Raw genomic sequence first — 1,153,433 nt, 5'->3', positions numbered from 1 at the left:
TATACCAAACCTCCACACAATCCTGAGAAAGTGGAGGTGCTGACGTGCATTCTTCCTGATGGGATTACAGTTATGGGTTCATGAAGAATAAGCTCTATTTTGAATTGTGCACAGTAAACCTGTGTGTGGATGACACTTGGCATGGACCAGTGATGGCAATCAGCACTCACTGCAATTATGAGAGTGCTGTTATATCATTGAACCTCAGACCTGTGAGTGAAAATAATCCAGAGCTGTGATGATATTTATTTACCTATTCTAAAGTCTTAAACTTAACTCAAGACCTTAAGTTTTATTTAAGTGCCTACTGGCACTCTCATTTTAGGAAGATTATACTGTAAAAACCTATATTTCAAAATTTAATCTTCAGTCTCTTTTAAAAAAGGATAGTAGTCAAATATCACTATTGAGAGTTATCCCCTCCCCCACAAACCAAGGTGGAGGTACTTTCAACTAGCAAACAAATTCAACAGTAATTTTATTTAAAGGAAGTATGTATTTTATTTTGAAGAGTAAATTCGAACAGTGATTATAATTTCACAATGGATTTCTAAACATAATACAGTGTATAAACCAAAAAAATCATACTAATGAGTTGCAGGTAAATAAATCACCCATTGCAGGAAGAAGAATCTGAGATAATGTTTGTACCTTGCCTAAGGAATGTATTCTGTGTCTACTTCTCTGTTACTCCAAACAACCCTGTTTAATAGTCACTGTGTGAGAGTTGTGGATATTGCTCAGACTATCACACAACCTCCCCCCTCACATGCATCCACATCCACTACTTCAGTAAAGCAGCCAACATAATAAAACATTCTTTAACTTTCTTATTGGAAGGAAGATTCACGAGTGTGAAAACACACACCACCAGATTCAGGAACAATTTCTTTCCTGCTGTTGTCAGACTCCTGAATGAACCTAACACTCATAAAATAATGCTGCCTTTAATTTGTACCAGTTGATCTTCCTTTGTAATTCAGTACACTGCACTGTGTATGGGATATATAGCTTGCAAAACAACCTTTTTCACTATACCTTGGTACATGTGACAATAAACAAATTTGAATGTGGCTTACATACAATGTTTTGCAACTAAACTGGTCTTGATTCCATCGATCAGGTCAAGTGGTTAGGGTGTCTTAATTAGGTCAACAGGAACAATATTTATTATCTTGATCAAGTCAAGACAAAGATCAAGAGTTACTCTAGGAATATCAAACTATTTAAAGATAAGTTTCTTGAAACTGTTTCTTCTCCTGTGTTTAAAAATATTTGAAGCCAACAGTAAGGATCCTGGACTTATTACACATCACAACATCAATGAAAAACAAGGAAAAAAGTTGTCTCAGTTATTGGAGAGTCTGCTACAGTAACTATTCTGCTAACTGGTCCAAGATGGCGGCACTGCAGCAGCCTGCAGCGGCCTCTATGGATCTGGTGCTTCTGTAACTTTTTAAGTAAGCACTGTGCACAATTTTTGATTGGAAAGAATAGGCGGTAGAGAACTGTGAGACATTGTTGCAATATGGAAATCGCCAAACAATAACAAACCTTCAGGAAGAAGCTACGCAGCCTTGACTGCTGTGGGGACCGAGCCTCTGTTGTGGGGATGAAGCCTCAAGTCTTCGATGTGGCCAAGATGGGGACGTTGTGATGTGTTCTGTGGTGGGTGTATTGTGGTGTCTGGAGCAGATGTATCATGTTCCTGGTTCTGAGGTTCTGTAAGCTGTGTTGTCTTAGCTCCTGGGGCCCTTTGGCGGATGGTGAGGTTGGTTGAGGAGGTTGTTGGGTCTGTCTTCTGCCATTTTGGGCATTTTATTCATCATGCACCACGTCTGTGGAGGCTGACGGCATTGTGGGGGACCACACATGTCCTCATGCGAAGTTGTCTTCGTCTTCCTCCTCCTGCCATTGGCATAAGTGCCCAAGCTTTCGGGCTCCTATGGATTGTGAACTGTGTGGTGGTTTCTTCACTCAAGCTATCAGACTTTTTATATCCAGAGTCTATTATATTGTAACTTGTTTCAACTGTGCCTATTGTCTTGTTTTTTTAAATTAATTACTGTATTGTTTGCACTGTTTTATTCATTTCATGTAGCTTTGTGTAGGTTGTAGTCTAGTGTACTTTTTTTTGTTTTGTCTTGCATCATAATAGTGTAGTCTTGTGTTGTCTCGCGTTGTTTTTGTGTAATCTCCTGTTTTTTTATGTAGCACCTTGGTTTTTTTTTTGGAGGAATGTTGTCTCTTTTTTTTTTACTGTGCACTGCATTTGCAGTTTGTTTTAAAAGGGTACTTGAACAGTATGATGATGGAACAGCCTTTTCAGCACTTTGTAGGTGAGGCCTCCTTCTTTATATGGATTGGGTGTAGTGGTAGGTAGTGATATGTAGGGATACTGGGCCTGATTATTCCAAATCTAAAATTCCAATTCCAAGTGGCCATGGGTCCCACCTATGCCTACCTGTTTGTGGGCTTTGTGGAGCAATCTATGCTGTAAGCCTACACAGACAAGACCCCTCAACTCTTCCTCCAGTATATTGATGACTACATCGGGGCTACCTCACGCACCCATGATAAACTTGTCAACTTCATTCACTTCGTGGCCAACTTCCACCCCGATCTCAAACTCAGCTGGTGCATCTCTGACAACAGTTCTTCCCTTCCTGGAACTCTCTGTCATCATCTCAGGAGACAAGTTTTCCACTAACATATATTACAAACCCACTAAGTCTGACAACTACCTTGACTAAACCTCCTCACACCCTGTCCCCTGCAAGGATTCTATCCCCTTCTTTCAATTTCTCCATCTCCACCACATCTGTTCCCAAGATGAGGTCTTTCATTCCAAATCTTCTGAAATGTCTGCCTTCTTTCACAAACATGGCTTTCCCTCTACCACCATCAACTCAGCCCTCACCCGCATCTCCTCCATTTCCTGCTCATTTGCCCTGGAACCTTCTGCCCCAGATGCAATGAACATAGAATCCCCCTTATCCTCCTCTACCAACACCCCCCCCCCACCCCCACAGCACATCCAACACACTATTCTCCGGAATTTCCCTCACTTACAACCAAACACATCTTCCCCTCTTCTCCTCTCACTGCCTTCCGTAGGAACCATTCCCTCCATAACTCCTTCATGCACTCATCCCTCACAGCCAAACACCCCCCCCCCACCCCGCCACCAGCACCTTCCTTTGTGGCCGCAGGAGGTGCCACACTTGCGCCAAAACTTCCTCCAACACCATGATCTGGTGCCCCAAACAGGCCTTTTAAGTGAAGAAACACTTCACTTGTATATCCACAGGACTGATTTACTGCATTGGTGCTCCATTTGTGGCCTTCTCTACATTGAAGAGACTGGGCACAGATTGGCATTTCGTTTCACTGAGCATTTTTGCTCAATCCGCACCAGTGACAGAGACCTTCTAGTAGCCAACCATTTCAGTTTTGTGTCAAACTCACACTCACATGTCTGTCCATGGCCTTATGCACTGTGCCCTAAAACCACCCATAATTGGAGGAACACCTCCAAATGGGATTAACATAGACTTTTCTGATTTCTGCTAACCTGCTCTCCTCTTCCCCCTCTCCCTCCCCCTTCCCTTCCCCTTTCCAGTTCTTCTCTCTCTTTCCCTCTCCCTTCACCTAGCCATCCCTTCTCCCCTTGATCGCTGCTATCCCCTCCCTTCCTTCTCCACCTATCACCTCCTGCCTTTGCGACCACCGCTTCCCCCATCTACTATTTTGTTTGGATGCCTGCTGACATTTTTTTCCATATCTTGATGAAGGGCTCAAACCCGAAACATCGGTTATGTATTTTTACCTTTGCTATATTAAAGATATTGCTTGACCTGCTGAGTTTCTCCAGCTTTGTGTTTTTACTTATTCCAAATCTTCCTGGGTATTCACTTCTGTCACCAGACTGTCCAGTGTAGCAGCAGGAATGAGATACCTTCTCCCAAGAAAATCATAGTCTTTTGCTGATAATTTTATTCTAAGCTAACCCACAGCCTCCAGCAGGAGTTTCATTTGAGAATGTTGGATAATGAGCTCAAGCCATGATGGGACACCTTGCAAGAAAATTCATGCCTCACACATGCTTTGCAATCTCAGATGTGATTATATGCATAACTGCACAAGAGCTATGTGAATACTGCCACTTTGGCTATCCCATTCCTTGCCATTTTAACATACTCTAGAAGATCTGGTCAACTGTGTACAATACATGAAACTTGTATGTCAATGAACATACTTATTGTAGCTCTTCCTAGTGTTTCAGTGGCCCAATGAGGAACTGAAAGAAATCAGTATCTCTAAGGACATGGTCTTGGGGAAATTGATGGGATTGAAGGCAGATAAATCCCAAGGGCCTGATAATCTACATCCGAGGGTACTTAAGGAAGTGGCCATTCAGATAGCAGATGCTTTAAGAATTATTTTCCATAACTCGATAGACTCAGGATCAGTACCCATGGATTGGAGGGTAGCTAATGTTACCCCACTATTTAAAAAGGGGGGTAGAGAAAAAGTGGGGAATTATAGGCCGGTGAGCCTTACATCAGTAGTGGGCAAAATGATGGAATCCATTATTAAGGATGTAATAGCGGAGCATATGACTAGCAGAAAAGGGTTCGGACGGAGTCAACATGGATTTACAAAAGGTAAATCGTGCTTGACAAATGTATTGGAATTCTTTGAGATGGTGACAGGTAAAATAGATGGGGGAGAGCCAGTGGATGTGGTGTACCTGGACTTCCAAAAGACCTTCGATAAGGTCCCGCATAAACGACTGGCTTCCAAAATCAAGGCTCATGGGATTGGGGGCAAAGTATTGATGTGGATTGAAAACTGGCTGGCAGGTAGAAGACAGAGAGTTGGATAAATGGCTCATTTTCTGAGTGGCAGGCGGTGACCAGTGGGGTGCCACAGGGATCTGTACTGGGACCCCAGCTGTTCACAATTTATATTAATGATCTGGATGAGGGGATTGGATGTAAAATCTCCAAATTTGCAGATGACACTAAGCTAGGAGGGGTTGTGTGCACGGAAGAGGGGGTCAGGAAGCTTCAGTGTGATTTGGATAAATTGAGGGACTGGACAGATACATGGCAAATGTACTACAATGTGGATAAATGTGAGGTTATCCACTTTGGTAATACAAACCGGAGGGCAGATTACTATTTGAATGGCAATAGATTAAGAGATGGGGAAGTGCAGAGAGACCTAGGGGTACTTGTACACCAGTCTCTGAAGGCGAGCATGCAAGTACAGCAGGCGGTTAAAAAGGCAAATGGTATGTTGGCCTTCTTATCAAGAGGGTTTGAGTATAGGAACAAGGATACCTTACTGCAGCTGTACAGGGCCTTGGTGAGACCACACCTGGAGTATTGTGTGCAGTTTTGGTCACCTTATCTAAGGAAGGATGTTCTTGCAATGGAGGGAGTGCAGAGGCGATTCACCAGGCTGATACCTGGAATGGCAGGAATGACTTATGAGGAAAGATTGCGCAAATTGGGATTGTACTCGCTGGAGTTTGGAAGATTGAGAGGGGATCTCATAGAGACATATAAAATTCTGGCAGGACTGGACAGAATGGATGCAGATGGGATGTTTCCAATGATGGGAAAATCCAGAACTCGGGGCCATGGTTTGAGGATAATAGGCAAACCATTTAGGACCGAGATGAGGAGGAATTTCTTTACCCAGAGGGTGGTGAATCTGTGGAATTCATTGCCACAGAGGGCAGTAGAGGCAGGTTCATTAAATATATTTCAGAGGGAATTAGATATATTTCTTCAGTATAAGGGTATTAAAGGTTACGGAGAGAAGGTGGGGACAGGGTACTGAACTTTAAGATCAGCCATGATCTCGTTGAATGGCGGAGCAGGCTCGAAGGGTCGAATGACCTACTCCTGCTCCTATCTTCTATGTTTCTAAATACAGGAAGTTCAAGATTCCCACATTGAGTGCACAGCTTTTGCTTCAATGGATTTGGCTAAGGATCTCAGGCATCAGAATCCTTAGTTCACTAGCAGGCCTGCCAAGATTCATGAATGTGTTCAGCAGTAACTTTGCAAAGAACTTTGCACTGAGCTTGCATTTAAAAATCCATTGCTAAAGTGGGTTACTCCATAAGTGAGCTTGTAGAACCAATTGTAATGCACCATCTTACAATCATTTTCTAAGCTCCTGTTGCAATATGACCAGAAATCACCCGAAGTCTGTGTTTCAGTGGATATTCAGACTCCTGAAGACAAGCTTAGAATGCACCCAGCATAAATCTAGATACCTGTCTTCAGAGGGATTTGAACAATGTCACAACTTGCTAGAGACTATTAATATTGATGATATGGTACTCGAGAAAGTGGTTGTTTATATACGATATCTACTGTTAATCAGGATCAGGTCTCTTCTATAACACTTTCAAGCACTGGTACTAAACACAAAGACACCTATAAAATCTATTTAAGTAAACATCACCAAGGTGCCATAAACATCCCAAGTCTTCTTTCTGTCACAAATTGACCAATCTACATAATAGAGCATTGTGCAAATTTCATGAAACACATAAAAGTGAGGAAAGTCCAGCAGAATTAGCATCAGACAGCATCTGTGTCAGTCAATAGTTTGAGTTGGAATCAAGGGTTGTGAGTGAGACCTAGGAGCCAAATCTCTGACCTGCTGAGTTCCTCCATGCTTGTCTGCTAATTTTCCATCATCAGTATGATGTAAAAATAGGCAGAGGGAATTTCAGTGCCTTAGGTTCTGTGTTCTCAGAGCACAACAGTGGGCTACCACAATGTAAGGACGCATCTGTCAACATTCTATTATTGCATGAAAATGCTCTTTGGCCAGATTTAATTGCCAGTAAGTTATGACAATACATATCCCTTAATATTAAATCAATGGTGGACCATCACTTCCCATATTGTTGTGGAAAAGAAAAGAGATGAAGATATTAAGAACTGGCAGTTCAAAGCCATCAAGAATTGATCATTGATTCTGGGCTCAATAGTAGTCTTTTGAGAATATTCTGCCACTGTGAATACATTTCTCAGCACAAAATTACAGAATCATAGTGTAAAATGTTATTTTGCCCATTATGCATATGCTGGTTCTTTGAAAGAGGTTTCCATTTAGTCCCATCCCCTTGTTCTTTTTTGTATTTATTGAAATCCACTAATCACTAAAGTTGCTTCCCACCATGCTTTCAGGCAGTGTATTCCAGAACACATTAATTTGCTGTTTAAAAGAAAATATTACACCTTTCCTCCCCCCCCCCCTCATTTCTTTTCTTTTGCCAATTGCCTTATTATCAGGCATTCTAGAAATGGAATCAATATTTTTTGTTTATATATTTGCAATCTTCTCTTCCTGCCCCACCACTGCCAAGCCCCCTCCATCACCATACCAGATCTACCATTTTATTTTCTTGCAAGGTTGTTTATTACCTCAATATTTTCAAAATGCAACAATTGAATATTTTTGAAGTATACTCCATTGCTCTAACATTAACATCCAGCTTGCAAATGCCACACTGCAAGATCCAAGAACAAATAATGACACCCAGATCATCTATTTTTGAGATGCTGCCTTGGGGAAAACTGCCCTCCTTTTGACTCTCGCTGCTCCACAGAACATTGGGGTTTGTGTGGAGTCTGGCAGTAGAGCCAATATTTGCAGTGATTCAGCAACAGTTCACTAGGAAGAGGCTGCTCAGATCTGGGTCACAGGGCAACAGATAAAGGGCTAAATGGTGAAGGATTATTTTGTAAATTATCTTACTTTAATGGAATGTTTTAATTATTTGTGTTCTAATTAACTGTTAAAATAAATAATTTAACATTTTTAAAAGTAGTTAGCTTAATTTAAATAGTTTTTTTTAAAGTAACTGGTATTGAGCCATTTCTCTTACATAGATAACGTAACATATAACATAAATAACATAACAATTACAGCACAGAAACAGGCCATTAGGCCCTTCTAGTCTGCACCGAACCAAACACTCCTCTCTAGTCCCACCTACCTGCACAATGACCATAACCCTCCATCTTCTTCTCATCCAACGTTACCTAGGTACTCCCACTGATGTCCTAGTTCCTGTTACTGGTTTGAGTTGAGGGCAGCACGGTCTGCTCTATGGCACCCAGTTGTAGCTATCCTGCGCTACACTGGAGAGATCCTCATGGAGCCACATTGTGAAGTTCAAAAGACTTCCATACTCTCTGTCTTGGGGCAAAACCCACACTGCATCTGAAGCCATTCTTGCAGTCTCTGCACTAATACAATTCCTGCTCTTCACTTAATCAAGCTAAGTGCTAAGAGTTGGGATCTCTGTGAAAGGCTTCACCTTGAAACAAACAGCAAGGCCCAGGGTCTTATGAGCCCCTTCTTACCTTCAGAGAAATAGAAGGCTGCCTCATAAGTGAGAGGAGATAATTGTAATTTACATCAAAGAGGAAAGTACATGAGACTCACTGCCAGACCACTCAAAAAATGTCTGTCCCATTTTATAGAAGTTGTCTGTATTTTTTCCTGAAAGTTTGTAGATGTATATGCAAACATATAAACAGATTTCAAAACTTGTTACAATGTTACAGAGTTAATCAAATTTGATCTGAGCAGTCAATGCTAACTTGAAGAAATATTCTCAACAACACAATGATCAGGGGAGGGATGAAAGGGGGAGAAGTGACATTGCTAGTCAGGGAAAATATCTCAGCTATGCAAAGTCAGGACCATCAGGTGGGGTTGTCTACAGAGGCCATATGGATGGAATTAAGGAATAGGAAGGGTATGACTACACTGATAGGGTTCTATTATAGACCACTCAATAGTCATTGAGAATTGGAGGAGAAAATCTGTACAGATAGCAGACCGATGTAAGAAGCAGAAATTTGTAATAGTAGGAGATTTTAACTTTCCAAATATTGACTGGGAATCCCATACTGTAAAAGGCCTGGATGGCTTAGAGTTTGTCAAATGTGTTCAGGGAAGTTTTCTAAATCCCTATTAGGGAATGAGACAAGTCAGGAGACAGATGTTGGTGTAGGTGAACATTTTGGGTACAGTGACCATAATGTTATTAGCTTCAAGTTAATTATGGAAAAGGATAAGTCTGGTCCTCATGTTGAGATTCTAAATTAGAGGAAGGCTAATTTTGTGCAAATGAAAAGGGATCTAGGAAGGATGGACTGGGAGAAGATGTTTACTGGAAAGAGTGAGTTAAGTAAGTAGAAGGCCTTTAAAGGTGAAATTTTGAGAGTGCTGAATTTGCATATTCCTGTTAGGATTAAAAGCAAAGTTACCAGGCAAAGGGAATCCTGGTTTTCAAGGAATAATGGCGATCTGGTTAAGAAGAAGAGGGAGATATATAGGCAATAAGGAACTAATGAGATACTTGAAGAAATGCAAGAAAATATAGGAAATGAGGAAGGCAAAAAGAAGACATGATGTTGCTTTGGCAGATAATGTGAAGGTAAACCCAAAGGGTTTCTACAAGTATATTAAGAGTAAGGGACAAAATTGGTCCCCGAGAGGATCAGAGTGGTCAACTACGTGTGGAACCTCACGTAATGGGGGAGATCTTAAACAGATTTTTTGCATCAGTATTTACTCAGGAAATTGACATAGTGCATAAGGAAGGAAAGGAAACAAGCAGTAGTGGCATGGAGCATAGGGAGATTAAATAGGAGGAGGGGCTTGCTGTCTTACAGCAAATAAAGGTAGATTAATCCCCTGGGCCCAATATGATATTCCCTTGGACCTTGAGGGAGACAAGTGCAGAAATTGCAGAGGCCCTTGCAGATACATTCAAAATGTAATTAGCCACTGGTGAGTTTCCAGAGAATTGGAGGGTAGCTCAGGTTGTGCTGTTGTTTAAAAAAGGCTCCAAAACTAAACCAAGTAACTACAGGCCAGTGAGCCTGATGTCAGTGGTAGGTAAATTATTGGAAGGAGTTCTAAGAGAAGGATATATAGGTATTTGGACAGCCATGGGCTGATTAAGGATAATCAGCATGGTTTTGTGCATGGTAAGTCGTATTTAACGAATCTTGTAGTTTTTTGAGAAGGTTAGAAAGAAAGATTGTGGATGTTGTCTACATAGACTTTAGAAAAGCTTTTGACAAGATCCCACATAGGAGGTTAGTTCAGAAGTTTAAGACACTAGATGTCCATGGAGAAGTTGTAAACTGGATTCTAAATTGGCTGTGTGGGAGAGTGGTAGTGGATGGTTGCTTCTCATACTGGAAGCCTGTGATTAGGACCACTGTTGTTTGTTGTCTATGTCAATGATCTGGATGATAATATGATAAAATGGATCAGCAAATTTGCTGTTGACACAAAGTTAGGAGGTGTAGTGGTCAACGAGGAAGATTTTCAAAGCTTGCAGAGGAATCTGGGCCAACTGGGAGAATGGGTCAGTAAATGGCAGGTGGTGTTTAATGCAGACAAATGTGAGGTGTTACATTTTGGAAGAGCAAACTAAGATAGGCTATACACAGTAAATGGTAGGGAACTGAGGAGTACAGAGGAACAAAGAGATCTGGGAATACAGATACATTGTTTCCTGAAGGTGGCTTTTCAGGTGGACAAAGTTGTAAAGAAAGCTTTTGGTACCTTAGCCTTTATTAATCAAAGTATTGAGTATAGGAGTTGGGATGTTATGTTAAAGTTGTTTAAGACATTGGTGAGGCCAAATTTGGAATATTGTGTGCAGTTCTGGTCGCCTAACTATAGAAAGGATATCAATAAGATTGGAAGAGTGCTGAAAAGATTTACTAGGATGTTTCCAGTCTTCAGGAGTTGAGTTACAGGGAAATATTAAACAGGTTAGACTTTATTCGTTGGAGTGAAGAAGAATGAGGGGAGATATGATAGAGGTTTACAAGATAATGAGAGATATAAACAGAATAAATGCAAGTATGCTTTTTCCACTTAGATTGGGGAGATAAATATGAGAGGCCATGGTTTTAAGCTGAAAGGGGAAAGTGTTGGATATGACACCATTACGGGTACGCACTGATACGGGGAACTGATTTATCCTGAACAGTTTGTAGTAATCCTTGTAGTATGTAATTCGTAAAGCATTGAGTTAGTCTGCACTGATGTTGTGGCTGTAGTTATTTACGATGGGGGGGAGGCTTCAAACGTAAAAGTAGCAACGAAGATTCAAGAACTCACTCAACCATTAACCATTTATCAACTCTAACTACAGAATACAGCAAAAAGCTGGGAATCCTAAGAGATGGAGGAAGCAGTTCCTACAGCTCACTTCGACAAATTCAATGAAGACGAATACACTTGGGAAGTGTATGTAGAACATTTTGATAATCATTTTATTGTACATGATGTTACTGAAAATCCTCCAATGAATAAAAAAAAACCTGGCATTGTTTTTAACTGTAATGGGAGGAAGCACCTATGAGCTCTTAAGATCACTACCTAGTTCACACATGCCTTCAACGAAAGCATAGGCTGAAATCAGTCAAGTGATCAGTCAGCACCTTACCCCCAGAAATGACAGAAAGACATAAATTATACCGAAGTAAACAACAGCACAGGGAGTCTGTCCCATATTTCATGGCTGCGTTACATAAACTATCTAGATATTGTGCATTTGGACAATTCAGAGACAGTGCGTTAAGAGATCAATTAGTAATGGGTTTAGCTAAACAAACTACCTGAGAAAAACTAATTGCAACACGAAATCTGACACTTGAACTGGCGTTAGACATTGCTACTGCCACCAAAACAGTGGCAAGCAATGGAGATGTCTGCCAGAGGGATTTCGCTATCAATAAATCTTGGCACCGATTCTTCCCGCCAAGAACCTGCCTGCCAAAAATATTTTCGCTGCGGGAAGACGAATCACAGTCCCAATAATTGCTATTTCAAAAAAGCCAAATGCCACAAATGCAATGAGAAGGGGCATATCAAAGCAAGGTGCCCAATGATTAGACTAAAGAAAGATTACCAGCCAGGCTCCAGAAAAATACAGGAGAAAGTCCAGACACTGAGAACATAGACACCAATGAATCAGAGGAGGAACCAAACAAAAGTAAACATGTTATACAAGTAATCCACATCCGTGGACTGGGCAACAAAGAGCCAAATTTTTACATCCATGTCCACGTTAACAACAAACCAATATGGATGGAACTAGATACGGGTGCAGCGGTTTCCATAATGCCCAGAACAATGAAGGAGCATCTACTACCGCACGCAACGATGCTCCAAACAGACACCATCTTAAAAACTGTTACAGGAGAGGAAATACAAGTTTTTGGAAAGTGCAAGGTACACGGATCAATCTAGGTACAAGGTTCAATCTAGCCAGTTGCCCCATTATATTGTGGACACTGAGGGGCCAGCATTGCTTGGTCGTAATTGGTTAAGTAACTTTCAGCTGGATTGGCAAGAAATAGGGACTATAATCAGCCAAAAGAACAAAGAAAAGCGGGATGAACACCTTTAGCGAACCTCCAAACTGGCTCCAATTTTAAAATGTTATGGAAATGTTTGGGAAAAATTTGTTGGATACGAGCAAAACTACACATGAAACCCAAATCAGAACACAAATTTTGCAAACCCAGAGCCGTACCTTCTGCGATAAAGGAAAAAATTGAATTGGAACTTAATAGATTGCAGAAAGAAGGGATATCAGAAAAAATCCAGTACTCCGATTGGACAACCCCAATCGTACCAGTATGCAAGGCAAATGGAGAAATATGTATCTGCGGTGATTACAAAGTGACCATCAATCAAGCACTACAAATTCCGGAATACCCCATTCCAAAGGCCGAAGAACTATTCCAAACATTATCCAGGGGACAAAAATTCACTCAATTGAACCTGTCACAGGCCTACCAACAGGCAGAGTTAAGACTACAGCTCCTGGAAATATGTAACCATAAACACACATTTGGGATTATTTACATATACCCATATGGAACATCTGCAGCGTCAGCCACATTCCAAGCAATTATGGACAAGTTACTGCAAGGACTCAATGTAGGCTGCTACTTAGATGACATCATCATTACCGGCAGGGATGACACTGAGCATCTAACTAACCTAGATATAATTCTGAATCGACTACAACAGGCAAATGTCCGACTACGAAAAGACCAATGAGTGTTCATGGCACCGTCGGTGACCTATTTAGGTTTCACCATCAATAAGGAAGGGGTACAAATGGACAACAAGGGTACAGAAGCTGTACAGAATGCTACCTACCTGACCAACAAAACAGAACTACAATCATTTCTGGGTCTAGTATGCCATCATCGCTGACACATTCCAAACATGTCTGTTATGTAATCCCCTGAATGAAAAGAAGAATCAGAAATGGTACTGGAACACAGAAACCAAGTGAGCTATTGATGAATTAAAAAACAATTTTAACAAGCAATAACCATGTCTTAATTCATTACAATCTGGACAAAAACTAACACTGGCAGTAGCCACATCGGCCAGAGATTGGGTGCCATACTGTCACATAATACTGAAAAGGGACAGCAACCTATGGCATACATCTCCTGATCACTAACTGCTCAATTGGAAAGAGAAGGACTAGCCATCATCTTTGGGGTAAAAAGATTTCACCAATACCTGTATGGACGTAAGTTTACATTGGTGATAGACAACAAACCACTGAGTCTAATATTGGGATCAAAATAAGGAATACTGATGGTGGCGACAGCCTGAATTCAAAGGTGGGTGCATACGACTTTGATTTAAAACACAAACCAACGCTACAGAATAACCACGCAGATGCCCTCTCCCGCTGACCACTTCCAGATATGGAGCCGAATGAAACAATCGCTAAATGGACAACAGAAATAAATCAAAGCCAACTGAATTAATTTCCGATAACAGCAAAGGGGATGAGTAAGGAAATCCAGAAAGATATAATACTGTCTAGAGTATTCTATTTCATGAACAATGGCTGGCTAGAAGATCAGGAAATGTCAGAGGAAATGAAGCCCTATTACACCAGACGTGGCGAACTGTCCATTGAAGAAGGATGCTTACTAGGGGGAAGCCAGACCATCATTCCCAAGAAGTGGCAGAAAGATGTCTTGGCCGAACTACACAATAACCACCCAGGGATGGTGCGTATGAAAGCACTAGCCAGGATGCATGTCTGGTGGCCTTCCATAGGGGAAGATATCGAGCACAAAGTCACAAGGTGCAGTACTTGCAAAGGAGGCACAACCCAAAGCACTTCAAGCTGAAGCAAACCCATGGAAATGGCCATCACAGCCGTGGCATCGGCTCCACCTAGACTTTGTGGGGCCATTCATGCGAAAGAATTTCCTGATAGTAGTCATCATGCACTCAAATTGACCGATTGTGATCTTCATGAAAAAAAAATGACTGTGGGTCAGACCAATGAAAAACTCAGAGAGGTTTTTACGACATATGGATTACCCATTTAACTCACTTCCGATAACGGCCCGCAATTGGTATCAACAGAATTTAAAGCTTTCATGTGCAACGATAACATTCGCCACATACTATCTGCATCATATCATCCCAGTACAAACGGAGAAGCAGAACATTTCATATAAACTTTCAAGAAAGCCATGAAAATGAGACGAAATTCAGACTCATTATTGTCCCTTAAAATCGCTGATTTTCTGCTGAGATAATGGAACACACCACACTCAACCACCAAAAGAACACGGGCAGAGCTGAAGTTTGGGAAGAATCCAAGGACCAGACTAATGGCAATACATCCAAATATCAGCCTCAGACTGCAACAGACAGCTTCCGCAAAGAGAGACCCAAGATCGATTGAAGTGGGGGAACCAGTGTTGGCGCAAGACTCTTCCAGTCAGAGAAAAAAGAAACAAAAGAGATCCTTCCAGAGTTACTGAGTGTCTGTTGATTCATCTCAAGATCTGCAGCCACACAGCCTTCAATCCAAACCATCGGCAACCTAAGCTTCATATCCGAACCTCCAACATGCTTAGAAAACCTTCAGTTCCTCAGCAGGCTCTCGCATCTCAGTTTCGATTCTTGGATCCCTTCAGACAGTCTTGAGTCAGTCTCCAGCTGCCTGCAGCCTGGTGCAAGCCCTCTAACTGTAGTCACCAGTAGCCCAGAATCATCAACAGCCTGCCGCCTGTATCCTCCGCCTCAAAGAAGCTCACTACTCTGACAGCATGGTTATCATCCCACGAGTTATCTCCTCTGTTTCTCATGAGTGTGGTCTACTCATTTTCTGGTGCCTTGGACCAGTCTTTGAGTCTGCAACCCTTTGAGGCTGCTGCTCAAAACACCATCTTGGGCCCAGACCCCATGGTTGCAGGATTTTAAAGTAAACCACCATCAGGTCCTCTAACAGGCCATTTAAAGTCTGTATGGAGCCGTTGTTAGTTGAACAGGATGGTAGAACCCTGCAGAGGATGTTGTTTCTCCACTCCTTGCTGGTTACAATAGCTTCAGCAGCTTTTCCCACTGTTGCCATCAGGAAAGAGGTACAGGAGCCTGAAAACAAATTCCTAATGGTACAAACGCAGTTTCGTTCCCTCCACCATTAGATTTCTGAATGGACAATGAACTACAGACACTACCTCATTTCTTTTCTATCATAAAATTATTTATATCAAAAATTTAAACAAATTATAGCAATTTTCACACCTGTCATGCAACCACAAAACAATTAATTTTGTGACACATGTTAATGATATTAAATTCTAACTCAGATTCTGATTATCCTGTTGATTTCTTCTGTTAAAAATAAATCAACTGGCTGTGAATTTCAGACGTCTGACAGGAGGCCACTAACCATTAGAGCTGATAACAGAGGGTAAGTGCATGACACTAACAAGATTTTTTAAAATCTCCCTGTTATTTTGAACCATAAGTAAGCTAACTTCTTAAATGGGTAATGTTCCCTATTTAAAAAGAAGTCAAAGTTATTCAAATTGGATAAGCAATTATCTGCTGTTACTCACAAGTATTATTTAATGGTGCCAATTTAAGAAGAGTTTTGTGTCACAGCGTATCAGGAAGGGTCACCAAAGTACATTTATAGAATGAGCTGAAGGAAGGAAATGGAGGAAAATTCTTGAACAAAGAGAGGAAGGAAGTGATACAGAGGTGTTGGGGGTGTTCAGGAGCATAGGGCCCGAGAAAAGTGATGAGTTGTTAGGCCAAAATGACAAACACAGAGGCAAGGAGGAAAGTGTAACAGAACTTTAAAATTGACTTGTTTGATGCGTTTGCCAACCAGTTGAGAATGTAGGGCAATAGGAAATGCATCTTGGAATGGATGCCAGCATTTTATGGAAGATGGAGTCTGGGAGACCAGCCAGATAAACAAGGGAATGGTATTGAAAAAGATACAAATAGTATTTTAAGGGAAGTAAGGGAACGGAGGTAAACATGCCAAAGAGAAGGAAGTAAGTGTTTGTTCTGAGTTTGAGTTCAAGAAGGATGTGATTTTATGCAGTTTATTTCATCTGATTGAAATGATTTTGGAGCTAATAATGAGACTGTGAAGTTCATAAGAAATACCTTAAACAACAGTACAATTTTACCAAGGTTTAACCAGAGGGAATTTCACCTGATCAAAGAGTTGATGCAAGAAACAGCTAGATTTTTGTGGTTCTCAACCTTTTTCTTTCCACTCACATACCACTTTAAACATTCCTATGCCATAGGTGCTCAGTGATTAGTGATTAGTAAGGGTATGCTTAAAATGGTATGTGAGTGGAAAGAAAAAAGTTGAAAACCACTGTTTTAATTGTACCTAATTGACTTGTTATGTGCACAGTTTCATAACTCCAAATGAAACGGGTCAATGATAATTTTTCTTAAGCAAAATATTTTCAGTAACAATTGATCTAGAGCAGTGGTTCTCAACCTTCCCTTCCCACTCACATACCACCTTAAGCAATGCCTTACTAATCACAGAGCACCTATGGCATAGGGAATACTTAAAGTGGTATGTGAGTGGAAAGAAAAAGGTCGAGAACCACTGAGCTAGAGGCATAGTGTATAGGATGCCATCTGTGCTCTGTGGTTAGTAAAGGATTACTTAAGGTGGTATATGGGGGAGAAGGGAGATAGAGAACCATTGGCATAGAGGGAGTGAAGATATGGAAAGGTACAATTGATGAAATTAGCTTCATTTGGAAGAAGAGGTCATCAGCTTTGTATAATGTTACCGAGAGTACCTTGAAGATGAACAGATTGCCATAGATGTTTCTTTTGGATTACTGAGAGGTGATGGTGCAGGAATGAAAAGAGAAGATCATACTTGAGATATTTTGGGGATTATATTGGTAGAACCAACAGGACAAAACAAAGACAGCTCAATTCTGCAGAACTTTGGGGGATAGGATGATGTGATTAACCATGATTAGTGGCAGGTAATAAATTAGGACTAAACACATCAGATGGGGACATTTCCATTAATCATTAGATTAGAAATCAGGTAACATAGCTGCAAAGTAGTGTCCAAGCCAAATAATTTCCCCATCTCTACTCATGATGGTTAATTTAAAAAGGGAATTTAATAAAAACTCCACATATTTGCATATCACTAAATGTAGGATGTTGCTGTGCCAACAACTTGTGCCTTAAATGTAATGACTTAGAAATACCTCAAATAATTGTTTCTCCTCAAAAATGTACAGACGACAAAATATAAATGGAGTTATAAAATAAGCATTACGATAAATAGGAATAAGAAAATAATCTGTGACCAAATGTGAACAAGAGCCTCATCCAGCTCAACAGTAGAGCGAAAACTTGGCTTTCAGCCAAATGGCCCATTTTACCAGTATCAGTTCTGGGCCAGATACATCAACCAGTTTAATTAAATTCAAGAGTCCATACAAAACCTTTACCCATCATTAAATCTAATCATCCAACTAACAAATACCTGAAGATTCCCTTCTGGCTTTTGTATCAATTCTTTCACTGGCTGCCTGAAAATTAGCTTTGTCAATGTGTAGCTGAACTGCTCTGTCTGTGAAGAAGAAGGTTGACGTTACCTTGAATTCCCAATTCTCCAATTCATTTCAATTGGAGGCATTTTTCAGCTTACAGTTCAACGGGGACATCATGACTATTCTATATTTAAATGAGGTAAGTTCATTTCCTTGTCATTGAGCAGAGAGTAGCAGATGCATGAGTATGCAAATTTATCCAGACAGCCAGTTATCTTAAGTTCCATAAAGTGAAAGCCAAAATGCAGATGGGTATTTATCTTGTACACTTTCACTGAACTGCTTCCAATGTATTAAAATATTTTTAAAGAGACCAATACTGTACACAATACTCCAGATGTGATCTCACCAGTGCCTGCTGTGAGCTCCCTATACTTGTAAATAATACAGTTCAGGTCTATTCATTAGCATAGAGTGGCATGATTAGCATAATAGCACAATGTACAAGGTGATTAGCATAGCCTTTAGCACAAGGCCATTACAGTGCTTGAGCTCCAGGTTTGATACTGTGTTCTACCTGTGAAGGCGTGGGCTTCTTCCAGGTGCTCTGATTTCCACCCACATTCCAAAGATGTATGGGATTAGTAGGTTAATTGGTCACATGGGTATATTTGGGCAATGCGGGCTTATGGGCCAGAAGGGTCTGTTTCTATGCTGTATTTTTTAAGTAAATTAAATTCTAATATTCAATTGGTTTTGCTAATTAATTACAATAATCTTTTCAAATTAGCCTTTTGCAAATTATGTACTGTGGTACTCAGAAATCACTAACCTCACAATTTCAATAATATGATTTATCTTTCCTGCCAATTTCACATTTTCCCACATTATTCTCCATTTCCCAGATGTTGGCCCCCTTGAATTCTCCTCAAGTCTTCATCACAACTTAGTTTCCAAATTTAGCAAAAATGTTTTCAGAGCTTTGAAATATTTAAATTTCACATTAAAAAATAATGATTATGTGCTGTGCATATGGTTACTGTTAGTTGATAGTAAGAAGTTTAAACTTATACTCTCAGGAAAGAACTAGAGAAAATTCAGGCTGCTCTAAATGGTTAGAATGGGAGCTCGTCAGTTTGATATAAAATTGGCTTGGTTTGCTTTTCAGATTGGAGGCCTGTCACCAGTGGTGCACCAAAGGGATCAATGCTGGATCCAGTGTTTTTTTTCACCTGTGTTAATGATTTGGATGATAACATAGATGCCATGACTGGTAAGTTTTCAGATGACAACTGTATTGTGGACATTGAAGAAGGATATCTACGATTACTAAAGAATATAGATCAACTAAGAAAGTGGGCAAAGGAATTCCAGATGGATGTAATACCAGACAGGAGCAAAGTGATGCACTTTGAAAGTTAATCCAGAACATGATACACACATGGTTCAGCTATATAGTTTCCTGAAAATGGCAATCGAGGTAAGCAGAGGTAAGAGTGCAGAAACCTGCCTTAATGACTATCGACCAATAGCACTTACATCAACAGTGATGAAGAGTGTTTTGAAAGGCTGGTGATGAAGCATATCAACTCCTGATTGAGCAGTGACACCAATCCATTGCAGTTTGGCTATTGTAGAAACAAGTCTATGATGGATGCCATCTCACTGGCTCTAAACAAAGCCCTGGAACACCTGGACAGCAAAGATGCATAAGGCTCTTTATCGACTACAGTTCGATATTAAACACCATCATCCCTTCAAAACTGATCAGCAAATTCCAAGTCCCCATTGTGTAATTGGATCATAGATATCCTCACTTCCAGACCACAATCAGTGAAGATTGGTAAGAACTTCTCCTCCACAATCTTCATCAGTACCAGTGCATCACAGGGGTATGTTCTTAGTCCCCTGTTCTATTCAATTTATACCTATAACTGTGTAGCTTGGTATGACAATAAGACCATCTACAAATTTGCCCACGATACCATGATAGTGGGTTGTATAAAGGGGAATGAGTCAGCATAAAGGATGGAGATTGAAAACTTGGCTGAATGGTGCATCAACAACAACCTTGCACTCAATGTCACCAAAACTAAGGAGCTGATTGTTGACTTGGGAAAGGAAAGCAAGAAGTTTACAATCCAGCGATCATTGGGGGATCAAAGTTGGAGAGGGTGAGCATATTTAACTTCTTGAGACTCACTATCTTGGAAGATCTTTCCTGGACCCAACGCACCAATTGCATTGTGAAGAAAGCATGCCAGCACCTCTACTTCCTCAGGAGTTTGGAGAGGTTTGGCTATGACACCAGAAACCCTAGCAAATTTCTACAGAGGTGTGGTGGAAAGTGTGCTGACCAGCTGCATCAAGGTCTGGTATGGGAACACCAATACCCCTGCACGTAAAGCCTCCAAAAGGTAGTGAACACACAGGCAAAACTCACCCCACAATAGAGTACATCTACAGGGAACACTGCCATTGGACAGCAGCAGTAATTATCGAAGACTCACACCATCCTACACATACTCTGTTCTCACAGCTACCATTAATCAGAGACTTGTGCTCTTTATTGATTTTCTTTCTGTTCTCTCTATTCCAGAGTTTGTTCACATTCATTATCTGTTTACAATTCTTTTATTTGTTTACATGTTTATGCTGTGTACAGTTTATTTTTGCACTATCAATAAATGGTAATTCTGCTGTGCCTGCAGGAAAAAGGAATCTCGGTTGTATGTGGTGCCATGTATGTACTCTGACAATAAATCTGAATCTGCCATGTAGAAAGAGCTGTCAGAAGAGGAGGTGGAGGCAGGACGAGTAACAGTATTTATGAGGCATCTGGACAATTATTATCTAAAAAAAACATAGAAAGAAATCAAATTAATACAGTCAAGAGGATTAGAATAGATGGGCATAATGGTCAGCACAGTTGCTGTGGGCCAAAGGGTCTGTTTCCATGCTGTACAATTTCATGACTGATAGTCATATGTAAGTATAAAGCAGATAGCTAAAAATGAATTGTCTTTGATAGAGCATGAGTGCCTTTTTCAAAGACATTTGATTTTTCCATTGAAATCTTCTTTCAGTGTACTCCCGAAGAGCTTTTAGTTTTGCACCATGTCCTTGTGCCTCCTCCGTGGATGACTCCAGTGTTTCAAATGCCTCATCATCCATCATAATGTGACAAAGAGCATAATGTTTTCATCGTGCTCACCTTCATTCCACTGGGACAACAAGGTGATAAAGTTAGTAAAACATGCCACATCTTTTGCTTTATAATTAGTGATAACATAAAATTTTTAAAAGTTCTGTTGAGCCAACATACTTCATTGTAAAAGATTGAGAAGGTATTTACTGTTGCGATACTAAGGATGAAAAATTCTGTTATGTGAATAGACTAGCAAATTAATTCCCTTAAGTTGGTCAGCAAGTGCCAGACTGTTGTGCAGCACAGAATTACCAGTGTAACTCATTCTAAGAAGTTGAAAAACAGTGGTTATGTTCCTAATCATTGACAAGGAGAAGCAGATTTGGCCTAATCATTATTGTTGTTGAAATTAAGTCAACATGACAAAGGACGAGACATTGATGACTAATATTTATTCATACACCAGATGGGTAGAAAATCTCTATCTTCCTCCAATAGTCAAGGATATCGGAAGGGCACTGACTTCCACGTCTTTCAGCTCTATTTATTATTCAGGACCATTTCTTGTTTTCTCCCTGTGTTTCGTGTTCTCTCCTGCAACAGGAGACTTCACTCTTGTCAGTGAATGCAGCTATTGGAGAAACACATTAAAATCATACATACCAGGATTTGTAGCTGTGAAGAGTGCATAGAAAGAGGATGAGATACAAGGATATCAGTCGTCGTGTAATGGGATATTTTTGACAAGGCAGAATGAAAAGGTGATGTGATGTTCTCTGCAGGGTCAAGCTCAATATGTACTTTCCTGGTGCAATCTTTAAGTTATTTCTTGAGCTGAAGCTGGTGTTTGGGATAATAGTGCCGATAAATTATTTCTAAAGCTAGGAAGAACATCCCTCACTGGCTGCTCACTACCCAGTCTAGAATAAGGCAGCTTTATGGTGATCTGCAGACTATTAGCATCCAAGATTCAATTTCACACTTTTTTTCTCCTATTTCCAATATGAAGCAGCTTCAAGAATTATTTATGATTTATCTTTTAAATACGAGAGCTGAATCATCTTATGGAGGTCCTCATCATATACACTCCAATGCAAATGAGACCAAATTCAAAAGAAAAAGATTGAAAGTTAATTTCCTTAAAATCTAAGGACATACAGGTGAGGAGATCCCAGTGAGAAGAGTTAATATTATGGGCCAGGTTTTTTTTCTGTGTGGCATCCTGCACCATGATGTCAAGGTGAGGATGCAGGTTAAAATCATACACAATATAAAGAATCTGGGTTTGATCATTCTTCATAGTTTAATTTTTAGTTAAACTTCAAAACCTTGACCCGCTCCCCAGAAAAGGGATGGATTAATTTTCTTAAAATCAGGAATTATATTGCATAAAATTCAAACATCCCACGGTTTCTCATGACAATCAACTTCTGATATGCCTTCTGTGGGATCTCTCATTAAATGGGAACATTTGGAAATGTTTTTATTCATAAAGTTCACTCGAGAAAATATACATATTTAATGAATTCAAAGAGATTCTATTAAATGCAGAATTCAAACACGCTATCAACACTTTGAAATTTGTGAGAAATTATGAATGCATATCCTTTTAAAAGTGTTAATTCAATTCACATCTGATTGATTTACGGAAGGATTTGAATAATTAGAATGAATTGGCAGTTTATAGGAAATATCCAAACACTTCTATGATTGGTTATTGTTGTAATTAGAGGAATGGACAAAAACATTGCAAAGACTGAATCTCTCGGGAAGGAATTGGCTCCATCCATCATAGATCAACAATATAAATAAGATTTTGGTAGAGGGGATGGTGGACCAGAGCAAGCTCAACAGTTGAAATATACAAGTTCTGGGGAGACTGAAGCAACTTCAGGAAGTGTTGTGCTGAGTGACAGTGGCAATTCATGTCACTGAAAAATTGTGAATCATTTTCAAAGCTGGATCTAGAGGTTGGCTGAAAACTTTAGCCTGTAGGGAGCTAATATGATTTCTCGGTTTAGGTGGGGGTGGAGGGTGGTGGATTCAATGAAAAGGCTGTGGTGGCGCACATCCTCAATGCAAACCAGCCCCGCTTGTATCGCCACGTGGCATCGTCAGAGGTTTCTCTCTGACTCCAGTATCCCTTCCAGTGCGCACCCTGGGCAGCGATTATGATGTCACAATGCACCAAGTGACTGAGCTCATGCTGCCCTTAAAAGGGGCGCGCTGAATTTGAATAAAACCGGTCATTAACGACCCTCAACGTGGTGGTTGTGTTTCTTCCACTGCTCACACCGCCACAACGCAACATTTTATTTAATAATTAGGAGGCAGTCCTTTGAAGTAATGGAGTGCAGCAGTATAGAACCTGTGTGAAATACCAACCCAATAAGCGAGTTAGTGGACTGTTTGCAGAAGTTTTCTGAATCTGAGGAAAGTGTAATGAGGCTGTTAGGAGGAGCTACACAGAATCAAGGACAGGGTATAGAAAATAAAACACAACAGGACAGTACAGTACAGGCCCTTCGGCCCTCGACCTTGTGCCAACCCATATATTCCTTAAAATTATTAAAACTTCCCTACCCTGTAACCCCCTATTTTTCTTCCATCCCATGTGTCTGTCTAAGAGTATCTGAAATGCCCCTAATGTTTCATCCTTCACCACCATCCCTGGCAAGGCATTCCAGGCACCAACAACTCTCTGTGTAGAAGCACTTATCTCTAATATCTCCCTAAACTTACCTCCGTTTTCCTTGTACATGTGTCCTCTGGGGTTCGATATGCCTGCCGTGGGAAAAAGGCACTGACTGCCACCCTATCCATGCCTTTCAAATTCTTGCAGACCTCCACTAAGTCTCTTCTCATCCTTCTAGGCAATGTGGGGCCCTGATAGGGATTGAAACCTCCCATGTAAATGAAAAGCAGTAGGATATCAAGAAGGCAAATGGAATGTTGTCCTTTGTTATGAAAGGGATTGAATTTAGGAGCAGGGAGTTATGCTGCAACTGTACCAGGGTACCGGTGAGGCTGCACCTAAAGTGCTGTGTATAATTCTGGTCATACCTGAGGAAGAATGTACTAGCTTTAGAGGTGGAAATGAGGAGGTTCACCAGGATGATTCCAGAGATGAGGGGATTAGTCTATGAGGACATATTGAGTCATCTGGAATTGTACTTGCTGGAATTTAGAAGAATGAGAGGGGATCTTATCGAAACATATAAAATTATAAAAGGAATAGATAAGATAGAGGTAGGTGAGTTATTCCCATTGGTGGGAGAGACTAGCATTAGCCTCAAGATCTACATTAGTAAATTTAGGATGGACATGAGGAGCAGTTGATTGGGCAACTGAGTTCAACAGTTGAAGGAAATAAGGTCACTAAAAAAATGAGGGACTATGTAGCGGAGCGGGATGAATCAGAGTGGAAAGGCTTTGGCTCAAGAGGCTTTGGTGAACAAGGGCTGAGGTGGCAATGCAGGAGTTTTTAAAAAATATTTTATTTTGAATTTTTCAAGTTATACATGCATTCACATTCAGAATTCATATACAGTATTTTGATATATAATCATGCTACATCATAAGATAAAGGAACAGAAGCAGGCCACTGGGCCCCTCTATGCTCACATCTAGTTCCAATTTATGGTCTTTTCCCCATATCCATTGATGCCCTTAGTAATGAGATAATTATCAATTTCCAGTTTAAATTCCCGCAATGATCTGACCTCCACCGCTGTATGTGGCAGTGAGTTGCACAGATCCATGACCCTCTGACTAAAGAAGTTCTTCTTCATTTCTGTTTTAATTGGATAACTTCTAATTTTAAGACTATGACCCCTTGTCCTTGATTCACCCACCAAGGGAAACATCTTATCTACATTCCACTCTACCAAAACCTTTCAAAATTCAAAATGTGTCCATGAGATTCCCTCTCATTCTTCTATACTCCAATTAATACAATCCAAGAGCTGCCAAATGTTCCTCATATGTTAGCCCTTACATTTCAGGTATCATCCTAGTAAATCTCCTCTGCACCCTCTCCAACAACATCATGATGGCTTTTAAAACACAAATCTAATCTGCCCTCCCCCCTAACCTCACTTCCCCAAATAGAAAATAAAAAGAAATCCTCAAAAAGTGATGCAGAATTAAGAAATCACCCCCTTTCCCCCTCCCCCATTCGAGAAACAAAAAGGATTTGACAGGTAGGCACACGTAAAGGTAGGTTTTAGATATTACATTTTTTTTCCTTTAGTCATAATCAGTGGGAATGGCAGCCAAGACAGAGGAATGCTCCTCTTGCAGAATGAGGGCCATCAAGGAAGTCAATAGTATCCCTGATGACTTCATCTGCAAGATGTGCATCCAGTTGCAGCTCCTGACAAGCTGAGTTAAGGAATTGGATGAACTCCAGAACATTTGGGAGGCAGAGGGGGTGATACACAGGAGTTACAGGAATGTTATCATACCTAGGAGCCAGGAGAAGGGTTAGGAGGAGAGGAAAAGGGAACAGGCAGGTAGTGCATGGCACCCTTGCAGCCATTCCCCTCAATAACAAATATACTATTTTGGATGCTGTCGGGGGTGGCAACCTACCAGGGACAAGCTATGTTGATCAGGCCTCTGGCATGAGTCAGATTCTGTGGATAAGAAGGGAAAGGAGGAAAAGAAGTGAACTGTAGTGATAGGGGATTCCATAGTTAGGGGGTCAGATAAAAGATTTTCTGGAACAGATAGAGTATTCCAAATGACATGTTGCCTTCCTAGTGCCAGAGTCTGAGATAGCTCAAATTGAGTTCACGGCATTCTTAAGAGGGAGGGTGTGAAGTCAGATGCCGTAGTCCATGTAGGGACCAATGATGTAGGTAGGAAGGGTGAGGAGGTCCTGCAAGGCGAGTTCAGGAAGTTAGGCACAAGGTTAAAGGACAGCATCTCTAGGAATGTTATCTCAGAATTCCTACCTGTGTTGGGTGCTAGTGAGGTAAGAAATAGGAGGATAATACAGCTTAATACGTGGATAAATACGTGGTGCAGGAGGGAGGACTTCAGGTTTCTGGATCATTGGGCTCTCTTCCAGGGAAAGTGCAACCAGTTCCAAAGGGACGGTTTGCATCTAAACTGGAACCAGACTAATGTTCTTGCAGGAAGGTTTGCTACTGCTGCTCCACTGGGTTTAAACTAGATTTGCAGGGGGATGTATAGATAGAGGAGTGGAGGAGGGACAATTGCATGAATCGTTAGAAGTCAACATATTGTTGTTATGGAAATATTCTCAGGTGCATCTATTTTACTACAAAGATTATTCAAGGAAAGGCAGATGAGTTTAGAACTTGAATTGACGTGGAATTATGACATTGTGGCCATTAGTGAAACTTGGTTGTAGAAGGGGCAGATATAGCAGTTCAATGTTCCAGGCTTCCATTGCTTTAGACGTGATAAAATATGAAGGATGAAATGGGGGGAAGTGGCTTTGCTTGTCAAGAAAAATATCACAGCTGTGCTCAGCCAGGATAGATCAGAGGGCTCACCTTCTGAGGCTATATGGGTATAGATGAGGAATGGGAAAGATATGATTACATTCATGGGGTTGTATTATAGACCGCCCAATAGACAATGAGAATTGAAGGAGCAAATCTACAGAGAGATAGCAGATAGCTGCAGGAAACACAAGGTTGTGATAGTAGGAGATTTTAATTTTCCACATATTGACTGGGACTCCCAAAATGTAAAAGGGCTTGATTGTAGTTTGTCAAAATTATTCAGGAACAATTTCTAAATCAATATATAAAGGTATCAACTCGAGAGAGTGCAAACCTGGATCTCCTATTATGAAATGAGACAGGACAGGTGACAGAAGTATGTGTAGGGGACATTTTTTGGTCCAGTGATCATAATGCCATTAATTTCAAGTTAATCATGGAGAAGAATAGGTCTGGGCTTTAGGTTGAGATTCTAAATTGGAAAAAGGCTAACTTTGAGGAAATAAGAATGGTTCTAGAATGTGTGGATTGAGATGAGTTGTTTTCGAACAAGGATGTGTGAGGTAAGTGGAAGATCTTCAAAGGTGAAATTTTGAGAATACGGAGTTTTAATCCTGTCAAGATTAAAGGAAAGGTTAACAGGCTTATGGAACTTTAGTTTTTGAGGGGTTTTGGGAACTGGTGTGGAAAAAGAGAGAGATGCATAACAGTTATAGGCAGAATGGAGCATAGGAACATAGGAACAGGAGTAGGCCAAAAATGGCCCATCGAGCCTGCTCCGCCATTCAATACGATTATGGCTGATCTAATTTATGACCTAACTCCACCTACCTGCCTTCTCCCCATATCCCCTAATTCCTCTATCATGTAAAAATTTATCTAACTGAATTTTAAATATGTTTAATGAACCAGCCTCAACCACTTCCCTGGTTAGAGAATTCCAAACATTCACTACTCTCTGGGAAAAACTATTTTTCCTCATCTCTGTCCTAAATCTACTCCCCCGAATCTTGAGACTGTGTCCTCTGGTTTTAGTTTCCCCAGCCAGCTCAAAAAACCTTCCTACATCTATCCTATCCATACCCTTCATAATCCTATATGTTTCTATAAGATCTCCTCTCATTCTTCTGAACTCAAGTGAATACAATCCTAGACGATTTAATCTTTCATCATAAGTCAACCCCTTCATCCCAGGGATCAACCTAGTAAACCTCCTCTGGACCGTCTCCAAAGCCAGTATATCCTTCCTCAAATATGGAGACCAGAACTGGACACAGTACTTCAGGTGCAGTCTCACCAGTACCTTGTACAGTTGCAACATTACCTCCCTACTCTTGAATTCAATTCCTCTAGCGATGAAGGTCAAACATTCCATTTGCCTTCTTAATAACCTGCTGCACCTGCAAATGAGATACTTGAAACCTCAGGAAGTCTTAAAGAAGACATGAGGTTGCTTTAACAGACAATGTTAAGGAAAATATTAAAGGTTTCTAAGGATACCAGTATAGTAAGAGCAAAAGGATAGTAAAGGACAAAATTGGTCCCCTTAAAGATCAGAGTGGTCAGCTTTGTATGGAGCCAAAAGAGATGGGGGAAATCTTAAAATTATTTTTCATCTGTATTCACTCATGAAACTGGCACAGAATCGTGGAAGAAAGGAAAACAAACAGTGAGATTATGGAACCTATACAGATTAAAGATGAGCAAGTGCTTGCTGTCTAAAAGCAAATAAGGGTTGATAAATCCCCAGGGCCTAATAAGATATTCCGTCGGACCTTGAGGGAGGATAGTGTAGAAATTGTAGGTTGTCTAGCATAAGTATTTAAAATGCCCTTAGCCACAGGTGTGGTGCAGGATGATTGGAGGGTAGCTCACTTTTTTCATTATTTAAAAAAGGCTCCAGAAGTAACCCTGTAAATTATATGCCAATCAGCCTGATGTCTATACTGTAATAGATAAATTATTGGAAGGTGTTCTAGAGAAAGTCTTCCTCCCAACTAAATATTACATGATGGAATACAGACATTCTGAGTTGTATTCCCTTGGAGAAAATCAAGTACAATTTAAGGAGGAAATGTGACACATTTGTTCGGGTGTGGCAACTCTATCTGCAACACATTAGTACACAGATTTAATAATAACCCTTCTGAATAAAAGAAAGACAACAATCCATGCAAGTCATGGAATGACTGAGATAGATGAAGTAGGATGTGGCACAGATGACGTGTTCTTGTATTTTGTTCCTTATCTTTTTTTTTTAATTTTAGGTTACTTTGGATTTTTCTTTAGTTCCTTTAAGGGTCCATGACTTTACCCATAATCAGTTTTTTTTTTGTGTTTGTTTAATTTATATAATCTTCTTGTATTGTTTGTTTGGATTTGTTTAAGTCTTTGAAAATCAAAAATAAAATATTCCAAAACATATGTGTTCTAATTGATTGGATATACCATTATTTGGATAACCAGAAACTGATTAGAGATAGTCAACATGGCTTTGTGCATGGTAGGTCATGTTTAACCAACTAATAGAGTTTTCTGAGGAGATTACCAGGAAAGTTGATGGAGGAAAGGCTGTGGATGTTGTCTACATTGTCTTTGACAAGGTCTAACGTGGGAAGTTCCAACGTCAGGAAGGCTCAGATGCTAGAAATTTATGGTGGAGTAGTGAACTGGATTCGACAATGACTGGACAGGAGAAACCAGAGAGTGGTGGTGGATGATTGCTTCTCAGACTGGAGGCCAGTGACCAGTGGTGCCTCAGGGATTGGTGATGGGACCATTGTTGCTAATCATCTATATCAATGATCTGGATAATAATGTGGTAAACTGGATTAGCAAATTTGCTGATGACACTAAGATTAGAGGATTTGTGGATAGCAAAGATGATTTTCAAAGCTTGCAGATGGATCTGGACCAGCTGGAAAAATGGGCTGAAAAATGGCAGATCGATTTTAATGCAGACTAATGTGAGGTTTTACATTTTGGAAGGACAAACCAAGAAAGGACATACATGGTAAATGGTAGGGGACTGAGGGATGCAGTAGAACAGAGGGATCTGGAATACAGATACACAATTTCCTGAAATGGCGTCACTGGTGGATAGGGTTGTAAATAGCTCTTTTGTCATTTTGGCCTTCATAAATCAAAGTATTGGGATGTTATGGTAAAGATGTACAAGACATTGGTGAGGCCAAATTTGAAGTATTGTGTGCATTTTGGTCACCTTACTACAGGAAAGATATCAATAAGATAGAAAGAGTGCAGAGAAGATTTACTAGGATGTTGCCCAGTCATCAGGAACTGGCAAAGATTTAAAAAGTTAGGATTTAATTCCCTGGAGTGTAGAAGAATGAGGGGAGATTTGATAGATGTATTTAAAATTATGAGGGGCATGGACAGATTTAATGTAAAAAGGCTTTTTTTTCCCACAGAGGGTAGGCAAGGTACTAGGGAGAACTTGAGGGGGAACTTCTTCACATAGAGTGTTGGAGTGTGGAATGTGCTGCCAGCTGAGGTAATGAATGTGGGCTCAATTTTAACATTTGAGAATAATTTAGACAGGTAAATGTATGGGAAAGGTATGGAGGGGTATGGGCTGGGTGCAGGCAAAAAAAATTTCAGCACAGACTAGAAGGGCCAAAGCAGCCTTTTTCTGTGTTGTAATATTCTATGGTTCTTTGAGGAGGAATTGCTTTTTCCAGAGGGTGCCAAATCTATTGAATTTGCTGCCCATTGAAGTAAATATATTTAAGACTAGATTGGATAGATTTTTACAAAGTTGGGGAATTAAGGGATATGGGGAAAAGGCAGGAAGGTAGAGATTAGCCTATCATCAGATCAACTCTTTCTTTGGCTTGGCTTCGCGGACGAAGATTTATGGAGGGGGTAAAAAGTCCACGTCAGCTGCAGGCTCGTTTGTGGCTGACCAGTCCGATGCGGGACAGGCAGACACGATTGCAGCGGTTGCAAGGGAAAATTGGTTGGTTGGGGTTGGGTGTTGGGTTTTTCCTCCTTTGCCTTTTGTCAGTGAGGTGGGCTCTGCGGTCTTCTTCAAAGGAGGCTGCTGCCCGCCAAACTGTGAGGCGCCAAGATGCACGGTTTGAGGCGTTATCAGCCCACTGGCGGTGGTCAATGTGGCAGGCACCAAGAGATTTCTTTAGGCAGTCCTTGTACCTTTTCTTTGGTGCACCTCTGTCACGGTGGCCAGTGGAGAGCTCGCCATATATTACGATCTTGGGAAGGCGATGGTCCTCCATTCTGGAGACGTGACCCATCCAGCGCAGCTGAATCTTCAGCAGCGTGGACTCGATGCTGTCGACCTCTGCCATCTCGAGTACCTCGACGTTAGGGGTGTGAGCGCTCCAATGGATGTTGAGGATGGAGCGGAGACAACGCTGGTGGAAGCGTTCTAGGAGCCGTAGGTGGTGCCGGTAGAGGACCCATGATTCGGAGCCGAACAGGAGTGTGGGTATGACAACGGCTCTGTATACGCTTATCTTTGTGAGGTTTTTCAGTTGGTTGTTTTTCCAGACTCTTTTGTGTAGTCTTCCAAAGGCGCTATTTGCCTTGGCGAGTCTGTTGTCTATCTCATTGTCGATCCTTGCATCTGATGAAATGGTGCAGCCGAGATAGGTAAACTGGTTGACCGTTTTGAGTTTTGTGTGCCCGATGGAGATGTGGGGGGGCTGGTAGTCATGGTGGGGAGCTGGCTGATGGAGGACCTCAGTTTTCTTCAGGCTGACTTCCAGGCCAAACATTTTGGCAGTTTCCGCAAAGCAGGACGTCAAGCGCTGAAGAGCTGGCTCTGAATGGGCAACTAAAGCGGCATCATCTGCAAAGAGTAGTTCACGGACAAGTTTCTCTTGTGTCTTGGTGTGAGCTTGCAGGCGCCTCAGATTGAAGAGACTGCCATCCGTGCGGTACCGGATGTAAACAGCGTCTTCATTGTTGGGGTCTTTCATGGCTTGGTTCAGCATCATGCTGAAGAAGATTGAAAAGAGGGTTGGTGCGAGAACACAGCCTTGCTTCATGCCATGGCTACACACTCTACTGGTCTGGCAAGCCTTCGGATGAACGACGCCTATCTGGTGTAGGCTTCATGGTCAAGAGCTTCATTGCCTCCAAACTCGAAAACCTTCCGACAGGCCTCTCGGACCGAATCATGTCCATGCGACTCCCACTTCAAAACAAGCGTCACATCACCCTCATCAGTGTCTATGCTCCAACCCTCCAGGCGGAACCAGCAGAAAAGAACAAGTTCTACACCGACCTGCGCAACCTCATCCAACGTACCCCTACAGCCGACAAGGTTGTCATCCTGGGCGACTTCAACGCTCGTGTCGGCAAAGACTCAGAAACCTGGCCAGGAATCCTGGGCAAGCATGGCGTCGGCAAGTGCAACGACAATGGGCGCCTCCTGTTGGAGCTCTGCGCAGAACAGCGGCTTGTCATTACAAACACCCTTTTTCAGCAGAGGGACAGCCTTAAGACCACCTGGATGCATCCCCGATCCAAACACTGGCACCTCCTGGACTACATCCTGGTGCGAGAAAGTGACAAACAAGATGTGCTCCACACCAGGGTCATGCCTAGCGCGGAATGCCACACTGACCACCGGCTGGTTCGCTGCAAGCTCAACCTTCACTTCAAGCCAAAGCCCAGGAACAATAAAGCCCCCAGAAAGAGGTTCAATGTTGGAAAACTGCAGTCAGACGAAGCGAGAGGAAACTTCCAGGCAAACCTCAAAGCAAAGCTCGACGTTGCAACCCGCCTCACGGACCCGTCCCCTGAAACCCTCTGGGATCAGTTGAAGGCTACCATACTGCAATCCACTGAAGAGGTACTGGGCTTCTCCTCCAGGAAAAACAAGGACTGGTTTGACGAAAACAGCCAGGAAATCCAGGAGCTGCTGGCAAAGAAGCGAGCTGCCCACCAGGCTCACCTTACAAAGCCGTCCTGTCCAGAGAAGAAACAAGCCTTCCGTCGCGCATGCAGCCATCTTCAGCGCAAACTCCGGGAGATCCAAAATGAGTGGTGGACTAGCCTCGCCAAACGAACACAGCTCAGCGCGGACATTGGCGACTTCAGGGGTTTCTACGAGGCTCTAAAGGCTGTGTACGGCCCCTCACCCCAAGTCCAAAGCCCGCTGCGCAGCTCAGACGGCAAAGTCCTCCTCAGCGACAAGATCTCCATCCTCAACCGATGGTCAGAACACTTCCAATCTCTTTTCAGTACCAACCGCTCAGTCCAAGATTCCGCCCTGCTCCAGCTCCCTCAACAGCCCCTAAGGCTAGAGCTGGATGAGGTTCCCACCCTGGATGAGACATATAAGGCAATCGAACAACTGAAAAGTGGCAAAGCAGCAGGTATGGATGGAATCCCCCCAGAAGTCTGGAAGGCTGGCGGCAAAACTCTGCATGCCAAACTGCATGAGTCTTTCAAGCTTTGTTGGGACCAAGGTAAACTGCCTCAGGATCTTCGTGATGCCACCATCATCACCCTGTACAAAAACAAAGGCGAGAAATCAGACTGCTCAAACTACAGGGGAATCACGTTGCTCTCCATTGCAGGCAAAATCTTCGCTAGGATTCTACTAAATAGAATAATACCTAGTGTCGCTGAGAATATTCTCCCAGAATCACAGTGCGGCTTTCGCGCAAACAGAGGAACCACTGACATGGTCTTTGCCCTCAGACAGCTCCAAGAAAAGTGCAGAGAACAAAACAAAGGACTCTACATCACCTTTGTTGACCTCACCAAAGCCTTCGACACCGTGAGCAGGAAAGGGCTTTGGCAAATACTAGAGCGCATCGGATGTCCCCCAAAGTTCCTCAACATGATTATCCAACTGCACGAAAACCAACAAGGTCGGGTCAGATACAGCAATGAGCTCTCTGAACCCTTCTCAGATCAACTATGATCTCATTAAATAGCAGAGAAGGTTTGACAGGCTGGATGGTCTATTCCAGCTCCTATTTCATGTTTTTATGTTTGAATGATAGTCTGACTTGCAGAGAAATATTAACTTTATTCCCCTGTAAGACCAATCAACCTCACCCCCTTTCAACTGGTTGATGAAAAATGTGCCGTAAATAACTTTTCATGACTCTTTACTGAAATGATGCTGCCCATCAGTGAGGCTGACCTCACCACCAGAATGACTGAAATAACTGTCTGAATATGGCGTAGTCAGTGTTATAGTGTGCACAGCACTATTACAGCAATCCAGGTTTGAATCTGGCATTGGCTACAAGGAGTTTGTATGTTCTCCCAGTATCTATGTGGATTTCCTTCATCTGCTCCAGTCTTATAGAGTTAGTGTTAATTGGTCACATAGGTGTCTTTGGTTAATAAATTTAAATTAAAAATTAAAATAGAAAGCAGACTAACATGTATAGTTTGACCACTGTGGCTAACTAACATTACCTCTTCTGCTGGACAACCTCTCACTCGATGTCACCAAAACCAAGGAGCTGATTGTTGATTTTATGAAGAAAAAATCAGAGATGTACAATTCAGGGAATGCCTCTACTTCCTTAGGAATTTGAGGAGGTTTGGCATGATACTGGGAACCCTGGAAAATTTCTACAGACATGTGGTGGAAAGTGTGTCGACTGGCTGTATCACACTTTGGTATTGGACACCAATGCTCCTGCAAAAGGTAATGTACACAGTCCACGACATCACTGAAAGAACCCTCCCCACCATTAAGAACATCTACAGGGAACACTGCCATCTGAGAGCAGTAGCAATCATCAAGGATCCACTCAACATCTGTTCTCACTGCTACCATCAGCAAAGAGGTATAGATGCCACAAGATTCACACCATCAGGTTCAAGAATAACTGCTAACCCTCCACCATCATTAACCTCAATGACAAACTCAATCAGGGACTCATTTAAGGATTTTTACTTTCACATTTTATTGATTTTTCTCTCTCTCTGAGTTTGGCATTGTCAGTTTGTTTACATTTATTTATTCATTTACATGTGTATGTTGACATACACATTTTATTTTATTTTTGCACTGCCAGTAAGTGGTGATTCTGCCTCAACTTCAGGAAAAAGGATCTCAGGGTTGGATGTGATGTCATGCATGTAGTCTGACAATAAATCTGAATTACTGATGAAGTTACACACAGGAAAGTGATGAGAAAGGAGTGGCCAACTTGCACTGATGGATTAAGTTGCATGTGCACCAAAATAATGGGTACCTACTGCCTCACTATTTATGATTCCTTCCTCTTCCAGAAGTACTGCATAAGATACATTTTTAGGTGATTTCAATGTCGTTGGAGGGAGCAAAATCATCTCATTTATTGTGCAGGAGAACTGGTGAAATCAGAGTCTGTTACTATTAGCACTGCTGAAAGGCAAAATGCTGCTCTCAGGATGAGCTGATATCTATAATATAAATACTTGGCATGCAGACTACTTGCATCTTATGTGAGCGTGGCTGGCAAAACAGAATGGCACATTGTTTAATCTACTGTCACAATCTGTATGTCAGAAGGCATAGATGCCAGCTCAGGGTCAGTGTCAGAACAAGTTTAATCGGGGGGGCATTAGGGTAACTGTGGAGGGCACAATCTGATATTCAAAAACTCACTCAGTATGGGGGGTGTGGTGGAGCCTACCTACCTACCATGAACCTCTTCCATGTGCCCCCACCCTCTGACGTAACAGACAATCGCACTGCTTATTTTGCGTGGAGACTAGTGATGGTGCAGGTGGGGGGAGGAGGTGTCACAATAGCTCATTGGGGGGAGGGGAAATGCCTGTGATTTCCCCCTCCACCCCCCGCCCCCCCATTGGCGCAGGTCCTGTGCCAGCTTCCGTCCTCCTTTGTTTTCCTAATGGATGCAGCTTGGCAGCCTTTCGCCAAAGTGTCAGAAGGGCAGACTGCAGGAATCATTGAGCTAACCTCAGGACAGATTCTGTCACATGTACAGTCCCTCTTAGCTCTGAAGCTGGTTCAGTGTAGGTTTTTTGACAAACCATCTCTGAACTGCTTGAATCCAAATAGCACAGAGCTATTGATGATTCCTGGTCCTCACTGTGTTTTTGTGGACTGCTTGAGCTGATTCTTCATTACTATCTGAGCTTGTGGCAATTTCACTTTGAGAAAACCCAGCAGGAATCAGCAATGTTAAATGTGTAATTGTCAAAGGAAGGCTAAGAATTTATCGTTACTTGTCAAAATGAAATAATGTTATTGATTTCAATAATTATACTGAAAGATGGCAGCAGTCCTGAAAATTATAAGCACGAGTAAAGTATGGATATCCTCAAAGTCAACAGTAGATGATATTGGAAAAGATGATGGCAGTAGATAGCAACTGCTGAGGACTTTTCTTTCTGCTTTTATTATTGAAGTGCTCAGCTTGAGTACTACTACGACTATTAGCATGCATGGAATATTAATGTGCTGTGCATGTTATTCTTTTCAGAAAATATTCTTTGAAATAGACACTATTAATAATAATATTAATGCTAGTGTTTCCTGCATTAAATCCAAGATCAATTTACATAGGACAAATTTTATAGATTAGCAACACGAAAAAGCATGCCATTTCATCTCAATAATATTTTAACCCTTTGGACACCAGCCAATTTTAACCTTTCATAATATATACTCCGGATTGGGTCCATGGATAATCTACAGATTGAATACCAGTATGAACCAGCTGGTGGTTGGGTATAAAAAACAGTCCCAGTAAATGAGAACACGGAGTATATTCACTTGTGGCAGTCCCTGAAAACACGTACACTGAGTCCAAAGAGTTAAAGATTTCGGAGGCACTGAAAACAATATAAATAATACTGCATCATGTTGTGTGTACAGTTAAGTAGATTGTTGCCAATTAACAATTTTAAATGGCACATGTACTATGATTGGGATAAATTATAAAATGTATATTTGCAATCAATAGCACACCCAATAAACCCATTTGTCAATGATCTCCTTCCTTAGTAACTAACATGAAAATATCAACAACAAATACAGTAATAACCAATAATATTCACCAATGGTGAGTTTCCAGCTAATTTTGCACTATTCCGGATGTTCTCTCCTATTAAAGTGAACGACGGAAGAGCAAATTGGGAAAAGTTGTAAAATTGGCTGATAACACAGATACTTTGCTATTTCCACTTATTATTTGTATTAATGAAATGTATTTTAAATCATCATTAAACATTCATTGATTTTAATGTTGATGAATGAAAAACAATGTATCAATATTGTAATATATAAAAAAATGGATGGAGTAAATAGCTGGACAATGAGCATCTGAAAAGAAAAAGGATTCCATCGCTTGATCAAATTTTATAAGATATGCTAGATGGTTATTTCTTATCCATAAATTCAAATTGCATGCCTCCAACATGCAGCAATTTGGTTAAAATCTGTCCACAAAAAGAAATAAAGTGATGGAACTTAGGGCATCTTTGAGAACCACGATGAAAAAAAATTGTAAACACTGAATTTAAAAAAAACAAAGGTAATTGGTTTATTTGTCTCCTACATCGGTTTTTTTTTTATTTGAGAGAATTTAGATTTTAATCTGAATTTATAGTTACCAATAGATATGGACAGACTAAGGTGATGAAAAATGAATTTCAACACACGGAATCTGAGGAATATTATTCAGAATATTTTCTTAATTGTGGAACATCAATTGAATTTGGATGTTCATATTCACAGAAACTGTCACTAAAGTTAATGTGTGTGTACCAAATGTTATCTTAAACAGTATTCTAATCTTTGATTTTATCTCAAGGAGCTATGAAAATAAATATGAGGAAGTAATGTCATTGGTCGACAGCAGCCATTCTCAATCTTTTTTTAGCTATGATCCCCTAAGGACTGTACTCAAATTTTATGTATTCAGCCTGATTGCCCCTTCTATCCTCAGTAAGTATGAAAATTGAAGAGCTACTAACCAATCCAGGGTTGATACCTTTGAAAGTTTGATTACAAATGGTACATTTTTGTTTGAGAAAGGGGAAAAGGATAAAGGCCAATCAGATTAACTATAAAAATGGGGAAGGTATTTAGAAACACTATTCTAGAAATAATTAAGACAGTACTCTAGAAATAAATAAACTGCCACTTTGACTAACATGGACAAGTTTTTTGATAGAATAAAACAGAAGATGAAGGAATGCAGTGCCTTTGATACAAATTCTCTTCCTCTCATCAATGTGCCAAGATTTAATGCCATTCGCTAACTACCTCTGAAAAGGTAATTGTGAGCAAACACCTTGAACCACTGCAAACTGTGCTCCTACAGAGATCTTGGATCTCTGAATATTAGCTGTAACTTAGCTAATTGAAAAAGTTAACCAAATTTTACTTACCAGAATATATCATGGAACTAAAAGGTTTTGTTTCAATGTATGAGAAAGATGATATAGTTCTGGGCAATTTCTTACAGGAACTCTTAAGGATAATGGAATATTAATAGACAGCTTTGCAGCTTCAGAGCTGTTTCTGGTTTACACACAAAAGGGAATAGAAAAGAGAGACACAAAGAAAACTGCAGATGCTAGAATCTGGGGCAAAAACCAACTGCCGAAGGAACTCACCAGGTTGAGTATGATCTGTCAGGAGAAAGGATTTGTCAACCTAAATCAACAACAAACCCTTTCCCCACACAGATTCTGCTTGATCTGGTGAGTTCCACCAGCAGTTTGTTTTTTGCTGCAGGGAGATGCAAAGAATTAGCTCCAGCCACTTTTCACATGATGAAAATCTAGTTCAATGGGAAATTGACAGCCTTGGGGTATCAAATGAGAACAACATTGGGTGATGCATTTGAGGAAGGCAATATAGTCAATTACTGGTTAAAATGCCACATTTAATTACAGTTGATCTGACCATCCACTGGACTGCAGTTATTTTAAATATTTACTGTAGTTGGGATTTAGTGTCTGGGTTACTGTGTTCTGCATGTTTATTAATAATTATTAGTAACCATGAGTTATTATCGCGTAATTGCACTTCTTGTCCTTTCAGACATTCCCTGGTAACATTCCTGATAATATCATCACTTGCAACTTTCTCAGTAATGAAACGTTTTGGAAAACTTTATTCCAAGTTATCAAAGAAACAAGTTTAAATTCTGAACTTTGAGACAGGTAGTGTTACCCCTTCCTGTCTTACACTGAAAGGTAAAAGAGGGTAAGGATTTTGACTCGTTAACAGTGAGGGGAATAAAAATATTTGCCTGTGTGTACTTGGAGAAAAAATTGCAGATGGTAATTCTTGCACATTTAGCTTTAGCCTTCTTGGTGTCAGAGGTCAAAGGTTTGTGCTGTCAAAGTTCAGTGAGTTGCTATAATGCATTGCAAGGTTCACTAAGGGTGGATGAAATTAATTTGGTGTGCCAGGCTGAATCTCAGTCAAGCAGAAGGTAGTGTTAGGATGCTATTAAAAATGAAGATAGTAATATTAGCACAGACCATAAATGATGAATTCACAGAATTCTATTTTAGGCTTCATACCTCTGTGTCTATTAATGATAACAGATTAATGATGGGTTTTTAGACCGTTTAAATATTCCCATGCTTTCTACAAATAATAAATTAAGATTGGAAGAACCTATTTCACAAGATGAAATTATTTTTGCTATCTCTTCATGGGAGTCAGGTAAAACTCAGGATTGGTTGGGTATCCTGTAGAGTTTTTCAAATCCTTTTCTAAATTGCTTCTACCCCAATTAAGTTCTGTGTTAACTGATTCATTTAAACAGAGCAATCTTCCATTATCTTTTAATGAAGTTTATGTATCCCTCAGTGTGAAAAATGGAAAAGATCCAGTTGAATGGATCCTATAAGTCAATCTCTTCATTGAATGTTGTTATGCAGATTTTAGCTAAAGTTTTGGCTTGTAGGTTAGAGAACATTTTACCATCAGTTATTTTGAAAGAGCAGACTGGTTTTTATTAAAAGTCATTTTTCTTATTTTAATATACTTTTATTGGATATTTTGTATTCCCCTCCCACTGCAGTCCCAGAATGTGCTCTTTTGCATTTGACAGGGTGGAGTGGGGATATCTATTTTCAATTTTGGAAACATTTAATTTTGGATCATGATTTATTATATAAATTAAATTATGATTTTCATTTCTTACTGCTTCAATTCTTACTAACTTAAAACAATCAGAACCTTTCATTCTCCAATGGGGAACCCAGCAAGGCTGTCCTTCAAGTCCATTACTTTTTGTTTTGGCCTTAGAGCCTCTAGCAATTGCATTTTGTGAGCGCAGAGATACTTCAGGGATCATAAGGAAGGGAATTGATCAAAAAGTTTTCCTTTATGCAAATGACCTTTAGCTCAGCATATACTTCCTTATACTTCCTTAGTTTCTCAATTTAGTCAGTTTTCAGGGTATAAGTTAAATCTGCATAAGAGTGAACTTTTCCCTTTAATTTTTCCTATACTAATGTATTCTAATTTTCTTTCTAAGATTGTGAGAAATCAATTTACTTATCTGGGCATTACAATTACAAAGAATCATAAGTATCTTTATAGGGAAAATTTCTCTACTTTACTTAAGCATGTAAAATTGTCTTTAACAAAATGGTCTCTTTTACCTATCTCATTGATTGGTGGTCTTAATTCCATTAAAATTTTTGTACCTCTTGCACTTTACCAATTTTTATTCCTAAATCGTTCTTTGATTCACTCAATTCCTTTATATTTGTTTATTCTTACATATGGCAAGGAAAGCACCCCATTTATATTTAGCTCATCTTCAAAAGACTAAAAGGAATGGTGGTTTGGCGCTTCCTATTTCAGATTTTATTATTGGGCGTTCAATATACGTAACCTTATGTTCTTGTTACAATTTTATAATTGAGTTAAACATCCTGCTTGGGTAGAAATGCAATTAAATCCTGCCAAAATTTTTATATCTCTGTACTTCTTTCTTTTGTTTCATATAATCTAAATGACAATCTGGTTGTTAAAGAATATGCGAGCAGTTTAGAAGGTATTTTGGATTTCAGGGTTTTTCTCTTGCAAGCTCCATTATGTCCAATCATCTTTTTCAGCCTTCATTGCAGGATTCTGCTTTTAATGTTTGGTATAAAACGGGTATTAAATGATTTAAAGACCTTTTGATTGGTAACAGTTTTGCATCTTTTGAACAATTGATTGGAAAATTCAAGTTACCAAAATGTTCATTTTTTCAGGTATTTACAGATTGGGCAATTTCTGCTCCCCAATTTTCCTAAAGCTCCTAAGGTGAATATTCTTGATACATTTTTTTGGATTACAACCTTATGATAAAGAGTTAATATCTCTTATTATGACAAATTGGCAGGTCTAAGGCTCGCCTCTTTAATTCAAATCAAGAATGCCTGGGAGCAAGATTTGAACTTTTCGGTGTCCAATTAGGTATTGTATTCTATTTTCAATCTGATTAACATTACATCTCTGTGTGCTCGCGACTGTTTGATGCAATTCAAAGTGGTACATAGGGCCCACATGTCTAAACGCAAATGATCTAGTTTTTATAAATCCTCATTGTGATAAATACAAAATTGGTGATGTTTCTCTAATTCATATGTTCTGGATGTGCCGAAGTTTGGATAAATATTGGAGAGAAGTTTTTCAAACATGACCGATGATTCTCAATTTAAAATTAGAACAGAAGTTTTTAGTTGCTCTGTGTAATGGATTATAATATTGGGAGAATTTTGGTAAGATTAGTGAGTTACATACATACACACATTTTAAAATAGATCTTATTTGAAAGACTGAAGAATTCATATTCAATAACATTGCAGGTCATCTGGAGAATGCGATGCACATTTCACAAGTAGGTGCTAATTGAACTGACATCATAAAATAAAAGACCATTGTTTTGGAGGAGACAAACTGGCTACAAGTACCTTTCTGCAAAGTGCTCACAGAAAAGTCACACCTGGGTTTTGTTTATCTAAGACAACATCTTGACCAAGGAGAAGAACTCCTGTTGTTTGTTGAAGAAGGTGGGGTTTTGGCAAGTGAGAGAGTCACATGGGCTTTCTGGCAGTCTCAGTTTGAGAGAGAGAGAGAAACAAGTTAACAAGCTCTCTCAGCTAGTGTGTGTGACACTGATAAAAAAGAGATGAACAGTGCAAGCCAGGAAGAGCTGGTTGGAAACAAAGTTCCAAAGCAGTGGATGGCTGGAAGTGCTATCTGTCTAATGTTTCTCTTGGAATAAGTGGAACAGAAAGGAACTCTGTGATGGCCTGAAAGAAAGAGGTTACCATCTGGAAAACCTTGACGGGGCAAGTTTCATCAACGAGACATTGAGGTGACTAATGGTGGTACCTCAGTTGTAGAAATCCTGGAACAACAAATTTCTCTCTGCAAACCCTACAAGAATCTTACTGAGCGGTAAATATTTACCTTTTGAGCACCAAAGCCTGGTGAACTTTATACATGTTAAATTCTCTGCACAGTATAAGAATTGTCTGCAACCGGAGAACTTGGAAGGAGATGTGAGATTGAACTGTGAACCAAAGAACTTTTCTTAAATTTACATACACATTACATACACGTGCGCTTAGAATTAGAAGGGGTTAATTTGGGTTAATAAAGTATAGAGATAAGTTAAAATTTGATTTTGTTTTCATGTTTAAAGTTGATTAAAAATAACTTGTTTTAAAAACTACTTGTCTTGGTGAATGTCTATTGCTGCTGGGTTTTGGGGTCCTTTAGGTTCGTAACACTCTGTTTGGAACTCTTGGAGAAGATGAGGTTTTACTAACTCCAATTAATTGTCACATTTATCTTTTTTTGTTGCTGGCCTGACGTGGTAATTTGATTAAGTGCAAAGATAATACCCCACCTATTCTTGCCAATGGCTAAGGGACATAAGGTCCTGCTTAAATTTGGAAAAATTTAGATAGGCAATTAATAATTCAAACATTAGATTCCAAACGTTATAGGGCCCATTCATGGACTATTACCATAATCTCTAGGTTCATTGATAATATAGAATTTTAGCACTGTGTTGTCCCAGTTGAGAGTGAGCTACTTTGCTTCATCAACATTAACTTTCAATCTTGTTTAGGGTCAGAGGTTTGGAAAATTTAAATTTATTTATGTCCACTTTTTATTATTATGGCTGTGCTTTGGGAATTCATATGTATGATTATTCTTGCAGTACTTTTTTCTTTTTTTCTTCTGTAGCCCTCCCATAATTGTATTGTTGTGTTTGGGGAAAATTCCCTACCTATTACTAGTGGGCACATAGCCTCCCAGTCTAAAACTCATTTGGAAGTCACATCACCTGTCAGTACATGATGTACTCTTCGTTTCACTCAACGTTGGAAAGTTATAGGCAATGTTACAAACAAATTTCCAGTTAAGATTGGGCTCAGACCACTGGTCAGTGCACAACTTGCCATTGGCTGGTTCAAATCACTCAGCCTCCTTATTGGCTAAAGCCCTGTCTTCAGCACCAGCACAGAGGATGCTTGCTGTCATTGCCTTGTGGTAATAGCCATGGACACCACTCCATACCAGTTTGCTGTTGCAGGTGTCGCTTGGAAGGTTTGTGGGTAAAGTGCACACTACACTTAAGCTGAGCCATGGTATTGCTATAGCTCAAATTGCTAAAGATCAATACTTGGTCAATTGATCAAGGATCAAAGGTATGCGAATACCCTTGTGGATACAGTGGTACCAGATCCACCTCCCTTTATTCAGGTGTCCAGGACCGTCTGTATAACCCCTACTTATAGAGTGTGAATGACTGTATCGTCTGTGTAAGTTAATACTTGTGTACTGTCTAACACTCTTCCATTTGTTTTCTGTAAAGATCAGTTCCCACACACCCTTATAAATTGTGCGCATATGTTCCCATGCTTATAAATTCTGTGCATATACTCCCATGCTCCCTTATAAATTGTCTCATATTAATAATTGTTTTTAATAAAGTTATATTTGATTGCAAGTCCTTGTGTCCAGACTCGTCTCTCTTTGAACCCACCAAACCAGACACTCTCTCAACTAAACAATTGTACAAATTTATTACTGAAAATGAATAAAAATATTTTAAAATGCAAAAATTTGAGTTATTGGTGCTTCATTCATCCAGGAAGTGCAGATTATTCCATCTTATTTATTACTTGCATTTATATTGTTTGGAAAGACTTTATACAATGAGGAATACAGGGCAGAAATTTTTCATTTACTCTTGCAGTCACATTTTTATGTGGGCTATCCAGTTTATTTTCTTGTTGATGTTAATGCTTTTTGATGGCAGAAGAAATAGTGATGAGGCTGCTATTGAAGATTTGCAGAGTGGTTTGAGTTTCTTCTGCAAGAGGTGGTTTTTAATCACCACTATGTGCCTCAAATTTGATTTATTCATACATGCAGAATTGCAAAAGACATTAAACAGTAGGGAATGGGTTGGTGGAAAAATATATCTTTTATGGTAGATTTAAATGACTCGGACCTGGTGCAGTGAATCATATTAATTTTTCAGAATTGGGAATGACGGTGGCTGTTAGAATGAGTGAATCAGTGGCAAGTGAGATTTAATGCAGACAAAATGTGGTTATCCTGTTGGGATGAACAGCAGTGAGAATATAATTGATACAAAGGTATAATTAAAAAGGAGTGCAAGAATCAAGAAACACGGGTATGTTTGTGAGCAAATGATCGAAGGTAACAGGACTGACCAACAAAGCAATTAATATAGCAAATAAAATCCAACAATTTTGAAATGTACTGGGGGTGTAGGTTAATTGCGTATAAATTGGGCGGCAAGGACACGAGGGCAGAAATGGCCTGTTACTGCGCAGTATATCTAAATCCTTTCTTTTTAAAATTTTTTTTGATTTTAATAAAGAACGTACACAAACAAATTCAATAATAGTATGGACAGTTGCACAAACTAAATAAGGCATTCCATATAACACTAACTTACATGAATTGTAAATCATATCCATAATTCATATTCCAATATATACCTTCTTAGAAAAAACAATAATGCAAAAAAAAAGAAGAAAATAGTAAAGGAGGAAAAACTCAAACCCCTTACCTAACAGTGCTGCCAAATGCTATACAAGACTAGTATTAAAAGGAAGATGGAGGTTAACAAAAAAAAGAATGTGGAAAAGATACAAGTCAGACAATTTAATTACATTGAAGTAAAATGATAAAGTAAGAAAGAGAGTCATAAATGACCCCCAAAATTTCTGGAATCTTATATCTGAATTATTAAATGAATAATGAATCTTTTCCATATTCAAACAGGACATGATGTCACGCCACCACTGATCATGAGGAGAAGGGCAGCATCCTTTCATTTAAGTAAAATCGCACGCTTCATCAAAAGAGAGGCAAAAGAAATGGCGCGACTCTGAACCAGAGACAAAGAAGAATCATTCCCTCACATTGAACCAAAGAGGGCCACCAAAGCATTCTATATTTTAAAAAAATTGATAAAGTATGGAAAGCTTCTCTCCAGTATTTTTCTAGGCTAGGACAAGTCCAGAACTTATGAGTTAATGATGCTTCTCCACACTTACACCTGTCACATCAGGGAATCATATCAGAATAAAAGCAAATAATTTAGTTCTAAGTACCATTTGAACTGTAATAGACAATGTTGAGCACATAACAAAGAGCTATTAACCAACTTAAGAATTTTGTCCCAATCCACATCCAGTATAGTCAAATTTAAATCCTTTTCCCAAGCATTTTTGATTTTAACTAACGAAGTCTGATAAAAACATAACAATTTCTCATATATAACACAGGTATATATTGAACCTTTACAAGAGCCATTAAGTTAATTAAAAAAACAACTCATCTACAAAAAATGATTCAGACTGTCTTGGAAAATTAGGTTCTTGTGAATCAAGAAAATGTCAGTCTTGCAAAAATCTGGCAAAGAAATAAAAAGGTTTTCAAAAAACCCCAGATCATCAACATTGGCACTTAAATATTTGTGAAAACCACCATTTTATCATGTAATTTCTTCCAAGCAATAACAAAGTGACCGTTAGACTCTGAAACTACCTTATGTGAACCAAAAGGAATATTCTGATTAATCAGAATCAATACCTCTCTAGATTAAGAATGATATTGCTGCCCTTTCCACCATGACATCAGGTGTGGAAACATCATTACCATGCATATGTGTCTCCTGTAAAAATATAATCTCAGCTTTAAGTGAAGCCATTTTCCTTCATTTTACTGGATGATTTAAGATTCTCAAATTCCAACTCAAGAACTTATTAGGATTAGCCATGATCATTCAATTGTAGAAAATATGCACTAAAAGTAAATATAATTTCATATATCCCAATGCACATGCACAAAGCTGAGTTTGTGCAGCATGCACAATGACCTCTGGCCTGTATGTATACATTTTTAAAAAATAATCAGTGGAGGAACAGAGAATCAAAATCAGGAAGTTAGGAGAATTATACAAATGTAATTCATTGCAAACTGGAGTTCTGTGCATGGTCCCAGATGTCACACTATTAAAAGATGCAGAGAAGAAATTTTCTAAAGTAGTTCTGGAGTGGTTTCATGTCTGTGGTATTTTAGTTCTGTGGATGAAATGGAAAATCTGGAATTATTCTCATTTGATTGGAGAAGGATATGACAAGATGTAATAGAGGAGTTCAAAATCAGGTTGGGGTTAGTCAGTAAAAATCGTTCCAATTGGCTGAAATGTTGATAAGGAGAGCGGATTGATTCAAGATGATTGACAGATAAACTATAGGTTTTATGGGGAAACACTATTTATGCAATCAGTGGTTAGGATTTGTAATGTTTATGAAATGGGAGTGGCACGAGATTCAATGGTAGCCTTTGAAAGGAAATTGGTGGTCTATCTGATGCAGGAAAGAAACGATGAAGAGTATGAAAATGAGATGACTTAATGGTTCTCCAAAAGAGCTAATCACCTCTATTGGGATCCTTGCATGTTACAATGTTCCAAAATTCTGATATTCTTCATGTGAGAGTGGTCACCTTGATCCACTTCCTCTCCCCACAAAAAAAATGTCAATTCTTTGAGGAGTGAAAAAGCAGATAGAAAAATTGTAATCACATCAAAATCATGGAATAAATTCAATTAAATAAAAACTTAGACCCCCAGTTTGTGTTTTTGACTCTCCAATCCATTTACACTTCTGCACATTCCTCTCCTGGGATGCAGTAGTCTCTGTTTGTTGACTTTGAATATTTTTGAAATCTGAATGGATTTATTTCAAAAATGACAAATTTCTCAATTTTAGGAAGCAATTATTTTACCTCATTTGAGATAAATGCTCAGTCTCGCTCTTGTTCATCAATGTTCTGCAATAAATAATTCATCTATGCATTTCCTGTTAAGTCATTACTTGCTGAAATCATCTATCATATGAAAATTAACATTTGACCAACATCATGAATTTAAATAATCACTTGAAGCTTAAGCAAAGTCAGATATGTAGAAAGACTGCAGAAGTAATTTAAGTAAACGCAGAGATTATTTTACTTTATTGTAAAGAAGTTGCTCAGCACACTGGGTGGCGTGGTTAGTATAGCAGTTAACACACTATTACAATGCAAATGATCAGAGTTCAAATCCTGCACCATCTGTAATGAGTTTGTATGTTCTTCCCGTGTCTGCATCCGTTTCCTCCAGTTGCTCTGGTTTCCTCCCACCCTTGAAAAATATATGGGGTTTGTCAGTTAATTGGCGTAATTGGCAGCATGGGCTCGTGCCCTGAACGGGCCTGTTACTGTGCTGAATATCTCAATTTAAATTTTATCCCAACAGTTTGTAATTTATCTACATATTATTATTATATTTCTTCCATTTCCTACCTGTGAGATCATCATTTGGCCAAGAACCTTGAGGACAAGCCTGGCACGTGTATTCGTCAAACACAAACTCGTTTTCCTTACACAGGGTGCAGGTCCAGCAACAGCTCACTTCTCCTTTCCGGATCACCTATACAGAAGAATGAAAAATGAAAAATAATTGCAGTGTTCAATTTTTTTTGTGTTAACTACAGTCTTTTACAGAATTTCAGTAAAACTATATGGAGATTAGAGGTCACTGACACCTTTGTAGACGCACTAATGTGCAATATCACAAGGACTTTTAAAATTCTAACTTGCAGTTGTACTGATTGTAGAAAAGACATTTATGGCATTAACCAAGAATGCCTGCAGATGCTGTGATTGTAATTTACAGAAAAATACCAGAGAAACTCAGCAGGACACGCAGCGTTCTTTATGTTGCAAAGATAAAGATACATAGCCAATGTTTCAGGCCTGAACCTTTCTTCAAGATATGTGCAAAAAACAGGGAAATGCTTGAATAATAGTGGGGGAGGGACTGTGGAGGGAGCACAGACCCACAGGCAAGTTGTCATAGGAGAATATGGATGGGAGGGCACAAGAGAGAAAAAGCTGAGAAGTGATAGAAGGAGGGGATAGCTCTCTGAATGGAGTCAGAAGGGGCCAGAGGGATGGGGAAGAGAGGGAGACAGAAGAGTCCAGAGAACTCGAGGTTAATGCCATCTGGTTGGAGAGTCCCTAGACATAGGGTTGTAGGCGTCCCGTATATAAAGGAAATGCCCTGTTTTTAATGATTTTGTCCTGTGTCCTGGATTGAGTTTATCAGGACATCTTGCCTGTGGGCCTGTGCTCCTTTCCTGTTCCTTCCCCACCATTTTATTCTGGTTCCTCTGTTTTTTTACTCATACCTTGATGAAGGGCTCAGGCCCAAAATGTTGGTTATGATTCATTATCTTTGCTATATAAAGAATACTGTAACTTGCTGAGTTTCTCCAGCAAATATCTGTAAATATTTATGTATTTTTCTGCTGAGTTTTGCGCATCAGCAAACTGGTTGTATGATCATAGATTGAACGTATTATAATATAGTCCAAGTACAAGTCTATAAACTAAACATTCAGGCAATTTGACAGGGAAAAATAGAAATGATATTCCATACTTGCTGATTCAATGCCTGCCAAAACTGACATTAAAATTAAATGCTTTGATTATCTTTGACATTCAGAAAGTTTCAAAAGCATCCAGGAACTAAAATATTAAAAACACACAGAAATATGTAACATATTCTTTATAAAAGTACATCATTGCATAACATTCACATGAAAAAATGAAGAGTAATACCGATATATTGCCTGTTTCTCTTTCCACAGATTCAGCGGATCTGCTGAATTTTTCTAGCATTTTATTTTGATTGTGTAAAATGTATTTACTTTTCTTCCAGCCTCCATTTACCTATTGTACACACCAGGTTCAATCTGATGCATAATATAGCAGTAAAGTAGCAGAGCCACTACTTCATAGAGGTTTAATTCTGTGCTTTCGTAGTGTCTGCAGAATTCGCGTCTTCTTCCTGTGACTGTGTGGATTTCTTCCAAGTACTCGTTTCTATCTTCCCCACCCCCCCCCCCCCCCAACCACCTCCCAATCCCAGGCTATTTGGCCATTGTAAATTGCTCCTACTGTGCTGACAGAATCTGGGGAAGTTAATGAGAGTATTGGGAAACAAAAAAAAAGGGATAATGTGGCATAGTGGAAGTGGACATTAATAGTTGGAATAGACTCAGTGGCTGAAGACACTGCTTTTGCAATGTACTGTATATATAATCTGCAGGGCTACTCAGGTTATCCCAGAGGAATCGATGAGGAGTCCATCAGTGCAAAATTGGGACATCAGGCAGTGAGGGTAGAACTTAGAATTTATTACTTTTGCAGGGAAATTAGGCAGAAGTGTTGGTGCCTGTCTGGAACATCTGAATTATTATAAATTTTAACTGACGTAACATATTTGAAGCTTGTATGTAAATACAAACATGATTGCTGGTAAATAATTAATGCTAAAGACATATAATTTCATGGTATTAATATTACGTGAATTGCAAAATATATTTCATAATTTTAATGGATCTTGCTATTGCTAGAGGGAAAGGTCATGATAAAGAATTTGTTTTGACTACAGCAGAACCCTGAATATTAAGTATTCTTGGATTGTGAATAATTAACAATTTCACCCCAGTGGTAGAATTCTGGTGAATTAATAAATTAATATTCAGATCTGATTTTAAGAAGTATTTATGTTCTTGAGAGCCCCAAAGTGATAAATAAATAATTATTTTAAATTTCATCTACATTGATCTTGAATGTAGGTTCTTGTAATATATTCCACAAATTCATTTTCTAGCTTATTATAGAAAAAAAGGTTTATCTAGTTTATATGTAGGTTGAGGTTTCCCTTGCTTCTTTTCTTACCTCTTAATCCCTACCTTTAATTTTCTGATTGATGTCACAGCCAATGTTACAAACTATTATTTGGTGACCTGTATTTCAAATTTATTGTCAGAGTACATACATGGCATCACATACAACCCCAAGATTCTTTTTACTGTAGGCCAGGTGGAATTTATGATTACAGGTAACTGTAAACTGTACTCGGAAAGAAATGTAAATAAAAACTGTGTAAATACAGAAATAAATATTCAGTAATCAATAATAAGTAAGAATCCTTAAATGAGTCTCTCATTGAGTTTCTTATTAGGAGTCTGATGGTGGAGGGGTAGCAACTGTTCTTGATCCTGGCGGTTATGAGTTCTTTGGCACTTGTATCCCTTTCCTGATTGCAGCAGCAAGAACAGAGCGTGTCCTGGGTGGTGTAGATCCTTGATGAATGCTGCTGCTCTCTGACAGCAGTGTTCCATGCAGATGTTCTCAATGGTGGGGAGGGTTTTGCCTGCGATGTCCTGGGCTGTGTCCTCTACATTTTTTGGGGCTTTCCACTTAGAGATGTTGGTGACTCTATACCAGCTGGTCAACACACTTTCCACTACACATCTGTGGAAGTTTGGCAAGGTTTCCGATGTCAAACTGAACCTCCGCGACTTCAGAGGAAGTAGAGGCACTGACAATCCTTTATTGGTATGTTGGGTCTTCTGGAGATAGTGACTCCCAGGAATTAAATTTGCTCACCCTCTCCACTTCTTGGTGACATTGATTGAGAGTTTGTTGTTAGTGCAGTATTCAGCTAAGTTTCCAATCTCCCTCTTCTATTCTGACTCATTGCCCCTTTTTATACAGCCACTATGGTGGTAATATCAGTAAGTTTGTAAATGGTATTGTTGTACTGAGCCATTCAGTTACAGGTTTAAAGTGAGTAGAATCGGGGGCTAAGTACACAGCCTTGTGGCGTTCCAGTGCTGATGGAGATGTGGAGATGTTCTTGCCAATCTGCACTGATTGGGGTCTGGAGATGAGGAAATACAGGAGCCAATTGCATAGTGGTGTATTAACGCCCAGGTCTTGGAGTTTACTGATTAGCTTTGAGGGGATGATGGTGTTGAATGCCGAACTATAGTCAATAAAGAGCAGCCTGATGTATGTATCTTTGCTGTCCAGGTATTCTTGTGTTTTGTGTAGAATCAGTGAAATGGCATCTGCCGTAGACCTGTTGCCCTGAAGCTAAGTTGGTATGGATGTATGTTGATGATAATGCTTCAACATCAGCCTTTCAAAGCACTTCATCACTGATTGCCACTGGTCAATAGTCCAATTGTGCACCAAGCTGCCATGCTCCTGTCCACACCGCTTGTCCTCTAAACTGCGGTCTGCCTTTCAGATCTATGTCTACCTGCTATGCTGTCTCTTCATTCAACATCTCTTTATGTCTTGTTCACCACTTACTATTCCAATATTCCTTTCAGATCTGGTTTCCCCTCATGCTGTCCTCTTGCTTTCAGTCCTTGTCAATGTAGATCACACTCGCTGCTCCCGCTCGTCAGCTTCACATCCTCTCATCACCCGGTCCAGTAACAAACCACCCAGTCGCCCTGCTTCATCTGACGGTCCCATTTCTGTTGCGTATTCTGGGGTTAGTTGCCCTATCACTCTGCTCAGCCCTGTTCTGATTCACACTACAAGGACTGTTTGATCCTTTAAACTCTCTAAATAGGAAAAATGGAATCTCAGTTTAAAATCTGTTCCTTCAGTAGTGGTTATAGCTTCACACCTTCATCTTGCAGCTTACATAACAAGTGCGACAATACCGTACTGAGTAAAAATCTTGATCACACTCCAACCTCGTGTTAAGAAATTAACCCTGAGCCATCTGATTTTGGGAAGACCATGTATCAAGCTGGTTCAGTTTGCCATATGCATACAAATTCATGAGTACCACTCCATTTGCAGATCTGAATTTGTATAGGACATACAGGTATAAAACTGGCACCAAAAAGGAGTGCAAACAAAACTCAAATGAATGGAATAGTGAAAAGGAAATCTAACAGAGCACAGCAAAATACAAAAAGCCTCAAGGATGGAAGCGAACAAATTTGTGGCCTTTGAAAAGTGGACATTGAAGTGATGGGCAAAAATTCAGAGCCACTGGAGTTGTGCATGGCTTATATCTAAAAACAAATAATGGTTTTCATCAAGAATATAATGCAAAACTCCAAGAAAGACCTTGAAGCACATCGACTAATTTTCTATTTGAAGACTGTAAAAGGTAAAAATGTTAAAAGTAACCATGTGCAGAGGAAATTAATGATCAAATGAAATCAGGAAATGTTGGAGATAGCAAAACAGATCAGGCCACATCTGTGGAAAGACAAACGTATTTAGTTTGGGTGAAAGGCGAGAGAGAGGCGAAGGACCAGCGAGGAACAAGCAACAGGACCAGTAAGCAAAAGGGCATGCTTACCTGTCTCGGGCCTAGTTCAGGCGAGAGGCGAAGGACCAGCAAGGAGGAGGGTGATAAGCATGTGACAGGACCAGTAAACAAAAGGGCACTCTTACCTGTTTCGGGCCTAGTTTGGGTAAGGGACGAGAGGCAAAGGACCAGTAAGGAGCGAGCAACAGAACCAGTAAGTAAAAGGGCACGCTTACTAGTCTCGGGCCTAATTTGGGTGAGAGGTGAAGGAAAAGCGAGGAGGAGAATCAAGGAATGAGTGACAGGGCAACAGGATTAATTGGTAGGTGCCAATAAAAGGAGGGGAAGGTCAAGGAGTGGCCCAGCGAGTGGCATAGAGAAGGAGTGGAGCACTGAGGCTTTGGCACGGAGAGGCTGAGACTCAGGTGAAAGGGGTAATTTTTTTTCCCATTTAGTATAATCACTGGGGTTTGTTTCAGGCATGGCAATTGAGCTCCAACCAGTGTCATGCTCCTCCTGTACCATATGGGAACTCAGGGAGACTGACAGCACCCTCTGAGGACTATACGTGCAGGATGTGTGTCCAGCTGCAGCTCCTCATAGACCGCATGACAGCCCTGGAGCTGCGCGTGGACTCACTTTGGGGCATTTGGATGCGGAGGTGGTGGATAGCACATTTAGTGAGTTGGCCACACTGTAACTTAAGAGAATACAGAAAAATAGGGACCAGGTGACCATCAGCAAGTGCAGTATCAGGAAGGTACTGCAGGAGCCTCCTGCAGTTATCACCCTCCAAAAGAGATATACTGCTTTGGACATTATTGGGGGAGATGGCCCATCAGAAGGCAGCAGTAGCCAGGATCATGGCACTATGAGTTGCTCTGCTGTGCAAGAGGGAGGGAAAAGAATGGAAGAGCAATAGTTAAAGGGGATTCTATAGTAAGGGGAACAGGCAGGAGCTTCTATGGCTGTAGACAGGACTCTCAGATAGTGTGTTGCCTCCTGGATGCAAGGGTTAGGGATGTCTCAGAGTGATTGCAGGACTTTCTGAAAAGGGAGGATGAACAGCCGATTGTTGTGGTCCAATATTGGTATCAACAATATAGGAAGAAAGGGAAATGAGGTCCCTCAAGGTGAAATTAGGGAACTAAGAGATAAATTAAGGAGCAGGACCTCAAAAGTAATAATCTCAGGATTATTACCAATGCCACGAGATAGCCTGGGTAGAAATAGCATGATGGTTAGAATTAATATGTGGCTTGAATGGTGGTGCAGGAGGGAGGGTTTCGATTCCTTGGGGCAGCTTCTGGGGCAAATGGGACCAGTACAAACTGAATGGTCTACATCTGGAGAGGGCTGGGATTAACGTCCCAGGGAGATTGTTTGCTCATGCTGTTGGGGAAGGTTTAAACTAATGGGGCAGGGGGATAGGAACCTACAAAGAAAGAATATGGAAGCTAGAGTTAGGAAAAATGAAAAGAAAAATAGAGGGTAGAAAAGTCAAAAGCAAAGGATGCAGAGGTCACGAGATTCTAAAAGGACAATGAGCATAAGGACACTTTATCTGAATGGCCATAGTATTAGAAACAAGGTTAGTGAACTTGAGGTGCAAATCAGTACTCAGGCATATGATTTAGGTGCTTTCATAGAAACATGGTTCCAAGGTGGGCATGATTGGGAATTAAATATTCAAGGGTATCAGGTAAAAACAAAAAGATAGACAGGAAGGTAAAAGAGTTAGGGTGGCGCAGATGGAGTACAATGTTAGTAAATGCAAGGTCATCCACTTAGGTAGGAAAAATAGAAGAGCAGATTATTATTTAAATGGTTAAAAACTGCAGCCTGCTGTTGCGCAGAAGGACTTGGGAGTGCTCATGCACGAATCACAAAAAGTTGGGTTGCACGTACAACAGGTTATTAAGAAGCCAAATGGGATGTTGTCCTTTATCGTTGAGAAATTAAAATCAAGAGCAGGGAGGTCATGCTGCAACTGTACAAGGTAATAGTGAGGCTACATCTGCAGTACTCAGTGTAGTTCTGGTCTCTGTACTTGAGGAAGGATATACTGGCCTTGGTGGTAGTCCAGAGGAGGTTCACCAGGTTGATCCTGGAGATAAGGGGGTTGGCCTACAAGGAGAGACTAAATTGCCTGGGATTATACTCATTCAAATTCAGAAGAATGAGAGATCTTATAGAAACATAAAATTATGAAAGGGATGGATAAGATAGAGGCAGGAAAATTATTTTCACTGGTAGGTGAGGCCAGATCTAGGGGACGCAGCCTCAAGATTCAGGGGATTAAATTTAAGACGCAGATGAGGAAAAACTGTTTTTCCCAGAGAGCAGTGAATTTGTGGAATTCTCTGCCCAGGGAAGCAGATGAGGTTGCTTCATTAAACGTATTTAAGATTCAGTTCGATAGATTTTTACATCAAAAAGGAATTGAGGGACACGGGGAAAAGGCGGGTAGGTGGAGTTGAGAAAATGATCAGATCAGCCATGATCTTATTGAATGGTGAAGCCGGCTGCAAGGCTGTAATTCCAGCTTTTCAGTCTCTGGTTCTGCCTTGTCAATGATTTCTAATAGTAGTTTTACTCTCAAACCTACATCTCACAGTTTGCATAACAGGCACATCGCCCACACACTGTGAGAAACTTACCAACACAGTAGCCTCTCTCTCGCGAAGTATCACACCACAGGCACAAGCAACAGCCAGCTGGCAGGAGGAAAGCATGGCTCCAGAGCTTTACTCTCATGAAGGAGACAGTGTTTGTCATATTGATAAGGTAATCATGGCATTTGTATTTTGAAGATGGTGGTGTCCTCATATTTATTTATTTTTTTCTCCACATTCTCACTCTGCCACTCTTTTCCACTTTACAAACTATAGATGTCACAACCCAAGTCTTTTGATTTTCCCTCCATCTGCTACACCCACTGCTCAGCAGAGTTCCTGTCTCTTGCCTTTGTAGAGGGTCCACAACTTCAAATTATTATTTTTTCACTTTCCCAGTTTTGATAGTCTTCAGCCCAAAAATGTAACTGTTTCTCTCTTCACTGATGCTGTGTGTATTTCCAGCATTTAACTTTTTTTATTTCAAGTTTCCAGTCTTTTAAAAAAATTTTCATTGACAAAGACTGTTCGAGATGTTTAATTTTTACCAATGCCATGTGCATTCATCATGTGCTACCTTAAATAAACAATACATGCCTCAATATATTCATGAAGGCATTTAAAATTTGTCAACAAGGATGGCAGATTTCCTTAAGTTATTGAAGAAAGTTGAAGATGCACATTTGGAAAATTTCAGGTCAACACAGCATGAAAACTGATAATTCTGTGGCTTTTTTCTGAAATCATTCAGATGGAACCTCATTTGTCTGAGGCCACCATCTGGTGAGAATGCCCATCACTGGATAATACCACATACCACGTTTAGCCTCGTTACGATTTTGGAATGGGACATGTGCAACCACACTTGATAAACTTACAGCATGCAACTCAAATGAAGCAAATGTTATCTTTAACTTTCTAGCTATCTGTGACATTCTTCTTCAAGGCTCCGATTTTACCCACACTCCAACACTTACATTAGCAGAAAATACAATACAGTCCATTCTAAATGCAAGTTATAGCACTCAAAATAGCAAAACATTGCTGGAAGTTTTGAATTATCAAAACAATTTACAACTTCTTTCCTCTAACAGTTAATGACCACAATCTTTACTGAGTATTTGAATCACTTTGTGAACAAACTCATTGAAAGTAGGTAGATGTCTCATCAATAATTGAACTATAAATTTGATTAAATCATTCTAAACCCTCAAAATACACCAATACACAAAATGGTGACTTTTTTAATGATCTTTCCAAATTAAAGATATCCACACGTGCTTGTACCTTTTCCAGTTTGGTGTTTGCTATAACTAACTGAATGTATGAGGCAGAACGTCAAACTAGAAGAAAATCAACACTCGTGCATATTCGTGCATTATCTCCATGGCTGATAGCAAAAGTCTTGAAGGCTATTCATTGTCACAATGAAGGACATTACTTTGGACTGGATTGGAATTTGGAATGATCCCCGTATTCTTAGTCCACATAGGAGGCAATAACATTAAGAACTAAGAGAAAAGTTTCGACTGAAATATTATTAGTACTTAACAATAGAATCACAAAAGTAATCTCCAGATTGTTACTTCAACCACACACATATTTGCAGAGAGTCAAAAAGATCAGAAAGATGAAATAAATGGCTCAAATTAAAGTAGCCTTCAATTCATTAGATACTGGCTCCTGTATTGGGAAGATTTCATGGGTTACACAAAATCAGCTTGTGTCCAGTCAATCAAAAAGTTATAGCTCCAGGTAGAGCCCCAGCTGAATGGACAGCTGGTGGTGGGAAGATTTAGCCTAAAAGTTGGGGTGCCAAGGATTGCAGATTTGATACAAGGGCAGCAGGAGCTTGATGTGTCCCATGATGAGCCTCTTGAAGCACTTCATGATGATAGACATGAGTGCAACAGGGTGGTAGTCCTTGAGGCAGGACACAGATGAAAATAATGAGGGACTAACTCTGGGCAAATTAAACTGGCAAAAATTAGACGAGGCATACTTGCTTGAATGCCTTCAAGGGACTTTTGTGGACCCAAATGGGAACAAGCTACTTTACTTCAGGTCACCTTTAATGAGCCAAGACTAATTCATTATCTCATATTAAAGGATCATCTAAGGAATAATGCTTATATTTAAATAAAGGGAGTTACATTGTTCTGAACGGAAAGCAGGCTAAAGTAGACTGGGAAATTGAATTAAAAAGCATGAAGATTACATATATTTAAAGAAATGCTTCACTTTTCATTCCTTTGAGTAATAAGGGCTCCACCGAATAAATGAACTGTCAGCTGTACTTAAAGTTAGGAAAGTATTATATTGAAAGACTTGGCTTATAAAGTTTGGCTTATAAAGTTGTGAACCTTATAGGTACATCTGGAAATTCAGAGAGGAAAGTAATGCAATTCTTAAAAGACAAAATAAAAAAATGAAAATAAAGCAATACAAAAATAATGATAGGAGCTTTACAAGTAAAATATTACAGCTGAAATAACACTGATTCCTCAAAAGATGAGACAGTAGAATTAATAATGGAGAATGAGGCACAACATGAAACAAATGAAGCAAAACTCCAATAAACCATGCTCAAATTCTGGTGATGCCAGACCAGGAGATATTCTGGACTATCAGCTGCTCATCAAATTAAAATGAAAACACAACATTAATTCACATTTTCTTGAATGTTACAAAGTAGAATGATAAAGGCTCCAGTAAACTAGGTAAGTTTAAAAGGAGTGTGGAAATAACCAGGTGAATTTCAAAGTAGCATGGGAAATGGGCCCTGGTAAATTTAAAAGGAAAACAAGAGCCAGTGCCCTGGTGAGTTGGAAGAAAACCAGGAAACTGGATGCCAAAGAATCAGAGGGGGTGTGAGAAACAGGGCCCTATTGAGTGGAAAGGGACCACTGGGACCTGGGAGTGTTGCCTAATGCAGATGCTAAACCGTCGGGATTTCCAAATAGTTGGACGGCAACTATTTGAAAAAATAAAAATGGTGCCTTACAGCGGCAACTCTGTGTGCAGTTCTGACATTCGCAGTTAGAATTACTAATTAGTGACAACATTTTCTCCTCACTGACAATCAACACAGTCACACTGCAAGGATGCATGCTTAGCCTACTGCTTTACTTGCTCCATACCCATAAACGTGTGGCTACGCACAATTCAAATGCCACCTACAAATTTGCAGATGTCACCTCAGTTATTAGCAGAATCACACATGACAATAAGGAAGCATACAGGATTGAGATTGATTGGCTAGTTGAGTGTGTCACAACAAACTCACACTCTACATTAGCAAAACTAAGGAAATGATTGTGGATGTGAGAGAACACAAACCAAGTCCTCATTGAAGTCAGCAGCAGAAAATGAAAACTTCAAATTCCTGAGTCTCATTATCTCTGAAGATTTATCCTCGGGCTTTCATGCTGATGTAATCATGAAGAAGGCTTTCCAGTGGTTATACTTCATTAGGATTTTGAGAAGATTTGGTATGTCATCAATAATGCTTTCAAATTTCTACAGGTGTATTGTGTCGAGCATTCTGACTGTCTTGTATGGAGGTGTCATTGCACAGGACAGGAAAAGGCTACAGTTGTGAACTCAGCAGGCACCATCATGGAGTCTCTTTTAAGGACATCTACAAAATGCAGTGCCTCAAGAAAGCAGCCTCTATCATTGAGGACCTTCACCACCCAAGCCATGCCCTCTTCTCATCAGCAAAGATTTCTGAAGATGAACACACTAAGTACAAAAATAGCTTCTTTCCCTCTGCCATCAGATTTTTGAATAGACAATGAACCAAGATGCCACCTCACTTTTTTCTCTCTTCTTTTGCACTCATTTATTTATTTTGAAATAGTGTATTTGTGGAAATGTAATTTATAGCAATTTTTTTGCACCTGTAATGTACAATAATAGTGCTGCTAAACAACAAATTTTGTGACACACCCTGATAAATTCTGAAATTGATTATGTTTTTTTGTGTATCTGAATTCACAGTTGGAAGGAATAAAGGCATACAAAAATAAATAAAAAATGTTGATGATAATATAAACAATAATAGAGTTCAATGAGTAGACAATAAAATGGTAAATGGTCGAGTATGAAATGAAGAAATGATAGGCTTTCCTCTTCTATTAGAAGAAAATGGTGAAGGTCTATTTTATGTAGGTATTCAGTCATCTGCACAACTCCGGGCCAAAAAACCCCAGAATGTCAGCAAATTGATATAGCAAGTTATTAAGAAGGGAAATGGAACACTGTTCTTCATTGCTGGGGGATGGAACATAAAAGTATGGAAGTCTTGCTACCTGTTGTAATGTGATTGACTGCATTTAGAGACAAGAGAGGAGTACAAACACACTTTTAATAGCTTACAATCAAAGGCCAGTAGGCACAATAGTCCTCAGGTGAATCTGAGGTAAGATGAGAAAACCAGGGTTTATATTGGGGTAGGTGAGGGTGGAGCGATCCATCTGAACAATACATAGACAGTGAATTTCAGTTCACTGCATTCACCCCTTCCTTCAGAATAGAACCTGTGGGTGAAAAACAGAGACCATTCATTCAAAAACACTAATACTTTACAAATATTTACAAGTCTGTCAGGTGGTCTGGTAATTCTGGTCGAGCACCGCAGTATTGGAGGACTTTGGGCTTCCCAAACTTCCTGGATCCCCTGTGGTCCAGGGTCAGTGGGTTTCGACGGCTCTGGCTCAGGTCGTGGAGTGGATTGGTCCATTTCCCTAGCAGCATCCTCCGGGACCCTGAGCGGGATACACTTGAGGCATTGGACCCTCAGTTCCGGCGGGTATCAGATCTCTGATCGAGACAGTGTCCTCTCTGCCGTAAGGGTATGCCATGTTGGCATACATTGAGATGGCGCGCAGCAGGTGCACCTTCTCGATTAGGGGGTCTGTCTTGCTCCTCCTCATGTGCTTTCTCAGCAGGACTGGCCCTGGTGCCTTCAGCCAAGCCAGGAGAATAGATCCAGACATGGATTTCCTCTGGAATGTAAACATAAGCTCGTGAGGAGTTGCATTGGTCGTCGTGCACAAGACTGACCTTATGGAGTGGAGTGCCATGGGTAGGACTTCTTGCCAGCGTGAATCTGGAAGGCCTTTGGACCGGAGAGCCAATGTCACGGCTTTCCATATGGTCGCGTTCTCTTTTTCAACTTGTCCATTCCCCCGGGGATTGTAGCTAGTCGCCCTGCTTGAGGCAATGCCCCTGACAAGCATTTACTGGTGTAAATAAATGATGAGCCCCAGTCCCTATGGATATAGCTGAGATACACAAACAGGACAAAAATAGAGTGCAAGGCCCTGATTAATGTGGTGGTGGTCCCATCTGGGCAGGGGATGGCAAATGGAAAACGTGAATACTCGTCGATAATGTTGAGAAAGTAGACATTTCCATTGGTGGAAAGGAGGGAACCCTTGAGTCGTTCGAAGGGGTGGGATGGCTTTATCAGGTGCACTTTGTCAGGGTGATAGAAATGCTTACACTCTGCGCAGACCTGGCAAGACCTGGTCATTTCCCTGATGTCCTCAATGGGGTAGAGCAGGTGATGAAATGAGTCATGCAGGTGATGCCTGGGTGGCAAAGCTCATTGTGCAGTGACTGCAACTGCCGATGCATGCAGAGACACAGCTTCCTCCTGACAGGGCATCTGGAAGTTCATTGAGAGTACCCGGCCAGTATGCTATGTTATAATTATAGGTGGAGAGTTCGATCCTCCACCTAGTGATCTTATCATTCTTTATTTTTCCCCTTTTTGCATTATTAAACGTGGTGAGCAGTGGCAAATTTTCTGCTGGCAAGGTAATGCCTCCAGTGCCTGATGGTCTCTACAATAGCTTAGGCCTCTTTCTCCAAAGATGGGTTCTGAAGCTTGTAGGATGCAGGAGAAAAAGGCAATTGGCCTGCCCGCCTAGTTAAGGGTAGCAGAGGCATCAGTTTCCACCTGGAAGGGTGAGTTTTCATCCACCTCATGCATGGTGATCTTTGCAATGTAGCACCAAAGGTAGTTAAAAGCTGCCAGGAATTCAGCTGACAATGGGAAAGAGGTGGACTTTAAGAGGGGGTGGACCTTATCTACGTAGTGAGGGACCCACTGGGCATCATAGAATCAGCAGCCCAGGCACCTCCTTAAGGCTTTCATGGTTCTCGGAATTGGGAGATCTAACAGGGGGCACATTCGATTTGGGTCTAGGCCAATTATGCCATTCTCTACCACATAGCCCAGGATCGGCAGATGTTTATTCCAGAATACACACTTACTGGAGTTGTACGTGAGATTCAGTACCTTGGCCGTGTGGAGAAACCTCTGGAGGTTGGCGTCAGGGTCTTCCATAGAAGGTTCACAAATGGTGACATTGTTGGGATAAGGGAAGGTGGCCTTCAATCCACAGTCGTTGACCATTTTTTCCATCTGTCTCTAGAAGACCGAGACCACATTGGTGATACCAAAAGGAACTCCGGAACTGATAGAGCCATCCATCTGCCTCAAATGCTGTGTAGGGGCAGTCCTCAGAACAGATTGGTAACTGCTGGTATGCAGCTTTTAGGTTGATGGTCGAATAGACCTGATACTGCACAATTTCATTTATCATATCCAAAATTTGAGGGAGGGGGTTTACGTCCAGGAGTGTGAAATGATTAATTGTTTGGCTATAGTCATTCACTAGCTTGGACTTTTATTCCCCTTTCACAACTACCACCTGGGCTCTCCAAGGGCTGTTGCTAGGCTCAATTATGTTCTCTTTGAGCAGCTGCTGCATCTTGGCTCTGATAAATTCCTGATCCCCACACTGTATCGCCTGATCTTTGTAGCTATTGGTTTTATTAAGGGTTATATTAGTATATTAGTATGGTTATGGATAAATATGTCTTTAAAAGAGATAGATTATGGGGGTTTAGTGTAGGTCACTTCACAGAGTAACATTTCACAAAAAACATCTCATTTAAAATGCAAGAACTTTACAGAAGCAGTGAACAATGCTGATTTATTGTGTATGGGCAATAAAGTCCAGCATCAGAAGTACTAATTAGATCTTTCAAAGATTGGGTTTGGAGCCCTGCAAGAAGTCATTTGTTTTTTTACAAGCAGAGAGAGGAGAAAACAAACAGGATTCTTCATTGAGAGAGAGAAGTGAGTTCTACAGTCGCAGCTGAGACTGCAGGCTTGTTGAAATACCCATTTTGAAGATGGATTGAGAGTTCTGAGTTCAGCCTCTTCAAAACCCTTGTAGTCTTTACAAGAGGAAATGGCTGGCTAGAATATTTCTCCTGAAATAAGGGAAATGAGAGGAACTCTGTGGTGACCTGGAAGAAGAGGTTATAATTTGGCATGACAAAATAGCCATCCTCCATCTTGATCCGATGACAGGCTAGGTGGCACAGACCTCGAAGCATGGCAAGATGGTCACTGTGGTTTCCCACGATGCTTCACTTCCAGTGGTGGGTCCTGCCATGAGATGCAGCAAGACGCTGGCAGCGAACGTCATGGAAAGGCAGAGGCCGATCCTTCAGGACTCTGGCATGGGTCGAGTGATCATTCGGGGGTTGGACATATGGTCGCCCTCTTTGGGTTCCCTTTAGCACAGCAGACCTTCGCCCAGTGCCCTCGCTTACGGCATTCTACGCACACAGAGTCCTTCACGGGGCATCAGGCATAGGGGTGCTGTGTCTGGCCACAGAAATAGCATCACCAGTGGCACATGGCCGCAGCAGTCAGTGCTGGGGCTGTGGGGGTTGCAGGTACCACATTGACTTGGTCCTCTGAAAGGGCACCACTTTTGCCCATGAGGTTGTCAGCTCCCAGTTGGGCTTCTTGAGCACTTTCGCCAGATCCAGAGTGCTGGCCAAGTTTTTCTTCCCCAACTCCAGCAGTCGCTGCCTCACATACCTTGACCTCACTCCTACCACGAGAGTGTCCCAGATTTTTTCCTCTTCTCTCATCTGGGCTCTGACCACATTGTAGTGACATTTTCTGGTCAGGGCCCACAGTTCAAGAATATAGTCATCCAGCGACTCTCCTGGACGCTGTTGATGTTGAGAGAGTCAGTGTCTCGCCAGCACATCATTCTGGATCCTCATGTAGCAGGACTTCAAGACTTCTATGGCCGGTTCATAGGTACCACAGTCTCTGATGACAGCAAACCCCTTGAGACGACTCGAGAGACAAGTGCTGATCTCTGGAGACGTCTTGTGTGGCCGTTAGAAAGGACTGGAATCACTCCTGCCAGTAGGCAAATTCCTCTGCGGCCTCAGTGGACAGAGGGCTGATCTGGAGCATGCCTGGCTTCAGCAGGGCTTCCATCTCATTTCAAAGATAAGCTATTAAAATTGTAGCATGACTGAATGCACTCAGAGACAAGTGTGAAATACAAACAAGCTTTTAATAGCTTACAGTCAATGGCTAGTAGACACTGAGCCAGCCATCTGAGCAATACATAAGGCGCTTTCAGTTGCTTGGATGCAGATAATGTGCCAGCAGATGCGGCTGAGGGAGTGCAGCTGGGATGTTCGGGTGGCTGTGGAGAAGATGCCTTTCTGTCGGCTGAAGAAGAGCCACGTCTAAGCAAATACCGACTCCTGTGGACTGTGGCTGTAGTCCCACTGCTGCTTTCAGGTATAACGGGGGATTCTCTGAGTCAGAGGATATACCTACAAGAGGAGGGTTAGGTAAGTGCTCCTCCTGGCCAGGTTCTCCACTTTCAGATAGCCACCCAACAGCCGCATTTACAGTGGGATATTCTGGCCACCTGAAAGCAGCTATAGACAGTGAATATCAGTACAGAGTATCGGTTAGATAACATCTGTAGAACATTATATAGATCTCATCTAATCATCCAAGGAATGATATACATTCCCCGGTCCCTTCTCTTCCATAGTCCCTGTTCCCCCCTCCCTCCCCAGTCCCTGTTCACTATCCCTCTCCAATCCCTGTTCCCTCTGGACCTCCCCTACCTCCCTCCCCAAACCTCCCTCCCTCCCTGGTCCCTTGCTCCCCCTAGCTCCCTCCCTGTCCCCCCTCCCTCCCTGGTCCCCAGACCCCCTTCTCTTCCCGGTCCATGGTTCCTCGCTCCCTCCCTGGTCCCCAGACCCCCTTCTCTTCCCGGTCCATGGTTCCTCGCTCTCTCCCTGGTCCCTAGTCCCCGTTCTCCCTCCCAGTTCCTCGGTCCCCACTCTCCCCTGCCCCCTTCTCCCCACTCTATCCTCCATCTCCAGTTCCCACTCTCCCCCCCCTGCCTTGTCCCCTTTTCACTTCCCTCCACACCCCCCTCCCCGCTCCCCACCCTTTCCATTTCTCTCCCGGTCCCCGTTCCATCCTTCCACGGTCTCCAGTATCACCACCCCAGCCCCTGCTCCCTTGTTTTCCCCCTCAACCCAGTTCCCTCTCCCCCCCCACCACACTTCCCCCTTGGAACTTCTGTTCAATGCTAAACCCTGGGTGGATGGTTCCAATTCCCGCAGTGACCCTCTGAACATTCGCAGGTAAGACTTTAATTTTTTTTTAAAATGGTGCTAGTATTTGGGTTTTACAGTGGTGCAAAGTAGTCTGGCACCGGCCCTGCCACTACAACACACAACCCAACACTTACATAAGCAGCAAATACTATACAGTCCAGACTAAATGCAAGTTGGATCACTGAAATTAACAAAACCTTTTCTGGTAGTTAGAATTATCAACACAGTCTACAACCTCTTTCCCACTAACAGTTCAACGACCACAATCTTTACTGAACAATTGAATCAGTTTGTGAATAAACTCATTGAAAGGAGGAAGATACCTCATGATTAATTACAATACAGGTAGTTCTGACTTACGACTGTAATTGGGACCGAAGGATCGGATATATCTTGAAATGCACATTGGAATTTTGCCCGCATGCATGGAGTACCGAAGTCTTAAAGCAAACTTTTAAATCAAATGTTGTATTTGACAAACTACAACAGGGATTCAGGGCACGAAGGAGCCAAAATATACATACTTAACTTGTTAGTCGGTGTCCACAGGCTGGGCGCAGCCATCTTGATTCCTGTGCACATGTGCGAGTCTTTGATTGGTGCATACATGGTGGGTTTGCATATTGGCATTCGGGTGGTGCATATACAAGAGATAAGCGCCCTGACAATATTGAATTTGCACCCTTAACTCTTGCCCATGTACCAACCGAACTCCAATGTACACATTTTGGCTCTTACAGCCCAGTGGTCAAGTACAACATTATCCATGTAAATTACTATTTTTTTCATATATTTAAAAAAACCTGGTTGTATGTGTGGATGGATGAAAGTCACGTAGGTCCTAAATTGGGGACTACCTATGTAAATGTGATGAAGTTAAGCTAAAGCCAACATTATTTTAATTGACCTGGATTAAAAATTCCACTCAGCACTAAAACTACCAGGATCAGCTTCACAAAATGACAGTGGCCATTGAATTTAGCTCAAACAAAAGTTCATTCAATTCAATTCACTGGCTTGAAACTTGACAATCAGCAAAATCAAATGCATAGCTTGAACTGATTGCCACTATGGTTGGTTACAAAGTTTCCATATGTAAAAAAAATAAGTATTGGAGTTGTTCCAGGCTTAACAGTAAGTCAAGGAGAAGCAGCAGCAGACTGGTGAGTCCACCTTGCTATTCATAATTTCACCTGGTCACAGATTGGTCACACCTGAAAACCCAAACATTCAAGAAAGATTCATCTAACTATATCCTGGTGTCCTTTAAATGCTGAAACATTAATCCATAACTTGAAGCACTTCCTGTGCACCTGACTTTCTGAGACACAAGAAATAGCTGGTATTTCACACTGATGTTGGAATTGTCAGCAATTGATCATTGCTGCACCTCCAATCTAATTAGAAACTGGGGGAGGGGGGGGGGGCAAAATAAACTCAATGGATAGTAATTAATTTAGCATATAATTCCTTTTAATTGAATCTCAACTACTTTATGCACTGAATGATTTTGTTATATTTCAAACTGCTCTTCCAATTGAATTAGCCAAGATGTTATTTACTCAGGCTGATTAAGAACTACAGAGACTTCAAAGCTTAAAGGCAGTTAAATGGAACATTTCCTCAAAATAGATGCTGGGACTGTGATGGGATATTGACACTGATTGGAATATAAGCAGCATGACAGTTTTATGTTGAGCATGCTGTTTGTTAGCTGGTAGCTCTAGTTAATGTTAATCGTGTTGTTCGGATGCATTAGCCGGGCATTGGTGCTGTAGGTGCTATTTTGATAAAAAGCTCAGACCCAAAATGTTGACTGACCTTTTCGACCCATGTCATCTGACTTGCTGAGATCCTCCAGTAACTCTTTGTCTGTTCAAGATTCTAGCATCTGCAACTTTTGTGTTCCTCCAATAATATGAGTCTGATTCTGACCTTGGATGCTGTCCATGAGGAGCTTTCCCTGTGATTGTGTAGGTTTCCCCCAAGTGATTGTGTAGGTTTCCCCCAAGTGTTCCGTTTCTGTCCATACCTCAAGGGTGTGTAGGTAGGGAATGGGATTGAAGGGATCGCTCTGAGAGCTGGCATATACTCGATGTGCTAAATCACCTACATTGTGAGGAAAATTGTCAATGTCAGCTGAGGGCCAACACGATGAGAGGACAACAACACTTAAATTAGGATAGTGATGCCGGAACTGTGCCTGCATTTTGGGTGCACCGGGACCACAGCATGGGTTGTGAATCATACATTTGGGAATCTTACCCAGGAAACAAAGTATAATTGTGCAATATGTAAGGTGACAGGACCTCAGATTTCATGATGTTGCGCCGGAAGTCTTAATGAATATGGTGCAAAGTAGAAGAAATGTGAAATATAGAGATGATTGAGTGTCTCCTGCAGATGTGTTCAAAAGACAGTGGGAGCAGAAAATATGGAAGGTTTTTGCCACACAGCTGTGGCCCTGCTTGTGTTGCAAGAAATTCATATGAATGTTCAAGGTCAGTGAATGTACCTTCAAATATTGAACCACTAGTTGCCCCATTAGCCTCTAACTGAGTGGTTCTCAACCTTTTTCTTTCTACTCACATGCCACTTTAATTATTCCCTATGCCATAGGTGTTCTGTGATTAGTAAGGGATTGCTTAAGGTGGTATATGGGTGGAAAGAAAAAGGTTGAAAATCACTGTTTTAATTGTACCTAATTCACTCATTATGTGCGTGGTTTCATAACTCCAAAGGAAATGGGCCAATGACAATTTTTCACATGCAAAATATTTCAGTAGCAATTGAGTCTAGAGCAGTGGTTCTCAACCTTCCCTTCCCATTCACAGACCACCTTAAATAATCCCTTCTAACCACAGAGTACCAATGGCAGAGGGATTGCTTAAAGTGGTACGTGAGTGGAAAGAAAAAGGTTAAGAACCACTAGTCTATCTCTACTAAATGACCATGACCACCTATCAATCTACATTTCTATCAACAATTCAATTGTCTCATCATTCTAACAGAATTATTATTGCATTGCTCCCATACTCATTTATCACAAGTGTATACTAATTCAGAGTTGCATCACCTTCATATATTGCACATTATTTCATACGCTGCCTACTATTTTACAGATTAAAGTAGCACAGAGACAGGCATGTAAACTGAGATGATACAGACATAGTTGCCTTACCCAGTGGACCAAATGATAGAGACTGTTATAGGGATGACCACTGTGGAGGCCTTGACATACAGGTAATCCTCGACTTCCAACGTATGTATGTCCAAGTACGTTTTGTATAGTGGAACCACTTTATAATGCGATAGTTTGGATGAAAAAAATTGCCATAAACCTGGGGTCGCACTAAATTGGGGTTTCAATAAATAGTTGTAGATAAAGTTCCCTCTCCCCAAGGCAGCCCGAGGTCCTCATTCCCAATGGCAGCCCAAGGACCCCGCTCCCCGTGGCAGCCTGAGGTCTGAGTCCAATGACTCATCGCATTATATTCGAATTTGCATTAAATTGGATTGTGTTAAATCGGGGTTCCAATTTATATGTTGAGATTCTTTATTATTTACTAGGTTCATATGTTCAGTATCTTTATTAAAGGTACTGTACTGTACATATGTTGACATTCTTCATTAAAGGTTCATTTATTAACCATATTTTAAAAATATTACTTTAAGGCCTCGTTAAGCCATGCACGGTGGGGTGAATCCGACTTGTGTCGAATCCGAGTTACGACCAATCCATCGGTCCCAATTACAGTCATAAGTTGGGGACTGCCTGTACAAGCTGCAGAAGGTGTGAATTTACCTGGGACTCCTAGACCCATACTTGCTTCATGGTCAGCTTCCAAGACCACCTGGAGATTTCTCCATTGAAAAACAGTAGCCTTTCCCCTGCACATTTCAGCACCCTGTTTGCTCTGATTATCAGTCATTCTCTGCAACAAGTTCATTCTCTGTTTTTAACCATGATTTATTTATTAAGGTTTTCACACTTTTCTTTAGTCCATCCATCCAGTTAATTAGATATTGTAACAATATTAATATTTGGGGAGAATTTATAAGATTTAGAGTAGGCCACACACATTCACACATTTTAAAACAGATCTTATTTGAAAGACTGAAGAATTCACATTGCAAGATCTCTCTGGAGAATGGTAAGCAACTTTCACAAGTAGGTGTTAATTGAACTGACATCATAAAATGCTTGACCATTGTCTTGCTGGAGTCATTGTCTATCAGTAGCTTTTCTGCAAAGTGCTCATAGAAAGGCCACGCCTGGATTTTGTTTAGTTTATCTAACAACAGATAGGAGCAGAAGAAAGAATTCCTGTTGTTTTGCTCAGGAGGGGGTTTTGCAAGACATGAGTCACATGCTCTCTTTGGAGTTTCAGTTGGAAGAGATAGAGAGTTGAGTTCACAGCTCAGTTAGTCAGTCAGTGTGTGGGACACTGACAAGTAACTGAAAAGTGCAATCCAGGGAAAACTGTTTGAAACTGATGAAAGCAAGTTCCAGAGCAGTAGATGGCTGGAAGTTCTATCTGTCTTGTGTTTCTCTTGAAATAGAGGAAGGAATGGAACTCTGTGGTAGCTTAAAGAAAAGGGGTTACCATCTAGAAGACTCTGATGGGGCAAGTTTCATCAGCGAGACCCTGAGGTGACTAGTGGTGGTAGCTCAGTTGTGGAAATCCTGGAACAACAAATATCTCTCTCTGCAAACCCTACAAGAACCTTCCTGAGCGGTAAACATTTACCTTTCAAGCACCAAAGCCTGGTGAAATATACCCATGGTATATGGGTATATTTACCCATATACCATCTTTATAGATGTTAAATTCTGTGCATAGTATGGTGATTGCCTGCAACCAGAGAACTTGGTAGAAGGAGAAGTGAGATTGAACTGTGAACCAAAGAACTTTTCTTGAATTTACACATACATTACATACACGTGCACTTAGAATTAGAAGGGGGTTAATTTGGGTTAATTAAATATAGTTAAGTTAAAGTTGGATTCCATTTTCATGTTTGAAGTTGATTAAAAATAACTTGTTTTAAAAACCACTTGTCTTGGTAAATGTCTATTGCTGCTCGTAACATTTTATACTCTTTATTGGGTGAAGATTCCTGAATAGTTTAAATTCTATGAATAAAAAACACTTACTAGATTACTTGGAACTATAAAACCTGATAAAGTTAGTACTCAGCAGGAGCAGATTAATTTCTAAATGTCCTTGGTTTACCTGGGAGAATGGGAGCCAACGTTTCTTTCAGTTTGATTGATTTTGTCCATTATAGAATAATACAGAATATTATTGACCTAAGGCATCATCCTGCTTGTTTCCGAAAACATTGAAACAAACTATGTTAACTTATGCTTGAAGAGAGATAAGTATAATCCTTAGCTTTCATTAGCCCCAGAGCATCTCCACTGAGATGGCTGGTCAATTTTTATTAAATAGATTTTATACCACACACCATCAAGAAAATAAAATCACAAGACACCACAGTAGTAATTCCAAAGTTGTTATGGAATAGCTGTAAGGCTGCAAAATTATAATACCACCCTTGTGGGGAACAGACAAAATGGAAGTAATGTTCTTTCTTTGGCTTGGCTTCGCGGACGAAGATTTATGGAGGGGTAATGTCCACGTCAGCTGCAGGCTCGTTTATGGCTGACAAGTACGATGCGGGACAGGCAGACACGGTTGCAGCGGTTGCAGGGGAAAATTGGTTGGTTGGGGTTGGGTGTTGGGTTTTTCCTCCTTTGTCTTTTGTCAGTGAGGTGGGCTCTGCGGTCTTCTTCAAAGGAGGTTGCTGCCCGCCGAACTGTGAGGACATGGAGGGGGAGGACATGGACATGTCCTCAGGCCTGCGCAAAGGAGCTTTCAGGTTGAGTGCAGTGTGCCCCACCTTTTACACCCATGGTTCGTGTGCCGTGGCCAAGCAAGCTGCGAAGTGGCAGCGAGGTCCTTGGGTTGTAGGTTTTATATTGGAGTAGAACTGGAGTCCTCACCCTGGATGAGACATATAAGGCAATCGAACAACTGAAAAGTGGCAAAGCAGCAGGTATGGATGGAATCCCCCCAGAGGTCTGGAAGGCTGGCGGCAAAACTCTGCATGCCAAACTGCATGAGTTTTTCAAGCTTTGTTGGGACCAAGGAAAACTGCCTCAGGATCTTTGTGATGCCACCATCATCACCCTGTACAAAAACAAAGGCGAGAAATCAGACTGCTCAAACTACAGGGGAATCACGCTGCTCTCCATTGCAGGCAAAATCTTCGCTAGGATTCTACTAAATAGAATAATACCTAGTGTCGCCGAGAATATTCTCCCAGAATCACAGTGCGGCTTTCGCGCAAACAGAGGAACTACTGACATGGTCTTTGCCCTCAGTCAGCTCCAAGAAAAGTGCAGAGAACAAAACAAAGGACTCTACATCACCTTTGTTGACCTCACCAAAGCCTTCGACACCGTGAGCAGGAAAGGGCTTTGGCAAATACTAGAGCGCATCGGATGTCCCCCACAGTTCCTCAACATGATTATCCAACTGCACGAAAACCAACAAGGTCGGGTCAGATACAGCAATGAGCTCTCTGAACCCTTCTCCATTAACAATGGCGTGAAGCAAGGCTGTGTTCTCGCACCAACCCTCTTTTCAATCTTCTTCAGCATGATGCTGAACCAAGCCATGAAAGACCCCAACAATGAAGACGCTGTTTACATCCGGTACCGCACGGATGGCAGTCTCTTCAATCTGAGGCGCCTGCAGGCTCACACCAAGACACAAGAGAAACTTGTCCGTGAACTACTCTTTGCAGACGATGCCGCTTTAGTTGCCCATTCAGAGCCAGCTCTTCAGCGCTTGACGTCCTGCTTTGCGGAAACTGCCAAAATGTTTGGCCTGGAAGTCAGCCTGAAGAAAACTGAGGTCCTCCATCAGCCAGCTCCCCACCATGACTACCAGCCCCCACACATCTCCATCGGGCACACAAAACTCAAAACGGTCAACCAGTTTACCTATCTCGGCTGCACCATTTCATCAGATGCAAGGATCGACAATGAGATAGACAACAGACTCACCAAGGCAAATAGCGCCTTTGGAAGACTACACAAAAGAGTCTGGAAAAACAACCAACTGAAAAACCTCACAAAGATAAGCGTATACAGAGCCGTTGTCATACCCACACTCCTGTTCGGCTCCGAATCATGGGTCCTCTACCGGCATCACCTACGGCTCCTAGAACGCTTCCACCAGCGTTGTCTCCGCTCCATCCTCAACATCCATTGGAGCGCTTTCATCCCTAACGTCGAAGTACTCGAGATGGCAGAGGTCGACAACATCGAGTCCACGCTGCTGAAGATCCAGCTGCGCTGGGTGGGTCACGTCTCCAGAATGGAGGACCATCGCCTTCCCAAGATCATGTTATATGGCGAGCTCTCCACTGGCCACCGTGACAGAGGTGCACCAAAGAAAAGGTACAAGGACTGCCTAAAGAAATCTCTTGGTGCCTGCCACATTGACCACCGCCAGTGGGCTGATATCGACTCAAACCGTGCATCTTGGCGCCTCACAGTTCGGCGGGCAGCAACCTCCTTTGAAGAAGACCGCAGAGCCCACCTCACTGACAAAAGGCAAAGGAGGAAAAACCCAACACCCAACCCAAACTAACCAATTTTCCCCTGCAGCCGCTGCAACCGTGTCTGCCTGTCCCGCATCGGACTTGTCAGCCACAAACGAGCCTGCAGCTGACGTGGACATTTACCCCCTCCATAAATCTTCGTCCGCGAAGCCAAGCCAAAGAGAGAGAACTGGAGTTAATGAGTAGTTGATTGGACGCAGTGAGCCAACGGGTCTGTTTCTGTACCATGTCTCTCTAACACCAAGGGCTGCTTTACTCATCTTGAAAGGGACAAATTGTGCTTAAAATACACTTTTGACCAAATGAAGATTAGAGCAGGCTTTTTCACAAATTTATTTGAATAAAAGTGAAAGTACGATTTTTCATGACTGGTTATAACATAGCATAATTAATTGTGATTCATTTATAATCAGAACAAGGCAGTGCATTGCAGCACAGACAAGCATGGAATTGCCAAGAAATTAGTTATTTAACTGTATCGGCTCTTGCTTCATTTTTTTAAATTGGCTTGAGTTAGTTGCTTTTTATACAGAAAATGTATAATCTGCTGTCAAATTGGGTGAGTTTTGCCATAAAGAATAGACTGTACAGGCCTCTCAGTGACTCTCCCCTGTGAATAATTAAATATCTTATGACACACAGGCCCACTCTAATGTGGAACCATGTTATTTCAATCATTTGGACATTGGTCCAAGCTTAGAAGTTCAGATGTGGCCAGATAGCATTTCTGTCCTAATATTTAAAAAAATATTGGCTTGCATTCCAGAGGGAGACAATCAGATCCTCCTAGGTGAATTAAATCCAGAATTTATAAAAGATGAAGTCCTCTGGAGAGACATGATGGGCAAGGTGGGTTCTGCTCAGTTGTCTTAACGCAAACACTCATGGCCCAATCCAGTAACAGTTAAATATGGAGATAAACATATCAAGGGCTGAGAGGCAAACAACAATTTGACCTCATCTCACAGCGAGCCATTTGGTCTAGACTCAGTGCTTCCACATTCTGACAAGTTAAAAGGCAAACAAAATGCCAAAGGTAGATAATGTCTCTGCTGATACTATAACCTTGAGATGTAATTTTTAGGAAGTGGAGGATAAGCTGGTGGCTCTAAAATTCCTGAGAACTGTAACCAAAAATTAGTTCAATCCAATTGCAGTAACTAGTAAGCGAGCTGACAGTAGCAAATGCCAGAGGACATCCGCATAAGGTGAGTAGAGGAAAGTTTAGGGGAGAAGTCAAGGCTACGTTTTCTTTATAGAGAGAAATGGGTGCCTGTAATGTATTGCCAGGGATGGTAGTAGAAGCTGATATAATAGGGAAATTTAAAAGATTTAGACAGGCACATGGATACAAGAAAAATAGAGGGTCATGATGTGAGGTAGGGAAGGTTTAGTTTGTTGAGTAGGTTTATGCTTTCAAATCAAGTTTATTGTCATCTAATTGTACAAGTACAACCTGATGAAACAACATTTTCCAGACCTCAGTGCAAAACATGCAGACATGCAACCAGACATTACACATAGACAGGCAAACAATACATATGCAGGACAAATATTTCATCTATACAAATAAATAAACATTGTTTTTTACAAATGAGAGTCTTGGATTAAGCAGTTTATTTGGTCGTTCAGCATTCTCATTACCCGTAGGAAGAAACTATTTCTCAGCCTGGTGCTACTGGTTCTGATGCTCCTGTATCTCTTCCCTGAAAGGATCAGCTGAAAGATACTGTGTGCACGGTGGAAAGGATCCTCAATGATTTTGCGTGCAATGTCTATATTTATATAGATCAGCACAGCATCGTAGGCTGAAAGGCCTGTACTGTGCTGCAATGTTCTCTTTCTTTGTTATAGAGGTGTTGTCTGGCACAGGGAAAGTCATAAAACTGATTTTCCTTAGATGTGATGACCTAATACCTAATAGGAGGCCTATAGTCAGTGTGGATTCTGTCCACGTGAAAACACAATTGACACGCACTTCACCACATATCACCTCCAAGATAAATCCATGGAAATTCATCTCCATCTACATGAAGGTATTAAAGCTGGGAATTTAGCGAATGGGTTCACAAATGATTCTATATCAGTTAAGTTTAGTGTCAAGCAAGTGTCTTGCTTGACAGATATCAAAGGAGAAGTTTACCATTTCTCTGCATGTACTAGTACAGCTTATGACCATCTGAAGATAGGAGTGCCATTAAACCGGCCATTCTCAATGGGGGCCATTTAAAAAAAATGTAATTGGTAGGAGAGAAGTGCGGAAGAAACCAACTAAACTTGACTCCTTCACAGGGAAGGGGGCCCATAAACATTGAGCAGAATCTTAAGGGAACCATTGCCAATGTTGAGAATGGCTGCATTAAACCTACAAAAAATAACTCATGGTTGACCAAGCCACACCCTCTTGTACACTTGTAATACATACTAGTTGTTGTAGGCTTTTCAATGCACAGGAAAGATGGCACTAATGATGTTTCCACAAAATCTTCCATGTTCACCAACAGATATTCAAACTGTGCCTTCACCAAGATAAATATCTCAAGCACTGAGCACTGATGAAGAACAGGACACAGCATTTGCATACCTAACCCTAGATTCCTGAAACAATACTCTTAGCACAGTAAATGATTTTCATGAGGAATGAAGAAATAATCCAAGCATGTTCCATTGATATGCAAATCCTTGACTTATTCATCAGAATGCCCTGGATCAAGACAATTTATAATGGGATGATATCATGACCCTTGAGAGCATTTGTCAGGCTCAGAGTCAATGGTGGAAAAAGTGCACCACCTCCTACTCTACCTGGCTGCTTGTCCACTCTCTCACTGCATTCTTTGCCCCACCAGTATCCGAGCCTGTGGATCCCACATTCTTGTTTGGTTATCTCTGAGCCCAAAGAACCAGAGTGGACGCATACATAAAGGATGCTTATGAAGTTTGTGGAAATAGTTCTGTTGGTCAGCATGCTGGAGAGCAAGATGAGCAACCAGGAATGTCAACTCAGTCTAAACAAGTTATATTAAAGAATAGGAGCACTGTTTAGAAGGTCTAAACATTGCTTGGTGAACCTCTTCTGCTGAATGACTATTTGTTCACCGACTTGGTGCATTGAGAAAATCATCTTTTTTCCATAGCAATTGAAAGTCAGAAAAATTGCAAATGCTGAAAATCTGAAATAAAAACAGAAAATGCTGGAAACACTAAGCACATTGGGCGGCACCAGCGAATCTTCCACCTGAAATGGGAGCTCTGCTTTTCTTTCCACCAAATTTGACAGACTTCCTGAGTGTTTTGAGTGATTCCCGCCTTTGCATCAAAACTTCCGTTGTCTCAATACAAAGTGAGATCATAAGATTCTAATATCTATACCTCTACAAAATATTTACCAGCTTACAATTTAAAGCAGTGTGTAATGTAGCCAAATAGCAAAAAAAACAGACTAGTACATGAAAATAATGTGACTGAGAATGCTGATTCTTGGAGTCACCAAATTACATTGCGCTGTGAATCACTTCAGGAATACAGCCAACTCACCTTTATTTCAGCTTTTGCGCATGGGTCACTGCAGACAGACCGAACAACAAGATCTCCACTGGCCCAAATTTTGGCATCATCCATTTTCAGCTCTCCATTGTCCCAACTTCCAATGTTGATATAGTCAAATAGCCCTTTTCTCAACTTTTTAAAATTCATGATTTCATACCTAAATGCAAGAACATTTTGTTAGATAATTGTATAGAATCTTGGAAGCAGGAAAGAGAAAAATCTGAAATGAATTAAAGCTTTGGGTGGTACTTGAGGAAGAAATACTGCAAGATTAGCTTCAAAACCATATCAAGGAGAAGATAGACACAATTGCAAAAAAAAAGATTGACCTCTTATTAATAGAGACAATTTATTAAACTTATCAAGCACATTCATTTCTGAAGCACGAGAAACAGGTAAACTACATTAACTTCTGCATTTCTTAAAGCATTTTATATCTGCTAATTATATTTAGCTCCTGTTGAGAAGCTTTCTCAACAATCGATTATTGCTCAGTGAACACAGAGCATAAGTGGGGCATCATTGTGTACTGAGTAAGGAATGGTTGACCACTCCCTCTCACATTTGAGCTGGGAAGAGGCAGCTCCCAAATTCAAGCACAAGACCAACTACTCCCAAAACCTGCCTCTCGTCTGCAGGCTGAGTTGACGTAAAAATTTGCAGGCATTCCACTTTGTTGCCCCCGCCCACCCCTCCATTTTTTCTGATCTCTGATAGTCAATCTTGGTGTTCCAGGAGTCCAGAACAGATGTGTGTGTATGTAAGACACTGTCAGGATGCATTGGTGTATTTGTGTGGGAGATACTCTCTGAATGCGTGTGTGAGATACTGTCAGTACGTATGTTGGGGGGGTGTGCATGAGGTACTGTCAGTATGTATGTTTGGGTGGGTGTGTGTGAATGTGTGTGTGTGTGTGTGAGAGAGAGAGAGATAGATAGATACCTTGAATATGTGTGTATGTGTGAGAAATACTCTGGGGGTGTGTGTGTTACTGTCAATCTGTGTTGGTGTTTGTATATGAGAGATACTGTCAGAGGGTATGTATGGGTGTGTGCATGATATTGTTAGTACATGTGTGTAAGATTTTGTCAGTGCATATGTGTGTGTGTGTGAGAGATACTGTGTGTGGGTGTATGTGCGCATTTGAGACTGTCATAGTATGTGTGTGTGATAGATTGAGCAGGGTACACTCAGCACTGTGGCTTAGCTACAACTTGCAGCAGAAGCCTCATATTTGGATCCCATTATTCTGAAAATAATCACACATTATTGATTGAGGCTTACGTAGTTCCATATTAGGAAGAGACTATGAGCAATGGTTTTGGGGTGTTTGTATAGGAACGGAGAGAACGAATTTCTACATGTTCACGACACGTTCTTGATCAGTACATTTACAGTTGTTTAACTATGACAGAGATAAGGTTGGATCTGGTGCTGGAGAATTAATATTGGTCAAAAAGGCCAAAATGTCTGTTGGAGAACACTTGGGTAAGAGCAATTCTTGCATGATAAGGTTTAGCATGTGGAAGGGCAAAGGACAACCAGATCGAATTTTGATTTAAACAGAGCAAACTTGAAGGGAATGAGAAAAGGATTTGTTGAGAGTAAAACTACTAAAAATTGAATGGTGAAACAATGGCGATCTTTTTGAAGGAAATACCTCAGACAGAGCCAAGGTAAAACATACAATAGGCAACGGTGAAGCCATCAAAGCCAAGACTTTAAGAGAAGCTCATGATAGAATAAAGAAAAGGGTGTTTAATGCACATCAGGTGAATTCTTTGACTACCAAGTTGAGAGTGAAGAGGAAGCAGAAAAAAAGAGCACTTAGCAGTGTGGAATACTGATTGACATGAAACAAAACTCAAAAAAATTCTTTTGGCATATAATTAGTACGTGGGTAGTAGAGGTGAGGTGGGACCAATTAGAAAAGAAATATATATGCTCAGAGGCATTGGCAAAAAAAATTGTACTTTGTTTCAAGGTTCAATGAGATAGATAATGGATGGGGTGAAAACTGAGAGGCAGAATTACGAAGTGAACTGAGAATGGAATGGAGAGCTTGTCATGTGAAGGTAACAGAGGGAATACAGCAAATATGGCACTCTGGTTTGAGAAAGCTTTTACAGACACTTCAAGCACAGGCTGTCTAGTTAAATGTTCTTAGTGAAAGTAGGAATAGTAATCATGGGAAACATAGCAGATACTTGGAAAGAGTTTGAATTAATTAATTAAGGAGTGTGATGGAATTTTAGTTACTGCATATTCTTGATTAACAAATAGAGGCATAATTCCAATTCCATCTACAAGTTTTCCGATAACACCAGTCATCGGCTGAATCACAAACAGCAATGAGGAAGTGTACAAGAAGGAGATAGATCAGCTCATTGAATGGTTTAACAGCAACAACCTTGCGCTCAACATCAGCAAAAACAAGGAGATGATTGTGGACTTCAGGAGGAAGTCAGGGGAACACGACCCAGATTTCATCGAGGGCTCAGTAGTGGAGAGGGTCAATAACTTCAAATTCCTGGTTATCAACATCTCTGAGGATCTGTCCTGGAGCCTCGATGTGGATGTAAACACAAAGAAGGCTCACCAGCGGCTATACTCCATGAGATGTCTGAGGCAGTTCGGTATGTCACAGAAGTCTCTTGTAAACTTCTACAGGTGTACTATGAAAGCATTCTGGGTGGTTGCATCACTCTCTGCTATAGAGGCACCAAATCTCAGGACAAGAATAATGTCCAGATGGTTGCTAACTCAGTGCATGACATCACAGGCACCAGATTTCACTCTATTGAGGATATCGACATGCGGCGGTGTCTTAAAAAAGGAGCCTCTATCTTCAAAAATTCCCACCACCCAGGCCATGCCCTCTTCACTCTGCTACCATCGGGAAAAAAGTACAGGAGCCTAAAGACGAGCACTCAGGGGCACAAGGTCAGCTTTTTCCCCACTGCCATCAGATTCTTGAATATTCAATGAACCAAAGACACGGCCTTACTTTTTGTGCACTCTTATTATTATATTTTTTTATATATAGTAATGTCGTAAGATGGTTATAATATGAATGTTTGCACTATGATTGCTGCTGTAAAACAACAAATTTAATGACTTCTCCAGATAGAGGTCAGTGCGCTAGATCAGAACAGAGCCACACTTGTCTGTGGGTTTGATGGTGAGGTTGAGATTAGTGCAAAGAAAGTGAGGACAAGATAGTCCGAGGAGGTGTGATTGGAATTGGTGAGGAACCATTGTCGTGAGCTCTCACCTTGGCCCTGGTGTCCTACAAAAAAAAAACATTCTCCACTTGCAAAAGAATGTAGACCACCAGATTGGGCAGGCAAGTAGCAGACAGAACTTGATGCAGAGAAGTGTGAGCTGATGCATTTTGAAAGAACGTAAGGAGATGGGCACTGTTCAAATCAGTATGCAGGAACAAAGTAATGTAGAAGTTCATGCTCAAGGATCTTTGAAAGTGACAGGGGATGTTGAGAGAGTGGTTGGCAGAGTATATGGGATCCTGGATCTAATAAATAGTCAGAATTGAGCACTAAAACAATGAGATTTTTTTTAACAAAGTTCTGGATAGGCTACGTTCAGAGTATTCCATCAGCTTTGGTCATCACTTTACTAGGAAGTATTTGAATGTCTGTAAGGTGCAGAGGAGATCTACCACAATAGTTCCAGTGGTGATGGACCTCAGCTCTTCTTCAGGATGGTGAAGCTGAAGTTGTTCTCCTTGGAGAAGAAGAAATGGAATGAATTTTGATGGATATGTACAAGATTATGGAAGGTAGAAAAGAAAAGAAAACATATTTCTGTGAGCTGGTAGCACAAGGGATCACAGATTCAATGTTTCAGGGAACCTGAGAAATAACTTTTTTTTGCAGTGAACAGGAACACATCTAAGGATGATAGAAGAAAAGAAAATTAATGCTTTCAAAATGAAATTCGATGAAAATTTGAGGTTAATATTAGGGTAGAGCTGTGGACAAGAGGGAGGAAAGTGACTGACTAGATTAGCTTCATTAATGGGGGATTGAGTTCAAGAGTCAAGAGGTTATATTGTAGCTCTACAAATCACTGATGAGACCACACTTAGAGTATTGTGTCAGTTCTGGTCATCTCAGTCTAGGAAGGATGGGGAAACTACGGAGAGGGTGCAGAGGAAATTTACGAGGATGTTGCCTTAATTGGAGAACAAGTCTTATAAGGCAAGGTTAGCAGAGCTGGGTCTTTTCTCCTTGGAGCAAAGAAGGATGAGAGGAGACTTAATAGAGGTCTACAAGATCCTGAGAGGTATAGAAAAGGTGGACAGCCAATACCTTTTTCCCAGGGCAGGAATATCAAACACCAGGGGACATTTCTGCAGTGAAGGGAGGAAAGATTAGAGGAGACATCAGAGTTATTTTTTTTAATAAATGCAAAGAGTTGTGGATGCCTGGAATGCCTTGCCAGGGATGGTGATGGAGGCTGAAGCATTAGGGGCATTTAAAAGACTCTTAGACAGGCACATGGATGAAAGAAAAATACAGAGTTATGAGGTAGAAAGGGTTAGTACATCTTTTTGGTAGGAATATATAGGTTGGCACAAAATCAAGGGCCAAAGGGTCTGTATTGTGCTGTAATAGTCTATGTTCTAATGTTCCACAGCAAGGCAGAATGGACTCAATGTTGAGTATATGACCATCTTCTGTTTTACTTTCTGTGATTCCCATGATTCTGATGTAGCCAGAAGTCAAAGCGATGAACATCCAATGAATGAATATTACAGCTCAATAAAAATGTTGTATTTCAAGGCCAATAAATCCATGTGTTTTAATCATTACACTTCAGCCTTAGAGCTTGGAGACTTTAGAAGTGAGGTAGATGTGCAAGGACTCAATAGTGAGAGTCTAATACTGCATATTGTATAAGAGTATCAAGTATTAATTACAGAAATTATTGACCTTAAGAAGTACATGGTGACTGATGAGATGACTTGTGATATATTTTTTTCGTATTGAGCTGGCAGATTTAAACAATCTGTTAATTGGTAGTAAGATGCTTGTGCAATAAACATCATTTAACAATCACAAATGATCTATTTGCATAGAAAACCTTAACAGTTGGATAATAGTATACCTTCCTGGTGAATCTCCATTCTCATCAAAAGAGATGATATCTCCAGATACCCCGGTAAAGTTAATTTTCATAAGGAATTCCAGTAGTATTCTCCCATCAACTGGTTTCATTGCTTCACACAGGCCATTAACTCCTGGACACAAGCTTTGCTGCATGTTATGTAAAGCATGGGCCATAGAATAAATCGCATTTATCACAAATCCCATTTTGGTGTCTTGGACATATTGTTCATGTAATGTTTCTGAACCTGAGGTCAAAGAGAATACAAAAAGAATACATATCACATATTGGACTTACAAATGGTTAATCATGAAACTGTAGTTCACCATAAAGTAAATTAACATTTTGAGCAAACAAACAAAATAATAGTAGCTTAATAATGTTTGGATAGTATTTAAAATACATATAATCATTGAAGCTGAGGCACATGTATTCCCGGGTGATTTCTGATTATGATATCCTCTCCTCTTACATATTACTTTGGTTCATTGTCTATGATCTCCATTCATATGCTGGGGTAAAACCAATTCATATATACTTCACCACATTATAGATGAGGATTCAGTTTACAATGCTGCAGTTGTATCTTATGTCCTTTTTGGATTCTTTGATACCTTTCTCCCTGTATCAGAGCCACAAAAGATGTTTGTGTTCAGTTTGTATAATTTTCATTTTCTTCTATATTTCTTTTTTTCCATGTTTTACCTGTACTTTGTGGATTGTTCTGATAACTCTCTTTATGAAGGCTATTTTTTTTTAAAAATGAAAATTGATGTTACAATCTATCATAAAAAAAAGAGAAAGTGCTTTGAAAGTTAAAAAAAAATGTATAAAAGATTATTTACTTTAATTTACAGAATTTATACAGGTTTAAAAAATATTTCATGCCTGATCAAAAATGACTTGATTCATAAAGATTCTTGATGAATACATTTGTAAAATGAACTTCACACATCATTTACCTCCATCTAGCCTCATCACTGAAAGTTGTTTCGATCTGCCTGGTCTGCTTTATTAAATCGAGGGCATCATTTATGTATGAACAGTTTCCCCACAATCTTCTTTTAAAAAAAAATTTAATCCAGATAATAGAATACGTTAGGACACTGTCAAAGTTGCAAGACCCAGGCATCACTGGCAATTTGAGCATTTAGCACTCATCCTCCATTACCCTTAAGATGACGTGCCTGTGCAGAGAGCAGTTGAGAGTTAACCACAAACCAGAACAAATAGGACAGAGTTCCTTCCCTAAAAGACATAAAGGAGACAAATCTTATTCTTACAATATTCTAATTGTTTCATAATCATAGGATCAGAAGATATAGAATAATTGTGGGTTAAGTTAAGAAATGACAAGGGTAAAAGGACACTGCTGTCAAACTGACCTTCAAACAGTTGCCAGGATGTGGACAACAAATTACAGCCGCAAATAGAAAAAGGGTGTGGCAGAAGGGCAATGTTATGGTAGTCATGGAGGATTTTAACAGGCAAGTAGATTGGGAAACCCAATCTAGGGATCTCAAGAGAGAGAATTTGAAGAATGCCTACAAGATGGCTTTTTAGAGCAGCATGTTGATGAGCCCATTAGGGGATCGGCTGAACTGGATTGGGTGCTGTGTAATGCATCAGAGATGATTAGAGATCTTAGGATAAAGGAACCATTATAAGGCAATGATCACAATATGGTCGAGTTCAATTTCAGATTTAACAAAGAGAAACCAATATCATATGTGTCGGTACTTCAGTAGAGTAATGGGAATTAGAGTGGCATGGGATTTGTGTTTCACTTTAATTGGCCAAAGTAGATTATATGGTAGTGCTAGTAAAGAAGGCAGAGCAGCAATGGATGGAGTTTCTGCAATAAATGAGAAAAATGATGAATAACTACTTAAAAAAAGGAAGTATTTGAATGGAAAAATGTCACTACTGTGAATGACTAAGGAAGTCAAAGGCAACGTAAAAGCAGGAGAGAAGACATACAAGGAAGAAAAAGATAGAGGATAGGGAAGATTTTAGAAATGCATAGGTCATAAGGCAAGAAAAGATGAAGTATAAAAGTAGGCTGGCAAATAATATTCAAGAAGATACAAACAAACTTCAAGTATATAAAGAGCAAAAGAGAAGTGAGAGTAGATATAAGACCACTCGAAAATGATGCTGAAGAAATAATAATTAGAGATAAGGAGATGGTAGTGGATCTAAAATAATATTTTGTATCAGTCTTCACTGCAAAATATTTAGCAGTGTGATGGATATCCAAGGGTATCAGGGAAGGGAAATGAGAGCAGTTACTATTTCAAGAGAAAAGATGTTCAGAAAACTAAATGGTGTAAAGGTAGATTAGTCTTTTTGACCAGATGGATTGCACTCTTGGGTACTGAAGGAAGTAACAGTAGAGACTATGGAGACATTGATAATAATCTTTCAGGAATCAGTACATTCTGGCATGGTTCCAGAGGACTGGAAAATAGCAAATATTACCCCACTATTCAAGAGGTGTGGGGGGGGGGGGTGGGGGAGGCAGCAGAAAGGAAGTTATAGACCAGTTAGCCTGACATCAGTAGTTGGGAAGATGTTGCAGTCGATTGTCAAGGGTGAAGCTACTGAGTACTTGGAGGCATATGACAAAACAGGCAAAAGCCAACATGGTTTCCTTGAGGGAAAATCTTGCTTGACAAACCTATTGGAATTCTTTGAAGATGTGACAAGCAGGCAGATAAAGGAGGTGCAGTGTATTTGGATTTTTCAGAAGCTCTTTGAAAAAGTGCTGCAAATGAGGCTACTTAACAAGAAGCCCATGGAATAGCAGGAAGCATACTAGCCTGGGTAGAACATTGACTGATTGGCAGGAAATAGAGAGTCAGAATACAGGGATCATATTCTGGTTGGCTGTCAGTTGCTAGTGGTGTTTTACAGGGGTTAGTGTTGGGGCTGCTTCCTTTTATGTTGTACATTAATGATTTAGATTTTGGAATGAATGGTTTGTGGCCAAGTTTGCAGATGATACAAAAGTAGGTGGGGGAGCAGATAGTGTTGAGGAAATAGGGAGGGTGCAGAAGGACTTAGATTAGGAGAATGGGCAGAGAAGAGGCAAATTAAATAAAATGTTGTAAAGTGTACCATCATGCACTTTGGTAGAAGAAATAAATGGCAGACTTTTTTTTAAAGATGAAAAAGTGAAAATTTGCAAATGACAAATGACCTGGGAGTCCTTGTGCGGGATAGCCTGAAGGAAAACTTGCAGGTTCAATGGGCAGTGAAGGCGGCAAATTCAGTGTTGGCATTCATTTCAAGAGGAATAAAATATGAGAGCAGTGATGTGATGTGGATCTATAAGACCTCAGTTGGAGTATTGTGAGCAGTTTAAGGCTCCTCATTTAAGAAAAGAGGGGGTTTGTCTTTAGAGGGGGTTCAGGTGAGGTTCACAAGGATGATTCCAGAAATGAAAGAGTCACAATTATGAGGAACATTTGATGGCTCTTGACATGTCTTCATTGGAATTTAGGAGAAGGAGAGGGGATCTCAATCATTTTGAATATTAAAAGGCATGTGCAGAGTAGATGTAGAAAGTTGGTTTCTCATGGTGTGAGTGTTTAGGACAAGAATGCACAACTTCAAGATTGAAGGGTGCCAACTTAGAACAGAAGCAAAAACAATGCTGGAGAAACTCAGCAGGTCAAACAGAGTACTTGATATAGTAAAGAAAAAGATTCATAACCAGCATTTTGTGTTTGAGCCCTTCATCAAGGTATGAGCAAAATGTAGGCAGGTGCCCGAGAAAAATGATGGGCAGGGGATGCAGGGCATGCATCCACAGACAGGAGATAATAGGTGGATGAGGGAGGGGGGCACACCAGCAGACAGGGGGAGGGGGATGGCTCTGCAAATGCAGAGAGAACCAAATGGAGAGCTGGAAGAAAGAAGACAGATGAATAGGGAAAAGAGGGTGAACGGAGAGTAGGCGAGCAGAAACTGGAGAAACCAATGTTAATGCCGACCAGTTGGAGAGTATCCAGACAGAAAATTAAGTGTTGCACCTCCAATTTACAGGTAGTCTTGGTTTGACAGATATGCCAGCACAGGAGTGGAGTGCAGAAATGAAGTGGTTGGCCACTGGGAGTTCCTGTGACTAATGCAGACAGAGCGGAGGTGATCGGCAAAGCGATCTCCCAGTCTGCAGCCAGTCACTCTGATGGAGAGAAAGCCACAGTGGGACCACCGGATGCAGTAAATTGCTCCCACAGATACACAATTGATGTGTTTCTTCACTTTGAAGGACCTTTTGGGGCTCTGAATGGTGGTGAGGGAAGAAATGTGGGCATGTGTGCCACTTCTTGTCTCCTGCTGTATCCTCCCTCTTTCATCTACCTCACACATGTCAAACTCTGGCCCACGATATAATTATATTTGGCCCGCAAGATCATATTAAATATATATTAGAGTTGGCCCGCTGGCCGCCGTGCAAGTATAGCACATGCACAGCAGCAAGTACCACCATAGTAGTTTATAGCACTTCCACAGCAGGCACAGCAGTACACCGATATAGTTAACGGGAAAGTTAATTAGATATTCACAGCGGTGCCGATACAACAGACCCGCCGCCTAGCTCCAACGGACCCGCCGCCTAGCTCCAACGGACCCGCCGCCTAGCTCCAACGGACCCGCCGCCTAGCTCCAACGGACCCGCCGCCTAGCTCCAACGGACCCGCCGCCTAGCTCCAACGGACCCGCCGCCTAGCTCCAACGGACCCGCCGCCTAGCTCCAACGTCTCCTTGAGCTTCATCTGTGGGTGGGTGCTGCTGGGCATCGGACTTTCCGCTGGGGTGGAGGTCGCGGATGAGTTCCACCGCTCTCACGGTATTCCCGGTGAGATGGCGAGACCAGCGGGGACTCCTTGGGTTGTTGGCGGCGGTTGCGGCAGGCGGAGGCGGGGGCGGAGGAGGGAGAGGGGGCGGGGGGGGATGCCGCTCGGGTTTGCTGGCTGGGCTGGGGAGGGCTCTCTGCAGACCTCCGCTCCCTGGCATGCTTCTCGGCAACGTGCGATCCTTAGCTTAAAGGCTAGAGAGAAATATTATTTATTGAATATTATATTTCTTATTTATTAATGCTTCTTATGGAAAGAGTTTAACCAAAACTATTATTAAACATTTATTTTAATAAGAAAAAGTTTAACATTACATATGTTGAGAGAAAACATGCAGATGTTGTTGAAAATTTTCAATAAATATTTAGTTTGGCCCTCAACTTAGTCCAAGTTTTTAATTTTGGCCCTCAGTGAATTTGAGTTTGACACCCCTGTTGCAATCAATACAAGTGGATGATACAGTTGATGAAGTTGCGACTTTAATCTGCTAAATTTAAAAACTAATAAAATCTGAAATAATTGCAGCAACTCAAATGAAACAAAGCAGAATATAAAAAAAAGAGCCCACAATTATTCAAAATGGAGAGAAAATACTTTAGTGTAAGTGGTTACTAATAATAACAAATGTTCCTTATTTAGGCTGTTTAGGGGGACAAGACAGGGATGTCCTCTTAGCCCCTTGTTATTTGATCTTACTTTAGAATCTCTGCTAGTAGTTTTTAGAGACACTCTTGAAGTTCAAGAGATTGTCAGGAATAGAGTAACTCAAAAGGATTCTTTGCATGTATATGACCTATTAGTTTATATTTCAGATCCCAAAAGATCTATCCCAGCAATGCTATCTGTGTTTTCTCAATTCAGCTCTTCTCTGGTTATAAATTAATCCTTCATAAAAATGAACTTTTTCCAACTAATATGCAGGTTAATCTACAATCAACCTCCATCAAAGATTGTCAGAGATAATTTCACATACTTAGGGATTAAAATTACTAAATGATTTAAAGATTTATATAAACTTAATTTTTCTCCTCTATTTGAGTATGTGAGATTGTCTTTTGCTAGATCGTCTCCTTTATCATTTTCTTTAATAGGTTGCATTAATACAGTCAAAATGATAATTTTACTTAAGTTTTTAATATCTATTTCAAGTGATTCCAGTTTTCATCCTGAAGTCTTTTTTTGATAATATTGACTCAAAAGTTTCTTCCTTTATTTGGAAGAACAAAATTCTAGAATAAGTAAATGACATTTACAAAATTTAAAAAAAGATGGCCCTACCTAACTTTAGATTTTATTACTTTGTTTTTTGATTAATGGTATGAATCAAAATAAGATGCTCAGATTTTTTTTTTGGTTAGTTTTTTTTAAATAGAGTCAGTTAGGTCAGTTTTATATATAATATTTTTGATGTCTTCATCCAGTGCAGTGAAGGGGGAAACTGTTTTAAGTTTTATCTTGATATATATATATATATATATATATATATATATAATATATATATATATATATATATATATATAATATATATATATATATATATATATATATATATACACACACACAGACACATATGTGATAGTGATAGTGTATTTTCAGTTTCGTTCCCTTTTCTTCTTCATTTTGTATTTATTATAAAAAAAATAAAAAAGATTGAAAAAAAGAAAAGAAAATTAGACTGCATTAGGCAAAGCTTTTACATTCCATCAGCAGTGCGGGCACACATTTTATTATTTCTCCTTTGCGGAATCTCAAATCGGCTGGATTAGCTATCAAATTTCCAATAAATGTATTACTCATTCTAGACCACTTCATGATGTTTGAATAGAATTTAAAAAGGGGTGAGGCAGCAGCTAGAATCTGATTGGAAGAAGAATCGAAGTGAGGGACTGTGTTTTGCGGAGTGGTCATCGAGGAAGCAGTCATCATCAGAATATTAAGGCTTTGGCAAGAACAGGAAAGAGGCGAGGGACAGTAGGAGTTTAAGTAAGAAAGGGCCACACATTTCAAGGAATGAAAAGATTCAGCAGGTAAGAACAGGTAAGGGCAGGTTTTATAAATCATATATTTTGTTCCTCTAGTCATAAACAGTGGGAATGGCAGCCAAGGCAGGGGAATGATCCCGCTGCAGAATGTGGGTCATCAGGGAAACCAGGAGTAGCCCTGACAAAGTCATCAGCAAGAAGTTCATCCAGCTGCAGTCCTGTCAAGCTGAGTTAAGGAATTAGGTCTGGACTTGGCTGAAATCTGGATCATTTGAGAGGCAGATGAGGTGATAGACAAAAATTACAGGGAGTCTAACACACCTAGGAGCACAAGGACGGTAGATGGGTGACAGTCAGGAGAGGGAAGGGAAAAGGTAGGCAATGCAGGGGATTCCCCTCCATAACAAGTATATCATTTTGGATATTGTTGCGGTGGGGGGAGCCTACCGAGGACAAGCCACAGTGATCAGGTGTCTGGCATGGAGTCTGGTCCTGTGACTAAGAAGGGAAGGAAGGAGGAGGTGAGCTGTAGTGGAAGGGGATTCCATAGTTAGGGGGATAGATGAGGTTCTGTGGAAGAGATGGAGTATCCAGGATGGTATGTTACCTCCCTGTTGCCAGGGTCAGAGATATCTCAGATCGAGTTTAAAGGAGGGAGAGTGAGTGGTCAGATGTTGTGGTCCATAGAGGGACCAATGACATGGGTAGGAAGGCTGAGAAGGTCCTGCATGGAGAGTTCAGGGAATTAGGCACTAGGTTGAAGGACAGGACCAAATGGGTTGTGATCTCAGGACTGCTACCTGTCCCACCTTCTAGTGAGGTTAGAAATAGGAGGATAATGCAGTTTAACATGTCGCTGAAGACATGGTGTAGGAGAGAGGGCTTCAGGTTTCTGGATCATAGGGCTCTCTTCCAGATAAGGTGGAACCTGTTCCGACGAGACAATTTGCATCCGAACTGGAGGGGGACTAATATTCTTGTGAGAAGGTTTGTTAGTGTTGCTCCGGTAGGTTTAAATTAGATTTGCAGGGGGATGGGAACCAGAGTGTTAGAACAGATAGAGTGGAGGTGGGAAAAGATGTGAAAATTGCATACACTGTTAGAAGTCAATAGGTTGTATATGGTGGAAATTTTCTAAGGTGCATCTATTTCAATGCAAGGAGTATTGTAGGAAAGGTAGATGAGCTAAGAGCATGGATTAGCATGTGGTATCATGACATTGTGGCCATTAGTGAGACATGGTTGCAGGAGGGGCAGGACTAGCAGCTCAATGTTCCGGGCTTCTTTTGGTTGAGACGTGATAGAACAGGGAGGGTGGGGGTGGGGGGGGTGATGAAAAGGGGAGGTGTGCCATTGCTGGTCAGGGAAAATATCAAAGCTGTGCTCAGGCAGGACAGACCAAAGGGCATGTCTACTGAGGCTATATGGGTGAAGCTGAGGAATGAGATATGACCATACTCATATGATAGATCACTCAGTCGTCAATTAGAATTGAAGGAGCAAATCTGTGGAGAGATAGCAGACAGCTACAGGAAACAAGGTTGTAATAGTTGGGGATTATAATTTTCCACATATTGACTGGGACTCCCATACTGTAAAAGGGCTGGATGGTTTGGAGTTTGTCAAATGTGTTCAGGAAAGTTTTCTAAATCAATATATAGAGGTACCAACTAGATAGAATGCAATACTGCATCTCCTTTTAGGGAATTTGATAGCACAGGAGACAGATCTATGTGTGGGAGAACATTTTGGGTCCAGTGATCATAATGCCATTAGTTTCAAGTTAATTATGGAGAAGAATAGGTCTAGGTCTCGGGTTGAGGTTCTAAATAGGAGAAAGGCCAATTCTGAGGAATGAGAAAGGATCTAGACTGCGTGGACTGGACAAGTTGTTTTCAGGCAAGGATGTGCTAGGTAAGTGAAAGGCCTTCAAAGGTGAAATTTTGAGAGAATAAAGTTCCTGTCAAGATAAAGGCAAGTTTCACAGGCATAGGGAACCTTGGTTATTGCGGGATATTAGGAATTTGGTTCGGAAGAAGAGAGGGGAGTATACCAGGTATAGGGAACATGGAGAAAATGAGGTGTATAAAAAAAATGCAAGAAAAACCTAAAAAAATAAATAAAAGAAGCCAAAAAAAATCAACACGAGGTTGCTTTGGCAGACGACATAAATGAAAGTATTAAGGATTTATACAGGTATATTAAGAGGAAAAGGATAAGAAGGGACAAAATTGTTCAGCTTGAAGATCAGAGTGGTCAGTTTGTATGGAACCAGAAGATATGAGGGAGATCTTAGCTTGAAAAAAAAATGAATATTCACTCAGGAAAGGGCACAGATTTGTGGGAAGTAAGGATAACAAGCAGTGAAGTTATGGAACCTATTCAGATTAAAGAGGAGGAAGTGATGGCTGTCTTAAAACAAATAAGGTTGGATAAATCCCCAGGGCCTGACAAGATGTTCCCTTCGACCTTGAGTGAGGCTAGTGTAGAAATTGCAGGGGCTCTGGCAGAAATATTTAAAATGTCCTTAGCCATGGGGTGGTGCCCGAGGATTGGAGGGTAGCTCACATTATTCTATTCCTTAAAAAAAGGCTCCAAAAGTAAACCAATAAATTATAGGCTCGTGAGTCTGATGTTAGAAGTAGGTAAAATATTGGAAGGTATTCTTAGAGATCCTATATACAACAATGAATAAGCAGAAACTGATTAAGAATAGTCAACATGACATTTTTTGTGTGGTAGGTCGCGTTTAACTAATCTTGTAGAGTTTTGAGGGGGTTACCAGGGATGATTATAAAGGAAAGGTTGTGGATCTTGTCTACATGAGCTTCAGTAAGGCCTTTGACAAGGTCGAACATGGGAGGCTAGTCAGGAAGGTTCAGAAGTTAGGTTTCATGGTGAAGTAGTGAACTGGATTCGACAATTGCTGAACAGGAGAAGCCATAGAATAGTGGCAGATGATTGCTTCTCAGACGGGAGGCCTGTAACTAGTGGTGTGCCTCAGGGATCAGTGCTGAGACTATTATTGTTTGTCATCTTTGTCAATGATGTGGTCGATAATGTGGTAAATTCGATCAGCAAGTTTGCAGATGACACTAAGATTGGAGGCATTGTTGGCAGCGAAGAAGGTTTTCAAAGCTTGAAGAGGGTTCTGGACCAGCTTGAAAAATTGGATGAAAAATGGCAGGAATTTAATGCAGACAAGTGTGAGGCGTTGCATTTTGGAAGGACAAACCAACAAAGGACATACATGATAAATGGTAGGGCACTGAGGAATGTAATTGAACAGAGGGATCTGGGAATACAGATAGATACATGATTCTCAGGCAGATAGGGTTGTAATGAGAGATTTTGGCATATTGGCCTTCATAAATCAAAGTATTGAGTATAGGAGTTGGGACGTTATGGTAAAATTTCTTAAGATATTGGTAAGGCCAAATTTGGAATATTGTGTCCAATCTGGCCACCTAACTACAGGAAAAATATCAATAAAAGAGAAAGAGTGAAGATTTACTAGGGTGTTGCCCAGACTTCAGGAACTGAGTTCGAGGGAAAGGTTAAACAGTTAGGGGTAGAAAAATGAGGGGAAATTTGATTAAGGTATTTAAAATTATGAGGGGATAGACAGTAAATGTAGATCAGCTTTTTCCCTTGAGGGTAGGTGAGATATAAATCAGAGGATAGGTTAAGAGTGAAGAGTTAGAGGGAGCATGAGGGGAAATTTCATAACGCAGAGAGTGGTGGGAGTGTGGAATGAGCTGCCAGCTGAGGTGGTGAATGCGGCCTCAATTTTAACAATTAAGAATTTGGACGGGTTCATGGATGGGAGACATATGGAGGGATATGGACTGGGGGCAGGTTGGTGGGATTAGGCAAAAAATAGGTCACCACAGACAAGAAGGGACATCTTTCTGTGCTGTAGTTCTAACCCATTTCCCTGATGTCTCCACACACCTAACATTCTTGAAAAATTCCATTAAGGATTTACTATGGCAAGCCATTCCCTGACCAGAAATTATTATTTCTGAATTTCTTATTCAGATTATTAAATAATGAGCAGAAACCAAGTTGAATTCTGTGTGGTCACTGTTTTCAGCAAGATTTCAATAGAGAATTTGCCATCCTATATCTGGCAAACATGAGTGCAGTGGAACTTTACCACTTGGCCACTTCTAGCAAGCCATCCAACTCCGTCAATGAGGAAAGAGAAGAGTAATCCTTTAAAAAGGATGCTATTACTTACTCAAAGTGCCCAAGTACTGGCTGGCTTGGTGATACTCATATTTGTTGCATTCCTGGTATGTTCAATAGCTGTGCATCACATAACACACAGAGCACAAGTGAGTGGAAACAGGTTGAGATGCAAAGACAGCAAGGAAACAACTGGCAATGGGTAAGGTCTGTTGAAAAAGACAAGTTTTCTGAATTTGTAGACAAGAGCATCTGCAATTTAGTATATGGGCAGTTGTGCACAGGGATGGAACCTTACTTTATTTCTTGTGATGAAAATATATACAACACGCAGAACCAACCTAGCCAGAGAGACAGGGGCAAAAACTTAGTTGACAGACAATTACTAAAGCTTACACATGTCACATTCTGACATTGTCCAATCACCATCTTCCCAAGATCCACAAAGTGCTTTAGATTCTGGGGGAGGAGAGGGGGTGCAGTTGTTACACTACATGAAGGATCTTGCTTTGGGAAAAATTAAAGTAGGCTTTAAGGTTTCAAACAAGGTTAATAATGGATATTTATATGAACAGAAAACTTTTGTACTAATTGATGCCATGCAGCATAATGAAGCCCTTGGCTTCATTGCCATAGAATTGAACAGCACAGAAAGAAGCTGAGGTCCACTGTGCTCATAGTGACCATCTGTACTTCTCTACACCAATCCCATTTACTAAAACTTGGTCTGTATGTTCTTTGCCTTGATGAATCAAGTGTTAGTCATCATCACCCTGTACAAAAACAAAGGTGAGAAATCAGACTGCTCAAACTACAGGGGAATCACGCTGCTCTCCATTGCAGGCAAAATCTTCGCTAGGATTCTCCTAAATAGAATAATACCTAGTGTCGCCGAGAATATTCTCCCAGAATCACAGTGCGGCTTTCGCGCAAACAGAGGAACCACTGACATGGTCTTTGCCCTCAGACAGCTCCAAGAAAAGTGCAGAGAACAAAACAAAGGACTCTACATCACCTTTGTTGACCTCACCAAAGCCTTCGACACCGTGAGCAGGAAAGGGCTTTGGCAAATACTAGAGCGCATCGGATGCCCCCCAAAGTTCCTCAACATGGTTATCCAACTGCACGAAAACCAACAAGGTCGGGTCAGATACAGCAATGAGCTCTCTGAACCCTTCTCTATTAACAATGGCGTGAAGCAAGGCTGTGTTCTCGCACCAACCCTCTTTTCAATCTTCTTCAGCATGATGCTGAACCAAGCCATGAAAGGCCTCACCAATGAAGACTCTGTTTACATCCGGTACCGCACGGATGGCAGTCTCTTCAATCTGAGGCGCCTGCAAGCTCACACCAAGACACAAGAGAAACTTGTCCGTGAACTACTCTTTGCAGACAATGCCGCTTTAGTTGCCCATTCAGAGCCAGCTCTTCAGCGCTTGACGTCCTGTTTTGCGGAAACTGCCAAAATGTTTGGCCTGGAAGTCAGCCTTAAGAAAACTGAGGTCCTCCATCAGCCAGCTCCCCACCATGACTACCAGCCCCCCCACATCTCCATCGGGCACACAAAACTCAAAACGGTCAACCAGTTTACCTATCTCGGCTGCACCATTTCATCAGATGCAAGGATCGACAACGAGATAGACAACAGACTCGCCAAGGCAAATAGCGCCTTTGGAAGACTACACAAAAGAGTCTGGAAAAACAACCAACTGAAAAACCTCACAAAGATAAGCGTATACAGAGCCGTTGTCATACCCACACTCCTGTTCGGCTCCGAATCATGGGTCCTCTACCGGCATCACCTACGGCTCCTAGAACGCTTCCACCAGCGTTGTCTCCGCTCCATCCTCAACATTCATTGGAGCGCTTTCATCCCTAACGTCGAAGTACTCGAGATGGCAGAGGTCGACAGCATCGAGTCCACGCTGCTGAAGATCCAGCTGCGCTGGGTGGGTCACGTCTCCAGAATGGAGGACCATCGCCTTCCCAAGATCGTGTTATATGACGAGCTCTCCACTGGCCACCGTGACAGAGGTGCACCAAAGAAAAGGTACAAGGACTGCCTAAAGAAATCTCTTGGTGCCTGCCACATTGACCACCGCCAGTGGGCTGATATCGCCTCAAACCGTGCATCTTGGCGCCTCACAGTTTGGCGGGCAGCAACCTCCTTTGAAGAAGACCGCAGAGCCCACCTCACTGACAAAAGGCAAAGGAGGAAAAACCCAACACCCAACCCCAACCAACCAATTTTCCCCTGCAACCGCTGCAACCGTGTCTGCCTGTCCTGCAACAGACTTGTCAGCCACAAACGAGCCTGCAGCTGACGTGGACATTTACCCCCTCCATAAATCTTCATCCGCGAAGCCAAGCCAAAGAAGAAGATTGTGAAAGCACCAGCCTCCATCAGGCCCTCAGGCAGCATGTTCCGGATTCCAGTTTCAGCTTCCCTCTGAACACCTTACCCCTCATCCTAAGCCTATGTTCTCTAGTTGTAGACACTTCCACTGTGGAAAAGTATTCTTTTATATTCCTATGTATGCCCATCATTTGTTTGTTTCTCTCTATCAGCACCCCCATTCATCTCCCAAAACCTTCTTTACTGCAAGGAAAACACTCCAAACCATATTTACCATATTAGAGGACCATTACATCGCGGGCAATGTCTTGGCAAACCTTTTCTCCATTTTCTCCAGTACAATCATATATTTTTTATGGTGTTGCAACTTGAACTGTACATTCCTTGAATTCTCCAATCACAATGTCCTACCACTTAGTGAACACAGATGAGAATCATTTATTTAAGACCACACCTTTGTTCTTTGACTCTATGTACAGATTGCTACCTCATTGCTATTAGCCCTATCTCTGGTTACCTTCAGGCTCTTAATATATTTTTAAAATACCAAACACACTGATATTTTGCGCTATTTTTCCTCTCCTATTTTTTTTTAAGTACTCCTCCAAATAATTTCTATGCTTTGTAAAGGCCTCCTCTTCAGTTTCTTTTTCTGTCACATGGTCTGTTTATTTCTTTTTTTATATATATTTTATTTAGTATAAAACCACTTAGTAAACATAATGCAAAAATTCAAACTAAATCCAAATACATGTGGTATTTTATAAAAAAGAAAAAAATAATAAAGAAATACTCAAGAAAGACAAACCTCCTATTAATTTCCCCCAACCCCCTACAAACTAAAAAAAAGAAAAAGAGGGACAAGAAAACCACGACAGGAGCACTTCACTTTCCAATAATTTTAAACATATAAATATTTATAGAGACCTACAAGAGAAAGGATATGTTCGAGATTTATTTAAATTTTAATACCAAGTTTGTAAATATGGGCTTCATATTTCACAAAATGTATGATATTTACCTCCTAAATTACAAGCATTATTCTCAAGTGCAATACAACTCAGAACTTCTTTGTGCCATCTGTCCTTTTCCAGATCAGTATCCTACTTCCAAGGTATAGCAATACATTTTCTAGCTATTGCTAAAGCAATTTAAACAAATTTTACTTGATACATATTCAGTTTTAATTTAGGTTTAATCCCTCTAACATCTCCCAGTAAAAATAACATTGGATCCTATGGGAATTTTACTCCGGCTATTCGTTCTAACAAATTACCCAAATCAAGCCTATCAGATTTAATTGTGGAACACTGCCAAGTCAAATGCAAAAAAAGTGCCAACTTCTTGTCCACCTGTTTATTTCTTTATGCACCCTTCAACATACCTTGACATCCGTGGCTCCTTTCTAATATTATTCTAATATTTCACTTTTTAATGACTTTTACATGTCAGTTGTGTAAATGTTTGCAAGCAGCTCCTTATAAACTACTTCTGCCAAATCCAGCCTCATAAAGTTAAAATTGGCCTTCCCTAAATTTAGGGAATTGATATTTGGAAAATTCTTATCCATTTTCATAACTACCTTAACATTTATAGACGTATGGTGACTATCTCCATAATACTCTTCCATTTGCCCTTCAATCATTCCTTAAGACTAGGACCATTATGCTTATTCTCAGGAAAAATATCACCCCGATGTACTTGGAAATTTCACCCCTCACTGCCCTTCATACTAAGGTGAGTCCAGTTAATACAGGGGAAGTGGAAATCCACTACTCCATGATGCTTTTACTCTTACATCTCTTTCTTCTTTTCCATTCAGTCACTTCTATTTCAACGTGCCAAACATTTTCGTCTGTGTTCAGTTCCACAGCAACATTCAGAAAACTTTCATCCCACTGGTTAATCTTTGCTAAGTGCTTTGCAAATGACATAAAACCTATTCCTCAATGGCTGCAATCCATTCAGGAATATTCATGTAGCCTTGCTTCTGATTGTGGTATTGTTTGGTTGCTGAATGTAGATTTCTCAGAAAGATGATTTCTCAGGTGTTTGTCCTTGTCCCCAACCCATGGACCTTTCAATTACCCTGCAATGACAGAGGTTGGGGGTGGGGAGTGGAGGTTGCAGGGAAGAAGATGAAAGACTGATGCAATACGATAATATCCCAGCAACTGTCAAGAAAAAAGCAACTAATCCATGTGATGCATAGCTGCAAATCACACACCTATTGCATGTTAATCAAATTCTTTGCAATTCAAGAAGTAGTGTAATCATGTGAAGGGGATTGCAAGGTGACGGGGACAAATGATTTCAGGTAAAAGACATCAATCACCTACTGACACCTAACAAAGACAAAAGCTACAGATACAGGAACTTTGAAAAAGAATTGAACCCACTGATCAAACAGCATCCATGAGCAGAAATGGTCAGTCAATGTTTTGGGCCCGAACCCTTTATCAAAGCTTCTGATATCTGCCGTGACAGCCAGCAAGCAGCTCTTAGTTAAGAAGCCTAAGGCTAAAAGCCCATAGAACTTGTGATTGATACAATGCTCAGTATAGGGGGGAAAAAATCCAGAAGGTTGTTAACTCAGCCTACATCATAGACATCTGTCTTCACTGTATTGTGGACAAGGTTGGTTGCAGGATTTTAGTTTTTAAACACCGTGAGCTCGAGGCCATTTAACACATGTACAGAGCTGCCAACACAAGGGCTGGATGGTTGAACCCTTCAGAGCAGCGCTGTGTCACCACTCTCCACTAACCCGGGTCCACACCAGTGGCAGCGCTGGTGTTGCAACAGCTCCGGCAGCTCCCCATCCAAACCATCTGTACAGAAAAAGTACAAAATGAAGCAGAAGCCATTTATTCTGAGACAGAAAAATATGCTTATTGGATTTAAATTTCCCATACAAAGAAGCAAGTGGGAAACCAGTCTGGTTGCAAGATTGTTAAGTGCAGTGGCTTGAAGTCTACAACGAGAAAAAGAGCCAATCAACCTGATGCAGTTAGTTCAAGCAAGGAGAGTCAGAAGCTGATCAGACTTGTATAGGATCTTGCCATGTGCAGCAACGTAAAGAAAAGGGGGTCCACTGAGCAGAAAGCGGAGCCTGGGAATTGAGTGTGGAGTGAAAGGAAAGGGGTAGCTGGGTGGAAGTAGGAGGAGGGGTAGACATGATGTGAAATGAGGGGAGAGGAATGCCATGAGGAGTAGAAGGAGGAGATATACTGGGTGTGGGGCGGGAGGCTGGGTACATTATGGGAGGGGACTTTGTACGAGAGTTTATCTAAATGCAGATGTCATGGTGAGACAAGATGAGGAGTGGAGGGAAGCAGAGCAATTGAGAGCAGAGAAGGAGCAAAAACAGAATACCTCGGTACTTAGAATACAGTTATATATTTAATTTTGTTTAGACATTTAGGGGAATATTTTGGATGTTCAGTGGGATTTTTGATTTTAAAATGATTTCCTCTCAGTCTATCTCCTCACTTTCATGGCGCCCTAGTAAACAGCCTGAGGTTAATTGCTTTACACTGTGGCCTCCGTTGGTCATGGTTGACCATGGGTACTGCGCCTCTGGTAGTCACTGGCTAGCTGAGCAGCGCCGACTGTGGCTGTTGAGGCCGATGCTGGAACGGCAGGCTCTGTCACTATTGCTGCATGTGTAGGGCACTGTTTACCTCTCTGCTCCTCAAATTGACTCAAGATCATTTATCACCTTTACTCTAGGTGTTGACAAAGAGTACCTCACCATTTATGGCGGTCATCTGCTGTATCCTCCAAGCACTCTAAGTTGATTTTTAAGCCTTTCATGTCAAGCTTGCAGAGGTCCTTGAAGCAAAGCTGGGGTCTACCAACATTCCTTATGTCATTTGCTAGTTCTCTGTGGAGGAAGTCTTTCAGTTGTCCACCATCCTTCACACAACAGATGTGGCCCAGCCAGCGCAGTCTGCATTCTTAAAAATCTTAAAAGCATGAACCTTGTGGGAAGTATAGTGCGGAAGAGGACCTCTGAATTTTGTCTCTCCAGGTGATGTTAAAGATGTGGCAAAGGCTGAAAATTATTGAGTTTTCTCTCTTACTTGGAGTAGATGGACCAAGTCTTGCTACCATTCAGGAGAGTGCTGATAATGCATGCATTGTACACAGCAGTCTTGGTCTTTGTTGGAGTTTCTGATTCTCCCAGACCTGCGGGGAGAGTCGAGCAAGGATCAATGCTGCTCTGCTGATACTCCTATTGATTTAATCATCAAGGGAAAGAGGGTCACTAATGGTTGACCCCAAATATGTGAACTTGTGGACCACTTCTAGATTGTAGTTGTCGATGAAAACGACTGGTATCTCCAACTACGTTCTGGGCCAGGACAATTGTTTTCTTTGGGCTGATGTTAAGTCCCAAGTCCTTGAATGTCTTGGAGAAGTGACCCATGAGAATCTGTAGTTGCTGCTTGGTGTGCGAGGTTATAGCAGGACCATCGGTAAAGAGCGTATCGCATACTAAGATCTTTCACACCTTTGTACTTGCTCTCAGGTGTGCAGGGTTGAACAGCCACCCAGTAGACCTGGTGTGCATGTGGATGCCTTCTGTTGACATCCCAAATGCATGCTTCAATTGCAGAGAAAAAAAGATGCCAAATAATGTCAGGGCCAACGCACATCCTTGTTTGACTCCATTATGACTAGTGAAGAGTTTTGATGAGCTGCCATCATACTGAACAGTAGCCCTCATGTCGTCATGGAATGACTTGATGATACTTTGGAGTTTTGGGGGACAGCTGATGTTGAGGAATCTGAAAGAGCCCATCCTTACTGACAAGGTCAAATGTCTTGCACAAGTCGATGAAAGTGACATAGAGGGGTTTCTATTGTTCCATGCACTTCTCCTGGAGTTGACGGAGGTCAACAGTTAACAGTTGATCTCCCTGCACGAAAACCATATTGAGACTTGGTAGACTTGTTCTGGCAGAGTTTGTAGATGTGCCAGAGTTACACGAGCAAAGACTTTGCCAATAATACTCAGGAGGGAGATACCCTGTAGCTGGTGCAGTCACTCCTATTACCCTTGTTCTTGTACAAAGTGACGATTTTAGAGTCGCGCATATTCTGTGGTACGTCTCCTTCCTTCGAGCAGAAATTGCTTTACTACTGGGAAATTAAATCTCTAGTTCTCCATTGCTAGTATGAAGCAAGGTTACTCTTGTCCTGGGATATGATGTGAATGTCAGCTGGAAGCAGTGGGAAACAGCTGGATTCTTTCCCTTTTATTTTATGGTTGATTATTAGATTTCCCTAGGATACTAGGTTTTGTACCATGCCTCTCTGTCACAGTAATGCAAAATTGGCAGATATTATCGTTAGTCAGTGTCTCAAGGTTAGAAGTGAGCTTTGTGTTTGCAAAGATTCAGCCAAGTGATGTTAGTGAATTGGATGATAGAGTCATAAAGCAGAGAAACAGGCCTTTTGGTCCAACAAGTCATGTTAACCAAAAGCCCATTTACACTAATCCTGCACATCTTATTGACTCCATACATCTCCCCACCCACCCCCCACCCCCAACCCCCAGATTCTCTCCCGCATCTACATTATGGTGCCCAACTAACTGATCAAAACATACATCATTGGTATGTAGGAGAAAACTCAAGCACCTGGATGTAACCCATATGGTATTAAGAAAAGTGAGTAAACTGCACACAGACAGCACCAGAAGTCAGGATTGAATCTGGGTCATTGGAATTGTAAGACCACAACTTTAATGAGCACTGTAATGTGCACTTGGTATATTAAAAAAAAAGACCTGGCCTTTGTTTTCCTTTGATCATCATTCTGCTCTACGTTGCTTCTGGTTCAGACAAATCATACCTCATCATTCCACAGACAGATCACAGCAGAGTAGAGGTCAAGGCTTATGTGATTTGCTCTTGCCCCTTATTGGGGCTGGTATGCACCTACCCCTCCCTCCTCACAACATCCACAACCCTCTCCCCAGGAGAATCTTTGATTTTGCAAAAAGTTTAACTATCAGTAACTCGTCATTAAATATTAAATTTAGCTCCCTGCACATTACACAGCACATTCTTCCTCCTCTTTATCCTCCTTCAAGCCAGGGTCCTTGACTGAGCCTGCCACCTCATTCCTTCCTAAGATCTTACTCCATCAATTAAACAACCAGATGCATTAAGAAGTCCATTGACCCAATAGCTCAGTGCTTTGCTGCCATTGGAGGCACAGCAAGAATCCAATGAACAGGAATTGGCAAGCAAATGGTGGCAAGATCACAAATTTAGCTACCAGTGATCAACTCTGTCAATCCAGTGTAAAAACACTTACAGCAAAAGATGGTGTTGGGTGGGTCACATAATCCACCCATCTGAGATGTTATTTAATTTAATAAAGAGAAACTTGTTGAATTTATTCTAACTTACTGAATGTTGCTTTTCACTTTGAAGTTTACAAGGTTCAGTCGCTGAGAATCCAGCATGAGGTAATAAATTGGATTAGACATTGACTTTGAAGGAAAAGCTAGAGAATAGGAGTAGATGGTTGCCTCTCAGACTGGATGACTAGTGATGTGTCTTTGGTGCTGCATCCATTGTTGTCTGTAATCTATATATCAATGCTCTTGATGATGATGTTAATTGGATCAGCAAGTCTGGAGATGACATTAAGACTGGGGGTGTTGTGGAGAGTGAGGAAGGCTGTCAAAACTTACAGCTGGATTTGAACCAGTCAGGAAAATGAGCTGCAAAGTGATAGATTGAATTTAATACAGATAATTTGAGGTGTTGCACTTTGGGAGGACAAATCATGGTAACACATTGTGGTGAACCTCTGCTAAGCTGCCTGTCTCCCCTCTGGCAAGCCTTGCTGTGCTAACATTGGCTGTGCATTATCTCTACTGTTAAGGACACTCCCCTTGGGTATAACTGTGTATGCACCCATTGTCTTTCATTATTGTATCATGTTTCTGCTAATAAAAACCATGATTATTGTTTGACCACATTGTCTTTGTTTACTTCATCAACTGGCACTTCAATTATATTAGCAGAAATGAATGCAGCACTCAAGCCAGAGCAGCTGATAATCGACCATTCTACCCTGAGGACTAGAGAAATTTTCAACCACTGGATTGCTTGTTTCGATTACTACATGGCTCAAAACAACATGGTCAATGAGGTGATACAGTGGGGCCACCTGAATTCCCTGTTGGGTGAGGTCCCTTTTGTCGTAACGCAAGGAGGTACCACTCTGTCTATAGCCCGGGAACGTCTGACTGCTTACTATGCAGTGCCACGGAACGTGGTGCTTGCTCGACACCAGTTGCTGACTAGACGCCAGAAACCCGGGGAAAGTGATGCTGCCTATGCACTAGCCCTCGACTCACTGGCAAATGAATGTGATGTCAGGGCAGACAATGTACAACAACACCACAATGCCTTGAAGCTGGATGCTTTTGTCAACGAATCTACTCCAGTTACATCTGACAGTGGCTGCTGGAGACAGAGCCCATAACCTATGATCAGGCAGTCACTCTAGCCAAAAGTGCTATGTGGTCCAGTGAAATGCTAGAAACCAAAGGGGAAACATCCAGGAGTGCTGGAACCCCAAAGGAAAGAAAAGGGCGAATCCCAGGCAAAATGCTACTTCTATGATAAGAGCTAGCACCCCAGACGGAAGTGCCCGGCTCGACTTGCTACCTGCAGCTATTGTCGGAAGCTCAGCCACTTTGCTAAAGTGTGTAAGACGAAAAGTACTCCCACTTTTAAGAAGAAGAGAAGGACCAAGAAAATGCGTCCTGGAGCTGCAAGAATAGAAGACAAGTGAAAAGGAGGAATCTTCAGACGAGCTGACTGAATTGGCTTCAAGTGATGGTGAGGTGAGATCAACTCAAAGTTCCCGTGATAGCTCAATTGACTGTAAAGCTTGGGGGATGTTACGGACTGGAATGGTCGACTATGAAGGGGGAGGTGAATGGTGAGACCCTCAATTGCCTAATAGACTCGGGGAGTACTGACAGCTACATCCATGAGAAAGTCACTAAAGCTTTAAATTTGTGGAGATATCCAGTGAACTGAAAGATATCGATGGCTTGAAGTGAACTTACAAAAACTGTACGGGACAAGTGTAAAGTTACTTTAAACTTGCAGGACATTGCCTTGCTGATGTTTGGCTTTTTGTGATGCCCGAGCTCTGCATTCTTGTGTTACTGGGGTTGGATATTCAATCTCAGATGAAAAGTGTAGTGTTAAATTTCGATGGGCCACTACCTACACTTATCATCCCCCATGCTAGTTACGGTGGTCTGTCCACATTAAAGATCAAAGCTCCCTCCCTTTTCAGTGATTTATCCCCTGAGTGTCGGCCCATCGCTATTAAGAGCCATTCTTACAGCAAGAAGGATCGTGAGTTTATCAAAGCTGAGACCCAGAGATTGATTAAAGAGGGAGTGATTGAACCCAGTAAGAGTCAGTGGCGAGCCCAGATGGTGGTTGTGAAAGAAACAACTGGCTATTGACTACAGCCAGACAATCAACCTGTTTGCCTACCCCCTGCCACGCATCAATGAAATGATTAATCAGATAGCGCAATACAAAGTGTACTATCGACCTCAAAGCAGCTTACCACCAAATCCCCATTAAAAAAAGAGAATGACCCTATACGGCCTTTGAGGCTTATGGGGGTTTATACCAGTTTAAAAGGGTACCTTTTGGAGTCACTAATGGTGTGTCAGTGTTTCAGAGGGAAATGGATAAGATTGTTAAAATGTATGAGCTACAGGGTACATTTCCCTATCTGGACAATGTTACTATCTGTAGGAAAACACAGAATGAGCATGACAACAACTTAAAGAAATTTTTAGCAACAGCTATAACTTAACCTTATATTTAAAGAGGGTAAATGTGTTTTCAACGCGACAGAGCTGCCCATTCTGGTCTACATTGTCCGCAAGGGCAAAATCCACCCCGATCCGGAAAGAATAGCTCCCCTTAAGAAGTTACCACCCCCAGACTCAGCAAAAGCCCTTAAAAGGTGTATGGGATTCTTTTCCTACTACTGCAAATGGGTATGTGACTACGCTACAAAAGCACGCCCTCTGTTTGACACTAAATCTTTTCCTCTCTCTGCTATGGCCTTGAAGGCTTTTGAGAGAATTAAAGCTAATATTGCCAAAGTTGCACTTTCGTCCGCTGATGAGGATGTACCATTCCAAGTGGAAACTGAAGCCTCAGATTTTGCTTTGGCAAGAACCCTTAATCAAAAGAGCAGACTGATGGCATTCTTCTCCCGCACGTTACGCGGACCTGAACTAAAACATCCTGCCATTGAAAAAGAACCCCCGCTATTATTGAAGATGTTCACTACTGGAGACGCTTTCTAGCCGGCAGAAAATTTACCTTGGTTACTGATCAAAAACCTGTAGCCTACATGTTCAGTACTAAACACAAAAGTAAAATAAAAAACGATAAGATGGCACGTTGGCGAATAGAACTCTCAATTTACAATTATGAGATCCAGTACAGACCGGGCAAGTTAAATGATCCCTTTGACACATTGTCACGACCTGCTGCCGGTGATCAGCTTGAGGGGCTAAAAGAGATTCATAGCAGACTGTGCCACTCAGGGGTCACGAGATTCTTCCACTACATGGGCTAACAACCTTCCTTACTCCCTAAAAGAAGTAAAAAATCTGACTAAAAGTTGTCCTGTTTGCGCAGAATTCAAACCACAGTACTTTAAAGCTCCAGAGGCCACTCTCATCAACGCAACCCGACCTTTTGAGGATTAGCTTAGATTTTAAAGGGCCATTACCTTCCAATAACAAAAATGTATATTTCCTTACAGTAATCAATGAATATTCAAGGTTTCCCTTTGAGATAACCTGCCCTGACATCTCATCAGCATCTGTCATTAAGGCACGACAGAATTTTCATCATTTTTGGTTTTCCCAATTACATTCATACAGATAGAGGCTCAGCATTCATGAGCGCTGAACTGCACCAAGCCCTGCTATGAAAGGGGATTGCCACCAGCCGTACCACGAGCTACAACCCACAGGACAAAGGGCAGGTCGAAAGGGCTAACACTACAGTCTGGAAAACTGTTAACCTTGCATTAAAGACAAATGGTTACCCTGTTACCCGGTGGCAGGAGGTGCTGCCTGAGGCACTATATTCTATTCAGTCTTTATTGTGTACTGCAACAAATCAAACAGCTCATGAATGTATGTTTGCTTTTCCTAGGAAATCAGGAACTGTGATGGACTGGCCAGCCTATTTATCTGAGCCTGGGACCGTGCTGCTGAAGAGACACGCTCGGACGCGTAAAATGGACCCTCTAATCCAACCAGTTCAGTTACTGCATACTAACCCCAACTATGCTCATGTTAAATTCCCAGACTGGAGCACTGACACTGAACCTCTAAGAGATCTTTCTCACACCCCTACTCAGAGTGATCCTGAGAGACTGGACTCACCTCCCCAGCCTGTGACCCCTAGTAAGCATTCAGATGGTCATGCTGATGCTCCACTGCCTCACGCTGTTGATTCTGGAGCAGGTCCAGAAGTCAGACCTTCCCACACTACAGACCCAGGACCTGTATCAGTTCCCAAGGTTGCAAAGCCTACAAGGCCTGCACCTGTTCCTCTGAGAAAATCAACTAGAATTCATTTTGATTGCTTTGCTAGATACTGGCGTATTTTTGGCTGTCAGAGAATTCTCAATGCTAGATATGGTATCCATGTATTTCTTGCTTAAGTTTTACCGAGCAGCTATCCTTTTGATTTTAACCCTTCTTCTGCCAGGGGGGTTGGGGGGAAACTGCTAAGCTGCCTGTCTCCCCTCTGGCAAGCCTTGCTGTACTAACATTGGCTGTGCATTATCTCTACCGTTAAAGACACTCCCCTTGGGTATAACTGTGTATGCACCCATTATCTTTCATTATTGTACCATAAGTTTCTGCTAATAAAAGCCATGAATATTGTTTGTCTTTGTCTACTTCATCAACTGGCACTTCACACATAAACTGTAAGGCACTGCTGAGTGAAGTAGGACAGAGTTCTGGAATACAGACGCATAATTTCTTGCAAGTGGGAACACAGGGAGAGTCTTAAAGAAAACTTTACACACATTGGTCTTCATAAATCAAAGTACTGAGTACAAGAGTTGGAATTATATGTTGACCTTGTACGAGACAATGGTGAGGCCAAATTTGAAATATTTTGTGTGCAGTTTTGGTTACCTATCTCCAGGAAAGGTATCAATAAGATTGAAAGAATGAAGAGAAAATTTACAAGGATGTTGCCAGGGCTTGAAAAGCTGAATGATAGGGAAAGAATGAATACGTTGGAATAGGTCTGGAGTGTCAGAAAATGAGGGGAGATTTGATAGAGGTATTATTATGAGCTCCCGTTATAGTAAAATGGGATTATCGATGTAAGGGATAGTATAGACAGGAGGGACCAAATGGTCACAGTTAACTTTAAACATTTCACACAAGCAAAACACAAGTCTCACCCCAGCAATAATTGAATACATTGGAAGAACTGAGGGAAGGCTTGTCGAAGTCTGTTCCAGAATTCTGTACATTTGCAAAGGCATTGTGATTTTGTAAGGGAGAACCATTCTGACGGCTGAAGAGAAAACAACTTTTTGAAGCAGCTATTGAGGCCAGCCATTTTGTGGAATTCAGAGCAAAGCATACTCTGTGAATGAGTGGGCCTTTTCAGTGGATTGACCTGTTCCAGGAGGGTTTTTTGGGAAGCAAAGTGTTCAATTTTGGTTGTGACTAACAGTGAAGGTCATTTGGAGAGACTGCTTCATTTTAAGTGTGACGAGGAATGAACGTACTTGGAGAGACTGGTCCCAGGGTCTTGGAAGCTTAATGGAGGCTGCCCTGTTCCAGTCTTGCCTACAAAAGGACCAGGAGTTTTATGACCACAGCTCCTGTGGATGGACATTTCTTCAAAGGCAATGCAAGAAAATTCCTGAGTCTGTAGCAGCCACAACTCCAGTCTTCCCATCAGTTCATCATTAATTCTGGACATCAAATTTCAAAGGCCTATGCTTCAACACTGAATTTGAAAGACTGAACTTTGAAGTAACTTTCTGGATTTCAGATTGGACTGTAATGGTTTGGGTATATCACACACACACTTGACACCTGGGCATAGCTGGGGATAAATTTAGTGCTAAGGATAGATTAAAAGTTAAGACTAGAGTTTCAAAGTTAGAAATAAAATAAGCATTTTAAAATTAAACAATGCCCGGTTCATTGTCTATTGCTGCCCGTTATGTGCGGTTCCTAACAGTATACAAAATTATAATGGGTATAGATAGGGTAAATGCAAGCAGGCTTTTACCCCTGAGGTTGTGTGAGCCAAGAACTAAAGAATATGGGTTAAAGGTGAAATATTTAAGGGGAATTTCTTCACTCAGAGGATGGTAAGAGTGTGGAATGGGCTGCCAGCAGAACTGGTGGATGCGGGTTTCATCTTGATATTTAAGAGAAGATTGGAAAGGTACATGGATGGGAGGGAAAGGGAGGGCTCTGGCCCAGGTAGAGATCAATTGAACTAGTAATGGGCTGATGGGCCTGTTTCTGTTCTGTAGTCTTCTATGGTTCTATGTAGGGTCTTGATGAGGCCACACATAGAATATTGTATACAGTTTTGGTCTTTTCATAAAAGGATATACTTACTGTCAAGAGAGTGCAACAAGAGTTCCCACATTGGTTTCTGGGATGATGGATTTGACAAAAGAGAGATTGAATAAAGTAGGACATACTCTCTAGAGTTCAGAAAAATGAGAGGATATCACTCAAAAGCAAATAAATTCTTACAGGGCATGACAGGCTAGATGTAAGGAGAATATTTTCCCTGGTCAAGAATTTAAAACTGCTGTTCACATTCTGAATAAGGCTTTTAGGATTGAAATGAAGAGAAATGTCTTTACTCTTGTGATCCTGAATGTTTGGCATTCTTAACATTGATAGTTGTAGAGACTCAGTGAGTTCATTCGAAACAGAAATGAATAGTTATGTGGATATTAAGGGAATCAGGGGATGTATGGATGGTGCAGGAAAATGGTGCTGAAGTAGACGATCAGCACTGAATGGCGAAACAGACCCAAAGGTCAGATCTCCTCTTCCTCTTTTTGTTCTTAAGATAGATTAGGGGTCTGCAGCCATCATTCTGCACTGGGTTCAACTTTTACACTGGCAAAACATTCCTTTACTGGGCGAATATATCAGTCACTGGAGTAAAATACGACAAGCACAGAGGTTCTAATTTTATATGGATGTGCTCTACACATTAAATTTTTGAGCTTCTGGGTGATGTTGTTTAGTGCTTTGTCTGAGTCAATTTCTAAACTTTCACCAGGGCTGCTCTATGTTTGTGCAGTGAATAAGAGAGAGAGGTGCCATTCCAGTTGATGTTTCACTTTGTATTCATCAGAGGTTGCAGAGGTAGAAGAACTTTACTTGGGACTTCTTTGAGGTTGGTTTAAGCTGATCAGAAGCATAAGGTTCAGTCGCCCTGGCTAACGGAACTGTGCTTGCTCCAATGGAAGGCTCTTGGTTGCAGTGCTAGTTACTTGTGTGGATAAAGACATGTGTGTTTGGATGGATTGGCTTTTCATTTCTCATGAAGGCTGCATTGTTCTAATTGAAGCTGTTTCTAGTCTACCAATGACTTTCCTTATCAGTAGGAAATCTGGTCCAATGGGTTTACAAGAATTATAAACAGTTTGAATTGTATTTTCCAATTCCAATCAATTGCTCCAGGTTGTCTGATCATTTAATACTGAGAGCAATTGAAAAGATTAAAATTTGAGGTTTGTCTAAAGAACAACGCATTCATTTATATTTTGCATGAATATATTTATCTCTATCACAAACAACAAAATTCTTTGGCAGTAACTGATTAATGAGATCCCCCTATCATTCAAGCTTTTGAGATGAGAGTCCTTTAGATACTACTGCTAATCTTTATGGGAGTAACTTCATGCCAGTTTTTTTTGAGTAGGTGAATGGTTTGCTAACTTGACTTAGATGGAAATGTGTGGTTAAAGTACATTAGGGTCTGCTGCTCACATGTTGAAAACTTGAGAGGAAGAGGCGGGCAGTGACCAGATAAAAGGGGGAGCCTCTGTTATCACATGGGTATGATAAATCTGAGTTCCATTATCACATGTCAGTAAACTGATTAAAATGAGGATTGGAATTGACAGGATTATGATATAAAGCAGGTTGAAAATAGTAGCAAAGTGAAAGGTTTTAGCAGTATCAGTATGTCAAATGTGTTAAGTCCTTCAAAAGGTAGTAGGCTGAAATGCTGTAGTGCTCTGGGATAGCAATTCCCATTTGGTTTGACTGAGGGAGTAATTCAGACCAAGAAGATATGGTTTTGAAAATGAAAAGCCTCTGCCCTATGTGTTGAGGAGAATGCACTGAGCTCATTCCACCTTGGTTTCTCACACACTCCACTCTACCACCACTTCCTGAGTATGTCCCACCCCAGCACCTTATATCCCACCTGAACTGATTGCTAGTAAGGAGGCCCAGAGATAATAAATCACACTGGGTGCACAGTTTGCTTTTAATTTTAAAAGAATTAGCACAATAACAGGCCCTTCTGCCCAAATACACCCATGTGACCAACCAACATACTCATCCCATACATCTTTGGAACAATGGGAAGAACAAACACTCAGAAGAAAACTACAAGGTTATGGGGAGAATGGAAAATAAAATAAACAAGATTAGTCAAATCTTAGAAGAATTATTCATTTAGTCTGAGGAATCAATTGATCTGAAGTTGTTGAATCCAACATTGAGCCCAGTAGCTGCAAAATCCCAGACAGAAGATGAAATGCTGCCCTTCAAATTTATGCGGAGCGTCATTGTAACAGGTGCATGAGACAAGAGATCAAGAAGTCAGTCTGTGGGAGGGATGGAAAAATAAAGCGAAGGCAACAGGCAGCTTGTGGTCACCCCTGTGGACTGAACATAGGTGGTCTTCAAAACAGTCACCCAATATTGCTGTCAATATTCATGAAGTGAAGTTAAATGCATTTCCACCATTTTATAGTTTAGGTTTCCATCATTTTCAGTTTTTATTTCATATTTATTTACCAAGTGAGATTTCATAACACCACTTTAAAGAGGGTGAATTGCCATGCCAGTCGAATCCCCAGTAATAAAAGGAAATACATGGCAGGGCAGGCAGCATCTGTGGAATGCATCAAAGCATTCATTCGAGAGATACTGAACCCATTTCAATTCCCCTACAGAAGGAAACATTCTATTGATGATGGATCGTTCTTGCACCATTTAATGAGATTTTCCATCTTTTCTCTGTAATCCAACTCATTGATGTTGCTGATGAGGCCAACTACTGTCGTGTCATCTGCAAACTTGATGACTCTGTTGGTGCGTGGATCTGGTGCTGCCGTCATGGATCAATCAGGTGAACAAGACCAGACTGAGCACACAGCCCCAAGGTGTAATGGGGCTTGGCATCGTGCTGCCAACCGGGACGGACTGTGGCCTTTCCTTTAGGAAGTCCAGAATCCAGTTACAGAGAGGAGTGTTGAGTTGCGATGAGGACAGCTTCATCATGAGCCTTTGGGGTACGATCTAATTAAATGCTGAGCTTGTCAATGATCAGCAGGCTGGCATTTGAGGCATTGTTCTCCAGTTGGTCAGGATGGAGTGGAGGGACAAGGCTATAGCATCATCAATAGAATGTTTCCTTCTGTAGGGGAATTGAAATGGGTTCAGTATCTCTCGAATGAATGCTTTGATGCATTCCATCACCAGACGCTCAAAGTATTTCATAATAGTGGAGGAAAGTGCCACTGGACCATAGTCATTGAGGCCTGTTACTGCTCCCTCTTTGTTACTGGGATAATGGTGGCTGCCTTGAAATCCACAGGGATGATGACTGCTGAAATTCTATTGAAAATGTCTGAAAGGACTTCCGTCAGTTGATCTGCACAGTCCTTCAGTACCTGACCGGGTACATTGTCTGCAGGGTTAGTGCTAAAATATATGTTAAAGGGGGGCTCATACAGTGGGGTGGGGGGGGGGGGGAGGTGCTAGCCGGAACATACCTATTGATGAGGGGGGGAGAAAGAGGGATGGTGTTGCTGGCACGGAGCTGTCCATCAACAAGAGGGGTGCAAGCCGGGACCCACCTGTTGACGGAGGTGGAATGGGGCGATGCTGGCAGGTACTTACCTGTTGACGGCAGGTAGCTGGAAACTACCTGTTATTAACACCATCTGTCTCTCTGACGTGGGGCACAAGGACACCCTTTTTATTGTGTCAAGCTACTAATGCTTGGCACATATTACTGACGCGGTTGGGGGCGGGTGGAGTTTCATTAGCGTGCATCAGCCGAGATGCTACTGATGTGGGAGGGAGTGGGGTGGATCTGATGGCCAGAGATGGCCTGTGACTGTATGGGGGGGTACAGCACCTCATTTTGGGGAGGGCACAGCACCTCATTTTGGAGAGGGCACAGAAACTCATTTTGGGGAGGGCACAGAAACTCATTTTGGGGAGGGCACAGCACCTCATTTTGGGGAGGGTACAGCACCTCATTTTGGGGAGGGCACAGCACCTCATTTTGGGGTGGCAATTCCCACGGATTCCCCCTCTTGGCGCCAACCCTGGTTGTATGGTCCCTGCCTTGGAGTCTTGTTTATAGCTTATTCCCACGATGACCCTTCTGCCACTCTATCAGAGATAATCCCATCCCCATGCTCCTTGAAGTTTAAAAGTATCTTTTAACTTTAAATATTACCTCTGTTCTCTTCCCACAGATACAGCCTAGCCTACTGAGCATTTCCAGCCTTTTCTGTTTTTATTTAGTACTAACAGGATACCTGGCATTGTCCGGGAAATAAAACACTCAGTTGTTGACTACATGGTTGAAACAAAATACCCAAAAAGTAAATCTACATAAAAATATTTTTTCAAACATAATATTTATATTCTTTGTAACAGAGAGAGACAGTTATTCAACTGGGTTTGACCACTTGTTTTTATTCTGAATGTACATTGATACACAGCACTGGTAACTAATTGAGATGTCCCTGGTGCAACTTCAATTTTTTGAACTTCATATGACCTTAAAGGTTAAATTCAATGTGGTCAAGACTTACAGCATTAAATGTTACCACAAATATGGTAAACAGTAATGCAAGTCTCTGCTAGTAAATACTTGTATAATAAAAAGTAATGCATGTCAGTGCAAGCTGGTCAAAAAACACTTTTAAATGACCTTAAAGGTTAAATTCAATGTGGTCATGACATTCAGCATCAAATGTTACCTCTACTGAACTCCTTGGACATTTCTAGGTGCTCCAAATTGATTTGCATGGAGTACAGACAAACAAACAGACATACATGCACAATATATACAAGATAAAATATTACCTCATTATGATAAAGATATTATCAAGGATATTTAATTAATTTGCATTAGCCAACAATTTATGACCTTGTCTATGACAGGTGACATACAGGATACTTAGGATATACTTTTTATTACATTTTATTTAAGAAATAATCTGTCAAACAATACAACCAGCGAGGACATTTTTACAATACAAACTAGAGAAATGAGATTTGCAACAGCTGAGCCTTTCCTTACCATCACAGGTCCTGTTGTAGTGAGAATTTTCCTGCTGTTGATTTTTCAACCTGCACTGAAACCTGTGTTGCCAAAATTCAATGAACCAGGGATTTTTAAAGTGGTTCTCAGGCCGCAGCTGAAGGTAGTAATCATCGAACCAGGTCACGTCAGGTGATTGGAGTTTGATTGTTATACCTCCAACAGCTTCACGCTGGTAGCCGTCTATCACATCGTATCTATCTGCCCAGCCATCACTGTAATGCACAAGAAATAAGTTAATGTTAAAGGGCATCAAAATGTCCATTCATAAAGATGCAAAAATAAATATTTGGCCTTTACAATATGTAGGAAGCATTAAGCCTTTGGTATTTGTTGTTACTTGTACTGAATAATCTGCAATGTGCAGTGCAGAACCAGCCCTTCAGCGTTAATTGGTGCAAGCTGTTGCTCAGCCTTCTCCCATTTGGTCTGCATTCATATTCATTCATCCTCTTTGTTCCTAATTATAACCACGGTACTCCTCAGCAAGTACTCCTTACAGCACCAAGTTCCACATCAAAAATACTCAATGGCTAAAGAGATTTGAGAGGATGTGGAAGGCACCCAAAGGGCCCTGGGCACTAAAGGCTTCCTCATCGTGTCAGAGGTATGGATCTCTGCTCAAGCTTCTGATAGTTTGGACTGAACTAAGTCTCGTGCGGCTGCAGAGGCTTTAGAAATGCTGGATGGAAATCCACAGACATTCGGTGACTCAGGGTGGTGGGGGGGGGACGACGACTCTCTTTCACTTGTATTTCTCTGAATGTATATGGGCACTGGGCAATATTAAAACTAATGGCAAATCTTTGTCTGTGCTATTGTGTAATGTAATATTACATTTCTGTTTTATTATATGACAATAAATAGCATCTGAGCTTTTTCCTCAATTTCCTCACAGATTTATTCAGTCATTGTTATAGTTATTGGCTCTGGAAATGTTTTCTCTCTGCTTAGCCATAACTTTACAATCCTCCATAAGGCCAGTTGTCAGCTGATGTCTGTTCAATTTATAATTCAGTTGTTTTCATTGGATTAAAAAGAAGCAGAAAAAACATTCTATGGATTGTAATGTCAAAAAGAAGTTTGTGAGAAATCTGGATTCAAAACAGAAAATCTTGAAGATGCACAACAAGTTAGCCTGGTAACAATTTTCAAGAAGGATCTTTTTAAATCTTCACCTATCACCACCACTGTGAATTTTTTCTACCCCTATCCCTGACACTAAAATACAAAAATAGTTTGAGATTCTGCATATTGGGGCCTATCAGGTAAATTTGATAATTGCATCCCAGGTGGGTAAAGCTATTACGAGAATCAGCAGGAATTTGGAAAAATGAAAGAAGCAAATACATCTATGGAAAAGCAGTTTGGCCTGTGGCTAAATGGTTGGCAATAAAATCAGAGTAAATATCAAAAAAGTTTTTTAAAAAACTACAAGTACTGCCTGACTTGGGACCGATGCGACTTACGTCCATCTGCACATACAGCCAATATTTTTTTAAAATATGAAGAAAAATATAACATTTACATGATTATGTTGTATTTTACAAACTATTACTGGGATACAGGGCCTGTAAGAGCCAAAATGTGCGTACTTACCTTGTTAGTCAGTGTCCCGGGGTCCGTAGACTGGGCACGGCCATCTTGACTCCTGTGCACATGCACAAGTCTTTGGTTGGTGCATGCATGGTGGGTTTGCATATTGGAGTTTGGTTAGCCAATGCATGAGAGTGAAGGGCAGGAATTAAATATCATTAGGGCACTTAACCCTCGCGCATGCACCTACTAAACTCTAATATGTGAACCCACCATGCATGTGCCAACCAAAGACTCACGTGTGCGCACAGAAATTAAGGTGGCCGCACCCAGCCTACAGACCCCAGGACGCTGACTAATAAGGTAATCATGGACCAGAATGCGGAAAGATTCTCCAAGATTGATCGACAAATTCAGGAAGCTTTAAGTTGTTATCGTCAAATCTACGATGAAAAAAGATTTGATTAAAAAGATTGCTTTAAGACTTTGGTATTCCACACGTGCAGTCAAAATTTCAACATGTCCATTTCGAGATACAACTGATCCTTTGGTCCCAATTATGAGTGTACGTCAGGGAGTATCTGTATATTAAAGATGCCTGATGCAATGATCCACGGTAATAACTCCAGAGAACAACAGTTATAGAAGAAGACCTCAAATCTCTGATTCAGACCCTGGACAGCTACATCTTGAGTAGATAATATCTGATTACAATTTGATGGGTTTTGGAGATTGTGAAGCTAGCTAAGGATTTTAGTTAAAGATAATGAGATTTTTCATAATATGTCGTGAAACCTTTGGGATGTTTGAACTAATCATGATTAATAAAAAAAACTACAATTAATAGGCCAAGCCATTATCTGGTGTGATTTGTAGTGTTCTGTAGTGGTGTGGTGGACAGAGGGAATTCACAGATACATTTGGAAGAGATCTGGCTACCAGAATGGGTGAATGATCAACATGAAATACACACCCAGATGGTGAACTGTTGGCGACTTGAGGGAGAGGAACCTACACAGGCTGCAGGCTGCGGGCAATTTAAGATCAAAGGACTCACAGCAGGCTGTGGGCTACTGGAAACTGGCTCAGGAGAACCGGACTCAGATTTGAGAGAATGCTGCGGACAGGAAGGCACCCAAAGGTCCCTGGGTGCTTAAGGCACCCTTATATTGTGTTGGAGATTTTGATCTGGGCTCAGGTAGCTGATGGTTTGAACTAAACAGTCATCTTCTGCAGGTGCAGAGGCTGAAGGAGTGCTCGAGGTGAATCCACAGACATTCAGTGATTCTGGGGGCTTTTGCTTCTCTTTCTCTGACCATTAGAGGTGCCGGGCAATGCTAATGGTGAATCTTTGTCAACTTTATGGCCTACTAAGGACAATTTTGTGTAATATTACATTTCTGTTTTATTACATGACAATAAATAGTATTTGATCTGCTATGAATGTAAAGTGGTGCCTGGGAGGGTGATCAGGATGTTGGAATCAAGAGAGGTCAGGGGTTGATGCCCGTGGAGATTACCACAGTGGATTGGGGCCTGGATTGGACTTGTAGTCAGATTTCTTTAGGCTTGAAACAGGAATGAGAACTTAGAGTCAGAAGTCTGTGGACTGGGGACAAAGGACTAAAGCCTAAAGTCAGAGAAGCTGAGCATCAGAGCTTGAGTACGAAGGCTGCGTCGCAAAAGCTTGTTGGAAAGATACTGGTAAGGAGCAAGGAACTACTGAGAACTTTAGGTTAGCAAGTAGTTAAAATGAACCACAGTCAGCTTCTGTGCTGGGAACTTGGGCTCCTTTTAAAAGCTTGTTGTTTTGAGAGTGCTGAATAACAGGCTACTTCAGAACGTCAGGATCTAATTTTCTTAACAACATTATTAAGGAGCATTGCAGCAACAATGATATTACATGCACATCCAGCATGATCACCATCTGCACAAGTCAGTTTCAATGTTTGGACAGAGACACAAGGGACTCCAGATTATGGAATTTACAACACAAACTGCTGGAGGAACTCAATGGTTGAAGCAACATTTGTGGGGGGGGGGGGGGGGGGTGGGGGGGAGAAAATGCTGAGGTTTCAGATCGGGATGAAACACAATAGAGAAAACCTACCGGGGACATCTACCACCTAAAATGACAGAAGGAGAAGGGAATGAAAAGAATTGACTCAGTGGAATTTCTTGTTTATTTTTATTGAGTGACAACATTGACAGGTTTAATATATCTTAGATTCTGAACTTTAAATGAATGGGAGGGGAGGTAGGGAGGGTGGGATGGGAAGAGGGAGGGGGGGGAGAAAACAACACTATATATTTGAAAAGGAAAATGTATGTATCTTGATCAATGTGGTTTATAGTGTGAAAAATAAAAAAATTAAAAAAAAAGAATGCATGGGAGATAGCCTATATAAACAGGCCACCTGAAAGTGCATATGAAAGGCTTGGTTTCAATCAGGATCATAATTGCCAACTAAGTGATAATGGCCACTGTCACTTTGTTTTAACACCCTCATTCAAAAATAAAGGAGATAGATTTTCAAAGGCTGTGAATTTAATCAGCCAACAACAATGACCCTATTTCCCATTATTTCTAAGACACAGAATAACAAGCACACACACACATAATGAATCACTAATGCTAGTAAGGGCACTTCCAGGAGAGTAAAGTTAATGGTAGACAACAGAAAGGTCGGCAACAATACTGCAGCTAAATGCCAAATATACTATTCTGTGGGAAGTCTAACTCAGAAAGAAATTTAAGCGCAAATCAGCTTGTATATTGATCCTTGTTCTTTTCATTCCCTCTCTTGGCTATTGAATACTGGAAATGTCCATTTTTGGTTTCCAAAGCAATAATCAAGTTAAAGACTAAGGGATTTTTTTTTCCCTGTTCTGCTTGGGTAGAAATAGGCTGAGAAGAAATACCCAAGAAATAGTTTGTCCCCTGAGAAGATCCACAAAAGGGAGAGGTGTCAGAAATGGTCCATGTGAATATGAGGACACAAAGGTGAAACAATTGTTGAGTTTCACACGAGTGCAGGAGGCAGTATCATTGCAATCTTCAATGTAGTGGAGAAACAATTGGCAGAGGTGGTGCAGAGTAGGTTTGGAACAAGGACTGCTCCATGTAGGCAGTGAAAAGACAGGCCTAGCTGGGGGACTACACCATCCTTTATGGAGTCCAGGATCTCAAAGAACCATTGGTTGCGAGAGTGGACCTGATAGAAAGGGAAAACAAATTACAGACTACAGTACATTTGAAAAAGTGAGGGCTGAAGCTGTGGCAAGTGAGAGAAGGAGCAGAAGGTTCCTATGATGGTGAAGAATCTAGGTGTCAGGATTCAGAGTGAAAGCCAGTGGGAGAAACAATAAATGGAGTGAAGGTATCTGAGATATTGGCTGGGACTAAATTGGGAGCCCTGAACCCAGAGCTAGAGACTGCACAGGAAAAGGTGTCAGTGAGCACAAGCTGAGGAAGGACACACAGCTGAGGTATTGAATCTCAGTGGGTAGAAAAATTATGTTGCTTGAAAAAGCTGAAAATGATTTTAAACAAATAATTAAAGCAGGCTGAATTATTTTATAAAAACATGAGAAAAACTTTGCAACTATCCTTTTCTCTCATGGGCATACCCTTTATTCAAATGAAAGAGCATGCTGTTTCTGCTTGAGATCTCATTTGGCTCAGGTAGACTTCTCAAAGTATCTGAGCAAAAAAGTAATTGCTGATAAACTTGACAGGTCAGAGAGCATCCATAGATACCAATGGTCAGTCAATATTTTGGGTTTTGGAACCTTTATTGAGACAAAAGTGAAAGAGGATTGATATTACTGCCCTGTTACACTAACCTACTGTGATGAAATGTGGTGGGGTGGGGGGGTAAAACACAGAATTCTGTTGACACCGTGGTTAAATGAAAACACACAAATGCTGGAGAAACTCAGCAGGTCAAACAGTGCCTTTATGTAGCAAAGGTAAAGATACATCATCAATGTTTTAGGCTTGAACTCTTCATCAAGGAACATGAGAGATGTCTGAACAAAAGGGGGAAGGGGGGAAGGGGTTGGTGATAGTGGGAGATGATAGTGTGGACTGCAGTTGGGGTTGGGGGTGGGGGGGTGGGGAAGGAGTCTAGGCTAAGTGGAGAGAGAAAGGAAGTAGGAACTGGAATGACTAGTTAAAGGGGGAGGGGGGGAAAAGGCAAACTGATTAGTGGAATGCAGTAAACTCAACGTTCAGGCCCTGGGTTTGGAGAGTGCCCAGACAAAAAATGAGGTGTTCTTCCTCCAATCTGTGGGTGGTCAGAGTGGGGTAGTGTGAAAGGCATGTGAGCTTGAGACGATGACTCAGAATTGAAATGGTTGGCTATGGGGAGGTCGCTTTTGTTGCGACAGAGAGGAGGTGCTGGGCGAAGCGATCTCCTAATCTCCGAACAGTCTCTGAGATGTAGAGAAGGCCACAGAGGGTGCACCGGATGCAGTAAATGAGGTATTTGGAGGTACACCTGAAAGGTCTTTGCAACACCTTTGGGACCTCGGACTGTAGTGAGGGAGGAGGTGTGAGTGGAGGTATTACACCTCCTACGACCACAGTGGAAGGTGCTGGGGGGGCAATGGGTGGGGAGGGAAGAGTGCACAAGGGAGTCACGGAGGGATGAAATACTTTGAGAGGCTGGTCATGGCCAGAATGAACACATATCTGAGCAAAGGTCTGGACCCACTGACGCCTTTCATCACAATTGATCCACAGCTGATACAATATCGCTGGCTCTCCACTTAGCTCTAGATCAGCTTAAAAATAGGAATTTATACATATGGCTGCTCTTCACTGACCACAGTTCAGTCTTCAATACCATTATCCCTTCAATGCTGGTCAAGAAATTACAAACTCTAGGCCTCTGTACCTCCCCCACCCCCCCCTCCACCCCCGCAACTGGATCCTTGACTTCTTCATCGGAAGATTACTGTCAGTATGAATTGGAACCGACGTCTCCTCCTCACTGATCATCAACACTGACGCACCTCAAGATGTGTGCTTAGCTCACTGCTCTACTCGTTATACACTCGTTGTGGCCAGGCCCAATTCCAATGACACCAAGGTTGTCAGCAGAATCATAAATAGATTCAGATTCATGAATAATCAATTAACCAAAGACATTGCCTTACTTTTCATGCACTGTTATTTTTTTATATATTGTTGTGAGATGGTTATAATATGGTGCTGCCACGAAATATCATGACTTATTCATGACAATAAATTCTGATTCTGAGCCTTGATAAAGAGTCCAGAATTGAAATGTTGACTGACCCTTTTTATCCATAGGTGATGTCTGACCAGCTGAGTTCCTCCAGCAGTTCTTTGTTAACTCAAGGTTCTAACATCTCCAGATTGTGTTTCCCCACATTTACTGTTGAAGAAGGCATGAAGTTGGTGCACCTACATAGGACGCCAAGTCAACTCCATCAATAAAGTGCAATGGAATATCGTTAACCTCTGAATTCATGCAGGAGTACCAGTCCTTTTGTCAGTAATGAGGGTCTGTGGATGGTGAATGTTCAGCAAGAAGCTGCCAGCTTTTTTCAGCTAGCATATATTGATTAATTTTTCAGGACTTGGCTGCTGCGTGTAAAACCAATAATTAGTGTCCATTCCCTTTGATAGTTAGCTTGCTGAGCCACTTCAGGGTGCATTTAGAGTCAATCACATTGCTCAGCCTGGAGTCACATACAAATCAGGCTGAGCAATGTTGACAAGGTTCCTGAATGAACATCAGTGGGTTTCCAAACCATCCAGTAATTTTATAATCATCAGTTCTATTAGTGGATTGTTTTTTTTCAAATTCCAGATAATTATCTGAATTTAAATTTCACAGATGTCAGAGTGTGTTCTGAACTCATGGTTGCATTTATTGTCAGGTGTCTGGATCAATAGTCTGGAAACTTCACTAGTGTACCACCAATTTACCCATAGTTCCAGCCCACATTTGGTTTGACATTGCTTTCAGTGTTGCCTCCTCTTGCTCCGGAAGTTCTTGGTAAAATTGTCTGTGAGCCTTTCAGTCCCATGTTTATAAATATGGTCAATACTGGTGACCCAAAGCAGACAATTGTGTGATACTTTAGCAGAGAGTTGAGGGCAACAAGACAACAATGTTCATGAAGATGCTTTGGCACTTGAATTTATAATTAAAGCCACAACTTCAGATAATTTGGATGGTAGCAGTGAGTTTCCAGGCACTTGTGGCCAGAAGCCAAGCTAATAGGCATTGATATCACAGGTGGCTGACCACTGGAGGATGAAGTTGCACATGGACTCAGATGAGGTCTTCAGTGGGTTGGCTAAAGAGAGAAGCTGAAGAGTAGGCACAATAATAGCTTGCCAGAAAGACTGTTCAGTGGGAAGGGGCATGTGGAGTCCATCCAATTGGTGGAGGCTGGAACTGATACCTTCCAGCCAATCCAGCCCCATCCATGCTTGATCTCTGAGCTTTCCTTGCAGCACGTGCTTTTTAAAAAAAAATACAAAGGTGGTGGGTGTATGGAACAAGGAGATGGCATAGGCAGGTACTACTGCAATGTTGAAGAAATATGGATACATGACGAGGATGGGTTCAGAGGGATATGGGTCAATTGTAGGTAAGTGGCACATCAAAGAGGTTCCAGAGTTTCACAGAGAATCAGCCATCTGCCCATCAGCTGATAACCAGTACTGCTGAGCCACATCCTGGAAAGGAACCATATAAAGCCTGCCTTGGAGGTTGTCAGTCTGTGAACAAGTTGTCACATGTAACAGAATGGGCAGGGATTTTACAATTGTAAAGGAAAGGGTAGGTTCGAGTTTGAAACAGGAACAGAGGACGATTGAGCACAAAGCATTAAGATAGCTTCTACATTTCTCCAGCAGAGGCTCAGTGGAATAAAAGGATGCCTCTCTTCCATAGAACCTTGAATCTATTCATACAAATACAGTATTATGCAGTTAATTAGAAAGCTTATCAGTACTTGTTAACAATAAAAAAATAACAAAGGAAAGGTGCCTGATAAAGATTTATATTTTTATATTTATTTCACAGGTCAGGCTGTAAATTGACTATTCAAACGTTAATTATATGAACAAAAGTCCTGCATTTTTAAATCTGTTATGTATTGTTTCAGCATATTGTAACATTCCTTGCTCTGAGGAGTTATTCAGGTTAAGGAGTTTAATTTTCAAATGAGAGTTTTCTCTGACTTATGGCAAGATATTTGGTAAGACTGATATTAAATTGTTCACTTCGAGTTGAATGGGAACAACTCAGCTTATTACAGATTCTGATTATTTTCTTTGCTCCCCATGAACTGCCCATCAACTCCACATGATGTTTCTTCTCTGAGATCAAGAACATACTGTGCTGGATCCACCACTCACATCAGGAAGCTTTGTAAAGGTGAAACACAATGGAAAGCAACAGAAAGAACAGGCAAGAGATGACAGCGATGAATGAAACCAAAATAGGCTGACAGAGACATGTAGAGATGGACCCAACTGGGTTAAAAGTAATGAGGAACCAGAAAATCATTTTTGACAGTGCAGTAGGAACCAGATAATGTATATTAACAAAGAAACATTGTGTCAGTGGTAATATACAGGATCTGCACACAAAAACACATCAACTGTTAGTCTAAGGAGTGTTGAGTTCTGAAAATGATCTGATAATTTTCACCAAAATTAATCACCCAGAAATTGGGATACTAAGCACCGATTTTTCAAGCACACTGTGGTTCCAAATCAATTGGCAGAAAAAATTGCGGTAGTCATATTATAAATGAACAAATGGGAATTTTTTTTGACATTGGAGGAAGATAAGGTTTTTATTTGAAGTTTACTGGCCCAAAAGCAAGCACTCAGGAAAAATCAGCATCAGTGACCAGCTGCAATTTAGTTGAACATGGAGGCAAGAGGGCAGTTCCTGACCCCACATTAAAGGAGAAGTGAAATTGGCAAGTAGGAGGAGACAGAACTTGCACAGAAGCCAAAATGGCAATAGGAGAATGTAGAATTGCAAAACAGAAAAAAAATTCAACCAATAGATTTGCCTGATATTACCAAGTTTAAAAGGGAAAGAAATTGAAGAGGGGAGAAATTTTGAGATGAAAATGAGTGAACAGATAGATTGGTAGAGGATGGTGATGAAGAGATCAAGGTGAGGGAAGCAGAGGCAACTGGAAGAGATATGAAAGTAGGTCTCCATATTTGTTTCCAGCCTGGCCTGATCTTAAGCATGCAAATGTTGGGATGATTTATTTACCATAATTTGTATGCACAATAAAAGAAATATAATTTTCAAATACCTGAGCCTAGCCACAATGTGAAAGAACATGCAAGAAGAGCAAGTCAAAGGCAGATGCCATCTTGCTGGTACACCACTCTGCATTTGACCATCTCTACATCAGATTGTTTCTTAATGACTAGAGCCTGATTTTTTAAAATCGCCATTATGCCATCTAAACCTAGGACTTTGCTCCATACTTTAGAACCTCGAAGTCTACTCCTTACTTTGCAACTGGATGCACGATCTACTTATCAGCAGATCCCAATCAGATTGAATGGCCAATATTACCTCCTCCTCAAGGGTATCACAATGCTGCATGCTTAGTCACCTGCTCTATTCTTTCCATACTCATGACAGTGTAGCTAAAATCTGTTCCAACGCAATCTATACATTAGCTGACAACACCCTTATTTGTGGCAGATAAATGGGTAATGATGAGTCAGATTACTTCATGGAGATTGAGAATCTGGTTGTGTGGTGCTAGAAGAATAATCCTGGTCTCAGCATCCATAAGGCCAAAGAACTTTAGAATGGGGAAGCCGAAAGACCATGCATCTGTCGTGGGATGCCAGTTGAGAGTTTTGGTACCCATATGTTCCATGTCATTCATATATTAGAGGACCTCTCCTGGAGGCAGCACATTGAGATAACCATGAAGACAGCATCTCTTTCTTTGGAGTTTCAGATTTCCCATATTGTCAAATACTATCAAATTTCTACAAATGCATGGCAGAAATTATAAAGACTAGCTGCAGAAAGCAGCAAACCTAACTATTCAAACAACCTCACAAAACATCCAGGCATTGATATCCGATCATCAAAGCTATCTCTCCAACATCATACTGGACATGCTCTCTTCTCTCTGCTACCTTCAGGCAGAAAGCACAGAAACTCAAACTCTGAAACTTCAAGATTCAAAAAGTTTTTTTCCACTACCCCCCCCCCCCCCCCCAAAACCTTTCAGGTTCTTAAATGGCACCATCTAATCAAAACGATAACACCATAAAAGACCACCAAAGATCTGCCTGCATTGATGACAACATATTTTTCACATTAATAAAGAGTCATATTTTGCTGGTAATGTATTAATATTCTTCTCTTCCTTTTGCATTTATTTTTTTTTACTTTGTGAAATCTCATGTGTTAAATCTATTTATTTCTTATTTTAAATTTAAACTTTCAGCAATGGTAACAGGCCCGTGTTGCCCAATTACACCCAATTAATTTACAGCCCCTAGTACGTCTTGAATGGTGGGAATAAAACGGCACTCCTGTGGAAAAGCATGCAGACACAGAGAGAGCATTCAAACTCCTTTGAACCCCAGTCGCTGGTGTTATAATAGCATTGGTCTAACCCTGCTGCCACGTATGTTGTTTGTATGTTTACATAACTGGGAAGCTGCAGGAGTCAGACTTTCATTGCATCAGTACATTATACTTCTGTACATGACAAAAAAAAGCATCTTTCATTCATACCTATTGTGGTTATTCATTGAGTCACCAAAGAATTTGGATTAATTTGTAGTCAGACTCAGAAATAAATTAGCCATAATATGTACAGCCTGGTGGTGTTAGACAGCCTCAAGGAAACAGAGCAGAAGAATATCTTTGTATTGTATCTGCTGCTCTCTAACTAGGAATCTGGTGGAAGATTGTTTGATCACCTGGGATTAAATCAGTCATATTCAGCCTTTTTTTTTGGTTATGGCCCTCTTCGGATTCTGTTCAAAATTTGTGGGCCCCCTTCCATATGAAGTAGTCAAGTTTAGTTGCTTTCTTCAGTACTTCTACTGACTGAATAAAAAAACATTTAAAAAAATTTATGATTTCAGTCCATGGCCTTCCTTAAGTATGCTGTGGCCCTGAGGAGAATAGTTGGTTTAAATAGTGGCAAACAGCCAGATATCCACTCAAGCTTTTGCTTTCATTTACAATATATTGAATACTTGTTTGTTGGCAAGTGGGATTTGTGGATACAGGCCAACATGTATGAGTGTGAAACAATACAAATAAATCATTAAAAGCAGAAATGCCAATATCTCATCATCTAGGTAGAATTTTATATCTTGGATTTGTGATGCAGAAGCAACAAGAGCCTAACAGTGTGAAATCTTTTCTATTGATCACCCCTGCAGACCCATAACCCTCACTTAACAATGAGCTGCAACCATTCTAAACAGGTCAATGAAATTAGTGTCAGGTTCAAAGCCAGAACCTGTAATTAATTTGAACAGCATTTCAGATGAAGATTAGATACAACTGTGCATTGTATAGATAATTCAGACCTAAATGATCCTTGCCTATTATTTAGTCACTGAATCAAAGTGCTGTTTTTAAAGAATAAGTCCATTTAATTTTCCAGTGGAGTAAAACAGCAGGTAGTTAATGCCGCAGAGATGTTGCACATCTTGATTTGATCAAACAAATTTTATATATAATTACATTTACAATCTTGCTGAATCCTCTAAGAGCCATTAAACAGAGCAAGTCCATTTGGAAGAAAGAGTCGCCATTAGCATAAAATTAAAATTTGAAAGTGTTAGAAATAGAAGTACCTTTAAAGAAATTGCTCGAGACAAAAATTGAGAACAAATAACATTTATTTTAACAACAATGCAAAGTTGGGTGCTTCCCCTTACCCTGGGAATACACACATACACTGGGGCTCACCCAACTTTTATACAGTTGATTTCAGTATAGGAATACCCTCCCCCTTACATTCTTCTGCCCCCTGGATGGGTTTGGCATAGGCAATCCTTCCTGCCTACGTGCAGTTTCAGTATACTTGGAGGACCAGGGGGTATCCTGTCGGTGTCCCTTCATGTTATTGTCCTTATTCACACCTTCCTGATTCTCGGGGCTACAGTCTCTTGATATGCAGAGTTGGCTCATCTTGTCTAGGGTTGGCTAATTTAATATGTATAAATCTGTGTAAGGTTAGCTAATTAGATATGTAGGACTTGGTACTTCTGTCCAGGGCTAGGAGACCCTTATCTGATCCAGACTACCTCAACTTCCTACATTCTATTGTTCCTTACCACTCCTTATCTTAGTCTTATGGTGGCTCTTGTCACAAAGAGTAGAAGATTCTTATGTTAATCGTGCTGACTCTGCTTTCCTGCATCCTAATCCCCAAGCTCATCCTGTTTGTACTGGTTACAGCCATTAACTGATGTATGAATTTTGGTTTCCTTCATGTTCATAATTTTAGATCAGTTTTCCCATCTCTCACAAAAGCATTTTAGGATTTCCAGTAAATTACTTTTGGGTTGTTTTCTGAGAGGGAACAGCAGCTGTCCCTACCAACTTCATTTATTTCCTGGCACTCAGGAGTTCTGAGGGTATGCTTAATTGCAGACATACGAATTATGTTTGCCTCATTTGAGAGTTATACCAGTAGATGGCATGCTGATATTCAGAGAGCATCAAATCTATTTCACGAAAATCCTTACGTAATGATTGCAGTGAGATTGACATGGTGCAATAATGTGAAATAGAATACTGTCTGGCAGTTCAACAAAATATTTCTAGTTCTCCTTGAAACAGGAACATGAGATGACCATTCAGTTCTCTGAGCTACTTCACCATTCAATACTATCATGGCTGATCATACATTTTCAGCACTTATTCCTGCTCTCTCTTCATACCCTCGGCCCCTTTATCCAATTGGGCCACATACAAACTTCCTTTGAATCTACTGTATCTAATAAACTAGGCTCTGCAACTTTCTGTGGCAGGGAGTTCATAACTCTCTGAGGGATGAAGATTCTCCTCATTATTAAGATTCAAAATTCCTTTATTGTCATGTAATAAAAAGGGCCATCTGCAGAAATTGTCAGTTACCTTTAAAGTCAGAGAAAGAGAATCAAAGGTGAGTTCCCCCCAGAGTCACTGAATATCTATGGATTCACCTCCAGTGCTCCCACAGTATCCAATACAAACCATCAGCAGCATGAGCTCCAGTTCGGAAGCTCCAACACAATTAGGAACTCTTCAGCACCCATCAGCATCCACTCGCATCCTTGTTCTAATACCTGGTACCATTTCAGCCACTCTCAAACCATTCTCCAGTAGTCCACAGACCTTTGTTTTTAGTCTCCAGCAGCCCGCAGCCTGTAGGGGTTCCTCACTTTGAGTCGCCAACAACCCATGTCCTGTGTGTTCCTCAGTCTTAGAGCCCCTCACTGGTCTGCCATCATGGTCACCATCCCATGGGTTGTCTCCCGTAGAGCAGCATCTTCAGTCCTTGCTCTCTGCAGCTCTGCACCAGCGGCATTGCTGCCATTACAACAGCTCTGCCAGTGCCACTACCTCAATCCTAAACAGCTGACCCCTTATCCTTGGATTGTGACTGCTTGTTCCAGACTTCATCAATATCAGAAACATTCTTCTTGCCAGTCCTGACAGAATTTTATCAGTCTCAATGAGATCTCTTCTTTTCTCAATTCCTGTGAGTATAAGCCTTGTCTGTTCAGTCTTTCTTCATGTGTCTATCCTGCCATCCCAGGTATCAGACTAGTGAGCCTTTGCTGCACTCCTTCAATAGCAAGGGTTAAAATTCCAAAACTGCACACAGTACTCAAGGTATGGCATCACAAAGGCATAATACCACTGCAGTAAGACCCCACCCTCACCCCCCCAAACTCACTTCTATATTTAACATACTCCCTACATCTTGTTTCAGTAACTCTGCTTCACCATGACTTGGACGCATTACTGGAAAGACAATACCTTTTTTTTTTGCAATCAACAAAAGTCCTCGTAATAACCAAATGAAAAATCAACACAAATGTGTCTACAATGTTGCATACTCTGGACTTGAATGACACCCAGCCTGAGAAGCAATTATTTACCTGTTTGAAAGCATTAAGATTCAATCACCTGCTATTGGAGTTTGTCGTAACATATAAGCTAGTAAACAATTGAACTTCCATAAACATTCAGCAACTTTCAAATGATTTGAAAGAGCAGATTGATTGAAAACACCACAGTGAGAGACATCTAGATTATTGATTAAACAACACATCACCACCCCATTATATTTAATACATATCAGCTAAAAATGAAGTGAACTTAAGTTCATCTTTTGACATGCCAAAAGGACTTTGTAATTCAGAGTACTTTCCAAAAAGTTTTCCTCAAAATGCTGGAAATTATTTCATAAGTTCAGTCTCAAAAAAACTTTCCATGGGTTGTAGGTCAATTGGGTGTAATTGGCCGGAACAGCCTCATGGGCTGAAAGGGTCTGTTACCGAGCCGCATGTCTAAATTTAATTTTAAAAAATAGGACCCCAAAGCTTGGTTTTCCAAGTAACGTAGACAATGGAGGCTCCTGCTCAAGATAAAAGAAAGCAAAAAATATATAAATTGTACAAGTGAACGCATGACATGATTTCTCAACCCAGGAATGGAAATATATTTTCCTGTTTTGTTTTTTTTTGGAAAAACAACAGTTTCATTGCAAAGTCCTTTTGGCATGTCAAAAGCTGAACGAATTTAAGTTCACTTCATTTTTATGCTTTGGATTTTTCTGGGACAACATTTGGATTTTATTATTTCTATTTCCACTGATTAGTAACAATTTACTTGAAGCCAAAGGAAAAAAAAAATCCATTATGAGGAAAACAGTGCAAGAAAGGTCATACATTTAGAAACAGATTGAAAGTGGCTCCATAAAATGATCTTCAAATTTGATAGGATTTTATGGATCTGTCAAGCAATCAATTGCTTCCCGTTATGAGCGAGGCATTTTGAGAAGATCAGCAGACACCTGAATCATATTGACTCCATTTGATAGTGTATGAATTGTACCTGCAGCTCATAGGAAATGCTTTCACAGGACTTCTGTCAGCAGCAGGACAATTGTGCCATCTGTTGCAACAATATTTACAATGAAGTTAGGACACTCCTAATAGTTATAATAATCAATCAATGCATTCTTCTGATTTAGTTCTCTTTAAGATTGTACAGTCCACAAATAGGCCTGAATCAAGCAAGTAAAGGAAATAATTAGTTAGCAGATTAACCCATTTCATTGAGAAGTTAGAAGAGCTGAACATTTCTCCCAAGAATTTGCATTTGAGCATTTGAGCGGTCACATAAACAACTGCATGCAGCCATCTGTCAGCAGATTTCTGTACCAAATGTCCATCGCTGCTTTTAAGTCCCTATTCATTGCTTTCCCTACATTCACGATAGCTGTTTTTTGGTGTGGCAAATTTTAAAGAGGGGCCTGGGATGCTTTACATTGTTGTTTTGTTCTGGGACTATTCTGGGATAAACCTGTCAAAAATTGATCAATAGTAGAATTATAGAGAGTTTGCAGAGCTGTGTTTATGCTTCTATGAGAAGATTATACCTCCAACTCTCAGGTCAGGCCTGAAATTTAAAAAGAACCCCAAAATCGGCAGATGCTGGAAATCAGAACTGTAATTAAAAATACCAGCAATACACAGGAGAGTAGGTAGCACTGCCATCAGGAAAGAAGTATAAATACCACAAGACACAAGGTTCAGGAACAATTGCTACCCCCCCCCCCCCCATCAGACTTCATAACAATAAACTCAATCAGAGAATTATTTAAGGACTCTTTCATTGCACATTATTATTGAATATTTATTTTCTGTATTGCAGTCAGTTTGTTTACATTTATTTCCTTCGTGTACGTATCTTTTCTTTATTTTTAATATTTTTTTATTTTTCGCACTGTGAACCATATGAACCAAAATATGTACAAACGTATCTCATTAAATTTACACAGTGGTCTTTTCTCCCCTATCCCCCCTTTCCCTCCCTCCCCTCTACCCACCCCCTCCAAAACCCATAAATATTCAACAAATACAATACAATAAAACCATAAAACAATATTTTCACACAAAGGAAAATGAAAAGAAGAATGTGTCATCTATTTATTACACACTGAATCTAGTTGTTTTGTCGTCTTATAATTTTCATTCTTATTTTAGGGGATGGAGGTCATAGACAAGCTCTCTTTGATATGTTCCATGTATGGTTCCCAAATTTGTTCAAACATTGTGACTTTATTTTTTAAATTATATGTTATTTTTTTCCAATGGAATACATTTATTCATTTCCACGTACCATTACTGTATACCCATGCTCTCTTCCATTTTCCAAGTTGACATTATACATTTTTTTTTGCTATCGCTAAGGCTATCATAATGAGTTTTTTTTGCACTTTACCCAATTTGAAGCCTAATTCTCTACTTCTTATGTTATTTAAAAGAAAAATATCTCTGGTTCTTTTGGTATGTTATTTTTTGTAATTTTATTTAGTATCAGATTTAATTCTTCCCAAAACGTATTCACTTTTGTACATGCCCAAGTTGCATGTAATGTTGATCCCATTTCCTTCTTACAGCGAAAACATCTATCTGATAATGTTGAATCCCATTTTTTTAATTTTTGAGGAGTAATATATACCCTGTGGAACCAATTATACTGTATCATCATAACCTTGTGTTTATTGTATTCTTCATCGTTCCAGAACATAACTTTTCCCATACTTCATTTTTTATCTTTATGTTTAGATCCTTTCTCCACTTCTGCTTAGGTTTATAGTTTATTTCATTTTCCTTATTTTTCAGCTTAATGTACATGTTGGTTATAAATCTTTTAATTATCATTGTGTCTGTAATCACGTATTTAAAGCTGCTTCCTTCAGGTAATCTCAAGCTGTTTCCCAATTTATCCTTTAAATAAGATTTCAATTGATGATATGCGAACATTGTACAATGAGTTATTCCATATTTATACTTCAACTGTTAAAATGTTAATAAATTATTTCCCAAAAAACAGTTTTCTATTCTTTTGATTCCTTTTCTCTCCCAATCTCTAAAGGAAAGGTTGTCTGTTGTAAAAGGGATTAGCGGATTTTGCATCAATAGTAATTTCAGTATTTGATCATTTGTTTTTTCCTTTCTAAGTGGATCTTCTTCCATGTATTAAGTAAATGATGCAGTACTGGTGTGTTTTTATATTGCACCAGCTTTTATCCCACTTATAAAGCATATGTTCCGGTACCTTTTCCCCTATTTTATCTAGTTCTATCTTAGTCCAGTCTGGTTTTTCCCTTGTCTGGTAAAAATCTGATAAATATCTCAATTGTGCAGCTCTATAATAATTTCTAAAATTTGGTAACTGTAAACTACCTTGATTATACCTCTCTGTTAATTTATCTAACGCTACCCTTGGATTCCTCCCTTTCCACAAAAATTTACTTATTATTCTCTTTAGTTCCTTAAAGAATTTTTCTGTTAAGGGAATTGGTAATGTTTGAAATAAGTATTGTATCCTTGGGAACACATTCATTTTAATGCAGTTTACCCTCCCTATCAACGTTAGCGGTAATTCTTTCCAATGTACTAAGTTTTCCTGCAATTTCTTTATTAGTGGCTGATAATTTAGTTTGAACAAGTGGCTTAAGTTATTATCTAACCTGATCCCTAGGTATCAGATTGCTTGTGCTTGCCATTTAAATGGTGATTCTTTTTTAAGTTCTGTGTAATCCGCATTACTCATTGGCATCACGTCACTTTTATTTGCAATCACCTTGTACCCCGATATTTCTTCGTATTCCTTCAATTTCTTATGTAATTCTTTTACTGATACCTCTGGTTCTGTTAGGATTACAATGAAGTAATCTGCAAATAAGCTGATTTTATACTCCTTCTCCTTTATTGTATACGTATCTTTCCTTGAGGATTTTTTTTCACTATCAATAAGTAGAAATTCTGCCTAGCCCCTCAGGAAAAAGAATCTCAGGGTTCTATTTAATGTACTCTGAGAATAAATCTGAACTTTGATCTTTGAGCTTTAAACTTTCAACAAACATATAGTTTTAATATTTCAAAATTTCCAGTACTCATCGTATCTTTCTTTTAGAGTGTTATATCATCAGTATAACATCAAGGAAAGTAGAAAAAGCTGAGACCAGTGAATAGAACCAGGGCCCTCCAATGTCTTGTGTTTGGGTCATTGCAAAGTTCTATTGCTCACAAGCCCAAAGGTATTAAAGGCAACAGAATAGACAATGCACATCTGCTCACAGATACTTTCCTCTACAAATGCAGAACATTTAGATAAAATTTAGCCAGTTGTGGGTTGCAGTTCTCACAGAAGGAGTTGATTGTGGTGAAGAAAAGTTGGGGATTGTCATGGAAGGTATAGAGCCAGATGTGGAGTGGGAGTTGAAGATGTGGCCTGGGTGTTTTGTGGGATGGGGTGATCACATATGAGGAAGGATTGAGGTTAATAATGAGTGGGGTGGGGTGGAGTGGGATGGGAAAATGTCACAATCAGTCCAAGGTAGAGGAAAGGATGAGGGATTATCACAGGATGGAAAAAAAATGTTGAGATGGGTAGATGGTAGCTCTCTGATAGGAGAGGGAAGGGAAGTGGGTGGGGAGCTGGAGGAAGGGAGACAGAGAGTCAGGGAAAGAGATGGACTCTGGTGAGGGCTTTAACAGAAACTGGAGAAGTTCATGTTAATGCTGTATACTTGGAAAATGCACAGATGGAATATTAGGTATTGTTCCTCCAAATTGTGGATATTTCAGTTTGATAGTGCCTGAGGCCATGCATAGACTTGTTGGTATGGGAATAGTGTATGGAATTAAAATGGTTGGCCACTGAGCGGTCTCTCTTATTGCAGCAGACAGAATGAAGGTACTCAATTAAACAATCTCCCAGTCTGTGACCAGTCTGTCTGATGTAGTAGAGGAAACCATAACAGGAGCATGGCATGCAATAGATAACCTTAAAGATGCAAAAGTGAAGTGCTGCTTAACTTGGAAGGACTGTTTGGAGTCCTGAATGGTGATGAGGGAAAAAGTGTGTGGGTGTAAATGTGGCATTTCCTGCAGTCACCGGGGTAAGTACAGAGGAGGTCATTAGTGGGAAGGGATGAGTGGACAAGAGAGTCCTGGGGTGGGGGGCGGGGGGAGGGAAGATGTATCTGGTGGAGAGATTACATTGGAGGTGGCAGAAAATTGTGGAGGATAGGTAATATATTGGATGTGGAGGATGGTGGGGTGGTAGATGAGGAATCCTAGGTGATGCATGAGCATCCAAAATTTAGTTTTAAACTCTCCACAGTTATTAGAAATCTTCAAAACAGATATAAAACTTGTCATTACAATATGTAATTGGAGAGGAAAAACCAATTATGCTGAAAATATGCAATGTCAAAAAAAAATCCTTGATTAAATTCAATAAACCAAATCCACAATATGTTGTTTATTCAATTAACTTGGGTGGTACAGTTAGTGTTGAACAGCACCATTACTGTAGTGGTCAGTGCAATGCTATTACGGTACAGGCAGTCCTCAGGTTACGAATGAGTTGCATTACCGGGACTATCCATAAGCAGAATTTGTGCAAGGCGGAATAGGTACTTACTCTTCTTATTTAGCGTTCATGAGGTAACATGATCTGCATGTGCGAATTGGGGCATGATGCACATGCACTGATTGGGGCACAATTATGTGCATGTGCGAATTGGGGAACAGCCCGTTCGTAAGTACGAGTTGTTCATAACTCACATGTTCATAATCCGGGGACTAGCTGGACAGTGCCAGAAATCTGTCTTCCAATAGCACTGCCTGTAAGAAATTTGTACATTCTACCTGTGACCACATGGATTTCCTCCAGGTATTGGACATTTCTTCTGACCTTCCATAAATATATGAGTTTGGAAGGATAATTAGTGTATTAGGATGGGACGGGCTCATGGGCCAGAAGGGCCTTTAACTGTGCTGTGTTTCTAATAAAAAGTGAAATTAAATGAAGAAATATACAAGGAATAGTAACATTGGGCAAAAAAAAGGTGGTTTATACAGTAGGTATATAAAAAGGACACAATTTAGAATCTAGGATAAATGAAAGGTTTGTACCAATTGGTTGGTGCCAATCATTCTAGGATTTCTGATGATCATTCTTATACACCAATGTTCTTTCTTTGGCTTGGCTTCGCGGACGAAGATTTATGGAGGGGGTAAAAGTCCACGTCAGCTGCAGGCTCGTTTGTGGCTGACAAGTCCGATGCGCGACAGGCAGACACAGTTGCAGCGGCTGCAGGGGAAAATTGGTTGGTTGGGGTTGGGTGTTGGGTTTTTCCTCCTTTGCCTTTTGTCAGTGAGGTGGGCTCTGCGGTCTTCTTCAAAGGAGGTTGCTGCCCGCCAAACTGTGAGGTGCCAAGATGCACGGTTTGAGGCGATATCAGCCCACTGGCGGTGGTCAATGTGGCAGGCACCAAGAGATTTCTTTAGGCAGTCCTTGTACCTTTTCTTTGGTGCACCTCTGTCATGGTGGCCAGTGGAGAGCTCGCCATATAACACGATCTTGGGAAGGCGATGGTCCTCCATTCTGGAGACGTGACCCACCCAGCGCAGCTGGATCTTCAGCAGCGTGGACTCGATGCTGTCGACCTCTGCCATCTCGAGTACTTCGACGTTAGGGATGAAAGCGCTCCAATGGATGTTGAGGATGGAGCGGAGACAACGCTGGTGGAAGCGTTCTAGGAGCCGTAGGTGATATCGGTAGAGGACCCATGATTCGGAGCCGAACAGGAGTGTGGGTATGACAACGGCTCTGTATACGCTTATCTTTGTGAGGTTTTTCAGTTGGTTGTTTTTCCAGACTCTTTTGTGTAGTCTTCCAAAGGCGCTATTTGCCTTGGCGAGTCTGTTGTCTATCTCATTGTCGATCCTTGCATCTGATGAAATGGTGCAGCCGAGATAGGTAAACTGGTTGACCGTTTTGAGTTTTGTGTGCCTGATGGAGATGTGGGGGGGCTGGTAGTCATGGTGGGGAGCTGGCTGATGGAGGACCTCAGTTTTCTTCAGGCTGACTTCCCGGCCAAACATTTTGGCAGTTTCCGCAAAACAGGACGTCAAGCGCTGAAGAGCTGGCTCTGAACGGGCAACTAAAGCGACATCGTCTGCAAAGAGTAGTTCACGGACAAGTTTCTCTTGTGTCTTGGTGTGAGCTTGCAGGCGCCTCAGATTGAAGAGACTGCCATCCGTGCGGTACTGGATAAGAAACCTGCATAGGAGAAGGCCACTCCGATATAAAACCTACGACCCAAGGACCTCGCTGCCACGTCCCAGCTTGCTCGGCCACGGCACACGAACCATGGGTGTAAAGGGTGGGACACCAATGTACAGATTGGTTAATGTACATTGTCACTGTTGAGGATTTGAGTGTACATAATGACAGAACAAATAACAACAACCAGAGCTGACTGTGGGCAAGGCAGTACGATTCACATCCAGGTGTTTTACCATTAAGTAGCAGATCTCTCGAGATGGCAGAGGTCGACAGCATTGAGTCCACGCTGCTGAAGATCCAGCTGCGCTGGATGGGTCACGTCTCCAGAATGGAGGACCATCGCCTTCCCAAGATCGTGTTATATGGCGAGCTCTCCACTGGCCACCGTGACAGAGGTGCACCAAAGAAAAGGTACAAGGACTGCCTAAAGAAATCTCTTGGTGCCTGCCACATTGACCACCGCCAGTGGGCTGATATCGCCTCAAACCGTGCATCTTGGCGCCTCACAGTTTGGCGGGCAGCAACCTCCTTTGAAGAAGACCGCAGAGCCTACCTCACTGACAAAAGGCAAAGGAGGAAAAACCCAACACCCATCCCCAACCAACCAATTTTCCCCTGCAACCGCTGCAATCGTGTCTGCCTGTCCCGCATCGGACTTGTCAGCCACAAACGAGTCTGCAGCTGACGTGGACTTTTTACCCCCTCCATAAATCTTCGTCCGCGAAGCCAAGCCAAAGAAGAAGAAGCAGATCAGGCAATTTTTCAGCTCATACAGGCAATGTATAGCACACAAGAACCAAAACTAATTGTCAAACACTATTTCTTCTGCACAAGTCATTGCTATAACTGCCAGACACATATTATCACACTGAATGTATTGAACGTAAATGCTGATTTCCCAATAGTGATAATAATTAAGAGTCAAAATTTCAATTTGGTAAGAAAAATCAACATGTAAAATTGATCATGGAATATTTAAATAAATTATTTTTTAAAATGCTACAATTTTTTTTGTTCTTGACTTGTAACTATCATACCTTTCTTCCTTCAGGACCACATGTTATTCAATGGTCAAGAAAGAGAACTCTGTACTATGTATCAGTCATGCTTTTGAGATAGAGCATCAGGAGACAGCTGAGAACATTCAGGCAATTTAGGGTTTCTATTTTTTTTTCCTGAATCTACCCTATCCTGTCCACTGAAAATGAGATGGTGATTCATCTGGATCCTTTCTGCTGATAAATTTAATTTAAAAAAACTCACTGACCATTAGGCAGGAAATTATGGTCATTGGAAATTATAGCAGAGGAATGACACTATATGCATCTGCAGTTGAAAACATTTTAATGGGACTTTGCATTTGTGGAATTATAACCAATGAACTTGAGACAGACGAACACAAGAAATTTGTCACCAATACCTCTGAAAGCCTTGTAAAATATAGTGGACACAGCCCAGTACATCTCAGTTAAAACTCTCCCCACTGATGAGAAAATCTACAAGAAATGTTGAGGTCGCAGAGCAGCAGCAATCATCATGGATTCACTCCACCCAGGACATGCTTTGTTCTCGCTGCTGCAGTTAGACGTTCCCACCTTCTTCAAAAGAGCATCAATTATACCAGTGTCCAAGAAAAGCAGAGGGAGCTGCCTCAATGACTATCAGCCAGTAGTGGAATTCTTTGAAAGGTTGGTCATGCCAGAATTAACACCAACTGAAGTAAAGATCTGGACCCACTCGTATCATAATAGCTCTACAGGAGATGCAATATCACTGGCTCTTCACTCAGCTCTGGATCACCTAGACTAAGGCAACACCTACATCAGGCTACTCTTCATCAATGACAGCTCAGCTTTCAATGCCATCATACCCTCAGAACTGGTCAATAAGCTCCGAACCCTGGACCTCTGCAATCCCTCTGCAACTGGGATTGACTTCCTTGACTTCCTCATTGGAAGACCACAGTATGAATTAGAAACAACGTCTCCTGCTCACTGATGATCAACACAGGTGCACCTCAAGGATATGTGCTGAGCCCACTGCTCTATTCGCTATACACCATGACAGACATCAAATTCTGCCTACAAATCTGCCGATGACAACACAGTCATTGGCAGAATCACAGATGGCAATGAGGAAGTGTACAGGAGGGAGATACATCAGCTGGATGGGTGGTGCCTCAACAACAAGCTTGCACTCAACGTTAGCAAAAAGTGATTGTGGTCTTTAGGAAGAGGAAATCAGGAGAAGTCTGAACTTGTCTTCATCGAGGGGTCAGCGATGGAAAGGGTTAAGAAGGTCAAATTCTTGGGTGTCAACATCTCTGAGGATATGTCCTGCGGCCTCCATGCTGATTCAGTCACAAAGAAGGCTTGATAGCAGTTTGCAAGGTGTTTAAGGAGATTTGGTATGTCACCAAAGACTCTCGCAAATTTCTACAGATATAACCTTGGAGAGCATTGTGACTGGTTGCACCACTATCTGGTATGGTGGTGCCAAGAATTGACCCAATTACCTTTTTTTTAAACAAGGCAACCACATTTGCCATTCTCCAATCCTCTGGTACTTCCCCTGTGGCCAAGGAAGACACAAAGATAATAACCAACGTCCCAAAAATCTCTTATTTCCTTTTCCATAGCAACCTGGGGTATATTTTACCTGTTCCTGGGAACTTATCAGTCCTAATATTTTTAAGAAGATCCAGCACTACTTCTTTCTTAATTTCAACATGGTCCAGCACAAAAACACGTTCTATTCTGACCTCACCTTGACGAAGATGCTTTTCTCTGTGAATACTGTAAGGTAAAACATCATGAGATGGGAATGTGTAAGGAGTTACCCTGTACAGGGCTGTAACAAGATGTGAATGCATCCTTGTACTTACAAGATAAGAGAGACATTGATGGATTGAGAGGCAGGAAGCTAGCAGGGAAAGGATAGCAACAGTTTTAGTCATTGGACAAGTAATGATATGATGATGTTCTAAGCACGTATCCAAGGGTATAAAAAATCACCATTTTGCTGATAACGGCAGAATGCATTCTCCGACTAACATGGTTAGTCGCAAGTGTTACAATCCGGTAATAAAGAACAAAGAACCCTGATTTCGACTCAGTCTGGTGTTTGTCTCACTCATTCATGAACAAAGCAGACCTAACAATACTGAAGCAAAGAATTCATTTTGGACCTCCCCAATATCCTCCACCTTCAAGCATATGTTGCCTCCTTTATCCTTAAGAGACCCTACTTTCACTCTCATTATCCTTCTGTTCCTCACATAACCATAGAATGAATGCCTTAGGACTTTTCTGAATCCTACTTGCTGAGGTCTTCTCATTACCCCTTCTAGCTCTCCCAAGTTCCATCTTAAGTTCCTTCCTGGTTACCATATAATTCTCATGAGCCCTGTCTGCTTTTTGCTTCCTAAATCTAATTTATGCTTCCTTCTTCCTCTTAACTAGTTGCCTCATCTCTTTTGTCAACCACAGTTCCTTTTCTTTCCATCTTTTCCCTGTCTCAGTGGGACAAACCTATCCAGAACCCCACACAAGTTGTCCCTAAATATCATCCACGTTACTCGCATGCTTTCTCCTGAAAACATCTATCCCAATTTACTCTCCCTAGTTCCTGCTTATTCCATTGTAATTAGCCCTTCCCCCAATTAAACATTTTATCATTTTGTTTGCTTTTATCCTTGCCCATAGTTATGCTAAAACTCAAAGAGTTGTGGTTACAATCACTGAAATGCTCCCCCACCAAGAGGTCTGCCACCTGACCAAGTTCATTACCCTGTATTAAATCCAGTATGGTCTCTCTCTAGTTGGCCAGTCCACATACAGAATTTGAACTTGAGCATGCCTCAAGCCTGCCCTGCCATTCAATGTGACTTTAGGGCTTAACCACAACTTCCCTGTTGTGGCAATCTCACATAATCCTCAATTTTGCAATCTTTGAAAGTGATTCTAACTCTTTTTTAAAAACATATAGTGATACTGCTCCACAACCCTCTGGAAAATTCCAGAAATTATCACTCTTCAGCACAAAATCCCAAACACCTAAGTTTTAAAAGGTTCCCCTTGTCTGGTCTCTTTTTTCCTTCATTCAAGACTCTTTCACTGGTGTAAAAATCTCAACATCTGCCTTGTGATATTCAATATGATCTTGTATATTTAAATAATATAACTTCTAATTCATTGAAATGTCAATTCATGCAGATTAAACTTTTTTTAGCTGTTTGTGATAGGACAATCCTGTCATCCCAGGAATTAGTTGATTGACTATTTTGGAATGCTTCCAATGTTAATGTATTCTTTCTTAGACAATGGAACCAAAACTATGCACAGAAATTCATGATTTCTAGAAATATTTCTTATTCATTTAATAAATTAACATGACATTTAGATTATTTTAATATTTTCATACATTGTGTTTCAGCGCCGCTGTGAAAAACTTCAAAACATATTTTGCAGAGAAAGCAGGAGTGAGATAGATCAGATAGTTGAACAATCTTGCACTCAGCATTAGCAAAACCAGGGAGCTGATTGTTGACTTCAGGATGGGGAATCAGGAAAACACAATCCAGTCCTCACTGAGAGGTCAGCAGACGTAAGGGTTAGGAATTCTAAGTTCTTAGATGTTAACATCTCTGAGGATCTGTTCTGGGGCTTCCATGTCGGTGCATTCACAAAAAAAGGCACACCAGTAGCTATACTTCGTTAGGAATTTGATAAAATTTGGTTTGTCACCAAAGACTGTTGCAAATTTCTATAGGTTAACTGTAAAGGCTACATATGGTTGTAAACTCAATCAGACCATCATGGGCACTAATCTCAACTCCATTAGGGACATCTTTATGAAGTGATGCCTCAAGAAAGCGGCCTTTATCATCAAGGACCCTTGCTACCCAGGGCATGCCTTTTTCTCACTGCTACCATCAGGAAGGAGGTACAGGAGCCTGAAGATGAACACTCAATGTTACAAAAACTGTTTCTTCCCCTCCACCATCAATCAACCTATAGACACTACCTCAATTTTTTTCTCTTTATGCATTAATAATTTATTTTTAAACATTGTTCTTCCAGAAGCATAATTTGGCATAAATAGTGGTTTGGGAGTGTCAGGGAAAATGGAGGAACAGCATATTTGCCTGGGAGGGCACTACATATGGGAATGGGTTTTGGATCGAGAGGTGGCAATGCAGTTGGCGAGGCTGTGGCATCTGTGGTCAATAGAGAACTATATTAATGAGGTGGGAGAACTCTGCCCCCTTGCTCCTCCTGAAAATAAAAAAAATCTTTATTTTTATTTTCCACCAACAATAATTTTATCATGTGACCACTGCATATTCATTCATCTTTGGAATGACCCCTGTTTTGCATTTTTACTTTCAATTTAATGTATTAATCATCTAATTAAATATTGTGACTCTTTACTCCCAAGGTGACTTAATTTTCTTCACTTACTCACTCTTTCCTCCCAGGCACTTGCCTCTATTTTGACAACACGTTCTGTAAATGTCACTTTGGTACCAATAATTCAGCTGAGCTTACTCCAGCCTCTTCATTCTGACAGCTCGGAGGCCTGTCGAGCTCTGTCTCGTTATGTAGCTCCACTCCTACGGGGAATGCCAAACTGCTTCAGTGGTTCCAGGCTTCAATCAGACATTTTGTGCACTGGAGGAATTAATCCCCAGCCTGCAGCACCAGACACTCTGTGGAGTACCAGCAGCATGTTGTACTCAGCTTCCAAGTCATAACATCTGTGGCTTAAAAATTCTAAAAGTATCCTTTGCCTTTGTCAACAGTTCTTTTTGCACCTTCTCCTCCACCATCATTGTCTATCTTAACCCCTCACTTCTACCCCTAATCCTTCCTCTATTCCTCTGCCCCCTTTTTTCCACACCCTTAAGCTCATCCCCAACCCTTGATCCTCTGTCGTGTGGAAGATCATGTGACCTATCCGCAGGAACCTGATTGGAAGCCACCACATCTGTCAATCAATCCATTGGAGTTTTCAAAAGACCACACTTGTCACCACTGACTCTGTAAATCACCTGGACTGGGCCCACTGACCAGCTCACTTATGAATATCATTCTATCATGCTCATCTAATTTTAGCGCTGTATCTGCATCGGTTCAAGGGGTGGCAGGTCCTGTTGCTGTGTCTTCCTCTACTTTATATCTAGTTACTGCTGTTAAGTTGCGTTCAATGCGATTGTTGTATGTTCTCTGTATGAGTGATTGTGATTCTCTGTGGTGAATTTCCCTCATGGGCAAATATTTTTGTTTATAATCAGTCTGTGTCTAGACACATTGATCTTCAAACACGTTGAACTTGTTCATCATATAACATTCTCTCACTCCTTCACCTGACCCCTCCCTTACCCTTCTGACCCCTCAAGCCTCCACTTTCCTCTTCCAATCCCTTCAACCCTCCATTGCGCTGAACCCCATTCAAATCCCTGCCAGATACTCATTATCCCCTCTGTCCTTTCCCTCTCTGGGATGGAACACTGACATCTGAATAAGCCTCACCTTCATTCCCCTTTTCCCATATCAGAAGTTCTATGCCCACTCTGCTGCCATCTCTGTCTTCATGCCCACATTAACCAAAATTCTTCATCTCCTGATGAGGACTCCTTCTCCCGCTTAAGCCTTCATCATCTTTTTGGATAGTTCATTCTGGCATTCTATCCACTTTGGATCTTTTCATTTCCAACTACCTTCAAGACATTACTCCACCTCCTATTCCAATCTCACACCTTCGGAACACACTTCCTCCATTCTCTCCACATCAATCCGAACCTCATTATCAAAGCCACAGACATGGGTGGTGCTGTTGTAGTCTGGCGCACTGACCTCTACATTGCTGAGGGCAGACGACAGCACTGATACCTCCTCCTATTTACCCTTTGAGCAATCCCACTATGAAATATTAGGCCACCATCTCCTGCATCATCATTGACCACATCATTTCCAGGAAGCTTCCTTCCACACCATCTAACATCATTGTTTCTCAACCCTGCACTACCCAGTTCTCCCTCCAAAGATCCGCAAACCCAGTTTTACAGGTAGACCTATTGTTTCCGTGTTGTCTAGCCCCATTGAACCGGATTAATCGTAGCTCAATTCCATTTTGTCTCCCTGGTCCAGCCACTTCCCACTGACATTTGGGATACCTCACATGCTCTCCATTACTTTGACAACTTTCAGTCCCTGGGCCGGACCATCTAACCTTCACCATGGTTGTCCAGTCTCTGAACATTTCCATTTCCCATAAAGAAGTCCTCAAGGTGAACAGACCTAACCAGTTACCTTCCACTTCCACCCTCCTCTGCTTGGTAGAACTTGTACTCACCCTCACTAACCTCTTTTGATTCAACCCACTTTATCCAACTCAAAAATGTAGCTATGGGTACTTGCATGGATCCTAACTATGCTTGTATTTTTATTGGATGTGTGGAGAAATCCATGCTATAAGCCTAGACAGGCAAGACTCCTCAACTATTTCCCTATTAAATTGACAACTACATTGGTGCTGCCTCCTGCATCCATGATGAGGTCGTCAACTTAACAATTTTGCTGCCAACTGCTACCCTGACCTCAGATTCACTTGATCCATCTTTCAGAGCTCCCTTTTCTTGATCTGTCTCCATTTCATGACTATCTGCAGACATTTTCTAGAAATACACCGACTCCCACAATTAGTTTGACCACACCTTGTCCCATCCTATCTCCTGTAAGGATTCTATTCCTTTCTCTATTTTTCACCAGTCTCCATCAAATCTGCTCTCATGATGAGGCTTTCCATTCCAGGCCATCAGAAATGTCATCCTTCAGAAAATGTGGCTTTCCCTCTACTGCCATTAATTCAGCACTCACCCACTTCTCTTCTATTTGTAGTTCTGAAACATTGATTACCTTGTGGTTTATATGGGTGCTACATAATCTGTTGAGTTTCTCCAGGACTTTTGTGCTCTGCAGTGTTCATGATGCCATTTTGAGTTGACTCAAAACTTTGAAATGGGACCATTTATCTTGTTCAGCAAGATAAATAGTAAAAAAAAACTATTATTGGCAGAAGCAATCTCCAATTAAATGAAAAACATACAAATGCTAATTTAGTGTTTATTCCTTTATGGAATATGGCCATTGGTGTATGGCTATCATTCATTGCCTTTCCTTAATTGCTGTGCACTCCTCTATTTTCTTCTAGCTGAAATTTGTAAGTTTTTAAAGATAATATATCAATCAAATAGGTTCCTTTGTCTTGGCATTGTTTGTTGATCATTGTTGGAATGTTGTTTACCTAGGCAAGAGAAGAGTAAATTATCTACGTGATATTTCCTCATTGATTGTAGAAAGTCAATGGGGAATTGGGAGGTGAGCCACTCATTGCAGAAACTAATTTCTAACCTGTTCTTGCAGCTACATTGCTGCAATGCTGGACAAGTCTATGATCAATGATAGCTCCAGCCTGGTGATAGTGGAGAAATTGACAAGAACATTGTCACAAAGTCAACAGAAATAGATTGGACTTCCTGCTGCTGGAGAATATAGTTCATGAGAATTATGTGGCGTGAATTTTAATTTGTTCCATCAGTCTAAGCCTGCAAAAGATCTTCTGAAAAGTGTGGTTAAGGTCATTTGCTTCCTAACACAACCTTGTAAAATATATAACTTAACTGGTGGAATATGCATGAATTTATTCCATTTTGTTTGGCTTCAGTTCTGCCAGGAGCATTGGTGCCTCATCTGCTGTCTTGATATAAAACGCTGTAATTCTCGCTCTGTAATTCATTTTTTTCATTAATCTTTGTTGAAACTAAAGCTAAGTGATTGGCATTGGTACAATTCAAATTTAGCAGAGAAGGACTCAAATTGAAGAGTTATCATCACTTGTTGCATCTGATGGGTCTAGTGGCCTTCATCTTGTGATCACTAATACATCTTTCTCATTGCATTATTAACAAATGAGAAAATTAAATTAGTGCAGTAATTGATTGGATTAGATATGACAAGCTTTTTGTATACATAATTAACCAATTAATATTTAAGCTTGTTGAGTAGATCCCAGTAATAAACTATTCTGGATCATCTTAAGTTTCAGGAAGAAGGGCATTTCCACTACTGGCTGAAGACCTTTACAAATGATTTAGATAAGTCACTCTCCTAGCATGGAACATGACGATACACCTTAAGCTACCTGATAATATCAGTTTTTTTCCCCACAATCATTCATGAATAGATAGGAGGAGACACTCAGCTTTTTCCAGATCCATTGGTTATGGATCATTTATCTCTGTCGGTAATGTGCAGTTCTCATTTGGAATACCATGTTTCTGCCATATTTTTTGCACCTCATACTTCACCTTTTATGCTCCTCCACATTCTTCACTGAATCCAAGGTTGTCATACGGTCTATGTCTAATGATAGAGTAAGGAATATATTGATCAAAGTGATTATAATGAAATTCAATTCTGTTCCCTTTGATGATCCACACCTTGCCGGTCTAGTTATGAACTATTAGATTCTTTTCTGAAAATTCCTTTTATGTCACAGTTGAAGGAATTTGAGCATTAAACAGAATTATATTTTATTGCAAGAATAAATGGGTTTTTATTGATTCTCCATGGAATATGTTCCATCAAAAATATGGTGGATTTCAAAATAATGGTAGAAAATTATTTCAGTGAAAACCCTGTTACATGGAATTCAAAAAACCAACAACCTCAAGCAACCAGCAAAAATACAGAAGTTCTCCATTAGTTCTTCATTCGCGGATCAAGCAGTCTCAAGCAACCAGAAAATTCAGTTATCCAGCATCTACCAGTCCTCGTAGATTCCGGATACAAGGGGTTTTAACTATATTATTTATAATAATGTTATTCAGAGCCTTATTTCATATTTTATTTTGATGTTACTGAATTACTTTATGAACCTATGGACATCTTGTATAATAACACAAACAACAAATCTTCAGCATTTATTATCATATATTCATCTCTTCCAATCTCATCTTCTGCTGCTGATATAGATATTAACATAGTACTAGAGATAAGTCTTTATATTTTTGAGGATTTACGTCACCTTTTGCACAAATGTTCAATTTACTTACATCCAATGTTTTTGAATATTTTAATATGAGATTTCACATCCAAAGTACAGAGTACCTATGGATAGATGTTAAAATTCTCAGATACACTACACTTAAAATCACCAATGCCTGAAGAGGGCGCACAAAATCAGTGAACTGGTGCGGACTCGAAAGGCCAACATGGCCTGTTTCCGCTCCGTAAATGGTTATATGGTTATGATTTGACAAATATCACTGGAATTCTTAATTTTATCTTGACAATTAACATTGTCTATGTTGTTTATTCCTGCCTGAGGTTACAAAAAGTGGAAATGCTCCAAATCTGGATAGTCAATGAAGCAGTTCACTTTAAAAACTATGAGGATGATTCCTCAGAGTGAATACAGCCTGAACGCACCAGGAATCATGGATTCGATCATTCAGCCATAGATTTGACAACCACATCCATAAAATATTGTTAAAATTTTAAATTAATTATCACAACTATACAATCATTTTTGATCTGCTAAAAAAAAATTCAAATCAATGTAACATCTAAAGCTGCAATATATTCAAAAGCTGGAAAAATGGTCTCATTCAACAGCAAGGCTTTAGGAATATGACACAAGTCCGTTATTACCTGACAGAATTGATTAATGATTGAAATGAGGGGCTTCATTAATCCTGACTCAAATGTATTATTCTGACACATGGCACTATATGCACAGAGAAGAATTATGAGATGATGCTTTGTTTCAATCTGTCATTGTACCAATTTAACTTGATTTTCTATCATTATTTTCAAAATAATTGAGAATAAGAAATCAAAAGTTTAATTGAATTCTTGCAGTCACTACCTCCAATAAAGATTTCCACGAGTGTAAACTTGACTCTGCATTATGAGCTTTCCATTCCTATTGCTCTCTATCCTCATCTTTTATTTGTGTAGAAGCAGATTTTTCTATTTTTGTGATTTGTTCAAAAACAATTATTCCTGCTTCTACTCGTTTTTCTTTCCTGTGAGAGTGCATGCTCACGTTTACGGAATTAAACTCGAGTTATCCAAATATATGTAAATGAAGCAATCATCTGGTCAATTTGATCAGAATCCTCCCATCTATGCTGAACTGTCTGAATCAGAACACAAGATGAACCACTTGTCTCCCAAGTACCCATTGCTTCCATTCTACAACAATATAGCAATAATTTCTGACAGGATCTTCATCTCAAAGGCTGAAGGGAATGTCACAGTTTGGATCCAGTGGCTCTGAATAGTTATGAAGGAAACAGAGCACTGATATTGGAGGGCATCTGCAGATGCTGTAAAACTGGAGAAACACAGAAAATGCTGGAGGAACTCAGGTCAGGCAGCATCAGTTAAAAGTAATAGACTGCTCATGTTTCTGCCTGAAAGCCCTTCATCAGGATTCCCGAAGAAGAGCCTCTGGTCCAAAATATTGACTATTTATTGCTTTCCACAGGTGCTGCCTGACCAGCTGAGTCCTTGCAGCACTTTGCGCGAGAGTAATACTATTGTCATTTGCAGATAATACATTATGTGGCAAGTAGTAAAAGAAGTTACTTTCAGCTGTACTCAATATTCAGATAAATTGGTTTTTATCTGAGACAAAAATGTTTTAATAGTAAGGTGATTATTTAATATTACATAACCTTAATCTTACAATTCAGTAAATTGCTCTACAGGCAACTGCACAGGAATATGGTACTGATGAAGAAGTTACATACCGTAACATCTCCGTTATGTGGAATTCAAGCAACCGGAAGCTTCAAGCAACAGGCAAAAATATGACAGAAAACAAAAAGGTTAAAATATACAAAAGTTTTAAATTAGCGGCCCCAGTGGTCAGTTTGCCAGTCGAAGCAACACACAATCTCAAGTAACTGGCAAATTCACTTATCCAGCAGCCAACAATCACCATAGGTGTCAGATACCAGGGTTTTTTTTTTAACTGTATTTAATTCCTTACTGATACCTTGTTTGCTCATCACTTTCATTTTGTTTGAATTCTTCAATATGCCTGATAGATTTTGTCCTGAAAAGCTGTAAAAAAAAAAAAAAGGATTTCCAGTCCTGATCATTGTCCAACAGATGCTGCTGGAAAGTACAAAGATCTTGAAGCCAAATGAGGACAGAAGTGACCCATGATGATAGCCTTCATTCCCAAATAACCAACTAACATTCACTAACTTGGTTCAGTCAAGCAGAATAACCATTCACATCTGAGGGATACTTATGACAGAGTATATAGAAATGTTTTTGGGAGATAAATTGGGGAAGGTTTGTTAAAGTAGGTCACATGCAAACACTTTAAAATAGATCTTATTTGAAATACTGGAGACATAGTGGCTTCTTACACCTTTTTGCAAGAGCTTTGAAGAATGCCCCAGAGATGTCACTAATGGATTATTGTTTATCAAGGCAACAGATGAAAGAGCAGACTGGAGCCGCTATTGTCTGGAGGAGAGTTTTGCTGTTGTAAGAGGGTCATGTGGTTTTGCAAGCAGAGAGAGTCAAACAGGCTTTCTCTCAGTCTGAGAGAAAGAGAGAGAGAGAGAGAGAGAGAGAGAGGAGAGAACTTCACAGTGTTACAACCAGCAAGAGGTTGCTGGGACTGAAACAAGACAAGCTGGTAAGTTTTTGGAAGACAGCCTGGTTGAAGCCATTGTGGTTCATGCAAGAGGAGAGGACTGGCTGTCACTTGGAATAAGAGAAACAAAAAGGAACTCTGCGGTGACCTGAATGAAAGAGGTTATCATCTGGAGAACCTTGATGGGGCAAGTTTCGTCAGCAAGACACTGAGGTAACTGATGGAAATACCTCAGTTGTGGATGTCCTGGAATAACACACATCTCACTCTGAAAAACAACAAGAACCTTGCTGAGCAGTAACCATTTACATTTTGAGCACTAAAGCCTGGTGAATTTTATACATGTTAAATTCTGTGCACAGTATAAGAATTGCCTGCAACCAGTGAACTTGGAGGAATGAGAAGTGAGATTGGTCTGTGAACCAAAGAATTTTCTGAACTTACACATACATTACATACATGTGCGCTGAGAATTAAAAGGGGGTTAAGTTAGGTAAAATAAGTTAATAGTGATAAGTTGAAGTGTAATTCTGTTTTCATGTTTAAAGATAATTAAAATAAACTTTTGTTTAAGTAACCATTTGTCTTGATGAATATCTATTGTTGCTGAGTTTTTGGGTCTTCTGGGCTCGTAACATATTTACCTGTGTTAGTGGAACAAGAGTCCATGTGAAAAAAAAGGCAATTTCAAGAAAAAAAGGGAACAAAATCAAAAACTAACAACAAGTAAAAATAATCATTTGCTTCATTAAGGTTTCTCAAAATGTATGTGATGTGTGTGCACCTTTTTAAGATGAATGAGAATATTGTTAATTTTTTTTTAGAAAAGAAGTGCACAGGTTCAGAACTATGGTATACATCCTTGAGTTAAACTCAAAAAAAACTTTTCTCACCTGTGGTCTATTTACGAAGAGTTCCAAAGCAATGAACTTATTTATGAAATTTGAGTAAAGAAATTAACAATATTCCATATTGGAAGATTCTGATGAAATTCACACTATTCACAAAAATAAATTTAAATATCATATAAACACAATCTGAGTATATAATGTAACAGAAAGAGAAAGCTGATAAGATACAATACTTTTTCATCCTTTAGTGCATGGTCAATAAAATTAATTTAATTTAATTTTAATTCAATTGTTTTATTGATTCATCATTAAGCAAATTAATTAATTAATGGTGGGTGAATAAAATTAATTAGAAATAGTTATTTACAAGAAAATCTAGTTGTGGAAAGCAAGAAGCTTTCAACATCCAGTACCTAGTTATTGCCAAAAGTCATATGAGGTTTGGAATCAAGTGATGGGGGAATGTTTTCATGAGAACCTGTGGAGAACCAGCCTCAGAGCTGAGAGGTGTATGAGGATGAAGCTGTTCTAAGGTCGACTGAATGATTCCTGCAGTCTGGCCATCTGACAGTTTGGTGAAAGGCTGCCAAGCTGCATCCATGAAGAACATGAACGAAGATGGCAGCTGGCATACAGACTGTGACAGTAAATGTAACAATGTGCCAGTTTAATTTTCCAGCTTTCCCAAACCCAAATTCCAAGTAGAATGTTCAGACTGTGTTTCAAATGTTATTGGAATTATTATTGACTGCATTAATATATATATTTCAGGGAGCAATTCCCTTAAAGCAGTAAGTTCTGAGATCACTGTCACTGTTGCAAAAAAAAACATTTCCATGGTATCTTAGGCAGGTAACTAAAAGTGCTTTATAGATAGTGTGGTCCTAATTTGGCCCCTGTGAAGTCCCACAAACATAAATATAGTATTGACAAGACCTTTTTTGTAATAAATCGATGTGGATTTTCAAGCACGTTAGATATTGCTGGAGTTCTAACTGTACTAGAGGCAGGGCTTGTTCTGCAGCATTGGGTGGTAGAGTTGGCGTAGTGGTTAGTGTGTCACCTTTACAGCACCAGTTCTACTCCTGCGCTAAGGAGTTTATACCTTCTCCCCATATCTGCATGGGTTTTTCATGGGGGCTCCAGTTTCCATCCATCATTTGAAACGTATGTGGTTGGAGGTTAATTGGCTGTAAATTGGGCAACACTGGCTCATGGGCCAAAATGGCCTGTTATCATGCTGCAAATCTAAATTTAGAAGTTTAATTTAATTTAAACATTTAATTGATTACACCTGGAATGTTGTTTGGTCCAAAATGTCTTGCTGTGTTTCTTGATGTTATATGGTGTGAAGCAAAATTCACCTTCTGCAGTGGGAATGCATGGGGAAGGGGGCACTACAGGAAGAAGGCAAGTTAGATTACACTGGACAACAATATCTTTTCTCCCCAAAAGGTTTGCCCAGCGGGGGGGGGGGGGGGGGGGGGGGGGGGGGGAGAATTTGGAGACACCTTAAATTAACTTTTATTTAATTTAGCATGTTTATTCACATAATGATGCTGACACATTGTGTTACTTCAATGGACCCAAAAATATTTTGCCGCTGATTTTTATTTGTACTCAGCATCTCATGCCATTCGTGTTAGTGTCCAACAATAGCTGGCCAGCATGGATGGATTTCAGTTGCCCTGAGTCACAATGTCCTGGTGAAATCTTTCACCATGTTCATCATTAACTACATTAAGATCAATAGGGAAGACGGCCAAAAGTGCAAATGCAGAAAATTAACAATATGTTGAGCTTCATAGTTTTGTATGTAGACTTAAAATATGACAAGAAATCACAAAAATAAGTTACATCTCCAAAACTGTATGTGATGGGAATATGTTAACGACTTTTGTGGTCAAATCCATAAAATACACCTAAAAGTATTCAGAAAGAAAATTCTTCAGTGACCAGTGTTGTCTTTCCAGAAACAGTGAGGGAGCATTCACTGTGTTGGGAATATTCCCCCATCAATTAGACTCTAGGCTGCTGAGGAGAAGAGAAGTTGGCAGATTTTGGATAGACTCAAAAATAACTTTGCTTCAGTGTTCATCAGGAAGAGGGACCTTGATGAAAGTGAGGCCAACATAAAACAGACTAATATGTTGCAGCATATTGAAAATAAGAAATACATAGTCAGAAGTCTGAAAAATATTCAGACAGATAAACCTTTGTAACCAGATCATATACCCCAGATTTCAAGAGATCAATGAGGCATTGATGATGCATTATTCCTAGTCAGAGGAACAATACCAAAGGATTGAAGGATAGCAAATTAGTTCTCTTGTTCAAGAAAGGTAATAGGGATAATCCTGGAATTATAGACCAATAAATCTTACATCATTAGTGAGCAAACTATTGGAGAGGAGACTTAAGGATTTATGAGCATTTAGAAAAACAGTGTTATCAGGAAGAGTCAGCATGGCTTTTTGAGGGGCAGGTCATATCTCATGAGCCAAAATGCATTTTTCAAGGAGCTTACAAAAGGAATTGATGAAAGTATGGCAGTGGATATGGTGTATATGAATATTAGTAATGTGTTTCACAAGATTCCCCATGGCAGCCTCATCCAAAAGTCACGAGGCATGGGATCCATGAAATCTCAGCTATGTGGATTTAGAATTGGCTTGCCTGTGGAAGTAGATGAAGCATATTCTGCCTGGAGGTCAGTGACTAGTTGTGTTCTGTAGGGATCTGTTCTGCGATTCCTGCTCTGAGATTTTTTATAAATGTCTTGAACAAGGAAGAAGAGGGATTGGTAGTAAGCTTGTAACTGACACAAAGCTTGGAAGTGTTGTGGATAATGTAGAAGATTGTCATAGATTACAAAGGGATAAAGACAAGATCTAGATTTGGGCAGATGGATTTCAATCAGGAAAAGTATGAAGTGAGCGATACACTCTGCAATATCGAATGAGAAGTCAGAATACCTGGTTAATAGCAGGATTCTCAAGTTTGGAGGAACAGAAGGATCTTGGGGGTCTAAGTTCATTGACCCTCATTGCTCTCCCAAGTTGATAGGGTGGATAAGAAATGGTGTGGTGTGCTATCCTTCATTATTTGAAGATTAAATTAAGTGCCAAGTAGTAATGTTGCAGTTCTATAAAACTCAGGTTAGACCACATTTGAGTATTGTGTTCAGTTCTGATCATTTCTTTATAGGAGGAATGTGAAAGCTATGATGGAGATGAAATTAATAAGATGCTGCCTGTATTGGAGGACATGCCTTATGAATAAAGGTTGAACGAACTAGGGCATTTCTCTGGAGCAATGGGCAATGTGGGCAATGCAATCACATTTTCATATATTGTTTTCAATGCAATCTTAATAGAATCAAAACTGACTATTCTAAAATTTATAAAATTATTATCTTGATACTTCCATATACTGATGATCTTCAGCAGAGGTTTCATAGCACATCAATCTTACTTATGATGCTGTTAGATGTTTAGTTATATTCAAGACAAATTAATATTATTCATGTGAGTTGTACTGAAAATAATAGATGCACAAAGTCCCAGCCATAGAGACATTTATGTTTGGAACAACTTCATCCAAGTTTGCCTTCTTCATTCACTAAAATATTTCTATCTCAACTTGTAGAATGTGAGGTAGAGGTCCACTGGAGGTCATTGTGGTGGATTGGAGTCGAGAATGCCAAGAGCCACCAATGACAAGTTAATTTCATTGACCAAATAAACTGGAGCAGCCTGAAGAAAAAGAGGCAGACTATTTCATCCTGTTTACTGCGAGTTTAATGACGGGAATGTGTTTGATAAAATATGGCTGATAGGGAGAGAATGCAAGAGGAATATTTGATGGTCAGAAATGGGCTATTTTGAATAAATTGGAAAATCCATTGCTTTTTAGAAAAGAGTATATGTGTTAATAGGTCATCTTATGTTTGGATAACCATGTTGAAAAGCCTCATCCCTACTTTAGTAAATGTATCAATCACAATCACTCTTCAACTTCCATTCTGAATGCCAGTAAATACTGACATTCAACTCCATACTTAAAAACTGTTCTTTGAGGTTCCTATTTGGTGCATAGGTCCATAGTTCATCATTCATTAATGTGCCAAAAAAGCTGGGCCACAGTCGCAGCCTTATCGCAGCTATTTATTTCATTTTTTAGTGTCTATCGCTGCAGGCTGTTTTGTTGAACTCAATTTCAGCTGCGCACATTTTAAGATTTGACTGGACTTGTTTCATGATAGCTTGAGGGTGAAAGCCATTAATCTGGTAATATACGGCTCATTTAATGTATCTATTATGGTTTTAGTTTTAATGTAATTAAAACACTGAAGCATGTAAAACATCACAGCTTCCATAAGACCATAAAATATAGGAGCATAAGCAGGCCATTCCACCCATCAAGTTTGGTCTGCCATTCCAAAATTAGCTGATCTATTCTCCCACTCAGCCCCACTCTCTTGCCTATTCCCCATAACCTTTGATACTCTGACTATTTCAATTCTTATCCACCCCTGCCTTAAATACACATAATAACTTGGTCTCCACAGCCACCCAGGGTAGCAAATTCCAGAGGTTTTGGCTAAAGAAATTCCTCCACATCGCTGGTACAAATGGGCGCTCTTCAATCCTGAAGTTGTCTCTCTTATTTTCAACTCGCCAACCATGGGGAACAACTTTTCCACAACTACTCTGTCCAGATCTTTCAACAATCAACATGCTTCCATGAGGTCCCTCCCTCATTCTTCTGAACTCCAAGGAGTACAGCCAAGAGCTGTCAAATGTTCCTCATATGCTAATCCCTTGATTACAGAACCATTCTTGTAAATCTTCTCCGAGCTTCTCCTATGCCAGCACATCCTTTCTTAAATAAAGAGCCCAAATCTGTACCCTATACTCCAAATGAGGCCTCATGGGTGTTTTGTAAAGCCTCAACATCACATTTCTGTTTTTATATCCTTTAGAGATGAAAGCCAGGATTGCATTTGCTTTCTTCACCACTGACTCAAACTGGACTGCCAAAACCCTTTACACCTTCAAATTTTAAATTTTTTCCCATCCAAATAATACCCTTTTATACCTTGTACAACGTGCATGACCATGCACTTTCAAACATTACATTTCATTGGCCACTTTTTGCCCATTCTCCTAATCTATCCAAGTCTCTCTGCAGCCTCTCCATTTACTCATCACTACCTGCACCCCCCCCACATATTTTTGTATCATCTGCTGCAAACTTACCCACAAAGCCATTTATTCTGCAATCCAAATCATTAACATACAATGATAAAGAAGTGGCCCCATCACCGAACCCAGTGAAACCCCACTGATAACTGGTAGCCAACCAGAATAGGATCCCTTTATTCCCACTCTGTTTCCTCAATATTCAATGCTCTGCCCATGCTAATATCTTTCCTGTAATTCCATGGACTCTCATCTTGAAAAGCAGCCTCATGTGCAGCACCTTGTCAAAAGCCTTTTGAAATTCTAAATATACAAGATTCATCTCCTCTGTCTACACGGCTTGTGATTTCAGCAACAAAAAAAAATCATTAGGCTTATATAAATTTGTCACATGCATTGCTGCTGCATTATTCTGGTAAAGGTCTTGCCAGAAACCATCAGGTCATTTTGGAGTACGTGCATATTAGATATAGTGTTCTGACTCTAAGTTTTTATTTAATTTAATAAAGCGAATTGAGTGAATGAGAGAAATTTACCAAGCTGTGGTGTCAGAAGATTTGCCTGATGAAGCTATACAATTTAGTTTTCCTACTCGAATATAAATACTGAATGGAAGGTGTGACTATCCTAATTGACATAATACTTGGATTTTCTGGTCAAGGAGTCAACAAACTACAAGGAAGCAGGCAAGAGGTGCTTCCTGGAGGTTGCTGTGGTTGAAAGGTGGAAAGGTATGAAATCATTGGAGTGGACCAGAAAGATAGCATGGCCACTTTGGAAATATTACAGAGGAGCCGATGGGTTTGAAAAGGTATATCACTGATTTCTCAATACTTAATGGTTGCAGGCCTGAAGTGATTGCTTACTTTTAAAAATCATCGTGATGTACCATATTCAGACCTTGGAGTTTTGAAGAGAGACTATTTTGTGGCAACAATATTGGCAAAGCTTGAAAAAAGAATTACAGGTAAGATGTACGGAAGGTGTATGGAACCTTGGTTTTCAAGAGATATTGAGACCCTGGTTAAGAAGAAGAAGAACGGGACCATTGCCTGAAGAGGGCGCACAAAATCAGTGAACCGGTGCGGACTCGAAAGGCCAACATGGCCTGTTTCCGCTCCGTAAATGGTTATATGGTTATATAGTTATGGTTGTCAGGTAAGATTTTTCCTGAAGGAAACCACAATGACTTTGGCCTGTTTTGTCATGCACCTCCAGGTACTCCTCAACCTCAACGTTTACAATGGACTCCAATAATTTCCAAACTACTGATGTTAAGCCAACGGATCGACAACTTCCTTTCTGCTGCCTCCTATTTTCAAACAGCAGAATGACCTTTTTCCAGCCCTCAAGAACTGTCCCAGAATCACTGATTCTTGGAAGATCATTACTAATGCCTTTACAATCTTAATTGCTATTTTTTTTCAGAACCTAAGGGTGCATTCCATCTGGTCTGGGAGTCTTAACTAACCTTAAACCATTCAGTTTCTAAAGCAACCTCTCTCTGGTGATTGTGACTGCACTCACCTCTCTTCACTGACAGCCTTGAAAGTCAGATAAATTGTTAATATCTTCCAAGGTGAAGACTGATGCAAAATACTGTACTCATTCAGTCCCTCTCCCATCTCCTATTACAATTTATCCAGCATCATTTTTATTGTTTCTATGTCTATTCTCACCTTTTTTTTAAAAAAACTTTATACATCAAAGTTTTTAGTATTATTTTTGATATTATTTCTAGCTTCCTTTCAAAGTTCATCTTTTCCCTTCTTAGTTGCCTTCTTTAAGCTTTTAAAAGCTTCCGAGTCCTTGACCTTCCCACTTATTTTTGCTTCCTTGTATGCCTTTACATTATTGCTTTTATTTTAGCTTTGACTTATCTTAGTAGCCACAGTTTTCCCACAAATATTTCTTCTTTTGGGAATATACTTGGCTTTCATTCAACTTATATTTATTTTGCTGCTTCAAACATGTGTAATGTTATTAAAAGGTTTATTTCTAAGATGTGGAAACATCATCAGTATGAAACATTTCTTGTGCCTCCAGCACAAGTGTATGCATGCAGTGATTATAGCATTATATTCTATTTGAGAAATTAAACTTACTCTATGAGCAAGAATGAAGAGTGGTTCACATCTATTATTTGAACCTGAGATTCTATTAAAATCCTGAGCTTGTTGCTTTCCATCTCCCACCATTTATAATTTAATTTAATTTAAGGCCTTAGTTATGGCCTTATTTTTCTGTTTCATATAATTTCTGACTGTGGATTATGTGTTGGAAAATACTTTTTTTTGTTGTATTATGATTTCAAAATTGATGAGAATTATTTTCATTCTTTTAATGGCCTGAAACGGGAAAGATGCTAACATTACATTGGAATCTAATATCTGTAATTATCATGGAACTACCCCCACCTCTCATCCCTGTTAGCTTTTTCCAGGTTTATGGGAAACGTACCTATTTTACACAACATTGCCTGATATCACAATATTTTTAAAAAAAAATTATAAACATCTACTGATTTTGCAGGCCCTGGACTTTTCTTTGGCCTACCAACCAACTCCAACTTCCACCCCTCTGCACTAACAACTTCCTACTGCTGTGTCCTCAGCTATCCTCTCCAATTTTCAATTCCTGCCCAAATAATTTTGGTGGCCAACATACCTCATCTAATGAGAACACCAGCTTCCATGATCGTTATGAATTTGACTAACTGGGAATGCAGGATCTCACTGTAACATCCCTTCCTAACATCACTGGCCGTATGTTCAGCCCCTTATAAAGCCCAGTGTAAGTTACTAACTGAAGATTGCCCCAAATATTTCTTGTTGCACCTGCATTAGATAATTGATAGAGTGGAGATCCTATTTCAACTCTACTTAATTTTCTTCACTTCATAAGCAGTTGCTGGTAAAGTCTTTCCTTGCAGCAGGGCATGCAAAGTTTATATTAATAATCCCAGATTAGATATTTAATGGTTACATTATATTATGTCTTTCCTAAGTTTATATTTAAAAAAATCAGAAATGTTAAAAATGTGAAGTTTAATTTTCATAAGATGTGGGGCCCATTCATGGATTACTATCACAGTTTCAAGAATTAGGGTGTTTGGATGTTCTAAGACACGCTGTCTGGTTTCTGGATGTCATCATTTGATTCATATGTATATTATTTAAATAGGTTAACCTTGTTTAGAGGGAAGGGTTTAATTACTTTTTTTTTCTTTTTATTTGATTTATATTAGATAAACGTGAGTTTAATTTAAAATTGTTAACATTGATTATATCACAGAAGATAATTTTTATAAGGAAATTTTATTTATAACTTATTTATAATTTATAAGTTATAAATTTGTTTATAACTTTATTTTAAAATAAAGTATTTTTATGTCTCAAGTTTTATTGTTTACTTTCCCCCTTACTGGGGGAATTCTTGTTTTCAATATTATCCTTGATATATTATGAAGAAAGTGTCAATTGTCAATTCAATCCAATTTTAGATTTAATGTTTCGGTTAAGATTAAGTTAGATAACGATTTAACGATTTAATGGACGCTGAGTTCTTCCAGAAGTTTTATGTTTTAACTGCATGCATTGAGTGCTCTATTTTAAATTTACTGAAAAATTTATACATGAAAGAAGCTAAAAGGACAGCACAACTGCCCAAAAATCAACCAAGAATATAGAGTCTGAATCATATTTACCTATATTTCCATTTCATGTAATTTCTCTCTTTTTTTCTTACCCAATCTGATCTTGAATATCAATGCATAGAAACATATTAACATAACACGAACAACAAAAAAAAAACTCTTGGGAAGCATCTAGACCTGGTTTTTATATCCCATTGAAGGTTAACCTGTATAATCAAATGTTTTATATTAGCAACTTTCCATAACTTCAATATCGTGTACCAAGGGAGGACAAGCTGATTGGACGTAGTGAGCTTTCACAAGACTTGCATAAGATAAATTGTCCATTGGCTGTAACCCAGCAACTGACCAGTGTGGATATCCTCCCTTCCTTGATGAAAGGCTCATGAAACATTGGTGATGTATTTTTATCTTTGCTGTATAAAGTACGTACGCTGTTTGACCTACTGAGCTTCTCTGGCATTGTGTTTTCACACTCCAACATTGCTCATATACTTTTAGGGGAGCTTTGGGGCCAGAATGCCCAAATCTCATACATATTACTTCATCGTTTTCTCCTGAAATATGTATCTATATTGAGCATTTACCTTCCTAAATATTTAACACTACCTATTTCCAAATGAAGAATAACTGCCCAGAAATTTATTCCCAGGGCCATATAATTGAATAAAGGCCATTGTATGGAACTCATTTGATATTCCTGCCATAGCCAGTGGCACTGAGCTTGCCAATTCTGAACCATCCGTCAATGGCCTAACATAGGCTTTCACAATTCATTAGCTTTTTCAAACAACTGAACAGCTTTTTCATTCCATAATTGCTTACCATGCTCTTTTCTATGAGCTTTTCTTTAGATCTCTATTAGCTATCTTCATTTCTTGAGCTCTTCCTCAAACTAAGCTTGATTTAGTTAACTACATTTCCCTTAATTTTCAGAAACATCTATTTACATCTAATTTGTCTTTGTAAATTGCCACTCAGCTAATGTGTATTTTTCCACTCTCATATTCTCTCCATCTATACCTTCCATAATTTTTTTCTTCTTGTATGTCCCACAGATGCTGGACCCATTTTAATTCACCTATAGAAGAAACCTTTCAATTTAGGATGCTACAGCCTTGTCCATCCACTCCACCTAGAGAACGATGCCTCAAAGGCCAGGCTGCTGTTCATCAACTTCACCTCAGCACTTAATACAATCATTCCCCAGATGCTGGTGGAGAAGATGTCCTTGTTAGGTCTCAAAACCCCTTTCTGTAACTAGATTCTGGACTTCCTAACGGAAAGTCTACAGTCTGTCTGAGTTGAAAACAGAACATTGAGCACCATCTCCCTGAGCACAGGTGCACCTTAGGGTCATGTGCTCTGCCTGCTCATGTTCAAGCTACTGGCCCATGATTGTAATAACAGGGTTATCAAGTTGGCAGATGACACAACAATAGTTGGCCTCATCAGCAGCAATAATAAGTTGCACTATAGAGAAGAGGTGGAAAATTTTGTGTTAGTGTGAGAATAACAACCCAAGTCTCAACTTGGACAAGATGAAGGAGATAATCATGGACTTCAGGAGGACCAGGAATGGTCATCTTCTGCTACACATTAATAACTCTGTAGTGGAGAGAGTAGAGAGAACCAAGTTCCTTGGAGTCCACTTAACAAGTAACCTAACCTGGACACATGTCTCCTCACTTGTCAGGAAGGTGCAAAAGTGACTGCACTTCCTAAGAAGATTGAAATGAACAAGGCTATTGGCCACCATCATGTCACCTTTCTACAGGAGCTCTTTTGAGAGTGTCCTGGCTGGCTTCATCACAGTGTCATTCTGTTGCTGTAGAGCAGTGGTTCCCAACCTTTTTCTTTCCACTCACATACCACCTTAAGCAATCCATTACTAATCACAGAGCACCTATGGCATAGGGAATACTTAAAGTGGTATGTGAGTGGAAAGAAAAAGGTTGGGATCCACTGCTGTGGAGAATTGTGTTGGAGGGCAATAAAAAGGGCCGTAAGAGTGGCAGAGAGGATCTCTGAAGTCTCCCTGCCCCCCCTCCCCCCCGCAATCAATGTGATCTACCAGAATTGTTGTCTGAAGAGGGTGCGCAAAAATTCTTGAGGACCACTCCCACCCCGCATTCTGCATCTTTCATCTACTTTCGTCAGGAAAGAGATACAGAGCCAGAACCACCAGAATGAGAAACAGCTTGTTTCCACAGTGTAAATTAACTGCTCTCGCTAACCCTCTGAGATTTTGTATAGCTTGTCTGTATGTGTGTTATATCTGGTTATGTGTTTGCATGTTTTATACCGAGGACTGGAGAATACTATTTGTCAGGTTGTACAATCGGATGATAAATAAACTTGAACTTGATCTTACAGCAGCTTCATCATGACTCAATTGGTCAATGTATGCGTTCCTAATCATTTCCTCATTTTGTTCTGAAATCTGGCTTGAATTTAAGATTCTCAACCGCTACACCTTTACTAGCTAACTAAAAATGTTTCGAGTCTGGCACAAAAAATGAGATTGCTTTGTTTCTGTTCCTTTTTATTCTATGTAATTGAAAATGTATGTATTGGAATGAAATGGAATAATGACATTCCCAGGATATTTTGTCACTTTATAAATTGGTCTACGAATTTCCCAGAGAATGCACTGGAGTTAAAAGATAATAATGAGACCTTTCATTGCACATTAGAAATTTCAATCCAAATCAAAATTTATTGTCATGAACATGAGTCACAAAATTCATTGGTTCCTAGTGAGTGTCATGCTTGTGTGAGTGATGCAGTTTCCATTGCTGACAGAAATAGGGAGGTTGTTTACACTTGTGGGTGAGACCAGAACAAGAGGACTTGGCCTCAAGATATGGGGAAGCAAGTATAACAAAGAGTTGAGGAGGAACTGCTTCTTCTAAAGCAGGGGTGTCAAACTCAAATTCACAGAGGACCAAAATTAAAAACTTGGACTAAGTCGTGGGCCAAATTAAATATTTATTGAAAATTTTCAACAACATCTGCATGTTTTCTCTTCTTTCAACATATGTAATGTTAAACTTTTTCTTATTAAAATAAATGTTTAATAATAGTTTTGGTTAAACTCTTTCCAGAAGAAGCATTAACAAATAGCCTTTAAGCTCCTTTTAAATGTATTTTTTTTCACAAGCCAACAAGTCAAAAAGATAACAACTTGCTTCAATGAAAATCCAATCTTTCAACTATGAACAGTCCAAAGTTAACCAAAGAAAATATTAATCCAAGCTTAGCTTGCTACACTGTGATTTACTCTGATGCACCTGGGTCTAAACCAGATACTTGGCATCTCTTCTTAGATGCAAGTTCATCAAACTCTGGGGTCAGAGTTTGCCTCCCACCTGTCCTGAAAGGTCCTGTTTTCTGTCTTTCGTTTGGCCATTTTTCGTAAGGGGTTTATTACACGTGAGTTGGGCGACAGGTCGCAGATGCTAATGAAAGTAAAGAGAGGAGATGGGGGCAATTAGCGGGCTGACGGGGGGGGGGGCGCCAACGCATTTGCAAAGCATTCTGGGATTTGTAGCATTAGCTGTGCATGCGCTATACTGGCGCAACAGCCAGCGGGCCAGCTCTAATACATATTTGATATGATCTTGCAGGACAAATATAATTATATCACGGGCCAAATTTGGCCCGCGGGCCTGAGTTTGACATGTGTGTTCTAGAGGGAAGTGAATCTGCAGAATTCTCTGTTTGATGAAGCAGTAGAGGCTGCCTCATTAAATGTATTATGATAGATAATTTTTTTTGAATAATAAGAGAATTAGAGGTTATCAAGAATGATCAGGTAAGTGGAGTCCACGGCCAATCAGTAGACTCGACAGGCCTGATTGCCTACTTCTGCTCCATAGGAGCATAGTTCTTATGCCATTACAAGTCATCTTATTCCTTGTGTAACATACTTTTTGAAACAATGCAGGAAACATTGGACCACAGTATCCCAGGATCCATCATTTTCATACTCCAGTACCAGACAGGGACCTCACTGAGATTACATCTTCTACCTTTTATCTCATATGTTATTCATATCTAGTTTGCAGCATACCCACCACCTGCAATCAGTTTCCCGCCTGACCTCCCTGTCACTGATCCTCTAGTTGGTACATAATTCCAACTCACCAATTCCCAAGGCCCCCGGTGGAGAATCTGGCCACCATTTCTTGAGCTCCCTGCATCTCTACTCAAGGTCTTCAACATCTCCCTTGGGCAACAATTGATGGCTCTCTCTTCTCACTCAACAAGCCATCCTTTGACTCAGCCATTGTCCCCAATGGCACATTTGCATCTCTAAAAAATTGTGGCATCCATCAAGTAGTGTTCAAGTCATGAACTCTGGATGTCCAGCAATCGAACGCTGATCAAAATTATTCTCATCTCACTGTGCATTTCAGAATTATAACACTGAATTTCCTGGATCTAGGTAGGGAAGAGATAGCTGGGGGTCTGGCAATGTTCCTTGTATCCTTCTTGGCCACAGGGTGGGTGTAGGAAGATTGGAGAATGGTAAATATGGACCCCTTGTATGAAAAAGGTAATATGGAGAATCCTGGGGATTATGGACAAGTGGGTCTTACATCAGTGGTGGGAAAACTATTGGAGAGGATTCTTAAGGACAGGATTTATAAGCATTTAGAGACGTAGTCTTCTCAAGGATAGTCAGCATGGTTTTGTGAGGGGAAAGTCATACTTTAAAAAAACTCAATTAGGCTCATGAAGTAAGTACCAAAAAGAATTTATGAAGGTAGGGCAGTAGATGTGGTGTATACAAATTTAATTAAGGCATTTGGCAAGGTCTGCCATGGGCGTACTTGTTCAGAAAATCATGAAGCATGGGATCCATGGAACCTTGGCTGGGTGGATTCAGTATTGGCTTGCCTGTAGAAAGTAGAGAGTAGTAGTGGACGGAAATTATTCTGCCTGGAAATCAGTGGCAAGTGGAATTCTGCAGAGATCTGTTTTGGGACCCCTGCTCTTTGTGATGTTTATAAATAACTTGGACAAAGCTGTAGACGGATAGTCAGTAAGTTTGTGGATGATACGAAGATGGGAGGAGTTGTAGATAATGCTGAAGGTTGCCATAAGTTACAAAAGAATATAGACAGGATGCAAAATTGGGTGGAAAAGAGGCAGATGGAGTTCAATCTGGTTAAGTGTGAGATGACGCATTTTGGCATGTTAAATTTGAAAGCAGAGTACACGTGTAATGGTAGGATTCATAAAAATCTGGCAGAACAGAGGAATCTTGGGATCCAGATCCATAATTCTCTCAAGGTTGATGCGCAAGTTGAAGGATAGTTGAGAAGGCACATGATATGTTAACTTTATTAGTTGTGGATTGAGTTCAAGAGTTGAGAGGTCATGTTGCAGCTCTATAAATCTCTGGTGAGACCACACTTAGAATATTGCTTTCTGTTCTAGGCACCACATTAGAGGAAGGATGTGTGAGATTTACAAGGATGTTGCCTGGATTGGAAAATATGTCTTATGAGGCAAGGTTAGCAGAGCTAGAGCTTTTCTCTCAGAGCATAAAGGATGAGAGGTGACATAATAGAGGTCTACAAGATTACGAGGCATAGATAAGGTTGCGAGCCAGGATCTTTTTCCCAGGTCAAAAGTAGCAAATGCCAGAGAACATCTGTACAAGGTGAAGAGAGGAAGGTTTAGGGGAGTCATCAGGGGTAGGATTTAAAAAAAAAATATAGGTATTTATATTTATATTTAAGTATATATAGGACAGCACAACATCATGGACTGAAGGGCGAGTACTGTGCTGTAATGTTCTATTATCTGTTCAAGACCATCAGAATAGTAGTACCAAGCTCAAATCCCAAGTTGTCCCACTATGGCAGGACATGCATACTATCACAGAGCACAAATCAAAGCTGAGCTGCACAGCAGGCAACAGCGAAACACTCCACAATGAGTTAAATATGTTCTATGCTCATTTTGAACAGGGCGTCAGTGGGAAGGTGACATCCACATCAATTATCACAAGCACTGTGCACCCACGGTCACTGCTGCTGTAGTCGGTGCATCAATCCAGTGGATGAACCTGTGGACAGCAGCTGGTACAGATAGAATCCTGGCATGCACATAATTCTCAGACATCTTGCATCTCCCCCAAAAACATCACAGTTCCCTCCTGTATCAAGAAAACTACCATCATATTCGTACTGAAAAAAAAAACACAATAACAACCCACAGTGACTAATGAACAGTGACTCTGGCTGTGGTGATACAACCACTACATTGGGCACACTCCTATCAGCCTACTACAGGGGGAAACCACTGTACCTGCAGGTAGGCAACCCAGGAGGATGGCCCCACCTGCCAGGTGTCAATCACCAGCCTGTATACAGACTCGAGCCAGCCCCTTCGGAGAACTAGACACGTGGTGTACAAGTTTAAGCTAATTAAAGCTTGTTGTACAGTCTGTGGATTTTCCTGCAGAATTAAGATCGTGTTATATGGCGAGCTCTCCACTGGCCACCGTGACAGAGGTGCACCAAAGAAAAGGTACAAGGACTGCCTAAAGAAATCTCTTGGTGCCTGCCACATTGACCACCACCAGTGGGCTGATATCGCCTCAATCCGTGCATCTTGGCGCCTCACAGTTTGGCGGGCAGCAACCTCCTTTGAAGAAGACCGCAGAGCCCACCTCACTGACAAAAGGCAAAGGAGGAAAAACCCAACACCCAACTCCAAACAACCAATTTTCCCCGGCAGCCGCTGCAACCGTGTCTACCTGTCACGCATCAGACTTTTCAGCCACAAACGAGCCTGCAGCTGACGTGGACTTTTACCCCCCTCCATAAATCTTCGTCCGCGAAGCCAAGCCAAAGAAAAAGAAGAAAAATATTCTCATAGCAGCACTCACACTGGCGTTCACCAACATGAAGCATTTTGAGATGCTAGTCATTGTTCCCATCAAATCCAGCCTCCCAGCCCACCTTGACTCACTTCAATTTGCCTATTGACCAAACAAATCCACAGTCAATGCAATCTCCCTAGCTCTCCAACCAGCCTTAGAACATGGATGTCATGAACATGTATGTTCAACCATTGTTCACAGACTACAGCTCTGCCTTCAATACAAGCGCCCCCAAGAAAACTCATTCCCAATTTTGAGACCTAGGCCTCAGAGACCCCTTCTGCAACTCATTTCATGACTTCCTAACAGACCTCAATTTAAATTCGTGGGAGAAACTTTCCTTGACCCATCATGAAGAAAGTACGTCAGCACTTCTACTTCCTCAGGAGTTTGTGGAGATTCGGTATGTCATCGGAAACCTTGGCAAATGTCTATAGTTGTGTAGTGTTCAGTGTTCTGACTGGCTGCATCATGGCCTGGTATGGCAGCACCAATACCTCTGAGCTGAAAGACCTGCAAAAATAGTTGACACAGCCCAGCACATCACAGGCAAAACTCTCTCCACAATCGAGAACATCTACATGGAACACTGTCATCACAGTACAGCAGAAATCAGCAAGGATCCACACCACATAGGACAGCTTCCCTTCTATTCTCTCTGCTGCCATTCTTCTTCTTTGGCTTGGCTTCGCGGACGAAGATTTATGGAGGGGGTAAAAAGTCCACGTCAGCTGCAGGCTCGTTTGTGGCTGACCAGTCCGATGCGGGACAGGCAGACACGATTGCAGCGGTTGCAAGGGAAAATTGGTTGGTTGGGGTTGGGTGTTGGGTTTTTCCTCCTTTGCCTTTTGTCAGTGAGGTGGGCTCTGCGGTCTTCTTCAAAGGAGGCTGCTGCCCGCCAAACTGTGAGGCGCCAAGATGCACGGTTTGAGGCGTTATCAGCCCACTGGCGGTGGTCAATGTGGCAGGCACCAAGAGATTTCTTTAGGCAGTCCTTGTACCTTTTCTTTGGTGCACCTCTGTCACGGTGGCCAGTGGAGAGCTCGCCATATAATACGATCTTGGGAAGGCGATGGTCCTCCATTCTGGAGACGTGACCCATCCAGCGCAGCTGGATCTTCAGCAGCGTGGACTCGATGCTGTCGACCTCTGCCATCTCGAGTACCTCGACGTTAGGGGTGTGAGCGCTCCAATGGATGTTGAGGATGGAGCGGAGACAACGCTGGTGGAAGCGTTCTAGGAGCCGTAGGTGGTGCCGGTAGAGGACCCATGATTCGGAGCCGAACAGGAGTGTGGGTATGACAACGGCTCTGTATACGCTTATCTTTGTGAGGTTTTTCAGTTGGTTGTTTTTCCAGACTCTTTTGTGTAGTCTTCCAAAGGCGCTATTTGCCTTGGCGAGTCTGTTGTCTATCTCATTGTCGATCCTTGCATCTGATGAAATGGTGCAGCCGAGATAGGTAAACTGGTTGACCGTTTTGAGTTTTGTGTGCCCGATGGAGATGTGGGGGGGCTGGTAGTCATGGTGGGGAGCTGGCTGATGGAGGACCTCAGTTTTCTTCAGGCTGACTTCCAGGCCAAACATTTTGGCAGTTTCCGCAAAGCAGGACGTCAAGCGCTGAAGAGCTGGCTCTGAATGGGCAACTAAAGCGGCATCATCTGCAAAGAGTAGTTCACGGACAAGTTTCTCTTGTGTCTTGGTGTGAGCTTGAAGGCGCCTCAGATTGAAGAGACTGCCATCCGTGCGGTACCGGATGTAAACAGCGTCTTCATTGTTGGGGTCTTTCATGGCTTGGTTCAGCATCATGCTGAAGAAGATTGAAAAGAGGGTTGGTGCGAGAACACAGCCTTGCTTCACGCCATTGTTAATGGAGAAGGGTTCAGAGCGCATCGGATGTCCCCCAAAGTTCCTCAACATGATTATCCAACTGCACGAAAACCAACAAGGTCGGGTCAGATACAGCAATGAGCTCTCTGCTGCCATTAAGAGGTACATATACCACAAGTCTTGTATCTCCAGTTTCAGGAATTGGTGCTACCCCTTTTCGATCAGACTTTGGAACCACAGAGTCATTCAGAGTCTCATCGAAGGACACTAACTTTGCTTATTATTTATTATTGAACATTCATTTTCTGTATTTGCAGTCAGCTTGTTACCATTTCTTTCTTTTGTTTAATTTTCTTTTTTTAAGAATACATTTCTTTCTTAAGTACAGTTTACAGTAACTGGTAATTAGAAAGTCTGCTTGGCCCACAGGGGAAAAAAAATCTTAGGGTTCTTTGTGATGTCATGTATGTACTCCGACAATGACTCTGAACTGAATAATTAATGAAGATGCATTACAATATCTCGCCCATGATCACACTGAACACCAATATGCACCCAGAATGTGCACTCAGTCCCTTATTGTCCTCCCTCTGCAGCCATGACTGTTACAGCTAAATGCCATTTAAACTCCATCTTCAAATTCACCAACAACTCCACAGGAGTGGGCCAATCAGAATACAGGACAGATGATGAAAATCTAGAAACATGGTGCCAAGACAATAAGACAAAAGAGATCATCATTGTCTTCAGGAGAGGGGACAGAGTCCACACACCTGTCCACATTAATGGTGCTGAAATGGTAAGAATAGATACAGTAGTTGCAAGTTCCGAGGAATACATTTCTCCAGTAACTTGACCTTGGATATGGATGTTGATATGACAGTCGAAAAAATATACCAACTCCTCTGCTTTCTTAGAAGACAAAGCAAGTTCTGCAGGTCCTCCCTAGCCCTGCAACACCCTTATAGTTGAACCATCAAAAGCATAATAGCTGGATGCTTCAATGAGGTGTGGGAGCTGCTCTGTTCAAAATCAGAAGTTACTGAAGCTTATGAATACATCTTGGAACATATTGCAAACTTACGTGCCCTCTACATCTTCTGATGACTAGCAAAGGCAGTCAACATATGAATGACCCATTGTTGAATTCATTGCCATGATGTTGCATCAATAGATAATTGCCCAGAACTTGTGGTCAACTATGAGACACACTACCTACGACAAAGCTTCAAACCTTACTCAATGTGCCAGCTGACTGGAATCTGCTGAGTGAAGCCAGTCTGGTCCTAGGTAATGAGAACCTGAGTAGAGATGTCTGCCGGCTGAGCAAGTAGTCAAGTAACTATTTATATTCATAGGCATTCAAAATGAATGAACAACTTTTCAATTAAAAATAATGGTTAGTTTCTTAAAAAATAAAAAAAAATTAGCATGTTAGATTACAGAAGATACTTTTAATTTAAATGTAATTAGTTCAAAGAATAAAATTCTGGAAATACTCTCACTTTAATTTCTTGACCTTTGTCCTCAATGAGACCTTGTGTCACCTATTAAGTAATTCTTAAATGGATTACAGCAGAAAAGAAATTAAATCAATTAAGTGTTAGGTCTTCATGATTGAAAAAAATTAGATGCTCTTCTAATGTAATGAACCTTAATTTTCTAAATTTATAGGGTCCTTAATTATTTTCAGAATGTACAAGATTATTGAATTCCATTTTATAGTTTGGTTGTCCTTTCTTTCATATGTAACTTCACAAGGGAAGGGTCATATTATTAGAATAGTTTTTGTTTTATAAACATTTTATTTTTGTCTCCTTCATAGGTTGTTAGCAGATAATATATGTTTACTTGTTGGATATAATATATTCTTATTATTATGTATTAGTGAATAATATAAAAAAATACAAAATATTGGAAAGAGAAATATGTCTAGCAGAAGTTTTGTTATTCTTCTCAATAATGGAGAATATCCACCATCCATCATTCCCATGCAGAAATCTTTGAGAATGTCAAAGTGCGATGGTAATTGGAAGAAAATCCAGAGAAAAACTGTCAACGAGCTTAAAGCTCATGTACTCGTACACAGAAATCACCAATTTCAGCCACTTGTGTGAGGAAATGTTGACATATAACTGCTGATATTCCCTACAAAATGCATGTAGAATAAAATAAGGTGTGCCATTTGCTTTGAATATTTTTCCTCTAATTTAACAACGTAGCAATGGAGAAGGTACATATGCCCAGAAATTCTTGTCTGTCGTAGGGAAGGGAGTAGAATTTAAAAGAATCTACCACATGGTCTGAATGGAAAGGATCAGACATTGGATGCAAGCTTCATTATCATCAAACCAGCAAACTACATCTCCAGGAATCTTTTAAGAGGAAAAATAAAACATGACAAGAAGGTCAAACACAACTTTCAGGTGAATCTGTTAAGAGGGAATAGGAATGGGAATGTGTCTGCAATTGGGAATGAATGCATGGGAGGGTTGTGCTAGGTGAAAGGAATAGGGAGGAGGGTTAACAGCATTTGAGTACCAAACACTTGTAGAATTAAATTAAGTACCAGAAGAAATGAACACTCAAGCCCATGACGATTCTTTTAAGTACGACTGGAGGACGGCCTTTCCTTCTGCTTTGTGCATATTTAAAAGCAAGCATCAGTTCTAAATATAAGCTCCATAATAGATGTTCTGGGAAGAAAGCAGCATTGCATGTTGCCTGACATCATGCGATTAGTTTCCATATGTTTGATGTGTTCAATTCGATATCACTGTGTCTTCTGCCATGCACTCTGGACATAATTTTGGGCCATTATGGACTCTAAAAGCATCTAGTCACCACTCAATTTCACCATTCCCGCACCTAATTTTATAGCTTGCAGTAATATTACAGGTTTCACATTTCTGGCTTCCAATAAACATTCACCTAATGACTTCAGATGCATACAAGGCTATTAAATGGATAGAAAATTAGTATGTAATTTTCCCATTTAGCACATTTAAAAAAAATTAATAAAATTAATTTCAAATGCATTTTATTTACATGTACATTACTCTTTGGTGAACACATAAGCACCACTGACTGGATAATGAATAATAAAGAATCCAAAGCCTGACAGAACAATATAAAGTTTTCAATTTTTTTTCTGGTCTTGCAGTGAAGTGTAAAATGCTTAAACAGCATCATGATAAATGGACAAAAAAATGTGAGGAAGCTTTTATATTCAAATACAGAGTCCTTTTGAAATGTGCACACAGGCATTTTCCTGTTCAATTTTGTCTTTTTTTTTTTAAATGATTTTTTTTTTTAAAGAAGTGTAAATCTAAGCCAGGAATGAATCGATTCACTGTTGTATGTCATATTTTACTTAAATGCAGATCAATCATATTTTCTAACACAAAATAACAGCTTATAAAGAATCCTAAAATATTAAATGATCACTATTCTAGAACAGAAAAGGATGGATATCTGTAGTGTTCCCAGTATATTTAAAGGAAACTTCATTCCCAGCAGCCCCATTATTAGATTCACTAATAAAATAAACCTTTGGAAAATTCAGTTTTCATATTGATATCTGAGGGTATACAGGTGTTGAGAATACAAATAAAAATGTAAATCATTATCACTTGGAGTTTAAAACTACCGAAAATATTGGATATTGCTTAGTTCCCATCTCTATGCTGTGTAAGCCCACGACCGCGTGACCAAGTTCAGCTCCAACTCAATCTGCCAATTCGCTGATGACACTACTATTGTTGGCAGAGAATTTGGAAATGATGAGTCAGAACAGAAGATGGAGATAATGAACCTGATTGGCAGGTGCAAGAACAGCAATTCCACATCATTAAGATCAAGGATCTTATTGCTTATTTCAAGAAGGAGAGGCTAAGGGAGGGACCACACACCTGTCTACACTGATGGGAATGAGGTGGAGAGCAACAAAATCTTCAAATTCCTGGGGAAGTCCACACATCAAAGGATCTTTCCTGGAGCCAGTGCTTTGAGGTAACCATGAAGAAGGCACATCAATGCTTCTATTTTCTGAAGAGATTTGGCATGTCTGATACTCTATCAAACATCTACAGGTCCACTGGAGAAAGTATATTGGCTAGATGCGTCAGAGCATGGTTTGGTCATTTGAGTGCCCAGCAACATCAAAGGCAGAAAAAGTTGGAAAACATAGTAGGTCCATCACAGGCTCTGACCTCATATCCTTTGAAGACACCAATGTAAAGCACTGCCTCAAGACGGCAGCAATATCATAAAGAACCCTCAACCTGGTCACAAACTCTTCACTGCAACCTTTGGGAAGAATCCAGAACCTCAAGGTTCAAGATTAGTCTTGTGAAAGAAAAATGGCTGGAGATGATTAAACTAGCACCATTCTGTGAAAGGTGATGGAATGTGAAATATGTAGATTAGAGCTGGAGAATAGACAGTACTAACTAGTGGGCCACTTTCTTATCAGAAGCCTCAAGGATAAAGGAGTCTGGTTCGGACTGGCACAGTGACCTAGGGTACCCCACAGTAACCATTGCGCTTGCTTAATGAAGACATGAATATTAACTTGATGAGGGAGGGACTGTGTGGTATCTGCAGGGGTGAGAGGGAAAAAGGGAAGGTTGTAAGTTATTGAAATTCCAATTGGAAAAGTCTAAAGGTAGGTGTGCTGATGTTGAGCACGGGCATGTACAAAAGAGTGATGATTCTGGACCTCCGGTGTGTCTTGGGACTAAGAGACACCCGGTTCTGCAGACCCAAAATAAAATCAAACTTGTTCTCCAAGACTTTATCTCCTGAGTAGTCCTTGTGAACACGTTGTATTTCACAGTCTCTTAAACCTCACCTTAGTACATTAATTGTTGACTGCTCCTACAGTATCAAAGGATATTTTTGCATGGTGATCATTGCGATTTAAAAAAAAAATTAAATTAAATTTAAATTTAGACATACAGCACAGTAACAGGCCATTTCGGCTCACAAACCTGTCCCACCCAATTACACCAAATTAACCTACAACCCCGGTACATTTCGAATGGTGGGAGGAAACCAGCACTCCTGGGGAAAACCCACGCAGACACAGGGAGAACATCCCATCTCCTTACAGAGAGCGCGGGATTCGAACCCCAGACCTGATGGCTAGTGCTGTAACGGTGTTGCACTAACTGCAACTATTATCTATCTATCTTGTTTTTATTGTCTCTTATTTCAAATAATTTACTCTTTATAATTTTTACTTTACAAGCACCTATTTTTGTAAAGTAATACAAGAATATACTTGTATTCTTAAGCAAGTAAGTATTTCATGATACAATGTGTATGACAATAAACTCGTTATCATTATCAAATATTTCTTCATGACATCAGAGGCCAGCTCACAGGAAATAGTTTTGTTTGATGGATGAACTTGCAGTCTCAGCTGTCCGAGAGCCAATACAGCACCACTTGTCCTCTAGACTCCAGAAGCAAAGTAAACAAGCTTAAATATTTAGCCTTCTTTCAGTCCTGAAAGTTTCCCCCTCTGTCCTCACTAGATAGAATACCCCTTTCAAATAATCAGCTCAGATCATTTATCAATGCAAATAAAGTTCAGGAACTTTGACTCCAGTAATAAAGCCTAATAATTAGAGCATCTTCTAATTGAGGCAAATAATTTTTTACTCTTATGAGATCTCTTTGGACCTTTTGATCTCATCCATAATATGAAAATTATCTTCTTTTCACATTACTTTAAATAGGCAAAGCCTCATTATGAGCATACATAAAAGACACATTGGCCATGATAATATTAACTAAGCTAATTCTGTGGTGGAGCCTGCCACAAATCTTTTAAACATAACTCATCTCATTAATGACCAACTCATCTTGTCAAAATAATCATTGAAATAGAGAATGCCTCACTAGCTTTTCTGTTTAATTTCCCTGGCAAAATTCAATAACTTTCTAAATTATGTGCCAGCTGATGACATGATGATTGTTAAATTGTTAAGGGTGCTATTTGACAAGATTTTCTTCACTATTTTCTACTCACTGCACTTGCAGAGTGAAGAAAACTGAGTGAAAACCACTTCCTCCACAGACTGCACCAATCAACATTCCACACCCTAGTCAGAGAAGCTAAGACAGAAAATATAAAAGAAACTAAAGGAATGGGAATTGTGAATGTGGCCTTCTGAGGTGAAACGGTTATGTTTAAGGTGTAAATACTGAGGCCTTGTTTGAGCAGCATCAGAGAGGAAGCTGAGCAGTGATTTCATAACATGATGTTAGATCTTTTATTTTGTTATCTTAATGGTTGAGAGTTGACAGTCAGGGCAGTTGTAGGCTCCTCCTGCAGAGCAGTGATTTCATAACATGATGTTAGATCTTTTATTTTATTATCTTAATGGTTGAGAGTTGACAGTCAGGGCAGTTGTAGGCTCCTCCTGCAGGAAGTGCAGTTTCCCATGTTGGCATTCTCCTCAGGAACAAGCATTGTGGTCCTGGATACTGTTGGGAGGGGAAGGTCTTTACAAGAAGAGCAGCAACTGCAGTGGCCCCATCTGTGGCAAAACAAATGGCTCTGATACGCAGGAGGGTAAGATAGAGATGAGGAGAGCTGCAGCAATAGGAGACTCGGTAGCTGGGGCATTGAAAGTGAACCTGCGGCTGCAAGCAGGTCTCCATGATGGTATGCTGCCTGTTGTGTGCTAGGATCAAGAAGATCCTCGAGTGGTTGCAGAATATTCTCCAGGAGGAAGAGAAACCAAAGGTTGTCGTACACATAGGTAGTAAAATAAGATACAACATAGGTAGTAAAAGGAATGAGATCCCACAGTTAATATAGGGAGTTAGGCAGAAGATTAAAAAGCAGGACCTTAAGGGTTTTAATCTCTGGATTACTCCCGATGCAATGTACCATTGAGAATATGAACAGAATAATCAGAGGGATGAATGCAAACTGGTGTAGGTGGGAGGGATTCAGGTTCTGAACCATTGGGATCTCTTCTGCCACAGACGTAACCTGCGCAAGAGGGATGCATTGCACCCGAACTGGCAGGGATATTTACGAGAGCTGTTCAGGAGGACTTAAACATTTTTGCTAGTGTGGTGGGACCCAAAGTAGTATTGTGGAAGATAACAAAGGTGAAGTAACTATGGAAATTAAAGCGAGCAAGTAGGCAGAGCAGGCAGAGACTGATGATGGTCTGATCAGTTAAAATGGACTTACTTTAATGCAAGAAGCCTGACAGCTAAGGCAGAATGACCACAAGGCATGGATAGGCATATGAGAATGTAATATTATCACAATTACAGAAACATGATTGAGGACTGGCAGCTCAGTGTTCCCAGGGTACAGATGTTACAGACATTGATAAAGATAGAGGTAAGAGTACAGAAAGATTTGTAATATGATTCAGGAGCATAATCATGATAATACTTCGAGAGGATATTTCTGGGAGCATGTCCATGAGGCTATTTTAATAGAATTAAAAACACAAAGGTGTTGATTACCTTGATGAAATTGTACCATAGATCCTCCACCAATTGTCTGTGGGAATTAGAGGAATAATGTGTGTAGGAATACTGTAATTGGATTGAAGGCGATTTATCTTCCCTCACATCAACTGGGCCTGCCATAGTGCCAAGGGGTTAGATGGGCCCAAATTAATTAAGGGTATCCAGAAAAGTTTTCTCAATAAGTAGATGGCCCGACTGGAGATTGCTTTTGGCAAGGTGCCGCATGATAGGGTGGCCTGGGAAGTTAGATCACATGCGCTTACAAAATGGTAACCAGTTGGATATAATATTGCCTTAGTGATAGGAGTCAGAGGGTGGGAATAGAGGTTCGTTTTTCAGATTTGAGGCTTGTAATCAATGGTGTGTCGTGGGGGATTGGAACTGCATCGCCCACTGTTTGTTATTAATGAGCAGGTTACAACTGGATCTAGATCATCTAAGAATGTGAGCAAAGGAATGGTGGATAAAATTGAACTCAGATAAGAGTGAAATGATGCATTTTGGGAAATCAGTGGGTCAGCAGTGGGTAACATAAAGAACTTAAAATTCTTGGGTGTCAACATCTTTGAAGATTTATCCTGGGGCCAACATGTCAATGCAATCATGAAGAAGGCTTGCCAATGGCTATATTTCACTAGGAGTATGAGCAGATTTGCTACGACACCAACGACTCTTGCAGATTTCTACAGCTAACGTGGAGAGCATTCTGACAGGTTGCATCACTGTCTGTATGGAGGTGCTAATATACTGAACAGGAAAAAGTTACAGAGGGTTTTAAACTAAGCCAGCATTATCATGGAGATTAGTCGTTACTCCATTAAGGAAAACTTTAAGAAGCAATGTGTCAAAGCAGCCTCTGTCACCAAGGACCCTCCTCACACAGAGCACATCCTTTTCTCACAGCTACCATCAGGAAGGAGGTACAGGAGCCTGAAGACAAACACTCAGCATTACAAAAACAGCTTCTTCCCCTCCGCCATCAGATTTCTGAATGGACAATGAACCTTTAGACGCTACCTCAGTGTTTTTTTTTCTCTATATTGCACTAATTGTTTATTTTTAAATACTGTATTTACGAAACCGTAATTTATAGCAATTTTGCACCTGTAATACACAATACTGCTGCTACAAAACAACAAATTTTGTGACCCATGTTCATGACAATAAACCTGATTCTGATTTGAAACAAGGGCAGGTCTTAAACAGTGAATGACAGACCAGGGTAGAACAGAGAGACTTAAGGGTCCAATTATATAATTAGCTAAAAGTGACAGCGTAAGTAGACAAGGTGGCAAAGAAACACTCGGTTATGCATGCCTTCATTGTACAGGGACATTGAATACAATTGTTCAGACATCATGTTGCAGCTGTATAAGGTGTCAGTGAGACCACATTTCCATGATGTGTGCAATTCTGGTCATCATACAATAGGAATGACATAATTAAGGTTGAGGGGGTGCACAGAAGATTCACAAGGATATTGTGAGGGCTTGATTTATGGAGAGATTGGATAGCCTGAGACTGTTTGTCCTAGAATGAAAAAGTCTGAGGGATGACAGAGGTTTATAAAATCTTGAGAGGCATAGACTGAGCCGATAGTCAGTTTCCTAGGATAGAGGAGTCTAAAACTAGAGGGTATAGGTTTAAGTTAAAAGAAATGATTTAAAGGGGAACTCGAAAACAAGTTCTTCTACATAGACCAGTGGTTCTCAACCTTTTTCTTTCCACTCACATATCACTTTAAGTATTCCTTATGCCATAGGTGCTCTGTGATTAGTAAGGGATTACAATGTGGTATGGAGAAGGGTTCAGAGAGCTCATTGCTGTATCTGACCCGACCTTGTTGGTTTTCGTGCAGTTGGATAACCATGTTGAGGAACTTTGGGGGGGCATCCGATGCGCTCTAGTATTTGCCAAAGCCCTTTCCTGCTCACGGTGTCGAAGGCTTTGGTGAGGTCAACAAAGGTGATGTAGAGTCCTTTGTTTTGTTCTCTGCACTTTTAACAATGGCGTGAAGCAAGGCTGTGTTCTCGCACCAACCCTCTTTTCAATCTTCTTCAGCATGATGCTGAACCAAGCCATGAAAGACCTCAACAATGAAGACGCTGTTTACATCCGGTACCGCACGGATGGCAGTCTCTTCAATCTGAGGCGCCTGCAAGCTCACACCAAGACACAAGAGAAACTTGTCCGTGAACTACTCTTTGCAGACGATGCTGCTTTAGTTGCCCAGTCAGAGCCAGCTCTTCAGCGCTTGACGTCCTGTTTTGCGGAAACTGCCAAAATTTTTGGCCTGGAAGTCAGCCTGAAGAAAACTGAGGTCCTCCATCAGCCAGCTCCCCACCATGACTACCAGCCCCCCCACATCTCCATCGGGCACACAAAACTCAAAACGGTCAACCAGTTTACCTATCTCAGCTGCTCCATTTCATCAGATGCAAGGATCGACAACGAGATAGACAACAGACTCGCCAAGGCAAATAGCGCCTTTGGAAGACTACACAAAAGAGTCTGGAAAAACAACCAACTGAAAAACCTCACAAAGATAAGCGTATACAGAGCCGTTGTCATACCCACACTCCTGTTCGGCTCCGAATCATGGGTCCTCTACCGGCATCACCTACGGCTCCTAGAACGCTTCCACCAGTGTTGTCTCCGCTCCATCCTCAAAATTCATTGGAGCAACTTCATCTCCAACATCGAAGTACTCGAGATGGCAGAGGCCGACAGCATCGAATCCACGCTGCTGAAGATCCAGCTGCGCTGGGTGGGTCACGTCTCCAGAATGGAGGACCATCGCCTTCCCAAGATCGTGTTATATGGTGAGCTCTCCACTGGCCACCGTGACAGAGGTGCACCAAAGAAGAGATACAAGGACTGCCTAAAGAAATCTCTTGGTGCCTGCCACATTGACCACCGCCAGTGGGCTGATATCGCCTCAAACCGTGCATCTTGGCGCCTCACAGTTCGGCGGGCAGCAACCTCCTTTGAAGAAGACCGCAGAGCCCACCTCACTGACAAAAGACAAAGGAGGAAAAACCCAACACCCAACCCCAACCAACCAATTTTCCCCTGCAACCGCTGCAACCGTGTCTGCCTGTCCCGCATCGGTCTTGTCAGCCACAATCGAGCCTGCAGCTGACGTGGACTTTTACCCCCTCCACAAATCTTCGTCCGCGAAGCCAAGCCAAAAAAGAAGACAATGTGGTATGTGGGTGGAAAGAAAAAGTTTGAAAACCACTGTTTTAATCGTATCTAATTGACTCATTATGTGCACGGTTTCATAACTCCAAAGGAAATGGGCCCGTGACAATTTTTCTCAAGCAAAATATTTCAGTAACAATTGATCTAGAGCAGTGGTTCTCAACCTTCCCTTCCCACTCACATACCACCTTAAGTAATCCCTTACTAATCACAGAGCACCTATGGTATAGGGAATACTTAAAGTGGTATGTGAGTGGAAAGAAAAAGGTTGAGAACCACTGACAGTTTTGTGTTTATGGATTGAGCCACCTAAAGAAGTGAAGAAGCAGGTATTAATAGAATTCTTAAAGCCATTTAGACAGGAACATGTATTAGAAAGATTTAGAGGAATGTGGACTAAACACAGGCAGATGAGACAAGCTCATGTGGACATGTTGGTTAGCATGGATGAATTGTCTGAAAGGACTTGTGCTGCACAACTCTTAACTCTATGACTCAGCCGTGTTGAAACCTAAAGCTACCAGGGCAGATACCACACAGATTAACAAAAACATTCATTGGTATTAAGCTTCTTTTTGTCATCCCATGGCTTTATGTGATGAACGATGACATTTTAATGACTATTTACTGAGATGGGAAAGAAAGGAGAAGCATTTGCAGTGTGTGGGAGGTGACAGCGTGGGCTTTCGAGTATTGAATGCTGGATGAAAACTGGAACATCAGTGCCTGAAGGAAACACTTCAGTGCCTTAGGTTTACAGCACAGTACACTCAACATCCAAGACTGGATTCAGCAGGTTTATCACAGGTGTCTTGTGAGGTGATTTTGTGTTAATATTTTGTATATAATTAGATACCCAAACTTAAGTGATGCTTGCGCAACAGATCAAAGCATTTTAACTCAAAATTAATTAAATAGTCAAAGAACCGCAGATACAAAAAAAAATTAAATAGAATTAGAAATTACTGGAAATACTCAGCAGGTTCATGTATTAAAACAAAAGCATCTGACTGACCTGATACTTCCATAATTTTCTGTTTTTATTTTCTCAAAAATGCTTTCCAATGAACTCTACAGCAGTTAATTACAATCTTCTAGATTAAATGAAAAGCTATTATGACACTGAGGTAATGCCCGGTCTGCTGCAGGAGGGAATACTTGGCTACCTGGTAACTTTGTGGTTCACGTTGGGTCCTGAGAGTTTTCTTAAAAACTGTAATTCTATTTCATGAAAATAGGTCATGTTAACCTTTTGATTAAATATGCTAGCATAATTTCTGGTAACATTTCATCCATCTCTGTTAATCTAGTCATCTGCAACACACTCTCATAGCCCCACTTACAAATCATCCCGATGCTCAGTTTTCTTACCCGCTCATTCAATCTGATGCCAAAACTGTCTGTGGTAAAACATTCCTGCAGCAAAGCAGGAATATTAACTAGCAAATTCAAAAGCTGAACTGACTCATAGTTAATAGCAATGGATTAAATTTCTTTGTCTGGTGTCACAGACAAGATAATTCAGCACAAACAGAAGGCCAAGACCTTAACACATAATATAACACTTGTTCCGAGCTAGTTAATGGATTATGTGTTCATGTGAGAAGTAAAGAAATGCATACAGGAAATAGTTATTCACATCCCTCTTTTGAGACCACAATTTCCAATATGCAGCACTGTGACCTTTCTGATATGACAATCTGATGAAATATATACCCCCACACACACACACACACACACACACACACACACATATACATACATATACATGTATACACATACATACACATACATATATAAATATACATATATATATATAAATATACACACACACACACACACACACACACACACACACGACGTCCTGTTTTGCGGAAACTGCCAAAATGTTTGGCCTGGAAGTCAGCCTGAAGAAAACTGAGGTCCTCCATCAGCCAGCTCCCCACCATGAACACCAGCCCCCCCACATCTCCATCGGGCACACAGAACTCAAAACGGTCAACCAGTTTACCTACCTCGGCTGCACCATTTCATCAGATGCAAGGATCGACAAAGAGATAGACAACAGACTCACCAAGGCAAATAGCACCTTTGGAAGACTACACAAAAGAGTCTGGAAAAACAACCACCTGAAGAAACACACAAAGATCAGCGTGTACAGAGCCGTTGTCATACCCACGCTCCTGTTTGGCTCCGAATCTTGGGTCCTCTACCGGCATCACCTACGGCTCCTAGAACGCTTCCACCAGCGTTGTCTCCGCTCCATCCTCAACATTCATTGGAGCAACTTCATCTCCAACATCGAAGTACTCGAGATGGCAGAGGCCGACAGCATCGAATCCACGCTGCTGAAGATCCAACTGCGCTGGGTAGGTCACGTCTCCAGAATGGAGGACCATCGCCTTCCCAAGATCGTGTTCTATGGCGAGCTCTCCACTGGCCACCGAGACAGAGGTGTACCAAAGAAGAGGTACAAGGACTGCTTAAAGAAATCTCTTGATGCCTGCCACATTGACCACCGCCATTGGGCTGATATCACCTCCAACCGTGCATCTTGGCGCCTCACATTTCAGCGGGCAGCAACCTCCTTTGAAGAAGACCGCAGAGCCCACCTCACTGACAAAAGACAAAGGAGGAACAACCCAACACCCAACCCCAACCAACCAATTTTCCCCTGCAACCGCTGCAACCGTGTCTGCCTGTCCCGCATTGGACTTGTCAGACACCAATGAGCCTGCAGCAGACGTGGACATACCCCTCCATAAATCTTCGTCCGTGAAGCCAAGCCAAAGAAGAATACATACATACAAACATGCATACACACGCATACACATACATACATTTACACACACATACATATACACATGTATACACACATACACACATACATATATACACACACACACACATATATATATATATATATACACACATACATACATATATATACACATACACACACATATATACGTACACACCCACGCATATATTTATATATACACTCCCATGCACGAATACACACACACAGACAGACACACAGACATGCGCACACGCGCAGGCGCGCAGCAGCGCAGGCCCAGAGGCGCAGACCCAGAGGCGCAGACCCAGAGGCGCAGACCCAGAGGCGCAGACCCAGAGGCGCAGACCCAGAGGCGCAGACCCAGAGGCGCAGACCCAGAGGCGCAGACCCAGAGGCGCAGACCCAGTGACGCAGACCCAGAGGCACAGACACACAGACACAGACACAGACACACAGACACACAGACAGACACACAGACAGACACACAGACAGACACACAGACAGACACAGAGACACAGAGACACAGACAGACACACAGACAGACACACAGACAGACACACAGACAGACACACAGACAGACACACACACAGGCACACACACAGGCACACACACAGGCACACACACAGGCACACACACAGGCACACACACAGGCACACACACAGGCACACACACAGGCACACACACAGGCACACACACAGGCACACACACAGGCACACACACAGGCACACACACAGGCACACACACATACATATATACATACATATATCTTCTTTGGCTTGGCTTCGCGGACGAAGATTTATGGAGGGGGTAAAAAGTCCACGTCAGCTGCAGGCTCGTTTGTGGCTGACAAGTCCGATGCGGGACAGGCAGACACGGTTGCAGCGGTTGCAGGGGAAAATTGGTTACATACATATATACATACGTATATACATACAGACACACGCAGACACAGGCACACACAGACACAGGCACACACAGACACAGGCACACACAGACACAGGCACACACAGACACAGGCACACACAGACACAGGCACACACAGACACAGGCACACACAGACACAGGCACACACAGACACAGGCACACACAGACACAGGCACACACAGACACAGGCACACACAGACACAGGCACACACAGACACAGGCAGACACAGACACAGGCAGACACAGACACAGGCAGACACAGACACAGGCAGACACAGACACAGGCAGACACAGACACAGGCAGACACAGACACAGGCAGACACTCCCATGCACGAATACACAGACACACGCAGACACAGACACATGCAGACACGCAGACACAGACACACGCAGACACAGACACACGCAGACACAGACACACGCAGACACAGACACACGCAGACACAGACACACGCAGACACAGACACACGCAGACACAGACACAGACACACATATACATACATATGGTGAAAAGGTAGAGATGTCCAAGTTCATAGAAGTAAATATCTCTAATAACCTGGTCTGGTTCAACCACACTGATGTTAGAATATGGAAAATAAACATGACAGCACTTGTCCTCGATGTTGTGCCAACACACACATCTACAACAAATAAAAAAATTAAACCCTTCCTACCTTCTAACCCTCTATTTTTTTTTCATCCATGTGCCTACCTAAGAGTCTCTTAAATGCCCCTAATGTTTCCGCCTCTACCACCATCCATGGCAAGGCATTCCAGACACATACACTATCTTTGTAAAACATTTACCTTTGATGACTCCTCCAAACTTTCCTCCCTCCACTTTGTAGAGATGTCCTCTGGTGTTTGCTATTTCTGCCCTGGGAAAAAGATGTTGGGTATTCACCTCATCAATGCCTCTCAGAATACTGTAGACCTCTATTAAGTCTCTTCCTTCTTCACTCCAAAGAGAAAAGTCCCAGCTCTTATAACCTTGCCTCACAAGACTTGTTTTCCAATCAAGGCACTCTCTCCATAGCTTCCACATCCTTCCTGTATGAGGTGACTAGAAGTGACTAGGTCTCACCAGAGATTTGAAGAGTTGCAACATTACCTCTTGACTCTTGTACTCAACCCCCCTATCAATGAGGCCTAGCATCCCATAGGCCTTTTTATCTATCCTATCAATTTATGCAGCAACCTTGAGAGATGTATACATTTAAATCCCCAAGGTCCCTCTGTTCCTCCACACTGTTAAGTATCCAACCATTAACACTGTGTTAGCCTTCTGGTTAGACCTTCCAAAATGCATCACCTCACACCTATCCAGACTGAACTCCATCTGCCACTTTTCCACCCAACTCTATATCCTTTCTATATACTTCTGTAACCTATAACAACCTTCAGCACTATCTACAACTCCTCCAAACTTTATATCATCTGCAAACTTACTGATCCATCCTTCTACATGTTCATCCAGGTCATTTATTACAATGAACAGATCCCTGCAGAACTCTACTCATCACTGACCTTCAGGCAGAATTCTCTCTGTTACAGCCAAAAAAGTGCACCAATGTTAGCAGAAGCCCAAGAAAATTTGGCGTGTCTCCAAGATCCCTAATCAACTTTTATTGATGCACCATGAAAAGTATAATGTCTACATAATCACAGTTTGGCATGGGAACTGATCTAACCAAGAGAGTAAGAATCTGCAAAGCTTTGAATGCAGCTCAGTTCATCATGCAAACCAACCTCCCACCATCTACACCTCTATACTTGCAAAAGCTGCCAACATCTTAAAATTCCCATCCAGTTTGGTCACACTCTCTTCTTCCCCTTCCATTGGGCAGAAGATAGATGAGTTTGAAAACATGAACCTCCAGATTCAAGGACATTTTCTTTCAACTGTTATCAGACTCTTAAATGATCTCTTGCTGGTAAAAGATGATGTTGCTCTAGCAATCTTATTTTAAAACTGTACTTTTCTCTGTATTTTGTTCTTTGTTTCTGTCATACTGCACCCTGCACTATTTGACATTGTAACACTAATTCCTGCACTTTTGTCTAAAAAAAATTAGTTGTAAATTTCCTACTCACTGCCGCATGTACTGTGTGGAACTCCAGACAAAAAGTACCAACTCTCTAGATGGCTGAGTCGAAGTGAATTAATACCACCCTGTGCCACAAGTCCCCAATCAGCTTTTCAAATCCATCTGCCTGAGTCACATGACTCCAATTGCCAGGTGCAGCTTTCAGATAAAATCCCTGTTGAAGTCTGCCACAGTTTACTTATTGATGCAAGTTTCTGCACAAGCTGATTTGTCTGGATAGAATGCAAAACAGAATGTATATTTCAGTACACACAATAAATACTTCAATTCTGACCTCTGGATTAAGAATGAAATAGAAAAAAAGAAAATCACAGGCTAGAAATTCTAATGCCACTAAAAATGCATGTTCAATTGAGACAATTCAGGTAGACCATGACAATTTTGCATATGGCACTAAAGCCAGTGAAAATCTAGCATGCACAAGGTCAAAGACAGTGTGCAACTTAGAACAGACCTCATACCTCTTGGTATAGAAGGCTTTCACTTAAAATTTCTACCATGGTGGAACTCGTGAAGAGTCATCTAGTTTTTGGATGGAGAATTGGTGGCTGGATGGTTATTTGAGTGAGACTTGCAATCACATTTGCCATTTAGATTGTAGATAAAGTTCACAATAGTGTATTGTATACAAGTAAACTAACCTGTCATTGTAATTTTAGCAGGCAGAGTATTTTATGTGATATGATTTTTATGCATTGTTTGTCAGCCACAAGTGTGGTTAGGAACTTACTTATATCGATAAAGCTTGTTTACTTAAATACATTCATTGTGATTTTTCTTTGAAAGCAACATCTTTAAGAGTTTTCATTAACTACAAATAGCACATAAAAATGAAAATGTAGAGAGAATTTCTGGGCTTTGGTTACACAAAACCTCTTATCAGATAGTATCTTTCTCTCTCAGTGGTGTGAGAAACATAATTTATCACAAAATTTTAACAACTCAAAGTAAAATGCTGCCAATGCTATAAAACTGAAAAATAAAAATTCAAAGCAGGAAATGCCCAGTGGGTCCTCGAGTAGAATGTGGTTAGTATTTCAAGCTTGCTCTACTGATTTATTGTAAGGCAGCATGGACAGTGCAGTGTGGTCAGCACAACACTACTACAATACCAGCGACTCGGGTTCGAATCCAGTGCTGCCTGTAAGGACTCTGTATGTCCTCCTTGTGTCCTGCAGGAGTTTCTTCCAGGTGCTCCCCATTCCTCCCACCCTCCAAAAATGTACGGTGTTTAATTGGTGTACGTGGGTGGCATCAGTTCATAGGCTATTATCATTATTTACTTACTTGAATGTTTGTCTGTTGCCATGCTTTATCTCTAAATTAAAAAATGAAAACATAAATTAAATGTGGCATTTTAGTCGACTTTGATGGAGGACAAACTATTATCATTATTTACTTACTTGAATGCTTGTCATTTTTGACAAGGTGTACTGGTTTTAACATTGAATGATCTGCTAAATGGCTGCAGTTACATTCAATCACCAGAGAAGGAGAGGCTCATGGCATGTGGCTCAATATTACTTGCTTATTCATGAGGCTGCTTTGATATAACAGTGAAAAAGTACTACAGCAGGCACAGCTGATAGGACACACTTAGCTCAATGAATTGCTAAAATTAAACATTGAACTTAATCATTATATGAAAAACATGCATGAATTAATACTGAGATGACCAAGTAGCTTTAGAATGAATCACCACAATTAAAATTTCAAGAATTTATGTATAAAGGACTCTCTACATAAACAGGTACAATCCTGAAGTTCCAGTAGACTTGGTAAACCTCTGCTTTATACTTGCAGATATCACCCACAAATATTTGAAAACTTCTCAGACTTCCCCAAAGGAGGTGCCACATTCTAAGACACCTCCTATCACTATTACATATTAATTATCCCCTGGTCAGTAATTTTTATAATGATACACTATAGATCAATTTTCCTAACCTGTTAACCTCTTGCAGCTCTCAGACACTGCTCTGACTGTCTGATACCATCTTCATGTGAATTGCCAAGTTCACTTGTCCCTGCTGTCTGACCTGCTGAGTTCGTCCAGCAATTCTTTGTTTGTCTATTTGTCATTGCTTAAAGAAAACAAACAACCTTTGACAAAGAACACATGACAAAATGACAGCAATAAAACGTTGCAATCCAGGCCAAAGATCTAGAAAAAATGGCTCCTGTAATTTTAAGTATTTTAAGTAATAAAATGTTCTCATATTAGTCAGTCACTTAAGCAACTAAAGTAATCCAATACAAAATAAAACACAATTAAAGGCTTTTAATGGCTCAAAATCTAAATTGATTTCTGCAATTCATGTTCATGTAATATCAGAACCTGGAAATTTCTGATTCTGATAGAGCAGCAAGTGGACCAGATTGTGTGGGAACTGGTGACTCCATCTGCAGTCAGTCAGATGCATAGAGCAGCACTAAGAAAGGATTCACAAGTAGCAAGAGCTGTGGCCTTGAGGCATCTAAAAAGCCCACTGAAGTGGAACAATAAACACATGCTGAGCTGTAATTCTACTTAGCTTTAATAAATTGGAAAGGACCAACTGCAACTTGGCATCAAATACCACTGAAGCTTAAAACAGTATTCTTGGAAAGAGGCTGGCAGTGAAGGAAGTCAGTACAGAATGCCTACTTATTTTCTATGAGATTGTATATATTATACGTGAATATCTGTAAAAGATTAAGCTTTTGGAAACCTTGTTCAAAACAGAACAAATGTGTTTTCTACAATTGCCCAGATTCTTAGCAACAAATAGGATGAGACCACTAGAAGCAAGACCATACACAAAGGAAAGACAGGTGTCAGTTATGCTTTGTGAAAGTATTTGCACTAATATTGGTGATAGAAATTCAAACAGTTTTTTCTCTTGTGCTATCTTCCCTTTCCACTTCTTTTGGATGTGCAGACTGATTCATCCTCTGAGACCTACTTTATCCCTCAGCGGTGAAAGCTTTGCTTATGGCCTCTGTAAATCCAGGCTTGATCCTGACCTCCTGCATTGTCTGCGCAGAGATTAGACATTCTTCTAGTGACTGCATGTGTTTCCTCCCAAATACAAAGACATGTGGATTTGCAGGTTAATTGCCCGGTGTAAGCAGACCCTGTTGGGTAAGGAAATGTACTGAATCTAGGGGAAGGAGTTGATGGGAATATACTATATGTAGCATAAAGTGGTTAGTGTAACTATGTATTGATGTTCTGATGGCCAAAGGAGCTGTTTCTGTGTTCCTTAACTCTTTGGTTCTATGATTTCATGGACAAGTCAGGGAAAATTTAAAAAAAGGAAAATTATCCACAAAGATGAGACAGGAGGAGAGAGTTAGAATCAAAGAGGAGGAGGTAGGAAGAGCTGCAGATGGTACTTGAAGAGAAAGACAACGGAAGGGAGTACTATTTTGAGTGAAAAGGCAACCAGAATATCAAAAAACAATATGGTGGAATCTTGCCAAAGAAACTTGTTGGGAAGTGGTTTCACAAAATAGTACTGTGGAAGGGAGGAAGGTTTAACAAGGTGAAATGACTCAACGAGGGTCAAGGGAGGGGAATGGGTATTCAGGACTAGGTTTAATTGATAAGAAAACACCTTGGCTAACAACACAAGTTGCTGAGATGGAAAAGAAGGTGTGAGAGATGGGAAAATTGACCTAAAATTATGAACATGGAAGAAACTAAAGTTCATCAGTAAAATGGCTGTAACCAGTTCAAACAGGATAAGCTTGGGGCTTAGGATGCAGGAAAGCAGAGTCAGCACGATTAACATAAGAATCTTCTATCCTTTGTGACAAGACCATAGGACTAAGATAAGGAATGGTAAGGTACAATAGAATGTAGGAAGTTGAGGTAGTCTGGATCAGATAAGGGTCTCCTAGCCCTGGACAGAAGTACCAAGTCATACATTTCTAATTAGCTAACCATACACAGATTTATACATATGAAATTAGCCAACCCTAGATAGAATGAGTCAACTTTGCATATTAAGAGACTGTAGCCCAGAGAATCAGGAAGGTGTGAATAAGGACAATGACATGAAGGGACACCGACAGGATACCCCCCCCCTGGTTCTCCAAGTATACTGAAATTGCACGTAGGCAGGCAGGATTGCCTAATGCCAAACCTCTCCAGCAGGAGGCAGAAGAATGTAAGGGGGAGGGTATTCCTACACTGAAATCAACTGTATAAAAGTTGGGTGAGCCCCAGTGTGTGTGTGTATTCCCAGGGTAAGGGGAAGCACCCAACTTTGCATTGTTGTAGTAATAAATGTTCTTTGTTCTCAATTTTTGTCTCGAGCAATTTCTTTAAAGGTACTTTAATTCCTAACAAAGGTATCCTTGAGAAAAGGTAGGATATCGATGCAATGAGAAGTTTCTGAATCAGTATGATATAAAATAATCCTTTCATATGTTGAGGGACTCAGAGGGTAGCGTGTAGTGGGATCACAAGCGAAGCAATGTTTAGGCTCAGTCCATCAATAGAAATCCACAAAATAAATGTTATTTTCCATAAACAAATATCTACTATTTGTAAAATGAAAGAATAAACTGTTAGGCATTATAATATAAAATAATCTGCATTTTTAATAGAACCCCATAATGGAGGAAGAATTTTGTACGCAGGTTGCAAATTTTAATCATACTTCTGATTACAGTAGCATTTACATTAATAAGTTTGTGACTCGAGGTGAACAGGAAGTTTGCTGCGATACCTCAGCTTGATGCCAGGGAGCTTTTAATCTCCACAGAGGCACGGTTAGTGTAGCAGTTAGCACGAAGCTGTTACAGCACCAGCGGCCGGTGTTTGAATCCCACGCTGTCTGTAAGGAGTCTGTACGTTTTCTCTGTATCTGCATGGGTTTCTTCTGTGTGAACTGGTTTCCTCCCAACATCTAACAAATGTATCGGGGTTGTAGGTTAATTGGGTATAATTGGACGGCATGGGCTTGTTGGCTGAAAGGGCCTGTTGACTTGCTGTAGGTCTAAATATATACCCTGGACCATTACCCCGTGCCACACATCCAAGATTTTGCGGCAAACCTGCACAGGACAACAGTATTCTCAAAAGTGGATCTAATGCGAGGATATCACCAGATCGCAGTGCATCCAGATGACATCCCTAAGAAGACCATTATCACTCCACTTGGGCTGTTTGAGTTTCATTCGGGCTCAAAAATGTGGCACAGACATTCCAGTAACTGATGGACGCAGTGAATCAAGACCTGGATGGCACTTTCGTCTACCTCAACGATATCCTCGTGGCAAGTAGAACCCGACAGAAACACCCTCAGCACCTCAGAAATCTCTGTAGTCATCTGCAGGAGTTCAGCCTCACCATCAACCTGGCCAAATACCAGTATGGCCTGAACTCCATCGACTTCCTGGGCCACTGGATTACAAAGGACAGGGCTACACCACTGCCTGACAAGGTGGAGGCCATCCGCAGCTTCCCGAAGCCCTATACAACCAAAGATCTGCAGGCGTTTGTGGGGATGATAAACTTTTATTGCAGGTTTATCCCACCAGCTGCTCGAGTGATGTGCCCTCTGTTCATCCTGATGTCTGGCAAGGAGAAGGACCTGAACTGGGACGATGAATCTGCACATGCATTTGTGGAAACCAAGGAAGTCCTGGCCAAAGCTGCACTCCTGACCCACTCCAGACCAGATGCACCTATGGCCCTCACAGTCGATGCCTCAGGAACAGTGATTGGTGGAGTCCTGGAGCAGCAGATTGAAGGAAGCTTGTACCCACTAGCTTTCTTCAGCAAACATCTGCAGCCCCTTGAACTAAAGTACAGCTTTCAATAGAGAGCTGCTGGCACTATACTTGACCATCTGCCACTTCTGGTACTTTCTTGAGGGAAGGGCTTTCACTGCGCACAAACCACTGACTTTCTTCCTGGCTAAAATCTCCAATCCCTGGTCAGCCCACCAACAGAGACACTTATCTTACATCTCAGAGTACACCACTGACATCCAGCACATCTTGGGAAAAGACAATGTGGTCATCGGTGCCATGTCAAGACACAGCATCCACTCCCTGGTCAACGGTCTGGACTTCGCAGCACTGGTAGAGGCACAGCAGCAGGACGACGAGATCCCGCAGTACAGGACCGCTGTCACAGGCCTTCGGCTTCAGGACGTTCCAGTACTACCACCCTCCTGTGCGACGTGGCCACTGGGCACGTTCGACCTATTGTCCCAGCGGCATGGAGGCAACGAATTTTTGACACCCATTCATCAGGACTACGGTCCGGCAAGTATGTGTGGCATGGATGGCAGAAACAAGTCCGGGGGTGGGTCAAACAGCCAAAGTGCAGAGACACACCAAGGTCCTCCCCCAGCCTTTCGAGCCAACGGAATGCAGGTTGGACCACATTCATGTGAACATAGTGGGACCCTTGCCAGTCTCTCAGGGTTTCCGCTACCTGTTCACAGTGGTCAACCGCTACACCCGGTGGCCAGAAGCAATCCCCCTGGTCAACACATCCACCAGATCCTGTGCCAAAGCTCTCCTCTTGTCTTGGATTGCAAGATTCGGACTGCCACGGCACATCACTTCTGACCGAGGCACACAGTTCACCTCCAGTTTGTGGACTGACATTGCCAACCTGTGGGACGCTCAGCTACACCATACGATGGCATACCACCCACAAGCGAACAACATGGTGGAGCATTTCCACAGGCACCTCAAGACTCAAGGGCCTCAACTGGTGGACGAGCTACCATGGGCACTACTGGGCATCCGAACAGTGCCGAAAGAATACCTCCACATATCCTCTGCTGAACTTGTTCACAGAGCCCCACTCACAGTTCCCGGGGATTTCGTTCCACAGGCCAGAGGACAGCAGGAGGAGATGACCACTTTCCTGGACAGGCTGCACAAAAAGCTAGGTAACCTGGCTCCGATCCCACCCTCCAGACACAGACAAGCCAAGTCCAACATCCCCAAAGAACTCAAGGACTGTGAGTATGTGTTTGTAAGCAGAGGACCTCACCGTTTACCACTGCAGAAGCCATACGAAGATCCCTTTCAAGTCATCCGGAACAACGTAGCCACCTTCAAGCTGGACATCGGTGGTAAACCAAAGGTCTTCACTACAGTTAGACTCAAGCCTGCCGACACAGACCCAGCAGAACCCGTGGAGACACCAATGCCTCGATACAGAGGCAGACCACAAAAGACTTTGGGGACTATACCTATGGACATCATAGACTGTAATGCCAGTTCTGGGGTCTGGGGGTCATGTGGAGATCTGGCCAGTACATCACGTGGCAGCAAACGCAGACAGAGATAGGTAAAGGCGACTCCCAGGACAACAAACCAGCAGGGGTAGAAGATGGCATTGGTCAAGCTGCCCAGCTAACTCAGCAGAAAAAGGCTGTGGAAGAAGGGCATTCATATGCATGGATGTTCCCACCCGCTATTGTTATTCATATGGCTGACTCGGTCAATCAGCAAAAACAGCGGGAACATGAACAGTATAAAAGCAGCCTTTCCAGCCTTAATAGAGGAGTAAGTTTAACCTGCTACACTGGGTGTGTGTGTGTTTCTTTGTAGCGGTTGGTTACATACACAAGAAGAAGCAATCCTCTACCTCAACAAAATCAGTAGAAAGAACTTCATAGCCAGTGGGATTTTTGAGTCAAGCAATGCATGGAAAATTATGATTCCAGGGTAAATATTTTAAATAGCTTTTATAAAATAATTATGCACAGGTAAGGAAGGCTCTCAGCAATCCCGCATGCTTAAGGTTCTGATGAATTTATTATAAGGATTAAGAGGGAAAAGGTACAGAGAAGATTAATGAGGAGGATACAGAGATTGTGAGGAAAGGTTGAATAGACTGGATCACTTTTCCCTGAGGAAGGATCTAATTGAGTCTCTAAACATAGTGGAAGTTTTTAAATAGAAGATCATAATGAATTTTTCAACTTTCAAGGAAGAACATTACAGGAATCCATCAGTACAAGACTGCTGCCAAGAAATTTAATAGGAAATTAGAGAAGATGTCCAGCCAGAGAGTGCAAGATTGTGGGACTCACCAATAAAGGGAAAGTGGAATGAAATACCTTTAAAATCAGGTAGGGCAAGTTTGTAGATTCATGTAGATATGCCATCCTCAAATTTCCCGATACACCAGAAATGTTAGATTCCTGGGTGTCAACATCTCTGAAGACCTATCATAGGGCCATCATGTTCATGCAATTATAGATCAGAGAACACAGAACATTACAGTACAGGCCCTTCAGCCCACAATGTTGTGCCAACTTGTATATACATATGAAAAAATATAAAAAACAACCCTCCCTACCTCAGAACTCTCCATTTTCTGTCATCTTTGCACCTGTCTAATAGTCTCTTAAATACCTCTATTGTTCTAGCCTCCACCTCCAACCCATGCAATGCATTCAAGGAATCCACAACTTACCCCCAAAAAGCTTACCCCCAATGTCTCCCCAAAACTTTTCTCCCTCGGTGTTTGCTACTTCTGCCCTGGGAAAATGGTGCTGACTGTCTACTTTATCTATGCCTCTCATAATCTTGTACATCTCTATTAAGTCACCTCTCATCCTTCTTCACTCCAAAGAGAAAAGCCTTAGCTCTGCTAATCTTGTTTCATTAGACATATTTTTCAATCCAGGCAACTTCCTGGTAAATCTTCTCTGGACCCTCTACATAGCTTCTACATCCTTCCTGTAATGAGGTGACTAGAACTGAAAACAATATTCTAAGTGCGGTCTCAATGCTAAATCCAAGGACCCTCACCACCCAGCTCATACCCTTTTCTCATTGTTACCATCAGGGAGGAGGTGCAAGAGCCAGAAGACACACACTCAACTTTACAAACACAGTTCACCTGCTGATGAGGACATCTTTGGAATTAGCAAACAGATAGTGGAGATAAATTGTGTCAATCAGCTGGAAAATAAGTGATCAAAACTAGGTCTTAGTGCAATGAAGTTTAGATGTTGTTTCACACAGCATCTTGGCAATAAAAATGCAGGAAAAGTGTGTTTAACAGTTTTAATTGAGACTTGATTTGTCTGTTGACTATAATTGAAGAGGCTGCGCCACATTTCTGTTACTATTGAATTAAACAAAACCCACCCTACAGGGAAAAAATACATTGGTTGAAGTTGGTCTGGAACCTTTAGGAAATGGTAAGTGTTCACATTTACAATTCAGCAACTTGCCAGGCCCATGAATATATTGAATAACAAATAGCAATAACTTCCAGCTTTGATCCAATTAACAAGAATTTACATCAGGTATTTTCAATCATAAATAGCAAACCCTGACCTTAGAAAATTCAGATAGCTTTCTAAAACTGCGCTTTCAAGATAAACCAGTTGTCTGCTCATTTTAAAAAAAAGCATGTTCTGAAATATTTGAACAACAGTGATACAAATATCCACCAGAAAAACAACCACTAAACTCTTAATGTTCTCAATTAATTTTTAAAAAACTGTTAATTACCTATAATTTAACTATATTGTGCAGCCGTTCTCTCTTCTGAAATGAAAGGAATCACTAAATTTGCGATACATTCAACTCAAAGTTTCTGAGCTGAACTGTATTAGAAATCTGGTGTCAATGCATAAAGGAATAAGAACAGTGAGGATCTTGTACACTATTTACAGGCATTCCAAACCTTCTGTCAGTCAGATAGGAAATGCTTGCAAGTCTGCATGGAGCTGACAACATTAGTTAGGAAACTGCAATATTGATTACATGGTCTGCTCAACAACATGACATTTTCTGCCACTGAAACTGTGTATAGAGTTGCTGAAAGACAAGTTGACACTTTCTAGAACATTGTCAAAACTTCTCGAACATTAAAACGACAATCATTCTACAAGTTCTCTCAGAACTTCACTTACAAGAGGTAAATACCTTGCTTTTACAGAGCATCTTAGTCACTGAGACAAAGTCAATATTTGGCCCTGTATGCCCAAGCAGAGCGTGGTAACCTATCTAAATGCCTAACAACCAGCAGCGCTCGTATCCACAGGGATGAAGTGTTTTCAGAGGCTGGAATTGAAGCTATCAGCTCCTTGTCTGAGCAGTAACATGGATCTGTTCCAATTTGCCTACCACAGCCACAGGTCTACAGCAGATGCCATTTCACTGGCTCTGCGCAAAATCCTAGAATACCTGGACAGCAAAGGTGCACCTATCAAGGTGCTCTTTTTTGACAACAGTTTGACATTCAACACCATAATCCCCTCAAAAATCATCTGCAAACTTCAAGACATGGGCCTCAATACCTGATCATGTAATTGTATCCTGGATTTCCTCACCTCCAGACCCCAATCAGTGCTGATTGACAAGAACATCTCCTCCAAAATCTCATCCGTTAAGGAGCACCACAGGGCTGCATACTTAGCCCCCTGCTTTACTTGCTTTATACCCATGACTGTGGCTCAGTACGACAACAACACTATTTACACATTTGCTACAGTTATGGGCTGCATAAAAAGGGGTGATGAGTCAGCATTCAGATATTGAAAATTTGGCTGAATGATGTACTAACAATGTTTCACTCAATGTCACCAAAACTAAGGAGCTGATTGTAGGCTTTAAAAAGGAAAACCAGATGTGTGTGATCCAGTGATCACAGTGAGATCAGAGTGGAGAGGATGAGCAAATTTAAATTCCTGGAGTCACCATTTCATAGAATCTTTCTAGGTCCCAAAATACTAATGTCATCGTGAAGCAGTCTCTACTCAGTTTGCGAAGGTTTGGTATGAAATCCTCAGCAAACTTCTACAGATGTGTAATGGAAACTGTGCTAACCAGCTGCATCATGGTCAGGTATAGGGGCCAATACTTCTGAGCAGAAAACCCTGCAATAGAGGACAAAGCCCAATACATCACTGGTGTCACTAGGGGGTGAGGGGGGGTGGGGTGCAGACCGCATCGGGTGACACCATCAGAGGGGTGACAACAAAATGACGGTCTACAAAATTTTTATTCAGTGTTTCAGACAGAATATTTTTTTTTTAAATATAAAAATAACCATGTAGTTCATTATAACAACAAAAACATTTTTTGTCGGCCCAGCTTAGATGTATCAATATACCTACAAGGCTAAAACTTGAAGCTAATTTACTTTTTGAACCTTCTAATGTGCTCCCGTCCAATCTGTCATTATTACCCAATTACAATGATGCTTCGAATCATGTCGTTTTGCCTGCACACACTACAAGCAAGCGCTATTGTTTTTGTTGCTGCTGATGTTTATATTGTCATTGCTTTTGTCAAATTTTCTTGTGTTATAGCTACAATATTGTGGTAATTAGTAATATATTTCATGTAACAATAAAGTTTAATGTTAAAATCAACATAATTTTGATGTAGTTCTTAAATGTTTTTATTTCAAATTCTATTGTTTACTTACCAAATTTTCACTTTAATCACATTAAACATATAGGCTGTGCAAACAATTTTGTGATTTAAAGATGTAATTTTAATTTTGATAGATGTTTATCTCACTACTATTGCCATTACATTCAGTGATGTATGGGAATTACAATTTACAAGTACCATTGGCACAAAAAACATTACTGAGGATTCTGTATGAAGCGGTCCAATGTGGTGGGGGGGGGGGTGTGGGGGGAAGAACATCAGAAGTTACTGCTGCACTGGGTGACACCAACCCTAATGACATCACTGCAGTGCATTACAGGCAAACCTCTCCCGACCATCGATAAAATCTACATGGAATGCTGTGGCTGGAGAGCATCAGGAACCATCAAGGATCCACACCACCCAGGACATGCACTTTTCTCCCTGCTGCCATGAGGAAAGTGGTATGGATGTCACAAGACTCTTACCACCAAGTTCAGAAACAATTGCTACCCTTCCACCATCGGCCTCCTCAATAACAAACTCAATCAGAGACTCATTTAAGGACTTTTACTTTGCTCTGAATATAGAAGTAATAATTTTTTTTTTCCTGTATTTGCATAGTTAATTTGTTTACAATCTTTGATGGCTTATATTTCTCACTTATTTTATACAAATCTTTTTCTTGAGTAGTTTACACTACCGATAAGAAGAAATTCTGCCTGGCTCGCAGGAAAAAGAATCCCAGGGTTGTATATGTTATGTAGGTACTCTGGCAACAAATTTGAACTTGAACTTGATTTGAACATGAATTTAGCCATGCACCCAGGTTAGACTATCAGCAGATTTATCTGTGGATTTCCCAACTTTCCACCTGCCATTCCCATCCTCACATTTGTTTTCATTGATCCCTTCAGCCTGCTGGGCAACAGATTTTGATTTTTTGATGTGTAGGACAATTGCAATTCTTTGTTTTATGGTTCAACTCAGCCAAGCAAATTCAACTATTATTCACCAAGGGTGTGAGCCTGACCAGAGTACATATCCTGAAGCTATTTAAAACTCTCCCTTTAGCTCATGCATTTGTAATGGTTGTAACATTTTTCAGAATGCATGAATATGAAATGGTTATTTGAAGTGTATTATCAACAGAAAAATATGAACAACCCAGTGTAAATGAAACAAACAGATCCATATGCCTTTGAGCCAAGTTTTTCTTCTGGTTTCTTTCCCATCAACGAACCTGATACATACTGCTTTTGATTTGCTGTTCCATTTTTGTTATATTCCTTTTGATGCTGTTGTCTCTTGGTTGCATTTGACTTTTTTTTATGAATAGGAGAATAGTGTCAACTTCTAACAAGCAAGTTATAAGAGGTTTGATACTATGATCCCTGTAATGATATATATATATGTATATAAGAGAATGGATTTCTTTTTTGTGGAAAAAAAACAAGAGAGCATTTGCTTTTAATTATCTTTAATGGTTCAAAAAAAGGTTAATTGTGTTTCTGAAAGCCTAATCTTTTCAACCTTTCCCTATAACTCAGCTCCTCAAGTCCTGGCAACATACTTATACATTTTCTCTGTACGCTTTCAAATATCAATAATTTTCCGGTAGGTAGGGGGCAAAACTTCACAGAATACTTCAAACTTGGTCACACCATTGTCTTGTGCAACTTCACCTTAACATCCCAACTTCTGTATTCAATATTTTGATTTACTAAGTTCAATGTGCCAAAAACTCTCTTTATAACCCAATCTTCCGACAAGACAGAATTATGCCGCTGAATTCCCAGATCCCTCTGTTCTACCACACACCTCAATGCCCTATTGCTTACCAAGCAATAGTGAACCCCTCCTGGTTTGTCAACACTTGTTTGCATTAAATTCCACCTGCTATTTTGCAGCTTATTTTTCCAGCTGGTTCAGATCCACTGCAAGCTTTGAAAGCCTTCCTGACTCTCCACTACACCCTCAATCTTAGTATCATCTGCAAATTTGCTCATCCTATTAACAACATTATCATTCAGATCCCTGATATAGATGACCAAACAACAATGGATCCAGCACCAATCCCTGAGGCACACCACAAGTCTCAGGCCTCCAGAAGGGCAATCCCCTACCATTACTCTCTGGCTTCTCCCACAAAACCAATATACAATTCAATTTACTACCTCATCTGGAATACTGAGCAACTGAACCTTCTTGACCAACCTCCCATGTGGGATCTTGTCAAAGACTTTACTAAAGTCCATGTAGATAACATCCACTGCCTTTATTTTATTAAATTTCTGGTAACCTCCTTGATTGGACGTTACACACAAAGCCACATTGACCATCATAACCAGTCCTTGTCTATCCAAGTACTTATATATTCAGTTTCTGAAGATACCTTCAAATAACCTTGCCAATATTAATGTCAGGCACATTGGCCAATAATTTCCAAAATTATTCTTAGACTCTTTTTAAAACAATGGAACAATATTAGATATCCTCCAATCATCTAGCACCTCAACCTTGAAATCAGTAGAATTCGATCCAGTTCTCATTGTGGGCTCAGTAGTGGAGTGGGTCAAAAACTTCAAATTCCTGAGGATCTGTCCTAGAGCCTCCATGTTGATGCAATCACGAAGAAGACTTGCCAGCGGCTATACCTTGTGAGGTGTTTGAGGAGATTCAGCACAACACCAAAGACTCTTGAAATCTATAGGTGTATCATGAAATGCATTCTAGCTGGTTGCATCACTATCTGGTTTGGAGGTACTAATGCTCAGGGCAAGAAAAAAACTCCAGAGGGTTGTTAAACTCAGCCTGGGACATCATGGGCACCAGACTTCACTCCATCGAGGACATATACAAGAGGCAGTGTCTTAAGAAAGCAGCCCCTATCCTCAAGGACTCTGATCACCCAGGGCATACCCTCTTCACACTGCTACCATCGGGAAAAGGCCTGAAGAAGAGCACTCAGTGGCATGTGGTGCCACAGATTCCTGAATAGCCAATGAATCAAAGACACTAGCCTTACTTTGACGTTTATTGTTGCAAGGTGGTTCATCTGAATGTTTGCAATGCAAAATCCTGCCGCAAAACAATGAATTTCATGACAGGTTCTTGACAATAAATTCTGATTCTTTAAATATCTCTGCTCAGGCCCTACAATTGGTGCATGAGCCTCCCTCAAGGTTTGAGGGAATATGCTGTCAGGCTCTTGGCACTTATCAAGATTCCAAGATTCCTTTATTATCATGTAATAATACAGAAAATGTAATATTGCACAAAATTTCCTTCTGCCTGCTGTTAGTCAAAGAGTCACTTTTAGCATTACCCGGCACCCTTTACATATGGGAGAACGAGTACAAAAAGAGTTCCTTCAGAGACACTGGGTGTCCCACAGTTTCTTCAACCACACATAACCCTATTTCATCAATCAGCAATCTGATCTCCAGTTCCAAAGCTCTGACACAATCAGGAAGCCTTCAGCACCCAAGGCCCTTCGGAAGCCCTTCTTGCATTCTTATTTGCCTTAGGTCCGCAAACACATTCTCCTCTGTAATCTCTGTTGTTTTGATTCACTTCTTTCTACTTAATGTCCATTTCCCAAGTAAATACAGATGCAAAAAATCCATTCAAAATCACCTCCATAATCTTTGGCACCAAAGGACAGATGACCACTGACCACTTGGATCTTCAAAATGATCAATTTTGTCCCTTGCTAGCCTTTTGTTCTCAATATTTCTGTAGAGGTCCAGTGAAAACAAATCAATAAGTAACTTGAAAGAAATGTTCTCTTAATTTATGGTTTAAAAATTTATGTATGGTCTGTGGACACTGATGAAAAGGTCAGCATTTATTCTCCACCTTAGCTGCTCTTGAGAATGCAGTGGTGAGCTCCTTTCTTGATCCATAACATTCTTCTGGTTATGGTATTTCCACTTTGTTGTTGAGAAGCTACAAGCTGTGTTAATGAAGAAAAGGGTAACATGTTTCCAAGCAATAGTGTTCCCATGTGCCCTTTGCCTTCATCGTGGTAGAAGTCATGGATTTTGGGGTGGGTTTTTGAAAAAGGCTCGGTGATTATTGAATGCATTTTGTAATTGATAGAGACATTGTTCTCTAGTGGAAGATGGAATGGGTGATGAAATGGGTGTTAATGGAACTATTTTTCTTTGATGATAAACTTCTTAAACTTTGTGGAAGAGAAGTATAGAGTGCTTTTCATAGTTCACTGACTTGGTGGTGAAGCAATGGAATGCCAGCTTCAGATTTGAACTTCTCAGTATCAATGAAGCAGATCCATTTGATGCTAACCCACAGGAAATTGGTGGTGGAATACTTTTAAATAGTAATAGCATTTACCATCAAGTACAAGGTCATGTTCAATTCCCAAATTATCTTCAAACTCAATTCTCAAAGTGACACTTTTTTTATTGGAGGCAATGGATGTCTAAATAAATATTATGTGCCACTAATACGTCCCTGCCTGCTTGTTTTCTCTGTCTTGCTGCAAGTGGCCAGGCGCATCTTCATTTTCTAAAGGGCATCAAATGGAACTGAACATTATGAAATTATCAGTAACCACCTGTATTTTTGTCACTATAAAGCGAGGAACGTCATCGTCATAGCTGAGCAAGTCTGAGCCCTGAGGAACTCCAGCGACAATGTTCTGGGCTGAAATTTTTGATTTTCAGCAACAATAATCATCCTCCTTTGAGTAAGTATGACTCCAACTAGTGAAATATTTTATTCTTGGTGTCTGTTGACCATTTTACCAGAGTCCCTGCATGTCACACCTGTGATCTTATTCCCTATTAGAAATGTTAATATAAGCAAATGGTGCAGAACACTGATGTGAATTATCAAGGTTGCTTTTTGGAATTTGTGAGCTGCATACAATGTGTTTATAGAAACATAGAAGATAGGAGCAGGAGTAGGTCATTCGACCTTTCGAGCCTGCTCCGCCATTCAATGAGATCATGGCTGATCTTAAAGTTCAGACCCCGTCCCCGCCTTCTCTTCGTAACCTTTAATACCCTTATACTGAAGAAATATATCTAATTCCCTCTTAAATATATTTAATGAACCTGCCTCTACTGCCCTCTGTGGCAATGAATTCCACAGATTCACCACCCTCTGGGTCAAGAAATTCCTCCTCATCTCGGTCCTAAATGGTTTGCCTATTATCCTCAAACCATGGCCCCAGGTTCTGGATTTTCCCATCATTGGAAACATCCCATCTGCATCCATTCTGTCCAGTCCTGCCAGAATTTTATATGTCTCTATGAGATCCCCTCTCAATCTTCTAAACTCCAGCGAGTACAATCCCAAATTGCGCAATCTTTCCTCATAAGTCATTCCTGCAATTCCAGGTATCAGCCTGGTGAATCGCCTCTGCACTCCCTCCATTGCAAGAACATCCTTCCTTAGATAAGGTGACCAAAACTGCACACAATACTCCAGGTGTGGTCTCACCAAGGCCCTGTACAGCTGCAGTAAAGTATCCTTGTTCCTATACTCAAACCCTCTTGATATGAAGGCCAACATACCATTTGCCTTTTTAACTGCCTGCTGTACCTGCATGCTCGCCTTCAGAGACTGGTGTACAAGTACCCCTAGGTCTCTCTGCACTTCCCCATCTCTTAATTATTGCCATTCAAATAGTAATCTGCCCTCCGGTTTGTATTACCAAAGTGGATAACCTCACATTTATCCACATTGTAGTGCATTTGCCATGTATCTGCCCAGTCCCTCAATTTATCCAAATCACACTGGAGCTTCCTGACCCCCTCTTCCGTGCACACAACCCCTCCTAGCTTAGTGTCATCTGCAAATTTGGAGATATTACATCCAATCCCCTCATCCAGATCATTAATGTAAATTGTGAACAGCTGGGATCCCAGTACAGATCCCTGTGGCACCCCACTGGTCACCGCATGCCACTCAGAAAACGAGCCATTTATCCCAACTCTCTGTCTTCTACCTGCCAGCCAGTTCACAATCCACATCAATACTTTGCCCCCAATCCCATGAGCCTTGATTTTGGAAGCCAGTCATTTATGCGGGACCTTATCGAAGGACATGAACAAGCTCAGACCCAGGGTATTAATATAGGTTCCATACAACAGGGTGTGTTGATGGGCCTGGAACAATGTAACCAAGTGAAGTTATTCTGAAGGTGTGTACTTCTGGGGATTATAAATGAATCACTTTTTAAGTTTGCAAGTTAGATTGATTGATTAATCTCTGGGCAATCTAATGCCAGACAGAGTCATTTTGGTCAGCAGTAACAGAATCAACGAAAGTCATGGAAGGAAGAGTATTTGTAGGTAGCATCTACACATTGTACATTGTTTTTTTTTCATTAAATTCTCACTCCCTTTATCACTGATGGTCCCTTCCCTAGAGATGACTTGTGGGGAAGACCTTTTACTGAAATACGAGATTATGAATTGAATGATATCCAAAAATAAAACACACACTGTTTCATGCCAGAATGCAGAAGTAGCTGCAACAGAAAGGACTGGAGTAATCATCTCATGCTGGAGAATGCTGCATCTATGGAAACTAAAGGGCAACCCTGATGTTTTGGGCCTTTGTCAAGGTATGAGGAAAAAAGGAGGCAGATGCCTGAAATAAAAAGGTCAGAGGAGTGGAGAGGTGAAGAGGAGGAAAGAAGAGGCAGGGGTAAGAGCACAGGCTATCAGGTAAGAGATCACATCAGGAGCATTAGATACATTAAATGACCCCTGCAGATTCACGAGTGAAGTTTGTGCATTGGAACACTATATTACAGGCATTTTTCTGGTTGGCCTGCCCCAATACTGTAACTCCTCCCCTTCCAAGATTCCTAATAAAGGTAGTACCGCCCAATCCCTTCCCTCGATACTGCCTTTAAATTGGGCAACAGCATGCAAGATATGCCTGTAAGTTTATAGCATTAAAGCCTATTAATCTCTACTTCCAGTCTGTCGTGCCTAATTGATAGAGCTACAATTTAATCGCTATACCTACCTGCCATGGACAAGGCTATTCGCATGGAGAAGCTGGACACTGACCCTAAGGATACAGAGGCATCCATAAAATTCGACCAGTGCCTTTATGAGGTGACTCGACATTCAGGAAGAAGTCAATAAGGGAGACCTGCTGTTTGAACAAGTCAGCCACTGCATTTTCCTAATGATCAGAGATTGAGAATTACTCAGTCGTTAAGGGGTTCCTGAAAAAGTAGTATCTGGCCCTGAAGAACATAATTTACGCCAGATACCTCCTGGGCAGTTGTCGACAAGCACCTGCTGAGTCCGTTCGGGCCTTATGGGAGCTGCGGCAAGCTTTTGGCTGCACTGGCATTATGGCAGCCGTCTATCAGGAGGATCTGATCAGGGACACCTGTGTAGTTAGATTCAGGTCTGATCATATCAGACAAAGGCTCAGAGAAGGCCGATCGGACCCTGTAGGGCATGGTCGATCTATCCAGGGCACTAGAGATGGACCAACAGAATGCAAAGGCTTACTTCATCAGCCACGTAGCCTTCACGTTAGAACACTGGCACCGTCATCTTGGGATGCAGGGTCCTAAACAGCAACCGCTATCAATAAGCACCCGAGGTACTATTACTGCGGCCAGACGAAGCACCCACGGAAGAACTGCCCTGTCAGAAGCACAACTTGCTCCAGCTGTGGAAGTAAAGGACACTATGCAAGGGTATGGAAGTCCAGACCTACCCCTTGCAGCACCACATACAAACAGCAGTTGTCGCCATCAGGGACCACATCATTTCCGGCTCTACTTCCAGTCGCAGAGAACAGTGCATCTGGAACCCGAGCAAGAGGCCCAGGTTGGCATCATTTCTGGTGACGACCACATGCAAACCATGGGGGCAGTCATCTTGGAGGTCACTGACGCAACTATACAGTGGCAGCAGGTCAGACAACGAACTGACACTGAAACCCATTGTTCTGGACCAGAGCAGCCCTCATCAATTAGCAAGGTGCACCATGAACATTGATGTAAACATCCACATTAGCTTGTTCGACATGGGAAGCACAAAAAGCTTCATACACCCACTCCCTCACAGTGACCCCAGTCCAATGTAAAATCATGTTGTCTCTAAGTCCCACTCAACCAAAATTCAAGGTAGATGTACAGCGACACTAACTATGGGTGGCACCAAGAATTTTAAATTGGTCGTTATGCCACATACTGGAGCTGGACTTCCAGTACCAACTTAAGTGTTCTGATGCAATATGAAAGGTTCCCCTCCCACTGTCTGTAATAACCAGGTTTTAAACCTTCTGCCCATTTTCCCGAACCCAGCCAATCAGTGGCCTGACCACCACCCACTGCTCACAACCTGCAGTCTGTCCAGCCTCTAGTTCCCACCACCACCCTCCCCCGCCATTTTTTGAAAGCCTCATTCCTGACTGTAAGCCTGTGACAATTAAGTAATGCAGCCCCAAGGACAGAGCCATTTATAAGGCTGAGGTAAACCAGCCCTTGGAGGCTGCAGGTCATGGTTGTGAAGAGCAGAGAGAAGCACAGGATGGTCATAGACTACAGCCAGACCATCAACCGGTTCTTTGTCTTGGACGCCTATCCCCTCCCTGGCATAGTCGACTTGGTGAACGTGATTGCCCAATACCAGATCTTCTCCACCATTAACCTCAAGTCGGCCTATCACCAGCTCCTGATCCACCTGGAGGACAGCCTTTCCACATCATTCAAGGCAGACAGCCACCTCTACCATTTCTTCAGGGTCCCCTTTAAAGTCACAATTGGATTTTTGGTTTTCCGGTGGGAGATGGATTGAATGGTGGACAACCATCAACTAAAGGCTACATTTCCCTACCTGGACGATGTGACCATCTGTGGCCATAACCTGCATGACCACAATGCTAACCTGTAGAAATTCCTCCAGAGAGCTAAAGCCCTAAATATCATGTATAACTAGAAGTAATGCGTGTTTTGCATTTCGCATCTGGCTATATAGGATGATTGGTGGAGAATGGAGTTTTTGGACCCAACCCTGAGTGTATGTGGCCCCTGCAGAGATCCCACTCCCCATCGCCCTAAGAAGGTGCCTGGGTTCTTTTCATTTTATACACAATGGGTCCCTAATTATGTGGACAAAGCCCATCCCCTGGTTAAAAAAATCTACCACCTTTCCCCCCATTGGCAGAAGCTCAAGTGGATTTCACTCACATCAAAGGCAACATTCCCAAGGTGGCGATGCTTGCTGGAGACAAATCCATCTCATCCTGGAGGGAGAGCGATGTGTCCGAACTTGCCCTGGTGGTCACACTGAACCAAGCAGGCAGGCTGGTGACATTTTTCTCACATACCCTCCAGAGCCTTGAATCCCAGCACTCAGAAAGAGGCCCAGGCCATAGAGGAAGCTGTGTGCTATTGGAGCCATTATATAAATGTCAAACTGTTCATCCTGCTGACTGACCAATGTACAGATGCATTTATGTTTAACAACAAACAGTGGGGGAAAAATAATGACAAGATCCTAAACTGTTCATCTACAACAATGGATTTGTACTGGACCAGGAAGCTCAACGAGCCTCTTGATGCCCTGTCTTGGGGTATCTGTACCAACGTGCAAGCAGATTGCTTCTAAGGCCCTCACAACCGCCTCTGCCACCCGAGGGTCACCAGGCTCTATCACTTTATGAGAGCCCACAACCTCCCATACCCAGTTGAGGATGTCAGGGAGCTAACCCATAGCTGCCTAGTCTGTACGGAGTGCAAGCCACACTTCTACCAGCCTGAGAAAGCTCGCCTGATCAAGGCCACTCGTCCCTTCAAACATCCAAGCATAGACTTCAAGGGCCCCTTCCATGAACTGGAATGTGCATTTTCTCAACATTGTTCCTGTTTGCCAACCCCTGCCCAGATATGACTACAGTCACTGTTATTAAGTCCCTGCATAACCTCTTCACATTCTTCAGATACCAAAGTTACATCTACAATGACCAGATTTCCTCATTCATGAGCGAGGAGTTGCACCAATACCTGTTAGCCAAGGGCAAAGCCACGAGCAGGACCACCAGCTATAACCCCAGAGGGAATAGCCAGGTGGAAAGGGAGAATGACATCATTTGGATGGCAGTCCTCCTGGCCCTCAAGTCAAAAGAGAATGAAAAATTATTCTCCTTCCCCAGGAGGTCAGTGTTGGGATCAACTCTACTGGTCTGACTGACGACCCCAGGGCTTTTGCTACTCCAAAGACATATCCAAATCCAAAAGCAGACCCCCGAGTTGAGAAGGTCCACCTCCTCCACGCAAACCCCCAGTATGTCTACATGCAGTAGCAGGATGGGCAGAGAGACACTGTCTCTGTCCGGGACCTGGCATATGCGGGAGACCACGCAACTGAGGCGCTCACTTAACCAACATGGTTGATCGACCATCACCCCCCCCACACCTTCCCCACAACTAAGAGAGACACAGTCAAGGATCCAACACCACCATCAGCACCAGTTGCACTGCCCCAAACCCAACCCACCACCCCACCCCAATCCAGCCCCAACTTATTAAGTTCAGCCATCTGAATTGAACTGCGTCACACAGAGCACTGTCCTGGAGCCTACAGTAACACCATAGCCAGCACTGTGATGGTCAGCTCAACAGACAAATCCACCGGGCAGGTTGAACCTGTAAAAAGACTCTGAATGGACTCTGACACTTCACCCCGTCAGACTTTGTTTCAAAAGGTGTGAACGTGATGGAACACTGTATTATAGTCATTGTACTGGTTGGCCTGCCCTGATATGGTAACTCCTCTCCCTCCAGGATTCCTATCTTTTGAAAATTTTATTTAAAGATTTTACAAAACGTAAAACATTAAAAAAATAACAGCAATAAAAAAAAAACCCTTACCCAACCTTCCCCCAACTTACCACCTAAACTATCCTATCCTACCTACCCCCCCAGAGCTAAATTTTTTTCAGGTATTTAATGGTGACTGTTTAGTGTGTCAACCCTTTACATATCATTTACTTAACATTCCCCCTCCAGGATTCCTAATAAAGGTTAGGTAGTACCGTCCAATCACTTCCCTCAGTACTGTCTTGGAATCAGGCCAACAGCATGCAAGATATGCCTATGTTTATAGCCATTAAAGCCTATTAATCTAGACTTCTGGTCTGTTGAGTATAATTGATCATGTTATAGTGTGGTTTCACTTTGAAGGACTATTTGGGCCCTAAATGGTGATGAAGGAGAAGTGGCCATAAGTGTAGTATTTCTTGCAGTTACAGGGATAGGTACCGAGGGAGTGATTAGATGGAAAGGACGAGTAGATGAAGTATTCCTGGAGGGAGCGGTTCCTGCAGAAAGAGGCGAGGGGAGAAGATGTGTCTGGTGGTGGTTTTATGTTATAGGTGGCAGACATTGCAGAGGATGCGTGTTAGAAGCGGAGGTTAGTCAGGTGACAGGAGCAGACAAGGGAAATCTTGTTCTTGTGGCATCTTGGGGCAGATGTGTGGGAAATTGAGGAGATATGTGTAAGGATTGAGTTGATGGCAGTAATCTGGTGGGTGGGTGCTTGGAACGAACCACCAGGAGTACTGGTGGAAACATATGCAACGAAAGCATTTAAGAGATTTCTAGAAAGACACCTGAATATGAAGGGAATGGAGAAGTATCTATCAAGTGCAAGCAGCAGAGTTTTAGTTTGTTTTGGACATCATGATGGGCTGAAAGGCCTGTTTCTGCATTGCACTGTTCTATGTCCCAGATTGTAAAACAAGACCTATGCATTTTCTGATTAGAGCTTTATTGCCATTGTTGAATCTTTGAGGTATGTGCAGGGAAGGTGAACAGATCTCAAATGTCCCATCCTTACGATAACCACACATAGACGGTATAAAAGCTTTTTTTTTCCCAGGTACATACCTGATTTTTGCTCATAACTTGACGAAGGGCTCAGACCTGGTTACCCTTTACTTCAGGTAGATACTGCATGACCTACTGAGTTGCTCCAGCACTTTTGTGCATTGCATTCAACCCAGCCTAGGCAGACTTTCTTGTTCAAGAGTAATCATCTCATACCTGCTGACCTCTCACTTTGGACAATTGACCGGTTTCAATCAATCTATGTAATTATTGTGTTTGTTTGGAATCAGAAATGCAACTTTATAAAAATAGTTTTCAATGAACAAATTAATTTGCATTATGCACACAAGTCCAAGGGATATCCACTAAAAGTCCTACAGGCAAACGTGACAGTCAAATGGTGCATCTCAGAGAACTAATTTTGTTTTAACCCCACTTTATAGAAAAACACTATTTTTGCAAGGCAGGTTGTTGGAAGTATGAACTCATTTGCAAAGTGCAATGTTAACATTGTTTCTGGCATTCCATGGTTTCTCTTCTCAATACTACAATTGAAGAGTAGCATAAAGCAGCACATTAATGAAACAGGATACAATGGAATAAAAATCAAATTGGCCACAGAAAAACAAGATAAAATTAAGAGAGCAAAAATATTTTTTAAACTTCATAAGAAACTATTTCACAATCATTTACTTCCAACTGGTGTGAAAATCAAGGTTGTCACTACAATAAATTGCATGACAAATAGAATGCTTACAACATGAATTACTACCCCTAAAAACGTCAGTGAGATTAGTTTGAATTCACAATGTAAATTAACATTTCACAATTTACTCTATATTTTATTGGGAAAGGTGATGGTGAAGTCGTTCAGTTGTTTGGCTTTTGCAAGGCCAATGGCAAAATATTTATCAGTTTGTGCTCGGGTGGTCATTCAAAAGGAGAATAGGGCCATCAGTTAAGATTTAAATGGCATTGCAAAAACAACAAATGCAAACACATTATATATATATATATATATAAATATACACACACAGTGACCCACTTACCAGCAAGGGAACCAGCTCTAGAAATGGTGAAGGTGTTGTGGAAAATTGACCAGCATCCAACACAGGTGTTTATTTGAGCTGATGACATCACTGTTGAAGTCACTTCCTGTCAATGTGACAGAAGCAGTGATGTATATAAGCCCAACATGCAAACCTGGAGGTATCAGTCTTGTACGAGACTACACAGTGCCTATGTTGACTTCCCTTTGTATATATAATCTAGACAATGCATACACTGATGTCTATAGTAATGCAGTATAGAATCCTTTGCTACATTGGTGACCTTGATGGTCCAAATGAAATTTGAACCCCAACATGGAACATTTTTCTTTGATGCATGCTGTGGTTCTGAAACTGCTAATGTTTTGGACTTCACAACCATGTTTATGGTTTGACCAAACAGAAGCTCAATTCTGTTGGGGCAGATAACATCTGATACCACTATGTAGTAAGTGCCCTGGATCAAGAATGGCATACTGAGATTCTGATATTCTACAGCAGCCTTCAGAAAAGGGCAAATATATAGTACTCAAGAGTCTGCTCATCCATACCTTTGGCAACTCATGATGTGAGTGAGTGGGCCTGTTTACTTCACTTGGATGGCTTGGGAGACAAGACCCCTTCTGTGCTCATGAATGAAATGGTGGCACTAGTGGAAGGGCATAAGCCCTGCTTCATGTTTGAGTAGTCTTTCTTGGTGCAGTTGCCAGAAGATATCCACATGCTGCTGGCCAATGAAGATTTCAGTGACCCACAGAGAGTCGCAGCCTGTGCTGACATTTTATGGCGGGCTAAGCAAGAAGGCGAGGCATCTATAGGACAGGTCACCAGATCCTGCTCATGTGCATATCCAACATTAGACTGGCAGCAGGGTTGATCAAATTCATCATCACACTGCCAGTCGGCCAGGAGACAATGGAACAAAGATAGCACCCATTGATGTTTCTACCATCAACGATGGGACACAGAAGCTTGCCGCTGCCGACCTCCCTGTACATTTCAGGGAAAACGCTGCAGCCGGTTGAAGCTAATTGCTAAGGCAGCTGGACATTGAGATAGCCTTTTATATGTCTGGGATAGATGTTCTAGCGGGCTTTTCTTGGTGGATATAGGGGCTGAGATCAGTGCACTTCTCCCTTCAGGGCATGACACATAACAGAAAATCCGGGCCATCACTGCAGTACCATCCAGACATATGGCATGCGTAGGATCTCACTTCAGTTTGGTGATACTAAGTTCATGTGGACGTTCATATTGGCCATGGTCACACAACCACTACTGGGAGCTGTTATTCTCAGCACGTGGCCTGCTGGTTGATCTAGATTTGAGGGACAAAGGCTTATTCATACCAACACTTTCCAGACTTTGCTCTAGGTGAGGCCAAGCTGCCAGTTCAGCATTTAGACTCTGTTATTTTTTGGAGAATTAATTTGCCAGGTTTTTTGCGGAATTCCCCGCAATAATCATGCCACAATTCATCTCAACGATGCTGTAACATGGGGTGCAGCACCACATACCAACCAAAGGGCCACCGCTGCACATCCAAGCTCACAAGCTCCCTCTAGATAAACTTCATTTAGCCAAAGAGGAGATTGAAAGGATGGAGGACATGGGTATTGAACAATGGTCCGATAGCTCCTGGGCCTTCCCGCTCAGTGTGGCAACTAAAGCTGCAGGCAGATGGAGACCCTGCAGTGATTACCACAGGTTGAACAAGTTTATCACACCGGATCACATTTACAGGTCTTTATGTCCAACCTGCAGGGAGACTGCATTTTTTCCAAGTTGGATCTGGTCCGGAGATATCATCAGATCCCGGTCAACCTAGGTGACATTCCAAACACGGCTATTATTACACCCTTTAGCCTTTCTGAGTTCAGAAGGATGTCATTTGGGCTCAACAATGCCATGCAGATTATCCAACATTTAATGGACAAAATGGGATATGATCTCGAATTTACCTTCATATACCTAGACGACATATTTATTGCTAGCCGCAGTTGTCAGGAACATCTGTCCCACCTGCGCAAGCTTTTCACTCATTTGAATGAGTTTGGGGTGACTATCAATCCAGCCAAGTGTCAATTCAGGTTAGCGACCATTGACGTTCTGGGCTGTAGATTCAACAAACACAGAGCAAAGCCACTACTGGCAAAGGCAATCTGGGCATTCACTAAGCCCAGCACAGTTAAAGGTCTCCAGGAGTTCATTGAAATGGTGAACTTTTATTGCTGGTTTCTACCATCATACACCCCCTCTTCATCCTGATGTCAGACAAGGCAAGGGATATCACTTGAGATGAAAGATCATTGGCAGGTATTCGAGAATACCAAGGAAGCACTAGCTAATGCTGAATTGTTGGTCCACCCAAGAAAGGATGTCCTGACAGCCCTGATAGTGGATGCATCCAGTAGAAGGGATGCTTGAACAGTGCATGGATAGGCAGTGGAAACCATTGGCTTTCTTTTGCAAGCACCTAAAACCACCAGAACTCAAATTCAGTACTTTTGATCAAGAATTGTTGGCTCTGTACTTACTATCAGACATTTCAGGTACTTTCTAGAAGGCATTTCACAGCTTTTATGGACCATTTTCTTACCTTTGCCTTTATTAAGGAATCAGATCCATGGTCGGCTCATCAACAGAGACATTTATCATACATTTCTGAGTTCACGATGGCCATCGAACACATCTCAGGGAAGGCCAATGTAGTGGCAGATGCACTGTCTCGCCCAGCCATACAATTCGTGGTGGACTACGTTGTGCTTGCGAAAGTGCAACAGGTAGATGAAAAGATTCTGCGTTATGGAACAGGAGACTTGAACCCGGAGCTGGAAGAAATTCCAGTAGGCCTGGGGGAGCACAAAATCCTGAGTGACGTTTCTACAGGTCGTCCTCACCCAATCGTTCCAGTGGCCTGAAGGACACAGAACACGGGTTGGCACACCCATTGATCAGAGCGACTGTCCAGATAGTAGCCAACAGATTTGTGTGGCATGGCCTTCGATAACAGGTCAGCAGTTGGGTGAAGACATGCACTTATTGCCAGTCATCAAAAGTACAGCCACACATGAAAGCCCCACTACGATCTTTTGAGCCAATGTGTTAGCAGTTTGACCATGTACACATGGACAATGTCACGTGGATCCCATTTTATTTTCATGATAGTGGATGAGGCCTTGCGATGGCCAGAGGTGGTTCCGCTGGCAGACATGACTACCGACACCTGCGCCAGGACCCTCATTTCGGCCTGGATAATACGTTTTGGTCTGACAGGGGGGCCCAATTCACTTCAAGCCTATAGTCAGCAATGGACATCCTGCTTGGAACAAAGTTGCCCCACACAAACACATTCCACCCACAATTCAACTGACTTGTAGAAAGGTTTGACAGGCATTTGAAATTGACCCTTATGGCTCGTCTGCAGGGACCTAATTGGGTTGATGAATTGCCGTGGTTATTGGGCATACAAATGGCACTAAGGATGATATACATGGCTCATCGGCAGAGCTGGTCTATGACATGCCCTTGTTGGTTCTAGGAGAACTTGTATCAAACTCATTAGGACAGGAGGAGATGCCCGCAGCAGTCCTAAGCAAGCTTCGCGAGAAGCTCAGATTTTAGTGCCCATACAGACATCTCATCAAGATCAAGCCAGGTCCTACATATCCCAGCACTTGCAGGACTACAAGTATGTTTTTGTACAGAAAGGAGTACACCGAGCATCTGTATGAGGGTTCCTTCAAGGTACTAAGATGCAATGTTTCGACGAACATTTTGGACATTGGAGATAAAGAGGAAGCTTTTGCAATTGACCACCTCAAACCTGCCCATCTGGATCTGAACGAACCAGTCATGGTTCAGGCACCTTGGCAGGGAGGAAGGCCGACCAAACAAAAAGAAATTCAGTCTTTGAGGGTCCGCAGCGGGATTTCCGGTTCTTGGGGGGGGGGGAGGGGGGGTGTGGTGTCATGTGGCGACCCACTTACCAGCATCCGAACCGGCTCTAGAAATGGTGGACGTGCTGTGGAAAATGTGGGAAATTGACCTGCATCCAAAACAGGTTTTTATCTGAGCTGATGACATCACTGGGGATGTCACTTCTTGTCCATGTGACAGAAGCAGTGATGTATTTTAGCCCAGCATGCAAGCCTGGAGCTGTCAGTCTAGCACTAGACGCCACAGCATGCACATCGACTTACCCCTTTATATATCAAATCGACAATGTGCACAGCGATTTCACAATGTGTACACCAACGTCTATAGTCCACATATAGTAATATATGGTAACATATGACTTATGATAGATCTGTTCCTTACCATATGTAATCACGATGAATGATGTGAACATTCCGTTATTTTTCTTTTTCTTTTTTTTTCTGTATATAAATTTTTTTATTTTTCACACCATAAATCACAATAGCCATGATATACACTTTTTCTTTTCCACACATTTACAGTGATTTTTTCTCCCCCCCCCCTCCCTCCTCCCAAGCCACCCCCCCCACCACCCCCCTCTCATCCATTTTAGGTATACAATCTAGGTTGCATTAATTCAGTCAGACAATGTTGTCATTCAACAAAAATACACCAGAAATTCTACTGAGTCCATTCTTTTCTTTTCTTCTCCTTCCATCAACTTAGGTAATGTTTGTTCCCGGTAGGTTTTCGCTATTGTATTTAATGTAAGGCTCCCATACTTGTTCGAATATTTCAATATTATTTCTTAAACTATATGTTATTTTTTCTAATGGAATACATTTATTCATTTCTATATACCATTGTTGTATTTTCAAATTATCTTCCAATTTCCAGGTTGACATAATACATTTTTTTGCTACGGCTAGGGCTATCTTGACAAATCTTTTTTGTGCATCTTCCAAGTCAATTCCAAATTCTTTATTTTTTATGTTACTTAGGAGAAAGATCTCTGGATTCTTTGGTATATTGTTTTCTGTTATTTTATTTAATATCTGATTGAGATCATCCCAAAATTTTTCTACTCTCTCACATGTCCAGATTGCATGAATTGTTGTTCCCCTTTCTTTTTTACATCGAAAACATCTATCAGATACTGTTGGGTCCCATTTATTTAACTTTTGCGGTGTAATGTATAGTCTGTGTAACCAATTATATTGTATCATACGCAGCCTCGTATTTATTGTATTTCTCATCGTTCCAGAACATAATTTCTCCCATGTTTCCTTTTTTATCTTTATATTTAAATCTTGTTCCCATTTTTGTTTAGTTTTACCATTTGTTTCCTCATTCTCCTTTTCTTGCAGTTTGATATACATATTTGTTATAAATCTTTTGATTAACATTGTATCTGTAATCACATATTCAAGGTTACTTCCCTCTGGTAAACTCAAATTGCTTCCTAATTTATCTTTCAAGTAGGATCTCAGTTGGTAATATGCCAGCGCTGTATCTCCAGTTATATTGTACTTATCTCTCATTTGTTCAAAGGATAAGAATCTACTTCCTGAAAAACAATTTTCTATTCTTTTAATCCCTTTTTTTTCCCATTTTCTAAAGGAAAGGTTGTCTATTGTAAAAGGGAGTAGCTTATTTTGCGTCAATATTAGTTTTGGTATTTGATCATTTATTTTATTTCTTTCTACATGAATCTTCTTCCATATATGGAGGAGATGGTGTAATACTGGAGAAGTTCTATGTTGTACCAATTTTTCGTCCCATTTATATAATATGTGTTCAGGTATCTTTTCCCCTATTTTATCTAATTCTAGTCTCGTCCCGTCTGGTTTTTCCCTTGTTTGATAAAAATCTGATAGGTACCTTAATTGTGCGGCTCTATAATAATTTTTGAAGTTTGGCAATTGTAAGCCTCCTTGTTTATACCATTCTGTTAATTTATCTAGTGCTATCCTCGGTTTCCCCCCTCTCCATAAAAATCTCCTTATTATTTTCTTTAACTCTTTGAAGAATTTTTCTGTCAGTTGTATTGGCAATGCCTGAAATAAGTATAGTATCCTTGGAAAAATGTTCATTTTAATACAGTTTATCCTTCCTATCAGTGTTAGTGGTAGCTCTTTCCAATGCTCTAAATCGTCCTGTAATTTTTTCATTAGTGGATTGTAATTGAGTTTATATAATTGGCCTAGATTTTTGTTTATTTGCACACCTAGGTATCTTATTGCCTGCATTTGCCATCTGAATGGGGATTCCTCCTTAAATTTTGAGAAATCCGCGTTATTCATAGGCATTGCTTCACTTTTATTTACGTTTATCTTGTATCCCGACACTTCTCCATATTCCTTCAATTTCTTATATAGTTCTTTTATTGATAGTTCTGGTTCTGTTAAGTACACTATCACATCATCCGCAAATAGACTGATTTTATATTCCCTGTCTTTTATTTTTATTCCTTTTATATTATTATCTATTCTTATCGATTCTGCTAGTAGTTCTATAGCTAGCGCAAACAATAATGGTGATAGTGGGCATCCCTGCCGCGTTGACCTGCTTAAGTTAAATTGCTTTGATACATGTCCATTTACTGTCACTTTCGCTAACGGTCCCTCATATAATGCTTTAATCCAATTAATATACTTCTCCGGTAAACTGAATTTTTGCAATACTTTGAACAAGTAATTCCATTCTACTCTGTCGAAGGCCTTCTCTGCGTCTAAAGCAACTGCTACTGCCGGTGCTTTATTTCTTTCTACTGCATGAATTAAGTTAATAAATTTACAAATATTGTCTGTTGTGCGTCTTTTTTTGATAAATCCAGTTTGGTCTAAATTTACCATTTTCGGTACCTGTTCTGCTAATCTGTTTGCTAATAGTTTAGCTATTATCTTATAATCTGTGTTTAGCAGCGATATTGGTCTATATGACGCTGGTGAGAGTGGATCTTTCCCTTGTTTTAGTATCACTGTAATTATTGCTGTTTTACATGAATCTGGTAAGTTTTGTGTCTCATCAATCTGGTTGATTACATCCAGGAGGGGCGGTATTATTAGATCTTTAAATGTTTTGTAGAATTCTATTGGGAGTCCATCCTCTCCTGGTGTCTTATTATTTGGTAAATTTTTTATTATCTCTTGTATTTCTACTGTTCCAAATGGTTCTGTTAATTTATTTTGTTCCTCTATTTGTAGTTTTGGTAGTTCAATTTTAGTCAAAAATTCATCTATTTTCCCTTCTTTCCCTTCGTTTTCAGTTCGGTATAATTGTTCATAGAATTCTCTGAAGTTTTCCTTAATTTCTTTTGGATTATATGTAATTTGTTTGTCTTTTTTCCTTGTTGCCAATACCATTTTCTTAGTTTGCTCTGTCTTAAGCTGCCATGCTAGGATTTTGTGTGTTTTTTCACCTAGTTCATAATATTTCTGTTTTGTCTTCATTATATTCTTCTCCACCTTATATGTTTGTAATGTTTCATATTTTATTTTTTTATCCGCCAATTCTCTTCTTTTGGTTGTATCTTCCTTTATTGCTAATTTTTTTTCTATGTTTATTATTTCCCTTTCCAACTGCTCTGTTTCCTAATTATAGTCCTTCTTCATCTTGGTTGCATAACTTATTATTTGTCCTCTAATGAATGCTTTCATTGCGTCCCATAGTATAAACTTATCTTCCACTGATTCCGTATTTACTTCAAAGTACATTTTTAATTGTTTTTCAATAAATTCTCTAAAATCCTGTCTTTTAAGTAGCATGGGGTTTAATCTCCATCTATACATTCTTGGAGGGATGTCCTCTAGCTTTACTGTCAGTATTAAGGGTGAATGGTCCGATAGCATTCTCGCTTTATATTCTGTTTTTCTTACTCTATCCTGCATACTAGCTGATAACAAAAATAGGTCTATTCTTGAGTATGTTTTATGTCTAGTCGAGTAGTATGAGTATTCCTTTTCTTTTGGGTTTTGTTTCCTCCATATGTCCACAAGTTTCATTTCTTGCATTGATTTAATTATAAATTTGGTTACTTTGTTCTTCCTGTTAATTTTTTTCCCCGTTTTATCCATATTTGGATCCAAATTCAGATTGAAATCCCCTCCTATTAGTATGTTCCCTTGCGTATTAGCTACCTTCAAAAAGATATCTTGCATAAACTTTTGATCTTCCTCGTTAGGTGAATATATATTAAGTAGATTCCAAAGCTCCGAATATATCTGACATTTTATCATAACATATCTCCCTGCTGGATCTATTATTTCCTCTTCTATTTTAAATGGCACATTTTTGCTAATTAATATAGCCACTCCTCTTGCTTTTGAATTATACGATGCTGCTGTTACATGTCCTACCCAATCTCTCTTTAATTTCTTGTGCTCCAATTCAGTTAAGTGTGTTTCTTGGACAAATGCTATATCTATTTTTTCCTTTTTCAGTAAATTTAGTAGTTTCTTCCTTTTAATTTGGTTATGTATTCCATTAATATTTAGAGTCATATAGTTCAGCGTAGCCATTTTATATTTTGTTTATCTTCTCTTTCCGTTTTTCCATCATTACCTTTAACATTCCTTTATTTTTCAAGTAGTTTCCAGTTTGTTATATAATAAACACATGTACTATCACATGGTGAATGCATTTTGACAGAAACAAGGCCAAATGTAATCTTATGATTCCCATTGTATTCATAGATAGAGCCCACATAGATATACTTAAAGACTCTATTTAAAAACTGTGCTATAGCAGCCCATGCCTCAGGTCAACACAGGAAAAGGCTGTCAAACACAGCGACCAGCAAAGCATAGTGCGGGCTGAAACACCCATTTTCATAGACAATCGGCAGAGCGGTGAAACTGGCCAATCACTGCCAGTGCTCAATCGGATCCCGAGCATCCGAGGTAATCAATCGGCAGCCAGCCTGCTCAAGCCATGCCCAGGTGAGCTGATTATAAAAGGTAGAGTTGCCACTAAATAAACAGTGTCAAATACATTCTACTGGTCTGTGTGTGTCTTTCTTCTTCTACGGATTCATGCTACAGCCTTGGGGCTATAACTGAGAGCTATATACTAGCTGTAGCCATAGCAACCTCACTACATTGGTGACCCAAACTGGTCCAAACGACACTTTGGACCCAAAGGTGGAAGAGCAATCTGCGATCAACGCCATAGCATTGAAGCTGCCCGGCTTCTTGACATCACAGGTGTGGTTCCAGCAAGCCAGGGTGCAGTTCACCATTCAATGGATCTCCGTAAATGACACATGCTACTACCATATAGTCAGCACCTTCGATCAGGACACCGCAGCCCGCATCATCAACTTCATCCAGCAGCCCCTCGAAAAAGGAAGGTATGTGGCCATCAAAGAGCTGTTCACCCACATTTTCGGGCCCTCAACTCGACTGATGCATAGCGATGGTTTTGGAGACAGGACCCCTTCCACCCTCATGAGTGACATGCTCACTCTCAATGATGGCCACACCTCCTGGACACTGCTCCAGCAGATCTTCCTGGAGAGGCTGCCCGAGGATATTTGACTGCCCATCGCGGAGGAAGATTTCAATAACCCCAGGAAGGTGGCTGTCTGAGCAGACTTGCTATGGGCAGCAAAGAGGGACACCTGCACTTTGCTCGAGCAGGTGACAGCACTGCATCATCAGCGCCCGGCCAGGAAGACCATCGACCAACTGTCTGACCACCCGAATGCCCCACCCCACCAGTAAGCAATACTGTTTATATCACTGACAGTGAAGTTCCGAGGCCTGTCAATGCCACTCACCTTGCACATTCCAGGGAAAGGTACAGGCCAGCCGTTGTTAATGGAAAAATGGCCAGCCAACTGCATAGCCTGCTACACATTCAAGACTCCCTTTTGGGCTGATGTTTCTTGGTGGACACTGGGGCCCAATGCAGCATCATTCCCCCAACCAGCCTGGAGGCCTGCTGTGGCAAAATGGGCCAGGAGCTCCAAGGGGAAAATGGTTACAATATCCGAACATTAGGCACCCATACCATTCCCCTACGCTTCAGGGACAGACAATTCACTTGGAAGTTTACGATGGCAGCCGTGCAACAACCATTACTGGGTGCAGATTTCCTGCGGGCTAACTTACTCCTGGTGGATATCAAGGAGCCCCAGCTGGTGCACGCCTGGACATTTCAGTCACTATCGATCAGGGGCATCGAACTCACCAACCCCCATCTGCACTCAGTGAGTACTGCCGACAACGAATTCGCTCGGGTCCTAGCAGAATTCCCCTCCATCACCACACCTCACTTCCATTCGGCAGAACCCAAACATGGGGTGAAGCACCAAATTGTTACAGAGGGCCTTCCCCTTCATGCCAGGGCATGGCATCTCCCCCGAGAAACTCAACCTAGCCAGGGATGAGTTCAAAGAGATGGAGGAACTTGGCATTGTGTAGCTCTCTGATAATCCTTGGGCCTCCCCTCTCCACATGGTCCCCAAGGCAGCGGGTAGTTGGAGGCCATGCGGAGACTTCCGCCGTATCAACGAGGCCACCATACTGGACAGATATCCTGTGCCCCATATCCAAGACTTCACCACAAACCTGGAAGGGGCACGGATATTCTCAAAGTGGACCTTATCAGGGGCTATCACTAGATCTCGGTATACCCCAAAGACATCCCAAAACCTGTCATCATAACCCCCTTTGGATTGTTTGAATTTCTCCACATGCCCTTCAGGTTAAAATACATGGCTCAGACTTTACAGAGGCTGATGGATGCAGTGGGCCGGGATCTGCATTTTGCCTTCATCTACCTTGATGACATTTTAATTGCCAGCCACACCCGCACCAAGCCCACCGCCCCTGAAAACAATTATTCTCCAGGCTGAGTGATTTCAGCCTAACCATCAGCTTGGCCAAGTGCCAGTTTGGTCGCGAGACTATTGACTTCCTGGGCCATTGTACTGACCAACATGGAGCCAGACCGTTACCACTAAGATGAATGCTATTTGCTCTTTCCCCATGCCATCAACAGCGAAGGGAGTGCAAGAGTTTGCAGGTATGGTCAACTTTTATCGCCATTTCATACCTGCAGTGGCCTACATCATGAGCCCACTCTTTCCCCGCATCGCAGGACCCAAGAAAAACATATAATGGACTCATGAGACGACTGAGTCTTTCCAGGTCACCAAAACCGCCCTACCCAATGCCACCCTTCTCGAGCACCTGTGGACAGATGCCCTGACTGCTTTCATGACAAACTTAGCGGTCGGGGGTGTACTTGAGCAACTGGTAAATAGACAATGGCAACTGCTGGGCTTTTTCAGTAAATACCTCAGGACACCAGAGCTCAAGAACAGTGCCTTTGATAGAGAACTGTTAGGCTCATACCTGGCAATTCAGCACTTTAATTACTTCCTGGAGGGCAGGATGTTCATAATTTAAACAGACCACAAACCCCTTACCTTCGTCTTTAGAAGTGTGTCAGATCCAGGCAACAGCAGCACCTGTCCTACATATCTGAAGTTACAACGGACATTGTACACATAGTTGCAAATCCAACGTGGTGGCCAACACCCTATCCCATCCGGGTATCTTGGCGGTGGACAACCATACCCCTGGTATCGACTACGTGGCCCTTGCTGATTCACAGCAAGCAGACCCTGACATTCCAGTGTACCAGAAAGCGCTCACTGGCTTACAACTGGAGGACATCCAGATTGCGCCCGGCAATCACACGCTACTCTGTGACATCTCAATGGGTAAACCTCGCCCTGTCATTCTGGCTGCATGGAAGAGGCAGATTTTCAACACGGTCCACAACTTGGCTCACCCCTCCATCAGGATTGCCATCAAAATGGTGGCAAACAATTATGTTTGGCATGGCCTTCACAAAGAGGTCGCCCTGTTTGCCAGGACTTGTACTCAATGCCAGACATCTAAAATCCAGACTCATATCAAAGCTCCACCACAGACATTTGAGCCAGCATGTCACCATTTCAGCCACCTGCACATTGACATTGTGGGGACCCCACCCATATCTAGAGGCGCGCATTACCTTCTCACAAATTTCTACCAGATGACCAGAGGTGGTGTCAATATCAGAAGCTTCCACAGAAGCATGACATCTTAATTCACTTCCAGTCTGTGGACTGCCTTAGCCCACACGCTGGGGACACAACTCCACCACATTATAGCATATCACCCACAGGCCAACTAGTTGGTGAAGAGGTTCCACAGATATCTTAAGGCAGCCTTAATGGCATGGGGCTTACTGGGCCGACAAACTCCCTTGAGTCCTGTTAGGCATCTGCACCGCACCCAAGGAGGACCTCGAGGCATCTTCTGCCAAGATGGTCTATGGTGCACCCCTAGTTATACTGGGAAAATACAGACTTAGGGAAGCCCCCATTGACCACATTGTCCTGACCATGTGAACGCCTAGGCATGCTGGTCCCTGCTAAACTTAGACCCCACGGCTAACCTTGCACTTGCATCCCAAAAATCTTTACTGATTGTACATATGTGTTTGTTCGGCGTGGGGCTCACCAGCCACCTCTACAGCAGCCTTACGAGGGGCTGAACCATGTCCTCAGATACAATGGCTCCACTTTGGTGGCAAGGAAGAGACTTTCACACTCGACCAGTTGAAGCTGGCCTACTTGGACTTTGACCAACCCATCACTTCCCCAGCCCCACGGCGCAGAGATCAGCTTCCTAAATACAGTGCCCAATTGCCAGTTCTGGGAGGGGAGGGACTGGCCTGTGTAGCAGCCCATGCCTCGGGCTGACACAGGAAATGGCCATCGAATGAGGCGAGCAGCAAAGCATCGTGCGAGCTGAAACGCCCATTTCCATAGACCACCGGCAGAGTGGTGAAACTGGCCAATCACTGCCAGTGGATCACAGGGGTCCCAATCAGGGCCTGGGCATTCGAGGTAACCAATTGGCAGCCTGCCCGCTCAAGTCACACCCCAGTGGTGATGCGGCGAAGCTGACTATGAAAGGCAGAGCTGCTACTGAATAAATTCAATGTTGAATACACTCTACTGGTGTGTGTGTCTTTCTTCTGCAGATTCGAGCTACAGCCTTAGGGCTAAAACTGAAAGCTATAACCTAGCTATAGCCATAGCAACCTCATTACAGTTCATTCTATTCCATATTTTACATTTTAGGTATTATGTATAAGTAACTTCAATGCTAAGGACATTTGAAAGGAAGACGATCATTTACATTCGCTGTAAAAGGATAAGCTATGATGATCTGGAAAATGTAAATCGGTGACAGTATTATGACTGGTAATAGAATATATGCACAGTGTGACAAATTTAAATAGGCAATTTCCATTATAAACAGTCAAACAGAAATTTGTAATGGTGAAGCTTGATAGGAAATATCCAGTCAAATGTAAGATTTTAGATATACTGATTGCACTTCAGAGGGGTTGATCATGAGTTTGTAGGTAAGTCATGTTGACATTGGCATAACTACCAGCATGGGTGTAATTAAACAAACTAAAGAACTTGTTTCAAATTGCTGAAATGAAAATGAATGCTTCAGGGCTGATTACAACTTCATGCTTGAATAAAACAGAATGTGGGTGGGATTAAAATAGAGGTTTCAACTTGTCTGAATTGCAAATACTGGTGTCTGATGACAATGTTCAAGGCCTAAAGCCTGTTTAACATTCAATAACCTTTTCTGCTCTTGAAACCAGCCTTGCATAGAAAATTGAGGCTTCCTGGTGTGTTCCTTTGAATACCAAAGTGAAACCTTCCACATCCATGTATTTCCATCCTATTCCATGATTTAGCGTGAACATGCCACCATTTGGTGATACAGATGATTACAGTCCTACACAACGTGGTCAAATCCGAAACTCTTCAGGGCAGCCAAAGATGGGAAATGATTATAGCTTCCATTCTTCAAACAGTGAAACTATCTGTGTACAAAACAAGGAATGCTGAAGAATTAGAACAGAGTTTTAAAATTTTACTGGTTCTCTACATATTTTAGTGTTGTTGGACCTTTTATTTGTCGGAGAAGAAGCCTCATGTTACTTTCCAGCCACTCCAAATGATTGAGTGTGAGGTACTTCAACCATAACTTTCAGAAGAGGCTTCAAGGGATTACCTTTCTTGATTCTCTGTCCATATCATACATCCATGTTTCCATATAATAGAGAACAGCCATTCTCAACCTTTTTTTTGTCTATGACCCCCTTAGACTCTTCTGAAAGTTTGTGGACCCCCTTCCCTGTGAAGCTGTCAAGTTTAGTTGGTTTCGTATGTAACTTCTCTCCTGCTGACTACACAAAAAAAAACTTTTTAAAAACTTCATGATTTCAGTTTGTGGACCTCCTTAAATGTTCTGTGCCTCCCAATAGGTTGCATGGCTCCTGTTGACAATGGCTGATATCGAACATAGAAATCTAATGCATTGGTTGACTCTCTGCTCCACAATGTTGTGCCAATTTAATAACCTAATACCCTCATCATCCCCATCATTCCCTCCAAATTGATCATCAAACTCCAAGAACTGAGACTCAACACCTCACTGTGTAATTGGATCATGGATTTCCTCCCCTCCAGACCACAATCAGTGAGGATTGGAAAGAACAGCTCCACGATCTCCATCAGTCCTGGAGCACCACAGGGCTGCATTCCTGTTCTACTCATTTTACATCTATGACTGTGTGGTTAAGAAAAATAATAACAACACCATCTACCATCTGCCACTGTAGTGGGTTGTATAAAGAAAGAGGATGAGTCAGTATACAAGAGGGAGATTGAAAACATGGCTGAATCGTGCACCAACCACAACCTTGTACTCAATGTCACCAAAATTAAGGAGTCGATTGATGACTTCAGGAAGGGAAAGCCAGAGGTCTACAATCCAGTGATCATTGGGGGATGAGAGGTGGAGAGGGCGAGCAAATATAAGTTCTTGGGAATCACTATCTTGGAGAATCTTTCCTGGACTGAACATATTAATGGCATTGGCACATCAGTGCCTCTACTTCCTCAGGAATTTAGGAAGGTTTGGCATGACATCAGAAATCCTGTCAAATTTCTACAGATGTATGGTGTACTGACCAGATGCATCACAGGCTGCTATGAGGATACCAATACTCCTGAGCATAAAGCCCTGCAAAAGGTAATGGACCAGGATATCACAGGCAAAACCCTCCCTATTATTGAGAACATCTACAAGGAATGCTGTCGTTGGAGAGCAGCAGCAATCATCTAGGATTCACACCAACCAGTATATGCTCTGTTCTCACTGCTATCATCAGGAAAGAGGTCTAGGTGCCACAAGACTCACATCACCAGGTTCACCCCCTCCACCATCAGACTCCTCAACATCAATCTTAAACAGGGACTCATTTAAGGACTCTTTCTTGTGCACTTTATTTTTTTAATTCTCTGTGTTGCACAGTCAGTTTGTTTGTATTAGTTATCTATTTACTGTTCTTTGTTTGTTAACATGTATGTGCGGTATAGAGAGTTTTATTTTGCATGACCAATAAGTGGTAATTCTGCCTCACCCACAGAAAAATGAATCTCAGGGTGGTATGTAATGTCATGTATGACTGTGATGGTAAATCTCAAATATAATCTAACAACTGCCGAGATTTTTCCTCCTGCATAAACTCAATTTTTTTTAAATCAGTTGCACGTACTTATTTAATAGCATCTTAAAATATCCTACCATACCTGCATCCACAACCAATATCCTACCATACCTGCATCCACAACCAATATCCTACCATACTTGCATCCACAACCAATATCCTATCATACCTGCATCCACAACCATTAAAATATCCTACCATATCTCCATCCACAACCATTAAAATATCCTACCATACCAGCATCCACAACCAATATCCTACCATACCTGCATCCACAACCAATATCCTACCATATCTGCATCCACAACCAATATCCTACCATATCTGCATCCACAACCAATATCCTACCATATCTGCATCCACAACCAATATCCTACCATACCTGCATCCACAACCAATATCCTACCATACCCTCATCCACAACCAATATCCTACCATACTTGCATCCACAACCAATATCCTATCATACCTGTATCCACAACCATTAAAATATCCTACCATATCTCCATACACAACCATTAAAATATCCTACCATACCAGCATCCACAACCAATATCCTACCATACCTGCATCCACAACCAATATCCTACCATATCTGCATCCACAACCAATATCCTACCATATCTGCATCCACAACCAATATCCTACCATATCTGCATCCACAACCAATATCTTACCATATCTGCATCCACAATCAATATCCTACCATACCTGCATCCACAACCAATATCCTACCATACCCTCATCCACAACCAATATCCTACCATACCTGCATCCACAACCATTGCCAGCAGCAAATTCTATGCAGCCACCACCCTGTGTGACAAACTTGCCTCTTATTTCCACCTGGTATTTACTCCCAAGCACCTTTAAACTTATGCCCACTCATGTTAGCCATTTCACCTCTGGGGAAAAAAAGCCTCTATCCACACGATCTCTGCTTCTCATCATCTTGTACACCCCTATCAGGTCACCCCTCACCTTCAGTAGCTGCGAGGAGAAAAGACCAAGTTCACTCAACCTATCCTCCTAAGCCATGCTCTCTAATCCAGGCAACATTCTTGTAAATCTCCTCTGCACCTTCTCTATGGCATCCAATCTTACCTATGTTGAGGTGACTAGAACTGAACACAATATTCCAAGAAGGTTCTTAGAAAGCTTCAACATTACTAAGCTTTTCACAGTATTTCTGTACATGTGAAAATAAACTAAACTTTCAATCTTTTAATTGATTTTAATATAAAATATGCAATAAACAATTCTTGGATAGAATAAGGATACATAATTGAAAAGATTACAATATACAGCAATCAGTAAATAACAATAGTACTCAATAAAGAGAAAAGAATTCACTTTATAGAAAAAACTAATACTAATCTAAAAGACAAATAAACAAAAAACTAGAAAGCCTTGGATCAGCATTCATCAAACATAAGAAGCCTGGCCCTCATCCAAAAGACAAACTTAATGGTATCAGGAAGGGACTATAAATCAGAGAAAATGTTAGAAATTATATCATATGAAAATATTGTGTGAATGGGTGCCAAGTTTCTTCAAATTTAACAGAGGAATCAAATGTAGCACTTCTAATTTTCTCTAAATTCAAACAGGCTATGGCTTGAGGAAACAATTGAACTGGAGTAGGTGGAGTGAGATCCTTCCATTTAAGAAGAATTGCTCTCCTAGCCATGAGACACTTTCAGGTGGCCAAAATACCCCTATGTAAAGCCACATATTCTACCCCTATGCGGCTGTCGGGAGGCCACCTGAAAGAGCAGGAGGCACCACTGTGCGCACTTTTCAACCTTCCTCCAAGAGGGATAATCGCTGGAGCACTGAAGTCCTCCAGGTACCTGAATGCAACCACCTCAAAGTGGCTGCTAATAGGATGACAATCAGATGGCAAGCACCTGAAAGTCCCCCTTCCTGCCTCCCCTGCCCCCTGGTGCGGAATGTCAGGGCAGGGGAAACCAGCACGGGATGTCAGGGCTGGAGTGGCTGGCGCAGGATGTCAGGGCTGGGGTGGCCAGTGCGGGATGTCAGGGCTGGAGTGGCTGGTGCAAGATGTCAGGGCTGGGGTGGCCGGTGCGGGATGTCAGGGCTGGGGTGGCCAGTGTGGGACATCAGGGCTGGGGTGGGCAGTGCGGGACTACAGGGCTGGGGCAGTCAGCGCAGGACTACAGAGCTGGGGTGGCCAGCACAAGACTTCATGGCTGGGGTGGCCGGTGCAGAACATCAGGGCTGGAGCAGCCGGCATGGATGCCCGACCCCTGACGTCCTGCACCGGCCACCCCAGCCCTGTAGTCCTGCACTGGCAACCCCAGTTCCGGCATCCCGAAGGGACAGGAGCTGGAGTGTGCTCCGAGGCTCCTCCTATGCAGCAGTCCCTTTCAGGTGGCCAGCGCTGCGCTGAACGACCATTCCACAGATCTGAATCCACTTCTGCAGGCGCATTCCTGGTGGAGAATGTACCTGAAAGGGGCTATAGATGTTACTTGAACTGCTGAATTTCTCGAGAACTTTTGTGTATTAGTTTGATGTGGAATTGTTTCAAATACGTTGGTACAACATCATGGGGAGAAGAGCCTGCAATGTGCTACACTATTCTATTTTAAATGTTTCTACCACACCATGCTGATCATACAGTAATTACGATGAATTTGCATTGGCAAACCAATTGGAAAAGTAAATAATGCAACTGAAAATGGTAAAAAAATTAACCAAAATTGTAACAATGTGCTTTCAAATACAGTATAGAGGAAGTAAGCTTACAGTAAGATTTATTGAAAAGGCATAGTTGAGCAAATGTGTTCCCCGTATTTTCCAAAACCATCTTGCAGTGAATTTCACATATTGGATAATTTTGATGTGATTACAAATATTTCTCAATTTCCCCCAAAGAAGTTAAGAGAACATTCTGATCATCCCAAAATTATGGCATTTGTTCTGTTAAAGCTAAGAGGTCCTGAAGAAATGCAATGGAAATTAACAATTATATGCACGTAAATAAAACCTTGGGCAAGGAGGCAATATCAGATCCTATACAATGCCCAAACAAATGATCACTCATTCTACAAATAAACAAAGTAAATCAATCTGTTAGCTAAGTGAGTGTTACATAACCTCACTCTAGAAGGCCAAATGCTCAACATTTACAAATTCTATCTCAGTTGATAATATTTATTCCTAATATCTCAAGCATTTAACACAACATATTATCTTTTTTTAAATCTGTCTCCTCATTTGTCCTTCTGTATCTAATTTGCAATTGATCTCACCATCTCTGATTCACTGTCTTTCTTGGTTGTTTCATCCCAGATTTCTTTGTTTGGAAGTTTCGGATGGATTAGTGAGGACTTAGATCCTCCATTTCCTTCCATTTGAAGCAACTTAACTGACAATTTGTTATGTTTGGTGTTATTTTTACCAATTAAACATTAAATTTAAGTAATTGGAAGATAAAATGACAGATGGGAAACAATTTTACAGTACAGTCATTCCATTGCTAAGAAAAAAACAGCACTGAGTAGTGATGTGACAGAGAAGTTATGACTGAGAGAATGGGAGGCTGATGAAAGGGTAGCATAAAGGGAGCAACAGGCTGTCAGAAGGGCAGTTCTGAGCAGCTGGAGTGATGTTGGAGTGATAGCAGAGAGACTAGTACTGAGAAAGCAGCCTGCCAATGGACTGGTAGCACGAAGAGAGAGCAGCTGAGCTGATGGAGGGTGGTGCCAAGTGTGCAGTCAGATAAGCAGAAGAGTAATACTGAGAATGAGTCTGGTCTGCTGGAGGGGTATCACCAGGGAACCATCAGTTTAACAGAGAATGGAAGGTCCGAGGGTAGAGCTGGGGAATGGTTGTGCTGACTCAAGATTAAGCAGTGTATTTGAATAAGTGACACCTGTCATGTCTAGGATGTGCCAGTGTATTTACTACTTCAGATTGTTTAATATCTGAATTAAGATTAAGGCTTTCAACAGAACACATAATTTTTAATTTGGAATTTACCAATGGTGCCTGCTGCAAAGCAGCCTAGTCAAAATATAATTTCTTCTCAGGGAACAGAAGGAAGGAGGTCATTGGGAATAACGGAGGCTGTTTTATTGGGGGATATCAGCCCTGGTTCAGCCAATTTTCATGAATGCACTATGAAATTAGAAAGCAGCAGAAGTCTTGACTTGGTAACGGTAAGCATTGCAACACAAAGGTTTTGGTAGTTTTGGAACCTTTGAAGAATAGCAATCACAGGATTAACGTTTGATGTGGTATTGTTAAATTTTTGAATTAAAATTTTTAAATTTAGACATAAAGCAATGGTAACAAACATTCTTGGCCCACAAGCTCATGCCACCCAATTAGACCCAATTGACCTTTAACCCCAGTATGTTTTGAATGGTGTGAGGAAACTGGAGCCCCCAGGGATAACCCACGCAGACACAGGCAGAATGTACAAACTCCTTCTATATCCTTCAGAAATGAGATGGCTGAAGATACATTCCTGACCTAGAATGTAGCAGGCAGCAATGAAGAATTATGTCATTAGAGCAGTTGCCCTGATTCTGATAGATATCAATGAAACCAAAAGAAAGTAATCCCAGAGGACAGGGAGATATATTTGAGGGGAATGGCATGGAGAGATTGAGATGGAGAAGAATAAATCCTTATCATAATTACAATGTAATGTAGTTGAGAATACCGTGGTAATAGTGAAAAGAGTGGAAGGAATTGGAGATTTTAAACAATGAGCATATAACCTTGAAAAATGTCACTGATTTATATGAAAATTTAATGAAAAACAAATAGATGACCATGAATCCAGCAAGGAAAATAATCTGGAACAAACAGTCAGATGTCTAAAGACTTATCATTCTTTGCACATTGTGAAGTAATTCTGCATCACATACCTAGAATTCAAAAACCCATTGATATGATTCAGTGTGAAATGTTATTATTTCATTTTAATGCAGTGGAAATTGAAAGTTAAAGGAAGAAAAATGTCTGATTTATTTGGTGCCTTATTTCATTCTCAGGATGTCCTCCTAATGATTCACTTGTTTTGAATCGCTGAAATTACAAGCGTATCAGTAAACACAATAGTCAATTTATGCAGAGGAAGGTTACAAAACAAATTATTTTTGGTTGGCATCACACTAGGAACAATAAACTGTCCATCAAATAGTGCCACATGATTCTTTACTGAGCTGCAAACCATTGCATAGAAGGCTTTGGGCCAAATGGAGTAATATTGGATTAGTTGAGATGGATAGTTGACGGCCAGCTAGGACACGGTGTACTGTGGTGTAACTTTGAATGAACCACACTGGAGCTGTCGATGTACTATGTGTGTATTCAACCCAAGCAAGCACACAAAGAAGATCCATTGATAGAACTCATCTGAACTCAAATTATATCCAATTTTTATACTCTTTAAGTAGAAAGGTACTATCAATCCACAGTCACATGGGTAAAAACACTGCCTCACCTCGATGAAGCAGGTGACAATTCTGGAAGAGTTACTTCAATGGATGCTCATCATTCTCTGACCTCTGATCTCGATTTCCTTGAGAATGTCCTGCAGGCCAGAATCTTTCAGCTTGTGTGTTAAGTCCTGCTGCCTTGTTTGGGTGCTTTAGAATCTCTCATGTAATAAATGTTTTTCTTTTTCAATATTTTTTATTGAAATTCCACATTGAAAAATACAGAATACATATTAAAAGTTAAAAAAAAACTACATTACATTTAGAACATACCATTTCATCCAAGGTACCCCGCATTCTCAAACAAATTATATCATAGTAATACTGTATTATTTTATTATAAAAAGAAAATCTAAGCCCACTACCAAAAACAAAGCTGTTGGCAAAGAGAGGAAAAAAACTCCTTATCAGAGTAATAAATGACCTGGTTAGTCAACAACTTTGCATTAATATCAAATCATAGATTTTGAACGTAATTCAAAAAGAGTCCCCACAATTTTTAAACAATTTATATACGTCTTTGAAAAAAATGGCAGAAGAAGACTGAGGAAAATGCTGTTAGGTGAGCTATTACTATTTTACTTTTCTGACATTTACCAATAAATTTCAGATCTAGTTAACACTAAAAACTTAATCCTGTTATGTTGAAGTTATTCAAGTCATTGGTAAGAACACACTTAGAATATTGTGTGCACTTCTGGTCGCCCAGCAGCAGGAAAGCTATAATAAGGTTGAAAGAGTGCAGAGAACATTTACTGAGATGTTGCTGGATCTTCAGGAGTTGAGTTACTGGGAAAGATTAAACAGGTTAGGACTATACTCCTTGGAAAGAAGAAGGATGAGGGGAGGTTTGATAGAGGTTTAAAAGATTATGAGGGGTATAGACAGGGTAGATGTGAGTAGGATGTTTCCATTTAGATTGAGGGAGATAAATACGAAAGGTCAGAGCTTTAGGCTGAAAGTGGAACATTAGGGGAAAGTTTTTCACTCAGAGAGTGATAGGAGTGTGGAATGAGCTGCCATCTGCTGTAGTGATTGCAGATTCAGTCTTGAGTTTTAAAAATAAATTGGATAAATACACGGATGGGAGGGGTCAGGAGGGTTATCGAAAGAGAGCAGGTCAATGGGACTAGCTAGTTTTATTGGTCGGCACAGACCGGAAGGGTTAAGTGGCCTGTTTTTCTGTACTGTAATGTCAAACATTAAAAAAAAATTGCTGTCATATTAATCATAGGATAAAATACTCCATTTGCCATGATTCAAATGCTTACTCACTTTTCATTATAATTTTCATATTATTTGCATAAATTTATGATCCTGTACTTTCCTTTGTCTAAATACCATCACTAATTACTTTCCTCTATTTCCCACTTGTTCTCCACTTGACATTTTAAATCCCTTGGTTTTCTATTCCACATAATTTCTATTTATATTTTTAGATATTTGATAATTCACTTGCATTAGTAGCAAAGTAATCTTTGTTTTTGGTAACTAAAATGTAATATATTTTGCTCTCGTACAATGAAAAATGGGAGATACACTTATGTATTAATTATTTTGTTGAACTAATTAGGAGATAAGTTGAAAAGATCTGGCAGTGATCATAAATCTCCTCCGGTTCAAGTACACAAGAGCTATAAACAAAGCAAACAGAATTCCAAATATTTAATTCATAAATGTGAAGTTACCTTGCTGGACTAGTTCTGGGCACTGGTAATACTACATTTATTTATGCACTTTGAACAACTGAAATGATTCTTGCAAGTGATAATAAAATGAGCAGCAGATTGATCCCTAAAAGTAGATAACAAAATAGGAAAAAAAGTGAATCTTTAGATTTGAAAAGAATTAAATTGCTGCCTAGAATGCAGTAGAAAAATATCTCATCACTATTTCAAAAAAATGAAATTTGCATACATTTAAACAAGTGCAAATTCATAACAGATAAATAGAAGTAGTGAAAAATACCAGGATTTTTCTATTTTGAATTAATTCTATTTTCAGATTAGTGTTATTCACACAGCCTACATAATTGGACAACCCATGCTTCCCTTCAAAAGGTGGAAATGAGTTGCCTTCTTGTACTGCTGTACTGTAGTCGATGAGGTAAAACTTGCCGGGTTTGTTACATAGGGATCTCCAGGATGTGGACCAGCAACAATGAAGAGACAAAAATATATTTATTCATTTGGTGAAAAAATAGTATAATACACATGTCGTGCACAGAGCAGGTGTTTATTAGTGCAAAATGATGCAGTTTGTGAAGCCAACCAAAGACAAAATGTATTTGTCCCAAGATCCCTGAAGGTGACAGCACAGGTAGATCATGTAGTAAAGAAGGCAGACAAGATGCTAACCTTCATGAATTGGGGCCCAGAACATAAAAGAAAGGAAGCTATTGTACAGTTTTATTATACATTGGTGAGGCAACATCTAGAACATAGAGAGGAATTTTGGTCACTACTGTAAAGAAAATACACATTTGCTCTGGATTCATGAGGATATTACTAGGGATGGGGTGACAGATATTTGTGCCTACGTTGAGCGTTTCCAGTGACTTGAATCATTCATCTAACAAGCTCCATGACTACATATCAAGCTGACAAGAAAGTATTATTTTGCAACAGGGTATTGTTAACTAAAAGGATCTTAGAGTGCCCCAGTTGTGAAGTGGCACTGAATAGGCTGGGTCCGTTTCTGTTGAAACAAGAAAGGTTAAAGTGAGGGGGGGGGGGGGAACGGACAATGGAGGCATAAAATAGGGTAGACAATTGATTGGTCTTCCTCACAGCACAGGTGACTGTAACTAGAGATCATTGGTTTAAAGTAAGGCAGAGATTTAAGAACATTTTTTCTTCACCCAGGAGGAGTTTGTAATGCATTATCTGTGAGACAGATGGAGGTAGAGACTCTCACAACAATTAATAAATGTCTTGCACATGAAATGCCAAGCTCTAGAAGGTTACAGATCAAGAACTGGAATATGTGTTAATATCACAAGTTAGAGGAGCAGAAGTAAGCCCATTGGCCCATCGAGTCTGCTCTGCCATTTTAATCATGAACTGATCCATCCACCCACTCAGCCCCATTCCCCGGTTTTCTCCCCTTGACCCTTGATGTCCTGATTAATCAAATACCTGTCAATCTCTGCTTTAAATACACCCAACGACCTCACTTCCATCGCTGCCTGTGGCAATGATTTCCACAGACTCATGACAGTCTGACTAAAGAAAGTTTTCACTCTCTGTGTTAAATTGATGCCCTTTTATCGTGAAGTCATGCCCCCTTGTTTTAGAAACACCTACCATGGGAAACATCTAGGCCACCTACTCTGTGCAGGCTTTTCAGCTTTCAAAATGCTTCTATGAGGTACCTCCTCATCCTTCTGTATTCCAACAAGAACAGTCCAAGAGCCAACAATTGTTCCTCATATATTAACCCTTAAATTCCTGGTATTATTCTAGTAAATCTTCTCTCAATGCCAGCATGTCTTTTCTCAAACACAATACCCAGAACTGTACACAGTACTCCATGAGGTCTCACCAGTGCTTTATAGATTTTTAACATTACATCCCTGCTCTTGTACGTTATCCCTCTATAAATAAATCCCAACATAGATGGTTCTTGATGATCAATATGAACATGATGGGACAAAGGATTTGTTTCTGTGCTGTTTCACTCTATGATTCAATGCTGAAATCTAATCTACTGCAATGAAATTAAATTCTGTTCCAATCTAGTATCCACAGAGCAGATTCAGTTGAATGGTCAATGGTGATATATCCAAGGGAAATTAAAAATGATAATTCCTTTAACTATTGCACATTTTCTTGTTGGAAATGATCAGGTGCACGGAGCACCTGTTATTTTCCATTTCTCAAGCCAATTTGGATGTAGCCCTAGTTTTGCTATCTGCTGACATGAAGTATTTTGTTATATGAGGAATTTCAATTGGAGTTAAACACTACAATTATCTATAGACTACCGGGCTTCTGACCTTATGATGGGAAGGTCATTTCTGAAGCAACTAAAGGTGTTTGGGATTTAACAATAGGTGTGGAAATGAAAAGTCTGTCTCATTTAAGAAGGGAATATAATGATTTTCTAAGGTAAAAAAAAGACTGATATGGCAAAGAACTTTATTTATCTGTCTTACCTTTCATTGTGAATGTTGTTTGATTACACTCTTTGAAAGTCCCTTTTTCCTGTCCCAATTTAAATCAATGTTAATATGATGAGTTTCACTATATCAGTTCATATTTTATAATTTATATAGTCTTGCCACAAGCATAACCATGTGCAGAAAAATCTGCTTTATAATTCTCATTGTTCTATTTATTCATTTAGTCTGGGCTTTCTGGAAATTGCTTATAGTCCCCAAGAAGGTAATCCTTCTCATGTTGGACTGGGAGTTCTAGAAAGTAGACCCAGCAAAGTGAACAGTCCAAGAGCCAACAATTGTTCCTCATATAACAGTGAGGTGTTCTATGTTTGGGGTAAAGGTTGGGATGCACTTTTGAAGTAGCCTGAATAGGTAAGTGGTCTGATTTGGTGATAATTTGTCAGATTGGCTTTGTCCTGCTTTTGATTATCTGGATATAACAGTTTCTCAATTATAAATACATCGCTATTACTTCACTAAGAGGGCTGTAACAGTTCAAGGAGGTGAGTCTCAACTGCTTTTAGAAGAGCAATTAAGCATGAGTAATAAATGCTGGCCTTCACAGTATTAACCACATCCTGAAAAAAACAATGTTCAGGTAACATCCTTTCTGCTGGGATAGCTTAGGAAACTTTAAATTATATAAACCTCTATTATTCAACTCTGAAACATCGAACACAATGTTCACAATTTCCATTAAAAAAGCTGAAGCAATGCTATTAATACTCTCTCTCTCTCTCTCATGGATGCTGTCTGACAAACTCAGTCCCTTTAGCTTTTCTGTGTTCACTCAAGTTTCCTGCCCCTGCTTTTTTTCATTTCCACTGTTCTACTTTACTGCAAATTCTCAAGGCATGTCTTCTTTGAAGTTTTCTTCCCCCCTCTGAATGGAGTTCTGTGAAGTTCTGCGAAGCTCTCTCACACTGCTCCCCTCTTACACTTTCAAATGCTCTTATCAGCCTCTCCCCACTTCTTTCCCCCTTTAATCTACTTGATAGCTCACCTCCTCACTTCAGTGCCAATAAAGGGTTTGGATAGGGTTGACACCAGAATGAGTATTAGAGGGGGGCATTTGGATAACCAGTGGGGTCGGGAGGGGCACAATCCAATGATCGTAAACTCGCTCAGCGGAATAGGTGTGGGTGGATGCTGGTACCTACCTGCTGATGATCTTTATTGTCCTCCATCCCTCCAACGAAAGCACTGCTTTTAATGTTGAGAGAGTCACTAGCGTGTGTCAAGCTAGATGCTAGTGACGCTTGATGCACACTAGTGACAAGGACAGGGGCAGGTCTGATGGCAAGCAATGTTTGCTAGCATATGTGGGTACAACACCTCACTTGGGGGGGGGGGGGGTGGGGTTCAAAGCTTGCATCGACCCTGGGTTTGGACCTGAAACGCTGAATGACAATTTCTATCCATGGCTTCTGCTTGACCTGCTGAGACCTTCCAGCTTTCCTTTGTTCACTCTTCATAATGTATACCTTATTTAATCTTTTAAAAGCGTGTTTGTAATCAGAATATAACAAATCCACAGAGTTGCAGCTTCTCGTGTACTATAAAAACAAACAGATTTCTTTTTCATTGTCATCAGCTCTAGTATGCAGAATATAATAAATTCCTGTTGGATCATGACTACAAGAGTTGTTTACACAAGGCGATTTAATATATTCTTTTTAAAATATTTTTATAGATATTTTAAAGTATAACCAATTATACAAAGAAATTATTCCGTGGTTTTCAAGGAATATTGGAAACTTGGTTCGAAGAAAAAGGGAGGCGTACATTAGATATAAGAAGCATGGAGTTAAGGAGATGTTTGAAAGATACATTGAATGTAAGAGGAATCTTAAGAGAGGAATTAGGAAAGCTAAAAGAAGGTACGAGAAAACTGTGGCAAGCAGGGTGAAAACTAATCCAAAAGAGTTCTACAAATATGTTAATGGTAAGAGGAAAGCTAGAGACAAAATTGGTCCCTTAGAAAATCAGAGTGGAAAACTGTGTGTGGAGCCTAGAGAAATGGGGGAGATATTGAACAGTTTCTTTTCTTTGGTATTCACTAAGGAGAAGGATATTGGGAGATGTGGGATAAAAAAAGCAAATTGGGTAAATATGGGGAATATAGAGATTACAAAAGGTGTAGTTTTAAGGCTTTTGAAGAATATAAAGGTGGATAAGTCTCTGGGACCAGACGGGATCTTCCCCAGGACATTGAGAGAAGTGAAGGAGGAAATAGCAGAGGCTCTGGTGGTAATTTTCCAAATGTCATTAGATATGGGGATAGTGCCGGAGGATTGGCGCATTGCGCATGTGGTTCCGTTATTTAAAAAGGGTTCAAGGAGGAAGCCTGGCAACTATCGGCCTGTAAGTTTGACGTCTGTGGTAGGTAAATTAATGGAGAAAATTCTTAGAGATAGTACTTATAAACATCTGGATAGACAGGGTCTGATCAGGAGCACTCAACATGGATTTGTGGGAGGAAGGTCATGTTTGACCAATCTGATTGAATTTTTTAAAGAGGTGACTAGGAATGTGGATGAGAGTAGCGCAGTGGATGTTGTTTATATGGACTTCAGTAAGGCCTTCGATAAGGTACCACATGGAAGGTTAATTAGGAAGGTGCAGTCTTTAGGTATAAATTTTGAGATAGTCAAATGGATTGAACATTGGCTGAAAGGGAGAGGCCAGAGAGTGGTAGTGGATAATTGTCTGTCAGGTTGGAGGCCGGTGACCAGTGGTGTGCCTCAAGGATCTGTATTGGGCCCATTGTTGTTCGTTATATACATTAATGATCTAGATGATGGGGTGGTGAATTGGATTAGTAAATATGCAGACGATACTAAGATAGGTGGAATAGTGGATAATGAAGAAGGTTTTCAAGGATTGCAGAGGGATTTGGGCTGCTTAGAAAAGTGGGCTGAAAAATGGCAGATGGAATTTAATGCTGATAAGTGTGAGGTGCTTCATTTTGGTAAGAAGAATCAGAATAGGACATATGTGGTAAATGGGAGAGCATTGAGGAATACAGAAGAGCAGAAAGATTTAGGAGTAACGGTACATCGTTCCCTGAAGGTAGAAACTCACGTGAATAGGGTGGTGAAGAAGGCTTTTAGTATGCTGGCCTTTATCAATCATTGCATGGAATATAGGAGTTGGGAGGTGATGTTGAGATTGTATAAGACGTTGGTGCGGCCTAATTTGGAGTTCTGTGTGCAGTTCTGGTCGCCTAATTATAGGAAGGATATAAACAGAGTGGAGAGAGTGCAGAGAAGGTTTACCAGAATGTTGCCTGGGTTTAAGCATCTGGAGTATGGGGAGAGATTGGACAGATTGGGTCTTTATTCTTTGAAGCGTAGAAGGTTGAGAGGGGATTTGATAGAAGTATTTAAGATTATGAAAGGGATAGACAGAATGGATGTGGATAGACTATTTCCGTTAAGAGGAAGAAAGATTAAAACAAGAGGACATGAGTTAAGAATTAAGGGGCAGAGGTTTAGAGGTAACATGAGGGGGAACTTCTTTACTCAGAGAGTGGTAGCTGTGTGGAATCATCTTCCGGGAGAAATAGTGGCGGCGGAGTCAATTGTATTATTTAAGAAAAGGTTGGACTGGTATATGGATGAGAAGAAGATGGAGGGTTATGGGCATTGTGCAGGGAGGTGGGACTAGAAAGGGGTGTTTGGTTCGGTGCGGACTAGAAGGGCCTAATGGCCTGTTTCCGTGCTGTAATTGTTATGTTATGTTATAAATTTAAACCTACTATTTGAACAGATAGGTTCCAAATCTGGAAAAAGATAGAATATTTACCTCTTAGATTATACATAATTTTTTTTCTAATGGAATACAACATTGAATTTCCGTTTGCTATCTTCCAAATATAAAAAAAAATCAGATTTCCAAGTAATAGCAATATATTTTCTCACTATTACCAGAGCTAATTTAACAAATTTTAATTGAGAATCTGATAAATCTAATTTAGGAATTATATTTCTAAAATTTCCTATCAACAATAATTCAGGATTTAACAGAAAAACAATACTAGTTACTTATTGCAAAAAAAGCGAATAGAAATCCAAAATAGTTTAAATTTTCAACAGGATACAAGTTGAATGTAAAAAAGTTCCAATCTCATCACCACATCTAAAACATCAATCAGAAGTATCTGATTTCGATTTATTCAGTTTTTGATGTGTAAAATATAATTGATGTAAAAAATTATACTGAAACAACCTACATCTTACATTAATTGCATAAATCATAATATCTTTACACAAATTTTTACATGTCTGTTCATCTATTGATATATGTAAGACTTGTTCCAATCTTTCCTTTGACTTATATAAACCTAATTTATGCATTTTCTCCTGTGAAATATTAAGAAATAAATTTCTTAATAATTCCATCAGTAACCAATTTTTCTAAATCCGTACAATTCATTGATATAATTTGTGGTCCTAATTTATCTCTCAAATAGGCTCTTAGTTGAAAAGAAACAAAAAAGAGCATTACGAGGAATATCATATCAAATGATCAAATGTCATCAATCGACCACTTTCATAACAGTCCCCTATTTTACAAATTCCTTTAAAATACCACATATTTTAAAATGGATTATCTTTCGAGAAAGTTATGAGGGTTAACTAATGGCATCTTTGGTGACAAGGAGCCTCCATCATTTTCTTAATTAATTTCATTCCAAATGTTTCAATAATGGAGCATCTCTGTCAGCAGTCATCAATCTTGGTTCCCATCTAGATACAAACTCTTCAACTTTTTCTTCTCCAATTTTATTTAACTCAATTTCCACCCAAGCATATTTAATTTTCCCAAATAAAGAAGCAAGAAACCTCAATTGTGCCGCCTTATAATAATTCTTAAAATTAGGAAGTTCTAATCCACTTTGTTCATACTTCCATATTGCTTTTTCCATCAATACTCTTGCTACTTTACCTTTCCAAAGAAATTTCCTAACTTGTTTAAGAATTTTTGGGGAATAAAAATTGGTAAAATTTGAAATAAATATTGGATTCTCAGAAAAATATTTATTCTAATACAATTAACTCTTCCAATTAAAGTTATAGGTAAATTTTCTCATCTTTTCAAATCTTCAGTTATTTTCTTAAGCAATTGAACATAGTTTAATTTATTTACATTTTTCAAATCATTATCTATACATGTCCCCAAATACTTAATCCCATCCTTAGTCCATCTAAATTGAATATCTCTTTGACATTGTAAATAATCACCTTGTACTAATGGCATAACTTCACTTTTATCCCAATAATTTTATAACCAGGAATTCTTCCATACTCTATCAATTGATCATGATGTTGTAAGGTAAAATACAACAATAATTCAGGATTTAACAGAAAAACAATACTAGTTACTTATTGCAAAAAAAGCGAATAGAAATCCAAAATAGTTTAAATTTTGAACAGGATACAAGTTGAATGTAAAAAAGTTCCAATCTCATCACCACATCTAAAACAGCAATCAGAAGTATCTGATTTCGATGGGACCGGAGAAGGAGTCACCCAGTACTAAGGAGTAACAGAATGCAGATGTGACCTTGTACACTCAAGATAAGCTTGGCACTAACAAGCTGATGAGCAGCAGATTAACAGTGAAGGGTAGCAACAGCTTATTCATTGGACAGTGTAATGGAATGATAATTTACTAAGTATGTGTCCTGAGGTATAAAAAAACACCACTTGCTGATATCAGGAGAATGCGCCTTCTCCAACTAACACTGTTAGTTGTAAGTGTTACAATCCGGTAATAAAGAACCTTGATTTCGACTCAGTCTGGTGTCTGACTCACTCATTCTTGAACAAAGCAGACCTAACAATGTCTAGGTAACAATAATTGTAGTTAACTCAAATATACTAAAACATCATCTGCAAATAAACTAATCTTATGTTCCATTTAGTTTACCCTGAAACCTTTTAATTGCTCATCTGTATGAATCATTTGCGTAGGAGGGTCTATAGCCAATAAAAACAGAGCTGAAGATATAGGACATCCTTACCTTCTTGATCTTGTTAAATTAAATGATTGAGATATCTGTCCATTAGAGCTTTAGGGCTCTTATAGACTGCTTTGATCCAATTTATAAAAGTAAATCCAAAACTAAATTTACTTAAAACTTTAAAGAAAAAAACTCATTCCAATCTATCAAAGACCTTTTCTGCATCTAATGCTACTGTTACACTTAAGTCTCCTCTTTTTTGTGCTAAATGAATTACACTTAATAGTCTAGCTTCATTTTCAAAAGATTGCCTATTTTTAACAAACCTATTTTAATCTGTATTTATTAATTCAGGTAAAAATATTAATTCTACTTGCTAATATATTTGCTATAATTTTATAATCAGCATTCAACAATGTCATTGGTCTATACAAAACTGCTTTTAATAGATCTCAATTCTTTATAGGAATAACTAAGATTATGCTGTCGAAAAAGTGTCTGGAAAAATCACACACATTAGAAGCTTGTTCTATTACTTGCATAAACAAAGGAATTATAAAATCTTTAAATTCTTTATAAAATTCCACAGGAAAATCATCTTCTCCTGGAGATTTATTATTTTGTAAACAATTAAGTGCTTCTATAACTTCTCATTCAGTAAATGACTATCAAGCTCATGTTTATCTAATTCAGTTAAACTAGGTAATACTATTAGTGATGAATAATTATCTATATTAACATAAACTTGTAATGATTCAGAAGTATATAATTGTTCATAAAATTACCTAAAAAGTTTCATTTCTTTTTTTAATTTTTAAAAATTTTTTACACTATGAACCATATTAATGAAAATACATACACACATTTCCCTCTTGAATATATATTTCTCCCCTTTTTTCCCCCTCCCCATCCCCCTCCAAACCCATTAAATGATCAACATATACAATGCAATAAACCCAATAAACAATGTCATCACACAATAAAAATAAATAAGAAAATTGTGTCATCTACTTTTACACACTGGATTAGTTCATTTTGTCTTCTTCTCATTCTATAATTTTAGGGGGTGGAGGTCCACAGTAGGCCTCTCTGTTGTGTTCCATGTATGGTTCCCAAATTTGTTCAAATAATGTGACTTTATTTTTTAAATTATATGTTATTTTTTTCCAATGGAATACATTAATTCATTTCTATGTACCATTGCTGTACTCTCAGGCTTTCTTCTGATTTCCAAGTTGACATTATACATTTTTTTGCTACAGCTAAGGCTATCATAATAAATCTTTTTTGTGCTTCATCCAGTTTGAGTCCTAATTCTTTACTTCTTATATTACTTAGAAGAAAGATCTCTGGACTTTTTTGGTATGTTGCTTTTAGTGATTTTATTTAATATCTGATTTAGATCTTCCCAAAATTTTTTCACTTTCTCACATGCCCAAATTGCATGTGCTGTTGTTCCCAATTCCTTCTTACAGCGAAAACATTTATCTGATACTGTTGGATCCCATTTATTTAACTTTTTGGGTGTGATCTATAGCCTGTATAACCAGTTATATTGTATCATGCGTAACCTCGTATTTATTATATCTCTCATAGTTCCGGAGCATAGCTTTTCCCATATTTCATTTTTTATCTTTATGTTTAGACCTTGACCTTAAACCTTTTATTTGGGTTTATAGCTTATTTCATCATTTTCTTTGTCTTGCAGCTTGATGTACATGCTTGTTATAAATCTTTTAATTATCATTGTGTCTGTAATCACATATTCAAAGCTGCTTCCTTCTGGTAATCTCAGTCTGCTTCCCAATTTGTCTTTTAAGTATGTTTTCAGTTGGTGGTATGCAAACATTGTACCATGAGTTATTCCATATTTGTACTTTATTTGTTCAAATGATAATAAATTATTTCCCAAAAAACAATTTTCTATTCTTTTAATTCCTTTTCTTTCCCATTCTCTAAAGCAGAAGTATTATGAGCAAGGAGAAAAAACGCACAAAATACTAGCTTGGCAGCTTAAAACAGAACAAGCTAAAAGAACGGTATTGGCAACAATGAAAAAGGACAAACAAATTACATATAGCTGATAATAAGTGTTATATATGATAATGTAGCAGAACCAGGAGTTGGAAGTGATGAGGTATGGATGAGAGATGGTATTATTATCATAATAATTAATTGGTGAAATGGCAATTTTTAAAAGTATTAATATTAACAGGATTAAAAATTGGATTAAAAGAAAAAAATTAGTTATTTATGAAAAAGATGCAAGTGAATATTGTTTTTTTTATTACCAGAAATACATTTAACTGAAGTTGAACATCAAAAATTGAAAAGAGATCATTAAAATTGAAATTAAATAAATACCAAAAAAATGTTAAAATAGCCCTAGTCATAGCTAGAAAATTTGTGGAAATATCTTGGAAATCAGATGTGTATTTCGGAATGGATAGATGGCAATACTGAAATAGGTAGTTGTATATCACTTGAAAAGATTACATAATTATAATTTACGTAACAAATTTGAAAACTTTCAAAAAATTTGAGAATCATGTTTACAAATTGTAGGAATTAAGTTTTAACCACTCAACCTGAATCTTCCAACTTCTAAAATTAAGAAAATTAAAATATGTTCAATTTTATTTGATAGCTTTAGTAAGTTTTTATAAATATTATCCTGATGTTTTCTTTCTTCTTCTTTTCTTTTTTTCCTTTTTTTCTATTGGGTTGTTGGGGGGAGGGGGAAGATGGGAGGGGATTTTTAAAAAAACTCTCTATAAGTATTAATTTCTCACTATTTTTGGATAAAGGATTTATGTTTTTTAATGCTTATGTGAAATTAAATAAAATTTTCAAAAAAAGAGCAGCAACAAGCTAAAAAAACATTTTAAATCCTTACACTTCTGTTGAAGTATAGCTCATTATTTTAAAAGAATAATTACTTTTTTTCTCAGACAATAAAAAAATTATACAAAAGAATACATCAAAGTGAAAATGAAAAAGTCTACAGTAAAGAAATACAAGTGCATGCCTAATAAATTCATGTCTCCTTCCCACTATCAGCAGAAAAGAAAAAAATGTACGCTGACATGTTAAATTCATCAAAACTGCTAAACAGCAAGCATTCAAAATAATACCATATCATTAATAATGAAAGAAAACCCCCAAAGAATATAAAGATCCACTTATTACTTTTCAACATCAATAAAATAAGTATCTAAAACCTATACTTGAATGATATGAAATTTTCTGCAGTTAAAATAGACTGTGCACGTATACATTATTTTAATGTTGGCTCTGCTCTTCCCACGATCATACAATAAGTGAAGCGTACAACCATATTTTCTCCATGGTCAATTAATAAACTACACACACTGTATTACTTGCACTATTAATAAATGAATAACCAAAATGGGTCATTATTCTCAACATTAATGAAGTAAGATTAATATATTCCAATTAAATCTTTACTGTCAACAGGAAACAAATTAAGCTAAAATTAAAAAATAAAGAGAACACAAAATTATTAAACCATTTATCAAACAAAATATTACCCCTTCAATTAACCAAAAAAGAGAATGGCCAAACTTCCCCATTCAAAACAAAAAAAAACTTCAGAATCAAAACTTTGCATGCCTCTTCCATTGATTTCAGAAATTCCTAGTGACCATCTTCGAAAGTGATGACCAAATTTGAGTGGTGTCCTGAAGTTGGATTGGGAGCTATGGACCAATGAGCTCTGTCAAGCTCGGGTTTAGTGGAAAAAAAAACTCCCTTCCAAAAACCTCCATGACTAAATTTGAAAAGAAGTCAGTCAACTGGCCATTTTCCATGTCCTCTTTTAAGCCCAATATCCATATATTTGATGCCTGCTTCTATTCTCCAAATCAACCACTTTCAAAGTTAATGAGATTCATGAGATTCTTAACAGACATTTCAGAACAAAGTTTCTAGATTGTCAACACATTCATTAACTGACTCCAAACCAATCTCCACAGCTCCCAAGCGATCGTCAATTGCTGATATCATCTGTAAGACTTTTTCAAGAGCAGATTTTGTTTCCCATCGAGTTTCTTTTACCCATTGTGGTTATTTCCTTTGTATGTTTGTTCAACGTGTCAGAACTGGAATATGCGTCAAGGTGGCTGTCTCTTCCACCTTTTTGCCATTTTTGCTGTTTTACCATTTTTTGCAGCAGGCCATGTCGAAATACAGCAATATTAATTAGTGAAGGGGCAAAATATAAAGCACTTTGGTTAAAAGTTAAAGGTGTATGAATGGGAAGAGTTTTAAAATGAACAGGAGGTCCTGTTTACTGCTGTTATGCCATCCAGTAGCCACCTGGAAGTCCAATTTAAGATATTCAGCACATTTTCTTAAACAACAAATGAACCAAAAGAGCAGGAAAACAGCATTTCCAAAGCACTTGAACAATTCAATTTCCAATTCTATTGGAAAGAGTACAGAGTTCTATTTGCCTATAATTTATCACCTTAACAACCAAATAATTCTTGAGCAAAAGTATTAAAATATTACCTCTGAAAACTCATAAATCGCTCACAATATCAAGCAAAATAATTTATGCTGACATGACGCTATGTGATTAATTCACATACACTTTAATCAGTGCAACATAGCAAACACTCCACAGATTCCTCTGATTTCAATAAACAGCCAACACTAACTGCATTTTAGCAAGTATTGGCACATACTTGAGGCAGTGCAAGCCAACCTAGTGATAATTGAAACTAAACAATGATGTGCTCCATGATGTGCAATCACTGTTACAACTCAATTTACAGGTGCTAGAAATTTGTTGGAAGACCTGAATGAAAACATGTCAAGTGATCACTCAGATTTTCCAGTACCTCTGGAAATTTGGAATTAAGTTGATGAGGATGTGTGAGATCATCAATCCATAGGTATTCAGGGAAACTTTGGGTACATTGTGTCAGGAGAAAAATTCAGAAGAATGTGAAAAGTTAAGCCTCATAAATATGGGCCCATCACACACTATCAATCTTTGGCTTGGCTTCGCGGTCGAAGATTTATGGAGGGGGTAAAAAGTCCACGTCAGCTGCAGGCTCGTTTGTGGCTGACAAGTCCGATGCGGGACAGGCAGACACGATTGCAGCGGTTGCAAGGGAAAATTGGTTGGTTGGGGTTGGGTGTTGGGTTTTTCCTCCTTTGCCTTTTGTCAGTGAGGTGGGCTCTGCGGTCTTCTTCAAAGGAGGTTGCTGCCCGCCAAACTGTGAGGCACCAAGATGCACGGTTTGAGGCGTTATCAGCCCACTGGCGGTGGTCAATGTGGCAGGCACCAAGAGATTTCTTTAGGCAGTCCTTGTACCTTTTCTTTGGTGCACATCTGTCACGGTGGCCAGTGGAGAGCTCGCCATATAACACGATCTTGGGAAGGCGATGGTCCTCCATTCTGGAGACGTGACTCATCCAGCGCAGCTGGATCTTCAGCAGCGTGGACTCGATGCTGTCGACCTCTGCCATCTCGAGTACTTCGACGTTAGGGGTGTAAGCGCTCCAATGGATGTTGAGGATGGAGCGGAGACAACGCTGGTGGAAGCGTTCTAGGAGCCGTAGGTGGTGCCGGTAGAGGACCCATGATTCGGAGCCGAACAGGAGTGTGGGTATGACAACGGCTCTGTATACGCTTATCTTTGTGAGGTTTTTCAGTTGGTTGTTTTTCCAGAATCTTTTGTGTAGTCTTCCAAAGGCGCTATTTGCCTTGGCGAGTCTGTTGTCTATCTCATTGTCGATCCTTGCATCTGATGAAATGGTGCAGCCGAGATAGGTAAACTGGTTGACCGTTTTGAGTTTTGTGTGCCCGATGGAGATGTGGGGGGGCTGGTAGTCATGGTGGGGAGCTGGCTGATGGAGGACCTCAGTTTTCTTCAGGCTGACTTCCAGGCCAAACATTTTGGCAGTTTACGCAAAGCAGGACGTCAAGCGCTGAAGAGCTGGCTCTGAATGGGCAACTATCAATACTGTGAATCTTTCAACAAATTCCATTTCCCATCCGCTGCAAATACTGCTTAATGTAATCACTCACCCATCATTTAAGGGCTGGGACACAGCATTTAAATGTTCCAACACAAAAATCACAAAATCACGATGTCTCTAAAACGTTTATCCCGTTTTTCATGCACAGACAACTGCTCAAACATGGCAAACACATCACATGCACCACATAGTAACTGCAGAAGATTAGGGTTCAAGCACAGTTGTATCAGCTGCATCAGTTCACTGTCCAGCAGAGCAGAACGCCAGCTATTATATAAACAGCTGTCACAGAATTTGTAACCAGTAGCAGAGCTGAGAGATGCTAATACTTAATGTGCTCCCATCCCCATGTGTACTTCCTCAGATTTATATGATACTGACTCTGTACATTGTACGGGTAATTTCAAGGTCACTCCCTTACACAGCCATCAAATCCTGCCTGATATGCCATCACTGATGATGGGGAAATTTATAGCAGCTTGTTAACCTACCAGTTAGCACATCCTTGAGATATAGGACAAAATCAGAGCACTCAGTGGAAACTTACAGTTACAGGGGATTGTGCAATTACCACCTGGACAGCACCAAGTCAGGATTAAACTGAGGTCATCAGAGCTGTGCAGCAGCAGAGCTAATTGCTGTGCCATTCTTAACTGCCTACTACTGATTACCAATGATGTCCCACAATCTACTACCCCTGTTCCCACACTGAGCTGGAAGTTACAATGTATGGGTCGAGATTTGCACAAGCTTGTCCTCCATCTGCAATTTTTTCCACTAGATGAGAGCAGTGGCACAGAGAAAGGAATGTGGCAGCAAAGCACTGAGGGAATGCACACAGTGATGAGTTAATTGTATATTTCTGTCAGTTTTTTGTAGTGTGAGTCGATGTTGAAATGTGGTATTAATATTATGTTATTCTGTCTTTCAGATCAAGATGACAGTGGAGTGGTCAGAAGTGGAAGGAAGGAAAAGTGGTGAATGCATTGGAAAAAAGATGTGGAATTCTGTTAACTGAAATCTCAACCTAAATGGGGATGGGTGATTTTTGTTTTGGCCAAAACAGAACACAAAACAACTGTGTGGAAGTAAATAACCACTGCTCTAGACCCAATTGTTAGTGAAATATTTTGCTTCAGAGAAAATGTCATTGACCTATTTCCTTTGGAGTTATGAAACCATGCATATAACGAGTCAATTCGGTATGATTAGAACAGTAGTTTTCAAACCTTTTTCTTCCCATTCATATACAACCTTAAGCAATCCCTTACTAATCACAGAGCACTTATGGCATAGGGAATACCTAAGGTAGAATGTGAGTTTTTAAAAAAGTTGCCCACCTCTGCTCTAAATCTTTCCTATCCATGCATTTGTCCAAATGTTTCAAGTTCAAATTCAAGATTATTATAATCCAAATGCACAAGTACCATCGACCATACAACGTTCTCTGGTCCTCAGGGCAAAACTTGAAGACACACCAAAAATACCATGCAGAAAAAATATACATATATAAAAATAAATAAATAAATACATTTTGATTAGTAAAGGTTAGAGTCTCAGATGGTTAGTTCAAGCAGTTCCTTTGTTCTTCAGCAGTCTCACTGCCCATGGGAAGAAGCTGTTTTTCAGCCTGGTGGTGGTAGCTCTGATACCCCTATATCTTTCCTGACAGGAGTAGCTGAAAGATGTTGTGTGCAGGGTGGGAGGGGTCCTCAGTGATTTTGCATGCCCTCTTCAGACAACAATCCTGGTAGATTGTGACAAGTGAGGAGATGTGATGTGTCCAGAATAGGTCATTTCTTAAATGGATTCTGAGGAACTTGGTGCTCTCTACTCTGTCCACTACTGAGTTCTTGATGTGTATTGGAGGGTGGTCTTTCCTGGTCCTCTTGAAGATAATGATCATTTCCTCCTTTAAATATTGTAATTGTTTCCTTCTCAATTCAAAATGCACAAGTCAAAAAAGTGTCTGAATTATTTAGGTACTGTAATTTAAAATGTATATGAGCCCTTCATTTTTATTGAATATGTAATCCACATAAATGTTGCACATGATTTTGAAAAAAAATCAACAATTCATCTAATAATTCTAAAATTGCAACAACACATACTTTAGAGGCTGTTTGATATATTTTTCTACGTATTGCTTGTAACTAGCTATGTTACAGGTAAAGAAGAGAATAGGGCAAAGAAAATTTTGTTTTCTTACAAACCTACATTGTTTCTATTGTCAGATTGCTCCTGGCATTCAACTCACATACATGATTGAAATCCACTGAGGTTGCCATGGAGATCCAAGAACTTTCCAATAACCATTTTACTCCTCACAACTACTTCATGGCACTTCTTTCATTTATCAATGTCACCCTGTTTTTCTTATAAAACATTCCAGTACAGACACTGAAATGTCTTCAAAGTTAGATGAACTCTGGTTAGAAATGATTCTCCTGAAAGAAATTGCTAGTGATTGAGATGTTTCTTTTAAGTAATAAAGAAACTTGGCTTCTTTTATTTTAACAATATTTAACTCACATCTCACAACCGTGAGCCATTTTTACTATTTAACCCAAGGTGCAGCATCTTTGACTCCCTACAGTGGTCAGCACTCTATCACCACAACCACTTTCCTTAGGATGTTCAGTCTAGCAACATTACACACTTATACAGTATTCATTTCAATTTAAAGATAAACATCAGCAGCATAAACTTTTTGTGTGCTTTTTTTTAAGAGATGCAGCCTGTTGGATGCTTTGATAGTGCATGTGAATCTTCTCAACACAGGTGTGAGTGTCGGCTCCGTCGGTCCACTACTATCTAGCACTGGTGGTGTTTCTTCTGTTGCTGTGCAGGCTGGATCTTCTGCATTTGTCTGTTCATGCAGTGACACTCATGTCTTCAGCAGAGTCTTTCGATTCCTCCTCAATATTTGACCATCCTGTGTTCTGACAGTGTAGGATCTTGGATTTACTTCCTCCAAAACAGTGGCTTTTATGTCCCAGGTATTGGAATCTCTGAGTCTCTGTTGTGCCAGTGGCCCTAAGCTTCTTGCTGACTTTCCATAGTTCGTGTTTTGTCTCCTTTGCAGATGCTTTTGTTTCCATTTGCATTTCTGCTCTTGTTTGGGTTTGCAGAGCCAGGAAATGTGGTGCGTAGTCTACATCCCATCAGGAGCTCAGCGGATGGCAGACCGTGTTCAAGTGGTGAAGCTCGGTAACTCAACAGAGTTAAATAAGGATTGGAACCACTGTTTTGTACTTTCTTGAACAACTGTTTAATTATGTGAATTCCTTTCTCTGCTTTACTGTTTGACTGTGGATGCAGAGGATATAAATCATGCCCTTCTACAAAGTTTTGAAATTCTCTACAGCTGTAGCATAGTCCATTGTCACTGTAGATGATATGAGGAATTGCATGTCTTGCAAAGATTGATTTCATATAATTGATCACGCAGGCAGCAGACATGTTAGGAAGCAGCACAATCTCAGGATAGTTCGATAGATAGTCAATAACCAGCAAGTAATTCTTTCCATCCAGGTGGAACAGATCAGTCCCAACTTTCTGCCATGGCTCCTCTGGTAAGTCAGTTATTATCATGGGTTCCTTTGGCTGTTTTGCATGATTTTTCCGACAGGCCTCACAGTTTGAAACCATCCTGCCAATGCCAGCATTTATCCCTGGCCAATGAACAGCAGTTCTGGCATCTCTTGCATTTTCTCATTCTAAGGTTCTAATTTTCAGCATCTCTTGTTGCAGTGATTGAGGAATGATAATTCTGCTCCGTCTGAATAGAAGCCCATTGACAACAGTCAGCTCTGCTGAGATGTTGTAGCATGCCTGACATTCACCTCTAGGCCATCCTTCATTCAGATTCTTGATGCAGAACTATGTCCTTTTCTTTTTCAGCTGTGATCTGCTTGGATTTCATGTCAGATATGGGAAGAGATTCAGTGATCAAATTCACATGGAGATTCACATCAGTACTGTGAAACTCTCATTTCGTGCTTCACTTTTCATTGTTGCCCTGGATAATGCATCAGCTTACACAACAAGTTTCCCTGGTGTGTACAGAAATTCAAAATCATAACACTGTAACTTCATCATCAGTCTTTGGATTCCCGGTGACATATCACTGAGATTTTTCTTGATTATTGCTATTAATGGTTTATGGTCTGTCTCTGCCATGAATGTTGGTAGACCATAACATGCAGTGAACTGGAATTCACTGTCTGTGTATTGTTCTGATGGCTGACTCCTCCCTTGGCTCCACCCTCACCTATGCCAATATAAAACCTGGATTTCCCACCTTACCTCAGATTCACCTGAGGACTATTGTATCTACTGGCCATTGATTGTAAGCTATTAAAAGGGTGTTTGTACTCCTCGCTTGTTTCTGAGTGCAATCAGTCATGTTACAATTTTAATAACTTAACTTTGAAGCAGGAGTGAAGCCCTGTTGAAGCCAGGCATGCTCCAGATGGACCCTCTGTCCCCGGAGACTCCGGAGGAATTCACCTACTGGCTAGAGCACTTCCAGACCTACCTGATGGCCACACAAGACGCCTTCAACTCCGATAGTCTCTGGAGATCTGCCCTTCTCTCTCAAGTCAGCCCCAAGGGGTTCGCTGTCATCAGAGATTGTGCTACTTACAAGTCTGCCATAGAAGGCTTGAAGGCCCGCTACATGAGGGCCCAGAACGACGTGCTGGAATGTATCCAATTTAGTGAAAAACTTTGCCAGACAACTCACGTCATTTCATCTCTGGTTGGAGTCAGATAATATTTCTTCTTTATATTGGCATTCAAGTCTTTTGGGTCTATACACATGTATAGATCTTCTTTTTGACACACACCATTGAATCTCCCATTCTGTGGGCTCCTCCACTTTCTTTATGGCCCCTAGTGCCATCATTCAGTCAAGCTGTTGCTTTGAGCTTGTCTTTTAGTGGCAATGGAACCCGCTTTGGGCATGCACTACTGGTTGAGTGTCCTCCTTTAACTGGATCTTATAGATGAAAGGTAGAACTCTAAATCCCTTGAAGACATCTGGAAGATGATCCAGTATTTCCTCTACGCTATTCTGTGCATTGCTGCTGTTAATGCAATACATTCTCTTGACTAGGTTTACGTTTTCACGTGCTCTGTCACCAATCATGTCCATTTGGGACCACTGAAAACACGATGTGCTCCCCTTTATCTTTAACTTTCATCTTTAGTTGACATGTACCTTTCTTGTCAATGCACTGTCCATTGTAGGCCTTAAGCTGAACAGAATATGGATGGATGAATGGCTTTATCTTCATTCTCCTGATGTCACGCTTACAGATCAAATTGGCCTTTGCCCCTATGTCAACCTTGAAAGGAACATCTGCTCTATTTCCATGCAATGACACAGTCCACTTGTCCTGCTCAACTCTGTTCATGCTTGACTGTTCAGGGTCTGTTGGTTTGAAATCTTCCTGCACCACCATGCCTTACGAAGAATGCTTCACTGAGGGCAGTTTCTTCTATAGTGCACACACTTTCACTTCTGTTTTGTTTCCCTTTGGAAAAACATTGCTTTGCATATATTGTTTTGGTGCATGCTGAGTGCCACATCAATTACAATTGAATGTCTCTCCATTTTTTTGTTGCTTCCTATATCTTGTTCTCTGTTTATGTATGTGTCCAGAAACTGTGGCTATGTCTTCTTTTCACTGACTCTCACTGAATTTTTTTGCATGCTGCTGAGTTAATTCACTGGCGTGAGATATCTTCACAGCTCCAGCTAAAGTAAGCTCTGTCTCTTGTAACAACCTCTCTCTCACTTTCTTATCAATTTGATCATGGATCGTTGAATCTTGAGACAATCCAAAATTGCATGTTTTGCTTTTAGTTTCAAGTTCATTAAGAAAGTAATGAAACTCTGCCCGTAGTTGCTTGCACACACGCGAAACATGTATCTCTCAAATATTTCATTTTTCTTTGGTGAGCATTGTTCATCAAACATTGCAATAACCTTGTGGAACTTAACCTGGTCATCTGTCTCGGCAAAAATAGATGTGTTGATCACCTCTAGTGCTTGAAGTCCTGCCACGGAAAGTAACAGTGCAATCTTCTGTGCATCTGGTTTGCTATCGAGTCCAAAGGCTTGCAGATACAGTGTGAATTGTTGTTTGAAAAACCGCCACTCATGGTCAATGTTCCCAGTCCAATTATTAGCATCAGGTTCTTCACACCCTCCATGTTTCCTGCTGGTATTGACTGATACACATTCTTGGTACCATTTCATGTTTTTTTTAAGTACTAAAGAAACTTGGGTTCTTTTATATTAACAATATTTTATTAATGACTCACTTCTGCATGGTGCAGCCATTTTTTGTACCTAATCTAAGGTGCAGCATTCATCTCCAACTCCCTTTAGTGGTCAGGAGTACCATTAGCCCTCTATCACCACAGTGATGGCTATTTACTACTTGTGTACTACACTTTAAATTTCTAATCACCTGCTAAAATCTCATCACATCTCATTTCATTCCAAGATAAACTGCATTCAACTTCAGTCTGAAAGTTTATAAATTATATTGATGTTGATTTTTGATGGAAAAAATTGTAGTAAAATATATTTATCATATTATTCAAAAGTACTATTCAAAGACTAAGCTGCAAGTTTTTTTTAAGAGAACTGGAGAATATACCAGTCTTTCATCTCTGAAATATCATTTCAAATTCAATTAAGACTGGCAGAATATCCCAAATCTCCCATGTATCCAAAATATCAATTACTCTACAAAAAGAGATCAAAAGTATTTAAATCTGCTCTATTGTGCGCTGCTTTAGCTAATTTATTGCATCCGCTATTATGTAATAAAGTCAGCAGGCCGGGCAGCATTTGTGGAAAGAAATCTCGAGTTAAAATGTCAGGTCAAAGATATTAACTTGGTTTCTCTTTCCTGACCTGCTGTGTGCTTCTGACATTTTGTTTTTTTTTAAAGATTTCCAGCATCTGTAGTTTATTTTGAGCCACCAGTCTGATAGCTCCAGTTGCGCTTGAAAAACAAATCAATAGTCTTACTCCAGAATGCCATGAAATGATTCCCACTGAGAAGTACAATATAACCATTTACGGAGCGGAAACAGGCCATGTTGGCCTTTCGAGTCCGCACCGGTTCACTGATTTTGTGCGACCTCTTCAGGCATTGGTGCCGGTAGATCTTCATTCAATAACGATGCAGGTGGAATCTTATTGAAATTGAAAGCAAGATTGTTGTCCTGGCACCACACAACCAGATTCTTGATCTCCATCCTGCTTTCTGACTCATAGTCATTAACTTGGATCTCAGAATACCAGCACTGAGCTCTAAGTTGATGTTTGCCCTCTGAAAATCCTATTCTCAGCTTGTACATGAAGAATTAGATACACAGGAACAGCCTATGGATCAATACTCTAGAACAGTTCACCTTGTTAGAGGGATAAGGCAAAGCAGGTGAAGGAAAAGGAATCTGTAAGTACACTTTCCATAAATAGCCCTCTTCAGATTTTTAATTTATTTTATTTAATTTTCAAATAGAAAATTGTTTTCACAACTGCTTGACTAAAATACCAATCATGTTTACCACATTGGCTATAATCGAAGATGATGAATCACTTACAAATGGGCCAGTATTTGTCGTGAGTTGAGCTAGAATTAAAATTAAAATACAATGCTGAAGAAACTCAGCAGGTCAAACACTTTGCAGAGCAAAGTAAACATTGGCATAACCAATGTTTCTGGCTTGAGCCCTTCATCAAGGTATGAGCAAAATGCAGGCAGGTGCCCGAACAAAATGGTGGGGTGGGGGGGTAGCAGGGGGAGGAACACAGTCCCACAGGCTTGAGGGAATAGATAAGGGAGGAGGGGCACACCTGCAAACAGGGAGAAGGGGAATGGCTCTGTGAAAGGAGAGGGAAGGGGGTGGAGAGCTGGAAGAAAGAAGACAAGAGGGTTAGGGAAGAGAGGGAGATTGGGAAGAAGGCTATCAGAAACTGGAGAGGTCAATGTTAATGCCATTTCATTCCAGATGGAATATTAGATGTTGCTCCTCCAATTTACAGGTGACCTTGGTTTAACTTTGGTTATGTATCTTTATCTTTGCGATATAAAGATACTATTTGACCTACTGAGTTTCTCCAGCATTGTGTTTTTACTTCAAAAATAATTCATGTTTTACTTTTAAGCTAGAATTAAGTCAGCTCATGGCCATATCTACCCTGGCCTAATGCTGGTAAATGCATAAGATGATTTCCCCTCTTCATAATATTAGTAACCAGGCCTCCATCAATGTATTGCTGAGATTTCACTCCAGGACTTACAGCCCTTGACAGGAAGCACACAACTTTAAGAGTTTTATCGAGGAAGGTGGACAACCAATATTTCTCCTGGTGTAAGTGTCCAACTAAGGTGTCACTGTCTCAAAATAAAAGGATGACCATTCAAAAGGGATGTCCTCTACATTTTTATTCAGAAGGTAGTTAATCTTCAGGATTTATTGTCCATGAGGTTTCGTTGCAATGCATATTCAAGTCAGAAATCAATAGATTTTTAAATATTAGAATCAAGAGATACGAGGTTCATGCTGGAAAGTGGAGGTACAGGATTAGTCATGTCCATATTTAATGGTGGAGGAGGCATGAAAAGCTGAATGGCCTCCTACTCCTGTTTTTTTATTTGGTTTTATGTCTCACTATTTTTTTTTAAACTTTATTTAAGATTTTACAACATGAATAACATAGAGGATTACATTAAAAAAATTAAGAATAAAATTATAAAATTACAATACAGTATCAGTAATCTAAATAAACTATACATAACATAACATAACAATTACAGCACGGAAACAGGCCATTAGGCCCTTCTAGTCCGCACCGAACCAAACACCCCTTTCTAGTCCCACCTCCCTGCACAATGCCCATAACCCTCCATCTTCTTCTCATCCATATACCTGTCCAACCTTTTCTTAAATAATACAATTGACTCCGCCGCCACTATTTCTCCCGGAAGCTCATTCCACACGGCTACCACTCTCTGAGTAAAGAAGTTCCCCCTCATGTTACCTCTAAACCTCTGCCCCTTAATTCTTAACTCATGTCCTCTTGTTTTAATCTTTCCTCCTCTTAACGGAAATAGTCTCTCCACATCCACTCTGTCTATCCCTTTCATAATCTTAAATACTTCTATCAAATCCCCTCTCAACCTTTTACGCTCCAAAGAATAAAGACCTAATCTGTCCAATCTCTCCCTATATTCTAGATGCTTAAACCCAGGTAACATTCTGGTAAACCTTCTCTGCACTCTCTCCACTCTGTTTATATCCTTCCTATAATTAGGCGACCAGAACTGCACACAGAACTCCAAATTAGGCCGCACCAACGTCTTATACAATCTCAACATCACCTCCCAACTCCTATATTCCATGCAATGATTGATAAAGGCCAGCATACTAAAAGCCTTCTTCACCACCCTATTCACGTGAGTTTCTACCTTCAGGGAACGATGTACCGTTACTCCTAAATCTTTCTGCTCTTCTGTATTCATCAATGCTCTCCCATTTACCACGTATGTCCTATTCTGATTCTTCTTACCAAAATGAAGCACCTCACACTTATCAGCATTAAATTCCATCTGCCATTTTTCAGCCCACTTTTCTAAGCAGCCCAAATCCCTCTGCAATCCTTGAAAACCTTCTTCATTATCCACTATTCCACCTATCTTAGTATCGTCTGCATATTTACTAATCCAATTCACCACCCCATCATCTAGATCATTAATGTAAATAACGAACAACAATGGGCCCAAAACAGATCCTTGAGGCACACTACTGGTCACCAGCCTCCAACCTGACAGACAATTATCCACTACCACTCTCTGGCCTCTCCCTTTCAGCCAATGTTCAATCCATTTGACTATCTCAAAATTTATACCTAAAGACTGCACCTTCCTAACTAACCTTCCATGTGGTACCTTATCGAAGGCCTTACTGAAGTCCATATAGACAACATCCACTGCGCTACCCTCATCCACATTCCTAGTCACCTCTTCAAAAAATTCAATCAGATTGGTCAAACATGACCTTCCTCCCACAAATCCATGTTGAGTGCTCCTGATCAGACCCTGTCTATCCAGATGTTTATAAGTACTATCTCTAAGAATTTTCTCCATTAATTTACCTATCACAGACGTCAAACTTACAGGCTGATAGTTGCCAGGCTTCCTCCTTGAACCCTTTTTAAATAACGGAACCACATGCGCAATGCGCCAATCCTCCGGCACTATCCCCATATCTAATGACATTTGGAAAATTACCACCAGAGCCTCTGCTATTTCCTCCTTCACTTCTCTCAATGTACTGGGGAAGATCCCGTCTGGTCCCGGAGACTTATCCACCTTTATATTCTTCAAAAGCCTTAAAACTACACCTTTTGTAATCTCTATATTCCCCATATTTACCCAATTTGCTTTTTTTATCTCACATCTCCCAATATCCTTCTCCTTAGTGAATACCGAAGAAAAGAAACTGTTCAATATCTCCCCCATTTCTCTAGGCTCCACACACAGTTTTCCGCTCTGATTTTCTAAGGGACCAATTTTGTCTCTAGCTTTCCTCTTACCATTAACATATTTGTAGAACTCTTTTGGATTAGTTTTCACCCTGCTTGCCATAGTTTCCTCGTACCTTCTTTTAGCTTTCCTAATTCCTCTCTTAAGATTCCTCTTACATTCAATGTATCTTTCAAACATCTCCTTAACTCCATGCTTCTTATATCTAATGTATGCCTCCCTTTTTCTTCGAACCAAGTTTCCAATATTCCTTGAAAACCACGGCTCTCTCAAACCTTTTGCCCCTCCTTTTAACCTAACAGGAACATAAAGCTTTTGCACTCTCAAAATCTGATCTTTAAAAGACTTCCATCTCTCTACTACATCCTGCCCATAAAACAAATTGTCCCAATGCACACCCTACAAGTCCTTTCGCATCTCCTCAAATCTAGCTTTTCCCCAATCAAAAGCCTCAACCCTTGGCCCTGACTTCTCTCTTTCCATAATGACATTGAAGCTGATGGCATTATGATCACTGGACCTGAAGTGCTCGCCAACACTAACCTCCGTCACTTGACCCATCCCATTCGCCAAAAGTAGATCTAACACTGCTCCTTCTCTGGTCGGCACCTCTACATATTGTTGTAAAAAACTATCTTGCACACATTTCACAAACTCTAACCCATCCAGTCCTTTCACAGAATGTGTTTCCCAATCTATATGTGGAAAATTAAAATCTCCCATAATTACAACCCTGTGCTTATCACAAATATCTACTATCTCCCTACAGATTTGCTCCTCTAGGTCTCGGTCCCCTCCGGGTGGTCTATAATACACCCCTACAAGTGTAACCTCTCCTTTCCTACTCCTCAGTTCCACCCAAATAGCCTCCGTGGATGTGCCCTCTAATCTATCCTTCCTAGGCACCGCTGTAATATTTTCCCTGACAAGCAATGCAACCCCACCTCCTCTTGCCCCTCTGACTCTATCACACCTAAAACAACGAAACCCAGGGATATTCAGTTGCCAATCACATCCCTCCTGCAACCATGTCTCACTAATCGCTACCACATCATACTTCCAAGTATCAATCCACACCTTCAGCTCATCCATCTTTTTTTACAATACTCCTGGCATTAAAATATATGAATTTCAGACATTTCCCAATTTTTAATCCCTGTTTTCCCTCATCTTTAATAACAACATTATTTCCTTTTCATGCCAATTGCCCTTCATCTTCTTCCAGAGCATTTCCCTTCTCTATCACCTGCCCATCCATATTCAAATACTTACTACAAACTTTCTTTGTTTGCATTCTAACCTTCTCCTTACTGCTCTGTACTATTTTGTTCCCTCTCCCCAACCATTCTAGTTTAAAGGATCCTGAGTAGCCCTAGCAAATATGTCTCATATTTGTCTCACTAGAAGAGAAAATTTACTGTTCAAAAAATAATAAAATGGAAATAGATTAACTTCTCCCTGCAGTTGGTTAAAATTTGGTATTCACTAGCAGAAAAGGGCAGAAACTTGGGAAATCACGTCTTTATTTCCACTGGACCAAGAGGAATTTTAATACATCTGGGTTTGTACCTGATGCACCTGCAACCTAGATCCCAGTGTAGCTTTCCCAGGAAGTCTTGACATTAGCCGAAGTGTATTTGGAGATACAAAATCTCATGAAGTGCAGTCACTCAGTCTGAAGAAGAAATGAACAATCAAGTGGTTGATTCACCAATGATGACCTGTCTGAAGCACAGATTTTAAACCAAAGGAGCAGATATTAAAGGGGAATAGGAGTTGAAATTTGGGTGAGAGTCAGACATGGTACCTCTTCGAGTATAACTCATTAACTCTGGTATTTTGTGGGAAATCACCATTTACCTGATCACAAAGCTTAGACTTGCACAAAAGCTATCATATTTCACTTGCAGGTTCCAATTGGTATACACACAGACATCTTCGGGAACTTGTGGGTGGCAATCTGAGCCCTGAATGTCTCAGACTGTGCACTCTTGTAAAGTTCCCAGGAGGGGTGAAAGTGTTAGACAGGCAATGGACATCCAACTGCGTCTAGTTCATCTCTCCTATTTACTTTGCCAGGCTTTGACAATCTGCTGAAGCCATTAGACATCATCACCAAAGAAAGTGTTATCTCCAACAGGGCCTGAAGTCTCCTAAGACATTTTGCCTATCTAGGGGAGATGGAACTGTGTGAGCTCTTACCTCATTGGTACAGACAGATAATCTGCATTAGTTGAGTATTTTTTCTTGTTCTTAGCAGAAAGAAACAAGCTCACATTTAATCATAAAAATGAACAAATCTTTCATGATTGACAAATGAAATGCTTCTCCCTTTGGTTAATATTTGATCCAATGAAAATAACAATCCATTTTTCAGAAATATTGTTTTATACTGATTTTCAATTATCAGTGTTGGAAGTAAATGGGTAAACTGAAGATCTGAATCGAAAATTGGAGAGTAATTTGCTGAAAGGATTTTTTTTTTTAAGTGCATATCTATTGTTTAGCCAGCATCAACAAAGCAAATGATCAGAGTTTCACAAAGAGGTGTAATTTCACAATGGCGTTAGCCAAAGAATTTTCAACAGTTTAGTGAAGCTGATATGTCTTCATGTTAAGAATATGCAAAGATGCTTGGCAGATGACAATTCCAATAATCATAAAGTGGAAAATCATTCACATCTGCCTGTTCTCTGATTCTGAGCTATTTTTTATGTTTGACAATATTGACACTTGCAAGTTCTTGTTGTTAAAATGCACAACAGCATGGAACAATTTTCCAAACACACAGTGGCAGCAGGGAATCTTGGCTGCTGACAGCAAACTCATAAAATCACGTATTTGCAATTTTCCTCCATGAGCGAGGAATAGGGAAATACTGTTGCAAATGAACTCTCAGTCAATAATCTCACTGATTCAAGTTCTGGTCTTGTTTTTGATATATTCTAAATATAGTGTGAACCAATTTATACGAATAAGACACTGGAGCAATTTATGTTTAAGGATTTGCTAAATTACATGTGATGTGTTACTTTAATCCAGATAGAGATCTTGCTTATAGAGCAGCTAGGAACAATGAGCAAATTTGCAAATACAAAGCCCCATCTTCTCACTGACAACATTGCATACTGCTCTCTTTCTTTGGCTTGGCTTCGCGGACGAAGATTTATGGAGGGGGTAAAAGTCCACGTCAGCTGCAGGCTCGTTTGTGGCTGACCAGTCCGATGTGGGACAGGCAGACACGGTTGCAGCGGCTGCAGGGGAAAATTGGTTGGTTGGGGTTGGGTGTTGGGCTTTTCCTCCTTTGCCTTTTGTCAGTGAGGTGGGCTCTGCGGTCTTCTTCAAAGGAGGTTGCTGCCCGCCAAATTGTGAGGCGCCAAGATGCACGGTTTGAGGCGATATCAGCCCACTGGCGGTGGTCAATGTGGCAGGCACCAAGAGATTTCTTTAGGCAGTCCTTGTACCTTTTCTTTGGTGCACCTCTGTCACAGTGGCCAGTGGAGAGCTCGCCATATAACACGATCTTGGGAAGGCGATAATCCTCCATTCTGGAGACGTGACCCACCCAGCGCAGCTGGATCTTCAGCAGCGTGGACTCGATGCTGTCGACCTCTGCCATCCCGAGTACTTCGACGTTAGGGATGAAAGCGCTCCAATGGATGTTGAGGATGGAGCGGAGACAACGCTGGTGGAAGCGTTCTAGGAGCCGTAGGTGATGCCGGTAGAGGACCCATGATTCGGAGCCGAACAGGAGTGTGGGTATGACAACGGCTCTGTATATGTTTATCTTTGTGAGGTTTTTCAGTTGGTTGTTTTTCCAGACTCTTTTGTGTAGTCTTCCAAAGGCGCTATTTGCCTTGGCGAGTCTGTTGTCTATCACTGCTACCACTGTGTTAAATGCAATAGATGTAGAATAGACATAGGAACTCAAAAGTGGGTATCCATGGAATTAATCAGAGTGTAACTGCAGTCTGCCGTATGCTTCACATTTCTGACTTCCTATTAAAGTTAAAGTTGTGCAACTGTGTAAAAAAGGGATGATAGTTAAGCTATGTTATGAAATTATTCAATTTTCTTCACTAAGAATTAAGCTAGCAACAATAAACTGCCCAGCTAACCATTTTCCAATCATATTGGATTACATTCCATCATGTTTAAAACCTATCTGAAGGCTGGAGGGCACCTCACTTTCTGCACTCTGTCTTTTTCCTCTGATTCTAAAACCTATGCACCACTATTGATGTCTTTCAATCAGCTTCCTCATCAATGAAAACTCCACACTATTTGGGGGCTGCAGGCCTACAAGACTTCCTTCCAAACAGTGAGCCTTCCATAAGCAGATAATCAGCTCTGGCCCCTTCTCTACTCCCTCTTTTGATAAGCAACTGCAGATGCTGGAATCTGGAGTGAATGATGCTTGACCTATGGAGCTCCTGGGAAGTCTACAGCCCAATGCTATGAATATAGATTTTATTTCAGATACTGAGACCCTCTCTTTCCTTCTGCACCATCTCTGCTCTTCCCTTTTCCCCCTTTTTTTGTTCTCCTTCCCAAACATCCCCACCCATTTTCATCCCCCTCCTCTTTGGTTCCATCTCCCTTCAAACCACCACCACCCCCCCAACTACTCCCTCCATTCTACTGCTCTCTCTTCTTCTCCACCCCTTTTTGATTCCACCTGGTCTCACTTTCTGCCATCTTTATTCTTTATTCATCAGATTCCAGCACCATCAGCCATCATCTTCCAAGCACTCACTCCACACTATACGACTTATATTCTTCCACCTGACAGCTTTGTTTTACTCGCCTCTCTCTCCATCTGCTACTCCTCCGCCTCTGTCCATCATGTTTGACCTCTGTTTGGTTGGCTGATCCCAGGTGGATCCCCAGCCTCAATCACTCCACTCTGACCTCTTTACACTGTTTCTGCATTAACCTTCCTCTGCCCTGATGATGAATTTTTGCTCAAAACACTGTCCATTTTTTTTCCCCCATGGATTTTGCTTTCCCACTGAGTTCCTCCAGCATATTCAAATTCCAACATTTGTCCTCAAGCATTTTGTTTTTGTTCTTTTCTATGAAGGATAGATTGATTTGGGGCTGCCCTGAATTTAAATCCTATATAATTTTCATCAATCATATTTTATTTTTTTAATAGGCTGTTTCAGAATTATAGGTCTTGGAACACAGAGGCCAGGCTCTCTAGCCGAGCATGTGCTAATTTCCAAGCAGTCATTTTCAAGAGAATCCTACTTTATTCTCCTAACATTCCTACCAACTGCCATCCTTCACACCCTCTCTCACAATTCTACTAAACATCCAATAGAGGCAATTTATAGTGACCCATTATCCTATATTTGCCATATCTTTGGGATTTGGAGAACTGGGGAAGAGATAGAAAAATATAAGAGATGGTAAACTGGGAAGAATTTCAGCAAAGAGGGTGGCAAATTAAGATAGAATGACTTGGGAAAGACAGGACGGACCATACTAGGGGATAGACAAGCAAAGGTAGAGATGATTGGTGAATGGAAATTATATGCGATAGAATGGGGGGTTGAAAGGAGAAGGAGGGCCATTATTCATCAGGGAAAGTATCACAGCTGTGCTCAGGCAGAACAAACCAGAGGCCTCATCTACTGAGGCTATATGAGTACAGCTAAAGAATGGGAAATGTATGATTACACTCATGGGGTTGTATTATAGATCACCCAATAGTCAAGGAGAATTGAAGAAGCAAATCTGTAGAGAGAGACCAGACAGCTGCAGGAAACATAAAGTTGTGATAGTAGGAGATTTTAACTTCCCAATTTTGACTGGGACTCCTATACTCTAAAATAGCTGGATGACTTGGAGTTTGTCAAATGTATTCAGCAGTTTCCTAAATCAATATATAGAGATACCAAGTAGAGAGAGTGCAATGCCAAATCTCCTATTAGGGAATGAGACAAGACAGGCAACAGAAGTTAAGTGTAGGGGAACATTTTGGGTCTAGTAATCATAATGCCATTAGTTTCAAGTTAATCATGGAGAAGAATAGGTCTTGGCCTCGGGTTGAGATTCTAATTTGGAAAAAGGTCAATTTTGTGGGAGTAAAAAAGGATCTAGAATGTGTGGAATGAGATATGTTGTTTTCAGGCAAGGATGTGCGATGTAAGTGTAAGAGCTTCAAAGGTGAAATTTTGAGAGTACAGAGTTTGTATATTCTTGTCAACATCAAAGGCAAAGTTAGCAGGCATAGGGAACCTTGATTTTCAAGGGATAATGGGGATCTAGTTCAGAAGAAGAGAAGTGTATAGCAGGTCTAGGCAACACAGAGCAAACTAATTACTTGAGGAGTATAAAAAGTGGAAGAAAAGCCTCAAGAGGGAAATCAAGGTGGCTAAAAGATGACACGAGGCGGCTTTGGCCGACAATGTGGAGGAAAATCCTAAGGGTTTCCACAGGTATATGAAGAACAGAAGGATAGTAAGGGACAAAATTGGTCCCCTTGAAGATCAGAGAGGTCAACTATGTGCAGAGCCAAAAGAGATGAGTGGATGGTGGAGATCTTAAATTGATATTTTCATCAATATTCCATTGGGAAACTGGCACAGAGGCAAAGGAAGTAAGGAAAACAAACAATGAGGTAATGGAACTTAGACATATTAAAGAGGAAGGGGGTAGTGCTTGCTGTCTTAAAGCAAATAAGGTTGTTTAAATCCCCAGGGCTGGACAAGATATTCCCTTGGACCTTAAAGGAGGCTAGTTTATAAATTGCAAGGACACTGGCAGGATTGGAGGGTAGCCCAAGTTGTTCCATTGTTTAAAAAAGGCTCCAAAAGTTACACTGAAAATGATTGGCAGGTGAACCTAATGGCAGTAGTAGATAAATTACTGGAAGTTCTAAGAGATCGGATATACAAGTATTTGGATAGCCATGGACTGATTAGGTATAATCCATATTTAACCAAACTTATAGAGTTTTTCAAGAAGATTACCAGGAAAGTGGATGAAAGAAAGGTTATAGATGTTGTCCACTTGGACTTTAGTAAACTCTTTGACAAGGTTTCATATGGGAGGTTAGTCAGTAAGGTTCAGATACTTGGTATTCCTGGTGAAGTAGTGAACTGGATTCAACAATGGCTGGACGGGAGAAACCAGAGAGTAGACTAGAGGCCTGTGACTAATGGTGTGCCTCAGGGATCAATGCTGGGACCATTACTTTTTGTCACCTATATCAATGATCTGGATGATATTGTGGTAAATTGAATCAGCAAGTTTGCAGTTGACACTAAGATTGGAGGCATTGTAGATAGTGAACAAAATTTTCAAAGCTTGCAGAGAGATCTGGACCATCTGAAAAAATGATCTGAATAATGGCAGATGGAATTTAATGCAGACAAGTGTGAGGTGTTGCATTTTGGAAGGACAAACCAAGAAAGGACAAACACGGTAAATGGTGGGGCATTGAGGAGTGTGGTAGAAAAAGGGATCTGGGAATACAGATACATAATTCCCTGAAAGTGGTATCACAGGTGGAGAGGATGATTGAGTTTTCGATATATTGGCCTTCATAAATCAAAATATTGAGTATAGGAATTGGGATGTATTGGTAAAGTTATAATAAGACATTTGTGAGGCCACCTTTGGATTATTGTGCACAGTTTTGGTCACCTAACACAGGAAAGATAACAATAAGATAAAGAGTGCTGGGAAGATTTACTAGGATACTTCCCAGATTTCAGGAACTGGGTTATAGGGAAAGGTCAAACAGGTTAGGAGTTTTTCCCTGGACCATAGAAGAATGAAGGGAGATTTGATAGACACATTTAAATTTATGAGGGGGGTAGTCAGAGTAAATATAGGTGGGCTTTTTCCATTGCAGGTAGGTGAAATACAAACCAGAGGACATGGATTAAGTGTGAAAGGGGAAAGGTTTAGTGGGAACTTAAGAGGAATCTTCTTCACAAAGAGAGTGATGGGAGTGTCGAAAAAGTTGAAGTGGTGAATGTAGGCTTCACTTTAACATTTAAGAAGAATTTGGACAGGTGTATGTATAGGAGAGGTATGGAGGACTATCGTAAAACACAATGCTGGAGAAACTCAGCAGGTCAAACAGTGTTTTTATGTAACAAAGATAAAAATACATAACCAATATTTCAGGTTTGAGCCCTTCATCACGGTATGGAAAAATGTCAGCAGGCGTCTGAATACAAATGTAAGGGGACCATAGAGGGAGGAGCATGGTAGCAAAGACAGGATGTAATAGTTGGAGAAGGGAGTGAGGGCACAGCAGCAAGCAAAGGGGAGGAGGGATGGCTAGGTGAATAGCGAGGAAAGGGGGTGGAGAGCTGAGGGAAAGAAGACAAGGGGAAGGGAAGGGAAGCTGGGAAGGGAGAGCAGGTTTGCAGAAGCCATAAAAATCAATGTTAATGCCCAGATGGAAAATCAGGTATTGTTCTGCCAATGAGGCCATGGATAGACATGTGAGTATGGGCATAGGACGCAGAACTGAAATGGTTGGCCACTGGGAGGTCCATGTGCAGACGGAACAAAGGTGCACAGTGAAGCGATTTCCAGTTAAATGAATTTACCCAGGCAGTTCATCCAGCAAAATCCAACCTAGTGTCATTCAATTTACTGGAAATCAGATGTTTGAATCCTTTAACACAGAAACCCAGGTATGCCGCATATTCAAACAGAAACAACATGAGTAAATTTGATTTTGATTAGCAGTAAATCAGCTGGTATGGATTCTGTTGCTCGTTGGACATTTCTGATGCTTGATCTTCCATTGAAACACTGTGATTGGTAATCAAGAAGCATGCTTGATTGATTGATTGATCTGACATCATTCATTATATTACTACCAAACTGAAACCTAGCTTTAAATCCTCCATTAAACAGTTCCTTTTTTTTTGCCAGACACAGACATATTAGCCAATACAAATGTAGCTGACAGAAAAAACATTTTCACATGAGGCCTTGGAAAACAGGATCAGACTGTAGATGATGGGATACATCCAGCTGTAATGTGTTCAATAATTTTCATGCAAGACCAATAGACCTCCGAGATAGAAAAGAATATTGCTGTCTGACATTCAACCAAATACTGAGACATAATTGTTTAAATATTTCCAGATTCTAGAAGTAAAATTTTAGCAATACTATTATTGTTAAATTGATACAATAAAAAAAATGTTGAATTAAGCTATTAATTCCTCATTGTATGTTGTGGCAGTATGAATTTGATTTCTCTACAGTTTCAGATCTGAACACAGTCCATGTAGTCAACATTCATATCTACCACTGAACCCCAGATTAGACACTGGCAGATCCAATAAATTAAAAGTGTCATTTCTGAGGCCAAACACCATTACTGGCACCAAACAGCCTTCAGAAACAAATTAGTTCAAAACAGTTCAATAAAAACCAATACCTTTGAATATCAATTGGATTTTCCAAATTTGCAAAGGCTGATTGAAAGCAAGTATCTTGTCTCTTTAGTCTGTTTGGATCATTGATCATCTTCCATGAATAACACCTTTTACCAGCACAATTTAATGCACTATTCTTGAAGGTTAGAAGTCATTGGATGATGCCGTTTTCTCATTAGCAATGAGGGATGTTAAAATCAAAAGATTTGGAAGCATTAAGGAGTTAATTATGCAAATAGATAAAACAAAATTTTTCTTTTGGTTGAACCCAGAAGCAGTTGTTGTAATCTTAAAGTTAAAGGTGGACCATTTAGGTCTTAAATTAAAATGAAGGTGACAGAATCTAAAACAAAGCAAAAAATATTTGAAATAATTGTCAATGTTATTTGAAATTTTATCCAATATGAATACAGTATTAAGCAAAGTAAATACCTAATATTGGATTTTTCATCTGATTTTCCAGACATCAATAGTTTCTGAAACTTAAAATGCACTTGTATCTTTGCTAGAACTTTAGTTACCTGGTTTCAGTGCAAAATTTGGATGCAATGCAGATCATTCAAACAAAGTACAGTTAAAAAATCAATCAGAAATTAGATTGATAGCCTGCAAGCAAATCAACAGCCCGTTGAACTTGCATTCATTTGACTGAATGTTAATTTTCTGTGATGTTTATTTGCATAAAATGTTGGACTTGCTTGCAAAAGAGAATTTTCAGCTTCTTCTGTGAGCATTTGAACATGGTGACTCAATTGACAATGTTGAGACACAGCCAACTTCAAAAGTGGAATATTATCATGTTATTTTACAAATGTTGTGTGTGATTTGCAATCTGCTGTCATGTAAGGTTGTCTTGCTGTCATTGAGCATGACCCGTTTTGCACTATCCACTGGTGCTCAACGTTGATGCTATTGATGTCAACAAACATTTGCACAAGAGAAAGTGAGCTTTGCTGATTAAAAATGCTCTGTCTGAGATGGAACTTAAATGGAACATCACAAATTTGGATGAAGTGTATTTTTTAAAATATAGCCTGGGTTACATAACAAGGAGAGAGGAAAGGGAAGATGGAGTGGGCACTGGAGGAACGGCCCCTGCAGAGGAACAGAGTGAGCAGAATATGTTGGATTGGGTTCTCCTTGTTCGGGCAAGGACACACCACAGCAAAGTGCTGCCAACGTTGGGTGTGCGGTAGGAGAGTTGGACAAAGCTGACGGTCCTCATCAGGTAGTGGCTGTAGAGGTCAGGAAGCAAAGTCTGCACCAGGAGAGCTCTGATGAAGCATGATCTGCCCCACAGGTGGGGGTGTCTGTCCAGGCACTCTGGCAGGGGGAGAACAAGATGATAGAGATGAGAGGTCAGAGGGGTTCCCAATTAGGACTTCATCCAGGCACCAAGCTATGACAGAGCTGGAAGAATCAGTGAGGTTCCTGTCAAGGGCCACAGGCAAGCCCTTGCCCCAACAGATGGTGAGTCAGCACAAGACACCCAGAGGTTAGACCGCACCATACCTCAGCCTTTGCTCTCCATCCCACCAGTGATTGGGAAAAGTAAAGCGGAGGGTAGGACGGGGAGGAGCAGAGATGTGTACCCCCTGGCCTCACCCTGTGGCAAGCGGCAGCTTTACATCAGGTCACTTCCTACGTCATGCACTTGGCTGTGGATGCTGCAAATGATGCAGGTATTTGCAAAGACCAGTGGCAGCACCATTCCCAAAGAGAACACATCAAAAAGAAGAGCACATTTCATCCATCTGGCTCATCAATCCTGTTCCCACATTCAGTGAAATCACAACTGATCTGGTCATGGACCCAGCTCCACCTTTCCCCCATAAACCCTTAATTCCCTTACAATACAAACATCTATCTTACTGTATCTTAAATATGTTTAATGAGTCAGCCTCAACTGCTTCCTTGGGCAAAGATTTCCACAGAAAATCAGTCAAGATTTTTAAATTATTTGGTATGTATATATTTAATTTTTGATTATTGAAACTAACACAAATTAGCAGTTTAAAAATTACATACTGTGGCAGTGAACATCCTCATGGCGAACCGGCCCCGCTTGTATCGCCACGTGGCGGGGCAGCCATGGGGAAATGGCATCGTCAGAGGTTTCTCTCTGACTCCAGCATCCCTTCCAGCGCGCACCCTGGGCAGCGATTATGACGTCACAATGCACCAGGTGACTGAGATCATGCTGCCCTTAATGGGGCGTGCTGAATTTAAATAAAAACGTATTAACAACCCTCAACATGGTGGCTCTGTTTCTTCCACTGCTCACACCAGCACAGTGGTAACCCCGATGAGCCCAGATGTTTTTTTTTGGACTCAAAACACCATGGACTCAGCAGAGGTTAAGGCTGTCTCCATCAAGCTTCCCCCCTTTTGGACCCACCGACTGAGAACATGGTTCTGGCAGGCGGAAGCACAATTTCAACTCTGGAACATCTCCTCAGACGCCATGATGTTCTATCATGTCGTGAGCACTCTAGCCCAAGATACGGCAACGAGGTTGGACGACATCATCCACCACCCCCCGCCCTCAAAGACCTGCTGCTTGGAACTTTTGGGCTAACTCCCCAGCAATGGGCTTCCAGGCTCCTTCACCTAGATGGGCTTGAGGACCGTAATCTGTCGGCGCTGATGAACAAAATGCTGGCTCTGGCAGAAGACCACAAGCCTTGTTTTCTCTTCCGCCAGATATTCCTGGAACAGATGCCGGACGGCATCCAGCTGTTCCTCACAGATGAAGACTTCTCGAACCCGAGGAGAACAGCAGCCCGTGCATATGCCATCTGGCGCACGAAGAGGGAGAACAAGGCAGCCCTCAACCAGGTGGCATGACCAGGAGCCAGCCAACTGCAAGCCACTCCCAAGACAAAGCCAGAGGAGGGCCAGTCAACCTGGTGTTTCTACCACCAGCACTGGGAAGTCCCGCCAGCCCTGTGTGTTTCAGGGAAATGACCAGGCCAGCTGCCAGTGATGGCTGCGAAGGCTGGCCACACAAACAGCCTCCTTCATGTGGTGGACAGATCCACCAGCCGCCGATTCCTGGTGGACACAGGGGCTGAGCTCAGAGTCCTTCCCCCCACAGCATTAAAGATTCGTACCCGATCTCGAGGTCCAACCCTGCGGCCGGCCAATGGCTCCACCATCCGAACCTACGGCACCTGGAGGGCACAGATCCAGATCAGGAAGTAGAAGTTCCACTGGAGGTTTGTCCTAGCCTCCGTGGGCTCCACACTATTAGGGGCCGACTTAGTCAGAGCTCACGGCCTACTGGTTGACATGAAGGCCAAAAGGTTGGTCAATGCCCGAATGTTCCACTCCACCTGACTGGACACAGCAGGAGCCCACAGGCCCGAAATCACCACCGTAGCCACCGCCAGGGACGAGTTTGATGAGATCTCCACGAATTCCCTACCATCTTAGAGCCATGGTTCAACGCCACCCTGCCTCAGCCTGGCGTCTTCCACCACATCACCACACAGGGGCCCCGCTGCATGCTAGACCTAGACGACTGCTCCCCGAGAAGCTCCAGCAGGCAAAGGAGGAGTTTTCCAGGTTCCAAGAACTGGGAATCATCCGGCGCTCGGACAGCACCTGGGCATCGCTGCTCCATATGGTCCCGAAATTGTCTGGGGTCTGGAGACGGTGCAGGGACTACCGTCAGTTGAATAATGCAACCACCCCCGACAGGTACCCGGTGCCCCACATACAGGACTTCTCTGCCAACCTCCACAGCACATGGGTCTTCTTCAAAGTGGACCTCGTGCGGGGATACCATCAGATCCTGGTGCATCCAGACAACATGGGTAATACGACCATTATCACTCCTTTCAGCCTCTTCAAGTTCCTGCATATCCCCTTCGATCTAAAGAATGTGGCCCAAACATTCCAGCACCTCATGGATGTGGTTGGAAAAGACCTGGACTTTACCTAGATGATATTCTCAATGCCAGTTGCAACCGTGACGAACACAAAGCCCACCTCCAAACACTCTTTGCCCGGCTGGCAGACTTCAGCCTCACAGTCAATGCAGGCAAGTGCCATTTCGGCAAGGAGTCCCTCCAGTTCCTGGGGCACACCATTTCGTCGGCTGGGGCCGCACTAGTGCCAGAGAAGGTAGTGGCTGTTCATCTATTCCCAAAACCCTCCACCCTGAAAGGCCTCCAAGAGTTCGCAGGGAATGTGAACTTTTACCATCGTTTCATCCCCGGAGCCACGTGCACCATGCACCCATGGTTTGCACTCATGGCCACCAAAGAAAATTCTTCATCGTGGTTAGAGGAGGCCGACAGGGCTTTCATCATGACAAAGGAGGCTCTAGCCGGCACCACTCTGCTGGTGCACCTGTGGCTGGAGGCGCACACGGTGCTCTCCATGGACGCCTCAGCTACGGCAGTGGGGGGGGGGGGGGTTCTGGAACAGTGGCTTGATGGACAATGGCACCCATTGGCCTTTTTCAGCAAGCAGCTGCACCCGCCAGAGCTCAAATTCAGTGCCTTTGACCGGGAGCTCCTGGCACTCTATTTGGCCATCCACCATTTCCACTACTTCCTCAAGGGCAGGGCGTTCACAGCCTTCAAGGATCACAAGCCCCTCACTCAAGCACTGGTGATGGCCAAGGGTCCGTGGTCCACCAGACAGCAGCGCCACCTCGCGTACGTGTCTGAGTTCATGACCGACATCCAACACAGGGCCGGCAAGGACAATGTAGTGGCAGATGCGCTCTCCCGTTCAGCCATCAACACTCTCCCGCCTGGCCTGGATTAAGAGCAACTGGCTCAGACACAAAGCGACAATGCGGAGATGCAGGCTTTGCGGAATGCTATCTTGGGCCTCAAACTCAAGGATGTCCGGGTGCCCAGCGTGCAGGACACATTGCTCTGCGATGTCTCAACAGGCATGCCATCCTCAGTGGTCCCGCCGCACTGGAGGGCAAAGGTCTTCAGTCTGATCCACGAACTCGCTCACCCAGTGGTAAAAACAACCGTGCAGATGGTTGCAGAGCAGTTTGTGTGGCACAGGCTGAAGAAGGAGGTGGCAAAACTGGCCAGGACTGTACCAGGTGTCAGACCTCCAAGCTCCAGCGACACAGCGAGCCCCGATCCGGTTCACAGATTTCAACTTATCCACGTTGATGTCGTCAGGCCCCTGCTGTTGTCCAAGGAGGCTTATTACCTCCTCATGGTGGTGGATCGGGCCACAAGGTGGTTGGAGGCCATCCCAATTAAGGAGGCCTCTGCAGAGATGTGCGCCAGGACTCTCGTTAGCCAATGGATTGCCCATTTCGGAGTCCAGGCTCATATCACTAGCGACAGAGGGGTGCAGTTCATGACAGCACTGTGGGGGGGTCAAGCTCCACCACAACTCAGCATACCACCCTCAATCCAACGGGTTGGTGGAGAGGTTCCACAGGCACCTAAAGGTGCTTATGGCCAGGTTCTCCGGACCAAACTGGGCGGATGAACTACCCTGGGTCTTCCTCAGGATTAGGACGGCACCCAAGAAGGATCTGCAGGCTTCAGCAGTAGAGATGGTCTATGACGCACTGCTTTCCCTGATGGGTGAGCTTTTCGGCCCAGACTCTGACACCAATGCCACCGACAAAAACCTGCAGGAGGACCTACGTAGGCGACTGGCCTCCTTAGCTCCCCACCCCGGCACCCAGCCGTTTCATCTCCCCAAAGAGCTCGACTTGGCCCAGTTCTTTTTCATGTGGAGGGGACCACAAGGTGCACCGCTACAGTGACCGTACGAGAGGCCATAAAAAGTCTTGCACCGGTCCGGCAGAACCTTCACCCTGGACATTGTGGGGAGAGAGGAACTTTTTACGGTGGACCACCTGGACTTATCACAGCCAGTGCAGACAGTCGTGCCCAAGCGCCGGGGCTGGCCGCCAAAGTGACAGGACGTGTAGCCAGTTCTGGGGTGGGGGTTGTGTGGCGGCGCACATCCTCACGGCAAACCGGTGGCCATGGGGAAATGGCTTGGTCAGAGGTTTCTCTCTGACTCCAGTATCCCTTCCAGCGTGCACCCTGGGCAGCGATTATGATGTCACAATGCACCAGGTGACTGAGCTCATGCTGCCCTTTAAGGGGTGTGCTGAATAAAAACTTAATAACGACCGTCAAGGTAGTGGCTGTTTCTTCCACTGCTCACACCACCACAAAACTATATTATTATTATTTCTTAAAAATTATATATAATTTTGTAACAAAATAGGCATGTAAAAGTAAAAACTTGCATGTAATATTTTTTCATGTCTTGCTGTTCTCAAACTTCTAAAATGTATCGTATGTGGCTCTTACATTAAGCAAGTTTGGCCACCCTATTATTTCTTCAATCTCAGTAATAATCACTTATCCTAAACCTCTTACAGAAACAAAACAGTATGGATGGTGGAAATTGTAAATTAAAAAGTTAGTGGAAATATTCAGGTAATTTAAGGCTACATTTCTGGTGAGAGAAACTGGTAACGTTTCAGGTCAATGCTTTGCAATCTGTTGGCAATCTCCAAGTTCATGGTATTCAATATCCTGTTATTTTATTACACGACTCCTGTGAAGCATTTTATATAATTGCTTCTGGAAGCCAAAAAAAAATGTCTCCTGTAATCCTTTCAAGCAGACAACTGGATCTAAATAAGTTCTATTGTAATTGTCAAATATAATTTGGCTTTCACAAATTTATGCTGGCTTTCTTTGATTACATCTTACACACTAAACGATCACTCATCTGATTTGAATGGTTGATTCCATCAGTTTTCCTGCAACTGACAATAACTACTTGGTCCGTAATTACCAAATTCACCTTTCTATCTCAATTCGCATAGAAGTGGTGTTTGAAAAATTATTTCACAGACTCTGGGTTTTATTAACTGCCAGCCGTCGGTGCAAGTGATCAGAAACCTTAAGCTGTCATGAAATCAGAGAAAAAAACCTTTTGCTTTCCACGATTGCATCAACATTCTCATATGGCCATCATATGTAATAATTACAATAAAATATTAACTTGATCTTTCCTACAATCTACACAACTAGATTCCTCAGTCAGGCTTGAACTACACTTTAATTATTTGTTGATATTTAAAATGCTTATAATAAACAAACCATCAGTTATAATCTGCTAACTTGTTCATAGATTTCCTACCACATTTTCACTTTTTACATTTTCATGATTATTGCTACTCTTGACTTTACAATGCGGTTCCTTTTTATTTCCATTTTAATTTCACATTTCTCTGTGAAACTCAATCCTTTGATGAATCCTAATCCGCCTTGGAGTAAATATTACTCAGAAATGTAATGTTAGTCATTAGTGCAAATGTGCTACGTCAGAGACAATGTCGGTGCTATTCTGCGAGTGAAATTTACTGTCGTTCCCTTGACTTCAAACTTGAGGCATCTTAATGTACATGTATACTTATTTTCTACGTGCTCCTGGTACATACAGTAAAAGAGATGCCAAGTATTAAAAGTATCTCTGGCAAAAGTTTTCCTGATTTGCTTTGGTTTTTTGTTATTCTGGAGCCCAACCAGCAGCCTATTTAGCCCATTTTCTATTTGCTACCATCTTAGGTTCTTCTTCATCAAGTGACGAATGATCTTGGGGTGAGACACATTGGCCAAGAACAATAATATGACCATTTGCTCTTCCAGATTCTAACCAAATTGGGCAGGGGAAATTGGACAAATATCCTGCATATTTCTGTCTCATGCGCTCTTTCCTCCCCATCCCCTCACCCACATCTCTGATGGTGCACTTGCTCATGTTTACATTTCAGAGGGTAAATAGCTGGTATCACCAGTTCAGGATAAGAGAGGTTGGACAGAGCTCAGTAGGGCATTGGCTATCAGTGTCAGGATGATGGACAGATGCCAGACAAAGGGGAGACAAAGAGAGAGGGGCTAGAGAAACAAATGTGTCAGGCAGAGGGACATGAGTTATACAGGATGGGGCAGGGGTGAGATTGGGGGGTGATGCTGAACAAAGGCTGCCAATTCTGGAATCTGATAAGAAGTCATATAATGTGAGACCAGATGAAACCTAAAGGGGATGGAATGAGAATAGATAAGAGGCTGGGGACAGGACTGTGGTGGGGTGGGGAAGAGCAGGGGAGGAGAGGGAAAAGCAGGAAGAACAGAAGTAGCTCAAAAAAAAGAGAAGGGACTCAATACCTGAAATTGGAAAACTCCATGTTCATACCATTGGGCTATAGTTCTTATGAATAATGACAAAATTAATGACTAAATACTGATTGTACTCCCTAACTGAATTAACTCACCTTTCTGTAGATTAGATCCAATTGGCCACTTTTTTGATCAATTGACCAGACTACATATTCATCCTTAGTGTCAACAGCATGGCTAGTCTTGCCAACATCTTTGACATTGCTTCCACACATACGATTTCAAGATGTAAATTCAATCAAGCTTGAATGTTTCTCTTACCTGCCAATCAGTTGGAACTCTCCCACAGATTCAAGGCGCCTCATAGATATCAGTAGCCCTCTTATTGTCATGCCCTCACAGAAGCAAGCCACAACTCGGGCCTTCGGTAGTTGACTTCGCAGTTTCCTCAAAAGCTTATCAAAGCTCTGTTCCCCAGCATTGCTGTAGATTTTGTAGGACTGAGCAATGCAGATTCCCTCTTTAGCTGCCATCTCTTTAAAGGCTTCCATGCCACTTTCTCCATAATTACCTACAAGGTAAGCATTAGATGTCACTATGTATTGACAATTAATCTTAGTTATATAACAAAAACTGCTGCATCTTATTCAAGATAAGTTAATATCTTATTACATATTGATTCTGTCAGCTGTAATGCATAACCAATTATTTGTTTCTGTTGTGTCAGAAGTTCACTTTCAAAACACCATTAGTTTAAATGGGTTCATTTTTATCTTTAGAGTATTCAAAATAAGGTTGATACAGAGATTGGAGGAAGAGGTTTAATGTCAAGAAGAACACCTTTATTTCAAAATAGACTTATTCAATTTTCTATGGGGAAATCAATTTTTCAAGACTTGGCAAATTATGGTATTAAGAAAATTAATTATTATTTTGAAGCCAGGAAATTTATTACTTTCAGTAGAATGAAGGAAAAGGTCATTCCTGGAAAATACTCAGTTTTGTTATTATTAAATTATGAGATTTCTACATGAAACCTTTGGTCAAGATTTAGTATTACAGCAGAAAGGGATGTAGAGTTATTGTTATGTACTGGAGATATAAAGAAATTTATTTCAAATATGTATAAATTACTACAAAAGTAAGCTCAGAAGGAAGAGGTTCATAAATCAGGACATAGATGGGAAGTAGATTTAAATGAGCAAATAGATGAATATAAATGGATTGAGATATGTAGAGAAAGTATGAAAAGTACAATAAATGTGAGATATAGGCTAGTTCAGTATAATTTTATTCATCAGTTATATTTAACACCACAAAAGTTATATAAAATGAATCATACTTATTTAGATTAATGTTTTAGATGTGGACAAGAAGTTGGTGCATTTCTGCATTCAACTTGGCAGTGTTCCACAGTTATACCTTTTTGGTTCGAAATAGGTAATTTATTAGCTCTAATGCTATTTTTACTGGGATATATTAAAGGTGCTAAACCTAAATTAAAATTGAATATCTATCAAGTGAAATGTGTTCAAACTGCTTTGGCAATAGCGAGAAAATGTATCATTATAACTTGGAAGTTGGATATTTACTTGGGAATGGATAGTTGGCATGCAGAATTTAGGAGTTGCATACCACTTGAGAAAATTACATAATTTAAGAGATAAATACTATATATTTTGGAAAATATGATGCTCATATTTACAAAGTGTGGGTATTAATATTTAAAAGAATCTCAAACACTCCCTTTCTCTCTCTCTCTCTACACACACACATACACACACACACACACACATTTTAGAAGATATCAAAAAGTGAAGTACTCCTGTTGTGGTTCTCTTGTCCTGTTCTTTTTATCTTTTCTTGTGTTTGGAGAGGGTTGGAGAGAGGAGGAAGAGGGGAGGGGTAGCAAGAGGTTCCTTCTGTGTTATTTTATTTTATTTCTTTTTTTTCCTATACATATATATACCACATGTATTTAGATTGAATTTGAATTATTGTAAAATTTTTGTTTTGTGGTTTAAATCTTAAATAAAGTATATAAAAAGAGAGTATTCAAAATGTCATTAATTTTACTTCAATAAATAACCCTTTTCATTATGTCACTTAATGTTCATTAATATTTTATTAGCATCCCTATTTCTCTGAATATTTATTTATTTGCATCATCATTTATCAACATTTTATTCAGCAGTTCTATAGATATTTAAGAAAAATATTACAAATAAGTGCAAACATATTAACTATTTGAATAAGAGTACAAATCAGGCTTAAAAATTCAACTCCATTGAGAAACATTTGCAAGTAAAATGTCCGAGAAAGTCATGGCAGTTTCTTTCAGGGCCCATTCCCATCTTATTGTTAAGTTGCCAATTGAAAATATGATTTCATTGTTCCACACTAACATGCTATTTTGCACAATACTACACATGAGCAAAAATTAATTTCTGGAGTCCCCACCTCATGATGAATCTGATTGGAGTCAATGCCTGCACACCTTAAAGAGAAAGTGGTCATTTGCTTCAAAAGCTGTTGAGACTATGTATTTAAAATATTTGTGAGAAATATTGTCACCTGTTCAGTGATTCCATTTATTCAAATGGGGAGGAAAGGCTGCAGGATGGAGAGGTAACTCTCAGAAAAAAAGAGTATTTTAAATTCGCTTGTTTTAAAGCATTTTCAGTTTTTTTAAACAATTAGATTTAAATGTCGATGTTCTTGGTTGCTTTAATGTTTGTCAGAACCAGAAACATTGATTGTCTGGAACCATTCTGTAGAAAAGCACCGATGGGCATGCAAATCATTTGTTTGGACCTTTGCCAGTGTTATTTAAGATATTGCTGCCCTAGTTTTATCAGGTGATGAAAGTGAAGGGTTGATCTTTAGCTTGCTGATGATCACCTGAATAACCTGAAATTGACTTTTTGGGTGACGTGCATTGCGCCCCGATTGAATGAGTGGTGAATACTCAGGGAAAATGATGGAGATTGTATTCAGTGTTTTAGTTTAACCTCACTGTGTTTTGAAATCATTCTTCAGCTCTGTTGATATTCGTTTTATGAGCAATTGCATTGTTTTCAAAACATTTTTGAGATCTTTTCTTCCACAAAACCATAGCTTTCAATTGCCAGTTAAGACAAATTAATCCATCTGGTCAATTTCTGGTCATTGTTGATCTCCAAGGAGTTAGAAGTGGAGTACTGGGTGATGGTTTTGGAGTCATAGATCAAGCAGGTGCCATTTTCTTTTACATTGTTCATTAGAGTGGTTAATGGGATACCATGTCTCTTAAGACTCCATTGATGGGCCTATCTTTTCCTCCAATTCTGAGATCTTGACCCTCCTGAATGGGTGGTCATTGCCTAGCCAAGTGTCCAGTAATTGGATGCTGCCAATGGTGTTACAACTAAGGCTGCCTTTGAAGAGGAATTTCAGTTGCTAAATGCTGGAGAAAGAACTCTTGGTTAATTACTCTTGGAGGCTTCTTTACCGGCCTATATTCACTGGTAGAGATGTGCAGTAAGCTTTCACAATGTCACTGGAGTATCCCTGTAGAAAATTAACCCAGCAACAAATGTATTGTGCTTCTAATTTCACTTTGGCTCCAATATCCCTGTACAAAACCTTGTATTCCAAATTATGTTGGGATGATGAAGATATAATGATCATACAAATTATAATGTCAGCAGATGCATAGTCAATACTGGGAAAACATCAGGTGCACTTGCATGAACAACATATATCTGTGCCTATTTGAGTTTCACTGTGAAATGATGTCTTGCCTGATAAACTCTGGTTTAAATCAACAGTGGACATATGGTGCCCAAAAAGCATGTACTCACAGTCCAATTTTTAGGCTTTACTATTTATATTATGAAATGAAAGGACTTTTGGATTAAACAGAATAAATACCACAAACACTCCATTATCCTGCACACTTTGAAAATTCATAGGTTTGTCCAGAATTATTTAAATAAAAAAATTAAATGTCTCAAACAACAGAAGGAATATTAATGCAAAGTTGTTCGACAAAGTATCTTCAATCAATTGCAAACAAAAATGTGGTGCCAAAGAAATTCTAAGAGACCAAGCATGGATTGAATGTGAAAGAAACTAACAAATTTAGTTAACATTTTATAACAGAACTTACAGAGTACGTAAAGAAGTCACGCATAGTAGTTATTTTCCTTGATTTCAAAAAGACATTTTTATCAGGTTCTTAGAAGTGACTAGTCACACTCATGAGAAGACAAGTAATTAGAAACTCGCTTTTAACCTAGACAGAGAATTGTTTATAAGATGAGAGCAGAAGATAGAAATAATGGCATGAAATTTCTTTTAGTTCATTTTTTATGATGTGAAAGACCAACACTTATTGCCCATCCTAATTCCCCCTGAGAAAATGATGGTGATCTATCCCTTTGAACTGCTGCACCCTTGCAGTGTTGTTGAGTGGGGTGTTTCAGGATTTGGGCTCAATAACATCAACAGACTGGTGATGTATTTCCAAATCAGCATGATGGGTAACATGGAGGAGAATTTGCAGATGATGGTTCCCAGGTGCCTGACATTCTTGATCTTCAGAGTTGTGGATACCAGAGGTTTGGGAGATGCTCTTAAAATAGCCTAAACCATACCTCAACCTCTTCTTTTAACCCTGGAATCAAACTAACGTGTACTCCCTCCAAAGCAAGCATACACTTCCTTAAGTGTGAAAGCCAAAACTGTAAATAACACATACCCACTCGCCAGAGTCCTGTAATTAAAGTTTCCCTACTTTTTAACCTCAATGAAGGCCATCATTCCATTAGCCCTAATTATTTGATGAGCTTGGATACTCATCTTTTGTGTTTCATATATCTGTGTAACAGAGTTAAAAAATGCACATTATTAATTCTTATTCCCAACTCATATTTGTAAATTTTATTTATCATTTAATGAATTTATATCTATGAATTTTATCTCAATTAGTTATTTTTTATTTAATGTTATTTTGTTTATGTTTCCTGATGAAATTACTTTGCTGTGCAACACCTCTTCTGTATCTCCAAAGATTGTGTAGCCCTCCCCTCCTATTCCTCATAGTGCACTGCTAAGGATAAGATTTTGGAAAATACTACTGTACCATTTTACAGGTTTCTTTGGAAAATGAACTATGTTGTCAGTCTTAATGCATATTGTTCATTGTTAATATTATTATGATGTACAGCTGGTTTTGTATTGTTTTGACTGTTAACATAAGGTTTGTGGCTATTTTCATATAACTTATTTTTGGCACCACTGTATTCTGGCAGGTCATGTAATCAATGTAGCGGTGCAAAGAGTGTAAATTTTGTTATTTTGCATGCTGAGGAGGAGAGGTGCAGGAAGAAAGACCAGAAGGCAATTGATGTGTTATATTGTGAACATTTCCTTTGTTAAATGTTATAATTTTCATTGTCTCTGTTTAGTCACTTAGCCTCATGCATTTTTTAACTTTCCCACTGGGTTCCACTGTTTTCGCTTTTTCATATATAGCTTTTCATGGTTTGAAAAGATTTGTTGTTGTAACTTAGTTGAAGTGTTTTCCTGTCAATCTTAATATCTCTCAGCTAATGTTGTGTAAACTGAGTTGAGTACATGCTGATATGTTAAAATAAAGTATCTGTGTGTATTTTGAGAAATTGTCACTCTGCACTGCTGACAAAGCAGAGGTGTGTGAAGAAAGACCAGAAGGCAATTGATGTGTTATAGTATCTTCTGCAGGGAGCAAATAATTGCTGGAAAACAATTCCTTTAGTCATCCCTTTTTCTCTGCCTGATCCAAGTCCATTACATCTGGGCTATACCCAGTTCCTTTGTACTCTCACTCAATCTGTGCAGTAATTTGTTTACAGTTCTTCCTTCTAAATTTTCTTACATTATAATTCCATCTGGCAAGTGGGATCCATATGCTGCATCATGAAGCCCTTTCCTGAATGATCTGATCTGCTTTGGCAGCTAAACTATGATTTAAAAAAAAAGAATGAAAATAATTTTAAAATGTGAAAACTTAAAAATGTAATGAAAGGACATTTAATACTAAAAAGTAATTGATAACATTAAAATAAAGTAAAATAAGTATTTATGACATTTTACCATCTTAGCAATATCATTCTAACAATTAGACAGGCAACAGTGTTGATTGCTTGATGTATTAACATTAAGTCCTCTAGCTCATCATTGACTTCTGGCAATAACCACACATACTCAGTAGATGAACACATGCTGAACTCTAAATGGCAAGAGGCTAGAATTTCTCTTCAGAAGCAGCAGAGACCATTCAACATGCTACAGGCCGTTAAAAATTAAATGTGTGGGTAAAACCAAAAAAAGGGTGCTTCGTGTAGATATGTGAAATCATTCAGATCAAAGGAATCTTTTAAATATATTTCTGAAGATATTCAGCAGTATCTTTTTGTTTTGTTGGTTTGACCAGCGTTCATCAGGCTCAATGCTTGAAACACACGCAGCACATGTTCTGTTCATGTGTACCTAAAATTACAGATCTAGTTCTATGTATATTATTGCCACAATTTGTACAAGTAGCCAGAGCCTTGCATTTGTGAAGACAGGCATTACCCTAGATCAGTGGTTCCCAACCTTTTTCTTTCCACTCACATACCACTTTAAGTATTCCCTATGCCATAGGTGCTCTGTGATTAGTAAGGGATTGCTTAAGGTGATATGTGGGTGGAAAGAAAAAGGTTGAAAACCACTGTTTTAATTGTACCTAATTGACTTGTTATGTGCGTGGTTTCACAACTCCAAAGGAAATGGGCCAATGACAATTTGTCTGAAGCAAAATATTTCAGTAACAATTGGGTCTAGAGCAGTGATTCTCAATTTTCCCTTCCCACTCACATACCACCTTAAGCAATCCCTTACTAATCACAAAGCACCAATAGCATTGGGATTACTTAAAGTGGTTTGTGAGTAGGAAGAAAAAGGTTGGGAACCACTGCCCTAGATGATGGTGAGGAAAGAGGATTTTATAAATAACAAGAAATCCAAATCAGTGGAGGAGCCAAGATATATTTGGGTCCAAATATCTAGGTCCAAATTGCAATAAAATGGGGAGTCACAAAGATAACCAACAATTTACCTTGATCTAACCATATTGATGGTACCACCAAGAAAGTACACACATGCCTCTACTTCCTCAGAAGCTTATGGAAATTTGGCCCCTATTATATCCCATTCCAATTTTCATAGATGCAGGATAGAAAGTACCCTGAACAGATGCATCACAACATGATATAGGAACTTGTCTCCAAGAAAATCAGAAATTGCAAAGAGTTGTGAACATATCTCAGGCCATTAAACTAGCCTCCTCTCCCACTGACTCTCTCCATACTTCCCACTGCCTTGGGAAGGCAGCCAACACATTCAAAGACCCATCCCATCCCAATCACTCTCTCTTCTTCTCCCTTCGATCAGATAGAAGATGCATGAATTTGAAAGAATCCACTGCTAAATTTAATGATAGTTTCTTTACCACTGACACGAGACTCTTGAAGAGTCCTTTCATTAGGAAAAGATTATCTCAGGAATTCACACATTTTTGTGGACCTTGTAATGTTTTTACTGAACTATACTGTGCACTTCTATTTTCTTATTGCACTTTCTGTTGTACTGAAGTATGGATTAACTTACCTGGATAGCACAAAAAACAAAATTTTGCATTATACAATAAATAAGAAATTCAATACTATTCAACTAAAAGCCAATGGATTGTTGCTATTTACCTTGAGGATACTACTCTATAAAAAATCTAACATTTGGTTTATATAATTTTAGACTAAATGGCAGGGGATCTTCAGAGCATTAATGCACAGAGACTTTATGTGCAAGTCTATAGCTCCTTGAAATTGGAGATATGGGAAGATAGGGCAGTGATAAAGGCATTATTATGGTTGCCTTCATGGGCTGAGGCATTGAATGTAAGAGTTAAGATGTCATGTTGCAGTTGTACAACACTGGTTGGAGTACACAGAGTAATATGTACAGTTCTGTTGTGACAGAGAGAATGCAAAAGAATTTCACCAGGATAGTGGCAGGAATGAAAGGTTCTAATTATAAAGATAGATTGAATAGGCTGGATTTATTCTTACTGACACATAGGAGGCTGATGGGTGAAGTTATGGAGGTTTATAAGATTATGAGCGGTATAGATAGTCAGAATCATTTTTTCCCTGGAGCAGGATGTCCAAAAGTAGAGGGCACAGGTTCAAAGTGAGGAGGGATAAAATTCAAGGAGATTGATGAGGTGAGATTCAGAGAGAGTGTGGAGAATATCTAGAATGAGATGTCAGAATAGGTGGTGAAAATGGATACAATTACAATGTTTAAGAGGCATTTGGTCAGGTTCTAGGATAGGAAAATTATAGAGGGATATGGGCCTTATGTAGCCAAATAGGATTAGTGCAGATCATGGTTTTCAACCTTTTTCTTTGCACTCACATACCACTTTAATTAATCCCAATGTTATTGGTGCTCTGTGATTTGTAAGGGATTACTTAAGGTGGGAAGGGAAGGTTGAGAATCACTGCTCAAGACCCAATTGTTACTGAAATACTTTGCTTGAAAAAAATTATAATTGGCCTATTTCTTTTGGAATTATGAAACCATACACATAACGAGTCAATTAGGTACGATTAATACAGTGGTTTTCAAACTTTTTCTTTCTACCCACTTGCCACCTTAAGTAATCCATTACTAATCACAGAGCACTTATGGTATAGGGAATGCTTAAAGTGGTATCTGAATGGAAAGAAGCTTGAAAACCACTGCTGTAGAACGTCTTCATGAACAAGGTAGACCTGAATCTTCAAAGAAGTGATGTAATTGAAATAAAGAAGCTGTCAGTAGAGATAAGAAAATTTGTTGTTGGAATCTGGTGTAGACAATATAATCTTAAATTGGAACTGTCCTAGTCAGATTGGTTATCTGAAATGTTCTTCACTCAAAGCAAGTGAACATCTGAAAGACTCCAATTTAAATAAATGGAAGCAAGATGAGTTGAAAGATTTGAAATTGAGTTTGATAACACTTTGTTAATAGTGGCTGTTCAAGAATCATGGAATCAACGTGGATAGCGATAATTCAGATAAAATCTGATTGAAATTGTGTGGGTCTATTTTTACTCCTATGTTCTGAAAGTGGAGGTTAAAAAGACAAAACATTGGAATGTTCAGCAATGAAAATTCATTGGAAGAGGTGTATTATCCCATGTAACTTTACCGTGGTTTAATTGAAACTGAGTTCTTTCAAAGGTCAAACTTCTGATTGCTTTTACCTACTAGGTATGTTAATCCAAATTTTAATTGCCATTTAATCTAGGAGTCAGTTAATTTTGTTTATAGGATCACAATTAAGCAGCTGCAGGCATTGTAGTCATTTTATATTTCCCAACAGCTTTAAACCAAATTCGTTATGACTATGAATAATTTGTTGCCTGTCATTTGCTGGCATAAATTCGGTAATTGCAATTGGGACAGTTGAATCCTTTTTAACTCTTTTGCCAATGTCATCATGAGTAACACCTGCAAGTAACAAATGGGCAACTACTTACATTAAGTTAATAGGCTCTGCACTACATTGATTTAGAGCTGCAAATTCAAAGTACAAGTACATTGAACACGTAGTATGCATGGTCCAAACATTTGTACATGATGGTGAATTACTAAGCCGAGAAATTAAAATAAGCATTGCAGAAAACCACTGATAATTAAGGCACTGTTTCATTTTTTGTTTTCCTGACAGAGTTAAGGAGAGGTAGAACATAACTATTTGCCATCTGCCTATTATCCACTCACAGAAAACTATCTTTATTATGCCATGTAAAGCATCATGTTGTTCATGAAGTCAAAGAATCATAGATATTTACGGAACACCAATGGAATCTGTTTGCCCCTTTGTACTCATGCCAACATATACTATTTGGGTTAATCCCATTTCTTAGCTCAATGTGTAGCCTAATAGATTATGACTCTCCAAATGTGCATCCAGTCACTTTTTAAATGTGATCAGCTGTTCTGGCCTCACAATTTTTCAGCTCCAAATATTTTTCCTCAACCTCCTTCGAACACTTCCATCAAATAACTGAAATGTATGGCCCCTGTTTATTGACCTCTCTGTTGAGTGCTGTTTTGTCTGTTATCACTGCCTTTGTCACCTTAAAAGTGTGACAGTAAAAATTACAATAGACTATGCCAGTAAACTTCATCCATATATAAAAAGGTTTCACAAATTTACTTGCAAATGTTTCACAGCAGAAATTGAACTGCTTCCTTGGAGAAATACATTTCAATGCAAATTACAATGTGTATGAACTGCCAGGTTTCAGATTGCACCACCCTTAGAATGGTGAAGTGTACTTTTATCATGGTCATTTCAGATCTTTGAGTGCATTCCCAAGTCATGTGAATAATAATTTAGATGATAAGATGTCAATTAAGAGACCTCAATTAGCTTCTAAAGCAGGGGTGGGCAACTTTTACCAGGCCTGGGCCAGATGGTGTGTCAGTGGTTGAATGGCAGGCCGCACTGATGCTACCATAAATGAAATAAATAAATGGTATTAATACGATGATGAATTTCAAGTCAGGGAAGGCATCTCTAAATCTGCAAATGCACCAAAAATCACGAGTTAGTCATTAAAATGACACAATAATAAAAAACATAAAAATCAAAGAGAAGAAAAATCAGTTACAATGAAAACAAAATACCTAACCCCAAAACAGACAGCAATGAGAAGGGGAATGTCACACAAAGGGATGGGGAGCCTCATGCACAGAGAGGGGCCTCTTACACAGAGAGAAGGGTGTGTCACAAAGAGAGGATGAGTCACACAGAGAGAGAGAGAGAGAGAGAGAGAGAGAAAGAGAGAGAAAGAGAGAGAGAGAGTGAGGGGGGAGTTATGCACAGATAGGCGGAGAGGGAGGGGGGAATCTTGGCAAAGTGTGGGGGAATCTCAGGCAGAGGCACAGGGGGAGATGCGGGGGTGGAGTCTCCAGCATGGGGGGGTGGTCTTCAGTGCAGAGAGGGGGTCTCCAGCATAGAGTGTGAGGGGGGGGGGTAGTCTCGTGCAGAGGGCACAAGGCAGTTTCCAGCTCGGGGAATTTCCAGTGCAGAGGGTGGGAGGGGGTGCATCCACAGAAGAGGATGGGAGGTATCTCCAATACACAGAGAATGGGCGAGCCGTGTGCCGAAGGTGGGAGCCGTGCATCAAGAGAAGGGGAGTCGCACACAGGGCGGGGGGGGGGAGCCACACACTGGAACGGATAAAATAATCGGCCTGCGGGCTGTAGGTTGTCCACTCCTGTTCTAATGCTTTATGTACCTGAAGAACTTGTTGCTTCAAAAGCATTTTGGTACCAGATTGACAGTTTCTTAGTCTCCCCAGAGTGGAGAAATATTCGGGCCCTGATCATTCAAACTAAAGTGTGTTCTCACTCAAAGTTTAATGAACAGCATTTAGACTTGTCACCTTGATTGCAAGCATATTTTGGCTTTTAATTGATTTACTCTCAAACAGATCTTGTAAGCCACCAATTAGCTCCAACAAAGTAAATTTAACAGCTAAACATTCCATTTTTAAGGGCAGTGGAAACAAACAATGATTTTTCTCAGAAAATGCAGCATTATCTCTCTGGAAGATGAAGTGACTGAGGAATAATGCCATATAAATTATATGCACAAAATCATACCATCACTTCTGAACAATGCTATGTTAATCATTTTTTATTTGTGGGAAATATATGAATTTTTAGTTAGATGTAACAGAAGAGAGTAAAAATGGGCTGTTGGAAAAAAAACTACTGATAGCCAGAAGACAGGACAGACTACAGATGCAAGCATCCAGAACAAAAACAGAATGATGGAAGAACTCAGCATACAAAGCAGCATCTGTACAGGTTGAAACCCAGCATCAGGACTGAAAGGCAACAAGGAAGATCACCAGTATGTAGCAGGATTTGGAGGGGTGTGGGGTGAGAAGGAGGTGATATTGAAGCTGGTCAGTGAAATATAGAAAGAAATATGGAGGGAATGAAAGGCAGATATAATTGGGTTCAGGAACAAATTTAGGACAGAGGTTGTTAGAGGATAAGTGAAGCCAGATGTGGAGGTGATGATAGGCAGATGGAGCCTGGTAAGGGAGGGGTGATGGGAAGGATGAACAAAGGATGAACACATTAGGTGCACAGGTTTGTGAGAGGAGAACACCTGGGGTGTGGGAAAATACAATATCCCTTCCATTGTGTTGTAAACTAATTTAGAAGAATCTGAGATCTTGCTCTTCCAATTTGTATTTGGCCTCTGTCGCTTTTGATGAGACAAAGGACAGAAAGTTTAGTATTGGAGTGGGAAGGAGAGTTAAAGTGACATAAACCTGGATGCTTGTGGACACAACATAGCTACATCAGAACATGCTTGGTTTCCCCAATCTAGAGGAGGCCACATAACAAATAATGAATGCAAGTAGACAGAGATACAGGTGAATCCCTACCGCACTTTGAAGGTTGTTTAGGTTCCAGGATGGTGCAGAGTGGTGTAATGAAAAGATGTTCTTGGACATGTATACTTCTTAGGTAATGATTTAAATGAGAATTATTTAGAATAATCACAAAAGTGTATTCTTTGTGAGAAATCTAGATAAACCATCCTGTCAATCCCATTTTCCGGCTATTCATCATTGTAGATTGTGGCAATTCAATGTAAATAGAAATAAAGCAACATAGATAATGCAATTGGCAATATGAGGGATCAGTGCTATGTAGTCTGTTGTTTGTTATTGATATATATCAGTGGTTCTCAACCTTTTTCTTTCCACTCACATTCCACTTTAAGTAATCCGTATGCCATTAGTGCTCTGATTATTAAGGGATTGCTTAAGGTGGTACGAGTGGGAGGGAAGGTTGAGAATAACTGCTCTAGACCCAATTGTTACAAGATCATAAGATCACAAGATAAAGGAACAAAAGCAGGCCACTAGGCCCATCGAGTCTGTTCTGTGACTCCACACTAAGCTGAACTATGCTCACACCTTGTCCCAATTTCCAGCCTTTTCCTCATATCCCTTGATACCCTTAATAATTAGATACTTATCAATTTCTTGTTTAAATTCTTCCAATGATCTGGCCTCCATCGCTGTATGCGGCAGTGAGTTCCACAGATACACGACTTTCTGATTAAAGAAGATCTTCCTCATCTCTGTTTTAAAAGGATAACATAATTTTAAGACTGTGACCCTAGTCCTTGATTCACCCACCAAGGCAAACATCTTATCTACATCCACTCTGTCAAAACCTTTCAAAATTTGAAATATCTCTATGAGTTCCCCTCTCATTCTTCTATACTCCAATGAATACAATCCAAGAGCTGACAAACGTTCCTCATACGTTAGCCCTTGTATTCCAGGAATCATCCTAGTAAATCTCCTCTACACCCTCTCCAACAACATCATATCCTTTCTAAGATAGGATGCCCAGAACTACACACAGTACTCCAAATAAGCTCTCACCAGTGCCCACTAGAGCCTCAACAACACCTCTTTACTCTTATACACTATTCCTCTTGAAATGAATGCCAACATAGCATTCACTTTCTTCACTACCAGTCCCATTGGTCATTAATTTTAGGTTTCTCTGCACGAGTACACCCAGGTCCCTTGACACTTCTGAGGTTTGAATTTTCTCCCCATCCAAATAGTACTCAGCCAGTTTATTTCCACTGCCAAAATGTTGAACCACTGTCTATATCATTCTACAACTTTACGATTTCTTCAACATTTCCTGCTCTGCCACCCATCTTAGTGTCATCTGCAAATCTGACCACAAAACCATTCATTTTACAATCCAAATTGTTAATATAAATTGTATTCAGCAGTGGTCCCAAGACCAACCCCTGTGGAACACCGCTTGTTACAGGCAGCCATTCTGAAAGGGGTCCCTTAATTTCAACCCTTTGCTTCCTGCCTATCTGCCAATTTTCTATCCAGTCTAATAGTGTCCATGTAATTCCATGTGCCCTCATCTTATTAAGCAGCCTAACATGCGACACATTATCAAAAGCCTTTTGAAAATCCAAATATACAACATCCACAGCCTCTCCTTTGTCTATCCTACTTGAGATTTCTTTAAAAATAAACTCTAATAGATTAGTCAGGCAGGATCTACCCTTTAAAACACCATGCTGACTTGGACCTATCCTGTCATGCATCTTCAGGTATTTCATAATTTCATCCCTGAGGATCAACTCTGATATCTTCGCAACCACCGATGACAGTCCAATAGGCCTATAGTTTTTTTTCTTCTGTCTCCCATCTTTCTTAAACAGTCAAACCATATTTGCGACCTTCTAATCCCCTGCAATCATGCCAGAGTCTACTGAATTCTGGAAGATCATCGCCAATGGGTCCACAATCTCCAAACCAATACTTTCAGAACCCACATTGTCACCTCATCCGGTTCGGGACATTTATCAATCTTTAATCCATTTAGTTTCCCTAGCACAATTTCTCTAATAATCTTAACTGTATCTAACTCTATTCCCTAAAGCCTCTGTCCATCAGGGTTACTAATGTCTACCATAGTGAAGAATGATGTAAAATATTGATTCAGTTCTTCTGCCATCTTTTTATAACCCATGGTAATGTCACCAGCATCATTTTCTATTGGTCCTTTGTCAACATGTGTCTCTCTTTTATTCTTTATATATTTTTAAAAATCAGATTTTTTTTATATTGTTTGCTAATCTCCTTTTTTTAACTCATCTTTTCTTTCCTAATGACTTTGTCTATTTCTGTAACTTTCTAAAGGATTCCCAATCCTCTGATTTCCCATTAAATCTAACTTCCTTCTATGCCCTCCCCTTTGCTTTTATCTTAGTCTTCATCTCTTTTGTTAGCCATATTGGTACCACTTTCCTTTGACTAATTTCCTTTTCCTTGGAACATATCTATACTGCATCCTTTTTATTATTTGCAAAAATATCTTGCAATCCTGCTCTGTTTCTCTGACTAGTTTGCTTTTCCATTCGACTTGAGCCAGTTCCTTTCTCATACCACTGTAAGTTCCTTTATTCCACTGAAAAATTGATACATCCAATAATATTTTTTCTTTTTCAAATTTGAACTTAAATTCAACTATGTTATGATCACTGCTTCCTAGAGGTTCTATGACCTTTAACTCCCTAATGACCTCAGGTTCATTGCACATGACCCAAACCAGATTTGCAGATCCCCTGTTGGGCTTTTCAACAAGCTGTTCAAAAAAGCCATCTCTTAGGTTTTCTACAAACTCTCTCTTCTGGAATTTGAATATTTGCTTGAGAAAAATTGTCATTGGCCCATTTCCTTTGGAGTTATGAAACCGAGCACATAACGAGTTAATTAGGTACGATTAAAACAGTGGCTTTAATCCCTTACTAATCACAAAGCACCTATAGCATAGGGATTACTTAAAGTGGTATATGAGTGGAAAGAAAAGGGTTGAGAACCACTAATATATATATAAACAACTTGAATGTAAATGTAGATGGCATAATTAAACTAGAAAGCATAGGTTAAAGATGAGAGAAGAAAGATTTAAAGCAGGCTGTGGGGGCACGTTTTTCACAAAATGTGTGATGGATATGTGGAATAAGATGCCAGAGGAAGTGGTAATGGAACAATTGGACAGATTAATGGATAAGAAAGGTTTCAATGCAGGCAAATAGGACAACATGGACAAATAGAGTTTAGGGTCTCATTTCTATAACTTCATGACTATCATCTATAGTTTTAAACACACAGTATCTACACTGATATAAGCAGTTTTAATTTATGTAACCCAATGAACTAATTTCCAAACAAAATGTAGAATGCTTGGCTAATGAACAACAGGAATTGTAATGATTAGTCAGTGAACAAGAGAAAGAAAACAGAGGGCCTTGATAAGGATCGGGAGATCCTGGGTGATAGCCTGTGCTTGCATGGACATGAAGGCCCTCGTAGGCTAACCCCCTTATTTCTGGAATTAACCTGGTGTGAACCTCCTCTGTACCATCTCATACAGAAATACGCCATGAAGGAGGACCTATATGCCAGGTAATGGGAATATGTGCAAGAGATTAACCTTCCAGCTGTCTATACAAATAAGATTTGCCATTCATTTGAGCAAAATAGAAATATGTTTCATGTCCTCTTAAGCTCTTCCAGGGCAGCTGCCCACTAGAGACCTCCCCTCCACCATTTTGTTCAGGCACCTGCCAACATTTTGCTCATACCTTATTGAAGGGCTCAATCCCGAAACGTTGGCTATGTATCTTTATCTTTGGTATATGAAGTACAGTGTTTTACCTGTTGAGTTTCTCCAGCCTTATGCTTTTACTTCAATCACAGTGTCTGCAGATGTTTGTATTTTATTGCCCACTACTAAAAACATGTTGATTATTAGAGCAGGGACTCATTCATAGGTGTGTTATGATTAGGGCAGGTGATCCTCCGACGAATGGACATCTATGTTGTGTCTACAATGTTACAGAAAATCTACAAAGTATTAGAATGTGCTCCTTGTTACATTGTGACAGTTCAGCGAAGGTCATGGATTTTATACTGGAGCTCATTAGAAGCTCATTGCTGTCATTACAAGCATACCTGATGTCAGGAAAACATTGGAACTATTAAGGTGAATAAAGCACAAAAATATGCAGTCCATTTTCCCAATGGGTGTTGCTTCAGTTGGGCATAATCACTTAGCTGATTTACTCCAGGGCAAGTTGATTTATATGCAACTTGAGCACAAAAACCTGGCGTAAACCCATCCAACGTCAGAGTATTCATTTGAACACATCTAAAAATCACTCCCAACTAATGCCCTGAGAATCTTATAATTTGAGGAAAAGATAGTTGATCAAATAATTATTATGTGGCATTCTTTCCATTATGCATTTCCAAAATGCATTCTGTTAGATTGCATGGAATCATATTTTCTACATTCAATTAAGATGCGTATCTTTAAATATATACACTTGGAATATTGAACAGAACAGCAGAGCAAAAGAACCTTTGCCCACCATATCTGTACTGATCAACTTAGAAAGATAAATGCCACTGGTTATTCATGGAAATTTAAAGTTGACCATTTCGGGGGAAATGTAAACACTCACGCACACTTACCCATGTCCACAGATGCTTCATGATTCTTGAGACCACATGCTCCCATTCCTCCTCAATGACATAAAATGCCTGCAAAAATCTCTGCCCTGCTAAAATTTGGCAACTACAATATTCAACAATATTAAAAAACTAAATATATTCCAGGCAACTTTAATTGTATTTGAATTTAGTATAACATTTTGATAGCTTGCAAAATCTGATTTTGTCACAGTTAATGCAATGTATAATAGCATGAAATAGGCCCAGTTTGTTATTAAAAATGCATGCAGGTCATTTTCTAGCAGTTAACCTCATGAATTTGTAAATTTAATTCTTTTCCTGGCATAGTGAAAGCGAGAAACAATTTAGCAACGGCAGAGAATTCTTATAGACTGTAACTAATAGCTTCCCATAAGTCAGAGCACTTGGTTACAATTCAAATAGAAGAGTGGCATTTCATTATATTAAAAAAAACACTACATGGTTTCAGATATTCTCTTAGTTAGATGGGATGGTAATTTAACAATCTGACATTTCTGCATTACATACCAAATGGAATCGCATACCTTTGTTCCATAAAATATTTATTTAAAAGTAGGTGAGTAAAAAGATTTTTTTAATATCCTGCCAAAATTCTGATTTTTACATGGGTTGCATGGAATTTAAGTTACAAGCCATCATGATGCTCTTGAATTATTTTAGGCCATGTTAGTGCCAGATACACACAGCAGATGGCTCAACAGCTCATGCAATGTAGACAAATGCAAATAAAAGAATTCTTAGAATCACAAAAGATCGGTTTGGAAGTGCAACAGACCGGCCTTCGTTGCTAGAGGGATTGAATTTAGGAACAAGGAGGTGGTGCTCTAACTGTAACTAGTGAGTCAGAATTTGAAATACTGCATACAGTACTGGTCTCCTTACTTGAGGAAGAGTGTACTGGCTTTGGAGTGTATCAGAGGAGGTTCACCAGGTTGATTCCAGAGATGAGCGGTTAGCCTATGAGGAAAGATTGAGTCATCGGGGACTGTACTCACTGGACTTTAGAAGAACGAGAGGGACTATTATAGAAACATATAAAATTCTGAAAGCATAGTTAAGATAGAGGTGGGTAAGTTGTTCCCATTGGTGGAGAGACTAGTATTAGGGGATTTAAGATGGAGATGCAGAGAAACTGCTTTTCCCAGATGATGGTGAATCTGTGAAATTCACTGCTCATTGAAGCAATAGAGGTGATCTCAGTAAAAATATTTAAGGCAAGGTTGGATAGATTTTTACATTGTAGGAAAATTATGGGATGGGGAAAAGGCAGGTAGGTGGAGAAAATCTTATCATCTGATAAGCCATAATCTCTTGAATGGCAGAGTAAGCTCGATGGGCCAGATGGCCTACTCCTGCTCCTATTTAAATTTAGACATCCAGTATACAGGGCGATTTTGGCCCACAGGTTTAGTGCTGACTAATTTACACACATGGTTTTGAATGGTGGGAGGAAACTGGAGCCCCCAGAGAAAATCCACACAGTCCTGGGGGGAACATACAAACTCCTTACAGTCAGTATCAAACTTGGTCCTGCTCACTGGCACTGTAAAGGTGTTGCACTAACCACAACACCAACTATACATTTCTTGTTGTTATGATCTTGGAATGAAACATAGAATGTAGCTCAAGAACAGACCTTTCAGCCCTATGATGTCCCTGATGCCAAATTAAACTAATTCCTGTGAATTCCTGTTTTGTATTTTATAGATGGCACATTCTGAAACTATTCTAACAAGTGGGCAAAGGCAACAGGCATCTTTTACCACAAACCTACTCTTTCGCCATCACTACTATAGAGAAAAGTTTTTTTTATTCCAGTAACCAATCCATTAAGTTAGCTTTTCTCAAGCTGTGGTCCATGAACCACCCGCCCCCCCCCCCCCACCCCGGGTGGTCCATGGTTTATTAGAAGTGGTTCACAAAAACACACTGAAGACAAAAATTTGTCATCATGCCTATCCCTCATAGTGGAGGATGTTGGCTTTCATTCCATTGATCCACAGAGCAAAGACGCCTGTATGTGTATTTGTTTAAGTGTACTTAATGTTGCACTCCAAGAAGCACGTGATACTTCACAAATCAACCAACTAATTCCAATGGCATAGAAACCATGACGACTGGAGCTGATGGATTTGTTGCAGCCTTCGTCTGCCTTGACAGCCGTTGACTTCAGAGTAACTTTGACCTCCTGTTCCACCAATGAGGACTTGGTTGGATTGTTGTCAGGGATCTCACACTTGACCTTACCACCATGCGTAAACCTCTCAGGAGCATAGTCCAGATGGCATCACTCTCAGGGTCTCAAGACTACACAAGCCTCCACCACAACAAGGTGACAATCCAGGGAGAAGAGACAGATATCACTGATACAATAAACAAGTAATATATAAAATGAAGTTGTAAATTTGACAACAAACAAATGAAAATTCTTGAAAAACTTTCCCACCATAACAAAACAGTCTAGAAAGGAGCTCAAGCGTGCCTCCCCCCATCACCAATCCCCACCCAACAGTCAGCATTTTGTCTTTGCCATGTCACCATGGACCATCTATAATAGGGGTAGCCACACTGTGGCCCGTGAGCCACATGCAGGTCTTTGACATAAAATATGCAGTGAGCAGAAATATGCTGGCTAAGACAGGAATCGTAAGACACAATGCTTACAATAGTAGTTTTAGTAGTAGCAGCTTGCAATTGTGTAATTGGGGCATGTGGCTGTGTTGCAGGCAGTTCCCGACTGTGGACTGTCACCTAGGCCCAGGCCGCCCACCCATCTGAGGTCCCAACGCCTAAAACGCAGATTTTCCACCTGGTCCTGCCCACCTATACAAGCTCCCGACGCCATGGCCATCCTCCCATCTGAGCTTCCTACACCCAGAACTTGAACTTACCATGCGGTTCACCTCCCATCCTTCTGAGTTCCTGACACCCCAAATGTAGGCTCTCGCCTAGGCCCCAGCCACCCACTCATTCAAGTTCCCGATACCCCAGCTGCCCTCACACTCTATTCGGTAATGAAGTTTGTGAAGTCAAAGCACAGTGCAATCCTTACAAATCAATGTGTGACAGAGATAATTCTTCACAACTGGATTTTCAATGACTCACAGCCAAGATGGAGGCTCACAATAATCAGTCAAGATTTTGAAAATATTTGCTTAATTTATATGTACTTTCTGATTATGGAAACTAATACAAATTAGTCGTTTTAAAACTACATACATGAATAGATATTATTACATACATGTATTTTGAAATATTAATAGAAGTTTTGTACAAAATGTGAACGTAAATGTAAAACTGTATATGTAATATTTTTTCATGTCTTGCGGCTCTCAAATATCTGAAGTTTATCGCATGTGGATCTTACATTAAGCAAGTTTGGCCAGCCTTGATCTATAATTGACCCACACACCTACAGACCTTAACTTGATGAAGGACTCAAGCATGAAACATGGGTTATCTTTGCTACATAAAGTAGTGTGTGACCTGCTGAGTTTCGTCAGCATTTTTTACTTCAATCACTGTGTTTGCAGAGGAGTCACGTGATGGAGTAGTGGCCGGACGGTGAACCCCAGCCCTCTCCAGAAAAGTCGGGAAAAACAAGAGAAAATACAAAGGCACAGAAATACAAGTTAAAGAAAAGTGAGTATAAAGGTGTAAGGAAGATGGAGACAAAAGGAGAAAAATCAAAATCAACGGAAAGAAGAGAGGAAGAGAAGACAACGGAGGAAAAAGGTGAAGGCCTTACCTGTCCGAAGAGGCCCGCTGTGGAGAGAGGAGCCCACTACCTCAGGTCGGTAGAAAAAGAACTACAACAATGGCTCACAGAGCCGAGTAAAAGTGCGCAACCGCGCATGCGCGACTCCTCGCGCATGCGCGATGCGCATGAAAAAAAACACACCGACGGGAGGGGGGACCAGCTGGGGAGTCGATCTCCACAGCCGGCAACGACAGCTGCAGAACACCTGCAGCAAGAAGAAACCACAGAAGACAATGGAAACAAGAAAGAAGAGGAGGAAAGGGCATCAAAGAAATAACAGATGGCCAACCCAGAGGAAGAAGAAGAGGAAGAATACAGTGAAATAGATAAAGGGAAAGGCAAGGTAAAGGATATATTTGCTCTTGTTAGAGGATACATGGAGTCATTTAAAGAATGGCAAACACAGGAATTCAATGATTTAAGAAGAAGAATAAACAACACAGAAAAGAAAATAAATAAAATGGATATGACCTTAACAGAAATGGGGAAAAAAATGGACAAGATGGAAGAACGGGCAATAGCAGCAGAAATGGAGGTAGAAGACTTAAAAAAGAAATTGGAGGAATCTAATAAAAAAACTAAAGAGACACAAGAACTACTAGCCCAAAAAATAGATATAATGGAAAATTATAACAGAAGAAATAACATAAAGATAGTGGGCCTTAAGGAAGATGAAGAAGGCAAGAATATGAGGGAGTTTATAAAAGAATGGATCCCTAAGGCCCTAGGATGTCCAGAACTACAGCAAGAAATGGAAATAGAAAGGGCACATAGAGCATTGGCCCCTAAACCACAACCACAACAAAAACCAAGATCTATTGTAGTAAAATTCCTAAGATATACTACAAGAGAAAAGGTACTGGAGAAGACAATGGAAAAAGTAAGAGAGGGCAACAAACCACTGGAGTATAAAGGGCAAAAAATCTTCATTTATCCAGATATAAGCTTTGAACTCCTAAAGAAGAGAAAAGAGTTCAATACAGCAAAAGCGATTTTATGGAAGAAAGGATATAAATTTACACTGAAGCATCCTGCGGTATTGAAAATATTTATTCCAGGACAACAAAACAGACTGTTCTCGGATCCAGAAGAAGCACGAAAATTTGCAGAACAATTACAAAAATAGACTGAGGGATGAAGACGGGTAATGAGAGTAAAAATGATCACGATTGATATGTATGTGGGTAAAGACAAAAATAGACTGAGGGATGAAGACGGGTAATGAGGGTAAAAATGACCACGATTGATATGTATGCGGGTAAAGAGGTATAAGAGTGAATAGAGACAATGGGCATACGTGAAAGTATCTGTAATTAGAGGAAAACATAGATAGTATAGACAAGAATTAATAAGGGAAGGTAATGGAATAGAGAGAATAAGGAGGGAATTAAAAGAGTGACCTTTGTGACATATGAAAAGTGAAATCTTTTCTGGGGGGGCTGGGTGGGGGAAAGGAGCGGTCACTGCAAAATCAGTTGACGCTTGCGAGTGGATTCGCAAATCCAAATGGGGAGGGGAGATGTGGTTGTCCGACAAGGGATGAAGGACAACTCAGGAGGGGAAGGGGAGATTGGGGATAAAGAAGATAGAAATAGGAGAATAAGGAAAATGTTGGATGTTGTAGGAATGTTGTCTGGTAAAGAGTTGAAAATAAGAAAACAGAAATGGAAAAGGAGGAAAGGTAATGATGGAAAAACGGAAAGAGAAGATAAACAAAATATAAAATGGCTACGCTGAACTATATGACTTTAAATATTAATGGAATACATAACCAAATTAAAAGGAAGAAACTACTAAATTTACTGAAAAAGGAAAAAATAGATATAGCATTTGTCCAAGAAACACACTTAACTGAATTGGAGCACAAGAAATTAAAGAGAGATTGGGTAGGACATGTAACAGCAGCATCATATAATTCAAAAGCAAGAGGAGTGGCTATATTAATTAGCAAAAATGTGCCATTTAAAATAGAAGAGGAAATAATAGATCCAGCAGGGAGATATGTTATGATAAAATGTCAGATATATTCGGAGCTTTGGAATCTACTTAATATATATTCACCTAACGAGGAAGATCAAAAGTTTATGCAAGATATCTTTTTGAAGGTAGCTAATACGCAAGGGAACATACTAATAGGAGGGGATTTCAATCTGAATTTGGATCCAAATATGGATAAAACGGGGAAAAAAATTAACAGGAAGAACAAAGTAACCAAATTTATAATTAAATCAATGCAAGAAATGAAACTTGTGGACATATGGAGGAAACAAAACCCAAAAGAAAAGGAATACTCATACTACTCGACTAGACATAAAACATACTCAAGAATAGACCTATTTTTGTTATCAGCTAGTATGCAGGATAGAGTAAGAAAAACAGAATATAAAGCGAGAATGCTATCGGACCATTCACCCTTAATACTGACAGTAAAGCTAGAGGACATCCCTCCAAGAATGTATAGATGGAGATTAAACCCCATGCTACTTAAAAGACAGGATTTTAGAGAATTTATTGAAAAACAATTAAAAATGTACTTTGAAGTAAATACGGAATCAGTGGAAGATAAGTTTATACTATGGGACGCAATGAAAGCATTCATTAGAGGACAAATAATAAGTTATGCAACCAAGATGAAGAAGGACTATAATCAGGAAACAGAGCAGTTGGAAAGGGAAATAATAAACATAGAAAAAAAATTAGCAATAAAGGAAGATACAACCAAAAGAAGAGAATTGGCGGATAAAAAAATAAAATATGAAACATTACAAACATATAAGGTGGAGAAGAATATAATGAAGACAAAACAGAAATATTATGAACTAGGTGAAAAAACACACAAAATCTTAGCATGGCAGCTTAAGACAGAGCAAACTAAGAAAATGGTATTGGCAACAAGGAAAAAAGACAAACAAATTACATATAATCCAAAAGAAATTAAGGAAAACTTCAGAGAATTCTATGAACAATTATACCGAACTGAAAACGAAGGGAAAGAAGGGAAAATAGATGAATTTTTGACTAAAATTTAACTACCAAAACTACAAATAGAGGAACAAAATAAATTAACAGAACCATTTGGAACAGTAGAAATACAAGAGATAATAAAAAATTTACCAAATAATAAGACACCAGGAGAGGATGGACTCCCAATAGAATTCTACAAAACATTTAAAGATCTAATAATACCGCCCCTCCTGGATGTAATCAACCAGATTGATGAGACACAAAACTTACCAGATTCATGTAAAACAGCAATAATTACAGTGATACTAAAACAAGGGAAAGATCCACTCTCACCAGCGTCATATAGACCAATATCGCTGCTAAACACAGATTATAAGATAATAGCTAAACTATTAGCAAACAGATTAGCAGAACAGGTACCGAAAATGGTAAATTTAGACCAAACTGGATTTATCAAAAAAAGACGCACAACAGACAATATTTGTAAATTTATTAACTTAATTCATGCAGTAGAAGGAAATAAAGCACCGGCAGTAGCAGTTGCTTTAGACGCAGAGAAGGCCTTCGACAGAGTAGAATGGAATTACTTGTTCAAAGTATTGCAAAAATTCAGTTTACCGGAGAAGTATATTAATTGGATTAAAGCATTATATGAGGGACCGTTAGCGAAAGTGACAGTAAATGGACATGTATCAAAGCAATTTAACTTAAGCAGGTCAACGCGGCAGGGATGCCCACTATCACCATTATTGTTTGCGCTAGCTATAGAACCACTAGCAGAATCGATAAGAATAGATAATAATATAAAAGGAATAAAAATAAAAGACAGGGAATATAAAATCAGTCTATTTGCGGATGATGTGATAGTGTACTTAACAGAACCAGAACTATCAATAAAAGAACTATATAAGAAATTGAAGGAATATGGAGAAGTGTCGGGATACAAGATAAGCGTAAATAAAAGTGAAGCAATGCCTAGGAATAACGCAGATTTCTCAAAATTTAAGGAGGAATCCCCATTCAGATGGCAAATGCAGGCAATAAGATACCTAGGTGTGCAAATAAACAAAAATCTAGGCCAATTATATAAAATCAATTACAATCCACTAATTAAAAAATTACAGGACGATTTAGAGCATTGGAAAGAGCTACCACTAACACTGATAGGAAGGATAAACTGTATTAAAATGAACATTTTTCCAAGGATACTATACTTATTTCAGGCATTGCCAATACAACTGACAGAAAAATTCTTCAAAGAGTTAAAGAAAATAATAAGGAGATTTTTATGGAGAGGGGGGAAACCGAGGATAGCACTAGATAAATTAACAGAATGGTATAAACAAGGAGGCTTACAATTGCCAAACTTCAAAAATTATTATAGAGCCGCACAATTAAGGTACCTATCAGATTTTTATCAAACAAGGGAAAAACCAGACTGGACGAGACTAGAATTAGATAAAATAGGGGAAAAAATACCTGAACACATATTATATAAATGGGACGAAAAATTGGTACAACATAGAACTTCTCCAGTATTACACCATCTCCTCAATATATGGAAGAAGATTCATGTAGAAAGAAATAAAACAAATTATCAAATACCAAAACTAATATTGACGCAAAATAAGCTACTCCCTTTTACAATAGACATCCTTTCCTTTAGAAAATGGGGAAAAAAAGGGATTAAAAGAATAGAAAATTGTTTTTCAGGAAGTAGATTCTTATCCTTTGAACAAATGAGAGATAAGTACAATATAACTGGAGATACAGCGATGGCATATTACCAACTGAGATCCTACTTGAAAGATAAATTAGGAAGCAATTTGAGTTTACCAGAGGGAAGTAACCTTGAATAGGTGATTACAGATACAATGTTAATCAAAAGATTTATAACAAATATGTATATCAAACTGCAAGAAAAGGAGAATGAGGAAACAAATGGTAAAACTAAACAAAAATGGGAACAAGATTTAAATATAAAGATAAAAAAGGAAACATGGGAGAAATTATGTTCTGGAACGATGAGAAATACAATAAATACGAGGCTGCGTATGATACAATATAATTGGTTACACAGACTATACATTACACCGCAAAAGTTAAATAAATGGGACCCAACAGTATCTGATAGATGTTTTCGATGTAAAAAAGAAAGGGGAACAACAATTCATGCAATCTGCACATGTGAGAGAGTAGAAAAATTTTGGGATGATCTCAATCAGATATTAAATAAAATAACAGAAAACAATATACCAAAGAATCCAGAGATCTTTCTCCTAAGTAACATAAAAAATAAAGAATTTGGAATTGACTTGGAAGATGCACAAAAAAGATTTGTCAAGATAGCCCTAGCCGTAGCAAAAAAATGTATTATGTCAACCTGGAAATTGGAAGATAATTTGAAAATACAACAATGGTATATAGAAATGAATAAATGTATTCCATTAGAAAAAATAACATATAGTTTAAGAAATAATATTGAAATATTCGAACAAGTATGGGAGCCTTACATTAAATACAATAGCGAAAACCTACCGGGAACAAACATTACCTAAGTTGATGGAAGGAGAAGAAAAGAAAAGAATGGACTCAGTAGAATTTCTGGTGTATTTTTGTTGAATGACAACATTGTCTGACTGAATTAATGCAACCTAGATTGTATACCTAAAATGGATGGGGGGCGGGGAGGGGTGGGGGGGTGGCTTGGGAGGAGGGAGTGGGGGGGGGAGAAAAAGTCACTGTAAATGTGTGAAAAAGAAAAAGTGTATATCATGGCTATTGTGATTTATGGTGTGAAAAATAAAAAATTTTAAAAAAAATCACTGTGTTTGCAGACTTCAGTGTTTTAGAGCTGAGGAATATTGTTGAAGATGATTAGTACATCTAGTAACTAAGTGTGTTTGTATAGGTAGCAAATATTAAATGGTTCACATATTGAAATTAGGATTTTAATATTGAATCTGATAATTGAACTGCTACAAGAAAAAGACAAAATTCAAGCTGGCACCTTTTATAATGAGTGATCACAATTACTGGGCTAGTGGAAAAACACTGAGCATGTGCATCATCTTTCAGAACAGGGAGGCAAAAATCGGAAGTCTAGTCACAGCACCATTCTCTTGCACAGTTCCTAGAGCAGGTAATAGGGAAGCATGGTCTGTCAAGCTGGAGATTAGACATGTCACCTGACTTCATAGGCATGAAAAGATGTGAGTCATGGGGTGAGAAATTAAATAATTTATCAGCTCCAATAAAGTGTCATAAGGCAATGTATTCCATAATGTTCTGTTCCATCATTTCAATATCATGTATTTTTTTCCTAAATAACTCAAACATTAAGGTATGGTAAACTAAGCTGACATCTAATAATCAAAGATAGGTTGAACATCAATCACATTTCTGAGATAGACAATTATTGAATCCAAAACTCAAATTACTCAAGAGATTGTAGAGGAGGGTTAAGGGTTACAATGGAAGCAGTCAACTACTGTCTGAAAGTCATAATTTGCAGCCAACATTACAAAGAAAACAGCTTCAGGATTCTTGCAACATGACAAAAGCACATAACAACACTTGTAGGTAAAATAGGATCTGAGGCTGTTTGTGGACTTTTTCATTTCAAGTCGGCCTAAATAAGTCTTAAATAACTTCCATCTAGTCAAGATATGAAATTGATAATTAAAATTTAATGAGTGGGTTATTAATTTATTTCAGTTGCCTGGTATATGTAATAGATAGAATAATGGATTAATCAAATACAAAAATATTCCTTTCGCACCTAATGGCCACACCCAAAAAAAAGTATATTTCACCTTTATTTTATAAGATTGGGAAATGCATTGTGCTGTTGAGTAATAGCAGGGAAGTCCTCTGAGCAAAAGAACAATTTGTTGGAGGAACTCAATATCAGTGGAAAACAAAGGAATTGTTGAAATTTTTGGTTAAAACCTTTCACCAAGATGCACTCTCTCACCCTCTCTATCTGTCCATCATCCTTCACCCATTCCTGGTTTACCAATCCCCTTGTGGCCCCTGGCTCACCTCTCCCACATTCTCCTCCTTATACTGGCCATCTCTCCTCTCCGACATCACGCACAATGCAAGTTTTGATCCAAAACATTAACAATTCCTTCTTCTCCATTCTTGTTGCTCAACTCTCTAGGTTTCTCTGCAGATTGCTTTTTTTGCTGCAGGTTCTGGGATTTGGAGGCTCTGGTGTCCTCTGTGCAAGTTGCTCTGGTGGATGAACAAATTGGAATAAAGACTGGAGCTGATACTTGCATTGTTTTTTGAATCGACAAATTGTTTCACAAAATCAGTTTAACTGTGCATAATTAAATACAATTAGCAAAGATAGATTTGTTTCTCAATTTCAATCGTTGGTTAAAAGGAAATCGTCATAAATAGACGAAAAAAGATGCTCACAGCTTAAGAAGGAAACACTTGAATTTTGAATTGCACAGCAAAGTTTGTACTCAACCCTATAAAACGTGGGTGTATAAACTGTTGCATACATTTTTATGTCACTTTACCTCATTTGCATAATGTTTTCAGTTCAGAGGACTTGGACTACTTTGTTGCAGCTCCTCAGTTCTCACAACGATAGCAGAATCACAGCTTTCAAAACATTTTATTTTAATAATTTGTCACAGGGCTAATTTACATTTCTAGCTCCATGACTCATTGGAGCTTTAAATAAGCACACTTTAATATATTTTTGATCTTCAGCTTCATTATTCCTATTTCAGTTATGAATTCTAAAAAGACAGGAAATAGCAAAATTAAAGGTACATGTGGAGTTTTCCCAAGTAATTATTAATCCTTCAGTTATTCAACTGAAATTAGTGATGCAGCCAGTTTTATTTGAAAGGGGTCTACCACCATACATCCAAAGCACCTTCTTGTTTCATGTGAAGAACCCTTACTCTTAAGTAAAAACCTTGTGCATTATATACCTTTTCATAGATTGATAGATACATACAACAGACTCGCCAAGGCAAATAGCGCCTTTGGAAGGCTACACAAAAGAGTCTGGAAAAACAACCAACTGAAAAACCTCACAAAGATTAGCGTATACAGAGCCGTTGTCATACCCACACTCCTGTTCGGCTCCGAATCATGGGTCCTTTACTGGCATCACCTACGGCTCCTAGAACCTTCCACCAGCATTGTCTCTGCTCCATCCTCAACATTCATTGGAGCGACTTCATCTCCAACATCGAAGTACTCGAGATGGCAGAGGCCGACAGCATCGAATCCACACTGCTGAAGATCAAACTGCGCTGGGTAGGTCACGTCTTCAGAATGGAGGACCATCGCCTTCCCAAGATCGTGTTATATGGCGAGCTCTCCACTGGCCACCATGACAGAGGTGAGCTGGTTTGCTTGTGGGTAAGTGGGTTGCCACAGTATCAGAAATTATTTCTGAATTCTTTACACATATTTCAGAAACATATCTGAAGACAATGGCAATAAGAAAACCTTGCTTTACAGTGCAAAAAATATATTAGTGTCTGTGATAGTACAGACCTATCACCAATGTATATAGTTACAGTATCTAGAGTGTAATGACTGTGCTTACAGCGATTGGCTGAGAGCTTAGCCACGCCTACTGTCTGGGCCTTAAATGGTTGTGTCCCTAGCCAGGTCGGATCATTCCGGACTGGTCGGCCACCTGTGAAGAGCTCCTGTCTTTTGCTAATAAAAGCCTTGGTTTGGATCAACAGGTCTTTGGTTCTTTCGATGAGCTCTACAGTGTCAGATACAATATTAATCAGTCTTCTATCTGTGCAAGTGTCTTTAATCACCAATCACTTTCATCCACAAGCGGCCTCTGGATGTTCCATTGTTGGTTTCACTTTTCTCACCCTAGCTTGAGTTTTCATAGACCAAAGCATTGGAAATACCAATTATGTTTTAAGTTTGACTGACAAAACAGCCATGGTGCCCTCTAACACTCATTGATGTAAATTCTGCGGGTATGAATTACATCAAACAGATTTGATATATTTAGGAAGTAAAGTTGGTGCTCCATACATATTGTGTAACTACATGACTAACTCAGTATTATTTTGTGTGTGCTAAAGCACACTGATTTTTTCTGACATTTTTGCTACCATATTAAACAATATATGCAATTATTGAAATTAGGACTCATCGTGTTGAATTCTATTTCAATCAATTTTCATGGACTTCAGAGTTCTAGGATTTGACGACATACACATCAATATCCTTTACATAAATATTTCTGGAGTCATAGAGTTGCACAGCATAGAAACAGACTCTTCAGCCTTCAACATTGATTTCATATCCCTCAGTGCCTTTCTCATTAAAGGGGCATCTGGACAGATACTTGAATGTTGTAATTTACTGTTTCTACCTCCATGCTATCACTGGTAAGTCATTCCAGATACCAGCTAAACTTTGTGTGATATATTTACCCTTCAGGCCCCATTTTAACCTCCTTCCTCTCACCTTAAACCAATGCCTTTGAGTTTTAGACATCCTTACCATGGGATATAGACACTGGCTCTCTCTCCTATCTAAGCTTCTCATAATTTTATATACCTTTAGCATGTCCCTTCTCTGACTGGTTCAGTCCATGGAAAATACTCCCAGCCTGTCTAAAATCTCATTAAAACTCAAGCCCTTTACTACAGGCAACATCCTCGTAGATCATTTCTGTATCCTTTCTTCCTCAAATCAGAAGGAGCCACAACATTTCAAGTGCAGCCTAAGTGAGGTTCTCTACTATGTCATCAGATTTACCAATTCTTATATACAATTCCTTGGCTGAAGACAGAATCTATACACACAAACAGCGACTGCTATCAAGAAGAGTGCACTTTTATGCCATTAACAGTCCATCTTATAACTGTCCATCATATTGAAACTAACAATGGAATCAAGCTTACTGCTCCCTCTCGATAGTTTGCAGAAAATATAGCAAGTGCCCTGTCCACAAGCAGTCTTTAGGAAGCAGTTCTCCTCCACCCTCATGTGCATATGACAGTATTAAATGCACTGCAGTTACTTTCCTAGAAACATCAACAACAACTCCAAAACCTGTAATGTTTACCACAAGCAAAAATCAAGCAGGCAGGAGAAACGTTTACAAAGACTCCATTTCTCAAAAAGAATACTCCCAGAGGTCTGTTATATGCTTCCACCATACATTTCTTCTCCTCTGGGTCTATCCAGTCTGTTGCTTGGAGCATTAGCAATATGTCACAAGTGCACTGATACATGAGGGAGGACCTGGAAGTTCCTTACTGAATAGGAGCTGAATGTGATTCCTTCTCCCTGGGAAGAGGATATCTGATTTTGAACATTGTAGGCTGCCCTCTGGCAGAAGAATACATTGACTGGATGGCACTGCATGAGAACTGATAGATGAACAGGAAATAGAAAGAATTTTATTCTGTAAACATCCAGCTTGACTGTGACCATTTATCTAAAACCTGTCAACATTTAGTCATTTCAAGCACCAAGCCAAATTTAAGAAAGGAGAGGCATTTACCAAGACAAACTCCTTGAATCAGCATGGGACCTAATCAGTCAGACTTAAAAATTACAGAATTCAGCATGTATAACACATGGGGCATCAGAAAAAAAAACTGTAGACTTGTCCAACTCACAGGAAGTTCCCAGCTGCAAATTACATTTTCTTTTTCATTGCACAATGTAAATAACCCTAACATGTGATCTAATCAGCAACTTCAGAGGTTTTTTTTCATATTTTAGAACATGGGAATAATCAATAAGGCCATGATCCTGTTCCCACCTCTTACTGTCCTTGGGAAGGCAAAAATGAAGTGACATTTTGAACCCCTGCTGGTACTCACACAATGATGCTCAGTCAGGAATTTGTAGTTTTAGACCTTGTGAAGTTGAAGGAACATCATATTGAAACTAACAGTGAAATCAAGATGGTGTGTGACTTAGAGGGGAACTGATGGTGTTTGATAGCCTCCAGGGTTTCTCAAGGGTTTGAGAATTGCGGTCAGTGCATCTCATCAAACAGCTGCAGTGAAGTTAATGAATGGTACATACTGCAGCCAAATGAATTGTAGTGGAGAAAATGAAATGTTTAATGTGATCAATCAACACTATCCTAAACATGTTGAACTTGTTGAGTGATGTTAGAGCTGGGCCTTTCCCAGTGGGAAGGGTTTGGGATAGTGTTCTTCAAACTTTTTTCAACTAGACCAGCTGAAGTATTCTTTGATTTACTGTGGATCACCAATAACTAATCCAGAGATAATCAGTGTGGTGGGGGGAGGAGGCAGTGGGGGTGAGATGGGGTGGGAGCTTCAGCCCCTTCCGAGATTCACCAACATGATTTTTGTTCTGTTGTGGTGGGAAAATCTTTTGAGAATTTTGGTATTTTAGTCATTAAATTTGCAAGCATTACGAGCTGTTTATGTCAGTGATGCAAGTCTTTGTTGTGTCACTGTGGACCACATATAACAAACCCATGGTCCACCAGTGGTCTGCAGATGACAGATTGAAAAATACTGGTTTAGGATATTTAGAGATGATTCACTTGATACTCAGCCTTTCACCTGCAATTGTAGACACACTATTGATATGACTGGCCCAAAGAGTTTCTGGTCAATAGTGATCTCACAGATATTAGTGGTTGAGGACTCAGCAAAGGTAATATAACCAAATTCAAGTTGAGATAATTAGACTCTCTCTTTGTCAATCAACTCTGTAGACCAATTCTTACTGATCATTTATCAGCCCAGGACAGAACATTGTCTATGAACATTGTCAGTGTGGTGTAAGTTAGAAAATAAATTGGTCCATGGCACTGCTCCATTTTACACCATGCATTTAATGTGAGTAAAGGCTAATCAGTGGTTCCAGGGCCACATGGTTCAAAACTGGGCATTTTAGGTCAGAATGCATTTCTTCAGAGACACATTTCTGTGCATTGCAAAGAATGTTGTCATGGACAATGTGTCTCTTTGCAAGAATCTTTAGACATTTATGTAATGGGAAAATGAAGGATAATCTCAGGGTAATGTAGAGTAATATTCCAGTACTTTCATGGGAGAAAATGTGGACAAGGTTCCTGTTGTTAACCATGATTTATTTTATTGAATTACAAATTTTTGAGGAGTAATTCAGTCAAAGCCTGTATAAGGCTCTGATCCTAAAGTTCACATTTTTAAAATCACACGTAATTTTGTCTACAGAATGCTTATTTCTGCTCTATTTCTTTTTTTGTCCCATTGACCCTTGTTCAGAAACTTTCAGCTCTGATGACATCACTGCCTTCTGCACAAAGAATAATATCTCCTCCCCCCCAGAATATCCAATGGGTATTATGAACTTCATTAATGTTGAGCCCTAATAAAATTATTCAATAAAGCATAGTTCATCCACCTATTTCCAACAGTCGGTCGTGGCTATCCCTTGAGGTCATGGATGATGGATTTGTTCCATTTTCCACCAAGTAAAGATGTCTGTGCATGTATTTTTTGAAAATTTACTTTATGTTGCACTTTAAGAAGCACTCAATACCTCATAAATAAATCTACTAATTCCAATAGCATAGAAATCATGACTATTGTAGATGATGGATTTGTTGCAACCTTCATCTGCCATTGAGCTTGAAGTAACTTTGTCTGCCTATTCCATCGTTGAGGTCTTAGTTGGATTGTTGTTTGTCAGGGACCTCACCCTCAATCTTACCGCCATGGGTGACCCTACCAGGAGCATAGCTCCAGATGGCATCACTCTTAGGATCTCAGAACCATACAAGCTTCTCCACCATGACAAGGTGACAATCCACGGAGAGTCTCCAACAGTAATGCACACCTTAATATACTTAATAATCTTAAACCCATTTGCAGGTCTTGAGGAGGCACATGGAAAATAACTGTTGAGATCTTCTAAAACTGGAAGTGCATTGCCAGTTATGCATTATAATTGGAACTCAACAATGTTCTATATCTATAGTACTGTAAGGAGGAAGAAATTTTAAATTGATCCAGCTTAATTTCCACAGCACTTAAATATTTTAAGAACTACTTTTTTGGAAGGTAAGAACCAATCATAGATCTGAAGTTAACCAATAACTCCATTATATATATATATATATTGCTCAGAACCTATTAAGGTATTTCTAGAACATATTCAATAAGGTTAGGATGGTTAGAAATGTCATTTTTTTTGTCATGAAATTACATTTTCTATAATATAAATAGTGAAATTTATTTGGCTGATCATTTAACTGTACTTTTTCTCACTGAATTTACATTATTTCTTAATTTTATAATCATCCTAAGGGGCTTCCAGGAAAAAACCTTTCAATTTCTCAAAATTTCTTTTTTTTTGTTACCTCAGTTTTAGAACACAACAAATCAGTTCTGATCCAAGCAACATTTCTTAGCAGTTAAGTTGGAATGTTTCTTAAGGAGATGCAAAATTCATTGAGCTAAGATATGAAAAAAATAATCAATGTACAAAATGCTTTTGCCGCAAGAGGATTAATTTGCAATATTGTCAGTAAAAGAAAGTTATGAGGAAAAGACCATTTGGGCTTAAACAAAATCAACACAGGATCAAAACCTCATTTTTGAAAGATATCCAGTACCGCACTGTAAAAACATGGAAATTTAACAATTCAGAATAAGGTTTTACATGTTTATAAACTCTGTGTATTACTGGTGCTCAACTTCACTGTTGTGACTTTGTGTCATATTATTAATCTAAACGGGTACAAGGGGAAATGATGGAAGTTCATTTGTAGACAAATGAAGAGCAAGGAGATGCAGCTGTTATCATGGTTAAATTGACTTGATTCTCTTGCCATTTTCTCTACTTTACCGACAACAATGATTCATGCTAGGATCTTATTCCTCAGCTACAAGAATATTTCCATCACTTGCCTGTGGCTCTTGTATGAAAGTATCAACAGTTTATTCTGCCAGTATGTAGGGATTATCACAGCTTGGAACACCCTAATTAGGGGTGAGGCTACACTGAGCAGTTCACTTCATTCTAGATTTGGAAAAAAAAACAATTTGACACTGGACAACAACACGAGCTGGTACTAGGCATGGAAGAGAGGTGAGCCCAATTGCCTTTATTAATGTAAAGAAACAGTCCTTTGACCCACTGAGCCTGCACCAAACATGAGGCACCCATTTTCCATTAATCCTGCAATTATCCATTCTTTCTCCCCACATTCCCATCAACTCCCATAGATAATATCAGCCATGAATTTTAGAAGCAATTTATAATGATCAATTAAGCTATGAGCCCACATACTTTTGGGATGGGGGGGACAAGTAGAACACCTGAGAAAACATGCAGAGTGCACTCAGTCTTAACCAAAGGTCAGGTTAGAACATAGGTCATTGAACTTGAGTCTTCTCTGATACTATTGCCAATGTTCTGGGGAGTAATTGATGAGACCTACTCTGTCTTCATTATGGTGCTTATGATCAATAATAACCTGGAGGTTGTAATATATTAAAAAGGAAAGGATGAATGAGGACAGCAGCAGAAATCTTGTGTTGACATGACTGGCGTGATGAAACCAACTGGTTTTAATGGGTTTTATATAACATTTTATCATATGGAATATCAAATATGTAGTCTTCACTTTCATTTTGAAAAGCATGATAAAATTGTGTGTGACATCTTTCTGAAATATCTAATCAATCTAGTTAGTGTTCTATAATGACAAAACAAGGGAAATGGACAAAGAAATTGAGAAAAGACCAGACAATGTAAGTGCCACAATAGGAAGAAGACAAGGAGTGTTCCAAACTGAATGCAGAGAAGACTAAAAATCAAACAAAAATGACAATAGGAAACAAGGGTACCTACTACTATCAGTGCAAGGCGACTCATTTTTTTATTTGGCTTGGCTTCGCGGATGAAGATTTATGGAAGGGTACGTCCACGTCTGCTGCAGGCTCGTTGGTGACTGACAAGTCCAATGCGGGACAGGCAGGCATGGTTGCAGCGGTTGCAAGGGAAAATTGGTTGGTTTAGGTTGGGTGTTGGGTTTTTCCTCCTTTGTCTTTTGTCAGTGAGGAGGGCTCTACGGTCTTCTTCAAAGGAGGTTGCTGCCCACCGAACTGTGAGGCGCCAAGATGCACTGTTGGAGGTGATATCAGCCCACTGGCGATGGTCAATGTGGCAGGCACCAAGAGATTTCTTTAAGCAGTCCTTGTACCTCTTCTTTGGTGCACCTCTGTCTCGGTGGCCAGTGGAGAGCTCGCCATATAACACGATCTTGGGAAGGCGATGGTCCTCCATTCTGGAGACGTGACCCACCCAGCGCAGTTGGGTCTTCAGCAGCATGGATTTGATGCTTGCAGACTCTGCCAGCTCGAGTACTTCGATGTTGGTGATGAAGTCATTCCAATGAATGTTGAGGATGGAGCAGAGACAGCGCTGATGGAAGCATTCTAGGAGCCGTAGGTGATGCCGGTAGAGGACCCATGATTTGGAGCCGAACAGGAGCGTGGGTATGACAATGGCTCTGTACACGCTGATCTTTGTGTGTTTCTTCAGGTGGTTGTTTTTCCAGACTCTTTTGTGTAGTTTTCCAAAGGCGCTCTTTGCCTTGGCGAGTCTGTTGTCTATCTCTTTGTCGATCCTTGCATCAGATGAAATGGTGCAGCCAAGGTACGTAAACTGGTTGACCGTTTTGAGTTTTGTGTGCCCGATGGAGATGAGGGGGGGCTGGTGGTCATGGGGGGAGCTGGCTGATGGAGGACCTCAGTTTTCTTCATGTTGACTTTTAGGCCAAACATTTTGGCAGTTTCCGCAAAACAGGATGTCATGCGCTGGAGAGCTGGCTCTGAATGGGCAACTAAAGTGGCATCGTCTGCAAAGAGTAGTTCACGGACAAGTTGCTCTTGTGTCTTGGTGTGAGCTTGCAGGAGCCTCAGATTGAAGAGACTGCCATCCGAGCGGTACCAGATGTAAACACCGTCTTCATTGTTGAGGTCTTTATTGGCTTGTTTCAGCATCATGCTGAAGAAGATAGTAAAGAGGGTTGGTGCGAGGACGCAGCCTTGCTTCATGCCGTTGTCAATGGAGAAGGGTTTGGAGAGCTCATCGCTGTATCTGACCCGACCTTGTTGGTTTTCGTGCAGTTGGATAACCATGTTGAGGAACTTGAGGGGGCATCCGAGGCGGTCTAGTATTTGCCAAAGCCCTTTCCTGCTCACAGTGTCAAAGGCTTTGGTGAGGTCAACAAAGGTGATGTAGAGTCCTTTGTTTTGTTCTCTGCACTTTTCTTGGAGCTGTCTGAGGGCAAAGACCATGTCAGTAGTTCCTCTGTTTGCGCGAAAGCCACACTGGGATTTTAGACTAATACCTAGTGTCGCCGGAAATGTCCTCCCAGAATCGCAAGGCGACTCAAACGATTGCAGAAAATCAGAGCTGATACTTCAGGATCATTCAAAGATAATGCTGCACTATTACTGGTACAGGCAGAAAACACAATTTCTTCTGGGTGGCACTTTCAAGAGCAAGTGCTCGTTCTTTCCCAGTATTTTTATCCTTTTGTCATGGATTAAAAAAACACTTGACCACATGTGAATGTAAAAGGTCACATGCAAAATAATGTAGAAGAGCAGGAATTTTCACCAGTTGCCTTGTTACGAGCCCAGGACTCCAAAGCCCAGAAGCAATAGAAATTCACCAAGACAATGGTTTCTTGACAAAAAAAAATTCTTTTAAACATAATATCAAGATCAAATTTTAACTTATTACTATTAACTTAATCCCCTTCCAATGCTAAGCACTATTATATGTAATGTGTATATGTTCAATAAATTTCTTTGTTTCACAGTCCAATCATTCAGTTCTCACTTCTCCTGATTCAACAATATCAGGCAATTCTTATACTGTGCACAGAATTTAACATTTATGAATCTTCACCAGACTTTGATGCTTAAAGTTAAATGGTTACTGCTCAGTAAGGTTCTTGTTAGTTTCAGAGAGCTATATGTTGCTCATTGGACACACAATCACTGATTCCCTCCGATCAGTCATTTCACTGTCTTGCCAAAGAAACCTGCCCCATCATGGGTTTTCCAAATGATAACCTCTTCTTCCAGGTTTCTCTTATTTCAGGAGTAAATCCTGCCAGCCATTTCCTCTTGTAAGGACTACAAGGGTTTTCAACAGGCTGAACTGAGAACTCACAACCCATATTCAAAATGGGGTCTTTCAACAAGCCTGCCAGCTGGCCATTTTTCAGCCTCACTGATACTGTAGAACTGACTTCTCTCTATTTTTCAGAGAAAAATCCTGTTTGTTTTTCCTCTCTCTGCTTGTAAAAGCCAAAAACCTCTCCCAAAGCTCCAAATCCAATCTTTGAAAGATCTTATCAGTACTTCTGAGGCTGGACTTTATTGCCCATACACAATAGATCAGTATACTTCATTGCTTCTGCAAAATCAACCGATGCCTCAATGTCTCACTTCAGCAAAGCTCTTGCATTTTAAATGAGATATCTTTTGTGAAGAGTTACTCTGTGAAGTGACCTACACTAAACCCCCATAACCTCTCTCTTTTAAAGACATATTTATTCATAACCATAATAATATAACCTGTAACACTCTCAACCAACAATGCTAAAACAAATTTTCTGATGGTTAACACATTGTTCTTTGTGGAGTCTTGCTGGGCACACGTTGACTACCACTGCAGCATTTAGTAGAGTTTGGAAGTTCTTAATTTGCTCTAGAATTGTGGGACATCTGCCATTTTACAAAGCACAATATAAATGGAAATCATTCTTTTAATTTGCTTTTCATCTGCTCAAAAAATTCTAGTGGTGTGGGTTGGTGGGTTAATTGTTCACTGTAAATTGCATCAAGTGTGCAGGCGAGTAGTAGGGTAGCATCTGCTTATGGCAGCGCTGCCAAAATGAGAAACGTCCACACAGCATGAGGTGAACCAGCAACTCAACTTTATTTTTGAATTCCTCACGCTGCTCGAGGAGACCACCCACTTCCTGTGTGGCCTTAGGAAATGACATCAGTGCATCACGGTGTCACTCCCCGTTCAGCAGCATGCAACACAGAAGCAGCGCTGTCCCCCGGGCAACACATGTCACCAACTGCGAGCTTCTCCTTGGAAGGGAAGGGGGGCCCCATGCCATCTTGTGTCAGGTGACTGGGGCGGCATTTCAGCCCATCTAACCATGCAGTCGCTCAGCTTGCTACAGTAGCATCTAGGGGAGTTAATGGAAATGCAGGGTAAAAACAAAATTTATGAATGCAAATTTATTAGTGGACACGGACTTACTGAGCTGATGGGCCAGTTTTCATGCTTTATAACTCTATGAATTAATGACTGAAATTGTTTAAATTTTACTTACAGCTTTGAAACCAAAAGTAAGTAATTAAGTTTTCAGGATTTTGAAAGATGTGTACAGCAATGGATCAAACAGGGAGCTGCAGTGAACCATCACAGAAAGAACCAGATGTTGGTTCACATGTTCTCTCAGATGGATATGATCTTAGAGATGACTATAGGTAACAAGTGGATGATCGCATTTTAGGATACCCAGATATGGATGTGTCCTTGCCGGCATCACCCATGCCACAAAGACAATTGATCAAAAAGTTTGTTTTCTTATTTTTATGTCAGTAACATAGCAGACAATTGTAGCTTGTACACCATTGGATAATTTTGCAAAGTAGCAATATTGATCTGGGATGACCTGAACTGTATATTTGAGACAATGGGATTTACTGACTTGAATTTGGAGTTTCCTTTTTTGATACAATGTTGAAATGTCATCCAGATGCCCCTTAAGACATTGAAACTCCTCCAGAGTTTCTGCATAACCTCCCTAATGTAACCTGCAAGCAGCACCATCAATTAACATTATCAAATATAATTTATTTGTGACATGAAAGGATTTGGGTCTCACAATTTTATAACAGGTTGTCTGAAAGATGGAGAAATTAAACCCCTGCAGAGCAAGGCTACAGCAAGGTAAGCAACAGATTTTCCTCTGGGTTGAAAACTATCCAGTAATTAATTTACATCACCCTGTTCAGAATGGTAAGTACTTTCAATTTACCTTCACCCCTCTATCACAGTTATCACAGAATATTAAATTAAATTGCAGTTAAATTATATCCTCAAAGCAGTAAAACATTCAATAGTGCTCCACAGGAATGTCTCAAAAATAAAACTGAGACTGTGGTGGTTCACAATTGCGGAGATCGGGCCGGCACATTGCGCGGCAGCAAACGCGGACAGAGATCGCAAAAGCGACTCCCAGGACAACAAACCGGCGGAGTTAGAAGCTGGGGCAGAATCTGACCAACAGCCCTAAAATGGCATTGGTCAAGCTGCCCAGCTAACTCAGCAGAAACAGGCTGGGGATGAAGGACATTCATATGCATGGACGTTCCCACCCGCTATTGTTATTCATACGGATGACTCAGTCAATCAGCAAAAACGGCGGGAACTTGAACAGCATAAAAGCAGCCTTTCCAGCCCTAATAAACAAGTGAGCTTAACCTGCCACACTCTGTGTGTGTGTGTGTGTGTGTGTGTGTGTGTGTGTGTGTGTGTGTGTTGTAGCGGTCGGCTACAAGACCAAAAGCATACTCGGTGATATTGGAACAGATGACCCGGAACTTGGTCAGAGAAATTAAGCTAAGTTGAGGATAAGAGGATCGGGGAAGGAATTCCAAAGTTTAGGGGATTATTTATTGAACACGTGGCGATCAACAGTGGAGAGTGAATTGGGGTGGGGGTGGGAGGTAAAAGAGGAAGGATGAGTGAGGTAACAGATAGAATTGAAAACAAATCTCAGCCCTGTTGTGTTACTGGGGAAAACATATCATTCACAAAATTTACCAGAAATGGAAAAGCAAAAAGCTCCAGATGCTGGCAGTAGTTATGAAGAGAAATAGAGGAAAAGAGTTCTTAAAAAATAGAGCATAGTAGAGTTGGATAACAGGGAATTTGTGTAAACAAGGGTTCAATGATAGAATTTTGGTTCATCTTAACTTTATGGAAATTGAAACGTAAGCCCCTTACAATGCAGAAGATTAAACAGGAATAGAGACATCCTTCAGGATACTTGAATCTTGTTGCCAATATAAACTAAATGTAAAAACAGCTCTGATTTACTCTGCTTTCAAAATGTTATTCCACAAGATATGGAGCACCATTACACAAAATGTTTAAGTATCACTGACCCAAGGATGATTTCTAGACAGGAATTAGAAAACCAACAATGCTGATGCAGGAAATCTGAAATAAAAGCAGAAAATCTTGGAAACAGGTCAGCCAACATCTGTGGAAAGAGAAACAGAATTAACAGTTCCATATTCCGGAGGGGTGGGAAGAATAGGACTAGTGCATCAGGTAAAGATCAAAATGTGGAGGATAAATTAAAAGTGATTTTAAACAGGATTAGAAGAGTTTTTTTTAAAGAGACTTGTTGACATCTTGAAGTTTCTGCCAAAGGAGATGGTTCAGTTGAATTCAATTATTACATTCTGTGATGCACTGTCATGACAGTAAGTATACACAAGATTCAAAGACTGAACAACAGGCTTTATTCAGCTTAAAGTCCCTGCTGTGGCTAGCTGTGCTCTGCTCCCAAGTGACTGACCTCGAGAGGGGTTGGATGTGGTTTATATCCCGAGCGGATGATTGGCAGTCAGCCGGGTGGGGTTTGGTCCATTCAGGTCGACTGATTGACAGCTGTACAGGTGTTGTCTGTCCTCCAGTGAACTTCCTGCAGGTACAGTGCAGTAGGCTAGTGGTGTATCAAAAATCATTTTAACACATATGACACAGAAGAATTCAGACCTAATGAGGGAAAATGGAATTAGTGTAGATGGGCAAAACAATTGGCATGGATTTGATTGGCCAGGTTCTGCACTACACAATGTGTCTAACTTAGTGACTCATTTTGATCAAAGGTTATTAGCTGGACACATTAACTCTCCTCTCTTCATTGCTACTGCTTCATCTGAGTATCTTCAACATAAAACATTTTTTTAATATATTTCCAAGATCTACAGTTTTTGGTTTTCCTTACCGTTGAATTTCAAGATTATATGCTTTTGTCAGTAGCATAGTTGGCCTGAGGTTTTAATTCAAGGTGATTCCTTTGACCTCTGTTGAATTCTTGTGACCACAGGTGCCAACATCCCTAACAATTGGGGTACAATGTAATAAAATTCCCCTGGATAAATATATAGTGAGCAAACAGATATGGTGTTACCTAAGGGGCTAATTGTGTGGGTGTGGACACATATGCATTCAGGACTTATAAGAATACACTTAGAGGATTGTAGACATTGCAAGCCTACCATGTCTGCAACAAAATTTCCAACCTGGTTTCCTCGTTTCCTCCAACATCATAAATTTATTTGGGTACAAATTAGCAGGAAACTGAGATTTACGGTTTTAATCAGTTGTGATGAGACTTGCATTTTTATCATTGCAGTTGACTGTAGCTTGTATTTATTTCTTCTTGCAGAAATTTTTGTCCAGCAATTTTTCCTCAAATAGAAGCACAAAATCATTGCATCTCCCCTTTGGACTCTGCGTCTGAAATTCATTCCACTGATGTCAACAGAATTAATTTTGAATTAATGCACAGTGCACCGACACAATCATATCACACATTTCATACTATAACCTGGGTGAATTTCTCACCACATGAATAGGTAAGTAATTGTTTATTTCTGTGGAATTTAGTGCATTCTGGATTATGAGACAGCTACATTCTAAGATGTCACTCAGCAATTCCATCCATGTGTCATCTTGTTAATATTTCACAAGAATTATCTGCTATTGTTCCCACTCAATTTGGAATGTGTCCAATCGGATTGGTTGGAGAGTGTGTCAAAAGCAATCAAGCAGATGTTAGTTCCACTGCTGGCTGCACATGAATTGGAGGCAGATCTTTTTTCAATGTAGCCGAGAACCACAGTTAAAGATGCACACATTTAGTATTTTTTGCCCATAAGAGAAATTTGGCCCAGCAACTAACAGATTTTCTGCTAAAGTACAGCTTTGAAGTTCTGGTTCATTATATTAAAGGCATATTCACAGATGTGCTGAGTTGTTGGCTCATGTGGAGATTTATTTCCTTCAGTACTCAAAGAAGCACTATTTGAGATTAGATTGTGTCCCCTGATGCAAAGGTATTAACTTGTTTTATTTGAATATTTTTGTTATTGTACTTGCACAAGGATTAAAAATAAAGAATGAGGATGAAGTGGTCATTATTTGATTGTTCCCCCTGACTTCCTCAAACCTTGCCTCCTCCCCTTGGATCTTTCCAACCCTCTACCTCCTGATTCACCCCATTATCCTCCCACAGAAACCCTCCACTGCATTGGTCCCCATTGCAACCTCAGCCTAATCTTTACCATCCCCTCTGACCTTCACCTATCAGAGATAGAACATTCTGTCCTTCAGTAAAGGTCTTACCTACATCCCCCTTCACCTGCACTTCAACGATTCCGCACATGCCATAGAGTAGGTGTCAGAACAAATCTAATCGGGGGGTATTAGGGTAATCATGGGGGGGGATGCACAAACTGCCATTCATGTTAAGATGGGGGACACAATAACTCATTTGGGGGGCATGGCCTGCAAAAGCCCCCCCTGATGCCAAGCCTGATATGCCATGATGTCGAACTCTTCTTCCGTCGACTCTATCTCTATGCCCACTTTTACAACCAGGATTCTCCACCCCCCAACTACAGATCCCTTCTCCCACCTTAAACCTTCTTCCTCTTCCTGGATATCTTATTTCAACCTTTCTCCCTCTCTCGACCTTTATATTTCCAACTGTTGCTGAGACATGAACCATTTCAACTTCACCACTCCCTTCACTTATTCTAATCTAATCCCTTCAGAACATTCTGCCCTCTAACTCTCTTCACACCAATTTCAACCTTATTTATCAGAACCACACACAGATGACAACTCTCAGACACCTCCTCTGAACTCTTCAAAAGGACCCCACCAAAACTCATCAAACCACCATCTCACACACTATCTCTGAAGTCATCATTTGCAGTAATCAATCTTCCACATCCTCCAACCTTATATTTCCCAATCTCTCACTGCCTGTTTTTACCTCCTACCCAAGATCCACAAACCCAACTGTCCTGGTAGACCTAGACCCACTGTTTCCACATGTTCCTGCCCCATCAAACTGTTGTGCCCTTAACTTGACTTTGCTTTATTCCCTCCAGTTCAGTGCTTCCCCATAATACTTATCCATGATATCTTAACATGTCCTCCACCACCTCATCTTCAACCAATTACTATACACCTCCATCCTCATACCAAAGGTCTCAAAGCCATTTGTTTCTTCCTCAAAAACAGACACAACCAATCCCCCTCCTCCAGCTAGAAGAACGTCTTCACCCTCAATAACTTCTCCTTTGACTCATTCCACCTGTTCCATCAAAGGGGTAGCCGTGGCTACTCATATGAGTCCCAGCTATGCCAGCCATTTTGTTGGCTAGGTGGATAAATCCATGCCAAAAGCCTACACAGGAGAGGCTCCTTCACTCTTCCTCTGCTACATCAACGACCACATTGGTGCTGCCTCGTGCTCCCATGATGAGCTCATCAACTTTATCCACTTTGCTGCTAAATTCCACCCTGACCTCAAATTCACTTGGCCCATCTCTAGCAACACTTTTCCCTTTCCAAATGAATCTGTCTTCATCATGGAAGCCAAACACTCAACAGACATTTTCTACAAACCTACCAAAGCTACCTCGAATTTATCCCTTTACATCTTGTCCCCTGTAAGGATCCCATTCCTTTCCCGCAATTTCTCCCTCTGTGTCACATCTGCTCCCAGGACAAGGTCTTCCATGCAAGATTATCAGTGATGTACTTCTTCATCAAAAAACGTGGCTTCCTCTCTACACATATGCACGCACGCACGCAACTTGCATAACTCTGCCATTTCTGCCATCTATTAAGTGATCCCACCTCCAGGCACATCTTCCCTTCTCCAACTTCTGCAGGAAACACTCTCTCCATGACTCCCTTATCCACTCCTCCCTTCCAACCAATTGCTCCCTTGGCACCTATCCCTGTGATCACAAGAAATGCTACATGCATCCGCCCTCCTCCCTCACCACCAAATGACCCAAAAAGTCCTTCCAAGTTAAACAACACTTCACTTATAAATCTGCCCGGTGCTCCTGCTGTGGTCTCTTCCACAGCAGAGAGACTAGTCACAAACTGGAAGATCACTTTGTTGAGCACATTCACTCTGTCCACTGCAAAAGTGGAATCTCCCAGTGGCAACCCATTTCAATTCCCTGCTCCATTCCCATGCCAACATGTCTGCCCATGGTCTCATTAACTGCCAGACTGAGACCACCTGCAAATTGGAGGGAAAATACCTCATTCCTTCTGGGCTCCTTTCAACCAGATGGCATTAATATCAACCTTTCTAGTTTCCATTAGCTCCACCCCATGCCTGCCTCTCCCTTCCCCAGCCTTTTTTCTCCATTCGATTAGTTCTGTCTCTCTCTTTTTTTCCATTTCCTCGTCCTCTGCATTCACAGAGCAACCATGTTTCCCCGATCCATTCTCACTCTTCCTCTCCTGTCCAATTATCACCTTTTGCCTGTCGGCCTATGCTCCTCTCACTGACCTTTCTTTCCTTCACCCCACCCTTTTTATTCAGGCACGTGCCTGTTTATTGGTCATACTTTGAAGAAGGGTTCATGCCCGAAACATTGGTCATATATCTTTACCCCTTATAGATGCTGCAACCAGCATTTTTGTGTTTCTTATTATTTAATTATACCAATACTTACACATTTAGGGACATATCTCCTGTAACATGAATATACTCTTAGTTCAAATGGGAGCTTTAGTCTGCCTATAATCCATGGGGAAATGGACAATAATGCACAACTTTAATGTCCAATAAGAATATAATGCATTATAAACCAACCCTTTCTCCCCACTGAATTCAGCTTGTCTGCTACATTCAATGAAGCATATTATTATACGCTTCAGATTCAAGAAATTTTCAGTGCACTAAAGTGTGTGTGTTTTTCTCCAATGTCCAATTAGGGGACATGTCAACAATCAATAAACTCGTTACATTTATTTTAAAACTTCTTCTAGTGCTTTTTTTTCCTATGTTGGTATGTTAAAACACCTCCAGTGCAGTTGATAACAACAGCTCATTTCTGTGATCGCCGTTATCCCATTGTTGCCAACAGGACCAATGGACAATTGGTCGGAACCTAAAAGGCCCTTTGCTATGCCAGCTCTATGGTTTAGACAAAAGGCTGATGTTGAGAGAGGGGATATGATGGGGGAGTAGAATGAAGGTAAGTGAACACTAATCTAGTATATATTGTGTCCACCAATAATTCACTCCACTCCGCTGTTTCGAGAATTCATTCTTCTTAAGTGATCCCAATCCATAAAGGGTCAGAAATCACTGTAGAAATTATCCAGAGCAGATACAAACTAATGATCTCCTGCATGAACAAAACACAACCCAATCAGCCTGAAACCTTCAAACATCAAATAAAAAAATATTTTGGTGAGGGCACTTTGATGATATTCATTGACTACAGGTTAACCTTCAATACCTCAGTGCTAGTTAAGAAGCTACAAACTCTAAATCTCTATATCCCACTTCTGCAACTGGATCCTTGACTTTCTCATCGGAAGACGACTGTCATTACAAATTAGAAGCAACATATCCTCCTCACTGATTATCAACACAGGGACACCCCAAGGATACGTGCTTAGCCCACTGCTCTGCTCATTATGAACCCATGACTGTGTGGCCAGCACAATTGTAATGCTATTTACAAGTTTGCTGATGTAAACATGCAGTCCAATTTAATTATGGTGGATCTCCCGCCAGAACTAGGCAACGTAAAGTATGTGCAAAACAATTTCTACGTCAGAAAAAAATCAAAGTAAATGAGTTTAATTTCTCGGTTTATAACTTTTCAACCAATATCATAATGCACTTAGGTTTCTTCCACCTTAACTCCTTTCCCTGGTTTTTCACCATATCCTTTGATTCTACATTGACATTTTTTAAAAATTTCTAGGCAAGAAAAAAACTAATGCAATTGGGAAAGTTTGAAATAGTTTCAGGACTTAATAAGCATTGAAATGTTAGATGCCTGTTGTCATGGCTGAAGTGGCATAGTGATTCCTTACCAGAGACTAGATCCCTGACGGGGAGACAAAGGTTCAAGAAGCTTGCAGTAGTTCGGTATTAGACAGATCATCCTGCATCTGAAAGGAAACCTTTCTGTCCCATGCAAGAATTAAGTGGGTCACCAATTTTCTCATGAAATCATGAAATCAACATGAATCATGGAGACAACCCAGGAATCTTCAAAACTGTCACCACTTCTAAGAAGGAGTAATTAGTACACTAATATGCTGAGGGAGTTTTGTAAAGACTGTAGATGAAGATTCCACGGAAGGACTCAACTCTCTCTGTTGTCTCTCTGGTGCCAAGTGATACACTCCCTGGGCATCAATAGCAAAGACAAGATTGAGCCTGAGCAAGTCTCTCACTGGCACTTCTGTGATACTAAAGAGCTGTTTTAAAGTAACTATATAGACACAATGCTCCATAATATCCTTTGAATACAAGACCTTTATAAAACTGCATCTGGAATTGTTTAAACAGAGGATATATTTAGAATGGAAAAAGAGCAATTACGTTTTATGACTGAAGTACGAAACAATTTCTTCACCAGAGAATAATATCAGGAATGCTCTACCAACAAAGGCTACAAAGGCTTAGTACCTGAGCAGATTAAATGGAGATCAATAGCCTTTTGAACATTAAGGAATCAAGAGATGCAAGGTTAAAATAGGAAAATGAGACTATCCTACTGAATGATTGTTAGGAAAGGCCAAAAACCTATTTATTTTTTTAATGGTCACCCCAACCCTCCCAACAAGCAAAGGCTACTCTTGTTAGTTAAGATATGTACATGAACTCAAGGGATTCCAGATAAAACTGACAGCAGAATTACAGTGATTTTTGAGAATGAACAAAGAAAATGTTTCAGATTTAGTGGAGTGGGAATTATTTGCCTCTAGGATTTAAGTGTGAACAACTAGTTTTTAAAAAGAAATTCACAACATTTTTGTGCTTTACAGAATATCCTAAAATGTTGCTTTTCAAGCTTATTGGTCAGAATTTATGAACAGACAATGAGCTGATACTGGGTTTTGTTATCTAATCTCTTTTTTATATTTAAATTCATTTTATGTATCGGTTGCCTGGTCCATTGAATATCTCCGACTCCCAGATACTATTGTTGCAATATTGAGGTTTGTTGTCCTTCTGTTTACATGTCTCCTTGCTGGAATATAATGTTAGTAGAACTAAGTTTGAATCCCACCTCAGTAACTAAGGTATTAAATTCAACTGATTAAATCAAACAGTAAATAAAAAATATTGCCAATAATGGTACCAACAAAGCTACTACATTGTTAACTTGAGGGACCATCCTCACTTGATATTCACTTTATATCCCTCCAATCACACAACCAATTGGTAAACTCTTAACTGCTCTTGAAGTAACCTAACTAACCTTTCCATTCAAGGTATAATTAAGGATGTAAAATAACATGTGGCATAGCCAGTAACCTCCAACATTAAAAAAAAATTAACAAATGGATAATTATACGGAATTCAAGTAATCGGCAACCTCAAGCAACTGGCAAAAAATTCTCAAGAAACCGGAAAATTCACTTATCCAGCTTCTATTAATCCCCATAGGTGCCGAATACCAGGGGGTTTTATTTTAGCATTTTGCCTAGACGGTTCATTATTCCTCTATCCTGATTTAGTTATGTTGGAAATCAAGAACATGTCCACAAAACATACATTTGAATTAATTACAAGTTCTAATTTTTTTTATTGGACCTTTGGCAGAATGCAGAATTTTGAAAATACACGAGGTCAAAACATATCCTAATTTTGGCAAATGACCAAATCTAAAGGAGCACTCAGCAGAAAAACATTAGATCTGATCCAGATTTCACCCACTAGCTAGCAAGGTTCAACAATTTGTGATAGACCATTATTTGTGTCACATCCTCATGGAATCAGACCTAGTGCCAAGTGCAGCAGCTTGGGTAGCTAAACCTCCCTTTGGACACTCATTCAGCATGTTGCAACTGCTGTCACGTCCCCAATGCCAGTGCTTACCTGTGGCTATCTGACTGATTAAAATCAAAACCAAGTTAATTCAAAATAACTTGTACTATTTATTGAAGCTCATCCTTCATTCCTTAATCTCGTGCATTGTTCTTGTCCTAATGCCCGGTTAAAACTCACAACAAAATCTATTGCAATAACTAATGATGAAGGAAAAAACAATTTTTAAGTTAGAACACAAGCATTTGGTCATTATGCATTGATTCCTTGAGCAAATGAGAAATTGGAAGGACTCAGCAGGTCAAGTAGCATCCATGGAGAGAAATGGACAGTCAAGTTTTCAGGTCTGGACCCTTTCTCAAGATGACACTAAGGCTGTCCCACTGCATGAACTGCAATCAGGGCTCCCAACACCCCACAAAATTACGAGAAAGGATCTCAACCTGAAAGTTGACTGTTCATTTCTCCATAGATACAGATTGGACTACTGATTCCCTCCAGCTTTTCAGTGGAAAAAAAATCTGACTAACTACCCTATCTATATCTTTCAAAATGCTATAAACCATAAGGTCACTCCTCATCTGATTGAGCACCAGTGAACGATCCTAGCCAATGCAATCTCTCCTTGTAACTAAAGCCCTGTACAGATGATAAAAATCACCAATGAAGTGAGAAATCATTTATTTCCATTTTAATCTGATTGATCAAAGCATCTACTGGACTCATTTTTCCCAATAATTTTCCTTGCATTTTTAGTGTCTCTTATCAAATTACAGGTACTTTAAGCATCATGCTGCTGTCTGCCATGCTGATAACCCCACACATTACGCACAACACAGGACTCCACAAAGGCAGTGGATTACATTTGGAGTGGCCATATTCACTGAGCCCTGCGTTGTTTTTCCTCTCACCTCTGTCACAGGCTGTCCTCTCTCTTTCATCTCCACTTGTGCTCCAGGCTATCATTCCTTTCAGGTCTGCTTAAACGCCAAGCTGCTGCCTACCTTTCAGGTCCAATTCTTGGAATTAAAAAACTTATTATTCAAGTAATCCATGATATTATGACTGAATACCCTGTCTATTTTTACTTTCATGACTTATAACTGGTATTAAATTCCATTAATGTATAGTTTGTCAAGATGCCCATCACCTCCTCACTTCTGTGAGAGGTGCTGGACAAAGTGGTGACTCTCTGTCTTCCTTACAGTAGACAAAGTTAAAGAATTTCATGTATGTTACATTCTAAATGTAGCATTACGAGACAATAACAGAACCTTTACCTCATTAATTCTCTATTCTGTGCAGCATTAGATTGAGAGGAGCACAGGGAACAAATATGCAGTAGTTTAGCGCCATTAAAGTTCCTGAAAATAGATAGGACCAAGTGGAACCTACAGCTTCTGTGGGAACATCAGCGACAAAATGTCTATTAATGCAATGGAAAGTATTCAACGTGCCCAGCAGCACATTACAGGAAAAGAAAAGACAAACATTTCCCACAACAGGCCAAGTTAATGTTACAATATCAGGAAATGAAAATGTCTCTTTTGCTTTCAAGACATCACTTTTCCAAATGCATGTGAGGATTTAATTTAATAAAAATGAAGGTTGATTACAATCCCCTGACAACACTGAAGAGACTGAGTTTGCAGTAGATGCTGATTTCAGAAATGTGTCCTGCATATCCTTTCCTTGGCTGTAGACTGACGCTGATCCTTTTCGTCAATCTGTTTTGCATGCAGTGGAAATAATTTCAAAGCCTAAAGAGGAAATAGTGACTTGATGGAGATTGCTTCCCTTTATCTGAAAGAAATTGCAGGAAATTTTCTACAATCTCCATAGAAAAATATAGCCCACAGCCATCCATAATATTGCGACCAAAACATCACGGGGTCCTTGGGACACCAGTCATATCCACAGAGATAGTCACTAAAGCTTCACTGGAAACAGAGAAGATAATTGAGAATGACCTAATGAGACAGGACTGCCAAGATCTGGGAAAGTTCAATTCGACACATGCTCAAACCTTGATGGGAATCTGGTGGCTCTCTGTCTGCAGAAAGGAAATTATTTGCTTCTTTAATATCCTTTCACTTCTAATACTGCTTTCATTTTCATTGGATTCAGACATAAGCAAAGCTTGCTACAAGGTCCAGGCTGGTCTTCCAAGACAGCTGAACAGAGTAATTTCTTTGACTGAGATTATTGGACAAGTACCGAGATACACTGACATTCAGAGAACAGTTCTGAACACCAATAGAGTCAACATTAAAAGAAACAGTGTACCATTATATCATTGCTTTTCTGGCAATGTACTGCACTGAGAAGCCAATGCAAACCTATTGTCTCTCCATTGCTGAACTGGAAACTTGGGTACTGGGAACCTGGTACAAACTCCTGCCCTCTCTATTTTGTATTGCTACACCAGTAATCTGGCATAAATCCAGCAATGACTCACTCTAAAGGCTTTATGTGAAGAGGGTGCATGTGAGAGTTGGTATAAGGTAGGCTGCAGTGAGTGGCATGGTGTCCTTATGTTGAGATGTGGCTCTCAAGGCTGCAACCAGGCAAGCACAGTGAGCAAGGATCAGGTACAGACTGGCAGTGGCTGCTCCATACGTTGGTCAATCACTCAAACGGAACCACCCTCTCATCAGCTTTTCGATGTGATGGAACCTGCTTCCTTCTCCTATCTTTATTTGACTGCACAGCTATTCCCAGCTAGAGATTTTGCTTTGGTAACAAGCACAAGAGTAAACAGGACTTTGTATCATGAGCATGAGGAGGTGAAGGAAGAGATGGTTGAAGCAAAGCATATAATGTGATTTCAGAGCAATAGCCCAGGTGGGGCCCTGAATTCTACATCTCAACACTAAGTGACAAGACCACCTGGCCTGTCCTGACCAGAAACAGTCCTCATAGACTCTCCACACCAATGTACTTCTTGGAGAAAAGGGAGGTGCCAGTGGAGAGCAGAGATGTTCTCTGGTTACCATCACCCAAATGTAGGGAGGTCAGAGTCTGACCAAATTCCTGTTTAGCAGTTGGGACAATAGGGTTCTCAGCCTGGAACTCGGAGCATTGCCCCACATCAGAGGGAACTGCGCCAACTCCAATCTAACCTGCAGCAACTCTTCCTTCAGCAGTGGAGTGGAAATAGGATGTAAGATAGGAGAGCCAGCAAGCTGAGCTATTTACTTTGAAGCCCTCTAAGATTATCTTCTGATCCAGAGTCCACATAGTGGAGTAGAATGACATGCGATCATGCTTCTTCTTCCCAAAGGTTTGGAGGGGAAACTCTGTGATGCACATCCTCAATCATTTTCTCACAGACAGACATACAGAGGATCAGTAGTTAATACACAAATGTGATAGATAAACCCAGCAGGTCCCGAGGTCAAGAGGCCATTGGTGGACATGGTGGGAGGGCAGGAGAGAAAAGTTGAGAATGGGCTGGGGAGGTTGGGGTACCTCTGTGAATGCAGACCTTGGGTAAAGGAGTTAGAGGGATGGGGAAAGACAGAGAGAGCAAAAGAGACAAAATTATAGGGAAAGAGAGGGAGTGGGGAAGTGGGGTTAATGGCAACCAGAGACTGCCATCTGGTTGGAAGGTGGCCAGATGAAATATGAAGTGTTTGTGGGTAGTGTCATTTGGAGGGTGCATGAGACCATGGCCAGTGGACAGAGTGAAAGTGATCGATGAAGTGATCTCCCAGTCGGTTTTCAGTCTCTCCAATGTGGAAGAGGGCACATTTGGAACATCAGAGGCAGTCGATGACCCCTGCCGTTTCACAAGTGAACCTGCTTCACTTAGAAGGACTGTTTGGGGCCCTGCATAGTGGTTACAATGTTTATTTCAGTTTGGCAGTACGTGAGACCTTATCAGTAGATCCTTTAAGCCAATCTATATTACACCAAGGCCACAGACAGAATAGCCCTCCAGAACATCTTGCCCTCTATCACAGAGGTCTTAGAAAACATCAAGTCAGAGAGTCTGGACCATCTAATTAGGCTGAGGGAACTGGCATATTCCATCCATTCTTTTGGGTCAAATAAAACTCCTGAAAGAGACAGCTTACTGGCTGAGTTGGACACAGCTCTGTGGGACTGAGTGGGACCAGGCCTACTGGAAGTATAAAACGCTATGCTCCTAATAAGCAGCATGTCAGACTCCACGAGGAAGGGTATCATTGCCCTTCATCTTAAAATAGAAGGGGAAGAAGGATGATATCAGGATTTAGAAACCCATGCCATTGCTAAATGTTGTCTACAAAATTCTGTCAAAAGCCATCGCCAATCAAGTAAAGTTTGCCTGGGGCACCTGATCCACCCAGGCCTAACCTGCCTGTTTCTGGGAAGAAAATCTGATAGCCTCGTGCTGCTTAGAAATATGAGCATGGCAGGTGGTTGGACATCTGCCTGGTCAGCTTAAACCAGGAGAAGGGTTTCAACCAGATATCACATACATACATGATGGTCGTGGCCTCAAAAATGAGCATAGAGAGGGAATTATAAATTGGATTAAACTGCTCTACAGGGATCCATAGCGCAGTCCAAATGAATGAGTGGGAAATGGGGAGCTTCCCCATTATCTGGAGTCAGGCAGGGTTACTTCCTCTCTCCAGTCTTATTTGTCTGCCGCATATATCCCTTTGCTGAATCCATCAGGAATGTCATTGCCAGGCAGTGGAGGCATTCAGGTCAAACCTTCCTTGTACATGGACGAGGTCATCCTCTTCTGTTCACATGATCGGACCTCAGACTGATCAGCATATGTGGCCATTCTGAGTGTCAAAATAAATTGGAATAGTGAGGCAATGCTGTTTGGTAACCGGTCTGGCTGGTTTACCCTCCTCTTCATAGTCAGATCTGACTATTTGAAGGTGTTAGAGATCTGGTTTGGAAGGGCCAAGACGTGCAACAAAAATTGGTCAGAATGGATCGCAAAGGACCATAAAATGGGTCTGTGCACACAACGTTCCATCTCAATAACAGGTTTGAGGAGCTCTTGGTACTCCGCCACCTCTCCATGCTGGCAGTCACCAGATCAGTGTTCTGATACATGTGGGGATCCAAAATGGAAAGGGTCTGAGTTGGCAGACAATGGGGGCAATGGGATACCCAACTAATCCTGATGGCCACATTTGTGTGTGGCTGCATCAGGCTGTGCATAGAACCAAAGTATGAGGGCACCAAGTGCCACCATGTACTGAGGTTCTACCTGCAAAGATGTCGCAAAGGATGGACCTGGCCCCAGTGACATGCAATGACCCAGTCAGCTGGACTTTGCCACACCAGCCATCCTTTGTGGAAAAGTTTTTCCAGACAAACACATTTGTCCATAAGGTAATGGTCAGCACGAAACATCCTGCAGATACTCCAAGATAAGTATTCAATGGATACAGTTGGGTTTCCTTGTTAGTTTTTTTTTTCCTTTCCTTATTAGTCTTTTTCTTGATATTGGCCATGGACAAAATAATATGTCCTCTTAAATGTGCTTTCATTGTATCTCAAAAAATCAAGTTGGACATTATTGGGGAGTAGCAAAAAAAAAGTGCATTTGTTGCTCCATAAAATCTAAAAATTCTCTGTCAGCAAGAAGAATAGTATTAAAATTCCATTGCTTTTTTTTAAATAAGGGAATTATCATATAAATTCAAAGACAAAAATATTGGGGCAAGATCACAAATTACTATTCCTTGACACTCACATGATTTAGTCAGGGAGATTAAATTGATTATCAATTAAAAAGTAATCAATTGGAATATAGCAATGATAGACATTAGATAAAAAGGAATATTCTCTGTAATTAGGGTTTCAAAAGTGCAGACATCTGTAATACCAAAATTGGATAAAAAGGAATGCATAATACCAACAGATTGAAAGGGACACAATTCTAGAAGAGGAATGGTCTAAGGTTTGAATGGGATAATTACGCAGCACAGAGTTATGGCACATCTTAAACAATTAAAACAGGTTTTTTTTTCAAGAAATCTGACAAGGACAGGTTCATGTTTAGATGGAACGGACAGTATTTTCATTCATGTTCTAAGGCTAAAATAAGAGGACTTTTGATATTAATAAATCAAAACATCCCATTTGTTCTTTATAATAGTAATTTAGATAAACAAGAACATTTTATTATTTTATCAAACAAATTATTTAACAAACTAGTAGTTCTGGTTCATGTTTGTACCCCAAATATAGATGTTTCAGCTTTTCTTTTGAATTATTTTTTCAAAATTACCAGATTTAAATCAATATTCATTGATTTTAGGAGGCAGGATATTATTGACATGGCCTTTAGTAATGGATTTGACAAAGTCCCATGCGGGAGATCAAGAAGGTCAGTATCTGGGAGATGCTTGGTATCCAGAATGAAGTAATAAATTAGATTAGACATTGGCTCTGAAGGAGAATCCAGAGGGTGGCAGAAGATGATTTCCTCTCTGACTGTAGGCCCATGACTAATGTTGTGTCTCAGGTTCAGTGTTGGGTCAATTATTTTTACAATGTTTTTACCAAATTTTAGTGATGTGGAGACTCTGATTTGAAAGGGAAGTTCAAAGAGATTTACTTCAAATGGGAACCCCAAACAATGGGTTCATAAGTCCAGGCAGAGATAGGAATCAGACTTAAATATAAGAAAAGGAAACCTGGTCTGAACTATGTCAGGATTATATGACTAATACAATAACTGTAAGATATAGATTAGTACAATATTTTTTTTTCCATCAATTATATCTAAAATGACAAAAAATAAATAAATTAAATTCAGACCTATCAGACTGATGTTTTAGATGTGGTAAAGAGGTAGGAACTTTTTTACATTCACCCTGGTTATGTTCTAATGTGAGACCTTTTAGATTTGATCTAGGAAATTTCTTAAAGTAGGTCACAGGAATTAAATTTCCACAACCCAGAATTATTCTTACTCGGTAATATTACAGGGTAAGACTTATATTGAAACTATCTAAATATCAAATATAATTTATTAAAATTGCATTGGTAGTGGCTATAAAATGCATAGCAGTTTCATGGAAGTCTGATTGACATCTAGGTATGACATGTTGGAACGCAGATACAAAGCTGTATTCGCCTTGAGAAAATCACCCATAACTTAAGAAATAAGTACATGTTTTTACATTTGGATCCATATTTACAATTTTCAGATGGAAATTTATAATTGTGTTCTGCCTAACCATCAAGACAAGCATTACCTTCTCCAAAGAAAATTAAACAGAACATCAATTTATGGTTCATGGAAGGTGCAACATTTTTCAGTAATCCCTTCTGCTTCCTTTCACTTCTTTTATTTTTCTTTATCCTTTTCTTCTTTTCTTGCTTTTTCTATTCTTAGGGCTTTTTTCTTGGGTGGGGTGGGGGGGGAGCTTGGAGGATTGAGGCATAACCATCATAAAGCAAATACTAGATTTACATTTGTACGTAATTTTTAATTTTGTAACTGACTGCATGTATGGTCAAAAATTTTAAATAAACTATTATTTAAAAAATTATTGTTTGTCACCTACGTCAGTGATCTCAGATGGTTGGCATGTAAACCAGTTCCCCCACCAGGCTTGCCTGGTGCAGAGGGAGGCTAGATATCCTGCAGGATGAAAACAAGACCTCTCAAAAGGTGGACAAACCCTCTCTTAGGGTCAACAGCTCTCTAGCAAACACGTTCAGTGAAGTGGAGAAAAACCATCCTTGTATTGAAGCTTGGTCTGGCCATTTACTGCAACTGAACTTCCACAGCCATCTTGGACCTCACTGTGCCACTGGATCTGGGAGAAGATGTCAAGAGGGTAATTCTGGACCTGTGTAAACCCCTACTCATCTGAAATCCATTCATGCACATGCTGTTCCTGATATCAAACCCCACAAAATGACTGATAGGAACCATCATCATACTATGGATGGATAGCCAGAAGACAATGATCTGGATGAGAATGTGGTAAATTGGATCAGCAAATTTGCAGAAGACTAAGATTTTGAGGTTAGTGCTCCGCAAGGAAGGCTCTCAAAGCTTGCAGTGGGATTTGAACAAACTGGAAAAAAAGGCTATAAAATGGCAGATGGAATTTAATTTGGACAAGTTTAAGTTAGGAAGGTAAATCAGCGTAGGCTATACAGGGTAAATGGTAGGCCATGGAGAGTGTGATAGAGCAGAAGGATTTGGGGAATACATAGACATACTTCCTCAAAATTGGCAACACATTTGTCTTCATAAATCAAACTACTGAATATAGGAGTTGGAATGTCATGTTGAAGTTGCATAAGACATTGATGAGCCCAAATTTGGAGTATTGAGTGCAGTTTTGGTCACCTAAGTACAGGAAAGATATCAATAAGATTGAAAGAGTGCAGAGAAAATTTACAAGGATGCTGCCAGGTCTTGAGGAGCTGTGTTACAGGGAAGGGTTGAATACATTAGGATTTTATTCCCTGGAGCATCGGAGATTTGATGGAGGTATACAAAATTATGAGGGGTATAGACAGAGTAAATGCAAGCAGGCTTCTCTCAACTGAGATTGGGTGAGACAAAAGCAGACATGGGTTAAAGGTGAAAGGTGAAAAGTTTGTTTAAAGTAAACACTAAGGGGAACCTCTTCACACAGAGGATCGTGAGAGTGTGGAACCAACTGCCAGTGGAGGTGGAGAATACAGGTTCAATTTTAATATATAAGAGAAATTTGGATAGATACCTAGATGGGAGGGATATGGAAGCCAAGGGAACAGGTGTAGGTCAATGTTACTAATGAAAAAATATTTCACTGTGGATCACATTGCCCGTAGGATCTTTTTCTGTACTGTTTTTTTTAAAAAAAGTAGCACTGCTGGACCAAAGGGGATTGGGGAGCAGGTCAGAGTATTCCCCTGAAGGATTCTCCTGCCCAGCCTGACTGGTGATTGCTCAGTACAGACTTTAAAAAGCCTGCTAAAGGATCCAACAGTGGTTTTATTTAAAACCCTGAGACCACAGAGTCAAGGTCCAAGATGTCAGTGCCTATGCACGGGAGCAGCCACGAGGGTTTGCAGACTCCAGGGGAGCAGCAGACTGGTGCAGGACACCAGTAACGGGGAGAGCACACCCAATGTGTCAGAGAACACCAAGGATGATGTCCATGATGGCATAGCAGCAAGGGGATCTGTGGCCGAAGGACACACAGACGATGAGTTATTGGTGACTTGCCATCCAGGAATCTGCAAGCTGTGGGCTGCTTGCAACTTGAGGTCAAAGGACTCACAGCAGGCCACAGGCTGCTGGAGACTGGCTCATGAGAACCAGCAATCAGGACTAGGATTCAAGAGGATGATGAGGGCAAGAAGGGCTCCTGAAGTGCTGAAGGCTTCCTCATCATGATGGAGGTTTGGATCTGGGCTCAGGCTCCCGATGGTTTGAACTGGACTGGAGTGGCGTGGAGTGGGAGGAGAATCCATCGACTGAGAGTATTCTCTTTTGCTTCTCTTTCTCTGACTCTAAGGGGTGGCAGGCAATGCAAATTGCAAATATTTATCTTATGGCAGACTAAAGAAAATTTCATGTATTATGACATTTCCGTTTCTTTCCTGTTAAGATATTTTTATTGAAGTTTGCAATAATACAAAAATTAAACAATGCAATTGAAATACAAATTATAAGAAAGAAAAAAAAACACTCCTATTAATTTAAAACTCCTGCCACTATACAAGGTTGGAAAAAAAGCAAGTGATGACAACCTGGAAACAGACAGCACAGCATCAAAGCTTGTTATAATCCTAAAACTTTAGATTGTAGTAATGGTCCATAAAAGGGCCCCATGTCTTTCAGAAAATAGTATTTGAATCTTTAATGATATATCTAATTTTTTTCTAAACTTAAACAAGACATAATATCATTTAACCATTGTGTGTATGTAGGTGGAGTTTCATCTTTTCATTTAATCAAAATTGCACATTCGGTTATCGATGAAGTAAAAGATAAAATTCTGTTTTGATTTAAAGTCATCATCTTGGAATGATCCAAAAAGAGCAATTAAAGGGCAAGGTTCCAATTTAGCCTTAAGAATCACTGATAATGTTTCTAAACTAGGGTAAGTCCAAAACATGTAAATTAAAGAAGCCTCAGCATTTTCACATTTGTCACATAGAGGATTTATATCAGAATAAAAACAAAATAATTTAACTTTAGACACGTGTACTCTATGGACCACTTTAAATTGCAATAAACAATGTTATGCACAAAGGAGGTCATATTAATAAAATTACCAATGTAGTCCAGACCTCATCGGAGAATTAAAGATTCAAATCCTGTTCCCAGTCTCTTTTGATCTTAACTTATGAGGCTATTTTGAAAATCAAGCAAATTGTTACAAATTAGGGATATTGAACCTTTATGAAAAAGTTGTAAATCAAAAAGAAAATCAAGAATATCTGCCTTGACATTTCTGTTTTATTAGATAACAGTACTGTAAAAAGTCTGATCTGATCTACTGTTCTATGGTTCCATAGGAATGATTTATTGAAAAGAACAACAGAAATAGAAGGACTTTGGTGAGATATGGACAATGTGGTGCAGTGAGAGAGGGAGATAAGACACAAATCTTGAGCAACTTTCTGTTGGTTCCACCTTTACTTACTGAGGGTGAGCACATTCAGTGTGCCTTTCTTGGTCTGATCACTGCCCTGTTTACCTGGGTTGCTCGAGCTGGGTCAGTCATGCAACCTGGTGCTGGAGCAGTTCGTGCCGCTGCTCATAGCTCCAGAGACCTGGGTTTGATTCTGATCTAAGATGTTTTCTACATGGCATTTGCACATTCTCCCTGTGATAACATAGGTTTCCGCTGGATGCTCCCCTTTCCTCCCACGTGCCAAAGATGTGCTGGTTGTCAGATGAATTATCTGCTGGCGTAGGGCCTGTTCCCACTCTGGATGATTCTATGGCAAGAAAGTTGTGGTAAATCAGAATTTTCACAAAGAGCAAGCAAGTGATAGTACAAAAAATTCAATGTTTAGGTTTTATTTTTAGAGAATAAAAGGAGTGTTGTTGAGTGATATCCCTGTATTTTGTGTATGAGTTAGGGGGAACTATTGTTTATCTTCTCAAGTGAATGTAAAGGAGCCCTTAGTACTACTCAACGCATAGATAACATAAGAAATATGAGGAGAGGCAGGCCTTTTGAGTTTGCTTCCCTGTGGCTGCACTGATCATTGCTATCAGCTCCACTCTTTTCTTCTGGGATGAAACCTAGCCCCACTCCAGGTTAATAACCGTGGACAATGCTGGAGAGTCGTTGGTAAGGTGCATGCAGACAAAAGGTTAGGAGCTGAAGTATTGTGTGTCTAGAAATTACTGTCTCCAGTTTAGTTTAGATAAGAATTGTGCCTGCTAGAGATATCAATTGGTGACAAATAATGGATGTTGTAACTTGATTGTATAGCTTTCTATCTGTGAGTGTGTCATTTCATCTGGCGAGTGTCTGTACGTGTGTATCTTTTTCCCCTGTTACAATTCCCTAGCACGTGTCAAAAAAAAAAACTACTGTTCAACCAGGCCTTGTTCAGATTCATTTCCTGTGGGACCCATCAAACCGGTTTCACACACAACACCTGGCTAATCCACATAGCCCATGACAATCACATAGCCCAAAAACTTATTAAAGCTATGAAAAGACTGAATAACTCAGAGTAGAAATCTCTCCTGTTCACTCCATACCCAGGAATAACTCCCCCAGTTCTAGACTCTGTCATCAAGGGAAGTAACTTCCCATCATCTACACCATCAACTACCATTAAAAACTTGTAGATGCTTGAGACCATCCCTCATTCTGAAAACTTCAGAGGATAAAGGCCCATCTAGAATAGATTGTCGGTACATAATTATTGCTGCTTTTGTGGGTCCTCACAGAATGCTACACTATTTGCTCTGTTTCTAGCATTTTCGTACAATTAGAAAATTATTATATGGTTATAGCTCTGGAGGAGGCCATGAGGACCTTTGTGTTTCTGCTGGCTTTCTACTAGAACAGCTCCAAGTTTCACTGCACAGGCCCTTTCTCCAACAGTTAGCACAATTACTTTACAGTGCCAGCGATCAGGACCAGACCAGGGTTCGAATCCCTAACTGTCTGTAAGGAGTTTGTATGTTCTCCCCATGTCTGTGTGGGTTTTCTCCCGGGGCTCCACTTTCCTACCTCTGTTCAAAAATGTATTGGAGGTGTAGGTTAATTGGCGGTAAATTGGGTGGCACAGACTTGTGGCCCAAAATGGCCTGTTACCATGCTGTATGTATGCCAAAAAAATTATTCCTTATCAAATATTTATCTAATTCTCCCTTGAAGGCCACAACAGAACTTGCCTCCACCATATGTACAGACATTGTATTCCAGGTTCCAAACTCATGCTACATAAAAAAAAGCTTTCCACCCATAAGTCTTCGGTGATTTTATACCTGGAACTTTTAGTCCTCAGCCCCTCCAGGAGCAGCCTCCCACTCTTGAGACCACCTTCAGCCTTCTCATCGCGAGAAAATAAAACTATGTTCCAGTGTCTCTAATCTATCCATCTAACTATTGCACCTCTTCTTAGAGCCAGTCTTTTTAACCTTTCTTAGATGCTTTGTAATGCCTTCACATCCTACTGAAATTGAACATAATACTTCGGATGAGGCAAGTCCAATAGTAATGAATAATCTTCCTGCTTTTAGATTTTCTGCCTCCATGATCCCCAAAATTATATAAATAGTGTTAACCCTTTCCCTTCATGCCCTTCCACTTCCGATAAGCTGTACAATACATACAGTCACATCCCTCTTGTTCCATTTTTAGAAGAGTATCATTAATTCTATATTGCTTCTGCTTATTCTTTCTTTCAAAATTTATCACCTACCATTTCTTGGCATTGTAACAGTGACCGCAAGTCACATGTATTTTGTTGATTATGAAATATTTTGTGAGATCATGTGATTTTGAAATCCACTGCAAAAGAGCAAATATCTCTTATCCTTTCTATCACATGCAAAGATTATGACGCATATTTTGTACTATTTGGAATGTTCTCATTACATTTAATAACCTCTGAGCCTGATCTTTTGATACACACCTGGATTCTTTGGAGATTAGAAGAATCTGGATGATCTTATTAAAACATATAACATCCTAACTGGACTTGACAGAAATATGTGCCAAGATGTCTCTACTTGTGGGGAATCTATAATGAAAGGATATCGTTACAAGATTAGAGGGTGGTCATTTAAAGATGAGGTGCTCAGAAACTTCTTTTTGTGGAAGATCACAAGATAAATGAACAGAAGGAAGCCATTCCGCCCATCGAGTCTGTTCTGCAAATCACTGGAATTCTATTAGATTGTGGAAGTTATATTACTGGAGGGAAAATATTGGTGAATTATGGGCTATGGGGGACTGACATAGAAGAGGAGGCAAGAGGCTGATCTACCATAATTAAATTGATTTGATGGGCAGCATAGGGGGATGGACAGGCATCTGATTCCCACACTTAAGTTCTCAGTTAATCTTGTGCATTCCTTAGAAATGAGGGTCAACATTTAGAATGAGTCTCAGAGAAAAGATTACTCCACTCTCCTGTGACTTTTGCAATAAATATACACCAAAAATTGGATAGAATTCCAGATATATATCTGGGAACACTGAATGAACATTTTGACAGTTGGAATCTATTCCAAAAAGTCTAAAGCACAAAGCATAACTATCAGAAACTTGGTAATAAACTGGAACTGGACTGCCAGTTTTAAAATTATCTGGAAACTGGAGAATTATGATGTAAAAGTGATTTCTATGTGGAACAATGAGTGGTTTATTCTGTTATTTATCATTGACCATCCTGTCTTTAGTTGATATTGATAAAGTTGGTGAGTATTAGGGAGTTATTCCTCAAATGATAGGTATTTAAAATTCATTAGAATATTGATTGGCAAGAAAAAAATTAATATCGAGCTCATTTTTGGAAATTTGAGAAAGGAGGCTTTTGTCAAGTCAATGGTAGAATTCAGGAGGGTAATTATTTATTTCTTACTCATTTAATTGAAGCATTGCAAGTGTGATGAGTTTTAAAATATGGTGGCACTCTCGGAGCTGCTATAATGGCACTGATGCCACTGTTGTGAACCTGCGGAGAGAGGTGTATGGACACACAGTGCTCACCTGCAGGGTCCTACTGCCCAGCCATTACATCTTTATTCTACCACCAATTTTTAAAAAAATATTTATCTGCTCTATTTTATTGAGAGTTAACAATCTATTTCATCAGTATGCCTGTCCTTTATGTGTCTTCCCATACTCCCAGGTCAGTTTCTCTTACACATCAAATATGAATCTATTGGCATTTATATTAAATATATGCATCAAAATCCTTATTGCTGGATTTACTTTGCTACTGACAATAGTACACTTAGAATTAAAAGGAGACCATACAAAAAAAAAACCCAGATAGATAATATCTCTTAACTTTCTTCTGTAATATTTCTAAGCGTAACCTCTTTCCAAAAGGTAATTTCTTCAGAAGTGTGTCAGAGTTCGGTTGCACATTGACACCAGTGGCAGAGCTCTTGTTTCTGCAACAGATGGTCCTGAAAATGAATCCCACACAGAGCTGCCTGTCAGTTCAGCTTGCCTGTCTAAGTGTGACAGCAGGATAAGCCACACTGTTAATTGCAGTATCTTTCTAGGCACTGTATCCTAATCAAAGAGAAGGCTGTCATATCAAGTATGGCCAATGAAAATGTCCATCTCCTACAATCACACTTTGGTGTTGATGGTAGTGAGAGAATCATCCCAGTTTTAACTCATCCATCATTGCCAACTTGATAGAAGGAAGGTCTACAGTTGTGAGTACTCTCCCAAGAAAGAGTTGGGTGGTGGGGGAAGCTGGGGGATGGGAAAGAATAAAACTGAAAGTGTGTGTGGTGGGTGGGGGGGGGGGGGGGAAGCACATTATCATTTATGTTACCGCCGCAGAAATTTTCAATGTGCCAACCCCCCAAAAAAATAGAATTTGTTGCTTCAAGATTAGATCCCCACCTATTGGTATGTGTTGGTTGGGTGAAATGCCTCTTACTTCAGGTAGCTTGGAATATGGCAGACAGAGTAAAAATAAATCCAAAGGGTTTCTATAAGTACATTAAAAGTAAAAGATTAGTGAGGGATAAAATTGGACCCCTTGTAGATAGTGAGGGTAGGCTGAGTGAGAAGTCAGAGGAAATGGGGGAAATTTTGAATGATTTCTTTGCCTCAGTATTCACTAGGGAAAAAAAAATATTGAACCAGTTGAGGTAAAGAAAAATAGTCGGGAGGTAATGAAGCATATAAGGATAACCGAGGAGGTAGTGATGGCTGTGTTGAAAAAGATAAAGGTGGATAAATCTCTGGGACCGGACAAAATATTCCCAAGAACACTCAGGGAGGCTAGTGGACAGATAGTGGGGCCATTAACAGAGATATTTAGGATGTCACTGGCCACGGCGGTAGTGCCAAAGGATTAGACGGTGGCACATGTGGTTCCGCTGTTTAAGAAAGGGTCTAAATGTAAACCTGGGAATTATAGGCCCATGAGTCTGACGTCTGTGGTGGGCAGGTTGATGGAAAGTGTTCTGAGGGATGGTATTTACAAATATTTGGAGGTACAGGGATTGCTAGGGAGTAATCAGCATGGTTTTGTCAGGGGTAGATCATGCTTGACAAACCTGATTGAGTTTTTCAAGGGGGGGTTACAAAAAAGGTTGATGAAGGAAAAGCTGTGGATGTTGTCTATTTAGACTTTAGTAAAGCTTTTGACAAAGTTCCCCACAGGAGGTTAGGAAAAAAGGTGGAGGCATTAGGTATAAATGAGGAGGTAGTGAAATGGATTCAGCAATGGTTGGATGGGAGGTGTCAGAGACTAGTGGTAAAAAATTGTTTGTCTAATTGGAGGCCGGTGACTAGTGGAGTTCCTCAGGGATCAGTCCTCGGTCCACTATTATTTGTTATATATATTAACATCTGGAAGTAGGGGTGGAGAATTGGATAAGCAAGATTGCGGATGATAGAAAGATTGGTGGTGTTGTGGACAGTGAGGAAGATTATCATAGATTAAAAGGTGATTTAGGAAGGCTGGAGGTGTGGGCTGAGAAATGGCTGATGGAACTTAATACAGATAAGTGTGAGGTGTTACATTTTGGAAAGGCAAATCTAAATAGGTCATATGCATTAAATGGTAGGCTATTGAGATGTGCAGAGCAACAAAGGGATTTAGGAGTTGTGGTAAATAGTACCCTCAAGGCTGATACTCAGGTAGATGGTGTGGTGAAGAAGGCATTTGGAATGTTGGCCTTCATAAATCGGAGTATTGAATTCAAGAGTAGGGAGGTTATGATGAAATTGTACAAGGCATTGGTGAGGCCAAATTTGGAGTTCTGTGTACAGTTTTGGTCACCAAATTATAGGAAAGATATAAACAAAATAGAGAGAGTGCAGAGAAGGTTCATGAGAATGTTGACAGGATTTCAAGGTTTGAGTTACAGGGAAAGGTTGTGCAGACTGGGGCTTTTTTCTCGAGCGAAGATTGAGAGGGGACTTGATAGAGGTGTTTAAGATTTTAAAAGGGACAGACAGAGTAAACATGGAAAGGCTTTTTCAATTAAGAGTGAGGGAGATTCAAACTAGAGAGCATGGTTTAAGATTGAAGGGGGAAAATTATAAGGGGAACATGAGGGGAAATTTCTTTACGCAAAGGGTGGTACGGATGTGGAATGAGCTTCCAACAGACGTGGTCGAGGCGGGATCATTGGTTACATTTAAGGAAAGACTGGATAGTTACATGGATAGGAGAGGACTGGAGGGGCATGGACCGGGTGCTGGACAGTGGGACTAGGAGGGTGGGGATTTGTTACGGCATGGACTAGTAGGGCCGAACTGGCCTGTTCTGTGCTGTAAGTGGTTATATGGTTATATTTTTACACTCAAAATGCAATCTGTATTTTATAATGCAGCTATTTAGAAATGACATCCTTGAAAATGTAATAGGATAATGAGATGTATTCCTATATACAAATAAATAAATATTATTTTGTTAATTTGGGAGTCTTGGATGGTTATGGTGAGCTGTTCCTTTGGTTGTTCAGCATTCTCACTGCCCGTGAGAAGAGCTGTTTCTCAGGCTGGTGGTGCTGGTTTGATACTCCTATGTCTCTTTCCCAACAGGAGCAGCTGAAAGATGCTACATGCTAGGTGGAACGGGTTCTCAATGATTTTGCGCACCCTCTTTAGAAAACAATCCCAGTAGATTGTAAGGTCTTGCGTATTGACCTCCATTTCATTTCTCTGCAGCAACTGGTTTTGAAGGTCTCATCTTGAGAATGGACATGGGAGAAAGGGATGCCATCCTTACAGTAGGAGCAAATGAAGTCAGGGTAGCAGTGGGAGTCAATGGATTTGTAGTAAATGTCCCATATAGCTTCTCTCTTGAGATAAAGACATAGAGAGATCAAGAAAGGGGAGAGAAATGGTCAAAATGAATTGAAGAGTGGAATGGGAGAAGTAGCAAAGTTGATAAAACTGATGAGTTCTGCTTGGGCATGGGAAGCAGCCCCAATGTAGTCATCAATATGATGGAAGACAAGTAAGGGGCTGGTGCCAGGGTAGGTTCATAATAAAAAAGACTGTTCCACATAGCCAACAAAAAAGTAGGCATAGCTGGCACCCATGTGAATCCCCATGGCTATACCTTTGATTTGGAGGAAATGAGAGGTATATGACTAGTGTTTCTATGAAGTGCAATGGCTCAATTTATCTTGTGAAATCAGCATCTTATTTCTCTTAAACAGTACAAAATCATTGGTGCTAAATTCTTGGATGGTGATAATTAAACTATTAGCACCAAAATTATCCATGGCACAGATACAGAGCTTTCAAATGGCCTGCTCTTTACAGTCTGATTACTAATATTCTTACTGGCAATTATTTTCATTGCTAAGTTATTTTTAATATTTTACATATCAGCAAAAATTATTGCATTTGCAAATTAGTATGCAATGTGAGTGTATAATGTAAAGTATACATGTCTGGATATTACAAATACACCCACACTACCCAGTATCCAGAGTGACTCAGTGACAGCAGTACAATCACTCAGTAGGGAGGAAATCACTTTAAAAGGAGTCTGTATTTATAACTCACGTAATAATTAATATGTAGATAATAATGAATACCTGGCAGAAATTGCACATCTATTCGAAATGCTCAAATGATGAGGTATGAACTATTTTTACCATCTTATGCATCTCAGGAATTTTTACATCTCATCATTATCCTTGGTAAACTTTAGCTCATCCAAAATAATGTTGCTCATTCTCAACACTCACTCACGAGAATTCTCAACACTATTCACTAATTAAACTCATTTCTGCTTAAAATTCTCATTCTTCTATTCACTCCCTTCATGTCCTCATCATGCTTTCATTCAGATTCTAGAACATAACCATCTCCTAATCATGTACAATATCTACTACTGCCATCACAGCCATCCTTCATGTTTCATTCACTCCACTATTTGTGGTTATTCCTTCAAACTGCCTAACTCTTGAAATTTCACCTTGAAACTCTTCCACTACTGCTTCTGTCTTCCTTCAAGACTCTTTTACAACTTTTCTTATTGACCAAATTCTAGCATACTGCCAGAGCATCATCTTCGCATTTTTAGTTGGATGCATGCATGAGAAGTATTTGGAGAAGGCTGCTGTATATCAAAACTGCTGCTTTTTAACCACACACAAATAATCCAATTCTATATGAATGCTAGTGGCTCACCCATATTAATTGTCTGGTCACTTAACTTACTACAACAACAACTTTACAGAACCTTATTTGGAACTCACCAGGAATATTGCTTGAAAGTCTGGCATTGGAACTAGATAACATAAATAGTCTATAATAAACCTGGACTAAAATCATACAAGGGCTTATATGGTTGCACAAATTAAATTGTACATACTTAAGTTTAATAAACTGAGGACTGATCAAACTGAGAAATATTAAATGATAACATTCAATGGAGCAGATCCAGAGAAATTATTTCCTCATTGGAAGATTTGAAACTGCAAACTTTGAATTGAAATTGCAAAATTTGAAACTTAGAGTAATCAGAAAGCAGTTTTTCATCTGAAATCACTCACATCAAAGGTTGAGTCCATTTATTTTTAATTCTGATTTCAACAGATTTTTATTGGGTAACTTTAGAAACGAATATGGAACTAAATTATAGCAAATGGAATTGAAGTACAGATTATCCATGATCTAATTAGAAGGCAGAACAGGCTCAATAGTATTTGTTTGTTGCATTTGCTACAAATACATGATACCAAAAAGATAATCAATTCCATATTGTCTATAAATAGAGGGTTTAAATAAAATGTATGGAATTACTATGTGATCACATCAATGCCCTACATTTCTGAAGCATAAACTCCCTACATTTACAGTAACATCCAGTAATCTTTCCTAACTACTTACCATGCCTCCATATCAGCTTTTTGCAATTCATGCACTAGAACTCCCAGATCATGGTGCATATCAAAGCTCTACAATCTCTCACTCTTTTTAATGTTCCCCATCGCATTTTACCATTTGATAATCTTTCCCCATTCATTCAACCTAGAGCTGCCTATGATCTCTTCACAGCCTGCTTTTCCACCTAGTTTTTTTGTCATTATCAAATTTCATAAGTAGACTTTCCTTCATCATCTCCATCCATATTAAAATGCCCCAGCATTTATCACTGAAGCACATCACTCATTACATCTTGCCAAACAAATAAAGACCATTTTAATCTTACTCTATCATTGCTGTTACCCAGTCATTTTTCCAACCATGGCAATTTGTTGTTCTTTAATAATAAGCTTCTATTTTCATCAATGTATTTTGTTATGGTATTTCAAAATAATGTCTTCTAGAAATGCAGCAACAATACTCCAATGCAATTTAGGTATTTATCATTACTTATTCTGTTTTTTAACTGCTCAGCCAAGGAATCATTCACCACCAACCCCCCCTCCCCGCACCCCCCCCCCCCCCCATCCCCACATTTGCCTTGATCAGCTCTGTAATTTTGCAAGTTTCAATGATTTGTCGTCTCATTCTTCTAACCTCTGGAGAATATAGACCTCATCCATTCAATTTCTCTGCAAACAGCACACCTGCCATTCCTGAAACCAATCCTTTGCTTCACTCCTTCTAAAGCAAATATACTGCATTGTGTTGGATAATTGTGCTTCAGCATTCACTGATGTACTAATAATTATCTTTCATGTTTAAGTTTCGACATTTTTGCTCCAGTGTGATCCAGTGAGATACTTTCAACAGCATATAATGGATTAGAATGTAGATTCATATGACAAATACAAGAAAATCTTGGCATATGCCTAACTGTAACCTTATTTTATATAAGGTTTAGCAGCTTTGCTGAACGTCATTTAGTATATAGGGAATATACTGCAATTAATTATCAATCCCATGGGAGACATCTTGAGCAATTCAGAAATATCAGTCGGCCTAAATATGGATTATCCTTACTTTATGTGACAAAATAAGAATCATAAAAAATGGACAAAATAAATTATTTCCCTGGGGGAGAAAAATCTCCTGGAGCACTATCAGGTCCTGTGATGCATTCACTGTGCAGTGATCTTAAAACAGTCCACATATATAGATATATGGAGGCAAGTGAATCCATTTATCCCCTCCCCAGCTTCTCTCCCCCTCCTTTTCATTTCCTCCTCGATAAACTTGATGTCATTCCTTCTTTAAACTTGATAAAAGGTCCTGACCCAAAATATTGAATGACCATTTCTACCCATGGATCCATTGTGTTCTTCCAGATTCTAATTGTTTGCTCAAGATTCCACAGCATCTGTGTTTTTTGTGCTTCTCAACCAATGTGGATGTTGAGTGAGAGAATTGGGTTCAGATGGGGTGCCCTCCTGTGGCCAGATTGTCCGATGGCACTTGCAGCCCACAGAATGGCTGCAGGAGTGAATTCCTAAAATCATATTTGTAGCCATGAATGGAAAAGACAAATCAGCAAAATAAAATTAAATGCCTTAATAACCCAAGAGATGACAGTTGTAAAGCTCAATGATATTGAACAAGCACTTTTAAAAAGTAATTAGTCAGTTAAATAATATTCTAGGACAGATTTAAAGTAAGAATTTAATGCAATCCGTAGTACGGATCAATTTTACAATGTAACTTGAACAATAACTGAAGGATCCAAATGAAGCATGATGACATTTTTCATTCATATTGCCCCTCAGAGCTTCACAAAGGCAAAATCAGCTAAAAATTGATACTAAAACAGAGAGGAAAGAAAGACATTGGGTTTTAGTCTTTGCCCACTTCTCTAAATATCAGAAGGTTGAGAGAAGTTATACACCTTGATGTGACTTGGGAAAGCTTCCAACCTACTAAAGGTCACATACTTTTCTACCCCTTCTTCTGTCAGCTTAAAAGACACAACCCAACAGTTTCAAGGGAAGTTTCTTTCCAGGTCATCAGACTCTTAAAAGGACCTATCATTGGTAAAATATGACATACTTGTTCTTTGTATCCTGTACTTATATCTTTGTAACACTCTATCCTGCACCCTTGTTCTATATACCCATCACTTTTGTTTTACCACCTATGCTTATGAATGGGTTGATTTGCCTGGATGGCACACAAAACAAAACATTTGTTGTATCTCAATAAATGTGAGAATAAACAATTAAATTAAATTCAAGTTTTAGAGCATTCCTACACACATATTCCTGCAGCCTGGGATGTGCCAGTCAGCAGCATTCTCTTATGGACATCTCACTGAAGTGGAAAATAGACCAAGTGCATCTTTCACTGAAATGATGATCATCCAGCAGCATTTGATGTTTGTCTCACTGAGTACAGCCCTTAAAGCAGAGAACCCTCTGTTAAGCAGCCACCTAGGTGGAATTTCATTCAACAAAATGTACTTCTGATATTATCAGCCTGGATTATATCTGTGGAATGGGGCTTGAACCCACACCCATTTGAGTTTGAGGTGGGAGTGGGATAAATTGAGCCACAGCTGACACAAGATAATAGAAGGGTGCTTGATGGAAGTGGGATAGGTTACAAAGTGACTGGAAAAACTGTAAGAAAATACGAAGCTGAGGACAGATGAAATTGTTCATCAAGTGATCAGATGATTCACAAAAAGCCAAAGTGATGAATTTATAATACTGTTTTAACATAGACATAGGCTTCAATAGAATTAAATGCAATAAAGAGAATATTACATGGAAGCTCTAGCAGACCAGAAACCAATATAAGTAACTAAGGGCAAGAGTAAAAATGTGAGAGGGATTTGGTGCAAGGTTGCTTACAAGCAAGAGAGTTAACTGTTACCTGATGTTTATGGGAGACAGGATACTGATATTTCAGGGGTTAAGTATCCAGGTGACAAAGTTAACCCATGGTGGTGATTTCATAGCAGGTGGATTGAGGAAGAGTAAAGGAGTGTGATGTTAGTTGGGGTATTTCTCAGGGAGTGGATACTAACACTTCAATCAGTGGAAGAATCAAGGAAGGAAATGGTGTTGGAATGGCCTTTACATGGAGCATGTGAACCAGAATAAGGAGTGAAGAAAACTGAGTAAAGTCTAAGAGATGTACAACCAGCAGAAGGTGGGAGGAGAATACAGTGAATGATGAAATTAGAGTCAGCCACTGCATTAAATTACAAATGTAAAACTTAAATCAGTGTTTTCATACTTCTCCCTACACCCAGTAACTAAAGTCAATGAGTGTCCAGATTGCCTCAAGCTAGCTCACCACATTCTAGACAAACCTATGAATAGTTTCAAGGAGTGTGGAAACAGGCCATTTGGCCCAACTTATCCATAGCAAGCAATGGACATTAATCCCATCACCAGGCACTTGGCCCACAGCTGTCTATGCGTGAGCAATAGAAGTGCTCATCTGGATACTTCTTAAATGCTGTTAGTGACCCAGCTTCAACCACTTTCTCAAGCAGTGTATTGGATGGGTGAAGATTATCCCCCTAACATCTCTCTAAATATCTTTCCCCTTACCCTAAACCTATGTACTCTAGTTTTATTTAATATTGAGAACATTTCCTACAGCTTACCCTATCTATACTGAACATTTTATTTACATCAATTATGTTTCCACTCTCTGTTCTCCCTCTCTTCCCTATTCCTGTCTTATTTTCCTCCAGCTCTCCACCTCCTTACCTTTCCATTCACAGAGTCATGCCCTCTCCCCCTATTTACTGGTGTGCCCTTCTTCCCTTATTCACCTAATAGATTCAGATTTGAGATTTATTGTCAGAGTACATACATGACATCACATACAACCCTGAGATTTTTTTTGCAGGCAAGTTAGAATTACCATTTATTGGTAGTGCAAAAAAATCTGTACACAACGTATACACAGAAACAAATAAAGAACTCTAAACAACTGACTGTGCAATACAGAGAGAGAAAAAAACTAAACAAAAAGTGCAAAAGACTCCTTAAATGAGTCCCTGACTGAGTTTGTTGTTGAGGAGTCTGATGGTGGAGGGGTAGCAGCTGTTCCTGAACCTGGTGGCATGAGTCTTGTGGCACCTCTACCTCTTTCCTGATGGCAGCAGAAAGAACAGAGCAACTGATGGATGGTGTGGGTCCTTTTTTTAATTTTAAAAACCCCTTCCATTTAGCAAGGTTAGAAATAAAACCTAACATGTGGATATCAAGTGACAACTACGTAGAAACAGACAAAACAGCATCAAAGTTTAGATCAGTCTTAAAACTTTAGATTATGGTATTGGTCCATAAAAGGGCCCATGTCTTTAAGAAATTAGTATTTGAATCTTTTTTGACATTTTTATCTAAACTTAAACAGGACATAACATATCTTTCCATTTGATCAATATTGCATGTCTGGCTAACAGTGAAGTAAAAGATAAAATTTGGTTTTGAGATGAAGTCAATAAAACATCATCATCATCCAAGCAGAACAATTAAAGGGCAAAGTTCCCATTTAACCTTGAGAATCACTGATAATGTGTGAAAAATATCTTTCCAAATTTTTTCTAGACTAGGGCAAAACGTGAACCGAGGAACTATCTGCAATTTTACATTTGTCACATAGAGGATTTATATCAGAATAAAAATGAACTAATTTATCTTTAGACAAATTACTCTATGGACCACTTTAAATTGCAATAAATAATGTTGTGCACAAAGGGAGGTCATATTAATCAAATTACAAATGGAATCTCAAACCTTATCAGAAAATAAAAGATACAAATCCTGTTCCCAATCACTCTTGATCTTAACTAATGATGTTGATCTTAAATCAAGCAAATTATTATAAATTATTGTGAGAAAGTTGAAAATCCAAAAGTTAATCAAAAATATTCACCTCAGGAATTTGCAGAACATTGTGAATCTGAGATTGAACAATATGTCTAACATGTAAATAACTAACAAAAATGTGTATTTGGTAAATTCAATTTTACCACTAATTGTTCAAAAGAAGCAAAATTATTATGAATAAAAATATTTTTGAAATATTTAACACTCAATCTGTGCCAATCATTAAAAACTGTGTCTTGCAAAGGAGGTTTAAAAAAAAGTGATTAGATATAATGGGACAAGGGAGAAATTCCAAAATCCTAAAACCCTTCTAAATTGTGTCCATATTCTCAAACTATGTTTAATTATCATTATTAGTTAGCTTCTACAAAGGAATGTTCAGTAGAACATTTACAGCTATTTACATTGGGTAAAATTCCTAACAAAGTATTCTTTCTGAAATTCAATTCATTTCTATTCATGAAGGGTGGATCCTTGATGATTGATGCTGCTCTCCAATGGCAGCTTTCCCCGTAGATATTCTCAATAGTGGGGAGGGTTTTGCCTGTGATGACCTGGGCTGTGTCCATAACATTTTGCAGGGTTTTACACTCAGGGGTATAAGGTGTTCCAATACCAGACTGTGATCCCACACATCTGTAGAAATTTGCCAAGGGTTTCTGGGATGAAGGTTTGATTTCATAAAAGTTGGCAATAAAATTGATTTATTTTAAATATCACCTGTCATACATAAAGCCATTTGATTGCTTGGGATTGACAGCCCATTATACTGTTGCCCATTCACTTGTGTATTCATCCCATCATAAAAACATGCTGATAGTACAGCTGTTACTTTACTTGACTAGTAATCCCAAGGCTTGGACTGATTATTAAACACAGTATAGAAGGAGACCATTTAACCAATCAGATCCACAGCATTTAAAAACAGAGCTCCTTAGATTATTCTCACACCCAAACCCATGGCCCATTGTCTTAGAAGGTTACAACTTTTCAAAGGCGCTCATTCAAGTCTTGTTTAGCTGAATCAAATCCCACCATGATCAAAAAGAATGTAAATAAAAATTTTATACAAATAAATGAGACATATGTGGGAAAGCAGACTTCTGGTGTATTACATGCTCTTGTTAATGATAAATAAGCTTCCATGCAGGTCATTATATATCCTTTAGCAGAATAAGAAGGGTTGCATGACTGTTCTTTACTGCTACAGCATACGTAATTATAGCATGAATACAAGAAGGTCTGTCTGTTGAGCTGCTACTATTTATCTTCCAGCTTTGAAGTTTGAACTATTCATCACCAGTATGTTTCAGTAGAACATTTACAGCTATTTACATTGGGTAATTCATCCAGATTAATTGGATGTACAAACAAATTCAGCAATGTGGCTTATTTTAATCTTTAAGAAATGCATACTTTATCAAACATCATCACATGTAACATTTTCAGGATACATTTCTCAAAGAGGTAATTCGTGATTTTAAATATAACAGTCAGAATATTTTTTTCTATATATAGCACAGTAACAGGTCCTTCCAGTCCGCAAGCCTATTCCCCCCAAATATACCAATTAACCTACTATCTCTGTACATTTTTGAATAGTGGAAAGAAACTGGAGTACCTGGAAGAAACTTATGCAGATATGGGGAGAACATACAAACTCCTTAGAGATAGCGCCTGATTTGTTAAAATATTGTTAAAGCATTCAGATTAAATTCCATTCAATAAAATTGCTCAAATTGAAAGACCAAGGAACTCATAACCTCTGTATAATACTTGATCTGGTCTGTGCTTCACTCTGCAGCCATATTATTCTTTTGCAGCCATTCAGACCCCAGGATCCTGACAGCATTGTTCCTCCGTCACTGAGTGAGGAAAAACAGACAAGCCATGGACCATGCTCTTGCATTTTGACTGCTTGTTCTATGAGAGTTTTCTCCTATTTCCAAATTATGATCAAGCACATTTGCAAACAGTTGGAAAAATATGCAGCATTTGACCCACAATAACTGTGCTGAACTTGATGCCAGCATATAACCCATATCCTTCTATTCCCTGCATATTTATGTGTCTTTCAGCCTCTCTCAGAACTGCCTCCTGACAGTCCTTCCAGGTACCTATCACTGCGTAAAAAAAACTTGCCTTGCACATTGTTTATAAATTATTCCCCTCCTTCACCCTTATCTTGAATATATGCCTTCTAATAGGTGACATTTTTACCCTGGGTAAATTATTCTGAATGTCTACTCCATCTATGCTTGTACAAACTTGGGTTGTTTTCTCTGGAGCATGGAGGCTAGGAGGTAAAAACACAAACTACTGGAGAAGCTCAGCAGGTCAAACAGTGTACTTTATGTGGTAAAGGTAAAGATACATCACCGGCATTTCAGGCTTGAGCCCTTCATCAAAGTATGAGAAAATGCTAGCAGGTTCCCAAACAAAAGAATAGGTGAGGGTAAGGGGGAAAGGGGGTTGGCAAAGGCAGGAGATGATAGGTGGAAAAAGGAGGGAGGGGACAGCAGCAATAAGAGGGAGGAAGGATATCTGGGAGGGTGGAAAAACTGTAAAGAGAGGAAAGGGAGAGGGGAAAGAAAAAGCGAGCAGGTTTAGTGGAAAGCTATAAAATCAATGTTAATGCCATCTGGCTGGAGAGTGCCCAGATGGAAAATAAGGTGTTGTTCCTCCCATTTGTGGTTGGTCTGAGTGGGATAGTACACAAGGCTATGACTAGACATGTGAGCGCAGGAACATGACTCGGAATTGAAATGATTTGCTGCTAGGAGGTCGCTGTTATTGCGAACAGAGAGGAGGTGCTCAGTGAAATCTGTGACCAGTCTCTCTGATGTAGAGAATGCCACACTATCAAGTTACCGCTCACCATGCCCCGGAGAAAATAGCCCAAGTTTACGCAAACCTTTCCTTAAAGTTTATACCGATTAATCCAAGAAGCATCTACGTAAATTTCTTCTGTACCATTTCTAAAGTCTCCATATCATTTCTGTACTGGGTCAACAGACTTGCAGACAATATTCCATGTGAGGCCTAACCATAGCTTTGCTGTTTTTATAATCCCTATTTTTATATTCATCATCTCAGCTGATACAGACAAGAATGATATTTGCCTTCTTTACTACCCTAATTACTTGCATGCCTCTTTCACAGAGCTATAGACAACCCCTCAATCTCTCTGATTAAAAAGAAACACCCAAATTTAACTTTTAGAATGAAGGTCACTGATTCCATTCAATTAATGGAGCAATACTTGGTAAAACTGAAAGCCTCATATGAAATATGAAATGTATCCAGCCCCGTGGCTCAGCTCAATAGTGACCAAAGCATTGGAGTGAAAAGTCAGAGATTAAAACATATAAAATCCTGACTTTTACTGTCCATTGAATTCTCAACCTACAATCAGTCCATTCCAGCATTCACCTTACAACTGCACAAAACAGAATAAAAGTATGTTTTTATTGTTTATAATGGCCAATATAGCACGTTAAGTATTATTTTGTACTGTATATTTGCTTGTTTCTTTTTTTCATGGTTTTAAGATAGTAAATAAAAAATAACTGCAATAAATATTTAATATATAGAAATGAGCATGATGAGCAAATAGAGTTTTACTTCTGAATAATTTGATAAAATAAGTCAGACTACTTCAATTGACTATTTGAGCATATTCTCTTGGCCTCAACAGCACTGTCCTGCTCTCTGTCTATCTCCACTTTGAGGACATTCAATAACTCCGATTCCAAAGTTGCCTGAGGTGAGAATTCTGAAGAGCCCTGATACTCTGATGTAAGAAATTCCCTGTATTCTCTCTGAAATGAACAATCCCCTCATTCTAAGTGCCTCACTAAGTGAAACATCTTCTCAGCATCCTCTCTGTTAATGTCCCTCAGAATCTTGCATGTTTCAATTAGATCTTTCCTCATTCTTCTCAATCCCAATAAATGTTCTGCCAAGTCCTACTAAATAAAATCTTCGTCCCAATACAGTCATCAGTATCATGAATATTCTCTGCATAATCCCAATGCAAGAATATTATTCCTTAAATTTGGAAACTAAAATGTACTTGAAGTGTTTTCTTACCCCCTTACTGCAAAGTTGCATGCAATCTTTGCCATTTGTTCTCCATGGTCTTTATAATAAAGGACAACATTTTCTTTCCTAATAACTTTCTGTTCTTGCATCCTGTGTTTCATCCACTAGGAACCTCCAGGCTGGAAGCCTTACTTGGTTTAAGCATTTTGATTTCAGTAAAAAATTATTTGTATTCATTCATCCATTGTGTCACATGCTCCAAAAGTTCTGGATTGATCAATAACTGTTGATTGCAGTCTTTTTTTGAATGGGTGAATTGTGTTTCTCATAATTGTGCATCTCCTCAGTCATTTATAAAGACAAAAGCATTAAACATTTTGTAGTGCAATGCAATCTGTTGGATGAACTCACTAGATCAAGATGCATCATCTAGGGGGAAAAATAATGGACCACTTCACACTATGGAAACATAGCATAATTCCTCATCACTGCTGGGTTAATATTCTGGAATTATGCACTGGATGCAACTTCTCACCTTAGACTGCACCTTAAGAAAGCATCTCAATGCCCATTCTAAAGGTAGTACATATAACAGTGTTCCTAATGAAGCCTCATCTTCTAAATGAAAATAAGTAAAAGGTTATCAGAATCCTATGCTGATGCAATTCATCACTTGCCTATTGGAGACAGCTTGGAGTCAATGCATAGTTACAGAAAAGAAAAGATTTATTTACAAGACTCTCCTCTATGATGAAGAGATACACCCACTGGGAAACAGACTCATAAGTACAAAACCCAGAACCACCAGGCTGAGGAACGGCTTCATCCCACAGGCTGTGAGACTGCTAAACTGCTAAAACAACTCCCTATGTCTCTACTATTTATTAATAATATTTATTTTTAATATATGTATATAAGGCATGAATATAGGTTCTGTGTATCTGTGTATATCTACAGCTTGTATGTGCGTTTGCACTGTTTTTGCACTTTGGACCAGACAATGCTGTTTTGTCAGGTGAGACAATCTGATGATAAATAAATTTGAACTCAAACTTAAGGTTTTCTAACTCTGAGTGCAGACTATAGATGACACTTTCCAAGCATTTGTATTTCCCAATTTCAAATCGTCATCTTCACAGAAATGTAGGTGACAATATTCTGAATTACTATCTTATTAATTTAATAAATCAAACTTCATAGTTGCAGCTGTAATTTGTTGATATAATAAATAAACATTTTGCATAACTTCATATTGAGTTTTCATAACAATGAGTAATAAAGAATACTGTATAATGATAACAATATTCATCTTTAAACAGATTTAAACCAAAATAAGATGATTAAAATGAAATAAGATAAATTCAAAGAAAGTATCTCGAGCTCATGCATCTTTTATGGTTCTTCAAAGAATGAGATACAAACACCCCATCCACTCAGATATTATGATATATGACGTTATAGTAACTATGGTAAAACTACAAACAACATTTCCTTAAAGAGATAGGCACAAAATTAACAAAAATCAAAAACACAAGGCTTTAACCTTTACATTCTTGCCCATAATCATTATAATTACTATTACAGATACAAAAGTAAATATGGTAAGTAGACAGATTTTAGTAATAGGTTTATTTAAGTAACTAGTCTTAGCTTTAATCCACACTTGCTGAACAAAATCTTTTTTGACTGGAATTGTATCCATGATTCTCCCCAGCAACAAAGAATTTCTTGGGGTGCAGAATCATCTATGATAATTTCAATAACCCCGCATATAAAATTATATTTAGCGTTAGACCATTTTTGTCTTTCTTGTAATAATGAAAGATATTCTTTAACCCATCTTTTCCAAATCCACAATAAACTGTATTTGTCTCCAACTGTGTCTTGCAAAAATATTTTCCTTCTGAAATTGACCCGGAGACATTAAAGGTTTAGATTTAAGAAGTAAGAGATGATTCGGTGTAGGTCCCTTGATGTCATTTGAGTCGGCATCAATTTTTGTTATTGGATGACTATTTAAAATAGCTCTGATTTCACACAATATTGTCTGAAGATTGTCATCATTCAATATTTGACAATTCAAAATGGAATTAAGAATTTTCTTGATTGATCTAATCATTCTTTCCCACACACCTTCACGCTATGATCCTGTGGATGGTCAAATATCCAAGTAATTTCCTTTTGAAGTAATGTATCACGAATTTGATGTTGATTCCAAATTTGAACTGAATTTCGTATTTCTAGTTGAATAGATCTATTATCCAAATGTAATTCTTTTTATTGACCACATCTGACGATAAAATGTTGAAGAAATGTCGAATAAAAGAGTCTGTATCAAGTGATGATGCTACTTCAATATGAATTGCTCTCATAGTCAAACAAGTAAAAATATCTCTGTATCGTTCTTCAACACTTCTTCCTCATTTTACTGTAAAGAACCAAAATAATCAACTCCCACGTATGTAATTGGGGGTTCATCAGGTGAAACTGTGTCCTGCGGCAAACTTGTCATTTGTTGTTGTCCAGGATTAGCATTCACACATTGACAATTAACACATTTTGATCATTGTTGAAGCACTGATATTTTTGGGGTAATTCTGACAACATGTGATTACAACCACCATGACCTGATTTTTCATGTATATGTTGAAGAATCAATTCACAAATATGAAATTATTAGCTCATATAATTAGATGTTTCATTTCTTCAGGCATTATTGCTTTTTACAATCTTCCTACTACTCTCAATACATCATTTACAAGAATAGGATTTAGCTTTTGTAACATTCAGACTCTTCTTCAATTTTGAAATCTCATTATCAAATGTCTTTTTCTGACAAAAATGAATTCTCTCCAATTCAGCATTCGCCAATTCATCCACTGTTAGATAACAGCTCTTTCGAGACATCAGATTCTCCTTCTTGATACGATGTAAAAATAGCTTTTAATCTAAGAATCCAGGCTACAGCCTTTTTCAAATGAAACCATGAAGAATAATAGCAAATTAATTGAATAATCAGATTATTCTCATTAGATATTTGAATAGTATTCACATTAGTGTTTTGTTTTCAGGATCCTCCATTGAAAATTCTTTCAACTCTTCTGGATTTTAAGGCCAATCTTCTTGAGATTGCAAAAGAAATTGAAGACTGAACACGCAAGTTTTGGCTCTTTTCAGAAACAATTGAACTTTTCATCCTCGTGAAGACATGTCAGCTGGATTATCCACTGGTTTAACATATCTCCATTGATTAGCATGTGAAAACTCTCGATTTCATTAATTCTATTAGTCACAATGTTAAAAAAACGTATGGTTTTGTTATTAATATATTTCAACACTGATGTACTATCAGATCAAAACATAGAATCTGCTAACTTCATCTGTAATTCTCTTCTAGACATAGTGTGCATTTTGCTCACCATAGTAGCGGCAATTAATTACATTCGCGGTATGGTGACTGGTTTTAAATGGAGCCACTCTGGCTTTTCCCATTACAAATCTGCAATGTACTCATTCTGGTTTATTTTGCAGTAGTAAGTAACTGACAGTACCATAACCACCTTCGCTTGTGTCAGCACAATGGTGCAACTGAGCAAATGTGGCAACTCCAAAGTCTATAGGTTTAAAACATCTGTTGACTTCAAAACTTTCTAACATTTCAAGACTCTCAATCCAATTCATCCAATTTTGTACGATGGAATCTGGTATTATTTCATCCCATCCGAATTTCTTCTGCATAATTCTTACTCAATTTTCTTGGGTATTAATACTACTGGTGCTAATATTCCCAAATGATCATATATTGAGTTTACAATCGAAAGAATACCTCTTCTTGTCAAAGGTCATTCTTTCAAAACTATTTTGAATTTGAAAACATCAGATTTAACACACCATTGCATTTCTAGAATTATTTCGACAGGAAGAACGTCACAATCCAAGTCAAGATGCTTTATCCCCTTTGCTCTTTCTCTCTCATGAATAACAGCCAACATATCTCGACTGTTGCTAATCCTTTTCATTTTAACTCATGATAAAGATTTATTGCTTCTTTTTTTCTGAAACCACTGAAGCCAGACAATCATCAACATAGATATTACTTCTATCACAAAAAGCAACATACCAAAAAATCCAGAGATCTTTCTTCTAAGTAATATAAGAAGTAAAGAATTAGGCCTCAAACTCAATCAAGCAAAAAAAAAAGATTTATTATGATAGCCTTAGCTGTAGCAAAAAAATGTATAATGTCAACCTGGAAATTAGAAGAGAGCCTGAGAGTACAGCAATGGTACATAGAAATGAATAAATGTATTCCATTGGAAAAAGTAAAATATAATTTAAAAAATAAAGTAACATTATTCAAACAAATTTGGGAACCGTACATGGAACACAACAGAGAGGGCCTACTGTGGACCTCTACCCCCTAAAATGATAGAATGAGAAGACGAAATGAACTGACCCAGTGTGTAAAAGTAGATGACACAATTTTCTTGTTTATTTTCATTGTGTGATGACATTGTTTAATGGGTTTATTGTATTGTATATGTTGAAGATTTAATGGATTTGGAGGGGGTGGGAAGGAGGGAGGGAAGGGAGGGGGGAAAAAGGGGAGAAAATGACACTGTGTATATTCAAGAGGGAAATGTTTTGTGTATTTTGGTTAATATGGTTCATAGTGTGAAAAATAATTTAAAAAAACATAGATATTATTTCTGATGATGCTTATAGCTTGAGAACTAAGTTGCTCTTCGTGATCTTCAACACATTTCCTGAGAGCAAAATTTGCACAACTTGGTGATGAAGTTGCTCCAAATAACTGAACTGTTATTCTATGTGCAATCATATCTTTACTGTAATCAATCCAACAACCTGTAGACCTGAAACTATATTAGTTTCAATGTTCTTTTCATCATTCATTGTCTTCAACAAGATTTGTGATCTTTTACCATGAAGATTAAGTTTATTCATCAATTCAACAGTACAAAATAATGTGGTACTTCCTGGATCAAGAAATGCAATGATCTTCAGTATGAAGCTCCCTTTTTTTAGCTTTAACCTGGACAGGAACTATAGTAAGAGCTTAATCACTGGCCCCAGTAAGACTGTTTGTCTGAACCGAAGCTGAAGCATCCTCTCTGACTGTCACGTTAGTCTTGGATTCAGATTGTTTGACTTCCTTCTCAACTTTACTTTGTTGAGTGTGCAGTAACTTGGGATGCTTTAAATTGCATATGAAACAACTGAGTTGCTTATTACAAGTTTTGCTGATGTCTCCTCTACACAAGCAACTGAAACATATTATGGAATTTTTCCAATTGTGAACATTTTTCTGAAATGTGCTTATCTTTGCAATACAAACAGCTTTCCTGATCTTCCTTTTATTTTGTTTCCTTGTTCTTTCTTGTGCTTGTATCTGACACACGGTGGCCAGTGGAGAGCTCGCCATATAACACGATCTTGGGAAGGCGATGGTCCTCCATTCTGGAGACGTGACCTACCCAGCACAGTTGGATCTTCAGCAGCCCAAGATCGTGTTATATGGCGAGCTCTCCACTGGCCACTGTGACTGAGGTGCACCAAAGAAGAGGTACAAGGACTACCTAAAGAAATCTCTTGGTGCCTGCCACATTGACCACCACCAGTGGGCTGATATCGCCTCAAACCGTGCATCTTGGCGCCTCACAGTTCGGCGGGCAGCAACCTCCTTTGAAGAAGACCGCAGAGCCCACCTCACTGACAGAAGACAAAGGAGGAAAAACCCAACACCCAACCCCAACCAACCAATTTTCCCCTGCAACCGCTGCAACCGTGTCTGCCTGTCCCGCATCGGACTTGTCAGCCACAAACAAGCCTGCAGCTGACGTGGACATTCTACCCCTCCATAAATCTTCATCTGCAAAGCCAAGCCAAAGAAAGATCTGACACAGCAGTAACAAAGGTACTTCCCTTTGATTTCTGTTGAGACAATGACTTTGACTTCTTTACATCTTTAGCAACTATTGAAGTATCCTTAATATTTCCAAATACTGATATGGTGTAAACATTCACATGCCATTCCAAAAAATTTACAACATCCACAAGAGACATCCCTTTCAGGAAAAATCTTAAGCTCTGCAACTTTGGTTCTCCATAAGTCCCTCAGCTTATAAGGTAATTTATTGAAAATAATCAACAAATTAGCAAGCAAATTAAGCTCTTGCAAATATACATTACATCCCATTGCATTACCACATCCTCAGGAAGAGTGCTAATGCTCGTAAAGCCTTTGCATCCTCTGATTTTATTGCTAACCAAGAAAGAATCTTGTCTATATGGGCCTTTGTAATCTTATGCTCATTGGCATAATAATGACACAATAATTCTTTTGCCCTCTTGATACCTTGGTCTGGATCCATATATTGGCAACTTTTGACTAATTATTTCATCTGTGCTCCAGTATACTGCTCCAGGTAATACAGACAATCTTTGGCGTTTTTAGTATTACTTTCAATGTGATGTTCAAAGGATTTCATGAACGTCAGATATTGTAATGGATCTCCATTAAAAACTGGAATTTCTTTCTAAGGTAAACCACATTAACCTTGTTGCTACACTAACATAGCAGAAATTTCATTGTGTTTTGATATGAGTGATAATATATTTCCTTGTCCACCATGGCTTGCAACTGGTTGTCTTGTGGTGAAAGGAGCAAACAGAATTTGAACTGGTGCCATCGGTGTAGGACCTTGATTTGTAACTGATGGCATTGATGGAGATCCTTGTCTTGTCACTGGTTCTTCAGCAACATGAAGAGTCATCAATTGTTGAGTATGATCAACTCACATGGTTGAACCTGGTTGAAATGCTCACCTTTCGGGAAGATTCATAAATTGTGGACTCGGAAAAGATAATATGTCGCTAGCCCTTTCCACAGGGTTAGTCATTGATATTTGAGCGCGAGCAGTGCCACCCATGGCTCCTTGCTCAAGCATACTCAAATCTTGTGGCTGCAGTACCCATTGATCTACTGGAATGATAGGTGCGAGCCCTTTAAGTATTTCACTTTGAGTGACAGATCTTGCCTGAGATAATGCATTTACACTGATCAACTTCATAGCATATTGCTCCTCTAGATCTAGTTTTTTTTTAAATTTTCTATCTTCAATTATCTTTTTCTTTCTTCTTGCTGAGTCTTCATTTCAGCTTCCTGCCTTAGTTGGTGATTCTTCATTTCAGCTTGTTTATCTTCTAGAGCACGTCGATCTCCAACCACTCAAGTTGTGTCTCAATAGTAGCCAAGTCTGCTTGTGTCTTAGCAATGCATAGCTGATATGCTTGAAGCACGTGAAGCTGTACTTACAATGGGGCTTTGCAATGTACATTCATCTGTTTCAGTTCCACTAAGCTCTAAGTCAGTGAATGAGGTCTGCAGTGCCTTATCAGAGTCTTGGTAGTTGAAGTCGCCTCTTCAATGGTGGCTGGTTCAACTCACGATCAACAGTTCTTTGAGGGAGCTGTTTGCCCGAGTTCTTTAGCCTCACGAGACTGCTTTTTCTCCATTTTAGATTCTTCACATTGCAGCCTGTCTTTTCCTGGCTTCCTGGTTCCTCGGAACTGAAAACAAATTTGTATCTTTCCTGGTCCCTTTAAGAGGATTTCTCTGGCTGAATTGTCTGTGTGTATTGCTTCACAAACTGGCTTTGTTATCAGTTGTTTTCACAATTTTTCAAAACATTTTCTGGGCTTCCTGCCACACTCTGCAAACCAGAGCTCTATGTTCTTTTCCAAGGTTACAGGTGTCTTTCAAGGCTTCAGCTCAATTTAAACTGCACAATCAGACAGACATGTTCTCAAAGAGGCTTCTAGAATCTTCTCACAGACAACTAAACTTCTTTAAGGCTTAAATGCTTAATAAATTGAGTTCTTTCAGATATATTTCACAATCCTAACTTTTCTTTGAATAAGAATATAGATGACACTTTCCAAGTTCATGTATTTCCCAATTTCAAAACATGTCATCTTCACAGAAACTTAAGTGATGATATTCCAAAATAATATTTTATTAATTTAATAAATGAAACTTTGTAGTTGCAGCTGTAAGTAGTTTTAATTTGTTGATAAAATGAAAAAATACTTTGCATAACTTCGCATTAAGATTTTCATAACGATGAGTAACAAAGCTTACTGAATAATGATAATGATATTCAACTTTAAACAGATATAAACTAAAATAAGATGATTAAGATGAAATAAGATAAATTCAAAGTACCTCGAGCTCACATATCTTTCATGGTTCTTCGAAGAATGAGATACAAACTCCATTTCTGCTCAGATATTCCAGCTTATGACATCATTCTAACTATGATAACACTACAAACAACAGTTCCTTAAAGGGATAGGCACAAAATTAACAAAAATCAAAAACACAAGGTTTTAACCTTTACACAGACAATGTTACAGGGCAAGCACACCACATTATTCTCCCATCCAATTGGATTAAAGATAGCACAGAGACAAAACATCTTGTGCATTTAAAGATACAATACATCTATTTCATTCACTTAATTCAGGGAATAGCCAAGTTTACCACAGCAGTTTTCCTAACGCTGAATGAAAGAGAATTACAAAGGAAACCTACAGGTTATCTTTCAATGAATAGACAAATTATTTATCAAAATGAAAGGAAAGGATACATACCTACCAAACACATGATGGCAGATGGCACAACCCTGAACCATTACTTTATAAGTGATGTTATTACAACAATTTTCTACATCCTTAATTCCCAGCACATGGATCAGGCAGGGGAAGAAAATGTGTGAATTTCATGACATGACCCAAGTAAACCAGTAGATTTCTCCAATCAAAGAAAGGGGATAATCACCTGGCAAACACTCTTGGATTTTCTGGAATGTCCTAGAATTGGTGATGTTTCTCCTACTTAAAGTCATGAGAGAAATATCTGTTGATATAAAAATGGTTAATCCAAGCCTCTGAGATGGAGATCCAATTGTGGGAATCTACCAAGACAGCCTTCATCAATTAAGTACCTCCCAGGAACGTGCCCCAGCACAATAGCTCAACCAAACTCTGGCACATTGCAGTGACTTATGGTGCTACATTGTATACTCGAAAAGATCATGTGAAACAAAATTCTCATCCAAATATATGATGCATATGATAGAAAGCATTCCATGAAGGTTTTGATGAGAGATTATAAGGTGTTCAGGGCAAAATCAGAAAGTAAACCATAAAGGTAATTATTTCCGGATTATCACCTGAGCCACTGGTGAATAGGGCAAAGGACAAATAGGATGAAAGCTAAATGCTAAATGCATGCCTCAAATGGTGTGTGACAGAAATATATTCCAGTTCATGGGACACTGACATCAAGACTGGAAAAAGGAAAGTTTTTCCATGGGAATCGGCTTTACCTGAATAGTGCTAGGAAATCAAAGGTTAACTTTCTTTATGTGAATGCCTGTGAGGATGAGATTTAGTAGGTTTTTACCTTTTGTTTTCCTCACTATCTGCTGCAGACCTAATCAAGCAGCAATGTCTTTTCACACTTACCCAGCTGCTACAGAGCCATTCTGCATGAAGGATGTTGAAGTTAGCCCACTACAAGCACAGCCTGAACCTTTGCTGATCTCAGTCCTTCCTTCCTGTGGTGTTCTACATGGAGTGGTATGGATTCGTCAGCAAGGGAGGAGAGAAGGAATGTTAGGTGGTAATCAGCAGAAGGTTTCCTTGCACAAGAGTGGCACTTTCAGTACTAATTCCCTATAGTTCAAGTTGCTGGAAGTGTGGGCTGATGATGGCACAGTGAACGTGACAGGGAATCTTGCTGAGCAACAGAATAAACTACTGATGAGAGTAACAGAGTAAGAAATAAAAACAGGAGTGACAGAAAGAGAGTACAATGGATAAATTCTTCGTTAAATACAGTGCTGAAAGAGAAATGAGGTGAAAGAAAGCTAACAAAAGGAGATTAAAAATACCAAAGAAAACAGAAAAGAGAAATTAAAATTTGAATGTAACTTTTTTTAAACTGTTCCAAAAATAATTCAGTGTCTGAGAAAATTATTCACAATGACTATAATGTTCAGTTACTTCACGAGTAAGGCTGATTAAATATTTAAAATTATCAACATCATTATAAGATTTATATGATATTCAATACTGTTCCTAACTTACTGCACCAAGTGTATTTGAAATAGTTATGCAAAGCCAATAAGTTCATTAAATTCATGGGGAGGATATGTACAGGGTGCCATTTTCAGGAAGTTATGGTAACGAGCACATAGCAGCCAGCAACATGTAACTATTTGTAATTTAATTGTCTTTAAAATACTATTTGTGTCAAATATTCCATTTGGTATTTGTGAGTCTTTATCACCCTATTCATAAACAATGCATTCTATTCCAAATGTGTATTTTTCACAGATTCATTTCAGACAACTAATTCATCATTTTGTTGCTGGTAAGTTGCTAACATTAAACACTATTTAATTACTAATGCCAACAAGCAAAGGGTGGATTTGAGTTCAACAAGTCTACACTGTTTTAATACTTGTTCTCTCCTTCTTCAAACTCTCTTCATCCTTTTATTCCTTTCTTCCTCATGTTTGGAGAACTTACCTAAATGTTTTATCAAGCAGAATATTGCTTCTCATACTTGCAGTAAATGTTTCTTTTCTACTTTATGATGAGAAAAGTTGCTCTTCGATTCTTACAGGATTTGTTGTTGGCTATTTTATATAACCATATAACAATTACAGCATGGAAACAGGCCAATTTGGCCCTTCTAGTCCGCACTGATCCAAGTACCCTCCTCTAATCCCACTTACCAGCACTCTGCCCATATCCCTCCATCGCCCTCCCATCCATATACTTATCCAAATCTTTCTTAAATGACAAAATTGACCCTGCCTCCACCACCTTTCCTGGAAGTCCATTCCACACAGTAACCACTCTCTGAGTAAAGGTTCCCCCTCATGTTACTACTAAACCTTTGCCCGTCAACTCTCAACCCATGACCTCTTGTATCCATCTCTCTTACTCTCAATGGGAAAAGCCTTTCCACATCAACTCTATCTTTCCCTCTCATTATCTTAAACACCTCTATCAAATCCCCTCTCAGCTTCTACGTTCCAAGGAATTAAGACCTAATTTGCTCAATCTTTCCTTGTACTCCAGATGCTGAAACTCAGGCAACATTTTTTTATAAATCTTCTCTGCACTCTCTCTATCTTGTTAATATCCTTCCTATGAATCGGTGACCAGAACTGCATACAGTACTCTAAATTTGGCCTCACCAATGCCTTGTACAGTTGCATCATTACTTCCCAACTCCTATATTCTATCCACTGAATATTTTGAATAACTAATTCTGATCACTGTCAGAAAACATGTTCTATACATATGTTCTGGACTTGCCCTAGTTCAGAAAATTTTTGGAAAAGTTATTTCTAAATTTTATCAGTTATTCTTAGGGTCAAATTAGAACTGTGCCTCTTATTTGCTCTATATGGTCTGTCTCAAGAAGAGGAAATTCTACTGACTTCATCTCAGAAGCGAATTTTAGCTTTTACCTGGTTGATAGCTAGATGAGCAATTTTGATGAAAGGGAAAGACAGCACTCCACCTACTCATACTCAATGGATACAGGAGGTTATGTTTTTCCTAAATTTAGAAAAAAAACAGACATAATGTCAAAGATGTAAAGGTGAATTTTTACAAGATGTGGGGCCCATTCATGGAGTATGACCATAGTTTGGATGCTCCTGGACAGCACTGTCTGGTCTCTGGATGTTGTCCTTCCTATATACTTTAGATGTGAAACTTTGCCTTGTTTAGAGGGAAGGGGTTGATTATTTGGGATTTTTTTCCTTTTTTTTGTCTTTTTTAATATTTTGGTATAATGGGTTTGATTAGGAAGGGTGCACACAATTTATACTGTGTATGATCAAGGTTTTATTGGAAATGTACAAATTATTTGTCTTTTCTTATATTGGATCTAAATGTGTGTATTTTTTATTAAACTCAATAAAGATATTTTGAAAAGAAAATATCTTCTATTTATCTGCTTTATTGATGATAAGAAAGGGAAAGGGATCCAAAACTTAATTAGTTTCTCATGATTAGTACAAGTACAGTTTTGGAATACTTTTTGTGAGTGAATTTTTTGCTTAGTTTCCATGGCCTTATAATGCTCAAACTAAAACATTCCCAGTACTCCAAATGTGGTCCAACCAAGACATTCATAGATGTTTAATATAATTGTACTACTTTTAAAATTTATCATTCTTGAAATGAAGCACATTTTTAATTTGATTTTTTGTGGCCATGTTAATCTATATTCATAGTGTGACAGAGTATATAGAGTATATAGATATGTTTTTGGGAGATAAATTGGGAAAGGCTTGTTAGAGCAGGTCACATACAAACATTTTAAAACAGATCTTATTTGAAATAATGGAGCTCTGCCCCATGCTAGACATATCGGCTCCACAGCTTTTGCAAGAGCTTTGAAGAGTGCTCAAGAGACTTCACTACTTGATTGTTGTTTACAAAAGGCAACAGATGAAAGAGTATGTCAGAGTTGCTGCTGTCTGGAAGAAAGCTTGCTGTTCTAAGAGGGTTATGTGGTTTGGCAAGCAGAGGGAGTCAAACAGGCTTTTTCTCTAAGTGAGTGAAAGAAAGAGAGAGAAGAGACACAGAGATCAATTCTGCAATGTTACAGCCAGCAGACAGCAGCTGGAACTGGAACAGAACAAGCTCACAAGCTTGTAGAATGCCCCATATTGGAAGATGGCCTGGTCAAAGCCCTTGTAGTTCATGCAAGAGGAGAGGACTGGCTGTCTAATGTTTCACTTGGAATAAGAGAAACAAAAAGGAACTCTGTGGTGACCTGAAAGAAAGAGGTTATCATCTGGAGAATCCTGATGGGGCAAGTTTTGTCAGCATGACATTGAAGTGTCTAATGGAAGTACATCAGTTGTGGATGTCCTGGAACAACAAATCTCTCTCTGAAAGCTGACAACAACTTTCCTGAGCGGTAACCATTTACCTTTCAAACACCAAAGCCTGGTGAACTTTATAAATGTTAAATTCTGTGCACAGTATAAAAATTGCCTGCAACCAGAGAACTTGGAGGAATGAGAAGTGAGAATGGACTGTGAACCAAAGAACTTTTCTAAATTACACATACATTACATACTTGGAATTAGAAGGGGGTTAAGTAAGTTAATAGAGATAAGTGTGATTCTGTTTTTATGTTTAAAGATAATTAAAACCAACTTTTGTTTAAGTAACCATTGGCAAATGTCTAATGCTGCTGTGTTTTGGGGTCATCTGGGCTTGTAACAATAGTCATAAGTAGTGGAAACAGCTGCTTTGAGTCAACTCATCCTTGCTGACCAAAGTGACTTGCTGAGCCAATTTTATGTGCCTGCATTTGACCCAGAAACCTCTAAACCTTATTGTGGTTTCCTGTCCACACACCTGTCTCAATGTCTTTTTAAACATTGTAATTGGACTTGCCTCTACCACTTACTTTATTTGCTTTATTTTGACAAACAGATCCTTCTGGCCCACAAGCCCATCCCATCTAAAACCCCAAATAACCTACAAACTCCATATATTTTGAAGTTGGGATGAAACTGGAGCACCTGGAGGAAACCCATGCAGACATGGGGAGAATATACAAACTGTACACTAACCATGCCATCCCTCTGACAGCTCATTCCATATACCCACCACTTTCTATGTGAAATATTTGCCTCAGGTATTCTTCATTTTTTTCTTTCCAAACTTAAACTCCCTCTACCTTTAGACTGCTCTATTCTTGGGAAAAAAAAAGACTACTGCCATTTTCTCATTACATTACATACCTCTATAAGGCCATACTTGTGACCCAAGGAAAAGAAAGCCCCAGTCTGTCCAGTCTCTCTTTATGACATAAACACTCTGACCCAGCAAAATCCTTGTGGATCTTTACTGTGCCCTCTCTAATTTATCTTACTTTAGTGATCTACACACATGTTTCCTTTGTTCCTCTATCCCATTTAAGCAAATCTCTTTAAGGAGTTTATAATAGTTTCAAAGGTTATTGTGCTGTAACCTAATTAATACATTTTCAGTTAGATGACACTGTTCATCATGGGGAAATATATCAAGATCGGATATACCTTAGATTCCTGTTGCTATGGAAACAGTCCTGTTTATATTCTGGGACAGACTGCAATAATAAGCGATTGCAAACCTTGACTGTGTATTATTATTGAGATTTGTCAGCCCAGGATAACTAATTTTTCTCTGATATTTTGTGTTATTTTTCTGGCAAACCATAAGTTGTCATTGGTTTTAGCACCATGACCGGGGAAAATCTGCACACCTCAGCAAATGAAAATCCTGCTACTGGCATTTAATGAGTAAACTAACCTACTCCACCAGTGTATTACTGCATAAAAACATAATGCATCATCCAAAGAGCTACAGTGGTATAAATTTGTTATTGGTCACCAGCTCTAAATGGTAGTAACACTAGGTACTACCCTCCTGACATTGGATAAATTTCTATCACATGATCTCTTTAGCAGATCTGAAGTGTAACCAGGACAGACTGTCAAAATTGATTGTGAGACCTAGTTCCATTAAATCTCTGGCAGATTTATAAGATCAAGCATTTCAGACAATTGCTTCTTGCATCTGCCCTTTTCAGTCGTAGTGCACAGAACTTGTTAAATTCCCATTGCATAACCTCCAATCCAATCCCTGCAGATGTGGGTTTTGGGATATTTTGACTGATTGGCTTATTGCTGTCTGGATATCCCCAACTGATGTCACATTGCCCACAGTATAATGAGGACAACACCAGTCATTAGATAAGTAAACAGAAGCATCCCTAAACCATTTATCGTCTTTGGGGATTTCATTCTGTTCACCCACTGACACTATAATAAACAGTCCAATTGTGTGCACTTTGTGTCAGTGTTATACCCTGATCCTGAGAAACATATCTCCAAACAAAATTCCATTTCATTGGTATTGGTGTTGTAAAAGTAGATGGGTCTCATGTTGGGGGAATTCACTGATTGGGCTTTAAACCTTACAGGGGCAGGATTAACATGCTCTGAATATGATACTTAGGCCAAGTACCAAGAGCAAAACCTATGTGATACCCTTTATATCATAATTCTCTACCTGATTTTAATTTTCAGTATGAGTTAAATTTAAAGTAAGTGTAAATATTCAAGATATTAAAATATTTTCTCCAGAGTAAATAACCAATTCGCTAACACTGGCTGTATTTGATACAGATACTGATTTTATTGATCAGGTTATAACTAAAGAAGAGATTGACAGTGGTTCACATCATTGGTGCAGTTTCCTACATTCAAGTGATTTTAATTCAATTTAATTCATGGTCACAGCAAATGTACATTAACAATTATTAAAGTGAAAATGCACATGGAGCACACATTTTTAAGTAAATCATTAAATAAAATAGGTAAATAAAAAGCCAGACAGAAACAGAGCTTCTGAGTAATAAAATTATTTGTAGATTTGTTTTGCATAAATCACAATAAGCTTATGCTAATTCACTTGCATCAAAAGCCCTTCTTCAGTCACCATGGTAACAGTGATAATAGAAAGCATCATGATACCCAGGCTGTCTAAAAAGAATATTCTGTTAATATATCCAGTATTTGAGAGAACTTTCCTTCCAAAATTAGAGTCCATGTAATTGGTAGTAGTTCAAGTAGTAGACAACATTGAGTATTTCATTCTTGCCCTCTGACATTATTGCTTTCCTTTTGTCCTCATTAGCTTTAAATATGTTACTTCATTGAAGAAAGATGGTACACATTTGTCAATGTGAATGATAAAATCATTACTTCAACATCACTTGAATTAATGTGTAGTTCTTCATGCATGCATCGTTGATCACTTCCCTTTCAATCTTTGCTTTGAATGGTATGACTGACCACAGGATTTTCTTTTAGCCATTTTTGTTCAATTACTCACATAAAGGAGCAAGTGAGAAGTATGTAATTAATGAAAAAGATGCCCCTTTTCACTGAGGGCCATTTTAAACACAAGTACTTCCTGATGGTTGACAGCACAACCTTCCCGAGGTACAGATGAAACATCATACAGGATATAAAGCCATAATAATTTTCACTGAGGCATTTACAAAATGAAAATGTCAAATATGTGGACTTTGTGTGTGTGTGTGTGTGTGTGTGTGTGTGTGTGTGTGTGTGTGTGTGTGTGTGTGTGTGTATTTCTATCATCATATCTGTCACATATTTATTTATTATGATATGGACTAGAGTGGAATGATTCTGGATTATATTTAAAGTTTGAGGTGATATGACTAATGACTGCTTCTCTCTGAATTCTTCTGCAAATTTCAAATCTTACTTTTTGGTGATTGGACGAAATAAGATTGTGCAGTTGAGATGTTGATATAGGTTCTACCAAAGTGAAATGGAAATTTGTGCAGATCCCAAACAAAAATTTGCAGCCTTTCTTGAAGATATGGCAAATGATGACAAAAATGTAACCAACATCAGTAACCTAAATCTGGATTAATCATCAATCAAATTGCAGATTCACTTAAAATGCTTGGTGTTTACTTTCACTCACTATGTCAAGTAGGAACTACACAATTTATTTGTAATTTCATTTTCACATTCAACCTTCCCTTGCACTTTCCACTGCCATTACCTTTCAATGTTTTTGTCAGTTGGAACATGCTCTCAAATACAAACCACCGTTTCAAAGTGCCCCTAAACATACAATACACATGCCTTAAAGGTACACGTATGTAGGTTTGCAATGTCTCCTTCCAGCGGAATAAGGTCCAAAAATGAGTAAGAGGGAATATATGAGAGATGATCCATCACTGATTGTGCAGTTCTACTTAAGAAAAATGCACTCTGGCAGGATGAAGGGTGGGAATGGGGGCTAGAGAGAGGAAGATATAGGTGACAGGCAAGGAGGGAAGGTGGGGGAGGGAAGAGCTGGAGGAAAGGGAACAGAGAGCACAGCGAATGTATGGTGGGGGAGAGAGATAAGAAAAATCGAGGGGGGAGGCGCGGTTACTGGAAAATTGAGTTTGCTATTGATGCCATATGGTTGGAGATTGCCAAGACAAGACTGTTGCTCCACCAATGTACATGTGGCCTCACCCTGGCTGTACATGAGGCCATAGACAGACAGGTCAATGTAAGAATGGGAACAGGAATTGAGTGGCCATCCACTGGGACATCCTTGCTCTTGCAGTAGACAGAGTACACTCCCACCTTCCCCACATCCTTTTATTCAGTCATGTCTTGACATTCCTGGTAAAGGGTTTTCAGCCCAAAATGTGAGCTCTCTATCACTTTGTGCAGATGTGGCCTGACCTGCTGAGTTTTTCCCACACTTTGTGCATTGATCTTTTATTCCCAAGATGTTATGAAATGTTTGAATTTCAAGTTTCATTACATTTACTTTCATCCTGTTTCCCTTAGTTTTTTCACAATAGTCTACATTATTACCATTATCCCACTGTATCTATGGAAGTTTTAAGTAGAATATAAACAGAGTATAATGTGTGCTGGAGTATAGTTATTAATATTGAATTATCAAATTTTCAGATGATAGCTTTTGTGTGTAGGTTACTAACAGTTTTGACACTAAAAAATCCACTACCATTGACAACTGAAGCAAAGACCTATATAAATCATCAATTACAATAACTGCTGACCCTTTTCTGAACTTCAACAGTTGAATCTGTTCTTGCAAGATAGATGCGATTTATTGGCATAGCAGCCACTTGTTGAGTTCGTGATCAACAAAATGACCCATCCTTGGAACTATATCACATCCCTGAGCAATTGTACATTTTCCTTGACTGGTTCATTGAAAGCAGGCCAAATCATTACAGCTAGCTAGTTTATTAGAAGAATTTACAGTGGAGGGAAGTAAATTTTGAAACAATGGGGAAACATGGGCAATGGGAAATGGCTACAGAAGGGAAATTAGGCCAATGTAGATCTCCCATGTCAAATGGCAGGCATATTAAGAAGTCAAATGCCTACTCTTATTCCTATATTCTTGATAAGGTTTAACATCAATGTCCATAATGGTCAACAGGATGATAATGTTATTATCCTACAATATAAATCCTGCATTATGAGTCCATCACAAACTCAGGGTAAATTTTGTTACCTCTCAAGAATGGTCAGTTTCTATGCAGCGTTTCCATTTTTAGGACTGAATTGCTGTCATGCACAATGATAGAGCAAGCTTGAGTGCAGCGTTAATTTTGGGCCCTGCTTTCAATCCCACAATTTTAACATGTTGTTTTGGGGTTTGGTTGTGGACTTTGGTCGACAATCTTTACAATGTACAGAGCTGATGCTAAATCAAAACTCATGGCTGAAATAATCTGTGTTAACGCTCTGGGTTTGAACATAATTTGCTATGAAAGATTTCCCAGAATTGTCAGTCATAATATGACGGCAAGAATTATCCTGGCATTGATAGATCGAGAGTGATGATGATTGAAAGTTTATTCACTTATCACACTGACAAGTGCACCCGTATCAGCAAATTTACTGATTGGCAAGATGCAAATATTTACCTTTATTCATGGCTTTGTTGTGTGCAGCAGGTAATGAAATCCATATTCAAGGCCATCATAATTGATGTTTAACTTTGCATTCATTTTAGTAGTATGCTTTGCTTTTAGAGACAATGTGTAAATACTTGTAGTCTTCTGATTTCCAGCCTCAAAACATGGGGTGGGGGTGGAAAGAGATCCTTATGGTATCATTGCATTTTACTTGGAAGAATGGAGACACAAGAGGCTGGAAGCAAAAAATACAATTCAAGAGCACAGAATACAAGAAAAAATTTTGGAGGAGATGCACATGAATCTCTTCCTCACCTGCAAGAGTGGTTTAAGGAAAGCCTCAACCTGAGAAATAGCTCCCACTCCATTGTTGTCGGTGGATCCTTCATTCACATTTTGATTCCCAGATCTGTACTTTCCCAGAAACAGACTCTCTGAAATGTACTGCTTTTTTTCAGAAAACGTGACTACCATACTTGAAGGAGTCAACACTCTCATTTCCTGGACACCTACTTTCACTTGCCCCAGAGAGAACAGAGAGATGAGTTCCTTTGGTCCGCATCTCTCTACCTTACTGGCTTCCGCATCCAGTGCATAATTTCCATCATTTGAAATGGGATTCCACTGCCAGTCACATCTTCCCTTCGACATCCCTTTCTGTTTTCTTACAGGGATCATGACTCCCTGGTTCACTCATCCCTCCCTACATCCTCTGGCACTTTCCCCTGCAGTTGGAGGAGGTGCCAAACTTAGTCCTATACTTCCTATCTCACCACTATTCAAGGATCTAAAACATCCCTTCCAAATAAGGGTGGAGCGACTTCAATTCAATAAGTAGTCGCTTGAAGGCGAAGTGAGACACTTTATTTGAGACGCGTTTCAATTATTTCCAATACACCTCGATGTATTTTAATCCTTTAACACATAAACTTTAAACCATCTTCTTTAACATTGAAATATCCTTCTGAATGTTTAATAATATCAGCATTGATCTCCGTGAAAACGTGAAATCAGTCAACAAGAATTATGAGCGTTTCACTCACCCTTCTCAATGTCACCACATTGTATAATACTTTCTCCCTCCGAATTCGCACCATACAGTACTGCGCATGCTCCAGCCGGCACTCTACTACTCAAACACACCGCGCATGCTCCAGCCTGCACTCTGCCAGACTGACGCACCGTGCATGCTCCTGGAACTCGCTCAAATGCACAAGAACAAAGATGGCCGTGCCCAGCCAAACGAAATCCAATGAAATAAAGTAAGTACGCAAATTGCTATTTGCTACTCAAATCTCATCTATTGCATTTGATGTTTGCAATGTAGCCTGTTTTATGCTGGCACGACCAAGCATAGACATGCTGTGCTGTGTCCATGATGACTATCTTGAGACTATCTGGTTAAATGTCATCTCAAGCCACTCTTGCCATTTGCACATTAACCTGTCTTTCAGCCTTCTCCATTGCCCACCCTCTTCCCACCACTGAGAATATCTACATGGAATGCTGCCATTGGAGAGCAACAGCAATCATTGTTACTCAGAGGTCTGTCCTCGCTGCCACCAGCAAGAAAGAGGTAAAGGTGCCACAAGACTTGTACCACCAGGCTTCAGGAACAGTTGCTATCCATCCACCATCAGACCACTAAACAACAGACTCAAAGACTCATTTAAGCTCTCTTTGCACATTTTTTTTCTGTATTGCATAGTTTGTTTACATTTCTTTCTTTTGTATATGCATCTTTTTTCTTGAGTATAATTTAGTTACCAATAAGCAGAAATTCTGCCTGCTTGGTGGGGAAAAGATCTCAGGGTTGTATGTGATGTCATTTATGTACTCTGACAATAAATTTGAACTTTTAAACTGATTAACCTACATTAATAGGGTTACCGTCAGAGATTACAATGTCCCAGAACTTGTATCAGCTGTAATTGTTGCAAACCTGGCCATATCAGTAAGAAAAGGATCCATGTAGCACACATTATCATTTTAAAACAATGCATTGATCAGAGGAATTGAGAATAAAATGGGAATCACCTCATCCATTCAAGTGAAGCAGAAATCTTAAAGGAGAGGCAATCCTCTAATCACTTAATGCTGATTGTGGGCTAATCTGATTGGACTGTAAGGAGAGGAACGAGTAATTTAAAAGATAACTATTCCCATTAATTAAAAATCAAGAATAAGAACCTTCAAATACAAGTGATTTAGAACAGATGAAAAATATTCGTGGGGGGGATAAAAGGGCACATTTAAAATAAGCTGTTGGTTCACGACCTGTGAACTTTGTTCCTTGGCATAAACCAATAATAAACCTATATAAATGCATTTTTTTTTATAAACTTGGTTTAACAAGCTTCATCTTTTATAATTACTTCATTTTGTACTTGTTGCACTTGCTTGAAATGCAGAACCAATTTGCTTTGTTTTCACTTTAAATTTCTAAAATAGCACAGAGCTATTATAGCCCCAATGATCCAGGTTCAAATTCAGATCTGTCTGTAAGGAGTTTGTATATTCCCTCCATGTCTGCAATGGTTTCCTCCAGTTTCCTTCTAAAAAAAACTTATGGGGATTGCAGGTTAATTGGTATATTGGAGGGGTACGAGCTCATGAGCTGGAAGGCTCTGCGACCATGCTGTATGTCTAAATTTGATTTGAAATCCTGACAACAAGAATTATTATTTAAATCAAAATGTACTTCTCCTTTGGATTACCATTTCAAGCAAGCAGAAATAATTGCTTTAAATTTCACTAATGAGTGGGTTTCTGTGTGATGAATCTTATGCTCAACATTACAAAATGGATTCAGCATTAAATGATTTATAAACATATTTCTCTTTGGGATTTTCATGAATTCTATTTTATTTATTTCATCCTCTCATTGTATTAGCTAAAGTTGTTTGTTAGGTCAACTACTCTAATGACAAGTGAGAAAGAACCATCTCCCTTAATCTGTAGTTACATTTTCATTCCAGGTTATCTCTTCTGGGTGTCAGATTAATCTGTCAATCTCAGACATGTTAAATATCCAAGTCTAATTCATGTCCAGTTGTTCTACATAACTGCCAAATCTGTGGCAATAAACTGAAAATAATATATATGTATGTGTACACATAGTATATGAATTTGAAAGTGCATCCATTAATCACATGAATAATACTTCATATAAGTAGCATAATAGTTAACTACTTATTAGTTTCTTCTTCCAATAAAAAAGCATATGCACACACACGTGCACATGAACGAAAATTGGAGAAGCGATACTAATTCTGTGAACCAGTTCAGCTTTTCTCTGACTTGATAACACATTGACCATTACAATTTTTTTTTCTATTTCTGAAAGATTTCCACTGCAATTAAATACTTTAATTAACCATTACTATCAGAATCAAAGTTATATTCTATAATAAGGAATCCTCATATAAATATTTCAAATTTCTTCTACTACATCAACTGGAGAAGGGTTATAATTGCACCCATTGCTGACTTGATCTAAATCTGCCCACCCTTTGGCAGCCAAAAGCAAAGATGAATGCTGAGAACTTTCAAGGCATTCGTCAGACCACATTTTAAGAATTCAGAGCAGTTTTGGTCTCTATATCTAAGGTAAAAATGTGCTGGCATTGGAGAGGAGGTTCATGAGAATGATTGCTCAAGATAAGTGGATTAATATGAAGAGTGTTTGATGAGCCTGCACTTGCTGGAGTTTAGTAGGATGAATTTCATTGAAATATACAGACTATTTAAAGGGCTGGACAGAATGAACATGAAGAGATGTTTCCAGTATTGGGAGAGTCCAGGACCAAAGGGCACAACTTCAGAATATAAGGATGTCTCTTTAGAACAGACATGAGGCGACGTTACTTCAACCAGAGAGAAGTGAATCTGTGGCATTTGTTGCCACGTGGTAATGGAGGCCAAGTCATATGGTACATATAAAGTGGAAATGGACAGATTGTTGATTAGTAGGGACATCAAAGGTAATGGGGAGAAGGCAGGAGAATGTTGAAAGGAAAAGTATCTTATCCATGATTTGAATGATGGAGCAGAGTCAATGAGCTGAATAGCCAAATTCTATTCCTGCTGGAAGCTAAAATAATTTAAGAATGTCACTGTAACTTTTTATTTAAGCTGTACAACCACACAAAATACCAACCTTTACCAATATTCTGAGACGATAAAAAAATTTGCCTGTGATTACATTAAAAACGAGATCCATTCTAGTTTTCAGAAGATACTCAGACATTTGCATCTTTGTTTATTTCTAACCAAGGGATATGCCAAATAATGAATAAAGGGCTAACAACAATAAACCATATATTAGATACTGTCTAATTTAGGTCTCTCTACTTTTTGTATAAAATCATCTTGACCTGGTTTTCTTTGTATCTAAGCCAGATACATTATTTATTGGCAAAGTTACATGCTAAGTCAGTTCATCATTAGAATTGCTAATCAGTTTACCAGTTATCTGACCATTATTTAATGAGATATATCAGCTTATGCCAACTGCACACCAGGCCCAGGTCCTTTGATTAGTTAGAAAGGAATGGAATTCACATGTATTTGATGGCAGAAGCTATTGATAAGTCTGGGCAGCACACTAAAATATATCACACAACTACTAATCAATAGAGATATATCCAATAACTTTGAGTAGGGAATATTTTCCAAATTCAATAATTGCTTGTATTTCAATGGGGACCAAAGAATAATCTAATTTGTTCAACTGATTTCTTTCCCAGTCCATCTACCATAAAGTTCCTCTCAAGTACAATAACGCAGTAGGAAAGAGTGATGATGTAATGGAGGGGGGCATTATACTGACTGCTTGCTATTGGCTATGGCTGTGGAGATACTCCACTCTACTGGTATAACAGTTGGAGATGCTTTCCCACTGGCCAGTTTAGTGGTGGTTATAGTCTGTTAATAAAAGCCCAGTATTTGTATAACACTTGTCTGGTCCATGTCTATGGCATATCAGAAAGCATATGGGATAGCAATATGGCACATCAGGTAGTACTGTTGTATTGCAGCACCAGTGATCTGGGTTCAGTCCTGATCTTTTTGTTGCCTATATGAGATTACACAGTCTCCCAGTAACAATATAGGTTTCCTGCCACTGTACAGTAGCTTTCCACATCCCAAAGATGCTAGTAGGTTAAGTTCCTGGTGTAAATTAATCCTGATGTTGGTAGGTCAATTAAGGTGGAGTTGACAGCCATGTGAGACCACAGGTTACAGGTGAATAAGTGGGAGAATGGGATCACTGTGATACTCTATTAGCTAACAAATACTTGATAGGTCGAATGGCCCTCTTTTATGTCATCAGAGATTATGAAAATAAAGATGTGGAAGGATTATACTGAATGGAGATACTGAAAGGAATAGATGAAAAACTTAATAAATCCTGCACTGGCTCCAACTAGTTCTATGTATTGAAAAAACTGGAGAACCTTTAATCATTTGTTCCATATCTCCTCTTCCTTTAGCAGGAGCTTGGTGTGGAAGATTGAATATCTGCTGCTGATTTTCTTACTCCATAATTCTGAGATTGATTGCCAAGCACCTGGAATAGTAAGCTACTCAGTGCTGGAGGCCAAAGAGTAACTCAGGGCTTTGTGCATTCACCAGCTAACTTCGGCTAAACTCAATTCATCATGAGATAATGCTGCAAATTAACCTAGTCCATCAATGCTGGGAACAACTACCACTGAAGTGATTGGGAGAGGGAGGGGGTGGAATCGTAAAAGTCAACACCTCCATGGTATTCCTGCATCTCCAGCTCTCAGGCAATGGCCATCCGGACTTTCACTCTCCAAAACTAGGAACCTCAGTCAGCTTAGTCTAGAAGTTTCCCTGATGGGTTTGGCTGCATCAATAACTAAATATCCCTGCTCTGACTTGATAGTTTTAACAAGTTAGCTTGTCATCAAATAAGGCAGCCATTGAACAGAAATATGCCTAGAGAAATTGTCAATTTACATATACGGCAGCTGAAAATGGGGTGAAGCCTGTCACTCCATTCATGGAGCCCAGCAGCAAAATGCAGGGGGATCTGCATGTCGAATGTATCCTTCCTGCAAGCTGCTGCAGGAAATACACCACCACTTATTTTAATTGGAAAGGAATTGCAACAAAGGAAAAACAGTTCAGTTATTTTCTTATTTGAGATTACTTAAATGCTTTCATTGCTTTTATGTTTCCAAATATTTCATTTTTAAGATTTTATTTTGCATTTCCTAAATCAAATCAAAATAATTTCAGTATAATTAATTTGAAATAGTTTTTAGATATTTGTGAGTTGCAAAGATTTTGACAAGCATCCACAAATTAAAGTTCTGACTTCAGCTAGAGTGTTAACTGTTAAGAGTCAATTTCAGACATTCACTTGCCAAGACCAATTTGTCTTCTCAGGATTTTCCACTTTAATAAAAAGAAAAATCTCAAGAAGCTGAATTCTAAATGTATCTTCCAACAAGGAAATATCTACAAATGAAAACAAATTCATGAAGTATCCATTACAGTTACCCTCCAAGGAGTTAAATGTGCTTTTTTTTTTAAACTGATTCTTCAGTTTAAAGTTAAGATGTCGTCCACAAATAATTTTACAATATGTTTTCAAATGTGTTAACAGGAATTGTTTTAAGGAATCTGACCAATTATTACATCAGTAATTGAACAGTGTTCAATTCCATAGATTATCAATGCCGATGATTTATAATACAACAGTATAACTGATCAATGTCTCTTTATTTTAGAAGAACTACTCCTTAGTTTTTGTAGGGACCTGCTTACAAATACTTGGGTGACAGTTTCAATGTGCTACCCCCTCAGAACATGTTTTAGTAAACCTTATACTACAGGCTGTGATTTTCTATCCATTAACTTTCAGTTAAGGGTTAGAATCAAGTCAACTCAAGTTTATTGTCATCTAATTGTACAAGTAAAACCCAATGAAACAGTGTTCTCTGGTCCTCAGTGCAAAACATGCAGACACACAGCCAGATATAACACACATACAGACAAATAATAGATATGCAGGGCAAGTATTTTATAAAAATAAATAAATATTGCTTTGTGCAAATGAGAGTCTTGGTTAGTGTCAGCAAATCCTTTGGTCATTCAGCATTCTCACTGCCCATGGAAAGAAGCTGCTTCTCAGCCTGGTGGTGCTGGCCCTGATACTCCTATATTTATCTCTTGAAGGGAGCAGCTGAAAGATGAGTTGTGCAGGGTGGAAGGAGTCCTCAATGATTTTACGCACCCTCTTCAGACAATGATCTGGTAGGTCGTGTCAATGGGGGTGGGGGGGGGGGGTTGTTTCTAGTTATCCTTCATTACCTCTCTTATGGTCCTGTGGATTGACCTCCAATCCATTTCTCTGCTCCACTGTACCACACTGTAATGCAGCTGGCCAGGACACTCTCGATAGGGCTCCCATAAAAGATTGATGTAATGGTGGCCGGTAGTCTTGCCGGCTTCAGTCTTCTCAGGAAGTGCAGATACTGTTGCACCTTCCTGACAAGTGAGGAAAATGTTGAGTGTCCACGTTAGATCTCTAGTTACATGAACTCCAAGGAACTTGATTCTCTCCATTCTCTCTGCTACACAGAATTGTTGATGTGCAGTGGAGTGGTCATTCCTAGTCCTCCTGTTCGTCTTGACAACATTGAGACTCAGGATGCTACTCTCAAACCATTTCACGAGATTTTCCACCTCTTCGCTATTGTGAGACTCATCATTATTGCTGATGAGGCCAACTACTGTTGCATCATTTGCAAACTCAATTATACCCTTGAAACTGGATCCAGTCATGGGTCAGTAGCATAAACAGGAGTGGGCTGAGCACATGGACCTGAGGTGCTTCAATGTTCAGAGTGACAATGCTCAATATTCTGATACCAACCCAGACTGTGGCTTTTCTGTTAGAATGTCCAGGATCCAATTATAGAGAAGGGTGTCGAGTCCCAGCGAGGACAGCTTATCCACCAGTATCTGGGGAATGATCGTATTAAACAGCGAGCTGTAGTCAATGAACAGCAGCCTGGTTTATGAGGCCTTGTTCTCCAGGCGGGCCAGGATGGAGTGAAGCGACAAGTCTATAGCATCATCTGTGGAACGGTTTCTTCTATAGGTGAATTGAAATGGATCCAGTGGTTTCTGGGAGTGTGCTTTATGTGTTTCATCACCAGATGTTCAGAGCATTTCATCAAGGTGGAGGTGTGTAATCTTATGGTTTATATTTCTGGAATGCAGCAAGGAGTAGCACTATAGAATTTGTAGCTTACTATATCCCATAAGTGACAAAACAGGTGCAAACTTTCATGGCCTCTGAGAAAGGTATTCACCAAAGGAAATCACAATTAAAGCTGCAATGTGTTAGATTCCAGGAAATTCTCATTCTACCTTGGATGATGGATAGACTTTGAAATAGCATTTCACTGTATTTTTTTGATCTACTTTAATGGCCATACAAAATGGTTGGCAGTTTTTGTTTGCCAGAGCAAATAGGTACGTCTATTTGAAATTAGCTGTGTATCAAAAGGCAGGTGCATTGTATATAGATTTCACATAGGTATTTATAGATGAGTGTTCATCAATTTTCAGTTATTAATTTTTCATGAAATATTTATTTGAAATGAGACTCAATGTTCTAAAATGAATTATTTTAGGCTATGAATGTATTGTGATAGTACAGATCTATCACCAATGTATATAGTTACAGTATCTAGACTGTGCTTACAGCGATTGGCTGAGAGCTTAGCCACGCCTACTGTCTGGGCCTTAAAGGGTTGTGTCCCTAGCCAGGTCGGATCATTCCGGACTGGTCGGCCACCTGTGAAGAGCTCCTGTCTTTTGCTAATAAAAGCCTTGGTTTGGATCAAGTCTTTGATTCTTTTGACGAGCTCTACATGTATCTTTTTTATTCTCAGTGTAGTAAAGTTTAGAGACCTTCTAATCCATTAAAGATGTTCATTTCAAGGAATGCTTTATTTTGCTCGTGATAGCAAGTGGTCAAAAATCCATAGATTCACTAGCTCGGAAGTGTTGATACATTACCTCTCATCAAAATGTTCATCTTCTACGCTACAGCAACTAGTTTAGCTTAATGTGATCAATAAGTGATCTAGATCTGCTAGATCAACAGCAAGTCCACTCTGATTCAGCATAGTAGGAGATATTTTTCACCTCCAAGAATCAGACAAATAGATCGAGCAGAGTCTTGTCTGAGCCCACCCTTGGTGTCAGTCCAGCCAGCAAAGGTTGAGTGAGAATTGGAAGAGGATGAAGATGATGAATATTGGGTCTAGCCCCTGAAAAGAAGGGTGATGAAGATCTTTTTACCAGTCATGGCAGTTCTGTAGCAGATTATGGGAGGCCATGGGAGAAGCACTTTTGTGCTTCCAGAAATTATAAGGAGCCTTCATCTCCTTTCCTCAGTGTCAAATTTATCTGCAGAACTCAGATCATCTATCAGCATTTATGTTGATGGTTAAAATATATTTATGATCCACATGATGCAACAGTCTTTTGGCTATCGGTGAGGCCTCAACCTCAACCTTGGAGTAGTAATATTTAATTCCTTAGGATTATGATCCATTAAAGCACATCCATTGAAATGCACAGAACACCAGTGACACCCTCAGTTTACAGACTTGAGCATCCTCCACCTCCCATTACCATTAAGATTGGAGGGTTAAAATTGAGATACAAATATTTAATATTTTGGTGAATTTTCCCACATTATTTTAAATTGCACCTTTTCTAGAAAAATGCACTTTACTTGCAACATTGATTTGTCACTCATGTCACATTGCACCAATGTAATTCAATGCAATAACTGATACTGTACTTACATAGCAATGAAATAGATTAAAGCTACTGTTTCTCCCAATACAATGGCTGCCACACTAGAATTTAATTATGAGATTTAATTCGCCCTAACGTATATGTAAAAGCAATTCAATAGTTTATAATAACAGATTCAATACACTGGAATAGAAAATGGTTAACAATGTTTTTGTGTGCAAAATGGGCATACTGGAATGGATCTGTGTTAATAACAGTTTAGGTGAATGTTAAGTTATATTTCTTATAAAAAATATCTTAGTAATATAAACTATAGAGTTACAATATTGTATTTGTATTCTTAGTAAATTAGTTGTGGGTCACACAAAGGTCAGCATGTTGACAGATACACCATTGAAATCAGAAAAAATGTTCATTTTCAGAGTCGACGTGTATTGGAAAGACAGAGCTAATGGATTTGAAGTGGGTCTTAATTATTCAATAACAATGGAGTGTTTGCTTTATTAAAAACTGAAGTATCCAAGTAGTCGATAAGAACTGCTGAAAGACGCCATCTGTTTTTAAACTAAACTACTTGAGGCCTCTTGAACAAGAGAAATGAAACTCTGAGCCATGTGAATGATATACTTGACCCTTTGAATCAGAATGAGGTAATCTTTCAGAGTTGTGACGTCTACAAGCCAGAGGTATGAAGATCACATGGTTTATAAGAAATTGGCATTGGCAACTGTGTAAAATTCCAATAACTGATCACATTTTCCAGGAATCAAGTCCAACTTCATTGGTGACATCATTTCATATGAGTCTAAGGGTATATTCAAAGGCTCAAGCCCAGAAGCAGAAGAAACCAGAAGGAAAAGAAGATTGACAGAATTCTCTGGAGAAGGAGAGGGTGTTGCTCTAAGTGGCTTAAAAGTAAGCCAGACCACTTCTGGCCAACTCTTTTTGTTATTATGTAGAGCTCGTCAAAAGAACCAAAGACTTGTGATCCAAACCAAGGCTTTTATTAGCAAAACACAGGAGCTCTTCACAGGTGGCCGACCAGTCTGGAATGATCCGACCTGGCTAGGGACACAACCCTTTAAGGCCCAGACAGTAGGCGTGGCTAAGCTCTCAGCCAATCGCTGTAAGCACAGTCATTACACTCTAGATACTGTAACTATATACATTGGTGATAGGTCTGTACTATCACATATTAGAAGGCAGCCTCAAGTTGGAAAGAAGCTCCAGAACTCTTAAAAAGCTAAGAGGGAGTTGAAGATCACCAGTGTGAAAGTTTAAGTAGAAATCTGTGCTTGGGAAAATAGCTCAACAAGATTTGAGCGTTTCAACAATCTAAGGATGAATCAGTGTTAACAAGCACTGCATTACTGCTTTAAGCAACAATTTAAAAGAATTTGATATTTCATAATCACATCTGAACTACAATTTAATAGATCTTCAAGTTCAAAATCACTAAAATATTGAGCCTTTAAATTAACTTTTCAGACTCAAGTTTAAACTGACATAGTTTGGACTTTAATACACACACATTTATACAATTACATTCATGTATAGTGGGGGTTTAAGCTTAGAGTTAAGTAAGTTTAGAGTTATGAGAACTGTTATGTGACTAATAATTTAAAAAACTATTATTTTGAATTTACCACTGTCTAGCGAATCTTCTACTGTGTTTCCTGTGTTAGCATTAATGGGGGTCAGTTACTTCATAACAGTACTAAATTACAAATCTATAAAGACGGCCCCTTATTCACTGGGGAAAAAAACAAGTCCTGTCAGCAATATCCATGGACATTGTTGGTAGCTCAGCTAAACATGCATGTATATTTTGTGCATTAGTGTTCCTTGTTAAAGGACCATTGATTTGCTATCTAGTTGAGAAAGATCATTGCATGTTGGTACAACTTGCACAAGTGTAGAAGGAAAGCATGGGCAAATAATTCATTGTTTGTCAGAGGTACAACTAAGAACCCAGACCAAATATGTGCTGATCAAAAATAAACAGTGCAAGAAGAGGTCAAGCAGCCTCTGTGAAGCCAATGGTGTATGTCAACATTTCAGGTCATCAACAAACAACATTTTCACATTACCCATTATAATATATAAGCCATTCAAGAATGCATAACCTGATCTTCATAATAATTAATAAAATTTATTTCATGCTTAATTTTTCGATGTCTTTGATGGCAAGGAATTGTTCACTCTCTTTGGTGGGTTACAGTTCAGGAGGTGAAAAGATTATTGTTTAAACTATTGTTTTTGACATGGCCTCTCAATCTTGTGCTTTCACTACACACCTCTAACAATCTGATTTTGAACATTTTGGTGAGTATTCTGTCATTTCACTAAACAGTTCAACAATATCAAGAAAAACCTCCATTATATGTGATGGAGGATCTCAGACTTGAAGGTTAACTTGGTTTCTCTTTCCACAAATGCTGTACGACTTGCTGAGTGTTTCCTGCATTTTGCACGTGAGCACAAAAGATGAAATGCAAATGGTCAAAAAATGTTTTTCTTCCTGCCCCCTCTCCTCCCCAACTTGGCAGGGTGCTGAAAATAATCCTTATTTTACTCTACAGTACTTGGTTGATAATACTGTGGTAGCACTGGCTATTGCTGGCAGGTAACGAACAAAATCAATGATCTTTAGTGCCATGGTTTTTCCTCCAGAAACAGTCTTCATAATGATGTCCAATCTGCTTCACAACCAATTAATAACTGAAAAAGGGAAGCTGGGAAAACTTTGCTTTATCATTATAAATCAAATAGTTTGCATTTGATTTTCTTACTTTTTCCTATTATTAAATTGTCGTTGCTCCATTTGAGGAGTAAATTATTCTCAAATAAACATAACAGTAGACAGGAGACATCTGCTCCCTCTAACAATACTAATGTTTGCCTAGGCAACCCTGCAGATGTACCCAACTTCCACGTCTTAGAATTTGTACAGCATTTGATGCTTTTGCTTATCCAGTCCATATGTGATATTAAGTTTGCATTGGTGTATGGGAAAACAGTGGTGTACCTCTATTCAGCAGACTATATTGACAAATTTGGGGCAATTTCTCTTGTTTCACTTGGTGTTCTTATTAATGTGGCAAACATTTTACATTACCGCTACTGTAATAAAAATTCTGCACAATGAAAAATATCAGAGAAGTCCTCTTTGAAATGATTTTTCTTGCAATTTACACAGAATTCAATAATTCACCTTTCTCACAAAAGAAAAAGCCTAAGTGATGTAATTGCAATTCGAGAAATCTTTTGATGGCTATAAAGATTCTGCAATTTTTTCATGAAAATTGAGACATTCCGTGAAGAAAAAAAGGAAGATTCTAGTGTTGTGCATAGATTCTAAAATTATGAATTCTTCTTTGGCTTGGTTTCACGGACGAAGATTTATGGAGGGGTATGTCCACGTCTGCTGCAGGCTCGTTGGTGACTGACAAGTCCAATGCGGGACAGGCAGGCACGGTTGCAGCGGTTGCAAGGGAAAATTGGTTGGTTTGGGTTGGGTGTTGGGTTTTTCCTCCTTTGTCTTTTGTCAGTGAGGAGGGCTCTACGGTCTTCTTCAAAGGAGGTTGCTGCCCACCGAACTGTGAGGCGCCAAGATGCACGGTTGGAGGTGATATCAGCCCACTGGCGATGGTCAATGTGGCAGGCACCAAGAGATTTCTTTAAGCAGTCCTTGTACCTCTTCTTTGGTGCACCTCTGTCTCGGTGGCCAGTGGAGAGCTCGCCATAGAACACGATCTTGGGAAGGCCATGGTCCTCCATTCTGGAGACGTGACCCACCCAGCGCAGTTGGGTCTTCAGCAGCATGTATTCGATGCTTGCGGACTCTGCCATCTCGAGGACTTCGATGTTGGTGATGAAGTCATTCCAATGAATGTTGAGGATGGAGTGGAGACAGCGCTGATGGAAGCGTTCTAGGAGCCGTAGGTGATGCCAGTAGAGGACCCATGATTCAGAGGCGAACAGGAGCGTGGGTATGACAATGGCTCTGTACATGCTGATCTTTGTGTGTTTCTTCAGGTGGTTGTTTTTCCAGACTCTTTTGTGTAGTCTTCCAAAGGCGTTATTTGCCTTGGCAAGTCTGTTGTCTATCTCTTTGTCGATCCTTGCATCAGATGAAATGGTGCAGCCGAGTTAGGTAAACTGGTTGATCGTTTTGAGTTCAGTGTGCCCGATGGAGATGTGGGGGGGGGGGGGGGGGGGTGGGCTGGTGGTCATGGTGGGGAGCTGGCTGATGGAGAACCTCAGTTTTCTTCAGACTGACTTCCAGGCCAAACATTTTGGCAATTTCCGCAAAACAGGACGTCATGCGCTGGAGAACTGGCTCTGAATGGGCAATTAAAGTGGCATTGTCTGCAAAGAGTAGTTCACAGACAAGTTTCTCTTGTGCCTTGGTGTGAGCTTGCAGGCGCCTCAGATTGAAGAGACTGCCATCCTTGCGGTACCAGATGTAAACACAGTCTTCATTGTTGATGTCTTTATTGGCTTGTTTCAGCATCATGCTGAAGAAGATAGTAAAGAGGGTTGGTGCGAGGACGCAGCCTTGCTTCACGCCGTTGTCAATGGAGAAGGGTTCGGAGAGCTCATTGCTGTATCTGACCCAACCTTGTTGGTTTTCATGCAGTTGGATAACCATGTTGAGGAACATGGGGGGGGCATCCGAGGCGCTCTAGTATTTGTCAAAGCCCATTCCTGCTCACGGTGTCAAAGGCTTTGGTGAGGTCAACAAAGGTGATGTAGAGTCCTTTGTTTTGTTCTCTGCACTTTTCTTGGAGCTGTCTGAGGGCAAAGACCATGTCAGTAGTTCCTCTGTTTGCAGGAAAGCCACACTGTGATTCGGGGAGGACATTTTCGGCGACACTAGGTATTAGTCTATTAAGGAGAATCCTAGCGAAGATTTTGCCTGCAATGGAGAGCAGCGTGATTACCCTGTAGTTTGAACAGTCTGATTTCTTGCCTTTGTTTTTGTACAGGGTGATGATGATGGCATCACGAAGGTCCTGAGGCAGCTTTCCTTGGTCCCAGTAGAGCATGAAAAACTCATGCAGTTTGGTATGCAAAGCTTTGCCGCCAGCCTTCCAGACCTCTGGGGGGAATCCATCCATACCTGCTGCTTTGCCACTTTTCAGTTGTTCAATTGCCTTATATGTCTCTTCCCGGGTAAGGACCTCATCCAGCTCTAGCCTCAAATGTTTAAAAACATTTGGACAGGTGCAAGGATAGGAAAGGTTTAGAGGGATATAGGCCAAATGTTGGTAAATAGAATTGGAGAAAGAGAGCAGGAAACAAAGTGGGATGAACTTCTTTACTCTCATTTCTTGCCTCCCCCTCCCCTTATTTCACCCCACATTATCTACCTCTCTCCTCCTTCCTGAATCTGTATTCATCCATTTTCCCCCATTGGTAACTCTTTGTTTCTCTCCCTTGCATCCTCTCCTCACCCCAGCCCTCACTTTCCATTCTTTTGTCCTGTCCCCCCTCCCCCATAAAACCCCATTTTCTCAAATCTCTCAATAGCTCTCTCTTATGCTCAATGATTCTTCCTCTTTTACTATGATCCTAACCGTCGAATCAAGAGACAGCAGAAGTGGGTCTTATCTGGAATTCTAAAATTCAACAGGGAAGGTAGGTGAAAAGAGTTGTCCATGAAGAACGTAGGAATAAGGAAGGAGAAATGAGCCTGACATTCACTATGTATTGGAATATGGGAGCATCAGGACTGGACCAGTGCCAAAAAGACCAGACCAAATAATAGGACCCAAGGGCCTTGGTCAGAAATCAGGGAGTCCTTGGTATCAGATGACATTGGAAACCCCTCGAGGACCAAGCCTCACACTGGACAAGTAGTGGCAATGTAAATTCAGAGTCAGGGTCCAACTGCTGTTGTCATCCAATAATTGGAAAGGTTCAACAGTAGATGAACAGTTGCAGAAACATGTATCCAGTATACAACTCACACCTCCTTCTGGACTCTTTGAAAAATTACAAGATTGATATGCATCAAACTTTACACTGCATTTAAGTATTTTAAAATAGTGTTGTTTATTTTAACTTCAAGGATGATAGGATTGTCAGGGCTGACCAGTAGAAAGCAGAACGAAAATTTGTTTGAAGGATTGCTAGTTGGAAATAGCAAGGTCATTAATTCTGGACTCTGTTATGAGCCCAGAAAACTCCAAAAAGCAGCAGCAACAGAAATTCACCAAGACAATGTTACTTTAAAAAGTTTATAATTTTCTTTAAATATTTAACTTACTCCTTTTAATTTATCCTAGCCCAACTTAACCCCCCCCCCTTCTAATTCTAAGTGCACATGTATGTAATGTTCAAGTAAGTTCTTTGTTTCACTGTTCAGTCATACACTTTTCACTTCGCCAAGTTCACCAGTACAGGCAATTTTCCGTACTGTGCACAGAATGTAACATTTATTATCTTCACCAGGCTCTGGTGCTTTAACTTGTATTGTTTCCACAAAAGAAGGTCTTTGTTGGTTTCAGAGAGATATTCGCTGTTCACTGGACACATACACAAACTGATCTCCTTCAATCAGCAACTGAAGTGTCTTGCCAAAAAAAATTTTCCCCCTTGCGGGTTTTTCCAAAAGGAAACCTCTTCTTCCAGGCTACCACAACGAGTTCTTTTTTCCCCTACTTCAGGAGAAACATAATAACCAGTCAAAGCCTCTTGTAATGGACTACAAGGGTTTAGAATAGGCTGAATTTGAACTCAAACCCCATCTTGAAATGGGGTCTTGCAGCAGATCTACAAAACTTGTGGTCTTCAACACCAACTGTTGCAGAAAACTATCTCTCTCTCCTCTCCCCCCCCCCCCCCACACCAAAGATTGGCATGTTTTTTTCTCTGTTTGCAAAACCACATGACCCCCTCCTAGAACAGCAGACTTCAACCAGAAATTTGGTTGGCACCAGTTTAGTAATAAAAAGATAAATTCATTTCTGAGCCTGGACATCTGCTCAAACATGCTGTTCCTTTAAAGATAATAGTCATTTCAATTCTACAACATCAATCCAATTAACACCTAATTGAGAAGTCTTCACTGACAATCTTCATAGTTTCTGTAAAGTCAACGGCAGACATGAAGGCTCCACCTCCACTGTTTTTTGCATTCCAAATGAGATGTTTGTTTGTGAAGTGTGACCTAAACTAAAGCACTGCAATCTATACCTTTTTAAGATAAATATTTATCATAATTTTATTAACCCATTCTGTAACAAATCATGCTAGAAACTTAAGGGGTGGGGGTTTATTGGGGGAACAGTATGCATTGATCGTGTCCAAAGAATTACCATCAGATTTTAATTAAATATGGTGGATCTATTCAAATTGTTCACTCCAATGCAGGGATTCCAAATCAGAGAAAGTATTTGAAATAATAATTTAGAAGGAATATCACAGGAATTTATTCATTTAAAAGTTAACATTCAGGGCAAAGACAATCGAACCCCATCTGGTGATTATGATAGTTAATGATATTGGCTCATTTAAGAAATTAGGGAATATGATGAGAAGATGAGATTAATCTAATAAAAAAGTGTTCAACATTATTTTGATTTCTATATATTCTCACTACTATAGAATACAGATAAAATTATAATAATGCTTTGAGGTTAAACTGGCATTGGGTTAATTTTTTGGTTAATGCTTTCAAAGGCCAATTTGTATTAAATCATTTTAATTTGACCTAAATATACATTACTTATTATGTACAAAAGATACTTTACATCACAATATAATGCAAATTATATCCTACCTCTGAAAGATCAAATTGACAACATAATTCATTATATATTATACTTTACATAATTATAAGGAATTCTACTCATCATCTGCATTAAAATCAGTGCACCTACATCTCAATTTAATGTTATTCTGCGTGTGGGCTGGAATATCAGGAACATTCTGACTCCCTGAAAATAAACCCTTAAATTAAAGTCTAAATAAAACTTTAATTACAACCTCTCTTGTTTATGCCATCCCTCAGTAGAATGAACTCAAGTACAATTACTGTGGAAAGGCAACATAGTTGACAAAGCAACATCCTGAACATATTACTTTTTCTTGAATCAGCTAGTCAGCAGAGGCCTGTAGTTGGCAATCAGGACAAGATTTGTATTCAAAAGTATTATTATAAAGTGTCCAACAGGCAGACAAAAGACTGCATATCAGCATCAGTCTCCCCTTTAATTAAGTGGCAAAGAAGCTGTGATGTACCCTGCAATAATTCAGATGTAATATTTAAGTGGTGAGATTATCTGAATTAGGTCTCACGGTAACAAAACCATTGGTGTCACATACAAGTTCAAAGCCTTTGCTATTGTTTGAATTGCCAGACTCAATAAAAAGTGCCTCAGAAGTTTCCTCTGCTAACACTTCCCTAATCATGAATTGTGCATGTTTATAGATAATGCTTGTGATATGTTAAACTGAATGGAGTTTCAAGAATTGAACAAGACAATGTCATCCCATCTTATTTTAAAATATAGTACGAAAGAATATTGTGGTGGTACACCATCGGCCTACTGCAGGGGGCGACCTCTGTATCTGCAGGAGTGTACTGCCGGCTTACTACAGGGGACAACCTCTGTACCTACAGGAGAGTAAAGGGGACAAGACGACACCTGGCTGGCTGTCAATCAATCAACCTGAACGGATCAAGCCCCACCCGGGTCGGGTGTCAATCACCCTCCGAGATACAAGCCTGCGCCAGCCTCCGAAGTCTCTCAGAGTTCCTGCAGCTACAGCCAGCCTAGCTCTGTGGAAGTCTTTGTGGATTAAAGCCTGTTGTACAGTCTTTACCTTGTGTGTGTCTGATTCCGTCTAACAGCACACCACAAATATGTACTGCAAATGATCACACACACTACATGGCAGATCAGGAGCATCATGGAATGCTTTCAGCATGGCCATGCAAGATTAATTCTAACAACAGTCAAAAGGTCACCACCATCAAGACAAGTGACTTACTGGTTTGGCACTTCAATACCATACTCCTTCTGCTACCAAAGCACAATGGCTGCTCTGCATACCATTTATGAAATGAACTGCAGTTTCTTGCTAGTTTCTCCAACAAACTCAAACAACAAGTGAACAAAGAAAGGCGGTAGGTTTCCCTCCAAACTTAACATCATCCCACATATACTACTGATCCTTCATTTTTGCTATGTCTAAATGTCAACGCAGGAGCACTGGGTCTGCAAACATAAATAAAGGTGGGTAATAAACATTGGCCTTTGCGGTGATGCCCAGATCCTGAATGATTAAAAAAAGTCCTTACTTTGTAAAGCTGGAAAATCTAAATGCTTGTTCATATGCATAGAGTAATAATTTTTGAATGAACATTTTGTAATATTTAACCCCAAGCTTGTCAATAGCTAATTCAAATGCATTTTCAGATCGTTTATTAAGTCATAGGTTAAGTAATGTGTCTTACTTGCAGCACAAATTTGCAGTCTCCTATACATTAGAGACAGTTCTGAATTGTCAGATTGTATGGTGATGAACTGTAATAACAGAATTGAGTTTGCTTCATTTGAAAACTTCCATGAGAAATTTTCAAGTCACACAGCCACACTGCCATACATCAGACATGGCCATGATACTTCTTATAAATAAAATTAATGCATTGCTCTGAATTATTTAAGAGAAATGTGAGTAAAAATTTACAATGTGTTTTGCCAGTAAATTCTGATCATCTTAAATCTTGTCATTATTAGAGATGATGCAAAAATTACACATTTTCTCAGTTAAATGGCATTACTGTAAATCTAATTTTCATGTATCATCCTCTTTTCTCGAGTGGAAGAGCAGGAATGCAGGCTATAGCTCCTCCAAATATGTCAATGCTGTCATTTGCATCATTCAGCCAAACATCATCTTACCCAGGTTAAGCCATAAATTTTAATAATAAAAAGCAAAAGGGTCTCCAACCTAAAACATTCTCTCTGAGCAAAGCCTAACGGCTGAGTTTTTCCTTAGTAACATTTGCTCTCTGCCTTTGGAACCCAGATGAAATATATGTTATAAATTGGGCTGTTTGTGTTTCCATTATTGAAGGAGCTCTTAAAAATTATTACTTTTCATGGCTTTGACAAATGAGATAGCTCTATCAAAAGATTCCATTGGCATTGTAACTGTGCGGTTTTGTCACTTCACTCTGAAAGAAGTGGAAAGAATTGTCTAGTTAGACACAATAAGATCTAAACAGAAAATGTCAGCACCAGGATATTAGCTGAGGCTGGGATAGAATTCTATCAATTTTATTTATGGGTTGTCTACTAAAAAGTTTAAAAGTCCATAAAATGCTGAAAATATTCTGCAGCTCATATAGTGTCTGTGAAGAGAGAAGAGATGACATTTCAAATTGTTTGAACTTCATCAACTTAAATCTTTAAGTGACTATATCAAATAATTTCTGTTCTTGTTGCAGATTTTTTGCTTAAGATCATTAAAAATCCAGTTTAATCCTGTACCAGTATCCAAATGCTTACATTTCCTTTCCAGCCTAAAAAAAATTAACAAAATTATCAATGTCAGGAATGGGCCATTCTTTGCCTCTTTCTTCATACTTCGGATTATAGAGAGAACACTTGCTCAACTCAGTCTGTGATTTTCATGTTTTCTTCATTTATATATCATCCTGCCAGGCACAATGACACCAGCAGAGGTATCCATGTGTTCGCAGGAATCAATCTCCCACCACATAACTTTGAGAACTTTTGTATTATTTCAAGGCTTTATGCTATACTGGTAATGATAAGCTTTGAGAATTTTGCGTAGTAGAATTTATAACCCATCAGTTTATTTTTTTATTGCTGTTGATTCCTTCAAAATCACATATCTGGCTGGCAAGTAAACCAATTTCTAGGTAAGTTTATGACCTCAAAGAAATAAGATGTAGGGATGAAATGGAAATGCAGATTTATTCAGCCACTGGAAACACACTAGGCTACAAAGACTTCCAACTCAAAAGATAATGTGATGGAGAAATAATAGCTGGTCTCACCAGGCAAGAGGAATGTCACTGTGGGCCCTGTTTTTCCATTATAGAATGGGAAGCAGCAAATACCAGAAAAGAGAAGCACTGTGGTTGTGGCTCCCAAGTGACATTGAAAATGTGTGACGATGTGAAGTTATTCTTCCTTTACTCAACATGATTTGAATAGGTTTATTTTCAAATTCTGAAAATGAAAGCCTATTTTTAATGATGGCCTGATTAATAAGAATCTTAACCATATTTATATTCCAGTTATGCCATAAACAACCATTTGCACTTAAAAATCTTTAAAAAATTAACTCAACATGTCAAATGTCCAAGGAAAATGGTTTGTGATTTTGAATGATGAGTAAAAAATGAATTGTAATGCACATTTGTTTATTTGTTTATCATCATTTAAAAAAATACCAAAACTGTTAGATCATGTAAAATAAAGGCAGAAAATAGTGGAAATAATTTTCAGGTCCAGCCATATATGTAAAGATAAAAGTAAATGTATTGTTTCAGGAAAATACCTTTCATCAAGAGAAATGCCTAATGAAAGATTTTTGATCTGAAATGTGGTGTTGGTTTTGCTGCAGTTGCTGCCTGATCTGCTATGTTTTCAATACACAAAAATATAGCATCTGCAGTATTTTAGTTGTGGGCAAATAAACCAAGCTGGACTACAATTGCAAAAAATAAAAAAATAAAATTCCTCTATCCATCAAAATTTCTACAAAATCAAAAGAATTTTCATCCAATGTAATTAAACTTTGATTATTTGACATTAATGTTTCCTTCATGCATTTTACAAAATTTTAATCTTTGTTCAAAATGTTTCTCTCTTCCAACAAAATGACACATCTTTAAATAATTATTAATAGAAATACATTGAATGATAAAATGCATAGAAAGGAGGTATGGAATGTCTGAGTCATCTCTATTTTCTGCATTTGATTTTGATAAACCAAAATATTCTAAACCTGAAGATATGGTGGGGATGAGACTTGTGTCTGTTATATTACAAGCAGTGTTTAATGCATTTGCATGCTCTAAATTATTTTTCTGGGGTGTGGATACTGCTCACTAGGCCAACCTTAGTTTATAACTTCTTTGTCCTCTTTAGAAAGTCGCAATGAGGCATGATTTCGAATGGCAACAGTTAGTCTGTTATCCCCTTGTTATTTATTCATTCATTTTACCACACTCAATGAAATGTAGCCTTGATGAGAATATTAACTCTCATCTCAATTCTAGAACTCATCCATTTAGACCAAGACTATGGTGAGGTCCCAAAATGAGGTACATTCCCTGTCTTTTATTTAACATTGTTTTTAATTCACTTAATTTAAATTAGTGTACACCTTGTGTTAAATTATTGCAAAGGGATAGAGGAGTTGTTCCAATACAAAGGATCATTTCAAAGTCTACTGATCAAAATGAAACAATCAGATATTGCCAAAATAATTTCAATTCAATAAATGAAATGTGGAATGAAAATTCTACATTATTGGTGATTTTTTTGTACCATATAGAATTATGGCTCTTTCGTCTATTTTTAAAAGTCCTGCAAAAATTTATCAAACAAAAATCTGCAATTATCATCAAAACACCAAAGATAACGAGGGTCTGACTCTCATCTTGCCCAACTTTAATCGTCATGGTAGAAGCTGAAACTCTGAAACCTTTTTGTATTTTAATATAATGAGGCACAAAATCTCCTGCAATATTTGTTTACAATATAATGCTGCTGCATTTCATTAAAAAATCTGCATTTTTAGCATCCAAATCTATTTACTCCTTGAGCAACAAATCAATTAAAATTACCAGCGCGTGCACAGATTTTTAAAGCAACATGATTTTTAAAGCTTTCCTCTGGGTCTCCAGTTACAACCAGTTCTGATGAAGGGGCATGCATCAAATGTTAATCTCTCACTCTGCTCAACCGATGCTGCGGCTGAAATACCAAGTGATTCTGACATCTTCTGTTTCAGTTTGGAATTATATCCATGCGCAGAGTGGGAAAATGGCTTTCAATTTTTGTTTTCTCTGAACTTTCATTTTATAGAACTCAGCCTTTACATTTGACAAAATCCTTGACAAATAAAATCCTCCATTATAATTCAATGCAGCTGACTTGTGATTTTAAAAAATCTAAATAGATAAAGAGTGCAAATATATGATCTTTCCAGCAAGTATTACAACTACACGTCTGAAGTTTTTGTCCCTTTCCTTCGTGAGTCGCCTTCTCGTTTAAAAAAAACGATGTTAGTCGTATCCTATGATATGGATCAGATCATTCCATTTTACTTTTGATTTAATATTTAAATAATCAATCATTGTGCTGTAATAATTATAGACTGGTGGTACAACTTCAAGTGCTGTAGTTACACACAGTTCCGTTTTTAGTACTCCTTCGAGGCACGACATCCTTCTTTTGGCAGACACACCCACGAGGATAAATTGTATTTGAAATTTAAATAATAGAAAGTCTAAGGCTCATTTCTTGTATGACATCATTATATGTCATACATTTAGGTCTATTTGGAGAAATATTAAACAATAGCCAACTAGACATAAATGCTGAACATTATCTATTCAAAAACGACTTAATTTAGTTTGGGGTTGAATACAGCTTATTATTAAGCAGACAGACTGTGCTGTATTGTTTTTGTTCACAATGGCATAATCTTAATAGATCATTTAAACCTGCTTAATAATTGAAATATTCAAGACTGCTTAACAGAAAACTTCAGGAATTATTTATTTCATTTAAATACCTTCTGTGTGGATCGCAGAGATGTAGGTCCAGTTATATCTCTTCACAATGTCAACCATGGCACGAGCTTGGCGAGCATCAGATGACACCACCCTGACAAAATATTTATACAATGTTTTATCGCTTAAGTCCATACTCGTGGCAGAGTATGCAATCTGAGGTATGTTGAAGAGTTGCAGGAGGTTCTGCACCTGAATGGCCACGGAGCTGGAACCTGGCCCAATAACTCCAACGATAGGTTTTTTGGCTCGGAAGGGCACGGTTGTTCCATCGACGCAACGTACGATTCCCTCTTCCTCATCATTGGAGATAAGAGAATCTCTAATAAACTCGATACTTTGCTCTAGAGCCACAGCGGAATGCCAACACGAATCCCTAATTTCACATCCCAATGTTATGTTTGGCAGCAACATTTGATCGGCGTTGATGCGATCAAGGGTGTGGAGCATGGCCTCGACCCTTTGGATGCCATATTGCTCCCTTATAGCGCCGCATTTCCTCTCGTGGACTTTGTCTGCAGGGGGCTGGTGGTGAATGGAGAATAAAGCCCCAATAATGATGTCTCCTGGTTGATGGGCAACCACCCTTCGCTCTCCCGACTGGGCAGAAACGCTAAAGTCGAAGTTCCTGAAAACATCTTCCACTGTCAGTAAAACCATCAACCGCAGTAGGAAAACCATCTTTGACATTCAGGAATGCATTGTGGTGGAAGGCGAAAATACTGGAATCTGAAAGCTTCAGTCAGGAGAGAATGTGCTCCACCATTTAGAGATGAACCAAGAGCTTGCAGCCTTCACTTTTATGGGCCATAAGTCATCACTTGCTGACGGATTCCAGCAATATCACGGCCTCGACGCCTAAGATTAAAGAGAAGAAAATAATATTCAGAATCTCAGAGAGTTCCTGCCTCTGAGAACCCCCAAAGTCACACTGACAAAAACGTCGTTAATGTTTAATCATTACCAAACCCAGAGAGATTTCCTGTCATTGAGCTTTGAGAATAATTCATATCATTAATGCCAGGTCTGTACGGCAGGATGATCATTTCAAATTAATCTCTGCTTTTGCATTGCAGATTTGAACTGAAAGTTCATGTGTGTTCAAATTTCGGTAGGAAGCGCATTTCCCTCAGTGAAAAGACAATTGTAACGATGAAGAGTAACTTAACCACGTCGCGCGGTGCAAATTCGTAGAGAAAACATTACCACTTCAAAGTGCTCTTTTACCCATTGATTGCTTCATTTTCTCAATAACTCCCTATTAACTTTCTTATTTTCCATTCTATTGAGGGGTTTCTTTTACAATTTTCGGATAGCATTCTTTCAATAAACATTTCGTTTTTAATGTTATTTTACCATAAATAGATCCTCGCGACTCTAACATTCACCTGTGAGAGTAAATGAACCAGTTAAGCAATTCAAGCGAAGCAAAATTATCAAGGAGCTTCTGCTTGAGCAGCTAATTTTGGTCCAAGCATTCAGCTGTTCAATCTTCGTAATTCAAATCATATTCCATTTTGCCTTAATTTCTGTGTTTAGGTCATTACAACTAAATCCATCTTTCTTTCAAACACTAACACTGATCATCAAACACAGGCTTTGCAGTTATTCCAGAATTAGATTCGAATGTATCACGAATGCACGTATCCATTACGTTTCATATATATATTGCTTATATCTTTGAAAGCCCTTACGTAAATTCTGATTCCGGTCCATCCAGGTCAAAATTCATTGATGAAATGTGACACTGCTATTCTTAAGGTGTTAGTAATTCCTTGTTTTTCTGCCGTGCCTCACGGCTGCTTCCTCAAATGAGCCCATGTCCCTTTACTGCAATGGAGAATATGATCCAATTTGACCGACCACACATGTGGTCCAACACTTAAACCCCGAGAACCTCCGAAGAATCTGGTTGTTATTGTAGATGGGCATTGCCCTCCCCCCCAACGCTAAATGCCTGAAGAGGTGTGATGATCTCAGGGGCACTCTCCGTTTTACCTTTGGCATGGATGTGACGCGTGCCATTAATCACCGAATCCCAACTCAAACCCCTGTTTCACCTGTGCTTTGGCTGAGCACCCGCTCCATGCCTGGCTGCACCTTTCCGCCCGCTGACTTCAGGAGTAATGCCCAATCTCGTGCTCTCGCCCAAATGCTGCTTTGCTCCAAAGAACCCAGAACCGTAAAACACTCCGAGCTGTCACGGGGGAAGAGAGAAATCAGAGGGGTGGGGATGAGGGAGAGACGTCCATTTCAAGTCTTGAAGGAACTATTCTTTTGAAAATACCGATAAAGCTGGGCAGATAATTGCGTCGAGCGCTTGGACATTTCCCATTATACAATTCGATCAAAGAAGCCAGGAGTTGCACATTTTGAGTTCAATGCAATGCACTATTTAATATTTACAAGCGATTTTCCTTCCGGGAGTTGGGTTGCTGTAAAATGCACAGTACGTGATATTTACCCAAAGTATCGACGTCCTGGCCTGTGATGGCATCTCCTAATGTCTATCTAGATCTGCTTCGATAAATAAGGCATTCTGGCAGTGGTGTCCCCCGCCGGGAAGCTTTCGGTGTCAGCTGGCAGCACTCGGTTAAAAAATACACACGAGCAGCTTGGCAGCCGGGCTGGTCTTTGAAGCAGTTGACATTCAGAATCGAGATAGAGAGGTGGCACGGCGCTGAATGCCTCCCGGACCATTGCAAATTCATGCCGGAACAAATCACCGCGATACAGCGCGACCGCTTGTGTCCATCCCTGGATTCACCTTTCCCACGTTGCAGTGGTATTTGCACTCAATGACATCAAGAGGAGGGGGGAGGGGAGGGGTTAACATGTGCTTCTTTTCCGCTTCATGCACCATCCAGTTGAGAAATCAGGTTCGTGAAATTGGTGGATGCGTCAACCACCCGGTTAACCCGTCTGAATGGAACCGAAGCATTGAAAAAACGGGATTCAAATCCTGGGATTAGGTGGAAATGGCATTAGACTTGCATGGAAAATAACTTTGCTTTTAATTAGATTTCCCTTTCACTATCGATGAAAAGATGCAATTTGAATAAGGAAGAAACTCGCATTTATTTTTTATGAATTTTGATTGGTAATTAAATATACTCCTGGAGGGTTTGCTGGTCCCGCCAAAATTAAGCCGATGTCGGCATCTATCGGTAGCAAGTCATATTGCATCCTCCTGGAGACAGCGCGAACGTGAAGATTGGATGGGGGGTGGGGGAATTTGGAGGTGCCATGGAATTTTTCATTGCAACTAGAGGTCACACTAAACTGGACACCCCCAAAAGGAAGATGTTTGTTCTAAGTAGGCCAACAATCTCAATCAAGTTCCAAAGTATAATTGTGATAGACCTCCAAAATCCTTTGGCCTCAAATTTCCAATCCAGCAATATAATGATCAAAAGTGCCAGACAGCAGCAGGTCCACAAGCCATCCAGTGCTCAACAAGTTCCAAAACTAAGTGGCTACAGATCTATGGAGGAACCAGACAAGGAACTTCAAACGATTCGAAAGCAACAAATTGATAGCTTGTTTATGGTAACAGCAGGTTGCATTGAAATTTCCTTTCTGATTTAGCATTGCAATCGGGTTCGTTTCCTTAAACAAAGCTGGTGAGCCATCTCCATCGTGCTGTGTTAATCAATCCTCTCAATCCAAGCGTTTGTCAGGTAATCGTTTAACGTAAAGACAGATCATTCAATAGTTAATCTGAAGTTATTGTCCCTGTTTGCTAAATATATATCTCCACGTGTAATATCTACGGGACATTTATTTACGAATTAAAAGCGTAAGAAAGGTACAGCTGAAACACAGGGCACAATCTTCTCCTCTGGTGTTCCTTCTTTTATTTCTGCAAAATTGATACAGTAAACTGATATAACAAATCATGACACCGAAGTCTCGCTAAGGTTCTGAGTAACACTTTTCGCCCTCCATAGATTCCCAGTGCATAGACGTCGGAACACAAGAAATGAGCATGGATAGAACCCATGGAATGGACACGAATGACCCGTGATTATTGACGGGCTGTTTTAATGCTTTAACATATGTCATTGCAGTTTGCACCTGCCTTTTTTGCGATGAGCGAAATAAACATTCATAAAAACGGGAAAGCGTCCGATTTTTTTAAACTTTCGTTCGGATCTTCACTGAATAAAAGCAGGAGAAGTGTTCCCAGACATTGCGTTATAATATTGAAAATTTGGTTTAACTCTGTATTTGATTACCTCTCGCTAAAACTAATCTTTGAGGTTAGATTAAAACTAATCTCCCTGAAAGCTAATCAACCAAAGGTGCTTGCCAATCTGGAATCCGAAGTTTGCCTCTGGTTAATAGAACGACGTACCTCAATATATTTCTATTTGCCAAAGCAAATATTGATCTTTCAGATATATTCCATGTTGTGTTTTTTTATATATAGGATTGATTGAATAGGCCCCATATTAGAACTTAATACCTGGCTGTGGGGTCGTATCGTCAGCCCTTTGTGTTCGTGAATCAGTGAAGAGTATTTGTGAAAAATGACACTTGTAGATATTTTGTAAACGCGTGGATTTGACCTTAGACCATTTCTAGTTACATTTTTTTTAAAGTAAGATTTAATTAATTTATATTTAGCATTGTTAACAATTAGGGCATGCATTTCTTTCCCTTCCGAATGAATAATTAACTACCAGCAAATTCTCTTGCTGGATTATTGCATTGGTAAATAAATACTAGTTTGCAGGTGTACAAGAAACTTGTCTTATTTGACCATTAAATGATCCAAGGTGCCTTTTATTCAATAGTAAGGAAGTAAGAGCAAAAAATATTATCAGACTACAAATGCTTAATTAAAATCCAGTTTCAAGTTTTCCGTATCATTACTAGTCATTACTGCTGTAATTCGCTGTGTAGTAAAATAAGAACAGCTCTTGCTCGTCCCCTAACGTAGTACTGATACCACAAAATGCACAACACGCATTCAGGGACACAAGTTTACATAAAATATACGCATGTAAAAATACACAGTCAGAAATCGGTGCAATTGCGTACGTGACAGCGAAAAAAAAAGTTGCATTTACATAGAGCATTTGACATAGCAAAACACTTCAGGTTGTTTTACAGAAAAGTTCTCAAAGGATGCCGCGTAAGGAGGTATCGTGTCTAATCTTTTAAAATTATGTCACAGAAGTAGGTTTATGTCTATAAAAGGCAACACAGAGAAGAAAGGAGGGAACTTTTATAATTTAACGCAGTTAAAATCATGGCTAACATTGGTGGAGCAAGGATGAAAAGGGAGAAACGTCTTTAAAACGGCTCCACAAGAGGGCTATTCAACTTCAAGCCACATAACGTTGTAAGAAGTGGTTTCCCATCTCTGGACTGATGGGTGAATGGGACATGGTTGATGCAAAAATACAGATACCAGAGTTTCGTAGTTCAAACACGGTTAGCGCAACGCTATTACAGGGCCAGGGACGCGGGTTCGGATCGAGCGCTCTCTGTAAGGATTTTGAAAGTTCTCCCCATGTTTGTGTGAGTTTCCTCTGGATGGTCCAGTTTCCTCCAACCCTTAAAAACATACGGGGATTATAAATTAATTGCGGCACAAATGGATCGAATGAGCTGAGTTAATAGAAACATACTGGAAGAAAGTTATTTTTACCTTTGGAAATAAACAGTAATCAAGTCGAGTAGTAGAACGAACGTGGAGGGTGATGGCTTCCGCAGAGAGAAGGGCACAGATGTTGGTGTGGACCAAATATTTAGCCGGTAGCACAACAGAAAATCTCATAGCAAAGCCGGTTGAATCTTATAGTGTCTAGGGGTGAGGTGATATCGATGTATGGTTGCTACTTGCCAGAGCATTAAAATGAGCTTTGATCTTCTCAGAGGATTAGATACCGAAGCATCGGCATAAAGAATCGGGGGCAGCAGAATGTCCGAGAGAGGGGCTGGTGGGCGAGAATTGTGCATCTTCGGTCTGCATGTGAAAGTTGACGGGTTTTCAGGTGATTTCCCTGGACCTCATGGTCTTGGCAGAATGTGACTGGGGGGAGATAGGAAGCCCCTGGGGATCGAGGATGTCATGCTTCCATTCCACTCCATGGTTTCTCAGTTGACTGATGAGGCCAATGTGGGACCCACCGAAACCGAGGAGGCAACTGCCTGATTAGGGAGGCTGGTAACTGGTGTGGAAGCGCCGCGTTCTGCCATTTATCCTGGCCTTCTGTGTGCTCCCAATGAATAGATTCTACGTTTTCGAGATCCTCCTCCATGCGCTTTGGTTTCGAACGGCCTTAGGTGAAGGATTCTTAGCACATGTACGAATGTTATCCATTCCCACGGAGGCTTTGAGAACATGGTTGCATTCTATTCTTTACCGCCTGATCAATTTCGTGCATGGCTGAAGCTCCGAATAAGTGCGTCTGTTTCGGAATTGGGTGAGAAGCCACGCGAACGACTTAAGAGCTTGTAATCAGGGTGAATGGGGAGGGCAATGGGTGATCTTAAAAAATGGACATTTCATTGTGCGATGGTTGCGAAGCCAGTTCACTGATTGAGTTATAGGAAAGATTAGCACTGATTTAGGAAGCAAGTGACCGTTCGCGCTGGAGCAGAAAACACACACACACACACACACACACACACACATCAGTACGAACAAGGAAAAGGCTCAACCTTAGTGCAGGAATACGGTCATCAACGAGGGACTGTGAAAAAATTACTGCAGCACGAGAAGGGCGATGGGTCTCGTACACGATATTTGGGCAAGCGCACGGCAGAAGCGGTCCGGAGACAAACCCAGAGAGATAGGCGGGGGTCAGCGAGCAATCAGCGGTAGGGAGCCTGACTCACAGAGAGCCCGCAGTGGATGGGGACTCGTTACAACCCTGAAGCAAGTCGCAAAACCGGTGGGGGGTTGAGTGCGATAATAGCAGGAACGTTCCTTAAAAACAGGGTGAGCACCGAAGCGGGGTTTCTACCATCTTCGGATGGTACTGTCACAGTTGCCGTTAGAATAAAGTGTAGGGTGCTGAACAGAGAATATCCTGGAAACGATAAGCAAGATCTACAGCATCAGCGGAGAAGGGGAAATCTTTCTATTGCAGTGGAACCATGTTTCCTCCAACTACCGATGCCAGCTAATCTGCTGTGTTTTCCCGGTCATTCCCAAGAATGAGTTGTTACCCAACATTTTCCAAATTCTGGACAAACGATGGAGAGTGTCTACAACGCCAACAGCCCGAGTACAGGCTTCCCGCAGATCTATCGCCTTGGAGACTGCATTAATACTCAATCCTGATTCATTTAGACATATTTCTCCATTGGATTGGGAATATAAATATGTGGCTAATTTAACAATATTCAATCGTTGGAAGGGCTGTGCTTACGACACAGATAATAAACATTCATTGATCGGCTGCATTTTCGGATGACCAAGTGAACCTAACATTTGGTAATGAAATGGTTCTTTCTGATCTTTACCCTTCCAAAGTGGTTAGATAACAAAATGAGTGAAATAAAACAAATCTCCCAGGACTGCGAGTCCCGGTCTGGCGGAGGTTTGTTCGGTGGATTGTACCTTGAAATAATTTTGTCCATTCAACAACCTGCTGTTAGCTCTTTTCAAAAGTCCACTGGGGTATTTCAAAAGGAGGGCGCGATGCCTTGCAGCCACCCAACGTTGTGGGGTTGAGTCTCGCCGATTGCGGATTCCGGGTGGATCTTTTATTTTCAAAATGAATTTCATGCACCGTACCTTTGAAATTAATATCCCGCCGACCCAGTTACTTTAACACTTTAACAAAAAACCGAACAAGTTGTGAACATAACATTCAACTACATCAAAAGGAACAACATACCGATGTCCGAAAAGTGATCCTTCAGGAAGTGTCTGGCTGATCCAGTAGACTGTGTGAGGACTGCTCGCTCCCGGACGATCCAGTCCTTACCATGGCAACCCATAAATGCAACAAAGACCCGACTCAAATTATCCAATTTCGAGCAAATGTTTTAATGCTGCTTTATTTTAAACATTATATACGCGTGAATTCGATTAACCAGGTTTATTCGGTATAGAAAGGGAAAATACATTGCGCGGGATTCCATCACATGCAGGAATGTGGGTCTTCCTCTGTGGTTGACAGACCGCTGTTGCTTTCCTTGAGCAGGTTGTATCGTGAGGATTGCCTCGGCTGAGTTGGGAAGACATTGTTCGGGCTGTCCGTGTGAAATGGAATCGATTGGTAGAGAGGGAGAGAAGGGTGGGTTCATGGTGGTGGGGGGGGGGGGGGTGGGGGAGCTTGACAAGAGGTAAGGTAGGCACTTGGAATGTTTTAATGTTATGATTCAGCCACCAGGTGAGAAGCGAAACAATAACAGGAGTGCCGGCGGCCGTGGACATTTGATTCAATTTGAAGACGGTTGGGAAGCGATGGACAGGTCACTGTTTCTGCATCCTGCCCAAAGGATTTGTGGCTCGGATGACAGAGATATTCTCAGCAACTGCCATTATTGCATGTCCAACTGACAGCCTTTCGAGTGGCACCACTTGCGCATATAAACATGGAAAACGTCGATTCCAGTCATTCTCTAATAGAGAGGTCAACTTGCTGTTCTCGCCTTCAAGATCCACACAGATTAATTAGCGATGTGGACTGTGACTTTATAAAACATATTTAACCATAAATATTAATTTTTAAATCAGATTGCAATTACCCACAATAAAAATCATATTTAAAGTTCAACAACCTCTCTGGTCCTGAAAATCTAATGTTCTACTGAGAAAATGTAATATTTCTCAGAAGAATATTTAAAATACTCTTTAATCATTTTACAATAATATTCGTTGCATTTGAAAGTTATACTGCACTTATATAATAATCGATGAATGTGCAAACATTTGGTTTACTTTTCAGAAAGAAAAACATGATATATGCTTTCCACTTTGATGACGATATTTCAATCTGAATGGCTACTTCGCTTGTTTGATCGTCATAATGGAACCCTAACTATTCAGGACAGATCGCTCTTTTTAAGAACAACCTCTTTGAGAACTCTATCTTCATTGCAGAATACAAAATTCAAGGTAGCTGAATGACAAGCCCGCATGTGCTATTGCTATAATAACTAACACTTCATATTCAGTGACTCTTGTGAAACTGATTTGGAGGGGGTGATTTTTGATTAATATCTACACATCAAGAGAAGGTGTAAGAACATAAATGACAAGTTTATAGACTGATGGACCCTATTAAACTGAGTACTATTTGTTGCTACTTCAAAGTTTATCCTCAAGGTCAGGAAGCATCCATTAAAATTTAAAAGGGCCTTTGGACCATTCCCGTTGGATGAGTTCCAATAAATTTCTCCGACCTGTTCACCTTTTCCCATAATAATCATTTAAATTTATAATCCTTCATCACACATTTCCCCAAACAGGGGAAGTTATTATTTCCTGTTCAGTTTTCATAATTAAAATAATTTAATTGATGTTTCTTTTCTCTGCTTTAGTAAAAATAATCCCAAAAACTGAGCTGTTCTTCATGTGAATGGATGCATGTAGCAGGAGGCTCTAATTATAAATGGGACAGACTCAGACCAGATCTGGCAGGTACATATTGGGCATTCATGAGATGCTGTGGACCATAAGCAGCAGCAAAAGTGTTCACTAATCATGATGGATAGCGTCATGACCTGGCATGTCCTTTTCACCATTAATATTATGGTGAAACAGAAATTTTCCTCAGGAAAAACTTAGGAGTTTGTGGAGATTCTTTATGACATCAGAATCACTGGTAAATTTCAACAGATGTGCGGTGGAAAGTCTGCTGACCTGCTGCATCACAGTCTGCTATGGGGGCATCAACACCCCTGGGTGTAAAGTCTCGAAATAGACAGTGATCACAGCCCAGGACCAAACCCTCCCCGTCATCAAGAACATCTCCAGGGAATGCTGTCACTGGAGAGCAGCAGCAATCATCAAGGATCCATGCAACCCAGCACACCCTCTGTTCTCATTGCTACAATCAGGAAAAAGGTATAGATGCCACAGGGTACACACCATCAGGTTCAGGAACAGCTGCTACCCCTCCACCATCAGACTCCTCAACAATAAACTCAATCAGGGACTCATTGAAGGACTTACTTTTGTAATTTTTGATTTTTTTCTCTTTGTATTGCACAATCAGTTTATTTACATTTCTTATTGGTTCACATGTGCATTGAGTACAGTTTTATTTTGCACTACCAATAAGTGATAATTCTGCCTCACCCACAGTAAAAAAAATCTCAGGGTGGTACGTGATGTCATGTATGTACTCTGACAATAAATCTGAAATTGCAATTATAACCTGAAATCGGAAGGCAGATTATCAATGAGGAGGGAGGCATGTCAGGTGCAGCATCAAACTGACTTAAAAATGATAATGTGCCCAACTGGAAAACTGCAGTTAAGTAGCATATGCATGCTAAACATCCAGAATAGCAATCTATTCCCAAAATCACTCTGATCAAAGATCTGCAATTCCTCTACTTCAAGAACTGAATGATGAAGAAGGGGCTAATTAGAGGAGAAATGACAGGGCCCAGTATGTGATGTGGAAGAAGAAGTTTAAAAGCACAGTTATGTCCAGACAAAAGAGATGATTAGATAGTCCATCTTGGCTTTTTTCTTGAAATCTTGGCCAACACCTAAATCAGTCTCTACCTAAATTGAATTATACAAGAAAGTCTGCAAATGCTGAGGTCGAATGCAATACACAAACATGCTGGAGAAACTCAGAAGTCATGCAGGATCCAAAGGAAGTAAAGGGAAACTAATATTACCCTGGCCTGAAATTATTTTTTTTACCCTTTATTCCCTTTGGATGTTGCTATGAATTGCACGTAACAAGCAGCAATAGTCAATGAACCATTTTAATTTTAGTGTGTGTGTGTGTGTGTGTGTGTGTGTGTGTGTGTGTGTGTGTGTGTGTGTGTGTGTGTGTGTGTGTGTGTGTGTGTGTGTGTGTGTGTGTGTGTGTGAGAGAGAGAGAGATACCAAAACCATTACAGTCCAGGCCAAAATCTAGAAAGTTACTTCAAAGTTCACTCTTCTAAATTTAGTGTTGAAGCATAGGCCTTTGAAATTTGATGCCCAGAATTAATGATGAACTGGTGGGAGACTGGAGTTGTGGCTGCTACAGACTCAGGAATTCTCCTTGTGGTGCCTTTACAGAAATGTCTATCCACACGAGCTGAAGTCATAGCACTCCTGGTCCTTTTGAAGGAGTCTTGAACTTGCCAGCCTCCACGAAGCTTCCAAGACCCTGGTACTGATCTCTCCAAGTGACCTTCACTGTTAGACACAATCAAAATGAAGCACAGGTCAATCCACTGAAAAAGCTCAGTCAAAGAGATGCTTTGCTCTGAATTCCACAAAATGGCTGGCCACAAGAACAGATTCAATATTTTCTCTTCAGCCGTCAGAATGGTCCTCCCCTGCAAAATCACAATGTCTTTACAGATGTGAATCTGGAACAGACTGTGACAAGCCTTTCTTCAGATATTCCAGTGTATCAAATTGTTGCAAGGCTTTGACTTGTGTTGTGTTGGTGCTTGTGTGAAATGTTAAATGTAAACTATGACCATTTAGTTCCTCCTTTCTATACTATCCCTTACAGTGATAATACCATTTTACTAAAACAGGAGCTCGTAATAATGTTACGTGACCTGCTGAGTTTCTCCAGCATATTTGTGCATTCCATCAAATTGATTTAGACTACAGTATAAGAAAGACAAAGCAACAAATGTAGCAAAGGCTGTGGGATTAGATAACATCCTAGCTTTTGTACTGAATATTGTGGCATCTAGAACATGCAGCTCCTCTGTTCAAGCTGTTCCACTATAGCCATAATTTTGGAATCTATGAACAGTTTGAAAATGTGGTGCTCACAAAGAGGACAAATCCAATCTGGCCAATTACTGTTCAATCAGCCTCTTCTTATGCATTGAAAGTAATAGATGTTCCATATGATCATAACACAGGCAGTATTAAATTACCTCTAACCGACTGCCTGATGCCCAGTTTTGGTTTTACTTAGACCATTTGTTTCTAACTGGAACAAATCTGATGGTTAAAGTGACTACCCTTTAAGTATGGCATCTAGGAGCTTTAAGTAATTGAAGTTAATGGGTATAGTGAAAATGGTTGAAATTATGATTCTAATAAAAGGGTTATGATTATGGGAAAATAATAATCCCAACTTGCTGATGTTAGTTTCTCAGAGCTGTGTCCTAGGCTCAGCCATCTTCAGCTTCTTCATTAATATTCTTCTTTTCATCACAAGGTCAAAAGTGTGAATGCAATAATTAGCAAGCACAATGTTCAATTCAATTCACAACTTCATGTTTATTATCATCCGATTGTACCAGTGCAACCTAAAAAACATCGTTCTCTGGTCACAGTGCAAATGTACATACAGACATAACACATACAGACAACATATATGTATGTGTGTGTGTATTATAATATTAAAATAAATATTAATAAATAGGAAAGTATCACAGAGTTGTTTTAGCAGTTCAACAGTCATTCAACAGTCTTACTGCCTATGGGAAGAGACTGTTCCTCAGCCTGGAGGATCTGATTCTAATACTTCTGCATCTCTTTCCCAATGGGAGTAGATGGAAGATACTGAATGTGGGGTGTTAGAGGTGCTCGCTGATTATGCAAGTCCTATTTAAACATTAATCACAGTAAATGGGAGAGGAGGGAGACCCCAGTGATCCTCTCTGCTGCCTTTATTGTCCAGTGGATTGACCTCTGACCTGATGCTCTGCAGCATATTAGAAGCTGACCTCAGCATCCCTGATGTCCCAAAGCCTTTCTACCATCTACAATAGACAAATTATTAACAAGTGGAGAATACTCTTTACTTACTTGGATGAGTGCAGCTCCAAAATTTCTCTCAAAGCTCAATACCATCCAAGACTATGCAGTCTGCTTGATTGCCACCTATACCCTGAATAATTAATGCCTTCATCATTATTGTGCACAGAAACTGAAAAATGCACTTACCAAGACTGTGATTTTGCCAGCCAAGAAGGACAGGGGTAGCAGTAGCACAACAACTTCATCTGCAAATTCCCCTTTAGTTAAATGTCAGGCTGGATTTAGAAAAAATTAACACTGGCTCTTCACCACCACTGGGTACAAATCCTGGAATTTAGTCCCTAGTTTTACTGTAGGAGTACCTATATCAAAAAGACAGCAACAATTCAAAGAAATAGTTCACAGCCATCTTCTCAAGAGCAATTCCTCAGGGTGGTCATGCAGGTTGATAGGTCAGTTAAGAAGGTCTATGGGATGTTGGAGTTCATTAATAGGGGATTGAGTTCAAGAGTGGAGAGGTCATGTTGCAACTCTACAAATCCTTGGTAAGACCACACTTAGAGTATTATGTTCAGTTCTGGTTGTCTCATTATAGGAAGGATGTGGAAGCTATGGAGAGGGTACAGAGGAGATATACCAAAATGTTGTCTGAATTGGAAAATAAGTCATGAGACAAGGTTAGCAAGCTTGAGACTTTTTTCTTTGGAGTGTAGAAGAATGAGAGGAGATTTAATGGAGGTCTACAAGATTATGACAGGCAGAGATAGGGTGAATAGCCAGCACCTTTTTCCCCAGGCAGGAATAGCAAAGACCAGAGGACATGAACAAAGTGAAGGGAGGGAGGGTAGTTTTTTTAAAAAAACACAGAGAGTTGTGGGTGCCTGGAAAACCTGGCCTGGGATGGTGATGGAGGCTGAAACATTAGGGGCATTTAAGAGACTCTTAGACAGGCACATGGATGGAAGAAAAATAGAGGGTTGCAGTGTAGGGAGGGTTTAGTACTTTTTTTAAGCAATACAGGTATATGGATTGGCACAACATCGAGGACTGAAGAGCCTGTTCTGTGTTGCAGTGTTCTATGTTCTATGTACAATAAATAAATGGTGTTGCCAGCAACACCTAGATTCAAAATACAAGTTTAAAAAATCTGTAACTCAGTACTAAGTTTGAAAATGTAAGGGTTTTATTTTATTTTTGTCCATATAATTGACAGGAATCAATGTTTGTATTTATAGATTCTATGGATTGTAGTAGCTTAATTAATAGGTTATTCTGTCATTATGATTGCATGTTAAATTGTGTGGATGTGAATGGAAGACTAGCTTTGTATGTTGACCAACAGGTAAACATACCATTCCTGTGTCGTGTGCTTGAGTGAAAATATAGACTTGCAATTAGAAATGAAAACAAAGCAGTTCCACAAATACTTCTGAAATAGCTTTGTTTTGTTCAATTTCTCTTAGAACTAATGGTTTGTTTCTTTAAATTCTGAATAAATACATAAGAAAATATTACAATGGCATGAAATTATGAAACGTCTTTAATCCTTTGAATTCAAAAACTTTTAGATTCTTCATAATGAATAATTATGAGTTTTAATACACAAAGAAATCAATAGCCAAGATTAGAATAGAATGGCAAAGTTGATTTGCAAACTGTCCTTTGTCTCCTTGGACTTAGATTTCTGCAAACAAATCATTCTCCCCTTCTTTAAATTAACAAGAATTTTTAATTTGAAAGGAAGAAAGATAAACTACTTTTGGAGTAAGGTTACCAAAAAGGAAATTCTTCTTACAAGGCAAAATCTGTCGGATCTTCCTCTTGAAGTCACAGAAAGAGGTGTTAAATTTATGATGCAGTGACATTGGGGACTGTGAAGGAAGTGAGTAGCCAATGCTTTCTGCATCTAAATGTCTTGGAGTTTCAAAGTAGATAATGGTGAATGGAGCACTTTGCAGAATAACAAATATGCAGAAAGAAGATAAAGCGCACATTGGCCCTCAACAATGCAGCTAATGTTCTATGTCCCACTCAGACATAGGGCCCAGGAGAGAGTTCTCCCCAATCCCACCCACTCCATCTGTACTATCAAAAGAATGATCATTTATCAGAACTTTTGTTGGAAGAATTGTTCATTCACATTGAGTCACAAGAAAACCAAGTTGTTTCCTGAGATATGTACCTTTGTTATTATTCCACTCAGAGTGTGGCATGAATAAGAGATTATATTTGAGGTCATGCAAAGCAAGGCAAAATGCTGGAAGAGGCCAAAGGAAAAGGGAAGAAGACCCCTTACCCGCAATCCTATATGCACCTAGTGATAAGGATTCTGTGAATTGATTCCATTTCAGTAAGTGCATGACATCAGAAATCGGGTGCCTGTTGTGCTCTCAACTGCAGACACATTGCAGAGTCAGGAATGGATTGCCAGTGACAGCTGAACTCACAGTGGTCATTAACATTTAAACCTTTTGCTCTTTTCATGGTTTCTAAAGTTTCTAGTCCACTGTGCCAAAAGGAAAGGTGACAGATTCTCTCTGTATAGAACAGAAGTCATTTTTTTAATATATTTTTTGAGAATTTTCAATTGACATGCAGTCAAAATGAAGAATAATCAAAGTATAAAACATCAGTATCCAGAATATGAACAAAATAAAACAAGTATCGATCCCTGTGTCAATATTAAAGAAAGTGAGAAAGGAAGTCAACTGTTATGAGCCCAGAGGACCCCAAAACCCAGCAGCAATAGATATTCACCAAGACAAATGGTTACTTAAACAAAAGTTGCTTTTAATTATCTTTAAGCATGAAAACAGGATCAAACTTTATCTTTTTACTATTAACTTACTTAACTTAACTTAACCCCCTTATAATTCTAAGCAAACGTGTATGTAATGTGTATATAAGTTCAGAAAAATTATTTAATTCACAGTCCAATCTCACTTTTCCACATTCACTGGTTGCAGGCAATTCTTATACTGTGCACAGAATTTAACATTTCTGAAGCTCACCAGGCTTTGGTGCTTGATAGAGAGAGATTGATCGTTCATTTGTAATCAGCCACATCAGTGTCTTGCTGAAGAAACTTGCCTCATCAGAGTTTTCCAGATGATAATCTCTTTCTTTCAGGTCACCACAGAGTTCCTTTTTGTTTCCCTTATTTCGAGTGAAACATCAGGCAGCCAGTCCTCTCCTCCTGTATGGGCTACAAGGGCTTTGACCAGGCTGAACTAAGGACTCACAACCTGTCTTCAAAATGGGATTTTTCCACAAGCTTGTCAGCTTGTCCTGTTCCAGTCCCAGCTGTTTCTGCTGAACTGAATTCTCTCTCTCACACACACACACACACACACACACACACACACACACACACACACACACACACACACACACACACACACACACACACACACACACACACACACACACACACACACACACACACACACACACACACACACTCTCTCTCCCAAAGAAAAGCCTGTTTATCTCTCTCTCTCTGCTTGCAAAAGCACATGACCCTCTTAGAACAGCAACCTGTACTCACACAACCTGTGGCTCCAGACCGAATCTTCCGAGTTCTTTCAACTGTTGCTTTTCAAAAGAACAGTCCATCAGTGAAGTCCTTTGGGCACTCTTCAAAGTTTTTACAAAGGTATTTTGAGCTGGACCTGTCTGGCTTGAGCAGAGCTCCAGCATTTTAAATGAGATTTATTGTGAAGTGTTTGTATGTGACCTATACTAAAAAACCTGCCACAATTTATCTTTCAAAAACATATCTATATACAATATAAAACAAAACAAAATCTGTCACACAACATTTGATTCAATTATTATAAAGAAAGGAAAAAATCCATTAATACTACAAAAATGTAAATTCAATGTCCATGTCAAACTAAAGGGAAAAATGATTAAAAAATAATAATAGAGAGAAAGAAGAACAAAATAAGAGACCCCCCCCCCACCCCCAAGAAAGAAGAAGAAAAGTAGTAAGAAAAGAGAAAGAATAAGAAAAGGAGAAAGTTACAGTGGCCATTTCACTGACCAACTGACGCAGTGGGAAGCCAGAGTACCTCACAAGAATTTCCAGAATTATGAGAAGAATGTGCAACTCCTCATAAGTAAGACCAAAGGACAATTTCAAAACTAGGACACTAGTGCTAGGAAGTAACAATACTGTGTGTTGTGTCATGCCTTAAGTCAACTCAATGAGTTAGGTACCATCAATCAAGGCAGACTGGCCCACCTTCTGTACCTGTAGGTCCTCCTCATAAGATACCTAATTAAGGCTGAGAGCCCTAGTCTCCTCCCTCATACCTGCCTTGGATGTGAGCCAGCAGCATGTAGAAGCATGCCAAGGTTTTCTGATTAATAAAGCTTTTGACTACTTGCTTTGTGTCTGTAGGTGGTCATTGATCGTGCCACAAAAAGAAAAAAAAAGAAAAAGACTATTGGATTGTACTAAGGTAGGCTGTGGAACATCGAAGACTTAATCATCAAGTATTTAAAACAATTGAAAAAAAAAACAGAATTAACCTACAACACCGATCTTATGTATAAATGGGCACTATATTTTTAAATATTTGTTATACCTATTTCTCAAATTATATGTAATTTTTTCAGTGGGATGGACTTTTGTATTTCCAAATGTAGTCTATCTACACCTAGATAAGAGTCCAACTTCTTGGTAACTGCAATGAATTTTCTTGGCACCGTCAATACTATTTTCATAAACTTTCTCTGAGTTGGTAAAAGTTCCAATTTAGGATTGGTCCCTTCAAGATTCCCTAATAAAAATAGGTTGGGATTTTGTGGGTATGATATACTGGTAACTTGTTCTAATAATTCCCGTACTTTCACCTGTTATGAGAACAGAGGACCCCAAAACCCAGCAGCAATAGATATTCACCAAGACAAATGGTTACTTAAACAAAAGTTGCTTTTAATGATCTTTAAACATGAAAACAGAATCACACTTTAACTTATCACTTTTGACTTAACTAACCCAACTTAACCCCTTTCTAATTCTTAAGCACATATGTATGTGCAAGTTCAGAAAAGTTCTTTGGTTCACAGTCCAATCTCACTTCTCATATCTCCAAGTTCACTGGTTGTAGGCAATTCTAATACTGTGCAAAAAATTTAACATTTATAAAATTCACCAGGCTTTGGTGCTTGAAAGTTAAATGGTTACCACTCAGGAAGGTTCTTGTCAGTTTTCAGAGAGAGATTTGTTGTTCGCCAGACATCCACAACTGATTCCTTTTTAATCAGCCACTTCAGTGTCTTGCCAAAGAAACTTTCCTCCTCAGGGTTCTCCAAATGATAACCTCTTTCTTTCAGGTCACCACAGAGTTCCTTTTTTTTCTCTTATTTCAAGAGAAACATTAGACAGCCAGTCTTCTCCTCTTGCATGAACCACAAGGGCTTTGACCAGGCTAAACTAAGCACTCACAACCAGAGCGCAGATTACTATTTGAATGGCAATAGATTAAGAAACTGGAGGGCAGACTACTATTTGAATGGCAATAGATTAAGAGATGGGGAAGTGCAGAGAGACCTAGGGGTACTTGTATACCAGTCTCTGAAGGTGAGTATGCAGGTACAGCAGGCGGTTAAAAAGGCAAATGGTATGTTGGCCTTCATATCAAGAGGGTTTGAGTATAGGAACAAGGATACCTTACTGCAGCTGTACAGGGCCTTGGTGAGACCACACCTGGAGTATTGTGTGCAGTTTTCATCACCTTATCTAAGGAAGGATGTTCTTGCAATGGAGGGAGTGCAGAGGCGATTCACCAGGCTGATACCTGGAATGGCAGGAATGACTTATGAGGAAAGATTGCGCAAATTGGGATTGTACTCCCTGGAGTTTAGAAGATTGAGAGGGGATCTCATAGAGACCTATAAAATTCTGGCAGGACTGGACAGAATGGATGCAGATGGGATGTTTCCAATGATGGGAAAATCCAGAACCTGGGGCCATGGTTTGAGGATAATAGGCAAACCATTTAGGACCAAGGTGAGGAGGAATTTCTTTACCCAGAGGGTGGTGAATCTGTGGAATTCATTGCCACAGAGGGCAGTAGAGGCAGGTTCATTAAATATATTTAAGAGGGAATTAGATATATTTCTTCAGTATAAGGGTATTAAAAGTTATGGAGAGAAGGCGGGGATGGTACTGAATTTTAAGATCAGCGATGATCTCATTGAATGGTGGAGCAGGCTCGAAGGGTCGAATGACCTAATCCTGCTCCTATCTTCCATGTTTCTATGTCTTCCCAATGGGGTTTTCCACAAGCTTGCCAGCTTGTCCTGTTCCAGTCCCAGCTGCTGCTGGTGACTGTAAAACTGCAGAACTGATCTCTGTCTCTCTCTCAGACAGAAACCCTGTTTTATTCTCTCTGATTGCAAAACCACATGATCCTCTTGGAACAGCAAGTTCCACTCTAGACAGTCTGTGGCTCTGAAAAGTTCTTTCGTCTGTTGCCTTTTTGTAAACAACAATCCATTACTGAAGTCTCTTGGGCACTCTCCAAAGCTTTTGCAAAGGCTCTTGGCCCAAACATGTCTAACATGAGATCTGTTTTGAAGTGTTTGTATGTGACCGACACTAAAAAACCTGCCCCAAATTTATCTCCCCAAAACTTATCTATATACAATACAAACACAACATAATCTGTCACACACACAAAAAGGTCTCACTTTTGGGCACACCTATGTAGAATGCAAAAAGGTACCTTCTTCTATACTACATCTAAAACACTTATTTGGTAAGTCAGGTTTTATTTTATGCAACTTGCACAGCATGATATATAATTGATGCAAAAAGTTATGTTGTACCAATCTGTATCGCACATTAATTGTATTAGACATACAATCTCTACACAAATCCATTCATATTTGTTCATCAATTCTGATATTCTAATCCTGTTCCCACTTCTGTTTAGTTTTATAAAGTCTTGGTTTACAGGTTGCTCTCTGTAATAAGAGATATATCACAGAAATGAATTTCAGTATTGGTCCTCATCGAACAAGAGTTTCCACTTCACTACATGGTAGCAACAATCTCTTAAGAACCGCTTTATTTGTAAGTAACAAAAAAGTATGTTTCTATATTTGTCCCTCATTTGAATAAAGGACATTAACTGACCCTGTTCATAACAATTTTCAATAAGTCTAACTCCTTTATCGGACCACATTTTCAAGAATTTATTATCTTATGAGAAAGGTATCAAACTATTCTTGAAAAGAGAGGTATATGGTGAAATACCTCCCTTTGTCCCAATTTCCCCATCTACCTTGCCCCAAATATCTATTAAGTGTTTTAGTAAAGGCATATCTTTACTTCCTGTCATCAATCATGTATTCCATTTGTAAAGAAAGGTCACAGCTGATATTTCTCCAACTCTATATTAATCCATGTCGGTATAGTCTCATCTTCAAAAAAAATCCAATAAAATGCATCTGGGCTGCTTAATAATAATTACAGAAATTTGGAAGTTACAATCCCCTCAACTCATATTTCCATAATAATTTCTGCATCGATACTCTAGATATTTTACACTTCCATACAAATATCCAAATCCACTTATTAAGTTTCTTAAGAAACCTCTGAGATATTAAAATAAGTAGCAGTTGAAAGAGATATTGAATTCTAGGAAAAATATTCATCTTTATATAGTTGACTCTTCCTATTAAAGTAATAGGTAATCATTTCTTTAAATTCTCTTCAACTTTATAAAGTAAAGGTAAATAATTAATTTATATAAATTCTTCAAATTGTTATTTGTTCTAATTCCCAAATATTTAATCCAATTTTTATGCCATTTAAATTGAGCATTTCATTGACCTTTTGTAAATGGCAAAACTACACTATTATCCCAATTTAGCTTATAGCCTGAAACTTGTCCAAGGCTACAACAAGAATTAAATCTTTTGATTTTTCTAAATTAATAATACTTAATAATCTCTCTACATTATCAGCAGCTCATCTCTTTTTAACAAAACCCGTCTGATCAGCATTGATTAACTTCAGTAATAATCCATTTAACCTATTAGCCAAAACTTTTGTAACAATTTTATAATCTGCATTCAATAAAAATATTGGTCTATATGAAGCAGGCTTTAAAGGATCTCTCTTTTTTGGTATTACTGTAATTATCTCAGTAGAAAAGGATTCAGGCAAAGTATGGGTTACTGAGGCTTGATGAATCATGTTCATAAATAAAGGGAGTAATAGGCCCTTAAAATTCCTTGTAGAATTCAGCTTGGAAGGAGTCTTCTCCTGGATCTTTATTACTTTGGAATATATTCATTGATTCTTTAATTTCTAACTGGTCAATGGGGAATTCAGCTCACACTGTTTTTCCACAGATAACAAAGGCAAATGTATTTGAGATGAATTTTGTCATCAGCCTTTAAAGACTGTATAGTTTTGAGTAAAAGTCCAAACTTGTCATTTATATATTGAGGTTTATAACTAATATTGTTAGAATCTTTTTGGATAGCATTTATAGTTCTGGAGCATAAAAATCTGATCGTTTTAAAAGTAAACTATTTAACTATCAATGAGTTGGTTTCCTTTTATCAGGCATTTCAATCTGCAACACTGATGATGAGTGATCAGACAAAAGTCAAGATTTATAATCCACCTGAAATACACAACCTTGAAGTTGTGCTGAAAGTAAGAAAAAATCTATTCCGCAATATGAGTCATGTCAGTTTGAATAAAAAGAATAGTCTCTATCTGCAGGATGTAACCTTCGCCATATATCTATTAGGTTCAAGACTTTCATTAAGGTCAAGGTTATCTTGGTTGCTCTACTTCTATTGGTTCCTCTTGAAAATCTATCTAATAGCAGATCTAAACAAAAATTAAAATCTCCACCTACCACTACATTCTCATGGGCATTTGCCAAATTTAGGAAAGTTTCCTGTATAAACATCATCTTTATTAGGCACATAAATATTCAAAGGGCCGCAAAGATATTAGTCACCTTCCAGTTCAGGTGCAAATCATACTGTCGGAATAAATATATAAAACTACCTGCTGAATCTGTCTCAATATGTTGAGCATCTATTGGAAGATTTTTGTTACACAAAATTGCTACTGTCTGAAAACAACTTTTCCCAATCCATGCATTCTAAATCCTTCCTCATTTCCTCAAAATTAGCCTTTCTCCAATTTAGAATCTCAACCCAAGGCCCAGATCTATCCTTCTACATAATTAACTTGAAACTAATGGCATAGTGATCACTGGACACAAAATGTTCCCCTACACATACTTCTGTCATCTGTCTTGTCTCATTACCTAATAGGAGATCCAGTATGTATTGTATTCTCTCTAGTTGGTACCTCCAAATATTGATTTAGAAAACTTTCCTGAACACTTTTAACAAACTCCAAGCCATCCAGCCCAGTCTCAGCCAATATGAGGAAATTTAAAATCCCCTAGTATCACAACCTTCTGTTTCTTGCAGTGTCTGCCATCTCTCAGCAGATTTTCTCCAACAATTCTTGTTGACTATTGGGCATTCTATAAATCAACCCAGTGACTATACCTTTCCTATTCCTCAGCTTCACCTATATAACCTCAGTAGACAAGCCCTCTGGTCTGTCCTGCCTGAGCGCATCTGTGTTATTTTCCTTGATGAGGAATCTGCTCTTCCTTGCACCCCCCCCCCCATTCTGTCATGTCTAAAGCAACAGAAACCCAGAACATTGAGTTGCCAGTCCGTCCCTCCTGCAACCAAGTTTCACTCATGGCCACAATGTCATAATTCCATGAGCCAATCCATGCTCTAAGCTCATCTGCCTCTTGTACAATACTCTTTGCATTGAAATAAATGCACTTTAGAAAATTTCCATCATGTACAACCTATTGACTTCTAACAGTGCATGCAATGTTCACATAATCTTTTCCCTCCTCCACGCGTCTATCTGATCTGGCACTCTTGTTCCCATCCCCCTGAAAATCTAGTTTAAACCCATCACAGGAGCACTAGCAAACCTTCCTGCAAAGATATTAGTCATCTTCCAGTTCAGGTACAAACCATACTGCTGGAAAAGGTCGCACCTTCCCTGGAAGAGCGCCCAAAGGTCCAGAAACCTTCCCTCCTGCAACATGTCTTTAGTCATGTGTTAAGCTGTATTATCCTCCTATTTCTAACCTTACTAGCTTGTGGCACAGGTAGCAATACTGAGATCACAACCCTGGAGAACCTGTCTTTCAACCCTGTGCCTAACTCCTTGAACTCTCTTTGCAAGACCTCCTCATTCTCCCACATCATTGGTCCCTACATGGACCACAACATCTGACTGCACACTCTCCCTCCTGAGTGTGCCATGAACTCGATCTGAGAATATCGCAGACCCCGGCACTAGGGAGGTCACATACCATCTGGAATATTTGATCTCTTTCACAGAACCTCTTATCTGTCCTCATAACTATGGAGACCCCATTACTACAGCTCATCCCTTCCATTATTAGCAACAGGGCAAGACTCAATGCCAGAGACCTGATTGTATTGGCTTGTCCCGCGTATCTAAATGGTATTCTTATTATTGAGGGGAACAGCCACAGGGATGCCCTGTACTGCTTGCCTGTTCTCTTTCTCTCTCCTCCTACCTCCTAGGTGTGATTGTGTCCCTGTAACTCCTGCCTCCTGAATGATTCAGAGTTCATCTAACTCCAGCTCCAATTCCACTTTCTAATTAATGATCTCTGCTCATTATGAAGGTCTTAGTTACACTATTTTCCATAAAAAAATAACTGAAGTCAATCAGCCATGGTATTTTCTGTCAATGCAGTAATCCCAGAGTTTTAATTAACTGTATCACAACCCCAAGTCCTTCTTGGCAATTTCCTGCTGGGGAACCTGGCTGTAATCCTTAGTGGCCCTCAAAAGTAGATAACTTCTGTCTCAGTAAATCCTCAGGAACTCCTGGTAAGTCCCCTGGGCCTGATGGGCTGCATCCCAGGGTGCTTAGAGAGGTTGCTCTGGAAATTGTGGAAGCACTGGTCGACATTTTCCAAAGTTCTTTAGAATCGGGGGAAGTGCCTGGAGACTGGAGAGTTGCTAATGTTGTACCACTTTTTAAGAAGGGAGGGAGAGATAATACAGGAAATTATAGACCGGTCAGCCTGACATCAGTGGTGGGGAAGATATTGGAATCCATCATTAAAGTAGAAATAGCAGAACACTTAGGAAGGAATAATAGTATCGGTGCTGGTCCGTTTCTCAGTTTGACAAATAGATCTGATCTTTACTTTGGCCAAAGTAGCTGGAGCCAGTAGCCCCTTTTACACTTGCATCTCTCTAAATCAACCATTCAGTGTCCTGGAATAGGAATTATGATTTTGACGTTCACTCTTGACCAGGACCAGCATGTGTTCACTGTTCTTCCTTCTACAGTGATATCATGATGTATCAAGTGATGGTAGACCTGCCCTAAGTCATGATTAATGTATTATGATCATATTTTTTTAATTATAACATAATTGAGCTTTATGCACAGGATGGTGTGAGCCCTTCAGCTCCTGTTATGCTGACATATAAACCTTTATAAGTGCTAGTAATAAATAGAAATAGAGCACAATTTTTAAACAACATGGGAAATTTGGTAGCATTATCGTGCACAATTTATAGACTGTGAAAAAGTTGGTAGTGCTATTGGGCACAATTTATAAAGACCACGGGAAAAAGCAATGGCAGACCTGACTTCCCAGCATCCCGTGTGGCAGAGAAACTCCTCCATAAGTTCTCCATGCATCCAATAATGCACAGAGACCTTTCTCTGCCACACGGCATGCTGGCAGGGCAAGTCCGCCATCGCTTTTCCCCATGCTATTTATAAATTGTGTGCAATAGCACTACCAACTTTCCCACGCTGTTTAAAAATTGTCTGCTATTGCTCTTATTGCTATTTATTTTCTCTCTCTCTCTCTCTCTTTCTCTCTCTCTCTCTCTCCTGCTGCGATTTTCCCATGGCAAAGTTCATACCTTCATTTTAATCTTTTCTTCCTTCACGTTCCTGCACTCACACTAAAACTTGGGCCATTTCTGTCGTCGAACTCAACTACCCATTCTACACTTGCCTTATTGCAATGCTGGCATCTGTAGGGGTAAAGGCAGTCTATCCCTGATGTGAGATGTTGTCATCTCATGCTGATGTTGAGTCAATTTTCATTCCACACTAGTCCCTTTTTACTCAATTGACTATTATTTCTTGGGACCACTTGCAAGTGTGAAAGGAGATACAGATGGAAATTGAAAGCTTCATTCCATGCCATTTTTTACAGATTCTGTCCTCTGAAAAGACTTTTGCTTCCTGTTGATTCCAATTGAATTAGAAAAAAATTATCCTTATATCATACTACTGGTGTCAGTGCTGGGCAATTGTTCAGCAAAAGGAGGTATAAGGCACTCCTTCTATCCAATAGCCTATAGGTCACCCTTGGGCAAGGTGTAGTACCTGCTTAACCTATCAATCAGAGTCAAATGAAGTCATGGATTAGAGGTGGTGGATGGCTTTTAGAAGCAGATTCTAAAAATTGGAATTTATGGTTGTAAAACTAAAAACGCTGGGCAGATGAATCTGCTGATCAATGGCCAGGATTACCCATCCAGTATGGACACTGCAACTGAAAACCACTTCAGTATTTTTCCCTTGTATAATTATGAACTCAACACCGACTATGGTCTCAACTCAAAGATGAACACTTCACCGAAGGAGAACAGGGGAGGCAAGAACTACAATTCAGAGGGTCAGAGATCCTGACGGATGGAGAGACATGATCACCCACACTGAACAGCAAGGCAACCGAATGATATCATTCCATTTGAAGTAATCTGAAATCCCATAAATTTGTACACTATCAGATGGCCTGAAAAATGCTTAAATCGATTTTCTCTAACTTCAGTGAGAAGGAGCCAACTGTTGGCTCTCACAACGAAGGGTGGTTGGCACTAAATTAGAACTTTTCATCTAAGCTATCAATACAAACTCTTTATGCACCAATTGGGAAGCTAAGTGCAATTCTGAGTATAAAAATGAGAATACAACATGACTTAAAACTACATATACATTGTTGTGAAGTGGTAACATTAAAATTGAACATACATTCATTTATTTTGATCACAATCTAGATTTTTTTTTTACAGTCTTGTTATTTATAGCAGTATAATTTTCTCTTCAGTAAAGAATCCAGTTGGCTTTATTCCACTTTACTTTCTAACCCCAGATGGTACATTCATTCAGAGACGGTGTTGCCTGGGTGACACCAAATGATGTCACTTGAAAATATGCACATTTAAAAATAACTGATAGAAAAGAATCAATCTGTACGGAGCAACAAAAAAAAACAAATGTATTTACGTGTATTTTCAATAAACTCGTAATCGTCCTGTAAAAATAGTGATTTGAATTTCGATAATTCTAAATAAAGGATCTCCCAAAATAAGGGATCAGCTGGTTCCTAGAGACAAGAACAATTGGAACAGAGAGCTTTATCTTAAAAATACATGTGCCAAATGTAACTTTGGGTCAGGGTAAATGGCTACATTCATAAGAATATCTATTTACACTGAAGCACATTTTTGGTGTGTAAACAAGATTGCAGCTGTGCAGAATTTTATTGGTTTTGAATTTATGTATGGAGAAACAGCTGTAAATCTTTAAAATAAAATATATGTCTTTTGATTGTGTAAAATAGCTGCATTTTTATGAGAGAAAACAGGTAAGTTTGTTTTTACAGTAATCATTTAGTTAGCATAATTTATAAAAGATTGTGAACGGAGATGGATTTTCTGTTCTGTGCCTAGTATTCAAAATTACCTTACAAAATACTTCAAACTCTGTTAATTAAATTATCAGTTTGAGAAGAAATGAAAAGGGGATTTTCCAGGGCAAGAAGGAATGTTGTAAAGAAATAATACCATCTCAAATAAAAAATTAAGTATTTGTTAAGAGTTTGCATAATAGGTGTATTAAAGTCAGCCTAATAACATGCTACAATTGGTATAAAAACACAGAAATGCAAGAGGAACTCAGTTGGTCTTACAGGATCCATAGGAGCTAAAGATGTTTTTTTTTAATAAACAACATTTCGGCCCTGAGCCCTTCTTCAAAGTATAAGCAAAAAGCAGGCAGGTGCCTGAATAAAAAAGGGTTGGGGAGAAGGGAAGGAAGGGGAGGGGGAGGACCACAGGCCAACAAACAAGAGGTGATAATTGAACATGGACAGAACAGGGGAGGAAAGGTGAGAATTGATCAGGGGAAGGGGTGCCAGTGAATGCAGAGCTGGGGGAAAGGAGACTGAGGGAAAGGAAAATAGAGAGAGAGACAGAGCTGGGGGAAAGAAGAAATAAGGATGGGGGATGGGAGTGGGAGTGCTAACGGAAGCTGGGGAAGTTGATATTAATGACATCTGCTTGGAGTGTACTAGGTATCATTTCTCCACTGTGCGGGTGATCTCAATTTGGCATTGAATGAGACCATGGTCCGATATGTCAGCAAGAATGGGGCAGATAATTGAAGATTTCTGCTGTTGTGGCAGATGCTGAATGAAGCGATCTCTCATCTCTCTGATGTAGTGGAGACCATAACAGATTCAGTGGATGACTCTACAGATTCACAAGTGAAATGTTGCTTCTCTTGGAAGGATAATTTGGGGCCACAAATGGTGGTGAGGGAGGAGGTGTGTAGCACTTCCTGCAGATACAGGGATAAGTGCCAAAGGATAATTGGTAGAAAAGACGAGTGGACGAGGGAGTCACAGAGGTAATAGTCCGCTTATGGCTGCTGACAATCATAGGTGCCTGCCATCTTGGGCCAGACCCCGTTGTCCCAGGATTTTAAAATAAACCACTGTCTGCTCTTTTAACAGGCCATTTAAAGCCTCAACAGAGCTAATGGCAGTTGGACTAGGTGGTTAGACCCCACAGTGGAGAACTAGACTTCACTCCCCACTCGCTATGGTTCAGCACCAGAACTGAACTGCTGTTACAGCAGCTCCAACAGTGCCATCCATTTTTTTTCTCAGATCTCGGATGATCTCGCATGAAAAATCTTATCCTGGGATGAGATGTGATGGAGACAGGAATTACAAGAAAGGAATGGAATCTTTACAGGAGATAGGGTGTGAAGAGTGTAGTTGACATAGCTGTGGGAGTCAGTGGGTTTGTAGAAAATGTCTGTTGAGAGGTTTGTCTCTCGAGATGGAGACAGGGGGATCAATAAAGTGAACAGTGTTGTAAGAGATAGACGGGGTGAAAGATGGCAGCAAAGTGAATGAAGTCGACAAGCTCATCCTGGGTGCATGAGGCAGCACCCAAGTAGTTGTCAATGAAGCAGAGGAAGAATTGAGGAGCCTTAACTTTGTTGGATTGTAGCATTGTCTGCTCCACTTAGCCAACAAAAGAAGAAAGTAGGATGAATGAAAATGAAGGGATCCTTTTCTCCAGCTCTGCACACACAGAGCCACCTCCCCCTTACCTTTCTTCCCTTCTCCCTTAGTGTTTTTATTCAGGCACTGCCTGCTTTTTGCTTATATGGTGAAGAAGGCCTCAGTCCCAAAACATTGGTTACTTGTGTACCTCCAATGCAATATGCGAGACATGCTGAGTTCCTCCAACATTTTTGTGTTTTTACAATAATCACCATGGCTGCAGACTTTCGGGTTTCACATTACAATTGCTAGGTCTGTACCAATTATTTTTAATACATTTAATTCACACTGAAGAGGATTTAAAGATGTCAGACATTATTTTCTCTTGATAAGATTGTTTGTGCTTCTAATAAATCCAACTAAAATATCATGATCTTCCATTTCATAATTCATTGCAGATTTTTTCAAGGAATGAGAGGAATACATCTTTTATCCATGCTTGATTCCTTTCATTTGAAAAAAATGAGTCATTTTGGAAGTCATTCAAGAGGTCATTGCATTGTTATGAATCTGGAGTTACATGTGGGATGGTGGTGAAATTATTTGTATTTTTCACATTTTAGGACCTGGGTGTTACTGAGTCAGCATTTATTGCCTTCAAGAAGGTGGCGGTGTGCACCTTCTTGGACCATTTTAGTCTTCATGTGAAGGAACCCTAGTATATTAAAATTGCTGTCTTAAGGATAATAATTTCGGGGCTTTAAACCAGCAACAATGGTAATATATTTCCAGATCAACACAATGTGTGTGTTAGGGGAACATACAGGAGGTGACATTTCAAAGTACATGAAGCCCTTGTCCTTCTTCATGGTAAAGATTTGTAGGTTTGGGAGATTTCATTGAAGCAGCCTATGCTAGCAACTGCAAAGCTTTTTGAAGAACATACACTCTGCAGCCATGGTGATGGATTGAATGAATATTTAGGCTGATGGATAGAGTTCTGATTAAGTGGATATTCCATCAGACTACTGACTTGTGCCTTACAATAGCCAGTTCTTGAAGCCATAGAATTTGTGTGTCTGGTTAGTTGAGGTTCTGGTTAATGATGTCACCCTCCCTCTCCCCACATTGACGGTGGAGGACTCTGTGTTGATAATCCCTCTGCATGTCAAAGATAGATGGTTAAACATATTCTCTTTCAAGAAAGTGCTTGAAGGTACTTGATGCTTCTATGGGTGACATTAATTTCCACTATTCAACAATGCCCAAATATTGTGTGGGACTTGCTCCCTTGATAGGGACTGCTTCATTGGTTGAGGAATTACAAATAATGGTGAATATTACCACTGTATATTTCTACATCTGACCTTGATGAAGCAGTGGAAGAAGGGAGATCAAGGTACCCACTTATTTCAAACAGGTCCCAATTGTATTGGTGCTCAAGGAATACTTAAATACTGCCTAAATACTACCAACCAGTGCCACTGACATCCACAGTGATGCAGTGTTTTGAGAGTCTGGTGTTGAAGCATTCCTGTCTGAACAATGACATGGATCCATTACAGTCTGCCTACTGTAGCAAGAGTTCGAGGGTAGATGGTATCCACTGGCTCTACACAAAGCCCTGGAACACCTAAACAGCAAAGATGCATACATCGGGATTTTTTTTTTAATCAATCACAGTTCGGCATTCAGCATCATCAACCCCTGAAAACTGATCAGCAAACTTCAAAACCTGTGGCTCATAACCCGACTGTATAATGATATCTTGGATTTCCTCACCTTCAGACTACCTTGAGTGAGAAGAGATAAGAACATCTCCTTCACAATCTCCCTCAGTACCAAAGCCCCACAGGGCTGTGTTCTTAGCCCCTTGCTCTACTTACTTTGCATCTATGACTGAGTGGCTCAGAATGACAATAAAACTATCTATAACTCTGATGACAATGCAGCACTAGTGAGTTGTATAAAGGGGACAATGAGCCAGCATACAGGAGGGAAATTGAAAATTTGGCTGAATGGTGTACTAACAATGACCTCGCACTCAATGCCACTGAAACCAAGGAGCTGATTGTAGACTTCAGTAGGGGAAAACCAGAGGAGCACAATCCAGTGATCATTGGGGGAAATCAGAGGTGGAGAGGGAGAAGAAATTTAAATTCCCGGGAGTCACTATTTCAGAGGAGCTTTCCTAGACACAGCACACGAATGGCCTCAAAGAAAGCATGACAGTATCTCTACTTTCTCAGGAGTTTGTGGAGGTTCGGTATGACATCGAAAACCTTGGTAAACATCTACAGATGTGTAGTGGAAAGTATTCTGACCAACTGCATCATGGCCTGGTCTGGTGGCACTAATACCTCTGGGTAGAAAACCCTGAAAAAGGCAAAATTCTCCCCACCTTCAAGAAAATTTACATGGAAGAGCAGCAGCAAATGTCAAAGATCCAGATCACCCAGGATATGCTACCATGAGAAAAAAAGTACATGTTCCACAGGACTTCTCTGCCGGATTCAGAAACAGTTGCTATGCCTCCACCATTAGACTCCTAAGCAACAAACTCAATCAGATACTCACTTAAGGATTATTTCTTTGCACATTATTTATCACTCAATATTTCTTTTCTGTATTGCACAGTTTGTTTCTTTACACTTCCTTCTTGTTTAGATTTCTCTCTTTTGTGTTCGTATCTTTTCTTAAGTACTTTTCTTTGTACTACCGATAAGTAGAAATTCTGTCTAGCCCACAGGAAAATGAATCTCAGGGTTATATGTGATGTCAAATATGTACACTGAAAATATAACTGAACTTCAAACTTTGAAAAAGGGTACTACCCCAGATAAACTAGTGTAGTCTTGTCTTTGGCTGAGATTATTGATTTCTGACAATCACAGTCATTTTCCTTTTGTGAGGCACCTTAAGCTCTAATTTAAATAATATCAAGTATTTTGTTCTAGATGGACCTGAAATGCTAAGGAGATCAGCATGTAGGAGTGATAACTATTGCTATCAAACATTTCTTTGCAGTTTTAGTATTAAAAGCAGAATAGACATATCAGGGCAAGTTCATCTGGTATTCTAATCAGAGATTGTCCATCAATGCACTTATAGGCAAGCTTTCAGTTTGTGATTATATTATAAAGAAGAAATAACCATGTAATTGGCTCTTGAAGTTGGCTTTGACAAGTAAGAGAAGATTAAATGAAAATCAATCTGGACACCTACAGCAAGTAACAACAACTGTTAAAAGTTAAAATAATCGAAAGAAAAATGAAATTTTCCAAAGTTAAAGGAGACTGCATTTTAAGGTGAAAAGATGGTTTTAAAATAGAATACATGCTATATGAAGATTATAACTTATGAATATACCTTTGCAGTTTTTCTACCTTTAATAAAATTACCATGTATTTCAGCACATATGTCAAGTCATAAAACCCTAAAAAAATTTTTTTTGCGGGGGGGGTGTCAATTTAATTGAGACTTTAAATTTACCAAAACAAAATTGACGTCAACTCAATGTATAAGTCAAAGCTAGAAGCACCTCCCCACTGTAGTGCCACCATTTCCCAACACCTCCCCACCGTTGGGCACCGCATTAACTGCTCCTACCTGAGACCCTGAGGTCACCTTCACTGTTCCTGCCTGGTAGGCCGACTTTTTTTTAAAACTTACTTAAGTTACAGCTTTGTTACTTGCAATTGAGGTGTTTTAAAAATTTTGGGTTGTTCTTGGGACACCTGGACAGCCTGAAAAATGGGAGTTGACATATGCTGGATATAGCGTAAAGCCCTTAAATGAGGCTGAAAAATTGGTGGCCAACTTATATGCCGGTCAATTTATACACCAAAATATACAGTACATTTCCTGAACTATTGCTTTATACATGCTAGCTACAAATGCATATATATTTTAATGATTTTATCTGCTCTGCAATCTTTTACCATTGCCATCACTATTTTAAAGGACTGGAAATTCCAAATGGATTGAGACATTTTCAGATAAATGAAGTAAGATAATTTTTTAGGTTGACGCAAAACAAATAAGAGCAGGGTAAACTTAAGTGGGGCAACATAGCAAAACAAAAGGCAGGATATTTTTTAATTTCAAGGCCACTCCAGTTGTGTATGATTTTGCAGGAGAATTTCACCATGTAGGAAATACACACCTGATTTTGCCAGTGACTGTTATCTCTAAAATGGCAGATTTAAAACTCATTTTACAATGATCAGCAAATTGAAATGGTATTTGCTTTTTTTTCCCCAGTTTTTTCCGCTGATGTTGGGGAGTAACAAGAAATCATGGTTCTATGATCATACTTTAAACCTTTACGCCTTAGCTGAGATTGCTTTTTAGCTGTTTGTGCTACAATTCTCCCCACCTTCCCATTTTTCTGACATTGTGCCTCCAATTCTTATGGAAGCTGTTGTGTCCGACTAATGCACAAGGATTTTCAGACTAGGTATCAATGGGCAGAGCTAACTAAACAAGTCAATGCCATTCATTAGCTTTGGCTACCCAATAACTGATGGATGGAAGATAGTCAAACAGAACTAGTGCAGAGGTTTGTGATAGAGAAAAAACACCTTAGCTACTGCCAGGACATTGGATGTGATTCACTATCTATGGTCACAAAGTAGCTGGATCCTTAGGGATTAGAATTCTTTCCATTCAGGGGTATGGCTGAGTTGACATTATTTGTCATTTACATATAGTCAATGCTATCAATACTATGGGAAAGACTGAAATCCTAGCAAAGCTCTGCTGTATCTCTAATAGCTAGTTAGTGGGAAGGGTAAGTGTATCAGTGACCTTCAATTTGGAGCAATAGATACATTACAGATACAGATTCTTACCCAAAAAGACCCTGACACATAAGAGTGCATTGATCAGCTTGATAGACCTTGGCAAAATAAAGCTCTGCACTAGGTTTCCAAATGTGAGTACAGGTAAGTGAGACTGTATTCATGGATTTATTCATACATTGCTCTGTGATAAGATTCAATCACAAAATGTGGATAGAGAAGGTCTTCTGGTGTATTCAGGGCCAGTGCCACACTATTTTGCATCCTCGGCTGGGCTGAGCACGGTGGGGGGGGGATGGAGATGTTGACTGTACTAAGCAGTGTGTGCAATACCTGATGTGACATTCGACGTGCACCGTACCACTTCCATCTTACCTGATTACCGTGCATGCTTATAGCATGTTAGACAGAACCAAGTCATTCATGACACAGAAGTTCCAGAGCTATTAGAATCTCCCTTCAACAGGGCCCCTCTGTGCCCAATGGCTGCCTAGTTGGCCTAATGGTAGCGCTGGCCATAGGTGTATCTTAGATCTATTTCCAGCAGCTTACATTCCATTACATTCATTCTACCTTTTCGGTTGCCCTGCAAGGAAAATGCCTTTCTCTACACCCGACACAACTGATAAACCACTGGTACCAAACTCTTGCAGTGTTGCAGGAACAGTTAATAGAATTCAATCAGCAGCGAACCTGTAAGAACTACAGAATCCTTTAAAATAGAATGGTTGAGGAAAGAGTTAGTCCTATCAACTGCTGAATGTGTGCTCATCTATGCAAGGTTAGACAGTTACGATGGCTGAAGTCTGAAGCTGTATGATGATAATGTTGGCATCAAATCAATATTACAATTACTTATTACATTATCCACCTGCACTGAACATTTCTGGTGGACTTGTACAAGAGGGCATTAATGCCCTGGCCAGCCTAGGATCCCATGCAATTTTCATAACAGATGTGTCACTACACAGCTTTTTTGAACTTACTGCACTTGTAATATCCAAATACTAGGCAAATTATCCAAGGATTTTCTTGCATCTGTTTCAACTTTTAACTTTATTGCAAACAAATACCACATGTTAAAATGAAATTACTTAATCAGAATATTTAAATAATGCAGTGGAAAGAATGTTTGAAACTAGTATGTCTTTTCAACAGCATTGTGTCCTTTGACCCAATAAAACGCTGAACCGACGTTCTATTACCTAACTGTATCCTGTTCTGTGTGATTGCACCAATCAAAATATCACTATAAAGTTCAGAATTTTAATTGAACCAGGTATTAAACTTTTAAGTATTCAAAACTAACAGCATGCACTGACATTGCATTGTAAAATTGATAGCAACTTTTATTCTTCCACACATGCTTATTTCAATACAGAAATGTCTCCTGTTAATTTTTTTTTATTAAATAGTGTTTCAGCACTCACCTACAGTTCTTCAGGATGTCTCACTCCAATTTAAGCTGAATGAGGTCAGGATAAGTTTTTAAATTGCTTAATAATCTACTATTATTAGAGTAGATTTATCCCCTTCTTCCTTTATCTAGTATAAACTAGCTGGCAGAAGTTTGAAAATATTACCTGGTTATCTGTGACTTAATCATTATGCCATGGTGGTCAGTACCAGTTAGAAAAGGCTGCCAAGGCAACTAGACACACTCAAGTAGAAGTCTCCACATAATATCATTACATACTTATTGTTCTTTTAACTTCAACCCATAATTGATTTGTATAAAATTTTTATATAAGTAAATATTTACAAGAAAACTAATTATTGGATGGATTTCTCAACTTACACCAAGCTTGTGACCATTTACTTGCAATATTCAAGTACACAAGAGTCATTGTGTTATAAATTCCAGCAAGAAGCATAACATTAAGTTCCTACATTGAATTCCTGGGTTTGTTGACCTGCTAGGAAATGCAATCCATAACAATGAATCATGAGAACATTAGATGATGGAAAGTTTATCAAAGTTACACTAAAACCCCTGGTATCTGGTATTCAAGCAACAAGCAGCCTCAAGCAACTGGCAAAAATTGATCAAGGAAAATAAATAAAATAACATTAAAATAAATAGGAATAAAATAATAGTTCAAAAATATGTGTTAAAATTGTAAAAGTAAATGCTCTCAGAAATAACACATAAACCATTAGTGAAGATGGGAGCAAATATTCAGCCAGTGGAGTGCCTTGTGGTTCTTTGCTCATGGCAACTGTTTGAGTAAAGATGTGTGAAACAGTAATGGCATTGTCCAGGATGAAGAACTGGTTGATACGGCTCGCTTTTGGGGTGACTTTATTAAAGTGTTTCTTTTTCCTGGCTTAGTACGAGTTACTGGCATCAGAAGATTTATCTGTAAACTTGGGGGAGAAGGTATTACTTATCTATTCTTTCTTTCCAATATTTTAATTTTTTAATATATATATATTTTTTAAAAAACAATAATATATATATAAATAACAATAATATATATCCAATAAAATAAATATATATTAACAAATAGCTCTAAACAATTTATGAAAGAGAAAAAATGTATATAAAACAAAAACTATTCTAATAATCTAACCCTTCCCTTGTGACATGATTAAACATATGTTCCATTAATGGATGAAAGAAAGGGCAACCAAACTCTGTAAATAATTAAGGAAAGGACCCCACAAATTTAAAAAAAAAGTTTAAATTGGTAGAGCATCAATTTTTTTTCCAGAGTCAAACATGCCATCACATCATATAACCATTGAGTATTTGTGGGAGGGACACCATCCTTCCATCTCATAAGTATAGCTCTTCTGGCAATAAGAAGAGCAAAGGCAAATGGCATTGTAGCCTGGACAAATTTAAATCAGATGACCTACTTAATCCAAATAGGGCAAGAAAAAGATTAGGTGCCAAATTAATATTAAGAACTAAAGGCAAGGTACAGAAGATACTTTCCCAATAACTAGAAAGCGAGGAACATGACCAAAACATATGAAATAATCTACATTATTCAGTCTTGCATCTATCATATATCGATGAGAAATTAGAATAAAATTTAGCCAATTGAGCATTGTAAAAGATCGATGTACTACTTTAAATTGCAATTATGAATGTCAGGTGCATAGAGAAAATGAATTAACCAATTTCGAGATGGATTCCCATGTAGCATCAGAAAATTCCTGTAGAAAATCTTGTTCCCACCGTTTCTTAGTCTTGTCCAGGGAATTATCACTAAACACCAGTAATAGCTCAGAGAGAACTAATACAGGTTTTTAAAATTTGATTTAAGATTATAAAGCTTTTCTATCATCTTTAATTTCAAACCTTGAGGACATTTTAATACCAAGGAGTTTAAAAATCTCCTAATATGAAAATATGAAAGAAATGTAGTTATTTTGAATTTAGAAGTTAATTGTTCAAAAGAGGTTGAATTTTTGTTAATAAAGAGATCTTGAAAAGATTGAATACCAAATTCTGACCATTGACAAAAAACAAAATCTTGTTCTGCGGGTGAAAAAGAAGGAATTAGCTAAAAGAGGGATGATTAAGAAAAGTCTATGGCATCTAAAATGTTTTCTAAATTGAAAAGAATTCCTCAATGTATGTTTAACAACAAAATTGTCAGTTAATTTAGAAGCAGAAAAGGATAATGGTGCTCCAACTATTGAAATGAGGGAATATTTCTTGGTAGAATCAATTTCCAAATGAATCCAACTAGAAAATCCTGTCTTTATGATGAATCCGAAAATTAATATATCTGCCCAATAATATAATCTAAAATTAGACAAACCCAATACCATTTTTTAAGGATTTTGAAGGGAAGCTTTATTAAGATGAGGACATTTATTTCTCCAGACAAAGGAAGAGATAATAGAATTGAATGAATCAAAAAAAGATTTTGAGAACAAAAACAGGTATAGCCTGAAAAATATATAGGAACTTAAGGTAGGATATTCACCTTAATATTATTAAGGTGTCTAATTAAGGACATTGAAAGAGGAGACCACTGAACTAAGGATTTCTTAACATGGTTCATTAAAGTAAGAAACTTCTATTTAAACAAATAAATGAAATTCTTAGTAATAGTAACATATAAATAATCAAATTGATTCTTAACAATTTTAAAAAGAATGGTAAAATCTAGAGAGCTAGAGGAGTTTAAGACAGACAACTCACTTTTTTGGAGATTTAATTTATATCCAGAAAACTGGCCAAATTGATGAAGAAGTGATAAAACAGCTGGAATCAAATGATCTAGGTCCTTTGCATAAAGAGAGAATTATCTATTCTATAATGTAATTGGTAGTCTTTTGAGCTGCTCCATGGAGGGGGAGGAACATGCAGATGCAGCGACGGTTAAATGTTTTCAAAGTATGTGAACGAAAATAAACAAAAGCTTTAAGGTTTATACATTCACACAAGTGAAGTTTGTTCAGTACAAGTATAGTATTTTTGTATTTTGTCTTTTAAACTGTTTATTCTTAATCCAGGTGTATTAGTTTGGCATTGTAAGTCTCAAGCATCTGGAAAATACACTTATCCTGTGTCTACCAATCCCCATATATGGCAGATACCAGGGATTTTACTGTACATTGAACATAACACCATTGTCTTGTGTGGAATAACAAAAGATATTACTAAGATTCATTAAATACCCATAAGGGTCTGGCAAAAAAATACATATGATCACCGCTGGAAAAAATGATATAATCAGGCTTGTTTTTCATTCAGGTTATTAAAAAAAAAAGAGACAGACAAGGAAAAAAAGTTATTTTTCAAATAATGGAATTTCAAATGATATTATCACAGACAAGGTGCCTCCATATAATTTGAGGCAATTATCATTGACTGCAAACATTGTGGTCCATTACAACCAGTCTTCCAAATTAATCAATCATCCACCGTCAAGTAGGTACATAATATTGCAAAAGTTCCAACACTACAAGAAAAATCATGCAAACAGGACTGACCAATACTTTCTATTTTTATAATCTACACCTGATGAGACTCTGGATGGTTCACCAGAATGATTTTGCAGGCACTTCTCAATCAGATCAACTTTCAAGACCAAATAGTGTATAGTATAAACAAACTAAACTCAAGAAAAGTTTTGAAATTAATTTACAGTTAGTCTTGAAAGAGGTGATGAGGAGAATTTATTGGAATGTTAACACAAAATTTAAAAAGATACCCCACATGATCATTGGTTCCTACAAGATAAATGACGAAGGTAGGATATTATTCTGGGGGGAATCAGAGCTGCCTGCAGATAAAACATTATTTATTTGAGTACAGTTTACACTATAAACTTAATTAAAAACACGAACAACTCTGATGCATATTTCCCTTATAAAAGTTTGGTTAAAATGAAATTTAGTGAAGAGTAGTTAGGAAAATCTTCTGTATGTATGTCTTTTCCTTCTTGAACTTAAAGTTTAAATCTTTACAACTATTGACAATGATCTTTTTTACTTTATGTGAATATTGTTGTTTCAGACCTTTATTTCTTATTTGGATTTAACCTTAAATCAAGTCAAATTATTCCCCCAGCCCACTCTTCCACTGACCTGCTCCCAGGAATGATTAATTTCCATTTCAATGGAGATCCAGGCCCATATAGTTGCAAAGAAGAAGTAGGTAGTCAGGAAAAATTAACCAGTTGTCCTAATTCTCTAAACTTGTTGATGGCCTCCTTAGTCAAGCACACGATCAGCTCCATGACCAAAGCACTAGATCCATCCAGTCACTTCATCTGGTGTCCAAGTATCAAGGGCATTCAACTGAAACACAGCTACAAACTGATAAGTGGCCTCTTCTCTGAATGTCCATGGAATGAAGTCTTCACCTAACCGCCAAGCTGTAGATCACCAGTCCTTTAATCTTCTGAAAAGCTTGTTGCAACTCACAGGAAACCATGTCTCCAACTGAAGAAATAAGGGCCAGTGATCTTTTGTCACCAGTTTGGTGTTAGTCTGCTTTGCAGTTTAACTAACAAAACAGCTAAAATTTGTGAGTTACTTTTGAAAGAATATGAAAATATTAGTATGATTGGAAAATATGGTATCAGGAGCTGGTATCATCTTTCATCATGCTAATTTGATTGGAATGGAAATTTGATTGAGTAGAATTTATATTTAAATAGTTTATATTGTAAACTTGGTTTACATTTATTGTTAAAATACAGCATATAAAAAGTCCACAGGTAGGTACTTAAACGATTATATGAGAATGTCCAACTTCTGCTTAACAAGCCTTTGAGACACTTTACCCAATTTAAAAACTGTCCCCATATATTTGTGGGAGAGTTTTGTAAGGACAAATGAACAAGGTGTGCCTTTCCGATGTTCTGCATCTGGTGCCTTCACCATTGCAGAACATTTCATCCAGTTTTATACTTTGTGTTTCTCAAATCACTGGTTTTTTAAGACATCTGAACACCACGTTATTCCAGAAGACAGTTAAGAATCAACATTGATATGGGTCACTTTCAAACCACAACTGTGTTCATCTCCAACTTCAACTCTGTGATTCTAGGAAATTCAGTCTGATCTCCATTAGGTTTCCTGATCCAAATTTTCTAAAATGGAGAAGCAGAAAATAAATAGCAGGAATTTCTGAGGGCCCATAGCTGGGGTACCCATCCAAAGAGAGAGGCAGGAGGTTGTCTGAATTGTCTCTTCTAGAAATGAAAATCCATGGATATTGAGGCAATTATCAAAAAGATCATGAACTCATGCAATATGCCACAGTACTCTGCACACCATACATGCACATGCACACAAATGCACAGTTAATTTCAGAAAGCACATGCATAATTGGCCCTGTGAGCTACTCGGCGTCTATCATCCACATTCTCAATTCTGTGATGTTTCTTTTATTGTAATAAAGAAACTTGGGTTCTTTTAAAACGACTATACTTATTAGCTAAGACACACACAGGCAAGACCTCCTGGAAGCATTCAGCTTGAATCTACCCAAGATTCCACAGCTCATCTCCCAACTCCCCCAGTGGTCAGGATTAGTACAAACACTCATCTCAAGGAAAGGGGATGTACCTATAGAGTTTAATCTAACAACATGATTCATTTAAAACAACATTCATTTCAATTTAATGTTCAACACAAACTTAAGCACAAACATCAGCAGCTTAAACTTGTAAAATGTGCAGTTCATTTTCTTTTAGAGATTCAGTCTGTCAGGTGCTTTGTAAATGTGTGTGGATTTTCTTAACACAGATCTTGTGTCGGCTCTGCTGGTCCACTTTTGTCTAGCACTGGTGGTGTTTCCTCTGTGGCCGTGCAGGCTGGATCTTCTGCATTTGTCTGTTCCTGCAGTGCGTCTTGTATTTTCAACAGGCTATTTCGATTCCTTCTCAGTATTTGACCATCCTATGTTCTGACAGTGTAGGACCTTGGATTTACTTCCTGTAGAACATTGGCCTTTTTGTCCCAAGTGTTGGAATCTCTGAGTCTCACTGTGTCATGGTGTGCCAGTGGCCCTGAGCCTCTTGCTGAATTGTCATAGTTTGCTTTTTGTCTCCTTTACAGATGCTTTTGTTTTAGTTCAACATCTTTGGCATCTCTGTTCTTGTTTCAGTCTGCAAAGTAGGGAAGAGTGATGCATAGTCTACATCCCATCAGAAGCTCAGCAGGTGCTATGCCATCTTTAAGTGGCAAAGCTCTTTAAATCAAAAAAGCAAGATAGGATTGGAACTACTTTCTTGTGCTTTCCTGAGGATTGTTTAAGTATGTGAACTCCTTTCTCTGCTTTACCGTTTGACTGTGGATGAAGAAGACTTGAAGTCACATGTCAAAAATCATACTCTTCTGCAATGTTCTAGAATTCTCTACAGCTGTAAACAATTTGATGAATTGATCACTGTTGCAACTCACAGGTCTTGCAAAGATTGATTTCATATATTTATCACACAACCAGCATACATATTAGGAAGCAGGGCAATCTCAGGATAGTTCAATAGACAATCAATAACCAGCAAGTAATTAGTTTCATCCAAGTGGAACAAATCAGTCCAAACTTTCTTCCATGATTCTGCTGGTAAGACAGTTATTATCATGGGTTCCTTTGCCTGGTTTGAGTGATGTTTCAAACAGATCTCCCAGCTAGAAACCATCCTGTCAATGTCAGCATTCATTCCTGGCCAATAAAAAGCAGTTCTGGCCATCCTCTTGCATTTTTCCTTTCCATTTCAGCATGTCTTATTGCAGTGATTGAGGAATAATAATGCTGTTCTATCTAAGTAGAAGCCTATTGACAACACTCAGCTGTGATGTTGTAGTATGCCTTACATTCATCTCTAGGTCATTCTTTATTCAGATTCTTGACCTTCTGTAAGATGGTGTCCTTTTCTGTTTCAGCTGCGATCTGCTTGGATTTCATTTCAGATATGGGAAGAGATTCAGTGATCAGATTCATGTGAAGATTCACATTGGTCTCTGTGGAACTCTCATTGTGTACTTCACTCTGCATCATTGCCCTGGATAATGCATCAGCTAACAAAATAGGTTTCCTTAATGTGTACAGCCTCTTGACTAGTTTTAAGTTTTCACATGCTTTGTCACCCAGCAATAATTTGTGTCCATCTGGGACTATTATGAACCCAAAGCCATGCTCTTTAACTTTCACCTTGTGGACATGTACCTTTTGTGATGATGCTCTGTCCATTGTAGGCTTTGAGCTGTACAGGATTTGCAAGGACATATGGTGTTATCTTCACTGCCCTGATATCCTGCTCACAGATCAAATTGACCTTTTCCCCATGTCCAGCTTGAAAGGAACATTTGTTCCATTTATATGTATTGACACTCTCAACTTATCCTGCTTGACTCAGTTCATGTTTGTCTATTCAGTGTCTAGAATACTTCTTCACTGCTATGCCCACGAAAGTATCACCGAGGGCAGTATCTTCTGTACAGCATCATCTATAGTGTGCACAGTTTTACTACCCATTAGAAAAACATCTTGAATCTACCCGATATGCTCATGTCCCGACCCTCCCAGTGTGAGGATTAGCACTGGCACCCACACTAGCACTCTGTCAGTACAAATTCAATATTGACATTTTATCTCTTCCATTTCAACATTCAAACCTCGGGAGAGACGATAACTAAAATTTCATCAGTGTTCTTCATCTCCTCCATTTAGACCAGGGCAGTACAGTCAGAGTTTTAGTGGGGGAAAGAAGGATTGTGTGGTGGCACTTGGGTTTATAGTAGGTCGTTTAGCTCGAGGAGACAATCCTTCATTAGTTTTTATGCTGCTGAATCATCATAGAGGTGTATTTGGTACAGTCCACTGATAAAACTTTCTTCAGTTTAATCTTTCTAAGCTATCTGAAGAGCCTGTCTGCTTTCTTTTCCCTGAAATAGGATGACAAGATCTACCTATTCACTTGAATGGATATAACTCTGGTCCATTCACTTATCTCATCAGTGATCAACAATATTCCCATAAAATAAAAAAGATCATTGTCAATAGTTGCAAAGATTTAAACTTTAAGTTATCATTATCAACCACTAAAATGTGATTTTCTGCAGTGAACTTATGTGAGGACATAAAGATTTATTTGTTCATTGCTCAAATGTGTGGAAGTTCTAACAAATGGAAGAGACACTGGAGCTACATCCATCCATACTCTTCCCATGATCCTCCTGGATCGTCTCCATACTGCTCTTGCAATTCACTCTTTGATGGGAATGCTGTAGCTTTCACAATATAGTTCAAACAACATCCCTCCCCTTGCAAATTTAACATTTCGCTGGCAATTATAATGAGCGTTCATGCCATCTGCTTATCATGGGGAGTATGCCTTTAATAGTAAAAGCTTTTTTCCTAAATTGATGCACATTAAAGTTATGTTTATCAGAAAACATACAGATCCTGGTTTACTAAATCCTTTTGCACTACTCCAGACTTCATTTTGCCTGGCTGTGCAATATTTTTTACAATGATTCAAATCAGTATAATCATTTATTACAGAAATAGTTTAACAGGGCAAATGAAGAGTTCAATTCGATTTTCCTCATCAAGCCAAAAGTGGAAATTACAAGTGATTGAATCGTCTGGGATTGTACTTGCTGGAATTTAGAAAAATGAGAGGGGATCTTATAGAAACATAAAATTATGAAAGGCATAGTAAGATAGAGGTAGGTAAATTGCTTCCATTGGTGGGGAAAACAAGAACTAGAGGACATTGCCTCAAGATTCAGGGTAGTAGATTTAGGATAGAGATGAAGAGGAACTGCTTTTTTTACCCCCAGAGGGTGGCAAATCTGTGGAATTCATTACCTCAGTAACTATATTTAAGACAAGGTTGAATAATTATTTTTACATAGAGGGGGAAACAAGGGATATGGGGAAAAGGCAGGAGGGTGGAGACAAGCCTATCATCAGATCAGCCATGATCTCATTGAATGGCAGAGAAGATATGACAGGTGGGTGGCCTACTCCTGCTTCTATTTCTGATAGAAGTATTTATTTATTTAAAAATCCAATTGTTTGTGATAGAGATAAATGCATCATCAGTGAAGGCATCTTCAATGTCAGCACTTGAAGCTCCGTTCTGGCAATCCAAGGTAACCCAAGCTATAATTCTGTGTAGCACATTCAGAATATCACTGTATCTTTACGCATTGTGGGCCTTTGCATGCACATTAGCTGCTATACTTCCCTATGTCAGAACAAAGAAGAGACATCAACGTCTTTACTGTCACATGTCAATTTATGAATTGTGAAGGGGAATGGGAAATGAAAAAGCTCATCAAATTTCAACAAAATCTTTATCAAGTCCTTATGAGGGACGATTTCAGCATCAAAACATGGAAATCTTTTCCACAATTACCATAAAACTCCAACATGGTAAAAACTGATCTGTAATCTGAATTATTTAACAGACTGTGAAATTGGCAATGTGCTTTCCTAACGGGTTTTGCCTGAAATTAGAAACATTGTTATGACAGGAAGGGTAATGGAAGCAATTAGATAAATGCAAGGAACTTCTGTCTCGGATCATCACTGACCTATTCTTTTAAAGTTATTGATTGAGTAATATTGCCTTTCTTTGATTTGGGGTTTGGAATCATTCATATTCCCTTAAAATATTGAGACAGACAAATGTGTTCCCCAATGCACTCTATTGCCAATAAATACTTATGAGATGTAGAGTATCTTAAAATGTAAAAAAAACCCAACCAGATAGGTTCATTAAGCTCCCTTAAATAAAATAAATGATTGAGGCGACGTACATGTTTGCAGCGGCGAACTGGCCCCACTTGTCACGTGCTGTCGGCGGGACCGTCTCTTCTGGTCCATACTGGAGGGGCGCATGCGTCATCGTGTCACAAGTGCTGGGATGTTGGGGGAGAGACCAGTCGGGTTTAAATGCTGCAGCACGGAATTCAAAATAAAGCAGTTTGTGATACTCAAGTTCCCAGCCTGTTGTCTCAGTCTCTTCACTGCGCTCACTCACGACCCGCTACACTGTTGCATTGAAGCTGCCAACTTTCTGGATGAACAGGCCCTGCACTTGCTTTGGCCAAGCAGAGACCCAGTTCCAGATCAAACAGATATCCTCCGATTCGACGAGATACTTCTACGTCGTCAGCTCACTTGATCAGGAAGCTGCCTCACAAGTCAATGACCTCATCTAGGAGCTGCCAGAGGAAGGTAAATACATGGCTCTGAAAAACCTCCTTATTAGCACACACTACCTCTCACGACATGAAAGAGCAGCAGGCTCCGACACTTGGACGGCCTAGGTGATAGGACCCCTCTGCCCTCATGGACAAGATGCTCATGTTCCTTGAACAGCTGCCCAAAGACATCAGACTCCTATTGGCCGACGCAAACTTCAGTGACCCGCGCAAGGTTACGGGGTGTTCTCTACCGTTCCAAGCATAAGAAAATAGACTTGATCAGCTGTGTTACACGGCCACCAACAAGGACAACACCCAGATCCAGTCCACCATGTGAGCAGGCCCTGCCCCATCAGAAAGCAGAAAAGTCCGACCCTAAATGGTGTTTCTACCACTAATGCAGGTACCACCAGACATGTTTTTTCCTGGGAAACGATGGGGCCAGCCACCGTTAGTGGCTGCGGCGGCTGGCCAACTGAACAGCAGCTCAGGCCGTAGGTTCCTCATGGACTTGGGAGCAGAGATAAGGGTCATACCCCCATGGCGCTTGAGATGTGCACGAGACCCCATGAACCATCCCTGCACACTGCCAATAACACCACCATCAGAACCTTTGGAAAAAGGTGAATTCCTGTACATTTTGGTGACACCACATTCCAATGGTCCTTCATACTTGCTTCAGTGGACAAACCTGTTGGGCACAGATTTCCTGCGGGCGCACTCCCTACTTCAAACCTGTTGGGCACAGATTTCCTGTGGGCGCACTTCCTACTTATCGACCTCCATGGCAGATGACTAGTCTATGCTGAGACTTCCACACTGTGCCCCTTAGCATGTCCAATGAGCTGTCCACCCAGCTCGCTTCTGTGTAAACCCAACACGTCTAGTATAGCCATCTTGCAGAATTTCCCTCCATTCTGCACCCCCAGTTCATGGCAGCCATGCTGAAGCATGGCATCCAACATCACACCACTACCACTGGATTCACAGGCCCACCGCCTGGCCCCGGACAAACTCAACCTAGCCAAGGAAGAGTTTAGATGCATGGAGGAGCTCGGCATTGTCTGTCATTGTGATAGTCCATGGGCCTCACCACTCCATTTGGTGCCAAAGACCAATGGCAGCTGGAGACCCTGTGGCGATTACAGACACGTGAATGATGCAACAATGCTAGATACCCAGTTCCCCATATCCAGGATTTCACAGGGAACTTCCATGGTGCAGAGTTTTTCTCTGAAGTTGACCTAACCCAAAGATACCACCAGATTCTTGTGCACTGGGATGATGTCGAAAAGACAGCTATCATCACCCCATTCGGCCTCTTCAAGATCCTTCGCATGCCATTTGGTTTAAAAAATGTGGTACAGACAGGGATGTGGTTGGCAGAGCCCTGCCTTTTCATCTAACTTGACAACATTCTGGTAGCCAGCAACATGCCTGAGGAGCACATGACTCCTGCATCAGCTGTTCATTCGCCTCACACAGTTCAGCCTCATCATTAACCCAGGCAAGTGCCAGTTTTGCCTTACACAAATAGACTTTCTAGGCCACAGGATAACCAAAGACAGTACCATCCCGCTAGTCAACAAAGTGGATGCCACTCAACAATTCGCCAGGCCGACAACACTGAAGGGCCTGCAGGAGTTCATGGGCATGGTCATTTATTTTTTAAACAACAGATTCATCCATGCTGCAGCCAAGATTATGTGCCCTCTCTTTGGTCAACTGTCCGCCTTGATGAAGGAGCTTGCATGGACAGAAGAAGCCCAGAACGCTTTCCAACGGACCAAAGAAGCCTTGGCCCAAACAATGATGCTCGTCCACCCACAAATGGATGTACTGATGGCCCTCACATTTGACCCATCCAACACAGCAGTGGGCACTGACCTGGAACAGTTCGCTGATGATTCATGGAGACCCCTCGCCTTTTTCAGTCGCCACCTGAGGCTGCCCAAACTGAAATACAGCACATTTGGCAGGGAACTACTCTCCCTCTACCTGGCCATCCACTTCTTCTGCTACTTCCTGGGTGTCCATTCACTGTCTACATGGATCACAAGTCACTCACTTTTGCCTTCTCAAATTCCTCCGACCCATGGTTTGCCCAGCAGAAGAGGTATTTATCCTATGTCTCTGAATTTACCACCGCTATCCAAAATCTATCAGGAAAGCACAACATTGTTGCTGACTCAGTCTCCAAGCCAACGGTCAATGCAATGTCGCAGGGCATCAACTGTCATGATCTGGCTCGTACACAACAAGAAAACCCCAAGACACACAGCTTCACTGCAATCATGGGGCTGCAGCTTCAAGATGTCCCACTTGACACTAATGGTACTAAACTCCTCTGTGACGTCTCCATGGGCCAACCCCAACCGCTGGTTCCCGTCCAATGGAGAACTGTTTTCAACATAATCCATGGTTTGTCACACCCCTCTATCCACTCAATGGTGCAACTAGTATCTGAAAGATTTGTTTGGCACAGCCTGCGCAAACAGGCGAATTCCTGCACAGATGCCAGGCGGCCAAGGTCCAGCGGCACACCAGGCACCAACTCCAGCAGTTTGACGCCCCAACCTGCAGGCTCCAGCACATCCACCTCGACATAGTTTCATCCTTGCTAGTCTCCTGGGGGTCATGCTACCCAGTGGTGGACAGGTTCACTTGTTGGCCAAAGGCCATACCCATTCCAGATGCCTCCACAGAAATGTGTGCCAGAGCTTTCCTCATCACCTGGGTCTCCCATTTTGGTGTCCCATAAGACATTACTACTGACTTGGGGGGCAGTTCAGCTCTGCCCTCTGGACAGAACTCTCTAAACTCCTGGACACCCAGCTGCATTGCACCACAGCTTACCACCCCCCCCCCCCCAAGCCAATGAGTTAGTTGAACGTTGCCATCACCATCTCAAAACAACGCTGATGGGATGTCTCAAAAAATCCAACTGGATGGACGAACTTCTCAGGGTTCTCCTGGGAATATGCACGGCACCAAAGGATGACATCAGAGCCTCCTCTACCCATATAGTTTATGGAGAAACCATTGCAGTCCCTGGCCAATTTCTCCTGCCAGCAAACAAACAAGACACCGACACTGCCGTTGTCCTCGACGAGAGGAGAGACGAGAGGTTGCGTGACAAACTGGGCTCCATTGCATCGCACCCGCCATCATGACATGGTCAGCTGCCCTACAACTATGCCCTTGGCTTATCTTCCTGTGAGTATGTGTTCGTGCGAAGGGGCACACACAGGACTCCCCTTCAGTAATCTTATGAGGGTCCATACAGATGCTGCACAGGAATGCTTCCACATCCACTCTTGACATTGGAGGTAAGAAAGAGTTATTCAGCTCATCTGGACTTGTCCCAGCCAGTACAGTGCATAGAGGTCGGCTGCCTCACCCTCGACGTATCCCAAGATCATCGATGCCAGTTCTGGGGGTGGTGGTTGAGTGGTGATGCACGTGTTTGCAGCAGAAAACCAGCCCCACTCACCACATACAGTCAGCGGGGCAGCTGTGGTAAGGATGGTGTTGTGGGACCATCTCTTTCAGACCAGAAGATGCATACGTGCTTGCATCATTGTGTCATAAATGCTGGGACATTGTGCGCGGGACCAGAGACGGGCTTAAAGGCTGCAGCGTAGAATTCAAAATAAAGCAGTTGTGATAATTGAGCTCACAGCCTGTTATCTCAGTCTCTTCACTGTGCTCGCGCACAACCCGCTATGTGATCAGATTTTCTTATTTTGTTTGCAATATGCAAAAATGCTGGAGAATCTTAGCAGGTCATGAAGCATCTACAGGTCTGAGTGCTTCATCAAGGCATGAACAAAAAGCAGGCAGATACTCAAATAAAAAGTTGGGGGAGGGGAGAAGATGACAGAGGAAGGGGCAGTGAAAGAAGTTCAAGGTAATAGGTTGGAGAGTGCCCAGCTGAAATAAAACCAGCTTCAGTTTCCATTAAACCTCTCACCCATCTATCCTCCATCTCCTGTCCTCCAACTCCCCACCCCCTTCCCTCCCCATCACCTCACAGCTTTATTTACTTCCACCCTCCCACCCATATTTCACCTATGACCTCTTACCTGTCCTCCTATCCCCTTCCTCCCTCCCCCTACCTTTTTATTCAGTGCCTATTTACTTTTGACTCCCACCTAGACGAATGGCTCAGGCCCAAAGTATTGGTTACCCTTTACTTCCTATAGATGCCGTGTGGCCTGCTGAGTTTCTCAGGAACTTTTGGGTATTGCACTAATACCATAAGATATAGGAGCAGAATTTCTCTCAAATATTTTCTTCAGCCTTCTCCCCATAACCTTTGACACTTTTACAAAACAAAAGGTCCTCAACTTCTGCTTTAAATATACCCAGATGACTTGGCCTCCACAGCCATCTGTGGCAATAAATTCTACAGATTCACTGGCCTCTAGCTGCAGAAATTTCTATTGATTCTAGAAGAACCTTTCTGCTCTTCTTTATGTAATATAATGATATCTTCACAGACATATTCAAAAGCTCTCATCTCTGAAAGTCAGAGCCTCTGACACTGTAGTGTTCCAACTGGCCTGCTCTGAAGTGTCTAAAATAATTAAGTGCACTGTTAAAGGTAAACACCTCTTCAGTTCTGTAATATTGATAGCAGAGATTTTGTACAGGATAAGAAATTATTCTCATTGTACTCAACTTTAAAATTCAGCTCCATTGAAGTCCATATACACCCACCATCATATTTACTGCATGGTCATATTAGTCTTTCCTCCCACTGATATTCTTATACAAGTGTCGGTTACCCTGGAAAAAAATATCTATTTGCATCCTTACTCTTAAAGGTACAAAATTGACTGTTTTTAATAGGTATGTGATGTAAATATATAATAGGGAAAGTCACTGGCAAGGTTATATTTATTGTCCCTAACTAATTCCACAGATTAAGTAGAGCTACAACTTTTCATGAACTGCTGCAGCTTATCATCAGAGAGCACATACTTTTGACGCATGACCAGGGCAGGAAAGGACAACAGGTTTCCGTCTTTCAAATTATCGGTAAACGCCTCAACTTGTTACACCACAGAAATGCTGGAGGAACTCTGGAGGTCTCGCAGCACCCATAGCAGGAAAAGATGTATTACCACCATTTCAGGCCTGAGCCCTTCCTCAAGGAGTGTTAGAGGAGGAGAAATTCTTCAGTGTAGGTAGCCCTTCAAGATATTTCGCAATGGAGCAAATGAATGGAGTAAAAACATGAAAGTCTGCAGACAATGTGATTGTAGTAAAAAGCACAAATGCGAAAGGAACTCAGCAGGTCTCACAGAATCCATAGGAGGTAAAGATACATTTCTAACTTTTTGGGCCTGAGTCCTTCATCTTTTGTGTTTCACTCCTGACTTGTTACATCATAGTCACTTTAAAAAAAAATTATTTACTGTTTAACCGAATAAATTGAAATTTAAGAAAGGATTTAAACCATTAAACACCAGCGATGGAATTTTAATTTAGATGCTGTGACTTATTTTTCTTTTATGTTAATTATGTTGCACATTGTATAATTGTATTGTTCAATTGTTTATACTTTAAAAATCAATAAAAATATTTTATTAATTTTGGACCATCCTTTTGGATTATCTGTCCAGTAACATTACCATTGTGTGACCATCAGATTGTTCAACATAAAACGAACTGCTGGTAAAATTCAACAGGTCAGGCAGTCTCTTGTGTTTTTATACCTATGGTCACATACCTATGGTCAGTTATTAGAGGATTAGCTGCATGACCAACGCCACCATTACATTTCCAGTAACCAAAATGATAAATTTCACCTGTGGGGAATTGTAATTTTTTTTTAAAGTAAAATGGTAAAGTTTTTATTTCAACATTCAATGAGCCTTTTGTTGTGATTTTCATAATCTTTAATAAACTTAAACAAGTGAAAAAACAAACCTGTGTCCAAACCTTCAGCTCTAGGAGCCTGCTACTTCCTTGCCATTAATTCTTGTTTACTTCAAGACCAAACTCCCCATCCCACAGATTGAATATCAGTCCCAATCCATCTCTTCTCTCAGTATATCTGCTTTACTCACTGAGTGGGAGTTTGCCTCAGCAAAAACCTTGGTGCTCTCCCCCTAAACACATTTTACAATTATTCTGGAATTATTCCAGAATGCATTTACTGAAAAGTGGCAGTAGCAAATGATTAATATAAAGTATTTACTTTTTCAAGTTTGTGATTAGTGATACAAGAATTATGTATGCATGTCTTCAATTATTTCTTCTCTAATCTTTTATCCATGAGCAAATCAAAGAGAGATGCATTAATATTTATTTTCCACAGCGAATTTATAAATATTTGCATTATTTTAAACCACAGAAAAACAAAATGGTACATTAGGCTTGAGTAAAATGGGTGCAATTGTCCTTTTCTAATATTTTTTTGCTTCTTTGTCTGCAAAACTCAAGTATAAAAACCCACTTTTGTTTGACATGTGTCAAATATTATATTCAATGTGCATTCACACATCTGTGATGCAAATCAGACAGTTGAGTGAGAGCGCGACACGTGGGTATGTGGGGTGTCTCTATCTAATGACAAAAATATTCAGAAAAAAGCAGGTTGTGATTTCATGCCCCATACATCACTCTTTTAGAATTCCCATTCTCAAAACTGCCTCTGTTCATTTCACACCCTCTCTTGACACAAACAAACACTCCTTTAGCGACGGGAAGGATCTCTTGGAAAAATTTAAAGGATAATTGAATACTTGCCTTGTGGTTGCAGGTTGATTTTTAGTGACTCTTGCAACAATTTCACAAATGTTTTGTGCTTTCTCTTTTTTTTAAATTTTATTTAATCAACATATATAATAACAGACAATAATAAATCACCATATTACAATGTAAACAAATATATGCTGAAAATATACATTAAAAACCCTCCCTCCCCCTAAACCTAATGTAATCCCATAATTAACACATAATATCATTACTACATGTTAATTAATTCTGATTGCATCAGATGACATTCAAGGATCCCAGAATTATCATAAAGTTATTATTCATTCAGGGAAAACTTCATTGGTCAGGAGAATTTTTTTAAAAAACTATAATTTTAACCTCATAATTCTAGCATACAGACTCCAAATTTGCAGAAATAAAGAATATTTACCCCTCAAATTATAGGTATTTTTTTCTAAAGGAATACAACTTTGAATCTCAGCATGCCATCTTTCTAAGGTTAATTAAACATCAAATTTCCATGTTACAGCAATACTTTCGAGTTTGGTAAAATTGCTAAAATTGGCAAAATATGGCGCATTAGATGCCAAAACATTTTGGCCGAAATTCAAAATTTTGAACCAGGTATGGTCGCATGGAATAGGCCAACTGGGAGGAAAAGGAATAAGAAGGCTCTCAGCAGGAAGCCACATCACAAAACATGAACAATCCCCTCAACAACCTCAGTGGAGATAATGTGAGAGCGAAATCTGTGCTTCAATAAAATATCCTCACGGAAACCTGTCACAATTGAAATGAGAGAAAAGTAAATACAGTATTGTTAGGCTATTAAAGTCACTGTGCCAATAAGTTTGTTTCAGACTACAACTGGATGCCTTTGCAATATCTAATGGTCTATGACACACTGTTGTTTAAGCAATGTCATTGATGCAGTCAATTTGGAGACCAAAAGGTGGAGAGAACACATGGCATTGGGAGATTAGCAGCTTTTTCCCATAGGGGAGGTCTTCTCCACATCATATCTACAGCACTTTGTGGAACCCTGGTGTTGATTTTGAACGTGGCACAATGGTAGAGTTGCAGTCTCACAGCTCCAACCCAGATTAGATTGTGAACTCAGGTGCTCTGTGTGTGGATTTTCAAGCCCCTATGCTAATCATAACTTTAATGTCAGCAGTTTGAACATGCACAGCAAAATGAAGTTGGATAAGCCCAGATGAATTTTCATGGAGCACCCAAATGATTGATCTGCTTGATTTACTGTGGAAGCGGAGACATTTAAACATTACTTGGCTCTGCAGGTGTCACTGTAAAGCTAGCTACCACTACCAATCTGGAAAACTCCAAGTGCTCTGCAAAGCCTCGTACAAGGTTGGAGAAGGACTCTCATTTCCAAACTTCATCAGGATACACCAAGTCTTTCATTGCACAAACACATCACTTTCCTTCTATAGGCACCATCACAGAAATTCTCTCTAAATCCACTAATGCTGCAGTTGTGTGCAAACTCTGTCCAGGCTCATGTCAAAACCTTTTTAGCTGTTCAAGCTGCAAGCAGCACACACCCAATACTGATCAAACTACAGCTGTAATCTAATCCCTACATTTTGTTCTGCCAATATTTGTGTTAACTGTGAGTGTTAAATTTGATAGAAATGTCTTCTATCTTGCTCTTCTGATAAGACTGTAGCAAGAAAAACGGCATGTCAGAAATGATTTGTAAATCAGAAGAGAGTCTGAGATGACAGAGATATAGTTCAATGTGGCATTATGTTTAGTGCAACTGCCGTGGGTCAAAGGAAAAGTTCCTGGGATGTACTAATCAACTATGAAGATGTCATTTAAATTTTCTACTGTTGAAAATCTCTAATGACCATTCTAATCATGGCAAGCAGTCTCCATAGGGTTGAATGGATGCAACCACAGATGCCCTCTGCCAGTGAAATCCTACTGCTTGTAACGAGGTTTGTGAAACTAAGGGAAGCGTGTTAGTAAGTTGAACATAAGTGATAAGCCTGACATGAAGACTGTATGAATTTGCAGTAGACTAAGGTACGCGGAAGCAGTGAAGCCAATGAATGGGTGGTGCACATTCTATAGTAGTGTATAGAATAGATAACCAATGAATTTAGTGATACAGCTGTTAGGATACAAATTATCATTGATACTCCCTTTGGCCTCTCTATCATTCCCCCATTCTCTGTAACTCAAAACAAAAGGGTTTGCTCCCCTTCCCAATGCTAGTGAAGTTTTGAAATATTAATTCTGTTTCCTGTTCCAATGACAAGACCCAACTTACTAAACACATTACAGCAATTACTCTTTTTAATATCAGTGTTCCAGCATCCGTATTTTTTTTTGAATTGCACCTGTCCTCATATGTGGATTGGACTAATCCATCTTGAGGTCAAGTGAACATTTTGTGGGATGGCATGGTGGTCCATGGATTTAATTCCCAATATTAACCTTGCTGGCTAACTGCTCCCAATGCCTTTTAAGCTTGTGCCAGGAGCATCTCCTGCTGATAGAGAACAATGCTTCAACCTGGCACTTTCCAATGCAGTGTGGGAAATTTGCACAGCAAGATCCCTCCCATCCTTAAATGTTTACTAGGTTAGAATAAAGATCAGAATGCCTTTTAGACCATACTCCCATTACAAAGTTCAGGCCACTTGCAAAATATCTCCTGACATCAGAAGCACAATTAATTGTACATCAAAGTACCTCAGCTTGTTTAGGGAGGCTATCCCAATTAGCATCCTCGTCTTTCATGAATTGGCATGCCCTACATAATGAGCGCCACATAGATTGTTTAAAAATTTTGATTGAAGTTCTTCCTTGGGTGCATATTGTGCCATAATATGTTCCCCCTATGTTCTGTGTCTGATCTTTAATTATGCCTCTAGACAGCAGTCATTTAATTAATGGACGAGGAAGGTCAAGAGGAAAATATTTCCTGTGCAGCATTCCTCAATTTCATTATTTCAAAATCAGTGACAACTTATCTCTTACCAATTGGAATCTGACTTAGTTAGCTACCATTAAAATAAATATTCACTTTGGGCTGTGCTTAACCTTACATATTTAATTGGATCCAGATACAATTAAAACAAAGTAATCTCCCAACAGAAATAGGTTGTCATTATTTTTGAACAAGTGAGATAGTGGAATCCACTATGCCGAAAATTATTTCCACTGGAGTAACCTCCTGTTTTAATAAATTTAATTTTGGAAACGTCTGAGTGGTACAGGAAGACACTGTGGATTCATTGGCTTCCATCAACTTCCACTTTGAGGTGAAATGAACTGACAGCACAAAGAAGTGAGTGATAAGGGTTTTGTTTTAGATGTTTACACATGAAAAAAGACAATTTATTTAGCCAATAAACTCCAAATTTAAAAGATAAAATGCAATTACTTGGATTAACTGTGTAATTTGAATCTCAACAAAGTCAAACTCAAATTAACTCAGGTTTTCACTATGATTCACTATAAAACCCTCAGTTCACCTCTTATTGGCATCAGCCTCTGTTCACTGAAGCCTTATGAGCCTAAACCTCTTAGCCCCACCCATTCACTGGGCCACTCCACTTGAGCCATCCCTCTTTTTATTGGCTGGAACTAATTAGCCAATAGAGAGATCTAAAGTTCATCTTCTTTAGTCTTAATACTCCTTGCTTTGAAATATACACATTTCAAACCCTCCAAATGACTACGTTCAAGCTTCCGCCCCTGACTGTTCACCCTCATAAACTACTATTTGTTACAATGCCCAAAAAAACCTTACCTGTTACTCAGCCCCTGTGAGCCAAAACCTTCCATTTGAGGTTCCCTTCTTTTTATTGGCTACAGCAAATTGGCCAATGGAGAAATTTAAACAAGTACTTCTCCTGTTGATTTTCTTTTTAAATGCTCCACCTCTTGTTCACACACCTGCTCACGAGATTTAAGTGATCACCTACTTCTCACAATGCACCACCTCTTGTTCACAGTCTTGTTCTTGGAGTCCCCAATAAGATTTAAATAAGCACATCTCTCCTGTTGCTTTTTAACTGTCCCTGGTAGGTCAATTCCCCCAACTCTTGTTCACAGTACCACTCTCACAATCCCCAAGAAGATTTAAATGTGCACTTACGTTTTCTGGCTCCTTTTTAACGACAGTACTTCTCTCATTCACAGCCGCTGATGAGATTTAAAAGCAGCAGGGTGACTACCAGACTACCCCTTGAAAGAGTTGACAATTTTTGGAAAAGACAACTACAACAGAACTGTGGGAGCTCCCTGTACAGACAAATCAAATGTTCAGCAACCCCATTAGGACTGAAATTACAGATTGTAAAATAATGCACTAATAGATCAACATATCACAGGCCATCCTTTAAATATTGATAAGCGGCCTGTCATGGCTTCTCCTGTTTTATTCTGCCAAATGCAGTGTAATTAGAGTTTTCAGTTATAGCTTCTTAATGTAATGGCATTTTCAAATAAAGCATGCATTACAATCCATCTCTGATCTTCTGTAAATGGTTGGTTGCAGGAGCAATTTCACCATTAAAATGAAATCTTGGTCACCTTTGCATTTAATTCTGTGGGAATATTTGAAACCCTTTGGAGATCTTAGTTGATAGGAAAGCACCTGAAAACTTGAGTGTTACATGACTTCATGTAACCTCAATGATGAGACTTAAACCTTCTGGTAATGCCTTAACAATTTTTGAAACACTCACAGATAGAAACAATTAAAGGTAAAATTAGATAGATTAACATTTGAGTCAATAGTTGTCACCTTATTAAATCTATTACCTCAGAGGAGAAGGTAGCTAGGTGACAATCAGGAGAGGGAAAGGGTACAGGCAGTCAGTGCGGTGCACCCCTGTGGCTATTCCCTCAATAACAAGTATACCATTTTGGATACTGATGGGGGAGATGACCTACCAGGGACAAGCAATGGCAGTCAGGTTTCTGGCACAGAAGGGAAGGGAGGAAAAGAGATGAGCTGTAGTGATAGGATATTTCATAGTTAGGGAACAGATAAGAGGTTCTGTGGAAGAGATTGAGAATTCCAGATGTTATGTTGCTTCCCTGTGCCAGGGTCCTAGATATGATATCTCAGATTGAGTTTATGACATTCTCAGGAGGGAGGGTAAGCAGCTGGATGTCATGGTCCATGTAGGGACTAATGGTGTGATTTGGAAGGGTGATGAGGTCCTGTAAAGAGATTGCAGGGAGTTAGGAGGTAGGTTGATGGACAGGACCTCCAGGGTTGTGCTTTCAGGATTGCTACACATGCCACATGCTAGTGAGATTAGAAATAGGATGATAATGTTGTCTACATGGACTTTAGTAAGGCCTTTGACAAGGTCCCACATGGGCAGTTAGTCAGAAATGTTTAGACGCTCAGTATTCATGATGAGGTAGTAAAATGGATTCGACATTGGCTATACGGGGAAAGCCAGAGAGTGCTAGTGGATTATTGTTTCTCAGACTGGAGGCTATATCTAGTGGTGTGCCTCAGGGATTGGTCCTGGGACCATTGTCATTTGTCATCTATATCAATGATCTGCATGATAATGTGGTAAATTGGGTTAGCAATTTTGCAGAATACACAAAGATTGGAAGTATTGTGGACAGTGGGGAAGGCTTCAAAATTTGCAGAGGAATCTGGACCAGCTCGAAAAATGGGCTGAAAAAAATGCAAATTAAATTATATGCAGACAAGTATGAGGTGTTGCATTGTGGAAGGACAAACCAAGGTAGGATATACACTGTAAACAGTAGGGCACCAAGGAGTGCAGTAGAACAGATGGACCTGGGAATACAGATTAATAATTCCATGAAAGTGGTGTCTCAGGTAAATGGATTTGTAAAGAGAGCTTTTGGTATAATGGCCTTCATAAATCATTAAATATAGGAATTGGGAGGTTATGGTAAAACTGTATAAGACATTGGTGAGGCCAAATTTGGAGTATTGTGTGCAGTTTTCATACAGGAAAGATATCAATAAGATAGAATATTTAATAGGATGTTGCCCAGTCTTCAAGAAAGATTAGGGAAAGACAGGGAAAGATTAGAACTTTATTTCCTGGAGTGTAGAAGAATTAGGGAAGATTTGATAGAGGTATACAAAATTATGAGGGATACAGAGTATATGCAAGTAGGCTCTTTCTACTGAGGTTGGGTGAAAGGGGAAAAGTTTATGGGGATATTATGGGGAAGTTCACTCAGAGTAGTGGGTATGTTGAACAAGCTGCCAGCTAAAGTGATGAATGAAGGCTCAGTTTTCACATTTAAGATGAATTTGAACAGGTACTAAGATGGGTCAGATATGGAGGACTCTGGACAAGGTGCAGGTTAGTGAGACAAGGTAGAATAATAGTTCAACAAAGGGTTATTTTCTGTGCTGTAATGTTCTATGCTTCACTAATATCCTTCCCTACATAATTTAATGGAAATCTGTCTATTTAAAACTGTGGATGGAAAAGTGTCATCTTAAGAATTCTTACATGATCATTAACAATTTCTACACCTCTGAATCCAAGTGGAATAGTTTTAATGGATCTATTTTCCTACTTAACCAGTGACATAGAACAAATAAATTAATGTTGCATGATACTTTGTGCATAATATGGAATGGCCCTTAAAATAAAAGCATAAATTGACTGCCAGACAATTAGTCTCAATGTTCTAAACTCATTTACCAACTCTATCAAGTCTCATTAGTGTTTCGAACAAATTTGCCTTATTGCCATCCACATAATGAGCTGCACTACATAGTCAAAAATAAAAGTCGTAATAATACAATTCAGATGATTGAAAAATGATAATTTCTTCATCTGATCCTTGCAATTTCTTCCTTAATAATCTCTTCAATTTGGACTGGAGTGAGAGATGGTCTTCCTATCTGACAATAAATCTCACACATGCCTGACTAATTCGATTCGGAGACAGCTTTCTCTCTGACTCCATTGCTTGGGAGAAATAACCTTCAGCATCACCCCAGAGGAAAAAAAAATCAAGAACATTGCTCCAAAATAGTACACAATGACAAATTTTATTTTCTTTAACAAGACGAAACATCAAATGCAACAAAAAAAATTATTGAAAATGCATGCATTTAGCAAGTTTCCCAGTCCACACAACAAGAGGAGCTGTTCTGTTCAAATTAGGCAACCTAACTAAAGTAGAGTATATGCAAGTAGGCTCTTTCTACTGAGGTTGGGTGAAAGGGCAGAATTCTTGCACTGTTCCAAAACTGATTTCTTCCCTTAGTAAGGAGTACATTTTAAATATTGTTCAACAATATTATATTCTATATTGTCAGTGGTGAATTTGCAGCAGTAATTGGGTGGGTGAGGAAGGGAAATGACATGGCAATCTATTGTATTCAATCTTGTCAATTTTAGTGCCATTGGATGGTGAAACCGCTCACCTAAATTTTTTAGCAGGTTTCTATAAATATTTCTGTGACTGTAGGTTTCATTTCTCATCATTCTGTTTTAATTGTCATGAAGTCTTAATCCCATTGGATTGAAACCTAATATTAAGATGATCTACAAATAACGTATAAAAGTATGTTTTTGTTGTTGATACTTAATAGTTTAAAATTAAAGTTTCACTATCTCAGTTAATATTAATGACTTATTTCAGATTTCAGATTTATTGTCAGAGTACAAAGATGTGTTATGAACTAATAAAACCTTATTAGTACTAACAAACTAATGGAAAATTCACCAGACAATGGTAAATTCAAAATAATAGTTTTTATTAAACTATTAATAACGTAACATTTCTTATTTGTCTCTAAACTTAAGTCTAAATTTAACCGCACTATGTGCAAATATAAATGTGTGTGTGTAAAATTCCAAACTATTTCAGTTTAGTATGTAAAGTTTCTTTTAAAGTCCAGTTTCAAACTTGCCTGAACTTCAGGATCTTTTTAAATTGTGGTTCAGAGTAATGAAGCACTTTTAAACTTTATATCTTCAGATCTCTTTAAACTCAAGTCTCTTGATGAACTGTCTTTCAGCGAGATATTCTTCATGAGTGTTTTCACAAGTGTCCCCTTTCTTGTTAGGGTCGTGGAACTGTGATCTTCCCGATGAATTATTCTTAATCAGGAGTGACCATCTTCTGGGCACATATGCCCCTCTTTACTCAAATGAGCAGCCAGAAGTGGTCTTACTTATTTAAAAGTGGCATATGTTGGTAATGAAAAAATAACTATACACAGCATAAACATTTAAACAAGCAAAGAACTGTAAACAGATAACAAATGTAAACATCTGACTGTGCAATACAGAGAACAAAAAGAAAATCAATAAAGTGCACAATAAGAGACCAAAAATGAGTCTCTGATTCAGTTTGTTATTGAGGAATCTGATGGTGGAGAGATTGTAGCTGTTTCTGAACCTAGTGCTGTGAGTCTTGTTGCACCTATACCTCTTTCCTGATGTTAACAAGAACAAAACTTATGCTGGGTGGTGATGATTGCTGCTGGACAGCAGCGTTTCCTGTAGATGTATTCAATAGTGGGGAGGGTTTTGCCTATGATGTCCTGGGCTGCGTCCATTACCTTTTGGAGGGCTTTACACTCAGGAGTCTTGGTGTTCCCATACCAGACTGCTATGCAGCCAGTCAGCATACTTTCTACCACACATCTGTAGAAATTGGTTAGGGTTTCTGGTGTCATACCAAACCCACCGCAAACTCAATAGGAAGTAATATAACCTTTAACTTCACTTTAGTAGTTGATTTTAGAAGATCTGGTGCAGCAGATAATCAATGCCAGAGAGAAATTAGCTAATTACTTTCTTTCTTGTGAGTCCCTCCATCTTATTCCTGGAGAAAGGTTCACACAATTCTTATGCTGGAGACTGAATGTGGATTCTGGACCGACACAAAGAAGACAGTCGTGTAACTGTTCACACAACACTGTCCAGCTGTAAGACATAACAAGGTCATTAAGCTATGCATGAAAAAGACAATTAATTAATTAATTCTAAGCTGTATAATGACCATGATGGACAGTGTGATTGTATATCTATCCTAGTCATTCTACACCCTCTCCCCCCATTAAACACTTGTTATCTTATTCACAAGGATAAAAATATGGAGTAACGGGATGTAGGTGGAGGTAGGAAGACAATCATTGATGTATAATGGAAACATAATGTCCTGCAGGTGTATGAATCCAAAGCAAAACTGTAGCAACTGAGTGAGTCAGGCAGCATCTGTGTAGGGAAATAAACAATTGATGTTTCAGGTTGAATCAATATAATAATGATACATGCAATGTTGTGATTTGAAACAGGGATGTGATATGGCTGGTGGTCATAACATGCTTCTTAGTTCTGGACTTGAGTCATGCTTTAACTAGTTACTCAACTGATGCTTCCACCAACCTTAACATTGGAGGCGTTAGACATGTGTCCCATTAGCTTCAGAATCATGTGACTCAGGACTCATAAATTCTCACCTGAATGTAAGGATCTTCATCAGTCTCCATAAATGTGGTCTGGCTGATAGTTTATAGACTATTCCTAACATCATGCAAGTATTGAGAAACTTTATCATAAACATCACTGGATTATCTGCCCATTTCCTAAGTCCCTGCAATCATTAATGAAGAACCAGACCAGACAGTGTCCCCTCCATAAAGTTCACTGCTTGTGGAAAGAAGCTGTTTCCAAGTCTGGCTGTCAATATTGTTATGCTACTGTTGCTCTTCCTTGAATGTCGTGTCTCAAAGATACTGCTGTCGGGGTGGATTCTCTGAGCCTAGTTCGACAAGAGGTGAAATTTGAGAACAGACCTTAAATCGGATTTCAGTCCTTGAGCCTCAGAGCAGGCCATTGTTTGACAAGATAGTTATAAGAACATAAGAACAAGATAAATAGGATCAGGAATAGGCCATGTGGTCCGTCAAGCCTGCTCCACCATTCAATGAGATCATGGCTTATCTCTACCTACCTGCCTTTTCCCCATATCCCTTCATTCCCTTACTATGTAAAAATCTATCCAACCTTGTCTTAATCATATTTACTGAGATAGCCTCGACTGCTTCTATGGGCAGAAAATTCCAGAGATTCACCATCCTCTGGGAAAAGCAGTTCCTCTTCATCTCCATTCTAAATCTAAAACCCTGAAACTTGAGGCTATGTCCCCTAGATCTAGTCTTCCCCACCAATGGAAACATCTTACCAACCTCTATCTTATCTATGCCTTTCATAATTTTATACAAATATTTTTACTAAATTTTTACAAATTTTATACAAAATTATGAACAGACTAGCAGCCTTCTAATGAATAGAGATAAAGCAGAATGATCATTTGTGGAAAAATTTGACCTTTTCTCTTGGCGCAGCATGTATAAAGTGACATAATTCTGCACAGAATCAGGATCCAGGAATGCAGTTGGATCTGGTCCTCTGCCAGAAACAAGCAGCCATGAAGTGGGATCCACCATAAGCCCTTTGGAGCACTGAAGTCAACCTAATTCATGATGCATGATGCTGACTGTAACAGGGCAAGCAGTTAAAAAAAAGAGAAAAAAAACATATTGTAGTCTTGTGCAGATGAAGTTGGAAGATGTCGAAGGTAAATCCCTTGCTTCAGTAAAGTCACAATAATAGCCTGGATCTTGAACTTGGAGCATAAGCAAACACATTTTGCCGCTCGACTACTGAGGTTTGGGTAACTTTGGTTGTGGAATGCAGATTGGCTGTCTCCTAATCATATGAGAATTAAATCCACTTCCATTTGGATCTACAACATAGCAAGAAACTATTAGGGCAGAGATGCAACCTTGTTTGACACTGGTCTTCACCAGTGTAGAATTGTGGGTTAGCATCACGGTGGCATGCCATTGTGGAGCAAGTGTAAGTTGGAAACAAACCTTTGTGGACAGCTGAATTTGAGATGGGTGTTCCACTTTGATGGAGTTGGATACTTTGGTGAAGTATAAAAAAGAATAAGGAATCACGATTTAAATTGCAAAACCAGACCAGGCACCAAATTTATGATCTACTGGAAAACAGTTATCCTGCCCTCATAAATGTTTCCAATAACTGAACTATTTGCATCTCAAGATGATGGAATAGTACCACAAAGACCTCCAGGTTCACTTGTTGAACGAGTGAATCAAGATCAGTATCATCTCCCATGTCAACATCCCCAGTCTTGAGGTCCTAGTAGCACTCTGTCAGGCAAAATAGATGGGAATGTTGTCCACATGTCCAGCAATAAACTCACAGAATAGACAGTCTTTTCCAAGCTTTGTCCTAAAAAGAGATAACCAAAGGATAGAGGAAAAAATCCAAAGATGTAGTCAAAGAAATATGATGAGCCCACTAACTCCTAGGAATCTCTAGCCCACAACCATTAAAATCAGAGAAAGGGTATTTGAGAAGCTTGAACCATGCATTAGGAGCACAAAGAGGCATTAGCAGTAGAACACTGCATGAGCTCACCGCTATCCACCCAATCAGACATGACATGCCCCATCTATGGAAGAATCATCAGCCCCATTGGCCATATCTGAATTCATAAAACAGGACTAGAAGTCACTCATATTCAATTCCAAGTAAGTGTCTGAGATGAAGAAGTTGCATATATCTTCCATGACTGTTCAAAATGAGCCTTCAACATGAAAAGAACCATAATAACATTACTGAAGACATCAGTTCTTCAAAGGCCTACAATAACTACTATACTTTTCACTCTTCCTAATACCTCCTTTAAAATGGGATCCATTTAAGTTTGTTTGTTTAGATATATTTCTTCAGTATAAGGGTATTAAAGGTTATGGAGAGAAGGCAGGGACGGGGTACTGAACTTTAAGATTCTAAGTTTCTATGTTTATAACTTAGTTGTATGTTAAGATTTGTTTTGGGTCGAAGCACTGGATTAATGTTTAATTATGTGGCTACTTATTTCAAATGAAGAGATAGTGTGCACAAATCCACTACACATTCAGAGATATTGCATAGAACATAGAACATTACAGCACAGTACAGGCCTTTCGGCCCTTGATGTGCCAACCTACATAACCATATAACTGTTTACGGTGTGGAAACAGGCCATGTCGGCCCTTCAAGTCCACGCCGGTTCACTTGAACAACTCCACTAGCTTCCCCCTCCTGCTCTCCGCCCATAACTCTCCAACCCCTCACATCCATGTACACAACCAACCTTCTCTTAAATGACAGAAGGGACCTATTCCTATTAAAAATACTAAGCCCTTCCTACTTCATAACCCTCTATTTTTCTTTCATCCATATGCCTTTCTATGAGTCTCTTAAATCCCCTTAATGTTTCAACCTTGACCACCTCCCCTGGCAAGACATTCCAGGCACCCTCTACTTTCTGTGTAAAAAACAAATCCTGATATCTTCACTAATTTCCCTCCCTACACCTTGTAGAGATGTCATCTGGTGTTTCCTATTCCTGTCCAGGGAGAAAGACACTGGCTGTTCACCTTATCTATGCCTCCCAGAATCTTGTAGACCTCTATTGAGCCTCCTCTCACCTTTCTTTGCTCCAAAGAGAAAAGTCCTAGCTCTGATAACTTTGCCTCAAAAGACTATTTTCTAATCCAGGCAACATCTTGGTAAATCTTCTCTGCACCCTCTCCATAGGTTCCACATTCTTCCTAAAATGAGGTGACCAAAACTGAACACAATACTCTAAGTGTGGTCTTACCAGAGATTTGTAGATTTGTAACATTACCTCACATCTCTTGAACTCAAACCCCCATTAATGAAGCCCAGCATCCCATAGACCTTCTTAACTATCCTATCAGCTGTGTGGCAACCTTGAGAAATGTATGGATTTGTACCCCAAAGTCCCTCTGTTCCTCTAATTGTTAAGTATCCAACCATTAATCCTGTATTCAGTCTTCTGGTTTGACCTTCCAAAATGTATCATCTCATACCTAACCAGATTGAACTCCATCTGCCACTCTTCTACCCTACTCTGCATCCTGCCTATATCCTGTTGTAACTATGATAACTTTCAGCTCTATCCACAACTCCTCCAACCTTTGTATCATCCGCAAACACTGACCCATCCTTCCGCCTCTTCATCTAGGTCATTTTTTAAAAAATTACAAAGAGCAGGGGACCCAGAACAGATCCCTGTGGAACTCAACTAGTCACTGACCTCCAGACTGAATACTTTCTGTCCACTAACCTTGCCTCAAAAGACTATTTTCTAATCCAGGCAGCATCTTGGTACATCTTCTCTCCACCCTCTCCATAGGTTCCACATTCTTCCTAAAATGAGGTGACCAAAACTGAACACAATACTCTAAGTGTGGTCTTACCAGAGATTTGTAGATTTGTAACATGACCTCACATCTCTTGAACTCAAATCCCCATTAATGAAGCCCAGCATCCCATAGACCTTCTTAACTATCCTATCGGCTGTGTGGCAACCTTGAGAAATGTATGGATTTGTACCCCAAATTCTCTGCTTTTTACATGCAAGTGCATTTTTAATCCACACAGCCAAGGTTCCATGGATCCATGCCTCATGACTTTCTGAATGAATTTTTCATGGGGAATCTTGCCAAATGCCTTACTAGCATCCATATAGACCACATCTACTGCCATATCCTCATCGATTTCTTTGTTACCTCCTCAAAAAACTCAACTTAGCTCATGAGGCATGACCTTCCCTTCACAAAGCCATGCTGAATCGACTGTACTTCTCCATGTGCTCATAGATCCTATACTTAAGAATCCTCTCCAGTAATTTGCACACCACTGACATAAAATTCACCGGTCTAAAAAATTCTCAGCATTTTCCCCAATTACCTTTTTATAAACAAGGGAACCACATTTGTCATTCTCCAATCCTCTGGCCAAGGAGGTCTCAAAGCTCATTGCCAATGCCCCAACTATCTCTTCCCTCCCTTCTCACATCAACCTGAAGTATATCACATCTGGCCCCGAGGCCTTATCAATCTTTTTAAGAAGATCCAACACTTCCTCTTCCTTAAGCTCAACAATGTCCAGTACACAAGCCTGTTCTATTCCAACCTCATGCCGATCAATATCCTTTTTGTTGGTATCTACTGAAGCAAAGTATTCATCTAGGACCTCCCAACCACCTCCAACTCCAGGAACCTGTTGCCTCCTTTAGCATTTAGAGGCTCCACCTTCATTTTTGTCATCCTTCTGTTCTTCACATGCGTATAGAATGCCTTGTGGTTCTTAATCCTACTTGCTAAGGCCTTCCTATGCCCCCTTTAAGCTCTCCTGATTCCTTTAATTTCTTTCCTGGCTGCCATATAATTCTTATGAGCCCTTCCTGTTTCCACCTTCCTATATCTAATGTATCCTTCCTGCTTCTTCTTAACTAGCTGCCTCACCTGCTTTGTCAACTATGGTTTTCTTTTCCTACAACCTTTATCTGATTGGGGAAAACCTATTCCTGAACCCAACGCAAGTGGACCCTAAGTAATGTGGTCCTCTACATTACTTCTGTGCCTTCTCCCGTGAACATCTGTTTCCAACTTACTCTTCCTAGTTCCTTGCTCATCCCATCATGATTATCCCTACCCAAATTAAACACTTTCCAATTTTGTCTGCTTGTATCCTTGTCCATAGCTATGCTAAAGCTCAGAGAGTTGTGGTCACTCTCACCAAAATGCTCCCCCACTAAGAAGTCTGTCACCTGACCAGGTTCATTACCCAGTACCGATCCAGTATGGCCTCTACTATAGTCATCTGGTCCACATACTGTGTCAGGAATCCTTCCTGGACACACCTGAAAAATTCTGCCCCATCTATCCCTCTTGTGGTAAGGAGGGTGACAGTCAATATTAGAGAAGTTGAAGTCTCCTATAACAACAACCCTGTAATTTCTAATGCAATTTCTAATGCTTTACTGAGGAAATTCACTCTTAGGTATGTCTGGATTGTTCAAATTTCTGGAACACTTCTAATATTTTGCTTGAAACCTATCTATCTTTCTTTTGCTTCACAGGTTTTAGTGCATTTTTTTTATTTTCAATGTGTGTTTCTATTTAGCTTTACTTCACAATATGGTCATACTGAGCATGATGGTGCTGCTGGGGCTACTGTAACAGCGGAGCTGCCACTGATGTGGATCTGGAGAGAGTGGGAAGTGAAGAATCAGTGCTGCTCCAAAAGGTTCAACCACCCATTCCTAATGCTGGCGTCTCCATACAGGCTTTCAAAGGCCTGTTGAAGAAGTTGACGGTGATTTTAAACTAAAATCCTGCAACAATGGATCTGTGCCCAAGACGCCAATACTTGTGTTTGGCAGTAGCTATGAGGGATTGCAGAGTCCCGGGGAGCAGCAGACCAGTGCAGGGCACCAGAAACAAGGAGAGCATATTTCCCCCTCCCCACCCCACTGAGAATGAGAAGCAGAGGAGATGCCCCTTCAGGAAGGTGACCTCAGTGGTGGACCAGTGAGGGGCTCAGTGGCTGATGGACCCTCTCAGGCTGTGGGTGATGTGAGGTCAGAAGACCTGCATGGGCTTAGGGCTGCTGAAGAATGGCCCATGGAAACCATTTATAGGAGCAAGGATTCAAGAGGGTGTTAAGGGCAAGAAGGGAATCCTGAAGGGCCTTAGGCTTCCTGATCCTCAGAAGTTTGGATCTGGAGCTCAGGTTCCCTATGGATTGAACAAGAGTCTGTTACAATATGTATGTTTGCTCTATGATCCTGCCGCAAAACACTAAATTTCATGACTTGTTCATGACAATAAATCCTGATTTTGATTCTGATTCTGTTTCAAGTGCAACACAGGGAAACATTGAAAGATCATTACCTTTTCATTCTTAAAGGCCTCATAATCTCTTTGTACAAGCAATTATGGTGAATTTCCATCACAACATTTTAAAAATTACCTCAAATGCCTCTACCTAGCATTTTAAAACTGAAATGTAATGCATCACACTCTGACTGCATGAGCTCTGAAAGCAAATCCATGAATCTCTCTGAAGGGACTCTCTTTTGCTTCTCTTTCTCTCTTACTGTAAGGCAGGGGTGTCAAACTCAAATTCACAGAGGGCCAAAATTAAAAACTTGGACTAAGTCATAAACTAAATATTTATTGAAAATTTTCAATAACATCTTCATGTTTTCTCTTCCTTCAACATATGCAATGTTAAACTTTTTCTTATTAAAATAAATGTTTAATAATAGTTTTGGTTAAACTCTTTCCAGAAGAAGCATTAACAAATGAGAAATAAAATATTCAATAAATAATATTTCTCTATAGCCTTTAAGCTCCTTTTAAATGTATTTTTTTTCACAAGCCAACAAGTCAAAAAATTAACAACTTGCTTCAATGAAAATCCAATCTTTCAACTATGAACAGTCCAAAGTTAACCAAAGAAAATATTAATCCAAGCTTAGCTTGCTACACTGTGATTTACTCTGATGCACCTGGGTGTAAACCAGATACTTGGCATCTCTTCTTCGATGCAAGTTCATCAAACTCTGGGGTCAGAGTTTGCCTCCCACCTGTCTTGAAAGGTCCTGTTTTCTGTCTATCGTTTGGCCATTTTTCATAAGGGGTTTATGACACGTGAGTTGGGCGACAGGTCACAGATGCTAATGAAAGTAAAGAGAGGAGGTGGGGGCGATTAGCGGGCTGACGGGGCGGCACCAACGCGTTTGCAAAGCATTCTGGGATTTGTAGTATTAGCTGTGCATGCGCTATACTGGCGCGGCGGCCAGCGGGCCAGCTCTAATACATTTTGATATGATCTTGCGGGCCAAATATAATTATATCACGGGCCAAATTTGGCCCGTGGGCCTGAGTTTGACATGTGTGCTGTGCTGTAAGGGGTGCTGGGTGACACTAATGGTGATTCTGTCTGCCTTACTGCAGGCAGAGGGCAGTTATTACTGTTCCAAGTGGCATTGACATGATGGAGAACTTGTTACTGTTTCCAATGAGCCTCAGTGATAATCCCATATTATTTCATCGATAAAGGGGAGACAACACAATACCTCCCCTGCATTCACCAGTCATCAAACAACTTCCTGATTCAGTTCTGTCTCCTTCATTTTTGTCATGAGCTAGCTTCTTACTGTAACTGAACTTGAACTCAAGGCTTCTTCCATTTCATTAAGCTGTCAAGCAGTGACACTGAACTCTGTCAGCCTCTAGATATCAATTCTGTTTATTTTAATGGAGTGTAATGTTTCACTGCATATCTCTCCATTCTGTCTGCTGTCATTTATACAGATTATTGATTATGTATTACACTCTTCCAAGCAATTGTGGCATTTTCATTTAACAAAATCATTCTTGTTAAGTGCTCTTTAGGGAAATGTGATGCATTACATTTCAGTTTTAAAATGCTAGGTAGAGGCATATGAGGTAATTTTTAAAATGTTGTGATGGAAATTCACCATAATTGCTTGTACAAAGAGATTATGAGGCCTTTAAGAATGAAAAGGTAACGATCTTTCAATGTTTCCCTGTGTTGCACTTGAATAAGAGGGAGAAAAAAAAGCTGGCAAGGAAAATAAAAGCAATTTTCATTTTGAAGACTTAAAGATTATTAATGCTATCAAAGAAACAAGAACAAAATAGGAGCAGGAGTGTGCCTCTAGGTTGTTAACACTGCTCCATCATCCAATAAGACCATAGATTAACTTTTCCCTCAGTGCCACTTCCCTGAACTAAACCCCTAACTCTCTGATAATCATAATATATCAGACTCAGTCCCTTATAAACCAGTGATTGAACCTCTGACATCTCTTGGTTAGTGAATTCCAAAGATTCTTCATCTTCCAGGTGAAGGTGATTCTTCTCATCTCTATCCTGATTGACTAATCCCTTATTTTGAGACTGTAGCCCCAAAGCCTAGACATCCCTGTTCAATTATGAAGAGAACCCATCCCTGATCTATATCTTATGCTCTGATGTTCCTTTGATAGAAATATCATAACTTTACCTGTCAACCCCCATAGCTTTATGTATTTTAATTTCATCACCAAACATTCTTCTAAATTATTGAGAGTAGGTCTGGTCTGCTTTAGATCTCCTCTTTGGACCACTCCCACCACTGATACCCCATTCCTGCATTCCCACCTAATGCAGGAGTCAATTGACTCCATCTCACTCCATTTCACTCCATCTCTCACAAGGACATATTTGGGATATGGGTAGGGAGACCTGACCTGTCCATAACATTTCACCTTCAGGCTCAAAAGGACCCTGCAAAATTCTTGCTGAATCCTCTTGCAATAAGGCCTACATGCAATTTGCCTGTTTAAAGGTATTATTTGTAACTATATGTCACACTTAATGATTCATGTACAGGACAGCCAGATCCATTTCCCCAAACACCAATAAAATATAATTTCTAATAATGGTCTGAAAAATTATCTGTGGCACACAAATTCTGAAGACATTAGGTATAGGGTGGCATAGCCTAGGGATGGTATGGTTAACATTGCAGTTAGTGCAATGCCATTACAGCACCAGTGATTCAGGTTCAAATCTGCAGCTATCTGTAAGGAGTTTGTACCTTCTCCCCATGACCTGCATGGGTTATCTCTGAGCACTGTTCCATCTAAGCTGTGCATGTCGTGCATGCACACACGTTTTGCAGCCAGTGCACAAAATAAATTATTGGGCGCACAAAAGTTCAGTTACCTAAAATAACGTAAAATAAAATAAACCTACATAACTGTGCTATGTGTGAGAATTTTCACTTTAGGTATTTGGATAATTTGTCAATTAGCTTTGTAATTGAAGGAGTTTTGATTTAACCATTTCCAGCATCGTTAATAATAATAACAAACTATGAATTGGTGGGTGTTATTGTTATTAATTTATTTAGACATTGCATCACATAAATACAAGAAATACTCATTGATGTTTTATTTAATGGAACAACAAACTGAACAAAATAGTTCAAAGTATAGAATAAAATCTTATCTAAATACATCACTTCGAAGAATGCAATCACACCTATATTATATCAGAACCAGCCCATATAGTTTTATTAGCCATGAGCCAAAATGATCTTGAAACAATTTCAAGTTTACATTTGCACAAGCATTCAGTGCATACATACTTTGGTCACAGGAAAAAAAAATTGCATTACGTAAGACTTCTGTGCATAATGACTCCTAAAATTCAGAGGGAACGTTGCCTCTGAGTGCTTCAGTTTCTTTCTATACCTAATATGTACTGGATTAATTCGTCACAAGGGTGTATTTGTGCAGCAGTGGCTCATACAGCAGAAGGATTTCTATCTAATGAGTATAATCCACAGGCCAGCACTTTATATCTGATGGACGTTAGTTTTTGAGAATGATTGCACTGGACTATTTTCTGTCCAAGGTGGAAATATTAATTTTAATTCTGCCATCTCAAACACGCCCAATTTACAAAGAAACTGTGTGCTCCTCCACATACATTTCCATGACGACCACACATTAATTTTCTACTATCCATATTATAATCTCCCCCACATTATTATAATTTTGATACTGCATTCGCAGGTTTAAAAGATTTTTTTATTATAATATTTGTCCAACAGGTTACAATAACTGTTATAATATCTCATTTGTAATTGCAACTTTTTAAAAAAAATAATTTATTTGTACATATCACAATGAAAGGCAACACTTATAAAAGCTCCAGTTGCCTAAGGAGCTTCCTTCAACTATGACAGATTTTCTGGTAAAGTTACGGCAACGGTATTGTTCTGTAGAAAATTTCAGATTAGGGACCTGGCAATCATGGAGGAATCATGAGATCATGGAATAGTTGTGTGGTGGAACCACTGTTAATATGCTTGTATGTGTATGGCTAGCCCACCCCTTGCTGAATGTACCCATGGGGCCTTCCCCTTGATTCCTCTAATAAATGCAACAATGCCATAACTACGCCCCCAGAACAAGGTCAGGTCTTGGGCAGCAACACGGTAATAAAAGCCGACCAGTTATGTAACTTCTAGTCTTTGGAGTTATTGAGAGCGCATCAATTTTATTACCATATTTTTTTTTGGAATGGACAGGTTGCTGAGACCAGAGAGGCTGGAAATCGCCCCCCGATCACCAGAAGCATCTGACAGTTTGAACTATGGCTACACTGCTTCAGTATGTTTCTGCAGGCCTCCACAGCGATCGTCCAATCCGATACCAATAAATTGCACTGACTGCTTTCATGGGCGGGCACTGTGTTTACCCAATGGTCAGAGACTGCAATACATTCACTGAAGCAATGGACATTCTGAAAGGCCAGTACCTATCCCAGGTGAATGAAGTCTATGCCAGGCACATCCTCTCTTTGGCTTGGCTTCGCGGACGAAGATTTATGGAGGGGGTAAAAGTCCACGTCAGCTGCAGGCTCGATTGTGGCTGACAAGTCCGATGCGGGACAGGCAGACACGGTTGCAGCGGTTGCAGGGGAAAATTGGTTGGTTGGGGTTGGGTGTTGGGTTTTTCCTCCTTTGTCTTTTGTCAGTGAGGTGGGCTCTGCGGTCTTCTTCAAAGGAGGTTGCTGCCCGCCGAACTGTGAGGCGCCAAGATGCACGGTTTGAGGCGATATCAGCCCACTGGTGGTGGTCAATGTGGCAGGCACCAAGAGATTTCTTTAGGCAGTCCTTGTACCTCTTCTTTGGTGCACCTCGGTCACGGTGGCCAGTGGAGAGCTCGCCATATAACACGATCTTGGGAAGGCGATGGTCCTCCATTCTGGAGACGTGACCAACCCAGCGCAGCTGGATCTTCAGCAGCGTGGACTCGATGCTGTCGGCCTCTGCCATCTCGAGTACTTCGATGTTAGGGATGAAGTCGCTCCAATGAATTTTGAGGATGGAGCGGAGACAACGCTGGTGGAAGAGTTCTAGGAGCCGTAGGTGATGCCGGTAGAGGACCCATGATTCGGAGCCGAACAGGAGTGTGGGTATGACAACGGCTCTGTATACGCTTATCTTTGTGAGGTTTTTTAGTTGGTTGTTTTTCCAGACTCTTTTGTGTAGTCTTCCAAAGGCGCTATTTGCCTTGGAGAGTCTGTTGTCTATCTCGTTGTCGATCCTTGCATCTGATGAAATGGTGCAGCCAAGATAGGTAAACTGGTTGACCGTTTTGAGTTTTGTGTGCCCGATGGAGATGTGGGGGGGCTGGTAGTCATGGTGGGGAGCTGGCTGATGGAGGACCTCCGTTTTCTTCAGGCTGACTTCCAGGCCAAACATTTTGGCAGTTTCCGCAAAACAGGGCGTCAAGCGCTGAAGAGCTGGCTCTGAATGGGCAACTAAAGCGGCATCGTCAGCAAAGAGTAGTTCACGGACAAGTTTCTCTTGTGTCTTGGTGTGAGCTTGCAGGCGCCTCAGATTGAAGAGACTGCCATTCGTGCGGTACCGGATGTAAACAGCATCTTCATTTTTGAGGTCTTTCATGGCTTGGTTCAGCATCATGCTAAAGAAGAGGGTTGGTGCGTAAACAGCAACCAGAGGAGTTGATTGAAGATTACCTTCAGGTCATGTAAGACCTCAGACGGACCAGCGGCTGCAAGACTAAATCAGCAGAAGAGTGCACGGAGGAGCTGATCCGAGATGCTTGTGTTGCAGGCATCAGATCAGATTACATTCACCAGCAACTGCTAAAGCAGGGTGAGCTGAAGCTGCAGAAAGCCATCGAACTAATTAAAACTCAAGAAGTAGCCCTCTCCAACATGGACCAATTACAGGACCACCACATGAGGAATGCGGGCACCGCCATCTTGGAATGTGGGATCACAGAGCAGCCCATGTCCTGACCTGACTACGGCCACTTCCGCCAGCGAACAACTGGAGTGCTACTTCTGCAGCCAGCAGAAGCACCCCAGGCAGCACTGCTCCGTGAAGGCATGGTCTGTTCCGGCTGTGGGAAGAAGGAACACTACGTGAAGGTGTGCAAATCCAAGCAGCTTTCTAACCCAAGCAGCGACACATGTGGGCAGAGGAGGCCCCTGCCGCCACTTCTGACAAACAACAACAGCACAACATATGCCCCATGGACGCGGCCATCTTACCAGACCATGAGCCAGTGCAGCGGACCAGACAGCGATGCTACTCTGGCTTCATTCACGCTCGACCAAAGCAGCCCTCATCAGCTCGCCAGACCAATAATGGACATAGAAGAAGTAAATGGGCACAAGATGAGCTACCTGATTGATAGCAGGAGAACGGAGAGCTTCATCCACCCCAACACGGTGCAGCATTACTCTCCCGAGATGAGACCAGTGAGCTACACAGTCTCCATGGCTTCTAAATCCCACTCGGCAGAGATGCGCGGCAGCTGCGTAGTGACGCTCACCGTGTGTGGTGCAGAGTACAAAAATTTTAAACTCCTCATGATGCCACAGCTCAGTGTGCCTGTATTACTGGGGTTGGACTTTCAGTGCCACCTTAAGACTGTCACCATGGAATATGGTGGGCTCCATTCCCCCCCCCCTCACAGTCTGCAACCAACAGTTTTTAAACTGTCTACCCTCCCCTCCGAATCCATCCAACCAGCAACCCGCTAACTGCCCACCGCACATGAACTGTGGGCTCTCCACCCTCCAGATATACCCCCCGAACTCTGTTCGCCAACCTCACCCCTGACAATAAGCCCATCACCACCAAGAACAGTCAACACAGTGCTGGGGACAGGGACTTTATCAAAGAGGTGAGATGGCTCCTGACCGAGGGGACATTGAAACCAGTACCAGCCCCTGGAGATTCAGGAAGTGGTAGTTAAGAGTGAGGAAAAACACTGAAAAGTTATCGACTACAGTCAGACCATTAACAGGTTCATGCAACTGGACACGTACCCCCTCCCCTGCATAGCCAACACAAATCACCCAATATCAAGTATTTTCCACCATTGACTTCAAGTTGGCATACCACCAGTTCCCTATCCATCCAGAGGACTGCCAATACACCATGTTTGAGGTGAATGGCCACCTTTACCACTTTCTGAGGGTCCCCTTCGGGGTCACAAATGGAGCTTCTGTCTTCCAAAGAGAGATGGACTGAACAGTGAACAAGCACAGGCAACTGCTCTCATTTCCCTACCTCATCATTGTCACTATATTCAGCCATGATCTGCAGGACCATGATGGCAACCTCTGGAAATTCTTCCAGACAGCCAAAAACCTTAACCTCACCTACAACAGTGTGTATTCCTCACATATACTCAGCTGCATTGTGGAGAATGGAGTTATTGGCTCTGATCCCAACTGCTTGCACCCCCTGTTGGAGCTCCACTTCCCTGCAACCTCAAGGCCCTTAAAAGGTGTCTGGGGTTTTTCTCCTATTATGCCCAATGGGTCCCCAACTATGCAGATAAGTCCCACCCCCTTGTAAAAGCCAACCTCCTTTCTCCTGTCATCAGAGGCCTTTGAGGCCTTCAGCCACATCGAAGGCAATATTACCAAGGCCGCCATGCATGCTGTGGATGAATCCATTCCATTCCAGGTGGAGAGTGATGTGTCTGACTTTGCCCTGGCAGCTACACTTAACCACACAGACAGACACGTAGCATTTTCCTCCTGCACCCTCCAAGGCCCCAAGATCTGGCATTCCTCCATTGAGAAGGAGGCCAAGATCATCATTGAGGTGGTACAGCACTGGAGGCACTATCTTGCCAGTGAACGATTTACCCTGCTGACTGACCAATGTGCAGTCGCTTTCCTGTTCAATAACAAGCAGCGGGGTAAAATCAAGAATGATATGATTCTGAGGTAGAGAATTAAACTCTTCAACTTCAACTATGATATCTTGTACCGGAGAGGAAAGCTCAACGAGCTTTCGGATGCCTCGTCTCAAGGGACTTGCGCTAGTGTGCAAATAGACCATTTACAAGCCATCCACAATGACGTCAGCCACCCCGGGGTCACCAAGTTCTTTCATTTTATCAAAGCCTGAAACCTCCCCTACTCAGTTGAGGAGATCAGGACGATGACCAGAAACTGCCAGGTCTGTGCGGAGTGCAAACCACACTTCTACCAGCCGGGCAGGTTGCACCTGATTAAGGCCACCCACCACTTTGGATGCTTGAGCATGGATTTTAAGGGGCCATTGCCCTCTTTGAACCACAATGTGTCCTTCCTCAACATTAATGATGAGTATTCACATTTCCCCCTTGCCATTCCCTGCCTGGACTTGACCACTGCCACCATCAATAAAGCCTAGTACAACCTCTTCGCTCTGTTAGGATGAGCTGCACCAATATCTGCTGGACAGAGGTATTACCATGAACAGAACCACCAGCTACACCCCCTGAGGGAACGGCCAGGTGGAAAAGGAGAACACCACCATCTGGAAGGCTCTTCTCCTAGGCCTGAGGTCAAAAGGCGTGTCTGTCTCCCACTGGCAAGAGGTCCTCCCTGAAGTGCTCCATGCAATCAGACCCCTCCTGTGCACCATCACCAATGCCACCCCATATGAAAGGTTGTTTCCCTTCCCACAAAAGTCCATGTCAGGGACCAGGCTGCTTTCATAGTTGATGTCCCCACGACCCGGAAGCATGCACCTCCTCCATGCCAGCCCCCAATACACCTATGTGGTGTATCCAGACAGGCGTGAGGACACTGTGTCCATCCCAAATCTGGCCAGCATGGGAGTCCCTAGGACTTTGGCCGAACAACCAGTACATGCATCACCCCATGACATACCATGTCATCGTACCCCAGCTCCTGCCCCAACTGTCTCAGTTCAGTCACCAGACACCCCACCCCACCAACAATGACCAGACCATCCAGGAGTCAACAGTTAAACCACAGCTGGAGCTACAACAGTCACAATGGCAGACAAGACCACCAGACAGACTGAATTTGTGTTGGACGTGCAACCCACTTCACCCCACCGGACTTCTTTTAAAAGAGGGGATGAATGTGGTGGAACAACTGTTAATACTGTTTGTATGTGTATGGCTTGTCCGCCCCTTGCTGATTGTATCCGTGGCTCCTCCCTCTTGATTCCCGTAATAAAGAAGGCAACACCATAACCCCTCCCCCAGAACAAGCTCAGGTCTCAGGTCAGCAACATGTTTATGGTGATAAAAGTCTATCAGTCAGGTAACTTCTAGTCACTGGAGTTATTGATAGCATATCAAATTTTATTCAAAAAGTGAGGCCATTTGACCCAAAAAGTCCATTCCAGCTCCATGTAAGAGCTGGTCCCACTTCCCTACCCTTTCATTTCAGATCTGAATTTTTATTCTGATCACATAGCTACCAGCTGCTTTTAGAATGTTATAATGGAAGCCACTACTCTGCCAGAGCACTCCACAACCTGACCATGTAATGCATAAATATGTTTTCCTCATATTACTTTCTCCAATCACTTTAATCCTATGGCTTCTGGTTCTTATCATTATGACCAATAGGAACAGGTCATCTAAATCTGTTTTGCAAACACATTTAATCATTTTAAAAACCTCTATCATATTCCCTCTGTAAACTGCTCTATTTTCCCCAGTTAAACAGGAAGGTCTGCAGAAGCTGGAGTTGACTGCAATATACAAACACCTCACTCTGGCAGGGCCTGGTATGCACCTTTTTCAAACAGGTCTCAATTGCACCTGCACCCAATGAGAGTGTGGTTACCTGCTTAAATGACTAGTGACTATTGGCACTACATCCACAGTAAATAAGTGCTTTGAGAGGCTGATGTTGAAAACGGTCATCTCCTATGAGAGTGGTGAGTGGTGATATGGATCTGCTCCCATTTGCATACCACAGCAAAGGCCCTTCAACAGCAAAGATTCATACATTAAGATGATCCTCATTGACTCGTTCAGCTTTCAACACTATAATCCCCTCAAAACTGTCAAATACTCCACTGTGTAATTGGATCATGGATTTCCTCACCTCCAGACCACAATCAGTGAAGATTGGAAAGAACATCACTTCCACAATTTCCATCAGTACCAGAGCACCACAGGACCTCATTCTTTGCTCCCTGCTCTACTCACTTTACACCTATGATTGTGTGGCTCGATACAACAATAACATCATCTACAAATCTGCTGACAATCCACAGTAGTTGGTTGTATAAAAGAGGGTTGTGAGTCAGCATGCAGGAAGGTAAACTTGACTAAATTAGGTACTAACAACAACCCCACATTTAATGTCATCAAAATCAAGGAGCTAATTGTGGACTTTAGGAGGGGAAAAATGAAGATTTATGATCCAGAAACATTGGGGGATCAGAGGTGGGAAGGATGAGCAAATTTAAATTCTTGGGAACCACTATTTCAGTGGAACTTTCCTGGTCTCAGGACATGAAAGTCATCGTGAAGGAAGCACATTCTCAAGAGTTTGCGGAGGTTTGGTATGACAGCAAATGTCTTGACTAACGTCCACAGATGTGTTGTGGAATGTGTGCTGAGCAGTTGCATCACGACCCAGTGTGGAGCCACTATGACTTCTCAGTGGGAATCCCTGCAAAAAAGGGACTGGACACAGCTCAGTACATCATAGGCAAAACTGTGCCAACCATTGAGAAAATCTATGTAGAAACCTGCTGTCGGAGAGCAGCAGCAAACACCACCTCAAGGATCCACAGCTGCTGCCATCAGGAAAGAGGTAGAGGTGCCAGAAGACTCGTACCACCAGGTTCAGGAACAGCTGCTACCCCTCCACCATCAGACTCCTCAACAACAAACTCACTCAGAGCCTCATTTAAGGACTCTTGCTTTGCATATTTTTTATTGTTGAATATTTATTTTCTGTAGTGAACAATCAGCTTGTTTGCACTTCATTCTGTCTACATTTCTCTCTTTTGTGTATGTGTCTATATCTTGAGTACAATTTACACTATCGGCAAGTAGAAATTCTGCCTGTCCCATAAGAAATAAACCTGAGTTGAATATGATATCATGTATGAACTCTGTCAATAAATCGAACCTTTGGACTTTGAACTTGAACAAATGTGCTGGAGTAACTCAGCAGGTCACACAACACCCAAAGGAAGTAAAGTGTAACCAATGTTTCCGGCCTGAGCCTTTTGCCAGGTATTTTTCCCAGCTTCTCTATTTGATCCACATAAATAAAGCCTCACATTGTTCTTGTATATTTTTGCTGCATCCACTCTAAAATCTTTCCATCTTGCCTAGAATTGCACATTCTACTCCAGATGTGGCCCAGCCATTATTTTATAACTGTTTCTCATGACTGCTTTGCCCAGGATTTCATGTCATTTTCCAATAAATTACCACCCATCTCTTTTTTCTTGCACTCATTTTAGAATTTTACTCTTTGGTTTTATATTGCCCCTTTTCATTGTCCCTTCAAAAATTTTCACTGCATTTTTTGTGCTTTGCAAAACAAAAGAGACAGTTGTCGACTTCAAGAGGCTCTGCTGATCGTTGACATCTCCATCATTTGAGGTCGTCAAAAGTATAAAGTTCCTAGGAACTTGATGGAGTACTTGGTGGAGTACCTCACATGGTCCCTTAACACCAGCTCCACATCCAAGAAAGCCCAGCAGCCCCTCTACTTCCTCTGAAGGTTGAGGAAAATTCATCTCCCACCTTCCATTCCACAGAGGATGTATCAAGAGCATCTTGTGCAACTGCATCACCACCTGGTATGGAAGCTGTATCTCCTCGGACCACAAGACCCTGCAGAGGATAGTGAAATCAACGGAAAAGATCCTTGGGGGCTCTCTTTCTACCATAAAGGACATCCACAAAACTCAATGCAGAGAAAGACAATTAACATTATGAAGGACTCCACATACCCCTCAAGTAAATTGTTCTCTCTTCTGCCATCTGATAGGAGGTACTGCAGCACTTGGATCCTCACGTCCAGATTGGGCAACAGCTTTTCCTCCCAAATCATCAGACTCCTGAACTCCCAGAACATTTGGGGATAGGGTACAGTGGACTGTTACTGTCTTAATATTTTAATGCGTTGATCTTTTATTCTAACATATTTATGTAAATACGCCCTGTGGTCTTGGAGAAATGCTATTTCATCTTTACCGTGCGAACATGCTCTGAATGATAAAGGTGACTTGATTTGACTTGACAAATCTGTCTGCTTTCTGTCTGTTCCAACAGCCCATTTGTATCTTCTCAAAATCTTTTGTACTCCTCAAAATTGTGTTATCTACAGATTTGGAAGTTTTCTTCTAATGACAAGTCAATGTCCCTTGGTATAAAATCCATTTGCCTGTGCACTAAGCCCAGCCATGATACACACCTCTTGGGATATGATAACTGTTCCAGCACAACACACTCAGAGTAAAATCATTTGCTGCTTAAAAGGGCAAGAGATTTTTTTTCTAAATTGGGATAATTATTGAAATAATTTCAAATATGTTATGTAATGGTGAACAAGTGTATTTGGAGTGGATTTGCTGAACAAAGCAAATCGATGTGATAGGGCAAAGGCGCCATCTACTGACAGATAACAAACAAATGACATTTAAAGTTAAAAGATGAACAATTTGGATTAATTTACCAAACTTAACTTCAGAAATTGATAAAATTAGCTACAAAGACTACCATCTTTTGACTTTACCCCTCAGTCAGTAATTTGATTGGTTCATTTAATGAACAATCAAATTTTATACATTGAATTCATTTGTAATTCACAAAATTTACATAAAATATTTGTTATAAACCAACAACTTTCATTTATATGGCAACTATAATATATCAGATAAAGATTAAAATGCTTGACGGGTGAATGATCATGTGTAGCCATTAGTGCAATGCTGTTACAGTGCCAGTGACCGGGGTTCAAATCCGGCGCTGAATGTAAGGAGTTTGTACATTCTCCCATGTCTGGATGGTTTTCCTCCAGGCCATCTAGTTTCCTCCCACTTTTCAAGACATATAGGGGTTGTTGGTTAATTGGGGTGGCATGGGCTCGTGGACCAAAAGGGCCTGTTATCATGCTGCATGTCTGTCTAAATTTAAATTAATTCAACCAAGTAGATATTTGGGTAGATGGCCTAAAACTTGGTCAATGGGTTAGATTAAAGGGAGAATTTTGAGAAGGGAAGGAAGTTAGAGACATTCAGAGGACTAAAGGAGAGACTAGATCACTTGACGGGAGAAATGTTAATGGACTCGTGATTAAAGTCAGCCATAAGACAGAAATTAAAATTAAAGTAGAAATCTTGGATGCTTGTGGGGCTAAGAAAAAATGCAGGGAAAGGAAGGGAACAGGATTATGGAGAAATTTAACATACACCAGGAAGTGGATAGATTCTGTTCCTGTTGCAGGATCTCAACCTGAAATGTCAACCATCCCTTTTCCTCCATATAACTGCCTGACCCACTTGGGTTCTTCCAACATTTTATTTTTGTTTCAGATTCCATTATATGCAGTATCGAGTCTCCAGTATCTGTGGTATCCTGTATCTCTGAAGACATAAATGTTTACCAATATTTCTAAAACTCATGGATCCTGGTGACAATCTGTGCCATTGTACTTATTTACCTCTATATCATCATTTTAATTTGCATTGTTAAGGTCTGTATGTCTCTCTTAAATCAACATCTTTATCAATTGTCTCATTTGGAACTTGTATTAAATAGAGTAGAATTGAATTGTTTACTGTATGCCATGATACAGTGAAAAGCTTTGTTTTGTGAGCTGCTCCATCGGTTCTCAAAACTAAAATAAATTGCACAGAATAGTAGACAGTAAGTCAAAACGTTCAGGGTGCAGTGTTCGAGTTAGGATTAAAGGTCATGCCATAAAATCTATTGGTTTACAAATTCTATTCAACAGCACTAAATCTACGTGGGGCATGCAAATAAAATTCTATGAATTCAAGTTCAAGTTTATTGTCACATGTACCAAGGTGCAGTGAGTAAGTTTCTTTTGTGAGAAGCCAGCAGGACATCCCATACATTGTATGGCAAGGAAGTCACAGAACAAAACTGCAGAGAGATCAGTTGTTAAAGAGCAAAGGCACCATCATTTTATCAGCGCGAAGATCTTTCTGATAGAAACTGTTCTTGCATCTGGTGGTGCGTGATCTCACACATGCAAATCTTCTTCCAAATGGAAGGGAGATGACGAGAGTAAGGCCGGGATGAGATGAATTTTTCAATATGCTAGATGTTTTTTTCAAAGCAGTGGGAAGCATAGTTACTTTCAATAGTAAATGCGGGTGACATGCCAAATTTCCTTGGCCTTCTGAGAAAGCGGAGGCACTGGTGCATTTCCTTGGTCATCACTTTGATGTGGATGGAGCAGGACAGTTCACTGGAGATGTCTATTCCTAAGAACCAGAAGTTGTCTGCCCAGCACTGTTTATGTAGTACAAGGAGTGATTATGTTTGTTGAATAAAGATTGGACATGCTATAGGAATTTTTCATTGTCCTTCTGGATCCTTGCACATCCGCTACAGAGGTACCTGCATATGTGTGACTTTCACCTCAACATGTCTACTGACCATGGCTGTGGGCACTCATAGAGAGATAGGCATTCACAGTACATGCTAGCAAATCATTGGATGCTGAATTTTAGGAGTTTCCCATTGATAGGTACCCAAGGATAGGACATCATTTTCTGTCACATGATCACCTTCTTATTTATGTCAAAACTGACCAGTTCTGTGTATGGTCATGTCTCTCTCTTTCTTCAGAAATGCCACGTGACCTGCTGAATATTTACAACATTCTCTTGATTTCAGACTTCCAGCCACTGCTACATTATGCTTTTCACAGTTCCATCCATGTTTACTATTTGCTTTATCCTCTCTACTGGTATTCACAACTCTTTGAGATAGATCAGCGTGATTAACAAGTGTTCACCACCTTTTAGACAGTGCCTATTACATTTATGTCACAATCAAGAACATTCCTGGCCTTCTCTCCAAATCCCCCCTTCATCACAACTTAAAACACAGTTGTTTCCTCACTTTTCCAGTTCCATTGAAGAGTTAATTCTGTAATTCTGTAATTTTCCACTAATGCTAAAAATCTCTAACACATTCTGCTTTTAGTTCAGGTTACCAGCATCTGCAGTTTTTTTTTAATTTGTTATGTGCCTTTAAGGTTGTTTGATAAAGCACTTACTTCAGCAAGTTCAGTCTGATAGCATTGAAGGAAAGCACTGTCACAATGAAAACTATTTGAGAGATATTTTAAAGTCATCAGGATGAATACAGTGTGCAATGTAATGGCTGGTGAGTAAAGCTACCTGTCATGCCCTGTCATCTGCCTCTCACCTCTGTCTACAGCCTCAGTCCTGATACAGGGTCTCAACTTTAAACATCAACTATCCCTTTATCTCCACAGATGCTGCCTCGTCTACTGAATTCCTCCAGTGGTTTATTTCTTTGCTCCAGGTGCCAGCATTTGCAGTCTTGTGTGTTTCCCGTGCAACCAATATTAGCAAACTTTGAAGAAAGGCCATCTTGATTGTGGAAGAATGGATGGCACAACTCAAGGCAGAATGTTCCATTTTAAAGTTGAAACTTTAAAATGAAAAGAATTGGCTACATATTTGAAGATCACACAAACTGCTGGAGAAGCACAGCATATCCAACAGTGTCTTTATGTAGCAAAGGTAAAGGTAAATAACTGACATTTCGGGCTTGAGCCCTTCATCAAAGTATGAGAAAATGCCGGCAAGATTCTGAACTAAAGAATGATGAGGGAAAGGGGTGGCAAAGGCAGGAGGTGATAGCTGGAGAAACAAGGGAGGGGACAGCAGCAATGAGGAGGAGGAGGAGGGATGGATGGTGGGTAGAGGTACTGGAAAGACAGGAAAAGGGGGAGGGGAAAGAAAAGGTGAGTAGGTTTAGTGAAGGCAGCAAAGTCAGTTAATGCCATGTGGCTGGTGAGTGCCCAGATGGAAAATAAGGTGTTGTTCCTCCAATCTGCGGGTGGTCAAAGTGGGCTTGTACACAAGGCCATGGACAGACATGTAAACGTGGGAGTGTGACCCAGAATTGAAATAGTTGGCCACTAGGAGGTCGCTGTGGTTGCAAACAGAGTGGAGATGCAGAGTGAAGAGATCTCCCAGTCTGCAGCTGGTCTCTCTGATGTAAAGAATGCCACAAAGGGTGCACCTGATGCAGTAAATAAGTCCTTTTTGGGACCCCAGACCATGGTGAGGGAAGAGGGATGGGTGCAAATGTAGCATCTCCAACAGGTACAGGGGAAGGTGCAGGGAGGTGCGATGGGTGGGGAGGGAACTACAGAGGGAGCGGTCCATGAAGAAGGCTGAGAGAGGAGAAAAAGGAAAAATGTGTCTGGTGGTGGGATCCTGTAATAAGTGCTGGAAATTCCAGTGGATAATATGTAAGATCCAATAAACTGATCCCCACTCTGACCCTTGCTTGATTTTTACTATCCCCTCTGACATTCCCCTCTCTGTGACTGAGCGCTGGGTCCTCAGTTGAGGTCTCTCCTTCATCCTCCTCCACCCACACCTTAATGAGTTCTGCTCACGCCTCGATACTGAACTCTTCTTCTGTCGCCTCCACCTCCAGGCTCACTTCCATGGCCTTGACTCTCCACCCCCCTGCATCAAGGCTTCTGCCTCTTCCTGGACACCCTGTATTGACCAGCTGCCTGCTCTGGACCTTTTTATTTCCAACTATAACCGAGACATAATCCGTCTCAACTTTCCCACCCACCTCTCATATTCCAACCTCACCTCCTCAGAAAGCTCTGCCCTCCACTCTCTCTGCAACAATCCTAACCTCACCATCAAACCCGCAGACATGGGTGGTACTATTGTGGTCTGGCACACTGACCTCTACCTTGCCGAGGCCAGTTGACAGCTCTCAGACACCTCCTCCTATCATCCCCTCCAACAGGAACCCACCACCACTCATCAAGCCACCATCTCCAACACCATCTCCAACCTCATCATCTCTGGTCACCTCCCCTCCACAGCCATCAACCTCATTCTCTCCCAACCCACACAGCCCATTTCTACATTCTACCCAAGATACACAAACCCAACCATTCAGGTAGACCCATTGTTTCTGCCTGCTCCTGCCCCACCGAACTAGTTTCAACTTATGTTGACATTATCTTTTCTCCCCTGGTCCAATACCTTCCCACCTATATTTGCAAACTTCACATGCCTTCCATCTTCTTAATGATTTCAGTTTCCCGAACTGAACTGCCTGATCTTCACAACAGTCCAATACCCTTATATCTCTATCACCCACAAAGAAAGTCTGAAAGCACTGCTTCTTCCTGGACCAAAGACCTGACCAGTCACGCACTACCATCACCCTCCTCTGCCTGACAGAACGCCCTCACTCTAAACTTATGCCATAAGCTCATCCCACTTCCTCCAAATCAAAGGTGTAGTCATGGGTACTCACATGGGTCCCAGCTATGCCTGCCTGTTTGTGGGCTTTGTGGAGCAATCCATGCTACAAGCTTACATAGGGAAGACTCCTTCCTCTGGTATATTGACGACTATATCGGGGATGCTTCATGCACCCACAAAGAGCCTGTCAACTTCATCCACTTCATGGTCAACTTCTACCCTGATCTCAAACTCATCTGGTCTATTTCCAATAACACTCTCCCCTTCCTGGATCTCTCTCTCTCTCCATCTCGGGGAAACAAGCTGTCCACCAACATATACTACAAACCCTCCAACTCCCACAACTCTTTGGCTTGGCTTCGCGGACGAAGATTTATGGAGGGGTAAAGTCCACGTCAGCTGCAGGCTTGTGTGTGGAAGAGACATATAAGGCAATTGAACAACTGAAAAGTGGCAAAGCAGCAGGTATGGATGGAATCCCCCCCAGAGGTCTGGAAGGCTGGCGGCAAAACTCTGCATGCAAACTGCTTGAGTTTTTCAAGCTCTGCTGGGACCAAGGAAAGCTGCCTCAGGACCTTCGTGATGCCATCATCATCACCCTGTACAAAAACAAAGGCGAGAAATCAGACTGCTCAAACTACAGGGGTATCACGCTGTTCTCCATTGCAAGCAAAATCTTTGCTAGGATTCTCCTAAATAGAATAATACCTAGTGTCGCCGAAAATGTTCTCCCAGAATCACAGTGCAGCTTTCGCGCAAACAGAAGAACTACTGACATGGTCTTTGCCCTCAGACAGCTCCAAGAAAAGTGCAGAGGACAAAACAAAGGACTCTACATCACCTTTGTTGACCTCACCAAAGCCTTTGACACCGTGAGCAGGAAAGGGCTTTGGCAAATACTAGAGCACCTCAGATGCCCCCTCAAGTTCCTCAACATGGTTATCCAACTGCATGAAAACCAACAAGGTCGGGTCAGATACAGCAATCATCTCCAACATCGAAGTACTCGAGATGGCAGAGGCCGACAGCATCGAATCCACGCTGCTGAAGATCAAACTGCGCTGGGTAGGTCACGTCTCCAGAATGGAGGACCATTGCCTTCCAAAGATCTTGTTATATGGTGAGCTCTCCACTGGCCACCGAGACAGAGAAGAGGTACAAGGACTGCCTAAAGAAAGCTCTTGGTGCCTGCCACATTGACCACCGCCAGTGGGCTGATCTCGTCTCAAACTGTGCATCTTGGCGCCTCACAGTTCGGCGGGCAGCAACCTCCTTTGAAGAAGACCGCACTGTCAAAAGACAAAGGAGGAAAAACCCAACACCCAACCCCAACCAACCAATTTTCCCTTGCAACCGCTGCAACCGTGTCTGCCTGTCCCACATTGTGGCTGGACTACAACTCATCACATCCTGCCCCCTGCAAGGATTCCATCCACTTCTCTCAATTTATCCATCTCTGTTACATCTGTTCCTAAAATGAGGTCTTCCAGTCCAGATCTTCCGAAATGTCTGCCTTCCACCAAAGTGGCTTCTCCTCCACCACCATCAACTCAGTCCTCACCTGCATCTGCTCCATCTCCCACTCATCTGCCCTAGCCCCCTCTGCCCCCTGATGCAACAAACATAGAATCCCCCTCATCCTCACCTACCACTCCCACCAGCCTCCGCATCCAACACATCGTCTGCCAGAATGTCCAGCACTTTCTACAGGATCCCACCACCAGACACATTTTTCCTTCTCCCCCCCTCTCACCCTTCTGCATGAACCACTTCCTCTGCAGTTCCCTTGTGCACTCATCTCTCCTCACCCATCGAACCCCAGCTCCTTCCCCTGTGGCCGCAGGAGATGCCACACTTGCGTCCACACCTCCTCCCTCACCACGGTCTGGGGTCCCAAACAGTCCTTTCAAGTGAAGCAACACTTCAATTGTACATCCAGAGGAATTATTTACTGCATCTGGTGCTCCCTTTGTGTCGTTCTCTACATTGGATAGATCGGTCACAGATTGGGAGATCATTTCGCTCAGCACCTCCACTCTGTTCACAACCATAGCAATGTCCCAGTGGCCAACAATTTCTATTCCAATTCACACTCCCACACTCATATGTCTGTCCATGGTCTTATGTACTATCCTACCCTGACCACCCTCCGATTGGAGGAAGAACACTTTATTTTCCATTTAAGCATCCTCCAGTCAGATGGCATGAACATTGACTTTACTGCCTACCACAAACCTGCTTGCCTTTTCTTTCCCCTCCTCCTTTTCCTGTATTTCCAGTTCCTCTACCCACCCTGTCATCCACCCTCCCCCTCATTGCTGCTGTCCTTTCCCTCCTTTCTCCACCTATCATCTCTTGCTTTTGCCACTCCCCTACCCCCCCCCCACCCCCCACCCCCCACCCCCTCCCCCCCATCCCACTATTCTGTTCGGCTGCTTTCCGGCATTTTCTCATACTTTGTTGAAACGTCGGTTATGTATCCTTACCTTTACTATAATAAAGGGCACTATTTAACCTGCTGAGCTTCTCCAGCACTGTGTGTGTTTTTACTTCAACCACGGTGTCTACAGAATTTTGTGATTTACCATATATTTGAAGAAAGCTGCAAAGCTATAATGGGACAATGTGTATATTTGTATCAGGTGAGAAGTAAAACGAGAAGCTTGAAATCCCAGGAGATGCACAAAAGACTGCAGAAGCTGGAGTCTGGAGTAGAAAACAATTTGGTGGAGGAACTCAGCAGGTGGGAGAAAAAGAATGGGTTCATCTTGAGGAAGAGACCAAGCCCGAAACCTTGATCTTTATTTTTCTCCCTAAGTTCTTCCACTAGATTGTAGATTGCATGTCCAGAACAGTCCCTATGTCATAAAGATTGCAAATAACTGGATAGACAAGATCAAAATGCTGTTTGTGAATCACAAGTTGAGTGATTTGGATACATGATTAGTGATGGTCCCAAAGCAGACAAAATTATATAATTACATGGAGATTAGACATTCACACTGAATCAGGTCATTGTGGCCTACTAGTATTCACTACTCACTTCACAAGACTTATATGTGAAGTTGGCAGGAAGAAAGGTCCTCACATATTGGATCCTATCCAAGCTTATGAGCAATTAAACCTTCTGATAAATGATCTTAGACATGAAACATGAAATCTGTTCCTCTTCCTACCCCTTCCTTCCCAATTTCAGGAACCTCATCTGGATCTTATTTTTCTCCTAATGCTGGCCATTTCGGGCTCATGATTTTAATCACTCTATCCCTGGTGTCTGAACTTTCAACATTGTCAGCCCAAGAGCTGAAATTTTCTCCATTATACTTTCTGCCTCCCATTCTTTTCCCATAATATGCATCATAAAACATCTTGATCAAACTTTTGGACACCAAAGGGTCACATCAAATCAAATTATATGTTTGAATCATAGAAACTGATTTATAATTGTGTATTTTTTTTAGATATTGCTACAGAATAACATCATTGTTAGGAATAAAACATCTCGTAGAGCAAAATTAATTTGAATAGGGTTGTCAACTTAATACAATAAGTGAAGGTGAGCGATTGTACTTCAAGTCATTTTGATTAATATTGATTTATTTATGTTAAGGTGATTTGAGATGAATTTAATAATTTTAAAAATATTGTAAACATTTTTAATTATTTATTTTCCTTCCAACAATTTCTAAGCATTTGTGATCATTGGAGACATTTGGAACCATTAGCTACCACAGCCAGTCAGAGGAGTCAGAGTGGAGCCTTGCTTCCCCTGGCCCTGTCAGCATGTGCCTGCTTCTACAGCTTTGACTCCCATCTCAATGAATCCTTGTGGAATTAACAGTCTTACAAAATCAAAGCTATGACGCTTTTTACATTGGCACTTTGTAATCTTCTGAACGTAACAACTTTTAAATCTCTACTCCTGAGGGGTATGGGAACCAGAGTGATAGGGAAAAGGGTAGGGAAGATAAAGTAATGGCCAGGAAAAGTAAAATAGGAAAAGTAATGTTGGGAAGAGAAAGTAAAAAATCAGATGGTGCAGTGAGTTTTCGGGTCAATGAGAGTGTTAAGAAAATTACAAAGAAAAATAGTGGGCAGAAAAATCAAAAGAAAAGGTTACAGAAGTCACTAGATATTAAAAGGACAAAGAGCATAAGGGCACTTTATCTGAATGCCCGCAGTATTAGAAATAAGGTTAGTGAACTTGAGGCGCAAATCAGTACCTATGCCTATGATTTGGTAGCCATCACGGAAACATGGCTACAAGGTGACCCTAAATGGAAATTAAACTTTCAAGGGTATCAGGTGGTGCAAAGAGGTAGACAGGATGGTAAGGGAGGTGGAGTTGCACTCTTAATCAAAGATGAACTCCAGGCAGTAGTGAGGAATGATATAAGATCTAAAGAGCATAATTTGGGTAGAGATAAAGAATAGCAAAGGGAAAAAATTATTGGTGGGTGTTATCTATCATCCACCAAATAACAATAGTTTAGTGGCACCGGAAATAAATAGAGAGATAAGTGAGGAATGTAATGAAACGGCAGTAGTCATGGGGGACTTTAACTTCCACATAGATTGGGAAAATCAAGTTGGTCGTGGGAGTCTGGAAGAGGATTTCATAGAATGCATCCACGATAGCTTTCTTGAGCAGCATGTTAAGGAACCCACAAGAGAAAATGCTCTCCTGGATCTAGTGTTGTACAATGAGATAAGTAGAGTAAATGATGTAATAGTCAGAGACCATCTGGGAAATAGCGATCATAGTATGATTGAATTTCTCATTCTGATGAAAGGGGAAATAGTTAGATCTAAAACTAATATATTATGCTTAAACAGGGGTGACTACCATAGGATGAGGGAGGAATTGGGCAGAGTGGACTGGATGCACAGGCTAATTGATGAAACAGTTGAGGAACAGTGGAAGATTTTCAAAGAAATATTTTGTAATGCTCAACAAAAATATATTCCGGTCAGGAAAAAGGGCAGCAAGGGAGGAAAAAAATCAACCGTGGTTAACAAAGAAAATAAAGGAGAGTATAAAATCTTCCAGTAGGAAACTGGAAGATTGGGAAAACTTTAAGAGACAACAAGGGGTTACAAAGCGGTTAATAAGAAATTAGAAAAAGGATTATGAAAGTAAATTGGCACAAAATATAAAAACAGAAAGCAAAAAATTTTATAAATATATAAAACGGAAGAGGGTGGCCAGAGTTAACATAGGACCCTTGGAGGATGAGAAAGGAAAACTGGTAGCAAAAAAATGAGGAAATGGCCAAGGCATTAAACAAATATTTTGTGTCAGTCTTCACGGTGAAAGACACGTCCAGCATGCCCATGTGCGGAGTTAAGGATGCGAATGTTGGGGAGGGCCTTGATAAAATAGTTATTACAAAGGAAGTAGTGATGGAGAAACTAATGGGATTAAAGCCAGACAAATCACCTGGTCCTGATGATATGCATCCAAGGGTTCTGAAGGAAATGGCAGAAGTTATAGTTGATGCATTGGTGGTCATATACCAAAATTCCTTGGATTCTGGGCAGGTCCTGGCAGACTGAAGACAGCAAATGTCACGCCACTTTTTAAGAAGGGATGTAGGGAGAAGACTGGAAATTATCGGCCAATTAGCTTGACATCTGTAGTTGGAAAAATGCTTGAAGCCGTCATTAAAGATGAAATAGTGAAACTTTTGGAATGTAAGGGTTCAGTCAGGCAGATGCAGCATGGTTTTAGAAAGGTAGAAAGGGAAGATCTTGTTTGACAAACTTGTTAGGATTCTTTGAGGATATAATGGGTGCAGTGGATAGAGGGGAACAGGTTGATGTTGTATATTTGGATTTCCAGAAAGCGTTTGATAAGGTGCCGCACAAGAGACGTATCAGTAAGTTACAGGAAAGTGGAGTCCGTGGAAGTATATTGGCCTGGATTGAAAATTGGTTGTCTGACAGGAGGCAGAGAGTCGGGATAAATGTGAGTTTTTCAGGTTGGCAGAGAGTGGTAAGTGGGGTGCCGCAGGGGTCAGTGTTAGGCCCACATCTGTTCATCATTTACATTGATGACTTGGAGGAGGGGACAAAATGTGGTGTAGCCAAGTTTGCGGATGACACCAAATTGAGTGGAAGAGCAAATTGTAATGAGGATGTGGAGAGTCTGCAGAGGGATATAGTTAAGCTGGATGAGTGGGCAAAGGTCTGGCAGATGGAGTACAATGTTAGTAAGTGTGAGGTTATCCACTTTGGCAAGAAAAATAAAAGAGCTGAATATTATTTAAAGGGTGAAAAACTACAGCATGCTGTTGTGCAGAGGGACTTGGGAGTGCTTGTGCATGAATCGCAAAAGGTTAGGTTGCAGGTGCAGCAGGTTATTAAGAAGGCAAATGGAATGTTGGCCTTCATTGCTAGAAGAATTGAATTCAGGAAGAGGGAGGTAATGTTGCAACTGTATAAGGTACTGGTGAGACCGCACCTGGAGTACTGTGTCCAGTTCTGGTCTCCATATTTGAGGAAGGATATACTGGCTTTGGAGACGGTCCAGAGGAGGTTTACTAGGTTGATCCTTGGGATGAAGGGGTTGACTTATGATGAAAGATTAAATCATCAAGGATTGTATTCGCTCGAGTTCAGAAGAATGAGAGGAGATCTTATAGAAACATATAGGATTATGAAGGGTATGGATAGGATAGATGTAGGAAGGTTTTTTGAGCTGGCCGGGGAAACTAAAATGAGAGGATACAGTCTCAAGATTCAGGGGAGTATATTTAGGACAGAGATGAGGAAAAATAGTTTTTCCCAGAGAGTAGTGAATGTTTGGAATTCTCTAACCAGGGAAGTTGTTGAGGCTGCCTCATTAAACATATTTAAAATTCGGTTAGTTAAATTTTTACATGATAGAGGAATTAGCGGATATGGGGAGAAGGCAGGTAGGTGGAGTTAGGTCATAAATTAGATCAGCCATGATCGTATAGAATGGCGGAGCAGGCTCGATGGGCCATTTTTGGCCTACTCCTGTTCCTACTTCCTATGTTCCTATGTTCCCAATTTACTAGAAAAGAGGAATAATTCAAAATTAACTTCCAGTCATCAATATTCTACATTAAGGTCCAGATAAATAATCTTTTGATGTTAACCATTGCTTTTACTTCCGTCATTTCTGCTTCATCATGTCCAATCCCACAGAAGCATTGCATGTCTTGCTTTGAATCTAATTTTAATCTGTGATGTTCTGAAAACTGAAAACTCAATAATATAAATAATTCTTTTTCAAGATTTTTATTGGTTTCATCAAGTGAATTTTACATAGAAACATGATAATAAAATAAAGTATTAACAAATCACATATAATAATAAAAATGGTATTAAGACCTATAATACATAGGAAAGAAAAATACACACTACTAATTGTTAACCCCCCTCCCTTCGGAGGCAAATGGCTAAACATAAATAGTCCATGACCTAATAAAAAGAGGGGAAGTACTCAATGGGGTTAAAAAAAATCAAAAGTAAACTAACTTTTCAGATTTTAAAAATAATTAAGAAATGAACCCCATAAGGAGTCAAATTTAAGATTAACTTCAGTAGTGGAGTGTGATAGTACAGATTCTATCACCAATGTGTATATGTACAGATTGTAGTGTAGGATGAACTGTGATTGGCTGAGAGTGTAGCCACACCTACTGGCAGGTCTTAAAGGATTGCTCCTAGTCAGACCAGGTCATTCTGGACTGGTTGACCTACTTGTGATATGCTCCAGTCTTTTAGTTAATAAAATTGTAGATCGCGTCAGAAGAACCAAAGACTTGTTGATCCAACCTAAGGCTTTTATTAACTAAAAGACTAGAGCATATCACAAGTAGGTCAACAAGTCTTTGGTTCTTTCGACATGCTCTACATGGAGTATTTCATTTTTTCTGAAGTCAGACATGCCATCATATCAGACACCCACTGAGTATGAGTAGGATGGACAACATCTTTCCATCTCATTAATATGGCCCTTTTAACAATAAAGGAGGAAAAAGCAATGACATTGGATTGTGAAGTATTCATTATCAGACCTGTTGGCCCACTTATTCCAAAAAGAGCAAGAAAAGGATTTGGAGTCAAAGTAATGTTAAGAATTAAAGACAAGGTATGAAATACACCTTCCCAAAAATTGGAAAGAGAGGGACATAACCAGAACATATGATACAGTGTACCTTCTTCAGTTATACATTTAATATATTATAAATAATTAAATAATCCTCAACTGCTTTAAAACATGCAATACCTAGTTATCAGTAGTAATTTTATTTTAATTTGATTTTTCCATTTGCATCAATTGCAAACATATATTTCTTCATCTTGAATAATACATTATAATAAAAATGATGCAAAATTTAATTTTATCCCCATCCCTCCCCCTCCTCAAAAGAAAGAAAATAAGAAAGCACACCTGAATAATTTTACATCATTCATTATTTATATTTTCTAATATATTAATTCTATCTTGAACATATTAATTGGGAGGAGCAGGTAGAGCGGACAATATGGATGGACTTTTATCAACAAAATCTATATATGGTTTCCAAATCATATTTTAAAAATTCTGGTTGGTTCCTTAAATTATAAGTATTTTTTTCTAATAATATACAATCTTGTATTTCCACATGTCATGTATCCATCCCTACAGACTTCCACGTTACTGCCATACATTTCTTAGCCACGACTATTCTACACTCAGAAGCTAAATTGAAGCTAGACAAATATCAACAAAAGTTTCTGAGTGTGGTAGTAATTATTTCTTATAAATTAAAATTAGATCTTCATTTAATCCATTGTGAAAGCTTAACATGAAATGAAGCTTAATTTTAAATTGCTAACCTTTAGATTCTCTCTCCCCCTCTCTCCCCCTCTCTCCCCCTCTCTCCCCCTCTCTCCCCCTCTCTCCCCCTCTCTCCCCCTCTCTCCCCCTCTCTCCCCCTCTCTCCCCCTCCCTCTCTTCTCTCTCCCCCTCCCTCTCTTCTCTCTCACATATTGAGTAATTTATCCGTGCATCACTGGTGAAGATGCACCAAATAGGAAGGAGCCATTTATCTTAAACCTTTATTCCTTTATTCACTGTCCTCACATGGTTTCACCTATCACCTCTGACCCCCCCCCCACTTAACTTCTTCCGGTCACCTCTTTACACTGGCTTCTCCAAGTAGTGAATGAAAATAATATTCTTTGTCTAATGTTTATGCTAAAGACTCTTTCATATGAAGTAAAGTGCTTCCATTTACCTGATATGATTTGAGGCTGCCTCATTAAACACATTTAAAATTCGGTTAGTTAAATTTTTACATGATAGAGGAATTAGGGGATATGGGGAGAAGGCAGGTAGGTGGAGTTAGGTCATAAATTAGATCAGCCATGATCGTATAGAATGGCGGAGCAGGCTTGATGGGCTATTTTTGGCCTACTCCTGTTCCTACTTCCTATGTTCCTATGTTCCCAATTTACTAGAAAAGAGGAATAATTCAAAATTAACTTCCAGTCATCAATATTCTACATTAAGGTCCCCTGACCCTTCCTCCTTTCTCTCCTCTCCTCCCCCCCTTTCACTCCATCTTATTCAGGCACTTGCCTGTTTTTGCTTGTACTTGATGAAGGGCCCAGGTCAGAAACATATCTCAACCAAAGCCTTTAAAAAGAGAACTCATAAAAGTTTGCTTCCTACCTTTTAAATCAAGCACACAAAGCATTTATTAATTAAGCCAGTTTTGATTTTTAAAACACTTAAGCTCTCTCTTTCTCCCTATATCATAAAATGATCCTAGTCTTGGTATTTCAATAAGAAAGAATTCATTGAAAAATTAGACTCTCCGTAATTTCTTTGTTTCAAATATTTTGAGAATCAAATAAGAACAATGCTACTTTCTGAGGTCATTTTAAGATGATGGAAAGCTCATTGGATAGGCAGAGACAAAGTGTTGTGGTGGGAGTGGAGGTTTGAGAACAATAGACTTGATGTGGGGGAGGGGCTGAAGAACCTAATGAGGGAGGGATAAAGAGGGTCACCCAATCTTTATAATACAAAACTAATTTGAATGGTTTTAGGGTGACTCCAATGCAATGTTCTGGCCAATAGTTTGAGGTGATAAGCAGCAACAGTGGGGCCAAAGCAGAAAGATGGGGGCTAGCATTGGAGAATGATCTGTGAACTCAGTAAGGAAAGAGTAGGTGGAGGTCATGAGTTGATTGTTGAGAATGGATGGCATTGTGGTTACATGCAGGGGGGTGGTGGAATTGTGGATGCAAGACTGAGTAATTGCAAACATGATAAGAGAAAGGGAGAAGAATGACTGATTGAGACCTTGCGCTAAACACAACTGAATTGGAGAAACCCAATAGGCCACGTAGCATCCATTGGAAGCAAAAAGTAACCAATGTTTCCGACCTGGGCCCTTCATCAAGTACAAGCAAAAACAGGCAAGTGCCTGAATAAGATGGAGTGAAAGGGGGTGGAGGAGACGAGAGAAAGGAAGAAGGGTCAGGGGAAGCTAATAGGTAAGAAGTCATAGGTGGATATAGGTAGAGGGTAGAAGAGAAAAAACCTGAGAAGTGATAGAGAGTGGGTTGAGGGTAGTTCCCTGATCAAAGAAGGAAGGGAAATTTGTTACCTTCGTTCTATCTGCTGCAACAGCAAGGACCTCCCAGTGGCCAATCATTTCAATTCCACACTCTGTTGCCACATCAACATGGTTGTCCTTGACCTCATGGACTGTAAAACTGAGGCTATCCCTATAACCAGATGGCATTAACCCTCCCTCCCGACCCCGAATCTCTCCCTTTCCTTATCCCTGTCTCCTTTCCTCTTGTTCCCCTTTCCCTTACCTTCTTTCTCCTCTTGGAGAACTGCCCTCTATTCTCTCTGCCTATCACTTCTCAGCTTTTTTGTCTCCAGCTGTGGAATAAAAGGACACTATGCAAGGATATGTAGTTCCAGACCTTTCCCTTGCAATGCCGCGTGCGAACAGCAACTGTCGCCATCTTGGACCACATCACTTCTGCTTCCACTTTTGGCCATGGAAAACAGTACGGCGGAGGCCTGAGCATGACAGACAGGGTCAACGTCACTTCCGGTTTCATTTCCAGCAGCGATCAAGTATGAACTATGGGGTCAGCCATCTTCAAGGCGGACATCTTGGAAGTCGCCAATGCACACTTACAGTAGCAGTGAGTCACAATGAACGGACACTGGTGTCTATTGTTCTGGACCAGAACAGCCACATCAATTAGTAAGGTCCACCATGGGTATTGAGATAAATGGCTGCATTACAATTTGCTTGTTTGACAAGGGGAACACAGAAACCTTCATACACCCTGGTACTGCAGAGCACTACTCTCAGTCCAGTGTAAAATCTTGATAGCTTCCAAGTACCATCCGTCCAAAATCTGAGGGAGTTATACAGTAATGTTAACCGTGGGTGTCACCAAGTACAAGAATTTTAAATTGCTCGTTATGCTACAACTCTGTGCACCAGTCATACTAGGGCTGGGCTTCCAGTGCCAACTTAAAAGTATTCTGATGGAATATGACCTGCCCCACCCATCCCTCATGGTCTGTAATAACCAATTATTGAAACACCCACTTGTCTCCTCAAACACAGCCAACCAGTGACCTGAACACTGCCCACTGCTGACAACCTGTGATCTGTCCACCCTCCAGGTCCTACTGTCTCCCTGTTCGAAAACCTCATTCCTGACTGTAGACCTGTATCAACTAAGAGCAAGTGATACAGTCCCAGATATAGAGCCTTTATCAAGTTTGAGGTTAAGTGACTCTTGGAAGAGGGCATCACGGAGCACAACACTAGCCCTTGGAGAGCGCAGGTAGTGATGGTAGAGTGGAGAGAAGCATAGGATGGTCATAGTCTACAGCCAAACCATCAACTGGCTCACTCTCTTGGATGCCTACCTCCTCCCCCATATAGTCAACATGGTGAACAAGATTGCCCAATACTGGGTCTTTTCTACTATTGACAAGCCCACCCCTGGTAAAAACTACTTTTCCCCTGTCGGCAGAAATGCAAGTGACTTTCACTCACATCAAAGGTGACATTGTCAAGGCAGTGATGCATGCCATAGATGAATCCATCTCATTCCAGGTGGAGAGCGACTTCATCCTGCCTGACACGTTGAACTAGGCGGACAGGCCGGTGCCATTTTTCTCCCGTACCCTCCAGGGTCCTGAACTCCAGCACTCAGCCACTGAGAAAGAAGCCCAGGCCATAGTGGAATCTGTGCACCACTGGAGGCATTATATAACTGGCAAATCATTCATCCTGCTGAATGACCAATGTGCAGTTGCTTTTATGTTTAACAACAAACAGCTGGGAAAAATTAAGAATGACAAGATCCTGAGGTGGAGAATTGAACCAGCCCGGGAACCTCAATGAGCCTCCCATATGTCCTGTCCCAAGCAAACACACAAGCACATTGCCTCCAAGCCCTTTATCACAGACTCTGCCACCCCAGGGTCACCAGTTTCTATCACTTTGTGAGAGCCCGAAACCTCCTGTACTCAGTTGAGGACATCAGGGAGCTGACCAGCAGCTGCCCGGTCTGTGCAGAGTGCAAGCCGCACTTCTACTGGTTGGAGAAAGCTCACCTGATTAAGGCCACCCGCCCCTCCAAACATCTGAGTATGGACTTCAAGGGCCCCCTCTCCTCCACTAATTAGAACGTGTATTTTCTCAACAGTGCAGACAAATACTCACAATTCCCATTCACCATCCCCTGCCCAGATATGACCACGGCCACTGTCAATAAGTCCCTACGTAACCTGTTCATGCTCTTCGGATACCCAAGTTAAATCCATAGTGACCGGGAGTCCTCATTTATGAGCGAAGGGTTGCGCCAATACCTGCTGGCCAAGGCAGAGTCGCAAGCAGGACCACCAGCTATAACCCCCCAAGGGATTGTCCAGATGGAAAGGGAGAATGGCACCATTGGAGGGCAGTCCTCCTGACCCTCAAGTCAAAAGATATGCCTGTCTCCCAGTGGCAAGAGTTCCTACTAGAGGCACTCCATGCCACCAGACCCCTCCTCTGTACAGCGACAAATGCAACCTTATATGAAAATAATTCTCCTTACCCAGGAGGTCAGGAACTATGTTACTGCACTGGCTGACAATCCCAGGGCCTGTGCTACTCTGGAGATACACCAGAACCCACAAAGCAGACCCACTGGTTAAGAAGGTCCACCTCCTCCATGTAAACCCCCAGTATACCTACGTGCAGTGCTAGGATGGGCGGAGAGATACTGTCTCTGTCGTGACCTGGAATATGCAGGAGCACACACAACTGAGGCATTCGCTGAACCAACCATGGTTGATCAACCAGCACCCCCTCACTTCCCCATGACTACCAGAGACACGGTCAAGGATCAAACCCCACCATTGGCACCAGCTTCTCTCTGCTATCCCCAACCCATAACCCCCCGCCCCCACTGAACCAGCCCCAACTGATTCTATTCAGCCATCTGAATCGCAGCCTGCCACACAGAGCCCTGCCCTGGAACCTACAGCAACATTACAGCCAGCACTGTGATGGTCAGTTCAACAGATGAAACCACGGGACTGGCTAGAGGGTTTCTGACACTTCACCCTGCTAGACTTTGTTTCAAAAGAAGGGATGAATGCGGTGGAACATTGTATTACACTCATTGTGCTGATTGGCCCTCCCTGATACTGTATCACCCAATCCCCTCACTCAGTACTGCCCTGGAATCAGGTCCACAGCATGTAAGATATGACTGTAAGTTTATAGTGATTAAAGCTTATTAATCTTGAGTTCTTATCTGTCAGGTCTATTTGATAGCGCTACATTGTGTGCACTGAATATCTAAAGTTTTCCCATGCCTATGTCCTTGGCTTAGATGCCTTTAAATCTTTACGGTCCATGTATCTGTCTAAATGTGTTTTAATTGATTTAATTTTACCAGCCTCCACCAGTACTTCTTCTAATCTTCCCTCCTCACCTTAAATCTTTCTATACTGATGACACACACAGTCATCTTTGAAAGCAAATTACCTCCATTCCCTGGGGTTATTCTAGTTCTACATTTTTCCTATGTGCCCCCATTGTCTTTTATTGGGAGACTAGAACTCACAGACACAGCCTGATTTGGGGACTGAGATGAGAAGGAACTGCTTTTCCCAGAGCTCAGTCACTGTGGAATTCTCTTTCCAAGGAAGTGATAGATGCTGCCTCATTAAATGCTTTTAAGGCACAGATAGGTTTTGCATTGCAGGGAATAGCAGGGTTATGGGGGGATGGCAGGTAGGTGCAGCTGAGCCAAGGTCAAATCAGCTATAATCTTATTGAAAGGCGGAGCAGGCTTAACAGGCCAGATAGACTACTCCTGCCCTACTCCTTAATTTCTTTTTCAGGCAAGGTCGCTGCCAAAATGTACTGTGCTCTCCACCAGATTCCTTATCATACCTTCACCCCTCCATCTTATCTCCTTGTTCTCTTTATAATTATGTTAAACACCAGAACTTCATCAAGCTACTCAACCCCAGCATATCCATCTCCACCTGTGCATTAGATTTGCTTTGCTCATATCCTTGGCTCAAATCCCCCCAAAATTAGGCTGCTGAACCCAGAGAAACCTGCAGGACAGAGGGGAGGAGAGGGGAATATGTTTTTGGGGGTGAGATCAGGTAGCAGGTGGCAGAATACATTGGACGCAGAATTCAGACATTTAGTTTGTCCTCCTGACTTGCACCAGGCCAAAGTCTTCAATATTTTGGATTGAACATGGCATACTCAATTCTACATTAAATTAGTCAATTTCACAGCTATCATCTTTATCCTGCAAAGAAAGGCTAAAGTTTGGAGCAACTGGAACATTGTCTAGTCACTTGCATTAAGTGGTAAGGTGGAAGGTGAGGACAAGGGGAATCCTGTCCTCGTTGCGCATAGAGACAAAGGATATCAGGGCAGATGCCTGGGTAATGGAGTATGCTGGTGGTAGAGGGGATCTCCCAATGTCCTCTCATTCAATTCCCCACCCTATGCCAACATGTAGGACTAAGACCGGCAGCAAATTTGACCAGATGCTCTGGTTAATTTTGTTTTTTTAAAATATTTTATTTATAAATTTTAAACCACAATAATAGTTACATTACATTCAATTCTAAAAATTATTTCAAAAAATAATACTTGCTTATCATCCCACCCCACCAACCCACCCTCCCACCTCTCTACCACCTCCCCCAAGAAAAAGAAGAAAAAAAACAGAGAATGCCAAGAAAATAAAACATTTATACAATAAAGTCTAAGAGGTGAGGTCTTCAGAGAGCCCCTATAAAACACACAAACCAAAATTTTGTAACTATGGGTGCCATATTTTCCAAAAGAACATAATATTTATCTCGCAGATTATAAGTAATCTTCTCTAATGGTATACGACAGCACAGTTCTGCATGCCATCTTTCCATATTTAAATCTGGATCAGACTTCCATGATTTTCCTATACATTTCCCAGAAACTGCTACGGAAATTCAGTTTGATACATATTTAATTTTGTTTGGCCTTATAACCTTAAAATTACTCAATAAATAATAACATCGGATCCTGTGGGACTTTGACCAGCCTGGTTCATTTTGGACCCGGTCTTGGAATACCCAAAGAGTTTTGTCCGCTCTTTGCTCCGCTCATCGGTTTCCTTGATGAACTCTGAGATAAAGACAGGGCTTTCTATTTGAAACAACTGCGAATTTTCATCCAAGTGGCGATAAAGGAGAGGTATTTAGGGCGTTGAATAATGAGAATGGTTGTGTGATGCTGCGTTAAACTTCAAATGCTCCTTGTGGAGCTGAAGCCCTGAGGGGGGATTAAAGAAACTCGTGCTTTCTGCGGGATTCCTGCACAGGGGCTTGTGATGCAGGACGGGCTTTGCGTTTCACGGTCCGGTGAATGTCAACCATCCAGTTCGCCCTCCTGACTTGCACATTCTCCAAGGTGTTGGATTGAACACGAGATTTGCTCGGGTTTCCACTGAATTAGTCAACTTCCCGGCCGTAACCTTTATTCTGCACAGGGCGAAGCGCCTGGGAACATTGAGAAGCCGCTGGCAGGGCGTCTGCCAGCTCTGGGCTATTTGGAGTGGACCGTGAATTTAACCAGCTCCTTCCTGGGTGGGTTCCTCTGAGGAGTGGGCTGCAAATGATTCCAGTCCGTTCGCTGCAGCCATGAGTAAATGGGAGCTGCAGTGATTTAGAGAAACATCCCTGATCCATCCCGAAGTAGCCCCAGGATTACAAAAACAGCGGAACGAATGGGTGTAAGATTAATTTTTGTGAATTTTTAGCGGTAATTTTTTTAAAAAGGCATTATAACACCACCCCCCCCCCCCCCCCCCAGTAGATCTGTGGTTGGGATTGACGCATTCAGGGAAGAAAAGGTTCTTTTCATCCATCGAGGACATGTGATGTGAAGTTGAGATAAAAGTCTGAGTATTTGAATCTCTCGCCCTTGAATCGGGGCAGGATGGGACCACCCCAGGACGTGGTCCTTCTGTCCCTTTGCCTTCTGAGCCTCTACCGAGTCTCCTTGCAGCAGTTCCCTCGAGCCTGCACCTCTGCGGACGCCCTCCGAAAGAAAGAATGCTGCCCCGTTTGGGACGGGGATGGGTCCCGGTGTGGGGAGCTTTCGGGGAGAGGGTCGTGTGAAGATGTGATCGTGATCTCCGTTCCACATGGAACTCGGTTCCCCTTCTCGGGCGTGGATGACCGTGAAAATTGGCCCAGGGTGTTTTACAACAGGACTTGCCGATGCGACAGCAACTTCATGGGCGTCCATTGCGGAGAGTGCCGATTTGGCTTTGGCGGTGCAAGTTGTGCAGAGCCACGCGTCTCCATCAGGAAGAACATATTCGACCTAACTCCGGCTGAGAAGAACCAGTTTTTTGCCTATCTCAATCTAGCTAAATATACCATTAGTCAAACCTATCAGATTGCCACAGGAACATATGCTCAAATGAATAATGGTTCAAACCCCATGTTCAGAGATGTGAGTGTCTATGATCTGTTTGTCTGGATGCACTACTATACATCCAGAGATGCTCTGCTGGGTGAACCTGGTGTTTGGCCAGATATTGACTTTGCCCATGAAGGCCCCGGGTTCCTGACCTGGCACAGAGCCTACATTCTACTCTGGGAGAATGAACTCAGGAAGACAGTGAACAATTACAACTTTACCATCCCATACTGGGACTGGCGAGATTCGGAAACCTGCACGGTCTGCATTGATGAGCTTATGGGAGGCCGCCATTATGCAAACCCCAATCTTCTCAGCTTGGCTTCCATCTTCTCTACTTGGCAGGTATTGCTCAACTAAATCTTTGACGTGCACATTTATTCAGTGGGAGGCTGCTCCAAAAGGTACACATGCATAGGATGGAGGTGAATTGATAGTTTGGGTTCAGAATTGGCTGGCCCAGAGAAGACATAAGGCAGTGGCAGAAGGTGTTATTCTGGCTGGAAGTCTATGACCAGTGGTGTAGCCCAGGAATTGGTGTTGAGACCCCTATTGTGACTTGTTGAAAAAGGAAATGGGTGGGTTGTACTATGGACATCTTAGAGGACTAACAAAAAAAAAACTATATATAAGTTACAGATATTTGCAGAAAAATGGCCGTTGAAATTTAATCTGAAGTGTTTCACTATAAGGACCATATACAAGTCATGGCAAGACTCTTCAAAGCATTATTGATGTTAACTTGGGTGGCAGGCCCATAGCTCCTTGAAAGTGGCTTTGCAAGTAAATAGGTTGATAAAGAAGGCACTTAGCATTCTTGGCTACATTGTGCGGGAATTGAGTATGAAAATAAGGAAGCCATGTCCCTGCTACATAAAACTTGGAGCATTGTGTGGAATTTGAGTTGCCAAGATTCAAGGGCATGAATTATGGGGAGCAGTTGGACAAACTTGAGTTGTTTTCTCTGGAGAGTCTGATGGAAGGCCTGATAGAAGTTTATAAAATTATGACAGTTGTAATATATTTGCAAGATTTAAAAATAAACTATTATATACCAGAAGACATGGTTTAAAATGAGAGTATGAAAGTTTAAAGGAGATATGCAGAGCAAGTTTCTTTTTACACCGAGAGTGATGGCTGTCTGGAGCTGCTGTCAGGAGTAGTGGTGGAAGCAGATCCAATAGTAGTGTTTGAGGCTTTGAGATGAGTGCATAAATATCTAGGAACAAGGGATATGTATCATGTACAAGCAGCAGGGTTTTAGTTTAATTTTGGCATCATGTTTTAGTATAGACATTGTAAGCTGAATGGCCTGTCCCTATGCTGTACTCTTCTGTGTTGTATAACGTTGACAGGTAAAATGCAATCATTTCTGCTTAGTTGCAATGAAGCATTGATGTACAATATGTATTGTCTTGGTTCTTTCCAATTTGAGTAAAGTTTAAATTGAGCACAATTTTGAGTTCTGCCAGAGTTTGACACGTAATTTTTCTCATTGGGTCTTATAATTCAATGAATGGAGGTTAGTTCAGAATTCAAAAGAGCAGACATCTTAATATGAAATAAGGCATATTTCGTATTCCAGCTTGCATTGATCTGCCCTATAACAAGAAAATACAATTTTTCTGTGCTTCTTGATTTTATTTTTACTGTTTTGTTCATAAAAATGCCATTGGAAACAATTATTATTCCATTCCAATGAGGCCTTAATGATATTGAAGCCAAATTTTCCACAGTAATCATTTGAATAGTAAATATAATTTTAAAGATGTGACATTATCTGGGCTGCATAGGTTCAAACAGATTCAGGCAGTAGGAAAACTTGAATTTATTTAAAAGTTCTGGAAACAATAAATTTTCCTGAAGATTTCAGTTTGTTCTAAAATCCTGAAGTCCTTTGGTGACTTGCCTTCCTGAAAATATACAAGTCCTGCCCCATGTCAATACCCATGACAATTGAAAGGATCTGAAGTGATTTAGCAATGCAGAGCAAGTATGAATACAATAACTCCTAGCTTTTCCAGTGATTCCCAAGGCCAGGAATAAACACCTGTCTTACTTGATTAATTTGGCTGCATGCAACAGTAAAAAACCAAATTGGAGTTATGGCTTCATCAGACTTCTTTTAGTTTTGAATGCAAAAAGTATGCAAAGCTTTCCTGGTGCAGTGACATTACCTTACTTCGAGACAGAATGGAGATATTTTTGACCAAAGCATATTCCTCATTGTGGATTTTCACCATTGTGAATAAGTTGAAAGATTCCTTTTATTGTCATAAAATAAGAGTAAAAATGTAATATACATACTATACTTCAACTTTTGCATGCTACAAGGCAAATAAAGTGTCACCATGAGCATTGCCCAGCGTCCTTAAGGAAAAAAAGAAACAAAAGAGAGGCACTGAGTGTCCATGGATTTGCCTGCAGTGCTCCCGCAGCCTCTGCAGCTGCAGACTCCAGTTCAAATCATCAGTATCCTGACCTCTAGGTCCAACCCTTTGATACAATCAGGAATCCATCAACACCCAAGGCCATTCAGGAGCCTTTTTGCCTTTGGCACTCTTGCGAATCTTAGCTTCGATACCAGGTTCCCATGGACCAGTCTTCAGCAGCCTACTGTGAGTTCTTTGACCACGAGTCGCCCACAAACTATGCAGGTCCTTCAGCCACTGAGCCCCTTGCTGGTCTTCTGTGGTGGTCACTGTCCTATAGTCTCCTGAAACTCTCCTTCTCAATGGGAGTGGGGTGTTCTCTGCCAGACTGCAGCTCCCCCAGAGTCTGAAACCCCTCATGTCCAGCACAGGCATCGCCATCTTGGGCACAGACCCTATGATTTAAATTTTTTTTTTAAAAACACCATCAACCCCTTTAACAGGAGTTAAAGTTACCAGAAGGAAGCAATTTTGAATATGTGATTACTGACACAATGATAATTTAAAATTTTATAACAAACATGTACATCAAACTGCAAGAAAAGGAGAACGAGGAAATAAACTGTAAACCTAAAAATTAGAACAAGACATAAACATAAAGATAAAGAATGAAACATGGGAAAAGCAATGCTCCGGAACTATGAGAAATACAATAAACACGAGGTTATGCATGATACAATATAAATGGTTACACAGGCTATACATCACACCCCAAAAGTTAAATAAATGGGACCCAACAGTATCAGACAGATGTTTTCGCTGTAAAAAGGAAACGGGAACAACAATACATGCAATTTGGGCATGTGAGAAAGTGAAAAAATTTTGGGAAGATCTAAACCAGATATTAAATAAAATCACAAAAAGCAACATACCAAAAGACACAGAGATCTTCCTTCTAAATAATATAAGAAATAAAGAATTTGGACTCGATTTGAATGGAGCACAAAAAAGATTTATTATGATAGCCCTAGCTGTAGCAAAAAAATGTATTATGTCAACCTGGAATTAGAAGACAACTTGAGAATACAACAATGAAACATAGAAATAAGAAAAAATAATGTATAATTTAAGAAATAACATCACAATATTCGAATAAATATGGGAACCATACATGAAACACAATAGAGAAATCCTACCATGAACCTCCACCACCTAAAATGACAGAAGGAGAAGACAATGAAATGAACTGACTCAGTATATAAAAGTAAAAGACAAAAATTTCTTGTTTATTTTTATTAAGTGATAACATTGTTTAACAGGTTTAATGTATCTTATAGATTGAACTTTGAATAAATGGGAAGGGGGTGAGAGAGGGAGGGAAGGGAGGGGGAAAAAGGGTAGAAAATGACACTGTATAAGAGAAAAATGTCTATGTATTTTGGTCAGTATGGTTTATAGTGTGAAAAATAAAAAAAAATTAAAAAAAAACTCCTTTAACAGGCTGCTTAAAGCCTATACATTGCCGAGGCATTAGGACCGGGTAGTCGGAAATTGCAGAGAAGCTGTGTCTCTGCTCCCTACTCTGCTGGGTCTGCACCAGCAGCACCACTGCTGTTACAGCAGGATCTGGAAGACCCATCATTTTTTCATGAAGTGAAATAAGTGATGGTTGAGATGGAATATATAAGTCAAGGAAATAGGTCAAGTGCCAAAGGAAATATCAAAAAAAGGATATATGCTTTAAATTTCAGCATTGCTCACTTCAGGGGTATTTTTGAACTTCACAACTTGGATAAAAACTGAACTAATTATCAGTATAATTCAATGGGCTTGACTCAAACAGGATAGACAGCTGATACATTTTGCCATCTGACCCAAGTATAGATTTTTTCAAAATTGGTTGTAATTTGTAAGAGAATGCACTTTTTATAAACACATGAAGATTTGATCATCATGTGCATATTTATATATGCTTAAAGTCTTGAGATATAATGTTTTCAGAAAGAGGACAATTTAAGAGTAGTATTTGTTGCTGGGAAAGCATTTCCAAAGCATGCAAAAATTGCTCACTTTAATTTCCACAGTTAACTCAGAAATTTGACACCTGCCTGAAGATAGTATCACTAAAGGCTCCAGATGCTGAAAATTCACAAAACAGCAGGGATACTTAGCAGCATCTCAGAAAAAAGATATGGAGAAAATGCTTCATGTAGCTAATCTGTATGTCCTAATGGAAGGTAGCTGGCTGGACACCTCTCTCTCCACAGATGCTGTCTGTTCTCATCAGCATTTCTAGTACTTTCTGCTTTTATTTGTGCTGTTATTGCATTTTTGTTGGATCTTGTTGAGGCGAGGAGTAAGGTGAAGAGATGCCTTGGAGGGGAGCTGGAGGTGGAATGCCTGTCACTAATAGAATTTAGAAAGAATTTGGGGAGAAGTTTTTTTCTGATTGATAATTCATGCTTTGAGTAAAAAGTGCTTTATTAATGTGACAAAAATACGGTAGATTTAGTAAATGTTGGACTTAGAATGACAGTGTGGCATGCAACAATGTGTATACATCATATTTCCATCTGACCTATGAAAAAAATTACAGGGGACAGGCCCAAGAACTAACAATTAAATGACAAATCAAATATCAAAATAAATACCAAATTTAAAATAATTTAAAAAACAGTTGGAAAAGAAATACACAGTCTTGTAATTAAATCTGTATTTGCACGTTTTGCTGATCAGGCCCTTTAATCAAGTGGATCAACTGCCAAAATCTATAAATTTTGAACTACAATTTCCTCATGGCCAAAGGCATGGGTCACTGTTATTGACCACAATTTCCAGAATGCATCTAAGATTGTAAAAGCTATGAAATTCAAAATTGATTGCCTCGTCACTCATAAATTGATAATGAATGGTGCTTTAAGAGGAACTCAGAATTTCAAGCTGGTCATTGGTAAAAGGAAATTTATTGGGGTATAATTTGATGATTTAGAAATCACACCCACGAAATCCAACATTCACAAGCTCAAATCATTGCCATTCACTGTACCCCTGAAACTATTAAATTCATAATTCTCATGACATCTTATGATTTTATGTACAGATAGAAAGTTATGCTTCTGATGAATACTTCTGGATCACTTCTTGTACTCAATACTTTTCCGGACCCAACTATGGTAAGCCACTCTTACACTGGGATTGTCTACAGACGGCTGGACACACCTCCTGAGACTGATCCTACACATAACCCCTTTGCACGCTCCACATTCACCCTGCCATGATCAGTCGATGAGGTTGGTTGCTGCTCCAGTCTATGGTCAATAAAAGCCTATCAGTTTCACAATCTCAATCTTTGTGGTAATTGACGGTGCATCACCAACCCTTTCCTCTGTTCCTCAACTTCTCTCCAATCATCACTCACAATCTTCAAGGCTTCTAGTTCCTACATTGAGTTTTGCCAGGAACTTCTTCGTTTTCAGTCCAATCTATCACTCTCAGTAGAGCCATGTTGAAGGTCACAAGCACAAACCCAGAACTCCCATGAGAAGTACTGTGGGAGATTATCAATGTCAGGGAAATTATTTTAGCAACACATACTGTATGTAGGACACAGACATACCATGAAAATTAGTGAGTTCAAAATTATCATTCTATTTTTCTCAATAAAAATAAGGGTGAGCTACAGGCTATTCCCTGCTCTTATTGATGATTTCATTGCAGTTAATCATCAAGACTTTTGAAGAAAAAGAAAGCTGAGCTCATATAAACACAAAATAATGGCTGACAGCAAAACATTGGCAGTTTTGTCAATCACATAGAGGATTACAGCGATTATGGACCCAGACGCACTGAGAGAGTTTGCAATCTACTTTCTTTGCAACATACGCCCAGAACCTATTGCAAACCCAATATGTCCTTAGCAAGATGCACATCTGTGTCAAAGAGTACACAGTTGAAGGGATTTCCCCACATAATCTGTTTAGCTCATGTCAGTTATTTAATGCTATCGTAAATATATCCAAATGAGATTTTAAAAAGTAAAATATTCATTCTTCATCCTTGACATTATTCTGGTAAGAGAAACCATGTTCTACTTTTTGATCCAGGTGGTTTGCACCAAACTAGAAGATTACAACCGCCGTGGAGTTCTCTGTGATGGCTCTCCTGAAGGTCCCATTCTGCGAAATCCAGGGAACCAAGATCGCAATCGAACTCCAAAGCTCCCAAGCTCATTAGAAGTGGAATTTTGTTTAAGTCTGACTGAATATGAAACTCCGCCCTTTGATAAGTTTGCCAATTACAGCTTCCGAAATACCTTGGAAGGTTTTATTTTTTCTCCTTGTATTTTAATTTCCTGTGTGTGTTGAAAGGTTTGATTATCAAACTGTTACAAATTATCAAAATTATTTTGATATATTTAGTAAAGTTATTTGCTTAGGATCTTTTGAAATCCTTTTCTAAAGGTAAGGAAACTCAGTGGTACATCTAAGCCCCAAAAAGACCAATAAAAAAAGTTAAATGCAGGATATTAGTTTCAAACTGAAAACTTGAACAGATTCTACACCACAATAGCTACTATTCTTCAAAGAAACCCCCTCCTTACGTGGTATCTAATGTACGGTTAAAAGGGTCATTCTCTCAACGTCCATAATCATAAAAGCCATCAGAGATTGAGTGTTCCTCCTGTAGATTCTTTCTTTTATTAGTCCTCATATTGTAGTGAAGTACTACTCACTGAGCTACAAATGTAAGCGATGTACATGAGGTAGAGCTGAGTTCAAAACTGATTTATTCAGGTGTTTTATCTGCGCTTTTATACATTTGTGTTCCCGTCACTTGGGCCAGACATGACATCATCGGACTGGACAAAAACCCATCCCGTGTGCAAGCTTTTTCCCCACACTTGTAGCAGTGCGTTTGCCATTTTGGGAGCCGGTTCGCTTGCTGGTAAGTGGGTTGCCACATGACCCCACTCCCACCCCACGACCCCACTCCCACCCCACCCCCCCACCCCCCTACAACTGGCAATCCTGCTCCAGGCATCCAAAATTTGTGTCTCTGTTTAGTCGGTGTGCCCCTGCACCATGATGCCTGAACCTCGATAGGCTGGTCCAAATCCAGATGGGCTAGTTTGAGTCGGTCAAGGATAAAGGCTTCCTCTCTTCCTCTTATGTCTAAAATGCACGTTGATCCATTGTGCCTTGCTACTTTGAAAGGTCCCTCGTACAGCTGCTGCAAAGGTGCCCAGCACACTCCCCTCTGCGGTCTCACAGGCTACGTAGGTCCTAGTCTGACCATGTTGCCACATTGGCAAGGGTGCCAAAGTGCCAAGCCTCTTGTGGAGTTTCCCCTAGGACTACTGCGGGTGCCTCCTCCTGGGCCTGGTACCACAAGGGGCACACCGTAGACCAGTTCTGCCGATGAGGTGTTTAAATCATCGTTGGATGCCGTGCGAATTCTCAGCAGGACCCAAGGCAGCTCATCCACCCAGTTAGGTCCTTTCAGTTGTGCCATAAGGGCCGACCTTGTATGCCTGTGGAACCTTTCCACCAGCCTGTTGGACTGCAGGTGGCAGTGGTGTGGTGCAGCTGGGTTCCCAGTAGGCTGGCCAATGTCGACCATAGGCTTGAGGTGAACTGGGGGCCCCAGTTAGATGTGATGTGTCCTGGTAGTCTAAAACATTGCCACCCAGGTAGCGATCAGGTGCAGGTTTCTGTAGTTGTGTCCACGAGTGGAACTGCCTCTGGCGATCTTGAGAATCAATCCACCATGGTGAGCAGGAACCAGGCTCTACGTGACACCGGAAGAGGCTCCACAATGTGGGGCCTTTGTGTGCTGCTGGACCTTAGACATCTGACAATGTGTGCATGTCTTCGCCCAATTACTGACCTACTTCTGAAGACCATGCCACACAAACCTGCTGGCTACCATCCGGACAATTGTCCAGACTAACGGATGTGCTAGCCTGTGCATTGCGTCAAATACCTACCGCCTCCAGACCATAAGAACGATTGGACAAGGTCGACCTGTAGATATGTTGCACAGGAGCTTCGGGTCCCCTGGGCCAGCCAGGATGTCTTCCAGTTGTAGTCCCGAGACTGCCATCCTGTAATGTGGGACTTCATCATCCAATTATTGTGCCTCTGTGAGTGCATCATAGTCCACCTTGGGATAAGGGCTGCTCAGACTGGATGGCTGGACGGGATAGTGCATCTTCTATGACATTGACCTTCCCCAAGATGTGCTCAATGGCTGTCGTGAATTCCGAAATATACAACAGATGTCTCTGTTGTCGAGCTAACCAGAGGTTTGACACTTTAGAGATGGCAAATGTTAGCGGCTTGTGGTCCGTAAAGGCTGTGAAATGCCTGTCTTGTTGGAAGTATCTGAAATGCTGGATAGCGAGGTATAGTGCCAACAACTCCTGATCAAACGTGCTGTACTTGAGTTCAGGAGGCCTCAGGTGCCTCCTGAAGAAAGCTAACAGCTTCCAATGTCCTTCTATGTGTGGTTCCAGCACTCCCTCTACTGCTGTACTGGATGCCTCCTCTATTAGGGCTGTCAAGACCTCCATTCTTGGGTGGACCAGCAGTGTGGCATTAGCCAAGGCATCTTTAGCATTTTCAAATGCAGCTGATTATTCCTTATCCCAAGTGACATTTTTTGCATTGCTTGACATCAGGGCAAACAGGGGGCACATGAAGTGAATCACTGAGGGTAGAAATTGGCAATAAAGGTTTATCATCCCAACAAACTCTTGAAGGACCTTAACTGTGTTGGGTTTAGTGATTGCTGTATTTCCTCAACCTTCACAGGCAGTGGCATTGCTCTGTGCCGGTCAATTCTATGGCCCAGGAAGTCAATTGCTCCTAACCAGAACTGGCCAAGTTGATGGTCAGACTGAACTCACTTATGTGAGTGAAGAGCTTGCACAGGTGGGACAAATGTTCCTTGCGACTGCGGCTACTAATAAGTATGTTGTCCAGGTACGTAAAGGTAAAGTCCAGATCACATCCAACCTTGTCCAATAATCTGAAATGTCTGTGCTGCGTTTATGAGCCCAAAAGGATCCTCCGGAACTCAAAAAACTGAAGTGGGTAATAAGGGCCGTCTTGGGAATGTCATCCGGGTGGACTGGGATCTGATTATGTCCCCTGACCAGGTCCACCTTTATGAAAATACAAACTCCATGCAAATTAGATGGGTAGTGATCTGGTGTGGTAACCTCATTCAACTGGCAGTAATCACCACAGGGTCTCCATCCACCTGCTGCTTGGGGTACCATATGTAGCGGAGAGGCCCAGGAGCTATTGGATTGCTGCGCAATTCCCATTTTAAACTCCTCCTTGGCTAGATGGAGCTTGTCTGGAGGGAGCCTACGTGCTTGGGCATGCAGCGGTAGTTCTTTGGTTGGTATGTGGTGCTGCACCCCATGCTTTTGCATCGCTGAGGTGCATTGCAGTGTTACCATCAAGGGAAATTCTGCCAACATCCTGCCAAACTTGTTCTCCAAGAGCGTAACAGAGTCTAGGTGTTGGCCTGGTAATCTGTCCGTCCCTAGGGAGAAAGTCTGAAATGTTTTGCCTTCATCCTTAAATTAACCAGTAAGCTGTGTGCCCAGAGGAAATCAGCACCCAGCAGTAGCTGCACGACCGTAGCCAACATGAAAGTCCATGAAGCCGATTGGTGCTGAACATGGGACTGAGCGAGTGCCGTGTGTCCAAATATTGCTGTCATTTTCCACCCTCAATGTCAGTCCGAGCTTTCTGTTGTGGGTATCGTGCCTTGACGGGGGAAGCACTTTGATTTTAGCTCCCGTATCCACCAAGAATTGTTGACCGGAATGCCTATCCCAAACATACAAGAGGTTGTCTTGATGGCCAACCCCCACAGCCATTAGTGACGCTTGGCCCTGGCATTTCCCTGGAACGCACAGGGAGGGCAACAGTAGTGAGCATCTGCGCCCCATCTTTGGTGATAGAAACACCATTGGACATTATCTGCATCCCGTTGTCATTTGGACAACTGCCAGTCTGTTGCCAGGTTTGATCAGGTCTGCTGTTGTGTGCGGGGTCTGGTGATTCTTCCCACTGATGTCCTGCTTTCCTGCTTAGCTCACCACAGTCGTTTAGCACAGGCTGCGATCCTCCGTGGCCCACTGAAATCCTCGTCAGCCAGTAACATGTGGATGTCCTCCGATAGTTGCTCCAAAAAAGGTCTGCCAAAACATCAGGCAGGGCGTATGTCCTTCCACTAGTGCTAGTATGCCGTTCATTAGCACGGAAGGGGTTCTATCTCCTAAGCCGTCCAAGTGGAGCAAGTGGGCCATTCGCTCATGCTGTGAGAGGCCAAAAGTGCAGATCAAACGTTCCTTGAGTGCCCTATACTTGCCCTCCTCTGGGGGCTGTGGAGGAAATCAGAGACCCGGCCTGCTCTCACCTGATCCAAGTCACTCACCATATAGTAGTACCTTGTGGAATCCAATGTTATCTGCAGCAACTGAAATTGGGCTTCCGTCTGATCAAACCACACCCGTGGTTGTGAAGTCCAAAATGTTGGCAGTTTTAGTGAAACTGCGCGTAGCAAGGAAAGTTCCCCATCCTCGGGTCCAATTATCGTTCAGACCTTCGGAGTCACCAATGTAGCAAAGTACTACTCACTGAGCTATGAAAAGAAACAATGTACATGTTGTAGCGTTGAGTTCAAAACTGATTTATTCATGCCTTTTACCTGTGCTTTTATACATTTCTATTCCCATCACTCGGGCCGGAAGTGATGTCATCAGATAGGACAAAAACCCATCCTGTGTGCAGGATCTTTCCCATGCTTGTAGCAGTGCATCTGCCACTCTGGAAGCCTGTTCGTTTGATAGTAAGTGGGTCGCCACAATATTATAATAGTGATATATTTAACAAAAAAAGAAACTTTTTAAATTTTAACCAATGTTCTTAAGTTAGGATGCACAGTGTAAAGGTACAAGAAGCTAGATTTTTATGAATTGTTATTGAACACTAAGATAAATAATTATAATGCATTTTGTAGATGATGCACATTGCAGCCACTGTACCTTGGTGATTGAGGAGGGAATAAATGTTTAGTGCCATTGAAGGGATGCCAATTACATATCTGTATGGTGCCAAGCTTCTAAGTGGCAAGAGGAGAGCTTTCCATTACACTCCTGCCTTGTGTTTTGTAGATGATGAAATGATTTGTAGAATTGGACATCCGGCCCGTCGAGTCAGCTCCACCATTCAATAAGATCATGGCTGATCTGATCATTGACTCAACTCCCCCCCCCCCCGCCCCCTCCACCTGCCTTTTCCCCATACCTCTTATTCCTTTTTAATGTTAAAATCTATCTAACTGAACCTTAAATATGTTTAATGAAGTAGCCTCAACTGCTTCCCTTGGCAGAGAATTCCACAGATTCACTACTCTCTGGGAAAAACAGTTTTTCCTCATCTCCATCTAAATCTACTCCCCTGAATCTGTCTGCCAATCAGAAAACACCCATTTATCCCAACTCTCGGCCTTCTGTCAGTTAACCAATCCTCAATCCATGTCCCCTAGTTCTGGTCTCACCTACCAGTGAAAATAATTTTCCTGCCTCTATCTTATCTATCCCTTACAGAATTTTATACGTTTCTATAAGATCTCATCTCATTCTTCTGAATTAGAGTGAGTATAATCCCAGGTAATTTAGTTTCTCCTCGTAGGTCAACCCCCTCTTCTCCAGGATCAATCTGGTGAACTTCCTCTGGACTGCCACCAAGGCCAGTATATCCTTCCTCAAGTGTGGAGTCGAGAACTGCACACAGTACTCCAGGTGCAGCCTTACCATTACCTTGTACAGTTGCTCTTGTATTCAATTCCTACAGCAATGAAGGCCACATTCAATTTGGTTTCTTAATAACCTGTTGTACCTGCAACCCAATTTTTTATGATTCATGCACAAGCACTTCCAAGGTCTTCTACATGACAGCATGCTGCAATTTTTCACCATTTAAATAATAATCTGCTCTAATATTTTTCCTGCCTAAGTGGATGATCTCACCTTTACTAACATTGTACTCCTTCTGCCAGATGCTTGCCCACTCACCTAACTTAACTATATCCTTCTGCAGCCTCTCCACATCCTCTGTACAATTTGCTTTTCCACTCAATTTAGTATCATCCTCAAACTTGGCTCCACTACACTCCGTCCCCTCTTACAAATAATCAATGTAACTGGTGAACAGCTGTGGGCCCAGCACCGACCCCTGTAGCACCCGACCTACCACTGTCTGCCAATCAGAAAACACCCATTTATCCCAACTCTCGGCCTTCTGTCAGTTAACCAATCCTCAATCCATGTCAACATACTTCCCCCGACTCCATTCATCTGTATCTTATTGATGTCTCTTGTGCAGCACCTTATCAAACACCTTCTGGAAATCAAAATATACAACATCAACCTCTTCTCCTTTATCTACCGCACCCATTATATCCTTAAAGAACACCAGCAAGTTTGTCAAATAAGACATGCCCTTTCTAATCCATGCTGCATCTGCCTTATGGAACCCCTTTGTTCTAAATGTCTCACTATTTCATCCTTAATGACAGTTTCAAGCATTTTCCTGACTACAGACGTTAAGCTAACTGGCCAATAGTTACCCGTCTTCTGCCTACATCCCTTTTTAAAAAGTGGTGTGACATTTGCTGTCTTCCAATCAGCTGAGACCTGCCCAGAATCCAGAGAATTTTGGTAAATGACTACCAACGCAGCGACTATAACTCCCACCATTTCCCTCAGTACCCTAGGATGCATTCCTTAAGGACTGAGGGGATTTGTCCACCTTCAGTCACATTAGTTTACTCATCACTATCTCTTTTATTACAATTATTTTATCGAGGCCCTCACCTCCCTTCACATCACTGTCACCACTCTTTGGCATGCTGGACTTGTCTTCCACTGTGAAGACTGACATAAAATATCTGTTCAATGCCTCGGCCATTTCCTCATTATTCAATATCAATCTCCCTTTCTCATCTTCCAAGACACCTATGTTGACTCCAGCCACCCTCTTCCATTTTATACATTTATAAAATTTTTGCTTTTTTTATTTTTTGTGCTAATTTACCTTCATAATCCTCTTCCTTTTCCTTATTTCTCATTCAGCTGTCCTTTATTACCTTTCAAAGTTTCCCCAATCCTTCAGTTTCCCACTACTCTTGGCTACTCTGTACACTTGAGCTTTTAATTTTATGTTTTCCTTTATTTTCTTAGTTAACTAAGGCTAACTCTTCCTTCTCTTACTGCCCTTATTTTTAACGGGAATATATTTTTGAGCACTGTGAAAAATCTTTTTGAAAGTCTTCCACCGTTCCTCAACTCTTCTGCCAACTAACCTGTGCTCCCAGTGCATGCTGATCAATTCCTCCCTCATCCTGTTGTACTTTCCCCTGTACAAGCATAATACACTATTGCACTCTCCATCTGTAGGAGAAATTCAGTCATACTATGATCACTTTTGCACAATACTAGATCTAAAATATCATTGTCCCTTGTTGGTTCCTTAACGTGCTGCTCAAGAAAGCTATCACAGAAGCATTCTATGAAGTTATCCTCTCGACTGTCTCGACCAACTTGATTATCCCAATCTACGTGGAAGTTAAAGTCCCCCACGACAATTGCTGTTCCGTTCGTGCATGTCTCAGTTATCTCTCAGTTAATGGCCTGTACCACTGTACTATTGTTATTTGGTGGGTGATAGACAACTCCCACCAGTGATTATTTTTTTCCTTTACTATTCTTAATCTCTACCCAGATGGACACAACATTCTGCTCCTTAGATTTTATATTGTCTCTCACCATTGCCCTGATCTCATCCTTAATTAAGAGCACCACCTCACTACCTTGACTTATCTTTCTGTAATACCTGATATCAAGCACCACCTCACTACCTTTACTTATCTTTCTGTATTACCTGATATCCTTGAATATTTAATTCCCAATCCTGCCTACCTTGCCACAAAATCATTTGCCTGGGTATTGATTTGCACCTCATATTCACTAAACTTGTTTATAATACTACAGCCATTCAGCTAAAGTGTCCTTATGCTCATTGTCTTTTTAGAATCAATCCTTTGCTTTTGACTTTTCTGCCCTCTATTTTTTTTCTCTCTCTTTCCTAACTCTAGCTTTGGTCTCTGTACCACCATCCTCATTCTTTCTTTGTAGGTTCCCATCCCCCCTGCCCCATTAGTTTAAACCTTCCCCAACAGCACTATTAAACAATCTCCCTGGGACATTGATCCTGGCCTTGCCCAGATGTAGACTGTTCAGTGTGTACTGGTCCCATCTGCCCCAGAACCGGTTCCAAAGCCCCAAGAAACTGAATCCCTCCCTCCTGCACCACCATTCAAGCCACATATTCATTCTAACTATCCTGCTAGTTCTACTCTGACTAGCTCGTGGCACCGAAAATAATCCTGAGATTATTATTATTGAGGCCCTACTCCTTAATTTATCTCTTAGCTCCCTAAATTCAGCTTGGTAATAGATGGTGCAAATGTTATTGCCATTTATCAACCCATCTTAAAAGTTATCTCAGTCTTGCAACATGTGCTGGTTCATTTGCTGAGAAGCTCTACTTGGAATCAAACATTGTGCAATCATCAATGGACTTCCTCATCAATGACGATGATGTGAGTGGAGATCATTGGACCTAATGCACTGTCCTGAAGGATACCCCCTAGTGTTGCCCTGGGACTGGCATGATCGATCTCCTGCAACCACAATCATTTTCCTTTGTGAAAATAATGCCTCCAAACTCTGAAGCATTTTCCGTTTAATGCCCATTGATTTAGGTGTCTACCAAGGCTCCTTGATGCTACTCTCTTGGTCAATTACTACCTTGATTTCAAGGACTAATGCACTTATCGCATCTTTGAAATTTAGTTCTGTTGGCCATATTTGAACCAAGTTTATGAGCTGAGTGGCCCTGGAAAAATTCAATTTGAACATCAGTGAGTTAGTGCCACTTGACAGTCATGGAACCATAGAACAACACAGCACCGAAACAAGCCCCTTTGGCCATTCTAGTCCGTGACAAACCATTTTTTTTTTAGCCTAGTCCCACTAATCTGCACCCAATCCATACCTCTCTCATCCATGTACCTGTCTAAAAATTCTTCTTAAATATTAAAATTGAGCCAAGATCCACCACTTCAGCTGGCAGCTCGCTCCACTCTCCCACCGCTCTCTGTGTGAAGAAGTTCCCCCTCATGTTTCCTCTAAACTTTTCCCCTTTCACTCTTTACCCATGTCCTCTGGTTTTTATCTCACCTACCCTCAGTGGAAAAATCCTATCTACGTTTACTCTTTGTATCTCACTCATAATTTTAAATATCTCTCTCAAATCTCCCCTCATTCTTCTACCTGTTTAAGTTTAACCTGTTTAATCTTTCCCTGTAACTCAGATCCCATGTCATCTTCTGTCTCTCTATTGGTGATTGAGAACAGATTATGGGACAGTAATTTGCCAGATTACGCTAGACTTTTTCATGAACAGGATATAGCCAAGCATTTTTCCACCTTGTCAGTACTGTGGTTGTGCTTGAAGTTTAGGTAAAGCTCTAAGTCATTATGGAACATAGATCTTCAGTCCTACATCAACAGTGTTGTCTGTTCCCAAAGTTAGTGTTTCACTTACTTCTTCAGCCCAGATGGAATGAAATAAATTGGGTAAATTCTGGCTCTGTGATGGTGAGGAACTGAGGAAGAAACCAGGTTGGATTATCAGCAGTTTTGCCTGAACATGATTGCAAATGGTCCAGGTGTCTAGTAACATTATATCTGTTCACTTACCACCTTCCTGAACTAATTTCATAATCCCTGAATCACTTAATATCTTAAATCTTTCATGGTCTTTAGCACTCCCATACTGACCCTGCATATGGCTTCAGATGTGAATTTTCAGGGAATATTCCTCTTCTCTTAGCCATTTAATTGTCCCTGGTCATTCAGAATTTGAGCTTCAACATGTATCTCCCTGCATCACTTAGCTCTGTCTCCTATAAGGTGTCTTTGCTCTTTAGCACTCACGTAGTCTTATGTTGCTGCATCATCAGCTTGGCCTCTTATCTTTAGATAAAATTTGGTGCTGTCCTGACAAACCCATCCTGCATTCCTCATGGTTGGCTCTCTGACTTGATACTGATGATGGAGTGAGGGATAAGCAGGGTTGATAGGTTTTTGGGGCAATTGAGAATGAGCAATCTCTGGGCTATTTTTCATGACCAAGGTCAGACATTGCCAACTACATGGACATTGCATTGTACTACATTTTAGTTATACTTACCCCAGCATCACTCTAAGGTTTTAGGTTTGTTCAGGAGATTTACTTTAAAATATGACCAACTAAGCTACTAAATGTTGTACATGTTCAGCTATAATGGTGCAAGGAAAGGAATAAAACAGTTAAAAATGTAGTCTTGAAATCATTAGTTTCATTGTTGTCTGGTATTAAGTAAACAAGAGCTGAGCTGGATCCAGCTGTTAGATGAAACAAGACTAATGGTCCACTGAGTAAGTGTAGATGAACATTTCAATGCACATCAATGCACAAAGAGATTTTCCTTCCTTATGAAGAATATAGTCGAACTAGGCAGATGCTCTTGACCAGAGAACATTCTACCATGGAGCTTACAGTTCTGGCAGAAGACTAAGTAAAGTATTCAAGGAAACTGCACTCATTTGTTTCTCCTGTAAAATTTCAAAAACAAATCACGTAGAATAGGTTTCCAGTTAGTGCAATCAGCCATACAATGCAAAGGTAGAAATAAATGAACTTTTAATTGAGAATTCCTACACTTAAGAACATTGACCCATTAGCTTGCCTTAACTTATATGGCCCCACCCCATCCTTGCAGGTAACAGAGACTGTTGAAAGTAAGTACTGTAGTACTTTGGGCTTTCATTTGGAACTTTTGTTCTTTGGTTAGGAGGTTTTAAATATATGGAGAAGTCAACAGCAAATCTTCTATCAGCTTCCATGAACACAAGGAATCTTGCTTCCTTCATGTGTAATATAATTTGGCATTCAGAAAGTGTTGTAATCGACTATCATTTCTTGGTTAGCCCACAGAGTTAACAGAAGAAATATTGATTATATTCTATAGCCTGTAATGTCCAGTAGTCTAGTGAACTTTATCACACAGGGAAAAAATTGTAAAAGTTAAGTTGAATGGCAAGGAGCTCCTCATAGCACCCAGCAAGACTAAACTGTCAAAGAGGTGAGGGGGAATCGATCATTTCTTCAAAGATTACAGCTAGTCTTTATAAACATTGGTTTAGCTTCTCTGCACATGGTAGGACTGTACAATATTCTGTTTGTCTACAACTAAAATGGTAAACTGGTTCTACAATCAGGTAAGAACTGATCTTGGGTCTCAGAGTACTGATGAACACAAACAAGTGGACTCAGATGTTATTATTTTTCTTATTTATTCCTTGCAAACTCCTTTCCCTCAATCAATTAAGGAAAATGACCTTACAGCCAATAATAAGAACTAATGCATTAAATGAAATGTTCCAAAAAAACAGAACAAATTATTTTCTTTAAAAATTTCACTCCTTCTTCAGAAAGGGTGGTTTCGAGGAGAAAAAAATTGAGTTCTTACCAATTTATTATCTGGTCCAGCATGTATTCAAGGTTACTTTGCTATTCTCCAAAGTGTTGAAAGTTAATTAATACAAATGATCATTTCAAACCAATGTGACTTCTTCATGAACAGGTTTTGCCAATCCAAATGATGGTATAGCCAATGCATCTCAGAGTGGCTTGCATAATGCCCTACACATATACATGAATGGTTCGATGTCCCAAGTCGGTGGTTCAGCAAACGACCCGATCTTTTTACTTCATCATGCTTTTATTGACAGGTGAGTGTAATTGAGGGTAAGCTCCATTTTCTCCTGTTTCCTTGTTGATTCATTTGAAGTTGCATTAGAAAAGCCTTTGTTAGTCTTTGGTTATTCAACTTTCCATTGCTCCAACTCTCTATCAATTTGCTCAATCACACTCTCACTACTCCAACAAACTTTAATGTTCATTTTCTCATTACTTTTCCAAATTGTTGTCCACAATATAAACCTGCACTTTGGGCACCAAAAAGGATCTGGGGCATGATCTCAGGGTGATTGTTAGCTGATCATAGGATTACTTAAAGTAACACATAGAATGTTCAGGTGTGACTTAAAGTACTTTAAGCTCATTTATCAAGCTGCTACATGTTTGAAAATGTAGGTGTTCGAAGGCTGTGTCCAAATCATTGTCATACTTGTTCAATGAAGCTTTACACTAAATATCTGGAGAAAAAAAGGCTTTCACCAAGCTTCGCTCCCTGCACGTCATCCAAAAAATGAAAATCCACAACAAGACTCAGTAAAATATAAGCCACTATCCTTAAACTGGGAGCCACTTCCCACCAAAAGCAAAAATCAAGGATGATTGTACAGTGTGCAGGTACAACTCTATTTGTCCAAAGAAAAGAATGACTATCTGGTCCATAAAGCCCATGGTCTACCATGATCACAGGTGGCTGTGATCTAACTCTCTGACACACCGCTAAGGTATGAAATACCTCAAGCATAGGCTTCAGAGCACCGGGCAGGTACTAACACTGCCTTCTTCACAAATCTTCTAAATCCACTGGAAGAATAAGTGGATCAAAGAAAATTTCCATTCACAGGCCAAGATCATCATCATTAAGACCAGTGGACATGTCGCATCATTAGCATGTTTGATATCTGATACTCAAAATATTCCTTGGCTCCATTTTCCGTCATAGCAAGAAATTTCAGGACAAAGAAAATGTGCAGTGATGTTATTTAAGCCTGCTTTAAAAATGGTGTAGCATCCCTGATCAAAATGAAGGAAGGGCATTTGAGATCGCACTGAGATCCTTGGATACCTTCATCTGGAACATCTGGAAGATTGTTTTTCTGAGTAAAGGGTAGTGGTTGATACCAGAGCCATTGCTTGCCTTAAATGGAGATAAACTATTCTTATTAGTGGACCCAGAAGACACTGAATGAAGATAATGAGTAAAAAAAAATAAAAGTGAGTGTTTAAAACATGGCCAAAAAGCTTTGTTTTGTTCATTTAGGAGGGAATAAGCTCTTGAAACAAAGATATAAAACTCTGGAGAGCATGGTTGGTATTGGCGTTAAGATTGCTTTTGGATAAAATCAACATTTCTATCCTTCTCTTCTATAACCTCTCTGTAATACTGCAATTGTTTAACTTGGCTGGAGTGTACTTCAGAAGAACTTTACCATCTTTTATGCATTTTGGATGCTTTAAGATTCGAAAGGATCCATAATCCTGCACAAAAAGTTAGGCATTAAATACCATAGCAGAGCTATCCCTGGAGAATTTAGCAACAGTTACCATGCCTTTAAAATTGCTGCAAAGTGGTATTAAATCCTTTGCTAACCTCAAGATGTAAGGTAGACTGAAGGTTGACCCTAGCCAGCCTTTTGTGGAAAGTAAATGCTATTACATAATGTCTGCACTCCAGTTTGCTGAGGGCAGATAGAAGATTTCAGAATGGCTCACAATGAAAATTCCTCTATAATTCAGCACACGTTAATTGATGGTTGTGGGAATGGCCATAAAGTATTTGTCTGGTTTGTACTTCCCTCATAGGATATACCCATTGAATAACATTAACGTTTCGTATGATTTCATTTGTGCTGAAAAATAACTTTCTAAAATTAACAGCATGTTGGACAGATTATCGAACCTTGGACACATACAACCAGCCTATGAAATAAATAAACAAATGGACAAATAAATAAATAAATAAATAAATAAATAGATGGATAAATTGATAAATTGATAGATAAGACAATCTGCACTCAACTGGGGAAATTTCCCCTCTCCTTATAGCTAAATGACTGACGTAATTGTGAGCGCCTGGTTACTACTTCTAGGCCAGCCATTTTCAACTTCTTTCGGCTATGCCCCTCCTCAGGGAGCTGCTCAAATAAGCCCCCTTCTCTGTGAAGCAGTCAAGTTTTGGTTTCTGCCAGTACTTCCTACCAAGTACTTTAAAAATATTTATATTACATGAGGGGAGAAGAAAAAGAAGAAAACCAGGTTTTTACTTAAATGTGCTATGGCCTCCAGTAGGGGGGGGGGGGGGTGGGGTGGGTGTGTGTGTGTGGGGGGTAGAGCTCTCATTGAGAAAGGATGTTCTACATTATCCACCCACTATTCTCACAGTATCTAAACTCTGTCAATTTCTCACTAATAGAAAGACAGTGAATGACAGATTGCTACTTATTTCTTCTGTGGATTATCAGACAATGCTTTGTATTGGTACAATCACTTTCTTCAAAGAGAAAGTAACATCGGTTGAGTCTGAGAGAAGTTGCAGCCATGTTTTCGTGGGAGCTGCAGATCACAGTATGTTTGAGATTGTAAAGACAATTTGCTTAGGTCACACCATCTAGAAATTAATTGGCTTTCTATGGTATCTCTGTAATTTGTAAATTCTTACTGTAGCATAGCCAAGAGATTTGTAAATAGCATTTGATCCCTTGTACAAACCCGATTATCTTACACATAAAAGTCTAAATTTAAAAAATGAAAATGTTGGAAATCTGACAGGAAGACAAAAATTGATAGAAAATCTCAGCAAGTCAGGCACCATCCGTGGAAAGAGAAACAGTTAATTTTCTCATTTTATTTCAGTATTTTTCCACAATCATTTACCTTCCATCAGTTTTTTTCAATGCTTGTGATGAACCAGGGAGAGACTCCCTTTATGCTCATTCAGACCCTCTGATGCCTTGAAAAAATTAAATAAATTTAAGGTTAGTTGGGTGTAAATGGGGCGCCATGGACTCGTGGGCTGAAATGGCCTCTTACCGTGGTGTATATATACTTGAATTGGAAACCAACCAATACTGTAGCAGCCAAAGAATAGCTCAATGATAATTTAATTCCCAGGGTACCAAGTTGAAATTTTCACTGTGAATTGTAATTGTAGCTAAAAGCATGATGTTTCATACTAAGTTTTCACACTGAAAATAGTCACTATCTTGTGTGGACCATTATTGTGCTAAATGTGTTGGGAGTCAAAAAGATCTGGCACCACCAAACAAGGCATCTGTGAACCAATAACAGTTGCAAAAACATATCACATTCACCTTGTGGCCTGATATAAGTGATCTGCTTCATGACTGCTGACAAGCCAGATTCAACATTAAGCTAGATTTAATGCAAAGTGCAATAGGGCACACCTGAATCAGCTCCAGGCTGACATGGGCCATCAGGTAATATGGCAATACAGAAACATGTACATACGTGCTGAACAGCACAAATGCCCCGTAATAGAATTTAAAAATCTCAAAATTAATGGGATCAGGTCGATACTTTCAGTCCTGCTAGATTTAAACTGCTCCAAGCAGAAAAGATTTCAAGTATGCCTCCATGCCCAAACATGACTGGGTAAAACAAGGCTGATGCATTTTGCAATTGTATCTAGCCTAAAATGATGCCTCATGACTTCCTGCTGAACTCTCCACCATTGCAGAATCCAGTCTCCAGCCAACTTATTTCACTCATTGTTATGTATGGTAATGGCATGTCAGTTTTCATGAGTGCAGTTAATGGATAAATGAACAAAGGATTTATTGTTATATACTTAAGTGCAATGGACATATTCAATGAGTTTTACTTATTGCAGCTTCCCAGGTACATAAAACATACTGAGAGAAACATGAAAGTCTGCAGACACTGTGATTGTAAAAACACTCAGAAATGCTGGAGGAGCTCAGCCGGTCTTGCAGCGTCCTTAGGAAGTAACGATATATTACCAGCGTTTCAGTGATGTTGGTGATTTATCATTACTTCCTAAGGATGCTGCATGACTGGCTGAGTTCCTCCAGCATTTCTATTTTTTTGTTACATAAAACATACCAGAAGAAGAGAAAAAATAATTTTAAATAACATAATGACAAACATAAATATTGATATTGCATGCTATGATTGCCCATTTAGGGGATAGGATTTGTGCATGTTCGGAAAGTCATGTTCAGATTAGGGACAATTAGCATGGCTTCCAATTTGATTGAGGTTTTTGTGGAGTTGATGAAGATGGTTGATGAGGGCAGTGGCTGTTGTCTTCTTTGACTATTAAGGTGATTGACAAGGTTCTTCATGATGGGCTGAATCAGAAGGTGCAGATGCATGGGCTCCATGGCAAGTTGATAATCTGGGTATGAAATTGGCTGGCTCATACAAGACAGAGGGTAATGGTGTAAGGCTGCTATTTGGGCCGGAGGTCTGTGACCAGTGGTGTTCTACAGGAATTGGTGTTGGCACCCCTGTTTGTGATATAGAGAAATTACTTGGATGAAAAAGATTAGGTTTAAAATGATGATACAAAGATTGGTGGAGCTGTGGACAGTCTAGAAGGCTATCAAAAATACAACAGATTGCAGATATTGGCAGTAAGATGGCAGATGTAGTTTAATCCAGCCAGGTGTGAGGTGTTGTATTTTGCTAGGTCAAATATAAAGGATATGGCAGGGCTTTTAGAAGTGTCGATATGCAGAGGGATCTGGGGGTTCAGGACCATAGTCCATGAAAGTGATTACGAAAGTAGATAGAGTGGTAAAGGTATATAGCATGCTTGGCTTCACTGAGCGGGGCACCGAGTATAAAACCTAAGGAGGTGATGACGTAGGTATAAACTGGGTAGGATGCACTCAATACTTTGTGTGATTCCAGATGCTCTATTAGTAAAAGGCTTTGGAAAGGGTACAGAAGAGGTTTACCAGGATGTTGACTGGTTTAGGGGATATGCGTTATGGCGAGAGATTGAACAAACTTAGGATGTTTTTTCTGGAGCTTAGGAGGCAGAGAGAGACCTGATAGACGTTTCTGAAATTCTGAGGCACATTGATAAGGTGGACAGTCAGAATCTTTTCCCCAAGGTAAAAGCAACACACACTAGAGGAGGGGGAGAAATTTATGGGAGATGGGCAGAGCAAATATTTTACACAGAGAGTGGTAACAGTGCCCTCCATAATGTTTGGGATAGATACTTTTTTTCCTCTATTTGCTCCTGTGCTCTATAGTTTTCAATTTGTAATCAAGCAATTCACATGTAATTTCAAGAGCAAATTCCAAATTTTATTCAAGGTTATTTGTATACATTTTGACCAAGTATAAAATTACAGCACTTTTTATACATTGTCCCCATGTTTCAGGGCACCATGATCTCTGGGATGTTTGGCTTCACAGCTGTTTGTGAGTACTCAGGCAGTTTAATTGATTCATTGGTCTAGGTATAAGAGAGCTAGGCTTGCTTATAAGCTTTTAATCACTTTTAGGGTCTGCAGATGCCATTTTTCAACATGAGGACCAGAATTATGACAATGAAACTCAAAGAAGCCATTAGGAGGCTGAAAAACAAGAATAAAACAGGAAAAATACTTTTCCCAAACCTTTAGAATGATCAAAATCAACAGTTTAGGACATCAAAGTGTGTGCTGGTTAACTCGGTAAGCCCAAAGTGACTGGTATTCCAAGGAAGACCTCCACTGCTGATGAGAGATGAATTTTCATCATAATGAAGAAAAATCCCCAAACTTATGTCCAACTGATCAGAAGCACTCTTCAGGGGGAAGGTGTAGATGTTTCAATGACTACTGTCCACAGAAGACTTCATGAACAGAAATTCAGAAGCAACACTACAAAATGCAAACCTCTAGCTAGCCGCAGAAAGGATGGTCAGATGATATATGCCAAGAAATATTTAAGAGATTGCATAATTCTTGTGGAAAGATGAGACCAAGATTAACCTGTATCAGAGTGATGGCAAGAGCAAAGTGTCGAGGTGTAAAGGAACTGCCCAAGATTCAAAACATACCACCTTTGCCATGGTTGGTATCTTGCATTGTAGTCTCTGTATTTCTGTTCATGAAGTCATTGGCATGTATCTGCCTGACATAGGTTTGGGGATTTTTCTTTATTATGATGAGAATTCTTCTGTTACTAGCAGTGGAGGTCTTCCTTGGAATACCAGACCCTTTGTGATTACTGAGCTCACCAGTCCACTCTCTCTTCTTAATGATGTTCCAAACAGTTGATTTTGGTATTCCTAAGCTTTGTACAATGTCTTTTCCTATTTTATTCTTGCTTTACTGCCTCATAATGGCTTCTTTCACTTTCACTGGCACAACTCTGGTCGTCATATTGAAAAATAGCAACTGCAGACTCCAAAGGTGATCAAAAGCTTCAAAGCAAGCCAATAAAGCAATTAAACATACCTGAATACACACAAACACCTGTGAAGCCAAATGTCCCAAACATTATGGTGTCCTGAAATGAGGGGACTCTGTATAAAGTGCTGTAATTTCAACATGATCAAACCAATATGTACATAGATAACTTTGAATAAAATGTGGAATGTGCACTTTAATTACATGTGAATTGTTTGATTACAAATTTAAAACTCTGGAGCACAAGGGCAAATAAAGGAAAAGAATGTATTTGTCCCAAACATGGAGAGCGCTGTAGATGACTGTAACAGGCTGCCAAGGTGAGTTGTGGAAGCAGATACAATAGTAGCATTCAGGAGGCTTCTAATATGAAGGGATTGGAGAGTTATCTTCAGCAGGGTTTTAATTTCCTTTGGACATTATGTCGGCACAGACGTGGACTGAAGTGCCTAAAGGGAATAAGGGAAACAAAATTTCATTAAATGTAGTCCCAAAAATACCAATGAGATAGATGGGCAGAATACCTGTTTTAACAGCATTATATTAGACACAAGAAAATTACCCAGCTCATCTTCAGGGAGAGAGATTCGATCATTCCCAAAACATTCTCCAGGATGGAAGAATGACCTCCGTGTAACATCCAAATCAGAACAACTCTGACAAAACTGCTTTAGTTGAGTCTCCAGCACAGGATTTGAATTTATCATCTAATTACATCATAGCAAGTGATTTGAAATGACTATGATTATAATCCAAGTAATCTTTAGCTTTCAGGATCCTAACAGTTTTCTCCTACCAACTGCAGCATATATGAGCAATGGTTACGGAGACACCAGCCTCTTCAGATGACTTTCCCGGCAGCTAATACACCAATCGGCCACAGCCGTGACTATTACATGGTGCCTTTCATTCCTGCCTACAGAAATATAGAATTCTTTGTTTCAGCAAGAGAACTTGGATATGATTATGAGTATTTGGTTCAGTCCGGTAAGGAGCATTTCTTTTAGGTATTTTTCAGCAATACTCAAGCATTTTTTAGTGTGAAGGAAAATTCCAAACTGTGCAGTTGTCCACTGGAAGGAAAGGCAAAACATTATTTAAAGTTGAATAAATACTGGCTCCCTATGAGATTGGCATGTCTCCATGCAGGAAATACAGAAAGATAGAGCCGTTTCAATAGGTTAATTTAAAAATGTTTACCTTTATTGTATTGTATATGTTGAACATTTAGTGGGTAGGGAAGGAGGGAGGGAAGGGAGGTGGGGGGGAGAAAATGACCCTGTGTATATTCAAGAGGGAAATGTTTGTGTGAAAAATAAAAAACTTTAAAAAAAAAAAAAAAGTTGACCCACAACACAAATTCCTACAGTGTGTAGAATGGGAATTTAATTCATGAACTATTTATGAATAAAATCTGGAAAGTCTTGCACTAAAAAAAAAATGCTTACCTTTATGACAACATCTTACATCTGGTCTAATTTCCCAATGGGTATGGGTCTAACAGCAAATGGAGACAAGCTCTTCAAAACAATGGAGTAGTTTAACATTAACTGTTCTGTTTCTAGATGGTAGCTTGCGTAGATCAATTGAATGTTGCTTTGTGCACAATGCAATCTGAAAGTTTGAGGAAGGACTAACTCCATCACAAAGCTGAGGTCCAATAATCAAACAGGTGTTATTAACCAGTTTCTGAATGCAGATTATATACCTTTGCCATTTCACATATGACTTTACTACATCAATGCAATTCACCTCTGACTGGTGCACATCCTTTCTGTACTGTGAAAGGCAGCTTTGACAATGTCCTCAAGATTCTAATATATGTGAGGGTGTTATGTCTCCTGGCAGAAAATAGTTTCACTAAAGGTGAGCAGAAGTAAAGTCTGCTCTGCCCTTTCTTTCTTAAGCAGCCACATTAACCCAAGAACACAACCAAACCACCAAAATATGTTTTTAAAACATTTATTTCTGGAATAAGTATTTGAGTTGTATTCCACAATGCATGTGATTTCTTCTTCACTCTTCTTAACGCTGGAGCACCCATCTTTTGGCTTAGGGACTGCATTGGTTGAGGAAATTGGCCAGAAATGCTCAATGTAACACATTAATTAATTGCACACTGTAAGTCCTGCCACTTAAATAGCGTTAACAAGCCTCAGAAACCAATTTCGACTCAGTCATGGACCGTTCATGAGATATATTCTCTTGGCACATTGTAAGTAGTCCACAACAAATTCTCTCTCCTTGAATCTATATATTTAATGCATCCATATCAATGTAGTTACTGAATGTTTTTCAAGTAAATAGATTTAAAAAAAATTCAATAAAAAATTCCTTTCACAATGTACAATATGTGATACTCAATTAAGGGAAGAGGAAGTAAATGCTTCCATTGTAATTTCAGGGTTTTCTAAAGCTCTTTATGTAGTTGAAACATTAAACATTCAGAGTTAGTGCATCAACCAATTTGTTCAAGATTTAGATATATTCTCAATACCACATGAGATGCAATTTTTCCACTCCTTCCTCAAACAATTCAGGACTCCTAAAGTAACATGAAACTGCCAAAACATTCAAGATTTAGATAACATATTAAAAGAGCAAAATAACAAGTTCATTAATGTGTTCTGAGTATTCAGTGCATTGTTATTCATTTGCTGCTACTGAATAATTAATCTGCCTATGTTCCTGAGATCAGAACACAATGAGAATATCAGTGCTGCTTTATCTTTGATATTTATTGATTTATTTTTACTTTTCATATTTCAGTTCCACCTTCAATTTCAGAAATTGTGTCCTTCTATCTGCAAGAAGCCTGGCACATCTGGCCATGGCTGTTAAGTGCAGGAGTAGTTGGCTGTTTGGTGACTGCACTGACGAGCTGCATTCTTATTCAGAGTTGTAAGAAGAAAGAGATCTCTACCTTCGAAGAGAGACAACCTCTGCTCAATGAAGAGTACCAGGGTGTGACCTACCAAACATCGATCTGAATTGTATGTTCAACCAAAAAAAGTAATGGCACTAATAAAAATGCAAATTATTTGTGAAATTATTATTGTACTCTATCTGACACAATAACATTGTTTTATTATCATACACAGACAAGCCAGCCACTAATTCTATCAAAGTTAAATTCTAGATACAGGCTTGGCTAAATATTGAGACTATTCTGAAACCACTAGGGATGACACTATCGTGTACCTCCTGCTACTGACCTTATTCCCTCCATGATTCATGTTTATTATTCATAGAAAATAAAGTATCATATTGTAGATGCCATAGATCCAGTTAAGTAAAAAGACAATGTTGTAGTTTGCAATGAAAATATAGTATTAGCATCATTTATATGAATTTGTGAGTTTTCTGAATGTATAAATTAGCAAATAATATCATAACATGTTTATATTTTGGCTTTTAATTTGAGGGTTACTGTGGAGTAATATCATTCATTATTAATCTGATTTTTTTTACATAAAATTAGTTAGTGTTCTCTCAGAATTAGTCACAACATGCAAAAGAAATCATTGCTGCATTTGTTGATTTTCTTAAAGAATTCACATTTTATCTGTTTCAGAAAAGAAAACAAGTACTAATTAGATTTTAGTTTTTAAACTCTTTTTAATGCAATTTTAAGTACTTAATAACCTTTCGTTTTTAAAAAAAATCAAATGTCTAAATGGAGAAATTGCAAGAATCTAATATGTACATAATAAAGACTGAAAAGGTCAATCGAAAATCCTTTACTAAAATCTAATTAAGTTGTTTTAGTTTACTGATATTACATGCCATTTAATTGAATAGGTAAACAAATGTGCTACATTTCCTTTAAACCATATGTTAAAGGAGGAGTCACGTGATGGAGTAGTGGCCGGTCAGGGAATTCCAGCCCTCTCCGGAAAAGTTGAAAAAAAACGCACAAAACACAAAATTACAAGAGTAAAAATTAAAACAAAGTAAAAATAAAGGTGAGAAGAAAATGGCAGCGAAGAGAGAAAAATCAAAAACAACGGGAAGAAGAGAAGATGAAAGAACGTCGGAAGAAGAAGGTGAAGGCCTTACCTGTCCGAGGAGGCCCGCCGCGGAGAGAGAAGCCCGCTCCCTAAGGTCAGTGGAAGTCCCGAGCTCGGGACTACAAAAATGGCTCGCAGAGCCGAGTAAAAATGCGCAACTGCGCATGCGCGATTTGCATGAAAAAAAACACACTGACGGGAGGGGGGAACAGCTGCGGAGTCGATCTCCACAGCTGAGAGTGACAGCTGCAACACAGCAACAGGAGCAGAACATAGAAAATAACGACAACAAGAAAGAAGAGAGCAAAAAGAAAACAAGGAAACAACAGATGGCCAACCCAGAGGAAGAAGAAGAAGAACATAGAGAAATGGAAGAAGAAGAGAAAGGCAGGACAATGGATATATCTTTTTTTAAAGAATATATGGAATCAGTGAAAGAATGGCAATTACAAGAATTTAATGAGATAAAAAGAAGAATTAAGAGTGCAGAAGAAAAATGAATAAAATATAAATGGTCATATCAGAGATAGGAAAAAGAGTGGATAATGTGGAAGAACGAGAAATAATCATAGAAATGGAAGTAGAGGACTTAAAAGAGAAATTAGAAGAATCTAATAAAAAAGTTAAAGAGGCACATGAGCTGTTAGAAGAAATAATATAAAGATAGTGGGCCTTAAGGAAGATGAAGAAGGCAAGAATATGAGAGAATTTATAAAAGATTGGATCCCCAGGGTCCTAGGAAGACCAGAATTACAGGAAGAAATGGAAATAGAGAGGGCACATAGAACATTAGCCCCAAAACCACAACCGCAGCAAAAACCAAGATCCATTTTAGTAAAATTCTTAAGATATACAACAAGAGAAAATATATTGGAGAAAGCGATGAAGAAAATAAGAGAAGACAAAAAGCCACTGGAATACAAAGGTCAAAAATTTTTTTTCTATCCAGACATAAGTTTTGAACTCCTGAAGAAGAGGAAGGAGTTCAATACAGCAAAAACGATCTTATGGAAAAAAGGATATAAATTTATGTTCAAGTACCCAGCGGTACTTAAAATAGTTATTCCAGGGCAACAAAACAGACTATTCTTGGATCCAGAGGAAGCATGAAAATTTGCAGAACAACTACAAAACAAGCAGAGAGATGAAGACATGTAATGAGAGTAAAAATAACCACGAACTATATGTATGTGTGTATATGGGTATATATATATATATATATATATATATATATATATATTTTTTTATATATATAGATGTGTATGTATATATGTGTATACATGAGTGTATCCGTATTTAGAGGAAAATATATAGAGTATAGATAAGAATTAATAAGGGAATGAAAGGGAATAGAGGGAATAAGGAGGGAATTAAAAGAGTGACCTTTGTTATATATGAAAATTGATATCTTTTCCGGGGGGGGGGGGCTGGGTGGGGAGGAGTTACGGTCACTGCAAAATCAGTTGGCGCTTGCGAGTGAATTTGCAAATCCAAATGGAGAGGGGAGATGTGGTTGCCCAACAAGGGATAAAGGGCAACTCAGGAGGGGGAGGGGAGAATGGGGTTAAAGAAGTTTTAAATAGGAGAATAAGGAAAATGTTTGATGTTTTAGAAATATTGTCTTATAAAGTGTTCAAAACAAGAAAGCAGAAATGGATAAGAAGGAAAGGTGATGATGAGGAAACGGAAAGGGAAGATAAACAAAGTATGAAATGGCTACGTTGAACTATATGACTTTAAATATTAACGGAATACATAACCAAATCAAAAGGAAGAAACTGCTAAATTTACTGAAAAAAGAAAAAAATGATATAGCATTTGTGCAAGAAACACATTTAACTAAAATGGAGCACAAGAAATTAAAGAGAGATTGGGTAGGACATGTAACAGCAGCATCGTATAATTCAAAAGCAAGAGGAGTAGCTATATTAATCAGTAAAAATGTACCAATTAAAATAGAAGAGGAAATATTAGATCCAGCAGGGAGATATGTAATGATAAAATGTCAGATATATTCAGAGTTTTGGAATCTACTCAATGTATATTCACCTAACGAAGAAGATCAAAAGTTTATTGAAGATAATTTTTTGAAAATAGCAGATACGCAAGGGAACATATTAATAGGAGGGGATTTCAACCTTAATTTGGATTCAAATATGGATAAAACTGGGAAAAAAATTAACAGAAAGAACAAAGTAACCAAATTTATAATTAAATCGATGCAAGAAATGCAACTTTTGGATATATGGAGGAAACAACACCCAAAGGAAAAGGAATATTCATATTATTCGGGTAGACATAAAACATACTCAAGAATAGACCTATTTCTGTTATCAGCTCATATGCAAGATAGAGTAAGAAAAACAGAATATAAAGCTAGAATATTATCGGACCATTCACCCTTGATATTGACAATAGAGTTAGAGGACATCCCTCCAAGAATGTATAGATGGAGATTAAACTCCATGCTACTTAAAAGGCAAGATTTTAGAGAATTCATTGAAAGACAAATTAAAATGTACTTTGAAATAAATACAGAATCAGTGAAAGATAAGTTTATACTATGAGATGCAATGAAAGCGCTCATCAGAGGGCAAATAATAAGTTATGTAACCAAGATGAAGAAGGACTACAATCAGGAAATAGAGCAGTTGGAAAGGGAAATAGTAAATATAGAAAAAGAATTAGCAATGAAGGAAGATACAACTAAAAGAAGAGAATTGGCAGATAAAAAAATAAAATATGAAACACTACAAACATATAAGGTGGAGAAGAACATAATGAAGACAAAACAGATATTATGAACTAGGGGAAAAAACGCACAAAATTCTAGCATGGCAGCTTAAGACAGAACAAGCTAAGAAAATGGTATTGGCATCAAGGAAAAAAGACAAACAAATTCCATATAATCCAACGGAGATTAATGAAAACTTTAGAGAATTCTATGAACAATTATACCAAACTGAAATCGAAGGGAAAGAAGGCAAAATAGATGAATTTTTAACTAAAATTGAACTACCAAAATTACAAATAGAGGAACAAAATAAATAAACAGAACCATTTGAAATAGTAGAAATACAAGAGATAATAAAAAAACTACCAAATAATAAAACACCAGGAGAGGATGGATTCCCAATAGTATTCTATAAAACATTTAAAGATTTATTAATTCCTCCCCTCCTGGAAGTAATCAACCAGATTGATAAAACACAAAGCTTACCAGATTCATGCAAAACAGCAATAATTACAGTAATACCAAAGCAAGGGAAAGATCCACTCGCACCAGCGTCATATAGACCAATATCATTACTTAACACAGATTATAAGATAATAGCTAAACTATTAGCAAACAGATTAGTAGATTATGTACCTAAAATGGTACATCGAGACCAAACGGGATTTATTAAAAAAAGATGGACAACAGACAATATTTGTAAATTTATTAACTTAATTCATGCAGTAGAAGGGAGTAAAGCGCCAACAGTAGCAGTTGCTTTAGACGCAGAGAAGGCCTTTGACAGAGTAGAATGGAATTATTTATTCAAAGTATTGCAAAAATTCAGTTTACCAGAGAAGTATATTAATTGGATTAAAGCATTATATAAGGGGCCATTGGCGAAAGTGACAGTAAATGGATATATATCAAAGCAATTTAATTTAAGCAGATCAACAAGGCAGGGATGCCCACTATCACCCTTATAGTTCACGTTAGCTATAGAACCACTAGCAGAATTGATAAGAACAGAAAATAATATAAAAGGGATAAAAGACAAGGAATATAAAATCAGTTTATTTGCGGATGATGTTATAGTATACTTAACAGAACCAGAACTATCAATAAAAGAATTATATAAGAAATTGAAGGAATATGGAGAAGTGTCGGGTTACAAGATTAATGTAAATAAAAGGGAAGCAATGCCAATGAATAATGTGGATTTCTCAAAATTTAAGAAGGAATCACTATTCAGATGGCAAATGCAAGCAATAAGATACCTAGGTATACAAATAAATAAAAATCTCGGCCATCTATATAAACTCAATTATTATCCATTAATGAAAAAATTACAGGGCGATCCAGAGCATTGGAAAGATTTACCACTAACACTAATAGGAAGGATAAACTGTATTAAAATGAACATTTTCCCAAGGATACTATAGCTATTTCAGGCATTGCCAATACACTTGACAGAGAAATTCTTCAAGGAGTTAAAGAAAATAATAAGGAAATTTTTATGGAAAGGGGGGAAACCGAGGATAGCACTAGATAAATTAACAGAATAGTATAAACAAGGAGGCTTACAACTGCCAAACTTTAAAAATTATTATAGAGCCGCACAATTAAGATACCTATCAGATTTTTATCAAACAAGGGAAAAGCCAGATTGGACTAGATTAGAATTAGATACAATAGGGGAAAAGATACCCGAACACATTATATAAATGGGATGAAAAATTGGTACAACGTAGGAGTTCTCCAGTATTACATCATCTGCTCAATATTTGGAAGAAGATTCATGTAGAAAGGAATAAAACAAATTACCAATTACCAAAACTAATAATGACACAAAATCAGTTACTCCCTTTTACAATAGATAACCTTTCCTTTAGAGAATGGGAGAAAAAAGGGATCAAAAGAATAGAAAATTGTTTTTCAGGAAATAGATTATTATCCTTTGAACAAATGAAGGATAAATATAATATAACTCAAGACACAGTGTTGGCATATTACCAACTGAGATCCTACTTGAAGGACAAATTAGGAAGCATGTCTGAGGTTACCAGAGGGAAGTAACTTTGAATATGTGATTACAGATACAATGATAATCAAAAGATTTACAACAAATATGTATATTAAACTGCAAGAAAGGGAGAATGAGGAAACAAATGGTAAAACTAAACAAAAATGGGAACAAGATTTAAATATAAAGATAAAGATGGAAACATGGGAGAAGTTATGCTCTGGAATGATGAGAAATACAATAAATACGAGGTTACGTATGATACAATATAAGTGGATACACAGGCTATACATTACACCTCAAAAGTTAAATAAATGGGACCCAACAGTATCTGACAGATGTTTTCATTGTAAAAAAGAAATGGGAACAACAATTCATGCAATCTGGACATGTGAGAAAGTAGAAAAATTTTGGGAAGATCTAAACCAGATATTAAATAAAATTACAGAAAACAATATACCAAAAAATTCAGAGATCTTCCTCCTAAGTAACATAAAAAACAAAGAATTTGGACTTGATTTGGATGGTGCACAAAAAAGACTTGTTAAGATAGCTCTAGCCGTAGCAAAAAAAAAATGTATTATGTCAACATGGAAATTAGAAGATCATTTGAGAATACAACAATGGTATATAGAAATGAATAAATGTATTCCATTAGAAAAAATAACATATAATTTAAGAAATAATATTGAAATATTTGAACAAATATGGGAGCCATACATGAAACACAATAGAGAAAACCTACCGGGGACATCTACCACCTAAATTAACGAAAGGAGAAGGAAATGAAAAGAATTTACTCAGTGGAATTTCTTGTTTATTTTTATTGAATGACAACATTGTTTGACTGGTTTAATGTATCTTAGATTTTGTACTTTAAATGAATGGGGGGGGTAGGGAGGGTGGGATGGGAGGAGGGAGGGGGGGAAGAAAATGACATTGTAAATATTTGAAAAGGAAAATGTATGTATCTTGGTCAATGTGGTTTATGGTGTGAAAAATAAAAAAAATAATAATAAAATTTAAAAAAAAACATATGTTAAAAGAAACCAATGGGTAAGTGAAATTTCCAAGATAGCTATTTCCAGTTCTTGGTAGGGAGCTGATCATTCTGTGCAGGAATGAGCATTCCTAGTTAATCTCTTTAAAATGTAATGATAGTTATGAGATTCTATTTTATCTATTCCAAGAGAGTCCAAATAAATAATTATTTAGAACTGAATTTCCTTTACCTGTACTCCAAGCTGGTGACTCTTTTAGCATGTAAGTGGAAGCAATGGATAGGGTGTTGAGATTTGCCAGGATATTGCCTGTGTTGGAAAATATGTCTTATGAGGCAAGGTTAGCAGAGCTAGGGCTTTTCTCTTTGAAGCAAATAAGAGGTGACTTAATAGAGGTTTACAAGATTAATATGAGAGGCATAGATCAGGCAGACAGTCAGCACCTTTCACTCAGGAAAGGAGTAGCAAACACCAGGGGAAACCTGTGCAAAGTGAAGGGGAGGAAAGTTTAGGGAAGACATCAGGGTAAGTATTACACAGTGAGTTGTGGGTGGCTGGAATGCATTGTCAGGGGTGGTGGTGGAGACCAGTAGCATTTAAAAATCTCTTAGACAGGTACAGGGGTGGTGGTAAAGACTAGGGGCATTTAAAAACTCTTAAACAGGTACAGGGGTGGTGGTGGAGACTAGGGGCATTTAAAAAACTCAGACAGGTACAGGGGTGGTGGTGGAGACTAGGGGCATTTAAAAACCTCTTAGACAGGTACAGGGGTGATGGTGGAGACTAGGGGCATTTAAAAAAACTTAGCCAGGTACAGGGTTGGTGGTAGAGACTAGGGGCATTTAAAAAAAACTCTTAGACAGGTACAGGGGTGGTGGTGGAGACTAGGGGCATTTAAAAAACTCGGGTATAGGGGTGGTGGTGGACATTAGGGGCATTTAAAAAGACAGGTACAGGGGTAGTGGTGAAGACTAGGGGCATTTAAAAAACTTTTAGACAGGTACAGGGATGACAGAAAAATAGAAGGTTATGAGGTAGGGAGGGTTTCATTTTTTTTTTGATAGGCATAGATTTGTTGGACATCCTTGTGGGCCTAAGGATCTTCATTGTGCTGTCCTGTTCAATGTTCTATATTAAATTTTGCAGATGAAAAAAATGCTATGACCTGCTTCCAAAATAACAGGGATGCTAACAACGTTTATCTCTATTTGTGCATTTCTTTATTTTTTATTTTTCACATTATGAACCATATCAATCAAAATGCATACAAACATTTCCCTCTTAAATATACACAGTGGCATTTTTTCCACTTTTCCCCCCCCTCCCTTCCCTCCCTCCTTCCCACCCCCCTCCAAACCCATTAAACATTCAACATATACAATACAATAAACCCATTAAACAATGTCATCACACAATGAAAATAAACAAGAAAATTGTGTCATTGACTTTTACACACTGGGTGAGTTCATTTCGTCTTCTCATTCTATCATTTTAGGGGGTAGACGTCTGCAGTAGGCCCTCTCTGTTGTGTTCCATGTATGGTTCCCAAATTTGTTCAAATAATGTGACTTTATTTTTTCCAATGGAATACATTTATTCATTTTATGCACCATTGCTGTACTCTCAGGCTCTCTTCTGATTTCCAAGTTGACATTATACATTTTTTTTGCTACAGCTAAGGCTATCATAATAAATCGTTTTTGCACTTCATCCAGTTTGAGGCCTAATTCTTTACTTCCTATATTACTTAGAAGAAAGATCTCTGGATTTTTTGGTATGTTGCTTTTTGTGATTTTATTTAATACCTGATTTAGATCTTCCCAAAACTTTTTCACTTTCTCACATGCCCAAATTGCATGTATTGTTGTTCCCGTTTCCTTCTTACAATGAAAACATCTATCTGATAATGTGGGATCCCATTTATTTAACTTTTGGGGCAGGATATATAACCTGTGTAACCAATTATATTGTATCATGCGTAATCTCATGTTTATTATATTCTTCATAGTTCCAGAACATAACTTTTCCCATATTTCAATTTTATCTTTATGTTTAAATCTTTTTCCCACTTTTGTTTGGGTTTAAAGCTTATTTCATCATTTTCCTTCTCTTGCAGCTTGATGTACATGTTTGTTATAAATCTTTTTTATTATCGTTGTTTCTGTAATCACATATTCAGAGCTGCTTCCTTCTGGTAATCTCAGTCTGCTTCCCAATTTGTCCTGTAAGTAGGTTTTCAGTTGGTGGTATGCAAACATTGTACCGTGAGTTATTCCATATTTGTACTTCAATTGTCAAATGATAATAAATTATTTCTCAAAAATCAATTTTCTATTCTTTTAATCCCTTTTCTCTCCCATTCTCCAAAAGAAAGGTTATCTATTGTGAAAGGGATTAGTTGATTTTGCGTCAATAATAATTTTGGTAGTTGGTAATTTGTTTTCTACATGAATCTTTTTCCATATATTGAGTAAATGATGCAGTACTGGTGAACTTTTATATTGCACCAGTTTTTCATCCCACTTATAAAGTATATGTTCTGGTACCTTCTCCCCTATTTTATCTAGCTCTATCTTGGTCCAATCTGGTTTTTCCCTTGTCTGATAAAAATCTGATAGATACCTTAATTGTGCTGCTCTATAATAATTTTTAGAGTTTGGTAGCTGCAAACCACCTTGTTTGTACCACTCTGTTAATTTATCTAGCGCTATCCTCGGTCCCCCTCCCCCCCCTTTCCATAAGAATTTCCTTATTATTCTCTTTAGTTCATTGAAGAATTTCTCTGTTAAGGGAATTGGTAATGATTGAAATAGGTATCCTTGGGAAGACATTCATTTTAATGTAATTTACCCTCCCCCTCAGTGTTAGTGGCAATTCTTTCCAATGTTCTAAGTCATCCTGTAATTTCTTCATTAATGGCTGATAATTTAATTTGTATAGGTGGCCTAAATTATTATCTAATCTAATTCCTAGGTATTGGATTGCTTGTGTTTGCCATTTAAATGGTGATTCTTTTTTAAAATCTGTGCAATCCGCATTATTCATTGGCATCACTTCACTTTTATTTGCGTTGATCTTGTACCCCGATATTTCTCCATATTCCTTCAATTTATTATGTAGTTCTTTTATTGATATTTCTGGTTCTGTTAAGTATACTATGATGTCATCTGCAAATAAACTGATTTTCTTTTAATTTTTCTTTTAATCCCTTTTATTTTATTTTCTGTTCTTATTAGTTCTGCCAATGGTTCTATTGCTAAAGCGAACAGTGAGGGGGATAGTGGACATCCCTGCCTAGTTGACCTACTTAATTTAAATTGGTTCGATACATATCCATTTAATGTCACCTTCACCGATGGTCCCTTATATAATGCTTTAATCCAATTAATATATTTTTTTCTGGTAGGTTGAACCTCTGTAATATTTGAATAAATAATTCCATTCTATCCTGTCAAAGGCTTTTTATGCATCTAAAGCAACAGCCACTGTTGGTATTATTTGTGCATTTCTTCAGGCAAGGAGAGAACATTCAGTTAACTACAGAAATAGAGGAGAAATAATCTGCATTTAACTTCATGAAAGCAGCATTGTGCCAGCTGGCATACCATTAGCAAACACGAAATCCATGAAGTTGCTGTATTCACACAGTGGGTACAATATAAATACTGGGGATAATTATAATTTGCCTATTTCAGTCTAACTTCTCTATCAGTATATCAAAGCTGAGTTAATGCTGAACTAATCTGCTGAAGAAAATTAATTATAACAGATGATTCTATCAAGTTTTAACTGTGTAAATTTGAATTTTTGTTCTTTTATGATAATCTCTTTCATGTTAACCTATTTTTTTGTCTAAATTTTTCTTTACTCATTTCACTTACTCTAATTTACAATTCTTTCTTGGTCCTTCCAATTTTATTTCACAATTAGCTAATACGAGTTGCTTGCTTCTCAATTTCTTCAGTTCCAGAAGTCCAATTATCCTTACAGTGCCGACATCACCAATCTTTCATGTGTGTGCTCAGAAGTGGAATGTCCTCAGCCCTTCAGTTCTTTAAGGAGAACTCTATTATTTTCATGCATCTGATCCAAGGATGAAGTGCCAGAAAGCTGGAGAGTGACTTGTGTTGTGCCTTTATTGAAGAAAGGCTGTGAGCAAAAGCTTGGGTCGTGCACAATAATGTTATTGAAGTGGATTCTGAGAGACAGGATATCTCAGCACTTGGAAAGACGAGGACTAATTTGGGAATTCAGAATAGGCTTTGTGTGGGAAATTGTGCAAAGTGAATTTAATTGAACTTTGAAGAGGGGATTAAGAAGATTGATAAGAGCAGGACATTGAACATCGTTTATGTAGACTTTAGCAAAGCATTTGACAAAGTTCTACAATGTACGCTTGTCTAAAATAAATGTAATTTTAAGCAAGTGACCTAATTGGTTACAAAAAATGACATGCTGATATGCATCAGGGGTGATGGAAGAGGGTTGTTTTCAATTGAATGCCTTTAAAAAGTGATGTGCTGCAGGGACTGGTGCTTGGGTCCACTTTTGTTTATCATTCACATTGATAAGCTGGATGAGGATGTGTTGTGGCAAGTAACTTTGCAGATGACACGAAAATTGGTGATGACATTGTGGAATTTTGACAGGATATGTACAAGATCTTGATCAACTGACTCAGTGGGCCAAGCAATGGCATTTGGAGTTTAATTCAGGTGTCAGTGGTTGTAATTTGGTATGTCAAACTAGGCACAAGCGAGTGTAATAGAGACCTAGGGGTATAGATACATGGATTCCTAAAAGTGGCCACACAGTATTTGCCTATACTTCCCTTCATCGATCAGCACATTGAGTACAAAAGTTGGGATGTCATAGTACTGCTGTACAGGGAATTGTAAAGCCACATGTAGAATACAGGGTGCTATTATAGTCACTTGCTATAGATAAGGTGACATTAAACTGGAAAGTGTGCAAAAAAAATTCACAAGGACATTTCCAAGACTAGGGCTTGAGTTACAAGGAGAGGCTGGACAGACTAGAACTCTTTTCCATGAAACATAGGAGAATGAGGTGAATAAGTGGTCTTTTCCCCAGGATAGGAGAATCAAAAACTAGAGGGAAATAGTTTAATATGAAGGGGAAAAGATTTAAAAAGGATGTGAGAATTTTTTGTCTCAGTGGTGCATATACGAAATGAGTTACCAAAAGTGGTTGAGGTGGGTGCATTTAAGGTATTAAAAAAAATATTTGGATTGATAAATGGATAGGAGAGGGTTAGAAGGATATGGGGCAAGCACAGGAAAATGTGACCAGCTCAGATGGGCAACTTGGACAGTGTGGATGAATGGGGCCAAGAAGCCTGCTTCAAAGCTTTACATCTGTAAGACTCTTTAACAGATCAATTGCAAAACAAAACCTATTTCCAATCTCACTTTAAAAAAAAAAATAGATGATTGGTGGTGGGGGAAAGGGTGCAAATAATTCTTTTAATATTCAGACAGTATAGTTCCAGAATAACATCAATGAATTTGTGGGGCAGCTAGTAAACCTGCAGCTTTACAGCACCAGCCACTTGGATTCATTCAGAGCTGTATGTATGGACTTAACACATTCACCCTGGAAGTTTCCTCCAACCCCCCACCCCCCCCCCCCCCAAAAAAAAAGTGCAGTATGATCAGTTCATTGCCCAAAGTGTGATGCTGAGTGGAAGACTCTGGGAGCAATTAATGAGAATAAAAATGAGTTTAATGTAGGATTAGTGTAAATGAATGGTTGATGATCATTGCAGGGCTGCATGGGTCAACGGGCTCATTTCCATTTAATATAAAAGGAATACAGATAAACAATGGGTGAATGACAGCAAAATGAATCCAAGGTAGCAGATATTGTCAGTGAAGATCAATTACATTTAATCTTTTTTGTTTGTTGTATACTCAGGAGAAATAATTTTTGCACAGCAAGTTGTTCAAAATACAACTGCTAATATCTTGGTGAGGGAAACTGGGCCCAAGGGATCAGAGGGACGTGGGCAACAAATAATCAGACTGAAAGTTGTGAAATACTTGTATGCGTCGTAAGACAGCACGATTAGCGTAGCAGTCAATGCTATGCAGTTCAAACCCCGTGTCTGCGTGTTTTTTCCCCAAGGGCTCCAGTTTCCTCCCACTGTTCAAAACATACGAGGGGCTGTAGGTCAATCGGGAAGCACAGGCTCGTATTACTGTGCTGTATGTCTAAATTTAAACAAGAAATGTCAACCATTCTTCTTCTCCCAGTGATGCTGCACTGAATTCCTCTTGCAAATTGTGTTTAGAGTCAAAAGCAAATCTGCCAGATAGGCAATTAACATTTAATTTGGGCTGGGACATGCAAGCATTATTTTGCATCTCCCCTCTTGAAAACTTGAGATACAAGGAGCTTGAGAGGGGACTGGATTGCAAATATATAAAATAAGGAGGTATATAGATTGAGGAGACAGCAGGAAACTTGATAAAGGCTGAAAGATTGAGGGAATCCGTAGGGGATGAACACTTGAATAGCTGAGAAAAAGGCAATGGAACAACTGCTGGAACGTGGAATATAGACGAGTCCCCATAGGGCATGATGGGCTGAAAGAGGCTTTTCCATGCTGTATGACACTGGTTTTATCTGCGAGGCTGACAGCTGCTCTGGAGCACCAGAAATTGCAGATGTTTGAATTTGGAGCAAAAACAAACTGCAGAAGAACTCACTCAGCAGGTCAACCAGTATCTATGGAGGCAAAGGATGTTTCAGATCGACACCCTGCAACAACACTAATGTCCTGATGCACAAACCTGAAATGTTGTCCATCCCTTACTTCCATAAATGTTGCTTCACCTGCTTTCTTCCAGCAATTAATTTTTTAGCTGCTTTACATAATTTCTGAATCTATTTAACAGCAGTGTTTACTCCTTGCCCAAAGTTGCTGATCCAAATCTGCATCAAAAATCAGGTGTTGTTAATTTCATGGTACTTTGGCAAAAAAAATGCATAATTTGAATAATTGCCCACAGAAAACCAAATTGTCTAGCTAATTTTGTGTTAAATGCTGTTAAATTATTGAAGCATTATATAAATGTTGAAATACTTTCATATTTGTCAAACATTCGGCTATATTGTATGCCGAAAAGACAAAAATGGCCCAAAATGTATTTTCAAAAGTAGTCTAATGCAAAATACAATAATTAACTTCAGAATAATACGTTATCTTCCAGTCCAGCTGTCTCAGAAACTCTTTTTTTGTTTTAAGGACAGGTAATTATTTTATGTTTTTTTGTATTGAAAAAAATTATATAATAAAGTAGCCACTATTAAAAATGGTATCGTATGGGCGGGAAGCTGAAATCCTTGACACACTTTAGTAATCTAGATATGCTGCTTTCCATATTAGCACCATAATGTAAACAATATATCAGATTCGATAATGAACATAAATAATGTACGGCTGAAAATTTCTAATAAAGCAGAAGTTAATTGCTTCGCCAATGTGCGTGGGTGTGTCCAGAGTAAGACACGATTGAAACTGAAATGACATAATATGCACCCTTGAGAAAAATGGCTGGTAGGAAAACTATTCAACATATTCAATTTATAGTAATCCTTACAATAATTAAAATACTACAAAATGTGGAATGGATAAATCCAACTTTCATAGTACAGTAACTTCACATGCCCTTACAATTAAATCTTAATGGTGCAAGTACCTCACAATTTTGAATAAAATTATGAAACGCATTTTTTCTAAAACAATAATTCACTATGAAAGAAACACCTATAATTTGAAATCCATTAAAAGAGCAATTGTTTATACTTGTGTTGTTGAGACGAGCAAAAAAAAAACCGCTTTTATAGTACAAAACAATCTTTTTTGCTTATAACTATATTTGAAATCTCTTGGTAAAGCTAGATGCAAAACCGCCATTCTTTTCTTGTTGCTGGATCAAAATGCCAGAAATCTAGAACTGTAAAGTTAATTCAAATGTGGATACAGCTGCTTAGGGAAGAGTACACTTCTACTTCAGGCTCAAGGCAATCAAGATATATGAAATTAGTAACAATTTTGCTACCATTACCCAATTTCCAAACACATTTTTAAGAGGGCATCTCTAAAGTAGTTGTCAAAATATTTTTTGAGAAATACTTAATACTATTCTCCTATTCCTTTTAGGGGGAAAAAACCATTCATTAAGGGCAATGTATTTTATTTTTGATTAGCAAAATGGAGTCAGCCTACTCTATCCATTCAAGAAGAAACTGCAAAAGAACTATTTTAGTAACTAATGGTATGGAAATATCTTATGTAAGCAATCACTTCAGTCTGCATACCATTTCAAGGACATTCCAGATTAAAAAGACTTTGTGAAAGTTTTTTAAAAAAAATATCGAAATCCTTACAAGTTGGAAATGCAAAATGAATATGCTCTTTAATTAGTAGTATACATAACTTTGAACATGATATTCCAAAAGGCATGCAAATTGGTCACACACTTTTATTTCTCGTGAAGTAAAATTGTTGCTTGCTGAACAATGACTGAATGGCTTCTGAAATGACTGGAAGCCACTATTAATATGATTTGTCTGTCATATTAAAATGCTTGATACCCAGTTTGCCCATTGTCATTATTAATCTTGTTACCATGCTTTGACCATGATTTCTGTGAAATTTTAAATCCAAAGTGGCACTGGAGTATCGACGTTTTTGGCAATACTAAACTTAAAACTCTGAGATGGAACTAGTCTAGTGAATGAAAGTAGAATGAGTTCTGCTCCAAAGTGACTCGTCATAGCACTGCCGCAAGACACTTTAAAAAGGTGCAGCATTGCAAGTGAAGTGTTCCATCCTCTCCTTCATCACTTGGTGGCCCCTTAATCAGCTGCCTTCAAACAGATGGTGAATAAAAGGAAATATTCTCAACATCTTCACCATTTTAAAAAGATATCTGCATTAAATTTATAAAGTGATTTCAACCTTAAATGCTGTTGAAATTCCAGCATTTTGATGAAAGATTCTCTTTGATGACTATTTTACAAGTTATTTTTAATGGGAGTTAAATAGAACTCCAGATAAATGTAAGCTATTACCAAGCAATTAACTTCTGTGGTATAAATCAATAACGTTAGTTTTATTTTGGATGGATTCTTTATATTTTATTTAAATTATTAGAATTCTCAGGTATTTCTACTTTCATTGGTCTCTTCCATTACATCTCCGGAGTTTGTTTATAGAAGAATTGATCTGTTTGGTAACTGATCTTTCTAAATTGGGATAAACTATAATATAGCATTATCAAAGGTGTAAAACTTGGTACACTTTATACATTTAAAAATACTAAGGAAACTCATTGATGTGTAATTAAAAATTTTCAGTGCGACAAAGGAACTGTTTTAAAAAGAGGTAGGCTTTAAGAAAAATCCTACAATCATGGGAGTGGAAAAAATTCTAGAAGAAAAATCTCTTCCATTTAAAAGCTACTGTAGACACGATGTTTAAAATTCACTGTTACTAGAGATTTGAGCTCAGTACCTCATCCTTCAAAATTATTTGTTTCATTCCTGTTCCTTGATTTCATGCACCAATAATCCAAAGCAAAAATGTACTTTAAAATTATATTTTAATGCTGCTGAAATTCCAGTGGGTGGCAGTATTCCAATGCATTTCTTGAGTACAGAGGTCCTATAATTCAATTTAAATCCTCAGAGCTGGAGAGAAAATAAAATTGTTACATGCACTGAAATGTTAATTTGAGTAAAACATGAAAATTAGATTCATTAACTACAGTAAACAAATTCAGAAAGTTATGCACTTTATTATTTTTTATGCATGATCGTACGCAGAACGGAGATTGGATTGAAGCATCTTCAGATTAAAATACTATGAATATGAAAGCTATAAATCCACTCCACAGCACAATTGACCCCGAGAATTTATAAACAGGATTCTACTGCTCTTTTCATATGTTAAAAATTGCATCTGGTTCTGAAAATAAACACTGATAGATCTCTCAGTTAAAATAACTGGATTTCCTCATTGCCAACTAAAGGAAATTTTTTAAAATTATTTCATTTTCAAGTTGTGAATAAATCTTGCAGTGCTTTTCAATTAGTGATCAAATTAGCTCCACCACGAGACTCAAAGGCCTTTCTGTTCAACTTTAAAATTTATCAGCCAGTTGAGGGTATTGGTAAAGAGAAGCTGGGGCAAAAACAACAGGAGGAAACTGTGCCTTTCAAAACACAGGGATGTAGCTAACCCTGCACAAAACTGAACATTTTCATTGACTTCAGGAGTGTATTAACCTGTTAATACAGAAAATAATAGTTTTGTTTCAAAGGTCTGGGCTATGTATTTTCTGCATTCAGTGTCCTGTAGTCCCTTCACAAAGGAGTATTGAATTGTATAATTACAATTTTTAATTGTTGGAAATTTTTACTACAGAAAAAAATTAGAACAATAGTTTCTCATTCAGATGATAAATTAATAGTCTTGTAATTTAGAGGCAATGGAAGGGACCAGGCTAGTAATGCAGAGGAAAGCTGGGTGTCTCGAACTTGCATATGGAGGCTCGGGACAAGATTTATCTGAAAAAAAAACAGGAGGGTCAGAGGATTGATGTTGGAGGTAAAAATGAAGTGTGAGAAAATAAGCCATTGCAGAAAATTCCCTAACTGACCAGACACACAAATCAGATCTATGCTGTCCCACCAAAAATGGTGAGTAATGAAGGAGAAACTATGGAGGTGGATGATGTAGTCAATTTATCAATGGTTGCAGATATGCCAGGGACAAATTGGATAATTTCCCACTAGAATTGTTACTTCAATTGATATTCTGATTAGTGGTAGAGTTGCAAAATAATTATACCAATTTTTTTTTTTCTGATGAAAATAGCATGCTGATCAAAAATAACAGAATTTGGACCAAAATGCAAACAGTACACAAAAATTGGTCTGGGACAGCTTAAATATAAATGCAAAGCTACAATCAAAATACTGCATGTTGAAAATCATGAAGGAACATAGACGTCACTTAATTCCGCACAGTCTGATTTCCTGTTTAGTCACTAGGACTAGACACACTAACATTTGTTGCAATAGCTTTTGTCTCTCCTCTAATGCCTTGTTTATTATAAGGGCTAAATTAGATTTTTTTTATATATTGTGAAAACATAATAAAATGAGTGAAGAATGCCCATTACAATTTTATCCTACTGATTTACAAACAGAAATGATTGTTCTGCAAAAATAAATGATGGTATTTAATTTTATGGCTATTGGCACAATATGAGATTCTGCCTACAGTTCATTTTGGATAATGTTTAATAGACAATAGGAGCTGGAGTAGGCCATTTGGCCCGTCGGGCCAGCACCGCCATTTTAGATCATGGCTGATCATTACCATCAGTACCCCTTTCCAGCCTTATCCCCATAACCCTTAACTCCGTTACCCACAAGAGTCTTATCTGAGATAAGAGTCAACCAGATAACTACTGGAAACTGAAAAATTAGCTGCTTATTCTCATCTTGTTTTTGGCATTGGTCTCCCTTACTTTGTAGCTGAAAAATTGTAACCAAACTACAAATAACATTTCTCAGAGGTTTGTTCCATAGATTCCTGTTACGGGTACATGAAGTATACATTGTAACACTATATGACTTTTAGTACAGGGGATGACATTAATTTGTATTACTATCACTCTGGGTAGGAGGACAAGAGCTGTAACCATCTTGCATCCTATAAATGTACATCGATCATCAGGTCTCCTATTAAAGACCATTGAATGGAAATTATGAGATGTCCTACTAGTCAAAGAATTGCGTGTTATAAACCACATAAATCCTTTAGTTCAGAATGTACTTGGATGACTTTCTCCTATAAATTTACTGTTGAAGCAAAGAAAATCTAAAATAAAAGGGGTAGGAAATGACAAGTGCTCAGTTTTGATTGCACAGTGCAGAAGGTCCTAGAAATTAAGTGGTTCCATTCCCTTGCAAAAAAGCAAGATATCTCCACAAAAGAGTTAAGGATTGTTAATGAAGTAGCACAGACAAAACATCATTAGATCTATTGATTTTTCCATTTATGTATTTAATTATTTATTTATGGGTCTCTATATTTACAGAAGCCTAATAGCCTGCATACGCCGGAGATTGTCTGATCGCGGAAGATAAGCAGGCTCAGGCCTGGTCAGTTCTTGGAGGGGAGACTGCCTAGGAACACCAGGGGCTGTAGGTTTCTGTGAGGGGCGCTGGACAAAGTGGGGGCTCTCTTTTGCCTTACAATATACAAAAGTTAAAGAATTTCATATATGTTGCATTCTAAACGTAGTGTTACGTGACAATAGCGGAACCTTTATCTTTTTACCTTTACCTCTTACAAAAAGTTTGTTACAAAACCTGCTTTAAGATTTATATCCAACCTGTTAATTAATCAGATGTACATAGAGTATGACAGGCTGACCTGGCCTTCTAGATATTTAGATTTTTGTAACTTTATGTATGGCAAAAAGCAGAGATAAAGTCTCTGAGATTTCACACTACCTGGCTCAGGGTTTAAGTATTTTAAAGTGCAGTACTATCAGATTATTTTGGCTCAACAACCATTTTACCTGTGGTGAATGCTTCTGGTGTCACTAACATCTATTATCTTTCATTGCTGATCATGCAATTAATGTAAATAAATTAAAGGAGCAAGGGTTATAACAACATTTATCATTGGCTTCATTCTTCAGTTTATTTAATAAAAAAATTATCCAACTTAACATTCATCCTTTAATTTAAACTAAAACAATGGCCTTGCACGAGTTATAGTGAGATGCTTCAATGACTGAAGGTGACCAGATTGAAATACAAATGTATTATGGTCAAGTTTATGTGGATTGTGTACTGAAAACACAAATATACAATGAATATGCTTTAATATCCAGAGGTTATAGTAAAAATGAGATATGGTCATGTGACTATGTCTATGTGACAGCTGCAGCTTGTAGGTAGATGTAACAAATGGGTATTTTGAAACCTCAGACTATTCTCCTTTTTCTGACCTCTCATAGCAGAGCTTTATATTTTCTACAGCATCAAATATATGATACTAAACAACTTCTGTCTCTGTAAATGTATACTCCCTTATGAGAATTAGATTTGGTTAAACTGCAAAGAAATGGCAAATTTATAAAAACAAGATATCCAAATTTACCCAAAATTTAAAAAAAAATTAGTTGATAGTGAATTGATGTTGACAACTCAATGCACAGGTTTTTACTTGTACAATAGCAATGGCTGAATTAGTTTGCATACAATTCACTCTTTGGTGTCTGGAGATTGTCTAAGGCCAATTTTGCTGACTACCTCAACAACAAAATAATTGCACTTCGGGTTTTTAAACAACAGAATATTTTTCTTAGTGGTTTTCAAGAGAATGATTCCTTGTTAAACTCAAACTTTGTTCCATGTGCACTGGTTTTGTTGCTGAGATTGTGAAGTTCTTTTGAGAGTTTGTTGGGCCCACAGCAAAAAACACCAACACATTTTCTGTCAGAGAGAGAGAGAGAGAAAAAATAGAGGTGTTATATTGAATATGCTTCCTTGTTCACCACTTGTTAATAAAATACAATTGTTGAATATTATTAAAAAGGCCATTTTACATTAATACCCATCTTTGGCTTGGCTTCGCGGACGAAGATTTATGGAGGGGGTAAAAAGTCCACGTCAGCTGCAGGCTCGTTTGTGGCTGACAAGTCCGATGCGGGACAGGCAGACACGATTGCAGCGGTTGCAGGGGAAAATTGGTTGGTTGGGGTTGGGTGTTGGGTTTTTCCTCCTTTGCCTTTTGTCAGTGAGGTGGGCTCTGCGGTCTTCTTCAAAGGAGGTTGCTGCCCGCCAAACTGTGAGGCGCCAAGATGCACGGTTTGAGGCGTTATCAGCCCACTGGCGGTGGTCAATGTGGCAGGCACCAAGAGATTTCTTTAGGCAGTCCTTGTACCTTTTCTTTGGTGCACCTCTATCACGGTGGCCAGTGGAGAGCTCGCCATATAACACGATCTTGGGAAGGCGATGGTCCTCCATTCTGGAGACGTGACCCATCCAGCGCAGCTGGATCTTCAGCAGCGTGGACTCGATGCTGTCGACCTCTGCCATCTCGAGTACTTCGACGTTAGGGATGTAAGCGCTCCAATGGATGTTGAGGATGGAGCGGAGACAATGCTGGTGGAAGCGTTCTAGGAGCCGCAGGTGGAGCCGGTAGAGGACCCATGATTCGGAGCCGAACAGGAGTGTGGGTATGACAACGGCTCTGTATACGCTTATCTTTGTGAGGTTTTTCAGTTGGTTGTTTTTCCAGACTCTTTTGTGTAGTCTTCCAAAGGCGCTATTTGCCTTGGCGAGTCTGTTGTCGATCTCATTGTCGATCCTTGCATCTGATGAAATGGTGCAGCCGAGATAGGTAAACTGGTTGACCGTTTTGAGTTTTGTGTGCCCGATGGAGATGTGGGGGGGGCTGGTAGTCATGGTGGGGAGCTGGCTGATGGAGGACCTCAGTTTTCTTCAGGCTGACTTCCAGGCCAAACATTTTGGCAGTTTCCGCAAAGCAGGACGTCAAGCGCTGAAGAGCTGGCTCTGAATGGGCAACTAAAGCGGCATCGTCTGCAAAGAGTAGTTCACGGACAAGTTTCTCTTGTGTCTTGGTGTGAGCTTGCAGGCGCCTCAGATTGAAGAGACTGCCATCCGTGCGGTACCGGATGTAAACAGCGTCTTCATTGTTGGGGTCTTTCATGGCTTGGTTCAGCATCATGCTGAAGAAGATTGAAAAGAGGGTTGGTGCGAGAACACAGCCTTGCTTCACGCCATTGTTAATGGAGAAGGGTTCAGAGAGCTCATTGCTGTATCTGACCCGACCTTGTTGGTTTTCGTGCAGTTGGATAATCATGTTGAGGAACTTTGGGGGACATCCGATGCGCTCTAGTATTTGCCAAAGCCCTTTCCTGCTCACGGTGTCAAAGGCTTTGGTGAGGTCAACAAAGGTGATGTAGAGTCCTTTGTTTTGTTCTCTGCACTTTTCTTGGAGCTGTCTGAGGGCAAAGACCATGTCAGTAGTTCCTCTGTTTGCGCGAAAGCCGCACTGTGATTCTGGGAGAATATTCTCGGCGACACTAGGTATTATTCTATTTAGTAGGATCCTAGCGAAGATTTTGCCTGCAATGGAGAGCAACGTGATTCCCCTGTAGTTTGAGCAGTCTGATTTCTCGCCTTTGTTTTTGTACAGGGTGATGATGGTGGCATCACGAAGATCCTGAGGCAGTTTACCTTGGTCCCAACAAAGCTTGAAAAACTCATGCAGTTTGGCATGCAGAGTTTTGCCGCCCGCCTTCCAGACTTCTGGGGGGATTGCATCCATACCTGCTGCTTTGCCACTTTTCAGTTGTTCGATTGCCTTATATGTCTCATCCAGGGTGGGAACCTCATCCAGCTCTAGCCTTAGGGGCTGTTGAGGGAGCTGGAGCAGGGCGGAATCTTGGACTGAGCGGTTGGCACTGAAAAGAGATTGGAAGTGTTCTGACCATCGGTTGAGGATGGAGATCTTGTCGCTGAGGAGGACTTTGCCATCTGAGCTGCGCAGCGGGCTTTGGACTTGGGGTGAGGGGCCGTACACAGCCTTTAGAGCCTCGTAGAAACCCCTGAAGTCGCCAATGTCCGCGCTGAGCTGGGTTCGTTTGGCGAGGCTAGTCCACCACTCATTTTGGATCTCCCGGAGTTTGCGCTGAAGATGGCTGCATGCGCGACGGAAGGCTTGTTTCTTCTCTGGACAGGACGGCTTTGTAAGGTGAGCCTGGTGGGCAGCTCGCTTCTTTGCCAGCAGCTCCTGGATTTCCTGGCTGTTTTCGTCAAACCAGTCCTTGTTTTTCCTGGAGGAGAAGCCCAGTACCTCTTCAGTGGATTGCAGTATGGTAGTCTTCAACTGATCCCAGAGGGTTTCAGGGTAATACCCATCACTTCAGTCAAAAAAGCATTCAACTAAGATGGTAGCTGATCCCATTCCTAAATGTTTAGATTGAACATTTGCTTAAAATCCATGGCAATCTGAAGAGGCATGTAGCTTTCCACAGATCACTGTTTATCGAAAATTAAAAGGGAGATGATTTGCTGTCTGCAGTTTTTCAAAAAGCAACAAAGAATGAACCTAACCCCCTCCTAATATACTTGCATAGATACTTGTGCTGTGGCCCATCCTCAAACCCACCTGTTTCTACTCTAAGTGGGTTAATACTGCTGTTAAAATAATACACATAAAAATAAAAGATGTGCAGTTATCTCATGCTATAATATAAAGGACAATGTATTTATTATGCTTATAAACTAGAAGTTTTATACCCTTCTCAATCCAAATTGTTGCACTTAGCTTTACCGTGGCAATTTAATAAATCATCAAAGTCATCATTTTCCGATACATAACATCCTAAAAGGGTTTCAACATGAACACGGAGGTCCACAGGAAGAATGAACATGAACCTGCTTATTCTTTTATCCAGTGAACAGGAGATGGAGCAAGAATGTGTGAGAATGGGACAGTTTTAGAAGGTGAGAACTTTGCTGGTAAGTTTCTTTTCCAGTGAAGGAAGTTAGAGAGAGTGTGACAGCAGGGCAGTTTAGTAAGGTAAAACGTACAAGCAGAGTGGCCATCATGGGAGTGGTCACTGTGTGAGTGGGCCAGGGATCGAGTGGTGAGTTGAGGCAAGAAGAAGTGGAGACTAAGGTAAGACACTGGTGAGATTTTCTTATTTATTCTTTGACCTTTTATTACTGCCAAAGTAAACTAGCCAGAATGACAACAGGGTTGGTGATGTGTTCATCATGTGAAATATGGGAATTCTGGGAGACTTGCCATCTCCCTGATAGCTACATCTACATGAGCGGCATCACATTTCAGCTCCTTACAGACCATGTTAGGGAACTGGAGCTGAGCTGGATGACCTTCAGTTCATACAGGAGAATGAGGAGTTCGCAGATAGGAACCACAGGGAAGCCATCGCACCGAAATTACAAGACGCAGGTAGGTGGGAGACTGTCAGTAGAGAAAAAGCAAAAGTAAGTAAGCAGGTACTGCAGGGCACCCCTGTGGCTGTACCCCTCAATAACAAGTATACCACTTTGGATACTGTTTGAAAGTTGGAGGGGGGTCGGGTCCAGGAAAACGACCTACAAGGGCAAAGCTGCAGTGACTGCGTCTATGACACTGAACCTGGCCCTGTGGCTCAGAAAGAAAGGAGGGAGAAAAGGAGACAGGTAGTGATAGGAGATTCAATTGTTAGAGCAGCAGACAGGAGAATTTATGAACAGGAAAGAGACACCTGGATGGTTTGTTGCCTCCCACGTCCAGGATCAGGGACGTCTCGAATTGGGTCCATGGCATCCTGAAAAGGAAGGGTGAGCAGCCAGAAATTGTTCATATTGGTACATCAAAAGGGGTAGGAAAAGGGATGAGGTCCTGAAGAAAGAACATAGGGAGCTAGATAGGAAGCTGAAAGACATGGCCTCAAGGCTAGTAATCTCAGGACTGCTGCCTGTGCAATGCACCAGTGAGTGCACGAATGGGATTACATGGCAGATGAATGCATGGCTGTATAATTAGTGCAGGAGGCAGGCTAGGTTTCTGAATCATTGGAATTTCTTCAGGGTAAGGTATAATTGTACAAAAAGCAAAGGATACACCTGAACTGGAAGGGGACCAATATTTTGGTATAGAAATTTGCTGGAGCTGTTATCGAACATTTACATTTGCTTGGCACGGGATTGGGAACTAGAATGACGGCAAAGAATAGAGTAAATAAAGGTGGAAAGGTTGATGCAATGTGTAGTGAAATTGTGAAGAATAACACACAGTAGAGGGAGGGTTTGAAATGTGCTTATTTCAAGGTGAGAAGCATTAGAAATAAAGGTGATAAATTTAGAGCATGGAGTTATGATGTTGTAGCCATTGCAGAGACTTGGCTAATGCAAGTACAGGATTGGAATTGTATGTTTTAAAAGAGATAGGAAGGGAGGAAATGGGGTTGAGGGAGGGTTGCTAGTATTACTAATCAGAAATGGTATCACAGCCATAGAAAGGGAGAATATTGTAGAGGGATTGTCTATAGGGTCAGTGTGGGTGGAACACAGAAACAGGAACATAGGCCTCCAAATATAGAATACAGAGGAGCAGTTAAGAAGGTTGCCTGTGTCATATTTTGGAATGCTGCAAAAATAACAGGATTGTTCTTCTGGGAGACTTCAACTTCCCAAATATTGACAGGCACTTGCTTACTGCAAGAGGGATAGATGGGCAGTATTTTTCAGGTGTGTCCAAGAAGGATTCGAGACACAATATGTGAAAAAGCCAACTAGTGGCGAGGCCACGCTGCATCTAGTACTGGGTAATAAACCTGGTCAAGTGACAGACCTCTCGATGGGGGAGCATTTCGGTGACAGTGATCAGAACTTCCTGACCTTTAGTATATCTATGTTCAAGAATAGGAGTAGTGTGTTTAATTGGTGAAAGCCTAATAAAAATATGATTCTGGGGAGAGTAAAATGCGAACAGATATTCTTGGGGAAACCACAGAAGTAATGTAGAGGATGTTACAGGGTAGGGCAAGGGAACCAAGGTTAGTTTAAAAAAAAGAGGCAGTTAGTTAAGAGGAAGAAGAATATATAGGGTTTAGGAAGCAAACATTGGGAAGATTCATGAAAATTATATGATAACCAGGAAGGACTAAGGGGAGCTGAAAGAGAGCATGAGAAGGCCTTGGCAAGTAGGATTAAGGAAAACCTTAGGCAACCTATGCAAATGATGAAAGATAAAGGAGGGAATATGTGTCTGGAGCCAGAGGAGGTATGGGAGGTCCTAAATGATTACTTTGCTTCTGTATTCACCAGAAAGAGGAGAATGTGAGGTCAGTATAGAGCATGCTTATGAACTGGAACAAGTTGAGGAAAGAGGAAATGCTGGATCTTCTTAGAAACATTCGGATTGACAAGTCCCCGAGACCGGATGAGAAAGACCATAGGTTACTAGAGGAAGCAAATTGCTGGGGCATTGCAATGACTTTTGGGTCCTCCCTGGCCACAGGGGAGGTACCAGAGGTTTGGAGAATGGCAAATTTAGTCCCCTTGTTTAAAAAAATGTAATAGAGAAAATCCTGGAAATTACAGTCCAGTCAATCTTATGTCAAACTAGTGGAATGGATTCCTAGGGATAGGATTTATGAGTATTTAGAGAAGCATAATTTTCTCAGGGATAGTCAGCGTGGCTTTGTGACGTGCAGATTGTGCCTCACAAGCCTAATGGAGTATTTTTTTAGGAAGTGACAAAAGAAATTGATGAAAGTTGGTCAGTAGATGTGTATATCGATTTCAGTAAAGGCATTTGAAGACGCATTCAGAAAGTCATGACATGGGATTCATGGAAACTTGTCTGTACGTATTCAGAATTTGCTTGCCTGAAGAAAGCCGAATGTGGTAGTAGATGGAATTTATTCTAACTGGAGGTCAGTGACTAGTGGAGTTCCTCCAGGATATGTTCTGAGACACCTGCTCTTTGTGATTTTTATGTACGACTTGGATGAAGAAGTGGAAGGATGAGTCAGTAAGTTTGCAGGTGAAACAAAGGCTGGAAGTGTTGTGGACAGTGCCAGACGTACCTGCTCACCACCATCTTAACAGTAGTTCTGATGGCAGGGTGAGCAAAGTTGTGGACTGATTTGAACACTCGCCTCTTCCGTGTGGCTGGAACAACAGGGCGAGATTTATCCGTTCAGGTGTCGCAGGGCAGTGTGCAATTGCCGGGGAAATCTGGACGTCCTTCAGGTGTAAGCCGATGTGTGCTATCCAGTACGCTAGAATGTCAGGGTCTGCTTGCTGCACCTTTCCAGGGCCATATACTCGATGCCAGGGGTAGGGTCATGTACTGCTGAGATAGTCAGCCAGGATAGAGCATCAGCCTCGTTGGATTTACCAGCTATATGGTCAATATCTGTAGTAAATTCAGAGATGTAGGTCAGGTGCCGCTGTTGCCTGGCTGACCTTGGGTCGGACACCTTACAGAAGGCGAATGTAAGGGGTATTTGGTTCGTGTAAATTTTGAATTTCCTGCCCTCCAGGAAGTATCGGAAGTTCAGAATTTCCAGGTATATGTCTAACAGTTCTCTGTCAAAGGCACTGTACTTGAGCTTTGGGCCTGAGGTGTTTACTGAAAAAGAATAGTGGTTGCCAATATCCATCAACAAGCTGCTCAAGTACACCCCTGACCGCTGTGCTGGAAGTGTCTGTGGTGAGAGTGGTCAGGGCGTCAGTCCGGGGGTGCATGAGGAGGGCAGCGTTGGCTAGGGTGTTCTTGGTGGCCTCTTGGGTCCATTGATGAAACCACACAATGGTCTAGTCAGCTCATCAATTGCCTCCCTCATCCCCCAAGGACACCACAATTCAAGACCCTGTTCCTCTACAATGTACCAAAAGGAGCTAAATATCAGTACCACGTAGTCTGAAATAAGATTCCAGAGGACAAACATAAGAATGCAGAAAATAAACATCCAGAAACTTAATATGTACTCACTGTCGATTGCATTTGGCTATTTCACCAAACAGAAGCTTCAAGCGAGGTTTTCCAATAATAAGCCTGGAATTCAGCACCTGATACTTTTCTCCATTTAAGTTCTGCATAATAAAATAGAAAGTACATAATAAAAATTGATCACTAAAGTCTCTCATTCATGCCTTCTCTGTAAATTCAGAACATGTTAAAATTCATCCTACTCTGTTATTGGAATAATGTACAATTTAATGTTCTCAGTATCAGTTTATTTTAACAGCATTTTGCGGCAGGTTCCAGGGAGAAACATTGTGTGTGAATTACACCTAAACCAATCATATTTAAGAATCTGTCTCATCAAGGATCAGAGAAAGATGGACTTTGATATGCACAAGTATCAAACTCCATCTGTGTGTCTCATTGGGCTGGATCTATTCGGAATTAACCAACAGCTTCAAGTCAGCATGTATTGCTCATATCTACTTACTCTGCAACGTGGCAGGAACGGCAACCTCCTTCTCCCAAGCAAGAGCGGCGACCTCAGCTTACCGGGCAGGAACGGTGACCTTCTTCTCCTGGCAGGAGGCTCCTGATCCCGCCGTTCCTGCTCCAGAGAACGAGGTCACTGCCCTGCCACGTAGGTCTGAGGTTCCTGCACCCACTGGGAGAATGAAGTCGCCGCTCCTGCCCAGTAGGCCGAGGTGTTTTTTAAAACTTTCTTACAGTAATTTACAGCTTTTTTACATGGTGATTGGGGTGTTTTAAAAAAAAAATTGGGTTATTGCTGGGAGACCCGGATCACTCAAAAATGGGGGTTGACTTATATGCCGGATGTACCATAAAACTATTAAAATGATGCTAAAAGGGGGAGAGCTGACCTATCTGCTGGTTGGCACATGTCTAAATACATGGTCATTTGTCTTTCTTCTTCTGATGCTGGAGAAATGGTGTGCATTTTCTTGGCTATTTTTAACTTCATATTTCCAACATAATGCCAACTTCACACTTCGCAAGTTAACCGAATGCTTCACCAAACTTAATCTTGGAACACACATACAGTAAAATGGAAATGAAATACCTCTGGTCATATTTAATTATTTTCAAATGAAGACAGACAGAAATCGATAGGCTTAGAAATTTAAATGGCTTCGTACATATGTAGCTACTCATGCAAATATGGGCATTTTATGAGATTCTTTAACTTTAAAAAAAAATCAATAACTCTCCCAAGATTGCTTTCAAGAGCTTGTGATCACAAGCACGATCTTCTCCTCAACTCTTACTCACTTTAAATCACCATCTGATTCATTTAGATCCTGATCTATGTCCTAACACTTCTGACCCACTACCCCTTTAGTGCTTCCTGTACAACAGAATTTTGCCTCAGCAGAACTTTTAAAAAAATTCTCAGGTGCCACACACATCAACTTGTCACACTTTTATGGGTTGTGAAAAATATCTGGGCCATAAGATCCTGTGGCATTAAAAAAGGAAATTCCTTTAAAGATCCTGATCATTAAATACAATTGGGTACTTCCTGATCCTGAACTGTTTGTGCAATATTGATCCTCAAGGTCGCCTACATATGTAATGGAGACTGCATATCAAATGCAACTACTACAGGTACCGGCATTTCATGCAGGCAGGGTCTGCACTGCACAATGAGCACAATAAAGTAGACATCAACTAGTGGGCTGAAACTAGTTTCTGTTACCGAGTCAAAGAGCTCTCCAGCTGATCAAGCAGCTCTGAGCTAATCCCATTTGTCTGCATTTGGCCCATTCTCAGCTTTTCTTATCCATGTACCTGTACAAATGTCTTTAAATATCATAAATGTACTTGCCTCTGCATTTTCTTCTCATAGCTCTTTCCATATGCATACTGTATGAAAAAAGTTGCCTCTCAAATTCCTTGTAAATCTTTCCTCTTGCACCATAAACCTATTCCCTCTAGTTTCAAATTACCCTACCCTGGATAAAAGACTATGACACTTCACCGTATGATTTTATAAACCTCTCTGAGGCCACCCTCAGCCACAGATGTTCCAGTGAAAAAATCCTAGCCAACCCAGTCACTCCTTATAACTCAATCCCCGTAAATATCCTTCTGAATCCTGATGAAAGGCCTAACTTCAAGTTGGTGGTTACTCAGGAGACAATAAAATGCAAGTTCTTCCAGTACACCATTTTTAGGTTTTCTTTGCTGGTGATAAAGGAACATAAAACTGGAATAGGTCCTAACTATTATAAGAATGTAAATAGAGGCTCCAATACTATCACATAATACTACATTTAGGATGTAACGTATATGAATTTTTTTAGCATTGGCTACCGTAACAAAGACAGAAAGTTGCCACTTTGTACAGCACCCCTCACAGAAATGAGGCCTCAGCGAGGAACGAACACGCAACCTCTGGCTTACAAGACATGCACTCTAACCACGGAGCTATCAGAGTACAAAAGGAAATTAGCAAGACCTTTATACCTGTGTATACAGCATAGAAACCTTTATACCTCTCTCCCAGAAAAGATCCTAATTGTTTATGTCTGAAACTTACCCTCCTGCACCAAATGCTCAACCACATGTAATGCACTCTTTATTTTATAATATTTAAATTTAGACATACAGCACAATAACAGGCCCTTCTGGCTCACGAGCCTGTGCTACCCAAATACTCCAAATATCCTACAACCTCTGTACATTTTGAAACCTGCACTCTATCCTCCTATACCCACTCTCAAAGTCAGCACAACTTCTTTCTATGTGGAAAGAAATAGGAGCAATATGCACACATTGCAAAAAGATAAAATTAATACTACAATTAAAAATAAGGACTTGGCAGCAAGATTGAATAATTAGTAAATTGAAGAATTTACGGTGGAAGCAGAAGCCAATATGCTAGACATCCTCAGGAATCTAATACCAAACCATGGATGCAGAATGACAAAAACTAGTGTAAGTAAAATAACAGTTGCGAGAACATGTTTATTTCCCCAAACTTGATTAAAAGCTCCCAAGCTTTTAAAATAAAGTGAGAACATGATGGATTTTTTTTCTTTTTAAAAATATTTTAATTGAGTTTAACGTAACCATCCATATTAAAAAAGCAATACAAAATAATAATGTATACATTCCATCCCTTAATATTAATCATGATTATCTATTAAATTAATTATAGATATAAATCAATTAAATACTATTACAACAAATCACAATAGAACTTAATAAGATAAAAAAATAAGGATAATTATAATTAAACCAACAAATCCACTTTTCTAAAAGAAAAAAAACTTAAACTAATCTACTCCCACCATCTAATCAAGGTTACAAGAAAAATAAAAAGATGGATCGTTGCAGCCTCTAGAACAGCCCTAGAGCACCCAAATCCTCTAAAACTATCAATAAAAGGACCCCATACCTTGTCAAACTGAAACTTTTCATCTTTTATACCTAATTTTTTTTTCTAGGCTTAAATATGAGTCGGTGGGAATACATCTATTTTTATTATAATTTTTAAAGTTCTTTTGATTTGCAAACCATGCTTTCAGATTGGAAAAAAAATGTCACTCTACTATTCAGGAGGTGGAAAAGCTAACATCTGTTACTTAAGTGTATAACTGAGGTGTAACAGAATGTCTTCAAATTGTTCAGCTGATGAGATCAAGTATGCATTTGCACGGGAATCTTTGGCTTGGCTTCGCAGACGAAGATTTATGGAGGGGTAATGTCCTTGTCAGCTGCAGGCTCGTTTGTGGCTGACAAGTCCGCTGCGGGACAGGCAGACACGGTTGCAAGGGAAAATTGGTTGGTTGGGGTTGGGTGTTGGGTTTTTCCTCCTTTGTGTTTTGACAGTGAGGTGGGCTCTGCGGTCTTCTTCAAAGGAGGTTGCTGCCCGCCGAACTGTGAGGTGCCAAGATGCACGGTTTGAGGCGATATCAGCCCACTGGCGATGGTCAATGTGACAGGCACCAAGAGCTTTCTTTAGGCAGTCCTTGTACCTCTTCTTTGGTGCACCTCTGTCTCGGTGGCCAGTGGAGAGCTCACCATATAACACGATCTTGGGAAGGCGATGGTCCTCCATTCTGGAGATGTGACCTACCCAGCGCAGTTTGATTTTCAGCAGCGTGGATTCGATGCTGTCGGCCTCTGCCATCTCGAGTACGTCGATGTTGGAGATGAAGTCACTCCAATGAATTTTGAGGATGGAGCGGAGACCACACTGGTGGAAGCGTTCTAGGAGCCGTAGGTGATGCCGGTAAAGGACCCATGATTCGGAGCCGAACAGGAGTGTGGGTATGACAACGGCTCTGTATACGCTAATCTTTGTGAGGTTTTTCAGTTGGTTGTCTTTTCAGACTCTTTTGTGTAGTCTTCCAAAGGCGCTATTTGCCTTGGTGAGTCTGTTGTCTATCTCGTTGTCGATCCTTGCATCCGATGAAATGGTGCAGCCGAGATAGGTAAACTGGTTGACCGTTTTGAGTTTTGTGTGCCCGATGGAGATGTGGGGGTGCTGGTAGTCATGGTGGGGAGCTGGCTGATGGAGGACCTCAGTTTTCTTCAGGCTGACTTCCAGGCCAAACATTTTGGCAGTTTCCGCAAAACAGGACATCAAGCTCTGAAGAGCTGGCTCTGAATGGGCAACTAAAGCGGCATCGTCTGCAAAGAGTAGTTCACGGACAAGTTGCTCTTGTGTCTTGGTGTGAGCTTGCAGGCGCCTCAGATTGAAGAGACTGCCATCCGTGCGGTACCGGATGTAAACAGCGTCTTCATTGTTGAGGTCTTTCATGGGTTGTTTCAGCATCATGCTGAAGAAGATTGAAAAGAGGGTTGGTGCGAGAACACAGCCTTGCTTCACGCCATTGTTAATGGAGAAGTGTTCAGAGAGCTCATTGCTGTATCTGACCCGACCTTGTTGGTTTTCATGCAGTTGGATAACCATGTTGAGGAACTTTGGGGGAATAAGGACATCATAAAAGACATTTAAAGCTCAAGGAATTGATGGCAAATCTCAATTGAATGAGGTTAAGTGGCAAGAACAAAATGGTATAATAAATAGGCACTCAATTTGTGCAGTGGCCCGAGAAGATCTCAACTGGTGACAAATACAAAACTACTGTGATGGTAAAAAGGAATAGAAAAACATAGAGATAAAGTTTGCCAAGTTGACAAAGTTGTAGAAAATGGATTTCAGAATAAGCATCTGTGAGTTAATCCATTTTATTCCCAGAAAGAGAATGCTTCATTAATGGGAAAATGAAATAGTCAAAACAACTCAAGATTTAGTGGCTGCTTAGATCATTAAAATATAATGGACTGGGATAGAAAATAATCAATGGAATCCTGGCCTTTATCTTGTGTTCCATCTGTACAAAGGTCAGTTAGTTCACATCATATGTGTTATGAGCAGAAAGGTTTTTGGAGATTATACAATGTATAATGGATAACATCTGTGTGGTGATAGGTTTCCTCCATTGTATTTAGTTATTGTTGGGTACTGTATATATGGAGCTGGCCCACTGATGACTCATACCCTATGACTCCTCCCCCGTAGTCCTGGGCCATAAAGGTCGAGCCACCTCTCCCTTCCCTCCATTCCTGTACCTGGATCTGGGCCAGCAAGGTTCTTCTGTATATTAAAGCCTATCGTTCCCTCAGCCTAATCTTGGTGATTTCTAACAGTGCACTACAATCTGAATTCCAGCAAAGAATTTAGGAGTAGAGATTTTAGAAACATGCATAGTATTCTGAGGATTTTAGAGTGAGGTCTTTCAGCAGCGAAGATGGGAAACTGCTCCAGTTCTGCCATTCATTATGTTTTTCTTGCCACGCCATTCTTTGAGATTTACATGAACAAATATCACTTCCATTTGAATTCCATCTGAGTAAAACTTCAATTCAGAATAACAGGTAAGTGAATGACCTCAGGTACTTAAAGCTGAACTGCACTTGATTTTCGAGGATTGGGGAAAGAGAGGCCACATAAATACAAAACTTTTGATCAACAATTAATGAGCTTCGTTTTTGGGCAATGGCTACCAAGGCACTCTAATGTGTGCAGAGTGAAAGACAGGCAGAATAACTTATGGGAGCTTTCTTTACTCCTAACCTGAGAACACTCATAGAATTGAAACTCTTTAGGACTACAGAATGCTACAGCACAGAAAACAGGCCATTCAGCCCTTCTAGTCTATGGCATCCACCACTCCAATAGTCCTATTGACCTGCATTATTAACAACATCATGTTGGAAATAAAACTCCAATGTAACTATGTATTACAATTACTCTCAATTGCATAATCTTTGAAGCAAGGGATTGGTTAAAAAATGACAATACTGTCAGAGTTGCTGCAACAACAGGACTACCACTGGTGAGGACTCATGGAGAGTGAGGAAACAAAGCGCTCCTCTGAAGGGTTCTATCGCCCAGTCCAACCACCAACGGCTCCTTACAGGCTTTAACTGAACTATTAAAGGAACCGACAGTGGTTTATTTTAAAATGATGGAACCACAGGATCTCTGCCCAAGATGTTTGGCAGCAGCCTCAAGGGATTGCAACTCTGGGGAAGTAGAGGACTCAAATTTGAGAAGGAGAAGCAGAAGAGTTGATACATGGGATGGTGACAATGGCAGTAGACCAGTGAGAGTCTTTGTGGCTGAAGAATACACAGGCGGCAGGCTGTTGGTGACTTCAGACGAGGAGCATACACAGGCTGCTGATGCCTGCAGTCAAAGGATTCATGCCAAGCTGTGAACTGCTGGAGATTGGCACGAGTGTGGCTGAAAGGATACCAGGTATTGAAACTGAGATGTGATAGGGAACTGAGGGCGCTGACAGCTTTCTGTTCGTGTTGGACGTCTGGATCTGGAGCTTGGTTGCCGAAGGTTTGGACTGGAGTCTGTAAATCCACGGACACTCGGTGACTCTGAGGAACTCTGTTTTGCTTCTCTTTCTCTGACTATAGGAGGCACCGGCAATTTCTTCTGATGGCAAATCTGACTGCCTTATGGCAGACTAAAGCAAATTTTGTGTAATTTTACAACTGTTTAATTAAATAACAATAAAGGAATCTTGGCACCTTGACTTATTTAACTTTGATCCTTTTTGGCATCGTGCAATGAGAACCATAAATTCTTATTAACAAACATAAATTGGCTGGAATTGAATTGGCTTCATAACGATAAAGATGTTTGATAAATTCCATTAAAATCAAGAATAACAAATTTTAATCGAGTTCCAAGAGAATTGAATGTTGGGAAATACTATGATGGGATTAACTAGAAAGGTATAGGCATGCAGAAGCTTACAATGCTAAATTACCTTCAACCCATCTGTTTGACTGAGGTACAGCTGGATGTTCAAGTAGTCTGGACGGTTCTCCTGCCATAGCTAGAAATTGAAAATTGGCGCAATCAAAATCAATTATGAAGCATTAATGAAGATTCCAGCAAATTGCCTTCTATTTAAGCAAATTGAGCTAAATAATCAATGTTCCTCATGACACATCTAGACACTGTTAAAATGACACACGATTCACACAGCTGTGCTGCCTAAAGTTGGTGGGAGCAATCAAATCCCTAAACCACCCCTTCAAAACCACTGGAGAATCTTCAATTGCCCACAGAGTACTTCCTGACATTAATAGACTGCAATCTCCATCTGTTCTGCTGATGGGTTGGTGGATCTTGGAGTGTGATTTCGTAGCTGATGGAGGAGGATTCATCCTCAAGGAACAGGAGCATTTTATTAAATTCCCCATCATTATCATACAATGAACCTAAACCCCTTCTATCCCATAGTCAGTGCACAAATTCAGTATTTTTAATTCTCTTTACCAACCAAATTTCCCATAATCTAAAACCCATGAGTTGAAATAAAAACTTCAGTTAAATTTTACTGAGCAATTTGATCACCATTCTTCCGTCTGCCTGGAGCTGCCTCCCTTAAAGATGCAATTATCCTTGACATTTAAAATTCTCCACTTAGCATTGTATCTAAAATGTTTTTTGGATGTTTATGTGGAGTCTTGATTTTCTACCAATGAACATGTAAAGAACTATATGTGTCAAATATTTTCCACTTTCTCTACGACTCTGCTCTTCCATAAACTAGTCTTAGGATCCTTAAAGCCAATTCTTCTGTCACAGCCAGATACTGATGACAATCATCTCAGATGAATTAATATCATAATCTCGGAAGAAATGGGCAGTGAGCAAAACCTTGTCAACATTCGCCATGAATACATTGAACAAGATTTGCATTTCAAATTGGATTAATTGCATGATGTAAAATTAGCACAAGCCACATTTTCCAATATTTCCCTTTGCTATAGACAGACAATTCAGGCTGTAGAGATATGCTGTCTCACAGAGCATTCCAGCCAGTCCCATTTCCCACTTATTTTTTCCAATGCCCATCAACTCCACCAAATTCTCCTACAACTAAGGTTTAAAGGAGTCAATGAACCCAACAACCAGAACATATTTGGGAAGAAACCGGAGGTCTCAGGGAAAACCTGTGAGGCCACAAGGAGAACTTTCAAACTCTACATAGACAGCACAAGAGGTCAGGATTGAAACTTGGTCACTGGAGTTATGTAGGAATAACACTAATTTTGCCACTCATAAATGGGGTATCTATTAAAAGAATGTCAGAACAAATGTCTTTTAAAATATTTGATGAACTGAAAAGAGGAAAAATAGAACAGTTAAATTGTGTTTTTAATATTTTCCCCTGAAAATATAAAACATGTAGAAATCCAATTAACAGTGGAGAATACATTTCTGTAACTACTGAAGCCTAATTCAAAACCTAGTTTTTTTACAGCAAACATTGAACAGGTAGTTTAGTTTGGTCCTGCTTTTTCAAATCATTAGCTTTCATTTTGTTTTAGTTTTAGGCATTTTGTGAAATCCAAACATTAAACAGGCCCGTTTCTAATCTTTCTCATTCAGGTAGGTCATCAACTTAAAATGTTCTCTCTTCTTCCCTCTCTACAGTCGCTGCCTGACCTGCTTAATATTTCTTTCATTGCCAGATAATACAGTATTTCAGATTTCCAGTATTGGCAGGTTTTTTCTTTCCAAAGTCTTCAATTAAGCATCAAGTGAAGTTTTTGTAACAACTCATGTTTTTAGACTATTAGTGGTTATTACCAATGCACAGTATAAGCAAACATATCAGTGGCTTAATTGCCATCTACTCTTACCTTCTCATATAAGATGCACAACAGATCTGCAAACCAGAGGAAAGACTGAATTTCCCTGCACACCCAAATGAAGTAAAGCCGCCTGAGTTTATATTGTTTCCAATCAATTCTGGAAAAAGGAACTAAATTAGTAAATGTTGTCACAGCAAAAACATTTTAAATAGTTTTGATCAGGGATGCCAAATAGCAATCTGTACACTCAAAGCACGAGCACAACTGTCTGACATTTCATTGACTCAAAGCACTGAAGATGCACATTCAGCTTAATGAGTTTTCTCTTTTCCTTTGGCAGAGCCAATTATTTGCACTTCTACATTGTATTCTCTTTTTAACATTACCACTGAATCAATCAACATTTAATTTGATGTGCTCTACATTAAAATAACATGGCACAACAACAAAAAAAAACAAAATAGACCAACTTCCTCTGCCAATTAAGTTTAAATTACAATTTGTATTTATTGTTTCCCCTTTTGAAGGTTTGTGGGTTTTTTTGTGGATGAACAGCAAGATTATTTAAACAAATGAACTGATGTGGCATAGCCAACAAAGATGTGATTATTCCCAATTGTGCTTAAAAATACTAGACACAAAATAAAGTTGAAACTAGCTTATTAGTTAACAACAAAGTACAGAAAAATTATACTTCATTTACAGCGCAGAAATTATTTCTTTTATATATATCTATAAATTTGGGCATGCAGCACAGTAACAGACCCTTCCAGCCCATAAGCCTGTAACCTACAACCCCTGGACATTTGTGAAAGGTGGAAAGAAACTGGACCACCCAGAGGAAACCCTTGCAGATACGGGGAGATCATACAAGCTCTCTACAGATGGTGCTGGATTCGAAGCCAGGTGTAAGTAATAGCATTGTGGTATCTGCTGCACTAACTATGCCACCCAAATGCAATTACTTATTTTTTTCTGCATCAAGATGAGAGATATTTGGTGAGGTTTATGACAGAATTGTACTTGTTTCTAGCTGCATCTTGTTTCACAACCTGATTATTTACCAATATGAAGGGGGAATCTTTGCCTAAGTGGTTGATAGTGCAGTATATTCCGTACTTTTTTCCAAATACCCTACACAATAAGCTCCAGTAATTTAAAAAACCTCCTTAAATCATAAAATGCAAAATAATTCAGTTAAAATAATGAACTTTTAGTAAGTCCAATAATTATAAAAATCTGAACAAAATCAGATTCTACCTTTAAAATTGTATCTTTCACAACAGATTGTTTTCTTATGTTGTCTGAATAATTATTAATATGATTATCCAATTAAAATTTGATAATCAATGGCTAATTAACTAAAATATTCCATATTAAAGTATTTGTTTATTTTAAATAATAAAGACTAATCACATGAAAATAAACTTCTGCTGGCTGAACTAAAGAGTAACAAATAATGCTTGACCACTTGGGATTCTACACAAATTTATTCTACATTAGCATAATGAACTCCCCAAAATGCTTTTCTATTTTGTACTTTTAACAGAAGTGGTCAACCACAAATATTATTGTGTTGAGTTATATTGAATAATTGAAGATGAAATGTTAATTGATGCTATCTAAAGATTTCAATTCCATTTGTAACAATGTTTTTTTACAAAGGTGACCTAATTATATTGCTATGTGTTAACGACAGAGAAAAGGATGAGGGCACTGATCCACCTTAGTTTTCGATCTGAACTAAAGAATAAAGTAATAAACTTGGAAACATTCAGCTGTTCCAACCACATGATAGGCTCCTTCAGCCAGGTATCTATGTGTAACTTTCACGCAAATAAATAGTTCTATTATGCACATCATGGGTTTCTGTGGAATTTAAATACTAATTTCTATCTCAGCAACTCATTTTTGAAGTGAGCTTCATGCCACCACATGTTAAAAGTTTATGTTGTCCTCCTTAAAGTATTTGTATTTAAGGTTGTCTCACTAAGGTTCTAGATCTCCAGCCATTGGAGACAATCTGCATCTATCAGCTCTGCTTCATCATAATTTTAAACACTTTGTTTTTATTGGCCATAATTTTCATTGTACAAAGTGAAAGCCCATCTTCTCTAATATTTTTATTTCAGAAGTGCTTTAGTGAGTCTGCCTTATGCCTTTTACAATCTCTCATTATCTCGTGGCTACACAGTAAGTTCTCGTTAAATGTTTTCATGTAGAGTCTTACACATCACTTTGAATTTATATCCTTTATTTCATGTGTTAAAACTCAGTGGTTAGTCAAAGCTATTTATTTCTGGTTATGTCACAGGACATTAATACAGGTTATTGTCAGGCAGATAAATTACTTTATCATAACATTCAACAAAAGTGGAAAATTCACTCTTTTTTTCAAATAACCAAATTTTTCTCAATTATCTTTTTAACATCTGTATCATTTATTCATATTAAAACAACTTGCAGTGGAGGCACCCATTTTTAAACCAAGCATTTCCCTCTAATAATTTCACTATTTTTCTGCCACATCTGATCTTTCATTCTTGATACTGGATAGTGAGCAAAAGCTGTTCATTCATGATGTTGCCTTTATAGCAGGGAAAAACATTAAACTAGCACACCACCTTATTGTCACATATGTGGTCATTCAACCCTGTTACACTCAAGTAAACAGATTTTTATTACTTATTTTTTGACCCTATGTATAGAATTCTACAGTGCAGAAGGTGGAAATTCAGCCCATCCTATCTCTGTTAGCTCTTTTAAACAGCTATTCGTTTAATTTCACATTCTTCATGGGTTTTCAAGTTTTTGCTATATTCAATTTCCTTCAAAAAAAAAAAAATTCTGTATCTGCTTCCAGCATCCAGGCAAAGAAATCCATGCTATCATAAACCCTGTACAAAAATGACTCTCCATTTCTGTACTAAATTTTTTTGGTCAAAATTTTATATCTGTGGCCATGAAATGCTAACATTGAAGGAAGAACTTGTATTCTATTTATCCAAAAGAATACTGATCATTAAAAGTTAGAATGAGGGAAATGCAAAATGTAAATAATCTTCTGGGCGGGGGGAGGGGGTTAGACTCATCCTGAAATCTGCCATGACAGAATGAAATATTAAGCCTTCTCTAATAGGCAAACAGGCTCAGCTTCACCAATAGGCAGTGCCCAATGCAGGATGGAATGAAGTTGACTTTACTCCCATCTCCATAACATGCCTTACACTTGACATTTTGAGCAAGACAATTGCTTTAATGCTAATTATTGGACTAGACAACTGAATTGTTCTAATATTGCAAGGTTAATTTGCATTACGCATCCTACATTTTGCTTAAAATTCCATCTGGGCCTTAAAGGTTTAACAATACTGGGCTATCAAGTCCACATGTAGAAGGAGGATTTGAAGTTAAGTAAAGCAGGCTGACAAGATTTACATGCTGAACGTCTGATAACAAAAAATGCAATCAAGTTATTGTTTAAACACTTCAAATGGTAAATGGAGAATTTTTGTTGACCCATTCCAACAGGACCTACACTTTATTTTATATTTAATTAGGCTGTATCTGAGCCTGCAGCTGACGTGGACTTTTACCCCCTCCATAAATCTTCGTCCGCGAAGCCAAGCCAAAGAATTAGGCTGTATCTGAGCGAGCACACATATTTTCATCCTACTTTATTACAACAGCAGCAAAAACTATAAAAACTGTATAAATATAGTGACAAGTTCTAGAATCAGTCAACTACATGTCACAAATTCCTATTTCTAATTGAAACATGAAACTGATACAGGTCACTGTATCATTTGATACCTGGGCTGGAGAATTCAAAAGCAGCAGATTTTTGGGTTACAATTTTTAAGATTATCAAACAACATTATCACAACTTGATCAATTTCTTAATAAAATTAGGATAGTTATCTCATAAACAAGTATGAACAGAAGAACACAAACTTAAATATACTTGGAAGCCACAATGAAGAAAGGTAAACGCAAACCCAACAAACATTTCAAAAAGAATATTTGCTCTTTACACATATTAAAATGATAATTCAATAGTTAATTTCCATTTCTTCACTAGGCAACTTGGTTAATACCAACTAAGTCCTTTATTACTCATGAATACATGAACAAAACTGTCAGACAGAAAGAAAATGCACGTACAATAATGTATTAAGTACTGAAGCAAAAGGGGTCACTCCAATACCACCGGCCACACAAAGGCTAACCTCATAGTTGAAGACTTCCTCTGAAGGACTCCCAAATGGACCATCAATATATAACCTGTTTAAAAAAAAAAGACAATTTTTCTCTGTCATAATTTTTATCTGCTATAAATATACCAGGGTGATGAAAGTTGCTTTAATTTTTAATCCAAATGAACTCTGTTAGGATGAGTGTATCCAAAAATTATTTCATTAAAAAAAAAGATGAAGTGTGGCCCGTCAGACTTCATGGTTCTATTTTATTTTCATAAAGAGCTTAAATGGTGTTAGCAGAATATCTGTCAACAAATGTTTCAAATTCATAAGCTGGTTTTCAACTCAATGAACATTAACTCATTTACCACTGCAGAATACATCAGAAAGAATTTAACTTTTTCAAATTTCATCAGTCTCTGTTGTTTCTGTTCTAAGGAAGACATCTTCCTTACCAGCACCAGGCATTCCTTTCTTTCTCTTCAAATAAGAATTCCTATACTTGCCATTTTGCAGACATTCAAGGTTTTTCTTATTTCCTATGCTTCCTGCTCCCATTCTCCTGCTTCCAGGACTAAAAAAAATGTTTCCCTCTTCTCTATTGAGCAGCCTTCACATTCAGTCCATTTGTAGCGCCTCCAGCATGATCCTGCCACCAAATATTTCCTCTTACTTTCTTTCCAGCATTCTGAGAGTGCCCTCTTTTATTCATTCTCTAACCACCCATGACTGTTTCTTACATTTCTACACCATGTGTTTGTCAGGTAAGGTACTTCTCACTTTCCGCTCTCCACTATCACAAACATTCTATCCAATGACGCAGTGATTAACTTGCACTTTTTTTTTTAGCTAATAATTGCAGCCAAAATGTACTAGAAAGACTGAAACAGACTGGGTTTTCACTTTGCAAAATACTTTTGTTTAATTCTAAAGTGTGACCCTAAGCTTTCAGTCACAATCAGTTTAATTCTCTGCCTCATTCCCAGTTTGGGTGCTGCTCTCAACTTCTTCCACTGTTCTGAGAAAGCTAAATGTAAACTCAAAGAACAACACTCTACATCTTTTAAGTAGAGTACAATCTTCAGAGTAATGAGTGCATGAATTTCAGTTAATGAATTTGCTTTCCAATTTACACTACCTCTAGGTCAAGGTTAATTTCTTGTTTCTTTACTTTTCTGTCATCCATATTGTGATTTAATCTTTACCACTTTCTATGCTATCACATACCTTCCAATGCATTCTTTCCTCCCTTCCCATGATCTTTGTAAAACTAATTTATTTCTGATTTATTCCACTTCTTTTGAAAGGTCTTTGACTTCAATGTTGATTTTGTTTCACTATTCACAGGTGTAGCCAGATTTGCTGTATAAATCCATTGGTTTTTTTTAAATTCTCAACTTCCTGTTTTATTTGAATTTTAAATTGTGTTTAAATGCCAAAAGATAGCACTATTGACACTTTCAGTCATGGTGGACAGATGAAATGAAAATGGGCCAAATTAGACCTGACATACTTTTTGTTGATGGCACACTGGGCAAGTTTTCTACAGCTCTAGGAAGAGAAGGATACACTAGAGGACCTAAGAGATGCTGCTCTCATGATAATCTTCAAGAAAGCAGACAAATCCAACGGTGTTAACTACGGAAGGTTATCTTGTTGCATGTCACAGGGAGTCAATCACCGCCTGCTGCTACTGGCATAAGAACTGCTACTCAATCACAATGTGGATTCCTTCCATCTAGAGCCACAACAGACATGAACTTCACCATGTGACAACTCCAATACAAGTGTAGAGACCAACATCAACCACTAGAAATGATGTTATTTCATTCTAATAACCAAGAAACTATAGAGAACCTGTAGAGCTATCAATCAACCACATTAGATTGAGAGTTATGATTAATAGGCTTTAATCACCTTAAGATCTCAAGACATCTCACATGTTGCTGACCCAGTTCTAAGGCAGGTACTGAGGGAGGAGTTTGGGTGTAACAGTCTTTATTGGGATTTGCAGGAGGGAGGAGTCACAGGCTCAGGGGGCGAGCCAGCTCACACAATACATACATACAGTGGTTACACCACAGTACCCTCCTAACATTCAGCTGCCATTTTATATTTGCTTTCTGAAAGTATGCAAGTCATGGCTTCAATTTAAGGGCCTTTTACAGAATCAATATCAGTGCAGACTGGTGTCATTCAAAACTTTGTTCTAATAGTTTTTTTCAATCTTTTTGCCACAATTCTGCATCTCCTCAACACTTCCACTGATGTGGTACTTATCTATAGAACTTATGTACAGCTGCTCAACCTACATCAACTTCATTCCAGCAGCAAGATTATCCAACTTCAGCAGCTGTGGTATGGAGAGAGCAGCTGTGGTATGGAGAGAGCAGCTGTGGTATGGAGAGAGCAGCTGTGGTATGGAGAGAGCAGCTGTGGTATGGAGAGAGCAGCTGTGGTATGGAGAGAGCAGCTGTGGTATGGAGAGAGCAGCTGTGGTATGGAGAGAGCAGCTGTGGTATGGAGAGAGCAGCTGTGGTATGGAGAGAGCACTTGAATTCAGAAAATTTCAAAGGCTATTTTTTTTCTCTCTGAAATCTGACAGGATGGGCCTTACATTCCAAATACAGCCCTCAATCAGCCAATCACAACCCTGAAACACTGACAATTCACAATGAATATTCACATTAAAACCCTGGGGAAAATGGACCACTTTCCACATCTCAGCATCCAGGTTATCGCAAAGGCTGGTAGCTGAAAAGCAAAACCTCAAAACCAGCACAAGCTCACACTCTACTGGGCAAAACAATCCCTCTTCCCTCTTTTATCAATCAGGCAATCATGGTCCAAGACTATTTAAAATGGAGAAGGAACTTTCACAATAGCATTGCAAACCTTGAATCCGTATATTGGGAGCCTATCAAGTTCCAGAATAAATGGCAGAAGAACATGCCACCTCATGAGGCACCCCTTATCTCATTTGTAATACTCTGGATTTCCCATACTGGCAACATTAGTTAGCTCTCAGCAGCAGAACGAGAGTGGAAAAAGTCATCATCAATTCCAGGAATCACCAAAAACACCAACTGGTGGAAAATGGTATCACTGGACTACTTGAAACTGCAACATCAACTTTCACTTTAAGGTGCAGCATTGACACTTTTAATACCCACTTCTACAGTCAGTAAAATAATTGTTATGATAGTGACTTGTGATTTAATAATACATTTCCACAATGATTTCTCATTTCTCCATGACACGTCACTTGTCAAAATTCATTCAGCCCTATTTAATGTTCAGCGAGCACAGGCTGAGGTGATAATTGCTCAGGAAACAAGCTGCAGGAAGAATAGACGAGGGACAAAAAAAATTGCTGACAGGAAAACACCACATATTTTCCTTTGTCTGCTTGGATTTGGACTGTGAACACTTCTATTCATTTCTTGATCACACTTCATGTTGTACAAAGTGGGTAGGTGTCATCTCATATTGAGTTACTAGAAGTAGAAAGAAGGGAGAGGAATGGAGAAGATAAAAATAGAGAGAGTTTTCTGGCATGACACATTGCCTCATTAATAAATGGGCTGGCAATTTTAAGAAGCAATAACTTTTTGAGACGTGGCTTATCATTTAAAGTGTCTCTCCTATATCCCCAAGTTTTTTTTTCCTCATTTCATCTTCCCCACGAAATCCATTTCTTTTTCTGCCCTCTAAGTGTTGGAATTGTTAACAGTTTATTTTCCCTGGAACGCCCAAAGTTACAACCTGCCATCTTCAGTTTGTAAAGGATCATTGCCACCATCATTGCAATTACTGATCCCCAGTCACCTTTTCCCCTCACAAACTTGAGATTTAAAAAACATTAAATTTGGACATACACCACGGCAACCAGCCCTTTTGGCCCATGAGCCCATGCTGCTCAATTACGGTACATACAATCGACTTACACACCCAGTATGATCTTGAACAGTGGGAGGAAACTGGATTTCGTGGAACACTATGTTTGAATCTATTTAATTATGTTTCAGTTCTCTACTGCAGCATGAAAGTAATTATGCTGAGATTCAGAGTAACCATGGAAAAAGCATACTACTCCTCTTTGTCATCTCAAATTGTCTGCAAATGTTGACATTGTTGGCCACGCCTGTAACTTCCCCCTCCTGCTGTCCTGCTGGCAGTGGCAGGATTTGTCTAGTTCCAATTCAGTCACTTCATTCCTACAACAATTTTCCTTCTCCTTTCTCAGCCACAGCATATAGTGGTGACAGCACCCATAATCTCTCTTTACCTGTCCCCAATATCTAAGCTGTTTGTTTTTATAATAGCAGATAAAGATAGGTTTCCCAATATTAAGACAATTTTTAATCTGTAGTTATGTTTTCCATCCATTTCTTTGACAACTAACTGTGGTAAGATAGTTTAAAACCTTGGTGGTCATCCCTTCCTGCACTCAGACTCCCTAGTGTTTTTTTTAAAAACATAAACTTGGTGGGATTTTACCATTAGGAAGAGCCTCCCGACAACCGGGCAGTGGTCGCTCATACAGGAATGACCAAAACTGAAAATCTCCATTTCTGTCTGCAGTTTAAATAGCAGTGCATCATCGCAAGAGTGTATTCATTATTGCCTTGGTTATGGAATGCCTGCAGTTCAGTATAGACTGCAGGCATTCTGGGAAAATGACTAGGGCTCTAGGAGGTAAAATGTTGGAACAGGAATGGAACCCTCATTCCTTCTCAGAGCTTTTTACGCAGCATGGGAAAATGGGAATAATTTCCTAGAAAGCAGCAGCTGTGTGAAAAAACATACTCTTTTAGATTCTGGAAGTAGCTTAGCATCCATTGAGGATATCAAAATTACTTTTGTTATCTTAAGGTTTGTCTATCCAAATTCAGACAGTTTGCCTGTTCTGTACTCTAGTACTTGAGATCATTTAGAATACTTTTGGCCATATCCTGAGTCCTCACTCATACCTTGTCCCAATTACCTATTATGTTTATGCTTGGTCATGTACAAGGGTTTCCAGTGAAACATTGTCTAAAAATTTCCCAAAGCTTTCAGATTCTTTCATGGTTTCAACTTTTAGAACTTGTCCAGCCCAAAAACTCATCAAGACACTGCACTTCTACAATTTTGACTTCTTCAGCATTTAATTATTCCACCAGTAATGACTAGGTTTTCAAACTGACAGGACCTTAAAGCATTTTAAAAAAACCTCACTTACCCTGATCTCTCTATGCATTGTTAATTTGCAAATATTTCTTTGAATTGTGTTACTCAGACAAAAGTACAAATTTTTTGTGCATGGCATAAGCTGTTTTCTACAGTTGATTTAGACACAACTTGGCAGATCATGTTGAGATAGGGGCAAATAACGGACATAAATTGGATGGGATTGGGTGAAAAAACTGAGGGTAATCTGTTGCATAGATTATCCACATATTAGCATGTGATCCAGTTTTGATGATGAGTGATGGCAAAAACATCTGCTAATTTGGAGTAAGTATACTAAAAGTAGCCCCTCATGATACTATTTAGAATATGATAGTTTCCTGAAATTTATATATTCAGTGATCCATAAACAATGGAGAGAACCCCTCTTGCTGTGTGTTTCAATCTTTTTTCTGTTTTTGTTTCAGATTCTCAAAATTTTCTCTCATTTGAAATGTGCCCTGAGGGATGTTTGGATGTGCATTTTATGAGATGCATTTAATAGGCAGAGAATGATGGAAAGGTCACTTAGCATCTGTGAAAACAATTTAGGTAATTCCTTCCCTGGATTTCAAAGCACTTCAGAGAGAGACAACTGCTAAAATCTATGAGCTCAGCACAAATAATGAATATAGGAGCTCTCTGTGCTGTATATCAGAGGCAAATTTACTTCACAGCTTTTGAAATAATAAAGCATGGAAAAAATGCAGTTCAAACAGGAAACTGGAAAATATACTGTATTAAGAAACATTTTTACTGTACAATAATTATATTCATGCAAAGGTGATTTTGGAAATCTAATATTAGTGCCCTTGTAGGTGACATTGTCAGCATTATGTTCTTTCACAGGAGATGTTAAACTATATAGCTATATGTTCTTCAAATGAAAGAGTACATGAAGGACGTTTTCTTCACACAACTACCAAAATCAAAACCTGATCCGAATCTGATCTATGCCCAATCTGAACCCAAACCGTGTTCCAGTACTTCTAATATTTTCCATGCTCAGCTCAGTCATTATTGAAAATATAATCATCTCAAACATGCTATTCATGCATATCATCCTGGCTTTGGTTGAGTACTCAGTTGGTCCGGCAGTGTAAAGTGCAGGCCAACCCAAACCTGAATGTTTTAAATATACAAATTACTTGTGAGTACCACATTGCTATTTGTGGAGGCTTATTCTACATAATCTGCATTTCCTTAATTATAAAAATAATCAAAAACTCATCCTCAAACTTTATGACCTTGGTCCCTGCATCACATCACCCACCTTCCTGTCTCACTGAATGCAATCAGTAAAGATTGGAAACACACCTCCTCCATGATCAGTTTTGGCAGCCCACAAGGATTTTATTCAGCCCCTTACTTTACTCCCTCTACACCCAAGACTGCATAGCTAAATGTTGCTTCAGCTCCATCCTTAAGTTTGCTGATCACACACCATGCAGGAGCCAGATATTAAATAATGATGACGTGGAATACAGGATGGAAAATGAGTGTCTAATACCATGGTACCAGCATAAGAACCTTGCACTCAGTCATCAAGACAAAGAAGCTAATCGTAGACAAGGGAGGGGAGAGTAGAGCCCCCTCCCCTGTGCACATCCATAGCTCTGAAGACATTAAATTCAAGATTCTTTTATTATCATGTAACATTACAAAACATGTATCATTACATAAAATTGCTTTCTGCCTGCCATAAGACAGATAAAGAGCTGCCATTAGTGTTGCCTGATGCCCCTTAGCTTCAATTTCTTGTGAATAAACATCTCCAGTGACCTGACCTGAACCAACCAATTGGGAAAGCACCACAGCTCCTCTACTTCCTTCGAAGGCTGAGGAAGTTTGGGCTTGTTCACCATGTCCCTTAACAAATTCTACAGGTGAATTATTAAAAGCTTCCTAGCTAGATGAATCACAATGTGGTAATGGGAGCTTCCCTGCCCAAGATTGGAAGAAACTGAAGAAGATGGTGAATCAGTGAAGAACACAACCTCCTCCCCGCCCCCCACCCGCCCCACCTTCCCTCCATTAACTCTACTTACACATGCTGCCTTAGGGGATTCAGGTCATTGAGTCTGCTCTGCTATTTAAATCATGGCTGGTGTATTTTTCTTTTCAACCTTTTCTTTTGCCTTTTCTGCATAATCTTTGATGCCCTTATTAATAGAGAACCCATTAATCTCTGCTTTAAATACTCAATGAACTGACATTTACAGCCATATGTGACAACAAATTAAACAGATACAAAGCTCTGACAAAACCTCCTAATCTCTGTTCTAAACAGGCACACTTTTATTGAGACTGTGTCTTCTAGTCGCAGACTCCCCCTCAACTGAAAACATCTTCCCCACTCTATCTAGACCTTTCGATATTTGGTAGGCTTCAATGAGGTCACCCCCTCAGCCTTCTAAATTCCAGTGAGTACAAGCCCGGAGCCACCAAACACTCTTCAGATGTTTACCTTCTCATCCCTGAGATCATTCTCGTAAAATTCCTCTGGGCCCTCTCCAATGCTAGCACCTCCTTCCTTTCACATGGGGCCCAAAACTGCTCAGAATACTCCAAATGTAGTCTGACCAACTCCTTGAAAAACCTCAGCATTACATCTTTGCCTTTATATTCTTGTCCTCTCAAAATGAATGGTAACATTGCATTTGCCTTCCTCACTACTGATTCAACTAGTAAGTTAACTTTTAGGAAATTTTGCACAAGGTCTCCCAAGTCCCTTTGGATCTCCACTTTCTGAATTCCCTCCCCAGTTATAAAATTGTCTACTTCTTTATTCCTTCTATGATATTGCATGGCCATGCATTTCATAAAATTATATTCCATCTGCCACTTCTTTATCCATTCTTCCAACATATCCAAATCCCTCTTCAGAGTCCCTGCTTCTTCAACACTATCCCTTCATCACCTTCATATTGGACACAAAGACAACAATTCTGTTGTCTAAATCATTTTTAAACAGCATGAAACATTAGTGGGCCAACACAGACCCCTGTGGAACATCATTAGTCACTGGCAGCCACCCAGAAAAGGCTCCCTCTAGATTACAGATCATATCACAGAAGAACATGATCACATCAGAGAAGTATAAAATATCTTATACAAAGGGGATTTTACGTGAATTATTTATATAAATTTTGCATTTATTAATTTTTGGACATTGTACGAGTTATGATTTAATTGTTTAATTATCATTATAGAGGTTGATGCCTGGATAAGTTATGTAATAATTATGGTTCTGCTTCTAATTTACAATTGATATGTGATATGTATATGATGTGATTTATGTTATCGTTAGTAACCTTGTGTTGTTTTTCCAGACCCTTTTGTGTAGTCTTCCAAAGGCGCTATTTGCCTTGGCGAGTCTGTTGTCTAAATCTTTGTCGATCCTTGCATCAGATGAAATGGTGCAGCCGAGGTAGGTAAACTGGTTGACCGTTTTGAGTTCTGTGTGCCCGATGGAGATGTGGGGGGGGCTGGTTGTCATGGTGGGGAGCTGGCTGATGGAGGACCTCAGTTTTCTTCAGGCCGACTTCCAGGCCAAACATTTTGGCAGGTTCCGCAAAACAGGACGTCATGCGCTGGAGAGCTGGCTCTGAATGGGCAACTAAAGTGGTATCATCTGCAAAGAGTAGTTCACGGACAAGTTGCTTTTGTATCTTGGTGTGCGCTTGCAGGCGCCTCAGATTGAAGAGACTGCCATCCGTGCGGTACTGGATGTAAACAGCGTCTTCATTGTTGAGGTCTTTCATGGCTTGTTTCAGCATCATGCTGAAGAAGATAGTCCTTTACCGGCATCACCTATGGCTCCTAGAACGCTTCCATCAGCACTGTCTCCGCTCCATCCTTAACATTCATTGGAATAACTTCATCACCAACATCGAAGTACTCAAGCTGGCAGAGTCCACAAGCATAGAATCCATGCTGCTGAAGACCCAACTGCGCTGGGTGGGTCACGTCACCAGAATGGAGGACCATCGCCTTCCCAAGATCGTGTTCTATGGCGAGCTCTCCACTGGCCACCGAGACAGAGGTGCACCAAAGAAGAGGTACAAGGACTGCTTAAAGAAATCTCTTGGTGCCTGCCACATTGACCATCGCCAGTGGGCTGATATCACCTCCAACCGTGCATCTTGACGCCTCACAGTTCGGCGGGCATCAAATTCCTTTGAAGAAGACCGCAGAGCCCACCTCACTGACAAAAGACGAAGGAGGAAAAACCCAACACCCAACCCCAACCAACCAATTTTCCCTTGCATCCGTGCCTGCCTGTCCGCATCGGACTTGTAAGTCACCAACGAGCCTGCAGCAGATGTGGACATACCCCTCCATAAATGTTCATCTGCGAAGCCAAGCCAAAGAGAGAGAGAGTAACCTTGTGGAAAGGGTTTTTGTTAAACTCAAAAAAAATTTTTAAAAAGAAAAAATACTCCCTTTGCCCCGACTCTTTGCCTTTGGCTAGTCAGCCAATCTTTTATTCCTGTCAGTTCATTACCTTTTCTGTCATACCATTGGTTCTCATCTTTTTTTTAAAGAGGCCTCATATGCAGCTCCTTTTCAAAAATCTTCTGAAAATCTAAGCTTCATCCATTGACTTTCTGTCTGTACTGCTCATTACTTCCTTTAAAAACAGATATGTCAGGTAAGATCTCCCCTGAAGGAAACCAAACTAACTACAGTCTATTTTATCTTGTGCTTTCAAGTGCTCCAAAGCCTCATCCTTAACAATGGACTCGATAATATTGCTTACCACAGAAGTTAGGGTAACAGACCTATAATTTCCCATCTTGTGCCTCTCTCCCTTCTTAAAGAATGGAGTGACATTTGCAATTTTCCTGTCCTCTGGAACCATTCCGGACTCTAGTGATTCCTGAACAATCACTACAAATGCTCTTACAAACTCTTCAGCTACTCCATTCACAATCTCTTTAGCTACCCATTCAGAACCTTGGGATGTCGTCCAGGTGACTTCCTTTAGCTTCCCAAGCACCTTCTCCTTCTTAACAGCGAGTACACTCATCTCTGCATCCTGACTCTTTCGAATTTCTGGCACAACACCAGAGTTTTCTAATAATGAAGACCGACACAAAAGACCTATTCAATTCATTCTTTGTTCCCCGTTAACACTTCTCCAGCATAATTTCCCATGGCTATTCTTGCCTCTCATTTATTCTTTATATCTTTATTCTAAAAGACCTTGGGGATCCTCTTTTATGGGCCACCTTACTTTTATATTTAATCTTTTCACCCCTTATTGCTTTTTTTGTTACCTTCTGTTTTTTAAAAGCTACCCAATCCTCCAGCTTCCTGCCAATTTCTGCAATAACGTATGCCCTTTCTTTTGTTTTTATGCTGTCTTTCCTTCGTCAGCCACCATTTTCACACATTCTCTTTACAATGCTTCTAAATAATTCTGCATATTTTTAATTTTTTCCCAGAAATTCCTCCCATTGCTGATCGACCATCTTCCCTGACAGGATCCCCTTCCAATCAACTCTCACATCTCTGTAATTACCTTTAATCCACAGAAATTCCTAAACACCTGATTTTACCTTATCCCTCCAAACAGAGTCAATTTTATATTGGGATCATTGATTGCCAATGGTTCTTTTATATTAAGGTCCCGAATCAAGCCTAGTTTATGCACTGTTAACGACACTGATTTACCCCAGCTTACAAACAAATAAAGAATACTCTCACTCGTTGTCATGATAATGAATATGTATGAGATGTACCGGAAGTCACGTGGTATGAGAGAGAGATAAGAGCACAAGCAGGAGAACAAAGGAAACCGGAGAAAATAAAGCCACTGAGAAGTTTACTTGATAAAACTTGTGTTTAATGTTTTATTAACTTCACATTTCGGGCCACAAATGTGACACTCGTTTCTTTCAGCATACCATGGAGTCAACTCTCTTTATTTCCTGCAGACACAACATTGCTTTCTTTAACTCTCCAAACACCAACCAGCCAAACCCCTCTGACCTTCTCATTGGCTCACCGCCACACGGGTGATCCTGATGCTCTCACTCTCCTCCTCTTGCATCCAAAATCCATCACCCACATGATGACCCTTAACACACCTGTGCGTCACTTCACTTATGTCTCAGCGGCGACCATCACCGCTTCTGATGTGATGGGCTCAACCACAAACTGCTCTAAAAAGCCATCTTGTAGGCATTCTAAAAATTTCTTCTCTTGGGATCCAGGCCCAAAACGATATTCCCAGTCTACCTGCATATTGAAGATCCCCATGACCACTGTAACATTGCCTTTTTTACATCCCTTCTCCATCCCCTGCTGCAATTTGCACCTTACATCCTGGCTGCTATTTGGATGTAGGGTGCAAATTGCAACAGGAGTTTGTAACCTCTATGTAACTCCCATCAGATTCTCAATGCAACCCACAAGGATTCCACATCTTCTGATCCTCTGCCCCTTCCTGTTAAGGGGGATTTGATTTTATTTTTAACCAAAAGAGCCACCCCACCCCTTCTGCCAACCTTCCTGCCTTTGATATAGGATGTGTATCCTTGGATGTTTAGCTACTAACTGTGATCCTCCTTCAACCACATCTCTGTTATGTGGTTGAAGGCATTACAATATTGATGTCATCCTGCCCTTTATATGAACTCATTGCCTTTTCACTGTAACACTATACACTGTAATGTGTTCTTGCTCTTCTACTCTGTACTGTTATGTGAATGTTAGAGTTGAACCACTGCACGAGTATTGAGACAATAAATTTCAACTTGAAAATATTTCATTGGCTGTACAGTCCTTGACATTGCAATGTAATACATAAAGAGATAGAAATGAAACTATATAAATGCAAATACTTTGGATTTGTAAAGATTCTTTCTTAATTGAAAATCCAACTAACAAGCTTCAGAACATAATTAAAATAAGGCGGGCTGGTTTTTGTGAGGAAATGCAATCAATTCTACATGTGCTTGCTGAAGCTACGTTCATTTGTGCAAGTACAAGTTACTGTCAGCTGTTCAGGGTGGCACGGTTGGCAAAGCAGTTAGTGCAACAACTTTACAGCGCCAAAAATTGGGATTGGACCCAGGTTTGAATCCACGCTACCTGTAAGGAGTCTGTATGTTCTGCGTGGGTTTTCACTGGGAGCTCTGGTTTCCTCCCACCCTTCAAAAATGTACTGGGATGTAGGTTAATGGGCTGTAAATTGGGCAGCACGGATTCCTAGGGCCGAAATTGCCTGTTACAGTGCTGTATGTCTAAATTTTTTTTAAAGTGTTTAAACATCATGAGTATTTTTCCAGCCACATTGTGCCAATGGACTTGCCATTGTCCAGCACCTCTTCATTCCATTTTATATCTTTCACATGTTCATTTTCTCCAATTCTATCACAGCTTTTCATCCTGTCTGCATAGTATCAGGTCCAAAATTAGAGGAATCAAATATAGTATAATCCCCACTATCTGAAGTTCAAGTAACTGGCAGCCTCAAACAACTGCCAAAAAAAATGGAATAGATTTAAAAAAATACAGGTTTAAAATTAGCGTGCCCTAGCAGTCAGTTTGCCAATCATGCAACATGCAATCTCAAGCAACTGGCAAATTCACTTATCCGGCATCTACCAATCTCCACAAGTGCTGGTTACTTGGGGTTTTACTGTACTATTACTGAAATTGCATGTATATTATTAAAAAGCATTAGAAAGTAGATCATCTTTGGTGTTGAAAGTAGCAGTGACATTTACTCAGACTTACTTTGGGTAATTTCTCTGTTGCAGTATGGGCAGGATCTCTGTATCCCTGTTTGTTTCACATAGCAGCAGCTCCCTAAATCTTTCTGCAAAAACAAAGGTTTTTAAAAAATCCAAAATATTTCATCACATCTGTTATGTTATTGGTCAGTGCTGATCTAATTTATTGCAATGCAATACATAGCCATTACAGTTTTTACTCCATACTGCCAAGTATATAAAGTCCACCATGGCATTCCATTTATCTTTATAAGTTTTGGTAATTTTAGGTACTTTTCATCTTCAATCCTTGGCCTCTTGTTGAAAGAGCATTAATAAAATATCTGGGGTTCTTTTTCATTTAAAAAAAGTGAATTAAGATTCTGTCCAGTCCATTTTGAATTAAAAATTTGTTTATTCCCTAATCAGAAAGCAATATTAAATAGCTCAAATATAGGTTCCACCGGGTTTGTTGCCTGATCAGAAAGTTCAACTTGTACATCCATTAATAGTGGTAGCCTAAAAAAACTGGAGATTCAAAACCCTCCTAAGTTAATAGGTGAGATTTGAAGACAGTTGAATGCCAATGCAAAAGATTTTTCACAGAACATTCAAAAATGAAGCTTCCAAGGATATGGACCTGCTGTGGGTCCACTTAGGTGGAATAATCTTCTGCAAACTTGCATGATAACCTTACATATTGCCAACATATACTGAAGCTAGTTTGGAAAAGTACACAGAAGGCTAATGGAAATCAGATGAACAGTTGATGGACTCGCAGCAACTATCTATCCTGGTTAAGATTGCATGTTATGTGTTCCAGTTCTGTGGTTACCGTCCCATCATTCTGTTTGGAATGTATGGATGAATGCAAAAAGCTTACCAATAAATATTTAAGTGGGTAATTTCAGATGTCAAGAAGTACAATCACACAGGTATTGAGCATTGAAAGTGCAAATATATAACTGCAGGAGTTTACATTTTAAAGAAGAAATCATGAATAAAATTATGCAGAATTCACACAATCCATGCATTACAGATGTTCATTGCTAGTGTTTATAAACAATTTCAGCCCCCCTCATCCTATTTCATGCAGCCCTCTCCATGTCCTTCCAAAAATTATGTTTTATTTCATTTTGAAAAAATATGTTTTAAAAGAAAGTAAACATTTGAAACAATAAGCGGAAATTTAACACCCACTATACACAGTGAATTAAAAATCAAAAAAGTGCCCATGCTGAAAATCTGAGATAAAAGTATTCAGGAAGTCAGGCAGCATCTATGGAAAGAAAAACAGTTAACATTTCAGCTCCAAGACCCTTCATCCAAACTGGAAATAGTGAAATACATTGTATTTTCAGTGACAGAAATGATAGGGAGATAATGATAATACCTCTGACAGGATGAGATTAAAGTTAAAATTAGATTTTTTTTGTTTTGCTCATCAGAAGGTCAGATTATATCAATGGAAAGAAGACAACAGAGTCAAATTCATGGAAGAATGATTGGCAAAATGGCTATTTCTAATAAAGATAGGAAAAAAGAGCTGTTATTCATCAAGATGTGTTGGGCCTAGATGTACCGTAAATATTCATGTATAATGGGACCTGTGTATAATGCAACTGCCCCTCCCATTTTTGAGGGGAAAAGGGGGAAAACTTTTACCCCTGTGTATAATGTGACCCCCCCCCCCCCCACTTTTATTGGCCCAAAATCATCATGGAACTACCACTTTGTCCGGTTGTTTCGAATGGTGTCGTCATTACCGCACTGCATTGTGGGAGAAAAGTGGTGTTGTGCTGAATGAAATTACAAAATTATCATAACCAACTTAATAAATTCATTGTTCAAAATATATACAGAAATAAAAAGAAAAACATTATTTAAGATCCATCAAAATCAAACTCATCGTCATCAGATGCTTCTCTGTTGATCTTCTCATCTGTGTCCCAGCCTGTTGTGTCTGTTATTTCATATTCAGATTCTTGTTTCGAGTCTGAAGTAGTGGTGGTACTTGCATCGGCCCCTAAAACATCATCTTCAGTCCCATCCATTTTGTTGCTGATTCCTGTCTTTAAAAAACTCAGAGAGACCATGTTACTTGGAAGTGAATCCCAGGCCTGCTTCACCCATGAAACAACAGTGGATAGGTCTGGTTTCTTGAGATTTCCCCCTACTGTTTTCTCCACTTGGTCTGAGGCCATCCAGGAAATCCAATCTTTTCTAACATGGTCCTTAAATGACTTATTAAACACGACATCATGGGGTTGCAGTACACTTGTCAAGCCATCAGGAATAACAGCTTGGTGTGTCTTGAATCGCTTGAGTTGCTTCTTTACTGGTTCTGCCAGATGGTCTTGAAACTGGCCCCACACTAACATTGACGGTTTCTTTAAAAGAGATCCAGGTCTTCTATTCCAAACCTTCTCCAACCACAGTTTGATGCCCTTTTCATCCATCTACCCTTTGGGATGGCAGTGTACAAGAACGCCTGGTGGGGACTTTTTTCCTTTTGCAATGGTCTTATGCTTAAAGATCACCATTGGCAGTAACTTGGACCCATCAGCTAAACAGCACAAAACTACGGTGAAATGGATCCCTTCATGACGTGTCGTCCTTACAGAAACCGTCTTACTACCCACTTTGTCAATAGTTCTATTACCAGGCATATCAAAACACAAGGGAATTTTATCCTTATAGCCAATATTATTCATATCAAAGTCATGCTCCATCCTTGGCTTATCACAAAATCGTGAAAACTAATTATCTTGTCATCTAAGTCACTGAGATGCTTCTGTGTTATCTTGGTTCTCTGTCGTGTGGCCAGGGCGGGCCTCTTCATAAACCTCTGACACCAACCATTTCACACCTTGAATGTGCCACTCACTCCATATTTGCTATCTTTCTGCAGTTTCCTAGCTTGAAGCTGGATATGGAAACAGCCATCCTTTCTCCGCCTTTCTACCCAGTCAACCAGTGTCTTCTCCAGATCTGGATACAGAGCCTGCTTTCCCCTACGAGCACGTTTGGTCATGGGCAACTGGGCTATCTCTGATTTCTGCTTCCTCCAAAGCCTGATGTTACTCTCAGCAACGCCATATTCTCTGGAGGCTGCACAGTTGTTTTTGCTTTCTGCAAACTTGATCACTTTCAGTTTAAATGATGCATCATAAGCACTGCGTTTTCTCTTCGTTCCAGGAGAACACATCATCGATAAAAATTAGAGCAACAGCAAAATATGTATTTCATGTGACCACCTGAGTCACGCTGCCGTCTCTCCACCCACCAGCCCGCCTGATTCGCGATGTCGTCTCTCACAACCACCCTCACCTGTCCGACCTGCCACCTGCCTGCACTGCCGCCAGAGTCGCGCTGCTGACAACCGCTCACCCGCGTTGCCAACCACCACTCATCCTGCGAGTCGCGCTGCCGACTACCGCTCGCCCACCTGAGCCACCCTGTGAGTTGCAGAAATTTAAAAAATTCTACTCCCGTGTATAATGCGACCCCTCCCCCCCTTTTCTGAGGGTAATTGTTTTGCATTATACACAAATATTTACGGTAATCGTGTACGAGATGACAGACATTGAGGAATTGTGCTGCTTTAATTCCCCATCCTACTCTAACTTAACTGTTATGTCCACCTGCTTTCTGCAACTTGAAGTGTAGTTTATTTTTCATTTTTCCATTCTGATGAAAGAATGATGAATTGAAATGTTGACTCTCTCTACCAACATGAGTGCTGCTTGACCCAGTGAGCATTTGAATTTTCACCATCTGCAATTTTTTTGCTTTAAGATACAATGAAGGTTGCACAAAGCCATACAAAAGTCTCAGGAAGTAGGCAGAGGGCAGAAAACTACTGTGAACAAATGTATTTACATGGAACTCTCTTCAGTTTGGATGCTAGTTTGAATTCTTGATGTTCATCAATACTTGGAAAACAGAAACTTTAAAATACAAAAAAACAAGAAAAAGGCAACATTTTAACTAGCTACAAGATAAGATTAGCAGTGTGATTTAAAGTTATGTAATTTGGCTAGTAAAACACTAAAGAAACATTACCATGAGAGAGTTTACTCAAAGTTTTGGATTTACCTGTCCAATCTCCCAGAACACGGAAGTGGATACCAAATGTTCTTCTGTTTTCTGCAGGGCTCTAGGAAACATGGAAATCTTTGTATAATGAAACATCCTGCATGATTTCATTTTATTGCCTATAAACTAGTTAACATAGTGGAAAATTATCAATGAGATATTTTAGGTGTCAACTAGATTTCTATAATTGATAAGAACATCAGCCTATGAAGAAAACTATCCATCACTGGGTTCCACTCTTGGTGACAAAGCCGAGTGTTGACAGCAGCTGAAAAGAGAGCAACTATTCTAAATTCTGTTCTCTCGCCTTGTATCAAAATTACAATTTAGGACATGAAAATATTCATTTACATTTGCCAGCAACTTTCACAAATTGCTAGCTATGAATCAGCTTGATTCAATCCAAGCTTATTTCAAACATGAAAGATCACTGCACACATGCCTACAAATAAATTTATATTACAGTATTTCGTTAAGAACTAAGAAATTACATTGTAGTTTTGAAATAACAGCTTAAAAATAGACATGAAAGAATGGATTCAAAATTTATTTTTTTAACTCCTGGTTAACAGATCTAGCAACATTTAAATTCTCATATTGTTTATATTGTATGCAAATAGCTGTGATAATCCCAACTCTAAAACTGTGTGCTTCACAGCACTTTGTGATAACTTGAACAGTTAAAACCATCTGCAAACATTTAAAAGAAAATTAATTCACAGAAAATAAAAATTCTTGGGCAAAGACCAGAGTTTCCCAAGGGATGCAGTCACCGAGGAAATCTGAAAATATATGTATTTCCTCAGATATGTTGTTCATTGAATAACCACATTGGAGATGTCAATTATTTTCTGCTAAAGTAATTTCACAGCTTAGTTTTATAATAATTTGTGATTCATGTTGATTCAAACAGCTGACAAATAAATTAATTGATTTATTACCCAAAGTTCTACAAGATTAAACTTAGCAGTTCCCTGGCCAAGGAAATAAAGCACTAACTTGTGAGTGATGTAGACTTGTTTCATTTTGGGATTTTACCCCTGTGCAAAATAGATATATTGTCTCATAACAGTTGCCTAATTTAAAGTAACTATTCTATGCAAAAATTTTCATTTAATGCTTTCAATTAGTCTATGTTAATCAATAACCAACTGATATTTCTCTGAAGCTGAATTCATTCTTGATCATAATTTTTTAAAAAATATTTTATTACAGGAAATAACTAAATAATAAGTTCCTCTGAGTTGAATGCAGGGAACAAAAAAAAATGAATACATTTCTGCTATTTTTTTTTGATTAAAATTTTAAATTAAACAGCAAAAATCAAGAACTCTCCAGTAATTGTGCCCCTGTCCATGTGGTGAAGATGACTATGTTCAGTTGGCGATGTCATGAAGAACACTGCAACCTGATTCATATTACCAGAAATATCAAAAAGTGACAAACTGTATGAGCAGGATGAAGGAAGTTCCCTTGATTGGAAACAATGTTGCCTGGCAGAGGTCCATCACATCCCATTTTTCATAGTAAAATGTGCTCTCAAGAGGATAGTAAACAGAATGCTGCAGAGATTAGGGCAAGTTCGGTCTTCCTTTAAAATGATACGCCTATTAAATGAATCCTCATATGGACCTGATGGCTAAACAAAATTGTGCGATTGCACAGAAAAGTGATATCCTCACAATGTCTGATTACACCTCACAGCAAAACATTTATATCTGATCTCCATTCCAGTCCATTTCCCATCCATCGTATAAAAATAGGGTAATCAAAAAACCTAATCAGTGAAGGTGATTTATTTGAATTTTTTTTCTTGCTGAAACAAAAATCTTAAGAAAACAACTGCTTCTAGAAATCTGAAGTATAAACATTAAATGCTGCAAATACTTTGCCAGCAATGCATCTCCCCCATCTTGGAGATAGAGATGGAGTTAACTCTTCTCACATATGATGCTACATTACAAGTAGGAACATCTAGAAATGAAACACATCTTTAGAAAATGGCAAGGATGGAATAAGGAAGTGAGAAGAGGAAAAAAAATGGAATATCAATGGCAAATGGAATGCAGGAAAGACTGAACAATTTCAACTCAAGTTCATTGTCACATATTCCAAGGTGCCGTAAGAAAGTTTGTTTGTCAGACAGGCAGTCCAGCTGTTAATCTCAGACATATTGCAGCAAATAAAATAAATATTACAGAGGAAGATATCAGTTGGTACAGAGGAACAGTCGCCCAATTTTACATATGGAAGTTTAATTCACAAGGCTGATAATGGCAGGAAAGAAACTTGAATTTTATTCCCAACAGAAGGAGGAAGACAACGTGGCCATGGTACAATGAATTTTTTGATATATTGGCTGCTTTTCCAAGGCAGCAGGAAATATAGCAGGAGTTGATGGGGGTTTGAAGGGTTTGCATGATCATTTGAGCCATGTTCACTTCCCTCTGTTTCTTGCAATCTTGGGCAGAGAAGTTCCTGTACCATGTAGTGATTCATACTGACAGGATACATCAATTTTAGGTAACCACACCTCTATCTGGTTCCCCAGCTTCCACTTCTCTTTATACCACCCCACGCCCCCCCCCCCCCCCAGATATACTTGATATCACTTCTTCCCACTTTAATTTTAATAAAGGGTTTGACCCAAAATATTGATGGACCGCTTCGAAGGTTACTGCACTGCCTGACCTGCTAAGTCCCTCCTGCTTTTCATTGTTTACTGCCACATCATTGATATTCTCACTGTAAAATTTTCTGCACGAATTCTAATGTTTTGTACTCATCTTGCTAAAATATTGCAGAGCTATGTGAAAAAGAAAAGGCAAAATTCCTCTGCGTAAAGCCAGTACACAGCCTGTGGACTGAATGATCGTCTTCTGTGCTGCATTGATTCAATTACATAAAGCATCTGCCAGCATGCAAACTCTACTTTTCCTATTAAAAAAAAAATTTGTATAAAATAAATATTCAAAAGAAAGATCGCTGTGCTATTAACAATGGAATTCTGGAAATGGTACCAGAAGGAATGATAGTGCAGGAAAATGGAGCCTTTGTGCTGAGTGCTTTTGAGATGCAACTTCCTGGCTTCAATTTTACTTCTCATGATTCTGCTTAAAACTCATTACATCTTGACTTTTTCAATTTCTGTAGGAACATTGTTTTGTTTTTCTTTCTACAAATGCTGCCTAACCAAGGATTTGATATTTTTTCTTTTTATTTCAGACTGCCTGTGTCCTCAGCCATGATCGTATTGAATGGCGGAGCAGGCTCGATGGGCCATTTTTGGCCTACTCCTGTTCCTACTTCCTATGTTCCTATGTTCAACATTTGGCTATTTTTGTTACCTAAATTGTTTGGTGAACAGTTGCACAATTCCAAGTCAAGACTTACGCCAATAAAAATAATCTAGTTCATATCAGCTTTGTTACTAAACAAAGAGCAACAAATGAACAATTTAGTTATAAAGATGTCATTGAGGAACTGATGCTCTTCCTATGTTCAAGCTCTTTAAGTAAATTATTGTTCACTGTAAAAATGATTGCAAGATAAAATATCTGGAAAAACTTCCAATCACTTGCAGGATGACGAAATACTGTATTTCAAAATATAATAAAATCCCTGTTATACAGAATTCAAGCAGTCGGCAAAAATATCATGGAAAATAAATCGGTAAAAAATATGGAGGTTTAAAATTGGCAACCCTAGAACTCAGTTCACCAATTACGCAACATGCAATCTCAAGTCACCAGAATATTCACTTATCCAGCATCTACCAATCCCTATAGGTGCCAGATACCAGGGGTTTTACTGTATTCCTGTTAATGAAGATATATATTTTTTTAAATTTAGATCGTAGTCATTTGATAAAAAGGAGACATTACCAGTCAGCAATTCTTCATTAGCATTTTATAACTAATTTCTTAATGTGAGCAAATACTGTATAGTTTGAAAGCAAATGTACATTCAAGTTCAAAAACACTGAAAATGAGAAATTGGATTCAAAATATGCTACCAATTTAATTGATGAGAATGACATAATTAAAATAAAATGATCTAGAATTTATTGTCAAACAATGAAGGTAGTAAGGCTGCATCAATAATTTTATGCTGGACTGCTTCAGCACTCTATATGAGAGAAGATTATGATCAAACAAAATAAAAACTTCCTGTACAAGATGGACTGTTCCACTTTTTTGCTTTGTGTAAATGGCATCTCACTTCCTGGCTCATCACTGAAATGCATTGAACAAATGGATGATGGTCAAGAAGATGTCACTTACATGGGAGGTTTGAGTACAGTCACACCATTTGGCAGAAATGAAAAATAAATAGGAGCATAAGCAAAACCAGGCTTCATCAGCAACTTGAGGTTATACAACAAGATGTGAGAACTATTCACATCCTACAGAGAGAGAGAATCGAGATATTTTTGGAGCAAATAATAATTGTGTGGTAGAAACAGGGCAGAAAAAGCAATGCATTAAAAGCTGCAGTCAGGAAAGGGAATAAAGTTATCCTACTTATCAAAATTAACTCCAAAAAGTGTACCACAGTTCATTGCCTTACTATACTTGGGGAGAGCTAAAGCAATATTTGAAGCTTCAACATTCAAAGGATCATTTTATTGTTACATAATAATAAATTAAAAATGTAACATTCAACTTTTGTCTGCCTTAAGGCAAACAAAGAATCACCATGAGCATTGCCTTGCTCCCCTATCAAAATGAGAAAGAGAAGCAAGAGAGAAACTTCAGAAACAGAGTGTCTATGGATTTACCTCTAGTGTTCCGCAGCCTCTGCAGTTAACAGACCATTCGCCAAAACCTGTGTGAGTCCTTTGACGGCAAGCCACCAACAGCCTGCTGCCTGTGTGAGTTCTTAAGCCGCTGAGCCCCTCACTGGTCTGCTCCTTTATTTCGCACTTGCTAACAGGAGCATGGGGAGGGACAGTGTTTTCCTAGTTTCTGGTGCCCAGCATCACTCCCCCAGAGTCTGCATACCCTCGTGATTCGCTGCCCAGCACATCATGGGCATAGACCCCTTGGTGGCAGAATTTAATGAAAAAACACCATTGGCTCCTTTATCAGGCTGTTTAAAGCCTGTATAGAGCTGTCAGCATTCAGACCTGGCGGTAGAACCCTGCATAGCAGCTGTGTCTCCACTCCTTACTCTCTCAGGTCCATACCAGCAGCAGCACTGCCCTTGCAGTAGTTTCAATCGTGCCACCAATTTTAAAAAAATGTTCTTTGTAAAGATAACTCAGAAGTTGGAAGAATGCTCTAGACCCATCTACTTAAGCAAATGGAGAGCTACAAATTCAAAGGACAGAATAAAAAGCTGAAAGAGCAATTATATCATAGTACTCAGACAGCTATCAATGTTCGATCAGGAACTTTTGAATTATGCACTTAAAGAGATCACGTATGCATAAGAGACAAAAGAATTCAATCAAAGTTGTTAGACACAATAGGTGCTAAATTACAATTTTCATAATGGAAACCAAGAATGCCACCTTCTTGAGCCACCTAAAATATAACAGCAGCCTACAGCCAAAGGGCTAATAATAACAGAAGGGGATCCAAAAGGGTTCAGTTATAGTATAGAGGAGGGGTGGCCAAACCACAGCTCACAAGCCACATGTGGTTCTTTGACCTTTAATATACAGCTCGCTGCCGGTCTCCACCCCCCTCGTCCGCCTGATTCGCGCTGCTGGTCTCCCCCCCCGGCCCGCCTGACTCGCGTTGCCGGTCTCCCCACTTCACCCGCCCGACTCGTGCTGCCGGTCTCCCCCCCTCGCCCACCCAACTCACGCTGCTGGTCTCTCTCCCTCGCCTGCCTGACTCGCATCTTTAATAGCCTGATATTTGTAGCATTGTATTTTAGTCAAAAAAATATGATTATAAGACTAATTTTGTAAGGTGGAAATCTGATTAAAATATCTCATTTTTTTAGTTTACTTTTTTTTTAACATATTTGTGTCTTTGTGATTACTGAAAATAATACAAATTACCAGTTTAAAAACTGCATGCATGAATAAATATTGCATTTAATATGCATTTCTTAAAATTTATATAAATTTTTTTGTTTCAAAATGTGTAGGTAACAATAGAAATGTATGTGTGAATTTTGTTCTCGTCCTGCGGCTCTCAAGCATCTGAGCTTTACCGTTTGTGGCTCTTACATCAAGTAAGTTTGGCCACGCCTGGTATAGAGCAATAGTTTCAAGGAAGAGTACAGCAATTTCATCTAAGTGAGAAAATTTGAGTCATCTGACCGATAAGCAGGTACAAAACTTAGAATCGATGAAGTTGTTCAAATCTTAAATCTTTTGAAACCATCTCAGAAATGACCACATGGATCAATTAGGTTAGAGACATATCCAAAGAAATGAAGTCACATGTGATAATCATACCATTCCTCACATTAATACTGCTTAAGGTTACAGAACAGCAATGAATCAAGAGATTCTTGGTTCCTCAGCTCCAACTAAGAAAACATCAGAAACAAGTACACACACGAGGAAGTTAAGCCAAATAAGGAACCCAGTCAGCAACAGGATTTGTAAAAGCAGTGTAGAATTATCGAAAGTATTTAGATGGAAAGAAACATGGTGTGCTTATATGAAATTAAGTAAATGATGTGGTCAATGGTCATATGATGTCATGTTGCATATGTATAATGGAAACACCAGAACATAAAAATTCAGACATTCCTGAGTCCTGTTCAAGATTATTATATGAAGAATAGACAAGAATTCCAGTGGCATTTCAGGTCCATCTCAGGATATATTTGTATCACCACTCTCAATCAATTCACCTTTCAATCAATGTCATTCATACAATCTAATGGAGTTGTTTCTTCTTTGTTTTTAAAAACTGAAGAGCTCGCTCGGTTTGAATTTATAACTAATGTAGTATTCAACATCTTATTTGGCACCTATTATTCTCATTTGTGTTTTGTCAAATCTGTACCTCATAAGCATTATTGAAAGATGGCATTTAGTATTACATAGTTTCTGTCCAGACCAGTGGTTCTCAACTTTTTTCTTTCCACCCACATACCATTTGAAGTATTCCCTATGCCATAGGTGCTCTGTGATTAGTAAGGGCTTGCTTAAGGTAGTATGTAGGTGGAAAAAAAAGTTTGAAGACCACTGTTTTAATCGTACCTAATTGACTTCTGATGTGCACGGTTTCATAACTCCAAAGAAAATGGGCCAATGACAATTTTCCTCAAACAAAATATTTCAGTAACAATTGGGTCTAGAGCAATGGTTCTCAACCTTCCCTTCCAAAGTAAAATGGTCAGTTGATTTCCTCTCAAACAAAATACAAATAATTCAAAATTAATGTGTGCAAAATGTCACATTCTGTATTTAAATATTTTGGATATAGCTCTGTACCTCAGCATGTAATTTATAAATTAGTAAAATCCAATACAAGTTGTTACCACATGCAATGAACTAAACCACAATTTGTTTCCATCTTCTACATGACAGTGCCCTTGGAGGATGCAGTGGAGGTCAGCTGAGCTTGTAGCTGATATGCAGCAACATGGCTGGAAGGCAAGTGTCTGACCAGTAGAAATAAGATGCAGAAGGTTTGGGAGTTGGGAGTGTGAGGAAAGATGCACTGACAAACAGTCAAAGATCTCTCCAGAGCTGCTGAAAAGGGTAGTCAGAAGCTTTGGATGAGGAGAAAGGATTCTAACTGGGCCCCCAAGTCAGTGAGTGACATCTAGGGGGTAAGCCCAGGATTCCAGGATTCACTGCTGAACCATCCAGAGGTGCCGTGGGCCTAACAAAAAAAAGCATTGAGGAAGGAGCAAACCCAGTTGATAACCCAGAAGATCCCACCACTCACTTGGTGACAGAGTCTAGGCACCAAGTCTCAGGAGAGCAATAAGGGTTATTAACATCTAGTCCTACCTGACATTTCAGTGGGGTGAGTTACAAAGATAACATTATAGGTGACCAGATGGAGGGCTCTGCAGATAGGAGTGATTGTTGAGAAGGTGGGAAAAGGGGAAGTTATATGTTTCATCTCATTAAGATCAACATTTTGTGGCAGTATGGGGTGAATTTCAAGGGCTCAAGGAATCAAGGATCATTGTTTATCCATTTACAGTTATGAGCCCAAGCTGATCAAATATTCAAGATGAACAGGTTAGAAGGAATGGTCATTATCTGGTGGAGAGAGAGAGAGAGAGAAAAAAATGCAGATAAGCAATGAAACCAGTTTAGGTTCCAATATTTGTTGTCCGGGTGTGGCCAATGTCTTAATTAATGGTGCTGCACTGTGATTGATGGCTTTTGATGGTTATTTAAAGGATAAATCATAACAAATGATTCAGAATCCATCTCAAGTGGATTCACATGGTTGAACTTCTGAAGTGATACAATTTGATCAAAGTCAGAAGGGAACAGTCTCCTACCTGTCTCCAATATTTCGTCATGACACAAGCAGGACACCCCAAATATTAGAGAGAAAGTAAAATCAGGATTTTGGAAATGAGAATAGCATGCTTTTATTTTACTTAATTTTATTTTGGATGTAAAGAATACAATTTCCTGAATAAATATAGCAACTGTTATTTTCTACATTTTGTATAATGAGCCACGCCCTCTTCCTCCAAAAGCATCTCTCACTATTGCATTTCATTCAAACTGATGTTGTTTTCTTTTCTCGTGGTCTCTTTCATTCCTTTATTATTTGTCATGCCATCTTGCTTTCTGGCAGAGATCACTTGTCTGTCACTAAGTCCAACCGATACCAATATTTTAAGTGATGAAGGCCAGTAATGTACGTACTTAGAAGTTGTTCTTGCTGCGACAACAAGTACTCATCAAATGTTAAGTACTAAATATCCTTTGCAGGCCCTTCCTTGTGCATCAGCGTATGTTGACAAAAGATGAATAGTTATTAATTTACTCTGATTCCCACTTGTGATACAGAGATCAAACCTCTTTGTAGCTTGTGGGTTGCAAGTGAGCCACAGAAGCACCAAGAAAATGGCAAATAGAGGCAATTTTCTTTATAAAAGATGAACTTCTGTAGATTAGACTAAAGGATATGAGAAAAATAGGCATTGCTAATAGGATGCACATAGTTAAATGATTTGTTTAAATATCCATTGTAATGTTACAAGTGTAGTGTTGCAATACTTTTGTTGATTTGATAAGGCTGCAGCTCCACCCAGATGAAACAGATTACTTAAATAATGCTTGCACCGACACAGTTAGCCCAACACTATTGCAGCATTAGCGACCTGGGTTCGAATATGGTACTGTCTATAAGGAGTTTGTATGTTCTCCCCGTTTTTGTGTGTGTTTCCTCTGGGGATTTCAGTTTCCTCCTACCCTTCAAAACGTACTGGGGAGGGAGATTTGGGAAGCACTGGCTCAAGAGCTGGAAGGGACTGTATATCTAAATTGAAAAATTAAATTTAAAAAATGGATTGTAGAATGGCAATGCTTTAAATACATTCTGCAGAGTAGAAGCAAAGAAGGATGAAGTCCCTTCTCCCATACCAATTAAATCTTCTTTTTCTTTCTGATAACCATGGAAATCCAGCACTTCCAGTTAGAGTTGGCAAGTGCATTGCATGACTGCCACCTGATGCTCCCAATCAAAGCTCCCCTGCTGAAAATAATCCCAAGTGTGATCATGTTAAAGGCAGTAGGCAAATCAGATTTTTTTTAGACATACAGCACGGTTGCATGCTCTTGAGCATGTGCCCCTCCCCCCCCAATAACCTATACATTTTGAAGTGTGGGAGGAAACCGGAGCACCCAGAAGAAACTCCTTATAGACAACATCAGATTCAAACCTGGGTAACTGGCATTGTAATAGTGTTATAAGAACTGCAATGCGAACCATCTATTCAAGACTTCCTCATCATCTGTTCCCTTCTGACTTCAATCAAATTGTATCACTTCAGAAGTTCAACCATGCAAATCCACTTGAGATGGATTCTGAATCATTTATCATGATTTATCCTTTAAATAACCATCAAAAGCCATCACTCACAGTGCAGCACCATTAATTAAGACATTGGCCACACCCAGGATGACATGGACTTGTTCAACATCGCCTGGACAACAAATATTGGAACCTAAACTGGTTATGGATGTAGAGTTTTATTGCTTACATTTTTTTCTCTCTCTCTCCACCAGATAATGATCATTCCTTCTAACCTGTTCATCTTATCTTGAATATTTGATCAGCTTGGGCTCATAACTGGTAAATGCAGCAGAATCCATGGTCATTGTTCTTACATCATTGGAATTATAAATCCTTGCATTCACTCGAGTGAATAAAAATTTGTCATATCAGATTATAAATTACCAGGAAAAAATATTGAACTTTAAAACCAATTAATTATTGTGATGATCACATTCAGTCGATAGAAACTTCATTGTCCTCTTTAAAATGAAGATATGTTGCGTATTGCCTCTCGTTTAAAGTTACCCATCATTTCATGCAACGTCACCTAAGAAAATTTCCTTGAATATATCCTGAATCAAAGACATGAAATAATACTTCCCATTACTACATTTATAAGAACAATATGGATTTTTAAAGTCCCAGGTCAGACAATAAAGTATTTGAAGTGTAGATATTACTGTGGGGAATGCAACAATCAATTTGAGAAAAGGAAGCTGCCATAAACAGAAGGAATGAACAAATAATCTGTGCTTTGTAATGTTGACTGAAGAAAAATATGCATCATATTGACAATAACTCACAAGATTTGTTTAAAAGATACAATTTCATGGAATGTTTTACATATATTCATGGTTAGTATTGCAATCAAAATTATATATTCCCCCAGAAGTGCTCTGTTCTTTCAGCTCTAGTTCTGCACTGGGACTTAAACTTACAGCATTCTGACTCAGAGCCCAAAGTACCAACAACTGGCTGACGTTAATCAACCATTTGAAATATACATGGAGAAATATTGGACAGGACAGGCACCATTTGTGGAGAATAAGCAGGTCAACATACTTGGTCAATGATCTTTCATCAGAACTTTAAAGGAAACCATAGGCTTCATTTTTACAGACATCCACAGGTTGGAAAATATATAAAAATATATAAAAACTATGGCATCAAAAGCAGACAAGACTGCTATGAAAATGGAGACAGAGTGGTTCTGCCATTCTTGGGAATGAACTTATGTACATATGTTAGAGTTTTGAATTTAATAATATTATTGGAACTCACTCCTATGTATGGGTGTTGTGGTATACTCAAGATAACTGTGTCTATTCTGTTCCTAGGAGTATGAATACTGTAATGCCCATATCACATTCATGAGTGGTCCATCTGCACAGATGCATTAATGTATTGGTACACATGGCAGTAAACACCGTAATTACAACAAGAAAGATAGATGTAAATTGTGTTTCTCGAGTGCTTTATTTTATCCTCCCACTTACAAAAGGGACACAACATCGTGGCAATGGTAGTTATTGTCAAAAACCATACCATCCTTATAAACACTAGAAAGCCACTCGAAAAATTTTTAAAAATCATGCCCAGATTCCAAGAACTGAGTTACGTGAAAAGGTTAAGCAGGTTAGGACTTTATTTCCCAGAGTGTAGAAGAATGAGGGGAGATTTGATAGAGGTATTTAAAATTAAGAGGGGGATACACAGAATAAGTGTAGATGGGCTTTTACAATGAGGGTTGGTGAGATATAAACTAGACTACATGAGTTAAGAGTGAAAGGAGAAAAGCTTAGGGGGGAACTTCTTCACATAGAGTGGTGGGAATGAGCTGGCAGCTGAGGGGGCATGAATGTGGGCTCAATTTTAATATTTAAGAAGAATTTGGGCAGGTAGATGGATGGCAGAGGTATGGAGGGCTACAGACTGGATGCAGGTCAGTGGGACTAGGCAAAAGAAAGTGGTCCAGCATAGACTAGAAGGGCCAAAAGGGCCTGTTTCTATGCTGTAATGTTCTATGGTTCTATCACATGATCATCAGCACGGACAAAAATAGCTACTGCTGAGGCAGCAACGTTGCAACCGGTAATGGACTGGAAAGCCGATGACGTCGTAGAAACCTTCAAGAAATTGTGGCAGAAATTTCAAAAGCTTCCTCAAAGGGGTCACGCAGGAGAAAAAGGTTAGTTATATCCTTCTCTGGATGGGGGAACGAGGACTAGACCGATTCAACAGCTGGGAACTCGCCGAGACAGAAGAGAATGATCTGGAGAATATATCTGAGAAATTCTCCCCTCAACTGGAATCTAGATCTAACCACAGAATCAAATGATATGGATTCCAGAGCCTAAAGCAAAAACCCAATGAGACAGTGGATAATTTCCTCACTAGGCTGAAGATACAAAATACCACAAAATACAAATTTTAGGAAATCGACCAACTGATCTGGGGAAGCGCCTATCCCAATGTACAAAAAGCTCTTATAGGGAAGGATAGCTTAAAGATGGCAGATGCAATACACACAGCTAGGGCCTTCGAGGCCACCAGGAGGCAAATCCAGTCCCTATCTGTACAGGACAACACACAACAAAGAGATGAAAGGATCGATGCTATAAAACAGAGATCAAGAAAGCCACAAACCCCTCAAGACCTGCAGGAGCTGCGGCAGACTACACCCCTTTGATGACCACAAGAAATGCCCTGCATTTGCAGGACCTGTGGGAAAGCCAATCTCTGAGAAAAAATGTGCAGATCTGGTATGAATTAAAAAGAATGCCAGTGAAGAGAGGATACAAGCAGAAAATACATTATGTAGATGGAAGTGATAATGGTGACTCCGATGCATAGAGCTAGACATAGAAACAATACACCTTCACAAGATGTAAAAGAGGGAAAACCGAAGGAGAAATGAATTACACAACTGTGACTCAAGTGAAGAGAATTAATCAGAAACAGTCCTACAACTTTCAACCTGAAGGTAAACAACGTCCTTCCATTCAGATGTTCCCTGAAAACATAAGAAACGGATACCCGAAGGAAGGCGTACTAGAGGCTGCAAATGTCACACTCACAGCCTAAGGTGGACTCATGATCAAACAGCCAGGAAAAAACAAAATCAGAGGCTGTCATAAAGGAAAGAACATCACGTGTACATTCTTTGTGGCAAATGCTAATGGACCAGCAATTCTAGGTCTGAAAAGCTGTCAGGAATTACAGTTATAATCGCTGTAAACCATGAGATCCATGAGAAGAAATTGTCAAAGAGAATCAACAGGGACACCCCACTTGAGCACCACCCTCGATCACAAACAATGTTGAGCTCATGAACATGTATTTTGAATGCTTTGATGATACAGTCGGGTGCTTTAGAAACTCTGTAGCCCCAGACTGTAAACCAGTAGACCATGCTCCAAGGAAAGTACCGATAGAGCTTAAAAATAACTAGAACAAGAACTGAAGGAAATGGAAGACAAGCAATTGATAGCAAAAGTAATGAAGCCGAATGACTGGGTAAATTCCATAGTGGTAAAGGAAAAACTGAATGGCCACCTGAGGATATGCCTGGACCTGAAAGTCTTAAATAAAGCCATCAAGAGAGGTCACTACCCAACACCAACACTGGAAGATATCACTCCAGAACTAGCAGGGTCCAAATTCCTCAGCAAATTAGATGCTAAGAATGGATACTGGAACGTGAAGCTGGACGACAAATCAATATTGCACACAACGTTCAATTCTCCATTTGGTCATTACAAGTTCCTGCAACTATGTTTTGGCCTCAAGGTTAGCCAGGACATGTTTCAACAAAAGATTATCACCTACAGGAGATGCAAGGGCACTATTGACATTGCAGATGACATCCAGGTCTATGGCAGAGATGAGAAAACTCATGATTTTCACCTACACAAAGCCATAGAGAAAACCAGAGGAGCTGGCATCAAACTCAATGCAGACAAATGCATTATCAAGGAGTGCCAATTCTTCAGAATGGTGTACACACCTGACAGGGTCAAGCCAAGCCCAGAGAAGGTCACAGACATTGCCAAGATGGAATACCCAAAGGACAAAAAGAGCTAAGCAGTATCCTTGGTTTGCTCCAGTACATGAACTCCTTCATTCCAAATGTCAGACTACACAGCCAACCCCAGAGAGCTGCTAAAAGATGATGTGGAGTTTCAGTGGTCACCATCACACCAGAGAAGTTTTGACCAGCTCAAAGTCATCGTGTGCAGAGGACTGAGCTATTATGGCAGGAAAAAAAAAGCCCATCACACTACAAGTAGACTCTTCTACCAGAAGCCTTGGTGCAGCATTAGTACAAGAAGGAAAACGAATAGCTTTCACCTCAAAAGCCCTGACAACAGCAGAGACCAGATATGCCAATAGTGAGAGGGACCTGTTGGCAGTCGTGTATGGATGTGCAAAATTCCACAAATTAATCTATGGGAGACAGCTTGGTGTGGAGAGTGATCATTGCCCGTTGGAAGCAAGGCACTAGCTAGACTGTAGAGGCTATTCCTCCAACTCCAATGCTACGACTTCACCTTGCAGTACAAACCAGGAAAGGAAATGATGCTTGCCAATGCCTTGTCATGCCTTTCCTCAAATGAGGATGAAAGATATATCACCTTGTCAGTGTGACCAGCAGGAAACTAAGCCAGATCAAGGAAGAAACCACTAAGGATGATGTGCTGCAGCTGCTATCCTAACTGGTGGTACAGGGATGGCCAGAGAGGATAAAACAGGGGCAGCCTGCAATACGTCAGTATTGGCCTGTCAGAGATGACATATCGCTGGAGAACAGTGTTGGGCTGGCAGGGTCATGGCTGATCATATCCGAGCCAATGCAAAAAGAAATTCTCCAAAAAATACGTCAAGGCCACTTGGGAATGGAGAAACGCAAACTTAGAGCAAACTCAGCAGTGTACTGGACAAGCATCTACAAAGACATAGAAAAGATAGTGGCTGCTTGTCAAATATGCCAGAATTACAGGAACACATAACAGAAGGAAATAATTCCTGCTGAAATACTCGCCAGACACAGAGGGAGGAGACTTGTTTTCTAAGAACCAAGAGTGGTATCTTATTGTGGCCTGTTACTACTCTAAGTTCCCATTCATCAGGAGAGTGAAGAACCCGAGAGTATCAACCATCACTTCACTGGTACGAGCAATCTTTGCAGAACCTGAGCAAGTGATATGTGATAATGGAACCCAATTCACATCACCTGAATTCAGAGAGCTGGCTGCAGAATGTGGGTTCACTATCACAACGTCACCCCCAAAGGCCATGGGTTCATCGAGAGACATGTGCAGTCAGCAAACACACACTCACCAAGAGTCGAGAGACGAAGGAGGACCCTTACCTTGCACTTCTGTCCCGACGGGCAACACCCTTGAGGGCCAACATGAAATCCCCAGCAGAGATTTTAAATGGTAGGAAATAGGAAACATCCTGCCAAGCAAAATCCATCCTCCAGATGATCAGGAGGAAACTAGAGGAAAGGTGTCAGTACTACAACAGACATTCACAAGCCTTACCAGAGCTCGAGAGGACAGCATGTGCATATTCAAGAAAACCTGATGCCCACCGAAGGTTGTCAGTAAAGTTGAGACGCCAAGGTCTTACATCATCGAGACAAAATCTGGCAGACAGCTGAATCAGAACAAGGTCCACATCCGTTTAACACCAGATTTGGCAAAGTAGAGAGCTGCAACACCAGCAACTTCTGCAACATCAACAACTGGCATGGCATTACATGGCGAAACTTCAACCACTAGCATCACAATGTCAACACAGCAGGCAGCAGGTGAAATGGAGCAAGCAACACCAGTATTGCAAAGTTCAACAATCTTAACAAAATCGACAAAGTGGAGAAGCAACATCCTGCCACCAGTGCGATTTTGCTGAAAATATGTGAAATTAGGACATTTTATTTTTATAGTTAAAATGTTGAATTCACATTTTAAATAAAGAGATAAAGAAGCACTAACTTTTTTTGAGAAGGAGGAATGTTATATACTCAAGATACCTGTGACTATTTTGTTGCTAGGAGCATGAATACTGTAATGGCCGTATCACACTCATGAGTGGTGCAGGTTCACAGATGTATTAATGCACTATTGTTATGCACAGCAGTAAACATAGCGTAATTTCAACAAGAAATTTAGCTGTATAATCGCATCTCCTGAGTGCTTTATTTTGTCCTCCCACTTACAAAAGGGATATGACTGGTGTCCATAAATTGGCATTCATAACCCAGGGACGGCTACTATGTCAGATGTTTTATTAGAAGAAAAAGCCATTTAATTAAATTCAGGTGCTCCAAAAACATTTCATATTAGCAGCACTATTTTCCAGTTCAATCACACAGCAATGTTGAAACTGGTGTCAGCTTAAGGAAGAAAATATTAATATAAATCAGAACACTATTCAAACTGCTGTCAACCTTTCACCAGCCAGGTACTCTAAATTCAAAATATTTGGTTTGGATGATCTGAACAATGCACATTTTTAACATTTCAAAGCAAGGAATTTTCTTCAGAAGTCTCACTTTAAAAGTAATACAGGAATGATTGAACTTACCATTGTGAGAGTAAACGGATGGCTTTCAAATGCTGACACACTTGGACAGTGCAGAACAATGTACTAAATGAAATGTGAGGAGAGAAAGAGTTAGTGAAACCAAAATAATTATTTCATTTTTATTAGCAACACAAGAAAAAAGTTTGAGTTTTCTTTCTTAAATATCAATTTCAACTCTGGCAATTCACTGTGTATTAAGACTCGAACATAATAGGTTCCCCGGTGAAGACTTAAAATACTTGACTCTCACCACCTTGAGTCAGAGTACAGAATAGAAACAGGCCCTGCAGCCCAACTTGTCCATGCCAATAAAACCTTTACCTCCATTCAGCTCATTTCCCTCTAAATCTTTCCCACTCTACACCTGTCTGTAGCGTGTTGTGCGCGAGCGCAGCAAAAAGACTTGAGGCAACAAGCTGTGAGCTCATTTAGCACACTGATTTAATTTGAAGTTCGCTCTGCAGCCTTTAAGGCTGTCTTCAGCCCACCCCTCTCATTCTGGAACTTGCGTCACTCTGACGTATGCGCATGTGCGCTCTTCCAGTCCAGACTAGAAGAGAAGGACCCACGAAGCCATCTTTGCTGCAGCTGCCCTGCTGACTGCGCATGAAAGTGGGGCCGTTTCACCGCTACAACTATGTGCATCACCACACAACCCCCACCCAAGAACCGGCACCAATGCTCTCACAATGCATTGAGGGTGAGACTTGCAGCCTCAGCGGCCAGCCCCTATGTTCCGGTGGGGGGACCTTTACTGGTTCTGACAAGTCCAGATGGGCCAGTTTCAGGTGGTCCAGTGTGAACAGTTCTTCCTTGCCCCCGATGTCAAGTGTAAAGGTGAATGCATTCCTTTGGAGAACCTTGCAGGGACCCTCATAGGGACTCTGGAGAAGTGTCCTGTGTCAATCCCTTCGAATGAACACATAGGTACAGAAGGTCAAGTCTGCAGGGCAGTTGAAAGGTGGCTGACAGTGTAATAATTGTGGCAGTGGTGTGAGCGAGCCTAATTTTTCTCTCAGTCTTTCCAATACAATGGTGGTGTTGGCGGCTTGACCTGGTAGTGAAGAATGGAACTGGCTCAGGACTGCAAGGGTCTCACCATAAACTAGCTTAGCTGAGGAGGCTTTAAGGTTGTCCTTAGGTGCTGTGTGTATCCCAAAGAGGATCCAGGGTAGTTCGTCTACCCAGCTTGGCCTCTCGAGCCGTCCCATCAGTGCTGATCTCAGGTGGCGATGGAAAGTTCGTCTAGCCCATTGGATGGAGGGTGGTAGGCTGTGGTGCGGTGTAGCTGGGTTCCCAGAAGATTGGAGAGCTCGTTCCACAGGGCAGAGGAGAATTGGGTTTCCCGGTCAGTCATTATGTGTGCTGGGACACGAAAATGGGAGACCCAGGCGGAGAGGAAAACCCTGGCTCACGAGTCGATGGTGGTGTCCGGGATCGGGATGGCCTCTGTCCATCAAGTGAACCTGTCCATCATTGTAAGCAAGTAGCACGACCCTCGGGAGACTGGCAAGGGGCCAACTATGTCGAGGTGGATACCATCCGAACAACAGTGCAGATGGAAGGGTGGGACAAGCCACGTATTGTGTCGAAAACTCTTCTCTGCCATTGGGTGGGGACTAGTAGTCAGCGGTGGCCCGTAGAGACATCGCAGAGGATAGTTGCGCCATTGGTGTCCACTGGGAGGTCCTGGAGCTGCAGACCCATGACTTCCATCCTGAAGTTCTGTGACTCAGGAATATCCTGCTGGGCTCAAATCAGGTCGTGATAGTCGATGCCTTGTGACAAGGCATGACCGTTGGCCTGGGTAGTGCATCAGCAACAATGTTCTGTTTGCTCGAGAGGTGACGGGTGGAGGTGGTGAATTTGGAGATGTAGGATAAGAGCTGCTGCTGGTGGTTGGACCATGGGTCGGAGAACTTAGAGAAAGTGAATGTCAGCGGCATGTGGTCTGTGAGGACCATAAATGGCTGCCCCTCTGAGAAGTAGTGGAAATGGCAGACAGCCAGGCAGAGCACCAGCTGCTCTGTTGAACATGCTGATCTTCAGTTCAGGCAGTCGCATGTGGCAGCTGAAGAAAGTGAGAGGCCTCCATGTGTTGCCCATGAACTGTTCCAGGACACCGCCTACCGCTGTATTGGTCGCATTGACTGTGAGGGCCATCAGTGCGTCCATGCATGGGTGGACTAGCATTATTGTGTTAGCCAGGGCCTCCCTGGTCTTTACAAAGGAGGCCTGCACCTCGTCTGTCCATGGGAGTTCCTTTGTGGAGCCCAACATTAAAGTGAAGAGTGGGTGCATGATGTTGGCGGCTGCGGGCATGAACCTGTTGTAAAAATTCACCATGCCCAAGAATTCTTGCAGTTCCTTCAGAGTCAATGGTTTGGTGACTTGCTGTAAAGCCTCCACCTTGTTGGACAGAGGAGTGGCGCCATCTTTGGTAATTTTGTGGCCCAAAAAGTTGATCTTCTCAAAGCCAAACTGGCACTTCACTGGGTTAATGGTGAGGCCGAACTCAGAAAGTCAGTTAAAAAGCTGGCGAAGATCTGAAATGTGCTCTTCAGGAGTCTTGCTTGCTATCAGGATATCATCGAGGTAGATTGAAAGAAAAGGCAAATCTCTGCTGACTGCATCCATGAGGCGCTGGAATGTATGGGCTGCATTCTTAAAGCCAAAGGGTAAGCAGAGAAACTGAAAAAGGCCAAAAGGGGTACAATGACGGTCTTCTAGACATCGTGACAGGTGAACAAGGATCCTCGGATCAGGTTGACCTTAGAGAAAAGCTGTGCACCATGGAGGTTTGCTGCAAAATCCTGGATATGGGGAAATTGGGTAGCAGATGGGCACCATAGTCATTGAGATATCTGTAGTCCCCACAGGGTCTCCAGCTGGTGTAATTCTTCCTTGGTGGAGTTCGTCAAAGGCCAGATAATGGGCTTGAGAGTGTAACGGCAGTGTGATGATGGACTCTGTGCTTTGCCAAGGCAGGGGTGAACTGGGGGCACAGGATGGATGGATAGCTTCTGAGGAGCCGGCTGTATTGGCTGTGTGGCGTCTCCACCAAAGCGAGCTGGGTGACCAGCTCATTGGACGTGCTGAGGGGTACTATCTGGAAAGTCTCTACGTGGACTAGTCATTTTCCTTGGAAGTCCACCGGTGGAGAGTGTGCACGCAGGAAATAGAAGTCAGTGTGAATGACCAATTGAAAGTGACCTCGCCAAAACGCAGAGGAATGTGTTTTTTGCCAAAAGTTTTAATGGTGGTTTTGTTGGCTGCACGCAGGTTGGGACCATGAGGTCTCGTGCGTGTCTCGAGCGACGTTGGGGAATGATGCTTATCTCTTCCCCACATCCACGAGGAACCTGCAGCCCAAGACCCTGTCCCAGACGTGGAGTAGGCTGTTCGGTCGGCCATTAACAGCGACTGGCCATGTTGCTTCCTGGAAATGAGCACAGCTGGTGGCACCTGCGTGCTCTTTGACCCACTGCTGATGGTAGAAGAACCATTTTGGCTCGGGCCTTTCAGGTCTTGGGCGGGAGGTGGGGTGGTGCTGCTCATGTGCTGGACTGGCCTTGGGTGGTGCTGGGGGTGGTGGCCTTGTAATGCAGTTTTCTGTGTCTATGGGCTCGCCCTTGGAATAGGAGAGAACATCTGCTCTTGCCACAACTCTATGCAAGTTGCTGAAATCTGCACCAGCCAGTAGAAGCCTAATGTCTTCAAGCATTTGCTTGAGGAATGCCTGCTTGAACATGAGGCAGGGCATATGCCCCACTGCCAGGGTGAGCATCTTATCCATGAGTGCAGATGGAGTCCTGTCCCTTTGGGCATCCAAATGGAGGAGCTTGACAGCCCCCTCTCATATTAAATTTAGTTTTCGATTTGCCTACCCTGAGAAAAAAATTATGACCATCTTATCTGTGTTCCTCATGAACCACTTTTTACAAACCTCTATAAGGCTAACCTTCAATGCTCCACAGAAAAAATTCCCAGCCATTTCAGCCTTTCCTTATAACTCTAGTTCTCCAGTCCTGGTAAATATCCTTCTGAATCCAGCTGAAAGGCCCAACTTTGCTACTCCAAGTTCTTCCAGAACACTACTTTAAGGATTTCTTTGCTGGTGATAAAGGAAAATAAAACTGGAATGGATCCTTCCAATTTTTATATATTATTATGAAATGCATCAAAGTCATATTGTTGTATTAATGGCACTTTATAAATATAAAATCATGTTCTTTTCTTTCTCTTTTATGACATTCATACATTTTATTGTTTAAATCTCGCTTTATCCTGTTTTCTCCAAAAATCATTTTTATTTTCTCATTTTTATACAACTTAAATTATCCCCCAAGATCTCATATTCTTTTCATCTTTGCCTTTTTATTCCAAGGCAAATCAGAAAATTAGAAATGCCATGAGTTTGACTTCTATGTTCTTAATGTGAGAGAATGGCTTTTTCTCATATATCTTATTGCTGTGACAAAGCCAGTTTCTACATTTACTCTTCAAACAGCATGTCTCCCCTTGCTAATGTCATTCAATCCCTGCTTCCTTCCTCATAGTTGAGCAGCTCTGACATTCATCATTCTTAATTGCTTAAAAGGGTTGGTCATTGTCCATATTAATTCCAGTCAGTCAGACCACCTTCATCCATTACTATTTGCCTTTTTTTTTTCTTTGGCTTGGCTTCGCGGACGAAGATTTATGGAGGGGGTAAAAAAGTCCACGTCAGCTGCAGGCTCGTTTGTGGCTGACCAGTCCGATGCGGGACAGGCAGACACGATTGCAGCGGTTGCAAGGGAAAATTGGTTGGTTGGGGTTGGGTGTTGGGTTTTTCCTCCTTTGCCTTTTGTCAGTGAGGTGGGCTCTGCGGTCTTCTTCAAAGGAGGCTGCTGCCCGCCAAACTGTGAGGCGCCAAGATGCACGGTTTGAGGCGTTATCAGCCCACTGGCGGTGGTCAATGTGGCAGGCACCAAGAGATTTCTTTAGGCAGTCCTTGTACCTTTTCTTTGGTGCACCTCTGTCACGGTGGCCAGTGGAGAGCTCGCCATATAATACGATCTTGGGAAGGCGATGGTCCTCCATTCTGGAGACGTGACCCATCCAGCGCAGCTGGATCTTCAGCAGCGTGGACTCGATGCTGTCGACCTTTGCCATCTCGAGTACCTCGACGTTAGGGGTGTGAGCGCTCCAATGGATGTTGAGGATGGAGCGGAGACAACGCTGGTGGAAGCGTTCTAGGAGCCGTAGGTGGTGCCGGTAGAGGACCCATGATTCGGAGCCGAACAGGAGTGTGGGTATGACAACGGCTCTGTATACGCTTATCTTTGTGAGGTTTTTCAGTTGGTTGTTTTTCCAGACTCTTTTGTGTAGTCTTCCAAAGGCGCTATTTGCCTTGGCGAGTCTGTTGTCTATCTCATTGTCGATCCTTGCATCTGATGAAATGGTACAGCCGAGATAGGTAAACTGGTTGACCGTTTTGAGTTTTGTGTGCCCGATGGAGATGTGGGGGGGCTGGTAGTCATGGTGGGGAGCTGGCTGATGGAGGACCTCAGTTTTCTTCAGGCTGACTTCCAGGCCAAACATTTTGGCAGTTTCCGCAAAGCAGGACGTCAAGCGCTGAAGAGCTGGCTCTGAATGGGCAACTAAAGCGGCATCATCTGCAAAGAGTAGTTCACGGACAAGTTTCTCTTGTGTCTTGGTGTGAGCTTGCAGGCGCCTCAGATTGAAGAGACTGCCATCCGTGCGGTACCGGATGTAAACAGCGTCTTCATTGTTGGGGTCTTTCATGGCTTGGTTCAGCATCATGCTGAAGAAGATTGAAAAGAGGGTTGGTGCGAGAACACAGCCTTGCTTCACGCCATTGTTAATGGAGAAGGGTTCAGAGAGCTCATTGCTGTATCTGACCCGACCTTGTTGGTTTTCGTGCAGTTGGATAATCATGTTGAGGAACTTTGGGGGACATCCGATGCGCTCTAGTATTTGCCAAAGCCCTTTCCTGCTCACGGTGTCGAAGGCTTTGGTGAGGTCAACAAAGGTGATGTAGAGTCCTTTGTTTTGTTCTCTGCACTTTTCTTGGAGCTGTCTGAGGGCAAAGACCATGTCAGTGGTTCCTCTGTTTGCGCGAAAGCCGCACTGTGATTCTGGGAGAATATTCTCGGCGACACTAGGTATTATTCTATTTAGTAGAATCCTAGCGAAGATTTTGCCTGCAATGGAGAGCAACGTGATTCCCCTGTAGTTTGAGCAGTCTGATTTCTCACCTTTGTTTTTGTACAGGGTGATGATGGTGCCATCACGAAGATCCTGAGGCAGTTTACCTTGGTCCCAACAAAGCTTGAAAAACTCATGCAGTTTGGCATGCAGAGTTTTGCCGCCAGCCTTCCAGACTTCTGGGGGGATTCCATCCATACCTGCTGCTTTGCCACTTTTTAGTTGTTCGATTGCCTTATATGTCTCATCCAGGGTGGGAACCTCATCCAGCTCTAGCCTTAGGGGCTGTTGAGGGAGCTGGAGCAGGGCGGAATCTTGGACTGAGCGGTTGGTACTGAAAAGAGATTGGAAGTGTTCTGACCATCGGTTGAGGATGGAGATCTTGTCGCTGAGGAGGACTTTGCCGTCTCAGCTGCGCAGCGGGCTTTGGACTTGGGGTGAGGGGCCGTACACAGCCTTTAGAGCCTCGTAGAAACCCCTGAAGTCGCCAATGTCTGCGCTGAGCTGTGTTCGTTTGGCGAGGCTAGTCCACCACTCATTTTGGATCTCCCGGAGTTTGCGCTGAAGATGGCTGCATGCGCGACGGAAGGCTTGTTTTTTCTCTGGACAGGACGGCTTTGTAAGGTGAGCCTGGTGGGCAGCTCGCTTCTTTGCCAGCAGCTCCTGGATTTCCTGACTGTTTTCGTCAAACCAGTCCTTGTTTTTCCTGGAGGAGAAGCCCAGTACCTCTTCAGTGGATTGCAGTATGGTAGTCTTCAACTGATCCCAGAGGGTTTCAGGGGACGGGTCCGTGAGGCGGGTTGCAACGTCGAGCTTTGCTTTGAGGTTTGCCTGGAAGTTTCCTCTCGCTTCGTCTGACTGCAGTTTTCCAACATTGAACCTCTTTCTGGGGGCTTTATTGTTCCTGGGCTTTGGCTTGAAGTGAAGGTTGAGCTTGCAGCGAACCAGCCGGTGGTCAGTGTGGCATTCCGCGCTAGGCATGACCCTGGTGTGGAGCACATCTTGTCTGTCACTTTCTCGCACCAGGATGTAGTCCAGGAGGTGCCAGTGTTTGGATCGGGGATGCATCCAGGTGGTCTTAAGGCTGTCCCTCTGCTGAAAAAGGGTGTTTGTAATGACAAGCCGCTGTTCTGCGCAGAGCTCCAACAGGAGGCGCCCATTGTCGTTGCACTTGCCGACGCCATGCTTGCCCAGGATTCCTGGCCAGGTTTCTGAGTCTTTGTCGACACGAGCGTTGAAGTCGCCCAGGATGACAACCTTGTCGGCTGTAGGGGTACGTTGGATGAGGTTGCGCAGGTCGGTGTAGAACTTGTTCTTTTCTGCTGGTTCCGCCTGGAGGGTTGGAGCATAGACACTGATGAGGGTGATGTGACGCTTGTTTTGAAGTGGGAGTCGCATGGACATGATTCGGTCCGAGAGGCCTGTCGGAAGGTTTTCGAGTGTGTGTAGCCCGCGCCGCGTTCTTGGAGGCTGCCTACATCTGCCAGGCGGACTTCACTGAGAGCGGCTATGTCGATGTCAAGTCTGAGGAGTTCATGTGCAATGAGGGCAGACCGACGTTCAGGTCGGTGGCCCCAGTCCAGGCACAGGGAGAGCAGCAGCGGCCCCGGCCCCGGTCCGGGCGAAGGGTAGACGGCGGCGGCCCCGACACGGGCAGGAGCAAGGGGGAGACGGCGGCCCCAGTCCGGGCACAGGGAGAGCAGCAGCGGCCCCGGCCCCGGTCCGGGCGAAGGGTAGACGGCGGCGGCCCCGATACGGGCAGGAGCAAGGGGGAGACGGCGGCCCCGGCCTCGGTCGAGTGAGGCAGGCGGAGGCCCCGGTCCGGACAGGGAGTGGGAGGCGGCGGCCCCAGTCCAGGCACAGGGAGAGCAGCAGCGGCCCCGGCCCCGGTCCGGGCGAAGGGTAGACGGCGGCGGCCCAGATACGGGCAGGAGCAAGGGGGAGACGGCGGCCCCGGCCTCGGTCGAGTGAGGCAGGCGGAGGCCCCGGTCCGGGCAGGGAGTGGGAGGCGGTGGCCCCAGTCCAGGCACAGGGTGAACTGCGGCGGCCTCGGCCCCGGTCCGGGCAGTATGGACCGACCTAGGAGGGGAGGCAGACCCCTCCAGCCCGGGTAAGAAACCTGCATAGGAGAAGGCCACTCCGATATAAAACCTACGACCCAAGGACCTCGCTGCCACGTCCCAGCTTGCTTGGCCACGGCACACGAACCATGGGTGTAAAGGGTGGGGCCAGTACTGCGCGCACTGCACTCCACCTAAAAGCTCCTTTGCGCAGGCCCGAGGACAGGTCCACGTCCTCCCCCTCAACGTCCTCCCCCTCCACGTCCTCCCCCTCAAAAGATGCTCACAAACTCAAGCTAGCATGCTGGAACATCAGAACCATGCTAGACAAGACTGACTATTTGCCTACTGTTACAGTAAGTCCATGGTAGATCCCATCTGCCTGGTTCTACAGTCTTTTCTGGAACACATGGAGAACAAGGACATCTATATCAGACTCCCATTTATTGACTACAGTTCTGCCTTTAACAGTGCAAATAAACTTATTTCTAAACTCCAAGATGTAGGTATCAGCACCTCCTCTGGATGCTCAACTTCCTGACCTGAAGACCACAAGCAGTGAGTATTGGTGACAACACCTCCTCCATAATAATCTTGTACATCAGTGCCCCGCAGAACTGGGTACTCAGACCCTTACTATGCTCTCTATACACTCATGATTGTGGCCAAATATACTCTAATTCCATCAACAAGATTGCAAATGGCTCCACCGTCAAATTAATACAAGATGGAGCATTGGAAGGGAATAGAGAGACTAGTGGTATGACATCATGATAATAACCTCTCCCTCGATGTCAGCAGAATGAAGGATCCAAACATTGACATCAGGAAACAGAGAGGAGGGTACGTCCCTGTATATATCATCAAGGGTGGAAATGTTTGCAAATATCACCAAGAACCTATTCTGGTCCAACCATGTCAATGTTACAATTAAGAAAGTGCACCAAAGTCCCCAAGTTCTCTTGTTATGAGCCCAAAGGACCCCAAAACCCAGCAGCAATAGGCATTTACCAAGACAAGTAGTTACTTAAACAAAAATTATTTTTAATTAAACAGAATCAAACTTTAACTTAACTTAACTAAACCCAAATTAACCCCCTTCTAATTCTAAATGCACGTGTATGTAATATGTGTATAAATGTAAGAAAAGTTCTTTGGTTCACAGTTCAACCTCAATTCTCATTCTTCCAAGTTCTCTGGTTGCAGGCAATTCTTATACTGTGCACAGAATTTAACATTTATAAAGTTTACCAGGCTTTGGTGCTTGAAAGGTAAATGTTTACTGCTCAGGAAGGTTCTTGTAGGGTTTGCTGCAGAGAGAGATTTGATGTTCCAGGATTTCTATAACCGAGGAACCACCAGTCAACTCAATGTCTTGATCATGACACTTTCCCCATCAAGGTTCTCCAGATGATAACCTCTTTCTTTCAGGCTACCAGAGTTACTTTCTGTTCCTCTAATTCCAAGAGAAACGTCAAACAGATAGCATTTCCAGCCATCCGCTGCTCTGGAGTTTGTTTCAGTTCCAACCAGCTTCTCCTGCTTGTTTCAGCTGTCTATCTCTTTCTCTCTCTCTCTCTCTCTCCCCCTCTCCCTCCAACTCCAGAAATCCCATGTGACTCTCTCACTTGAAAAACCCCTGACCTTCTCCAGCAAACAATAGGAGTTAGTCTTCTAGGTCAACCTGTTGTCTTTAGGTAAACAAAAACCCAGAAGTGACCTTTCTGTGCACTCTGTCAAAACCCTTGTAAAGAGCTTTCAACAGCCAGAGTGTCTCCTGCTCATTGCTTTAATGATGTCATTTCAATTAGTACCTACTTGTGAAATGTGCACAGCATTCTCCATAGTTTCTGTAAATTTACTTAATTCTTCAATATTTCAAATAAGATCTGTTTTAAAGTGTGTGTATGTATGTAACCTATTCTAATTTTACCAATTTATCTCCCAAGTATTCCATTACACTCTTACTAACTTCTACAGATGCACCATAAAAAGTATCCTGTCCTGCTGCATCACAGTTTGGTATGGGAACTGCTCTGTCCAAGGTCGCAATAACCACGTAAACCAACCTCCTCTTCACTGAATCCATCTATATCTTCTCCTGGCTCAGGAAAGCTGCTCACTTATTAAAGGACCCACCCCATTCTCCATCTTCTCCCCTAACATGTGGTTGAAAACACAAACCTGTAGTGACTGTGTAGCGAGCTGAGCGGGCGCTCAGCACGGTAATGCGAACTGCCACCGTCAGTGCCGTGCACGGACTTACCCAAGGGGTGGCATGCTAGCGGTACTGAGTGTTGAGGGACGGCCGTGGACCAGCAGCTGTCCCTTAACAAGGTCCCACCTTGTCCTGTGGAGCCCGGGACAGGCAGGGAATAAAAGCCGCTTGTAAAGCTTCAATAAACCAGTCTTTGGTTGACTAACCTAGTGTGTGATTGCTTTTTTTTTCTCAGTAGCTTTACAAACCTCCAGATTAAAGGACAGTTTTTGTGATCAGATCCTGAAATGGATCTCTCACTGGCAAAAGATGATACTCTTGTATGGTTTGTAATTATACTTTTCTCGATATCCAGCACTTTTCTCGACACAGTTTTATTTATTTGTTATTACTACACTCCCTGGTGTACAAACTGACTATCTGGATTGCATGCAAAATGAAGCTTTTTTCAGTTTTTTGATACATATGACAATAGACATTTCAAGTGGAGCAATAATTCAGTTAAGTGTTAGGAATCTTCTACTACTATTAGTGAGAAAGAACCAACTGCCCCAATCCCAATAAATGTGCTCAATATGACATACTCATGAGGCAAGATGTCACATAAAACTTATTACATAGTTTCTGTGAAATCCTGTTGTGAATATGTTAAGGAATTCCAATCAGCAAATGCAATTGACAGTTTCTCACTGATTAAAAGAAAGAAAGAAGCACATTCTTCTTCATGGTAATCAGAAAGTCAATTCACGATCTTAATTTTTTTCTGTGGCCACTTTGTAAGAACAGCTAAAATGCAATCTAAAATGGAGACACGTAAATATTCTATTACATTCTACATCTTCATTGCGCCAAGCAATTTTCTCTTAAAAATTTTTAAACATGCACTTCTGTATATTTGATCACCATCCTCAATGCATATAATCTGCGTATGTATGGAGTTGATCAGGCATGTGCAGTAATGTCAAACCGTAGGCAATGTATGTTTTGCTTGAAGTTATTTTGTTTGTTCAGGGCTTGCAAAGTACATGTGCCACCCACAACAAACCTGGCCTTTTCTGTAGAGTTGACTAATATCCTTACAACTCCCATTTCCACACCCACATCCAGCCGGAATAACTGCCTGCCCCATAAACTCTAATCTTAATGCATGTGTTGAGCCAGTACCTAACCGGATACCATGCTCCTTTCCATACACTTCCCATAATCCATTCATGCTTCAGACCACTGATTTCAGACATCTCCAATGCTCCACATCCTCAGTGCCATGCCCAATCCTCTCTTGCCCCTTTCTGCTACAATCCACAATCATTTCATTTTATCTGCCATTCTGGAATGGGCAAAGAGAAGTATTTATTTGCACAAAGTGTGCAAGATTTGTTCCATTGCATACAATGCGTTGTTCTTCGTGTGACGTTCAGTGTTTTGGGGAGTTTATTTGAACATGGTGTTAATTTAAACCTCCTGGAAAGCTTGTTTAATATCAGTTTCTCTCAATTATTTCACAACATGGAATGATTTTGATTAAATTCAAGAGAGAAAAGTTGATATCAGAGGAGGGCTCCCACAACAATGCAGTGGGATACAATATCCTCTTTTGATGAGGCAGAGGACCTTTTTCTGTGACTATTACTCTTTCAGCAGATAAGACCTTGCCAAGCCCATTATCTGTATAATGACGAGTATTCAGTAACATTGACTAATTTTCATTTGAACTTACCTGACCTGGCCTGGCTCTGAAGTTGTCTTTCACCATTCGTATCTCAATCACATCACATGGATGAGAATTCACTGAGACGATGGTAACTGGTTTATTGCTCCGTATATATCGATACAGTCTTTCTGCACAATAGAGACAGAGAGGGCCTGACACCCAAAGCCACGTCTTAAAAGTAAAGAAAAGATTCTGATTAAAAATTGACTGCACTCTAAAAAGGTTTCTGTTTCACGACAAAGAATAATTAAGCCAGACAAGGAGATTGGTTCTCCCAATTATTTCAACAGTACAATAGTTTCAGATAGAAATGTGGGCCACAAAATCTACATTCAACTAACACTGTTCCACCAAAATTGTTATGACTTTTTGGACAAAACTGAGCAACTTAGAGGTTTGTATAAAATTTAGAGAAAATAGCAAAACTGCAATTAGATTTTATTAATTTTTTTTTTAATGTGATTTCTTCGAAGACAGTCACAATCATGTTGACTCATTAAACTCTTCAGGGCTTGAAGTGCAGTATCATGAGCTTGCTGTTAAAATTTATGGTTTGCTTTTATTATTGGGCAACTCCCCACCCCCACACTCCCTTCCTGCCAGTGTGTGGACTGTGGTCGAATGTGAATTTGAAGTGACCAAGAGGGTTAATGAAGGTATGGTAGTGATTACTGTATATATGGGCTTTAGCAAGGCCTTTGAGTGATATGGCTGTGATGGATAGAAGGACTGACAAATTCAAAATGGTATCAAAGCAAAACACCGTTAACCTTCTAGAGTCATACACCAGCATAACTTAAACTAGACAGAAAATGAGCCTTCAGCATTGCTTAGTCTGCCCATTATCAAAGATAGTTAAACAAGGCCATGTTGGCCTGCCAAAGGATATTCTACAATCACTGTCATCTTTAGAAAGTTGCAGCTATGGCTCAACAGTTGAGGAAAAGGAAAAGTTCAGGAGAGCCTTCATGGTTAAAACTTTATTCTCTAGAATGTCATAGAATATGGATTTTCATATACAAAATTATAAAGGGTATAGACAGAGTGAATGCAAGCAGGCTTTTTCCACTGAGGTTGGGTGAGACAAGAATGAAAGGACATGAGTTAAGGTTGAAAGGTGAAATGTTGAAGGGGAATTTTTCACGCAGAGGATGGTGAAACTGTGGAGTGAGCTGTCAGTGGATGTGGTAGATGCAGGTTCAATTTCAACTTTAAAAGTAATTTGGGTACATGGATAGTAGGCTTATGGAGAGCTTTGATCTGTGTGCAGATCAATGGGACAAGGAGGAATAATAGTTTGGTATAGACTAGATAGGCTGGAGGTTCTGATTCTGTACTGTAATATTCTATAGTTTTGTGGTTCTAAAATAGTAAATGCCAGAGAATCTGCTAAAGACATTTCTGATGGAGATGCATCATATCAAAATTATCTGCTGCTTCTTTGGAATACAAGAGACATGTTGCACAGAATTTGATTGAATCTCTGAGATTTTTTAAAAATCTGATATGTGAACGTAAAACTTGTTTTTCCATTTATAATTGGTCTTAGATCATTCTGCAAAACTAAAGATAGCCTTTTACATAATCTTAACATTTAAAAATGAGCAATCTCTTCTTTTACTACTTCTTGCTGCCCATTTGACCAAAGTAACTAAGTTCAATGTAAATGCTACAATGGATGAAAAGTCCACTCTTGTCTTCTGCTGATTTCTGACAGTTTGTTTGTCGTGTTCTCCATGTAAATTAATAATAACAAGAAGCTGTTTTCTTTGGTGTGTGAAAAAGAGAAAGCCCATATTACACCCTCCGCAAAATGGAGAGAATACTTTTACATAGCTTAAAGCAGAATTAATTAGAATTTGTTTTATTGTTCATTAAATGCATTTGACTATGCGGACATTTAAAATCCTAGCTGAATATTTCAATAATACTGTCAGAACTCTTACAAATAATTAACAGATATTATTTGATCATATGTTTTGAGTAAAAATCATGCAGTTTCCAAAAGATAGATATTTGTGGCTTGATGAATCATTTTTTGTTTTTAAAAACCACAGATTTAGAAAAGATGAGAGTTGGTGAATAAAGCAGAAACTATGTTAACATTCAAGATTAGATTGAAGAGTGAGCAAACAAAGAGACATGGCGGATAGATCCAATTAGTATCGCTTGCAGAGAAACAACAATAAAAGTTGGGATGAAAAGCTGTTTCTGTGCTGAAAATTCTATGTATTCCCATGATCATTTAACATAGAAATATTTGTTTTTCCCCCAATATCTTCAATTACTGAAGATGTTTTTGCAGAAGTACATCATGTTTGTAGTACAAGCAAGAAACTATAATGCTAACTATTAGACTGGATAGGCTCCAACCTCTTAACCATTGAAATCATCCATGTGCAACGCTGGCTCAAGAAGGCAGCTAAGATCAGAAAGAACCCTCAATCCCTTCTCGCTACTACTGTCAGGTAGAAGGTACACAAGCCTGAAGGCCAGCAGCTCTAAGTTCATGAAAAGTTTATTTTCAACATCTCGCAGGCTCTTGAACCTCTCCTTGCTACACTAATGACGGACTGCTTTGAGACCACAAAAGGACCGTCTGCACTTATAGTAGTATTATTTTTTTCTTGTACTGTGATAACTATGAATATTTATTATCCATCTTTGGTACTTATTATCTATTTTTATTTTATTGTATACTATTGTGGCTTTTAAAAAAAATATAAGTATCTGTTCCTCTGTCGCAAGTAAGAATGCTGGTGTCTATGCACTTTACACAATCTGTACAACAATAAACTCATCAATCTGAACATGTTTAAATACCTCTTGTAAATTGGACTGAAATTTTGGAACTTCAGTGCAGACTTTTCCAGAGCGGTTTTCCAACCCAGACTCTGCTTCAATATCACTTTTTGGTGGATACTCAGATACAGGGATGTCGTCAATTAATGTTTTATTCGGATCAATGCAGCCAGGGGGGTGTTCATTCAAATTCATCTGATATTTTAACATACCTCTGGAAGAAAGACAGATTTTTTTTTCGGAACAGATTCAGAGTACACACATGACATCATATACAACCCTGAGATATTTTTTTCCATTGCAGGCGAGGTAGAATTACCACCTATTGGCAGTACAAAAAAAAAATCTGACTCAAGGTACAAATGTAAACAAATAAAGAAATGTAAACTGACTGTGCAATACAGAGAAAAAAATTTAAAAGGTACAAAAGAGTCCTTAAATAAGTCACTGATTGAGTTTGTTGTTGATTTGTCTGATGGTGGAGGGGTAGTAACTGTTTCTAAAGCTGATGAATGCAAGTCTTGTGGCCCTATATCTTTTTCTTGATAGTAGCAGCGAGAACAGAGCGTTTACTGAGTGATGTGAATCCTTGATGATTGCTGCTGCTCTTCGACTGCAGCGTTCCCGGTAGATGTTCTCGATGGTGGGGAGGGTTTTACTTGTAATATCCTGGGCTGTGTCCATTACCTTTTGCAGGTCTTTTCGTTCAGGGCGATTGGCGTCCCCATACCAGATTGTGATTCCGCTAGTCAGCACACTTTCCACCACACATCTGTCGAAATTTGCCAAGGTTTCTGATGTTATGCCAAACCTCTGCAAACTCCTGAGGAAGAAGAGGCACTGATGTGCTTTATTCATGATGCCATTTGTGTGTTTGGTCAAGGAAAGATCCTCTGAGATAGTGACTCTCAAGAATTTATCAGCCTCTCTGTCTCTGATCCCCCCAATGATTATTCGTTTTCCCTTCCTCAAGTCAACAATCAGCTCCTTAACATGTAGTGCATTTCAAATTTTATCTAAATTTTTAAACAACTTTTGATTTCATGTTCCTTCTTTGTCTGGTCTTTTCATTTAATAACACCTTCACTATTTAATTATTGTAACCACATTGAATCCTTCAGAACTTGCAGTCTTGCATGCATATTTGATCATACAAATTACATGAGCTTTTTTTATAATTTTATTTAATAATAAAACCACTTAACAAACATATCACAATATTTCAAACTTAATCCAAATATTATTTGGTATTTTAGATATAAAATAAAATAAAGAAAAGCTTTCTCTAAATTCCCCCCCCATCCCACTCCCCCAACCCTCAAAAAAAAAAGAAAAAAGAAAAAGAGGGACAAGAAAACCACAACAGGAGCACTTCACTTTCCGATATTTTTAAACTTAAATATATATTCATAGAGACCAATAGGAGAAAGGGAATGCTTGAGATTCATTTAAATTTTATTACCAACAGTTTGTAAATATGGACTCCATATTTCACAAAATGAATGATATTTATCTCTCAAATTGTGGAATACAACAAATTACATGAGCTTTGTTTCAAACAAAATACAATTAGAGCATCATTAGAACTTTTATTCTAAAGCAGTCAATTAATACAGAGAAATTACTGCCTTTATCAAACTCATTTTTGCTTCTCTCCAGATGTTTTAACCAAAGATGTGTGGGAACACAAAGTCCTACCAAGGCATTATATTATTTTTAAACTTTAAAAATAGAGTTATTCTAAGCAAACTCCAGTTTCTGAACAGGAAGTAACAAAGTGAGAGAATGTTAAAAGATAATCAAAAATACATTCACTAAAGAGTATATGGTCAAATGGTTTTCTTGTCTCCCACAGTCAACATATGTATCTAAAGAAGGTCACATCACTCCACACAAATGATTCTGGTTTTCAAACTTTGTAATAGCTGTACTTTCCAATTTGAAAATTAGGATTTTTTTTTTTTGTTTGTTTTACTCCTACCCTCAAAACTCTAAGTGCAAAGCAATAGCAGTGTCATTTTTTTCATTATTCGGAAGTCATCCAAAAATTTGTGGTTTTTGTACCAACTCATACCAAATCCTGTTCATTTATCACTGCTGTTCCGATGATCTACTCTGCTGCCAGTTAAATATTTCATTTGTAAAATTCTCATCCCTGTTTTTAAATTGCCTCATTATAATCTGTCTTCCCACTTCTCTAACCTCCACCATCCATTTAAGCTTCAGCCATATAGATCTTACTTGCAGGTTCATAAGAATTCCTGAATTAATTTACTGCCCCAATCGTAACTTTACCCTCAACCTTATTTTGGCTATGGCACCCTTAGGATATTGTTCAAAATTTATGGACACCCTTTCCTGTGACAGCAGTCATGTTTAGTTGATTTCTTCCACTCTTTCTTTCCCACTGACTACATTAAAAAAATTTGTGATTTCAATCTGTGGCTCTCTTTTAAATGTTTTGAGAATGATTGCCCTAAAGCTTTCTTTTTCATTTCATAAAACCAACCTCTTTACCAAGATTGCTCATTTGCTCTAAAATTTTGCATTGTTCACCATTAGGTTTTGTTTGACTGTTCTTGTAATATGTCAATGGATATTCCCAAGTTAAAAGTACGATGCAAATGTATGTTGCTGTTGTCAGGCCCACACAGTGAGTCATTTTTACCTAGCAATGGGTGTTAAATAAGCTAAACAGGAGCTCCAAAAATGCACTTTTTATCTTCCAAAACATTTTTCAGAATGTTCTGAAAGCTTCCCCTGTACTTCAGGGTAAAAGCCTGCAAACAATAATTGTTCTTTTACAACAAAGATTACATGTGCCACTTCCATGTTGTCATGCAAAATTCTGGATTGCGTGATCTGAAAACAAGTTTGAAACCACCAGATTCAGGGACAGTTTCTTTCTTGCTGTAATCAGACTCTTGACCAGACCCCTCATTCATTAAAGATGATCTCTTGATTGGACAGACCATCTTCACTGCCTTTGCACTGTTTTACCTGAACTTTTCTTTGTAACACCACACTCTGCACATTCACTCATTTTTGAATGAGTTGACATGCATGCAGTTTTTGACTGTATTGGTACATGTGGTAATAAATAAACTATTTATTTTAATTCCTCTATTGCCATCACTCTGAAAAGCCCAAATGGCTCTACTTAGTCTGATCTAAATTGCAAACTGTCTCCAAGTTAACTATTCCATCCACAGAGTTAGATATTTCAAGGAGAAAGAAAGGGGGATTGTTTGATTTAGTACCTTTCCTCTCAAACCATTTCAAAATCTTTTAAGGCAATGAAGAACTACTTTAATGGAAATGCAGTGCAAGACTCCAGAAGGTACCTGATGATATTAAATGAATAATTATTTCAAGTGGTGTTAGTTGGAGGATACTTCAGAGAAATACTCGGCACTTCTTTGAATAATGTCATGGCATCTTTTATATCCCTTTGAGGGTAGACAGAGTCTTGGTTTAAAGCTTTATCTAAAAAAATGGTAACTCTGACAAAACAGCACTGAATTAGATGTCAGCCAGGATGTTGTGCTCCAGACTCTGGAATGAGAGTAGATCCGATATCCGATGACACTGACTCCAAAGTACGAGTCAAAGCTAAGAGAAATAAGATAAATAATATAAAGCCATTGTTTTCCAGATCCCACAACCAGATGAATCTTTCCCTCTCCTCCCCTCTCTCCCACCCTTGTGCACTCATCACTCCATACCAATCACCTCCCCGGCACCTTCCCGTGGCTGCAGGAACTACCACTCTTGCGCCCATACCTCCTCCCTCACCACAATCCAGGTCTTTCAAGTGAAGCAGCACTTCAATTGTGTATCCGTAGGACTGATTTACTGCATCTAGTGCTCCTTTTGTGGCCTTCTCTACATTGGAGAGAATGGGCGCAGATTGGGGGATTGCTTCGTTGAGCATCTTTGCTCTGCCTGCGCCAGAGACAAAGTCCTCCCAGTAACCAACCATTTCAGTCTGTGTCACACTCCCATACTCGCATGTCTGTCCATGGCTTTATGTACTACATCACCAAGATCACCAGCAAATTGGAGGAACAACACTAATTTTCCATCTGGATGCTCTCCAGCTGGATGGCATTAATTTTGATCTTTCTGGTTTCTGCTCACCTCTTCCCCTTTTTGTTCTCCCCCCCCCCTCTGTTCATCTAGCCATCCCTCCTCCCCTTGTTCGCTGCTGTCCCCTCCCTCCCTGCTATCTCCCTCCACCTATTACCTCCAGCCTTTGCAACCACATCTCCCCCCACCCTTACCTTTTTTGTTCGGACACCTGCCAACATTTTTCCATATCCTGTTGAAGGGCTCAAGCCTGAAATGTCAGTTATAAGGACACTGCTTGACCTGCTGAGTTTCTCCAGCTTTGTGTTTTTATAGTTCCTGACCTCATTTTCTCAACTGCCTCTAGTCTCATTGCTTCCCAGCATACTTTCAACTTCACCCCTAGATGTCAAAGCTGTTCATTTCAGGCTGCTTATCTCTCACTGAGTTATTATTCTCATCAAGTTTATTTCTTCTTCTAATCTCTTCCACCTACTTTTGCAGGGCTCCTGATACCTTTCACCTCTTTAAACAGGGTTAGGGTTTATGATCACTTGGAGAGGCAAGGACTAATTTAGACAGTGTTGTTCTTGGAAGATCCTGCTCACATATTTGAATGAGTTTTCTTAAGGTTATAAAGAAAATTCATTAAGATAGACAAGTAAGATATGGTTTACAAGAACTTTAGCAAACCACTTGATAAGCTCCCACATGGTCGACTAATTCAGAAAGCTAGGGCACATGGGTTCCAAGGTTTACATTTGGGATCCAAGGTTATACATTGATAAAAATGTTTGTACTCTGACAAGTAAGTTTGCAGATGATACAAAGATTGGACAGGTTGATAGCAGGTTGAATTAGATCCAGACAAGTAAGAGGTAATGCATTTTGGATCATCTAACATTGGCTGGTCATATACAGTAAATGGCAGAGACTTCAGACTGTTTATATACAAAAGGACCTTATGGTGCAAGTTCACATTAACTAAAAATAGTGATGTAGATTATTTTGGTGTGAACAGACATTTTGCTTGCTTACCATCATTGGCAGGGGTATTGAGTACAAGAATCTTGTTACCAAGTTGCTGTTGTACAAGCCATTGGTTGACTACAGATGGAATTCTATGTGCAGTTCTGGTCACCACACAGTAGAAAGGATATGATGGTACTAGAGATTCACTCGGACGTTGCCTGGACTGGAGGACTATAGCTGCAAGGAAATATTGGATGGTCTGGAATTGTTTTCACTGGTCTACAGGAGACGATGGTGATTTGGGAGGCATGGTTACCCCCACCGCCCCACCCCCCCCCCCACCACGCACACACATACATACAGAGGGAAATGGGTATTTGAACAAACTACCAGATGAAGTGGGAGAAGCAGCAGTTACAATCACGATTTTTAAAAAGTATTTGGGCAGATACAAAGATGGCAAGGGAAAATAGGCAAACCCAGCAAAGTGGGCTATTGTAGAATATTTCTTGTTTCAGTAGTGCTCAGATCCCTTCCCTTGCTTCACCACTTAGTATCCATGTTGCTTACTGTTCGGAATAGAGTGAGGATATTACATCATTATTGCTGGCAATTTTCATCCTACTCTCCATTTTAAGGTTTTGATTTCAAACTCCTTTCCTTTCAGTTAATATACAGCTTCCACTACTAGACCCAGTCTCCCATAGTCATTTTCCCCTCTTCCTACCCTATTTCCTGCACATCTCCATTTTAATCTTCAGTTTCTCACTCTCTGTTTCATCTGTTCTAAAAAAAAATACCTCCACAACCTCTGATCAGTCATTTTTCTTGCCGCATATTTGACAGGACCATGACATGCCTATTCAATCTCTTCCTTTGAAAACACAGTTAAAGGTACCATTGTCCTTACCTTTTACCTTTCAACAATTGATTTTCCATTCCTCTTCTCTTTTACTATTCTGAAGGATATTCCTCTATTCTCATTCACCCATCTCTACCAACATTAGATTTTCATGACATGGCACCCAAAGAAGATGCAACATCTCCCATTTGCTTCCTTTCTTCCCATTGGCCAGAGGCACAACCTCTTCCAGATGAAGTAGCAACTTATTTGTACTCTGATTCTACAATGTTGCATTCATTGCTTACGATGGGATCTCCTCTGTATTCAGAAAATTAAGCAGATAGGATGACTACTTTGCATAACAATTCAATTAAATTCGGTTTTCAAGGGAGTGGTATGGTTGGCATCGTGTTTAGCGCAACACCTTTACAGTGCCAGCGATCGGGATCAGAGTTCAAATCCTGAGCTGTCTGTAAGGAGTTTGCACATTCTCCCCGTACCCAAGTAGGTTTTTCGCTGGGGGCTCCAGTTTCCTCCCATCATTCAAAATCGTATGGGGTTGTAGGTCAATTTGGTGTAATTAGGTGGCATGGGCTCGTAGGCCAAAATGGCCTGTTACCGTGCTGCATGTCTAAAATTTTTTTAAATTTAATTTAAAAATTTAAAAAGTGTAGCCCCTAGTATCTGCCATCTCGCCTTCCAGTTACGTACTTTAAAACCTCATGCTTTTAAATTTCCAACATTTTCGTATTTTAATCTTTTGAAATTTTCATATTTTATCTGACTCTTCTGATGTACATCTCCTCTTACTCCCTCAGATGTTCCCTGATATACTCAGCATTTCCAGCATTTTCTATTTTTAACTTCCACTTTTAGACAAATAAACGTTGCTTCTAGCCATCCATTTAAGAAAGATAGAGATTCATTTTTATATACCAAAGCCAGCCTTTATGGCCCGTTCCCTATTTATCCTTGAGAAGACAACAGTGAGCCACTTTCTAAAGCATTCAAAGTCTTTCTGGTAAATATACTCTCACAATTCTGTTGGGTGGGAGAGTTCAGGATTTAATCTCAGTGACATTGAAGAACTAGCAATTCCAAACTGCCTGCTGCCCCGATCCTTGGGTTAAGTGGATGGTGTTAAACTACAGAGAAGAGTAAATGTGCACACCTTCTGTGGATGGTACATACTAAAGTCATTGTGCACAGGTGGTGGAGAGAAAGAATGTTTAGGGTGGTGAATGAAGTACTACCGAAGAAGGCTTCTTTCTCCCAAATGGTGTCAAGCTTCTCAAATGTTGTTGGAGCTGCATTCATTGAGGCTATCAGAGAACATTCCATTATTCTTCTAACCTTTGGCTTGGAGTTGGCAGAAGTATTTTATGGTGTGAGGCAATGATTTATTTTTCGTGAGATACCCCAGCCTCTGAACTGCTCAAGCCATAGTATTTATGTCAATGGTTGACTTGAACTTCGACTCAATGGCCAGGATATTCAAGGTAATGTGGTCTATGATGGCATATTTTGAAGACTGATGTAACTGGATACTTAATGGATATCGACATCGTCTGATACTTTGGTGACACAAATATTACTTATTACTTGTCACCCAATGCCTGACTGTTGTCTAGAGCTACCTGCATGTATGTGTGGACTACTTTCTTTATTGAAAAGTTGAGAATGGGTCTAAATATTGTACAATTATCACCAAACATCTTTCAGATAGAGAGATGGTCATTGATGAACCAGCTAAAGATGGTTGAGACTAGAACACCATCTTAACAAAATCCTATGATAATATGTTAGAATTTAAATGATTGACCTCCAACAACTACAACATCTTCCTTTGTTCAAGGTATAATTCCAACCATTGAAGAATTTTTACCTTGATATCCACTGACGTCTTTATTACCATGGTTTCTCGATGCCACCCTCTTTCAAATTCTGTGTTGATTTCAAAGGCACTCTCATTTTCCCTCATGAATCCAAGTTGCACTGAGGTAGTATTAAGGTTTGGAGTCAAATGGTCCTGGTGAAACTCAAAACTTGGCATCAAGGAGCAGGCTACAATGAGTAAGTGCCATTCAATAGCACTGTCAATTATATCTTTAATTTCACTAAACATTTTGAGTGATGGTCATTGAAGTCTCCCAACCAGAGTACATTCCAATCCCTTTTCCAATTTCAATATTCCTTCCAAGTGTTCTTCAACATGAAGGGCGCCGATTGATCAGTTACGAGAAATCAGGTTTCCTTGCTCATGTTTAACCCAATGTCACACCATGTCAATAATGAGGGTCCCAAATGCTACTTTATCCTAGAGGGCCTTCCATTACAACACGACACATTTCAAAGAAATCTAATGGAGGAATCTGACACATTGTCTATTAGTTGACTCTGTCGTTTGTTGCTTACCTAATCTGTGGGTCACCTCTCTCAGCTTAGGTACCAAACCCTACTAATTTGTGAGGAACTCAGATTTGCCAATTGTGTCAATACTGAGTCTTTCATCTTTTTTTTCTCTGCTTTAAAATGGTCAGACATTCTAGAAAAAAAAAATGTAAAAGCAAAAAAAATTGCACAAGATATCAGTCAAAAATACAAAGAAAAATGCTGGAAACAAATTGGCATTTGTGATGCCAGAAAAAGTTAATATTTTAGATTAATGACTTTTCATTAGAACCAGAAATCATTAGAAAATGAGCATGTTCAACTTCTGTTTCTCAATCCATCGATACTGGTCTGCTGAGTATTCTGGAATTTTCTGTTTTTTTTTAAAATTCCAGAAAGACTCAAGATGCAATACTTCTATAGATCAGTTTTACCAAAGGCAAGATTAAATGGTTTGCTTTCACTAATCTTGCACTTGTGGGATGGAGATCTCAATCCAAATTAAAGTTCAATGGCAACTACTGGAAAGGCCTGCATTCACATCACCCAGATATAGAATTGAAGAATTCCAACACAGATATAACAATAATTACTTTGCCAAAAGACTATATCTAACAGCGAGTCATGAGGGAAGAAACTATAGAGGTAGAAAAATAATTTCTAAACAATGAAGAAAGAGCAATATAAACAGCATTTAAATTCTTCTGATAGAAAGAAACTGAACCCAAGTAAACAGGATAGAACAGTTCTAATGCGAGCGTTGTAACATTTCCTCTATTTATAACACTCGACAGCAAGTATGGCAATAGTTTGTCTGACACATATTTTCCTTCTAATTGAGTAACATTTTCTCTTCTGCAACATACTGAAGGTAAATCTTCAGTTTTCAGCAGAACAAAAGAGTAGAACAAGTTTGGGTCCAACAAGGGAGTACAAAATCATTGAATTTCCCAGTACCTAAACTGCCTTCCCCCAAATCCTCAGCCAAGGTAGACTTCCTCACTTGAACAATGAGAACATCTAGATGAATGGAAAAACTGGATTGAAAAATAGTATCTATAAAGTAATTAAGTTCTTACTTTTAATGTTAATGCATATATTAAGATATTTACTGATATTTTAACAGAAAATGGTTAAATATTTAACATTTTGGCCATTTCAGACAACTCCCTAATGCCCCCGAGAGACATTACACTCAACTGGATTAAAAACAGAAAGAGGTGGAAATGCTTAGTAGGTCAGGCAGCATCCATGAATTAATTTTTCATGTCAATGACCCTTCACAGATGTTGCCAGATATTTGATTTTTCCCATTCTGCTCAACACTTGATAACAAGCTGTCATGAAAAGGGCAACAAAAAGGCTTCTAGGTAAGGCACATGAATATACAGGGAATAGAAGGACATGCATCATGTGCAGGCAGCAGAGATTTAGTTTAATATGGCAATAATGTTTGCACAGACATCATGGGTCAATGGGCCTGTTCCTGTACTGTTCCATCTTTTCGTAAGTCTGTGAATGGCCAATTTATTTAATACATCATTTATTCACAACTACATAGTTATCGTAATAGGTTAGATTGGGGTGTATGATTAGGGGAACTGTGGATGCAATCCACCATTTTCAAACTTCAAACCAATAATACTACTGCAGCCATTCTCAACTCATTATTCGGTTATGGGCCCTTTCGGTCTCTGCTCAAAGTTCTCTGTTCTCTATGAAACACTTACTTACTTCTCCCCTACTGACACCATAAAAAAAATTAAAAATATTTATGTTACGAGGTGAAAAGAAGACAAGGGTTTTTGTACTACAGTAACACATTCCACTATTATCATTCACCATTCCAGGTTCTGTTGATTTTGCAGTGAGTAAAATTATACAGCAGAGCAAGGAGCTAGAAGATCATTTTCAAAACTCTGAAAAGTCTGTTTACCTACAAAAAAAAAAATTGTGCACACATTCCTGACTGCCTTCGTGCTTGGAGGGAAATTCATCTATCATTTTTGGGGGATTTTTAATTACCCTGGTACTTTTCTTGGAGCATTAAGCTACTCTAAATACCATCACCTAGTGAGCTTGTCAATCTTACTAGTCTGAAAACAGTTCATATGTATACACACACACACACACACACATCCTGCCATTTAAAGGGTTAACCTTCAAACTGTATCTAGTGATCTCATTCAGATCTGTGACCTCTGTTAGCTCAAATTATCCTCACCAATGTATCCAGGCAGCCATACCCAAGGAGCTATGCTTCATAGCCTCAAGATTATTCAAGGCTGCAGTTGCAAAATTCTGCCCCATGGGACAATTTTCCACACAGTGCTATATTCGACGTCACAGAAACCTCTTAATTGTGATGAGAACACGCTCTTTCAGCCTTGGAGACCAGGTAAACAGAGTATTTGCTTGCACTGAAGACTTACCCAGAAGACAGACAATGCTCCTGTGGCATTATATTTTAATAAATTCTCAGCAATCTGCTGTTAAGAGTTTCTACAGCATTTCTTTGTTTGCTCAAGATTGCAGCACCCCCCCCTCCCCCCCCCCCCACTGCCATTAGAACTGGCTGTAGCCATGGAGAGTCTACATGCCATTTACAAACAATTTTTTTCACCTGCCTATCACTAAGCCTTTGGGAACACATCCCAATCCTTTACCATCATTAAAGCAATTAATCATGTGGCATCAACATTCTTCTGGAGCTGGTAGGTTGTTGGCTTTCTGGTGGCATGTTCTGAAGAGATGGCCACAAAAATGTCATTTCCTGGGCAGGATCGTGACCATTGGGAAGTGCTACATGAAAACAATGGGGAAGTCCAGTACAGAGTTGATATTCTTGGTCTTCCAGCTACTTTCTCAAAGACATGTTACGGGTGTGAGATAGGGAAAATTTAGATTGCCGTAGAGTCAGTTTACATAGGTCAGTTTACAGAGGTTGGCATAACATCATGGGCTGAAGAGCCTGTACTGTGCTGTAATGTTCTATCAAAGATAAAGACAAGGAACAATGTCCAGACGTTGTATTACACATGGCAAGCTATAGCATGGGGTTACTGAAAACATTTTGGAAAATAATTAGTTAAAATCACTTACCCGGTCACATGAAGCAAAAGTAAAATGTAGAAGACTATGAAGAGGTTGTGCGTATACCAAAATATGTCATAGTTTGAATACCTGCAAATTATAAGCAATATTGCATAATAATTACCACCTATTTCATGGAAAAGAGACATTTTATTATTCAGTCTTTCTTACTTGGTAATTTAGATAACATTACTAAAGTTTGTTCTTACCTTAGAGAGTATGATGAAGAGGTGCACATTAAGAAAAGCACCAACACCATGAAGAAACCAGTAACTCCTGGAACTAAAATGACAAGAGTTTAGCCAACAGGAATATTTCAAACGAACAGTTTTCATAGGCATGAAATGAAAGAGATTAAAGAAATAACCTATATTGTAAGGGTAATTAAATATTAGAGTACAAAATATTGCTACAATTGTACAGAGCATTGATTCAACCAAGCATTGTGCTCTGCTTGCAACTTTGATATCCTTTTTTCTGTTGTAGTTGTTTAGTGACTAACTAAACTCTCCAGTCATCATAGTTGACCAAGACCAACTGCCTTACTCAACTCTGCTGTGTATTTTTATAGCACCCTCGCTCCCAATGGCCTTCGCGACACTCAGCCTGGAAATGATGTCATCTCTGACGATTGGCAGCAAGCCTGGTACTTCAGGGCTTCCTGTTCTTGCCGACTCAAACCATGAGCCAGTTTAGCCTGCTACAGGATTCCCGCCCCAATCACCAAACCGGTGTTAGGAGGTGATGATCCCATTTTATATAGCCTGCTTGCCTGCTAAGGTGGGCGACCTCTCCGTGGTGGGCATGCAACCGTCACTGGTTGTTGCAAGTCCACATGTTGGCTTGAGGCAGTCAATCGTGATGGTCTCTTGCCTGGCTTCAATGTCCACTACACGTTACGACGTGGTGCCTAATCACTCTGAATGGAACCTCATATGGGCACTGGAGAGGTACGATGCATGCCCTGTTGTATGAATATATATTTACAGTCCTTGAGGTCGTTTGGGATATACAAAGTAGTTGAACAATGTCCTGGTTGAACCATGCTTTGAGGTAGGAACAGTGCCAACATGCCGACTTTCTCCCTCAGTCATGTTAGGAGTGCCACAGGTGAATGCGTTTGTCCTCTTGCCGCTGGCACACACTCCCCTGGAACAGTGAGCAGCATGCCATACACCAGCTCAGCAGAAGACATAGCCAGATCCTCTTTTGGTGCTGTACAAATGCCCAGCATCACCCAAGGCAACTCATCCATCCAATCAGGGCCTTTGAGGAGCGACATGAGGGCCGACTTCAAATGGTGGTGGAATCTCTCCACAAGGCCTTTGGATTGTGGATGGCACGCCATGGTGTGATGCAACTGCATGCCGAGTAGCCGGGCTAGTGCCGTCCACAATGTTGATGTGAATTGTGTACGCCTGTCTGATGTTATGTCCACTGGCAACCTGAAATGAGCCACCCAGTTCGCAATAAACACTCTGGCGCACAACATGGTGAAGGTGCCTGAGAGTGGGACAGCTTTCAGCCACCTCAAAAACCTATCGACCACTGTCACAAGGTAGTTGGCACCTCATGATGATGGCAGTGGTCCCACGATATCTATATGTACGTGATCAAAATGCTTGTGTACTGGGGAAAAGAATGGAGAGGTGCTTTTACATGTTGCTGTTTTTCAGGTCTGACATTGTATACAAGTTCTGGCCCAGTGTGTAATCTGCTTCCAAAGGACGTTGCATACAAATTTTCCTGCTCCTAGCTGCATGGTGGCTCAAATGGAGGGGTGCACCAGGCCATGAATTGCACCAAATACTCAGTGTCTCCAAGCAACAAGAATAATTGTTCAGGGTTGCCCTGTGGACACGTTGCATAGGATTGTAGCCATTGAATGTCCGAATCTCATGTCCTCCATCTAAAGACCGGATTCTGCAGTACGGTAGGATACTATATCACCATCCTCCTGCTGTGCTACCACGAGAGCTGTATAGTTTATACCTGGAGACCATGTATGAACTGAATTGACAGATGTGTGGGATAGCACATCTGCGACGTGATTCTTTTCCCCCGCAAAATGCCAAATGGATGTGGTATATTCGGAAACAAAAGAGACATGCCTCTGTTGCCTTCCCAACCATGGGTCTAAAATCTTAGAAAAACCAAAGTCAGGGGCTTGAAGTCTGTAAATACAACAAAATCTCTTCCTTCAAGCAAGTACCTAAAATGGCAGATGGCCAGGTAAAGGGCCAGAAGCTTCCTGTCAAACACACTGTACTGTTGCTCAGGAGGTCTCAAGTGCTTGCTGAAAAAGGCCAAGGACTTCCAATTGCCCTTAATCAGTTGTTCCAGCATACCACCGATGGCCATACTAGATACATCAACTGTGAGAGATGTGGCACACTGGGTCGAGGGTCAACCAACATGGTCACATTGGCATTGTAGAAAGCAGCTATAGTTCCCTCGTCCCAGTTCAGGTCTTTGGGTTGCCCGGAAAGGACTCGGAAAAGTGGTCGCATTATTCAGGCTGCCAATGACAAAAATTTACCATGCCAACGAAATCTTGCAGTCCTTTCACCATGTTTGGCCTGGAGAACTTTCTCATGGCCTCCATCTTGGCAGGGAGCAGCCAATCGATCCTGTAGCCAAGGAAATCAATGGAGGACAGGCCAAACTAGCATTTAGCTGGATTAACAGTCCGACCATAGTCACTTAGACGTTGACATAGTTGACATAATTGAGTGCCATGCTCTTGACGAGAGCGGTTGGAAATCAGTAAATCATCAAGGTAAATAAATACAAAATCGAAGCCGTGAACAACAGAGTCCATTAGTCACCGGAAAGTCTGTGCAGCATTTCTCAACCCAAAAGGCATATGCAGAAATTCAAAAAGGCTGAATAGTGTGATGATTGCCGTCTTTGGGACGTCGTTGGGATGAAGCTAAATTTAATGATATCCCTTCACCAGGTCAATTTTGGAGAATATCTTGACACCGTCCAGGTTTGCAGTGAAATGCTGGATGTGCGGGACAGGATACCAGTCAACTGTTGAAACATAATTTAACCGATGATAATCCCCACATGGTCTCTATCTCTGGTAGCTTTCGGCACCATGTGCAAGGGATATGCCCATGGACTGTCCAAATGACGGACTATGCCCATGTCCTCCATTTTACGGAACTCCTCTTTGGCGATTCATAGCTTGTCTGGAGGTAGTCTGCACACCCTGACACGCAACGGTGCTCCTCTCATGGGAATACAATGCTGGATCCATGCTTGGGCATTACAGCGGAGTGACTATGACTGGAAATTCTGCCAAGATCTTGGCATACTCATTCAAGGAGAATGTAACAGAGTCCAAATGGGGTGCCAGCAGAGTGGCCTGACGTAAAATGAATGATTTGAATGTTATGGAGTTAACTAAATGCTTTTCCTTTAGGTCCACTAATACAGTTAGCTCATAGGAAATCTGCACCTAGCAAAGGTTGTGATATATCAACCAATGTGCATGTCCATTCAAATTGGCAGGGGCCAAATTTAAGTCTAATAGTCCGCACCCCATATGTTCTAACGTTGCTTTTGTTAGCAGCTAAAAGGGATGGTCCAGACTTTCCATTACAGGAGTCCTGGCCGGTAGGAGGCAAAACACTAACCTCTGCTCCTGTGTTTACCAGGAAAGCTGACCCAAATGCCAGTCCCATAGGTAGAGGAGGTTGTCTCGATGGCTGATAGTTTTCTTCGGTCATCTCTGGACCAAATCCCTGTTTGGGCCCATTGGGGTCACCACTGTAGTTGTTTAGTGAACTAAACTCTCTAGTCGTAGTAGCTGAGTAAGACTAACTGCCTTACTCAACTCTGATGCGAGTTTTTATAAATGCCCTCACTCCTGACAGCCTATGCAACATTCGGCCTCGAAATGATGGCATCCCTAACGATTGGCAGCAACCCTATCCTGTTCTTGCCAACTCAAACCTCCATGAGCAGGTTCGTTGTTTCGCGCATTTCAGCCCATTACACTGTAAGCATTTATTTGCTTTTGAGGCAGTGAAAGAGTTTTTTTTTGACTGATTCTTAGTAGTTATATTATGAGGAATGATTCCGTTGATTGGGATCAAACTTGTTTGAGTTTAGATGAAAGAGTGATCATATTTAAATTTTTTTTAAAAATCTAAATGTGATGCGAAAACAGTTGCTTTGTGGATTTTCCTCTCATGGAGGATATAGAATTAGCCTCACGATTGAAAGATGCCTGAGAAGAAAAGGAGAGATGAGAATGAATTTCTAATCTGGCCTGATCATGATTCTTTGGAATTAACTATCCCACAAAACGTTGGCTGCTGAGTGATAATGTATATTCAAGCCTGAGAGAGGCAAATTATTGGACAACAAAACAATAGGTGGATTGGGCTAAAATAAAATATGGTGGTCCTGCCAGAGCTGCTGCAAAAGAAATTATAGGCCGGTTAACCTGACTTGGGAAAATGTTGGAGTCGACTGTCAAGGATGAAGTTACAGAACACTTGGAGAAATATGACAGGATAGGACAAAGGCATGGTTTTTGTAAGGGAAAATTTTGCTTGACAACCCTATTGAAATTCTTTGAGGAAGTACCAAGCAGGGAGATGCAGTTGATGTTGTGTATTTGGATTTTCAAAAGGTATTTGACAAAGTGTTGCATATTAACAAGAAAAGAACCCATGGTATCAGGAAACATACTAGGATGGGTAGAGCATTGGCTGAATGGCAGGAAGCAGAGAGTTAACATACAAGGATCATATTCTGATGGGCTGGCAGCTGCTAGAGGTGTTCCTCAGGGGTCAGTTTTTGGGGGGGGGCACTTCTTTTTATGTTGTATATTAATGAATTAGATTTATGGAATGAATGGCTTTGTGGCCAAATTAGTGGATGATATGAAGATAATTGGAGGGGCAGATAGAGTAAACAAGGAGTATGCAGAAAGGCAGACAGATTATAGAGGAAACAAGGAGGATGCAGAAAGACATAGATTGGGAGAATGGAGAGAGAAGAGGCAAATGAAATATAGTTAGAAAATGTACAGTCATTAATTTTTGAAGAAGAAATAAATGGGCAGTGTTATATCGTCAGAATAATGTGAACTATTTTGTAACCATGTAAGAATATACCCTTCTCACTGTAGTAACTGTAGTGCACCACTGTGGGGCATATGTATATGTATATATACAATTTGTATATATATATATATATATATATATATATACAAATTGTTCACAGTGTCTGTGAACAATTTCCAGAGATTGTATCAGCAAGTAAAATCTCTTAACCATATAACCATATAACCACTTACAGCTCAGAACAGGCCAGTTCGGCCCTACTAGTCCAGGCCGTAACAAATCCCCACCCTCCTAGTCCCACTGACCAGCACCCGGTCCATACCCCTCCAGTCCTCTCCTCTCCATGTAACTATCAAAGTCTATCCTTAAATGTAACCAATGATCCCGCCTCAACTACGTCTGCCGGAAGCTCATTCCACATCCCTACCACCCTTTGCATAAAGAAATTTCCCCTCATGTTCCCTTAATTTTTCCCCTTCAATCTTAAACCATGCCCTCTAGTTTGAATCTCCCCAACTCTTAATTGAACAAGCCTATCCACATTTACTCTTTCTGTCCCTTTTAAAATCTTAAACACCTCTATCAAGTCCCCCCTCAATCTTCTACGCTCCAGAGATAAAACCCCTAGTCTGCACAACCTTTCCCTGTAACTCAAACCTTGAAATCCTGTCAACATTCTTGTGAACCTTCTCTGTTATTTGAATCTTGCATCTCGAAGTTACACTGAGACATAACATGGTAGCAAGAATAAAGCCATACAATTGATTGTAAATCACTGAAATACAAAGGGGAAGAAGAGAAAAAACATTACTGGAAAAAAATGACTGAAGCAACAGCAGTTCACCCAGGGATGGGCTGGGAGGCTGAAGACATTGTTTCAGCAGAAGTGCAATTTTGCATTCAAAAGCTATTTTAAAAAAGCCTTGACTTATTTAATTGCTGGGAGCTTAGAGGTGGAGAAGAAAATGATCCAGGGCAGATATTTGCAAAGTTTTCTTCTCACCTTGAATCCAGGTCTAATCATAGAATTAAACACTGTGAATTTCAAGGCTTAATGCAAGAGACTGATGAAACCATTGATAACTTCCCACTAGACTAAAAATTGTTGCTGCAAAATGCAGATTTAATGATATAGAGGAAATTTAGTTGATCAACTAATATGGGGGTATGCCCATCCTGAAGTGCACAAGTCTCTTATAGGGAAGGAAGCTGGCCAAAGCTAGAGACACAGCCAGAGCCTACGAAGCCACGGGGATGCAAATGAAACCCCATCTATGTAGATCCACCCACAGCAAAAGGTGTTTTGTATAAGCCTGCCCTGCTGTCCATCATGACACCCACATCATGATGTCACCCCTCCATATATATATCTCTATATGTCAGTAACCATGTTAGTCTGATGGTGTTAATGAATGAGGAAAGCACCATGTTTCCGAGTCCTAACATGTAAGTGGATACACAAGTGCCGACGAGGATCGAAACGAAACCTATGCGTGCTCCATGCACCAGCCGGGGGGGGGGGAGAGGAAGTAAAAGTATAAAGGTAAAGGTTGACTACCTAACGAGCTCCACGAGTTCCCACCAAAAGATCAAAGTGAATGCACGCCAAGATGGCGGAAGGAAAGTTCGGAGAATTCAACGAAGCAGATGAAAGTTGGGGTAATTACGTACAATGGCTTAACCACTGCTGCATAGCCCATAATATTAATGAAGCCCCGGTAAACAGAAGACGCGCCCTATTCCTCAGTATAATCAGCAGTAAAACATTCAATCTCCTTAAAACTTTGCTGTCCCCAGAGGACCCGGGCACAAAGACATACACTGAGTTATGCACAGCACTGGGGAACCACTTAAGCCCCAGATCACTGGTTATGGCAGAAAGGCAACTGTTCAATGAAAGCAAACAAATACCAGGGGAGGCAGTAAGTGAATACCTGGCAGCACTGCGTAAACCGTCCAAGCACTGGCACTTCCAGCAGTTTCTGACCCAAGCACTTCGAGACAGATTAGTAATGGGGTCGGCAAATTGCCAGGAAAAGCAGAAATTACTGGCAATGGACGATGAAGTGACTCACAAAATTGCTGATAGAACTGCCTGCAGCTCAGAAATGGCAGACAAAAATTTGGATTGGGCCAACAAGACCTTCTGGTTGGAAGGTTTTCCCGCCAACAGTGCTTCTGTTTAGGGAAATGTAAACATCATCCAGAAAACTGTTTCTTCAAAAATTCCAAATGCCATCACTGCCAGAAAAAAAAAGGGCATATCAAAGCGAAATGTCCAATTAAAGAAACAGTAAAATGCAGCTGAACTCAAAATGCTGATAAACACACAGCCAAGGTCAGAACACTAGCAAAGAGTGAGCAGCCCTGACAACAACCAGAGAAATAGCCCCGAAGACAACAAAACAACAACTGCAGCCTTACATATCCAAAAGATAAATGAAAAAAACATAGCAATTTATATTCAACTAAAAATAAACGAACCTCTGAAAATGGAACTCAACACAGGCTGCAGGGTCTCTAATGCCATTACATTTAAAGCAGTGCTTGCTACCGCACCTTCTGGTGAAAGCAACTGAAGTAAACTGAGATCTGTTACTGGAAACAAATTAAAGTGTTTGGAAAATGTACGGTTAAGGTACACACAAGCAACAACAACCAAAAACACCATCTCTCTACATCATAGATGGCCAGGGACCAGCACATTCCCCTAGACTGGCTGGAGATTGGTTCGATATTGACTGTTTATCATGAAGACAGCACCCAGCCAGAACTCAACCAGATCCTCAATGACCACGCATGGTTTTCCAACAAGGGTTGGGAAAGTTCAAAGGGGTTCAAGCCAAATTGCAATTAAAAAGAGAATGTGGAACCAAAGTTCATCAAAGTCAGAACAGTTCCATTTGCAAGGAAAGGAAAAATTGAAGCAGAGTTAAATTCTTTGGCTTGGCTTCGCGGACGAAGATTTATGGAGGGGGTAAATGTCCACGTCAGCTGCAGGCTCGTTTGTGGCTGACAAGTCCGATGCGGGACAGGCAGACACGGTTGCAGCGGAAAATTGGTTGGTTGGGGTTGGGTGTTGGGTTCTTCCTCCTTTGTCTTTTGTCAGTGAGGTGGGCTCTGCGGTCTTCTTCAAAGGAGGTTGCTGCCCGCCGAACAGTGAGGCGCCAAGATGCACGGTTTGAGGCGATATCAGCCCACTGGTGGTGGTCAATGTGGCAGGCACCAAGAGATTTCTTTAGGCAGTCCTTGTACCTCTTCTTTGGTGCACCTCTGTCACGGTGGCCAGTGGAGAGCTCGCCATATAACACGATCTTGGGAAGGCGATGGTCCTCCATTCTGGAGACGTGACCCACCCAGCGCAGCTGGATCTTCAGCAGCGTGGACTCAATGCTGTCGGCCTCTGCCATCTCGAGTACTTCGATGTTAGGGATGAAGGCGCTCCAATGAATGTTGAGGATGGAGCGGAGACAACGGTGGTGGAAGCGTTTTAGGAGCTGTAGGTGATGCCGGTAGAGGACCCATGATTCGGAGCCGAACAGGAGTGTGGGTATGACAACGGCTCTGTATACGCTTATCTTTGTGAGGTTTTTCAGTTGGTTGTTTTTCAAGACTCTTTTGTGTAGTCTTCCAAAGGCGCTATTTGCCTTGGCGAGTCTGTTGTCTATCTCGTTGTCGATCCTTGCATCTGATGAAATGGTGCAGCCGAGATAGGTAAACTGGTTGACCGTTTTGAGTTTTCTGTGCCCAATGGTGATGTGGGGGGCTGGTAGTCATGGTGGGGAGATGGCTGATGGAGGACCTCCGTTTTCTTCAGGCTGACTTCCAGGCCAAATATTTTGGCAGTTTCCGCAAAACAGGACGTCAAGAACTGAAGAGCTGGCTCTGAATGGGCAACTAAAGCGGCATCGTCTGCAAAGAGTAGTTCACGGACAAGTTTCTCTTGTGTCTTGGTGTGAGCTTGCAGGCGCCTCAGATTGAAGAGATTGCCATCCATGCGGTACCGGATGTAAACAGCGTCTTCATTGTTGAGGTCTTTCATGGCTTGGTTCAGCATCACGCTAAAGAACATTGAAAAGAGGGTTGGTGCGAGAACACAGCCTTGCTTCACGCCATTGTTAATGGAGAAGGGTTCAGAGAGCTCATTGCTGTATCTGACCCAACCTTGTTGGTTTTCGTGCAGTTGGATAACCATGTTGAGGAACTTTGGGGGGCATCCGATGCACTCTAGTATTTGCCAAAGCCCTTTCCTGCTCACGGTGTCGAAGGCTTTGGTGAGGTCAACAAAGGTGATGTAGAATCCTTTGTTTTGTTCTCTGCACTTTTCTTGGAGCTGTCTGAGGGCAAAGACCATGTCAGTAGTTCCTCTGTTGCGCGAAAGCCGCACTGTGATTCTGGGAGAATATTCTCGGCGACACTAGGTATCATTCTATTTAGGAGAATCCTAGTGAAGATTTTGCCTGCAATGAAGAGCAGCGTGATTTCCCTGTAGTTTGAGCAGTCTGATTTCTCACCTTTGTTTTTGTACAGGGTGATGATGATGGCATCCCGAAGGTCCTGAGGCAGTTTTCCTTGGTCCCAACAAAGCTTGAAAAACTCATGCAGTTTGACATGCAGAGTTTTGCCGCCATCCTTCCAGACCTCTGGGGGGATTCCATCCATACCTGCTGCTTTGCCACTTTTCAGTTGTTCAGTTGCCTTATATGTCTCATCCTGGGTGAGGACCTCATCCAGCTCTAGCCTTAGGGGCTGTTGAGGAAGCTGGAGCAGGGCGGAATCTTGGACTGAGCGGTTGGCACTGAAAAGAGATTGGAAGTGTTCTGACCATCGGTTGAGGATGGAGATCTTGTCGCTGAGGAGGACTTTGCCGTCTGAGCTGCGCAGTGGGCTTTGGACTTGGGGTGAGGGGCCGTACACCGCATTTAGAGCCTCGTAGAAACCCCTGAAGTCGCCAATGTCCGCGCTGAGCTGGGTTCGCTTGGCGAGGCTAGTCCACCACTCATTTTGGATCTCCCGGAGTTTGCGCTGAAGATGGCTGCATGCGCGACGAAAGGCTTGTTTCTTCTCTGGACAAGACGGTTTTGTAAGGTGAGCCTGGTGGGCAGCTCGCTTCTTTGCCAGCAGCTCCTGGATTTCCTGGCTGTTTTCGTCGAACCAGTCTTGTTTTTCCTGGAGGAGAAGCCCAGTAACTCTTCAGTGGATTGCAGTATGGTAGTCTTCAGCTAATCCCAGAGGGTTTCAGGGGACGAGTCCGTGAGGCGGATTGCATCGTCGAGCTTTGCTTTGAGGTTTGCCTGGAAGTTTCCTCTCACCTCGTCTGACTGCAGGTTTCCAACATTGAACCTCTTTCTGGGGGCTTTACTGTTCTTGGGCTTTGGCTTGAAGTGAAGGTTGAGCTTGCAGCGAACCAGCCGGTGGTCAGTGTGGCATTCCGCGCTGGGCATGACCCTGGTGTGGAGCACATCTCGTTTGTCTCTTTCTCGCACCAGGACGTAGTCCAGGAGGTGCCAGTGTTTGGATCGGAGATGCATCCAGGTAGTCTTCAGGCTGTCCCTCTGCTGAAAAAGGGTGTTTGTAATGACAAGCCGCTGTTCTGCGCAGAGCTCCAACAGGAGGCGCCCATTGTCGTTGCACTTGCCGACACCATGCTTGCCCAGGATTCCTGGCCAGGTCTCTGAGTCTTTGCCGACGCGAGCGTTGAAGTCGCCAAGGATGACAACCTTGTCAGCTGTAGGGGTGTGTTGAATGAGGTTGCGCAGGTCAGTGTAGAACTTGTCCTTTTCTGCTGGTTCCGCCTGGAGGGTTGGAGCATAGACACTAATGAGGGTGATGCTACGCTTGTTTTGAAGGGGGAGTCGCATGGACATGATCCGGTCCGAGTGGCCTGTTGGGATGTTTTCGAGTTTGGAGGCAATGGAGTTCTTGACCATGAAGCCTACACGAGATAGGCGTCGTTCATCCATAGGCTTGCTAGACCAGTAGAGTGTGTAGCCCGCGCCACGTTCTTGGAGGCTGCCTACATCTGCCAGGCGGACTTCACTGAGAGCGGTTATGTCGATGTCAAGTCTGAGGAGTTCATGTGCAATGAGGGCAGACCGACGTTCAGGTCGGTGGCTGTCCGCCTTGTCTAGCATGGTTCTGATGTTTCAGCATGCTAGCTTGAGTTTGTGAGCATCCTAGAACCAATAGAATACAGTGATCAGACAGTGCCCATCATACCTGTAGGGAAAGCAAATGGTGAGATTTGCATTTGCGACGATTACAAAGTCACCATCAACCAGGCATTAAAAGTACCTGAACACCCCATGGCCAAAGCAGAACTATTCCAAGCATTGAATGGAGGGCATAACTTCACAAAATTGGATTTGTCACAGACATAACAAAAAATAGAGTTGGATAGAGAATCAAGATAATATGTGACAATCATTACCCACCTGGGACTGTTCACCTATACACACATCCCATATGGAATCTCAGCAGGATTTTTCAATCTACAATGGACAAATTACTACACGGAACACCAGTGGGACGTTACCTCGATGATATCATCATTATGGGCCGGAATGACAAGCAACACTTACAAAACATTGAAAAGGTCCTAAGCAGACTACAACAGGCCAACGTACAATTATGACGGGATAAGTGTGTCTTCATGCTGACCTCAGTGACATGCTTGGGATTTACAATCGACAAGGAGGGGTTACGAATGAATCTGGCGGCCACAAAAGCCGTTCGCAAAGCCCCATATCCAACCAACAAATCGGAATTACAGTCCTTTCTCGGGTTCATAAATCATTACCGGAAACATATCCCTAACATGTCTACACTATGCAGCCCCCTAAACCACTTACTCAAGAAAGATCAAAAATAGTACTGGAAAACGGAAACTAAAAACATAGTCAATCGACTAAAAGAAATATTAATGTCAACAAATGAGGTTCTGATCCACTTCGAGCCAAACAAGGAAGTGACTCCAGCGATTGATGCTTCACCAGTAGGACTGGGAGCAATATTGTCCAAAATCACAGAGAAGGGTGAGCAACCAGTGGCATATGCTTCACGGACATTAACTGCAAGTGAACACAATGACGCACAACTGAAAAGGAAGGATTATACACCCCAGATGATCAGCAAAGAAACCCGAAAAGGCGATGAAAACCAAGAAACTCCTAAATGCCTCCTGGACTCTCAGAATTGTGGATTTCCTATTGGGATACAGAAACACACCACATTCTACCACAAAAATGCACCCCAGCGGAAGTGAGTGTGTGAACAGTTTCCTGAGATGGTGGAAGACATCACTAAGTAAAATCTCTTCTGTTATTTGAATCTTGCATCTCTAAGTTATTTAAGAGTAACACAGGCAAATCCTTTGGAGTGCACATAACGAGTCAATTAGATACGATTAGTTTTCAAACTTTTTCTTTCCACTCACATACCACCTTAAGCGATCCCTTACTAATCATAGACCACTTATGACATCGGGAATACTTGAAGTGAAATGTGAGTTTAGGGGGCAGTTAGAAAACCACTGGCCTAGGACAAGATGGTACAACTTTAGGACTGAAGAGCATCTGCTTAGAACAGAGATGCATAGGAATTTCTTCAGCTGGAGGGTGGTAAATCTGTGGAATTTGTTGCCCCAGGCAATTGTGGAGGCCAGGTCATTGGGTTTATTGAGGACAGAAATTGATAGGTTCTTAATTAGCCAGGGCAACAAAAGGTTATGGGGAGAAGGCCAGGCAATGGGGCTGAGTGGGAAAATGGATCAACTCCTGATTAAATGGTGGGGCAAACTCAATCTGCTCCTATGTCTTATGTTCTTATGGTCTCTTTTGCTTTTCTTTTTCTTATTGGGAGTGGTGGGTAATGCTAATGGAGACTCTTTGCCTTTATAACAGGCAAAAGTTGAAGTACATCATGTATTATGTATTTGTATTATTACATGAAAATAAAAGGAACCTTGGCAGAAGAGTGGATCTAAGGCCAATAATCCAATCTTGTACAATGGTAGAAGTGGGTTGAGGTCCACATATCTTCTTGTATCCTGTTCTTAATTTAGAAGACTAGTATAGGAGCTTTTCTATTCTTGGAGAGAGAAAAACAGTTAGTTTCAGGTCAATGTCCCTTCTTAAGAACTTCTTAAAAGCAGTTCTAGAGACATCAACCTGAAATGTTTACTTTGTTGCATTCTCCCCAGATTGTGTCTCTCATAAGGAGTAGTTCCAGATTTATATTTCAGATTTCCAACATTTCTTGTTCTTCACTTTTGTTCTACTAAGAACAAGAAACAGAGACAAATTTAATCACAGTTGACACCAAAAATGCTTGAAAAACTCAGCAAGTCACACAGCGTTCTTTATGTAGCAAAGATCAAGATCCATAACCAATGTTAGGGCTTCAGCCCTTCATCAAGGTATTACAATCAACTACAATCACAGCGTCTGCATATTTTCTTGTTAAATTTAATCACAAACAGCCTTATTCAAAAAAAGTTACAAATGCCGAAGAAAGAAATTAAGTGACTCAACCAAACAATTTTGTTTGGTCTTAAAAAGCCAAAACCTTGAGTAATTAGTTTTGCTCTACTCAAGAAAGCTAAGCTTTGAGACCAGCTAGCATTCCAGAAAGGGCTTTTAACAACACATAATTCTCTTGGAACTACAGCACCAGAAAAATATTTAAATGAGCTGATCTTTCATTATCTAAATTATAAACCTTTGAGAAGCAGAATCAATCCTAACATTATCAAAATATCTTGAAGATGTGGATGATAAATTCTGAAAAGGCAACAAAGCCAATAATTCGAATAGTTGCTTGGTCCCCCTAATACTCTGTAAAGTACCACTCGACATACTACAAATTCATTATAGTACTCTAGGTCCTCCTGTCTGAGCACTCACAGGTACTTTAAAAATTGCTTTTCTCAAGTTGAGTCAAGAACCTGAAGCAAACCTTTTTCAAGAGCGACTTCAAGGCCAAGATGAAATAAAAGAATACTTCTAAATTACAGACAAGTACAACTTATGATGTAAATGGCCCACATGAGCCTTGGTATACTTTGTAAAAACCCCATTGAACCAGATGTTTGGTTATTTATTTACCAAATACTACCATGATCACAAAACATGATTTCTTAAATAGTGCCAAGAGCTTTGCTTAGATTTTAGTATTTTGTCCTTCACATTTGAGAACATCATTACATAGTCATCGCCTTTTCTTAAATAAATAATTTTACAATAAAATACGCACGTGTTGTGAAGAGAATTTTTCGTGGATCCTGGAAAAAAATAGAGTAGTATCATTAGTAGTACTCCCAAAATAAATATAAATTGAATCATATTACTTCTTTTCCATCTGATGTGATGGAACTTGAGGGCCTTAGAAGATCCATGAAAACTCAATTTAAAAATTACACAATACATCAAAACTCACTCGTCTAATCTGAACTCAAGAATAGCATATAGATTGGAATTTTCAATGACTTTAATATATTGTTGCAAAGTTACAAATGTTACATTGGGTATTGCCTTCCTTTAATAAACAAACTTTGTTGATTGAATTATCCTTGATACTTGTCTTAACTGGACTTCATGTCCCAATTTTTGGGACTGGTTTTATATCCAACTACATATATTTTGTAAATTGAAAAGTTAAAAATGACCATAGGGTTAATAACAAGAACCCATGGACATTATTGTAGGTGTTTGCTAAAAGCTATTGGCATTGAAAATACTAACATACAAACACATTTTTGGCAGCTATTTTGAAATGGAATTGTTTCAATCAAGGGTGAGAAAATCAATTGGATTTATTTCCTCTGCAACTCAAAAACATTTTGACGGACAATGTGAACTTTTCAAGCGAGAAGTATACATCAAAATGCAAACATATAGGTGAATGGGAATTAGAGCTGAAGCTGCCTATTAGAAATACTCAGCAGATCAAGCAGACTCTGTAGAGAGAGTGTAGCGGCACGCCGCCGCAGCAATCAGGCCGGTGTGCGCAACCGGGAACCAGCAGACCGAAGTGAACCAGCAGTCGTATGGCTAAGACAGCACAGGGGCCAGCATCCCCAACAAGGCGCTGGCCCCAACTGCACAGCCAACAGCTTGGGGATAGCACGCAGGGAAGAAGGCATTGTAATGCAAGAAGGGGGCCACGCACAGGAAACCCACTATTGTTATGCGGGCAGTGACATCAGTAGATGGGGAAAATGGCGGGAACACCAACAGTATAAAAGCTGACTTCAGCCCCAATAACACAGAGCACTACACCTGTGTGTGTCTTTCTTCGAGTAACACACAGCTACAATTGGTGACCCCGACAGTTTAGTCGACATCTAAACCCAATGATAAGAGAGGCGGCAGTCGCCCTGAAGCTGCTGACCTTCTGGACAAATTGGCTCCACGTCTGGTTTGATCAGGTTGAGGTAGTTTCAGATCTGGCAGATTGCAGCAGAGTCCACCCAGTACTACCACGTGCTGAGTGCTCTGGACCAGGATAAGATGAGCCGGGTGGCCAATTTCATCCTGGAGCCCCCATCAGAAGGCACCTCCACCACGTTCAAAGAGCTACAACAAGACTACTGGGCTCTCACAGTGAGAGAGGGGCACGTTTTCTCCACTTAGACGGGTTGGGGGATATGCCCCCATCGGCCCTGATGAACAATATGCTGGCCCTCATTGGGAAGCATGAACCTTGCATAATGTTTGACCAGGTGTTCTTAAAGCAATTACATGAAGATGTCCAACTGCTCCAGGTGGACCCCAACTTCCGGAACCCCTGGAAAGTCGCAGCTTGAGTGGATATCTTGTGTAAGCAAAAGAGAGAGTGCTTGGCGTCCGTGGGGCTTGTTGCCAAACCCCACAGCCAGACACTGGCTGAACCACAGAGGGAGTAGCAACCCCTCAAGGGAGGTAAGCACAATGACCAGTGGTGCTTCTACCACCAGTGATGGGGCTGCAGAGCCCGCTGATGCCAATCACCATGCACGTACAAAGGAAACACCAGGGCCAGCCATCGCTGATGACCATGATGGCTGGCCAACAAGACAGTCTCCTACACTTAAGGGACTGTCAAACAGAGTGGAGATTCCTTCTGGACACAGGAGCGGAGGTCACCATCCTCCTCCCATCAGGAAAGGAAACAGAAATAGGCAAGTGGGCCCCACATTGAGAGCTGCCAATGACATCATCAGGACCTATGGCACATGCAGTGTCCAACTTCAGCTGGGAAGTAGCATCTTCTCATGGGCGTTCACGTTGGCCGCAGTGGAAGAACAGCTCCTTGGGGCAGATTTCCTGCACGTCCACAGCCTGCGAATATTCCTAATTTTCAATCCAATTTCAAATCAGAGACTCAAAGAAAAATTATTTCTGTTTTAGCAAAAGTAGCAAAGATTTAGTTGTTTTCCTGAGTGGAATTGGTTGGGAGTTTCTGGAACCATTGCATTTTACAGGGTATTTTCTGCTTGTCCACATTATTTATGCTGTGCATTGCATGGATTTCGTGAGGGAACTGTTCCTAAAACTTAACCCTCAATGTGCTAAATGTGGCAGAATGAAGGGAAATGGCTAATAAGCTGATGGCAAAAAGTAAACAAATGGATACTACAAACAAATCAGAAAATACATACTTTCTGGATTCAAGCCTGATAATTTATACAAATGAATTTGTACATCAACCCTTCACACAAATATGCTCATAAGTGCAACAACTTGCATTTGTCCTTTCTTCAGAGCATCATCTTTAATTGGCTCTCTCCCTGAATATCTAGTAAATAAATCTACAAAGATGCTTTAAGAAAAATTATATTTCAAAGATAAATGGACACCACTGCAAATTTCAATTCCCAGATCATCAGATGAAGCATTGGACTCTTGTGTGGCAACTGTAAATACAGCTGCTCTAAATATGAACTTATGGGAGTTATAAACCAAACCCACAAAAGACTGTTAAGAATATTGAATCCAGCACAATAAAAATAGTTTGACTTTTCCAAACATAGACTATTTGATTTGGTAACAAAATATCCAAGTTGTTTAAACAGATTGCATTCTTAAAGGAGCTTGTTAAAACCACAGCTGATTTAAGATTTACCACAAAACATTAAATTCAGCATCTGTCATTATCTTCAGACAATAGGGTGTAACTGTTAAAAACAATTTTTTAAATAAGAACTGAATAAAAGGTCCCTTGAGCCTGTTCTGTCATTCAGTTAGATCATGGCTGATCAGATCAGAGCCTCAGTTCATTTTCTTGCGTTCTCCATAACCCTTGATTTCCCTGCTGAACAAAAAAAAAATCTTGGTCTTGAATGTAGCCTCTGTAGCTCAACTGAATAGAAATTCTAAGACTTCACATGCACTGAGAGATGAAATGTTTCTATATCTCCATCTTAAAAGAATAACCCCTTATTCAGTTCTCCCCGGTTACTCACAAAGGTAAGCTCAGAGCAGCAACCTTGACATAACTTTAAATGTTTCAATGCAATTATCTTCATGGCTTCCCATATGCTACAACTTTCCAACTCTATGTCATGGTTGGCCAATCCTCCATCCATGTTAATATAGGTGGTAAGTAAGATACCATCTAATTATAAAACTGAAATAGGATACTCTTCTTAAAAATACATTTTGAAACCAAAATCTATTCTTTACTGAGACATAAAGAATGATTTTGAATATTTTAATTAATTTCTACTTAATACTACTGCAGAAAAAGAAAGGGAATTCAACAAGCAAAACTACTTGTAAACTGGAAACCCTTATTGTACCTGCTCCTGCCAGGATGCCCCTTGGGAACAACATTCCTTAGGACAACAGCAAAAGCCCTTCCCAGACACTTCACTGAGGAACATCACATTAATTGATAATTTTAACACAATGACATTAATAGTTGAATGTGAATTGATCCTCCAGCATGGAAAAATATTGTAAACACAACAGATGCAGACCTCATCCTGGTAACGTGCCACATTGAGGGCTGGAAATTCTTCACTGTAATGCAGGGAGAAGTTTAAGGCATTCACCATATGAGCTGCAACATGGACTACTGAAATCAGAAGTAAACAAAAGTATTTATTACTTCAAAAATTTTTGCTTCTAAAGAAAATATGTTTTTTACAAAATCATAAATACTGTTCAATATTTTCACCATTTACTACCATGTACAAATTCAAAACAAATTACCTAATAGTTTGTAGACACTGCACAAATTAATAAAAGGAGAAGAAGGAACTCACATTGTTCATTTTAAGAAATGATGAGCATAATTTTACAGCATGGAAATAGGGTCTTAAGCTCTATTTATCTTTATTGTCCAAGTTGCCTACCCAAGCTTGTTCCACTTGCCTACGTTTGGTCCATGTCCTTTTAAACCTTTTCTATCCATGTATCTAAATGATTTTTAGCTTTAAAATTGTACTCATCTCCAACACTTTCTCTGGCAATATGTTCCATGTACCCATCATCCTTTGATAAAAGAAAGTGCTCCCTCATGTTTATTTTAAATTTTTCCCCTCTATGATCTCTAGTTTTAAGTTCCCCTATACAAGAAAAAGGCATTTACTATTGACTTATCTATCTCAGGATTTTATAAAGTTATACAAGGTCCCCTTCTCCCAACGTATCCAGCAGTAGGAGGCAAAGTCCCTACCTATCAGACCTCTCCATATGGTTCAAGCCCACCAATCATGCTAATATTCTTGTTGATCTTTTCTATACATTTTTTGAGCTTAATGCTAACTTTCCTATAGCTGGGTGACCAGAACTGTGCAAATTACTCTAAGTGGTCTCACCAACATATTGTACAGTTGTTACATGACATCCCTGTTCCTATATTCAATGCCTTGACCAATGAAAGGCACATATGGCACATGCCTTCTTCACCAGCCTGTGTTACCAATTTCTTGGAATTATGAATGCGTACCACTGTCTCTCTGGTCGACAGCATTCCAGGCCCTTAACATTTACTGTGCAAGTGCTACCTTGTTTTAACCTATTAAAGTGCAACACTAATGCCAATTAAAAGGCAAAGTCTGCCAATTCTGATACTGCATAACATTTTATTAGAAGACAGTGAGAAAATGGAACAGTTTGCAGGATATGTTTAATAGTAGGTTTGGCTCCAACTATTTAATACCATAAGCAAAGTTCTTTTTTTTTTTCTGACGTTGACAGTGCACAAGTGGTTGTAGAAACAGATCTTGGTAATGGAAAACATGACTTCAATCCAGGTCTTTCATATTGTTTATATTTTTGTTTAAAAAAAAATTTGAAAGAAACTTTAAAATGCAGAACAAATTATGGCCAGAACTTACAACTAATATACATAGTCAATTAATACAATTGAGATTTTAAGTGAAATTTTTACAAGGAGATAACAAAATCCCATGACTGGTATCTTTACTCATTTGATTCTTTTATATTCCCGTTATCTGTAGTTCTTTATCAGAGCTCATAATGCAGAAAAATAACACAGCTCATTTTTCAGCTTTAATTCAATTCAGAGGTATGATTACCGTGGACAGGAAATTTAAAAAGTAATATTGTGAATCTACGAAAATCTGCTTCACACAAAACCACTATTGCTTATCTGGCTCTGTAAGGAATACATTATCAACAGGTAATTAGACAATGGATTTATAGATCCCCATAAAGTAACAACATTTAGCAAAGATACAATAGTAATGCTGTGCGGTTTTATGTACTAAAATGGAACCTGCATGGTTTTCATCAAGATGTTTCTGCAAAACTCTCTGCTACTACATCATCACTGCACTAACTGCTGGGAAGAAAGTCAGAAATTAGAGAATTCTCTTCACGGCATGCAGCCGTCATAAAGGCTGCCACGGAGATGTGGGAAAATATATTTGCTTTGTGATGAATTTACTGCATCAACTCGTTTGGTAAGAAGAATGCTGATTAAGGCCCAATGGTCATAGCATGCAGCTCACAACTGATTTTCATAAAAGGTTGAAATCTATGAAGGCAACCCACAGATTATTTCAACAAACTACTGACCATAAGAGACTGACACTGGGAAGTGCTATTTTGAAATATACTAAGATGCTGCAATCCATTATTTCCTTTCTCATTTCCAAACATTATGCAGAATGCTGCAAGATATTATGTGAAGGAATGGCAATGATCACAGTTTCCCAAAAAAGCTCCTCCATTTCAACAGTGCAGGAATTGTGTGCAATGCCACCTACGACAATGTTAGATGCATGGCTGTGTTAAGTTGGGTTACAAGCAGAACTGCTTGGGCCAATGTTCAAAGAGGTTCTAAAGGAAATAAAAAAGCGCAAATGACTAACTTCTAGGTAAGGATATGTTAAACATTTGTACACTGGGTGTATCTTTGTCATTCTTCATTGCTATACTTCCAATTAACTAGCAGGAGAGCATTTCTCCATCACCTTTTATCTCAAAGTTATCTGATTATGTAAAGATCCAACCAAGACCTTGATTTCAAAAGAGTGTCATTTATTCAGCCTCAACACAAGCCCAGAGATTAGCAATGATGGGAGAAGCAGCAAATTTAAATGCACCTCAGTTGGCACTTTTGACATGGATCCCCAAGATTCATGCCTTCTGGATCTGCCAGAGTCATACTGAGATCATTTAGACTTTAAAAAGTAAATGCCCAAAAATATTCCAATTTGACTTTCAACCTATATTCTCCCACTACTGGGAGTCCTGTGTATCCAGCCACTAATAATCAAATAATTTGAAACAACAGACACAGAATATTTCTTCCATCTTATTCCAATGTTTAAGATATTCAAAAATCTAACTTCTAATGTATCTTCCAAAAAGATCACCCTTTAGTCTTAATCTTTTCACCTGAGCAATTTCTAGAGCTAGAACTCAAGAGAGTCTCTCCTGCATCATATCTCCACACTATTTCCATTATAATAAGTCCACCATACTTTCAAGGGCACTTGGATGGGTTGATGCTTCAGACTTCTTTAAAGAATTCATACAAGGAGATATCCATACCACTTCCAGTAATAGATGAGACAAAAAGTGTGACACAAACATGATGAACTCAAGGGTAGAGATAAAATTTGGAAAATACCCTTTATATCCAGTCCAATTAGGTGTGGATTATAGCCCTCAATGCCCTAACAATTATTATTTTTTGTTGTGAAAAGAAACAGCTCCTTAACACCAATAGTGGTGTATAAATTGGCAGGCAAATTCACCAAGTTATAAATCTTTAGAGTTTGCTGGATTAATGTTGCTACATTGTTCATGGTCATTTGCAGTTTAATTGTCTATTAAACTCACTGCTGGTCCTTAAGAGTGAAATAACTTTTTAAAGATGTGACATTTGTTAATGAGATGCTAAATAAATTCTGTGGCTCTGAAGGTGAAAAATGGTGTCACTCAAATGCATTCTCTGAATAAGAGATTCTAAACATATCACATTTTTTCCCCTTTTTTGTTTTCTCTTAATCTTGCCTTTTTTCTGCACCTGGTTTCACTTTAATTCAATAGTTTCCATTGTTCCAATATTTATTTTTCAATTGTTAATCTCATTGGTTAAAGAAGATTAGAGTTGGTATTCAATTTCTGAGTTAATTTAAATCAATTGATTACTTTTGGGGACAACCAACACTTCAGATCATGGACACATTTCTGAATCACAGCAAGACAACAATTAACTTTGGGATCATAAATCTGATCTGTCCCCAAGCTATTAAACAAGATAAATTATTCTCTATGATATTTGTCTAGATTTTAATACTCTTTCATTTTTCATTAATGAACTACATGCACAAAATAAATTCAATCCTTAGGAAAAGTCATCAAAATAAGTAAATGCAGACACTGCTGAAACCATAAGAATTCATAATTGGGTTACAAAATCTCTCAAAATATATCTTGGCATCTAACATTTAAAAATACTACATTGCTCCAACAAAGCATGAAGTGAAATTTGATTAATAATCCAAAAACAAATGCACACACCGAGACATCTGGATTTTTAAAATAATTCATAACATGCAAAATCTTCTGACATGAAGTGTTTGTGGCCCTTCCTTGACATGATTTACCTTGTTGAAGATTTTAGTTGCTCATTTTATTTCCCATGATGATATTTTATGTGTGAGAATCTTGTTTTAGTTACTTAATGACTAAAGTCCAAACTAAATAGAGATATTGCAAAAATTGTAAATTCCACAATATCTGGGTTTAACTGCAATGGGTTAAGTGGCCATGGTCATAGTTTATATTTATAGCAATATATGGTAACCTATGACCATGTCCTCCTTTGGAATAGCCATGCTAGTCAGAACCGTAACCTGCTCCCACTTAAGGGTTTCTAGCCATAGCACCCAATCTTCTGATATCTGGGCTCCTCCATCCCAGGATCTTCTCCCTCTCATCATAGTCACAATTGGTGCCTGCTATTTATCCACCGAATGTCAACCACACCAGCAAACCAAAACCTATCTAGTCTGGAGCAATAAGCTGCTGAGCATCAAGGGATGTATATTAACACAAAACAAGAGTTGAAAAGGTGAACTTTTGATTACATTAAAAAAAATGCTCACATTGATTTCCCGCAGAAAGAAACAAGCAGATTGACTGACAAACTAGCATAATACTTCTTTTCCACCAATTTTTTCTGGCTTTCCTCAATTTTATGCAAGTTCATACAGCAAAGCCTGATTAATAACAGAAATTAACATGCCATTACAGGGTCAGCAACCCGGGTTCAAACACAGAACAACAAGGAGTTTGAATGTTCTCCACGTGTCTATGTGAGTTTCCTCCAGGTGCTGTGGTTTCAACCCACATTCCAAATATGTAGTGTTAGTTGTTTAATTGATTACATGGATGTATTTGGGTGACTAGGCTCATGGGCCAGAAAGACTTGTTACTGTGTTCTATCTCTAAATTAAAAATAATGAAATGAAAAATGTATTAGCTAAAAAAAATTTATGTTCAAAAAAAAAACCTGTGAATTTTATTGCATTAAACATATCTGATGCTGCACCATGGGTTCCATTCTTGGTCCTTCATCATCTCTGGCCTGACAATCACCCCTGCCTATCGCAGCACTCTCCACTGTTCCACTCGTCAATTGTTCTGTCCAGGCACTCACCCTATGGCCGATTACAGTAGGCTCTCCTTTCCCTGCCCCTGGCAGTAATCACCCACTCCCCAAGTTGTAGCTCTCAACCTCAGATGCCACCACCACCAACCCTAGCCCTATTAGGCTAGCCATTACTCTGGAGCTCATACGCCATAAAACCTGCTCCAGCATCAGTCTGCCTTAGAGTAATCTATTTAACAATTCCCATAGATGTACACACAATTACAAATCCTACTCTGCAAGCTGAGCACACAGCACTAGCAGTAAATTGCAAATGAGTTTTAACATCATTTGAAAGGAACGATCCATGGTAGTAATGTGAGGATATCCAACTTTCAAAGTATTTTTGAAGTGTACAATATATGTGATACACCCTTACTTCGTGCACTAAATTACTTGGTCCATTTTCTAAATTCCACATTCTCCTCTTCCTCCAAGGGTACATAAATTGATTAAATCTCTTAGGAAATGTTGAGGATTTTTTAAAGAATATCATAAGGTATTCAAAGCACTTTCTATATCTCATCAAAGGAACAGTAACTTGGGCTGCAGAAACAACTTTGAAGGAGGTTGATGTCTTCTACCATAGTAGAATCAAATGGAATGACAATACACACACCAGTGTAAACTCTAACAATACAAGAGCAGAAATTGCTGTAAATACTCAGCAGATCAGGTTGCATTTGTGGGAGAAAAACAGAAAATGTTTCAGGCTGGGGATCATTCATCCTGAAATATTGACTCTATTTCTCTTCCCACGGATGCAGTCTGACCTGCTGATACTTTTCCAGCATTTATTTCTTTTGTTTAAGTTTTCAGAGATCTCCTGTTTTATTTTGTCTATGCCTTCAGAAACTCTTAACAGTCTGAGTTAATATTCTGTTGTAATGCATGACAATTATATTTTACTTGGGCAATGCAGACATTTCTTACCTGAAAACAGACATATAGTAAAGCCACATGTTATATGAAATGTTTTGCTCTTATCCAACAATCTTCTAGCTTTTTTGCTCATAATCTGTGGAAAAAAATGTTATGTTATTGTAATTATTTGAAAATTGTCATAAATTTAGCTTAGAGGGACCTAATAACATATATGTTATTTACGTGAAAACATACATAAACTATATGTACCTGAGCAAATAAAGAAAGCAAGTGATTTTAATTGTGAATGATACTTATTCTTTAGCTTCACTTAGGGAGGACAATTTTAAACTAACAAAAAGTAGGAAAAGACAAAATATATTAATTAATGGAACCCAGTTCTGAATTTAACCTTAGTATTTGAATACCCCACAGGAGGCCTGAATTGTTAATTTAAAGCTGTTAATTGCTCATTAGGAACTATAATAACAACAAGAATTTTGGAAATTAATTCAGCTTTCAAAGTTTTCTAGAATTTGTCTGCAAAATCATGGTAAGATCATTGCAGAATTGCAAGTGAACTGATATATTGACACACAAATCTGGCAATAAATATTGGAGCCTCACAAAGGCTTTCTTCGAAAAATTGTGAAGTCCTTTAGGAGTCATCTTGATTGTTCCTGAAAAAAAAATTACAGTATTTGTGGGATTCAGTTTCAACAACTTGAAGTTGAAAAATTACCCAATTACAAAGCATTTTTCCTTTGGACTTCTTCCGAGGTGTTGCAAATGCAGCAGTATTCTGTGACCTGTGGCAGAACACCAATGTCCAAACAAAAGACTCCAAAAATGCAAGAGGGTTACCTGTCTACAACTACATACAAGAGATGGCATCAGGAGAGAGGTGCAGAAAGTCAGCATTTCCATCTGCTTGGTGTTTGAAACCATCATCGAGGCTGGACTGCTGAATGATCTAAGGGATCACTGGCAATTATTTATCATTCGAAAATATTCTGGTTTACTATCCTTCTTACCAAATGAGCAATCTCAGCTTCTCCCATAGAATATTCACTACCATCTTGTTACTGACTTCAAATTCAAATGATTAGATGCTATTGAGACAGAATTCTGTCATGAGGTAGTGAGTCCTCTACTTCTCCACCTCCAATGTCCATGTATTTAATTTTTATGCTTACCTCTAGGACCATCTCCTCTGCAGATGTGATGGAAGGATGAAGAATATTTGCCAATGATAATCATGGTGGTCATAACGACTGAATATTCAGTGAATGGGTAAAAATGTGAGGAAATCACTGTAGGTAGATCTGTTTACCTGTATGAGGAAAGGTTCTATGCACTAAAATTCAGATGACTGACTAGATAGTTTGCAATAATACACATCTCAGAATATAGACGACATTAATCTCATCAAAGGCATTAAATTCTATGGTTGGAAAAATATACTCCAACTACTGCATTTGGGGCACCTCACAAACAAATCTTTCTGCAATTGCGAAGGAAAATAATTGCCTGTAGTCCTTGTGTGTCATCAGCAAATGCATCACTGAATCTTAATGTAGATTGCCTTTCTTCCTCTCTGTTATTATTCTGCAGTACATCATCAGACTCCATCAAATCTAATCAGAGAATAGCTATAGTACAAGGATATTTGATCCAAGAAGTCTGTACAAGAGCAGTTCAGGTAACTGCACTACTCTTCTGTCTCCCCATCATTCTGCAATGTATTCCTTTCAGATATATATCCGAGCTAGTTTAAATGCTATAACAGAATCTGCCTCCATTTCTACCAAAACCAGTGAATTCCAATTTCAATCTTGCTGTAAAAGTAATCATTCCTCGATGAAGGGCTCGAACCTGAAATGTTGGTTATGTATTTTTATCTTTGCTATATAAAGGACAGTGTTTCACCTGCTGAGTTTCTCTAGCATTGTGTTTGACTTCAATCTTGCTGTGTTAAACATTTCTTCTCCATCAATTTTTGTCCTTTTGCTAATTACTTCACTTTAGGTCATTCTATTCCTGACCCCTCTGTCAAAAAGATTTTTTTTTCCTCAATTTACCTTTTTTTTTAAAATCCTTTGTGGTTTGAAATATTTCTGTCAGCTATTACAGTGCCAGTGATCAGGGTGTAAATCCGGCACTGTTTGCCAGGACTTTGTACGCTCTCCATGTGTCTGCGTGGGTTTTCCCTGGATGTTCTGGTTTCCTCCCACTTACCAAAAACAAACAGGGTTGGAGGGTAAATTGGATGCATTTGGGTGGCAATTGTTTGTGGCCTGTGCTCACAGCTCATAAAAGGACCTGTTACCATGAGGAATCTCTAAATTAAATTATTTTAAAAATTAAAGAACAATCCCCATTTTCTCAAATCTATCCATAGCCCTCAACGCTGGGATAACTTTAATCAATCTTTTCTACATGCTTTTCAAAGTTTTCACATCTTTGCTCCTGTATGGTATACAGAACTAGGTGCATTACATCAGTTTATCATGACTCTTGTACTCGAATTGTCTATTTATGAAGGTCACACTCAGCATTATTTCTTCAACCATTTTCTCAACCTATCCTGCATTTTTAAACAAACTATGGAACATTCCCTCAAATCTAACTGCAATATATCTTTTGGAATTATCTTCTCTTTCTTGTCTCTCCTTATTCTTTCTACTAACATGTGACACTTTGCATTTCTCAGCAGAGAAATGCCACCTACCAGCTAACCTCGTAACTCACCAACTATCGATACTACTCAAAATCTATTCCAATCCTTCCTAATTGTAACTGAGTCAAAGTTATTTACAAATAGACTGGCATCAGTACCTCACTTCCAGCACATAGGTAAGTTAAGCTTCAATCTAGCTAACTCAATCTGCAAGTTTAAGCATATTGAGGCATTTATTCTTGAAGCAGCTAACCAAGTAAGAAGCATAATCGCCACCAACACCTCATCTGACTAATTCACAATCATTTTTATGGAATTCATCTTTAGTCTGTCCCACTGAACATTGCATTGGCAGCAGAGTTTGAAGACACCAGATAAGGTTTATATTATATTCACTCTTACTATTTTTGTCAACTCTATTTTTGGAGAATTCCAAATCTCAACAAAAAAAATGTCAGTAGTTAAAACTCTACAAGAAAAGCTGCTATGAACAGATAGACGGGTGCCTGGAATGCTATTTCCTTACTGTTGATTTGATAATGGAGCAGAGAAACAGATGTCTTTAAAACACTGAGATTATACTTCTTATTTATCAACATTTATCCTGAATCTCAACACACAAAATCACTAAATCAGTCCCTCACTCCTTCAAGTGGATATGTAGATGCCATTAAACAGAAATGCTTCTTGGAGGTTTGCAACTTCCTAATTATCAAAATTATTATGAATCAGCTCAGTTGAAATTTATTAATAGGATGTTTCAGGTGGACAATCCTCTGATATGAGCTAATATTGAATTATCTCAGATAGGTGAAAAGAGGATGGACCAATTTATTTATCAATGGAATTCTCAGTTATTAAGTAATTATAATTTACTGGTGTTAAAACATTTAATGGAATTATGGAATAAAAAAAATGAAGTTATCGGCACTCGAGATAAAATTTTGGCTGAAACACCTTTGTTTCAAAATAAGCTTTTTCCATTTACAGTTAATAATCAACTTTTGAAGTTGTGGGAGCAAAAAGGAATTAAATTGGTAGAAGATTGTTATGAGGTGGGTTATTTTATTTCTTTTCAAACAATGAAAGAGAAATATGAAATATATTTTTTTCCTATTATCAAGTTAAAGCATTATTGTTAGACAATTTTGGACATACCTTGAGGCTTCCTAGAAGGTCTAAATTTTAAATTTTACTTACTGATGGTGTTAAGAAAGGGTTTATATCTGATAAGTATGCTTTATTGCAGAATAAAATGCTTAAACCAGATGTTTATAAGTCTAGAGTGAAGTGGGAAAAAGATTTGGAAATACCTATTTTTCAGGATGATTGTGAGGATAGTACGACTAAAATTGTAAATCTAAGGTAGAGATTGGTTCATCCATCAGCTATATTTGATTCCAAAGAAATTAAAGAAGTATAAATATATTTCTTCTGATTTATGTTTTAGATGTCATAAGGAAGTGGGTACCCTTTTACATTTGGTTTTGTTATGTGAGACAGTTAAACCTTTTTGGAATAAAATTAAGGAACTTTTGGAGGTTATGTTTAAATTTAAAATTTTACTTGACCCTATGATATTTTTATTGGGTTATATTAAAAAATTGAGTTTGGAATTAAAATTAGATAAATTTCAAATTGCCTTTTTAAGACTGGCTTTAGCAGTGGCTAGGAAATGTCTTGTACTTACATGGAAAAATGAGACTAAGTTGAGTATTCAAAGATGGCATGACATGAGATCATGTATTCCTTGGAAAAAATAACATAATTTACAACATAATTATTCTTTTTTTTATTAAAACTTGGAGCCCGTATATGGAATATATGCCATTTGATCATTAATATCTTCTTTCCCATACATTGGTGGTGTGGTCCCAATCCATGGCAAATGATTGAATGGTATTGTTTTAGTCGATCTCCTCTTCTTTTCTTTTGGGATAGTTTAGAGGGGGGTTGGGTGTTGTAGGGGGTTACATGGGATAAAACATTATGTATTGGATTGTATTTTGATTTGTATGATTCATTATTGTTTAATAATAAAAACATTAAAAAAAACCCAGAAATATTTCCTGTTATCTTATCTGCATTGGCTATAAGTCTACTAATACCGTCCAGGAAAGCTTCGGAAAATTTTCAAGATAAAGATTCAAGTCCGTATCTAAAAAGTTTATTCTTTAAAAAAATGAAAGGTTGTTAAGACAACATAGAAGTTTGCTTGACTATTTTTCCTTTATTAATCAGATGTAATTCTATGACATGATTACTCATTTCAAGAATTTCTACTCCCTGTTGATGGCCTCAAGAAAAATTGATGTAATGCCCTCCAAGATATATTCTATATGAAGTCCAACCAGGAATAAAGGAGATCAATATATTAAGAAATCAAAATCATATAACTTAAGTGGTGACAAAGGAGGTTGATGAGGGTAGGGCAGTGGATATTGTCCACATGGACTTTAGAAAGGCATTTGACAAAAGTTCTTCATGCAGGCTGATCCAGAAGGTACACATGGTACCACGGTGAATTGATGGTTTGGATACAGAATTGGCTGGCTCATAATATATAGAGGCTAGTCGAGGAAGAGGATTATTCTGCCTAGAGCTCCATAAAGAGTGAAATTCTACAGTGATTGGTGTTGGGATCCCTGCTGTTGTAACAACCAAGTAACTTGGTTGAAAAAAGTAGATGGGTGGGTTAATAATGGTGCAGATGACACTAAGATGGGAGAGAACTATCAAAGAATACATCAGAGCATAGATCAGTTACAGATATGGGCGGAGGTGTTGCAGATGGAGTTTAATCTGGACAAGTGTGAAGTGCTGCACTTTGAGAGGTCAAATACATGGGTGTTGATATAATTAATGACACTGATGTGCAGAGGGATTGGAGGATCTAAGTTCAGAGCTCATTGAAAGTGGCCACACAATTAGATAGAGTAGGAAAGATTTATGGCATATTTGCCTTCATTGGATGGGGTCTTGAGCAAAACTCCAATGAAGTCATGTTGCAGCTGTATAAAACTTTAGTGAGGCCTAACTTGGAATAATGTGTGGAATTCTAGGTGAATCATTTTAGGAAGGACGTGGAGACTTTGGAAAGGATACAATGAGGTTTATCAAGACGTTGCCTGGTTTCAAGGGTTTGAGCTATGGGGCTGAGACTGACAGGAGATGTGATACTAGTTTACAAAATGAAGAAAGGCATTTGATAGGGTAGTCAGTCAGAATCTTTTTCCCAGAGTAAAAGCATTTCATAATAGAAGACATAATTTAAGATACGGTGGGGGTGGGAAGTTTAAGGGAGAGGTGTGGGAGGTCTGAGTATTGTTGGAGGCAGATACAATATTGGTATTTTAAAGGCTTAGATAGGCACATGACTATGAAGGAATGGAGATATATCTATCATGTACAAGCAACAGAGTTTTAGTTTGATTTAGACATCATGTCCGATACAGATGTGGGCCGAAGGGCTTGTTCCTGTGTTGTACTGTTCTGTTAATAATGACCTGAATATTTGAACAACATACCCACTGTGTTTTAGAGAGAACTTAATAATTAACTCATGCTGCTTAATCACCAAATGTGCTATGCAATCGGTGCAATTTCCTGAACTTTGGCAAAAGCATCCAAATGCTCAGGGATTATGGGAATTCTGAATTCTTGTATCTCATCAGAATACACAATAGAGCCTGAAGTGGGATCATACTAGCCCCTTTAACATTGACAACCTGTTAGATTGGTGGGTGAACGAACCATTTTAAAATACCGGTAGGGGCATTCACACTGGACCAAGAAAAACCAGTTCCGTGTGTCCTTTCACAATACCAACCTGGTATCGTGGAGCTCCAGCATGACGTCTTGAGTGACATACTACGTACTCACAGGCAGTGAATGCTTTGTTCTATATAACCAACACCTCATTCCAGCCCCTCATTCTCCTCACTCTTCAGATGGGGATGTGCAAGGAGGGGTACTGTGGGGGTGTTATAAATGAGAAAACAGATTTGATGGGTCTCAAAAGAAAAGACTCTGAATGCAGTTTTGTAGTAAATAATTTTATTTCCAAAAGATGAGCATGGGAAAATTATAACTGGGATAAAACAAACACACATAATTTATAGCGAGCTTGGGCAAGTGGTAGCGGGAATAAAGCACATTTGGGCATGGGAAAGTCACAACGGCAATGAAACATACATGTAAAAATGGTATCTTGCCACCCAACCATCAGAACTGCTGGAAGTAATTGAGGATTTTTTTTTACTCCATACCACAAATGTTCAATTTGATGAACAGTCATTCTGACAAGTTCCTACTGTTGCTCTCATTCTGCACTCTTTCCATATGCTAGTTAATGGTGCTCTCTGCTGTGATTTCACTATTTTGTTATTTCCATTCCATGCCTCTTTAAAAACCTCCCACACAAGCAACTAATGGGACCAGATATTACTGGATTGTCCAGTCACACTGGAGTTGATTTGAAATGGTTTAGCAATGATACTACCTCCATAGGTGGTTAATTCCCAGGTCGATTTGGACCCCCCCATACTGAGTTAGGAGTATTCATACTGCAGGTGATCTGGTAAATTGCCAGTTAATTACTGGGTTCAAAATACCAGTGTGAAAGGGCTACTATGTTACTGTAAGTTTACCTCAAATATTTTACAACAAGTAAGCATGACTACATTGACTAGATTTCATTGGAAGTCAGAAGAGAATTTATGTGTATTTTACTGGTAAGGGCCAGTGTTGTACTTGTGGGCTCCCAAAAGTACTGTTGATTATCGTGTAGAAAATGCAAAAACAATATGTGATCATGCATTTAAAGATATTGTAGCAGTTACTACAGTAGATGCTACTAAATAAAGACAAAGGTAGTCAACTCAAGACTGGTTTATTGCAGACATAAACAGACCATATTCCCTGCCTGTTAATGAGCTCATTAGTGAACAGCTGCTGGTCTACAGGACCAGCAGGTTAAAGCTATGAGCCATTAGCACCCTGCCTCTTTAGGCAGAGGTTTCATCTGATCCACTCACTGTATTTTGGTGACCAGCACTGCTAGCCTGCGATGTGTCGGGTAAGTATGTAAACTGAGAGTGGCGGTTTGCAATATCGCGCTGTGTGCTCGCTACAATATCATAAATACAATTTCCATTATCAAACTTAAAGCTCATCCAACTGCAAGTTTATTTTTGGTTTTCCCCTCCGACTAGCATAAACATTCCTCATCTTACGTCAATCTGATGTATGAGTTTTAAACATATTCAGACCCAACATTACCACACAGTTGTCATTTGCTGATATCTTAAATGATAAACATCTGGTTGGACTTGCAGCTTGCCCTTAATGAGTCATAAACTAGTCATATTCATAGCAGTCAAGCAAGGACACAGGCCTTTGTCTCATTGAGTTCGTGCCAGCCATCAACAATCCATTTACACTTATCCTATATCAATCGCATTTTTTATTCTTGCCATAATCTCAACAACTTGCCCCAAATTCTACCATTAACATATTTCACTCGGAAGTTGGTCTCAGAGAGAATGTGCAAACTATATACAGACAGCGCCTGAGGCTAGGAATGAATCTTATCTATTAGGCAATGACAGTATCGGCTGCACGTCTCTGCCACCCTAATCTTCCTTCAAGTTTTTTTTCAATTTTGGAATCCTGTATGATATGAATCTTAAGAGGGAATCGTCCCTTCCCTGGGCTAAGTGGCTGAGCTCATAGGACTCCACCAGACAAGCACAATGCCCACTCACCACAAACTCCCAATGACGATATCCAAGCAAATCCCCATTTGTTGTCATTTCCACTGTTGCTTCCATCTGCTAACCCACTCTCACTGTCGTCATACTCCATTAAGTTTCCTAAGGCCTCTGAGATAATTGTCACCTGAAGGATGTAGGGAACTATTTATTCTGCATTGCCAAGTTGCACTGAGTTTGATACAGTAATAGATAGTTCTGTAAGCTGAGGGGATAAGCGAAAGAACAAAAATATGTTTGTTCAATGCTCAATATTATTAACTCAGCTGATGATGCTTCACTCCAACTGTTGCAGACTTCAGTGTTCTGATATCAATGAACAAATACATTCACAATATTATTATCACCTTATACCCATTTTCTGTCATCCCTCCTCATGATTTAATCCAGTTATCTCTATATTCTTTCCAAAGCCAAACAATAGTTATGTTGTGCATTTAATGTTAGCTGTTAAAGGATGACTGTAGTTTTAAGCCTTGGTAAATAATCGGCTTGCGATTGGATTCTCCTAAGGCTGTAATAATTATCAAAATCAGCTTACCTAACTAGTCTGGAGTAGCCCTTAGAATAAATGACAATGCTGTGGTGCACCTTAGAAAAATGTTGATCAAGCACTGCAAAAGAATTTTGAGTAAATCATTCTAAGTAAGGCTAACTTCAATTTTTTAATAAGTTCCCTTGCATGTAGAAAGCAGAGAGTTGTAGAGTATGGAAAGTATTCTGCCTGGAGGTCAATGATTAGTGTAGTTCAGCTAGGATCTGTTCTGGGACCCTTACTCTTTGTTATTTTTATGAATGACCTAGATGAAGATGCAGAAGGATAGGTAAGTAACTTTGCGAATTATACAAAGGGTGGAGGAGTTTTGGATAGTGCTGAATGTTGTCGTAGGTTATAAAAGGATATAGACAGGATGCAGAGTTGGTTGGAAAAGTGGCAGATGGAGTTCAATCTGGATAAATGTGAGACGATGCATAATAGTTAGTTACTGAAGATTGCAGATGAGGAGAGGAACTTTAGGGTCCAAATCCGTACATCTCTCAAGGTCACCTCTCAGGTTGATAGGATAGTTAAGAAGACCTTTGAGATGCTGAGTTTTATTAATGGTGTATAGAGTTCAAGAGTCAAGTGGTCATGTTGTAACTCTACAAATCTCTGGTGAGACCACACGGAGCATCGTGTTCAGTTCTGGTCACCTCATTATAGGAAGGATGTGGAAACTATGGAGGAAGTGCAGTGGAAATTTATCAGGATGTTGCCTGACTAGGAAAGTAAGTCTTATGAGGTAAGGTTTTGGAGCAAAGAAGGATGAGAGAGACAACAGAGGTCTACAAGATTCTGAGAGGCATAAATAAGGCGGATAGCCAATACCTTTTTCACAGGGAAGGAATAGCAAACACTTTTCTATTGTGTTTCATATCTGTACAAAGTGAAGGGAGAAAAGTTTGAAGTTATTTTTTCAGAGAGTTATGGGTGCCTGGAATGTCTTGCCAGGGATGGTGGTGGAGGCTGAAACATTAGGGGGATTTAAGAGACCTTTAGATAGGCACATGGATGAAAGAAAAATAGAGAGTTACGAGGTAGGAAGGGTTTAGTAGTTTTTTGGTAGGAATATATAGGTTGGCACAGCATCTTGGACCAAAGGATGTGTACTATGCATAATGTTATAGGTTCTATGTTCTATCCATCATGAAGAATATAACCAAATCCCAATTTACTCACCTTCTGTGACCCTCGCAGAAATGCCAGTAAAGTGCGACACATGGGCAGCAGGACGAGACTGCAATTCAGATTCAGGACTGAAGCAGAAGCTCTACTAATGCATAATCCTAGCTGAACAAATAAAACAGTGATCAGGAAAATAAAAGTACAAGGCAAAGTACATTGGAAGAAAAGGCAACTTTAAAAGTTCATAAGATTCGTATTTGTTGTAAATTTATAACACCAGCACCCATGTTAACATATCTACCTTTTCCTTTTCAAAATTAGCATGAATAACCAGAAAGAAATGGAACATGTATATTATGGGTCCTCAGCATAGTAAATGAGCATCTTATCGAAAACGCGTCCATCCAGGGGAAAACAAATCGACACCTGGCAAACTCACACTGATATCACCAAACATGTCAAAAGGCTGAATGTTTCTGCTTATAATCAACTATTAAAATTTTATTTTAAAAAAATCATATATATTTCAATTACTGAAAATATTTTAAAACTGTAAAATACTTTGAAAACTTGGGGGTTAGCAAATATTTATAGCAGTCACTGGCAATTAATCGCTTCATTCAAATAAATGAGAATGCAGTCCATTTGTCATCTCTAACCAAACACAATCAGGTTGTGAATTCTCCAACTCAACTGGTGGAGATCCTCCTAAACGTTCAACTCTCCCTCTGAACTCCAAAAGGAATCTGTTGTTGGAGTGCAGTCAGCTGGCAGTGGTGAATTGCTATTGATCACTTCCAAATTTCACTTTTCTTTCACAGAAATTCAGAAGTTGTTGCCATTTATGACAGAAATTTAGTACATACAGTTTTGCTGCATTTCCCAAGAAATTTTAATACTAATCATTATTCTATCCAATATACATGTAAAATGTTGAATGAGATTTGTCCAACTCCCCATCACTTTTTAACTCCTCTTTCGCCAGATATGAGACAGTCAAGGACACCAGCAAGGAGGAGGGAGTAGGATCCATCCTTCCCCGCTGCTATCAGATTCCTGAATAATCAATGAACCAAAGACACTGCCTTACTCTTGGTGTACTATTATTCTTTTTATTATTTTATTTTATATAATAATGTCACAAGATGGTCATAATATGAATCTTTCCACAATGCCGCAAAACACCAAATTTCATGACTTGTTCATGACAATAAATCCTGATCCTGATTCCTCTGAGTTGCTTGATTTTGGATGTTTGACAGAAATGACAATAAACCCAGAAAAGAAAGAAAAAAATGTTGAATGAATCACATCGTTCAGTTATAAAATACATTGAATATATAAGCATCAAAATTGTTGATTGGCATTGTTGGTAGTATTTCATACTATGTCAGAGAGACACAATGATACTACTTTGTGTAGCGTGAATAAAAGCTCTCAAGACTGGAGGGAGAACATACGCTTTTATTAGCTTATAACTGAGGGTAGGGTCTTACAGTGGGCTTCAGAGGGGCTCAGGGTTTAGGTGGGAAACCAGGGTTATTATATGGGTAGCTGGGGGGCAGAGCCAGCCATCAGTAAAACACACCACCAGTTCACTGCAGTTTCAAAATGCAGATATGACTACATAAAGTAATTATAAAGAAATATCTCACTCTTAAAAATACTGATCACTGAAAGCCTCCTCAATAATTGTGCAACCATCAACTTTACATGACCAAAATCCTTGTGAAACTAACATAAGAGAATGAATTATAACTACTGCTCTCCTCCTGATTTTTTTAATTCTCATTTAGTTGGAAAAAGACATTTGTCAGCCCAATCCATCTGCCTTTCAATTTGCATTTCTGGAAAACCCCAGAGATACTGCAACCTGTATCAGCATTCTCAGAAAATCTCTAATCAATGCATGTCACCAATCACAATTCCAATGTCTCAATCTTAGACCCTTGACATCCCATAAATATTGGAATCAGATCGAGTCTCATAGCCCCATTATTATGTCATGCCATTCTATGTGATCTTGATTGACTGATTAAGATAATGTTGCATACCCATATTTTTAACATGTTCCTTAATATTTTTAGTTAACTGACATCTCAGGTTTAGAATTAACAATTGACAGCATCAATTACTATTTGTGAAGGAGAATTCTAAATTTCTGCAATCTTTGCTTGTAGATTTTTTTTTCAGTTTCATCCCTAAAACATGGTCTAGTTTTTAGACTATGGTCCTAGTCCTGCATTATGGAACTGTTCAACATTATTGATTTTCCTTTTCATTTCAATAACATGCTCATGTTAAGCATAGAGGTAATGCTGGAGATACCAGAAGCAATCCTAACTTCTGATTTTGCACGACTCACAATGGTACTTTGCTTGAGGCAGAATGTTGCAGTTGCAAGAGGCCACTCATATTGCAAAGGCATGCCAAGGAACACTGGAAATAGGACTGTTTCTAAATGAAGGCAAAGAACAAAAGCATATCAAGAGTTACTTTAGATTCACCATAATTGGATGGGAAAAGTTGTCCCTCAGCAATTTGGGTCATAGGTACTCGGGAGAGTTACCAGTTACCAAGGAGGTTGATACCGGAACATTTGATAGTGTTATCTCAGAATGGTTTCACCAACTGGAGAGATTGCAGATGGAATTGTGTAGCATTAGCAAAGATTCCTGCCATTGAAAGTGTCACATACAAGGAGCATTATTCCACTTTGGTTATCAATATAGTGAAAACAAATCTAGATTGGAATGAGATATTTTAAAATTGGGAATCAAAATTCATATTGCAAGCCATACAAATATACAAATGGTTTTCCATGGAACAGGCACTCCAATTCAAAGATTCAAGGTTTGCAGAGGGTAATGTAAAATCATTTATTATAAAACATGTCTGTTTTCTGAGAGCAAAAGGTAAAGAGAGAACCAATAAGACTTGAGTCGAAGCATATTATTCCCATGATTATTCCAATTTCTCCAAAATAATTGTGCAATGCCATTGCTGTAGTGCCATATCCAGATGATAATATTGGTTCTTGAAAGTGATTCATTTCATACTTCACCATATGTGAGATTTATTCAAATCCTTGGACAGGAGGCCATCTCTTTTCAGTTACATCTTACAAATACCAAACTTCAACGTGAATTAGATGAACAGTCCGTCATGCTTAACCATTATTTCTGGGTCTTTCTCGGCTCAGTTGGCTGCCAGGTGGTGTTTCTTTCAGCTCCGGAATTGTGCAAGAAAACAGAGGTAGTGTGTTGTTTGGATCATATTCTCATCTCAACTTCAAACAGACAGGCTCATGATGATGTACTGAAAGAATTTAGGAAGGCATAGCACATGTATTAAATCACACATTTGAATTGTTTCAGTAGGCCACAGAGTTGAAAGGAATGCCTTACATTCTATCAAAAAGACTGATGCCTGAAATCAAAACCTTTTGATTCTAGTAATTTACTATAATCAACTCATGGCAAATTTGGCAATGTTACTGCATCCAGAGTAAATGTGGAAAGATATTCCATGGAGTTCAACATATGATAATAACAAATAAATTTAGATGCGAAAAGGTTAGTTTGTTGAGAGTACTATGCTTTTTCACTATGATATGACACAAAGATCAACCTGGCATGAGAGGCATTTCTTCTTTCTTTTTCCAGAAAAAATATATCAGAAACGTATGATATAAAGTTCAAATAGAAGTAAATTAAAATTACAAATAGTAAAAAACTGTAAACAAAATACAAATGATCCACGTTATTGATAAAAAGGAAAAAAAATCTATAACTAATCTAATCTCTAACCCCAACCTATTATCCAAGTGATTACTATCAAAGCCAGGAGTCAACTGCTAATTTTAATATTAATTGTTCAAAAAATAGAAATAAGGAGATTTTTTTTAATAAAAAGCAAAAATAATTGATCTATAAATTTTAAAAATAATTGAAAAAGGTACCCCAGAGAGGAAAAAAAATACTCGCTTTAGTAGTAATTTTCTCTTGAGAGACGGATGCCATTAAATTCAGTAACCCTTGTGTGTGCGTGGGAGGGACAACATCTTTCCAGCACAGCAAAATGAAAGCAATCAGAAGCAAACGCAACTACATGGGATTGAGATGGAGTTGTAAAGGTTAAAACCTTTAGTTTTTTTTAACTCTTAGTTAATGTTGTACCTATCTCTTTAAGAGTCTATTGTTTGTAGTGTTACCATAGTCACTATGATGTAATATGCTGTAATATCCATGCAAACTAATGGCTTGCTCATTATTATTCAGAATGTGAAGGCATGAGCACGAGAAAGTTTTATTTGAATTTTTTTTGCATCTCTTTAAATATTTTGTTTTTCATTAAATGTTTATCTATATCATTGTGAATCTCTTTAAAGTTTGAGGTTCTTGATATACATTTTATATCTCTATAATTATACAGTAAATGCTTTGTTATTCATCGTTACAAAAGTCTTAATGCGAAGTTATGCAAAATGCTTATCTGATTTATCTACCAATTAAAGCTGCATAAGCAGTGGTCACAGAGTTAGATTTATTGGATTAAAAAGATCTGTTACAAGCCCAGAGGACTCCAAAACCCAGCAGCAATAGAATTCACCAAGACAAATGGTGCTTTTAATTTTCTTTAAACATAAAAAAAAATCAAATTTTAACATACTATTAACTTATCATTAACCCCTTCTAATTCTAAGCACATGTGTATATGTTCAGGAAAGTTCTTTGCTTTAATAGTCCAATCATTCACCTCTCGCCTCTCCAAGTTCCCCGGTATCAGTCAATTCTTATACGTGCACAGAATTGAACATTTATGAATTTTCACCAGGCTCTGGTGCTTACAGGTAAATGGTTATCGCTCCGGAAGGTTCTTATTGGTTTCAGAGATATGTGTTGTTCATTGGACACACACAAACTGATTCCCTCCGATCAGCTACTTCAATGTCTTGTCGAAGAAAATTGCCCCATCATGGGTTTTCCAAATGGTAACCTCTTCTTCCAGGTCACCACAGAGTTTCTCTTGTTTCCATTGTTTCAGGAGAAACACTCTAGCCAGCCATTTCCTCTTCCAAGGATTACAAAGATTTTCAACAGGCTGAACTCCGAACCCATCTTCAAAATGGGGTTTTCAACAAGCCTGCCAGCTTGCCATGTTGCAGCCTCAAAAGCTACTGCAGAACTCTTCTCTCTCTCTCTCTCTCTCTCAGTGAGAAGAATCCTGTTTGTTCTTTTCCTCTCTCTGCTTGTAAAAATCAAATAACTTCTTTCAGGGCTCCAAACTTAATCTTTGAAAGATCTTTATCAGCACTTGAGCCCAGATTTTTCCATTTGCACCTGCCTTTGAAATTCTTTCCAAAGCAGTGCTATTGTCTTTGCAAAGTCATGGAGCCTGAATGTCAAGCTTCAGCAAAGCTCTTGCATTTTAAAAGAGATGTGAAGTGTAAGTATCTGTGAAGTGACCTACACTAAACCCCCACAATCTATCACTTTTAATAACATAGTTACATATTATATATATATATAAACCCGTAACATATCAAAATTTGAAATATCGTAGCTCATGCTTTTGGAATATGATACTTTGAAATTAGGATGTATTAGAATAAGGAAAGTGTTGTCTAATGTTTGATTCAAAGAAAAATCTTTCTGTGAACTTTGTTTGGAAGAAAGGCTTGTGAAGTTTATCTAAAAGAATAACAGCTTAATTAAAGCAAAAGCCATCTACACTGTAATACCAGAATATTCCAGAAACTATGAGAATGTCTGTGAATTGTGCAGTTTAAAATTGAGCCAAGGTCTAGACAGACACCTGTGACCTTGATAAAGATAAACCACTGTTATCAGCAGAATTTGCAGGAAGCCCAGAAGAATGTGTTCTTAAAAGTTATAAACAAGCGATAAGAAAGCTTGTTTGCATATTGCAAAACAAAATTCAACCAAGCAGCAATTCTCTTAAAGGGACCACATAAGAAACAAATTTATTTACAGTTCCCAGAAACCAGGGAAAGCCAGGTTGCAGTGAGAATTAACAAGGATGGATAAGAAGAAATCTCATCAGGCTAAAGACCTCAAGCAAGCAGCTCCTCTCAAAGAACTGTTTGGTTTTGAGTTGAGCCAGCAAGACAGATTGACAATGCTTAGCAGGAGGTTGGAGCCAGCCACCATAGAAGAACCAGCTTCAACTACCAAGCAAGAAGAAGACACTGCAGGCCTCTTTAGGCAGCTTATAGGTTAGTGGAACTGGAACAGATGAATGAATGTTGCAGAGCCCCACTGGTGCTGCACCAAATGAATCCTGATGATAGTATTTCCAAGATTATGAGCACAGGAAGATCTTCAAAGTCTTCAAATGCATCTAGAGCAAGTACAGCTTTGCGCGCTTCAAGCTTATCAGCTATGCATGCTAAGGAGCAAGCAGACTCAGCTACTATCTGTGCACAACAACAGTGGTTGGAGAAAAGATATACTTTAGAGGATAAGGAGGTTCAAATCAAGAAACAGCAAGAAAAACAAAATAGGTTACTGAGTAGAGAAAAGAAAAGACTAGAGCTTGAGGAACAATGAGCTATGAATATGGTAAAAATCAAAGCATTAGCTCAGGCTTCTGCAAGATTTGTCACTCAAGTAAAATACCCAAAGGGCTAGCACCTAACCTTCCAGCAGAGCAATGGGCAATGCAGCCAAAAGAAACAAATATACTTGAGCAAGAAGCACAGGTGGTGCTGCTAGTGCTCAAATGACATTGACCAATCCTATAGAAAGAGCTAGCGACATTCAATCTCTCCAGACCGCACAATATAAAGATCTTCCCAAAAGGAGAGTATTTCCAAAAAGTTCAACCATGTGAATTGATCATACTCAACCACTGATCTTCATGTAGCTGAAGAACCAGCGACAAGTCAAGGATCTCCACCAATGCCATCACTTACATACCAAGGATCCCCACCAATGCCATCACTTACAACTCAAGGTCCTACACCTATGGCACCTGTTCAAGATCCGTTTGCTCCATTCACAACAAGACAACCAGCCGCAAGTCATGGTGGATAAGACAATACATCATCACTCATAGCAAAACCAAATGATATCTCTGCTATGTTAGCGCAGCAACAAGGTTCATACAGTTTCCCTAAGAAGGAAATTCCAGTTTTTAAATGGTGATCCATGCAATATCTGGTATTCATGAAATCTTTTGAACGTTACATTGAAAGTAAAACTAAAAATGCTAAAGATCGTCTGTATTACTTGGAACAGTATCCTGGAGGACAGGTGAAGGAGTTAGTGAAAAGTTGCCAATATATGAATCCAGAACAAGGTTCATAGACAAGATTCTTTCTTGGTCACCAATAAAATCAAAGGACCCAAAGGCTTTACAAGCATATGCACTCTTTCTGAGAGGATGTTGTAATAGCTCATTGTTCCTCCAAAGTTGCAGAGGTTAAGATGCTTCCTGGAAGGGTTGCCACTTTTGAGGATGCTGCACAATTTTTAGAATGACATGTGCCTGTTATTACTGTACCAGTATTTGAAAATATGAAGGATACTTCAATAGTTCTTAAAGGTGTAAAGAAGTCTAACTCATTGTCTCAACTGAAATCAAAGAGAAGTATCCTTGTTACTGCTGTGTCAGACACAAGAAAACAAGAAAGAACATGGAAACAAGGGAGAAGGAGGATCAGACTGTTCAGGAAAGCTGTTTGTATTGAAAAGATCAGCATGCTTTAGAAAGATGTTCACAATTGGAGAAAATGTCACATGATGAGAAATTAACCTTATTAAAGAAGAATGGAATATGTTTTGGTTATTTGTGTAAAGGACACATCAGCAAAACCTGTAATAATCGACTCAGTTGTGATACATGCAGTTTAAATCATCCCACGTTACTGCATACTCAACGAAGTAAAGTTGAAAAGGAAGTCAAACAATCTGAATCCAAGACTATTGACACAGTCAGAGAGTATGCTTCAGCTTTGGTTCAGACAAACAGTCTTACTGGGGCCGGTGACAAAGCCCTCTCAATAGTTCCTATGCAGGTTAATGTTCATTCTGAAGACCTACACATTTCTTGATCCAGGAAGTACCACATCATTTTGTACTGTTCAATTAATGAATAAACTTAACCTTCATGGAAAAAGATCACAGATCTTATTGAAGACAATGAATGATGAAACAAACATTGAAACTAATATAGTTTACAGATTGCTGGATTGAATAGCAATGAATTTTGCAATCTTCCAAGTGTATATCCTCAGAAGACTATGTCTGTGAAGAAGGACAATATTCCATGTTAGGATGATATCAAACAGTGGGATAATCTAAAAGATGTTTGCTTTTGCAAGATTGATGCCGAGATCGAGATGTTAATTGGATTAGATATACCAAAAGCTTTTGAATAAGTAATAAGGAGTCAAAATGACGAACCTTATGCTGTGATAACTTTGCATGGATGGACAATTAACAGACCATTAGGAGGAAAAATGAATAATGATTAGGAGACGTTCAACATGAATGTTGAGAGAATTTCAGTGTCACACTTAATGATCTGTGGGAACAACAGTTTAAAATTCATTTTCTTGAATGTCTCAAAGATATTCAAGAATCTTCAAAGGAGGATAAGTAGTTTCTGGATTTAGTTTCAAATTCTGTTAAACATGTTGATGATCATTACTGTATAGCATTACCTCTGAAGTAAAGAGAATTTTGTATGCCAGATAATAAAATAATTGCAGAACAGGGTATGCTGAATTTGAAATTTCTCCTTTCATTTGGAATATACAAATGTCATGTTGGACATGATAGTCAAGGGGTACATGGAAAAGATATCAGAAAATTATCTTGGAACGTAAAGATGGTAAAAAATGGTATTTTCCTCATCATGGAGATATACATCCACAAAAGTAACTACATGTAGTATTTGATTGTGGAGCATCATTTCAAGGAGTTTCACTGATTTTTCAACTTCTTCAAAGTCTAAGCTTCCTATTGTAATTGCAGCAGATATTGAAGGGATGCTTCGTCAAGTAAAAGTACCATCAGAAGATTGTGATTTTTTAAAATGATTTTTATGGTGGCCTAATGGAGATTACAGTAAAGACATGATTGAATACAGAATGACAGTTCATCTATTTGGAGCAACTTCATCACCGAGTTGCAGAAATCGTTTGGCATAAAAATAAACCAAAAGAGGTGACTCAACCGTGGATAACAAGGGAAATTAGAGACAGCATTAGGTCCAAAGGGAGAGCATATCAATTGGCCAAAAAAAGTACCAAATCCGAAGACTGGGAACAGTTCAAGATGCAGCAAAGGAGGACAAAGGGATTAATCAAGAGGGCAAAAGTAAATTACGAAAGTAAGCTTGCGGTAAACATAAAAACCAACTGCAAAAGCTTTTATACATATGTCAAGAGGAAAAGATTGGTGAAATCCAGAGTAGGTCCCTTGCAGTCAGAATCAGGGGAATATATAATGGGGAATAAGGAAATGGCAGACCAATTAAATTCTTACTTTAGTTCTGTTTTCACAAGAGAGGATACAAATAACCTCCCAAGGATGTTGGGAAACATAGAGTCTAATGCAAGGGAGGAGCTAAAAGAAATCAGTATAACTAAGGACATGGTCTTGGGGAAATTGAAGGGATTGAAGGCCGATAAATCCCAAGGGCCTGATAATCTACATCCTAGGGTACTTAAAGAAGTGGACATTCAGATAGCAGATGCTTTAAGAATTATTTTCCAGAACTCGATAGTCTCAGGATCAGTACCCATGGATTGGAGGATAGCTAATGTTACCCCACTATTTAAAAAGGGGGGTAGAGAAAAAGCGGGGAATTATAGGCCAGTGAGCCTTACATCAGTAGTGGGCAAGATGATGGAATCCATTATTAAGGATGTAATAGCGGAGCATACGACTAGCAGAGAAGGGATCGGACAGAGTCAACATGGATTTACAAAAGGTAAATCATGCTTGACAAATCTATTGGAATTCTTTGAGATGGTGACAGGTAAAATAGATGGGGGAGAGCCAGTGGATGTGGTGTACCTGGATTTCCAAAAGGCCTTCGATAAGGTTCCACATAAATGACTGGCATGCAAAATCAAGGCTCATGGGATTGGAGGCAAGGTATTGATGTGGATTGAGAACTGGCTGGCAGATAGAAGACAGAGAGTTGGGATAAACGGCTCATTTTCTAAGTGGCAGGCGGTGACCAGTGGGGTGCCACAGGGATCTGTACTGGGACCCCAGCTGTTCACAATTTACACTTATGATCGAGATGAGGAGGAATTTCTTTACCCAGAGGGTGGTGAATCTGTGGAATTCATTGCCACAGAGGGCAGTAGAGGCAGGTTCATTGAATATATTTAAGAGGGAATTAGATATATTTCTTCAGTATAAGGGTATTAAAGTTTACAGGAGAGAAGGCGGGGACGGGGTACTGAACTTTAAGATCAGCCATGATCTCATTGAATGGTGGAGCATGCTCGAAGGGCCAAATGACCTACAACTGCTCCTATCTTCTATGTTTCTATGTTGTGCAAATTTTGCTCTCAGGAAATGTGCTGAAGATAATGAAGAGCAATTTAGTTCTCAAGCTCTAAACATCATCAGAAATAATTTCTGTGTTGATGATTGTCTTACTTCAGTGGTTTCTGAAGAAAAAGCTATCAGTTTTTATCATGAGTTAAAGGAGATCTGTAATAAAGGTTTCTTCCTTACAAAATTAACAGAATCCTGATTTGCAGATTTATTTTAGAAAAGATGGGGATTAAATAATATCTAAAATTAGGATATATTAGAATAAGATAAGTGTTGTCTATGGGAGTCAAAATTAAGTCCACTGGTCCACTCATTCCAAAAATAGCAATAAAAGGGCTTCGAGACAGATTTATATCAAGAATTAAAGATAATGAACTAAATAACTCTTTTCAGTAGTTACAAAGGGAGGGACATACCAGGTAACCAAAACATGATATAATGCACCTTCCTGATTTGTACACGTATGACATTTAGAGGATATATTGGGGTAAAATTTAGCTAATTGAACTTTGGAACAGTGGGCCCTATGGACTGTTTTAAATTGTAATAAGGAATATCTAGCACAGAGTTAGGATGAATGTACATTTTTCAAAATAGAGTCCTATGTAGGCATTTTTTTTTATTGTAGCAGGGATCTCTCGTGTGCTGAAGAATATGTTAAACAAGCCTATTCCTTTTGCATCTTGCATCCTCTCTGGTAATGAGGGTTCTGCCAACCTTTGGAGTTTAAAAACTTCATCAAAGATCTGCATTATTGTTGATTTATTACACTAACTGTTCAGAATCAAGAAACTGATCCAAAGGAAGTTCAAAATTCAGACCATAGTCAGTTAAATATGCTATAATAGAGACTCAAAGTATTTCAAAGTCAGACTTGTGGGAGAACATTTCTTCTCAAAACTCAATGCAGAAAAATTACAATGATTTAATATTTTGGGTGAAGGAAAAACAGGAAACAAATGCTTAAGTTTAATTTGAATTGTCAGTATTTTTCAGTTTACAACACTGTTCAAGAATTTTTGTTATAATTATCATTCCAATACAATGATATAATACATTAGTATTTAAACTTTAAGTATAGAGAAATACAGTAATTCACTATTGTTTTGAACAGGCTGAATTTGGCAGCAATTGTATACATGTGTATGATAAACAATGCCTGAAAATAACACCAAGGGTGCAGTGCTAATATTTTTGAAGCCAGAGCTCACCAAAAACAGTGACAAGGAGGTGCCAGAGCAGCCCTATCAGGTGCCTAGAGCAGTGCTCAGGTGACCTCCAACAGCACTGCACCCTTGAATATCACACAGATGAACCAGTCACAGGAATGAGCAGGAGAAGAGGAGAGATTAAAGACCTGGCCTGGTAACTGGATGAGTTTTCGTTTAATTGTCCAATTGGTCAATAGCTGCCAATGTGGTAAGCACAAGTAGAGCAGCCATTGTTAGAGTGGGGATTCTCATTGTTTTGCAGGAACCAAATAACCCTTTTCCTTGAAATTACTCAGTCAGACCAAATGCTTAAAAGGCTTGGAGTTGAGATTAAAGGCAACACAGTAATTAAAAAAAAACGGATGCCACATTACAACAAATTAAATAAATCAGGGTTGTAGGATCAGGCGATGAAGTGCAGCTATGTGATATGGGAGATGTTGGACCCTTTTGTGGTTCTTGGTGACCACATCTGCAACATAAGTAGATGCTTAAGGAACTTGGGGTCAGAGTTGATGGCTTGAAATCAGTAGCCCCTTTCTCACTGGTGCCTTGTCCCAGGAATTTACGACCAATTTACTGGTTAAAGGTCCAGTGAAAAAGAGAATCAATTGGCACGCCGGTGTCAAATCATGCAAAATAATGCCTGGGATTAACAGCCTCGACCCCCCCCCCCCCCACTACTCACATCCCTGGTGTCACCTGATGCCATCGTGCCAATTAAACCAGTAATAAAAAGGACAAATTGCATGCTGGGACATCCCATTTGAAGGTAGACTCTCCTATCCCCGGGATGATGTGGTCAATGTGAAAGCAACTAGTGTCGTGGTTAAAAGTGGCAGAGTTGGAACATCAAAAATGGCTTCTTTAACCAGGCCACTGAAAAACCAATTAACTGGGATGCCAGTGGAAAAAAAGGGCTAGTGCTACATCAAGGAGGGAGAATGTTAACCGGATCCTATGTTTCAGACACAGCAACTAATTTAACTGTTTTAAATTTAGCCTGTGGTCAAGTACAAAAAGGTGTGACTGTTAGTGAAATAGGTAGTGGGGTCCCACTGGTCCAGAGAGAGATAGGAGGGGAGAGAAAAGTGAAATTTAATGTCAATTGCGGACACCATAATCAGGACAGACACAATTCTCTTGAGTGGTTATTAAGAGAACTGGAAGCGGTGTTGCTTGGCATGGGGATATCTCATTTGACCTATAGAAGAATTAGAGTGGGAGGGGAATGATCCAGTTACTGTGGTACAAATGATGCAAATAAAAAAAAAGAGTTTGCTGAGGAATCTAGAACAAATAAGAACTACATTGAAAGTCAGAACCAAAAAGGTCATCTCTGGATTACTACCTAAATTGTATGCAAATTGGCACAGGGTCAATAAAACAAGCGAGTTAAATGTGTGGCCCAAGGATTGATGTGGGAAAAGTTGGTTTGAATTTATGAGACAATGATACTTGTATTGGCAAAGGATGAAGCTATTCTGATAGGATGGTCTTCATATGAACCATGTTGGGACCAAGGTCCTCGAAAATTGTGTGACTAGAGTCGTGGGTAGGGTTTTAAACTAAATTGGGGAGGTGGTGGGGGGGGGGGGAAGAATGTGGGTTCAACAGATTTGTTAAAGTATATATAAAACACAAAGGAAGGAGCAAAAAGCAGAGGTTAGTGGTCTACACAATATAAAACAAGATAAAGTTTAGAAAGTGATAAGAATTTAACCTTGGGCAACATGGAGTCAAATGTGATAAGGGTGGTAAGTGTTTTATTTAAATAAACCCAGTGCATGAAACAAGATAGATGAGCTTTCAGCACAGTTAGAAATTGGCAGGTTTGATGTTCTTGGCATAAGTTGTGGGAAAAAGTATTGTGACAGATTATATATATGTTTCTGGGAGATAAATTGGGGCATGTTTTTTTAGTGCAGGTTACATACAAACACTTTAAAACAGATCTTATTTATAATACAGGAGATCTGCTCATGCTAGACATGTTGGCCCCAGAAACTTTGCAAAAGCTTTGAAGAGTGCCCAAGAGATTTCACTAATGGATTGTTGTTTACAAAGAGGCAACAGATGAGAGATGTTGTCAGAGCCACAGACTGTCTGCAGTGGAACTTGCTGTTCTAGGAGGGTCATGTGGGTTTGCAAAGAGAGAGAGTCAAACAGATTTTCTCAGAGACAGAGAGAAAGATCAGTTCTGCAGTTTTACAGTCAGCAGCAGCAGCTGGGACTGTAATAGGACAAGCTGGCAAACTTGTGGAAAACCCCATTTGGAAGACAGGTTGTGAATGCTTAGTTCAGCCTGGTCAAAGCCCTTGTGGTTCATGCAAGAGGAGAGGACTGGCTGTCTAATGCTTCACTTGAAATAAGAGAAACAAAAAAGAACTCTGTGGTGACCTGAAAGAAAGAGGTTATCATCTGGAGAACCTTGAGGGGGAAAGTTTCTTTGGCAAGACATTGAAGTGGCTGATTAAAAATGAATCAGTTGTGGGTGTCCAGTGGACAACAGATCTCTCATTGAAAACCAACAAGAACCTTCCTGAGCAGTAACCATTTAGCTTTCAAGCACCAAAGCCTGGTGAACTTTATAGATGTTAAATTCTGCGCACAATGTAAGAATTTCCTGCAACCAGTGAACTTGGAGGAATGAGAAGTGAGATTGGACTATGAACCAAAGAACTTTTCTGAACTTACACACACATTACATACATGTACGCTTAGAATTAGAAGGGGTTTAAGTTAGGTTAATTAAGTTAATAGTGATAAGTTAGACTGTGCTTGTTTTTATGTTTAAAGATAATTAAAAGCTACTTTGTTTCAGTAACCATTTGTCTTAGTGAATATCAATTGCTGCTGGGTTTTGGGGTCCTCTGGGCTCATAACAGTATTAAATAGAGACATTTATGCAAATTGAAATGTGAAAGGATTTTTTGGAGCGGTCTTAACAATAGATTATAAAATAGGGCAGTAACTTGGAAAAAAAAGGAAATTATTAAGTTAGATAACTAGAGACCAAACAAAAGATTAATGCAGTCAGCATTTTAATGGGAACAGAGCCAAGACAGCACAAAATGGGTCTTGGCAAAATGAGCTCAAGGGAGCTTTGAGAAAAGTATAGGTGGGTGAGAAGTAAAAAATGGCAGGGCATAAAATTTAGCCTGGTGGAGAAGGAGCAGAGGAACCAACTCATATATCAATTTCAGATTGCCAATTTTATTGATAACGTATATATATTACTGACGCTTTTTGCTGAAAGGAATAAGGCAGATGAATTAAGAGCACACTTTGTTAGAGAGCAAAAGGATTGCAGTCCATAATCATCCAGGAATAGAAAATATTTTTGGCATTTAACAGCAGAGCCCAGTAGTGCTATAATATAGTTCAGCTAGACCAGACAGTAAATACCTAAATCAGATTAGACTTGCATCTATTTGTGTCTGTCTCCCTTGTTTATGTTGAAGTTTTTAACAAAATGCCTAGTTCAGTGAGAACGGTTTTCTACAAACTGTCTAACAGGTTATCTCTAGCATTACACAGAGTAGTGAATGCAGGACAGTTTACTCAGTACTGTACAGGATTACAATGAAAAGGATGATCAATTAGGACCAACTAAGGGTATTAGGACTTGCATAGTATAATTTGAAGACTTCAGCTGTGGGAATAACTATTGTAAGAGTTAATAGTTTAAGTGATTGGGGTTGGTAAAGAAAAGGTGACTGTTGGGTTAAGTTGATTGTTAGGTGCAAAGTTTAGAGTTTGGAAACTGGCCATTATGCACCCATTTACACTCATCCTCTTAAAAAAATATTTTATTCTTGCATTCCCATCAGCTCCTCCTACATTTTTTTAACTCAGCTATCCATGAGAGGCAATTTATAGTGGCCAATTAACCAACCAACTCGCATTGTCTTTGGGATATCATCAGAAACCATATCTCATGGGAATCCAAGTAACTCTGCACATATAACACCAGAGTTGAGGATGAAACTCAAATCACTAGTGCAGTGAGACAAGAGCTCGATTAGCTGACCCAAAATTAATTATAGGTCTAAGCCTAAAAATCTGGAGGGGGGGGGGGGGGAGGGAGGGAAAGAGAATATCCTGGAATGACTCAGCCAAGCAAGGCTGCATTAACAGAAAGAAACAGAATTGTAATTTCAGATTCATCATTTTGCATCAAAACATCCCTGTAAGTTACACCATGAACCGAAAGACTGGTTTCTCTAAAATCCTATTTGAAGGTATCTATGCAGGGAATAAAGACCAAATGACAAAGATTATTCTTAAATAAATGTTCATCACAATATGTTAAAACAATGCTGAATCCAGACATATCTGCAATTTCTAAATTGCCCACTAAATTATTTAAAATTTGGACATACAGCCTGGTAAATAGGCCTTTCTGGCCCATGGTATTGTGCCCCCTAAATACACCAATTAACCTATATCCCTGTATTTATTTGAAGGGTGAGAAGAAACTAAAGCATCTGGAAGAAATCCATGCATATGTGGGGAAAATGTACAAACTCCTTACAGAAAGCACTGGATTCGAACGTGTGTCACTGAGATAGCATTTCACTAACCATGCCACCCTTGTGAAAGTGCTTCTCAATACATCAAAAAGATCCACAATTGCTCATTTTTCCACTTTTATAACTTGTAAAATCATGATTTTACAAAGCAAAGATGTGACTTTGAATTTTCATAAATAACAGATTTCCTATTTTATGAACAATGTGAAACATTTCTAGAAACTATTTTAACCATGTCTGCAATTGATGTTGCTATGGGTTTTAATAAACAAACTTCCACAACAAAAGCTGCCAACTTTTTGTAAAAGAAACATCCAAAATTGGTAACAGTCTTGAATTATAAAACCACCTGAACATTGCCAAGAAGATATTAACTAGCAGAGCAGGACAAAGAATTCCCAATGCATTTCCCAGTCTTGACTTTTTTTATAACAACAATGAATTAGTGAGACTTCCAGAGTACTTGCCCAGATATTTGACATATTTAACAGTCGGGCCAAGTAATCTACACTTGGTACACATTCATTTCTGTTTTGTATGCACAGATGAAGTAGAACAATGCTGTGATTCTGATTCATTGAGAGCAATTGTATTTGTCTGTTTCAAATGGAGTTCACTATGGATACTGAGACTCCACCAAGTCTTATCCTCTTCAATTAAATGCCAATTTTAAAAGTTGAATAAACTATCTTAGAAGAAGCTGGACAATAAAAAAAATGTTTTTGCTATTGCAGGAAACCATTAAAAACTCATTAAATACTGTATATGATTAAGCAAATGAGAAATCAATTTGGAGTGAGCACGTTCTAATCTCATAGGTTTAGAACAAAAGAAGCTCTTATTTTCAACAAGGATGTAATGAATGGGTACAACCCAAATAATATTTGATGTTAAAAAAATTGCAAAATAGAATCAAAATCAAAATTCAGAATTTATTGTCAAGCAAGTGTCACAAAATGTGCCAGTGCTACAGTGCAAATATTGCTATAAATTAAATTGAAATAGCTAAATAAGTGTAAAAGAAGCGAAAGTGAGGTAGTGTCTGTGGTTCAATGTTCATCAGAAATCTGATGAAGGGAAGAACCTGTCCTTGTGCTGCTGGGTGTTCATTTTCAGGCTCTTGAATCTTCTTCCCAATGGTAGCAGTGTGAAGAAGTCGTGGCCTGGGTGGTGAGGGTGCTTGAGGATAAAGGCTGCTTTCTTAAGACACTGCCTCTATAGATGTCCTCAGTAGAGTGAAGATGTCCACGGTGGTGCTATCCAAGTTCACAACTCTCTGTAGTTTTTTCCCTGTCCTGTGCACTGGCACCTCCATACAAGACAGTAACGCAATCAGTCAGAATGCTCTTAATGGAACATCTGCAGAAATTTGCAAGAATCTTTGGTGACATAGAAAATCTCCTCAAACTCATCACAAAGTACAGCCACTGGCGAGCCTTATTCGTAATTGCATTTACATGGAGGCCCCTGGACAGATTTTCAGAGATGTTGACACCAGGAATTTGAAGTTCTTAATCCTTTCTACTGCTGACCAGTGGCGTAGCTGTGGGAGAGGGAGGGGGGGGTTGTGGAAGATGAGGTTGGGTGCAGGGGAAGCGACCACTGAAGGCATCAAAAGTGGTACCTCTCCTCCCTCCCAATGTGACACCACCCCACCGCAACACCACCCCCTCCAAGCCGGACTGACGCCATCGAAAAATCAGTGCATCCTGCATTTCAACCACTGATTCACCATCTGGCATGTATTGTGTTTTTTTTTAATGTGCTCTCTCTCCCTCACCTTAGAATCTGGCTACACCTCTGCTGCTGACCCCTCGATGAGGACCATTTCATGTTTGCCTGATTTTCTCTTTCCTGAAGTCCACAATCAGCTCCTTAGTTTTGCTAATGTTGAGCACAAGGTTGTTGTTGTGACTAGCTGATCCATCTCACTCCTGTATGCTTCCTCATTGCCGTGTGTGACTTTGCCAGCAACCACGGACAACAATTTGTAGATGGCATTTGAATTGTGCCTAGCCACAGAGTCATGGGTGAAGAGAGAGTAGAGCAATGGGCTAAGTACATGTCCTTGAGGTATGCCTGTGTTAATTGTCAGAGAGGAGGAGATGATGTTTCTGATTCATACATGGTCTTCCAATGAGGAAATCAAGGATTAAGTTGCAGAGGGAGGTGCAGAAGCCCAGGTTTTATATAAAACACTACAGCACAATACAGACCCTTCAGCCATCGATGTTGTGATTACCTATATATTCCTTCCAAAGAAAAAGTACTAAACCCTTCCTGCCTCGTAACCCTCTATGTTATTTTCATCGATGTACCTGCGTAAGAGTCTCCTAAATGCCCCTAATGTTTCAGCCTCCACCACCATCCCTGGCAAGGCATTTTAGGCACTCACAACACTGTAAAAAAAAAACTTACCCTTGATGTCTCCCCTAAACTTCCCTCCCAAACACTCATGTCCTCTAGTGTTTGCTATCCCTCCCCTGGGAAAAAGGCACTGGCTGTCCACCCTGTCTATGCCTCTCAGAATCTCGTAGACCTCTATTAAGTCCAAAGAGAAAAGTCCCAGCTCTGGTAACCTTGCCTCACAAGACTTATTTTCCAGTCCAGGCAACATCTTGGTAAATCTCCTCTGTACCCTCTCAATATCTTCCAAATTCTTCTTATAATGAGGTGACCAGAACTGAACACCATACGCCAAGTGTGGTCTCACCAGAGTTGCAATATGACCACTTGACTCTTGAACTCAATCCCTCTATTAATGAAGCCCAACCTCCCATAGCCCTTAATTATCCTATCAACCTTGAGAGATGTATGGATTTGGACTCCAAGGTCCTTCTGTTCATCCACTCTTTTCAATAACTGACCTTTAACCCTGTACTCAACCTTCGCGTTTCACCTCACACTTACCTGAATTGAACTCCATCTGTCACTTTTCTACCCAGCTCTGTATCCTGAAAATATCCTTTTGTAACCTACAACAAACTTCAGCACCATCTCCAACTCTTCCAACCTTTGTAACATCTGCAAACTTACTGAATTATCCTTCTGCCTCTTCATCTACGTCATTTATAAAAATCACGAAGAGCAGGGGTCCGAGAACAGATCCCTGCAGAACTCCATTAGTCCCTGCTCTCCAGGCAGAATATTTTCTATCTACTACTATTCTCTGCTTTCTAACTGCAAGCCATCTTTTTATCCACACAGCTAAGGTTCCATGGATCCCATGCCTCATGACTTTCTGAATAAGTCTCTCATGGGTGATCTTGTCAAATGCCTTACGAAAATCCAAATAGACCACATCTACTGCCCTACCCAAATCGATTTCTTTTGTTTTGGAGCTCACTGACCAGTAGTAAGGAGATGATGGTGTTAAAAGCTAAGCTGTTGAAAATGAAGAGTAGCCTGATGTACAAATTGCTGTTATCTAGGTAATCCAGAGCTGACTGGAGAACCAGTGATATTGCATCTGCTGTGGAGCATTTATGAAAAAGTTTTTCCTCATCTCCATCTTAAATCTACTCCCCTGAATCTTGAGGCAGTGTCCCCTAGTTCTGGTCTCACCTACCAGTGAAAACAATTTTCCTGCTTCTATCTTATCTATCCCTTTCAGAATTTGATATGTTTTCTGTAAGATCTCCTTTTATTCTTCAGAATTCGAGTGAGTATAATCCCACATGATTTAGTTAGGAAGGAGGGGGGGGAGGAGCAATTCTGCAGATAATTTACTCTTCTTCCCATTGGCAAAACTGCACTTGATTTTCATTTCACCCAGCTACTTGAAGAGAGCTACTTGTCAGCTTTCTCATATGAACACACAGAAGATCTCATGGCTCTTTTTTTGAAGAGCTGATGCGTTGTCCCTCATGTTTTGGCAAATGCTATCTCAAGAACACCACAAAAAAAACATAATTATGGCCATTGTGCATTAATCGTGAAAGCTTGTATGGAAAATGGTCGCACTTTTTTGAAATATAATAAAAGGGATTTCATTTCTGAAAGCATTTGGAATATTATGAACACCCATAGTTAAACTCAAATCTTATTTGCTTTTCAAATGGCTTATGGAATATTTGGAGCCACCAATGTTATTGTCTCCAACTTGATGAGAAAACAAAGGCAGTTTTCTATGAGGAAGAGCCAGCACTGCAGAATGAATAAGTAGGCAGCTGGCAAATAAACTTTTCCCAGATGTGTAAAAAAAATATACTCCTCAAAGCATCAAAGAAATTATCAGATAATTGAAATGTCCAGAATGCAAAAATCCTGGCACACCCATCAGATACATGTCCATGCAATTGTTCAGAGAACATTTTCAGTACAATAGACATTCATGTGCTGTAACTTGGGTGAGTACAGCAACAAATAAGGATTTGAACGTTGCTACGTACTCAGACAGCAGCAATAGAAATTAGCCGTGTTATATTTAAAATAAGTACCAATATAATGCCTCATCCAAACTTGTGTAAAGGTTGATGTATTGTGCATATTTTTGTCTGGCCAACATTTTTTTGTGGATCACTTTAATATAAAAGGGCTGTTATAGCTATAACGACACCCGCTCACACACTCACCCACAAATAAATTTGGAGCATGAATCACTTTATGAAGAAATGCCTTCCTCATCCCATAAGCACCCAACTTGCTATTTTATGCTCCTCCTGTATTCTGTCAGAATACATTTCTGACAGAAATTGCCTTTGTCGCAATATTGACTAAAACAGTTTAATGGATTTGTTTACAAATCATGTTCATACTAAACACTCGGTTCACTAATTTAAATTTCAAACTTATTGAAATGTTTTTAAAAGACTCTATTAAAACAGGTCATATGAACCAGGGAATCTGCAGATTGTTTTTTCAGTCCGTTTTAAATATCAAGTCAAGTTTAAGTACAACCCGACAAAACAGCGTTATCCAGTCCTCAAAGCAAAACATGCAGACACACAGCCAGACATAACACATATACAGACAAATAAAACATATAGAGGACAAATATTTTATATATATAAAAAAAATATTGTTTTGTACAAATGAGAGTGTCGGATGGATAGTGTGAGCATTTCCTTTTGTCGTTCAGCATTCTCAATGCCCCTGGGAAGAAGCTGTTCCTCAGCCTGTCATTATTTAAAAAAAATTTTAATTTAATTTTAATTTAGACGCACAGCACGGTAACAGGCCCTTTCGACCCACAAGCCCGTGCTGCCCAATTACACCCAATTGACCTATAACCCTGGAAGGTTTTGAATGGTAGGAGGAAACCGAGACCGATATGGAGAGAATGAACAGATTACTTAGACAGTGTGGGATTCAAACCCAGTTCCCGGTTGCTGGCGCTGTAACAGCATTGTGCTAACCGCCATACTAACCATGTCACTAGAATTGCAATGCTCTCTCCTCCACAGATACAGACTTCCTCTACTGCATCAGTAGGCAACAACAATAAGACTTAGAAATTGCATTTGTTGTCATTGTAGATTTCCCCTTAATGCAGGTACTTTGATGCTGCATTTGTGTTAATTGCAACTCCCATTCTTGATAAGAGTATTCCTCAACAGGACTGGAATGGATTTGACCATCACTGGACCTTTCTACATATATTGGTAGTTGCTTTATTAGTTAACCAGTCAAATATGATTTCTAGGAGCCATGCTTATTGATGGAAGAATTTTGGTTGATAACCAGTTTCTGCTGCTCAGTCTTATCACTCACACCTGCAAGCCCACACCGACACTACCAGGAGTTTCACCTACATGTTTAATTGTGGTAGAAGTGAAATTGATCTAGAGTTCTGCGCAACAACTGGTCATTTTTGAACTGCAACAATCATCCTGGAGTGAAGGGATTGGACAGTTTGCCTCCAAAAATGCAGTATAGGCAGAATTAAATTTTTGTTAGCATTGTTTCATAATCTTCACATGATGAATTAACTAGAATTTGCCTTTTTTTTATATAACCAATGCAAAATGGAAATCATATTTACTTCAATCTCTTTCTACGCTGTTAATAACTAAACATTTGCTCTCTTCTCATCACATTCCCCTTTCTGCATTACTCTACCACCTGCCATAAGTGCTTTAACATAAGAATTTGAACATAATTCATTATTTTGTCAGAAAAATAATTAGTTCTAGTGCTAATATTTAACCGTGCAATTTCCAAAACTCTCATGCCACTCTTCACATTTTCTGCAGAGTACCACAGCTGGCCTTATCTTCCCATGAATCTGAATATTCCTTTCAAAACTAATTAATCACCTGAAAAGCATCAAGAACATGCTGAGGTACCTCAGCTGGCTAAACTCTCAACTCCCGGTTGAAGTCCAACTTGAACACACAAAAATTCCTGGCTGGTATTCTAATTCAGTACAGAGAGGATCCAACACTATCACTGTGCCAACTTTCAACAGAGATGTTAAACCATGATCCCTTTTCCTCTCATGTGAGGATTTGAAAATTCCATGCATTATTTTAATGAAGAGCCAAGGATTCATGCTCAGAATCCTGACCAAATATTTATCTTTGAATAATATCACATTGCATCTCAAGACAGGCTGGGTTGCACTAGCCCCTTTTACACAGTGCTTGAAAGCCGGGTTTTATCCACCTTTCGAGCGCTGTATGAAAGGATCAAAGGCGCAATGGGGAGGATCTAGCCTTATCCATCTTTGATCTGCAAGGGTAGATATTCTCAGCAGTGAAGCTGTTCAATGGGGGTTTAGGAACCAGAATGTACATCTGGTATTGTAAGGGTTAAACTATGTCCCGCATAGTTAAACTGTCCCGCATCGGACTTGTCAGCCACAAACGAGCCTGCAGCTGACGTGGACATTTACCCCCTCCATAAATCTTCGTCCGCGAAGCCAAGCCAAAGAAAGAAAGAAATGTCTTTGTACTTGCTATTAGTCCGCATGTGTGCGAGGGGTGTGGATATTGAATTTGTTTTAGTTTGGTTATTCATCATTGAAGAGGGGTGAATGCCAGTTCCTAACTTTTTGTTGACCGTTTTCAATTGTTTATAAACAGAATATTGCTATAGTTTGAAGATTATGTACCAACGTCTTCAATTGTTAGAAATGTGTGTGTACAAAATAAAGTCTTCGGAAAACAAACAGAATCTTAGAATGATTGAAACGCGTTGCAGATTGGACTCGCACTTAGCTCTCTAAGCGACAAGAAAATAGGAAAGTAGTTGCTACAATTTTTACATCTACAAAAAAATTAGGCATAGATAGTCTGTAGTCAGTCAATGAGATTTGGAAATTTCATCATATCGATTGGACTCTGAACATTTTGAGCTGTTCTTTAAGAGTTTTTATCTTTTTGGCGGATATCTGATGCGCACCCTGAAGGAGTCATTTTTAAAGACCATTATGTGAATGGATTTGAAGAGTCTGAATTTTGTTTAGCAGTTTGTCCTTGAAGACTGCTCTGTTTAGGCTGGTTATGGAGTCACAGGTGCATATGGATGCCAGCAGCCAGATGGATACAAGCCAAAAGGCTGAAGCCGGAGATGTTGATTTTACTCTAAGGAGCATCTTGATAAGCTCTAGGTTGTGGAACTTAGAGATCAATTGCAGCAAAGTGGTTTAGCAATAGGTGGAGCCAAAGCTACTCTTGTTACAAGACTGAAAGAAGATATGGAAACAGAGAAGCTTGTGGGCCACTCAAAGCAAACTCTCTTCAGAATTACTGCAAAAGACATCAACAGAATCTAAGATCAGCCATTTGAATCCTGTTGGAAAGGATGAACAACTCGAAATGGAGACAGCAACTGAACTACAGGATGATATTCTACCAAAGCACAGCACATCAAATATTGAAAGTATAAGAAGAAAACAAAGTTTAGGAGCAAGCTCAAAAGTTTCAAGTACTGCATCGGCATTGCAAGAAGGCTGAGGCTACGTGGCCACTCTTGAAGCAAGGTGAGCAATGCTACAGGAAAAACATGCCTTGGAAGAACCTGAGGAACAGCTAAGGAGGAAAAAGGAGCAGCTGGAAATGGATACAAACATTGCCGCTATAAGGCCAAACTGAAAGTTCTAGGAGTCTCAAGGGTATCTAATGTTCGAAGTAAGTCATCCAAAGTGACTGATAGTAAGGAGCCATGTCTGGAGAGAGGACAGCAGAAAAAGAGACCATTTAATGTAGAAACAGTTCTCACAACGTATGGGTTTAGTAGTCCACAGATATCAATTGCATCCACTGTGGACAGAGATATGACGCAATCTCATGCTACAAGGTATATGCCACTTCCTGATACATTGCCTGTGTCAAGAGGCGGAGAACAAGGCAATTTATTATCAGTCCTGCAAACCCAAAATGATATTACTACATTGATAATGCAGCAACATTGCCCCAAAAGGAGATTCGAATCTTTGATGAAGACTCACTTCAGTATCAAGTGTTCATAACATCCTTTGAACACAATATTGAAAGAAAGAATAGAAATGCCAAAGATCATCTTTATTATTTAGAACAGTTTACGTTAGGGCTGGCAAAGGAACTTGTAGGAAGCTGCATGAATACAAATCCAGAGGAAGGATTCACAAAAGCAAAGATATTACAACAAAAGCATTTTGGCAACAAACATAGAATTACGACAGCTTATGTTGAGAAGGCTCTTTCATGGCCATCAATAAAACTAGAGGACGCAAAGGCTTTGCAAGCATTAACTCTCTTTTCAAGAGGATGTTGTAATGCCATGGTAAATATCAGCAATTTGTGTGAACTTAGCATGCCTTCTATTAAATATCTTGGGGAAATTGCCTTTCCGGCTGAGGGATTTGTGGAGAAAAAGGGTTTGTGATCTTGAAATAAGAAATAATCAAACTCCTACTTTTGAGGATTTGGTACAATTCCTTGAATGGCATGTGGAGATTGCTAATCAACCAGTATATGGAAATATCAAGAATCCTCCAATGGTGAGCAAAAATGTGAAAGGATACAAGACACAATCTCAATCAAGGACAAAGGAAAGTATCTTCGCTACTACCGTGATAGCTGTAGAGAAATCAGATAAGGAAAAGGATAAAGAAATTAAGGAGAAGAAAAGCTTGCCACCAGTTAAGAAATATTTGTTCTGTGAAAGTGAACATGGCTTGGAAATGTGTACAGAGTTTGAAAAGAAGCTGCATAATGAGAAAAGTTTTCCTAAATTAAAATGGGATATGTTTTGGTTGTCTGTGTAAAGTACACATCAGCAAAAAACTGCACGATTGTGACGTCCCAAAATGCTACACATCCTTCAAAAACAAAGGAAAAGATGGATATGAAAAGGGAACAAACAGAAACAAAAGAAACAGAGGAAAACAATGCTATAGCCTTGGTTCAAACAAATGGTCTTACTGGGGCCGGCGAAGATAACTGCAAGCTTTCGATAGTATCAGTGCGAGTCAGCAAATATATGCATTTTTAGACCCAGATAGCACTGCATCATTTTGCACAGAAAAGCTAATGAAAACACTCAATCTACAGGGAAGAAAGTCAAAGATTCTACTATGAATCATGTGTCAAGAGAAGGTTGAGGAAACCAACATTGTTTCTGGCCTAGAGATTGCTGATACGAATAGCAATGATTATTGGGATCTTTTGAACATATACACTCAAGAGACTGCGCCTTTGCATAAAAGAAACATCCCATATCAAAACGACATTGATCAGTGGAGGCATCTAAGAAATGTTCTTCTTCCCGAAATTAATTCTAAAATAGAGTTGTTGATTGGCTCAAATGTATCGAAAACTTTGGAACCTTTAAAGGTAATACGGAGTGATGGAAATGGACCTTACGCTGATGAAACCAGGCTTGGTTGGACGGTTATTGGATCTTTAAAAGGAATAACTAATAATGATCAGGATCAACAGAATTTCAGTTATTAAATAATGAGCTGTGGGAAACAGCAACTCAAGACCGACTTTGCTGAATGTCTCAGGGACGAGCAAGAACCTTCAAAGGAAGACCAAGAATTCTAGGATTTAGTCTCAAAATCTACCAAGCTACCTGTAAAAAATATGCATGTCTGACAATGTAAGTGTTGCAGAGCAATGTATATTAAATCGAAAGAAAAGATTCAAGGAAGATTCTTCTTTTCATTCAGACTATATCAACTTCATGTCTGACATGATATTGAAAGGTTATGCAGAGAAAGTACCAGATAATGTATTGAAATTTAACGATGGCAAAAAGTGATATTTACCACATCATGGAGTTTTGCATCCTGTGGAGTGACATTTTGTGGAATTTCACTAAATTCTCAGCACTTACAGGGACCAGACCTGACTAATACATTGACGGGGGTCTTGGCTAGATTCTGTAAAGAACCTATTGCCATTGCTACAGATATTAATGCCATATTTCACCAGGTAAAAGTACCAAATGAAGACCATGACTTGTTATGGTTCCTATGGTGGTCTGATGGGAGATTATAGTCAGGACATAGTGGAATACAGAATGACAGTGCACTTATTTGGAGCAACTTCATCTCCAAGTTGCACAAACTTCGCTCTTAGGAAATGTGCTGAAGACAATGTGCAACAGTTTAGCCATCAAGCTGTGAATACCATCATGAACAATTTTTATGTGGATTGTCTCGCTTTAGTAGCTTATTCCATAGCCATCCTGACACTCACCAGCAAAATGATGTAGCCAACGGAATTAATGCAATTGGTAAAGTTTCACATGCACTACAGTGGAGGTATGTTAATACGGTTGACAACCCAGCAGACATGGCTTCCCGAGGTTTGAAAATAGAATCTTTTTTGAAAAGGGAAGTTTGGGTGTCTGGAGCACAGTTTCTTCTTCAACCTCAGGAAGAGTGACCTCAGAAGCCTGACAAATTAGAATAAGTCTCACCACAGGACTCTGAAATCAAGACCGCAACAGTAAATATCACTCAAACTATGTTTGAAAAGATGGATTTAGTGACTCGCCCAATCCATAGCTTTCCATCCTGGACTCATTTGAAAAGGGCAGTAGCATGGATGCTTAGATTTAAAAGACTGTTGATGCATCGGAGTAGAAAGAAGAAACAAGCAGGCGGTGTTCTTGCTCAGCTTCATTCAGATAACATCTATCAGAGGGATTTGTCAAAGGAGACAAGTAATCTTGAGAATCAGGAAAACAGAGGTCTCCCAGTTGAAGAGCCGGCTAATGCTGAAATTGAAATAATTCGCTTTTGTCAAAGAATTTACTGATGAGATTTCAAATTTGAAAAGGGGAACAAATATTAAAAGGGCCAGACATATTCGTAATCTTAATCCCATTCTGAATGATGGGGTATTAAGAGTTGGTGGACGACTAAGTAACTCAGCAATGCCAGAAGAGATGAAACATCTTATCATACTAGCTAAAAAATTTCATATTCCTGATCCAAAACTACATCAAAAATATTGGATTCCAGGTGCTACTATATTAATCAGGAGAATTGTATGAAAATGCTTTATTTGTTCATGTAGGAATGTCTGACCTGGTCAACAACAAATGGCAGATTTGTCTTTTGATAAGAACTTCCATTCACATATGTTGGGAGTAGATTATTTTGGACCTTTGAAGTAAAGCGTGGAAAAAGTATTGTAAAATGGTATGGTATTATTTTCACATTTAACGATTAGAGCAATTCACATTCAAATAACATTATCACTTGACACAAGCTCTTTCATCAATGCCCTTCGAAGCTTTATTGCCAGACGTGAAGGAACAACAATCAGACAATAGGACTAATTTTGTGGGGGCTCAACACGAACTGAAGAAGGCAATTGACAACTGGAATCAAGCTCAAATTCATAATGCACTACAACAGAAGGGAATCAACTGGATTTTTAAATTCCCCTGGGGAAATATTAATTAGATTGGTGAGGAAGGTTCTCAATTCCATCCTAACTGGACAGAACCTTGGTGATGAGGGTCTTCACGCTGTTTTTTTTGTGAAATTGAGGCTATTCTTTATAGTCGTCCAATTACCAAGGCTTCTAATGATCCGCATGATCTTGAAGCACTTACCCCTAGTCATCCTCTCCTCCTTAAAGGCATGCCGTACTTACCTCTGGGGCAGTTTCAGAAAGAAGACATTTATGCATGTCGCAGGTGGAAGCAAGTGCAATTTATATGGGATTAATTCTGGAAAAGATGGATTACAGAATATCTTCCCCAGCTACACGAGCAACAGAAATGGACTACAATCAAACGTAACTTCACGACCAGGAACATTGTGATTATTATCGATGATTCGGTGCCTTGAAACACTTGGTTAAATGGAAGGATTGTTGAGACTGTTGTTGACAAGAAAGGACTTGTACATCAGGTTCTGATCCTGACCAAGAATGGCTTTCTGAACCGTCTGATTAACAAGCTCTGCCTTCTGCTAGTGGAGGAAAAGCCTTGTTGACTTTTATTATCTTGGTCTTTACCGCTATACTGCTATTTTATTGAATGTTGTTTAATTGTATTTAGCATTTTGATTTTCTTTATGTTTGCAATTATTATTTGAGGTATAATAATTAGGAGACAGGATGTAGGAGCCAGAATGTACACCTGACATTGTAAGGGTTAAAGTATGTCTGTGTACTTGCTATCAGTGCACATGTATATGAGGGGGTGTGGTTATAGAATTAGTTTTACTTTTGTTAATCATCATTAAAGAGGGGTGAGTGCCAGTTGCTAATTTTTTGTAGTCCGTCTTCAATTGTTTATATACGGAATATTGCTATAGTTTAAAGATTTTTTACCAACTTTTTCAATTGTTGGAAATGTGTGTGTACAAAATGAAGTCTTTGGAAAACACAACAGAATATTAGAATGATTGAAACACATTGCAGACTGGATTCACACTTAGCTCTCTAAGCAACGAAAGAAAATAGGAAAGTAGTTGCTATAGGGGGACCTATCTAAAATGGTCGACCTGAGTTCCCAGGTTGAAATGGCAAGGGAAGATGATGTTGTAATGTTGGGTTCAGAGAGTAGAGCAGGGGATTCTGCTAGGTGCATAGTGTGCAAATGTTGGTGGGTCTGGACACAAGGGTTTGCAATCAAATGTAGCTTTTATTAACACACAATTATTGAAGAGCATGGGGAATTGTCAACAGGAATAAAACACGCACACAATTTACAAAAGAACATGGGAAAATGTTAAACAGTACACAATTACTGTTTATTTACACTTCAGAAGGTATTTTATTGGGTGTGAAATTCTTCAAGAATTCCTAAAGAGTTGAAAAAGATGTTACATAAATTCAAGCCTCTCTAGTCTACTTCTTAATATAAATTGAAATCTTTCTTTCTTTTTACTCCCTTTCACACCCAAACATCAACTTCTTGTGTTGTAGCATTCCAAAACTGAGGTTACTCTGCTTGAGGTTCTATTTATTAATTTAATAAGCCTGATTGAGTGCCCCATTAGACTGCAATTTACAAGACAAAACCTGCCTATAGGGGTGGACTTCTGACATCGCAGGAGCGGGAATTAAAACCACCAACAGGTGCACGACAGGGAGCATTGCAGGCATTCCTATTTTAGCTTTGAGAGCCTAAAATAGCAGTGAACAAATAATGACTTCTAATTGGGGAGATGCAGAGATTAGACGGCTTCTCAATCACATGTCTCAGGAAGCCCAAGAAAGGGAGCTCACAGGGACAGTGAGGGATGACCCTACCTTTGAACGATTGTCCAGTGCACTTTCAGGACATGGTCACAGCCACAGTAAAGGCAAGGTAATCACCAAACTTAAGAGTCTGAGGAAGAAGTTCCATGCTGTCCTAGATCACAACAGGAGTAGTGGCAGCAGATGTTTAGACTGGCAGTATTTTGATCAATGCCGCATCTGGAGGACTAGCTGCTCAGCAACACCCTTGAACATGGTTAGTGCATTGGAGAACCTTGGTTCCCCAGTGCTCATCTCCGAGTCATCTCAGGCAACAACCAACAGCGCTGATGGGGGAGACATGCCAGCTGAGGATGGGCAGGTCACTGCAGACGAATCTACTGGTGTGGATATGGACGCCTCCGAAAGCAACGACGAGGTCACAGAAATCACTGTCCATGGAAGGGACGAGGCGGGACTATCACCTGAGGAGACAGGTATAGTATCATCGTGGTTTCATGTGTCAAAAACCACGCAATTCCACTACTGATCCCCTTTTCCTGATATGCCCCACAGTACCCCATCCGAGGCGCAAGCGTCGGAGGTTGATGAAGGCTCTGTTTCTCTCAAAGGAGTTGGAGAGCATGATGATGTCACTGCACAAAGAGGACGGAGAGAGGCATCGCCTGCGAGCTGAGATGTAGCTGAATCAGGAAAGAGCAATGCTTGCTGATCTGAGGGAGGAGGAGGATGCAACATGCCAGATGGAAGTTGCTAAACAGGTGCAGGAAGCATGTGGGTTGTTATCAGTGCTGCGTGAACTCAGTACTGCAATGGGCAGGTAGCCCACCATTTTCTAGAACATGGTCACTCGATTAGAGAATGCCTACCCTACTCAGCAATAGTACCTGCAGCACTACAGTCCCCCTCATGCCATGTACCAACCCCTGCCGTCAACATGCCGTATCATTCCCCACCAGAACATTACAATCGTGGCCACGTGGAGAGGAGTGAGATAGCAGGGCTGTCTCCAGAGTCCCCCCCTTGCACCTCTTTCCTCCTGATGCTTGAATGATGTGTGGTCTGACGTAAATACAGAAGGGAGTAACGTTTTCTTTGGCTTGGTTTCGCGGACGAAGATTTATGGAGGGGTATGTCCATGTCTGCTGCAGGCTCGTTGGTGACTGATAAGTCCGATGCGGGACAGGCAGGCACATTTGCAGCAGTTGCAAGGGAAAATTGGTTGGTTGGGGTTGGGTGTTGGGTTTTTCCTCCTTTGTCTTTTGTCAGTGAGGTGGGCTCTGTGGTCTTCTTCAAAGGAGGTTGCTGCCCGCCGAACTGTGAGGCACCAAGGTGCACGGTTGGAGGCGATATCAGCCCACTGGCGGTGGTCAATGTGGCATGCACCAAGAGATTTCTTTAAGCAGTCCTTGTACCTCTTCTTTGGTGCACCTCTGTCTCAGTGGCCAGTGGAGAGCTCGCCATAGAACACGATCTTGGGAAGGCGATGGTCCTCCATTCTGAAGACGTGACCCACCCAGCGCAGTTGGGTCTTCAGCAGCATGGACTCGATGCTTGCGGACTCTGCCAGCTCGAGTACTTCGATGTTGGTGATGAAGTCATTCCAATGAATGTTGAGGATGGAGCGGAGACAGCGCTGATGGAAGCGTTCTAGGAACCGTAGGTGATGCCGGTAGAGGACCCATGATTCGGAGCCGAACAGGAGGGTGGGTATGAAACGGCTCTGTACATGCTGATCTTTGTGTGTTTCTTCAGGTGGTTGTTTTTCCAGACTCTTTTGTGTAGTCTTCCAAAAGCGCTATTTGCCTTAGCGAGTCTGTTGTCTATCTCTTTATCGATCCTTGCATCAGATGAAATGGTGCAGCCGAGGTAGGTAAACTGGTTGACAGTTTTGAGTTTTGTGTGCCCGATAGAGATGTGGGGGGGCTGGTGGTCATGGTGGGGAGCTGGCTGATGGAGGACCTCAGTTTTCTTCAGGCTGACTTCCAGGCCAAACATTTTGGCAGTTTCTGCAAAACAGGACGTCATGCGCTGGAGAACTGGTTCTGAATACGCTGCTGTCATTTACCACTTTGTTTTTGGAATTAAACACTGATTTGTATAATGTGCTGTGCACTATTTAATGGATGAATGAACTGCGGGGGTGGGCTGTGATGTTAGCTATTTGCACTTTGTATTTGTCCGTTCTATGGTTTTTTGCTAGGATGTAGTTATTTGTCACGATACATGTGATAAGCACATGCGATTGAAGTAGCCATGTGTCAAATTGTTGTCGTGCTGTCTTTAGCGTGATTATATAACTTGAATATTTAACAACCATACATGTGCCATATAAAACAATTTTTATTAAATTTCCAAAAGGTCATACAGTCTTGTGTTTCATTTCTTTCACACGGTTAGTTTCACGAGATTACAAGAACAGAAAATACAGCATGCTGCAGGCTCATGTCACAACATTTGGGGTGATGGGGATGAACAAGTGGGGATGGTGGGTGGGAGGGGCATACCCCATTGATAGCAACAATTCCTGAGTCTTGCCCCCACCACCCCCACCATTTACAGGATCGACATAATCATCACACAGATGGCCTGGTGTCCATGTGCCTGCTGATCATTACAATCTTGGCTGTTGGGTGCAGGGAGATCTGTTGGAACAGACATCCACTCTCCAGAAAATGATCCTTGTTGAGCTCACATATATTGTGCAGTATACAGCATGCAAACGCAACGTCCAGAACCACAGCAGTACAAATATCAAGGTACTTGGACAGGCACTGCCATCGGCCTTTCAGATGTTTCCTGATCTCAATGATACGATTCTCAGACCTCATGGACATCAAAGTTTTTATGGCATTAATGGTCTTACTAAGGATGCACTGGATCTCTGTCTGAATAACTAAGACAGGCTGAAAACATAAGCATTTTTCTTGCCTGCCTCAGGGTCACCATGATCCAGTACAGGGCTCTTTCTGCTTCGGCACTCATGAATGATGTCAAGTTGGTGGGCAGCACTACAGCACCAGTCACTCCATCTACATCAGCTCCGGGGGACACTATGAGGCACCTCTCGATATGAATGTGACGCTGGAGCAGCCTTTTAGGGCTGCCGTCCTGTAGTCAGCCTCGAGGTGGAGGCCGGACATGAAATGGCCTATAGACTGTTTGCACAGATCTCCATTAGCACTCTTACTTGCTCCTCAGTCGCCAGTTTTGAGTATAAGTCACTTTCCCTTCTTGGCACCCATGTTTGAGGTCACAGTGGCAGGCAGCGCTACTGCACCACTTGCCCCGCTTCCTTCAGCTCTGGAAGCCGCCTCCCAATTCAGCTCTGCATAAAGGCACTATGTATAGGTTATCACCATAAAAGGTAAGTTTGTCTTTTTTATGTAAACGAGCCAGTTATAATGCGAGGTTTCAGCACAAAAAGGGCTAATGTCAACCCATCTGGCTGGAGAGTGGCCTGACAGAAAATAAGGTGTTGTTCCTCCAATCTGCAAGTGGTCAGGGTGGGATAGCACACAAGGCCAAGGATAGCCATGTGAACTTCAGAGTATGACTCAAAATTGAAATGGTTGGCTACTGGGAGTTCGCTATTGTTGAAGACAAAGAGGTGCTGAGCGAAGCGATCTTCCAAACTGCAACCAGTTTCTCCGATGAAGAAAAGGCCACAAAGGGAGCAGTAAATAAGTCCTGTGGATGTACAAGTGAAGTGTTGCTTCACTTGAAAGGCCTGTTAGGGGCCCTGGGGAGGGAGGAGATGTGGGTGCAAATGTTGCATAACCTGTGGCCACAGTGGAGGGTGCCGGACTGGACACAATCAGTGGGGAGGGATGAGTGCACGAGGGAATCACGGAGGGAGCAGGCCGAGATGGGAGGAGAAGGAAATAGGTGTCTGGTGGATAATGTGTTCGATGCGGAGGCTGGTGGGGGTGGTAGATGAGTATGAGGGGGGGATTCTATGTTTGTTGCATTTGGGGGCAGAGGGGGCCAGGACAGATGAGCAGGAAATAGAGGTAATCTGGGTGAGGGCTGAGTAGATAGTGGTGGAGTGGAAGCCACATTTGTGGAAGGCGGCAGACATTTCAGAAGATCTGAACTGGCAGACCTCATCTTGGGAACAAATGCAGCAGAGACAGAGAAATTGAGAGATGGGAATAGGATCCTGCCAGGGGACAGGGTGTGAGGATGTGTACTCAAGTTACAGGTACACATTTATCCAGACATCTAAAATCTAGAAAACTCCAACAACCGGCAAGTGGGGGGGAGAGATCGGCAGCGCGAGTGGAAGGGGGTGGGGGCAGCACAATTCGGGTGGGCTTCAATCTGGCTATCCGAAATCTGGAAAAATCCAAAATTCGGAACACACTGTCCACCCCAAGGTTTCCGGATAAAGGATTGTGTACCTGTACTTGTGGGAGTTAAAGGGTTTATAGTATATGTCAGTGGAAAGCTCATCTCCTGAGATGAGACAGAGAGATCTAGGAAGGGGAGAGTGTTATCGGAGATGGACCAGGTGAGTCTGAGATCAGGGTGGAAGTTGGCCGCGAAGTAGATGAAGTTGAAAAGCTCATCATGGTGCAAGAGGCAGCCCCGATGTAGTCATCGATATACTGGAGGAAGAGGTGATGAGCTTGGAGATGGTGGCTTGATGTGTAGTGGTGAGGTCCTTTGGGACAGGTTGATAGGAGGAGGTGTCTCAGAGCTGTTGACAGGCCTCAGCATGTTAGCGTATTTGTAACTAATTTTTTTTTTTTACTTAATGAAATGCACCAACTATTTCACAGACTGATCAAAAACCACATTAAGAGTCAGCTGGTAAATATTTGGACAGTTTAAGCCATTAGGATGATCCAGGACAGGGCTTCACTGCTTGTGATCTACTCCACCTCAAAAGAGCCATGGCAGTTAACCTCAATCATGACCTAGATTACATACTCAACAATCTGAACCAAAATATGCAATAAGAAGCTGATGGAATAGTCAGAATCTGAAACAAGTGTAGCTCAGATACATTTTGCAAAGTCAGTTCAGCATTCCTGATTTTTAACAGATTATGCTCTTTGATAATAAACATGCTTCAATATTATCTTCAAAATCAGCAAACTCATCCTCCTCCAGAATTTGACCTAACCCTGACTATAAATTCCTATTCTAATGACAATGTAAACTACTCAGTCTGATGGCAGTGGCCAGAGGGGAAAATTGCACAAATACCTAGAGTTCCCATAAGATACTTTTAAGAGGTTTTCTTAAATTGTTATCTAAAATTCAGAATCAGAATTGAAACAAACAAAAACTTAAATTGGATAATTAAATTTTGGCAATTACAATTAAATGTATTTAAGGTATTGCAAATTTAACTCAACCAAATCTCTCGTTGATTTTAAAAATATCTACAAAGGATTCACCCTCTTTCTCAATGTCTGGATCTAGAACTGAGATCTTACATCCTTAATTGTGCATCGAAGCAGGGGCACTGGGCCTAAATTTCTCACAATACATCCATTCTTCTTCTTTGGCTTGGCTTCGCGGACGAAGATTTATGGAGGGGGTAAAAGTCCACGTCAGCTGCAGGCTCGTTTGTGGCTGACAAGTCCGATGCGGGACAGGCAGACACGGTTGCAGCGGCTGCAGGGGAAAATTGGTTGGTTGGGGTTGGGTGTTGGGTTTTTCCTCCTTTGTCTTTTGTCAGTGAGGTGGGCTCTGCGGTCTTCTTCAAAGGAGGTTGCTGCCCGCCAAACTGTGAGGCGCCAAGATGCACGGTTTGAGGCGATATCAGCCCACTGGCGGTGGTCAATGTGGCAGGCACCAAGAGATTTCTTTAGGCAGTCCTTGTACCTTTTCTTTGGTGCACCTCTGTCACGGTGGCCAGTGGAGAGCTCGCCATATAACACGATCTTGGGAAGGCGATGGTCCTCCATTCTGGAGACGTGACCCATCCAGCGCAGCTGGATCTTCAGCAGCGTGGACTCGATGCTGTCGACCTCTTAGTAAATACACAATGCTGGAGAAACTCAGCAGGTCAGTGTAATAGCAACAATAAATATACACAACCAACGTTTCAGGCTGAGAGAGAAATTGGGACCAGAAATTATTTTAAAAGATCTTTCAAATTATGGTTGATGGAATGGTCAAAAAATTTATTTCAATTGCATATACATTATTACAAGAACAGGCACCTAAAATTTTGTTTAATTCAAAAGAAGGATGGGAACGAGATTTGGATACGATAATAGATCAACAAGTTTGGCAGAATTTGTGTAATGTACGATATAGATTACTTCATTATAATTTTTTTTACATCAATTATATATTACTCCTCAGAAATTGAAGAGATGGAGATCAGATTTATCAGATCAATGTTTTAGATGTGAAACAGAAATTGGAACGTTTCTTCATTCTACATGATCTTGTTCAAAGGTTAACCCTTTTTGGGTTTCTATTAGTAAATTTCTACCATGAGTAACAGGAGTGAATTTTCCTTTCAATTCTGCATTGCTTTTGTTCGGAAATTTTTGAAAGTGTTACTCCTAAATTATTGTTGTCAGATTCCCAATTAAAGTTTGTTAAGTTGGTCTTAGTAATAGCAAGGAAATGTGTCACTGTAATTTGGAAATTTGATGTTTCATTAACATTAGATAGATGGCATGCTGAGATTCAAAGTTGTATTCCATTAGAAAAAAAACAATTTAAGGGATAAATATTTTTTATTTTTGCAAATTATGCAAAAATGAAATTAAAATTATGAATTTATCAATTTTGTTCTCTTGATCAGTGAAGTTTTCCCTAAAAATATATTTTTATGATGTTTTTGAGTGTCAACTGATATAATCCGACTTAATTGCATATAGTTTAATAGTTTTATAATGAAATATCTTCTATTAGTTTTGGGATCAGATTAGCTGGGGGGGGAAAGGGGGTTATTAGGGATTTTTTAATAGTTTGTTATTTTTTTAGTTTTTAGATTTTAGTATTTTAGTTTTTATAAATAATTTTCAACATATATTTGTTAATATTCTATTATGTAACAATGTTATAATGTTCTTAATTTTTGACATTATAGATGTTGAATATATAAAATATTAAAACCCCCAATATTTCAGGCTTGAGCCCCTCATCAAGGTATGGAAAAATGTCAGCAGGCATCTGAATGAAAAGGTAAAAAGGGAGAGGTGGGGGAAGGAGCATGGTCCAAAAAGCAGGAGGTCATAGGTGGAGAAGGGAGGGAGGGCACAGCAGCAAGCAGGGGAAGGAGGGATGGCTAGGTGAATAGAGAGAAAGGGGTGGAGAGCGGAGAGAAAGAAGGCAGGGGGAAGGGAGAATGAAGAGTAGATCAGCAGAAACCAGAGAAGTCAATGTCTTTTTACACAGAGATCCCACAATACTGCTGCAAAGAAGACCCATCATTAGACCAGCTATGGTTGTTTACACTGACCAACCTGCATAATGCTGGGCCAAGGTGTCATTTTACACAGCAAGCTAGCATTCCAGGAGCAAAAGAGGTAGGACTTGTGGCATCAAATGTGATGTATAACATACACATACATATCCTTTCCCATCCTGGTCCCGGCTTGTTGGATCGCCCTTTTTACATAGGCATCAATTCAGTATTGTGACTACCTCTGCTGCCAGCTTAAAGGCAGGACTTCAATGGCTCTCCCCCCACTCCTTGTTTGCACCTTTTACACAGAAGGCGTGGTCCAATAAAGGCACAATATTCCCACATTGGCTGTGTAAAATGGGCTAATGTTAATACCATCCAGCTGGAGAGTGCCCAGATGGAAAATCAGTTGTTGTTCCTCTAATTTACAGCTGGTCTTGTTGGCATAATACATGAGGACATGGACAGACATGCGAGTATGGGAATGGGAGTCAGAACTGAAATAGTTGGCCACTGGGAGGTTCCTGTCACTGATGTGGACAGAGCGAAGAATCTCCCAGTCTGTGCACAGCCTCTCCAATGTAGAGAAGCCCATAAAGGGAGCACCAGATGCAGTAAATCACTCCTGTGGATACACAGGTGAAGTGTTGCTTCACCTGAAAGGCCTGTTTGGGGCCCAAAACTATGGTGAGAGTCAAGGTGTGGGTGCAAGTGTGGCACCTCCTGTGCCCACAGAGAAAGGTGCTGAGCGGGGGGGACCACAATTGGTGGGGAGGGACGAGTACACAAGGCAGTCATGGGGTGAGTGATCCCAATAGAAGGCAGAGAGGGAAGGAGAGGATATGTTTGTTAATGGGATCCTGCAGTAAGTGACAGAAATTCCAGAGAATAATGTGTTGGATGCTGAGGCTGGAGGGGTGGTAGGTGGACAAATTAATATTCCTTAAGTTCCAGCAATACATGCAGACTGGTTTGGGAAACCTACTTCAGAAATGAGAGAAACTTGATAATCAGAAGTAGTTTTTAAATAAAGCTGTGCTTGTATCAGAGTAAAGGCACATTCAGGTGGCCATTTGCCCCGCTTATAAAGCCGCATATTTTGGCAATATGCGGCTGTTGGGAGGCCATGTGAATGAGCAGGAGGCACCTGCAAGGCAAACTTTATTACCCTTCTCCAAGAGGGATATTCGCCGCAGCACAGTGGCCTCCCCAGCCATCTGAATGCAGCCACCTAAAAGCGGTTGCATTCAGGATGACAGTCAGCTGGCAAGCACCTGTCAGCTCCTCTCCCAGCTGCCCCTTCCCCCGGCGCAGGACGTCGGGGCAGGGGCAACTGGCTGGGCTGTCAGGGCTCGAGTGGTGGGCGAAGGGGGCGAAGGTGGCGAAGGGGGCGGGCCGCCCCCGCCCCCTTCTCCCCTGCCGGCCGCCCCCGCCTCCTTCTCCGCTGCCGGCCGCCCCCGCCTCCTTCTCCGCTGCCGGCCGCCCCCGCCCCCATTCTCATCCACTGGGGGGCAGAGCGATCAGTGTGGGGACATTCCACATGGGATGTCCACGCACTGATAGCTCGCGCTGGCTGTCCCAGCTGACAGCCAGCCATCCTAACTTGACATCCCAAGGGACAGGAGCCAGAGTGCGCTCAGATGTCCCTTCAGGTGGCCAGCGCTGCGCTTTTAGCGCTGCCACCTGAACCACAAGTCAAAGGGTCGCTTCCTCTTTTTCAGGCACATTCTTAGCGGAGAATGCACCTGAAGAAGCCTTAATAGTGAAATCAAATTATTGATACTCTGGGAGAGCAGCACATATCGAAGTTTCAATTTATATTGTTGTTGACACTTAAGACATATATTCTGGACAGATAAACCTCAATGAGATATTCGCACAACCAGAAGAAATCCTTGATTCATTTAATCACCAGCTCATTTGTTCTCAGAAGGAGAAATGAGAGACTACCATTAAAGCAAAGAATACTGGGCAAGGAGAACAATCCAAAGATACTTGAGATCCCTTTATGAAGATTTAAAGTTTAGACATTATAGAACGGTAAAAGTCAATTTTGGTCTATGAGTCCATGCCGTCAAATTTACTCCCAACCAACCTACACCCACGGTACGTTACTAATGGTGGAAGGAAACTGAAGCCCCTGGGAAAAACCCACGCGGACACAGGCTCCTTACAGGCAGTGTGGGATTTGAACCCGCACTGATCATTGGCTCTGTAAAGGCGTTGTGCTAACTGTTACGCCCACCGTGCAGCCCTGAAGGCTGAAGTCAGATGGAGATCAAAAAGCAGGTATTGAATTGGATTTCCCTGTAAAAAGGTCATTTTGTTAGTCAATTGTAACTACAAATGCCTGCTAAATGTCAAATTAATTATCACAACACTTTACATTTAGGTACTGCAATTCCAGGTCATCCTCGTGCCCACAAGCAGATTACCTCTCCACTGGTGAAAATACTGTCCTTCTCTCCACATTATAGATGATGTAGCTTTTATACATGGTCATGGACATCACTGCAACTTAAATTAAATCTCATTACAATTAGGAATGGTAATTCCAACTGATGCTAAAAAATATTTCTATGGAAATTAGATTTGTTATATTGATATTACTCACTACATTCTATAGTTCAAAGAAATGAGCCAAGTGGATAATGGGAGTTTTAAAGCTCCCCCTATTGTGTTTTTAAAAAAAAATGACTATGGCAATACACGTTCATTTTGAAAGGTGGGCATGGTTAGTATAGTGGTTAGCACAATGTTATTACAGCGCCAGTGATCCAGGATCGAATTCGTTGCCATCTGCAAGGAGTTTGAACATTCTCCCTGTGACCATGTGGGTTTCCTCCTATCCTTCAAAAATGTACAGGATTTGTTGGTTAATTAGTGTATTTGGTTCATGGGCCAGAGGATCTGTTACCTCCTACAGAAGTTTAATTTTATTTAATTACTTTATTTTTTAATTTTTTTAAATTCATTATTAATCACACTGATCAAATTTTTCCAAAATGTTTGCTTCCTGAAAAAAAATTGAGAATTATGATCGACAACTAAAATAAACACAAAGATAATTTCAGATTGGCTGCATCATTTATGAAGTTGGAGAAACATTAAATTAACTTTTACTGAATATAGCATTCCAATTGAATATGGATTCCAATTGGCCTAATACTACTTTCCATGGTCACAATGGCCTGGTGAAACCTTGCGCCGCGCTCGGCACCGCCGCCGCCGCGCTCGGCACCGCCGCCGCCGCCGCGCTCGGCAGAGAAGTCCTAGTGCAAATGCAGATAATGAATGTTGCACCTCCTGGTTTTGTATGCTTGAAGCACGTTGTCAATCAGCTAGATGTAGCTTGGTGTTCTCTAGTTGCCAAGGAAATTCTCAACAACTTTAAATGCATTCCTAATATGTCCAGGTTTAAGGCAATATTTGCATAGCACCTGCACTGAGTATATGCTTTGTCAAGCTTGGACTGACCAAAACAGCCTGCATTGTGGCCCATATTCTAATAGACTTAAAATATGACAAAAATTGGTTATATCTAAAATAAATTTTTCTATCACGTACCTTGAAGTTGATATTCGTGATTAGCAACCTAAAATCCATAAAATACACCCAGAAGTATCTTTGATGTCCAGTAATACTTATTATTATTAATTAATTAATTAATTAGATTCAGTCTAAAATAAAGAGTGCTGCATCTACAAATTAACTTAAAAAAATGCTGCATAGATGTCAACATACTGAATTAATTGGGCTCAAAAATAAATTTCCAAGCCTGAGGGGTTGTTATTAATCAGTTCAATGAAAATACCAACACCACCCATAAAATTTGGACTATTCATTACGCTAAAGAATGTTAGATCAAAATCATTAATTTTCTGCTTCTTACCACAGATACGGTGAGTGTTTCCACCATTTTAGAAATTAATTGATCCAAAAAATCATTCTGCACAACTTAATTGTGCAATGTATAAATTGGCAAAGAACTCAAAACTCTACAATAATTCTAAAAGTGTAATCCAAAACAAAGATTACCCATGATCAGGAAGAATTAACTTTTGTTACCAGTAAAGGTCATTGAAGTTTTTAAAAATCAAGCCATTTTGTTTTAACAAACTTTATACACCTCTGCTCCATGACCTTTGATAAACTAACCAATGGAAATCAATCCATCTTAGCCAATTGATCTCACATCCACAACCTATGACAAAGATTTCCATCTCTCCATATGAGAAGAATTGCTTCAAGATTCCATCTCTTAATGACCAAGCTCTTATTTGAAGATTATGGCCCATTGTTGTGGATTTTCCCAAAACACATTTACAAATTGACAAAAAAAAATCATTATTTTACTTGAGAGCTGGAAGTGAAATGTCATTGTAGCATTGAACAGATCAAAAATTTCAAAATGTAATATTTGGAGCATAATCATTAATTATATTTGAATGATAGAAAATCATGATTTATGCTTATAATTTATGAAGCATTTTTTCAATTTTTATTTGAATCAAAATTTATTGTCATGATCAAGTCATGAAATTCAGTGTTTTGTGGCAGCATCATAGAGCACTTCACACTTTGGCTTGGCTTCGCGGACGAAGATTTATGGAGGGGGTAAAAAGTCCACGTCAGCTGCAGGCTCGTTTGTGGCTGACAAGTCCGATGCGGGACAGGCAGACACGATTGCAGCGGTTGCAAGGGAAAATTGGTTGGTTGGGGTTGGGTGTTGGGTTTTTCCTCCTTTGCCTTTTGTTCGTGAGGTGGGCTCTGCGGTCTTCTTCAAAGGAGGTTGCTGCCCGCCAAACTGTGAGGCGCCAAGATGCACGGTTTGAGGCGTTATCAGCCCACTGGCGGTGGTCAATGTGGCAGGCACCAAGAGATTTCTTTAGGCAGTCCTTGTACCTTTTCTTTGGTGCACCTCTGTCACGGTGGCCAGTGGAGAGCTCGCCATATAACAGGATCTTGGGAAGGCGATGGTCCTCCATTCTGGAGACGTGACCCATCCAGCGCAGCTGGATCTTCAGCAGCGTGGACTCGATGCTGTCGACCTCTGCCATCTCGAGTACTTCGACGTTAGGGGTGTAAGCGCTCCAATGGATGTTGAGGATGGAGCGGAGACAACGCTGGTGGAAGTGTTCTAGGAGCCGTAGGTGGTGCCGGTAGATGACCCATGATTCGGAGCCGAACAGGAGTGTGGGTATGACAACGGCTCTGTATACGCTTATCTTTGTGAGGCGCTTGACGTCCTGCTTTGCGGAAACTGCCAAAATGTTTGGCCTGGAAGTCAGCCTGAAGAAAACTGAGGTCCTCCATCAGCCAGCTCCCCACCATGACTACCAGCCCCCCCACATCTCCATCGGGCACACAAAACTCAAAACGGTCAACCAGTTTACCTATCTCGGCTGCACCATTTCATCAGATGCAAGGATCGACAATGAGATAGACAACAGACTCGCCAAGGCAAATAGCGCCTTTGGAAGACTACACAAAAGAGTCTGGAAAAACAACCAACATAGAGCAAACATACTTATTATAACCATCTTACGATATTACTATAAAAAATAAAATAATAACCACACTTCTTCTTTGTCTTGGCTTCGCGGACGAAGATTTATGGAGGGGGTAAATGTCCACATCAGCTGCAGGCTCGATTGTGGCTGACAAGTCCGATGCAGGACAGGCAGACACGGTTGCAGCGGAAAATTGGTGGGTTGGGGTTGGGTGTTGGGTTTTTCCTCCTTTGTCTTTTGTCAGTGAGGTGGGCTCTGCAGTCTTCTTCAAAGGAGGTTGCTGCCTGCCGAACTGTGAGGCGCCAAGATGCATGGTTTGAGGTGATATCGGCCCACTGGTGGCAGGCACCAAGAGATTTCTTTAGGCAGTCCTTGTACCTTTTCTTTGGTGCACCTCTGTCACGGTGGCCAGTGGAGAGCTCGCCATATAACACGATCCTGGGAAGGCGATGGTCCTCCATTCTGGAGACGTGACCCACCCAGCGCAGCTGGATCTTCAGCAGCGTGGACTCGATGCTGTCGGCCTCTGCCATCTCGAGTACTTCGATGTTAGGGATGAAGTCGCTCCAATGAATGTTGAGGATGGAGCGTAGACAACGCTGGTGGAAGCGTTCTAGGAGCCGTAGGTGATGCCGGTAGAGGACCCATGATTTGGAGCCGAACAGGAGTGTGGGTATGACAACGGCTCTGTATACGCTTATCTTTGTGAGGTTTTTCAGTTGGTTGTTTTTCCACTCTTTTGTGTAGTCTTCCAAAGGCGCTATTTGCCTTGGCGAGTCTGTTGTCTATCTCGTTGTCGATCCTTGCATCTGACGAAATGGTGCAGCCGAGATAGGTAAACTGGTTGACCGTTTTGAGTTTTGTGTGCCCGATGGAGATGTGGGGTGGCTGGTAGTCATGGTGGGGAGCTGGCTGATGGAGGACCTCCGTGTTCTTCAGGCTGACTTCCAGGCCAAACATTTTGGCAGTTTCCGCAAAACAGGTCGTCAAGCGCTGAAGAAAAATCGGGCAGTGTCATTGGTTCATTGATTATTCAGGAATCTAATGACAGTGGGGAAGAAGATGTCCTTGTGTCGCTGAGTGCTCCCCTTTAAGCTCCTGTACCTTTTTCCCCAATGGTAGCAGAGTGAAGAGGGCATAGCTTGAGTGGTGGGGGTCTGAGCATAGAGGCTGCTTTTTTAAGACAGTGCCTCCTGTAAATGTCCTCGATGGATTAAATCTGGTGCCTGTGATGTCGCAGGTCGAGTTAACAACCCTCAAATTTATTCTTGTTCTGAGAGTTGGTGCCTCCAGATCAGGCAGTGATGCAACCAACCAGAATGCTCTCCAAGGTACACCTGTAGAAGTTTACGAGAGTCTTCAGTGACACACCGAATCTCCTCAGACACCTCACAAAGTATAGCCACTGGTGAGCCATCTTTGTGATTGCATCAACATGGAAGCTCCAGGCCAGATTCTCAGAGATGTTGACACCCAGGAATTTGAAATTCTTGACCATCTCAACTACTGAGCCCTCTGAGGAATGGGTTGTGTTCCCCTGAGTTCCTCCTTAAGTCGACAATTATCTCTTTGGTTTTGCTGATATTGAATGCAAGGTTGTTGTCGTTACATCATTCCACAAGCTGATCCATCTCCCTCCTGTACATGTCCTCATTGCAGTTTGTAATTCTGCCAACAACTGTGGAGTCGTCAACAAACTTGTTGATGGCATTGGAATTGTGCCTGGCCACAGTCATGGGTATATAAAGAGTAGAGCAGTGGGCTAAACACGCATCCTTGGGGTGCACCTGTGTTGATGATCAGTGAGGAGGAGATGTTATTTCCAATTCATACTGAATGTGGTCTTCCAATGAGAAAGTTACGGATCCGGTTGCAGAGTGGGGTACAGAAGCCTAGAGTTTGTAAATTCTTGACCAGCACTGATTGAAGGCTGAGCTGTAGTCTATGAAGAGCAGTCGTATGTATGAATTGCTGTTTTCAAGGTGATCCAGAGATGAGTGGAGAGCCAGCGATATTACATCTGCTGTGGAGCATTTGTGGTGATAGGCGCATTTGTCCAAATTATATATGCTTATAAAGGACTGTAAATTAGAACGAGATCACCAATTTTATTCCATAAGAACTCATGTTCTTGAGGATCTTACTGTGTTATAGAGAAAAAAACATATTTTTTTAAAAATAGCCAGCTTCTATCCTCAAACTCATCAGAACAAAATACATTGCCAGTTGTCTAGAATTCCTCAGGGAATATGGCAGGAGAAATTGGAGAACACAAGAGCCTTGCCGTTGGTAATAAGGTTCGGAAATAAAGCTGAAGGCATTTTTCCTGTCACCAGACACATTCCACATGTCTTGCATATTTGCTGTTGGTGCCATACAAACAGTGAGTGATACGATTTTCCCTGAAAATGGGCAAGTGCAGTAGCACTTGATAATCTTGATGATCCCAGAATATTGCGTACATCTTTTACAGAAGCTTCTATTTACAAGTTATTCTTTCCAATCTACATCCGTGAGATAAAATACAAAGAGATTTTGAAAACCTGGATTAAATTGAATCGGAACAAGCAATGGTTTCTTTCACTAGCCTGGCTGCATTCCATAAGTAAAAACACAATGCTGGAGGAACTCAGCAGGTCAAACAGTGTGGTTTTTATGTAGCAGAGATGCTGGGTTTCTCCAGTATTGTGTTTTTACTTCAACCACAGTGTCTGCATACTTTCGTGGTTTACTTCTTACATTACATGGTAACACTTCGAAATCAATGCGCCTCCCTGCTCCACAGATGGCTGCACCGACATGAATGAAACCAAGTGAAACAGGAAAGTCTGCAGACCAAACTTGAATGAAGAGAAGACAAAGAAACGCATCCAGGGGTAGAAATGGTCAGTCAACATTTTGGCTTTGCAGTCAGTGCAGCTTTTGCGTTGTAGTATGAATAGTAACCTCGAAGTTGCAGGAACCTTTGTTTTACTTCCCACTTTCGCGACACGCACTGCACGTACCCAGAGGAGGATCGCGATCTAACCCCCCACCAAATTTGGGCGCTGTTTCCGAGAAATATCCTCCTCCCCCGATGGTGTCGGGGTTGTGGATTACATGGGTCCTTTCGAACCCCGAGAGTCTTTTAACCCATAGCGTCAGGTCATCATTTCAATCAGACCATTCGCCTGACATTCAGCGACTTGTCTCCCATCCAACACTACAATGGATAGTGTTTCACCCCCATCCTTCACTCCACAACCCCCTCCCCCAACTCCGTTCGTTTTCTTTCCTTAAAAACTGCAAACTCCATAAAAGAAATTCACACTAGAAAATATTAAAGGTATAAAAATCTGCAAATGCAAGTCGGAGTAAATCCGTCTCGCCATCCTTTCCCGTGTTTGCCAGCAGAACCCGTTGAATGGAGCAAGAACAACTCGCCGAGTTCATCTGTCAGTTTCCCTGCGCCCAGACCGCGACTTGTCCACGAGTGGAGGGCGCTGCTTTGTTCGACTTACCCCAAGCATCCGATGCAAGTAGTAATACTGCGCTCCATAGTAATAAAGTGTAAAAGTTTTCCAAAAGAGCAGCGCGTTAATCGACAGCCACAAAAGCTGGAAAAAGGAAAGGGGTGTTGTTAGCAAAAAGCTCCTTGCAAATACTATCCTGGCTTTGGACTCGATCCGATCCATTGCCCGTCAATTTAATATTTGACAAATAAATATTGTTCAATGAGTTGCAAATGTAACAATGAAGTCGATTCATCATTCCTACCAAAAGCAGATGTTTTCCACCCTCGTTAGAGAGCCAGCTTCTGCAGCAAAGAACCATCGTGCCGGGGCGTGCGGATTCGCTGGGGGCTCTTTCCCCGGCATTAAATACCGGCCCAGACTCCGCGCTGCAATGGCGCTCTTCCGCCCCTCGGTTCCCTTTGATCTCCCGGAGTTGGTGTTGCTGCTTCACTTCCTCTCCCTCTTCACCAATTGGCCGGAATAAAATTAAAACATTTCCTTAAATTAAAAAAAGGAAGCCTTTCTCCTGATGTTGATCGAGGGGTCCAGTGGGAGGAGTTCGGAAAAGAACAATAGAGAAAGTTTTTTTTCCTAAGGATCTAGTAACTAAGGTTATAATAGAGGTGAAAACATAAAAGGGTCCAGTTGGGCCAGTTTATATGGGGAAAAAAGGCCAGCAGATAAATGTCCGAAGATGTAGGATGAACCAGAATTTAGGACCAAAATACCAGCTGCCCCCCACCCCCCAAAACAACAGAATGTAAATGCAAACGCGCTTGATCTGCAGTCGCCTGGGTGTCGCCAGCGCCTTACTGCTAAAGCAGATCCAAACTCAAGATATTTGAATTTACCACCAAGTGAATTTGAATCCCTCCCGACGATTAATCAGGCCTGAGTCTAATTCAGAGCAACAGGTGAGAAATATTTGCAGAAAAACATAATTAAATAGAGTCAGAGAGCAAATAAATTGGCCTTTCAGTTCACTATGTCCACTCAGACCATCCAATACTTATCTTCATTAATCCCATTTACCACCAATTGGTCAATAGCTTTCGTTGTCTTGGTGTGCTTCATTGATTTGTGTCTTTGGCTTGGCTTCGCGGACGAAGATTTATGGAGGGGGTAAAAAGTCCACGTCAGCTGCAGGCTCGTTTGTGGCTGACCAGTCCGATGCGGGACAGGCAGACACGATTGCAGCGGTTGCAAGGGAAAATTGGTTGGTTGGGGTTGGGTGTTGGGTTTTTCCTCCTTTGCCTTTTGTCAGTGAGGTGGGCTCTGCGGTCTTCTTCAAAGGAGGCTGCTGCCCGCCAAACTGTGAGGCGCCAAGATGCACGGTTTGAGGCGTTATCAGCCCACTGGCGGTGGTCAATGTGGCAGGCACCAAGAGATTTCTTTAGGCAGTCCTTGTACCTTTTCTTTGGTGCACCTCTGTCACGGTGGCCAGTGGAGAGCTCGCCATATAATACGATCTTGGGAAGGCGATGGTCCTCCATTCTGGAGACGTGACCCATCCAGCGCAGCTGGATCTTCAGCAGCGTGGACTCGATGCTGTCGACCTCTGCCATCTCGAGTACCTCGACGTTAGGGGTGTGAGCGCTCCAATGGATGTTGAGGATGGAGCGGAGACAACGCTGGTGGAAGCGTTCTAGGAGCCGTAGGTGGTGCCGGTAGAGGACCCATGATTCGGAGCCGAACAGGAGTGTGGGTATGACAACGGCTCTGTATACGCTTATCTTTGTGAGGTTTTTCAGTTGGTTGTTTTTCCAGACTCTTTTGTGTAGTCTTCCAAAGGCGCTATTTGCCTTGGCGAGTCTGTTGTCTATCTCATTGTCGATCCTTGCATCTGATGAAATGGTGCAGCCGAGATACACAAGGTTGTGAAAGGGCCTCCATCCACCACACACTCAGACAGGGCATCACAGATTCCTGGGTTAAAAGATGCCTTCTCATGTCCCCTCAAAATCTGCTTCCCTTACCTAAAATCTATGTGCTTTAGCTTAAGATACTTCTCATATGGGGAAAAGTTTACCATTATCCGAGCAATTTATATAATTTTAGATATATCTATCAGGTTCTCCCTCGGGCTTATTCACTCCACAGAAAACATAAGTACTACTTTGTCCATCCTTCCAAGTGATCAATATCATCCTGACCCCTCATTATTTCACCTTTTGCATGATTCTCATTTGTTAGATTTTGGCTTAACTTCCAGTAACTGAGATTTAGCATGAGTAATCCAGAGGCAGCGTCCACCACCTGGTGGCGCCACTGTGTTCCTGTTCGGGAGGACACATCGCATGCCAATCAAGGTCAAAGACTCACCCCAAGCCATCAAGGTGACCTTACCTAAAACACCAGGTGCTGCAGTCCAGGCAGCCCGCCCAGAGTCAGCCCTGACCTTCACCCAATTGGCCCAGGTGAATCACCTCAGCTGAGCCCTGCTAAGCCCCTGCACTTAACTTCAAGTCATTGGCCACAGCAGCCAGCGGGGCTCAGATTGCCCCACAGTACTGCCCGCAGAACTATAAATGACCATGTGTCCCTTTGTTTTGCTTCTTTGGACTCCTCGTGGCATGCAAGTAGCACCTTTCACACTGTGTTGGGAGTGAGTCTCAAGGCCAGGTAGCAAGAGCTGTGTCTGTACCCGGTGTCAAGGGGTGGGAGCTCCTTGATCTTGATTGTTGAATGTGTATATTCATGTAACTTTCTCCAGTCCCTGTCAGTTTCTTCCTTGTTATCCAAAGTGTATATTTATCCCCTGGGTATTGTATGTACGTGTGTGTGTGTTCAGGTTTGCCAAACATATCGACCCTGTTCAGTTTCTATCCCTGATATAAACGTGTGCTTTGTAGCTTATCTTTGGTCTGGTTCTTAACCTGTGGGACCCACCCAAACCTGAACAATAGCATGTCATCAGATACTGCATCAAACTTCCATAGGTGCTAAAGTATGTGTCACAACCTGCCTTGGCAATACAAGTGTCCAGAAATACAAAAGGCTGCTGAAATTAGCAGACATAACCAGGTCCATCACAGCCTCTGACCTCCCATCGCTGCAAACATTGATGTGAGGTGCTACCTCAAAAAACATTATAAAGGACCATTATCAACCTGGGCACAACCTGTTTGCACTGATATCTTTATGCAGAAGGTGTAGAAGTCTGAAAACCAGTACCTCTAGGATCAAAAACTGTCTTTCCAATAGCTGATAGACTCTTGAACCTATCTTTGGTACACTAATCATGGACTATATGTGCACTATTGCATCGTTTTCTGCATGAAGATTAGTGCAAATCTATATTATCTATCTTGTGTATTTATTCTTTTAACAATTCAATTAGTTTACTATAATATCTTTTTCTTTACACCTGTTCAACTGCAGAAAGTGAAAATTTTACAATGTGTAAACCAATAAGTAGTGAAACAGGGAAGTCTGCAGACACCATAATTGAAGAAAAAACACAATGCAGGAGAAACTCAACAGGTCAACAGTGTATGATTTTAGCAAAGATGAAGATACATTACTGACTTCTTAATGAAGCCCCAAACAACAGTTATGTAAAGTACATTGTTTGACCTACTTTGTATGAGAATAAACTCATCATCGTTACCACTAGGTTCTCCCCAATTGACAGATTAAGCACATGGACTGAAGAGTAACAAAGAAAAAATAGCTAGAGGTGAAATCGATTCTTGTAATCATTAATATTACAGCAATCTTTTCCATACATTAGACACCAACATCGTATCCCTAACTGGCGAAATCTAGATTTAATTAGTTATTCTTCTAATACAAAAATATAAAGTAAATAATTAGGAAGTGACTAATTTTCACACATTGTCAATGAACTTTTCATGTATCAATGCCTATATTTAGTTGCTGAATTTTGCTGGATCCTGGTAGATGACCATAATCAGTGCAAATCGGTTACAATAGGCCCTTTCAAACTGCTGTGTAAAGTGGGGTTAACCGGGCAATTTGGCCAGTTAGTTATGCAGCAGTTAGAAAGAGTCCAACACAGTCAACCCCTTCTGAATCCAACCAGGTCCCTGACCTACCTCAGAGGTAGTCAGCGAACCCAATTAAACTTACCTAGGTCGGGTTCACAGGAAAATTGTCAACCCACTTTTTCCAGTGGCATCAGCACTTGCGTGCGTGCGTCACTGGACGCCAGCATCTGAACATCCAGCAGTACCTCCGTGAGTGCGTGACGTGTCATTGTGGGAACAGGATCCCCCTTAAATTGCCGGGTTGGCGATTTAATGGGTCAATCCCCCTGCAAATTAAAAGATGCTTCAAACACCTTTGCTCCAGTATCACACCTGAGTCCCAGGAGGGCTACCCAGATGCTGCAATTTAAAAGGGGCTAATACCTCCTCCTCACTGATGATCAACACAGCCACACGAGTCTGTGCTGCCTAATTAACTATGTACTCATGGGCCAAAATGGCCTGTTAATTTAAAAATTAATTTAGACGGACAGTATGGTTACAGGCCACCCCTGTGGGGTGTATCTGACCTGTAAATTGAAAACATAAGCGTATGTTATGATTTGTTTTTTTATAATGGACTCTCACTCATTCATTGCCCAGAGTACAAAAGCTTTAGAGCTACTTATATTCCTAATTTTTCATCTTAACTTGAAACATAATTTTGTTCCATCTTCACGAATGCTACTGATCTGATGTAATTCTGACACATTGTTTTTATTTCAAATTTCTATTTCTTCAGTATATCAGCTTTTCCGGTGTGGGTGTCTCTCTCTCCCTTTCGCCCTGTCTTCTTTCCCTCAGCTCTTTCCACTGAGCCACACACAAGCATCCCCTCCCCCCCCAGTAAATTCTCACCTTTCATCTCTCCTGTGTGCCCCATCCATATCCAATAAACACCTTTTGTCTGTAAGTCTGTTCTTCTTCCCCTCCCCATTCTCTGCACCTCCTCCTCAGATTCGGGCATCTGCCTTTTTACCCATACCTTGAAGAAAGGTTCAAGCCCAAAATCTCAGTTACATATCCTTACCTCCTATGCATCATGCATGACTTGCTGAATCCCTCCAGCATTTCTGTGCTTTTACTACAATCACAGCGTCAGCAGACATTTGTGTTTAACTCAATATGATCAATTAACTTACTAACTCCATACGTCTTTGAAATGTGGGAGGAAACTGGAGTATCCAGATGAAACCCACGTGTTCCAAGGAGAACTTACAGACAGTGCCAGATTTAAACCAATAGTGTTGTGCTAACAATTACAATACCTCTTACTTCAGTTTGTGGAGCTGAAGCTTTAAAAAGGACTGTTGTATTACTGATCGCATTAAAGATTGAATCCTCAACTAGAGAATCCACATATTTTGTGAAAACAATTTTAGACATAAGCAAAATTGTATAAATTTAAATTTTAAATATAGCCATACAGCACAGTAACACATGTATTTTTACCTTTTCTTAACTTTTTTTTAACCTTTGCTACATAAAGGACACAACTTGACCAGCTGAGTTTCTCCAGCATTTTGTGTTTTTACAGTAACAGATTTTCTGGCCCACAAGCCCATGCCGCCCAATTAACCTACAAATGCCATATGTTGACAGAGGTTGGGAGGAAACTGGAGCACCAAGAAGAAACCCATGCGGACATGGGGAGAATGTACAAACTCTTGACAGACAGTGCCTGATTTGAATCCGGGTTGTTGGCACTGCAATAGCATTGAGCTAACCCCTACGCTAACTGTGCCAAATGTATATTTATATGACTCTTCATACTCCAGTCATACAAAAGGTAAAAGCATAGATGTACATAGTGTAGAGGAGAATTTTTTTTTCATTTTTGGAACATTGATTCAAAGGTTAGGACTTTTAGCAAGATATAACATTAGGGAAACAATAAGAATAGTGAGAACAGATTTAGCATACTATTACTAAAGACTGCATATGTTTCATATTCATATTTAGTTGTAATGTTGTACCATAAAATAAAGACATGTTTGGTAATCATTTGCTGAACCTTTTACAGGCAGCATGTACATTATAGGAGGAAGAGTTTAAATGTCAGCAAGATTAAAGAGATGGTCAAAGACTTGCGGAAAAGGTGGAGATGGTATACAGCTTGAAGTTCTTAGTGGTAAACATCTCCAACAAACTGTCCTGGTCCAACCATTTTGATGCAGTGGTCAAAACAGCAGACCAGCATATCTATCTGCCTCCTCCAAAATCTGTGAAAATTCACCTTGTCACCTGCATCCCTCAACGTCTACAGATCCATCATCAGTAAATTCTTGTACAAGTGCATCACTGCAATATGGGAACTGCCCTGGACAAGATGGCAAGAAATAGCAGAGAGTTATGACCCCCCCCCACCCCCTTCCCTCCATCTACACTTCCTCCTGCCACTTTTCCATCTTCCCATTAGGAAGAAGATTCATGAGTGTGAGATCATGCACTGCCAGGTTCAAGGTCAGTTTCTTTTCCACTGTTATCAGATGCCTAATTGACTTTCAGATCAGTGATGTTGCCATTATTATTCCAGGGATGGTCAAACTTGCTTAGTGCAAGGGCTACATAAGTGCCTGCATCATTCAGTGTGTGTGTGTGGTGGGGGGGGGGGGTGCGGGCATCAGAAACTCAGATTGGCATGCATGTGGCTGGGGCTGGATGGTCAGACTGTGGTCAGGGCATCGGGTGCTGTAGTGGGCAGCCAAGGCCAGGAGGCAAGTCTACGTTTGGGGCATCTAGAGCATGGATGGGTGGGCGGCTGGGGCCTAGGTGAGAGTCTGCAGTCAGGGGATTGAGAGCTTGGATGCGCGGGCAGGTGAAGCATAGGCAAGGGTTCACAGTCGGGGCATTGGGAATTCTGGAGGCTGGGTGTCCTGGATCACATCATCACTCCACTAATTTCACAGCCTGTGACATAGCCACACAAACCACATCACATGATCGCAAGGCACACCCACTATAACTACCTTTGTGAGCATCGGCTCAGAGAATTCCTGTCTCAACTAACATATTTCCACGAGCCGCACATTATATGTTAAAGAGCTGCACGTGGCTAACCCTGCTCTATTTTAACTCTGCAACTTAATTCTGTACCGTGTTTTGCTTTCTGTATCTTGACAAACTGGTTTGAATACAAATCCAACTCTCACTGTACCTCAGTACACATGACAATAAACTTGAATTTGAAATGATCCTTGTGAGCCACATTAGAATAATTTGCAATTGTCTTCTTTCATTTTGCGGGATGTGAACATAACTGCCAAGGCCGGTGCATATGAAAATATTTCCTTATAGAAACAAAAAATGAAAGAATATTAATTCTCCCCTACACTATGTACATCCAAGCTTTTTCTTTTGTGCAATGCCTTGTTTTAATCTGCAGAAGGTTAAAGTTCAAGTAATAATACATTTAAAAAGTAATATAAATGATATACTTTAAGTAAAAACACAATGCTGGAGAAACTCAGCAGGTCAAACAGTGTCCTTTATATAGCAAAGATAAAATTATATAACTATTGTTTTGGTTTGAGCCCTTCACCAAGGTCTGGAAAAATGTTAGTAGGCATCAGAATAAAAGGGTAAGGGGGTAAGAAAAGGTTGCAAAGACAGGAGGTAATAAGTGGAGAAGGGAGGGAGGGCACAGCAGCAAGAAAGGGGAGGAGGCTTGGCTGGGTGAATAGAGTTAGAATGGGGTGGAGAGCTGACAGGAGGAAGGGAAGGGGAAAGGGGAGCAGGTTAGTAGAATCCGGAAAAGTCCATAATAATGCCATCTGGCTGGCGAGTGCCCAGACAGAAAATCAGGTGTTTCTCCTCCAATTTACAGGTGGCTGTGGTAGGATAGTACATGAGGCCGTGGGCAGACATTTGAGTATGGGAGTGGGACACAGAACTGAAAAGGTTGGCCATCAGGAGGTCCCTGTTACTGGTATACTTTAACTTTTGTCCTTTGTTCAACTTACTCAGTTATATCATCTTTTATGTACACCTCTGCTATAGGCTTCATTGTGCTAATTATTAATAAATGAATTCTATAAGTAGAGACACAAATGACTATGGAACAGCATACTTTATTCATCCTATATCATCATTCAGAATAAGCATGCAAGATATCTGCAAAATGCAAATACCGTGTGTAGTGACAAAGAAACAAACATTTATACATTGCTGATCATCGCATTTGAACGTGAAAGTGCAGAATCCCTAGGAGTTGATATAAACATCAAGGTTTCAAATATTTACAAGGCTGAAACCAATTATCCCATGCACCAATGGAAAGAATAATGGAAAAATGTGAAATCAGTGGTGAAATACTTCAGAAAGGGAATCTAAAAGCAGTGTGATTGCTAATATGCACACAAGACATGAAGTGGGCAGAAGCATAACCGTTTTAGGAGAGCAGGGCATTTGATTGAAGATAAGAGAGAGAAAGACAAGGTTACTATCATTTCTGAGGAATTTCTGACATAATAGAAGAAATTGGAAAAGTTTTTTTCTCTAGTTAAACCACCTTAAATAAAAAGCATCTGATTAATGATGAAATAATAAGCAATTTGCATTACATAAATCCTGACATGTACAGGTATTATGTCTAATTGCTCAAATACAGTAATTAGCTTGATTTCACCCTTGGTTGAATCTCATTGGGTTTTACAGCAGTTTTAATCAGGATGACACGCACTCAGCTATTTGAGGTATGAAAGTCTTCAGACTTAGTGACTGATAGATTGTACCATATAATAAATACCCTGTACAAAAACAAAGGCGAGAAATCAGACTGCTCAAACTACAGGGGAATCACACTGCTCTCCATTGCAGGCAAAATCTTCGCTAGGATTCTCCTAAATAGAATAATACCTAGTTGTCGCTGAGAATATTCTCCCAGAATCACAGTGCGGCTTTCGCGCAAACAGAGGAACTACTGACATGGTCTTTGCCCTCAGACAGCTCCAAGAAAAGTGCAGAGAACAAAACAAAGGACTCTACATCACCTTTGTTGACCTCACCAAAGCCTTCGACACCGTGAGCAGGAAAGGGCTTTGGCAAATACTAGAGCGCATCGGATGCCCCCCAAAGTTCCTCAACATGATTATCCAACTGCACGAAAACTAACAAGGTCGGGTCAGATACAGCAATGAGCTCTCTGAACCCTTCTCCATGAACAATGGCGTGAAGCAAGGCTGTGTTCTCGCACCAACCCTCTTTTCAATCTTCTTCAGCATGATGCTGAACCAAGCCAAGAAAGACCTCAACAATGAAGACGCTGTTTACATCCGGTACCGCACGGATGGCAGTCTCTTCAATCTGAAGCGTCTGCAAGCTCACACCCAGACACAAGAGAAACTTGTCCGTGAACTACTCTTTGCAGACGATGCCGCTTTAGTTGCCCATTCAGAGCCAGCTCTTCAGCGCTTGACGTCCTGTTTTGCGGAAACTGCCAAAATGTTTGGCCTGGAAGTCAGCCTGAAGAAAACGGAGGTCCTCCATCAGCCAGCTCCCCACCATGACTACCAGCCCCCCCACATCTCCATCGGGCACACAAAACTCAAAACGGTCAACCAGCTTACCTATCTCGGCTGCACCATTTCATCAGATGCAAGGATCGACAACGAGATAGACAACAGACTCGCCAAGGCAAATAGCGCCTTTGGAAGACTACACAAAAGAGTCTGGAAAAACAACCAACTGAAAAACCTCACAAAGATTAGCGTATACAGAGCCGTTGTCATACCCACACTCCTGTTCGGCTCCGAATCATGGGTCCTCTACCGGCATCACCTACGGCTCCTAGAACGCTTCCACCAGCGTTGTCTCTGCTCCATCCTCAAAATTCATTGGAGCGACTTCATCCCTAACATCGAAGTACTCAAGATGGCAGAGGCCGACAGCATCGAGTCCACGCTGCTGAAGATCCAGCTGCGCTGGGTGGGTCACGTCTCCAGAATGGAGGACCATCACCTTCCCAAGATCGTGTTATATGGCGAGCTCTCCACTGGCCACCGTGACAGAGGTGCACCAAAGAAGAGGTACAAGGACTGCCTAAAGAAATCTCTTGGTGCCTGCCACATTGACCACCGCCAGTGGGCTGATATTGCCTCAAACTGTGCATCTTGGCGCCTCACAGTTCGGCGGGCAGCAAACTCCTTTGAAGAAGACTGCAGAGCCCACCTCATTGAAAAAAGACAAAGGAGGAAAAACCCAACACCCAACCCCAACCAACCAATTTTCCTCTGCAACCGCTGCAACCGTGTCTGCCTGTCCCGCATCAGACTTGTCAGCCACAATCGAGCCTGCAGCTGACGTGGACTTTTACCCCCTCCATAAATCTTCATCCGCGAAGCCAAGCCAAAGAAGAAGATTTTATAGATATCTAGATATCTCAGCAGACTCCACCCCTGGACAGGAGAAGCCGCGACTAACTAAGATTACACAATCTTACTCCAGGGAAATTGTCTCCAATCTACTGTAGTTCAGAACATCCGAACTGTCTGAAACTAGATTGTTTCAGTGAAATTCTAGCCTACAGATTGGGAGGCAAAATGGAGTGTATTTTAATTATTTAATTTAATTTATTTTTCAATATTTTTATTGATTTTTATAATAATAGTACACAAATAGTAGCCATAAATCAAAAGTAATATATAAAAGGGAATATACTAAAGAAAACCTTATATTAGGAAAACTATTACATATAAACTAGATATTGTTACATTTGGCAAATTGAAGAAGATTAAAGATAACGTAAATTCTGTTCTATGCTACAAATTCCACCCACTTCCCTTCCGAAGTGATTTGGTAAGTAGATATAATTTCACTACCATTAAAAGAAAACATAAACTCACAAACCAAGATCTAAGTGATCTTATAAATTACAAAAACAATTAATAAAAGGACCCCATAAACTTAAAAAGTTTTGCCCTGTTACATTTGAAGAGCATCTGATTTTTTCCAAAGTTAGAGATGCCATCATTATCAGATAGCCATTGAGTATGAGTGGGAGGGACAGCATCTTTCCATCCCATCAGTATTGATCATCTAGCAATAAGGGAAGCAAAATAAACTACATGGGATTTCGACAGTTACATTCGAATCAGTTGCCTTAAATGATCCAAAAAGAGCAATTGAAGGATTAGGTATCAGATTCACAATGAGAACTAAAGATAATATATGAAAGATATCTTCCCAAAATGCGGAAAGAAAGTAACAAGACACAATGCATAACATGACACTCAGACATGAATGAGGAGTACAAATGCCCTTTTCATAGCTTACAATCAATGGCCGGTGGACACAATAGTCCTCGGGTGAATCTGAAGTAAAGCTATTGATTGTAAGCCAGGGTTTATGTTGGGGTAGGTAAGGGAGGAGCCAGCCATCAGAACAATACACAGATAATGAATTCCAGTTCACTATATTCTCCTCTTCAGAATAGAACCTGTGGGTTAAAACAGAGAGCATACATTTAAAAAAAGAATAGTGTACAAATGTTTACAAGTCTGTCAGCAGGTTTAGCTGTTCTGGTTGAGCACCTCAGTACTGGAGGACTTGTGCTTCCTGAATTTCCTGGACCCACTGTGATACAGTGTTACTGGATCTTGAGGGCTCCGACTCTAGTCACGGAGTGGATTGGACCACTTCCCGAGCAACGTCTTTCGGGACCATGAGTGGGGTACTCAGTAGTTCCTGGCTCATTTGAGGCAACGGATCCTCAGTTCAGGAGGGTGCCAGGTCTCTGATCGAGCGGAGTCCTTTCTGCCATCAGGGTACGCCACGTAGATATATGTTGGGTTGGCATGCAGCAGGTGCACCTTCTTGATTAGGGGGTCTGTCTTGCTCTTCCTCATGTGCTTTCTCAGTCGGACTGGCTCCAGTGCCATTAGCCAAGCAGGGAGAGTAGTCTCAGTCGTGAATTTCCTCTGGAACGTGAACATGAGCTCGTGAGGTGTTGTGTTGGTCGCTGTGCAGAGCACTGTGGGTAAGACTTCTTGCCAGGATGAGTCTGGAAGGCCTTTCACAGCTTTCATACAGTTGCATTCTCTTTTTCAACTTGTCCATTCTCCCAGGGTTTGTAACTAGTCATCCTGCTTGAGGCAATGCCCCTTAAGAGCAGGTACTGGCCTAGCTGTTTGCTCATAAATGATGATCTTCTGTCGCTATGGAGATAGCTGGGATACCCAAACAAGGTTAAAAATAGAGTGCAAGGCCCTGATGACTCTGGTGGTGGTTATGTCTGGGCAGGGGATGGTGAACGGAAACCGTGAATACTTGTCAATGATGTTGAGAAAGTACACATTTCCATTGGTGGAAGGGAAGGGACCCTTGAAATTGACACTGAGTCATTCGAAGGGGCGGATGCCTTTATCAGGAGTACTTTGTCGGGGTGGAAGAAGTGCGGCTTGCACTCTGTGCAGACTTGGCAGGACCTGGTCATTTCCCTGATATCGTCAATGGTGTTGGGCAGGTTGCGTGTCTTGACGAAATGAGAGTGATTCCAGGTGGCAAAGCCCATCGTGTAGTGACCGCAACTGCCCGGTGTGAGCAGAGGCACAGCTATGTTATGTTATGTATGCTATGTTATAGGTGGAGTGTTCGATGCTCCACCTAGTGATCTTATCATTCTTTATTTTGCCCTTTTTTGCATTATTAAACATAAATGCCACCAATTGCTGTTTGGTGAGCAGTGTAAATTTTCTGCCAGCCAAGGTAATTCCTCCAGTGCCTGATGACCTCTACAATGGCTTGAGCCTCTTTCTCCATTGATGATTTCTGAAGCTTGTGGGCTTGTAGGGTGTGGGAGAGAAAGGCAACTGGCATGGGTAATGGCCAGAGGCATCACTTTCCACCTGGAAGGGTGCATTCTCGTCCACCACATGCATGATGGCCTTTGCGATGTAGCTCCAAACGTAGTCAAAAGCCACCTAGGGTTCAGCTGATAATGGGAAGAAAGTGGATTTTAAGAGGGGGCAGAATTTATCCACGTAGTGAGGGACCCACTGGGCATAGTAGGAGAAGAAGCCCAGGCACCTCTTTAAGATCTTCATGATCGGGAGGTCTAACAGAGGAAGCATTCGATCGGGGTTAGGGCCAATGAAACCATTCTCCACCACATAGCCCAGGATCACAAGAAGTTTAGTCTCAAACATGCACTTACTGGAGTTGTACGTGAGATTCAGGGCTTTGGCCATATGGAGAAACCTCTGGAGGTTGGCGTCATGGTCTTCCAGAGAGTGTCCACAAACGGTGACATTGTCGAGATAAGGGAAGGTGGCTTTCAACCCATATTCGTCTACCATTTTGTCCATCTGTCTCTGAAAGACTGAGACCCCATTAGTGATGCCAAAAAGGACCCTCCAGAACTCATAAAGCTGTCTGTCTGCTTAAATGCTGTGTAGGAGCAGTCCTCTTAATGGATTGGTAACTGATGTTTTGTAACTTTCAGGTTGATGGTCGAACAGGCCCAATACCGCACAATTTTGTTTACCATGTCCGAAATTCGAGGGAGGGGGTATGTGTCGAGGACTGTAAAATGATTAATGTTTGGCTATAGTCAATCACTAGCCTGGACTTTTCTTCCCCTTTCACGACTACAACCTGGGCTCTCCATAGGCTTTTTTTGCACACCCACTGTGTCTTGGCTCTCATAAATTCCCAGTACCCCGCATTGAATCGCCTGCTTTTTGTAGCTATTGGTTTGCAATCTGGAGTCAGGTTCAGAAACAGTGGGGGGGCGGGGGGAAGGAAAGATTAATATTTGGGTGGAGATAGCGCACGTCCACTTTTGGGACCTTCCGTTCCGCACTGTGATTAAGGAAGTGGGCCAGAGTACTCCAGAATCATGCTTTTAAGGTGACACAGGAAGACCAGGCCCCGCAACATAGGAGCACACAAATCCTTCAGTACATACATTCTGAACTTACAAAATTTCCCCCCTTTTCTTTTTTCTTTGGCTTGGCTTCGCGGACGAAGATTTATGGAGGGGGTAAAAAGTCCACGTCAGCTGCAGGCTCGTTTGTGGCTGACAAGTCCGATGCGGGACAGGCAGACACGATTGCAGCGGTTGCAGGGGAAAATTGGTGGGTTGGGGTTGGGTGTTGGGTTTTTCCTCCTTTGCCTTTTGTCAGTGAGGTAGGCTCTGCGGTCTTCTTCAAAGGAGGTTGCTGCCCGCCAAACTGTGAGGCGCCAAGATGCACGGTTTGAGGCGATATCAGCCCACTGGCGGTGGTCAATGTGGCAGGCACCAAGAGATTTCTTTAGGCAGTCCTTGTACCTTTTCTTTGGTGCACCTCTGTCACGGTGGCCAGTGGAGAGCTCGCCATATAACACGATCTTGGGAAGGCGATAGTCCTCCATTCTGGAGACGTGACCCCTTTTACAGTTAGATATACTATACAATATCCCTGGATCGTTGCAGAGTGTGAATGCGAAGCTATGAAAATATGATAGTCCATTGGGTACACTTTTAAGTTGTACCGCAGAGCAGTCACAGAGTTTATAAAGCTCTCAGTGGAGCCAGTGTCTACCAAGCAATCAGTCAAGTGTCCATTTACCCTCACCTTCCTTGTCAACTTATTCAATTGGTGAGGTATTGCCTGATCCAGGATGACCGATACCAGTGCTCCAGAAACCCTGTCGCTCCCCATTCCGATGTCAACTCTCCATCTTGATCCGAAGGACGATTGGGTGGGCTTGACCTCGAGGCGTGGCAAGATGGTCACCATTGCTTCCCGTGATGATTTACTTCTGGTGCCGGGTCTTGCCATGAGGCGCAGCAAGATACTGGCGGCGAGCAGCAAGAAGAGACTGAGGCTGGCACTTCAGGATTCAGACATGGGTCGAATGATGATTTGGGGGTTGCACACGTGGTCACCGTCTTTGGGTTCCCTTTAGCCATGCAGACTTTCACTCAGACCCTTCGCTTACCACATCCTGGGCACATGGCGTCCTTCACGGAGCATCGGGTGCGGGGGACTTTGCCTGTCCATAGAAGTAGCATTCCTGATCGCACATGGCCGCAGAAGTCAGCGCTAAGGCTGCGGGGGTTGCCAGTGCCCCAATGACCTGGTCCTCTAAAATGGTGCCGCTTTCGCCTGTGAGATCATCAGCTCCCAGTTGGGCCTGTTCAAGTGCTTTTGCCAGCTCCAGGATGCTGGCCATGTCTTTCTTCCCCAGTTCTAGCAGTTGCTGCCTCATGTACCTTGACCTCACTCCTGCCACAAGGGTGTCCCGGATTTGTTCCTCCTCTCTCACTCGGGCTGTGGCTGCTTCGTAGTGGCATTTTCTCGTCAGGGCCTATAGTTCAAGGACATAATCATCCAGCGACTCACCTGGATGCTGCCGACATTGAGAGAGTTGGTGCCTCACCAGCACGTCATTCTGGGGCCTCATATAGCGTGCCTTCAAGCCTTCTATGGTCGACTCTGATGAAAGCGAACCCCTTGGGGCCGACTCGAGAGAGAAGTGCTGATCCCCGGAAACTATAGGAGTTGAAGACTTCTTGTGTGGCCGTCAGGTAAGACTGGAAACTCTCAAGCCAGTAGGCGAATTCTTCTGGGGCTTCAGGGGACAGAGGGTTGACCTCGAGCATGCCTGGCTTCAGCACGGCTTCCATCCTGCTTCAAAGTTAAGTTATTAAAATTGTAATGTGACTGATTGCACTCAGAGACAGGTGAGGAATAAAAACATGCTTTTAATAGCTTACAATCAATGGCCAGTAGAAACAAGAGTCCTCAGGTGAATCTGAATTAAGGTGGGATAACCAGGGTTTATATTGGGGTATGTGAGGGTGGAGGAGCCAGCCATCAGAACAATACACATATAGTGAATTCCAGTTCACTGCACAAAGTACCTTCTTCAATCCTACATTTGTCACATTTTGAAGAAATGTTAGGATAAAATTTAGCCAATTGAACTTTAGAAAAGTAGGGTCGATGGACTACTTTAAATTGTAAAAGCAAATAGCGGGCACACAACGAAGAAGAATTTACCAATTTTAGGATAGAATACCATGTAATATCGGAGATGCGAACCAGCACAAAATGGCCGATGAGCATGGTGACTGCGCAGACCTGGGGGTGACACCAGCAATTTTCCCAGGTGACTTCTGCATGGTGGGAAGATGGGGAACACTAGCGGGAATGCCAGCCAACCCGAGATCGGTGCTTCAAAGACGTGGGGCCCTGACATCAGTGCCTGGGGCCATATAAGCAGAGCTGCCAGTGCAATAAATCAGTCTTCGACTTTGATTAGTTGTGTGTGTGTGTATTCCTCTCACACTCATCATAGCATGTATGCTACACTCCCATATTTTTAAATCTTATCCTGGGAATTATCCCTAGATTTTAATAGTAAATGGTATATAATTGATTTTCTAGTGGGCTGCACTGATCTGCAATCGAACTGGGTCACAAAGGTGCAGGTTTGCATTTGCTGACGTCATATTGGTGGGGGAGGCACAAGGGATCACGGGGGTCATCCTGATAAGCTCTCGGAGAGTTACAGTAAAATAATTTGGTTGGTTCAGCTCACTCACAGCTTCCATGTGGTTTTTCTTTTGTTCGCTGCACAATACACTGATCACAATATAAGCTTTTTTTTTAAACTCTGTTCAATATTATAGATCATCCCTATCATATTTTAGCAAGGTACTGAGGAAGTCTCAACAATATAGAATTCAAAAAACTCCTTATTTGTAGGTATCTAAAGAAATAATGCTTGGGTAGTTAAATTTAAAAGATAGCTGTTTGAATTAAGCTAGATTATTATCAATAAATCTTGAAAAGAATGGATACCCAACTTAAACCATTCGTGAAAAGCAGAATCCTGCACAGAAGGTGGAAAAAAGAATTAATTAATATAGGGCCAACATATAAAAATCTATTATATCCAAAAATATTTCTAAACTGAAACCAAATTCTCGAAGTATGTTTAACAACAAAATTATTGGCTAATTTGGAAACAGAAAAAGGTAATGGAGCTTCAAGTATCAAAATAAGTGAATATTTTTAATAGAATTAATTTCTAAATTAATCCAATTTGAAGCGACCATTCTATTCTTATAATGAATCCAAAAAATGATACAACTAATATTAGCTGCCCAGTAATAAAATCTAAAATTAGGTAAGGCCAAACCACCTTTCTATTTAAGAGTTTGAAGGAAGACTTTACTAAGACGAGGATGCTTAATTTTCCAAATGTGAGGAAATATTGAATCAAGTGAAGCACAAAAAGTTTTCGGAACAAAAACAGGAACAGCTTGTAAAATGTATAAAATCTTTGGTAAAATATTCATCTTGATAACATTAATTCATCTAATTAAGGACATCAAAATTGAAGCCACTGAGCTAAAGACTTCTTGACATAATTCAATGAAGTAACACCTAAGTAATTAAATTTTTTGGCTATTTTAAAAGTAAGGGCAATAAGAGCCAGAAGAGTTCAATACAAACAACTCACTTTTCTGAAGATTTAATTTATAACCTGAAAATTGTGCAAATTGGTGGAGCAGTGACAAAATGGATGGAATCAAGCAATCAGGATCTGAAACATACAACAGAATATCATCCACATATAAAGAAGCCTGATGAACACTTCCACTTTTTAAGACTCCAAAAATGTCATTAGATTGCCAAAAGGCCATAGCTAATGGTTCTAATGCCACATTCGATAATAAAGGATTAAGAGGACAACCTTGCCTAGATCCACAGTAAAGATTAAAAGGTTTGGATTTTAAAGAGTTGGTAAAGATTGAAGCAACAAGAAATAAATATATAAATTTAATCAAATTGATAAATTTAGGGCCAAAGTTACATTTTTCTAGCCCTTTAAATAAATAGTCCCATTCTACCCTATCAAAGGCATTTTCAGCATCTAAAGAGATGACATACTCAGAAGATGAAACAAGAGAATAAAGAATATTTAATAAGTGACAGATTTTAAATTGTGAATAACAACCCTTAATAAACCTGGTTTAATCTTCAGAAATAATAAGATGCATAATGTTTTTCAACCTACAGGCCAATATTTTGGACAAAATCTTAGCATCAGAATTCAAAAGATAGTTTGACCTATAAGAACAGTCCTTATTCTTTTTGGGAATAAGTGAAATTGAGGCTTCATAAAAAGTAGCAGGTAATTTCCCAACAATAAAGATTAAGAAAAAAAATGAATCTAAGTAGGGTACCATGATTATGAGAAAGTTATATTAAACTCAGCTTGAAGACCATTAGAGCCAGGAACTTTGCCAGATTGTAAAGAGTTAATTACTGCAATGATTTCATGAAAGCATGAAGTGTATATTTTGCTGTGTACTTGCAAATGAATTTGAACATTCTGCAATAATCAATTTTCACTTCTCACTCGATGACAGAAGGAAAGTTATTGATGAGGCTGCTGAAGATAGGTGGCTTAGAACTGAGGAATTCCTGTCCTTTGGTTGGGATAATTGACCTCCAATAACCATAGGCTTTTCCCTTTGTGCAAAATATGATTGAGTCACTGTAGTTATTTTTCCTTTGATGCCTATTGATGTCCATTGACTCAAGTTCAGATCCAGCACTGCCTGTTAGGAATTTGTATGTTCTCCCCATGACCTACATGGATTTCCTCTGGGTGCTCTGGTTTACTCCCATCCTCCAAAGAAGTATGGGAGTATTTAAGCAGCACTGGCTCATGGGCCAGGAGGGCCTGTTACCTTACAGTATCTCTAAATTAAGTTAAGCAATTAAAAGTTAAACTCACCTGTGTTATTCAGCTCTTTAATGTGTGATTAGAATGTCTGTGATCCTGGCAGATCCAAATTGGGCATTGATGAATAGTGTTCTGGTGGGTAACTGTGCCTTGACGACATTGTCAGTCTCACTTTCCATTACACTGTTGATGATTGAGAGTTGATTGACAGTTATTGGATTTATTCTGCTTTTTGTGGTAATCTCCCACATGCCTGCATTGTAACTCAACTGGACCATAACTTGTCTGGAGAAATAGCTGGACGCAATTCTTCAATACTACAGTTAGTATCAGAATCAGAATTTATTGTCATGAACAAGTCACAAAATTCATTCTTTTGAGGTAAAAGCTTACCAAAAAAAAGTGACAAAAATAAAGTTTGATAGGTCTGCATGGAAAGAGCAAAATTGTGAGAAAAAATTGTTTAGTTGTTTCAAATACCCAACACAACCACAGAATGGTTTTATTTTATGTCATAACATTCTACAATTCAGAATTTGGAATTGGAATTGTCATCTCCTAGAAATGGGGGGAAAAAAACAAATCTAAGAAGTCAAATTGATTGTTTCTATGGTATTTGTTGCAAGATTAATTGAATAAATGTAATTTGTACTTTATCAGTAGTGTGTACATGCCATAAAATTTGTCTATGTACCTTGATAACTTGCAAATAATTGCCTTGCATATACAAAGCAGGTTATTCATTCAAGAAACACAAGAATTGCAGATGCTGGAAGCCTGAGACTCTTCCTCAGCCAATCTGTGCACTTCTCCCATCTTCATTTGTCCAGTGGTCTCTCACTTCTTGTCTCTTCCTACCCAACACTCCCATTTTAAATTCTTTCAATGTCCACTTCCCTCTTTAGATTCAACAAAGGGTCCCAACCTGACATGTAGATTGGATACTTCTCCCCATGAATGCCATCAGAACTATTGAGTCCCACCTTTTTCTCTTTCTTCACTCCTATATTCATTATAAGATTTTCATGATATGAATTTTAATAGTCAGTCATTGTTGAAATGTTTCACACAACCACAATTAAATGTGCACCAGCACATGACTACTTAATTATTAGAACATGCTGCAATCTGCAAAACAGTTCAGTACCCAAAGATCAAATGCCAATTGTCTGTATATATACTCGAGATATTTGTACCAGCTGTAGGAAAAGCCTGTGTGGTCACAGTACAGAAACCAACAATCCTGGTGGCCAAATGCCAAACCAAAGCAAATCCTGCCTTCCATATCTTTTTTGAACTGTCCCATCCCTTTATTTAAAGTTATAATCTTCTACTCTTAATTGATCTCTGATAGGCTTTATATTCTGTTTCCTTGCCCTTTCATGCATTTGAAAACTGATTTAACTATCTTGCGATGCATCAGGTTTCATTTAGTTTTTAAGTTGCAGCTCTCAGCTGAATTACAACCATATCCTGTAAACAAGTCAATGCTGAGGGAAGTGTGTAACCATAGCCTTAAGATTCCAACATTAAATTTTTATTTACATTAATTTGTACTGTGGATAGTAATCATATTAGTGAATCATATCAATTCTACCAAGATGTTATTCACTGAGTCTAAACAGTGATGAAGTGTTTTGAAAGGCGAATGTGGAAGTATATCTGCTCCTGTCCCAGTGGTGACATGGATCCATTCCAATTCACCTATCATAGCAACAGGTCTACGCGGATGCCATCTCATTGGGTCTACACAAAGCCATGGAACACCTGGACAGCAAAGATGTACACATCAGGATGGTCTTCATTGACTGAAGTTCGGCATTTAACACCATCACCCCTCAAAATTGATCAGCAAACTCTAAGAGCTGGGACTCAACACCCCACTGTGTAATTGAATCCTTGATTTTCTAACCTACAGACCACAATCAGTGAGAATTTGTAGGAACACCTCCTCCACAATCTGCATCAGCACTGGAGCACCACACAGCTGCATCCTTAGCACCCTGTTTTACTTGCTTTACACCAGTGGTTTTCAAAGTGTCCTCTTAAACTCACATTCTACGTTAAGCAATTTCTATGCCATAAGTGCTCTGTGATTAGTATGGGATTGCTTAAGGTGGTATGTGAGCAGGAAGGGAAAGTTGAGAACCATTGCTCTAGACCCAGTAGTTACTGAAATATTTTGCTTGAGAAAACTTGGCATTGGCCCATTTCCTTTGGAGTTATGAAACCATGCACATAAGGAGTAAATGAGGTACGATTAAAACAGTGGTTTTCAAACATTTTCTTCCCACTCACATACCACCTTATGCAATCCCTTACTAATCACAGAGCACTGATGGTGTAAGGATTGCTGAAAGTGGAATGCGAGTTTAGGGGGGCAGTTTGAAAATCACTGCTTTATACCTAAGACTGTGTGGCTCGGTACAACAACAACACCATCGACAAATTCGCTGACGATACCATGAGTTGTATAAAAAGAGGCAATGAGTCAGCATACAGAGGGAGATTGAAATACAGGAGGAATCTGAATGGTGCACCAACAATAACCTCACACTCAAAGTCACCAAAACCAAGGAGCTGACTGTTGACTTCAAGAAGGTAAAAAACAGATATGTACAATCCAGTGATCATTGGGAGATCAGAGGTGGAGAGGGTGAGCAAACTTAAGTTACTGGGAGTCATTTTCTCAGAGGATCTTTCCTGGACCCAACACACTAATGGCATTGTGAAGAATGCACACCAGTGCCCCTACTTCCTCAAGAGCTTGCAGAGGTTTGGTATAACATTGGAAACCCTAGTAAATTTCTACAGATGTGTGGTGGAAAGCGGGCTTACCGGCTGCACCACATTCTGGTATGGGGACACCAATACCCCCAAGCGTAAAACCCTGAAAAAGGTAGTGGACACAGCCCAGGACATCACAGGCAAATCCCTTCCCACCACTGAGAACATCTATGGGGAACGCTGCCATCTGAGAGCATCAGGAATCATCAAGGATCCATGCCATCAAGCACACACTTTCCCATCAGGAAAGAGGAAGAAATGCTACAAAACTCACACCACCACGTATAGGAACAGCTGCTACCCCTCCACCATAAGACTCCTCAACAACAAACTCAATCAGGGAATCATTTAAGGGCTCTTACTTTTGCACTTTATTGTTCGTTATTTTTCTCCTCTCTGTATTGCAGTCAGTTTGTTTACATTTGTTTATTTGTTTCCTTGTTCACATTTTTTTACACACTACCAATAAGTAGTAATTCTGCCTGGCTGGCAGGAAAAAAGAATCTTAGTGTTATATGTGATGTCATATATGTACTCTGAGAATAAATCTGAAATCTAAATGTTGAGAGAAGTTGCATAGCAATGCAACATTGAAGCCTAAATATTATTGCTTAGAATTCTGGAAGAAAATAGATTAATACAATTGTTATGCAAGCTTCTGTGAGCTATTTTAGTGTTGTGTTAACTCATTTCAAACAAATTGCTTTTTAGTGGTTTGTAAGTACAGCTTAGAGTTTAATAAATTACTGCTTAATGACAAGAACAAGTTCAAACACATTTCAGATTTTTCTCATGCTGGTTTTCTCCTCTTGCTCCTGAATTTATTGAAGAAATATCCATAAATAACCCATGACAGTGTGTAAGCAGAGGCTATTCAAATAGGGTAATGGGAAAGGGGCAGTGCTGGGGAATAAAATTAATCCAAATACTGAAATCCTGCCCCATTGTTGTGACTGTGATTGAGTCACTAATGACTGAAACTGGTAGGAATAAAAAGATCATTATTCATCTCAAGGAGATTTTCTGAAGACTGTTTCTCTTTTCCCCTAACTCTATAATACAGTAATGATGTATACATTTCAAACACAAAAACAACAATAAATCAACTATTGCTTTCAATGGTTATGCTTAACTACTTGAACATCTTGAGAGCAGACAGGTAACTTTTCAGAATTATATCATTACAAGATTCAAGATTCCTTTATTGCCATGTAATAAAACAGTTGTAATATTACACAAAATTGACTTTAGTCTGCCATAAGGCAGACAGATTATTAATCAGCAGAAATTTCCCCACGCCCCTTAAAATCAGAGAAAGAGAAGCAAAAATGAGTGTTCCCCCCCCCCCCCCCCCCCAGAACACCAAGTGTCTGTGGATTCACCTCCAGTCCTTCTATGCCGTCTGCAGAGATTTCAGTCCAAACCATCAGCAACCGGAGCTCCAGATCCAAACCTCTTGACATGATCAGGAAGCCTTCAGCACCCACGGCATCCTCTCACATCCCCATTGTGATACCTGGTTCCTCTTCAGCCAGCCTCCAGCAGTCTGCAGCCTGGTGTTTGTCCTTTGATTACAGCACCAGCAGCCCACAGCCTGCATGGGTTCCTCGCCTCGAGTTACCAACAGCCCACCGCTTGTGTGTTCTTCAGTCACAGACTCCCTCACTGGACAGCTGCCATGGACACTATCTCATCGGGTCATCTTCTATGCTTCTGATATCCTATGCCAGTGTTCTACTTCCCAGGAGTCTGCAACGCCTTAAGGCTGCTGCCATATTGGGTCCAGATCCAACAGTCACAATATTTTAAAAGAAACCACTGTTGGCTCCTTTAGCAGGCTGTTGACAGCTTGAACAGAGTTCTCAGTAGTTGAACTGGTTGGTAAAACCCTGCAGTGGAGCACTGTGTCTCCTCACCCTGCTCTCTGCAGGGCTTGCTGCCATTACAGCAGTTCCGGCAGTGGTGTCACTAGGATTGGTACCACCCAGTGCGGTAATTATGTTAGCATAGATTTTTAGCCTTGTAGGTATATTGATACATGTAAACTGGGCTTATGAAAAATGTTTTTGCTGTTATAACTAACTACAGGGATATTTTTATTTAAAAAATTCTGCTGAAACACTGCACAAAAATTTTATAGACAGTAATTTTGGTGTCACCCCCTCTGATGGTGTCACCTAGTGTGGTCCCCAATCCCCCACACCCCCAGAGTGATGCCAGTGAGTGCTGTGATCTTTTTTATATGTAGAATCAAATAGAAATACCTTCCAGATAACAGCACCTCCCATAAAATTCAAGTATTGGTGGCTGCTCTGAGGATTTTGAACATAAAACCAAACATCTGACACCTGAGGGATGGCACCCTGGATACACAACAAGTAGAATATTAAATACCAAACAGAATGCTCTGAAATAAGTATTAAGTATTAGGTATGAAGTATAAACCATTAAGTATGAACAATTTGCTGATATAGGTGATGACTACTTAATATCTTGCCTAATTTCATGAGGAAGGTTTCAATGAGGGCCACTTAACATTCATTTATTGTTTCAATTTTTACAGCAGAGAAATTGGCCCTTAAGGCCCACTATCCCATGCCATCCAAATACACTCATGTGATCAATTAACCTCTGACCCCATACATCTTTGGAACGTGGGAGGAAATTGGAGCACCCAGCGAAAACCCACATGGACATGGGAAGAATGTACAAAGTCCTGACAGACAGAGTTGAACCCAGGTCACTGGCACTGTAATAGCATTGCACTAACTGCTAGATTAACCATGCCACTCTTACACTAATGATTTCCCCTGCACAGTTGCAAAGAATCTAAATGTTCCACACCCGATTATTAGCTTTCAAGGCCTTAAAGTATCAGTGGAAGTTAAAATGTGAACAGGTTGTTTTTTTTTAACATTTTATTTAATCAGATCATTGTAACAGACAGTAATAAGTAACCATAATACAATGTTAATGAATATATGCTGAAAATATATAAAAACTAACTAAAAACCAAAGAAAAAACCCAAACCTATTCTAATCCCACAACTAAAATACATGATATCATTACTGCATAATAATTAATTCGGATTGCATCAGATGACACTCAAGGACCCCAGAAATATCATTACATTATTTCTTTCAGGGAAAAACTTCACTTGACAGGAGAATTTTTTTTAAAAAAGGTGATAAAATTATAATTTTAACCTCATAATTCTAGCATACGGGCTCCAAATTTGTAAGAATAAAGAATATTTACCCTTCAAATTTTAAGTAATTTCTTTCTAAAGGAATACAACTTTGAATCTCAGCATGCCATCTAACGTTAATGAAGCTTCAGATTTCCACGTTACAGCAATACTTTTCCTTGCTATAACTAAAGCTAACTTAACAAATTTTAATTGAGAATCTGACAACAATAATTTAGGAGTAACACTTTCAAAATTTCCTAACAACAATAATTCAGGATTTAATGGAAAAATCACTCCAGTTATTCGTTCCAAAAATTTGCTAACAGAAGCCCAAAAAGAATTAACCTTCAAACAAGACCATGTGTAATGAAAAAAAGTTTCAATTTCTTTTCCACATCTAAAACATTGGTTTGATAAGTTTGATCTCCATCTACTCAATTTCTGAGGTGTAATATACAATTGATGTAAAAAAAAATTTAATAAAGTAATCTCTATTTTACATTAATAGTATTAGTCATAACTTCTTTACATAAATTTTGCCAATCCTGCTGATCTATTATTATATCTAAATCTTGTTCCTACCTTTCTTTTGAATTAAACCTACTTTAGGTGTAACAAAATATACGCAATTGAAATAAATTTTTTAGTCATTCCATCAACTATAATTTGCTCCAAATTTGAAAGACCTTTTAAAACCATTTCTGATCCTAATTTGTCTCTTAAATAGGCTCTTGTGGCGGATGATGTTTGTGCTCATATATTTAATTATTGACTGATCAAAAGCCATCAATTTATCAATCTCCCAGTTTTGAAATTCCATATATTTAAAAAAATCTTTTTAAAAATTATTAAAGGATTAATTAATGGTGTTTTTAATGAAATAAAATTTCCATCAATTTCTAACTTTTTATTCCAAATATTAAGCAAATGTTTTAATATTGGAGCTATTATTAAAGATTTTTGCTCCCATTTATAAATAAACTCCTTTGGTATAACTTCTCCTATCTTACTTAGTTCAATATCCACCCAAAATGGTTTAATTTTAACAAACATAGAAACTAAAAATCTTAATTGTGCTGCCTTATAATAAGTTTTAAAATTAGAAAGTTGTAGACACCCTGTTAACGTTTCTAAAGAAGTTCTTACCATTTCACCTTTTCAGAGAAATTTCCTAACGTTTATTTAAATCTTGAAAAAAAAATTGAGTTATAGGCAAGGTTTCAAATAAATATTGAATTCTTGGAAAAACTTTCATTTAAATACAATGAACCCAATTAACATAATAAGTAAATTTACCTATCTCTTTAAGTCTTCATCTATATTTTAAATATTGGAATATAATTTATATATATTTTTTCAAATTGTTATCAATACATATACCTAAATATTTAATCTTGTCTGTCCATCTAAATTGAACTTATTGTCGACATTGTCGATATTACCAATTCCATTCCTTCATTTTTATCTCAATTTATTTTATACCCCCAAATTTCCCCATATTCCAACAACTGACTATAAATTCTTGGTAATGATAATTGTGGTTGAGTTAAATAACTAATATGCCACCACCAAAAAAACTAATTTTATGTTCTGTCTGATTTATCTCAAATCCTTTCAACTGTCTGTCATCTCAAACCTTTTATGCAAGAGGCTCTATAGCTAAAGCAAACAAAGCTGGTGATAAAGGACATCCCTGCCTACTAGATCTAGTTAAATTAAAAGATTGAGATATCTGTCTATTTGTTATTAGCGAAGCTTTAGGATTTCTGTATAAAGCCTTCATCCAATTAATAAAATTTAAACCTATGCCAAATTTAATTAGAACCTTAAATTAAAAATCCCATTTTAACCTCTCAAAAGCCTTTTCTGCTTCTATTACACTTAAATCTTCTTTCTTCTGCACTAAATGAATTATACTTAATAACTTTACTATATTTTCCAAAGTTTCTCCATTCTTAACAAAACCCATCTGGTCCATATTTATCAATTTGGGAAGATACTCATTAATTCTATTTGATAATACCTTTGCTATAATTTGCTATAACATTCAATAAAGATATAGGTCTATATGAGGCTGGTTTTAATGGATCTCTATCTTTTTTAGGAATAAGTGTAATTATCGCAATGGAAAAAAGTTTCTGGAAGACAATGTTCAAAAGCTTGTTCTATTACTTTCATGAATAATGGAATCAATATATTTTTTATAAAATTCAACTGGGAACCCATCTTCTCCTGAAGAGTTATTAATTTGTAGACTACTAAGTGCATCATAAACTTCTTGTTCAGTAAAAGGACTATCCAAATAATCTTTACCTTAAATTAAATTTGGTAATAACAATTGTGACAAATTATCATCCATAGCCTCCTCATCATGTAATAATTCGGATGTATACAACTTTTCATAGAATTCCTTAAATATATTATTAATTCTTTGCAGTTTACATGTCACTTCCTTATTATTCTGTTGCATTGCATTAATTGTTCTAGAAGATTGTTCTGCTTTTAATTGCCAAGCTAAAACTTTTTGTGATCTTTCCCCTAATTCATACTATTCTGCTGAGACTCTAATATCATTTACTTCGTTCTGTATGTTAGCATTGTATTATATTGTAATTTATTTTATTAAATAAACTTCTATTGATCCTCAGATAATGATTTTTGAATTTTCTTTTCCAATAATGTAATTTGCTTTTCCAATTTATCTATATCTCTCATATATTACTTTTTAAGTTTTGAAGAATAGCTTATAATTTATCCTCTTAAATAAGATTTCAATGCATCCCAAATTATAAACATATCTTCTATTGAATATAAATTAGTTTCACACAAGTTTTTTTATGTTGTCTTATAAGAAAAAACAAAAATCTGTCCTTTTAAATAATAAAGAATTTAATCTCCACCTTGTAGAGCTCGTCGAAAGAACCAAAGACTTGTTGATCCAAACCAAGGCTTTTATTAGCAAAAGACCGGAGCTCTTCACAGGTGGCCGACCAGTCCAGAATGATCCGACCTGGCTAGGGACACAATCCTTTAAGGCCCAGACAATAAGTGTGGCTTAGCTCTCAGCCAATCGCTGTAAGCACAGTCTAGATACAGTAACTATATACACTATGTACATTGGTGATAGATGTACTATCACACACCTATAAACAAATACCAATTCAATGAACAATGGAGAATGATCAGATAATATTCTTGTTTTATAGTCAACATTCAGAATTCTTGATTGATTTTCAGCAGAAAGCAAAAAAAGTCAATTCTAGAATATGTATAAAATCTACTAGAATAAAAAAATAATTCCTATTCCATATATCAATTAAATTAAAATCTTTCATTAATGATAACAATGTTTTAACTGCCTTTTACTTAACTATAGTTCTTGATGATCTATCCAATATAGGTTCCAAACAAAAAATTGAAATCACCACCTACTAAAACATTTTCATGTATATCTATTAAATTTGGAAAAGTGTCTTGTATACATTTTGATCATCTGTATTAGGTGCATAAAATTTAATAAAGTCCATTACTCAGAAAATATCTGCCAATTTACCATTACATACCTTCCCACGTTGCTCTCCATTGCAGGCAAAATCTTCGCTAGGATTCTACTAAATAGAATAATACCTAGTGTCGCCGAGAATATTCTCCCAGAATCACAGTGCGGCTTTCGCGCAAACAGAGGAACTACTGACATGGTCTTTGCCCTCAGACAGCTCCAAGAAAAGTGCAGAGAACAAAACAAAGGACTCTACATCACCTTTGTTGACCTCACCAAAGCCTTCGACACCGTGAGCAGGAAAGGGCTTTGGCAAATACTAGAGCGCATCGGATGCCCCCCAAAGTTCCTCAACATGATTATCCAACTGCACATAAACCAACAAGGTCGGGTCAGATACAGCAATGAGCTCTCTGAACCCTTCTCCATTAACAATGGCATGAAGCAAGGCTGTGTTCTCGCGCCAACCCTCTTTTCAATCTTCTTCAGCATGATGCTGAACCAAGCCATGAAAGACCCCAACAATGAAGACGCTGTTTACATCCGGTACCGCAAGGATGGCAGTCTCTTCAATCTGAGGCGCCTGCAAGCTCACACCAAGACACAAGAGAAACTTGTCCGTGAACTACTCTTTGCAGACGATGCCGCTTTAGTTGCCCATTCAGAGCCAGCTCTTCAGCGCTTGACGTCCTGCTTTGCGGAAACTGCCAAAATGTTTGGCCTGGAAGTCAGCCTGAAGAAAACTGAGGTCCTCCATCAGCCAGCTCCCCACCATGACTACCAGCCCCCCCACATCTCCATCGGGCACACAAAACTCAAAACGGTCAACCAGTTTACCTATCTCAGCTGCACCATTTCATCAGATGCAAGGATCGACAAATAGATAGACAACAGACTCGCCAAGGCAAATAGCGCCTTTGGAAGACTACACAAAAGAGTCTGGAAAAACAACCAACTGAAAAACCTCACAAAGATAAGCGTATACAGAGCCGTTGTCATACCCACACTCCTGTTCGGCTCCGAATCATGGGTCCTCTACCGGCACCACCTACAGCTCCTAGAACGCTTCCACCAGCGTTGTCTCCGCTCCATCCTCAACATCCATTGGAGCACTTTCATCCCTAACGTCGAAGTACTCGAGATGGCAGAGGTCGACAGCATCGAGTCCACGCTGCTGAAGATCCAGCTGCGCTGGATGGGTCACGTCTCCAGAATGGAGGACCATCGCCTTCCCAAGATCGTGTTATATGGCGAGCTCTCCACTGGCCACCGTGACAGAGGTGCACCAAAGAAGAGGTACAAGGACTGCCTAAAGAAATCTCTTGGTGCCTGCCACATTGACCACCGCCAGTGGGCTGATAACGCCTCAAACCGTGCATCTTGGCGCCTCACAGTTTGGCAGGCAGCAACCTCCTTTGAAGAAGACCGCAGAGCCCACCTCACTGACAAAAGGCAAAGGAGGAAAAACCCAACACCCAACCCCAACCAACCAATTTTCCCCTGCAACCGCTGCATCCGTGTCTGCCTGTCCCGCATCGGACTTGTCAGCCACAAACGAGCCTGCAGCTGACATGGACTTTTTACCCCCTCCATAAATCTTCGTCCGCGAAGCCAAGCCAAAGAAAAGAACCTTCCCACCGGATCTGTAATTACACATTGAATTTTAACTAGGAAATTTTTCTTAATTAAAATTGCCACTCCTCTAGCTTTAGAATTAAACATCGAGAAAGCTATCTGACCTACCCAATCTATTTTCAATTTCAAATGTTTACTTTCAGTTAAATGAGTCTCCTATAGAAAGGCAATATCTACTCCTAATTTTTTTAATATAAGATAAAAATCTTTCTTTTTATGTCCTGATAATCCCGCTAATATTAAAACTCAAAATCTTAACTGGTTTATTCTTTGTTATTATCTATACACTTTTTAAAAAAAAATTCCCTATCAATCACTCTTATCGCAGAAAAATCCCCACAAATTAATCTGGTCTCGGGTGTCATTGTCTGCAATCCAAAAACATTAAATGTATTCAAAGTAAAAAAATAATGAAAAATTATTATACAAAAAAAGAAAAAGAAAATAATAACCTCTCCCCCTCCCCATGCCAGAAATACTAGCATTACCTCCATTTTATGGGTCATGGTCAAGCCACAAAAACACATGTAGTCATCAGAAATCAACAAACATAACCCCCTTTCTTTTAAATAACATAAGAAGTAAAGAATTAGGCCTTAAATTGGACAAAGCACAAAAAAATTCATTACGTTAGCCTTAGCAGTAGCAAAAAAATGTATAAAGTCAACTTGGAAAATGGAAGAGAGCATGAGTATACACCCACCAATGGTACATGGAAATGAATAAATATATTTCATTGGAAAAAAAATAACATAATTTAAAAAACAAAGTCACAATGTTTGAACAAATTTGGTAACCATACATGGAACATATCAGAGAAATCATGACTAGGACCTCCATCCCCTAAAATTAAAATGATAAGAAGACAAAACGACTAGACTAATTTTTCTTGTTTATTTTCCTTTGTGTGAAGATATTGTTTTATGGTTTTATTGTATTGTATCTGTTGAATACTAATGTGTTCTTGGGAGGTGGGTAGAGGGGAGGGAGGGAAAGGGGGGGAAAATGGGAGAAAAGGTCACTAAATTTACTGAGAAACATTTGTACATATTTTCGTTCATATGATTCACAGTGTGAAAAATAAATTTTAAAAAAACAAACATAACCCCCGACTGTGGGGGGAAGAAAGCTTTCCATTAAAACAAGAACACCTCCACGCAAAGTTTCTTGTTCGAAAAAAGGAAAGAAAAATAGGGAGAATACACCCCTGTAGATCAAGAATTCATTTCAGCAAGTCCTCTTGTACAGATGTTTGGACCTTGGGCAAGTCTTTAACATATTCTTTCGCTTGAACGTAATTAGTGAAAAGACATTGTGTTGATCTGGCAGGAGTATTTTCAACATGGCTGGATATTGAAGAACAAATCTATAACCTTTATCATATAGAGCCTTTTTAATTGAGTTAAACTGTTCTTCAAAAGAACTTGACTCAAATCTGAATTTAAAAAATATCTTATCCCCTTCATAATTCAAAGGACCATGTTCTTTGGCCCCCTTCATCGCTAGACAAAGTATCTTCTCTCTATCTTGATCATTTAAAAATGTGATCAAAATGGAAAGAGGTTTCTGATTTTGACCTGGTTTTTGTCTAAGAGCTCTATGGGCTCTCTCAATTAAGATCCTATCTCCAAAATTATTCTGTCCAAATATTTCCGGTATCCATTCTTGAAAATATCGAATTTCATCTGTTTTTCTTTACCTTCAGACATGCCGACAATTTTAAGATTATTCCTTCTACTGTTATTTTCCAGAATATCAACTTTCTCAAACAATTTTTCATTCATAGAAACCAAAGCAATAGCTGAGTCTTCATTAATATTTGACCTTTCTAAAATACATTGCACTTCTTCATTATCATCTTGAATTTTTTCTTCCAATTTATCAACCCTTTGTGGAAATATTATTTATCAGTTTAGTCATATCAATTCTTACTTGCTTTAATTCTACAGTTAAAAATTTAAAATTATTTTCCAGTGCATTTAAGAGTTATTCAATTTTGGTCTCAATTTTATCCATTTTCTTATTAAAAGTCTTTTTTTCCCTTGCTTCAGAATCCTTTTTCATCTGTACTTGTCTCTTCTACTTCATTTGTAAAGTTGTCAGTCTTCTACATTAAAAACATCTCCCTCTCGTTCAACAGCTGTGATGCTGGAGTGGCCCTTTAAAGACAGATTTTTTTTCTTCAACAGCACGCATGCGTGATTTCTCGTGCATGAGCGATATAGTTTTAGTTTTCTCAATGGCACCATCTTTGCAGAGAGCCGCAAGGATGGCTCCGGAAAATGGTCCCTCACCAGGGCTGTCTCCAGCAGCACCAGATCGAACTTCGACATTCTGCTTCGAGGACAAGGTAGGCCTGAATTCTCTCTCCTTTCTGTCTTTGCGTTTTTCTTTTGGTGTGGTCTTTAAAACTTTTTCTTTCTTCAGAGACATCTTTCTTCTTAGTAATAAACACTTTAATATAACTTCAGAATAGTCAGAATAGTTTTTATAATTTAAACTTTCCTTAATATGTACTTTTTAAAAATCCCTCGGGAGTCAGTAGGGTGTGTGGTATTTCTTCATGACATCACGTGACGCCCACCCAACAGATTGTTTTTTGAAGACCAGTTCTCATTTGCATTAATACCTGCTATACACATAATTGCTATGGAATTATGTTATGGATATCATATAAGGAGAGAATAACAAATGAAGAAGTTCTACAAAGAACAAAATCATAATGTACATTACTTAAAAGAATCAGAAAACAGCAGTCAAAATTCTTTGGACACGTGAAGAGGTACATTGGAATATTTAGTTACAACTGGAAAGCTGGAAGGAAAAAGCAGAGGCAGACAGAGAAAGAAAATGATAGATAAATTAAAACATGGTAAGAAACGGGAGGTAACAACTACATTTAGGAAGGGTCAGACCATGATGGATGGAGAAACATGATCACCCATGCCAAATTGCAAGGCACCTGATCAACAATACACATAATTCCATATTGCTTTAATAATCCCTAAAATAGTGACTGCTCTATAGCACAAGAAAGCCATTCATAGAAGCTGTTTGAGAATACTCATCTTATGAGTAATTTTAAAAATTAAGGCATAAAAGGGTATTTCAAAAATTAATATTACAATAATAAAGGATAAAAAAAATTCTTGTCTTGGAGACCAAAATGAGAGATCTCAAAAACGAGCCATTAGCTAACAAAAGCTTTTGTTTACAGGCTGCCTGAAAACATTCCAAGGCACTCAACAGACGTGTATCAGTGAAAACAATTATTTTGACCCTGAGGCACGGAAGAACATATCAGGATGAATGAATTAATGCATGGTTAAATGAACATGTTTTAAGCAACAAGTTAAAAAATGGTAGTGAGCCAAGAGTGGCTTGTGGAATGAATTCCAGAACTTATGGCCAAGACAGCTGGAAACATATGGCTTCCAATGATGCTGTCATTATAACTGCAGATATCCAAGGGACTGGGACTAGAAGTCAGAGTTCATAAAGGCTAGGAAAAAGACGAGATCATAGAGAGGCTTGAAAAGAAGTTCAGAGATTTTAATGTTAAGGTATTTTATGACCAGAAATAAGTGATGGTCAGTAAGCATAAGTAAATGCAATATGAAACAAATTAACGTATGAAAAGTAAGGTTTGGTAGCAAAAGAAACAAAAGTCTCCCATTATGAGTTTTGCTTTCTTTCTAAAGTATCACAAAAACTGCAGATTCTAAAATCTTGAACAAACAATGAGAAGCTGGAAAGACTCATGGGTCTCATTGCATCCATGAGCAGAAATGGTTAATCATTTCTGGTTACGTACCCAGGCAGCAGCAATAGAAATTAATCAAAACAGCGTTCTATTTAAATTAGATTTTTATTATTAATTACCAATAATATAACACCTTATCTAATTTAATCCCCAAATATACACGTGTATGTGTGTGTGTGTGTGTGTGTGTGTGTGTGTATGTGGAAATACCCCAAGCCATGACAGCTTAGGCTCAATTCTGGAATGTCAGTTCAATGTTCAGTCTCAGAAATCCAGTGTTGACACTCAGACTCTTAAATTGATGCAAATAAGTATTTATGAATGAGGTGGGAGACACCGGAGTGAGAGATTGTTGTAAACTCATGAAAACCTTGTTGAGTTGCTTCCTGAGAAATGTCCTTTCAGACGAGTGGTAGACAAAACTCCTTTTACTTTTCTAGGGGAATCAAAGCATGTGGCTTTCACAAAGCTTCCAAAACCCTTTCATGATGGGGTTTAAAACAATTTCCCTTCAAAAGTGACCTTTCCTTTGGGCACGTGAAGCCACTTCAGCACAGTATTCCTCAGAGAGCTGCTGCTTCTATGCAGCTTCCTTAAAATGGCTCCTGATCAAACAGAGTACTATTTCTTTAATATGTTGGTCACATAGTCTCTGGACCTGTGTTCCTGGCATGCTCCCTTTCTCTTCAGAAGTATCGAATTTGAGTACATGCTGTCCTCAGCCTTTGAGCCTACAGACAATTTCCAAAGCTTCCAGGTTTGCATCTTGATTTGTCCTCTTAAGTGACAGTCCCACTCAAATAAAAATGAACTGGGAACACATAATAGGGGATCAAGACCTTTTTTCGAGACAGTCGAGTTGTTAAAGTATCACAATGAAAAAAGAGGGGGAGAAGCTGGGCAGGGGCTAATAGATTATAGGATATTGGACAGAAGTGGGAAGATGTGAAGAGATAGGTGGAGGAAGAGTTCACTAGGAAGGGGGAAAGGTTAGAGAAAAATAAGCTTCAATGAAGAGATGGAAACAATAAAATAAGTTAAAGGAGGGGGATATCTAAAGTTAGAAAATAATTATGTCATGCCATTGGAGTTAAGCCTATCCAGGAGGAATATAATGTGTTGGTCCTTAGGTTTCCATTTGGCCAATAACGCCAGGAGAGCAGGGAGCAGGGAAACAGCACTACTCTGAAGCATTCAACTGCCCGGCCTTAATTCAGGCAGCTCCAAACAGGATTTAAATGGCCAGTTAGAGGAGCCAATTTTATTTATTCTTTTCTTTTTAAAATATTTTTTATTGAGTTTAACATATAAATCCTACATACAAAGTCCTAAAATAAAACAAAAAAAACATCATATACATATCGCAAATTAATATAAATGTAAATCAAAAAAGCCTATCAATATTTGTTGATTTAACAATATTTTATGAGACACTAAAGGCGGTGTACGGCCCCTCACCACAAGTCCAAAGCCCTCTGCGCAGCTCAGATGGCGAAGTCCTCCTCAGTGACAAGATCTCCATCCTCAATCGATGGTCAGAACACTTCCAATCCCTTTTCAGTGCCATCCGCTCAGTCCAAGAATCTGCCCTGCTCCAGCTCTCTCAACAACCCTTGAGTCTAGAGCTGGATGAGGTCCTTACCCAGGAAGAGACATGTAAGGCAATTGAACAACTGAAAAGTGGCAAAGCAGCAGGTATGGATGGAATCCCCCCAGAGGTCTGGAAGGCTGGCGGCAAAGCTCTGCATACCAAACTGCATGAGTTTTTCATGCTCTACTGGGACCAAGGAAAGCTGCCTCAGGACCTTTGTGATGCCATCATCATCACCTTGGACAAAAACAAAGGCAAGAAATCAGACTGCTCAAACTACAGGGGAATCACGCTGCTCTCCATTGCAGGCAAAATCTTTGCAAGGATTCTCCTTAATAGACCTAGTGTCGCCGAAAATGTCCTCCCAGAATCACAGTGTGGCTTTCGCGCAGAGGAACTACTGACATGGTCTTTGCCCTCAGACAGCTCCAAGAAAAGTGCAGAGAACAAAACAAAGGACTTTACATCACCTTTGTTGACCTCACCAAAGCCTTTGACACTGTGAGCAGGAAAGGGCTTTGGCAAATACTAGAGTGCCTTGGAAGGCCCCCCAAGTTCCTCAACATGGTTATCCAACTGCACGAAAACCAACAAGGTCGGGTCAGATATAGCAATGAGCTCTCCAAACCCTTCCCCATTGACAACGGCGTGAAGCAAGGCTGCGTCCCTCTTTACTATCTTCTTCAGAATGATGCTGAAACAAGCCAATAAAGACCTCAACAATGAAGAAGCTGTTTACATCCAGTACCGCACGGATGGCAGTCTCTTCAATCTGAGGCGGCTGTAAGCTCACACCAAGACACAAGAGCAACTTGTCCATGAACTACTCTTTGCAGACGATGCCGCTTTAGTTGCCCATTCAGAGCCAGCTCTCCATGATGTCCTGTTTTGCGGAAACTGCCAAAATGTTTGGCCTGGAAGTCAGACTGAAGAAAACTGAGGTCCTCCATCAGCCAGCTCCCCACCATGACTACCAGCACCCCCATATCTCCAATGGTCACACAGAACTCAAAACAGTCAACCAGTTTACTTACCTCGGCTGCACCATTTCATCTGATGCAAGGATCGACAATGAGATAGGCAACAGACTCGCCAAGGCAAATAGCGCCTTTGGAAGACTACACAAAAGAGTCTGGAAAAACAACCACCTGAAGAAACACACAAAGATCAACGTGTACAAAGCCGTTGTCATACCCACGCTCCTGTTCGGCTCCGAATCAAGGGTCCTCTACCAGCATCACCTACGGCTCCTATAACGCTTCCATCAGCGCTGTCTCCACTCCATCCTCAACATTCATTGGAATGACTTCATCACTGACATCGAAGTACTCGAGCTGGCAGAGTCAGCAAGCATTGAATCCATGCTGCTGAAGATCCAACTGCGCTGGGTGTGTCACGTCTCCAGAATGGAGGACCATCGCCTTCCCAAGATCGTGTTATATGGCAAGCTCTCCACTGGCCACCGAGACAGAGGTGCACCAAAGACTGCTTAAAGAAATCTCTTGGTGCCTGCCACATTGACCACCGCCAGTGGGCTGATATCGCCTCCAACCGTGCATCTTGGCACCTCACAGTTCAGCGGGCAGCAATCTCCTTTGAAGACCGCAGAGCCCATCTCACTGACAAAAGACAAAGGAGGAAAAACCCAACACCCAACCCACCCCAACCAACCAATTTTCCCTTGCAACCGCTGCAACCATGCCTGCCTGTCCCGCATCGGACTTGTCAGTCACCAACGAACCTGCAGCAGACGTGGACCTACCCCTCCATAAATCTTCGTCCGTGAAGCCAAGCCAAATAAGATAACAATAATTCTGGATAAAAACCAAATAAATGTCATTAAACAATCCCTTGGTCTAAAGAAAGGGTAAATTCTGTATAATTCAATGATATGATCTATTATAACCAGTTAAACCCATATTTAACAAGTTAATCTAAAAAAAGGAATACAAAGAAAAAAAGTAACAAAAAAAAACTAAAGCTAAATCTAATCTATCCCCTCCCTCTAATCAAAGTTACTGCAGAAAAGGTTCTAAAGATATAGATCAATTAGCGACCTTCAGACACTAGGCAGAGAATCACTGGAGCATCCAAATATCTTAAATTTTCCAATCATGAAAGGGCCCCACATCTTTTCAAATTGAAACATTCTATCTTTAATGTTGTATCTGATTTACACCAAGCTTAAATAGGACATTACATCATGTAACCATTGTGTATGGAAGAGTCATCCTTCCTTTCAATAAAATTATATATCTGGCTATCAACATGATAAAAGCTAAAACTTTCTCCTGGGATGTGGGCAAAGGTATATCCAGTTCATGAGAAAAACCAAAAGAAGCAATTAATGGATCAGGCTCTATTTTGATCTTAAAAATCGTTGATAAAATTTGGAAAATGTTTTCCCAAAATCTTAAATTTGGGCATTCCCAAAATATATGAATCAGAGAAGCTTCAATAATTTTACACTTCTCACATAAAGGATCAATATCTGCATAAAAATGAGATAATTTAAGTTTGATCATATGTATTCTATGTACCAGTACCTTGCATAAGCTAAGAATAGATTACCAATCTTCATCTTAAATGTAATATTCAAATTACATTCCCAATCATTCTTAATCTCAGCCACTGAGGCTGAACTTAAATCCAATAAGTCATTATAAATAGATGATATTAATCCAACGTGAATGAACTGTTAAGTTTTAAAAAATCAAGAATATTAGATTTTGAAATTTGAGGAAAATTAGAAAGTTTGAACTAAATAAAATGCCTAACTTGTAAATATCTAAAAAAATATCTCTTTTAGAAAGATTACATTTAGAGGACAATTATTCAAAAGAATTATTTATTTATTTATTAGTAAAATCCTGCAATCGCAGTGGTCTGTTCCCATGTTGGCTGTGCCTGTGCTGGGCATTGGCCACAATGGATTGCAGACTGGGGGACAGTGGACCAGTGGAGGGCACCAGAAATAAGAAGAACAAGGCCATCGAGAAGAAAAAATAAAGGAGAAAGCCCTACAGGATGATGACCACAGCATCAAACCAGCAAGAGGCTTACCATCTGAGGTACCCACTCAGACTGCGGGTGACTTACAGTCAGGAGACCCATTCAGGCTGCCACCTCCTGGAGCCTGGGTTATGGGAACTAGGCATCAGATTTGAGAAGGTGATGAAGGCAAGAAGGGCTTTTGAGGGGCTTCAGGCACTGAAGGCTGACTGATCATATGGGAGGTTTGAATCTAGAGCTCAGTTTGTCACAGGCGACTGTTCAGCTGCAAAGGATGCGGGAGCACTGGAGGCAAGGGCATATCTAGGATATGGCAGGTATGGCAGGTGCCCTGGACAACACTTGAAGGGGGGGCACCACTGAGCAGTTTCTGCCCCTAGTGGTCTCCTTCACTGCTCTGGGCCCCTGGTGGTCCCTGCACCTCCCCATATGACTAGAATTGGCACATCGATGGAGGCCTGATTCGCCTAGACTGAGTCCGATTTCCACTCCTCTGGTACAACCCCCCCCCAAGCCGGTAACCCCCCCCCCCAAGCCGGTAACCCCGGCCAGTGCCATCCTGACCCTCTGCTGCCAAAATACAAAGGACATGCACCTTTTTCTTCTCTCCTCCATCCTCCTGTTCACCCTCAACTAATTAAAAGGCCAAAGCTAAATACAACATGATGGCCACCAAGGCCAGGGCTCGCAAGATCTCCTTGTCATCATTTATTTTGATGAATGGAATTTTAAAGGTTGGCCACCTCTACCATAGGCACTATTTTCCATAGATACACCCCTGACAGGAGGTGAATCCAAGTGTAATGTTTCTTTTATTGTAATAAAGAAACCTGGGTTCTTAAAACAAATATATTAGCTATAGAACTCATTCACAACTGTGTGGAGGAATCCACCTTGAATCCAAACCTGAGCAGCAACCAACTCGTCTCTGATTCCCTCTAGTGGTCAGGAGGATGTCTAGCACTCTATCATTAGATCCCCTTTCTTTGAGATGTTTAATCTAACAACATGACACACTAATGCAGTATTCATTTCAATTTAAAGTTCAACACAAACACAATGTCAGCAGCACAAGCTTTTTAAGCGTGCAGTTCTTTTTTCTTTTACAGATTCAGTGTGTCAGGTGCTTTGATAACGAATGTTGATCTTCTTAACACAGGTGCTTGTGTCAGCTCTGCTGGTCCACTACTGTCTAGCACTGGTGGTGTTTCCTTTATTACTGTGCAGGCTGGATCTTCAGCATTTGCCTGTTCCTGCAGTGTGCATTGCATTTTCAGCAGGCTCTTTTGATTCCTCCTCAGTATTTGACCATCCTCTGTTCTGACAGTGTAGGATCTTGGATTTACTTCCTCCAGAACAGTGGCCTCTTTGTCCCATGTGTTGGAATCTCTGAGTCTCACTGTGTCATGTTGTGCCAGTGGCCCTAAACTTCTTGCTGACTTGTCATAGTTTGCTTTTTGTCTCTATTCCAAAAGCTTTTGTTTTCATTCAATATCTTCAACATCTCTGATTTTGTTTGGGTCTGCAGAGTAGGGAATTGCTGTGTATAGTCTATGCCCCATCAGAAGCTCAGTGGGTGACATGCCATGTTCAAGTGGCGAAGCACTGTAACTCAATAGATCTAGATATGGATTCGAAGCACTGTCTTGTGCTTTCTTGAGCAACTGTTTAACAAGGTGAACTCTTTTTTCTACTTTACCATTTGACTGTGGCTGCAGAGGACTTGAAGTCACATGACAACAATCATTCTCTTCTTCAAAGTTCTGGAATTCTCTACAACTGTAGCATGGTCCATTGTCAATTTGAGGAATTCCATGCCTTGAAAATATCGATTTCATATATTTGATCACACAAGCAGCAGACATATTGTCTAGATTTCTTTCTTTGGCTTGGCTTCGCGGATGAAGATTTAGGGAGGGGTGTGTCCACGTCTGCTGCAGGCTCGTTGGTGACTCACAAGTCCGATGTGGGACAGGCAGGCACGGTTGCAGCGGTTGCAAGGGAAAATTGGTTGGTTGGGGTTGGGTTTTTCCTCCTTTGTCTTTTGTCAGTGAGGTGGGCTCTACGGTGTTCTTCAAAGGAGGTTGCTGCCCGCCAAACTGTGAGGTGCCAAGATGCACGGTTGGAGGCAATATCAGCCCACTGGCGGTGGTCAATGTGGCAGGCACCAAGAGATTTTTTTAAGCAGTCCTTGTACCTCTTCTTTGGTGCACCTCTGTCTCAATGGCCAGTGGAGATCTCGCCATATAACACGATCTTAGGAAGGCGATGGTCCTCCATTCTGGAGACGTGACCCACCCAGCGCAGTTGGGTCTTCAGCAGCATGGATTCGATGCTTGTGGACTCTGCATCGAGTACTTCGATGTTGGTGATGAAGTCATTCCAATGAATGTTGAGGATGGAGCGGAGACATCAACTAACACAATATGTTTCCATGCTGTTTATACCATTTTCACTAGGCTTAGGTTTTCACATTTTTAGTCACCAAGCAGTAATTCATGTCCATCTGGGTCTACTGTGAACCTGAGGTGGTGCTCTTTATCTTTCTCCTTAAGCTTATGTGCACCTTTCTTGTTGATGCTCTGTCCATTGTAGAGTTTCAGCTGCACAGGATTTGCATGCATGTATGGCTTTATCTTCACTGCCCTGATATCATGCTCACAGATCAAATTGACCTTTGCCCCTGTGTCCAGCTTGAAAGGAATATTTGCTCCATTTGTATGCAATGACACAGCCCATTTATCCTGCTTGACTCTGTTCACATTTGGCTGTTTAGTGTCTGTTGCTTTATAGTCTTTCTGCACTACCATGTCCACAAAAAATGCATCACTGAAGGGATTTTCTTCTATAATGTGTAAAATGTGCCACTTTCACTTCTGTTTTGTTTTCCTTTAGAAAAACATTGCTTTGTATAATGATTCTGCCCTTTGCACTGACTACAGACTTTTCCATAAGCTGGGCATTGTTTTGGCACATGTTGACTGCCACATTGTTTGCTCTTGACTGTCTCTCCATCTTTTTGTCACTTCACATATCTCATTAATTATTTATGTGTGTGGACACACACTGTGGCTATTGCTATGCCTTCATTTTATTACTGGCTTTTGCATTCTCACTGAACTTTTTCGCATGCTGCAGAGCTAATTCACTGGCATGGCATATCTTCACAGCTCCAGCTAAGGTAAGCTGTTTCTCGCAGCAACTTCTCTCTCACTTTCCTATCAATAATCCAAAATACAATTTGATCACTGATCATTGAATTTTGTGTTGTATTGAAACTGTCGCTTCCCGATGCAAATAACACAGCACACAGAACTGATTCAGTTTACTCTTTATTGGACACCAAGTTAACCTGAGAGAACCCTTACTGCTTTCAGCCTCGAAAGCAGTCTCTGGGGATTTATGTCTGACAATGGATGCATCAACCTTTATACACTTGATTAAACAAGTCAAACTAAAAGATTACATAATTATCCTACATATAAGGTAAGAACACTGGGTTACATTTACTCCACATTCAGCAAAAAGACGCATTCCTTATCTGCACTCCCTGCATTCCAAAGCCATGTGTCGGTGCCTTATGAAGGTTGTATCAGTGTGTATCATATTCATGGTGCCTTCCCTTAATCTCTCAGTCATCAGGCTTCCATTTTGTGTTTTAATTAATTTTAATTATTTTAATTACACTTGCAGCGATCCAAAATTGCATGTTCTTGCTTTTAATTTCATGTCCATTAAAAAGTATCATCTCTCTCCCTGTAGCTGTGTGCACAAGCGAAACACATACCGCTCAAATGTTTCATTTTTCTTTGGTGAACAGTGTTCATCAAACATCTCAATAACCTTGTTAAACTTGCCCTGGTCTTCTGCCTTGGCAAAAAGAAATGCATTGAAAACCTCTAGTGCTTGAGGTACCACCACATTAAGTAACAGTATAATCTTCCATGCATCAGGTTTGCTATGGACTCCACTCACTTGAAGGTACAGCAGGAATCTTTGAACAGCCTCCACTCATGGTTAACATTTCCAGTCCAATTTACAGCATCAGGAGTCTTTACATGCTCCATACCTCTGCTGATAACAACTGATACACACTCTGCACACTCCAGGTGTTTCTTCCACTCCTGTGCACACTGAACACTCCTGGTATCATGTGATGTTTCTTTTATTGTAATAAATAAACCTGGGTTCCAGCAAAACAACTATACTTTATTAGTTTTATAACTCATTCACGATTGTGTGGTGGAATCCATCTTGAATCCGACCCTGAGCTGCAACCAACTAGTGACTCCCTCTAGTGATCAGGAGGATCACTAGCACTCTATCATTACACCACAGGCACTAAGTGACTTCGAAGCAACTCTTCTTTGCTTCTCCTTCCTTCTCTTTTACTGTAATGGGTGCCAGGCAACACTAATGGTTGTCTTACTGCAAGCAGAAGTCAATTTCATATAATATTACATGTTCTGTACTATGACATGACAATAAATGAATCTTAAATGAGGCTAAGGACTGATTGTTTGGGAACTGTAATGGGATTTAAAATGGTTGGCAAATATTAGTTCAAGCTTGGCTCTTCAGACAGACTTTCTATCTGTTGCCTATTACAATTTTGAAACCTACATTTCCTTAACCATTTCAGTCAATTATGAAATGATAAGGAATTTGCAGAAAGTGAAACTTTGTAAATATTCAACACAAGAAAGTTGCTGTAATTTAGCAATTGAATAGTTTCAGAGCATATTTTATCATAATCTTATTTTCCCCTTTATTCACTTTTTTTAACCAATTTGTTATCTAGGAAGATAACAGCTACTAATTATTTTTTAATGAATTTCCTGATGTTTTGAATACTCTTGCGAGTTATTTAGTTATCCAGTTTTTCATCCAAGTTCCCTAAAAATAGAATATGAAAACTATTCTATCAAATTGACTTTCCTCTCATATCCCAAAACACAAAAGCACAGGAATGCAACCTTATTCTGGCTTTGCAGCTGTTGGCTTCATTCTCTTTTAAAGACATTCCATTGAGAGGATCTTGTCAAAACAGAAACCCAGTTAGCTAAAGCAATGTGCTTCGTTCGTTTAGAATAAAGACAAAAGGTCATGACTGGACACAAAGAAATTTGATATGTAAAAACTGGTAATGGTGGGTGGGAAGGTTGGAATGAAAAATGTTAGGAAACAAATACACAGCAGGCACAAAAATCTTCTTGGTAGAGGACTCATTAAAAATCTGTGCTCTGACATGCAACTACATCAATATGATGATGACGAGTTTATTGTTCTATATATATTGTACAATGCACCAACATTCTTACTTGCTGCAGCTGAACAGGTACTTCATGAAGAAAACAACCATAACATTATACACTAAATTAAATTTAACAAGATAATAAATAATATTAATTAAGTAAATATCAGTTTAAATCTGATGTCTGGCACTGTCTGGCATCTTCTCCTTGTGACCATGTGGGGGCTTCAGCTTCTTCCTACATCACAAAGGTAATTATTGTAAATTTTCACTGGTGCAGAATTAGGGGTGTAATGACATCTGCACCCGCAAACTAACTTTTTATGATTCATGCACTACTCCCACATCTCTTTGTATAACAGTAAGCTGCAATTTTTCTTCATTTAAATAATAGAACACTGGGTTACATTTACTCCACATTCAGCAATAATAGTTTTCTTTTCAAAGTGGGCAATCTCACATTGACTGATGTTATATTCCATCTGCCAGAACCTTGACCACTCACTTAACCAACCTATAATGTTCTGTAAACTCTGTCTCGTCAACATAATCTGCTTTTGCACTCATTTTACTGTCATCAGCAAACTTAGATGCATTACATTTGGTGTTCTCCTCCTAATTATTTATGTTCAATGTGAAGGGTTGCAGATTCAGCATTGATCCCTGTGGCACTTCACTAACAAGTGATTACCTACCAGAGGAACATCCATTTATTCCAACTCTCTGGTTAACCAATCCTCTATCAATGTCAATACATTTCCCCTAACTCAATGAATCACTATCTTACACAGATGTTATTTTGTGTGGCACCTTAGCACTTATGAAATCTAAGTATACTACATTCACCTCCTCCCCTCTATCCACTGCACTTATTACATCCTCAAAGAACTCCAGTAAGTTAGTTAAACATAACCTGCTCTTTCTGAATCCATGTTGTGTCTACCTGAAGGAAGAATTTCAATCTAGCTGACCTGCTATTCATTGCTTAATGATAGATTCAAGCATTTTCCCATTTAAGCATAATAAACTAACTGATGTATAGTTGCCTGCCTTTTGACCACCTTCACCCTCTGCCTCAATCTCCATTCTCTCTTCCTCCCCTGGTTTTCTCTGCTCATCATCCCAGCTCACCTGGTTCCACCTTTTGTTTCACTCTCTGCTCTCACCTCTTTATACTGGTTTTCTTCTCTCTACTTTGTCATCCCTGATATAAGGTCTTGACCTGGTGCATCCAGAATTGCTGCCTGACTCGTTGAGTTCTTCCTGCGATTTGTTATTTTCTCCTTCGTCTTACTTGCCAAGGATCTTTCATAACCCCCTTTTCTCCCTCCTAATTTCTCTCCATACACACTATATTTCTATAAGAGATTCTCTTGACCCCAGATGCCAATGCCTTTCTTATGTTTCTTTATTTTCCTGATAAAAGCTTAAATTGGCTGGAATATTTCCAGACATTTTCAACTTTTCAATGCTGCAGTCTGAGTTCCCCACCTGCTTGAAAAGGGCATACATCATAGGCGAGAAGAGCAAGGTGACTTGAAACAATGGTTTGGTTGTGGCACTTATAATGTCAACTCTAAAAAAAAGATTGGTTATGGAGCAAATCAACTCCCGTCTAAATAAGGACATGGACCCACTTCAATATACATATTGTCACACCAGATCAACAGTGAGTGCATTCTTGCTGTCCCTCGGCTCCACATTAGATCACTTGGATCACAGGAACACAACTGGATTGCAACTTGGTGTTTAACATGATCATCCCAGCAAAACTAATAATCAAACTCAAGGAGCCTTTTTAAATCTGGATACTTGACCTCCTCATCAGCAGACTCCAATTAGTGTGGAATGAAACATAAAAGTCCATAGTTTTTATGATTGAAGTAAAAACACAAAACCAATGGAAGAACTCCGCAGGCTACGTGGCATCAGAATCGGAATCAGGATTTATTGTCATGAACAAGGCATGAAATTCGGTGTTTCACGGCAGCATCATAAAGCAAACATACATATTATAACCATCTTATGACATTACAATAAAAAAATAAAATAATATAACAATACTAGTACATGAAAAGTAAGGTTCTTTGGATCATTGATTATTCAGAAATCGGATGGCAGTGGGGAAGAAGCTGTTCTTGTGCCGCTGAGCGCTCGTCGAAATGTTCCTGTATCTTTTCCCTGATGGTAGCAGAGTGAAGAGGGCATGGCCTGGGTGGTGTGGGTCTTTGAGGACAGAGGCTGCTTTCTTAAGACACCACCTCCTGTAAATGTCCTTGATGGAGTGAAGACTGATGCCTGTGATGTTGCAGGCCGAGTGAACAACTCTCTGGAGTTTATTCTTCTCCAGACCAGGCAGTAATGCAACCAGCCAGAATTCTCTCTACGGTACACCTATAGAAGTTTACGAGAGTCTTCGATGACATACCAAATCTCCTCAGACATCTCACAAAGTATAGCCACTGGCAAGCTTTCTTTGTGATTGCATCAATGTGGAGGCTCCAGGACAGATCCTTGGAAATTTGACACCCAGGAATTTGAAGTTCTTGACCCTCTCAACTACTGAGTCCTGAATTCTTACTGAAGTCCAAAATCATCTCCTTGGATTTGCTGGCATTGAGCACAAGGTTGTTGTTACACCATTCAATGAGCTGGTCTATCTCACTCCTGTTTGCTTCATCATTGCTGTTTGTGATTCTGCCAACAACTGTGGTGTCATCGGCAAACTTGTAGATGACATTGGAATTGTGCCTGGCCACACAGTCATGGGTCTATAATAAATAGAGCAATGGGCTACGCATGCATCCTTGGGGTGCACCTGCGTTGATGATAAGTGAGGAGAAGATGTTGTTTCCAATTTGTACTGACTGTGGTCTTCCAATGAGAAAGTCAAGGAACCAGTTGCACAGTGGGGTACAGAGGCTTTGTAGCTTTTTGACCAACACTGAGGGAATAATGGTATTAAAGGCCGAGCTGTAGTCTATGAAGAGCAGCCATATTGAATTGCTTTTTTCCAGGTGATCCGGAGCTGAGAAAACAGCCAGGGATATTGCATCTGCTGTGGAGCGATTGTGATGATGGGAGAATTGCAGTGGGTCCAGATCATTACTTAGGTATGTGTTAATTCTGGTCTTGATCAGCCTCTTGAAGCATTGAATCACAGTAGAAGTTAGTGCTATTGGGCAGTAGTTGTTGAGGCAGCCCACATTACTCTTCTTGGATACTTAGGCATCAGAAGCTGGTAAGAACATTTGACTGCCACAATGAGAGATTGAAAATGTCCGTAAACATTCCGGCTACTTGTTTGGTGCAGATTTTCAGTACCCTGCCAGGTACGCCATCAGGGCCTGGTGCCTTTCGAGGATTCACCCACTTGAATGATGTTCTGGCATCACCTTCAGAGACAGATATCACAAGGTTCTTAGCCTTTTCAAGGATTCTAGAAGGCATTGTTTTGTTCTTCTCAAAGCAGACATAGAGGTGTTCAGATTATTGGGTAGTGATGCATCGCTTTGTAGGATGTAATGACCTGCACTCCCTGATATAGCTGGCTTGTATCAGTCTCAGTCTCTAACTTCCTCCGGATTGCCACTTTGCCTTGGAGATGGACTTCTGCAGGTCGTACCTGGACTTCTTGTAAAGATCTTGATCCTTGGTCTTAAATGCCCTTGCTCTTGCCCTCAGCAAGTTGCGGATTCTCTGGTTCATCCAAGGCTTCTGGTTGGGGAACACACAGTATTTGCGAGTGGGCATACACTCATTAAAGTAGGTCTTGATGAAGTCAGTGATACCTGTTGCATATTCATTCAAGTCTCTGGATGAGTTCTTGAGAGTGTTCCAGACCACCAGTTCAAAGCAGTCCTGCAGACACTCCACCGCCTTCCTTGACCATACCTTTTCCATGCTGTGGTCTTCCATCTCTGTTTGTACGTTGGGAGTAGAAGTACAGCCAGGTGATCAGACTTACCAAAGTGCGGTTATGGTATGGCTTGGTATGTGTTTTTTATGGTGGTGAGGCAGTGGTCAAGTGTGTTGGTTCTCCTGGTCTTGCATGTCACGTGTTGGTGGTAGTTTGTCAGAGACTACCACAATGATAGGGAAGGCATCAGGATGTGCTGTCTCATGGCTGTTTATCACAGTGCTCAGTCCCTCCAGTTCCAGGCTGACATTAGCCTGGGGCAGAATGTACACTGTGACCAGGATGCTAGTGATGAACTCCCTCGGCAGGTAGAATGGGAAACATTTGATCGCCAGATGTTCCAGGTTGGGGGCAGCACTATTACAACTGTGCACCATTATTAATTGATAACACAAACGCAGCCTCCTCTGGTTTTTCCAGATGCGATGGAGGGTGTAGCCTTTGAGCTGCAGCGCCTTGTCCAGAATGTCTGTTGTTATATAGTCAGGATAATGTGAGAGTGCAGAGAAGGTTCACGAGAATGTTGACAGGATTTCAGGGTCTGAGTTACAGGGAAAGGTTGTGCAGACTGGGGCTTTTTTCTCTGGAGAGTAGAAGATTGAGAGGGGACTTGATAGAGGTGTTTAAGATTTTAAAAGGGACAGACAGAGTAAATGTGAATAGGTTTTTTCAATTAAGAAAGGGGGAGATTCAAACTAGAGGACATGGTTTAAGATTGAAGGGGGAAAATTATAAGGGGAACATGAGGGGAAATTTCTTTATGCAGAGGGTGGTGGGGATGTGGAATGAGCTTTCGGCAGACGTGGTCGAGGCGGGATCATTGGTTACATTTAAGGAAAGACTGGATCGTTACATGGATAAGAGGGGACTAGAGGGGTATGGACCGGGTGCTGGTCAGTGGGACTAGGAGGGTGGGGATTTGCTACGGCATGGACTAGTAGGGCCGAACTGGCCTGTTCTGTGCTGTAAGTGGTTATATGGTAACCACGTAAGAATACACCCTTCTCTTTGTAGTAACTGTAGTGCATTAACTGTGGGGCATATGTATATGTATGAGTGTGTGTTAACAGTTTCCTGAGATGGTGGAAGGCATCAGTAAGTAAAGTCTCTTTTGTTATTCGAATCTTGCATCTCTAAGCTATTTAAGAAGCCTCCCGATAACAGAGACATAATGTAGATGACACTTACCAGCTTCTAATATTTCCCAATCACAAAACATGTCACTTTCCAAGAGAAGTAAGCCTCAGTATTCAGAATTGTAACTTATTCATCCAATAAATCAAACTTTGTAATTGAAGCTGTAAATAGCTTTAATTTGTCATTGATAAAAGCGAATAAACATTTTCATAGCTTTGCACTTCATAACGATGAGTAAAATCAAGCATATTGTAAATGATAATGATACTCAACTTCAAACAAATATAAAAGAATTAAAATGATAAATGATTAATAATGAAAATAATAATGATAAGTTCGAAGAAAAATTTCTTGAGTGCTTACATCTCTCCATGATCATTCTAAGAATGAGAAGAGAACTCCCGGTCCGCTTGGATATTACAACATATGACGTCATAGTAACTAGAGTAACTCTACAAAAACAATTAATCATTAAAAGAAAAGTCATAAAACAACCATAAATCATAAACACAAGGTTTTAACCTCTACATTCCATGCCCTAATTATTATAATAGACATTAATAACTAATACATAATAATTACTATTAAAAATACAAAAGTAAATATGGTAAGTATAAAATTAGAAATCAAAACTTTCTGCTTATTGTAAAAGATAGATTTTCGTAATAGATCAATTTAAGTAACCAGTCTTGGTTTTAATCCGCACTTGCCGAACGAAACCTTTCTTGTCTGGAACTGTATCCACCATTTTTGCCAGCAACCAAGTTGTTGGTGCTGAATCATCCATGATAAAATTGTGTTTAGCTTTTGACCATTTTTGTCTTATAATAATGAAAGATATTTAATCCATCTTTTCCAAACTGCACTTGTTTCCATCTGCGTCTTTGTAATGGAGGATTTAGACCAACTTATGCAAAAAGGGATGCAGTTGCATCAGAAGACATAATCTAAATTCCACCATGGGGCTCAGGGATGCAGTTGAATATAGGAAGACATAATCTAATTTACACCATGAGGCCCAGGATGCATATGAATTAGTAGACACATCTAAATTCCACCATGAGGCCCAGAGATGCAGTTGTCTTTTGTTGGTCGCAGACTGTCAGGAGACCTTGAAGATAATTAAATCATTTATTCAAAGAGATAAGCTATGAGTAAACAACTTTTGGGTAATATAAGCCATGGTCCCACTGCTGAAGTGGAGACTCTCTGAGGGGTGGAAACGTCTCTCAGCAAGAAGAAGAACTTCTAGAGTCCAGTTAACATCCCGGTCGGGGGAGGTGGAGAAGCTGCTACCGGCGACCCGACAACCTACTACAAGTGTGCGGTCATTGCCTTGCTTTGGCAGTTGGGACCAGTCCAGGCGTTGATAAGTATAATTGGGAAGGGCTTGCATATTGTAGTTTGAAATCAGCTTTTGAATTTGTAATAAACATTTGTATAAACTGAACTGCTCTCAGTGTGGGTGTCTATTTTCTTTCGGTAGCTCAAACACTGTGACCAATCTAAAACGAACAAAGTGAGAGGTACAAGTTTACCCAGGACAGTCTTACATAAATATCTTCTCTCTGAAATTGACCCAGAGGCATTAAAGGTTTAGATTTAAGAAGTAAGAGATGATTCACTGTAAGTGGTTTGATGTCATTTGAATCGACAGAAATTTTAGTTATTTAATGACTATTTAAAATAGCTTCGATTTCATACAATACTGTGTGAAGATTGTCATAATTGAGTATTTGATTATTCAAAATGGAATTAAGAATTTTCTTAATTGATCTAATCATTCTTTCCCACCCACCTGATCCTGTGGGCGGGTTAAATATCCAACTAATTTCTTTCTGAAGTAATGCATCATGAATCTGATGTTGATTCCAATTTTGAATTGCTTTTCGTAACTCTTTGAACTCCTGCAAAATTAAATCCATTATCAGAACACAATTCCTTTTTATGACAATGTCTGGTGATAAAACATCGAAGAACATTGATAAAAGAGTCAAGAGCAAGTGATAACGCTACACTGTTTGATATCATCCTGAGATGGAATAGTCTCCCTATTCACGGGCATAATCTTCTGAGTATATACACTTGGAAGATCGCAAAATTCATTGCTATTCAATTTGGTAATTTATAAATCTGAAATTATATTAGTTTCAATGTTCTTTACATCATTCATTGTCTTCATCAAGATTAGTGATCTTTTACCATGAAGATTAAGTTTATTCATTAATTCAACAGTACAAAATGAGGCAGTACTTCTTGGATCAAGAAATGCGTAGGTCTTCAGTATGAAGCTTCCTTTTTTAGCTTTAACCTGCACATGAACTATTGAGAGAGCTTTGTTACTGGCCCCAGTAAGACAGTCTGAACAGAAGCTGAAACATCCTCTTTGACTCTCTGCTAGTCTTGGATTCAGATTGTTTGACATCTTTTTTAACTTTACTTCATTGAATATGCAGTAATTTGGGATGCTTTAAACTGCATATATCTCAACTGAGTCACTTATTACAAGTTTTGTTGGTGTCCTTTACACAAGCAACCAAAACGTATTCCATTCTTCTTTAAAAAGGTTAATTTCTTGTCATGCGACTTTTTCTCCAATCATGAACATCTTTCTAAAGCATGCTTATCTTTGCAATACAAACAGCTTTCCTGTACAGTCTGATCTTCCTTTTCCTTTGATTCATTGTTCTTTCTTGTGCTTGTATCTGACACAGCAGTAACAAAGGTACTTCCCTTTGCTTTCTGTTGAGACGATGATTTAGACTTCTTTACATCTTTAGGAACTATTGCAGTATCCTTAATATTTCCAAATCCTGGTATGGTGTAAACATGCACATGCCATTCCAAAAATTGTACAACATCCTCAAAAGTGACATCCCTTCCAGGAATCATTTTAAGCTCTGCAACTTTAGTTCTCCATGAACCCTTCAGCTTATAAGGCAATTTATTTACAATAATCGACAAATTAGCAAGCAAGTTCAGCTCTGCAAATGTACACTACTTCCCATTGCATTACAACATCCTCTCAAAAAGAGTGCATTTGCTTGTAAAGCCTTTGCATCCTCTAATTTTATTGAAGTCAAAGAACGAATCTTGTCGATGTGCGCCCTTGCCATTTTATGTTCGTCGCCATAATGATGACACAATAATTCTTTTGCCCTTTTAAAACCTTGGTCTGGATCCATATATTGGCAACTTTTAACCAACTCCTTCACCTGACCTTCAGTATACTGTTCCAGGTAATACAGATGATCTTTAGCATTTTTGATAGTACTTTTGATAGTCGGCGTCGGAGGCGGCCATTGGTCGAGCCAGCGTACAGGAGAGTGTGACGGGAAGGTAAGGTCTTTTTAAAGACTCTTACTGGGGACAGAGCTTAGCAGTAGGGAGAGGAGAGGAGAGGAGAGGAGAGGAGAAGGACAGAAAAGAAAAGAGTCCGGGGCAGGTAAGAAAACTTTTTAAAAAGTTTCTTACCAGGGTCTGCGGGGAGGAGTCGGCGTCGGAGGCGGCCATTGGTCGAGCCAGCGTACAGGAGAGTGTGACGGGAAGGTAAGGTCTTTTTAAAGACTCTTACTGGGGACAGAGCTTAGCAGTAGGGAGAGGAGAGGAGAGGAGAGGAGAGGAGAAGGACAGAAAAGAAAAGAGTCCGGGGCAGGTAAGAAAACTTTTTTAAAAGTTTCTTACCAGGGTCTGCGGGGAGGAGTCGGCGTCGGAGGCGGCCATTGGTCGAGCCAGCGTACAGGAGAGTGTGACGGGAAGGTAAGGTCTTTTTAAAGACTCTTACTGGGGACAGAGCTTAGCAGTAGGGAGAGGAGAGGAGAGGAGAGGAGAGGAGAAGGACAGAAAAGAAAAGAGTCCGGGGCAGGTAAGAAAACTTTTTTAAAAGTTTCTTACCAGGGTCTGCGGGGAGGAGTCGGCGTCGGAGGCGGCCATTGGTCGAGCCAGCGTACAGGAGAGTGTGACGGGAAGGTAAGGTCTTTTTAAAGACTCTTACTGGGGACAGAGCTTAGCAGTAGGGAGAGGAGAGGAGAGGAGAGGAGAGGAGAAGGACAGAAAAGAAAAGAGTCCGGGGCAGGTAAGAAAACTTTTTTAAAAGTTTCTTACCAGGGTCTGCGGGGAGGAGTCGGCGTCGGAGGCGGCCATTGGTCGAGCCAGCGTACAGGAGAGTGTGACGGGAAGGTAAGGTCTTTTTAAAGACTCTTACTGGGGACAGAGCTTAGCAGTAGGGAGAGGAGAGGAGAGGAGAGGAGAGGAGAAGGACAGAAAAGAAAAGAGTCCGGGGCAGGTAAGAAAACTTTTTTAAAAGTTTCTTACCAGGGTCTGCGGGGAGGAGTCGGCGTCGGAGGCGGCCATTGGTCGAGCCAGCGTACAGGAGAGTGTGACGGGAAGGTAAGGTCTTTTTAAAGACTCTTACTGGGGACAGAGCTTAGCAGTAGGGAGAGGAGAGGAGAGGAGAGGAGAGGAGAAGGACAGAAAAGAAAAGAGTCCGGGGCAGGTAAGAAAACTTTTTAAAAAGTTTCTTACCAGGGTCTGCGGGGAGGAGTCGGCGTCGGAGGCGGCCATTGGTCGAGCCAGCGTACAGGAGAGTGTGACGGGAAGGTAAGGTCTTTTTAAAGACTCTTACTGGGGACAGAGCTTAGCAGTAGGGAGAGGAGAGGAGAGGAGAGGAGAGGAGAAGGACAGAAAAGAAAAGAGTCCGGGGCAGGTAAGAAAACTTTTTTAAAAGTTTCTTACCAGGGTCTGCGGGGAGGAGTCGGCGTCGGAGGCGGCCATTGGTCGAGCCAGCGTACAGGAGAGTGTGACGGGAAGGTAAGGTCTTTTTAAAGACTCTTACTGGGGACAGAGCTTAGCAGTAGGGAGAGGAGAGGAGAGGAGAGGAGAAGGACAGAAAAGAAAAGAGTCCGGGGCAGGTAAGAAAACTTTTTTAAAAGTTTCTTACCAGGGTCTGCGGGGAGGAGTCGGCGTCGGAGGCGGCCATTGGTCGAGCCAGCGTACAGGAGAGTGTGTAGGGGTTAATTGGTAAAAGGCCAATAAATAAGAGGGACAGCGAGCGGCCAGCGAGTGAGTGGCCCAGTGAAGGAGTGGGACTTCCAGGCTTTGGCTCATCAGGCTTCGGCGAAAGCAGGCGGAGAGAAAGCTAAGATAGTCTTTATTACTACTTCATTGGGGTAAGGGATGAGTGTTAAGGCTGTGTGTTGTCGGGAGTGCCGGATGTGGGAGGTCCTGGAGTCTTCCAGACTCCCGGATGTCCATATCTGCACTAGGTGTGTCGAGTTGCAGATTGTCAGGGACCGTGTTAGGGAACTAGAGCTGCAGCTCGATGACCTCAGGCTGGTTAGGGAAACAGAGGTAGTCATAGACAGGAGTTACAGCCAGGTGGTCATGCCAGGGCCACGGGAGGATGAAAGGTGGGTAACTGTTAGGAGAGGGACAAAAGAACGTAAGGTGCCAGAGACGAGCCCTGTGAATGTAACCCTCAGCAATAAGTACGCCTCTTTGAGCACTGTTGAGGGGGACATCAAGGTTGGGGGGAGTGACAGTGGCTGTGCCTCCGGCACGAGGTCGGCCCCTGTAGCTCAGAAAGGGAGGGAAAGGAAGAGGAGGGCAATTGTGGTAGGAGACTCCATAGTTAAGAGGACGGATAGGGGATTCTGCGGACGCAGCAAGGAGAACCGGATGGTGGTTTGCCTCCCTGGTGCCAGGGTCCGAGATGTTGCTGCTCGTGTCCCAGATATCCTAAAGTGGGAGGGACAGGAGCCAGAGGTCGTGGTACATGTAGGTACCAATGACATAGGGAGAATTAGAGAAGAGGTCCTAAAAAGTGAGTACAGGCAGTTAGGTAGGGAGTTAAAAAGAAGGACCGCAAAGGGGGTAATCTCTGGATTACTCCCTGTGCCACGTGACAGTGTGAATAGAAATAGGATGAGGTGGAGGATTAACACGTGGCTGAAGGGGTGGAGTAAGGGGCAGGGTTTTAAGTTTCTGGATAACTGGGACCTTTTTTGGGGGAGATGTGACCTGTATAGTAAGGACGGGTTACACTTAAATCCCAGGGGGACCAGAATCCTGGCAGAGGTATTTGCTAGGGCTACTCAGGATCCTTTAAACTAGAATGGTTGGGGGGAGGGAACAAAATAGTACAGAGCAGTAAGGAGAAGGTTAGAATGAAAACAATGAAAGTTTGTAGTAAGTATTTGAATATGGATGGGCAGGTGATAGAGAAGGGAAATGCTCTGGAAGAAGATGAAGGGCAATTGTCAGGAAAAGTAAATAATGTTGTTCTTAAAGATGAGGGAAAACAGGGATTAAAAAATGGGAAATCCCTGAAATTCATATATTTTAATGCCAGGAGTATTGTAAAAAAGGTGGATGAGCTGAAGGTGTGGATTGATACTTGGAAGTATGATGTGGTAGCGATTAGTGAGACATGGTTGCAGGAGGGATGTGATTGGCAACTGAATATCCCTGGGTTTCGTTGTTTTAGGTGTGATAGAGTCGGAGGGGCAAGAGGAGGTGGGGTTGCATTGCTTGTCAGGGAAAATATTACAGCGGTGCCTAGGAAGGATAGATTAGAGGGCACATCCACGGAGGCTATTTGGGTGGAACTGAGGAGTAGGAAAGGAGAGGTTACACTTGTAGGGGTGTATTATAGACCACCCGGAGGGGACCGAGGCCTAGAGGAGCAAATCTGTAGGGAGATAGTAGATATTTGTGATAAGCACAGGGTTGTAATTATGGGAGATTTTAATTTTCCACATATAGATTGGGAAACACATTCTGTGAAAGGAATGGATGGGTTAGAGTTTGTGAAATGTGTGCAAGATAGTTTTTTACAACAATATGTAGAGGTGCCGACCAGAGAAGGAGCAGTGTTAGATCTACTGTTGGCAAATGGGATGGGTCAAGTGACGGAGGTTAGTGTTGGCGAGCACTTCGGGTCCAGTGATCATAATGCCATCAGCTTCAATGTCATTATGGAAAGAGAGAAATCAGGGCCAAGGATTGAGGTTTTTGATTGGGGAAAAGCTAGATTTGAGGAGATGCGAAAGGACTTGCAGGGTGTGCATTGGGACAATTTGTTTTATGGGCAGGATGTAGTAGAGAGATGGAAGTCTTTTAAAGATCAGATTTTGAGAGTGCAAAAGCTTTATGTTCCTGTTAGGTTAAAAGGAGGGGCAAAAGGTTTGAGAGAGCCGTGGTTTTCAAGGAATATTGGAAACTTGGTTCGAAGAAAAAGGGAGGCGTACATTAGATATAAGAAGCATGGAGTTAAGGAGATGTTTGAAAGATACATTGAATGTAAGAGGAATCTTAAGAGAGGAATTAGGAAAGCTAAAAGAAGGTACGAGAAAACTATGGCAAGCAGGGTGAAAACAAATCCAAAAGAGTTCTACAAATATGTTAATGGTAAGAGGAAAGCTAGAGACAAAATTGGTCCCTTAGAAAATCAGAGTGGAAAACTGTGTGTGGAACCTAGAGAAATGGGGGAGATATTGAACAGTTTCTTTTCTTCGGTATTCACTAAGGAGAAGGATATTGGGAGATGTGGGATAAAAAAAGCAAATTGGGTAAATATGGGGAATATAGAGATTACAAAAGGTGTAGTTTTAAGGCTTTTGAAGAATATAAAGGTGGATAAGTCTCCAGGACCAGACGGGATCTTCCCCAGGACATTGAGAGAAGTGAAGGAGGAAATAGCAGAGGCTCTGGCGGTAATTTTTCGAATGTCATTAGATATGGGGATAGTGCCGGAGGATTGGCGCATTGCGCATGTGGTTCCGTTATTTAAAAAGGGTTCAAGGAGGAAGCCTGGCAACTATCGGCCTGTAAGTTTGACGTCTGTGGTAGGTAAATTAATGGAGAAAATTCTTAGAGATAGTACTTATAAACATCTGGATAGACAGGGTCTGATCAGGAGTACTCAACATGGATTTGTGGGAGGAAGGTCATGTTTGACCAATCTGATTGAATTTTTTGAAGAGGTGACTAGGAATGTGGATGAGGGTAGCGCAGTGGATGTTGTCTATATGGACTTCAGTAAGGCCTTCGATAAGGTACCACATGGAAGGTTAGTTAGGAAGGTGCAGTCTTTAGGTATAAATTTTGAGATAGTCAAATGGATTGAACATTGGCTGAAAGGGAGAGGCCAGAGAGTGGTAGTGGATAATTGTCTGTCAGGTTGGAGGCCGGTGACCAGTGGTGTGCCTCAAGGATCTGTATTGGGCCCATTGTTGTTCGTTATATACATTAATGATCTAGATGATGGGGTGGTGAATTGGATTAGTAAATATGCAGACGATACTAAGATAGGTGGAATAGTGGATAATGAAGAAGGTTTTCTAGGATTGCAGAGGGATTTGGGCTGCTTAGAAAAGTGGGCTGAAAAATGGCAGATGGAATTTAATGCTGATAAGTGTGAGGTGCTTCATTTTGGTAAGAAGAATCAGAATAGGACATATGTGGTAAATGGGAGAGCATTGAGGAATACAGAAGAGCAGAAAGATTTAGGAGTGACGGTACATCGTTCCCTGAAGGTAGAAACTCACGTGAATAGGGTGGTGAAGAAGGCTTTTAGTATGCTGGCCTTTATCAATCATTGCATGGAATATAGGAGTTGGGAGGTGATGTTGAGATTGTATAAGACGTTGGTGCGGCCTAATTTGGAGTTCTGTGTGCAGTTCTGGTCGCCTAATTATAGGAAGGATATAAACAGAGTGGAGAGAGTGCAGAGAAGGTTTACCAGAATGTTGCCTGGGTTTAAGCATCTGGAGTATGGGGAGAGATTGGACAGATTGGGTCTTTATTCTTTGGAGCGTAGAAGGTTGAGAGGGGATTTGATAGAAGTATTTAAGATTATGAAAGGGATAGACAGAGTGGATGTGGATAGACTATTTCCGTTAAGAGGAGGAAAGATTAAAACAAGAGGACATGAGTTAAGAATTAAGGGGCAGAGGTTTAGAGGTAACATGAGGGGGAACTTCTTTACTCAGAGAGTGGTAGCTGTGTGGAATGATCTTCCGGGAGAAATAGTGGCGGCGGAGTCAATTGTATTATTTAAGAAAAGGTTGGACAGGTATATGGATGAGAGGAAGATGGAGGGTTATGGGCATTGTGCAGGGAGGTGGGATTAGAAAGGGGTGTTTGGTTCGGTGCGGACTAGAAGGGCCTAATGGCCTGTTTCCGTGCTGTAATTGTTATTATTATTATTATTATTAAATGTGATGTTCAAAAGATTTCATGAATGTCAGATATTGCAATGAATCGTCATTAGAAACTGGCACTTCCTTTTAAGGAAAACCATATGAACCTTGTTGCTGCGCTAACATAGCAGAAATTTCATTTTGTTTTGCTATTGCTAACATAGCAGAAATTTCATTTTGTTTTGCTATGAGTGATATATTGTCTTGTGCACCATGGCTTGTGACTGGTTGTCTTGTTGTGAATGAAGCAAACAAATCTTGAACTGGTGTCATAGGTGTAGGACCTTGAGTTGTAACTGATAGCATTGATGGGGATCCTTGGTATGTAAGTGATGGCACTGGTAGAAATTCTTGACTTGTCGCTGGTTCTTCAGCCATATGAAGAGATGTCAATGGTTGGGTATAATCAACTCGCATGGTTGAACTTTTTTGAAATACTCTTTTTTCGGGAAGATTCATATATTGTGCTCTTGGAAGAGATTGAATGTCACTAGCTCTTTCCACGAGGTTGCTCATTGTCATTTGAGTACACTAATATCTTGAGGTTGCAGTACCCATTGATCTGCTAGAAAGTTAGGTGCAAGCCCTTTTGGTATTTCACTTTGAGTGATAATTCTTGCAGAAGCCTGAGCTAATGCTTTGACTTGGCCATATTCATAGCACGTTGTTCCTCAAACTCTAGTATTTTCTTTTCTCTCTTCAATAATCTATTTTGTTCTTCTTGCTGAATCTTCATTTAAGTTTCTTGCCTTAGTTGCTGATTCTTCATTTCAGCTTCCATATCTTCTAGAGCAGGGGTGTCAAACTCAAATTCACGGAGAGCCAAAATTAAAAACTTGGACTAAGTCGAGGGCCGAACTAAATATTTATTGAAAATTTTCAACAACATCTGCATGTTTTCTCTTCTTTCAACATATGTAATGTTAAACTTTTTCTTATTAAAATAAATGTTTAATAATAGCTTTGGATAAACTCTTTCCAGAAGGATTAACAAATGAGAAATAAAATATTCAATAAATAATATTTCTCTATAGAGGATTTGTCAAATGTTGCTAGTGTGCTGTCGAATAGTAAAATCTGAGGGCTATTGAGAATGTGGGAGAATAACATGATTCCTGAAACAATCAAATGGGTGACTGATTGTGGGCATGAACTCTAGCAGGGTTATTTGCCATGCCCTTTTTCCATTGGTACAGATATCCTTTGATTTACACACTTTTCAAGTTTTATGCCTAATGAGCTTGTATCCAGGTGCAGGACCATTTTTAACCAGGAATATATTTATCACTGTGACATGAAACTATTGGAAGATCATTTTATCCTGAGATTAAAGTTCATAATCCTTACTCAGGCCTGTGTGCGGGAGGGCGGGGTTTGTGGGCGATCGGGTTGGACAACGACAGTGCGGGGGCATCGGCTCTCGCTGCAGGGCGTCATCTCGGCGGATCTGCAGCCCCGTCACCGTGAGTCGCGGATCGGCCTGCGGCAGGGAGGGGGAGAGGGCAATGGTCCTGGCGAGGTCAGGCCTGAGGCCTCCAGTTCCAGGCACTGGGAAGCGGCCTTGGCTTCCCCTGACACCGGCCAGGCCCCAAAACCAGAGTCCACGGTGAGACCCTGCAACATAAACAGAGGAGGTGGGGGCGATTAGCAGGCTGACGCCAATGCATTCTGGGATTTGTTGTATTACTGTGCATACGCTATACTGGCGTGGCGGCCAGCGGGCCACCTCTAATACATTTTTGAAATGATCCAAATATAATTATATCGTGAGCCAAATTTGGCCCGCGGGCCAGAGTTTGACATGTGTGTTCTAGAGCATATCTTTTCTCAAACCACTCACGTTGTGCACAGATAGTAGCCAAGTCTGCTTGTGCCTTAGCATGCATAGCTGATATGCTTGAAGCACGTGAAACTATATTTGCTCTAGATGTCCATGAAGACTTTGAAGATCTTCCTGCACTCATAACTTTGTAAATATTATCATCAAGATTCACATCTGATTTTTCAGATACCGCTGATTAAGTCTCTATCTTCTGCATTTCGCTCGGAACAGCACCAGTGGGATTTTGCAACATACATTCATCTGTTCCAGTTCCACTAACATTTAAGTCAGCTAATGAGGCCTGCAGTGCCTTGATTGTGTCCTCTTCTTGTTTGGTAGTTGAAGCCACTTCTTCTATTGTGGCTGACTCCAACCTCCTGTCATCTGTTGTCAGTCAGACTTGCTGGTTCAATTCACAACCAAATAGTTCTTTGAGAGGAGCTGTTTGCTCAAGGACTTTAGCCCAACAAGACCCCTTCTTATTCATCTTGGGTTCTTCACACTACAACCTGTCCTCTCCTGGCTTATCCTGGTTCCTGGGAACTGTAAACAAATTTGTATCTTGTTTGGTCCTTTTAAGAGTATTGCTCTGAATTATCTTGGATCAGTGGTACTTCAGACAAGCTGGCTATACGTCTGGTTGTTTATAAACACATTCTGAGCTTCCTGCCAGATTCTGCAAACCAGAGCTGTATCTTATCTTTCGAAGGACACAAGCATCTTGCAGTGCTTGGCTTGTTTTAAAATACGCAATTCCAGACAAATTCTCATATATTCTCATGGAAAACTGGACTTTTTGTTAAAGCTTAAATTTTTCTTGCCTTTAATAAGTTGAGTTCTTTCAGACAAATGTTATGGCCTTTCTTCCAAACAAAGTTGACAATTATAATTTTCTTTGAATCAAAATATAGACGACACTTTCCCCCTAGTATTTCTTAATTTCAAAATGTGTCATCTTCAAGAAAACATAAGGACGATAGTCCAAATTACTATCTTATTAAACCAATAAACCAAAATCTGTAGATACAGCTTTATGCAGCTTTAATTCATTGATAAAATGGATAAAACATTTTGCATAACTTTGCAATAAGATTTTCATAACGATTAATAAACAAAGCATTTGGCTATATTTAAAGACATAACGAAATTCAACTTCAAAGAAATATACAAGAAGAAATAAGACAAATTAAAAAAAAAATGATCTCGAGCTTACGCCTCTTTCATGGTTTGTCGAAGAATGAGATGCAAGCTCTTAGTCTGCCCAGATATTATGACATATTACATCATAGTCCCTATGGTAACACTATAAACAATACGCCTTCTTAAAGAGATGGGATAAAATTAACTAAGAATCAAAAACACAAGGTTTTAACCTTTACACACAGTTCATGTCATAAGAATTCAGAAAGCTGGCTGCAGAGCATGGGTTTGTTATCACTACAGCATCACTACATCATCCCCATGCTACCACAAATTGAAAAACAAGTGCAAACAGTGAAATGCATACTAGTTAATTGTTGTAAAACAAAAGAAGACCCAAACCTAGCTCTTCTATTATCACGAGCAACAGCTTTAAGGGCTGACATGAAGTCCCCAGCAGAACTTCTAAATAGCAGGAGATATAAAACAACTCTGCCAAGCAAAATACACCCTCCAAAAGACCAGGAGGAAACCAGAAGAAGACTGGCTGACACATAAGAAGAAGGACTCCAGCATTATAACAAACATATACAAACATTGCCAGAACTCTTCAGAGGGCAGCATGTGCATATTCAAGAGCCAATGCTGAGAACATGGACCCCAGCAATGGTTGTCAGAGAAGCTGAAACAAGATCATATGACTCTGGCAATCAGCTGAGGAGGAAAAGAATTCACATCCAGCCAAAACAAGATATGATGAACCAGAAAGCTTTAATACTAGCAAAGCCTGCAACACCAATACCAAGTGAAGGGACCACAACACAAATATCGAAACATCAATACAGCAGTTGTCAGGTGAAGCACAACAAGCTACATTGCCTACATGTGTAGTAGTGTGTTTGCATTTATTGTTTTTGAAATACCATTTCAATCTTTCATTTTTTTAAAAAACACACACTAAATATATATATATGTGGTAACCTATGACCATGTCCTCTTTTGAATTCGCTACCTGAGAAGAAAGGGCGGGGAACAGAGCACAGGCCAAAAGACCAAATGCCATAATTGGACATGAACAGGAGAAATTGATCAACCTCTGTGAATGCAGAGCTGGAGACAGATGAAAAGTGAAAGAGAGAGAGCTAGAGGAAACGAGACATAAGATAGTGGAAGGGGAGAGTCAAGAGGCCTAATGGAGAATGGAGATCGATGTTAATGTCATCTGTTTGGAGGTGCCCTGACAGGTGTTCTTCCTCCAATTTGCAGGTGGTCTCAGTCTGGCATTGCATGAGACTATGGACAGGCATGTCTGCAGGACATTAAAATGGGTTGCTACTGGGAGATTCCTGCTATTGTGACAGTCAGAACAAAGGTGCTCAGTGAAGCGATCTTCCAGTCTGCATTGCTGTGGGCCCAGTGGACTCCAAACCCCAGCATCAGAAATTCACCAAGACAAATGGTTACTTAAACAAAAATTACTTTTAATTATCTTTAAACATGAAAACAGGATCAAACATTAACTTATTACTATTAACTTAACTTACCCTAACTTAATCCCTTTCTAATTCAAAGTGCATGTGTATGTGATTCACAGTCCAATCTCATTTCTCACTCCTCCAAGTTCACTGGTATCAGGCAATTCTTTATACAGTGCACAGAATTAACATTTATGAATTTCACCGGGATTTGGTGCTTGAAAAGTAAATAGTTACCGCTTAGGAAGGTTCTAGTCAGTTTTCAGAGAAAGAGATTTGTTGCTCATTAGACATAAACTGATTCCTTCCGATCAGCCACTTCAGTGTCTTGCCAAAGAAACTTGCCCCATCAGGGTTTTCCAGATGATAACCTCTTTCTTTCAGATCACCACAGAGTTCCATTTCTGTTTCCCTTATTTCAAGTGAAACATTATACAGCCAGCCATCTCCTCTTGTATGGACCACAAGATCTTTGAACAGGCTGAATTAAGAACTCACAACCTGTCTTCAAAATGTTTCTTTTTCCACAAGTTTGCCAGCTTGTCCTGTTCTAGTCCCAGCTGCTGCTGCTGAACTGTAGAACTCAATTCTCTCTCTCTCTCAGAGAAAATCACATAACCCTCTTAGAACAGCAAAATACATTCAGACAGACTGCGGCACCAGACCCAATTCTTCAAAGTCCGTTCATCTGTTGCTTTCCAAAACAATAATCCATTACTCCACTGCATGTCCAATTAACATCTACATGTGAAGTCCTTATAGGCATTCTTCAAAGTTTTTGCAAAGGCACTCGGACCCTGAACTGTCTGGCTTGAGCAGAGCTCTGGCATTTTAAATGAGATCTGTATTGTAAAGTGTTTGTTTGTGACTTGCACTAAAAAAACCTGCCACAATTGATCTCCTTTAAAACATATCTATATACAATATAAAATATAACATAATCTTTCACAGCATGCAGACTCTCTGATGTAGAGGCCACCATGGGAGCACTGGATGCAGTAGATATCCTCTTCAGATTCATGTGAAGTGTTGCTTCACTTGGAAGGATTGTTTTGGGCCTCAAATAGTGGTGAAGGGGGAGATGCAGTCATAGGGGTACATACAAAGGGGTCATTTGATGGGAAGGGAGTGTGGACGAGGGAGTCCTGGAAGGAGTGGCTCCTGTGGAAGGCAGAAAGGGGAAGAAACAGGAAGTGGTCAATAGTTGGTGGATATGGCAGAGAATGATATGTTGGATACAGAGGCTGATGGGGTGGTAGGTAAGGTCAAGGGAAATCCTGTGTGCTTGGAAACAAAAGTCTCTAGCAATATGGACATGAAGCATTGACCTTGTTTCCATTTCCATGGATACTATCTAACTTGTTGATTATTTTGCACATTTTCATTTCTTATTTTGTTGTAACATCACTGATGCAATGGAGAACAAATTTCCATTCAAGGTTGTATTGTTTGCAATTATGGCATTTGCCACCATACTTCATTGGACTAAATATATACCTTGTTTTGCAAAGATGTTGAGGCTTCTTGCTGACACTATTTCCTCAGTATCCATTCTCAGTCTTCGTCTCACATTTTCATGTGTGACACATATGATCAATTAATTTCTATCTCAATTTAGTGATATAATTTCTCATAAGCTTCACTAAAAAAACAAACGATTTGATGATAATTAGCATGGGAGTATTAAAATGATTACTTTCAAAATAAAATGATGTCTTAAAATATGTTGATTTTGGAGAATAGTATCAGAAGAGTTGGACATGAAAGTTTGCACGCTGTGATTGTACCAAAAACACACCAAAATTCTGGAGGAACTCAGCCAGTTTTTCAGCGTCCATAGGAGACAAAGACATTTAATGATGTTTCAGGCCTGAGCCCTTCTTCAAGGAATAAACAGAATGAGCAAAAAGCAGGAAATCTCAGAATTCAGACAGTGCCACTAGGAGAAGCAATTCAGACCAACAAAGGGTGTTTATTGAATATGATAAGGGGAGAGGTGAGAATTTACTATGTCCGTGAAAAACGTGATAGAGAAAAGGGAGAGAGGCAGAGCTGGGGGAAGGTGATGAGGGAAGAAGTGAAGGTGGAGTTTAACAAAAGCCAGAGAAATCAATATTAATGTCATCCAGATGGAGGATGCCCAGTCTGAAGATGAAGTGTTGTTCCATCCTTGAGGGTGGTATAAGTCTGGCAGTTCATGAGTCCGTGGACAGACATATCAGTAAGGGAATGGGATAGGGAATTGAAATGAGTGGCAACGGACAGAGCTGTGGTAGTCAACAAAGCTATCTCCCAGACTATGCGCAGTCTCTCCAATGTAGAGGAGACCTCAACAGGAGCACTGGTTGCAATGGATAATCCCTTAAGATTCACAAGTGAAATGTTGCTTCACTTGGAAGGACTGTTTGTGGCTGAGGGAGGAGGTGTGGGTGCAAGTAGATCGTCTCCTATGGTCACAGGGGTTGGTACCAAGGGGACAATTGGGGGGAGGGAGGAGTGGATAAGGGAGTCATGGAGAGAGCGGTGCTGCAGAAGGCAGAGAAGGGAGGAGAGGAGAATATGTGTCTAGTGGTGAGAGAGTGCTTAGGGTACTTGTAGTGATGAGAAAAAATTGTGGTAATGGTGACAAGACCAACAAACTGTTCAGAGTGTGACACCTCTAGATGTTTACAAAATAACTTAATTTGGAAGCTGGTTTATGAAAAGTACAGAAAAGTTGTAACCTCTTAAATTGAAGATCAAATCCTGTGTGATATACAAGCAAACAAAAAAGTTGATATGATGACTTAAAGAATGAACTGGACAAGAGTTCACAGTTGGGAAATGTTATTGTTATTTGTGGTTGGTTTGAACGTTTTAAGAGGAATGCAATTTGCATAACATCAAGTGACGGGAAGCAGTTAGATCTGATGCTGCAGTGTGCTGAAAAGTGCATGGCTATTTGACAAAGATGATTGAAAGCGGCAGCTACCCACCAAAACAACTCCTTAATGTTGATGAGACAGGGCTTAATGGAATTGCATGCCACAAAGAGCAGACATTTATAAAAAGAATACATCTGCCTCAGGGTTTAAGCTAGTGAAAGAATGCTTAACTCTCCTGCTTGGTGGAAACACTCCAAGAGATTTCAAATTTAAACCCTTAGTGGTGTACCACTCAGAAACACCAATGACTTTGAAGGATTATTCAACAGAACATCTGCATGTTATTTAGTGATCAAATAAGAAAGCCTGTGAACAATTTTTAAAGAATGGTTTTCTTTAAATGTAATTCCTGACAAAGAAAATTGTAACTTCATGATTTTTAAAATTTTAGATAATGCTCAGATAATTTCAAGAACTTTAATGACTTTAGAAAATTTTAATGATGATTCTCTGTTGCCCAGCACGCCCATGGATTAGAGGCTAATGTCAATGTTCAGAGCTTATTTTTTTGTTATAAATCAAGGAAACAGACAACTAGCAAATTTTCAAATTGTCAGCATGGACAAATGATGTGTGGTAAAATGGATGGCTCACATTTGACAATGACTTCAAAAGATTTCATGGGGTTATCCCAAAGTTCAAAAAAATTTTTTGAACTTTGCAAAGGAAGCTGGCTTTGAGGTGGAGAAAGCTGATGTGGTAGAATTGTTTGAATTCCACAGAGAACAAAACTGGAAAATGAGAATTTAATATCTCCAGAATTACAAAACGCATAAGAATAACAAATTATTGAAACAATGGCCTCACAATATCAGAAACAAAATTATGACCCAAACTACTTCAACCTTTGGGAGAAAAAACAGGTGCTTTCATTGTGAAAATGGCAAACAATTATAATAAGTGTTTCAAGGGTTTCAACAACAATGTAAGGGTTAAAATGCATTGCAAATTTGCAAGAACTTCTGTATGTAGCTTTCTGGATGTTGTTTAACATTTTTATGCAGTCTCCTTGCAACATCTTCCAGCCAAGGTTACAGCTGGATTTTCAGCCATGTTAGAGAGATTACGTGTGTTAGTTTAGTTCTTTTTTTCTGCGAAATGGATAAATCGGTGAGATTCTGACAATTTTTATTGACCATCTAACAGTGTTTTAATGGCTTGTAACAATGCATTGCAACTAATAATAACATTAACAATGTTTAATATCATTTAATAAATTTTGGAAAACCCAACGCAACTTTAGTATGAATTTGTATGAATGAGTGATAGACAACAACAACACTCTTTGATCCTCCAAGCGTGTATAAAGGGAAGAAGTCATTACATGTAAGTCATAGGAAGTTAGAAATTGGATTTGGAATTTAAATTGGATCGATTGGGCTCAGTTTAAAGCATTTCGAACTGAAGGAGGCACGATCATCAACAGCATGACCAAGGCCACTGAAGAAGCTGTAAGCCTTATTCAAGGATTCCTTCTGTGTGTTTATTGCAAGTTAGAACACAGTTTGGAGAAACTGCTGCTTGCCCTTTGAGGACTGCTTTAGTTTTGAAGTTATTGATGTGCAAGTGTGATGGTTGGCTGAATGGATAAGGATATGGCTGCTACCATTGGAGCAGCCCCTGAGGAGCTGCGCGTCGAGGAGATGAAGATCAAAGATTTTAAAAAGAATTACAATGTCGGGGATTAGATTCACGGAACAAAAACTACTCTTCAAGCAAGACTGAAAGAGGTAATAGAAAGAGGGAAGGTAATGGTTGCTGGGAGTAAAAATCCCATAGAATTATAGAAAAAAAATCAATAGAATCTAAGAACAGCCACATGAAAATGGCTGACAATGTGTCACAAGATGTTTATGTGGAGGATGGTCAGGAAAAACTGGAGACAAAGTCAGATATTAAGACAATACTGACATACAGGATGAAATACAACCATGTGACAGTGTCTCAAATACTAGAAGCAGGAAAAATAAGAGGAGTTTTGGAGCAGGTTCCAGATTTTCAAGTACTGCATCTGCATGTTTAAGGTTCAGGTTGACATAGCCTTCTTGAAGCAGAACAAGAACTGCTTCAAAATAAATTGGTCTTAGACAAGCAAGGGGAGCAGCTAAGGAGAAAATGGGTAAAGCTAGAGTGAGAAGAGGAATAGAAACAGGAGCAGTTATGGATGGAAAAGGAGCTGCAGAAAAAGCAGCTAAGGAAGGAAGAAGTGCAGCTAAAGATGAAAAAGGATCATCTGGCACTGGAAACAAAAATTGCTGTTAATAAGGCCAAATCGAGGGTACTAGAAGGCTCAGAGATATCTGGTTTTCGAAGTAAAGTGTTTAACATTATGGAGTCATGTTTTAAAGAAGGACAACAGAAAAGGAAAATATTTAATACCAAAGAAGAGCCTGTGCTACAGTTACAAGATGTGCATATATCCGAACAAAGCAAGTTAAGGCATGGTGGTGCCTTAATCCCAATAATGACCCCATTGGGCAGAGATGTGAGCCAAATACCACCTTATGATGCAGGATAACAGGAACCTGGTAACAGGAATCTGGGTAAACAAAGTAATGTATGCCCAGGCATGAGAACCTAAGATGAAATAACTGCATCATTAATCCAGTTTCAGTCACTATCTTCTCTGCCTAAGAGAGAGATTCAAGTTTTTAATGGTGACCCACTTCAGTTCCCAGCGTTCATGAGAAACTTTGAATGCAGTATTGAAAGTAAGAGCCAAAACTCAGAGGATTGTCTATATTATTTGGAACAGTTCACAAGTGGAGAACCACAAGAACTTGAAAGGAGTTGCTATCATATTACCCTGAACAAGGGATTCAAAAGGGCTAGGATTTTGGCAACAAGCAACAAGCATAAAATTGCTTCATCTTATGTGCAGAAGGCTCTTTCATGGTCATCAATAAAACTGGATGACAAAAAAGGTCTACAAGGTTACGCCTTTTTTCTAAGGGGTGGAGATCAACGAGGAGCTTGACCTATCTACTAATATGCAAATAACTTTTAAAAATCACCTTACTGGATAAGAACTATGGTGAAGTTCAGTTATTGAATACCAGAAAAGTTGCATAAAATGGCTACTTTTATGGATTAGGTGGAATTCATTGAAGGGCTAGTGGACATTGTCACAGCTCCAGTGTATGGAAATTTCAAAGGCAGTCAAACAGTGAGTAAAGAAGGTGAGAGGTCCAAATCATACCTGTCATGATAATGAATATGTATGAGATATACCGGAAGTCACGTGGTATGAGAGAGAGATAAGAACACAAGCAAGAGAACAAAGGAAACCGGAGAATAAAAAGACACTAAGAAGTTTACCTGATAAACTTGTGTTTAATGTTTTATTAACTTCACATTTCGGGCCACAAATGTGACAATACCCTCAACCAAAAAAAGTACATTAACCACCTCCCTAGCAGTTGTGAATAAAGAGATTAAGAAAAAGAAAAGTTTGCTTGCTGGGAAGAAATGTTTGTTATTTAAAGATAAGTATGCTTTGAAAAAGTGTGCGCAGTTGGAAAAGAAGACGCAAAGTGAGAAAATCGCTTTTTTGGAGTATGTTTTGGTTGTCTGTGCAAAGGACACATCATCAAAAACTTCAAAAAATGAATCAGCTGCAACAAATACAGTCAAAAACATCCCAAAATGCTACATTTCTTCCAGGAAAAGAAGAATACAGAAAAGGGAAAAAACAGCAAAAAAAAAGCAGATGAAAACGGTGCTAAAGCCTCAATAGAGACAAATTGTATTACTGGGGCTGGTGAAAACGATTGCAAACTTTTAATAATGCGGGTGCAAGTCAAAGAGAAAAAGGAAGTACAATAGTACAAATTTATACATTTCTTGACCCAGGAAGTACCATGGGGCTAATGAATAAGCTTAAGAAATAGTTCAAAAATTCTATTGAGAACTAGAGGTCAAGTTAAATACATTGAATCCAATGTTGCTTTGGGCCAAGAGATCACTGGACAGGATAGTAATGATTTTTGTGAACTTCCAGGGGTATACACTCAGAAAACTATGTCTGTGCATAAAGGAAACGTCCAACATCGAAATGACATTGAATCATGGACGATATTTGAAAAATATTTGTTTACTTGAAATCATCTCTGAGATTGAGTTGCTGATTGGTTCAAATGTACCAAAGGCTCTGGAACCACTAGATATAATGAGGAATGTGGGAGATAGATATTATGCTGTCAAAAATATGCTTGGTTGGACAATTAATGGATCATTAAGAGGGAGAAATGAAGTTCAAGACCAGACAACTATATGCCAACAAGATATTGCTGAACTTGATGAGCTGTGAGAGCACAGTTGAAGAACACTTTCCTGAGTGCATCAGGGACAACCAAGAACCTTCAAGGGAAGACCAGTAGTTCTTCGAATTGGTGTCAAAATCTGCATTGGATTACCTTTAAAGAAAATGGAAATAAACATGCCTGATAATAGAAGCGTGGTCAAACATACACTGATTTTAAAGAGAAGATTCAAGAAAGATTCGTACTTTAATGCAGACTATACCAACTATTGTCTGACATGATATTAAAAGGTTATGCAGAGAAAGTACCAGATGATATCTTGGAATGTAGTGATGGCAAAAATGGTATTTACCACACCATGGGTTTTGCATCCACAAAAAGAAAAAACTTTGAGTGGTGTTTAATTGTGGAACAATCTTTCATGGAGTTTCACTAAATTCTCAACTCTTACAGGGTCCAGATTTGACCAGTACATTTATAAGGGTCTTAACTAGATTCTGTAAAGAACCTGTTGACGTCATTGCAGACATTGAAGCAATGTTCCACCAGGTGAAAGTACTGAATGAGGTCCGTGACTTGTTACGATTCCTTTGGTGCCTGATGGAGACTACAGTCAGAACATGGTAGAATACAGAATGACAGGGTATCTATTTGGAGTGACTTCATTACCAAGCTGTGCGAATTTTGCCCCTAAAAAGTGTGCTGAGGATGATATGAAACAGTTTAACTCTCAAGCTACAAGCACCATCAAGAATAACTTATGTGTTGATACTGTCTTACTTCAGTAGCTACAGAAGAAGAAGCAATAATTCTCTATAAAGAGATTTGTTTCAAAGGAGGCTTTCTACTTAACAAATGGATTAGTAACAATCATCATGTATTGGTGGTCATACCTGAAAGAGAGAGGACAAAGGAAATGAAGAATTTGGACTTATACCATGACAATCTTCCCGTGAAGAGGGTGTTAGATATACAATAGTGTTCAGTGTGACATTTTTCAGATCAAAATTATTTTGAAGGACCAACCTCTCACAAGAAGGGGAATCCTATCAACAGTCAGTTCGATATATGATCCTCTAGGAATATTGGCATTAGTTATCCTGAATGCCAAGAAGATCCTGCAAGATTTGTGTAGAAAAAGAATTGGTTGGGATGATAAGATACCAGAATCCATTGTATAAAAATGGACATGTTGGATTCAGGATCTTTGTATGCTGGAAGACTTCAAGATTGATGCTTAAAACCCACATATTTTGGAACTGTGACATCTACTCAATTGTATCATTTTGCTGATGCATGTGAAGATGGTTACAGAGCTGTTAGTTACCTATTACTGCATGATAACCAGGATCAGGTCCATTGTGGATTTGCAATGGGAAAGGCCAGAGTGGCCGCATTCAAACCAGTCACTATCCTTCAAATGGAGTTGACAGCCATTATGATGCTGAGCAGAATGGACTCAATGTTGAAAAGAGAGCTGCAAATGGAACTAACAAACTATATTTTGGATGATAGAGCCTCTGTGCTCAAATACATCAATAATCAAACCACAAGGTTTTGATCTTTCATGGCTAACAGAGTCACTGAAATTGATAAAGTCTCATTTCCAATACAGTGGAGATATGTTAACGCAATTAACAATCCTGCCAATCTGACATCCTGAGATTTAAAAGTCAAGTCAAGCTTCATCTACAGAAAGAGTGGTCTCAAAATCCAGATAAATTAAAATAAATTTTAACAGAAGACCCTGAAATCAGGAGTAAGACTGCGAATGCTGTTCAGATAATGTCTGAACAAATGGATACAGTTACCTGTTTAATCCATTAATACTCATCCTGGAATTGTTTGTAACGGGCAACAGCATAGATGTTCAGACTTAAAAAGCTATTTCTGAATCATAGCAGAAAGGAAAAACAAACAAGTAAGGTTCCTGTTCATTTTCAATTGAATAACATCCATCAAAAAGATCTACCACAAAAAGAGACAGGAGATCTTGAGATTCAAGAAAATGATGGTCTCACAGTTGAAGAACTGGTTAATGCTGAGAAGGAAATTATCTGCTTTTTTCCTGAAGAAAAGATTTGCAGATGAAATTTCAAGTCTGTAAAAGGGAATGAATATTAAAAGGACAAGCCACATTCATAAACTGAACTCCATTCTGTTGGGAGGGTGCGTGGGGGGGGGGGGGGGGCGACAACTTAGCAGAGCAGTAATGTAAGAAGAGATGAAACATGCTGTATTACTGGCCAAAAAATCTTTGATTTTATTCTTCGGGATATTCACAAAGAGGTGGGCCATAGTTATCGCAACCACATGTTATCCAATCTACGCCAAAAATATTGGATTCCTGGTGCCACTGGGACAATCTGAAAAATTACGTCGAAATGTGTTGTTTGTCAGTGTGCGAATTCTATTCCCGGACAACAGCAGATGGCAGATTTTCTTTTGGACCCTTGGAGTAAAGTGTGGAAGGAGTGTCGTTAAATGCTATGGTGTTATTTTCACATGCTTAGCCATAAGACCATAATTCTCATCAAAGTGGCATCATCACTTGACACAAACTCCTTTAATAATGCCCTTTGGCATTTTATTGCCAGGCATGGTCAGGTAAAAGAACTATGATCTGATGATGGTACTAACTTTGTGGGGGCTCAACATGAATCGAAGAAAGCACAAATGGACTGGAATCAGGATCAGATTCCATGTACTACTCCATAAAGGAATCAACTGGATCTTCAATCCTCCTTCAGCTTCAAACCATGATGTATGGGAAATATTGATTATATCAGTGTGAAAGGTTCTCAATTCCATACTAGATGGACAAAATCTAATGAGGAAGGTCCTCTATGTGAAGTTGAAGCTATCCTCAACAATCGTTCAATCACTAAGACTTCTACAGATCCAAATTATCTTGAAGCACTTATCCCAAAACACCTTTTGCTTCTTAAGACTAAGCCTTCATTGCCACTTGGGCAGTTTCAGAAGGAAGACATATGTGCTTGCACATGTGGAAGCAGGTGCAATTTATATCACTTGTGTTCTGGAAAAGATGGGTGAAAAAATAACTTCCACTATTGCAGGAGTGACAGAAATGGTCTAAGATCAGGCACAATTTCACGCCCAGGGATGTCATGAACATCATGGACAATTCAGCACCTTGAAATTCCTGGTTGATGGCGACGACTGTTGAAACTATCCAGGACACAGGAGGACTTGTATGTCAAGACTAAAACTGGCTTTCTGAACAGACCAATTACCAAATCCTGTCTTTTGCAAGAAGCAGAAAGCTTTGATAAATGACTTTTATTTTCTTTTGAAATTTTCATCTATATACTATTATGTACTGTGTTTGAATTTTTTTCTTTGTAATGGTAATTTTTTTTTTTAAACATAATAATTAGGGGCAATATTGTCAGGGTTAAAATGGATTGCAAATTTGCAAGCAGTTCTATACGAGTCTTTCTGGATGTTGTTTAACATATTCTTATGCGGTCTCCAAGCAATATCTTCCAGATAAGGTTACAGCTGGATTCTCAGCCATATGTGTTAGCTTAGTTCTTTTGTTCTGCAAAATGGACAGGTTGGAGAGGTTCTGACAACTTCTATTAACCGTCTAACAACATTTTAATGGCTTGTAACAATGTATAGCAACTATTAATAACATTAACACTGTTTAATGTTATTTAATAAACTTTGGGAAACTCAACTCAACTTTAGTACGAATTTGTTTGAATGAGTCACAGACAACAATATTCTTTGATCATCCAAGTGACTATAAAGGAAAGTAATTGCTAAAAAGAAAATAAATTGCCCACACGATTTATTTTCCAAAAAGAAAAATAAGGTCATTCTAACTAATTACTCAAGATTATATTTATTGCCATGTACACAATTAGGACAATTTGTTGAATACTGTGTCTTTAACAACAGGTTATAAGTTAACTATTCTGTGATGAGTAATTCACTTCCTGACACCTAAGCTCTAATATTTACAAGATTCAAGACATGAGTTTGATGGAATATTGTCCACTTGGTTCAGGTGAGTGTAGTTGATTATTACTTAAGAAGTCCTTCATCATCCATGATAAAGCACAATCGAATGTCATATCATACACTACCACCTTAAATCCTTCCCCTTTCTCTATTAGGGCTCCAAGCCTTGAGTTTGTTCCATTCACAAAGGGTACTACAACAAATTACCAGGGTTTTTTCAACTACAGTCCCCAATCTGTGACCTCACCACCTGGAAGAACAAAGAAACCAGGATCATAGAAACACCACCACCTCCAACTTATGCATAGCCCTGACATTGAACTAAATAGCATCTCTGCATTGTCACATGGTCAAAATCTGGGAATGCTCTCATGACTTCTTACCACATGAACACCAGCAATTCATGAAGGCAGATTACCATAACTCCAGTGCTAATTAGGCATAGTAATAAATGCAGACATTTCCAATGATGCTCACAACCAATGAATGAAAAAAAAAGTTATCTACATTGTATTAATATCTTAAATAAAAATGCCTTTAAATAAAGGGAACTTTAATTTACATATTGTTTACCTTCGTACATCCATCACCTATTTTGACCTTTTCTTATCACGTTCCTTCTACTGACTATGCACATATTCGTATTTCATATTCTTTATTTTGTTTTAAAAAACATTCTGTTAGTAATCTGCATTGATTTCACTATTAACAAGCAGCAATAGTTAATTTAATTTTTGCAACATCTGCTATTTCAGAGAAACAGTTTTCTGAAATCCAATAAATATTATACCTTTGATTCCACTGGCGAAATAACATCAAGCGGTCAATAAATGGAACATAAAATATAGAAAACTGCAGCACAGTACATACCCTTTGGCCCTCGATGTTGTGCTGACCCTTATATTCCTTAAAAAATTGTACTAAACCCTCCCTATCTCGTAACCCTCTATTTTTCTTCCATCCATTTACCTAAGCATCTTTTAAATGTCCCTAATGTTCCAGTCTCCACCATCATCCCTGGCAAGGCATTCCAGGCACCCACAACTCTCTGTGTAGAAAACTTCCTTTCCTTCACTTTACATATGCCCTCTGGTGTTTGCTGATCCTGCCCTGAGAATCTTGTAGACTTCTATTAAGTCTCCTCTCATCCTTCTTAGCTCCAAAGAGAAAAATTCCACCTCTGCTGACCTTGCCTCGTAAGATTTATTTTCCAAACCAGACAGCATTCTAGTAGATCTCCTCTGCGCCCTATCCATAGATTCCACATCCTTCCTATAATGAGGTGACCAGAACTGAACGCAATACTCACCAGAGATTTGTAGAGTTGCAGCATGACCTCTCAACTCTTGAATTCAACATCCCATAAGCCTGCTTAACTATCCTATCAACATCAGAAGGTATACTTAGTTTGTGAAATACATTCTAATGATTTACTTTAAGATAGTTTGAATAGAAAATTTAAATATTCTTTCTGTATTCTTATTTCAGTTGAATGTACTGATCTCCTCAGACTTTCTAATAATTCTGAGATTTATCATGTCATCAAATGCTCAAGCAAACATCAAATATCTACAGATGTACTGGGGGAAGCATAATGACTGGTTACATCACAGTCAAGCTTGGTGCCTAGAAACACGGAAGGGTGCAGAAAGTGACAAACCTAGCCAAGTCCATTATGGGTACCAAACCCCCATGAAAGATCTATATGAGGTCCTACCTCAAGAAGGCAACCACCATCATAAAGGACAATGTCTCTTTGGTCACAACCTCTTCTCATACTACATTTGGCAGAAGATCCAGAAGACTGAAATCCAGAACCTCTAGGTTCAAGAACTGTTTTTATCCAATTGCTATCAGGCTCCTGAACCTCCCTGTACTGTCTTAACCTTAACCATAAACTAGTCCAAGACCACCAAAAGATCTGTTCGCACTATTTGAAATGTCACTTTTTTTCTTGAACTAATTGTAACTGTGAATATTTATTGATCTATCTGTTTTATATTTATTGTCTCTTTTTCTATCTGGCTCAAAGTGGTAATTTTATGAATACTATTATAGTGGGCATATATTATAGTTGGTATTCCTGTTTGTCCTCAACAAGTAAGAATTTTGGTGCATCTGTACATTAAACTCTCATTACTCATTTTTACTCATTAAAATAGGGAATAGAATTGAAGTGATTTCTGCATAGGTGATTCTGAATTCTGTTTCTTTTTATTGGTATAACATTGCCACAGCTATTCATTAATATCTATTGCCCTCTAAAGGAATGTCTATATAATTATGAAAAGCAATTTCTATTGAATCAATGGAATTGGCTTGAAAAGCCTTAAATCTAAATGATTGCTGTGAGAATGAACAACTTGGTGGCTGCTTTCTAAGATTAATTCAACTTAATTGTACAGTTACAGTTACAATTAGAATTTAAAAGAAAGGTGTGAGGCAGCAGCGATAAGCTGATTGGAGGAAGAACAATTAAGAATAACTTTATAATATTACATTCTTCCCTCCTAATTCCCTCCTAAAAAAAAAACACTAGTAGTATAAAGCAACACTTTACGGGACTGCTCCCATTCATATCGATTGGGATGTTTTGGTACTCGATCGGATCTCCTTAGTTCTTGTGGAGCTACTGTTTCATCATCCTCCACAGTATAGCATGTCATATCCTCCTCCTCCAGTAATGGTACCACAGATTTCTTTTATCTTGTTCCACAGTAGGAGATGTGGGGATTGCCTGGGCTTCTGGATAAGATGCCAAGTCACGAATGGACCAGTAGACTCCCGTCCATCTTGGTACCCGATGTTTGCATATGTTGGATTACTGTGAAGGAGTTCAACTTGATCTACAAGTGATTTGTTCTTGTTACTCCTCACAAACCTTCTTAGTAGGAGCCAGGAGGGTGGTGAATTTCCATGGGATGAGTGGCGTTGGAATGCAAAAAACATGTTCATGGCGTGTAGCTTTTGTTACTGTATACAACTCTTTGGGAGTGTAGTACCTCAGGAAGCATTAATTCCCAGTGCTTTTTGGGCAGGTTACATGATCTAAGGGCCAAATGGACTGCCTTCCACATGATGCCTTTGAATGTCTCTACCTGTCCATTCCTGATTGGGTGGTATAGGGTAATATGACTTGTGGCATACCTTCTGGGAGAGATAATCTTTCAGATCCTTTGACACGAAGGTGGTGCCTCGATCAGTGTATGTAATTTGGCATTCTGCAAAGGCTAAATAGCAGATCTAGGAATCTGATCACTTTTGTAGTATGTATATTGGGATATGGAAAGGAAAAGGGTTATTTGAAGCTGTAGGCAAGATTCCCTTGAAATCAATACTAAGCTGCTCCATAGGTTTTGTTGTTTTGATAAGAGTTCCTCCTGGTGGTTGGTAGAATTGAGGCTTTAGTTCAGCACATCCTTGTATGAAGCACAAGTCTTCTTGACATCTTCTGTAGAAAAGGGGAAATCCTTTGCTCTCTCAAAATGCAACAGCTGAGTTATTCCTGGATGACAAAATCCTCCTCTAGTCTGTGTCAAAGCACATTTTCTTGCCTAGTCCCACTGACCTGCCCTCAGTCCATAGCCCTTCATACCTCTCCCATCCATATACCTGTCCAAATTTCCCTGAAATATTAAAATTGACCCTGCATCAAGCATTTCAGCTAGAAGATTGTTCCACACTTCCACCACTCTCTGAGTGAATAAACACACAAATGCTGGAGAAACTCAGCACGTCAAACAGTGCCTTTATGTACCAAAGGTGAAGATACATTACCAATGTTTCGGTCTTGAGCTCTTCATCAAGGTGTGGGGGAACATGAGTGATATTCGAACGTTGGTGATGTATCTTCACCTTTGCTACATAAGGGCATTGTTTGACCTGCTGAATTTCTCCAACATTTCTGTTTTTACATTAATAATGGTGTCAACAGAATCCTGCGTTTTACTCTCTGAGTGAAGTTCACCCTTATGCTCTCCCTAAACTTTTCCCCTTTCACTCTTAATGCATGTCCCCTTGTATGAATCTCACCTATCTACATTTACTCTTTCTATTTCCCTCATAATTTTAAATACCTCTATCAAATCACCCCTCATTCTTCCATGCACCAGGGAATAAAATCCTAACCTGTTTAACTTTTCTCTGTAACTCAGTGCCTGAACTCCGGCCAACATCCTAGTAAATCTAGGTATTCTTTCTATCTTATTGATATCCTTCCTGTAGTTATTGTGGATCACACAATACTCCAAAATTGGTCTTACCAATGTCTTATACAACTTTTAACACAACATCCCAACTCCTGTACTCAATACTTAGATTTATGAAGGCCAATATATCAAAAGCTTTCTTTAGAACCTTATCTACATGTAATACCATCTTCAGGAAATTATCTATTTGTATTCCCAGATCCATCTGTACTACCTCATTCCTCACGACGTATGTCCTTTCTTGGTATGTCCTTCCAAAATACAACACCTCACACTTGTCTGCATTAAATTCCATCTGCCATTTTTCAACCCACTTTATCAGGTAGTCCAGATTCCTCTGAACACAACACCTCTGAACACAACACCTCCAGTCTTAGAGTCATCTGTAAATTTACTCATCCAATTTACCACACTTTCATCCAAATCATTGACAAAGATGACAAACAACAATGGTGCTAACACCAATCCCTGAGGCACACCTCTAGTCACAGGCCTTAAAATATTTTAATTTGTTTTTTGTGTTATCAGTGGGAAAGAAGTATGGAAGAAGCCAAAACTTGACAGCTTCACAGGAAAGGGGACATATAAACTTTGAGCAAAGTCAAGGGGGTCATAGCCAAAAAAATGTTGAAAATGGTTGCTCTACAAAATCAAGAGAAATAGCTCTCAACCAGTGAGCCATCGTGTGTTTCCATGTGGGTCTTTAAAAATGTTAATAAAATACTTTAAGTTAGATAAAGATGTGTTTCTTACAGAGCTGCCTTTGATTTGATTTGATATTGCTCAGTCATTGCCATTAGTGGGCCATGGCACATTAGGCTGGAAGCCAGGTGGGCCTTAGTCCAAAAAAGGTTGAGACCACTGTTCGAGAGCCATACTTCAGGTGTCTGATGTTGCAACACAGGTCTCTGGTTTCTTCCAACTTGTTCAACTGTCAGTTCAATCTGAGCAGCAGTTTCCTCACAATGAAAAAGTATCTACAACTGCTCACATCTCTGTGTTGCTGAGGAATAAGATCACAGGCTACATATCTCTGCTCTGTTGGACAACCAACTAGTTTGTAATTGAGTAGGAGACATGTGTTTTGGCAGAAGCATTGTGATTTTTTTCTTGTAATGAAGAAACTTGGATTCTTTTAAAACAAGTATATTTTGTTAGCTAAAGAACTCATACCGTGTGGAGGCACCCATTTTTAATCTAACCCAAGCTGCAACCAACTCATCTCCAACTCCCTCTTGAGATCAGGAGTGTCACTAGCACTCTATCATCACATCCCTTTTGCTTGATATGTCTAATCTAACAACATGGTACACTAATAAAATACTAATTTCAATTTAAAGTTCAACACAAACGTAAACACATCAGCAGCACAGGATTTTAATTGTGCAGTTCTTTTGATAACACGCGTGAATCTTCCTAACACAGGTACTTGTGACAGCTCAGCCGGTTCACTACTGCCTAACACTGGTGGTGTTTTCTCTGTTGCTATGCAGGCTGAATCTTCTGCATTTGTCTGTTCCTGCAGTATCTCTGCTGTTTTCAGCAGGCTCCTTTGATTTCTCCTCAGTATTTGACCATCCTCTGTTTTGACTGTGTAGGATCTTGGATTTACTTCCTCCCGAACAATAGCCTTTTTGTCCCAAGTGCTGAAATCTCTTGAGTCTCACTGTGTCATTTTGTGCCAGTGCCCTTAAGCTTCTTACTGACTTTTTCATGGTTTGCTTTTTGTCTCCATTGCAAATGCTTTTGTTTCCGTTTGCCATCTCTGCTCTTGTTTGGGTCTGAAGACTAGGGAAGTGTGGTGCATAATCTATGTCCCATCAGAAGCTCAGGGGGTGGGAGGGCGTGGCAAGATGGCATAGATTCTAGATGTGCAATCTCGACTTCTCTGGCCAGACTTTTAAATACCTGTTTTTTAACCCTTTGTTTTCAAGTTTAAACTTTTAAAATTTTAGTTTAAAGAATTAAGGAATTATTATGGCCACTAATGGATAAAAAGACTAAACCTCAAGTTCATAAGAAGTTACATTTTTGAAGTGCTGAAGATTTGGGGCCAAGACGACTTGATACAGCCCCAGGCTCAATCTCTTCATTGTCTAAACCACAAAGATTGCCTGTGGGGGCTGAAAAAAACAACTTATTACTCATCAAATGAAGGATGGCGCTGGAATTACCCGTTCTCCGGAAGAAGGTGCGTGTTCCCAAGAAGTGGACCCTGATTTGGAAAACCTTTCGATTTCAATGGAGGGAGCACACAGGAAGACGACTCCATTGTTGGAAATATATCAGGTAGCATTTCAATCTGAAGAAATCGTTTTTCTTCGTGAATTGATGAAAAAACAACTAGATAAGGGGGGAGACCAGTGGCAACTCCCTGAGGAAGTCGGAGTGCCATCACTGGGAGTCCAGACCCGCAGTAAAACTTTTAAAATGCCTTCTGTTGAGTTACCTTGTTCTGCCACTATGTCAGAGAGAGCAGAGCTGAGCTTTACTGAATCACAGTGTATGCAATTAAATGAAGTTATTCAAGCTGTTATAAAACCTTTGTTGACATCTCAAATAAATGAAATGGCTCAAATGAATGCTGGTATAAGTTCAGAATTAAATATGGTTAAGACACATGTGGATGCATCTTATGAAGAATTTTTAAAAATTCAGACTGCTTTTTTGGACTGTAAACAACAAGGGACTTCTAACACAGAAAAAGTGTTGAAGGTGGAAAAATCAATCATAGAATTAGGAGAACGTGAGAAGGAGCTAGAAAGAAAAATAGATTATTTGGAGAATCAAAGCAGAAGGAATAATATGAAAATTGTTGGTTTTCCAGAAGGTATAGAAAGACAAGATCCTCTTTGTTTCTTTAAAGACTGGATTCCGCAAATATTAGGGCAAGAATTTTTCTCTGGGGGATCGGTACTGGAAAGAGCCCATAGAGCTTTAGGAAGAACACCTTCAGCTGGTCAACCACCGACACTGGTAATAATTCGATGTTTGAGTTATTTGGACAGAGAAGCAGTACTTCGACTTGCAGTACAAAATGCGAGACAACGACAAACCCCATTATTGATTCAGAATAGCAGAGTCTTATTTTATCCTGATTTGAGTCAAGAGGTCATTCAATGTTGACGTCGATTCAATCCAGTTAAAGAAGTTTTGTGGCGTAAAGGTTATAAGTCTACTTTTCGTTACCCTGCAGTGTTGAAGTTGTTTTATGGAGACTATCAATTTTGGTTTTTTGAAACTGATTGTGAAGGAATGATTTTTGCTGATTCATTGCCAGATATAAGAGGACAAAGACGTAGTCCACCATTATCTCCTAAAGAAAAATCTGGTTGCTCTGGAAACGGAAGAAATGGCAGAAATGGGGAAAACAGGAATGGAAAGAGTCCACCTCCTTCTGAAATGGGATCTTCGAGATTGGAATGAAGAAAAGAAGAATTTTCTTAATCTATTTTTTCTTTTGTTATTATGATATTTTGATTTTACTGACTGTCTGGGGAGGGAGAGATTTGCACTAAGTTCTTTACTAGTCATTAGCCACTGGTGGTGACCCACACCCAATTTTTGTTTAGGGGATTACTACGTTTTGGTAGTTTTTTTTGGGGGGGGTGTTTCCTTTTTTTTTCTTTATTTTTTTTATGTTTCTTTTTTTTAGTTTTTAATCTGATTTTTTTTATTGGAGGGCATTGATTTGAGTTTTTATATAAGGATATTATTGGTATTTAGTAATAATAGTAGATATGTCAAAGTTGAAGTTTGCTACTTTTAATGTTCGAGGATTAAATAGTCAGATTAAACAAAAGCGAGTCTTGGCATATATTAAGAAAATGAAAACTGATATTGCCTTTTTACAAGAAACACATTTGAATGTGAAGGAAAGCGTGAAATTAAAAAGGGACTGGGTTGGGCATGTGTATTCTTCTTCAGTTAATTCTAGAACTAAAGGTGTAGCAATTTTGATACATAAAAAATTTATCTTTTGAATTACAGTCAATAGAAGAAAAGGCAGGATGTATTCTTAAATTGAATTGTAAGATTTTTAGTGAATTTTGGACTTTACTTAATATTTATGCCCCAAATGCAGATGATGAAATATTTATTTCAGATGTATTTTTATGTTTGGGTCAGGCTAATGATAATATTTTAGTTGGTGATTTTAATTGTGTTTTGGAACCTTTGTTAGATAAATCTCCGAAGAAAGTTAAAAAATCCAAGATGGCAATTCAGGTCCAAGCGTTGATGACAGATCTTAATTTAGCAGATATTTGGAGACGTCTTAATCTGACAGAGAAATATTTTTCCTTTTATTCATCTAGACATGAATAATTTTCAAGGATTAACTTCTTTTTAGTATCGGCACATTTACAAGGGAAAATACAACAAGTGGAACATAAAATTAGGGTGATTTCAGATTATTCTCTGTTATTTTTACATATGAAACTTCTGAGAAAATTCAAATAGCTTATCATTGGAGATTTAATACAATGTTGTTAAAAAATATGGAATTTATTGATTTTTTGAAAAAAACAAATTAATTTTTTTTATAGAAAATTCTAATTCTGTTCAAAGTAAGTTTGTATTATGGGATGCTATGAATGCCTATTTGAGAGGACAAATAATTAATTATACTTCTAAAATAAAAAAAGAATCGATTAAATCAGAGTCTTGAATTAGAGAAACAGATCAATGAGTTATAAAAGGAATTTCAGTAAGATGCTACAGAAGATCAGAAAATAGAATTATCTAGGCTGAAATTGAAATATACTTTGCAATCTTATCAATTTGAATGTGTGATTAATAGGACTAAACAATGATATTACAAATGGGGAGAGAAAGCACATAAGGTATTGGTGTGGCAATTAAAGGAAGAACAGATATCGAGGACTATTAATGCTGTTAGACGGAATTCTCTTATTACTTATAAACCTCGTGAGATTAATGATGAATTTTATTCATTTTATAAAAAGTTATATACATCTGAAGGAAAACAGGAAACTGGATCGATTGATCTTTTTTTAATCACAGTTGAATTTACCGATATTTGAGGATGGAGATATATAGGAGTTAGAAGAACCATTTACTGATTCGGACATTAAAATGGCTATGCTGGAAATGCCGAACAGTAAATCGCCTGGTGATGATAGATTTTCGGTTGAATTTTATAAAAATTTTTAATGATGATTTATCTACAGTGTTTGGGGATGTCAAGTTGGAGAACATTATGAATTACCTGAGTCTTGTTCTCGTGCTTTAATTAAAGTAATTCCTAAAAAAGATAGAGATCCTTTGAAAGTATCTTCATATAGACCAATTTCGTTGCTAAATGTAGATTATAAAATAATAGCAAATATATTAGCAAATAGATTGGCAAAATTTTTACCAAAGTTGATTTATATTGATCAAACAGGTTTTATAAAGAACAGATATGCTTCAGATAACATTTTGCGCGTGATTAGTTTGATTAATAGATTTCGACAATCTTTAGATCACCCGATGGTGATATCCTTACATGCAGAAAAAGCATTTGATAGAGTTGAATGGAATTTTTTGTTTAAAGTTTTGGAGAAATTTAAGTTTGGTTCTTCTTTTATTGGTTGGATTAGGGCTCTATATAGTAAACTGGTAGCTAGAGTATGGACGAATGGTTTGATTTCGGAATCTTTTAAGTTAACTCAATCAACTCGTCGAGGTTGTCCTTTATCACCAGCTTTGATTGCATTAGTGATTGAACCTTTAGCACAGTTGATAAGACAAAATAAACAGATACAAGGTATGAAAGTTTTAGATGAGGAGTATAAAATTAATTTATTTGCTGATGATGTACTGGTGTATTTAATAAACCAGTCACTTTTGCATTTGAAGGAATGTTTAATACAATATGGATGTCTTTCTGGATATAAAGTTAATTGGGAAAAAAGTGAAATTTTACCAGTAAGTGAAGGAGATTATTCAGTTTATAAGAATATTATTAATATGAAGTGGACTGATCAAATTAAATATCTGGGTATAATTTTGAATGTTAATTTTCAAACTTTATATAAATTAGACCCTCAGTTAATGCTCAGTTAATGAAAAAAATTAAAACCGATTTGATTAAATGGAAAGATTTACCTATTAATTTAATGGGAAGGATAAATACAATTAAGATGAATATCTTTCCATGTATACAATATTTGTTTCAATCTATTCTGTATTTACTTGATAAAATTTTTTTTGAGATTTGAATAAAATGGTTGGGGAGTTTTTATGGAGGGGTAAATTTTTGAGAGTAGCTTTGAATAAATTAACTTGGAAATATGAGTTAGGGGGACTACATTTACCACATTTTCAAAATTATTATGAGGCAGCCCAACTTAAATTTATTAGTTCATTGATGGATTTTGTACAGCCTCCTAGTTGGGCTAAAATTGAGATGGCAAGTATTTCTGAATTTGAAATACATCAATTTTTGTTTAGGTGGAATATAAATTTGTTACAACAATATAATGTGCCTATACTAAAAAACATTTAATGAAGTTATGGATAAAGAAAAATAAAATGATAGGCTCCAGGGGTAAATTATTGGCTTTGACTCTGTTGTATAATAATCAACTTATTTCTTTTTCAATGCATAATCAAAGTTTATTGCATTGGAGATTTAAAGGTGTGAAAAATTTGGGAGATTGTTTTAAAAAGGGTAAGTTTTTATCTTTTAATCAGATGAGGGAAGATTTTGGTATTGATAAGAACTCTTTATTTCTTTATTATCAAATTCAGTCTTTTGTAAAATGTATGTTTGGTAGAGATATGATTTTACCTACAGTGACTAAATTTGAGACTTTTCTTATGAAGGTACCAGAGAAGGGTTATATTTCATTTATGTATCAAATATTACAGGATGGTATGGATAAAGAGGATTAGGATAGATCTAAAATTAAATGGGAAGCGGATATTGGTTTTATTTTTTCTGAAGATGATTGGTTAGATATCTGTTATGATAGTGGAACTAGATTGATAAATGCACGTTATGCTATGATTAATTACAATTTTTTACATCAATTATAGTTGACACCTGAAAAATTAAAAAAATATGGTTTTAATGAATCAGATTTGTGTCTTAGATGTGGTGATACGGTTAGAACTTTTTTTCATGCTGTTTGGTTATGTATACATATACAATCTTTTTGCAAGAAAATTCAATCATTTTTAGAATACCTGTTTAAGATTAAAATAGTTTTAGATCCAACAGTATGTTTATTAGGTAGTTTGCAACCTCTGAAAGGTTTGGATTAGATAAATTCCAGCTTGCTTCTGTATATTTAGCTTTATTAGTAGCGAAAAAATGTATTACTAGTACGTGGAAAGATACAAATATGATTGATATTAATAGATGGCATGAGATTAAATATTGTTTAATTAATGGAAAAAATTATGTATGTTTCACATGATAATTATAATTTTTTTATTAATAAGTGGCTGTTATACTCGGAATATTTACATTTCAATTTATATTGATTAGATTTTAATATGTATATTTAACTTTTTCTTTAATATTCTTTTTTTTTATGGCTCTCCTTAGGAGAGTTGGCTGAAGGGGGGGGGGGTTCTTTTTTTTTATATATATATAAAAAAAGTTCATGTTCATGTTTAATTGCTGTATATGTCATACATTATTTGTTTTTTGAACGAATAAATAAAGTTTTTTAAAAAAGTTCAGCGGGTGACATGTCATGTTCACTTGCTGAAGGTCTCTAACTCAATAGAGCTAGATACGGATCTGAGCCGCTGTCTAGTGCTTTCTTGAGCAACTCTAACTATGTAAACCCTTCTCTCTGTTTGACTGTGGATACAGAGGACTTGAAGTCACATGTTGAAAACCATACCCTTCTGCATTGTCCATTGTCACTATAGATAATTTGAGAAATTTCATGTCTTGGAGAGACATTTCATATATTTGATAATACAAGCAACTGACATGTTAGAAAACAGCACAATCTCTGCATAGTTTGATAGGTAATCAAAAAACAGCAAGTAATTCTTTCCATCCATGTGGAACAGATCAGTCCCAACTTACTGCCATGGCTCTGCTGGTAAGTAGTTATTATCATGGGTTCATTTGTCTGATTTGCATGATGTTTCAAACAGGTCTCTGTTATCCCTGGCCAATAAACAGCAGTTCTGGCCGTCCTCTTGCATTTTTCCATTCCAAGGTGCTCCTCATGCAAACTTTTCAGCATATCTTGTTGCAGTGATTGAGCAATGATAATTCTACTCTATCTGAGTAGAAGTCCATTGACAACACTCATCTCAGCTCTGATGTTGTAGCATGGTTGACATTCACCTCTAGGCCATCCTTCATTCAGCTATTTGATGAATTTTTGTAGAACTGTGTCCTTTTCTGTTTCACCTATGATCTGCTTGGATTTCATGTCAGATATGGGAAGAGATTCAGTGATCAGATTCACGTGGAGATGCACATCTGTCTCTGTGTAACTCTCATTGTGTACCTCATTTTGTGTCGTTGCCCTGGATAACACATCAGCTGAAACAATAAGTTTTCCTGTTGTGTATACCAATTCAAAGTCATAACGCTGTAGCTTCATCATCAGTCTTTGGATTCTTGGCAACATTTCACTGAGATGTTTTCTTGATTATTGCTTTTAATGGCTTGTGGTCAGTCTCTGCCATGAATGTTGGTAGACCATACACATAATTGTGGAATTTCTTGAGTCCATAGACCAGACAAAGACACTCATTCTCTATCTGTGCATATCGACATTCAGATATTGTCAATATCCTTGATGTGTGTGCTACTGGCCTCCAATCTACTCCAACAGCTTGAAGAAGTACGGAACCTATTCCATCTTTTGAAGCATCCTTAAATATTTTCGACCTTCTGGATGCAGTAAAGAATGTCAAAAGTCATAGTTCTATAGTTCGAATGGTCTTCAGTCATTTCCATTCTTCCTTGTTGTTGCCTGTCCACTTGAATTCATATTTGTCCTGTAACAACTTCCTTCAGTACATTGTTTTGAAAGATAGGTTTGGTATGAATTTACTAATAAAATTAATTATTCCCAGCACTCACAATACACCTTTTTTTTTGTCAGTGGGGCTAGGCATTTCTAAAATTGCTTTTATCTTGCTCTTGTCTGGCTCTACAGTTGTCAGTTTAACTCCAGAAAGGTGATTCCTTCACACCAAACTGACATTTTTTTTCTGTTTAACTTTAATCTGGATGTGTTGTGCTTGTGTGGACCCCCATAGGATCATCTCATCCAGGTACATGCGAACCCCATTTATGATGTGCTCCATTTCCCTGTGGAACACTTCTGGTGCTGAGGAAATTCCAAAAGGCATTCTCAGTCAGGAATAACAGCCAAACGGTATATATATATATATATATATTTCATGTTCTCTTCATGCAGTTTTAATTGCCAGAAGCCCTGGGATACATGCAATTTTGTGAAAAACTGCACCAGCCATCTCACTTGTAATTTCATCCTTGGTCGGAATCTGATAATTTCCCTCTTGATATTGGCATTCATCTTTTTGTTCTTTTTGACACACACCATTGCATTCACCCATAATGTGGGCTCCTCCACCTTTTTATGATCCCTAATGATGTCATTCAGTTGAATTCCTTCTTGAGCTTTTATTTTAGTGGTGCTGGGACTTGCCTCAATGCATGCACTACTGACTCTGTGTCCTCTTTTAACTGTACCTTATAGGTGAATTGCATAACTACAAACCCCTTGAAGATGTCTGGAAATTGATCCAGTATTTCCTCCATGCTGCTCTGTGCACTGGCGCTGTTAAGGTTCGGTTTAAGTTTTCACATGCTTTGTCATCAAGCAGTGATTCATGTCCATCTAAGACTACTGTGACCCTGAGGTGGTGCTCTTTATCTTTAACTTTCACCTTGAGTTTATATGTACCTTTCGTGTCGATCCTCTGTCCATTGTAGGTTTTAAGCAGTACAGGATTTGCCTGGATATATGGCTTTATCTGCATTGCCCTGATGTCGCATTCACAGATCAAATTGACCTTTTCCCCTGTATCCAGTTTGAATGGAATTTTGTATAAATAACACATCCACTTTCCTACTTGATCCTATTTACCCTTGGCTGTTCAGTGTTTGTTGTTTTATAATCTTCCGGCACTACCATGCCAACAAAAGGTGTATCACTGAGGGGATTTTCTTCTATAGGGTGTACAATATGCTGCTTTGATTTCTCTTTTGTTTTCCTTTTGCTTTGCATAGTGATTCTGCTCTTTGCACTTCCTACAGACTTTTCCATAAGCTGGGCATTGTTTTGGTGCATGTTGAGTGTCGGAAGCTGCAGTAGGTAGGCAGCCGTGGCCTAGGCAAGAGACTGAAATCTGGACATTGGGAGCTCCAATGGGCAAGCAGCTGGGGCCAAAAATAGCGAGGTCAACATTTACATGCAATATATGGAAAAAAAACTAGATTTTTGGGCCAAAAATAGGTGGGGGGACTTTTACATGGTATTGACTATTACACGTGTATACACAGTAGATAAACAGCACAGTGGTTTATGCTATTTCTTTGGGGTTTTCACTAATTTCACGCTAGGATATGGGAACTCATTAGAATTTGAAGGATCACAATAACATTAACTAAGTTCATGCTATGTAAGTAAGTTTTAAATATTTTCATTGTTTAACTGAGATTTTTTTATCCACGGTGCCAAAGTACAAATAATTAAGTGTTTCACAGAAACTCAAAATACTGGCAGAGTGCGATCGGAGGTCCTTGGTGATGGTGGGGGAAGGGGTCAGGTGGGTTTTGAAGCCAAAACATTCCAGAGAGTGAATCTGACCTTTTCTATATTTCCAGGATTTTAAATTGACCTTTGTCACCTGATTCAGCCAATGTCCAATGAGACTGCACAATTTTAATAGATTTAGGATGTTTTTCTATTTGAAACTGAAATGAACTGTCGAAGACATACACACTGAAACAATTACTATTTCAATTCCAGAAGCCCTTTCTCTTGAGACAAAACATGTAACATGATACTGAGGTGAGTTTGAAACAAGGATAGAATCAGCAAATTTCCCCCCCCCCGAAAAGAAATCTCTTTATTGAACTGAATTTAATTAAATGAAAATTAAACTAGAACAAATTAAAAATGTATCCCAACGTCAAGTTTTGATATTCAAAATATGCTCAAACATTCCTTAGCATCTTAAAGTTTAAGCTGAGCTTTTATACCATAGTAGTGGGTCTAGTATAAAAGAATGACAAGATGAAATACAGGAAAGAGATAGTGGCCTGGTGCCAAGATAACAATCTCTCCCCTCCTCAATGTCAATAAGATGAAGGAGATAATCATTGACTTTGTGAGCCGGTTAGGGTTAGGACTAGGGTTAAGGTCAACACTCTGATCAGATTAATGACATGAAAGTCAAAAGAGTAGGTAGCTTCTAGTTCTTATGAATAAATATGTTGAATGACCTGACCTGGACAAGCATGTTGACACAATAGTCAAGAAAGTGCTCCAACACTGATATTTGCTTTGAAAACTATGCAAGTTCAGCATACAGTTATAGGTTATATTATATTTTATATTATATATAAATATGTTTTTAAAAGTGATAGATTGTGCAGGGAGGGAGGGGGGGGGGGTTAGTGTAGGTCACCACAAACAGAGTAACATTTCACATCTCATTTAAAATGCAAGAGCTTGGCTGAAGCCAGTCAGACAGGGACCAGAGGCTTTGCAAAAGACAATGGGACTCTTTTGGAAGGAATTTTCAAAAGCAGGTGCAAATGGAGGAGTCCTGGCTCAAAGACTAATAAGATCTTTCAAAGATTGGGTTTGGAGCCCTGCAAGAGGTGCTGATTTTTACAAGCAGAGAGAGGAAAAGACCAAAAAGGATTTTTCTCTTAGAGAGAGAGAGAGAGAGAGAGTTCAGTTCAACAACAGCTGGGACAGGAACATGACAAACTGGCAACCTGCTGAATCCCCATTTTGAAGACTGGTTGTAAGTTCTGAATTCAGCCTTCTGAAAAAGCTTTGTAGTCCTTACTAGAGGAAATGGCTGACTAGGATATTTCACCTGAAATAAAGGAAACAATAGGAACTCTGTGGTGACCTGGAAGAAGAGGTTATCACTTGGAAAACCCATGATAGGGAAAGTTTCTTCAGCAAGACACTGAAGTGACTGATCATGGGGAATCAGTTTGTGTGTGTCCAACGAGCAATAAATCTCTCTCCGAAACCAACTAGAATCTTCCTGAGCAGTAACCATTTACCTTTTCACTAGAGCCTGGTGAAAATTCGTAAACATTAAATTCTGTGCACAGTATAATTGCATGATACCAATGAACTTGGAGGAGTGAGAAGTGAGATTGGACTGTGAACCAAAGAACATTCCTGAACATATATACACGTGCTTAGAATTAGAAGGGGGTTAAGATAAGTTGTTAAGTTAATAGTAGTAAGTTAAAGTTTGCTCCTGTTTTTATGTTTAAAGAAAATTAAAAGCAACTTTTGTTTAAGTAACCATTTGTCTTGGTGAATTTCTATTGCTGCTAGGTTTTGGGGTCCTCTGGACCTGTAACAAAATCTTTCTTCCCCCTCAACAACTTCTATAGTTGTACCATCAAACACATGGTTCCTGGATGCATCACAGCACGGTGTGGGAGATTTTAAAAAATGGTGATATTGCTGGAGCTGCTGCAATGCCTGCGCTACTGCTGATGCAGACCCACGGAGAGTGAGGAGAGGAGACACAGCACTCCTCCACAAGGTTCTACCACCCAGTCCAACTACTGATGGCTCCGTACAGGCTTTAAACAGCCAGTCAAAGGAGCTGAGGGTAGTTTATTTTAAAATCCTGTGACCGCAGGCACCAGAACACAGAGAGGCCAACCCCCATTTGGGAAGGAGTAGAGGAAACAACTCTATGGGACAGTAACCAAGGTGGCCAACCAGTGAGGAGATCTGTGGCTGGAGAACACCCAGGCAGCAGATTGGGTGTTCTTCTTGAAGCAAAGAACCCATGCAGTCTGTGGGCGACTGGCGACTGTGATAAAAGACTCACAATAGGCTGCGGCGGGCTGCTGGAGACTGGTTCGAGACTGACTGATGGGGTACCAGGCATTTGAACGGGGATGCGAGAAGGTGCCGAGGGCACTGAAGGCTTCCTGATTGTGTTGGAGATTTGAGTCTGAGGCTCAGGTTGCTGATGGTTTGGACTGAAGTCAATGGCTACGGAGACTGCGGGGGTGATAGAGGACATTCAGTGATTCCTCGGAGATCAAAAGCACAAGATAAATACAGCCATAGGATATTAACTTTGTACCTCTACTTATTATGTGCATCACCTTTTAATTGGCTACTTTCTTTAACCATCAATTTCCTGATTAAAAAGATGTTTGCAAGCATAACTGCATTGCTTTAAGCTACATGATTCAAGGACAATTGTATTATATTAAAATATTTAACCTCCTCAATACATTATAGAGAAAATATTATTCTATGATCTTTGTACAAAAGCACAATGATAATCTGAAAACAAAAAAAAAAGTGACTTTTTCATTTTGAACCCCTTAATCTTAAAATCTCTCAAAGATTTGGTCAGCATCAAACCTCCAAGTACACTGAATAATTTCAAATGGCAAACCTGGCAACCCATTTCCATAACAGGGACTTTAATCTGAGTTCTGTTGTACTGTGAATACTTGAAGAAACAATTCACTACCAGATTCAAGGACAGGTTCTTTTTTGTCATTATTGGACTCCTGAATGAATCAATCTCACAGCAGTAAAATTCTGTTGCCTTTGCTCTACTAACTGTTCTTTTCCTGTAACTCTGCACAGCTGTACTGTTTTACTTGCTATGTATGGGCGCCTTGCTGGACTGCTCACAAAACAAACTTCCTCACTGCACCTTGGTGCATGTGACAATACACTGAAATTAAGAGGATATTCTCAAAACCTCTGAAAAAGTGGTATATTCCCACCAAATCCATGGCCCACAACCAACAAAATGGAAAAGCAATATTCAGGATGCCAAAGAAAATAGCATTAGGAGTATGCAGAAGCCCAGTAAAATAGTGGAAAAAACAGACCACCTCTCAAACTCCTTATATGCCTGCCCAATCAGCCATTCTCCTATTGCTCTCAGAATCAGAGTTATTGTCACAAACTTGTGTCGTGAAATTTGTTGTTTTGTGGAAGCACTATGGTGCAGAACAAGGTGCAAAAATTACTATAAAATTAATTACGTAATATAAGGTTAAAACAATAGTGATAAATGAGAAAAGGAGAGGTAATGCCTATATGTTCATCGTCTATTCAGAAATCTTGATGGCAGAGGAGAAGAAGCTGATTTTGTAACATTAAGTGTGTGTCTTCAGGCTGCTGTTCCTCCTTCCTAAAGGTAGCAATGAGAACAGGGAATAACCTGGGTGGTGTGGGTCCTTGATGATAGAAGCTGCTTTCTTGAGGCACTGCTTCTTAAAGATGTTATTAATTTAGGGAAGACTAATCCCCATGATGGCACTGGCTGAGTTTACAACTCTCTGTAGCCTACGCCTGTCCTGTGTATTGGCACCTTCAAACCAGATAGTGATGAAACCAGTCAGAATGCTCACCATGGTACACCTGTGGAAATTTGGAAGTCTTTGGTAAAATATAGTTTTGTGGATTGTGGAAAATCATGTGAACTCTGTCTGGAATGTGGTGGGAGTGTGGATTGTGGAAGGTCATGTGGCCTCTTCGACTGGAACCTAGTCAGAAGTTGCATCACCTCCTAATCAAGGGTAGACTCTGCCCACCTATGTGCACATTTGACCATTGGCCCCTTAATCACCTCCAGCTGACAGTACTCTAAAGTCTGCCACATGCAGTAGCTCTTTCTCTTTCGCTCTTTGGACCCGACACTAACCCTGCTCTTTGAAACCCAACAAACTTTTCCCTTCCCACACAACACATAACCTCTAACTCCTCAGGAAATATAGCCACTGGCATGCCTTCTTTATAATTGCTGGTGACTGGATAGCCCTTCAGAGATGTTGACACCCTTTCTACAGCTGACGCCCTCAAATGAGGACTGGCTTTTGTTCTCCTAGCTTGCCTTTTCTGAAGTCCACCATCATTTCCTTTATTTTACTGACATTGAGACCAAGCTTCTTGTTATGACACCACTCAACTAGTTGATCTATCTCATTCCTGTACATTTCCTCGTTGCCATCTGTGATTCTTCCAACAACCAGGGTATCGTCGGCAAATTTGTAGATGGCATTTAAATTGCGTCTAGCCACACAGCCATGGGTGTAGAGAGAATAGAGTAGAGGACAAAACACAAACCATTGTGGTGTTCCTATGTTGTTTGGCAATGAGGAGGAGATGTTGTTCCCAATCCACACTGACAGTGATCATCAAAAGAGGAAGTCAAGGATCAAGTTACAGAGGGAGGTACATAGGCCTAGGTTTTAAAGCTAACTAATCAGCACTGAAAGAAGGATGGTGATGAAAGCTGAGCTATAATTGATAAAAAGCAGCTTGACATAGGTATTGCAGTTGTCCAGGTGATCCAAGGCTGAGTGGAGAGCCAGAGAGATTGCATCTGCTGTGGAACAATTGAGATGGTAGGTAAATTACAGTGGATCTAAGTCTTTGCTTAGGTATGAATTCTGGCCATGACCAACCGCTCAAAACACTTCATGGTTGATAGTCATTGAGGCTACTCACCCTGCTCTTCTTGGGTATCAGGATGATTGATGCCCCTTTTGAAGCAGGTGGGAACCTCTGACTGCAGCAGTGAGAGATTGAAAATGTCCATGAACACTCCAGCAAGTTGGTTGGCATAGATTTTCAATACCCTGCATCAGGACCCGACACCTTACGAGGGTTCACCCTCTTGAAAGATGTTGGCCTTGGAACAGATATCACAGGGTGGCCAGCTTTAGAAGGGATTCTCATAGCTACAGTTAAATTCTGCTTTTAAGTGAGCATAAAAGGTTCAGATCATTGGGGAATGAAACATAGCTATTTTTCAATGTAGGATGTAATGGCCTGAAAGTCCTGCCATCGCTGGTCTGTATCTGATTCTGTTTCAAACTTCTCTCGGAATTGCTTATTTGCTGTTAAGATAGCCTTAAGTCGGACGTACCTGGTCTTCCTTTAGAGTTCTGGATCTTGAACAGCATCAATCTAGCCCTCAGAAGGCTGCGAATCCTTTTGTTCATCTACGGCTTTTGGTTTGCGCACATGAAGGCTCATACTCTACTCATCAGCATAGGTCTTAATACAGTCAATGACAACTGTGGCATATCCATTCAAATCTGAAGATGAGTCCTTTCCACTGATTTTAAGCAGTAATGCAGGAGATCCTCCACTTTCCTCAATATATGTTCACTGTCTTCACCACTGATGCTGTAATCCTCATTCTCTGCTTGTACACTGGAAGCAGAAGTGCAACCAAGTGATCAGACTTGCCAATGTCCGGATAGCATGGTAAGCTTTCCTGATGATGATGTAAATGTGGCTGGGACCATTTTATTTTCAGTGACCCTGGATGATCATGTGTTGTCAAATAATTTCTTGACTAAACTCCTGATGCAATCACTTTTTACTATTATTCTCAATTGGGTGACATCTTATAGTCTTACATTTGTTATTTACATGGATTGTAATTGCCACCGCCAGTGGGCTGATAACGCCTCAAACCGTGCATCTTGGCGCCTCACAGTTTGGCGGGCAGCAACCTCCTTTGAAGAAGACCGCAGAGCCCACCTCACTGACAAAAGGCAAAGGAGGAAAAACCCAACACCCAACCCCAACCAACCAATTTTCCCCTGCAACCGCTGCAACCGTGTCTGCCTGTCCCGCATCGGACTTGTCAGCCACAAACGAGCCTGCAGCTGACGTGGACTTTTTACCCCCTCCATAAATCTTCGTCCGCGAAGCCAAGCCAAAGAAAAAAATTGCCTTACATTGTTTTATTATGCCAACTAAATTAAATAAATTGAAAATGATTATTGAATACATTTACAATACTATTTTTGAGTTGTTAGGAAATCTGAGGAACTATCCTGGATAAGTTTATTGGACAATGGAGACTTTTCTTCCTGAACAATTTTGTGTGTACTTTATGGATTTTGGGCTGCAGATCACAAAAAAAAATCACCTTAAAACTTCCTATTGCATACCATTTTTTTTAAGACATAATCTCTTTACCAAATTGTATCCGGCTGATTGACAAATCAAGCAAACAAAACCATGAAGTGCAACATGTCATTGAACATTCATTTTCTGGATTCACACTTGGACGTCTTCCCTGCTGCTCTTAGCAGTCAGTGACGAACATGGTGAAAGGTTTCAGCAGGACATGGCGACCATGGAAAAGCAGTATCAGGGCAACTGGAATCCACCAATGCTGGCTGACTATTGTTGGACACTGACACGAGAGGCATCAGATGCTGAGTACAAATGAAAATCAGCAACAAAACATTTTTTATGTCAGTTGAACTAATGAAGTGACTCAGCATCATGATATGAGTAAATGTGCTTCATTCAATAAAAGTTAATTTAATGTTTCTTCAACTTTCAAAGTGATATAGCACATGTGAAATTATCTTTCTGTTCAACTTGAAGTTGTCTATCATAACCCCCAAATTTTTTCAGAAAGTAAACCTTTTGAAAATAATTGTTATTCGATGATATTTTTATTTTCAGTACTATCAAGTGAAGTTTGATCTTCACTCAGATAACGATACATCCATTTTGTTAAGATGAAGAATATTTTTAGCTAAATTAAAAGATTAACCACATAATCATAAATAATATTGCTACTTTTTCCTAATTAAACATTACTCGACAAAAACACCTATTCTTTTCTTTTAGATATAATTAAAACTCACAATTACATTTTTATCTGATCATACAGTTTGAATAGGTTAGTGTAATTTTGCAATCAAGTTCAGGATGATTATTTTACTTCTGTTACATTTGCAATATTCTTAAGACCTTCAAAAATGTTAAGAGACATTTTTGTACATTTTCTTCCTTTGCTGTATTTTATTTATTTATATTACTGATCTGAATTGTTTTTATTATGTTTTGAATTGAACTGCTCATTTGTTCTAGACATAGACTTCACATTAATAGACAACAATAAAAGCATAACAAGAACAAGATTAATGTAAGTAAGCACTTTCAAAAGTATACAAAATGACACTTTTTAAAATTGAAATTCACTGGCTCATCCAAAGGGGGCACAATGCAACATCCAGCCATCCTGCATTCAAGTTCATGTTAAACAAAAGGAATCTGGCTTCTTTATTATCTGTAGAAATATTTATTTTTCTGTTCTTATGCTGAATTATGTACAGTTTTTGATATTTACTACCATATATTATACATAAAATCAACTTGCTCCCAGTTGAAAAATAAATAAAATACAGCAAAGGAAGAAAATGTACAAAAAAGTATCTCAACATTTTTTAAGGTCTTAATACCCTTAAAAATTATAAATTTAAGAATTGAGTCAATCACATTTGATCATCTACCAGTATCTCTCAGCCTCTGTTGCTATCTCCACCATCTTTCTGCCAATCAAACCCTGAATCCACCTATCTCTTGTCTGCTATTGTCCCACCCTCACCACACCTATTTGTTTTTGTTGCCTGTTACTAACGCTGTTTTGCAGGGATCAGTGTTGGGGCCACTTCTTTTTACATTCTATATAAATGATTTGGATAATGCAATAGATACCTTTGTGGCTAAATCTGCAGATGACACCAAAACAGGTAATAGAGCTGGTGGTGATGAGGACACAGAAAGGCTGCAGAGAGACTTGGATAGATTAGGAGAATGAGCAGAGATGGCAGATGAAATACAGTGTTGGGAAGTGTACAATTATACACTTGGGTACAAGAAATAGATGGGCAGACTATTGTTTAGATGGTGAGAAAATTAAAATTCAGAGTGCAAAGGGACTTGGGAGAGCTCATGCAGGATACTCTAAAGGTTAACCTCCAGGTTGAGTCGGTGATGTAATGTTGGCATTCATTTCTAGAGGAATAGAATACAAGAGCAGGGATGTAATGTTGACACTCTCTAGGGTGCTGGTGAGACCTCACTTGGAGTACTGTGTACAGTTTTGGGCACCTTATTTGAGAAAGGATATGCTAGCAATGGAGAGGCAAAGGAGGAAAAACCCAACACCCAACCCCAACCAACCAATTTTCCCTTGCAACCGCTGCAACCGTGTCTGCCTGTCCCGCATCGGACTTGTCAGCCACAAACGAGCCTGCAGCTGACGTGGACATTACCCCTCCATAAATCTTCGTCTGCGAAGCCAAGCCAAAGAAGAGACTAGAATGATGCCAGGAATTAAAGGGTTAGCATATGAGGAACATATGCCAGCTCTTGGACTGTACTCATTGGAGAACAGAAGAATGAGGAGGGATCTAATATAGACATATTGAATATTGAAAGGCCTGGACAGAGTAGATGTGACCAAGTTGTTTCCCATGGTAGGGAGTCTAGAACAAAAGGCCACAATTTCAGAATAAAAAGACGTCAATTTAAAATAAATGCAAATAAATTTCTTTAGCCAGAGGGTCGTGATCTGTAGAACTTGTTGCAACCGTGGAAGTGAGGTCGATGGGTATATTTAAGTCAAAAATTGACAGGTATTTGATTAGTCAGGGCATCAAGCGTTACAGGGAGAAGGCCAGGTAGTAATATGGGATCAGCTCTTCCCTATTGGGAGCTTCCCTTCCTTTTTCACTTACCAAGGTTAGTAAACTGATAATTAATCCTATACCCAAGAATACATTACGGGTATGGATTCAGTTCTGGAGGTTTTTTGACTTAAAATTTTTAACTTTATCTGGCTTTATTTTACCTAATTTTTTTTTCAGCCATCTGAATGACTGAGATTTTTCTTTTCGAAAGGTATCATATGCTTTCAGAATATGTTAATAGAAGGTTATTTTATGTCCTTTGAACAAGTTTAAAACAAATCTGATTTTCTAATTCACATTTGTTTAGAAATTTTCAAATTAGACATTTTTTGTGTGCTGTATACCTAATTTTCATGCTCTTTAAAGGGTTTAATAGCAATCATATGTTATTAAAATTATGACCAGTCTCTGAAAATTTAAAAGGGTGTGGGAGCAGGAGCTCCAGCAGACTTTACCTGAAGAGATGTGGGAAAAGGTTCTCAAACTAGTTAATACCTCATCAATGTCTTCGAGACACTCCCTTATTCAGTTTAAAGTAGTACATAGGGCACGTATGTCTAAGGATAAGCTTGCCCATATTTTTCCTAACTTTAATCCAATCTGTGATAGGTGCAATTTGCAAGTGGCTTCATTGACTCATATGTTTTGGTCCTGTCCAGTTCTGGAAAGATATTGGAAAGATGTCTTTGGTATTCTTTCAGCAATCCTTGCAATTGATTTACATGCAAATCTCTTAACTGCTTTTTTTGGAGTTTTAGGTGCAGATGTAGGTTGAGGTCTGGCTTCTGCTCATTGGATGATAGCTTTTACCACTCTGATGGCTAGGAGAGCAATTCTTCTTAAATAGAAGGACCTCACTCTGCCTACTCTAGTTCAATGGTTTTCTCAAAACATGGCCTCTTTGAATCAAGAAAATTAGAAGTGCTATATTTGATCCCTATGTTAAATATGAAGAAACTTGGCACCCATTCAAACATCATTTTTGTAGGATATAATTTCTAACGTTTTCTTTGATTTATTGTCTCTTCCTGATACCATTAAGTTTCTCTTTTGGATGAGGGCCAGGCTTCTTATATTTGATGAATGCTGATCCAAGGCTTTCTAGTTTCTGTTTTATTTTTGGGTTTCTCTTCTTCATTAGATTAGTACAAGGGGTTTAACTATAATGTGATTTTTTTCTTTGCTTTTTTTTCTCTTTGATTGAGTATGGGGAGATGAACATACTATTATTATGCACTGATAGTTGTATATTGTAATTTTTTAAATTATGGATCCTTATTCTCTCCATCCATTGTTTATTGTATATTAAAATTAATAAAATAATTGAGAAAGAAAGAAGGATCAACACGATTAAATGGCAGAGCAGATTCGATGGGCCGATTGGCCTACTTCTGCTCTTATATCTTGTTGTGATCTTGTATAAAACTTTGGTGAGACCTTACAGAATATTGCTTAGAACACTTACACCCACACTGCCTCCATCACCACAATTCGGGCCACCAAACTGTCCTTTCAAGTGAAGCAACACTTCACTTGTGTATCTGCAGGAGTGATCTACTGCATCCAGTGCTCCCTTTGTGGCCTCCTCTGCATCAGATAGACTGGGTGCAGACTGGGAGACTGGTTTGCTGAGCACCATCACTCTGGGATCTCCCAGTGGCCAAACATTTCAATTCTGAGTCCCACTCCCTTACTGATATGTCTGTCCATGGCCTCATGTACTATCCCACCAAGACCACCCATAAATTGGAAGAACACTTTATTTTCCATCTGGACACTCTCCAGCCAGATGGCATTAACAACAACTTCTCTGGTTTCTGCTAATCTTCTCTCCATTCTCCCTCCTTCCCCTAGCTCTCCACCCTTCCCTCTCTATTCACTTAGCCATCCCTCCTCCTTCTTGCTGCTGTGCCCTCCCTTCCTTATCCACCTTTTACCTTCTGCCTTTGGGACTGTGCTCCTCCTCTTATCCCTCCTCAACCATTTTGTTGCTGACATTTTTCCATACCCTAATGAAGGGCTCAAGCCTGAAATGTTGGCTATATATCTTTTTCTTCACTATATAAAGTACATTGCTTGATCTGCTGAGTTTCTCCAGCATTATGAATTTACTTCAATCACAGTGCCTGCAAACTTTTTTGTTTTACTTAGAATATTGTGTTCAATTCTTGTCACCTCATCCTTGAAAGCTATGGAGAGCATACAGAGATTTACCAGGATGTTAAAAGTAACAGTAAAACATCCACAACAGGGATAAAGATGTCCCAGTAGCCAACCATTTCAGTCTGTGTCACATTCCCATACACAAGTCTGTCCATGACCTTATGTACTATACCACTACGACAACCCACAAATTGGAGGAACAGCACCTGATTTTCTGCCTGGGCACTCTCCAACCAAATGGCATTAACATCGACTTTTCCGGTTTCTGATAAACTGCTCTCCTCTTTCCTTCCCCTTTCCAGTTCACCCCTCCTTTCCCCCTCCCTTCACCTACCAATCCCTCCTCCCCTTGATTCCTGCTGTCCCTCCCTCCTTTCACCCATCACCTCCTGCCTTTGCGACCACACCTTCCCCCTTACTCTTTTGCTTGGGCGCTTGCCGATATTTTTCATACCTTGATGAAGGGCTCAAGCCCGAAACGTTGGATATATATTTTTACCTTTGCAGTATGAAGGACACTTTTTGACCTGCTGAGTTTCTCCAGCATTGTGTGCTTTTAATTTACCAAGATGTTGCCTGGATTGGAAAACATGTTTTATGAGATAAGTTAGAGGTGTTAAGGCTTTTCTCTTTGGAGCGAAGGAGAATGAGAGGTGACAAGATTATGAGAAGCATAGATAGGATAGACAGTCACCACTTTTTACCCAGGGTAGGAGTAGCAAACACCAGAGGACATCTTTACAAAGTGAGGGAGGAAAGTTTAGGGGAGACATCAGGGGTTAGCTTTTTACAGAGAACTGGAATGCATTGCCAGGGGTGATGGTGTAGGCTGGAACTACAGAGGCATTTAAAAAACTTAAGCTTTCAAGACAGCTTTCCTTTGGCTTTTATATGCTCCACCTATCTACATGAATGCAGAAATGTTGGATTGGCGGGTCTGTTCCGATCCGGGTTTCCTTCACCAAGGGTGGTAGTATCAGAGGTGAAGCAAAGTTGCTCCACATCCTATGTAAAAGGATTACTGCTGAAAGTGACTTGAAAAGAGGATGGCTGATGGTGTCAGAGCAGGTTCAGTGGAGCTGTCAGATTTCTCAGATCACTTTTCTCTCTACATGTGACATGACCCCATTCCCCTGCCCGCCATACCTCTCACTGTTTTAACATTAGTTTCAGTCAGGACAAGTGAACCGAGCTCATGTGGGAGCTGGGCACTAGTTGGATCATGTGACAATGAGACTTTCGCCTGGGAGACTGATGACCATGACAGTGTAATAATTAAGTCACTCAAGTCACCTTTATTCATTGTTCATACCATGCTCGCACGGTAAAGACGAGATAGTGTTTCTCCAGGACCAGGGAGTATATTTACATAAATGTACGTTAGAATAGAAGTTAAATACATAAAATATTAAGACATACACAGTAAAAGTCCATGGTACACTATCCACATGTTCTGGGAATTCAGGAGCCTGATGGCTTGGGAGGAAAACACCTTTGCCCAATCTGGATGTAATCATGTGAAGTGTAAAACTCACATTAAAATCCTTGCTTGTCAAAATTAAACACAAATTTTCTACACTCTCCCTGTAATATACTTTTACTATTGATATCATTTTATTTTCTTATAAACTAGTTTATTGAATATATTTTTGCAAAACTTTGTCAAGGTTGTAACTAACTGAAATGGAGCAAATGGACTATCTGGTCTGAAGGAGTCCTCTCATCTCCCTAGCGCTGATATTCATTATTATTATGCATTGCTTTATGTTACTAGATTGGGTTGATCTCAGGAGGTACAGAGCAAGATGTCTGGATTTCACATTTGTAGCAGTGAGCGTACAGATAATTTTAACAAGATTTATAGTCTGGTTTGGTTTGCTTCTGTTCTGGTTCTGATTTTGCTGGAGAATCATCACTGTCCGTTCTGACACTGAATGTGGATCCCATTCAAACAGAGGAAAGTATAGGCTTAAATACTGTGATTTATTAGGTGATTAGGAAGCAAAATAAGACAAATCCAGTATAATTTAAAAAAAATATTTGTGCTCCTTTTGAAAATTCTGCAACAACGCAGAAATGTGCATACAAAACATCAGTACTGTGCCTCACGGTAGAGGGTGGCATTGCTGTACTACATGCACTGTCCCATCTGCCCTGGGAAACTGCCTTGCTAATCTCTGCTATGTAAAGGCCCTTTTATAGAATGAACAAAATACGACTGTAAAGGTGGAGATTCTCCATAAATGCTCCGTAAGCAGTTCCAAGGCGCCGACTTCAGTCCCTTTTCAACCTAGCGTCAGTGGTGGAGCAGAGCGCTCCACCACATATCATAAATGTACAACCACTGCAAGCAGCTGGCTGGGTACGGGTTGATAATGCTGTTACCCATGACCCAGGAGCCACCACCAGGGCTCCAACGGTGATTGGTGCTGAGGTTAAGGTTCCCTCCTGCCACCCGGAAATATCCTCTTCTCAGTCCCCCTCTGCCCCTCGTTCCTTCACCAAGGCCGTCGAGACCAAGGAGCTGGAGGCCAGTGAGGAGCTGGAGGCCCAGCTGGGGCAAGGAGAGTTGGAGCCTACTGAACCATTGAGGCCAGAGGGTGAAGGGACCTGGGTGCTGAGCTCCACGGCCCAGGAGGAAGGAGAACAGATGCTGAGAAGAGATGGAGAAGCAGAGCTGGGGAGTCCAATAGATGCAAGAGGAGAGTGAAGAGCCAGAAGGCAGCACTAGGCAAAAGAGCAGAAGAATGAACCACTTTATGTTTCCCAGAGCAGTCCAGCTGCGTGGGGGATTATGGATATCGAAGATAGCCATTGCTTGGCACGTTTATTAGACCTTGTAGACAGCCGCTGCCATTGGCTGCTCTGCACCCGCTGCAAATGTGTTGCAGCCACCGTACTTGCAACAGCGCACTGCGCATGCGTGGAAACCACCAGGGCATGCTAGTTGAATCGAGAAGTAGCAAGGAGGAGATGCCACGCTGTGGGCTCTCTCTCCCGACCCACTTTATCATGTTTGGTTGTGTTCAGTAAAGTCTTATTTGGTTTACCTCACCTGCCGACTCAACTTACTATTAAGCATGGAACAACGAACATGGTTTCAGAAATGAGATCAAGAGGGTCCCAAGCCTGAAGCCTTTTAATTGTAAATCAGTCACAGTAAGTAACCATAGCCGTTTTGCACGGATTCAGGCAGCCCGACCCCCTTGCATTTGATGGAAATGTGGCAGAAAAATGGCATATCTTTGAAGAGGAATACAACATATTCATAGAAGCACCACATAGCGACAAGCTTCCCTGTACCAGAGCATACATGTTGAAAACTTGGCGGGCCCGGAAGCCATTGAAAGGGTGAGGTCAGTGTGTACGCAGGTGATGTGCACGATGGGAGCCTCGTTACCAGCCCAGCTGAGTTGAGAGAGGACCTCAAATGCTTAAGGCGTAAATTTAGAAAAATGTGCAACCCTCAGAGAAATGTGACAATGGTAAGGCACAAATTTCGGCACGCTTTGTGATGAACTAATTGAAGATAGAATGATCAGTGGCATTCGTGATGAAAATATGTGGATGGCGCTCGTGTGAGACAGTGAGCTCACATTAGCAAAGGCCATCGCCACGTGCTTGGCGTATGAAACTACTGAGGAAAACAGTAAAAGGCTAAGCACTCCACCACAGCAGGCTACAAGCATTGACACAATGCAGGCAGGATCAGGGAGCAGACAATGGCCAGAGGCTAGAAAGAAGAGCCAGGCAAGCCAGCCAGGCCATCCTGCATCAGGACAGGATATGGCAATTGCAGAGGAGACCATATACCAAGAAGGGAGATGTGCCCAGCATTTGGCCAGCAGTGCAAGAACTGCCACAAATGGAACCACTTCAGCAGATGCTGCAGATTCAGGCAGCAGACCACTGCATGGACCAGACCCAGGAGGACCATTAACCATTTGGAACTGGAGCTGAGAGGGAGCGACCGTGTCGATGAGTATCATGTTGATGGCAGGCAACCCAGCAGAAACCTGCATCAGAGGTAACAGGAGGCCTTCTTATCCATGGATGTCAATGGCAAGATGGCCGAGATGAAAGTCAACACTGGGGCCATATGCAATGTCATGTCACTGAGGACTTTTAACTGGCTGAGATGGAATAAGTCGAACCATGCATGAAGCCTATGAACCTAGTGGCTTATGGAGACAACAGAATCCAGACCAATAGAACGGCGCGGCTGCGGTGTTTCGTACAAGGAGGGCTCCTTGTGCTAACCTTCTTCGTTCTGTGAAGTTGTCATACCGCTGCTAGGCAGTGCGTGTATGCACATGGGGCTTGTTTCATTCATCACAGAGGTCCATCAGATAAGCCCATCCAAGAACGATTTGTCAAAGAAAATCTTTTCTGAGTATAGTGAACTTTTCAAAGACAAGCTGGGGAGGCTGCAGTGACATACTTCCATGTGGCTTGACCCAGAGGTAAGACCTGTTCATTGCATTCCAGTAGCAATGAAGGATAAAGTCAAGGCTGAGCTGAACAGACTGCAAGACTCGGGCGTCATCACTCCAGTCTCGGAACCAAGTTAATGGGTGTCTTCCATGGTGGCCGCCAAGAAAAAAAGACTGACAGGAAATCTGAATTTGTATCAATCCACAAGACCTCAATGCGGCACTGAAAAGACCACACCATCCCATGTGCACTATTGAGTAAGTTGCTGCCAGCGCAACAGAATTCTCGGTCCTTGACGTGAAGAACTTGTTCTGGCAGATCTCGCTTGACTACCGCTCATCACTTCTGACCACGTTCAGCATTGCATTTGGTCAGTACAGGTTCCTAAGGATGGCATTTGGCATCAATTTGGCCAGTGAAGTATTCCATCATAGTCAACAACATAATAGTAGGTGGAAGGACATGCCAACCTAAAGAAGGTGCTCAACCGAGCACAAAAGGTAAATATGATGCTCAACCCTGCAAGTGCAGTTTCTGCCTAAAACAAGTCAGCTATGTGGGCCATGTGTTCACCAGCAAGGGCCTGGAGACAGACCCCTCCAAGACAAGGACTATCAGCAAAATAACGATGCCAAACGCATCTGGCTGCCCTGCAACGGTTCCTGGGCATGGTGAACTACTTGGGGAAGTTCACGCCCAACTCCAGTGAACTGACGGCCCCGCTCAGACAGTTCACCCATAAAGTCTTCAAATCGACTTGGCACAAACAAAGTGACTTTGATGCCATAAAGAAACATGTCCAGCCTTCAAGTCCTTGCCTACTATGACGTACATAGATCAGTGATGCTGACCTGCAATGCCTCACTGTACTGCTTAGGGCAGCATGCCTGCAGGTCACTTGCAGACACAGAAACGAGGTATGCTCAGATTGAAAAAGAGCTATTGGCGGTGGTTTTAGTCTGCTCGAAATTCAATGATTATATCCATGGCAGGCCGGTCACCATAGAAACTGACCACTTACCTCTGGTGACCATAATAAACAAGCCAATTCACCCAGTGCCAGCAAGACTGTAGCTTATAATGCTCAGACTCTAGAAATACCACATTCCCCTTGTACACAAATGCAGCAAGGAAATACATTTAGCTGATGCTTTATCATGGGCTCCCAGAAAATGCATGGTCCAGTAAGTCAAGGAAGAGGACACTTTCGAAGTAATGACGGTAACCCATATATTCTCGGACTGGGTGGATGAACAAAGAAAGCACATGGCAGAAGACGGAACCCTAAACATTCTGGGTACCTTCATTAAGGGTGGCTGGCCGGCCAAGCAGCACAGCCTGCCATCGGCAGTGCAATCCCTTTCCTTACTGTGATGAATTACTTATTGATGAAGGGGTAATCATGAAGGGCCTAAAGGCAGTCATCCCTAGGACACTGCAGAATACGTACAGAGGGCATCCTGGTGCAGTGATGAAACACAGAGCAAGGGACATTGTCTTCTGGCGAGGCATGACAGAGAACATACATGAAGAGGTATAATCCTGCATGGTGTGCAACAGAACCAAGCCAGACCACTGCAGTTACACCCAGTACCCTGGTCGACCATGGCGACCAACATCTTTGAATGGCGGAGCCAACAGTACCTAGTACTAATAGACTCATACTCAGGCAGGTTCAAGATAGACCTGCTCTGAGATGTGACCTCTGCAGCCATCATCACCAAACTAAAGCGGCACTTTTTTGGTACATGGGGCACCTCACATTCTTCTCTCGGGCAAGGGCAGACAATTCACCAGCCAGAGGTTCCACAACTTTGCAACAGCTTGGGACTTCACCCACATTACCGGCAGCCCAGAGTACCCACAATCAAACGGGCAGGCTGAAAGAGCAGCGAGAAGTGCCAACCAGCTAATGGAGAAGTCCCACAGAAAGAAGACAGACGTCTTCTTCAGCCTACTGAATTTAAGAAACGTCCCTCACGACACCACCTTAGGCTCTCTGGTGCAATGGTTAATGTGAAGGCAGACCAGGACAACCCTACCAGTGGGAAGGAGACTTCTGAAGCCCCAACCAAAGGACCTGCAAAATGTCAAGGCCCAGCTGCTAAACAGAAGGCTGGCACAAAAGAAAAGTTATTATAAAACCAGCCGGCAGCTCATGCCACTGACTGAAGGGCAAGCCGTAAGGATGCAGACTCCAGATTATGACTGTCCGGGTATAGTGGAAATGAGCTGCCATAAACCCAGGTCATACCTGGTTTGTTCAAGGGGGAAAATATACAGGAGGAACAGATGACACATCCTCCCAGTAAGAGCCACCCCCATCTCAAACCAACACAGACAAATCAGCATTTTTTGATGTGAGCCCCACCCCACCCCAGTAACCACAGGAGAAATATTGGACAATGTTCCTGAGACTATGGACAGTAGAGACAATCAGGACAAGATGCCCCAAGCCTCCACCTCAGCAGAGGACGTGTCTGTAAGCCCAACCCAAAATACTGGGTCTGAATTGGGTTGAATGAATATGAATGAAAGTTATATGTTTATTCATTGTACCATGCGGGGGGGGGGGGGGGGGTAGCTCAGGAAAGGGGACGGAGGCACCCGCTGCAGTTGCATGGCAGCCACCGTCCTCGCAACAGGGCATTGTGCATGCGCGAGCAGCACGAGGGCGCGCGAGTTGAATCGAGTGCTCGCAGGTGCCGGGCCGTGACCTCTCTCTCTACCCTGTTTATCATGTTTGGTTGCGTTCAGTAAAGTCTTTTTTGGTTAACCTCACACGCCGATTCGACTTGTTATTAACCACGCAACAACGAATAGACCTCATGGCGACAGGCGACGCGACGGCACCACTCCCCCCACCCCGGAGGACCCGACGAGGCGCCGCTCTTCATAAAAGCGGCGCAGGAGCTGCCTTTTAGGGCTGCTCCATAATAAAAAAAATAGGATGGAGCTGGCCTTGATGCGGAGGCCCAGCATAAAAACACCTCATGACTGAGCGATCTGGCTTTTCAGCAAAAACACTTGAATCCACCTTCCCCCCCCCTCCCTTATCCAGACAACATATAACGCGGCTTTTCTACGTAAACACCCCTTAATTAGACAGGCAGATGGATGAAAGGGTTATTGTTTAGGATTATTTTGGTAGCTATATATACCGTATAGAGGCCGTGCGTTGAAGGGCCCGGCCCGTCCTGTCAGATTAGATGTTCGCACCACTCCGGTGAACATGCTTTGGCAGAACGTAATGACGTGTGACTGGGAACGTCAGCTCTTGACGCAGGGCCCGCGCGGGGTGGGAGGACCGTCACCTCTGTGAGAATTGGGGTGGGAAGAAGAAGAGGAGGAGGAGGGGGGGGGCTTCCCTGGCCTTGAGCCAATGAGGGCGGGGCGGGACGGGACGGCGGCTCGCGGGGGAGCAGTGCGCAAGTGTGCGCCGATGAGGAGGGGGAGGCCCTGCAGCCACGACTCCTGGTGCGGGGCGGAGTGGAACCGTTTTATGCCGTGGCTTGGCAGCAAGCGGTCATGGTTGTCCGCGCTATCGAGGGCGGCCGCGATGAAATCGTTGGTGCGGCGGGTTAGCGGATGGTGTGAAGCCGAGGGCTGGGCTCTCTCCCCGAGGTGCAATGATCCGTCTGTGCTCCCCGAACCGGCCCTGCAGTCTGCTGTTCCTGGCTTTACTGCAGTTGGCTTTCGTCGTTTTCCTGTACCGCCGCAGTCTCAGTAACTCCTTCGCCAGTTTAGTGTATGAAGATGATCGCGGCGGCCACTGGGATTACTCCAAAACCCACGACGTCTACACCAACCTCAGCCTGTTCGCCCCCAGTCCCGGCCGGGAAACTTTAGCCAAGTGTTCTGGCCAGTCGCCGCTCCTTGGTAAGACCGCTAGGTGTTGGGTGTGGTGAGTGTTGGCCTCGACCGGCCGAGGGCAGAGCAGCGGGGCCACCGGGAAGTTCATGCCCGCCTTTACTCTGCAAGAGCAGGGTCTTGTGAAACTTTCCTTTCGCTGCTCTGCAAGGTCAGCGGGGGCAATCGAAGAAAAGTATTGGAAGTAGTTTCTTTTCGGGAAAAGGAGATTAAAACATGAGACCAAGTTGGGTGAAATTGAGTTTTAGATTTTGGTCCCTAATACGAAATCAATTGCATGTTTTTAAAAGGGAGCTTTGTTATTTGAACTCTGATCGTCTGTCCTCGATGCTTGAACTGGTTTAAGCTCTACTTGAGGTTTGAAATCGTTTCTGGACTGGAGAACTCCGATCTTTGGGTAAAACGCTGGTGTACAATGGTCAAGTGGTCTTGTGTGGGCCAATATTTCTTGGAGCAGTGTTGGGCAAAATATTGACTGTTATCTGCAAGATTACTTGGCGTATTGGTAGCAGTTTGCCCTTCATAGCTACAAATCCGATGCTGCATCCAAAGCACCGAGCACCCTCAATTTTGTGGGGCCTGAGTTCCAAACCAAATCCATAATCTTACAACAGACATTTCTTACAGTAATTTACTCTTGGCAAAACTTTAATTTTGTCAGGCACATTTGCTTGCACTGTTAAACCTTCTATTCCTTGCTACTGTGCTTCTATTTATGTCATCTTAAGTGTATGCAAATCTCCACTATTTACGTGGACATTCACAAAAACCTTGATGCACTTTATTATTGTGCATGCAAAGTTACGTAGTTTGTGGTTAACCAACCACTGTTTTTAAATCTCTCCATTTTTTCATCTCTTTCTACTTTATCTTCAGCCTCAGACAATGAGCTCTTCTAACTCTTGATTGTTACCAAATGTATTTGTTCTGTCACTGACAGAAATTTATTTTGTTGCCAGGACCATAGGCCCTGTATTTTTTTTACCTCACCAAAACTTTCTTTCCTCCTTTTAAAATGCTTTTTAAAGTGAAGTTAAACAGGATAGTCTGCAGATGCTCTAGTTGTAATGCAATACACAAGTGGTGGAGAAACTTGGCATGTAGTGCAATGCCCAGAGGAAGCAAAGGTATACTGTACATCTAAAGCAGTGGTCCCCAAACTTTTATCAGCCTGCTAGCCCCTCGACTTCCAGGCCACCTCCCTAGCACACGCACATCTCTTTCTTGGGTGTTGGGTCTACTACAAATTTAAAACGACAATTAATCTAACCTATAAACAAGTGCATGTATTTCACAAATAAAACTTGTAGTAAACCAATTTATTTACCAATTATGAAAAGGTAAATTTACATAGCAACTGTAACTATAATATTTTCTTCCACATAATGAGCAAAAATATATTTGTATACCGTGCAGAATAGTATTCTACATTCCGACTCTCAAGAGCAATTTGCATTCTCTTGGGACATGAGACAAAACACATTCCTGTAGTCCCACTATCTGCCAGAGTTAATATCCTGTGATTTACAACTCATTCAACTTCCGCCAGAGGTGTCAATTGCCCATTATATAGATGAAAAATTTAACAGAAATTAACATAATTACTCACCTTATGGTCGTTTACACTGCACCCTATAAGTTCCTGTGCGCATTAGTCCCGGTTATTTTATGTGGAGCAATGTGGCCTGAGTCATCACCTGGACACCGAATTCAATAACGTGAGTTTTGCGGTGTGATTTAGAATGCAAGCTTCCCAAAAAAAGTAGTAGGGGTCTTGCAGGATAAATCGCGTTGCAGGAATTGACTAAAAATTTCTGCACTTTGCTTTTTAGACTGCCCATGTAAACAGCAAATTTCATTGATTGTGCTGTTACATGCCTGCAGTCTAAAAACCCTAAATAACAAGCTTTTGAGAGGAATCAATTAAATAGATCAAAGACAGGCATCAGAGTTGAGCAGGATTTTAATTCTGTCATGATTTTAAAAGCCTTTCTTTAAAAGAAACGTTATCTTGTTAATCTCCTCCCTCAGGGGACAGGTCTGAGCAACTAACAATAGATGCTTTCAAGGCAGCTTTAAAAGGATCTGACCTGGAAAGCGGGCGCCAAAATCAACCAGGTCTCTGCCTTACCTTGAAGGTAGTCAGGGAACCCAGTTAATTTACCTAAGTCGCATCCATGGCGGCTTGAAAACAAAAAATGGCTGACGTCACCGGGAAATCCCTACTGAAGTGTCTGCCGTGATTGGGGAGAGAAGGGTTGCTGCCACGATGGTGGCACAATTGGGAGGAGCAAGGTTGCTGACGTGGGGGAGTGAGGTCGCCGCTGTGATTGGCAGGGGCAAAGGGGTCAGCTGCCACAGGTGGGGGGGGGGAGGTGACTGAGAGCTGGTTAGCGGGGGACGGGGGAGAATGACCACTGATAGTTTGCGTGATGGATCACCTTCCGTGTCATCGTGGGGGTGGGATCCCCCTTAAATCACTGTGTTTGCTATTTACTGGGGGTCCCCCCCCCCCCCTCACAGCTTGAAAGATGCTGGAAGAACGTAATTGCACCTGGAGGGCTACCAAGGTGCTGCAGCATAAAAATGCTTATTGATAAAGTGCAGTGTCCTAGCCAGAATATCCTGTTTATTGGAATATCATGGCACTAAGGCCAAAGAGATCAAAATTTTGAATTTTGCCATTTTGTATGTATCTATTTCCTACGCCAGCTATAAATTGTGCGCATTCTTTCATTGCTGTTATTAGATTCCCACACTCACTATAAATCTTTGACTTTCCCCACACCCGCTATAAATCTTTTGCATTGTTGCAACTTGAAAAAAAATTCTTTAATTCCGCATATAACGTGCAATGGGTTACCTAGTTTGTACAAAACGTAAAGGTACAATCTCTTCACACTATATTGCTTGTACTTTTTTGTTTCCTGTGCTGCAACCATATTTTATACTGCAACAAAAAATATGTTGTAAAAATCATGTCAATCACAACAAAATGCAGCAGAAGGAAATAGAATAGCAATGCAATTACTAGGAAAAATACATGAGACAATAATACAAGTATCAATGTGAAACTAAAAAAACAAATACTTAAGAGCTACTAACAGAAGTTACAGTTAGACTTAAACACAGGTATACCTTGTATGACACGGTTTTGAATAGCGCTGGTTTTAATATAATGCAGTCAGTCACTGTCCCGGTAGGTCATTCATCGTCCTGGGTAGTCACTTGCTGTCCCCAGATAACTTGCAATGTTTGCAAACCTTGAGCATTGGCCCTTGCAGATATGAAAATGCTATGATCACCAGTTCCAATGGCATCTGCTGGCATATGGTGCATGACCTATCCAGAAGCACATCATCAAGATACAAACAAAAATTCAGACAGCCCTCCACCCCCTTTTTTTTTTCTTCACAGCCCCTTTGGATATTTCCACTTTCCCCAGGGGGGGCAGCATTGCCTACTTTGGGAATGACTGATCTAAAGTTTTGGTCTGGAACCCTTTAAGGCTAAGCAGATGTGATGGGCCCAATAGCCCACTTGCTCCTAATGAGCAGAAAGTCCCTCAAAAGGTAGTGGGGGGTGGGGGTGGGGGGGGCGAAGATGGGGTGGGGGGAAGCACAGGCCAATAGGCAAGATGGGTATGAGTGAAGGGCAGAAGAGAAAAAAAAACTGAGGTGATGGGGAAAGGGGTTCGCTCTTTGAATGGAGGGGAAATGGGTTGGGGAGTTGGGTCAGGGAGGGGCCTAAAGGAAATTAGAGAGGCTGATGTTGATGCTCTCTGGTTGGAGTCTGCCCAGACAGAATATTGTTCCTCCAATTTGTGTGTGGCCTTGGTTTGATAGTGCACATTGGCATGAGAATGGGATATTAAATAAATGAAACCAGGATAGGGCAGGGAAAGATGTGTCTGATGTGGTAGGTGGTGGAAATGTATGGATGAAGAGGCTTGTGTGGTGGAGGGTCAGGTCAAGGGAAATCCTCTCTGGATTCTGGAGGGACAGGTCTCTCCTTGAGTCCCTTGTCCACACCCCTTCCCATTAATCACCCAGTCAGTACCCCTGTAACCCAGGAAATGATACATGTATCCACATTACCTCCCTCACCACCATTTGGAACTCCAAGCAGTTCTTTCAAGTTTAGAATCTGCAGGAGTCATCGACTGCATCTGGTACTCCATGTGTGGTCATTGAAGAGACTGGAGTCTGTGTGTGTCCCTACCTGCTTATTCTGGTGCTGCTCACTTTCTGTTTGTACCTTGATAAAGGGCTGAGGCCCAAAATTTTGGATATATACCTTTGCTTCCTATGGATACTGTGTGACCTGTTGAGTTCAACACTTTTTTTCTTCAAGCACTTGTTACAAATATTTGCAACAAGATAACCTTCAACATTTAATGCTGGAGAAACTCAGCAGATCAAACATCTTATTTTGTATCAGGGATTGCAGATCACAGAACTCCCTCTGAAAATCTTTCTTATTGCTCCCCATTTGTAATCCAACTCTCTGCTTTTGCTTGTGGCCCACAGATGTACTGCCTGAGAATCTTAAGATCTTGCCCAACCCAATCACCAAGTAGTCCAGAGTTTAGGACTTTTACTGTAACTTCTATGCAGGTCTCAGTTTAAAAAAAAATCCATGTGAGATTGTTTTAAATGCAGACTAAGGCATTATTTTCAAAAAAATTTTGAGGTTAGGCTTCCCTCAATCTTCATTGTATTATTATAGAATTGCTTTATTTAAAATGTCAGTTTCATATGACTTGCAGTTTTTTAATTAACATCATACCTTGTAGTACAGGTACACAATCCTTTATCCGGAACCCTTGGGGGACAGTGTGTTCCGAATTTCGGAAAGCCCACCTGAATTGTGCTGCCGTATTCACCCCCACCCACTTCCTGTCGCCCTGCCGCCTCCCCCAACCGCTGCTCCCTCGGCCGCCTCCCCCAACCGCCGGTCCCCACTTGGCGGATTTTGGAGCTTTCCTGATTTCAGATGTCCGGATAAAGGATCATTTTGGCCTTGATGACAAAATACCTACCATATGCTATAATTTGTTGGTCATGTTTAGTGCAGCATAAGTTTTGCACACTTGCTTCCTCTTTGCAGAAAACAGCCTGCTGGGTGAATTCACCCCACAGTGTCTGTGGGGTGAATCGATTTGTCAGTGTTTCAGGTTCAGGCCCTGTGTTTGGATTCTTCAAATTGCTTTCTTGCTGTTTCCAAAACACATAATGAAACAAATGATTATACTAAATTCCTGTTGAGAATGCCATTCTGATTGTACACTGAAATGTTAGTTACTTTGCAGTCACCACAGAGCCAAAATTATAATCCCATTATTCCTAAATTGGTGTTGATAGGAAAAGACTACAAAACCTTGGTGAAGGGCTTCGGCCCAAAACATTGGTTATTTTCCTTTGTTTCCTACGGATGCCGTGTGACCTGAGTTTCTCCAACACTTTTGTGTATTGAACTACAATCTGTTGCCTTTTGCTATTTAGAGTAATTAAATTCAAGTTTGTGATTATTGTGTAATCTTTTTGTTTATAAATTCTTGTGATCTAAAATATGAAAAATGAAAACAATACAATTTTAGAAACTATGACTCCAGAATGATTCAGGTATGGCCCTGTTTTTTTCCTTTTTAAAACAATAATTTTAGGTAAAGGTTCACTTAATGGTATTAGTGTCTTAATGTGTTTCACAGCATGTGAAATAAATAATTTAGAACTGTCATTGCTATTGTTACTAGATTAAACTCTGATTATCCAAAATAGGTGGGACGAGGTCTATGTCGGATAACTGGTCATTTTTAACAAAAAACAGCCCAGTAACAACAGCAAATCACTTGTTACAGTGTTTAAACAACAACAAACAACAAGGGAAGACTTTTTAAGCATTAAAAAATTGTTTAAATCTCACCAAAAAATGCTGGCCTCCGCCAATCAACGAGACTTCCCAATCACCACTGCCGATTCTCAACATGTCCCCACTGCTGCTACTGTTTTCCAAGGAGGCTTCCAGGTCTGGTGGATCACTCACTGGTAAGTCAGCGGGTTCCTGTCTTGCCGGTCACCAGAGCTCCTGACGCCTCGATCCTGACTCTGAATCCTTCCCTAGGCCTTCCACACATGCATACTGGGGAGTCGGCGTGTGTGTGCGGTAGTAGGCCGGGGGGAGGGTTTGGAATTGGCATCAGGAGCTCTGATGTGCCAAAGTGGGAGCGAAAGGGAGCAGAGGGTCACTGAGCCTGAGATCCTGCTCCTGTTCGGGAAGCCACTTGATGACGTTGGGACAAGGGTTTCTTCCAACTGCAATGGCACATAGTTTGAGAAGGAGAATTGGAGAGAAAAATCAATAGGGGAGAGTAAAGAAGAAATGGAAAGAGAGAGGGGAGGGAGTTGCCTGAAACGAGGATGATCGTCGTTCTAATTTCATATCGGGTGAATTTTTTTTCAACCTATGAGGTCAGTTCGGCTCTGAAAAGGTTTGGATAAATGAGGATTTCTGATTGTTTCGGATATTGTAATTTATCCAAAAATTTTCAGAGACAAACAGGCATCACTTTCAGGTCCAAAAAAATTCTGGATAAATAAGGATTTTGGAGATTCTGATTTTGGATAATCAGAGTTCTACTGTACAAGCAAGCTAATAATTGTTTTATTTCTGCAGAGCAGTCAGCCTTGAGTAAATATTCATCTTTTGCCATGCATGTAAAAGCACCAGTCATCTGTGTACACAATTGTTTGCCACAGAAGTCTGATACTTTTGATTCCAAGCTGCTCACTAAAATGTAATGAAACACGAAAATCTGCAGGATGTTATGATTGTAGTAAAGACAGCAATGCTGGTCAGCAGGTCATGCGGCTTCCATAGGTGGTAAATATATATTAATGACATTTTGTGCCTGAGCCCTTTTTTCTAAAATGTATTTTGCTGGATGCTTTGCAAGGTTTATTTACAATCTTTGCCTAATTTCCCTGTCAAGGTAACATAGAAACAAGGTTCTAATATTTGTTTGTGTAGATATTTTAACTTTATGTTGAACACTTCTGACAGATTTCAACTTGTATCGTAGACTTTTTTCTGTTGCTTTGGGAATGCAGTATACTAAACTATATTGTATATTTAAGGAGATGTGTTTTCTGACTTGCACATGTGTAGAATACACCTTTTTGTTGTCAACATTTGCACAGTTGGACCACTGACGATCAACTTTCAGACAATTCCGGTTATGAGCAAAATTAAAAGAAAAAATCCATACGTTAAACCTGGTGGCCGGTACTCTCCCCCACACTGCAAAGCTTGGTACAAAACAGCCATTCTTGTTCCTCATCGAAACAGGGAGCCACATTTACGCCATCTTCTGTATTACCTTCATCCATTTCTGCAGCGTCAACAGCTTCAATATGCAATATATGTCATTCATCAGGTAATTAACTTTTGATTACATAGGAATGTTCCTCGACTGTGGGTTAATATTCAGCTTTTTAATGTCAGTGTCATGCATAAATCATTTGTGTAATGCATATATAATGCTTTAATTTCAGTAAAGTCTAGTAAAATATATTGTATAAGTTTGGAGAAGAAAATAATGTCTTACAAATAAGCTGGTAAATGCTTCCTAATATTTTGTGATATAAAATAGTCTTTTTAGTGTTGAAAAATGCCTAACGAGCTCCTCGGATTTATTATAATGTATTTATTATTTCTAAATTTTGAACTATTTCTACTTTACCCCATGTAATTAGATTACAGGCCAAAGTGGATGACATGAAATATTTTCCAATATTTTGTTTTAATAGTTAAGTTTATATTTTTGTTTAACTCCTTTAACTGAAATTCATAGCAGGCGGCAGAGTAGATGCTGGATTTGAGCAACTATTTTGTCTTTCAATTGGAAGTATAGTGGTGCAGGTGAATGAAGTAAAACATTTGATTGTTAGCTTAAACCTAATAAACACATACTTTATTGAAGAACAAGCAGAGATCTTATACAATTATGAAAGGCATAGATAAGATAGAGGTAGGTAAGTTGCTTCCACTGGTAGGTGACACTAGAACGCAGGGACATAGCCTCAGGATTCAGGGTAGTAAATTTAGGATGGAGATGAGGAAGAACTGCTTCTCCCAGAGAATAGAGAATCTTTGGAATTCTCTGCCCATTGAAGCAGTGGAGGTGAGCTCAGTAAATATATTTAAGACCAGATTGGATAGTGTTACAAGCCCAGAGGACACCAAAACCCAGCAGCAATAGATATTCACCAAGACAAATGGTTATGTAAACAAAAGTTGCTTTTAATTACAGTATATTTAAACATGAAAACAGATTCACACTTTAACTTATCACTATTGACTTAACTAACCCAACTTAACCCCCTTCTAATTCTAAACGCACGTGTATGTAATGTGAGTGTAAGTTCAAAAAAGTTCTTTGATTCACAGTCCAATCTCACTTCTCACTCCTCCAAGTTCATTGGTTGCAGGCAATTCTTATACTGTGCACAGAATTTAACATTTATAAAGTTTACCAGGCTTTGGTGCTTGAAAGGTAAATGGCTCTGTAATTGGTTATATGGTTATGGTTACTGCTCATGAAGGTTCTTGTCGGTTTTCAGAGAGAGATTTGTTGTTCCAGGAGGACATCCACAACTAATTCCTTTTTAATCAGCCACTCCAGTGTCTTGCTGATGAAACTTTCTCTTCAGGGTTCTCCAGATGATAAACTCTTTCTTTCAGGTCACCATAGAGTTCCTTTTTGTTTCTCTTATTTCATGTGAAATTTGGCCTCGAGTCTTGTCTGCGTTACTTATTTCAATGCCCCTTTCCCTTCAGTCTTGAGTTTTCAGTGGACATTTAATAAGCCACTTCTAATTAAGCTATCATATTTAATTATCTATTGCTTTTGTTTGCATCTTTAACCACACAATGGAAGGTTGGCCATCAAAGTTGATTTCCCCAGCCATTGAATTTTGTTGAGTTATGTCTTTTGCCTCAAATATGCAATACAATGTATATTTTTAAGATCAATTCTTGATATTAAATTGTACATCTTGCCTAAACATATTTAGGGATGTGTGTGAAGGATTTTTTTTTGGAGAGCAGACAAACTATTGATCCCTGAATATTCAAGTTGGTGAAACGTTTGATAGCCTCTACTTTTCAGGCAGAGATGTCGCCCTGTGACTGTTGACTCTGTGGCCCAAAAACTCAATTGTCTCTTTTTTCTTAAAAAAATAAATTTTTAAAATAAATTTAGAATCACACAAATAAAGCACATAATAAAAAATAATTGAAATCAATACAAATACAAGTGATGTATAAAAAGAAAAAGATAATAAAACCTCCCTATATACCACCCCCTCTATCCCCCTACAAAGAAGAGAAAGAGGAAAAAGAAAGGGACAAGAGATCTTCAACAGGGGTGCCTATTATTCTAAAGTTTCTTATAGTATACTGAGACCTTAAGGAAAAAGGGAATGTCAGAGCTTCATTTAAATATTAACACCAATATTTTGTAAATAAGAGCTCCATATCTTCCAAAATCTATAATATTTGTCCCTTAAATTATGTAATTTTCTCAAGTGGTATACAACTCTGAACTTCTGTATGCCATCTTTCTATACCCAGATCTGTGTCAGACTTCCAGGTTATGGCAATACATTTTCTTGCTATTGCTAAAGCAATTTGAATGAACTTCTTTTGATATATATTCAGTTTTAACTTGGGTTCAATATTCTTAATATCACTCAATAAAAATAATATTGGATCCTGTGGGAATTTAATCCCTGATATTCATTCCAAAAATTTACCCATTTCAAACCAAATAGGTTTAACTTTGGGACACTGCCAAGTAGAATGCAAAATTGTACCAATTTCCTCTCCATATCTAAAACATAAATCCAACAAAGTCTGATTCAATTTTTAAAAAATTATATGGAGTTGGATATAACTGATGAATAAAATTACATTGTACCATTTGATATCTCACAGTTATTGTAGTTTTCCTATTTTCTCTACATATGCTAATCTACTCTTGTTCTTCTATTTGTTTATTCAAATCTACTTACCATCTTTGTCTAGAATTATGAAGCCTTATTTTTCAGGTTTCTTTTCTATTAACCTAGACATCATTGAGATAAATGTCTTTATATTTCCATTCTAGGCAGCTTTCTAATAATTCATAAAATTAGGAAGCTTCAAACCTCCTAAATCGTAATTCCAAGTTAATTTATCCAAAGAAACTCTTGCCATCTTTCCTTTCCATAAAAATTTCCTAACACAAGCATTTAATTATTTTTTAAAAATAGGAGAATTTGAATAGGAATCGATTGGAAAAAGATATTGTATTCTAGGAAAAACATTAATCTTAACACAATTTACTCTACCTATTAAAGTAATAGGTAAGGAAGTTGATCTCTAGCCAACTGACATTTGGCTGGGTTGATTGTAAGGTGAAGATACTCAGTGTTAGGTGGGCCACGTGCTCTTTGCGATTGCGGCTGGTTTTCACAATATCGTCCAGGTAAATGAACGGAAACCTGAGGTCCTGGTCTACCATGTCCCTGAATCTCCGGAAGGTCTGAACTGCATTCTTCAGCCCAAAAGGCATCCTTAGGAATTTGAACAGTGCAAAAGGGGTGACAATTGCAGTTTTAGGGATGTCACTGTGGTGGACTGGTATTTGATAATAGCCCTGGATGAGGTTGACCGTGGAAAATATTTGTGCCCCTTGTAGATTTGCAGTGAAATCCTGTTTATGTGGTACAGGATATCTGTCTGCTGCGGTGGCTTCATTGAGGTGCGGTAGTCTCTGCGTAGCCTCCATCCTCTTCCTGCCTTTGGTACCATGTGTAGTAGAGAGGCCCAGGGACGGTCAGACCACCACACTATTCCCAGTTCCTCTTTTTTAAAAAAATTTCTCCTTTACGAGGTTGAGTTTCTCGGAGGAAGGTGATGTGCCCTGACATGGCGCGGAGGTTCCGCTGTCAGCATGTAGTGCAGAACCCTGTGCTTGGGTCTGGCCAAGGTAAACTGGGGTGTCACGATGAAAGTGAATTCGGCCTGGATGCGTGTGATAGGCTGGCTTCACCCAGGGAGGAAGTCTGGAAAGTACTGGCATGCACCAAATGCCACCCTTAGAGGTTCACTAGCAGAAAGTGGACTTGGAGGAAGTCTGCCCCTAAGAGAGGTTGTGCCACCGCTGCCAGTGTAAAAATCCTTGTGAACCGGTTGTTGCCAAAATGGAGTGGATTGGTGCGGGTGCTGAAGGTTCTTATGCTTCTACTGTCTGCTGCCCTCAGGGTTGGGCCTGGTTTCCTGTTCCGGGTGTCATAGGCAAGGGGATGGGGTGAGGGGGAAGATGCTAACCTCAGCACCCGTGACGACCAAGAACTGCTCTCTCGAGGGAGAGTCCCAGACATGGAGGAGGTTGTCTCATTGACCAACTGCCATAGCCACTAGCAACGGTTGGCCACGATCTTTCCCTGAAAAGTGTGGGCGGCGGGGGGGGGGGGGGTGGGTGGGTGGGTGGCAGCATCAATAGGCCTCCGTACCCCATCTCTTACAGTAGAAGCCGTTGTCATACCCACACTCCTGTTCGGCTCCGAATCGTGGGTCCTCTACCGGCATCACCTACGGCTCCAAGAACGCTTCCACCAGCGTTGTCTCCGCTCCATCCTCAACATTCATTGGAGCGACTTCATCCCTAACATCGAAGTACTCGAGATGGCAGAGTCCGCAAGCATCGATTCCATGCTGCTGAAGACCCAACTGCGCTGGGTGGGTCACGTCTCCAGAATGGAGGACCATCGCCTTCCAAAGATCATGTTATATGGCGAGCTCTCCACTGGCCACCGTGACAGAGGTGCACCAAAGAAGAGGTACAAGGACTACCTAAAGAAATCTCTTGGTGCCTGCCACATTGACCACTGCCAGTGGGCTGATCTCGCCTCAAACCGTGCATCTTGGCGCCTCACAGTTCAGCAGGCAGCAACCTCCTTTGAAGAAGACCGCAGAGCCCACCTCACTGACAAAAGGCAAAGGAGGAAAAACCCAACACCCAACCCCAACCCACCCATTTTCCGCTGCAACCGTGTCTGCCTGTCCCGCATCAGACTTGTCAGCCACAAACGAGCCTGCAGCTGACGTGGACGTACCCCTCCATAAATCTTCGTCCGCGAAGCCAAGCCAAAGATTGGTTATATGAAATAAGTTTGCTCTTGTTGTTTTAGTAATCTTTGGCTTGGCGTCGCGGACGAAGATTTATGGAGGGGGTAAAAAGTCCACGTCAGCTGCAGGCTCGTTTGTGGCTGACCAGTCCGATGCGGGACAGGCAGACACGATTGCAGCGGTTGCAAGGGAAAATTGGTTGGTTGGGGTTGGGTGTTGGGTTTTTCCTCCTTTGCTTTTTGTCAGTGAGGTGGCAAAGTATGGATACAATCTGAGCTTTTCTATATCCTCTACCTGTAATTTTTGTACTCGTCTGGTAGACCCTTCTCATCTTACCATGGCCATAACAATTTACCTGGTGTTGTATAATCAAATAAAGCGAAAGCATGGAACCTGGGTTTTTATATTTAATGACTTTATTTTAAAAATGTGTAATGCACAAGATATATTGTATTATCAATTTGGCTTACCTACATAATTCCAGAGCCCTAATGCTCCAGCATCTCAAATAAGGCATTATTAAACTTTTTAAACCTCTGTTGCTCCCAAATTTCTTTGCTACTTATTAACTGTGCATGTAGTTTGTGATTAATCAACAAGCGAGAAGCAAAGCCTGAGGTCATTTGTGGTATGGCATTCAATCCTTTTAATCGTGGCCATGGTAACAAATTGGTCAGGTATTAAGGGATGCATTTTCATAACTTTTAACAATTTTGTAATTTCAAATTTGTATTTCCATAACGCATACATTCAATAACTTGTTTTTTTTTGCCTTGTCTAGCGCTGTCTAGGCCATCCCCATTTTACTTTATGTTGGAGGTGGATTAGATGAGCCGATTGCAAAATGTAAGAAATTTGTTCAAATATTTTAAATGTTTGTAAATTCAAATTCTTTTCCTTTCAGACTGGAAATCGTACATTTAACAGAGCAAAGCTGCTTAATGTTGGAGTGAGAGAAGCACTAAAGGATGAAGAATGGGACTGTCTATTTCTACACGATGTTGATCTTATTCCTGAGAATGATCACAATTTATATATTTGTAATCGGAGATACCCCAAGCATGTATCCAGTGCTATGAATAAATTCAAGTACAGGTATTAATACAAGAATATAGTATTTCTATTAATGTTTTTGTTCTTGTATTTTATTGTTTCATGGTAGATAATTTAATTGAACTACTCGTTAGCAGACGGAATGCCATTGATTTTCAATGTCCTTGTGGCAAATTCCAAGCTTCATTGTGAATGTGTTCCTCCATATATGTTGATGGTCAATCAGTGTATTGTAAATCATCAGGCCATAATTTGAGCTTGGGATGTTTTTTTTGGGAACCAAGTACTACTTTTATTTTTTTTGCTGGAAATAAGTTTTTATTTTAATATCTAATTTTGCCTGTGTCCCCATGGACATTTACATTTTTAAAATTCTTGACTATTTTCCCACCACCATAAATTAGTGATAGATTATTGCACTGAACAATGGTTTCACTTCGCAGATGAAATCTGAGGGAAAGAAATCGTAATTTGATCTATTGCTGAACATTTTTTGCATGTGTAGTCATGCACCTCTATCAATATAATAATTGTAACCAGGGCTTAATTTTGGAAATAAGAAACTGCAGATGCTCAAATCTTGGGCAAACAATGAGAAGCTGGGGGGACATGGGTGAAAGCTGAAGATTTTAAGAGGAATATTGGGGGAAGCTCACACAATGGTGAGGGTGTGGAATTAGCCACTAGCGGAAATGGTGGACGAAGGTTCAGTTTCAGCACTTAAGAGAAATTTGGATAGGTGGATGGGAGGGGTACGGAGGGGTATGGTCTGGATGCAGGCTGATGGGAAAATAGTTTGGTGTGGGCTGAAGTGCCTATTTTCTGTGCTGTAGTTTAAGGTGGGAAGAGAGATAACATAAAAAGCAGGGTAGGCCCAGAGCGAATAGGATATTGGACTAATGAAGATATGAGAAGTAGAGAGACAAGTAAAGGAGATCTTGGAGGTGTTTGAGAGAAAAAGGAAACTGTAAAATGAAACTGGTAAAGGGCAATGGAAACAATAGAGCAGGATCAGGGTGAGCATTACCTAAAATTGGAAAAATTTAATTTTAATGCTGTTGATTTTTTTGGATACCTAGGTAGACTATGATACGTTGTTTCGAAAAGTACATTTGGCTTCATCGTGGCAATGGATGAAGTCAACAACCGACCTATATAAAAAATGGTGAGAGGAATTAAAATAGCTAGCAACTGGGAATTCCAGCACGTACCCAAGTGCAGAGTGCATTACTCCTAAGTAGTTGCCTAATCTATGTTTGGTCTCACCAATGTAGAGGATTCTTCATTGAGGGCACTAAATACTGAAGACTTGATTAGAAACGGTACATGTGAAAATCTGCCTCACTTGAAAGATCTGTTTATGTACCTGAATTGAAAGGAGGGAAGAAGGGAGAAGTACCTACTGTGGTTCTGGTGGGAAATGCTCAAGGGGGAGGAAGAATGGTTGTGGACAGAAGAGTGAACCAGGAAGTCATAGAAAGTGATGGGGAGAGCAAGTTATGGCAGGATCACCTTGTAATTGGCAGAAATGTTGAAAATGTGTCAAGTTGCGAAAGATGGTGGGAAACAAAGTGCAGTTAAAAGGAAACTCTATGTTCTATCTTGGACGAGGGATGGTGAGATGAGCGAGCCACAGTAAGAGCAGGTATGTGAAATGGAGACAAATGTCAAAAGCTTTATCAATCACTGCAGTGGGGAAACTTCTATATGCTTTGGATTGGAAGGCCTCATCGTGGGAATAGGTGAAACTGAGAGAAAGCGATGATATTGTTTCAAGAAATTGGGTGTTGTCCAGTCATTTGTAGGAATTGGTTGATTTGTAATAAATGTTGATGGATAATTTGTCTTCTGAGATGGGAGAAGTCCACAAAGGGAGCAATTGTCCAAGAAAATTTGAGGGTGGAAGTGAAATGGTTGAGTTCTACACAAGTACATGAACACCACTAAAACAGTTATTGATGTAGCAGTGAGAGTTTGGAGCAGGGGTTGTTCCACATAGCCCGTGACTACACCCTGGATTTGGAGAAAATGGGAGAAATCAAAAGAGAAATTTATAGGGGTGAGAATGAGCTCGTGAAAATGGATGAGAGTGACATCAGTCAGGACTGATTAGATTGTGTTTTGTTTATAGAAATTGTATATCCACTGTAAGAAACCCGTGAGTGCCAGGAAACTGGAAGCATTCAAAATGTTGGGGGGCATGTGAGGTGTATTGGATGTAGTTGGGAAGGGGCTGGAGGGGGTGGTGGGGGAGGGAACAAAATTCTTGAATAAGGAGAGACGTTTGGGGCGGGAGAAGGCAAAAAACAATGGACCTGCTTTTCAATGTTGAGTCAGAGATAGCAGGCAATGCAAGTTGGAGATGAGCAATTGTAATGAGCATTAGAGCAGTGGTTCTCAACCTTTTTCTTTCCACTCACATACCATTTTAAGTATTCCCTATGCCATAGGTGCTCTGTGATTAGTAAGGGATTGCTTAAGGAGGTAAGTGGGTGGAAAGAAAAAAAATGAAGACCACTGTTTTAATTGTACATAATTGACTCATTATGTGCATGGTTTTATAAACTCCAAAGGAAATGGGCCAATGACAATTTTTCTAAAGCAAAATATTTCAGTAACAATTGGGTCTAGATCAATGGTTCTCAACCTTTTTCTTTCCACTGATATAACATCTTAAGCGAGATGACATAGGGATTACTTAAGTGGTATGTGTGTGGAAAGAAAAAGGTTGAGAATCACTACATTAGAGGGTTAGGAATTCTTTTTCAGAGAAATGGGAATGGTGGAAGAAACTGCAAAAGAACCACTCAGTATGGTGGACCTGGAATTTGAGGTGTTGGTGCAAAGCTACAAAAGTAAGAATTTTAAGGGATAGACACTTCAGTGTCAATAGGGAGATCATGAGGAATGATAAAGATATGGCTGGGTCAGGTGTAGGTAGGAAGAAGGAGGTAGTGGGAGAAGGGCTCAGGGGACGGTTAAAGAGGTGGGGGAAGGAGGAGAAATCAGGAGGTGCGGAGGTTGTTTTCAGGATATGAGGTTGGTTGGAAAGTGAGACAGGATCCTTGGAAATATTTTGATCTTTAAAGGACCAAAAATTAAATATTGAGGTAACTGATTTCAATAGAGGTAGGACATGGAAATGGTAGCAGCACACCACCAAGATGCTTGGTCACTTGAATTATTCCCGTATCCAGCAAGTACTGACCAAGACCATTGTTAGATTGTCATTATTGAGTGTTTAGTCGGTTAAAGCTAATCTGAACACAAGAAAGGGTAGGTGTGTGGCGGCTCACCACAAGGCAGGTGAACCGGCACCACTTGTAAGCCACACTAGGTGTGTGGCGGCTCACCACAAAGCAGGTGAACTGGCCCTGCTTGTAAGCCACACGGCAGGGCAGCCGGCCAAATTGGCGCCATTGGGGGTTTCTCTTCCTTCCAGCTCAGGGCTCAGAAACCCGCACTTGGGGTCCAAGTGATGCCCGGATGACATCAGTGCCCTCCAGCGCGGTTCTCGGCCAGGTACGGGCTGGGAGTATAAATGCAGCCCAGCATCCTGCAATAAACTAGTCTGCTCACTGAGCTCAACCCGTCTGGTTGCGTGTGTTATTGCAGGAGCAGTGTAGCCGCCGCTACAGGTGCATATTTGTTAACAAAGATGCAAAATGTTGTTCAGAAAACATTGTGAATGAAGATTTGTTTCTTTTTCATCACAGGCAGTAACAATGAAAATAAAAGCCAATTATTATTGAGCAAGGGCAGCTTGTAACACTCCTTTGGGTTTCAATCCTCACCCTAATGACTACAGGGAAGAAATTGACATTAAGCCTATTGGTGCATACTTGTATACTCTTGAGCCTTTTTCCTTATGGGAGGAGGGAGAAGTGAGTGTGTCTGGGATATGATTGCTCTTTTATTATATTGGTTGCCTTTCCTAGGCAGTGGGAGATGCAGATGGAATTCTTGAGGGGGGGTGGAGGCAAGTCTGCATTATGTTTTAAGCTACTTTCATTCCCTTTTGTAAGGCATATTTGCTTGGTCTAAGAAAGTATTGGTGTACTTGGTCATTACATGCTTGTCCTAGGTCAGTTTATTGGATATGTTTATTCCTAACAAATTGGAAGCTACTCTTCTCAATTCAGTGCTCTTAATGTGAACTGAGGTGTGGTTTCTTCCCTATGCCCCACCTCTCCTCTCCCCCCCCCACCCCCCCCCCCACCCCAACAATGCACAGTTCCACACCATCTGGTCAAGTTACTTATTCCGCATTCCTATACTTGGTCATTGCCCCTCTTGATGTAAATAGTTTAATCAACATGAACTTCCTGTTAGACTCAAGTTCATTTATTATCATCCGATTGCAAAAAGCACAATCTGTTGAAACAGCGATCTCCACTCTATACTGGGATGGTCGAGCAATATGTTAAATTTATTTGAAAATGCTTTTTCTTCCAAATAATATTACATGTTAATTTGACCAATATTAATGACTCCAACAAATGGAACAATTGGAAATTGCAATTGCTCTGTTTCTATATTTCAACCTGATGCATCTATTCATGAGTATTAATTTTATTTATTTCATGTATGTCTGAAATTTATGCCAAAATTCAAGATTTGGGTTTAAACAATTTGCATAAAATCATGAGAATTACATTTTGTGCACATTAGTTGTAATTGCTGTGCAAGTTTCATAAAGGGTAAATATGTTTTTAAAAGCTTTTTACTCTAGGAAAGTTTAAATGGAATAGAGAAACAAAAAGAGATCATTTGCAAAGTAAGAACTGACAAATTAAAGTTAAATTATTGAGGTCGAATAGTTTTTAAGATGTAAGAATTTGATATTGAGACTGCTTGCACATGAGAAATTAAACATACCAATTAAAAATGGATGCATCCATTAGTTAAAATCAGAAACCGTTGGTGCAGCTGGAATGAAAAATTAAAGATTGAAAGGAATAGCTGAGCCAAGGGATGAGGTCCTGAAGGGGGAATGTAGGGAGTTAGGAAGGAATCTTAAAAAGCAGGACCTCAAGGGTGGTAATCTCTGGATTACCGCCTGTGGCATGCATCAGTGAGAGGAGAAATGGGAAATTATGGCAGATGAATGAGTGGCTGAAGAGTTGGTTCAGGGGTTCATGGATCATTGGGATCTCTTCTGGGACCTGTACAAAAAGGATGGGCTGTACCTAATTATGAGGGGGACTAATATCCTGATGAGTAAGTGTGCTAGATCTGTTGGGGAGGCTTTAAACTAGTTAGGCACAGGGATGGGATCTGGAATGAGAAGGCAGGGAATAGGGCAGAAGACAAGATACACTGTGTGGCGAGATTGTGAAAGGACAGGCAACCAATAGGGCAAAATTGCAAGTGTAAGTGGGAATACTTTCAAAATAAAATTTAAAAGTGTGGTGAATACAGCACTGAAGGTCTTGTATTTAAAGGCCCGCAGTATAAGAAATAAGGATGATGATGTTGTAGCACATCTGGAAGTTGGTAGGCATGACATTGTGACCATCACTGAGTTGTCGTTGAAAGAAGATCACAGCTGGAATGCACTGTGTATCGGAAAGACAGGAGGGTTGGCAGATGGTTTTGTTGGTTAAAAATGGAATTAAATCTTTGGAGAGAAAAGATAATTGGATCAGAAGATACAAAATTCCTGAGAGTAGAATTAAGAAACTGTAATGGTAAAAAGACTCTGATGTGAATTGTATACAGGCCTCCAAATAATAACCAGGATGTGGCCTGCAAATTACTGAGCAGGCAATGTTGCAACAGTGATTGGGGATTTGAATATGCAGGTTGATTGGGAAAACAACGTTGGTGCTGGAATTTATAGACTGTCTTCAGGATGGTTTATTGGAACAGCTTGTGGCTGAGCTGACTAGGGAAATTGCAATTCTGAATTGGTTATTGTACAAGGAACTAGAGTTGGTAAGGGAACCCTTAAGAGGCAGTGATTGTAATATGATTGAATTTGCCCTGCAGTTTGAGAGGGAGAAACTAAAATCAAATGTGTCAGTATACCAGTGGAATAAAGGGAACTACAGAGGTATGAGGTAGGAACTGGCCTAAGTTGATTGGAAAGGCACACTAATGGGGAGGACGGCAGACCAGCCATGGCTGGAGTTTCTATGAGAAATGAGGAATGTGCAGGACAGATATATTGCAAAAAAGAAATATTTGAATGGAAAAAGGAGAAGTCAAAGCCAAAGTTAAGGAAAAGGGCAAAAATTAGTGGGAAGATGGAGAACAGAAGCCTTCAAAATCTTACGGAAGGCAACTAAGAAGGTCATTAGAAGGAAAAGATTAACTTTGGATGTATTAATTTGATTAAAATGAACATTCTACCTAAACTTTTGTATATTTTTCAAGCCTTACCAATTTTTATTTTTAAATCCTTTTTTTAATTCATTAGATTTGGTTATTTCTTCATCTATATACGGCAGGGAAAACAACCATATATAATTAAAGCTCATTTTCAGAAAACTATTAGGAATAGGGGAATGTCACTTACAAATTTTCGGTTTTAAGACTGGGTGATTAATATACGCTGTTTACTTTCATTATTAACATTTGATAAATTAGCAAGTCGCCCCTCCTTGGGCAGAAATAGAAATGAACTTTTCTAAGAAATCGTATACATTGGGAATTTTGGGTTCTTCATTTTCTAAATTGACACAACCCAATAATGAGAATGAGATTGAGAATATGGACTCAATTTAGGAAATTTTTTTGGTTATAATAATTTTTTTCTGTCTAGTTCTATTATAGATAGCCATCTATTCCCACCTTCAATATTAGATGAAGGCTTTAAGGAATGGTACAGATTTGGTATTAAAAATTTTAAGGATTTAATTATTCGAAATAAATTTGCTTTTAAACAATTGTCAGTTAAATTTAAGCTCTCCAATACACATATTAGATATTTGCAAGTTAGGAATTTTGTTCTGTATAAATTGAATGCCTTTCCTTGAATCAGACTCAAATATTCTTGATATGCTTTATGATCTACAATTTTTTCACAATTGATTGATATCACATATTTATATTGATTTATTGGATTTAAGAGTAGCCCCAGTGGCAAAGATTAAAAATGATTGGGAGCATGATCTTATAGCTTTTTCAGTTGAGAATTGGTTTTCCATTCTTAGTTTGATCATTGAATCTTCATTTTGTGTAAGGTACTGTTCATTACAATTTAAGGTGATGCACAGAATACATATGCCTAAACTCAAACTATCCCATTTCTATGTGGATGTTGATTGATTTTGTGAAAAGTATAAATAAAATTTTGAAGCCTCACTGACTCTTATGTTTTGAGAATGTCCTAAATTAAGAAGATATTGGCAGAATATTTTTAATTCTTTATCAACAATTTTTAAGATTAAATTAGATCCGTGCCCTTTAATTGCCATTTGGTTATTCATGTGAACTGGATAAGCTGTTATTGGCATCTCAAGAGAATGTTTTAGCTTTTAACTCGTTGATAACCAGACGAGTAGTTTTAATGAAATGGAAAGATGAACTCTCACCGACTCATCCACAATGGTTGGATGATGTAATTACATATCTAAGTTTAGAGAAAATTGGGTACAAAATATTAAAGATGTTTCCGTTTGAAAAGTTGTGAGGCCCATTTATAGAATATTATCATAACTGGCAGTTTTAGGTGATTTAGGTGCTCTAGTTCTGATCCATCCATCTTATGGAGTTCACAACTTGATCCATCTTTGTATTTTTCTTATAACCTTGATTAGAGGGAGGGGTTAGATTAGTATTAGTTTTAAGATTTTTCTTTTAGATAAATGGATTTATGGGGTTTAATTATGATTATCCTAGGTGATGTCTCTTTAGATTTTATTACGGTATGTTATAATAGTATTTAACTGATCTATACATATAATCATTTTAACAATCACATTTAACAATTTGGGATGAAATTTAAAATTTGTTGTATCGTGCATGTACTTTAATGATATGCTGTTATGTTATTTTGCTTTGCTTTATTAACTGATTAAATTCAAAAATATTTTCAAAAGAAAAGAGAAGCAAACAAATAATTTAAAGCAGGAAACTAAAAGTAGAGAAAGGATTAAAAAAATGAGAAAAGATAGGACTGATATGAAATGGAAATGGAGAAATTGTAATGGAGACAAGAAGATGGCAGAGGAACTGAATGAGTATTTTGCATCACTCTTCACTGTGGAAGGCATTAGTAGTATAATTGACTTTCAGGGGTATCAGGAAAGAGAGGTGAGTGCAGTCATGATCACCAGAGAGAAGGTGCTTGGGAAGCTGAATGGTCTTTTAGTGGGCCACTGAACATGCTCTACCCGAAGCGGTGACCTGACACTGGGAGCCCGCAGCCTACACAGCTGGCCAAGACGGGCTACGCTCTTCAAAGTCGGCACCTGACTCAGTAGCACGTGGCTGCAACACCCCATTCCGATGGGCTGGCTAGCGGTAACCAATTGGATGGAGCAAGGGAAGCAGCCACACCTGGGGATGAAAGGGGTTCACTGATTGGCCGCTCCCTGGATAGCACTAAACAACCAATTGCAGGAAGCAGATCATAATCCAGTAGATCCGGTGGCATGATGACATCAGAGATGGGCTTCTGAGCCCTTTATAAGCAGAGCTTCCAGCACAATAAACCAGTGTTGAATTCAGTTCTGTAGTGTGTGTCTCTTCCTTGAGCGTAACCTCTCCAGCAGCATGAGTCTTGTGAACCAGATGGATTTACACCTCCGGATTTTGAAAGAAGTAGCTGTAGAGACATTAGCGATCTTCCAAGAATCAATAGATTTTGGCATGATTGCAGAGGCCTGGAAAATTGCAAAGCTTATTCTGCTATTTAAAAAGGGAGGGAGGCAGCAGAAATTATAGATCTGTTGGTGGAATATCAATGGTTGGGAAGTTGTTGGAGTTGATTATCAAAGATGAGTTTGTGAAGTACCTGAAGGTGCATGTCAAGATAGGCCAAATTCTGCATTGTTTCCTTAAGGGAAATTCTTGCTTGTCAAACCTGCAATTATTTTGAGGTTATCCCAGCAGTCTGGATAAAGGACATGCAGTGGGATTGTATATTTGAATTTTCAAAAGATCTTTGACAAGGTACCACAAATGAGGCTGCTTAACAAAATGAGAGCCCATGGAATTACAGGAAAGGTAGAAGGGCCTAATGGCCTGTTTCCGTGCTGTAATTGTTATGTTTTCTTAATTACAGGAAAGGTAGAAGCATGGGTAGATCATTGGCAATTGGCAGAAACCAAGTGGGAATAAAGGAAACCTATTGTAGGGATTAGTGTATGTGGAACATTTGACAGCTCTTGTAGTGTATTCCTTTGGAGATCAGAATGAAGGGGGAATCTTAGAAACATTTTGGTGAAAGTCCTGGACAGAGTAGATATGGCAGAGTTGTTTCCCATCGTAGGGCCATTATAGACAAGAGGGCCCAACTTCAGAATTGAAGGGTGCCCATTTAAAACAATTTCTTTAGCCAGAGAGTGGTGAACCCTTGAAATATGCTACCATGGGTGGCTGTGGAGGTCAAGTTATTGGGTGTATTAAAGGCAGAGATTGATGGGTATCTGAATAGTCACAGAATCGAGGGTTATTGGGAGAAAGTAGCACACTCATGTCTGAACAGCAAAAAAGGCATCGTCTCATACATGGAAAAGATTGATAAGCAGATGAAAAATGGAATGTTGGCTTGTATAAGGAGCTCCTTGTGGAATGGTACCATAGCCTAGGTAAGTTAGGTTGAATGGGTATTGTCTATACTACATGCTTGCTGAAACTCATTTGTCACGTGCATCAAATGTAGTGAAGGTTATTTAGTGAACGGACCAATAGATATCTCGTACCTAGTACAGCAGGTAACAAGGTGCAGAGTTCAAGCGATCAGTTGGTATGGAGGAAAGGAACCATAATTTTTAATTATTTTTTAGGTGCTCATTCAGGAATCATAACTTCAGGAAGGAGACTGTCCTTGTATCTGGTGTATGATCTCACACTTGTGAATCATAAGGAGGGGACTATTTTTTAATATTTTGGATGATTTTCCAAAGTGCTTGGAATTGTATATGAAGTCAATGGAGGGGAGAATGGGGTGTGTGATGGACTAAGCCACATTCACAGCCCTCTTGTAGTTTCTTGTAGTCTTTTGGTGGAGTGGTTCCTGAAATCTACAATGATGCACCATGATCAGATGCTTTCACTGGTGCATTTCTACCACATACCCTCAGGCTTCTGAGAAACTGATGGCGATGGTGCCCTATTCTTGGCCATTGCATTGACCTGGGTGGGCCAAGGCAAATCACAGAATATATTTGTCCAAGGGAACTTCAAACTGTCTCCTATCTTCACCTCTGTATAATTGATACTATCTGGGACTTGCTGAAATCAAAGGAGCACCATGCCACAATTTCATCTATTGCTCTTCTGTACTGTTTCATTGTTAGAAATATTATCCTAGATGGAGCTGTATTTGGCCACACAGTTGTAGGTTTGTATATAGTAGAGGACTGAGCACACATACCTGCAGTGGCCCAGTATTGAACATGATTATGGAGGAAGTGCTGTTTGAAAGAAATTAGTGTAACTGGTGGAAACATTGTTGCTTGTGTCACAGCCATAGCTGGTCAGTGAATTTTGTAGTGGACAGCACTGATTTTAACTTATCCTGTTAAATTTTAAAATGTCATTTGTTAAATAGAATGTTGTAACAGTGCAGAAATTGAGTAATCTCCATTAAATCAAAAACATTACAATTCTCATAATGCAAATTATTTTTAATTAACCATCAGTGTCCAGCATTGTTTGCATGTCTATTAAAAAAAACCTTTAAAACTTGATCAGGCATAACTTAAATTATTTTCAATTTTCATTGCTGCATAGCACTTAAGTGAAAATGAATGGAGCAGTAACTTTTTTTAATGTTCTTGGTAGGCTACCATATAGGATGTATTTTGGTGGTGTTTCAGCCTTGACTCCTGATCAGTACTTACGAATGAATGGCTTCCCAAATACATATTGGGGTTGGGGTGGAGAAGATGATGATATTTCTGCCAGGTGAGTCTGGAGTCAAAGATGGATTGTTAAGATAGCATAATTTTGTAAGAAGTAATGCTATAAAGTGCTACAGTAGTCAGCCACAAATTTGTTTTTGTAATTCTTAATAGAGCAGTCGAACTAAATTCTGGGCTGAGATGTACTTGGTAATTGAAATGCAGCACATAATTGCTGGTGGATTAATGTAATGCAGCCAACTTGGTTATTTTTAAACTTTTTAATGAAATTTTGCTATCTTTTGTGTGATTGTTGGCTAAATCGATAATTATGTTTGCCGATTAATTGGACCATTGATTTGAGGTCAATGATGTATTCTTAAAACAGGTAATGGAGGCAAAAGCACAAATTTTCAGCCTTATAGTATCCAAACATCTAGCACTGTGGTTCTGCAAAGTTTCATGCTATAGAACTTGGAAGTAAATCTTTTTTTTTGTTATTTAGGATTTATTTTGCAGGAATGAAGATAATTCGAACACCACTCTCACTTGGACATTACAAAATGATCACACACAATACGGATGTGGGTAATGAGAAAAATGAGAAAAGGTAATTTAAATGGATTTTCATTTGTAAGCCCAGTTTTGCTCATGGGAGTTGTGAAAACAAAATATTTAATTATTTTGGTTTTGTTTAATGTTTTTAAATTTTTGTTTCAATGTTTGTGATTGGGTTTTAATTCTTAAAAAATTCTGAATTGTTTCCTTTGAATGCTTCAAAATGTCAGTAAAATAAGATTTTATAGCGAGCAAACTTGGAAAATTAAATCCTTTAATCTTTTAAACCTTATGTCCTCAATCTGTGCTTAAAAAAAAAACATATGCGAAGACTAGCTTTGTGAGTCCTTTGCATTTCAGATTTAATCAGAACAATGGTGAAATGACCAACAATTTGTGGCACTGATCATGGGCCAGTAACATTTGGCCTTTTTTTCATCTGCATTTGTAACTATTCAATGTAATTTGATGATTTTACAGATTTGACATGGTGGTGAAGGTATCCAAGTCATGGCGATCTGATGGGATGAATTCCATTGAATATAACTTTCTTCAGAGGGAAGAACTTCCTTTATACACCAATATTACCGTGGGTTTTTGAAATAGCCCAAATGTTTAGACAAAAGTGAATAATGACAAAAGCCAATAACAACAAAAACCCACCTTTTATAATTGCTTATGGTTGAAGGGTTTTGTTAAAGAATGCTGCCACAAATGGAAGTTATTATTGGATATGCTGGACATCCAAAGGCAGTCATAAAGCTCAAAGGAATAGATGCAGTTACCTGCTTTATATTCTTTGAAGTTGTATTCAGGAATAAGATTTCAGAATTTTTGCACATCAGAGCTATTCTTTGATACAGTAATTGACATTGGCTGTGGAGAATTTCTTTTTATTTACTACTTATAGCATCTGTGATACAAATTGAAAGTCTAGATCACCCGGCATTCAGGAACAAACTTGATATTGAACGTTCAGCTTCGAGTTTTGGAAAACTGCATAGTTGACCTATATAATTGCTAGTTGTGTTGTGGGATCTGGGAAATTAATAAACCAAAGGTATTTGACAAACTTGTATATTGGCTTGGCTTCGCGGACGAAGATTTATGGAGGGGGTAAAAAGTCCACGTCAGCTGCAGGCTCGTTTGTGGCTGACAAGTCCAATGCGGGACAGGCAGACACGATTGCAGCGGTTGCAGGGGAAAATTGGTGGGTTGGGGTTGGGTGTTGGGTTTTTCCTCCTTTGCCTTTTGTCAGTGAGGTAGGCTCTGCGGTCTTCTTCAAAGGAGGTTGCTGCCCGCCAAACTGTGAGGCGCCAAGATGCACGGTTTGAGGCGATATCAGCCCACTGGCGGTGGTCAATGTGGCAGGCACCAAGAGATTTCTTTAGGCAGTCCTTGTACCTTTTCTTTGGTGCACCTCTGTCACGGTGGCCAGTGGAGAGCTCGCCATATAACACGATCTTGGGAAGGCGATGGTCCTCCATTCTGGAGACGTGACCCATCCAGCGCAGCTGGATCTTCAGCAGCGTGGACTCGATGCTGTCGACCTCTGCCATCTCGAGTACTTCGACCACCTACGGCTCCTAGAACGCTTCCACCAGCGTTGTCTCCGCTCCATCCTCAACATCCATTGGAGCGCTTACACCCCTAACGTCGAAGTACTCGAGATGGCAGAGGTCGACAGCATCGAGTCCACGCTGCTGAAGATCCAGCTGCGCTGGATGGGTCACGTCTCCAGAATGGAGGACCATCGCCTTCCCAAGATCGTGTTATATGGCGAGCTCTCCACTGGCCACCGTGACAGAGGTGCACCAAAGAAAAGGTACAAGGACTGCCTAAAGAAATCTCTTGGTGCCTGCCACATTGACCACCGCCAGTGGGCTGATAACGCCTCAAACCGTGCATCTTGGCGCCTCACAGTTTGGCGGGCAGCAACCTCCTTTGAAGAAGACCGCAGAGCCCACCTCACTGACAAAAGGCAAAGGAGGAAAAACCCAACACCCAACCCCAACCAACCAATTTTCCCTTGCAACCGCTGCAATCGTGTCTGCCTGTCCCGCATCGGACTTGTCAGCCACAAACGAGCCTGCAGCTGACGTGGACTTTTTACCCCCTCCATAAATCTTCGTCCGCGAAGCCAAGCCAAAGAAAAGATATTTTTGTGAAAGTTGTATCTCAACAATTCCTGTTGTGTCCATTTAAAGCTAATATTGACTTTTTATAATTGCAAAGGACTGTATCAAGGCTACGTGAGTGGCTCCTCTTTAAAATATGTTTGGATTGCATGTCATTCTCACAAATTTCTATATTGATCCACATTTAAATGATGCACTATGGAGACAGATCAATCAATTTGCTTCCACCCTGCTATTAGTTTCATTTTCAGCAAAAGAAATTTTGATTTTTCAGAAAATGCACTGAACTAAATTTCTTACACATGCAAGAGTGTACCATTTGTCTGGCTTCCAACAGAACATGAATATTTAATGAAAACATTGACTTTCCCCATGCCTTTTTGCCTTGTGCCAACAATATGTCAAGGACATTTTTTTAATGTACAACTCTGGTCAGATCCCAACAATGTCCTGTCCAAAACAATTTACACATTATTAGGAAACCTCATTTTTAATCCTCATAACGCTAACTTATAAGAATGATTTCTCTGACACAGCTATCTACTCATTTGTTTTGGGTATTTCCAGAACCATGCTGAGATTAAACTGAAGTTTCATTTGAAATTATAACAGACACAAAGTAAACTTGATCCAAAAGTACATGTTTTTTCAAATGTGATAATAGTTGGGAATGCTCAGTGAGTCAAGTAGCAACTACTGTATGAAGGAGAACCATTGATCTGAAACTGGAACCTTGTTTCCATCTCTTCAAAGTTAAGACCTAATTGACTAAGCATTTTGTTTTAGATTTCTGCCATCTGTAGCATTTTAAACTGATTTTAATTTTGTCAAGTCATACAATCATACTGTGAATGTGGTCACTTTGCTCATTGTGCCTTTGTCTCTTTTTTGGAGGGCATTAGTTCCATCACTTGATTATTTATCAAAACTTTGCAAACTTCCACTTTATAGATGGAGATGTAACTTCACTTTTGAAAGGTACTTTTGAAGTGGAACGGCAAATTATCACCCTTCCACCTCCCCACTGGTCTCCTTGCCAGTCATGTTAAGCCTTTGTATACGTGTAGTCAAAATTCATTCTCTCACACAATATCTCTCTCAGTGGTTAATACTCATTCAATCTCCCCTTGGGAGATTTTTCTTTCCCCTGCAAATTACACAAAATCCATTGTCATTGTAAGATGACTCCTCCCTCAAAGTCATGGATCATCTTCTAAAGGTTTCTTGTAGTTTAAACACAGGTTATGTTTTTCAGTATGCTCAAGGAACATTAGAAGGTGAAGGATGAGTGAGTAAATTGAACTTACTTGAGAAAATTTTTATTTTTAAATATACCAATGATCTCTTGGTTGTTGATTAATTACACATTCTCATTAATTAGAATGCAAGTGAGCAGTTTTGGGAGATAAAAGCTCAAATTACCTGCTCCGGGTTCCTTTGCTTGACAAAACTTGTAGAAAAGGGGCATTTGAAAAGTATCTAAATTTTAGTCTTTCATCTTTCAATGGTCCTGACACTTGAAGGATTTTTATAATTAATTATAGTGAGAATTCTATAATTTTTCTTATTTTTGACATTGGTTTTGCTGATCTTTTTTAATCAAGCAGGAAATTGGAAGCTTAAATTGGGAACAGAAGTTCTCAGGAAAAAGTACGGAAGAAATGTGGGGCAAATGTTCAAAGAATATTTGTATGGAGTACTGTATAGGCATGTTCCAATGTGACGGGGAAGATTTGGTAAGGTACTAGAACTGAGGTGTACAAAAGCTGTAACAAATCTAGTCAAGAAGAAAAGCTTACAAAAGGTTCAGAGAGCTAGGTAATGTTAGAGATCTAAAAGATTATAAGGCTAACAGGAAGGATCTTAAAAAGGAAATTAGGAGAGCCAGCAGGGGCTATGAGAAGGTGCTAATGGGCAGGATAAAGGAAACCCTAAACCATTGGGGTTGTGGATAGAGTGACGGGCTGTCAGAGGTTACAGCGGAACATTGATAGGATGCAAAACTGGGCTGAGGAGTGGCAGATGGAGTTCAACTCAGATAAGTGTGAAGTAGTTCATTTTGGTAGGTCAAGTATGATGCCAGAATATAGTATTAATGGTAAAACTCTTGGCAGTGTGGAGGATCAGAGGGACTTGTGGTCCAAGTCCATAGAACGCTCCATAGGTTAATTCTGTGGTTAAGAAGACATACGGTGTGTTGGCCTTCATTAATTGTGGAACTGAGAGGGATTGTTGCAGCTATGTAAGACCCTGGTCAAACCCCACTTAGAGTACTGTACTCTGTCCTGGTCACCTCACTACTAAAAGGATGTGGTAGTCATAGAAAGGGTACAGAGAAGATTTACAAGGATGTTGCTTGGTTTGGGGAGCATGCCTTGTGAAACAGGTTGAATGAACTCTGCCTTTTCTTCTTGGATCAACAGAGGATGAGAGGTGGCCTGATAGAGATTTATAAAATGATGAGAGGCATTGATCGTGTGGATTGAAATAGTTGCCACAAGAGGATACAGGTTTAAGGTGCTGGGGAGTAGGTACAAAGGAGATGTCAGGGGTAAGTTTTTTTACATAGCATAATGAGTGTTGAATGGATTGCTGGCAATGGTGGTGGAGGTGGATACGATAGGGTCTTTTAAGAGACTTTTGGATAGGTACATGGAGCTTAGAAAAATAGAGGGCTATGGGTAAGCCGAGTAATTTCTAAGGTAAGGAGATGTTCGGCACAACTTTGTGGGCCAAAGAGCCTGCATTGTGATGTAGGTTTTCTGTGTTTCTACTTTAAAACTCTTCTCTGAAATTTTATGGATTTTTTTTAAAATCTGTGCAGAATTATTATTTGCAGGCCTTAAAATCTGTTTCCTTTTCCAAATGTTAGCATTTTGTAAATGTGCACTACCAGGTTTTATGGAAGAATAGAAATTTGAAAATGCAAATGTTTAGTCATCCACTAAGATTATGCTGTGCAAGTTTTAAATGTTAGCATTTTTCATGATTTTAACAATTTGAAAATTCCAGTTGAGAGAAATTACTTGCTTTTCTATTTATTAAGTAAGATCGACCAGTATCATCAAACCAAAGATGCTCTGCAGTCCTTGTAAACATTGCTGTAAACAAGGCTGCAAATAGACTGCGCTTGGAATGTATTAATAATTTGTAGCATCTCATCCCCTTGAAGCTTTGGTCAGTTTTGTTTAATATTTCAAATGGCTAATTGACAAAAAAAGTTTCCTCACAGATGGTTCTCTTTCGAGTTGCTCAATCTATCATTGTCTACTGCTTTTATTTTGAAAGTGCATATTAAATAAATGTGTAGTAAATACATTTGTTGTAATTTCTGCAGCTTTCACTTAGGCATGGGAAAAGTTGCTCTTGACATTGTCCTATATTTTATAATGTTTGACTGAATGTGATTGTTTTTGACATGGCACTTCTTCCCCTCCCCCCCCAAAAAAAACTATATGCAGCTGCTATGTATATACTTATAGATTTTTGCATATCAAAATAAAAATTTAAAATGTTTTAAGCATTTTCAACTTCCTTGATCTTAAAGAAATGCCTGCTGTGTTAAGAGTCTGGGATTAGAGCAGGAATGGAGCAGTTTTTGAGAATTTCTGGGATAACCTAAACAAAGGGTGATTGGAAGAAGCAAGTGTAACAGAAGTGTCCAAAACCTGAATGCCCATGGTATTTACAAAGGCAAAAGATGCATATGCTTTGAGTTTCACATCCAATATAGAAATGATTGCCAGCATAAAGGAGAAATGATGGGTCAATCATTTGTGCAATTAAGTTGTCGCAAGAACTCTTAGTTTTAAAAATTGCCCAATGTGTAGCATTTTCAGTGAACTGTCTGCGTTGACATCCTGGTCAAAGGGTCTGTTTCTGTTGTGTTTTATATTGTGTATAGATATGATTTTGGGATATAAAGTGTGGTAGGTTTTTTTTGTGTAGGTCACATATAAACACTTCAAAACCGATCTCATTTAAAATATTGGAGCTCTGGTCAAGCTAGACAGGCTAGCTCCGAATAAGCGTTGGGGAGTGTCCAAGGGACTTCATTAATGGATTATTGTTTTGAAAAGCAACAGATAAAATAACTCAGAGGATTAGGATTGGAACTGCAGTTTGTCTGAGTGGAGGTTGCTGTACTAAGAGGGTCATGTGGTTTTGCAAGCAGAGAGAGTAAAACAGGCTTTTCTGAGAGGGAGAATTCAGTTCAGCAGCAGCAGCTGGGACTGGAGCATGACAAGCTGGCAAGCTTGTGGAAAACCCCCATTTTGAAGACTGGTTGTGAGTGCTTAATTCAGCCTGGTCAAAGCCCTTGTGGTTCATACAAGAGGAGAGGACTGGCTGCCTAATGTTTTCATTTGCAATAGGGACCTGAAAGAAAGAGGTGATCATCTGGAAAACCCTGATGGGGCAAGTTTCTTCAGGAAGACACTGATGTGGCTGATTAGAAGGGATCAGTTTGTGTCCAGTGAACAACATATCTCTCTCTGAAAACCAACAAGAACCTTCCTGAGTGGTAACCATTTACCTTTCAAGTACCAAAACTCGGTGAACTTCATAAATGTTAAATTCTGTGCACAGTATAAGAATTGCCTGCAACCAGTGAACTTGGGGGAATGGAGAAGTGAGATTGGACTGTGAATCAAATAACTTTTCTGAACTTACACACACATTACATACACGTGCGCTTAAAATTAGAAGCGGGTTATTAAGTAAGTTAATAGTAATAAGTTAGAGTTTGATCCTGTTTTAATGTTTAAAGATAATTAAAAGCAACTTTTGTTTAACTATTTGTCTTGGTGAATATCTATTGCTGTTGGCTTTTGGGGCCCTCTGGGCTTGTAACACAGGACATAATTGTTTGTACCAGATAGTTTGGCTTTTATCAAGAACATTGATCTCTTTAATATGAATCCTGCATCAGTGAAGTAACTTGTCCTGTCTCAGTCACATTTTATAAATGCTACAACAAATGAGTGACAGCTGTTGGTTCTGCTGAGCTGGTAATGATGAGGCAAAGCTTAGACAATGTGTCCTTTAAGGTTCTGGTTATGAAATTGCATATGTGAAGGGTCCAAGAATTTAAATATAGAATTTGATGATGGAAGCCTCCAATCTCAACAAATAATGTTCCATGGGAAGTGGAATAGGGCTGTTGACTAAATGGTTCCTGAAGTTACCAGTGCCTGCCATCAACTAGCTGAATTACACATCTCCTTGTCACACAATTTGAGTAATTATATGTGCATCTATTGTAATGCAAGCAAATTTGCATTTGTATTTTTGAATGCAACATAGTGGATTTACATTTGATCCATGTTGATTTGAAGCACTGATGTTAATATTCTCTTATGCCATGTATATACGCACTGATGCAACCATAATACCTTGGATTTTTATCTTGGTGTTCCAACACTAGCTGAACCAGTTTACCCTATAAGCAATTCGATAGTTTGAAAGTGAATGCACAAACTTAGAGGTACAAACTTTGCACAAGGCTTGTGCAACTAACCGGCAGTGGGAATCGGGCAGGCAAGGGGGAGACCGGCAGCACGAATCAAGTCATACCTGAGTTATTTGTCATGCATACCTTGACTCACTGCTATGATGTGAGGTCAGCATGGGTGGGACTAGGCACCTGTCCGAGTATCCGGCTTTCGCTGCTGGGCGGCTAGCAGTCAGCTGGCACATTAGGTGTCAGAAAGCCGTCCATTCTGTGGCCACCTAAACATGCCAGCTGAACTCCGCTAGCCGTGCCTGCAGGTGCCTAATCATCTGAACACCTAAAAGAGATTTATGCAATCCTGCTGCTGATTGGGGGGGGGGGGGGGGGGGTTGCTTTTAATTTTGGTTATTATCCCAGTTAACTTTACCTTTGACCTTGGTTTTGATAGCTGCTCACTGGTACTCCTGTATTTTTTTTGTATCTGCACACTCCAGAGCAACCATTCTCAATGGGGGCCTGGAGAACACGGCACATTTAAGGGGGGGGGGGGGGGCACAGACTGAAATCATAAAATATTTTTTCCTTTTTGTTTGTCAGTAGGAGAGAAGTACAGACGAAACCAACTAAACTTGACTGCTTCACAAGGAAGGGTGGTCCATAAAATTTGAGCACAGTCTTAAGGGGGCCACAGCCAAATAAATGGATGATAATGGCTGCTCTTGTCTAGAAAGACCAACCAATGATGGGCTAGGCACTCTTAAGGACTCACCAGTCTGCAGCCAGCTTGAGTGAACCAAGTATCAGTACTAGGATTTGTGAGGGTGCCAATGACAAGCAGAGCTTCTGAAGGGCCTCGGTCATGACAGCTTCCTAATCACAATGGGCAGAGTTTAAATTGTGGAATATGTTAATAATGTCAAAGTTGTGGAGTAATTAGCATGGTGCAGTGCCAAACTGTGGGTTGTCTTCAATTTACTGTTTGAATTGTGGGTCTATTTATGCTGAATTGGTCTTCAGGTGTTGCATTTATCCGTCACACTATCCACGATAGTGAGGGACTTTTATGGAGGAAGCATCAAACTTGAAAGTCACCGGTGTGTAGCACATGGCGCAGCTCGTGGAATTGCAGTACCCGAGCTCCAGGCTCAGTCTTGAGCTCGACCTCAGTTCCTGTCAGTGTGCATTTTTCAGTTCTCCCCGTGGGTCTTTTCGGAGTCTCCCACATCCCAAAAATGTGCAGGTTAATTGGTCGTGGATGGAGTAGTTATAATGTAGGGAGAATGGAATGAATGTAAGAATAATATAGTTAGGTTATGGGTCAGTGAGGACTCGGGGGGGGAGGGGGGGTCCATGCTCTATGACTACACTAGTTACAAGCTAATTGCCAACAGCTGTTTCGAATTGATCCTTCCACTCGGACAGTTGGCTAATTTGTATCCAATTAAGCGCAGGTCCTCCTGGGTTATAAATACCTTAACTATTCCTCCAGATCACGAAGACCAATGGGATGGATTTACTTGCTGATGTGGGGCTGCAGGCATTCTCTCCCGGGTGCCCAGTACTTCCACGTTCCTTCTCCCCCTCCCCACTATGATCTGCAATGCACGCAGCCTGAGTCGAGCAAAACTGGGCTCAGATAACACGAAGATGCCTTGTACCCCAGTTCATGCAATCTGACCAAATTGTCCACCAAAGCTAGTACCATGGGCCTGTATTTGGCCCATACCCCTCGCTAATCCGTTCCAATCTCTCCTTATCACTCAACCCCTCTGGTCCCGGTAACATCCTTGTGAATGTTTTCGACACGTTGCCAGTTTAATTATATCTTTCCTGGAGACGGACGATCAGGCGGCCACTCCGGCTGTCGCGACCGCTCTCCCTGCGGCCACTCCAGCTGTCGCGTCCGCTCTTCCTGCGGCCACTCCGGCTGTCGCGACCGCTCTCCCTGCGGCCACTCCGGCTGTCGCGACCGCTCTCCCTGCGGCCACTCCGGCTGGCGCGACCGCTCTCCCTGCGGCCACTCCGGCTGTCGCGACCGCTCTCCCTGCGGCCACTCCGGCTGGCGCGACCGCTCTCCCTGCGGCCACTCGCACCTCTCTGTGATCCTCTCCCACATGTATGGAAACCCCTGTTGCTTGGGGAACTGCCGTTGAAGCACTTTCTGTTGGTGGTTAGGTTTGGTAAAAATTGTAAGCCTTTTGTGTTGAAGATTTAAGCCAGGCCAACACGGTCGTATATAACACGGTTAAAAAGCCGATCCCGGCCACTGAAATGACAATGCCAGGCAATGAACCTCCAACCCCGTTCATTCCGGAGGGTGGGAGGAGACGGGAGCACCTGGGGGAAAAGCCACGCGGGGTCCAAACTCCGGACCGACGGTGTACTCTCGCAGAGCTTCGCCGGACAGCCAAGCCCTGGAGATCGAAGCTCAATTCAGGCGGCGAACGTGGCTCCTCACCGAGGCAATGAGATCGGGCGACGGCTTGTGCAAATGGACGCGCAGGTTGTTGTCAGTATCCGCCGTCTTCTTCCTCGGATTTCTCCTCGGTGAGCGCACGTTCACGGGTCCGCTGGCGCGTTGGGCTTGGATCAAGACCGTCACTTGACTGTGCCAGTTGCACATGTGGGTTGGAACCTGAGCTTGTTTAGTAGTTTAATGGCTAAACTTTCCGATGAGTCGTGTGAAACCAAATGATCTCGGCGGGAACTGACTGCCCATGTTTTGTTCAAGGATGGGTTGGGCGGCCCTGCGTGAACTTCTCTCCAATGAAAATCCGGGGTGTTCGGAGCAAGTTGCTGAATGAGATGCAAGCTGGAAATATCAGATCCTATCTCCGGTACGGCTCCTCATTCTACATACCGTGTCCCATTCTATATACCGTGTCCCACTGACTCAAGAGGATTGGCAGTTTGATAACGTGCATTCTTCCTGACAACGATTAAAATAAAATAGTGTTCCTGTGTGTATGTTTAGGGTGCGAGTTTTGTGGGTGAAGCCGTGGTGACGAGCGGAGCACACGGCATTGATTGGAAAAGTGCGGATTATGGAGTAGGAAAACGCTCGCCCATTACAAAGATAAATAACTTTGTTCAGTTCGGATTTCACCGTGCCACTGAATTTAGTAAAGCAGATGCATAACCGTCTGGCTGAATGTGGGATTGCTTTAACTGAGCTTTAATTGACGCGAAAATGCCAATTTGTGTTATTTTGCCGGATTATTGAATTTGGCGAGTGGTGGAAAGATGATGCGAGTGTTCGCTACCAAAGAGAAGATGTGCTCAAATACTACATAGCATGTGTAAACTTTGTATATTTTTAAAATTTCGGTCATATGTGATGATGGATGCAAGCCACATAAGTCGTAGGTCGGGAAGTACCTGTATTAGAAAGGGAGTTCAGGAGATGAATAAATAGTATAGAAATTATTCTGATTGAATTAATGGAGATGCTATCTATACTCGGGAACTTGTGAATTTGGTCGGCTTAGGATCCTTCAGCCACAGACTAACGAGATACATGTACAGCCACAGACTTCACTGTCCTGCTGTTGGAGATGATAGGATATGGGTAGAAGGGTTTGTATGGCTATGCAGCAGTTGGTCTTGACTTTGGTATCATGTGGGGGGGGGGTGTTTCCTTCACTGTTGTTTATTTCTGGGGTTGTATTAGGGTGCAATATGCCACCTGGAAATGGAATTTTGGTTTGATTGAAAGACTTCTATCCAAACGGATCCATGATCTCATGGCTTCCAATCTTAATTATAACAATGCAAAATACTCATTGTAAGATGGATTGCAGGCCAAGGTTATCATACTTTTGTAGCTTATCTTTTCAAATGTGATCAGGACTTTTTCTTAACTTTTCAAAACATCGCAGAAGAACAAACCAACTCCAATCTCCTCTCCTTTTATGGACTTAAAAAGTATTTAATCAAGACCTCAGCAGATCCAATAATTGAATTAAAAAGTTGAGCATAATACATTTTTGGGTCATCTTCAATTGTAGATGTTTTTTCACCTTTTGGAAATTTAAAATCTTAAGTTGTGTTGGTCCAGCTGATGCTTTTATAGTGCAAATTCTTGGATTTGTTCTGACCTGGTTATGAGCAGTTGCCTTGCCTTCCAATCTAAAGGCTCTGAACTAGTGTGCCCTATTATGGTATCACATCACGGGTATCTTCTGTGCATTGCTCAGATGCTCCAATTACCATCTTACTCTTTGGTTGTAATTAAAATTAATAATATTGTTGATTCCCTAATGAATCTACAGATTCATGTTTGATAACTTGATATATTGTTTTCCCATGATTAGGGTTCTTGCCACCTGTAGTGGACCAGAGTTCACAATGATATCTTGAGGACATTAATAATAATGTTAATAAAGGAAATTGGGTGACTGCACAGGCCTAAAGCAGGTTTTGGCATTTGAGGTCCATATCCAAATTTTATTTGGATTAGAGTGTCCCTGAGAACTTATTGACAAATTGGTACTGTTTTGCATCTATAAGTACATAATAAATAGCAGCAGGAGTAGGTCATCTGGTCTGTCAAGCCTGCTCATTATTCAGCAGATCCTGAGTGATCATGCCTTGGGTCCAGCTTCATTTACATGACTATGTCTTATAACCCTTAATTCCCTTAAACATAATATGATATAATTGTTTTAAATACATTTAAAAATATTGTCTCTATTGCTGTATTTGGCAGATAATTCCACAGATTCATGATGAGCTGGGAGAAGCTATTTCTTCTGAATTCTGCCTTAAATCTAATCTCTTGGATCTTGAGGCTATGATGCCTAGTTTGTCTCACCTTCTAATGAAAACAACCTCCCTGCTCTATCTCATCCATCCCATTCATAATTTCATATGTTTCTATAGAATGCTATGTTATTCTTCTAAACTCCAATGAGTAGATTATCACTTAATCTCTCATCATAAAATAACTCCTGCATTTGCAAAATCTATTTGGTTATCTTTCTCCCCACTGCCTCCAAGGCAGGTATATATTTTCTCAACTGAAGGGGGATTACATGCAGTGCTGCCTCACCAATGCCTTCTACAGTTGCAGTAAAACCTCTCTCCTCTTAAATTCAATCCCTCCAGCAATGAAAGCAATCATTCAATTTATTTTCTTGATTATCTGCTCCACCTGCAAACTAACTTTATGTGATTCATGCACAAGCACTCTCTTTGCACAAGAGCATGCTGCCAACTTCACCATTCAACTAATAGTCTACTGATTTTCCTTACAAAGTGAATGACCTCACATTTACCAATGTTGTACTCCATCAGCCAAGCTGTAATGTATGAAGATATTTGCAGATCACATCACAAAATCTGGTTTTCTTTTTTCAAAAATTCACATCCAAAAATACAGAGTACATATGTTAAGATTGAAAAAGATACATTTCACTTAAATCGTATTATTTCATCCAAGGTACTTCACATTTTAATCTAACAGATTATATTGTATTGATATTATTTTATTTTAAAAAAAATCTAAAACCACTACCAAGAAATAACCTGTTTGACCAAAAAAAACTTTTTTAAAAAAAGTGAAAGGTGAACAGTGTGAGGCATGTCTCCTGAGATGGGATTTTTGTGAGGCTGGGAATTTGAATTTGAGATCGTAGCGATAGAGTGCCTTTCTAATACAGGTACTCCCTGACCTATGACCTATGTGGCTTGCGTCCATCATCACATATGACCGAAAATTTTTAAAATATATAAAGTATACACATTCTATGTTGTATTTGAGAAACTATAACAGGATACAGGGCATGTAAGAGCCAAAATGTCATACTAACTTTGTCAGTCAGCATCCTGCAACCATCTTGATTCCTGTGTGCGTCTTCAGTTGGTATGTGAGTGGTGGATTGCGAAGTGGAGTTCAGTTGGTGCATGCGTGAGAGTTAAGGGTACAAATTCAATATCGTTATCGACCCTGGCATGCCGACTAACAAGGTAAGTAAGGATGGACCAGAATGTGGAAAGATTTGCCAAGTTCCATCAACAAATTCAAGAAGCTTTAAGTTGTTATCATCAAATCTATAATGGGGGAAAAAAAATTATTTGATTAAAAATTTGCGTACTCTACACGCGCAGGGAAAATTCCAACTTGCGTCCATTTTTAAAAAAAAATATATATTTTTATTTTTTTCTCCCTCCCCTAAATATTTTTAAAAATAATATATATATAAAAAAGATTTTAATTATTCTCCCACCCAAAAAAAACAAACACTACCCAGAGGTAGTAACGCCCTAAAAATCTGGGTGTGGTAATCCCCACTAGTGGCAAAGATTTCAGTGCCATCCACCCCCACCTCCCAGCCAGAAATATAATTCAATATTGTAAATATATTCAGCCCAATTACTTCATTCCCAATGATTATTCCGGGTCTTCAAAGTCAATAAGACTTTGTGTTAAAATCTCTTTCTTTCCATTTTTCCCTTTCATTCCATTCTGCCCATTTCCATTTTTCCATTTGCCCTCTTTTTAGGCGACGATGGCAAATCTCTTCCATTTTCTCGTAAATCCGGTAATGAGTTAGCAAAAACTAATGCATCATGATCATTCTCAAAAAATTGAGATTGAAAGTTACCATAAAAGACCTTTAACAGCAGGATATCGAAAAGCAAATTTATAACCCTTCGGCCACAGCACTTCTTTAGCCAAATTAAACTCCTGTCGATGCCTAATAATTTATTGACTCAAATCTGCATTAAAAAATAATATTTTAGATCATCATTGGAGATTGACTTTGTCGGGCCTTCTGTCCCGCCAACCGTAGTATCGTTTCTCTGTCTTGATAGTTCAGGCACCGAACTAGGACCGCTCGTGGTGGTTGTCCCGGTAACGGTTTCTTTTGTAAAGCTCTATGTGCCCTCTCCAATACTAGACCTCTCGAGAAAAACTCTTTATCCAACACCTCGGGGATCCAACTCTTAAATTTTTTTATTGGATCAGACCCTTCAATGTCTTCTAGAAGACCCACAATTTTCACATTATTTCCCTGACTTTGATTTTCCAATGAGTCCATTTTTTTCAGTAAGTCTCTCTTCTGGATTCCCTAATCCATAAACGAATCTTCCACTTTCTCTATTTTGTCCTTATTACATACCATTTGATCTTTACATTCAGAAAAAACTGTTTCAATTTTTAAAAAAAATTTCTTGCACTGTATCCACCAATTTAATACATTTATTGACATCCTTCTTAAGTGTAAACATATTAGATATTTTAGTTGTCACCTTCAAAAACCCTTGAGTCATTTGTTTAGATATATTGTCCATATAATAAGCAATCCCTTCCAAAACTGCACAAACGGACTCCATTCCAGATTCCAGTTCCACATCTTGAGCCCTACCTTCTCTAGACTCCACCTCCAATTGTTCCTGTTAAGTCCTCTTCTTCTTCCAGCATTGTCGGGCCCTTCCTGGTGCGACTGCGGGTTTGTACACCCGATGGTGACACCCCGTCCACGTCGGGGGGACGCCGCTGCTCAGGTCCCTCCACAGCCCACACACGGTCCAATAATTCACGGACTCTGGAGGCACCGCGCATGCCTGACAAATCCACGGACTGCGCAGAGGCAGTTTCCAACACCATTCTTTGCGTCCCCGGTTCACCCGACGGCAGCGCAGGCTCAAAGGCCCTTCTCTCTGCCGGGTCACCTGCGCGTTCAACATCGCGAACGCGCGACTCAACATCGACCGAGCTCGTCAACATGCCAGCGGCATCTTGTAGCGACAAGGTTGGCGCCAGTGTGATACTCAACCTGGCAGGAGTTTTCTGTGCCTTGGAGGTTCCAAACAACAATTCCGTGGCTTCAACTGGACAGGTAGGCCTCAATTCTTCAGCACTTTTAAAAGGTAGTTTCTTCTTTAATTGAACTTTCTTTTTTTTTAATATTAGTCGCCATTGTGAGCCAGTAATGTTCCCAGAAATAAAAACACAACTTTTATTCATTTAGATAAAGTTTAAGGACGGGTGCTTAAAAAACTGGCTGAGGAGGAGTAGGATTGCACATCTGCTCTCTACGCCATCTTGCCACGCCCCCCCCAACTTGCGTCTATTTTGAGATGCAACCAATTCTTCAGTCCCAATTGTGGTCGTCGGGATATACCTGTACTTAATTGGTTGTCCAGTATTTAGGATGTTAATTATAAATTACACTATTTTTCCTTGATAACTGAATTTACTAACTTGCAACTTCATTGTTTTTTTTAAAAAAAGGCAATTTTAAGTGCAACAGCATAGCAAATAATACGTTTTTAGCCGAACGTATAGACTCAGCCAAGTCATTTCATTACTGAGATTGAGGATAGTTAATAATCTAGAATTTAAAACAAAAGTATTCAGTTGATAAGTGAGATGACCTTTAAAACAAGTACTTTTGCTGTGAACTGCTATTTTGCTCAATGTTCAAATGTAAAACAGTTTAGAAAATGAACACACCCTTTGGCCCGCAAGATCATATCAAAAATGTATTAGAGGTGCCCCGCTGCCGCCGCGCCAGTATAGCGCATGCACAGTAACCGCTGTGTCCCAGGGTGAGAGAGAGAGAGAAAATTCCTGGTCCTTGAAAAGTAGTGGTGGGTGGTTTTATAAACACGCTGTCATGTCCCCCCGCCCACCCCCCCACCGCAGCGCGGCCTGGCCGGTGTCAGGGGAAGCCAAGGCCGCTTCCCAGTGCCCGGAACCCCAGTGGCACTGCGTTTCTTGGAGCTGCAGATGGAGTCGGGACGCCGGAGGGAAGATTGGGGCTCCCTGCCGGGCGATGGGGGCGCTGACCGCCTTCCCACTGGACCAGCGGTGGGTGCCCGGAGTACACGTGGAGAGCAAGGCTGGTCGGGCAGGTAGGGTGGAACCCCCCACCAATCTCGGGAGTGGCGTGGGCTGGTTCGGGATTAGCCGTGCTCACCTGCTCCTCCACCGCTGACCGCAATCCCAGCGCGGTCCTGAGCGCGGAGACTGCCCTGGAAAGGTCCTGGGACACTGGCACGGAAAGAAAAGGGGGATCCGGGAGAAACACAGCAGGTCAAAGGGGGGTACGAGAGAAACTCAGCAGGTCAAGGGGGAGGGGTCCGGGAGAAACTCAGAAGGTCAAGGGGAGGGGGTCCGGGAGAAACTCAGCAGATCAAGGGGGGTCCGGGAGAAACTCAGCAGGTCAAGGGAGGTCCGGGAGAAACTCAGCAGGTCAAGGGGGGTTCGGGAGAAACTCAGCAGGTCAAAGGGGGATCCGGGAGAAACTCAGCAGGTCAAGTGGGATCCGGGAGAAACTCAGCAGGTCAAGTGGGGTCCGGGAGAAACTCAGCAGGTCAAGTGGGGTCCGGGAGAAACTCAGCAGGTCAAGTGGGGTCCGGGAGAAACTCAGCAGGTCAAGTGGGGTCCGGGAGAAACTCAGCAGGCCAAGAGGGGTCCAGCAGAAACTCAGAGGGGGCCTGACCTCGCCAGTACCGTTGCCCACTCCCCCTCCCTGCCGCAGGCCGACCCGCGACTCATGGTGATGGGGCCGCTGATCCGCCAAGATGCCGCCCTGCAGTGAGAGCCGATGCCCCCGCACTGTCGTTGTCCAACCCGATCGCCCGCAAACCCCGCCCTCCCGCACACAGGCCTGAGTAAGTATTATGAACTTTAATCTCAGGATAAAACGATCTTCCAATAGTTTCATGTCACAGTGATAAATATATTCCTGGTTAAAAATGGTCCTGCACCTGGATACAAGCTCATTAGTCATAAAACTTGAAAAGTGTGTAAATCAAAGGATATCTGTACCAATGGAAAAAGGGCATGGCAAATAACCCTGCTAGAGTTCATGCCCACAATCAGTCACCCATTTGATTGTTTCAGGAATCATGTTATTCTCCCAAATTCTCAATAGCCCTCAGATTTTACTATTCGACAGCACACTAGCAACATTTGACAAATCCTCTCTAGAGAAATATTATTTATTGAATATTTTATTTCTCATTTGTTAATGCTTCTGGAAAGAGTTTATCCAAAACTATTATTAAACATTTATTTTAATAAGAAAAAATTTAACATTACATATGTTGAAAGAAGAGAAAACATGCAGATGTTGATGAAAATTTTCAATAAATATTTAGTTTGGCCCTCGACTTAGTCCAAGTTTTTAATTTTGGCCCTCCGTGAATTTGAGTTTGACACCCCTGCGTTAGCCCAAAATATCTGCTGACTGCGATGTCACTGTAAACTAATTCTATCTATTCATACTTGGTCTGCATCCCTCCATTCCCTGCCATTGATCTGCTTCTAACATCTCCCCTGACAGAGCATTGCAGACACCTACCACTCACTGAGAAAATCAAAAACTTTTGCTCGTAAATCTCTTTTAAACTTTTCCCCTCTTACCTTCAGCCTATACCCTCCAGTATTTGACAGCTCCACCCTAGGGGGGAAAAAAACCTTATAATTCTATATACTTCTGTCAGGTAGTCCCTCCGCCTCATAGCTAATACACTGACTGCAATGTGGCATTATCTGGTTAACCTCTTCACCCTTCAACTCCATATCCTCCCATTGTGCAACACATGATTCTCTATATGTGGCCTAAATACCTGCAATGTGACTTGTCACCTTTGTACTCATTGCCCCAACTAATGAAAGCAAGCATGAGTTTTGCCCGTGTTATTATTCTTATCACCTGTATTCCCAGTTTCAGGGAACTATGGATGTGCAGCCCAAGATATCTCTGTACATCAATGCTCCTAGGAATTCTGCCATTTAAAAACGTATAAAGAAAAAATATAAAGTTTGCACATACTATTTTGTATTTGAGAAACTATAACAGGATACAGGGCATGTAAGAGCCAAAATGTCGTACTAACTTTGTTAGTCAGCATCCTGCGGCCATCTTGATTCCTGTGTGCGTCTTCAGTTGGTATGTGAGTGGTGGATTGCGAAGTGGAGTTCAGTTGGCACATGAGTGAGAGTTAAGGGTGCAAATTCAATATAGTTATCGACCCTGGAATACCGATTAACAAGGTAAGCATTGACCAGAATGTGGAAAGATTTGCACTGGACCTTCTCCTTGCATTTATAAGGAAAATCATTATGTGCGTACATGTGATTCTAGATGCACTGAAATTTAGTTGATTCTGTTCGTCGTCCTTTGGGGATGAGTAATGAATGCTGGTAATGTTCATATTTTTTTTTAAAATGAATTGTACAAAAATTTCTGCCAGCTCAAATTGCTTAATAAGGACATCAATCATAGAAGAAAACAGCACAGGAACAGGCCCTTCAGCCCATGTACCTGTGCTGAATACAATATCCAAAAAAAATCTAAAACCTTGCTACTTGCATTTGACAGATATTCCTCAAATCCACCATATTTATTGTTCGATCTGTCTAGAAGATAGATCCAAGAATGTGAAAAGGTTACAGAACCAGTGACTGACACTATCATGGAATATTTGATTATTTTTCTATGAATGCCATTTTATTAACATGTTGATATAGCATTTCTAACTTAGCAATATTTCAAAGGCACCAAGCTGCCCACATGTGGAGACCTTAAATAAGCAAAAGCTTAAGTTTTCAGGTGCCTCCTAAAGAAGGTTAAAGAGATGGAAAGGCAAAGTTCAATAGTGACAACTCCAGAGTTTTAATGAATGAGGTTGAACAAAGTTGAAAAAAGCTGGAGTTTTAAGGGGGGTGGGGGGAGGAAGAATAGAGTATTCAATAGTGACAGAGAGGTTAAGGACAAGAATCGATAGGTTATTATAACATGATTCCATGAGATGCCATTTGCTATTTTGAATAGCAGGTTCAGCACTGCTGTGAGGTGGAAAATCAATTGAAGAAACTTAAGCATGTAGGGCTTGGGAAAATAGGCTCAGATTTGGAAGGTATACAGTATATGGATTATAGGGAGGAAAATTCGGGTCAAGATTAGTTCTTCTGAGAAGGGGAGTGTTAGGAGGTTCGACAAAGGCAAATACGTGAATGCATTTATCAATATTAACAATTATGGAAGTTGTGAAAAGAAGTTCAATGGACGACCATTTGCAGAATAGGATGAGGACATTGGCATCCTCAACAGGATGGTTTGAATAGATCCTAGTGTTACAGAATTCTGTGTTGTGTATTGGCCTATGTGTTGTGTGGTTTTATGTTAAAAATGACAGTTTGCCTCAGAGAGCCAAGGTGAAGTTGGACTGCTGAGAAAGTGGGAGACAGACTGAGCATATGCAGAAAATGATCTAGAAATTTCTGGACTTGGATGATAAACCACCACACACACTGTGGAGTGGAAGGTAGCCCAGAGCATGAGTCATGGTCTGGAGGACAGTTTAGAATGTTGGGATTTCAAAAAGGATGAACATTCCGAAGGCAGCCAGAAGGATCTGGACCAAACCTGTTGTTCCTCTCTCTGCAAGCAACACAAGACAACTTTGAATTTTGTGTTCTCTCTCTCTCTCTCTCTCTATCTCTCTCTCTCTCTCTCTCTCTCTCTCTCTCTCTCTTAGACTTTAATTATGCATGTTTTATTTAGGCGGGGGAATTTATTACTTTTACACTGTTATAGAAATTTGCATAGTAACCAGTGGGCATTGTTATAAAAGGGGGGGGATTTAGTTTGAAGGTGAATTTTTTGTTAATGAAGTAATTGTTCATCTTTACCCCTGTGTGATGTGCCTTCTTTGTGGTTGCTGGTTTGATCTTGTAACACTAGAAAGGTAGAAGTAAAACATAACCCATCAGAAAACAAAACTGGTGGTTTTAGGTTGATATCGATAAATAATAAAGAAAATTTGTACTAAATGACATTATATTACAAATTATATTTATACAGTGCCATTTGTACAGTAAAATGCCTTTGGGTATGTCACAGGATTATGACATTTAATAATCAGAACAACATAGAAAAGACTGATTTGAAGAAGTGGATAAAAAATTGGACACTGACTACATACAAAATATGCATTATTCTATAGAAATGGCATTGCAATAATATTAGAAGATATTCTTCAGCCTATTTTCTCTTTGCTGTAACCCCACTCAGACTGCCTGAGGAAATTTAGAATGCAATATGCTACAGGCATTGAGGATAGGTAATGGTTATATTGTGCAAAAAGAAATGAACAAAATCCTCATTTTATTTGTGCAAAATCTTAACATGCAATGTTAATTTAAATTGGTGGTTCTCAACCTTTTTCTTTCTACATTAAGTATTCCCTATGCCATGGGTGCTCTGTGAGGGATTGCTTAAGGCGATATGTGGGTGAAAAGGAAAAGTTTGAAAACCACGGTTTTAATCGTACCTAATTTGCACAGTTTCATAACTCCCAAGGAAATGGGCCAATGACAATTTTTCTCAAGCAAAATATTTCAGTAACAATTAGGTGTCGGGCAGGGATTCTCAACCTTCCCTTCCCACTCAAATACCACCTTAAGTAACTCCTTACTAATCACAGAGCACTGATGGCATAGGGAATACTTAAAGTGGTATGTGAGTGGAAAGAAAAAGGTTGAGAACCACTGATTTGTGCAAATCATGAAGTAATTATCTAATTTCAATATAGTTATCTTTTACTACCAGAGCAATGACTAGTTCATCTTGTGCTGCTGTTTAAAAATAAATGTGAAATTAATTTTTTGGAAATACTGCAAGCCAGGAGGGATTTTTGTCCTTGTGATAGATGTAATTGATAAGTCGAACACTGTCACTTCTGTTTTAGATGGTATTTTGACATTAGCAGAATAGCTCTGATCTTCATCTTTTGGAAGGTGTCCTAGATCTAACAGTAATGCATTCTCTGTATAACCCTTTAATGTTATATTTGTACTTTAGATGAAAATTTTGTATGATCAAATCAGTAATCTGGGCATAGGTCAACTGCAAAATTTGATAGAGTGAATGATTTCACAACTGGTTATACAACACACATGCAGGCCAAAGGAAGCTGCTGTTAAAAAAGGCTGGACTGTAGAGCACATACTCTATGGTATATCATGAAGAAACAGCATGGGAAAACACTAAGAGGGTGAGGAAGTGGAGTGTAGAAAACTTATTTTTAGTTGGTCTACAAAATTTTGAAAATCAGAGGAACCAGAAAGAACATGGCAAATTTCCAAAGCAGAGTTTGTTTCTTAGATGGAACTATGATGTTTTAAGATAGTATTCTCTATTTCATGTTCCCAATACAATGTCTTTCCACATGGACTATAGGTTGTCTAGTGAATTACTCAAAGGAAATTCATTGGGTCATCAATTTAGTTCAATTATGACATTTTAAAAAAAAACTGGAGCATCAGATTACATGTAAATGCTAAAAACTTATTTTGAGTCTGAAGTGAGGAACTTGATAGCCTGGCCTCATTCTGAACTCGAGAAGCCTTGAACTGAAAATAATTCCCCAAGTTTTTTTTATTAGTGGTTAAAAATTGTAGTACTCTTGTGTTTTTGCAAAGCTATTTGTGTCATTTGACATACTGTGAATTAACCTTGAATTATTTCACCTTTGGATTTTCTTTTATCCTGAGAATTACTGTAAACACCACTAGCAAGTTAATTTGTTGCCTTGCTTCATGTGGCTTTAGATTATAAATGATGGTAGACAAAGCAGTGCCAGCTGAACAATTCGAGTTGAGGATAGACCTATGAGATCACAGCTTTGATGAAATTATAGAGCAGTCAATTTGTACTTTATTTGGTAAGTAATAAAAATGTTTTGTGTTGTCATTCATTGTCTTTATAGCTGGATCATCTCTTGATAACTTATGAGTCTTAATTTTGTTTCAATCAGGAATTGGACACGATTTCCTCATTTAGCTGGGACTGTAAAGAATCTCCAGTTAGCCCAAGAGATACAAAGTCAGTGGAAGAAATGGGGCCTTGATTCAGTTGAATTAACTGAATATGATGTCTTGTTGTCTTACCCAAATAAAAGCAGACCCAATTACATCTCTATCACCAATGAATATGGATATTCGGTAAATGCAAGATGATTTGCTTTAGTGTTTGCTTCATATTTTGTTGTTTATATTGAAGTTTAGGATAATTAGTTCAGTAGTTTATACTCCTTAACATAATTTAATTGTTTCCATACTTAATGCTTTAGTTCAATGTTTTGTAATTTGCATTCTGATCTGGTTTCTGTGCAATACCCACTTTGATGTTCTCTTACAACAATCTTTTGATATGATATCAAATTTCTTGTTTTTAGCCACACTTTTCTGAAGCTTTGCTCCTCCCTAACCTTATCATGGCAGTGTTGGTTGCAGAGAGTGAAATTATTTCATTTTAATTATTTAGGTGTGGGAGACTATTTTGTAAAATTAATCTATTCTTTCAGTTAGATGACTAATTGGCTAAATCAGATGATTGGATGTGTGACAGTAAAATAAAATTATTTCTGCTAATAGTAAAGAAAAATTTGCCAATCACGTTCCTCTAGCATCATGAAGCCTACCCGTCCCATTTACTCCAAACCTACCATGAACCTCCATGCGCCGCTGTCACATTCCCCTCTCCCTCCAACATAACAGACAAATGTGTGTGCTTATAGCTCATGGAGATGAAACCTCATGCCACTAGTGATGTGGGGGGGAGGGGGGATGGCCCACAAATACCCCCCTCCCATGACCCCTAGCCTGCATATAATGTGTGGCTTGCGGAAATGCGTTGGCTGAGGTTGGAGTTGTTTAAGCTGGTGTTCACAATGATAGTTTTAGTGACCATGGCTTGCAATAATTTTGCTGGGTGAAAACCCTGGAATCTAACACATAAGGTCTGCAGAAGCTCAATAAGCTTGTTCACCATAAACTTCTCAATCAAATCAAGCAATTTTTTCATTGATATTTACCATTTGTGTGTATATATTTTTCAAAAAAGCAATGTTAATTAAATTTTGGAAACCTTCCTACCTGAAATTAACTGCCAGGGTATAATAACGACTCCACTTTTATACGGTGACTAGGTTATTTTTAAAAAGTGTTGCTACCTCTGTATTTTATCACACACAAGCATTAAAAATGCACCTTTCCGCTAGATATCATTACAAACCAAACATGGCTCGGCACTTGCTATTACTGCCCTCCAAAAACACTATACACTGGTAATGATGTGTGTGTTTAGGACATGGGTAAAATAACAAATAAAATGCAGCCTAAACACAAAAATGTGTTTATACAGTTTAATAAATGATCTTGGATATAAACTGCAGCATTAATTGCAAAAATATTCATATTCCATCCATGTTTCCTTAGTTGAAAACCAAACCAGCTCAGAGTGAAAAAAATCTGAAACCGAGCAGCAAACGTGAAAACAAATGGAAACCAATTGGGGCGGCACCGAGCATTTAATTACTTGTGATCTGGATGTAAGATTCAAAGAAAGACACAGAACTATCCACCAATGATTTGCAGTTCAGGACCAGTAAAACAAAACATTTGATTAGGGCTTCACTTCTAAACCTTACCCACGTTGCAAGCAGGGCTGGTCTGTGACTTAATTGATGTCAGAATACTGGAGCCTAAGAGGAAGGCAGGGATTAATTTGCAGTCAAGATGGGAGATTCCCCATTGAATTGAAATATTGAGAACTTACTGAGCAATTGTCGAGATACTCATCAAATAGTCCACATTATAGTCAGGGTAAAACAGACAAGCTTTCTGGTTGACCTGCTACTGGTCTTCCCCAGTTTGGAGATGAAGGCTATTAAAATTAGACATTAGACCCATAAACAACAATATCAAAATAAACTGATTTGACAGTGGTGGGACCAATCTAAAAATAAATGTAAAATACAACTTTCTATTTCAAATTAACATGAAAGTCAGATTTGAAATGAAACAGCAACAGAATAAAATGAATAATTGCTTATTTTAGATTTATGAAAAAATATTATTGCTCACATTTGCTCAAGTAAGAATTTAAGTGGAGCAACATGTATTTCTTAATATGTACATTTTTTGTAACAAAATGTGCATGTAAGAGTAAAAATGTGCATGTAATTTTTTTTCGTGCGCTGTGGCTCTCAAACATCTGAAGTTTATCATATGTGGCTCTTGTGTTAAGCAAGTTTGGTCACCCCTGGTCTAGAACTTTTTTGGAAGCAAACTCAGAAAACCTTTCTAGCCACAAAAGGCAATAGAAAATTGGAACTCTTCTGTAAGTGACAAGTAACTCTTGATCAATTCTTACTTGTAAGTATGATAATTGACAGACTTTTATGTTGATAATCATTTAAGGATGTAGAGAATATGCCCTGTGATCTGTTGGGCCACTAGCCAGCCACAAGCCTCATGAATAGCACAACAGTCTCAAAAAGCTAAGTATCATATTTATAGATGGGATATTTAGAGGACAAGAGATGTGTGTGCGGGCAAGTGTGCACTGATTTTTAAAAATTGTAGGCAAAAACAAGAATCCCATGGTTGCTTCATCGGTAATTTCAGTCAAGAGGATGACGTGGAGAGAAAGCTTTTTAAATTGTACTACAATGGATGAAAAAAGTGTTGCAGATCTTTCCAGCTGCAACCTGGAAGTAGCCAGTTGCATAAAAATTCATTTTCATGGTTGCAGCCACAAATGTTAAAATTACTCTGTGAATTGCATTCCAAATACTTCAGGGTGACATGGCACAAAGTTGGTGCTGCAGAATAGTTCAAAGCTCTACCACTCAACAAATGATCCATAAGACATGGGACCATAAATAAGCTTTTTAGGCCATCAAGTCTGCCCAGCCATTTAATCATGAGCTGATCGATTTTCCCACCCGGTCCCCCAGCCTAGGCTAAACAAAAACCAATCAATCTCTGTCTTAAATACACCTAATGTTCTGGCCTCTATAACCGCCTGTGGCAACAAATTCCATGGATTTATCACCCTCTGGCAGAAGAAATATACACACAAACATGGGCACACTCTGTCCACACCTTACAATATACATTCAATGAGATTCTCCTAAATTCCAGTGAATTCAGGCCAAGAGCTGTCAAATACTTCTCATATGATAAGCCTTTTGTTCCAAGAATCATCCTTTTAAATTTCCTCTGAACCCTCTCCAACAGGAGCACCTCCTTAATTGGGAGCCCAAAACTCCTCACAATACTCCGTGAGGACTCACCAGTAACTACAAAAGTGGCAGCATCACATACTATATTTGATGAGATACAAGACCTTCAACCCCCCAATTTTTCCAAAAAAATCACCTCAAAAACCACTCCAGTTCCTATATGTGAAGGTAACATTTTGGTGCCGCCATTTTGCAAGATGGCAACAGGAGGAATGCACTCATACTACTCTTCCATGCTTTTTGGAATCGCTGCCATTCACTTCCCCCTAGTAAGAAGGCTCGCTCTCTCCATCCCATCACGCAGGCTTTGTTTGAGCACAGCTTCCCGAACAGATTGAATGAGACATAGGAGTGGGTGGCAATTAGTGAGCAGGCTGCTCGCTGTCACCCACTCCCCACATCTTATTCAATTTGTCGCTTGCAGTCTCCGATAGTGCTTTGAGGGGAACAGTGGGCCTCGATGAATAAAGCTTGATCATCATGGAACAGCCCTCCCTTCAAAGCACTGAGGGAGACAGCGATTGACAGGAGGGAGGGAGCAGTGACAGGACCCCGAGCAAATTGATTAAGATAAATACACTAAAATGTTTTTTTTTTAAATTGTGGGGGAGGGGAATTTTGTATACCAGTGGGTCCTATATGCTGTCAAATATGGTACCTGCTCTTACTGTATATTCTTTTCCTCTTGACATGAATGCTATGTTACGAGCCCAAATGACCCTAAAATCCAACAGCAATAGATATTCACCATAACAAATAGTTACTTAAACAAAAGTTGCTTTTAATTTAAACATGAAATCAGAATCAAACTTTAACTTAACTTTATTTTTAACTCAACCCCCTTCTAATTCTAAGAGCACGTATATGTAATGTGTGTGTAAATTTAGAAAAGTTCTTTAGTTCACAGTTCAATCTCACTTCTCATTCCTCCAAATTCACTGGTTGCAGGCAATTCTTATACTGTGCACAGAATTTAACATGTATAAAGTTCACCAGGCTTTGGTGCTCGAAAGATTACCGCTCAGGAAGGTTCTTGTCGGTTTTGTAGAGAGATGTGTTGTTCCAGGATTTCCACAACTGAGGTACTTCCCTCAGTCAGCTCGTTCTTTTGCTGATGAAACTTGCCCCATCAGGGTTCTCCAGATAATCTCTTTCTTTCAGGTTATCACAGAGTTCCTTTCTGTTTCCCTTATTCCAAGCGAAACTCTGGACACCCAGTACTTTCAGACATCCTCCACTCTGCAGCTTCTGTTTCAGTTCCAACAGCTTCTGCTTGAGACAGCTTGTCCTGCTTGTTACAGCTTTCTGTGTCACACACCTTCAGTCAGAGACTGCTCTCTCTCATTCTCTCTTTCTCTGAGACTGAGCTTGCAAAACAACATGACCTTCTCCAGCAAACAATAGGAGTCAGCCTTCTAGTTCATCTGTTGTTTTTAGGTAAAAAGAACCCATCAGTGACCTCTGAGCACTCTTGTCAAAAGCCTTGCAAAAAGGTATCAGCAGTCAGCATGTCTCTTGCTGTTGCTTTAAAGACAATAGTCCATTATTTCCCAATGTCAGTTCAGTTATCACCTACTTGTGAAGTCTCCATATGCTTTGGCTTGGCTTCGCGGACGAAGATTTATGGAGGGGTACGTCCACGTCTGCTGCAGGCTCGTTGGTAACTGACAAGTCCGATGCGGGACAGGCAGGCATGGTTGCAGTGGTTGCAAGGGAAAATTGGTTGGTTGGGTGTTGGGTTTTTCCTCCTTTGTCTTTTGTCAGTGAGGTGGGCTCTGCAGTTTTCTTCAAAGGAGGTTGCTGCCCGCCGAACTGTGAGGCGCCAAGATGCACGGTTGGAGGCGATATCAGCCCACTGGCGGTGGTCAATGTGGCAGGCACCAAGAGATTTCTTTAAGCAGTCCTTGTACCTCTTCTTTGGTGCACCTCTGTCTCGGTGGCCAATGGAGATCTCGCCATAGAACACGATGTTGGGAAGGCGATGGTCCTCCATTCTGGAGACGTGACCTACCCAGCGCAGTTGGGTCCTCAGCAGCGTCGATTCGATGCTTGCGGATTCTGCCAGCTTGAGTACTTCGATGTTGGTGATGAAGTCACTCCAATGAATGTTGAGGATGGAGCGGAGACAGCGCTGATGGAAGCGTTCTAGGAACTGTAGGTGATGCCGGTAGAGGACCCATGATTCAGAGCCGAACAGGCTCTTCACAATTTCTGCAAAGTCACTGTGGATATGAATTCTCCAGTATTTCAGATAAGATCTATATGTAACCCTACTCTTACTTTTCCCAATTTATCTCACAAAAATATTTCTATATATTCTTTCACAGCTAGCATTACATTTGCCTTCTTCACCACTGACTCAACATGTAAGCTATCCTGCATAAGGACTCCCAAGTCCCTTTCTTCTCATTTAAAAATATAGCCTTCCCTTTTATTTTTTCTACCAAAGTGCATGACCAAACACTTTCCAACACTATTTTATTTGCCACTTCTCTGCCCATTCTTCTAGTCTAAGTCCTTTTGCAGCCTCCATGTTTCCTCTATGCTATCTGCTCCTCGACCTACCTTCATATCATCTGTAAACTTGGCCACAAAGCCATTAATTCTGCAATCCAAATCATTAATATACAACATAAAAAGAAGTGGCCCCAACACCCATTCTTGTGGAACACCACTAACAACAGTATATGAATATGATCCCTGTTTTCCAACTCTCTGCTTCCTGCCAATCAGACAATGCTCTACCCACACTAATATGTTTCCTTGTCTTGTTTAGTAGTCTCATATGTGGCACCTTGTCAATGGCCTTTTGAAAATCCAAATGCACAACACCCAATGTTGCTTAAAAGAATTTCAAAAGGTTTGTTAACCAAGATTTTCCCTTAATGAAACCGTGCTGGCTTTGGCCTATCTTATCATATGCCTTCAAGTATTCCATAACCTCATCTTTTGCAATAGACTCCAACATCTTCTGGCTAACTGTCTTCAATGTCAGGTAACTGGTCTATAATTTTTTTTTCTACTGCCTCTCTCTTTGAATAATGGGGGGATATTTGTAATTTTTCCAGTCCTCTGGGACAGTATCAAAATCCATTGATTCTTGAAAATTATTACAAATCCTTCCATAATCTCTACTACTTCATTCAGAACCCAAGGGTGCAATCCATCTCATCCAAAAGACTTATCCATTCTTAGACCATTCATCTTTCTGAGCACCTTCTTGCTTGAAATGGTAACTGCACCTACTTCCCTTTCCGATACCCTTTGACATCTGACACAATACTAATGTCTTCCTCAGTGAAGATGGATGCAAAATACTCATTTAGTTCCTCTGCTATCACCTTTTCTCCCAATATTATTTCTCCAATGTCATTTTCTAGTGGTCTCTCACCTCTCTTTTTCTCTTTATGTAGTTGAAGAATCTTTTTGTATCCTCTTTGATATTATTTGCTAGCTTACTTTCATACTTTATCTTTTCCCTCCTTATGACTTTTTTTAGTTACCTTATACAAGTTTTAATAAAGTTTTCAATCCTCTATCTTCCCACTAATTTTGGCTTCCATTTGTCCTCTTTTGATTTTGTGTTGCCTTTAACTTCTCTAATTGACATCTTTTATTTCAATATTTCCTCTTTGTTCAAATGTCGTTATTTGCACCTTCCTCATTTCTTGCAGAAACTATCCATTACTGCTCTGCAGGCTTCCCTACTAGTAACCCCTCCCAATCTACTTTGACCAGTTCCTCTCTTGTGGCACTGTAATTCCCTGTACTCCACTGAAATACCTACACATCTTTCTCCCTGTTAAATTTCCTTGTGTATCTGGCCAGAATGGTGTCATCATTTAACTGAATAAGTAATTCTGAGGTTTGTTTAAGACATAATTTGCCAAGAACTTAAAAATAATACTTCTAAGATTTTTGGTTACTACCAATGGTGCAGACCTAGCTTCATTAAGGATTTGGGTGAGAGGAATCGTGGGTCGTGTGAGAGTCATATATTTTTCCTCGTGTGTATATATTAGTACAATAGTTTTCACATTCTTGGGACATTGCAACAGGCAAAATAGATGCATGTAGAGCTAACTGATGGGTATGAAGTGTGGTATCTTCTACTTTGAGAAAGAACCACTCGACAACTTCAAGCTTGAAAGAACAACTTTATCTGGAGGAGCAAAACCATATACACACACAAAGGCTTGTCTTCTTCCTCTGTTGTTTCTCCTACACACAGCATTGCCTTCAAGCTATCTACAAGGTACACAGGAAGTAAAGACAGATAGGAAGTGAACCCCTTCCCAGCCTCACTTTGAAAACAGCTTACATTACCTCACTTCTCTCCCCCCCCCCCCCCTCCCCACCCCATCCCGGAATCAATATAAGCAGAAATGGTGTCGTTGGCTTCTGTACTTATAATAATATCTCAGCAACACTTCAATAATATAAAAACATCTTTTAAAAAAAAATGTCAGATTCCCACTTAGTCTACTAAAAAAACTGTCCAATCAGAGATTGTCTGTGATCTGAGCACTAACGCTGATTAAATCATTGCTGAAGGTGTTTTGGGTGGATCTAGTATTGGGGACATAAGAGGGGTCTGTGTATGAATGTCCATCCTCTTCAGGAGACCCTCAACCAGTGTCTCTGTCTCTGGCAAAGTCACTGAGGAACACACTTCCACAGTAGTCTGTCTCAGTGGAAACTCCATGGAACTGTTTACCTCCGAGTATGTATCATGACCCATTTGCACATGGTCCTGACGTCTGCAGAAAACACATCCATCAGTCAGCTTAACAACATAGGAGACAGGCCATCTCTGCTTAAGAATAACCCCAGGGCTGATTGTTTTTCACATAAACATTGTCATCAGCATTTAACTGTCTTTCTCGTGCATATTGATCACATCCCTCATTCTGCTTTTCCTGCTTTCTCTCCACTCTTCCCTTCGTGTCCTGGTGCAGCAGGTCCAATCTTGACTTGGGCCCTCGTCCATCAGCATCTCCACTGGAGTGCGTGCAGTTGTCTGTGGTGTAAGGCGGTGTTTAAACAAGAAATGTGAAAGCCTGATGCAAAGAGAGTCCATCATCCTCTTCAGATCTTCCTTCACTGTCTGAACTCAGCCAAACCATTTGAAGCTGGGTGGAAAGGGGCCATCCAGATGTGATGAATGTCATTCTGCTGCATGAACTCACTGAACAGCTCACTGGTAAACGTCAGACAACCCCTGGACTGCAAACACTTGCCTGAGTTTGTCTATGGTTGAATGGGCTGTAATGTTGCCCATGATGTGAGCTTCTATCCATTTGGAATGTGCATCCACCATTACTATAAACATTTGCTCTATAAAAGGGCAAGCAAAGTCCAAATGTAGCCTAGACCAGGGGCGGTCTGGCCACTCCCATCAGTGTAAAAGTGCTGCTGGTGGCATTTTCTGATTGATCTGACATTCCGTGCATGATTTTTACCTTGTTCTCCAGATCCTGATCCATTCTTGGCCACCAAATGTAGGATCTTGCAAGGCTTTTCATTCGAGACAACGCCTGGATGAGTCTCATGAACTTCTTCATAATCTTTGAATGTCCTGGGGAAGCACGAGGATTTTTGTCCCCCTCCACCCCTTCCCCCCCCCCCCAATAAAATGCAACATTCCTGCAGACTCAATTCTGTCTTGCATTTGGTTAAAGGTTTCATTTCCTCTCCTTCCATGATACTGGGCCATCTTGTGAAAGGAAAGTCTTGACTTGAGACAGGACTGGGTCCCTCTCTGCCCACTGCTTTATCTGAGTTGCCTTTACAGGTGTCTCTGACACCCTTTCCAATGAAAACACTGAATCTGGAGGCACATGTAGTATCCGGTGTCTCAGTTTAAGGTAGGCGACTCAACGCATTGGCGTTTGCATTATCCCCACCTGCTCTGTACACAATAGTATACTGGTAGGCTGACAATGTGAGAGCCCAATGCTGTATTCTATCTGAGGCTAGCGGTGGGATGCATCTGATCTCACTGAACAGCCTCATCAGTGGTTCATGATCTGTATAAGTTGTTGATGCACATCCATAGAGGTATTGATGAAAATGTTTGACTGCAAAAACAATGGCCAGACCTTCTTTTCTAGCTGTGATGATCTCTTCTCAGCAGCCGTTAGGGAATGTGAAGCAAAACCAATAGGCTTCTCTAAACGGTCTTCCATTACACGTGAGAGAACTGCTCCTATTCCAAAGGGCAAGGCATCACATGAAAGGGTGATCCCCTTATCTGGGTCATTGTGAACCCGAAGCTTTGCTGAATGGAGGAGTTCTTGAAAGCTTCCTCCTGCTCTTCACATCACTGCCACTTGGTGCTATTGTACAACAGCTTGTACAATGGGGCCAAAACCCTTGAGAGGTCAGGAAGAAACTTTCCATAATAATTCACCATGCCCAAAAATGATCTAGGTTCCGAGATTCCCTTTGAGCTTGGGGCCTCCTTGATAGCTCTCATTTTGTCCTCCATGGGGCAGAGTCCCTCAGCTGTGATCTTGTGTCCCAGGTAGGTCAGATGTGGTGCCAAGGACACTCATTTGCTGCATTTCAATTGCAGCCCTGCATCTGAGAGCCTCTTCAACACCTGTTCCAAATTAGCCAGATACTCCACCTCATGGCTCTTGTGATCAAAATATCTCCAGATACACTGCTATGTGCGGAATCCCCTGCAGCAAGGTGTCCATTGTCCTTTAGAAAATGGCAGGGCTGGAAGCCACTCCAACACCAGGCAATTGTATTTAAATAATCCCTTATGCGTGTTAATTGTGACATACTCCTTTGAATCTTCATCGTGCAGCAGCTGTTGGTAAGTGTGGTTCATATCAAGCTTTGTAAATAGCTTACGCCCTGAAGGTTGCAAACAGGTCTTCCACCCATGGCAATGGGTATGCCTCCAACTTAGAGACCTGATTCACCATAAGTCCCCACATATCCTCACCATTTTCTCTGCCTTCAAAACTGGTACAATGGGAGCTGCCCATCTCAGAAACTGGATGGACTCTATGATGCCCAACCACTGTAAATGTTTCGGCTCCCCTCGACTATCACAGAAGATTTCAGATTGTGGTGGTTCCCTATGAGCTTGACCAGTTCGTCAAATGCAATTTCCCCCCACCTCCCCCAAAACCCAGTTTCTATGGTACGGTTAAGTTCCTTTTCAATTTGTAAGCCCTTGCCCCACATGCATTCAGGAAAATAAAGCACTTCTTAGCCTCCTCCATAATTCCATTAGCACAGAAAAAGTGTCCTAACCTTTCTTCCAACCAAGCCCCATTTCCTTCCATGAATTCACCAATCATCCCAAATGTAGCCATCCAAACACAAAGCTCTGGTTCAAAACAGGTCAACACTTCCACAAAACTAGTTCACCTCGTCGTCAAAAATATGTGGTAACTTTTATTTTGGAAAAGAACCACTTGACAACTTCCATTTTGTTCTGGAGTAGCAAAACCATATAAACACATACAAAGGGGCTGGTCTTCCTCCTCTTTTGTTTCTCCTCCTACAAAAAGCATGGCCTCCAAGCTATTTGTTTCTCCTCCTACACACAGCATGGCCTCCAACCTATTTGTTTTTCCTCCTACACACAGCATGGCCTCCAAGCTATTTGTTTCACCTTCTACACACAGCATGGCCTCCAAGCTATTTGTTTCACCTTCTACACACAGCATGGCCTCCAAGCTATTTGTTTCTCCTCCTACACACAACATGGCCTCCAAGCTATGTGTTTCTCCTCCTACACACAGCATGGCTTCCAAGCTATTTGTTTCTCCTTCTACACACAGCATGGCCTCCAAGCTATTTGTTTCTCCTCCTATAGACAGCATGGCCTCCAAGCTACTTGTTTCTCCTCCTTCACACAGCATGGCCTCCAACCTATTTGTTTCTCCTCCTACACACAGCATGGCCTCCAAGCTATTTGTTTCTCCTCCGATACACATCATGGCCTCCAAGCTATTTGTTTCTCCTCCTACACACAGCATGGCCTCCAAGCTATTTGTTTCTCCTCCTATACACATCATGGCCTCCAAGCTATTTGTTTCTCCTCCTACACACACCATGGCTTCCAAGCTATCTACAAGGCACACAAGAAGTAAAGAAGACAGATAGGAAATAAAACCCTCCCAGCCTCACTTTAAAAACAGCTCACATTACAGCACTTAGGAAAGCCATAAACAGCATTGAGATAAGCAGTTAGTGGATTTTGTTGTCTTTAAATGATAAACATTGGTCATATTGCCAGGAATATTACTTTAATTGCCGTCATTGGACCTTCTTCGTGAATAGATAATTCCATTCATATTCAGTTCTCTGTCTGAAAGTTAGCCATGCAGCACCCCACATACTAAGACTAGATTCCACTTCTTGGATCCATAGGTGTTATGGTTTTGTGCTGTATTAATAGAATGGCAGAGTGTAAAATGAAGAATTGTTCCTTGGTGCCACAACAGTTTTGGATGCAGTGTTTTTTCCAGATTGACACCCCATAAAAAGGGGATAAAATTCTACAAGTGATTAGGCCCTTTCAAATTCCTGTGTAAAATGGGGTTAACTGGGCAATTTGACTGGTTAGTGCCCCACTCATGCTAGAAAGGGTCCGAACTGGTCAGCGTGGGGCTAATCCAACTGGGTCCCTGACCTGTCAGGGAACCCAGTTAAACTTACTTAGGTTGCAGCCTCAGGCAATTTGAACAGGAAAATGGCCGGCCCAGTTCCTGAGGTGAATCAGCGTTTGTGCGCTGCCATCATAGGGATACCTCTTGCTAAAGTGCCTGCCGTGATTGGGGGAGAGAGGGGCCACTGCTGAGGGGGGTGGGGAGAGAGAGGCGGTCCACAATTTGGGGGAGAAAAGGGGCTGCTGCCACGGAGGGAGGAGGGGGGGAAGAAGAGGCGTCGCTGCCGTGGGGGGCAGGAGGAGGAAGGAGAAGAGGGGTCACTGTCACAGGGGTGGGGGGGGAGGAGGAGGGAGAGAGAGAGAGTGATCGCTGCCACGAGGGGGGAAGGGGGGAGGGGGGGAGGGAGAGAAGTCACTGTCGTGGGTGAAGGAAGAGAGGGTCGATAGAGAGATCACTGCCAGGAGGGAGGGGGAGATGTCACAGCCGCGGTGATGGTGAGAGAGAGAGGTTGCTGCTGTGGGAGGGGGGGGCGGGGTGGAGGGAGAGAGAGAGAGAGAGACATCACTGTCGCGGGGCGGGGGAAGAGAGAAAAGTCACTGCCGTGGGTGAGGGGGGAGAGAGCGAGATCACTGCCGGGGGTTGGTGTGTGTGAGTGAGAGAGACCACTGCTGTGGTGGGGGTGGAGAGAAGAGGGGAGGGATAGAGTGGGAGAGAGAAAGAAAAAAAAGCCACTGTCGCATGTGTGCGGGGAGGAGGTGGTGCTGCGGGGGTGGGGAGAGAAGAGGGGTCACTGCTGCAGGGTTGGGAAGAGGGGTTGCTGCCATTGAGGGTGGGGAAGGAGAGAGGTTGCTGCTACAGGGAGTTGGGGGGACACCGGGGGGCCGCGAACTGTCGCTGCTGTGAGCGCCACCCCAGTTCACAGTGACGGCTTAGCTTTCCCGGCAGCGGGATGTTGCTGGGGTGTGCGATTGATGATGGGGGTGGTGACTGATGGGGGTGGGGGGGGGGTGCGGTGGAGAATTACCAATAGTTCTTGTTAGTATGTGATGCATCATTTACCCCATCATCACGGGGATTGGATGCCCCTTAAATTGCTGGGTTGGTGATTTTAATGGGTTGATTTCCCCCTGCAGTTTAAAAGGTGCTTCCAGCACCTTTGCCTCAGTAATCACAGCTGGGTCCCAGAAGGGATGCCTCGGTGCTGCAGTTTAAAAAAGCCTAATGATAGAGGAGGCACACATGCTGAGAAGGGTTTCTGGTTCTCAGCATTGGCTTCTGGAGCTGGAATGTTATTTGTGCCAGAAATGTGTGTTTCCATTGATGCTAGAGAAGTGCACAGTTGATTGACTTCATTGACCAATACAGTAACTTTTTTAACACAACATAAATTATTTAAAAATATTTTTGGTATCAGATTTGATTTCATTTTTTTTTACATTAAGAATGATTTGGAATTGTATTTTTTGAAAAAGAACACAGCTCTACTTTATTGGAATGCTGCCTGATCTTCAGAATACTTCCATCATTTACAGTTGACCAACATTTCTAGATTTTTTTTATTTCCAGCACTTTGTTCACTACAAGAGAACTTTGGGGATTTGGTACTCTGTAAGCATTGATATTGTATAGCACACAGTGGTCTCTCTCACTGGAGATAAAATGATTGATTTTAGGTACATGATTATTTAAGGCTCAATTAGATATTTAAGGCCAATTCTGTACCACCCAATAGGCCTGGTCTTACTTGGACCACTGCCACAGTGAACATCAGTGAGGAATCTTCCAGGGTAGGGCCTTAATTTTCTATTTCTCTTAATATTAGTGTCTGTCCTATCCCACATTTGTTGTCACTTCACCCTCTTCAAAAATCCAGAGTCTCTTGGATCTTGACTGTTCTCTCAAAAAAGATTTGTTATGATAGCCCTAGCTGTAGCAAAAAAATGTATTATGTCAACCTGGAAATTAGAAGACATCTTGAGAATACAACAATGATATATAGAAATGAATAAATGTATTCCATTAGAAAAAATAACATATAATTGAAGAAATAACATTACAATATTCGAACAAATATGGGAGCCATACATGAAACACAATAGAGAAATCCTACCGTGGACTTCCACCACCTAAAATGACAGAAGGAGAAGATAACGAAAAGAACTGACTCAGTAAAATTTCTTGTTTATTTTTATTAAGTGACATCATTGTTTAACGGGTTTAATGTATCTTATAGATTGAACTTTAAATAAATGGGGAAGGGAGTGAGGGAGGGAGGGAAGGGTGGGGGGAAAAAGGGGGAGAAAACGACACTGTATATATTTAAGAAGAAAAATGTCTGAATGTATCTTGGTCAATAGTGTGAAAAATAAAAAAAATTAAAAAAAACAATCTACCTGTGTTGCAGACCAGAGTTAGAATTGCCCTTAATCTGCAGAATAAAGAGGAATTCTGGAAAAAAAAGTGCCTGAATTTAAAGTACATTGAGATATTAATTTATTTAAGCACTAAGGTAACAGCAAGTGATTAATTACAGTTGTAATAGTTACAGCCAAAATGTTGAAATAAACTATAATTGTAAGTAAATGGCCTTATAGAATTATATTTTTGCAAGGCAAGCATACCTCAACTGACAAGACCAACTCTCCATAATACCCAACACAGCTGCCTGTCTTCATTGCATTGAGCGATGGCTTTCTCCGCAGACAACAGTGTTTATTCATGTAGATCTCCTTATCCTAGTTTAGCAACTGGTTCTCCTTGGTATTAACTGGTTGCTACTCACATAACTCTTTCAGGTAACAATCACCCCCAACAAAATGCCTGTCTCCACCCCCCTGATCATCTCCCTAGTTCATCCCTGCTACCTCAGATCTCCTGTCTAAAATGCCAACCTAAATCAAGGTGTATTATTGCCATTCCAACCTGTTCATCATAAAAATGAGTGGAATGCGTGTGATGTTTGGAGCAAAATATTATATATTTAACAAACTAAAATGGGAAGGAACAACTGTAACTCAGGCAAATGGGGACAGAAAATAGATGGAGATGGGAGAATCTCAGGAAGAGTAATTTAGAGGAAGCCAGATTAAATGGAAAAATTAAATAAACATGTCTGCCGCACAGAAGTCAAACGAATGGGACAGAAGAGAGAAAAGGAAGGAGGCGAGAAGCAATACAATCTTAATTTTTTCAAATGCCATTTGCATACATTAAGTGAACAAACTGCTTTATTTTCAGATCTTCAATACATCCCTCTTTGAACCACTGCCTCCTGGCTATGAGAATGTAGAGGACCTGGAGCCACCTTTCAATGCCTACTCTCCAGCAGGGATGCCAGTAGTAAGCTCATCTCATTCTGGAAACACTTTATTACAGATGTGGTGATGGTTAAAAACTCAAAGATGTCTCTGAGCGGGTGTAGAATATTCTTAAGGTGCAGGAACCCAGTAGGTCTCGCAGTGTATGTAGGAGGTAAGATATATAACCAACGTTTCCAGCAATGGCCATTGGGAGATCCCTGCTATTGCCTGAGATCACCTGTAATTGGAGGAACAACACCTCGTATTCCATCTGGGCACCCTCCAACCAGGTGGCATTAACTTATTTCCTTTAGTCCCTCTCCCTCCACAGAGCCAAACGTGCCCCCCCCCCCATCAATTCTCGTCTTTCCTTTCTCCTGGCCGCCTCTTCAAATCCAATTATCACCTTTGTCTGTTGGTCTGTACTCCTCCCTCAGCCCATTCTTTTATTCAGAAGCCTGCCTGTTTTTTTTTCATATCTTGATGAAAGGCACAGGCCCGAAACATCAGTAACATGTGTTTACCTCCTATGGATGCTGAGTTTCTCCAGCATTTGGTTACACTTCTATTTAAATATCTAACACTGGTAAAAATTGTTTGGATTGAAAGACAATGCTCATAGCTGATGGTAAAAAGGATAGTGACATAATAAATAGAATGATGAGTTTATTGCCGTATACATTGTATAATATATGTGCCTTGAAATTCTTGGTGTTTTTTGTAAAAGAAACAACTACGATAGTATATGTAATTGAATTTAAGAGTCAATAAATATGAAAGATAGATAAATATTGTTATTCTAGTGCAAAGAAAGTGACTTTGCTACAGTGCAATCAGTCCTTTTGTAGTATTAGAGCAGTCCATGATTAATGTAGCAAGAAGAGGATTGAGAAGCTGATAGCTGTTGGAAAGAAGTTGCTCTTGAATCTAGATGTGCAGGTCTTCAGACTTCTGTACCTTCTCCCCAAAGGTAGCAGCAAGAAGAGGATGACAAGGATGATGGGGGGGCCTTTTATAATGTTGGCTGCCTTCTTGAAGCAGCATCCGAAGTCGACGTAGTAAATGGATGGGAGGTCAGAGCCTGTAATTTTTAAAAAAATCAGAGCCAAATCTATTAAGATGATTGATGATCTTTGCATCAAACCCTGTCCAATCATTTGATTTCCTCAGGATTCCAAAGAATTGATTCATTTCATTAACTGAATATCCACAACACTCTGCAGCAGAGAATTCCCAAGATGCACAACCTTCGGACAAAACAAATGACTCATTTCAGTGAAGTTTATCAAAGAATGAAATGTGCGATGAATGGTACCTTCTGTGGAGAAACAAACCAGTTCATTTCCAGCAGTGCAATTGTGTCGTAGTTAAATAAATATTAATTGTACAGATATCTTATGACATGGACTGTTTCTGCGCCGTAAATGGTTATATGGAAAGTGATTGTGTACAATGTAATTTACCAGATGTTTCCACTTTTTTCATATCTCATTCTTAGCAAATTTAAATTTTGTGATGTCATTACCAATATTTTATTTAATTTGCAATGTGGCCTTTGCTTAAAATCAATATTTAAAAAAAAAAGGTTTTCAAATTACATAAAAATAATACATAAAACAAAAACAAAGTAAACTAAACACCTACTCCCCACCCCCCCCCCACCCACCCACCTCAGCCAGCCCTGCAAGGAGAGCTAAAAAAAAACCATTTATCAAATAGTTAAAAACTTAAACAATACAATATTTTAAGATATTTCTAAACCCATAGATTCCAAATTAGGTGACCACATCTGAACAAAGAATGCAAATTATCATGCAAATTATGTTATTTTTCCATATAAATACAAGATCTCAATTCATTACGCCAAATAACTATATTAACTTCTACATTATCTTTCCATGTAATTGCAACACATTTCTGTGCCATTACTAAATGAACAAAAGCTATCTGAAACTTATCCAACTCCAAACCAGTCAATGAAACAGTACAACCCAACAAAAAATTTCTGAGCCTAATGGTAATTTAATCTTAAATAATTTTTCAAAAAATACTCTGATTTTTTCCAAAATGGCTGAACTTTATCACAAAACCAGACTGCATGTAAAAATGTTCCAGTATTTAATTCACATCTAAAACATAAATCCAAATTACTAAATCCATATTTCTTCAATTTCTCAGGAGTCAAATTCAACTGATGTTAAAAAAATTATAATTAACCAAACTCTATCTTGTATTAATCAATTTAGTTACCCCTTCATGACACATGACCTCCCAATCCTTCTGAGGTATATCATAAGATAAATCACTTTCCCATTTATTTCTAGATTTCTCTACATTCAGTTTATCTATACCATCTTGTTTAAAATCAATAGTTTGAAAGAAAGTAAACTTTGTTGTTGAAAGCTGACTGCACAGCTTTTCACTATTCGGCAATTTATTGAGAATTTTTAAATGTATTAGTGAAAACATAAGATTGTAAATTTCTCTTCCTTCCACTTTCAAACTAACATGGTCTTTTAACCCTGTCAGAAATCAAAACTGAGGAATTATAAACTGAACTGTGGACACTATTATGGAACTACAAAATTGTTATAAAAGTTTTGGTCTCCAGCTGGTCACTATTTGAAAGAAGGTTATATAACAACTGAAATAAAGTATGTGAACTTTGAACCATTCCGTTCATACCTGAAGTTGATGGGGCTTTAGCATTGAGAAGTTTCCCTGAATATTTTTGTTTCATTTACAAATTACTAAATTCGTTGTTCTTCTTAAAACAAATGAATAAAGCTAACTCTATAGGAATGTAATTCTGAACCACAAGAAACTGCAGATGCTGTAAGAAATTGGATGTTATGAATTCATAGAGAATTCATTGGCATACACTGGCAGTTAAAGCTTTGGATTGGGACTTGTCTTTGAGAATAAATTGGGAAAGGGAGATAGCAGGCATAAATGGGGCAGGACTAGGGAGGGGTAAGTGCTAATAGGACTCAGGTTCAAATCCAGCGTTGTCTGTAAGGAGTTTGTACGTTCTCCCAGTATTTGTGTGGGTTTCTTTCGGATGCTCTGATTTTCTCCATCCTTCAAAACCTATGAGGGTTGCAGGTTAAACCCACTGCAAATTAGCCATATTTGGGCAGCATGGGCTTGTGGGCTGTATGTCTAAGTTTTTAAAAAATGGATAATGGACAGATGAAAGTGGACAAAGTCGATTGGGGGGAAAATGCAGGGGAGTGAGAGTGGAGACCACCAGGGTGGGGGAGAGGTGAATGGAAAGCAGTTTTGGGATCTACCAGGTGTGACAGATTATGTTATATTTTATATTGTATATAGATATGTTTTAAAGGAAATAAATTGTGGCAGGTTTTTTAGTTGGGTCACACACAAACACTTCAAAACAGATCTCATTTAAAATGCCAGAGCTCTACTCAAGCCAGACAGTTCAGGCTCTGGTTGCCTTTGCAAAAACATTCAAGTATGCCTGTAAGGACTTCACAAATAGATGTTAATTGGATATATTGTGGAGTAATGGATTATTGTTTTGGAAAGCAACAGATGACGAACTTGGAAGATTAGGTCCGGAGCCGCAGTCTGTCTGAGTGCAGTTGGTTTTCTCTGAGTGAGACAGAGAATTCAATTCTACAGTACAACAGCAGCAGCTGGACTGGAACAGGACAAGCTGGCAAACTTGTGGAAAAACCCGATTTTGAAGACAGATTGTGAGTTTGTAGTTTAGCCTGGTCAAACTCCTTGTGGTCCATACAAAAGAAGAGGACTGGCTGCATAATATTTCACTTGAAATAGGGGAAACAAAAAGGAACTTGTGGTGACCTGAAAGAAAGAGGTTATCATCTGGAAAACCCTGATGGGGCAAGTTTCTTTGGCAAGACACTGAAGTGGCTGATTAAAAGGGAATCAGTTGTGGGTGTCCAGTGTACAACAAATCTCTCTCTGCAAACCGACAAGAACCTTCCTGAACGGTAATCATCTACCTTTCAAGCACCAAATCCTGGTGAATTTCATAAATGTTAATTTCTGTGCACCGTATAAGAATTGCCAGATGCCAGTGAACTTGGAGAAGTGAGATTGGACTGTGAATCAAAGAACTTTTCTGAACTTGCACACACATTATGTACATGTGCACTTAGAATTAGAAGGGAGTTAAATTAATAGTAATAAGTTAGAGTTTGATCCTGTTTTAATGTTTAAAGATAATTAAAAGCAACTTTTGTTTAAGTAACCATTTTCTTGGGGAATTTCTATTGCTGCTAAGTTTTGGGTCCTCTCAGTTCATAGCATAGGAGAATGGAAAGGGTGTAGCACTTATGGAAGTAAATGATTGGGGGTGGGGATTAACTGAAATTTGAAAATTCATTGGGTTACCCAGTGGAATCTCATGTGCTGTTCTTCAAGTTTGCATTTGGGCACATCTTGGAAACTGATGAGGCTGATGACAAATGGATCTATGTTAGAACGTGAATCAGAAATAATTCCAGCTGGTGTGTGAGAACAGAGCGTAGGTGCTCAACAAAGCGATCTCCCAATCTGCACTTGGTCTCACTGATATAGAGGAGGCCACGTGGAGAGTACCTAATGCAGTATTGGAGGATTTGCATGTGAAACTTTGCCTCACCTGGGAGGTCTGTGTTGGGCTCTAGATTGGGGGTATGGTGAGATGGTCAGGTGTAGCCACAAAGCTTACAACTACTATGGTGGCAGAGACTGGTAGGTATGGGAATTGGCAGGGGAATTAAATAGATGGAAACTGGGATGTGCTCTGTGAATGCCAGGCTGAATATTTTATTTCGACTGTGCCTTGTTTAGTCTGCAATCAGTGGAAGATAGAAAATGGAACGATTTTAATCTTTTCTCAAATTGTTTTAAAAGTCTCTTCTGATGACTTCATCTTCGATTAGTTTGGTATTCTGATGTACATCAACAGCACAGAATTGAAAACGCACTGCAAATTAGCCAAAATTTGCATGAATTGCAGACCAGGGGACCATTTGAATCTCCTGAGGAGTCTTGGAAAATACAAAGTGATTTAGCAGTTCAGAAAATGACTCTTGCTGTCATCTTTTCCTTATCCTTGTCATTTGGTTAATCTTCACATACAACACCTACATTGTTCAGTATGATGTGTGTCCATATCTTCAAGTAGCGCCTTGCTTTTTTCTGTACACATTTGGGGTCAGCCTTCCCATCTTCATGTGTTTCAATTTAAAATCCTAATCATTTACTGTTACTTCCCATAAAAACTTAAAATATTCACTCCCCTTTACTGAAATAAAAGCTTTCTAAATGTCTTTGTGCATATGTGTACATGTCAGAGATAGGGAGAGAAATGTTTTGGAGCATTTGTCGTTAAATAGCTTTAAAGTTAAAGCCTCTGAATGTTATGTTATTCACCATTTAAGATTCTCCCCGTGATGCATTGAAATGCATTTTTCATTGCCTTGTCAAATAATCTGCAATTGTACTTGTGTGCAGGGGGACCTGGTCTATGTTAATTATGCTCGTCCTGAGGATTTCATCTCGCTGGAAAGAGATATGGGAATCAACTGCACGGGAAAGATTGCAATTGCTAGATATGGGAAAATTTTCCGAGGAAACAAGGTACTGATTGTTCCTATCTTTGGCCCAAACCATATTTTTGTGCAGAACTAATTGTCAAATTAAAATTGTGTTAATTTTTGATGAAATTGATGAGGTAGACATTTATTGAATAGTGTGTAGTAATTTTATGCTCACCACAAATACTGTTAACTTCCTACTTTGGGAGGATTTTCTCAAGCTTCTGATCAGTAGATTTATCGAATAACTGAAAATGGGGGACAAAAATTTCTGTCAGCTTGAGCAGCTGTGGCATCCTATTTTACATTTTGCTCCCAGTCATCAGTTCAGATTCAACTAGGCATCTGGGATCTCCACATGGGAGATTTCAAACTTTTTAATTGATTCTCTGAATGGTCACCACTGCTATGGCCAGCATTCATTACTCGCTCCCACCCCATCTCTGCTACCCTGGAGAAGCTGATATGGTCCTTCTTCAACCACTGTACGTTATATGGTGAAAGAGCCATGGGAAGTTCAATGTTTTAGTGACTCAACAGCAATAATCTGATCAACATGTTTATTTTTAATCCCTTTATTTTTAATAACTAACCCCATCTCTGTTTCCCTGGAGAAGCTGATGTGGTCCTTCTTCAACCACTGTACCTTGTATGGTGAAAGAGCCATGGGAAGTTCAAAGTTTTAGTGACTCAATAGCAATGATCTGATCAACCTGTTTATTTTTAATCCCTTTATTTTTCATAACTACTAACATCTCGCAAGCCATTTAAAAACTTGAAAATAATAAAGGAAATCTTCCTCTGTTGCCTTCTAGCTGTTTATTTCAGTTCCTTCAAAAATACCCAGGAAATAATGAAAAATGCTCAGCAAGTATTTACAAACAAAAATGGAATTTTAAGAAAAAAATTAAGGCTTAAGAACACTTCCAAATATACATCTATAATTTATATATAGATATAGACAGATATAGATATATATTTCATTTTTTATGTATGTATGTATATTTGTGTCATGCTGAAGAAGATTGAAAAGAGGGTTGGTGCGAGAACACAGCCTTGCTTCACGCCATTGTTAATGGAGAAGGATTCAGAGAGCTCATTGCTGTATCTGACCCGACCTTGTTGGTTTTTGTGCAGTTAGATAACCATGTTGAGGAACTTTGGGGGGCATCCGATGCGCTCTAGTATTTGCCAAAGCCCTTTCCTGCTCACGATGTCGAAGGCTTACATCCGGTACCACACGGATGGCAGTCTCTTCAATCTGAGGCGCCTGCAAGCTCACATCAAGACAAAAGCGAAACTTGTCCGTGAACTACTCTTTGCAGATGATGCCGCTTTAGTTGCCCATTCAGATCCAGCTCTTCAGCGCTTGACGTCCTGTTTTGCGGAAACTGCCAAAATGTTTGGCCTGGAAGTCAGCCTGAAGAAAACTGAGGTCCTCCATCAGCCATCTCCCCACCATGACTACCAGCCCCCCCACATCTCCATCGGGCACACAAAACTCAAAACGGTCAACCAGTTTACCTATCTCGGCTGCACCATTTCATCAGATGCAAGGATCGACAACAAGATAGACAACAGACTCACCAAGGCAAATAGCGCCTTTGGAAGACTACACAAAAGAGTCTGGAAAAACAACCAACTGAAAAACCTCACAAAGATAAGCATATACAGAGCCGTTGTCATACCCACACTCCTGTTCGGCTCCGAATCATGGGTCCTCTACCGGCATCACCTACGGCTCCTAGAACGCTCCCACCAGTGTTGTCTCCGCTCCATCCTCAACATTCATTGGAGCGACTTCATCCCTAACGTTGAAGTACTCGAGATGGCAGAGTCCGCAAGCATCGAATCCATGCTGCTGAAGACCCAACTGCGCTGGGTGGGTCACGTATCCAGAATGGAGGGCCATCGCCTTCCCAAGATCGTGTTATATGGCGAGCTCTCCACTGGCCACCGTGACAGAGGTGCACCAAAGAAGAGGTACAAGGACTGCCTAAAGAAATCTCTTGGTACCTGCCACACTGACTACCGCCAGTGGGCTGATATCGCCTCCAACCGTGCATCTTGGCGCCTCACAGTTTGGCGGGCAGCAACCTCCTTTGAAGAAGACCGCAGAGCCCACCTCACTGACAAAAGACAAAGGAGGAAAAACCCAACACCCAACCCCAACCAACCAATTTTCCCCTGCAACCGCTGCAACCATGTCTGCCTGTCCCGCATCGGACTTGTCAGCCACAAACGAGCCTGCAGCTGACGTGGACATTTACCCCCTCCATAAATCTTCGTCCACGAAGCCAAGCCAAAGAATATTTGTGTATGTATACATATATACACATATACATACGGCAACAGGCCCTGTCGGTCCAGGAATCCATGCCACCCAATTACACACAATTGACCTACAACCCCTGATATGTCTGTGAATGGTGGTGGAAACAGAAGCCCCTGGTGGAAACCCACGCAGACAGGGAGAACGTACAAACTCCTTACAGACACTGCAGGATTTGAACCCCAGTCTCGATCACTGGCAATGTAACAGTATTATGCTAACAGCTACTCTAACCATGCCACCCTAATCTGAAATGTAATACATTAAAATTAACTAAATATAATTAAAATGTCAACGTGCTGTCTTTTAGTAGACATTTCTTTCCATTGAGTTCAATGTGAACCATGTTTTCAAGTCAAATTTATTGTCATCTGCACAAATAGAATTTGATGAAATAGTGTTCTCAGGTCCTTGAAAAGCACCATCAGACATAACACACGTACAGGCAGATAGTACATAATGCAGACTAGTATTTATATATACAAATAAATAAATATTGTTTTGGAAATATGAAAGTTTTGGATAGTTAAAATGACCTTTTTGGTCATTTTGTTGGCTTTAAAAACAATCTTGAGTTGAGACATTTGGGGGACTGCTATCTTTTTGGGCTCCCTACAGAACTCATTAGTGCAGGTCCAGAGCAATAAAAGGCAGAAGATGCCAACATCTGCAGTGGTTCAGTGGCCATTATTCGTTATATGTTAGCTTGATTCTTTCCTTGTGGTGTTGCTGGGTAGGCTGGAGGCAGAAAGCCGACAGACTCCTTTTTTTACATTGCTTAGATATCTTCAGATGCCATTCGGTCCAAAACATATGGGAGCAGAAACAGGCCGTTTGGTTCACCATTTGAATCATGGCTGGTGTATTTCTTTTTCTCAACATTATATCCCTGCCTTCTCCACATAACCTTTGACATCCTTTCCAATCAAGAACCTATAAAGCTCCACATTAAATATGCCCAATGACTTTGCATCTACAGCCATTTATGGCATCAAATTTTGTAGATTCTCCACCCTATGGCTGAAGAGGTTTATTCTCTCCTCCATCTAAAGGGATGTCCTTTTTTTTTCTAAGGACGTGCCCTCTGGTCCTCAATTTTCCCACTACTGGAAACCTCACCTGCACAACCACTCTATCCAGGCTTTGAGTCTCAAAAGGATTCCATTTCCTGACTTGTAGCCCTGTAAACAGGATAATCCCATCTTCCAGGCAGTCAGTGATTGAACAGTGTCAGCTCTCCATATTCAGCACCACAGGTCAGGATTAAAACCAGGTCACGAGAGCTGTGATGTAGCAGTGCTACCTGCTGCACCATTGCCTCACATTAGGTCTCTGTCTAAGAGAATTTAGAACTCTGTACAAGTAAGTAAGAACAAAAGACAAGTCTGAGGCAAATACAGCCACCTTCAGGCAGAAGTGCTGAGTGCATGATTCTTTTTGATAGCCTGCACAGATTCCAATAAATATTAAAGGTAATCTTCAGCCAGTGCACTTCACTGCATGTAATACCAAGAGATGATGAAATAATTAAGAGCTAGTGATTGGAATATGGTGTTTCAGAATATGCTGAAAAGCTAGTTAAGCTCATTCTAATGCAGCCCCATGACTATTTCATCAGCCTGATGTTGTGGATGATTGGCCAAAAGCTGCTTGTTCACAAAATTCATCTGCTGATCTCATCTTAACCAGTGATAAAGTGATGGAAGGACCCTTCAGTGGCACAAGTTGGTCCTTCCTTTTCAGTGATCTGATCTTCAGCTTGATATTCAGTCACTTGGTCGACATATAGGCAAAGGAGCTGATTTCCAGAGGCAAGGTGAGCGCGACTGTAACAATGCGAAGACAGAAGACTCAACACAAGTAGAAATGCATTTCCTCCAGCGGTTTTTTTTTGCAACCTTTTCATCCTGCAGTGGGTTCCTCAATCTTTCTATCTTAGATGTTCTATATAGCCCAGTTGAAGCCAATTAAACATCAAACCTTTATGTTTTGAAGGGTGGTAGGAAGCCCGAGTACCCGGAGGAATCCCACACAAACTTGGGAAGAATATGGAAACTCCTTACAGAGAGCTCTGGATTTGAACCTGGGTCACAGGCACTGTAATTGCATCATGCCACTAATCATACCATTTGAACTACGAAACTCTGCTGTCTATATTTAAATGGTGCAAGATTCGGAAGAATTGCCTAAAGTTGCAGTGAAAATATTAGGTTTCAGTTTTTCCAAGACTGAGGAGGATCAAGCAGAACAGAGGATTAAGGAAAGAAGTTTGAGAGGTTTGAGAACACAAGACTCCCAGATGTTTCAAAAATTTCAGCCCACAGTTGAATGTTAGTGCTCTGTTGATTGACATTTAGTTGCTAATTCCACTTTTGTATTCAAGTTCCCTCTGATCAAACAAAGCTTGTAGTAGACTTCCAGTGTTGAATGTTGCAAGTACTGGGGCATTTAACATTCCATTGAGCAAGTCCAAACGTTCATTTTGAAAATGTAAGCCTGTTGTTATTTTTTTTTAAATTCCAGCAATTAAAAAAAAATGACTTTTATTTTTAGTTTGAGTAAATAGAACCTTGTTCCTGTTTTTCAGGTTAGGAATGCAATGAGTGCAGGTGCCAAAGGAGTCATCTTTTTCTCTGACCCAGCTGATTACAGCGCATCAGGGGTGCTACCTTATCCCAGAGGCTGGAACCTCCCCAGAACTGGTGTCCAGCGTGGAAACGTTTTGAACGCAAATGGGGCTGGTGATCCCCTTACCCCTGGATTTCCAGCTAATGGTACAAAATACAGCAAATTATCATTGTTCTTTGATCTAAATCAAATCACTGTGGTAAATTATTAGGACAGTGCCTTGTTCATGTGAATGAGAATAATATAAATTCAGCATAAATTGGTTCTAGTGTCTGGCCCTTCAAGTTCAGGGCAATGATTCCCATTCATAGTTTCTGAAAAAAATCTGTGAAGGTTGGTTCCTGAAAACACTCTTTAAACTTAAAATTCTGTAACCCACTAAAATAATATACAGTGCAAATTTAAAAACCTGAATAGACTCAAAAATAGTTGGGGGTAAAGGAATTAAAATATAAATGATCCTCCATGTTCATTGCATAAAAGTTCTGTAAGGTTAGTTGTTGTGAGCCTTAGAAAGTTATTTTCTACAAGAATTGTAGAAATTCTGAAAAATACATATCAAACTGGTAAGTTTTTTGTTTGAACAATTCTTTCTTGGTGAAATTATTGTGAAATGGGGTCAATGGGAAAAAAGGAATAGAACTCCCAACTTTGTGCTGGCACTTGTCTGCAGCAAGTTTAAAAGTTGAAATGGTCAATTTTCCTTCAGTTCTGAACTTAACACTACCATGATCAGCCAAGATAAATGCAGAAAAGGATGGCATGATTAACATAGTGATTATCCAGGTTCATATTTGGAAGGAGTCTTATCTACATGGGTTTCCTCCGAATGCTTGGGTTTTTTTTTTTACCCCCACATTCCAAAGGCATATGGGATTAGTAATCACCTAGATATTTTTGTGCAGTGTTGGGGTCATGGGCAGAAGGACCTATTGCCATGTTCTACATTAAGTAAAGTTAAAATGGCCATCCAGTGGATCGTCCCTCATTCTGCAGAATTGAACCCAATTACCCCAACAATCAACTACTCTTTCTCACCCTGACCATTGTGCTCTGTCTCTTACCTTCCCACACTCCAGGGAGATGGGGATCCCTACCAAGCCACAGGCTCAATCTATTAAAGGAAAGGGGACAAGCAGTCACAGACGTTGCTGATACAGAATCAGTGGTCATGGGTGAGGTGGAAGCCTTTGAGGAGAGCATTATTTTCATATCCACTTCTCCTCAATGTAATTGCACCCCCAAAAGACTTCAATAGATCAAATGCATCACTCATACCTGCTACCTAAATCTTCTATCTTAATTAATTCAAATCCAGATGACCTACTCATAGAGTCAGACAATAAAGAAGCAGAACCTCTGGCCACCATGGTTGTGCTGACTTAATGACCTACCCATGTTGATCTCATCTTGGTCCATAGCCCATTATGCTTTAGCAATTCAAGTGCTCACCCATCTCACTCTCTGGTATTGCGTTCCCATATTATAAATGCCTTCTGGGTGGGGGAAAAAATAAATTCTTCCCATCTGAATCTTTGCCCTCTGGGAAAAGTTTTACCCATGAACCCTATTTATGCCTTTGATAATTTTGTACACCTCTACAAGGTACTCTCCATCGACCTCCTCTCCTCCAAGAGGAACAATCCCATCCTATTTAGTCTCTTTAAGTAAAATATATTCCATCCTGTCAATTCTCTTTTGCATCAGCTTCTTGTGTGATGACCAGAACTATCCTAACCAATGTTTGATGAAAGTTTTACCCAAGATCTCACTGCACTTGTATTCAAAATTATATACCAATTTTACCTCTATCTACTAGTGTTGCTACTTTCAGGACTTGTACACCGGGGACCTTAGTTCCTCAATACTCCCAAAGGCCCTACCATTCATACCTACCATCCTAATGTCATGTCTTTCTTTAAGCTCAAATAATGCACAGTTTCATGATAATCAAGGTAAAATTCTTTCTTCCATTCCCTTGCCCTATATCAATACCAATCTATTTTCTAACATCAATAACTCCACCATTTTTCATGATATTTGCAAACTTGTGGTTGACATAGAAACATTGGAGAGGATGAACATGATTTCTTGTTTATTTTTATTGAGTGACAACATTGTTTAATGGGTTTAATGTATCTTATATTCTGAACTTTAAATAAATGGGAGGGGAGGTGAGGGAGGGAGGGAGGGGAGGAGGGAAGGGGGGAGAAAACAACACTATATATTTAAGAAGGAAAATGTATGTATCTTGATCAATATGGTTTATAGTGTGAAAAATAAAAAAAAATTAAATAAGTCAAAAAAAAAGATCCAACTTAAAGTTTTCTCTCATAATGAAAACGTATATTATATCATTCAAAGGCAAACAGTCATTATATTAAGAATTTAAAAAATGGTCAGGAGTGGTAAAATCTCACCTACAGAGAATTAGTGCTGAGGATTTGTGAGCAAAATTTGCAGGTTCATCACTATTGATGCCTCCATCCATTACTTTGACAATTGACTGCTAGGATAGCATATGTGTGCAATGAATTTTGGGAGTAAGAAATCATTTGCCAACTTTCCACTGTCAAAGAAGTAAAAGTCTGCTGGAATGTGTCTGAACAATTAAAGCCTTCACCTCTGGGTAGATGCCAGTATCATAGCTGGATTGTAGTAAAAATCGAGCTTCCGACATGTCCTATTGGGAAGGGAATCAGCTACCTATGCATGGCTTGTCCTGGATTTTACTCCAGATCCACAGTAATATGGTTGATTCTAATCAATCATCTGAAATAGTTCAGTAAGCCATTCATGTCAAGGGGTGTGTAAAATAATCTCAAGATCTGCTGTCCAAGGATGGCCTGCAACCTTGTGGTACATTTTGAAAATCTGCAACTGCCATTTAGCTAGCTGTCTTTGATGGCAAATTGTGGAGATGCTGTTCTTGGGTGGCACATTAGTACAGCTAGTGGAGCCATTGCCTCAGCCCCAGAGATATGGGTTCAATCCTGACCTCTGTGTGAGTTTGGACATTCTCCCCCGTGACTGCATGAGCTTCCTCCCTCAACTCAAAGACGCGCTAGTTGATAGGTTAATTTGCCCACTGTAACTTGTCCTTCAATAAGTGGTAGAATCTGAGAGGAGTTAATCAGATCAGAATTTATTGTCATGAGCAACATTATGGCAGCATTACAGGTGCAAATATTGCTATATATTACATTAAAAAAATAAATGAGTACAAAAGAAGGTAGTGAGATAATGTCTGTAGTTAATTGTCCATTCAGAAATCTGATGGCACAGGGAAGAAACTGTTTTTGTACCAGTGGGTGTTCGTTTTCAGGCTTCTTGACCTGCCTGATGGTAGCAGAGTGAAGAGAGTGTGTCCTGGGTGGTGATAGTCTTCAATGATGGAGACTGGTTTCTTAATACACTACCTCTTGTAGATGTCCTTGATGGTGTGAAGATTGGTGCCCATGATAGCACTGACCAAGTTCACAGTTCTCTGTTGTCTTTTCCTAGCCAATGCATTGGCACCTTCATGTCTGAATGCTCTCCATGGTACACCTGTAGAAATTTGCAAGTCTTTGGTCACATATAAAATCTCTTCAAACTCCTCACAAAGACAAGCCTTCTTAGTGTTTTAGGCCCCTGGATAGAAAGTCAGAGATGTTGACACCCAGGAATTTGAAGTGCTTAACCTTTTCCACTGCTGACTCCTCGATGAGGACTAGGTTGTGTTCTCCTGACTTCTCTTCCTGAAGCCCACAATCAAAGGCAATTTGGGGGGAATAAAATGGGAGTAATGTAGACTAAAGAGATTGCAGATTTTGAAATCAGGAACAAAAAGCAAACTTCTGGAGGAACTGAGAAGACTGAGCAGCATCTGGGCAAGGAAATGAATTGTCTGTTTTGGGTGAAGATATAGCGTCAAGATGAGGAGTGGAGAGGTAAGATAACCAGTATAAGGTGGAGAGGAAGAGGGGAGAGATGGGTCAGTAGGTAATAAGTGGACTGAGGAGGGTTGAGAGGTGATGAGCAAATGGAACTGTGTGGAAGGAGGAGCAGTGGAGTTCAGTGACAAAGGAAGTTGAGTGATGGGCACAAGTCGATAAGAAAAAGTGGTGAGACAGACTCACCAGGGAGGAGTTGCAAGGCAAAAGTAGAAATGCTGCTTAGGTTCCTGATCGTGGTTGAGGGAAGATTCACAAGAACAGGCAATACACCTGATGTGGTGACAGGGGAAAGATCTAGGGTCAAGGAAAAAGTGGGTAGAGATGAATGAGAAGACCAGGGAGAGATAGAAGAAAGGGAAGGGCATGGCTAGTTGTGATTTGCTGCTGCAGCTGATGGAAACATTTAAAGATGATGTACTGCACACATGTCAAACTCAGGCCCACGGGCTAAATTTGGCCCATGATATAATTATATTTGGCCCACAAGATCATATCAAATATGTATTAGAGCTGGCCCGCTGGCCGCCATGCCAGCATAGCGCATGCACAGCTAATACTACAAATCCCAGAATGCTTTGCAAATGCATTGGCGTCAGCCCGCTAATCGCCCCCACCTCCTCTCTTTACTTTCATTAGCACCTGTGACCTGTCGCCCAACTCACGTGTAATAAACACCTTACGAAAAATGGCCAAACGAAAGACAGAAAACAGGACCTTTCAAGACAGGTGGGAGGCAGACTATATGTTCATCATTTTAAAAGACAACCCTGTTTGTCTTGTGTGTGGAGCCAGCGTGTCTGTAGTTAAAGAATATAACATACGACGACTCTATGAAATGAAACACCAGGACAGGTATAAGGATCTGAACGAGAAGCAAAAGCTCCAGAAGGTGGAGGAGATGAAAAGAAGTCTGGTTTTACAGCAAACTTTATTTTTTAATTTATTTCTCATTTGTTAATGCTTCTTCTGGAAAGAGTTTAACCAAAACTATTATTAAACATTTATTTTAATAAGAAAAAGTTTAACATTACATATGTTGAAAGAAGAGAAAACAGGCAGATGTTGTTGAAAATGTTCAATAAATATTTAGTTTGGCCCACGACTTAGTCCAAGTTTTTAATTTTGGCCCTCTGTGAATTTGAGTTTGACACCCCTGATGTACTGGATGCAGAGGCTAGTGGGGTGAAAGGTGAGGACTGGGGGAAAGCCATCACTATTTGGAGGAGGGGGTGAGTGTAGAGGTCAGGCAATTGAAGAAATGCAGGAGAGGGATCCACTAACAAAAAGAAGGACATTTCAGCTGTCTTAGGATAGAAGTCCTCAACTTGAGAGCAAAGGTGAGAGAGAGAAACTGGGAGAAAGGGGTAGTATTTTTACACAAGATAGAGAAGGAAGAGATGCAGTCACTGTAAATGTAGGAGCAATTAGCTTTACAGAGATGGAGGAGGAGAGATCCATAAAAAGGTGTCAGAAATAGTGAATTTGAAAGTGGGGTGAAAGTTGATGGCAAAGGTGATAAAGATGATGAGTTCCATTCAGTTGATGTAACAGAGACAGAGCTGGAGAGCAGTACTAAGTAAGGAAGGATTGGAATAAAGACTGTTCTATGTGGCCAACAAAAAGGAAGTCATAGCTGGAGCACACAGGAGTACCCATGGCAACAAATTATTTGTAAGAAATAAAAATTAAAATAAATTTTTCAGGATAAAAACAAGTTCTGCAAGTGAGATGAGGACTTTGGTGGAAGGTAACTGGTTAGATTGATGTTGCAGAAAGAAGCCTTTACACCATGAGGCTGGATGAGGAGATAACTTCAGTGTGGCAAGAACAAGCAGAAACAATGGGCCGACCATTGTCTTGGTTAAGAGATAGAAGTGAGAAATGTGGATTTGGGCCTTTCTCAGATTGGAGGCTGATGTGATTAGATCTGTGACAGTGAGGGAGACAGTGACATGGTCTTTATTGGTGGAGTCTTAAATCAGGGTTGCTGTCTGTCCTCTGCAAGGTTGAGATTGGAGTGGGTGAGATGAGTGGAAATGTTGAGGCAGTTGATGTTGTCATGCCAATTGGCAATAAAAAGGTCAAGAGAGGGTAAGAGGTCGAGAGGGGTGTCCAAGACAAACAGGAGTGTTGGCCACATGAAAAGGAACTATCGCTTGAGGTGATGGAAGAAGAACTTGGAACTTGTTGAGGGGTGGGCACAAGGATGTGAAACCGATATATATATATATATATATATATATACTGAAAACTGACCACTCAATATCAGAGAGGGGGAGGTCAGAAGGGATGGTGAAGACCTGGCAGCAGTTGGAGCTGGGACAAAGCTTGGGTAAGAGGGTAATGGGTTTTGTGGGAAATGAGTGCTATGGGGATAGAGTCAGGGAAATGGGCAAGGATGGTGTGGGGGTGGGATAAGAGTGCAGAAGAATGAGAGGGCAGTGGTAAGAATGGGGGATGGGAAGAAAATATCTCTGAATCAGTGAGATGAAAACTATTAGTAAGGTAAATTGTTAATGATTGAAAATTGTTAAATCTGTAGTGGCGGCTACACTGCAAACTGAAGGATTGCACAACCAGACGGGTTGAGTTCAGTGAGCAAAACTGATATATTTCAGGCTGCCTGGTTGGTCTTCTACTCCCAGCCCGGACCTGTCTGAGAACCGCGCTGGGGGCCCTGACATCACTGGGGTGTCACATGGGTCACCAAGCGCGGGCTTCTGAGCCCGGTGCCGAGGTCAGGAGGAAACCCCCGACGGTGCCATTTTGGCCGGCTGTCCCTCCGCGTGCATGTCATACATGCGCATTGCTTTTCCAGTTTGTAGCTGCTATTAAACAAAGGAAAAGAAAACCTGTCAAAGATAATAAAAGAAAGAGATCCAAGCAAGAGATATAAATCAAAATTGCTGAATAATGCACAGAAATAAGTAGGAAATTGTCAGGTTAAAGACCAGTATCTGGCATCTTGATTTGAAGGAATAGTAAAAGTGGTGCATTTGATGTACACTGCCTCCATAATGTTTGGAACAAAGACATTTTTTCATATATTTGCCCTGTGCTCCCAGTTTTAAATTTATAATCAAACAATTCTCATGCAATTAAAGTGCACATTCCAGATTTTATTCATGATTATTTCTATACACTTTGGTTTGACCATGTAGAAATTACAGGGCCCCATAATGTTTGGGGCATTTGGCTTCACAAGTGTTTGTGATTACTCAGGTATGTTTAATTGCTTCATCGGTACATCTTTGGAGTCTGTAGTTGCCATTTTTCAACATGAGGACCAGGGTTAGGCTATGAAACTCAAAGAAGCATTTCTGAGGCTGAAAAACAAGAATTAAACAGTAAAGAGACAATGCCCAAACCAAACTGTTGATTTTGGTAATCATTAAGAAGAAAGGGCATACTATAATCAGAAAGGGACTGGTAGGCCAGTGAAGATCTCCACTGCTGATGACAGAAGAATTCTCATTATAATGAAGAAAAAATCCCCAAATGTATGTCCGACAGATCAGAAACGTTCTTCAGGAGGCAGGTGCAGATATGTCGATGACTACCGTTCGCAGAAGACTTCATGATTATAAATACAGGAGCCAGGTACGTAGGTGAAATTCAAGAGACTATTAGACAAGCAGATGGATGAATTTAAAGTGGACGGTTGTGTGCGAGGCAGGGCCTATAGGTCAGCACAACATTGTTGGCAGAAGGGCTGTTCTGTTCTATGTTCTAAAAGCTGAGAAGCTCTCTTACACCTGTACCAGTGAAGCAATTAAACATACCTATGGTCTCAAAAACATCTGTGAAGCCAAATATTCCAAACGTTATGGTGCCCTGAAATGAGGGGACTATGTATAAAAAGTACTGTAATTTCTACATGGTCAAACCAAAGGGTATACAAATAATCTTGAATAAAATCTAGAATGAGCACTTTAATTGTGAACTGTTTGCTTACAAATTTGAATCTGGAACACAGGAGCAAATAAAGGAAATATGTGTCTTTGTCAGAAACATTATGAAGTCACTGTAAATGGATTTTCAGAAGGTGGACAACAAAAAGTCCTGCAAACGATTTCTTAGCATAAGAGATTTAAAATAGCAGTTCGAAAATGGCGACCAAACCAACTAAAGGACATGAAGCAGAATAGTTATGATACGAGATTGAAGGGAAGTGCATGAAGGGATTGGTACCAAGATTACTCTTTCCAGATAATAACCTGAACATGTATCAGGGTTAAAATACTGAAATTTGCTCATAACAGAATACCTGAAAGCATGGTGAATCAAGAGGTGAAAATTGTCTGGCTTCTAGGGTGATTAAAAATTGATAAAATTGCATGATGTTTGACAAAGAAGAAAAAATGCAGAGTACTAATTTCATTTTAAAGGCAGAATTTTGTGTGAAGGAAAAGAAAAAAGCAGGGATTGCAAGAATGCAAGTGAATGAAGATTGCAGCACAGGTTGGTTTGGGTTAGCAGAACACCTGTAGGATCCTGAGCTTCAGAAATGAAGGCATCGAGTACACTTGTAAATTATTGGCTGGGCCTCTGTTAAACTATGTATTGCTGAATAACACCATTTGAGTTGGCTATCAAGGCTCAGAGGAAAGCGAAGGATCAGAATAATACCAAGGAATTATTTGATCAGGAATACCAGGAAGGGAGGCTTCCATTTAGAGCATGGGCAGCAGAAGCTCATATTAGGGAACATGAATGAGTAAATGGGGGAGAGGGAAATCTTTCCATTAGTAGGTGGATCAGTAAGCAGAGAACAGATTTAAGATAATAAAATACAAGCACGTAGATGGCAGAAGAAGAAAACAGCAATTGAATTTCGATAGCCTAATAAAACTATTTGAAAGAGGATATTGAACTTGTACAGTCCATAATAAAATACTCCAAGATGTAATTCTGAATATGTACAAGCATTAATGAAGCTTTAGTGTAAATACACAGAAGTTGGAATAGGGCAATTAATTTTTATGACTTTTTTTCATTTTGTAAGATCATGGCTGGCAGCTTATTTCTGTTTTACTTTTAATGCACAAACACCAATCAGTTCATATCCAAAAATCTATTGATTTTTCTAAACCTATCATTAGCTTACTGTTGAATGCAAACAAATACAAGAATGTAAAGTTGCAGTTGATAGAAAACCATGTTAACATATTTGATTTTTCCTATCATTTTAGTCTTTGGTTTGGACTTGCTCAAATTTAAAGCTCCCCCTTTTTTGAAAATAAAGAATTTGTCTTTTCAACGATTATGGGCATTTCAATATCTCTGTATATTAATGGAATTTGATGGAGATGCTCTTTGTGTGATTGTTGTGTATGGAGGAAATGTGGCCTCCATGCCTGTCTGTAATGTGAGTGTTTCTGGGTGGCCATGCGTCTTCCTGATCTGAAACTTATTCGGATGTCACATCACCTGTCAATCAAGGTTGGACTCCAGCCACCCATGAACGCACACCTTGCCATTGGCTCGTTTAAATTATCTAGGGTCATTATTGGCTAGGCACCTAGATTAGAATTGATAAAACATTGATGCATAGCACATTTATTTCTCTCTGGCTCATGGCCCAAGCCCCAGACATTGCTCCACACCAGATTGTTACTGTGGGCATCGCTGGAAATGTCGCGGGTAAGATGTGCACTACATGGAAGCTGAGCTGGAATATTGCAATAGATCAGTACTTGCAGAGAACTGCACCCCAGTTGGTACAGGGATCTGGGTGTGTGTGAGTCTCTGTTTCTAGGGTGTGTATTCAAGTGTGTGAATGTGCCAAGTATAGGTTCACTATTATCTGAGTCCAATCTAAGATCAAGGTGAATGTCTGTATTGTTGAAATAGTAATCGAGTGCTGTTTAACGTTCTCCCCATTTGTCTACCATGTGTTAACGTTGTATGATTGTAACACGTGTCCAGACTCATCTCTCTGTGAACCCACCAACCCTGATACTTTACCCAACAAGACAGCGATGGATTGTAAATTTGTTATTATTGAGGGTAAACGTGATCACACAAGATTATTTCCAAGATCACGTAGTAAATTTCCAAAAATGAACTCAATAAAGGTTGTATGTTTATGAAAGAAATTGTTTGTTTGATTTTTTTTCCCTTATCTATAGAATATGCATTCAGATTGGACGAAGCTATTGGCCTTCCAAAAATCCCTGTCCATCCAATCAGCTATCAAGATGCAGAACAGTTGTTGCAGTAAGTTTTATGGAAGTATTTACAAGTTGTGTTTCAAAGTTTCTACTTTACAAAGATAGGATTTTAACTCTTATTCATAGATTATTTTCCCTCTTATTTAATTACTGGCATATTGTAAGTACAGTAGATATTGTAAGTACAGCAATTCCTTTATTGTTTTCAAAGGCATGTAATTTTTGAAAATACTTGAACATGATTTTGCATTCTATTATCAACTGCTCATGCACTTAGGGCTATTACATCCATCAAAACAATTTTTTTGTCTCAATGATAGTTCCAGAATGACAGAAATTTTAAAATTTTTCTGTACTTGGTATTAGAAATAATTGAATTTTGTTTACAGACTCGTAAAAGAATTTGTGAAAATTTAAATGGTTTTTAACTTGCACATTGAAGGTGGTAGATCTCTTTATGACCTCATGGCCACACATTAAATATAAATTTATTTGGGATGTTTTAATGTCCATGGGAACTGTCAGATAAATAAGAATCCTTTTAGTGTTTCATCAATTTGAGAAATTGGTGTTGATGAAGTTGGATGGGGGATGGGGATGAGGGGGTGGTGGTGGGAAACCACTTTGACAATTTGTAAATTTTTTAACACTGGAAAAAACAACATTTAGCAACCATCACTAATTATTCTTGAGGTGGAGTTGGTGAACTATTTCCTTGGCGGTTTTTAAAAAAAAACCCTGCTTACTGTCTATACTCTCCAAGTGCTGTGGATCTTATTCTGCTAAGAGTTGCAGTTTGATTTAGTAACTGCTGTACATTTGTTTATTTTCTGAGATGTTACAAATACTTTAGAAGTTTAGGCAATCATCTGCAAATGCCCGTTTCTGGCCTTTTCTGCTAAAGGTTATTGATGAAACAATAGGAGATAGTCGAGGCTAGGGTACCACCTCAAAGAAATCCTGCAGAGATCTCCTGTGGCTGAATTGAACTATTTGTGAGCTGTTTGGTGATTGATGCATTTTAGGATTTTTTTTGCAGTTGTCACATTTTGAAGCTCATGCCCATTTTGCCCCTTAATGAAGGGAATCCTTGCTCGGAACTGAGAAGCAGCTTTTTGACCACTTCAGAGGAAGCAGTTGATAAGAACCCTTGCAATAAGTGGTAAATAAGGGAGAGCCATCTGCTATTGGATTTGACATCTTGAAAATTATCGTGTTTTTGGCATTTCTCAGGACCTCTGGCAAATTGTTCTCTTTGCAGGAGGGGTGAAGAGACTGCAACTTTGTGCCAGCACTCTCACCAGGAAGTTTTTGAACTTTAGATATAGGCATCTTATTACTTTAAATTGTTCAATCTCTTGCTGACCTGTGTTGGCAGTGAGGCTGGTCCAGATTCTGTGCTGAAGGATGGAATCAAGGGCAGTAATGGCAAGATCTGAGTTTTTGGCTGAGGGGTCCTTGAGTGCCCTTTCCATCTCTTACTGACCTCTGCCCTTAATAAGCTCTTCTCCTGTCCTGGGCCTAGTAGAATGGGCTCTTGGGAGATTGTTCCGTTTCACAAGGAGAATGTGTAAGTTTTAGAGAGAGCATAGATGAGACTTAACTGAAATGTGAGATTCAGTCCTTTGCAGAAACTGGGATTGTTTCTTGGAATAGAGAATTCTGTGAGGGCATTTGATAGAAGTGTTTACATTTATGCAAGGTTTATGTTAGAGGAAATAAGAGATACTGTATTCTATGACTGGTTAATGCGGTTGGCAGAACTTTCTGTGGAACCAATAATTAGGATTTAAAAACTATACCCTGATTGGGCATGGAATTGGATTTCATCGGAATTTCCAAGTGAATTAACTAAATATTTGAAAGAGAAAGTACTGGAAGGATATAGGAGAATGGATGGCGAGACAAACTAAAAGTTTCTGAATGAGCTGAATAACCTTCAGCGCCAAAAAGGCTCCGAGTTCTGGCAATGGATTTGTTTTTCATTAACAAACTGTTCTTTCATTTGTCATTATCTTTTAATTTCTTTGCTCACTCTATTCAACAGACACATGGGAGGAATTTCAGCTCCCGCTGAATGGAAAGGACAACTAAATGTTTCTTACAATATTGGACCCGGTTTCAAGGACAATTACTCTTCCTAGTGAGTCAATATACATAGTAGATAAAGGGGTGGACTGCAGAATCTCAAATTTTTACATGATTGTGATGACATTTTATCTTTCCCTCTCCTAACTCAATATATTATAATTACTGCTGCATTGAGGAACTCAAATCTCATAACACTGTTAATAATCTCAAACGCTGTGTAGTGAAAACACCACATTCAATGAGCAATTTGTACTTCTGTAATGTAAAACAAGGATTGCAAGAAACTCTAATTTCATTCTAGCAGTGATGGCTAAATTGGAATGGTATTGAATCAGGAGTGGAGTCCATGAATGTAGTGTTAAGATTAACTGGTAACAATCCAGCAGCACCCACGTTTATATGGACCACTTTAAACAGAGTTCAGCTGTTCCCACTGAGACATTTGAGTACTAATGTAATGTGAAGTTCAGTGGGGTGGCAGTTGCTTAAAAACACTGTATAATTTTGTTACTTTTTTATGCCATGCTTCAGTCAGTTGAGCTTTAACTATTGTAATAAATAAATTTGTTTTACTAATAGTTATGAATTTAATGCATTATGTAATATACCATGGCATAAAAAGAACAGGCTGTAAATATTTTCTGATGATACCTGGTTAGATTACTAGGACAAGCCAGCAAGATCTTAGATAAGACTGAGTTTACTCTGTTGAGATGGAATGATTCAGAGATGGGCAACATTGGGACCGTGGCAGTGCACATAATTGCAGTGCCGAACTGGCCCCACTTCAGGACCTCCTGGTGGGTGGCATGAATTAGTCATAAACCAAGGCTTTGTATTTCAGACTAAGATTTATTGTCATCAACATGTCACAAAATTTGTTTTGTGGCTTTTCATGATTATGCAATTAAAAATTAATTTTTCTTGAAATATGATAATGATCAATTCAAGATTGCTTCAATTCACCTGAAATACTTGATGCATATCAACTTTGTGAGCCTGATATAATGTTCACATCAGAGCTACGTGGGATAATGTCATCTTCTGTACTGCACCTCTTCTGGAGGATTACTGGGAAATGTGGACCATGTTGTGTTGGGGTGCCCGAAATGATATGGTTTTACTCCCCAAGTGCTGGAATGGAATGTTTTCTCATTAATTTCCTTCCCCACATCCTTGGTAACTCCTACCCCGCAATCACCCTCTGGCTCCAATATTACCCCAGCAAGTGATTTCTTCATCTATTTTTTTTTTTAACCTCTTTCCATCTCCTTTCACATCGCACATTCACATGCAGCAAAGGTTTTCCAATTGTTCTTACTCCTCCTTCAGACTTCATTATTTATCTTCTCCACAGCCCCAGCATGAAATCCTTTTGCCAAGGCTTCTGCTTTGTTGCACAGCCCCCAGTGAAGAGGACATGAGCTTAATTTCACCCTGGAAAATATGGTGTGTGGCTGTTATGACAAAAGGTCTTGGTGGTAACTGAATTTTGATGGGGTGTGCCATTAACCAAATAATTTATTTTCTTATTTATTCTTCCTTATCCTAGCTTTCTAGAATACTAGAATTAAGGGGCAACTACATCTAACGTCCAGTCACACATAAACTGTGTTTACTTCCTGATAAATATTACATAAACTCAAGCTATTGTCTTCTGAACCTGCTAAAACTTGCATATCTGTAGCAATTACTTTCACCCCCCCCCCCCATCTCAGAGGGGAGAGGGGGGGGCAGATGTTTTATTGACTAAATTGTTTTTAGATCCCGAAGCTGAGTTTGCAATGCCACCTCACCACATTGAATCGTCTGGTTCAATCTCTGCAGGACGCACCATCTCTAATCCTACTTCAGCACTGCTGGTCACTTAAGACTCAATCTTCCACTCTCCATAAACTTTCTAGGATGAAACCTCACTCATCCTTGCTAACCATTGTTTACCCATTGCCAAATCTTTATCTGTGGTGAAAAGTGCATTATGCATTAATGAGAGTTGTTAATATAAGCATTTATTTTAACTAGAATGCTAAGAGATTTATTTTAAATTCTAGTAAAGTCCAAATGCATGTTCACACAAGAAATGAGGTCAGACGAATTTACAATGTCATTGGCAAAATCCGGGGAGCTCTGGAACCAGGTGAGATTCTGAATAATTGAATATAATTTGAACTTTTTTTTAACTTGCATAGTTTTGTAGTGTTGGACATCTTTTAATATATAAATGTGGTTAAAGAATTGTTGATTGGAATTTGGCTGAATATTGAGAAATCTAATTAGACATATACACAAAAGTTCCATTCCCTAATACATTTCTTCCTGACAATCATTCCTCCCTGATACTTTCTCTGCTTACTTTGAAGTGTAGGTGAGTGAATCAACATCACCTGCTTCAACAGCTTCGTGAACACCTGGTTCCAGGGCCACCATCAGATCAGCCTGCGAACCTGTGAAAAGTGACTTGTCTGGATTGAGGCCATGGTCACATTCTTTGAGCCTGCTCAAACCAGCTGGCAGAAGTATTAACCCCTCTCTTCTACAAGCTGAAGTTCTCATCTGCTTTAAGAAGTTTGTTCTTCTCTCAGTGCTAAAGAAAAGCGAGACAGGGTGCTATGAAATGGTTCGAGAGGTTGTCATGGCACACATTAACAGCCTTAATCAGTGCAATTTGCCTATCGTCGCAACAGGTCCACAACAGCTGCCACCACTCTGACCCTGCACTCTGCTCTGGAACACTTGAATAACACCAAAATCACATTCTTTTTTATTGTCTACAACTCTGCCTTCAACATCATAATCCCAAAAAAACCTCATCCCAAACTCTGGAACAGCAGTATCAGCAAATCTCTCTGTAAATTCATCCTCAACTTTCTGACCTGTGAACAGCAAGAATAGTGACAGCATTTCTTCCATAATAATCTTTAACATTGGTTCCCTGCAAGGTTGTACTCAGCCCCTTACAGACACTCTTGACTGTGTAGCCAAATGCTGCTCTAACTCCATCTACAAGTTTGCATTGTAGGCTGGATCGTAAACAAGATAGACAGAGAATAGGAAGGAGGTAAAGAGTCCGGTGGCATGCTACCAAACTAAAAAACCTCTCACTCAATGTCAACAAAATGAAGGAGCTGGTCAATGGTGATGATGAATAGCATTGTTCTTCGGAGTAAAGAACCTGTTCTGCTCCAACCACATCAGTGATATGACCAAGAAAGCACACCATTTACTCTTTCTCAGAAACCTGAAAACACTTGACATGACCCTGACATCTCTTACCAATTTTTGCAGATACCCAAATTCAGATTCGAGAACAGTTTCTTTCCTGCTGTCATCAGACTCTTAAATGAACCTCTAATTGGCAAAAGATAATGCTCTTGCACTGTTTTACCTGTACTTTTTTCTACATTTTTGTAAAACTATAATGTGCAGTCTGACTTGTAGTAACACTACAGCCTACACCTTAGTTTTATTATTGTACCTGCTGTACTTAAGTATGAGTCGACTTGCCTAGAGATCAGGCAAAAGTAAGATTATCATTGTATTTCACTACATGTGGTAATGAACAATTTGTAATGGCAGCTACACTGCTCCTGCAATAACACACGCAACCAGATGGGTTGAGCTCAGTGAGCAGCCTGGTTTATTGCAGGCTGCTGGGCTGCACTTATACTCCCAGCCCAGACCTAGCTGAGAACCACGCTGGAGGGTGCTGACATCATCCGGGTGTCACGTGGTCCCCAAGTGCGGGTTTCTGAGCCTTGACTTGGAAGGAAGGGAAACCCCCAATGGTGCCACTTTGGCCGGCTACCCCACCGCGTGGCTTACAAGCGAGGCCAGTTCGCCTGCCTTGTGATGAGCCGCCACAAATTCAATATATGAATACATAAAAAGCACACCCTGTGTTTTCAAATGCTGTGTAAAGGTTAGACTCTACATGTAGAAGAATAAACTGTCTTAATTTGCTCTGGCAGATAGGTACGTCATACTGGGAGGACATCGTGATGCATGGGCCTTTGGTGGCATCGATCCAACAACTGGAACTGCTGTTATGCATGAAGCTGTGAGGAGTTTTACAAAGCTCATGAGTGAAGGTAAAAAAAAAATCTGAATGTGGAATGGGTATTCAGGAGAAGAGGAAAGGTTCATTTCAAGGTCTGGGCATTGCTTCAAAAGATTTGCCCAATTTAAGATCTGCTCCAATGATTAGAATATCTGAAGCAACCTGGCTCAGATGCATCAACCACTTGGCAATCTCGAATTCACAATGTTGCCAAGTGAGAGCAGAGATCCCAAAAATTAAACTCTTTTTCCTTTGGAAGAGTCAAAATAAGGCAGTGCTTGATCATATTCCATTACAAATGAAAAGTTTGTTGCATGCTAAATTGGGAAATGCTCGATTTATATTTATTCATTTTGTTCTTGCATGGAACTATTAAATAAAGGAAACTCGGATAGTTGCAAGAGTAATGAGAATCTGCTGCTAATGTCACTTCACCCTCTATGTTGTCCATGTCAGCTGCGATGTAGGTTTTTTTTTTGCAGTAATATATTTCACAATGAATAGCTCTTATTTTTATGTTTATAAAAGGAACTAAGCCAGCATTGTATAAATATTCTTTTAACATAAAAAGGAAAGCAACATTTTTTTCTGAAGTTAGCACTGCCCCCTTTTCCAATAATTGGGAAAAGAGGTTCAGATGGTGGTCTCGAACATTATAGTTCTCTACCATAATGATTTAATCACAACCAATGCTTGTAGATAAGAATTGTCAGCAAAATATGGCTTCAAACACTATTTATATTGCATTTTCTGGCATCCATATAGGTTGGAAACCAAGAAGAACCATAATATTTGCTAGTTGGGATGCAGAAGAATATGGTTTATTGGGATCCACTGAGTGGGTGGAGGTAAGTGGTTTGAAGCTGTTTTAACTACAATTTGTGCTATATTGGCATTTTCCTTTAATATTACTTTTGTGACACTTCATTCCAACACTGCAAAATTGGTGGCAAATGTGAATTTGATTGGAAAATATTGAGTCAGAGGTTGAAGGACACTTTAATCTTTATCTGCCTGTGTTTGCAGTCAATTAAATTGGACATAAAAACATTTACATATATATATATATATATATATATATATATATAAATATGCATGCACACGCGCACAATTTCAGATCGATAGACAAATTTGAATTTATTTCAATTACAGCCCTTCTTTTATGTGAGACAAAGTACTACATGTCCTGCATTTTTTGATGAAACTTTTTATCTTGTCAGAGATGTGCCTGATTGGTTAAAGAATTCCAGACTTATTTGTTTTTATATTTCGAACATATGCAGTTTGTTTTGGCCTTTTGAAACATCTGCATTGACATGCTAATGTTTTAGTATCAGTTTTGTAATGTTATTTGGTTCGTTTAAGCACAATTGAATGAAAGGAATTGAATTGAACTGCTTATTGTCATGCACTGAGATACAGTGAAAAACTTTGTGTGTGCTATCCAGACAAAAAAAATTACAAACTGAATAGTACAGCATGTCCTCACTTAACACTGTATTCTTGTAAAGTGCTACTTTAAGTGAAACGATGTTAAATAAAGGTTCAATGATAAAAACAAGAGTTAAGTTCCTATAGTTTATTTCTGGTCATGAAAACCTCACCAAACTTCTAAATAATGACCCAAAACATTTCTAATATTAAAAATTGAAATAAATGTGTTCTAGGCAGACATATAAGAAAAATTAATCAAGGCAAATAAAAATCATTTAATCAATTTTAGTGAATCAGTGAGTAACAGCAGTCGTAGTAGTGGTGGCTGGTATGGGGAGGGAAGCTACGGAGACCCCACAGTAATCATCATCACTGAAGGACAGAGAAGCAGCTTGGTCGACGAAGGTGGGAGTGTTGAAGGAAATTCCTGAGGGACCTGGTGTTGTCTGAGGTTGGGGTGGAGTGATAGGTTGTGTTGAGGGTTCTGGTGATGCTCGTGCCATGACTGCTCAAACTTCTTGATGAGCTGGGGTTTATTTAAAAAATGTTTAAGGTTTGTTGCCGTGCATTTGTCAAACAGGGAGAGTTATACTGATGTAAATCTTCCATCTAGACATTCAAGCCTTTCCATATTTTCTGTTTTGCTGCTCTGCGCCAAGTAAATTTTGCAGCAGCTAAAGGTGTTACACTTTGAGCACTAGCTCTAATCCTTTGAGTATTAATGCGAATTGTTCGTACAGTTATTGGTTACAGACTGGGGCTCTTCCATTGTCCACAGCTTGCTGTCTATTGTCAAATTCCCTTAACACTTCAAATTTTGTTTCTAATGTAACACTTTTTCTCTTTTTTTGTGGCTACAGTCAGCAGGGATGCACCATGCACGTTTAATGTTCATTGTAACAAGGATAAATCATGGAATAAATGTTTGAAAAGCAAAAATTGTAAGAGGCTGCACCTACCAGCATTTGGTTCAAACCCAAACAATAACAAATTGGGTGCAGTGTTGTGCTCCACCTGTCCACCTCTCAGTAAGGGTGCACCCTGGGGCACACTCAAAACAGGGAGTCTGCATGCATGTGATGGTTAGAGGGAAAAGTTAAATTAGTTACTATTGTGCAAAAGCAGCACGTAACTGCATGGGTTCAGTCGAACCTCCTTGAACCCTGATAGCAGTGGCACACCTATGTTCAGAATAGGTTCAATGAGAATCAAGGTTGGGCATGTGTTATCAACAAAGAGTGGTCTTAATTTATGCACAGGGGAACTCACAAAAGGGCACATACTCACAGACATGGCCTGCAGCCTGGCTTTCTGTGATGGTCTTGAGGCAGTAGCAAAAGAGCAGAGTGAGGGAAAACTAGGCTAGGCTTTTTCAATGCAGGACTCTCCATGTGACCTGCGAGGAACAATCGGGTGTCATCAACGTTATAATGAAATGACATTCAATGAAATTATGTTATTCAAGATTTACTGTACAGGGAAAAAAAATGTAGTTAAAAGAGTGCCAACCTACTATGTTGGATGTAGGTTTTAATGAGTGGGTCGGATTGGGTATAAAAAGTTTTAGGGATTTGTATATTTGAGGTAAATTCGCTTCATTTGAACAATTAACAGTTAAATTTAATCTTCCTAAGAGGCTTTTTTTTTAGAGAATTACAATCAGGCATTTTGCTCAGTCCGAACTTCCTAATTTTCCTCAAATTCCTAAAACCAATATTCTTGATTTACTTTTTGATATAAAGTTTTATCATAGTGGATTTATAGCAACCATTTATAATAACCTGAAGGATTTAAGAATATGTTCAGAGAGGAGAATTAAGAATGAATTGGAAAGAGATTTGAATATATCAATTCCAGATGAAGACTGGGATATTACGCTTGACTTGATTAACAATATCTCATTTTGTGCATGGCACTGTTTATTACAATTTAAAGTGATACATAGTTTAGTTTTGGGCAAATGTATTCTATCTTGTTTTTAATCTGATGTTGCTCCACCATGGATTAAATGTAAAATTTATGAGACATCTCTGATTCACATGTTTTGGGATTGTCCAAAATGAAAAGATTTTGAGGAACAATTTTTCTAAACTCTATCAGAGATTATTAGGATCAAAGTGGAACCTTGCCCTTGTTTGGTTATTCTCAACAGGAAACTATTTCCTTGAATTTAATTCAAAAAAGCATTGTCGGTTTTACTTCATTTTGGTGAAATGGGAAGATAGTTTACCACCAAGTCATATGCAATGGATACAGGACATTATGTCTTGCTTGAGTTTGGAGAAAATTAGATATAACACTAAAGGGACCATGATTGAATTTGTCAAGATATAGGGCCCATTTATGGACTATTACCATAGTTTGAATATATAGACAGGGGTTCTCATGGAGCTCCCTTCTCATTTTCCGGAAGCCAAGACTTCACATACTATTTGTTGGTGGCCATGATTAATGGAGGGGTAGGATTAGCATTGGGAGGGGTTCTCTCTTTTTTTTCTTTTTTTTTTGTTTTTTATTTTCCCTTTTTTCTTCTTTCTCTTTATAATTAGAAGTGATTACTTTAATTAAACAATTCACCATAAATATATTTCAATCATAGAATACAAGCTGAAGTTTTCCTTAAGGAATTCTTATTATATTCAAACATTGTATACAAGACAATGTATAAATTATTTGCGATTCATATTCTGTTTTTTTTATTGTATTAAGCTGTGCAACTATTGTATGTTCAATATGTAACATATAATATTTCTCTCTTCCAAACTAATAAAAATATATTAAAAAGAAAAGAGTGCAAGATCCAAGTTGAGTTGGGGTTTGTGAGATCAAGAGATCACCTTTTGCAAATAAGAGGTCCATTTATAGCAGAGGGAAAGAAGTTGCTCTCGACTCTAATAGTGTTTTTAGAACATTTTATTTATAGTTTCTAAAGTCAAACATGATAAAAAGAATAAAATTATTCAGTAACCATCAAAGATTCATATTGCTCAATTAATCATATATCCCCTCTCCCCCTCCATCCAAAAGAAAAAAAAACAGTAAAAAGGAAAAACTAGATTGGAAAAAGAAAAAAAAGAAAGAAAATAGTAAGTAGAGAAGAAAGAGAAAGTTTTGTTAGAAGTTCACATCTGACCCTGCAGGTCTTAATATTAGAGATTTCCCAGATCTATGAGAGAAGTGCGGATGAAGGGTTTGGAAGTGAGGGGGGTATAACTTAGTTAGAGTTTCATCTATAAGCTGCAAATATGGTTGCCAGATTTTTAAAAATAGGTCATATTTTTTCCTCAGTTTATAAGTTATTTTCTCAAGGGGAACATAACTATGCATTTCTGTGTTCCAACATTTCATTCCGAGATGGGAATCAGACTTCCAGGTAACCATAGACATTTCCTAGCCACTGCCAATGTGATATTTACAAATTGTGTTTGGAATCTGGACAGCTTCATTGTAGGTTTTACGTCTGCTTTATTTCCCAGTAAAAACAATTCTGGGCTTTGTGGAAATTGAATTCCTGTAATTTGTTCTAAGAAATTTCCTAAATCTACCCAGAAGGGTCTCACTTCGAATCATGGCCAGGTTGAATGTAGAGAGGTTCCTATCTTTGAGCTGCACCTAAAATATTGATCACATGTTTCTGATTTAAATTTATTTAATTTTTGTGGTGTAAGATATAACTGATTTTTTTAAAAAATTATATTGCATCAGTCTATATCTTACATTTATTGTATTTGTCATACTGTCTCTTCATAAATCGGACCAGCTTTGTTCACCAATTATTACAGCCAAGTCTGATTCCCGTCTTTATCTGGAATAATGTAGCTCCTGTTTAGGGGTTTCTGCTTGAAGTAAGAAATACATTGCTGAAATAAATTTCTTTACGTTCCCCTTTCGAATTAGAGTCTCCATGTCACTAGTCATTAGTGGACATAATTTATCCCTTAAATAAGATTTTAATTAAAGATAGCAGAAAAAAAAAGAATTTTTTAACAGACCATATTCAATTTTTAACTGGTCAAATTATATAAACTGCCCCTGCTCATAACAATCCTCGATATACCTGATCCTTTTTTGTGCAGGTGTCCAGGATCCTATTATCCATTATTAATGGTACGGGTACACAATCCTTTATCCGGACATCTAAAATCCAGAAAGCTCCAAAACCGGCATTTTTTCCTGGTACAGCACAGAGCAAGACAGCAGTGCGACTAGGATGGGTGGGCAGGGGGGGGGGGGGGAAAGAAAGAGACAGCAGCGCAACTTGGGTGAGCGGGGGATGGAGAGATACGGCAGCACAACTTGGGCGGGGGGGAGAGAGACGCCAGCACAACTGGAAGGGGGTGGATATGGCAGCACAATTCGGGTGGGCTTTAATCTGGGGCAGCTGGCTTTTGTTCTGAAATCCAGAAAAATCCAAAATTCGGAACACTCGGTTCCAGATAAAGAATTGTGTACCTATATTAACTAATTTTGAGCCAGTTGTGTTTTTGGTGATAACCCCACCTAAAATCCAATCTGTTGTTTTATCAACAGTAATTTCATCTTTTAATAGGGTGTGTCTTTTACTCTAGATATCAATTTAATATCCTATTTATATGTAAAATTCCCCACTATCCTCTCCCCAATTTTTCAAACTTCATCAGGGCTGCCCAATAATATATTTTTTTTAATGTCTAGGAGCCATAATCCTCCCAGAGCTTAATTGCATATTAATTTTTCAGTGGAGACCCCAGCCATTTTACCATTCAAAGAAACTTTCTTACATTTATTTAAATCTTGAAGAAATCTCTGAGGCAATGATATAGGCAGAGTTTGAAAAAAAAAAGTAATTCTTTCATCACATTCATTTTTATACAATTAACTCTGCCCACTAATATTATTGGCACAGTCATCCATCTGTTTAAATCTTTAATTTTCCTAAGCAAGGGGAGATTATTTAACTTGTATAAATTATGTAAATTATTATCTATTCCAATCCTTAGATATTTTATCCCATTTTGCATCCAATTAAATTGAGTATTTCTTTGATATTGACTATAATCCCCTCCCATAAGTAGCATAATTTCACTTTTTTCCCCACTATTTATCTTGTATCCCAAGGTCTTCCCATAATCTTCCAGTTTAGAGTGCAATGTTACCAATTAAATTGTTGGATCTGTCAGATATATCAACACATCATCTGCAAATAGATTAATCTTATGTTCTTCCTCGTTTACCCTGAGACTCCTAATGATGTTGCTTTTTAAATTCTCACACCTTCTGACAATGATAGGTATGAAGGTTGGGGAGGTGAAGAGAGTGGGATAAACTTTAACAACTCTTACGTGCCCAGAGGACCCCAAAACCCAGCAGCAACAGAAATTCACCAAGACAAATGGTTACTTCAACAAAAGTTGCTTTTAATTTTCTTTAAACATAAAAACAGGATCAAACTTTAATTTATTGCTATTAACTTAATGCTCTTCTAATTCTAAGTGCACATTTATGTTGTTTCATCTTGTATTCATATGTGTGAGATCTTAAGACAACACATGGATGAAGGAAAAGGTTCTTTAAATTTATGTACAGCACATGAGACATGACATCAGGCTGCAAGTCTCCATTGCAGTTCTGCATTCTGAGTGTCAGCCCCCTCTGGCAGCCAAGTCTAATCAAACAGTAAGGCATTGCTAGTTGCTTTGCAACCATGAGCATTATCATTACATGTATAATGTGTATATGTTGAGGAAAGTTCTTTGATTCACAGTCCAATCTCACTTCTCACTCCTCCAAGTTCACCAGTATCAGGCATCTCTTATAGTGTGCACAGAATTCAACGTCTATGAATTTTCACCAGGCTCTGGTGCTTAAAGTTAAATGGTTACTGCTCAGGAAGGCTCTTGTTACTTTCAGAGAGATATTTGTTGCTCGTTGGACACACGCAAGCTGATTTCCTACAATCAGTCACTTCAGTGTCTTGCTGAAGAAACTTGCCCCATCGTGGGTTTTCCAAATGATAACCTCTTCCAGGTCACCACAGAGTTCTTGTTGTATCCCTTATTTCAGGAGAAACATTAGCCAGCCATTTCCTCTTGTAAAGACAACAAGGTGTTTCAACAGGCTGAACTCAACTCACAACCTGTCTTCAAAATGGGGTTTTCAACAAGCCTATCAGCTTGTCATGTTGCAGCTCTCTCTCTCTCTCTCTCTCTCTCTCTCCCTCCCTCTCTCTGAAACCCTATTTGTATTTTTTACCCCTCTCTGCTTGCGAAAACCAGAACACCTCTCCGAGGCTCCAAAACCTTGAAGATCTTGAAAGATCTTGTCAGTACTTTGAGCCTGGACTGTTTCATTTGCATCTGCTTTTGAAATTCTTTCCAAAGCAATTTCATTGTCTCTGCAAAATCACTGGTGCCTTAATGTCTGGTTTCAGCCAAGGCTCTTGCATTTTAATTGAGATGTTTTGTTACTCTGTGAAGTGACCTTCACTGAACTCCCACAATCTATCTCTTTTAAACACCAAATTTATATGTAATATAATATAACCCATAACACAACTGTCATTATTTTGTGCTATGAGCATGGAGACTTTTCTGGAAGATTAATGTTTTAATAGAAGTTGGCAAGTAATAATGTAAAATGTCAAGGTTCAAAGATAGGCAGATTTGAAAAAAAGATGAGTACATATGTGTGGTAATAACATAATTGTTAATATTCCTGGAGCTGATTTGGTATTTATTTCCTATTAGGGAACCAGACAATTCAGGTGACAGAACTGTGTGTGGGCTAACATTTTTGGTCCAGTGACCATAATGCCATTAGTTTAAAGTTAATTATGGGCGAGAATAGGTCTGGTGCTCGAGTTGAGATTCTAAATTGGAGAAGGGCCAATTTTATGGAAATGAAAAAGGTTCTAGGAGGAATGGATTGAGATGAGTTGTTTTCTGACAACGATGTGGTCAGTAAGTGGATAGCCTTCCAAGGCGAAATTTTGAGAGTGCAGAGTTTGCATGTTCCTATTAGGATTAAAGGCAAAGTTAACAGGCATAGGGAACTATGGTCTTCAAGGGATATTCATTAAGAAGAAGAGAAAGGTGTATAGCAGGTATAGACAATATGGATAAAATGAGGTTCTTGAAGAGTATAGAATGTACAAGAAGGAAATTAGAAAGGCAAAAAGAAGACATGAGGTTGTTTTTTTTTGTTGCAGATAATGTATAGGTGAACCTGAAGGGGTTCTACAAGTACGTTAAGACTAAAAGAGTAGTAAGGAACAAAATTGGTCCCTTAGAAGATCAGAGTGGTTGTCTATGTGTGGAGCCTCATGAGATGGGATGATCTTAAACAGTTTTTTTTTGCATCAGTATTTACTCAAGAATCTGGCATCGTATATAAGGAAAGAAGGGAAATCAGAAGTAGTGGCATGGAACATATGGAAATTAGAGGAGGAGATGCTTGCTGCTTTACAGTGAATAAAAGTAGATAACTCCCCCAGACCTGACATGATATTCCCTTGGACCATAAGGGAGACTAGTGTAAAAATTGTAGGGGAAGAAATATTTCTATCCTCCTTAGCCATGGGTGAGGTTCTGGAGGATTGGAGGGTAGTTCATAAGGCTCCATTGTTTAAAAAGGCTCCAAAAGAAAGCCAGGAAATTAGAGGACGGTGAGCTTGACATCAGTAGTAGGTTAATTGTTAGAGGGCGTTCTGAGTGATCAGGTATTTGGTCAACCAAGAAATTATGAAGGATAGTCAGCATGGCTTTATGCGTGGTAGGTTGTTTAATGAATCTTGTGGTTTTTCGAGGTTATCAAGAAAGTAGATGAAGGAAAGGCTGTAGATGTTGTCTACATGGACTTTAGTAAGGCCTTTGACAAGATCCCACACAGGAGGCTAATTCAAAAGGTTCAGACACTAGGTAGCCATGGAGAGATTGTAAATTGGATTTGAAATTGATTGAACGGGAGAAGACAGAGTGGTAGGGGAAAATTGCTTTTCAGACTGGAGGCCTGTGATTAGTGGTGTGCCTCAGGGATTGGTGCTGGGACCATTATTGTTGTCTATATTTATAATCTGAATGATGTATAGAAAATTTGATCAGCATGTTTGCTGATTACTCTAAGATTGGAAGCATTGTGGACAGCGAGGAAGGTTTTCAAAGATTACAGAGGGATCTGAATTTAATGCAGTGAAGTGTGGGGTGCTACATTTTGGAAGGACAAACCAAGGTAGGACATCCACAGTAAATGGTAGGGCACTGAGGAGTGCTGAGGAACAAAGGGATCTGGAAATTCAGATACATAATTCCCTGAAAGTGGCATCACAGATAGACAGGGTTGTAAAGAGACCTTTTGGCATCTTGGCCTTCATAAATCAAAGTATTGAGTACAGGAGTTGTGATTTTATGGTGAGGTTATACAAGACATTGGTGAGGTCAAATTTAGAGTATTGAGTGTCGTTCTGGTCACCAACTACGGCAAGGATATCTGTAAGATTGAAAGAGTACAGAGAAGATTTTCTAGGATCTTCTGATGTTGAGTTACAGAGAAGACTAAACAGGTTAGGACTCTATTCCTTGGAGCGTAGAAGAATGGGGGAGATTTGATAGAGGTTTACAAAATTATGAGAGGCATAGACAGAGTAAATGTGAGTCGGCTCTTTCCACTGAGCTTAGGAGAGGTAAATACATGATGATGCACTTGGGGTGAAAGGGGAAAGGATTAGGGGAACCTTTTCACTCAGAGTGGTGGGAGTGTGAAATGAGTTGCCATCTGTCTTGATAAATGCAGGCTCACTCTTAAGTTTTAAAAATAAACTGGATAGATACATGAATAGGAGAGGCCTGGAGGATTATGAAATTTGTGCAGGTCAGTAGGACTAGCAGTATGATATTTTCAGCACAGATTAGAAGGGCCAAATGGCCTGTTTTCTGTGCTATAGTATTCTATGATAATTAAGATGAATTAACATCTGGAATTCAGTTTAAATTTTTAAAAAAATTTTCAGAGGAAAAAATTGTAATCATGTCTGGATTCTTGAATTTTCTCTAGTCCAGTTGCAAACAGATTCTAGTTCAGAGAAAGGATGTAGTAACATGTATTAACAACATTGGTTCCATAAAGGAAAGCTCTTTGGGGTTAAATAGGATGCCCTTCACCTTTTAGATCACAATCCATACCAACATTTTCTTCTGATTTGTTCCCATTTTTTTTTAAGTAACATTTATTATCTTTGCCACATCTTGCCATCCTAGAGTGCATTACAACTCCTCTGGTCCACCATTATGTAAACTAACTGAACTTGACTTGACGTACGTCCCTTTAAATGCTGGAATCAGTCATGTTATATCTTTCCTTTAAGGAAAATACCAAACTGCTTCAGGAGCGAGGGGTTGTGTATATCAATGCAGATACAGCTCTCGAAGGTAAGAAAATCAACTCAAAATGGTCAATTTAATTTTGTCCTAACTATTTCTCATCCAACAGAATACTGGAAGAATTCAGCTGGTCAAGTAGCATCCGTGGAGGCAAAGGTGTAAGCTAATGTTGCAGTTTGAGACTGAAAGGGAAAAAGGAAGGTTATACGTAGCAGAGTAAAGTTGGGGGGGGGGGGGGCGGGGTGGTGGAGTCTGGTAGATGATGGGTGGAATCAGATGGGAGGGAATGATGGAAATATGTGAGAGGAGAGGGGGTGTTTGGGTGCAATAAGATGGGGAAGGGGATGAAAGAGTTAAAGAGGGGAGAATGAAACTTGGTAGTTAACCTGAAATTGGAGAATTCATTATTTATGCCTTTAGATTTAAGGTAGCCAATCAGAATACAGGATGTTCTTCAAATCTATGTTTGGCTTCTCTAAAGCAATGAAAAAGGCAGACACGTCATTGTGGAAATGGGACATGCAACTGAAAGCTCATGATGGCCATTGCAACCAAAGTCCAGGCGCTCTATAAAATACTCCTCACCTATACTTGCTTCCACCAAATTGCAGATGCAGCTATTTAGCAGGCACTGAATAGAGTCCACCAAGTTGGAAGAGCTGTAGATGAAGCTCAGGTTCTCCAGGGAGGGTTACAGGCCTTTGTATGTCCTTTTTTATCAGTTGCAAGGGAAGGTGCAAGGGATAGGGTGGGATGAATGGACCACAGTCTCGAAGATAGTAGTCCCTACAGAAAGCAGAAAAGGGCCGAGGTTGAGAGGGGAAGATTTGGCTGGTGGAATCGCATTGGAGCCAGTGAAGAATGTGTTGGATATAGGGCCTTGGGATGAAGGGTGAGCCTGCACCCCCTCCACTCCCCTCTGGTGTGGGTAGCTGATAATGAGGGGTTGCATTTAAAGTAGATGTGTGGGAAATAAGGGAAATAAATATGAGGGTTGCATCAACTGTGGCAATGGGGAAGCTATGCTTTGGGGTGGGAGGGGGGGACTTCAGAAGGCCTCAACTTGAGAACAGATGCAATGGAGACAGATGTTATGAAAAAGGGTTGGCATAATTATTAGAAGCATGGTGGATGGAGGTGTCATCAAGGTAGATGTGGGAGTCCGTGGGCTGATCAAGCAATGTCAGTATCGATCTCCTGATATGGATACAGAGATCCAGAAAGGAAGAGAAGAATCGGGGATAAATTCTGAGGACAGGATGAGAATTGGAATTACCTCGATTACTTCATCCATGATTGCTGACAGAAATAGGCAAAGAATACATGCAAGTGTTAGCACAACTGAGTATTATTCTAAGTGCTGAGAAAATTGAGCTGCCTGTAATCTAACTTCTACAGGTACACGATCCTTTATCCGGACATCTAAAATCTGGAAAGCTCCAAAGTCCGGCAAGTGGGGAGAGAGACCGGCAGCACAAGTCGGGTGGGCGAGAGACCGGCAGCGCAAGTCGGGTGGGCAAGAGACCGGCAGCGCAAGTCGGGTGGGCGAGAGACCGGCAGCGCAAGTCGGGTGGGCGAGAGACCGGCTGCGCAAGTCGGGTGGGCGAGGGGGAAGGGAGAAGACCAGCAGCGCAAGTCGGGCAGGCGAGGGGGGGTTGGGAGAGACGGCAGGGCAACTGGAAGGGGTTGGGGGTGGATACGGCAGCATAATTCAGGTGGGCTTTCCGAAATTCGGAACACACTGAACCCCAAGAGTTCCAGATAAAGGATTGTGTACCACTTACAAGTTGCTACTTGCAGCTGCCTTTATTAACAATGTATGCACTGCACTGAAGTGAACAATTGGTGAAGGTGGTCAACAAAGTAGAAAATGTGGAGAAATATCAACATTTTACACAATCCAGCTCGTCATAAACCCCTCTCTCCATCCAGGCACCTTTATGCATTGAAATTATGTAGAGTGGGTAAATGGATAAAAACGATGCTTTCTGTACCAGTTATCTTCTACATCATTAGAGAGATTTGGTTTGGTTCTCTGCAAGTTGGAAGAAAACTCCAACAAATAATTTCTGCCTTATTCTATCAAAGATCTAGTTTGAATGCAGTTGCTTGGGTTCACAGAGAGCATCACCATTTGGATTACTGAGACCTTTAACAAAGACATTTAAGTACAGAGCTATTAAATTAAAATTCTGGGCAATAAAGTAGATTACAGATTACTTGATGCTCTCTCTTAATAAGCAAATCATCAAGATGTACAAAATATGTCTTTAATCTCAGCAACTAATAGATCCAATTCCAATCACTGTCCTCTCTGGCGGAGCTAGAGACAAATAAACAAGTCAGCATTTCTCAGTAATGTTTCTGTAACTGACAATTACTGTGGTCTTACAAAGCGAATTAAAGTGAAGATAATGAAAACTCCAGATCAGGGCCCAGAATCCAGACTCATTGTCACTTGATCTGATCATCATGTGTCACTGGTGGAATTCTGCACTTTGTTTCTCTAACTCAGTGGCTCCCAATCTTTTTCTTTCCACTCACATACCACTTTAAGTAATCCCAATGCTATTGGTGCTCTGTGATTAGCAAGGGATTGCTTAAAGTGGTATGTGAGTGGGAAGGGAAGGTTGAGAAGCACTGCTCTTGACCCAATTGTTACTGAAATATTTTGCTCAAGACAAATTGTCATTGGCCAATTTCCTTTGGAGTTATGAAACCGTGTACATCACAAGTCAATTAGGTACGATTAAAACAGTGGTCTTCAAACTTTTTCTTTCCACCCATATACCACCTTAAGCAATCCCTTACTAATCACAGAGCACCTATGGCATAGGAAATTCTTAAAGTGGTATGTGAGTGGAAAGAAAAAGGTTGGGAACCACTGCTCTAACTAGTCGTTTCTTTAAAAAACATAGTCATAGATGAAAGGCATACTAAGGGACATTAGTAATTGTACAAGAATATGCCATTACAATGGTGTGGGCACTTGCATGTTTGGGTTTAAGGATGTAGAGTCTATCAATGGGAACTTGCTTTGGTTCAATATGAATAAAAATTACTATACATGAAACCCCCATGGTTGTAGTTTCCTCTGTTACCCAAGGTCATAAAATTGCCCCCCCTCCCCAACTGCAAGTTGACTCTGGATCTCACACCCACCAACAATTTCACAAACTCAAAAATCAGTCATAATCCTCTTTTTCTGCTTGCTGCCTCCACCCCTGAATCTTCAGACTTGATCCAGCCCTTAAACCCCATTTCCCCACCCCCATTCTCCTGACTAAGGCTATATTGACGACTAGCCCTGGAAATCAGACGTGTATTTTTTTTTCTTTTGCCGGACGACATGAATGAAAGTCCTGCCTATGTCCAACTAGGAACAAAAAAAATGTAGTGCTTTAACTTCTAGATAATCAAAAATACTTTGTCATTTGATGCTGCATCTTAATTCATCTTCTTGCCATCGATTATTGAATTAATCTGAAATTAATACTATTTGCTTAAATTATTGTAGTTTAACTATTTGCCCTTTCCATCTTTCTCTGTATCTCTCTCTTAGGAAACTACACACTGAGAGTTGACTGCAGCCCATTACTTTACCAATTGGTTTATAACTTGACCAAAAAGGTAAGGAAACAGTCACTCCAATAAGTTGACCAGCATCATTTGAAATATTTATTGAAATGAAAGGAAAGATGTTGTGAATTTGTTGTAATTTCTTTATCTTATGAAATATTCAATCTAGAAGAAATTACAATGTTTTCATTAGAATGCAAGAATGAGGTTGAGAGTTTTTTTTTGCAAACTTTATTTAAAAGATAACAAAAACATAACATACAATATAGAAATAGTCAAAGAATTTTTTTTTTCATTAACACCCATCCCACCCTCCCACCCCTACAGCCATAGATTATATATATATAGATTATATATATATAAAATATTGTAAATGTTAACAACATTTCAAAGTATATCTAAATGCATATATTTGAAATACAGAGACCACTTACTAACAAAAGAAGAATAATTATCATGTAAATTAAAAGTAATTTATATATCACATACTTTCAATTCATTATGCCAAAGCGCTATATTAATCTCAATATCATCTTTCCAAGTACTAGCAACACATTTACGTGCTACTGATAACACCAAACATACAAAAGCAATTTGAATTTTATCCAATCCCATTCCTCTTAACGAATACAAATTTCCCAACAAGAAAATCGTTGGATCTAACGGTAGTATAAAATTATATAATTTCTCCAAACTACTTTAATTCCTTGCCAAAATGATTGAACTTTAACACAATTCCATGCAGCATATTTAAAAAGTTCCAATTCATGAACCATATCTAAAACAAGAATCTGAATTACTAAAGCCATATTTTTTTTTAACTTTTCCAGAGTCAAATATAATTGATGTAAAAAATTATAATTAACCATTCCATATTTCACATTAGTCAATTTAATTACATTCTTTGGCTTGGCTTCGCGGACGAGGATTTATGGAGGGGTAAATGTCCTCGTCAGCTGCAGGCTCGTTTGTGGCTGACAAGTCCGATGCGGGACAGGCAGACACGGTTGCAGCGGTTGCAGGGAAAAATTTGTTGGTTGGGGTTGGGTGTTGGGTTTTTCCTCCTTTGTCTTTTGTCAGTGAGGTGGGCTCTGCGGTCTTCTTCAAAGGAGGTTGCTGCCCGCCGAACTGTGAGGCGCCAAGATGCACGGTTTGAGGCAATATCAGCCCACTGGCGGTGGTCAATGTGGCAGGCACCAAGAGATTTCTTTAGGCAGTCTTTGTACCTCTTCTTTGGTGCACCTCTGACACGATGGCCAGTGGAGAGCTCAGCATATAACATGATCTTGGGAAGGAGATGGTCCTCCATTCTGGAGACGTGACCTACCCAGCGCAGTTGGATCTTCAACAGCGTGGATTCGATGCTGTCGGCCTCTGCCATCTCGAGTACTTCGATGTTAGGGATGAAGTCGCTCCAATGAATGTTGAGGATGGAGCGGAGACAACGCTGGTGGAAGTGTTCTAGGAGCCGTAGGTGATGCCGGTAGAGGACCCATGATTCGGAGCCAAACAGGAGTGTGGGTATGACAACGACTCTGTATACGCTTATCTTTGTGAGGTTTTTCAATTGGTTGTTTTACCAGACTCTATGTAGTCTTCCAAAGGCGCTATTTGCCTTGGCGAGTCTGTTGTCTACCTCGTTGTCGATCCTTGCATCTGATGAAATGGTGCAGCCGAGGTAGGTGAACTGGTTGACCGTTTTGAGTTTTGTGTGCCCGATGGAGATGTGGGGGGGGGGGCTGGTAGTCATGGTGGGGAGCTGGCTGATGGAGGACCTCAGTTTTCTTCAGGCTGACTTCCAGGCCAAACATTTTGGCAGTTTTCGCAAAACAGGACGTCAAGCACTGAAGAGCTGGCTCTGAATGGGAAACTAAAGCGGCATCGTCTGCAAAGAGTAGTTCACGAACAAGTTGCTCTTGTGTCTTGGTGCGAGCTTGCAGGCGCCTCAGATCTTGACACGTATTTGCCCAATCATCTTCAGGGAAAATAAATACTAAATCACTCTCTCATTTGAGTTTAGATTTCTCCCAATCTGGTTTATCCATACTATCTTGTAACAAATTATACATAACTGAAATATAACCCTTTTTCAGTATAGAGGAAATCAAAGATTCAAATCTTGACAAAGTAGGTAAAATCATCTCTCTACCATAATTATCTTTTATTAAAGCCCTAAGTTGATAATACACAAACAAAGAATTTACAGGCATATCAAATCTTTTTCATCTTTTTCTCAATTGATTAAAAGAAAGAAATTTCCCCTCTACAAAATAATCTTGTATTGTCTTTATACCTTTAGAATCCCAAATCTTTAAATGATTATTAAGCATTGAGAAGGGAATAAGCTGATTGTTATACAATGGAGTTAAAGTAGATAATTTATTTTTCGACCCTAACCCCGTATTTTTTAAACCAAATCTTTAATAAATGCTTCAGTATCAGCATATCATATTGCTGTAACAAAATAAAATTCCAACGAAATATAAATTCATGTATTTCAACTCTAGGAATACACGCCATCTCCACTTTTGCCCAGGTTGATCTAAATCCATCAATCTACAAGTAAACTTCAACTGGGCTGCTTCATAATAATTTTGAAAATGTAGTAATTGTAGTCTGTCCAATGTATACTTCCGTGTAAGTCTATGCAATGTCATTTGAGCTAGTTTACCTTTCCATAAAAACTCTCACACTGCTTTATTCAAATCTTGAAAAAAGCCCTCAGAAAATAAACAAGGTAGTGACTGAAATAAATATTGAATTTGAGGAAAAATATTCATTTTAATACAATTAACCCAACCAATCAAAGTTAATGGAAAATCTTTCCACTTAATCAAATCCGCTTTAATCAGTCTTAATATAGGTACATAATTTAATGATTGATAATTCATATCCATACAACACCTAAATATTTAATGTCCACCTTAATTTTTAATTGTTTTAAATTCAGAATAATCTCACACTCCAACTGGTAAAAATTTCACTTTTATTCCAATTAACTTTATATCCCGATAATTCTCCAAATTTCAGCAAACACTCTTACAATTGTTTCAAAGACCGTTCCGGTTCTGTCAAATATGCCAACACATCATCCGCAAACAGATTAATTTTATATTCTTTATTCTTAATCCTCATCCCTCTAATTCCGTCATTTTGTCCAATAACCTGTGCTAATGGTTCAATGACCAACGCAAATAGGGCGTGACAATGGGTAGCCCTGTCAAGTTGAACGAGTCAATTTAAATGGTAAAGAAATCTGTCCATTTGTCACCACCCTAACAATCGAGTTCGCATATAAAGTCTTAACCCAACCAATAAAAAAAGGTCTGAATTTAAATTTCTCTAACACTTTAAATAAAAAATCCCACTCAACCCTATCAAAAGCTTTTTCTGCATCCGCTTTCGATATGCGTTGACCAAAGTAATTAATCAAAATATATTATCTGATGCATTTCTATTCTTAATAAAGCCTGTTTGATCAATATGTACCAATTTAGGCAAATATTTAGCAAGTCTATTGGCTAATACTTTTGCTATCATTTTATAACCTACATTTAATAAAGAGATAGGTCTATATGAAGACACTTTTAATAGATCTCTCTTTTTTTTGGAATGACAGTTATTAAAGCACTTGATCATGATTCTGGTAACTTCTGATTTTTAGTAACTTGATCCAACCTCCAAATTCATTAGAAAAATCATCATAAAAAAGTTTATAAAATTCCACAGGGAATCCATCATCCCCTGGGGACTTTCCATTAGGCATTTCCTGAATAGCTTCCTTAATTTCAAAATCTGTAAATGGAGATTCAAGTTCCTGAACATCATTTCCATCTAATACCGGTAACTTTAATTTAGATAAGTAAGAATCAATAGAACCATTATCCTGTTTCCCCTCAGAAGTATATCATTTTTGATAAAATGAATAAAACTGGTCATTAATTTCCTGAGGCTTATAAGTTATTATTGAATTCTTCTTAACAGCATTAATAGTCTGAGATGCCTGTTCAGCTTTCAATTGCCAAGCAAGTACCTTATGAGCTCTTTCCCCCAACTCATAATAATGTTGTTTATATCGATTAATTAAGCGCTCAAACTGATAAGTTTGTAAATTATTATGACATAATTTCAACCTCTCTAATGCAACTTTTTTATCTTCTGTAACACCTTTCTGAAAATCCTTCTCTAACTCAGCAATCTTATTTTCTAACTCTAAACTTTCTGCCATATATTGTTTCTTAACTTTTGCAGAATAACTAATGATCTGCCCTCTCAAATAAGCTTTTAAAGCATCCCATATTACAAAATGACTATCCACAAAATTAACATTTTCAGTCAAAAATAAAGAAATCTGCTCTTTAACAAAAGTAACAAACTCTGGTTTCTTCAATAACATTGCATTAAACCTCTATCTAAATGACGGACGTACTACCTCCGAACTTTCACAAGAAAAAAGTAATAGTGAATGATCTGATATAAATCTACTTTTATATTCAGCTCATAATACTCTACCTTGTAAATGTGCTGATACCAAAAATAAATTAATTCTAGAAAACAAATCATGTCTTGAAGAATAAAAAGTGAAATCTTTTTCTGTAGGATTAACTTTTCTCCAAATATCCACCAAATTTAAATCATTCATTAACGCATTAATTTATGTGGCCATCTTTGATTTCCTTATACTTTTTGGATTTCTGTCCAATAAAGGGTTGAGAACACAGTTAAAATCATCACCAACTAAAACATTTTCATTAGTTTGAATTAACAATAAAAAACCTTCTGAAATAAACTACTCATCATCTATATTAGGGGCATAAAGATTCAACAAAGTCCACAATTCAGCAAAAAATTTACTGTTCATTCTTAATACTCTGCCAGCATACCCCTCTGAAGATTCCAATTCAAATGGTAAATTTTTATGAATCAAAATCGCTACTCTTCTTGCCTTAGAATTCTTTCTTTGGCTTGGCTTCGCGGACGAAGATTTATGGAGGGGGTAAAAAGTCCACGTCAGCTGCAGGCTCGTTTGTGGCTGACAAGTCCGATGCGGGACAGGCAGACACGATTGCAGCGGTTGCAAGGGAAAATTGGTTGGTTGGGGTTGGGTGTTGGGTTTTTCCTCCTTTGCCTTTTGTCAGTGAGGTGGGCTCTGCGGTCTTCTTCAAAGGAGGTTGCTGCCCGCCAAACTGTGAGGCGCCAAGATGCACGGTTTGAGGCGTTATCAGCCCACTGGCGGTGGTCAATGTGGCAGGCACCAAGAGATTTCTTTAGGCAGTCCTTGTACCTTTTCTTTGGTGCACCTCTGTCACAGTGGCCAGTGGAGAGCTCGCCATATAACACGATCTTGGGAAGGCGATGGTCCTCCATTCTGGAGACGTGACCCATCCAGCGCAGCTGGATCTTCAGAAGCGTGGACTCGATGCTGTCGACCTCTGCCATCTCGAGATGGCCTTAGAATTAAAAGAAGAAGAAAAAGCATGACCAACCCAATCTCTTCAATTTCAGATGTTCTTTCTCAGTCAAATGTGTTTCTTGTAAAAAAAACCAATATCAATTTTCATTTTTTTTTAATATAAACCAATATTCTCTTTCTCTTAATTGGATTATTTAACCCCTGCACATTAAAAGTTACAGAATTCAATTGAGACATCTTTTTAAACTACTAATATATTTACACAATATAAAATAATGCTCCCCTCTATAATTCTTCCAAAAAAGAAAAACCCCTCAAAAAAAAATACAAAAAAAAGTCCCCAAAGGTCGTAATACCCTAAAAATTTGGGTGTGGTGAACCCACTAGTGGCAGATGACTATCAAAGATTTCAATGTCATCCACCTCTCTCCCCCCCCCCCACCAGCCAGATACATATTAATTATTTAATCAAACACAATCGAATATAATCCATATATTCAGCCCAATGATTCCAAGCCCAACGACTGCTCCAGATCTTCAACATCAGGAAGACTTTGTGTCATTTCTTCTTTCTTTCCATTCCCATGTCCATTTCCATTTCCATTTACTCTCCTCTTAGGAGATAATGGAGGAGAAGACCCATTTCTTCGCAGTTCCGGCAAAGAATTAGCAAAAACCAAAGCATCATGATCATTCTCAAAAAATTGAGATTGAAAGTTTCCATAAAAAACCTTCAAAATTGCAGGATAATGAAAAGCAAACTTGTAGCCTTTTCACCACAAAACATCTTTAGCCGTATTAAATTCTCATCGTCTTCTAATAACTTCTTGACTCAAATCAGCATAAAAAAAACACCCAATTATGTTGAACCATTAATGGAGATAAAGTTTGTCTTGCCTTCTGCACTGCCATACGTAAAATCTTTTCTCGATCTTGATATTTTAAACAATGAATCAAGACCGCTCTCTGTGTTTGTCCTGGAAGTGGTCTTTTTCTCAGAGCTCTGTGAGCCCTATCCAATTCCAAGCCTTCAGGGAAATGCTCTTTACCCAGCACCTCTGGGATCCAGTGCTTAAAATTTTTTATAGGGTCAGCACCTTCAAGACCAACTATTTTCACATTATTCCTTCGACTTCGATTTTCCAACGAATCAATTTTCTCATTAAATCTCTTTTCTGAATCCCCCAATCTACAAAAGAACCTTCCACTTTTTCCATTTTTCCTCTATTACGTTCTACCTGAGTTTGCACTCAGAGAAAGCTGTTTCAATTCTCTTAAAATTTTCTTGCAGAGTATCAACTGATTTTATACATTTATTAATATCACTTTTAACTACAGTCATTTCCTGTTTCATAGTTGACATTTCATCACACAAAGTATTCATTTTTATTTTCATCTCCATAAATCCTTGATTCATTTGAGTTAATATTTGTTTTGACATATTATGCATTTGACAAGTAATCCCTTCCAAAACAGTAAACACTGAATCCAGTCCAGATTCCACTTCCACTTTTTGAGATCCACCTTCTTTAACTGCAAGCTCCTCCTCTTGGACGAATTCTAAGAAGGTAAGTTCCTCTTCTTCCTCAGTCATCGTAGGTCCTTTGACTGAATGGTTGCGGGTGTGGACACCTGATGCCGGCACCCCGACCTCTTCGGGACGCCAGTGTTTGGGTTCCCCACAGCCCCGACTTTCTCCAGCAGCTCTCAGACCCATGACCACACGCAGGCTAGGCAAAGCTATTGGACGTGCAGACACGTCCTCCGACGCTTCACTGCGCGCTATTGGGCTGCCCAATGAGGTTGTGGGTCCCCTTATGGGTCGTGCCGCCCGCGTGCACGGCTTCACGTGAACACGGGTCAGCAATGATCGAACTCACTGATGTGCCGGTGCCATCTTGCGGATGCGGGATCGGCACCAGAGTCAAACTCGAAAGGGCTGGACTCCTCTGAGGCTTGGAGACTCCCAGTGACAACTCCGTGGATTCAGCGATGCAGGTAGGCCTCAATTCTTCTGCATTTTTATATGGTAGTTTTTTCTGAAGCTGAGGTTTAAATTTTTTCACATTGGATGCCATCATAAAGCACTTATTTAAATAACTGTAAATCTTATTTTTAACCACTTTTATACTATGAAAAAACCGGGTATTTAATGATCCAGCTGGGGAGTGGTGGAACACACGTCTTTCTTCTACGCCATCTTGCCATACTCCCCCCAATGATGTTGAGAATTCAAATACAATACAATTGTATTGGATATAGCCATTCCATTTCTAAATGATGCTTTCTATTTTGTACTAATTAAAATACAGATAGTCCCCAACTCACGAGTGAGTTCCGTTCTGACCGATCGGTTGTAACTCAAAATGGATGCAAGTCAGAAATTCACTCTCTGTTTTATCGTTCATCAAATACAACATGGCGGCAAGCACTCGTGGGAGTTTGGCCACCCCTGCCATAGGTGCTATTTTCCATAGATAGGTCCCTAGTTTTATCTCAAAAGTGTAATTTTTATATTTACATCTAGTTTTTCTTCATTAAAAAAAAATTAAATAGTCTTTTTTGCTCATGTATACTATATACAGATGGTCGTACATAGGGAATACTTGTGTTTCTAAGAATTATATCTTGAATTCATCAACAGTATATTTGGTTAATAATGGAAATGAATGGGAAAATATTGAGATTAAACATTTTGTGGGTGCTTCAACATGATTGACTAGTATTATATAAGATGATGGATTAATTTTCCTGCTTTGGAAAAAGTAGAATTTTCAGGCATATGCAATGTAAAACATATGACATTGTGGATAGACATTGGTTAGCAAAGAATGCAGAGGAGTGATAAAAAACTTATAAGCCACAGATGGAGTGATATTGTACTGACAGACCTGTGTCTATCAGTACAATACCCTTGGGTCTAAAGTGGACCTGGCCTCTGATTTGGATGGGCCCAGAAGATTCAATCCTCTTTGATGCAATCCTGGGGTCTCCAGTTTCTGGTCTGTGTCTTAGGCCTGGTTTGAATCTAGACATATTCTTAAACTCCCCTTTGAACCTTCAGCATTGAGTGAATATTTAAATACCACTAACATTTTAATTCCTCTGCAGCCCTTCCAAACAACATGTCATGCCATGAAATTGAAATGCTGTAGTCTCATTAATTATGATACAGTTAGTTTGTGGCAATTAGCTCTGAGCAATCTCATGGCATACATTTCTAGTGAGTTTCAGCTCTTTATCAAGGTAGCCTCTTGCTCTAAACAGCTTCAGCTCCAAGTCCTCTCTTCAAAGCTTATTAGCTCATAAATTATTTCTGTGAAATTTAACTAATGCCTTTGAGCAAAGAAGAGTTTCTGTTCCCAAAAATGCAGGGAAGGATCTATGAGCCTGGTGGTAATGGATAAATGCCTCCAGGATTTGAAATTAACAAGCAACTACACTGGTTTGGTTGTTATTGCTAAGAAAGATAATGATATAATGTGAAAATTTTGAAATAAGCTATTCACTTTTGCCTTCCTTCAGATGCCCAGCCCTGATGATGGTTTTGAGGGAAAATCCCTTTACCAGAGTTGGAATGAGAAAGATCCTTGGATAGGGTACAAGGAAACTCCCAGGTCTGCTAAATATGAGTTTTTATCCATATTTCATGTTGTATAATAAATTATGAAGAAAAATTATTGTTGCTGGGAATATGTAGTCTTAAATGGATACATCTGAATTCAGATTTGGCCAATGTTGTCATATGTTAACTGAAGACAGAATTGATCAGTCCATTTGAATAATTATCTATAGCTCAGCCCAATGGAGACATTTTGCAGAAAACCTCTCTAATAAATGTGTGTGAAACTTAGAATGAACAGATGGGATTAAAAAAATGCTTTATCAGCATAGATAGCTGAGTGGTTATTGTGTGTAGAATTCAGTTCTCTTAACTTTACAAGAACCAGCTTTCGAAGCAGAGTACAATATGCACCCATTAATATTTTGTCCAATTAACATTAGTTTACTTGTGATGAATTTCTGGTACACAGCATATGCACTATTTCCAGTGCACATCTGAGGTTTGGCTATCAATTTTGTTCCATTGCTCCCTCTTTCTGTCAATTACCTAATTAATTTCTCTGTTGCATTTCACTGATGCATCTTTATCTTTGCAGCAAGTAAATTCAAATAATTCCATGTGATTTCAAGTTTCTTATGTATTGAATGCATTAAATCCATTTATTCTGGATACAGAATTTTCTGCTGAAGGAAACAGTTTCTCCTTATTTACTCATCACAATTTTAAAGATTTCTGTTCAATACTTTCATGGCTTTCTGTGCTCAAAGGTGCACTTGCACTGCACACAAACCTCCAGTTATTGAATCATTTCGGGCACTTCATTTCAACAATTGCAACACAAGCATACTACTCATTCTGTCAAGTAAGGCAAAACTGTTCATAATTTCTGTCTGGAAATGTGTGTAGATTGCCCACTCGCTTAGTTAGCGTGTGTTGAAAGGCTGATTGCTGTGAACATGGAGATGCTTGGACCATTACCTGAAAGGTAGCCAGGAGTCTGGTGAAGCCCTTCTCAAACTTTGTCCATGTTACATGGAACCTGGAGCCCAAATTTTTACATCATTGTGGTGGGCAACTTCTTGATGACCAATAATGTTGCAGGATTTGACAGTAACATTTGCACAAGGAGAAGCCACCCAAACACAAGGTTCACTGGAAGCAGTGAACGCTATCATTATGCTTTGCATTCCACTTTCAACACTGGCTTTTAGGTACCACTTGAAGAACACCATTCTCTTCCTGTAAATGCTCCTTCCAGACAGCAGGTTTATGCCTTTGGTTTCCCCCCACTTTACAGGAATGCAGCTGGAGAGTAATAAGAGTATTTATTTTGATGCATGTTATAGTCACTTCCAAAAATTTCTATTCCAAAGTTCTGTGTGCTTAATCCCTATGAGTTCTACTCCGAATGACTCTACTGCAAATCATTGATGATCCCTTTAAAAATGTTGCAAGCCCAAGTTGTTCTTTCGGTCCAGTCCTATTTTCCTGTGTATAAGGTAAGTAGACCCTTTCATACCCCCGAGTACACGTGGGTTAATGGGTAACTTACCTGGAAATCATTTGGTGTAAAACATCCCAATTGGGCAGGGCAGGTCAAATTCAACTGGGCTTGGAGACATGGGAGGGTGGTGGTGGTGGCGGCGGTGGCAGCAGTGGGTACCAATCGCCTTCTGGCGGTGTGAAAGGACAAATGTATTACCAGGTATGATGAGTGACATCAGTGCATATGTGCCTGCGTCACTTTGGCTAGAAGGTTAGAGTGCAGAGAACCCCAGTGCTTCTGGAAACGTGCTTGTAACATGTTATAATACAATTTCACTTAGAGTTTTGATTTCACATCATCTGTCAGAGCACAGTGCATTCTGAGAATCTGAACTGTTTGAATATTTTATAAAAGCAGTAAAGACCTTAATTCAGCATTTCATATGGGTATGGCGGCAAATGGGCAGGGATGTAAAAGAGTATGAAAGATGGTCTAATGTATGAGGTGATAGTGGTCAGGCTGCAGAAAGCAGGCTTTGTAAAAATCAAGACGCAGGTAATGAACAAACTAAAAACCTGCGCAAGAAGTTCCTGCAGGTCAATAACCATAATGGTAGGAGTGGCAAAAGCCGAATGGAGTGGCCTTACTTGCACATGGCCTCTCAGATTTGGGGTGTCAACCTATTGCCATCCCCTCTGTCCCTGCAAGCTAACATGGAGAGGCCAGAGATCAGTGACAGCCCCCTTACTAGCGAGACAGGTACTTCCTCTGCATCATCAACCTCCTGTGACACTTGAACCCCGCAGGAAAGCTGCAACAAGGCATTCATCCCCAGCGCAACTGCCATCTCCTGCGAGCCCAGTGATGTAGTTTAAGGAAGTGGGATAGAGAACCCCCTTGAGGGAGACCCTCACAGTGAGGCGCCCTCCCTCAGCACAATACCATCTGCAAGGAGCCCAGAGCCCATGCCATCAAGGAGGGAAGTGACCATGGACACCTCATTGCCCCAGCAGGCCCAGGATAGAGGTGCAACAGGAAGACGGTAAGACTGCATTGTGTATAAATGCCATTTTTCCAAAGTGTTTGCTCACACATGAGGAATCGTGGCTTATTTCACATGTGTTCCATTGCTCTGCAAGATTGGAAAGGAGGGGAAGAGGAGGAAGCCCACCCAGGCTCAGGAGATAATCCTGAAGATGCATGGGTTCCTGAGGGAGATCAACGATGAGGAGCATGACTGTGTGCAGCAGGAGAGGAGGATGGACCAGTATTGGAGTCTGCACAGTGAGCAACAGGGTGAGTGGGGTGCAGCATTGACGGGTTTGCTGGCATGCTGATGAACGTTCATGATGATATACATGAGCAGACCAGAATCATGCACAAGGTGATGTGCCGTCACCCTCTGACCACTCCTTCCCCCCCACCCCCCACCAAATTCTTCCTCTATCTCCTTCTCAACAATATCCATATGCACACCAGCAATACCTCCAGTATTGGCCTGCCACCTCAGTGCAAGAGAACTATCCAGCACCTGGGGAAGGCAGCAGGCCTCAATCTAAGGAAGGTATTGAGTTTTTCACTCCCTCCTTTTCCTCATTCTATCTACAATACCTGAATGAGAATTAAGTCAGGGCAGCAGATGTTCTTGTACAGTGTAAAAAAAAATTATTGCAGTATAGTCAAAACAAATTCTTCCAAGGCTAATGGTTAAAAATGTTTGTTATAATAAGTGTTTAACCTTTTATACATGGTTCTGTTAAATTTTGCACTGCAGTTGTTACCTCTTTTGCATTTGTGATTTGAAATACTTGCCTTGTTACTTCTTGCAATAAAGTGGAACTTAAAAGTTGTACTGTTTGCCTGATATATACATAGCGGACATAATAGCCTCGTGGATAGCATGGGATCCACGGCCTGTTGAACCCCAAATAGGTTTTTTCTCTCTGGCTGAGGGAGAACCTGTTCCTTATTTAGTGTTCTTCTCTGGCAAGAAGTGATCCTTGTTAATCTCACATAAATTATGCAATAACAGGCAATAACTACATGCCTCCAATGACCTTTGAGCTGTCCATAGACATTCTGCACCAGTATCCGTGCCCAGTTCAGACGCTTGTTGAATTTGCACTTCTGCTAATTGAGAGCTCGGTGTTGCCAATTCTTCAGGGGATAGGCAAGGTCCTCTATCAGATGTGTGGGGATTTCCATGTCATCAACTCACATGAAGGCCTGTACCCAGAGGTGTGAGTGTCTCATACAGCTTACCCATAGATCTATACATACACCCATTTGTGACCATTCTGTGCATATGTTGCAAGGAGACACATTACACATGTTTGAGCTACGTGCACATCACTGTCCAGAGAGGTATATTTCCTTCACCCTTCCTGTAAATGGGCAAGTTCGCTAAAACTCAAGCATCATGGATGCAGCCAGGCTAATCCACATACACATCAGTGAAGCTGAAATCTCAAAAGCTCAATGCATTGATTGTCATACCAAAGACAGTCGTTGGTGCAGACTGATCATTTTAACAAAGCCAAGATGTTCCTTACTGGCACTCATGGTCAACAACAGCTTGAAGAATAACAGAGTGCTGCCCCTTATGGTTGTAGTAGGATAATTTTTCCTCCTGTGGTGCAATTATGGGAATATGTGTGCCGTCGATGGCACCAGCACACATTGGATAATTTTTCTCTGGAAACCTGTTGATTGTCTCCTGGAACTATGCACCACTTGGCAGCTCTATGAAGTTTTTCATAAGGGTCGACCTCAAAGTGAGAGTCACTTGCGATACCACCATACACACAGTGGAAATACCCACACCAAAAAGAACACTGATGGATTGATATCACATGGAGTGACATAATACCACAAAGGGGCCTGCTGAAGTTTGTTACCTTGCACCTCAATTCTGGCTCGAGGATCTCTCATAAAGAGTTGAAGGTGCTTTTAGCCATTCAAATATGTGCTGCCATTCCACATCAAATTTACACTCAATGTTCTATTTCTCTTCCACATTACTCTAGTTTCAAATTGGTGTTCTAAATATTGCACAATAGCCATTCGTCTATGACTAGACAACTCAGACTGCCTATCCTCCTTCTCCCTCCATCCATCTCCTCGTATGCTCCGCGAATATGCCATCTTGTTCATCAACTGTTTGCAATGTACCATTGACAACTATGTTGACGATAGATTAGCGTATACAGAGCCGTTGTCATACCCACACTTCTATTCAGCTCCGAATCAAGGGTCCTCTAACGGCATCACTTACGGCTCCTAGAACGCTTCCACCAGCGTTGTCTCCTCTCCATCCTCAACATTCATTGGAGCGACTTCATCTTCAACATCAAAGTACTCGAGATGGCAGAGGCCGACAGCATCAAATCCACGCTGCTGAAGATCCAACTGTGCTGGGTAGATCACGTCTCCAGAATGGAGGACCATCGCCTTCCCAAGATCATGTTGTATGGTGAGCTCTCCACTGGCCACTGAGACAGAGGTGCACCAAAGAAGAGGTACAAGGACTGCCTAAAGAAATCTCTTGGTGCCTGCCACATTGACCACCGCCAGTGGGCTGATATCTCCTCAAACCATGCATCTTGGTGCCTCACAGTTCGGCGGGCAGCAACCTCCTTTGAAGAAGACCGCAGAGCCCACCTCAGTGACAAAACACAAAGGAGGAAAAACCCAACACCCAACCCCAACCCACCAATTTTCCCCTGCAGCCGCTGCAACCGTGTCTGCCTGTCCTACATCGGACTTGTCAGCCACAAACGAGCCTGCAGTTGACGTGGACATTACCCCTCCATAAATCTTCGTCCGCGAAGCCAAGCCAAAGAAAGAAAAGAGGCACAGAGTTGCAGGGCTAGGATCCGTAAATCAACAACATTCGCCATTACAACTACACGATTCAACTTTCTGTGAGTGTGTAACGCATCACTCGTGACATCATTGCTGAAAGCGGGATCCCCTCAAAATACTGGGTTGCTTATTTACCAGGTAAGTAAGGCTGCGGTGTGAAAACCCCTGTAGGTGCAGCCTTCCTGGGAACTTTGCTCATTTCCTAGGAGGATTGACAGAAATCGGTGGTGTGAAAAGTCCTAGTGTGTACTAATTGCATAAAAGTGAATTCGTTTCGCAGAGAAAATTCAATAAAACCTTTCACATGGATGGTATTAACCCTAGGAACTCTGTGTTTCAGGTGTTTGTATATCATATGCACAGAGCTTTGTGATCAAATGTCACTTTCTAAAGCATGAGTACGATTAAGTCACATTCGGAATGAGTAATTACTGCACAATTTAGGTAAAAAATAGTCATGCTTGAATAGTTTCTCTCCCACGTAATTTCAGATTAACAGAGGCCAAAACGGCAGCTTGTTACTGCCTTGGAAACAAACTCATGATATCAATACCCTTTTAAAAATGGGGCAATCTGGTTAAATCATTGGGATTTGCATTTATAAATGGGGTTTTATCACTCGGTTTAATTCATCTCTAAATTTTCTTCGTTAAATCAGTAAATTAAACATGCTGAAACACAGATGGTTTATTGGCAGAAATGAATTGTTATAATGGAGCAGAACATTTTAGATCTAAGCAACAAAAAAAATCAACCATATTCAGTGAAACTACATTTAATTTACTTCTCTGCAGTAAAGATGATTCAGATTTATTGTCATAAATTCTTTTATATGCAGGAGAGGCAGCATTGCCACTTCTTGGTAGAGCAAAAGAACTGGACATAGCGTATATGTGTAAACAAATAACTAAACAGATAATGATGTAAACAAACTAACTGCAATACAGAGAGAATAAAAAAATCAATAAAGTGAATAATTAATAGTTTTTAAATGAGTCTCTGATTGAGTTTGTCGATGAGGAGTCTGATGGTGGAGGGGTAGCAGCTGTTCCTGAACCTGGTGGTGCGAGTCTTGTGGCACCTCTACCTCTTTCCTGATGGCAGCAGCGAGAACAGCGCATGGGCTGGGTGGTGTGGATCTTTAATGATTGCTGCTGCTCTGATGTCAGCATTCCTGTAGATGTTCTTGATATTGGGGATGGTTGTGGGTATCCTGGGCTGTGCCCACTACTTTTTGCAGGGATTTACACTCAAGGGTATTGGTGTTCCCAAATACAGACTGTGATGGAGCCGGTCTGCGCATTTTCCACCATACCATATAACCACTTACAGCACAGAACAGGCCAGTTCGGCCCTATTAGTCCATGCCGTAGCAAATCCTCACCCTCCTAGTCCCACTGACCAGCACCCCTCTAGTTCCCTCCTATCCATGTAATGATCCAGTCTTTCCTTAAATGTAACCAATGATCCCGCCTCGACCACGTCTGCCGGAATCTCATTCCACATCCCCACCACCCTCTGTGTAAAGAAATTTCCCCTCATGTTTCCCTTATAATTTTCCCCCTTAACAATCTTAAACCATGTCCTCTAGTTTGAATCTCCCCCTTTCTTAATTGAAAACGCCTATCCACATTTACTCTGTCTGTCCCTTTTAAAATCTTAAAAACCTCTATCAAGTCCCCTCTCAATCTTCTATGCTCCAGAGAAAAAAGCCCCAGTCTGCACAACCTTTCCCTGTAACTCAGACCCTGAAATCCTGTCAACATTCTCGTGAACCTTCTCTGCACTCTCTCTATTTTGTTTATATAATCTGTAGAAATTTGCCAGGGTTTATGGTGTCATACCAAACCTCTGCAAACTGAGGAAACAGAGGCATTGACGTGCTTTCTTCACGATGCCATTGGTGTGTTGGATCCAGGAAAGATCCTCCAAGATAGTGACTCACAAGAACCTAAATTTGCTCATTCTTAATGCCTCTAATCTCTCAATGATCACTGGATTGTATACCTCTGGCTTTCCCTTCCTGAAGTCAACAATCAGCTCCTTTGACATTGAGCACAAGGTTCTTGTTGAAGCACCATTCAGCCAAGTTTTTAATCTCTGTCCTTTATACAACCCACTACTGTGTTATCGTCGGCAAATTTGTAGATGGTGTTATTGTCAAATTGTAGGTGTAAAGTGAGCAGAGTAGGGGGAGAAGGACACAGCCCTGTGGTGCTCCGGTACTGATGAAGATTGTGGAGGAGAAGTTCTTACCAATCCTCATCAATTGTGGTGTGGAGGTGAGGAAATCCAAGATCCAATTACTCAGAGGCGTGTTAACTCCCAGGTCTTGGAGTTAGCTGATCAGTTTTCAGGGGATGATGGTGTTAAATGCCAAACTGTAGTCAATGAAGAGCATCCTGATGTATGCATCTTTGCTGTCCAGGTGTTCCAGAGCTTTTTGTAGAGCCAGTGAGATGTCATCCAATTTAGACCTGTTGCCACAAAAAGCAAACTGGAATGTATCCATGTCACGACTCAGACAGGTGCTGATATGCTTCAATCCCAGCCTTTCAAAACTACATCATTGTTGATGTAACCATTACTGGTCGATAGTCATTAAACAGGATACTGCACTCTTCTTGGGTACCGGTATGATTGAAGCCTGTTTGAAACAGGTGAGTATCACACCCTGCTGGAGAGAGAAATTGAAGATATCCTAGAGTACATTGGTAAGTTGTTCAGCACAGATTTTTAATACTTGGCCAGGTACTCCATTTGGGCTGGATACTTAACTCTGATTCACTCTCCTGAAGGCAGCACACATGTCATCCTGAGATAAAGACAGGATGTCATCAGAGGATGTGGGATGTGGAGGGAGGTGGGGTGCAGGTTACTGTGGTCAAATTGAATGTAGGAGGTGTTGAGTTTCCCTGGGAGTGAAGGTTTGCCATATGCTACTGCACCGGATTTGATTTTGTGGCAGGTTATGACATTTAGGCCCTGCCACAGCTGGCGGGTGTCCCTTGTGGTTTCATTTTCATCTGGAATCTCCACTTCACTTGGGAGATAGCTTATCGCAGGTCGTACCTGATCTTTCTGTATTAATCTGGATCTCCAGACTTAAATGCCTGTGATCTGGCTCTTAGCAGGTTCTGGGTTTCATTGTTCATTCAAGGCTTCAGGTTGGGGAAAACCCTGAATGAGTTGATGGGGGTTGCACTCATCCACAGCTGTTTTGGTAAAATCTGAGACTACCCTGGCATAATCGCTCAGTGTCTCAGCTGAGTTCTTGAACACTACCCAATCCACTGATTCGAGGAAGCCCTATAACCATTCTTCAGCTTCTTGTGATTAAATTCTAGCTGTCCTGATCTCTGGAGCCTCTCTTTTTAGGCCCTGTCTACATGAAGGCAGAAGAAACACAGCCAAGTGAACCAACTTGACAAAATGTGGTCTTGGGAAAGAACAGCCGGCCTTCCTTATCTTGGTGTAGCAGAGAACAAGTGCGCTGGGACCTTTGGTACAGCAGGTTACATACTGGTGGTAGTTGGGCATGGTTTTCTTGAGACAGGCCTGGTTTAAGTCACCGAGTAAGATTTGTAGTGCGTCGGGGTGGACCTTCTTGTTTACTGAGCACATCATGCAGCTCCGCAAGTGCCTGTTTGTAATTGGGAGGAATATAACCTGTGGTGAGAATCACTGATAAGGCATTAATTGCAGTGCCCATCCATTTCTAAATCACTTGCATTTCAATTTAGCATGACAGAGTTCAGAATTACAGCTTTAATTGTGAGTATTATCTTAGGGAAATGTATCGGGTTAAATTGGACAGTGTGTCATGAACATGTGATCTGCAATTAAGTGTACCCAACTAGCAAGGCTGAGACCACCACAAAATGTGTGCTGCTCGCAAATTCTGATTTCAATAATGTCAGAGCTAATCCAGCTGCCTGTTTCCATGGGAACCAGGTTCGTGAATGGCTAAAAAGTGTTCAAGCGAATGACCACTGATTAAAGCTGACCTGAGCTGCATAGGTCAATTGTCTCAACAGCAGTGGAAAATCTGGGCTTCAATACAGGCAAAAGTGGGCACCATGTTTTATAAATCAGTCCTTTCTGAGCAGCTCTGGAAAATAAGTGGAGGATAGTGCCACCTACCTGCAGGAGTGTGGAAATCCTCAATCATACATCACCCGCAATGAGAGGGTGTCAATAGTCATTGTTGTTCCTTTGTTCAAGAAAGGCAATGGGGCAAATTAGAAAATAATAGGCAGGTGATCTATAAATCAGTTGGAGGGAAATTACTGGAGAAGGTTTTTGGGGATAAGTTTTACACACATCTGTCAAAGCATGGACTTATGAAGGACAGTCAGCATGGCATTGTCTTATAAACTTTTGATTCTTGAGAAGATGACAAACATAATTGAAGATAGGACAGTGGATGTTGTCTACATAGACTTTAGTAAATCACTTAACAAGATCCTTCATGGTAGCTGATCCAAAGATTTAAGGCACATGGAGTCCAACAGAAACTTTGCAAGTTGGATTCAAAATTTGCTTGGCCAGAGAAGACTGGCTAAAGGGAGGATTATTTTGACTAAAGGTCTGTGACTAGTGGTATTCAGGAGGGATCATTGCTGGGATATATAGAAATTATATGGGTGGAAATGTAGGGGGAGCATGCGGATGACTCAAAAATTAGTAAAGTTGTAGATAGTGAGGAAGAAAATTGTCAAAGGTTACAGCAGAATAGAAATCAGTTGGAAATATAGGTACTGGTTCATATATCTTCAATTATGATGTAACTGCTAATGGCAGTAGCAAAACCAATTCTGAGGTGTATTGAAATATCTGCTCAAATTTGAGTAAATACCTCCAAACATGAGACAATGCTTCATCCTACAGAAAGTCAAAGATCCCAAACATACTGTTAAAACAACAAAAGGAGTTTTTCAAACTTAAAAACTGGAAAATTCTTGAATGGCCAAACCAGTCACCTGATATAAATCCAGTTGAGCTTGCCTTCCATATTCTGAATGGAAGGCTTAAGGGGACAAGCCCCTGAAACAAGCAGGAGCTAAAGATGGCTGCAGTAGATGCCTGGCTGAGCATAACCAAAGATACTCAGCATGACTACTTTAATATACATACCATTGCTGTGTCCCAAATATTATGGTGCCCTGAAATGGGTAACAGCATAAAATGTGCTATAATTTCTACATGATCAAACTTAAAAAGTATACAAAAAATTTTGAATAAAATTTGGAATGTGCACTTTAATCATAAGTGAATTGTTTGATTCCAAATTTAAAACAGTGGCAAATGAAGGAAAAATGAATCTTTGTCCCAAGCATAGAACATTACAGCACAGTGCAGGCCTTTCAGCCCTCGATGTTGTGCTGAACCATATGTTCCTTGTGTAAAAAAATACTAAACCCTCCCTACTGCGTAACTTTCCATTTTACCTCCATCCTTGCACCTATTTAAGAGTCTCTTAAATGGCCCTAATGTTTCAGCCTCCACCACCATCCCTGCCAAGGCATTCCAGGCACTCACATCTCTGTGTTTTTAAAAAAAACTTGCCTCTGATGTCTCTCCTCAACTTCCCTCCCTTCACTTTGTACATATCTCCTCTGGTGTTTGTTATTTCTGCCCTGGGAAAAAGGCACTGGCTGTGCACCCTATCTATGCCTCTCGTAATCTGGTGAACGTAAAGGTTCCATTATTTTCATGTAATGCTACATTTAGAATGTCACATACACGAAATTTTTTTAACTTTTGTCCACCATAAGGCAGACAGAGAGTCGCCACTTTGTCCAGAGCCCCTCACAGAAACCCACAGCACATGGTGTCCCCTTGTGGTCTCTCCTCCAAGTACTGACCAGTCCTGAGCCTGCTTAGCTTCCAAGACCGACCACCTAGGAACACCAGTTGCTGCAGCCCCTGCTTGTAGACCTCTATTAAGTCTCCTCTCATCCTTCTATGATCCATAGAGAAAAGTCTCACCCCTGCTAACTTGGCCTTATTTTCTAATCCAGGTAACATCCTGGTAAATTTCCTTTGCACCATCTCCATAGCCTCCACATCCTATACTGAGGTGACCAGAATTGAAGACAATATGGAGGCAACTGTAGCTTGCTCTCCGGCTGGTAATAGAAGTGAAAAATGCATACCGCCACAATCTGCTGTTTGTAATAAGAACAGATTGTGGGATGCGAGGAACAGTTTTTTAAAAAGTTGTATTAATTAAATAATTGGTGGTTTACGTTATAGGGTGATTGTATAACATTCTGGAAATTTCTTTTGTGTACTTTCTTGCATTTAATGAGATTTCTGTGTTGGATGCATATCAAATTGCATTGTTCTCATTGAAACATAGAAAACCAAAGTTGGAATTGTCCATTTAATACAATTATTGGAATTCTGTCACCTTCTCCTCATCTCTCCCTGTATACCTTGGTTTCTTTAGCACCACATCTAACTCCTCAAATATGCTGAATAACTTATCGCAAACTGCCAGTGTTAAAACATTGTTCCACAATTCCACAAGTGCAACATTTCTCCTGAAACATTGTGGGGGGAATAATTAGGGCATATTCTCCTGAAAGTGACTATCATTATACACCCTCAGGACAACTGTCTTTGTAATGCAATGCTAGACTGAAACCTCACCTATTAAGTCCCATTCTTTTAATTCATCAGGATTCTTCCACCACCTGCTCAGATTTTGAAAGCCCATTGATCTCATCTCTGAACCCTATGCCACCTTTCCCACTCCCCAATGGATCTCAGTACTCTTCCACCCATTCATCTTTCTCCCATCAACTTTCTCTCTCTTTCTTCCATTTAGCCCAGCAACTCTCTGATGACCCATTTATTCCCACTAATTTAGGCCATTTCCTTGATCATTTTCCATGAAGCCCACAAACCTAACCACATCATTGACCCTACTCCAGGCCCCCACTGGACATATGATTGCCTGCACTTCTTTTCCCCCATCTAGACTTTTCGAGAACCACCCAGCTCACTTATTAGAGTAGCCAGATTCTCCAACTGAACCCTTCAGGTCTTTATCCTTCTCCGTTTGGCAGACCCTGTTCCATGTGCCTCTCTTTAGCTTTTCTATTGTGTATTAGTAGAATTATCACTATAAAACCAATCCATTAAATCAACAACCTTCAATTGAAGATTTTTCAGATGACAATAAATAGGCATTATACTTCTGCAATCAGATGACATAAGGTTGATTGACTTGTCTTCTGTGTGGAACAGTTGAAGGTGGTGATGGCCAGAATAGAATGATTGGGTGACTTTCCTATTAGTCAACCTTGGAGACCACACTGCTAACAATAACTGGGGTAGATTTGACATGGATATTTTGGTTTATTGGTGTGATACAGTAATTATTCAGCTTCCTATTTTTTAGCAATTTTTCACCCTATCATTTGCTGTTAACAAAGCATTTTGGTCAGAAGTTGACGAGATGCATGCAATCAATGAAGTTATCAACAAATCTTGGTGTTTTAAATATCTCGTTGATAGGTTGAGGCAACAAGTGAGGTAAAGCATTACATACTGAAGTGAGGTTGATCCAATATTTGAATCACAAAAGTTTTTCCTACTTGGAAGTTGTGAAAACAGCATGTGAATTATATGTTAAATATTTTGCAAATATGGACATTTTCTTGAGGGAGTTCTGGTACAATTAGTATGATTATTTTGATTTGTTAATCTACATAGGATAAGGAAACTGGGATCTGGCAGTGACTTTGAAGCTTTCTTCCATCGACTGGGCATTACCTCTGGCCGTGTGCGTTACACAAAGAACAGTGTAAGTATGTGAAACACATCTAAAGGTTGAATGCTGAGCAAAGCGCGAAAGTACTGGAGAAACTCAGCAGGTCTCACAGCATCCATAGGAAACAAAGATATATCACCAACATTTCAGGCCTGAGCCCTTTGTCAAGGTATGAGCAAAAAGCCAGCAGGTGCCTAAATGAAAAAGTGTGGTTTCTTTTATTACAACTAAAGAAACTTAGGTTTTTTAAAAAAAATAACTGGATTTATTAACTAAAGCAAACCACGAAGACAGAGCACACACAGATCAGACCTCGTGGAGGCATCCATCATGAATCTGCAACAGCATTCCCAAGATGCCATACACTCTATCTTCGACACCTTCTGGTGGTAGCACTCTCACTACATCCCCTTTCCTTGAGACGTTTAATCTAACATGACACATTAATACAGTATTTCTTGCAATTTAAAGTTCAACACAAACATCAGCAGCATAAATTTTTAAGTGTACCGTTCTTTTTCTTTTATAGATTCTGTCTGTCTGTCAGGTGTTTTGACAATTTGTGTGGATCTTCTTAAGACAGGTACTTGCGTTGGCTCTGCTGGCCCACCACTCTTTTGCTGTGAAGACAGAATCCTCTGCATTTGTCTGTTCTTGGAATATCTCTTGTGTTTTCAGCAACCTCCTTTAATTTATCCTCTGTATTTGACCCTCTTCTGTTCTGACAGTGTAGGATCTTGAATTGACTTATTTTGTCCTAAGTATTGGAATCTCTGAGTCTCACTGTGTCATGTTGTGGCAATGGCCCCAAGTTTCTTGCTGACCTGTCATAGTTTGCTTTTTGTCTCCATTGCAGATGCTTTTGTTTCCGTTCAACATCTTCATCATCTCTATTCTTGTTTGGGTCTGCAGAGTAGGGAAGTGTTGCACATAGTCTATGTCCCATCAGAAGATCAGCGGATGCCATGTTCAAGTGGCGAAGTGCTGTAACAGAATAGAGCTAGATACATGTCTGAACCACTGTCTTGTGCTTTCTTGAGCAGCATGATCTCTGGATAGTTCGATAGATAATCAATCACGAGTAAGTAATTCTTTCTATCCATGTGGAACAGATCAGTCTGCTGGTAAGTCAGTTATTATCATGGGTTCCTTTGTCTGCTTTGAATGATTTTCAAACAGGTCTCACAGCTAGAAACATCCTGTCAATGCCAGCATTTATCCCTGGCCAATAAATAGCAGTTCTGGCCCTCCTCTTGCATTTTTCTATTCCAACGCACCCTTTTCAGCATCTCTTGTTTCAGTGATTGAGGAATGATTATTCTGCTCTCGGAGTAGAAGCTCATTGACAACACTCAGCTCAGCTTTGATGTTGTAGTATGACTGACATTCACCTCTAGGCCATCCTTCATTCAGATTCTTGATGACCTTCCACACTTTCAGCTGTGATCTGCTTGGATTTTATGTCAAATACAGGAAGAGATTCACTGATCAGATTCATGTGGAGATTCACATCTGTCTCTGTGGAACTCTCACTGTGTGCTTCACTCTGTTGTTGCTCTGGATAACGCATCAGCTAGCACAATAAGCTTCCCTGGTGAGTACTCCAGTTCAGTCATAACATTGTAGCTTCATCATCAGTCTTTGGATTCTCGGCAACATTTCACTGAGATTTTTCTTGATTAATGGCTTGTGGTCTGTCTCAGCCATGAATGTTGATAGACCACTGTGAAACCTCTCAGGTCCATCGACCAGATATAGTCACACTTTCTCGATTTATACATATCAACATTCAGATGTTGTCATCATCCTTGATGCGTATACTACTGGCCTCCAATCTTTTGAAGTAATATGGCATCTATTCCATCTTTTGAAGTATCCGCAGTTATTTTTGTCCTTCTGGATTCATCAAAGAGCATCAAAAGTACTGGTTTTGTAGTTAGAATGGTGTTCAATCGTCCCTATTCTTCCTCATGGTTGTCTGTCCACTTGAATTCACATTTGTCCTGTAACAACATCTTTCGGTACATTGTTTTTGAAGACAGGTTTGGTATGAATTTACCAATGAAATTGATCATTCACAGCACTCTCAATATGCCATTTTTTTGTCAGTGGGTCTGGGCATCTCTAAAATTGCTTTCACCTTGCTCTTGTCTGGCTCTACAGCTGCCTCTGACAGTTTATCTCCCAGAAAGGTGATTTTTTTCACACCAAATTGACATTATTCTCTGTTTAACTTTAATCCATACTCTGGATGTGTTGTAGCACTTTGATGAGGCTCTCGTTGTGTTGTTCCTCTGTGGATCCCCATAGAACCATGCCATCCATGTACATATGTACCCCATTTATGCCTTCTATGTTGTACTCTATTGTCCTGTGGAACACTTCAGGAGCTGAGGAAATTCCAAAGACATCCTCTTACAGGAGTATTGGCCAAATGGTGTATTGAATGTACAGTATTTTGAGCTATCTTCATGCAGTTTTATCTGCCAGAAGTCCTGTGATGCATCTGATATGGTGAAAAACTTTGCACCTCGTTTGTAATTTCATCCCTGGTAGGAACATGATAATGTTCCCTCTTTATGATGGCATTCAAGTCTTTTGGCAGACAAATTCTTCTTTTTGACCCATTCACCCATTCTTTGGGCACCTCCACTTTCTTTATGACCCCTAGTGCCGTTATTCGGTTGAATTCCTGCTTGAGTTTTTCTCTTAGTGGCACTGGAACCCAGCTCAGGACATGCACTACTAGCTGTGTGTCCTCCTTTAATTGTATATTATAAATGAATGGTAGAACTCCATACTCCTTGAAGATGTCTGGAAATTGATTCAGGACATCCTCTTCGCTGTTCAATGCACTGTCACTGTTAATGTGATATGCCCTCTTGACTTAGCTTAAGTTTTCACATGTTTGTCACCAGCAGTGAGTCATATCCATCTGGGACTACTGTGAACACGAGGTGGTGATCTCTGTCTTTAACTTTCACCTTGAGCTTGCATGTACCTTTCGTGTTGATGCTATGCCCATTGTAGGCCTTGAGCTGAACAGAATTTGGATTGATTTATAGTTTTATCTTCATTGCCCTGATATCGTGCTCACAGATCAAATTGACCTTTGCCCTTGTGTCCAGCTTGAAAGGAATATTTGTTCCATTAGTATGCAATGACACAGTCCACTTATCATGCTCACCTTTGTTTACTTCGGGCACTACACGATATGGGTGGGAAGGCAGAAGAGGAAAAATAGCTGAGATTTCACCCTTGCCCTGTCACTCCTCACTTTTTTTCTTCTGCTCTCCCACCCATCTCCACCAATGTCCTCTTGCTACCGGCCTCCCACTATCCCTTCTTCATTCCTCTCCTCCCCCCACATATTTTTTCAAGCGCTTGCCTTCTTTTTGTTCACACCTTGACGGCAGGCTCAGGCCTGAAACATTGGCTACATATCTTTAACTTACTATTGCCCTTTGGGAGCCCTTCTTGCCTCTTAAATCCCTGATCCAATAACTGGTTCCCATGAGCAAGTCTCCAGTACCTCACAGCCTGTATGAGCCCTTCAGCCGTTTATCACCTCGTTGGTCTGCTGCCATAGTCACCGTCCCATAGATAGGGTGAATACAGAGGCTTTTGACTAGAGTAGGGGAATCGATAACCAGAGGACATAGGTTTCAGATGAGGGGGAAGGGATTTACTAGATACCTGAGGGGTAACTATTATTCAGATGAGGGTGAGTGTATGGAATAGGCAGCTGGAGGAGGTGGTTGAGTGTATGGAATAGGCAGCTGGAGGAGGTGGTTGAGTGTATGGAATAGGCAGCTGGAGGAGGTGGTTGAGTGTATGGAATAGGCAGCTGGAGGAGGTGGTTGAATGTATGGAATAGGCAGCTGGAGGAGGTGGTTGAGGCAAGTACTGTTTCACATTTTTTTTAAAAATGGACTGATACATGTATAAGTTTAGAGAGATAAGGGCCAAATGCAGGCAGGTGCAACTAGTGTGGTTGGGGCATTTTGGTCAGCATGACGTTAGGTCGAGCAGCCTGTTTCTATGCTGCATGACTCTAGGACCACAGTATCTGATTTTTTTTTACTGTTAAAGAAAGAGATGATCAAAGTAATAATGTATTGCATTTCTGTGGAACTCCCTTATGTTAAGAGTTTCTTAATACTTCAGTTGTCCCTGTGGTACTTCCTGTGATACTTGTATTTGTGGCAGTTGCACCATTAATCCTTCACTTGTCAAAGTACATTTACAATTCAAAATGGGTGAGTCTCGGTGATTGTGAAGCAGTGCTTGGGGTGGGTTTCCCATTGAGTGATGGACACTGGAGAGATTTCCATCTCTTCTGTTGCAGCAATTTCTTCACCGTATTCCTGATGCACTAAATCCTTCCTTATGTTTACAGATTTTTAAAAAACATGTTAACGCAGCATGCAGGCCTGCTTTATTTATTCAAACTATTCAATCACCTCCAACAAATTACTTAAGAAAAAAGCATTTAGGCTTTCTTTTCTCCTCAGAAGGTGTCTAGCAATTTTGACATGGCCTGAGGTGGATCTCAGAACAGTACAGGAAGAACACCTGGCCTGCATGTCTGTGCTGAACATAATGCCAAAACCAAACAGACTCTGCTCCTTGCACCAATATTCCACCATCCCATTTATATTCACCCAATCTTTCACTTGCTGTGTCATGTTACATAATTCCAGCATGTTTTGTACTTACTAGTCATAAAATTTAAATTGTGAATTGATGAAGAATTTCTTGTTAATGCCTTGTTTTGTGATGCACCTGACTCTCACTGCAGTACAACATTAATTAACAACCTTGGATGTTCTGGTCTATTTCAGAAAACTGACAAATACAGCAGTTACCCAATGTATCATAGTGTATATGAAACATTTGAGTTGGTGGAATGGTTCTATGATCCCTCCTTCAAGAAACTACTTACAGTAGCCCAGATACGAGGAGCATTAGTTTATGAGATAGCTGACTCCGCCATCATACCTTTTGACTGCAGAGATTATGCTGAAGCTTTGAATGAATATGCAAAAATAATTTATAATCAGGCCATGCAGCATGAATTGCAGCTCATCAAATATCAAGTCGTCTTTGGTGAGTCCAGGAGGCCTCCACGGTATGCGGGGGGAGGGGGGGGTAAGCTTCCTTTCTAGAAAATAGTATGTAACATGATATTCCACAACTTTGCGCCGTCTGCACAGGTGTCAAGAAATGTGAGTTGAAAAAAAAAAACATTTATTTACCACTTTCCATCTGAATGTTGTAAGAAGTTTTTTTTTCTAGTAGTGATTTGTGAATTTTGCAAGGGTGAATTTCCATTAGCTGCCATGTCACAGGGTTACCTGCATGTATTTCTATTATGATTAATGAGTAAATTAATTACCGTACACATGTATAATAAACAGGGCATCTAGAACAGAAACAAAAGCAAGAGATTATAAACGGGGTATTGCTCAGTAATACATGCAATGAGGAATTATATAACAATTGTCAGTATCATACCAGAGAATGAGGCATTGGCAGATCATCCTTGAGATATTGAGAAACCTTGCCCTCATCTGTCATCTGGAGTGCTTCAATTCCCGCACGTAGGAGCTTATATGTGTTATTCTTTGGAGAATTTCAGCTCCCTGGGTCTCTGGAAGCCCACAGTCACTTGCCCTGAAAATGATTGTATTTGTGGCATCTTGTCACTTAAAACAATGTTAAATTATTGCTTATGGTCTCTACCATCAATTGTTAATGTAAATTATGTAAAAGAACCGATGCCTGAATTATGACTTAGTTATTTTTACTGAGCTAATATTCATTTGCTGTCTTGATAACCATGGACAAAATACCCCAACAGCTCAGGGGGAGAAATGTCTTTGACTGCAAAATTAAACTTGTACACTGGGCCACTGGTTGTACTTACCTCTGTCTTCACTGAAGTTAGAGCGGGAATTATGTAAAGATGAGTCCAACCAACACCTTCCTTTATACTTAATCTGGAATTCTCCCCTCAATCTTTCTGAAAGTTAGTTGCAGAATTTTCAGCATGGCCAGAGTAAAGCAAAACCACTCTGTGGTCATTTCTAACATTTGAGTGAATTAAATTTGAATTCATTGAAGCATAACATGTTTTCACCCCAAAGATATGGATTAGGATCAATATGCAAGGTCAGTACAACAAAGTTGTATTCAGAGGATCAAAGATTATAACTTGGACATATTTGGCCCATTGAATTTCTGCTATTTCATTTCCAACCAAAAAAGTTCTGATCATTTAAATACACTGCCGTAAAGCAAATGGATTTTAAGAGCAAAGTATTGAAAGCAGGTTGGGCAGCATCTATGAAGAGAGAAAATCAATTTGACATTTCAGATCATCAAAGGTTATTGATCTGAAACATGGACCCAGTTTTTGCTTCTAAACTGTATTGGTGCTATTGAGACCCTCATCATCATTCTAATGTATATTGAGCAACAACTGTCTTTAATCTCACATGCGCCTTTAAACATGAGAGACATGGCAATAAAACATTCAGATATTATAAAGGTGCTGAAATGAGGTAATAAATTATTATGCAAATAAAGGTTAGTGGGCAACTAATTTTAATTATTGCTGAACTATATCTGAGGTACAGAAAATTAACATTTTTTTCTACCGACGTAGTGTCTGGTACCTTAAAGCTTTACTGTCAGAGGTTACCTGAAGGAATAAAAATATATTTTTCCCCTTTTATCACTTCATCCTTTTTTTTTGAGGTTTAAGCAAGCTTAAATCTATACAAAAGACCTTTTTTTTGTGAAGAAGTTTGGGAGAGATCATATGTTTGCATAAGCACCAACATTACATACATTTTCAATAATGGTGAGGAGACAAAGTATAAAAAATATTGAAGTTGGATTTAATTTAAAAGTGCATTAACCAATACACTGCAATTACATTTCAGACTCTTTGTTCTCTGCTACACACAACTTTTCACGTGTTGCCGCAGAGTTTCACGAACACATAAAAATGATTGACGTCACCAAGTGAGTATTAATGGATGAAACTGAAATTCAAAGTCACCCTTTGTCTTTTTCCTGATTTTATTCCACCTCTTCCCATATTTGTTTTATGGTTTCTTCTTCCATTGAGGAAGATTATGGATTCCTGCCTTTATTCTACATTGGGGGAAAAAAATCCAGTGTGATTTAACAGGTAATTTAGAGTAAACTCTTGTCCCTCTTGGGATGGTTTGTTAAATGCTGGCCCTCTACTAAATCGTCATGGCCTAAACTTGTATGTAAATGCATCTTCATTAGGGAGATTAGGAAATAAAAATATTTGAATTTAATCAGATCTGTTCAACATAAGTGATTTCTGACGTTGAAAGAAAGAGAGCAGAAATGACAAACTACTATTGGTCATTTGAGACCTTGAAGAGAGAAAATAGAATGCCTCCCAACATTTTAATGGATTAACAAGGACAATATTACTATAATGCTAAGAATATCTATTGATTGAATGAGATGATCAATATCAATTATTTGTTGGCAGGAGCCAGTCTAAATGTCATCAGATGGAATTAGTAATGCACACGCCTGATATTTCATTTGGATGGCATTAGGGATGTATTCTTCTGGCTACATAGCAGAATGACTGTTTAGAATTATAGGCTTCAGACAAACAGATGTTGCCTGTACTAATGGCCATGTCAGTGAAGATAATTACAATCAGCTTTTTTTTTAAATGATCTTTAATTCATAACAAGACCTCAAGACATCCAAAACTACTTTACAATCAATGAAGAATTTATTGAAGTCAAAATTGTAATATAGAAAACACAACAGCCAATTTACAAATAGCTGGATTTCACCACTAAGAGACGATGACTCATTACATATGCTGATGATTGATTGGGGGAATAAATATTGGTCAGACTTGAGAGAGGCAGGAGAGTCTGAATGCCCATGCAGCACCTACACAACTAAGCCAACACCATAATGTTGGCCTAAATTTTTGACCAGATTCTGTCATGAATGCAAACTACCAAAATGTTTCATCAGGTTGAATGATCTGGTGGATGTTTGTACTTTTTAAAAATGCCATTATAATGCTTGTAATAAACTGGAAACATTCTTTATTCCATGCACTTTTTTTGGTACAACATGAATCATAACTATCTTGCACAGAGTCCTTTGACTGCCAATTAATTCAATCTGTTTACAAATACTTAGTACATACATTTCATACAAAAGCTATGTTGCACATGCTAGATCATGTCTGGATGGATTAGTGACCATTTGAAAATTGGCCCAGTCACCACTTAACTTCTCTGCATTTGCCTTGCATCAGTTGCAAATACATACACCAAAAATAATCTAAGTAGTTTTGTGACTCAAAAAAAAATTACAGATGACCATGATAAATCCAAAGGTTTCATTTATTCTACGTGGTGGAAAAAAAATTGGCTGAAAGAAACACTTGCTGTTTGTTGGAAAGAATAGCTTTGGGTGGTGCATCTGTCACACCTGTAACAAGCAGAGTTCAAGATTCAAGATTTATTTATTGTCTTGTAATAGTACAGAACATGTAATGTTACATGAAATTGCTGATTGTCTGCCATAAGACAGAGTCACCATTAATGTTGCCTGATGCCCCTTATAGTATGAGAGAAAGAAGCAATGCTTCTGCAGCTGTTCGATCGATTGGCAATCCAAGTTCCAGACCCGGACCTCTGGCACAATCAGGAAGCCTCAATGCCTGAGGCCCTTCAGGAACTCTTCAATATAATTCTGACCTTTAGTGCTGTCTGTGGCTCTTCTCCTGGGACTATGCAGGGTTTTCTTCCTATTCTAAAAAGATGCTGGTTGTTAGTGTAGTAGGTCATTGATGGGCAGAATAGAAATGTGCAAGAAAATAGGTTATTGAGAAGTAAGTGGGAAAATGGGATTGCTTGAAAAACTAGCATAGACCCAATGGGTCTCCTATATTCAAAGTTATGTATTGCAATTTTTATTTAAACATTGAGGAAAATTATGTCAGTTTCCTTAAAATTTGCAGTGAAACACAAAAGTCTGCGGACACTGTCATTGCAGTATAAACATAGAAATGCTGGACTAACTCAGCTGGTCTTGCATCACCCTCTGTAATTGTCTTTTACAGCCCCCTGGTGGTACGAATGATAAATGATCAATTTATGCTTTTGGAAAGATCATTCATTCTTCCTCTGGGATTACCTGGGAGACCCTTCTACAGGTAAGAACTATTATGGGCATGATCCAGTCAAACTATCCTCAATTAAACCAGGTTCCTTTAATAACATTCTATTTGTTCTATATTAACTCCTACTGGCAATTTCCTTTGATCCATTGGAGGTTTAGTTAGTTATTATCTATCCCTTATTGCTTTTTAGCTTGTTAAAATTGCTTTCATTATTTGTTTTATCCATTATTGATTTACTTAATGGATATTTGTTTAAAATTATTTGTTTTAGTGGTACAAACTGAATGACGCATTTGTTATTACAACAAAATTTAAATGCGCCCTTGCATGCTTTTAAATATTTTTCCGAATAGTGGTAACCTTTCCAAATTTTGTTAGCTGCGGAGTGACAGCATTAAAGGCAGCTCACATTGTGAAGCGCTTGTGTGATTTTTCAGTCAATCAAATTTTGTGACCACACTGCTGCAAGAAACTAGGACTGATTTATCTCTTCAGAAGCTACTCTTATTTTTTTAAAGAAATACCTGTGTCTTTGGAGAGGCTGCTGTTTGTTTCCTTCAATCTTGGAGCAAACTCTGCTTTCTGAGAAAACTGAATTTATAGTTAAATGTTTGCAATAATTGATTTTAGTGTTGATAAGAGTTGGTGAGACATGTGGGTAAGGGTATATTAATAGGCAAGTCCAGGACACAAATCCAGCCATGTTGCACATAATTGATTGAAAGGTGTTAGCGTTAGAGTGTGTGAATTTCACAAGCACACAAGATGACAGCAGGAGTTGGCCACTGAGCCCCATGCTGAGGTCTCAACCACCCATTAACCATCAATTCATCATTTAAAAAAAAATGTTTGTGTCCACTTTCAGTATATCCAATGACCAGACATCCACTTCCATTAAGGACAAAGAATGCCTCAAATTCACTAGCCTTTGAGAGAAGAAATTTCAATGCACCTCAATTTTAAATGACCAGCATCTTATTTATCAGCTGTCTTCTTGTTTGTATCTTTCCCATTAATAGAAATGCCAACTTGGGAGCTGGCCATCTCTTTGGCACTATGTTCTTCAGCACCACTTCCCTGTGCCAGTTTTTTTGGTTGTGACCCAAAGCACTCTTACTACCAATGGCCAGATTCTTATCATCACTCTTGATCTCCCACCTTTTTGCACAGAGCTCGTCCAGAAGCCTCCACCACTGAAAGAGCAAACCTCAGCCAAAAACAAATTGTTAAACAATAAAATCTGCAGATGATGGAGTTGAGTACAATACACAAAAGAACTAGAGAAACTCAGCAGGTCACACAGGGGCAGCAGTTTGCTCAAATGCCAACAACCCAGGTTCAAATCCAGCTCTATGTGGAGTTCGTAATGTTCTCCCCATGTCTGCATGGGTTTCCTCTGGGTGTTCCAGTTTCTTCCCAGCCTTCAAAAATGTATGAGGATGGGGGGGGGGGGGGGGAGGGGGGGAAGCTGAAGGTCAATTGGGCAGAAGGGGCATGTAGGCCTCCTGTGCTGAATGCCTAAATAAATTTAAAAAATTAAAAAAACACAGAAAATAAAAGGTCACCTATGCTTCAAGCCTGGGCTCTTTGTCAGGAATTAGGACAAAAAGGTAAATGTGGAGTGTGCGCTACCGCAAAGTGGAAAGCGCTACCGCAAAGTGGAAAGAATGACACACACCCAAGAAGTCGGAGACTGCTTTACTGTACTAGCAGCTCTGCTTCTATTTTCTCCCCGCTGCTGATGACCAGGAGTGACGTCACAGAAGCGCCGGCCTCAGATTGGTTCTTGAGTGGTATGGCTTCAGGAAACCTAGAAACTGTACACATAATATCAACTCGCCACTGGCCACCGTGACAGAGGTACACCAAAGAAAAGGTACAAGGACTGCCTAAAGAAAGCTCTTGGTGCCTGTCACATTGACCACCGCCAGTGGGCTGATATCGCCTCAAACCGTGCATCTTGGCGCCTCACAGTTCAGCGGGCAGCAACCTCCTTTGAAGAAGACCGCAGAGCCCACCTCACTGACAAAAGACAAAAGAGGAAAAACCCAACACCCAATCCCAACCAACCAATTTTCCCCTGCAACCGCTGCAACCGTGTCTGCCTGTCCCGCATCGGACTTGTCAGCCACAAACGAGCCTGCAGCTGACGTGGATATTTACCCCCTCCATAAATCTTCTTCCGTGAAGCCAAGCCAAAGAATATCAACTAATATTCATTTCCAGCTTTCGTTTCGGGCATTGGACCAACACAGTCCACAATTTCTTTAGGAAAAAGTTATCCACAAACAGGAAAATGTTTTAAAGGTGCAACTGTGGGACTTTGATTAGGTTTTCCCACAACTTGACAAGTGTGACAGCTATTACAAAATCTCAACATCTTTTCTTAAATTAGGCCAATAAAATCATTTTGTAGGTGGTTTTCTTTACCCCAAGGTGCCCACTTAAAGGCATTTTATGAGCGAAGGTTAAAATGTCATCCCTCTAGGCTTTGGGATCTACAACCAGGTAAACCACTGCCCATTCTTCATTGGCAATAATCTCATGTACCCTATATTTTCTCATTAATACACCTTCATTAAAATAATATCCCAAGTGGCACTTTTTAAATGTCTTCATCAGAGAATGCTTTATATCTAACTTTTGCAAGATCACTATCTTCACTTTGTTTTTTTTTGATTAATTTTGCTCTAGTGACAAACCGTTATTCAATCCTTTAAAATGATTTTGTACACCCCTGTTTTCACTGGCATTCTTATCATTCATCTTCCTCATCTCTGAACACACTGGATATATCTCTAAATCTATCTCCGTTTCAACAATGACTGGCTTATCTGTTAATTTCAATGCAGAACTACCATCTACTGGTAAATTTGACTTAATCCCTACTTCAGTAAGTTCTTTATTTTCAAGTTTAGCATCAAAATTCTGGCCTGACAAAGAAATATTTAAATTAGCTAATGTTTCATCACATCTTAGCTTTTTTTTATCTCTCAATCTCTTTCTTGTTTTTCAATCTGACAACTTGTCTCTTTCTGTTTGTTGCTGCAACTCGCATTCTTCCTGTAAATCAATTTGTCCAGTAATTTTTCCACTGGCACAATTTTTAAACTTCATATCAGTTTGTCCAACACTCTAGCTCAGTGGTTCTCAACCGTTAGCTTCTGGTGCCTGTGGTTCCTGTTCTCTCTTTCTCTTGAAGAGAGAAAAAAAAAACAATTAGCTACCACATGTCCACAAATTTCAGATTGTGACAATTGTCTGCAAATGTAGCAGAATTTTGTCCTGTTTTAAAAGTTTCATCCACTTATGAGCCCAGAGGACACCAAAATCCAGCAGCAATAGATATTCACCAAATGGTTACTTAACAAATGTTGCTTTTAATGATCTTTAAACATGAAAACAGAATCCCACTTTAACTTATCACTATTGACTTAACAAACCTAACCCCCTTCTAATTCTAAGCACATGTGTATGTAATGTGTGTGTAAGTTCAGAAAAGTTCTTTGATTCACAGTCCAATCTCACTTCTCATTCCTCCATGTTCATTGGTTGCAGGCAATTCTTATACAGTGCACTGAATTTAACATTTATAAAGTTCACCAGGCTTTGGTACTTAAAAGGTAAATGGTTACCGCTCAGCAAGGTTCTTGTCGATTTTCAGATAGATTTGTTGTTCACTGGACACCCAGCCACTTCAGTGTCTTGCCGTAGAAATGTGCCCGCTCAGGGTTGTCCAGATGATATCCTCTTTCTTTCAGGTCACCACAGAGTTCCTTCTTGTTTCTCTTATTTCGAATGAAACATTAGATAGCCATTCCTCTCCTTTTGTATGAACCACAAGGGCTTTGATCAGGCTGAACTAAGCACTCACAACCTGTCTTCCAAATGGGGTTTTCCACAAGCTTGCGAGCTTGTCCTGTTCCAGTCCTAGAGGCTGTTGCTGACTGTAACACTCTAGAAGTGATCTCTGTCTCTCCCTCTCTCTCTCTGCTTGCAAAACCACATGACCCTCTTAGAACAGCAAGTTCCACCGCAGACTCTCTGCGACTCCAACGAGCTCTTTCATCTGTTGCCTTTTTGTAAACAACAATCCAATAGTTAAGTCTCTTGGGCACTCTGCAAAGCTCTTGCAAAGGCTCCGAGGCCCCGACATTTCTAGCATTAGCAGAGCTCCAGTAGTTTAAATAAGATCTGTTTTAAAGTGTTTGTATGTGATCTACACTAACAAACCCTGCCCCAATTTATCTCTCCAAAACATATCTATATTCTTTCACACCACATACACAATAAGCCCTTTAATTAGCTTTCAAATAGATTATTACTCAATCATATAATCTCTCATTAAGCTCAAATCCTTGGTAAGATGTTGACGAACCCCCACATATGTTGCAAATTAACAACCTTTTTAATTTTGTTTGGGACTAACAAAGGAACAGCAATGGAAAATTCAACATTATAGTTTTCATTATTGAACTATTAATAATGTAACATTCCTTACTTATCTCTAAACTTTTTTTTTAAATTTTTTATTTTTCACACCATAAATCACAATAGCCATGATATACACTTTTTCTTTTCCACACATTTACAGTGACTTTTTCTCCCTCCCCCCTCCCTCCTCCCAAGCCACCCCCCCATCCCCCCCCCTCTCATCCATTTTAGTTATACAATCTAGGTTGCATTAATTCAGTTAGTCAATGTTGTCATTCAACAAAAATACACCAGAAATTCTACTGAGTCCATTCTTTTCTTTTCTTCTCCTTCCATCAACTTGGGTAATGTTTGTTCCCGGTAGGTTTTCGCTATTGTATTTTATGTAAGGCTCCCATACTTGTTCGAATATTTCAATATTATTTCTTAAACTATATGTTATTTTTTCTAATGGAATACATTTATTCATTTCTATATACCATTGTTGTATTTTCAAATTATCTTCCAATTTCCAGGTTGACATAATACATTTTTTTGCTACGGCTAGGGCTATCTTAACAAATCTTTTTTGTGCATCCTCCAAGTCAATTCCAAATTCTTTATTTTTTATGTTACTTAGGAGAAAGATCTCTGGATTCTTTGGTATACTGTTTTCTGTTATTTTATTTAATATCTGATTGAGATCATCCCAAAATTTTTCTACTCTCTCACATGTCCAGATTGCATGAATTGTTGTTCCCCTTTCTTTTTTACATCGAAAACATCTATCAGATACTGTTGGGTCCCATTTATTTAACTTTTGCGGTGTAATGTATAGTCTGTGTAACCAATTATATTGTATCATACGCAGCCTCGTATTTATTGTATTTCTCATCGTTCCAGAGCATAACTTCTCCCATGTTTCCTTTTTTATCTTTATATTTAAGTCTTGTTCCCATTTTTGTTTAGTTTTACCATTTGCTTCCTCATTTTCCTTTTCTTGCAGTTTAATATACATATTTTTTATAAATCTTTTGATTAACATTGTATCTGTAATCACATATTCAAGGTTACTTCCCTCTGGTAAACTCAAGTTGCTTCCTAATTTATCTTTCAAGTAGGATCTCAGTTGGTAATATGCCAGCGCTGTATCTCCCGTTATATTGTACTTATCTCTCATTTGTTCAAAGGATAAGAATCTACTTCCTGAAAAACAATTTTCTATTCTTTTAATCCCTTTTTTTTCCCATTTTCTAAAGGCAAGGTTGTCTATTGTAAAAGGGAGTAGCTTATTTTGCGTCAATATTAGTTTTGGTATTTGGTAATTTATTTTATTTCTTTCTACATGAATCTTCTTCCATATATTGAGGAGATGGTGTAATACTGGAGAAGTTCTATGTTGTACCAATTTTTCGTCCCATTTATATAATATGTGTTCAGGTATCTTTTCCCCTATTTTATCTAATTCTAGTCTCGTCCAGTCTGGTTTTTCCCTTGTTTGATAAAAATCTGATAGGTACCTTAATTGTGCGGCTCTATAATAATTTTTGAAGTTTGGCAATTGTAAGCCTCCTTGTTTATACCATTCTGTTAATTTGTCTAGTGCTATCCTCGGTTTCCCCCCTCTCCATAAAAATCTCCTTATTATTTTCTTTAACTCTTTGAAGAATTTTTCTGTCAGTTGTATTGGCAATGCCTGAAATAAGTATAGTATCCTTGGAAAAATGTTCATTTTAATACAGTTTATCCTTCCTATCAGTGTTAGTGGTAGCTCTTTCGAATGCTCTAAATCGTCCTGTAATTTTTTCATTAGTGGATTGTAATTGAGTTTATATAATTGGCCTAGATTTTTGTTTATTTGCACACCTAGGTATCTTATTGCCTGCGTTTGCCATCTGAATGGGGATTCCTCCTTAAATTTTGAGAAATCCGCGTTATTCATAGGCATTGCTTCACTTTTATTTACGTTTATCTTGTATCCCGACACTTCTCCATATTCCTTCAATTTCTTATATAGTTCTTTTATTGATAGTTCTGGTTCTGTTAAGTACACTATCACATCATCCGCAAACAGACTGATTTTATATTCCCTGTCTTTTATTTTTATTCCTTTTATATTATTATCTCTTCTTATCGATTCTGCTAGTGGTTCTATAGCTAGCGCAAACAATAATGGTGATAGTGGGCATCCCTGCCGCGTTGACCTGCTTAAGTTAAATTGCTTTGATACATGTCCGTTTACTGTCACTTTCGCTAACGGTCCCTTATATAATGCTTTAATCCAATTAATATACTTCTCCGGTAAACTGAATTTTTGCAATACTTTGAACAAGTAATTCCATTCTACTCTGTCGAAGGCCTTCTCTGCGTCTAAAGCAACTGCTACTGCCGGTGCTTTATTTCCTTCTACTGCATGAATTAAGTTAATAAATTTACAAATATTGTCTGTTGTGCGTCTTTTTTTGATAAATCCAGTTTGGTCTAAATTTACCATTTTCGGTACCTGTTCTGCTAATCTGTTCGCTAATAGTTTAGCTATTATCTTATAATCTGTGTTTAGCAGAGATATTGGTCTATATGACGCTGGTGAGAGTGGATCTTTCCCTTGTTTTAGTATCACTGTAATTATTGCTGTTTTACATGAATCTGGTAAGTTTTGTGTCTCATCAATCTGGTTGATTACATCCAGGAGGGGCGGTATTATTAGGTCTTTAAATGTTTTGTAGAATTCTATTGGGAGTCCATCCTCTCCTGGTGTCTTATTATTTGGTAAATTTTTTATTATCTCTTGTATTTCTACTGTTCCAAATGGTTCTGTTAATTTATTTTGTTCCTCTATTTGTAGTTTTGGTAGTTAAATTTTAGTCAAAAATTCATCTATTTTCCCTTCTTTCCCTTCGTTTTCGGTTCGGTATAATTGTTCATAGAATTCTCTGAAGTTTTCCTTAATTTCTTTTGGATTATATGTAATTTGTTTGTCTTTTTTCCTTGTTGCCAATACCATTTTCTTAGTTTGCTCTGTCTTAAGCTGCCATGCTAGGATTTTGTGTGTTTTTTCCCCTAGTTCATAATATTTCTGTTTTGTCTTCATTATATTCTTCTCCACCTTATATGTTTGTAATGTTTCATATTTTATTTTTTTATCCGCCAATTCTCTTCTTTTGGTTGTATCTTCCTTTATTGCTAATTTTTTTTCTATGTTTATTATTTCCCTTTCCAACTGCTCTGTTTCCTGATTATAGTCCTTCTTCATCTTGGTTGCATAACTTATTATTTGCCCTCTAATGAATGCTTTCATTGCGTCCCATAGTATAAACTTATCTTCCACTGATTCCGTATTTACTTCAAAGTACATTTTTAATTGTTTTTCAATAAATTCTCTAAAATCCTGTCTTTTAAGTAGCATGGGGTTTAATCTCCATCTATACATTCTTGGAGGGATGTCTTCTAGCTCTATTGCCAATAACAGGGGTGAGTGGTCCGATAATAGTCTAGCTTTATATTCCGTTTTCCTAACTCTCCCTTGTATGTGGGCTGATAACAGGAATAGGTCTATCCTTGAGTATGTTTTATGTCTAGTCGAGTAGTATGAGTATTCCTTTACTTTTGGGTTTTGTTTCCTCCATATGTCCACAAGTTTCATTTCTTGCATTGATTTAATTATAAATTTGGTTACTTTGTTCTTCCTATTAATTTTTTTCCCCGTTTTATCCATATTTGGATCCAAATTCAGATTGAAATCCCCTCCTATTAGTATGTTCCCTTGCGTATTAGCTACCTTCAAAAAGATATCTTGCATAAACTTTTGATCTTCTTCGTTAGGTGAATATATATTAAGTAGATTCCAAAGCTCTGAATATATCTGACATTTTATCATAACATATCTCCCTGCTGGATCTATTATTTCCTCTTCTATTTTAAATGGCACATTTTTGCTAATTAATATAGCCACTCCTCTTGCTTTTGAATTATACGATGCTGCTGTTACATGTCCTACCCAATCTCTCTTTAATTTCTTGTGCTCCAATTCAGTTAAGTGTGTTTCTTGGACAAATGCTATATCTATTTTTTCCTTTTTCAGTAAATTTAGTAGTTTCTTCCTTTTAATTTGGTTATGTATTCCATTAATATTTAGAGTCATATAGTTCAGCGTAGCCATTTTATATTTTGTTTATCTTCTCTTTCCGTTTTTCCATCATTACCTTTCCTCCTTTTCCATTTCTGTTTTCTTATTTTCAACTCTTTACCAGACAACATTCCTACAACATCCAACATTTTCCTTATTCTCCTATTTCTATCTTCTTTATCCCCAATCTCCCCTTCCCCTCCTGAGTTGCCCTTTATCCCTTGTCGGACAACCACATCTCCCCTCTCCATTTGGATTTGCGAATCCACTCGCAAGCGTCAACTGATTTTGCAGTGACCGCTCTTTTCCCCCACCCAGCCCCCCCCAGAAAAGATTTCGTTTTTTATATGTCACAAAGGTCACTCTTTTAGTTCCCTCCTTATTCTCTCTATTCCATTACCTTCCCTTATTAATTCTTGTCTATACTCTCTATGTTTTCCTCTAATTACAGATACTTTCACATATGCCCATTGTCTCTATTCACTCTTATTCCTCTTTACCCGCATACATATCAATCGTGGTCATTTTTACCCTCCTTACCCGTCTTCATCCCTCAGTCTATTTTTGTCTTTACCCACATACATATCAATCGTGATAATTTTTGCTCTCATTACCCGTCTTCATCCCTCAGTCTATTTTTGTAATTGTTCTGCAAATTTTCGTGCTTCTTCTGGATCCGAGAATAGTCTGTTTTGTTGTCCTGGAATAAATATTTTCAATACCGCAGGATGCTTCAGTGTAAATTTATATCCTTTCTTCCATAAAATCGCTTTTGCTGCATTGAACTCTTTTCTCTTCTTTAGGAGTTCAAAGCTTATATCTGGATAAATGAAGATTTTTTGCCCTTTATACTCCAGTGGTTTGTTGCCCTCTCTTACTTTTTCCATTGTCTTCTCCAGTACCTTTTCTCTTGTAGTATATCTTAGGAATTTTACTACAATAGATCTTGGTTTTTGTTGTGGTTGTGGTTTAGGGGCCAATGCTCTATGTGCCCTTTCTATTTCCATTTCTTGCTGTAGTTCTGGACATCCTAGGGCCTTAGGGATCCATTCTTTTATAAACTCCCTCATATTCTTGCCTTCTACATCTTCCTTAAGGCCCACTATCTTTATGTTATTTCTTCTGTTATAATTTTCCATTATATCTATTTTTTGGGCTAGTAATTCTTGTGTCTCTTTAGTTTTTTTATTAGATTCCTCCAATTTCTTTTTTAAGTCTTCTACCTCCATTTCTGCTGCTATTGCCCGTTCTTCCATCTTGTCCATTTTTTTCCCCATTTCTGTTAAGGTCATATCCATTTTATTTATTTTCTTTTCTGTGTTGTTTATTCTTCTTCTTAAATCATTGAATTCCTGTGTTTGCCATTCTTTAAATGACTCCATGTATCCTCTAACAAGAGCAAGTACCTCCTTTACCTTGCCTTTCTTTTCTTCTTCTATTTCCCTGTACTCTTCCTCTTCCTCTTCTTCCTCTAGGTTGACCATCTGTTGTTTCTTTGCTGCCCTTTCCTCCTCTTCTTTCTTGTTTCCATTGTCTTCTGTGGTCTCTTCTTGCTGCAGGTGTTCTGCAGCTGTCGTTGCCGGCTGTGGAGATCGACTCCCCAGCTGGTCCCCCCTCCCGTCGGTGTGTTTTTTTTCATGCGCGGTTGCGCACTTTTACTCGGCTCTGTGAGCCATTGTTGTAGTTCTCTTTCTACCGACCTGAGGTAGTGGGGTCTTCTCTCCACAGCGGGCCTCTTCGGACAGGTAAGGCCTTCACCTTTTTCCTCCGTTGTCTTCTCTTCCTCTCTTCTTTCCGTTGATTTTGATTTTTCTCCTTTTGTCTCCATCTTCTTTCCACCTTTATACTCACTTTTCTTTAACTTGTATTTCTGTGCCTTTGTATTTTCTCTTGTTTTTCCCGACTTTTCTGGAGAGGGCTGGAGTTCACCGTCCGGCCACTACTCCATCACGTGACTCCTCTACTTATCTCTAAACTTAACACTAAATTTCTTTGTGTCCCTGTAATCACCCAAACTAACTTATTAAACCATATCTAGATAAAATATAGTTTTAACATTAAACTAAGGATTAATCATAGTACATTCACCATACCTCAAGGACCCCCACCACCCAAGCCTTGCTCTCTTCACTCTACTACCATCAGGGAAAAGGTACAGGAGCCTAAAGATGAGGACTCAGTGGCACAAGGACAGCTTCCCCGCTGCCATCAGATTCCTGAATGATCAATGAACCAGACACTGCCTTACTTTGACTTTTGAGCATTATTTTTATTTATTGTTGTAAGGTGATTTATATGAATGTTTGCTTGCTCCACCTATTACCTCCTTCCTTTGTGACCACGCCTCCCCCCAACTCTTTTGTTTGTTGCCTGCTCTCATTTTTCCATAGCTTGATAAAGGGCTTAAGCCAGAAGCATTGGTTATGTATTTTTACCATGGTGTCTACATATTTTTGTGTTTAACTTTTTTGCTTGGTCATCAAGTACAACTCTACATTGTCCTCATCAGTTTTGTAAATATCCAAGATCTACTCAATATATGGATTTTTAAAGAAATCCAATTATTTCAATCTGGAAGCAACAACAATAACTGAGGATTTTTCTTACTTTGTGCTGTTGGTATGGAAACTTTAAACTCCAACAATAACCTCCAAGTCATTACAATTATATTTTTCATATTTGTAGTATAGTTACATTCAGATTGTTATTTCTTTTGGAAGTTTAATTCTACCCATTTGCAGCATTAACCAGGCATAATTGACGTTAAATTCTGTTAATGCAGTTGATGGATGTGGCATCTTATATTTTTAATTTCTTTTCTGACAGGCATACCATTTATGCTCCCAGTGCCTACAATAAGTATACAGCAATATCCTTTCCAGGAATCTATGATGCAATGTATGACATAGAAAATGCCCCAAATCAACGCAAAGCCTGGCAAGAAGTGAAAAAGCAGATTGCAATTGCTTCCTTTATAGTACAGGCTTCAGCTGGGACATTGAAACAGATGTGATTTTTAAAATGCTGAAGAAATTAGACAAGGAACTAAAGATGAACTATTGAGCACATCCCATCTTGATTAAACTATCAAATTATCTTTTAAACAAAACTTATTTGTTACTTATCACATATCACCATAATCTGTCCAACAGATGGTCAGGTTGTAATGCTTAACTTTAGTCAGATCATGTTAAAAAGAATTGTATTCATTAATCTAAGTACACATCAGGATCATCCAAACTAAATGTATTTTTTAAAAATGAAAACATACTTTCTAAGACATAGAATACGTGTCTCATTTATATGTAGAGAAACTCGGTTTCAGAAATTAATATCAGTATTCAAATGCCAAAAAATGAAATGTGATCAGTTTAAAATAGCAACTCTGAAAGTAGTTATTACTATCACTTTTAGATTTGTATAGTTCATCACTTTTTCAATAATCTTTGTGAAATATTTGATTTTAAAGTCGTAAAAACTGAATCTCAGGCATGATTTTCTCTGGTTCATTTGTACAACTAAATTTCTTCTACATAAAAATAAGTACTTCATTTAATATTTGAGAGGTGAATGTTTTCTTTATTTTTGTCTACACATCTTTAAATATATTTTCTTTCTCCATTGTACAGATCACACTTTTTCAGTTCTGTGCAGTTGACGATAAACTGTAAATTAATTTTTCTCGATAGCTGCTGCATGACTTGCTGAGTGTTTGCTGCATTTTCTAGTAATAACAGCTCTTTGAATGTCAATAAACCGGGATAAAAATTAAGAATGTCAATCAAGAAAGTGGATAGTCATGAAATATTCCTTTAATTTGCAACAAACAATTCAGGAATTCAATGCACGTATTTTGCTGGAGAAACTTAGGTCATGCAGCATTCATAGGGTAACCAATGTTTCGTGCCCATGCCCCTCCAGGATGAGCAAAAATAGGCAGGCTCCTGAATAAAAAAAAATGCAAGGAAACACATGGTAACAGGTGGATACATGTGGGGGTGGGGAGCAGCACGAGTCCTAACTACACCTCCTTTTTGTTGGCTCTGTGGAGCAGTCCATACGACTAATCTAATCAGACAAGGTTTTTTAACTCTTCCTTGACTACATCAGCAACGTAAGTGCAGGCTTCTGCTCCCATTCGGAGTTTGTCAACTTTATTCACATTGTTGCTAACATAGACCTTCCATTTCAGGCTGGGTTCAATCTCTGGAAACACTCAACTTTCTTCATCTCTCTCTCAGGAGACAAAATCTCTAAAGACATCTATAAAGCTACCGATTCCTAGTTACCTTGATCATAAGGATTCTGTTCCTTTCACTCAATTCCTCCATCTCTGATGCATCTGCTCCCAGGACAGGGTCTTCCATTCCAGAATGTCAGAGATATCCTCCTTCAAAAACATGGCTTCATCTCTACCACCATCAACTCAGGCAGTTACTTACATCTGCCCTGAGACGCAAGGACAGGTTTTTCCTGTTCTCATCCACTACCCCACTAGTCTCTGCATCTAACATAATTTCCGCCACCTACATCATACCACCAGACACATCTTCCCCCATGTGTGTGGAGGAAGTGTGGCCTCCCTGCCTGTCTGGAATGTGTGTATTGCAGGTGGCCACATGTCCTCACTATCATACTTTTTCAGAAGTCACATAACTTGTCAGTCAAGGTTGGACTCTGGCCATTACTTAGTGCACAACCCACTGTTGGCTAATTTAAATCATCTAGGGTCATCATTGACTAGCAGCACTGTAATTAGCACCAGTGCAGAGCACATTCGCTCTCTCTGCCTTGTGGTCCAAGCCCTGGACACCGGTCCATGCCAGGTCACCACTGTGGACGTTGCTGGGTAAGGTGTGCACTTTACTGAAGCTGAGCCCTAATATTGTGATAGATCAACACTTGTGTGCAGACATCTCTCTGTACATCCACCAAACCTAATACTCTTCTCAACACCCCATTCCCTCCTTTCTGCAGGGACTTTTCCCTCTGGGATTCCCTCATCCCTTTAATCATTCCCTCAGTACCTACCAATGAACAGAAGAAATGCTGCACCCTTATCTCCTCCTTCACCACCATTGGGGCCCCAGTTGAAGCAACTCTTCAGGGTCAATTATTATAGCCGTGCTCCTGCTGTAGCCTCCTTTACATTGGCCAATCATTTTAATTCCACACACTGACACAACTATCCTCGCTCACTGCCAAACTGAAACTACCTGCAAATTTGAGTAACACTTTGTATTGCATTTGGACTCTCTTCAACCAGATGGCTTTAATATTAACTTATCCAATTTGTTACACCCCTCCTGAATCTCAACTTCTCACCCCTTTGTCTCTTTTCTTCCAGGTCCCTATCCATCTCCTGTCAGATCTACTGTCTTTCCCCATTATTAGCTTTTTTCTCTTCTACCTTCCCACCCGTATCCATGTGATATCTAGCCTGTGCTCCCCTTTTTATACAATGCCTGTTTCTGTTTAGACCTGAAACATTGGTTATCCTTTACTTCCTATGTTTTGCTGTATGACCTGCTGAGCTTCTCCAACACATTTGTGCATTGCTACAACCCCAGGGTCTACAACTTTTGTTCAACACAATTCAAGAATAATCTTTAAGTATATAGATAAATTATGCTGAAGCATGTATTAATGGAAAGATTTGATTCTGAAATTAATCATTTTTGTCCAATTTATATTTGCATTGCTTCTCCCTTTCTTCTAGTTTGGTCCTTGGCTCAAATGCTTAAAGTGGACTTGTAAGAAGTCCATATGCTAATTTAATGGAGAAATAATCCCATTTTTAATTAACATTCAAGTTTTAGCAAAACTAATTATTTAGGAGGATGTAAATGGCAATAAATATAGAAATGAACAAAAATTTTCATTTGGTTTCAAATTTATAAAAAATAGTGTTATCTTGTAACAAGATCATTTTTTTTCTATTTTAAAGATGCTGTGTTAGGGAATGAATAATGTCTAAAAATCAGGTAGCTTTCATTTAAGCTGAATTTGTTTAAAATCATGATGGGACAGCTAAGATCCATTGTGATGAGAAATGCAGGCTTGTATATACATGATGCAGAATGAGAGCACAAAAAGTTGTGACTGTACTACAAGAGGCACTTTGAGCCAATGCTGTCGCAAGAGGGCCAAGAGGTAGAGGGAGGTAACTTGGAAAAGTGGCTTTCCTCAAGACTGCATTCATAATAAAAGATGACTTCAAATGAGCCAACCTTGTGTGTTCTAACCAAATTTCACCAGTATTTCTCCTACCCCTATGACCACTACTACACAACCATAATGTCCATGTTCAAGGATTCACCAACTTTATCAGTGCGGAGAAGACCTGGTGACCAAGACAAAAGTATTCCTCATACCTTTGGATGAACCATGAAGTTGACTCACCACTAAAGGTCAGGTTAGAGCATTAGAGGCATGAAACCTGGGCATTTGCAATAAATCCAAGGAGTATTTTCACAAGCCTATCAAGGAAGTACCTCACCAGGCTCCAGTCCCATGAAAACACCAGGCACTCAGCGACTACAAGAGGTAAGCATGCCAACATGAGATACAAAGCAAAGATGGACACCATAATATGCAATATTCTTGATGACATAAATGCCGAAAGTATACAATTACAACATTCAAGACATTTGGGCATGTATGGTATTAAAGGATATGTACCAAAAGCAGGAAAATGGTATGAGCCCAAAATCCCAACCTGGACTGGATGAGTTGGGCAGTTGACCACTTTGTGTTTTTTTTTTAAATTCCATAAATGAACATATTGCACATGCATTCAAGTCACCTGAATCATTAGCTAAAGTTTAAATGCTAAATACCAGAATTTGTACTATCAATCATAATCAACTGCAAAACTGACTTTTTAAAGAAAAAGAAACTGCATACCTCTGATCTTTCCATTTTCAACTGAAGGTTTAAAGTGTTTGTCCTGACTTCTTGCTCAATATTTGAAAGCTTTGATGTAAATTTCTTTTGAATAGCAAGAACATATGAGACCTTGCGGATTAATGTCATAAATAAATTCTAAGCAGAAAAAAGGCTCTATTCATTTGTATAGCTTTTAAAGAAATTGGTTCCAGTATTGAGTCACAAGGAAAGCACATCTAATAAGCAAAACATTGAAAAATTTATTGAGCAGGACCTGATATTTCCTATCCTATATCGTAGTAATCTGGGCAGTCACACTTCAGATGCAACTGTTGGTAAAAATCAAATTCTCCACAAATTAGGATCAAATAATTGGTATACATTGGCAGTTACCACCAGGAGTCAACATAGTAAGTACAGTTACTTAAAACAGTATCAATCAAAATCTGTGGCATGGTCTCTGATATTGTAGTCAAAGGTGGAATCAAAGAATCTATTGCAAAAACCTTGGATTACAAAGCATGTAAAGACTATTTAGCCCAACCAGTCAAAAACCCCATAATTTGCTCTATGTGGGAATCACTATTTTTGTCTACCATCCTTTGTCTTGTCAAACTATACAACCAGAGCAATATATTAGCAATTAATCTTAACTGCCCATTTTTACCCTAGAGAAATTTCCTTGGACCTTTCACAGCTTTTCTCAACCTGTTCTTCTACTGAGACAAACAAAATTCTCTCTGTTCTAATGAAGGGTCTTGAGTTGAAATGCTGGTGGTTTCTTTCCATAATTAATACCGGAGTATTTTTTTCTAAAATTGTTGTTAATTTCATGCAACACTAACGAACACTTTTTTTTTTGCACTCAAGGAGTTAAATTTGAAAAAGCAAGACAAATTCAATGGAATATTTCATTTCAATATAATCAAGGCAATTTAAAAGATTCTGATGGACAAGCATCAAATACCACCTTCTGTTGTATTTACTTCAGTCATTAATTACACTGTTAGAGCTTTGGGGCATTTTATATACTGGATAATGGAGTTACATAGGTTACACAATGCAATCTATGCAGATGTAATACAATGTTCATAAGTCTCTCTCTACCATGTACACCAAAAATAAAGCAGGCAGTCAGTGGGGGATTCTATTTCCAAAATGGAACAGAATACAGGTATTTCACATAAATCAATTTTAACAGTAAATGTTCTCCTTATCCATTTTCCCATTTTTATTCCTATGTTGCTCCCACTTTCAATCTTCATCACTTGACTGCTGTGACTGTACTTCCTTCTGAGGTTCAGGTGCAGGTAGTTCAAGTCGAGCCCATAATAACGGTTCAGCTTTCTTCATAGTAATTTCAATCTTTGCAGGTGTCATACTCATTTGACTCTTACCAACATCAATGACCTATGGAGTGGAGAAGAGCAAACAAAAAAATATATTTCACTACCATAATTAGAAAATGCAAATTAAAAGAATCTCAATAAACTCTCCACAAAGCACCAAAGTACAAGTTCTAAATTTGTATCCTGGCTGAGTCCAAAAAAACCAGTTGTCAACTCGAAAAGAGAAGCAATTTTATTAAAGGTATTCATGCTGAGATTGTGGAGTCTAGAATATAAACAGAAGGATCTTGCTGCATCTCGACTTTATCGCAATTTTCAAAGAAAGCAGCACTGTTGGAGCAAACTACAGAAACAGTTTGCCTTTGCCTTTACTATTTGTGTTCTGCACAACAGGTTATGTTTGTCAATATTCAGAAGTTGGTGACACATTCTCTCTTTTTCAATCTTTTTATTAATATTATAGGTAAATAATACATGAGGAGTACACAATCATAAAGAGAAATAAGATCACTATATGGCATCATATGACATATTGCATTATACCACAATCAATGTTCTTATCTCCTCATACTGAAATCTTCAAAAAAAATTATATAAAACCCCACCTAATTGAAAAAAAGTGGGAAGCCTATTCTGAGAACTTATGAATAAAAATGAATTGTATGGTCTTCACCAACAAAAGAAAAAGAAACAGTCAAGAAGGGAAAATAATTATACTAAGTCATGCGAAAATAATTTATAAAAGTCTCTTCAAATTTGAAAGAAATATCAAATATACAACTCCTAACTTTCTCGAAGCTAAAACAGGTTATAATTTGAGCGAGCCATTGAGTCAAAGTAGGTGGATTAGAATATTTCCATTTAAATAAGATAGCTCTTCTAGCCAACAATGTAGAAAAGGTTACAACCCGTTATGTGGAAGTGGGAACTTGTCCCACTTCTGGAAGTATAATTCCAAAAAGAGCAGTCAATGGTTTAAGTTGCAAACTGATATCTAGTGTGGCTGACAAAATCTTAAAAATATCTATCCAATACCTCTCCTATATAGAACCTGACCAAAACATAAGAGTTAGAGAAGCCTCTTCTGATTTACATCTATCACAAATAGAACTAATGGTAAAAAAAAAAGGTCAATTTGTCTTTCAACATGAGCCCGATGTACCACTTTAAACTAAATCAAAGAATGATGAGCGCATATTGAATAGGTATTAACCAATCCAAACAGGGTTTATAAAGAATCGATATTCACAGTTTAATATCCGTAATGAATATGATTTATTCCCCATTGCTTAAAACTCCAGAATGTGTTGTGTCGTTAGATGCAGAAAAGGCTTTTGATAGAGTGGAATGGAAATATGTTTGAAGTTTGGAAAAGATTTAATTTTGGTCCTGGTTTTATCTCTTGGATTAATGTGATTTGTCAACGTCCAGCCGCTATGAATAGTCAAAAATCTTTGCTTTTTAGGTTATTTTGAGGAACTATACAGGGTTGCCCTCTTAGCCTTTTATTATTTAATTTAGCTTTGGAACACCTAGCAATAGCACTTCTGGATTCAAATGACATTTGGGGAATTAATAGAGGAGATGGAATTCACAAAGTATCTTTATATGGAGATGATCTTTTAGTATATAGTTCAGATCCTGAGACACTCTCATACGAGCAAGGATCTTATGTGAAAGTTTACAGCCTGATACAAATACAATATCCTGGAATCCCAGGTGAACTACACATCTTGGGGGCTAAAAGTATACCTAGGATCAGGAGCTTCCATGCAGATGAAAATATCAGTCCTTCTGAGATGTATTATAATGAGGGAAAGAAATACTATAAAGTCATTATTAACTTGTATTTCAAATAAATAAAGTCAATAATCACAAAGGCTTTAATTGATCACCTGTGGCAAAATAACTCAAAGCAATTCAAATTAACATTTTCAATTAATTAAACTTGAAATGTTTCAACAATAATGAATAATATGTTGCACTAACCTCTAAAAGAATTAACCCTCAACTTTACAAAAGGAAATTATGGTAGTGTCAACTCCAAATGAATTATACAAAATAGCTGAGGCATTTCAAAAGATTGGTGCATCAGTAGGTCAATGAAACCCAAAAATAATTTTGTAGATGTGTACTTACACCCCACAAGTTCAATCGCTGTTCAAATTTCTTATCCCTTTCAAATAAGATGTGGATATTCAGCTGTAATATCAAAAAAAATTTAAGCTGTAGTATAGAATGTAGAATATACTCATTTATAAAGAATTTACTTTTAAAGGGGCAATGAGAATGCATTAATACTGCAATAGTTGATGAACCTTCAGTAAATTGTCGATCAGGAGCCCAACTAGACATGTAGCTAACAATTAACAATTTGCTGATTACCAAAGGACAAATTTAGCACCAAACATGCAGGGCAGGGGTCAACATAAACTTGAGGAACAACACACAACATTCCTTCCAGACAGTCTTAAACTTAACTGTATGAACATTGACTTTCCTCTTTACCGACTTTTGTACTTTTTTTTAAACTTCTAACTTTTCTTTCCCAAATCCCCTCCTCACCAATTATGGTTTCTCTCTCTTCCTGTCTCAATAGCTCTCACACCTGTCCTATACATCTTTCACCTACAGGCCCCTCTCCCAGTTTCTTTTTTTCCTTTATATATGCAATTTCACTGATTTTATAATAGTCATGATAAACATTGATCAACTCTTTCTACTCATGTATGGTGTCCAATTCCAGCACCTATGGCAGACACTGCAGGAGCAGAGTGGAACAGCTCAGAAACAGGGAAAGCAACCCACCCACCCCCCCCATTGAGAAGGAAAAGCATGGAGTTAACCCAACAAAAATTCAATGGCAGGAACTTGTGTCACTACTGCCCACCTTAAAGTCTTGCTGGACTTGAACCTGAAGTAGAAATTGTTTAGTAACAAAAGGATTAGGTCCCAAGGAAACAGATTTATAACAGGCAAACAACAAAGGCACCAATTTTTTTTTTCTTTGCAGAGGTTGTCATACTCTATAATGTAATGGCCAAAAGGGCTGCCATAGGAGATTTAATTAACAGTTTGCAACTGGAATAAACAGTTGAAGGGGACATTTATAAGGGTGTTAGGAAAGAGATGGATTGTGAGACACACACACACACAAAGATATCACAAGGATGGCTGAATGTACAAAATCAGTCAATGCTAATATGAACATCAATGAAAAAGATTTAAAAATTATTGGTAGAGTTCCGCTGATGGAATCAAACTAATCTTAAAAAGAGCAGTCCAAATAAATCACAATTTATGTATAAATCAGTGTTTCCCTGATTTTTAAAAAAATCTTTGGTATATTTTATTCAAGTCATACAGCAAGAAAAAGGCTCTTCAGCTCGCCCATGCTGATTAAGTTGGTATTCTAGGTTAGTCACATTTGCAAAAGTGTAGACAGGGCTTCCAATATAATTCATACTTATTGCACTAATTTCAATCTAAAACTTCAAATTGGTGCCAGTATAATTTTAGCCTACAATAATCTACAAAAGGATTAAAAAGAAATTGTGCTTTGATTTTTTTTCTTTTCACTATATTTCTAGCTTCAATTATGCTGCTGTGAAACATGTAGGAAACTAAATCCTTTGGATATTTTAGGATTTCTTGCATCTTGGATATTTTAGGATTTCTTGCATCAAAAGAGATACTGGATGCAAAATCAACCGCTGTTTTGATTACCCCTAGGGCAAGCAACAGAAACACAAGGCAATTCAAAGTCCTTTCTGGTTCTTCTCAGAATTCCAACTCCTAACTTATCTATGAACAATTGTTTAAGAGACCATTGTGATGGTCAGAACTGGATTTGCCAGCTGCTGCAGGGCTACATAGATCTTCTACCAGGTGGAAATTTGGTATTCCTGCTTGCCTTCTCTTCCTGCCCCCCTAGCTGCAACAATGTCGGGCTCGATCTAAGTCATGATGCTGGCTTATTCTTCATGCACGTATTCACTCTCCCATCATTACAACTTTCAAATTGAGCCAAAGTAAATTTTGCAAATTCCATAAAAAGCAAAAAAAAAACCCTTCAAATGAAATGTTATTATTTCTTCTCTCCAATGGTGTCTGACCTGCGATTTTTAGCATTTGTTTTATTCCAGATTCCCAGTTTAATTTTAGTATAATAAAATTAAAGGCAAGTTTTACTGCTGCAATAGAATACAGAAATGGTGGGTTAATGAGAATATATTTAGTGAACATTACAAATATAGTATAGAAATTAAAAGTGATGAATTGTCTCAATATTCATTCATAAAAAAAGCTTTACTTAAAATCAAGAAATTGAAAAGATACAATTGCACACACCACTATGCTGTTAGCTTCAACATAACTATGTTCTGGGAAAGAATTTTTGGCATAAATTGTAATTGTGACTTGTCCTCCAGTTTGGTGCCAGTCATGGCGACATGGTACGACTTGACTGCCCTGTAAAAATAAAAGAGTTTGCTTAAAATATATGAAGGAACAACACTAATTCAAAATCGAAACCGGACCAGGTACTTTTAATCAAATAATCATATGATGAAAATCAATACACTTATAAAATTCTGACAAACCTCTTATGAACCGAAAAGGAATACATTTTCTAAGTTGCTTGGGGCCTGCAATAAAGTTCATTCTAGCTGGATCGGTGCTGCTACTAAAAATGCAACATGAAAATGACAAAACAACTACTGTATAGAACCTATCACTCAACAATGCTAGTAGCAGTGCACCTCATGTCCCAACCTGGTAGAATAGTTTGCCAAAGTTGGGTGACTTGTTGGAATTGGCTGAAAATTCAATACCTCCAACCCCAACCTCATCATAATCTCCTTTGCCCTTGGGATTATTTTTGATGTCTAATTTTAAAGCTGGACAGTATAGAAAGATGCAAATCTTGGCATCCAAGCCATCAACAATTCAAAAATTCATCTTTTAATAATATTCTGAATGTTTCTTTTATTTAATCAGATTTACAACAACATTCTTCGATTGTTCAGACTCTGAAACGAAATTAATATGCAACCAGCAAATCTGCATTAAAAACTCCATTAATGAAAGTTTACAAACTCCATTCCATGTGAAATTTGAATGATCAAACCAAGCCATCATTCAGAGCTAGCCATCCGCAGATACTGTCAAATTCTTTTTATGTTGTAGATTAATGATTTGGATTAAATAGGCTTGTTGCCAAGTTTACTGATGATATGAAAGTAGGTGGAGGAGCAGGTAGCATAGAGGAAACACAAAGGCTGCAGGACTGAGACAGAATGGGTAAAGAAGTGTCAAATAAAATACAACGCGGGAAAGTCACGTACTTTGGTAGAAAAATATAAACGAGCAGAATAATTTCTTAAAATGGGAAGAAAATTGAAAATATCCAGATGAAGAGAGACCTGAGAGTCCTTGTACAGGACAGCCTGAACTTGCAGGTTGAGTCAGTGATGTGATGTTGAGGCTTCACAAGGGTGAGACCTCACTTGGAGGAGGACCAGGCCTTACTTGGGAGGATTCTGAGCAGTTTTGGATTCCTCATTTAAGAAAGGATTTGTGACATTGGAGAAGGTTGCAGGAATGAAAGGGTGATCATATTGACAGGTCTTGGCCTGCACTCATTGGAATTTAAGAGAATGAGGGGGGGGTGGGGGGTGGTAGGAGGAAAATCACACTGAATCATACTAAATGTTGAAAGTTGTGGACAGAGTAGATGTAGAAAGGTTGACTACCATGGTGGGAGAGTCCAGGACAAGAAGGCACAGCTTCAAGGTTGAAGGGTGTCTGCTTAGAACAGATGCAGTGGAATTCCTTCAGCCAGAAGGTGGTAAATCTGTGGAATTTGTTGCCACAAGCAGTTGCGGAGGCCAGGTCATTGGGTGTATTTAAGGCAGAGATTGATAGGTTCTTGATTAGCCACAGTATCAAAGGCTATGGGGAGAAGGCTAGGTAGTGGAGGTGAGTAGGAAAATGGATGATTAAATGGCAGGGCACTCTCAGTGGGCTGACTGGCTTGCTTCTGCTCCTATATCTTGTGAAATAGTAAATCAAGAATGCAAATTACATTATTTTTCTTTACACTTTGACACCCCCCATACCAATGGGCTCTTGAATCCTATGCCAGATCTAACAAGAGACTGGAAACGAACCAATTTTTCAGAATGTATGTTTTGGAAAATATATTAAGTCCATGATGTCCAGTTGCAAAATTTTCAGTAGCATAAATTGGAGATTGCTAAACCTTAACTGCACCTGCATTGAAAAATGCCAGCTGTTTCATATATAACTGCCAGCAAAACCCTCACCTTAGCTTGTGTTGATGCTTGTCCAATAATTGTGCAAAAGCCTATAATGATTTTTCCTTCTAAGTTGACACATCAAGACTATTAAATTACAAGTCAACAAGGAAGACAAATTATTTTAAGATCCATTTAAAATTTCATCATATTGTATCATTTAAATGTGATCTTCCATGGTGATATTGTTATTATCTACTGTCTGATTAACAGAATCTGAAATGCAGAACTAAAATCTCTGCTACTTAATGGTACATTTTGTAATAAGCTTCATTTCTTCATCTGGTTTAACACGAGCAAAGTAATACAATAGCATTTTCCCTACATGTTTTCCGAGAGGACTTCCCATTGTCCAAAATATTTTCAGGTGCTAGAAGATGTAGTACAATTACATTGTTCAAATATTTTGCTTATTCACATGTAATTTAGTGGAAAATGTGCACTAATTCTACACAAAATCAGTTGTATTTTTATAATTATTGGAGTAACAACCGTCATAATTTTTTTAAATGAACGACTCTGGAGAATGATTTACGTACTTCCCCACTTACACAGGAGTTTTACATTGTAAAGGAATTAAAATCAACTTACTGTTTCTGCTTTAACCCACACATGCTTGCTTTGAGTACACCCTGCTTGGGCCAGGAAAGAATTGAAATCTGAAGTTTTTCTCTTGCAACAGCTCCAGTATTTCATTCTGGAGAAAATAAAATTATTAATCGGAGAATGTTTAAATTAGGAATTGGAAAAACTTAGTGCAAAGCAAAATATCACTTGGGAATCTTGAATTTGAATGGTAATTCTCTAATTCCAAAGTTTTCTCTTAAAATATCAAGAATTTGGGATTGCTTTACATCAGCATTACTCACTCACTCAAAAATTGATCTCTTTTGTAGGGACAGCCTTAGAGCGATTCATACTTTAATAATACAAGGACAGCTGAAAGCCAGTCAGTCAATAGTGCTATGACCTCACACCTTCCCAGATTTAATCCTGATCTCTGGCTTGCGCAGTTGAACCATCTCCCTGTTATCACATGGATTTCCTCTGGTTTCTTGCCAGATCCTAAAAGCCTATGAGATTGTAAATGAGCAAGCCTTTGGAAAATTCCCCAGGGTATAGATGAGTGTTGGTATTGGAGGAGAATGGGAAATAATAAAAATCGTGATTAGTTGCCTCGATTTCTGCACTGACTCATTTAGCTGAAAGGTCTATTAACTTATTTATGCCAGTTGAGTGGAGCTATTAGTTAAAGCTAAATGTGTTAATTTACAATGTATTAATTAAAGAAAGATATTGACTAGCATACAATAGTCGATAATGTTTAACAGTTTTTCTCCTCTCTCCTCACAACCCCTCTTATTGGCTATTAAAGTCACTGACACAGCCAGGAACAACTTGTATTTATACAGCATATTCAACACAAAACATTTTAATCAAGATTTTGATACAAAATCATACAAGAAGATAGAAAAACACAAGCAAATATTTTTCAAATTGAATGTTTTAAAGAGTATCTGAGAGAGAAGGAGAAAAGACAAAGTCACAAGTCATTTTTGAATTTAATATTAGATCCTTAGCAGGTCAAAGACTCTGGAGCAACTAAAATCAACAATCCTTAAGAGGTTAGAACTGGAACATTGCAAATAAAATGGAACAGCAGAGGATAAAGAAAAAAATAGATTATGAAGCTTTGCCACTGATTATGTAATAAAATGCACAATGAACAAAACCAAAGCATTAAAGGTACATCATTTAGCAGTACATAATTTTCTATGGCACCTGTCAGTAGAAAATGTGCCAGTTTCTAGATTAAGCAGGCACCGATAAACTCATCAGAATTTATAGGTCAAAATGAAGACATCATATCTGAAATTATTCAGTGCTACACAATGGCACATGCACCTCATTAGTGAGTGAATTGAGGGCACAGTGATGCTTCTTGCAAACTTGCCATCTCATAGTATCAGAAATCTGGGTTTAATCCTGACCTCAGGTACTTTGCGTGAAGTACGCAGGTTTACCATGACTTCCAGGATTTTCTCAGGTGCTCCAATTTCCTTACACATCCCAAAAATGAGCACGTTATTAGGTTAAATTTTCCACTGTACATTGCACCCAGCATATCGAGGAGGAGGAGGTGAGTGGTAGAACCTTAGAGGGGAGAGGCAAATGGTTGATGGGAATGTGAGGGAATTTTAAAAAGGATTCATATACAATAAGTGTCTGTAGATGCTGGAATCTGTGGCCAAATACAATCTGCTGAAGCAGAGGAAATAAACAAATTGTTGATATTTCCAGCTGAAGCTCTTCATCAAGAAGTAAGAAAGTACGACAGAAGCAAGGTAAACAGGACAGGGTGGTAGGATATGTCAGGGGCCCCTGCCACATTGAGCAGTAGGTGAAATATGACAGGCAAATGCCAGACAAATGGGGGGAGGGGGGGGGGGAAGAGAGAGCAAAGTAAAATAAAGGGGTCAGATGGAGGAAAGATTAATTATTCAGGGTGGTGTGGGCAACTGGAAGACAAAGGCTGCCAATGCTGGAATCTGATGTGGAGAAAAGGTAATTTTAAAGAGAGACCCGATGGAAACAAAGGATGGGATGTGGTGGGGGAAAGAAGAAGAAAAAAAGGAAGAGCAGAAGGGTCTCTCATTACCTGAAATTAGAAAATTCTACATTCATACCACTGATTTTAGACTGCCCAGTGGAATATGTGGTGGTGTCCACAAATTTGTGTTGGGCCTCACTCCGGCAATGGAACAAGTATATGTGAGAGTGAGAAGGGAAGTTGAAGTGGTATGCCACCAGGATCTCAGGTTTATCACTAAAGATGAAGTGTAGGTGATCTACAAAATAATCCCCAAGTCTGCATTTGGTATCAGCGATGTAGAGTTCACATCAGGAGCATTGAATGCAGTAGATGCACCAGGAATGATGGAGAGGGATGAGTGGACAAGGGAAGGGTAGGTGTATCTGTCAGTGGGATCAGAACTGATTCTGCTTGACCCATTGAGTTCCTCTAGTACACTGTATTAGTACAAATGGATGATTGACAGTGTGTGTGGACTCAAGATTGAAGGGCCTGTTTCTATGCCGCCACCTCAAAGACTATCCTTAGAATAGTACAAGTTTGATGCAAGCCCCTACCCTTAATTTTCTTCCACTATCAATCAAAAGAATAAATGAAACTTTCAAGTGGCATTTTGCAGGGAACTTCATGAAAATTAAGCATACTTACCCTTCATGGAAAATTGGCACTCCAGAGTGATGAACACAAATCTCTTCATTGTTGCTTGCATCTAGAAAGGTCTTCAGGAATGATCAAGGACAAAGTTACATTTACACAAAAAAAAATGCATACTGAACTTTGTTCAAAAACATTTCCCTTCAAAATGGTCCCATACTGAATTGTTAGAAATTTTAATTTCTCCATTACCAACTAAACAGCAAAAGAACTGGGTATATTCATATAAATATTTCTCAAAATACTGCTGTAATTAAAAACATGCCTTTTGATTTTGAATTGTTACAAAGCATGATTAAACTTTCATAAAAATTTAAAAGTTAAGCAAAAATATAGATCACTTTGCCACAATTATTACTTTGTGTTTGGAAAACTAGCACTAGATTAAAACAATAATCAAAATGTTTTTTAAAAATTAGTCAATGCTATTAACATTAAAAATGGCAATGCTCATGGTCTAGTTGCTGTTATGTCCTGCCACCCAGTTAGAGGTCAATATTGGCCCTCCAAATCCAACTCAGGAATTTGAGAGTAATTAAAGGTGGGCATAAATGCTGCCCTCTCAAAGCTGCTTCATATAAAAAAAAAGCTGAGTATCAGCTTAACAGATGCTAAAATTGCAACAAATTTTTTAATATCACTGTTACCTTATTACAACCTGCATTTTTACATGTGGTTCCAATCTTTATTTCTTTTGTATCTGGTCCTATATTTGAAAAAAAAAATGTGAATAACAAACCTACAGTTTTTCTCATCCAGAGAGAATGCAAGAAAATTACAAGCTCAATACACAAAAGTGCTGAAGAAACTCAGCAGTTCATACCACATTTCTTGGAATAAAAGGGTAACCAAAGTTTCAGGCCTTTGTCAAGATATGAGCAAAAATCAGGCAAGGACCTGAATAAAAAATTGTGGAGAAGGAGAGGAGAGAGGAAGGGGCAGGGGAGGAATACAGGCAAACAGGAAAGAGATCATGGGAGAATATGGGTGGGAGAATAAAAAAAAATATTGAAAAGCAAGGGGGAAGAGGGAATGAAGAGGAAAGGGGGTTTAACAGAAACAGGGAAAGTCTATGTTAACACTGTCTGATTGAGAGTGCCAGACTGAATTGGCATCTACTATCAAGACATCAACCATCTCAACTTCTCCACTCCCTTTCCCTACTCTAATGTCAACCCCTTGGAACTCACTATCCTCAACTCTCTCCACATCAACACCTAATATTCCATATTACACTACAATCACAGCATCTCCAGCCTTTCCTGTTTAATTACATGATTGCAAAGAACATTTTCAAAGCTGTGTTTTTCATTATGCTAACAAGCGTAGAAAATGATGATTTTTCTTTCAAAATTTCTCTTACCCCAACATTGTTGCTAACCATTGGCACACACATTCAACTGTCAGTATAGATTATCAACTTGGATTTTTTTTTGTGCTTTAATAGTGTCCAAAATGACTTGCCTTTATTTTCTGGTCCATTGTCAGCAGGAATCTTTAATTTTTCTAGAGCTTTCTTCAATGTTGGAGAAACTTTTTGTTCCAATTTTACCAAAGGGGCATCTGGACTAATAGAAAAATAGTTGATAAGTAAATGCAGTCTTTTTTGAGAAAATTCGATTTAATTTAGGTTTATAAAACTGGCCAGGTCACTTCCCTCCTACACAAAATTTTCCAAATTAATATCCCCTAGAAAATTTTCTCCAAATGCTCTGTCTGCTAGCAAATGCATTAGCATGACAATTTTCCATGTAAAAACAAGGTCTTCTTAAGTTATCAATCCTCAAATCTCAGCCAGCTAAAGAAAATTGGATTGATTTTACTACAAACACAAGATCCATTCTGTAAAAGCATCCAAGTCAAAAGAAAAAAGGAAAATCCAAGTGAAAAAATTGAGCAAGTTATAATCAGAGCAATATTAAAACAAGAAAAAAGTAAGAATTGTATCGAAAAACCATTTAAATTTGCCCGATTTTCCTCAAATCCAAGTCACTAAATTAGAATATTTCTAGCATATTGCAAATTACAAGTTTGTTTTACAGCTCCACTCTGTCCTATTTTAACAGACATGCATGCATTTATCAGCAGTGTGAACATTGGCAAAATTGGGAAATATAATGAACTTTTAAAAAATTTGTTACCTAATAGGTACAATTATTACTCCTGACCAACACATGAATTACACACTGGCAGTTAAGGAAAACAAAGAGTTGGTATGACTGGGTCTTTTCTCAGGATGGATGGATGAAACTAGTTAGTACCCGGATCCTCATTTGTTTATGATGTAAATTGATGACCTGAAGGAGCAAACAAGTTTCCAAATTTGCAAATTATATGAAAATAAGTGGAAGGGCATGTCATGAGGACAATATGATTCTGCAATATGATATAACCAGAGCAATGGGAATAAACTCAATATGGGAAAATGCAAGGCCATACACTTTGGGAAAAGGAATCAAGAAATGGCAAATAAATCAAGTTAAAATGAACAAGGCAGTCTAATGCCGAGGTCACAAAAATTAGCAGGTAGGTCCAACAAGTAGTTTATTGTGAAGCAAATGGAGTTTAAAAGTAGGGAGGATATATCAGAGTTATACAGAGTGTTGGTGAGGCCACACTTAGAATACTGTACACTTTTAGTCTTTTTAACCCAAATTTAAAAAAAAAATCACTGGGGGCAATAAAAAGGATATTTTGGGAAATTACTGGGATGAGAGCATTGTTCTATAAAGAGGTCTGTGTTTAGAAGAATGAGGGGTGACCTTACTCAAACATAAAAACTCATGAGGGAACTTGACGTTAGATGTTTAAACTAATGCGTGATACACAAATAAGGAGATATAGGACAAATTTAAGGGGCTTCTTATTTAAAATCAAGATGTATACTTTTTTTTTGGCCTCAGTGCAGTGAGTGTAATCACTAGCAACAGGCAAGGTCTCAGAGGACTGGAAAATGCCTAGTTGTATCTTTACTCAGGAAGGGAAATAGAGATAATCCAAGAAAGTAGAGGCTATTTGGTAGATGGAAATATTCTGACTTGAGGTCAGTGACTATGTGTTGTATATGCTCAGTGACCCTCCCCCCACCCCATCCAACCTACTCTTAGTCGATTTTTGTAAATAATTTGTACAATGAAGTGAAGGGATGGGTCAGTAAGTTTTCAGATGACATGACTATGGTGTTATGGATAGTGTAGAAAGTTGTCACAGGTTACAATGGGATATAGACCAGATGCAGAGCTGAGAAGAGAAGTGGCAGAGTTCAATTTGGGTAAGTGTGAAGTGATACCCTTTGAAGGATCAAACCAAAAGATGGAGTGCAAGATTAATGGTAGAATGCAAAGCAGTGTGAAGGAACAGAGAGATCTTGGGACCCAAATCTGTAAATCCCTTAAAGCAAATGCGCAAGTTAATAGTGATTAAGAATGTGAGTTCAAAAACTGCAAGGTAATATTGTAGCTCTAAATAACTGGTTAGTCCACACTGAAGAGTATCATGTTCAGCTCTGGATGCCTCATTAGAAGAATGTGGAAGCTAATTAGAGAGGATGTAGAGATTTACCTGAATGCTGTGTGGAATAGAGAAAGGAGGTTGAGGAAGCTAGAATGTATTCTTTGGAGTGATAGAAGATGAAAGGTGACTTAATATAGCTGTATTAGATTATGGGGGGCATAAATGGAGTGGACAGCAATGTGCAGGACACTATTCCCTCCTCTTCCCACAGCAATAGGCAATATCAGAGTACATGAGTGGCAGAAAGTTAAGACGACACATGCACACACATAGAGGTGGGTACCTGAAATGTGCTGCCGGGGTAGCACAATAGAGGCTGATACAATAGAGACATTTAGATAGGCGTATGGATAGATGAAAAATGGATGATTATGGATTGGGAGGGAGGGAATGCCTATGTAGATCATGCATTAGGTTTTCATAGAACAGCACAAGATTGTGGGCTGACAGGCATATGCTGTGCTGTATTATTGTATGCTCAGTGATCCTATCTTGCATCAGTGGTAGGGATCTGTTGGATAAGATACTTCACAATAGGATGTACGTACATTTGGAAAGGCATGTTCATACAAGACTTTGTGGTGGGTAAGTCACATCTTAAATATTTGAGGTTTTTTTTTGAGTTGACAAAGATGGCTATGAGGGCAGGGTGATAGATGTTGTCTACATGGTCTTTTGTATGGCATTTGACAAGGTCCTTCAAGGTAGGCTGATTTGTAAGATATAAATGGATGGGATCCATGATGAACACAGTCTGTGCTATCATTCAACAAAATCACAGGTGATCAGACCAAGGTCAGCTCTACTCACCTATGCTTAACCCATAACCCTTAATTATCCTACTATGTAAAAAAAATCTGTCTCAAATATATTTAACAATGCAGCCTCTACTAGTTCCTTGGGCAGAGAATTCTACAGATTCATGACTCTCCAGAAACATTTCCTAATCTGTCTTAAAACTATTTCCCTGAATCTTGGCACTCTTTTCTTTACTTCTAGTCTTACATACCAGTGGAAACAACTTTCCTGGTTCTATACTGTCTATTCCTTTCTTTATTTTACATTTGTTTAAAATCCCCACTCATTTTCTAAACTTTAGCATGTACATTTCCAGGTGATTAATCACTCATCTCCTAACCCCCTCATCTCTCGAATCAACCTGGTGAACCTCCACTGCACCATCTCCAAGTAGGTCCTGCCTCAAGTAGACCAGAAATTCACAATGCTCCAGGTACTGCCTCAGCAGTACCCTACAGATGCAGCAAAACAGGTCAACCTTTAAAATCAACCCATCTAACAATGAAGTCCAACATTCCATTTGCCTTCCCGATTACCTGTTGCATCTGAAAACCAACCTTTTGTGATTCATGCACAAGAATACCCAATTCCCTCAACACAACAACCATTTAAATAATCTGATATATTTTTTCTCCCAAAGTGGACAAACTCACACTTACAGATGTTGTACTCTGTTCCATGCTTACTCACTCACTTAACCTATCTATATCTCTGTGCAGACTCTACATCCAAGCCATGATTTGCTTTTCCACTCAATTTAGTGTCATCAGCAAGCTACACTAGGTCCCCTTCTCCAAATCATTGTTGTACATTGTCATTAACGGATAGAGTAGACAGTCAGAATCTATTCCTCAGGGTAAAGATATCACATCCAAGATAACCAGATAATATTAAATGGCAGAGTTGCTTTACAGGCCTGGTCACCTTCCCTGGCTATTTTTTCTGGTGATCTTGTATTCAGTGTTCTCCCTGAGAGTTCTCCATTGGGATTTAAGTTCCCAGCATTTAATTCTAAGTTGATGCAGTTTAAAAGGCATCAGGAACAAGATAGTCAAATATTCTTTAGAACTTGGAAACCAGCAAGGAATTAAAAATCGGTAAAGAAAAACTTCTTACATTTAAAAGCTAAAGATACAAACCCACAATTGAAGTAACTTAATGGAAACTACTTGCACTTGTTCGAGGCCATGGCTACCATTCATTTGAATGGGCTGCTCTCATTGTGCAAAGTCACCACTAGATCAAGTGAATTTCCAGGTAAAGAGCTTGGAATTTGGGGAAGATCAAGCCGCTCCACTGAAACTCATGAGATTTCAATCTACACAGCAAGGAGATAGCAGCTATCAATACTGGTACCAGAAATTGGGACTTCTGCAAAGCTAAATTGACAAATTTCAGCTTCTAGGATGATCTGTCCCTGTTCAGTTCATCATATAACATTTTTGTTGATTTGCTATTTTTAGTGCATTCTTTAATTGCGCAAGTGTGCTTTGTACATATGTGACCTCATTCTCCAAAAACATTATCAACTCAAGTTTCAGTTTACACAAAGGAAAAAAACCTCAATTCACAATCTAATGATCTATCTAAGGTGCCCTTAACTGCAACATACATTCCAGCAGTATGGTTCATAGGAGTATTTTTTTTAAATATAAACTATAATAAATGAAAACAGGAGTGCATTTTCATGTATTTTCTATTTTAAATATCTATTTACCTTGGTCTTATAATTGTTTCAACTGGTTTTCGGTTCAGGACAGCATTCTCATTGAATTTGGGCTTTAGCACCAATTCTGATGAGGTCTTCACTTCAGGCTTGACTGGCTCAGGGGGCTTTACGTTATTGTGCCGTCCTTTGGTGCAACCCTAAGAACGTTCAAAATTCTATCTTTCAAACACATTCTATAGCTCCTTTCAATGTAGTTTACTTAGGAATGAAGTGAAAATATAATCACGCTGTTACATCCTCACCTAATATAGCCTGTTTACAGATGTGCTGACAATTTTAATGAGCAATCTAAATATAATACATTTAACCAAAATTGATAATGTAACTTAAGAATTATTCAATGGAAGCTTCAACATCTGAAATGTTATTTTATACATCCTCTTCATTACATTTTAAAAGATTCAAGCAGGGCCTGGATATATATCAAATAAAATTATATGCAGAAATATCAGCATTAAAACCTGAAAAACTGTCATAGGTTTAGCTTTTAATTGCAGCCATTGTGAAACAGTTTATTCACGTTTAATACCTAAACACACAAAAAATTTGGCTGGTAAAAGATATTCAGTAAAAATGGAAAATATCCATACTGTAAACTGGAGATATCAATAAAAATTATCAATGTAACTGATACCACTAATCTATGCTAGGATTTGCTTTTCATTATAAGGAACAAACCAAAGTCTGTGAGAACTCAATTTAGTTACACTGGATCATTGAGCATAACTACATTTAAACTTGACAAATTTTTGTTCATATAATGAAGCAACATATGGCAAGTGTGGATTGAGGAAAAAGTAGCTTTTTGAATGAAGTGCCATCAGTAATAAATTTTATTTTGTACTAATTTTCCCAAATTTCACAAATTCTGTAGAAACACCATCCAAGACCTGGTATCAGATTGCTCATTCAAACCAATATCTGCTGCATTGAGATTCTCAAAAATATGTTGAATTTAATCACATGCTTTGCTGTATTTGCAAAGCATTATGAATTCTATCATGGTCTTCTTTTTAAACTGAAGTACCTGTTTGTTCAGCTACAGCAAGAATAAATTTCAGTGCATATGTATATTGTACAATGTATATGACTGTACACAAACTAAATCAAAGATTTTATCAATATTCTATCAACCTATCATTTTGATCAGGAAACATAAATTTAAAATTACATGAAATGAAAATCTTTCATACCACAATACTCAAGAAATCTGAAAAATCTGTGGTTCGTCGCTTACAGCAAGACCACCCCTATGAAACAAAAACATTCCTGTAAATTATATGATTAGCTACAAGTCTCATGTTTCTGTAATTCACAACAGTATTTCAATAATTATCACAAAATTTTATTTGATGACACTACAACTGTAGTGTCCATAGCAAAAAAATTATTTCATACCTCTTTGATGGATGCAACAGCAGATACAAAAGCTTATAGTATTAGAAAATATTAATGAGACTTTAAAGTGGTGATTGTTCCAAATTTACCTATTACTTTCATCATCTTATTTTTCCACTGAAGTTCAGACTTTTCTCCACAATGATCCTTATCAAAATTCTCTGTGATCTTCTTTGCATAACATAATCTCTTTGGGATAAAAAATATTATCTACTTTAAAAATAGGTCAAATTTAAACACATGCGATAGCATTGCTGAACTTCCGGTAGAAAAAGGTTGTCCGAAAAAAAACTGACCTGCTGGACTGATCCATTTTGATCCTGATCAGTCAAATACTATAGTCCACAAGAGCAAAAAACTGCAAGTTGTGCTGTAATGCATCCTTTTTTTGGGAGGAGGGAAACAGGCAAGATGATGTTAGCGCATAAACCACTTTTTATACGCTAACTTTACCAAGTTCATAACTTTTTTTTCCCCTGAGCCCAGCAACCGAGAATAAGTGCAAAAGTGTAACTCATTTTTTTCATTAGTCATATGAAAAAAATGTTGGATTTCAAGTCTTGCACAAAAAAATCTCAAAATAGGGAAACCATCCAAGCCATTGCCTATATAGAACATTTATCAGCCCATGATGTTGTACCAACCAATCAAAACCCATTTCATCAATCTAACCCTTCCTAACTTCACAGCCCATAACTCGCCATTTTAAAAAAATGTGACTAAGAGTGTTTTTTTTTAACTATCGTAATTTTACCAGGCTCCACCACTACCCCAGCAATACATTCCAGGTACCCATCACTGTGAAAAAAAAACTTACCTCTGATGTCTCTCTTAATCTTTCCTCCATTTACCTTCAACAGATGTCCTCTGGTATTGGCTATTGCTGCTCTGTGAAAATCAGGCTGGCTTTCCAACACATCTATACCTCTCATATTCTTATATACCTCTATTATGTCATCTCTCATCTTCTGTCACTCTAAATGGTCAATGCCCTGAAACAAGACTAATTCTTCCTGATTTCAGAAGCCTAATAGCCTGAATATGCTTGAGATTGTCTGATCTCAGAAGCTAAGCAGGCTCAGTACTTGGAGGGGAGACCACCTAGTGCTGAAGGTGTCAGTGAAGGGCGCTGAACAAAGTGGCAACTCTCTGCCCAATAGACAAAAGTTAAAGAATTTCATGTACGTTACATTCTAAATGTAGTATTACGTGACAATATCGGAACCTTTACGTTACCCAATTACTCACCCCTGAAATGCTGCAGCTCCCACCAGTGAAGTCCCACCATAAATCACAACCATTAAAGTTGTAATTCATGTGATGATATAGTTCTAATATGTTTTTATTCACTATCAAATTGCTTTTGAACAAGAGAGGAATCATAGATACCTCATTTCAAACTATTGAAATTCCCCAATGAACAAGCAGATACCACCCAAATTGCAAAGTTAGGGCATCACTGTGGATTCTGTTTAGTTAGTCAGATCAGATGAGATAACAAGATTTAAAACTCTCAAAACTCTGAATATTTGTACTCATCCACTGGGATGTTATTCAGTTACTATCAGCAAAATCAAATGATCCAGTAGCCAAATAATACTTATTGAATAGATTTTCAGAAAAATTGATAAATACAGGATTTACAAAAGCATTAAAAAAATACCGAGAGGTGCACAAAAAGGGACATATCATTTTGGAATGGTACAATAGATAGCAAGAAAGAAGCTGTTGCTATATTATTACAGAGGACTCCAAGATAACAGTTGCATGATAAGCAGCACATATTGACAAAGCATCAGTATGTAACATCTTGGTGCTATGCATGGTTTAGCTTTAGAACTGATCAGTGTAAATCACAATTATGGAATGAATATTTAAATTGGTTTAATCAATACATTAGGCAGAATTTAAATTTGACTAATGTGCCTCCATGAGGGAAGGATGTAACAGAAAGAAAAGGCCACCTCTAATGGCCACAGAATGGTAGAGCAATGCCACAAAGATCTCTAAACAAGGAAAGTCAAGATGAACAAAATGGCTCCCATCAAAAAGCCACATGTTGGATCAGATTTCACTCTTATTGCCATTCCAGCAATCTGACAGTTGACAAAAGCCACATATTCAAAATGACTAAAAGGACACTGATATATTCAGGGCATTTGAAAGACTCTTAGGCACATGGATGAAAGAAATATAAAGGGTTATGAGGTAGGAAGGGTTTCATATAAAAAAAAATTGAGTAGAAATACATAGGTTGGAACAACATCGAGGGCCAAAGGGCCCGTACTGTGCTGGAGAACTGTTCTACAGTTGACATGCCTTCTGCTTTCTCCATATTTAAGCTAGTCTCAAATACTGCCACACATCAAACCTGGTGCCACTATGATCCAGTGTTAGGAGGCCCTCTAAATGCATGCATTCATAGTTCTTTTCTAGGAGCCAGTTGGTGTGAAAAAGGTCTCATCACAGCCCTGTGAACTTTCATCTTAAAGTCTGGAGTCCATCATTTCTCATTGTTATTGTCCCACAGAGCAAAAGAGCTCAGCTAGGCGTCAAGGTCACGTGGAGTGCACTAAAGGAAAAAGGAATCTCCACTAACTGGCTAGTTTATTTTCTTGGTTTGGTGTGGGGGAGATACAAGAGTCTATTAAATATTCTTTAAATTATTGTCATCACCTTATTTTGTATGGTTTGTTATTATACCAAATGGTGTCTTTATTCAAAATATTATGGAGGACCAGAAATTCAAGGCAGCACTATTTCCAGAACATGTGCCTTCCCGTGGCCATTGAAGGTGACCTTCTCCCTCTGCTGCTCCATCTACTCTTGTCACATGGAGCCACCTACTTAAATTCCACCAACTGTATTGACTGAACCAAATCTAATATTCCTTGTGTACTCTGAAGCCAAACCTTAAGTCGTTCCTATTTATTACTGATAGATCTCGGTGACATCGGATGATGTATGTGCGTGTTTCTCAGCACTTCTGACTGTTATCTTGGAGCCTTCTGAAACAGACCAATGTTTGGATGAACATTTATTTTGTATGGTTAAATGCAAGCAATGAGCATTATCCTCAGATATTATCATTGAAATATTTCACACATGAAGATCTTGAAGAGATAATTGGAATAATATGATTACGATTTTAAATGTGTGTTAATCTTGTAACCCTACCACAATATTCAGTTGTTAGAATGGAGCCTTAGGAAGGACACGGCCTACCTTCAATGCATCGTGAAACACAGGTACACCTGGGTGGTATGTACAAGCATCTTTAAAAAAGAAAAGGAAAAAAAAATCAACTGGTGACGATTATTGAAATTTAAGAAAGAGCTTCATAACCTCAGATTGGACCTTCAACCTAACAGTTGTTTTAGAAGAACAATCTCAGAACTGGGGCTGATACATCTCTATCAAAACTGGCCATTTCTGATAAAAGTTCATCAACTGACACTGTTTCTCTCTCCACTGATCTTGGTAATCTTTTGAAGATTTTCCACTATGTGTAGTTTTACATCAGAATTCCAGCATCTACAATAATTTTTCCTCTCCTATACACTATACACCTTGCACATACTGGATTGTTTTCTCACTTCCCTTTGGTTTCCTGTTGTCTTTTGTCGCCTCATATTTAAATCTGTGCAAGTGGCATAGATGATGCAGAGGAGGTTTCAAGGAGATTTACACAGGCTGAGTGTACAGGCATGAATGGGACAGAATACAAAATTGAAAAACATGAAGGCTTTCCCTTTGATCAAATAACTATTTAATGATGAGACATTCAATGTTCAGAAGGATCTGGATATGCTTGTATATTAATCTTTGAAAATTAACGTGAAGATACATTAAGCAATTTGGAAAGCAATCAGTAGGTTAGCCTCTACTGCAAAATGATCAGATGTAACAATAACAATATTTGAGGGAAATTATCAATGGACATATTGAGAATGCTTCAGGATTATTATGTATGGATCTGGTCTAAAACCCAAGTAGTGACAAACTTGTATTAAAGGAAATTTAACAAATGTAATCCAGATTGATTCTTCAAACAGGGAGAGAACTTTCCTGACAAGATTAAACAGAGCAGACACAACCACAAATTTAGAAATGAGAGATGATTTTAGTGAAACACAACAATTTTTAAAAAAAATAAGATTTACAGGATTGAGGTGTGTTTATTAAAACCTACTCAAATCAAGGACTAAATATTTTGTAAAGAATCACAGCATAAGTTATTACATTAAGAAGGTGGCATTTAATTATCAACCTATAATCTTATAAAAAAGGCTGACTCCAGCATCTATTATGTTGTTACATTTCATATAAAGTTTAAGGCAGCAGTGAGAACAGAGCATGTCTAGGTGGTTATGGATCCTTGATGATTGCTGCTGCTCTCCGATGGCAGCATTCCATGCAGATGTTCTCGATGGGGGGGGGGGGGGGGGGGGGGTGAAGAGAAGAGTTTTGTCTGTGATGTACTGGCCTGTTTCCACTATCTTTTGCAGGGCTCCTTGCTTAGAGGTATTGGTGCCCCACCCCCCCCCCCCACCCCCATACCAGGCTGTGATGCAGTCAATCATCACAATTTCTACTAAACTGTAAAATTTGCCAAGTTTTCTGATGACATACCAAGCTTCCACAAACTCCTGAGTAAGTAGAGGCGCTGATGTGCTTTCTTCACAATGGGCCCAGCAAAGGTCGTCTGACTCCCAGGAATTTTAATTTGTTCACCCTCTCCACCTCCGATTTGACATTACCTCTGGGTTTCCTTTCCAAAGTTTTACAATTAGCTCCTTGGTCTTGGTGAAATCAAGTGAGAGGCTGGCTGTTCATATAACCACTTACAGCACAGAACAGGCCAGTTCGGCCCTACTAGTCCATGCCGTAACAAATCCCCACCCTCCTAGTCCCACTGACCAGCACCCGGTCCATACCCCTCCAGTCCTCTCCTATCCCTGTAACTATCCAGTCTTTCCTTAAAAGTAACCAATGATCCTGTCTCAACCACGTCTGCTGTAAGCTCATTCCACATCCCCACCACCCTTTGCGTCAAGAAATTTCCCCTCATGTTCCCCTTATAATTTTCTCCCTTCAATCTTAAACCATGCCATCTAGTTTGAATCTCCCCCACTCTTAATTGAAAAAGCCTATCCACGTTTACTCTGTCCCTTTTAAAATCTTAAACACCTCTATCAAGCCCCCCCTCAATCTTCTACGCTCCAAAGAAAAAAGCCCCAGTCTGCACAACCTTTCCCTGTAATTCAAACCTTGAAATCCTGTCAACATTCTCGTGAACCTTCTCTGTACTCTCTCTACTTTGTTTATATCTTTCCTATAATTTGGTGACCAAAACTGTACACAGTACTCCATTGCCTCACCAATGCCTTGTACAATTTCATCATAACCTCCCTGCTCTTGAATTCAATACTCCGATTTATGAAGGCCAACATTCTAAATGCCTTCTTCACCACACCATCTACTTGAGTATCAGCCTTGAGGGTACTATTTACCACAACTCCTAAATCCCTTTGTTGCTCTGCACATCTCAATAGCCTACCATTTAATGCATATGACCTATTTAGATTCGCCTTTCCAAAATGTAACACCTCACACTTATCTGTATTAAATTCCATCAGCCATTTCTCAGCCCACACCTCCAGCCTCCTAAATCACCTTTTAATCTATGGTAATCTTCCTCACTGTCCACAACACCACCAATCTTTGTATCATCTGCAAACTTGCTTATCCAATTCTCCACCCCTACTTCCAGATCGTTAATATATATAACAAACAATAGTGGACCGAGGACCGATCCCTGAGGAACTCCACTAGTCACCGGCCTCCAATTGGACAAACAATTTTCTACCACTACTCTCTAACACCTCCCATCCAACCATTGCTGAATCCATTTCACTACCTCCTCATTTATACCTAATGCCTCCACCTTTTTTTCCTAACACCATTCAGCCAAATTTTCAATCTCCCTCCTATATTGCCACCCATTTTAATCCAGCCCACTACAGTGGTATCATCAGAAAATTTGTAAATGATGTGGTCGTCCTACCAAGCCATAAAGCAAGTAAAGCAAAGGTGCAAGTATGTAGTCCTGATGGAGACTGTGAAGGAGATGTTCTTGTCAATCCGCACTGAATGTGGTCCTGGAGGTGAAGAAATCCAGAATTCATTTACATGGTGGAATATTGAGACCCAGGTCTCGAAGTTTGCTAGTCAGTTTTGAGGGGATAATGATGCTGAATGCCAAACTGGAGTCAATAAAGAGCATCCTGATGTATGCCAGGTGTTCCAGGGGTTAGGGTAGAGCCAATGAGATAGCATCTGCTGTAGCTTTAGACAGCAACTTGGAACAGTTCTGTGTTGCCGTTCGGACAGGAGCTGAAATGCTTCAACACCAGCCTCTCAAAAGACTATCACTATGGATGTGAGTCCCACTATTCTGGACAACCACACTTCTTCACACAAATTGGCAATTAATGTCAGCCATAAAATCATTTTTAACATCAAACAGCAATAAAAGCTTAAAATTCTTTCTATCTCCAACAAGATTATTTTTCTTTAAAAAGGCCATTATCAATGGATCATGTGGTTCCCATTCTCTAATAAAAATACTTAATTGAGGAAAATCTGCATTTAAGGTCAACTCCCAAGGGAGTCAACAAGAACTGAAGTTGAGTGTCAAGTGTATCAAAACAATGGATCCCTGAATAACAAATAAAATGACTGGCAAGAAGGGCAGTGGACATAAGCAATTGGTGGCTTATCTGACAGTCAGTTACCAGAGATTAACTTTAACTGCAGAACGCCGTTCAAATTAGAACGGTGTGTGGCGGTCTGCCTCTGTGGAGATCGAGTCGGCACATCGCGCTGCACACTGTAACACGTCCCTTAACACAGCGCAGTTGAAAGCTGGAACAGTACAAGACCAGCAGCCCTAAAATGATCAATAACAAGCCGGGGAAGAAGGCTATTCATATTCAATAATGTTCCCACTTGCTATTGTTATTCAAGCAGCTGATGTCAGCCAATCAAACAAACAGCGGGAACTCCAACTGCATAAAAGGAGCCTTTCCAACCTCAATAAATCTCAGAGCTTAACCTCCCACTCTGTGAGTGTGTGTTCCTTTGTAGCAGTCGGCTACAATTGGTGACCCCGACGGTTTAGACGGCATCTAAACCCAGCGATGGATAGTGAAGCTGCAATCAGCACAGTTGGCCTCAAGCTCCCAACGTTCTGGACAGTTCAACACAGCATCTGGTTTGACCAGGCTGAGGCTAAGTTCCAGATTTGGCCAAGGTGGCTGGCCATCGAGAGAGTGTCCTATACGTATGGGATTGCCTTTCCAGTAGACAATTCTTGGTGGATACAGGAGCGGAGGTCAGCATGATGCCCCAGACAGGTTTGGACACTAGATGAGGCAAGCGGGCCCCATGTTGAGGGCTTTCAACAACAGCAGCATATGCACCTATGGCACGCATAGGGCCAAGCTGCAGTTTGGAGGCAGTTACTTCTCGTGGGAGTTCATGCTGACCACAGTGGAACAGCCACTCCTCGTAGTGGACTTCCTGAGGGCCCACAGCTTCCTCATCGACCTCCAGAGCAAGAGACGTGCACGCAGAGACGTTCCAAACTTTTGCACTGAGAGGTGCTGGGCTCCCGGCACTGCACCTGGACTCTGTCTATCGCTCAGATGAATTCTCCAGTGCCTAATGCCCAGCAATCCTTTCCCCTCAGTTTATGGTGGAGGTGCCTCAACATGGTGTCAGGCATCATATCCTTAACAAGGGTTCACCTCTCCATGCAGGGGCGAGAAGACTTACCCCGGAGAAGCTCCAACTGTCCAAGGAGGAGTTCTGCAAGCTTGAGGAGTTCTGCAGTCTTGAGGACTTCTGCAGTCTTGAGGACTTCTGCAGTCTTGAGGACTTCTGCAGTCTTGAGGACTTCTGCAGTCTTGAGGACTTCTGCAGTCTTGAGGACTTCTGCAGTCTTGAGGACTTCTGCAGTCTTGAGGACTTCTGCAGTCTTGAGGACTTCTGCAGTCTTGAGGACTTCTGCAGTCTTGAGGACTTCTGCAGTCTTGAGGACTTCTGCAGTCTTGAGGACTTCTGCAGTCTTGAGGACTTCTGCAGTCTTGAGGACTTCTGCAGTCTTGAGGACTTCTGCAGTCTTGAGGACTTCTGCAGTCTTGAGGACTTCTGCAGTCTTGAGGACTTCTGCAGTCTTGAGGACTTCTGCAGTCTTGAGGACTTCTGCAGTCTTGAGGACTTCTGCAGTCTTGAGGACTTCTGCAGTCTTGAGGACTTCTGCAGTCTTGAGGACTTCTGCAGTCTTGAGGACTTCTGCAGTCTTGAGGACTTCTGCAGTCTTGAGGACTTCTGCAGTCTTGAGGACTTCTGCAGTCTTGAGGACTTCTGCAGTCTTGAGGACTTCTGCAGTCTTGAGGACTTCTGCAGTCTTGAGGACTTCTGCAGTCTTGAGGACTTCTGCAGTCTTGAGGACTTCTGCAGTCTTGAGGACTTCTGCAGTCTTGAGGACTTCTGCAGTCTTGAGGACTTCTGCAGTCTTGAGAACTTCTGCAGTCTTGAGGACTTCTGCAGTCTTGAGGACTTCTGCAGTCTTGAGGACTTCTGCAGTCTTGAGGACTTCTGCAGTCTTGAGGACTTCTGCAGTCTTGAGGACTTCTGCAGTCTTGAGGACTTCTGCAGTCTTGAGGACTTCTGCAGTCTTGAGGACTTCTGCAGTCTTGAGGACTTCTGCAGTCTTGAGGACTTCTGCAGTCTTGAGGACTTCTGCAGTCTTGAGGACTTCTGCAGTCTTGAGGACTTCTGCAGTCTTGAGGACTTCTGCAGTCTTGAGGACTTCTGCAGTCTTGAGGACTTCTGCAAGCATCTGGGGGCTAGAGATCGTGTGGCAACTACCATCAGCTTAACAAGGCTGCCACTCCAGATTGTTATCCCATGCTGCATATCCAGGACATTGTGGCAAACCTGCACAGAGCAACGATCTTCTCCAAAGTGGACTTGGTCCGAGGGTACCACCAAATCGCAGTGGACCCTGGCAACATCCCCAAGATGGCCATCATCACTCCATTCGGGTTGTTCAAGTTCCTGAGGATGCCATTCGGGCTAAAGAACGCGGCATAGACCTTCCAGCGACTGATGGGCATGGTGGGCCGAGACTTGGACAGCACCTTCATCTACTTAGACGATATCCTGGTTGCGAGCAGAACCCGGCAGGAACATCTACAACACCTCCGAAGCCTCTACAGTCACCGACATGAGTTCGGCCTTACTACCAACCAGGCTAAATGTCAGTTCGGGCTGAGCACGATTGGGTTCCTGGGTCATAGGATTACCAAATACGGGGCCACACCACTACCCTGCAAGGTGGAGGCTATCCTCAACTTCCCGAGGCCCAGTATGACCAAAGGACTGCAGGAGTTTGTGGGGATGGTCAACTTTTAATCGCAGATTCATCCCCACAGCAGCTCAAACCATTCTCTGTCACTTCTGGTACTTCCTAGAGGAAAGGGTTTTCATGGACCACAAGCCACTGACGTTCGCCCTGGCCAAGATCTCCGACCCCTGGTCAGCCCGCCAGCAGAGACCCTTGTCTTGCATCTCGGAGTACACCGCGACCTTCCGCTACTGCGAACATCACTCTGGTTCACAGTGCCCGTTTAACATTTGCAGCAGCGGGACATTGCTGAGATGGGGTGGGGGGGCGTGATTGATGGTGGGGGTGGCAACTGACAGGGGTGAGATTGACTGATGGGGGGTGATTGATGGTGGGTGGTGACTAATGGGGGGATTGACTGACGGCTGATGAAGGGGTGGCGGAGTCTTACTGACAGTTCCCGTGAGTCCGTGACACGTCACTTACCGCGTCATTGTGGGGGCAGGATCCCCCTTAAATCGTTGGGTTGGCAATTTAATGGATCAATCCCCCTGCAGTTTAAAAGGTGCTTTACCCCAGTAATCGCACACCTGGTCCCAGGAGGGCCACCCAGGTGCTGCAGTTTAAAAGAGCCTAGAGATTCAGGTGAAAGGAGGCCAGAGGGAGATACCCAACCAAGACGTTCATTAAAGGTTTCATCCAGAGTGCCGCCGTGGGGAGAAACGACGATGCAATCCCAACAGCAGGAGCTCCAAAGTGAAGAAGTCGACCGGAGCTGCACGGGGCTAACACGGGTCGACCCACGTCCTGAGAGAGGAGGCGGAGGGGCACCGGCTGCCCCGTGTCCCCCTCCACTTACCATCGCTGTTCTTGTCGGGGTCGAACCGCTGCCCGCAGCTTGTATTGTAACACAACAGGGACATGGTCGCCGGCGATACACCCAGCAACCCCGCAGCCGCTCTGCACTCTCTCCGGAAACTCTCGCTGCTTCCGCACTCGTTCGCGAACATTCGATCCACGCCAAAGACCACGTCAGCGCGCGCGTGCGCAGGCCTGCGGGCGGGAAGAGCCGGACGCGACCTGCAACGTTGCCTTGGCAGTTCCTGGATACTGTGGAGTTTGTCCTGTGGTCAGTGGCGGATTGGGCTGACGCTCTCGAGGCGGCTAATTCCCGGGTCGATTTGGATCCCCCATGCCGGGTTCAGCGTTCACACTGATAGGTGAACTGGTAAATTGGCCGTTAATGACCAGGTTCAGGTGCCAGTGTGAAAGGAGGCTGAAGCCCAGGGGCCAGAAGGTGCACCATTGGAACCGCTAGTCAATATGGGCTTGCGTACGTTCCGGGTATACCCGTCAATCAAGGCTCGCGGATGAACCACGCTCACCTGTCAATCAGCAGCAGGGCCTCGGACCCATCTATTAATTGGGGCTCCACCGGTCCCAATGCTACCCGTCGATCAATGCCTCCTGCAGCAGAACTCGGCTCATGCAGCATCACTCATGGGTGTCACATTGGTGGCCCGAAATGTGAAATTGATAACACCATCAACACATGATTTACCTGTTGAACATCAGCGTGTCTTTATTTCTCTGCTTCCATTATTCTACCATTTCGCGCCTGCATACAACGCGCGCATGCCCTCTCACTTCCGGTCAGGTTAATAGCTCAACCTCTATCTGCATACATCTCATACACACTCAATATCATGACATCCCTCCTTTCACCAGAAATAAACTTTATGTTATATAGAGAATTTAGGTTAAAATGACTTAAGTTAAAATGTGATGATTAATCATAAACAGGGAAGCCAGAACGGACAGGGAGCTTACTAGCAGCCAAGGACAAAAGGTTCTGCTGAATATGTTTTTTTAAAACCTATCTTTTCATGGTTATAGTGAGAGACATGCAGGAGACAAAAGATTGATAAGAAGGGTGAGAAACAGAATTTAGTGTATGTAGAGTTCACAGCGTTCGTAACGAATGTGATAATTAAAAATGCAGTTATACTTAGAATGCTTTTGCAATACTAACCAATTAAAACAGTATTAATAAGAAGGGGAAGGGCAAACAATAAGGGTATAAAAATCAATGCACTGTATGTATCGGGGCTTAACTGGTGAGAAACCAGTTGAGTCCAACTCTGCAGACTTGTAAATAAAGCTTGTCGTGTCATCAGTTTTAAAGAGACTCATGTGTGAGAAGTTTTATTTCTGACAAATGGGGGCTCGTCCGGGATCTACACTCCGGCCGTGAGGGGGGGCGAGAAGAGGGACATCGGAGGCGGTGCACCCCGCTGAGTTCAGCGGCTCCTAGTCCCTTGCTCGTCGCTTCGGGCGGCTTGAGCGAGTGGTATCCGGACAAGGTGACACGACAAGACGGAGAGGAGAAGGGTGACGGTTCAATCCCCGGGAAGACACCGGTAAGTGACGACTTACAATTGTGGTGTGGGGATTGGGTAACAGGTGTAACGGGATACACCTGTTTGGATAAAAAACCTAACGTAATAGATCAGGTATAGAGCTTTTGTCGTGGCGTGAGGACCCTGTCGTGGGACTCTAGGATAGACCCCAGGGAAACCTTGGCGGTAACCGAAGGAGGGACAGCACCTCCGACGAAGTGCTGAGAAGAGAGGGGTCAACCCCAGGGAAACCTCAGCGGTAACCGAAGGAGGGACAGTACCTCCGACGAGGCGTCTGAGAAGAAGGGAGTAGGGTCCAGAACGAGAGAGTCCTCAGCAACGATAAACAGATCTAGGTGGGAAAATGGGAGGATCAAAATCTAAGGGCTCATCTGAAAATTCAGGACAATTCCTGGGAGTTCCCCTTGACAGCCCTTTGGGGAGAATGTTTGAAAATTGGGATAGTAAAAGATATCGAGACAAAAACAAGAAAAAGATGGTCCAATATTGTCTCCTTTGGTCAAAACAACCTATTAAAGGTTCCTCGGTCTGGTGGCCGAAATTTGGATCTGATGAAGATTGGGTTAGACAAGCATTAAACATATATGTAAATTCGAGACCAAAGGTGAATCAAGAAGAGTCAGCATATGCATTTTGTTGGGTTCCCTGGCCAGGATCCTTAACAAAATGTTTTAAATTGAGGGTAGCGGGAGAAAAGAAATGGGAACCTCTGGACAACCTTCCCCCTCCTTATATTCCCCCGGTGCCTACTGCGCCCGAGGAAAGCTTATTACCGGAGGGGAAAGGTGATGAATCTGATTGCCCCGAAAGGGGCCGGGAAAAAAAGGATGAATTAAGGGAGTCGGACCCTAAACTTCCACCGGTAAACCGACCCTGGACAAGATCCCAGACTGGTCCAGGACCATCAAAATTTTCAATAAGCCTAAATCCCCTGAGGGAAGTTCCTATGGGAGGACCGGGAGGGGGAACGGGATATGTGAATGTTCCCCTAACTAGTACAGAGGTGCGGGGATTTAAGAAAGAAATGAAAAAGTTATTAGAAGATCCTATAGGACTGGCTGAACAGCTTGACCAATTCCTGGGACCAAACACATATACGTGGGAAGAGATGCAGGCAATAATGGGAACATTATTCTCACCCCAGGAGAGGCAGATGATTCGACGGGCTGCCCTCCTCATGTGGGAATATGAACAACCTGGGGACCCCAGACCCCATGAACAAAAATATCCCTTAAATGAACCCAGGTGGGACAAACGAACACCCGAGGGATTGGCAAGTATGAGACAATATAGAGAGTGGACAATTAAAGGGATACGAGAGGCTGTGCCAAAGGGTCACAATTTCACCAAGGCATTTGGGAACCACCAGGGGAAAGACGAGTCCCCTACTGATTTTTTGGAGAGGGTGAGAAAGAATGTCCAACAGTATGCGGGCGTGGACCCTAGTACACCAATGGGTGAACAGCTTATTCGAATTGAATTTGTTTCCAAATCATGGCAGGACATTAGAAAGAAACTAGAAAAGGAGGAGGACTGGAGCGAAAAACCCCTAAGTGACCTGTTAAAAAAGGCGCAAAAAGTATATGTGCAGAGAGAAGAAGAAGATCAAAAGAGGGCGACAAAGGTACAGACTATCCGACAGATGAATGCTGAATCCAGAGGGGAAAGAAAACAAAACCTTCCTCTAAACAATCCAAGATATCCAAGAGAGGGAAGACCCCGGAGGTTCGTTAAGTGCTATTACTGCAATGAGGAAGGACACTTTAAGAGGGAATGCCCCCGATACAAGAGGGAATTGCGTGCCCTCGAACTTATGGAAGAAGATTAGGGGTGTCAGGGGTTCCAAATGTTAGGGACCAAATATAAGAGGGAACCCCTGGTAAAACTAAAAATTGGTCCCAAGGGAGAAGAGGTGGTGTTTATTGTGGACACAGGAGCGGAACGAAGTAGTGTAATAACTGTGCCAATCGGAACTGAGCCTGTAAAAAGTAATTTGACAATTTCTGGGATAGAAGGGGCTCCCAGAATGGTATCAATAATTCCCCAAGTAACAGTGAAACTGGAAGAAAGAGAAGGGGTACAAGACCTCTTGTTATTACCGTCGGCTGGATTTAACCTCCTAGGAAGGGACTTACAGGCTCTCCTAGGTTTGGGTGCTCTCCCTGTGGACGGAGAAGTGCGAGTCCACCTCTGCGCTTTAAAGGAAGAGGATGAACGGCAGATTGACGAGAGAGTCTGGTATAAGGAGGGAAATCGAGGAGGTCTGGACATCCCACCTTTACATGTCACATTAATACCAGGTCATCAGCCGGTAAGGAAACGTCAGTATCCTATTTCTTTGGAAGGGAGAAAAGGGCTACAGCCGGTAATTGAGACTTTAATACGAGACGGACTATTAGAAGAATGCATGTCACCTTATAACACCCCTATACTCCCAGTGAAAAAGTCAGATGGATCCTATCGCCTAGTTCAGGATCTAAGAAGTTTGAATGCTATTGTTCAGACCCGCCACCCAGTGGTGCCTAATCCCTATACTATTATGAGTCGGATTCCCCCAGACCATGAGTGGTTTAGTGTTATCGACTTGAAGGATGCCTTCTGGACGTGTCCATTAGAAGAGGAAAGTAGAGATATGTTTGCGTTTGAATGGGAAAATCCATGGACAGGTAGACGGAGACAGTTTCGGTGGACTGTATTGCCCCAAGGGTTCACTGAATCTCCAAACCTGTTTGGAAAAATGCTAGAACAAATCCTGGTGGACTATCCACAATCTGATGATTCCCAACTAATGCAGTATGTGGACGATTTACTATTATCAGGACCCAAGGAACAAGAAATGAGGGGAGATACAATTAGACTCTTGAATTATCTGGGGAAAAAGGGTCTACGGGTGTCCAGGAACAAGTTACAGTTTGTTGAGAGAACTGTGATATATCTGGGACACCAGATAAGTAAAGGACAGAAACGGATTACCCCTGAACGGATTGCGGGAATCACTAGAATGCCGTTACCCCGTAATAAGAAGGAAATAAGACAATTCCTGGGACTCTTAGGTTACTGTAGGTTATGGATAGAGGACTACTCAGCTTTGGTGAAGTTTATGTATGAAAAACTGACAAATGAAAATGAATATCCATTGAAATGGACCCAGGAGGAGGAGGGATGATTCGAAGACTTGAAGCATCGCCTGACACGAGCCCCAGTACTCACTCTGCCCTCTTTAAAACAGCCCTTCCAGCTATTTGTCACTCATAACCAAGGAACAGCTGTGGGAGTTTTAACACAGGAAAAAGGCGGTCAGCGACACCCAGTGGCTTTCCTTTCCAAAATGATGGACCCAGTGTCTCGCGGATGGCCGACGTGTATCCAGGGAGTAGCGGCTGCTGCTCTGTTGGTAGAGGAAGCACGTAAACTTACTTTTGGAGGAAAGATGACTGTGTACACCTCCCATTCTGTGAGTGTTTTATTAACACAAACTGCCCATCGATGGCTGACTGATTCTCGCATATTAAAGTATGAAACCATTTTAATGGTCGGAGAAGATCTACAGTTTGCAAAGATTAATAGCTGCAACCCAGCTCAGTTTTTATACGGCAGTGAAACAGAGAGAGAGGTGGAGCACGACTGTGTCGAGTTGACAGATCTTCAGACCAAGACCCGAGAAGACCTTTGCGATACTCCGCTGGGAGAAGGATATGAATTCTACATTGACGGCTCCGCCAGATGTGTTGACGGAATGAGAAGAAGTGGATATGCTATAATAGAAGGAAATACTTGGAAAGTAGTAGAATCCACGAGACTACCTGGAAGCTGGTCAGCACAATCCTCTGAACTATATGCCTTGCAGAGAGCCCTCAGAATACTGGCAAAGAAAATTGGAACGATTTACACAGATTCCAAATACGCATACGGGGTAGTGCATACCTTTGGTAAGATCTGGAAGGAGCATGGTCTAATTACATGAAGAGGAAAGGAATTGGCACACGAACAGATGATTACTCTGACTTTAGAAGCCTTGACATTACCCCAGGAAATAGCAGTGGTCTACATACCAAGCCATCAGAGGGGAGATACCCCGACAGCAATTGGAAACAGACTGGCTGATGAAGAAGCCAAAAGGGCAGCCATGCAACAAGAAGTCCGTTTGCTGACCTTAATCCCAATAAGGCAAGGCATAAAGAAGGCTCCCATTTTCACTGCTAAGGAAGAAAAGGACATGGCTCAGCTGGGCGCAAGCCAGTTGCCTGATGGAACATGGAAGACACCAGATGGAAGAATGGTTCTAAATAAAGAAATAACTCGCAATATTTTAAAACACCTGCATCATCAGAGCCACTGGGGCACCCAAGCCTTATGTGACACAGTGCTTCGAGAATATGTGTGTAAGGGAATCTACACCTTGGCCCAACAGGAGGTGCAGAATTGTCACCTATGCACAAAAATTAATAAGAAGGTAATGAGGACAGGGACCATGGGAGGTCAACCATTAGCCATACGCCCTTTTCAACGTATCCAGATCGACTTCACAGAGTTACCTCAAGTCCAAAGATGGAAATATCTGTTGGTGATAATAGATCACTTTACCCGATGGGTGGAAGCCTTCCCAACCGTAAATACTACAGCCTCTACAGTAGCTCGCCTCCTCCTAGAGCAGATAATCCCCAGATATGGTATAATGGATTCTATAGACTCAGACAGGGGTCCACATTTTTCTTCAAAAATCCAACAATTGATTTGTAATGCATTACAGGTCTCTTGGAAATTACATACCCCTTGGCATCCACAAAGCTCAGGGAGGGTTGAACGTATGAATGGAACCCTAAAAATGCAATTGACAAAATTAATGGTGGAAACTAAAATGCCTTGGATAAAGTGTCTGCCCCTGGCTTTATTGAGAATTCGTACTGCCCCACGAAAAGATGTAGGGTTGTCCCCTTATGAAATGATGTTTGGGCTTCCCTTCTGGAGTACAGTTGAGGGGTGTCCCACCTTGGGGGAAGGGGATATATTTGTTAGGAACTATTTACAGGCACTGTCACGCTCTCTTGCAGATTTACGAAAGAGAGGACTATTGGCACAAACACCGCCTTTAGACTTTTCTTTACACAAAGTGGAACCAGGAGACTGGATTCTCATCAAGACCTGGAAAACTGAAAAACTCCAGCCCCAGTGGGAAGGTCCATACCAAGTTCTCTTAACTACAGAGGCTGCAGCACGAACAAGAGAGAAGGGGTGGACGCACGCATCCAGATTTAAGGGACCTGTAGAGGCGCCTCAGGACCCTGATACGAACTCAGATTGGACTTGTGTTCCTGGAGAAAAACCTCTTACCTTACGATTTCGCAGAAAGACTTGATTCACAATGTTATTGTTATGTTCTTTGATTTTTCTTAGTTTGCCTATGTCTTTATCAGGTGTGAAATGTAAGAAATGCAGAGACACAGTGGTCCTGTTTCAGGACCACATTTGGGGAAGAAAGGAAGGTAATTTCATTTGCCATACCTCAGTTCCTGAGAAATGCTGGGCAGAAAATACCACCCAACATCCATATACCCCTTGTGTGGAAAAAGAAGGAAATAATATGGGTCATTATATACAGATTCCTAATACCACTCCTTTCCCTCTTAACGGTTGGAAGGGTGACTCAGGCCCACCATGCCCTGATGGACTCTGGTTTTGCATACACCAGCGTACTGTTCCAATGAAAAGTTCCACTCCACACTCGAAAATGCCTGTCCCTTTAAGACAGCCGGACTTAGTTCGAGTCCATCCAAATAACCATGTAAGTTTCGGTAATGCAGTTGGGGGAGATAACCTTTTTGTAGATCTTGCAACTAAAATTGCAGGAACTTTTAATGTAACCAATTGTTGGGTCTGCGGGGGTCCACGGATGTCAGAGCAATGGCCTTGGTGGGGGGAGCCTCTCAATTCGTTGACCATGATTTCCCGAATTTGGACAACTAACCGAACGAGATCAAGAGAAACTTGGTCTCTCTCTAACGTCCCCTCTGGTTTTTATTGTCTCTCACGAGCCGGCAAATACCCAGTAGGAGAAAGTCCCTGCAAAGCTGTATGGATTTCGCCTGGTATTTTCACTTGGTTTCCTAAACCCCTGACTTGGTTCTTATCCACTGTTTTTAAAACTAATTGCCTACCCCTGTCTAATAGCAGTATTCAGTTTTGGAATTGTACCACTTCCACCATCACAGGACCATACCAATCAAACCCCGTTCTTAAAAGAGTTTGGGAAAGGGGGTATGGAGTATCCCCAAATGGATTATTCTGAGTATGTGGTAATAAAGCTTATACTCGTCTTCCCTCACAGTGGAGTGGAACTTGTTTCCTAGGAATAATCCGCCCAGAATTTTTCCTCCTACCCCACGATCACGGTCATAAATTAGGCGTGAAGGTTTTTGATACATTACACCGTCAGCCCCGCTCTACCACGGTACATTTGGGACAATGGGGAGATGATTGGCCTCCAGAACGCATAATTCAATATTATGGTCCCGCTACATGGGCTCAAGATGGATCCTGGGGTTATCGTACTCCTATTTATATGTTAAATCGCATAATTCGCTTACAAGCAGTCCTTGAAATTGTTACAAATCAAACAGCTCTAGCCCTGCAATTACTTGCATCCCAGCAAGGTCAAATGCGCTCTGCTATATATCAGAACCGTCTAGCCCTAGACTATCTCCTAGCCACGGAAGGAGGTGTATGTGGAAAGCTTAATTTGACTAACTGCTGCTTACAGATTGATGATAATGGCCAAGCCATTCGAAAAATCGCTGATAATATTCGTACTTTGTCCCATGTACCGGTTCAAACCTGGCATCCTTTTGCACAATTAAATTGGATGGACAAATAGTTTGGGGGAACCTGGTGGCGTACCTTCTTGTGGGTCATCGGAGGTATTTTATTCCTCCTACTTATTTTGCCCTGTATTATTCCCTGTCTACGCAGCCTGGTGATTTCCATGGTCCAACAGGCTATGCAACCAGGGGGACTGGGAGACCCTGTAAGACTTTTACTTCAGCATGAGATTAATGTATCATAAAACGTTTCTCTTCCCCAGGTTAAAATCCCCATTCATATCTATATATATATTCAACACATTTTAAAGAGAGAAAGGGGTGGATTGTTATATAGAGAATTTAGGTTAAAATGACTTAAGTTAAAATGTGATGATTAATCATAAACAGGGAAGCCAGAATGGACAGGGAGCTTACTAGCAGCCAAGGACAAAAGGTTCTGCTGAATATGTTTTTTTAAAACCTATCTTTTCATGGTTATAGTGGGAGACATGCAGGAGACAAAAGATTGATAAGAAGGGTGAGAAACAGAATTTAGTGTATGTAGAGTTCACAGCGTACGTAACGAACGTGATAATTAAAAATGCAGTTATACTTAGAATGCTTTTGCAATACTAACCAATTAAAACAGTATTAATAAGAAGGGGAAGGACAAACAATAAGGGTATAAAAATCAATGCACTGTATGTATCGGGGCTTAACTGGTGAGAAACCAGTTGAGTCCAACTCTGCAGACTTGTAAATAAAGCTTGTCGTGTCATCAGTTTTAAAGAGACTCATGTGTGAGAAGTTTTATTTCTGACACTTTATATCTTTATGTGTCTGAACCTTTCAATCTAAGTGTATAACTCGTATCAATATCACCAAACATAATACATTGCTGTGTTTCTTTCTGTTTAAATGCAAACACTTTAACACTATCAATAGCATTTTTCTGCCTTCAAACCAACAAAAGCAACATCAAATTCCCTCTTCACAAAATGTAACGTAACCATGTTATAACCAAATGTAATATAATGGCTCAACATTTCTTCTGTAGTTATACTAATACAATGGTCACCTCATATTTAAAATTATACATTTTTTTTTCATTTAATACCAAATAGTCAACCAAAACAAAAATGCAATTCTTACAGCACTCATACATGTACTTTATGATGTATTTATCAAAATCACTGTCCAAATGTTCCCCTTATCATTCCTCTTCCTGCATCAAAATACTTCTGATTGTTGGTCACTGCTACTGATGGTCCAAAGTCAAACCACGTCAAGTATAAAATAAATGTTGGGTGCACAGTTTTCTTTTTCTAATAATGCTAAACACAACAAAACAGCGATGATCCAGGTAATCACAGAACAACTTCGCAAAGGTTTCTTTCTTGGAGTTTGCGATGGTTTCCTTCCTGACATCCACATATACGCATTCACTGCGTGTTTCACAAGGGCAGCATTCGGCGTACACCCTTTTCATTATTTCTCTTTTTTTTCACAATCATCACACATTTCCTCTTTTCCTTGGCGTGTATCATTACTGCGCTTCCACCGATTAATGCACTTTTTTTTTCTTCATTGAAACTCATTCCAACTATCACAAACTTTCACTTTCATATTAATGCGGGCACGATTAGAAATATGGCACAAAATCTTCATATCGCTTAGGTGGTTTCCTGTCCCGTCTCAGCCTTCCTGCAATGCTACTGTCGCGACTTGGTTGCTCACACTCAACACCAGAAACACTGCTCGCTACGGCTTCTGGTGTTTCTGGTACTCTGGCCACTTCATCGGGAAAACTGGTAACTACCTCTGGAACGTCGTCTGGTCCCTCAGGTTGAGCAACTCGTACTGGATTTCCAACCACTTCACTCGGTGCCGCTCTGGATTGGTACTTTTTGACACCAGACACGTTTCTTTTGTGGAGGACTCCAGCTGGAGACCTGACTGTCACCATCCTGCCACTTCTGGATACAACAATGTAGGGTTGATGGTAATAAGGTGTGTCTAGCTTACCACCACTCTCTTGCCTCAACACAACATTATCTCCGGGCATGATGTCTGAGTACCTGACCCCACATCTTGAGTCTGCATCCAGCTTTGCTGCCCCCTTCTTTTCAGCACCGTGGTCCCTCATCTCCTGGTCATCTCTGATTTCCTTCAGTTCGGGCATTTTTGTGTGGATTTTCCTCCCGAAGAATACTTCTGCTGGACTTTTTCCTGTGGTTGCATGAGGGGTTGCTCGATAGACAGCTACATAGGATAGCAATGCTTCTCTCCAGTTCTGTCCTTCTGCATGAGCGATCCGTAGTCATTTTTCGATGGACTGATTTTGTCTCTCTACTTCTCTGTTGGCTTGCGGCCATTTAGGAGTTACTTTGTGATGGTGGATGCCTGTGGTCCTCATATATTCAGCAAATGTCTCTGAGATGAACTGTGGACCATTGTCAGAGTATAGCGTAACAGGCAATCCATGTCTCGCGAAGATCTCTGCCAATGCTTGTATCGTTTTTTCAGTGGTCGTTGACCTCATCACATAGTATTCATAGTATCTGCTGTAGTAGTCCACCACTACCATGATTGACTCGCCAGTTGATAAAGGTCCGAGAAAATCAACAGCTACATCGATCCACGGTCCTGTTGGGAGTTGCGTACTCTGGATCGGCTCTACTTGTGAGTTGACACCCATGGCAGGTTTTGACGAATTTCTCTGCATCTTTATCGCAACCTGGCCACCATACTTTACTCCTGAGGTTTTGCTTGGTACCAACAACACCTAGGTGTCCTTCATGAGCTAATGATACGATCTTCGGTCTCAACCTCTGTGGTATCACCAATCTACAACCCCTCAACACACACTGCCCGATGCAACAAAGTTCGTCTCTAATGGGAACATATGCCTTGTGAGTGCACTTGTCCCATTGTCCACTTTGGATACATTCTCTAACTTCCATGAGTTCTGGGTCATGTTCGGACTCTCTCTTGACTTCCCTCATTGACACAGCTCCCAGTGTCGACTGGATAGCTACGAAGCAAACAAAGCTCTCTGTTTCTGTCCCCAGTTCTGACTTGGATTGTGTGCATCCATCTTTTAACAATATGGACAGCGGATCAGCAATGTTTGCTTTCCCAGCAATGTGGACTACTCTGTACTTGTGCGGTTGGAGTCTGAGCACCCATTGTTCTATCCTGGCACATGGTTTGGACCTGGCGGCGTAGATCACCTCCAATGGTTTATGGTTCGTGATGAGTTCAAATTCAATGCCATACAAATATGCATGGAATCTCTCGCAGGCCCATACAAGTCCAAGTGCTTCTTTCTCTGTCTGAGAATATCTCCTTTCAATGTCTGTCAGAGATCTGCTGGCATAGGCAATGATTCTTGGTCCCTCATCATGCGTCTGGACCAACACGGCTCCTAAACCAACAGGGCTAGCATCCGCTATGACTTTGGTTGGTGCATCCGGATCATAATACCCAAGAGTATTGGCATTCGTCAGACTTTGTTTTAGCGCTGTGAATGCTTCCGTCTGCTCAGGGCCAAAATGGAATGGTACACCTTTCCTGGTTAGTTTCCTTAGTGGTTCTGTCAGTGTAGCAAAGTTAGGGATGAACTTTGTGCAATAATTGACCAATCCCAAGAAACTCCTCATCTCCATTGCATTCTGGGGTTCACGTGCATCGGCAACAGCTTTCACCTTGGGATCAGCTGGGTTCAGTCCTTCCCGTGTAAGCCTGTGTCTCATGAAGTCCATCTCTGAGACACCGAACTGGCACTTGTCTCCATTCACAGCAAGGCCTGCCCCTGTAGTCTGGATAGCACAATCCTCAACTGTCTGTCATGCTCTTCCTGTGTAGCCGCATGGACTATGATGTCATCAGAAATGTTGGTGACTCCAGGAATTCCTTGAATCACTCGATGGATTTCGTACTGGTAGATCTCAGGAGCTGCATTGATGCCAAACAATAGCCTCTTGTACCGGTACAATCCACAGTGAGTCACAAATGTTGTCACATCCCTGGATTCTGTGTCCAGCTCTAGTTGATGATAGCCCCATTTTAAATCGATTTTTGAGAACACCTGACTGGTTGTTAACTCCTGGAGTACTTCTTCTACTGTTGGTATGGGGTGTCGTTCTCGAATTATAGCTTAATTGGCCATCCTCATATCAACACACAGTCTCATGTCACCATTTGGTTTGGGCGTGATCACTACTGGGCTAACCCATTGCGTTGAATGTTCTACAGGTTCAATAATGTCTTGCTCAATCAACTCTTTGATTTTGGCCTCGACTTTCCCATCAAGTCCAAATGGGGTCCTGCGCACTGGTTGCGCCTTGGGTTTGACTGTTTTGTCCACTGCTAGCTTTAGTTGTCGACCTTTCAGCTTTCCTACTCCCTGGAAAACTGCGGGGAATTCTTGGTTCATATCCTCGTATGACTGAATTGAATTGACACGAGCTCCAATATGAAGTATTGCCAGATCTTGCGCTGTGCGTCTACTCAGCAATGGTTCTCCCCTCTCGTCTATGACAACAAACTCTGCTTCGGTGTGCTTGTCACCAGCTTCAACAGTCGCAGTGAAACATCCAATGGTCTGCAATGGCTTGGTTGCTGTGTATGGATACAGTTTCTTTGAACACTTCTTTGACGTACAAATGATCGTTTTTTTTTCAATTTCTCCCATAAGTGTTTGGTCAATTACATTACTGTCACTGCCTGAGTCTACAATGACCAGAACTGTCACACCACCAATTATCACTGGGACTTTCTCATGATGGTCATCATTCAATGTAAACTGTTAGTATTTCTGCCCATCCTGGTTGTCGTCATCATCGTCACTTTCTGGGTCATCTTCTTTATGGCGAATAATGCCTTGCTTTCTCTGTCCATAATTGCCTTTCTTTCCAGGAGACTTTCCTTTCCCCCAAGCTTTGCCCTTAGAAGCTGTACTCTTCCCATTCTGGTTTGCATTTGACTTGCTTATGCACTTCTTTGCAAAGTGGTCTTTACCTCCACTCTTTCTACAAACTTTGCCTTTTGCTGGGCAGCATGGGTCTTTTCCAAAATGACCTCTGTCTCCACATCTGTAACACTCCAAGTCACGTGTCGGCATATTTCTTGGCTGGCTATGGCTATGCGAGAGGCTATATACTTGTTGACCAACTTTGTCTTTACTGGGCTGGCTTGAGTTGTCTTTCAGTTTCATGATATGAAATTGCCCCTCAACAGCCTCTAATGCAGCAGCAATTGCTAAAGCATTGGTAAGTTTCAACTCACCCCCTTTTTCCAGCAATCACCTTCTGAGTTTGTCTGATCTGCAGTGCTGCATGACTTGATCCAATAACTGGTTGTCCAAATCAGCTGCCACATAATTGCATCCAACAGCCAGTTGTCGCAATCTCATCACATACTGGACGACCGTTTCCCCATCTTCCTGTTTTGTTTTGCGAAACAAATGGCGTTAAAATGTGCATTCGGTGTCACTACATAGTGTGCATTCAATGCATCTACAGCTTTCTGGTATTCCTCCTTCCTTCCAGTATTCGAAAGCGTCTTAAAAGTTTCCCGAACTGCAGGTCCTGCGGTGAAGAGAAGTAACGCCCTCCGCTGCGCTTTCTGCTCCGCCGTACTCCCATCGAGAAATAGGCCACGACTGTCGGCATAAGCTTTGAACTCTTCAAGCCATGCCTTCCACTTCACGCTTACAGTGCTTGCATCTCCTGTCGGGTCAAAATGAGGAACACCGCGAAGCGCTAGAAATTCAGCTCCAGTGACTGCCATGATGAAACGTTCCAGCTCAAAGCCACGGATTCAAAATCCAAAATGTTTCTCCTCATCGCCAATGTCACATTTGTGGCCCGAAATGTGAAATTGATAACACCATCAACAAATGATTTACCTGTTGAACATCAGCATGTCTTTATTTCTCCACTTCCATTATTCCACCATTTCATGCCTGCATACAACGCGCGCATGCCCTCTCACTTCCGGTCAGGTTAATAGCTCAACCTCTATCTGCATACATCTCATGCATATTCATTATCATGACAACGGGAGATTTACAATTTTATAAAATGACTCTCCCTTCTCAGCAGGGGTGCAGTGCTGGTGGAGCTCACCAGAGTGCGGCTCCTGCACCTCTGTAAAAAAAAAGAAAATAAACAATAAGAATGGGGGGGCTAGAATTTTAACTAGTGGGGAATATAACAGCAGCCACATATTAAATAGGGGGGATTTTATGGAAGCAGATGGTGGAGTGGGGGATAGGCAGAGGGGGTGGTGGCTGGCAGGTGAAAAATATCACAGCAGCACGACAACTCTCAGGAGGAATCAAACTGGCTATGTGACATCAGTGCGTGTTGACGACAGCGCTTGTCGAGTATGTGATTCTGACTTTTAAAAGGTTGCACAGGTGATGCAGAGAAAATCCGTTTGATTCATTCTGGAAATGCCTTGTGTGGTTATTTCGTCATGTCCTGTCATTCCAGTGGCCACAACTGGTGACGTCGATAAGCCCAAAAATGTATTTTTGGACAAATGTGGACTCTGCAGCCGTTGCTGTGAAGCTACCACCTATCTGAGCCTGAACTGTGGATCCAACAGGCTAAAGCACAATTTTACCTTTGCAAAGTTGAATTGAACACCAGTCATTATTTTCATCTTGTCAAGGCCTTGGACCAGGCCGTCGCTAAGATGGAAACAACGTCTTCTTGAAAACAAAATATTTACTGACATGCCACTATGCTCAGCTACCCAGTTTTAAATGCAGCCACCGCCCTTTCTACAGACACTTCCAATATGGCTGTAGGAGGTGCAATTCTTCAATATGTCAATGGCCAATGGAAACCATTAGCATTCTTCAGCTGCCATCTTCGTGAAGCACAGAAGAAATACAGTGCTTTTGATAAGGAGCTTTTGGGCATTTACTAGTCTATTCAACACGTTATTTTTTGGAGGGCAGAGATTTTACTATCTACTGTGACAGATTATAGATATGTTTTTGGGAGATAAACTGGGGAAGGTTTTTTAGTGTAGGTCACATACAAACACTTTAAAACAGATCATATGTAAAATACTGGAGCTCTGCTCAAGCTAGACATTCTGGCGCCAAGAGCCTTTGCAAAAGCTTTCAAGAGTGCCCAAGAGACTTCACTAATGGATTGTTTACCAAAAGGCAACAGATGTAAGAACTCGTTGGAGCTGCAGGTTGTCTGGAGTGGAACTTGCTGTACTAAGAGGGTCGTGATTTTGCAAACAGAGAGAGAAAAAACAATCTTTGCTTTGTGTGAGAGAGAGAATTCAGTTCTGCAGTGCTACAGTCACCAGCAGCAGCTGAGACTGGAACAGGACAAGCTGGGAACCTTGTGGAAACCCCATTTGGAAGACGGGTTGTGAGTGCTTAGTTCAGCCTCGACAAAGCCGTTGTTGCTCATACAAAAGGAGAGGACTGGCTGCCTAATGCTTCACTTGAAATAAAAGAAACAAAAAGGAACTCTGGTGACCTGAAAGAAAGAGGTTATCATCTGGAAAACCCTGATGGGGCAAGATACTGAAATGGCTGGTTGCACATAATCAGCTGTGGATGTCCTGGAACAACAAATCTCTCTCTGTAAACCGGCAAGAACCTTCCTGAGTGGTAACCATTTACTTTTAAAGCACCAAAGTCTGGTGAACTTCATAAATGTTAAATTCTGTGCACAGTACAAGAATTGCTTGCAACCAATAAATTTGGAGGAACGAGAAGTGAGATTGGACTATGACTCAAAGAACTTTTCTGAACTTACACACACACACACACACACATACACACACACACACACACACACACACACACACACACACTCTTAGAATTAGAAGGGGTTTAAGTTGGGTTAGTTAAGTTAATAGTGATAAGATAAAGTTTGATCCTGTTTTCATGTTTAAAGATAATTAAAAGCAACTTTTGTTTAAGTAACCATTAGTGTTGGTGAATATCTATTGCTGCTGTGTTTTGAGGTCCTCTGGGCTTGTAACATTTTTACGGGCTCGTCCTTTCAGATAGAAAATTAGAGTTTTTTGTGATTTATTAGTTAATTGGTTTTTCCAAGCTAATTTAAAGCTTGCGTGTGGAGAACAGCCGCAATGGATGTTGATACATTTTTGTCACAACCACCACGTGCAGAGCTGCAGAGCAAGAGACTTGACTTGACTGAAGTCAAGCATTGGATGAGGAAAATGCAAATACAAAGGATTATAGAGAAATATTATAGAAGTGAGGGAAAATTTGTTGAGAAAGATAGATAATTTTCCGGAGGATAGATCTTTTGAGGTGAAATTGGAGTTGGAGTAACTGAGGGTGGAAGAGGAAAGAGAGAAACAGAATTTTGAGTTGCAGAAACAACTATGAGGCAGACCAAGGTGGAAAATGGAGGAAATATGAGTTAGCTGAAAAACTGAGGGAGGATGATGAAAAATGAAACTATAACTTGGAAAAGATTGAAAGGAACAGACAGTTTCAATTAGAGAAGTTAAAAATTGAGATGGAGGGAGGTAAGAGAATTGAGGCTGTAACACCTGGGAAGATGTTTTTGGCTAGTAGAGAGGTAAATCTAGTTCCTCCTTTTGATGAGGGAGATATTGAAACATATTTCCAGATTTTTGAAAAGGTTGCTGAGAGCTTGAGGTGGCCAAAAGAAAAATGGCCTCTTATCTCCAAAGTGTATTGAAGGGAAAAGCACAAATTGCATACTCTAGTTTGACTACAGACCAAGTGGCAAATTATGATACTGTGAAACAAGCAGTATTGAAAGCTTATGAGTTGGTTCCAGAAGCATATAGACAAAAATATAGGAGTTTGGTGAAAACATGGAACTAATCTTATATGGATTTTGCTCTGCGAAAATATGTGTGTTTGACTGTTGGTGCACCTCAAAAGGAATAAATAATGATTTTGATAGATCGAGAGAATTGATATTAATTGAGGAAATTAAAAAATGTGTTCCAAATGAGATTAAATTATACCTAGATGAGAGAGACGTGGGGACGTGACAGCAAAGGGCTAGATTAGTGGACGAATTTGCCTTAATTCACAAAAATAAATTTCAGAATAGTGAGCATTTTCAGAGAGCTAATGTGGAACAGATTAATAAGCCTGTTCAGAAGGTTAATTTGGAGCAGACGAGTAGGCCTGAAATTAAGAATGTTAAGAGAAAATATGAAGGTAAGGTGGGAAAGGACAGAGGTGGTTTTACCAGAACCATATATTCAGACAGTTGAATTCAAGGAGAGCAGATGTTCCAAACCTGGTAAGGATGTTATGGATGCTTTCAAACCTTTTGTGTCAGAGGGCTTGGTTCCAGTAAAGAAGGGAGAATCACAGGTTCCAGTTAAAATTCTTAGAGATACTGGGGCTGTTCAGTCACTGTTGTTGGAAAATGTTTTAACTCTTGATCAAAAGATTGACATAAGGGAGACGACTTTGATTAAAGGTGTTGAAGGTGAGGTAGAGTCAATATCACTTCACAGCATTGTGCTGAATTCAGAATTAAAGGTCCTGTTGTTGCAGCAGTAATTTCAAAGTTACCCATTCAGGGAGTCTCATTTTTATTAGGGAATGATTTGGCAGAGGATAAAGTTGGCTCAGTTTTGAGATTAACAAATCAGCCTAGTAAGTATGAGGTTGAAGAGGATTGTGAGTTATATCCTGCATGTGCTGTTACAAGGTCTTTGCCTAAGAAGATTATGAGAGCTGAAGAAGATCTAGTTGATAGAGACTTGCCCAGTGCAACTGAAATAGTTTTGAAAGAGCAGGTTAATTTGAGAATAAAGATTTCTCTTTGTCAAGGAAAGAGTTAATTCAGCACCAGAAAACAGATACAGATCTTATTGACTTAAGGGACAAAACAGTTGTGAAGGAGATTAAAGAAATGGTTTGTGGATATGACTTGAAGGATGAATTGTTAATAAAATCTTATGAGGATAAGGGTAGTGGAGAACAATCTGTATCAGAGGTGTTTGTTGACAGGGTTGAGGAAGTTATGGATCATAAGATTATGTAAACAGAATCTTGTGAGGATAACTTTAAATAAACCATGGTTCCTGTGCTCCTGTCTAACTCATAAATGTTGGAAAATTTGAAGGAAAAGTTAGGCCATCTTAAGTCACAAGAACAGATGTAGTTGAAATAATTAATTTTGAAATGTACAAATTTGTTTCCTGATGTTCCAAAAAGGATATTAGTGATTTATCATGAAGTGGACATGGGAGAAGCAAGTCCCCTAAAACAACACCCATATAGAATTAACATTCAGAAAAGTAAAATCATGGATCAGGAGGTGGAATATATGTTGAAAAATGACATTATTAGACCTTTGAACTCAGATTGGCATTCTCCTTGTATTCTGGTACCTAAACCAGATGGAACTGTTAGGTTCTGTACAAATCACAGCAAGGTTAATTCAGTAACTAAAACAGATGCTTATCCTATTCCGATAATAGATGATTGTATTGATAAAATTGGAAAAGCTAAATATCTTACTAAGTTGGATTTGTTGAAGGGTTACTGGTGTGTATGTCTAACAGAGAGGAAAGATTATTTTGGCTTTTGTAACTCCATCCGGTTTATATGAATATAATATGATACCTTTCGGCAAGAAATGTGCCTTTGCAACATTCCAAAAGATGATTCATTCAATAATCCAAGGGTTAACACAAATAGATGCTTATATTGATGACTTGGTCACAAAAAGTGACACATGGGAAGCACATCTGAGGGAAATGGACAAATTGCAAGATTATATAAAGCAAACAACTGTTAATTTAGCAAAAAGCCAATTTGCAAATGCCACTATAACATACTTAGGTCATGTAGTTGGTAATGGCAAAGTTGTACCTATTCAAGCTAAGGTGAATGCAATATTTGAGTTTCTTATTCCCAATGGCAAGAAAGCAGTGAGAAGGTTTTTAGGAATGGCAGGATAATATAGGAAATTTTGCAGAAATTTTCCCGAGGTTGTATTCCTTTAACCAATCTTTTGAAGAAAGGGGAGAAATTTGTGTGGATGAAAGCTTTGGAAAATTTAAAAGAGATGCTATGCCATTACCCTGTATTAAAATCTCCTGATTTTGACAGATCATTTTATTTAGCACTGGATTCCATTGAGGGGAAACAGGTGCAGTTCTATTACAAAAACATAATGAAATTAACCATCCAGTTTCCTGCTTTAAAAAAAAATCAATGTACATCAAAGGAACTATTTCACTATTGAGAAGGAACTGTTGTCTATAATATTTGCTCTGCAGAATTTTGATGTATATCTCAGTACCTCTCATGAACCAATTATAATATTTACTGACCATAATCCTCTGGTGTTTTTGAATAAAATGAAATGAAGAATAAAATCAGAAGATTGTTAAACTGGAGTTTAATTTTGCAAGAATATAATCTGCAAATGAATCATATCAGAGGTACAAATAATGTGATCGCAGATTGTCAAGATGTTAAAATTGATCATGTATTGAAGGATGTACTCTCAACATTGGGTTACATTGTTATAACATGTTATATATTGTGTATTGTTATCTCTTTAGTGATTTTAAAGTCAGTTTAGTTATAACTGAATTTTAACTCGAGTTAAAAATCCTTTGTAGGGGAACATGTGACAGATTATAGATATGTTTTTGGGAGATAAATTGGGGCAGGTTTTTTTTAGTGTAGGTCACATACAAACACTTTTAAACAGATCACATTTAAAATACTGGAGCTCTGCTCATGCTAGACATTCTGGCACCAAGAGCCTTTGCAAAAGCTTTTGAGAGTGCCCAAGAGTCTTCACTAATGGATTGTTGTTTACAAAAAGGCAACAGATGAAATAACTTGTTGGAGCTGCAGGTTGTTTGGAGTGGAACATGCTGTACTAAGAGGGTCATGTGGTTTTGCAAACAGAGAGAAAAAAACAGGTTTTCTGTGTGTGTGTGTGTGTGTGTGTGTGTGTGTGTGTGTGTGTGTTGTGTGTGTGTGTGTGTGTGTGAGGGAGAGAGAAAATTCAGTTCTGCAGTGCGACAGACAGCAGCAGCAGCTGGGACTGGACATGACAAACTGGAAAGCTTTGGAAGACGGGTTGTGAATGCTTAGTTCAGTCTCGTCAAAGCCCTTGTTCATACAAGAGGAGAGGATTGGCTGCCTAATGTTTCACATGAAATAAAAGAAACAAAAAGGAACTCTGTGGTGACCTGAAAGAAAGAGGTTATCATCTGGAAAACCCTGATGGGGCACGTTTCTTCGGCAAGACACTGAAGTGGCTGGTTACACGGAATTAGTTGTGGGTGTCCTGGAACATCAAATCTCTCTCTGAAAATCAACAAGAACCTTCCTGAGCGATAATCATTTAACTTTCTAGCACTAAAGCCTGGTGAATTTCATAAGTGTTAAATTCTGTGCACAGTACAAGAATTGCCTGCAACCAGTAAATGTGGAGGAATGAGAAGTGAGATTGGACTGTGACTCAAAAAACTTTTCTGAACTTACACATACATTACATACACGTGCGCTTAGAATTAGAAGGGGTTAGGTTAGTTAAGTTAATCTCTTTGGCTTGGCTTCGCGGACGAAGATTTATGGAGGGGGTAAATGTCCACGTCAGCTGCAGGCTCGTTTGTGGCTGACAAGTCCGATGCGGGACAGGCAGACACGGTTGCAGTGGCTGCAGGGGAAAATTGGTTGGTTGGGGTTGGGTGTTGGGTTTTTCCTCCTTTGCCTTTTGTCAGTGAGGTGGGCTCTGCGGTCTTCTTCAAAGGAGGTTGCTGCCCGCCAAACTGTGAGGCGCCAAGATGCACGGTTTGAGGAGTTATCAGCCCACTGGCAGTGGCAGTCCTTGTACCTTTTCTTTGGTGCACCTCTGTCACGGTGGCCAGTGGAGAGCTCGCCATATAACACGATCTTGGGAAGGCGATGGTCCTCCATTCTGGAGACATGACCCATCCAGCGCAGCTGGATCTTCAGCAGCGTGGACTCGATGCTGTCGACCTCTGCCATCGAGTACTTCGATGTTAGGGATGAAAGCGCTCCAATGGATGTTGAGGATGGAGCGGAGACAACGCTGGTGGAAGTTAAGTTAATAGTGATAAGTTAAAGTGTGATCCTGTTTTCTTGTTTAAAGATAATTGAAAGCAACTTTTGTTTAAGTAACCATTTGTCTTGGTGAATATCTATTGCTGCTGGGTTTTGGGGTCCTCTGGGCTCGAAACACTGCACAAACCACAAGCCCTTGACATTTGCATTTTCTGAGGTTGCAGAGCTCTGGTCAGCTTGAATACAACAGCAATTATCATTCATTTCAGAATTCTCCACAAAAATTCTACATATTTCCAGCAAAGATAATGTAGTAGCTGATGCACTTTCCTGCTCTGCTCCATTTGAGGTTTCATCTGAGATTCAAGCTAATGATGACACAGGTTTGACCGCAGCCCAAGAATATGACCATAAGATGACTGCTTATCGAACTGCAATCATGAACCTGCAATTGAAAGATGTCCAGTTAGATGTTAATAGCAAACCACTACTTTGTGATAAATCAACATACACCCAAGCCCAGTAGTTACAGCATCATGGAAATGTCGAGTATTCAACTCTGTGCATGGTCTCTCACATCCCCATCTTTTACCAATGCTTGACTTTGGAAACCTGTCACTCTCTTGGAACCGCCTCCAGGCCAATTGCCACCACCTGTCCCATTCTCCCCGTCGGATTCGGCAACAAAAACTGTCAATCATACTCCCTCGCACCTGCACATAGGACACACTGAGGGGGAGGGGATTGCACTTCTTTTGCAAAGATGGTTTTGTAAGTTAAAGTTTTGTTCAATTTTAATGAAGATTTTCCTCCCCTCCTCCAAATAAACACTATCTGGGGTATTCACAGCACATACCTGGCTGTGAATTGATGTAACTCTTCTTCCAAAAGGTTCACAGAGGGAGTTCTGTGCTCCACAGCCTTAAGGAAGAGGACAGTTCAGTCACATCCTCGCAGACTGGCATACAGAGAATTGGCAGATCCTTTTATGCCAGTCAGTATGACACTAAGGCTCCAGACAGAATGGCCTCCCAAAAGTTCCTGTCTATCACAGAGGTCTTAGTCATCAACAAGTAGGAATGTCTGAATCAGCTAATTACTCTGGGGAAGCTGACAGACTCCATCCATTCCTTTGTTTTGAGTAAGGCTCCCGGAAACGGCCTACTGGCTGAGTTGTACACGGCTCTTTGGGACTGTTAAAGTTGACCTGCTCTGCAATTAAAAAAACAAACAGCAGAATCAATTTTATTACACTATCGGGAGTAAGGGGTACAAGGAATGAGTAGACAATGTCACACGTTTCCTCACTGAGCTTCACTCTATTCATACAGTGTTTTAGTTGATCTTATATAATCTTTTAGATGAGCACTACATGCAATTTTACAGATTTCTTTCAGCTGGTTTGTTCCTGTTTTTTTGCCATTTATCCTTGAGGTATCTTTAGACATACAATCTCAACAATTTTAGATAGGCTAATCTTGCTCAACTCCAGTTATAGTACATTTGCCTAATTGCCATGTCCTTGTGGATTTGTTTTCAGACATAACATGGGGCCTTGAATTTATGCAACCTTGCTCGTATATTATCTAAACATGTTTCTTTATCTGCAAGGCTAGTAAATCTTCACTAGCCTACATATAGCATTTGACATTCTTGTTTGACATTCTTTTACCCAACTGGGTGGGCCTGGGTCTGCTGGAAATATACAATATTATGCTCCCGGCAGAAAACATGTCAGTTCTCCATGAGGAAGGGCATAATCACCTTCATCTTCAAATAGAAGGGGAAGAAGTAGGATATCAAGAAATAAAGACCAATTTCATTGCTAAATGTTGACTGCAAAATCCTGTCGAAGGCAATCACCAATCAAGTCAAGTCTGCCCTGGGTTAGGTAATCCACCCAGACCAGTCCTGCACAGTTCTGGGCAGGAAGATCTCTTACAGCCTTGTGATGCTCAGGGAAACCATTGCCTATGTTGAGGACAGGGGGTGTGGACATCTGCCAAGTTAGCTTCGACCAGGAGAAGGCTTTCAACTGGATATCGTACACATACATGATGGATGTGCTCTCCAAAATGGGCTTTGGGGAGGCAATCCAGAATTGGATTAAACTGCTCTACACAGACATCTCTAGTGCAGTCCAAACTATGGGTGGGATCATTGGTATGGCAGCCAGGGCTGCCACTTAAAGGGAGGGCACCACTGTCCTTGCCCACTATTTTTTGTAAGAGTTTAAAAACTAGCTCGTATTTGCTATTCAGGAGCAAGAGTGTGTGTTGAGTTATTGTAAGCATTGTTGACAACCTTTGCCATTCAATATTGGTTCCTTTGACTCATCTTTGTCTTGGAGCCACCATTTCAGCATCCCATTCGCTGCCAGTGTCCTCGCTAACCCACCTTTTAATCCTATTAAACCTAGCACTGAGCATTATCTGAGAGGCAAGACCTCCAGCACCAATCCTCCTTTAAAATAAAAAAAACATAAGTTAAACACAGTTTGCGCAGTGTGCTCGGCAAGCAAGCGGCTGAAAGTTGGCAATTGTGGCACGCATCCACGGGCAGAGCCTGGAAATTATTCACCCTGCTCTAAGTCCAACTCCCCAATGCCTCTCATCTGATTTATTTCAAGCAGAATACTTTTCAAATCAGCAAGAGAATAATTGGTGATAGTACTTTTACTATAACTGCTAGGGGAGGGTTCAGAGATTGGCATCGGGAGCTCTGGTCACCTCCCCTCAGCCTACACTGGAGCTCCCGACGCCTGACTCCGAACACTCCCTTGTCCCCTGTTGGAGCCAGGGCTGAGGAGCGTGTGTGCTGAAGGATGAGTTTGAGTGTGGGCTTCGGCATCTTCCTGCTTTTCTCCCACCGTCTGCTTGGTGCCGAGAGTCACCTTTCCATCGAAGGTAAGAGAGGGCTCCCGTGGAGAAGGTGACAGCCACTCAACACCTTTAACTTTGGCTTCTCCGCTCTGGTCCGGAAAACACCACTCGCTGTTTTCATTCAGCGAATGCTGGCCTTTGAAGTAGGCAGAGGGTTTTTTTTAAAATTTGAAATAATTATCGTGTTTTTTAATGTGTAGATTACTTTCCAATATCTCAATATATCCAACACAACATTGGGTATGACTATTTTAGGTTTCTGCAGTGGCAAGGAGAGGTAGGGAAGGCAAAGTGGATGGCATGGCAATGGCAAGGGATGGTTACGAGGTGAAGGGTTGAGGTAAGTAGGTTTTAACATGGGGGCACAATTTCAGCGCTTGCCATGGATGTTATTTTCCATTGATACGCCACTGGGTGGGAAACAGATAGCTTCCTCATCAAGTCTGGATTTAGGCAAGGCTGCCTACTGTCACCAGTTGTTTGATGTGACGTTGGTACAGATTCCAGGTCTCATATCCATATAGGAGAGAAGGGATGACCACAGCTCCAGAGACTTTCAGCTTTGTGGAGATGTGGATGTTGTTTTGATTGTGCACTCTGGTACCCTTGGGATCTATTAGCGAGACTGTGCCTCCAACGTGGAGGTCCACCATTGAGTTCCTGATCATCAGAGCCCAGATGAAGTGGTTAGGACACGTCATCAGAATGGATAACCACCGTATGCCTCACCAGCTGCTCTATAGTGAAGTGAAGACTGAAAGGACACCTCAAGGCCATTCACACAAGCACTATAAAGACACTGTGAAGGAAACCCTATGCTACTGTGATATCTAACCAAGAGTACTAGAAGCTGTGGCTGCTAACAGATCCCGATGGTGATTCCTGTGCCATGAAGCCTACACCAATTTTGAAGACAGGTGCTGCCAAAAGCAGCAGCCACAGTTACTACAAAAAAACCCAGACTTTCAGTGCCCCCATTGTGCTGGACTCTGTGCTTCCAAACTGGGACTGCAAAGTCACCTTCATGCCCACAGATGAACTTCACAACAATGTCTCCTTCGAACTGAAGGATGACCAATATATGATTGGGCTTGAGGGACCAGGGTGAACTGGAAAAAGAATGAGACGATCTACTTCAGGAACTGTCTACCATCCCCTTCATAGTCAGATCTGACTACATGAAGATGCTTGGTATCTGATTTGGAGAGGCTGAGACATGCAACAAGATTTGGTCAGAGCAGCTCTCAAAGGTCCTCTAAAATCTGGCCCTGTGGGTGTGGCATTCCCTCTCGATAATGGGAAGAACCTGGTCATCAGATGCAAGGTACTCGCGGTACTGCTGTACGTGGTGCAGGTATGGCCATCCCCCGGACCTCCACCCTGGCAGTTACCAGAGCAATTTTCTGATTCATGTGGGGGTCCAAAGGAGCATCATGTACAAGTTACCAGACAATGGGGGCAGGGCCCTCATCCTGATAACCACCTTCGTGTGAGACTGTGCCTAGAACCAAAATACGAGGGCACCAAGTACCTCTATGTGCTGAGGTTCTACTTGTCCCAGATGTTGCGAAGGATAGGCATGGCTTGGTTCTGGAACACTCATTTGATATTAACTTTCAGTGCAAATTTGTATTGAGCTTGGTGCTTGGATCAACACAAATTTGTGGACTCGTACTGATAAAGTTAGTGAGCTGAAATCAAAACAAACCATCTCTCCTATGCTAGTCAAACTGATTTCAGACACCGCCCCCCCCCCCCCCACCCCATTACATTGAATGTTGTAACACAGAACATTCACTATCCTCTGCAGGGCATTGTGGTCTGAGGAGGTAGTTTCCAAACTAATTACACAGGAAGCTCTCAATACATCCTCTGTAGAATGTAGTGAGGATGGAGGGTGGGAGATGAACTTTCCTCAGCCTTCGCAGGAAGCAGAGGTGCTGCTGGGCTTTCTTAGCTATAGAGCTGGTGTTAAGGGACCAGGTGAGATTCTCCGTGAGTGCACTGCAAGGATCTTGATACTCTTGTTGACTTCAATGGTAAAGCCATCAATGGTCAGCAGAGTGTGGTCCCCCGGGCCCTCCTGAAGTCGACAACCATCTCTTTTGTTTCATTAACGTTCAGATATTTGTTGTCAGCTCTGCACATATCATCAATATATTTCTAACACCAATTCCTGTTTTACTTGCTGACCAACTACAAAGTGCATCTATGCCCAGCATTTTCTGATATTCAAAAAATAAGCACTGCCAATTTATAACTCTCTCCAAGATTGCCTTCAATTTGCTCTTCTTATCTCGGAAGGTGTGCTCATGGTTAATATTATTCAGGTTCACTGGAATCCAATTCTCATGTCATTTTGCATCTACGTATTACCTAATCTTACTTCACAAAACAACAAGGAAATGGTAACCTGACTAAACATATGGAAGCATCTGAAATTTTACAATCTGATTTAATGGCACAAGTTGTTCACGCTAGGAACAGCGCTATTAAGCATCAATCCAAGCATTCTGTACCATTATGCTCTATAAATAAATAAAGCCAAGACATAACCTTTCCCAAATTATTTATTTAACAGGAACCATTTTTCTCAAACAGGAGTGGCACTGTTCAGTGATAATTAGTGGCTTGAGAATAACAAGAGGTCTTAATAATCCTGACCATATCAACACCTCAGTTAGTACAGCAATTGCTGAGTTTGTGTGCTGAGATGTGAAATTGCCATTTGAGTTTCAATATAGTTGACACCAATGGAAATAGAAGATTACAAGGCATCAATATAAACTCACAGAAATTATTGTCTGAAAGTGATAAATAAACTGTATGTTGTACATGGATGAGCTGAAATCTGGATGGAAAAAGGCCTGATTTTTGATGATGCCTTCTCTTTTCTAATCTTTATGATGCTCCCAATTGGGTAGTTTGAACTGCCAAATAGATTGGTCAGACACTCAGGGGAGAGGGGAATAGATATCAGGGCTTTTCTATGTAGAAAGGTCAGTACAGGCCTCTGGGGGAAAAGATGACTGCTTGATGGATTCTACCAATTTCTATCACAGCAATCATTAAAAAAAATATATATATATATAAATATATATATAAATGTTAAGATAGTTTTTCTCACTCTGCCTCCTACCCACACTTTCACCCCTAAATCCCAAGCTGAGCTTTGTTTTTTGCCCAGGTATGTATATCTGAGGTCTTGTTTCCCTCGTCAATCTGGTTGAGCCACAAGGTCTTAGCAGAACTTGGATTGCTGACAGCAGAAAACTCCCACTGATTCAAAGATTTGGAGATTTCTTACTCCCAGCTGTGGATCAGAGCAATGGGATTTGACTGAAGGAATGGAGAGTCAGAAGTCAGAATGTTGCTGGCTCAATGTGGTGACAATTTTTGCAATACCTACAAATTGGTACTCAATTGATCCAGCCTATTAAGAGACTAAACTCTCCTGCAGCTGGCAGAATGCTGTCTGTATTATAATATGACCCTTAATAGATTGTACCTGCCAGAATGAAGTTACAACAACTCTAATGAAATCAATAATAATGACCTGAAACTGACTAATCAGACGTCACACTGAAAATCCTGCAATGTTGTTCTGAGAATTTTATAGAACTTTAACAATAATTTTTGGGTAACCTACAATATTGTTTAACTTTTTAAGATGAAAGAAAACCATTTATGGTCCATGTGTGGCCATTGGAATCACAGTGGACACAACAAAATTACCACACAAGGCGTTTTTAGAGTAAATCAAACAGATTTACTCCATCATCTGCGCAAACTTTTTAAGAGCTTGAATCACTCACTCAACACGTGCTAACTTCATCACGCACTGACATCACTTGGCCACTTTGATGCCTTCTGGAGTTGTAGTGCCGCAATAGCACTACTACATGCCTACACCCCCCCCCCCCCCCCACCACCAGAGCCAGCAGAAAAGTTTGTCTTCTTTTAGGTAGTTGAGCTCTGTGACAGACTGTTGGCTGCTGCAGTGGGGAAGACGTCCACGTGAGGTAGTTTAAGCCTGTCAACAGTGAAAGACTATGGCTTTCCTCCAATGTCCAAAATACAGGTTGACCCAGTTTGTCTGAATATCCTATAAGGTCCTTCATTAGGTGTCTGCAAAGGTTGACCAAGTATTTCCCTACTGACAAAGACATATTCACAGTTTTTGAGGTGTTCAGGCACAAAGGAAAAGTGGTCTCCATGCGATAATGGTGGTATAGGGATCAATTTTCCTACGGTCTCCCTTAGCCTGCTCAGCAGTTCCTTAGGATCATCGCTGGAGTTGGAATGGTAGGGGGTGAACTCCCCTGGAACCACCAACAGTGCGCTGTACATTAGCCCCGCAGATGAAGCTTGGACGACCTCTTTTGGAGTTGTTCTAATGCCCAGTAAAACCCAGTGCAGTTAATCAACCCAGTTCAGGCCCTCTAACCAAACCATCAAGGCTGACTTGAGATGTCGATGAAACCTTTTCACCAATCTACTAGTTTACTTAATGTTTGGAGGCATCTGCCAAAGAAATAGTCTGAAAAGTAGTTCCATCTATTAGCTGACACCCTTTTAAGTCGATGAGGAATGAATGAGCCCAAAGAAAATCTACACCAAGCAAAGGTTGGGATACTGCTGCTATAATAAATGGCCAAGTGTAGAGATGATTTTCGAATTGGACATTCATCTTCCTGGTGCAAAGGTTGGAATGTTGGAACTGTTAATTGCTCATGGTTGAAGGTCCAGGTAGGATGGCATGTGTCAAAACCGTTGGATGGAAAGACACTAACTTGTGAATCCATGTCCACCAGAAAATTTTGCCGTACATACAGTAGGCTTTCAGATTTCTTGCCAACTGCCGCAGCCCTTACTGGCGGTTGGCCTGGGCATTTCCTACAAACAAGCAGGATGGAAGACATTTGTGGGCATTTACTTCCCAACACCTGTGGTAATAAGATCAAGACGAGGTGACAACAGGCTGCTTCCTTGTATTGGGGCATTGCCTGCTTGTAGGGAATGATGTGCTCAGAGCACTAGAGAGTGACATGGGGGTCAATATTGGAGGGGTTGGTTGTGCAGATGTCTTTCCTTGCTGTGCTTTTTAGCTAACCATAGAATGTCTGCTTCCGCCGCTACAGCCCTTGGGTCTTCAAATGAACACTTGTATAACAAGAGCCTAATATCATTTGGCATGTTCTCTAAAAAGACCTGCTCGAATAATATATTGCCTCTCTTGTCAGCTTCCAGGGAACAGCATTTCATTCATTAGTTCTGAAGCGGCGCGGTCTCCAAACCCATTGAAGTTTAGTAGTTTAGCTGTCCTTTCCCTATCGGACATACCATATACACATAATAAAAGTGCTTTTAAATCTTCACACTTGCTGATATGTGGTGGATCCCATAGGAAGTTGCCAACCCTCTTAGTGATGGCCTGGTCCAAGGCACTGACAAGATGGTAATAATGAGTGGTGTCCAATTTGACTTTGCAAAGGTGAAATTGTGCTTCAGCCTGTTCGAGCCACAGTTCAGGCTCAGCTGTCCAGAAAGGTGGAAACTTCACAGCAACGGATGCAGTGTCCATGTTTGCCCAAAAATACGTCATTGGACTCATCGGGTCACCAATTGTGGCCACTGGAATCGCAGTGGACATGACGAAAAACAACTCACAAGGCATTTTTAGAGTGAATCACCCGAACATCCTCTTGAGAGCCCAAATCACACGCTCGACACGTGCTGATGTCACATGACTGGTTTGATGCCTTCTGGGAGTTGTAGTGCAACTATAGCACCACTACACATGCATTGTAATGAATGGAAGTCCATAACAAAAGCACATTTTATTTATTTAGGACTTTTAATACAGTGAAAAAATCCAATGTGCTTGAAGAAAAAAGTTGTCAGGTAACATTTAATAACAACTCACATTGATATTAGAACAGAGTCAAAGAAGAGGGTTTTTTGAGATGAAATGCGAGAATCAAGGGCTTTGGCAGCTGAAGTCAAAGTAGATTGATATTACTGGACTGATTAATGTTATGTGTTATCTAGGATATGTTGGACTGGTGGATATTATAGTGAAAGCCCATGAGGGATTTGAAAAGGATCACAATTTGAAGGTAGCAAATTTGCTTGGCCAGAAAATTGTAAGTTCTAAATAAATAAAAGTTGTTATTGTGAATGACTTCCATTTAAATATAGTGTTATGAGTGAATAGAATTTGGTGTGACTTGGAAGACAGGCTGCTGCATTTTGGATGACCTAAAGCTGACAGAAGGTAGAATATTGGAAGCCAGCCATGGGAGCAGTGGAATAGTTAAAATCATAGATGCTTTGGAATAGTTAACTTCAGAGGTGATAAATGAATGGATTAGTGTTCTTCCAGCAGATGAGATGAAGCTTTAAGTTGAACAGGTGATGATGACATGGGTAAGCAATCTAAGTTTTAACTCAGGTCTCTCTGATACTAAGATGCAAATAGCCTGGTTTAGGTTCAGATGGCTATAGGGAACTGGAGGCATTGATTAGGGAACAGTTTGTTATGGGGCCTGGAGATTGCCCCAGTACTTTTTCCATTATGTTCCCCAGCAAGTTCTTACACTGGGAGCCTGTTTTCTAACATTTTGGCTTGACTGTCATTCATCTTAATTCAGAGGCAAATCATCCAGCTTGAGAGCTGAATGATGAATTGAAGTTTGCATTGACCCCAGATAGTTATGTGGAGTCTTTGAGAACAGTGCAAAGGTGGTGCAAATAAATGGCTCCACAAGTAACCCTGGGAATTATAAGCCATTGAGTCTGACTTCAGAGGTAGGTAAATTATTGGAAGGTGTTCTAAGGGATCAGATATATAGTTATTTGGATAGACAGGGATAGGCGACATGGCTTTGTGCATGGTAGGTCGGGTTTAACCAATCTTACAGAATTGTCATTTAAGACTACTTCAGTTACATTAAGATATGGTTCTTCCAGACACGATGACTCTGAAATGAACTCTTTCTCTGAGACTCTGTAAATGTGATGTGATCTATGTGTGACCTTGTATCCAGCCCACAAACCAACTTTACTAAGAAATATATATTTTATAACTAAAGGTTTACACAAATCCATTACAATGCATTAAGGGTGAAAGGGGAAAAGATGAGGGGGAACGAGGGGAAACCTTTTCATACAGAGTATGGTGGGAGTGTGAAATGAGCTGCCAGCTGAAGTGGTGAATGTGGGCTCAATTTTAACATTTAAGAAGAATTTGGAGAGGTACGTGGATGGGAGAGGTATGGAGAGCTCTGAATTGGGTGCAGGTCAGTGGAACTAGGCAAAAAAACAATAGTTTGGCACAGACTAGGAAGGCCGAAGTGGTCTGTTTCTGCGCTGTAGAGTTCTATGGTTCTAGATGGCCGCACGCAGGAAATGTTCCAACAATGTGTTTGGTTCTCCTGACATTTGCTAATCCATTATTGACAAATTAGAGGAAGTGGAGGGATCAAATCAAAATTAGAAATTAAAACAGAAAATACTGGGAACATTCACCGATCTGCAGAAAGTGAAACAGAGTCAATGTTTAAGCCAAGGTATATTGGCCAGAACATTCATCTGATGGAATTAATTGTCTCTGACCTGAAAAGTTAATTTTATTTCTCTTTGGACAGATGCTGTCTAACCTGGACAGTGAGTGTTTAATACATTTTCTATTTTTAATTTATGTTTCCAGCACCTACAGTTAAAGCATTGAACATTGCAACATAGTACAGGCCCTTCAGCCCATGATCTAACCCTTCCCTCCCTCACAGCCTATATGCCTCTATTTTGTCTTCTATCGATGTGTGTGTCTAAGGGTCTTTTAGATCTTCATATTGTACCACCTCCACATCTACCTCTGGGAATGCACTCCAGGCACCCACCAACTTCTGTGTAAAAAAACTGACCTCTGACATTTCTCTTAATCTTTCCTTCATTTACTTTATAGAGATATGCTCTGTTATTGGTCATTGCTGCCCTGGGAAAAGGTTCTGGCTGTTCACCTTGTCTATGCCTCTCATAAACTTACACACCTCTATTAAGTAATTTCTCTTCTTCTGTTGCTCCATAGAGAAAAGCCTTAGCTCAGTTAACCTTTCTTCATAAGACACAGTCTACTTTGCACCAGAACTGAACACAACACTCCAAGTATGGTCTAACTAGAGCTTTTATAGATCTCCAACATTATCTCATGGATCTTGTAGTCATTTCTCCTGACCAATGAAGTTCAGTGCACCATATACCTTCTTGACCACCCTTTCAACTTGTGCAACAACCTTGAGGGATCTAACCCCTAAACTGCTAAGAATCTTCCCATTAATTACATACTGTAAATTAAAATTAGAGATTGGCTGCTCAGGGTGAGGTCATGAGAACTTGTACCATACAAAATCTGGAGTTCTTTTCACACAATTTTTGAAGCTTGGCTAACTTAAAGTTCAAAATTGCAATTGATAAATTGTATTGTAGGAATGTGGAACCAAAATAAATGGAGGTTTTTTTTAATGTAGATTAGATATATTTTACATAACTGAATGGTGGAACAGACTTGAGGAGTTGAATGACCTATTTCTCTTTCACTGTTCCAGTTAAATCAATCAAAATGTCAATGGTTACATAAATCCAATAGCTTTTCTACACAAATCATATCATTTAAGGTTGTAAAAGCTGCAGCAGTTTTCTGTTTAAAATATTTTTATTGATTTTAATAATGAACTTGTACAAATAATATAATTTGATAAAATGATAGGATAGTTACACAAAATTAATAAAAAATTCAGTATATCATAAGTTAAAAATCATATCCATTATTTGTATTCAAAGTACTATATATTTTTATATAAAAAAGAGCTAATAACAAAAAAAATATAAAAAACAAAGGAAAAAAAGGAACAAATTAAAAAAAGAGAAAATAAAAAAATAAATTAAAAGGAGAAAAACTCAAAACCCCTGCCTAACAGTGTTGCCAGCTGCTACATTTGATTTGTAAAGAAATCAAAACAAAGGTAGAAAATGGAAAAGATACAAGTCAGACAATTTAATTACATTAAAGTGAAATTTTAAAGTAAGACAGTGAGTCATAAATGGCCCCCATAATGTCTGAAATTTGATATCTGAATTATTAACTGAGTAGCAAATCTTTTCCATATTTAAACAAGACATGATGTCATACAATCACTATTCATGAGTCGATGGGGCGGCATCCTTCCATTTAAGTAAAATTGCATGCCCTGCCAAAACAGAGGCAAAAGAGATAACTTGTCTAAACCAAAGACAAAGAAGAATCATTCCCTCCCATTGTAATGAAGAAGGCCACTAAAGGGTTTGATATTAAATCTATATTAAAATATTTTTGACAAAGTATGTAAAACCTCTCTTTTTTTTTAGACTAGGATATCCAGAACATATGAATTGACACTTCTCCGCTCTTACACCTGTCACATCATGGACTCATATCAGAGTAAATGCGAGACAATTTAACCTTAGACATATGTGCTTTAATTGTAATAAACAATGATGGGCAGAGAAAGAAGAGCTAACCAATTTAAGAATTATGTCCCAATCCACATCGGATATAGTCAAATTTAAATCCTGTTCCCAAGCATTTTTTATTTTAGTTAATGAAGTCTGATTTAAATATAATACTTACTCCTAAATAACAGATATTAATCCTTTGTGAGAAGGCATTAAACTAAAAAACACATCTACAAAATTTGATTCGGACTCTCTTGGGAAATCAGATAGTTGTGATTCAAGAAAATGCTCGAATTGCAAATATCTAAAAAATTGAGATTTGGGCAAGTTAAATTTAGCAAAAAGCTGCTCAAATGATGCAAAATATCCACCAAAGAACAGATCCTCAAAACTTTGAATACCCTCTCTATACAATGTTTGAAATATAGTATGTAAAGAAGGTTGAAAAAAATGATTGGATACGATAGGGCTTGAAAGAGAGAAATTATGAAATGCAAAATGTTTTCTAAACTGCCTAAATTCTCATATTTAACAATTGGATTATCTATTAATTTTGTTGAAAATGGAAGTGAAGAGCCAAGAAGTCCTAAATTAGAAAAGGTTTCGGTGGGGGGGGGGGGGGGGGGTGGGGAGGTGTGAATTCAGCTCCATTGATGTCCAAAATGATCAGAATGATTATGAAAAAAGGATCAAAACGTAAGACTTTGTATATTGACTGTCCAATAATAAAAGCTAAAGTTAGGCAGAACCATTCCACCATCTCTCTTAGATTTCTGTAGAAGAAATTTATTAAAACAAGGACATTTACCCTTCCATATGACATAGCCAAGTCAAGTAAGTCAAAAAATGATTTAGGAACAAAAATTGGACAGATTGAAAAAATATATGAAAAATTAGGTAAAATATTTATTTTAATAGAATGAATAGTAAAATATTCAATTTAATAGGCTAACTAAAGTCATAGACAAGATGACCATTGGGTCAAAAAATATTCACTTGTTTAAGCAGAGGAAGATAATTTTCCTTAAGAAAAGATGTTTATGATTCTTTGTAATTGTAATAATAAGATGAGTAACTTGACTTAACAATCTTAAAAGGAGAATCATCATACAATGCTGCAGAAGAATTCAAGGAAGAGGTTCACTTTTATGCACATTCAATTTATATTCTGAAAAATTACTGAATTGTGAAAGTAATGTCATCATATGGGAAAGGGAGGCAACTGGATTTGAAATGAAAAGTAAAAAGATTATCTTCATAAATGGAGACCTTATGTTCAACCCCTTTCCTCCATATCCCAAGATGTCCTTACACTCATGAAATGTAATTGCCAATGGTTCAATCACCAGTTCAAATAATAAAGGACTTAACGGGCATCCTTGATGAGTGCCACATTGCAGATTGAAAGGCTGAGATTGTTGCAAATTAGTAAGAATTGTAGCGGATGGCCATAGATATAATAATTTAATCCATGTAATAAAATCAGAACCAACATTACATTTTTCAAGGGTTATAACTAGATATGCCATTCTATTCAATTAAAAACCTTTTCTGCATCCAATGAAAGAATATACTCAGGACTTTTCCCAGGGGGCAAGTACATATCATTCATTAAGCCACATATATTAAAATAGGAATATTGTTTTTTAATAAACCCTATCTGATCTTCAGAAATAACTGATGGTAAAAGGTTTTCTATTCCATTGGCTAAAATTTTAGCCAAAATTTTAGCATCAACATTCAGTAAGGAAATTGGCCTATAGAAGGAACATTTGGTGTGTCTTTACCTTTTTTCACAATTAGACATGCAAGCCTCGTTAAATGAATCTGGAGGCTTACCCTGTTTAAACAAATATGCAAACATCACATTCTAGTGAGATGTGAGCAATTGAGAAAATAATTTTAGAAATTTCACAGGAAACCCATTGGGTCCAGGGGCCTTTCCAGATTATAATGAGGAAATAGCAATTGTTATTTTCCCTTGAAGGGTAGATTTATCCAGTCTAATTTAGCTATCTTAAGAAATCTTGGGGATATTCAATCTGTCCAAAATAAAATCATCATAAAATTACCGTCATTCTTACTTTCAGAAGAGCATAATTTAGAATAAAATCTTTTAAATGTATCATTTATCTCAGAATGATCAGAAGTCATAATACCATTATCTTTACGAACCTTTGTAATATAACGCTTAGCACTAAATCCCCTCAGTTGGTTAACCAAAAACATACCAGATGTATCACCATTGAGTTTTAGATTTCAAAAGTTGGCATTTGATAGGATATATTGAGAGAAGATCAAATCTAGTTTTGAGTTCAGTTTTTTGTATACATCTGAGTTTTTAGATTGAGCCCATTGTTGATCTAACTGTTTAAATTAATTAATGCAGATCTTTCTTTATTAGTCTTCCTTTTTTATTAACGGAATTCAAAATAATTTCCCCCAAAGAAAAGCCTTCAAAGTATCTCATATAACTAAACTAGAGATCTTCAAGGAAAGATTAGTATCAAAAAAGAAAACTATCTGTTCTTCCATAAATTTAACAACGTCCTTATCTGATAATAAGACCAAATTAATGCACCAGTGTCTTTTATCTTGAGGAAAATTAAGAAGAATTATTGACATTGTAACAGGGGGATGATCAGATATTACATTACAAGAATGAGTTCATGGAATTAAATGATTATCAATAAAAAGTAATCAACGTGAGTAACTGTGATGAACTTGGGAAAGGAAAGAATACTTTATGTTAGTAAGATTTTAAAAAATGCCAGACATCTGAAATGCCATAATCTGATAGAAAAGAATATATTAATGATTCAGATTTATTTAAAGTAGCCAGATTAGAAGATGAATGATGTAGGATAGGATCCAACCAGCACTTGAAATCCCTCCTAGAATAAGCAAATATAAATGAATCCAGCAAGGAAGTTTTAAAAAAAAATTAAAAACCCGGATCATCAACAAATGCATAAGCATTTGCAAAAACACCATTTATCTTGTAATTTCCCTGAAATATTAACAAAATGACCATTTAAAGTCAAAACATTATGTATACTAAAAGGAATATTCTGATTAATAAGGATTGAAACCCTTCTAGATTTAGCTTGAAAGGAAGAATGATATTTCTGCCCTTTCCACCACAACATCAGGCACCAAACATCACTGCCACATATTTTTAAGTGTCTCCTATAAAAATAATCACAGCTTTAAGTTGTTTTAAATGTGAAGCCATTTTCCTTGGTTTTACTGGTTGATTTAAGTCTTTCACATTCCAACTCAGGAACTTAATAGGATTAGCCATGGTCATTCATTAATAAAAAAGTAAACACTCATAGTAAAACTAATTTCAGAAATTCCATTGCACATATGCAGAACCGAGTTTGTGTAGTATGAACAACTACCTTCAGAATGCAGATGGTCTTATTAAATCAGAAAATACAACTCCATAAGCTGGAACAAAAATAACCATAACAAAAAAAAAAGCATCATGGCAATGCAGAAGATCCAAGAAACCATCCCTTTTCCTCTCCTGTCCCTACCCCCCCCCCCCCCCCCCCATAGCTGTTGAACAGACCAACAGCATGCTGGTTAATTCTAGAAAACCCACTATCTACCAGTAGAGATTGGATGTTCCTCCTCTAAAGTGTTCATACCAGACCAAAATAAGCCATGTTTAGTCTAAATCACAATACACATCAAAAAAGATTTAAGACTTCTCATAATGTTTTTTAAATGTGTTTCAAGATATAAACAATTTCTATCCTGTTTTGATAGAACAATCTTAAGCAAAGTCAATCAAAGTCGAATTCTTTTACTTCAACCACTCCAAATTAAATCAGCTCACAATGCTTTTCCTGTGAAAGCTTTAAAAACAGATGAATGAACCTTTAAGATATTAAAATTTAAAAATTGGTTCAAAACAGTTATTCAACAGAAAGAAAAGAAAAAATGTAATTCAGGAATTGGAGCAGGAAGTTTACAAATGTACTCCCAAGCATTCTCCACTGAACCAAACCATTTCTTGTAACTGCTGGGAAGAGAGATGCGAAGATGTGCTGGGAACAGCAGTGAAGGCTTATACTCATGCTTGTATAACTCTGACATAACTTTCCTGAAGACAGCCTGTTGCTTCATGACTTCAGAGGGTAATCTTCCTTGATTCTATATCGTTTGCCATTATATTGCAATGTACCTCTACAATAGGCTTCATAGATCAGCAGGTCCTTCAATTGATAGCAATGTAGGTGTAAAACCACCAAATGTGGGTTTTTCCTTATGCAACAGTGAACGATGTACTCTGTCAAGCCCCGGTGGTGTCGGAAACATCTCTTCCCCAAACACTGTTACCAACAAATCAGAGAAAAATTTAGTAAGCGTACCAGTTTCAATATCTTCGGATTCTGTCACCTACATCGACTTTCCAACTCAATAATTTTTGCCATTAGTTTCTCATTGTTTTCAAGGTGGCAGACCCAGTTGTTCAGATCCTTTAAAGTAGATTCTACCAAGGTCAAACGTTCACCTTATTCTTCTGTACAATGCAGACCTGTGTAAGTCGTTTTTCCAGTGCCAAAAGCCTATCATCTAGACATTTAAATCCTGCATTGATAATTTCTTTGATTTGTTTAATGTGCTTCGGAAGAGTTCTCAGTAATTTGGGTTTGCCTGTGAATTAGCCGGAGTTTCTTGTTTTTTTCCCATTTTTTTCTTCTTTTACTGATCTTTCCAGCTCTTGCATCCATTTCAAACAGAGAATATGCAATTCGACACCACTTCGAAAGTTTTTAAAAAAGTAAACAGGGAAAAAAGTATACTAAAGATTTCGAGCAGTGATAGAGACGTCTACTCATATCACACTCTAACTGGAGGTCCTGTAGCAGGTTTTAAAAAAGAAACTGTGCAATCCAACTAAAGGAGGAATAAAGTAATCCTACAATGCTGTTTTTTATCTTGATCCCCAAGAATACTTAGTTTAATGTCTTTCAATAGCTTAATTGAACCATCCATCAAGCAAAGTCAGAGAAGCTGACCTGTAACTGGCCCACTGTTCACTTTGCAAAATAAAATTGCTGTAATTGCATTTTCTAAACTTAATGGTTTATCTAATGTTGCTCCTTGTTAGAATATTGTCCTATGTAGTGTGCAACTTCATGAGACACTCAGTGACATATCATGTTGGATCCCACTATTTAATGGGTTAAATGTTAATGTTATCAGTGTTGTCATGTTAACAGCTTAAAGCTGTTTAATTACCTATGTGCTTTGGGTGTTTTTAGTTTTAATTATTACAATTTATAAATATTTTTACATTTTAATTAAAATTATTTATTTAACTTTTCATGGTTTTTAAATACCTCATGCCTTGTATAGCTGGGGTTGTGGATCTTTGCTGGTGCTTAGGACCTGTTGCTGAAGGATGAAATGTTTTGGGTCAGTGACATTGGTTCTCTATATCTGAACCAGGTATGGCGAATCTACAGATGGCAATATTGGGCAAAAGGAGCGTGGTGCTGGGCCAATGGAACCTGGGCCATCAATAACTTCTTTGGATAAGAGCAAGATATCTAATTTTGCAAAAGAATTGAAAATTGAATTAATTAAAAAAAAATGATGTCCATAAAAAAGGGCTCTCAACAATTTTCATACACAGGTGTGGTTTAGATGAAGATAAAGATGGAAAGCAAATGTAGAGGCAAGGAGAAAGTGAGTAAGGAGAAAGGAGTAAAGACAGAGAAGAAAAGAGGCAAGATTGAGAGTGAAGGAAATGGAAAGAAAAAGACCAAGAATTAGGGAAAAAGAAGGTGGTACTGGGAAAATCAAAGGTAATGAAGAGAACAGTTGCTCCTGTACTTCAGATTCCTACCCATTTTATTTGCTCTCAGTTCAAAACTATTCTTTCCCTCTTTTCATTTGGTTCTTCCAGTGATGATATTTGGTTTCTGTTCCTTTATCTCAATTGATTGTGCCATAAAATTAATAATTGTTGCTAACAAATTGATCTAGTACTTAATTTGACAATCTAAACATGTTCTACATCCACGGTGACTACCAAATGATGGGCTGGGATTGGTGGGGGGGGGGGGGGAATAGAGTTTATAAAAATCATTAAATTCTCGTGAAGAAATTGCTATGGTGTTTTCCCCCCATTCAAAAGTGTTAAAACTTTGTAGCACATCAAATGACCCAAAGACTTGTTGACTCAAACCAAGGTTTTTATTAGCAAAAGATCAGAGTGTATTACATCGAGGTCGACCAATCCAGACTGACCTGGGTCTGGCTAGGAGCAGCCCTTTATGACTTGCCAGTAGGAGTGGCTATGGCTCTCAGCCAATCACTACTACTATATGTAAATATATACAGAAATGTACATTGGTGATAGTATTCTGTACTATCATAAGCTTTACCTCTATTTTTACAGATGGCAGCTGCCTATAGTTTTTGTGTTGAGTGTTGGCTGCAAAGAAGTCAACTGTGTCAAAATCTCCATGGCAACCATCCAAATCAACCATAAAGATTGCCATGAGGATGAGTGTAAATTGGTGATGGAGGGGAAGATATGTTGTTTAGAGGAACTACAAGGGCTTGAACTCCAGAAAAGGAGGCTCAAGCCATTGTAGGAACTGTGAGGCACTGGAAACACTACCTGGCTGGTGGGAAATTTACTCTCCTCACTGACCAGGGCTCTGTTGCAAGTTTAATAATGTCAAGAGGGGAAAAATCAAAAATGACAAGATTGCTAGGTGGAGGATTGAGTTCTTTACCTACAATTATGACATTGCCTATGGCCAGGACCTCTTAATGACCCTCCAGATGCTTTATCTAGAGGAAGCTGTGCCTCTGCACATGCTGGCCAACTGCGGTCTCTGCATAATGAGCTATGCCATCTAGGGGTTACCCACATGGCTCATTTTGTCAAGGTGTGCAATCAGCCCTACTCCATGGAAGACATCAGGGAATTGACCAGGTCTTGCTAGGTCTACGCAGAGTGCAAGCCGCACTTCTACCGCCCCGCAAAGGTGCACCTGATCAAGTTATCCAGACCCTTCAAAAGGCTCAATGACCTCTCACCTCCACAAACAGGAATACTTTCTTCCTCTTTATTATTGATGAATACTCCCACTTCCTGTTTGCCATTCCATGTTCAGACACGTCCATTTTGTTTGTCATAATGGCCCAAGATTCCATTTTCACCCTTTTCGGGTATCCCAGATATATTCATAACGACCAGTTATGTCAGTACCTACTTGCAAGGGGCATCACATCCAGCAGGACTACTAGCTACAATACCCAGGGAAACGGGGAGGTTAAAAAGGAGAATGCCACAGTCTGGAAGGCTGTCAAGCTGGCCCTGAAGTCAAAAGATCTTCCAGACTCACACTGGCAGGAAGTCCTCCCTATGGTGCTCCATCCAGTCGCTACTATGTACTGTGAACAACACTACTCCTCACGAGCTCCTATTTAATTCAAAAGAAGGTCAGAATCGGGAACTATACTCCCAACCTGGCTCACCACTCCTGGTCCAGTCATTCTCAGGAAACAACAGCAAGACCGACCCCCTGGTGGAAAGGGTGAAACTGCTCCATGCCAATCCAATGTACGCCTATGTGGTAGAGAGGACACTGTCTCCATGAGGGACTGGAACAGAGGGTCCATTGCCTCAAGTGCCCTGCGAGCCAAGGAGCTCATGCTCTTCAACCCCAGTCAGGGTCTCAGGGGATCTGGTTCAGGAGGAAAGTGTATCCCACTCCTCCACTGAGCCAGAAACCCAGCCCGCTTCTCCACTCTCACAATGGAACCAGGAGACCCAACGAGTCCAAGGCTCCCTGGTGCTAAGGTGCTCGACTAGGACCTCTAGACCCCCGGTCCGCTTAAATCTGTAAATTTGTAAATAACTATTTTTCAACTTTTTTTCTAAACCCATGTTCTCCGCCTTCATTCACAAACCCTAAATTCTGCAGGAAGGGTGAATGCTGTGAACTAGGATTCATTGGTAGTGTGTTGGGCTGATGGCTGACTCTGCCCCCATCTGGTCACTTATTACACTGGTTTTCTGCCTGAACCCAGAACCCTTCCAAAGACCACTGTGAAACCCTATCCATAGTTATAAGCTAATAAAAGCATTTGTTCTCCCTCCAGTCGTGAGAGCTTTTATTCACGCTACAGTATGCTCCTATGCAAATGTATTTTTGGCCCAAAAATGTGGTATTTTCCATGTGTCGTGTGTAAAAATTGACATCCCATTTTGGCCCAGACTGCCCACCCACCAGATCTCCCAATGCCTCAGCTGCAGACTCTTGCTCGGCCCCAGTCACCCACCCATCTGAGCTCCTGACACCCCGACTGTGGACTTTAGCCAAAGTCCCAACTGCCTGTCCATCTGTGCTCCCAATGTCTTGTCCACGGACTCTCACCTAAGTCAAGGCTGTCCATCCATCTGAATTCCTGATGCCCTACTGCAGACTTATGCACCTGCCCAACCGAGCTCCTGGCACAGCTACTTATCGTGGTCAAATGTAGTATTCATGTAATAGTTGACACTCTAAATTTTACCCTAAGAAATTGGTCCACTAAATTTGACTATTACACATGTATGTATGGTAAGTTTACTTGATTAAAAGGTTGAACACATTATCATCCTTTCTCTTGAAACCAGTATAAAATATATTGATTACTTTTTATCTTCTTTCTGGAGCAACTAATATAAAGATGTCTATGAGAAAAGCATTGGGTTTCAAGATTAAGGCCAACAACCTTTAGTGTTTGTCTAATTTGAACAGGAAAATAAAGTCACTTGAATTTAAAAGGTAGATCAGATGGAATAAGTATTCAACAGATGAAGACAATTTCCCCAGCAGTATTACCAGTCATTATTGTGACCTCAATTACCTACAGTTCTACCTTTTGAACTGATGGGTTTGTGCCAGTGTATAGTATTGGTTGATCCAAATTCACGAGTGTAGGATTGGAGCTCCTTTTAGCTCAAGGTTATGTGATGTCATATCAGTGGTGAGAAATTCATTAGAGAAATGAACACCTCATCAACATCTGGAACACTGTCAATAGATTCATAAAGTGCCGACTGTCTGGAAAGCTTTGAAAGAAGATCATTATTCATGGCCTTGCACTGTCATATTTTGTTACTGAAATTGATCTGTCATGCAACCATTGAGAATTCCACTTGTGTTGAATGACATTTATGTTATATCATGAAGTGATATAACATCTCGGCCTGCTGAGTCTTCATGTTTAATTTTCCTGTTTCCAAATTTGAATAAACTTACCATGTCAAAGGATTGTCTGTCAAATGAACTCAAATATTGATTTTCAAGTGCAATTTCTTAACCAAGATATACGATGATTTAATACAGACTTTTAAATATTCTGCTATAGTACCTCACAAATTACCATTACTGGTATCATTCAATGAAAATCTCCAAAGTAACACCAATCATTAATTCATTATTGTGTCCAAGATTTGCAACTTTTAATCAAAATCTTAAATGACTGCTTTATGGGCCATTGTACATTCACTCCAGATACAATCCTTCTGGAGTTTATTAATTTGCACTTCTGGCACCAATGTTACATGTTAGAGTCTCTATATTTGTTAAACTTAAATGGAGTTTAAAAGTTGCATGTGAAGTTTTCCTCCATGTCAAAAGTTTTGATGCAATGCTTAATGTTGGCACAGCCAAGCAAGCAGATCTTCGAACTTTGCCCAAAAATAAATTAATGAGGAAAGATTTTTCTTGTTCCACCAGAATTATCCAAAGCAAATTATTATTTGGTCCATGTAATAGCCTCTATAATAGTATCTAAGACACTTCTTTACTATCTCATTCAACTTTGCTTTTCTCTTGTACATATTTTTAAAACTAATTTAAATTGCCATTGGCATCCCTGCTGAAATCAGGTACACAAGTTTTTAGTTTCTTTAGGTAGAGAAAAAGTAACTAATTCAGGTCCATCCAGATAGATATCGACTTAAAATACATCTGGACAAAAGCTAATCAATTCTCAATGGGGAAATGTGTTGTTCACATCCCTTTGATAAATCATGTGGGATGTCTAGATTTTGTATCGTGATCTATATTGAGATTGATGCATTTACACCCAGAGGCTGTAGGTGTCTTCAGTGAGGTCAATTGGCAAGATTTTCCAACTCGATTGCACAGTTTATAATCAGTATTGGCCTCTCGGCAGCTGCTTATCTTACTCAGTATCCTTTTTGATGTTGTGATGTCATCCTTTGTCAGGATAAGCTACTATACCTGTGAAGTATACCTACAACTGTACAATGTCTTTTAGTGTTAGAAATTCCAAATACTTATTCCCATGTGCTCTCATCCCATGACTCTATGTCAAAGTCTATGCTAAAATACTTTCGTTAGCTCAAATAGTGCTTCACAAGTAATTGTTTTGTTTGGGTAACAACACGTTTATTCTTCTTGCATTTCTTTAGAACTGACCAGTGTTTTATGTGCAGGGTGCCTTACCAGGTCTATATTTAGAATTTTGCTCACCCATCAAACTAACATGGGTCTCTTTTACTAACACCATTGCATTGTGCTAATCCAATTATTCTTTTTAAAGTTATGAGACTAAAATCTTGCAATAGAATGGAACTCAACAGTGTGAGTCATCAAATGTAAATGAAAACACAGCAAAAGTAGATTAATGTGTTTTCTTTGGTAAGAATTATGCCTGATAAATTCTACTAACTTGTCATGTGCAGAAATGCTTATCAAACTCTCTGCAGTATACAGAATATAAATTATTAGTTTGTTAACTGGCAATTGTAGTTTTGTACATTATTGTCAAGCTATTTTCAAGGTAGGATAACAATATTGTGATAATGTATATAGATATGTTGTTGGGAGATAAATTGGGAAAGGTTTGTTAGAGTAGGTTACATACAAACACTTTAAAACAGATCTTATTTGAAACACTGGAGCTCTGTTACTGCAAGACATATCAGCTCCACAGCTATTGCAAGACCTTTGGAGTATGCCAAAGGTCTTTATTAATGGATTGTTGTTTACAAAAGGCAACAGATGAAAGATCTTGTTGAAACCGTCTTCTGCATGGAATAGAGATTGCTGTTCTAAGAGAGTCAGTGGTTTTGGAAGCAGAGTCAAACAGTTTTTCTCTCTGAGAGAGAGAGATAGAGAGAGAGAGAGAAAGAGAGAGAGAGAGAGAGAGGGGGCAGCTGGGACTGGAACAGGACAAGCTGGCAAACTTGTGGCAAGCCCCATTTGGAAGACATCCTGGTCAAAGACCTTGTGATTCATGCAAGAGGAGAGGACTAGCTGTCTAATGTTTCACTTGGAATAAGAGAAACAAAAAGGAACTTGGTGGTGACATGAAGGAAAGAGGTTATCATCTGGAGAACCCTGAAGGAGAACGTTTCATCAGCAAGATACTGGAGTGGCTGATTAAAAAGGAATTAGTTGTGGATGTCCTGGAACAACAAATCTCTCTGAAAACTGACAAGAACCTTCCTGAGCAGTAATCATGTACCTTTCAAGCACCAAAGCCTGGTGAACTTTATAAATGTTAAATTCTGTGCACAGTATAAGAATTGTCTGCAATCAGTAAACTTGGAGGAGTGAAAAGTGAGATTAGACTGTGAACCAAATAACTTTTCTGAACTTACACACACATTACATGCACGTGTGCTTAGAATTAGAAGGGGGTTAAGTTAGGTTAGTTAAGTTAAAATGTGATTCTATTTTCATATTTAAAGATAATTAAAAGTAACGTTTGTTTAAGTAACCTTTTGCCTTGGTGAATATCTATTACTGCTGGGTTTTGGGGTTCTCTGGGCTCGTAACAATATTGTGAAAAAATAATTATTGAATTCATATACAAGATCTAAGAACGTAGTAATACATAACTGCATCAGTATAGAATAATGGCAGATCTTTATATACAGTAATATAACAATATTTGAAGAAGGCAGCTCTGAATTTATTGTTGGAACTGAATGTTGGTCTTGTATACTTTCTTGGAAGTTAATCATTACTTAAAAATTAAGCTGTTTCTTTAATGCTGAATTTAAAGCACTTTTCAGGTTTGATTTCTATTTTGCCATTATGTGAAGTACTTAGAGAAACTAAAAGAGGAGTAAATTTTGGGGTGGCTATAACTTTTACTATGCTCACTTTCCAATCAAAAACCTTTCAGAGGTCTTTAACTGAACAGGTTCTCATACAAAATGATACAAGCAAGATCTGTACACTTAAATCTAATTTTACAGTGGATTAGAGACACTTATGTTGACCCTTACTGAGATGCTCCTGTTTCAGATTTCAGATGTACTGTCAGAGTACATACATGATATCACATACAACCATGAGATTCTTTTTTTCCTGCAGGCGAGCACAGATTACCCCTTATTGAGAGCAAAACAGACTGTACTCAACATGTAAATAAATTAAGAAATTAAACAAACTGATTGTGCCATTCAGAGGGATTGAAAATCAATAAAGTGCAAAAGTAAGAGTCCCAAAATGAGTCCCTGATTGAATTTGTTGTTGAGGAGTCTGATGGTGGAGCAGTAGCAGTTGTTCCTGAACCTGGTGGTACCGAGTCTTGTGGAACCTATACCTCTTTCCTGATGGCAAAAACAGAGTGGATGCTGGGTTATGTGGATACGATGATTGCTGCTACTCTCTGATGGCAGTATTCCCTGTAGATGTTCTCGATGGTGGGGAGGGTTTTGCCTATGATGTCCTGGGCTGTGTCCACTACCTTTTTCAGGGTTTTACAGTCAAGTACTGGTGTCCCTATATCAGTCTGTGATACAGTGATCCGCACACTTTCTACCACAGATCTGTACAAACTTGCCAGGGTTTCTTTTTTTAAAAATTAAAAAAATTTTCACACTGTAAACCATATCAATCAAAATACATACAAACATTTCCCTCTTAAATATACACAGTGGCATTTTCTCCCCTTTTTTTCCCCCTACCTTCCCTTGCCCCTTCCCTCCCCCTTCCCTCCCCCCTTCCCACCTCCCTCCAAACCCATTAGACATTCAACATATACAATACAATAAAACCATTAAAAAATGTCATCACACAATGAAAATAAACAAGAAAATTGTGTCATCTACTTTTACACACTGGATCAAGTCATTTTGTCTTCTTATTATTTTATCATCATTTTAGGGGGTGGAGGTCCGAGGCAACCCCTCTCTGTTATGTTCCCAAATTTGTTCAAATAATGTGACTTTATTTTTAATTTTTTTTTCCAATGGAATACATTTATTCATTTCCATGTACCATTGCTGTACTTTCAGGCTCTCTTCTGATTTCCAAGTTGACATTATACATTTTGTTGCTATAGCTAAGGCTAACTTAATAAATCATTTTTGCACTTCATCCAGTTTGAGGCCTAATTTTTTACTTCTTGTATTACTTAGAAGAAAGATCTCTGGATTATTTGGTATGTTGTTTTTGTGATTTTATTTAATACCTGATTTAGATCTTCCCAAAACTTTTTCACTTTCTCACATGCCCAAATTGCATGTACTGTTGTTCCCGTTTCCTTCTTACAATGAAAACATCTATCTGATAATGTTGAATCCCATTTAAAAAATTTTTGGGGCGTGATATATAACCTGTGTAACCAACTATTCTGTATCATGCGTAACCTTGTGTTTATTATATTCTTCATAGTTCCAGAGCATAACTTTTCCCATATTTCATTTTTATCTTTATGTTTAAATCTTTTTCCCACTTTTGTTTGGGTTTATAGTTTATTTCATCATTTTCCTTCTCTTGCAGCTTGATGTACATGTTCATTATAAATCTTTTTATTATCATTGTTTCTGTAATCACATATTCAAAGCTGCTTCCTTCTGGTAATTTCAGTCTGTTTTTCATTTTATCCTTTAAGTAGGCTTTCAGTTGATGGTATGTAAACATTGTACCATGAGTTATTTCATATTTGTACTTCATTTGTTCAAATGTTAATAAATTATTTCTCAAAAATCAATTTTCTATTCTTTTAATTCCTTTTCTCTCCCATTCACTAAAGGAAAGGTTATCTATTATAAAAGGGATTAGCTGATTTTGCATCAATAATAATTTTGGTAGTTAATAATTTGTTTTTTTTCCTTTTTAAGTGAATCTTCTTCCATATATTGAGTAAATGATGCAGTACTGGTGAGGTTTTATATTGCACCAGCTTTTCATCCCTCTTATAAAGTATATGTTCCGGTACCTTCCCCCCTATTTTATCTAGTTCTATCTTAGTCCAATCTGGTTTTTCCCTTGTCTGATAAAAATCTGATAAATATCTTAATTGTGCTGCTCTATAATAATTTTTAAAGTTTGGTAACTGCAAACCACCTTGTTTGTACCACTCTGTTAATTTATCTAACACTATCCTTGGTTTCCCCCCTTTCCATAAAAATTTCCTTATTATTCTCTTTAGTTCATTGAAGAATTTCTCTGTTAAGGGAACTGGTAATGATTGAAATAAGTATTGTATCCTTTGGAAGACATTAATTTTAATGCAATTTACCCTCCCTATCAATGTTAGAGTCAATTCTTTCCAATGTTCTAAGCCTTCCTGTAATTTTTTCATTAATGGCTGATAATTTAATTTGTACAGGTGGCTTAAATTATTATTTAATCTAATACCTAGGTATCAGATTGCTTGTGTTTGTCATTTAAATGGTGATTCTTTTTTAAATTCTGTATAATCCGCATTACTCATTGGCATAATTTCACTTTTATTTGTGTTGATCTTGTACCCTGATATTTCTCCATATTCCTTCAATTTCTTACGTAGTTCTTTTATTGATATTTCTGGTTCTGTTAAGTATACTATGAAGTGATCTGCAAATAAACTGATGTTATACTCCTTCTCCTTTATTTTTATCCCTTTTCTTTTCTTTTCTTATCAGTTCTGCCAATGGTTCTATTGCTAAAGCGAACAGTAAGGGAGATAGTGGACATCCCTGCCTAGTTGACCTACTTAATTTAAATCGGTTCGATACATATCCATTTACTGTCACCTTCGCCAATGGTCTATTATGTAATGCTTTAATCCTATTAATATATTTTTCTGGTAGATTGAACCTCTGTAATACTTTGAATAAATAATTCCATTCTACCCTGTCAAGGCTTTTTCTGTGTCTAAAGCAACAGCCACTGTTGGCATCTTATTTCCTTGAGCTGCATGAATTAAATTAATAAATTTACAGGTATTATCTGCTGTTTGTCTTTTCTTAGTAAATCCAGTTTGATCTTGTTTTATTATTTTTGGTTCACAGTCAGCCAATCTGTTTGCTAATAATTTTGCTATTATCTTATAATCTGAATTAAGTAGAGATATTGGTCTATATGATGCTGGTGTTAGTGGATCCTTCCCCATCTTTGGTATTACTGTAATTATTACTGTCTTACATGAATGTGGCAAGTTTTGTGTTTCTTCTATCTGGCTCATTACTTCCAGGAGAGGAGGAATTAATAATTCTTCAAATGTTTTATAGAATTCTATTGGGAATCCATCCTCTCTAGGCATTTTATTGTTTGGCAGCTTTTTTAATATATCCTGTATTTCCTCTATTTCAAATGGTTTTATCAGCTTGTTTTGCTCCTATTCTTGCAATTTTGGCAGTTCAATTTTAGCTAAAAACTCTTCTATTTTGTCTTCTTTCCCCTTGTTCTCAGTTTGGTATAATTATTCATAAAATTCCTTAAAGTTCTCATTATTCTCCATTGGATTATATATAATTTGTTTGTCCTTTGTCCTTGATGCCAATACAATTCTTTTAGCTTGTTCTAAGTTGCCAGGCTAATATTTTGTGTGTTTTTTCTCCTAGCTCATAATACTTTTGCTTTATTTTCATTATGTTCTTCTCCTTCTTATATGTTTGTAATGTTTCATATTTTATTTTTTTGTCCACCAATTCTCTTCTTTTTGTTATATAGTCCCTTATTGCTAATTCTTTTTCTGTACTTACTATCTCCCTTTCCAACTGTTCTATTTCCCGATTGTAGTCCTTTTTCATCTTAGTAACATAACTTATTATCTGCCCTCTAATGAAGGCTTTCATTGCATCCCATAATATAAATTTCTCTTTCACTGATTCCGTATTTATTTCAAAGTACATTTTAATTTGGTGTTCAATAAAGTCTCTAAATTCCTGTCTTTTAAGTAGCATGGAGTTTAATCTCCATCTAAATGCACTTGGTGGGATGTCCTCCAGTTCTATTGCTAATAACAGGGGTGAGTGATCAGGTAGCAATCTAGCTTTATATTCAGTTTTCCTAACTCTCCCTTGAATATGGGCTGACAACAAAAGCATATCAATCTTTGAGTATGTTTTATGCCTACTCGAATAATATGAGTATTCCTTCTCCCTTGGGTGCTGCCTCCTCCGTATATCCATAAGTTTCATTTCCTGCATTGACTTAACCATAAATGTGGCCACTTTATTCTTTTTTCCAGTCCTTTGTACAGTTTTATCCAACATTGGGTCCAAATTAAGGTTAAAATCCCCTCCTATCAATATATTCCCCTGCGTATCTACAATCTTCAAAAAAATATCTTGCATAAACTTTTGATCCTCTTCATTAGGTGCATATATATTGATCAAATTCCAGAATTCTGAATCTATATGACTATCATTGCATACCTCCCTGCTGGATCTATTATTTCCTCCTCTATTTTGATTGGTACATTTTTATTTATTAATACAGCTACACCTCTGACTTTTGAATTATATGCTGCTGCCACTACGTGCCCTACCCAGTCTCTCCTTAATTTATTATGTTCCACTTCAGTTAGATGCGTTTTCTGCACAAATGCTATGTCTACTTTTTCTTTTTTCAGGAAATTTAATAGCCTTTTTTGTTTAATTTGGTTATGTATTCCATTAATATTTATAATCATATAGTTCAACATGGCCATCTCATATTCTGTTTACACCTCATTTCCACTTCAATACCACCTTCCCCCTTTCCCCCATTTTCATCTCTCAGTTTTCCCTTTCTGAACTCAATGTATGACAACACTTTTAAAACATAAAATACTTCAACACCTCCCACATCTAAAATTCCCTTAACCCCAAATATCACCCCCCTCTGACTTGCCTCTTGTCCCTTGCCAGGCAACCACAACTCCCCTCTCCATTTGGATTGTGAACCCGCTCGCAAGTGTCAACTGATTTCGCAGTGACTGTTATTCTCTCCCACCCAACCCCCTCCAGAAAAGACTTTTATCTTCACATATAATAAAGCTCACCCACTTTTTCTCCCCTTACTTCCTTTCTTCCCTTTTCTTTCCCTTCTTTAGTTCTTACCTATACATTATTTTTACATCTTTATATGTAGTTTGTCGTCGTTCTTCATTTTTGTTACATCTCTTCATCTCTCCTTCTGTCCTGCAGGCATTCTGCAAATTCTTGTGCTCTCTCTGGATCCGAGAACAGTCTGTTTTACTCCCCTGGGATAAATATTTTAAGCACAGCTGGATATTGTAACATAAATTTATAGCCTTTTTTCCATAGGATCGATTTTGCTGTGTCAAACACCTTCCTCTTCTTTAAGAGTTCAAAACTTATGTCTGGGTAAAAAATGATTTTTTGACCCTTGAATTCCAATGGTTTTTTGTCTTCTCTAATTTTATTCCTTGCCCTCTCCAGTATTTTTTCTCTTGTCGTGTATCTCAGAAATTTTACTAAAACGGATCTTTGTTTTTGTTGTGACTGTGGTTCCGGGGCTAATGTTCTGTGTGCCCTTTCTATTTCCATTCCTTCCTTCATTTCTGGCATTCCCAGGACCTTTGGGATCCATTCTTTTATAAATTCTTTCATATTTGTGCCTTCTTCATCTTCCTTTAGGCCCACTATCTTTATGTTGTTTCGCCTACTATAATTTTCCATCATATCAATTTTCTGAGCTAACATCTCTTGTGACTCTTTAACTTTTTTGTCACTATCTTCCAATTTTCTTCTTAAGTCATTCACTTCCATTTCTACAGCCGTTTCTCGTTCTTTCACATTTTCTAATCTTTTCCCTATTTTTGTCATGACCAGCTCTATTCTACTCATTTTTTCTTCTGTACTTTTCATTTCACTAATTTTTTAAACCATTTTTTTAATGCTCTCATTTGTTCTTGAAATTTTTATAAATCTGTGTACTGTCCATCTATTTTACCTTCTATTTCTCTGTGCAGAGCTTGGTCTTCTTCTTCCTCTTCTTCTGTGTCTGCACTTGTGTTTGCGTCTTCTACTTCTCTTCCTTGTATCTGTGTCTCTTCTGATTTTCTTATTGAGTTGCTTGCCTCACTTTGCTGGACATCTTCTTGCATAGCTTCTTACTGTTGGTCTTCTTCTTCTGGGCTAGTCATCTGCTGGGCCTCCTGTTGCTGTTCTTCTTTCCTATCACTTCCTTTCCTGTCGCTTTCCTCTTCTTCCAGCTGAGAGCCATGATGTCGGGCATCTCTTAGCTGGTCGCGCTGTGTTAGTCCGCTCCTCAGCTGGGCCCCCTGCTGTCAGTGTTTTCTTTTTCTTTAGTGTGCGCATTGACCATGCGCGACTCCTCACGCATGCGCAGTAGTGCGCTTCTGTTTGGCTCAGAGAGCCATTTTTGCAGTCCAGCAGTTGGGAGGTCACAACTCTGCGGGGTTGACACCAACCTTGGGGAGTGGGCTCTTTTCTCCACGACGGCTCCCTGTTTCTTCATGCAGGTAAAGCCTTCTCCTTTCTCTTCCGGTGTCTTTTCTTCTTCTTTTTTGTCCCCGTTGTTTTTACTTTTTCCTTCTTGGATGCCATTTTCTTTCTTTTCTCCACAACTTTATCTTTTATTTGTTATGTTTTGTGTTTCTTGAACTTTGTATTTTCTTCACTTTATTTCTTCTTTTCTGGAGAGGACTGGTATTCTCCTACCGGCCACTACTCCATCACGTGACTCCTTCCCCACTTGCCAGGGTTTCTGATGTCACACCAAACCTACATAAACTCCTGAGGAAGTGGAGGTGCTGACATGGTTTCTTCATGATATCATTAGTGTGTGGGGTCCAGGAAAGATCCTCCGAGATAGTGACTCCCAAGAACTTAAGTTAGCTCACCCCCTCCACCCCTGATCCCTCAGTGATCACTGGATCGTACACCTCTGGTTTTCCCTCCTTCAAGTTAACAATCAGCTCCTTGGATTTGGTGACACTGAGTGCAAGGTTGTTGTTAGTGCATCATTCAGCCAAGTTTTCAATCTCCATCCTGCTCCACATATCCAGCATCCATGTTTAATAAGAGCCTCTTAAACATCCAGGTTCACAAAAACATGCATATTTCTTTGCACACAGGAAGAATCAGTAAGGTCACATTTATTTCTCCATAATGAAGTAAAGACCCCCACAGTGTTTTAAGAGTGAGGTAAAATTAAAGGCTTCATTAGGGAAGCAACATTGTCCTTCGGCACAAGGTACATGTTGGTGACGCATTATGTGGGTGGGGGTAGAGTGTGACTTGTTTATTAGGCTTGGTATAGACAAGATTTATATTTGTGGGTGGGCCTTGAAGGTTTTGGAATATTTCAGTCAATTTGAAGATGAGCAGCAAGCTAATAACCACAGAATTCTGGGCCATTTTGACTGTTGTATGACTCATTCTACTAAGGACTAGCTCAGAAATGCAAACAAACTGTACAAATACAGAAAAAAAAAAATTCAATAATAAATAATATGTAAATAAGAGTCCTTAAATGAGTCTCTGATTTAGTCTGTGGTTTAGGAGTCTGATGATGTAAATTTAGCAGCTGTTCCTGAACCTGGTGGTGCGAGTCTTGTGGCATCTATACCTCTTTCCTGATGGCAGCAGTGAGAACAGAGCATGTCCAGAGTGATGTAGATCCTTGATAATTGTTGCTCGTCTCCAATGGCAGCGTTCCATCAGATTTTTTCATTGGTGGGGAGAATTTGCCTAAGATGTACTGTGCTGTGTTCACTACGTTTTGCAGGGCTTTCTGCTCAGAAGTATTGGTGTCCCCATACCAGGCCATGTTGCATCTGGTTAACACACTTTCCACTACATATCTATAAGAGTTTGCCAAGGTTTCTGATGACAAACTCCTGAGGATGTTTAGGCGCTGATATGCTTTCTTCACAATGACATTAGCATGGTGGGTTCAGGAAATGTCCTCCAAAATAGTGACTTGCAGGAATTTTAATTTGCTCACTGTCTCCACTTCAGATCCCCCAATGATCACTGGATTGTATACCTCTGGATTTCCTTTCACAAAGTCTATATCAACTCCTTGGTCTTGCTGACATCGAGTTGTTGTTCATAATACCATTCAGTCAAGTTTCCAATATCCCTCCCGTATACTAACTCATCACCCCTTTGTATATAGCCCACGACTGTATCATCAGGAAATTTGTAAATGGTGTTGTACCAAGCAACGCAGTCATAGGTGTAAAGCAAGTAGAACAGGGTGCTGATGGAAATTGTAGAGGAGATGCTTTTGCCAATCCACACTGATTGGGGTTTGAAGTAAAGAGATCCAGGATCCAATTACATATTGGGGTATTAGGCCCAAGTCTCGGAGTTTTGAGGGGATGACGGTGTTGAATGCTGAACTGTGGTCAATAAAGTGCACCCTGTGCATCTTTGCAGTCCACGTGTTCCTAGCTTTGTGAAGAGTTGGTGAGATGGCATCTGCCATGGACTTATTACTGTGGTAGGTAAATTGGAATGGATCCATGTCACTGTTCAGCTATGAACTGATATGCTTCAACACCAGCCTCTCAAAACACTGAATCATTGTGGATGTGAGTGCCACTGGTTGGTAGTCATTTAGGCAGGTTACCACACTTTATTTGGGCACCAGTATGATTGCCATGATGGAGTGACATATTGAACATATCCTTGAAAACATTGGCCAATTGGTCAGTGCCGGTTTTCAATACTGGGCAAGTTACTCCATTTGGACCAGATGCTGTCCTTGAATTTACACTCCTGAAGGCAGCCTGTATGTCGTCTTTGGATACTGACAGTACAGGATCATCAGGGGATGTGCAGTGGTTTTTCATTGCTCTGGTGTTCAAATTGGGCATATTGATCTCATTTTGGAGTTAAATTTTAGTGTCTCCTATTCCACAAGATTTGGTTTTGTACATATTATGTCATTTAGACCCTGCCATAGCTGTCAGGTATCCTTTATTGTTTCAATTCTCGCCTGGAATCTCCACTTCACCCAGGAGATAGCATTCTTTTGGTCTTTCCTGCTCCTTGTGTAGTGTTCTGGATCTCTGGACTTAAATGTCTGTGATATGGCTCTCAGCAGTTTTTGGATTTCATTGTTCATTCAGGTCTTCTGGTTGGGGAAAAACCTGAACGATTTGCCACCCTTCTATGATGCTCCTATAATTTATAACCCATTCATTTCTAGATTATAATAGACCAAGCAGTGTGAGGTTGCAAAATAATGTACATAGAAGCTTGTGGAGGTATGGTTAGTGCAATAGGTAGTGTAATGCTCTTACTGTGCCAGTGAAAAGGGTTCAAATCCAGCGCTGTCTGTAAGGAATTTATACATTCTGCCTGTATCTGCATGGGTTTCCACCAGGTGATCCAATTTCTTCCTGCTTTCCAAAAAATGTACACACCAAGTAGCCAGAAGATGGCACTGTGATGATAGAGTTTGTTGCAAACAGCAGGAAAGATGTGTGGATGTCTTGATTGATAGTTTGAAGCAGACTGAAATGCTGTTGTTAAGTTGGATGACAGTAATTCACAAAAGGAAGATTTGGCCCATTAATAAAAGACTTACTCAGGACAAAGAATCATTCAGGAGTGAAAAATGACAAACTATTCAAAAATGACTAATGTTTCATACTGCAAATCTTAAATCAGTTTTTAAATTAATACTCATCAGAGCCTTATTTTACATACTGAGTGACACAGTGACCTAAATGGCAACAAAAATGTTGATATAGACTGTATAATTCTTCAGTTCAACTTGGTCTGTAGTAGAATTTCTTTCTTTCTTTGGCTTGGCTTCGCGGACGAAGATTTATGGAGGGGGTAAAAAGTCCACGTCAGCTGCAGGCTCGTTTGTGGCTGACCAGTCCGATGCGGGACAGGCAGACACGATTGCAGCGGTTGCAAGGGAAAATTGGTTGGTTGGGGTTGGGTGTTGGGTTTTTCCTCCTTTGCCTTTTGTCAGTGAGGTGGGCTCTGCGGTCTTCTTCAAAGGAGGCTGCTGCCCGCCAAACTGTGAGGCGCCAAGATGCACGGTTTGAGGCGTTATCAGCCCACTGGCGGTGGTCAATGTGGCAGGCACCAAGAGATTTCTTTAGGCAGTCCTTGTACCTTTTCTTTGGTGCACCTCTGTCACGGTGGCCAGTGGAGAGCTCGCCATATAATACGATCTTGGGAAGGCGATGGTCCTCCATTCTGGAGACGTGACCCATCCAGCGCAGCTGGATCTTCAGCAGCGTGGACTCGATGCTGTCGACCTCTGCCATCTCGAGTACCTCGACGTTAGGGGTGTGAGCGCTCCAATGGATGTTGAGGATGGAGCGGAGACAACGCTGGTGGAAGCGTTCTAGGAGCCGTAGGTGGTGCCGGTAGAGGACCCATGATTCGGAGCCGAACAGGAGTGTGGGTATGACAACGGCTCTGTATACGCTTATCTTTGTGAGGTTTTTCAGTTGGTTGTTTTTCCAGACTCTTTTGTGTAGTCTTCCAAAGGCGCTATTTGCCTTGGCGAGTCTGTTGTCTATCTCATTGTCGATCCTTGCATCTGATGAAATGGTGCAGCCGAGATAGGTAAACAGGTTGACCGTTTTGAGTTTTGTGTGCCCGATGGAAATGTGGGGGGGCTGGTAGTCATGGTGGGGAGCTGGCTGATGGAGGACCTCAGTTTTCTTCAGGCTGACTTCCAGGCCAAACATTTTGGCAGTTTCCGCAAAGCAGGACGTCAAGCGCTGAAGAGCTGGCTCTGAATGGGCAACTAAAGCGGCATCATCTGCAAAGAGTAGTTCACGGAAAAGTTTCTCTTGTGTCTTGGTGTGAGCTTGCAGGCGCCTCAGATTGAAGAGACTGCCATCCGTGCGGTACCGGATGTAAACAGCGTCTTCATTGTTGGGGTCTTTCATGGCTTGGTTCAGCATCATGCTGAAGAAGATTGAAAAGAGGGTTGGTGCGAGAACACAGCCTTGCTTCACGCCATTGTTAATGGAGAAGGGTTCAGAGAGCTCATTGCTGTATCTGACCCGACCTTGTTGGTTTTCGTGCAGTTGGATAATCATGTTGAGGAACTTTGGGGGACATCCGATGCGCTCTAGTATTTGCCAAAGCCCTTTCCTGCTCACGGTGTCGAAGGCTTTGGTGAGGTCAACAAAGGTGATGTAGAGTCCTTTGTTTTGTTCTCTGCACTTTTCTTGGAGCTGTCTGAGGGCAAAGACCATGTCAGTGGTTCCTCTGTTTGCGCGAAAGCCGCACTGTGATTCTGGGAGAATATTCATTGCTAAATGTGTGTATCTTCAGATATGCTACATAAATCCAAAATATCTCTGTTGCATTTCGTGTGTCCTTCAAACTTGCCAAAACACGACAGATAGGATTCGGGACAGAGACAAGAACAGATGAACTCACTCTAACATTCAGTTCTCCCTGTGATTATCCAAAAGCAGTCATGTACACTTACGTAATCCATTTAATAGCTCCATAAGTCTTGAAGCAGTTTACAGTATTTAAAACAAATAAGAAATTGAACCAAAGCAAGAGTTATTTGCGTTCATTCAAAGATGGATTTAAAGGACATGGAACTAAAGAAAGTAAATACTAATTTGCTGAGGAGTAGCTGCCAATGGATGGGATGGGGATGTACAAGAGGCCCATATCAGAACAATGGAGCATTTTTGGAAAATGGGGTTAATGGATGATGTAAGGTTATATGAGTTACAGAGATAGGGCTAGATGTAACATATGCATTGCATTTTATTAAAAAAGGAATGATGATGGTGATCTTGAAAGGGAAAATGGCAGTAACTTTGGAGGATGAATTGCACAATTCCATCTGACAGTGGGAAGATGAGTGATAAGTTGTTTCATGAGACTGACACAAGAGTGGAGGAAGAACACATGAGTGGGAATGTATTGGAATCATATAGTGTATTGGAAGAATGAGAGGAAGTAAGGATTTTGATGGGTTCAATATCATCAAATGTGCTGGTGAAGAATGGATTGATCACCAGATTTTATAGACTTAGAATTGCTTAAATAATGAAGAACACCCAAGGGTGGCACAATTGGTGTGGTGGTTAGAGCAACACCTTTACAGTGTCAGCACTCAGGACCAGTATTTAGAATCCTGCGCTGTCTGTAGGAGTTTGTACATTCTCCCTGTGTCTGCGTGGGTTTTTCCTGGGGTCTCCAGTTTCCTCCCACTGTTTGAAATGTACTGAGGGTGTAGGATAATTGGGTGTAATTTGGCTGGAAGAACTTGTGGGCCGGATGACCTATTACCATGCTCTATGTCTAAATTTAAATTTAAAAATTTCAAAAGTATTGCTTCATTCAAGAGAGCATATGTAATGGACGTGTTCTTTGGCTCTGAGTGAATCTGGATTTCTTGCTGATTTAATGGTTTTTCATCTCTACATCACCAGAAAAGGCAATCACATTCTGTTGTCTTCACAGAAATTAAAAATATAAAAGAGTTTGAGATATTCCTGAGAACTTTTTTTTGAATGCTTTATTTATAAATGTTTAACCACAATATAGTTACATTGCATTCAATTGCAAATTATTTCCAAAAAAAATTATGTGGTAATATACTCCCATCCCCCTCAACCCACCCTCCCAACCTCCCCACCCCTAAAAAATAAATAAAAAATTAAAGAAAAAAACTGGAGAATGCCAAGAAAATAAAATATTTATACAGAAAAATCTATTGGAAGTTACCAAGAAGTGAAGTCTTCAGAGAGTTAATCATACATGCAAACCAAAATTTTGTAAATATAGGCTCTGTATTTTCCAAAAACTATGATATTTATCTCACAAATTATGTAATTTTCTCTAATAGTATACAACTATGAAGTTCTGCATGCCATATTTCCATGCCTATATCTATCTATGACTTCCATGATATTGCTTTGCATTTTCATAGAAACTGCTAAACCAATGAATACAAATTCAATTAGATAAATATTTAAATTTAATTTTGGCCTTATAATCTTAATATTATCTCAGTAAAAATAGCATCGGGCCATGTGGGAATTTGACCCCAGTAATTTGTCCAAAAAATTACCTACACCTACCCAAAATTGTCTCACTTTAGGACATTGCCAAGTTGAATGAAGAAAGGCTCCAACCTCAAATCTACATCTAAAACATAATTCTGATACCGCAGGATTTAATTTTTGCAGAGTGAAATATAACGTAAAAATTTATATTGAACTAACCTATATCTTACATTTATAAGTTTAGTCATATTATTCTTACACAAATCCATCCAACCCTTTTTATTTATTTCAGTAAATCTAATTCCCATCTTAATCTTGATTTATGCACCTCAATTTTGGGGGCTTAGTTTGAAATAAATTATACATTACTGAAATAAATTTATTTACAGTAGTGTTAAAAATCAGTAATTTTAATTCACTTTGAATAGGAAACATCAAAGAAGAACCTATTTTGCCAGATACTGAGAACGTACTTCAATTATTGATAGAAAAAGGAAATGGCTTCTGACACAAATATGCAAGATTGTTAAAATGTCAGAAGGAAAATCCAAATTTTTGACCTGTTTACCATGCTAAAGTTCCTTATATTAGGAAATAATAAGATTTTGGTCAATGGGATTCAAATTTCCAAGACATTGCAGATTACTTTTCTCAGTCTTGTATGATGCCTGAAACAACATGGGTGAAGTGGATTTCCTTCTTTTCACTTGCATCAGGCCTCCTTTATGAATAATTCCATCAAACTGATAGAGGGACAAAAAGGTCTGCTCAGAGTTAATGCACTTTCGAATGGCTTTATGTGGAAAAAGATTATTACAGAGATTTTTCTATTGTCCACATTTTATTGCTGGACTGTCAACAAAACCTGCAGTATGACAAATACTTCTCATCTCTAGTAATATCTTGATTTTTCTCTATGGTTCTCAGTTTATAACCTCAAAATAATGAAAAGCTGCAAGAACTCTGTCAGCTTCCATTGGTTTCATGACGTCAGCAGGCTCTGAGCATGTTCAAGTGGTTGCTTAATTTTCAGTTGAGATAAAGATTATGCAAAGGTAGACATTAGAGAAAAAAAAAGAAGGAAGAAAAATAAAATAAGGTACATTGATACGCTAAGGACTAAACAATGGTGGGTTTGGAGTTAAACAAGATATTCTGCAGATACTGGGGCTGAGTGCAATACTAAGACATGCTACAGAGACCTAGCAGTTCATGCAGCATTCATAGGACATAAAATAGTAACTAATGTTTCGTGCTTGAGCCTTTGGTCAGGTACAGTGGACCTAGATTTTGTTCACTTCATGAGGTAGCAGAATCTTGGGACTCAGTCTTCAAAGTGTGCAGCCAGTTTTAGCAGAAATACAGAGTTCCTGAAAAACTGGGGGTTGTAGAGTAATAGTAGTTGTGCAGCAAGGAAAGAAATCCTTAGGTTCCCCATGTCCAGGTGGACGTTTTTGCCCATCTACATTATTTCTATTCGCCAGCATTAAGATTGAATTTCTTCTATGCTTTGCCTATTTTAATTGTCCTTCTAAATATCAGTTAGACATAGCAATTCACTAGAATTTTTAATTGCCGAACTGTATTCGCACACTGCGCGTGCTGAAGGTTTTGATGGTGGTGTTGTTTATCGCCTGGAGCATGGGGCCTTGTGTCTCCATTGTGGTTGGTGGGATGACACTAATTTCGGCACCCATGTCAACCAGGAACCATCGGCCACTAACGTTGTTGGTGACGTGTTGTTGGTGATGGCTGTTTTCCAGAAATGAGCAGGGTTGCCTGCATTTTCATGCTTGTTCTCCCCTGCATTGGTGATAAAAGCACTTGTTAGTGTTTGGTGCCTCTGCTGGTTCGCTGGGGCATGGTTGTGCTCAGTTGGAGTGGGTACATGATACCTGGTTCATGGCGGACTCATTTTCATATTTCGTGTGCCACAGGACGTCCGCTCTGGCTGCGACCTTGCGTGGGTCCGAGAAATCCTCATCTGCTAGCAGCAGCTGAATATCATCTGGCATTTGCTCCAGGAAAGCCTGCTCAAACATGAGGCATGGCTTGTGGCCCTCTGCTAGCACGAGCATTTCATCCATGAGGGCGGATGGTACTCTGTCTCCTAAGTTGTCTAGGTGCATGGGTCTGGTAACGTGCTGTCATCTAGACAGGCCAAAAGAACTTAAGAGGAGCTTCTTGAGAGCTGGGCCTGTACTGTGCTGTGCTCTATGTTATCTCTGTAGTAAGGTAGAAAGCAAATGAGATTAAATGGCATTAATGTGATGATACAATGCTTACAAAGGATCAGTGAGGGAGACTGAAAGCAAAGTAGTTAGTATGGGTACAGGAAGCAGAATCAAACTAGCAGGTGACAGGAGCTTGGAATCTTGTTTGTGGCTAGGTGAACACATTGTGCAAAGTGATCACTTAACCTGTGATTTGTCTTCCCAATGTATAGAAGATTAGGTGATGAATGCAGCATACTCAATTGAAAAAGTACGAACAAATTACTATTTCACCTTGAAATGTTATTTGGGCTGTGGGTGATGGATGTCATAGAGGGATAGTCACTATGGAATGGTGAAGGATGAGGAATATGTAGGGGAAGCTGCTGGAAAATTGCATTGGATAATCCAAACATTTTGAGGCTGTTGGGGTGGAATCTGAGGTCAAAGGTAACTTTTGCATTGTGGAAAGGGATGAAAGCAGAAACCCAGGAAATAAATCAGATGCAGATGAGTTTCCAGTCTATTAATTCAGGAAGAATAATGGAGGTCTGTTATGGAAGGTACAGTCATCAAGTTATCTAATGGACAAATTTGATAATTTATCACAATTTTAAGGATTAAACATGAACTGAAATGTTTTTTGAAAAAGCATTCATTTTTATTTTGACTATTTGTTAGTCATGTTTCTGTGTACCTTCTGGATATTTGGTGTTACACATCCAATATTCCTGTATAACCCCAGAATGAGATATTTTCTAAAACCTCTGATTAACATAAGGTGTTTCGCCAGTGGGAGTTGCTTAAGAACTGGTTAAAAAAAAATTAGATATTATACTTCCTTTCCACCTGATCTAAACCTTAGAGCAATTTTCTGACTGGTTTTCTTGCTGTGATCCATTCTGTTATAAAGAATGCAAGAAAACTCATTATAAGCTTAAATTCTTTACATGAAGACATTAAGGAAGTAAGCCTGTGGGTTTCCCAACTGCTTGTGTATTCTGCTTATTTTAATTATGTGTTAAAAGGCCAGCAAGTTTCATTGGGAATAGATAGTTAAAAGAGCCAGGATTCCTTTTTACATACAACAATTGTTTTCAACACCGTTTGCTCTTTATATTTAGCAATAGCACAATAAAGAAGGTATGCCAGCATTTAGGTACATGAAATAGACAACAGACTCGCCAAGGCAAATAGTGCCTTTGGAAGACTACACAAAAGAGTCTGGAAAAACAACCACCTGAAGAAACACACAAAGATCAGCATGTACAGAGCCGTTGTCATACCCACGCTCCTGTTCGGCTACGAATCATGGGTCCTCTACCGGCATCACCTACGGCTCCTAGAACGCTTCCATCAGCGCTGTCTCCGCTCCATCCTCAACATTCACTGGAATGACTTCATCACCAACATCGAAGTACTCGAGCTGGCAGAGTCCGCAAGCATCGAATCCATGCTGCTGAAGACCCAACTGCGCTGGGTAGGTCACGTCTCCAGAATGGAGGACCATCGCCTTCCCAACATCGTGTTCTATGGCGAGCTCTCCACTGGCCACTGAGACAGAGGTGCACCAAAGAAGAGGTACAAGGACTGCTTAAAGAAATCTCTTGGCACCTGCCACATTGACCACCGCCAGTGGGCTGATATCGCCTCCAACAGTGCATCTTGGCGCCTCACAGTTCGGCGGGCAGCAACCTCCTTTGAAGAAGACCGCAGAGCCCACCTCATTGACAAAAGACAAAGGAGGAAAAACCCAACACCCAACCCCAACCAACCAATTTTCCCTTGCAACCGCTGCAACCATGCCTGCCTGACCCGCATCGGACTTGTCAGTCACCAACGAGCCTGCAGCAGACGTGGACATACCCCTCCATAAATCTTCTTCCGCGAAGCCAAGCCAAAGAAAGAGACATATATCAATGTAACACCAACTGTATTAACAAACCCACCTGCAACCAATTAACAATGTGTAGGAATAGGAATGCAGTCTTAGAACTGTCACAGGGACATCTCTACCCAAATTCTCAAAAGGTATCAAACTACCAAAGCTAGTCTAGTTGTCCATAACCTTCAGTTTTATACCTGATTTTCCTTCCAGGCTCAGAGAGCATAGATTTGTCAAATGGGTGATTAATGCATTCTTCAATATAATGGACAATAATATTATTTCCTTTGCTACTGAGCACAGACTGCAATATAAAATAAATCCTTGGTTTCCTGTGCAGCAGGATTTTTCAAAGCATACCAACCTGTTGGCCACATTTATTAGCAATTAGGAGCTCTGGCACAATGAACAAAAAAATGTTGGAGTTCACTGGCATTCTGTGATGAGTAGAACTCAAATTGCATCCAAGTGATGCTTTAATGGAAAAACTTAAAGGTGCATTTCTGTGGGGTTCTTTCCATTCTCCCCAATTATACCATTAAACTTTACTTTCTTTTTTATTCTCTTGCTCATTTACTGAAATTGCCACAGGCAAGTGGGAGCATTCCCAGGGAATATTCCCCCAATAGGAGTCTTAATTGATTTTAGGTTTCAGCAGAAGCTAAATGGGATTTGATGATCTGTTAATTTATTTTATAGCCTCCAGATACTACTACAAATACTTTGGAAACTTTTAATCAGTTTACAGCATGCTCATTCCCACTTAAATAGTTTGGCAGTGTGTACTGAATTTTGTGTCATCTTGAAACCTGTGTTTTCTCCATTTAGACATCCTTCATTATTTTATTGCAATCATTGCTAAGTTTGTGGAGAGTGAGAGTTTACCGAATTTTACATGTAATTGCATGAATGGATTGGGGCATTAAAATAGTTGGCCACAGAAATCTTAAATTTGGACCCAGTTTACCTGTTTATTGAAGTGATCACCTGTAGCACACACGACTGGAGGGAGAGCAAATGCTTTTATTTGCTTACAACACAGGTAGGGTTCATGAACAAGCTTCAGAGGGGTTCTGAGATTAGGCAGGAAACCAGGTTTTTATATGAGCCCCAGGGGAGCAGCAGTTGTCAGTTCAGCACACTTCTAGTGAATCCCAGTTCACTATATTCACCCCTTCCTTCAGAATTAAGGGTCTGTGGATGAAGAGAACAAGGATCAGAAGCCAGTAATAGATACAGAAGAGAAATATTTACAATAATATTCACAGATTCAGGCAGTCTGGGGGTCTGGAGATCCTGGTGGAGCACCTCAGCTCTGGGGGCCTTGGGCTCCTTGAGTCTCCTGGTCTGCTTGTGATGGAAGCGTAGTGGGCTGGGGCTCTGACTCAACGATAGAGGGGGGTTCATCTTCCTCCTGAACTGGGTCTCCTGAGGCCCTGAGCGGGGGTGCGGAGAAAAAGCTCATGGGGCACCTGAGGCAATGGATCCTCTGTGGGTGTCAGGTCCCTGGTGGAGATGGTGTCCTCCCTGGCATTGAATAATTTCATCCTTTCCACCAGGGAGTCAGTCTTGCTTCTCCTCATGTACTTCTTGAGAAAGACTGGATCAGGACTAGTGAGCCAAGCTGGGTTGTCAGCTGGGAGTGTAGTCCCTGATGCCCACCTTCTGTCGAATGTAAACATGACCTCATGAGGAGTAAGTTTGGTCTCAGTGCAGAGTAATGACTGAATTGAGTGGAGCGCGATGGGGAGAACATCCTGCCAGTGCGAGTCTGGAAGGCCTTTTTGCTTCAGGAAAAGTTTGACAGCCTTCCAGATCATGGCGTTCTCATTTTCAACCTGCCCATTCCCCCGGGAATTATAACTGGTAATGCTGTTGGATGCGGTCTCTCACCAGGAGGTACTAATACAGCTTGTGCTCATGAAGGCTGAGTTCCGGTTGCTATGAATATAGCCGGGATATCTGAACAGGGAGAAAATAGAGTCTAGGACCTTCGTAATGGGCAAGGCAGACGTGTCTTGGCTTGGGATGGCGAACAGGAAGTGGGCATACTTGTCAATGACTGAGAGAAAGTTGATGTTCCCATTCGTGGAGGGGAGAGCTCCCTTAAAATTGTCACTGAGTCGTTGAAGAGCCTGGATGATTTAATCAGGTGCGGAAAAAAGTGCAACTTTCACTCAGCACAGACCTGGCATGACATCTTCTACCGAGTAGGGTAAATTGAGGGACCCCTGGATGGCAGAGGCCATTGTGTATGGTCCACAGTTGACTGGTGTACGCAGAGACACATCATCACCTGGTCAAGCCATATGGAAGGTTGTTAAGGGCTGGTAGGTGATGTAAAAATTATAGGTGGAGAGTTTGATCCTTGACCAAGCAATTTTGTCATTCTTGATTTAGCCTCTCTTGGCATTGCTGAACATGAATGTGACAGAGCACTGGTCCGTGAGAAGTGTAAATCTTCTACCAGCCAGGTAGTGTCTCCAGTGCCTTACTGCTTCTACAATGGCCTGAGCCTCCTTTTCCACAGACGGCTTCCAGAGCTCGTGGCCTTGAAGCATCTGTGAGAAAAAGGCAACTGGCCTGCCGCCTGATTGAGAGTACTGACCAGGGCTCGTCCGAAGGGCCACTTTCCACTTGGAAAAGTACATTCTTGTCTACTGCGTCCATGGTGGCTTTCGCAATGTAACTTCAGAGGTATTTAAAAGCCATCTGGGCTTTGGCTGAAAGGGGGAAAGTGGTGGTCTATAGGAGGGGACGAAGCTTGTCTGTGTATTGGGGGACCCATTGGGCGTAAAATGAGAAAAACCCCAGGCATCTACTCAAAGCCTTTGTGGTTCCAGGGAGGGGAAGATCTAACAGGGGGAACACCCTATCAGGGTCAGGGCCAATGATGCCATTCTCCACCACGTAGCCAAGGATAGCCAGTCATTTAGACCTGAATGCACACTTGTCAGAATTGTAAGTAAGATTCAGGGCTCTCGCTGCATGGAGAAAGTTCTGGAGATTGGCATCATGGTCTTCCACAATGTGGCCTCAGATGGTGACATTGTCAAGGTAGGAGAAGGTAGCCTTCAACTCATATTCGTCCACCATCCTGTCCATCTGCCGCTGGAAAGTAGACACCCCATTGGTAATACCGAAAGGGACCCTCCAGAACTGATAGAGTCGACCATTAGCCTCAAATGCCATGTACAGATGGTCCTTGGAATGGATTGGCAGGTGGTGATAGTTAGCTTTCAGGTCGATGATTGAATAGACCCAATACTGGGCGATATCATTCACCATATCCGAAATGCAAGGGAGGAGGTATGCATCTAGGAGTGTGTATTGGTTAATTGTTTGGCTATAGTCAATCACTAACCTGGACTTGTTTCCCCCCTTTATTACCACCACTTGCACTTTCCTCAAGCTGGTGCCAGGTTCGATGATCCCCTCCTCCAGCAGGCGGTGGGTCTCCGTCTTTATAAACTCTCTGTCTGCCGTGCTGTACCTCCTGCTCTTGGGGGTGATGGGCTTATAGTTGGCAGACAGGTTTGGGAATGGGGGGTTGGGGGTCGATGTTTAGCGTAGAGAGCCTACAAGTGGGTCCTGGTTATGAGGGCCCTCCGTTCCGAATCGTTACCAAGGGAAGAGAACCAGAAAGCTCCAAGGCCACACTTTTAAAATGACACAGGAAGTCCAGACCCAACAATACTGAAGCTTACAATTCATATAAAATGTACATATGAAATTTACAAAATTTCCCCCCTTCAAAATGACAGATGAACTATACAATGTTTCTGTACATGCGCCGAATGGGACTGGGATGCTAGGAAGATTCGGTAATTAGATGGGTACATTTTTAAGTTTTATTTTTGCACAGTCCGTGAGTCTATGAAACTTTCCATGGAGCCTGTGTCAATCAGACACTTGATTGAATGTCCATTTATCTTCACCGTCACTTTCAAGTTGCTGAGTTGGTGAGGTCTATTCTGGTCAAGAACCAGCAATGCCAGGTTGCCGGAGATGCTGTGTTCTTCCCTCGAGTGTCCCCCTTTGACCTGAGTTGACCTATGCAGGTAAGATGACACTGACCTTGTGGTGCGACAAGATGGCCACCCTCCTTCCTCCTCTGACGATGATGATGGCTTTGAATTAAAAATCGGGCCACTGCAAGTTGGCCGTTGAGCCTTTTTGCGCTGTTTCTGTAGCTAGTAAGTTGCGCAGCAGGTGATCTCGGGTGAGTCCAGGGCAGACGGCTTGGGGCTGGAATCGGATCCAGGAGCAGTACGGGCCATTCGGCGCATTATCCCCAACCCCCAACCCCCCACTCTCTTCGCGCAGCACACCCTCGCCCAATGTCGCTTCTTCCTACAGCTGGAGCACGCCGAGTCTTTGGTTGAGCAGCGGGCACGAGGGGTGCTGTCCCTTGCTGCAGAAAAAGCACTCCCGGGCTCAAGAAGAGAAGCCGTTAGAGCGGTGGCCGCTGTAGCAGGAGCAGCTGGTCCTTGGAGGTGCTCACCTGAGAACGCGAGTTCACTGGCCTTGAAGTCATTGTTCTCAAGACTGGCCTGTTCCAATTATTTGGCCAGCTTGACGCGGCTAGCGAAATCCTTCCTTCCCAACTTGAGCAGTCACTGCCTCACATACCTTGAGCGGACCCCTGCGACTAGAGTGTCCCAGATCTGTTAATCTTCCTGGATGGCCTGAAGCAGCCTCATGCCTGTACTTCTTAGCCAGTGTTCGCAGATCTAGCAGGTCGACTCTCTGGGCTATTGGCAGCATAGGGCAAGCCCATGCCTCACTAGGACCTCATTTTGGGCCTTCATGTAGCGGGCCTTCAGCGCCTCAATGGCAGCCTCATATGTCAGGCAGTCTCGGACGACTGCGTACCCCTTTGTCCCTACCCTTGAGATGAGTGCTGATCTCCGGAACTGGTCTGTATGGAAGACGTCCCTAGTTGCATTCAGGTAGGCCTGGAAGTAACCTAACCAATATGCAAACTCTTCAGCCATGTTGGGAGACTGGGGGTCTATTAACAGCATACTGGTCTTGAGTAACGCCTCCAACCTTGTTGGTAAATTGTAGTGTAGATAAAAGTTCACAGTCGACTGGAGGGAGAAATAACATTTTTATTAGCTTACAACACAGCTAGGGTTCACGACCAGGCTTCAGAGGGGTTCTGGGTTTATGCGGGAAACCAGGTCTATATACGGGCCCCAGGGAGAGAAGCCAGGAGGCGGGACCAGTCGACAGTATAGCACACTTCTAGTGAATCCAGTTCACTGCATCACCCAATCTGTGTTTGGACTCACCAATGTAGAAGTGACCGCATCAAGTTCCCCCAATGCAATAAATTTGGGTGTATTTGGTGTGACCTCCTCTACATCCACTTCGACTAACACCTACACTCTGTGTGCTAAACTTGATCTTCCTGTAGCCAACCATTTTAACTCCAAACCATTCCTAAAATGACATCTTCCATTATTAGGGCAAGGCCAAACATAAACTTAAACTTATGGAACAATACAGGCTTAAATCTAACAGCATGTACATTGGATTTTCTCTTTTAAGTAACCCCATCCCTAGCTGATGCCACTTTTTCATGCTTTCCTTAGTTACCCCTGTACTCACCTCTTCTCTCTCTCTCTCTCTCTCTCTCTCTCTCTCTCTCTATTCTTCTGACTCTCCACTTCTTGCATCTTCTTTCCTATCCTCTGCTCCTTCCCCAGCTTCTTTCCCTCTTTATATATCCAATTTTATCTGTTCTATATTTGCCTTAATAGAGTGTTTAGAGCTGAAAAGTTTACTGATCATTTCTACCTTAGGATGCTGCCTGACATGTTGAGTTCCACCAGCAGTTCTTTCTTCGCTCAAAATTCCAGCATCTGCAGCTTTGTGTTTTTCCTCCTTCTTCATTGATAGAATAGTCTGAACCTCTCAATTAAAACTCTACCTGACATGGAGGATATCTGCAGTCTTGTTCTCCAGAGCACAAATAGTATAAGATGCTATTACTGATTACTCTTCCATATGGAATGAATATACTGTACTAATTAAAATACAATACAGGTTAAACAAGCAATTTGATTTGGTTGTAAGGCACCACTTTTTATATGGACAAGAAAAATCAATATATGTGATCATATATAGTTACTAACTTCAAGTGCTGCACTTTATCCTTTCAATACTCAGTAAATAATGATCATCTCACTCATCAGGATGTGATCATGTCACTCACAGTGACATACTTGAGAGCCAATTAAAGTTCAGAAGAAAAAGGATCAGCCATAAACTATCAGTTCTTTAAAATTTAGAGAAATAATGAAGTATATTTTAAGGAGTAAAAAAAGATTAATATTCTGGAATCTTCAAAGAAAACAATTTAAAAGAGCCAAACATTCTGCTGTCAGAAGTGTGACTGCTGTGTACCCTAGAGGTGAGTGCCTTTAAAAAGCAAATTAATTAAATTTTTAAAAAAGTTAAGGGTTAAGCAGATGGTGACAGGTAACTAGGTGATGGGAGGGGGAGGGAGTGCAGAGCATCCCTGTGGATGATTAGCAGCAGTCTCCAGGGCCCCTGAGGTAGCCAAGTCTTTGATGGAAGCCGTGTCCGTTTGGATATGCCATGTAGGCATATTCGGGTTGGCATGGAGGAAGTGGGCCCTTTCGACCAATGGATTAGAATTATGGTTCCTCACATGCCTCTGGAGTAGGATTGGCCCTGGGGATGTCAGCCATGTTAGAAGTATGGTCCCTGTTGCAATTTTCCTGGGGAAAACATACATTCATGTCGTGTAGCGTTAGTGGTAGTTCACAGCAGGGACCTGATAGAGTGGAGGGCCTCCGGGAGAACTTCCTACCAGCAGGAGACTGGAAGGCCTTTCCTCCACAAGGGCAGGAGGACTGCCTTCCAGATAATAACGTACTCCCTCTCCCCTTGCCACTTACACTGGGGGGTGTAAGTAGTGGTCTTGCTCATGGCAGTGCCTCTGGCCAACAGGTACTGGTGCAGTTCGTCACTTGTACAGGAAGGCCCTGGTTACTGTGGATATAACTGCAGTCGCCAAATAGAGTGAAGAGGCTGAGCTCGGCCTTGATGAGCATGTCCGAGCAGGGTATGGTAAATGGAAATGGGGGTATTTGTCAATGATGTTAAGGAAGTATTTGTTACAGTTGGTGGAGGGCAGGAGTCCTTTAAAGTTGACACTGAGTCGCTCAAAGGGGAGAGTGGCTTTAATAAGTTGTGTCCTGTCCAGCTGCTAGAAATGCAGCTTGCACTCAGCACAGACCTGGCAGTTCTTTGTCATGGTCCTGATCTTATCAATGGCATATGGGAGGTTGCGTGCTTTAACAAAGTGAAAAAAAAACTGGTGTCTTTAGGACGACAGAGATAATTATGGAGGTTTTTGCAGTTGGTTGATCTGGACGTTGGCACAAGTTTGACTGGACAGGGCGTCTGGTGGCTCATTGAGTTTCCCTGGCTGGTACAGGATGCCATATATGTTATAGGTGGATAATTCTATTCTCCATCGCAGTATTTAACCATTTTTGATTTTTCCCTTCTGCTGATCGTTGAACATGAACATGACAGCACACTGATCGATCAGCAAGGTGAATTTCTTACCAACCAGGTAATGGCGCCAGTGCCATACTGCCTCGACAATGGTTTGGATCTCTTTTGACTGAGGAGGGCAAAATATCAGGGTGCATAAAAAATGTGCAATTGGCCTGCCAGCCTGATTAAGGGTAGCTGCCAGGGTGAACTCTGATGCATTGTTTTTCACCTGAAAAGGGGTGGATTCATCCACAGCATTCATTATGGCCTTGGTGATGTTGGACTTGATGCAGTTGAAGCTTGAAGCCTGCACAAGCATCTTCTGCCAGAGGGAAGGACATAGATTTGATAAGAGTGTGGACCTTGACCGCATAATTGGGGACCCACTGAGCATAATAGGATAAAAACCCAGGCACCTCTTCAGGGCCTTGAGCTATGTGGAAGGGGAAGCATTGTGGTCTGGGTCCGAGCCAATGACGATTCTCCATATGAGTTGCGCAGAACTTGCACTTTGTCCTTGTACATCATATTAAAGAGCTTGGATGTCTCAAAATCTCTGGAGATTGGCATCATGGTCCTGCAGGTCATGGCCACAGATGGTGACATTATTGAGATATAGGAAGGTGGCCCACAACTCTTACTGATCCACCACACAATCCATTTCCCGCTAGAAGACTGAGACGTTGAGTATAGGAACAAGGATACCTTACTGCAGCTGTACAGGGCCTTGGTGAGACCACACCTGGAGTATTGTGTGCAGTTTTGGTCACCTTATCTAAGGAAGGATGTTCTTGCAATGGAGGGAGAGCAGAGGCGATTCACCAGGCTGATACCTGGAATGGCAGGAATGACTTATGAGGAAAGATTGCGCAAATTGGGATTGTACTCGCTGGAGTTTGGAAGATTGAGCGGGGATCTCATAGAGACATATAAAATTCTGGCAGGACTGGACAGAATGGATGCAGATGGGATGTTTCCAATGACGGGAAAATCCAGAACCCGGGGCCATGGTTTGAGGATAATAGGCAAACCATTTAGGACCGAGATGAGGAGGCAGTGGAGGCAGTGGAGGTTAGGAAGGTCATATAACTTTGCTTCAGTCTTCCCAAGAGAAAAGAACCTTGATTAGGGTGAGGTTGAAATGGAACAGGCCTGTGTGTTGGGTAATGTGGAGATTAAGGAACAGGAGGTGCTGAATCTTCTTTAAAAACATTAAGATTGACAAGTCCCTGGTACTGGATGTGATCTTCCCCCAGGTTGCTGTGGGAAGTGAGAGGAGATAGCTGGGGCAGTAGCTATGATCTTTGAATCCTATTTGGATGCAGGGGAGGTGCCAGAGGATTGGATAATGGTAAATGCAGTCCCCTTGCTTAAAAAAAAAGTCATAGGGAAAATCCTGGGAATTATAGACTGGTGAGTTTTACATCAATGGAGGTGTGCAAACTATTGGAGAGGGTTGTTCAAGATAGAATCTGAGCATTTCAAGAAGTACACTCTACTTGAGCATAGTCAGCATGGGTCTGAGAAGGGAAGGTCATGCCTCATGAGCCTAAATGAGTTTTTTGAGGAGGTAACAAAAGAAATTGATGAGGGTAGGGTGGTAGATGTGGTCTATGTGGATTTTAGCAAGGCATTTGATAAGGTCTGCTAAGAGAGACTTATCTGGAAAGTCATAAGGCATGGGATCAGTGGAACCTTGGCTTTGCAGATAAAAAAAATTGGCTTGCAGGAAGAGATTAGTAGTGGAAGGCAAGTATTCTGCCTGGAGGACAGTGAATAGAGGAGTGCCATAAGGATTTGTCTGGGATCCCTGCTCTTTGTGATTTTTATAAATGACCCAGATGAAAAGGCGGAGGATGGATCAGTAAATTTGTGGATGACACAAAGGTTGAAGGAGTTGTAGGTGGAGATGAAGGTTGCTGCAGGTTACAAGAGGATATAGAAAAGATTTGGAGTTGAGCAGAAAAGTAGCAGATGATTTCAATCCAGATAAGTATAAGGATGATGCATTCTGGAAGGTGAAACTAGAAGGCTGAGTACAGGGTTAATGATTGGTTATTTAAGAGTGTGGATGAACAGGGATCTTGGGGTTCAAAACCAAACATCCCTTAAGGCCACTGTGCAAGTTGATAGAATAGTTAAGGAGGCCTATGGAATGCTGGGCTTCAATAATAGGGGGATTGATTTCAGGAGTAGAGGTCATATTGCAACTATATAAATCTCTGGTCACCTCATTACAGGCAGGATGTGGAAGCTATGGAGAGTGTGTAGAAGAGATTTAGCAGGATGTTGCCTGGATTGAGAAACAAGTCTTGTGAGGCAAGGCTAGCAGAGCTATGCTTTTCTCTTTGGACTGTAGAAGGATGAGAGAGACTTGATAGAGGTCGACAAGATTAGGAGACATAGATAGGGTGAACAGCCAGCACCTGTTTCCCATGGTAGGAATAGCAAATGCCAGTGGACAAATGCATTGGTGTAACTAGGTGGGGGGGGGGGGGGTGGGGGGGGCGGGAGGAGGTGGTTACCTCAGATACCGTGATCTCACAGTTCAAAAACAGGTTCCACTGACCTCTTTGTGTGTGCTCTTGCTAATTGGGCTATTAGCTGACCTGGATCACATGCCACACATGTGTGAATTGTTGTGAACACAAGGTGGGAAAAGAATGCGAGATTTGTGTTCGAACAGTAAATCGGAGAGGGAGAGCCTGGGAGGCGAGAACTGTGAGTAAAATATTTTTTTATTTATAAACTGAATTGATTTGCAAATGGTGCCCCATAGTTCAGGTAGGCCAAGGAGAGGGTTTAAAGTTGGTGCCAGGAGCTCCAGTCACAGGAGACGAGAGCTCCTGACGCCCGACTCTTGACCAATACCAAAGCTTCCAATGCACGATTCCCAATCCAAACCCTTCCTTGTCCCCTCAGCTAACTGCACGTGCACACTGGAATTCGGTGTGCAGTAGAAGGTCACAGGAGGATTTAGTTGACGTCGGGAGCTCCAGTGTGCACCTATAGGCTGACTGCCAAGTGGAGGTTTTGGCCTTTGAAGTCAGGAGCTCCCGAGCCCCAACTCTGAGTCCTCCCCTCGGCCTACACCAGAGCTCCCAAACCTCAACTTCAAACCCTCCCCATGGCCTACACCGGAGCTTCTATTCAGCCCTGTATCAGTGGCAAATCATGGCAGAAGCCATAGGCCATGTACACTGCTAATGCGGAAGCGGCTAGTCCACTGGTCAACTCATCTGTTGGCAGCACAACACAACAGAAATTAGTGCTTCAGGCAGTTGAGAATTTCCAGGATAGGGCAACAATAAATATAATTTCTGAAGTCATGAAGGGAAGAGATGAGAAAAGAACCCATTCAACTCCAGGAGAAAGATGAGGAGAATGAAGGGAGCAAGATTGTTGAACATTATCCCTGACTATGGACACCTTCTGAGTCCAGGTATTGATACCGGATGTTCCTACTTTTTTTTTTAAATGGGTGTATCAAATTTCTGAGAGATAATCCTTAACAAAGGATAGAATCATTTACAAGGGATGTCCACATGTTATTGGAGATGGCATATGGTGCACCATGAAAGGAAGCTATAGTGCCAAGAGGAATAGCAGGAGATTGGGCATGCAGTGATGATGATCAAGGAAATATGTGAAGATAAATTTGGCTGGAGGCGCAGCGTGTCAACATCGTGACTTTGAGGCACCGAAGTTGGGAGAAATCATAACCGAGTTAATTTTCTCGTTCTGCAGTACTCAGGAGTCATCTATCAGTGTTGGTGGTGTTCCTTCATCAGTACAGACCCTCTTAAAATGCTTGGGCTCACAGATGGCTCAGGCTACTTTAACATGCCAACAGCAGGGTTTCACTGTAATTGTTACCTCCCTTGTTAACAAGGGTTGCTCAACAAAAGACTATTTAGCCATCGGGGCAGTTTATGTTGCAGCAAGGTGGATCCATAAGGCAGGGTCAGTCCAGGCCAGGATGAGATAGCGGACCAACCAGAGATGAGGATAAAGATCAGTGTCGCCATTATAGTCAACTTGATCAGAGAAGGTTGGAGTTGAAATTGAACCTCTGGGTAACTTGTTGGAATCTCCAGCCCTACCGACTGCACAGACATCGTGCCAACAAGCTGCCCCCTTTAATTTAATAATTCCCATAATAGGGAAGCTTCTACAATGCAAGAGCATGTGTGCTGGTTGCAAAATGTGTGTGTGCACGTGCACACACACAGCTGTGGTCATAACGCCTGTTTTTAATGTGCTCTCTCTCCCCCTAACTTTAAAATTTGGCTGCGCCCCTGGACATATGTACAAAGTTAAGGGAGGAAAGTTTGGAGAGTTGTGGGTGCCTGGAGTGCCTTGCCAGGGATGGTGATGGAGGCTGAATCTTTAGGAGCATTTAAGAGATTCTTAGGGACATGGATGAAAGAACATGGGTGCTCTGTGATTAGTAAGGGATTGGTTTCGGTGGAAAGAAAAAGGTTGAAAACCACTGTTTTAATCATATCTAATTAACTCATTATATGGACAGTTTCATAACTCCAAAGGAAATGGGCCAATGACAATTTTTCTCAAATAAAATATTTCAGCAACTATTGGGTCTCGAGCAAAGGTTCTCAACCTTTTTCTTGCCACTTACATACCACTAAGCAATCCCTTGCTAATCTCAGAGAACTTGTGGCATATGGATTACTTAAAGTGGTATGTGAGTGGCAAGAAAAAGGTTGAGAACCACTGAATTAGTGTTATGGGGTAGGGTGGGTTTAGTACTCTTATTTTAAGGAAAATATGGGTTGCCACAACATCCAGGGCCAAAGAGGTGTACTGTGTTGGAGGTTCCATGTTATAATTTAACTTTCTGCAGAAAAACATTCAAATATGTAGTAATAAAGATTAACAGACCTCTTGCCAAATGAAGTGAAATGTGAGGAATATTGCAAATTTTGAAATACAGTTACTTGTATGGGGCTTTGTCTCAATTACTAATTCCAATTAATTAGTTTAATTTTATACCCTAGCTTCATTTGAATACTGTATCATCTTAACAATGACTACAAATATAACCTAAAAAAAAGCAAACAAACAAACAGAAGAAAACAATTAATTTTCTCATTAGTTTTATTGTTTAGTGAGATTGTGGCAAAGCTTTACCTCAAATTCATTTACTTGCTCCATGTCTTTAATCCAACAAAAATCGATGGGTCTCAAGTCCTAAAACATAAATGGTCACCAAAACCTTTCATGGTTGAGTTCCTCTATTGTTATGTACAAAAAATATATTTTTTGTTTACCCTGTATAGGCATACAAAGAGCTCCCATGTCAAGGAGAGAAAGAATCTACCACTTCCTTCAAAGCTGCTGCCTTTTGCTCTTGGTAGCTGCATGGCCTCCTGTCCATTCCAGTGGTGAATCTGAACTCCAGGCATCCAAGTCAATCTCCTCAGCCCCTGATTCCAAATCCTAGATATGATTGGGAGGCCCTTATGTAATCGTGTTCACTGTTGAACCCTCTCAAATCCCAGTCTCAATATTGAGTAAATCAAGTCAGTCTCTCGCAGCCACAGCCTGGTGTGAGGCCTTCAGCTGCTGAGGCCCCCACTGGTGCACCGTTGTACCCTGTAGGATCCTATCACTCTGGTGTCTGCTGTTGCCCACAGCCCACAATCCCTGTGGTTTGGGCTGTCGAGGATGAGCATGTCATCTTGGTCATAGACCTCAATGGGTTCTCTGAGGTAAAATGAACCTTTGGCTTCATTCTACAAGCAGTTTAAAGCTGTAGAGGGCCATCAAACATGACAAGCTGGCAGTAGGACCTTGCAGAGGTGCACTGGAAGCTGCGTCTCCACTGCCCCTCTCCTCTCAGTTCAGCACTGGTGGTAGTGCTGCTGTTATAACTGCTTCAGCAGCACATCATTAATTTCAGACATTCAAAGGCATTCGTGTGTAAAGGAGCTTCCTGGTTTCATTTCTTGAATGGTGTAATGACAATTTGAATATTATGCCACTTTAATCCCGAATGCCTCATCAATAGAAATGGGCAACTTTTAACTAGTCCATTGGATCATTCAAGATCTTGATTTAGATTAGTACTCAATTCTCTAAACTAAAGGATATAATTGTCAAGTTTATTCAATGTGACTACACAATTATCTCAGATAGGGAACAGAGAAAGTAGGGATGATGGGATTACTGATTCGGAACTTGAAGTTACCTGAATTCAATCTATTGTTTCAGATGCTGAAGCATTTGAAGGTTGAGTTGCTGTAGAAACCTGAAGTCACTCTTTTGGTTCAGACATCACGACAATTTGCAGCCTGGCTTTTGGTTCTATTGCCTCATTTTAAATCTACATAGTCCATCTCTTTAAGTATTTTGAGCTCTAATTTTAGACTTATCAAACAGGAAAATATCCTGTCCTCTGCATATACCCTGTGAAGCCCACTGAAAATTTTAAATGATTTGACTTCACTTCCCATTTTTCTAAACTTTAAAGGGCAGAGACCCTGTCTGTTCAATCTCTCCTCATTGGACCAGACCAGCCATACCAAGAATAAGTTTGACACTTCATTCGACCTCCTCTAGGGAAGGAGACAATAGTCTTGTTTTTCACTTTATAAACCATTCTATCATCCACTTCATCATCTGGTAAAAGAGTGAGGTTCACACATTGGCTGTGTTAGCAACCTTAAAATCCTCAAAACCAGAGAGGAAACGAGTAATCCCAATCTTGAGGGACTGCTTCGAAGAAAAATAAATAAATAAATAGATAAATAAATAGATTGATAAATAAATAGAAAAGATTTGGAGATACAGCATGGTAACATGCCTATTACATCAAATTGACCTACATCCCTGGTATGTTTTTTGAATGGTGGGAGGAAACCTACGCAGACACAGGGAGAATATACAAACTCCTTACAGTCAGAGTGAAATGTAATAGCATTGCGCAAACCGTACATTGTGATAAAATGTGTCCACTCTTGTGCTCGAGTGGTCTAACAATTAATGTGATTAACCAATTTGCCTTCCTGATTGTCTGCTACTCCTGCATCTTTGCTTACAGGGATTTTTGTACAAGGGCACCCAGGAGTTTTAGAATATCAGTCATAAACTAAAATATTTTTTTTTCTGCTGAATTGGATAACCTCTTGTGTTTTCTCTTTGTATTCAATCTACTATTTTTGAACATTGAACATAAATCAGTACAACACAGAAACAGGCCTTTCGGCCCATGATGTCTGTGCAGAACATGATGCTACAATTAGACCAAAACTCTGTCGATTTGCACCTGATATGCATAGATCACTTTATTCCTTACGTATTCATTTGTCTGTCTAAGTGCCTTTTAAATTTTCCTGTCACCTCTGCTTCCACCACTTTTCCTGGGAACCTGTACCAGGCACCTACCTCTCTGCATATCTCCTTTAGTCTGCCTTCCCCACTCACTTGAAATGCATGCCATCTAGTATGGGACATTCTTACACTGGGGCGGGGTAAGATTCTGACTGTCTACCCCATGTATGCCACACAATTTTATAAACTTCTATCTGGTCTCCTCTCACCTTTCAATGCTCCACAGAAAACAACACAAGTTTGTCCAACCTCTCCATGTAGTTTAAACCCTGCAATCAAGGCAACATGCTGGTAAATTACTTCTGCACCCTTTCTAAAGCTTCAACATTCTTTCTATAATTGGGTGACCTTCTTAAGACTGCCTGTTTGTTTCTGTTAAACATTCCTTTGTTTATCTTTTGCAAGTATATCTTGGGAGGTTCTTCTAGACTGCATCACAGATAGTGGATATTTCTACTGTTCTTATCAGCTTGTTATGCCTATACGAAGTCTTGCTTCCTGAACCATATCCTTCAACATCTCAAGCCTCATGAGTAATCTTGATTCTTAGCTTATCTAGTTCAATGGAAGCACTGGCTAAATGGTGAGATAGCTGAGGAACAATGAAGGATTTTCAAAGGGATTTTTGATCAAGCTCAACAGAAGTATATTCCAATTAAAATGAGGACCCCAAGTGCAGGAATAGGCAGACATATTTAACTAAGGAAATAAATGAAGGTTAAATCTAAAAGCTCATACATTTTAAGATGCCTAGAGAGTGAAAGAAATAGCAAGATGTTTGGATAGAAATTGGATTCTACCCAATTTGGATTCAGTAAGGCGGGTCATGTTTAACTAACTTACTGGAGTTATTTGAGAATATAATGAGTACAATGGATAGAGGGGAGCAGGTGGATTTAGTATGCTTATATTTTCAGAAAGCATTCATTAAGTTCTACACAAGATTTCAACATAAGATAAGGATGCATAGAGATGAGCTAAATTATTGGCACCAATGGACTGGTTAATCATTGGAAGGCAGATTTGGGGTAATTGGGTGTTTCTCTGGTTGGCAATTAATGGTTGTGGTAGAAATGGTTAAAACTAGTGATAGGATACTTGACCATTTAGAAGCAAGCTAAATTTAAATCTGCTGATATTATTTGAGAATAGCCTTGAGTGATGAGCATGGTGCCAAGAGATCAAAATAAATAGGACATGATGATTCTGGGAACCAAGGAGGAGGAGGTATCTAGAGAAACACCTGGATCCTGATAATACAGAAAAGAGAATTGTTAAGTGGTGTTAAAAGGCTAATTGATACATTTATTGAAAGATTTATTGGACACTGAATGGAGGAATGTGAGAAAGAATCACACCAGTTTGTCTTTTTTCTTCTATATGAGCTTTGTAGACACTGCAACTTAGAAAGCGGATAGCAGTGAAGGCTTCTTCAGACTCTTCATGATATCACAATAAATAAACATTTTGAGCGAATCTCTAAGTCTCCCTCTTTGAGTTCATTTCCATGATATTGGTTAGTGGGGTGCCATAAGAATTGGTGCTGGGCCTACAACTAATCATAACATACATAAATGACTTGGAGAAGGGAACCAAGTTGTTGAAGTCACTAAATTGAATGAAAGAACAACTTATGTACAGACACAGTGGACAAGGATCAGGCAAATGGAGTCAATGTCAATAAATATGAGATCATCATTTTGGAAAGACTTATTTAATAATGAAAAATTGCAGCATGCTGTTGTGTGGAGAAACATGGGAGGGCTTGTATGTCAATTTCAAAAGCTGGTTTGCAGATTCAGAATATAATCAAGAAGCCAATTTGATACTGTTGGGTCCCATTTATTTAACTTTTAGGGTGTGATGTATAGCCTGTGTAACCAATTATATTGTATCATGCATAATCTCGTGTTTATTGTATTTCTCATCGTTCCGAAGCATAGCTTTTCCCATGTTTCATTCTTTATCTTTATGTTTAGATCTTGTTCCCATTTTTGTTTAGGTTTACAGTTTGTTTCCTCGTTCTCCTTTTCTTGCAGTTTGATGTACATGTTTGCTATAAATTTTTTAATTATCATTGTGTCTATAATCACATATTCAAAATTCCTTCCTTCTGGTAACCTCAGACTGTTTCCCAATTTGTCTTTCAAGTAGGTTTTCAGTTGGTGGCATGCAAACCTTGTATCGTGAGTTATAAAGGAAACAGGAACAACAATACATGCAATTTGGGCATGTGAGAAAGTGGAAAAATTTTGGGAAGATCTAAACCAGATATTAAATAAAATCACAAAAAGCAACATACCAAAAAATCCAGAGATCTTCCTTCTAAGTAATATAAGAAATAAAGAATTTGGACTCGATTTGGATGGAGCACAAAAAAAGATTTATTATGAAAGCCCTAGCTGTAGCAAAAAAATGTATTATGTCAACCTGGAAATTAGAAGACAACTTGAGAATACAACAATGGTACATAGAAATAAATAAATGTATTCCATTAGAAAAAATAACATATAATTTAAGAAATAACATCACAATATTCAAACAAATATGGGAGCCATACATGAAACACAATAGAGAAATCCTACCATGGACCTCCACCACCTAAAATGACAGAAGAAGACAACGAAATGAACTGACTCAGTATATAAAAGTAAAAGATAAAAATTTCTTGTTTATTTTATTAAGTGACGACATTGTTTAATGGATTTAATGTATCTTATAGATTTAACTTTGAATAAATGGGAAGGGGAGAGGGAGGGAGGGAGGGAAGGGAGGGGGGAAAAGGGGAGAAAATGACACTATATATTCAAGAGAAAAATGTCTGTATGTATTTTGGTGAATATGGTTTATTGTGTGAAAAATAAAAAAAATAAATAATAAAAAAAGGCAATTTGAATGGTAGTGGTGTCAGACTGCTGTTACAGTAGACATACTGCTGTTGCAGTTCTGGAAGAGCAGAGAGTGGAGACGCAGTGTTGCTCTGAAGGGTTCTAAAGCCTGGTTCTAATATTGGCAGCTCCATACAGATGTTAAACAGCCTGTTAGAGGAGTTGAGTGTTTTTTAAACTGAAATCCTGCAACCAAAAGTCTATGCCCAAGTTGTTGGTGCCTGTGCTCATCAATGGTCATGAGGGAGCAACAGACCAACACAGGGTACCATAAATGGGGAGAACAACCCCCCCACCCCATGAAGAAGCAGAGGAAATGACCCTATAGGACTGTGACCACAGAGGCTGACCAGTAAGATGCTCAGTAGCTGAGGAAACCACAAAGGTAGTGGTGACTTGCGCTCAGGGGATGTACACGGGCTGTGAGCTTCTGGAGACTGGCTTGTTGGAGCTGGATTCAAGAGAGTACTGAAGGTAAGAATCCCGTAGGGCATCAGGCACTGAAGGCTTCCGGATTGTATCAGAGGTTTAGATCTGGAGCATGGGTTGCTGATGGATCAAACACAAGTCTGTATTGAGGCTGCGAGAATGCTGGAGGCAAATCCACAAACACTCAGTGACTCTGAAATGACTCTGGTTCTCTCTCTCTCTCTCTCTCTCTCTCTCTCTCTCTCTCCCTCTCTCTCTTTCTCTCTCTCTCTCTCTATTGGGTGACATTCATGGAGGAATTTATTTAAGGAGCTTCTGCTGCAACTGTACAGGGTACTAGTGAAGCTGAACTTGGAGTACTGAGTACAGTTCTGGCCTCCTTACCTGAGAACAAATATATTGGCTTTAGAGTGATGCAGAAAAGGTTGATTTAGAAAGTGAAGGGTTAGCTTGTGAAGAGAGATTGAGTAGCCTAAGACTACACTCACTGGAGTTTAGAAGAATGAAGGGGAATCTTATAGGATTAAATTATTGTAGGAGTAGATAAGATAGAAGCAGAGTGCTTGTTTCTACTGCCAAGCGAAACAAGAAGTAAGGTTCAAAGCCTGAAGATGCAGTCTAGCAGATTTGAGGAGGAACTGGTTCTCCCAGAGTAGTGAATCTATGGAATTCTCTGCCAATGGAAGTAGTGGAGGTTGCCTCGTTGAATGCTTTTAAGACACAGATAGATAATTGTTTTGAAGAATTAAAGGTTATGGGGACAGACTGGTAAATGGAACAGTTCATGGCTAGATCAGCCACGATCTAATTGAATAGCAAAGCAGATTCAATGGATCAGGTGGCCTTGCACATGCTCCTATCTCTTATGTTCTTAATGCTGATTTAGTCAGATGCTTTGATTTGTGTTTATTTGCAAGCAGGCAAAAGTAGGAATTAGTGCTTAAAAAGAAAATTAGTATTTTGCTTAGAATAACTGGAATAACTGTTTAGTAAATAGATATAATTTGGCAAAATCAACCTCAGCTATAACTTGTATCATAAATTGAAGTAACTATGTATACTCATCTTTTCTGCCTTACTGTTATAAAATGGTTATATGTTGATTTGCCTTTCCTAATTTGCAATCAACAGGACATTCAATGTATCAGGAAACTTGGTGAAATGAGGATGCTTTTTATAATTTATTAATGATATGGGGATGTCACTGACATGGCAGAATATAATGTTTCTCCAATTTCTGCTGTGGATGTAATCTATTAAATGTGTGTTGGTGTATTGTTGAAGTGAAATGCAGTAGTCTGAAAAGCCTGGCACCTCAAAGACTCATAGGTCCTAGATTATCAGGGTTTTACTTTTTTCCAATTTCACTCTCAATCATTCCTAAATGAGCAACAGCCCCTTCAGAATCTTTGCAAATTGTGGCTGATTCAGAGGGGCAGGTGGTAATTGGATGAGTTGAGGACAGGAGTATTGTTCATGTTCCTTTTCATTTAGCTAGCTTAATAGATAAAAAGGTTTGCATCATTAGTTTTACTTAAAAGTTGGAAGAATGGATGTTCCCATGGGAATTTTTAATGATTTACTTCATTTGTAGGAAAATATAGTGAGCTACTGGGAGCTAATATTATACAGGCAGAGGATTCTTCACCACCTGTCATTACTGTCCAAAATGCATTTGCAGCTTGCATCAAGTTATTTGAATGTTCTTTCTTTGGCTTGGCTTCGCGGATGAAGATTTATGGAGGGGTATGTCCACGTCTGCTGCAGGCTTGTTGGTGACTGACAAGTCCAATGCGGGTCAGGCAGGCACGGTTGCAGCAGTTGCAAGGGAAAATTGGTTAGTTGGGGTTGGGTGTTGGGTTTTTCCTCCTTTGTCTTTTGTCAGTGAGGTGGGCTCTGCGATCTTCTTCACCTGCCGAACTGTGAGGCGCCAAGATGCATGGTTGGAGGCGATATCAGCCCACTGGCGGTGGTCAATGTGGCAGGCACCAAGAGATTTCTTTAAGCAGTCCTTGTACCTCTTCTTTGGTGCACCTCTGACTCGGTGGCCAGTGGAGAGCTCACCATAGAACACGATGTTGGGAAGGCGATGGTCCTCCATTCTGGAGACATGACCCACCCAGAGCAGCGTGGTCTTCAGCAGCATGGATTTGATGCTTGCGGACTCTGCCAGCTCGAGTACTTCGATGTTGGTGATGAAGTCATTCCAATGAATGTTGAGGATGGAGCAGAGACAGCGCTGATGGAAGCGTTCTAGGAGCCGTAGGTGATGCCGGTAGAGGACACATGATATGATAAATAATGGCTGTGTTCACCATGGGGAGATGCCTGAAAAGTTGTGCCTCATGCTACAGTGAGATGTACAATTGTACTATAACTTGTTTGAATTGCCTGTAACTTTCTAAACCTTAAATGCAAATTATAGTGTCTCTTATGGTCACACAGCCAATTATTTCAGTCTGCAATGTATGGATGTATCATGTACTTTTTTTTTGCCCAAAATAGTAATTTTGTTACTTTTTAACTATTCAAAACATGATAGGGCACATTTCCAATTCTCCAAACTCCTGCCATAATTAATAAATTCCATGTCCCTGCATCTTCACTCATGAATTGCAAATCTATTGTTCTATCAAGATGGTTTATATCTGGTTTTCAATGCAGCATCATGCAGTGGTTCAATTTCACAGATGGCTTTGTGGTATTTTCACGGCTGCAGCAGTAAACAGACATAACTCGAAAAAGATTGTACAACAAGCTTTATTCAGTTAAAAGTCTCTGGTACAGTGGTAGCTGTACTGGTAGCTTCCGAGTGACTGGCTTGGGAGGGACCGGCTCAGGATTATATCCCGGGAAGTTGATTGACAGCCGGCTGGGTAGAGTTAGGTCTATTCGGGTCGGCATATTGGCAGCCAGCCAGGTATGGTCTGTCCTCCAGTGATCTTCCTGCAGGTACAGAGATCACCCCCTGTAGTAGGCTAGTGGCGTATCACCACATTCACCCCCTTCTTTAAAATTGTCTGGGGGGGAGGTGGGGGTTACCAACATTCTTAGATGGTATATGTGTATTTACGGGTTTAGACAGTCCGGTGGCTGTCGGAATCTCTGTGACCATCGCAGGGTTGGCTCCTGGTCAAAGGTCGGCGAGGGAGTGCTGGGTGACTGAGGGCTAGATGGAGCAGCTAGGGTGGTTGCCAGGGCGGTTGGTGTGGTGCAGCGCAGTGAGGCATTGGAGGGGCGGGGGAAGAAGGGTCATCCCCCGCAACTTGAGTGTGCAATGAGAGTTCGAGATGGGGAAGACACATTGGGTTGATGTGATCCTGGATGACTTTCTTGACCTTGTGCCTCCAGATTTCAAAGTGTGCTTGGGCTTCCATTTCCGGGTGGCGAGGGTCAATCTCTAGGCTCCCGACGGTTAGGAGCTTTTCCGTAGCAGGTCTAAATTTTTAACTGAATAAATTGTGATACACTGCTGCAGCAGTAAGTAGACACAAAACTTGAGAAAACTGTACAATGACTTTATTCAGTTAAAAGTCTCTGCTACAGTGGTAGCAGTACTGGTGGCTCCCGAGTGACTGGCTTGGGAGGGGCCGGCTCAGGATTATATCCCAGGCGGTTGATTGATAGTCGGCCGGGTGGGGTTAGGCCTTTTCAGATTGGCTGATTGACAGCCAGCCAGGTATGGTCTGTCCTCCGGTGATCTTCCTTCAGGTACAGAGATCGCCCCCTGCTATAGGCTTGTGGTGTATCACCACATAGATGGAAAGGGAACAGTTGAAAGGGCTAGAAAGAGAGGATGTGGAGAACATCTTTCCAGTAGTGGAAGAGTCCAGGACTAGAGGGCTGAGGCTCAGAATAAAGCTTTAAAATAGAGATGAGAAGAAATATCTTCAGTCAGAGCGAGGGTGGTGAATCTATGGAATTAATTGCCACAGATGACTGTGGATCAACATTTGAAGCACAGGTTGATAGGTTTTTGATTAGTAAGGTTATGGGGACAAGCTAGGAATAGGATTGAGAGGAAAAATGCATCTGCCATGATTTGAATGGCAGAGGAGACTTGAATGGCTGAACTGCCTAATTCTGCTCCTATATTTATCATCTTATGGCTTTATGCTTTCATTTTAGGCTTGCTAGTATAACTTTTTTTTTACTCATCATGAAAGGGTTAACTTCTATCAGCCCAAATTCTCAGAGGCACATGCTTATAATATGTGGTCCATAATGCTCCCCTGAAATATCTCAAACAATGTTAAATGAAATGCATGACATCTACCAAACTCACCATAAGGTTGGTATTTTCTCTGTCTGCCTAGTTTCTTCCCCACCCCGCACTTGCTTTGGTTTCCTTTTCATGCAAACAAGTCAATGATGTACTGATTAGTTGGTTAATTGGTGAAGGTATATTGATTCTAATGGGGGGCATAACTGAGGTGGGGAAGCACAAGGCAAAATGAGGTTACCTGCTTCCATATCCACATACAGTATCTTTCATTTGTAGATGTCTCTGGCACAGCTTATCCCTATGGTCACCCTGATTTTAACCTACCAGCGGGAACCTCTCATCTTCTATGCAGCTCCACAAGTTTCATTCTCCTTCCCAGTTTGACCAAAGATTTGTTTTCCCTTCTCAGAAATGGAGCCTGACCTGCTGAGTATTTCTAGCATTTTCTGTTTTAATTTTACACTTCCTATGCCCACAATTTTTTTTTTGTTATTTTCACGTAGGGTAGATGGGTGTTTGATGGTCAGAACAGACACTGTCTGTAAAGGCTATTGGTGGTGTATGCTTTTACTATTATGTTATCAGTGTATTTTGTAATAATTGCGATCTAAATTGGCAACTGAAGCATGAGAAGAAAGGAATGCAACTCCACTTCCTTTAACGGAGAGCAAGAAAAAAGCGGGATGAGATCCCACAAGCCAAATTTAGGGAGCTAGGCCAGTTAACTTAGTATCTGTAGTCAGGGAAAATGTTTGAAGTTGCCATTAAGTATAAAATAGCGAAACCTCGTGTTTATTGTATTACTCATAGTTCCGGAGCATAGCTTTATGTTTAGATCTTGTTCCCATTTTTGTTTGGATTTACAGCTTGTTTCCTCGTTCTCTTTCTCTTGTAGCTTGATGTACATGTTTGTTATAAATCTTTTAATTATCATTGTGTCTGTAATCACATATTCAAAATTGCTTCCTTCTGGAAACCTTAGTCTGCTTCCCAATTTGTCCTTCAGGTAGGTTTTCAGTTGGTGGTATGCAAAGATTGTACCATGAGTTATACCATATTTGTACTTCATTTGTTCTAAAGGTAATAATTTATTTCCAGAAAAACAATTTTCTATTATTTTGATCCCTTTTCTCTCCCATTCTCTAAAGGAAAGGTTATCTATTGTGAAAGGGATTAGTTGATTTTGCGTCAATATCAATTTTGGTAGTTGATAATTTGTTTTATTCCTTTCTATGTGAATCTTCTTCGAAATGTTGAGGAGATGGTGCAGTACTGGTGAATTCCTATGTTGCACCAACTTTTCATCCCACTTACATAGTATATGTTCAGGTACCTTCTCCCCTATTTTATCTAGCTCTAATCTGGTCCAATCTGGTTTTTACCTTGTTTGATAAAAATCTGAAAGGTATCTTAATTGTGCTGCTCTATAATAATTCTTAAAATTTGGTAGCTGTAAGCCCCCTTGTTTGTACCATTCTGTTAATTTATCTAGCATATAATTGGTTACACAGGCTATACACCACACCCCAAAAGTTAAATAAATGGGACACAACAGTATCAGACCGATGTTTTCGTTGTAAAAAGGAAACGGGAACAACAGTACATGGAATTTGGGCATGTGAGAAAGTGGAAAAGTTTTGGGAAGATCTAAACCAGGTATTAAATAAAATCACAAAAAGCAACATACCAAAAAATCCAGAGATCTTTCTTCTAAATAATATAAGAAGTAAAGAACTTGGACTCGATTTGGATGGAGCATAAAAAAGATTTATTATGATAGCCTTAGCTGTAGCAAAAAAATGTATTATGTCAACCTGGAAATTAGAAGATAGCCTGAGAATACAGCAATGGTACATAGAAATGAATAAATGTATTTCATTAGAAAAAATAACATAATTTAAGAAATAACATCACAGTATTCGAACAAATTTGGGAACTGTACATGGAATACAACAGAGAAGTCCTACCACGGACCTCCACCGCCTAAAATGACAGAAGGAGAAGAAGACGAAATTAACTGACCCAGTATGTAAAAGTAGATGACACAAATGTCTTGTTTATTTTCATTGTGTGATGACATTATTTAATGGGTTTAATGTATCATATATGTTGAACATTGAGTGGGTGGGGAGGGAGGGTGAAGGATGGAGGGAAGGGAGGGGGAAAAAGGGGAGAAAATGACACTGTGCATATTTAAGAGGGAAATGTTTGTGCGTATAGTGTTCATAGTGTGAAAAATTTTAAAAAATTAAAAAAAGAATGAAATAGCGAGGCATTCAGAACCACACCTGGCTGGCATGGATTCAGAAAGGGCAGGTCTTGTTTGACAAACTTGCTGGAGTTCTTTGAGAATATAATGGATGCGGTAGATAGAGGGGAACAGGTTGATGCTGTATACTTGGATTTTCAGAAGGCATTTGATAAGGTGCCGCACATGAGACTTACCAATAAGATACAGATGAATGGAGTCGGGGGAAGTATGTTGGCATGGATTGAGGATTGGTTAACTGACAGAAGGCAGGGAGTTGGGATAAATGGGTATTTTTTCAGATTGGCAGACAGTGGTAGGTCGGGTGCTACTGGAGTCGGTCCTGGGGCCACAACTGTTCACCAGTTACATTGATTATTTGGAAGAGGGGATGGAGTGTAGTGTAGCCAAGTTTGCGGATGATACTAAATTGAGTGTAAAAGTAAATTGTACAGAAGATGTGGAGAGGCAGCAGAAGGACATAATTAAATTTGGTGTGTGGGCAAAGCCTGGCAGATGGAGTACAATGTTAGCAAATGTGAGGTCATGCACTTCGGTAGGAAAAATAGAAGAGCAGATTATTATTTAAATGGTGAAAAACTGCAGCATGGTGTAGAGAAGAAGGAGTTGGGAGTGCTTGTGCATGAATTGCAAAATGTTGGGTTGCAGGTACAACAGGTTATTAAGAAGGCAAATAGAATGTTGGCCTTCATCGCTAGAGAAATTGAAATCAAGAGCAGGGAGGTCATGCTGCAACTGTACCAGGTACTGGTGAGACTGCACCTGGAGTACTGTGTACAATTCTGGTCTCCCTATATTGGCCTTGGAGGCAGTCCAGAGGAGGTTCACCATGTTGATCCCAGAGATGAGGGTGTTGACCTATGAGGAGGTTGACCTTCGAGGAGAGACTAAATAGTCTGGGATTATACTCACTTGAATTCAGAAGAATGAGAGGAGATCTTATAAAAACATACAAAATTATAAAAGGGATAGATAAGATAGTTGCAGGAAAATTTGTTTTCATGGGTAGGTGTGATCAGAGCTAGGGGACACAGCCTCAAGATTCAGGGGGAGTAGATTTAAGATGGAGATGAGGAAAAACTTTTTTTTCCCAGAGAGCAGTGAATCTGTGGAATTCTCTGCCCAGGGAAGCAGTTAAGGCACATCATTAAAACATATTTAGGGTTCAGTTAGATAGATTTTTACATAAAAAAGGAATTAAGTGATATGGGGAAAAGGCAGGAAGGTGGAGTTGAGAAAATGATCAGATCAGCCATGATCTTATTGAATGGTGGAACAGACTAGATGGGCCTGATGGCCTACTCCTGCTCCTATTTGTTATGTTTCAAGGCCAGGCAGACTTGTAAGGTTTGGAGCAAGTCTGAGTTTACAAGATGGATTAGCTTATTTTTTTTAAATTGGAACAACTCCTTAACCACAAATGATATCACACCCTGACTATCCAGACAATGACTATAAGCAAAACATCTTAGTCATTCTGGTTGCATGAAATAGCTCATCTGTTATCATGATGAAATATAATAACAGTTGTTGCTTTGATACTGAAATACCTATAAGGCAAACATGTTTATATTTGATTTAAGGCCAGAACTTTCCAACCGTTGACCAATTACCCTTGTGCATTCCCTTGCGGCTTACTCTCTGCATGCTTGTGTCCTAACCCCACCTCTGCTCAACTGTAAAAACCTCCAATATTTAGACTGAACTATTTTAATCTCTTCTTGGTAAACTCTCATCACTTTCAACAAAGCCTTGCTGGTTGGGTCTGAACTAGCCAGTAATCCCAATTTTCTATTACTCTTGTACTCACTGACCTATCTAGCACACTGTCCACTCATGCCTTGATTTTAAAATTCTCAATCTTGTTTTCAACTTCCCCTACAGGTACATCCCTCTCTAATTCTGCATTTCCACAAGCTTTATTCACCTCTGGATGCATTTTCATTAGCTTATTTCTTGTGATTATTCTTTCAATTCCATGGGCCCTGAACTCGAGACTTCGACCGTTAAAGCTTTTCCAGCTCTTTCGCCTTTAAAATATTTGTAGAAACTTTTTTTTAAAAATTTTTCTAACCTTGCTAAATGGAAGGGGTTTTGATCAAATGGGGTTTTCTTTTTTTCTTCTGCAATTATATCCTAAAATATAACTACTGTTTATAATTGTAAATTGTGTATAATTGTAAATTTCAATAAAAATATTTTTAAAAAACCTAATCTTTTGACCAACCTTTTGTTCACTTTTCTTTCTGTTCTCCTGAAAGAGTAAGTTAAGCTTTTCTGAAATTACAATCTAGTGACAGGACTTCTGACATTGCGGTACTGCCTTAATACCTCTCTGGGAACCTCCATCTGGACTGCATAAATTTTACATACATTAAATAGCACTTTAAAATGTGCTGTTAAGAATTTTAAAAAATAAAACATTTATGTCTGTTGAAAATTACCACACAACTTTAATCTATTTGAGACACAGATGACAGAGGTAACGATGAACCATAGCTATTGCAAATGGTTTGAGATGGAGTAATAATGTATTCCCAAATGACAAATCCATAAACCAATTCCTCTTTTAAATATTTTACTGTTTTCTTTAGAGGAAGTTTGGTCTGAACTTGAATATGTTGAGTGCAAGAAGTAATATTGCTTTTTCAGTTACTGGTATATCTAATTATGTGCTGCAGCAAGCACTAGAAAACAAAACTGCACCCTTCCTTGATTTATATTTCAGTGCAATATACCAAATCTGGCTTCAAAGGATGACCTTAAACATTGTAGAGGCCAGAAATGTGATCTTAATTAATAACAACAGGGGCAAGTCTTCTGTTATTTCAGATGACTTTTCATTTAGTGAGTAAAGTATCATCCCTGGGGAACCATCCAAAAAGGAAGAGCCATTATGTGCCATCCAGGAAAATCTATTCTGACTGGGAGATCAGATGTGATTGAACACCAGGAGGTTGCTTGTGATGCACTTGTTTGAAAGTAACAGCTTTTTTTCCTTCTTAAGATAAATAATTTTCTATAGCAAATATATATATATAAAAGTGGATTTTACACAGATAGGTAAAATCTCATGTCACTGTACACAAGAATGCCATTAGGTGGCTTACAAATCCCTCAACATCAGTTGCAATGCATTGCCTTTATTTTAAAAAAATGTTTTTTTTTCCCCTGTAAAAACATCCATGCTAAATAACTTGTTACAAAGTATCTAATATTTGTTAGCATTAAGGGAAACTGAGATGTAATGCTTGCAATAATAAATAATGGCCTTGAGCTTGCAGGAAGTGCCAGCAATGTTCCGTGGATTTACTGGCACCGACTCACAATTAGTGTCGATAGTTTAGGACTCCACATGAATGCCTAAATTCTCAACTTACTGGTAGGCTTTGTTAACACTTTTCTGGCTGCATTTCAGACTTTGTACATGTAGCACGAATAACAACTCTCATGACTGGAGGGAGAACAGACGCTTTTAACTGTGGGTTTTCGCGCCATTTCCTCACTGCTACTGCCACCCTCCGTCGCTGTGTAGCACAGCAAGTGGACTTGGGTGAATTTGGGGCAGGCTGTTTGGGGCTGGAATTTGATCCGGGAGTGGTGCAGGCTGTGGATTTCCCCGAACTTCCCCTCATGTGGCAACCCCTCACCCGATGCCCCTTTTTGCCATAGCTGGAACACACTGAGTCTTTAGCCAGGCAGCGCGATCGGGGATGCTGGCTCGCTGCAGAAAAAGCACTCCCTAGCACGGGAGTGCTCCTTCGCATTGGAAGTAACAGTCATTAGGGGTGGGGTAGCTGGAGCAGCTGGTCCTTGGAAGAAGTCACCTGTGTGAGCAAGTTTGCTGGCTTTGAGGACATCATTCTCGAGTTTAGCCTGTTCTAACGATATGGCCAGTTCCAAGTGGCTACCGATGTCCTTCTTTCCCAACTCAAATAGTCACTGCCTCATGTACCTCGAGTGGACCCCCACAACTAGAGTGTCTCGGATCTGTTCTTTCTCACGAATGCGGCCTGTCGCCACTTCTAATCTGTACTTCTTGGCAAGTGTCCACAGATCCAGCAGGTAGTCATCAATGGTCTCTTCTGGTCGTTGGTGACATAGAGCAATTCGGTGCCTCGCTGAAACCTCATTTTGTGACTTCAGGTACACAACCTTCAACACCTCGATGGCAACATCATATGTAGCACAGTCCCCGATGACTGCGTACCCTTTCATTCCTACCCTCGATATGAGTGCGGACCTTCTGAGTTCATCAGTGTGGAAGATATCACTGGTCACATTCAGGTAGGCCTGGAAACAGTCTAGCCAGAATGTGAACTCTTCAGCTGCGTCGGGGTACAGAGGGTCTATCAGCAGCAAACCTGGCTTGAGTAGCGCTCCAATTATTAGGGAATAAGCTAATAAAATAGTTGCATGAATAAAAGCTCTCACGACTGGAGGGAGAACAAATGCTTTTATTAGCTTATAACTATGAATAGAGTTTCACAGTAGTCTTCAGAATGATTCTGGATTTAGGCAGGAAACCAGGGTTATATGTGAGCAGATGGGGCCGGAGCAAAGAGGCAGAGGAAGCCATCAGCACAACACACTTCCCTTCCACATCCCAAACACAACCAGTTCAGTAGATTAATTGCCTACTATTAGTTTCCCCTGGTGTAGGTGGGCAAAAAGGAAATAAGAGGGAGTTAATGAACATTTAGGAAGAAAAAAATACAGGGAGATAAGAGGGAATGGATGGGATTGGTTAGTGATCTGGCACAGATCAGATAGGCTGACTGGCATTCTATGTTATAATGGAAATATGAAATCGTGTGAAGGTTCCTGCTCACTTTGATCTCTTGGAACTGGATAGTTGAAATTTAGATTATCATGCTCTCAGAATGCTGGAAAACACATTGGTGGAATAATGTTGAGGGCAGAGGCACAGAAAAGGTGACTTTTATATTCTACTGAAGGGAATAGAAAGATATGGATCATGAAGAGAGAGAAGGGATTTAGTTTAATTTGGCACTGTGTTTGGTTCAGACACTGTGGGCCTGTTCCCCTGCTGAGTTTCTATACTTATGTTTCTCAACATTCCCCAAGCCAAATGGGCTCAGCTTAATTGGGCACCATGAAGTCTATGCACATTAACAAATTTTCTCTCTCCATGGATATTTAAATGCAGAGCTAAAAGCTTTCAGTGCTGCTGGAGTGTGAAGTAGGTGAAGAAATTAACATGTTAGTACTTGAATTTGTGATTTTCTGCAGTTACTTGTTTTCTTTGGCATAATAGAAGGACAGCCTAATTTGAAAAGAGTAGCTTCAAATATCACTCTCATGAGTCCACATTCCAGGCTGAGATTCTAGTGGAGTACTGTGCATTGTGGAGAGGTTGGCCTAACCCTTGTACTATGCATATTTTAAAATACAGGAGACAGTTACCAATTTGTTGAGAAACCACCAAGCTGAAATATTCAATTACACACTAGACCAAAGATGTGGCGTATGATGGAAAGGACAGTAAAGGCATAAACACACACAAAGGCCTTTCCCTCTTGATGTCCATCATTACAAAGAGTGGAGATTGCAAAGGAAGTGTTCTGTGTATCAGATTGGAGATGAGTTGGATGGATGTAAAGGTAGATGGAGATGATTGGGGGTAATTGGGGAACAGGATTGCTCACAGTTAGGGGAATTTGCTGTGGAAGACCAGGAACATGGAAAGAGAATTCTGTGGGATTGATAATCTAGGATAAAACTGATGGATATCATTACAGGAAGGGGTCTTGTGGGGATTATTGACTGAGGGACCATAGAATCATAGAATTACTGCACAAAACACAGGCCCTTCAGCCCTTCTAGTCGATGCCAAACTATTATTCTGCCTCATCCTACTGACCTGAACCCAGTCCATAGCTCTCTATAACCCCCCCACCCCCCACCCCATTCACAGACCTGTCCAATTTTTTCTTAAATGTGATAATTGAGCCCTCACCATTTTGTTTGGCTGCCTGTCTACATTTTGTCATAACTTGATGAAGGCCTCAAGCCTGAAAGGTGTTTCCAACCACTCTCTTGACCCCCAATTGAGTGCACAGGAGTGCTGGATGGATGTCCTATGTGCAGGTCTCAAACACAGATCAAAACTTTGTAAAAAGGAATTACTTTTTGGTGTCATGGCCACCACTTCTATTTAATATGCATCTTCTTCACAAAGAACTAAGATGATAAATCCTAAAATATTGAATTTTATATTATATAGAATGGTGATAGGATTTCATGCCTTTTTTTAAAAAAATATTACAACTTAATCTGAGGCAGCATTTTCCCCTAAAGAGAAATAAAAGGCATTGTGGCCCTCTCTCACCTATATCACTAGAATATATTATGTGGTCATTAACTTCTGGCCAATTGTAGGATCTTATAGCCAGCAAATATTTTGCATATTTTCCTCCATCAGTGATGCAGAATTTATTTTAGGCAAAAAAATTAGATTCATTAACCACAGCGTATTGCACACAAACAACAGTGAGCTGTCTCTCACTGTAGCTTGTTGTTTCTTCACAAAGATAAGCATATACAGAGCCGTTGTCATACCCACACTCCTGTTCGGCTCCGAATCATGGGTCCTCTACCGGCATCACCTACGGCTCCTAGAACGCTTCCACCAGCGTTGTCTCCGCTCCATCCTCAAAATTCATTGGAGCGACTTCATCCCTAACATCGAAGTACTCGAGATGGCAGAGGCCGACAGCATCGAGTCCACGCTGATGAAGATCCAGCTGCGCTGGGTGGGTCACGTCTCCAGAATGGAGGACCATCGCCTTCCCAAGATCGTGTTATATGGCGAGCTCTCCACTGGCCACCGTGACAGAGGTGCACCAAAGAAAAGGTACAAGGACTGCCTAAAGAAATCTCTTGGTGCCTGCCACATTGACCACCGCCAGTGGGCTGATATCGCCTCAAACCGTGCATCTTGGCGCCTCACAGTTTGGCGGGCAGCAACCTCCTTTGAAGAAGACCGCAGAGCCCACCTCTCTGACAAAAGGCAAAGGAGGAAAAACCCAACACCCAACCCCAACCAACCAATTTTCCCTTGCAACCGCTGCAACCATGCCTGCCTGTCCCGCATCGGACTTGTCAGCCACAAACGAGTCTGCTGCTGACGTGGACTTTTACCCCCTCCATAAATCTTCGTCCGCGAAGCCAAGCCAAAGAAAAAGAAAAAACCAATTGTTTAGTATTAATAGGCCATGAAAATTGATTCAATTGCCGACATAAGCATTTTAGGAGTGCATTTGAAGACAAATTTAAGGGATGCCAAAATAAATGGGAAGATTTAAGTTCCATATTATTTGAAATACTAATTTATCTTTTGTCTTTCACAAGAGAGTTTAGTTTTGGACCATCATCTTTTATCTGATCCTTTCATGTATTATTGTTCACAATCTCAATAACAAAGACACAGGGAAATTCTATAACTGAATGATGACAGAACCTTTATGACATCATTTTAATTATTTTCTTTGCTGAGACTTGAGGACATTTTACCTACAATTTTTAAATGCATTCTTCTTATTTATTTCTTCTTTTTTGTATCCATATGTTGCTCACTGGCCTATTGATTTTGATTTGGCTTGGCTTCGCGGACGAAGATTTATGGAGGGGGTAAAAAGTCCACGTCAGCTGCAGGCTCGTTTGTGGCTGACCAGTCCGATGCGGGACAGGCAGACACGATTGCAGCGGTTGCAAGGGAAAATTGGTTGGTTGGGGTTGGGTGTTGGGTTTTTCCTCCTTTGCCTTTTGTCAGTGAGGTGGGCTCTGCGGTCTTCTTCAAAGGAGGCTGCTGCCCGCCAAACTGTGAGGCGCCAAGATGCACGGTTTGAGGCGTTATCAGCCCACTGGCGGTGGTCAATGTGGCAGGCACCAAGAGATTTCTTTAGGCAGTCCTTGTACCTTTTCTTTGGTGCACCTCTGTCACGGTGGCCAGTGGAGAGCTCGCCATATAATACGATCTTGGGAAGGCGATGGTCCTCCATTCTGGAGACGTGACCCATCCAGCGCAGCTGGATCTTCAGCAGCGTGGACTCGATGCTGTCGACCTCTGCCATCTCGAGTACCTCGACGTTAGGGGTGTGAGCGCTCCAATGGATGTTGAGGATGGAGCGGAGACAACGCTGGTGGAAGCGTTCTAGGAGCCGTAGGTGGTGCCGGTAGAGGACCCATGATTCGGAGCCGAACAGGAGTGTGGGTATGACAACGGCTCTGTATACGCTTATCTTTGTGAGGTTTTTCAGTTGGTTGTTTCTCCAGACTCTTTTGTGTAGTCTTCCAAAGGCGCCATTTGCCCTGGCGAGTCTGTTGTCTATCTCATTGTCGATCCTTGCATCTGATGAAATGGTGCAGCCGAGATAGGTAAACTGGTTGACCGTTTTGAGTTTTGTGTGCCCGATGGAGATGTGGGGGGGCTGGTAGTCATGGTGGGGAGCTGGCTGATGGAGGACCTCAGTTTTCTTCAGGCTGACTTCCAGGCCAAACATTTTGGCAGTTTCCGCAAGCAGGACGTCAAGCGCTGAAGAGCTGGCTCTGAATGGGCAACTAAAGCGGCATCATCTGCAAAGAGTAGTTCACGGACAAGTTTCTCTTGTGTCTTGGTGTGAGCTTGCAGGCGCCTCAGATTGAAGAGACTGCCATCCGTGCGGTACCGGATGTAAACAGCGTCTTCATTGTTGGGGTCTTTCATGGCTTGGTTCAGCATCATGCTGAAGAAGATTGAAAAGAGGGTTGGTGCGAGAACACAGCCTTGCTTCACGCCATTGTTAATGGAGAAGGGTTCAGAGAGCTCATTGCTGTATCTGACCCGACCTTGTTGGTTTTCGTGCAGTTGGATAATCATGTTGAGGAACTTTGGGGGACATCCGATGCGCTCTAGTATTTGCCAAAGCCCTTTCCTGCTCACGGTGTCGAAGGCTTTGGTGAGGTCAACAAAGGTGATGTAGAGTCCTTTGTTTTGTTCTCTACACTTTTCTTGGAGCTGTCTGAGGGCAAAGACCATGTCAGTGCCTATAAAGAGTCCAATAATATCTACGTGTCTGCATAAAGTGGTCATATAGGGTTACAATAGAGTGGTCATTTTCAACCTTTGTTTGGCTATGCCCCCATAAGGACTCTGCTCAAAATTTATGGGCCCCCTTCCCTGAGAAGCAGCCAAGCTTAGCTGGTTTATTTCATACTTCTCTCCTACCAACCACATAAAAAACATTTCATGATTCATTCCATTTTCTTCAGGTCAAAAGTGTAGTCACGGGAACCTGCATGGGCCCCAGCTATGCCTGCCATTTTGTTGGCTATGTGGAGCAATCCATGCTGCATGCCGACACAGGCAAGGACCCTGAACTCTCTCCACCTCATTGATGACTACTTTGGTGCTGCATCATGCACCAATGATAATCTTATTGACTTCATCGACTTCCAGCTTGACCTCACATTCACGTGGGCTATCTCTAGCAACACTCTCCTTTCTTTGCTCTCTCTCCATCTCGGGAGACAAACTCTTGACAGACATCTTTTACATACCCACCAACTCCCACAACTACTTCAACTAAACCTCTTCATACCCTGTCCCCTGTAAGGATTCTATTCCCTTCTCCAAATTCTTTTGTATCTGCTTCCAGAATGAGATCTTCCATACCAGATTATCAGAGATGTCCTCCCTTCACCACCATCAACTTGGCCGTCACCCACATATCTGCCCTGGCTGCCTCTGCCCCCACACACAAGGACAGGATTTCCCTTATCCTCACCTACCACCTCACTATCCTCCATCTCCAATATATTTCCCTCTCCCCCTCTCTCCACCTTCTGCAGGGACCACTCCCTCCTTGATTCCCTTGTCTTCTCCTCTCTTCCAGCATCTATCTCTGTGACTGCTGGAGATGCTCCATTTACAACCATATGTCCTCTCTCACCATCATTTGGGGCCCCAAACAGTCCTTCCAAGTGAAGAAACATTTCACTTGTGAATCTGCAGGGGACATCATTCTGGTCTACTCTACATTGGAGAGACTGAGCGCAGACGAGGTGACCACTTTGTTGAACACCTCAACTCTATCTGCCACAATAGCATGGATTTCCCAGTGGCCACCTATTTCAATTCTTTGTCCCATTGCCTTGCTGACATGTCTCATGCACTGCCAGACTGAGACCACATGAAAATTGAAGGAGCAATGCCTCGTCTTCTGTCTGGGCATCCTCCAACCGGATGGCATTAACATCGACTTCTCCAGTTTCTGTTATACTCCCCTCTTCCTCCCCCCGACTTCTTCTTTCCCCTGTTGCCTTTTTCCCAGCTCTGTCTTCCTTTGCCACCCTTCCCTTATCCCTCTTTCTACTTTAACTGAGCCAAAATCAATTCTTACCTTTCCTTTTATCATATCCATTTCACATCTTTTGTTGGTCTGGACTCCTTTCCTGCCCAGTCTTCAGTCTTCATTCTTGTGCCTTCCTGTTCTTTGCTTATTCCTTGAGGAAGGGCTCAGGAGCAATATATCTTTACCTCCACATGGCCATCATTGAGAATGGCTGCAAAAGAGCACTGAGTTGTCAATAACATGAAAACATGAACATAAGATATAGGAGCAGAAATAGGCTTTTCAGCCCATTGAATCTTCTTCTTTGGCTTGGCTTCGCAGACGAAGATTTATGGACGGGGAATGTCCATGTCAGCTGCTGGCTCATTTGTGGCTGACAAGTCCGATGGGGGGCAGGCAGACACGGTTGCAGCGGTTGCAGGGGAAAATTGGTTGGCTGGGGTTGGGTGTTGGGTTTTTCCTCCTTTGTCTTTTGTCAGTGAGGTGGGCTCTGCAGTCTTCTTCAAAGGAGGTTGCTGCCTGCCTCCACTGCTCGGCTTTCTCCCCATAACCTTTGATGCCCTGGATAATCAAGAACCGATCAATCTCTGCCTTAAATATGCTCAATGGCTTGGCTATACAGCCTGTAGCAACAAATTCTACATAGTTTCCATCTTCTGGCTAAAGAAAGATGGATGCCTTTCAATCTTGAAGTTGGGCCCTCTTGTCCTAGACTCTCCCATCATGGAAAACAGCCTTTATATATCTACTCTATCTATGCCTTTCAAAATCCAAAATGTTTCAATGAAATCCCCCTCCCACCGCCACCAATTCTCCTAAATTCCAATGAGTACCGGCTCCTCATACGATAGCCAGTTCTTTCCCTGAATCATCTTTGTGAACCTCCTGAACCGTCTCTAATATCAGGACATCCAAAAGTGCTGTAGAAACTCAGTGTCCCATGCAACATCCATTGACATTAAAAGGCAGTTGACAATTTTGGCTGGAACTCTTCTTCAGAAGTGCCAAAAATTTCCAATTTTATTCTGACTCAGCAGCCTCCAATCAGACAAGATCAAGATCAACCTCCAATTTTTCTTAACCACCCCCCGAACCCTGTCTGTCTGTCTCTCTCTATCAACCTTTCACTTGCTTCTCCTATCAGAGGTTTATCTTTCTTAGCCCTTTGCCTGCCCTCTCCCTTATTACTTATCAGTTTCTACCCTGCCAGTTATTCACCAATTACATCTTGCCAGTTCGCCTGTGTTCATTCTCCTCCTCACCTTTTTTTAATTCAGGGGTCTGACTGTTTTTCAGTACAACTGAAGAAGGGGCCACGGCCCAAAATGTCTTATTTTTTTCTTTAGTTTTCTTCCTATGGGTGCTGCTGTGTGACCTGTTGAGTTTCTCCAGCAATTTTTGTGTTCTGCTCTAGACCCCAGATTTTCTTGCTTGCTTATATAGTTTATGGCTGAGGTATTAATTTTTCTATCTATTTGATATAATTGCGCAATAAAGTCAGATTGACATTATTTTTGTCTTAACCAGCTTTTTATTTTCAATTTGCTTTATCAGTGTCGATTTACATGTTTCCTGAGAGTATGTCCAAATCTACTGTGCCTTGTTAGTTTATGATGCACTTGTCTATTTATACGTCTCATTTACATGACATATTGTCCTTTTGACCCACCTTGCTGACTATAACGCATAGCAGTGCTAATTTCATTTGCCCACATTAGGACTATATCCTTCTCTGCCTTTCCTATCTAAGTACAGTAAAACCCCTGGTATTCCGGCATTTATGGGGATTGGTATATGCCGGATTACTGGAAGTGTAATTTCCAGTTTCTTGAGACTTAGTCTTACAATGTCTAACTAATACACCTGCATTAAAAATATAAAAGATAAAGGACAAAATACTATACTATATTAACACTGAACAAACTTCACTTGCATGAATATATAAACCTTAAAGCATTTAGTTTAAAACTCATTCTTTGAAAACATTTAATTGTGTTGCATCTACAGGTACCTCCCCCTCCATGGAGCTGCCTGAAAAATGAACCATAATATTATACAAAATTAACACATCTTTCCCCCACCCCCGCTCCCCAACTCCCTCCTCAAGTTTACAGATGCAGCATCTGGCTAGGGCAACAATCAGGGATAAGGAGACACTTTAAGATTCATCCCAGCATCAACCAGTCTTCATCCAGGGCGACGCCATTGCTGTTTCACATAACTTTATTCAAACAGTTGCTATGAGCAAAGCATTTCACAGGCTTAATATTTGCTCCCATCTTCACCAAAGCTTTGTGTTACTTTAGAGAACATTTAGTTTTACAATTTTAAATCTGAGTATTTTTAACCTATTGTTTTATTCTTATTTATTTTAATTTTCAAAAAATTATTTTCTTGTTTTGCCAGTTGCTTGAGGCTGCTGGTCGCTTGAATTCCGGATACCAGGGGTATTACTGTATATGCCCAACAATGTAACATTGTAATTTTATCTACTCCTGGGTTAAATTTTTAATATTGTGAATTAACCATGGTTGACAAGACTGCTGGAGCTTCCAGTGCAATGGCTTACAACCCTTTTTTCAGATGCCTCAAATGGTCACCTATGTAACTAAAATAATACTCAACAGCAAACTATAAATCTAATTCTGGATCCAATTAAATAATTAATTAATTAATTAGAAAAAACAAGGACCAACTTTCAAACTATTTTCAATGATGTACAGAATTGACACTTACTACCAGTGATTTGTTTTGAAATCATAAAGTTGAACTGTCTAAACAGATCAATCGCTATCATTATACAATTAGGCTTTGTGACTCATCACTATGAAAATCTCAATGTGAAGTTATGCAAAATGTTTAAACGTTATCAACAAATTAAAGCTACTTACAACTGCAATTACAAAGTTTGATTTATTGAATTAATAAGATGGTAGTTTGGAATATCGTTGCTTATGTTTCTGTGAAGATGACATGTTTTGAAATTGGGAAATACTAGAACTAGCAAAGTGCCCTCTATATATGCACCTAGACTTGATAGGCCCACTTCTGCCATCTTGGGGTTGTACTTATCTGCTCACATATGAAGACCAGACTACCAGGTGCCAGGAGGCCATTCCTATCACTGATATCTTTGTGGAGATGGTCACTAGTGTTGTGTATGCACTTACACAATTAGGACTTGGAGATGTGGTGCTTTTCTCAATCTTTAGTACCATCAGACTAACATGACTACTGACATACAGAGATACATCTATATATATGGAGAGGTGACATCAGGTGGTCTTCTTTCTCTCTTGGACTGCCTCAGCGTGGCATGCTGGACCCGTATTTGCTCAGGGATGTTCTGGGTTGACAGCAACTGCCAGCCTTCGCTGGCCTCTGGCGTTCTAAGTGCTGGGTTGCTTGTTGCAGTTACCCATCTCTACTCCTCTTTCACTCAGCCCAAGGGGTTGGATTGCTGTAGCAGACTATGGCAGGTCTGGTTCTACCTCCTACAGGTCGTGAGGTAGTTTGTAGACTTTGGTGTCAGACAATAGCCGCAATTGTGTCATTTTCACAGTCTGTCTCCCACTAGAACGGTATGAGCAAGGGATGTAATCTTGTGCCAGTACTCTCTTGCCCACCTCCAGTGTTCTAGGTAAGGTTTGTGGTGATGTGGATTTTTCTAAACAGAGGCCCAGATCAAGGTGAACTATGGACAGTCTTGTCTATACATTGCAGACAAACGTCAGTTCTGATGGGGTGCGTTTTGTGGTAGAATGCAGTGTGTTTCTGTACCCCAATTCTGTGAGTCCAACAGGCATTTAGGAGTTTCTTGGTTTTCATCACCTTTTTGAATGTTTGTACAAAGTGTTCTGCCTCCCTATTAGTACTTGGGTGAAAGGGTGCCGACAAAATACGTCTGATATTATTGTCGCACATAAATCTTTTAAAAGGTTCTGATGTAAACTGGGGTCCATTGTCCGTGACCAATTTGTGAGGTAATCCATATGTGGCAAACGTGGCCCGTAGACGTTCAATTGTAGAATCAGTTTTGGTGTTTTTCATATGCAAAACTACTGGCCTTTTGAAATGTGCATCCACTGCTATAAGGAAAGTCTCTCGCATGAATGGCCCTGTGAAGTCTACGTGAATCCGATGCCAGGGTCTGAAAGGCCATTTCCACGGGTTGGCCTGCGGCATTTTTGACTGCATTGACTGATATATTTTACATTCTCTCACTGTTGTTTCAATGTCTCTGTCTATTGATGGCCACCAAGCATGCCTCCTGCCAATGCTTTCATTCGTACCATTCCTGGATGGCTGTGGTACAGCTCTGATAGTATGGTGTTTTGCCATTTGGCCAGGATAATTGTACAGGTATCCCAAAGTAAACATCCTTCTTCAACTGATTGTTCATGGCGGTGTATAAAGTAAGTTTCCAGGGTGAAATATAAGACCTTGCTTTACGTTGCCTCCTTTTGGGTATCTTTGCTGATCATCTGGGCTGTAATGGGCCGTTGTCGTAGTTGTGTAGTTGATTTTGGTTGACAGCTGCTGCTTCTGCTGTCCATTTAATAATTTATTTTTGTTCAGTTTTGGGTAGTGGTAAGTGTGATAAGGCATCCACATGGCTGTTGAGTGTCCCTGGTTTATATTTAACCTCGTAGTTGTATGCAGATAGAAACACGGCCCATCTTTGAGTTCTGGCTGTAGCTAATATTGGTATCCCTTTGTGGGGGCCCCAAATCAAACTTAGAGGTTTGTTGTTAGTAATTAGGGTGAAGGTTCTTCCGTTGAGGTATTGGTGGAATTTATTTTTACACCAAAATTTATTGCTAATCCTTCTTTTTCCAGTTGTGTGTAATTGCATTGCTTACAGTTAATGTCCGTGAAGCTTATATGCCACTGGTTGCTCATCCTGCTCTGTGATTTGGGACAATACTGCTCCCAGTCCTACTGGTGAAGTATCAATGGCTAGAGTCACTTTCTTGTTTGGGTTGTAGTAGATCAGAACCTAATTTGTTGACATTAATATCTCCTTTAGTCGATTGACTGTGTTTTTAGTTTCCGTATTCCAGGACTATTTTTGCTCTTTCTTGAGTAAGTGGTTTAGGTGGTTGCATAGTGTAGACGTGTTAGAGATATGTTTCCGGTAGTGATTTATAAGCCATAGAAAGGACTGTAATTCTGACGTTGGTTAGATATGGGGCTTTGTGAACGGCTTCTGTGGCCACCAGATCCATTTGTACCCCCTCCTTGTCGATTGTAAATCCAAAGTATGTCACTGAGGGCAGCATGAAGACACACTTATCCTGTCGTAATCCTATGTTGGCCTGTTGTAGTCTGCTTAGGACCTTTTCAAGGTTTTGTAAGTGTTCTCTGTTATTTCGTCCCATCATCGAGGTAACGTCCCACTGGTATTCCGTATAGTAATTTACCCATTGTAGCTTGAAAAATCGCAGGTGCTGCTGAGATTCCGTATGAGATGTGTGTAGAGGTGAACAGTCCCAAGTGGGTATTGAATGTCACATATTGTCTTGATTCTTTGTCCAACTCTATTTGTTGGTATGCCTTTGACAAATCTAATTTTGTGAACTTTTGCCCTCCATTAAGTGCTTGGAATGGGGTGTTCTGGTACTTTTTGTGCCTGGTTCATGGTGACTTTGTAAATGCTGCAAATGCAAATCTCACCGTTTGTTTTCCACACAGGTATGATGGGCACTGCAACTATTGGTTCTAACCTTCACCTTTTAATCTATTTAATTCAGCTTTAATTTTTCCTTTCATTGCAAATGGAACTGCTTTACCTTTGATGAAGTTTGGTTCCACATTCTCTTTTAATTGCAGTTTGGCTTGAACTCCTTTGATCTTTCCCAACCCTTGCTGGAAGATCGCAGTGTGGTTGTTGAGGATCTTGTTGAATTCTGGCTGGGTGTTGTCTTCGTGGTTCATACTCAGTATTGAACCAATCTCCAACCAGTCTAAGGGAATGTGTTGTAGCCAGTTTATTCTGAAAAGTGCTGGTCCCTGGGCATCTACGATGTAGAGAGATGGTGTTTTTGGTTGTTGTTGCTTGTGTGTACCTTAACTTTACATTTTCCAAACACTTTGATTTGTCTCCAGTAACAGATCTCAGTTTACTTCAGTTGTTTCTCCAGAGGGTGCGGTAGCAAGCGCTGCTTTAAATGTAATGGCATTAGAGGCACTGCAGCCCGTGTCAAGTTCCATTTTCAGAGGTTCGTTGTTTATTTTTAGTTAAATATATATCGCTGTGCTCTTTTCATTTATCTTTTGGATGTGAGAGACTGCAGTTGTTGTTTGTCATCTTCAGAGCTGTTGTTATGGTCATTGTCAGGGCTGCTCTCTTTCTCCCTGCTAGCCTTCTGACCTTGGCTGGGTGGTTATCAGCATTTTGAGTCCAGCTGCGTTTTACTGCTTCTTTAATTGGACATCTCACTTTGATATATCCTTTTTTGTTGCAGCGGTAGCATTTGGAATTTTTGAAGAAACAGTTTTCTGGGCAATGGCTGTATCTTCCTCAACTGAAGCACTGTTGGCCAAATTTTTGTCTGCCATTTCCGAGCTACAGGCAGTTCTATAAGTGACCTCGAGAGTTACTTTGTCATCCATTCCCAGTAATTTCTGCTTTGCCTGGTAATCTGCCAACCTCATTACCAATCTGTCTCGAAGTGCTTTGGTCAGAAACTGCTGGAAGTGACAGTGCTTGGACATTAATGCAGCACTTCCAGGCATTCACTTACTGCCTCCCCTGGCATTTGCTTTCTTTCATAGAACCCTTTCCTTTCTGCCATAACTGGTGATCTGGGGCTTAAGTGGTTCCCCAGTGCTGTGCATAACTTAGTGTATGTATTTGTCCTTTGGTCCTCCGGGGACAGCAAAGTTTTAAGGAGATCGAATGTTTTGCTGTCCATTATACTGAGGAATAAAACATGTTTTCAGTTTACCTGGGCTTCAATAATATTATGGGCTATGCAATAGTGGTTAAACTGTTCTACGTAATTACCCCAAATTTCCCTTCGCTATGCTTTGATCTTTTGGCGGGAACTCGTGGAGCTCATTAGGAAGTCATCTTTTACCTTTATCCTTTTGTTTATTTCCTCTGATTGGTGCATAAAGCACATGTAGGGGTTGTTTCATTCCTCATCGCCACTGTTGTGTATGCACTTACACAATTAGGACTCATTCTTTAATACCATCAAACTAACATGGCTACTGACATATATATGTCACTATTACAACGCATTGAGGGTCTCAATTCAAGTTGGCGTTGTTCCGAGCCCTCACTGATCTTCTGAGCACTATCGGTATTCACACTATGGCTTACCATCACAGGCCAATGGCCTTTTTGAGTGTTTGCATTGACAGTTGAAGGTAGTAATAACAGAAGGTGGTGATGCATCTACATGGAGTGAATGTTTTCCCATGGTTCTCCTTGGCGGATGAAACAGATCTTGGATGTTCAATGGCAGAGTTAGTATATGGCACTACGTTAACTTTACAGGCATATTTTTGAATCCAAGTCCAAGCACAACGCTCTTTGATCTGGCTAGTTACATTGATCACCTTCAAAAAAACATGACATTACTCCAACTTACTCCTCCTCCGCAGGCATCACCTGTAGTGTATGTGCTGAATGATTTACGATGCTGTACTCGTGTGTTCCTTCGGCATGATGCTGTTTTCAATACTCTTCAGCCTGTTTATGATGGTCTTTTTCAGGTCTTATGATGCCACCTGAAGACTTTTGTGATCAACAGAAATGAATAAGCTGATATGGTTTCCATCATCAGTTTGGAGGCAGCGCATATCGATGGTTCATGTTGTGCATCAGATCTCGAGTCAGAGGAGCGGTCACACCCTTGTCAGTCGCACCATACATCACCTGTCTTGCACAATCGTACGAGGTCAGGCCGCACTGTTAGCACTCCAGACCATTACATTTCCAATCACTCATCTCCTTACATGGCTCAGAGTCTGAGGGAAGCCGTCGCTGATCTTTGTCAGGAGCAGTGCCTAATGACGTAAGTGAAGCGACATGCGGGAGTAATGGCGAGCATGTGCAGATGTTTTAAGGATCAGTATACTGGTGATGGATCTCAGAGGCAGGAGGAGGAGAGTGAGAGCATCAGGACAACCCATGTGGCAAGGAGCCAATGAGAAGGTCAGAGGAGTTTGGCTGTGTGGTGTTTGGGCAGTTGAAGAATGGAATATTGTTTCTAGTGAATAATAAAGAAAGTTGACTTCATGGTGTGATGAAAGAAATGGGTGAGTGTATTCTTTATTTGCTTGAAATCAGTAAATAAATACTGTTACAGTACATTTGAATGATGTACAAATTATGATAGGGTGTAAAAGTGACTTAAGCCTGAAAATGCCTGGTCACATTTCCAAAAGGTAAAATCAAACATGAACTACTAATTTTCAACTGGATACCAATTAAATAAAAAGCATTTCTATATATTTACATTTTTTGAAAATAATGTTCTGGTATGCAGCTCATTGCTAGTTCAGTCTTGGTAAAATTTATAAGTGCAGGTATATAATTGGAATGTACCACTCCTCTGCAATCCATTGACTCGCAGGACTTTGTCCGCTATTTGTGATCTTCATTCCATGGTGTAGTCCAAGAGGATTATAATCTGTATCCAGGAAACAGTGCCTTGTGCCAAAGTATTTGTTTGGAAGGACTGAAACAATGATACCAGACGTGAGGTAATCCGATGAGTATTTTCCCAGTCGCTTTTTAATGATAAGGCCAGTTTCCAGTTCTTATTTGCACCAGTAATCCATGGAAAATTAGCTTGCAAAGTTGGAAGTGATTTTGGCATTACCATGTAGCCAATTATTGTGTTGTCATTCTGGTATGAACTAGAAACAAAACAACAAGATGGGATTTGATAATGAAAGTGGTAAACATTCAAATGCTTAAAACATTATGTATAAATGTTCACTGAAGAGATTCCATGACCAGGAGACCCGAGTGCATGATATTTCCAAGTGTAAATCTCATGGAAATACTTGTACACTGGCATCAAAATCTGCCACATTTTAATTATTGTTACTTTCAATATAAATGTATCTAAGGTGGTGAATTATGTGTGTTTAACACACAAATAAGTCAGAGATAATGGTGAGAGTTGACAGTGATATTTGAGGTCAGTTTAGATCAGCTTTGATCTTGCTGAGCAGTGAAGTATGCTTAGAATTTGATTGGCTTGGCTCTTGTTTCGTTTATTTTTCTCATGCCTGCAGCTTTAGCTAGGAGAATGACAAGTGAGTCTAAACAAGTTGCAAGTCGTGCTGTTTGCAGAAAACCGATGATTTCTTTGGTGGTGGTTGATGTTTGGTGCCCTGAACTTTACCTTGCTGAAGCCCGACAGCAGTTCTTTGACATCTCCTCTTACTTAACCCCTAAGCAGGACCCAAAAAAGAAGCATTAGATCACCACTTTTTCAGTATCACTGGCCTCATCATCTCCAAAGATCTCCCTTCCTCAGCTTCCCTCCTCATTATTTTCCATCCTCGCACAGTTTTTCCTCCTGGCCAATATCCACAAACTTAACTGCCCCATGATGAACTCTTCATTTTTGATCAACTGCACCGCCAACTTCATTCTGCCCTAAAATTCTCTAGGGGAAGCAAGGCTTCATGGAACTGCTTTTAAAGAGAAGGTGGAAGCCATTTATACAGCATTATTACTGTATGCAAAGTATACAAACATTACATCTGTTATTATTGAGATATGAAATCAAATGAAGTTAAAATATTATTTTAATTTTGTGATTCCTTGTATGTCTGATGTTGAAATGATTGCATATTTAATTGGATTTATGGTAAACATGTATCCAGAAATTATATTGTAAATTGCATATGTTGCAATGTACATACTATATTTATCCTTCATTTATATTTATCCCTGCTCATGTCTAGACCTTTTTGTCTTTTTTTTAGGTATCAATCTAACCGTAAGTTCAAAAGTTGGCATGGTTTCTGTGCCATTTAACTCTGGCAATGTATTCCATGACAGTTTCTGAGCTGTGCAAAGAAATGTTCTGCCTTTTTCCTGTTCTAAGTCTCCAAAATCGATTCTTACATCAATGCCTTCTTCATTTTTGATTTATCTTCCCTCAAAACTATCTACTTCTCTATGTTCTGTTTTCAGAATTGTGTCAATTTTAAACAATTTATGCCTTCCATTTCTGTTCCAATTTACACAGAAGCCTTTCACTATATTTTATTTCCTCCTGCCAAAGAACTGCATAAACTTAGATTGTTATTATTGTTATAGATAGAGAATTTGGGTTAAAAAGGGTTTAAGTTAAAATGTGATGATTAGTCAGAAAAGGGGGATAACCACTGGAGTTTAGCTGGAAAATGTTACAAAAGACTTGAAACAGATTTAACTACAGAGAGACATGCAGGAGCCAAAGATTGATAAAGAGTGAAAAACAGAATTTGGTGTGAGCAGAGGTCATGAATGATCGTAGTGTGCGTGACTAACAGTAATCAGGATGATCCTGCAAAAACTAACCAATTAAAGCAGTGTAGTGGAGATGCCGAAGGACAAGCAAATTGTATAAAAAACAATGCACTGTATGTATCAGGGCTCGACTTGGCAAGAAGCCGGTTGAGTCCAACTCTGCAGACTTGAGAATAAAGCTTGTCGTGTCACCAATCTTAAAGAGACTCATTTGTGAGAATTTGTGTTTCTGACAATTTGGAGGGTCGTCCGGGATCTACACTCCGGCCGTGGGGGGAGGCGAGAAAGGGGGACGTCGGAGGTGGTGCACCCCGCTGAGTTCAGCGGCTCCTAGTCCCTTGCTTGTCGCCTCGGGCGGCTTGAGCGAGTGGTATCCGGACAAGGTGACACGACAAGACGAAAAGGAGAGGGGTGATGGTTCAATCCCCAGGAAGACACCGGTAAGTGATGACTTACGATTGTGGTGTGGGGATTGACGGACGAGACCACCCAGGTAACAGTCATGACGGAGTAAAAATATAAATAAGGTGTAAAGAGGGTGGCGTGAGGACCCCGTCGTGGGACCTTAGGGAAACCTCAGCGGGAACCGAAGGAGGGATAGTACCTCCGACGAGGCGACCGAGACGAAAGGGAGTAGGGTCCCGAAAACAAAGGGGGTCCTCAGCCACGATAAACGGATCTAGGCGGGAAAATGGGAGGAACAAAGTCTAGGGGCTCGTCTGAGGGATCGGGACTTTTCCCGGGGGTTCCTCCTGACAGCCCTTTGGGGAGCATGTTTGAAAATTGGGATAGTAGATGATATCGAGTCAAAGACAAGAGAAAGATGGTTCAATATTGTCTCCTTTGGTCGAAACAACCTATCAAAGGTTCCTCGGTCTGGAGGCCGAAATTTGGATCAGATGAGGATTGGGTTAGACAAGCATTAAACATATATGTAAACTCGAGACCAAAGGTGAATCAAGAAGAGTCAGTGTATGCATTTTGCTGGGTTCCCTGGCCAGGATCCTTAACAAAATGTTTTAAATTGGGGGTAAAGGGAGAAAAGAAGTGGGAACCTTTGGACAACCTCCCCCCTCCTTATGTTCCCCAGGCGCCCACGGCGCCCGAGGGAAACTTGCTGCTGGAGGGAGAAGGTGATGAATCTGATTGTCCCGGAAGGGGCTGGAAACGGAGGGATGAATTAAGTGAAGTCATTGAATTAAGGGAGTCGGACCCTAGACTTCCACCGGTGGACCGACCCTGGACCAGATCCCAGACTGGTCCAGGACCATCGAAGGCTCCAATAAGCCTAAATCCCCTGAGGGAAGTTCCTATGGGAGGACCGGGAGGGGGAACGGGATACGTAAACGTTCCCCTAACCAGTACTGAGGTGCGGGGATTTAAGAAGGAAATGAAAAATCTGTTGGAAGATCCCATGGGACTGGCCGAACAGTTCGACCAGTTCCTGGGACCAAACACATATACCTGGGAAAAGATGCATGCAATAATGGGAACATTATTCTCACCCCAGGAGAGGCAGATGAGTCGACAGGCTGCCCTCCTTATGTGGGAACGTGAACAACCTGGGGACCCCAGACCCCATGAACAAAAATATCCCCTAAATGAACCCAGGTGGGACAAACGAACACCCGAGGGATTGACAAATATGAGACACTACAGAGAGTGGACGATTAAAGGGATACGGGAGGCTGTGCCAAAGGGTCACAATTTCACCAAGGCATTTGGGAACCACCAGGGGAAAGATGAGTCCCCTACTGATTTCTTGGAGAGGGTGAGAAAGAATGTCCAACAGTATGTGGGTGTGGACCCTAGTACACCAATGGGTGAACAGCTTATTCGAATCAAATTTGTGTCCAAATCGTGGCAGGACATTAGGAAGAAACTAGAAAAGGAGGAGGACTGGAATGAAAAACCCTTGAGCGACCTGTTAAAAAAGGCACAAAGGGTATATGTGTGGAGGGAAGAGGAAGGTCAAAAGAGGGCAGCGAAGATTATGGTACAGACTATCCGGCAGGTAAATGCCGGGTCTAGAGAGGAAAGGAGACAAAACCCCCCTTTAAGCAACCCAGGAAATCCAAGAGAGTGGAGACCCAGGAGACCCGCTAAGTGCTATTACTGTAACGAGGAAGGACACTTCAAGAGGGAATGCCCCCGATATAGGAGGGAAGTGCGGACCCTCGAACTCATGGAAGAAGATTAGGGGGGTCAGGGGTTCTGGGTGTTGGGGACCAAGTATAAGAGGGAACCCCTGGTAAAACTGAAAATTGGTCCCCAGGGAGAAGAGGTGGTGTTTATGGTGGACATGGGAGCGGAACGAAGTAGTGTAATAACTGTGCCAACTGGGACCGAGCCTGTAAAAAGCAATTTGAAAATTTCTGGGATAGAAGGGGCTCCCAGGACTGTATCGATAATTCCCCAAGTGACAGTAAGGCTGGAAGGGAGAGAAGGGGTACAGGACCTCTTGTTGTTACCGTCGGCCGGATTTAACCTCTTAGGAAGAGATATACAGGCTCTCCTAGGTCTGGGTGCTCTCCCCGTGGACGGAGAAGTGTGGGTCCACCTCTGTGTTCTGAAGGAGGAAGACGAACGGCAGATTGACGAGAGAGTCTGGTATAAGAAGGGAAATCGAGGAGGTCTGGACATCCCACCTTTACATGTCACATTAATACCAGGTCATCAGCCGGTAAGGAAACGTCAGTATCCTATTTCTTTGGAAGGGAGGAAGGGGCTACAGCCGGTAATCGAGACCCTGATATGGGACGGACTATTGGAGGAATGTATGTCACCCTATAACACCCCCATACTCCCAGTGAAGAAACCGGATGGATCCTATCGTCTAGTTCAGGATCTGAGAAGTTTGAATGCTATTGTTCAGACCCACCACCTGGTGGTGGCCAATCCCTATACCATCATGAGTCGGATTCTCCCGGACCATGAGTGGTTTAGTGTTATTGACTGAAGGATGCCTTCTGGACATGCCCACTAGAAGAGGGAAGTAGAGATATGTTCGCGTTTGAATGGGAGAATCCATGGACAGGTAGACGGAGGCAGCTTCGGTGGACCGTATTGCCCCAAGGGTTCACTGAATCTCCGAACCTGTTTGGACAAATGCTAGAACAAATCTTGGCGGACTATCCACGGTCCGATGACTCCCAATTGATGCAGTATGTGGATGATCTGCTGTTATCAGGGCCCAAGGAACAAGAAATGAGGGGAGATACAATTAGACTCTTGAACTATCTAGGGAAAAAGGGTCTGCGAGTGTCCAAGAACAAGTTACAGTTCGTTGAGAGGACTGTAGTGTACCTGGGGCACCAGATAAGTAAAGGACAGAAACGGATTACCCCTGAAAGGATTGCAGGAATCACCAGAATGCCGTTACCCCGTAATAAGAAGGAAATAAGACAATTCCTGGGGCTCTTAGGTTACTGCAGGTTATGGATAGAGGACTACTCGGCGTTGGTGAAGTTTATGTATGAAAAGCTGACAAATGAGGATGAACATCCATTGAAATGGACCCAGGAGGAGAAGGGATGGTTTGAGGACCTGAAGCATCGCCTGACGCGGACCCCGGTACTCACTCTGCCCTCTTTGAAGCAACCCTTCCAGCTATTCGTCACCCATAATCAAGGAACAGCTGTGGGGGTTCTGACACAGGAAAAAGGCGGCCAGCGACACCCAGTGGCCTTCCTGTCCAAAATGATGGACCCAGTGTCTCGTGGATGGCCGACGTGCATCCAGGGAGTAGCGGCTGCTGCTCTGTTGGTGGAGGAGGCACGCAAACTCACTTTCGGAGGAAGGATGATTGTGTACACCCCCCACTCTGTGAGTGTTCTATTAGCACAAACCGCCCATCGACGGCTGACTGATTCCCGCATATTAAAGTACGAGACCATTTTAATAGTCGGAAAAGACCTACAGTTTGCTAAGAATAATAGTTGCAACCCAGCTCAGTTTTTATACGGCGGTGAAACAGGGGAAGAAGTGGAGCACGACTGTGTCGAGTTGACAGATCTCCAGTCCAAGACCCGAGAGGATCTTCGCGATACCCCCCTGGGAGAGGGATATGAATTCTACATTGACGGCTCCGCCAGATGTATTGATGGAATGAGGAGAAGCGGGTATGCCATAATAGAAGGAGATGCTTGGTAAGTGGTAGAATCTGCGAGGCTACCCGGAAACTGGTCGGCACAGTCCTGCGAACTATATGCCTTGCAGAGGGCCCTCAGAGTACTGGCAGAGAAAACTGGGACAATTTACACTGATTCCAAATACGCATACGGGGTAGTGCATACCTTTGGTAAGATCTGGAAGGAGTGCGGTCTGATTACATCAAGAGGGAAGGAGTTGGCACACGAACAAATGATTACTCTGACCCTGGAAGCCCTGACATTACCCCGGGAAATAGCAGTGGTCTACATACCAGGCCATCAGAGAGGAGATACCCCGACCGCGATTGGGAACAGACGGGCTGATGAAGAGTCCAAAAGGGCGGCGATGCAACGGGAAGTCCGCTTGCTGACCTTAATCCCAGTAAGACCAGGTATAGAAAAGGCTCCCATTTTCACTGCTAAGGAAGAAACGGACATGGCTCAGTTGGGCGCATGCTGACTGCCGGATGGAACATGGAAGACCCCAGATGGAAGAATGGTTCTAAATAAGGAAATAACTCGCAATATTTTAAAACACCTGCATCATCAGAGCCACTGGGGCACCCAGGCCTTGTGCGACACAGTGCTTCGAGACTATGTGTGTAAGGGGATCTACACTTTGGCCCAACAGGAGGTGCAGAACTGCCACATCTGCACAAGAATTAATAAGAAGGTAATGAGGACGGGCACTGTGGGAGGTCAACCGTTGGCAATACGCCCCTTCCAAAGAATCCAGATCGACTTCACGGAGTTACCTCAGGTCCAAAGGTGGAAGTATCTGTTGGTGATGGTAGATCACTTTAACCGATGGGTGGAAGCCTTCCCAACAGTGAATGCTACTGCCTCCACGGTAGCTCGCCTCCTCCTAGAGCATGTGATCCCCAGATATGGCATAATGGATTCTATAGACTCGGACAGGGGTCCACACTTTTGCTCCAAAGTTCACCAATTGATTTGTGATGCCCTGCAAGTCTCTTGGAAACTGCATACCCCTTGGCATCCGCAAAGCTCAGGGAGGGTTGAGCGTATGAATGGAACCCTAAAGACGCAGTTGACAAAATTAATGGTGGAGACTAAAATGCCTTGGATAAAGTGTCTGCCCCTGGCCTTATTGAGAATTCGTACTGCCCCACGCAGGGATGTGGGGGTGTCCCCTTATGAGATGATGTTTGGGCTTCCCTTCTGGAGTAAAGTTGAGGGGTGTCCCACCTTGGGGGAAGGGGATATTTTTGTTAGGAACTATTTACAGGCACTGTCACACTCTCTTACAGATTTACGGAAGTGGGGACTATTGACACAAACACTGCCCTTAGACTTCTCTCTACACAAGGTGGAACCGGGAGACTGGATCCTCATCAAGACCTGGAAAACCGAAAGACTTCAGCCACAGTGGGAAGGTCCATTCCAAGTTCTCTTGACTACAGAGGCTGCAGTGCGAACAAGAGAGCGGGGGTGGACGTACGCATCCAGATTTAAGGGAACTGTAGAGGCACATCAGGACCCTGACACGGACTCAGATTGGACTTGTGTTCCTGAGGACAGTCCTCTTACTTTGCGACTTCGCAGGAGGACTTGATTGACAATGTTATTGTTATATGCTTTGGTTTTTCTTGGTTTGCCTCTGTCTTTGTCAGGTCTGAAGTGTAAGAGGTGCAGAGACACAGTAGTCCTTTTTCAGGACCGCACTTGGGAAAGACAGGAGGGTAGTTTCATTTCCCATACCTCAGTTTCTAAGAAATGCTGGGCAGACAACACCACCCAACATCCATATACCCCTTGTACGGAGCACGAGGGAAGTAGTGTGAGTTATTATATACAGATTCCTAATCACACTCCTTTCCCTCTTAACGGTTGGCCTGATAGCAGAAGATGGTTCTCTTCCTTGGGTTAAGATCCCCATTCAGCAATAGTACACACATTTTAAAGAAAGAAAGGGGTGCATCGTTATAGATAGAGAATTTGGGTTAAAAAGGGTTTAAGTTAAAATGTGATGATTAGTCAGAAAAGGGGGATAACCACTGGAGTTTAGCTGGAAAATGTTACAAAAGACTTGAAACAGATTTAACTACAGAGAGACATGCAGGAGCCAAAGATTGATAAAGAGTGAAAAACAGAATTTGGTGTGAGCAGAGGTCATGAATGATCGTGGTGTGCGTGACTAACAGTAATCAGGATGATTCTGCAAAAACTAACCAATTAAAGCAGTGTAGTGGAGATGCCGAAGGACAAGCAAATTGTATAAAAAACAATGCACTGTATGTATCAGGGCTCGACTTGGCAAGAAGCCGGTTGAGTCCAACTCTGCAGACTTGAGAATAAAGCTTGTCGTGTCACCAATCTTAAAGAGACTCATTTGTGAGAATTTGTGTTTCTGACAATTATTAACTATTATTAATATCTTTCCCTTTTTATTTACAAGTGTTAAAGATGGTAAATAGAGGAATAAGATATGTCTACACAAAATCTAATTTAATTGTTCACCTCTTTTGGATTTTGTCGTAATAACTGTAGCCAGAATATTTTATGACTGGTTTGTCAGAACCGTGCCATTCCAAGCAGTATTAAGATAGGCTTATCACCAGTCTGCTTCACACTTCTAAACTAATGCTTTATTTTTTTTTTGACAGCTGCTTTTGAATGTATGTATAATGCCTGAATATGAAAACATGCCTTGTATCAATAACATTATTTCTTGTTAAGATGTAATTTAATTCTCCAGAGCTTAATTTCCTCTTGCAGAACAATGTTTAATGTATATGAAATTTCTTTGTTTGGAACTTAATGGAAATCTTTTATATTTAAAGAAAAATTAAAATAAATGAAATTTACACTAAAAGAGACAGAAATGCCAGGTAAACACATTAAGCCAGAGGAAATTTAACAAAGAAACTCAAAATAATTAAGAGTTATTGAAATATATTTTATGTTATATAAATATTGTGTCATGACTGATATTTATCATTCTTTTGATCCTTAGGTGAGGGCTGTATTTTTTCCCTCTTGTCCGTTTCCTAAGGGATGACTACTAATGGATCGCTCCTTATCCACCACATACAGATTGCCCTCAAGCTATCCTTCCATTTCCTCCGACTGAATAATATGCCCTTATTCTCTGGCAGGATCAATAAAACAACGGGCCTTGCTGTATTTCATGATTCCTCTGTCTATTTAACTGTTGGGAGAGTACTTCTGGTGATAAAGCACCACTGAAATTTAGCAGCTGGGAAACAATGGGCTTCCTCTTGGTGGCAGGAATCAAGCTGCGTTCACCTCTGTGATCTGAGAAAAGCTGTGATGATTTTACTATTCACATAGTTTCTGCATGATGTATAATTTATTTTGACTATATTTTTCAAAATGTACTTGCAGAAAACATAAGGTCTTTCATTTATTAACCCATGTGCCACAAATTATAAATGAATGGAGGTTCACTGAATGGTTATTTCAAATGTTATTTGTCTTTTGGATGATTGAAAAACAAAGGTTACCATTACCTCATTGTAGGTGTGTGGCATTCTTAAAAGTCAAAAACCTATCAAACCATTCATGCAATTTTTTCTCCACAATTAATAATCTAGAAGAAAATACCATAATTGTAATCAGAAATCAGAAAAAATTAAATGAAACTTAGTAAGTGAAAGGTATTCACTAAATGCTATCTCCTACCTTATTGCCGCCATTTACTTTTATAAAAGCTAGTGTACGCAGACACCCGTGGTTTTGCCTCCGAAGCCAAATCCTCCTTTTAATAAATCAACATATCTGGTAGGAGAGAGAGAGAGAGAGAGAGAGAGAGAGAGAGAAATGTCCATACTTTATTTAGTCTCATTTTGACTGGCATCAACCACTTCAACTCCCACCCACTGTGTGGCAGTTTATGCCTTACCTCTCCCAGAGAATTAGACACACTTAGACAGTGTGGAAGCTAGCTCAAATAGATTAAAAATGTTTGATCATTTTGTTTCGTTGGACCCAGTGAAGATACAAAGTGGGGATGAAATACTTTCCTTAGAGCAAAATATAGGAATGCAGAGGGTTGTAACTGGAACTAACCTGACAAGCTTGGGGGACAATAAATCCAGAATCCTGAATGGATTTGATCAGTGGATATAAAATTTATGGGATAGAAGCACCTAATCAGAGAAAGGACATAATTCATTGGAACACAGAGTTGGTTTGGTTACGGAATTGGCCAAGAGACAGAAAGCAGAAGCAGTGCAGAATGGATGGAAAACAACAGCCATTTCTATGATGTTGATATTGAGATCAGTACAGTTATTGATATAAATATTAATAGCTAATAGGGCACCCAATTTCAAACATTTCAGCTACAGAAAGACAGGCAATGATAATGGACAAAGAGGGGACAATGGCAGACTTGGTGAGGCACCACAGATGATGAATAAGGCAGATATGTTGTGAAGCAGTGGTTCTCAACCTTTTTCTTTCCACTCACATACCACTTTACATATTCCCAATGCTATAGATGGTCTGTGATTTATAAGGGATTGCTTAAGGTGGTACATGGGAAGAAAAAAAAGTTCAAAAACCACTGTTTTAATCATACCTAATTGACAGGTTCATAACTCCAAAAGAAATGGACCAATGACAATTTTTCTCAAGCAAAATATTTCAGTAAAAATTGGGTCTAGAACAATGATTCTCAACCTTCCCTTCCCACTCACATCCCACCTTAAACAATCCCTTACTAATCACAGAGCACCAATGGCACAGGGACTACTTAGAGTGGTATGTGAGTGGAAAGAAAAAGGTTGAGAACCACTGAGGTAGAGTCGGGTTTAGTTAACTGGTGGAATAAAAAGGATAGAGTCAGTTTTAGTTAACTGATGGAAAACAATATGTCAGATGGAGTATAATCAAGGAAACCACATTTTTCTACTTTGATAGGAAGAATAGAAAAGCAGAGTACTAATTTTGCCAAGCCTATAAATGTTGATGCTCAGAAAAAAGATGCAAATCATTCAACGTATTGGAAGTTAGTCAGTTGGTGTTACAAAAAAATTGGGAAGGGAAATTAAATGTTAGTCTTTATTGAAAAGATCACGAAATACCATGGAAAAGACATTTTGCTATAATTAAATTAGCCTTGGGAACTCCAGACATGACGTACAATTCAAATTTTTTTTTCCTTATTTAAGGTAAAATATATTTGCCTTCGGTTCAGTGAAGATTCATTAGATTGATGTTTGGATTGAGGAGATTATCTCAGGAAGAAAAATTGAACAGAATCAGTCTCATCTCCAGAATTTGGAAGAAAGTGAAGTGATTTTATTGAAGTAAGTGAAATTATGAGAAAATGTACAGGTTAAATGCTGTGGGAAGTTTTCTCAGATAGGAACATAGTCTCAGGATAAAGGAACACAATTTAGGACTGAAACAAGTAATACTTTCTCATTTATTTCTCTCAATGGGTTGTGAATATTTGGTATTTTCTACTACAGAGAGCACAAGAAAACATGGAAATAGGAGTAGTAGGCCTTCAAAAGCCAAGTATAATCTGCTGAAGGAACACATCTGATTAAGCACGATTAGTGGGAGAAAAGAAATGGTTGATGTTTTAAGACGAAGAATTTATCAATCCAGGTGAAGAGTTTTGACTCAATGTCAAGCATTCTTTTTCTCCCACTGATGCTGCTTGACCCAGATAGTGCTTGGTTTCTGATTCTAGCTTCTACAATCTCTCGAGTGTCTCCAGCAGGCCATGAGAGCCTGCCCTACCCTTCAATATAACTATGGCTGAGCCATGCTGAACTCAGTTCCTCACTGGAATATTCTCTTGAATATAACATCCCTCCATATAAAGGGACAGAGTTCGGAGTAAGGCTCATGGCAATTAGGGGGTTATGGGTCAAATAAAACATGTCACAAGTTTGTCCCTGAACAAATTAACATTGCAGGGTTACAGAGTGGTTCAAAAACAAGTGGATGTTGGGAATGTGAGCTTTGAAGGGATGTAGTATTGATTGACTGAATGAAGTAAAGGGATGTTTTGTTATGAGTGATTACTGATGAAGGGCCAAAGTCTCATCTCTGATTGGTCAAGAAATGACTAAGGTAATCTTATAATTGGAAGGAAGACATCATATGTTTGTTTAATGTATAATATTCACTACTCAAGTTCTGATTTTCAAGTCATATTGAAGTTCTGCATTTGGGTGACTTCCTGCAAATGTCTGAATAAGCTGGCGGAGAATGCAGCGTGAGTCTGAATTGATTTCTGCAGCTGTGGTAAATGAACTTCCACTGATCAATGCACACAATGCAGATGGTAAGGTCACATGACACTCCAGCTCCTATTTGCTGTGTTCTTATGCCAGGAATGATAAATTTCAATCATGTGGAGAAATGAAGAGTTGGGCTAATTCTGTTTAAACAGCAAAAAAATGAAAAGCAGACTTTGGCAGGTTTACTGAACAATAAAAGACAAATAGGGAGAAACTTTCTATTAGTTTGTTGTTCAATAACAAGAAGGACCTAAGAGTTTAAACGATCTGGATTTCACTGCAGGTTATGATGGAAGTAGAATAAATAATTAATTTCAAAGGAAGGTTAGATATATTTATCTCAGAGAAATATTAGTTAGCATCCATTTCTAATTTAATCTTTCTTGGGCCCTTCTATGTATTTAATGCATTGATCATCTTGGATATTATTTAATATTCCTATGATATTTAGCAGTTTATGTTGGATTTAGAGTTTATATTTTTCCTACAAAAATGTCACTTTACAGTATTTGTCTTTGTTATATTGAAGGAATATTCTCTGGCAAAGCTGTTTACTGATTAATTTTGTGATAATTTTCATAATCTTTAAGCCCCGTGAGTTCCAAAGAATATTCCCTGATAACTATTGCCTTGGTTGAGGAACTGACAATTCATTCATCTTTGCTAATCCATAATTCTTCACCATAATGAAACACATCTCAAAGAAAATTATAAAGATGCTGCATTGCATGTTGCTTTTCAAGTTTTGTATAAAATTATAGAGAGTTTAGACAACTTGGAAGTAAATAACAAACTGTTGGAGGAACTCAGCAGGATGAACAGCATCAGTCCGAGAGAAAGCATTGTCAACGTTTTGGGCTGGAACCTTCAGCAAGGCTCAACACTTCATCTTGTGTCTTTTGGAAGCAAATAACCTTTAATGCCTGTTTTGAAACTTAAATCTAATTCCCCCTAATAAGCATAAAGGGTGATTAAAGAAAATAGCAGATTCGAATTAACATAGAACATATAGTCTATTATAGAAACAGGCCCTGCGGCCCACAAGTCTGCATTGAACATGATACCCAAGTTAAAGTACAACTCAGCTGCATCCACATAATACAGGTCCCTCTATTCACTCCCAGTATATTCATGTATCTATCTGGATCCATCTGCGTGTAAACCAAAATAATATGTAGAACAGATTGGCAACATAGCTGGAGCAGAATAAGAATCCTTAAAATGTTTCATGGTGGAGTCAAATAGATTCTTGTTAATAAACAGGTTTCAAGGTTATTAAAAATAACAAGAAAAAATGAGGGTCTTGACATGCCTGAGACATTGTTAGTACAGAGTCAGTACAATCCTGTTTGCTTGTGAGCAGTAACATTTGTTATTCTTAATAATACATTTCAACAAAATTTGTCTGATTCCGTGCTCCTCCTTTTTTATTGCTGAAAAACATTCTTACTGGTCCCTAGCGAAAATCTCGTGGCTTCTCCTTTCTTTAAGTTTTTAGCAATAGTGCTTTGATTTTAAAAATACATACCTCTCCACCTTGCACATTTTCAGTGGTTGCCTTTCCTTATTTAGTTCTTTATTTTGACATCTCTTTACCAGGCTCTGCTGATGTTTTTCATTCATTATCTTCCAGATTTGTTGCTTGCTCTCACGCTCTCACGCTCACTTTTATTTCTTGGATATGCCCTGCATATCTATTTTGAAATCCATTAATCTTTCATACTACTGGAAGCCTAAAGCATTGCAGGACTGATTCTCTTTGAGGTAGAAATATAACAGGGAATGAAAAGTATAATTTTGCCATGCAATTTTTTTTGTCATTTTTTTCATGTGATTTCATTCTTGCTGATGGATTTCAGTTCATTGTCCCTGTGATATTATAAACCAAGTCAAAGGTAACATTATAGGGATTCCATTTTAACCAGTGAAGATATCAGGATCAATTGTTTAGGTATGAAAGTTCCATGGTTTACATAAATGAAGTATGAAAACAAATATATGTTGTCAAAATATGCATTTTCATCTACCCATGTTTTTCTCTTTTATATTTTGGTGTTTCTTAAAGTTACAATTTTCTTTTGTATTTTTAAAAATTTCTTATTGTGTGAAATTTTGATGCAGAAAGTTGAATCTGATGCTCCCAAATTTAGTTTTAATTTTCTCTGAATTTCAAAAGCAGCTTTGATTTAATCCATGTGGCTTATTTTCTCAAAGTACTGCTCCATAGCAGAAATGTGACAGGGACAATTAAACGTATGAATTAAGAACCGAAGGGGCCTCTCAGTTCTAGATTCTCCCAAAGAAGAAACATCCTCTCCCCATCCACTCAATACCTCATATCAAATCCACTCTAGACGCCAGCAGGTACAAGGTTTTTTTTTGAAAATTTTATTTATAAGTTTTGCAAAATACATAAAAAAACAAACTAAACAAAAACTAAAAAAATCCGAAATCCCTACTTCCTCCCTCTCCCCACCCCCTACAACCCACCCCCCTTGTTGGAGCAAAACAAAACATATCAGGTATTTAACAGTTGCTGCTTGGTGTGCCAACCCTTTACAACACAAAAAAAAATTTACTTTATAACGTAACATAACATAACATAACAATTTACAGCACGGAAACAGGCCATTAGGCCCTTCTAGTCCGCACCGAACCGAACACCCCTCTCTAGTCCCACCTCCCTGCACAATGCCCATAACCCTCCATCTTCTTCTCATCCATATACCTGTCCAACCTTTTCTTAAATAATACAATTGACTCCGCCGCCACGATTTCTCCCGGAAGCTCATTCCACACGGCTACCACTCTCTGAGTAAAGAAGTTCCCCCTCATGTTACCTCTAAACCTCTGCCCCTTAATTCTTAACTCATGTCCTCTTGTTTTAATCTTTCCTCCTCTTAACGGAAATAGTCTATCCACATCCACTCTGTCTATCCCTTTCATAATCTTAAATACTTCTATCAAATCCCCTCTCAACCTTCTATGCTCCAAAGAATAAAGACCTAATCTGTCCAATCTCTCCCTATACTCTAGATGCTTAAACCCAGGTAACATTCTGGTAAACCTTCTCTGCACTCTCTCCACTCTGTTTATATCCTTCCTATAATTAGGCGACCAGAACTGCACACAGAACTCCAAATTAGGCCGCACCAACATCTAATTAGGCCGCACCAACGTCTAATTAGGCCACACCAACGTCTAATTAGGCCGCACCAAACCTATACATTTCAAATATAAAGTCCACATTTGAACAAAAAAAGGATAATTATTTCACAAATTGTAAGTTATCTTCTCTAAATAAAGATACAATTGTAATTCATTATGCCATCATTATATATTCAATTCAACATCATTCTTCCATGTAACAGTTATACATTTTCTAGCTACTGTCAATCCTAAACATAAATGCAATTTGTGATTTATCCAATCGCAAACCCGTTGTTAATATATTAGCATAGCCCATTAAACACACTAGCAGATCAAGTTGCAGATTCATCTTAAATAAATCATCCAAAAACTTACCCAAAAAGGTCTGACTTTTGTACATGCCCATACTGAATGTAAGAAAGTTCCTGTCTGTTCTCCACATCGAAAGCATAAATCCGAAGAACTAAAACCATATTTTTTCAACTTCTCAGGAGTTAAATACAACTGATGTAAAAAGTTATAATTAATCAAACTATATCCTACATTAATTAATTTTGTAACACTATCAACACACATACTGGACCATTCCTCCAAATATAATGTAATAGATCCATGTTCTCTAATTTCTAGAGAAAGCCTTCTCTAATTTGTCCTTCATTTTATATAACTTTTGTCATCTTTTCCTGTAATAAGGCATACATTTCTTTACCTTATCAGCAATTAATATCTTAAAGTAGTTTGACCAGGTAACACCAACTCTCATCCAAAATTTTCTAACAATAAGTCTTGAACTTGATAGTAAGTAAATAAAGAATTCGGTGATATCCCAAATTTCTCTCTAAGTCTAGTAAATGAAAGAAATGTACCTGCTTCAAAACAATCCTCCACCAACTTCACACCTTTTTTTTCCCAATCTTTCAAATAGGGGTTATTAAAAGAAAATAGGATCCACGGGAGTTAACAGGAGAAGCCCCAGAACAGCAGAAGACTCTGCAGACAAAGCTGACTGTTACACCGGCACCTTCATTGCATTCGGGGACGCAAGATGGTGCTGGTGCGGTGAGTCCACTTGCAGAGTGGGGGAGCGTGAGCGTAACATCCAACGCATACCCAACGAGGCTGGGGACCGCGAGCATGAGCACCCTGATTGCGAGTGTGAAGGCTTGTGTGTGGCCGACGGGCTGACGATGTTGGCTTGGCTTGGGGGGGGGCGTCCAGACCTGCAGCCAAGTGGCTCGGGCCAAGGTGGTCACCACTGAAGAAGAAGAGGAGGAAGAGATGACAACATTGGAAGAAGAGGAGCAAGCAATTTTGATGCAAGCAGCCAGAGTCATAGAAGGTAGGCCTCAAAGATATAAACCCATTCAACTACAAAATTTTAAGACTTCAGCTGCTGAGGGTGAAATTACAGCATCTTTACCAGAAGATTTTATGAGGACAATGGATAATATGGCTGTGCAAGTAACTCAAGATTTTTTAGATGCTAAGACACAATTTGCTGATTTGAGAGGAAAAATAACTAATATATATGATGAAGTGTCTGCAATTAAAATGGATGTTAGTAAATGCTTGAGAGCGGTAGATACGGTGCAAGATGAATTCAAAGAAATTAAATGGGCCTTTTGTGATTGTAATGATAAGGTGGATAGATATTCTGAACAGATGGACGATGTTGAACACTCTATTACTGGTTGGGACAAACAGAAACGAGAGTTTTTGAAGAAAATTGACTCAATGGAAAATCAAAGTTGGCATAATAATGACAAGATAGTAGGTTTGTCAGAAGATATCGAAGGAACGGACCTGATGAATTTTTTTTGGAAATGGATCCCAGAAACGTTGGGTGAAGAAGTGTTCTCAGAGGGGTTGCAATTAGATCGAGCACATGGAGTGATAAGGAAAAAACCTTTTCCAGATCAATCCCCCAGGGCAGTTCTTATCCATGGCTTGCATTATCAAGACTGTGAGATGATTTTACATCTTGCAGTACAAAAAGCTCATCATTGATGATCCAAGGCAAGAGGATTTTTTTTATATTCTGATTTGAGTCAAGATGTTATAAGGAGATGCAAGGAATTTAACCTTGCGAAGGTGGTGTTATGGAAGAAGGTGTTATAGATATCCAGCAATATTGAAAGTGTTCTATGGAAATTTCCAGGCTCAATTTTTTGAGAATGAGACTGATGCTTTAACTTTTGCTAATTCTTTGCCAAATAACCAAACAAGTTCTGAGTTGCAGAAGCAGTCGAAGTTGCAGGTATACTTAAAGAAGAATGGGAATGGAAAGAAGGTTCCAGAAGTACATTGATTGATCGAGATTGAAGGAGAAGATCCAGCTGTTGGCGACATGGAGTCTGTGGGCTGACTGTCTTAATTATGTATTTTCTTTTGACGATCGGCTGGGGGTGGGTGGATGACTCTGAAACTTCCGAAGTCATCTGCCACTAGTGGTTTAGATCACACCCGGTCCATAGAGGGGTGTACACTACAGTGTATTTTTTTGAAGGGGGGGTTCATTTTTTTAAATATTTAGTAGTTTTAGGGTTTTTTTTTAAGGAGCTTTTAATTTGTTTAAGGGTTAGCTGTGTTGGGTGCCACTCTAAAGGGAATATGAATAATTTGAATTCTGCAAAATTTAATGTTAAAGGGCTTAAGCATCCGATAAAATGGAAACAATTACTGGACTATAAGAGACTCATTTGACTGAGAAAGAACATTTGAAACTGAAACAGGACTGGGTAGGTCATGTGATAGCATCATCTTTTAATTCCAAGATGATGAAGAATTGGTTAAAGATAAATTAAATTCTAAATCTGAATTAATTGAGTGACAATAATTTGGTAGGAGGGAATTCAATTGTTGTTTGGATCCATTAATGGATAAATCTCCAAAAATTGTGAAAAAAAATGACTAAAAGAATAGCTGAGTTGATGAAAGATTTAAATTTAGTGGAAATATGGAGATGGTTAAATCCAACTGAAAAAGACTTTTCATTTTATTCTGTCTGCCATGATTCCTTTTGTAGAATTGACTTATTTTTGGTATCGGCATAATTGCAATGTAGAATTACTCATGCTGAATATAAGAGCAGGATTTTGTCTGATCATTCGTTAATATTAATTTCATGCATTGGTCCTGAGGTGGTAGAAACTACTTACTGTTGGAGATTTAATGAAATGTTATTAAAGAATCCTGAATTTATTGAATATGTTAGAGATCAGATTAATTTTTTCTTGAAAACAAATGAAGATTCAATACAGAGTAAATTTATTTAGTGGGATGTTTTAAAGGTGTATTTAAGGGGTCAGATTATTAGCTATTCAGCAAGAGTAAAGGAACAGTATTTAGCAGAAAGACAGAATTTAGAGAAATAAATAGTGGTGTTTGAGAAGAAATTTCAGAAGAGTTTGACTGAAGATAATAAGGTACAATTTATCCAAATTGAAAATATGTTATAATACTTTGCAAACCTATAAGTATGAGAAAATGATTCAAAGATCGAAATAACGTTATTATGAGTTAGGTGAAGGGGCCCATAAGGTTCTAGCTTGGCAGTTGAAGACTGAGCAAGTGTCTAGGATGATCAATGCAGTCAGGAGATACTCAATGATAACATATAAACTCCAGGAAATCAATGATGAATTTTATACATTTTATCAGGACTTGTACACATCTGGGGGGTGGGGGGGGGGGGGACTCAGGATAATGAACAGATTGAATCTTTGTTGGCTAATTTAAATTTACCTTTGTTAAATGAAAAAGATATCAAGGAATTAGATGGCCCATTTACTTATTTAGAGCTTAAGGAGGCATTGAAATCTATGCCTGATGGGAAATCTCCAGGAGAAGATGGATTTACAATGGAGTTTTATAAAGAATTTTATGACTTGTTATTTCCCATATATACAAAAGTACTTAAGCAACCGGCAGAAACTGGTTTATTTCCAGAATAATTTTCAAGGGCATTAATAACAGTCATTCCAAAGAAGGATAGAGATTCATATATGGCTTCATATAGATAGATATCTTTATTGAATGTGGATTATAAGATTGTAGCAAAGGTATTAGTGAACAGATTGGCTAATTTTCTGCCACAATTAATACATGTGGATCAAGTGAGTTGTATTAAGAATAGATATTCAGCTGATAATATTACTAAATTGATTACAATAATTAATACTTCAAGACGGTAACTCAACCAACCAATGATAGTAGCACTAGATGTGGAAAAAGCTTTCAACCGTGTTGAGTGGAACTTTTTATTTAAAGTACTGGAAGGATTTAAATTTGGACCACTCTTTATTGGTTAGGTGAAGTCATTATATACAAATCCTTCTGAACGGTTGGTAACAAATGGATAGGTTTCATCTGCATTTAATTTGTCTAGATCAACCAGACAGGGCTGTCCATCATCACCAGCCTTATTTGCATTAGTTATAGAACCATTTGCTCAAGCGATTAGACAGGATATTAACATTAAGGGAATTAAAATAGGTGAACAAAAATATAAAATTAATTTGTTTGCAGACAATGTGTTGATATTTTTATCTCATCCTAGAAATTCTCTAGAGGCATTACAAAATTTGCTGAATCAATATAGAGAAATTTCAGGTTATAAGGTTAATTGGGATAAAAGTGAGATATTACCGATATCAGATGAAGATTATTCAGATTGTAAACAGCTTATGAATTTTAGATGGTTTAATAAAATTAAATATTTAGGGGTAATAGTAGATAGAGAATATCAAAATCTGTATGGTTTAAATTATGTACCATTATTAAACAAGATTAAAATTTGATTTAAATAGATGGAAAGATTTGCCTTTAGCAGGTACAAGGTTAACCTGTCCAACCTTTCCCCGAAGACAAACCACCCATGCCAGATGTTAATTTAGGAGGTCTTATCTGAATTGCTTCAATGGCTCTAACATCCTTTCTTAAATAAAAACAGTCTTGTCTGCTTGTCTGTCTCATCATAAACCTCATTTGAAACAAGAGCAATGGGGTAACTGAGCTATGCAGGTCACATGTGGAAAAGCTGTTCAGTAGCACCAGTTTAGATTGGATTCTGGGAGGGAATGAATAGGAATAGGTACTATTTTATTTAAATTATCCACAATTTTAAGGAATACCTATTGATTGTTTATAAAAATATGATAGTTATTTTATTAACCATCAAGAAACTCATGTTATTCTGAGAACATGTACCAAAGTAGCAATGCATGGGAAACAAGCAATGGTTTGTTCCAGTTTCACTGAGGAATGAGTATAATTGATACCTATTATGCAAGATGTATTTACTGGAGAAATGTGTGGTCAATTGCATGGTTATACAGCACAGTCACAGGAAAACTATCAACAAACATATGCTTTGTGCTATCATTTATGAATCAAAGTTCAGTACACTGTTAAATACAGTACAGGTGCCTAACATTTTATCCAGAATCATTGGGACTGGACACCTGCCATTGTTCGGAATCTTCTGGATTTCGGAATCATTTTAAAATGGCGGTCCCTTTAAGCAAATGTGATGTTTCAAAATTGTGCAAAATCACACAAAATGGGGCGCAGGGTGTTCAATTAATTCAGATAAATAAAGACCATAAAAGACCATAATATCACTAGCATGTTTTAAAGTAAAACTGGCTCAGACATCACAAACATCTCAAACAGAGTAAATGCACATTACAGCTCAAACATAGCATCAGAATGAACTGTTTTTAAAGACTTTTTCCAGTGTTTTCTGTTTAATTAAAAGACATTTGTGTCTAAACAGTCTCTCTTTAATTGAATAAACAGCGATAATCTCATGCACACTGATGAATGAATGTCGTTCCATCCCACCACTTAACTGATCTCACATTTTAACCATTTCATCAATGGACATTTTTTTCACCTGTCTCCACATCCTCATCACTACCCTCCTCATGCTTATCGGTATGTAACACCATTTCAGCAATTTCCCCATCATTCAAGGAATGCACAACGGGAGCATCATTGTCAATGTTCAGCACTTCTTCGATGTCGGCTGCCTCTAACGTGTTTACATTTTCTGCTGCAACACGTTTAGCGTAGGCAATGAGGTTAGCGATCATCCTCCTCTCGTTACTGACACAAAAACCTTCAAAGTCTTCACCTGAAGGCTCATTTTCATCGAATATTGTTGACTGCCCAAGTCCATGCCAACCATGCTTTAATGTTCCTTCAGTTACATTTCTCCATTCATTAACAAGTGCATAATCTGCAGAAGCTTTTTCACCACAGATTTTAAGATATTTTATACCATGACGTTTCCTAAATTTTTGCAGCCAACCATGTGAGTATTCACACTCACCCTCAAGGTTCAGTTCTTCATGTAATGTTTGAGCTTGTTTCATTACAAGAGGCATGCGTTCACTTCTTAGTTGTTGCACCCACTCAATAAGCTCTTAGTCAATATCTACATTCTTTGCCCTATGCAATGTTTTCCTTTTGTTCATCAGTCTGTAGTTATTACTCTCTTTGTAAAACTTCAACAACTGTTCTTTTTGTTTCCTCAAATCATATGTGGTGGATGATCACACACCATAGCCTTCTGTTAGACGGTGCACAGATACGCCGCTATCAAGCTTCTGCAAGAACTTTAACTACTGCGAAATTGATAATGATGCATCTTTTTTTGTATCTCACTGCTATCCATATAGGGGACTCTACAGCTCTCTATGCCATGTTCATAGGCTTCACAGAGGCTTCCGACTGGTAGTGTCAACTGGGAGGATGGTTGGTGATGACACTTTATAGGGACGAGCTCTTATAAAGTAACAATTGCACTAATCAGCAATGGCGCCCGACAGGGAGTTGCTCCCTTATAAAGTGATAATATCACTAATTAGTGATGACGTGCACCATGAGGGGCCACTCATTAGGTGATGATAGCATAAATTATCGATGCGGAAAGCAACAGGATACGTGGGAGTTGAGCGAGGGTCGTTTTGGGTCATGATTGGCGCCAAACTCCAAATTTGATGTCATCTACCAAGAAAAGTTATGGTTTTTGGAGGTTTCCGGTTTTTAAAAAGCTTCCCTATATCATCTCAGAGAAAAAAAGAGCAGAGGTCTGATCTTCAAATTAACATGGCATTTCCACAGTGTACTGGTCAACTGGAACATCTCACCTCTATAAGTCCCATATCATATTTATTCTGACAGTGATAGGCATCTTGAGACAGTGTCTTGTGCATAGATCAATTATCAGTTTAATTAGTTTACCTTTTACAAATTTTACTTTAAATAGATTTAATAAATAAACAAAATAAGAAAATAATTTCTTGGCAAAATAATATTCAAATAAAAAGTCATTTATTTGGTGATGCTTTAAAATATTTTCTTTTACTCCTTGATAAAAGTATTATTGAAGGCAATAATACTAATGAGTCCAGCGTCTATTGAACTATGTTTAGTGCTTAGCTGGATTCAAGTTGGACTGAAGGGTTGGTTATAGGTTTACACTATGAATTGTTCAGCTTTATTGCTCTAATTTTTATCCAGTTACCTCAACTGTAAAGTGTATCTGGGCAAATACTGACCATTACAAGGATTGAGTTAAATGTCATCACAAATCTTTACAGTCCATAAATGAAATGCTTCGAGGGGCTCATCATGAGGCACATCAAGCTTCTGCTGACCCCCTGCAGTTCACATACAGACACAACTGCTCCACTTACGATGCCATTACCCCTGCCTTCCATCTAGCCCTCACCCACCTGGAAAACAAGGACGTATGTTCAAATGCTGTTTATTAACTTTAGTTCAGCATTCATCACAACCATACCACAGTACCTGATAGGGAATTTGAACCTACTGAGTCTGAACACCTCCCTCTACTATTGGATTCTCGACTTCCTGTCAGATCGGAAACAGCACCTCCAACCCCAGGGATGCATGCTTGGTCCACTGTTGTTCACTCTGCTGACCCAAGACTGCAGCTAAACATAGCTCGAACCACATCATAAAGTTCACTGACGACATGACCATGGTGAGTCTGATTAGTAAAAATGACGAGTCAGCGAACAGAGATGAGGTGTGGTCACTAACGGACTGGTGCAGAGCCAACAACCTTGCAGTGAACTGGGGTTCACTGGTAGTGTGTTGTGCTGATGGCTTCCTCTGCCTCTTTGCACCGCCCCCATCTGCTCACCTATAACCCTGGTTTTCCGCCTAAACCCAGAACCCTTCCAATGTCTACTGTGAAACCTTACCCATAGTTATAAGCTAATAAAAGCATTTGTTCTCCCTCCAGTCATGAGAGCTTTTATTCATGCTACAATTTTATTAGCTTATTCCCTAAATGATAGAAGTGCTACTCAAACCTGACATGGCTGAAGAGTTCATATACTGGCTAGACTGCTTCCAGGCCTACCTGAATGTGACCAGTGACATCTTTCACAATGATGAACTCAGGGGGTTGGCCCTCGTTTCGAGGGTAGGAACAAAAGGGTATCCAGTCATCAGGGACTGCACTACATATGACGCTGCCATCGAGGCATTGAAGACTAAGTACCTGAAGTCGCAAAACAAGGTCCTAGCGAGGCACTGACTGCCAATGGCCAGGAGATACCATCGAAGACTACCTGCTGGATCTGTGGACACTTGCCAAGAAGTACAAGTACGAAGCGGCTATGGGCTCAAGTTCGTGAAGAAGAACAAATCTGGGACACTCTAATTGTGGGGATCCGCTCGAGGTACATGAGGCAGCAACTGCTCGAGCCAAGAAAGAAGGATCTGGCTAGCCACATTGAAATGGCCAAATCATTGGAACAGGCCAAGCTTGAGAATGACGACCTCGAAGCCAGCGAGCTCGCTCACCCAGGTAACCCCTTCCAAGGACCTGCTACACCAGCCCTAACGGCTCCCACTCCCCATGCTAGGGAATGCTTCTGTGCTAGGGAGTTATTTTTCTGTGGCAAGACCCAGCATCCCCGATATCATTGCCCAGCTAAAGATTCAGTGTGTTCCTGCTGTGGTAAGGAAGGGAATTGGGCGAAGGTTAGCCCGGAAGTCCGTGGCCTGCACTGCTTCCAGATCCAATCACCCAAATTTCACCCAAGCCCACTTACTACATGCCGATCGAGAATGGCAGTGGTAGTGAGGAAACAGCATGAAAAGGCTTGGTGGCCATCTTGCTGCGACCCAAATTCAAATTCGGTGCCATCATCATCAGAGGAGGAAGGAGGGCGGCCATCTTGCCGTTCCATGCGGTCGACGCCATCTTACTCACGCAGGGCAACCCAGGATGGTGGGGGCCACTCGAGTGAGGAGCATGGAGTCTCTGAGGACCTAGCCTCGATGGTCATAGATCAGGACAGACCTCACCAGCTCAGCAACTCCATAGTGACTGTGAAGGTAAATGGACATTCCACCAAATGCTCTACTGAAAGCTTCATAGACTCACAGACTGTGCAAGAGTACAGCCTAAAGATGTATCCATCTAATTATCGCATGTTCCTTGCATCTCATTCACATTCTACCCATATTCAACAACATTGTATAGTACATCTGTTGTTTGAAGGGGGGAGGGGGATTTCTGTATATTTCACTTGTGTATACTTGAATTGTGTGCTCCGGTGTTGTTGGGTCTGGTCTTCCTGTGTCACTTTAAAAGCATGACCTTGGAGTATTCTGGTCCCCTCCCGCCATAACATTTCGGAATGGAGAGCCCCCAAAATCAGAGCCCACGTGCAGCATCTCCACACTGAATATCGACACCCCCCCTCCCTCACCTCTCTTCCTGAATCTGTCTTTGGACTGCAAACCTATCGCTACGAAGAGCAGGAGGTATAGCCACAGCAGACTGAGTGTTGATAAAGTCTGAGGCACAATGTCTGCTTGACGAAGGTATCATTGAACCTAGCACCAGCCCGTGGAGAGCGCAAGTGGTAGTGGTAAAAGGGGAAAACAAGTCCAGGCTAGTAATTGACCATAGCCAAACTATTAATCGGTACACACTCCTGGACGCATACCCCCCACCTTGAATTTCGGACACGGTGAATGATATTGCACAGTATCAAGTCTATTCGAACATTGACCTGAAAGCTGGTTATCATCAGCTGCCAATCTGTTGGACCGTCCATAAATGTTATTTGATACTAACGGTCATCACTATCAATTCCAGAGGATCCCCTTTGGTATCACTAACGGGGTTTCTATCTTCCAGAGGCAGACGGACGGAATGGTGGATGCGTATGGGTGAAGGCTACCTTCCCCTACCTCAAAAATGTCACCATCTGAGGCCACACCTTGGAAGATCATCACGCCAACCTCCAGAGTTTCCTCTGGTGAAAGTCTGAACTTCACTCATAACTGAAAAATGCACGTTCAGGACTAAATGTCTTGCTATTCTTGGCTACGTGGTGGAGAATGGGAAACAGTTTTTTCCCTCCAGGCCATCAGACTCCTGAATTCCCAGAACATATGTGCATAGAGTACTTAGTACCGGGGTACTCTTGCAGTATATGTCTTAATATTTAATATTTTATCTGTTTAACTTCTGTTTTAACTTATATTTATGTAAATATCCTTCATGGTCCTGGAGAAACGCTCTCATCTTTATCATGCAAGCATGGTATGAATGATAAATCAATGTTTTGAGCCTGATCCCTTCATCAAGGTATGAGAAAACAGCAGGCAGGCACCTGAATAAAAAGGCTGGAGGAGGAATACAGGCCTATAGCCAAGAGGCCATTGGTGGACACAGATAGGAGGGCAGGAGAAAAAAGCTGAGAATTGATCGGGGAAGGTGTAGCTCTGTGAATGTAGAGCTGGAGGAAAGGAAACGGAGGGATAGGGTAAGAGAGAGAAACAGGGCTAAAGGAAAGGAGATATGGATAGGAAAACTGTTGTGGTCGCAAACTTACCTTTGTCAGAATAGTGCCAGTGGCCACTGATGACATAAGCAAAGTGACATGTGGGAGTAATAGCACACATTTGCGGGTGTGTTAAGCATCAGTATACAGGTGAAGGATCTCAGACTCAGGAGGAAGAAAGTGAGAGCATCAGGATCACCCGTGTGTCAGTGAGCCAATGAGAAGGTCACAGGGGTTTGGCTGGGTGGTGTTTGGGGAGTTGAAGAATGCTATGTTCTGCATAGACTAAAAAGAAAGTTGACTCGATTGTGTGCTGTAAGAAATGAGTGTGTCTATTCTTTATTTGTTTGTAAACTAGGGTCGTTACAACATATATGAGGAGCAGGGGGTATGGCCTAACAAAAACCCAAGAAGTCGCTGTTTATGCCATCTGGTTGGAGGGTGCCCAGAAAGAAAATGAGGTGTTGTTCCTCTAATTTGTGGGTGGTCTCAGTCTGGCAGTGCATGAGAACGTGGACAGACATGTTGGCATGGGAAAGGGTGGGGAATCGAAATGGGTTTCCACTGAGAGATTCCTGCTATTGTAGCAGACAGACAGAATCTTGCAGTTTGCGTCCAGTCTCTCCAATGTAAAGGAGGCCACAATGAGAGCACTGGATGGTGTAGATGACCCCTGCAAATTTACAAGTGAAATGTTGCTTCACTTGGAAGGACTGTTTGCGGCCCTGAATTGACTACTATTACAGCATCTGTAGACTTACTTGTTTCACTTTACTTTGGCTGCTGCATGAGACAAAATAGCTCCAATACTCTATATGATGTTCTCTAGACATTTGTGATGCAAACCATGTTAAAGCTCCAAATTAGTTACAGCATAAATGTATTTGCAGTCAACATCTGCTAGAAGATGTGAAATCAGTCAGCATACATTGTTGATTTGACACCACTGCTGCCAATTTGAAGCTTAATGCTCCATCTGATGTTCTCGCCTAACAGCTGTTCAGCAAGAAAAGGAACTTTCCACGAGTGAAAATAACAAAATAAAGGATTTATAATGCAAGACATTCAAAACAATGGTAAGAAACTTGTTCATTTTTTCACAATGATATACTGTGATCAATATTACATAAGGCTCTTCACTTCTTGTTTACCAAAAATCAGTCTTTTAAATTATTAGCAAATGTGCTTTTTGATAAGGGAGGGCAGAGAGCATTTCTTAGAAAGAGCCTGTATTTACACCAAACACTTCTGCAAGATTGTCCAGCAACTAATTATATGAGACAATTCTTGAAGTGATAACAATAAAGACAGAAATATTAACACATGAAGCAAATGTTATTTCTCCAAATTGATTTTGATTCTGAATAATAGTGAGAAATGTTGCCATACTGTTTCATGAAGCCTATTTGCTCATCTCGACCGAGGCCGGGGCCGCCGTCTCCCCGTTGCTCCTGCCCGGATCGGGGCCGCCGCCGCCTACCCTTCGCCCGGACCGGGGCCGGGGCCGCTGCTGCTCTCTCTGTGCCCGTACTGGGGCCGCCGCCTCCCGCTCTCTGCCCGGATCGGGGCCTCCGCCTGCCTCACTTGACCGAGGCCGGGGCCGCCAACTCCCCCTTGCTCCTGCCCGGATCGGGGCCGCCGCCGCCTACCCTTCGCCCGGACCGGGGCCGGGGCCGCTGCTGCTCTCTCTGTGCCCGTACTGGGGCCGCCGCCTCCTGCTCTCTGCCCGGATCGGGGCCTTCGCCTGCCTCACTCGACCGAGGCCGGGGCCGCCGTCTCCCCCTTGCTCCTGCCCGGATCGGGGCCGCCGCCGCCTACCCTTCGCCCAGAAACCTGCATAGGAGAAGGCCACTCCGATATAAAACCTACGACCCAAGGACCTCGCTGCCACGTCCCAGCTTGCTTGGCCACGGCACACGAACCATGGGTGTAAAGGGTGGGGCCAGTACTGCGCGCACTGCACTCCACCTAAAAGCTCCTTTGCGCAGGCCCGAGGACAGGTCCACGTCCTCCCCCTCCACGTCCTTCCCCTCCACGTCCACCCCCTCAAAAGATGCTCACAAACTCAAGCTAGCATGCTGGAACATCAGAACCATGCTAGACAAGGCTGACAGCCACCGACCTGAACGTCGGTCTTCCCTCATTGCACATGAACTCCTCAGACTTGACATCGACATAGCCGCTCTCAGTGAAGTCCGCCTGGCAGATGTAGGCAGCCTCCAAGAACGCGGCGCGGGCTACACACTCTACTGGTCTGGCAAGCCTTCGGATGAACGACGCCTATCTGGTGTAGGCTTCATGGTCAAGAGCTTCATTGCCTCCAAACTCGAAAACCTTCCAACAGGCCTCTCGGACCGAATCATGTCCATGCGACTCCCCCTTCAAAACAAGCGTCGCATCACCCTCATCAGTGTCTATGCTCCAACCCTCCAGGCGGAACCAGCAGAAAAGGACAAGTTCTACACCGACCTGCGCAACCTCATCCAACGCACCCCTACAGCCGACAAGGTTGTCATCCTGGGCGACTTCAACGCTCGTGTCGGCAAAGACTCATTTGCTCATCTAATTCAAAGCCAAATTCTTTTCCAGTTGATTAATATTTTATTATACACATATATTTGTTTCAAAACAGTTAATTACTTGGTGTTAAATTCCATAGAGAGTGCATTTTAAAGAAATTATTCTCTTGAAATAAATGCATTCATCCCACACATTAATTGTAACCACTTGTACTGGATTTGACCACTTTGCACTGGATTTCTCAAACTATATTTAACATTATTTTACAAGTAGTAATGGTTCTAATAAAAGTCCTAGAGCAGTGGTTCTCAACCTTTTTCTTTCCACTCACATACCACTTTAAGTAATCCCTATGTCATAAGCAGGAAAGGGCTTTGGCAAATACTAGAGCACATCGGATGCCCCCCAAAGTTCCTCAACATGGTTATCCAACTGCACGAAAACCAACAAGGTCAGGTCAGATACAGCAATGAGCTCTCTGAACCCTTCTCCATTAACAATGGCGTGAAGCAAGGCTGTGTTCTCGCACCAACCCTCTTTTCAACCAAGCCATGAAAGACCTCAACAATGAAGACGCTGTTTACATCCGGTACCGCACGGATGGCAGTCTCTTCAATCTGAGGCGCCTGCAAGCTCACACCAAGACACAAGAGAAACTTGTCCGTGAACTACTCTTTGCAGACGATGCCGCTTTAGTTGCCCATTCAGAGCCAGCTCTTCAGCGCTTGACGTCCTGTTTTGCGGAAACTGCCAAAATGTTTGGCCTGGAAGTCAGCCTGAAGAAAACTGAGGTCCTCCATCAGCCAGCTCCCCACCATGACTACCAGCCCCCCCACATCTCCATCGGGCACACAAAACTCAAAACGGTCAACCAGTTTACCTATCTCGGCTGCACCATTTCATCAGATGCAAGGATCGACAACGAGATAGACAACAGACTCGCCAAGGCAAATAGTGCCTTTGGAAGACTACACAAGAGAGTCTGGAAAAACAACCAACTGAAAAACCTCACAAAGATAAGCGTATACAGAGCCGTTGTCATACCCACACTCCTGTTCGGCTCCGAATCATGGGTCCTCTACCGGCATCACCTACGGCTCCTAGAACGCTTCCACCAGCGTTGTCTCCGCTCCATCCTCAACATTCATTGGAGCACCTTCATCCCTAACATCGAAGTACTCGAGATGGCAGAGACCAACAGCATCGAGTCCACGCTGCTGAAGATCCAGCTGCGCTGGGTGGGTCACGTCTCTAGAATGGAGGACCATCGCCTTCCCAAGATCGTGTTATATGGCGAGCTCTTCACTGGCCACTGTGACAGAGGTGCACCAAAGAAGAGGTACAAGGACTGCCTAAAGAAATCTCTTGGTGCCTGCCACATTGACCACCGCCAGTGGGCTGATATCGCCTCAAACCGTACATCTTGGCGCCTCACAGTTCGGCGGGCAGCAACCTCCTTTGAAGAAGACTGCAGAGCCCACCTCACTGACAAAAGGCAAAGGAGGAAAAACCCAACACCCAACCCCAACCAACCAATTTTCTCCTGCAACCGTTGCAACCGTGTCTGCCTGTCCCGCATCGGACTTGTCAGCCACAAACAAGCCTGCAGCTGATGTGGACATTTACCAAAGAGAGAAGATGTCATAAGTGCTCTGTGATTAGGAAGGAATTGCTTAAAGTAGTATGTGAGTAGAAAGGGAAGGTTGAGGATCACTGTTCTAGACCCAATTGTTACTGAAATATTTTGCTTGAGAAAAATTGTCAATGGCCCATTTCCTTTGGAGTTATGAAACCGTCTACATAATGAGTCAATTAGGTATGATTAAAACAGCGGTTTTCAACCTTTTTCTTTCCACCCACATACCACCTTAAGCAATCCCTTCCTAATCACAGAGCACCGATGGCATAGGAAATACTTAAAGTCGTATGTGAGTGGAAAGAAAAAGGTTGAGAATCACTGTCCGTGAGCACCTCATTTACTTTTGCTGCATCATCCAGCACAATTTCTATGGGGAATATTTGTTTTTATCCAACATTGCAGGCATTTCTAGACAGTTTTGAGATTAACATAATATTTGTCTGAAACTTTCAAAAGACCTTGATTCCACTGTAGAAAATTATTTTAATGATAAATGACAGCAAGATTTACCTTGCATTATAAGCATTTAAGAATCCTTATAAGGATTCTTATATGTTTGTAACCTTTAAATATTTACCGGATTAACTCTTCTGTAGGTGGATTGTTTTACTAAAGGCTTCATTGAAACTAAAGCCCCACAAAGTCCTTATGTTGATATTTAGCAATTGTTATTTATTACTTAGGAAATCTAAATTATGAATTTTATATGAAAATAAGGTTGATGAATATTCAAATAATAGGTCTCATCATATTTGGATTTATGCTTCAAATGCTTCATTGAGTCTCTGAATGTAATCATAGCATAATTCTCTCTGTACATGGATTAACTCAATCAAATTGAAATCTACCTTGCTGTTGCCTTTGAATCATGGGTTGTTAACATTGGCAACATCCATTAAATTTTCTAACATTGCATTTTCTACTCTTTATCTTTCGAAGAATATTCCCTCAGTGGAGGTTCAAGAGCTGGTAACATTTCCATTACTGTAGAGCTCGTCGAAAGAACCAAAGACTTGTTGATCCAAACCAAGGCTTTTATTAGCAAAAGACAGGAGCTCTTCACAGGTGGCCGACCAGTCCGGAATGATCTGACCTGGCTAGGGACACAACCCTTTAAGGCCCAGACAGTAGGCGTGGCTAATTGCTGTAAGCACAGTCATTACACTCTAGATACTGTAACTATATACATTGGTGATAGGTCTGTACTATCACAATTACTAAATGTAAAACTCCACTTTCCATCAAAGCAAGGTCTGTTTGAGTAACCTAAAAAGAAAGATCACCTTGGCAGTGACGTAATGCTGCACTAAGAAACATTTTGCAGCTGGGACATTTATTGATTCCTCAATTCAGTTAACCATAGATATTTTAACAACTTCTTTCATAAATCCTGTATATGTTGTGATTGAAAAAAAGTATATTCAACTTTAATACTGAATGGTTAATTTTTCACTATCAGGCATTTAATTTTAAATACTGGTTGCATGTGTTTATTCTGTAAAGGTCTGCAAGAAATAACATTAATTAATCTAGTTCTGAGATGTTAATTGTGATTTTAAAAAGAAATACTAACCATGCCATAACTCAAAATCTACTGTGTTAGTGAGAATATGAAAATATAGTGTTGGTTGTAATAATGTAAAATACAAACATGATTAGTTGATGCCATGACATATAATACACTGTATGACATGCATTTATTTATAGCTTTTGATAACACTTTTCATTAAATATTTACTTTGTGTTAATTTTGTTCATACCTGACACCTGAGTGGATGTTATGCTTTTTACCTGCAGAGGAAAAATTACAAGTGGGGCTAGGTGAATAGGGAATTAACTTTGTGTTACTGTTATCACAGTCAAATAGATGGAGGCAGTAACACTGAGAACAATTCTCCAATCCTCTCAGCTCATCTCTTTGCAAGACAGAATGGCATGCTGAGGTCTCGCTTTGAACAGAGAATACTAGTGAATATTAATGATTTTGACCCCCCCCCGCTACTCATTGATACAACACAGAATGAAAAAAAAACAAGATGTTTCAAATAATCTCAAGATCAAGAATCCCTAAAAAAAATACATAAATGTTCACAGTTATGTCTACTGGATGATCTCTAGCAATATGGCCCATAGCAAACTCTGATGTTGCAATTGTGGCTGGACATTTCAGTGGAACTGATGCACAGTAAGTAACTCGAGAGGCTGAGACTGAGTCACTGATCTACAGGCTTTTATTCACAATGCACAAGTGCCTCATCCTGTGTCGTGACCAGACTTTCTGGGGAAGGATCTCATTGTAATGATATATAATTACACCACTAGGTCACCAGGGGTCATCCCGGTGTCCTTGTATATAAAGCAGTCCAGAGCTACAGACTAGCCTTCCAGGTTTGTCTTCCAGAGAGACAAGACCTTTTAGTGTACATATTAGTTTATTAAAGCTGTCTTATACTCACACTGCTGTTGTGAGTACAATTTAATAAACAAATATGATAGCTACTAGGATGGAAGCTGCTTCTGCTCCAACATGCATTCTCAACCACCTGGAGACTCTTCCTGAGGAATGGAATCCGGGGATGACTAGCACTCACGTGCTTCCGAGGACAGAGATGGTGAAGAACTGCTGTACTGGAATCATGGTGGAATGCAGGGAAGACCACAGAAGTACGATAGGGCAGGTAAGACATGGCCAAGATCCCTTCCTGCCTGTGGGTTCGCCGGTACAGGTGCCGCCTACCCTAAACCCCGGTCCGATCAGAAAGGGGCCACTACAGGTGCGGGTGGAAGGATCTCCACAAGTTGTGCTCCCGATCGCCACATATGTGCAGAATTCCCAACCACTCCAGAGCCAGGGAAAGCAGACACCGCTACTGTCACTCCCACAGCAGCAGTTTCCCCAGTACCACGGAGACTTGATGCTACTGCTGGGATCCCCCCTAAGCCCACAGCAAATGTCCCAAAGCCAGTGACTCAGCCAACAGCCCCAAGCACCCAGATTACTCCTCCAGCAGACACAAGCCCCACAGAGGCTTTACCAGCAGCTCCCAGTACCCCAGGGTCCACCCTTGCTACACCTAAGGGACCAGAGACTGCAGCTTAGCCATGTGCTGCGACCAGACAGGCGGCAGCTCGAACCCAGAAATCTCGGAGCCGGCACGCACTTCGGCCACTGGTAGAGATGCTTTCTGAATTACGTGGAGGGTGCTGAGGTATCGGATAAAGAGCTATTAATGCTGCTGTTAGCCCAGCTGGGAGACCACCCTTACTCCCTTATACAGGATGCCAGGATCTACCAAGAGGCAATGAGCATTTTACAGAGGCATTACAGTAAGGGGCATAGTGAACTCCACTCCTGGTACAGACTCATGACCAGGTCATAACAAGTAGGGGAGTCTGTCAGAGACTTTATACTCTCTCTGAAAGACCTGGCGAGAGGCTGCAACTTTAAAGCAGTGTCAGCTCAGGAGTATGTGGAGGACCTTATTAGGGACAGAATTGTTGCGGGTGTATGGTCCATTGAGACGAGACATCAATTGCTGGAGAAAGGAATGGTGGGGCTAGATGAGGCAGAGACTATTGCAGAAGCTTTAGAAAGCACCAGGAAAGAAGTGGAGGAGTACTCACAGGACCCTGGGGCTTGGACAAACATCACACTGCTGGACTCTCTAGCCCCACGAAAAGAAAAGTATGCTTCCTCACAGGAATTCACAGCAGCAGCACACCTTGAGGGTCCCAAGTGCTTTTTCTGTGAACAAAGAAAGCACCCCAGAGCCCTCTGCCCTGCCAGAGAAAATGTCTGTTCCAACTGTGGAAAACGTGGGCATTATGCAAAAGTCTGCAGAAGCCCCAAGGCCACAGCCAAGGCCCATTCTCATGCTATGAGAGGCAGGAAAGCTCTTCTTTCTCCACAGAGAAGAAGAATGCCACGTGCAGCCGGCCATCTTGGACAAATGCTACAAAGCAAAGACACAGTCTTCAGGAGATGAATATGATGCCAAGTACTATCGGATGGAAGGACACGAAGGTCACCCCAGACTTGTTTCCCTACGCATGAATCAGGCGAGTCCACACAATTTATCTGGCGTCACTCTGTGCATCAAAATTAATGTGTGAGGGTAAATTGCTTAATAGATAGTGGAAGCACTGAAAGTTTTATTGACCAGGGGTTAGTCAACTGCCTTGCCCTCCCCACTTGCCCGAAAGAGCACCAGATCCTGTTAACAGCCAGGAGCATTGTGGCTGAGGTAAAACAGTTTTGCAGGGTTACTCTAGAAATCCAGGGCACAAAATACGAAGGGTTCAAATTACTAGTACTCCCTCATCTCTGTGTCCCTGTACTATTGGGGTTAGATTTTCAGTGCCAGTTAGAAACCATTACAATAGTGCACAACGGGCCTCACCCCCCACTACGCCTTACGAAGAAACAACACGGCAGCCTGTCTGTCCTGAACATAGAACCCCCTCCGCTGTTCACACACCTGACCCCAGAATGCACACCAATAGCCACAAAGAGCAGGAGGTACAGCCCGAGGGATAGAGCCTTCATTAGGAGAGAGGTCCGCAGGCTTCTACAGGAGGACATCATGGAGCAGAGCACCAGCCCCTGGAGAGCCTAGGTGGTTGTAGTAAATTCAGGAGAAAAACTGAGCATGGTAGTGGATTACACCCAGACAATCAACAAATTTACACAACTAGATGCCTACCCCCTGCCACACATAGCAGACATGGTCAACAACATTGCGCAGTATAAGGTGTTCTCCACCATAGACCTGAAGGCAGCATACCACCAACTGCCCATTAGAAACAGCAATCGCATTTACTCGGAATTTGAGGCAGACGACAGGCTGTATCAATTTCTGCAACTTCCCTTCAGTGTCACCAATGGAGTGTCCCTGTTTCAGAGAGAAATGGACCTAAAAGTAGATGAGTTCCAACTGAAAGCAGTGTTCCCCTACTTAGACAACGTGACAATCTGTGGCCACACTCAGGAGAATCATGACACAAATTAAAACGCTTCTTCCAGGCAGCCGAGGAACCTAACATACAACAGGGACAAATGCATCTTTAGCGCCAGGAAGTTGCCAATCCTGGGCTACATAGGGCAGAACAGGGAAATCAGCCCAGACCCAGCCCGTATGCACCCTCTCCTCAACCTCCCAGTGCCACACACGCTGAAAGCACTAAAAAGGTGTTTGGGGCTGTTCACTTACTACGCCCAAAGGATCCCCAACTACGCTGACAGGGGCCACCCACTTATAAAAGCCTCAGTTTTCCCACTGTGCCCAGCAGCCACCAGAGCATTCAGGGACATTAGGGACCATATCGCTAAAGCTACCATGCGGTCCATAGATGAGTCGATCCCATTTCAAGTAGAAACGGATGCATCCAATATGGCTTTGGAAGCCACCCTAAACCAAGACGGACAACCGGTGGCCTTTTTCTCACGAACCCTACAGGGGTCAAAGGTAAGACACTCAGCAGTAGAGAAGGAGGCCCTGGCCATTGTGGAAGCAGTAAGGCACTGGCGACATTATCTGGTGTGCAAACACTTCACCCTCGTCACAGACCAACGGTCTATGGCTTTTATGTTCGATAATCAGAACAGGGGGAGAATTAAGAATGACAAAATCCTGCGCTGGCGGTTAGAATTGTCTACATTTAACTACAACATTCTATACTGCCCCGGGAGACTCAACGAGCCCCCAGACGCGCTGTCCAGAGGCACTTGTGCCATTCTTAACCACACATCCCAGTTGCAGAGCTTGCACAATGAGCTGGGCCACCTGGGGGTCGCTAGACTATTTCACTTCATTAAAACCCAAAACCTCCCATTTTCAGTAGAGGAAGTGAGGTCAGTGAACAAGAGCTGCCCCATCTGTGCGGAATGCAAACTGCAATTTTATCGGCCAGACAAAGCCACCCTGATAAAAGCAACCAAACCTTTTGAGCGCCTCAGCCTCGATTTTAAAGGCCCGGTCCCGTCCAATAATAGAAATGTCTATTTCCTAAACATGATAGATGAATATTCCCGTTTCCCCTTCGCAATCCCATGTTCTGATGTATCAGAAGCCACTGTTATAAAATGCCTCCAACCCATCTTCAGCATATTTGGGAATCCGAACTACATACACACAGGCAGGGGGGGCTGCATTCATGAGTGCAGAAGTACAGCAGTACCTGCACAAGAGAGGGATTGCTACCAGCCGCACTACAAGTTACAATCCCAGGGGGAATGGACAAGTCGATAGGGAAAATGCCACTATCTGGAAAACAGTCCTCTTGACTTTAAAAGCAAAAGACCTGCCTGTTACTAGATGGCAAGAAGTGTTGCCAGAAGCCCTACACTCTATACGTTCTTTGTTGTATACTGCCACTAACATGACCCCACATGAACGTATATTTTCTTTCACAAGGAAAGCCACGACGGGCACAGTGGTGCCTAAATGGATGATGACACCGGGACCTGTTCTCCTCCGGAAGCACTACAGACCCCACAAAGCAGACCCGCTAGTGGATCAAGTGGAGTTGAGGCACGTGAACCCTCAGTATGCGTTCGACAAATTCTCAGATGGAAGAGAAGACTCGGTGGCCACCAGGGATCTTGCGCCGGCTGGATGTGTGAACAATGCGGAGGAAACACAGATGTTTACGAATCAACAAGGAGCGCAGCAGCAGTCACTAGAACAGTCATCCATCGAGTCACCCAGAGGACTATACAACCCACCCCGGAAATCAGGACCCTGGGTACACCCGCCCCACAAAATATCACCACCATAGACTTGATGGCAGGACCTAATCCCATACAAGAGGATCCCCAGCCCACACGGCCACATGACCAACCAGTACTTCCCACTCCCACACCTCCACCAAGAAAGGCCGAAAGGCAGACCGCACTCCCCACCCCTATACCACTACCGAGGAGGTCCAGAAGGCAACGGAAGCCAGAAAAAATTTTGGACTTATGAACTTACAAACAAGGGAAGGAGGACGGGGTGGGGGGGAAATAATTTTTTAAGGGGGGGTGAATGTGGTGATATGTAATTACACCACTAGGTCACCAGGGGTCATCCCAGTGACCTTGTGTATAAAGCAGTCCAGAGCTACAGTCTAGCCTTCCAGGTTTGTCTTGCAGAAAGATAAGACCTCGTCAAAGGAGGGAGGGGCTGCAGGTACAATCACAGGACAGGGTAGAACCTGGTTATCAGGAATACAATACAATTCAGCAGTTCCACCACATACACCCCTTGTTTTTTTTTATTGTCTGGCTGGGTGACGAGGGGCACAAAGTCTTACAGGTTAAGTTAGTCCAATGGCTTGATCTTCTGTACTGACCAGCAGAGTGCCGGTTGTGGGATTATGGCCAGGGCCGCTGTCTCGTCCCAGACCTACATCGCTCTGTTGACCTGCAGGGTGAATGATGGCTCTGCCAGTGTGACAGGGTAGGGGGAGGGTGCAACAATATGTAATGTGTGACTGCAGAAGAAGGGTAGGCTGCTGCCTGGTGGGTATGATCCTATGGCCCCATGCACGCGCAAGGTCCTGAATGGGGACCATTTCCTCATGCCCATTCAGGTTGGCTACATACACATATTGAGGGTTCTTGTGGAGGAGCTGAACTCTTTTGACCAGCGGATTGATTTTATGGCCCCTCACATGTTTTCGTAGCAGGACTGGCCCTGGAGATGTCAGTCAAGAGGGTATGGTGGTCCCCAATGTGGACTTTCTGCAAAGGAGAAAATTATTTTGTGAGGGGTAGCGTTAGTGGCAGCACATAGCAGAGATCGAGTGGCATGCAGTGCCTCTGGAAGGACCTCCTGCCAGTGAGAGACAGACAGTCCCCTAGACTTTAGGGCAGGGAGGATGGCCTTCCACATGATGTCATTCTCTCTCTCTACCTGACCGTTCACCCGGGGGTTATAACTCATGGTCCTGCTGATGACGAATCCCCTGGCCAGCAGGAATTGGCACAGCTCTTCGCTCATATACGACGACCCCTGGTCGCTGTGGATATACGATGGGTACCTGAACAGGGTAAACAAGTTGTGCAGGGTCCCATTGATTGTGATAGCGGTCATATCAGGGCAGGGGATGGTAGAGGGGAACTGCGAATATTCATCAATAGCCATGTGGAAATAGGTATTGCAGTTGGTGAAGGGAAGGGGGCCCTTGAAGTCCATGCTCAGGCGCTCATAGAGGCATGTGTCTTTTATCAGGTGCTTCCTGTTCAGCAGTGCCTGGTCATGTCTCTGACATCCCCATTAGAGTATGGCTGATTCTGAGATTTGATAAAGTGAAAAAAATCTCTTGACACCAGGTGGCAGAGGACATCGTGGAGGGCTTTGAGGCAATCCACCTGTGTGCTGGCATATGTTCTTCGTATTAAGGCATCTGAGGGCTTGTTGAGCTTCCACGGCCAGTACAGGATGTCATAATTGTAGGTGGAGAGCTTGATACTCTACCTTAAAATTTTATCGTTCTTATTCTTCTTACCCCGCTTTTTATTTGTTAAACATGAATGCCACGGCCATTGGTCCATGTCTGCTGGCCAGGTAATGCCTTCAGTTCTAAACTGTGTCAACTATCACCTGAGCCTCCTTCTCTATAGATGAATGTCGGACATCCGGGCCCTGGAGGGTGTGAGTGAAAAAGGTGATAGGACGGCCTGTCTGATTTAGGGTGGTGGCCAGGGCGAAATCAGATGCATTGCTTTCCGCTTGGAAGGGGGGGCAGATTCATCCACCGCATAGGTTGTGGCTTTCGTGATGTCCTCCTTTATGCGGCAGAAAGTTGCCAGTGCTTTATTTGTAGGGGGAAAGGAGGTGGACTTGATAAGAGGGTGGGCTTTATCTGTGTAATTCAGAACCCACTGGGTGTAATAAGAAAAGAATCCCAGGCACCTTTTCAGGTACTTGAGACTGTGGCGAAGGGAAAGTTGTAGTAGAGGCCACATGCAGTCGGAGTCAGTGCCAATGACTCCATTCTCCACAACACAGCCAAGGATCATCAGTCAGGTAGTGCAGAATAATATACTTATTCTTAAGAATTTCTGTAGGTTTGCATCATTGACTTGCAGGTCACGGCCACAGATTATGATGTTATCCAGATATGAGAAGGTGGCGTGTAGGTTATTTTGTTTTACCATCTAGTACATCTCCCGTTGGAAGATGGAAAAGCCATTGGTGACATCAAAGGGGACCCTAAGGAAGTGTTAGAGGCAGCTGTCTGCTTTGAAAGCTGTGTATTGACGATCCTCAGGGTAGATGGGGTGTGGGGGGTAGGCAGATTTCAGGTCTCTCATGGAGAACACCCAATACTGTGTGTTCTGATTAGCCATATCTGCAAGGCGGGGTGGCGGGGGGGGTGGGGGGGTATGCATCCAGCTGTGTGTAGCGACTAATGGTTTGACTATAGACAGTCACCATTCTGCATTTACTCCCACCCTTGACCACCACTACCTGGGCTCTCCAGGGGGTGGTGCTGACTTCAATAATCCCCTCATCCAGGAGTCATCGTACCTCTGCCTTTATAAAATCCCTGTCCTCCTCACTGTATCACCTGCTTTTTGTAGCATCTGGCTTACAGTTGGGAATAAGATTGGTGAACAGTGGCAGGGTGACAATGCGGAGGGTAGAGAGACCACGTGCCAGATGGACCAACAGAGTGGCAGATTAAGAAACTGTGGGTTGCTGACCATGAGGGGTGGGAGAGGGCTGTCATATTGCATAGTGACACTCTTTGTGGCACTGGAAGTCTAGTCCTAACAGTACCGATGCACAGAGCTGCGGCATAATGAGGAGCTTAAAGTGTCTATATGTTGTGCCCCACACGGTTAGTGTCACTGTAGTGTAGCTGTGGATTTCGGTGGAGTGAGACTTTGAGGCTATGGCGACTTTGTAGGTGACTAGTTTAGCCTCAAGGGAGTAATGTTAGACCGTGTCTGGATAAATAAACTCTCAAAGGTTCCACTATTGAAATATGTACTTCATCAACAGAAAGATCCATTTAGTCACCTGGTCATTGATGTAGATGTTCATCATGGAGCGGGTAAGTAGGTGAGGATGAGGACTGTTCTGGTCCGACACAACCAAAGACAGGGTCAGTACATGGCCCGACCCGCATTCAGTCTCCATCAAGGGGCATAATGGCAGCACCCTGGCATCCAAGATGATGGCCCCCATTTCACGGTGTGGTCATCTCTGGAAGATCCTGGAATCCAAGATGGTGGCTGCCATGCCACGCACACGGCCGTGCTGGGCCTGGAGGGCTGCAATCGGCATACTCTTGCATAGTGACCCTTCTTCCTGCACTTGGAGCATGTTGCGTCTCTCGCTGGGCAGCATTTTCAGGGGTGTTTTGCTTGGCCACCAAAGTAGCACTGCTCCTGGGAGACAGTGGATGTGGTGGCCTCGTTAATCGGGTGCACTAGTGGACTGGTGGCCTGTAGATCCACGTCGCAGGATATGTAGGCGGACAGCGATCTCCAGTGACTTTACAAGAGCGATCGCTCCTTTGTCTAACTTAATCTTTCGAGTAGTCAGACCTTATGCCTGGAACATAGGTGTCCCAGATCATGTCCTCCATATTTTAGGCGGCCAATACTGCTTGGAGGTACCATGCCTGTGCGAGTCCTCAAAGGGCCTGGAGGAACTCATCGCCTGATTCACCTGGTCGCTGTCTGCAAGTGGCATATGTCTGGTGTATACCTCGTTAACTTTCTCCCTTGAGTACCATCCATTATTTCGATGTACGTCGTGACATCCCTGATCATTTGAAATACTCAGGGACTGACCCGGGAGAAGAGAAAGTGAAGTAAGTTTGCATCGGTGGCCACGATGCTGGCTGAGTTTTGAAGGAAGACCTCGGAACAGCATAGCCAGTGTTCGAAGCTTTCTGAGGCATCAGGCGACTGTGGATCGATCTCCATCTTGTCAGGTTTCAGGAGCTGGTCTCTTATTAGCAATAAAAACAAAAAAATTATGAATAAAATTGATGCACAGTAAATAATTTGAGAGGCTGATGGAGGCTTTGTACAAGGTGAAAAGAGGGAGGGGCTTCAGGTACAGTCACAGGATGGGGTGGAGCCTGGTAATCAGGAAATCAGGAATACAATACAATTCAGCAGTTCCACCACAGGAATATTCTGAGTGCAGTGTGGGCATAGCTTGAATTGTTCCTCATTGACATTCAGATAGGAAAAGTGCTTCCTTTAAATGCTGAATGAACATGGTCCTCTGATGAGACCATTGCAGGCCCCTCCTTCCTCTTCGTTCATGCGATGCCCATACTCATTATCCTAGTCAGCAAGGGCATTATCTACTAATGCATCCATATCTGGAAGCAATTGAAGTTTGGAAAAGGTTCGTCAACATCGGGCTCATTTCTTACTGTAGATGTAGAAATGTTAGTACACTTTTAAAATTATAACAGGTGCCATACAAAACCACTCTGCAACTAATGTGGAAGTAGTCCATCCCTGATGAAGGCCCCATTGGGGGGCTCCTTCCTGCTTCTGAACACTTGGTGAAAGAGAATGACAAAAGCAACATCAAGGTCCAATGAAGCAGCAGTGACATTAAACCTGCATTGATGACTGGCTGCTGTCATTTGCTGTTGACTTTATATACTACAGCCAGGCATCAAATGTGCTTGTACCCTTACCAAGAAATCAACTAGGCAACCTATGTCTCAATGTGCACATCTGACACCATTTTGGTCACTAAGCTGCACATAGCATCCAAGTAATGGGTTTTACAGAGTTATATTTTTAATGAAAATATTATTTATGATATTGATAATATGTATAAATATTTGCTTGCCTTTCCAAAATATACAATTGATTTAAATTGACTTTCACTCTCTCTTTCTGTTGATGAAGTACATATTTCACTATGACCTTAACCTTTGCAATCTATTTGTTTGCCCTATTATGAATCCTCAATTTTTTTATATATATGGATTTGGCAGAACTGGATGCCAGTAGTGGGAAAATTCTCAGTATTCAATCTTTATTGCATCAAAGCAAAATAAAATAGATAACCAAGTACTGGAATTGAGCAGATGTAGGTTTCACATCCACATTGAATATATTTATTATTTGATTATACTACTGTTTGGAGAATTATTATTGTCTCCATGGTGTCTTTTACTGTATGTTGAATGTTATTTCAATTACATTTGTTGCGTCATTTAGTTATTCATTCTATCAGTCGCAATGGGTGTAAGATGTCATAGAAAGGTGTGTACTCTGACCAAAACATAAATCTTGGACTGGTATTTCATTGCCTTTGTGCAAGTTTTAATGCTTGAATTTATCTTCTGAAGCTGAAATTTAATTTGAAGTTAGCATTAATTCATGGTTTCAATTTCAAAGTGGCTGTCAAGTAGAACCTAATTCCTAATTTGCATTTCAGAGTGTCACTTGGTTCCTGATTTCACTACAGCCTTTGTCCACACAAGGAAAGGTGAAATTAACAAGGCAGTTTTTGTCTGCATGGACTGGAACCCTGATAAAACTGAATTCAATGGTCATTAGAAGACATATTCTCACAAGAAGATCATGATTATTAGATCCCATCCCTGTACCACAATGGGTAAAACCCAGAATTCTGTGGTTGAAGTAAAACATACAATCCTGGAGAGACTCGGCAGATCAGCGTCCTTTCATGGTCGTAGAGCCTGAGAGCAGCAGGGGTTACAGAAGGGGAGCAGTGAGAGAGAATCCCACAGAACTCCCTTCAGAGAACAAAGGCAAACTTCTTCCCTGTACCACAACCTCACTGCAGAAGTTTCTCAGGGCTGAGTCCTGAGCCTAATTATCATCAGCTGCTTCATCAGCAATGTTTGTTTCTTCATAGGTTTAGAAGTGGGGATTTTCATTGGTGATTCCACAATGTTCAGATCGTTTTGCATCTCCTCTGCAAATGAAGCAGTCTGTGCTTACAAGAAGTAAAGATGAGAGAACATTCAGGCATGGCACTACATAAATTCCGAACAATAATCATCTCAAACAAAATAGGGTTTAACCAACTAGCTTTCATATTCATTAGCACTGCCCTCATTAAGTTCCCAACTGTCAATATCCTCTAGGGTGTGGATAACAGGTGGTCATTGACCAGAAAAACAAGTGGACCTGCCATGTAAATAATTTGGTTACAAGTGCAGGACAAAGACTAGGTATCCTGCAGTGAATGACTTATCTTAACATCTTTTGTCCTTTCAATACTTTTCACTTGCCTAGAAAAGTGAGCTCCAGCAACACTAAAGTGGTATGAAACCATCTATATCAAAGTAGTCCACTTGAATGGCAATTTATTTACTAACCTATTAATTCATGCTGTCTACCAACAGTATTCCATGCCTTTAGTCTGTGCCTTTCACAAATTGCACTCACTCGAGCTGCTCCAGCAGCACCTTCTGAACCCATGTTTTTCATCGCCATGACTCAGACAGGTTTGGAACTCCAAACTACCCATATCCTAACTTGGAAATACATTGCTCTCCTTCGTCTTTAGGAGGTGTGAATGGTTCCGAATATCATGGACATTTGGAATCGTTGAAAAATCTTCATAGTTTGCCAAGTCCATGTTTTGCTGCCATATCAAAGGCTTCCAGGTGAATTATCTCGGAAGATCTTTCCTGGACCCAACACACCAATTGTATCATAAAGAAAGCACATCAGTGCCTCTACTTCCTCAGGAGATTGCGGAGGTTTGGTATGACATCGGAAACCCTGGCTAATTTTTATAGAGGTGTGTTGGAGAGTGTGCTAACTAGCTGCATCATGGCCTCGTATGGGGACTCCAATACCTCTGAGTGTAAAGCCCTCCAAAAGATAGTGGACACACAACTCAGGACATCACAGGCAAACACCCCACCCCCTGTTGAGCACATCTACAGGGAATGCTGCCATCAGAGAGCAGCAGCAATCATCAAAGACCCTCACCACCCAGCACACACTCTGTTCTTGCTGCTGCCATCAGGAAAGAGGTAGAGGTGCTACAAGACTCCCCCCACCAGGTTCAGGAGCAACTGCTGCCCCTCCTCCATCAGAATCCTCAATGACAAACTTAATCAGAGACTCATTTAAGGACTCTTACTTGTGCACTTTATTGATTTTCTTTTTGTTCTCTCTGGATTGCACAGTCAGTTTGTTTATATTTGCCATCTGTTTCCAGTTCTTTGTTTGTTTACATGTTTTACGCTGTGTACACTTTAATTTTTGCACTACCAATTAGTGGTAATTCTGCTGTGCCCCCTGGAAAAAGGAATCTCAGGGTTATATATGATGTCATGTAAGTACTCTGATAATAAATCTGAAATCTGAATTACTCTCTCCAGTTCAGAGATTTTAAAATATCCCTCAGCCTTAGCTTCTGTAGTTTAAATCGGATGTTTCATTGCAGTCCTTCCCATTTACCTGCTTTCAGAAAAGCAGCAGGAAGGGCAACTTGGCCTCTCAAGCCTTCTTTGGCATTGAATAACTCGTGGGTTTTCAGGAAAAAGTGTCAGTTGATACCAGAGAGACAACAATAACAACAATTCCTCATTATCATTTATGCAATATGTATTTCCTTTTATGTTGAAGATACATACATGATTGAACATCACAGCATTGCAATTAATGTTGTATTTATATACTGTGTACAATCTGGTTCCAAGTCATGGGTCACCTATTGTTGCCACATACAACTCCTTGAGTGCTTCCACCAGCACTATCCTCAACATCTGCTGGAGTGACTTTGTCACCAACATTGAAGTCCTTAAACAGGCAGAGGTTACCAGGACTGAGACTATACTGTTGAAGATGCAGCTACGCTGGGCAGGGCACATCTCTAGGATGGAGGATCATTGCCTGCTCGGGATTGTGCTGTGTGGCGAACTCTCCACTGGCCACCATGACAGAGGGGCTCCAAAAAAGAGGTACAAGGACTCTCTCCACTGGCCACCATGACAGAGGGGCTCCAAAAAAGAGGTACAAATCCCTCACCAATGGTCTGCTTGATCCTCCGATCACATGGCCTGGCGACACACCATTCATCAGTCTGTCTCCTCCTTCGAGAACGCATGCAGGACCAACCTTGAGAACCAAAAAAAAAGATGGAGGAAGCTGCACCAAACCCAGAACAGAATTTCCCTTGTAGCCACTGTGGCCGGGCTCGTCAGTCCCGCATTGGTCTCGTCAGCCACTAGCAAGCCTGCAGCAGACGTGGATGGCCCTCTTCCTAAATCTTCATTCATGAAGCCAAGCCATGATAATCTGGTTATTTGTAAACCCAGTTAAACATACAAAACCAAAGTGATTGCTGAATGACTAGATATTTTGTATTTAATGGATACCTAGTATTAAATGTTGTAAACATTTTATCTTTAATCTGGATTGTTTATGATGAAAATGCAGAGTTAAGCCTACCTGGCTACATATTTGACCTGATTTTGAAATCAATATCTAGCCTGAACTATGCACATGGTGCACTTTCAATCTGGAAATATCTCCATAAGCAGATACATGATCAATACTCTATGTAATCTTGGATGATATTTTTGTGCTTTCATTTTTGCACAACATCCATTGTAGTTCACTCAAAAAAACAAATATTGATGATTACCATCACCACTGATGTTATTTTTTACAATATAAATAAATCAAAGCTTTACTTGAATATTTACAATTGCAGGTTTTGATCCTCATGAACTCTTATAATCAGCTTTGTTTGATTTGAGACTTTGCCAAAGACACATTCTGGCATTAGTGATTTTTGTTTATTTGATGTATTGGTATTGATTTGATGTCCTACTTCCTGTGTCCTGCAGTGCATGAGTGGCTTTCAGATCCTTATTAATTTTAAATATCTGTTAATCTTGTGATAGTACAGATGGTAGTGTAGGATGACTGTGATTGGCTGAGAGTGTAGCCACCCCTACTGGCCGGTCTTAAAGGATTGCTCCTAGTAAGACCAGGTCATTCTGGACTGGTTGACCTACTTGTGATATGCTCCAGTCTTTTAATTAACAAAAGCCTTGATTTGGATCAACAAGTCTTTGGTTCTTTCGACGCGCTCTACAAATGTCAAAGCCACCACAATGTAAACTGAGTTGAACTTGCTCACCCCCTTCTTAGCAGTTTTATTGACATTAAAAGCTTTGAAGATAATGCCAGCACAGTAAAACTAAGGGTTAGTAAGCATATACAGTATTTCCTTGTTTGTGTTTTTGCAGAGGGTACTGTGCACCAAAATCATTAAAATGCAAGGCAAATAAGATGGCAGCTAATTGAATTTGGAATGATATGATCGATTTCTTATGATGTCCCCATTTGTTCTTTTACTCAGATTGTTGAGAATTTTAAGTTTTAAGTAATCAGTTTATTTCTCCATATTCATAACAGCTACCAGAAGCTGACTTCTCTAATCTTAAAGTTGTTTTTAATAAACTCTTCTTTTACAGAGTTGTATGGTTTGAGGATTAGTAATTATCAGTATTCTTAGCTGGGCAAATATTAAATAAAGGCTATATCTAAAAGATCTAATAATATTATTTTTCGGTGAATATATACAGCACAAGACATTTTAACAATACATTAACATGGCAGATCATTAAATGCAGATAAATAAAGCCTGTAATGATTCTTTTAAGTAACCTTTCTTAAAGGCCATACAATAATGTTACGATATGTTTCAAAAACAAAATTGTTCTCATGAAATAAAATAAAAATGTTGGGGTAGATGCTCCTTTATGATCTCAAATGATCCAACCACCATCTAGCATGCTTTCTATGTGTAAATGCTGGTCAGGATATAGATCCTATATGTATTTCCCAGTCATGAATCCATATTATTGTTCCTAATGAAACATTAAACGAGCACTTCCCTGTGCAAATTTTGATGATTATTATTCAAGCAATGGGAGTTGGTGAGTCGATTTGAGATCTCATCCGCACATGCACAGCCTGGAGGGGAGAAGCCACTGAACTTAAATGAGCTAAACTAGATGAACTAACCATAACACAAACCTGTGACTGAACATTATTTATTACATAACAAACATCTTTATGTGTAAATAAGAAAAAAGGGAGGGTGAGGTGGGCACGTTGACTCACCAACTCTCTTTGCTCGAGTAATAATCATCAAATTTTGCACAGGTAAGTGTTCATTTAATGTTCCATTATTCTTCACAATGTACATTTGTTCGCCAACATGAGATTTTGTAGCTCAATGGCTTATCCCCTTTGGGTGGTCCGACAGACTATAATCAGTTCAATGGGTCCTCTGTCTGCAGCCTTTGTCCATCTGCTGTGTGTGGGATGGAAGCTGTGAAACTCTGCCCCTCTGGATCTGGCCTAACTTGTTAGTCTCATGGGCCTATCAAAATGTCCCCTAGCTGTCTGAGATTTTGTCCCTTTCCAGGAACCTATAATTTAGCGGGCCATATTGTACCACCGGGAAAGCCGCCACCAATTTTCCAATCAACTTGGCCACCTTTCTTATGGAGGGACGAGACTCTGTCATGAGCCCTCTGTGAGCTGTCCTAATCTTTCCACTTTATCCTCGGGCAGGGCAACTTACAAGGTTTCTGTATCAATAATGAATCAGGAATTTTAACTTCTTAGTTGGCATCAGCACTGATTTCTCGGGATGTATAAGATGGCTTAATAATCTCGAGGTGGCTGCTACAGCCATTTTTGTTTCCTTGAACTATCTGCCCACGATAAGGATATCGTCTAGGTAACCCATTACCATGTGCCCCTCTTTCCTGACCCTTGCAAACACCGGCTTCAGTAACTTGGTAAATGCTCTGTGCGGCAAGCTCAGCCCATTCGGCAAGGCCTTGTACTGCCATAACTCTCTCTTCCAGGAAAATTTAAAGAATTTCCTGTAATGTGAGCAGATCACGACTGAATAGTATGCGTCTTGCAAATCCTTCGAGGACATGTAATAACCCTTACGTAACAGTGGCATCACAGATTATATGTTATCCATTTTAAAATGCCTGTACAAGACATATTCCTTAAGATTCGATAGATCCAGTATCACTCTAGTGCCGTCACTTCTTTTGGGTTGGGTGAAGATGCAACTCATTTTTTTCATGGCTACAATGTTCAATAATGTTTTTCTTTTTTAATGCCACGATCTCGGCATGTATAGCCTCCGTCAGTTGGAGTCAGCGTATGTATGTATATAGAGCCTTCCTCCTTATCGGAAGGGTTTTCTGGGGATCAAATTCAATTTTATACCCCTTCACTGTCTGCCAAATAAAGGCATCCGTGGTAATATTACACCATCTGTCATAGAATACCATTAATTGACCATCTATTACAAAGCTTTGTAATTATCAAGTGAACTCAAGTTCACTTCCTCAACCCACCTAGTCTGTGGGCTGGTGCAGTCTGGGCCCACCACTTGGAGCGGGAAACTGCCTCGGATAACCCACTTAAATTCCCCCGCATACCTGCAATAGGGGTGAAATATAACAGGTTCTCTTGCCTGTGCTCTCGGACCTCTGACCATGCCAGCCGCTGCCTTCTGCTGCTCATTCAAATCTTTCCCTGTTTGCTGAGATCATCACCAAATAGAAATTTCATTACAGGGTTAGATGGTCTGCACAAATGAGCATATCTTACATTTAGGTTGGGCTTAATCAGCTCCTTTCTGAAGGCATTCAGTTCATACATTGAATGGGATAACAGCCCCAGAGCTTCTTGTTTGGTCTCTGATAAATTGTGTGAGAACGTTTGTGTGAATGCAGTGATACATTTAACCAGAGACCCCTGTAATCTTTGTAATTTCATGTCTTTTGCCCTTCTGGGAACATTCAAATTGTCCCATATCGCAGAGTTTACCTTGGGCACCTCCAACAAAGGGCAGTTAACAGGGCAGGGGTACTTCTTTATGAATTCTAGTACCATAGCCTGAAAAACATTCGAGACCATATAAGTAATTAATCCCATAATATCATCTTCTAGCGGCTGGCCTATACCCTTCGTAACTGCAAATTTTGCAGCAATAGTCTGTATATTCTCCTCCTGACTGGCCTGAGCAGTGTATGGGGATTTTGTGACTTGACCTCCATTACTGGCCCTTCATCATCTTCCCGTGCATAATCTTAAATGTCCTCCTCCTGCTCTGATGGTGTAGGAAACCTGCTCACCATGGCCATCACCAGTTCCTCCAATTTATCCAGATGACTTACAATTTCATCACTGGTCAAGGGCTCTGCTCTCTGGCAGGCCTTACTCTTGGACCCCGATCGAGCGGGTGCCCATTGTACAGAGACCACACCCTTTGTTGGGCTTTTTCTGTGGCTGGTGGTTATTCTTGCTCGTCGAGCGGGTGGCTTTGCTATGTAATGTGTTAGGCATAAATCAAGTCCTATCTGCTCTTGTGCAGGGTACTCCCCTTTGCTGCCACTTGATGTACTGAGGTCCCAATCACCTTATGCAGTGGCATAATGGTATCACTGCTTGCTTTTTGAGATCCTGACTTCCACGAAGCCAGGTTGGCTCAGCCAGATTTGGACCCCACCTTCAGCGAAGATAGATCTCTGTCACCTGATCCCACCCCCAACTGGGGTAGATTGGTCTTGCTGCTCCTCAGCTGGGACACTGTACTTCAGCAGGCCCGCTGGATTTTTGGCGCTAACAAAGCACTATGGGGGCTCTTCTTGGAGGCCTTCCTCCTCGGGCTCTTGCTGCCCTGTCTATGCTCAAGCCCCTCACCAGGACCCAGGGACCTCCCACCGATTGGCCCGGACCTTTTCCGGTACACCTCTGCCACCAGAGGGCTATATCGGGGCCTCCCTTTATCAGGACCTGGGAACCTCCCATCAGTAGTCCCAGAATTTTTACCGCTCACCTCCTCTCCAGAGGGCTCATTTGGGGACTTGCCTCAATTTTTGTGCATCACTCTCTTGTGATCTCCCCCAGGCCTCTGCTCCTGCAAGCCTTACAATTTGAGCGCTTTTTTGGGGTCGCTCTACTACGATCTCCCATTGATTCAGCGCTTTTTTGTACCTGTGCTAAAAACACGTGCTGCTCTTCGCAAGTCAACGGATGTAATGGCTGCACATGAGTGGATGGGATCTCATATTGGCGAACCAACGTACATTGCGAAGAATGATATAAAGCAACAGAAGTTGGTCATTTGGCTCTTTGTGTTTCATCTTGTATTCGTATGTGTGATTTCTTAAGATAACACATGGATGAAGGAAAAGGTTCTTTACTTTAAAGTTGATGTAAACAGCAGATAAGGCTGCAAGCCTCCATTACAGATAACATACTTTGTTTCAGCCCCCTCCTGCCAGCCAAATCTAATCAAACAATAAGGCATTGCTGGTTGCATTGCAACCTTGATCATTATTATTACATCTCCCTTTCTTAAAACAAAAGTAGCTAATTTTTAACCAGCATGTTTTCTTTGTGTAACTCTGCAATTTTAACTTTAACACCAAGAACTTACATTTTCATTATTATCAACATTTTGTTAATATATTTTAAACTTGTTTTGTGTGTTCACATTTACTTACACTAAAACTTGAAGAGCGAATAAGATAGCACTACCTCATTCTATAACAGGAGTCTTTAAATTTGCTCAATGAGTCTCTTCAGATTCACGTGTCTTGACGATCTCCTGATTGATTGTCCTTGAATCTGAGTTGTTGTCTCAGTTGATGTCTTCTCAGCTGTATATTCAGGTTGTTCAACAGTACCCATCTTTCCATCTACTGTGGCTGGTACTGTTTGAAGATCTTGACTATTTCTTCACAGAACAGCACCTTCATCCATCTGAATGGTGTATGATCTTGGTTGGACTTCACTAAAGACAGTTCCCTTCTGAGTCCATAAGTTCATTTTGTATTTTAGTCTTACTTGATCACCAGTGTGGAGTTCCAGTTGTTTTTTTGCTCTTCTGTCAAAGTAATACTTTTGCTTTCCTTTGTTGTTCTTTGAACTTCCTCACTTTCTCCCCCACTTTTGTTTTTAGGAGGTTCTCCTGAAAGGGTAAATTTGATCTTAGCCTACATCCCATAAGGAGTTGTGCTGGTGAAATACCACACTGAGCATGCTCTGGTAGAAGTCTATTCCACTGTCTTTTGCCTTGTTCGTCAGAACTGTCTGTACTGATTATTCCACTAGACTATTGGACTGTGGAAAATGAGGACTTGACATGGTGTGTGCAAAGTCCCACTCTTTTGCAAACTGTTGGAACTTTAAATTGCAAAACTGGGGTCCATTATCTGTGAAGACTTCGCTTGCCCCACCATGTCTAGAGAATATGGCTTTCATACCTGTTATTACAGCATCTGCAGTGGTGGTGTTCAGTTTACACACCTCTGGATACAGGGAGTAAAAGTCTGTGACTACAAGTTAGTCCTTCCCTTAACATTCAAATAGGCCAGCATCTACCTTCTGGTAAGGTCTGTATGGTTCTGGGTGCGGCTTTAGTGGTTCTGCAGGATTGCTTTCTTGAATTTTCTGGCATAATGTACAGTTTGACACTTCATTTGTTATATCATTGTTGATTCGTAGCCAGTACATCACCTCTCATACTCTTTTCTTACACTTTTCGATTCCGAGATGTCCTCCATTGATCCTTTTTAGCATCTCTATTCTCAGACTCTTTTAGATAAGGATATTACTTCCATTGTAAATGATGTCTTCAACCACTGATAGTTCCACCCTGCTTCATGTTGAGCCATCCTTACAAGATATTTTTTCTCAGTTGTCTCAGTGTTTCACCTTCTTTGCTATTCAGCAAGGTCATACCTGATCTTCCTGATTGGTCCCAGAAATGTTCCAATGGAGGTAAAAGATTTGATAAGAGCCTTGCATCTCATAACATATTCCAATCAACCCAATGTCTCATGCTGTCAATCTTGCTTCAACCCTCTTAATTAATACTGCTTCTAGTTTTTCAAACTCCATAGCAATGGCTTTGCTATAGTATTTTCAAAACCTCCCTCTTCTGCAGGGCAGGTTTCCTCTTCTCAGCTCTATTCAGCCCCACAATTGACTTTGTTCAGTAAGGCAGACAGATATCTAGAACACGCTTCTGAACAAGAAATATTTTTGCTCAGCTTTGTGTATATATTTTAATGGCCTTAGTGATGAATAATGTTCTGATTTAGAATGGATGCACCTAGATTGGTTTCAAAGGAGAGAAATATTTCAGGATGTTATTATAGAATACATTCACCATCTCACAACATTTCAATAAGTGTAGCACCACAGAGAAGCTGTAATTTTGACTGTATAATTTCAGACAACTTCAGCCAATTCAATCTTTCCTTATAACTACAGCCCCTGATTCCAGAAAAAATTTTGATAAATTTACATCTTCCTATACAACTACAGTGAATAGATTCTTGAAAGCAAAACACGAGATTTAACCTCTCCTCTAATCTAAGTGGACTCCCCAGCAAGTCAAGTCAAATTAATTGTCATCTGACTGTACAAGTACAATCTGACAAAGTTGCATTCTCCAGACCTTACATAAACATAGGAACATAGGAAGTAGGAACAGGAGTAGGCCAAAAATGGCCCATCGAGCCTGCTCCACCATTCAATACGATCATGGCTGACAACCAGTCATAACACAAATGCAGACAAATAATACATATGCAGAACAAGTACTCATAAATATTGTTTCAGAAATATGAGAGTCTCAGATGGTTCCTTTGGTTATTCAGCATTCTTACTGCCTATGAGAAGAAGTTGTTCCTCATCCTGGTGGTGCTGGTTCTGATACTCCTGCATCTCTTTCCTGATGGGAGCAGCTGAAAGATTCTGTTTGCAGGGTGGAAGGGGTCCTCAACAATTTTGGGTGCCCTTTTAAGATAATGATTGCAGTAGATCACATCGACGGAGGTGGTGGTGGGGTGGGGGGGGGGGGGGGGAAGAGAGAGGGGAGACTCCAGTGATTCTCTCTGCCACCAATCCATTTCTCTGCTGCAACACTGTGATACAGCCAGCAGGATACCCTCGATAGAGCTTCTGCAGAAGATTGACATGATTATGGATGGGAGCCTTGCCCACTTCAATCTTCTAAGGAAGTGGAGCCACTGTTGCACTTTCCTGACAAGTGAGGAGATGTTGTGTGTCCACAAAAGTTTACTTACTTATTCAGTGGACTCCATGAAACTTAGTGCTCTCCACTCTCTCCACTACAGAGCAGAGCGGGGAAGTATAAGTAGCACAAGATTGAAAAATTCTAGTCCAAATTTTATATCCCCAAAGTGAAAGAAAATGAGGAAGATGTTCTCCAAACTGGGGAAATGGACATCTACATCACAATGCCCTCCTGTAATTACAATGAAGTCATGAAACAGCAGAAATTTAGCCATGCAGCAAGTTTATGATCTTTGCAAACAAAGTATTGTATTTGATATTGGTGCCATCCTCGCATTGATTAAAGAACTACAGTGTAAAAAGTATATTTATAACACATAGGATAAGATAATTACATAGCTGTGTAGTGGTGACACATTTTGTAGTTTGACTTAGTTTGTGCCACACTGAGTAGAATGCAGAAATAACTGTGCCATGTAGAAATACCAAGGCCTGATTTTGGAGTGAGGAGAGAGCACAAATGCTGGAATGTAGGGGGAAAAAAGAAACATAGACACTAAAAAAACTCACTGTGGTTGTAAATGATTGAAGGTGATGTTTTAGATTGAGATCCTGCATCAGAAAAGAGAAAACAGGTGAGGTAGTCAGAAGTCACAGTGCTGCCGTAGTACCAGCTGTGGCTGCATCACAGCAATAAGGTCCTGGACAGTTTGGGGCACCTGTATGCAGTTGTCAGTGTTGGTTGGGTGGATTTGTGGCAACAAGTCTGGCATACCATTTGTTGGGGCTGGGGTAAAATGTCATGGTTCTGGTGCATCATGGGTGACAATAGGGGAGGGGGGGGGGTGTGCAGGGTGATTGGTAATGGTCTCCGGAACCTCTGAGGGCACCAGGTCCTTGTGCCCATCAGGGTACGCCACATAGGCATATTGGGCGTTGACATGGAGGTGGTGGACTTAGCTCTTCGCATACTTCCAGAGTAGGACCAGCCCCAGGGACATCATCTAGGCCGGCAGCGTGGTCCCTGTTGCAGACTTCCTGGGGAAGGAAAACATTCTTTCATGTGGACTAGGATTAATGGTGGTACAAAGCAGTGATATAATGGAGTGGAGTGCCTCAAAGAGGACATTTTTCCAACGGGAGACTGGAAGGGCTAGGAGGATAGCCTTCCACATGGTGGCATTCTCCCGTTCCATCTGCCCATTCCCTTGGGGGTTGTAGCTGGTGGTTCTGCTCATGGCAATGCCTCTGGCCAGCAAGTACTGGTGCAGCTCGTCACTTACAAAGGATGGTCCCCGGTCGCTATGGATATAGCAGGGAAACCCAAATAGAGTGAAAATGCTGCATAGGGCCTTGATAACTGTCGCAGCTGTCATGTCTGGGCAGGGGATGGTGAATGGAAAATGTGAGTATTCATCGATAAGGTTGAGGAAGTACACAGTGCGGTTAAAGGAGGGGAGGGGTCCTTTGAAATCGATGTTCAAAGGGGCGGGTGGCCTTTTCCAGTGGTGCTTTGTCTGGTCGATAGAAGTGCAGTTTGCACTCCATTCAGACCTGGCAGTTTCTGATAATAGTCCTGATCTCCTTGACGGAGTACAGCAGATTGCGGGCTTTGATTAAGTGGAAGAACCAGGTGACTCCAGAGTGGCAGAGGTCATTGTGGAGGGTTTCCAAATGGTCTATTTGTGCACTGCCATACATTCCACAGGTTAGCCGAGCCAGTACAAGATATCATAATTGTAGGTGGGAAGTTCAATTTTCCACCTCAATATCTTGTCATTTTTGATTTTACCTCACTGCTGGTTGTTGAACATGAAAGCTACCACCCGCTCATGAATTGTTTTTGGTATAGGTAGTGTCTCCAGTCCCATACTGCCTCGACAATGGCTTGGGCCTCCTTCAAGACAGAGGTGGATTTAACGAGGGGGTGGGCCTTGTCTGCATAATTGAAGACATTAGTAGGAAAAGAAGCCCAGACACTTTTTCAGGGCTTGAGGCTGTTGGGAAGGAGGAGTTCCAAAAGCAGGTACATGCGATCAAGATCAGGGCTGATGACTCCGTTCTCCATGACACAGCCAAGGATGACAAGGCAGGTTGTGAGAAATATGTATTTAGCCTTATTATTTGTGAGGTTAAGGTGTTAGCGGTCTGGAGGTTGGCGTTATGATCCTGCAGGTCATGGCTGTAAATGGTGACATTGTCTAGATATGGGAATGTGACCCATAGCTCATACTGATCTACCATTCGGTACATCTCCCACTGGAAGACTGAGATCCTGTTGGTGACACTGAAGGGAACATGCAGGAAATGGTAGCGGTGGCCATCCGCCTTGAAATCAGTATATTGGTTGACCTCCAGGTGGATAGGGAGCTGGTGGTATGCAGACTTTAGGTCGATGGTGGAGAAAATTCAATATTGTGTGATTTGGTTTACCATATCGGATATGCAGGGAAAAGGGTACATGTTCAGCTGCATGTATTTTTTAATGGTCTGACAGTAATCAATGAGCATCCTGTTTTTCTCCCCATTCCTACTACCACCATTTGGGCTCTCCATGGTAGAGGGGTGACCGTGAGGGTGAGAATCCACAAATCGTGTGCCATGGGCCATCATGGCTGGAAACGGTGGGGAACGAAGCGGGGGGGCGGGGTTTGATGGTGGAGTGCAGTGGGCGATTTAAGAACTGCTGATTACAGATAGTGAGGGGAGTGGGGCCCATTGTACTCCGTTATCACGCTTTTAAGGTGGGATTTGAAGTCCAGTCCCAATAGCATGGTAGCACAGAGCTTTGACATCACCAAGAGTTTAAAGTCATTAGACAGTGCCCCACATGGTCAGGGTCGCTATGCAGTAACCATGGACATCAGCAGTATAAGACTTTGAGGCCACAGAAGACTTTTGATTCACTGTCTTAACCTCGAGGGAGTAGCACTGCACCGTATCCAGATGAATGAAGCTCTCCATGCTCCCATTATCGAATAGACAGCTCATCATGTGTCCATTTACCTGAATGTCCAGCATGATGGAGGCCAGTGTCAGGTTGCTGCCTATAGGTTCTGGTGGAGAGTCTGTGTGTTCTGTAACAAGATGGCGGCATCTAAGATGGCAGCCCCCACAGCTCACACGTGGTGCTCTGGGTCTCAAAGTGGCAGCATCCAAGATAGCAGCCCCCACAGTCTGCACATGGCGCTGCTGGGTTGAGGTGGCTCGGACTTGCATACTTTTCCAAAGTGCCCTTTCTTACCACAATTGGAGCAGGCCACAACTTTCACTGGACAGCGTTTCCTTAGGTGCTGACACCCATTGTTGGCCGAGTAGGCCTTTCAGAATGTCCTTCACCTCAGAGTATGATGCAGTGACCCTGATCATTGAATATACCAGGGGCCTGACCCAGGAGTGTAGTCCCTGCAGCTTGTTGTTCTCCGATTGGACAATAGCAGATGATGCCTGCAGGAATGTTTGAAAGCAACGCAACCAGAGTTCAAAGTTGGTGGAGGCTTCAGGTGATTGAGAGTCGATTTCCAACTTCTCCGGCTTCAGGATCTGTTCCATTGTCAAAATTTATTATGAATAAAATTGATGCACCTATCATCAATACCTCCAAAAGACTAGAAGTTATGTGAAACTGAAAAGCTTTTATTCACAATAGAATGGAGCCACGTCCATGCTAGTTGACTGCCCTGAACTGGGGAGTGGGCTGTGGAGCATTCACTTTTATGCAGGGGTCTGTGAGAGGAGCCACAGGTACAGTCAGCTAATGGGCGAGCCCAGACAGTTAAACATACAAGCAGTGGTTTACCACAGATGGAATACAATGGGAGAAGTAAATGAGGTGGTCAGGTAAATATTGTGGAGCAGAGCACTAGGTAATGTGAAATTATAAAATTCAATATTCAAAATCTTGTTTAAGATAGAATGAACATTATAGCACAGTACAGGCCCTTCAGCCCATGATGTTTTGTCAAACTTTATAAATCTTCTATTTTTCTTGCATCCTTGTTTCTGTCTTTGAGACTTTTAAATGTCCTACTTGTACCAGCTTCCACAACCCCCACTGAGAATGCATTCCAGGCACCCACTACTCTCGGTGTTAAAAAAAATCCCTGACTTCTCCCTTAAACTTTCTTCTCCTCACCTTATACAGATGTCCTCTGGTGTTTGTTACCCCAGGAAAAAAGGTGCTGGATGTCCACCCTATCTATGCCTCTAATAATCTTGTAAACCTTTATTAAGTCATCCCTCATCCTTCTTCATTTCAAAGAGGAAAACCCTAGCTCTGTTAACCTTGCCTCATAAGACATATTCTTCAATTCAGACAGCATTCTTGAAAATCTCCTCTGTACACTCTCCAAAGCTTCTACATATTTCATGTAACGAGGCAACTAGAATTGAACACGTATTCCTCGTGTGGTCTAACCAATATTTTATAGATTTGCAACAGAATGGCTCTTGAACTCAGTCCCCCTACTAATGAAGGCCAGCATACCATAAGCATTCTTAATTACTCTATTAACCTGTGTGCTAACCCTGAGAGATCAATGGATTTAGACTTCCAAGGTCCCTGTATTCTTGGACACTGTTAAGAATCCTGCCATTAACCACACGCTCCACCTTCAAGTTCGATCTTCCATATTGTATCACCTCACACTTATCTGGATTGAACTCCCTCTGCCAACTTTTCATCCTTTCTGTATCCCGTTGTAATCTACAACAACGTTCTACACTACCCACAACATCTCCAACCTTCATGTCATTTGCAACCTTACTGACCCAATCTTCCACTTCTTTGTTCAGATCATTTATAAAAATAAATCACAAAGTGTAGAGGTCCCAGTACAGATCCCTGTGGACCTCCACTAGTCACTGACCTCCATGCAGAATACTTTGCTTTCTGAAGGCAAGACAATTCTGAATTTCCACACTGAATTCCATGGATCCCTGCCTGAATAAATCTACCATGGGGGATCTTGTCAAATGTCTTACAAAAATCTACATGCACCACATCTACTGTCCCACCTTCATCAATTTCTTTTGTCCCTTCCTCAGAAAACTCAATTGGGCTCATGACGCTTAATTATGCCTCTCATCTTCTTTCTTCTTCTTTGGCTTGGCTTCGCGGACGAAGATTTATGGAGGGGGTAAAAAGTCCACGTCAGCTGCAGGCTCGTTTGTGGCTGACAAGTCCGATGCGGGACAGGCAGACACGGTTGCAGCGGCTGCAGGGGAAAAATGGTTGGTTGGGGTTGGGTGTTGGGTTTTTCCTCCTTTGCCTTTTGTCAGTGAGGTGGGCTCTGCGGTCTTCTTCAAAGGAGGTTGCTGCCCGCCAAACTGTGAGGCGCCAAGATGCACGGTTTGAGGCGTTATCAGCCCACTGGCGGTGGTCAATGTGGCAGGCACCAAGAGATTTCTTTAGGCAGTCCTTGTACCTTTTCTTTGGTGCACCTCTGAAACGGTGGCCAGTGGAGAGCTTTATGCCTCTCATAAAGCTATGATAACTATCCCTGAGAAGACTGCTTCTCTAAATTGAGTTGAAGCTATTCAAATGAAATATGAAATTGTTGTTCTTCCCTTTCTGTGGCAATAGAGAAGGCAGAGAATAGACAGGTTGGTGCAAGAATGAGAAAGAGTGTTAAAATGCCCTGCAACTGAAAGCTTGAGATGGTAATTATGGAAAGAGTACAGGTATCACAAA

The 1,153,433-nt window shown here is 40.3% G+C and overlaps 5 protein-coding genes and 2 long non-coding RNA genes across 28 annotated transcripts in view; 3 read left to right on the top strand and 4 right to left on the bottom strand.

Annotated features, from left to right (window-relative positions):
• Positions 1–205,618, bottom strand: part of grm5b (glutamate receptor, metabotropic 5b) — a 266,837-nt gene extending 61,219 nt beyond the window's left edge. For 2 of the 6 annotated variants that reach the window (XM_069890877.1, XM_069890883.1), the window contains exons 1-8: positions 205,524–205,618; positions 182,562–182,592; positions 127,351–127,410; positions 111,674–111,909; positions 80,620–80,866; positions 75,478–75,646; positions 47,377–47,503; positions 17,909–17,995 (exon numbers count right to left, since the gene is read on the bottom strand). In XM_069890877.1, the coding sequence (XP_069746978.1) occupies positions 17,909–17,995; positions 47,377–47,503; positions 75,478–75,646; positions 80,620–80,866; positions 111,674–111,909; positions 127,351–127,410; positions 182,562–182,592; positions 205,524–205,611 (1,045 nt within the window). In that variant the 5' untranslated portion in view covers positions 205,612–205,618. Of the gene's footprint in view, positions 1–17,908; positions 17,996–47,376; positions 47,504–75,477; positions 75,647–80,619; positions 80,867–81,581; positions 81,797–111,673; positions 111,910–127,350; positions 127,411–142,978; positions 143,034–182,561; positions 182,593–183,221; positions 183,359–205,523 lie in introns of those variants that run through there. The other 4 variants (XM_069890881.1, XM_069890880.1, XM_069890878.1 and 1 more) reach the window with 4 other exon arrangements.
• A 13,176-nt stretch (positions 205,619–218,794) lies between these two features.
• LOC138739235 (uncharacterized) lies at positions 218,795–268,648 on the bottom strand. 2 transcript variants are annotated; one of them, XR_011342102.1, is made up of 6 exons: positions 264,686–268,648; positions 262,660–263,000; positions 254,808–254,913; positions 228,211–228,316; positions 226,528–226,703; positions 218,795–219,353 (listed from the first exon to the last, which is right to left on the bottom strand). It is a non-coding gene; the product is annotated as an uncharacterized lncRNA (long non-coding RNA). The 2 variants fall into 2 exon arrangements; XR_011342103.1 differs by having other exon boundaries at positions 268,509–268,648.
• Positions 268,649–374,135: 105,487 nt separating this feature from the next.
• Positions 374,136–385,572, top strand: LOC138739236 (uncharacterized). Its single transcript, XR_011342104.1, has 2 exons — positions 374,136–374,216; positions 385,265–385,572. It is a non-coding gene; the product is annotated as an uncharacterized lncRNA (long non-coding RNA).
• A 106,137-nt stretch (positions 385,573–491,709) lies between these two features.
• Positions 491,710–519,839, top strand: tyr (tyrosinase). The gene is made up of 5 exons (XM_069892467.1): positions 491,710–492,543; positions 498,674–498,890; positions 510,345–510,492; positions 517,655–517,836; positions 519,619–519,839. Exons 1-5 carry the CDS (start codon positions 491,710–491,712, stop codon positions 519,837–519,839), a joined length of 1,602 nt encoding a protein of 533 aa, XP_069748568.1.
• Positions 519,840–536,240: 16,401 nt separating this feature from the next.
• Positions 536,241–807,993, bottom strand: LOC138739231 (NADPH oxidase 4). 13 transcript variants are annotated; one of them, XM_069890865.1, is made up of 19 exons: positions 807,877–807,962; positions 751,185–751,293; positions 749,750–749,838; positions 654,706–654,812; positions 644,604–644,688; positions 638,515–638,612; positions 634,809–634,836; positions 620,682–620,754; positions 620,482–620,562; positions 609,126–609,318; positions 606,309–606,473; positions 594,104–594,166; positions 577,566–577,626; positions 573,493–573,574; positions 560,498–560,617; positions 556,382–556,490; positions 554,494–554,562; positions 547,199–547,299; positions 536,354–540,147 (listed from the first exon to the last, which is right to left on the bottom strand). In XM_069890865.1, exons 4-19 carry the CDS (start codon positions 654,745–654,747, stop codon positions 540,027–540,029), a joined length of 1,491 nt encoding a protein of 496 aa, XP_069746966.1. In that variant the 5' UTR covers positions 654,748–654,812; positions 749,750–749,838; positions 751,185–751,293; positions 807,877–807,962; the 3' UTR covers positions 536,354–540,026. The 13 variants fall into 13 exon arrangements, with proteins under 13 accessions (XP_069746964.1, XP_069746966.1, XP_069746971.1 ...); XM_069890870.1 differs by lacking the exons at positions 749,750–749,838; positions 751,185–751,293 and adding an exon at positions 719,650–719,781; XM_069890867.1 differs by lacking the exon at positions 751,185–751,293 and having other exon boundaries at positions 807,877–807,952.
• On the top strand, positions 807,834–955,338 carry naalad2 (N-acetylated alpha-linked acidic dipeptidase 2). 4 transcript variants are annotated; one of them, XM_069890857.1, is made up of 22 exons: positions 807,834–808,594; positions 815,785–816,020; positions 821,664–821,854; positions 832,769–832,891; positions 833,333–833,437; positions 855,754–855,940; positions 870,900–871,001; positions 876,452–876,577; positions 881,454–881,640; positions 891,564–891,651; positions 893,653–893,748; positions 895,748–895,833; positions 897,665–897,784; positions 898,519–898,601; positions 908,525–908,588; positions 912,103–912,170; positions 921,058–921,149; positions 934,173–934,263; positions 939,075–939,339; positions 941,181–941,262; positions 943,379–943,471; positions 954,804–955,322. In XM_069890857.1, exons 1-22 carry the CDS (start codon positions 808,345–808,347, stop codon positions 954,988–954,990), a joined length of 2,922 nt encoding a protein of 973 aa, XP_069746958.1. In that variant the 5' UTR covers positions 807,834–808,344; the 3' UTR covers positions 954,991–955,322. The 4 variants fall into 4 exon arrangements, with proteins under 4 accessions (XP_069746958.1, XP_069746959.1, XP_069746961.1 ...); XM_069890860.1 differs by lacking the exon at positions 807,834–808,594 and adding an exon at positions 810,212–810,303 and having other exon boundaries at positions 954,804–955,331; XM_069890858.1 differs by lacking the exon at positions 832,769–832,891 and having other exon boundaries at positions 954,804–955,324.
• A 2,945-nt stretch (positions 955,339–958,283) lies between these two features.
• LOC138739233 (cysteine and histidine-rich domain-containing protein 1-like) lies at positions 958,284–987,647 on the bottom strand. Its single transcript, XM_069890876.1, has 11 exons — positions 987,491–987,647; positions 980,442–980,491; positions 977,012–977,068; positions 975,807–975,955; positions 971,243–971,346; positions 970,426–970,484; positions 969,773–969,843; positions 967,123–967,228; positions 964,565–964,684; positions 962,354–962,416; positions 958,284–960,275 (listed from the first exon to the last, which is right to left on the bottom strand). The coding sequence occupies exons 1-11, from the start codon at positions 987,639–987,641 to the stop codon at positions 960,120–960,122; spliced, it is 1,086 nt and encodes a 361-aa protein (XP_069746977.1). The 5' UTR covers positions 987,642–987,647; the 3' UTR covers positions 958,284–960,119.
• Between the last annotated feature and the right edge of the window lie 165,786 nt (positions 987,648–1,153,433).

Source organism: Narcine bancroftii, chromosome 7 (assembly GCF_036971445.1).
Source record: "Narcine bancroftii isolate sNarBan1 chromosome 7, sNarBan1.hap1, whole genome shotgun sequence".
Classification (NCBI taxonomy): domain Eukaryota; kingdom Metazoa; phylum Chordata; class Chondrichthyes; order Torpediniformes; family Narcinidae; genus Narcine; species Narcine bancroftii.
Note: the sequence above shows the minus strand (reverse complement) of the source record. Positions and strands in the feature narration are given on the sequence as shown.

What these genes read in the sequence shown, in the direction of transcription:
- tyr (XM_069892467.1), top strand. Translation starts at nt 491,710, where the DNA reads ATGGGACCACCCCAGGACGTGGTCCTTCTGTCCCTTTGCCTTCTGAGC. An exon ending in CTTCCGAAATACCTTGGAAG is followed by an intron (nt 498,891 to 510,344) that starts GTTTTATTTTTT and finishes CTTCATGAACAG; the next exon opens with GTTTTGCCAATCCAAATGAT. An exon ending in CATCATGCTTTTATTGACAG is followed by an intron (nt 510,493 to 517,654) that starts GTGAGTGTAATT and finishes TACCAACTGCAG; the next exon opens with CATATATGAGCAATGGTTAC.
- LOC138739231 (XM_069890874.1), bottom strand. Translation starts at nt 701,243, where the DNA reads ATGGTTCTTTGCTGCAGAAGCTGGCTCTCTAACGAGGGTGGAAAACAT. An exon ending in TTCTGCGAGGGTCACAGAAG is followed by an intron (nt 644,689 to 654,705) that starts GTGAGTAAATTG and finishes TTTTTTCCACAG; the next exon opens with ATTATGAGCAAAAAAGCTAG. An exon ending in TGTGCATCTTATATGAGAAG is followed by an intron (nt 554,563 to 556,381) that starts GTAAGAGTAGAT and finishes TTCAATTTCTAG; the next exon opens with CTATGGCAGGAGAACCGTCC.
- naalad2 (XM_069890857.1), top strand. Translation starts at nt 808,345, where the DNA reads ATGATCCGTCTGTGCTCCCCGAACCGGCCCTGCAGTCTGCTGTTCCTG. An exon ending in TGGCCAGTCGCCGCTCCTTG is followed by an intron (nt 808,595 to 815,784) that starts GTAAGACCGCTA and finishes ACATTTGCACAG; the next exon opens with TTGGACCACTGACGATCAAC. An exon ending in TGCAGATACAGCTCTCGAAG is followed by an intron (nt 908,589 to 912,102) that starts GTAAGAAAATCA and finishes TCTCTCTCTTAG; the next exon opens with GAAACTACACACTGAGAGTT.
- LOC138739233 (XM_069890876.1), bottom strand. Translation starts at nt 987,641, where the DNA reads ATGTTCGCGAACGAGTGCGGAAGCAGCGAGAGTTTCCGGAGAGAGTGC. An exon ending in CCCCGACAAGAACAGCGATG is followed by an intron (nt 980,492 to 987,490) that starts GTAAGTGGAGGG and finishes TCTTTTTTAAAG; the next exon opens with ATGCTTGTACATACCACCCA. An exon ending in TTGAAGCTAACAGCATAGTG is followed by an intron (nt 962,417 to 964,564) that starts GTGTGTGCAATT and finishes TTGATATTACAG; the next exon opens with CTGAATATCCACATCTTATT.